A 1,042,945-nucleotide genomic window follows, 5' to 3' on the forward strand; every position below is an offset into this window, starting at 1 on the left:
TTTATCACAGAAAATTATTATGTATAAAGCAGTGTTTTTTAACGTCGGGGAAGCGAAAGTATATTGCCGCGCTCTTTGTCTAATTATTATAAAATCGCAAGAGCGATGTAAAATGAATATCTCATTGCCACAAGTATATAATGCTACGTATCGCTTTAATAATTCATAGTAAACCTTTTCTAAATGACTTCGAGTCAGCGTTGATTTTCGATGATTAATTACATGTTGTTTTTCAATTCGACGGCCGCTATTAACGCGTGATGATTCCGGGTTTTTTTTTTTTTTTAATGACTAATCCGATAAAGGAACATTTGCCGAGCTCTCTTTGTCCGTGGCAAGACGAAGGATCGACGGTTAAGACGGGCTGAATGGATGCAAATTGGGACGGGCGCGAAATCTCGGTCGCGGCCGGGATGCACCGAGATGTCTCTCTCTTCGTCTCTCTCATCCTCCGTATCTCATCTTATTAAGTACGAAAAAAAAAATTAAAAAAAACGCGCGGGCATATTGCCGTGAAAAGTGGCGTTTCTCCACGCCGTTCGCTGGAGTTATACAACTCAGTTGACGTAAACGAATTGCCTCGTCGCTTACGAACCGGGCCGGACCTCGCAATCATTTCCGAAATTTAACGATAAGTCAAACTGGACGCCCCGTTTCCTTTCTCGCGGTCCGTTCGGAAATAAAAGTTTATTAAGTCGGCTCAACAAATTCGCCTTTATTTGGCATTTATTCGTAATAAAATTTGCGAATACACGCTGCTGTGATTAGGTTGGCGAGCGGCGCGTTAATGGTCCATTCGCGGCATTACCGCGAAAGCACCGGCGCAATGCGAGATCGGCTTGTCGATCGTGTTTGATCAATCCGACCAAGGTCGATCGTGATCTGCACCCGTGAAATATTATCCTATTGTGCCGCCCATTTTTTTTTCCTTCCCCAGCATCCATCGGCCGCCTCCCCGATACACGACTTACGCACGTACGCAACAGGATATCGGAGGCAATTACAAAAGGCGAGAAGCAAGTATCGTTAAATTGCGATTGTGCAAAAGCGCGATTACAAAAACGACGTGGTTCAGCGCAACGCTTTCAGCAATCCGAGCCGTGCACCGTGAGATGACCGTGCAATAAAAAAGATGACAGAACAATCTAACGCGATTCAATGAGAAACCGTGGAGCTATTAGCTTCTTATCGCGCTATCATCGTACTGTTCTCAATCCACGCGTCCTAGAATTAAATGTCGCAATCTCGGCGGCTTCATCATTCTCTTCCTCCTCTTCCCTTTTTTTTTTCTCTATTATTTTTATTTCAATTAATTCTGTTAGAAATTCGCACGCGGCGAGCGCGAGTCCTCGCAGAAACCGCACCGTCCACTTGAGACGATTAATTCTACCGATGCGCCAGTGTCGAGAGGGAGCGCGATTATTTACTTCCTACGTGCTACACGGAGCAGCTCTCCCGGCGAAAGAGAGACTCGTTGCGCACGCGAGAAGTTGTCAACCCGTTTGCATGGAGAACGCGCGAGCGCGGCACGCAACATGCACGTATGATGCGGTCGGTGTTGCGCAGGGGTGTGCGATACGTGCGCCGGTGGTTTGACATCCGCTATACATTCACTATTGCACAAGCGATAGATAGGCCTCCTTGCACCGGTATCGCACTCTGTCCCGCGCGGAGCAAATTCTTCGCCGCCGCGGACTCTGCACACGCCTTGGTACACACCCTCGCGAGTAGGTGAACACACCGACTCTCCGCATCTCCTACCATCGTCGTCTTCCTCTCCCCTGGCCGAAAGCCACCGCGAAAAAAAGAGAGAGAGAAAGAGAGAGAGAAGTAAGGCCAGAGAACGGGGTGCGGAGGGAAAGGTCCATTTTTATTCTCTTCCCCGGCGCTCGGAGAGGTTCAACGACGTGTGCTCGAGCACGGAGGTGCCGGGATTTACGCAAGACGGAATTTATTCATGCTACAAAATTCTGTTGTGCCATTAGATCTGTGCTGGCATTCTTGCGGGCTGATTACGTCGACTGTACGAGAAAGAAAAGGAGGAAAATGCGCGAAGCGCTGGCTTCGGTACGATTTTTTTGGCAATTGTTTGACGGCGGTATAATTTAAAAAAAAATTAATAATAATAATTGGACGACAACGCTTAAAATAAAAATTTACTTCCTCGGAAAATTAAAGATGCATAGAAGATGCCTAAGAAAACTAGTGTAATTTAATACAGCCATATACTCATCTCGCGTGCTCATTAATTTTCAATTAGTGTTACGACGTTGATAAAAAATCGCGGCGATATGGATATATCAAGTGACAAGATGGATCACGCGCGATAATATTTCACGGCTATCTCCGATCGTCGTGTCAATGGTGTAATTGAATTTCCGTACGACAAATCTCGATTCGCGCGCACAAGCGGGCTCGTCATTAATCCATTTGTAACGTTTATACGTGAGATTGCATGCGAGAGGTAATAGATAATATAATAGAAGCTCGTGGCTGCTAATTCTTTTCTTTTTTTTTCTTTTTTCTTTTTTTTCCCCGTTACATAGTTATCTCGGAAGCCCGATCTTCGTTGCAATCGTGATCTTCCCATATGTGGTGCCGCGTGTCGGACTCGTGATCGCGGTTTTCTGGGTTATTGCCCAATTATCCGTTTATCCGGCCGGTCTAACGATCCGATACTAATCATCTTTGCGCGGCGCACACTTCTTTCGCTTGCGCGCGTATTGTCCCGGGAATGCTCGGTTAATTAAAAACCACGCGGATGGCACATTTTCTTATTCTCCCCTTTTACCGCCGCCCATCGCGCGGCTTCGCTCTTCCGCTTTCTATCGCTTTCACTGAAGGAATTGCACGCGGCTGGGTGTAGTCATTAAAAGAGCAACATTTTTTTTTTTTTTTTTAAAAGCGCAATAATTTATAGAGTAACGAGCAAGGAAACGTGGGCTTGAAAATAGTTTATTATTTTTCTTTTAAACATTCCCTTCTTTTATGCTCACTTTTAATTCGATTCGCTCAGTGTTCGAATCTCGGTAACGCAGCAAACGTAATTCGCGATCACAATCGCGCTACGTCGGGCTGCATTTGTATCTTTTTTAATCATCCGGAAAGACGTTCTAAAGAGCGGTGCAAGATGCTCGCAGATGCGGGCGCGGTGAGCGACGCTGGACGCAGAAGCGTGTCGGCGGGCGCGCTCGCGAGGTAAACTTACGAGGCCCGATCCGCAAGAACCGCAACGCAAGGGAGTGTAACGGCTTCAAGGACGGGCGTGCATACGCGCCGGCTCTCCCAGGAAACTGCTAACCGACATCCGCGAGGACACACGCGTGTGCATCTGGCTCGCTCGGCTGGGCCCCGCGCCGCAAAAACCAGTTGCCGTCGGCGCGGTCTAAATCGAGAAGAAGTGAAGGTGAAGCGACGAGGGGGGCGAGGGAGAGACGGAGGGGAGGTCCCCGCGGATTCTGCCTGCTCCGGGAGGACGCGGGCTAACGAAGGAGCACGTTCCTGACCTGAAAAGCGTATTTCCTCTTTTTCGTCTTGTTGGCGGGGCCGCGGCGGCGACTTCGGCCCGCAAATAATACGACATTATGCGTTTACGCGTGATTTATGGGGCGCTTATGATACGTTACGTTATTTTTCCGCGGCGCGATGCTATAATAGAGATATTTCGTTGCGTAAATCCGACACGTGAGACTCTTGCGCAATGTCGCTTCTCGGCTGCCGCGCGGATAGGCTCCTGATAATACATACATATGTATATATATGTACATATATATCGTAACCGAGTTTCTTAATATCGCCCAGTAACGGGTCGTCGTAAACGACGCGAATAATAAAAAATAATTACGTCCGTTATCGCGTTGTTAGAGGGATAATTAAGGATCCCCGTGAGCGCATACTGCGAATGTCAAAAATATACCCTTTGAAACAATCCCGCGTGTTACGGACACGATTTTTCCCCGGCGGCGCGTGAAAATTCCGTGGCGCAATTTGTTTGAAGCGCAATACCGGAAGAAGTTGCGAACGGCTATTTTCTCGACTTTCCTCGCGGCTTTTTATCGCTCCACTGCCAGCGACGGCGTTCGGCAAAAGACGATCGTTAACGTAATCGTTTCGTTCTGCATCGACGATGGGACGGTACGGCCGACGGTAGCGCGGCGAGACGCCACTAAATTTCAATGTGGTTACTCGACACGAAATAACATTGAATCGATTTGACGATCGGCGAACGGCAAACGGGCGTCGTTAAGCAGTTAAGGAGTTAAGCAACGGCATATACCACGCTTCGTAATATAAACGATGTAAATTGACAATTAAACGACCGGGAACTCTCAGCCGGAGGAATCGGCTGATTAACGCAGCGACGTCCGATTTAGCATAATAACGACCGCTTCTATTACGTTCTCACTTTATACAAGCTATATATTATATTTAATAGCCGCGGTCTTTTGTTATATATATCCCACTCTACGCTGAGAAACAATTCATTGATGCAACGAGGTCGGCGAGCGTTTTACGTTCTTCCGCTCGAGCGTATTTAAATCAATGGCGTAGCTGCTTGTTTTCTACACGACCAAACTCTACGGTATCTATTACGAATCTAATTTCGAATCAAATTCAATTGATTCCAAGATCGGAGAACCCGGCGCGTGTAAAAGTTTCTCTTACATACAAGTAAAATAACTAGACAAGATTTTTGCAAGAAATAATATAATAACGTTGATTTTAAAATTCCAGCTTAAAGTGGTGTAACATTGACCTGATATTTTACGAATATACTAAATTTATGCAATCTTTGTATCGATTAAAATAAGAGAGAAAGGACTGCGTTCGTTTCTTTTATTTTAATTTATAGAAAAATAGAAGAAAATTTTGATGTAGACGCGTACCGAGATCGCGCCATTGCGCTTTAACACGCAGCCAAGCTGACGACTGCAGGTAATTTCGCTTTTTACGAGCGATCGGTTTCATGATCCTTGAGCGGCAAAGGAGAAACGACGTAAGAGGTGTTCCTCCTCCGGGCGCGATCGGAAACATCGAATAATCTTTGTGGCACTGAAGGTGGAAGGTTCGATTACGACGACGGCGATCGTCAACGTCAGCATTTTCACTTACGGCAAGGACATTGTTAATGACTCATATTTATTGCGTATTATATTTATATTAGACTGGACACACTTATTCCAGAATTTATTTATGTGAAAAAAAAAAGCTCGGCAGTTTCGATCGCCATACCGATTTCGAGAACAATCAATTAATAATTGTACCGTATGCTAATAAACATTTTTTTGACAAAAAATTTGTACTTTGTGTAATAATTTATTATACACGAAATATCGCCGCTACTGCTACACGTTTTTCTTCCCGTCACGTGCGATCAGTTACACTATCTGGCGAACAACGATATCGAGCTCGGTTTGATCTTTTTGCGATTTTAGAAATCGAGCTTAAGGACATTCGATCGAGGATGAAAACAATTCATATTCTACGCAATCGCCATAAGGACGTAATTTATTTCAAAATATCTTATCAATCAATGCACAAAAAAAAAAAAAATAAAAAATAATAAAAAATAAGATACTTCACCGTACGAGTTTCAACTTTGAAAATTTTATTGAGCTCGAAACAATTAAGGTACGCGCCCTGCTTCGCAAACATTCGTTGATCGGCATGATTTATCACGATATTACGACACGACTTAGTGAAATCCACGTCAGAGCGGATGTCTTTTCTTTTTCAAATGCGTCGATCACGTCGGTGTTACACGACCCCGTTTTACTTGGCTGAATAAACCGTAAATACCACTCGGCGTACAACGCGAGCGAATCAAGAGTGCGCGGTGCATAAAAATTCAGTCACGCAGAGGAAATGTTGACAATGGCGATTTGTTGGCCGACGATTGACAGACTAGGAAGCGAAGGATACGTTTTTCGTTCCTTGCCGTGAGACGCAATTTTCCACGCGTCATTCATATAATGTGCAATATGTATATTATAATAAACAAAGTACAAGCTATTTTTGCCTACACCTATTCAATATTGGCACGAACTGTTATTCGAAACTGAATTAAAATCGGTTGAACGCTACGTCGTCCAACCGCTTGCATCCGAGGACCAAAGAGACGCATCCTGCGACTCGTTATCGCCGCTGGATTACCGGATTATGTACTACACGGCCGACGAAAGAAAGCTTTCCCGGTGGACTCGCCGAGCGACGCGACGTGCCGTTGATAGCGCAGAGTCCGGGATGTTGTGTCAACGATTACCACGAGGCGAAAGCGTCTCGTTCGGACGGAGGGGCAAGAAGGGAGGACGCGTCGTGGACACGGACGTGGCAAAGAGCACGGGCCCCGCAGGACAGGAAGGGAGAAGGGAAAGGATCCCGCCGATCGATGTAAGAAACGCGAGGCGAGTAATATATACCGACGCCAATAAAGGATCGATAACGACATAAATCGCGATATACGGATGGCTACACAGGCGGTGCTTGTACGGCGGAGGATCCGACATGAGCGGCCGCTTATTATGCGCCTGAAGAGCGGACCGGCGCGGCCCGGGCAGGGTCGTGCCATGGGTGGTCCGTCTGTATGCTAATCCGCATCCTCGGCGCACGCCGCGGCGGGAAATCACGCTTTACCGAAAGTTCAACTTTGTTTTAAGCCGGCCCGCTCCGGGGCGAAGCGAGCGGCTGCGCGAGAAAGTCGGGATCGCCCGCAATTCATATCGGGCGTCAGCGCGTCGTGCATCGCGTCGTGACGGATTAGATCGTGTCTGCATGTTCTCTGCGTATCGCGCAAAGTCCGCGAAACTGGGCACCGACGTTACACCTCGTCGTCTTTACTCGCGGCGAAGAGCTCGCTTTGAAGCCGCGCGAATCACCCCACGTCGCGGAAATACTATCGAAACCTTCCGCGAGCAGTGGTAAAAAAATAAAAAATTATTTAAAAGAGGAAATTTTGAAACAAGCGCATTAGGTTAGGCCGACACCGCCGGTCGGCTAATATTCGACTTTCTTTTACCGCGAAGCGGCTGATGGACGACGAAATACTGGTTTTCACGGAAACAATCGGAATCTTTATGCCCCGCTTTCACAATATCTCGTTTTTCTGCATGCGCTCGCGCCATTTCCGTCGCTCGATTTCTGTCCTATGCCGGTAAATTTCGTGGGGAGGGCGATAATTTAAGGCGGCGCAAATCGACGGCCGTATCGTACTCGCGCCCGTCTTTTAGAGCGACTTCTGAGAGCGCGGCTCTCTCGCATCGGCGTTTCCTGAACGCGTTTGCTGCGCCGATCTTACGTAAGGTAGGCGTTTAAATGCAAATTCCAGCGCGATGGCAGGGAGACGGCCGAGAGTTTCCAGTTAGAGAAGCAGCCGATCGGTTTACCCCAGAAGCGATGGAAAAGAATGTCGCCCCGTGGTTTTAACGCGCGCGCGGTTTCGAAAGGCTGCTCCGCGCCTTCCGCTCGGTTCGATTGCGCGGCAGGAAAAATACTCGTCCGCCGTGGAATTTTACGTCGGCGCAAGCGGATCACTTAGTTCGCAAGCGTATCATGGCGTTAGGTGAGATTATAACACTCCGCTAAACCAAGGAAAATATCGAGGGCTTGAGAAACGTAGAACTAATATTATGACAACGTAAGAACAACACGGGCGAGAAGCAGCTCGCGATGCGACTGAGTGTTTCTCTATCAAGTGGCATAAACTCGTAACGTTGTAGTTAAAAACGAATTGCGAGGAGAGCCGATCTTTTTCGCGAGTGACATGACGATTCATTACAAGCAATTATGATTAATTATCTTAACTGCACAGCTTTCGTGCGAATTACGCATTTTTTTTTTTTTTTTTTAACAAGATTTATCAGATGTATATTTGATTATCTCGTTTTTAATTGTGTCGAGTCTGTCATGTTCGTTTAAAGAGACCGAAGTTGTTTCCATAAATGAGGCACTTTGCGGATCGGTGCTTTAACCGATTTCTTACAGCCAATCGAATTTTAACGACGACCTTAATCTGGCCCATTAGAAAGATGATCTGTAATTACTCTCGGCTCTCACACACGCGGATTGACGAGCTCGCGTGATTCATCGTCCGCCAGTGCACAGCAAACTTAATGATAGCGCTACGCGATGTTTCTAAAGGTGGAGGTCGTAGGTGAGAAACGATTTAATTAAATCGTCGTGTCATCGTCGGGTTCGAACGTGGGCAAAACAAAAGGAACTGCTCGCCGGAACGCGGAAGACACGTCGAGGCGTCGTAATATTATGTATATCTCATCGCGAGGTAAGATCGTTGCTCGGACATTGTACGTGTGGCTGAATAAAGCCGGGGATAACAACATCCGAAAGACATCGCGAATAACTCTTTTCGAAGATCATAGTTTTATTAATTTTTACCCGAAATAAAAAAAAAAAAAAACCATCATATTACAGTCCAATTTCGCGTCATTAATATTTTATAATTCGATAGTTTGATATCTCGTCAATGTCTACATACGTTATTACCGAGTCCCCAGGGCGGAGCAGTGAGTCAGAAATCGAGGAACCGGGAATTGTTCGGCGACGCTTGCTACGGCGCGATAATCTCGAGTAGTCGAGAGAAAAAATGGTCAGCCCACCGTCGCCTAGGTGTCACGTGCGCGGTGTGTAGGCAGAAGGCCGGGGTCGGCTTGATATCGGGCCCGCTTTCGGACACGGGTCGTAATGTCTCTCGGCGAGGGAACGGACACGAGAACAGAACAACGGGGGGAACGACTTCTCTCTTCCACCTACGGAGCGCGTGGGAGAGAAAAACGATAGGATCTCGGGGAGGATCGACTTACAGCTTCCGTCGCATCTGACGGAGCGCCATGTGCACGACGTCGAACTCTAAGAGATAAATCAATAAAACGGATCGGCGAATTCCCACGCCTGCGATCCTCGCGGTGCTCGACGAGGAGTCCGCCTCGAATCTAATTTCCCCGGGCGACTGTGAGCGGGTTTATGGACGACATTTGCGAAAAGAATCGAGATCGCCATTACCAAATAATAATATCCTTCCTGTTCGCTCAAACGTAATTTATTGCTTCCGCGTCAAAACTGTACCAGGGGCGTTTAATTTAATATGTCGCGCCGACGAGATTAGATAACTTTGCCGACGTTAAATCCGCTTGAAGGCGGCGCGCCGCTCGTTACTTTTGTTGCGGCGCGGAGCACTCGCCGATGTCTTCGGATGTTGCAACCGCAGCTTGACTCTCTCGCCGGTGAAAACGCAAAAATGACGCTTGTCTAAATTCCCCGCGTTCTAATTGGTTCTAACTCAGGACGGATTCGCGTGCTAATCATTATATCTGTGTATTTCGCCACCGCGTCATGCGCAAAATATTATATTACGCCTCGTCATGATTCTCCCGTTCCTCGTGAAGGTACCGTAAAGACGCTTCATAACCGATCACGATGTTCGACTTTTTTTCACGCGGGAAGCCCGGTTTCGCAAATTGCTCGTCGTAAATTAATTAAACGTCCAATGTGGCGAAACGCCGCGCGGGTTTTTTTTGTACTCGTGAAAATAATTCGGCGCACGGCGACGTCAAACGCTTTTATAATTGCGAGACGAGTTCCGCATTCAAGAAGAGTCGGACTGGAGTTTAATTTCGATAATCCAGACCGGCAGATAAATCGTGAGAGAAAAAGGTACGGAATTTTATTAAGATATATCGGTATTGGATTCTAATTTGTCTTCGCGATGCAGATGATTCGTTAATAATTCACTTTCACTTTCGCGTGGTTTTAAAATACCGCCGTAACATCTATCGGAGCGTTGTTATTAAATTTATCACCGTTCCACGACCACGTCGTCTGCCGGAAACGACAAACTACCGTATTTTATTGTGCGATCTAACTGCGAGCCAATCGAGCGGCATTCGCCGTGAATAATTGTGCTGATCGAAGATCAGCCTGTTCTTTTTACAATGGACGTCCGATAAAGGTGTTGCACGTATCCGCGATGTGTACACGCGGGCCTACGGAGAATGTTTCTCGTCTGGTGTTATGAAATTTACACACCACGCCTCCGATTACCTCGGCCCGCGCCGTCTTGCGGCACTAATCTCGGTGCGCTCCGGTATTTCCGAAGGATTCTAAGAATGAACGGTGGTATGTCTGCTCTCTTGCACAAAGGATTTAAGCAGGGGTTAGCGAAGAAAAAAAAAAAAAAGAAAAAAAACAACGCAGGATTAGCGAAGACCGAGCAACACAGGCGTTCGTGAAATTACTTTACAAATTGCTTGACGGATGAAAGCCCGCGCAACCGCTTCCGACATTTACAGCCTCTACTTTGGGCAGCCGAAAGAGATTCGAAGTAGATCCGTTCGATAATCGATGAACGACATTAAATTAATAACGAGGCTTATAAGACAGACGGTTTTTTATTTTAAATAAGGACAGCAGATTAACTGTTTATTAAGCTCGACGTTTTTTACGTCGGAATAATATTGTTTCTTATAATAATGTGCAATCTCACGTACCAACAGCTATGTATCATTTTATGTATTACTGTACAAAAAATGGTGCGTTGTGCACACGCGGATATTACGCGGCATTAATTTTGTATTAAATAAAAACGTGCGAGATTATCCGGAGTAATTGCAATAACATCCTGTGACATAGCTTCTCCTGGTATTTACATCCCATAACTTACGCAACCGAGGACTGTTATTTAGAGTAATTTTCAAGCCGATCCGCGAGTCCACTGTTGCACACCGGACGACATTACGATACCATAATTAGCTTCTAATTAATTGTTTGTGAAATCTTTGACGCGTGATCGTATACACGGTTACTATGTTATAAATAAGGAACGCTTAATTTTTAATTGCAGGATGGAACCCGGATCGAGATGCAAATGTTGGTAGTAACGTGATAACAGTAAAATTAATGGCTGAAGCTGCACGCGGTACAAAAATATATTAATAATTATAATTTTCGTTTATTCCGCTAAGAAGCGTAGAACGTGAGCTTCGATTAATTTCAAAAAATAAGCTAAAAAGCATAATTCGCAAGTAACGCGGAAAAATGTAATTTGAAGCTTATTTGAGGGGCTCGTGTCGTAATGCAATATCTCCAGGCATTGTGAGAGGATAATATCTATTAATTACACGTTGCGCCGCTTGTCCTAATGGTTTATCTCTATAATCAAGACTATTAAGTCAGGTTAGCTGACTTCTAACAGATAGAATATCGGTTCGAGGCGTCGGAATCATTACAAAGCGATAATTAATAAGAGTGGAAGTCATCTCGATGCCTAATGACGTATCGGCCAAACGTTGTTAGAGCTTTATGGGCGTGACAATAATTTGTGCTATATCTCATTACGAAATCAACAGCAGACATGAAACTTTGTGATGCGATAAATTTCAGTCGCATTCAGTTGAAAATTGCGCGAAATTGAGACAAGCTTGAATTTTATTTAATTAATCTAATTCCTAAAATAGTATTTACCTTTTCAGTTTATTCAGGATAATTTTATCTCTTTTCAATATTTTATATGTTACTGGAATTATTAGTTCATGTGCGAGTAAAATAAATATTTTAATGAGACGAGACAATTTTTCTAACTACCATAAATTGAAATTAATTTAACCCGACGATTTCGCGGGTTCGAAAATATGTGCGGCATTCAAAAAAAAAAAAGGCAGCCTTCTCGTATAAAGAATTCTCGGAAGTAAGAAGAAGTCGGAGAAGAAGTTGACTGCCAACTGAGCAATTGGCTTGATTACGCCATTGTGCAGCGGCAGAAACACTTCTTTCGCGCTATTGTCCGGGTGTATTAAAGCGTTGCTTGTGTATCACGAAAAGCCGACGAGCGCGCGTTGCACGGACTGCCCGATTCGGATCAGTAGAAACTAGATCGCGGTCCATTCGTTCCGGCGTACCGTTGCAAATCGACGAGGGCAAGAGTGTTAGCCGATCGAAAGTTCCTATCACATCCGATCACCGGGATGACGAGCCGCGTTGTAACGGAACTGCGTCTCCACGGCGCGGCTGGCCGCGATGAAAATTGCCTTCAGCCGAGATACCCGTGACAAATGCTCGTTTTTTTTTTTCTAGAAGTGCATGCATCGCGCTCCGGAAATAGACGCCACGGAACGTCTCAACGGGATTCAACATCCGCCGCGGATTTATTTGGCAGTGTTTATCGCGACGAGAATGCAACGAAATATCGCTATTCAAAAGAGCAATCATAAAGAGACCGTACAATTTTTTGAAAGAAAAAAAAAACTTTTTAATTCCCCCATTAACATTCCGAAAATTTATATGACGATATTCGCAACAATTAGATCCGCAATATACGCGCGTTAATTTTTTTCGAACGTCGCAGTTTTGCCGAACCGGAAGACGTGCCATGAGCGAGCTGAATCTTAACGATCGTCGCGCGGTGGTTTAGCATGCCCCGCTTCCTTGTTTGTCGGGAACCCGGGCATCGTACTCGGGCATGTGTTACACTTCTAATGACGCACCGGGCGACGGGCGTGTAGCGTGCACGCGTGTGCGTTTTATGCGCGGGCAGGACGCGTGGCCGGCCCAGCCGGCCGGCCAGCGGCGCGTTACTTTCACTCGATCTTACTCGCTCCCGCTCGCTCGTGGCCGTCCGCTCGATGATCCTCTTTTCTCGCTCGAAGCGAACCGTCGTCGGGGCCGGGTTCTCCTCAACGGTGGCGCGGGGCAAGCCGTCGTTGGCGTGGCACCGTCCGCGGTACGGCGTCCCCTTTCTCGCCTCGCCCCGCGATCTAATCTTAATTACCATTTTACTCTTCCTTTCGAGCGAGTTGCAGCTGCGGCGACTGCGGAAACGCGGACCGACTCGCCGCCGGTTTACCTTTCATCCGCTCCTTTTTCACTCCGTTTTCTTTTTTCTTCCTCTCAACCTCTCTCTTTCTCTCTCTCTGTATCCACGTATCTATCTCCTATTTCTCTACCCGTCGAGTGGAAAATACTCGTTCGCGAGATCGATGGGGTCGCCCAATCCGCGCGCGCCCGCACGCGGAACGCAAAAGACGCGCGTTTTAATTGAGATTTTTAAGATGTCTCGCTAGTGAAACGCGTTTACGCGAGGCGGAAGAGAAACTTTGAGTCTGTAGGATGTGTTCGCGAGCGAGTAGGCGGTGCACTAGACGTTTTTTTCGCGCATTCTGATCGCGCGGACAATAGTCACGACCGTATCTCTGCTTCAGATTAAATATCTACAGTCGTTCCTCCTCGCGCGACAGTTTTTATACGACTAGTACTCGTCTCTTATATTTCATCGTGCTCAAAAATTGCGATTTAAATTTTATTCTCCTAATTTTATTATTTTATTTTAAAAAATTACCGGACGGTTTCTCGGTGGAATTTGTTTCAAGATTCCGCCGTTTGGGAATACGCGCCCGCAAAACGATGTGAAACGGCCGGCCGATTTGCGGATCGGTGCGTTTCCGCCGCGTGCGAATTTCGGTCCTCCCCGCGGCAGGTGGCTGGAAAATAAATTTCGCATCCGCGCGCTCGTAACGGCGAGCTTTGAGCGGCCCCCGGGATGGAAGCGGGAGAGATAGCCAGGCTTGGGAGTTTTGCCAGAAGGTATACCGCGCACTTAAGGTCTCTATATATAGGAAACGGGAACGAGGTTTTTATCTTCTGCGTATTCTGAATTGCCGCGAGAAAATCTAGGTGTGCCGGCTAAGCGAGCCCTGTTTGATGCGCCAAATTGGTAACGATCACCTAACCCCGCGAAGAGCCGGCCAGCCGTGTCCTTTTAAAGAGCAATCCCGCACTTCTGTCCGTAATAACGTGGAAAATAAAAAGTACCTTCCTACCGTTCGCGTATAAATAAAATAATAAAAAAAATCTGCGCGATACATAATAATTATAATAATAAAAATCTATTATTAGAAGGCGATATTTCATTGACTGTCAAATGTAAAACAATACCGACCGAGACGGATATTGTTTCAAGTGACAAACGTTTGGACAATTAGTTTCGCGCGCGTAAGTCGGCGAGGCAATGTTTGCACTGATAATAATGTTGCGTGTTTTTTTAAAGCACCGGTTGCGAGGTGCGGGTTTATTCGAACGGCGAACGGACGAGAGAACGCTAGACCGGAGCAGTCCGTTTAAATTGTCGCACACTGCCCAGAAGCCGATTCTGAGCGGTGAGTGGACTCAGAGAATCGGGCGATCGAGAGCAGCCGCGCGGGATCCACGATCGACGAGCGCGACGAGCGTAAGAGAGATAGAACGCACACATACGTTGTAGGCGGAGTGGTCCAGAGAAAGCCTCGCACCGACCGCTCGTTCCGCGAGCGTCAAGATCTGTTCTCGCACGAGAGAAAGAGAAGAAAAAAAAAAGAGAGAGAGAGAGAGAGAGAAGGAGAGACATACACGCCCGTGCCACCGCGAGGCGTGTGCCGTTTTTTACTTTTAACCGTAGGAATCAGCGACCGCTCTCGGTTCACTCGCGTTTTAGACGAGAGGGGTGAGAGAGAGAGTCGCTCTCTCGCGCGCGTCGAGAATATCGGCTCGGACGAAACGCGGGCACGTTGATGCAAATCGCGGTGCAAGAGCAGACCCGCGCATTAAGCAGGAATGCGAAAATTAATTACGCGGGTATACCCACCCGAAGAAAAAAAATATGCGCGTAATAGGAAGAATTGAAACATGATTCGAGTGAGACGGTATTCGGCATTTTTGACGTTTTAATTTATCTTCTACGTTTCTCGGAGCACGGCGTACGATTATTTTCATCTCTCGTCGCGACAAAGTCCGAGAGCGCGTAGGAATTAATTGATTTAACGTACGAGCGCCCGTTCCTTTTAACGCAGTAATAAAAAATGCGGAATTTTTAAGGCGGAGTCCTAAGGACGATTTGAAAATACGCACTTGCGTACGAAGAACTTGTAAATCGGCCGGTCGGTCTAGTTTCTTTCACGACTCACATCCGCGCGATGAAAGCGAAGACTCTCTCGTTCGGCCGTGGAAGGATTGAGCGATACTAGATACGTCGCCAGGCACGAAAGTAATATCGAAAGTGAAGCCGCCGACGGCGAGCAAAAAGTGCGAGATAGTCTCTGGATCCGGTCGTCCGTTTCCTCGATCATCACATTAGACCGCTCGAAAGCGGACGGCTTGGCCGCAAGCCGGAGACTCGACAGCTTCCGATAAAATCGAGATCGGATTCGCGTGTAATGCCGGCTACTTAGTCGGTCGCAATCGAAGCCTTAACCACCAGCGCTCGCATTAAATAAATCCTACACTTAAGGTCCGAATGGATGACTAAGTCTAAACGCACTCGACAGTTTTTTCACGTGGGAGTATAATAGCGCATGTCGCGGAAAAACAAATCACGCAGCTACTTAAGGCTCGACAATTCTTTTATCAAGGTTGATTTTAGTCAATTCGACTTCGGCGCGCGCGTTTCCTTATTATTGCATCTCATCCCGATCGCCTGTTCACGTAACGCTTGTTATATCTTTTTACCCTTTAAGAATCCTTTCCCAATAATTACTCATTGAGACATAAGCGAGTATTCAGTCGTTAAACTGAGCGATATCGGGGGATAATCATTGTGGGGCTATCATCTAACAAACTATCTGGCAATTTGTAACCCGTTCCAGTCATTAAACGGTTAAACTCCAGTTATTATCTATATACTTATGTGCAATTGAGCTCAAAATTTATAGAACAGCGCGAAAAAATTTATAGACAATTTTCTACAATTTTTATTTTTATTTTAAAATGGAATGTTAAAGATTTATTGTGAAAGAAATATTTCAAACTCACCAGTCGATGCGCAGCGGCAGAGTTATTCGGCTAAGATGACCTGCAACATACAAATAAAAAGTATAATTAGTTTTGAAGTCAAACAGTTAACTTTAAAATTATTTATTCCCGAGCGAGACTTTAAAGTATTAATTATTTATCTATTACTTTCAATAATTATCAAAATAACAAGAAGATTACAAGAAAAGAACAAAAAAAGAAAAAAAACTGTTAATTTTATGGAATAAAAAATAAAACTTACATCAGGGTTGCTCTGCCGATTCATGATGCTTGTCCTAAGCCTCCTCCTCCTCTCAGAACGTCTAGGATGTCGTCTCTTTTTCCCGTGCACAACACTCGCGACTACCGTAATCCGATCAAATATTAACGCGAAAATTACTTATTAATGACTATTTCGCACGACTCTTTATGACACTGCCGAAAGGAAAGACTGACAAACTGCAGATGGTTCGTTCGTTTATTAATTCGACAAAGATAGATTAAGATTCTCGCGAATTTTATCAAGGATTAACTACTTGCGTACTATTTAACCATCCCACTCTGAAATGTGAGGTTAGAATCACTAACGTTGTGCGAATGTATATATGACGCTTGCTGGTTGCCAATCAGCTAAGTATTTGTTCACGCAGGACAAGTAATCGACATTCTGGAACACTCGTTCTGAAAAAACACGAAGGGTTAAAAGTATTACGTTATAAGGTATTTTGTGTGAAAACTGCTTTATACTTACGTTCCGCATGCGGCACATCGACCGCGGACGTAATTCGCAGTGTCCGGAATCTTTATTTGCTGCATATGCGACGATATTTGGGCAACGAGCTTCGCTGCTTCCGTGCTGTCCGACTTCTCGTTGAGCTGTGCGAGGAATGGCGACCTTGACTTCACGTAAAATACACACAATGCCTATTGATCGCCAAAAATACTAGAACATATCGAAAAAATACGGAGGGTTAAAATCGCTGCGACATGAATTTTTGTGTGTGAAAACCGCTTTATACTTACGTTCCGCATGCGGAACATCGACCGCGGACGTAATTCGCAGTGTCCGGAATCTTGATTCGCTGAATATGCGACGGTATCTGGCCAACGATTTTCGCTGCTTCCTTGCCATTCGACGCTGTAGCTAAGTTGTGCCAGCAGTGGAGACACTGGCGACGTACCTCACTTCACGCGAGACAATACGACGCTCGCTGATGGCTAAAAATTTTAGAACGTAATAGAAGCACATATCTAAAGTACACGAAAGGTTAAAATCGATGCGATATTTACTTTTTTGTGTGAAAATCCGCTCTACACTTATGCTCCGCGTGCGGGACATATCGTCACAGGCGTGATTCGGTCAGGATCTTTGTTCGTTGAATATGCGACGAATTTTCGGCACGACACGTTAATGCTTCCGCACCATCCGAGGTCCTACTGACTAGCGAGAAGCGCTGCGATCATGCGATGCACGAACAAGTATGGCCGCTCGTTGTACGCAGGCGCCACAGGCAGCCACAGGAACAAACTTACACCAGCACGGAGTTAAGAGATCACCATGGTAACCGAACTTTATTATTCGAAACTCGCCTGCACGCAACTTAACGCGTTAGTAAGTACGCGCCGAATATTATATTGAGTATTATATTCAATTCACAGTGCCAGTATTATATTCAATTCAGCACGAATTTGTGACCGATAGGTACGTAGCAATTTTCGCTGATTAATTTAACCTAATACGTCGTAATATTTCTAATCGCGGTATATAATTTTGTTCATTTATAATTATTTTATTCGCGATCCATCCGCTGTCGTCGGACAGCGGAAATCGGTTCGGCCGAACGATTTAGACATCGCCCTACGATTATACAAATCGTAACTGTATCGTCGCGATTTATTGCCCCGTAAAGGTTGCGGAAAGCGGCGGGTCACAAAAATTCCGAGAAATTGCTCGGAGATTGCGGCGTTTCCCGTCCTCTTCCGTGGACACATAAATTTCGAAATATCCGGACCCGGCTCGGCGGCTGCATACACGAATTGCATCGTTCGCCGCGAATTACGCGGCAGTCCATAAATCGGCGAGCTGCCGGCCGTTGATCGCGAATCGCGGCTAATCTCGTCGGCGTGTAGGGACGAAGGAAGTTGCGCATTTTCTGCGGAAAGCGGATTGCGCCGGCGGCGGCCGCAGCCGATGGACCCGTCGATCATTAGCTTCCTGCAGCCTCGTTTCGAAGATGGAAAGTGGGAAGCGAACCTCTTCCATCAGGAGCATAATGCGCCGAACAAATTTGCCGCACGCGCGCTTATTACGCCCGCGAAAGTCGGCGGTGATTGTATAACGCGTTAGATGAATATGAAAATGGTGCCTCTTTATGCAAATTTCACGCGTTAACGTTCTGCGTTTCTGCCGGGTCGCGTGCCGCGTTCTTATCTTTCCCCGGGCGCCGCGCCGTTCAGTGAAAACGCCTAATGATTCTTCTCGGACGCCCAGCTCGCCGGGATTAATCGAGACGGTCGATATAAATGAGAGAAATTTACTAGATTCTTTTTTTTAGATCCCACGAGCGTCTGTCTATCATGTGAATGGATATCTCGGTAGCGACGGCAACGATCCACTGTTATCTTTGATCTGGACGTTGAAGACGACGGTGGCTTCGCTTGGCTTGGATGATCGTAACGCCTGTACGACGCACTCGAGGAAGCGCGAAGCGTGTCCCGCGCCGTTCGTTGCCTGCGGATCATGCGAGAGTGCAACCAGGTATGGACCAGCTTCAATAGTAGATGGTGGTGGTGTACGGCTGTGGGCTCGCGTGGCGGGCGGCAGTCGCGACCCACATCTCGGACCCCGGAGATAAAGTGCTTCGTCGAGAGTCCGCTTCCCGAGCAGCGGTTCTCATCATGACCCCGCCTTTCCGTTATCTCGCCGTGGAAATTAACGGCGATTACACGCGAAAACGAAGACTCAAGCGTTTCGTCGAGCAAAGATTCTATCAGTTTTATTTATATTTTAGTAGCGATAGAGATTTTTTTTTTCCTGTATCACAATTATTGAATATCGATTTTTTAAAAAACGCGCATTTCCATTTTATCATTATTTCTAGATATGTATAATGTCTATTAATTAATGTTTTTTACGTAATTTATTAACTCGAGTCTATTGTAGGTATAAGCCAAAAAAAAATTGCGTTGAATTTCAAAGATTGAGATAAAAACTACCGGTTTAATTTCCCTTTCGCGGCCGGGTCGCGAAATTACGATTCTTTAGAATCAGCTTAAGTGTTGCAACGCATATGACGGCCCGCTCCTTATATTTTTGAAGACGTCGGCCACCGTCGAGCGATCAGACCGCCCATGCGTCCGCTCGCATTCTCTCGCCTCTTATGCTAGATAACGCGTGCACACGAGGAAGCGAAGAAGTAGGGAACGGCGAGAGTGGACATTTCTTGAGAGGAGAGAAGCGCTTTTGTGTGCGTGCGGGAGTGAAGGAGGATGGAGGTAGATTGGCATCCGCGTGTGTCCACCGGGCTGGCCGCCGATCGCGATAGATGAATCTGCGCTTTAGATTACGCCTCGGTTCCTCGACGTTCACCACTTCTTTCTTTCCCTCCCCTGTCCCCTCGATCACGGCATATCGCACCAACACAGCCGACACCACCATCGCTATCGCTCTTTACGAAAAAGCTTGCATGCGTAGCTTTATTTCATTTTTTTCGTAATTGTACGACATTACGCACCAACCACGTTACCCTCCAGAAAGAGACCTCGCGCTTGTATCAAAGGATTTCCGGAAGAAGTTCCGGTTATCAAGCCATAGTGGTGGCTCGATTTTCCATTCAATGCGACGATAAAAGTCTTACGGACGTTACCACGCGCGTTATTTAATATTTGCCGTGCGTGGTATTAAATTATTATTTATTAAAATAAGATTAATAACGCCGTGTGAGAAAATTTTATCAGCGAACACTGTGAGTAATCGATACACGACGCAACTCCGAATATCGTATTTATTTAATTGCATTAAGAGAGTAAAAGATTCTTTTCGTTATTTTATTCGAAAGGTACTCGCAATTAATGTATTAATATATTTATCGCTCCCGCTTTATTAACGTCGAGATTATTCCCGTCGACTGTAAACAGGGATAGGATAATCGGCGAGCGCACTTGTACCGCCGCGGAAACTTTCTCCTCACATCCTCGCCGTGTTCCTTCGTCGCCCCCTTTCTCTCGCCTCTTCATCATCGCGCGTGCTTTTATTTCGTTTTTCGCGGTGCCCAAGATAGCGCTAAATTATTAACGCGTATCCGCCGCCAGGAAGAGGCTCACGCACCGACAGCGATCTTATACCTCCCGCCAAGCAAACCGGAGACGTGGTGGCGAGCCGAGCTCGCTTCCGGGGCTACCTCGCCTCTGATATACATCGCGCTGCACGGAAGTTCCAACGATGCCGCCTCTGCGGTTTCGTATCTGCCTGTCGAGGCCTTTCGACAGGTTCTCCAATGATGCCTGATATCGAGTTTTTTTTTTCTCCCCTTTTCTCCTGGCTTTTCTTCTTTTTTTTTTTTTTTTACGAACGTGATACACTGCCGGCTTCCGGTATTTCGCGCCGACAGGCATGGAAACCCACGTCGCGTGAATAATTAATAAAGATCGATTCGCATTACCGTCGACGCTCGCGACGTATCGGCAAGTTCCATACCGTAATTTATAGCAGAGAGCGCCGAACTTTTTACTCCAGCGAGGGATCGTTCCTTCAAAGTGGCTTGGAATTGAATCAGCTGTATTTCGAGACTTTCGATTAACGGCAATTAAAATCGTATCCAGGGAACGATAATGAACGTGTAGATGCGGTAGTTGCGCGAGCTGTTTCACCCGCGGGCACGTATTTTCACGCGATGTCGCGGAAGATCGCCCCGCTACATCGATCGCAACGGATAATGGACTCGCGTACCGACGCTGATAATTAGAAATGTCGAAAGCCCACGAAATTGCCGGGTACAATTAGCCATCGCGGTAGGCACGATTATCCGCGCGCTGTTAGATGGGTCACTTTCTACGAAACCCCGCGATCTCGCGCCGGAGAAGTACGTGGACCAGGTCGGCGTGTCGGCAGAGGATACGTTCCCAGTAAACCTCCGACGCCGGGGTCTTGCATTCCACGACATCGGATGATTGCATCGACATCATCGTGCACACTCGCCTTCGCGCTCCCCGTAACCGCGCCGGTAGAAAAAGAAGTCCCGCTAAGAGGAACGCAGCCTGGGCGTGCGCGTTACCTCTTCCTTGTCCCATGATAGGATAGTGTGTTACAACTCGCGAACCGATGGGTCCATAAAAGTGCTCCTGGAGAAATTGCGGGAGCGAATTGCCGGTAAAACGAGCCGTTGCGGTTCTACCGTGAGGGAGAAAAAAAAGAAGAAAAAATAAAAAGAAAAAATACGACGGTGAAAAGTGGGCCGGGAAAATTGACGCTCTGAAAGAACCTCCGATTCCTCTAATTCTTCAATTTTCTTAGCAGAAATTTTAATATAAAATCGTTATTATTATGATTTTTATTTTATTTTAATTTATTTTTTTCTTTACTAGTTATCTTTATGTAGATAAGATAACGTTGCATTTGTAGCCGAGTTACGTATTCGCTTTGAAAAATGGCGAAAGCGTTCTTTATTTGATTATCCGATGGTAATCGAAAGAGATAAATTGGCCGAGATATGCGTACGGATTTATGCAATCGTTTATTATCGCCGCGGCTCAAATCTTGACACATAATTGAAAAGTGCGAAAACAAATTTTCAGACGACGCTCCATAAACAACCGAACGAAAGGAAGCCGAAGATACGGCACAGTCGTATATTTTCACGATCGGTAATTCGTCGGTGCCGCGCACTAAAATCAAACCGGCATAAAATACATTCTTATTTGCATTCCCGGCATTTTATGGGGCCGATATCGTTAGCCAGATTGGTTCTGCGTAGTATATCGATCATCATGCAGTAAAGAAAAAAAAAAAGCGGTTGAGAAAACTATTATGTATCCCTCGCTAAAACCTCGGTGTGTAATACATTATCGCTACAATTAATGTCAGCTGTTACGTGAAGTAAAGGACGACATCGCGACCAGTGATTCACGATGAATGAATCGCGAGTTTCGAAAGTCGCCGAGAACGATCGACTGCCGATAGGAAATCATTCAATTACAGAAGATTGCCCTCGGAATACCGCGAACTAATTTTTCCAAAAACTGGAGATTCCATAAATTGATTTGTAACTCCGCGATAAGAGAAAAAGAGAGAGACACGTTTTCGCTCCCTTTGATCTTTCTTATCACCTTGCGCGAACGCCGACTGTTTAAATTAACAATTAACCGATACTGATCATTGTTAATTACGCAATTTCTTTTATTCGAACAGCAAATATATTTGATTCGTTTTCTCCCGCGTGATAATTACCGGAACGGTATGATTACTGTGCAATCACTCGAGGCGGCGACTATACGTGGCAATTATGAGAAAAGAGAGCTAAAAGTGTCCGAGAAAGTAATTGATATCGTCATGGCAGATGCCTCTAATAGTCTGGACCTTGCCGAGCGCGGCAAGTGTATCGCAAAGCGTCGGTGCTTGCGTATAAAGTTAACGCGACACATATGTAAATTCGATAAAAAGATTTCTGTCAAACAACTTTACGACCAATTATTTCGGTGAACTTTCCAGCGAATTCAATCGCGAATTTCGAAGCTCAAAGATCACGAATGAGCCAAGGAAATAAATTAAAATAAAATAAAAGTTTTCTTGTGGTATATAAAATTGCCTAAGATTTTGAGAGACTACATGCAACTTTCGGAAAATTAAATAGAAATAATTACGGGAGGAATGATCGATAGAGGACTTCTGGATCATTTATCAAATCTCGCGAAAAAATTCCGCGGCGCGGGTTCGCGCGTAGAAGACGCATGGGACACGAACGATGCCGGAAACGAAGGCACGGTCATCCACGGGCCCTTTTGTGTCTGCGGGCAAAGGCGACGGGGGGGGCAGGGGCCGCGCGAATTCCGCTACGCGGTATCTCTTCCTACTTTGCCGATTATTACAACAGTGGACAGTAGTTGGCGCATACGGAGCGCGCGCGCACACAGCTCTGGCGCAATCATAACGGTACTTCATCCACTCCTCCGGGCTTGAGCTACGAGCAGAGCACGAGCACGGCGGTGGCTCGACAAGCGATAATGCCGCTCGAATATCACGAACGAATTCGCCGTGCACGGAGACGCTGGTGCGGCGCGTTAATAGAATGCCTTTACTCCGCGCGCGAACTCCTGCATTTCCATAAATTTGGAGCCGAGCACCAGCCGCGTGGTATATTCACAGCGAGCTGAATAAACCGTGAATTATCTCGCGTATTAATTGCCTCCCTCTTGATGAATTCTCGTAATCAAAATTGGATTTTTTTTTTTTTTCTTATTTTTTGGTTCTTTTTTTTTCTATGAACAGGGAAAAATGCTTTTATGGATTTTTAACGAATGTTTGAGGACTGTCTAATCGCGTACGCTCGCCGACGTACCGGCTTGTCGTTCGATTGAAAATAAATCAGGCTCGAGCGCGCATCTCAATCACGCCCTTAATTACTCTTCCGCGCGGTCCGGCTCGTCACATTAATCGCGCGGATTCTTTCCCGCGCGCAAGCAAGCTTAATAATCGTTACCGTGATCGAGCAGCGCGTCGCGAATCGCAATGAGGCGCCGTTAATGTAAGCCCGCTTCGGTCCGACCGCAATTACTGCGTTTCACGCCCATCGGCCGGCCGGCGAAAATTAAGAGAAGACTTATTGCGCCTCGCAAAAGCCCGGCAAGGGGTCACCGGTCGAACGGCGAGGCATCCCCGAGTCCCCTTTTCCCCTCGTTTCCGTTACGGCGATCCGTGCGTAGAGACGTTTATCGCCACTGTAAGAAAAATATAGTTACTTTTGACCTCAATTATAATTCTTTTATTATTTTCAATCGCAAACATAGTCGAGTCAACTGAATAAAATTATAGTTGAGGCTAAAAGTAACTTTGTCTCTCAGTGCGTTGCTCGCGAGCAGGCGGAACATGCGTTTTCTTACGAAATTGAAGAGGCGTGTGCAACGCCTCGTAATTCAATAACGCCCCGTCCGACGTAACGTGCGGGTAATTTAAGAAAGGCGTTGGCACAGATCGGTTTTTGCGGTACGTACTTTTGAGCGCGATCGTCCCGCTCGTCCTCGACGGTCCTACCTCTCGTCCGCCGACGACAATATCGTGACCTGATGCACGTGTATTTGCGCATTTCGGGCCGCATAACGGCCGCGGACAGCTCGCAAACGACGCCGATGGACAAGCAAGATCGGTAAATATAAATTAGTCCGGCCTGGAAATTATACGTTGCGCGACGTGCGTTTTGGTTGCGTAACCGAAATGGAAGAGTCGGTTCACCCTCTGAAAAGACTTTCTTTCCCCGTGCGGTAACTGCACTCGACATAATTGCAACGAATTGCGATTACGGAACTGTTAATATTGCGTAATATCAGCCACCGCGACGATCTGCGAAAATAACATACGTTTTATTTTACTTTTTACTACTTAATATCTTGTCTTTTTTTTTTTTCTTCTTCTTTGTTTTTTGCGTACTCTCGCGCTTAGTATTCTCGAGGATTTCGCCGATGTGGGGAAACGAGGCGCGAAAAAGCAGAGTTCGTGCTCCGAGCGCTAAACGGGCGTGCAAGACCATTCTCTCGGTATCCTTCTGCGATTGCGGCGCGACGTACCGTTTGACGACGAACCGAATTGTACGAAACTGGTTTCGCGGCGGCAGGTCGTATAAATAATCCCGGTCGGCCGCTGGGCTCACTCGCGGCTCCTTTCCTCTTTGTTGAGGTTTAATTAGCTTTCCGACTGGGGCACCGCAGGAAAGTGCAAGTATCCGCGCCGCCGGCCGATGACGTTGGGGAAGGCCACGGCTGGCTGCAGCTGCAGCCGTCTCGCCTCGCCCCCGGAAAGGATAGGATTCCGCGCAGCGTTAAGACTCCCGATAGCCACGGTTGATTTATCTTTCACCGATTTTCTTTTTTTTTCCTCTCTTCGATAACTCACTGTTAACGGGAAAATTATTCTAATTCGCGACTCACACGTCACGGGGGGGTTTACGTTAATTTTCTTATCGAACAATTTAATTTCGCGGCATTAAATTCGCGCGATTTGCACCAATTTATATTTTGCCCGGTAAAGTGTGCTAAATCACCAGGCTTCGTTCGACGATTCGGTTCCCTTCGAGTTCAGATTACCGTGAAGGAATAAATTTAGATCGCCGGATCGCGATTTTCGGCGGCGAGCGCCAACAGCAGATTCCCGTGCGTGTATCGAAGTGAGCGTCATTATCGTCGGCGTTTTATCGTTAACGACTCAATCAATTTACCGGGCGCACGAAAGCTCGGGCCGCTCGTGTTAACACGCCACGTAAAAAGCAAGGTGTCCGAATTGCGTAACCGGGCGGACACGGGGAATAAAAAAATCGATTATCACGGATAGAGCGGCGCGAAAGTCGTGTCTTCGTTGAAAGACCGATATCGCCGGGCTGTCGAAAAGTTGCCCTCGTTATTAATTATCGTATTTGCGCGTGACGCAACGTCTCTCTGCGCGGCAGTGGCTTTTCCTTATTTTCCACTCCTCTCCCCTTCCAGCCCCTAATCGCATTTTAGCACCGAGAAAAGCGATCGTTTCGCATTTACGGTCGAATGGCCGCGGGGGAAAATTACTCCCTATATAATATGCAATTATTTTAGGGAAATACCAATTGGTTAATCGTGCATCAGATATCGGCCGCGAAGCATCGGCGGAACGTTCGCGGCACGAATGCACGTTGGTTCCCGCGCGTGTGTATCCACCCGGCGCGTCGTTGAAACGAACGAGAAGCGTAAGCAGAAGGAAAAGGGAGCGTTACTCGACCACGCCGGGCGAGCGGGTGATTGTGAGACCCGAGGGACTAATTACGCGACATAAAACGGGACAATGCTCGTAGGCGTCCGGCCGGCGCTCCGGCTCCATTATTTCGCGTGCGTTAAAACGGGGAGTGGACTACTTTATCGAAATGCGCTCGGCCAATCGCGGTAATTGTGTAACAAACGCGGACGCCGTTATAATGACGAAACGACCCGTACAATGGAACTGAACATCGACGAGCATTTTGTTAGCATCGATTTGCGATCAATTAGAAAGCAGCTATGAATGAACAGAGGGGTCAAAGTGACCACAAATCAGGCTTACTTCTCCGAAACTGGTACATATTATTTTCCGCTGTACAAAAATTTAATTATACGAGATTAAGGATTTAATAAAATTGATTAATTAATTTTAAATTAAAATTCTTAGTGTTCTTTTACGATCTTCGCCGTAATGAGATTTCAGGGCATTGAATTCACGGCAAAAGTGTCGGCGCTAACGAAATTTCACCGTGATTGACAAACGTACGCCTTTTCGCATGTTCATTGTCGTCGCTCGCGTTTTAAGAGTAATTTGCAACGGAGCATTTTCGTGCCCGCGCAATTAAGACGGACAGATCACTCCCGTGCTTCTTTTCCCGCGAAGTGGCCCGCAATTAATTACGCTTTTCACCGCGCCCGCCCACCCTCGGCACTCATAAATTCTCGGCTTTTTTTTTTTTTTTTTTACGACGCGCACGTGAAAGAAGGATTACATCTCGAGCGCAATAAAAGCCCGCGGTAATGCACCGTGTCTCTCGCCGAGTTTCTTCTTCGTTTTCTCCTTTTTGACAGTTCGCGCGGCCCCCGAAAACGTTGGGGGCCTCGTCGAATCAGCAGGGGATTCGTCCCGGGAATTTACGTAACTGCGAAAAACAAGCTCGGCAAATAACGCGGCGGTAGCGGTCCAGGATCTGCGACGCGCTTATACCCGAAAGAAACGCTGCATCGGCCCATTGTTAATTGACCGTGGCGACTGGCGAGAAAGGAAATAAGCGACAGATGATTTAATTCCCTCCGTTCGACATTATTACGTCGAAGCGTATCCGTGTGTGCCAGAAGAAACCGATCAAGCGACCAAGAACTCGTGTTTATTGCACAAAACTCACGCCCCGCGGGATCATGTGGTTTTATTTAATTAATAAGTCTTTCTCGGGGGAAAAAAAAAAAAATCTTCGGAACATCAACAGCGGTATAAATTAATAACAATTAGTGTAAATTAATAAATTAACGTTTCGCGAAGTCATCGTTTACCGTCGCGGAATGTAAAAGCGCTCGCTCTCGTCGCTTTCGACGAAGGGAAATTCGGGCTAATTAGTACAATTGTATTTCGATTTATCGACCGACGCGCGAATGAAGTCCTTACGGAGCGGCGGCGCCAGTAAGTGACTGACATAAATTTTCACCGGGAGGCCGAAACCATATTCATTTCGCGGTGCAGCTTGCGGTTAAGCGGGCTTTGTGGTTTCAGCGACGTGTTGCAGCCGCACCTGACCAGATCAGAACTTTAATGAGGAAGAGGGTACCAGCCGTTGAAACTTCAGCGCGCTGGAAAGTATCCCCATTAGCTGTCTGATTGGCCTTGCCGGTGCGCCATAATTCATAGGATAATTAGACAGTGTCTATCACGTGCGTAAGGAGATGCGTCACCTGTATGATAGATTAATACGCTGACAAATAGAATAGATCTCATTCCCAATGACTTTGTAATAGAGACAAATTATCGGCCGGCGTTTCGATTATTATTTTTGAGTGCTATTCTTCTCGACCAGTCTTGTCTCATTAATATTTTTTCAATTCTAACACAAGTTTTTTTTTCCAAAAAGAAGTTCAGAGACAGAGTGAGAGATCTTGCATAACGGACACTTATTTCGGTACAGATTCTTTTGCGAACTCTCGATCGGCGGAATTTTTACACGTTCTATGCGCTTCGCAATGCATCACCGTCCATACGTTTCTCGTGCGTGTACCGTGGGTCCTCTCCGCCGCGTATCGTTCCCTCTCCCTTTCGCGTCGTTCCTCCGGATCTACCCTATCCTCTCGGCGTCTCCGTCGACCCGTGCTCCTGGTGAAAGTGAGCGCATTCCATGGCCACCGGGACCACGCCCGACCAACACATTCTCGCGCGTCGAGATCTCCGCGGAGCGTTGGAGCCGCGGCGGCCGATCTCGTCAAGGAGGAGAGTGTCGGTGTGTGCTCCCCGATCGCGGCCGGCGATAGTCGCGACGAGGAGACGTTCGTATAGCCACCGCCGTAATGCGCGGCCTGGCCCGCAGATCGAGATCCAGAACGGGTCTTTCTCTCTCTCTCTTTTTCTCTCTCCTGCCCGACGCCACGATCACCCAGGTGAATATGTGTTTAGCGTACCTCATCACGCGTGTCCGTCCCTTTCCCTCGCGCCGCCGCTGCCGGCGCCGCCTTCTATGCCCGCGCGTTTAACGGGCAAGGGTGGACTGACGATGAAAAATAAACGTGTTCGGCCTGACTCGTCGGGATTGCGCAACCCTCGCTACCTAGATTGCGATACCGGCTCGCCGCACGGACGGTAGCCCTTACCTTGTGGACGTAACTCGTGGAAGAAACTTGTTAACTTATTAATAATTACATAACGAATATTTGCAGTACTTTCCGATAAATTGGCATTGTTGCGTCTGCACCGGCCTATGCGTTTTTCCGCGTGATATTTGATTTTAACTAATTTTATCTTATTAATTAAAAAGAAAAATAAAATTTTTTTCAAGACAACTCGCGAATTTTTGTCGGTCTGCTTTATTTTTTAAATGCATCGTGGTTTCTTTCCGTTTTATTCGCCGCGATGATGAGGACTCCGTCCAGAGTGAACGGGGATGTGTTCGACTGCCGTTCTCGCGTAGCGCGGGATCACGGGTGGACGCACTCGACCGGAATATTAAATGTTCGCGAACGTAGGTAAAGATTTATTATTTTTATTTCGCCGTCCACATCGTCGGTCTGCGCTCCGTTAGAGATCGAGACGGGTTCTCTGTTGCATGACTACCCGGGCGATACGCGTTTAGCGCGCTGCGTTCCGCTTGTTCGTCGCCCATGCCTTCTCGCGCCGTATCTCCCGTCGCTTTCGTAGCTTTACGAGCGAACGTGGATTAGGCGCGGGAAGAAATAGATGCGTTTTACTGCCGCTTACGCAACTGCGATATGGGCGGCCTTACGTCAAACGAGACACTTTCGTCAATTTTTGTCACGGCAAATTGATTAATTTTCGCGTTACTCTTCTCGAGCTGGGACACGGAGTCAAATAGAAATATTTAAATTGCGCCCGCAAAGATTATAAGAGATGTAGAGAGTGTGAATTCCTCTTGATACGTATTGTTAGTTTTTCCTTCTTTAATTTATACGAAAATCCCTATTTAATTATCCTCTCACCTGTGCCGGTTGCAGCGCGAGCTTATTAATTGACGATAGTTTCGTTTGCCATTTATGGTTACGTCACAGCTGGCATTTCGCTCGTGGACTCGTCGAGCCCATACATATGTACGATATGCGAAAAGATTTTTATTAATTGTGCTCGATTTATTATGCCCACTTTTATGGCCGCGCATATTATTACGGTGGATGAGTAGGAGCACGCACACGCGGCCGCTATCGATGGATCTCCGCCGCGTACGGCCGTCCTCTGTACACCTGAAATTTATATTAAACGAATCTATGACGTTATATTGCTCCTTTTACGACCGCTTGTGTAATTATACGGCTCTGTTATAATTAGAAGGCAACATTTTACGCTCCGCAACGGTCGTTAGAAACATATGACTCGCGATCGGAACAAGGTACGAGCGTGCATTAATTGCCGTTTCTCTCATGAATTATTATTTTGACATGTCATATGCCACGGGGAACGTAAAAAGAAAAGGGCGCAGATATTCGATCCATAATCGGTAGAAAGCACTCGAAAACTTTTTTTTTTATTTCCTTCTATTGACTACGTTCCTTGTTTTTTTCTTTTTTTTTTTTTTCTTTATATTGAAAGTCGTCATTATTTTAAACAGTTGCGTTTGTATTAATGCAGTCAGCTGAGTTCTGAAACGTCTATAAAAATTACTAATCGCTAATTGCGCTATGGGTATTTTTAATCAAACTGATTGTAGAAAAAAAAAAGGGGGAGGAAAATCTGAGATGATTGTCGTTCGTTGCGCCCGAGTGTTGTAACGGACACGGGCTCGGGAGTCCCGTGTTTCTCGAACAAGAACCGTAAGCGCCGGGCCGCGCTGCCCCAGGAGGCTGGATGCGTAAGTGCGCGATAGAAAATGGGCGCACGAGCGCGCAAACCGCATTCGGGACTTTTATCTCGAACGTAACGGTAGCGAGCGAGGATGTATCGCTAGGTGGTAACGCGAGCCCCATGGCCCGATACAGTTATCGAGAGGACGGAGATGATGGTAATTTTCAACGCCTCGAATTCTGCACGGCCGAAGAATTCTGGTGTTACGAGACGCCTGGGTAGCCGTGATAAACACGGGCGAGAAGCGGGACTCGGGAAGAAAATTTAAAAAAAGAAAAAAAAAACGGGGAACCGAGGAGCACGTCGCTCTTATTTTGCCGAGATACGCGGAGTCGATGGATGATATCGTACAAGACATTACACGCTGCGCGTTGAAATTATTTATATCTCACGGCGATGAAGCGTGTATCTGACGCGGGTTGTGGCTGAAAAGTAAAGTATTGTAAAATTGCTCGTAGCCGGCGCGAGAATGGTCTTCGAAGCGACCACACCTGCGGCTAATTCTTTCCGCGAATTTTGCAACTGCGCTCGCTTTCGGAAAAAAAAAAAAATCCAGCCCCCGATCTCGCAACTAATTGAAAATGAAATATAACAGCGATCGCATGTAATAACGGGGGGAGATGAAAGTAAGTTATGAGGAAGCGTCAACTGGCGAGGTGAGCTTTGACCCGATCATGTAATTGATAGAGTGGTGCTTGTTTGCGGCGCACTGACGTTTTCAGAGGAGAGCACATGTCTTCCACGCCGCGCCGGCCGGGAAAGCGGCGGGAAAAGTGATAACATAATTGGCGGATGTTAGCGGTAATAACGAGGCAACGCTCACGGCTGGCTTCCATAATTCATAAAGATCCGCGCGTACGTCGCGGAAGTTAACGTGGTCTTTCTCTCTGTCTCTCTTTCTCCCTCGCGATTGGAGAATCGGTATTAAAGGAAAGTAATGCCGCGTGCATTCGAAACCGCCCCTTTCTCCCAACGAGAGAATCGATCCTCGCATTAAAAATGTTGATCCAGGAAAAACAACGCTCGTTTACCGTATAGTCGCCTGTTGTTACAATTCCGCCCTCGGCATTGTGAAACAAACTTTTATAAAAGCGCCGCCGCAAAAAAAAAAAAGAAAGGAGAAAAAAAAAGAAACTATTGAAAACATTTTATGGAATGGTCCACTTTTCACGCTCTATCGCACGGAAATCTTCCGCCATCGTACGGTTCATCGCTGTTTCGAAAAGGAAACCTTGCACAGCTGGCGCAGCGACCTTCTGACGATCGAGGAACGGCGTTTAATTTCGCTTTCGCAATCCGCGGTTGGATTAATACATCGCCGAATTTCGAGGTCGACTTGTCGCGACAGCATAAATCTCCTTCTGCGACGGCCGGCTAAAGTAACGCGAAGTAGATCGAATAAATTTTAATCAAACAAATTTTTTTTTTTTAAGCTGCTCCCGAAAAAAATTAATGTAAAGAACTTAGCATAAAAAATAAAAAAAAAATATAAATTTATCATCTTCTCAATGTATTTCTCTTATTTACTTTCACATACCTGCCTCATGTTACTAGTTTCGCGTTTTAAAGCGGAAAGGAAAAACCTGTTCTACTTTTTCACGTAATGGGTATCTAAGTACCTAAAATTGCGATTATTAGAGGCCACCGCAGCTGAGGCAGCGGCGAAGATAGTCGTGTCCAAGGTGCAAAATTACGCTCGACCGTGGTAATAATCGGCAGACAGCGAGACCTCAGTGGTTAACGAATCGGCACCGATACGTTCATCCCTCGTCAGAAACGCTCGCGGGGCCTGGAAATACCAGGTCGGCGCGGCTAGATCGGCCGAGATGGAATCTCGAGGAGCGTTTCGAGGATTTAGCAAGCGGCCGGTGGACTTTCGTGCCCTGCGAGCACCCACGTGAGGCAGCGAAGTATCGGAATAGGAAAAGACCGCGGCGTTCTACGTCGGTGTCGACCGTACAACAGCCATCGACACGCTTCGAGAGGAGCACATAGACGGCCGCGGGAGAGCGAGCGCGCAAACACACACGACGATACATCCGATGTACCTATTGCGGATAGCGAGCATGCTCCAGCAGGGCGTGGCCCGTTTATGTAAGTCAGCGGCGCGGTTTTTTCGTCACCCGTTTCGCGATCTCCGATTTATCTCCCCGAGTGCCGGCGGTCTGTGGAGGCGCTAACCCTCTTATCCAAGTATCTCTCTCTTTCTCTCTCTGGTGCACTTATCGCGAGAGATCTCCCCTGACATTTCGGCGCGCGATGTCGCCCGACGAGATTCGATATTTCCTCCTGTGTGTGAATGGGATGCTCTCTCGGGCTTCTCCCTCGTACCGTCTCTCTCCTTTCCATTTTCTTTTTTCTCTCTCTTTCCCTCCGCCGATCGCTCTTGTGATTCATGGGATCCCCTGACATTTGCCTATCGATACCCACGTGGGGGAGGGTCGACGATCCGAGACGTCGCGCGTGATCGTGCACGGCGTTGCATGTGTGTGCGCGCGTAGACGCGAGAGCCTCGTTTCTCTATTCACTGCGTTTTCCACTTTGATCCTTCCCCGCGCCATTCAGTGATAGGCCGTAACAGACGCCCGATGAAGAATTAAAATCATTCGCGGATTATGCCGGAGAAATAACGCCGATGTTGATTGATGCCCCGCCGTTCGCCGAGGCATTCATCGCGCTGCGAACGAAGATGAATCTGTGCGCGCGATAACTGACAAAACCGCGGTTTCGATTATCTATCAACGCGCTAGCTTCTGCGAGATATATTTTAGTTGCAAATCAAGCACTTTATCCTAAGTGCGTTTTTCTCTGATTTCTTAAGTAGTCTCGTATGCAATTGTATGAAAAACTTTTTTTTTTAAACTATTAAAATTTATTAAAAATTGTTAAAATTAAAATTTTTTTTTAATTATCAAAGTTATGAAAAATTTGGAAGCGCGGGCTTTCATATATCCATCTTTCAACTTTTTACGTCAGACCGGAAAATACAACTGTAGCGTGGAATCTCGCCGGATTGAAAGCGTCGGCGCGCAATACTACTTAAGTAGTAAAACTTAAGATTTGAATTTTCAAGCATGCGGAATTCCCAGCGCAGCATATTTTAAAATCAATGTTCAGATTCCTCGGTTGTAACGAATCGCGTTTCCTACGTCTTCATTCGCTGATCGAGTACTTTATGTAGGGCCCCCAAGTCCGTGTGAATTTCTGGCCGAGAATCTAAACGAAATTGCACGCGACGCCGACGATGTGTGCAACATCGGGACTAGTTGCGCCACGATTTAAGTCACGTCTTCAGGCTCCGCTCGGCTGCTCCAGTCCGATCGGAGGAATCCCTTGACATTTGCACTCCGTCTGGCTGTGTGCAAAATACACGTGTCGCGTGCACACGTGTGCGCCAGGCCTCCACCCAACCGGCGACGACTCCCACACCGATTCCCGGCTCCGCTCTCGAACGCGCATTCTCATAAACGTAAAATAAAAAACGTTATTTATTGCGGCACGCTCTTACGTAACCGATTCGTCTTCTTCGTTTGATCGATCACGCTGCGCAACATTGTTCGGCAGCGAGAACCCACGGCGTGCCGTGCGACCCGACGCCACGCGATATTTTATCAAAAGCGCCGACAGGAATATAAAAATAAGAGCGCGCGCATAATCCGCGATACCTTGGGATACCGCGATTGACGTCGAATCTGCCTACGCAGCAGATCGTTATCACCGCTCGTGGAGGACAACGCGATCATTCGTGACGACGGGTCAGAGGATTCTCAAGCGTAATAATGGCGCGCGGATGCGGTATGCCAATAACAATTATTTGTACCGATCGGGAACACGATAACGCGCAATTGGCAATGGTAATTTTCCAATGCACGGCTCTTGCGGCCATCGATTGGCTCATCGTCAAGGTGGCTTTATCTGCCTATTTGCCGGCCGGAAAAAGATCAGTTATATAAAGCACTTCTTCTTCCTTTGCATACGACTGACGTTTACGATTACGCTTGTTCGGCATACGAAATGCCGTTCGCGTTTTAACTCCGCGTTTTCTCGGCGGAGATCTTTTCAGATAACGAAATTACTTTCTACGGGAAAACTGCGAGTTTTGATACTGCGCGCCGCGATGAGGAATCGTGCTAACTTTCCCTTTGTCAGGAACGAAACTTTTTCTCGCGTCGATTATGATTAAGTATCAAGGCTTTTAATAAAGCATTGCGTTCATCGATGTTTTGCACGGCTGAACGATTAATTTTATTATGCGTCTCCGAGGTAGCGTTATCAACAAGACGCAAATAATTTTTTTTCGATCACTATGTGATCGTCTAGTAAAATAACCGCTGTTAATTAATTTAAGAAAAAGAATCAGACTGGCCGCTTGCTATCGCCGCTTAATAAAATTAACGAGTCGACGTTAGTCGAACATCTTTTCCCGTGGACTTTAATCATACACCTGATTCTACTTCGCGCCGATATTAAAAGAGACCATCGGGAAATCGCGGAGCGAATATCCCCGTGCACATCGAAGCCGATCGATTTTTCTTTCTCTTTTTGATCTTATAAAATATCGAGCGCGAAAGAGATAAAAACGAGAACGATAAGAACGAAAGGTTGTCCTAACAAGTCCGATTGAAGTTCTCTGAATAGTGAAAGTTATGTTTGCCTAGGCGTCTTTAAGAGAAAGAGAGAAAGAGAGGGAGAGAGAGTCTTTCAAGCTTGTCTTCCTGGAGATATGAATGTCCTTCCTGCATAAATATATGTGTTCAGGTGGACGCATGATACTATGGCCGACATGCGATTCATTATCTTTCGCAGACGCTGGACTTAAGAAAGAAGTTGATCCGGATCTTTGCCCAAAGGCTGTTGCGCAACGAAGCATAAAATAAATACAAAATTTACAAAATTAATGTAAAATAAAATAGAGCGTTTGCGGAAACTTAATTGTCATTCGAAATAACGATTGTTGTTTTTATCAAAAGCCGCAGATAGACTTTGTTTGCCTCGCGTTCTCGGTGCTGTTGTAGGTGGCGGCGATCGAGTTAATTATACAACGACGCAGAAGAAGATGTTGATCGCGACAACTTTTTGTAACAATCATATATGTAAAACGACAGTGTTGCGCGAGCATCTCCGGATAGTTAATAAAATATCGCGCGTAAATATTCAAGGATATCCAAGACGGCATCCTTCGCGTAGCCTCGCGCCGGACAATTCAGGCTTATTAGAGCTGTCGGGCGGCGTGAAACTACGCGGTGGCTGATTACCGCGATAATGATATATCGCGGTCGAACGTGATTTTTCGGCGGGCGAAACCGTAAATTTAATCTTATTGCGCTATTACTTATATTCCGTTATTCATTCGGGCGAATATAATTTCGTCCCCGAGCGCATAATTTATCGGCTGGGAAATTTATTATTTATAAACGAATAACCGTGCATCTCCCGCTCGACCGGGCTATACGTTTTCTACTCCGCGAGATCTACGAGCCCGACCGTAAGCCGTCTGCGTATACACGACGGGGATTAGAGATCGGTGGGTGTGTTGCGCTGGTCAGATCGGGTGTGCGATCATGCGTTAAAATGAAAGGAGACGCGCGACGTGCCGAGATGAGGAATAAGAAAAACGAGCGGGCAAGAGACTCGACATAGCTGGTCGGTCGGTGTCCTAAAAGGAGAGTCTGATATCCCGAGCGGGACGGGATTCGCAATTAACGCGCTCGCGGAAGCTCATTTAATTCCCGAGCGTGACGGATAAGCGCGCGTTTTGATTCTCTTATAATCTACATACGTATAAAAAATAAATTAATTAAACTCAGCAAAACAACGTGCGTCACTTTACCGATTATACATACGTAGGTATAAGTATGTTTTTTTTTTTTTTTTTTATTATATCGCAACAGTGCATGTTCCTGTCTAATTAGTTAAAATTCAGCTTCGTCAAGCCCTATGAAGTCGTCACTCGAAATTCAAATTCGCATTTAAACCCGCGATAATTCAAAATTAATCGCCCGACGCGTGTAACCGAGTAAGAAGCTCTGTTATCGCGGATTTAATTAATGCTCCCATCAAACGTAGATAGCAAACATCGGTGTATTAGCGGCGTATTAGCGATCCATGCCGCCCCAGTCGATCGACTCGGCGCGATTTTTTCCACTTTCTAAACGCGCGAGTCTGCTCCGAGACCGCGCGGAATTTCGTGATTAGCTCGGCCGTTTTTGTCAACGTCACGTTGGCAATAATGTTCGTTGGCGCGTAGAATTATTGCCTCATCGGTGCCGTTGTAGACTCGCTTGTCTCGTAGCCGCTCTTTAGCGGCTCGAAGCGATCACCGATACCTCCATCCTCGTTCCCGCGAACGAGAGCCACTACGATTCCTTTTCGCAGGGAAATCCAAACAAATCCTTAACTTAAACAGTATTATTAAGCGTCACGACGAGAGTATCAATTTCATTCTTTTCGTTTCATTTTATTAAAGCGCGAACTAGAGAGCGGGCGTGTTATCCATGTTTCTTCCGCAATAACTTTACGTAACAATGTTATCACCTTGGCACTTACGTGCGGCTGAGATCCGTGAGCGCGGCGCGAGAATGCAAAAAACAAAAAAAAAAAAAAAAAAGGAGATAATGGTACTTAATTACGTACCCCGGTAATACAAAATATAACGAATAACGATATTTTATTTATTTCCTAAAGACGGTATCGCGCGAGCGGCTCCGCGCGAATTTCAATTGTCGCGAGATACCGTGAGGCGATCGCGTCACATTGCTATTTTATGCCGCAATTACAAACGGGGAGATAACTCGCGCGTCTTATTTATAATGCAATTCACTAAATGACGTTATTAAAGTGATAACTGTTATACCATCAAATTACTCGCAGCGACATTTACTTTGTTTTCTTTGCCGATTCAGCGATAAGAGTTTGTGTAATGTATGCGCGAACATTGTTGTTCGGCCGGGCAGACTTGAATGGGATCGAATGGAGTACGATAATACGTCGGGATCGAGTGGGCGTCGAGGATCGATTCAAGCGATCGTGTGGTACAGGCAAAGTTCAACCTTCATTAATTCAACGCCGGTTCATCCCCGTCAATTAACTCGTCTAATCGTCGAATTCCTTTCTGCATTTTGCAACGCTCGCCCCTCTTATTTCTTAAACCGATTGCGTTATCACTAATGCGGACTAAACAATTTTTTTAACAAGTAGAAATATATCAGCATTTTCGAAAATTACAAAAATAAAAAGAACCTATGATCTCTTTTTTCTTCTTTTTTTTTTTTTTTTTAATTAAAAGAGTATATTTTTTACGACAACGATTGCGGCTGAATAATACTAATTGTGAAATAAAGCGTAATCTAGCGTCTTGAGACCGAATGGACATCCAGCTGCTCCAGCATCTCTTGCCTTTAGAGTAAATTTTATTTATCGTCGATAAAAGAGAAGTCTCTCCGCGTGTTGCAAAAATTTTAAATTTTCTTTTTAGAAAAACGCGAATGAGTTTAAATGCATTTTATTATATATTATTTTTAGAAATTTGATTATTAAATTGAAATCTTTTAATAAATTTCAGATTTATCTCGAAGTATGCAGTACCAGAGAGCAGCACAAGTCGATAGAAAGCGAACATTGAAGAAACGCTGTACCGTATACAATTCTTGTACCTGTAAAAATAAAAATATGCTATATTAAATTATCAAAAATGAGATAAGCGCGCAAATAAGTGTTTACAATTTTTTAAATCGTTCAATTAATAAAAGTAAAATATATATTATCATTTATTTTTTCTTTTCGTAGCTTTTACTTTAACAATAACTGCTTATTAATCAAATAAATGATAATATAAAATAATTTAGAGTCATGACTTATTTTTTTAATTATTAAAACAGCTTGTTTTATACATATTTTTTTCTAAAAAGTATTTTTTTTTCTCTCTAAAAAGTAGTCTTTTATTCAACATCAATCTATCTCTTCTACTTTTAAACTTGTTCTCTGTTAAATCTTACGAGATTGAAATCTTAATAGAGGAATACGGAGTAAAGGAAAATCGATGCAGGTCGCATTATCGCTTAGGTAGCCAACATGAAGTGTAATATTTTAATAGTAATTATAATGAAGTTACAGGATGCCTTTATACAGTATGTATAGATAGACAGCGTCGTAATATATTTTTTCTTAAGTAATTCGTTCAATATATTTATGCTTAATCAATTCGTAAGTTTATTATCTTCTATAGTGAGAAAGAGAAAGAGAGAGAGAGAGAAAGAGAGAGAGAGAGATAAAGATAGAAGAGAGATAGAGTCAGAGACAGAAACAGAGATATGTAGAACTTGTATTCGTAAAACCTGTATGTGAAAAACAAGCCTCAACTCGGTGATTACAAACGAACGATATATTCTGTTTCATTTTTTATTAATCGCGAGCGCACTTGGTACACATGTATATGCGTATACTGTGTTCATCGCTCATTATTAGCGATCTTCCTCGCTTCGTCAATGATTACGTTAGGGACACGCATTTCAACATTTTCTACTAGGTGAATGAAACGCGAGGAACGTTCGTTAGCTCACACAACTCTGCTGCCTTGCCTACCGCAAGAGAAAATCCGTTCTAGAAACGTTTTATTTATACATTAATAAAAATCGCGCTGATCTCCCGTTATCTTTACAAATGTCGTATCACTTAATTGTGAAAATTTGTACAATTTTTTCATAAGGATTTTGTTGCCTTCTAATTATTTAATTATACACACTCTCGCAAGCGCAATAATTTGCGCGCTAATTTTTTTTTTTTCTTTTTTTTTCCTTATTTTCTTTCTTTCGTCGCTTTGGTTTCGCGGACTAACATACATCAATTTCGATACACGAGCACGATGCGAAAATGTGCTTTTTCTTAAGTCGCAGACCCTAGGTCTCGCGACTAAATCCTGCAGATTGAATTCCTCCTGCAATTAATATTTTACTCGGTTATATTCTAACGGAAACTAATGATCTCTTGGGAGGAGGGAGGAAAAGAACCCGAATCAATTACGTAGCGATTACGGCCACGACTACGGTGATAGAAGTTTCACAGTGATCTAGCTTCGAACTCTCGAAAAGGGCGGCCCGTGTTCTGAACGCGGCGCAACGCGGTCGTTCGAAGGTGCAAACCAATTGAGAGTAATACACAGATACATTTAGGATTCAGAAAAATCGGCGATCGCTAATCGACGTGGATACATCGCGACATGTTCTTATAACAATTCGTAGATCCTCCGCATGGGTGTTTCGATTCGTTCTCGCCTGTGACGTACGATTCCTTTTACCGAGCGACGATTTAGTAATAACGGCATAAATTAATTTTCTTAATAATAGCAATAAATAATATTACAGAGATACGCGCCTTGTCTAATCGATCGCCAAGGTCCAAGTAAAGCGGAACGGGGATAACATTAAATTTCGTGCGCGTTTACATTCATAAAGAGTCTGTAGAAACTATACAACTAGATTATAGAAAAGCTCGTGGCGTATGTGTATGTGTGGGTGTGAGGGAAGGGAGCTAATGGTCCATGGTTGATCTTTACAATACACTTTCTAGTGCAAACAAATGTGGAGTGTAAAAAAAGGATTACATAAAAAGGATCTTCGTTATATTCGTCGAGTTCTTTACGTTTCTCTTTCTTTTTTTTTTTTTTTTTCTTTTTTACAGAGCACCTGTTTTACAAGTATAATAAGATTTACTAGATTTATTCGGAGAAGTCCGACGAGGATATATCAGTGCACAATTATCGTCATTATTATTGGAGGCTTTTCGTGGATTTACGGTGGACGCGACCGCGGGGAGAGTAACCCGATTATACTCGTTCGCTTTGTAGAAGCAAATGACTGATATTCTGCGAGGTCCAAGTACGCGGACCGTTCTAAGCTAAGTAATTCTGCATTGACATTATTTCTGAAGTAACGCCGACACGATCGAGTCCTAAAACGAATGTATATCCCGCGACAGTTTTATACAAGGCGGCCGCCCTTCGTCCCTTGAAGCGATCACGCGGACCGCCCGGACTGACCTCTGGGCTATGTTGAAATCTCAATCACCGGCTCCGCGGTATTGTTATTGAGCAGTTCCTGCTTCTCCCTCAGCTTCAAATCGTACGAGGGCGACGGTGACTTCTTGGCCTCGATCGGTGACAGCCCGTCCGTTTCCTCTAGCGGGGAAACACCCTCCTCGCTGTCCTCGTCTTCGTCGTACTCGACCTCCATCTTAGACTCGTTTACCTCGTGCAAGCGGCTCGGAATATAGGCCGGATGCGGCAATCCGTAGCCGCTCTCGCCGCCGTAAGCGACCTTGCCCATGAAGGATCTGATCTCGTCGAAATACGTGTCCTCTCGCTCGTTTTCATTGCTGCTACCGGGAGAATCGGCGACCGATACCACTCCGCTACCGTCGTCGGCTTCGTGCTTCTTCAGATGTCTGTCCAGATTTGTCTGCTGTCCGAAACACCTCTCGCACAGCGGACACTTAAACGGTCGCTGCTTGTCATGGATGTTTCTAACGTGTCTCTGGAGGTTACTCGAGATGCTGAAGGACCTCTCGCAGTACTTGCACTTGTACGGTTGCTCGCCGGTGTGAGTCCTCAAATGTCTCGTAAGGTTAGCCGAGCGAGGGAACACTTTGCCGCAGAATTTACAGGAGTACCGGTCCTTCATCTTTCCGTGCACGTGATGGTGGTGGTGATGGTGATGATGATGATGAGGCGACATTACGGCCTCTTGGAACGGCTTGACACCTGCGAACGCACTTAGCGGTGGCCGGGCAAGCAGGTCGAATCCTCCTCCTGGCCTAGCGCCACTGAGTCCGTTCATAAGCGAGCCTAAAAAAGGAAGCCCGCGCGGAGGAGCGAACGGTGGAAGTGGTGGTATCAGTCTGGATTCCGGAGTCGCTCCTCCAGGAGGAGGCGGTGCGCTGGGAAATCCTGGGAAAGTTCCCGCTGGACTACGATACATTGTCTCGAGAAACATCGGGTGTATCGGTCTCGGATAAGCCATATGAGGCGGTGTGTTGGTCGGCGGTTGCTCAATTGGCAGACTGGTCCTCAAGTGTGGGCTGTTTCCTCGAACGTCCTTAGACTCGAGCTCCATCGGCGGTGGAACATCTTCTTCCGATTTCGGAGGATCGAAAGGCGCGGGCGTCTCTTCTATTGCTACAGGAGCTGGCGACGGAGTGCGGCTTTTTCTATTTGCGGTCCTTGAAGTAGAATCTTGTTTTTTAGTCTGCACTCTTAGATCTAATGGCTGCTCGGCCGTTTCTTCCTTCGAAGTATTTTCCGTTTCCATCTTCCGTTCGCTGCCTCTGTTCGCCTCTCTTCTCTTTGACAAATCGGTCATTTCGTACATTTCCTCGCCTTCGGGCGTCGGTTGAACGGGCGCCCTGGCCGGAGATGGCCGGAACGTAGAAGTGGCTTCCTCCGCCGTAGAAGGAGAAACTTTATTGTGCTGCGATACGACTCTTGGTGGAGTAAAACGTTCTTTTTTCGGAGGACTGTCGCTCCTCTTCTCGGCCTCTTCGATTTTCGGCGGGAAAAGTAGAGGAGTGTTAAGGAAGTTTGAAGCGTTTGGAAAAATTCCAGGGTAAGGACCCATCAGGCTGGGAGGATAGAAGGGTAAACCACCTGGCAGAGTTACGGGCGGTCGTGGGTACACTAGAAAAGGGCTCACGGGCGGCGTCGGTAATTGAGGCATCGTTCCAGGAGGACCAGTTGGAGTCGTGGAGTCGCAGAATCGCTTATGCTTCGACAACGACGTCACCGTGCTAAAGGACTGTCCACATTTAACGCACTTGATCTGCATGCGACAGTCTGCGTGCATGCGCTTGTGCCGGCATAAATTGGAGAACTGCGTGTACGCCTTAAAACAGACCTCGCACTGAAAGGGTTTCACGCTGCTGTGAATATGTGTATGCTGCTTCAAGCCGGAACTGGTGGCGAAGGTCTTGCCGCATTCCGTGCAAGCGTGGCTCCTCGCGCCGACGTGATGCGTTCTGATATGTCGTTGTAGGTTTGACGGGTCCGTGAAGACCTGCCGAATGTTCGACTTTTAGCGATACAAGAAGATGCCACTGAGTCGGAAAATATTGTCTGGTTCTGACGAGTAAAGCGTGAATTTGAAGCTTACCTTCGGACAATTTTCGCAGGGGTAATTTCTCAGGTCGCCGTGAACAATGGCACGATGTCGCACCAGAAGCGGTCGCCAAGCGTAGGCGCGGGGACAGCTGTCGCAACGGTGCTGTTCCGCCGGATATCTGTGACAGGTCACCAGGTGGCTATCTAATCTGAAAGTGAAAGATGCAGATATTTAATTTATTGCAATATAAAAAAATAAAGTAAATTTAAAAATATAATAATAAAAGAAAAAAAAAATTATAGATATTTATAAAAGCAGTCAAGTTAAAAATCTCGCGTGTAATTTATTTTTTAAAATAAAATATTTTCTCTTATATCTTCAACAATTCGTTTGAATTAAATACTCGACGGAACAGTTCCCATTGCCGCGTACAAAATATTTCCAGAGACGTCACTTTCTTTCCACCTGTGGGGTTTTAATACCATTTAATCAGAGCGCCGCATCGAGCGAGCGGGACGCGATACGACGACCGGCCTGCACCGGCGAAGATTGCGCCGGGTGCAGCCTTGGATGATGACTAAGTGACTTCGGCTGCATAGTGGCGAGTCGGTTCTCGTGTAATAACCCATGAAGAACGGGGCGGCACGTCGCGCACGAACGCAAGCCGTCACGAAGAAAAGCCGTTCTAAGGGGATTGTCACGAGTAGGCGCGCGGGTTATCGTCACACGGGATGGTGTGCGACAGCATTGATTTTACACCCCCGAACATACGCGCCGCGTGAAACCCATTCGCGATGAGATAGTGCCCTCACGGTGCCACGACAGCGCGCCAGATGAGCTGCGAGCACGCGACGCCTTTGATGATGCATAAGAGGGTGGTACCAACGCACCCGATTACGAATTTAAAATTCCACAACAGGTGAATCTGCCGCTTTAACGTCGCCTGGGACAGCGAAGGAGACACCGACGTAAAAGTGAAAACGAAAGCAGATTAATTATAATTAAAAAAAAAATCTGATCTGCCTGCTATTTGAATCGCGTTTCGTATCGTAAATTATTTTTTAGTTGTCGCGAAGGCACGGTATAAATTATATTCAATTCTTCAAGGACTCACGAAATTACTTGCGCGATAAAAACGCGAAATTTGAAGGTGATTACGTGACGTCCACTCTCTGAACTCTCTGTCGATTAATTAATAATTGACGATGAAAATCGACGGACGCAACCAGCGCGGTCGGCCGAGTTGTTTTATTCTTTCGATTTCGATACAGCGTGTATCGCTTGGTCGAGCACGTAATCGTCGTTCATCTGATTTGAAAAGCATATAATAATGTGCCATGAATCTTTGATGAGTCGCGCTTTGTATCGTCGTGCCAGCGATAATAATCTTCGAATAAAAAAATTCGTAAAAAATGCGATAATAAAAACGACAGTAGAATTTTTGCTGAGTATTTACACGTGATACATAAAAATAAATCAACTGCTTCTTAATTTAACATTAATAACCAAATATTAATATTAATATCGTTAAAATAGAATATTTCTCTCAACGTGAGACCGAAAAGCAAATAAATTTAATATATGCATAAACGTTTTTTTAATAACTAAAACTTTCTTTAAAAAATCTTGAAATTATTAATATTCTTTAAAAAGTGCTAAAATAAAAGTTATATAAAAATCGTGTTAAGTACTTACAGTTCGATATCCTGGAACGGTTTGTCACAGACAGTGCACCTTATTTCTTCCTCCTCGTCCTCCTTGTCTTCGTCGACGGTTCCACTGTGCTGAGAGGCTGCAAATAACAAATGCAACAATTAATATTATAAATATCCCGGATATCGCGGCTGATAACGCGAGCGAAACTCGCGACTTTCTCGCAATTCGCGTACGTGTGCGCGCGCTAGCAGCTCTATAAATTACAACCCTCCGCGAACGATGATACGTGACGTGTCATGGTGTGAGCGAATTACGTGATCCAGAACCGCATGAGGGCCACAGAAGTGGCGTGACAAGTGAACTCGTGAATTGTTACTGAATTATTAAATTAAAGCGGTAATATCGGCCAATCTACAAAATAAAGACCTCGTTTCTACGGACTTCGACGTTTTAACTAGCCCCGTGTGGAAATAGTGAAAATAATTTTCGACAAACTCGGAAAGTTCACGCCAAATTACTCAACTGATATTACAATATTTACGTAATTATGCGCTTTTGATTGTGTTGTTAAATAATTTTCGTATTCAAATTTGCGCTAGTATTGATCCATTTTTATTAATTAATTTGATGCGGAATTAATTTAAACGTGGGCTTCAACGCGAATCGTATTCACTCCCGGAATTCAGGCCAACGGAATCGTATATCGCTTCTTAGTTATAAATTAATTTCGAACATATATGATAAATCCCGTAACTTTCAGTAAAACGAAGTAAAGTGATTAATTAGTTAAAAATTAATCTACACAATATTTACCGTTGATTAATGATTTTTCTGCCAAATAATTATTATGTACGATATGACTTTACGTACTTGAAAAATCAAAGGGATTTGGTTGTAACGCGATTCAAATTACTTCACAGCACTTTTCACTTCTTTTTCAATCGATACGATCCGACACACAAGCGATCGCAAAGACAATAGACACAATGATGCTTTCGTTAGTTGGCGGTACACCGTCCAGTAACTGCAAACGCAAACGGGGGTGTCCAGAATTGCCTGCCATTGGTACGACCGACGTTGAAGACCGGCCAATCGCAGGTGAGTCTCGACAGCCCCCCTGCGGCATTTCACCCCCGAATATCAGAGCGCAACGGCAGGTAAAATCAGAAACCCATGAAGGAAACAAAGTGCGATTATCTCTGATCGAACACGCAACTAATAAGTGCTAAATATGGCAATGCGAAGTAACATACTAATTAATTTTTAATTAAAAACTGATCCGTCTCTAACATATCAATAATCTGCAGTTGTTTAAAAATTAAAAAATTAACGTAATTAATAATAAATAATTAAATTTGAAAAGAGACAAATTATGAGATTTAAAAAATTAAAATAAAATTTTTTTACAATTAAATTAAATTTCTGTCGCAAGTATACATGCATATAAGCAAGATCGAGCTCAAGTTTAAACGATATCCGACCTCCAACGGTTATTTAAATCTGCCGCTACACTTGTTCCAACCATATGGTCGAGTGATGGCCCCCAACGGACCTTCATGGGAACCGGGCACAACCCCCGTACCACCAACTACGCCCAACGTCATGCTAACCCCCTTTCCCCCTTAGTACGTTAATCGTTTCTCTCTCCACGACTAATTCGTAGCCGCGCGCCGTGAATTTAGACAATGAAAGATGCGGTAGACTCTATCACCTTTAAAACACCATTGTCCGAGCTCAACATTAAAAAAAAAAAAAAATTTTTACTAAACGAATTAATAAATAAGAATATAATTAAAAAATATCATACATGTAAAATAATATTTAAATGCAATATTCTAGATAAGTAAAAATGTATTAAATATATAAAAATAAATTAAGAGCAAATAATAAAAATAATATATTATCTTCTTAACATTTTTCTATAAGATCTTTTTAATATAAATTTAACGGGAAAGGAACGTGATAATTTATTGAATATAAATGAAATATATTCTTAACAATCGCCTCTCGACAATGTACGGAAACGGTTGTAAGAGTATTATATTATGTTAATCTACCACGTAGAAGGAGTAGCAAAGTCACGTTGCGGAAAGTCAACAGGTGGGATCCACTGGCAACACCCCCCGCGGTCGAGTAATCAGTTGGCAGTTGCATGGGAAAAAGTAACGGAAATCGATGTTCTTGCTGCATCGTGACGCTCGCAATTCAAATGGCATCATTAAAATATATCGAAATAATAATCAGCTCATTTATTCATCTAGAAGATACTTTATTACGCCTTTCGTTTGCTCCGTTATCCTTTATTACTTCGTCAAATATTTAATCATATAAAATGTTTTGCTTTAATTAATATTGGTAGGATTTTAGTAAAGCAAACTAAATTAAAGCCGCTACATAAATCATTGTTTAAAAAATAAATCTAAAATAAAATTTTATTATTAAATCTTTAACTGTCCAAATGTTTAAATAACTCTTTAATTAAAACGATAATTCTTTGAATAATAGTGTTTCCTAATTTTATAAATAATTTGAATATTGATTTTTATAACACACGTGTCTTTTGCATTTAACGAAGGAAGAAAAATTTTTTTTTTTTTTTTTAGACAAACGAAAAATTTGCTTGCATCTTTCAGTAACAAATTTGCCGCACGCGACCGTAGCGATTTCGAATCAAACGTCAAATAAATGTGTCATTAGCGCGATGAATCAGATGGGGTTGTAACATGTCACACGCACCTCCCTATCTCGGAATACACCACCCCCTCAGGAAAGAGTGTCGCGTGCCCTTTTGTACGCGCGTACCCCTTTTTTTCTCATTTTGACCCGTGCCTTTTTTTTTGGTCCTCCCTGCGACCTGGTTATGCGCGTGTTAATCGACAATGGTTGGCTATAAATTATCCGCTACCCCAAAAAGCTATCGGAAAACACACCGATATAAACGTGTTTCTTGGTCGCAAAGAAAAAAAAAAAAGAAAAAAAAGGGAAACGATAGAAAAACAAGCACCGCAAAAGTCACAGCCATAAGTCACCATAACTGCCCGCAACGGTTGCGTCTGTCGTGTTACCATAACTCGGCTCGCGATACATAGATCCAAAAGTGTCTGGGAAAAGTCAGAGTGTTACCCTGAACGCAAAAATACTCGTATCCTTTTTTATTCTTAACTACTGTAATATACTTTTTTTTAAAATAATATTGAAAAAAATAGGAAAATCTGTGCAGTCGAAATAAATTTTTAAACGCGAATATTCGATGAAAATAGACGTCCATAAGATTAAGTTAACATACAGCTCGACTAAATGCCTCGCTACGCGCACCCCACGTAGGCGTGTTAAAATGATTCCTCGCATCTTTCTCTCTCGCCTTCCCTCGTACCGCGTCTCTCTTCTCGCGGAAAAAATGATTCGTCCGAGGGAGAGACGCGGCGCAGATGCCCCTCGCAAGGGTTGATACGGAGCGTACGTCGTTTGTTTGACATCATTATTCCTGCTGCACGCACCAGCTTGCCGGAGATTCCCCCGTAAAAATGGCTTTGCTAGATTAATGCCAGTACCACTCTTATGCCGTTTAAAGTCAGCATTAATCTCGCTAATACGTAAAATTACGTGTTCGCCGAGAACAAATGTCTCGGAAATAAGTCTCGGCGAAAAAAGATAGCCAGCTGACGACCATAATTATTTATATATTTACTTATTGTTTATTAATAATCTAATAATTTTTTTTTTTAATTTCAGAATATTATTAAAATTTAATGAAACTCGCGGATGCAACTTCTCTCACAATCTAATCCCGGGTGTTATCATAAAAGTTAAAATCTTAATTAATTTAGAGGAGAGAATATTATCGGTAGGCACGGCTTAATTGCCGCGCTAATTTTCCATGAAGCTATCTCATAAAGTTGCGTCTCCCTTTTGGAGTCTGCTCCACAGTTTTATTTAAGTATGTATGTATGCAAATAAGCACGCGTTCACGCAGTAATTAATTTCGTTGTTGGATAAAAGCGATATTATCTTTATCAAGTTTTTTTTTTGTATTGCTACTTATTTTTAATTTTATAAAATTTTTTTTTATGGCAGTTACATGAGAGATTTCATTAATAAAAATGAACAGAGACGTATCTTCACCGATTTCGTCAACAGAAAAAATTTAATAATGAACCTGTTAGTAGGAACGGCGTATCTTCCAAGCGCAAAGACGCATTTTACGAGCATTTGCTAAAATTATGGCGAAAAACTGTGGGCAAATTAACCGTAGACTCCGTGACGGCGGAACTTTGACAATAAGCCTGGTTTTAATTGTCGCGACATCTGGGTGTCGCGTATAACCCTCCGGTTCTAATTCGACCCTACCGAGTCATCATCCAGATTTTGACCATCGTGCAGAAGTTACAACCAGATAACTGTCGAGTACCGAGGCACGTAGATGCTATCCTTCTTCGTAAATATATTATTAGCGTAACGGTCCGACACAATAAAATCTAACGATCAACTAATTAAGTTAAACGATCTCGCCAAAGTGGTTTTAAAATTAGCTTAATAAATTAATGTAAATTTTAAAATATTTAATACCTTAAAATATAAATTGCCCGAGATAGAAAAAAATAAAGCACATACTCTTTAAAATAAAATTCTTTTAATTAAACGTGCTGTCATAAAAAGTTACGCGCAAAAATTATGCGCGAATGTTTAAAAGAAAAAAAAAGAAAACAATTGCCAGTATCGCAAACGCGGTGCGATATTTTCGTTCGCGATGAACGTGAGGGATGGTTCCGGTCAAAAGTCGAAGCGACACGGGGGCACGGAGCGACATATGACTCGAACACGTCTATCTGCAAATAATCAGCGCTTATTACCGGACGGGGGTTAATACGCAACGGCCGTCCAGGTGAATCACGCCAGAGTCAAGGGTGCATGACGAGCAGCTCGTGCACACAACGATCCACGATTTACCCTCTGCCCGCCCCCGATTCGTCGTTTCGGAAAACACCTGCCCCGGCCCTTCATTTGCGTTCATACGCGTAATTGTACCCGCACGAGCTACCAACGCGCGCGATGTGTATCGGCACAGAAAGTCGTAAAGTCGAAACGATCGTGAACGCCGATACCTCCGCCGGCCATCCGAATATTATTTTAATTTCTAATTCTCTTGTTCTCTTAATTTTTTTTTTTTTTTTTTTAAACATGTAACTCCGCAAATGCCAGCTGCATTGGTCATTTTCTTATTCTGTTCTAAATATTTATTTAATTTGCTTTCTCTAAATTTTTCAGATAAATTTACTTCAGATGCTTACCAGTTTCTCGATCGCTTCTGTCCTCGTTAGGCTCGCCTAATATGTCTTGCAGCTGAAGCGGTTCCCGAAGGCCCAGAAGAAGTTCTTCTCCCGCTGCGATGTCGCGAATAGCCTCGTATATCATCTATTACCAAAATTATTATTTAATAATGTTTAGTTCATAAATATTTCAGCGTTACAATAAAGATATTTTAGAGTGATTCTGAAATTTTCTGTTTCAAAAAATTATAAAAATTATATCTCTGCTTCTACATTTATAAATTATTTAAAATAAATTATAACATATAATTCTTTCTTTTGTGGTTCATGTCTAAGTGAATTAACGATAATGTTACCAAAGAAAAAAAAAAGGAACGCCGAAAATGGTGAACGCGCGTTTCAGTGCTTGCGCGTGTCTCGATTTTATTAAAGGAAATCCCTTCGCATGCACGTTAATCTGCATGCGAGTCTATAGAGTTCAGTAGTGGGAAGCCATGGAACGATCTTTATAGTGCCGTCACGGGTCCCCGAAACGTCATTACGATTCTGCAGGGCACTGATACAGAGTCCGTCGCGTCCCCCCATTCCCACAGCGATTGCGAGAGGGCGTAGGAAGTCGGAGAAACGACCCCGTGGGGTGACTTAATAACTAAACACCCTGTATACATGTAGCTTACGTCGCGCCCACAACATCGAGGATACCATGTGTCACGGTTCGCAAAGAGAAAGAGAGAAAGAGCCGAAATAGACAGGAGCACGAGCTCGACCCTAAATTGACACCGTGACCTCCATCGTTTCCGTCTATGCGTCCATTCGACGGGCAATCACGTATGAGGATAACGGCTTTCAAAAGAGATTAGAAATCTGCGTACTCGCTTTATTATATGTATTATTATTTTAAAATTATAATAAAATTTATTTAATTATTGCAGAAAATAAATTTAATCTTTTTTTCCCCTTCCCAATTTATTTCTTATTTTTTATTAAGAAATTAATAAAAATTAATGCTGAATATATTATTTTGTGTATGAATAATATCTTTTAAAAACGCTCATGTTACGTACTTGTATGCAGGAAAAGAGTCATTTGAAATAGATGACTGAATATACTGAGAACAGTATGTTAATTTTATGAAGTACTAATAGACTTTTTGACAATCGATGACATATGTGCAGTAAACTGGAATTCCACTTGGTGCGTAATTATTGTTTCGTATTAACTGCAACTGTCGATCGAGTGTCAGTTGTGTATAAAAATTAAATAGAGGGTGAATTAGAAAGTGGCTGACAAGTGTCTACGAGAGGGTGATTTTATTTATACGGATGTATTAGCTTTTCATTATATGATCGACGTAGTTGCTAATAATACAAAAGTTGTAAATTATTAATTAAAAAGTTCACGTTTTTCTTCATTTCGCAGTATAAAAGCTGTTGCGATAAATGATTTCCACTTGTTACAGTAATTTCTCGATTATCAACAATTTCAAGTATTTCCAACAACCAAGGCGATACAATTTTAATGCAACGTAATTATTCGCGCACGCGAAATGTGAAGAAGTGGTGGATTTTTTTTTTAATTTTTTTTTTTTATGTACATGTACAAGGCACGCGGATCGAAGCTCAAGATCGCAGATACAGATTAGCGATACCAATAATTCACTTCGCAAATTAATCTCACCACCGATCTGTACGCATGTTTTTGCGCCGCAGTAAAACGGGTTATGAAACGGGTAAATGTCAATTCTAATTGGTTATTAATACTTTCTATTTCTGTCGGAGATTGCTCGAAACTTTTTTTTTTCCATTTTTAATTTTTACTAAATATAAATATTAAAATTAAATATTAGTGTAGCAATATCGTCGATTTTTGAGCTTTCGATTACACTACTCAGTTCTTAAAATTTTTCCTCACCTGACTACCGACGAGTACGTGACGTATGTTCACCGCGTGCGAGCTGGCAGTACTCCGTATATACTTCAGCCAATTGTTCGTCTCGTGAGATGCGTCCAGCCAGCCTCTCACTCCGCTCCCAGCAATGCGGACCTGAAACATTTCGTAATTATCTATTAGATTAGATTGCACGTGCGTAAACTGGCGCGTAAATATCGCATATCTTCCGGCGGCGAGAAACCGCGACAATTTTTGATTCGGAACATTGCGTTTAACGGACTGTCGCTCACGGATATCGTCCTCTCATCACCCTCGCATCTATCCCGACTTTCCCGCCCTCAGCATCCACGAAACGTCCGCTACTTTTAGGGCGAGACAAGTGATTTTTTTCAATTGTCTGGCGCGGTGTCGACGCGACGCTTGGCTGGCCAAGCGTCTCACCCCGATGCGTCGGCGTCGTTCCTGGACACCCCATTTGCCAGCGGGAAGCTACGAACGCTCTCCTCGTCCTACCTCCCTCGTGTGGTAAAACACATTTTGCACTTCTATCATAAACCTTATTGTGCCCGTCGTTTACGGAAATATTTCGACCGCTAACAGTCGTGCGCGTCAAGTAGGATCATTTGCAATAATTATTTTTGCGCGGCAAGCATCATTTAGCGAACAGTGCCTCAGAAAAAAAATACGAAAGTATTTAACAATAATTTGTATAAATATATATTGTTTAAACCAAATTTAAATTATAATGTAATGTAATAAGTAATGAAAATTATTTTATAGAACGTTCTAATTTTTTTTTTTTTTTTTTTTTTAAATTATTATATCCGATTGTTTGTAATAACAGTTGACCTGCAAGCTCACACCACCTGCTGGTTTCAAGTATAACTAGCGAGTGTTTGTAGAAATCAATAAATCCCACAGGTGGATAAGGGTTAATTCTTCGAACACGTAATCCCAGTCAGCGCTTTAAATAAAGAAAACTATTCTTTCGCCGGAGGTTTTAAAGAGCTCCCTGGTTTGCGAATAATCCTACTGGATTTCAAAAACATCAGATAAACCGCAAGACATTTAGTTCGCATTGACATTTCCTCTTCATTCACAAACGGCCGTTCTTTCCCAATTCACAGCTCGATCCTCATCTTCCTATTTTTTGTACGAGCCTTTCATCTCGGTCTTAATCTTTACTCAAAATCCACGGAATGCAGAAACGCATTTCTCCTACAATCTTTTTACGTTGTTTATGTGTACGTATATTTACACTCTGCGTAAATTACGGCTTCGCGTTATTTTAATGAAAATGATTTATAAAGAATTTATTACGTTAACAACTTTTCCGAAAAACAACTTTACAAAATTAATTTTCTTACAGAGAGAAAAAAAAAATCTACGCGCAAGCACTTTATTAAAATGAGCATATCACATTTCAGTGCCCTGATGTGTGTGTCTGCGCACGTATTAATCCACGTGCAGTTAGAAAACTCGTGTAAGTCCACAATAACGGAATTGGAAACAGGACAGTTCGGTAAAGAACGATGAAAAGGAATCAAAGCGGTACGAATTCTCGATGGTCATAATGGCTACTTTGCTACCGGGGGCCATTAACGTGCGTTTTCAGAAGATGGGCACGAACCTGAGTGTTACAATGGGACTTTTCAGTAGGTTACACGACAGATTAGGATCTGTCCCGAAGTCTCACCCACGACAATACGCTAACTCGTGCATTGTCGTAGCAGCTCGCTCCTCGGCGCAAAGCTACACGACTGCTGCATGAAGTTGTAACGTAGAGCAGAGCAGGTAGACCGCGGACTGACAATCGGAAAACAAATCTATGAAACGTGTAGAACTTTGCCACGCGTTTCGTTACATTTAATTAATAGAAATTAATTAATTTAGTATTTAAATTTAATTAGCAACGCCTTAACGCCTTCGCGATAAGAAACGTAACGTTAAATTTCTACGAGCGTTTAGTACCACTGAGCGTTTATGTAACTGTTTGTAAAATATAAGAACCAATTACAACGGTAAGTTTTCGACCGCGTTTTCGACATTTGTCAAGAAAATTGAGACGCGGATAGGACAGAAAGAGAAATTCGTCACTGGCTTTAACGACCCAGCGGGGGTTTCGTTCGCTTTGTCGGCATACGGACATGTGCTAACAATTCGTAGGACAGATTTGTCTGACCGTGATCGTGCCGCGCCATTCTACGTGGAACGAAAAATTATAATGCTGGAAATTGTGTATCGTCGCAAGCATGGAGCGTCTTAATAGATCGTCTCAGGTCACAATAAAAATCTCTCCGCAACGTTAAAGATTCTTGCACTTTTTCCCGTGCGAAGTACGAGAGAAAATACACCGTTTTATAAAAAGTTTACGCGCTAATATTAAACGCGTAATTTAGTAATAATACATAAAAGACGAAAAAAAAAAATTAAAATTAAAATAAATAATTAAAAAATTATTTGAGAAATAATTTTCATTTCCATTGCCATTAAACTCCGCGGGACGGATTTTCTCGAAGAAAGCAGAAGATATTTGCAAAAGTGAACGGCTAGAGAGGATCGCCGGAGGATCTTCATGTGCTGGCAAGGAAAATCGGGCAAGTAAAAGCCTAAACGGCACATCCTGTCCATCAGATGATCCGCAGGACATGCGGTCGGAAAATTCTCGGCATGGGGTTCACAGGATTGTCCCAAAGCACAAAACACGCGATCGCTTCTCCCGCCCTCCTCTCTGCCCTTTGTAATCTCACACCTACGACAAAGCGGAGCCTACGAAAGGTTTTCTACGTCGCTTAGGTTTTACTGAAGATATTTCGTGAAAAAGAAGCTGCCTGACAAGACACGACGGGATTGTCGTTTCTGAATGGACTCGAGATGGTAACACACCACGTCCCGAAGCTCTCCGAACGATTCAGGAAAAAACGTAGACTGCAGTGCCAGCCACGCATATCAGTACTTATCTTCAAGATTTTTTTTTTTTTTTTTTTACAAAAGTTCTTATAATATCTCTTCCCTAGTTCAACGTGAGATTTTAATAAAAGTACAGCGACGCGTGTAATTGTTATTAAGCAAGCGAACAAGTAAATTTATATCTCGATATAAATGCATTAACGACGGAGGATTGTGAAACACGCGTGGTAAAAGCCGCCCTAAAGATAAAAGGAAAGTGTCCTCGATTATAGCAATGGCCAGCGAAAGTTATGAATAAAGCGGGTCGATGGTGGATGATAGCCCCATGATGGCCGACGCAAAAATGCTTTTAGCCGACACACTGTGTCCTCCCTCTCTTGCGGAGAAAATCCATTCCGCAACTTAACCGACTCGTAGGATTCGTCGGCTAGTGTCAACGCCACTTCCATATTTGATAAATCTTTTATTAAAAAGATTATCAAACCTGCTATCATAAATCGTAAAAAAAATATTTTTTTTTTTTTTACATTATTTTGTATTAATTAAGAATTAACTTAATGGATGTATCTATTTAATTAGATATTAATTTAATAGATATTCAGTGACAAGTTTAATCTGACATACATATCGTTAACGATATTATATGTATAATTGCGCGGCTCGTAATTTATTCATCGCGTACAATGGAAATATAATTGAGCGATAAATTGACGCGTTAAGTTCGTACAAACTTTTCTTTTTCGCCCACCGGCAGTTTGTTATTTTAAAGAAAATTTATCATTAAAAATATCGTTACGCCCAAACGAAACAATTGATTACTGTTATTAATACTTGCCGGGCAATAAACATGAATGCACCGTGTGTATCCATCATGGGAGGGAATAAGCGAGATTATGCTCGTGTGACACACAACAATAGCGTATCGAATTTCATTTCTCCATCCCTTTTCCACGGGAGCAGAAACGAGACGGCCGAAGGGAGAGAAGAGGAGGGACGAAGTAGAGATCGTCTCTCTCGCAAACATCGCGCGCGTCGGGGCGCATTGGCGAATTTCCCAGACTCGCCGACGTCACTTTCCACCGTTTTGGGAGAATCGTGGAAAGCGAGCGCGACGGGGGTGAACGAAACGGTCAATTATCATCCCCTAAACAACGGAGCTGTTTACGAGTTTAGGCGTCACGTAGCGCCAGGCGCGATCCTTACGACCGACCGAAGCATTAGGCGCTGCGACATCTTTGCTTAATTTCCCTCCCAGCAATTCCAAAGCGAGAGATGGAGGAGAGGAGCCCCGCGAGAAAGCCAGCCCGCTCTAGTCTTAATTAACGCTTGATTAATCCCAAGGAATCGTCTACATTCCCCGTCCTTGCGCGGCTTTCGACAACGAGGTCTCTCTGATTTCCAGCCCCCAATGAAAATTATTATGACGCGCGAACCTCCGACGTCGCAGCGGCGATCATTCCGAATTCACGCCCGCGAGATCACGCGGGATGACGTGTTAATTGGTTTAATGATTCGTTTCCGGTTGATTAGAATTCATCGACGTAACTGCGCTCGCCCGCCTTTGTGCCGCGCTTCATGCATTTCGTCTGTGAAATTGCGCGATTTAATAGGGCGCGGGGTTTGCACGAATAATTACGTTACCGCGCTCCCTAAGCGACGTCAAGGCGTGTTTTAGAAAACTAGGCACGCGGAACATTTCGCACTCGCGGACGAGTTAATAATTTTTCACGTTTGCGTAACGGGCGCGCAATACGCGGATTCAACGGACTTGTTTTTGAATCCGCTGCCCGGCGGAAAATCTATACTAACGAAATATCGACGGCGTGCGTAAATATAAAATTACAATTAGAAATATTATCGAATAAAGTTTCGTGATTTTGTAACAAGAATTTCGTAAAAGAATCTTTATCGATCTCTCGAGACGATTTCTCCTGAATAACTTCGGATAATCCCGGCTATTAGCGCGTCGCTGTTTAGTTGCCACCGACAGTTGTTCCACGATTGCATACATATTTCTTCGCTCATACTTGACCCACTTGACTCGCGACGGGAAAGTAATGCAAGTAATGACAGAGCAAGCGGTGCCCTCCGACCCGTGTCTAACACGCAGCAGATGCCACCCCCGGTACATACGTTCGCTTTCTCTGCAGCACGGCCTTCTAAGGGAAGCTACCCTCGGCGTATCTAGCGGTATAAATTATATCCGAGTCGCGTCACTGCCAGCCCCTTATATGATCGATCATTAGAGAGGCTGACCCGCCAGAAAATTTTGGCAAAACTCGCCGATCTTCTACAGCCCCGACCCTTCAAAACAAGTTTCCGCCCGCTGTAATTCTTGATGCAGCAAAGAATGATGATGATCTTAATTTCTGATAATATTCTTTACTTACCACGACGACTTTTTCGACTTTTAGCTTCTAAATATTCTTAATGACTTAATACAAAAATGTACGTAAAATTCATATACGTATGAAAGAAAAAAATAAAATTAATCTACGTAAAATTAAACTCAATTTTTTAAATTCAATATTTCGCGAGTAATATCAACTTTAAAAATCAATGTGATGTATTTAAATATTTTTTAATGACGCAACGGCTAGCTAAAACATAGTCGCGGGGGTAAATTGAAAATTAATAGACCTTTCAGGGCTGCTAAATGCGCATCTCGCGAACCGAGATCCTTCATCCTTTGGACGGCGTGCAGGACAATTAAGTCGATGCCGCGATTCACGAAGCTCCGGACTGACCGGGGGCGGTATGATTTATACAAGGCAATAGTCGAAAGCACACACGAAACGCCTGCGGGCCTCAGTGTATTCCTGTGTGTATATTGAACTTAGGCTACCTCTCTCTACGCTGGACCAGATTAGTTCGGTCATTGTGGCAGGGTCCGCGCGCGCTCGCATGCACACAATCTGTCAACCCGCAGCTCTGCTCCGCCAATCGCAGCTTGGACGGACCTACGTGTGAAACCTTGATATTCGGCGGATATTCCGCGGTCGCGTGAATTTCTCAATGAGCTTCCCAGCAAGAAGCGACCGTTTTCACGTGCTTTTAGCAATGTCTGCTATCGCGAGCACCGCCAAGCAAGACCCGCCGTTACGGCGAAACGAAAGCTTGCCGTTTCGCCAGGCGGCAAAAAATTAAATTCAATCACCGATCGTTAGCCGATGGTAACTTTATAATTTCAATGCATAACATTTGCCCTCCCCGGCCTAGAAAAAAATTCCAATCAGCGCCGCGGGCACGCCGATGCACTCAGTAATTTCATTCGCCCGCGCCGAGGGTCATTGGGCTGATCAAATAGGCAGGCCTGCATTTCAAAGTGTCGTTAACGAACGAGCCCTCTTTTTTTTTTTCTCCTCTCCCCCTTTCCCTCTCTCTTTCTGTCCCGTGACAAAACAATTACCGCCATTGATTGGCTGTCGATTCACGAGTTAAATTGGGTTTACATTTTAAACGGTGGTAGATTTGCGCGGACGCAATAGAAATTACGAATGCCGAGAAATTACCTCTTGATCAATACGTCTGAAGCCTGGCGCTCCGCTAGCTGATCCTATCCCGCAATACTTGTGCATTATTTCACGGCATTGTATACATTGATAAAAGTTCATATTCTACACCGTGATTGCGGAGTCCCTGGCTTATTAAACGCCCGATTTCGCGTAACGCTGATCAATTAACTTTCCACTGGAAGTTCGGACTTTTAAATTCGCCACGCGAAAACAGAAAAGTTGTAAAGCCAAAAGCGATTAAAATATTATATTAGTCGTTTTAAAATCGAGTCAATTTGTAAATATGTACCCGCGACAAGTATTTTCCTTGCCGTCACTTTTGCGAAGGCGCATAAAGACAATTATCGCGCGAAGACTGTCGGCGGTAATTGCTTAACAATTTCTTGAGTTCGTCTTTGAATGCAACATGATCACGCGAAAAGCTCTCCTGCCCCGTGCGCCGCGGGAGGGTAACAATTGCCGCGCATACGAGACAATCGTCGGCACATCAAAGGCGACGATTGTTTCACGTAAATTATTACCGGGAGCGCGCTTGCCCGGCTTCTCGTTATGAGTTGGCGAACAAGTTCAATTAAGTCCACGCCCAGGAAGACGAAGGACGGCTTCCTACACACGCGGAGAGGCCTTATCCTGCATCGAGCGGCACTATCAACCTCGCCGGGCCACCCCAATCGTCACGAGGGGCCAAAGCGTTGCCTGCGAAAGTGCAGAAAGGCCAATTGCCTCGTCTCCAGTGTGATTATAAGCGCGAAAGGGCTTAACTTTGCCGGTGAGACACAAACGTGCGATATTAAACGGATAATAACGAAGCCCTTTTTTACCGATGGTTAAATTAATGATAACGCTTGTAAGATTTATGGAGTTCTTTTTTTTTACTTGGGGTCAACGCTTGAAATAGTAAGATCGCAAAATCAATCATTCCGGAAAAATGGGCTGAAAGAATAAGAAGAACGCTGTGAGGGGTTTGTCCTTTGACGCTGACGATTCTACCCCTTACGGAATACCTAGGTCAGCCTGACGACCTAGGCAACACGTGTCGGTTATGTCTATTATCGACAGATAGCGGGGTAACGAGCGGCCGAGATTTATCACCCTCCGCCGCCGCCACCCCAGAGGAACGGGACACTCGAGGGTGCGATGGGGCGCGGAGCGGCGAATTCGAGTTACAATTGAATCGGAAGAAAGAGAAGAGCGTTTAAACTTCGGCAAAGCTTCGGTACTGCCTTTTAACGTGCTCGCGTTAAATGGCCGTCTCAAGAAGTGTCGTTTTAATTAACGTCAACATTGGCAAATTATTAAATATTATTGACATGCATAAAATCACACCGCGTTGAAAATTACCGCCGCGCGCGCACCGGGGCAAAAAAAAATTCCAAATGTTTATTAATTTTCGCTATTGTCGCCGCGTATGCAGAATAGTTTGCGAAAGGTATCGCGTAGCTAAACACAATGTGCGGCATTAAATATGAAAGACGGAATTAAATATAATGTAAATTGATGTCGCGGAACTCCGCAAGCGTTCGCAATTTTCGGCCGCAGTTATTCGCAGCTCCGCAGCCGAGTTTTCAATCTCCGGCCCGGCGAACAAACGAAAGGGCGAGCGCCGAAGATTTGTTCGCAGTTAAAGGCAAGTAAATTTAAATGTCAAAATACGCGCTTTAACGGCACGGGTCGTACAAAGGTGTATCATATCTTTATTAACATAATGCGAGAAGGTGCTCTCTCGCGAGGAGCGAGGACCTGGCGAAACCCGTCAATCAAAAACCCGATCCTCGAGAAAAGGGCTAGTTAGCCTGGCCGCCTTTTGCATCCGCGCCCTTGCGCAAAAATAACGTATGCGCCGTGCGATGCATGCTGCTTTTGAAAAAAAAACTTTTTCGGAACCGCTGTATTATAATATTCCACGAGTCGCACCGCCGTCTCACGCGTCGCCGTTTTCTCGCGACATTCCCGGGTCAACTTCAGGATCGTAGTCCGAGCAAACGCAATCATATTAAATAAAATTAAAATAAAATAAAAAGAAAAACTACTAATCAAGCGTCGTAAAATGTATACCGACGTTCCTGTTTTTCGTAAAATCCCGCGATGGATCCTGTAAGACGTCGAACGGCCGAATCTCCCGTTTCTCCGATTTACTGTCATGTCTCGAATACTTAAAACGTGGACAGCAGTTCGGCAGAAAAAAAAAAGCACGCGTCGCCGCAACGCGGTCGTAAAATTAAATTAACAGTAAAATTAATAAACGCGATACACAGGGCGCTACGGCCGCCTATTACATGGTTGTTACGTCTTCTTGACCAGTACATACACTCGTATATGATGACCGGACCGGGGATCCTTTGATATCCCGGCATGTCAGAACGCGTGACAGCCCGGACAATACCGGAGATCCCCGCGTCACTGATTGTCACTTGTTTCTTGCCATTTCTTTTTCTCTCTTCGATTTCGAGGCCGCTGGCGAACGTGGCGCAGGTTCTCCTCACGGCGCGCCGTTCGACGCCTCTCTCTCCTATTTCAAATTCAAATACGGGAAATCGCAAGGCCGGCCGTAACCCTACGCCTTGAGAACGCGAAATCCTGCCGGGCCGTTCGGGTATCGATTCGAAAATACCTGCATGCGAGGCCCACGGATGCAGAAGAAGGAGAGGAGGAAAAAAAAAAAAAAAAAGGAGATGATCACGTTGCACTTACGCGCGCTAAGGGAGTTAATAAGGACAAGGAATCGGCCTTCGAGGAGAAAGTGGTGAGGGAAGGGGAAGGTGGAAGAGCATAATGTGCCTCATTGTCGAATCACTTCCGGGGCTTGACCTCCAGTAACGCCCTAAAGACCAGTTCGCATGGACAATGTCTACGGATAATGGGCACCGATGTGCTCTATTGTACGGCCGAAACGGCGGACGCGCGAATTGTCTAAAATACCTACTTCGGGATGGACCGGCAATTTAATAATATCGACAATGTATGATTCCCGCCAATCCTCGCGCTTTCGAGATTTCATGAAAGAAACGTACCTTCTTTAATATTTTACGGGCTTTAAAAGGAAAACGGGAAATACGAATCTCAAAATGTATTGAGAAATTATAATTTAGCAAGCAGGTTAGCGATACTTGCGGCCTTCGCGAAACATTGTTAAGGTTACTTCCGGTTCTTAAAGGCCTGCCTAAGGTAATTCGTTAATTTTGTATGTGCTTGGTTTATCGATATGACGTTATATATCGCGCATCGACCGCGGAGTGGAACTCGTGCGGTTGACGATGGCACGTTTCATCGAGGATCACCATTAATATAATTTGTCAGTTGCATACGTCGCTAACAGCAAAATTTTCCGACCGATTTGCCGAAAAAGTGCCCCGTATGGGCGACGAGGCGCGTGCGGCTGCTTCAACGTGAAAAACAAGCGGCACTCCGGCCCTCCTTTTCTCCCACGTGGTTGCTCCGAAAGGCGAACGATCTCCAATCTGAGTCAAGAGACTTCGAGAGGGGTTGTCGGTAACCACGTGGAAAAAAAACGTCGGTTTCAATATGTAGACGAAGAAAAGTGAAGAAAAATGCTAAAAATCGAGAGCACGAGCGGCGGGGGAAAGAAACCTCATGGGCGTAAATTTGACATTTCGCACGAATGGTTCTAAGTGTAACAAGCATAAAAAAAAGGGAAATTTTAATTTACAATATAACATACGTTACGTTTTAAAATTGTGCATAATAATAATTTATATTATTTTTAATAATTGTCATTTAATTTGATTAAAAAAATTTAATTTTTACGCGCTTCAGAAAATTGCAAAAATTATTTTTTAAACGCGTCTATGAAAATATAATCGCCGCATAAAACTCTTTCTCGTCGGAAGAGTTTATCCGGATGATGACGATATTTTGTGCACAAACGAGGCTTGACGATATCCTTTTCATCCCTTCTAAACATTATCAATCTTGACTCTTTTACGGAAGGTCTCGAGAGAGACACGCCCGACGTTTTCTACCTCTCGTGTCTTCTTTCATTTACGCCCGTTCTCTTTAACTGATATTCCGCGTTGATCATTTAACTCCGGTTCTCGAAATTATTCGGCAAATTGGAAGCCGGCCCTCACGCGAGGGGTCTTTCGGCCGAGTGAACTTAAGCCTTAGATTGGTTTAGTCGCCACGCTGGCACGCCGCAGGTCGGTCGTCCTGCGGATCACGCGTCACCGAACAAGATACGTCAGAAGAGAAGCGAGTCCCGATCGTTTCCCCTCTTTTTTCCTCGGTGTTTTTTTTCTTTTTCTTTTTTTTTCATATTTTTTTTCCTCCCTTATCCCACCCTTTTCGCAAGATCGAAAAAAGGAGACAGAAATCTCGCAGCAGGTGATGTAATGGCGATACCTAAACTACCGACAACCCAATTCTTGAATTGAAATCCCGACAATAATTTGGGACCCTCGTGAAGACGACTGTTACATTTCTCTTCGCAAATACGGAAGTAACGCGCGTCAAGTAAGAATATATATATTTTTTCAGATAAATAATAAAGAAATCAATGTAATTAAGAAATTAATAAAATCGAATAATAAATATTTTCCTCGAAAGTTAAAAAATGACTTCTCGAGATATTCTATTACTTTAATAATTAATTGTCATTTAATTAGTATATGTTAATCAGGAAATTAGTATTTATAAATTGACCGGAAAATTAATTCCCAACGATCATCCTTAATTCGACAATCTAATAAAAACTTGCCAATCTTTTGCGAGATATTTCGAGGTGGATAAGCACTGAGGAAATTTGGGGCGAATTTCGGTTTCGTGGTTCTCGCTCTCCCTTCGTGGATCTCGTGCCTCGAGAACTAAAGTGCGTTTCCCGGAGGATGTGAGAAAAGGATTAGGATTGGGGAATAACGTGCGAATCGACCGAAAGGGAACTTTTTGCTTCGCCGGATTTTGAAAAAGGTTCGTGAGAGCCTAAGGATTCGTTACCGATATTGTCACCAAGTCTTTTTCATAAGGTGTATCCTATTACTATCAAATTTTAATATTTCTATACTTAACATTTCAAGCAAAATTTATGTTTTATACGGCAAAATATTTTTATTATTTTTAAATAATAAATTAAAGATTAAAAAAAAAATTATTAAGTACTGCAATAAATTTCAATGTCTTTCTCTGAAAATTTTGATATAATATAATTTTAAAAATCTATGTTAAAAAAAAAAATTAAATAATTTGAAAAACGCTCTGTCAGTTCGCGTCTCAGTTCGCGCTGCATTCGGAATAAACATATATCGACATGCGAAATCGCGGCCGACTTTCTCTCGCGATGTTTTCCCTCTCGCGCTTGCACGTTTACGCGCGTGGGGTTGATAGATCGGCCCGACGAAACGAAGGGGTAGTTTGGCTTTAATCGATCCTGTAATCGCCGGTCCGACAGTTGGTCCCGGCTGCCTTTTTGTCGGCAGTTAGATGGATGGTGCCATTTACATTTTGTCAGTGCGACATGCGCTAACGCCGCCGCTATCATATCTATCACACCCTTTGGATTGGCGCGCGATCAGTTTCCTACCGTTTCGTATTTTGGAAAATCTTTTCTGGCGCACAAATGCGATGCAAATGCTACGGGATCTTTCCAACGTTATCGCGTTAAATATCCAAAGTGTCGTTACAATTTCAGCGATTCGTTAAAAAAACTGATAACGATCTGGCTTCGCGAAATAAAGCGAACAATAAATATCTTAATTATGCGGCGGAAAAAGTCGGAAGTAATCCGTTATTGACGATTTTCACGGGCCGATCCCCCGATCCTGACTTCGGCGCGTACGATTTTACGGTCGACTTAGGAATGTGCGGTCCACCGTATGCACTTCTAACAGATTTCATAGGAATCCGAAAATTTTTTGAGGAAACTGAAAGAGAAAGCTGCGCGAGACGATCCAATTGACAGATCTGTCAACGTGGATGACACCTTCGGCGAACGAGTCGACCAGGTGTCTGCTGTCGAACCGAGGAGACGGGCTCTGTCTATCTGCTCTTCCCTCTTTCTCCCTCATTCTTATTGGCATCTGCCGGATAATACCCGGGATTATAGCAGTAGGATAGAAAACCCATTGGCTCGGACGCGGAATGAAGCATTCCTTGCACACCGAATTCGAGCCATAAACAGATCGATCATCTTTCAAACGGTTTGACGACAGCCCAAAAGTGAGATGATATCAAATAAGATTCGCGTGTGAATCCTCGTGAATCTCCAATAAACATGTTAACGTAACGATGAGAAAAGTTGCGACCGAGCGTGAAAGGGACGATTTAATCTCAGACTCTAATTCAGGATTTCTTCCTGCGTATTATTTTAGATATACGTATATTTATGTTTCACATATTATCTAAATGTTATACCGGAAAGTATTCTATCTTCTACGTGACTTTACTCTTTCCGCGTCGATCCTCCGTATTAAACTAATAAGCGAATGCTCTTTTCGTCGGTCGGCAAACATTGAAAAAAAAAAAAAAAAAATATCCACAGCGCTGATTGGATTCGGGAAAAAGTTTCCACGGCGTCGGAAGACTATTTCGCAACATTGAGAGCGCAGCAAACATCTTTCGCTTCAAAAGGTCAGTTCGAACTGATCGAGTGCCGACCTATTCGCTTTACGATCGCCCCGGCTACCTCCGCACGAGAATTCGAAAGCGGGCGGAAACGATAAACACGTATACACATCTGTGTACGGCGCGCAAAGAAATGTACGACTTACCTCCCACGCGTAACGGGGGTTGAAAGGTTCGCTCGCCAGCTTGCCGACGAACGGGCCGAATCTCGCGCCGCGAGGGATGTCCTTGCGTGCGCGAACGTACGGGCCTCCGGGCACCGAGCCACCGACCTCGACTTCCGGTACCGGTGACACCCATTCGCGACTCGAGTGATCCTTGATCTCCTGCTTTATCGCATCCTCTGCACAGACAAGCGTTAGAGCACGTTAATCGAATGTTTGTCAAGTAAGCATCGCTTCGTTACAACTGTCAAATATACGATAGCAAGATAAGGCGATAAAAGTCTGGTCCATAAGAAATTTAATTTTATTTTTAACCTAACTTTTTAATTTAAATTAATTTTAAATATATTTTTTAGGTTGCGATCAGGACGCTGACTAAACGGATGTCGCTTGAATCTTGAATGTCTCAAGACAGGCTTTGACAATTTTTTTCGACGAGAGTAAAAAAACTTACGGTATTCGGTGGAATCCCGGGATCTCGAGTACTCCTTCTGCGAGGCTTTCTCATAGTCCCAGGACGACTTCCGTTCTTCATCTTTGGAAGATGACAGCGACTGAGGTTGCTCCCTGTCGTAATTAAATCCTCGTCGATGGCGCATCTCCATCCCCGGCGAGTACCCACGTTGCTGATGAGCGGTCCGCGACTGCGAGCTATACTCCTGCGAAACTTCGCCGATCTGGAGTAGCTTCGCGTCTCTGTAAACCGGATTGTTGCCGCTGCTGTTACTGTTCGTGCGACTCGATCCGTTCTCTTCCATTTCCGCGTTCTCGCTGCCGCCACCCCCGCCGGTTGCGCCCGATGTCGACTCGCCTTCGTCGCTGCTTCCTAAGACAAAAAGATAAATTGATATGCACGTTAGTAATTTGTTAACATGAATAATTGGCAGATAAAATTAAATTTTATGAAGGTGGCTTTCGCCAGATATTCTTGCGACATTAATTTTTTAATTATAATTTTAAACATTTTCCTAAAATGTATTGATTACTTTGTAAAATTAATAAAATAATTCCGACAAAATAATGCCTTTTTTATTGAAGCAAAAATTAAGAATGTTTTTTTTTTTTTTCAACATTTAATTGTTACAATTAATTTTCTTCTGTTATATAAAAATTAATAAAACTTTTACGAAATATTTCTTGCGTTTTAAAGTTATTCGTCAATTACGAAAATCATATTTACTAGGAAAGGTTACGCGGAAGAACGATGAGAGACGACTTTCCGGAACGTGACGTATTGATTGGTCATTTCTGAGAAAGCGGTAGCTCGTTGTTCCCGCGATAAAGTCGCAGTTCGTGATATTAAACGCAAGTACGAGGCGTTTTGTTGCGGGCAGGATCATGGCTTCGTGTAAACTTTGCGTTTTCAATGAAGGTGTCGGGAAATCGTGAATGATTTTGAACGAGATAGAGAGAGAAAGATGGAGAGAGGTGAAATAAATTTCTATTTGCAGGACCCCGCTTCTCCCCTTCCCTCCCCCCTCCTCTCCTTTACGACTCGACGGAATCCTAGGCACACAGGGGACAAGTGTCAATTGGAGTATACGCCTATCTGCGACACGGTTTTTCTCATACACAGCTGCTGCTCGCACGCAATGACACCCAGGCCGAGGATGTTTGCCGTGATAAGGACTTTATTGTCCTCTTGTCGGCTGTTTTTGATGCGCCGTGATGTCATGCAGCGCGAGATATTCAGAGATAAAAGCATTCTATTTTAAACTATAATTCGTAATTATTTTGCGAACGTAGCTGCTAGAATCTAGACGAGCATGTATTATTAAAAAGATATAAAATATTCAATAATAGTAATATTAAAAAAAAAAGAAAAAAAATAAAGAAAGAAATTAAATTGTACAAAGAATATATGCTCGATGAAATTTCGTAATAAGACTGGGTTCCTTTTAATAATAAAAATATCATCCGCTCGTAGCAATCATATCGCGCTCGAAATGACAAAGAGACGTCCCACGAATCTGATTTTGTTTGTACAACTCGCTCCAGCCGGATATGACGGGCCCTTTTTAACCGCGCCTTATCTCCGAATCGAAAGATACCCGCGCGCGGTGTATCGGCTATCTAAAAACAAACTGTGAACTTTATATGCGCCCTCGGGCCAGCCGAGGAACCTGCGAAGATCGAGAGAGAGTCCTCTGCAAACAGCGTGAGTTCCGTGTGAATCGGCGACTAAGCAAATGACCGTTTTTCAGCGACGAGCTGACAGGTGCATCGGAAAGCAAGACAAATTGCCGCGACCGAGGGGAACCAAGAAGAAATCGCTACAACTTTACGATCAAATCTCACTCGGAATTAATTTTTGTGTTACGGCAATATTGTTAAATTAATTAAGTAACTGGCCGTCTGCTTCGCGCGTCATCTTAAAAAACGAATAAACGCAGAGAGGAACCAAAATAATATTTTATCTACGATATTAGATTCGGCTGGATATATGAAGAGCGGTCTATACATACCGTATACCGTGATAAAACGTTAAAAATATCAATTTTACGACGCCGGCTTCAATTCCAGTCTAATCGAGAGGGTAAACAAAGACTTAAGGATCCATCGACTTACGTCGGCGCGGACGAGTCGTAAAAGAAAACGGTGATCCTGCAAGGCGTGCTTGTCGACACGCAGCTCGAAGAGACAGAATGTTCGGGTGTCGATATCGATGCGTCACGGTTAACGGAAAGAAATAAATCGCACGTACAACGAAATACGTGGATTTTGATTTTTTTTAAATTATTTCAGAACGCAGGAGACCACAAATGTGCGTGATTAAAATTAATTTCTTTTTTTTTTTTTTTACAAATAAACGAATCTGCAAATTAATCATTAAAAAAATTTTTTTAATAATTTCCAGCGTTTTTTTCGATTTATATACGACATTTATTTTTATCTCGGTTCAGAAGCAGCAAGATTTAATTAAGAAACGTAATACATTTCGAAATAATGCAGAGAAATATCGCCGCTAACGTATCACGCGATACTGTTATCCAATACTCCGTCCTAATCGGTAGGGTAAACACGATTTAGCGGATCTTCAAGAGATGATCATAAAGAAGAGGCCTAATCACGCGAGGGTAATGCCGGGAAATGCACTCCAGATCGCTCGCGCGGCGAGCAGCCGATATGACACAACAACAATATTTGGAAAACCCTCGAAAAAGCCAGGGGTCTTTGACTCCTGTGGGATACAAGTGCCGGAATACTTTCTCCCTTGATAGAGAAAATACGAGTGTACTTGTTGAGCCATGCGTGACATTATCCCCAATGATAGTAGCTCGAGAGGCCCGGTATTAGATTAGGGTAAAGTGTTGCTCTAGCACGGTTTACACTTCAGACGAATTAATCGTGGGAAGAATCTCTTTTTTTTTTTCTTTTTTTTTTCGTATTAAAAAGAACCCGACTTGGCATGTGTAACTTCTAACAGTTATTTAATTCCGAGAAATCTAAACGCAGATAAAAATCCCTGTGTTAAACCTGCCGTTTCCTATAAAAAAAAAAATTTTTGAAAACTTTTTCAAAAGCTACCGCTTTTTTACGTTTTCGAAATGTGAATGTTCCATTTTATCTTGCTGCGAGGATTTCACGAGGGGACGAGCCATTTTCGAAGCGATAAATAATTAGAACGTTACTATAAATGGCGGATAGGCGGCTAATGAAAATTATTCTATCGGTTGGCGTTGCCCGTCCCGCGATATTTACTGTGAAAATAATAATATATGTTTGCCTATGGCGGTGAAGTAGTTAGCGAGTTATAAAGCAAATGACTCTTTTGCATCGCACGGGCCCCATTGTGATCGATGATTGATGCGCGTGTGCGATACTTGTGAATTCGTCTATTGATTACACCGTAGTTGTATGCGCCGAATATATAGCAGTTGACGTTTCACGATCGAAGAGTTTAACAAACGATCAATCAACGATCGATTAATCTGCCGTTAAATAGATACGCGGGGCCAAATGTGCGCGGTATTTTCGAGTGAATATTTCATACAAGAAATCTAACAAGAACAAATAAGCCCGAGTTTATAAACCTCATTTTATTCTATCCTTCTTTGTTAAAATGTGAACGCGAAAGAGAACTGCATTTCAGTAATCAAAAAATTAATTTCGATTTCTCGAAAATTAATTTACATCAATCAATCGCGTAAGTAAAATTAATTAGTACGTAGTGGGCGTCTTAAAAATTCTAATTAAACGATCTAGTAAAAGTTCATAAGCGATTCGCGGGAATTAAAGTCCGGAGTGAAGCGTCTGGAGCTACAAGGAAGCGGAACGAAGATTACCGCGAGGTTCAAGAAACGCATATACGACTTCCGGTAAAGATAATTAAACAAATTGGCGACTGGAGAGATGTCGGAAGAGCGATTGCACCGCGAATTACGTTTACGCTCGCGCAGACCGCGTTCGCTCTGACCGCACAGGACATCCTGGTGATACGAGGATCCTCTGGAGAACGCGGCGTTTCTAACGTGCCCGTATTGCGAAGAAACGAGATGGCGAGAGGCGACGCCGGCGTTTCCGAAAGCTCGACTCCGCGATTAATGGCCAATCTCGCTGACAGTATCAGGATCTCCCTACCATGAAGCGCAGATTGGGCGCACCCGGGGTTAATTAGAAAAACGACGTGGTCGGATCTTGCGGCCGAGAGCAGTATCGTGAGACGTCGATAAGATTATCAGCGTGTCACGGAATTACCAGGCCGTGCCAGGCCAAATTGGACAGAAGATCGAATCTCCGGAGTCTGGCTTCCGGACGGGCTGCGGTTAAGCTTCCTTGTCGATATTTGCACGTAATGGAACGAACGGAAGAACGCTTTGCGTCGAACTTCGCGAGAGCACGGAATTGATAACAATTATCATTCGACCCTACAAAGATATATCTGGAAGCCGGTTACGTCGATCTTAGCGGTGATTTTACAATCGGGCACAGTTACGAAATTTATTTGCTTCTTTGTGACGTGCAATTAGGTCACACTTCGATCTATTATATTTTTTATCCTGTCGCGAGCATTAATGCTAATACAGAAATACTTCCGATTTTGTAATTAAATTATTGTTACTTCCACCGTGAATTCTTAAGAATCGTGTCTAAGGGTTCGCGGACAAGCCTTCGAGAACGACTTTCTCCCTGAACTTACCGTTCATCTTGCAATCCGCGACAGGTCGGGACAGATCGAGGCCGTTCATCGATGGGTTCACCGCGGAGATCCGGAGATCCCGCGTCTTCCTCTAACCGGGACGAGATAAGGACTCGGATCACTCCCGACACATCGGAATCACAAGAGTCCCTTGCTCACGGAATCACGTCAACATCACGAGAACGAGCGACGACGATGGGAAACGTCCGTCGGCGGGCCGGCCGTCTTCATGATCGAGGCGATCGATCGGTAAAAATACCGTGGCCGATACTCCGACCCGAGGCCACCGGAGGGGTGGGACGCGATCGCGAGGGGTAGGCTCCGGTATCTTTCCGGACGAGCGACCGACGACGGAAGAGAGCGGGCAACGTTAAGAGCGCTGCTCCGTGTCAGCTGGCCCTTGGCGGACTAGAGGATCCAAAATCTGTTGAGAAGAGGATGGCACGACGAGGACTCTTGGGATCCCAGGGACGATTCACGGGGTGTGGCGGATCGCTTCCAACGGGACCTCTGGTTGGCGCACGGGCGGAGCCACCCCTATCGCGTTGAGGTCCCCACCAGGGTGACTACAGCATCCCTTGGGAGAGCGAGCGAGAGGAACGTGGCGCTTCGCCGGTGGAGTGTAATGCGACTGTCTGAGAGGACGTCTGAGGAGGGGGTAACAAGGGGAGAGAGGGGGTAGCATAACGTGACGCTGATAACGAAGGAGATTTCGCGGTGGCTGAGTGTCAAAGTCGAATAGGATTCTTTTTCTAAATGCGCAAGAACTGAGCTAAAATCAATTTTGGCGAATACCTCGAGCGATAAGCGCAATTTTTCTGATTTTCTAATTTTTTAATTTTTTTATTAAATCAGTAATGTGTAAATAATTAATTTATTTAATTAGACGATTATTATTAGCTGAAACTGTGAATTACTTCAAACCGTAAATAAAAATATATATAATTATTATATATAAAATGTTTAAAACGTAACAAAGAATTAAAATATATACTTTGCACGTGTAAAAAAAATTCTTAAACCACAATAATGTATACGGTAAAAGAAATTATTTACACATTCAGTTTCAAGTATCAATAACGAAACGTATCGTATTATATTGTGAATAGGTAGTAGAGTGATGCAAAATTTTCGGTTTCATTAGCAGTCAACGGTGAGACGTTAGCAAACTGAGATATATATTTTTTTTTCATCGCAAAAAGTCTCGATCAAAAAGCACTTCGATGAGGAGACGGGGAAGAAAGGACCCCACGCGGAGACGAGGTCAGCGGGACAGCCACCGAACTTCTTATTGGACAAGGGCGGCTACTTTTTCACTGCGAAAAGTCGCTGTCACGAACCTCTCAGTCGATTCTCCATTTTTTTTCCCGACCGCACGCCACAATTCGCCGCGATTTGTCCATCGACTCCCCGGACTTCAAAGTCAATCGAAAGAGTGGAGTATCGGAAACGCCAATCTCGCGTATTGTTACGCTCACTTGCCGATGGGAAAAAATATCCTTCAGTGGATACGTAACGTTTCGTCTTAGTTAAGAATGCGAGATTCAAGACTTTTCTCAAAAATTGTGATCGAGAAAACGGCTAGGTCCCTTCAGTCGTTTTCTCATGCATCTAATTTTTTTCGATTTCTTTTTCTTTTCTTTCTTTCTTTTTTTTTTTTTTTTTTTTTTTTTTTTTTTTTTTTTTACTCAAAGGCAACCTACAGAAATATTCCGCATAACGAAATCCCGCTTCTTCTTTCATTTTAAAAAATTCAAAAAGCTTATATGACGCAATGAAAGAAAAAAACGATGCAAATGTAATACTCGCAGAGTAAAATTTACATTTTATTAAAATTATTCCGCGAGAAAAATTGTCTGTTGCGACTCTATTTAAATTATATGAACATTTACCTCGATTCTTCTTTCCATAATTATTATTTTCGCGCGTATCCTGCGATTTTTATTCGCGGTTTTCTATCCATCCTCGACTTTAAGAAGCAAGCGGGTAATCGAGAGTTATTAGTCTACATTTCTCGGCTTTATTTCCAAGGCGGGCGCGGTGATTTAAATCCCGGGCGCGAGCGTCATAAAATCGGGACGACCGCGGATAAAGCCGCGCAGGAATATATGACGCAGCCTGAAAGACGTCGAAACAAATCTTCATTTCTCTGGTAGCCGGCGAAGTGTGCCTCGCGCTCGGAAAAACGGAGGCAGTAACTACGATATGACTGTGTTTCGCACCCGGGAAGACATGTGTCGCGTGCAGTTATATCATTCTTTATGACCGGCAAACGGCAGTACCCTTCGTTCATTCGCCGCTGACTTTGTCCTTCGCGCAATATTTGGAGGGGCTTGATTTACACCGGTATAAAAATGTCCCGAGTCTCGGACGCGATATCACCTACCGCGTGCACTTTCGTCCCGACGCGATAACTAACTGTATCCTTTAATAAAATGCCACGCTGCTTTTTCCTCGCGACTTTCTGAAGCAATTAGACACCCTATACATACGTCTTCGAATTAACAAATCTAATTACAATAATTAAAGATATTAAATTAAAATATTAAAAATATAAATTTGCAAAACATATTTAAGGAATAGCGAAACATTTAAAATGTATGATTTATGTCGTCGCGTGTGCACGATTAGCAAAACTGACCGAAATAATAAGAAGTATCCGGTGGATAATTTAATTATAAATGTAACCGCGTTGATGTAATTAAATAATAAAATAAATGTAATTAAATACTAAAAATCGGCAATTATATTTGTTTATGTAACATTTATATGTGATGCATTATTCATTTCCGTGCTACACGTGCGCGTAATATTTAGAAATTTTGCAAATACATATTTATAACTAAAATATTTATATATTATTATTATACAAAATTAACTGTTACACATTTTACCTTTGGTAATAATAATTAGACATTTATTATTACCCGCGCAAAACGCATCTCTGCAAAACAGCGTGGTGGCGATTTAATTTTACGATTCTGCAAAAACGTACCACGAGGTTGTTCTCTACAATAGGATCTTTAACTCACGAAAGCGCGTGACGCGCAATTCCAGATACGTTTGAGAAACATATATTGATCGCGCCACAGCTTCGTAATATTATCTACAAACATATTAGTCACGCGCCGCAACGGAGGCCGGGTCGAAAACGATCCTTCGCCGATCGGGTCGACGTGAAATTCCCTTACGTATCATTTATTTCTAATTATCATCGAATGCCGTTTGGCGATCGAGCCGTCGCGAGGAGGAGGGGCTGGTGATCGATTCTCACGCGTGTGACGACGCCAACGGCGCCGGCGGCGGCCAACTCCACGAAGGGGGCAATAAATAACGGGAATATCAAAGGGTTATCAGATCTAAGCAGACCTTCTACGTCTGGCGCAACTTCTGACACGTGACGATGCTGTAATGTCGGCGGCAAAGTGTACGCGCGCAGGGTGAGTTTGTGCGAGTAAAGAGGCTCGGGGTGAAAGGGCGAGAGGGGAGAGGGATGAGGAGGTAGGTAGGCGCGAAGCTATTAAACTGACAGAAACACTTGCCACCCCCTCGTCGCTGCCCCCGGTCGACTGCCACCCCCGCGCCTCATCCGGCGTTCACGACCTCCCCCTCGAACATGCCATCCCTTACCCGGGAAGCCCTACGTCCTTTACTCCGCAACGCGCCGGAGTTATTAATATTTTTTTTTTTTGCAGCCCTCGAAAAATTGTCTCTCACGCGCGGTGACCCGAGCTTCCGCGCCGGAGAAGCAATTTTGCGGGCGTGTCCGCCACTGTCAAAGAACGGAGCGACAGATAGAGAGGCGCTTTTCGCCCTCGGTTCTCCCGTGGATTCTGCGTGTTTCAATAAATAACGGCCACCGCGAAATACGCCAACGCCGATTTTTTTCTTAATTAAATTATTACGTCGTCATTATTATTAATTAACGCGCTACGTATTAATTTTGTTTTCACTTTTATGCGACATGACTGAGCTTTAAATTCGAGTAATTTTTATAAATATTTGTCGGGTTCACTGGCTAACTCGAAGGGTGCGATATCTCATTACGTGAATTCCTCGCAGTTCAATCGGAAATCCGTCGACGTCGAAACGGAGGACCGTTAACGGTCACGCGGTGAAGAAGTCGGCCGATCAGAAGAAAGAAAAAAAAGAATAGAGAGCGGCCGACTCATTGAGAAGGCAAAGGCAGAGGTAGAGAAAGAAGTCAATCCTCGAGGCGACTAAACAATTGTCTCGCGCTTGAGTGGCCTCCTGTAAATTCGCGTGGTCGAGTCCTCGATCGTACCCCGAGGCGAGTGGCGCGTCTCCCCACAAAGACATCGGGAGAGAGAAGAGAATGAGTGCCGGGAGCGCGCGCGATCCGCTGAAAAGGATCGAGATTTCGAGAGACGTGCGTGTCCATGAATGCCGCTGCCGCGCGCGGCGTGCAACGATCGTACGAGCCGAAGTACGGAGCCCGTCCGTACGTTCCGAGTGGCCGAAAATAGCGAACGGCGAATCTACGCGTCGTCGAGTCAACGGTCGATCGGGGAGAGTCTATAATTTGTGCTCGAGAGTCGAAGAATCGCGTCGGCCTCTCTTTTTCTTTTCCATGCCTGCATTCTTTCTCTCCCTCCTTCTCTCTCATCTCATCAGTGTTGTGCACGCACACGACGCCTCGCCTTTCGGAGTACTGGCTTCTAATGTGTCATTGAGGGCCACGTTACGCGGCGTAAGTAGTCGGGAAGAAGAAAGAATGGGAAGCGGAGACGAGGAAAGCGAGACTGGCAGCACCGCCCTCCCGCCTGGAGGAACTTGAGACGCGATTGTTGTACGCCGCGTGCACAGCGTGCACCAGGAGCATTGTCCCTCGTTAGAGGCCACCGGAAGTCACCGGAAGACGATGAACTAACGGAAGACCCTGTGCCGCGGGGCTCCTCCTGTTCGCGCGCGCAACGCCCCCCGTCTCGATAGATTCAACAGCTTGTCGTCGTGCCGAACCCCCTGCCGGAGAGACTCATTCGACTTAACGATTTTTAGAACGGAATGAAGGTCGTGATAGAACGCGATAATTTTTACAGAAAAGTCTTCGCTTATCCGGGTCGATCGGCGTTAAAAAAAATTTTTTTTCTTAATTAAAAAATATTTTCAAATTTAGAAGAATAATGTTACATTTGCTAAAAAAAAAAAAAAAAAAAAGAAATGTAAACTAACGAGCTAACAAATTGATAATTTTTTTTCGGATGCTGGACCAGTTTCAAGATGAAGAAAGAAAAGTGAATCGTTTGAAGATAGGATAATTAATAAGAGAAAGCCTTGCATTGTGGAAAATTGGGTTACGCGGCCAAGATCGGCAGAAGAAAGATCCAGATGCAGGCGATAGAATTGCGGCACGCGAGCAACCGGAAGTCAGAGAAGTAGAGAAAATCCGGTGTACGTTGAGCCCTCTTTCACCCGTGCAACGCCCTCGTTTCATCGGCTTCTGTTAGCTTAGCAATACGTCTCGCGTGTCTTACGCGCCTTAAAGTTACAGCCTCCACGCTCTCTCCTACGGTTCAATTTTCAAATGTCAATCTTCAGCCTACAACCGCGCGATTTTAATGACGGATAAAAAAAATCCCCATCCAATTAATCTTTATTGCAAAATCTCTAATATTTTTCGCAGATACCGTAAATAACGAGTCTCGGTTCCTTCACGTGTCGGATGATTCTTCCGATTTATTTTATCACGCCTTAAGCGCAGCCACAACAAAACAATCGCCACGCGTTTGATTCTTAATGTTACAATGAAAACACCCGCAGTTAATGCTGCAAATTACACCGGACGCTTAGTATATCTTTCCGCGGCGGGCGAAAATTCGCTTATGAATTAATCCTGAGTGGCACGCGATTCGTCAGTTCACAACTGCGCCGCGATTAATTCAGGTAGGTTTGTGCATCGAGTTTACCGCGCGCAAGCGGGGTACCGTTGGCGTATGTCCAGGTAAGCGTCCGCCGAAATGGTCGAGCGAGCGGGAGGAAAAGGGGGCAGGGAGAAAGACAGGGCGAGCGCACGAGGGTGAAGGAGAGAGAGAAAGAGAGAGAGTGAGAGAGAAGAGGGGTGGTCAGGGCGAACAAGAGAAGGAAAAATCGACCGGTAATCAACAGCGATATACTCGCGTAATATCGGGTGTAACAAAGTGCGAGCTTATTGGAAAGCGCGGAGCTCGCGCGCCGCGCGGTTGGAAGGCAGGACAGCGTGCAAATATTGATGCATTAACAATGCAGGCTAATTATGTTTTGGTTCGAGCGTGGCCCACCCGCCCGCGTCCTGGCGATGGTGGTGAGGTGCGCGGTGGTGGTAGTGCGGACGATGGTAATGCTGCTGGCATACAACGGCGGTGACGACGATGCCGAGGCCAGCGTTGGTGTGCGAAGTTTGCTGTGCCCACCGGCCAGGCCATTGCGCCATTGTGATCCAGGCTTCAGCACACAGCCGCCGGCCAGTTCACAGCCGCGGCTCGCCGTTAAATTAATTTTATCTCGTGTCCGTCATTAAATTTGAATCTCCCGTCGGTCCCCGGCCTGTCCGCGCTCTCCGGCCCCGCTCGTTCATCCGTTCTTACGTCCGCGGCTTGAAAAGATGACGGCGCGCGTATCCGCCGTCGTAACTCCCATCGAAAAAGTTACGCCGCGTTTTTAATCAAGCCCGCGGCGAGGTGACTCATAGTAATTAAGGTCGCGCGCCGCTAATGAGGACTTCTTTTTTTTTTTCTTTTCGCCACGCGACCGAGACTTCATCTTCTTTCAATTACCAGAACACGCATATTACTTTGGAAATTTTTTTCCGCGAAACTATCGATGTCACGTAAAAAAAAAAATTAATTCTGTTTTATAATTAAGAATTAATTAAAATTTAATTGTCAAAAAAAAAAATTTTTTTTTAATTTATTCGAACGACTCGCGATAAAAAAAATAAATGTAATTTTTTTTCTGCAGCCATGTGAAATATTTTGGCTGATAAGTTGTCGGGATTTGTCTGCGAAACGGTCGAAAAGTCGATAAAGACGATTAAAATCTAATTAGGGTAGGTATCCTATCCTTCAGGCTGTTTAAACGAGGCGCACGCTCTCGACGAATTCTCGACGATCGACGTTTTCTCGCGCGTGGAGAACCGGGGTGAAACCCCTGCGGATATCGGTCCTTAGCGGGGGCAAACTATGCAAGGGTAGAACTCGTCTGTGGAAGGAAAGGGAACAGATGTTTTTGAGCGCGAGCAAACGTCATAATCTATATTCCGCAACATCATAATTAAAGGAAAATGAAAGTTCATATTTCTTCTTTCCTTTTAGCTCGATTTCACTAAAGTTATAAATATTAATTTACTTCGGCGCAACAAATAACGCTTTTAAGTCGCAAAAACTTAAGAATAAAAATCTCAATTAGAATAATTAATAAAACCAGTCAAGACATCAGGGACTTCGATAAACATTTTAAAGCGGCGGTCTACTCAGCTCGGGGTCGTCTTGGGAAAAAATCGCCATAAAAAGTCGCTCTTTTATTTTCACCCCCCACCCAGGAGGGAAGAGGAGAATGCATCACCGGTCGTGAAGGTTGGCGAAGTAATCCAATTTCGCGGCCCCGGATATCGGTCGGAGTTAATCCTCGCGCGTATATGCGCGAAGGTCCTCGATCGAATAAATCGTCGTGGAAAGAATCGAATCTATGTGGCGGAATCTCACGCGCGGCTCGTAAACAAGGGGCCGACAATGGCGCGCCCGCTTGACCGTCTCTCTCGCCACCACGTTCCGGCATTTACCACGCATCCCCGGCGTCTGCGACGCCCGCGTTCCTCGGATTCAAGCGGATCAGGTTCGCCGCCGCGAGATAAAGCGCACCCGAAAGTTTAAACTTTCGCATGCGAGCTCTCAAAGATGTCGGGAGAGGAGGAGGGGGGGGCTCGAGGGCAAAATTACGACGGAAGGGCGGCATGGCCACTTCTCGGCCTGGGTAGATACGATCTGACCGTTTACACCCCCGTTTCGCTCCCACGGCAAAATGGAAATGCGAGAAACGTTTCGCGGACGATCATCGCCGCTCGCCCTATCCCGAGTGTACGCAGAATAATCGTGTGTTCATCTATGAATCGAAGTGATCAAGATCGTTATCACTCGTTTAGCGCGATCGTTATTTATCCGTTGAATGAAATTTATGTTCTAACTTGCGCTTTTGTTTTAAAGATTCTGTTGAAATAATTATTTAAATATATTTAATTAGATATATATAATATTCGTTTTCCGGATCGATAATTCGTGAATTATGAGGTTCGAGAAAGGCAAGATTAAACTTGTCACTGAACGAGGTTTTTCTTACTTTATAGTTTTTTTTTTTTCTTTTTTTTCTTTTCCACGTATCTATTGAACCGACTAACGGATGGATGAAGATTCGATCGAATCCTCGTTTAAACCAGCGGGATCGTCGCTCGCCAACAAACGGATTCGCAATGGCGGAGATAAGAGGCCAGATATCTCCGGCAATCGTCGTCCCATCACGTGCGAATAGACCGCTTCCGTTCACAATGCTTGGAAGAATAGCACCGTGATTCTATTCAGCGAGGAGAAACGAGAAAGAGACTACCGTCCAACATCGGCGGGCGACATGAGCCTCGGCCGGCAGAGAAAAAGGGGGACGAAAGCGGAAAGGGGCACGACAGCCATCTGGGAATCGAATATCTACGATCTAACGGCACCTTCCCCAGCCGAAATATCCGCAATTGTGGAAGAGTAATCGACGGACAGTGCCCCGCGAAGATTTTTCTATTTTTTAGGGGCGGCGTCTCGTCACCCTTTGGGACCTACAAGGGCGCCCATTGAAAGGGCGCCCGAGTGGTAGTAAGATGTTTCTCATCTCAGGGACATCGCGCGCTCTCGTCTCGCAGTTACGGTTGCATCCTACGATCCACGGCGAGCGGGTAAGAAGGGAGAAGATTGAAAGGCGTGAAGTTGGGTCGAGGGTTAAAGGAACCCTGCGGTGACGTCGATGGAACTGTAATTGAAATTTCATAAAGATCCCGCGTCCCGCCGAAATTCTAACAAAATTTAATCGCACGCCGTAGAAACAAACGCCGTAAATTTATCAAAAGACGTGAAATAAAATAGTCTTGTTTTATATTTCCGTCAGAATCTTCAGAGCGCATTCTTGAGAGGTTCGTTATCCGGTTAATTAATTAAGTATTTCAGAGATCTGAAGTTTTAAAAACAATATGTAATATTTTGTAAAAAAAAAAAAAAAAAAAACGATTGTCTAATTTTAAATGTAATCGCATTAAGTTTGATTTCAAAATAAATATGAAGCTGGAGCAAATGGGTTTTTCAAAAAGTCGTTACGTAAGATTTATATAAAGTATAATAAGTTGAAGACTAATCGACCGACGCGGTCGACGAGATTATTCGAAGAAAAGAGTAAAATCACGTAGTATCTAAAAAAAAAAGAAAAAAAAACACTTATCCCGGTGTTAAAAAGTCGATGCACCCTTTTCTAGATTGCGGCAACGTACAAAAAATCGAGGAAGAGTCGTAAAACCACGACGGTTTTCAATGGTTCCTCTTATTTTCTCTGCTCAAGGGTTCACGCGTCATTTTGAAGATATTGTTTGCGGTGAGCACGTCGCGCTTCTTGAAAGTCTCAATTGAAGGCGGGGAGAATCGATCTCAGGCGTGAGAAATCGCGACACGACGCTTTCAAAAATATCTCGCAGCCAATAAACGGGAATCTATATTTCACTCGAAATTGTCAGCGTAGAGGGTGCGCAACGGGCTCGTCCTCTCCCCATTGTTCTAATTCAGTTTTGATAGCCGCGCGCGCTCGGCACTTCGCGCAAGAAGGAAGAACAGTGAAAATCATAAATAACTGATGGGAATCGAAATGGCAAGGATAAAAAATTAGAGAATCGCGATGGGGGTAGGCGGAAGATCCAATTTCGTTGTCGTTTTGAAACGAATGGTCATCAAATTCGAATCGCGCCCGGAAAATCTGGAAAGGAAGTACGCAGCGCGACCGGGAATTTGTTACGACCCTTCCCTCTTTTCAAACGCTTCTAAATCGAAGAGTCGGCGTGGGTACACACGCGGGTTCAAAATAAAAGAGGCAATATTTCGAAATTGAATAAATTACGATGGATGTATTCCCAATAATGCGCCCGAGTGTTACTTCAATCGCAGAGCTTTTCGCTGTTTTTCGAAAATTTCATTACCGTGTCGTGTGATCGGCGTCGATCTGGAAAAATATGAAATATCAAAGGATCTCGAAATATCCGTTAAAACCTGCGGTGCGAATCGAGTGGGTGTCCTATCGAAATCCGAAGTTCGATCGCGAATATGAATTCACCCGGCGGCTGCTGACCGTTGAAACGGGAGCGCGTGCATCAGACATCAAACGCCTGGCCCGGTCCTTTGATCAAGCTCTGTCATTCTGACGACTCCTGTCGCGCTGCGAGCGGGACTCGCGATCGACGCTAAATGGCAGCGGCGCTAAAAAACTGATTATCGTGCCATCGACAATCGCATCGACATCGCGCGGCAATTCGCGCGCCCCGCGCCCGACTGCCGGCCGTCCGGTTTCTCGAAAAACATTTTCATCCTTTGCAAAATCAATCCCCCGCTGTAACGGACGTTACCTGCTGCGACGCGGGCAACGTGCACGTTGAACGCGAGGAACGTACTTATTTTCGTTGTTTTCGTTGCCCGGGCGCGCCTCGCAACTGACACGTTTTACCTCCGCCTCTTCGTTTTGTAATGCTCGAAATGAATTTACAGCCGCGACAAGAGCGGTCGCTAAACATTCGAGGGGGAAATGCGCGAAAATTCGTCTCATAGTCGTTTTCTCTGTGGCGCAGACATCGAGAGCTGCGACGAACATTTTGAAGGCTGCCCGGGAAAGTTTAATGAAGATAACAACGCACACGGGATAATAATTGCTTTTTTTTTTCTAATTAAAAAAATAATTATTTTTTAAAAAGTATACCGACGTGGTAGACAGGCGTTTGTCAAACACCAATCACCGATAATCAATTTACTTTATACAAGTGACAGCGCCAAGTCCCCGTGTACATTGTGACGTCAAGTTATGTCATCGCCACATATTCGGCCGCGGAGACTTCCGATTAAGGGACCGAAGATGGCAATGACGTCTCGACGTGAAGGATTAATCGTTCCTAGCCCCGTAACCGTGATGTAATATATCTATATATAGAGAATACCGTGAACATATACCTGGATATAACGATGCCAATGTCCGATACCCGCCGCTCGGCGAAATGGCTTACATAGCGAAGCACTCAGAGAGGGTTTCCCGGTTTTGCTCGCCACCAACGTAAGACAACACGATATAAAGAAGCTTGGATGGCAGCTTCTTGCAGCCGCGTCGCGGTTACGGCAATCTAAGGACATGTACATGACCGGTCGGGCTCGTAATGGATGTTTTTCCGCGACGAATTCCTGCCGTCGTGGTCGAAAGTAAAACGTCAGCAAGACCGCGGTGAATTTAAAACTAAAGGCATTAAATAACTTTTTGATAATTAATATTATTTCGCGTACTATATTATTTATCTTTCTCAAAAAGAGAAATATAATTTAAGACTGAACATAAAAATATCTCAAAAATAATATAAAATATGTAAAAAAAAAAATTAAAAAATAATAAAAGATTAATTTAAATTAGCAATTTTTTTTTCACAACGGGATAATTTAAATTTAGAATGTTTAAAATTTGTAACATATTGTATAATAAATTAAGACATCTAAAATTTAAATTATTTTACGGAGGAGACAATTATTTGTTCATTTCACGGAATACGAAAACTAAAACGAAAAACGTGTCGAATATTAAGACATTGTTTAGGAAGAATCAAAATGGCGGTCTGGAAGTACCGCGAGGACTTAAGTACTCCGTACGAATTCGAAAATCGAGCCGTGCTAAAACATCCCTCGACTCTCGTCCTAATGGGGCTCCGTCTCTAAGGGTACTTGAGGGCGTGTAATTGCTAGAATCCACGACCCTGCTACTACACCGCATTTACGCGTTATGCGGGGTGCGTGTTAGGCACAGATCGACCACCTACTGGGTGTCCCATATATTTCAAACCGCAGCTTTCCGTGAGCTTCATCAAGTTGTGCCTTCTATCGTAAATTACTTCGCCTCCGCAAAATTGGTACCGGATCGGAAAATTCACGCGTGTCTTTGTCGGATCTAAACCTGACGTAAAATCTCACTTGCTACTTTCAGTCGCTCCGCAACTTAGATTTTCTAGCAAAGCAGTAAATAAAAGTAAACCATAATTTTTTTTTCACGTATTTTAATTTCCACGTGTCATTATTTCATTAATTGCGATTAAGAAAATTCATTATTCGCGTCCTTAACGGTGTGCGGAAGTACGGCCGATTCGTCGTGGGCTCGATAAACGATTTAACACATCTGAAAAGTTTGCTTTTCAGAAACAGAGTCGCTGATACACAGAAGGCAACAATGGATCAAAGATCGAGATCCTAAACGGTGTGTTATCGACGACCCTTTGCAAGAGGAGGGCCGGACGGCCCTTCGACGCGAAGGGAGGATCATGGCGGGGGCTAAACGACGAGCCACTAGAAAACAATCCCTCGGTCGCATTTATGGATGCTCTTTTCTTTCATTCCCCGCAACTCGCCCGTCTCTCTTTCTCACGCACACACGTGCGTCCGCCTCTTTCGGTCCGACAGATGGTGCGGCCGCGTTTTTGTTTCAAGGCTCGCGCCAACAATCGTCGCATTACCGGGACAAAACCGCTCGACGATCGGTTCTTTGAAAAAAAATAAAATAAAAAGAGAGAAGAGAAGAGTGGTTGGAAGTAGACGCGGCGGTAAGGGTGGAAACGGTGATCCACCGTGGCTCAGGAAGTCCTAGATCGGACCACATCATCTCGCGTCGGCAGCACGCACCACATGTCGAAACAGAAAAAGAATTGCTATCGAGAGTATGATACGATTGGCACCGCGCACGACCTACGAGTAATAATTATAATCTTACAGTCGTTCTGCAATAGCTACGAGTGTACACGATCCTTGTCACGAGTACATATTGCCGAGTGGAGATCGTAGCGAGGGTGTAATCGTTGTTAAATGTCGCGGGCATCTGCCTCTAGTAACGATACAATCGTTCTGTCGCAAACTCGGAAGTTATATTTAAATTAAAAAGTTACTTGTTTTAAGAATAATTTGCATCTACTTGCAAGTTGAAAGAAAGACCGCAAATCGAGAAAAAAAAAAAAAAAGACGCGCGTAAACCAGAGAAAACGAGATAAAAAAAAATATTATCGTACCAATTACACGGGTTTACATTTCTGTGGGCAAACATCTCGCTAATTATCATCCACGTCGCGCGATAGCGGACGTAAGCTGAAAAGTGCATTAACGATGCACGTGACGCGACGGCCGAGAACACTATGCTCGCGGCAGCGAGGGACTTTTACTTTGTCGCGCCTCGAACACCGACGGTGGATTCGTGCGTGAATGCGTAACGCGTCGTGGGTGCGAGCGCAGATTCGCACAGGTCAGAGGCACGGAATCTCCCCTCTAATGGATTTCACTCATTTTTCTCCCTCCGACGTCACAACGCCAGCCTCGAAGCATCTTGGAGATTCCTAAGGGTGGCAAAACCTCGTAAGGGCTCGCTTACCCATATCTCCTTTTTCGTTTACAACGAGCGAAGAAATGCGCGAAAAAAAAAAAAAAGATTTCTTTTTTGCTTTCGTAAACTCGTTTAATTATTATTATTAATTTTTTATTTAAATTGTAATTTGCAATTAGCGATTATTTAAAATTAAACAAACGTGTTTTTTAAGAGCTTTTGGATCGCGCGTATTTTTTTCGCTAACTCCTCGCGGCTCATCTTTAATCACGCGGGAGTGACCCTCTTGATAGATCTGCTCTCTCACTTCCTGATTCGGACCTTTCTCGCTTATCTTATCAATCATGGAACGGACATGTGATCCTATCAGCGAGATTAAGGACTGTCTTGTCGAGACCGAAGCGAATATCATTAGATCCGCGAGATAACCGTCATTAATATTATAAATGTCTTATTTTGCATGCGCTTTGCATTCGTCTTCTCTTTTATAAACGTTCGGCGTAGTATTTTGAATATTCCACTTTAAGTATGCTTACGACGGTATCCTTACAAATTATTTTTATGTAAATCATAGATTTATTTTAATAATTCAATTATTTTTGCAATGAGCAAGCAACGATTAATTTTTCAAGAAGACGTTGACAAGATAAATTATTCACTCGATAACAAATTACTTCAAAATACTATTTATCCAACACATTCGATTAATTTAAATAAAAAAAAAAAAAAAAAAAAAAAAAATAGACACCACGAGAAATTTTCAATATTACCCGGTTAATCTATATTAAATTATTTTCTGCTTTCTCGAGATACTCTCAAGATATCAGCGTGGGTCTCCCCCTTTTTTTTTCTCTTCGTCGAAATGCGGAACGGAAGCGTACGAGTTATGTAGTACGTTGCTCAAGATTGCGTGCCAGAAGTTGTTCTTTCTGGCAAGGACAACTCGCCGCGCCGACAGAAAGGGAATGAAAAAGTCCGAGAACGAGAGACGCAGAAAGAAAGCGCGAGAGGGTGAGAGTCGATAAGGCAAATGGGCACTTCGTAAAGTTCGCCGAACAAGAAACGACACGAATTACGGCCCGTGTTTCCCGCCGGTTTCGATCTCTGCCATTATTCTGCGGCCTACCCGCGGTAATCGCGAGGGGAAGAACCGATGCGACCTGTTCGTTATCAGGCTTTACAAATCGTCGAATCTGCCCTACAGAATTTTTTTAGATCAATTCTCAATGGTCTTCTTCATGTTAATCAAAGTACGTGACTAAAGAGCCATTATAGCTTTCGTTTATTAAAATCGTTTTCAAAAATCTTAATAATACTCACAGCTACCTTTGCTAAAAGTTGAAAATTAAAAACCTAGTTGCGTATCCATAACTTTTATTAGCGCACTTTTTACGTAAGTTCACCACAAAAAAAAAGAAACGAACGTTAAGCTTGAAGAACGTACAGTGACAGCACGAGGTCTGAATGTTTACTGATTTAACTGAACGTGCTTTCGATAGTAATCAAGTCCGTTGACAAGACTTGCGATATCGGCTTCTATCTATCTAACTACCTTCCTTTATCACGGTATGATTCACGAGACTCCAAACTTCTGTAGAAGTATTATTAGTGCTGAAGAAAGCCCTGTATAGCCCGAAACGTTCATAATAGATAAGTATTTAGAAAATAAATGAGCGAAAGGGAATCCGCTAAATACCACATAATATAATTATTTTAAATTTATTAACGTTACGCGGTAATTATTTCGTCGTGAATGAAATGTATTTAAGAAAATAGCAAATGCATAAATACTTAAATAATTATGAAATGACGACGGTTGCTATGAAAACTCTCAGGGAAAAATCTCAGTTCGAAAGATATTGTATCGCGTCGCGGCTGTGCTAACCGCAGCTCTCCGTAACAAAGAGGAACGGCATGGTAAATGGCAGCTAATGAGCACGATATGATAGCGGAGCGAATGTCGTACGCCTTATTTTATTTTATTTTTTTTTTTTTTTTCGCGCGTACATGGGCTGATAGGTATATCGTCTTTAATCACATTAATAAAATTATTATCTGTTAACGCCAGACCGGATGAGTCGTTTTTATATGTCATCTGATATAATAGAAATTGCATCTGATCGATGCCACGAAAATATAATTTACGTCACTTGAGAGAAAATAACTGATCAACGTTCAATAATCGGACGGCCGATCTCTAAATATAGCTCGTAAAAGAAATCAAACGTCCTTGCATCTATCAATTCATGTACGTTTATCAAGACTTAAGTACGGGCACGTTAAAATTAATTTGAAATGCGAAGATAAAGTTATATTAAAAATATTTGATCGTTACATTTATATCACCGGTTGTTATAATAATTCTTTTTATTAGCCCACTTGATTGATTGACCAAATAATGTTGTTTCATTATCTCTAATATTTATTTGCGCGAGTCTTTGAAAATTACACCCATTCGCAATGATAAACGTCCCTGTTTGCGCGACGCGGTTCCTTGTAAAACATTCTCTTCTCTACCGGAAAATAAACCTCGGGTGTCCCGTGACACAGGCGCCTCCGATTGTCGGTCGGACCACCTGTACCGCGTGAGATCCGATCGACCCGAGGGCCCTGATGCACCTAAACGTGTCATCAGCGGAGGCTTCACCAGCCTAAACAACTGAGGAGATAAGGGCAGGCCGCCCCAAGAAGCCTTTGAAGGGAATCGTAGCTTCTATTTACACAGGAAGAGATAAAGAGGAAGATGACACAGCCGTGATGACATTTGGGCTCTTATGGCCACTGCTTGCAACGATTATCTAGCTAATGAATTGTATTGTCGGGTGATATCGTGGGGCTTCACGAGAAAGAATTTCAAACTGCCGATTTGGAGAAAGGGGTCGATTAGCTTCGCGGTAGTTTTCGTTGAAGAACTTCTATGCGTCAAAGCGATAATAAGCTCGCGATAATGACGCGGCCGCAGGTGCGTGAATTAACGAACATCCGCGGATCTATGGAAAACTGACATCGCGTCCAGAGCACGCGGAATTGTGCGCGGAAAATTTGTTTGGGCGGCGGCGATCAATGCACACCCGGCATTTGGCACAAGTGGCCAAATCGAACACGCGCGGCTGAGATTGAATCGCGGCGATACGAGCGCAAATTCGAAAATATTTCACGAACGGCTCTTATCCCGAAATATCGGTGACCGATAGCGACAATTGGTTTCCCGCGACACTGCGTAATCGGAGAAAAAGATATTGCATTATTGATCGCAGACCGCTAATAAGATAAACCATTAATGAGATTTCGCGTTTCCCGCCGGCCGTAAATTTAATGTTGTATACATATAAATTTGAATTAATGAAAATTAAATTGCTCCTTCCTTTCTTCCGTAATGTTAATTATCATTTCATTAATTGATAACGATATATATGCCGTGTATGAGAATTAATAATAATATTAAAATTTTATAAGTGCGATACATAATTAATATTAATATTTTTTATTATATGTCTTTGTAAAAAGAATTACTACGATTAATGTATTATTGTATGTGCTTTGTGTATACGTGCGTGTGTATTGCGTGAGAAAATTGTCTTATTTCAAAAATGAATAATTCCACGATTACTTTATGTTCTCTTTTCTTCTTATATTATTAAAAAAAAAAAAAAAGACAAAAAAGTATCGGTATTCTATGATACGGACTTCCTCCTTCCTGCAGATAGATAAAAAAAGAATTTGGAGCATCAGTATTGTGGGAAGATAGACAACGACAGATAATTGTACATTTATCTGAGGGGACTCGTTACGGTTTTACATTATCTGCTGTAACGTTTCGCTATCAATAACCGGCGATAACGCGGATATTGTTATTTCTGCATGCGCAATCAGTATCAAGATATTTAATAGCTAAAAAAATACGGCACACGTATCAATTAACTTATTAAGCTCGGCACGTTACATAATTAATAATTGTACGTATGCTTTTAGATAATTGATATTCAGTTCTTTTTATATATGCACGTTATCTTGATTTTGACAATGAAAATAGAAGTCATGTTTCTCACGCACACATCGGAATAATTTATACGAGGTACGTGAGTAAAAATGCGAGAGGTGATCCTAAAGAGACGGCTGTTCACCAAGCAGGCGTGAAATAAAGCCTCAAATTCGAGAGGCGAGCTCGCCTCTTCGGTGACACAGAAGGAGACCCGGGGGCCAATGAATGTCCCAGTGCTTTATGGAGCAACCTGAGAACTGTAGAAGCCAGCGTGGACCAGGAGGACGTCCATCAAAGGGTTCCAAATAATTACCGCCCGGAACGGTCGCGTCGGGGGAGATGCTCCGGCAAAAGAAATGCCACCTCGGCGGTAGTGATAAGTTAGTGAAATATTTTCTAAGGGAAGAGAGGCTCTCCTTTCCCGCTTTTTGCTCGTATATCACACCCCCGAGTCAATAAAGTCGTCACACAAACGCTCGTTTGTAGAAGCGCCGCATAAAACGATCGGTATTATTAAACTTGAAAAAGAAACGTATAAATCTGACTTTACTGCACGAAACTCGCTGTAAAAATTTCATTCAAGTTCTTCTGCGTTCTTCTATAAATAAATTTCAACAACTGTGCTCGGAAACATATTATAATTTTACCTGAATTTTTTTTCATTATTATATAAATTGCAAATCAATAATATATTTATTATTTTTTATTCGGTTAATTATTAATTTTCTTTTTTTATGTAAATGAGAACCTTGCACGTCAAAACATATAAGTGAAAAATGAGAGAATTACATCTCCGATTAGTACTGTCTTTACAAATTCATCATTTGCAAATAAAAAAAAACGCAAAGTTCCGGCGAAACATTGCACAAGCGAGTATCTCTGAAATATTCGGACGAGACTCAAGTGTTTGATCGATGGATCCTCGGGTCTCGGACCGGAAATTATGCGTCAGCCTATCGTCCGCGCCGGAAGTGACAGCACGGCGCCGCACCGATCACGCTACTATCTCTCGTTTCCTTAATTGCATTCTTTTTCGTGTGCCGAAAAAGAAGAAAAAAAATACCTATCAGCGTGTTTGTTTTTCTCATCGTTAATAGATCGATGACAATTTTCTCATCGCAAAACAAAATATAATGTTCAACAAGTCGTGATTCGACTAAGATCACATTAAAAACGTGTAATTTAATTTTCATTAACTTTATATAATTAATTACACAAAATATAATAATGCGGAAATAATATTAAAATAATGTTAGTTAAAACGCATAACGCACGAGATTTAAAATAATTTTAAAAGTGATTTGAACGATTGTCAATTTAAAATTAAGTAATTTTTACTTTCATACGGCGGTTCGAGTTGCTTCAAAGTGTGGACGCGATATACGATTGATAGCTTTAGCGCTATTTCTTTAATATGGAAAGATTTGACAGAAAGCGGGAGTCAAGATAACGTGGAATCGAGCCGACTGCATGGAAATGCGTCGCGTGCTGTTGCGACACGCAAACTGTATAGCTGCATTCATATTCTAATGACGACATTGTACGCGAGGTCAGATGTTGGTAACCATACGCTATTGTATTCGATCTTTGGCGTAGTTAGACACGCGTAACGTTAGGAGCTAAGATCCGCCTACGACCGAACGTCTCCGCTGTGATCAATGGAGGAAGAAAAAGATTCTGTGAAGAAAAGATGCGAGAACACGATACTGAAGGGTACGTAGCGTTAAAAAAAAAAAAAGAAACACCCTAATCACTTCTTGCAAATAAGTTCTTTTTACATAGCTGCGCATTTATAAACGTATGTAATAATAAATAATTTTGTCTCGATGAAATAATTCTGTCGCTTCTTTCGTGTGTTAGCGAGAGTTAAATTAAAGTCCGCTATTTTTTTATTATTATTATAGATCCGCAATTCTTTTTTATTTTTTTTATTTTTTTCGAAAGCATCTCGATACTTTTATTTTCGGCAAGAATATGTATAAGAAAAATCAAAAGCAGAGTCTGAAGTTAAGATGAGAAGATTAGGAGGCAAAGGGCGAGGGCTTGATGGCTGGACAGGAACGAACTTTCGGATTAGAACGAAATAACTGGAATTACGGGCAATCCGCGAGCTTCGAAGGACCAATAAATCAAGCTTGGAAGCACGAGCATCCGGTAACTCGCGCCATTGTCTCGACACACGCAACGATAGCTGCTCGTGTCGGGCCAATAATGCTCGTCCGACGACGAAATGATAGAACAACGATTGAAGGGAAATGAGTCGGTAATTTTGCAAGATCTTAAGTGGATCTTTATCGTCGTATTCGGCGAATAAAAACTTCCAATCACAAAGTAATACAAAATAAAAGAAAATAAAATTAATTTTATTATAATTATTATTAATATGTGAGGAAAAAAAAAAGGTATCCACGGGTTATATGATTTTTTCAGTTCCATATTTTTTCATAAAGGGACAATGGTAATAAAAATACGCAAAACTCAATCGTCTACCAATTTAAAATTGAATGTCCCCGATAAGTGTTGCTGAAATATCGCGATTGCCGTTTCCACCAAATCCTCCACTTAATACCTGATTACCGGCGGTTTATCTCGCATCTTACAAGCCGCGCACCGGAAGTTAGCCGTCGAGTAAACAATGCGCGCAAGAGGAGACAAGGGGTGCCGCTCGCGATCGCCGTGCAACGATCATAAGAATTACGCGATCGTGATCTGGACCGGGAGCCGCTCCCGGCGCTATCTACGATCGCCGCCGAAAGGAAGGACAGAGAGGCAAAGTACGGAGGGACAGAAAGAAACGCCCAACCGAGGTAGGGGGGAAGAGGGGTAGATATGTTCCGTTGCATCTGTCGTCACGCCCTTTACCGCGTGCACACGCATACGCGCGCGCTCGAAGTTACGCGTCGGCCGATCGAATGGAGACGTACGCTCGGCAGCCGGAATCGGGGGATGTTTTTCAGTTTGCCGTGGGGGGAGGGTACCCTCTAAATGTTTTATTACTTAATCATAACGCTGCGAGCGGGCGGGTGTAGGAAGCGGCTCTCTCTCGCCCGTGCGACGCGAAGGGGGTCGCAAAATAAGCCCGGGGCGCCGAGACGCGCACGACGGCGTCATTGTTCGGCGTCAATTATTCATATTTCCTCGGTGATGTCCGCGGTAAGATCGCAAATGCAAGGACGCGGTATTGAAAGAAGACTCCACGGAGTGGACTCCACGCTATTTTAAAGATGGTAATCTTCGAATCTTTATTTTCCGGATTGTCCCAATTTTTAACGCGAAGATATCGCGTTACGTATTTTAAAACGTATTACAAAGTATTTTATTAAATTCTATCTAGTAGAAATTATAGTAAGGATTTCTCGCAAAATTGAGACTTCCGTGGAAGTCAGGAAACAAACGCAAATATGTCGCGTTCGCCGGAACACACCGACGATCCGAATTAGTACGATAAAATGGGGATAGTTTGCGGCGCGGGCTCGGCCAGACAGAGACGAGACTTTCGCAACAAGGGTGAACGGAAAGGAGACGGGAGGCTCGAAAAATAGTGCGAGACTCCGGTGTGCATTGACGCGGGAACCGCCGTGACAAAAGGGCTGAGGCATCCCCGCTTATTGTCAGCCGTGCCGCGTGAAATTCTGCGAGTGTGTGAGCGCGTACGAACATTGGTGCGCGTCCGTATGCGGAAAGTACACTATATAACTACATTAGGGGTCGCAACCTTCCCTGCAGCACGCGCCAGCTGGCTCATTGTTAAATTACTGCACCGCCGATATCTGCTCGACAACGGCGTCGGACCATTCTAACTGATCGCGAATGCATATCTCAATTATTCCCGCGCGAACAAGTCTTATCTTTTTTTTTAAAATTATTCAGAACCTTTGCAATTACGATAGTTGATAAGAAACAAAAAAATATGGGACAAAACAAAAGTTCAGTATTAAATATTTTTTACGCAAGACAGATTCTTTAAAAATATTAGATATCTAAATAATTTTTTAAATAATATGTGACCGCAAAAATTAAAAAAGACCTAATTAATAAATATCAAATTTTACAATTTTAATTTATATTTTTTAAATAAAACTCGCCTATCAAGTATTGTATTATAATTATTCAGTATTTAATTCCTTCTTTTAATTATGATATTAGTAAAAAAAAAAAAAAGATATGTCAAAAGAATTGTACTAAAAGTATCTTCAGATTTTGTGAATAATTATTAACGATTTATCATTATAAATATTAAAATCGCGAAAGTATCTACGCCAATGGGAGGATCATCCTCTAATGTATTTACACGGGGAGACAGCAGTGGGACAGGGGTGTCGACTGGGTGAGATTTGTCACCCTGTGCACAGGACGATACATGTCGTACGCGTTACTACGTTTGTATCACCATTGTCATCCGAGCTCGAAGATTAAGCTAATTTCACACATGTCCGCCCGCTTCGCGCCATTCACGTACACGTTTCGACAGTGTCGCGTGACATAATATGAAACTATTACTCCGCGATGAAAGATCGGCGCGGAGGATGACGTACAAATAACGGCCACTGTCATTCTCTTCGAAAATCAACACGAGACCGAAATTGCATCCAGTAAAAATTTCTTTAATAATTTAATACTGAATTAAAAAAAAAAAAAAAAAAAAAAAAGGCGTATGTGACAAACGATGCGTCACTTTTCTGTTTCCGGAAACTGCTAACGACGCCGGGACAAAATCAGAGAAGAGCAGTCGGACAGTTGCATCCAGAAGATGCTAACATCTGTTCGAATGTAGCGGTCGATTAGTCGAGGCCCGACGACGGTGATCCCCTCGAAACGCGATCGTTCGGTCACGGAAGAACATCTCCCGCCCACATCCTCGGAGGTTTACGATTGCGTCAGAATCTGCATATGTCCTGGGAGGATCGCCGCATATGTCTCGCGTCCCTTAAACTTTTCCGACGCGCGTAGTTGACAATTCGAGCGAACATGATAGATAGAAACGTAACGAAGGAATAATTTAAATTCGACACGTGGCAAACTAATGAAAGTTGTTAGGGCCCAATTTCGAACGTTCTCTTTCATCCGCTGGCGCGAGAGAATTCCCGAGAAAGCGACGTAAAAATTCCGCGTGAAATACTTAATCGAAATAAAATCGCGAGGTGCAAGATATACGCGCAAGGCGTGTAATTCGGCGCTGGTCCCTCGGCTCACGGTGCCCGGTTCATCTACGCGTGACCCTTTCTGAATCCTCTCGAGGTTCTCGTACCGAGTTCCTGCGAGACTTCGCCGCGGAGAAGAAAGGAAGCGTCGGTGACGGTAAAAGTATTCCCGGGACCATCGCCGCGGCGGTCGTGTCCTGGCCTGGTGTCATTTGACACAGTCCTAAACCCGATTCGCGCCACCGGCCGATCCTTGCTCTTCTTCTTCTTCTGCTGCGTTCTCCTTCCCCGCCCTCCCCCTCGGCATTTTTGTTCTTTCTCGCCCTTTCGAACCGCGCGCAAGGTTTTGTCTCAGACCCGCTCCGTTCCCAAGCGCAGAACAAACGACATGAGAAGCAGCGTGTGCATGCACATCGGATGCGGCACACTAGAAACCGACACGCGCGTGCACGTGTGGAGAAACGCATAAATATTCGGGGCCGCCCGTGAGCGCGCGCGTTTCAGCGCGTGCGAAAGATACGTGGCGTTTTATTGCGCCGAAACACGGAATTTCAGAAAAGCTCTGGGAAAAGACTACGACGGAGTGTTAATTTTTTCGATGAATTAAATGTCGAAACGACTTCGCAAAATTAATAGAGCTTAAATAATTGTATCATATGTGTAATATATTAATACTTGTATTCATAAATAAATGCAATGCGTGCGATCTAAATAAATTGGAAGACGTTTGTGGTATGTTCGAGCTATCGCGTATGAGGAAAGCACGTTCGTGGCCTCACACACACGCAACACACACCGCGCGCGTTCGTGTGGCTACGAGAGACCAGCGATATTGCGATTCCCATAGCGCGATTCAATTCAGCGGCGTGAGCCGCGCGAATCTCCGTAAAGATAAGGAGGCTGCTATTGAGAAAAGAGGAGGACGGAATTAGAAAAAGAGGAACGCTTAGAAAAGACATTCGAGACCGCGTCCGGCGGAATCCGCTCGGAAGATAATAAACTACCTCCTTTGTATTAGTTACTTGATAATGCAACGGGATACTCTTTTCTTTTTTTTTTTTCTTCCCGCCCAGAAATAAACGATAAGTCTTTTTTTTTCTTAAGGATGGTCGGTTTTGAAGCGTGTGAACAGAACTGTATTATGAAACAAATAAATTGTTATATTGACAAAAATGTCTTGTTATTATTTAATCAATAATTTAATTTTAATTGCAAAGATTAGAAAAATTTCTCTTTTATTTGTATGTTCAAGTAAAAAATCAAGCGTTGATTATTTTCTCACGAAGACCATCGAGCACATATCGTAGGTTGTATTTTTTTATCAAAGCGGCGCAATCAGTGCCAGTGGCGTTCAAAATGCACGAGCTTTACGATCATGAAAGGTTAATACTCCCACTTTACAATTCACGATCGTGATTGATCAAGCTTTGCAGACATGATCCGCATAAGGCGGCTGGGTTCGTGTAAGAATCCACGAAGAGCCATTTGTTTTATGACTCGAGACAATTGAACGGCATTTAGTGGTCGACCAAGCGATAAACTGGATATCTTTACGGCCGCCATGCGGATTCTAATCCCTCCCCTTACCCGACTTGCATCTGTGCACGCTCGCGATTACGATTACGGTGCACACCTGCGAGGCGACCGTAAACTAAAAACCAAATCGGAAACTGATAATCTACCCCCGATGACAATTTTGCATATTTACCAACGACGCATTTCTTTCTTTTTTTTTTTTTTTTTTTAAATAATTCTGCGGTTTATAATTTCGATAAAGACGACAAATTTATTCTCGACGTATACTTTACCGACGTGAAATGAAGCTGTATCGCGACAGCATTTCGACCGATGACGTAAGAAAAAAAAAAAAAGTCAAGCGAATTCTAAACAGCACAGAGAATCAACGAAATCCGAAGAGACAGGCACACGTGGAGAGAGACGTTCGAAGGCCTGGCCTCCGAACTTCGTTCCCGATTTGCCACGCGTATTGATTTCCGTTCGGTTGTCGCGCAAAGACATGACAGGTAGGAATAATAGTTGCGAGAGTATGTAAACGTTTCGCAGGAGTCATCCAGTGTGACTGGTGCATTATTGTAATATGCGCGAAAGGCGGAAGGGTAATTTCACACGTCTGCCACTGTCATCGGGGTACAATCACTCCGGAGCGATGTAAAGCCTCAACAGAGGCGGATTATATAAAACGCATGTAGACAAAGGCGCGAAGTGGATCGATAAATTTCTCCCGACGCCGTCTTTCAAGTGAGGAAAAACATTTTTCCGTTTACGTAAACAGATATTTTGCGAGGGCACGCACGTGCGATTATATAATTACGGTTGCGCAACCGCGCGATTGTGTCGCGAGTGCGAATAAAATGCTGAATCGATGGTTCCGCCACAATGCAGATACGTACAGTGAAAATCGAGGAACGGCACTCGAAATCGAATTCCACGGCGCGTATCCCTAACGCAGAAGAGCGTTACCCTCGCGCGCGGAGCTCCGCGAGGATAAAATAGACGCAACAGCGGTGTACGTGCCTCGAAACAGCAACAGCATTTCTCGTGGCCACGTGTTTGTCCATTTCTTTGTCATTCTAAACCGTTTTAAATATTATATGATGCGTGGAGTCCCGCACCATCGGGATGTCGAAGACAAAATATTCGAACGTCGTGAAATCCTAAGTCTTTGCTGTTATTAATAATAAATAATTTTTTAAATGTGCCACCTATTTATTATGTTACTCAACACTACGTTTAAATAATCTTTCGACATTAATACTAATTTTGAATTAATATTTAAATGGACTCAATTACGTGTCGTCGATAAAAATATGAAAATATAATGTTAAATTCTAAAATCACAATGCGTTGCTTGTAATATTAATTTGTAAAGAGATAATTATTTTATAAGTATTTATTATTAGACGCTACGGAGGAAGAGGTCTGTGACCTCGATAGTTCTCAGCGTCCACTTCTTCCCGTAAAATCTTGTGAGCGAGTGAAGTTAGTACTCGAGATAGTACAAGTACAAGTTGAACATTAAATCAAAAGTGCTCTTAGAATCCGACGTATTCCTTGTAGACTACTAAAGTGTCATAATGAGAAAGAAAAAAATTCCTAGCCATCGACATGGTAAATCTGTTAATCTATTAAGTCGAAAATTAATTGTCTAATTTTTTTTCTTAATTTTATTTGTGCATTATATTAGTGAAAGAGCTTGTAACGCTTTTTGCGTCCGTGTTTAGGTCTCAAAAACTGTAAAAGCGATACGTCGGACGTCACGATACCTAAACAACTGCCACATACCGCTGCCGGACTGATCGTAAAATCACGTCACTCGATAAATCTTTCAAACTTGTCTAAACGATCTGCATACGATATCCCACGCCAATGATTTCTTTCTAAACCGAAAAAAAAAAAAAAAAAAACGATTGAAATTCGAGACCTTATCGCGACAATGCTCGCACGAACATCACTTCCTAGACACATCGTTAAATCAGAAGAGATACTGACAAGAAAGCGTCTTATCAGGAAAAATGTTTAAATTAGACGATTAAAGTCCTGAAGTAAAATTTTTAAGTTTTTCGAATAGCTTGCAATATTGTCAACAAAAATTTTATGATAGACGAGAAACATCGCATACATAAAAAAAAAACCCGGATATGCAAATGACCGCGACTTTTGTTCAACCGATGTTAATTCGGGCGTGCTACGTGATTTAGCAAATGAATAACAATCACGGATTAAAAGAAAGGGCTTCGCGGTGAGCTGCTTTCCAATAAGCGGCATTGCGCTGCGATTCTCTCAAGACGGCGCGTAAATTACAACCCCCGTGCCCACGCAATGCAGGCGCAGCGCGGACCCGACAATGTGGCAAAGCGCTAATGCGATAGACGTGCTGGAAGAGGGAGGGAAGCGGGTGCATGCGGCTGGATTGCATGAAGCGCGCGCGAAAACTTTTCCTCCTTCTTCGACGTTGTCGCAACGTCGTCGACGAGAAGTGACGGCGCAGGGCGAGAGAGTAAGTTCGCCGAAGGCGCAGGGCCGCGAGAGAAGAAAAAGGAAAGACCGAGAAAGAAGGGAAAAAAAAAAAAAGGGAGAAAATCTGTAGAGCTAATTCGCGTGCGAGATAACACGCTGGCCGAGCGCGGTGGTGTGCGCTATCGTTGAAATGGTCTCCGTCGAGTCACGGAGGGAGCCGGTCAGGGCAGGGAAAGGCCACTGTCGACTTATGCCAGAGGGTGGTAAGATGATCTTATCGTGCCCTCTCTCTTTCCTTTCCACCTTCTTCTGTAAGTCCACCTTCGCTCCTTTCGCCGCGTCCTCCCTCCCCCCTCTCTCTCCTTCTCTCTTCACTCTCGCCCCCGCTTTTTCCCGCCCTTGCGGTAACTACCTTTACGCCCTCTCACCCCTGATGACAATATCGCGTGGCCACTGAGATAACCGCTCATGTCATTCCTACATCGACTACCTACTTCTTGGTCCCGGCCACCACGGCGGCCGCCACGGCACGAGCGGCACCCACCCTCTCCTCCCACCCGCAGGGACACTTTTATGTTGCACGAGAGCTGAGTACACGCTCGCGGGCCGATTGTCATCGGGAAAATCTTACGCGCGTCTCGGGCCACCGTCGCCGATCGATGGAGGCACGGAGACCGAGCTTATTAAATTACGCGACACAACGGCCGGCCGATTTTACAGTCGCCGGATACGCTCTACCTTCCCGCGCGAAGTCGCGAGCATGAATTCGTTTAAAAATGTTACGACGGAGTGGCGGATCGATTGACACATAGCATGCATCGTTTGAATTATACGCGAAGGGTTGATCGGCGCGTTCACGTGTGCACGTGTCGTGCATTTTTTAAAATTTTTTTCAATTAATCGATCGAAGGGTGGACTCAATCTCCGGAATTTTGGCCCAGTTGTTCCGCGAGATCACCAGAACGACTGGCCGCAGGCGACGTTGACGGACGAATTGAGCGCCGACGGTCGTGGTGGAATGACGTCGCGGGAAATGAGACTCGCAAAGCAACCCTGGACACGCGAGCCACTCCGAAGGGTGCTCGAGTCTCCCTTTTAACCCGACGACACGGGGAAGCTCGGTACGTGTACCGAGCTTCCCCGCATGTTCGCCCATCTACTCCCGTTTCGCCAAGTACTTTTATCGCGCGATCTAATGTCAATCCGTCGATAGAACGTATACAAATTCGCAAATGCACGGATGTGCATCAACCAACAAATAAAGCATCGATATTTTTCGCTCGACATAAAAAAAAAAGTAACATAAAACGCATTCGTCTCGCAGGAATCATTACGATTTTTAATATGACGCTTAATATCAGCATAATCAATTTAATATCGCACTTAATAATTTTAAAGGGACTCGAGATAGAGATGCGTTCGGGCCGCGCGAGACAAAACGACGAGGATCGCCTTTAACGATCGGGCGGTTCATGCGCGGACACGCGCGGCTCATCCGCCACGGTTTCGTGCGGCTCTTTCTTCTTTCCGTTGTCCTTCGACCGAAGACTCGTTTCCTCGCGGCACTCAACGCGGTGCCCTGCCGCGCGACCGGCTTACCGGGAACACCGGGTGAGATAAAGGGGGATTCCGAGATTTAATAACCTCGTCAACAATAATGCACGCTGACACGACGCGTTATGCGCATCCATTACCGCGACACGACCGAAGCATGCCATCAGTCTCGCCGATGCTAATTCTACAGTAATTATCGACGTCATTATCGCCGCGGAAGCTGAGCGCAGCCAGCACCACTGCCGCGTGGATTCGAGTGGTGCTTTACGAGTCGCAAGCCCGACGGACCGACGTCGGTTCGTTCGATAAAAAGAGTCTCAAATTTATTTCATATTTTGTACTTTCCTTCGTCTCTTAAATCGCACGAAAATATTATGGACTTTAGTTCGAAATAATATTATTTAAGTTTCTTATTATGCCACTCTCATTCGTGAGAGATATTTTATTTTAAAATATTATAAGGCATCTTTAATGTACCTTCAAATTTAGGAATGGTCAACGTATGTGGACGTATAGAAATTAATTATTTTTATTTTTCTGGTTATTTATGTCGTCAGCGAGATGGAAGCGCTTACTGCTTTGCCTTTCGAGCAATTTCACGTCTCAGTGGTACGAGGAGCAACATGTATTCAGGGGTTACGAAAGATCTATCGTTTCATATGTATAAAGTGTGCATTTATATCTAATAAATATCTAAAAAATTAAAAATCTCTATTTAAAATTAATATTTACGTGTGCTGCAATATTTAAATCTGCCAACTGACAAACAAAAATTCTAGCCTAGTTCACGCAACTTTATGTAAAAAAAATTATGACTCGATTCACGTTTCTCGTGCACACATATTGTTTTTTTTTTTTCCATAAATGATCACGTTTACTGTGAAACGAAACGAGACGAGCCGCGATTAACAGAGTTTATAAGGTGAATTGCAAAAGAGCACGTATTTATCAAACAATCGGTTGTTGCAGAAGAAAAAGATGCAGGACGAATGTATAATTAGATGATTAATTGTTTAATTGCAAACTCGCGAGCAACAATGGCGTTTTATCACCGGTGCGTGCCCCCAATAACAACGCTCGTTATGTTGTCGGATTAATACTGCTTGGAGATATCGCAATTCAAATCTAAGCAAATGCGGCTGTTTAAAGTGCAAAGGAATACTGATCAAACTAGCGTACATATGTGTAACCGCAAAAAAAAAAAATAAAAAATAATAATTGCCGTATATATTATTAATCTAAATAAATTTAAACTTGAATTAGAAGTAAAATTTAAGTAAGTTTAAATTAATATATTTTGTTAAATGTAATAAATTCTAAAAAAGAAAAAAGACAAAATATGACCAGTATTCAATACAAGATTTCATACATTTTTATTTTCTAAGTAAACAGCATTGCTATTTTAATTCGAAGCCTTTCCGGGTGAAATCTTACATTTATTATACGCATATACGTGTTCCTATAAAATTCATTGCTAAATTAGATCGCGTAGCAGCGGAGCGCTTTGAAAACTACCCCGTCGCACAATCGATTATCGACGTCGGTGTTGAAAACCGTTTGCGCTACGTATAGAGAATCTGGCCGTCTCCGTCCGCGCGTATTTGTCCGTCATGCCTGATTGGCTGCATTTGTTTCCAGCCGGACTGATTGCATTCCCTGCCGGAAATGGTAAACAAATGACAGACGTGGGCAAAACGAACGTTAATTGGTGACGCCAAACGCGCGGAAAGAAAAGCACTGACGTAAACTCGCGAAAATATTGACGAGCCGCTTGAGGAACGCGAAAAGACTTGGAAAAAAAAAAGAGAGAGAAAAAAAAAATGGAAAATTCGCGGAGTAAAAACGATTGTTCCAAGTTTCTGTTATCGGATTCCGCGCAGCCACGCGCGCTTTTTCGAGGAAGCGCTAACTTGTATTGGAAATTCCAGCTTACGACGCCCGCATCGATCACGTTCGACTCGCCAATGAATGTTTAAGCTACTCTTTCAGGAGTGACGTCACGCTGAATTAGAGTTTGATATCGATACCATCGCGCAATTTGACGAACGCTCACCGATGGTTTACGTTTACAGAATCAGTTTTATCTGCGCCCGTCATTTAATTCCTGCACGGAGGCACGAAGATCGCCTACGATCCGTATCGTTGACATTGAATACGAAGGAAGAAAAGATAATCCTGCCGTTTCATCGTAGCATTATTGTTCATTCGATTGTCATATAATATTAATTTTTAATGAAATTGTAATATCAGTATATTATAAAATAGAAAAATGTTTTGTCAATTTTTTTTACGCGTAAATTAAATATATATTTCTTTTTTAAGGATATTATTCACAATTTATTTCCCCGCCACATTCAATATTGCCATTTTATTGAATACATTTCTGTACGAGAGCGTTTCGTTCGAGGAACCCTTTCTCCAGATAATAAAAAAGAAAGAAAAAAAAAAACCGTTTCGCGTTTTGGGAACGCGGGGAGTCTTGTTCGAGAAAGACATGCGCTCTTAATTATTAATCTGTCTGAGGCTGCGGAGGCAAACCGGAGGGGGACACCGATGAGAAGAAGAAGAGGTTGGATATCCACGGTAGCGGTCGGAGTCTCCCGCGGAACGAGAATGGACTGACCTACCTTAGGATCATCCGATCTATTCATGCCTCTCATTCAGTCGTGCTCTCTCTCAGGATGCGAGACAAAAGCGGCAATGAAACAGAACTCCCACCCTCCTTTCCCCCCCCCTGCTCCTCCCACGTGTACTCCGCGCGCTGCGTTTTTTCGGTTTTGTCTCCTCTCGGATACGACTTCCGGTGCCGCAGTTAGATGCGACTCTCAATGGGATGATGCGTCTTTCAAAGCCGCGGTAGGTAGACGAATTCCGCGATTATGCCTGCGGTCTGAAGAGCGAGACGGCTCTCTTCTTTCCGCTTCCTATCAGTTTCATGGATTTCCCGTTTGTCTCGCGAGCACAATGCACCGCGCAGCAGAAAGACAGAGAGGAAGTGAAGTGAAGGCGGCCGAATGGATATATACCGTCGTTAATCTACGCGAGATAAATCTCGATATTTGCGCGTTCTCTCTCGATAATTGTTGCTGAATAAGAAATAAAAGCCTAGCGGTCGATTCGATGATTGGGTCATTGTTTCGCCGACTTGCGAGAGTCAAGCGTTAACGGATTTTAGGCCTCACGGATTATGGGATCCATTGAGCGCGCGTACCTTTACAGTCGAGCCGTGGGAAGGGAGTGCATTATAAGGTGAACGCCATAGACTGCCACGCGTACAGCTAACTGCCGAAATTCACGGTGTGTTCTCGCGGTAGTTTTTAATAAAATATTACAAATATTTAACCGTAATTCTATGTTAAATAAAACAAACGTTTTTTTTTTTTTTCTCTTAAATCAGTATTAAAAATAAAACAAATAAAAATGTATATAAATCTTGATAATTAAAAAGTAAACACGTTGCGTTTTACGTTTGCGCGTAATAATTAATTGCAACGCTCGATTTATTGAAAAAGTGCGACGCGTGCCTATTCTCTTGGCCGCTCTAAGAGAGCCAGGGGCCAGGTTAATAATAAATTCCGCTCAGCAACATGCCAGAAATAAATGCAAGTCAACGGTGCACGCCGGAGGGAGCGGATTCGATGTTTCCGTCTTTATGCGCAATACTGTCATTGTCCTTCCGCCGGACCGCGGGGGAAAACAACCGGTGGATCTCGTTATAAACATTGGTTGAAAATTTATTCCAGCCGTGCCATTCACGCCGCAACAATAAATTAATGTCGGCCCGGTCGCGCGGGCGAATCTTTTATAGACCGCGCGATCCTGCATTGTTAACGGCGCACAATGAGAGATCGATTCGCATTTTTGTCGGACAAGCACGGCGATCCAATATTTACCTTCTTCCCAAAAATTTCATTTTTCCCGATGAGGTAATAACGGGCGATTTAATTCGAATTTCAGAATTGATAGAGCGCCGGCGAATTAATATGAACGCCGCGCGATGGACCGTGATGAACGATGAATGGTATTAAAGTATTAAAAAGTTCCATCGTCATTCGCGACCGCAGCGTTTTTTTTTCTTGCGGGTTAAACAAAAATAAAAAAAAATAAAAAAAAAGTCCGCGACGGAAAACGAAGAGATCGCGGTGTGGTTTGCCGAGGGGGCGGGACTTCCGTTGGCGAGCGGAATGGCGCGAGAGGACGAGCAGAGACAAGACAGGAAAAGAAGGAATGATATCGACGTCGAGCTGGTGCGCCCGCGCGAGAACCGCCTCCTCCTCTTCCACGATGTCGTCGTCGACGTTGTGTCACCGTGGGCGACATCAGGGACAACGACTACGCTTCGTCTTTCGCCACGCCGTTATCGGAAATGTACATCGCGGTCAATTTCACGAGTGACCAATCCGCTGGTCCCCCGATCTCTCGCTCGATTATTACCTACACCGGGGGATAAAACGATGCGAGCGACAACGAGCTGTTATCGAAATTTTATTATCTCGGGTCGTTTCTGAAGAGAGCTACTGCCCGGCGGTTTGACGCGGAGAATATCGCGCAGCTTCCGGCTGAAAATCTCGCCGAGTCGGTTTAGTCAAGATCGGTTTATTCGTTAATAAAACTGATGATTTGCAAGATTCGTTTTCTAACGCAACTAAAAACAGCAAACTGAAAGAGGAACAGTGCACGATTGCACAGAAGTCATTGACGACTTCTGTGGTATACGTTTAAAGGGATTAGAAAAATAATTGCAATTGTTGGCGTAAAAAAATTAAAAGCCCACCCATATGGTTCGTCATGCGATAGGTATGTCAAAAATAAAATCTGTCGAACGGTCGCAGGTAATACCGCGAGGTCCCGCCTTGGCCAGGACACAAGCTCGTTTTGCAACGGCGGAGTCTCGAAAATGAGTTTTATATAGTACTCGTGGCATGGTATGCTTTTATTGCCTCGTTAAATAAGTTCCGCGGAAAGACTCGTAATGTCTTCCGTTCTCGTATAGCAGTTTCCAGGAGCGCGATGGAATCGAGTTTCATTTCTGATTCCTGTTATCGATCACGAAGATTCGCAGGCAATTGCATCGAATTACTGATAAAAATTGATAAACAAAGCTGACTCGCCTCCCTTTAAATCCATTCTAATTTTATTCACCTCGTCCCCGGCTTCTCCGAAACGGATTTATAATTACTGATCTATAACTTGTGAATGAGTTAATTTTAAAAGACTTAATAGTTTTAAATAATTGCAAACGTGCCGTAAGAAAACGATAAAAAAAAGTGCGAAATTTATTTAAATCATAATAATAAAATATGCAAATGTTAAGAAAAAAAATAAAAATAACGTTATTTAAAAAAAAAAAAATGTTTCTAGAATCATTATTTATCCGTAATGAGAAAACGTGTCATACACCGTTTGCGGCGCATAAAGTTCATATGAATAAATTAAAAAATCGTGACATATTTCTTGAACGCACTCTAAATGCTCTTATTCGTCAAGTAATTTAAACAGTAATTATAATCTCCTCGCATGTATTTTTCCGTCAATATTTTCTATACGTATTTAAAATTATAAAGCATTGCATAAAAGTGTGCTATGTATACTGATAAATTATTTTTTAAACGCACCAAGTGATCAAAGAAAAAATATTAACATTAAGTTATTTATGTTTTGCGCTTCTGTCTGTTCTGATTCTTCAGAATTAAGTGTCTATTTTATTTAAAACATTAATGATTCGCCGTGAAAGCGAATAACTGCGACGATTTAAGGGTATCAGATTTTTAAATATAAAATTTTACGTAAAATAATATTGTCAAACATGTTAAGAATTCTTATCGTTAACGGTAACGAGTGGCAATTGGTACTCACCCTGTGCCAATCTCCTTGCCACCGGCTTGGATCTCATCGCTACACGACGGGTGGCGAACTCGAAAACAAAGCACTAACTGCGAGAATTTCGCTGACAGTCTTCCGAGCCATGCGAGTTTATGCACCGATTAATTATCCTGTCGATCAGTCCACGCTAACCACCCCCTCCCTAACCTTCAAGTGTCAGTCGGTCGTGTCGCGGAATCGCGGAGACGCTTCACTCGCGGCCGATCGCGATCGAGAGGGTGCTCGCTCGGGCACGCACCGAACGCATGCCGGACGACGGTGGTGCTCGGAGAGGGTGGCTTCCGGTACGGAACCGCGACCGGTCCTCTTCCTCCGTTTCCTCCGCTTACCCGACGACGGCGGCGAGAGGTCGGTCCCGTCCGTCCAGCTGGGATCCTGAAGCACGTCGGATCTGTCCTCCGACAAGCGCAGAGGAAGCTTCGCCTGTCCTTCGCGTCTTCTCCTTCTCCGCCACCTTGTCCTCCACCCTCGTGACGCTCTCCCTCTCTCCGTAACCGAACTCCCCCGCGAGGTCTCTTCTACCGCTCTGCCTCCCTCCCGCGCCCCTCCCCCCCTCGGCCGCCGTTTGCCCGTTCTCCTCTCCTTACACCACCCTCGTCGTTACACCGCCTGGCTCTTCCGCCCTCTTCTGCCTCCTCTTCATGTCGCTACCGGTACCACTACCACCGTCCGCGACACTACCACCGCCGCGACGGCGTCGACGACGCCTCCTCCTCCACCGTTTCCTGGCCTTCCCCACCTGCAGAGTCGACCTGGTGGCTTCCCCACCACCTCGGCGACCCGGCTCCGCTGTCCACCAATGATCAGCGGCTGTCTCTCCTCCGCGGTGCGAATCGTGCACACGGCAGCTTTCGCGACTTCTCGCCTCTTTGCTCCTGAGCTTCTGTCCTACCTGCCTCTCTCTCGGCCGCTGCACTCGCCGTCGGAGGAGGAAGACGTCGGCGGCCGCTTCACCGCGAGTCTCGTCGATAACGAGACGTATCGCGCTTTCGATCGATACCTCACGCGGAAACTCCGTCTCCGCGAGCCGTTTCATTCATGTCCACCGTACGATTGTAATTGTCATGGATTTTAGGCCGGTTCCGCAAGTTCCTAGCGTCAATGAAACTTAAACGCGCCGCTCGGAATCAATATCGACGTAGTACGCAGCCACCTCAAGGTGCGTTCGAACCGTGAAACGCCGGTAGGTCTAATTAATATCCAAACGAACGATCGTTCCTATTTCTATTCCTCGACGCACGGGAAGAGAATTCGTTCGGGTCCGGTCCGGTCAGCAGATTCGCAGATATTATCGCGTGACGACGAAGTCCGTCACTTCGTTTTAAACGCTCGGTGTAGATTCGATTTTACGAAAGTCCACGCTGCTCGATAACGAATCGCGTATCGTATCGCTCGATTTCACAGTGGATCGCGGTGTCCGATTTCGTTGCATCTCCTCTTACGTCTGCTCGCACGCAGCATCCGTTTCAGAACAGGTGTTCGCAAGCTGCCCTCGCATTCGCTGACGCGGCTGATTACTGATCGCCTTCGTGTCCAGCCGCTATCGCTCGCGATTGCTGACGTGTAGTCTGTACCGCTTCGATATGGAATATTCACCACGTGCACAGATCATAAACATTCTTGTCCGATAAAGGGCTATCGCGCGAGCATTCGTGTCTCACGTCCGAGAAGTTCTCCCGGCAATTCGGCAGCGCGGAACAATCCTCTTCGCGGAAATTATTATCACGCAGCACTCAACGTTCGCGGAATTATTTCATTTTCCCCTCCGCCGGTCTGTTTTTTTGCGAAATTTGCATAAAATAATTTTAATAACCGCCCGCTAATAATTCACGATTTCCTCCTGCTATTTGCAATACAAATGAAAGCCGTTTGTGTTTTACTTACGTATTGATCTCGGCGGCACGAGTTTCTATTGATTCTTTTTGGTAAACATTTTAAAAATTCAGCGGTTTGCGCGCGAAAATCGGTAAGCAAAGATCGCATGCATAATGCAGAAATTTGCGGCGGTGTAATAATGCATTTTTAAACTAAACATTAATTAACATCGTATTTTAAATAATAATTGTTGTCTTTTTTGAGCAAGCACGCGTTTACGGTAGCGGAAAATTTTAACGAGATAAAGCATCAGTCCTACACACCTTTCAACACTTTTTTAATATCATAATTCGGACTCGACCTAACAATAAGACTGGAGATAGCGACAATCAAACGAGGGGGAAAAAAAATGTCCTGTACGTGACTGTTTATATACTATTACTCGAGGGTCAGTTTCTGGCTAATTTACACGTGGGTGTACCTCGAAGACAGCCACGCTGTCGGCGAACACGTGGCAGCGGCCGGTATCGACTGACATCCCGGTCGATACCCAAAACGTTATGCATTTACTGTTTATATGCGGCGCGTACGCAACACTGATTCTCGGCACGGCACACCGTTTTCTCGAGAGCGATCCTCGTCGAATCTGTCATCGATTACGAATCGTGCGCCAGTCCTCGCTCGCCAAGTAACCGTTTCGCGTGCTCGAAAAACCGGACGTTTAAACAAAGATTTGGATAACCATCCGGATGGTACTGCGTCGCGGTGACGTTGAACCCCGACGAACAACTCGCTTCGCGTCAGCACTTCGACTTTGCATTTCTGGGTGCGTTTGCTCGACTAAGCGTTCCCTCCTTTCCGTCTTCGTCGCACCTGAACGCGACCTCCGACCCCACGAACGCCGGTTGTTCGGCGCGCGAAACGCGCCCGCGCACCCTTCCGGGCGCAGCTCCGCCCTGCTCCTTCGTCCTTTTCGACCCAGGATCGGCCGCTTCTCATCCGGCCTTTTTTTTATTTCTATTCGCTTTCTCTTGCTCGATCCCGCTGAGCCCACGGGTTTAGACGTACGCTCGAGGAATGCAATTCGCCCCGTTAAAGAGGGTGAATATATCGTTTAGAGAAGTCACGGTTGTTTCCAAGGTTTAAGATCGCGGAGAAATTTATTTTAATTTTGTGGGACTTTCTTACATTTTTATAGTTTAAAAAAAATTTTTTTATAAAGAATATTATCTGTATTATATGCAGTATTCTCTATGATAAAATATAAAAATCATACAAACTCCGTAGAGTTTTGATAAAATATTATAACCCTCCCCGAAATGCTCCAATTTACAAACGCCGTGCAGCGAAAATGGCGGCGAATTTCACCGAAAGAAACGAGAATAACCCGAAATGCGCCGCTACATCGTTTCCCGTTATAATTATGCGCGTGTGAGCGCCGTACGAGCTTCTCGAATCGTAAGGACTCGTTATTTTAACGAGAACTGGCCGCGACTCGCGGCTTATTGTCGACAGCTTTGCCCGCACGGTTCTTGGCCGCCGCGAGAGAACCGCGGCGCGCGCCCGGGTGCAGAAATATCGCGAGGCGTCGGTTTATTTTCATCCTGTAAAATCATAAAAGACCGCCGCCGGCGCGTTACCGCGCGTATCTCGCGACCGCGGAAACGACGAATGCGTGCAGCCTCCAACCGAGTGTTACGGTTTATCGCCGCGACTCGTTGCCGCCAGATCAAAGGACCCAATCGCGCGGTTTGTTCGCGGCCGAACTACATTTTCGCGCGGGATTCCACACGGGGGGAAAAAATGATAAACATCCGAGATTCGAGCGCGAGGTGCACCGCGAATCCGGTAGTTCTCTGCCGGTACGAGTTCGATCTAAATTCCAGCTAAATTCGCGCGAACGAACGGCGGTGGCCGATGCCTTTGCCGCGACAGTGAACGCTTGCGCAAGGAGACGCGCGTATCGGACTCGAAACGGTCAGCCGCTCGTTACGCGCGAGCGTTTCATCCAGAATCGGCAGCGAGACAAATGATATTTATTACGCACGCTCGGACTCGCATTTTAGATCCTTGATCGGTGATTCGCGACGGATTAATCGAGGCCACCCGTTTCGAACGACGCTCGGCTCGTTGTTCCATCGCGATTCATTTGCCGAGTCATAAATTTCCGCGTCTCTCGAACTGAAACTTGTTATAAGCGTATGTTCAACTTGTACGAAAATTAATTAAGCGCTTAACTATAATGAGGACATTAATAATTGCGTTACGAGTAACTCGCGGGCTAAAGGTCTCGGAGGTTGAGTAAGTCGCGACCGAATTATTTTACACTTCGAAGTTCTCAACCGGGATCCCATTATTGTTCGCTAAGTCTCTACTTTTTTTTTCACTTTCGCCGCGAATCGTCTGCTCTCCCTCGGCGCAAAACCATCGGAGACCATTTCGACCGACGCGCTCTTCCTTCTGCATCATTTTTCTCCTCACCTCATAAACCGCCCTCTTTTCCTCGCGGCCGCGTCGCCTCTTTTCTCCGCGAGACACTCTTTGTTTCCCGCTGCACGTGCTTCACCCGCGTTCGTGCATGGGTAAAAAAAAAAAAAAATACGAGACCGAACGAAAGGGAGAGAAAGAGAGAGAGAAAGAGAGAGAGAAAGAGAGACGAAGAACGGCAAGAAAGCCGGGGGGACTGCGCGAAGAGAAAAGCGTAAAAAAAGAGCGAGAGTGAAACGGCGGAGGGTGGACCAGATGGGAGGAGGATACGTGTGACTTCATAAGGCATCCATATTCAAATGGATATAGTGTTACGTGTGCGTGCTGGTTGCGTTATGCGTCCGAGAGGCAGGTGTTGGTGAGGGTCAGCTCGCGCGATCGCGGCCGAGTGTGCATATCTGCTAAGCCGCGGCGAGAACGCGCGCGTTCTACGCGCGAATTGAATGCGTCAGTGGCGTAGGATCGAAAGTAGATCTCAATAACTAACAGTCATCGTATGCGGAAAACGACGAAATTACAAATTGCACGTTTAGTGGTCGATCCAACCACGGAAAGAGATAAACTCTTTTGGAGTCGACGGTAATTTTATATTATGTTTAAATGATAAATTAATATGATTGAGTTCATTATTTAAATTATAATTGAGTTTAAAAGTACCTATATTTCTTCCCACCCAATGTGAACGAACGACAGAGAGGTAATAAATCTTTGTCTGCAGATCGCTAACTGTTAACGCAGCGATACGATAGTAATAAATATTTTACGTGTCATTTACACAAGGCATTATTTTATACGGAAGTGGGTAAATAAATCGGCGATCGCGAAAAACAAGCGATTTTACTGAACGTAGATGTCTTTGATGTGTAACGGAGGGGGGAGGTGATTTCGCGAGGGCAAACGTTGCAGAAACATTACGTATTTTGATCTAGCGTATTCGTGTCGGCACGGAGAAAGCACGAGTTTCTTAAGATCGAAGATTTCTCGGAACGTAACATGCGGCCCTGCCACGCTGTGTACTCAGTATATTCAATTAATCTCCTTCCTGACGAGCTCTCCGAGCTTGGACTTTACGACCTTCATGCCGAAGAAAGGACTCGGAGAGTGCACCGCGATCCGAGCACGACTCCGTGTCACGTTTAACGCAAAAGACAGTCGCAAGAATATATTTCTATTTTTAAAAAGCCATGCAAATAACGCTGACTCTATAAAAAAATATTACTGACTTACCAATTTGATGCGCAGCGGTGGAGTTCAGCAGTGCAGTTGTGACGAAACTGTAACATACAAATAAAACATAAATTATAGAAACGTTCAGAAGATCAATTATTTAAAATTAAAAAAAAAAAAAAAAAATTGTGCACGGCTTTAATACATTTCTCAATTAAACAATAAAAAATAGAATTATTTATTATCTAAATTAAATTTCTAGTAAATTAAACTTTTTTAAAATGTCAAATTTCTTTCTTCATTAATTATTAAATTTTCTATTATTTTTAATCGATATTGAAATAATATAACAATCACAATGAATAACAAAATTATATATAATTATTAATATTGATCAAGTAAAAATTGATTCTTACCGAAACGTTGCTCCACCGAAGCATGAAGCCTGTCCGAGGCCTCCTCCTCCTCTCAAGTCCTCTGGGATGCAGCTTCCCTCCGGGCACGGGACACTCGCGACACTCCCGAGTACGCGCGCGGATTGTGGACTCTACTCGCGCAATGACACTCTCGTTTAAAAAGTTTAAAGTATAATATATTTCGGTCGCCCGGCTACTATCTGTGCGGTGCTCGCGACGAACCCCAGCCATGGTTCGTTCTTTCGATAATCGGCGACGGCAATGTCTGAATTTTTTTTTATAAACCGGGTAGATCTTCCTCCAATAGTTAGAATGATAAAAATTATGCAGCTCACAGACTAATGCGCAGCGGCGGAATTTCGATGATCCTGTAACATACAAATAAAGAAATTGAATAGTAAACTTGTTGAAAATAATTTCTACAGTTTAAAAAAAAATCTCTAATTATTTTCTCAATTAAATATATAAAAGAAAAATATTTAATTATTAATACAACAAATCAAGCAATTAAAAATTAACAAAAAAGCGATTTTTACCTCGTGGATCGTTCTCCCGATGCAAGAGTCCTCTCCGAAGCCTTCACTTCCTCTCAGAATCTTGGCTGTTGGATCGGATTCTCCTTGCACACGCTCAACCTCGCGAATAACCCGGACATTAGGTTAATTCGCGCGACACAATTTTACGACACTCTTGTGGAAAATGTTCTTCGTCTAGGTCTTTATCTGAAACAAGAAAAAGAGATTTGCATGGTCAGTAAAAAAATTAAGTATCGATATGCAATAAGAATCTATGTATAAGAGTACAAATATAATTTGGCTCACGTACACCCGCTCGTGAAACCAGCTGCGCACTTGGTTATCGTACACGACGTACACGAAGCAACGACAAGATGGACGCCGTGCGACGGATATTTTTTGGCTCACGTATACCCGCTCGTGGTACTAGCTGCGCACTTCGTTATCGTACACGACGAACACGAAGCAACAAGATGGATACCGTGCGACGCACGAACGCCGTACCGTCAACGCCACCGACCTTGCTGCTCGCCCGCTACGCAGCGACCACGCAGTACGCGAAAGAATTCCGTGCCCGGCAGAATCAGAAACGCTATCGGCAGCAGTAGGATTAATTGTCGATCAACTCACTTGATGCTTGATCAACGAAGACATGAATCGATTATTCCGAGATCAGGCTAACGCCTCCGACGAGAGGAAAAACTCCGCGAGATAAATGGGGATACAACTTACTTGATAGGACGGCAAAGTGATGTTATCTGCTCTCCGGAAGACAGCTTGGATGAGAGGATGTAGTTTTTGCCCGAGGAAACACCTCCGCTCGCCAAAAATCTGCCTCGACCTTCCGATGTCTCCTCCACAAGCTCCGCACTATAGACCGCCGATGGGACGACTGGGATCGTCGTGCAGGCAGGCAAGTACGCCGGCAGCCGATAGCCGAGCGCGCCCGAACTCCTCCGACCACCCACGATTTTTACTTGCGTATCTAACCTTGACTCCTCGGTACACTCAAGCGTCCTAAAACAATTTAGAAACAGAATATTATATCAGACTATGCGTCGAATATTATTTTCAATATTTCACGAGTTTTAAAGCGGCGAATACGTCACGATACTTGTCAATTGTATTAAGTTGTATGTTACACGATCTGTAGTTCCTCGTTGAACATTATTAATTGTAAAATAGTTATATTTAATACGTTATTCATCTTCGGAAAGCTTATATGGGAGGAGATAATTTTCACTCCGGGATTGCAAACGGAGATTCTGATGCAATCGAAACATCTGTTGCTTGGCTATTGCACGGTCGGCGAGGAAAAAAAAAAGAGCCGTGCGGTACAGTTGTATCAATTATTAATTAAATGCTAAAGTTGACGTGAGTCTATAACTAATAAATACGATCGCGATATTCATTAGTTAAGTTAATTATTTGTAGCTTACGTAATAAACTCGAAGGTAAGAATTTTAATTATGTATAACTGTAATTAAAAGAATATAAGGTATTTAAATTGCCACGTGAGCTACATAGTCTCGTAATTTTATTATTTTTTAAATTATTACAGTAAATTAGTTTTATTTTTAACGTAAAAAAAAGCGAACTCTATAACATCTAGTATTTTAAAAAAGTAAATTAATTCCATGTAATCGTTCCCCGTGATTTCCTTGGCAACAAAATCTAATTTTAATTCTACTATTTGAATAATACTACAGAATTTATTTTTGTATTGGTCAAAGCATTCGATATCAAGAAATAAAATACAAGAAATAAATAGCAATCGTAATAGCACTCTTATTAATCTAATTTCCTTCGAAAATCGCTACCAGGTAACGTTTCGGCAAACTAACTGAGGTACAGTTCCAGAAGTGCGTTTTACAAATGTTTCGTTCGCGCGGAAGAGGCGTATGATTTGATTTTAGTCAAGGACCACTGAAATGACGAATGAAAGGGCCAGTCCTCGGAGTGATCCCGTACAACCACTCGCGATTACGATGTTATCGTAAAAGAGGAGAAGGAAAGTCGATTCGGCCACTTTCACGCGTGGGAGAGAGACCGGTTGGCGGAGGGAATGGAGGGAAAATACCGTTAACGGATGACGTATATTAGGGATACTCTGGTCGAGTAGGGTACCCAAGGATCCAGGACCCTCCCTGTCCTTTCGCCGGCTATAAAAACCACTCGCCTTCCTTCGCGACCCTTAGCTAAAAGGCCAATCCCTCCCTGCCACCCTTATCGATCCGCAAGGAATGTGCGTTCGGTTACTTTTTGACTTGTGGACTCTTTCTCCGCCGACGCTCTTATCTCGGCCCACCTTCTGCAATTTATCTTCGAGCACACGACGCATCCCTACTCTTCGACATTCGATTTCATTTCCACGTCGCGATAAAAAAAAAAAAAAAAAGAAATTAATTGTATTTGCGTATAACAGTTTGTAAAAGTAACTTAAGTAACGTTATTAAATCTACACTAACACTATTTTTTTATATTTTTGTCTGCCTTTCGTTTTCATGTAGCTCACAATCAGAATAAATATGATTTATTCTATTCTTCTCATACTTAATAGTTGCCAGATTTATTTGCCCATAAACGTTAAGTACAATTCCCGAAAGCATTCAGCGTTTGAGAAATATTTATCGACAAACGTATTGGCGTTGCAGCTGTGCTGGTTACCGAAAATTTGCATTCCGTTAACAATGCTTAACATTGGTAATGCGGTATTAAGTGAGAGAATAATGCCGCCGTGTGCGCGCACGATTATCTGAAAAGCATCTATGAATAAGAAAAATGAGCCTTTACTCTTAACGCGTATTAACATAAAAGAGACTCAAAGTAGAAGCTCGTAACCTTTTTTTATTCGAGTGCGTGCGTTGCGGCTATGCTGATCGTCGTCAGGATAATAACTCGAGGAAGATGAATTAGATCACATTTACCTGTAATAATTGCTGAGGAAGCGAAGGACGACTTCAGTACTTAATCTTACTCCGTAATCACTGCAATTATTATCGCAGTAGAAGCATATTATTAAGCACGCAAGTTTAAATATTCTTCAATTTATAACTGATACATATTATTTCTAACTCTTTTTCAAAAAATTCCAAACAGTAAAATTCTAAAAAAAAAAAAAATTAAAAGCTATGTTTTACTGTAATTGTAGTTAATCTCAGAAATACACGGGAGTAATAGAGAGTAATAAAATCTTTTTGTCAAGCCGAGATAAAAAAAAATATACGGACGTTACGTGTATTTCGACGGGTGATCTCGTCGAGTAACAATCTGACCATTATTGGCGAGCCTTGCCGCTGCAAAAAAATACGTAAACCCAGACAAGTTGCACGTAGCGCGGCTGCATATTTTCCATCGACGATGGCGGTGCGCGAAGAAAGACAGGGGTGCGCGCAAGGGTTGCTCGGAAGGGTGGTCGGGAATTGTGACGGCGGCGAAGGAAGGAGCGAAAGAGCCGCGGCATGTCGTGCAGCCTATATCTAAGACGGTCGCATGTCATATCAGCAGTCATCGGGCCGGGATGTAGGTATGTCTGTATAACGCTGCGATAGTGCCTCGTCGGTGCCCCTGTGTGTATATTACGGGGATTTAGCCCCGTGTGCCCTCGCATGCTCGGAGACTGATGTGACCACAGAGACCGCCTCGTTGGGACATGCGAGCCGCCTTGTACGCGCAACCCTTGTCGCCTTCCACGATCCGAGCGCAAAAAAATATCAGAGATGTTCCCGATCGCGAATAAATCACCGTTTTTCAGCGATCGCCGCGGCCGAAACTCGCGAAGACGACCAACGGAGCGCCGGCATCCGGATCGCCTCGCTCCCCTGCCGCGGTGGTACCGAAGGGATATCCTTCGAGAAATATTTCTCGCGCACACTTAATTTATATCTAATGCCTGATAACTGCGGTGACCGAGATCCGAGCAGTGGCATGCAAGCAAGTTACTTTATAAAGGCAGTTCTGCGTTGCGGCTTGCGCGGTGAATTATATATTCCGCAGAAGTCATTCTTGATTTTTAAGCGTGATAATCATCGATTTTAAAATCAACTTTATAAACGACTGATGATTCACGGAATCTGAACTGTGAAACGATAAGTATCTAATTTTTAATACATTTGTCCTTGTCACGATAAACTGCTCGCTTACGTATATTTAACATTAAACTAATTTAAAAATATAAAAATAATTTTCAAAGCTAGGTATAAGTATAAAAGTAATTAAATCTAAATCGTTGGACGATTGTAGTCGTTGACAAAAATAAAATTTAAAAAAATTCTTGATAGCGATCTTTATGCGATTTTTCCAAAGACAGCGTTCATCTCTTCGTTATCATATCCGATTGTTCAATAAACACTAAGATATACGTCGTGAATATTCGTCGCGATGTATACGAATAGGCTAGCGTGTATCAGCGTTTAAAAAAAAGAAAGAAAAAAAAAAGTAGGTTGCCCGGTTGACCATAGAACACGGTTGTGACCGCGTGAAGATTAAAAGCTTTTGATGTTTCGTATTTAAATGAACTCGTTATCCCGGATCCTTGAGCGTTGCCATAAAATCGGGCATTTGTAGGACCGATTAAAAGTCTCGTTAGTATGCATTGGTAAGCCCCGCCGTCTCGTAACGAAACTACTTCATTTAAACCTGCGCGAACATACGGGACAGATATATTCGCGATGTACGCGCGATAAATTTTCGCGAAACCGACTGAACGTTAAGTTGAAAGCGAGATTAAGTCACGGTCGGCGAACAACAAATATTAACCCGAGATGTATCTTCGGGCCGCGCAGGAAGCAAAAAGTGTAGTTATTAATTTATGGCAAAGCGCGAGTTCAACGATTAAAGGGTACGCATGTGACCTTAGTCGTTGCGCATTTATAACCAGCTCCGGTAGACTGAACAAACAAGGGCGATAAGGTCGGCAGCTTATCTTTTTACACGCGCGTATATATCAAAGATAATCACTCTTTGTTCAACAGATTCATTATCGTTTCTTGATTTCTTTTTTTTTTTTTGCACGAGGAAATCGAGCATCTTTCAATCTCAATCGGATGAAAGCTGGATTTAACTGCGGACGAGTAAATGACAAGTGAGAAACAAGCTCGTCGCGTTCTTCGATCTAATTTAACGACGTTCGGATTAGATGTCTCGAGGGAGATCGACGATAAGGCAGATAATCTCGCCGCTCATTCCGCGTCGCAAGTTACGCGCGTTCAATAAAGTGGACAAAGAGCCGTGGCGTGACTTCCGTGTTCCAGGTCAAGACAATATATTTCGTTATTATATTATTACGCGAGTGGTTATAAAAGCCATCATGTATTTATCGCCGGGACATTACTTTTATCGCGGCGCGAGCGAGATTCACTACGAGCCGTGTATCTGCTACAGTCAGTCAGAGATTTATCGTAATGACTGCACTCTAAATCCTCGATCGATAGCACGTCCGCGACATATGCCGCCGTGTCGCATCGATTTTTACAGACGATCTGGCCTGGCATCTGCCGAATCGGCTCAAGAGGAGCAAGCATACAACGATTATTTTTTTAAAAACCATTTAAAATTATATACTCGTCTTTAATATCTTATTTTCTTCGATTTTAATACAACAAGACGTTAATATCGCGAACGTTTAATGTCATATTAATTTAAATTTGTCGTAATCTTTCTTATACAAATTTGGCTGTTTCTTAAAACTGAACACATGCAATCATAAACTTTTTTTTTCATATAAATGGCTATTTACAGTGTAATGGTGTATGCGTGATGCCGTGCATCTTGTGCGCGTGCATCATGTGTACGCGGGTGTGCGCGTGTTCGTAAGTGGGTTTGGGTAACTAAAAGCCAAGCGCGTAGGTCGAGTGAACGAGTGTATCATAGAAAGGGTATTCGAGCGGAAAAACGCAACTAAACACGAGTAATTGGAAGGCGAAGGGAGGTACATTTCGACTCGCACTAGGTCCGCCGACACTCCTGTTTTGCGCCAGGGACGAATTCGTATTTATTATTTCGCTGAAATATTTTATTTCCGAATATTTTTGTTTCCTGTAATACGAGCTACGATATAAAGCGCATAAATTCTTCCTCCGCGCAAGAGAGATCGACAAAATAACTCGCCGTTCAACAAGATTGATTCGTAACTGGCCGTGGGCTTATGCGAAATTAATGAAATCGCTGAACGAAAATATAACATATATTTTGCATCTTTAAAAGTTAACCAACATTGACGAATGTACGTTAAGCGCTTAATGCATGAGCACATTTTATAAAATATTCGGTTAACGCCGCCGGCAATTTTTCTTACGATATATGCTGCCCTGCAGAGCGTTCAAAACTCGAGAAAAACAAGAAAAGAGTTTCGTGTCAAACTTTTCTCACGTGTTCCAGTTTAACGCGAGAAGTGGCGGTCGTCGTTAATATCACTTTTGATCATTTTTTTTTCCCACCCTTTTTACAAAAAAAAAAAAAAAAAAAAATCTCCGCGCACACGTACGTTTTCGCAATCCGCCCGATCGATTGCAAATAATATGATCAATTAAGTCGCATGGGAGTCAAGTGACGCGTGACGTCGTTCCATGCACATTTCTGACAGTCGGATGAAAATTGAATTTTTTTAAATTGCAGATCGTGTTTCGTGTTGTTACCCATATTCGGAGTAATAAATCCCACAAAGAGCACCCTTGTTCCTCGAAGAGCCTCCACGCGGGATAATAAAACAGAACGCTTCGAATTACATTGCGGCTGTTTTCAAAACAGAATTTAATCTTTCGAACAGTTGTCATTATCAACAAGCATCACAAACCTTTCGTTATACTAGACGGCCGTAAAAAATTCTTCTCCCATCGATCCCTTTTAACCATTATTTTATGCTACAAAACTAGCCCACCTTATACGCGGAAGAGACCATTTTTCCCGTTGGCTTCGTAACTAAATTATAAAATTTCGTTTAATTAAAAATGTACATCGAAAAACAAAATAATCGCGTGAAAATTAATATTTTAATCGACGAATGTTTACACTATTATATATTTTATACAATTGGGATGTGCAGATTTAATTTAGCGTGTTAACACGTTAGTTAATTGCAGCTTTAAGTATCAAGAATATGATAAAACATTTCCGGAGGGGGGAGGGGGAGGGGGTTTATTGAAACGTTCAAATTTATAGAAAGCAAGCACCTGCAATTATTCTCTTAAGAGAATCGCTGAGCGTGGAAGGACAGGACAATCTGGGTTGTAATCGAATTTGTAAGCGGACTCAACGCGCGCCCTACGCAGCAATCGAGGGTTGTTATTCGCGGAGCTCTCTGAGAAAGGGAGACGGGGCGAGAAGTGATTTAAGACGGTCTCCTCTTGTCCTCCAACCTTCCCTCACCGTTTTCGGGGCTTCCACCCTCGTTCCTCAGCTCGTAGCTTTATCTCATCCCTCGATGCGTGCATGGTCCCCGAAAAGAGGCAGTAGGGGGTTGCTTCGCGGTTGCTGTTGGCTTTTCGTTGCGGCTTGCGTGGGGGATGTTTCCTTCCCTTGTGAACATATCCGCGCACCCAACCCTACGCCCGACCTTCGTCTCTCTCGCCTGCAGTCGTCCTCCTCTTTCTCTCGTATAAACCGTAGCATATTACTGGCATGGCAGTGCCTTCAGCTCAGTCAGTGTAAACCCTCGAAGGTATTTGCTGATTCAAATTAATCACAACCGAGCTAGCCCGCCTCTTTACGCCTGGTCTCTGCCTCACGAGCATCAACAAACTCGTCTACGAGAGCAAACATCCTTAATCCCTCGTTGCCGCGTACCCGTTCGCCGTTCTGTCAGTCCAAAAAACTTTCTTCAATCCGACCGAAATTGTATAAAATTAATTTTGCTATTTCTAAAATAAAATTTTTCAACTATTCAAGCGTTTGCGTTCTCCGTTACGAAAATGTCTCATTTTTACGCTGTCGCAAAAAAATTTAATTATTTGCCTCGCAACGCTTCCAGATTGAGTTTAAGAACCGGCCAAACCGCAGTCATTTATTACTGTAAATTTCGGGCAAAAGTCAGAACTTTCAGGTTTATAAGTTCAAAACTTACGTCGGCGGCACGGGTCGCGGTGCGATCGTAAACGTTGTCGTCGGCCACTATTAAGAATCGATTGAACAAAGACGTGTCGGAATTCGACGGAATCGTTTTCTTCCCGACTCACTTAAACGAGGGAACGGAAGGACGTCGTTCGGGAAATAGGAACACGGGAAGAACGCGAAAAGAGGAAGACGTAAAGAAAAAAAAAAAAAAAACGTTTTTCATCTCCATGACACGGCGGCTTGCTGGATTTTCGTCGCGCTGCGCGGCACCCGTTTCGTGCGGCTGGGAAAGTAGAGAAAGACAAAAAGCGGAAGGCAGAGGGTCGGCGGCGCGAAGGGAGGCGGCCGAGTCCGACGAGAGTGCTCTTTAGAATTAGAGCGGAGCGCAAGCCATCGCGCCTCTCCTTTCCCGGTTGCATTCTCTCTCCACCTCGACGGGCTTCCTCCCGCGCCCGCTCCGCGCCTCTGCCCGATGAATCCGCGAGGCATCTCATCACGCAACATTACCCACCCGGGCTCCGCGACTCCCGACTTCCCTCTTCCGCGCCTCCCCAGCCCCCGTCATCCCTCTGCATCACGACGCTCGCCTACCCCGTCGCACACCCCGTCCAAGCCATCCCGCGGCTCTGCGTCGGCAGCCCTTGCATCCCGGCCACGCAACATTAAGCCCACTCCTCCGTATTTCCCGTCGGAGTCTACGGACTTTCTCTAAGACGACCACTTCTTTTTTATTTCTTATAGAACGTAAAAAAAAAAATAAAATAAAATAAAATAAAACGTTAGGTGTGTGGCAAACAAGAAAATCGTCACAACTTCGAACGCCAACAAATTTTCGTGTATAATTGCTCTTGTCTATACGTATGACGACGCACGCGCACGTAATTCCGCGACGAATATTAAATGAAATAATAACGAAGGTAATATATGACATCTGTATCACGTATAAGTATTTCGTGATTTTCATTTCCCGTTTCATCGCCGGATACCGTCATGGGCAAAAGGCAGAGAACGTAGAGAAGTAAAGCGCGGATGAGGAGTTGGAGGAAAGGTCCCCTCGGAAGGGTGCCGCCAGGGATGAGAGGAGAGAGAAGAGAGCAGCGCGAGGAACGCGGAGGGTGGGAAAGAGGTCTCGTCTCCCTGTCTCTATTGATCCTCCGAGGAGGAGCCGCGCGCACCTCGTCTTCTATCCCTCCTCGGTCGCAATCTCTCTCCATCGCGAGGCAGCGAGAGCGGCGGAGGGAGAAGAGAGAAAAGAATCAGAATGAGAGATAGGCAGAAAAAGAACCGTCATATACCGGTTGGTTGATATCATTCCGTAAAATGCGGTAACAAAACGTCGGCTCTTCGTATCGAGCTCTATAGCCGGTGCTTAAAAATCTGGACTCTCGGCTTTCTTACTCAATAAATCTAATTACGCACGACTAAGTAATCTCGCGCCTGAATTTCTTCCTCTTTCTTTTATCGCGGTGGCACCGCACAAAATGCACCGCTCTCGAGAAGAGTCTAAAGATGGAAACAACGTCGGTATGAATTCATGTGTCGATTGCTCGAGGTTTTCGTGTTTTTGAAAAGTTTTTACCGGAAACCACGAGTGGACTACGCTCGTATGACGAGATCACGTTTTAACGCGGCGCGCGGAATATTAAAAAAGAACGGAGCGGACCGGCAAAGCGAGACTCGCTCTCGTGAGAAATATCCTATCTGACAAAAGTGTTGAAATTAATAACAATTTGTTTTAAATATAATATTCACTTATATCACCAATCTATAACTGTAAAAAAATAATCTTTATACAACGAGAGCTATAAAAAATATGTAAAGTTATTCCCTTTTTTTTTTCTTTTTTTTTTTTCATTAAAATTGAAATTTTCGCGACTATTGTTTCTACAAATTTAATGAATTTTTTTTACAATGCACCGTTATCAGTCATTGTCTTTTCCCTCTCTCTTGCTTCTTTTCGCCTCCCTATTCTCTTCACGCATAACTCGACCCATCGTTATCTCTGCGAGGGGACCCCGCCATTGGTCGATCTTCCCACCCGCGGCAATGCCTCCCTCGCTCATCAGAGCCATCCTCCTGCGTTCACACGGATCCCTATGCCGCTTTGACTCTTCGAGATAGTTGGTGTTAGTGCGTAGAGACCATTCCGCAACCGGGATTGGATCGAGGGGAGCATCCTCCATTCCTGGTTGGTCCAGCCGTAGAAGCATCTCTGCTCATCTCCGGAGTTTGCGCGCGCTGCCGCAATAATTTCGTTGTCCGTACACCACAGCCTAACGTTATCCAAAATGGAGGTTCTTCTTCCCTTTGAGAGACCCACAGGGTTCTCCATTGTTTCCATTACAATCCGTTAGATTAATTGACGAACCGAGAGACGTTAATTAATAAATGATAAATACGCGATATTCTGTATGCCCACGAGGACGTTCTAACATACGATATGCACTGAAAATAATGTTTTAATTTTTCTAAAATTCTTTTTGCGAATTGCGAGTCTCGAACTCGGCAAAACTTATCCGGCGAATGAAATCGAGTCTCCTTTAACGTCGTCGGCACCGAGCTCGTCTCCCAGAATAGCAGAAACTGTTAGTCATACATCCTGTCGTACATCGCGCTATAACTGGGCGCCGTGACGGTCTAACGCCATTATGGCAGACAGGCTAAGAGCGAGGCGGCGAAGATATCGGGTACGAGAAGGAGAGCGATATCAAGCGGAGAGCCGACGAGGAAGAGGGTAAAAGAGAACCGGAGAATTCTGCATCGGCAGAGTGGTCGTTGCAGCGGCAGTAACACGGTGCTGCATCTATTCATACACACCGCCGGCTTCACCGACGTCAACGGCATTGGCAGCGCAGCTTGCGCGTGTATCCAACGCGGAACATTGACGAGAGAGAAGAGGAGAAGAAGGAGGAGAGACAAAGCGAGAACGAAAGCGATAGAGAGAGGAGAGAGAATAGGAGACAGGCTTGGCAACAGTGGCCATTTCTCGGTTCTCCTCTCTTCTCTCGTTCGAGCGAGTTCCTTCTCTGCGAAGGAATTCAAACCTGGGGCGAAGGAGGAGAGAACGAAGCTGGTGGAAGAGATACGGTGATATCTACGACTGCGACTGAGCGAGATGGTATGATAATTGAAATAGGAGACGGAGGAGAGAGGATCACAGAGGGACGCTGGCGGTGAGCACGGGGTGGAGAGTCTGATGAGGAACAGAGGTAGCGGAATCCCTTCAGGAGGCAGAGGAGGAGCAGGAGATGGAGGAGGAGGACGTGGAGGCAGAGAGAGGTGGTTACCATGGCTACCAGAAACCGCAGTCGCCGCCACCGACGATGCGAGAGGTGTCACTGACTCCTGGCAAAGCTACCGCGTACCAATACGTACCACCCGCGTGAGCACACACGTAACATACATACATATGTGCATTGCACATGTAAAACGGGCACGTCCGTGCGCACGCACACCCGCACGCAGCCACGGGCAGGTATGTGTGAGGGCGGTGGGCCGCGTTACTACAAACACCCGTATTGCGAGACACTGCCTGGGAAGTACCTTTCCGGTCTATCGCTGCCGCTAAGCCGACACTTCGCTCGTGACGAATTTCGTCTTTTACCCGCTGCTGTTTGATCTCAGGTTCAACATTCAAGTCCGAGTCGTTAAAGACGAGGCGGGCAACGCGATTAAGAACAGCAGACGTCGCACAAATATTCTCGACGCTTGCAGCGGCGAATTAAAAGAACACGAGCTAAAAAAAAATTGAGATTGTTTTCTGTATCATTATACGCGATGTCTACTGACTTTTTGCAGACGGACGAGATTTTGAATTTAATGTATTTAAAGTCGAAATATATTTGAACTTTATTATATTCAAATTTATGATTCTATTTTATTATATTTAATTATTTTTTATTTAAAAAAATATTTTTTTTACCGAAATTACACGTATTTTCTCTATTAGTTTTTCGTAAGAACGTCATCATTAAAAATCATAATTTTGACAGAGAAAAAGAGAGAGAACGGAGTCATCAGATATTGCGATTCGCCAAGAATACGCGCGACTTGCTGTGGGTGGTACCACTCAAAGTGATATTTCTGAGAATTAATGAAAGAGACACGTGAAAGAGGCACGAGCGAACGACCACCCACATTTTTCAACAGATACGCTTCGATAAAAAATTCGATAAAAAATGCTTCGTTAAAAAAAAAATTAATCTTCAATTAAGAACCCTTGACTAATTAAGATACGTGACGTAAAAGTGCTTTTTTCTGAAAATTAAACTGTTCACGTACGTCCACTTGCGAAGCTTACATTAATGCATTTTTTTTTATTAGATACGATTTATATAATTTATCGAGCAAGTCGCATTAGTGACATCAGCGTCTTCTCTTTAGGGAGGTCAACGTGACTTAAAAAGACCACGACAAACGCAAACGCGGTAGGAAACAAAAGATTCGTCTCTGAACTCGTAGTCACTCGTTCCACTCCTTTCTCGCTCTCCTTCTCCACGTTTACTCTCCTTTCTTTTTTTTTTTTCCTCCATCTTTCTCTCGCGCTCTCTCTTCCTCTGAGGGACGAAATTAAATTAAGGCTTCCGAAAATAAACCCGAGGACATTCAATTGTTTCTTGCGAGGGCTGAAACGATACGCGGCGACGACGACGGCGGCCAAGCGGCGGTGTCGAACATCATAAAAGATGAGAAACGATCTTGGTAAAATAGCCGACTTGGCGATGCCTCGAATGAACACGATTGTGCTCGACCTAATGGCTATCGCGGAGCACCGGACGCTGTCGTTCGGCGCCAAGAGTCCGGGTGCTCCGTTAAGAAAGAAAGAGAGAAAGAGAGATCGAGAAGAAAGGACCACAGGTCCAGTGGGAGAGACTGGACAGGTGAACCCTTCAACCGAATCTCCTCCAGGTGCAAAATTTCTTTTTAAAGACGGTTGCGTACCATTTTCTATTTTTTTTTTAGAAGCATTTTTTTTTTCGCTATCGTCGCTAATTAGTAGTTTATTAAATATATTTTATACATTTTAGCAAAAGAAAGTTCCATCGTTTTTATTAAAATAAGCCGAGTAAAGTGCAAAAATAATCAGCAATTTATATTAAATAAATGTTACTTGAGATAAAAGCATGTTTAATTTAAAGACAGCTTCTGCGGAAAACATCAATGGTATTTCCACCCTGAGTTACATTTATTCATTCATTCTTGCATTACGTTTGTGACGCGAAATGGTGTTATTGTGCGCGTACGACGGAGGAGGGAACTTATGTAATCTCGTCGACGGGAAAAGGCAGCCGGGAAACGAAAAAGGGGATGGCGCTTACGCCACTGCGGCGATGCTCTTTCCACGTCTTCGTCGCTTATCGCGTGTACAGTCCGATTCACCTCGCGGTCTCCATGGAAACCCGCGGAAAAACCTATCGATTCTCTCTTTGGACTCCTCTGAAAGAGAACTCTTTCAAGAATCCCTTGGTCCCCCCTTCCCCCCTCCCTCTACCGCTCCTCTCTTATCCTCGTCGAATCTTTCTCGTCTTCGCCCAGGAGAAGCTTTTTCCTCTCCCGCAGGCTCGCTTGATTCCGCGCGCGTCTTTCGCTGGCAATCGAGAGCGGGAAGAAACGAGAAGAAAAAGGAGAAGTGAAGGAAGACCGGAGAAGTGGTGCGCGGCGGCGCCGTTAAAAGAGGTTTATTTCGCTAATAAGACTGGACCTGTGCCGTGCTTATTGAAACAATAAAGAATCACCCTTGCAGGTGGAGCGAGGAAACCCCCAAGATGGCGTTCCTTCCTGGTCACGCCAAGTGGATATGCCAAGAATACGTGCACTGAGTGCAGAGTGTCGGCTGATCAACTCCCGATGGATTTATCGCCGTGATATTGTGGTCCTCCCTTACCTTTCTCCCCCTTTTATCGATACTCACCGTCGCCGTTTCCCACAATCTGCCTTCACAATCCCCGATCGACGTCCCCTCGTTACGAGCAAACGTTTAAAGGTTAATATTTAAAATTGCATCGTCATTAAATTTCGTTTCGAGAAAATTGTGCGCGTGTAAAAAGTTAAACTATAAATTAACGGAGATTTTCTTTTTCTTTATATATTAATTTTTAATTACGTTGTTTATTCATGCAGACTATATCTCCGGCGCGACCGGTATAATCTTTTGCAGAAAATTAACGATTACGAGCAATGTACGATCTGCGGATTCGTATTAATCTGCGCTATTTGAGTGCCCTACAGAAAGACATTTATTGGTTATCGGTTACTTTCATTTCTCCTTCGTGACGACGATAATTCTATTTCTATGTCTATTGCTCTATTATAAATTTTTCTTTAGATTCCTACATTGTTTAATATGCAATTTAATATCACGGAATGACAAATATTGCGTAAAAAAAAAAATTATAATAACATAAAATAATATGAGAATCTTGTTTACGATCGGAATAAATAATTGCAAGATCTATGAAATTTAAAACCGAATGTTTCTCTGCGAAATTTCATCTTTCACAAAATTATAAATCCAGCTCGTTGTTTTCCACGACTCCACGCAATTATTCGCGTTGCGAGACTCTTTGTTTACTCTTTGGAGCAACTGAGCTTTCACACGAACGAATTATACATCGGGATACCGCGCGAGATATGCTCGGAGGATGGTGTGTCTGGTTGAGAATCGATAGAGCTCCTGCCGAGACTACCCCGCGAGACACGAATTCCCGGATTCTATGTCGCCACCCCTAAAAACCCCATCTACTGAGCGCACCCCCCTCGATCCACCCCTTCGGTGCTTCTCGAGGCACCGTATTACCTCTGGACGAGAGGACTCCGTGCACGGAAAGAGAGGACGACCGGAGGGACAGAGCGGAGGGTATAAAGACTCGGCCGAGTTAAAGCGAGACAGGCGGGGAAACGAGGGCGAGGGAAGACGGTAGGGTGGCGGCGGGGGGACGAGAGGAGAGAAGGAAAGGGCTGGAGAGCGACGCGAGGGCCGAGCACAATGGACCGCCTCGGAGATTCGGAAATGTCGAGACCCACGACCCTGAATGGGAGACGGATGAGGACCTTGCCCCAGCTGGATCGCAGGACAATGCATCCTGGAAGACGAATGTTAACGCACGCGATAACGTGGTTTAATGCAGGAATGGATGGTTTCTCGGGGTCCCTGTCAGCATCCGCGGCTCCTATCGTCGCGACTGTCGTTAAACTACCATTCATTAAGGATAGCCGGACCGGAAAGTTTTCACGGCGATGTCCCGGGCGCGGAAGTAATTCTATTAACGGCGAGGAAAAGTTCCGCGGCCAATGAATGTAAATCAAGGGTGTATCAGGTGTAACGGAAGAGCCTTGGGCATTTCGACGTTCGTAAATTCTCGAATTAGGCTGCCTCGCGTAAGTTTTAAAGTTTATAAATATGATAATCTAAAATTCAGCTCCGAATAACGATAGGAGACTGTCGATAATCGCTCAATAGTTTTCGTGCCGTAGGTGGAGTGGTTGAAAATTAGACTTCATGCAGAGGCACGTGATGGGCAATTTGTCGTAAAGGGTGCCGCCCTTATTTGAATTCTTATTTTACCGTCACGGCCGGGCGTACCGCGGGCGATCGTTATTTGGTAATGTGTTTGAAGAAGTGTCATCGTTTCTTACAAAAGCTGATGAGCCCTCACGTGCTGCCCGCGCGGCACGTGTAGCACTCCAATATCAACTTGCCAAACTCATTTACGACTTGTAATTGCGTGTAATGATAGCGTATGTCGTATTATCAACCAATGTCGTCTCTAAATTTATGTACCGTACAGTAAATAACCGACGTACAATTATTACAAACACGATTACTAAATTAGCGGTTTTAATCTGAAATTACGTTGGCTAATTTAATTCTCTCTTTTACATAATATAAAAAAAAAAAGTTTGCGCCAATTGTTTATCGTTTCAAATGTTAAAAATTAGATAAGCCGAATCAACGAAGTCGTAACAATCATTATCTTGAAGAGCGCGCGTACTTATGCGTACATTAAGAGTTCATAAAATTACAATTACCTGTACGAATGTGCCCGGTCGAAACGATCGTGTTATCCACTTAAATACGCCGGCCACGTACAAAATAATTTCCCCGTTACTTTTACACTCTGTCGTGGCCGAAGGTACTTGGGCTTAAGACGTAACTTATATCTGATAGGCTTTAAGTCTTCCGAAATTACCTTCGGTCTCTATCGACCCCCTTAAATTCACGATTCACGATTCGAGGCGCCTCTTAGCAATCTCGGGCGCGGGCATACGCCGCGATATTATAGGGCGAAAACGGTAAATGGCTCTAATAATGCGAAATCTCGGTGGCCATAAATACGAGCAGGCGATATCGGGGCCGGTGATCTCGGTGGCATGTCCAGCAGTTGCGTTGCCGTGTCTCACGGCGTTGATACCGGAGCGTGCCCTACACGATATCCGCGTGAGTGCCGCGGGTACTCACGGCAAGTACGTGCGCCGCTTATCACACCGCTTGCGAGCGGCCGGTATACGGTCTTCCTGCCTCTCATATAATAATGCAGCGGCACCGACGTGTTCGAGACATTAAGGATTCAATCGAACGATTTCTTTAAAAAAAAAAAAAAAAAAAAAAGTAAAAAAATGAATAAATAAAAAAAATTACTTCCTTCAAATTATTTCGCAATTCGTATTCTTATCGATTACATATCGCTACCGTTGGATTATCTCGGTACGATTATCCGTGCACGAAAAATTCAAATTAAGACAGTGAAGGGTCCAGTCATTTCTCAAGATCTTGTCGACGTCATACTGTGAAATATTTCTATTATTGCACCGAGAATCGTGGAAGGATTGCTCGTCGCGGACAAGGAACGAGAGTGTATTAACCGAGCTTGATAGGCACGTAGACGAAAAGGCGGAAAGAAGGTGTAAGGTAAACGCGTGGTAGAAACGGATTAACGTCGGACGTCATTTTTGTCGCAAAAGATTAAAAATATTAGTTTCGTATATTGAGAAATACTTGAGATAAAACGGAAACGAGCAGTAGTATAATTAAGTTAATTGAAAAGTGAAAAAACACGGACAAACGTAAATTTTTACATGTATATGCACGACGTGAGACAGGAAGAAGTTGCGTGTCCGTCGCGTGTAGTTACGTGTAACGCACGCGGCCGCACGAGGCCTTCGACAAGGCGTTCTGACGCGTCAGCGTGTAACCATCGGGGGTAGAAAACAACCCCCGCGTTTTGCTTGCATTTCGCTTCCTTGAGACATCACCCGCTCGCAGAAATATTTTCTTGGAAAAGGGACTAAATAGAATAGAAGTTTCACCGAAATGTTATTTAAAGAAAACATTTTTTAACTTAAAACTCATTTTTTTTTTTAATATAAAATTAGCAAATAAATCTATTTCGCCGGATTATTTTTGACCGTTTGCTCGAAAACGCGAAGAAAAAAAAATTAATAAAAACATAAATAATAATTCGCGCTGACGTTGCGAATTGTATTCGACCTAATTTGTCTGTCCGTTTGCCTCATAAATTCCGTACGCAACGCCATAAATAACGATGTTAAACACGAGGTTATTTACGAGGAGGCTTGCCAATATTCCTCTTCGTGAGGGACAGCCGGTTCTTGCGTGTCAAGGCAATTCTTTCCGCGGCCATGGTAAAAGTACCTTTCGTACCCGCGTACGTTCTTTTGTGCGCACCCCCCTCGAAGACAATCTCGGCGGGGATGGCGTGTCGCAGTGGACATCACTTGGGGGCCAGGAGGGGCTGTAGCGTGTCCGGTATCTCGTCGTGGGATCGCAAGAGACATTTCGCCCCTTCTCGCCCTTCACCTCCTCTCGTCAAGGAGTCGGCTCAGCTCCCGCAAATGACCATCGCCGCAACCAGCAGGTCGCTACGAAGGTTCAACACGAAGTCAACCCCCGCTGTCCCCCCCCTCACCCTTTCTATACCCTCCCTCTCCCCCCAAGTCTACTCGCCTCTGTATCTTCCAGCCACATAATGCCACGTTCATGCAGATGGAACGATAAACCGGACTCATTACGGACGGAGAGAAGAGAGAAACTTTCCCCGAGTACCAGCTTTACGTCGCTCGGGATAAAATATTGGAATTTATAAACGAGTCAACGATACACGGCAATACTGAATTAAAGAGATTGCAAGATGAGACGTAGGACGAAATCAGGCCTGATTAACGTCGTTTGATTTCCCTAATGATTTTGCCGAGTCCGGTTGTTGCATATTGAGCAAAATTTACGATCGGTTAAGAAGAATACATTTTAAACAAATTACGAGGTCCTGACAAGCCAGAGTGAAAAGTCTACCGAGTTATCCCTTTCAAAGTAGGTCGCCGCGAAAGTCAACGAACCTTAGAAACCTGAAGACGCACGTCGAGGTTTTCGCGTGGGTGACGGAAGCTAGAAAAGTGAGAAAACCGAGATGTAAGGAGAAGACTTTAACAAAGGACGCTCGTGGCGGCTGAGATGTTATGTCTGAGAGACCCCTGAGGTTCTCCGGTTCGATTACATTCCGATACCTAAACAGCATTGACAAACACACTCGGCATGCTCCATTTTGTCAGCCGAGTAGCCAATACGGAGTCGCGTGTATGTAAAGCTGCTTCAATATCGTGCCTATATCCCGCGCAACGAAACGTAAACGTTGATTTAGCACATCGACACCCTCCCTTTGTCTTTCTTTATTTTTACGTATTTTTGTACCATTCTAACAACGAATATCGATCATAGCAAATGAATACGCTTTAATCTTTTTACTCTAATCACCGAATTTTCCCCAACAATCCTCATTAAAAAATTTGTGATATAGTATGTATAGATTTAATTAAAAAAAAATTATTGCTACAGTGGCAATGATTTTCCTCGCTGACGTTTCAGTATAACGTATTGTTTTATACATTGGGATAATTTTGCATAAAAATATATGAGTATTGCAAAGTTGATATAATATGAAACATTATACTTATATAGTATTTTATAAAATAGAAAAACTTACATAAAGTAGGAAGCGTCACATGCAGCAAGCCTTAGATAAGCAGCAAACCGACGATAAGTGGCATCTGTTAGCTGTAATAAGAATTAATCAGATTTAGTGGCTTTATATTTTATATAAAATAAATTGTGTAACAAACGAGGTTTATTAATTTTCTTGATTTCAATATCAAAGTTTCTTTTCATGCGCAAATACTTAATTAAAGAGCTAGACAAAAACGATTACAATTACTACAGAATTAAAACAAAATTCCGTCGATATGTTATCTTTATTTTGACGAGGAATTAAAATTATTGAAATAATATATTACGCTGTAAGTATATCAAATCGAGAGAAAATTGCGACAAACCTACCTTCCCATAAAATACTTTCGCACAGTGAATTTATTTCAAATAAACATTATTGATTCTAACGTTCCTCGAGAGTTATACAATTAGCGCGTTATAAATAACGAGACTTTTTTATTCAAGCTAAGCGAGAAATTTGCGAAGTGCCTTGAACGCGAAGTAGCGACAGATTTTACGAAAGTAATTTACATTTCCGTTACGCGATTAAATTACGTATTAAAGGTTAGAAATCTGCGATGTTAGCCTAATATTTCCAAGCCGCTCGGAGCCGATTTCTACCGGCACGGATTAACTTAAATCTCGGCTTACCTCGGCAAGCCTTGGCTCGTTTGTTTCGTATCTTTATTTAACTGCAGAAATTAGAATTGGATGGAAATAAAAATTAATCTGTTGGCGAGAGTAGCCCTAGGTCGATCGAGAGATTCGCTGCAGCAGCAAACTGGAGTTATCGACATGGCGGACACGAACCGCCAAAACTTGCCGCTTATCGCGTCATTTTGCGCCTTCTTGCGCCATCTCGCGTGGAGATGCAAGTACTCGGTCGCGTTACGGCGGTTTCTCGTCTTCTTTTTTTTTTATTCCTCTTACGTCGCGCGCAGTGGTGCCAACGCGATGCAGCGCCAGCCGCAGAACGTACGCGGTGTCGCGTCGTAAACAACGATTCGTCGTCGGCGAGAGACGGCTCCTGCCCCGAATCGACGTGGACTCGGCCGACGGTGGTGCACGACCCGTTCATCGCGAGCTCCCTGACCGCCGGAAGTGAGCTCCGTTGCGTCGCGGCCGCGCGGGGACACTCGTCCAGGTTATCGTCGCGGCAAACTCAGTCAAGGTAGTGTCAGTGCGCGAGTTGGCAGGCATTGGCCGCCCGAGTATAGTAGGGCTGCCATTTTCCGTGTGTCGTACCAAAGGAGAGAGAGAAAGAGAGCGAGATAGAAAGAGAAAGAAAGAGAGCGCGCGCGCGAGCGATAAAAAGAGAGAAACGTAGAGGAAGAGTGAACGAAAGATAGGACAGGCAAAGAGCGGGCATCGCGAACGGTGAGGAGAGAAGATTCGAGGAAGAAATCCGGATTTCCGCGCTGCCAGGCTGTGCGAGACGCGGCCGAGAAAAGGGCAAGGCACCCTTCCGCGTGACCGACCGCCGTCGAGCCCCGACGCGACGTCGCACCGTCTCATCCTCGCCATCGTCCTTGTCCTCGTTGTCGTCGTCGTCGTCCATCGTGTCTACGCCCGGTCGCAGGTGAGGAGGCAACGGGCCAGGAAAAGGAAAAGGAAGCCCACGACGCGGGGTGCGCATTCGAAACTGGACCGGCGATCAAGGTTAGTTTACCCATCTCGCGGTCAGACGCGGTCGCGTCTCTCCTCCGCCAGCGGTTTTCCCGTCCAGGGTACGAGTCGCCTGGCGCGATATCGCCTTCCCTCCGGGCGAGGAGCAACGCGGGTGATTTTCCGCTAACGGTACGCGACGCGTGTGCGGCGTGCATGTTGCCTTCGCCGTCCGAATATCCGCGAGATTTTGCCGGAAGAGAGACGCCTCGCGCTCGGCCAACACGGATTATCGGCCGATATGCACGTCTATTTTTATTTCTCGGTTTGGATCAATGACAAAGTCCTATTTACGTTTCAAGTCACTTCGGTGTCCTGTATTCCGTTCTTTCAACCGAAACTAACCCGGTTAGATAATAGCAAGTGCATTCCTTTTTACTTGCTGGGCGCTAACAATACGCGCAAAAGTGTCTGAACAATTTATACGAATGTAAAATAAATTTCGAGAACGCTAAATGTTTGTTTTTACAAACGTAGTTTCTCCGTATCTCCTAGTTTCTCTCTCTACGAGCTCGCGCTCGTATTGATTTCGCGATATTTTTGAATACCATTTGAATATCACCGCGAATATCACGCGACTGAGATATATAAAAATACATCCGGCGCGTGTAGAGCTAGGGCCTGTACATTTTTTTTTTTTTTTTTTTTTTTCGGTTGCAAAATGGAAACCTTGTGCAAATGGAGCGATTATAGGTCACCGGCGACATTATCGCACGAACATGTCGGAACTTAATTTTCTCTTACGAGCAATACTTTCGGCGCGGGGAGTTCTTTTATGCATGCGTTCGCTGTGATACCGCGGTCACCTACTGCAAATACTGAAATATGCATTTTTATTCGTTTTCCATTCCCGCGATGGAGAGTCTCGGGACTGCGTCGATCGGCCGGATAAGACGGGGAGCGAATAACACGCCGGTAAGACGTCGGCTCCACGCGAGAAAAACATTGGCGCGCGACTGTATACAAAAGAACGGGCATAGTTTTCTCGACGCACGGCAGCGTTCTTTTTTGTCTTCTTTTCGACTGGCACCCGCTCCCAAGGGAATGAGTCAGCCAGTATCGGGCGCGAGACTTGAATAAAACTGACTGGGGATTGACAACGGCGGCCGTTGTGCACGTCGCGAGAAAACTTAAAGAAATAAGCGACACGAGGTGCAGATGTCAAAACGCAGTAGCAAAAAAATGACGGTAGATGAGCGAAAATATGTTCGAAGAAATCACCGCGACCCAACTTGGAGTCAGTTGCTCCGGCTAAGTAAACGTCCGTCTATCTACTTGGAAAAGAAAAATAAAAATAGACATATGATTACCCGGTAGATATAAATTTATCAGAAAACTGGAAGAACCTGCCTGGCGTCGGTTAGTTTCAATTTCTTGATGAATTTAGTTATCGGGCAAACATGTGTCTATCTTTATTTACCTGTAAAGAAGGATGAAGATAGACTGACTACTACCTGGTTAAATATAAATTTATCTGAAAGTTGGAACAACCTACCTTAGGTTCGTATTCCAACTGCGGAACGAGATCGAGATTAGACCGGAATTTGACGGAGCGCGGCAAGGTTTAGATGAGCTTTTTAATTCGTCGATTGATTTAATCGGAATGCTTATTATTGCCTCTAATTAGAATCCACCCGTCGTACTTAGACTGCGCTACAAAATATCTAGAGACGCCGCACTCATTTTCATTTTTCCCAATGGAAACGCGATGGATCTGTACGGAATTAAAAAAAAAAAAAAAGAAGAAGAAGAAGAAGGAAAAAAACTTGAACCCCTCGCTAAACTAGATATCGCTTTCCCCTTTTTGATTGGTTAAATTCCAATTCGTTCTCAGTCTTAATCTCCAGTCTGATACAGGCTTTGCGCAACGTAGAGGAGTGCGAGGTGAGGCCTCGCGACCTTGATCAATTCGCGAGAGCACGGTAGTCGGAAAGGCGGAGGTTGTCGCAAGCTCGAGGCGTTATGCAGACGTCACGCGCCCGTGATCGCGAGTCGCACGTGTGAATCCCTCATTCGCGCGCACCCCGGCGGCCGGAAGTGCCTCTCAATTAAGCGTGTTGCTTTCATCTTCGCGGCGACATCCGCGCCACCGGCGATTACGCTCTTATCGCGCGGCGCGGCTTTCGTCATCTCCCTCGTTCCTTCCTCATGCCGAGAACGCGAACGTTGATGCAGAACGTATCTCTCGAATGAAATTTCTGACGGCCGGTGCTACACACTCGACAGCCACGTACCGTTAAAATGTTAGACAGTTTACGGTAATTCGAGGCTGCTTCTGTGATACGTTATCGCGCGGCGTATATAATTCTCCATATCACCGCGCTTGTGTTTTAGTACGTTTTTTATATTTAAATGAGCCATAAAAAGAAACCAGCACAAAAATAAATATATACGTGTATATATTTTTAATTATTCTGATTTATTAGGTCTTTGTATTATTTCGTACTAGACATTTTTAACAACACTCCTAGATATTAACCGCGAATAATTATACTTTTTATTAATACTCAATTGATATGAACAGCCATTAGCTTTCCTCTTTTTTTGACCCAGAAGTTCTTTATGTGCCTCCGGAATAACTCGCAAAGTAAATAGCGTCTTCCAGAGATATCGGGTACCTTTCTAATTGCGCTTGCGGAGCCGGCTTGAATCAATTGCTTTTGTCCGACGAAAATTGATTGACACCGAAATAGACCCGTTCTCCGCCTATTGATCCCGCGAGGTCTCCGCGGCCGCACGTACGAACGCTCGGACGTTTTCTCTCGATCGGCCAAACTCACTCGTGCATTTCTCCCGCCAATTTGTTAAACGAACGAGAGAACGTTTACGTGTTTTGCTCGTTGGCGCCGAAGGAAGCCTTTTACGACCGCCCGCAAATGAGAAATTTCTTCGCGGATTAAGAAGGATGTATCCGTCCGACCACGAGATTCAAGGCCGCGCGAAATACTTTCGCATGACATTTAATTATAAATATTTGTCCAAAGTTCGTCCGTTGTCTATTTCTTTCTTTCTTTTTTTTTTTTTTTTGTTTTTTCTATCAAGATTGCGATAAAATTTATTAGGTATTTTATTATCAAAAATATAAAATATTCAGAATTAATATCTAATAATTTGAATTTTGGGAATTTGGCAAGGAAAAAAATCTTAGGAGCTCGCCGTCATCGAATCCTCTTCGTTCGCTCGCTCGGTTCTTTCGCGTTCAAACTGTCGTGAGAATTACGACGCGTCTTCTGACGAGTTCGAACAATTAACTCGCGGCAATTAATGGGGGCAGTGCTGCACGCTGCGTAATTGTAACAAAAACACCGCGAGAATCGCGGCGGCTCGCGGATATCGCGAATCATGCTGCTTATCGCACATCTATGAATACTTAAAGCGATACCTGCACCGATAATCTTTTTCTCACCGGAGAAATCTTATCTGTCTTCGGTACATCGTAATTACCCGCGCGGGCATTAAATCTCGCACATCGACGCTTTGTCAGAATGCTAATTGTATTATTAACTCTCCGACCTCTAACTTTTTTTTTCCTTCTTCTTTTTTTTTCTCTCCTCAATTTCTTTGCGCAAAAGTTATGCATAATTATTCGACGGTTACTTTGTTTTGAACGATCGCATTTTCTAATTAGAACACACTTTCTAATTGATAACTGTTTGCGATAAAAAAAAATTAATAGAAGATATATTATTTGAAACAAATTATTTACTTTTAATTTTTAATTTTTAGTGTTGTTTTTTTTTTTTTTTTTTGGGAGGAAGGTTTATTTAATTATATGAAAACGCTTACTATGGGTCAGGAAATAAGCAGCGTTACATTGTTTCGAGATAATGCGGTTTGGATCCCTTCCAGAGAGCTAAACAGCTTCTCGCTTCGCGTTATAACTCACGATTTAAAACTCATAAGACCGTGCTCGCGGCTCTTTTTACGAGTCTCCATTGCCACGGCGCCTTCTCCACTCCCATGGAAAGTTTGTACGCGAAGACCCATGCATCCTCTTAAGTATCCTTCGGGAATAATATCGCGTCATAAATAAGATACAGACCTCCCTTAACTTTTATTACTTATTTTTAATGCCTGATGGTTACACACTCGAACGTATACATACAAATGTATGTATATACATATACACCTGAAGGTAAAACCTCTTAGAACTGTAATGCGAAGAGAACAATTTCTTACAAGATTTTCCATCAAACTTGAAATATTGCGAGGAACGTGAAAGATGAGGTTTCCAAGAGAAAAAAAGAAAAAAGAAGAAAAGAAAAAAAAAAAACTCCGTAGGGCAAGCTAAAATACTAAATTAAAAAATGATACTCTTTTTCAAAAATATTTTTTAAATATTTCAAAGACTCAGCTGCGAGGTTTATAAGATACACGTAACTCGACCGAAATTCATCTCCGGTAATATCACCGAATTACTCACTTCTTAACAGTGCAAATTTATTATTCCGATTTGATGAAGTTCGCGATTATAACGCCGCGCTTAGTACCGAGGGAAACGATCTCCGACGCGAAACGGTAATACCGTATTACGGCTACTCGCGAAGTTATCGGGATGCACTTAGGGACTCGGGGCCGGCAGGACAATCTGGTCCTGGAAGACTCGCAGGTGAACGCTCGTATCGCGCGATACAGCCGGCATCGTTCGGTATATGCTAGGCGACACGTAAAAGTCACGTCATGGTCGTTGGCGTCCACTTTCGCCAAGTTGACAGTTATTGCGTCGCTACCGCCGTCGTCCCTTGCTCGGAAGGTACGGCGTTATTCCAGCTAGATATCCAATATGCCCACGACCGCGCGCTATCGCCCGTCTCGGCCGAGACACCGGCGTGTCCGTGCGAATACTCGTCTCCCGCGTGCGTGCGTGCACGCGTGTAGGCACGCAGCTCGCCGACGTGGCGGGTCAACGGCTCCGCACTTCTGTCGAGGAGGCGATAAGAATCGAGTAACGCGCGCCGGGAACGAAACTTCGTCACGTGTCGACGACGTACCGCCCATGGTATCCGCAGTCTCTCGCACCGTGTCTGAGAAACCGGGTACTTTATCTCTGAGAACTTTATCAGAGCCCCTCGCGCGCGTGTACTTTTCCGACCGTTCGAAGCTGTCCGTTAAGTAGCTTTATTACGCGAGCGAATTGATCTGTTGGTTGGATTTCTGTACCGATTATCAGGTTTTAGTGCTACACGAGGAAAGAATTTTTTAATTTTGTTCAGTTTTGTTTTATGGGAATATTTTGACACGTTGCAGCGACGATAAATAATTTTTTTTTGTAATTTTTTTTTTTAATGCGACTTGAACGTTGACACAAGTCTTTGATCTGAATTTTATAAAGTGTCTCTTGGGTCTTAATTAAAAAATGGTAAAAGGTATTGTACGGTATACATATAGTATAGTGATACACCCTCCCTTCGCCCTTTTTTTTTTATTATTATATTACGTCGATCTTCTCATGCGAGATGGAAATTTCAGTTCCGCGACAATATACACGTCTCACAATTTATCACGTTTACCGTGATCTATATTTATCCGGAGTCTCGAGTTCATATTTTCCGTGCGGATATACAGCTTGCTCGTTTTCTTTTTTTTTTTTTTTTTTTTTATGGGACGTAATGATGCTGTGGAGCACTGCGCCAAGATTTCTCACGTGTCATTGGAGCGCTGCATCCCGTGCAACGACAATAAAATGATAAACCTTTGCTCTTTCATGCGTTGCTATAGCCACAACGCCGGCGTAATGCACTTCACCGTGCCTTGCGCCGTTCATATTGAAAACCGGAGACAATAAATCGTCGCGCGCCACTTGGCGGTCGCTGAAGATAGGCAAGTCACTTTTTGCTTTACTTAAAAATGCTGCTTCTTCCCGAAATCTCGGCGCAGTTCTCAAGGCAGCGGGAGCAATAAAAATCGCACGCGTGTCGCGATTAACAGGATGAATTTCGCCCAGGCAACGTTTTCGTTTAATATTTATTACAGAATTTTATCAAACATAATAGGTCGATAAATGAATCCGGGAATAATTTACTGCGGGGGCTACGAGGTGTCAGAAGAGCGCGCTTACAAACTCTCCTGCTTTATTTAATAATTCATAAGGACAAGAAAATGTACTTAATGCGGTCGAATTTATTACGATCTGACGTGACTTCGAGCGACGTCTTCCGCGTGACGGTGATAAGAGTATCGACGTTCGCCACCGAGTCGCCTATCGCCCGTCGCGCGGGCGTCTCGCATAAATGATGATTCCGTACTGAGAAACGTTCGCGGGTGGAAAAGCGGGGTTGATGCTCTCGCCGGGTGAGTTTTTCCGACGCGCGGTGGAAACTCGCCACCCTTTTCTGCCACTCGAGCGCGGAACGGTTGAAGTAGAAACGACGGCGGGAAACGAGTAGCACTTTGTACAAAGGCCGCGGCCGCTGAAAATGGCTGCTCCTTTTTCTCTGCAAATGCACTTCTCGCCGAGTGGAAGCGACGTGCGCGCGCGATGTGCGCCGGGGTTAGCTCCTGCAAACCGATGCGGGCCCCGGTACGCTTTGGCGGCCTTTCGTACTAGAGCTTCGATCAGCGGCGTTTAAATGTGTTCTCGATGGCGCCGTAATTTCGCTCGAGTCCCACTTCCAACGCCCTCCTATCAATTTCGATTGATCGACAACACCGGGACGAGCCCGGAAAAAAACCTGCTTCATCTCGGCGGGCACAAGTGCCGTCAAATTGCCGTTGTTGAATCAGCGATATTGTAGACCTTTTTAACGGCACGCAGAAAGAAAGATACGATCCCGTTTGCATACACGTCCTTCCTTTCACCGGTGAATAAATTTTTAGTTCGCTGACGTTTGCAGAATCGTTTCCCGCGGACAAACGAATCGAGGACGATAATTATTTTAATAACGAAACATATCGTTTTATTATCTGCTTTTGCACTTAAATTTTACTAATAATTTATCTGGAAAAATTTAAAATCGCCGGTCTAATAATAAATAAATTATCGCACCCTTTCATTAGAATAGAAAAGATATCGGTTGATTTTCCGATTTTCCTCTATAGCGGCGGACAAGTTTTCGACGTCGCGTGTTGTACGTATAACTGACTCCGCGTGTTTTCTCGAAGCGTTTACAAGCAATGACAGCTCGCGTAAACGTGAAAGTGTTAAAATATTATACGTTGATCACGAGCGCTTTAACCCAATTGCCTTGACCAACATACATGTAAGTCTGTCATTACGCAAGTACGGCAACTCGGCCGCCAACCGAGGTATCGGCAGAAGCTATAAAGTCACGTCTACGTGTCACAATAGAGAAACGACGGCGGCGATTCTCCCAATGTCGTTATCCGCGCGGTTTCGCTAATTTGTTTCGCTCGGCATAATGCCGCATTCATACATAAAACCCCTCGTTTTCGTACGCGAATCACGGTTTTTTTCCCCTCTTTTTTTTTATTTCATTTTTTTTTTTTTTACTCATCCCGGCATTTATCGCACACAGAGAGCGGGTTTTTTCTTGTCCCGCGGCGCGGTAATTCTTCGATCGAGAATTACGCAGCCTCATTCAATCGGATTCAGCCTGTAAATCCCGAAATGGAACGGTGATTCGATGTACCTTCGATCCTCGCGCGCGAGCCATTAAGCGTCAGTCAAACCGAATCGTTTTTCTCGCAAAACTGCTACGAGCGATTTGTTCAGGACGCGCAGAACGTTGCGGAGTAGAACGGCCACCGGTCGCGGAGAAACACTGCTTGCTTGCCATTCAATTATTAGTCAATACGATAATTATCGTGTAGAACGGAATTCTTTGTTGATTCTTTATGATTACGTAAAAGAATGAGAAAAAAAAATAAAGAAAAAAAAAAGGGAAAGAGAGAATAGAAGCTAGCGAACGACAGAAGCGAACGGGACGGACCTCGGGACGGCGACACGACAGTCGGCTTGAGAAACGCCGATTGCCATTAGAATACCGGTGGATGCGCGTGTGTAGAATGCACGATTCAAGCGCATAGAATTCTTTGGTGTACAGGATGTCTCTCGGTGCTCTGTGCCATTCCTCTTATGGACTCTGATCAATTTTCGAAATGCTTGCTTGATGAAAATTCCGCGTCAGTTTTCAGTTGCGTAGAATTAAAAATGGGACACCACGTGGGACAAGTTATGTAAAGAATTAGCATATTTACGAAATATTATAAATTTCCTTTCTTCAATTAATTTCTTGTAGATTTCGTTCGGGCGCTATTTTAACACGACTGATATTTACTTAAAACGTTTGAGCGTGAAAGAAATCGTAATTTTTTTTTAAGAGATAAGACTGATTGCACGACAAACAGTAATTAGGAAATTAGAACTTTAACAATAACGTATGAAACTTCTGCAACTATAAGTTATCATTTGCGCAGTTGTGATAACATGAGTTCCGGCTGTTTGGCCAGAATTTACGTTCGCGTAAGCGTACGCGAAGGCAAAGTAACTAGAACCGTCGAGGTCTGTGTGCGTTACACGGCGATCCGCGGTTTACATGTTCATATGTATCTACATACTCGTCATTTACAACTATACCTTGTTGCGCAAGTCTCGATGACACTTCACAGTTCGTTTACCCCGATCGGGTGAATACCGTAATCGGAGAAGCTCCGAAACTACCTGTACGGTCTTCCCTCCTCTTTAATTAAAGCGCACCTGAGCGCCGTCAAGTGCCTGCCCGATCAGCTTTTATCCTGAGTACTGTTACAGAGTTTTCATTTTTTTTCTCCCCTTTTTTTAATTGCATTTCATCGAGTGGGGTAAAAAAAAATTAGAATCTCTTATGGTCGATATCAGTATTAAATTATTTAACAAAAGTATTATTTAAAAATGTATCAAAACTTTAAAAAAAAATTTCCAATGTAAAAGATTATATTAAATTTTATTATTTAATATCGTTACGTTCCATCTATATGCTTTGAATGATTAATTTAAAATCTGAATGTTAAAAATGATCTATTATATTACATTCCTTTCGTTTGTTCGAAACGTTGATGTTATTGGTGCTCGTCTTTATTTTATTTTATTTTATTTTACTTTATTTTTACGTGCATCTCGCGATATCTCTGCATAATATATTATTTAAATACAACAAGCAATACTTGCTGCCTCAGAGCGCGCGCCGGAATTCAGCTACGAGATCGCATCAGTAAGTAGTTCTTTTATTTCGGAAATCAAAAAAGGTCGTGCTCTGCCGATCGTGCCCGGTGCAGGTATAGTCGAACCGCATACGCACACACATATATACATATATATACATATCGTATCGATTTTATATCGATAAACAACTGTGCTCGACCAGGCGAGCCCGTGGGGAGGTTTCTATGAGGATAACGAAAACACCTCTGGTCGCTGCTGGATTGCGCTTCTGACTTTATCGCGATAACATTTTTTTCGATCTATTTCGCTCCGTTTCTTCTACTGTGTTCTTCAATTTAATTTCACCATGGGGAAATTCTCTTTTTTTTTTTTTGTCTATTTCGGTTCTTAACACAGCCAATCCGCGGCGAGCGATGCAAACCTGGATCGCAATTCTTCGAAATAAAACCGTATTTAATGCGATTACCATTCTTTGCCGACTGTTCTTTGTCGATACGGCCGAGAAGTACAATGTGTTGTAGATAGAACGTAGAATGTAATAAATTCTGCCAATATGCGCGATTACGTTATCTGTCTGATAAATAAAACCGCGATCTCGCTAAATAATGTTTTCTTATCAGTACTTAATATTCTTATAAATAACTTGACCAGAAATGTCGTAACCTGGCGCGATTTTTTTTTTGTGCCAAATAATCACTTTATTACTATTGGCCATTTTATTGTAGTTTTAAAATATAATTTTCGAATATACCGCCGTCATATTTATTCCGTACTGCCTATTTATACACGAAATATTTCGGCGAAAAAAATTTATTAGCCTTCCTCCTTCAAATTCAATTTGGCATTACGGTTTCGCATTCGCAGCTGCCTCCGGAGCGGCTCTCTATTTTCGTTTCGGCGCTATCATAACCGCGGCATTTCCAATCGAGCGTGACTACGGTCCCGGCCCGCACCTGCACCGGGAGAAGCGTTACCCGCGAATATGTATCGATAAACAACGGCTGGGCGGGCTCGCGGGGAAGTTTCCACGTTGTCGATGCCGTGGAGGCGCCGCGGGCTGCGCGGTGCGGAGCGGAGCGGCGCGGAGCGGAGCGACGCGGGTGCCAGCCGCCCAGCCCCGCGTCCGCGAGCAGTCAATCGGGCTCCGAGCGTAGCCACGGCCATCGCCGAATTCAGTTCACGGTGCCGCGTTCTGCTCCGTGCATCACGTCGTAGCCTCCTTCGCACGGCGGCCAAGGTAGACCCGTTGTCACGTGCATGGCCCCGCGTTGACAGCAGCGCGATCGCGGACGAAAAACACCGTGGAAAAGGGGACAAAGCGCGCGGGCGAGAACGACCACCAAACCTACGAGTTGTGGTTTATCAGCGAGAGCCGCAAGTCTCCGTACGTGTATATATGTATATATAAATGTATATATATATGTGTGTTTTTTTTTAATTTTTTTTTTGGACGGCCACGAGTACGCGCGACGTGCGTGACGTTTCTTTGACCGACCGGCTGTGAACGGTCGCGTTCGGACACAAAGGGTTGTCTGTGACGAGCAGTAGGACTTTTTAGAATAGGGGCAATCCGCGTGGGAGTTGCGCGAAGAATTGCCGCGAGTTTCGGGCGTGCGATAAAGCGAAACGTTTTAATCTCACCGTGACGACGATTGCCAGAAGTTCGCAAGATTATCTATCTACGTTTGAGGACTACTTCGCCGGCCACCTGAGTGAGTATTTTTTGTGATCGAGCGCACGTATTCGCGCATTACGTAAATGCTATTTGAGAAACTAAATGTGTAATCGAAGCTGGATCGGGACCGAGTAATAAGAGTTGCATGATCGCAATAAGTAAAATTTGAATATTTCACATGCGATAAAATTCGAGAAAAAAATTCCGATGTAATTATTAATATTATTTGGAGTAACGATAATTCAATAAATCTGGATTTAAACCCCGCGGGATTTAATGTATAATAAATATTCGTTTTGAAGGAAAATCGCATTTGTGTGGATTCTGGTATAAATATAAATAAAATTCAGGTTTTGGACTGGACAGTCCATCGTAGCATTCGTTAATTTTACATTAATTTTACACGCTGGCCTGCTTTAAAATTTTATTGTAATAGATTGAATAAACGTACGGTCGACAGGATCACCGTCGAAAAACCCTCGACTTTTTTCCTCTGCCATACATTTTTGTCGACTTTCCGCGGGGATGTCTGGCGATGAAAAAGTCCACCCTCCCTTTGAACCGTTTTGTCCGGTGCATTGCATGTTCTCTCGAAAACGGATATAATTTTGGAGCGTACGCAACCTCTCTATCTTTCACTCTCTCTCTCTCTTTCTCTTCCCTTTTTTTTTTTTTTTATATATATTACCGCACCTCCCGAAATTTGGTACCGATCTTTGTTTGCCGATAAAATGGTACAACGTAAACCGCAAAACGAACCATTATCGCCCGCTATATTTCTAAAAAAAAAAATAAAAAAGAAAAAAAAAGCGTGATATTCGATTTTATGGAAAAATTTCGGAAATACGGGCGTTATCCGCGCGTATCATAACGACGAAATAATATTTGGGTTGCGCAAATATTATTTTGAGAAAGCTGCATGTCAAGCGTATTGCGTTGCCAATGCATTCCGACGCGAAAAACATTAACGTCGAAAGGTATGCTTTGTTCCCTCGTGTTATCCGGCATAATCACTAGGCGTAGGCATCCGTTGAAATTCGAATAAGAGGCGACGCGACGCGTACAGTTGATGGGAAGTGTGCGTTATCTTACCGGGTAATAATGGCTTTGTTTCTCCGATGTCGTATCATCGATTACGGCCGGTCGTTCGGAAGGTCTCATTTCGAGGACGTTTCGAGGAAGTTACGCAGCGAGAGCCTTCAGATCGATTTCTCTTCCCTCGTCGCACGTTTACACACTTATCGCAGGGTGGAAAATGAGCTGTTAGTATCCTGTTAAAGCTATTAATGGCGCTCCGTGCCGTGGATCGTACCGTATACATATTGCGCGATAGCTTTATCGTCGAAGACAACGTTAACCCTTCCTGTCTCTAATCTCGCGCTGTGCTCATTATGTTCGCAGTGACTAATCCTAACATTTTCCGACGTATGATTCTTTTTCAAATATCGATTCTCGAGTGATAATTGTTTCATCGATATATCAGATTTTTAAAATAAAAAAAAAAAAAAATAATAGTAGGATTAATTAATTACTAACGCGTAATTATCTTGACAGCTGTTAGAAATAATATTAAATCGATATTTCTTTAATACTGGTTGTTATATGTACTTTTTACTCGAAAAATGAATTCCAGCGCTGATAAAACCCGGGGGTTTTGTCCGTGATAACCCGGTGGATTTTCGGAACGACGGCTCGCGTGTGCCTCGTACACGTGACAAAGGCTATTTAACATCGCCTAATAATAATAAAAACTCGGCAGAGAGCGCGATGGCATGCAGCGAAATGGCGGTTATATATCAAGCGCGAACGTTTACGCGCAAAGAAATCAGATACGAGCGGGCGGAACCGCGAGGCCAAGTGTTAACAAAAAGAACGGAAGCGGATCCTAACGACCGCGGTGCGCGCCGCCATTAATCACGAGTAACAAACGTTTTAACTCTCTTTCGTCCATGCACTAAATCCTCGGGGAGGAAGCGAGCGCACGCTCGCCGCGGTGTTTCGTTCTTCTCGCGTCCGTGTGCCTCTTGTATCCGATGCTTTAAGATACGTTCCCATTGTAAAACCGGTGCTCTAGGCGAGGAGCACACACCCACGCGCGGTCGTGGTTCGGTCACACTGAATAATTTATGGACGCGGCGTATCAGACGAGAAGCGTATATTTTGTAATGAAAATTTATGTAAAAGTTTCAATTTTTGTTAGAAAAGCATTGTAATGTTAAAAACCGCGCGGAGGAGCGAGAAGCTGGACCGTGACCCTTCTTATACGACGACTCGAGCTTAAGGGGGGCACCCGGAGCCAAGGCCGAACCTCAACGGGAATGACAATGGGTTTACTCGCGTCGTTTACACTCTTAAGGGGATCCCGAAGCCAAGGCCGGGCTCCGATGACAATGATAACGCCGCTTGTAGCTCGTCAAAGCGGAAGGACCGCGATCGGCTCGGTCTATTAAACCGACGACGTTATACGGATGTACAGAGCTCGCCGCATGTCGACGCGAATGCGAACCGAGTCTCTTTTAACAAGGGATGCATTTCGCGTCACTGGGTTTTGTGAATCGTCTCTCAAGCGCGATAACACGTGTCATAAAAATGTTACATAAACCGGCCGGACATGTCCCCCTTTTTAGTCGTCCGCTGTGACAGAGACTCCGCAGTCTGTTTTATAAAATATTCTGAAGAATAATGCGCCCTCAGGAGAGGATCCACTCGGACGACATTATGCGCTGATGCATAATGGAGTACGTCACTGTAAACACGATGCGTATTAAATTTTCTATGCTAAGATCGAGACGAAATAATTCACTGCGAGGTTAGCACTTTTGGGCAACGGGATCTATTACCGTTCATTAATTTTGGAACGTCCGATAATAGCGTCGCGGTAAGTCGCGCTCGCAATCAAACGCAGACAGAATATCGGTCGCATCAATGTAAGTCCGAACTCACCGTAATTATTAATTAAACTTTTCTTCTCTGTTTATGGTGGGAGATAAGACCATGAAAGTAGCAGTGACATTTTAGTACCGTCTGATTAAATTAATAAAAGTGCTCTACTTGCCAAAGAAATTTTTTAAATATCTATATTAATTTATATTAATTAATACTAATGACAAAATAAATATTTAAAAAGAATATCGACGGCGTATAACGTTAGACAATTTTCATACTAACGTCGGTAATATAACGGCGACGAAATTATTTGACGGACTCGCGATCGTTGATATTTTTGAAGTAACGAGACTAATTTTACGGTCAGTCTCTTCGTTGCGTTCGACAAAGTACCATTTAAAATTAATATCATATATTAGTCTGTTTCGCGAACAGCTACGCGCTCAATGAGAAATTATATTACTCTTCGTATGCCCGGCGATTAATTTCCGCGTGTAAAATCGATCACGGTAATTTCGGGAAAAGGATATTATCGAGGAAGTGTGAAAAGCTATCTGTCGCTGCAAGAAATATTTCTCCTCGTCGGTAATTAAATTATCGCGTTTTCCCTTTTAGGAATAATTTTGCTCGACGAACACGAGCGATATAAAAAAAAAGAAATAAAATAAAAGAGTAACGAAGTACTTTTGCACTTTATATCTTCGATCAGGTGCACGTTGACACGAGTTGAGAAAATGTGTCTCCGCGCGAAATTCATCAAACGTTAAGCAGTCTCGATTCCGTCGCATTGTCCGAATAAATATGAAAGCTCGTGAGAACGTTCGCGTTTGCAGTCGCGTTAAATTTCGACAGAGTTATTAGCGTGCTTTATCGCCAGGCGAAGCTGCATCGCGATCGTCTTTAAGCGGAAATAACTCTCCTCGGGCGCAGTCGAGTTACACGTTGCATCCACGGCTATAATAACGAGTCACGAGAGAAGAGATAGAGAGGAAACGGCGTGAAACGGAGAGGCGCGCATTCGCAGCCGCATCCGAACAATTCGTAAATTACCCGGCAGTTACGGCGCATAGAGATACCTGTACCTGCTGGTATAATCGTGTGTACACGTCGCACACGCTGGCGCAAGCACCTGCACACGATGCTAGAAGTACGTAGTTCTATACGAAATATCGTGAGAAGATAGAAAAAGAGAAAAAAAAAAAGTAAGAATTTATATGTACAGTTTTTTTTATTTTTTTTATTTGACATAAAATAAAAAAAAATAATTAACGCGAGACTAATTATGAAAACATAATTGCTATTTATTTGTATTTTTAAACTTTTATCCGCTGTGTTTAACCTTTTGAAAATAAATTAATATTTTTTTTTTTTTTTTTTTAAATCGATTAAAGCATTCTGATGTGTATATTGCATATGCATGTATGGGCGTACCAGCATGGCCCAGCGCGGGAATCGCGTAGATTACTGCATCTCGAGCCGCGAACCATTAGCCTGACCCCTTTCACATCCAATAACGAATATGTGAGTCTGAACGCGCGGTATTGTACGAAGACGGCCAATCTAAAAACTGTTGGCTGCTAGTGCTGTGCAACATTTATAGTTTTCCATCGGTATGCCAGCTTAATGGCTCTCGTCGAAAGTCCGCGGGTTCGTAAGTCGATTCGTAATATTTAATAACCAGAATTTTAATGACGCGGTGAAATAAAGGGTCCCCTGTGTTGTTTGTACGCTCCGTCGCGCTCGCTCGCGTTTTTATAAAAAGCTGTAAAAACTAACTGACTGAGAAAATTTTCGCGTAAAAGGAGGCTAAATTAACGCTGGCGATTTTTCCATTAGACGAAAACGGCCGGGCCGCTAGTTAAATACTCGAGCTCTCACGTGGAGAACCTCTGGCTTTCGTACAAAGCACGTTTCCATAAACCCGCGTGCACCGCGGACAGTGCACACACGAGTCAGCTGTTTAACCACGGAGAATCGCGCATCCGAGGGTCGAGGCAATTCGCTCGTAATAACGGAAGTGACGCCGGGTCGACGTCGGTTAATCGGATGTCGTCGGGTGAGTTCGCTATTACTGCAATGAAAATGCCGACGATACGTTGCAGAGAAACGCCTCGGGGGCGACAAAAATTACGAATAGCCTCAACATATTAAATAGAGGCGGAACGTTTGGCGATAAAACGGTCTTTAGATAGTTTTCGTGGTTTTAATTCGTTTCGTCGCGACCGCCCGGCTGCACGTTAGTACGATTATTTTTTTCTTTTTTTAATGTTATAATTTACGTAAAGTATCTCGAAATCTTTCATTTATTTTATAATCTAACAAGATTTTTTTTTAAACCAAGAGAATATTTTTGAATGTATGTATACATCGTGGCATAAAAATAATTTACATAATTCTATGCGACTTATCTTTGTAATGTTGCAACACGCGTTATCACACGTTATCACGTAAGGACAAATTGACGCCATTTAAATGCAGGGAAAAATAAATTTTTTTTTTGTTTTTAAATTTCTCTCATTAAAGTAAGTTTAAAACGCCCTGAAAGTAATAAGCGGTGGTTTATATTCCGGCCGTGCCGCGAGATGTAGAGATTACTGGCATTGTAAAGTTTACCGAAAGCCCTGACGTTAAATTATATTCGGGATTAAGCGGGATTACAGATAAACAGATTACAATGAGAAAATTGAATTTTTCTTCCCGATAAAAAAAAAAGAAATCGACAGTATTGATCTGCCGGTGTTGTTCGCTTTGGCGAACGGTGGAAAATTTAGCATGTGTGATAGTTAATTGACCTCATTATTGATTACAACATAAATGCGGATACGTTTAATATGGTTTTAATAAAAGTTTTATCGACCGCCCTACTTTCACGAGAAATATATAGAAATATCGATGATTTGAAATAATAATAGATATCTTTTATAATTGTCGATATATTGCAGATGCGATAAGAGATGATAAATTTAGTCGCACGGTGAAATTGAACGTACGTACACATGCAGGCGCGCGTAAACGTGTTAGACATAATTGAATATACTATATACATATACGTATAGAATGTAATTAAATATCTATATTGGCCTCTTGGCTATGCCGTTAGATAATATTTTATCGATCTCGATGAGCTAATAGATTAATGACTATTACAGGTTTTCGATAGCATAATCTATGATTTTGAAAATTCAACATGCTATAAATAGATTTGATAATTTAGATATGATTTGATAATTGCGTTTTTAACAGCCCGCGGCCAACGATAGATTTATCCGCGAGCCTGTCTTCGGCTTTTCGTTCTCTAAAAGGAAAACAAAGTCTTACACGTACGAGTATACCTGCAATTATCAAAATGAAGGCGAATTTCGCCTCTCACTGACACGCTCTCGCGTAATCCGACTTTCCATTCGTATTACTCGACGCGTCGGGGAGGACGAGGCCCAGAGGGGCGAAACCATGTCGCTGCGCTCAGCAATGCTGACGATTTGTCGCGTTTAATTGGTCGCTCGTCTCGGTAATTAATTGCGGGGCTCGGGCGGTGCGCTGCAATTAGCCGCGACGACGGTATCTAAAGTATTGCGGCTCTTGCGCGGAAAGAGATACCTGTTTCTTTCGACATTTCGTTCGCGGGAACGCTTCGTAGGCGGCCCCGTCGCCTCGACAGCGACACGGCCCCGAGCTGCCCTTCAGGTGTGTCGCAGCGATTAATCTCACCTGCAGGCCGCGCGGTGACCTCTTGGAAATTGAATTGGCTTATCAGCGGCGCGATGAATCAACCGTATTATTCGCCCGCGACGTCACACGTCGCTGTTATGCAAACGCTGCTCGCTTACGTGCCACGCTGTCGAGATTCGCCGCGAGAACTTTTCCCGCTCGCCGTCGAAAACGAGCTCGTTTCTAAAACGCTTGACGTCGTTAAGTTTCTTCGCGGCCGTAATGGGAAAGAAAAATCGCGCGACTAATGACGATAAATAAAGCGAGAAGCTGTTCGCGACGAGACGTTTCCGTCCCGGTGTTTCGTCGCCAAGCTGAATTTCCTATCAGCGGCTTTATCGATCTCGCTCCCGATCCCGTTAGATTCTATCCGGATATTTTCCGCCGCGACGACCGAGACGCGAGTATTGAAGTGTTCAAAAGTGTCGACCAGCGCTTTCTTTATTCTTCCGATTACGGCGAGGGGCAGTGGCGTTTTGCTTCGTTCTTCGAAGAAATTGTTTCGCGTTGGTATATATTGCTTTGAGAGTAGCCTTCCGTAGTGCCGCACAGTACAGACGCGCATCTATTCGCTTTCCAATTTACAGTTTATCGACAACGGTCAGACCACGTCGGGAAAAGAAAACTGAAGACGTGGTAACTTCGCGATGCAGTAATTTCTGAAGATAAGCGCGGGGAAAAAAAAAGAAGCTCCATGCAACGCGAACAATTGAAGCGCGATTATCAGAAAGACTCGCTAAAGAATAGATGAAAAGATAAAGAATTCCACTTTCAGCCTGACGTATAATAAACGCGATTTATAAAGCGTGAAACGCCCAGATTTATCCGTTAGAAATCCATAAAGTAAGGTATATTTATTTTTTTATATTCTCTCGCTCGCTGACAAAGTGTGAGTCTTGTCTAATTCTCGTCATCACTTATCCCGCGATTTTTCGCGTTATTGCGCACGTAGACTCGCTCGCGAACAGAGAATCCCTGTTTCTCGAATAATTTGATTATCGACGGTGGAAAGCATTTCGTTGGAGCGCAGGGCCTCGACATTAAGGACAGGAGAAAGGGGGATCGATTAAGCAGTTTCGCAGCACGCTCGCCCTGAAAGCTTTGTATTTTCCGCGATAAGTTCTCCCGATGGTAGATATCGCGTTAGATTTCTCGTGCCCGGAAAAGGATGGCGGATCCGTTTTTAAAGGACGCCGTCGTAGGACCGCAATCTCGGTGCTCCGAGATAAGCGGAAATTGTCGCGCACGACCGATCACAATAATTCGCCGTTTTCCGTTACACATCTCTCGCTCTTTATTATGCATTGTCTCGGGGATTTTGCTGATTTTACTCCTCCTCTGTGGCACAAAGAAAATTGTTTAGGAAAGTTTTTGATGTCTGGGTTGCGGCACTAAAGCAAGATAATGGCGGCACGAATAGTTACGCATAATGAGAAAAGTTTTAGCGCGTCTTCGAGCACGGCGAATTTTGCAGATTATCGACGATGTTGGAAAGTTGAAGGATATAAGCGGAGCGGAGAAAATACATGTGATTAAGTCGGTCGCAAAGTTATTCATGTATGCCCAAAGCTATATTTAAATTATTCCACCGCTATTTTGTTGCTGGATAAATTGAAATTTATTAAGTAGCAAGTCGTTTGAATATTCGACCGCTATTTCGCCACGTTTGCGCGCACGATGATTCATACTTGTCGATTGTAAGTGTTTTAATCTGTCGAAGCATTACGTATCGCCGGAATAGAATTGTTTGTGCCCGCCGCTAAATTGTGTTGTCATAGACCTGCATCGCGATTTGAATTACCTTCACGCTACACCGAGCATCGCGCCAGTGTACAACTTGCAATTTACTACTTTAGATTTCTATCAGATGACCTCTCGCGCTCGTGACGAGTCGGAAGCGATATATCATGCAGCGCTATTTTGATTTTTTATTCCTTTCTTTATATTAAAACACGTGCGATTATGAGCACATTGAATAAGTGTTATCTACTTTTTAATTCGAATGCCGTTTTATACGAGCGACAATTTTTTTTTTGTGATAAAAAGCGAGACATATTATTCCGTATCGCACTGATTATGCATTTCATTGTAAATCAGAGTGGACACGCGAGAAGTAGTGGGCTGTAATCGTGATATCACGCACGTAAATTAGCACAAGTCCACTCGCAGTCCCCATTTTACCGCATCCTGTTAATGCAGGATGTTTCGCAGATTAGAATAATAGACGTAAATTTCTGATCGAATTTTATCCCTTCTATTAAAATTACTTCTTTCCTTTTACTTATCAGATCGCGCCGTAATTTTTTTTTTTCTTTTTTTATATTTATTTTTAATCGCTTTGGATGAAATTATGATAAGATTATAACGTAACACGAAAATAAACACTTTTGATAGTCATTATTAATGTGATTTCGTGGTGCATTTGTTATTACCTTGGAATAATTTATTTAATTCCCGTAAAGTGGCGTTTCGTTTATTACGGGCGTTCGCGAAACAACGAGAAATATTCGATGCAAAATGTGATTCTTGTATTTTTAAAATGTATTTTTGCTTTTAATGGAAGAGCCTCTGATAAAGTATATACATGCTGCAATGCAATATATTTCCACGATGCCAGAGTTCAGGATGTTCTTGAAATATCCTGGGAAATTATAGTGATGCATTTACAAACTGAATAAAAAAATTCTGCAGAATAACTAATCCGGTAAAGATGCTGTTACAAAAATATCGATGTACGAGATGTTGCTTTTTCTTTTAAATTTTACTAGATAATTTCTGTCAAAAAATAATATATATTTATATATATTTTAAAATACTGAAATTTAGACAGATAAAATTTTAAAGCTTTTTGAATGTTATGAGGCAGTATTAACGTTACCAAATATTTTCTACACGGTCGTGTACTCCTTAATGATTTACGAATGAAAAATGAAAAATAGTGTATCATTTTATTCGGCTTCAGCGCACCAAATATTTAAAAATAAATTACCTTCGTTTTTTTTATGTTGCAAATATTCAGCGATTAAAAAAATTGTACAAAGAGAGATATATCAGCATCGTATCGTTATTATCCGACCACGCGTGAAATCTCGTTGCGCAAAATCCATTACATACGACGCTGTACATCATTTACGTATTCATCATACTGTTTCTAAATAACAATCGGAGCATGTGCCGCGTCGATAATCGGATGTAAATTTTCATTAACTCCGCGCTCAACATATTCCGTACTATTTTAATGTTACCGGCCGGTTAAACATTACGTTAAAAATGTGATAATAGCAAGTCGTTTCGCAAGAACCGTTTAAACATTTTCCGCCGTTTTGCAGTTGTTGCTTCGTCGCAATTTGTAGATAACAGTTATCAGTATGCATTTAATTCCCTTACCAAATATTTATTTGTTTACCGATATAATAGCATTACGTGCTTCGACGTTCCGCTTACATCACGTGAATAAACATAACTCGCAATCCTCGGCGTGCAATCTCATATTCGTTGCAAAACAAAACCATCTCATTAACCGCACATTTATACATCACGAGAATATTGTGTACGAGTAGTTAACTGACTGAAAGAATTTTCTCGACATTGACGGTCTCGAAAAGATCTGTGGCTCTTGCTTAATTTTTTTTTTTCTCTTTTTCTTTTTTTTGCAAGGTAATTCTATTCTGTCGCAAACAAGTTGGCGTTTGTAAAATGACTTTTTTGGAATGTCGGACGGGTTAAATCGCGAAAATGCGAATGCGCCGAATTTTTTCGGACTTTTCACCGGATTTTCGCGTGCGGAGATTTTAATCGAAAGTTAGCTTATAGTTTCACAAAGCGCTCACGCTTCGCGTTCCTCTCGACTTTAAAGGAACTTGGAGAGGAGCAAAAGTTTCTGGGTTTATCGCTTTTCCATCAGAAACTTACGCAACGAGATACGCATATGTTCGGTATTTTACCTGAGATATACTTTCATACGTATAATTTTTTACTCTCGTTAAGCTGAGTTTAATTTTTTTTTTTAAATACACTTCGCCCGTTGAAGCAAATTATTTTTCGATACCTTGTACTTTATTATTAAAAATTTTGGCGAACGGTGCCGGCTAATTAGCCGTTTAGAATCACACGACTCCTCGTATCCATTGCAGCAAAAAAAAGCCTGCCATTTCGTTCAAGTTATCTGAAAAACGGAGTTCTTTCTTTTACGCGCGTTTTATTTCCCCGATGGATCTCTGACCGCGCGCGTTTATTTTATGATATTTTCAGTCATCGATATTGTCGTAATCTTTATGAGACAAACCGTACGTTTATTCTTCATCGCTATCTCCTCGGTCATCACATTCGGAAAGCGGTCTCCGTTTCTTGAATTTATGTTGGCGTCGTTGCCCGCGTAGCGTATCTGACTTTGCGCTTTCGCGTGCGTAAAAAGGAAGTATAAAACGGAACGTGCCGGCCCGGGTATGAAAATTTTATTCGCGCTGTCTCTATTGCACGACCTCCGGTACTATTTTGTTCCTCTATCTGCGAAAGCGCGCCCTACCTGCGCCGTGCCATTTTTCACGAGGAAAACTCCATTACGGCGTAATAGCGCGCGATGAATCACCTCCCGCTCTCTTAAAAGCGCCAACGTCGCCAACTCGGCGTCCGAGCTGTAAGAGACACCGGATGTAAGAGGATAACACTGGGAACGCGAGGAAAAACGAAACTCCCGGTTCCTTCTGTCATATCTCCGTTCTCACATTTTGGCGAATTAACGACAAAGCGGCGCGACCTGAATCGAATGCTAATGTTTGCGGCTCAAAATTCGATTAGAGAGAAGTCACTTTCGTGACTTTAAACGAGTTGAAAGGCACAGACGTGCCAACGAAAATTAACTAACGTCCTTACGTAATTACAGATATTTAAAATATCTTCAAATTATTCTTCCAGGGTTTATTAAAATTTTTAAGAAATAATTAAAGAAAAAAAAAATAAATAAAAAAAGAAAGAAATAAAATAATTGAAATTAGAGAATAATTTTTTTTTCTAAAAATATAACTTTGTATATTGGTCGACATATAATATTAACGATAAATTTTTTTTTTCCAAAAAAGTATCCAATCAATGAAGAAATTAAAGACCTGTGATTATCAGGCGCGCTCCGATTCGCATGGAGGCATTTAATACATTGAGCGTGAAACGTTGGACGCTGAAACAGGCGGTAGATACTCGCGCAATTAAGACGGCGGCATTTTGCACGCAATTATCCTTTCCGCACTTTCAGATCGCGCGCAACGCCTATAATATACCGATATACTTCACGCTTTTGCGTTAACACGATTGTTACAAACATCATTAAATCCCTAATGACACTCTCATTTGCGTTTTACGCTACGCATTTCATGCGCCGCATTTTGCATTGCATAAGCTGCGTTACGCGACGCAGCGAACGCGCACAACGTGGCCTGATCGTTAATCCGCGTCGTACAATGCTATTCGTCAATTCAACATAATTTTCTAATGACGTTCGCATCTGCGAGGCAATTCCGCAGTGCGAAGTTCGGAGGCCACAATCAAATTGCTCACGAGGACAAATATTTGAGGAGAGAGAGCGCGCGCAAATATGTGTATCGATGAAACATTTCGAGAGGATGTAAACCGCAGCTACAAGTTAGCAACTAATCCCTGATCCCTCCCCCGACTTGACCCAAAAAGTTGCAGCTAATCCGTTGCCGGTGAAATTGCTTCGCTCTCGCAAATATTAATTACCTAAATTTAATTAACCTGCTATTATACTATTTTGCGCGCAATTATTCTCATGTGTTCGTATAATTTCCACTTAATTATGAAATATTATTTTAAATAAATAAATTTTTTATATTAGTTTTATATATTATTTCATTTAATTTATTCGACGTCGCTGTGGACTTAACAATGTAACTGGAGCTTCCGTACAATTTTTTTTTTTGCCGGGAATTTCTCACGAGATAAAAGTGAAATGTCAACTGCGAGTAACATGGAAAAGTATACTATAATTCTCATAATTTCTTTCGCTTCTCCCTTGAAAATCTCGTTGATCTCGTTAGTTATATGCATGCGGGAAACTTCGTGAGAGCCCTTCCCTCAACTTTTTTACTGCTCTCACGTAAAGCATTCTTTCCCTTCGTCACAGTATCGCCCGGAAATGCGCAGGAGACTCTGTTACTTTTCTACAAGCTTAATGAAAATGTCTTCTTTACGGAACGATCGTAAAAAGATACGGGACGAGAGGCATAGAAAAATTAATTAACTACGTAATGAAAATATGGCTGTGTTATCTTCTTACGAAAATGGTTTTGAGTTAAATATTTGGTCAAAGTTTTCCGATACGCGATTTATTTTTAATATTAAAATTATTTAATACTTATAATTCCTACATTTATATGCGTAATTCCAGCTGTGGTTATTTGCGTGCAATGATCTCCTCGCGCTACATTTGCGATTACAATATCTTTCAACGTTCTTCCCGATTTATCTAAATCCTCATTACCGACTATAATAAATATAATTACGAACGTGGAGATCTTTACGTGTCGCGATTGATGTAAAAGTCAAACCGTTCATGTTCAAACGTCACGTTTGATTGTTTGGAAATCGATTGCGCGGATATTTTTTTTTTGTTTTCTTGCGCAACCGGTATATTTATTTCGTCACTCCTTTTATCAAGTGTATATGTCTGAAATTCTTTACAGCAGAGGCGAATCGAAGTCTCAGTCCGCGACGTTCCGCGATCAATGCCCCCGTAGTTTTTTTAACCGATGCTCGTTTCAAAAACATCAAGCGGTAAAGTCCAGCTAGGTCGGGCTATCGTGCAGTGTCTATGCCGACGAAAGAAAAGCGCCCTGAGCGGTCCATTTGGATTCAAGTATTTGCGCAGAGTGCAATGAAAAGGCTTGCCGCGAGCTTTTCCTTCGTGTCTTTGCGTTTCTCCCGGAAGTGCAAAAAAAAAATATGCACGTTACGAGAAAAAAAAAGAGAGAGAGAGAGAGACCGTCGCGTTTCCAGGGTTAAAGAAATTATTAGAATCGTTACCGAATACAGCGTATCTTTTTCATGAAAATTCAATCGAATTCTGGTCTACCGATTTGGGAATTTTGCAGACGGCAACTTCCTCAGATTTTTCTAAGCTGAAAATTAAATTCCTCTCGTTGATTCGCCCGCGGTGAGCGGAGTCGTTTTGTTTTCCCGTATCATGTCGCTTTTAGGCTCAACGTTTTTCCTTTGCTCCGCTCTCTTCCGCCTCGCGCTTTCCTGTTTTTATTTCGACCCCATCCCCGAGGCACGTCGACACGGAAGGCAACTTGCCAGGACTTCCTAACCCGAAAAAAATTCTTAGAACATTCTCCCCGGTCTTAGATTACGCCGCTCCGTAGTTCTTGTAAGAAACTGTACGATTTCTCGAACGGTTTCAATCACATTTACGCGGTGCAGACCGATCGGGTCGCATTTGAAAGTTCCTCGGTGTGATCTCAAATTTCAACAAATTTCCAGAATCGTATTGGCATAAATTATATTGATTTTAGAAACACATATTCATATTTCAACGCTCGTAGCGGTTTGATTTTCATTTAATACCATCCTCGTGCCGCGTGCAAATAGATCCACCGCCGAACGATTGCAATTTAATACTCAAATGAGATACGAATAGATTTGGCGATATATAAAGTTTGAGCTAATGGCGATTTCGCGAAAAAAAAAAAAGTACCGATAATTTTCGTGCGTTGTTTTCCGCGCTTATGAGTCGCTTATGGGTGGCAATTAGAGGGATATTTCGAAAAAAGATTAATAAACCGCTTTTCTAATGGAGGCGCTATTATACGGTTATCTCGTACACTCCATCATTTGCAATTGATTGATGGAAGTTTCTAAACGGTGCGCGAGCTAAAGCGACGGGCTCTCTTAAGCGATCGGTAATACGTCAATTATGCAAATGATTGCGCAGTCGGGTATACGCGCAACGATCTGCGAAATCATTAAATGACGCGTGGATTTCCTTCAGCGTGCGCCCCCAGGCTAACCGGCCGCGACACGAACGCGCCGACTTTTTAAACCGGGCAAACGAGTCGGGACAGCTCCTTCCCCATTCACCATCTAAGTGCATCGGTTATCTCGTAACGACAATCGAAGTGGTCGTGCGCGCGCGCTCGCCTCGATTACGTCAAAGTGAAACCGGGCGATTTGCCCCGTTGTATAATATATCGGCGGAATTCAGCCGTGGATGACTCGCGCGAAGCAGCAGGAAGTTACACACTCGCGCGCATCTACACGCAATCCGACGCACGTGCGTAGCTTTCGCTATCCTTGGTCGTTGTTGATGAGCGCCTGACGCACCGGCCGTGAACATCGAACCTTGAGGACGAGTTTAAAGTGTTGCGTCTGTCAAAACCTCAACTAGACGCGAGCCGGTGTCGGGTCGTCGATCACAACTTCCCGGCCGGCCTTCGGGGTAGGTCGTTACCAATCGCGTTATTCAATTGATCCCTAGAATGTCAACGCTCCGATGGAACCGGCTAACCGAGTCTGCTCCGCGAGCAGCAAGATTCTGGCGACGCGGAATTTCTTTCTTTCGATTTTAGTAAAATGAGAACGTCTTTTATAGCCGAGTTCGCAATTGATTCTAACGGCATCGGAATAAATTTTTATATCAACAGATTTGCTTTAATCGCGTGTGAAAATAAACCGACCGACTCGGTTTAAGCACGTCTTTCGCGACCCGCGCATTAAGTGCGCGGTGGCTCCCGCTGGCCTTTTGTTTTATTACTCCGAGCCGGAAACGTAGTTAACGCTGGAGCATCCGAAACTGCATTATGATTCTCCGCATGACACGAGTATTCTAAAGCGGCAGGCGAGAATATTCCCTTAATTAGTTTAGCTGCATTTCCATATTTGCGCGACGAGCTTACAAGGCGGACATAGTTTCGTCTGCGGCACACTTGCCTGACTTAGGACCTTGTGAACTTGCAATCAGACGCTTTTAAAACGCGAAACGTAGTCAGCGGCATTATGTTGTACGTAACATTTCACGTAAACTCAACGTTTAGCAGAAAAATGGTCTGACAGTCTAAATTTTATAATTAAAATAATTCTTAATAGCATTGTTTCATTAAAATGTATAATTAAATACAAAGTACAAACGGCTTATTAATAATAGCCGAGAAAAATATGTTGGCACTAATTTTATACGACAATGACCGTGATTGATCCGGTTTCTCGCATCTCGTCAATGGTACTTATTGCAACGCCAGGTTGGCTCAGTTGTTTACTCGTGTCTTGTCGGCGCGCATGGAATTCACGGTTGGCTTAATATCGGAATATTAATTGTAATATTCTCTCGCGCGACAGAAATTATATACAATTATGCTTATAACACTGTATGTCCCGGACGATTGAAAAATGCGCCGCTCGTGACTCATTCCCGTTAGGTAAGAATTTAAGGTAGCCTTATTGTCTACTTCTAGCAGCGATGTACCTTCATCGAAAATTTATGTCCTCTATTTTCTACGATTGACGTAAAGAGCGCCATAAGGGAGGAGCAAGAGATCGAATCGGTCGCAATCGATTTCTCGGTATTTTTATATTTATAATATTCTCGTGTCACGTGCTCGTCAGATCGACGGTACCTATCTCCGCGAGACTTCTGTATATTTTCCCGAACGCTTTACGCAGCCGGAAGTTTGTTCTCTCGTTTTTTTTTTTTTTTTTGCTCGCCCGTCGCTTGCGTAGCGCTTTTTTTCAACCGACTACTCTCGCACGTGTAGCCCATGCCGGAACGGGGCTCCCGCCAAATTGGCCGTTCTCGACGCGGCGATAGGTTCGTGATTTCGTGTTTATTTATGTGCAGCGACAAGCCCCCGACGTCACTTTGTAACAGCCGCATATGGCTACTCGCGAAGCCCGCCCGACCGCCGAATCGATATCGCGTAGCCTAGTTTTGCGGCGGAGGCTTTAGGAGTCGCGCGGTTCTACGGTTTCCAAGCCAACTGTCTCACGGTACGAGCGAACTTCCATTGCAATTGGTAACCATCGTGATTCACGATATCTATTCGCCGCTGGATGCAGCTACCGCGATATAACGAAGCGCGCGCGCGTTTCCACTGAAAGGGGGATCTCCGGGTTGTTACATTTTCCTCGATAAAAAGATGCATTAAACGGATGATGTTTTATTGCGACGCGTATAACGTATTGGCAAGGTAATATTTCCAAGTACTCGCGTGCATGCCCGAGTAATTAAATCACGAGCGAATTTGCGGTGTCGCTAATAGTGCGAATGACAACTTAATTTGATTAATACGAACTGTAATTAATTAGCAATTAATTGCCTCGTTTGTGCGATGGACTTAGTTGCGTAATCAGCCTTGAATGGCTTGATCTAGATAATTGTTCGAGATTTAATTGAAAAAAGAAAAGGGGAAAATTTAGAAGACAAATATTACTCGCGGATACATTTGTTTTCGCGGTGTGCCCCGCGAGATGAATTTTACCGAAAGAAATTTTAAGCGATAATCGGCCCGTCGTCGAGCAAATTTCCGTCGAATCAGCAAAAGTCCTCGCGCAGGAAGAACGTTACCACGTTGGCCAAATAAACTACGTCATGCCAGTAGCATCCTGAGAGTTTCAAAAGTTCGTGGCAGAAGTGTTCGCGCCAGACGGCGCGACGCTTTCTTACAAACTGAGCTCGGCACATACATATATCCTGATCAAATCGGCATCGAACGCACGCCTCTTAAGCGATATTCAGCAGAAATGGCCGCGTTACCATTCGTCTACGTCCGATTTTCAGAAAATAAACCGAAGTTATGTACGAAAAAGTGACGAAGTTACTCAAAAACACTTGTCAAAGTAAAATTAAGTCAGTTGCCTTAATCGCGTTCTCCATTTCTTTTTTTTTTTTTTCTTAATTCTATTTACGTAAGAGCTTTACAAAGTGCACTGCAACGTTGTTTAAAATACTCGTCTCTGCATTTTGAATTTTAAATCATTTTCGCGTTTATATGTATTTATGTTCACATTTCCATTAAATTTGTCGTGCTTTAATGTTAATTTTTAGACCCAATTAATGTTCTATTAAAGTGACTTTTTTAATTAATTAAATGGCGCGAACTCTCTCTCTCTTTCTCGCTCTCTTTCATACTATCGTGCGGCCCGATTCGTTCTACTCGTGAAACGAATAGTGGCGGTTTCGCGGTGAAGTGGTTGGCGTTATCCATTAATTACGTATACCCGTATTTGGCTTTAGCAATTAAATACACCGGGCGGTCTATAATCCCCTACTCTCCGGTATTATTTTTAACGTGCGGGCTATTTTTTGTAATAGGACCGCAATGAAATTTATATCTGGTATCATTACGTGAATAATTCGCAATAAATAATACTCGCGTCGCAAATTTTATATTACGCGTAATTGAAATTGAGTTTTATTGCCACGAAAACTGCATTTGATATCGAGTTAAATAAAATAAAAAAAAAAGAAAGAAAAAAAAAATCAAATAACCGCTTAACGCGAAGCGCGAGTACGAGTCTTATTATCGGTAGGGCAATATTTTATTGCTACGTTGGGGCGGGATACAAAATCCGATATCACATATTTGATTTCCGTAGGCTTGATATTCAAATACCCTTCTCTCAGGTCAGGGAATACATTTTCGTGCACATCTCGCGTCGAATTTCCAACCCGTCCGCGCCAGTAAATTAAAAGAAATTCATGGCGCGTGAATTTAGAATTTAGAATTGTTTCGAAACGTTTACGTGTACGATCAGCCGTCATATTTATGTAATTCACTTTGGCTCGCGATCTTACGCAACGCTCGCTAGCTTCTACGGAGTGTCTCGGCAAATTTCAAGCAATGCAGAAAACGGCTTTCTCGGGGAAGCTCTATTGTACGAGCGTATCGCCATGGAGATAACGTAAACGTCTTGGCAGCCGTCTAAAGCCGCCCGTCTCTTTTAGCGCGGTTGCGTCGGACGGCCTCATACATGAAACGCGCGCGTATTCTCTCTCAGCCGCACCTCAAGGTCAGGCCGCATGTAACGAGGCAGGTGAACGTAGATTTGTGCAATCGCTCTGTCATATGTCACATCTACGATTGCGATGCAGCACGAGGAGTGTTTAGCGACAAAACATACGTGTCGTTGCAATACGGGTTGCCTGTTCGGGTCCCCCGCAAGTAATGCATCGCGGTAAACAGCACTTGCCGCGGCCTTAATACCTAGCTTATCGTTCGAATGAAATAGCGACGGATAAATTTCCCTATCGTTTATTAACGATTTAAATCTGTAATTTTATATCCCTCTGCCGCGGAAAAAGACCGCGAACGAAAGAAACGGCGACAAAAATGTTGACAGCTAAAAGCGGTCTAACGAGATTTAAAGACGAAACATATATTTTTTAATTTATTTTGCAGGCGTTAAAATAATAGATTTATAAATGTATTAAATCATACGTTTCAATGTAATACTCAGACGCGTATTATTATTCGTTAATTTTGTATAACGCGAAACCGTATTTGCGGAATATTTTCGCATCGTCAGACACAGATTTTGTTTTCCTCAAATGACAATCATTCTTCGGATTATTTTATTCAACGAGAACGCATGGTGTTACCTTCCATATGCGGTAGCATTAATTAAACGGATTCGTTTAATTTACAAAGCGGACATTGCCATAAAATTCGACCGATGATAGTCACGTTCACATCGCGTTCATGAATACTTAACGACTCTTATATACGTGTAAAAAAAAAAAAAAAAAAAATCCCTCTCACAATAACGTGCATACACAGCGCGGTTTTTCATTTGCAATTACGATTTACTGTTAAAATATGGCTCGCACTTTTGTAATTTTATATTTTTAATTAGTTTTCTTTGTACGATTTAAAAAAAACAATAATAGCTCCGCGAGAGTATAAAATACTTTTTTTTTCTAAAATTGGTACTATTACATTAATTAAAAGTTTCTGGAAAACTAGAGAGTTTGCGAAGGATTTATTAAGAGTCGACAACCTCTGTTTAAAATATTACTATCTCGGGGCTTCCAGTTAGAAGTTTAAGCTTGACGTTCTTTAACAATACGGTAAATATTAATGGACTTTAATACAGGCGTGCTGGGCGGCGACTCTTTCGACAAACAACGTACAAATCTGCATTATTTTTACGGACGCACGCTTTTCTATGGCGACGGTCGTTTCCACTTTAGATGTTTTCCGAAAAGTTTGCGCTTTGGCATTTGGAATGACGTTACAGAGCTTTCAAAAGTACTCAATAATTCACGATACCTCTCGGTGCATCCGACGCGAATATGAATATCTGGAGTAAAGTATCGAACGAATATGTCGATGTGCCTTTTCCGATATTTACATGTCAATAGTCCGTTTCGCGAGCGCGAGAATCCGCGCACTGGGAGAGGAAAGACCTTTTCTATCTACCGTGGCATCGCCGTCCTCGCAATAATTACGCAATTCCTGTCGGAAGCAACGAGTTTATGTTACGAGGTCGTCGCGATTCGAATCGGAATAAGTTACTCGTATTGTCCCGATGAGCCAGCCCGACCTGGTCTCCGTGTTTTATCGAGTTTGTATCTGTCCTGTCTCGCTTATTCGCTGGATTTCCACGCTTCACGTGAAAAATGAACTAACGGGATTTCTTTCCGTTACTTGGTCAAGAAAAGCATAAGTCTATTATATTAATTTTTCCCACCCGAAAGCTTTCTCGGAAAGTCTGTTAAAAGACGTTACTTTGACGACGCGAGCGTGTTAAATCGCGAGTGAATTATGGTAATGAAATCTCGTAAGTAATTTATATTTTTTAGAAGTATTTATACGCATGAAAAGAGAAAAGATAATTTTATTGTTAATTGATTTTCTGATATGCGCTGGGAAGTCGCAATCTTGCGACGTGCGCATGAAATTATATTTCCATAACGTGGAGCGGAAAGAGATTAAAACTCTCTTCTATTTTACTAAGAAAATGCAATTTTCCATGCTAACATTTGAAAAAATAAAAAGAAAATTTTCACTCACCGATCTGATGCGCAGCAGCGGAGTTCAACGATGATGATACTGTAACATAAATACAATATAAAATTTAATATAAATCGAGTATCTCATTACGACAATTATAATGCTACGTATCGTTTTAATAATTCGTAACAAAAATTTTTCCAAATGATTTCGAGTCAGAGGCTTCAGAATATTCGTCGAAGAAGCTTATTCGCGTCGGGACACACCGCCATACATCGAACATGCGTATCTCTTCCGATAGATCGATACATTTAATAATGAGTCGCGAGCAACTGAAGAAGAACGAAAAATGTCGCTCGCTATGCTCGGATGCTTTTACGTTCTCTATTTTATTCTTTAGTTTAATACCACGCCCGCGCAAGTACAACGGCGTAACGTTTCATTTGCATGCGAAGCACCTACCGACGTTGAGAGAGGAAGAAAGGAGGCAAAAATAAAGTTACTGGATGCAAAGAAGGTCCCCCGACGTCTGTTGGCTTGAATTCCGTAATCGCGAACGTCGCTCGGTGGCGACGACGTATTTCACGGTTCAGCACGATTTTTTTTTTATATATATATATCGAGTATATTTGCGCAATTAAGGCAGTTACGTAACGCGGTGTACGTTTACTCGCACTCGTTCATTTAATTTGCTCGGATTTCTGCGCGTAAATATGATGATGCGGGATTATGTGCATGCAGCCATATGAACAATATTTATCGCCGTGATGCTCGCCGCTCTCATTAAGAACGATATTTTGAACGAAATTTTAAATGAAGCATTTAATGTATTTCTGTAACGTTCGAATAACGTAATAATATAAACGTAAAAGAATACTATGATGCAAGTAACGTAGCAGTGTCGTCATGCTTAGAGCTTCCTTTAAGAAACGATAAAAGAAGTCGCAAAAGTTACATTGTTTAAATGTGCCAGCTCAAACTTTTCTAATCTTCTGCTGTGTCTTCGCCAAAACTGCAGAGAGAGCAAAATTTGATGTTCTCAAGTATATTCATCCATGGAGTAAGAGACGCGACGCTCATAAACAACGGTATCCTATAAATATTCACGACGCGCCCGTAGACATCTCGCGCCTCCAACGAAAGTTCGTGCTTGCGAACCTTCTGCTCTTTTTCGCAATATAATGAAGCCATTTCTCTCGGACAATATGCAAATTGTTATGAACCTTGATTAAGTTAATTTCATCAATATCCAAGGAGAGTTTAAATATTAGATCACCCGTATTTGCCACGAGCTACAAATTACATTCGCTAGATACCTTTATCTACAATTAAAAAGTATAGTACAACGAATTATTTTTATTGAGCGACATACTTTTTTTTCTTTTTTTTTTAATTGACAAATGAATTATTTATTAGGCTAAATTATTTTCAATTCGTGTTTAATTGTTTAATAATTAAATGCTGTATATCCACTAGGTTGATTACTGGACATGATTATACCGAAACTGATTAAAAGATAACGTAAATGATTTTGTTATTTTCGAATCCGACGAAAAGAGGGACGATAGAAAGTAGAAATTTGGTTATATGAAAATTTTAATAATTAGAATGTATAGATACTTCTGTACGTTGGGGGTGTTAAAATTTTAGGTTTACGATCTATCGATGTCATTTGCGCGATACATAAAATTTAAACTTATGGTAATATCGCGTTTAATTTCTGCATTGTAAGCTCGCTATTATACCAGCCCGCTGTTAACGACGGCACGTGACTCGAGCTCGCCACTTTACACCACCCGCGTCGACCACAAAATTCAGTAATGCGCGGTGCCAAACAATAATTTTTGTGCATTACGCCGATCATAATGACGCGTTTTACGATTCCCGAATGGTATTAGCGAATTCTCGGCGCAGACATGCACGTGCGCTTTAGCATCCGGTCGACGTAAATGCTCTACAACGCCTGACTCCAATATACCGGAATGCTAGGATTAGACGACCACTGTGAGAAGTCAGAGCATATTGATCTCGCTTTACGTCGCATAAAAATGTGCATTTGAATCTAAGCACGTTTCTTAATAACAAGGTCTATCGAAAAGGCAGCGAACGCTCGTTCGTCTTATCATAGTTTGTGCTATGCACGTTTACATTTTTTGCCAATATAATAATTCGTATAACATCTAATTATATAATTCTTTAGCGGGATTATGTCGCTGCAAAGTTAATCGTAACGTTCGACATGCCGAGTCATTAATTAATCATGTGATTCGAAACGCATGCGTGAGCACAATCTTTTGCGTATACGCATCTGTTTACGCGCGCGTGACATGTGCCGAGCGGCTCGAATCGAAGGAGGGAGGACGAGAGATCCGTGATGTAATTGATTGGTGTAACGAGGAAAATGTGTACGCACATGTACGCCACGGGGGGAGGGGAGGGTGGAAGGGCGCGGGTCCCTGTAACGTTACGCAACTCCAGCGTACGCACTGTGCAACGTGCGTGCACATAAAAGGATAATAAATAATCCTATCACGGTAACGTCCAAGGCAGACTATTTACGTACACGGAGCGTGCAACGATTATTATCGCGGCGTTTCTTTCTCACGCGCCGTCGCGACATCGAGCGTGGAAAAATACGTCGTCGGGGTTTGCGCTTCAATCGGGAATAAAAGTCATTTCGCAAACTGCACTAGCGGGAGAACTTCGGCTCTTAACGGCGTTTTAACAGACTTCGTAATGCGCTACGCGGAGCATTTGAGCGGATTTCCGGATGACAGCGACGCTCCGCATCTTGGTCCAGTTCGTACGACTTATTCCGCGGTTAGCCAATTGTATTTCCGGATCCGGCCGCATATTTTATCGTCCCCGGTAACTTTACCGTTTGTTACACATGTCTGTTTCACGTGGCGCAGAATTAAATAATTTCTATTCAATTAAAAAAAAATACGTTTGCTTTTTTTTAAATATATTAATATCCGCCCGTTGTTTAGCGTCAATAAATTATTTTTACACATTCTATTTAAGCATGCACAGCAAAAAGAAAAGATAATCGGATAGTCCGAAGTGCGCCGACACGCGCCGGGTAGAATTACGCGTCTCGTGAGATAAGATGTAAAAAAGACTGACCGGTGCTATCAGCTCGTGCCTTCTAGTGTTTTCTGTTATCAATACAAATCTTAAACGTTAGCTGATTTTGTTGCGGAAGACAATGGACCGGTATCCGAATGCTCTCCGCCAACTACACGCGACACACGTTTTCTGCGTGGCCTCAGAGGGTCCAGCAGATTCCTTCGAACGATTATTCACCCGGCACATAAGAAACGCGCTGATTTCCGGAGTTAGGGACTCGCGTAACAACATCTCTAGACCTTTAAATTTTTATCAACCATTTTACAGTGGTCAGTACTTTGAACAACATTCCGATATCAACGAGCGACAAAGTTTAATTCACTTTATCTCTGCCGCATCGCGTTTAAAAGCAGCTCTATTATCATCCACCGTCCCGATTGAAATATTGAACAAATCCTCTGGGGGGCTTTGCCAGGATTATTGGGAAGTTCGAAGCGACCGATATAGTGTCTATACAGTCGCCGGCGCTTATTTGGCGCTTTTAAAACCATAGATAAATTTAAGCTGACGATCTGTTCGGGAATATATACCGGCGCCGTCTGCAAGGGCGATCAAAACAAGAAAATAATGAATTAAAAGGGGGCCGCGGCGAAAGGCTGGATGCACGACCGATCGGAAAATCGTATAGTAAATGTACACAATGATGAATGCGACGGTATCGACGCGATCAAACGTATCGACGTTCATCGCGCAGATCGCTACCACTTTTTAATTCAACGATGACGCAAATATTTACTCGCACCGCCACGAGAGAAAATTGATTTCGAAATGTTACGCGCCGAGAAAACAGCGCGACGGCTCGCTACACAGAAGAAAGAATAAATTTACATTAAAAAACGAAATGTATGTGTTCTATTGCGTTTGCTATCCGTGAGATTGTACCGCGTTCTAACATCTATCGCTAGGAAAAAGGATGAGAGGGAAATCTTGTTAATCTGTTATTTAATGACGTAAAAAATACGCTCGGCTATGGATTCGTTATTCCAATTATCAGCGCGTTAACGAACCGTGTGAAGATGGAGGAAAAAATAGCGAGTTCTACATTTTAATTTTCGATCGAAAATATCGCGCGTTTAATGTAACAGTTCTAAAAACGTAAGCGCCACGTTTTTTATTTTTTTTTTATTTTTTTTTTAAATATAATTTAATTTAATTTTATTTTATTTTTTATATACATATTTTGCGTGTGAGAAAATTTTTGAAAGAACAAAGAGAGACGAGCATGATCACCGTTGCTCGTCAACGTAGTAAGTAAAAAGGAAAACGCGTAAGAGAAACTTCTTTCTCGTGTGCGAGAAGTTTCATTGTAGTCCGCTGTAGATGTGTTTGCAGAGCAATCTTTGCTTATTTCATTATCGCAAAACTGAAAGATATAACGCCAGACGCGCGGACCTTCGAGGAACATGTAAGATAAAGCTAATATTTAAACGGTAATAATTTTTACTACGATAATAACCTTTCGCGTCAGGTAATCGCGTTTCGAAAAAAAGAAAAAAAAAAAGGGAAACGATTAGACGGCCTCGAACGGCTCCATCGGTCTCGAAGAACGGTAAGGAGATTGGCAAAGTCGCTTGCTGTCCGATGGTGACAGCATCAATCGTGAGATTGACATTTTATACAGAACGAACAACGACAAAGCACACTCTCGCGCCTACATACATGTATTATCGCGTGGTATCATTAATAAAGTATTAGGCTTTTCATTGAGTCATCGCGCAACCTTGCTTTCATAATTACGCAACCGCACAATGATTGCGATGTCCTCGCGGCGAGATACGCGTTGAGAAAAAGGGTTGTGGGTGCACCGATGTAATAAACGCATACATAAAACGCGAATGAAAACAGTGACGAGTACTTCCTCCGTCGCCTCTAGAATTTACCACCTCCCATTTACAATATAATTTAGTCCTGATCGCTTTTGGAGCTTGCGAGTCTCGAAGAGAATGAACGGAGTTTGCGATAAAGCGCAAAAAAAAAAAAATATGATAACTTGACGGTTATATTTTTAACGCGAATCGATAAGAACAAAAATTAAAAGTCTGATAAAATTGATTCTCAAGTTCCTTGAAGGTGTATTAAAAAGGAAAAAAAGGGGAAAAAAATATTTAAAAAAATTTTGTAATCACCGACGAAGGCTTTTCTTACACGAGTCCGTAATTCGTCTTGCGTGAATAAGTCATTTGCTATGTAATATTAACCGCATAGGTTTATAAAGCCGATTAATATTCACAGTCGTACAGGATTATATTTGGGAAATGGTCCTATAATAGACTACTGCGCTATGAATTAGGAATTCCTCGTAGCGACATCGATCTGCTCCATTTACCGCAAATAGACGTTGGAACGTTACGTAAAATCGAACGTTGTAAAATCGCCGCTATTCGTTACCGGAACCTCCCGGATGCGTATGAATGTGTACGACGTGTTTAGCACTTCCAACAACCGTCGAACGAATCGATCTTTCGGAAGACTTACGATCATGTTTCATTGTCACCTTTTATTCTTAGAAGTATTAGAAGTTTTTAGAGCATGAAAGAAGCCTCTTTCTTTTTTCTAGATAAAAATTACACGCGCAAACGTGCAACGCACATTTTTCTTATTTGTAAGAGATAGTATTTAATCAAATTAAAACAATTCTATTGCGTTAAACATTTTTTTAGGTAATCCTTTGATTTTGGAAAAATAATGGTAAGGTTAATAAATTTATTACTCACCATACAGCTGCTCCAGGGTCGTCAGAAGCCTCTCCAAAGCTGCCAGCCTGCCTCTCCTCAGCATCCGTCGCTCTTCTGGCACACACAACACTCGCGAATACGCGGCTGATCACAGTCTCGTACGCAATATTCGGTAGAAAAATTGCCCGACTTTTAACGGCACTCCCGATACTTTAACGTTAAATTGGCGCGAATGACCCGCAGCAACGCCAAGATGGTCGCGATAATCTTCGAGCTCGGGTTCGCAAATGCATACGGAGTACTCACGCTTCCGTTTCTATGCCTCTAAGCGCTACTTGTGCGTACGGATTAATAATGCATTAAACAGTTCTCACCAAGTCCTCGCGACAGCAACATCTCGGTCATCGTCGACCAGTTTCGGATCACACGTACACGCGAAATCGACAGAGAACGAGTCCGGAACGAGCAGGGGAGTCTTTTCTCGTGTCGAGATAATATTCGGGTATTAAAATATTCACTGTGTTACCACGGAAGTATGTCTGAATAACGTTCAGCCTGGATTCAACCTTGGTCGCTCGCAGTGTTTTGATGGTGAGGGTGTACCGCTCCGAGCGCCGACCGTGAGCTATCCCCCCTCCATCCTCACCAACTCACTCGGTTCTTACGGCGTACCGCGATACTCTGCTTGCGATCACATGCGATTAAAAACGTTCGGCGGTTTGTGCTCCTCCGTGTGAAATGTAACGTCGCGGTCAAGTGTTCGTGGACACCACGGGCGGCGCGGGCGGCGCGGGTAGCGTCGTCGCGAAACAGTTCTCGCCAAGGTCTCGCGATAGCAACATGTCGGTCATTGTCGATCAGTTCCGGATCACATGTACACGCGAAATAGACAGAGTAAAATAGAGAGAGTGAGTCCGGAACGAGCGGGGAGAGGGGGGGGGGCCCTTTCCTCGTGTCGAGAGAACATTCGGGTATTAGAACATTCACTGTGTTACCACGGAAGTGCGTCTGAATAACATTCAGCCTGGACTCAACCTTGGTCGCTCGCCGTGCTTTGATGGTGGGGGTAAACAGCGTCGAGCTCCGAGCGCCGACCGTGCGCTCTTCCCCCGCCTCCCACCCGCTCGTTTCTTACGGCGTACCGCGATACTCTGCCTGCGATCACATGCGATTAGAAACGTTCGGCGGTTTGTGCCCCCTCCCTCCGTGTGAAATGTAACGTCGCGGTCAAGTGCTCGTGGACACCGCGGGCGGCGCGGACAGTGCTGACGCGAAATGAACAGACTGGCGCGTTCCGCGGCAACTTCTCGTGAGACGCGCTCCCTCGAAGAAGAAGGTAATATGGCGGCGGACGATGGACTCCCGCCTCGTCGGGGCCTACATCGCGAGGCGATTATACTCCGCGACGGTCGTTGGACGGATGCCTCTGCACGTGGCAGATAAGGATTTGGCTCCTACGCGCCGGGGCTGGACATTTTTACCGAGCGGCAGGTATTTGGGACTGAAGGGCGTGCGGGAATCGTCGCGAGCCACCGTTGCGAGCCGCGAACGACTCCGCGGGAGGGGTAGCCATTACGCGATAGTCGGTGTCGTCCTTCTCGCGATCGCTAAGGACGTCTCTTCCGTGATTTTCTGTGGGAATACGACTCGCACGCGATTGATTTCGAGGATGCTAATAACTCTCGCGTAATTTTCGCAACGGATAGTACGCGATGGACCGTGGTTTTATTCGGATTCGCGGACACATGTGTGTGTGTGTGTGAGTGCTATCTGCTGTACGAGGAAGGAGCTGCGTAAGCGACCTGGACAGCTGAGGCCGAGAGGAGGAGAGGCGGAGAGGCGGCTTTGGAGTAGCATCGGGCAACAGATGAGAAACATAAAGGTAAATTCAGTAATAATTACATAAAATTGCTGGTACGAAAAAGGTGTGCGTGTGTGCATTTTAACATGATCCAGGATATTTTGCATATAATTTTCAGCTGTATTTTACTAACAATTACAAATTGACTTAATTTCTTTTTAATCTTGTACGGAAAGGCGCGTATACTTTTTTCACCTTTTTCGTTACAGTGTACCTATATATTCAAACTATTAAAAAAAATATTTAAAAAAAAATTGCATTAAAACCAGAGGCTTTTCTTCCAACGTTGCAATAATATTTGAATTTTCTATGCCATGAATTAACGATGACCCAACGGCTCGCCAATAAAAATAACATTTACCGAAATAATAAAAAATATAAAAAAAAAAGAATTAAAAGTACAAACCCCGAATTAGTCGCAACGCGAAGAGAATATTTGAGCAGAAACAAACTTTGTCGGTAAGAAAAAGAATAGGTTGGTCGAGAAATTTTTTTTATTGCGTCTTGTCGTACACATTTCGAAAGCTCGCAGTCGAGAGTTGCTGGGAGTCGGCGCTCCCGAGGAAGTTACGGTCTCGTGCGGTTTGCAGAGGAAGGATCGCTACCTTCCTCTTTCCCGGACTCGGCCAACTCGAGCTCCTATTTCTTTTCTCCTCCACCGTCGAGGACTCGCGTGCACTTCGCCACGCGAACTCCCGAGACAAAGTTGCTCTGACAAGCGCGAACGATTTGTGCGCATTGTTCTTCACTCGTCGGCGGCACGTTCCTCGAGCGAGAATACTTTTCTCCACGGCGTATCGTCGCGTCCCAGGGTCGCGGTAAGAACTCATCGGGTCCGAAAAGTTTTATCTTCCGCTCGCGAACGCTTTTATCCTCCCGGGGTAGCACCAAAATCGTCCGGCCGGAGAGATAAAAACCGGAGACTAGAGATAAAAGCAATGACTTTTGCGTTAGCGCTTCGTTATTATGCTAATTCGAATCTTGCGAAAGTCCTACCCGTCTCCTCCCGTAATTCTCAACGATTATACCTCGAAGTTGCGTATCTGACGGCCAAATAAATAGTTGTCTCCCCTCGACAGATTTTTTAACGAAATAATTTATATCCGAGCGTAACATGTCGATATTTATTTTTATCGGACGTTAAACGTGCGCCGAGGTAACAAAGTCGTATTGCAGAAATTATGATTTTCGTAGCGTATAAAGTTTTTTTTTTTTTTTACGCACGTTCGAGCTATTAGATTATTATCAATGATTCGCTTCCCCTCGTTTTCCTATACGGTTGTCACGGTCAAGGGTCATTCTTCTTTCGCTCGTTTCGATCCCAAGGCATTAACGATGCTAAACGACCGGGCCTTGAGGCGCGGAACGACACCCAGGAGGTACACACGCGTATCAGCGATGCGTAGGTCGAGGTAACCGACCCGATACTCAGAAGTATCAGAGCCCGGGCTGGGGGGAGAGGGAGGGGGACGGGAAAAAATTGACGGCCTTCAGCGTCGTTCGGGAAGGCTGGTACGTCCTCGCGCCGTTGACGGATATCCGCTTTTCGTAATTCACTCGTGGTGATCGATTGTTCGTTGTTGATAAAATGCCCGGCGTTATGTAACAGAATCGCGCCGCGACAATAGCGTCAATCGCTCGTCATCGCTCGATTTTACGCAATTATATTTTTCTTCGAGTCCTTACGTCATTAACATCGTTTTAAGAAACGATGCACATCCTCGACGATGATATTTGAACTTTACATTTCAAATAAGCATCGCGGAAACTTATCGGTCCTAATTTTCAATCGCGATTATAGTCCGGCTTGAAATTAAAATTTTTATCAAAAGCGGTGACCTCGGGTGCTAAAAGTAATCCGCCGTTTTGTTCCCGCTGCCGGAACTTTTCGTCAATCTTCGGAATTAAGTACTCCGTAATTAACTACGCTGGTAAAAATTTCGTGAAATTTCGATACGTAAGCATTCGTTTAGGCGAACGTTGCTGGCGAAATTATGCTTGTTCGGTCTTTATCTTCAGAATATTTCTTACGAGAATATTCGCGAGCGGAAGAAGGAGCGGTGAATGTGTAAAAAAAAAAAAAAAAAGAATTCGCACGCCACTGAAATGAGAAAGAAACGAAGGATGACCCTTATTACACGGCACAATAAGACTTAGCTATTGTCACTCCCTCAATGTGTATAATCTCGCTTTCGGAGAGTCATTCGACATGCTCGGTGCCTCGGCATTGCGTTCAGGCATGCAGTCGCGGATCTGCTTTTGTAATTTAAAAACTTTCGTATCTCTGCGCACCGCAGCCGGATTACCTGGCGTAGATGTAACGGTCGAGAATCTGATGGCTCGAACAACAATTCGAAGGGCAACCGAGCCCTCCAGGGACTGTGCGACACAAGTTCCTTCCCACTTTCGGTAACTTGCCCCCTTTATCGTTTTCCCTTTGCTCGTCGTCCTTCGCGAACAAATTGCTCTTCCAACGGCCGATTACCCTCCGGTCCTCCGACTTTCTCCTCCGGTGCGTGATCCTTCGTCAGGATTCCAGAAACGCAGGCGACACCGCGCCTCCGTTTTCCCTCGTAACTTTATAAGGCATATTACCGCGAAAATCCTATAAAACCCTTATTTTGTCTGTAATATATATATATATATATATATATATATATATATATTTGGAGCGTGGTTTCTTTCCGAAACTCGCGTCAGTGTTAAGAACTCGAACTTGGAGAAAACGTGTCAGTCTCCTTTTCTATCTCGCCGTCCTGTTATCCAAAAAAATAAAGCACGGTAAAGAGGCGCGCCACGTGTGTTAAATGTCCCTAAATTTCTTCGGTCTCTCTCGCGATAAAAAACAGCTAAGTGTCGGAGGGAAAAAAAAAAAAAAAAAATTAGAGGGAGAGAAATAAATCAATGGCATTTGGAAAATAGCTGTCGCGCGGCCACCCAGAGTACCTCTGCTTTCATACGTGGAAACAGGCGATCCGATAACCGCAGCGGAAAATGTCGCCGCACGTCCGCGCGATTCTTTTTACCGCGACAGTCGGCGTCCACGTTTGCCCGTGTAAAACGTCACTCGTTTTCCACCCGACACGTTCGTCATTCGGCCTGTCGATTCGTCCCCTTCTTCCCCTCCCCCTTCGTCGGAGAGGATGACCATTTATCCCCCTCGCGTAAAAAGTGAACGCGCTAACGCGGCCTCGTGCGTTGCACGTTGGCCGTTCGAATCTGTATAGTGATTAGGGATTTAGCTGGAGACCAAGCGCGAATGCAAATTTCATGGGGAAGTGCGGATCGCACCGGTGATTTCGGCAGAATTTTTACGCGCGGAAAATTGCACGCCGCCGAGATTAATCGTAAAGTTAATGCAAACTAATCCACGCTCGAATGTTCGTCGAAGCTGTTCGATATTCAATCGCGTATTCAATACGGGACCTGTAACGGTGTCGTTGCTTTTTAATTTGCATTTAATGATTTTTAGCGGAAAGTTTCGATCCGAAAAGCGACACGCAAAAGTCTTGAAAATTGATCGATTTTGTTTAAAAAAAAAAAAACTTTTTTTTACAATTTTTGCAAAATTCGCGCATTTGAGTAGAATTATATTAGCCTCGTTTTAAAATTGTATTTAAAAAGAAAATTCTTACAACACTGAAAATATTAATTATTAAACATCTCAATTTTATTGCAATGGAATTATCCGTGTAACAAACATTTGCCGCGTATAGCATCGGTTTTCTGATTACAAACCGAGAGGAATTAATTTCCATTCGGTTCACGCTTGACGACTGGATAATACGAGGTTAATTTCCGTTATTACGGAGACAGGATCGTGCATCCTGTTATAATGTTTGAATGTGCAACATTGACGCTTGCTGGTATCAATGATTGTAATCTCGGTTTAAAGCTAAATTATAAAGTACTTTTCCCCTAATAATTAAACTACGTGAATTAAATATAGGCAATTATGTTAAAGATACGTATTATTTTCCAATTATTATTATTATATGTAATAATCAGTAGTATATTTTTCAACCTTTTTTACTTTTTATATATTTATTTTATACAAAACGCGATTACATAGAATTGTTGCAAATATTTTTAACGTTGTTATTTGCGAATATTTTTTATACTTATTTATCATTTTATTGTTTCACTGACAATAATATTACAATAGAATACAGTACAGTTTAGATCGTGTAACGTGTTACATTAAATATGAGACGGGCAGTGCCGACGCATAATAATTATCGCATCATACAATGATTATTAACTATTTTATTGCATTTATTAAAAACTGCGGGTTAAATTGCTGGCCCATGGTAGCTAGATGATTAAAGATAATGAACAATCGGAATAATTAATGTTGCGAAATGAAAATGAACGCGAGTCAAATGAAGTAAATGTTGATGAGGTATTTAACAGGTCGATTCTCCCAGTTTACTACTAAAAACGTTTATCGATTACTTAAATTAGCCTTACTTAAGGATGCGTTACAATTCAATCTTTTATCTGCGTAAATCGTGTCGATTGTCGTTGCTGAACGTTTCGTGGGTAACTCAATTATATTTTTTTTTGTTAAAGTATTAGTTTACGTAGAAGAGAAATATTTTAAATAGTACTTTAAGAATATATCCATACAAGTAACACGACGTAGCGGCGTTTTTACATCTCCGTGACGGTGCGAGGCCTCTTTCGATTTAATTTAATCGCGTCATCATTCGTCACTGGCTGTCGGAGCGCGAATGATCGCAGCGTGTTAAGTGCACTTCAAATTGATAGCGTTTGTTCTCGAAATTATGACGCCACTTCGGTATGATAATCCATTTTGCGGATCGTGGGTCGGCTCGAAATCGGAGGTTGGTCGATCCGGCCGTCGAGCCGCGCGCTGGATAATAACCGTGCATAATCACACCTGCATTATACCGTTGACTGTCAATCGATGTTTCCAGCCTCCGTAGAAACGCGCGGAAATTTTACCGCTTACGTAGGAAAAATAATATCGCCATCGATGCCGGGCGCTGATAAATAAAGCCCGATCGCGTACCGTTCCGCATATCGTAATTTAATCCTAGTTGCTAATCGACTGAAGCGAAAACGTCAACCGCGTTGACACCTGCGCTTGGCTGCCTTGTAATTATTATCAGTCTGGATCACTTGACATCAACGATCTGGCGCTAATTTATCAAGTTTTCGGACAAAGATTCGTTGTAGCATAGTATCATTTGTAATGAATGTCGTGGAATTAATTGGGATCTAATTAGATTTCGTCATATGCGAATAATCGGCGAGTGTCTAATAGTACAAATTAATGAAATTAATTATTAGCCAAGTTCCGTATAAATTATATTTATTTATTTTTTTTTTTACAATCTTAATTTATTCTAAGATATTTATTATTATTAATATTTATTAATGTAATTGATGCCTGTCGCAAAGTCGTCGAAAAAGATTTAATTTTCTTCAAGAATAATATGCAGGACGTTGGTTATATTGTGGTTTGGAAACTTCCTCAGGTCGGTGTCTGCTTTTACAAACGGACCTCGTTTTCTATCGCGTTATTTTCCATTCGGCCCGTTACTACACGATTTATTCATTCACGTTAAATCGCGATCCACATTCGTCGACGGCGGTTTTCAAAGATTGCCTGGAAAATATAGAACTCCTCGTATGTGTCGTCTCAATTCGTGTCGTTCTCCGCTTAATTCCCGTCTTTGCTTTTGCATCTCGCGTTTGTTTGAACTCTCTCTCTCTCTCTCTTTCTCTCTCTCTCTTCTCTCCGCCAAAATATTCCTCTCGTGCGGGTAAACAAAGACGATCTAGTTTTCGTCGGTTGCAAGCCAAGTCCATTTAGACGAACTCGTTTACGCGCGAGTGACGAAATGGGAAGGAAAATCGATCGGCGCGCATTCTCGGCGGTTTCTGTCAACGAGAACGAGAGATTTTTATTTGATTAAAAGAAATACACGGCTGAGCTCTAGGTTTACGAAGAGATCAAATTCCCAGCGGAGACAAATTCGAAAAATATATTGCTATTGTCTTCGCACCCTCTCTCGATTTTGTTATTCTTTATTTTCACGTAATTTTGATAAATCTGTCGACGCAAAATAGTAGTTGTATTTCTAAAAATAAAAAAAGGTTCTAAAAGATTTTAGATAAATGAAGGTACCGATAAACGGCACATTTCTATATCGCGTTTCTTTTGTGAACTGTATCTGCTCGGTGGAATGAAACGAGCTGCGATATAAAACCGTACGTATCGAACGTTTAATAACGATCAAAACGGAAAACGGTGAATAAAAATGCTTGTGAATAATGCGCACGGTGCACACAATGTACGCGCGAAAATGACATAACAACGGAATTGTAGTAGGTCGTGAATAAATGAGAGAGCGCGTGCAACGGCGTCATCAATACGTAAAATTCAACGTTTTATAAGTTAGCGGAACAAAATGTGCAGCATCAATTCTCACTAATGTTTTTACTTGTTGTTCATCAACAAATGAGCAACAAATAAAAACATTAATGAGAATTAATTCTGTTCATTTTGTTCCGGTAACTTATAAGACATTAATTTTCCTGGTGGGATTTGGTGGCGCCATCGAAGGAACGAACAGCGAAAACGAAATCATCCTACATCTCTGTCGGTAATCCGACAAATTTAGCGATACATTTAAAAGAAAAAAAAATAAAGTAGATTTGGTAGAAAAACGTATGACGTAATTAAAAAAAATATATTCGCATACCGGTGTTGTATTTATCTTAATTCGGTCACGAAATTTTTATGTTTTAAAGAGTCAAATATAATACTCGTGTATTTATTTATTTATTTATTTATTGTTTAATTATTGAAATTAAAAAGTTAAAAAAAAATTTAATTAGACCGTTTCGGTAAACGGCGTATTTTATTATTTATATTTTGAAAGTGCATATACGATTTAATTTAATCTGCCTATTTGTAAGTAAATTGCAAGTAATCTAAAAAATTTTTTTTTACGTAATATAAATTAAAAATAAAAATAAGATAAGCGTTATATTGCTGGCTGATAACCGGACGATCTGTATTACCTACTTGATAAGGTCGCGCTGCAGCCCTTTGTATCTCTTAGTAGAGTCTCTTACCTGCAACAGAAAGAAAACAGCAATGATTAGTCGCGATAATTAATAGCGTGCTGTATAATTAAAATAAAAAAATAGTAAAGCTAAGTAAAAAGTTCTTTGTGCAAAGGGTTGGCGGGATGTTAAGTAACAAGCGTCGATAACAAGGGACTCTGCTCGCTGCGTCGGAAGGGCACATTTCGTTATCAAATTTCCAACAGCTGTTTATATGCAGCGACAGAGCTGCGCTCGATATTGATTCCAAGCGGTAACTTTGTCGTAGGATTCGGTGATCAATAATGCCTTGTATTAGTTCTCTGATATAGAAATCAGTTAAAAAGAAAAAAAAAAAATAGAAAAGAAAAAAACAAACAAAATAACTATGACGATACTCGCAATATTGCTCTACTCGCAGGTCGTTAGTCTCTGATCTATTTTACGTGTATGGAAATACTTTATGAACTGGGTCGTGTGCGATTTTCCCGAGAAAAAAAAAGAAAATAAAAGATAAAAAAAAGAACAATTGAGATTGAAGTCTGAAACGCAATCCCTTCCAAGTTTTTTCGTTCCGCGTTTTCCCTCGTCGCTCCGTGTCTCCTTAATTGACATCTTCTACGGGAATACAACTTTCCGTTGTGATAGCTGGGTCCGGCGGTGTGCCCCGGGATAAGCTGATCTAGCGTAATGAGGTAAGAATAAGACCTGAATGTGGAAGACGGCGGAGAGAAAGGTAGAGCGGTGAGCAGCAGAAGGGCGAGAAAAGACGTCTCCTATCTTTCGGGGACTAAGGGATGGTATAGAATAAGATAGGGAACGACGGAGATCGGAGAAAACTTTCCGCGAGATTTCTTATCAAAATGCAAATCCGACGGGCGACCTCGCTGATCTTCTTCCGCCTCCGACTCGACTTCCCTCTCGCCGTTCCAACGCTCTCGCTTCGATAGATCTGTCGTTTCTGCAGCTTTGCCGTGACACCGGTTTAGATCGCTCCCAGGCGCTCCTCGCGCTGCTCATCCTGCTTTCTCTTTCCATTTCAAGTAGTTTTCATCTGATTTTCACGTCACTACATCCTGTCCGCGCGCGGGTTTCGCAGCAGGGCGATCGTCAATATCTCGTACTTCGCCGTGAGCGCGTATTCGGAAGTGGCGAAGTGCCCACGCTCGATTATCCCGGAAAGGCAGGCGAATCATAAATAAAGATTCGAAAGCGACGAATATTAGACGCAAATAAAGCTTTTGTGCGATGAGAAACCAATAGCCACATATCGACGGGCAATAACGGCCGTTTAAAATTTTACAATGTAGAATTTACAATTTAGATGGAGACCCATTGTCTGGCGCAACCCTTCTCTTGTCTCGGTTATGAAAAAGCAGGGGAGCCCCTCGGTCACGCCACCCCCATCGAGAGAGCACCCTCTTTCTTTCTTCCTCTCTTTTTACCCTCTCTATATTGCTGTTGGTCATCCTCGTGCCAACATCGCCCCTACATCAACCGGGATACTTTCATTTCGCGCATTCAGCAGCTTCGCTCGGTTAAAATCAGGAGAGCCTACTTTCCATCAGTATTTATGTTTAACAGTGATATTTTTGCCAGGAAGTATTTGAAAGAGAGAAGCTTTTCATTTAGCGCAAAACAACATGTCGTTATTATCGACCGCGTAAATATTTTAATTTATTTTTCACCTAAGAAATTTTGCTCCGAATAAATTATTTTTAATTCAACACTGTACAAAATTTTGAAATTATTAGTTTCGTTCATTTTGTACTACTGAATTTAATTTTCTAATTGGTATCCGATTAAATATGTTTATAATTAATTTTATTAACAGGACGAATTAGCATCGTATTTTCTGAAACTCCGATAAAAGGGGTGGCGAGTGAAATAAACGAACGCTCGTCTGTCCCGCATCGGTCTTTTCGCGCGCGGGGCATTACACGGGCGTTTACAATTAATAATGTATGCGGGATATGCGCGTTCGGAACGAACGGACCTCGTATCGTGTCGCTCGTATACGCAGACGGCTGAATAAATTTGTACCTGTCTCTATATCGGCAGACAAGATGATTCATTGTTAGGTAGCCGGTTGATGAATGAAAATGCGGGTGAAACCCGAGCGAAGTGCGATCCCGCCGGGCCGCGTACCTCGGCTCGTATCGCCGTAATAAACGTTCCGTTTTTACGTTTGTTCGCCGCGACTAATGCCACACTCGACCCGTCGACGTGAATTCGCATATCGGCTTGACGCGCCGTGTCGCAACGCGAGAACAACACCTCGTGTTTTCGAAAACCAACTGCGAGTTCGATTTTACTCGTCATTGTGCGGCATATCGCTATTTGTTGACGATTTACGATACGCTGTCACTCTCCGCGGAGGCGCGACGACCATTTCGAATATTAATTGATGAATACGCCGAGTAATTTACAAGAATTACAACGCGACCCCGTGAAATGTATTCGCAACGCGCGCACGCCCCGCCATTAGTTGACATTTTGTTTAACAACGTCGCGGCATTATAAAAGATATTAATGAAGAGCCGCGAATTAATTAGGAATCACAAATGCATCGGCCACGTATTAACTGGCATTTTAATCAGCTAATTGGAGTGGCGGAATGCTATCGGTAAGCTCTGCGGCACGAATGTAAACGAAGTGGCAGCCGGTGAAGTTTCATACCCGCGATACATGAAAAATTCAATCACAAAACGCATTTGCTAATGATGCGCCCTGCGTTCTTGCCATGCCGATTCATCGTTTTTCAATTAGCTGATTGGCAATTCGTTAAAAAACCGAGCGGTAAGCGCGAAAGGAGGAAAAAAAAAAGAGAAAAAAAAAAAAATAATAAACGTAGAAATTCTATCGCCTTTGTTGCAGCCAGCGCATATAGCTAATCAAAAATCGGCTTGTCTTAGAGGCGACACGTTGTAACTTAATCAAAATACCGAAGCTTCTAATTTTCAAAATTCATCGCACAACCGATTATTAAATCTGACGTAATTCTTCGTCAATAGACGTGATTTATTTATAACAGCAGCGTCATTACGATATTCCGCAAGCAGGAGCTTGTTTTCAAGCGATAAATATTACTATGTAAATTCAATTCACGTCGGTATTATTCGTATATCGTCCCGATCGGACCTAATAATTTTCGGTAGTTTTCAGAAAAGTAAAGTCGCGTGTGCCCGGGCTCTTAAGACTTCGCGTGACGTCGACGGGTTCGTCTGTGCCCGACGATCACGGTCGTTACAACAAAGTAGATGGGTCGCGGATAGCTGTCGGTCACTCGCAGAACCCGCTTGTGAAATGCACTCGTGAAACACGCGCTCATGAAACTGTAATTTATTACGATAGGATAGTCTTATATTAAATAATTCTTTTAATTGTTTTTTAATTTACACACAGAGTTTATTACATAGAAAAATACAGGCAATGTTATATGTTACTTTTTTTTTTTTTTTTGAAAGTTTTCGCATCTTTATCGGCTGCTTCGCACGCTCATTTTTACCCAAAGAATTTTTTACTAAACTTTACTGTTTTTTTATTTTAATTATACAGCACGCCGTTAATTATCACGACTAATCATTGCTGTTTTCTTTCTGTTGCAGGTAAGAGACTATACTAAGATATACAAAGGGCTGCAGCGCGACCTTATCAAGTAGGTAATACATGTCGTAATACAGATAAATGTATTACGCGTATTTTTCGTTCGACGGATCGGTTAATTTTGTCGCGTACAAAACATGCAAATTATCGTCAGAGCATTTCCATATTGTCGATTTTTACCGAGCTTTCGGCGTAATAGAAAAGCGAAAGGCCCTATCGCGAATTATCCGCAACTTATCGCTCCGAACTTCACAATCGCATACATTAAAGGCGAAAAATAGCGCTTCGACGTCCGAACGATTATAGTCTCCGAGCAGCTCGCCGAAGAACGATACGTACGGTGAATATAAGCGGCAGATTTTTATACAGGGTGTCCCAGATCAGTGGACGATGCCGAAAATGATAGGTAGATTTAATCGAATTAAAACGAAAAGTCCTGTACCATTTTGAAAAATTCTCAATAGTTTTCAAGAAAAAAATTAATTTATGTACGCGTAAGAGCGACGAGGAAGCGTGGGCTGAGTGAGCGCGACAGAAGACGGTGCCATTTCTAGTCATTCGCCTGTCGCGCTCACTCACGCGCAGCTTTCTTGTCGCTCTTACGCTTATAAATTTTATATATTTTAATTTTTTTCTCGAAAACTATTGAGAATTTTTCAAAATGGTAAAGGACTTTTCGTATTAATTCGATTAAATCTACCTATTATTTACGGCATCGTCCACTGATCTGGGACACCCTGTATATTGCGCTCTCGAGCGAGCGTTAGCTTCAGCAGAATCTGAACTCGAAAATTCGTATAGGAAACGCCGGATACTGCGCTCCGCGACGTCGCCGGTGAGTCTCCACGTTTGACAAATGGTCCACGAGATATGTCTTATTTAGCTAGTAGTAATTCGAAGTGGAGCGAAGGTTGGCGTTACTCCAAAATAATCCGCTATTTGTATGAGTTGTGGAGGAGATGAATCATGCATTATGTATTTGTGCTAGCGCCACAACCACCTACCCACGTTTTAATTGATTGTTGGAAAAAGGTTTTCCTGTCGGCGCGATTTGGCACAGCGATTTTTCAACGCAGCGTCACGGTTCCTATTGTAAAATGAACTTTATTCGCGGCAGCGGTACCAAAAAAGGAAAAAAAAAATCTAAAAAAAAAAACAGTTTTAAGACGGAGACGTAAACAACGAGGTGATCGAACACGGTTCAGTCAGTCGTGAAATCTTGCGCAAACTAGCCGCATGTCAACCTACTAAATCGTATGTTTTCACGGCACCAAACATCTCTTTAGTTATCTGTTTCTTTCAACCATGACATCTCGGCCTTGTTTCCTCAATAAATCAGATCGGCGAAGGTGGTATTGACCGGCCGATTACGCCGCCGTTAAACGTGTGGGTTGGCAATTTCGAAAGACAAATCGGTAGCGAAGTAAGATGAATCTATTCACGACTCTACTATCACGCGGAACGGTCGAATGCAATGCAACGAGTGTTGCCAAAAAAAACCGCCCATAAGAAAATAAAACTCTCCAGAATCTTTTACGCAAATGCTTCTGAATCTCTCGTTTTAATCGAATTAAATTTAATTTTATTAAATAAATCTAACATATTCTTGGCGTGCGAGATATCAATTTCCTTAATTCACTCTGCTAGTCGATTTTCACGTAATAATTATAAATCGTGCCGAATCTTTTTTTTTTTTCCCTCGAATATTTTTAAATACTATTTTCTTGAGAAACAAAAGGGTCGTCCGGGGAAACTCCCGCGTGAATTTTCCTCGATGGAATGCCGGTCGCGAAGATTTGCAGCGTCCCTAGACGCGCGGCGCGTCGAGAAGGGAGAGAAACCTCCGACGAAAGGATACGTTCAGCCTTGGAGCGAAAAAACGTAACGGTCGTTCGCCCGCAAGGTGAAGAAAAGTTGGCCGTAGCCAGGCACTGACCGAAGCCAAGGAGACGCTCCGAGCGATCGCCGCTCCGGCGATTCCTGTTCGCTCGGACGTGCCTCGGCGCGGCTGCCCCCGACCGGTCTTTTCTCCTCGCTTCTCTCGTCGCGTCTCTCCTTTTCTACCGCATACCGTGGCACGGACACCTCTCCCCCTCTCCCCTATCTCTCTCCTTGCCTCTCGGAACGGACCGGTCCCGGAAAATTATCACGGACGGGTGATCTTTCAACCGGAAAGCTCTTGGGCGCGCCATCTCTGGGACTGAAGGCTGTTCTTCAGAAATCGTGCACTGTCTGTGTAGCTTAGGAAAAAAAAAAAAAAATATCAAGAATCCCTCTCGATTCCCTATTCCCGCGGCATTTCTTTTATACCCGCGCAAGAGAATATTATTGACGATACAATCGCGCTATTTATAATATAAACGGTCAATGAAATATTACCGACAAGTGAGATCACAGAAGCGTCGTTAATTACGTCGAGGTACTTTAGCGAAATCATTCGTAACGAGATCATGTAAGAAGCGCATATTAAATATTGAAAAGACGATCGCTGGCAATCAGAAAAGTGCATTATTCTAATCGGCGTAGTGTCAAAAGCGTTAATTTTGCCGTTTAAATTGCGTCGGGAGTTAACGTGTTTCCTTTGACGGTCACGTCGCTTCTCCACGCGTTTGAGAGATGGTTCGCAAGGAAATTATTCGCGAAGGGGGCGATCCTCCATCCGGAAAATTCGCGAGCGCGCACCTTTGACGCAATGCCCGTTCGCGACGCGTGCATCGATAAGACGCCTCAGTTCATTCAATTACATGCAAAGACGAGTGGGACGAGTTTCTCGATCAGACCTTACCTTCCGTCGATTTCTTTTTCCGCGTTTCTGGAATCTCAAAAAGTTCTCGATAGGAATAATTACTCGGAAAGTTCGGCCGTGACGGTTTTTCACCTCGGGGCCTTATATTGTCCCGCAACAGAGATAGAGAGGCCGACTCTGGATTACTTCGGAAACTTAAGCGACAAATTAATTGGCGAGTTTCGGATAAACGTGGCCGCGAGGAAGCGCGGAAATTATGACGAATAACGATCGGCAACGTTACGCGTCCGATCGCAGCGAGAACGGCCCTCGATTTGTCTACGTGAAACCGCGCTCGTTTTCTTTCTTGTAGCAACGCGGCCGAGAACATTTGTTCGCGTCGCCCGTATCGCCGTACGTGGCCGAGGAGTCTTAATATTCCGCGGGTGCGATCATTTATCAGACACCACTCGACTGCGGTCGAGCGACATTCCTTACCGCCAGGCGGATACGGCCCGCGTGACAATGCGATTTCGTTGGATTATTTACGCCGCGCGTGTACATTATAATGCCCCGCGGAATTTTCAAACGTCGCACGGCTTCCGTTTTCTTAATTTATGCGCGGCTGGAATTTGCGGCGAGCGCCAATCGCGATGGCGACCGCCAACAGGCCATACTTTTGTAACGTCAGGCTTCGGTGGACAACGCGCATAAAGATATCGCGAAACTGATGGAAGAGAAAAGACATCGAGACGCAATCTCGACGGGTCCCACCTCTCGAGGTTGCCGCGAAAGTCGAAGGAAAAACGACCGCGCTCGGGGCGAGCTGTGGCTTCGCGAGGTGTGATTTAGGTTTAAACTAGAAATAGAGAGACGTCTTATAAGTTAGCGGAACAAAATGAGCAGAATTAATTCTCACTAATATTTTTATTTGTTACTCATTTGTTGCTTAAAAGTTGCCAAGAAAAAAAATTTTTTGCTCTGCAAGTTTTCCCGCCGTTTAATTCCACCGGGATACTTTCGCCCCGGTTTGTGGCATCAATATTACGCGATGAATTTCTGGCTTACGGACCATGCATGCCGCGCTTGTCATGGCATTTGCCGTTAAAAATAGCCTTCGCGTGCCATATGCGTCGGTAAAAGTGCATCGGTTCATATGGTGCCCATGTCCTCCTTTCGTACGCTTTGCAGTAGGCGTTTCTTCGAAGAGAAGAACGATTAAAAAAAAAAAAAAAAAGACTACAAGTGCGCTCTCTGAAATCATGTATTAGTCCCCCGTGCTGACTTCTCTAAAGCGATGAAAAGCTCGCTTAAATATCAAGCCGAGATCGTCGTTGGTCTCACGTTAGAACATTAGATTGTCCCAGTCCGCGGTTTATCGATTCAAGGGAATTACTCAAGCGGCACACGCGCGTCGGTGTAAAGTATCGTAGCCCTTTCGAATCGCGACGGCGCGAGACGCATGATTGACTCGCGAATAGGTTTTCTCGCGAGGGTGCTCGCGTTCGCGCGAAAAATCGCCGCGCCGCTCGCGCGTTTACCGAGGAGGGCGGGCACTTAAAAACGTGTCTCTCGAAACGTTCTCCGCGCACAGGTTCGACACAGTTGCGCCAGCGGGGCTCATTACGCAACGAGTCGCGCTTTCACGTTGTCATTCATTACGCGCGCTGCGCCAGCTCTCCGCGGAACGCACATACGCGCGACTGCATACACGGAGACGTTCATGACACAAGGTGTCCGACAATCCGTTAAAATTGCTGTTACATGCAGCGATATTTTAGGTATGGATTGAATATTGTATATCGCTGCTCTATACGAACCTTTCAGCTTCTAATTCTTCTAAATTGTATTTTATCGGTGCCAGATACGCGTCTCGTTCGATTCGAATTTGAAAGAAAATTATTTGGAACGTTTGTTTGTAGCTGTACGTCGAATGTCGCGTATTATCAAATTGTCGTGTGCACTTCGCGAATCGCATTCGCAGTTGCAGTTAAAATTATTTATTTTTCGAAAACCTCCGTGCGCACTCCCTCGGGATCCCACGTCTCGTTATTTCGCTCCAAATTCCGTGATTACCTCTCTCGACGCGAAAGCATATCTTTCTCTTCGCCGTAGAAAAATCTCAAGTTCACGTGGCGCAGCCTTCCCCGAGCATCGTCGGCGACCGCGACGGCTTACTTTCGTTTAATGAAAGTCGCGCGTGCTCTCGCGCGGTAACAATTGCGAGACACCTTTCCATTTCGGCTGGATAAACAATCGAAATGCCGGGAGAGCATTGGCCGCGCGCGCGCGCGCGCTCATCTCTTCCCTCTCGTTATTTTTTCTCGCCCGTGGGTAACCGATACGAGACCTATCAATGCGCCCGGGGATGCATAGCGAAACCGAGCGATCGCGTTCATTAATACAAATGGCGGATAGCCGTGAGCGAGACGGGGTGTCCTGCAGCGAGGATGCGTATCACGGCGAGAGGGGTGGTTTGCAGCAGTAATGGTAGCAGCAGCGTGGTTGCGTTTTTCAGTCATCGATCGTACGAACGCCCCACGTGTACGTGTGCGTGCGCGTGTGTGTGCAGGGAACGAAACGCGTGCGCGTAAAACGGTTCGGGGGAAAAAAAAATGCTCCTGGAGAGCGCGGTAGTCGGAGCGAGGGTCGAACGGCATTCGTAAGTTCAACCCTTCGGTTTGTGGGTTTTTCGCGATTGGGGGACGCCCTGTCGAATTTGTCGGCGGATTAACAACAGGATTTGCGGATGGCACGTTGTGATAGCTATTTTTTTTAATTTTTTTTATTTTTTTTATTTTGGTAAAAAATTGTAATATTTTTCAATATTCTACATCTCATTAGAAACGTAAAGATATCTCATTTATTATGATAAATCTCAACGGCCGTTTTATTAGTTATTTCGCTGAAATAAATCTACGTTTACGCATGTCGCAAAATTTTTCGATAGAAAACGTTGAGGTCATCGTAGACGTGATCTCTCGCCGCGTTCTTGTACAGAACTTTTATGATCCCCGGAAGTTCACATCCCGCGTTCTTTCTTCATCATCATTGGATTAGCCGGCGTTCCACTGGACGCAGTTTCCGTTATGAAAAGTTACGATCTCCGGAAAGATGTCAATTAAAACTTGAGGGAGGGAAAAACTCCGCCGAGAGTCAGTCCGGTATAATGCGGAAGGAATAAAAGCCACCTTTCCGGCGCGAGCATCTCCGACGATGAACAGCAGCGTTGAACAAAGAAAAGGCAGAAATATTAATTTCTTCTTTCATTTTGGCCTCGCGCCTTCTTAATTCCCGTGTCTAGCGTATCGAATAGTCTTAGGTTCTGATCCGGCTAAATTTACAAAATTTATAGCGGAGGAAACTTCGGAATAATTTCGATTAACTATATTTGTCGTACGATGATAAGCCTGGCAAACTTAAAAATTTTTTTTAATCTGAATTGAAAGAAAACAATTTTTTTTTTTTTTTTTTGCGGTAACAATCTCTCTAAATTGCGCGAATTTTCATTGCGGTTGAAGATCATCATTGGCAATCTCTGTGTCGCCGTTCCATCAGACATAGTGCAGCGATATTGCTACTGCGTATGTGCCGAATAAAATAACTTCTATTCCGAAACGTATCCGCGTGATACTGTTAGTTCGAAATTTCGCGACGGAAAGCAATACAGCTTATCCATTGTAATATATATATACGGGAATATACGCTCTCTGGACGTCCGACACTTTGAAAAATGGCGATGCTTTTGGCTTCCCTATTCGGAAGGCAAGGCAAGGAAAAAAATAAAAAAATAAAAAAACAAGAGAGTATGGAAACAATGCTGCGATGCGGAGAGTGGATCAATGAGAGAGAAAGAGAGCGCTCCCCCCCTCTTCTCCCGCGAGAGGGATGAAGAGGGTGGAGCTGTTTTACATGGAGCCATTCACCCTTGGCGGTACTTTGTGTATACCCTCGTCTACCCTTCATCCCCGTGGCTTATTTTCGACGAAGAAATCCCCTTACTTCGATAACGCACTGTCATGCTCGCTAACTGTGCAAAATTCTTAGTGCTCTTGAAAGCGTCGGTCGAGCGATCGTGTACGCTTCGACTTTTTAATCTCGCGGTCGATATTACGTAACTGCGAAAAAGAAAAAGAATGATATTTCAGCATTAATTAGTTACTTCGACGCTTCCTAACATATAATTTTTAATTATGGCTTGATATTTCGAGTGGAAAAAGAAACGATTAGGATGATGCAGCGATGAATAGTTTTTAATAAATTCTCAAAACTTTCTATTTTAAGAAATCGATAATATTTTGTAATTTGAATTTTTTTTAAGTTTATTTTATGGAGTAATATCTACATTTATTTGCTTGTCACGGTCAGGCATTTCATCAGTCGCAAACTTGAATCATTACACGCGACAAAAAATGACCTAGAAGCGTTATAAAAGTGGGCGACAGTGACGAATCGTCATTCTATATTTCTAGGAAGTATATTAAAAATGACGGGAAGAGATAATTGTAGAAGTATTTTTTTTTTGTCTTTTGCAGTTAAGCCTTTTACTAAGATAGATCACAGGTTATATAATATGCTCAAATAACACGATAACAAATTTAATTAATTATTTTAAATATGTTATCTTTTTAAAAACTTGCACGGTATAATTATCTAATTATTTAATTTTTTTTCTTTAATTTGATCTTGGAAGAATTAAAGTGGAATCGTCTCTTTTTTTTATGAATAATTAGTAATTTCAAAATTAAAGTATTTCGGCAAGGATAAAGGTTGAACCTCGTTGTCAAAGTATCATAAAACAATATGTCATCCCTTTTCCATCGATAAAATTAAGTTAATCTTTTCACCGACTTGGTGTTTTCCCTCACCTTCCCCATCTGATTTATCGCGTAATATATTCGAGCGATTAATCGTCCTGTTTTAATCTTGTCACGACGCTTAGACTTGGACCAAAGCGAGTGTAAGTAATTGAGCATGTCTCGGCATTCTCGGGAAAATTTCAATGCCTGATAGCTTCCTTTTATTTTTATTTTTAAACACGACGTTCTAAATTCTTTGCTACTTTACGCTGGAAGCCGCTTAAATATTTTGCTTACCTCGCAAAAAGCGTCTTAAAAGCGTTACATTTTTATCGAACAGAATCCCGTGAAGAGGAACTAATTAATACGGTACAATAAAATAAAAAAATTTATCTAGGTGGAAATTAAGCAATTAAAAATTTCTTTCAAAAACTAGTCTGTCGCGTCACATTTTATTTTGTCGAAGAAAATATATAAATTTTTCATTTATTGTTTGATTTGTTCATCAATTCTATTTCGCTAAGTTATTAACTTTATTTTACAATATAGTTCATTTTTCCACGTAATGTCAATTTTAATAATTATTACCTTGCAGAGCGAGTAGACAAAAATTTAGCGTGTCGATATACATTTTCTGTTATTGGCAATTAAAGAATAATAATATGGATTTAATCCCTGTCTAAATAAGAAAGATAGTAAAAGCTCAGCAAAAGGAACCGTTTTATTCGTTTTTTTTTATTATTATTTTTTTTTCTTTTTTGTATACTTCGCCTCTTAATGGAGAAGTAGCGTTCGATTTTCCGCACAAAAGGAGCGGCTCTTAAATATTCAATCTGCCAACTTTGTTGGTCCACCTTCATCCTTCGTCTTTCCTCTCTTCTCTCCGCGTCGAAACAAAAAAAAAAAAAAAAAACGCCTCCACGTTCAAAATGAAACGAGTTTCGTTCCTTTATCTACCGACGCGAAACTTCGCAGCTTCGTTCTTTTTACGGTTATTATAATTATTATGACAATCTTATGCACGAGGTATAACGTGCATAATAATGGAAAAGCACGTTGCATGGTTTCAGGAGTGCTTAATACTCGCTTAAGCATTTAATACATCGCATTACATGTTTGTAATGCACGACATAACCGGATTATGTCCTCGATATCGAACGCGTCGCCCCTTCTCATATTTCCTTGGTCTAAACGCGAGTGGTAGCGGCCTCTCCTCCCTGTTTTCTAGTTTTCCGCGATGAAAAGGGTCCGATGCAAAACGTACGACCTGTCACGGTTAAACACATAGCGATGTAATTTCCATCTGCGGCAAAGTAAACTGTTGATAAAAAAAATTTAATGCGTTGACTCTAGCTTAAAAACAAAAAAAAACATTAAAACGTAAAGATCCCAGAAGTTGCTGAAAGATCTCTATCTACGGTAGAAAAAACAAATGCAACATATGCGGGAACAGGAGATTGCTGCTCGATACGTAATCGGCCCCGCGCCATGTCCGCGAGGCGAGGAAGGGGGTGGTCTAGAAATTTGGCGATTCCCAGCACTGAATACGTCGCGATAGTTGTACCGCGAGCTCCAGTAAACGCTAAGCGCAAAAGGTCATGACAATTAAAGCGGTGTGTTTTAATGGGTTAAGAGTTTAAAGCACGGGAAACGGAGCGGTCGGTCGGTCCACGCGAGGCGAGGGCCGTCGGCGACAGCGGCGCTGCGGTCCACGTCGTAATCGCCGGTGATCTTGCGTGCGCAATTGCGCGCCCTCGACGAAAGGGAGCGAGAGCGAGCGAGACGGGGGCGGAAAGGGTGGAGGAGAGAGAGAGCGTTTCGCGCGACGGGATCGATAGGGATGCTTTCCAGTAGCGCGCATGCGATCGCGTGAGCCAATGGTTGCGCGAGGGTTCTTTCGACGACGCTGGTCGCCCTTGACGCGAAGAGAAGGGTGCGGGAGGAGTGCCCGACGCCCGCAGGGCCGTCGCCGGTGCCCCTCGGCGAAGAACTTCGCGCCCGGGCTTGATTTTTTGTTATTACCATTTTTTGTTTCTTTTTTTCTCGCAAGTTTTAACGAGCGCGCTCCGTCACACGCCGGGTTCTCGCGCGCCATTGATACCCGGCCGATCGTCCACGGATGCTGCGGCGCGCGATAATCACCCTCCCGTGCACGCTACGAATCTCGCGACGTTGCGTCGGTGTTAAATATACCGAGCGAACGTAGTTAGCTGAGCTGAAAATAAGAGGTACAGATACGGGTTGTCATATTCAATTTCACGATGGGCATTGCCGGGGGTTCGACTGGGGCGCGACAGCACGTCACATAAATACATTTTCTGTAATTATAGATACACACGGGTGGCGGTTATTATAGCTCGCTTGTATCGATGCCCGAACTGCAAAGCGCGCTAACCGAGATTGATATAACCAGCTCGGCGAAATCGAACCGCAAACGCCAGCAGCGAGACACGTGTGATGACGCGGACGAAGAACGATTTAATTTGATCTGTACCAGATGCATCGTCGAAACGTTTCGCTACGAGGCGTATTTCACGTAGGCGACCGAGTTTTAAGCGCAATAATCAATCGTCGCTTTTGCATTCCGCGATACGAGTCGCGCGCGTCTCGTCATCGAAATTTCGCATCGCGTGTCGCTCGCGACGTCAGGCAAGGACAGCGGATCCGTTTCGTAAGGCAGTCACGTTTCGGCAGGTAGCGTTCGGCATTCAGATTTTCACGTCCCACCGTCTCTTTCACTCCCGCTGGGTAATCGCGAGGTCGTTTTTACACGCCGAAAAAAGCAAACCGTGATTTTATTTTTTAATACAATTATATTTGTTTTCGCTAGCGATAATTAAAACGTTTGCTCGTATCGTGAGCTTCACAAACCTGCCAGGATATTTTAAACAAAGAAAAAAAAAGTAAAAGAAAAAAGGAAAAAAAAAGTGTCGACGATATAACGTTGCAAAAAAGATTCACCCGTCTCTTACTTTTAACGCGAATCTTTTAATTACGACGATAATATTTAACACATCACGTAAGTAACGCGACGTTTCCTAAGAAACACCAGTTTGCACGAACGGACGCAACGAGGCACGATAATTGTGTTCCCCGACGACGGTTGTTGCGTCGTCGGGCGCAGCGGTTCGCGGTTCACTCGCAAGCTCTTGGCGGGAGCTCGCCTTCAAAAGAGTCGGATTCATCCGCTTTACATTGATACGGACCGCCTGCTGCAGTTTAGCGTAATTACGGCGGCAAAACTTCCCCGAGCGCCGCGCCGCTCGTACCGAGAGAAAGTATATTCCTCGGATTTCCGCGAGCGCGTTAAGAAAATCGGTTAACGTCGCGGAAAACGCGAGAAACTGCGACCGGCTGGGAAATACACTCGAGGCGGGTTCATTGACGCGCGTGCTACATAATGGAACCCTTGAATTTTGCTGCGCCCCGGCTGGTAAATGTCAAAGGGGTCGGTTACGTTATGGGGCATTTATCGTATTGCCGTTTCCATAGAATCGGCCGCACGCGTTTCTAACGGGGACCGTTTGCAAAACCGCGTATGCATACATGTGAGCGCGCGCGCGGGCACGCTTGTTTGTATGCGCCTCCATCACGCATGCCGTGCACTCACGTTATCTACCTCATCGAAATTTAGCTCAAACCGTAATTACATACGCGCCACGGCGCGCTCTATTTGTACGATAATTAACATCAATTTTGTTAGACGGACCCGCTTGAGGCAGAAATAATGGAAGTTAATAAAGCGTTATCGCGCTTTTTGTCGTAATTTCTTTTTCTATTATTATCACCACCGAGTTTTATTAAACGCGTGCGACTCGCGGCGAAAAACCTGATTGACTCCATCGCCGCGCACATTGTACGATGCGCGAGCCGTAGCGATGGGCCAAAGTAGCCGAATGTAATTGGAAATATTTTTCGCGCACGCTAAGGGTCGGCATTGTACGCGAGGTATTGATAAAATTTTTTGAAAAGCCTTGATGAATAGTATTATTTTACGAACTTCCTTCGTTATAACCGTGGCCGAGGTAATTTTAATGTTAATTCGAATGTTTGCCGGTGGCTTTATGCACGTTTTTATAGGTAGATCGATACAAGAGCAAGAAAGTCCGCTCTCTTTTGTGTCAATTTTTACGTGCAATTTTATTTAAATATTTTTCATGTTTTTGTACGGAATTATTTTTTTGCCGCGCCCCATCTCGTGTACCTCGCGCCGCTGTAATCAGCGCGAAACAAACCAGTGTCTATTTCGCAAACATGATTTTGCCAAACGTACAGCTGCGGAGTTAACGTCGTTCCGTCGCCGATAAATTACTCGTAATAACTCTATTCCACCGTGCCAACGGCGCGGCTGAAAAACTTATTCTCTCGGACATCGAGAACGTCGATTGATGTCGCAACGTCAAGATTCGACGGCGCGGGCCGTGCACTTGCAAGTACTTAATTCGAAGAAGCGGTCGCTTGCTCGAGCTAACCCCTTGTCTGTCAATCGATGATAACGCGTAATTATTGCTTCGCTCCAAGACGCCACGCATTACCGGTAGTTGCGATCGGTAGAAATTAATTTACGTCGGAACGGGAAATGTCGACCGGTAATAAACGGCTGTACTACCGCGACCGCCGCGTGCGTTTTCCCGTGGCAATAATTGAAGAACGGTCCTCGCGCGTCTGCCATCGGAAGGGGTGCCCGCGATCGTCGGCCGATCGCGAATCCGACTCCGGGGCCGCTATCGACCGTCGCGATCTCCCTGCCAATTAGTTCCTCGGCATAACCGATAATTACTCGCTGCCTGCGGCAACCCTTGGCGATCAGATCCACGTCGTCGGACTCCGGAGATGCTCTCGATCTTTCGCGGCGATATGATCGATTGACTTTCCGATTGCCGGCTCGAAGGTCAGTTCGCGACGAACCCCAATTGCTAGAGTATGGAGCATGAAAAGCTCGACGTAATATCTAATAATGCATAAATCGCGCGTGTCTTTTGTGCATTAAACGTGCACTGGCGGTAGGTAGATATATGTCTGTTTTAATTTTGTATAACAATCACGGTTATCGTCTTTCGCCGCGAATGATAAATCGGCTGGATCCTTCCACACGCTATTTTTACTGGCACTCAGGAAAATGTTCCTCAATAACGAAATTCTCAATCATAGAAATGATTAATCTTGGTTTTTCGCAGAATCATAGGCGTGCGTGACCTTAGCAGTCACTCTCGCGGTGTATCTGTGATTGATCTACGTTTCTCGTGAGAGAAAAAGCGAGTGAGGCAGACGTTCTTAAGGTACATTTAGCGCGCGTCTCTGTCCTTTCTCCGCGAGAAGGGAAGGCCGGAATCAGAAAAATTAATAGTTGCGCACACGCCGCTAGGCTCGATACGCGGCGCACGTTTTATTTTATTGGAAATGCTTAACGGCAAGCGACACATTATATGACAATTACATGCATCGACATTTAAGTTGACACGGACATTTATTAACCGTTTAAACAAACATGTAAATATTGCTCGACGAGAATTACTACGCAACGTTCCGTGATCGGCGTAATTCTGTCTTGATTAATACATTAATCAATTAAGCGGTTAATTAAACCCGGTGCTCTACATATATCTCTAATATTATCGAAAGCTGATTAATGGCGTACGTGATATTGTGATACTCGTGCGATACTTGATACTCGCGTTTTAGTTCGATCACGACCGTTACGTATATTACATCATTACATTAAGCGCGGATAAAGTGTCTAAAATATTTCCGCGATGAAAGGCAAAGATCGAACTCCCTGGCAAAGAGAAGGAAAAAACATATATCGAGCACCTACGGTCATCGAATTTTTTTTTCCGGCACGCAAATTTTTTGAAAAAGGATACGTCTTTTTTTTCTTTTTCTTTTTTTTTTTTGCAACGATGTTACGCGAAACAGGAACAAGAGTGACTCGTTAAGCCACGAGGCGTCCTTGATGCGCCTCCGATGCACCTGCGGGATCTGCACGGCGAGAGGGTCGGCGCGAACAGGTGCAAACGACCTTCGCGATCGTTTAGTTCCCCTCCCTCTCTCCTCGGTCCTCGCCCTGCGGAATTTTCAAGTGTTTTGACCGCGGCGCCCGGTGTGTGCAGGTGCAGTGTCATTCCGGGCCGGAAAGATACCGGGGCTAACGGCACCGCGGACACGCATAACCGTATAATCGAGATTTCATGGCTGATCCGTGCTCATTAGCGGCGTTACCGATGCCGATTAAACGGCAATTGCGACCGGCCGATCGAAAATCGTCACAGAATTCATATTGTGCAGTTTCCATATCTGGATGGCAATATTGATCCTTCCATTCGCCGTTAAGTATCTGCAACTTATTGCGATGGTTCACGTTTGCGGTTAACTCGATAAATTTTTTTTTTTTTTCTTTTTAATTTCTTGTAAATCGACGACTTTCAGAAAATATCTCTCGACTTTTATGATCTCTCAAAGCTTAACACGGAGGATCGAAGTCTTAGCTATCTGTTTTTCGTCACGCGTAACGAAGTGAAATCATCCGAACGGCGCGATCTGTTTTTCGAGCGTGGAATAAACGTGTTACTTTCTTCTTTTTTTTTTCTGTATATTTTTTAGCGTCGCTTTAACGTCTCGTAACACTGGGTAAAAAATTTCCGCGCTTACATGCCGGATCAGTTGCATTCGCGTGAGGTGCGTTCACGCAAAATAGAAGCGTACGGTGTATAATATTAAAAAAAAAAAGAAAGAAAAAAAGCGCAGTATTAAGTGTCGGCAGAATTATAAAACGATGATGACACGATTGCAACTGATAAAAACGAGCGATAAGGGAAAGGGGGGGGGGGAATCCGCGAAAGAAGGCCGCCTCTCACCTGCACACGTGCGTTTCATCCGTGGCTTTCCGCTGGAAGTCTCTCACGAGAATCGACGAAGACGAAATTGTTCATCTCCGCCGATTTGCACAAAGAACTTTTTACTTAGCTTTACTGTTTTTTTATTTTCATTTACAGCACGCCATTAATTATCACGACTAATCAATGCTGTTTTCTTTCTGTTGCAGGTAAGAGACTATACTAAGATTTACAAAGGGCTGCAGCGCGACCTTATCAAGTAGGTAATACAGATCGTCTGGTTATCAGCCAGCAATATAACGCTTATCTTATTTTTATTTTTAATTTATATTGCGTAAAAAAAAAAAAAATTTAGATTACTTGCAATTTACTTGCAAATAGGCAGGTTAAATTAAATCGTATATACACTTCCAAAATATAAATGATAAAATACGTCGTTCACTGACACCATATCCCATAATGTCTCGCCTGGCATTTAGACGCTGCGTTTAAATTAACACCTGCGCGCAATTTTATTGTCTCTCGATTCAGAGATCGGCTCCTAACGTCTCAGCCGTTAATTATCCCCGCCGTTAGGTAATAGAGATCGAGTTAAATACCTTCTGAATGACATCCCGGAGATACCTTTTACCGATGATTATTAATATCAAGCATGCGGGACTCGCGTTTCCCCGCAAATCGCGAACGCTACTCCAACTCGGTATCCACACTCGATTGCGTGATCGCGGTAATAAATAGTAAATGCCGTGGGATATCTTATCGATATCGCCTGCGTGCCGTGTGAATGTAAAAAGTTGCCAAGCAGCGGCTAGATATTTTTCCACTTTTTCGGTGCTTAGAAAATCTGCTGAAAACGTTATCAAATTTAGAGAAGAGCTAACGGTATTGGCTTGCGATTACGTTTTGTTTATATAAAAAAAAAAAAAAACAGGGTGCTGTTAATAGCATTGATTATCAATCTGTCAGCGTTCGTCATTTTTCAAGGCGTAAACGAGTTTGTCAGGTATCACGTGGCTTTAACATTTTCAAGACCAGGTGGAGGAGTCGATAGCGCAGGCGTCGTCGGCATTTTCGCGTGCCTACACCCTTCTATCGCGACAGAGCTTTCTTTGAGACAGCCCTGAAGCACGTAAATTGCGCGCGCAACCCGGTTTGAAATTCGTGGCGCGTCGCGGAGATCCTTGGGGGCTGCGTTCCTCTCTCGCCTTTCGTTCCACGTCCGTTCGTTCGTTGGGTTCGTTCGCTCTCGCACCGTTCGGCTCCGGTCGTAGAAGTCGATGCTAAGGTCGGAGTGCTGTCGCGCGAGAAGGGAGTGCCGGGCGCCTGTCTCGCCGCCCTCTCGGTCCTCCCAGTGATCCCGAATTTCCTTCGCGAGCACACGCGCTTACCGCTCGAGGATGACGCTCCCGAGCCCGGTCTCGCCCGTCTGGTACGCCCGAAATTATTTGCGAGCGAGCACGCTAGATCCCTGACTGAATCCGCGATTTTGAGGATAAAATAAAAAAAAAAGAGAGCAGGAAATAGAGAATCGAGGGTGGGATTCGTATCGTTCTGCGGATGTCTGTGTCGCGACGAAGTACCTCATCTCTGAGTGGCAGCGAGTACTATCGATTACCGAGTGAATTTAAACGGCTGCGTGTATAATTGCTGATAAGCATCTCGCGAGAGAGAGAGAGAGAGCGATAGAAGGGGGAGAGATAAAGAGACGCCTCGAGTTACACGACACCCTTCGTTGCAAGCGAAGAAGAGAATCCTTCTGTTATGGGGACGTACAAACGTCTCTTCCTCGACTGATCGAGCGATAACGGCCAGACATCGTCGCGTGAAGCGAGCCCAAAGAGAAGATAAAAAGCGAGACCGTCCTGGACCTGACTATGGCGAGGTGCGCGAGTAGCCGGTAGTTCGTGGCTGGCAGGGATGTCCTCGTGACATGTTACCCCGTGACCTTGACTGGCGCAACTACAACGTCCTCCGCGGAGAGGGTCGTCTTCTGGTGCGCGGGTCGAGCGGTAACACGAGCGGACGTTCGGTGTCCTTTAATCCGCGCGAGATCGAGTATCGCCTGCTGCCGCTGGTGCAGGTCAAGCCCGACTTCGTGATCCCATATGTGCTCTGCTGGCGGGTGCCGGGCGCGATTCACCGCATTCAGATCAATCCGTCGGTTCATCACCATCAACAGCAGCAGCATCAACTTCAGCATCATTACCAACAGCATCGTCAGCGCCGACGACACTTTGAAGGAGTGCCGCGGACACGTCCTGCGCCACCGCCTTCGACCGAGCATCGTTTCGCGTACGGCGCGCCGCAGCGTGACATCCTCGCGGATTTTGGTATGGAAACAAGGTGAGTGTTTCCCGGAGGCATCGAGGGCTCGATCTCGGATTCTCTCCCCCGGTTTATCGACGACACGGGCGTGTCGTGTCTGCTCTCATTTCGCGGTTTAGGCGTTTGCAAACTTACCCTCTGAACCATCTCGAGCTTAAATTCGTGCTGCGTGATTAAAAAAAGAATTAAAAAAAAAAAAAAACCTGGAGCGAACGCTTTTAGATTTTATTCAACTGATGAGCTTGCTTTATTATTTGTATAATGAAATCAAATATTGCGCGCACGTCACAGAACATCGCGCAACGATTTACTTTATTTCATTCTACTTTAATTAGCGCAGGGGTTAATATGCATGCAACGAGAATATTAAAATTTTTATAATTTTGTATTTCGCAATTAACATTTATGGATCTACCCTTTTTTACTCCAATTGATGCATAATTAAACATGCGCCTAGACGTGACGGCGAATAATGATAATTTTTTTTATATAACGAAATATGATTTATAATGATAACGCGCCTTGAAAAATTTTTTTTTTTTTTCTTTATTGAAACATTTTTATTCAAACACTTTTATTCAAACATTTTTTTTTTAACATTTTTATAACGAAGTATCTCGCGAGGACCACGTTTGTAGCTTAGCTAAACGTATAGATAAAGTTTACCTCTGTGACACTGTCACCGCAGCCGTTTTGGATGCGTCAGTTCATTGCCCCTCTCCGTGCCTTTGTGGCGCACCCTCGACCATGCAGCGAGGTAGAAACATTTCGTCGTCACTTCGACGTAAGCTGACGCCGTGCCAGGTGTTCCTATAATAGCAAAGTCTATTTCGCATATCGCGCGGTCGACATTGCACACGCTTATCGGACGTTCGTTACAATTACACGGCGTTTGACGCGAGCCGCGCGCGTCAACTAACTAGAATCGATTAAAAAAAAGGGTGGTCTCTGCATTTTTTCCATGACAGATAATTAAAGGTGCTCCCTCCCCCGCAATTCTTCCAAAAGATAAGATTTGAAGAAACGTAGCGCGTCGGCAATGATCTCGTGCCAAGGTATTTTTCTCTTTGTTCCTTCTAAAAGAAAAGAAAGAAAGAAAGAAAGAAAAAAAAAGAAAAAAAATGGTAAACGCCCGTCTACTGTCGCGAGCAGCTCCCTTCAGGTTCACCTTTTGCTGCCGCTGACAAGCCTCCCCCGACGCGTTTTTTCTACGAAAATCTAAGATCGTTGTATCACGACGCACAGAAGAGAGAGCACGTCGTATTATAGAAACACGAAAGAGAAGAAGTATAGAACCTCTTTAACATATATAGTATATTTTAGTTAACCAGCGCGGTGCTTCTCTCTTCCCAAAGTTTCGCGTCGCGGAACGATGATCCTCCGAATTTCATTCGACAGGAAAAAGAAATCGAAGAGCGCGTAAAATTTTACGGTTCAATATTAACTCGCCGCTGTCCGACGCGAGTCGATTCCCGCAAAAGCGCATGGGGGACCTTTGTTCGTGATGCAAATGCATCTCATTCGCCGGGGACATACAACGCGAGATTGCCCGTCAAATCCCAGAAGCATTGCGTATCTTTGGTTCGCCGCGGGGCTCTTTTATAAGTCCGGAATAAAAAGACCGATGGACGATCGCTCGTAAAAACCGCGCTTGGATGAGGGAGGGAAAAAAAAAAAAATAGTGAAAAAAGAGAAGAATTCCGCTAACCGGTCCGCGACAAGCTATTTCCGGTGGCTACTTCCCTCCGGCGACTTTCCATTTGCAAATAGCTTTGCAAAGCTCGAATATCATCATGACGTTTCTTTGGCTTTTACGGTGCCACGGTGGACGTGTGAAAACAGTGTCGATCAATCCGCGTCGCTCGTTGTTGCAAATTCACAAGGCCCGAAAGTCGAATCGCTTTAAGGACTGCGTTTTACATCGCGGGAGAGATCATTTTTACGATTCGTATAACGTCGCCACTCGATTCGCCACCGCGGTATACAAAGCCAGGAAATATTTATTGGTCGCATGTATATTTTTCTAGCGTCTGCTCGCGCATACTAGGGCATAGATTCGCTCCCAAGTGACACAAATTGCTCACATCGACATCGTAAAAAATGCAACGAGCAAACGTTACGCTGCAATGGTCGTCGAAAGAGTCGTTATTCACTTGTGAAAAATTAACGTGTTATTGCTATGCGATACCGAGTAAGACATACGTGAAATTTATAAATTTAACCAAGTACCGGTTGCGTAATAACGGTGTGTACTTGCCGCCGCGTAGTCGCTCATTAAATTTCAGACGGCGAAAGGTCAAGCTTTTATTCAATTCCTCACGAATTTTCACGCGTCATGAAAAAGAAACGTAAAAGAAAAAAAAAAAAAAATATTGGTATTACCGTTGCAATTGAAACTGCGAGGTTCACAAAAAAATAACGGGCGTTATCGATCCCCCTTGTGTTACACGGCCAGTGGCCTATCCGTACGTGGTCGTTATCGCTCTCTTAAAGTGATTCACGTTTTATCTAGATAAACAGAGGAGATAGAGAAAGGAAAGAGAGGAATGGGGTAACGTCGGCGGTAAATTCGAGCCATAAAGAGTACGGGCTGTATGATTCTGTATCTCTTCTTTAACTAAACAGAACAGCACCTTTCCCCTCTTTAACTGAGAAATATCTTAACCACGAGGAGAAAATGATTATTGCAGGAAGCCGTCCGAAGTAATTAGCAGTGCCCATTTTTTTTTCTTTGCGCCGTGTACCGCTTACTCCGTGTGTGATAAAATGCGGCTGTCCATTTGCGTTACATCTTAATTGTAAACTAATTTAAAGCGTATTATCAGCTCGAGCAGGTGAATAGCACAGGTCGTTGAGAAGAGAAGAGTAAGAGGGAAGGGAGAGAAACTGTCGCGACGCAAGCGAACTTTCGCGATCAGCTGAGATCGTTGCACATTAATTAATATTTGCCGTTGGGAATTTTAGCTGAATTCCGCCGCACGCAACCTTTCGAGCAAGTACATCGCGATTACGCGTTATTATCTTGCAATTAGAAATTCATTAGAGACATCGTAAAACGAGCGTTTCTACGAGCGGGCTTGGAAAAAGTCAAGTTGCTTTATTGCGGGACGATCTCGGCCTTTTTTTTTTTTTCTTTTCACGCTCGTTGGCGCAATAATGGCACGTAATTTATTAAGTCTCCTTCGGCGCGACAATTTGCGTTCCGCCGTGATGGATACGCGAAATTTTCGCGTCGACAAATGAGCTAGGCATTCACGCTAGACGATCGTCCGTGCGTAATTGGGCGAGTCATCGGGGTTTTCGGAAAGTCGGGATTCCTCTTCGTCACGCGTTCTGAAAATTCGCGGCGAACGATCGTGGGGACAAAAAAAGTGCCTCTGAAAGTTTCTAAAGACGGTTTGTCTAGCGCGAGAGGAAAAAGTGACACGGTGTTATACTCCCGGCGTCCCGAGATCTCTTTCTCCTACCGGTCCCACCGTGCTCGGCGATAAAAACCCCTCGGAATCCCAGGGACTTTCCCGGGTTACACCAGCCATCAGGAACTATCCTGTAAAAGGGAATAACGGACAAACATGAGAGAAAAGGGCAGGCGAGGTGAGGCTCAGTTCGTGTCGCGCGTCGCGACGTTAGATTTAATTTAAGCGTCGTCGGTCCGAAATCTCCCGCGTCTTCGCGACGCCGCCGTCGGTCGCGTTTCTTTCAGGAGAGTTTATACGTACCAACGACGGTAACGCGCGACGAATTTTAGAAACGTGAAGAAGCGTATATCGCGCTTCCGGTCTGTCTTTATTAAGGGCGCGAAATGCCCGCCACGTCGACGCGCGGCTTTCACGCTCGAGAACGGGATTGAATATGTGCATGAAATCGCCATCTCTTCAAAATCTTTTTATCGTTATATGGCTTTTTTCACAGCGACGATTGCTCCCAAGACTTACGTCAATCTCTCTCGTATTAACGAAGCTTCGTTACTGATCCTTTTAATTTTATTCTATCTTATTTTATTTTATATTATTTTATTTTTTTAAATATAGTTGACGTTGCGCCACGGTTTTCTAGGAAATTATATTTTTCACGAGCGCTATCGCGTTTCACGTGCTGACGAAGATTTGCAGACGGTTTTAAGTTAATTTTTTTTTATTTTATTTTATTTTTTTTTACACGCCACAATTGCGAAACACCTGCGAAACTTATTTAGAATTGTGTGTTTCCTGTGTACAACTCGTACGCCTGCCTTCCCCCTTTTTACGTTGAACCACACATTTCTGAGCCATGCACTTAGATGTATAAGAGGTGCCGACACACGGTCGGCCATTCCTCATTCATAAATTATTTATTTCACTGAAGAGGGGGAGAGAATGTATTCTGAATGGCCGTGCACATTTTATTGCAATTACACAGTTGCACACTAAACGCTTGATAAAAGGTACGCGGAGAAATACAAACGGCTGTAAAATGAAAACAATTGTAGCATGAAAATTATTCATATCCATATATAATTAATAACTTTAATCATTATTTAATGTTTGGAATAAAATATATATCCGATAACATTTATAAAGTATACGGTACAACATTAAAATATTATGTGATTCGTGTATAATAATACTATTCTTTTTTTAGAGATAAAAAAAAAAAATTAATTTTTAATTAAACGTATAACAAACTACTTTTTAAAATTATTTAAATTATTACAGGACTTTATGTTACAAAAAAAAAAAATGTGGGAGGGAAAAAGAGTTTATTTGGTCCTATTCTACTATGATCTTTAATACTAAATCGGTCGTATAATACGTTAATAAATTGCTGTGCATGAAAAGTTTGAAATATGCTAATACGGAACCATGTAAATGCATGAAACCAATTATACAGACACATTATAACTTTTATGTTAATACCGGTGTAAATTACGATTAAACAGTCTTATAATATAACTTCTCTTCTACTAAATTTGTTTCCGTTGTTATGAAAATTGCACGATGAAAGAGAGCAGCAAGAGGGGCAATATAGCGAAACATTGAAATACGATTCTGCTATTTTAGAGCATAAAGGCCGCATTGTATCGCTATTTTAAGTCTTTCTAAAATTACGCAGAATTTTGTCGAGTTTAAATTATCACACAAAATGCAGAGCGCACAGTTGCGCGAATATTCCGAGTTCAAAGCCGCGTGTCAATTTGCGTCACATGTGATTTAACCATTTCGTGTAAAACAGAATATCGGCGCCATATAAAACAGATTGCCTTCGAAGCCGCGCTTTGTGAACATTTCGGATACCCTCCCCCCTTTTTTTTTTTTTAATCATTCACTCCCAATTATATCCGTTTAAGACAAATTATTGCGTACATCACCGCCACGCCCAGCCGCTATCTTCTCCGTGCTTCCCATCGTCCCTGCGCGCGGAAAAGTTCGGACTGCAATTCGCAAACCGGTCCGGCAAAAAAGACTCCCCCTCCCCTTCCCTTCGACTCGAAAGACTCGCAAACCCGACCGCAGCCGGTCGGTTTCCTAGAATATTTCTACGTCTTCAAGCTTCTTGAAGCTCCACAACGTCTGAGCAACTTTGAAAGTTTAGTTTTCCACATATACGTAACTTTCGTGCCGTGGCTACGCGAAATAAATCTGGAAATCTTATTATGAGAAAACGAATTTAGCACGGGCCTGCTCGTATGAATCGCTTTGGTATTTTTGTGACAGGGCGTAATTTTCAGAAATATTTTCTGACAGAGATTCGATATATGTATATCTTTTTTTCTCTCTCTTTTCTCGCAAGTTGAAAATTTTATTGTCGAATACCTTGTAAAGTGAGAGATTCATTCGTATAAAAACAAATATGTATTTCATATATTTCATGTGTGATAATCCAATTGCAATAAAAACCATTCGTACGGGAGCAATAGAATTTAAACTGACCCGTCGCAATCGAGTATTTTTCCAAGATGAATTTAGGTCGGGACCCAGCCTCCCGAAAATATTCAACTACAACCGGTTCGGTCGTTCATCGTTTGACTATTTAAATTCTTTATATGTTGCAACCCCAGGTCCAGCAATCTTGTTGACGATAGCCTCTTTTATTGCATTTGACACGAAAAACAACAGAGTTCACGCGAGATGAGAACCGCTGCATTAAAGCAGACGCTTTGCGGCGCTGCCGCATTTTGCAGGTCCCACTCTTCTATCGACCGAGCGGCGTTGCCGGCTCCTTTCCCATGCCCCTTTATCGCCCCTTTCCAATGCAGCCCTTCTCCCCTTTCTCTCGGCTGCCGCCCTGTCTGTCTTTTTCTCCTCTCGCCGATGGCTGTCTATATTTCTCTCTTTATCCACTTCGGACTTGGAGCCCATCGCGGCTAGAGACTCCTCTCCCTTTCCCTCCGCCTTGCCTCCTATCTCCGGCTATCTATTTCTTCTTCTCGCATATTCCTCTCCCTTCGCTTCTTCTCTCCTCTTTTGCCTCCTTCTATCGTTCTCTGTCTGCCCACTTCACCTCCTTCCGACACAGCTGTTCCGTCTCTTCCTAGGACAGATGCCGCGACTCGGTGCAACGTCACCTTTATTGTGCCTTTTTCTCCCTTTCCTCCCGCCTTCTTCTTCGATCTCTGCTCTATTTCTCTCTTTCTGCCTTTCCCTCCTTAGCTCAATATCCGACATTCTACAATCTCTTGATAAAGGCGAGCCCGATCATGAAGGACTCGTCTGTCGATGACGAGCTTGGTTTCCTTCTCCCCTGTCCTATTGGATCTATGTTGGCTCGATGTTGGCTCGATGTTGTTCGCTGTTTGGACGTAACCTCCTGATATTGCACCGGTATTCCGTGAGTAGTTTCAAACTATCGGAGTAGTTCGAACAGCTCGAACTTTCTCGCTTACACCAGCCAAGTTCGATGTTTCTCCGACACTTTTCGATGCGTCCCGCCAGGCGAAACATCACGATAGTTAAGCGGGCGGTACACGTAGAGAATAAAATCGATTTTCGATTTTCGAATTAGATTAAATGAGCCGAAGAAACATGTATACGGTTTGAGAAATTCTATCTGATTTTGATTTTCAACGTCGTTCCTTGTTTTTTTTTTCCTATAATTAGCTCTTTTCTCATTTATTAAATTGAGATAATTACTTTAATTAATATTACATTACTTCATTTCGCGTTGGCGCGATCTCGCAGTTTGCCTCCGCTTGCGGGAATCCATCTCACGCGAAGTAAACTTGGGATCCGTGTAATCTGCGGGAGATGTGTTTTTCACCAATTTCAATCCGTCTTCGAGTTGGTCCGAGAGAGTCGCGTTGGTCTCTCAGATCTCCGCCGGCTGCTTCTCTTTCCTCGGGTCGCCGAGTCTTCGTACTTCGTGACTAGCTCGCCGCAGACTTCATCCAACCGTCGGTGGAGGTCGTAGGGCATCCCAGATCTGGGTCGGTTTCCGCTAGAATTACAAAGGCGAAGAAACGAGATAGGGTGGATGCGCCGTAAACTCCCGTTTTGCCGTTTTATTTGTGAAATCTAAGAGAACGACCACTTTTGTGTATACCGGCTATTTACTTAAAAAAGACCGTGATTATATCGATCGTGGCAAAATACTTTTATGCAAAACGGGTTGCAAGCTAAACGGGTCGCTCGCGCGGCATCTCTGAATTCACGTGTCTTTAAATTTTTAACGACGCGAGGCTCGTAACATTTTCACGGTGCAATTTCTTTGGAACGATTGTCGGAGACGTATAAATTTGTTTCCCCGTATCGAGAGTGAGAAAACGCAGCCGAGAAAAGAGAAAAAAAAAAAAAAAAAGATACGTGCCGCATCATTTGTATTCATACGTTGAGTAACGTATCTTCTGTCTGCATGCTCGAGTCCACTCCTGAGAATCTCCGTTGAGAGGTATCGTTTCTTGAAAACGACCACGGGGACCGCGAACCGATCTTAATAATGCGGCTACCTACCGCGGCGTGTATCTCGATCCCTTTCGCACGACAAGAGCCGGGCAGACGGGATAACGTCGTGTAATGAAGATTAATCTCGTCTAGCAAGCGTGCACCGGCCATACCGCATTCATAAATCAATCATATCCGTCCGATTATCATTCAAATCGGTCCCCGATCCTCATCGCTGTTCGCCGCTCGCCGGCTACACGTCGCCGCGCGGAATCGACAAATCGGCTACGATCGGCTGGCCATGACGACCTAAGAAGTCGAGTCGCTCGCAATAAACGGGTGAGGTAGCGATGGATAAGTTTAACGATTGGCAAGACTAATATTGTCCATCTATTTAGAAAATTGTATATTTTATTATTTAATCGCCGAACTATCGTTTACACGTAATGAGCGTTGCCGTAATGATCCGCGAAGACGACTGGATCTACGAACGGCAGTCGTGTCGTTATATCGGGGAAAAAATCCAGGAGCGATAATATTTTTCCATCTTAGTTCTTTACCGCTGACGTTTATTTGCCATTATAGGGCTTATGATAATGAAGATTCCTCTATATTTCCGCGGATTCTCTTTGTGAGCAAGAGAGTTAAAGCGCTCCACCTAGCGCCGCGCGCTTATTGCGATCTTATACATTATGGAATCTCTGGCAAGCGAGAGCTGAAGGAAAAACGGTTCTCCAATCTTTAGAAAAGCTCGATTAACATAAACCGAATCGGGCTAATCGAGCCGTGATATCTCGCGAAAGATATGATCGATTCGTATGAATAAGTTCGCGCTCGCCTCGCCGCGGCCTCCTCCCGCGAGGAATTAATTGTTTCGTTCGACGGTAAAAAGCGCGTAAGAAAAAAAATTAAAGAAAAAATTATCCCGTCTCCGACTGCGACCGGCTATGAAAGGACGCACAATCGACAACTTCGAGAGGCCACGTGTTCCTTTCTCAGTGTAAATCGTGTCGCGTTCCCTCCGATCTGGCAGCAATAATGGTAGCGTTCGTGCGATTCGCACAGCGCGAATCTCGGATAACGCAGCACGGTGCTGCTCCTTCTCGTTGTGCACACAAACCATGCATTCGATGGTTTGCCCCTGAGATTCCCGACCTATCATCATCGAGGTAGTAACCACAGACTGATCGATTCGGGGAACTCTCTAATTTGCCTTTTCAAGTCCGTCCGTTATAGCAAAAAAAAAAAAAAATAGAGACCGAGTATCAGGTAGTAGCTCGCGTTAGAATTTATCGCACGGCTCCGAAAAATTTCTGAGTAATTCAGGTATCCATAAAATTCGAGGCAAGTACCGATCATCGCTTTTGTGCCTCTCGCAGAGAAGGTACTCGGAATTTAATTTTACATTTATGTTGAATCATCCTAGAGTCAAAAATTTTTTTTTATTAACGTTGTAGAGCTCGCATTTTTTAAAACAATTTTTTTCAACTCATTTATCTGTGATTATATTAAATTACATTTGATCTAGATTTAATATATTTATTAAATGCAATTGTACATTTATGATTACGCAATTTACGATTATTTTTTGTAAACTTGAATTATCGAAGCAGACGGACGTCCGTGCGAGCAGTTAATAGTTTTAATCAGTTAATTTGGAGCCAGCCGTTTGTTATTGATTGCATGAAAAATGAAAGGATGCGGTGGGACAAATCGTATCAATTATGCGACGACTACGCGAGAATGGAAGACTGAATGTAAATCCGGCATGTGTCCCACCTCAACCCAATGACCGCAAACACACCGGTACATTTAATATGATAATCGACGATATGTGCATACCTGAATCGGCCCTCGGTCTGTCTGAGAGTACGAAAACCGGTTTCCGTCTCATAGCGATGAGGACAGATTAAGGTCAATTCACATTATGCACCGTGATGCCGCACGTACGTGCGCCGAAGTGTTCTGTCGCGATAAACAACAGGCGTTTTTATTTTTGCGGGTGAGGAATTGCAATAATGCGATAGGCGAGGATTTAGGATCTCTTAACGAAATTGAGAGAGGAATCGCTCTCTCCTTTCATTTCCCGGGCTTACGCGGACATCTCCTTGCGACAAGTCACGTAAATCGCGAGCATTGCGAGTATTCAGTCACGCGACATAGTTACGACGAAATTTTCAGACTTTTGTATGAAAACTCGAGGGTTCGCGGTCACTTCGCCGAAGTTAGGACGACGTTACGCGCGAGATGCGTGAAAAACTGCCGCGCCCATGTCGAAGTTAGTTCGGAACTTTTATCCGGCGGATTAATCCATTTTGCATAATAGCCGCGCGTATCTAGCGGCCACATTGTTCGACGCGAGGTGACTTTCGCCCGAAAGGTGAAGGAGAGAATCGGCGCGGCTGGTGATGCCGGGGGGGAGGGAGGGCCAAGGGCGAAGGCGAGATTTGTCACCAGAAAATTACCAGGGTGCAACGTTGCACGTATAGTCGGGCTCGTAAATTTCATTTCCAGCCGATCGAACGATTTGCCCGTATAACGCACGCGGCGCTATGACGGCGCCCGCTAACTTCAGCCGGTTTCTACAAGCTCTCGCGGAGATAAGTTATGGGAACGCTTCGCACCGCGATCGATTAACTCGCATTGTGAACGCCGCACTCGGATAAGAAATTGTATCCTTACACGGCCGCGCTATCGCCTCGCGTACGTCTCCTTTTCCTACCCAAGACTGATGCCAGAGATAACAATCACTTTGGCCGACCGTTCAAAAAATATTATATTTTAATTTTAATTATTAATTTATATAAAAATTTGCTAGGGTAACAATTTTTATTTTTCTCGCTTTTTTTATTTTTTAATTTTTTTAATTATAAGCGATCTAGTGTTATTCACAATCTTTTCCTCGCGAAGGTTAATTTCGAACGACGCACACTGGTGCACAGTGAAAGGTTTTTAGCGGCGTGTATCATCATTTTAACAGCCTAGTAACTACGTCAGGCATGCGGTCGTTAATTAAGATGTTAATTCGCCGGTGACGATTTTAACGCGTTTGCCCACGACAAAGCGCGTCTTGTGTATCTCCTAAGATTCGTATATTAATTAAGACCCGCAGCTTTTGCGGCGATCGTGATCGCACAGTCACCTTGGCATTTGTGTCGAAATGGATATGCGCATCAAACAATGGCTATCGTTAATGAGTCGTGCGTAATAGCCGGCAAGTATCGATTTCGCTATATCGCAGATGACGTTTCGTCACAACGGTGATGTCTACACCGTCGTCGTGGGCACGGTATGCTCGGCCGTCGTTTTCCAAATGGGAAAACTTCGCCTCTCGATCGAATAACTAGCATTCGCATTTCGGCCGGATATTATTCAAGTTGAATAACAGCGTTAAACACACGGGAAACTTGTTCCGTCAATACGGCATTTTGACGGGCAATTTTATTTCCAACGCAGTTTTTTTTTTTTTTTTTTTCCAAGCGGCAAAATAAATACTTCATTTAGAATCGTAATTAATTGTAGTTGTTTGCTCGTGAAATTGCTCTTTATTGCGCAAGACTTCAATTTTTCATTTTATCGGGAGATGAAAGCCCGGCGGAGAGCGGACGATGGGGAGGGCAGAGGCTCTTTTATCTCTTTTTGTCGCAATTTAATGATAATACTTACTGAGCCGGCAAATTGATACAATATTTTAATGTAAATTATTACCCCCGGTGTTGTTAGAGATTCTCGCACGGCGCCGAATTTTCTATCTAAGGCGCCTAAGTGCCTAGCAAGCGAAGTTTTAAGGGAGAAAATGCCGGGATGTTCGTGTAATCTTTATGCAAAGCTACCCGCAAAGAATATTGTGTTCCCGTGCTTTCTTAGGTGAATACCGCGTTACTGCCCCACATTCTCTAATCCTTTACGTGTATTTACGCATGGCCGGCGAATGTCGACGCGAAAGAGACGGAGACGACATTACGTCGGCTTATCCCCGAAGAAACGCGGTCACATGGCGCTCGGTGATGACGGTTCGTTAAAGAACGAAAGAAAAACGGGCCCGGGAGGGAAAAGCACGACGGCTAGAAAGAGAAGGAGCTGAGAACGCGGTGTCTTTTCCGCTACCGCCGCCATACTGAAAAACCTTCTCCCTCGGGGCTGTCACTTACAAGGGCGTGGGCGTGCAAACCCAGGGAATTTAATACTCTCGAAATATCAGATGTCGAAGGTAAAATGTCGCCGGGCGGACGGCAATTGCAATTGCGCACGTTCGCTTTTTCTTTCCCCTTCGCTCCCGCCTCGTTCTTCTCCATCTTCCTCCTCGAGGTCTCTTACCGCCGGAGCTTATTGCCGCTCTTTCCCATTACGGTCATTAAATCATTGCAAGTGGCGGACAATGGCCTTGTCGCAACATTTTTTTTTTTCCTCCGTCAAGTACTACCTTGAGAAATCACAAGAAGATCCCGCTCGATCGACTTGTTATCGCTCGCGAACGGCGGGTCTTTTTACATGCTTCGGTTTAAATGATAAACGGTTTTGCATATTTTGGTCTTTATAATTTTATACAGATGCATAGATTGCGCTTATTTCACCCCTTCGCACTCACTTCGTCTCGGTCCCGCTCTTCCGTCCTTTTTCCCTTTTTCTCAATCCCTCAACCCAGGTCAACGTACGTGATGTCAGAAGATTCTATTACCACATCCCTCAGGGGGAATCATCCCCGTGAAAAAATTCAGGAAACCAATAAATTATTCTTCAGGTACAATTAATTTCCTTCCGTTATACGCCGGGACAGGGGGCTGCACAAATTTGTCGCTGCGCAGATTTGATACGTTTACGTATAATATCGCTTAGTGTGCGTTCGAAGTTATTAAATAGAAAATTTAAATTTTTATTATAATAATATAGATGCAAATGTGCTCCGAGCGAAGCGCCTAAGAGTTATCAATACAAACTCGTTAATAAAATTTGGCTGCCAACATGCAGCTCGTCATTATCGTCAGGTGCAAAATGTTGCTGCGGAATGAGATTTTTAATGCAGCATTTACGACAACAGCGCGTAATAAAGCACCGTTCCCGTTTCTTCTTTTATGTCGAAAATCTACTCGAGGCGGCGCGTCATAAAATTTTTATTTCGCCGCGAGAAAAGAAAAAAAAAAACACGAGAAATAATCGCGCCGTATTAAATGTTTCCTCCACAACAGAGCTGCAGTTTAGCACGGAAAGTGATAGAGGCGAGGTAGAACGGTAGACTAGGGCCTTCTGTCTTTTTACAATGATAATCGCCAGCGGATGAAGACCGACGAGAAAACCACGGGACGAGGTAGAACAACGGCGGAAAAAGGTTGCTGAAACCCTTAAATTTACACGCGTCGCGAGTTTGCCCTCTTACGATTTCTCCTGTCCTCGCGAACTCGTTAGAAATCTTCTGTAACAACGCTGGATCATCTGTATTTCCGTGACCGTGGTAGGGGAGCTCTTTTTTTTTTTACCGTCGTCGACCGATCGCTTATTACATAGGAACATGTTCACATGGTACTCACGAAAAATTAAGAAGGTGCGAAAATTCAATTAGGAATATTATCTTACTTGAAAACAAAGAGAATAATTCTGGTCAGCTACATGGCAGGGTAATAAAATAATAAGAGATGACATTAATGACCACGAGTGTTCCGATCACCGTGCTATCTATATGATATTCATAAAAAAAAAAAAATTAAAAAAAAAAATAGAGACACGAAGCGTTATGTGATGCGACGCGGGATTGGCCAGGCGATTGGACACGCATCAAGTAATACGAGACATCGAATGTTTCCACGTGGTAATCTCTTTCACGGGCATATGCGGTGCACACTGCACTTCCGATGAGGACACGTGTGCGTTCACGCGTAATGGTACTAACCCGGCGATTGCACTCGTTGGCTTTTTCATAGCGCAATGGCGTTCCCGTTCTTTGACAATGGATTCGCTCGAAAAATATTTGTCGAAAGACCGGGGAATATGGTAGCCGCGCCGCGCCGCCAATCGTTCGTATAATTCGTTGATAAAGAATATCGAATACACGCTTGTACGCGCCGCGCGTCGATATTTTATAATGCACCAATTATTATTTGTAATCCGTTTAGCGCGAACTGATAATGGTCAGCAGTATCGTAGATAATGCACGATATTATTATTATGCTATATCATTGTATTACGATACAGAATACACGTACCAAGTATTACGCTGAATCACTCGGTACTAATTACACTACGCTGTTAAGTCCGTGTAGTAGAATTCAACTGATTATTGGACGATCACTGTTCTTACTCAATTGCTTAACTTTTCTCTAGATAAAAATTTGTTATCGTATTAAAACTTCCTTTAATTGATATGCGTTTATTTTACGACAATCATATTGTTACTCCCGCTTCGGAATTCGGTGCGCGCGAGATCCGAAGCGAACGTAACAATATGATTAAGAAAATATAGCTCTTGTTTGCTAATACTTAGCCAAATTAATCACGTATGAAGTAGACGGCGATGGAGAGTTAAAAGTGACTATGAAATTAACGGTGTTTGAACGTTGGGCGTTTCGCAGAATGCGTGACAATTTGCGGGCAATAATTAAATTGCGGCATAAACTAAATTAGTTAAATGATAGACGGTTTCGCATATTTCGGTCTCTATAATTCTATACAGCATCTTGAGCTATATCAACGGCTGAAATCGATGACGTCACATATTACAGGCACGTTTATGCTGCCAGCTGTTTTCGACATCTGCGTACGTGGTCGCGTTGAAAATTATGCGAAAAATTCTACACGAATGCATTCGCGTAAGCGTGGGCACGCGTTTATTGGCTCGTAAATTTATTTTTGCTCGGGGGAAAAAAAAATATATTGAAAACATATCGGCTCCGCAACTTGCAATTTAGACCATGTCAAGCATATTTTTTAACAATTTTTATTTATGAAAAAAAAAAAATTGTAAAACGTAGCTTCTTCAATTTTATCGACGGTGTTCTTCTCCGGTTAAATGAAAGAGTTGCAAGACACATTTCTGAAATTTTATTTGCACTTGACGTTATCTTTTATGAGGTACTAAACATTTAAAGCGTTAACAGTATTTGATTTTTTTATTTATTTCTTTTTATTTTTTAATTTTATTTCTGACAATTTGCGACGCGCTGCTTTAATATACCCCGAAGGTCTGAGAAAGGAAACAATTAAACGGTTCGTAGATACGGAAGGTATTCATATGGTCTATAAAAAAGTATCGAGCGTAATGACACCGCGTTGCGTTCGCTTTGAATAATGATTATAATTTGCGACAAGATAATTTTAAGGATAGCAGTCTATAATGACGTGTTCGCTTACTCGCACTACTACTTTAATTCAGCGCGTACAATTTTCATGCGCACCTGCTTTTCCACTTTAACCGTCGCGTTACTCGCGCATTTTACTTTCAACGGTCCAAATATTCAGGGAAAAACTGCAGTACATTGTCGTGCTCGCGCGCTATCATCGCCGGGGCAATTATTATATCCGAGAGCGGCGTAAATTGAGTTATTTAAATTAATCCTCCATTAAAAACGTATTACGAAGGCGCGTGCAAACACAGGTACTGTAATAAGACTCACTCTTCCTCGCGATAAATCTCGGCGACCAAGTTCATAATTATTTTTTTTTTTTTTCTTTTTTTTTTCTGACGCGAAACCGCCCGGTCATAAATTGAGTCTTCCGTTTCAATTATTTTCCGCAATTATTCAAACTGCATCCGGCGGGAGTGCGGCCGTCATCGGAAAGTTTTCCGCCCACGGCGCAGGAATCCGCGTCGAGATTCGCTTTTTCCCATTCGCCTGGGTTAACGAAGTCTTCGAAGTTACCGCGGGCGGAATTCTCGATTGCGAAAGAAGCGCGTGGTAGCGTTGCATTTTTCATTCGAACTGCCAGTTGCGAGTTTTCCGCGGCAGGAATGCAAAAGGGAGGTATGCAGCATCGCGCAATGGCGCGTGTGACAATGGCGGAATGTTGATCGGACATTTTTAACTGAAAAGAAGTCACGTTAATTCTCTCGAGAGCTTTTTTCCTCTTTTTTTTTTTTTTTTTTTGTTTTTGTTTTTGGAATGCGCGCAAAATATCGAGCGTGTGTTCCGCTGTCAGTTGCAGCGCGGGCTACCACGTGCGTTGCAAATGCATGCTCCGCTGCTTGCCTCGGCGCTTGTTGCCTGCTCCGTTGTCTGTTCTCGGTGATAGATCACGTACTATCTTCCGCGCGTGTTTTGCTACACGCAACTAGCGCGAGCCAAATGGCAAAAATAGTCCCTCTTCTTTTCGTTGTAGGTACGGTAATGATTTTAAATCAATCACGCCGCAGACACGGCACGCATCTCGATGTTGATTAAACGGCATTGCCCGAGGTTATTTTTTCTCTTGAAGTTACAAGTTCCGTGACGAGTAAAATAATTTCAACGGACGAATATTTAATTTATATTTCGAACTTCGATCTGCTTTACGTTCAAGCAGATCCGTTTCGCAAGTCGAAAAATATAGAAATAGTTTATCAGCGAAGGGAGAAATGTGAGATATATTTTGTAGAGAGCTCGGAATGTATTTGTGCAGATGCTTTTTCTTTTTTAAATTTATTTTGTGTTCAGATTGTTTATAACGCACTTTATCCAAAGGGAATTTATATTTTTCGCATAAATGCTTGACGACTATTATCGCCGACGTTGGGAGCTTATGTCGTGTTTTGCGGGTGCTGCCATTCCGCGATATTGTCCTAGAATAGATAAAGCCTCCGCCGGATTTACTGTCAACGTTCCCTATTGGTCCTCGCAGCGTTATACAGCCTTTACTCAATAGCAATGTAGCGTACCATTGGCGAACCTCCTATTTCGTGTGCCTCGGGATATTTAATCTCGAAGATGGAATATTTATACACGTGGTTCATTCCGGTGTTTTGTTAGCTTATATTACGCTATTAAATATTTATAAATTTGAATCTAAAACACTCGTGATTGAGCTTGTTCACAAATTTTTATTTAATCTTCATATACAATAAATACAAGGTAGAATAAATTCATAAATACGCGAATTCCTTCGACCGGGGTATTTTCGGAGGTCGAAGTCAAGGCGGAGGTGTCCCCTTTTCCAGCAATCGATTTAATTAATTGTCAGTGTAAAAGGAATCGTTAATTACTTGGCTCGCGACACGCTGAAAAATTCAACGTCACCGTTGCTGCCTACTCCTGAAGGGCTGCCGCATCCCCTGTCGTGCTCGTTCGTTCGTGTGCATTATACTTACCTACGTCGGATCGTTAAACTTTGAAACCCTTCTCTCGTTGGGAAAGTCATCCGTGGCTTCCGTGGAAAAGCCATGGGAACCCGTAAGCAAATAGCACCTCGTTAGCCAATCCTATTGCGCGATGCGTTATCGATCGCCGAGCCGATTCACGGCAACTTCGAATGTACTGCGTTGACCGCAGGACTTGTTGGAGCTGGCGACTGATGAAACAATTGCGCAAACAGGGTGTTTCGACCATTCAGACGTGTGTATTTTGCAGCATTCAAGATGCAGCAAAATTCAATTAAATGCCCTTGATTTCGATAGCTTCGTGGCATTCCGGGCTTCTAATTATCAGACATTTTGAACAAAGATTAGCGCGTCACTAGCTAAAATAATGGAATACAATAAACTGCATTTACAAATTGAACTCCTATCGATAGCAAACTGATTGCGAAAGAAATTAATACATTTTGCGAAAATTTTGATCGTATGCAAACAGTTAATTAAATTTTTATTGAATAATTATTAATTAACGTAATTAATCAGTGTTTGCTTTTGATATTTTAATTAATCAATGTAATATTAATGGTATTCTCTTTCTCTCTCTATCGCTCCTTCTTTCCCTCTCTCTCTCTCTCTCTGCCTTTTAACCCTGCACATTATAGCCGTATATATCTGATTGTATAATGTTCAACCTGCATAAATACGATACTAAAAACTTACAATTCGCGTAGATCACTAGCACAGGGACAGCTTGTATAAATAATAAGAGGAGTAGTTTGAAACTACAACTTAAAGAGTTACATTTCAGATCACTGTAATTTGCGATTTATAGACCGCTAAATTATATAACAGCGAAAGCAGTTCTTACAAACCCGATTTGCGAGAAACGCTTTTAGCGTTACACCGATAACGAATTCTTAACTATAACACTAACTATCGCGGTATTTTATTAATTGCCAGAGTATTTGGCACAAAAATAAATCGAAAATAATTCACGACAATTTATATTTATCGTCTGGCACAGCAGAGTGCATAAACACGGTTTAAAAAATTGACGCGGTGCTTTTTCATTCCCTTTACGTCCGCTGGCAAATGTATATCGCTCCAAAAAAAAAATAATAATAACTTTTGATATGTGAAAATAATTTTAAAGCTGCAGATGCCGCATTATATTTTACGTCTTTCGTTTTATTTTTAAAATCCATTCAATAAGTTTACGTCGACGTCGGCGTAAAAGAAAAAAAAAAAATAAATGAAGTAATTTCGCGATTATTTTCTTTGTCTCGTGAATTTATTAATGTATACGATTCCGCGGATGAGTAGTACAAGTCATATTACAACGTTCGCGTGTATGATACTCGAAAACCATGAGCCGAGCTTTTACACATGCTCGCTTAACTACGCTGTCGCTGTTTTTCCCCCCCTTTTTTGCAATTCATGAAGTTGCTTTGTTACCATCGAGCACATTCGAAATGCGTCGTTAATTAAAATTTTTAATGAATTCTCTGACGCTTCGTATTGTCGAGATGAAACGCCGCTGCTGCGTTTTTTTTTTTTTTTTTTTTTTTTTTTCTGCGGTATTCCTGGCGTAGAGCGTATCGATGTGAATTTCACCATCGCATAACTTCATTTTTGCGTTAAGTTCGACGTAGGGGGAAAGGGAAGGGGGAGGGCCGAGCGTTCATTAAATTTTTTAATTGCGACATGACGGTTCAGGTTTTTTAATTTCAAAATTGTTTTTATCATTCGAAAAATAATTTCACGATGCGGTAATAGTACCGAATTACAGTTTGATTTGTGTCAAACTTTTGAAAGATGAAAATTAATAGGAAAACATTTATAGGGATGATTAGATGGAATTAAAATTAATTTCTACCTCGTTTGAATGGGGTTTGTGGATAATTCTTTTTTACAAAAAAAAAATGAAAAAAAATTTCTCGGACTTTTTGTGGCGGGATTCACCTTCAGAATTATTGTTGCCTGTAAAGCGACCAAGCCCTATCTGCCGATTTCTGAAATCTTTTCGGGGGATAGCCGACAAACGCAGAGAGAGAGTATCGGCACGATAACCACTGGCTCGTATTGATCCTCGCGGGGGTGTACAGGGGCTGAAAGAACCAAGAGCGAGAGGGACGAAGAGAAAGATAGACAGAGAGCTTCGGCTGCACACACGCGTATACGCTCTCAGGGGTGCGCGCGCGTACGTACGTGTATGTTTGACAGTGAGGCGGAATGACAGAGAGGAGGGCTGGAAGAGGGGAACTACGAGAGAGCTTGGTGAGGCAGGGAGGAAACCACCGGGTGAAGAAGGGTGAGTTTAGCCGTGGAACATCCCCCCCGGTGACTGACACACACCCCAAAACCGAACCAACCCCCGAATCCAGCAACCCAACCTAACCTTGCAGGCTCGTACAGCCCGACCCGGAATATCCGTGGCACCGCCACTCGTGTAAAGAAGTCAACTTACGCGAATCCCCGGAGTGGGTGGACGGGACCGATGAAGAGGCTCCTCTCATCGCGCGCGCGACGCGGTGCTTGCCAGACTCTCCTGATCGCAAAGCCGCCCCCCATCGCCGTAATTACAAAAATGTATTCGCGTCGGGACGGTCGATCGCCGGCCACGCCGGGGAAAAAAAGCATTTTAATCGCTTTTTACGCGCCGCTTTATGGAGACATCCGAACGATCCAAATTCGTACCGACGCGCGAGCGACACGGGGGGGTATCCATCACGATTTTGCTTAACATAACGCGAAGGTCGACATTGCACACACCGTGGAAAACGCCCGCGGGAATGTAAATGAGAGCAAATAGCGTTGGAGTGATCTGAATTTTTCTAATGATATAACATACGTATAATATATTTAAAAATATACTACAACAGTATTTTATTTTAAAAATCTAAATATGAACGGAGGGTGGTCGCGAGTGTTGCACTCCCGGTGGAGAAAAACAGCTGTTGGCTAAAAATTTAATTGCCACGTCGAAAAACTTTGTTCGGCGAGAACGGCATCGCCTACGTTTCATTACGAATCGCGCTACGAGTCTCGCTTATCAAACGCCATATGGTACGTTAATATGTCGTCCAACATCAGGCGCCCCCTTTTTTTTTTATGCAGCTATGCAAACGACCGTCCAGAGTGCATTTCGGAGTTTGGATTGTCGGTCGTGTCGAAACGTCCCTCGGTAACGACAGCGAGAGGGTTCCGCCGAAAATACATGGCGAGACTGTCCCCACCCTCGCCCCCCTCGCGCCCCTTCTCCGTTTCTGTCCCATGGTGTCGATGAACTCTGTCCTTTGCGCTCCTCCGCCTCGACTCTGTATCTATCTGCCTTGCGCACACTTCCCATGATAACCATTGATTCCATCCCGCTCAAATCTGTCGACCGATGTCCGAGCGCGTATGATCGAACGGTCATCGTAATCCCGCGATTTCCTAGTTTCATGACACTGATTAATCGCGTCGATTAAGATCGTCGATGTATCTGCCGAAGCGGTGTCGACAATATCGTTCAAGGGATATTTCAAACTTATTCCAGGCTCGCTTCTCAAGTTGGTTTTAATTTTAGGAAACATTCCGCGTACACTTTCATTGTGTACTTCTGTAAAAAAAAATCTATCGACCGCTAGGTTAGTTTTAAATCAATTTTATTTGCGAGTTCGCTTTTTGAAAGGTATTTACTTGAAAAATTCCATCGGAATTAAATCTAACGTGATATAACAGAGCAGATGGTGGCGAGAGATAATTATTACCTGAATTTGGAAATTTTTGAAATAGCGCATCACACCTCGTGGCCCCTCAAAATTCCACTTTCGTGTCACTAATTAATTACATTTAGGCAACTAGCGGTACGCGATAAATTAATTTTCCTGTAATGCGGCTGCACGAATCGGCAGCTTTGTAACGAAGGACTAACAATATACGATACGAATTACCGTCAAAGCGTGGAAATTCGCGTCGACGATGTTTATTAGATCGTTTGCGCGTGTCCGGATAATTCCTCGATTGATTTTGAAAATCGCATTACGGCAGATTCCAGGGATCCAATTTGTATTTCCGACCAGCTATAGGAGAATCAATTCTCGAAGTAAATCAATCATCGTGCCAGTCCCGAAAATAGGGTGTAATCTGTCGATGGTGTCACAATGTGTCTTCGTCTCGTCAAAATCGACAAGAGCAATTAACCTTGTTCCGCGAAAGTAATTTGCAGAACATTTTCAAATTTCCCTTTCACTACTTAATTCTTTTTTTTTCTTTTTCTCTCTATTTTTTTTATATTTTTTTTTTTTCCTGTTTTAATCCATCTGTGTCATTGCTCGAATCCGCGGCGATTTACGTTGTTGAAATTCTTTTCGCGACACAAATGAAATTTTAGAACTGATAAGTTTCTTCGCTGGCACAGCTAATTCTGTTCGTTCATTGACATCTCGAATAACGTCTCGCGACGATAAGACAAAAACTGAATGATGACGTCTGTAGGTTAACGTCGATCCCAGACTGTCGGGTCGTTCACCTCGATAGGTCGGGAGTCCCCGAAATAAGCGGTAACAGCATATACACGTATATATATATATATATATACATATGTATATATATAAATATATATACATGTATACATATATGTATGTATGTAAAATCGTTGCGTTAACCAGGAGGATTTTTCTCGGCACGCACGCCGAAAATCAGCGAGCTCATAATAAAAGCCTCGACTCTTCGGTCTAGCGTGCCGCTGGTGGATGCTCTAAAACTAATCTCCAGCGCGCTCGACCGGGGCCGTCTGAAAAGGCATTAATCCCTCGCGCTACCGACGCGCGTATTCAGGTACGTGTTTGCAGACAGGTACCTAGTGCACTTACAAGCTCGACGGCGCCCTATAAATAGCGCGGCCGTGCTTGCCGCTTTATCAGGCGCATATACCTCGAGCACGTCGAGGCGTACCGAGGCGTAGGGACTACTTTCGGCCCGTGTCCCCCTTCCCCTCACCCCCTCCCGTGCTTTTTCGCCCTTTCCGCAGTTTTTGCAACGCGCCGTGAACCGCGGTTCGCGTTCATTACCGTTATTTAGAGCTCGTTTAATCACGATTGTCCGTTTGTCGATTTCCTTTCTCACTTCGGCAACAGCGAATAAAGATGCGTCCGTACGCGTCACTATTTCCCCATTTATTTCACCTCATTTAACGTTAAGTGTACGTTACGTTTTGGCCAATGGCCATTTATATTATTTGAAATCGTCCGTGCCGTGTAATTAAATTTATCATGTCCTGTATTTGCAAGCGTGCCCGTTAGCGCTTTGATTATGAAATAAATGAAAATTTGATTACGCTGTACAAGCGCGCGCGGCGGCATCAAATATCGTTAATTGTACCGTCGCCAAAGGCAAATCAGCCACGCTACCGCACCTCTTGTGACGGTGTTTCCAAAGGTGGATTTATTTATAATTCGCGAAAGACGCAGCCTACCTTTTCGCGGCCAGCAGATAAGGCTCTGCGTAACACGCGCTGCGCGCTCTTGTACTCGTTATCGCGGGGTGGGCTCCGCTCATTAAGTCTGTATAATTACTCGTGTCAGCACGCGTGCTAGCGCACGTGTTATCGCGAGTTTGTTTTCGCGAAGATACGCCGCTGTCATTGTCGTCGACGGCCAATTATCGGCATGAATTACTGATTGTCGTTAATTAAAAGAGACAGGTGCGAGTGGTGCAAGCGCGAGCCAATCCCGCGCGCCGTTTGTCTTCCAGCACAAAAGAAATGAAGGAAACGTGAATCCGAGATAGCCGTGATTCACCGAGTGAAACGCGAGAATAATCGCGTCTCCTTCGGTTTTTTAAATAAGCGAGCGGCCGGTAATAAACAATTACGGGCGGCTTATTACGATCCTCGCGAATGCTATATTTTTAATATCAGTTTCCTAAAAAAACGAATTTACATAACGGGGATGTTAAGTAAAATAATGCCAATCGCGATGCTGAACGTAACTTGATATTCATCTAAAACTAAGCAGCGAGAGCTGTGCGCGCCACCGTAATATAAAATACTATTCGTTTTTAGCCCCGCGAAAGTTTATTTCGCACGCGCGCGCTCAGATTTGCAGCTTCAACGCTTCAGGTAATAGCGATACCACGGTAGCGGACAAGCACAAGCTGTTACATTAATTATGCATACGAGACGTAATCGATTTGCAACACTGCCGTGATAATAATTAATTTATATCGCCCCCAATACTTTCTCGGGCTGTCGCATTTCGCGAACTGTATTATTAATATGATTTAATGCACTATCATCACTTGTCCATTTTACGATCGCGACGTGCGGCAATAAATAAAATCAGACCGTTCCCGGGAGTCGAGTATCGGACGGAACGTGTGTTATATTTGTGTAACGAAATGCAGGCGGACCCCCGTTCGTCGTTTCTTCACAAAAGAGTGGCCGAGCTATATTGCATGACTTGTGATGACGCGATATTGTTCTCTTCCCCCTTTTATTATCGACCCCTAAGTGTGACATATCGCCCTCGCTTGTTTTTTCTTTTTTTTTTTTTTTTAATCTTTTCTCCGCGCACGTGTGCATCTCTGCTCGTACAGATTCACCATTCGACGAAATGTGCTGTTATTGAAGCGGTAACATATTTATATAAAAAAAATACGCTGGCTGAATATCGAACTCATTTTGCCGTAATCAAAACCTTCGATCAACCCAATTGACTTAGTATGCATATAAGTTTTCTTTAAAAAAATTTTTTTAATAATGACATTTTTTTTATACAAAAAAAAATTACAGTAAATAAAATTTTTTTTTTTTTTGATAATAATATCACATTGTGCTTTCAATTCGGCTTTATTTATTTTAATTCAGTAAAAATTTAATACATTATTTTAATTTACAATTTTGTTTTTCAACGGAATATGCTCGCAACGTGTAATACATATTTTAATTATTTTATTTGAAGCTTTTGAACTGCACAATGTCATTATATTATGTTGTTTATATATGACAAAGTACATTTTGCAAAAACAGTAATTATTACTTACAACAATCGCACACAGGGCGTGCGGGTGAATTTTATAAAATTTTCGCGTAATTCTATAGCGCTCTTTTAAATCAATTTAAATAGCCTTGCGAGTAAAACCGCAGATAACCGCGCGCACGATAATTTCGCAGTGCGAGAATGACGCATAAGACGTAATCGACCTTATTATTCGCTGAACAATGAACAATTGCGTACAAGAGTAGAAATAATCGCCAACACGTCGGACGAAACGCCGATACTCGAGGACAGGCCGTGAGCTTTTTCATTGCCTTTTACGAATGTTACATTCTCATTAACGTTTTCCATTATAATGTCCCGCCACACGTCGCCGCGCAACGAAACACGAGGAGAGCTCGAGTGTTCTAGTTTGTTAGCCGGCGCGCCCTATCGAAATGCATTAAATAAGAAAAGAAGAGAAGGAGGAAAAAAAAAACCATAAAGACGAAGACGGGGGAGAGGAAAGATCGTGTACTTCGTTTCGCTTCACCCGCGCACTCGAGGGCCTCGGTGAATAAACGGCGGGAATATTTTCCTAACCCTCTCTTCTCCTCGGTGTTGCAGCGAACGAGGTATTCAAATATTTAAACACGAAAATATACGTGGAAGGCACCTACATGAATTATGCATAAGATGTGTCCACCGTCGCGTCCCTCCCTCTTCACCTTCTTTTCTCCCTTTCTCACGTTCTCGGGGTCCTTTCTCTCGTAACCCGTGCCTCTTTCTTCAATGCTACACGAACTTCTGTCAGCACCGTCCAGGCGCATACTTGAGGAACGGTTGTCCCGTTGCACCGTCGCGGAATGCGCCCCGAAACGCTGTCACGCGCATTGTTATAATAAATGGAGATTAAAAAAAAAGAGACGAAATCACTATAGTGTTGCAGACTGCAAAATTTTGCGTGTAATATAAAATTAATTAAAAAAATTTTTTACGGCAGTTTTACCAATTTCGCGCAATATACGAATAAACAGATAATACATTATGATTTTTAACTATAAGAATATTTTCTTTTTTTTTTTTTTTTAAATCAAGATTAATATTAACGCTTATATTCTTTGGGATAAAAATTTTCTTTTTATTTAAATCGTTATAAAAAAAAATTTGTTTGCTTTGTTAAAACTTTGTACACAATTTTATTTGTTAGGCAATTTATAATAGACGTTCCGCACGCTAGATTTATTGCCCGATATGCAACGAAAATCTGAACGGGGGGGAAGTACACAAAGAAGAAGGATGAAGCTCCTTGATCTTGATCGTGCATAAAAATCGTGGCGGGAATAAAATGGATACTGCCGTGTCGTCCAGCTTGCTTTTACGGTGGCTTATTTTAGCATCAATCGTCTAGGTAATGCCGATATTGTGTTTAGTCACGATTTCTACCGGAAACTAGCTTCCATCCCATCATCAATTTATAGAGATTGTTCGTCTATAGATAACACGTAAATGAATTCGCCCGACTGGTTCATAAAAAAATCGTTAATGGTACATTTTGTAGCGTTTCCGTTGAAAATAAAGTAATGAATGAATCGATTGAATAAAATTGTATAACCGTTTGATATATTTTAAATCGCGCGTTTTCCGATCGCCCCGATAATATTTCGTTCCCAAATTATAATTCTTTCAATTTCGACGCTTGCATTATTTCACGTGTGGTGCTTCATATTTTTTGTATATAATCGTTCTAGCATTACTCGTTCAATTTTAATAAATTATGTGCTTGTTATCAGCGTTCGTCGCACAGACAACTTTCGTCGTGCAAGATAAGGATTTTTTTTTTAGTCACGGCTTTAATTTTAACTCAAATCCATCTAACTTTCAGGCGAATCCTCGATATTTCGCGAAAAACCGTGCATGTTTCATCATGAATTAATCAAAATTAGGTTAAACTCGCGATGGCGCTTTAAATTATTCGTGTCATTCTCGTCTCGTGTTCCTGCGTTACATATATATTTATTAACATCACAGATACTCAAATGGCACAATAAGCAGCGTAACGTAATCGAAATTGTGTCGACATTACGCGGAAAGTAAACGTTGCACATACTGCGCCGTAAAATTAATTATAGAATTTCAAACGTTGGTGGCTTATTTGCTGTGCACACTTCACTTGCGAATTGGAAGAGCAATCGCTCCTCTCGTGCGAAACGCATATTAAACCAAATAATTTTATCTCGGACGAGAATTTAATCCCAGTAATTTCTCCAACTTACAAATATGCTTGTTTACACCGTACGATGGCTACGTGCTATCCGGAGTTTCGTTTCTTATTCAAGTGGGAAAGCGTGCACCAAAGCGCGGTAGCGCACGATGCACCAAGCGTAGTTCCTAAGAATAATGCGGACGTCTAATGCATATAATGATAGGCATGGTAGCCTTGGTGATGTAACTTTCACAAGGTTCTCTTGCGCTTTGTTGCTCGCCGATACGATCCAATCACCTCTTTTCTTTCTCTTTCCTTCCACTCTATCTCGCTGCGCTCTCTCTCTTTTTCTCCCTCTTTCCTTTTCTCATTACAACGTTTATGCACCTACACTTTCCACCTATCGCGAGGCGCGCGTTATACATCTCACTCCGTGTATCAATCGAGAGAAACTCGCGCGGGCTCACATTTCTTTCTGACGCTCTTGAAAATTAATTGCCGTTTTTCCTTTCTTCCTATTTTCTTTTCTATTTTTTTTTTGTCCTCCCTGCTGAGCGCTCGATTAACCGCACCTACACTTCCCTTTGCTCGTGCTATTGACAGTTTCGACGCGCCTTTTAGGAAAGTTGCACGTTCATTCATGTGGTCGATACCTCATTCCGCGAGATCGCTGTAAACATTTCACTCGGCTTGCTCGGACGTCCAAGTAGTCCAATATCATCTCGTATTTTTTAAAAAAATGCGCAAGCCGTCCCCCAGAATTTAACTTTACTTTAAATTCAGCTTTCCGATTGCAGGAGAGCGCTTTATTTTTAGCTCGATTAGCGCGGCGCATTCTAAATATCAAACGTGACATACATGTCCGCGCCGCAACTTTTGCGCCGTTCTACTTCGCGAAAGCGGTACCCTACCTGTCACGAGAGCAATGATATCCCGGAGCGCCCAGCTATTTTCTCGCCGTCAGGCAATCAATCGCGAGCATCGATTTAACGCACCCACGGAGAGACACCTTGGTTGTCACCGTCGCTTTAACATTGACTCGAAGAATTCTTTTTTTTTTTTTTTTTCTCTCCTTTTTCCCCTCACCCTCGCTTTTTCACTCCCTTTCCCCTCCCGTCTTGCATCACGTTTTTCCTGGAAAGGCCTCCAAGTACGTAGGTCGCTTTGTTGCTCGGCGATACGACGAGATTGCTTTTTCTCTTTCACCGACTTCTTGGCCGATTACTAGTTGATTAAGTTCGCCCACGCCGCGACTCCTTTTTCGTCCTGTTTCCTTTCTTCAATGCGGCGACGCTGACACAGTTCCGCCGCAACTGTCCCTGTTGAACGTATCGCAAGCCGCCGTCAAACTTGCTCGCCGAAGTTCTCGTTAGAATGCGAATTATGCTGTATGAAACGCGCGTAAACACCCGCGGTGTTTAGAAAAAAAAAAACAAATTACAGCTGCACGACGTAACTTACGGAACATTTCTGACGCAATTCGTTTTCGTTCTTTGTTCATTCAGAATTTACTCAAATATATATTTACATGCAATATTTTATTTTACCTTTTACGAAAATTTTCTCTTGACTTTTAATATTAAAAATAATTTTTTTGTTTTATTTTTTTAATAATATTTTATTTAATAATGCGTACACTTTGCACGCGTACTTTTTTATAATTGATACATACACTTTACCTTCAATTTTTTTTTTTTTTTTTTTTTTAACGTATTTATATTTAATCTCCTTTTTATAGTTTTATAATTCGAAATAAAATCTCTCGCGTGCTGATTTAACTTTTAGCTGGCTTTAGTTTAATATAATCGAATAAAACATTACCGTTATGTTAAACCATCGCCGACGTTTATCCGGAGCGCAGCTCGTATCATTGATCGAGGGGAGAGGAGGAAGGGATGTTCGTGTCGTTTGAATATTGTAAAATTCGAGCCGGGGCAAGTAACGTGCCGCGGAAACCGAGCGATCGCGAAATGTGACACGCGACATGGTCCCGTAATGCTCGGTATTTGCACGAGAGAAAGTCGTTTTTCGATACGGCGCCTCTCAGAAATCTTCATTAGAACCTCGCCGGGCCCCGGGAATATTAGAGAGCGAGTCGCTCAGCAGCGAGTTCCGATTTGTAAGGCGAAAAGTCGCGAAATACTTCTTTCACAAAAGTCACTGACAGTTTCGTAATCTGCCGAATATCTCGCTGCACGTATGATCGCGCGACGACTTTCTTGCCTTAAAGAGACTTCGGTCGAAGGCCGATTCGTACCATCGCCCTCCCCCGAAATATCTAACGCCAAATGCCAAGGCCTTTCGAGGCAGGCGATATTCTCGATTTTGCCCAAGCAATCGCGGGTTAAGCAATTGAGGTTGTCGGGTACGACTCCGTCGTGTACCCTTATCGTGTGATCTTACTCGAAACAGGGTTCACTTTCCAAGGATTTGCATTCTAAAGACAACGTTCGGAGACAAATCATTTAAAGAAAAAAAAAATTATTTTAATATAAATGTAATTAATATTACAATTTTGTAACATACGTATTTTAACAAAATTAATTCACTTTTTTATTCTTTTTTTTTTCCATGTACGTGACTGTTTTTTTAAAATACTTTTTGTATTAATATAGTATATACGTATTTAAAAATTGTTATCAATTCGAAATAGTTATAACACGGCGATCGATATTTATAGCGTCCTTGGACACGTTCAGAAAATTGACAGAAACGGGGCGACCTGATTTCGGGGCAGTTATAAATACGCTTAGATTGCCGCTAAAATCATTCCGATTGCGCCGTTTCGATTTGAAATCTGTCGGGGAGGAGAGAGAGGCGAAAGAAAATCGTTTGATGTTTTACGACGCACGTGGACGCGAGCGCAGTATTCGGCCGCGCAAATAGCAATCGCGTAACTCAGCCGTTAATTAGATAGATACTAATTGAATTGCGGGGAGTGCGCGGAAGGTTGGCGGGAGGAGGAGGGCTCCCGAAGTGTTCGAGGAAAACCTGTTCGCCACTTACTCGACTTGTTCGGTGCGATGTATGTACATTTTATACATATCGACATAATGAACGGTCGATTTTTGCGAAAAGTCCGACGGGAGAGCGAATTGCTGCCGTCGACGTATTGGATAATTGTTGTACGCTGTCCCTTTTTTCTTTTTTTTTTTTTCCTTCTTCTCAACTCCGCAGTGATTAACTCCGATAATTAGCTGCGACGTATTTACGACCTGCGGCTGGCTGGAATTTCAGAGCCGATTTTCTTTTTCGTAACGTCTCGCCGTGCGGAGGGAAAGGCGCGTGCTATTAGAATTTTCACGGAGAACGGTGCGCGCCTTTGGTGAAAGAAAACTTCCGCACGTTCTATTTACGCCGACAAACGTAAACAACCTACGGCGTAAACGCGGATCGGTATCGCATTGCGGATGTAAATGCCGCGATCGCTCTCGTTCGCTAATTGCTTTTATTTTTAACTCGCGGCGCTCCAGAATTACGCCTCCGAGCGCAACTGCGAGTTCTTTTTCTTCGCCGTCAAGCGCAAAATCAATTTGCAAGTTACGTTAACCAAATCGGTTCTCGCTACTTTTCATCAGGCAGTTTGATATATATTTATATATATTTTACAGTTTTTGATTAACTTGAAATTGGGTTAATTAATATTTTTTTACCAGTTTGCGTCAAATTTACTGATTAGACCAGTGATGTCCGACTGCCATTTCTAATGAATACTTTCGAAATTACATGTTGTCTTATCGATGTTACGTTTCATCGCCTCGGTAAGATGATCGTTTCGCTAACGAGCAAAAAATCTGTTAATAACTGCCTTCCTTTTTCCACATTATTACGTTTTATTGTTTACACGCTGTTAATTAATTACATAGAAAATTGGTGCGCTACTTTCAGTTTGCGGGCGATCGAATAAAGGTTGATTTTAATATTCGCGAAGCAATACAAAAGCCGTATACTGTTTTCGGACGACGGGGACGGGTGAATTAGGTGCTTTAAGCAAAGATTGAAAGGGAAGATTGCCATCTATGTCGAAAGTTTGGTCTTGGGAATGAACTTCGAATTAGGTTCCAGGTAGGGGGATAACTAGACTTTCGAGGGACGGTTGTGCTTAAGTACAAGGAGCGGGCTTTTGTCGCAGGGACAGACAATGCCCCGACCGCCCTTATATCGTCCTCTTCGCCCCGTCTCCTGACGTCCTCCTCGCGTCATGGTCAAGTTGTCCCTCTTGATAGCGCTCTCGTCCTTCCGCTACTACCTGAGGGGGTCTTTACCTCCGCGTGTAAGCCCCTTTAAAGGAAACTCCCTTAAAGGTCTCGCGTGTAGTATGTAAACCGTGCGTGAGCGTGATCTTGTCCCCTTGCCCTTATTGCGATGTAAAAGGGATTTACGGGCGTGTTACGTCGCATGCGCGAGCGTTACAATGCCGCCGCAACTTACATAATAAAGTCGTTTAAACCATAACCTTTCGTGGTGCAAGCGCTATTTTCTTTATTTTTTTTTTTTTTTTTTTTTTTGTCTGTTTTCTCCCTTTTTCTACCTCGGAAAATAATATCACGGTCGCGATGAAGTGACTGCGGGATGGCGGACGATTATTGGACACAACTTACGACGGTTAATTAATCCTGGTCTGCCCGCTGCAGCGAGCGAAACGGGAAATAGGATGTACTCCTGCCGCAGACGTTATTAAGCCCGAGGAGCAATATAGAGCGCCTAGCGGAATAATAACGACGGTAATGACTGCACGGTGACATCACGAGTGCCACAATCGACCTCCATTCGCCGTCGAAGAATCTTGACTATAATTAAGGGAAGTGTAATTGAGTGCCAGTTTTATCGAGGGGAAACAAAACTCGAGTTTCATCGGTCAGGTAGAAGGCGGCTAACTCGGGATAGCAGGCGGAAAAATGTAGAACCCTGTACCTTCCATTCGAGATCGATTTTCCAAAACGCATCGTTTCTCTCCCACGTTTTGTACGTTATTAAATTATAAATTAAAAAAAAAAATCTAGGCACTCAAAGGCTTTTAAGCAAAGAATTATCGCTTTAATTATTCCAAGAAATAGATTTATTAAACAATTTCGTGTATTTTATTCTGTTATTCATATCGAGCATATACAAAATACGTTTATTAATATTTACATAACTGCATAGCAAACGGCATAAAAACAGTTATAGTACGAAAACAATAATAGTTCCTCCGGTGGAGTGTGTTATTTTCTCTTCTTTAGTAAAAAGCATAAAAGCCAATGATCTAATAATAACATCTGACGGCGCGGTAACTGTTGATACAGATAATAGGGTGAATTGGAAAGAAAGCATGAAGGAAATTGAAGAAAATAAGCGGAACAAGAAATGAGACAGAGAAAAGTGTCAAATTCTATTAGATTGGTGTTCCAATTTGTCATTACGGTACAGCCCTTGCCTGCGCTGGTTCTCACATTAAAAAATCACTTGTCTATTAATCCACGAAAATGTAGTTGATACAAAGTATCGTAAGAAACGCTTCAATTACGATAAGTTTTTTTTTCAATTCTTTTTGCAAGTTCTGAAATCGAAGGAAATTACTTTTTACATAGCGTAGCGATGTAACAATTTTTTTTTTTTTTTTTTTTTTTGTGGAAAGTCCTTCCTCTTCCCTTTCTCTCCAACGATCGATCTTACTCGCTTTCGAGACAACAATGGAGTAAACAGGCAGAACATGGAAAAGCGTTTCGTGCACCTGCACGCGATGCAAGGACCAACTTCGCAATTTCTACGGTGTCCTAGTTTTCCTTCGAGGAAGGCGCAAGCGCGGTCGCGGCGCTTTTGGTTCGGTTGAAAGTTTGCTGGAAAACTCATCAACCTCGTTCGTGGATTTTTCTATCGGCCCCGTTCCTCAATGAACATCCAGCGCGCGCGTAACCTTCGGACCGAGCGTACAGTCGCCGCTGAATTATTATAGTTTAACTCGGATCAGCTAGTCACAAAATCAGCTAATGCTCTAACAAAAAGATATATCTCGTCCAGAGGTGTGTACAATTTTCAGTTTTTAAAATAACAATCGTAATAATATTAATTACAAGTAATGAAATGTTAATAATTGCATTAACTTCTTTAATAAACGTCTCGGTGAAGCATGAGCGCACTTTTAAATACGTAAAACAATCTGGTTGAAGGCGAAAATTTGTCGTTAAAAAAAAAAAAAAAAATCTTTACTAAACGCATGGGTTATGATTTATTGTAAACTGCAAATTAAGGATGTTTATCTTTACGAGCCTGTGTCACGGCAGTATCGTACAATTTGCATCCGCGACTTGCATTTAATTAATTGCCACATTGCTAGAATAACTGGTTGAATTCAGCGAGTATACTAACTATATAATTTCCATTTTAAACCGATTCTCTATCCGTCTGCGTGCATTAAGGCAGAAGACGTAGTAACATCGTGAGATTCAATTTGTAAATTAGAGTGAGAATTTTTAATTTTACTCAACGGTTTCTAAATGGTCTCCAGAGGTTAGGGCTTAGGCGCAGTTCCGCGAAGCTTCCGCCGGTTTCCTCGTCTAAATATGTGACCTTGTCGAAACAAAAGTTACCTTTCGCTGTTCGAGAGGAAGGAAGGAATAAGGGAGAGGAGGGGGCAAGGAGCAATGCGCTTGCAAAGAAATCCCCGGAGGCTTTTCTTCGGGAACCGAACGTCGAAACCGGTCGAACCGGTTCCTCCGAAAAACCACCCGGTTTCCGAACCGCTTAACGACAGGGTAAAGCCCCGGATGGGGTTGAGAGCGGGAGAAGGTTCATGGGAAACGCGGTTAACTGTCTGGTTCGTGGGGGTACCGTCCACCGTTCTCATCCGAGAATCGTCAAGGCGATTAATTCCGTCTCACCTTCGGGCTCTCCGCGCCACAAAGTGCCACGTTTCACGAGCTTGAGGAGGGTCAGTTGCGTTCGCGTATAAACGACGATGTAAACGATATGATATTCGACGGCGCGGTTCGCAGAAAATTTATCTTCGCCTGAGAACTGATAGAAAAAAAAAAATTCAGCTTCGTTTACATCGCATAAATTAACGAGAGTGCCTTCGCATTCGAGTTCGTTAAATGAATTTAAAATTTAGTTAAACGAGTCGATAAGATTGATTTGTGACGATACGGTAATTCCGCCGTCGCTCGTTTAGTCGACAATTCCTCTGCGAGCGAAAACGTCGCCGGTGACGAACGTTTTTAATATCATCGATCGAAATTAGCGGCGAACCTTTGTCGCAAGGCAATTGTGCGCTTTGCGGTCGGCAAGCCTTTGTCGTCGTCGATCCAGGAGATCGGCAAGTAGACGGGAATGATCGTGAGTCTATTCACCTGCGCTTTATGGATTCTAGCGCCTTTCAAACGGGTTGTGACATTGGTCGACTGGCCTTTCCTAAATACCAAACCGCCAATCATGCCACGTCGCATACTTAAGTAGCCAATTGGCGTACACACCTTTCTTTACCTATCGATCGAATGGGCCGTAGGCGAATGGTCGCACGATCGCCTCGATACTATGTTTTGACACGGTGGTCGACAAATGTCGCTACAACTCATGAGATCGCGTATCTAAAAGATCATTTTATTAAAAGAAATAAAACAGCACCTTTTTAAAACACGTTCGCGGTTGAAATATTTTTAATTCGCAGCTTCCGCAGAATATATAATCAATTACTCAAACCTCGTAATTACTCGATCTAATATCTGAATTTTTTTTATACAAAATTATTAATATTTATTATATTTTAAAATAACGCTCCATATTTCTCTCACAATTTTTTTTTTTTTTTTTTTTGAGCCGTACGAAAGAGCTCGAGATCGTCATTCTTCTTTAATAGAGTTTGTAATTCTTTTTCACCACCGCAAGCACGGTAGACTCGTGACATATCCACGGCGACGCGGAGCATGTGGCGGACTCGCGTAACATAAGACAGGTAATTAATACCGGTCATTTCAATCGGCGTGAAAGGTGTAAGGACAAGTGCTCCGCGTTTCTCAGTTCTCACGCTACTAAAATATTTTTCAAGCGACCGCTGGTACTCTCCCGCTCGACAACAGGTGCTCCTTTTTTTTGTATTGAAATTTTCTATAAGAAAACCTCAAGAAAAAATTGCGCGCGAATGTGAACGCAGAAATTAAATCGGATCCGATATTCCAATATCGTCGGAAGAAAATATAATTTGAAGGCGCCGCGAGATGACATTTAAACGAAAACAATTGCAAATTGCATCCCGCAAAAAAAAAAAAAAAAAAAAACGTTTAGAATCCATCCTCGAAGATATATCGCCCTTTAAAGAACGAAAAAGACAAGTTAATAACGCGTTTTATCGGTATTTGCCGAAGGCCATTTACATTTTAACCGAAACAAGCGAAAAAGCTGTTACTTTCTTGAATCAATTAGCGAGGAGAAATATTGGAAGAGGTATTAGTGACCGATCGTTCACCCTTTCTCTCGGCGTGTAAACACGGCCGCAGTTTTGATACGAATCGCGAGTAAGCGGCAGGCGAACGCTTTAATTCGTAATTGAGAGGGGCAAGGGGGAGGTGGGAGTGGGAAAGAAAGAGAGCGGAGAGTCTGGGGCACGTTCGATTTGTTGCAACCCGTGTCCTTGCACCGTGGCTCATTCATTGGCTGCGAGGCCTGCAGCGCGTGTGACACCGCAATCCGTCTCTCCTGGCGATGAAGTTAATCCTATAAATATGCTCCCGCGTTTCCCACAAAAACACACGTGATATTCTGTAATGCGATTAGCATTTTTGCCAGCAGTCGACAATCTCTTTTCCCCTCGGAGATCTTTTTTTTTTTCTTTTTTTTTTCTAAGATTCTTCACAACCGGGAATCTGTAACTCGGTAGAGATATTTTACCGTTACGATTAATAGCTATTATTCTATCGCGTATACTCCGATTCGCCTTGGTCTAATTTCCGAAAGATTAATACACACGTTGCCCGGTTTCTTTTTCGCTACCCTTGTTCTCGAGCAGATTGTAGAGTTACTTCAAACCGTAGTAACTTTCAGTGGTTTTTATCTCGATCGTAAATCGAATTTCTAACTTCCAGAGAAATATTTTTTTTTTATTTTTTTTTGTAAATTAACGTGTTATTGGTAATGTGGGACAGTTGGTGTTTCTCGATTTCGTCGTCCTCCCACACGAGGAAAGAATTTTCCACCATCTGATTGCCCAACGACCCGGAAGTCCAAAAATATTTGAGAATACCCTTGATTATTTACGACGACGTTCGCGGACCGACTTTGAAGAATATCTGTTTAGATTAACGGCGTTTCGAAACATTGTTTCGAAAGCCCACATGATCTGGTTTCCCCCTCGTAAAGTCGGTCAACGCATCGCGCGAAATTTGGCGGCGAGCCTAGACCCCCGCCGGTCTTGCGCAATTTACCGTCACGTAAATTCAAGGTTTCTCGTCGCATCCTTCCGCCTGCCCGCATTGCTTTTGTGTTAATTGCAAATTACCCAAGGTTACTCCCGCGAAGCTGCACGATTAGATCGACTAGCTTAACGCTTCAGTTTAACAAGTTCATCTTCATCGTGAAATTAAAACCTTTTGAGATTTACTTCGCTTAAGAGCCGCGAGAAAAAAAAGAAAAAAAAAATATATATACACCCTCCTCCCCAACGTTTTATAAAATTTACAAGAAACTCGTACGCTCATATTTTTTCACGTAATTACTCCAAAGGCCTTTTTCCATCCCGTGCTCGTAGTGCGTCTTGGCATTTAAACACCGAATTAACATCTTAAATTTGCAAAATTGCGCAACCGAGCGAAGTGTGCAGTTTCGTTAATTCGAAATCTTTTGATCCGCGCTGGAACTGTAATTAAGTTTCGCAAAAAGAGAACATATGCCCAGTCCATTACGCACGCTCTTACAACACGGCCGGAGCTGTCGTGCCGATCGTGATTGTTGCGCGCTCTTTTAACTCTTATTATTTCTTTTTTCTCTCTCTTTCTCTCTTTCTCTCTCTCTTTTATCCAACGAAAGAGCGATATTGTCGGCGAGGAAAAGAAAACTGGACGCCACCGGGCTGCGTCGGCTCGGACTTTTCCCGCAAGCTAGCCGTTTTCGCGAGGCTTTTTACGGAGGTGTACGGCGACACGAGATTTTGCAAGCAAGCGCGCGCGCGGAGTCTCGCCGACTTACTTGGCTTCACCGAGATAATGTAGGCACGCTCTCTCACACGCCGGCATATCGCGTTGAGTAACGTCAAATCGTGTTAACGACACAAGGACACGCGTACGTCTCGGCGCGGTTCTGTGCCGCGAGAATCACGGACTTTCCATTAAACGGATACGCACTCGTTCCTCGCGTAAGCGCGGTTACCCGGCCGATCGGCGAGATCGACGTTGTTCCACGATTAAATCGTTTTACAGTCTCTCGCCGGAGATCCGGGAAACTCGGAAACCGACGGAGAGAAGTATTACATTTCACTTACCGCTGGATAAAGTGTTTATTACAATGTAATCGAAAAACATCGTTTAACTCGTGCCAGTTTAGAACTCGGCGCCGCAGAATCACGCAACTGTTAAATCGCCAGCGTATTTAACGTCGCAGAATTGCCGATGCGCGTATGCATAACTTAATGCTCAAGGCTGAGCGCTTTCGGTTTGGGGAAAGAGAAGAAAAAGAAAGAAAAAAAAAAAAAATAACCGCTTTGTATTTTGTACGTGCACCTCGTGGTTGTCGAGAACCCGCGAAAATCACGCGACGAGGCAGAGCCGCATTATCGCGCGCCGAGTTTTACAGAGTTTTAATACGACGGCGTTGCGACAGAATAAGTTTGCGCCGCACGTGCGCGCAAAATTAATCGCGGGGACTGATCGTCTTCGGCCCCCGCGCGAGGAGAAGAGAAACGCGTAATAGCCGGCAGTTAGAATGTACGTACCTGCGTCCGTTCGCGTTAACGACGCAAGGACAGGCGTAACGTCTCGCACGTTTCTAAATCGCCGGCAATCACGGACTTTCGATCATGGACGCGCACGACGGGATAGAAAATCACCGTCGGCAAAACGTCCCGCGATTCCAAATAAATCGGGAACTAATTTCGCGCCGTTATATGAACTTAAAATCTAAATCCAACTGATCGATCGCCTGAAATATTTTCAATCTTTCAAATTTATCCAGCCAGCCGAGATTAGCCCTTCGTATACGAGCCGCCCCGCGTATTTAAAACTTATGCGACGGAGGACTTTTATTTCGGGACGTCATCTTCGAAGTCGCGTAACTTAATCAGGTCTGACGCCGAAGGATCTCACGCGATCGGTTTTCCCCGTTCACGTCGGCGGATCAATAGCGTCGCGGCGCTCTCGCGATTTCACGGCGCCCACCGGTGCCCACGCACGAAATGTGCGAACGTAACCGAGCTGGATGTAATCGCGGGGCCGTCACGGACCATTAAAGTTAGAAAACTGGCGTTAGATCGGTCGCGCTAACAAATCGCCGCGCCGCGGCAATTCAACTCGGCGACCTACCTAGCGATTGTTACTAAACGTGTCGCCACCGAATCGATTTGCGTTCACGGCCCGTCGAGCAAGTCTCACGGTTTGTCTCAATTCCGCGCGCGAAATTCCGCGCGGACGTATTGCACGTCGATCGTGACGGTGAAACTCCATTACTTTAGAAGTCTGTCGATCTCGCGACGGAAATTAAATATCGCGCGATCGCTGAGTCCTTAAGTAACATAATTCTTTTTTTTTTATTTTTTTTTTATAACTTGGAAGAGTGCACGATTTTATAGAAAGAACTGTTGTTTGAAAAAAAATTAATTTAGGCTTACAATTCGTTCTTTTGATACATTAGTAATAAACAGCGCTCTGGTCAGCTTTCTCACCGTTCTCATTAGGATTACTCGAGTAGACGAGAGGAAGGTTAAGGAAACTTAAGTTTGCGCGAAGCAACGTGCCTTCAAGGCCGCGCCGAGCCGAGGCTCTCTCGTCACCGATCGTTACAAACGACCGGTCGATTTTAATTTTAGAAGTGCGTAACGTGGAGGATGCGTGTTTACCATCGCCGGTGGGTTTCCTTTCACCTGACGAAAAAGCCGATAATGGGAAAGAGGATGCAGTCGTCCTCGAGTAAATTCGTCGACGCCGGACCGACGTTCTTATTATTAGGATCGTTATTATTATTATTCCCCGCAAGAGATTCGCCAGGCTATCGAACTCTCGTCCTTAACCTTTAACGCACGCCCGGAATAGCACAGCGCTGTTTGTTCCCAGATTGTCTAGACGAGGCGGGCGAATTGCACCGTCGCGATGCGCGTTGCATTAACTTTTTCCTCGTCGCGTTATCCTGGGCACGTCAGAAGTGAAACGTCTCTATCTGACCCTGGCATAAAACAACGACAACGACGGTACTTTCCTTTAAAACGCTGTACCGTCGCACAGTCGTATTCGCGCGTGTAAAATAAAAACTCAAAAAAAAAAAAAAAAGAAAAAAAAAAATTCCGACACGTCACATTTTTCACATACAGCTATTTCGAAGATAACGTCAGATTTTAGAATTTATTTCTCCGTTGAAGTCCGCGTAAAACCTCTTTCGACGTAAAAGTTTCTTTGTTACTTGAAGAATCAGACCTGAGACCGTTGATTCGCGTGATTAGCTCGATGGATACTGTTGAAAATGTAATTTAATTTGATTCGAGAACTAGGTATTGATAAATAATCGTCGAAAACCGAAGTGCACTGCCATATATGCAGCGTATTATTGGCGAGCGCTTTCCGTTCTCACCGTCGTCGTATCTGGCCGTCCGCTCGCCGACATTTAGCTGTTTCAAAATCCGCGCAATTCACTTTGCATAGCGGGCTCGAGCGTTTTGTTTTTATCGCGACAAGAGTTTGGAAATCGCGATTATGACAAAAGGTCAAAACGCGCCTGCCGGTGCGGCGAATGTGCAACGAGTAGGTTGGAAAATTACTAAATTATTATAGTCATAATTTTTTATTTCTTTTTTTTTTTAATCCGAATATCCATAAACGTTCTATTAAAACGTATTTAAACCAAAACTAACGTAAGAGAGTTGGCGTTGATTCTGACAATTGCAGCCAAATTGGTCTTGATTCAAGATACCTCTCGCAACTCGTAAAAGTTTCGAACTTTCGCTTTACAAGTATAAATTCTCACGACTCGATTCTTTTCAGTTTACGTTTTATAATCTACGTTAATAACCTTACAAATAAATACGTTGGTTGAAATAGAGTTCAGATCGTCGATGTTGCACACGGCGAATTAATTTCACAAGCGCACGCGCGCGCGGCTATTTCTGCAGAATGGCAAAGTAATTCTTACGTAGTCGCGTCGTGAAAATAAATTTCCTCGCGCCTCCCGTAATTCATCTGCAGCATTCGAGATAATTGGATGCATAGAATCTAATTTGCATAGCGGAACATTCGTTTTTATCGCGCCAAGGGCGAGAGGCAATCAAAAAAAGAAAAAAAATAAAAAAAAAAGGTCGCATTATCATCGTGGAATCGTACGCTAAGTAAAGAACGGCTAAAAGCTTCGAGGCTCGCCGTCGCCGTGCCCTTCTTTCCTTTCGTTGAAAAATGAGACCTGTTTTCCCGTTTCTGCCTTCCCGTCCCGCTCTAGCGCGAGATCGCGCCCGCCGCTCGTTTCTCCCTTTCTTTCCCTCGCTGTCGTTCAGATGCAAAAGTTTCGCAAGTACAAAAGGGCGCAGGAATAAAAAGTGCACGGGTAAAAGGACGACGGGATGATCCTCTCGTAGCCGCTCGAGACAGAGCGCGGGGTTTGTGCGCACCGAGCGGTGCACGACTGGCCATGCTTTTAATATTGCTTCATTTCAATGACGCTTACCATCACAATGCGGCACAAACCTCTCACTTTAGTCTCCGATCCCACTTTAATCTCCGAATATCCCCGAGTTGGCGTCTTATTAAGCATCCCCGACATTGTGTCGCGATTATATCTCGTGCCCGTTTGGCTATATTGAATTTTTACATTTTAACGTCGCTATCACCGTGGTGTTAATTAGAACGATGCGCCGCACGTTACGATATTACGCTTCGAACACGCATCGTGATAAGTAGTTTGAAACGGTTGTGAATTTTCTGCTGAAATTCACGTTTATTCCTTCGATTCCACCCGCTGCATTTATCCAGTGAATTTTCGTATCTCGTCACGTCATCGTAGACTCGGGCACCGCGCAATCCTTTGCACGGATGACTCATGAGCCTGTAGAACGTCCCTCCTGCGAATAAACATTACACTCGTGCGGATGCATACGAATTGCATCGCGCAAACCCAAAGCCGCACCGCTTAAATGCGTCGACGGGAAGGCGGAAATGTACATATATATATATGTATATCTATGTATATATAGCGGAGATTGCCTTCACGATAATATCGAGACACGAATAACGAAATTAATGGTGAAAGAGAATTTACGTAATAGCGGTAAGGATCCTTTAACTTATGATGCGGCGTACATGATACGTTATCACAAAAAGGATCCGTTGCCGGTCGGATATGTGTTGCGATATACAGATTAAGATGTAGCGACAATAAAAATTGCATGCATGGAAAAAAATAGGATAAGCGAGCTTGGCTAATAAATAAAAAAAAAACAGTTTTTCTTTTAATAAATGTATATCTTTTTATTTTAATAACACAAGTTTCTTTATTTTCTGATTACAGGTAAGCAAAGTTTACATCTTTATGACGTTTACGTCGACGTTCAGATACAAGACCAAGGGTCCATCGGCGAATTACATGAGTTAGTAACGAAGTAAGCGAAACCGATAAGTTTTATCAAAACATTAATTAATTACACAAATCAAGCCACTCTTTCCAAATAAAATATTTTTTTATCCGTTCGAAAGGAAAATACTCTTTTAAAATACCCGGAATTAACGTTGCAAATAAAATCTAAATAAGACTCGACGAAGTTGTTTCTGAAAGCGAGGCGGCAATTTCACTCGAATAACATAGCGAAATCGTGCGCGAAGCTCCGGAGAGATAGGACGACGCCCGCCTCGCGCCTCACGGTTACATCAGGCCAGACAACGGTCGTAGGTTCACGACGTGCGGGGTGCATGGAAAGCGCGGTGCCGCGTGGTGGCCTCGCGACTCCTTGACACGATACCACCGCGATACGCCGCCCACGATATCGGCGAGTGGAGCGGCGCGCACTTCTCTCCGCCGCAGGAGGTCAAGAACAAAAAGAGAAAGATCCTACGTGCAATATCCCCCTCGTGCACCGTGTCTCCGGCCGCCGCGGAGCTTTTCGCCTGGAATCGCGGCCAAGGGGGCGGCCGATCGATAGACGACGACGAGAGCACCGCGCCGAATCCGCCCCGCGAAAAACCGTAGACGAGGATGAATGAGGTAACGTCGCCGGCGGTCATAAATCGCAGGGCGCCGCCGCCGCGGCCACGTGCTAATGCATGCGCGCTTCGACTCTCTCCCCCTTCCGCCCCTTCCCCCCGGTCCGCGAAGCCTTCGTTTCGCGTGTGTGCGAGTACGAGCCAGCTGATTCGGAATCGCCTCCTAATTGTTCAAGATTCAATATCAGTAATTATTTCCCCCTGGCGTCAAAGCGCGCCCGCGCGCGGTAACTTCCAGCGAATTAGCCTCGGAAATGTCAGCGATAATTACGGTAATCTACGCGTTGGCGTTCAAGAAGAGGAGAGATTTTAATTGAAGTTCGAAAAAAAAGAAATTACCCTGCGTTTTTATCTAATAGGATTCATATTTAAATTGGCAAATTGGTCCGCACGTAAGATTCGTGAAAAAAATTACGTAAAGATTGACGCGGGGAGACAGGTGAAGTTCACGACGGCTCGTTGATGGCGAATAGCTTGCCGCCGTCTCTACGCGGATAGAAATAGCTGTGCGCGTTAACGTAACCGGCGATACAAAAATATCCTCTCAGTCTGCGTCTGTGAAAATAAGAACTTAAACGAACTCGCTTTAGCATCGTCGCTTTCCCCTGGCCGTGCACGCCGCGGCACTTATTCCACCTTGTCGCGGGCGCAAGAGACTCGTTTCGATAATGCGCGGCTAACAATTACGTTATCGACCGGCTGCGTTGTAAAGTCCAAATAAGAACCACCGCGCGGATTATCGAACGCGGCGTAATCATACGCATTATTGTCACCTGTCGAAGCGAGCACGCTAATTATCCCCTCGCGATAATTGGACGGTAGGTCGGCCGGCCTCGGAGTTCGCAAACACTTCTCGTATCGCAAGTCATTTTTGTTTGCGCGTGCAACGAGGGGAATGAGCGTGCGAAAATAAAAAAAAAAAAGAGAGAGAGAGAGAGAAAGAAGCGTATTCTTACGGAGCGCAGGATGCGCGCTCGGCTTTCATCGATAAGCACGCGGAACGACGCGTTCCCGCTCAAAGAGCACACCCGGTAGAACGATCGGTGCGTGCTTCCGCGGTATGACCGTGCGCAGACCGCGTATATCCTCGCTCCATTATTAATTTCAAAGTGACGCGGAGGGTACACGTGCACCCGGGCACGTGTAGGTGTCGGTTGGATATCGCGATACCGCCGCGAAGAATCGCGTAGGACGAGCTTAACAAACCGGCTGATAAAACGGAATCGCGCGCCTTGGCCTGTCTCTCGAAAGCAGCCCCGATCGCTCGCGGATAGTGAACGCCCGTCGCAAGTTCTTTCCGACAAATCCGAATTTAGCAGCACCGTAAAACGACAGTCTTTCCAGGAAATTGAATTGCAAATTGCGATGTCCTGGGAAGTAGGGAGGCTCCGCGATACGCGCAGTCAGTTTATTCCACTCGGTAATATAATTCCGTCGTCGCGGAGATGATACATTTCTACTGCAATAAATCGCCCATTAATTTTGCGTTATTCAGTCATTTCTAATAATCGCAAACAGATCGATTACTCATCCATTAACCCAATCAACGAGTTCCTAATTAATTAAACAGGAATCGAGAACGCGGAAAATGTAGAGAAAGAGGCATCGCCAATAACGTTCCCGGCGCGAGAAACCGTTTGACCTACGAATTAAATAATCTGATTCGGTAATGACTAATTAAATAGTTGACGCCGCGAATCGTCATAAATATTAAAACGGAAGAGGCGACGTCGATTTTACTTTGCGCGCGACTGTTTTGCGTGCTCCAACCGCGACCTCGCGAAATAAAGTAATCGTGCATTGTCGTGTATTTTTTTTCTTTTTTTTCTCTTTCTTTTTTCATGTATTTTAATCGTGTCTCCTCGCTATTCGATCGCTTTTAATAAAAAAAACTTTGCGCGTCAATTCGCAGATAATGGCAGGTCGCTCCTTCGATTCGCCGTCGAAAGGAAAATTTCGCAGCGGGATCATTACGAGCAAACCGTCACGCTCAATACACCACGAATGTCGTACCGTGCACCGTAATTGCAATTACGATTAGGGCAATTTTCATCGTTCCCCTCGTCAGGCTGTCGGCGCCTACTTGAGAGGAACGATCGCGTCTCGCGCCGATCAAATTATTATCACGCTCGGAGGAGTATCGGCGGCATCGATCGCTCGAAATATCCCTGTCCTCCGCCACATAATGATCGACCGGAAGTGCACCACAGATCTTTATCGGGACCGTAAACGTACCATATAATAGATATTATTCACCATATGATTGCACGATCCGCCGGCTCGTTCAACGTGCGAGTGGCCTCCTTCGAGGTCGCCAGCGACATCAAGACCCTTTCATTTTTTTAATTTCTTTATTCCGTTTTTTTAATTCTCGATCGTATTTTTTTTTTTGCAATTGACCGTTTCTTTCCGCCGCACAAAATCGTGTCACGAGAAAAACCGGGTCGTCGAACCCCGCAAAGGTCCTGACGAAAACGATTCCGCTGCGGCCACGCCAATTTTATCCTTCCGCCAGCTGTGAGCCCGCACGCTTCTTTCTCCTCGTTTATTTCTCATTAAGCCGATTTCTCACAAACCCGGGGAATGAATCCGAGAAGAAGAGCGCCACGCAGCGCGCGCGAATCGAAATATCCCCCGGCCATCATCCAAGGATCATTAGCGAATAATAAAATCCACGAGGTGCATGCGTGTCCGAAGGGGTCGGTTTCTTCTCTCGGTCGTCGCGTGACGCTTTCGACGCCCGGCACGAAATATAAATCGTCAAACTGCGAGCGATAGTCGTGTAACTTTTCGTAATTATTTGATCGGGGAAAAAAAAAGAGCACCGAGTTCTCTTCAGGCCTCGTTACACCGTAACGCGATTATTTCAAGCATTAACGCGTGGTTATTAATACTTGTCAATGATATTGGTACTGAATTGTAGGTAATGATTATGCATAGCGAGACATTTGTATTGATCGGCAATAACCGCGGAATGCAAGCAACGGAAACAAGGCTGATTCTAAGGAGATTGCGAATGATAACTCTTAATTATCGTACACGTGTGCTCCAGTTTCCCTCGGTTTCCTCGTCAATTTTTCGTCATTTCTTTCCGCCGCAGCCGGCCGAGTGAAAGTTCTTCTACAAGCATATTTTTCACGTGACGGATTTAAGCCCCTATCCCCCCTTTCTCGCCGAGAATTCGAGTTACCGGCTAAAAATACTCGAATGAGAAATCGTAATCGATTAAATAATCCATTTCTGATATGCGCCGTTTTCTAATGAATTAAACAAATTTATTCGCCATTCGTTTGCTTGTATAATTAACGCGTCGTATTTAATGCCATGTCGCTAAGCGCCCTGGTGCGTATAGTTTTATAGGAATCGATCAGTCATCGATGCCTACTTTTTGCGGACATTAAAAACGATCAGGTACGCCGAAAGGCAGCCAGCGAACGTAACTTTAGCGTCGTGTTGTGCGTCGAGTTTCACATGCACCGCGTGTATATACCGCGCCGGTCGGATTGCCGATGACTGATTTCTCCCCGTTCTCTCATCCCCTTGTCTCTGCCGCCTAGGGTTACGTACGTTAGCCGCTGTCGTCGCAGAAAACGCCGTATCTACCCTTTGGTGTAACATCTTTACGCGTCGCTTATTTAAACACGAGTGGAAAAATGATTTTAACGAGATAAGCGCCGCGGGTTTGCGTAGCGGTCGCAATTAACATTGCGATGGATGATAATTTAGCCGGGGGTCAGGGAACCGAGCGAGGATCAGAAATATTATATCATAGAACGGTAGAGTTTATTAGTCAATTTAGTCAGGAGTCTCTCACGGGTGCGCGGGACCAGGGGAGAGGGACGAAGACGACGCGCGGGATCGCATCGCGAAGCGATAAGAACGCGATATCGAACTGGAGGAATCTCCAAGGGTCACGGCTGAATACAAGCGCGTGTGATCTTTGACTCGCGACACTCCGCCGTGCTCTCTTCAGGGTTCATTAATTTCCTGCGATTTGATTCTGACGGAATCGTCTGTGCTTCTTTTAAAGCTACCGTAAAAAAGAAAGAAAAAACTCCCGCGATTGAGCCATCGATTCTTTGGCAATTTTTCACATTCCACTTTTTACCGATAATTATCAATTACCGTTCAGCTGAATTCCGCGATCTCATACTCCGTGCGTCGGGCGTAAATCAACCGCGCGGAGTATGAAAACCTGCGCGATTATGAAAGTGTGTCGTGGCCTGATCGTTGAACTCCGTGTCCCGGCGAAAGAAACGAAGTTACGAAATTGCAATCCCCATTGCCATTTGTTTACGTTTTATCAGTCTTGTGCGTTCCACATTTTTATAATTATAAATATAAACCTGTAAAGAAACGCATTGATTGTCGATCGAATTAAAAACCGAGATTCTGTTCCTGTTTTCTCATGCTTATCGAAATTAGATTCGCGGATCGGCCGAGGAGCGAGAGCGAAGGCGCCTTTGATCGTGAGACAAAACGCGCGCCGATCTCGCGTAAAAAGGAAAAAGGAGCCTGCTCGATGGTTCGCTAGCGCACATGCCGCGTAACGCGTTTCTCGCGAGGCGAAAGAGCCGCGCGCGTACGTAATAACGGTACAAAACGCGGAAGCGATCGGCACGCGACTCACCTTATCGCGATCTATTGGTGTTCCGCGCGTGTAACCTCGCGAAAGGAGCAGCCGAACTTCGATCGCGATCTCGTTGGAAGCGTGAACTCGCGTGCACGGGCAATTACATCGATCTCACCCGTCGGCGTAGTTAATAAAAAACAGAAACGTTTACCCTCGACAAATAGAGAGAACACAAATCGAGCTTCGCGACCTGGGTCGTGTTGACTTTGCGATACATTTCGGCGATATTTCACAGTGCCCATCCATTTTCTCGCGTGCGCGCACATTAATCTCAGTTATCGTTTACGAGGCTCTTTAAGAATACAGATCCCACGCGCCGATCTAGTTCTGAACCGCGAGAGATTCTATGTGTTAATTTCGCGCGATCGTTGCGCGACGCCTCGTATTTCATCGCGTCTCCTCGTGATTTATGAACGGACCGATCTGTGGAAAGGTGACGGCGGGATGATCGTTACACGGCCTATCAACCGCGCTTGTCAATCTCGCCGTTCCTCGACTTCAGTACCTTTCTAATGAAACCGAGCCAGCTGTTCGCGCCTTCGTCATTAAAACGCGCCTACGTGATTTCCCTTTCATATTCCTAATCCCGGTAATAATTGACGTCGCTCCGATATGTTGATTGTTCGCGCAAACCGCCGGTGAACTTATCACGTAACGAACATATGCCCGAGTTACTCATTGTTTTAAATTTGTAAAAGTTTTACTCTCTGCTGCGTTCAAGCTGCGAGGTTACTTTGCCACGAAACATTTAATCCTCGCACGATTGCTCGCGAATTCTTCGTTTTTTAAATTTTTTCAGAAATGCGACAGCACCTTCCGTATATGAGAATTAAATTCCTTCCCGCAGTGCTTAACAAGACTATCAAAGTTTGATATGTCTTTTTTCTGGCTTTTTCTCTCTCTCTTTTTTTAATAACACTTCAACGACCCTTGCAATTTTTTTTTTTTTTTTTTTTTTTTTACCTCGAGCCCTTCCACGTCCCGCGCATTACACCCACATGAACTAGTCTTTAACGCGTCTGTCTACCTTGCAGAAGTTCGATGAACTTTTCTCGAGGATTTTAAAGGTGCGCGCTCGGTTTCACGGAATTTTGCACGAATGAGGCATGTGAGCGGAGCCTTCTTTTAAACGTTTTGCAGTCAGTTTAGTCGTTCTAGTGTTCCATATTCAAGTACATGTCGTATGTATTGTCTTTGTATTCACGAGACACGAACGGACCCGGGTCCCTCAACGGCGACATTTTGTACGCACGTTCGCACGTTCGCATCCGTCTACCTACCTATCTATCCACGCACAAGGCACGTATACGAGGTGCATCATGAGATCTCGGGGAACCTATCAAGCGCGCAGCTGTGCCAGGTACGCGTCACGATTCTTTCGTACGAGCCGCGAATCTCTCTTTCTTCCCCTCGTCGTCTTCGTCGTGGTTTTGAAAGCGTGGGTGCCTCTTCTCTCTCCCTGGCATTTGATCCCCGCACCTTCGCACCGTGCCTTTTCCGTACTCGACAGATGTTCTCAACGATCACGATCGACCGCTGCCCTTCCCGTGTCTGCGAGAGATCCCGAGGGAAGCCCTCGGGGCTCCTTGTATGCGTACGTATTATATACGTATGCAACAATGCGCCTGAAATCGTCCCGGAGTGCTTCCACTGACGCCGTTTATCGTCGCACAGTGGGTCATTGTACTTTACCTCTCTCTATCTATCTCTCTCTCTCTCTTTCTCATCACTTTCCGTTTATCACTTTTCTTTGTGACGGAGGCGCACTGGTCGCCGAGGAAAAAAACCGAGGTAAGCAAGGCGGGTTCGACGTTCGACGGATCTCGAATCGGCCTCCATCGGGAACGAAGAGGTTTATAGGGAGGACACGTACATTTGTCACGAGGGAAGAAGCGCTTAATCGTCAGTTTCGTTCTTACAAATCCACGTAGCTAACTGTCGGCGTCAATAAATCGAAATTAAAGATATTTATCTTTTTTTTTTATTTATTCATTTATTAATTTTTTAATTTGTGCGACTGTTGGCGAAATAATTTGGGTTGCTTTAAAAAATATTTTTAGCAGCGTTACGTACACTTCTTATAAATAATTCCTTGTATTTTTTTTTTTCTTTTTTTTTTTTCTTTTTACCCGTGCTTTATAATTCTGTATTTTTTATGGGACTTGAAAAAACAATGTTATTTAGCTCGGAAGAAAATATAAAGCGCTGAGAAAACTGACGAATGTACGTACGATATCTGGTCCGGCGTTGTTGCGCAGATTTGAGGGAGCACGAAACATCCCTTCGTGCAACAATGAGACACATCGCTGCACCGTGTGGCCATGTATCATCACTTCTATACGGTGCGCGACCGCGTTCATTTCGTGGCGCGCGTTTTTTCGTCTCGCCTTATTTACACGTTCCTTCGTTTGCGCTTCCTCTTCGTGTTGAAAGAAAGGAAAACAAAAAAAAAACATTCAAGTATACACGACGGTTTTTGTTCGAAATATGTTTCCTCCTTTTGCAGGAAATATTCAGCCGCGGGACGAACATGCAACCAATTTTTAGTCATTACGACGAAAAAGCGACTACGAAATACAATTTACTTCTTTCTCTTATTAAATTACTTCATTTATAAAAAGAAAGAGAGAGAAAAAGAATATTTATTAAATTTAATCCTCGTTTATTTTTGCAAATCTATTAACACGTATAAACTTCCCTCCCCTCTTTTTTTTTGTCTCAGCTAATTTTATCTCACGATTGATTCTTTATCTTTCACCACTTACTTTTGATTTCCAAGCCGCAATTAAAATCGAACTATCCGCGAAATCCGATATTAGTAAATTTAACTACGCCCGTTTCCACTCGCGCTGTGCAACCACCGTCGGGTGACAGCCTTCTTCGACAGAGTCCCGTCGTAAATGCAAATCAAAGCGAGCGAGTTTTGCGCGATGAAAGATATAACGATCTCTTTTTTTTTTCTTTTCCTCGCGCCGCGGCATGCGATAGCCGCGGATACTGCGACCGTTTTTAATCGAAATGTGCGCGCCGTTACGTTTCGAGGCTCACGCGCCCCGATATCGGCAGTCTTTAACGCCTCTCAACATTGTGCCGGAGATTTATAGGCACCGTTAAACTCGCTACTTGTAATCAGTCGTACTCGCGGGCAGATAGGAGGTAAAGTGTTACGCGGCGGTCGACTCGCCCGTAAGAAAGGAATTACGGTTTCGCGCGGGGCGCGTTTTCTCGCGGCCACTCCTTTCGCGGCTCCCTGCTCTCCTAAGGACGCATTTACATAAGTAAGCCTTCTAACGCGCGCGATCGATGACAGGTGCGCGCCCAGAGAGTCGGAAAAGCGTCGTCGCCATATACGAAAAGTCCGCGCTAACGAGAAAACGCGCCGCGGAATCCACAAGCTTACTTTCCCGATCTTTTTCCCCGGACCTTTTTCGCGTTTCGGACGTGTCCGCCGACATTTAGAAACAAAGTTCTCCCATCGCAATTAATCTCTCGCTCCGTCACGGGCGTAATCGACTTGGGAAGAAAAGAAAAAAAAGAAAAAAATTATAAATCTAGTTGCGCCGATTAACGTCTGAATTGATATCGACTCCTCACGAGCAGTATAATTCGATTTTAATTCGTACCACGAGGCGCGCACGGCTTTAAGATTCAAGGCTACGAGCGCGACTGATATCTAACTCGTTGTGAAATTAAAAGAAAACTGTAACGGAACGCTCTTTTCCTCGCCTCCTTGGCGATTATTAGCGATGATAAACCGAATGACCGAACGTGTTATGTAAAATGGCGAAACGTGTTATGGAAAATATAATAGTATCTAATTGACTTCCGCCGAGAGGTACTATCCCCGGACTTCGCTCGTAGAATTTATATATAGAGCGTGTAGCGGAGGAAAATCTGCGGAACGCCCGCGCGCGCATGCCTTCCTGCTGATACTTGAGAGTATGATTCACGTACAGTCACTTGTCTTTCCGGGAATAACGATTAGAAGTGACTCGCCGCCGCGAATCGTAAGCGATATACGCTTATCGGGCCTCGCTTTCCTCATCCCGGTGCATTCTTTTCCTGCATAAACCCGTCCGTCACGCGAGCTTTATGTCGAGGCCGCTCCGAACTCTCAATTTGCATAATCATCCCCCGATAAATGCAGGGTCGACGGCGGATGCGTAGAGCAACGATGGTCTGGCAGCGATTTTCGCCGAGCCCATCTTTACCCCTCGACGACGAGGAAACGACTCTCGACCAAAGTGTTCCTCGGGAAAAATTTCGGGACCGTTGAGAAGCTCGGAAAAAAAATCTTGTTAGAATGTCAAGCGGTTTTAGTTGTTAGTGCTCGCGTTAAAATGCGAGAAAATGCTTCAAGCACGCTCGATAGATGCGGCGAGAACGAGAGCTAAATTGATCCGGGCGCGTAAGATAGAAGCCTCACAATCGCGCGGAGAGCCAAAACGTTGAATGAGAATTTATTCATAACCTGGCCGCGAGTCTGAATAAAACACGTTTCTTTCATACGCCGGGCACCCTTCGAAAAGCGCGGCTACGCTCCGAAAGAGACACCGCCAAATGACTTCAAAACTGACCTCGCTACGGCTGCGAGGAATATTTTACATTTGTCTTCCAAGAAGCGACGTTTTCGAAACTCTGTAAGTTATTTTAATCCGCTTACTGCTAGATGCCTATTTCGACTTGGATTACAAAAAAAGAAAAAAAAAAAAAAAAAAAAAAAAAATTATCAAAGCCGATCGAGCGCGTGTCCTCGATTCCCACCTTTCACCTCTGCTTATGAGTCTCCGTCCGTTATGTAAAGTTACACTTTGACAAACGTATCGTGCTCTTCCGCCACGTAAAGCGTTTTCGCAACGTTTTCGCAAGCGGCCGTCCGTGCGCCGGACGAAGACGCTTCGTCCGTTGTTGAAAAGCAAAGGCGCTCTCGCAACACTCGTTTCGACGCTCGATAAGGCTGGCTGGCTCTCGATGAAAGGAAGGAGCCTGTTCCATGTCCCTGAAGGTCTTCCTCGTCGGCCTCGGCTTCGCGAAGCGAGTCACTCGATCGACCGGTCCGTCTTTTTCTCACGGCCGTGGTTCGGCCGCGGCCGACATACCTAAAGCTTCCATCAACAGCTGGCCAATCCCTTTAGGGACCAGCTGCGCTTCCCGTCCCGGCGACACGAGTCATATATGTATGTACACCGAAAACTCACCTCTGTCTCGTCTCCAAAGTCACGGGATCTTCCTCAACTTCACATTAGGTCATACACAAAGAAACGCTCGAGCTTCCGTGCATTAAATTCGACGCTCGTTAAAGCAAATTCCGTGGCCGTGCGCGAGATAACTTTAGCGCGTTGTCTATATTTTCCAACAAATGGCGAAAACCCACTTTTTCACGCTAAATTTAATTTTTTCAAATTACATATTAAATATTAAAAAGTCCCCTTCTTTTACATTTACGAGTAGGTACTTCGGTCCGCGGCCCGTACGGATACATTTTTAAATTCAATTTGCACGCGCCTGTAATTTACTCCTTCTATCGGTCGCGTAAACACTTCTGTAAAATACTCGGGTACGGTGAGCTCAGCTGTGCCGGACGCACTTTCAACGCGGATAAATCGCACGGCGTTGGCGGAAAGCTTCATCGATGTTTGCAGCGGGCACAGGAGCCGCGGCGGTAATCGTAATTACATCTGCATTTGCGAGAGCGCGACGAGTAAGATTAGCCAGATTTCACTTTTTCAACGGCACGAAATTTACAGAGCGGGAGAGACACTCCGCTCCCTTTCGTTCTCTCCTCGCCCGAAACGTGGTACACGTTGCGACTGCTCTCTTTCGTAACTCACAACGCCGGCTTTTGTCGGCTCCGTATTTTTACCCATCGCTCGTTTATTAATTTCAAAAGTTACGAGCGTCACGGCACCCGACGCGACCAATTGCGTCTCGAAGATGCCGTCTCTTCTTTTGGTTTTTTTTTTTTCTTTTTCTCCTTTCTTACTTCGCCACACGCGAAAGTTGCAATTACGCGATAATGAATGCGTGCAATTTGTTCAATCGGAAGAAAATCGTTACGATGACCGTCCCGGTTTCTTAATAAAGAAACTTTTTTTTTTCTTTTACAATTTTTTTAAATGGAAAAATTACACGCAAAATCAAAGTTAATAATAACATTTTCTGTATCCAAGTCACTCGATAAATATTACAATTGCAAATTATTGCTGATACAATGCATTTTTATGCGGCGCGTGTTAAGTGGTTGTAATCGATTTTTAAGAATCCCGAGCGCGATTATATTATATATTCCATGATAACGAGTTCCCGGGACAACAAAGGACGTAAATGCGAGCTCCCGCGAACCGATGCCGCTTCTGCATCGCGGGAAATCGATCGGCGATGCGCCGAGTTCGTGCCGTTCGCGTCATAATTTGCCATTATCCCGCGAATGTTTATCCCGTGGCACTTCACCAGGTCGTCAGGCTCGACCGTATTACGGCATTTCTCGCGAAGGGCGCGGGAAAATAGGAGCAAATTTCCGTTACACAGCCGGTCAGCTTTACGGCGATCGACGAAGTTCGGATATTGTGCGACGCCGTGGCGTTTATCGGGCACCGTTATAACCGGGGGAAACGTCATAAAGCCCTCCGGGAATCCTTGCGGTTAATGGCACGGATAAAGCCTCCCCCCGAATTCACGCGTCCGCCGTAAAAGCCGTGAAAAACTCCGTTGCACGCTATTATTTCGCCCAGTCGTCGGTTCGACGTGGCTGCGGGAGCAATCTCTCCTCAACAGTCTCCGGCGCGAAAGACTCAACAAGTTTTCGGCACAGAGCGAAGAAACTTCGCACCGCGAAAGCGCGGAATCGCACCGCGGGACAAACAATCTCGCTAACCACACTATGCCTCCCAGAAATTGCAATAGCGAGTTAGACTGAGATTTTTTTTTTTTTCTTCAACTTATTAGAGCGTGAAAAAGACCTATCTGCGATGTTTCGCGATAAATTGCGGTTAATCCGATTTACAGTAAGGCCGGCGATTCCTGTTCTTGCTCTCGGATGAGTTGCAACGATCCGCGTGATGTACATAAAATTTTATTATCCGTGTATTCGCAGGTAAGTTTCTCGCCCGAGCGAGACGCGAGCAGACGTGGCGCGCTTACATTGATTTAACGTTCGTCCATTTATCTTAATGATCTCCGCGGATTGAGTAATAGTTTTAATATATTATCGGAAATCTCGGCGGACGGGTGAGGCAATTCCTGCCTTCGAGTGCCGTATATATCTTTTGCATGAAATTGTATAAATTATTGGCGGTAGCTCGGCACGTTCGGAAATACACTTGTCAAATACAGCCTGCTTAGGTTTAATAATATCTGTTTTCTTACGTCTAAAGCGCAGTCGCAAAAGAAACGCGCCCTTGAACTTTCTTCGTACATCGCTATCAATTTGGCGTTCAGTGATTACTAAGAAAACAAAAGAAATGACCGTATAACTTTTTAAGATCGCTGAATCAATTTTGATTTATTGGAAATTCTAAAAATATTAATACGCTCCCAGTAAACAATCTGCCTGCGATTCGCTCACGTTATTGATTATCCGAAGTACTTTGTAAACAAAAAAAAACAAAAAAAAAACGTGAGCGAGGAGAAAGGAAATATTTCTATAATAATTTTAGGTGAGCGAAATACACCGTCCTAAAAATCTGAATTTTAAATTGATTCCTCAATAGTTGCAAAATTACGTTGAAACGTAAGAGATGAAATGTAAGAGGAAAAGAGAGAGAAAGAGAAAGCGGGAGCGGTAATGATCTAAAAAAAATAACTAGAATATATAAGTAGATCGACTTGCGCGAAACGAGACTAAAGAAAGAGGGTAAAAAAAGAAGAAAAAAAAAAAGAGGAGTAGAGGATCTGAAGAAAACCGCAGAAATGACGGGTGAGAGAGACGGGAAGAAGCGGACAGCGTCAAGAGGAACGAAGGAGAAGAAAAGAAGAAGACGACGGCAACGACGAGGATGACGAGGAGTCGAGTTGCAGCGGGATCGCTTACCGGAGTGTTTCACCAAAGGCGACGGAGCCTCTAATTTTAATAATTGGATATAGCCTCGGCTCTCCTCGTGTGCCAAGGGGCGCAACCGCGTGCAGCGGCCGTATATAGGCACGTATAGTCGCACCTGCCCTTTACCTTTCTTCTTCCCTTTCAATTCCGCTTACCTAGATACAAGAAGAGCCTATACCTGGCGTCCTATACAGTACCGGCAGAGATTTTCGAGATGACGGTTGGAAAGGTGGACGAGGCGCAGAAATCACGTGAGAAACTCCGGAGGAATTCTGCCGGATCACCGATAACTCTTCGGTTCGCGAATCATCGGGAAGTACCGACGAGAAATGACACGGGGAGAGAGATCCAATTAAGCAATTAATTTTCGACCATTTCTACATCAAAGCTCTCTCTCTCTCTTCCTCTTATCTTTTCATTTTTATAATCCTTTTCCTCGTTGAATCGTGATCAAGCGCAGTAGTGCGTGCGAGGGACGCTTTAATGTCAATTATCGGTGTGTTTCGCTCATCAGATATTTTCGATTTCACGATATTTAATAAACGCTCTCGCTCGTCTTTCCCCGTCGACTGAAGAGATATATATATTTTTTTTTTTTTTGTTTCCCCCTTTCTTTTTAATTTTTATTTTCACGTCCCCGCGCGCGCCGTGAATGGGAAGAACCTTTGCAGGAAGCGGTCGTTTCGCCCGGGCTTTCAAACTGCCACTTTTGTTCCACTTTTCCTCGGTCTTACTGTTATCCGATGATCGATACGTGAATAGACGCCTCGCCGATTTCCGCCCCGGTTTCTCACCCCACCGCTCGAACAATGTCCAGCGCTTGCCGGAGCGATATCGACGCAACGGGCGCGCTCTCGCTATGTGGCAATATGCATTTTCCAGAGAATTGCAAATCCGACTCGTGCGTACCTCGCTCTCTCGTCGCCGCTGCGTTCGCGAAATCCGTCCTGGCAGGCGGGTTATTTTTTTTCTCTTTCCCTTTTTTTTTTTTTAACGTAAATCACAATGGCTGCGAATTCGTGTCAGTCTGACAAATACGCGGCTATAAATTCGATATAGAAGCGCGGCGCAAACTACGAACTCGGATAAAAAATAAAAAAAAAAAAAAAAGAAAGGAAAAAAAGAATTCCATTAACGAGACGAGGAGAGTGAAAGAGCGAGACAGAATAATTAGAGGTATCTAATATCATGTGTAATTTAACGCCCCAACAATATTTCAGTAATAATTCAATGGATTTACTTCGCATCATGATACAGTTGTTCGTTATGTAATCTGCGATATTTGCGATATGTTCGCATTAATAAATTTATCCTGGCTTCAGGAATGCACAAAGCGCATAACGCGCAGCGCCAAGTTGCATATAATGCAACAGATACCAATTAGTTATGCATTTTTCCGCACCAAGTGGGAACAGATAATCCGGCTTTTATTTATCTCGCGGCGAAATTTATGATTCGAACGTTGTGTGTTACGTCGCTCTTGCAGCGTTAAAAAAAAAAAAAGAAAGAAAGAAAAGAAAAAAGTTCAGGTATCCAGGTAACAGACAAACGGACAGTTTTCCATACGCTTTAGCGATATATGTATATTTGTAAGTTGGAAACAGAGCCTCCCCTAACCGATAACTTTCCAACTTTGAACGCGTCTCGCGTATTTTGCCCTCCCTTTCCATGTAGTAATCACCATGTTTACGAGCAACGCTCTATCTGTTGCATTCAGATCGCAATTTGCGGGATTGGTCCGAGTAGGAAGTAATTTCCCGTGTAAAAATAGACGCCGAAGTGGAGTAACACTTTTCCGCGCGAGTCGTTATTTTCGGTGAAGTCGGATCTAAAATAGTCCTCGTACCCTTCGGTTCGTTATTTCTTATTCATTAGAATTTTTTCCGCAGCCGCGATATAAGTGGAAAAATCTATCGTGCTTCTCCGCGCGGAGGTCCGAAGTATAGATTTATATCGAGGTGTCTAGAATCGCGGTGCTAGGGAACGTTACACGTTAGCCGACTTCCTTAATTGATAAGAGATAGCGCAGCCGCCTCTTGAAAAGCGGTCGCGATCCAGAATCGGGAACTTCGGGAAGATAGCGCGCTCCGCAAATAGCGCCGCCTAACAAAAGATTCCTGATAAGCTACCGCGGCCGAGAGAGAAAACGAGATACAGGCAAATCGGGGGTATACTTCTCCAGCCTCCGCGGTCGTACCGGTCGGACCTGACAAAAGCTGACCTTCGAGCTGACATTCACTTCACATCCGAGCCTCTTCTCCTCGTTCCACCTCCCCGTAGCCGTTTTCCGCCCTTCTCTTCTTATTTCTCGCGGACTCGAGCTGACGTTATCCTCTCTCGGACCCGACTGGGTCCGACCGACCCACCGAGCACAAAGACCCGTCATTCCAGTCGACGCTGTGTCCTTCCTTCTCCGTTCGCCGCCGCCGCCGCCGCCGCCACCGCTGTGAAGGCAAAGCTCGAGAAGAAGAGGAACCGTCGCCTCTCGCAAAGGGAATGCTCGCGAATAAAGTACCTCGACCGTACCACTTGTTAGACAGGAATTGCACGTGTCGTGCGTAGAGCTTTCAGCAGCTCTCGCCGGACGAGACAAATGCGTCGTCCTTTACATTATGAACCTTTCGCTAGTACGAGAAAATAAGAGTGCAAGGAAAAATTATCTGAACGGTGTAATACGTTAACGAAATATAATCGTTCTGTATATTTTAATTTTGAAACCGTGAAACAAAGAAAGGATATCTTCCGACGTTCTCTCAAGAGAGAATCTCCGTAACGCGTTGTACGGAAAGTTGCGAAGATAACAGACCTCCTCCGTTAGCGACAACAGCTTAAATATGGAAAGTGCGATTGCGCAAGGGGCATCGGGTTCCGGGAAGTTCATTGTTGCGCCAATTTCATTCGAAGTTTTACCGCAATTGAAGACTGTGCCTTTTAACGGGCCGCGTTTCGCGCAGATGCGTCTCGACGGAGGAGAGCAGATCTGGTTTCTAACGGTACCGTCGGGGTGCCTTCTTTTTTTTTTTTTTTTTCCTTTTTTGTCTTCCACGTTTTGAGGAACCACGGCAACGAAAGGGAGGACGTGTCTCCCTCTTCGCGTAGATATCCAATTGTGAAAAAAAAAAGAAAAAAAAATATCGGGAAACGGATGCTCGCGGTAACGGGAACGCTGATGAAAGTAAAGCTAAAGTTAACGGTTAACACGTCACCGGCGCTCTGACGAACTTTCGACGAAAACGTGTTACATATGCACACCCGGAATGTGTGTCACCTAGAATTCCGGGATTAAGCGAGCGTACCGAGTTGCGTGGTGGTAGGTGTAAAAAGGAAACGACGATAGATTTTGAAATGTCATACGCGCTAGAGAACCTTGACAATCTTATATAATTCCTCCGAGTCTTTAAAGTAAATTTTTATCGATATGGAAAAATTTCTTTAGTGATATATTTAACATTGAAAAGTCCAATGGGCCGGCGAACCAAACTTGCACGTGTGCCATGCAAATGCAAAGTACAACTGATACTATTGCACAACGCCGGGGAGGGCCGAAACCTGCCGTTAGCAGGAAACGGGAAGAAAGGAGGCAAGGTACTGACGTACTCATTGTACAACTTGATAATTCCGAGTAGAGATTTGCTGCTAGGAACGAAAGAAAAGATTAGATAGCCAATGATTGTGTTGGAGTACAAAATGCTTCTTTTTTTTTTCTTTCTTTCTTTCTTTTTTCTTTTCTAAAGAAAATGTAGAAAAGGTATCTTCAAAGACTGATATTATATTTAAAATTGGTATTTAAAAAATTGATATTTTAAAATCGTAATCTCGTTCCGGTAAAATGATAAATAACGATGGAAATCTCCGGCATAAACGATGATACCCGCGCATCATCGATTACGCGCGTAACGAATGTGTTTTCCACGCTGACAAGATAAAAGGATTTCAACGCAGTTTTTAAACATTTATTATTTCTGTTTAAATAATTTAAATAACATTGAATATATCATTTTCATAACCAAATGTTCCTATCTATAAATATCAATTAGCACATTGATAAATTTTTTTTTTTTTTTAACGTGGGTATAATTTATTTGTAAGTTCAAAATACAAATCCGTATTTTTACATAAAATCTTTACATCAGAAATTATCTAATTTTATGGTAGACTTGCAAAACTTAACATAGAACTCGATGCATTAACGTCGTTTTATTTATTTGTAATTACCGATGGGCAATCTGCATACAATGTAACAGCGTGTCGCTCGAGTTACCAACAAATGCTACGGCGACCTTCCTGTTTTTGCTGTTGTTCTTCTCGCTCGTCTTTCTTTCTTCATCGATTCTTTTGTCTCTTCTCGCGAATCTCCTTGCTCCCGCGTCTCCTACTTGGCGCAAAATTACGCTTGTAACCGCGTTGTTTTGCAAAAACTGCGAAAATTGACGCGGCCGTCAAGGACAGGGCGGTAATCGGAGAAGTCTAAATTTTTGCATCTAAAATTCTCTCACGTGGGCTGTTTTAGATTACAATAAAAAATAAAAAAAAAAACAGAAAAAATAAGAAATCTGAATCGCAAGCGAATACGCAACGGCAGATACTTTAATTGCTTCGAGAGAATTAATTTATGAGTTATAGCGGAAATTTTTAAGTCTTAAAAATATTTGACACGCAAAATAAGCATTTTTATCTCCTCTATATTGAAATGACGATAAGCCAGTGATATCTCCCCGAGTGCCCATGACATTTGCAGTCCCGGTTTGAATCTCAGGCTAGGGATTGCTTCATCTTTTTTTTTTTCTTTTTTTTTTCTTGACATACGTAAGTATACTGCATTTTCGAATCCACTTCAATGCCAGACTTAAGACTCCCTATTTCTCTTTTGATGATACAGAATATATACTTTGTGTCAAAATTGCATGTCAGACCCGAGCTATATTTTCCGCGTTCGATACTCGTACGATATCATTACGCGACGTATCGTTGTGATATTAAAATACATGTACACTAAACGTATGGCCATACGCGAATAGCATTATTTGAAACGAAAAATCGATCCGTGAATTATATAGCTATCTTGTAAACATCGCCTTTAACCGTTTAATGGCGCGATAAAGTGACTCACGTACTGGCCTTTAAAAGTCTTTATATCATTAAATATAAACCTCGTCTATTTGTCGGATCGATGCAAATTTTTATGCACACTCGCTTTTATTCATAGATCCGTAACCTGTCATATCAAATCTCTCTACCTACTTTCGGCTCAAGTAATTTTTCCCGATATTATGTTTACTTATTTTTATATTTTTAATATTATATCGTTTTAAGTATTAACGCTTGTGTTATTTGAAAGTTGGCAAAAATGATGAATGCTAGACCGAACAGAACGAACAAAAGCTGAAACTCTATTCTTCTAGAACCTAGGACCATCGTAAAAACTAAAAATACTTTTTTTTTTTCTTTTTTTTGCAAAAGTGACCAGCGTCCCTCATATTCGCATAAAAAAAAAAAAAAAAAAAAAAATAGATGCAAAGTAGCGCAAAAGCAATTTCTCGGATAGATGGCGGAGCCCTTAGGTCCCTAGGTCGATTTTAGTACGAAAATCCCGAAGAATGTCGCAAAGGAATATTTGTGGATCGTTTCGGTTTTTAATTTTGTGCTGAGCGCATTTCGCTCGTTCTTTCCGGCCTCCTTTGTCGAAGATATGTTTTAGAAGCTTTTGCCGAGGAACGTCAGAATAGAACATCAGAATATAACTTTATTACCTAAAATGCACTTCAATTTTCATGATCGTATTAAACCTTCAGGTTTCTAAGAGGATTTAATTATCCCGGTGCTTCTGATTCTATTATTTTGCGCGGCATTACGACATAATTATCTCCCTCGTCTCAATGGGCAGGGATTAAAACCTTAGGGACTTCTCTACCTCGTACACGCCATATGCATTTGCCATATTACGATTTTAATTTCACCGAGACTTTATTACTCCTCTTATTCCTTCCTGCAGATCCTTGAACGTGGTTCCACATAATCTTCCAATCAATTAATTGATCTATCGTAGTTCATTATAATTTAACTTGCACGCGTAAAGGTTTCTCATTCGAAAGAAAGAGTAACATATATGTAAAGATTTTTTGAAACTTGCGAGACATTTTTAATATTTTTTGAGTTAAAAGTAATTCGTAAAATCACGGTATTAAAAAAAAAAAAATTTTTTTTTAAAAGCCATGAGTCAGGCAGTCTAAAATGATTAAGTTATAAATAATTATAATATAATATTTTAAATATACATTTGTTTCCTATTCCGTTTCTCTCTTTAGAAAAGACTTAGCCAGACCACACCTAAGCTTTTCTTTTATTCTTTCCACATACCATCCACCAGATATCAATCTTGTGGTCAAAACGCATACCTGAATTATATTTTATACTTGTGTACAACATTCTCGTCAGTTTCTTTCAGCTTCCCCTTATATTTGTCATTAATTCTTCCCTTCGGATCGATTTCGGAAAAAGGGGGCCTTTTTCCAGTTCCATCTTAAACTTCAGCCTGGCTGTCCCATTTTTCCTTCCGTTGATCTATAACTTCGTCTAGGTCAATGACCCAGGGTCAGGATCTTAGGTCAAAAATTTTCTGTCCCTCTTTACTACCTGAGTTTCCGTCATTCTTCGATGTCACAAAAGAAAATTCAGTATAATACTTAGATTTTCAGTTAAATAAACGTGTCAATCTTATATTTTTATGTCAAATTCAGAACCTTTTTGTTTTTTTTTCTTTTTTATTATTGCATTTTGGTGCATTGTTCTGGCGAAATAAAGTTCTTTTTCTAGTTTCATTTCGAAACTTAAGGTTCCTAGCTCATCTATTTTCTTCCGTTGACCTGCAACTTCGTGTCAATGACCTAAAAGAATCTTCAACTTAAACTACCTGATTCGTTCCTCCGACTCGTTCTACGATATCACGAGGAACGATTATCTAGTACTTGATACAATTAAATATACGCATCGAGTTTACATTTTCATACTTAAATGGGAGCCGTTTTTTTTTTTATCGTTAGTCCTGCATTCAGCTCGCTGGTTTTATATTTTTATATTTAAACCCAAGCTTTTTTTCTTTTTATCGCTAATAGGTTTTATGCTTTTCATTCTACAAATGGTCTTGCAATTTAGTCTTAAACTGAAGCTTCCCGGTTTTTCAATTATCTTTTCTTTTCGTCGTCTCAGAATTTCAGGTCGACGACCTAAGGGATTTTCCGCAGTAATACTGAATATGCAACCTTCGATATCGCGAAGAAAATCTTGTAGATACTTGATAAAACATGCGCACCAATTTTCATGTCTAAATCTGCGGTTTTTTCTTATTTTATTCTCATATATATTTAGCTTTGGAGAAAAAGACCTTTTCCTACAGTTTTTATCTTAAAATTTGAGTTTCCTGATCCCTTCCGTTGACCTAAGGCTGGGTCAATAACCGAAGGATCTTCTAGGATCCACTCAGGTCAATACTTGAATATTCGTTTGTCGTTTTTTGACACAAAGAAAATTCCTGGTCAGTAGATTTGTTCGCTATTCGCTGAAATTCTGCATTTTCGTTACGGCCGTAGTCCGTCGAGCCCCGATAGATCGAAATTTCTAATCTCTTCCTGAAGCCACGGGCTGTTGTTAATACACGAAGTAATGGATTTTCCGTCACACACAATTATTTTAATGCAACGGCTAATTAAATTTTCCCGGCGGTCTTTAAATCTTCATGAACTTCGGAAAGCTTCAAAACTTTCGGCTTACGATCCTTGATATGAATTAATTTGGCGTAATTTATTCATGAAAATGATAATTAATATAATAAAAAAAAAAAACTGCGCTGAATTTTTAATGTAAGAAAATATATTTACGCAATTAAAAGCCCACCTGAGCGAATGTCCGGCATCGGTTTCGTGCATTTTCCGAATTTACAAGATGAATGTACAAGTAATAGAAATTATTTTCAAGTACCGCGTGTTAGGGCGAAGTTTTCGACGTATAAAATAATGCGATTATATTTCTCGTCAGACGCAATTGCGGGACAGCTGGCGCAGGAGGGAGATCTACGAACTCCCGTACCTATTGTGTATATTTATACGTCGCGGGTGCATGTATATGTGCACGGACACGGCTAATATCAAATGGGACAGAGGAGGCTGGGGAGCAATTTTTCACGCCGCGTGAAAGCCTTCGTACGCGTGTATCTTTAATGAATCTTGCCGGTTATCGATACCTCGTATATCTCGACGATCGTCACGTTTCTTGCTAGAGATAACTTTTTCCACGTCGCCTTGAAAAAAAAAAAAAAAGAAAAAAAAATGTTTAACGGTCCTATTGTCTCGCGAGCAAAATTTCCACCCGTGAGTATACGCTTAGCGCCTATCGCCAGATGCATTCGGACGGCTACGAGTACGGAAATTTCGTTCGCGCGTTCCATCTTTAAGGTTCACTGACACCGGGTAGGGACAGGAAGGTCTCCACTTCAAATAGAAAAACCCAATGTCATTTTCCCCGACATTCCTGAAAAATTTTGAGTTCCTCCCTTTCTTCGGGGACGTTGCCTGTTCAAGTCAACGACCCCAGGAAGGACTCCAGGAGCCTTCTGCGCCAGTACCTACGTGTCGGTTTACGTTTCCAGGACCGCAGGGAAAATTAAGTACCCGCCGGCCTAAACGACAAGTTTTGCGCTTCCATTTTCTCGGATCTTCTCTCACTTTGTTGCTGACAAAGATTGTCAACCTGTATGCGTTTGCCGCAAGAACCGACGGATGAAAAAAGAGAGGGGAAAAACTTTACGCGGCGCTACTTCGTTCTACCGCGCCGTCGAAAAAGCAGTTTGTCGCTTACATTTTTTTTTTTTTTCTTTTTTTTCCCGTGCAATTCCCGAAGTTTTAGACGGCATTAATTATTAATCGGTCGACGACGAAGCGCGCACGTTGACGCGGCATATGCACATTTTTTCAGAGATAATTCGATGTCCGACCGAACGGCCGACCGGTGGGTTCAGGGAAGAGGTCTGCGAAATCCCACTGCACAAGGGAGAACCCTCGTATTCCTCTTCGAACGCTCTCCGTCCGCCTCTATTCCGCGTTTCGCTTCTCTTCCTCTCCCTCTCTCGCTCTCCCGTTTCTCTCGTCCACGCTGTCTCTCTCTATCTTTCTCTCTCCTCTCTTTCTTTCTCTCTCTCTCTCTCTCTGTTTCTCTCTTTCTCGCGATACAGTCCCCTTGATAAACGTTTCAGTGCTAGGCAGGTTTAGGCATGGGCGTAGGTCACCAAGAGACCCGATTCCGAACTTCGCTTCAGGCACGTGACGGTAGAAGCGCGGCGTCGTGGGACGGAAAAGTGAATTCGGCCGAGAAATTACGTCGGGTTCTTCGTTTGTTGGAAAAAAAAAAAAAAAAATTACAGTTTATCGATCGGCGGCGCGATACCGTTATTTCGAAAGGACGACGGCGGCGCAGCGGATTATCGCGCTTAATATAGCCCTGTTAAATTATAGATCGAGTTGTGACGCCGCGCCATTATCGCTGAATTTCCCTTCCGCGAGATCGCGAATTGTCACGGGCCCTTTATACTCGTCGTGCTGAGAATTTGCTAGCACTCCCGAGGCAGGACGCGTATCTCCTGACATTTTGGGAAACTGACGACCGCCATTGTGCTCTAAATGACTGTTGCTAGGCAGCGATGAGATAAAGGAGCCAAAAACGCGGCCTGTTGCGTAATAGTATTCGACGAATAGTTGACGTTTACATTTAAAAATTTGTCTGAAAATAAAGATTAAAAAATAAATCTTTAAAACGTTTTAAAAGGAAAATATTGGGGCTTGCAATGATTTTTAAACAAAAAAAAAAATTTAAGGCGATAAGAATCCCATTAGAAAATTATTTCCGTCCACTTGTAACTAAATTCGTTTCGAAATCGTTTGATATTATTTTTGTCCAGACTAATTTTATTACGAATTACTTCAATAAGTAGTAAATATATTTATTACTTATTAATTTTGTTTGTTTAAACGGTATTTATTATTTACAATAGCAGTTTATGTAATTAATTGTAATTAAATTTTATATGGATTACGTAACGACATTGATGTATTACTTTATCATATTTATTTGTTTCGTACGATAAATCTCCACAGTGAAGTTAATTGATAAAAATTTTATCAGTTGTGAACTAAATATGATAATGATAGCCGGTACATTTCTATCTTTGCGTAAATACACAACCGGCATGATTTTAAAACAAGAGCTCCTCGGCATTTTTGTGTAGCGCGTTTACAAATAGAAATTTTTTAATTTGAGAATTTTGGAGATAATTTTTTTAACAAATGCTTTTTTTTCCTTTTTTTTTTTTACGCTGAGAAATGCGCGCCGCTTTTAGAGTTTTGAAATCCAATCGTAAGTCATTTGGTTTCATTCGAAAGCGCTCGGTTCGTCAAAGCGTCTTTTATCGCTGACAACTTTATATCCGAGCAGGCAAAGTTCTCTCGTCTCTACCCTTTGACCTCTTTTTCCATTTGGAGATCATTAATCGATATCTTTATGATTGGAATCTTCGAAACGTGACGAAGATATTGTCGTTGAAATACCATCGGATTCGAAAGTGTCACACTTTAGCCGATATTAAAATAGCGAGCGTTATCTGTAAAATCGGAGCAGCTCTCGTGAGGCAAGCGGAGCCACACGTGACTTATCTCGCGCGCCGAGTAATTGTCATTTAAAATAATAATTGATTTCGTCGGTGCCCCTTGAAACTTCTTACGCTCTTAAAAATCGATTAATGGGTTTCGAAATACGATTTGGGAAGTTCCCGAGGGGGGGAAAAAAAAGTCGCCCGCGGCCCCGTTTTTCACCCGCGCGTGCACGGAAAGTTGGTGCCTTTCCGCTCGGAAATCGGCGCCGATTGTGGGCAGCTTTACCTTCAGATTTAGCGAAAAGGCGCGCAGCGCTGTGCGAAAGGGAGAGAAAGGGCCGGATCCAAGCGAGCGGCCGGAAATCGCGGGTTGCGTGTATCGACGCGCGCGTCGTCCCTACGCCAATGGTCGACTGCATCAGCGTTCACACGGCGTACACCCCACACGTATCCCCACATGACTGTACCTCCGCTCTCCGTTTCCCCTTACCGCCCCTCGCGTCTCGCCTCGCCGCCTCCCCCTCACCCACCGCTCGATACATGTGAAGCGTTCGCGGCCTCAGTCGTCGTTGAGCCGTCGCCGAGGTCGTACCTCCACCTGGCATTTCGGTGCGCCTACCTACGTACGAGGGGAAAACGCGCGCGTGCGCGCGCACCACACACACGCAAAACCCGGGAATACGTACGTAACGCGCGCGCGTGCGGTAATTTATGTTATGCACGCGTGCACGTCGCTCGCCGCGTAGCAGCGGGGAACGAACAAACGGCCGGCTGCTGGTGACACGGGACGGATAAGTTCCGCTGGGAGAGCACGACGGAGAGACGACGAACGAACGCGCTGTGTGCTTCGGCCGATGTTGCCGTAGTGTTATATGTGCGCGGAACAGTGCAATATCTATCTTCGACCCCCCTTTACCCTGCGTCGACCCTCGGGTGGTGTGCGCGTCGCGAAAACTACGATCGCACGTATTTTCAGTCTTCAGCGTCGCGTCGACGGCCCAGCCGTCGTTATGATCTCGTCGTATTATGTCGGAGTGTCGTGAGAGCGTCGGTGCCGGGAGCGCCTTCGACCTCGTCAGTCCGGAGCGCGTTTTGTCGCAAGTCGACAGCTCGCGGCGGCTTTGGTAGCGTCGCGCGCGCGCGAGCCACTCCCTACCACTCGCGGACCACCAAAATTCTTTTTTGCGAACACGTTTTTGGACAGTAAGTAACCCCCCCTTCCCCCTCTCGGCGTCACTCGCTCTCTCTCTCTCTTTCTCTCGCTTTATTTCCGGCGGCGACTCCGCCGCGGAAACAGCGGAGGTTAGGTCGTCCGCGCGTCACTCGAGAAAATGTTTTCCTCCTCAGGATCTGCCGTTTATTTGTAAATTTATAGTGAATTTTATTTTTCTTTTAATTTTTTTTTCTTTTTTTTAATTTTTCTTTTTTTAATTTTTTTTTTTTTAATATTGTATTTCGAGATTTAAATTAACTTTGCATCTGAAAGAAAGATACTTTCAAGGATTTTTTTTTTTTTAATCAACTTGGGCTGTCGAGATGAGATTTTCGGACCGCGGAGGGAACGGGAATAAAGCGAAAGCGATAGAGTCCGGAGGACCGCGAGAGAGACGCGAGTACGACTAACGAGACAGTGTTTAACCAGTTCTGAGGGGTTTGGAAAAATCGTGCGACACACGGCGGGCCAGTTAAACTAGGAGCGGAATATCGAGACGAACCCCGAGTGCCGAGGAGGCGTCGGTGACAAACCTGCCGGATAACGTTGCGCACCGAGATATGGATTGGTCGCTGAAGGCTCGCCGAACGTAAGTTCCTGCTAGAAAAAGTGTTAGGTTTTCGAAACCCTCTTCTTCCCTCGCGAAGTGCAGTGCATCAATGTTCTCCTCTCGGATATTCCCTCTCAACGGCACAATGATTAATAGAAAAAAAAAACACCGAAAAGGAAAAGAAAAAAAAAAAATATTATTTTTTAATCTGAAAAAGTGACGAAGTAAACTGGAAGTCAGCGAGCAGTGTTAAGAATCCCCGATAAACGGCGTCCGTCGGCTCTCTTCGAATTTGCAAATCGTGAGTGACGCGAATCGCTAACCGCGCGTAGTCTACTTTTGCGAAATGCTCGAGAAAAAATCCGCGCGATATTCGAGAAGTTCGCGTGTTCGCGGGGATTGATCGTGCCGTGTCAACGTCTGATCGTTCGACGATCGAAATAATGCGTCCCCGGGCGCGTCGACGGTGGATCGCGGGGATTGACGGGAACGATGAGATCAGCGCGAATTCGTGGTTGCGAAATATTCCCGCGACGCCCCGTCGCTCTGAAATTTTCATAAGCGCTTGTCAAGGCATAGTTAGACGCGCGTCGGAGTCGCAACGTGCCACGATCGCCGATTCTCGACGCGAAAGAGATGTATTTTCGGAGAAACGTCAGAGATCGACCAGCTTCGCATAAAAAATTTTTTTTTTTTTTTAATGAAGCTTCCGCCAATGTTATTCGCGACTTTTTATATTTTTTTTTCTCGCGCTGAGGCTCTTAAAATTGCACGCGTGACGCATATTGTGAACGACGAGTGGGACTCGTCGTGTTCCGCAGCCAGATTTTCCGTAAAGCTTCCTGTCGCCGTGCTAATTTTATAAATTCAGACATGCTTCGTGAATTCGCAAAGATTTTTTTTTCCTTTTTTCTTTCACTGATAGCTCACTGATCGCTGAAACCTCGGAGAGTCTTTTTCTCTACTATTTTTCGGTAATCGTCACGTACATTTCGCCACGAGACGCATAACACGATAGGTAAAAACATGACGAAGTGCGGAAGAGCGTAATTTTGCCCCTGCGGAAGTCTTCGTATTACAATGAAGCGTCGAACAATGACTGTGATACGATTACTCGGACACAAAGAGTTTCTGTCGGCTGAATTATATTTTCCACGGTCTCCCGAGGCTGGCGGTTTAATAGTGTAAATGAACGCGATTACGAAAATTCGCAGTGCTTTTTAATAAATCTTAAGTGACTTATAATACGTTGAATTATTTTAATTAACACCGTCAGTAAAAAAAAATAAAAATAACATAAAAATCGCAACAACTCCGTGCGTGTAAAATATAATTTTTTTTTTTAATTTAAAAACGTCACACAATAAAATTGATCGCGAGGGGAAATTTAGTTTCAAGCAACGAAAGTTTGAATCGAATAATCGTGATAAGAAAAAAAAAACATTAAAAAAAATATTTTATTTGCAGTAAATATTTTACACGATAGTTAACAATTTTTACAATGTGCGTTCTTATAAATATTAATTATCTTTCATAACTATACGCTTTTTTTAGACGCTTTAAAAATAGTTTAAAGTTTTTATTGGCCGAAGGCGGGCGGTCTGCAAATTACAAATCCAGTCGGGTATCTGTGTCAACCGCGCGAATAAAGTGGAGGCTGAATATCGTCCTGTAATTATAAACAATTGATGTTTTCTATTTCTCGTGTGCACGCCACGCCATAAGTGCGGATTATCTCGGTTGAGAGCGCTCCGGCAGAAGCGTACGGTGCTGGCCTTTCTCTCATTCATTATTCGTGTCGATTCCTTGCGTTTACTCCAAGTTATGACCACGCTGTCGGTTGCATAATGACTCGTAAGCCAACAATGTTGTCGCGTAATCAAATGCCGGGGACGACGTTTGTTCTCGTTGCGAACGGTACTGCGTATTGTTTTCCCCGCTAACAACTTCAACAAAATGGAAAAAAAAAAAAAAAGAAAAAAAAAGAACGGAGGATTGCGCGGTTGCGGCCGGCTCGCGATCTCTGTTTCAGGCTGAATCCTTTAAAAGCACACGGGCGATCGTAAAAGCAAAATAAAATATGGAGGAGTCGTGCGTTATTTCGCTACGACGAATAAAAAAAAAATAATAATAAAAAAAAAAGAAGGAAAAGTAAAATCAATTCGATTCGACTGCCGACGACGATTGCGCCAAACGCGTAAACAAACATTAATATAATTACGATGACGAGGCCCGTTGATAATTATAAAATTTGATATGTAAACTGATACGAGAGATGCACCGTCGACAATCGGAACGTTTCGTTGCGACATATGTGACCGAAGTCGGGGATGGGTGAGGAATAAAATTAAAGAAGTTAATTATTGGCGTACGGTGTTTAATAACACAACAATTGTGGGCGGGCGTAATAACGTCAGGTGAACCGGCGGATTACAAACACGGGTGAACAAATCGCACGGCTGATTTCCTGCATATGTGGGCCGGGATAACAGCGGGTCGAAATATATTCTGCGTAAGACGGGTATGCCGCGTCCGAGCGAAATCGTGTGTGACGTTCGTCAGCTGACCAGATCCGGTCGACATGCAATGCAGCTTTCGAATAATACCATAAATTGAATCGTGAATATATCGGGGGCCCCCCCGACGTCGCATGCGAGATTAATTTCCCTAAACTTCATCGATACACAAAGCTTAAATAATATATACACGTGGCACATAGTGATTTCGTGCGCGATCGAAACGCCGCTGACAGTCTCGTTAAATACATCAAGCTCCGTCTATTTCTACAAAAAAAATAAAATAAAATAAATAAAAAATAAATAAAATATATATTTTATCCCCGTGATAAATTCACAAAGTTTACAAGTTATTAACCGCGTTTTGTTTTTACGAGAATAATAAATGCACTTCAACGATGCCGCGGTATTGAAATGGTATTTAAAAAATTTAACGGTACCCCGTGGATTAAGATCCTCAAGGAAGATCGGAGTTATATACCAATGTGTTAGATTGCGTAATGATCACGTATACCGCACGGTTTTAGTGAACGATCTTTCGATGCTGAGGCTCGCCCTAACCCCCGCGATTAATCGCGCGGAAAACGACGCAAATTCATTTTTAGCATTAGCGCGATATTCTCTTAACGAACCCGGCGTTAAATCAACGCGGTATACGCGCCCGTAAATCTACGCGAACTAGTTAGGCAATATACGGAGATTCCGCGCGGATTTACGAGCGACGGTCGTCGATACGAGCAAAAAGGAAAGAGCGTGGCGGCGGGAGGAAGGGTGGCCCGCCCTTTGCGGCGGAAGATTTTCGGCGGTCCCAGCGGGCGAGAGGGAGCGAAAAATCGATGAGCCCGTCCGGCGAAGAGACGCGATAAATTTTCGTTGGCACCGCCGACTGCAAGAAAGTCGCCGAAGAAGCTTTTCGAAGGGAACGACCGGTCTCGCCCGACGAAGTACGCGAAAGGGTCAAGTCGCGCGGAGGGCGCGGTGAGAGGAGAGAGAGAAAGAGAGAGAGAGAGCGCGACGAGGTCGCTCGATCGAGGAGTAATGAGAGCTTACTGGGTGTAATGACCTCTATCTTGGGTCAGCGCCGTGGCGAGTGAATTGTCGATCTCCCTTGGGACGCCCGGCGCGTCCGCGTCGTTTATTCGGCTGTTCGTTGATTTCGCGGAGAGGATATTAAGATCGAAATGCCGGGGACGCGGAAATTAGGAGTTCGCGAGGACCTCCACCGAGCTTTGTAGCCTTGAAAACGGAGAGCTGCAACTGCCAAACGAGAGATGTAAATTCCGTACTGAATATCCGAGTGCATTTACTCAGCGGCCGCTGGTCTAAATTTATTCATGCGAAACGTGATTTGTGCATTTACGCGCAAACACATTCTTATTAATAATTGAGTAGGCATTATTTAAATGAGCTTGCATGTGTTTTTCACGCGCGGCGGCGATTTGAGAACAATCGAAGGTATTTTGCAATTGTTTCCGCGAAGCCGAAGATTTTATAAGCCGGCGCGTGTAACAATCAATGGACTTGACACCCGACGCGCTTTTTACGAAGAAATTATTTCGTACGACGCGCAACGGTCAAATATTTCGACGAACGTTTAATATTCATTGTTTTTTTAAATATTTTTTTTTCCCCTGTCAGTTATCGATATCAAATTTTGATAGAAAGTGTCCGGCGTAATGCCCCTAACAAAAGAATATTTAAAAGGCGCCCGCACGTGATTCGTATTGAACGACGCATTATATTTGGCTACGCCATTTCCGGAGTGTGCGATAATGCTAACGCAGAAACGTTATTCGGCGAGAGCTGCTTTTCGACGTAATGACCAGCATAATTTCGCTGAATGCAAAATAACGACGTGACGTTCGAGTAATTTATTTTTTTATTACAACTTCTTTACTTTTATACGTCTCGCCAATTCACGGCGCGATCGAATTTAAGAGTAAAAATTAAAGATAGCCTCGATGAGATAAGCGATTGATTGAAATTATGAATACCTTCGTGTATAATATTTCAAAAGCAATTACTTTATAATTTAACTGCCGTCAAAATTCAGTCTCTCGCGTGCTCTAAAATACGAGATTATTTTTAAAAACGACACGTGATTGAGGCGCGACGGTCCATAAAAAATCAAATAAAAAAAAATAATAAAAAAAAATAAGCCGCGGAGAAAAATATTACACACGCCTAAAACTTTCATTAAAGGCAAATTGACTCCGCGACAGTCTGTAAACGATTCACGAAAGCGTCGGCTACACTTCTGGCGGACCATATATAGCCCAACGGCGGTGTATGTTACACCACGTGTCGGGTATGAGCCTGTCTTTGGTAATGGAACACCCGACGAAAGAAAGCCTCCCTCGTTTCCTTTTCGGCGTTACAACTCGCTTTCCTGACAGATGCCGATCGCCGTCCGTGAAACCCAGAAACCGCCGGACTGGTAACAGTCAAGTGCATTCGCCTCTTTAGCGAACCCATTTTCGTCAACAGACGCCATCGGCCGCCCTATCAAAGTAGCTGCGCATCGCGGCGCAGAATTTCGATACGATTTATCTCACATATATTACGCGCGATAAAATATAAATGCTGAATGTAGATTTACATGTTGGACACGTAAAAAATGATTATTTTCTTTTGTGTTTCAGAGTGGACCGTTTCGTAGCGAACAGAAATGAGGACACGAGGTATGTAAAATACTTGACATTTATCGAGTTAAAATACATTGATCTTCGACTTTATTTAAATTCTATCGCTAATATTTTTAGCTGACAATTTTGTTATTAATATTCATGCGCGATGATGTTATCGTCGAATAATAACGGATATCGTCTTTTTTTTTTTCTTCTTCTTCTATTTTTAACATTCGTTGCTTAAGGGTCGAGCAGTTTGAAAGAGCGTTACATGAATATTATTTAAATTTTACAATTATCTGAATTTTATTTAATAAAAGTAGATTAATTTAGGTCATTCTCAGAAAAATATTTTTCTTTTAATACGAAATGTTGTCTTAAAAATTACGGAGCCAAATTTTAGTACAAATTTTAACAAATCGGGCTTATTACTTTTTTCTTTTTTATTTATTATTTTACTTTTACATTTCGTTATTAAAAAAAAATAACTTAAAATAAAAAGCGTGTTTTTATCGCAATTACATTCTTTCGTGCAATAGTTAATAACATCGCTCTCGATTTCACGAAAAAAGCTGACGAAATTCCCATCTGACCTATACACATGGATCGGTTCCGCGAACTCGTTTAAACTTTATTGAAGGGTGAGCGTTTCAATGCAGAAAACCATATAAAATTCGAAATAACGAAAGGAGAAATTCATAGAAGAGCGGCGTTCGTGAAAGTATTAAGATTTAAATTATTAAAGTCTAACGGTTCGCGTCACGAGAACTCGGAATTTCAGCGGCAATTTGACAGATTCGCAAGTACTTCGAAATTATTCCCGAGGAGAAACATGTGAAAATAATCTTAGAACTACATAAAGCACGTATATAGGGAGACGGTTTCGTAAATGGTGTTCGGAGAAAACGAGGTGAACTTTATTCAGAAGTCGAAGATACAATCTCGCTTAAATTTCGACGCGAGCTATCAACGGAAAGACGTGTTTCGCCGTAGTTCTTTTTTTTTATACGGAAACATTTTTCAGTTTTCACCGATGAAATCTAACCGTCGGAATTTCCAGCCGGTTGAGTTTCCAAATTTCTGTCATTTTTTTTTTTTTTTTTTTTTTTTTTTTAACTTCTACGTGCGCGCTGGTATATAGGTTTCGAAATTTCAGGGCCACTCCGTTAAGATTTCTCGAGTGATCTCTTAAGAGAAAAGTGATATCTCTTCAGGGTGTCTCGGTAATGCGCTATTAGACGGGCACTAGGCTTTAGCATTCGTTTCCCGAGGCTAACGGTAGCGAAGCTGCCGAAGTGAACGCGCTCTTAGACCATGTCGTCATCTCAATAGCAGCTGTTTCCATTCAGTCTCGCCCCATCTTAGTCGGCAACTTCCTCCACGGCACTTTTAATTAACGCGCAGAAGGCACGCTTCCTATTTCATCTGCCCCTGGCTTTCTTTCTGTACGAACTACTCGCCGTACGAAATAAGCGCTGCGGGCAATTTAAAGCGACGTCGAACAACCGGCGGATATCTACATCGGTATATCTCCCATTTGGCTCGCGGAATTTTAACGCTCGGCATTTTCTCTTTTTTTTTTTCCCCCAACTTACTCGATATGAAGTCGAGGACAACCGCGCGTTCGACGCGACGCTAAACGAAATACGTTCAGCCGAGCGAGAATTGGAAATATATTAGCTGCGTGATGTCACGCGGAATGGAGAGCCCTGTTACACGTTACACGTCCTTGGGGCCGAGCGAATTATTAGCTTAATGCTCGACGTGCGTAGATACATACGCATCGAGTGTACGATGAAGATGTCGCATTTATCCGCGTCTATTTTCCCAGCCGTTCGTATCTATCAGCTGTTCCCTCTCGCGCCCGGCGGCGGTGCGCTCGGGATCTCGTTATCTAAAAATTTAAACGGTTTGGAGTTACGCTTTGCATAGCCCCGCCTGCGTCGTACAGATAAGAACTTTTTTCCGCGACGTCTTACACGTCCGCTCGTGCGGTTTTATGCAACGAGCGAAGGCGTCCATCTGACGAACATCTAAATTCGTTCTCCTCGGTGTACACGCTCACCTTTTTGGAAAGACCATAGGTCATGGTAATACGTTGTGCTTTCACTCGTATACATATAATAAGATGCGAAACAAGTTTAGGAGAAAATTATCGTATTTAATTAACGTAATTGTTGTTTACGTTAATGTAATGTATATTTATTACATACTTTTTTTTTTTTTTTATTTTGTATTTTAACAATTTTTTTTTTCCGAACATTTTGGACCGTAGTTTTATTCCGTTTTACTGAATAAGAATTTGAGCGCTTTGGCACAAAAATGTAAAAAACAGTTTTTTAAAAAATGGTGTTAATTTGCCGAACTGAAATGTGCAGCTTCTATTAATTAAAACTGGCTTAATTGATGTGTATGGCAAAATTGTTTGTATGAATAACACGAAATCTCCGCATTTATTATATCAAACATTTTTGTATTAACGGCAAAAGGTAATAATTAAATTATCGCAGGAGGCACGTTTGCGCTAATATATATCTATGTTGATTGCGAGCCACCGCACTGTTAATTATATACACTTTTCGCGATTGTAACGTTATTACTTTACGAAGACGGTCGTTTTAACGCGCTCGAAAAGCAACGTAAATTTTCGCTGAAGCGTCAGCAGCGCACAGTGAAGAATCTCGAAACATATTCTTAACGAGCCCTAATTGGATCCTTGTGTCTAGAGCGGATGTCGTTTACAAGCTATATTAAGCCCCCTCCTCCCGCAAAAACAAAATTTCCCCGCCCTCCCGTTCTCCGTTTCGCAATTGCATCTTGGACGTGATTTATTGAATTAATATATCGGCAAAGACAATCGGAACACAGAGTCGAACAGTTGGTTAGTTCTCGGCGGTGTAAACTCTTCGGGGGAATCGATTTTCCGAAGTGACGCTTAGCTCGGCGAGTCGATTCTTTGCTCGGTGGAAGTTGATACAAGTTAATATCGATCCGTAAACTCGGCGTAAAATGAAATTTTATTACTCGCGTCAACGGCAAGACGGCATTTTCACTCGCACTCTCTCCTGGCGATCTCCGCGAGGCAGCGTCGCCCGCCCACATTATTATATCATCGCAAAGATATTTTTACGTCCCCGACTTTCGACGGCGCGCCGTCTCGGCCGGCGTAAAATCGTTCTCGGACTCGTCCGTTCTCCAGCCCGTCCGTGTTCACCGACTTGTCGGTTCTCCAACGTGCACCTCGAAGTCCGGGCACGTGCGCGCGCGCGAAAAGGGAACGAGAGAAGATGACCCTCGGTCGACGGGCGTAGGGGGAGGGCTCTCTTTTTCGCAAGCGACGATAAATACGTTGCCAAACGTACCGGGCCCCGAATACACCATCCTCGCGGTGCCCGCTGACCCATTTGTGAAACTCGCGTTGCCACACACTTTCTGTGCCGTGCACCCGATTATTACAACATTTTACGAATTACGCGGGCTCTCCGGTTTGGCCCGAGACCCGCCATGAAGTTTTCGGGGCTCGTTTTAAGACGGTTAATTAATGAGAAGCAGGATAAATCGTTTGAAAACAAAAATTAAGATTCTTAAAAAAAAAAAAAAAGAAACAGGATTGTCAGCGTGTAATATTGAATGTATAATTTATAATTCTACCGACGTTGCAGTAACCCTGACAGCTTCTCGCGTGTCGAATATGCTTATTGAAACTTCCTTTGTGAAGTGATCATATAAAGAGATTTTTTCGTGTAATTTTCTGTAATAATTTTTTTCAATCTCGTTACGAATACTTTTACGATACTTTTTATCAATACTTTCCGACTCAACAATTATTGACTTAATTTTTCTTCTATAATACTTATTCGTAACACGCGCTTATTTGTCTTGCCAATAGGATAGTCAAAATTTTTCCTGTATTTTTCTGGAAACGGTAGCAAGTGTGTGTTCCTTCAACTGAACTGGCTGCATTAGCTCAGAATTTATTTCTCTCCTAACTCTCAAATAACACTTTCCATTTTATTTTGCTTATATCTTTAAATCTAATATCAACGTATCACCTTTAAAAATTTTTTTTAGCAATTATCTGGACATTAAAAAAAGAGAACAAGTTAAATATATTTAAAAAAAACAGCTAGAAATTTTTTTCAAATATATATATATTTTTTTTTAATTCTAATACTTAAAATGGTCTTGGATTATAATAATCTAGTGTTTCGTTTAAAAGCTAACACGAAGGCAGAATGATAATCTTTAACATAGCTTGTGCTGCATATATAACTTAGAAAAAAAAACAGACTTGTTTCTTTCCAATCATCACTTGCCACCTCTGAGTTTCGGTGCCACAGCGCTACCTGCATCGTTCGTTCAGTTCCGCTGAGCTGGTTGCAGTAGTTCCAAAGGTTATCTTTCTTTCTGATGCAGAGGGCGAGAGATAACCTCCGGTGCAGGCTAGTGCAGTCGATTCAGTTGCAAAGTACGCTCGTTTCCTGAAACACTGTTCGTATCGATGGCTGCTCGACGTACCACGTGTCTCTTCAATCTGTGATAAACCATCGAGGTTTTTATTTTATTAAATTGTGAAATAAAGTGTTGCTTAGCGATAAACTCGAAAGACTCTTAATCTCTTCGTAAAATAAGTACCATCGTCGAGAAAATTAAAATCGTATCAAATAGAATCTTTACAGGAAGGTAACCACGAGTACACCACGTTGTTTCTTCCGTCTTAAAGTTTTATTCTTATTCAGAACCAGTTATTAAAGAATGGGCCATTTATGGATGATTTGGCCTAAACAATATCGAAGGTGATTATTCAATCGAAAAAAGACTGTTAAGAAAATTTAACAAAAGTACGGATAAAACACGTGGCATCGTGCTCTTTTAAGTTTGGATTAATTAATTTTGACTGCCTCCTTCTCTCAAATTCTTTATTAATTTTATTATTTATTTTATTTCTTTTAAATCTTTTATATTGAAACTCGTTGTTTAAAACAAAACCTTATTAATCCACGCTTGAATTAAATTAATTGCCCAAGTATGAGTGGTGTAAAAAATGACTATTCCACCCTGCATGTCAATCTGCACTGAAATTAGCAGCGCACGAATTTGAGGGAACAGCAATATAGAAGAGCATGTCGGTCAGAGTCTGAGCGAGCGGTTTTATCGTATCGCATACTGCGATAAAGCGCGATACCAACGTGCACGACGTGCACTCTCGTCTTCTCTTTTTCTTTTTATCGTTTGTTGCAAGACTTTTAAGAGCCGTCTTTGGCGTTAATAAAAAAAAAAAAAAAAAAAAAAATCCAGGTAGAAACAATTTTCTTAAGAAATTCTTAAGGATCCTATATGGGAGGGATAAAACGGAGAAGGCGAAAGAAATGTGAATCGGATGACGATGTGCCAATAAGTCCACGTATATATGTAAAGCGAATTTCGAAGGTCGTGAGGTTTGTGGCGTGGTATATCGTTGCAAAACGCAAAGCGAGACCGTACGCGATTCCAGAATGGCGAAGCTTTGAAAAAGGCCTTTCCCCGTCGTAGGCAGAGACACGCACTCGGCCCGTTGAGAAAGGACTTGAGCCGTGAAACAACGGAACACGCGGACACGGAGGATAAGCACCGTGCGAGCTACGTTCAATTTTGTTAGGCTAGAATTGAGCGCCGTGAATTTTTTTTGGAAGAGGATTATTCGTGGCTTATCATAAATATTTTCGTAAGTGAGCCCATTTTTTTTTTTTGTCGCCGATGCGCCTTAGGCAACTTTTACGCGATATGCAGCACAAAACAGTTGGGTCAGACGTTATCGGGTCTCTCTGTAGTTAAAAAAATTGGTGAAAAGGCAGCGTGTGCAAAAGCGATTCTGCAATTTATCTTTTTACTCGCGTATTGACGAGTGGATGTACGCAACTCGGAGCACACTGCGCGTAGCGTTTGGGGAGAGAGAGAGAGAAAAAATACATTTGGCAAACGGCGAAATCTGAAAATATTCCCCTCATTCCGTCGGGGTAATCCATGTGGAGAATTGCGCGCGATTTAACGTTTCAAATGCAGTCGTACGTTTTACATGTCGGGAGAATGAAGAACGATGAATTTTCAAACGCGGAAGCTTCAAGACAGACAGTCGCCGCAAAGCATCGGATTACACGAAAGAACGTAAAGCGGGAGTTGTAACATTTCAAACGCAGTCGAACGCGTGTTTTAAACCGAGATCATAATTGTTTGAAAAAGCTTTTCTAGCGGAATTCTATAAACTCGGAGAGCATTGTATCGAAACTCGTATCATTCGTGGAAAAAAATATAATATATAACATAATTTTATTTTTTGTTAGATAAAAAAAAATTAATAAAAAAAAAGATCAAATACAATATTTTATTTTATCGAGATAGTAGAAATAATTAAAAAAAAGAAATTAATTTTGACGGTAAAAAATCATCCAGCCGTTGCTTTACACTTTTACACAATGACTGCGATAGCTCGGGGCCGAGTGGTGACCGAATCGACGTTACATCATTCCTTATCTCCGGTATCTTGTTTTCTGCCCTCTTTAAGCAGACTCGAGGGACCACAATGGTCCCGCACAAAGCATGCGGGTTGCATTTTGCTTCTTTTGGGGTCCCCAAGTCTTCCCTTCGCGCGAAGGTTCGAAAAGTTCGGCAGGGCGGAGATGAGATATCTAACTGTTGAGGGATTTTTCGGGCTTGCAGCTACGGAGATCAAAACGATCTACCTGGCGCATTAACATCGAACGACCTTTACGTTTTCCTCCGCGTTGCTGAAAAGATCACGATTAAACGGGCATTGTGAGCCGATTTCGTTTATGAAATGCACCCAACGCGATCGGTGATTCTGTAACGAAACGGCAGACGCGCTCCGCTTTCGCTTTCCGCGCGAAAAGGCTCGATCACGTTGGAACCGCGCTCCGATTTTGTCTGCCGTTAACACCACGTCGATTGAACTGCGCGAAGCTTCTGTCATCTTCAACGAGACGGATCGAAAATACAGCTATGTACGCGGCTCGCGAGAATTATCTCCGATAATTTAATATGCAAAGTTCTACGACGCGCTCTGCAAATTTTAACAAAGAATGAAGTCCTCACTTTATTTTGACGTTACCTGCAATTTTCGGCATTAATCTTGCAACGATTCTGGGCCGCGAGAAGATAGCTAAAACTCTCATTCGGTCGCAAATCGAATTCTGCGAGTGCGTCGCGCTCTAAGCGTCTTATTTCTTCACCTTTTTCCCCCTGTCGCGTTTTCGTAATACCTCGAGCACGACGGTTCTTCGACAGGTTTCCTTTTGAATTCTCGGTCAAAGGCTTCTTTCACCCGTCCGTCCCTCGGCTACGGGTACTTTTGCAGTTTCGCCGTGTTTGTCGCTGAGAGCTCGGACACTTGGGTAAATATCTACACGCTTTCATAAATTTCAGTCACATATTCGCGGCGCGCGCGCGGGCCTTTACAATTAGTGAAAGGAGAACTCGGGGAGAGAGAGAACATTTCGACACATTGACTACAAAATGTATATACAGGCGTCGTTCTCCCCGGAGGGAGAGAACCGCCGCCTGCCTTCATTTCGCCTCTCGGCCACGCCGCGGCTCCGAGCTAAGCTTCCGCGCCGTCGCTCGCCTTTCATATCGACTTTTACCAGACGTAAAACCATATCGCTCGAAACGGTCGGTCTGGCGCATTACGATCGACAAAAATCTTCGGCATACCGCGCTTACCCGGAGCGTTTTAAACGGCGCCTCTCGCCGGCGGCGTTAAAACTCAAGTTTAAGAGCGATACCTCTGCCCGCTTTTAAAGCTTTGTTGCCCTATTAGCGTATTTTATTGTCTCATTCTATTTTCACTGTTATATTTTACGATACAAGTATTAGACGATGTTTGAGTTGTACTATCATTCCGTGTGGGTAATATGGAATTATTGACTTAATAAATATTCCGCGAGTGTTTTAAACTAGTTTTTTTTTTTTTTTAATATTTTTCTTATTATTTGAAAGATTCATTTTAGAAGTATTGTATTTTATTAGAGATTTTCCACGGTAAATAATGAAATTTTCTATTTTATTACTATATTTAACGCTAAATTGCCCTTAAAATGGTAAAAAGAGAAATTCTCGTAGAACTCGCTTTATAAGTAGATATTGATACTCCGGAGTATCAAGTTCAAGAGGTCGGAGCTGGCGAAATGAGGACGTAGTAAACTCGTAAATTCATCCGCCTGCGTCGGATGAAGGAGGAACGCTGCTTCCACGAGCGGCGATATCTCGGCGAGTCGTATTTATTGCGCGTTCGACGATTGTCTTGACTCATCGTTAGCGAATGTCAGCGAATGACGTTGAGAGCTCGTTGATGCCCCGCTGAAGAGAATGTCGAACGTCGCGCAGCTTTAAAGTCCCCGTCCGATACTCTCTCGATATTGCCGGAATACTGATAGCGATACGCGCGTATTCCATGCCTCTCGTTTTACTTTTTTTGTTTTTTGTTCCTTTCTTTTTTTTTTTTTCCACTAAAAATCACGAAAACGCACCTGACCGCATATTTTTACATATATTTCTGATCTTTTAAATATCTTATATATTAATTATTTTATTTCTTCATTAATTGATTCAACCTTTCGGCCCCAAGGCCTCGAATTGCAAAATGCTAACTTCAGTTCACACTTATTATTCTATATATTGTAACCTTTAACAACATTTATCGCCGAAACAAACGCAGACAGCAATGACGCTCGCATGTAAATGAGGACGGATGTATTAAAAAGAAAAAAAAAAAAATCTTTTTTTCTACTAATTAGGAAAAGATTAAATGTGCTTACGCGTGCCAGTCTAATCCTCATTAATCTTATCCTTGATCGCGAAACAACCGGGTAAAGTGCTTACTATTATAATTCACCGCTAGCGGCGTAAACTGCAGGCTCCTGTTCGGAAAAAAAAAAATTGTTTATCAATTGCGCGTTGCGGGAAAAGAAAAAAAATTCCGCCGAGAAAAAGACACGCGTATACGCTGTAAATCGTGAAAGGAAAGGTTACATAAAACTCTCGCGGTCGCCGTCTAATCCTCAATGCGTAAAAGTCGCGTTACGAAACGATTTTTTTCTTTTTTTTTTTTTTTTACTTTTTTTTATCCTTCGATTATTTCTACCTAGATGTATTACGGCGATAAGTTCGAACCTTCGTACAGGCGCTGCGGAACTTTTCCGCTGCTACCGCTGTGACCCCGTTTGAAATTATCCCCTTAGAATATTAGACAACGCGTATAATGGATTGTGAAACAGTATATTTTAGAAATGGTTAAAACCACTTCCCTTTTTACCGCGTCAGTCTGCATTAGCATTTTGACTGCGGCGCACAGAAATACAGACCCGCCCGTTTATTGTTTCTTATTAAAATAAAGTGAATTAATTCAATTAGGTACTGCTCGGCTCGATTTAAATTTCAGATTTGCCTTTGAATTGCGAATATAAAATATTTTCTAATTAAATTGTAAATTATTTCACACTTACAGTATAAAAAAAAAAAGAGAGAAAAAATCTTTTTTTTTTCCGCGCTATTTAACTGCAAAACATGTCTCGTATTTTAGTCGACAAATACATTACGCGTTATTAATTTTATGCGGGAAAGATGACTACTTCTGGGCAGTAAGGGATATCGCGTTGTTTGTTAAATAAACGACTAACGCTAAACGCGACTGGACGTCGCGTCTGTTACGAGATCGTTATGCGATCTGTCGTCACTGCGGCCATATCGACGGTCAGAGGAGCGCGGCTCGCGGCGCTACGGCTTCCCCGTTGCGTTCTTCGGTGCAATCCACCGTGCTAGTATTATGCCAGAATTGGAAACGTGCCTGAGGTGCCCGGTCTCGGCCGGTCTCGCGAAAGGCGCGCGACGGGAAGAACGTGGGACGCGCGCGCGGATTCCTCATCCTTTTCGTCCGGTTCGGCGAGACCAGGCAGAAGGGCCGGTCTCTCGGTCTACCCGTTCTCCAGACAAAGAGGACAAAGGCCCAGTTCTGGGCGCGCCTTTGCGCCCGATCATCCCGAGAGGTGCCCGGCCCAGTACGAGACGCGAAATGACGTATACGCGCTCGTGTGCGCCTATGTGTATATGCATGTCCCGCCGCGTATGCGTGTCTGCCTCCGTCCATGAAATACTTTCACTGGTTTCACGGCCAGCAGACACGTTTACACGATGCTAATAATACACTTCACGGTACGCCGCGGTACCATTTACTTCGTTGCCTCGCGGTCGTGGATCGAGCAAGGTACAGAGATAGAAAGAGAGAAAATGGGAGAAAGAACGAGAGCCCGAGATAGTCCTTCGTCCTGGCTCGCACTCGCGATTGTATTGCCGATCGGTCGACGAACTCCGCGAAACGTCATCGATCGCTAGCAGCCTTGACAGCGTTTTGACAGCTGAAGTATTAAAAGTTTATTTTTACACGACACTCCGCTCGCGATCAAGGACGGTTCTAGCGCGTATTGCGGCGCAGACACTTGAATGTGTTCGCGTAGAAAACTTTGCACTAAGAATTACCGTGATGTCACTGTAGCCGCGGACCATCCGAGCAGTTATAAGATTCGATTCCACGGCTGGCCAGCGTTAATCATTTAAACTTTTAATTCTAATAGTTTACAAATGCTGTGACGTAGTCACTTTTTAATATAAATTTTTCTCCGTGTTGTGCCCGAATAAAAAAGGATAAAAAAAAATTCGTCAAGAGACACGCGAGTTCTGGAAAAAAAAAAGTTTGAAGAGTTTCCCTTCGCGATCCGCCCTTGACCTTTATTAGAAGATGTGGCGATAGAATTCCGCAAAACTCCTCGATCGAGATGTTGGCGCAGTCTCCTTGTTTCTCCGTCTTTCTCCGACCGCGGAGTAATTGGCGCATGCAACCAGGAAGAGGAGGGTTGTCCACTATTGTTGTCTCACCGGCAGGATGTGCCGACGACACGTTTCTACCGCGCATCCGCCGGAAGGGGCTCCTCTTCGTCTTCGATAAGCCGTTCGCCTCCGCATGCGAATTCTCACAGCGGCCGTTTAATTGTCAATTACGCGAAAATGAAACCGGCGGCATGCGACTTCGCGGGCGCGACGTTCGATCCCCGTGAAAGCGGCGTTTTCTTTTTTTCCGGAGCCGCGGTGAGCGCGTTGAAATTTAAATTTCTTCGCGAAACAAGCCCACATCGAAGAGCAAAACGTCGGCTCGTGCCAAAAAGTTCTCTTACCCCGGCAATCTTGCAGGGTACATCAAACGATTATCTAAATGCATGAAGTGGGGTATCAACTATTTTCCAGCACGTTGGCGCAGGAGCTGCCGCGAAAGTCTGAAACCCGCCAAAGTTTTCTACAATTAAAAAGTCGAGCACGTTTCGCCCCGGTATTACCGGCTTCGCAACTACGACGGGAGGAGGGAAGGGACGGTTCGAACTTTCGTGCGATTTGAAGCTTCGCGCGGCGCGGGGGCCGAGAGCTTTCTCGCAACTGACGTCGGAACGAAGGCGCCGTTTAAAGTTCGCGGAGTTGCCGACAACGGGCTTCTCGCGCTCTCGTAACGTCGAAAGTCGATTAAAGGATGCGCGCCTCGGGGAAGGAGAACACCTCTCCCAGTCAGTTTCTCCTGCAGTTTCGAAATCCGCGCGACGCGCGACCCGACGAGAACCTCCGGCGGCGCGCGGAGTTCAGGCGTACAATGAGCCTCTTTGTTCGTCACCGGTGACGGAAAGGATTCTCAGGTGAAGTGTCTCGCGCTCTCAAGGATTTCTTAAAATCGAAATTCTCGTCACAGTAAACCGCGCGCACAAGGCGGCTCTTATTCGTCGCGTTCGAACGGTTACGCGACGCGCGAGTTCTTACACAAGACGCCTGAGAAACTGTCGCTTTGCTCCTTTTTTTTTTTTTTTTTTCTTCTCTCTACGTCAATAAGATTTCTCGCTACTTTCAGAGGTATTCGCTTCGTGTTAAATTTTGCCAGACGGAGTCGCGCGGTTACGCTACCACTGTGACTTAATCGCGCTTTTAAATATAGACGCATCCGCAGCAAAACGATATTTGCTTTCAGTACTCTGCCGTGCGTTATAGTTCGGATTTTAATCCGTATTAATTTACACCGGAGTTAACGCTCTGAAAAAAACGCGTTTACAAATAATTTATGTTTAAGTAATGCCTGAAAACGTTGCAGTCACGATAGGAACCATGCTGATATTATTTTGCGAAGTTGACACGTTCCAGCGGTGTTCCCTACGGAATCTCGCCTGCCGAATTGGCAAGATGCCGGTGCGATAAACGAAAGAAAGAGAGAGAGAAATCCGAGTGCGAAGTCGAAGCATTACAACAGTATTTTTCTCATGAATAATAAAGAGGCGGCTTGATATGCTTAATCAAGCGGAATTAAAACTTTTTATTGCATAATCAATCCGAGAAATCAATTTCAGAGTTCTAGTTTCGTAATCAGAGGTAACAACTCTACCAGTACCAATTCCCGGCGTTAGGCTGCTTTAATTCGTCACAGTAACATTGACCAACTGAAATAAACGTTCGGCTTGAGACTTCGCTCGAACTTGAGCCTCCGGTGAGCAAAATTGGTGTCTGCCATTTAATTAATAATTACACCGTAATAAAATGCTATGTAATTGCTGACCGTTAATTCGCGATAAAGAAACCGAACAATTTGCCGTTTTCACACCCTGGCGTGGCGCGGTGCAACGGCGGGCGATTTTCCTCAAGCGGGGCTTGCTCGTAATTTCGTCTTGTCCGCGTCGCGGCTCGCGGATTTCTCAAAATATCCGCTCAGTCCTCTCTCCCGTCGGTCTCTCCTCGCCGGCGCGAATATATCCGCTCGCTCGCGAAGTGATTTCACGCCGATGGACGTGCTAACGAGCTTTGAGGTACTCACCGACACGTGCTCGGCGGCTCTGCTCATTAAATTAGGTAACAATGAGTGGACGAATACGCCCGCCGCCTTCGCACTTGTACGCGCCCCCACAAGTTTCTTTCGTTTCCCTTTCCCGTCGGCCGGTCTTCTCGCTCTGTTCATCTCCCTCCCGCCCCCCTCTCGTTTTCCTCCACCTCGCACTGTATGGTGGGGTGCCAAGGATGTGTGTGCACCAAGCCAAGGCGCAACCACAGTGGGGTCGGGTACCAGACAAGGTCACGGCTACCAAGCGCTGGTTTCTCTTTCTCTCTCCTCCTTGTTCCTCACCGTTCATATTCCCTTCCTTTACTCCTTCTCCGCCTATCTCTTCGCAACCTTTATAACTGTCTCATCTTTCTCTTTTTCTCTTCCTCCGCGTCTCGTTCTCTCCCCCCTTTCTCTCTCTCTCTCTTTCTTTTTCTCTCTCTCTTCTCAACATGGTAGCCATCTTAGAGAATGTGTAGCGTCATCGAACGCTATCCAGAATAACAATAAATTATCTTCTCTCCGCTACCTCTCACCTTCCACCGCGTTCCCACCCAGCTCTCCGCATCCCGCGGTTCGCGCAAGTTTCCGCGCGAGGAAATAAAGGATTTCCACTGCGAAAGCGGTGCCGCGAAGTCACTCTTCCGCCCGTTTCTCCGCTCGGCGATTTTCCTTTGTCCCCTCGCCCCCGGGACCGGCGTCTTATCTGCTTCGTCGCATCTCTTTAGCGATGTCTCAATCTCGAGCGCGTGTGCGCCTGGCTGCCTTCAAATCGATTGAAAGACAATGCGAGGTAGATGCAATAAAATAATGGGAGCATACACCCCGGGTGAAATCAATCTCTCGATTGTGCAAAACGTTGAAAAAAAAAAAAAATTATTTCGAGGACGTATTTAGTCGAGATCGCCACGAGATTACTGTTCAGGAGTCCAAGACGGTTTCCCAGGACGTTGTAGTATTTTTTTCCCGGCGCCACGAAAAATGGTGCTGAAGCCGCCACTCGACGGAGCGATGAAGAAATATTTATAAAAGGGAAAACTTGAGGTTGGGGAGGTTGAGGTCCCACGACACAAGCCTTGGGAGTAAGTGGCAGGGCTCTTTTGTCCTATCACGTGTTATCGGCTATCTCGAAGCTCGCCCTTCTCGGTTTACCAGTCTCGGAGATTATCTCGATCTTCCCCCGCATCACGCTATCCGCGTCCGTAACCGAGCCGCGTTAATTCACGGTACAACATCCAAAACTACTACACGCGACGCGATGTTTAGTTTGTCAGGTAAAACAACCCGTTGGAAATGTTAACAGCGTGATTCTTTGATAAACAATTACTTAGAAACGTTTCTGTGCCGGTAAAAAAAAAAAAAAAAAAAAAAAGAAAAAAATTAACTGGCTAGAATATTTCTTTAATAATGAAATAATGCGCAAAGACAGGAAGATCGGAAACCGGAAATGCAGAGTGAAAGGCTAGTTTAATACGATCCACGGAAATTTTGTTACATTTTTGATCCGCTCCTCCTTTGGAGGATCCTTAAGCACTCGGTTTGCCAGCAAAGGACAGCAGGGAACCTTAATCCAGGGAGGGCAGAGACGGAAAACAATGGTGATTGTCTCGAAACGTTTACAGCCTAATTATGTGAACACGGGACCCGAGCTCGGTGGAGTAACAATGCTATAACTCGTAACAATGTACGATTGTTCATTGTCTGCCCGTGCCTCTCCGCTTTTCTTCGCGTTCGAACACACGCAGGTTCGTAACCCTGTGCACGTAGGTCCCTTCGCCCTTCGGCGCGAGAAATTAGGCTGCCCGGGATCGTAAATATTTGACAGAAAGAAAGAGAGGAAGCGCAGCTTCGCCTATCTTGTCAACGATTCCGGCTCTTTCGCAAGCACATGCAAATTACAAGTTAAATCTAACTTAGCGTCAAAGGAACTCTCCTCTAATCAGTTGACATTTATCTACTGCAGGCGGCACTACCTATATAGGTAAAAGATAAATTATATGCCATTCGCGACAAAATGCAAAGGCTATAAATACGTGATATATTATTTTCCTCACCCTCTATTTACGGATGTATAATTCATATAGATAATAACTGCAATTTCGTTTTTTTTCTTCTTTTTTTCTTTTAAAGTGTTCTTCGACAAGTGATAATTAACAATTACATATTTTTAATACGTCGCGATAACGTTCCGTCTCTAACATTGCTTATTAACGGCTTTAATTATCAAACTGCAGTACTTAAAATTTCCCCACCTGGTTACCTATTTCTGAATTTTGACTTGGCAGTGTCTTCGCGCATAGTTTATTCGTTTATATCGCACTTGGCTGTCCCGAAAAATTATATAAATCACAAAATATTCCTCGAATATTAATTTAATCTGTTTACCGAATTCGCCTTTACTTCTCGCATCTAAACGCTTCTCGTCGCGTTGTCGGAATTTATTCCCCGCGTCGGGAACGTTTTATTTGATCTCTTGAGAGCTCTGAGGAAAAGCACGATGCCTCGTGCCAAAATTAAAAACGCCGTATCGAAATTCGGCTCGATAATACGATATAGCTCGCCCATTTGGATATTTCACGAAGTTGATGGCGGCCTCGAACTTTTCATAGGTTGCTCGTGACTTGTTCCTCGCTTCTCCTTTCCTCCGCCCTTCTCTCTCTCTTTCTCTCTCTCTCTCTTTCTCTCTCTCTCTTTTTCTCGCTGCAGTGCCAAACCTCTTTGTCAGTCTCGCAACATCCGGCCTGTCTTCCAAGGCCATGCAAGATCACACACAGAAATCCGGTCGTTGAACCGTCCGCGATGCGCATTGCGCTGTAATAAAGCGAAAGGCGCCAGCCGGGGAGATAAACGCACGCTTGATAAGCCACGGCTGTCATCGTCATTCACATCGTCGTCATTCGATAAGAGACGATAAGAGCAACGAATTCTCTAAACTAGACGATTTCCCTCGGTGCGATTTTACTCCCCCCTCGGGGGACTTTTCCCTCCTCCGGCAATAACGTACGTCGGATTTGCATGCATCTTTGAGCAGGGAGAGAAACAACGAACGGGTAATTGTACCCGCGAGTTCGTCGCTGCTGCACAAAAATGTTTGCGTAAACATTGAGCGAGTCGTTTAGCGTTGTCGGCACTTTGATGCTCGATCTATTTGAATAGCTTGCGTGATGGTTTATTCCAGACTTCGTGCCAAGGTGCGTCGCGCATTGACGCAAGCAGCTCTAGTTAAATTACATAAGATAATCGTAGCTTTCCATCCTGCCTCTCGTACCGCGGCGGTGCAACATTAATGCAGCAGTCATTCATTGACTTTCCGGGCATTTACGCTTGGGTTCGCGGAGTCTAAAAATATCTTTAAACTTTGTCGGTATTTTAATTTTTTTTTTATTTTTAATTTAATTTAATTTTTACGAAGGAAAATTATTCCGTAAATTTAGACATTTCTTTTTTTATCTTTCCCGAAAATTGTTAAATATTTGCCGGTATCGATACTTAGCCCTTCTATATTTATTTTGCGATTTCACATTATTGGGCTTTTTACATTCCCAGGAATTAAAAACGTGAATAACATAAAGTTTTCTTGCTCTCTTTGAAAACCATCCAAGTCGCACAATGCATTTTTATGCTTTCTCGGGAGTACCGTCCAAGGACGTCGTCTCGAGGAACCAGTCCTGCGGCGAAAAACCAAGATATTCGTCGCGCGTGCACGTCCGCGCGTGTGCATCCGCGAGAAAAATCCGTGCGTGCGGAGGGAAGCTGCGGAACGTGGGTCTGCTCCTTTGCCTTTCGTTTTTCCTTCGGAGCCGCGACCGAGGAGGACCTTGAGGAGATGTTCCCGCCGCCGTCGCGTTCTCGATTTCGTCATTGAGAACGCCGTGTCGGTTTCTTGGCGCGAATCGCGTGCGACATGCCCGAAGGAAAAAAGATCGGAAAACGCCGCGCTTCCACGGTGTTAGCGCTGATCTAGACCTTGGCGGTGAACAAAGCAAAGAACCAGCAGTCCACGTCGATCGTGTAAAAAAAGCAAGCGCGCTTTGCATTCCAATGTTGCTAATATTACCACGGAATTTTTATTTCTTTTAGTTCCTTCTGTGAAGTTTAACGACTCAAAATTTATTCTGAAAGCGTATCCACATTTTAATTTGCGGACACAAGATTAATTAAAAAGCGTTACAAAAGAGACACGAATTAAACAGATAAATTATATTAAAATTTATTTATCACTGTATGCGCCATTTAGGAATTAATATTACGTGATTAATCGGAAGGTTATTACCGTTATACCAGTGAATCGCTGGAACGTTTTAATTAACAACCATTTTCCCGTACGCGAGACAAGAGATATGTATTTAAAAAAAAAATTAATAACAAAAAAAAAGGAAAAAAAGGATACAAACGACACGAAGCTTGATACGTACGTAATTTAATTGTGAAATTGGCGCACAAAAGCGCCTTTGCGCGCCGAGTTTCGTTCGGAGTGATTGGCGCTTTTGTTTCTGAGAATTAATTGAGCGCCTTTGTGCGTAAATGACTTTACGAGAGGGAAGGGAGAGGAGGGCGAGAGGGCCGGGCTGCCATAAGAAATGCATCTCGCGCGCGGAATGAAGCCGTAACACTTCTAACCGTCCAGAGACACGGCGGTGTTACTTGGCGCGTACATGCAGACGTCGTGAAATATCTTCTTCTAGCGAGTGTCGTTTATCTTCATACAACGCCTGTCGTTTATCTGCAACGCGAGCCCGTCAGCGGCCGCCGTGCCGCATGCAAACGGTATATGCACCTTGTACGCTACTTTGCAACGAGAGTGCGACTAGATATTTATCTCTGAATCACGGCGAGCCACCTCTCACCCCCGAGTTTTGACTCGAGACTACCGCGCCCGTCCCCTGTTTACATAAATCAGCACGCTCGCGTGTAATTTTAGCGTGGTTATTAAATCCCCGGCCGAACCGCCGCGCGAAACCCGACGAAAGTTCAGACATCGCGCGCTTATGCAGTTCGCACGAAGGGTACGTGCATTAAAATCAGGGAAAGGTACAGCTGTCCTCGCTGCTAACTTAAAATCGACTAATTTTTATTGAGATATCTCGCGATGGCTTTCTCTTTTTTTTTTTTCTTTTACGCGTTCAGGAGACAGCGAGCTCCGAAACCGTGGGGCTTCGTTGGCTTTTCAATTTTTATCCCTCGTAAGCTTCTTTCCACGTTGTAATTGGCAGACGGCTTCCATACGCGCGACGTAAAGTGACATTTTACTAATGATACGGACACGATAAAGTAACGCGCTATGACGATTGCGCCATTTGTCATTTCTGTCTGCCGGACTCTCCATGGGAGGAATGAGCGTGTAAACGAGACTCGTCTGACCCGCGTAACCCGTCCTCAAGCGCGTCTTCAGGACGGAGACCGATGCTCCCACGTAATCGACTTCGAGGAACTGCGGAAGCGATAATAAAGCAGAACGTGCCGCGGACCGGCTGGTCATTGAAAAGTTTCATTGAAGCGGACAGATGTGCAACAATGAATAATAAAGTACGAAAAATTAATGATAAAAGTTTATTGCGACGGCGTTACACTTAATATTATTTTATTACTAGCTAAGCAAGCGTGAAAATTAAAACGTACTGTTTTCACTATTAAATGTTCGCTTTCGAGATTGAAATTTTTACATTTTTATTTGATAAATATTTTATAGATACAATTTGCGAATTTTTTTTTTAATAGAAACTAGTGAATCTTTGTGCGTGTTGTATATTAAAGGCGACACGAAGTTCAGACTTGAGCAAACTGATTCGAAACGCGTCGGGATCAGGCGGATTCGATGATCTCACCACGTCGAGAGAATGAAGTCGAAGGGAGCCAGCAATGGCCGTCCCGATATTTGACTTCGATCAAACCGAGAACTACCCATCGTGTCGGAATTCAAGGACGGGGCGTGGCCCTCTCTAATAACCGAGCAAATCGCAAAATTCGTTATCGAAATAAAAAAAAAAAACGGTGATGATCTGATCGTCGCGCCTAAATTAATTCTGCCGGGCTTGCGAAATCGTCGCCGTGCGAACCCCCAAAACGCAAAATATATTAATAGGTTCTTATTGCGTGACAACTTCAGAAAAAATATTCCTCAACGGCATCGCATCGAGACGAATAGTCCCGCATGATCGAGGCGGGTTTTCGTGAGACGCGCCGGGAAAATTTATTGTTCGTCTCGGTGGCCCGTTTCACTTTAGCCGAAATAAAGCGCGGTACGCGCCGGCTCGATTATAATATATTCGGTTGCGCAGCCGGGCCGCATTGTTTCTCACAGTGGACCACCGCCGGGGGTCTGCGGCTCTCCGCCGTGACGAGACTCTCTCGCAGCGAAAGCGCGAAAATGCCGGGGTAAAAGAGGCACCCGTATATGCACGACAAAGGACTCCATTTTGTCGAGAAACTGTAGGCCAACGCTTCTATCGGACCTTTATCGTTCGCAGCTGGCGAACAGGTGTTGACGGGCGGCTAAGTCGTCAGCTGTGCCGCGCTAAGCCGTACGACTGCTAAGTGTAAAAGGCCGTTATTAGCTGCCGGTTGCAACGCCGAGCCTTCAATCGAACGGAACCGGGGATATCTCGCATTTTTGTCATGTAAATAGAGATCCTCGCGCGAAAATACATGTTTTGCATAATAAGTCCGACGTCCGGCCCTCGCGAGGTCTCCTTCGTCTTCGAGAAAAAGAGACCACTCGAAAAGTACGCTATTTTACGCTCTGCGATTTACAGTGCTTTTTTTTTTTTTTTTAATTGGTCTTGTCTAAGTCAGAGTGAGCTTTCATCGTTTTATCTCGACAGCGGAGTAACTTTCGGACTGTAGCCGCGGTCTCGGCAGCTCGTTTCAGCTCGCCGCTGCCGGTTGCGAGCCGCGGCGCGATGCATTACACATCGTTTCAGTATCATTGAACGCAATTGACATCTACATCGTTAGAGTTTATTAGTACCGGTTGGCAACTGGTTTGTCGATGGCTGGCGGTGCCGTGCGTGATGAGCCCGACCGACCGCGATTTACGGTCATCCCCGGCGATGTTTGGTCGATCCGTCGTTTCCCGGCGCGCTTTCCGTGCAGAGCAATCGTCCCGCTCTCTTTCTCTCTTTCTCCGGGAAAAAAGATCGCCCCGAGGAACGCTCAGACCGCCGTTGAAAAATTTCTATTACAGACACGACGGGTCGTCGATAATCGTCGAAATATCCCGGCCCTTCGGGCGCGGCGGCGGCGGGCGTCGGCGCCGTAATCACGTCAAGATTAAGCCGAGCCACGCAACGATGATTACACCTACGGCATGTACGTCGATTACTCTAAATTCACATTCCCCCCCATTGCGTTTTCCGGATATATTTATTAACAAATGGCGGGTCACTATCCGCCGCGGCGTATTCGGAACGCCTGATGATGATAGCCGCTAAAGTGTCTTCTCGGAAAGTTTCCAGGCCTAGCTCTCTTCGAACGCTGGTTTTACCATACCTCGCATAGGACTTTAATATTCTTACTTCGTAAGCAGGAGATACCCGCGTGTCGGAACTACAGGCCGCGCTTCTATTCAATTTTATTGTGCGAAATTACACTTGTAGCGCAAGACGCGCTGGTGGAAAGATCATCGTTACGGCGGCCGGATTGTGTATATATTAATATTTATGAAGGGAGCGAATGATTTTCTGAAATGAATATTAATTAGCGAATTAATCGGTTTAAGCGCGCCCGCGGACTATCGCGAATCACCGTGGCGCGCGTGAAAATATGAGTTCCGCCATGCACGACGTTAAACTAAACGTTGCATGAAACGAAATACTCATTGACGTGCACGCTAAATATTTACGCAACCGCGCGACTCGGAACGAGCGCGCGAGAATTTGTAAATTAACAATTAACGCGGCATCTCCGTCACGCCGACGGCAAATATTTATCCGCCGTGCAGACCCCCACACGTTCTCGCCGGACCTTCTAATGGTCGCGGCTATTAGAGGGATGCATCTTTATTTGCGGTCAGTTCGCGAGCGCGACTGTTTGGGAAAACATTAATATTACTTTCTGCCGTAAAACTTATCGCATTATCCATTTTATACTCCCAACGTTGAAGAGGAAAAACTAATTTCATTGTTATTGATTTAAAGATCTGCCAATATTTTTTTAAAAAATCCTCGAAGCCTAGAATCGCAATATTAGCACCGGGATATCAATTTTACGCGCGTTTCCTTGCAATTTTAATTAACGACGTCGTTGTGCTATTAAGAGAAATTAACGGTTAAAGAGATGCTCCTTCGCGCCGGCAAACTAAATGGGTTTTTGCGCTACCACGTGCATCTACATTTCACGAGCGCTTAAAGGTTCAAACTGACGTTTTCGAGGAGCTTTCTTATCAACGCGCGGAAGAGAGAAAAAGAGAGAGAGAGAGAGAAACCTTTAGCGCGACCCAAAGCCTCGCCCGAATATTTTCCCGTGGCCCTTCGCTTTGCAGAAGGACTTTGCGATAGCGCCCGTTCGGTCATGAGAACTCGCGTGGCGCGTGGATCTGAAGGGTAGGGCATGGGTGGATTTGGAGGTTGGTCCCGTGTCGAGGTGGGGCAAAGGTGATCCCCGCGGATCAATACCGCCGCCGGTCGAGCGCCTCCATAGCGTTCGAATCGCCGACATTCTCGTATTTCGTCTGGAAATCAAATGCCGCTTCTGGGTCCAGGCTACCGTGCCTCGCGTAGATCGTTTTTCGGACCGAGTCCTGTTGCGCGCGGTTTAATCTTTCGAGCATGCCGGAAATACGCTCCGAAACGGCGAAACTTTTTTCACACGAACTTTTAGGAATCTCTTCGAGTTTTTCGATCGCCGATGGTCTAGCAATACGAACGAACGAACGGCGCTTTTGCCTGCTCGCACGGGTATTCGCGATATCCATCTCCGAAAAGAGCAGAGAGACAGTCCACCCTTCAAACGATTCTTTGCGCGACGCGATAATTTATCGTTTCCACATCTCTTACGAAGAGTCTCTTACCGCTTCGGCAATATATTTCTGGCAATAAAAATTATGTTGAGAAAGCCTGACGGAAGCTGCAGTCGTCTCTCGTTTTCAATTTTAAACGCAAAAAGTCTGTAACTTTATCAAGATCTTTAAAAATTAGAAGGCACTTCGGAGCATTATCTTTTTAACTACTCTCGGTCCATGTATTCAACTTACGGCATCAGTCGAGTAATCGCACGGGCTTTTGTTTATTGTCTCGGGCGTTTTAATTGGCCGAATCGGTGTGCAAGCGTCGAGGAAGTCGGACGGTTCGGTACTTTCTCTTCGTTCTCAAGGCGATATCGCTTGACGACGTCCGCCGCGGTTAGGAGAGATAAACGCCATTAATGGACTTGAAATGAAACGGCTGCTCCGCAGCGGTCAGCACCGTGACGACTGCCAAGAACGGTCCGAGCTCAAAGGGCATCTTACTCATTTACTTCCAGCGCGGCGGGAAATTAAATTCGCGGTTTCTCGACCGCGTTTCCTGTACGCCGCGCGGCAACACAATCGTATAATGATTTATTCATTCGCCGTAGCGCGATGATTAATCACGGGCGTTTCACAATTATTTGGTGAGGTACGAGGCACGTTCGCGATCGTCGCAACAACCGACAGATACATTATCTCGCGTTATCTCGGCGTTATCGGTATCATTTGCAAAGTTGCACTCGCACGGGGCTAACCTAGCCGTCTCGCGAACCTGCGACGGCAGCATTTCTGAAAGACGCGAGGAAAGCATTTTTTTTTTTTTTTTTTCCCGAATGAGTTGTCGGAGCGAATTCCTTTCTCTCAGCTGCCAATTATCGCGCGTGAAACCAAATCGGCCGGATTCAGGATACCAATGTCCGGTGTCCGCGACCGGAAACCAAGTATGACGGGCAAATGGATACGGCGGAACGATCGGGTTACAGTTGGCATACGTTATATTACATCAAAAGCACGGGAAGAGATCGGGTGTTACGTCTTGTTTCTAATTGTGCGCAGCCAATCGAAATTTTCAAACGAAAAACACTGTAGATTTACGGAGGTTTTCTTTCGTTCAGTTTCCGACATAAAAGCAAAGGCACGATCAGGTAAATTAAAAGAATATTTTAAAGCTACCGTAACAGAATAAATCTATGACATCGTGAAAGATTCTCTCTCAACAATTTCGTATGTATTTAAAATAAAATTCTTAAATTATATTTATCCGCCAAAAAAAAAAATCTTTTATTCGAGCTTACATCGCTATTTTTTTTTTTTTTACTTCACGCTTTTCTTTTCTTTTTTATTTTTTCTTTTTTTCTGTATATTTTTGCTAAGTAAGTGAGAAATTATCTTCACGTACATGCTAATCTTTATTTGCTCTGGCATATCGCATACTGTATTTCTCTCCGCCACGAAGGTCACTGTCATACTCCTATCCGGATATTTCTGCGCGTTCGTAAACCTTCGCTCCTACGTTAATCACAGCCTGTCACACGCTGAAATCATGATTGCGGATGTCTATCACACCAGTTTTACAAATAAATCGGTAGTGTAGCATTCTCGATTAATCGGAGAATGTAAAGGAATGTATACCCTGAACTATGATCGCCTCGTAAAGAACATTACATCTTCCTGTGACAATATAACGAAACGAAGTATATTTAAACGCCGCGAAGTGCCAATTATTTATTAATCATTTGCATACGCGTGTATGAGCTTATTATAATTTAAATTTTTTTTACCGTTAAATATACGCGTTTTAGAAAACGTGGAAAGCGCCGCTCAGAAATGCATTTCAAGACACTTAGATTACAGTGCATCGCCAACGTAACGTGATAAGACAAGATTTGTCATAGTGAAACACGATTATTCGCGATATCGCACGTTCATGGGATTCTATTCACGATTGACGTGACATATAATTTAGTAACGTGAATTTTAATGAAGATATCGAAGAAGTGACTCGGCGTGCTTTATTCACATCGCTTTTACAGTGTCACGTAAAGTAAAATCGTATTTCATATATAATTCTGACAAAGTCAAGATCTATCCATTTTTTTTTCTTTTTTTTTAGCATTTTATCGCATAAAATATCGCATTATTACGCTGTTCAAATACAAAATTGGAAAATGTCTAAATAGCCCAAAGTGAAATTGGCGCTCTGATATTTCTTTTTTTGTTTTTCCTATCCCGGGCGAGTCTTTGCGGAAAACCCGCCTTTCGGAAAAAAAAAATTTGGTGCAAGCCAGCGATGCGGAAAGACAAGGGGGGGAAAAATCGCGGGCTTGCAACGAAAATGCTACTTCGCGTGTACTTCATCCGCCAGGAGGAATTAATCGGCTCCCGCGATTCATCCTACGCTTACGTGCTATACATACGCCGCGGCAATCCGTTCCGCAAAGCCCTTGCAAATAGGAAAACGTGATTAATCGAGATTCGCTCGGACATGCTTTTTTCCTTTTTCTCAATCCGCAGGCGAGGCGTGCGCCGCGAATTATCCGAATCTGGAAGCACGATCCTCGCCCCGACATGATTTCGCGCGTGAAAATTCAGCTCTTCTCGCATGGAGCCTCCGAGGGTTCGTCCGAAATGGAACAAAGAAATATCAAGCACGTCATGATAATCTTTTTTTTTTCCTGTGGAAAGTTTGTCAAAAAATTAACGGAATCGTCCACAAGAATAACGATCCAGACTTTATTCACAATAATAGTTTTAATTTTTGCTATGTACAAATGAAGTTGTCTCCTCTGTGTCCGATTAGTATTTTACTTTCTCTTGCATTGTTGTAGACAATTTGGCACAGTTTTGAAAAAATAATTAGCAGGAAATTTAAATGCGTTTTCTCTTTAATTTTAGCAAATGTGTCGATCTTGATCGATCGCCCAGCACTGCACTCTTTGAGAGTGCGTGCTCGTAAGTATTTAACGTAGCGCTCTTGCTAGCTCGTCGACCGTGAAAAACCCACCCCCGCGGCCAAAATCACTCTCCCCTTTGGCCGCGTATTGACTCCGACTCGCGTATCAATCTCTGTCTCCCACATCGATCTCTTTCTCGCATTCCTTCTCTTTCTCTCTCTCTCTCTCTCCCCTTCCGGCTTCCATCCCTCAGAACGCACACGAATTAACATGCCCTCGTTCTGTTCTCGCATTGCAGGTACAAAGCGAATCGTTGCGTGAGCGGGGGCGGTAGCCGCGGAAACGGGGCGACTGGCGGTACCGGAGGTGGTTCAGGTACTGCAGGGGGTCGCGGCGGCAGCGGCGGAGGGGGCGGCGGTGGTAGCCCCGGTAGGGGTGGCGGCGCCGGCAGCGGAGGAGGAGGAGGAGGAGGAGGAGGCGGAGGCGGCGGGGGAGGAATAGACGGTGGTGTGGTGCCCGCTGCACTACCGGCTACCGGCCATCACCACCATCACCATCACCATCATCATCACCTCACCATCACGACTACCACGACTACCACCACCACTACCACCTGCGGCACCAGACATCACAGGCACAAGCTGCCTGCCGGCAAGCAGTGCACGGAGCACCGTCACCACCCACATCACCACCGGCATCACCCACACCATCGCTCCCACCACCGGGGCATGAACATGGGCCAAAAGATTTCAGGTTCGGCACCTACATTGCTTTACACGTTTGGAGAACGCCATCGGGCCGATTGCGCGCGCGACGCGGATAGGAATTTTCTCCGGCCGCGAGACCGCGATTATTATTTTAGCTGACTAGACGCAAACCTCGCGAGCCCTGCGGGTGATTTTCTGAAACAACAGCTGGCTTCGCGAGCCATCGTGTTTGTTTATTTATTTGTTTGTTTTATTTTTAGAATGCTCCGGCTATCTTTTTATGATTAATGAAATCGACTTTCGACCTACGCCTATCTCGAGCGATCGCACTTGTCGTGGTTTTACGTATCGTTGTAATGATACGTGCAATCTTTCAATGGTTATCCGTCCGCGTTAAAAAGAGAGAGTATTAGCATGAACTTTGAATTACAGTTAACAAAGTTTTAAACATTTGTCAATGTTGCATTCTTTCTCTTAAACATTTCCTTTTATTTTTTATTTTATATTAAATTTTTATCAATATGGAATATACGTAAATATTTTAATTACTTAATAAAAAAATTAATTGCAAGAGATATTAATCGATATTTTTGCTTCTTGTTTCTTCTGTGACGTAACAATCAAGTAATTATACAAATATTTTAGCTTTTAAAATCACAAGCTGATTATTAACTGTAATTACAAGTTTTTCGCAAATAAGAAGCGAACCACGCGAATTATCTTACATGTATATGTATGCCGAACATATTTGCTTGTGGTGAGCGAACGTCCAATTATCGCGTACAGATTTTATCCATAAACGGGTTGGAGCGACTAGAACGCTCTCCGGATTAACCCACCTCGCGAAGCGTTCGTCGAGGGTCAAGGTCCTTGACCGCGCCTCACTTTACCTGCTCAGGTAGAGCTTGGAACAGGTCCTTTAGTCGAATGCTCCCTCAAGACGGACAAGGCTTTCTCCTAGCCAGGTATCCGAATATTCTAAATGTTACCTGAGCCCACGATTAGTCGATTTCATTATCCTGCACTTACATTTCTATTACGACGACGATAACGCCTCTTGTTAAATTACTGAAATTAAAAATTAATTTGCGTACCAGAGATAACTTACAATAAAAAGACTATTATCCTATAAAACGGACGTTAAAGATACGTTAAATACATGTAAAAAGTGGAATCGTGCGATTGATAAAAAAAAACGAACGATTTATCAGAATATTATAAATTCTTTTAATTTTTAATTTTTTTTTTTTCTTGTATTTAAAGCCCTCTCGTATTTTAAACGACTTTAAGTTTAATTTCAATTTAACTTCAATTTTTTATACGGTCGTCAAGTAATACACATCCACTTATATCAGGCGCGCCGAGGTTCAGTGTCGCCGCGAAGTAATTATCATTGTAGATAATTACTTACCGCGTATGACGATTCTCATTAGGAGGTTCACGGGTCCTTTCCGCAGACAATTCCCACCGAGAATAATCGCCGTCGCTATTAGCCTCTTCAATTACTCGTTTTCCTCCGACCACACACCCTCGACCCTTTTTGCGACTCTTGTTCGCGTCGGACCAAAATGCGAACAAATCGACTTCTTTCTTCTCGAGCCAGTTCCTTGATTCTCCCCGAAATTTTTTCAATTTTATTTTTAAAGAGAAATCCCGGGTTTTCAGAAAAAAAAGGCCAGTTACAAATAACAGCAAACATTTATACTTACTATGTAATTTTTTTTTTCCCCTTTATCCGTGCCTCAAAGCGGGGATCAATCTGTGACTCAGCTGCGGCTGAAATTTATGATCTAAGATCGCATTGTGCCCGACGCGGACTGAAACAACCTCCGGCACGCCAAAGGCGACGGCGAAAAAGAAAGATCCCGATGCGGATATGTCTCGGGCGGGGATGGGCTCGAGTCTCACACACGGAGCCGCCGTGAAAGGGCCTTTCTTATTCGCTGCCCTCCCCTTATCCCCCTTTCCTCTCCTCGCCCTTTCAGACACGAGCGACCCTATGAGACCCATCGCCGGAGACCTAGGAGCCCTCAAGCGCGGGAACAGCTGCCGAGGCAAATAAACCAATGGTCCAAGGATATCATGGGTCAACCTTCTAAAACCTCCGAGAACCTTTCCACCGCCGGACCCGCCATTATTTCTTCCTATCGTTGCCTTGCTCTTATTTTTCCCGCCGCCCTTCCCGCCCTACCAAACATTCTGATCCGTCGCATTCCTAGCAGGTATCCAGCCGTGGCTGTTCTTGCGGACGATATCTGAATCCTGAGCGGAGGACCCGTCGAAGACATGCCTGGCGCTCAGTCTAAGTTTCATCCGAGCGATACTTTTTTAACGACACTGCCGCCTCACATCGGTGGAGATACCGATCTATATTTTAAAATATTGAAATGATCGAATACACTTTCTTTCTCAAAGGTTTTACAACTTTCAATTAAGAAGAGAGTAACAGAGACGAGAGAAAAATATAGAATGAGTAAAACAGAGTTTCTTCAACTCAGATATAATTTGCGAGAAAACCTTGTCAAAGACGAGTGTTGATAATACTTTTTTGTATTTTGTTTGCCTGGTAGACAGTTTGTTTGTCAGACCGGTAATTTTTTTTTTTTTTTTTGTTACTGCACTTTTTGCGATAAACTTGATAAAAAGCCGCTAAGATACGCCGGCAAAGTTATAGAACTGATAGGAGTTCTGATCATTCCGATGGCAATATTTGCAAATATAAGCGGTAGAACAAGATCTCGATCACGCAGTTCAAGAGTGGACATTCTCCAAAAACAGACTTTTACACACGAGTATTTCATAGCTTGTTGTCAACCTGACTTTATACGCGCAACGAAACGTTTTATCGCGAAAGCGATAACGCCGTGAGAACATTGCAAGTGAAGCCGAAGGCTGTTCGCTCCGTGAAGAAGCTGTTGCGTACTGCTGCACTTTAAAGACTTTCCTTTCTTTATATTGGCTACATTATTTCGCTTCGCATTTTTGTATAAACACCGAATGTACGTTTACCGTTGAACTTTTACACGCAGATAATTTTTATCCACCGATAAAAGTCTTTTATGTATACGTGACGTGTCAAAGATAGCGTAAGTTACCGAAATCAAGCGATCGGGTCGTTGCGAAAACCGACGCGGGCATCGTAATATCCGATTGGTACTAATTTATCTCTTTTTGCAGGCGGCGTGAAGAGCATGAGCCGGGAGAGCAGTGCCGGAGCCGGCGGCGGGGTCGGTGTTGGCGGTGGCAACAACACGACATACACACGATCGGTGATACCACGGGAATTGGCCCAGGACTTCGCGAGGCCGCCGCGCCTCGATGTGCTTCTCGATATGCCACCCGCGTCGCGAGAGACGCAAGTCCATCATAGCTGGAACGCTGACGACCGTAGTTTAAATATATTTGTCAAGGTACTGACGACAAAAATTAAACCTAGCAACACTTGCATGTCTCATTGAAGTGCTCATTGACTATATGCTTTTATCTTGCAGGAGGACGACAAGCTAACATTTCACCGACACCCCGTTGCGCAAAGTACAGATTGCATAAGAGGGAAAGTGGGGTACACCAAGGGTATGCACGTGTGGGAACTTTATTGGAGCACGAGGCAACGAGGAACGCATGCCGTAGTAGGCGTTGCGACGGCAGATGCACCTTTGCACAGTGTCGGTTACCAGAGTTTAGTGGGTAACAACGAGCTCAGTTGGGGCTGGGATCTCGGTAGAAACAAACTATATCACGATTCGAGAAACAATACTGGCGTAACGTATCCAGCCCTCCTCAAGTCCGACGAGACATTCATTGTTCCTGACAAATTTCTGGGTAAGAAAGCTTTTAATAGCGATCTCGTACAGTATTGTGAGAAAATTTTCGACTTGTTAAGATGAAACTTATCGCGCGAAATTTCTCTCTGCAGTTGTCCTTGACATGGACGAAGGTACGTTAGCATTTGTAGTAGACGGTCAGTATCTTGGAGTAGCGTTTAGAGGGCTAAAAGGAAGAAAATTGCACCCTATTGTATCCGCCGTCTGGGGACATTGCGAGATTACAATGAAATACATCGGCGGGCTTGATCGTAAGTAGATAATCATAATTATTCGGCAAATATTTTTTTTTTTTTGTCGTCTGTTAATAATACATCCGTATTTTCTACAGCTGAACCTCTGCCTCTCATGGATCTTTGTCGAAGAGTGATTCGACAGCGAATTGGCAAACATAGATTAGAAGAAAAGATCAATGAGCTGAATCTACCGCAAACGATGAAGACTTATCTCCTGTACAGAGACAGGAGGTAACCACTGAGTGAATCTCCTCAAGATGCCACCACGATTATGACTGCGAACATCACCGTGCTACCACGTTGCCACTACGACGCACAGGCGACCGTCCGCTATCCCCTTTCACGCTACCAAGGACAGCAACCCCTTAGCCGCGCGTCTCCGTTAATTAACAAGCGTACGATGTTCAATAGACTGACATGCATCATGCGACGACATGTCGAGACACGCCTAGTACTTCAAGAAGGTGCGCTGAGAGAACGACGCCGAAATACCGTATTGATAACTCGTGGCGCATTTATCAAGACAAGTCACGATGATCGCAATTCTCATCGTCGTTATTGCCATCGTCGATAAGTTCAACTCGACGGAGACAGAGTTGTGAGATAAAATGCAAGAAGGAGTCTTTAACAATGTTTAAGATAATACCAAATTTAGTTGTTTTTAATTATAATGTTGTTTTATGTTGCTTATTGTTATCTTATGTTATCATCTCGTACTTCTATTTCGGAATAGAGAATTATTCTTTGTTGTTGTTAGAACGTTGTACCGAGGAGATCGATCAGCATTGGCAAAGATCTACGCGCGCGTATGTTATGTCTTTCTTTTTTCTTTTTTTTTTTTATATTTTACGCGTTTATGGTGAATAGAATGTGCCGGATGATGGCACAGACGATGGCAATGTAGTACGACAATTTGTGCGATTTTGGAGACGCATGGTTAAAGACGGAAGACAAAACGATTACGGGAAAACACGAAGAAACTACAGCGCTTCACAGTTGGCCAGTAAAACAAATTAGACTTAATCAAGCCTGGAGGCTGATACGGACGTGTCGCTTGCTTACAACAATTGATTGATAGTGGACAGCGCTGCTGGTTCATAGTCAGGCCACAGCAGAAAAAATGGTGGAACGGCAAGAGGGAGAAAAAGCGAAACAGAAAAAAATAGAAAAAGATGCGAACAAGTTTTCTACGACGTGGGACGATACTTAGCGAGAAATGTGAGTTCGATCGCACAACTGTGGAACGATTAATTCAATTTGAAGAAGTGTGTATAGTGATGGACATCGGGCAGCCACCTTCCAATAGACTCATTTTTCAAGTATTTTCTAAGCATGCTAGATTTAATAAAAAATATAGTGGTGTGTGCGTGTATCGTGGATGGATATAAAGAGAAACAGAGGGGAAGAGAGAAACGACAGAAGAAGGTACGAGAAAGGAGGAACAAAAATAACCCTGCCATATAATATCCTCTTCAGCAGTGTTCGAAAACGTAAACTTTACAATTGCGAATTCTGCGGTGAAGGATGAGAGAAAAAGAGAGAGAGAGAAAGAAAAAAACCGAGAGCGGAGAAAACGAGAATTGCGAAGAAAAAAAAAGGGGTAAGCATCTGAAACTCGCGCTGTGGTGAATCGGATAAAAGACGTCTAAGTAAACTAATAACGAAAAAGCATGTTACTAAAATTAATTATCTACATCTAATTGATTTAAAGTGCTGTAATGTCTTGCGAAAATAGTATGTATTTAACTAATGTTTAAGAGAAGCGAGTGAACACACGGGCATTGGCACAAATTATTCCAAACGCGAATTAAAACTGTCATGAAGAGCCGCTATGTGACAAGTATAATCCGGTAAAGGGGTGACGAGTAGCAGCGATAGAACGTCTTATGCTCATTGCAAATTTACTCGTTAATTATCGGATTATAGATATTAATAGTTACAATAACGACAATGACGACGAAGAACAATGATGCTGATTATATCAGATGTGTAACTATTATATTATTAGCATGGCAAATCTTACGACTGGTCTCTAGTATCTCTTTAACTCTTACGTTTTTCGCTTAGGTTAAAGACTATGCCACCGTCAACGGCTATGTCGATTTGTATATAGATATATTGATAATATTGTACGACGGCGTATACGTGTGCATTGTGGACGACGATTGTATCCGTAGCTGCGGAACAGGCAGACCGAATGCGAGAGTGGTAACATGTTCATCGTTTCATACAAGCAAAAAAAAAACTACCGTCTCGCGTCGTCAGATCTCCGTTTCGGTATTTGCTTTCTGACGCGCGGACTTAACGCGGTTTCGAAATCACCTTGATTGTTAATCGCTAATGTCATTGTTTGCACCACCGGCTTAAGCTCGTCCGAGACTCGGATCGTATCGCGTCTTCCTAATTATCGTCAACCGTTCGCAGCCTTTATCTGACTGTTCTAACCCTCGTTGGCGTAAATCGCAATTTGCTTTCGCATTTGTGTCGGTTACGTTTCTTGGTGCAATTCCCGATGATGGCCTGTTTGAATGAGTCGTCTGCTTGCCCTGGACCATATTCAAATAGCCATCGCAAAGCTGTCCGCGAAACAACCAGCTTCGCGTTATATCTACGACACTTTCATAAGCGCGCACGATCTCGCACTCGGGAGCTTTCGATCGTACAGCTTTGCAATTCTCAATACCCGGGAGCGCGATCAGCGATGTTTGCCTTTGCTACCTCTTATCGCGCGGAATAGTAAAAAAAAAAAAAAGCGCGAATTTGCAACGCGAACGGATGCGAAGACGATTTTATCTTTTCGAGAAACGTATCGTCTCTCCATCGGCACGTCGTCGTCGGAGATAATTCTGTCATATAATGGAAACAATAGGAAAGAAAAAAGAAACGAGAGGGATGCTGTGAAGGCGTCAGAGAGAACTTATGCGCGAAGGAAAATCGTCCTCGTTGTTTTTATTGCGGCTGCGGGTGATTTACTTTGTCATCTTTTATTCGGCGCCCGTGCATGAAGGCAAAAAACGACGAAACAGTTCTCTCCAGCGAAGCGACTTTGTACACCGCGATAGGAAAAAGAAAAAAATAAAAAAAAAGAATACGATTCTAAGTTACGTGTAAGAGGAAGAACACAGGAAGCGTAATCCGAAAACACGCCTCAAGCGTTCACGACTCAATGTACATTTATTCATACATGTCATTCATATATCGTTATACACGCGCGAGAAAACCGAGAAAAACTAGTACACGCGCGCGCGCACACCCTCAGAGAGGAAGGTTTTTCCGCAACTATACTTATTGCTACCCGTTGAACCGACATTGTTTTATATGAATTATTGCCTATAGGAACGCATGTCACGAGCCAAGCATGAGAGAGGACAAATTAGGATGAAAATATTGTACAAAATTATTAATAATGATCAATATTAATATTATTATTGTATCAAGCCCAATAGTTTAATTAATTACTCGGTCGTCGTTATCGTGTTAGTCAGGTATTTACGAATATTATGATATAATTGTGGTTTCAGTTTTTATACGATAGGATGAAATATGTATGCGATCGATCGATATGGCAATTGAACGCAAGAGAAGATTTTTTCCTGCGATTATCTTTGCCTCGCCTTTCTTTTCGAAACGTATGGAAACTTCTTATGATTTAAATTGACTTTACTGTTCAAAACGACAGTTGCTCGAGCGTAACAATGAAATGAAGTAGTGAATTGATGCGAATTAAACGTACTTTAAACTTTTTTTTTATTACAATATTGATGTTCATCTAAATTCAAAAAGAATAAATTATAATATTCCCTGTTTGATTCATGTCCGAGTTAAAAACTTAACTTCTGATAATAAAATAAGTCCTATTATTTATATACTTTTATAATTATATTTATAATAATATTAATAATATTTTATAAATGTTATAAATATATAATGAAGCAAAATGCACATTTTATTTCCAAATAAAATCGAAGGATTTTATCACTTATTTAATTATGTGTTATGTGCATTATGTATTAGGTCGTTTAGTTATCAGTTAAAACTCGGCATTGTTAAAAGCTCGAATTTAATTTGTAATTATTTGTTGTAAACGCGGTATAATTTTACTGTATAACTATTCAATCCAGTTTTATCAGACTGTTTTAATCAAAGTAAAATAGACAAATTAAATCGTATTTAAACCTAATTATAATTTTTCTGGATTGGATTATAATGATAAACTGACAAAGTGACTTGTACGATTATTTCGTACATTTTTCTACTGAGATAAAAGTACGGGTGTATTTTGAATTTTATATATTTACAAGTAGGCTTCTGATACGAAGCTGAAAAAAAAAAAAAAGAGTTGAAAAGATCGGCTTTTATATCTCCATTTTATTAAACTTACGTCGATCGATCGTACACAATGATAGGCACAGGCAAGCTAGCTTTTAATAACAAATACCGTGACAGGATCCAATTCGTTCGCATGCGTCGCGAAAAGTGTTGCAGCAAAATTCGCGTGGCTGTTGCAAGGATTAATTTCCGTGAACTGCCTGCCCACCTGCCCTTGCGAACTACGTTGCCTCGACAAATGTGTCTAATTTATTAATGAAATACGGTGTGAAAAGGGACGATAATTAGCGAGTTATTAGTTTAATCTGGCAGGATTAATAACAAATTAGTTTAATTGAATGCTAGTAATCTAAAAGGGCGGATTATGTAAGAAAGAAAACGCGAGGTTCTCTTTCTTAGTGTGTTTGTATGCGTGATGAATGTATATTGCATGCATACGCGAATGCTGTGAATATTTGGGGTATTCACAATTAAACTTTTTTTTTTCTTTCCGCTTTTTCGTTCGCAAATTGTTATCGCTTGATTTTGAATTTTATCAAAATGTCGCATTATTCGTGGCCCAAAAAACAAATTTCGGTTTTCTCATGATAATAGCTCAACAACTGCTCTGTAGAATACATTATTGTTTGATAATATGTAATAACATCTAATATTAGCTACAGGAATAAATATAAAGAGAAAAGGATTTTCGTAAAAATTATTTTTTTTTATATAGGTAGTATATATGCAACTATCTACTTGGCCGAAGAGATGTTAATACTACACACGAGTTCAGCATTCGATAAAGAGTTCAATCATTCAATCCGCAATTCAGTTGTATTACAAAAGTCTTGCGATGGTAATAAAAATTGTAACATGTTTGTGTCTTGATGAATTTTTCAACAAAAAACTATTTTTCAATCAATCGATATTTGAAATATTTAAAGTAGGCAAATAAAAATGTAAAATTATAATCTATATTATTTCTTACACGTAGATCAAAAATGCAATTTTCTATCTACGTTTAATAGAATGTATTCTGATTGATAAATCTTACATTTTTATTTTTGTAAATTTGAATTGCATAATTTTATTAACACAAATCTATGTTTTAGTCATTCTGCGCGCATGGAAATAGTTCCGAGTAGTATAAAAGGGAATGAGAAACACGTCAACTTCGCCGGATATATATGTGAAGCCGCGATATGACATTCAAAGACATCGTAATATCGGATTACGATCGATCGAAGTTCGCGGTTGAGTTTGACACGCGATGGACGACGTGAGGGTCGAAGTTCTTTACACTTTCCTTAGTATTTGCCGGTGTTCTTCCGTAACGAGATACATTCAGGGGCTGGGACACATTCGAGCTTTACCGTCCCGATGTCAGGCGTGCTGATCCTCGATCTATCCTTCATTAAACGGCGGCACGCATCTGCAATTCAACGAACTCGGCCAAGAAGCTCCATGTTCAGCATCCGCTTCGCCGACAATCGATTCACCGTTCCTTTCACAATCAGTGATACCTGGATAGTAAAGCACTTCGACGCTAAAGCTGCATCGGCAGGAAGGTTGACAATTTCCCGAAGGATTGCACCGGCATAGAGAGTGTTTCATATTTAAAGACCATAGAATTACTTAAATTCTCTTTAGAAGTCGAAAGACAGCCGCGATCTTCAGACAGCAAACTCAATGTGCCGATTTGTCGAGCTATATCGTTAATAACGTTGACGGTAATGACAGAATGCTTTTTTAAATTAATGTTGAAAAATTATTAAAATATTTTTGAAGTCAAAGTTGCATTGGATAATAACTCATTTGTAAATTGTATTAATAATAATTTAAACTTTGACGTGAAAAAAATACTTTACTTGTAGATAGAAATGTATTATCCGATCGAGCTTAACAGATTTAATGCAATCTAGCACAGCAGTTGTCTACGCATCGAAATTCATATATTAGTTTTATATCTTATCAAAAATACTATTGTGGCATGTACATCACAATTTTCACACATGACTTTGCATGAAAGAGCGGAAAGAAATGGAATTCATCGTCGGTTGCCAAGATTGTTTCAGATTACTCTTATAAAAGTGTCTCACTATACATTATTTTGTGTTTTTAAGACAGCGGGCCTACACTAAATATATAAAACCGAGTGTAAAAAAATTTATAAATAAAACAAAAAATTTCGAGGTGTAAAGAAAAAGTACGAAACCTGTTATAGGTAGTAATCCAATTTTATACTAAATGGCTTATAAAATTAAAACGCAATTAAAACGGGCTCGACGATTGCAAACTAAAGCTAACTGACGAATAATTGGTCATTTTATTATTAGCTGTGTTTGTACATCAGTCCTGCAATTTTGTGTATTTAAGTAACGTTTCTTTTTTTTTTTTTTATTAGTTAAATTTGGTTTCATAATTTTAGCTTCTATAAATCGATTTCTATGAAAATATATAACCGAACAATCACGAGTTGTACCTAATTGGTTAATAAATTGCACTGCAAGTGATTAGGTATATAAAAATGATATATAAAAATTAATCGGCTAAAAGAATAATTTGCTTAACGTGATGTTGGTGATTTTAAAACGCGTTTGCGAAACAAGTTGCAAGACACTCAACGCCTATTATTAATTATAACGCATGTGTTAAGTGAGAGTGCAAAAACAAAAGTCGTAAAAATTGTCTCTGGAATTTTTTGGCCTTCTTGACTTTTGAATCTCCCATTCGCGTAACGTGTCTCGCATCACGGACAATTATTCTTTAATGACCGCTCCCACTTGGGGTGGAATTTTGAAACGCAGTCTTGGGTTATTATAACGAGCGATCTCACGTCTATTTAAGTGTAAGTTTACTCGTTCAGCGTGTTATGATACATTAGCGTACCATGTAACTGACACATAAAATGAAATACAAAACTTATAAGCATATAATGCCTTAATGTTAACGATAATATTGGGAGCGTTATTGTATAATTAGCCAACAGGAAAAGGCGAATACTTATGGGCGAGAAAGGACAAGAAAACAGGCCAACACACAAAATGCCGAAGACGCGATCGATGTCTCCATTTTGTTCGCGATATTTGATATTTTCTTATAATTCCGATGATGAGAAAGAGAGAGAAAGACCGAGAGAGTGATATATAGTGAGAAAGAGAGTATAAGTGAAGTGTGTCCCATAGCGAATTGCTATCTAAAATAGTTTAAGCTAGATGTCGATGTTTGTAGCAGATAAAGAACAATGCAACGCAACATATTGTAATTAAAATTAAAAAGTCATTAATATCACCGTCTATTTTATTTAGCCGGCTTATTTATTTATTGTAATTTCGATGATGCGGCGGGACAGTTTATCGGAAAAGGTATATCGTTACGTATTATTATTAATTAATTAACGTCAACATTGCATTTTCGTTATCTGGATACAAACACCAATTTTCAGATAATAATTTTTGATTTATTTTAAAGCAGCGCAGGTATGTTATATAATTTAATTTACATTTGTCACGTAAAAGAAGAAAGTAAAAACGTTTCATAACGTTAACGAGTTGTATTAAAATTATTGTGGGCTTTTATGTTTGCCGGGACGTTTTTATGGATTTTTTTTGTTACAGGAATCTCGCAATCTCTATAAAGTACATTACAGTTCTCGCCTCGAATCCCCGCTGCACCTGCATCCCTCACGAGTCGATCCCAACCCGAGGACAGCTTGAACGACTTCTCTATATCCCTCCTGCGAAAATTTATAACGATCATTCTTTTTTTGCGATTTTTCACCAACATGTCTCTCTTATTTTTTAAAGTACTTCTTATATTTGTATTTGAGTTTCCAGCGTTATTTTATGAAAAAGCACTTATCAAAAATTAAAACCCACGTTAAATAAGTCGCCAGCAACTTGCCCGGTGCTCCCAAGTCTTTAAAGAGCCTGCGATTTTCGAGGCAGATCGTTCTCTGTATGCACCGTACTCTGGCATCGTTATTAAGAATCTCCTCCTCCTCCGGAGTCTGAAAGTTCGTGCAGAATCTTAATCTACTGCTTGCGAACAAAAATTTTTGCCGTCAAGTCCGGCGTTCGTGATTTATTCCAGCAATTATGTTCGACTAATAAAAACTCGAGTGTTTCATCGCGGTAAGTAAGCCTTCGAGTTCTCAACGAACTTGTTCACCTGTGTTCGGCGGCTGAACTGAGTGAAGCAGGTGACAAAAATTTTTAATTTAATTCTACAACTTTCTATACAGTTGTAACAGATCCATTTTTCGAGCTGAATAAACTCACGCGTGATCAATAAACTCTCCATTATCTACATTTTGAAAGGTATTGAAAGCTGAGGAATTTATAAGCTTCATATATTTATTAATTTCTTATAAATTTAAATGATACTTTAATTCCGTTCTAATCGAAGACTTTTTTTTTATAGGGTTTCCTTTCAATTTAATGACATCGCAAATGACGTACCACAGAACGAAAATCATGCATGGCATAAACGTCCCGCTTTTGCCTCGATGATAATAGATCCATTATCGCGTCTTTCCGCTTAACAGCGCTAAGCGTATTCTGTATTATCGCCAAAAGCAGCAAGAGACCGATGAAACTGACTATTACAAGGTGTTTCGATGACGGGCCGATGGAGTGCCCTACTGAATGCGCTACAGGGTACGCAACGTTGGGATACTCGTATGCATATGGTACGTTTTCGCTTCTGTGATGCAGAAACGCTCGCTGAGGCACTGGAACATCGCAAAGTCGCGACAAATACTTATTTTAAAATTATTGTTAAAAATTTTTTATTTATTTTCTCGCTTTCCGCCCCTTCTTCAAGCAGTACGAGCGCGATACATTCCAATTTCAAAATGATTTCTCGGCTTTGAAATGTTAATGCGACGACCGAAGCGCGACGCGCTGAGCTTGATTATAGCGCGCACAAAGGATAAGTGATCAAACGACGCCGTCTCTTTCTCTTAGAGTAACTAAAATAGAAAAATCTTTACCGGGGAAAAAGTAATCCGAGGGCAGCATCGGCTGCGACTGCGGCTGTGGCTGCAACGGAGGCTGCGGCTGCGGCTGCGGCTGCGGATGCAGCTGCGGCGGTGCGAGGGTCGCGAAGATCGCTCGCGTCATATCTGTCTGAAGCGCCGGCTCGATTTTATTCTCCGTTTCCAAAGACGAGCCATTTCCGAAAGTAGGCGGGAACAGCGCGGTTTTCGTATCCTGACCGGCGATTAAAGCCACGAGGGCACCGAGCACCGCGAGTATTTTCATTTTCTATAGGAAAACGCCGGTACCTTTTTTCCCGGCGCGAGACGACAGACTTGTGGCGGCCGGATTTTCCAATTCGGCCTTTTATTCGGGTTTTCTCCAAGCAAAATCGCCGGGGACTTGTCGTGCGACTCGGCTGCGACGTATTACCGATGATAAATGGACGGAGATATCGTGAATCTAAGCGGTCAAGCCGTCGACACCGACTCGCGAGCGAATTCTCCTCCGTGACGCCGTCGAATTCGACACAGTCGAGACAACGGAAAAAGTACGAATGATTTAAGGAACGACCGAGGCGATCATTCGGCCCGTTGAACTGTCTGACGAGTTCACGGACCACGACTACCGCAATGAGCTAATACACTTTATTCCATTGTGCGGAGGAGTTGTTCCTTCTAGAAATTGTGCTTTCTTTCTTTCTTTCTGCCGGAGAAATAGCTCAATTGTGCGGACGCTTTAAGCCCCGCCGAGTCATTTGGACGAACGGATAGTGAAACATTTCCGGAAGCAATCATTTCTCGCTGTCCCCGGCGAGGGATAATAAAACCTTTAACTACGCAAGTAGACGTTAAAATCTTTTATCGCACAAAATGTGGATATACCGTTCAAAGATATGTCAATCGACATTTTTAGATAAAATTATTCCCCGAGGTTCTACAAAGACCTTGGCCGGGTTTAACTCAGCCTGTTATTTGTTAATATTTCTCGGCAAATTTATTTAAATTGCTGGCTCGAGTAACGCGTCTGTATACCGAGACCTCTTGACCATTGTCATACTTTCACTGATCGTTAGCTTAATCTCTTACAATTTCTACTTGAAAAATTTGAGAAATTTAACTACCAATCACCGACAATTTGCCAGTCGATTACAGAATATTTTCTCGAAAATAAAGAAAATAGTATTTCGACCTCGTTGTGGAACTCGTCCGGCAGAACTTTTACAGCAATTTTTACTGAATTCTTAAGATTCGCGCCGCGACCTGAATTAAAATGCGAGAGGAAGAGAGTGGACCCTGTGCAGGTTCCGTTTCGCGCAAAGATATTTCATCGGCGAGAAGGGAGACGGCACGAGGGGTAGATCGGTTGGTTAACCTAGCTGCTGAATGCAAGGGGTTGCTATGGCGATGGGACGGCAGTGGGTGGGAGAAAAGGGAGCCTAGAGGGTTTGTCTGTCTGCAGCCCTTCTAAAGGGGATGATGTCCTTCGTTGTGCTGTCTACTGCCTCTACGTACGTCACCGGTGGTCAGATGTAACGCCGCAGCTTTGTCAACTTTAAATGTCCCTGAAGGGGTTTTTTTTTACGGCGTATTTTTTATCCAGTATACAATAAATAGGCACTGAATTAAAACAATATCGATTGCGCTCTTGCTGCATATTATATTTACATATAACATTTAATCATACGTTAACATGAGAATGATATTTATTTCTTTTTAAATCAAGGGGAGAAAAATATTCTATTTTAACATTTCCTTTTTTTTTTCTTTTTTTTTTTGTTACCTTTTTATAATTTTTATCCCCACCCCCTTTTTAAAGAGAAAAACTTCTCTGTAAAAATACTTCTGCGGAATTGCTGAGAGAAATTACGTGCGAATTTATTATATCGGGGACAAAAACGCTTGACAAACAAATTTCTAAAAGACAGAATTTCCATTATCTTTCACGGCTCAGTTGATTCTCCAGGACTGATAATCCGAAAAGAAACACTTCACGCTCCGAGTCTTTCACCACTCGCGTATACTTCTCGCTACCGTGATACTACGCAAACATAATACTTTGTTCATTATTCATACTCGCAAAGATATCTTGTTACCACCTCGTGAGAAAAGCGTAGCTTTTTTTTATGCCATTAGAAAATAAAAAAAATTAATTGAGGTGATGAATTTTATAACAGCTATACGTACTCGATTAACAATGTTATCGAAGACTTAGAAACGTTATTCACGTTTAGACATTTGTTAAAACGTCCCCTTATACCGTCGCGTATACGTCACACGTCGAGTCGTCATTGGAAGTAATAATAATCTATTCTCATCTCGGACGTCTCGTGCTGTCCATTGTCACTTTATCGTGAACAACAAAAGGCGATGCGCTCTTTTTTCTTTTTTTTTTTTTCTTTTTTCAGAGTCGACGAACATTGCGACTACATATCGGGGTCACATCGATGGACATGCCGCGTGAACGAGCCGCGATTTTACGCCAACGCGACGCGAGTGAACATTATATTTTTAGATTGCTTTTGCAATGGTAGCCGCCGCCGTCGGCTGATACCTGTTACTTTTTTATCACCGCCCAATGACGAGCGTTCTCTTCTTAGAACGGCAATCAGAGGTTCGTCACGCTCCATTATCCGCCGCGGAGCGACGCCCGCTGCTGATTGTACGCGTTACGTGTATTATTTCACGGCTGCGTCTTGAGAGGAGGGATAACGAGATCGCCCCGCCGTACGGTCGATTAATTATAAAAAATTGCGAGCAGTAAGACACCGGTGCAAGTAGGTCGTTGAGACTCCGTTTGAGTGCCTTACTTTTTTTTATTTACCGGAATCGTTGTGCCAAAAGATTTTTCTAAAATATGTGATTGAAAAATTTATGCTCCTGATGTAGACTTTGATATTCTTTGTAGAATGAAATATAAAAACAATTTTTTTTTTATGTCGGGATTTGTATTTAAAATAATGCCGGTTGACTGAAAACGTATACGTTTTTCCGGAAAGTATGGACCACATCTCGCTCGTCGGTCGATCGCACAATGCCGGGTCATATATAGACTTTACTACTATGTAATGTAACGGCTCCGACGAATTTTCAAGAAAGCGCTTTTTCAATAATTTTGAAGAGAAATATGGTTTAATCCTTGATTGATTAATCAAGGTTTTTTTTATAGGTTACCGTAAAAAAATCATATTTGGATTTAATTTGTCTCGAATGTTTAAACGAAAATCTTTTTCTCGAAAGTCTTCTTCTCGAAAAAAGACTTTCGTTTAGACCTCAGGTCAGGACAGATACCTAAATAAGTAACTAAATTATTTAATCGAAATTCCTGCTTCTCATATATTTCCCCTAAATTCTGCTTCGATATTAACGAAATGCATACAACGTGAAATCGTTGTTCTATAATTCAGAAATGGAATATCGTCGAGAATTCATTTCGGGTCGCGCGACTTGGGAAATCCCTTAAAGCCGAGAGATCTCGGCAGTTACTTCCTCCCCGCCGAAATCTATTTCCTTAGTTTTGAAAAGGAGCACCCTCGTAATTTTTTTATCTCCCCCTGCGCTCTACACGTGCCTCTTCTGTGTTTCAGGCTTATATGCGGCTTTATATGCAGGCCGCAATTCTTGACGTGTATGTACAATGCTGATTTCTTGATGGAATTTAATATACGAAACATTTCGCGTATTTCAATTTCTATGACAGGTAATACTCGAGTACTCGAGTCATGTGTGCTTGTCTGTGTTTGTACGGTGCAAATTAATTAAATATACGCGGACAAAAATACGTTTTCGAAGATATGCAAATTCGACGAGATACGTAAATTGTTAAATTTTCTTTTTTATTATTTAGATTAGAGACAAAGGAGAGATGAAATTCATTTATCGGTCAAACCTAAGTGTATTTTTATATACGGTTGAACATAAAACCAGATATCGAAATATTTCAAAGAGCGTAGCGTATGCTAAACGCGTGTAAGTAATAGCTAATAGCAGCACTGCTTCTCAATACGAAGGAAAATAATTTTTTTTTATCCGAGATACTTTGAATCTAAGAGTAGATCGATACTCTCGCGATTTGCAATCTTTCTCATATGACTGCATATTTATCTTTTAATAAATACGTATCATCCATCTACGCTATCTTGCTCCTCAACGGTCAGAAATGGACCTTTATAATAAATCCTCGTTATTGATCGCCACTAAATTGAGAAAGCATACACGTTCCTATAAGGAAGCATCAATCTAATTTCTACATATAACTGCCATTTGATTATCAAGCTTGAGGAGCCCTATTAAATTACGTTTTAAAATTATACGCAATTAACACTTGAACCAGCGATTAATTTCTATTATTTAATTCAGGCTATTAAGTCATATAACTTATATTATATAAGTTAAGTATTTATATTCTCCAAAAAAGAAATGAGGGGTGTTAAAAGTATATAAAATAATTAATAAATTTAATTATTCGTATTTAAAAATTTCTTAAAAAATTAGGACTGCAAAGTATCGAAATAGAAATAAAAATAAAATAAAATATCTTAAAAATAACTTCGCGATTGTTGAGTGAATGGGAGTTAATTTCCGATTTATGCTTATCCGCCCAGCGAACGAGAAACGGCTAGTGAAGGCGACCTTCCTCAACGGTCTCGGATATTCACGAGCGCGGCACACAATGCGATATTATTACGCGCTACCTCGTTGCGCGATGAAGTTGCCTGTCGTCCCGGCACGCGTCCGAGTTTCTGTGTCCACGAGCGGTGTCCTCAGGCCTATGCACACGTGCGCGTTTCCACCTGCCCGCCCACCCATATTCCATCGCCCTTCAAAGCTGCGCTAGACTGACCTTGTTCCAGCTTCGAAGAAAAAGCAGGTTACATGAAATTTCCACCCCCTGAGGGAGGGCTCGACCTGCATCGCCCTAACTGTGAGTTATATTATTCGATCTTAACTTATCTGGCTGTCAGACGGGACTTAATTTTTGCTTTAAAATTAATTTTTGTCAGAAAGTGCGTCTGGGTAGTACGGATCAGATTTGCACGTCTGTAGAATAAGTCGGTAAGACCCGTACAAACTTTCTTACGTACGTTATGAATTTCTCTACGCTATAAATAATTTATCTATGACAGATTTTATACGGGTATTTATATATATATATATATTTTTTTTTTTTTTTTTTTTACAACCGTCGGAGTGACCTCGAAACATTTTTATATTAAAAATTTAGTTTTTAATTTTTCAATTATCTGTTCCTCAATTTAAATATGTATTGCGCGGCACGCGTTCAAAGAAATTTAATTAATAATGTTAGGTGGTTGCAAAATAAAACTGAGTAGCTATTGTCAGCGTGTATTACTATACTATACATGTTGCTCATTACAGAAAATTTGCTGCATTTTATCGAGTTATAATACATGCGGCTAGTAATGCGATTTTCCCGACGTCTTTTTCGTGCTTTGTGTAAAATAAAATATTTAAACGTTAATCGATATATGTTTTAACGCTTCCACCTAAAAGTTATATTTTAAATGCCACTCGATATTTTCTATTCGCTACAAAAAAAGAGAGAGATCGAAATTATAACTAGAAATAAACAGATTGTTTGTTCAATTTTATTTTCTATATTAGCAAATAACGTACAATTAATAAGTATTATCGAAATGCTTTCAGATTTCGTTAGACGAGTATAATTAAGCGAACGTTAAAAATCGTATTAAACGGGTCGGAAAACTCTCGTCGAATTCTTCGCAAAAGATTTTGTAAACGCGATCCGCTCGTCTTGACGTTTGCATCCCACCTTCGAAATGCTTCATTACTGTTTATCCTCGTGCGACTTTGCAAAAAAGATATTCGTTTCGCTCTTCGCACGAGTCTCAATATTTACCCGCGGTCCAAGCCGTACTTACTTACGCTGCAGGGTTCCGCGTGCATTCCTATTTTCATTCATTTTCCCCGCGTACTCCTCTCGTGAAAAATCTCGACCTACGTTCGCCAGTCGGCGGCCCTCCCGTGAAAAGTGTTTGATGGCAGTGGCGCGGCACCGCCGGGCTTTTCCGTGGTCTACTCCACTACCTACTCAAGACGGCGGTCCCGATCTGTCTTCCCCCTGGGGTTTCCGCGGGGTGAGTTATGTCAGAGAAAAGTTTGGGCGTATACAGAGCCGCGTCCGCGGTACACGCGATCTACCCTACAACCTCCTCGCCTCTCTCCCGTCTACGTCTACCACCCCCTCGTCATCCTCCGCTCGTCTCGCGCGCTTCACCGTCTCTTTCGCTCCGACTTCGCAATCGTCGCCCTTTTCCGTCTCGCCTTCGCAATGCACCCCCACGCCTCTCGCCTCCCCCGTTTCCCCATGCCCCCTTGACCACCCTTAGTGCGCCCTTCCATCCTCCGTCTCGCTCCTGCCGTTTTTCTTTCTCGCTCTCTCTACTTCGCGATTCTCCGTCCGTTTCCACCCCCGACCATCGACGTTCCGCGTTTATCGAACCATTGCGCGCGCACGGATAACAGTTACGGGGCGTGCTACGTCTTGGTTGGCCGTAGACGTAGGTGGTGGACGCACGGCCGACCGACGACGACGAGGACGACGGCGGCGACGTCGACGTCGCCGAGGACGAGCGCAGCAGATTATCAGCGAGACTCGCCGCGCGAAGAGAAATAGTTCGCAGTAATCAGTCGTTCTCGCAACGTTCCCGAAGAAACGTGCGCGTAGTGTTTGTTACCCGCAACGTCTGGCCAGATCTGCCGCGCAATCCATCCATACGCGAGTCCACTCGGGGAGATTCTACGGGGTGCAGCTGCAAGGTATCGTTCGAGATAGCGAGACGAGGAATTAAATTTCGAAGAAGCGTGCGTAACAAGGGGAGATCTGGCATCGGCACAGACGAGAATTGATTGTAGGTGTTATCGTCGAGGGTCCGACGGTCGAGGTATCGAATTTTAATAAGGATTCGTACGCTCGAGTCGTTAGTCGCGTTCAAGAAAGTGCGTTAAAAGTGCTTCGGGAGTGCAACTCGAGGAAGCGTGGGCATACAACTATCTACGAAAGTAAGCAGACGCACGACACGCGAGGGGACAAGAGTCGGAGTATCGAACAGGGTGACTCGGTGCGACGATCCAGTGTTTTCGTTCACCTGGCCCATCATCCCTCCGAGAGGCGGAGGGTGGTAAAACATCGATCGCTCGCCATTTTGCGCGACGGCCGACATCTTTTGCGCGTATCGACGACATCTTGCCGCGTGACATCTTCAACGACACGGAAGCTACGAAAATTGCGAGTCTATATCCGGAGGAAGTGCTAAATTAATAACATATCTACCCCTCGAGTACGTCTCGTTTCGTTCACCATCTCTTCCCCGTGGCTGATTGATCATCGTTAACGATCGCCATATTGTCTATAACGTTCTCTTGCCGCGCCGAGGGTGCATTATCGCGGAGTTCCACATAAATTAATAATAAAAAAAAAATTTGGCAGAAAAGCGGAAGGTAGATCAGTGCCCGACGTCGCGGGAGGAAGTACAAGTGTCCTTCAAATCGAAGGGAGAAATCAGCAGGCTGGGAGGTAGGCTGAGCGAGGTGGTGGGTCCCGTCGTGGAGGAGGCCATCGAGCCAGGGGATGCAACCCCGCTGACGGGACCCTCGAGGGAAACCTCGGTTCCTAGAGCACCCCCGCCCCAACGTGTTAATACGCCGAGCCCACCGAGACCGCCGCCCGCTACGTCCCAGCATCACCAGAATCCGGGACATCAGTCCCAAAATCCCGGGCATCACAACCCGGGTAACTCGCCTCACAACCCGGACAATCCCGGCCACCAAACTCATAATCCAGGCAATCCCGGCCACAATCCGGGCAATCCCGGCCACAACCCGGGCAATCCAGGGCACAATCCCGGTAACCCGGGCAATCCAGGCCACAATCCCGGTAACCCGAGCAATCCGAGTCCCGCTCAACAAGATCAAAACCCTGGTGATCAGCCCGTGCAAAATCCCGGAAATCCGACGAGTCCTGGACGAGAAGCTCCTCCTCACCCGAACGTGAGTCGGCAGCCTAGTCAGAACCCGCAAAACGGAAGGGAGCAAGCACAGCCGACGAGTCAACAATCTCAAACCCAGCCGCAAGGGCAACCGCAGCATTTAGAGCGTAGCGCGAGCACCATGGGGACCGTATTATCGTTCAGCCCGCGAGACCGTCGCGGATCTGGTTATCCGCCAACGGGGCATCAGCATCCCGCCGACTTTACGTTGAATAACTTTAATTACGAGCAGCTGAATAACGCGAAAAATCGCGAAAACAAGAGTAGCGTTGCCATGGTAGCGCCGGCGCCACCCTCGAATCATCCGCCGACCAACAACAATTCGCTACAGAACAATAATATTAATCTGAACAATAACGACAACGCGAGGATCATCTCGGAAAAGAACGCCCTGGAGAAAAATCTAAAGAAGCACTCGCTATTCATAAATGCTCTGTCGTGGAAGCGGTTTAGCACAACTAATAATAACAAAAAGAAGCTCGACAACAAGAACAAGAATATCGCCTTTAGACAGCCACTCGATAACATTCCTATCGTTGATAAAAATAAGAATATACAGACGCCGCAGGTAAGCACCGAAGCAGAAAAAATTAAAATTCTAATTTTTTTTTTATATGAAAGCTTTATCTTAATCTGCAATAAGCATCGCACTTTTTATTCAAATACTATGATATATGTATAAATTCCTTAATAATTAATTTAGAAGAATTTTACATATCATAATATCATGCATTTGCTATAACATAATTGTTTACCGTTTACTAATTTTCTATGACGTGAAACAAGTAAAGGAATAAATACACAGTTAAAAAAAATATTCTCATTACTTACAGCTTAAAGAAATCTAGAGACTACTAACACGTGTACGGTAAAGAATAAAGAAATGAAATATACAACGTGCTTTGACCCCCGAGACACGATCGAAAGCACATTGATCGGTTACCGTCTCCTTTTGCATGACACAAGCTGTTCTTTTTCTCATAAATGTTCAATAATATTTCTCTTCAGAAGCCGAATTTTCAACAAGTATTTAATTTAATACAGTTAATGATACGAATAATTATTTTAATAAAAATAATTTTTTTTAGACAAAACCACCAGCGTCGAATAACAATCACACCACGCACAATCCGACGTGTGAAAAATTGGTGCAGAAACCTTTGCCCCCTGGACCAAGGAAAACTGTCATCCAAGCTTCCACCTCGGAATTGCTCAAGTGCCTCGGCGTCTTCCTACACAAGAAATGCACCCGTTTAAGGGACTTCCAGGCCGGCGACGCTGTCATGTGGCTCAGAACTGTCGATAGAAATCTGCTGCTTCAAGGCTGGCAGGTGAGTTCGTCACTTTCAGAGTGTCGTAAAGTTATTTTGTTCTCATTTTTTAATTATAAATTAACGAACCTTCGAGGCCTTTAATTATATGTTGAATTTTTTTTTGTGATTGCTTAAGACGCTTTAAATTAATAAGTTTTTATAAATAATTATGCTTCGTAAAATATCTTACTGGGCGATAACAAAATTATCACGAGCACTGGCGCGTTATAATTAATATATCAATCTCATTTCGTTTTAATTGCATAGTTAAGATGCACTAACAGAGCACGAGGTAATTAGCTTTCGCTGAACTGTTATGATTAACGTCGATGTACGTAAGTTACAAAATCGATGCAGTCGACGTTTTATTAAATGGCAAATATTGCCCTTTAAAAAATATTGCCGTACAAACTAATGCAAATGCTACACTAATTTGTAATTATATGTAGAAAATATTAATAACTTTTATTAAAAATAATTCCGCACGGCTCGGCCATAGTTCCGTATCGAAATATTTCAAAGAGCACGCGCAATTTAATTAAAAAATAATTAAAATTTAATTAAAAAAAAATAAAAGAAAAGAACAAACATTTATCTTCGATGCGTTAAAAAGTTTTATTTCCCTGAAGGGACTATCATTACAAGTAGTGCACACGTGTTACGAAAGAAAGGGCTTTATTTGTATTAAGTCCTCTGGGACCCGGACACGTTCTATGAGGATAGGCATAATGAGAGTCATTCGAGACATGCAATATGCTGAAGAGAGAATTAGGCAAACTTTTCACGGGATAAAGCTAAGAATTTTTCATTTTAATAAATCTTTTATCACGGCAATCAAATATTAAATATACTATTAATATATTTTGTATTGCAGCAAGAAAGTATAATGAATCACGACACGGCTCTTATGATTACTTGTGTAATATAGTGTAACATTTGCTCTGACAATGAGTTATGTATAACGTTAATCAGTTATAATATATTTTTCTCTAAAAAAAAAGAAAAAATTAAATAATTGGAAAATAATTATTTTTCTAATGAAAAAAAGGGCAATTTTAAAATATCTTTTTGACTAACTATAAATTGAAATTTCTCTGCAGTACAGTTTTCTTTTTTTCCTCTTTCTTTTTCTTTTTAATTTTTTGATATCACAAGTTTCGTTGCTTTTAACAAAATTAAATCGTTAGGTACCTACTTCGTTCACGAGAAACGAATCGCAAACCAATCGAAAACATTTGCTCGTAATTTCACAGTCGGTACTGATTCTTGATTCGATTATGAATTCAACGGTTATGCTAATCGGACTATCGTGTGCGATTGCGACCTATGTAAATTGTACGACCCCTATAAGACTCCGCCTTCTCCGCGCGTAGAAGCTATCGATCAAACTAAAAATATTTCACTCTGATAGTCAACTGACGTAGATGGCCGTCGACTTAAAAATACTATGGAACTATTAATAATACAATGCAAAAATCTGCGTTGTTGTTTGTCCACTTTGTGTCTTGTGTCTTTACATATCGTACCTACTGTCTACACGCCGCATTAGTTTTTGCAACTAAAGCCGAATTTTTCCCTCGACAAACGTCACTTTTGCAATTGTTGAATTACTTTAACTGAATTTATTATAAAAAGAATACGCGGACACCGTGTATCATAAAAGTCAAAATTTTTCCGAAGCATAAAAAATTATTTCCATAATGCTAGTTGTTTATTTTAATAACTGAAGCATAGTCAGAAACATTTTTAGTTAATAAGAGTTATAAAATTTCTCAGTTACTTTACTAGGAAGAACGACTTAACTTTTTCAGTCGTATCGTAAAAGAGTTGGCTCGGCGAACGTAAAAATGACCAGCTTGGTCATGCAAAGTAACAAAAAGTGAATTCGCGAAAAAGTAGCGTGTACTACTGCGGATTGCTCGAAACGTCGTTCGCGTCGCTACGCCGTGCACGAAAGGGTCAACTATCTGTCGATCAAATCGGCAGCAATTTTTTTACCTACTTTACGACGAAAGTCGCTATTGATTAGCGTATCGTGCAACCTTCAGCGAATCGCAGCGTTCGTGAAGTTGGACATGAAAAATAGCGCGATACGCGCCAATAATAATTCCAGTTTACCGCGGCGGCTATTTCCCGTTCACGTGGGTGGACTTTTTTCATCGTGAATGACACCCCAATTGTTGCGAACAATTGCGCATTGTTGGTATCGACTGACGCGATTCATCCTTGAGCTAAGATATCTCTAAAGTATTTCTGGTAATTAGATTCCCTGCTTCATATTGATCTCATGGTTGAAGCATTTATCCATTGCGCGAAATAAATTTATTGAAAAGAAAAAAAAAAAAAACTTTTACTCAAGTCATTTAGCGTGCAACAATTGTTAAGAAAAATATGTGAAAGCTTAATTAAATTATTTGTCTCATTTAAAATATTTTTGCAGTTAATCTAGCACGCGTATTTTACATTAGCGTATCTAAATTAAAAAACAAGTATCCCTCATTTTTTTCTTTTTTTTTTATTTCTACAAATCAGAGTTTACAGGTCAATTTAGAATGAGAGAAATGTAAACTTTATTTCCACATTTTTACGGCACGGAATACACCCTCGCGATTATTTCCGAGAAAGCGTGCAACGTATTTTATCATTTGCGACAATTTGCAGCTTATTGCGACACTCGCGTGTTTCAACGCACTTTAACAGGGAGGCGTTGAAGACGGTCCATAATAATGTGCTTTTGCGTAGACACGCGCTCCCCAGTAACGTCCCTGCGCCCACCGACATTGATTTCTCGTGTCGATAAATTCGCGCGTAGAATCGCTGAAAGGACAGACGATAACGTGTCCGATACTTGGAAGCGTTATCTCGGTGTCCAGAAAATAGCCCACTAATGATCAAACGTGTCTTTTTCTTGTTACGCCGACTGAATTGTATTTCTATCGCAAACGTATCATTCTTCGTTGACCTAGAACCGAGCCTCCCTGGGGACTACTCAACATTTATCCCTTATGCTTTATTGTTTAGATTCTTTACTAATATTAGCATTTTAAAACTATTAAAATCAGATACAATAATTTTTTATTTATTATTCATATTTATGCAACGCCTACTCGTCAAATAAATATCATTACTCGTAAAGGCCGCGTTTGCTCGTAAACGTAAAAAGGCTAAAGTTGATTAATTGCTATCTATCTCGTGTAGCGAGTCCTCACCCGTGAGCTAACGAGGTTTCGGTTGACGAGATACAGGAAAGCGCGGTGAGAAAAAAAATACACGGCAATGCCGCTTTAAGAGAAAAACTCGCGTAAGGGATGAAGGGTCATGTACGCCGCAAACGTTGCTCGGGTGTATAACATTGCGAGATCACCCCGCAGGGACATGTGAAAAAATGCGGGTGCACACGAGAGGGACGTTCACCCTTCTTGATTTTAATTACAAAGGGGAGAAAGTATTCTCGTCTCGGACAGCAGCCCCTGGTGAGGAGGGGCTTCTCCTATCGCCCTAAATCTACGATCGGGCGTAAGAAAATTTGTGCGAACGGCCCCGATTTTTTTTTCGGGCAATGCACTCGAATTAATGTCAGCGAAAATGAGTGTTAAAAGAGCTATTATCCCTTAAGTTTAAGTTAATAATTATGAATATTTTATAACAAAGCGCACATTGTGGCATACGACGGTCTAGTAGTAATAGTTTTCTCATTGATTCCCTTTTTCAAAACCAGGTCATGCAAAACTCCGGCCTCTGCCCGTTTTTATCGTACGATTCAATTTGAACGCGTTAATGACTAACGAGATTAATAATATCTAATTATTCACGATTTACGACGCATTTGGCGGAAGTAGGGTGGTCATTTACTGGACATAATTTTTTGACGTTATCATAATACGTCTTCTTTAATGACCTATAAATTTTTATATTCAGCACGACAATAGAGAGCAAAATAATGGAGAAATACGTAATATATAAATCAACCGTAATAAAAACTTACACCAACGCACACGAACACGTGGAAAATATTTTAACGCGGAGATATAAAACAAAGAACGAATTTTAGCATTTTTATTTCTATAAAGCAAATGTACGGCAAAAAAAAATTATATAATAAAGAAATTCATATAACTATATTGAAATTAGATATAATAAAAAAAAAATTTTTTTTAAACAGAAGCCACACTGAGACATTAAAGTACGCCAGCAAACTCGCTTCGCAAATTTTCCACAAACAGGAGCCGATCGGTTTTGTCTAAACGTTAAACAAGATCAAATCAGGCCGCATTGTTGAAAATCTAGTTAAAAGGAAACCGTACGTAGTCGAGCATAAAAATTCCTGTCACGTTTTTTCGCGCGCGTCCGCGGCACGTGTACTGCGCACATGGCATCTACCGCTTTTATTAATTATATCATCGAAAAATACTCTGCGACCGGGAGAAGACAATTATGAATAATGTAACCGCGAAATCTGACAACCCTCGTGCCGTTTGGAATCGGCCAAAAGCGGATATCGGCTGGCGGCACGCGGATATTGCGAGCGCGCGCCTCTGATACACTAATTTACATAATCTAATTACGCGAACGCATATAGCTCGAGGGCTAATTCGCGCGGATTTGGGTTTCTCGCGAAGTTCCATCTGGGACATCCCCAAGCCGACTAAGCGTCAGATTGCCGTTGCGGTCGGAGGGTATTTCGCGTGCATGCCGACTACGCCGCTAATTGGTCCAAGTAGTAGTGAGCTCGCGCTACCGCTATCCGGAAAGCCCCCGTTATCCGCGGTCTTGGAAATTTAATTAAAAGGTTTAGGTCGGCGCGGAAGACGACTCGAATAACGCACGGTGCCCGCTCGGCGGTGGTGCAGGCCGCTCACCCCTGGCGAATATCGACCGACCCGGAGGTATATACGTTCTCGCCGGGTATATTGGCACCCCTAATTCTGCTGCACCGCGTCCTGCGGCCCTCGAGGCACTTGAGTGGCGTTATACCTGATCGAGAGGGCCGCCACTCCACAAGTCACCGGAAGCACGTGGAAACCCTAATGAATCGTGTATGCGACAACGAAGGCTTCCCACCCTTCCCAATAATAACGATAAATGCAAAAGCGCTATAGAAGGTCTATTTTCCACGACGCTTTTTCCGACAACTTCTTCTTTTGTCCTACCTTCGATCTATCGATTTTTCTTTTTTTTTTTTTTTTTTATTATTAAAGAATAATTAAGATTGTGATAGTTATTGAAAAATTAATAATGTTCAAGTGGCCACGAAAGTAAATTTTGATAAAATGTTTCGTTTTTCCCTCTCTTTTTTTTTTGTTGGTTTTATATAATTTTATGAGTACTTCTTTCGTTCACGCGACGAGTTACGTTCTAAACCGGGCTTTACTCGCAAATTACAGATATAATAACGTATCTCCGTTGATAGGCGCTATTTATGAATAATTCTCTTCAATATCGTCACGCGATCCTGTTCGCAATACTATTGACAATTCGTTCGTCGAAGTATTAGTCACCTTACTTTAAAAGTACAACTACATGGCTCTGCAAAATAGGAATTCCAGCACAAAATCTGGTTGCTCGCTTCTTTAGAAAATCGGGGGCGAGGTTTCGCGTTAAGATTGAAATAAAAAAATAAAAAAAAAGAATCATTTGCGGGACTGTGCGCATCTCTTTTTCTTTCCGCCGCATTGTGCAAGGTGCACTGTTCCGATTATCCTTCGATACCGGCACGAGGGCGTGTCGGCGTCGCCCGAGAAGTGTCGTCGGCCCTACCAGCGGCGGCTCAGAAAAGAGATGCATCCTGGCGTATGAGCAAATTGCAAACGTGAGTGCGCGCGGCGTAATGTGCATTAAGCCGAGAGACACGGCTAACGAGAAACGGGGTGGCCGGCTATGCGGCACGAACAATAAAAACAGGCGGCAGGTTGCCGATCGCGCGCTCGGAGGGAAAATGTATCGGGGGCATCGATCCTCCCCGGGTCACCGGTGTGGCCTCACCGCGCTTAATGCACCCACATGTGCGACGGCCGCATCGCGCCGCGGCGTGCGGCACCTCTCACGAATCGATGCACCTACGCTCTTCTCCTGCACTGTAAGCTGATGCATTCATGCGCGCTAATGCGACTCCGCTCCGTCTTGGCATGCACGCCGCGAACTGATGCGTAACACACGGGCTCCCCTTGAAACGTATTATTATACTCGGCGGACTTTTCTCGTAAACGAAGCAAGTTATTCGTGTTCGTAATGCGACGCGTTAGTCGAATTTTGTTTTGACAATTACGACCGTGTTACTATAAATCTGCAATGTCTTTGCGCACGTGGAAGCATAAATTACTCGCGGCAGCATGGATTAAGCTAGCACTTTAAATAATTGTGCCGCAAGAGTACAATATGTCGGTTGTCAAAGAACTTGACAATTTATAACGACACGATTGTCGTAATGCTTCGCAATAATAAAATTGAAAAAATATACAAACTCACCGGTCGATTCGCAGCAGCGGAGTTATTCGGCATCTGTAACAAATAAATAGAAATTTCTTAACTAGTGACTAACTTGGTACCAGCCATAAATTATAAGAAAGTATTTATTATTTAGTGACTATCTTCAAAAAATTAAGTTGTCATTAAAAAAAAAAAAATCTGTAGCATCGGTCGTCTAGTCTCTGTCCAGCTGATCATGTACCAAAATAGATATCTAAACGTTTTTCGACGCGTACTTGTTTGCTGTTTTGTATTGACTTCACCAACACTCGCTCGACTACCGAAATCGCCGGACAAACCGGTTCTCGCCGCCCGCCGCCCGCGCGTCCTCCACCTTGCGAACTTGGAGCGCGAGATCTGCCGGCCAGATGTCAACATACGCACGTACTCACACTACCGCGGCGGTCAACGAACCCGGCGATCAGCGAATTCGGCAGTCGAGCACGTGTTAGATAGGTCAAGACGCGCAATAAATCAGTACGTGGCGAAAAAAATTGAGATATTTTATAATAATAATTATCTAGAATAGAATAAAACTATTAATTTTATGCAATAAAATATGACGATGACACTTAAAAATCAGCAACGATAATACTGCAACAGAAAAATATTAAATTTAATTTAAAAAACTGCCCAAAATAATGTTCACTATATATAAAAAAAAAAAAGATTTTAACGCGTCTTTAATTTATTTTTTACGATTACAACTACTTATAAATTATATACATATATACTTTTATATTATATGTATGTAAAAATAATGTAGCTATATACATAGATGTACTTAATTGCATATTTTCTTTTATGTTTCATGGCTAATGGAGGTCTTAACAAGTATAAATAGACTCGCTATTAATACAACAAATTCTCCTTATATGTGTATCCGCACTAATTAACATCTATGTGACTATATTTATATCGAAAGCGCTTACGTTCGATAGAGGTGCCTATACATGATTAAACTGGCACACATGTGCAGACGTAAGTGTATGGAAAGATGTGCTTTAAAGTTTACAGAGAAATATGCAACGTGTGTGTAGCACCAAGCGATACAGCAAGTTACTCTAAAATTAATACGCATACATAAAAATAATAATGTAATATCGACAATACGTATGTAATTAAGAATTGAATTCATTTCAATTTATTTCGAAATTATATATCAGTTGCGATAACATTAAAATGTTATCGCAAACATTTAATAGACGTATAACTAAAAAAAAAAATTTTTTTCTATTTCCGTAATCGCAAGTTGTCACGAATGTTATTTTTATCGCTCATTATTGCCCGAGATGTACACCGTTGATATTTATATAACAGAACGATGCGCTTTATATGATATGAATCATATTCATTTATGCAGTTACACATTCATGCAGTTATAAATATACGATTATTTCATATAAATCAAGTTGATATTTTTGGATTTAAATTACTTTTCGCAAAATTCTATTACGAGAAATATAAAATTATTCATTAAAAAAATCAACATATTTTATTGAAATTTTTTAATTTAATTAATGCAAATTGTTGATTGATAAAAGATAAAATTTTAATCACCCATTTATCTTTCTTTGTTCGTTAGGACGTGCCCTTCATAAACCCTGCCAACGTAGTGTTCGTGTACATGTTGGTGAAGGAGCTCGTCGACGGAGACGAGGCGTCTGAAAAGGAACTTCAGGCGACGGTATTGACATGTCTCTACCTAAGCTACAGTTACATGGGTAACGAAATCAGTTACCCGCTAAAGCCATTCCTCGTCGAAGATAGCAAAGATAAGTTCTGGGACCGGTGTCTCCTGATCGTTAACCGACTCAGCTCCGAAATGCTGCGAATCAACAGCGAGCCCGGATTCTTCACGGAAATCTTCAGCGAACTGAAGGTACGTCCATCTTGTTAAAATTCGATAAAACTTTTAAAAACGTCCGTGCTTTGATTTCGATTCAATTTCGTATACTACTTTTTTTACATAAAATAAATTTATTAAAAAAAATTAATTTACCAAAATATGAAGTATGTTATATTTAAGAAATATAAATAGGTGAAAAATGTTATCCTTATATATTTCGCCAGGAGAAATTCCAGGAAGAATTCCACCAGGAAAAATTACAGCTAAGCAAGAAGTCAGCGAATTTAATTCTAATCTACGATTCTGAATAGGCCTGCGGTTCCAGCGAACGCGGAAGTCTGACTGGTAGCGGCCTCGAACGGAGCCTCGTCGTCTCCGGAGTCGCGGTACCCACCAAGGCAGCTTGACGGAGCTACACACACCTGCTGGTGCGCATCGCCAGGCACGGCTGCGACGTCACGACGCTCTGACGATGGCCATCACGACGACGTGGAGCCGCTCTCGCAGCTTGACCCCACCGCATCGACCTCGACTTCAACCCCGACGTTACCCCGCCAGCAGCCGCGGTCTAGTCGCGACGACGACATATTCTGCCCGTCGTGCGGCCGACGGCGCCGCGAGGAAATCCCATGGATGATCGAGGACTTGGACGCTATCGAGCCGGCACCACTGGAGTCGCAACGGACACCGACGAAGCTCTGTTGCTGCGGGGACGACGAAATTCGTAGAATTCGCGGAAGTTTCCTGAGAATACGCAGCACCGAGGTGACATGGAGCACCAGCAGCTTTTTGTCGCCCGACGACGCGATATTAGATCTGAGAAGACGCACCAGCGAAGGCACGGAATTCCGCTGGGAACTTCACACCTCGACTACCGACTTGGACCTCGCCAGGAGAACGAAATGCAGCTGCCACAGTCTGACTCCGGGGGAGAAGAAGACGGAGGGCGTGCATCGCGGTGACCTCAGGAAACATCACAGCGCGGAACAAGACAAGTGGTCGGTCGAGAATCTGGTGACGCCGATGCACGACCTAAGGAAGCACAGCAGCGACGATACTAGATTCGCGAGGGAAGCAAAGTGGCTGCAGGTGCCGGATGTAATGCCGAATCCAAAGCCCAGATGCACCTGCCCTAAAGTAAAGACACCGCCGCCGGCGTCACCAGTGGAGACAAAGCCGGAAGTGAAAGAACCAGAGAAGCCGATAATACAGAAAGAAGAAAAGAAATTGCACTACTCAAAGTCGTTGACGCCCGAGGATTCGACCGTACCATGGGAGAAACCGGAGGTAAAGAGACAAGCTAGCGAGGATCCGAGAGCTGTCAGAGCCGGAAAAAGAGATCGGCCGAAGCTAGAACGTTCGGCGCAAGTGAGAAGCGAAAGTTCAAGAAGATGGGGCTTCTCCGCCAGAGAGAAAGACAAGGACAAAGAAAAAGAAAAAGAAAAAGTAATCAGCCCAACGGAAAGTAAAAAGCCGATACGAGCGAGGTGGGCCATGAAACCGCACGTCTCTTTACCTGCCGAGAAGAAGGTGTCGAAGTGGTACAGAAGCATGGACGAACCGAAAAGCAAGAGTTTGCGCGAGCGACCGAAGTACAGCATACGCAGGAGCATGTCGCCGGAACCGGATCCACGACAGATAAGCAGGCTGGAAAACAGAATCGTACGACGTTTGATCTCGCCGGAGATCACTATCACCAGCAGCAAGTGGGCACCCTACGAAGACTCGTCGCCGCTGCCGACGATCGGAATAAGGAAACGCGAACAGAAGCACATCAGCGAGATCAAGTGGACGCCGTACGACGAATCGCCAAGTGACATTCCGGTCGAGGTGGTCGACGATAAGAAATGGTCGCCCTTCCACAACGTTACGCCTACTCACTGTCCGCCGCCGGAGCCGGTGACGCCCAGCAAAAGCGACGACGAGGAGTTCCGGTGGAAGATTCTCAACCAGGTCGCGCCGTTCCCGCTCTACCAAGGCGGCTGGAAGGACGAGTCGCCGGAGAAAACGCCGCCGAAGTCGACCACGCCGGACGACTTGTCGTCGCCGGTCTGGTCGCCAAGGGAGCCTACGACGCCCACCGTCAAGCGGAAGAGTACCAGACGATCTGAATACTCGCCGGAGTACTCGCCGACGCAGCGGAGGCCCAGCAAGCCCCGGCTCATCCGTAAGGGTGCGTTCAGGGCGAAATCATCGATTCCTACCGCCACCAGTCCTCTGGACGACAGACTGCCGCAGACCGGGCCTCCCCCGCCGACTGTAATAATACGCGCCGCTAGCGAGGAGACTAAACGACAGAGGCCCCAACTGACGAGATCCACAGCCCTGCTGGAGGTGCCGAAGCATATAGATGCAACGAAGAGATCGTTGAGCGAAGAGGGACCGCGCATGCATCCTCGCGAGCGTCCCAAACCGCCTGGAAGAACTCGCAGCGAGGAAGTGCCCAAGTACGACGATCCTTGGCTGAAGAGGGCCGAATCACCTGAGCTGCGTGAGTACGTTACGACAGTATAACGATTGCTTCCATAAGCCGTCGATTAGATATCGGCAGTGAACGTCGGCACTAGCTTCCTTAATTTATTAATCGACGCGCTTATCACAAGCAGCTCGACAAATACAACAAAAGTACATAAGCGGAGATCGTGTACAGCTTAAAGGAATTATATTATTTTCTAATATCTATTACTACGATTTTATAAAGAGTAACTGAATAAGAAAAAAAAAAAAAAAAAAATAAAAATAAAAAAAAACGAGGTCTCAAGCTAAAATGACGATGCAACCGTTGGGATTCAAACAGCTGTTTGGAGAGAGAGGAGGCGTCCCACGACCAGACAGCGGAGCGGTTATCCTCGCAAGGCCTCACGAAGAGTTTAATCTTCGAAACCACCTAAAAGACGAGACGGCAGGGCACAACTAGTCGCGACGAAGATTAACGAAGTCGAACGAGACAGGAAGGAAGATTCTAACACACGATCGCGCCCGTACGGACGCCGAAAACTTCGTTGGCCTACACGAAGACTACAATGAAAAATACCAAAAATAAAAAAAATAAAAAAATAATAATTATAATTAAAAAAAAAAAAAAAAAAAAAAAAAGTGAAATAACTTCCGCTCATTTTCGACGATCATTTCCATAGGAGACGCGAATCGGAAGTTCCCAGAGACGGGCGAGAGTCGAGGCGAGGGGTCAAGGACTGACTATTATTTAACTAGCGTAATATATAACAATGTAACGTTTTGCGGCCCGCTCGCGGGAGAGATGGAGTTATTCCTCCTTAGGAGCGCGGCGCCTGAATGTTTTCAGCTCAAGACGAAGTGTAGGGTTACGCGCGGATCGGGCGGGCATCCGGCCTAAGATCCGCGAAGCTCTGCGGGGCGAAGGGTTAATAAACTGGCCGGATGCTGCCCGGCGGACGCGAACGAGGTGGTTCACGGTAGGGCGTTGATTGATAGTTCTATAACGTAATTAGTAACGTAATGCTACAATGATTAAAGTATCGACTAGGGAATAATAATGACATGAATCTCTGTAGTGTAAGCGTGACTCGTCGATTCGCAGAGAGCGCTCTGCCGTGGATGATAGATCGAGGGATACACACAGGGTGCGTCCAGCGCGGACGCGCGCGATTAATAATGTTAAGTATAATTTGTATATGTGTACGCGCACCCCGTGCGCGAACGCGTAATTATATAATATTTGTAACGTTCGCGTTCGAACGACAAGTATAAGTATAAGCGGAGCGAAGGTAGAGAAAAGATAAAAAAAAAAAAAGTAGAAAAGAAAAGGGAAAAACGTGGAGATGCGGTTCGACCGCGTCGTGATCAAAGGATTGGCCTCGTTTCAGGGGTACAACGCGGATTCCGTAAGGACCGCTCGATTGGGAACTGTCGGGGCTCGACGAGATACGACACTTTGTTATTCGTTCATATTTCGTTAATTTTTCTTATTTTTTTATTACTATTATTTTTTTTTATACATTGCATATCGACGCGCGAGATCGTTGGATCGTAAAAGCGTCGTGATCGACAGATCGCACGGTCGGATCCAGATTCGTGACGATCGAATTTATTTGTTGTTAGGGTGACGATCCGGCGGTCGTGACGTGAAAGAAAAATCAGGAACGCCGCTGGGTGCGTGGCCCTTCGTGTGCCGGTGTGTGCAATATTAGTTAAGGGCTCGAAACGTCGGTGGACAACTGCGTGAATACGGAGTACTAAGGGGTAAGGGAGAAAAAAAAAAAGAGATCGTGGAGGAGAAAACCGACAGGTTGCACTTTCGAGGGGCTGTACTTGATCGTTTTCTCTCTTCGTCCTCGGCGCGACGTGTAGCTCGTTTTCGATTGAACACGTCTCGTTCGCCACTCGCGAGTTTTTCCTACTCCCTCGCGCCCGTGATCTTTTCTATATCGTGCGTGTGTCTCATGAATGATATGGCTCGGTGTACTGCGCGGCCGACATTGCTGTGTATAGCGTAACACATAAGGGATTTCTCATTTAGGTACAGCGTCTGTGAGCAAATACCGTTAACGGGGAAGGTCCGCCCCCGCGCACATTAAGGGCAAGTTAGTCGCGCCCGAGTGCGCTCGAGCGGCGACGCTGATTAGACACCGGCCCCTATCTTTCCCTCGTTGGCGAACACGTCCGATCTCGTGTCGCGCGAACAGCCGCTGTCATTTAGCGCATAACTTTTTTTTTTTTTTTTAGGATAGCTCCACGTATAATTAGCGCCGCGTGAACGCTCACCCGGTAATTTCGCGCGTGGCTCGTGCGCGTGCAGTACCTTTCGTCTAAGTACCTTGCCGCTCTTTCTCTCTCGATGCACGCTCTCGACGCACGTTATAACCCTTTCGTTCTCTCCCAGCCCGATCGATCGTTTTGTAACCGGGGCGCGCGATCGACGAGCAATTTAGCGATATTCGATAAAAAAAAATTACTCGCGGCAAAGTGTCCGCAGGGGTTGTTACGTTTGTTCGCTCTTGTACTCCATTCGCAATCTCGCCTTCTGAGCGTCACGAGATCGAGCGTAACCAGCGAATTCGGCACGTTTCTCTTCAAGGCAAAGATCTCGCGAAAAAATATTAAAAAAGGATGAGATTTAGGGAAGCTGGTTGTCGCATCTTCCCCGAGTTCGCGCCTCGTCGGGAGCGAAAGACCAAGGTGTAACGTCGCCGAAGTGGCCGCCGGTCGCCGCTTGTCTTGCTCGTACATATGCATTATACGCTACATAGCGATTCGTTTCCCCACGAATTACACACACACGAACACATACGCGTATACATATACATATAAAGAAAAATATATATAAAAATATAAATATATATATAAATAAATATATATATATAGTTTTCTCCCTTCTCGTAGTGCGTACACCTAGCAGTTTATTACGACGTCATTGCGTATTGTACGATATTATACATAGCGTAAAAAGAAGAAAGAAAAAACCGTGACTACTGTTGTATACTCATTGTCGACCGAAGGGACGCTCATGACGCCATTCGCGGTTGAAAGGCCCGTGTTTCGCGTATATGTGCATACGCAATATATGCACGCGTGACACGCGCTCGTTCGAATAACAATGCAAGATAATTGGGGGCATGTGTGTGCGCTGAGAGGACGCTATTACAGTATAAAACAAACTTGTATCCGTGCTGCCATTAGCGTTAAAGAATGCAGGAGGTGCAGTAAGGTATGCAGACAAGCCAAAGTATATAGATAATGAAAATATCCACGAATTTATGTCCACGAGACGTACACACTTACGTATGGAGAGAGATAGAGAGAAGAATGAGAGAGAAAGTGAGCGACAGAGAAAATGAGAGAAAGCAAGAGAGAGAGAGAGAGAGAAAGAGAGAAAATGATACATGTATACAAGCGCACGCATTCTTACATACATACGCTTAGTTGCGTAAATCCGTGTATAAAGGAAACGTGGCGAACGAGAGAAAAGGTTTCGCAGACGCCTCTTCTTTTACTTGCTGCTTCGACAGTGAGCAGTAAAAGGGGACCGACAAAGGATTAGATCCGGCAGATTGTCTTTTTTCGCCTAGCGAAAACGGTTTCAAAGATGGTTTCGCTAAGCCTTTCGAAGTTCGATAACGACGAAATGACGAAGAGAATCGGCACGAAGTTGAAAGCTCGTCACTGTCGAAGCGTGGTCGTCGCGCGTGAAATTGACGATTTACGCACGATTCGCGTACGCGATTCTTTATGCCCGTTTGTATTTTCCCTTAAGTTAACATATACGGAGTTTCGCGATTAAGTCTGCAAAATCGATCGACCGACAGGCATCCCGATCCCCCTCGCCGTGGAGGAGGGAGGGAGGGGGAGGAGGGGGACTATAGGTGAATTCGTTTCGCGGCACATATGAGAATAAGTTTAGGGAGCTTCATGTTGAATAATTAGCAGTCTCATCCTATGTATCGTATAATCGAGAGATCAAGCGGCCGTGAGCAGTACGTATTTAGCGGTAAAAGAACACAAGAAAACTATATAAGATGGATAAGCGGAACCTGGGTTATCTTTAACGGTATTCGTAGCGTGTACTGTATTTCGGATGTGATCGAAATCCGTTGCCTGAGTTTCCCGAGATACACTTGTTATGTTTGCGCCTATTAATATCATTCCTCTTCTCGCACGAGCGAGCATTATTATTGCGATATTTATTACGATTATTGTAAGCATATGCTCTCTAATGCGATATTACATTGTGATAACGTGAGACTTGTTTCTAGTCTGGCCCTTCTAATCTCTCGTTAATTATTCTGTCGATAATCAGTCCGAATCCCCGTCCCTCCCCCCTCTCCCCTCCCCTGCCGTTCCTCCTTCTGCCTTTTGTCCCTGACTGTAATGATTCGTGAGATGATACGATGCGTCGCGAGATGCGTAGATCTCGCGTAATAGAAAGGTGCATCCTTTGTGCAACAAATACAGTATACAATCCGTAAATATGAGGTCAATGTTGATTTGTTTAAATAAATGTAAGTTTGAAAACCCACCGTGGTATTTTATTATCGCACGCGAGGTATTTGTATCTCGAACTGTTTTTTAAGTTGTACATATATATATATATAAGTCTGTAGCAAATTTCATAATAGTTTTCTCTTTTGAGACATTCATAACGTTAAAATAAAATAATATTGTATGTTACTTACCCGGCTGCGTTTTCAAAGCCAGAGATGATCGAGGTAGACTGCATAAACGCTGTTGTAAAAATCAACGGAGCCCTCGAAGTGTATATTTCACCTTGCTTCTCAGCGTCTTCTTCGCCGGTTGACGTGCAGTAGTTGAACCACGTACCAGCCGTCTTACACAAGGACGAGATGCACCATTATTCATCGGAAGAAGCATGAAAACGCCATCTGCCATCTCTCCGATCGCTCGATGCAATAAGTAAGATTTCTAATGTTTCGAGTAACCAGCCACTATATTTCCCTGTAAATTTACCGTTCGATTAGCATGATTGAAGTATTGAGTATCATTTAATTCGAAATACGTACAGTGAGCGAGTAACTCCAACGCTGATGGGACAGTACAAGAGCCATGTCGTGATCGCGCAACACGGAAAAGACGCTGTGTCTTGCGCTTACGCCAATATTAGCCGAACGTTGCGTTACCAAAGTCGGAGATGATCGAGGTAGACTACATAACGCTTTTGTAAAAGTTAACAGAGTCCTCGAAGTGTATATTTCACTTTACTGCTCAGAAAATTCCAGAGAGTGTCTTCGCCGGTTCACGCACAATGAATCACGTACTCGCGCTGCAAACGCGAACTGTGCCATCGTTAAAAAGAAGCAAGAGGTGCCATCTGCCGTTTTTACCGCTGTTACTACTATGATCTTTTTTCATCCCTCCGACTGCTCAACGCGATAAATAGAAATCTAACGGTTAGAGTTGCTAACCAGTATATTTTTCCTGTGAATTTATTGTTCGTTTAGCATGGTTAAAAAGCATCGCTTTCCGAGGTACGTACGGTAAGCGAGTAGTTGCTACGCTGATTCAACTCACATAGTAGTCAACGTTACCGCGCAACCTGCGCGGTACGAAACAGTCGCCGTGTTGATCCAGTCGTCGCAACACTCGGTGTATCCAACTCGCATCGCCGGTCGTCGCTAAACGTTTCTTTACGGTACGTATCGCCACCGAGAATCCGCGCCTAGTGAATTTAATCCGCGATGTGAAATCGGTGCTCGGACGTCGTTCTTCATTCTCTCCTCGCGGGGCGCATGAAATTGGCCGCGAATCGCCGATCGTTGAAAAGGAAATATGGCGTTTCGACGACGACTAGTGTACGTAACTGTAGCATGGCGTGCGCCGAGTTTCACACAAAACGCAGAACCCGCAACAACACACGCAGAGTGCCAACAGTCACCAGTCCTCCGCTACTCCCACAACTACTCCCCCCGTCCTTGGCACCTTTGGCGGTCGAGTCGCAGCAACAATTACCAAATCGGTCTCATCATTGTACAAGGTTCGTGCCGTTTGCAAGTGCGCTATTTTGTGAATCGTATTCTCGCGCGATCATGTCTCTCTTGCTTTATCATTGTTCCTTCGTTACCGCGACATAACATAATGGACTCTACGTCGATTTTTGTTGAGAATAACGCAAAGTGTGACCGCGATTATTCGGTAATTAGCACGCGCGAGTGTAATTGTGTTCTGTATTGTGCGAGATCAACGGCGTCGGAGAGGAAACGAAGACCTGATGGAGTGGTTCGAGATCGGACGACGATGACCAGAGGGACATCCATAGGGACATCGAACGACGGTGACCTGAGGGACATCCACGGGGACATCGAACGGCGGCATGAAAACGTCTACGGTGAGTACTACTATTTATTCATTTATGAATTTTACCCTGGAAACAATCGTTCAGTTCATTTTTCTGTCGATTTATTCAAACGACCCGTTCATCTTCTGCGAATAGCTCACTCCAGCCCTCTATTGGGTACCGAACAAAATATTTCGTCGACGACATAACCTACAAAACGTCTCGCATAGCTTGTATAGGTTTTTCTCAATATACTGAACTGGCTGCACCGCTCTACACTTGTCAAAATTCATCTTTCTCTTTCCACGTTAGAAGGAGAAGGATAAATCTCACACTAGTCTAGCGACAGCCAGTTCAGCAAATTCAGCGATAAACAACAGATTTCTAAGCATGCCAAAATGGCCAATCTGAATAAGGAGTTAAACGAGTACCTTCTTAACAATAAAAGTGAAAAGCAATATAAAATCGGCATCCCGTCGGTAGCTATATCAAAAGTAAACTTGGGAAAATGGTTTAGAAAAAGCCCCGTCGACGAGGCGGAGGAAAATGCGGGATGGATAAAAAATTCACGCAGAGAATGTTGTCCTGCCATGGTAGTGCATTTTCTTACAATTTTACCAAATCTGTGAATAAATCAATATTTATATTAATTAAACTAGGTAAAAGTTGGCTAGAGCATCAATATAAGTGGGACAATTATATTTAGAATTGGAGATATTTAAATATCTTGCCAAATAGTTTATTCTTGCATTAAATAACAAATAATAAAATATTAAATTCTTTTAAAAAATTAACTATTACATTCTATTTACAATTTACATTCTACTTATTTTTATTTCAATAGACAAAAATACAAAGAGGCATACTGTTTGCAGTATGCCTCTTTATGGGAATATTGTGCTTCTCTCTATCTCTGTTGTATACTCCTGTTTTATTACTCAAAGCAAGAAAGTTTGCTCTGCTTTACTCCTTAGGAAGTCTCTTCTTTGTAATGAGGTACATATACATGTATTTAAGAAATGTTACATATGTATAAGTGGATTATCAAATTTCTAATGTCAGATTTCTTTCAGTTTATTTTTTTTATGGGGACCAAATTATATAAAGATGTTATTCACAGCTGAGAAGAAATACTTCACTATGTTGTACTTTACATCGTTAATAGGCACGCTTTATTTTGCTTTACATTTACAATCAACTCCCTTGACAGTGTTGTGCACTGTTTTGCAGCTGATAGCTACATTGTCTTTTTTAATAAGTCATATACCGGGAGGTACAACTAGTATAGTATTCCTTACAAGAACACTTTGTTTAAGATCGTCACTAAAGCCAAGTTTGCCAGTGTGATAGCGATAGTATACTTAGGAATTTTAATATTTTATTATTTCAAAAGTTCATATTAAAAAATCAAATATATTAAATAATTATCAATCAATTAACGTCTCTATAGCTGATTGTTATTCAAGATAATTTACAAGAGACTGATTTAAATTTTTTGATATGTATATTATGGAATTAAATCCAAATCAATTTAATATTACATACAATCGAAAAAATATAAGAATTAATTTCGTTACTATTTCTGATTGTTATTAGAAATAGAATTGTTGATTAGAAATTTTAATAGAATTGTATTTCTTGTGTTACAAAACAGTTCTAGTATAAGTATCATTTAATTGACAATATAAAATGTAGAGAGATAATTCTTGTATATAATATATAAATATAAATATTTTTTTTATTATATAGATTTTTATTTTTTCTATCTATAATTACAAAAAAGTTAAATTTTTCATATATACACTTTTGATTCCTGCATTACACGCTTTATACTAAAAATCATATCGAAACTTTTCACTGAATATATAAATTATGTTGACAGTAAGCTATGGGGTATCTCTATCGCTTTTTCTTAGCTAACTTGGTCGTTTTTCGTTTCTCATTTCCTTTTATACGTTTCACTTTTAACGATAAATAGCTAGGTTCGTCTTTTCTGGGTCTTTTTAATGTATGACTTTTTGTATGCTTTATCGAATCTGCATTATTGTCGATTACTTTACGTTTCTTGAAAGTTTGCTCCTTTTCTATATCGTTTGATTCTTCTGTATGCTTTTCGACCTTGTTACTGCTAGGGTAAGAATCCTTATCCAAAGGAATAAATTCATCCGATGTATTTAATGATATTTGAGAGACTTGAATTGTTTTTTTATCGGCCGTTGGCGGTACGAAAGCTCTCTTGTTTCGTGAAGTTCTATACTTATACACATTTGTGAATGTTATAACAGGCTTTTCTGGTGTAGGAATATTCAGATCAGTATCGCAACTCGTGTTTGTGGTTTTCGGTTCACACGTCGCGTTTTTATCAAACATCTCGTTCAAGTTTAAACGTGGAAGTAAACTATCTGGTGGCTCGAAATTTTCAAAAGTTTCTGCTATCAATTTATATAATGAATGGCAATCATTATCCGGACACTGCTTTATCTCTTGCTGCAAAAGTAATAAAACTTAGAATAATCGGTCAAGTTTGTCTTTAAAATATCAATATTTATTCATTACCTTTAAACCAAAAGCTGCTGCAGCAAATCCCATTTTTTCTAACGTGGTTATTTTTAAAATTGGTAATAAAAGAACAGGTACTTTTTTGTTAACTGCCATAGTGACAACATGTTTAATTATTAGAGGAGGTTCAACATTAGCATCTAGTAATATGCAACATATGTTATCTTTTTCTAAAGCTCTAGTAACTGCATTAATACCCATAATCATAAATTTCCTAAAACAATAATTAGAAATTAGATAAAGTGCTTAAATATTAAATAAGACAATATAAAGGATATTTACAATATATCTGGCCTTGGAGGTACAGTCTCTAGCATTTTTTTCCGAGCTAAAACACGCTCTTTTTTTGGTATATTTTTCAGCATTGCTTTAGAAATTTTATTATTAGTCTGTTGGATTGACGGTAATACCCTATACAACATATTCACCTTAATTAAAAAAAATACTTTTCAAGAGTATCTATATCATAAATCAGACTTACATATTTAAACTTTTTATCAACTTTGGATACTGGTCTACATTGATGACTGGCCTAAAAAAAACGTTTTTTTTATAATTATAAAATGCTGTAAAACGCTTCGATAAAATATTAATTTTAATAATAAATAAATGGTAAACAATACTAATACATTAAATAATTAAAACACTAAAATTTGACTTATTTAGAAATTAATAAAACAATTTTTTTAATACCAGAAATTTGGGTGGGGTTGTGCCAAAATATTCCGTAAACGCTTGACAGGTCCTTTTTTGGCTGACAAGCTATGTCTCTGCTGATTTTTTGTTAATACTGGCGTAGTCATATTTATTCGTACATCGAATGCTCTTCAAAGCACTGAAATGTATAGGTTATGTACAAGTTAAGTAAACCAAACGACAAGTCATATATCGGAAATATCAGGAAATATATATCGAAAGTTTTATAAGTATAAAATCAACTTTTTAGAAGGTATTTCCGCAGAAAAAAAGAATATTTACCAGCTTACATTATCGATAAAAACAATTTTGAAACGAGTTTTTTTTCTTGTACTACAAGAACTTCTGGCACATGCACCTAGAAAATAACCTTAATGTCACTTAATTTCTTAAAGATTGAAGACAAATTAAATTTGCTAGAATATTCAGAACATTAATTGTAAAATTAGAAGACAATACTCGAATAGAAATTAATATTTAGGTAAAATATAATATATTTAAAATAAATATTTATACGTCATATATTTTAAATATTCTTTATTTTTGCTTTTAGATAAATCATTGTTTTATATATCTAAAATTAAAAACTTTTGTGATTACAATCGTATGTGGTATATCATTACAATATGAATAAAAACGTAGACGCTTTGTCAGAAAAAATTGACGATCTGATGCTACGTAAATTAGAATTAATAGAAGAAAAGGTTAGTGGAAACATTCAAATGGAAAAATTGATGAAGGATGGCCACATTGAATTGGCCAAAGCAAAATATATTCGTGGGAAGGAAAGTATCAGTATGTTACAAGTTCCAAATAATGAAGATACAGTAAAATCTCTGTTTAATTTGGAAACTAAAACAATAGATGAAAATGACGATGATGCGTCATGTTTTGATATTAGTTTGAAACAGCTGAGTAAAAATGAAGATGGGCCAGAGGACCCTATAAAGTGGTTCGGTGTACTAGTCCCACAAAACTTAAAGAACAGTCAAAAACGTTTCCAAGAATCCATCTATCTTGCTGCCAAGATAGCAAATGTACAAGCAGAATTGATCTCTGTACTCTCCAAACTTCAGACACTGTGTATTGAAAAAGATAGTTTATGTTCTCCAAATGGTATGAAAGCTTAATAAACGAGGATAAATAATTTTCAAAAATTGTTATATAATTATAAATTAGTATAAATGTTAACCCGTCAGAATGCAATAAATTTTAAATTACACAATATACATTTACTAATACATATAACATATTACGCATAAAAAAAAATTATTATTTTTATGTATAACATAAAATATATGTAATTCTGAGGCTGATACATACAGTTACAAATTAAAGCATTTTATTATTATCCTAAATAAAATTTTTTTTTTCTGCTTTCGATAGTCTTGTTATAAAAATTATTATGTATTGGTAAAACAGATTTACCAGCTTCATGTGACGTAGTATAACATGTGAAGTATGAGAGTCCTTCGATAACCTAACCGGCTAAACCGTTCACGTTTACAAAGCATTGTATTCTGTCAATTGTTTCGTAATGGCAACCGTCGAAGAAAACATGAAGCGTCCGGATTTTCGAGTAAAAGTCAATTTGTCGAGTTTTTTTCACGATGCACGTCGGTTCTGTTGGATCTTCATCGACGGGATAAATATCCAGCGAATTAGCGATATACAACGGCATCTTAGCAAAATGTTTTCCATTTCCGAACCGTTTCATTTATTGTTGAATAACACCGAATATCTGCCACCAGTAGAAGATGTGCGCGTACTTAAAGAAAACGAGACAATCCTGTTAGTACGGTTGTATTTGATGAATATTTCTTACCATTAAAAAGTTTTAATTACGTTTAGATTGATAGTTCTTGCGATGCTTTAATAACAATCTGATAAATTGCAGGGTAATTCCTGGATCAGGTTTAAACAACACAGTGTCTGAAGTTGGAGAAATAAGCAATGCTTCTAGTTATAATGGAACAGATTTATCAAGTCCTAAAACTCAAAAAATTACACAGAAAACGTTTGAAAGTATATCTAAGGATAAGTTTAAAAACACCATAGATATTACTCGACCATCTTCAATGAGTTAGTTTGTTTTATTTATGTCATTTTATATAAATTAGATAATAAATATAAAAAAGATTTATAATAATAATTTACTTGTTCATTAGATACTACAAGAGATATGACGTTTTATAGTGTAATTAATGATACAATTAATGATACAATTAATACAGAAGGTACTAGTGAAGATGATACTGAATCTAAAACTACAGAGAACAATTTAATAGAAGATTGTGATGTAACACAAGAGTCTAATGCATCTTCTGCAAAAAGAAAACGAGTGCGAAAAAGAAAGCCAAAAAATAAATCTCAGTCTATTATGTTGCATAATGAAACTGAAGAAACAGAAGGAGTAATAACAAAAGAGCCAAGCTCAAAGAAACCAAAAATAATAAATTCTTTTACTATTCCATCTGGAAAACATATACGATTTAATAATACAGAAGATGAAAATAAGCTGGCAAAAGAAATAGTGCAAGAAATATCTGGGAATGAATCTTATTTAAATAAAATATCCTCCTTAGGTCTTTCTACACTTTTGGCATTGAGACATAGCTCAACGCCAAAAACATTTGTGAAAAAATGTAAAAATGGAATTGAAACAGAAAATAGCAAGACTGAAACTTTAACTGAAGATTTAGAGAATAACACAGAGAAAATTGTGCTAAACAATATACGTAGAGAAATGCCACCACAAAAAGGTAACTCTTTGGAATCTTTAGAAACTGATCTAGAAAGTCTTCCTATTATGACTAGAAAACCAGAAATTAATGACATTATTGCTTTTAAAGTAAGTATAGCATATAATGCTTTCAAATTAACTGTTTCTTCATGTTTTATATTTTAAATTTGAATATATTTTCTAAAGCAGCATTAAATTTCAGATTTTGAAACTTGGTGGAGATTATACGCCTCAGATATCTAAATATATTATTACAAAAGTAATAAAAGTAGATGCTGCTGTAAACCCTTTCATGTATACTCTTATAATACTTCGTACGTAACATATATATTTTCAACGATATTTAAAACTATCGGCTATATTTGATAACTACAAATTATTTGCAGGCGGTAAAGAAGAGGTTAATTTGCCGTCCGGAAAATTCTCTATCTCAGACGATTCTGAATATTGTTCGGATGTAGCTACATTAAAACTGGATTATTCAGAGATGAGAGACATACGCTTAATTCAATAATTGTTTTGTTTTATACGTACTTCGTTTAATTTAATTTAGGTATGTGTTTGAGTTTATTACTTTTTTAATACGTTATCTATTTTTTACGTTTAATAGTTTTCACATTTCAATTTATTATCTAATTTTACATTTAAACTTGTGATACGAAGAATTTTTTTAGTTTAACCGTACACTTTCATAAACAGATTTATTAACTTGTTTTATTTTACTTGATGTTCGATAACATTTTTTAAAATTATCTAATATTTGATAAAATATAAGTTCTTCAGTCAGTGCAGTATTAGCCTGGATTAATGAAGATTTATCAGATTCTCTTTTATTCAAATTTTTAGTTCTTGCGACTTGATTTTCATCAAAAAGTTTAAGATTGTTATAAAATGTCGTAATTTTTATCAGTAAATTTTTATATTTTCTGAAAGTCGGAGCTAGCCCGATATAATTTTAGGTACATTGTTACGTATTAAGGCGTACAGCATACATTTAGCGAACAAACAGCGAACGCGAGCATTCACAAACGAATCGATCACTACAAAAATAATACGCCAACAGCATACATCAAATGTTCGTGGTCGCTATGTTCGCTCGGTGTTCGTTAAGTGTATGCACACTTTTACACGACTACATTTAGATCGAATATTTAACAGGCAGTAGGAAAACGTAACATCAGACGATTACTTTTTGATAAGGACTATGTGTCATATGTGACTCAATGTATTTTATCTGCTTTTCTGTTTGATTATTAATGATGGTATCGTAGTGTCAGCATGAAGTCTAACCATATGTTCAACAAAATCATAGTAAAAAAAAAAAATCAAAGCATTTAATTTAAATAAGTAACAAGGTGCCTAAAAAAAAACATAAAAATATATTATATTTTATTTTTAATCAGGAACGCAATTACCGGCGATATTAAATGATTAAACTATTTATATTTTGTGATTATTTGATTAACGTAATCGACGTAGGATTGCTTCGCTACTTCTTGGGAAATGCCCTTCTTCTTGTTCCAAGCTTCCCACTTGGCTTTTCCTTTCAAATCCAGCATGCCGGGTTTAGCTGAAATAAATAAAAAATTAATAAACTGATTAAATTATTAAATAATTTTTTTTTAATGATTTACTGGAAATATGAATGTAATTCACCATGAAGTAATTTTATTATAATAATATAACGTGAAATTAAAAACTTATTGCTCGCCCTTTTTTATGATACCAATAAAACTTACAAGTATTATTGTCGCCAACTGTGGCTTGCTTGAACAGAGCGTAAAGTTCTAAAAGCTCTTCGTCGCTAGGACGTTTTGTTAGCGCCTTCACAGCTTCGGCAGCTGCTTCAAATTGCTATAAGCAAAATACAATTTTATTACCTTAAAATAAAATTGCATTAATTACTCACTTATATTTAATCTCGTGTTAGTATTTAAAAAATTGTCAGAGACATTATTAAAATTATAATATTCATTATGTATTGCAAGCAACGTAATATATCAAGCGTCTTATAAATATGGATTATGTTCAGAAAAGGCCACGAAAGTAACCTTTGGTCTTGGATGACAATGCTCTTTCAAAAAAGAAATGGCTATCATGGTCATCTAATAAATTAACAATGTTTTTACATTAAAATAAAAAAAAAATAATATTAATCTGTAGACTATATAAAGTAGCCAAATTAAATGAAATTGCAAAGAATCGTACATTGATGGTGTTAATTTTAACGCAACAATACTTCGTCTTTTAGTCATGTAATTTTTAAAATCACGAGATAAAGCACATAATTGCAAATAATTTTTTGCCGTGATTTTCAAACTTTTCAATGCAATTAATTCCATGTCTTTCACATGTAGTTTATAACTGTATTTAATCAAAGTAAAAAAGCAAAGTATTTTTTATGTACAAAACGTCCAAAAATGCACACAATGTTCACAATGCACTTCATGCACCGCGATCGGAAATAAAAGAAAATATTAGATACCTCTTCAAGAGACATTTTTAACTAATCGCACGACTACACAGTAGATATTAAAAGTACTTTCTGACCGTCAATCGAATGGTTGCCGAAGTTAAAACGTTAATCCCCACCTTACGGAACTTATCACGATTCCAGGGTCGAACACCACAAACTCATTTCTGTTTCGTAATAGATAGCTTATAAACAGATTATTGCGAACGTAATCAGAACTCATTTATATTTGCAACTTCTTTGCAATAATTATTCAATGAAATAAATTAAAAAAGAAACATTAAATTAATTTAATAGTGTTGCGATACATTTATTTATGAATAGAGTATTGTTAAATATATTTAGCGTATACTCTTTCTTTTTCTTTTTCTTCTTTTTTAAAAAAATTTTAGATTATGAGTTAATATAGCATTTTACAGGGGAATACTAAGTATTTATAAAATGGTATACCGGTTTTAAGATTGACTGTAGAATATCCCGTTATTGGCAACCATCACTTGTCTAGAAAGCTTTCACGAATTGTACATACACATACGTGAATGCAAATAGTTGGAAAATAATAATTTTATATGTGTTAGTCAAGAAATTCCATAATAAAATCTATAAATTAAAAGGAATTAATAAAAATTTTATTTTGCAATTTTTTGAACTCTTAATCTTCTAATTAGTGATAACTTTTGATCTTTTCTCTGTTTTATTTTATTTTACTGTCTCGACACTTTTGATAAAATTAAACAATAAAATTTGAACAATCTTATTCCTATTAAAATCTCTAAATAATTTTTGTAATACTTTTTATTTCATAAGTTATATATATTTTCATGGAATTTAATTACATAAATTCTAAATTAATTCCTTTTAATTAATCCGTATTTTTTTTCTTTTTTTTTGTGTAAAATAAAGCAGTACCTGGTCGACCGACATTGGGTTGTGAATCTGCTTCGTGTAAGAGCTAACTGTCTACTGACTGTGGCTGGTAATCACGATTCTACGGTTTCCGAACGCTGCAGAGTGTTATTACTCTAGCTGCAGAAGTGGGGAATGCACAATCTCGATCTGATTACACGGTACCACGATCATTACAGATGATTGTATGCATAAATAAATGTGATAGCGGTTCAAAGTTTATTGAATAGATTACGATCAATCGAAGCATGCGTTTCAATAATAATATCAAAATAGATATATTGGTATTATGATTACTAATAAGTATTTTAAAACATTAAATTCTTGTTAATCACATCTGCTACTTGATTGTGTAACTGATGTGAACGCGCAACTATAATTATTTCACTTTTCGATGCGCTGCCAAATTAGCTGTGGCGCGTTAACGATGAGAGCAATTTAATCATAATTAATCTAAAAATCCACATGAGCAAAATAACGATTGCAATGTGACATAACTTTAGATTAAATATATATGTTTAACAATAATTATCAGATAATTATCTTTCAGAAGGAAAAGACAGATTTAAGGTTCCTCTTTTTTTTTTCGCGGTACTGATTGTGCTTTTGCTTGGACTTTGCACGGCGAGAATAAATGTAGTAAATGTCAAGAAATTGTAGACTGACATTCAACAGACGGGCTATCGCAATTGATTTTTGGTTATCTCGATGCGTGGAGATTAATAAAAAAAAAAAAAAAAAGATAAAAGGATTAGCTAACAGTGAAAATGCACGATGCTCGCAAAGTGCCAGCGTCTGGTACGAAAATAAAAAATAAAAAAGGAGAAGAGCAGGTGTCTCAAGTTGCATTTGCATAAATAATACATCCCATGTACCTATTACATGCAAATTACATTTAATTTTCGGATTTAATGGAAAAGTAAATTGACACGGGAATGATTCACGTGGAATAATGAGTAAAAGTAGCGCGTTCTCTGCTTTGTTTTCTCTCGGTAGTGGATAAATCGATTGAACGTATCATATTTTATTATGCTCTACTTTGCAAAGAGGAGCCTTCTCCGAAATTATGATTTTGGTCCTCGCCCGTGGTATTCGGGGGAAGAGCGAACGAGGCCAATGTGCTACATCGGCATCTCAGACTCACCTGTGCAGGCATGCTAAAATTTCCTGACTACCTCTGACGCACGATTTAATAAGTTTTCGCGCACACATGCGTACATATGTGCACCTAAACGTCCGCACATACGTATTCATGACGTTTCGCAAGAGATCAATTCTATAATATTTATCGCGTTATATTGTACGTCACGTTGCATTATTCGTTGCGTGGAGCAAACTTTAAATAACTTCTTAACCTTTTTTTCTGAAAAAAAAAATTTTTTTTAGGGAAAAAAAAAGACAGTAACATAACAATTATTTTTTTTTTTATTGTTATCTCAATATGCTGATAATTACACTCTGCCGTTGTATAAAATTATCTTTCAGCGAATTGCAACTCTCACGTCGTGACATTTATCTGATAAATTAATTATAATTAGGTAGATTTAATAATTAATTTTCAGATTTAGGATACTTTCTGCAAGATGAGACGAGTATATTGCGCAAAAGAATGGTCACGTTGCGTACGCGAGAGTCAGCAGAAAAATTGATTACGAAAGTACGTAAGAAGGATAAAACGGAGAAATTCCGAAAGAAAGAATGCGGAATCACTGAACGATATTATGTTGCAAGTAATTTTTTTTATCTCTCATTGCGCATCCTTCCTATCGAGATGCATTGAGCTGTGAAACCAATATGTTGTAAATATTTAATAGAAAGTAACGTATTAGTAAAAATTAATTTGAAAGAGAAATCTTAACAAAGGTTCGCGCTTTTGTACAAAATAACGCTTAAAGTAAAAGTATAGTTATAAATAATTTAAAGTGTTTCTTCTTGCGTACATTTGAAATTTGCAAGTTACTTTCACTCTTTGTTCGTGCAATCTTAATATAATAATAAATTAAAAAAACAAGAGATTTGATCGATTCGATGCACACTTTGAGCGTCCATTTATATTAGAATTTAGAACATAATTTTATTAATAATACTACGAGTCGTGTAGTAAAAAAAAATTTAATTTAATTAAAAAACTTTCTGTTAAAAAGAATTTATATACAAAAAAAGGTATCTACGTACGGAATGAGTATTAGTAACAGAATTAGTAACAGTAATCTATACTCAAACCTGTCATAAATTACAGATAACGTCGCGGCTTATTATTTCTATAATTAATACTATTCTTTTCTTTTTTCTTCAAAGGCAGGTAAAAAAAATCCACGAATTTACGCATAAGCGGCTTAAGGAAAGCACGCGATCCAACGATCCATGGATCGTTGATCCATGAGCTACTGGCGAACGTGCTGGCGGAGTATTGGTGAACGAGCCTCGCCGGGGATCGCCGAGCGGCACCGACAATTCGCTCGAGCTCGCGCCTCCACGGCGAGCCTGCGTGCGCGAGAGTGCTCCGAAAATCCGACGTGAGTGCGGTCGCATGATTTGCCGCCGCTCGATCATCGGCGATCGATCGTCGGCGTCGACGTGGCCCGGGACCGGAGCTGAAAGACCGTCGCGTCGACGCGGTCAGTGCGCGTCGCTCCGCGCGATCGTAGATTTTTATTGCGCCGCGTCGAGCGCGGCGCGCACGACGGGCCGCGTGCGGGTTTGCGCGGGATACGAATTCCTTATAACGGATCGGCAATCTCTTCCTGGAGGCGAGCAACGGGCGAAGCCACGAGAAGAATCATTTTTCCTGCTAAGAGTTTTTTTTCGCGCGACGCGACTGACGGATTCGCACAGCTGTTTTGCGCGAGACGCGCGGCGTGCCATCGTCGAGCTCGTCCCAGCGGCTGTAACGTTTTTATTATTTTGTTGTTTTTTTTTTTACGTAAGTTTTAATTAAAAAAATACTCAAAATATCTAACGCACAAAAGGGAATCTGTCTTAAATTAAAACTGTTCAGTGAAATAACGATCGAGTTAGTTATGTGTGAATTAATCTGAGTTTTTTCTCTCTCGAATTTTTTATGAGAAAAAAATTGTAAAAACAAATGTGTGGAAGAAGGTGATAATTCTTTATTTTTTTTTCTTACTAATTGTACGTAATTTATGGAGAGAGTCTCTCGAGAGAGCTCGCAGACTAAGCATTTTGAGAATATAATTTTTTTTGGTGTGACAAACAACCGCTGCAGCTCCCAAAGAGTGACGTCGCGAATCAACAAAAATATACATGCGCGATAAGGGCGCACACACGAGTGCGACTTATCAGCGTTTTCGCGGAAAACGTTTGGTCGTACGGTCTTAACATCCTCCATCAGATTATAATTTGCTACGATGATTTTTCTTCCTGCACTTTCGAGTTGCGTGATTACTATTGTGCTGCAATTCAGAGGCACGTAATAATGCGCAGTGAAAAATGCAAGCTCATTAATATCTGCTGCGAATAGAACGGCATTGTTTGGAATTACATTTATTGTTAATAATAATATAAAACAGAAAAATCGGATGGGGAAAAAAATATAAAAAATTAATGCAGAAATGTAAGATGCCAAATAAAATTTGTGCCTTGCATTTAAATTCAAGTTAATTAATGATAAAATTGTTGTGAAAAAAAAAAAGAAATTAAAAGGTACTGCAATTGAGAATCTTTTCAATATTTCAGGTTTGAGAAGGCAAGAATGAATAAGAACTTTAAACAGCAACATGATATTCACAAGAGACTGAAGTAAAGAATCAACCTTCCAAAGTTCGAAAAAGGGACGAGATGAGCCCTTCACCTACTGCTAATCGGAGTTTCCTGCATGGAAGCGGCAAGGCTGCTTTAATCTCCGACAAAGTTGTTTACGCCACTCTCGATAGCTTAGCCCTAAAACGAACGCGTTTGCCACTGCAATTGCTTCCCGTGGAGAGCGACAATATCGTAGATAATCCAGACAAAAAAGAAAAGAAGCCTGTTAATGGGAAAGCTTCGATTAAACGACCATCTTACAAGGTATGTAATTATTATACAAAATATATGTTTTGGTAGATTTTAAAAATAATTTTTAAAAAATAATGAAGATATATTACATTGATAAATTTATAAAATTATCTGGGCTTGTTGTGATTCATGCAATTTAATAATAATTCTAACGAGAGATAGATTTGTGAAAATTATATTCTTTCTTTCTCTCTTTTTTTTATCTCTGAAAGATTTAAAAAGATATTTGCAATTATTCTTACGTATTCATCCGGATATGTGCTTGAAACAAGAGTTTACGTAGCTCTCTGCAAAAGAAGAAACGAAGTAAAAGTTCTCTCTGACGTACGTGAGAATACGGGATACGCATATGCGAGTACATGAGCAAAAGGATGCTAATAGTCAAAGGAGTGGCTTGTTAGTTCTTACGACGCTACCTCATCACATAGGATAAGAATCGCGAAGTTGGGGCATCTCGATTCTCCACCGGTCGCATTATTTCGACGCTATTGTTGTGAGAAAGGGCGTATTTCAATTCGAAAACTTAATTTAAAATTAATGCACAATTTTATCAAGCCGCGCGACATCGACTTTCAACGTGTGATACAATTCTATTGCGGCGCAACTGCAATTTTCTTGTATCGCCGACATTCCATAGACTTGATGAGAGTGCGGAATGCGATCAACAGGTAGAAATCACAGCTTACGGCCGACGCATGTGTTGCTCGCTATGAAACCGCAAAATTCCACTTTAACTGCGAATATCGCACCTTTCTCACAATTAAATAAAACGTTTGATTAATTTTTATTTCTCTCACAATTACATCTCTATAGAAAAAGATGTTTCCAGTTCTTCTAGCATACTTTAATTATTATCGTAAAATGGAATAGTTTCCTAACTTTTTAAGAACTTTCTCCCTTGCAGCACTCACCATTTCGGTTTAATTAATCATCCATTTAATTATGTCCGTTTCCTTATTAGGTCAAATCCGGAGCGAGTCATCAATGGAAAAGTTACTCCAAATGCCTGGCCTTCTCTTCTACGAAGACAGAGAACCAGTCAACGACTCATGCCAGCAGAATACCAGATTCCGAAACTGAGTGCAATATCGAGAATACTCTCAAGAAGGAAATTCAACCACTAATAAATACGACAAGAGTCGTAGAAAATGCCGTAGAAAGTCTATTTTCTACAAAACCAGCTACAAAGGAAGAATCTCACATTGGGGACTTTCAAAGCTGCAATAACGATGATTCGACACACGCGCAAACGAAGACAAATTCTCACAACGGTTTCAATTTTATTGAAGCCCAATGCGAAAAAAAAAGATGCTCAATAGAAAAAAGAGACTCCAACGCATCCAGCGATTACGAAAAAATTAGCATAACTGATTACAAAATGTACACTCCTGATTCTGAAGTTTCTAACAAGACAGTTCCTGAATCTACTGTACACATATACAAACTCGAGAAAAACTCTGCGATTCCAAGCACGGTTACGAAATCAAAATCTGTGAATGATCTAGCGGAGAGAGAGGCTACGTATGAGATTCCTTTCGCGAAATACTCTAAGCAAGACCGGGAATCCGGCACGAGCGATGAGAACGATGACGCGTCATCGCGGTATAAGAAGAAGAAGAGGCGCTTTACCAGAAACGTCCTATACTATGTACCGCGGCATTTAGTGAGGCAGCCAAAAAAAAAGAAAAAGAAGAAGCTAAAGAAAAAGCACGCTCTGAGCAGCTCGCTGGGCTCCCTCAGATCGTTACAGACAACGTCCTTCCCGGGAATCGATTCTGACTCACGCACGAAGACCAGAAGCCTGTCAAGGGATGAGCTGAAGACCGTAATTATCTCATCGCCCTCGAACTTCGTTCACGTAGCGTCCGCTACAAATCTCAACCTGGCACAGAATCCCATTGGCTGCGATCTGGAGCAAATCGTGATTACTCATCAGCAGATATGCGCCACGTTACCTCTGCTTGTTAGAAAGGAGGAGCGAGGCAAGAATGAAAACATCGAGCAGCTGAAGGCCACCGCAAGAATGCCTCCCGCGGACGGCGTAATTTCCAAGCAATCCGGGCAAAACCAATCAGCCGTCGAAAGCGTCTTGGGTACGTTCTCTCTTGACACATCGTCAGATTTCTTTGTCGAGTTCGATAATCGTGAAAGAATTTATGTAAATAGTCTTACTCAAGTGCGACACGATTTGCGCAATTGTGCCTTTGAATTTTTACGAGTCAGATAATTGAAGATATTGATCAAATATGTACAAACAATTTTCTTCCTAATACTATTAATAATCGTTATATTGAAAATTACAAACGTCGGAATAAAATAATAATTTTTATTTTATAATTAATTACATTCCCATTTTTATTTAAAGATTTTCTTACTAAATATTTAAATGTAGATTTTGATTTTATTATTAATATTTTTATGAATTTTTTTAGTTGCACTTGTATTATTATAAAATTTTAAATATAGAATTGAGAGGCGTGTTATCTTCTTGTTCACACAAAATAGCATCTTCTGTGATATACAGCGGTATCTACATGAGATTCTGACAAGAAATTCTTTTGCAGATAAGAGTGATCGTACGAACTATGCGGAGATACAGAGCGATTTCTCGAGGGATTTGCTGGCGAAAGTTTTGGAGTTTGGCCAAATGGTGAAAATCACGACTGGGAATCAGGCCGATTCGCCGGAAGAAATGTATGAGCCAGTCTGCGAAGCTTCCCCTGCAGCGCTGCCACGGGCTAATTGCAGCTTTTTATGGAGCAACCACGGGGCAAAGACGACATTTGCAAATGACAAGCCTGATGCAATCACTACGTGCTGTGTCTCGAAGGAAAACGACGATGGCACTGACAGCGAGGAATACGACGACATTGGACCACCGAACTTCATCGCTCAAGAGGTATAGAACGATCCATATATTTAAATAAATTTGTCTGAAATATTTCGAAATAATTATAGCTTTAAGTTTAATTGTAACTGTTAATATTATGTAATTTCTAGTGAAATAATGTTCTGAACTATCGACGTGTAAGTTAAGCTTTCACAATTAAGCGTGTGATGCATTAAATTGGCAACCATCAGTAAAGGTGAAACGGAATGTTGAATAATCGATTCACATCGCACGATACTTCTACGCTTGCAAATTAGTAACGGAAATAGGGTATCACGAACGACGTGTAATTCGATTCACTTCTCGAATTTCGCTTTCGAGGTTCCATTTGCACGCGTCTCTTTTTTTTTTTTTTTTTTTTTTTTTTACGCATCAAAAATTAGCAATGGTTTTATCGATGCGTGCAACATTAATTATGCGTTTCTTCAAATTACAATAAATATGCATGAGATGAATTTCTTATCAGGAATCGGACTACGACGACGTGGGTCCGCCGATTTCTCGTCTCGAAGTCGAAGCATCCAGTGTTGACGGCGAGGAAATTTATGACGACGTGATGCCACCCAGTTTTAAGCAAGACAGTTCGAAAATCGTCGACGAAAGTGATTACCTAATTCCGGAACCGAGAGACGAATCGTTGTGTAAGGAGCGACCCGTGGAATTGCAATCCGAGAGTCACACGACGGAGACATCGTCGCGTTTTGCTGCAACGACGAACGACGATCAGTATTTCTCGACGATTAACAATGAATATTCCAGCGTAGACTGCGAAAGTCACCTGAGCGAAGAAGAGCGGGACGAGCTGGGTGTGTATGACGACGTCGGCATGCCGCCCGGTGAGGAACGTGTCAATAGCCTTTACGCCGGATCCGCACCTGGCTCCGTGTTAGGATTGACCTCGAACGGCAAGGAATCTGAGTGGGAGGATATGGAAGAGGCCTCGTATGCCTCACACTACCCTTGTCAGATCAATGATCCATGGTAAGTGTGGGAATGAGAGAAGAGCGGAAAAAATTTACGAGAAACAACAGGCTCAAAACATTTAATTTTGAAAATTATCGGGTCATCATGCAAAAATCCAGAGGCATCGTAGAGTGCGATGTCCGCGTTCGCGGTACAAATATTCAAATAAGGCTTGTCTTAAAAAAAGAAAAAAAAACTGTCCAGCTTTTCCTGTCTGCATAACGCGTCAAGCAAGTACCTGGAAAGGAATTTACTTGGTGCACGCGTACGCGATAAGATTTTACTTCGAAAGAATGCACATTTTTTCACAGTTTCAGTACAGCGATAACGAAGTGGTATTAAAGACAACGTGGTTAATTACATTTACCTTGACCGGAGGCAATTAATCATGATTAGACTCACAAGGCTAATATATATATAACGCGACGAATTGTTCGATGCAAATGTTTCGGAAACAATACAAGGGTCGTCGTCGCGATAACGAGTGATTATAAATGACGACATGTTAAATATTGTTATCAGTGCATTCCATGTGGAGATGAGTAAACGTTTAAAATTATTCATGCGACACTATCATATCATAGATAATTATAACGCTGACACAGAAGTGATACAGGTTCGAAGTTATATTAAACAATTTGTTACAATAATATAGATGCAATATGATTGCAGATAATATACTAATGTAAATTTATAATTTCAGTGGTAGGAAGACTGAGGGACAAGTGGCGTCGAGCAAAAAGAAGTTCGCTCAACGATGGTCGCGGAATGTCAGGAGGCAACGGTCCAGGAGATCTCGCAGAAGCATCAAGACGACACGGATGACCCGCGATACAGTCGTCGACGGTGAGTGCCGGAGAAGAAAATTTTACTGTCAAGTAAACGGCGCGTGCCGCAACGTAACGTTGCTAAGAATACACGGGTGTTTCTTCTCGGAGGCATTTCGGTACGACCTGCGTTCTACAAACCGCGCATACGCACGTAAGTGCGTGACTCGCACGTAAAATTTTCACGTGAGACTCATTCTTCCAGAGAGAGAAATGCTGCAATATAAAATTACGCTTCGCACGTGCATGAATTCAGATTTGCCGTTGCAAGAATATCGCGGGAAAACGAAAAGAATGAATTTATTTTTATATCATATCCTATTACATAAGTGACTCATCAAATGATGTTTTAAATTGCATGTCGCACGTTTGCAACGTGCTCTACTTGCATCAAAATTTCAACTGAATTACGTATATAGTAAGTTTATTTCCAATGAGATAATTTCTATAGTGTCACACACAAGACGGCCAATTAAGTCTACCAGTAGTCTGATGGCAGACGGCAAAAATAGGCGTGTCGTTAAGATGGAGTATGTTATATAGTTATCGTTGACAATGCCGACATTTATAAACACATTACGCACAGGCTCGCGTCACGGAATTGCCCAGTGACTTTTGAATGCTGGACGGCTACGTGTTTCAAGTCGTGTTTTGTATTTTCGATATTGCTCGATGATACGGTATTTCTAAACAGCACGTCAAACACGTGACAAGACTTACCCGAAGTTTTTTTTCCATTTATAGCATAAATACTTCTCAGTAAAGAAAAATGAAATACCGCATTGGCGAGTCGTGTTCGAAGGACACTGTAATTGACTCGACATACCGCCAGCATCGCCTTTAATGTAGTAGAAAGACAAGGTCGCGCGAGGCCGAAATACTACTACAAAGCATCTACTCTCCATTAATTTCGAGTTCCGCTGCACATCGCCGCGTGATCGGAATGCGTACGCGATTGCACACAAAGAATGAGCCGAACCGCGCCGCGGAGAATGACCCACCGATGACGACGATTTCGACATCAGGCTGAAACTAATTAATTCACTAACATCGTTTTCGTGTTGCAGCCAGCCAGTCTGGAAAGCGTCGGAATTCTCAGCTTCGCGTCGTGTTAATTATAATTATAATTCTTAAAACAAGAGCTTTGATTAAGTAGGTCTACCCCAAACTAGAACGGACGAGCGAATTTATGAATAAAAATATCGGAGGTGCCGATTCCGCGAGAATGGTAGCTCGCACGCATTGTGATAGTAATAAGAACGGATGATCGCACGGTCACATATAGCGTTGAGGTAAAAGCCACTTGTTCGTCACACGTGTTTCTGCGACGACCGGCGGACGTAATCACGTAACGAGCTCGCACATGCGTGCGTAATTGCCGTCCTTTTTTTTTTTTTCTCGCAACATGCGACCGCCATATGGGCTGATAGATGAGAATGTCGTAACTGTCCGTTGTAATGTGAAATACGTTTTATTCGCGAGAGAAGCAACGCTGGTCGCTCGGAGCGAGAAACGGTAATTTACAGGCGATAGTTGAAGGATTCGCTTAAGCCACTTGTACGCGCAAGGTTGATACAAGTTAGAAACCGGTTATTAATTTAAGATAGCGAACGAAGCGCGACGTGAAAACCAAGAGATGACAGTCCGTGAATTCAATGAATTCCAGATCACGCCGGAAAAAATCGAAAACGGTTTCGAGCGTTCCGTTTTACGGAAAAAAGGCTTCGTTTTGCACGGTCATCACCTCGAATGCGTACTAACGATCCGCTTGATTATAAGCTTCTCGCTCGATGCGCTCGATGATGAAAATCTCCAGGCACTCCACTGTCTGCGTATTAGCTGCTTGTTCTCGAGACAGTACCTCTACGTTTTTTAGAAACGGAGAACTATCAGAAATGTTTTGTATAGATCCAGATAGTTTAGTTCTCGGCCGTCGTATGAGAGCTGCTTTAAAGAAGAAATCGTGTGAGGGCCCCTTAAGAAACAAGCGAGGTGAAAGCGCCAATTGCGCGCTCTCATTGTCAGTCACGGCCGAGCCGCGAGCTGTACGGTTGTTTCTCTGGGCGATTCTCTCGTCGAGGTTATTCGTTAGCGCGAAAATCAGCCGGATCTCGCGACAGGCGGAGTTTTTCCACCTAGAGGAAGTGAGGAGGACCTTTTTCCTCCGCGGAAGTTCCCGGGACGCGCCTCGTCGGGGCTCGTCTCACTCCCCCACGAGCTGCGCACCGGGATGCGAAAATGAGAGAGACGCTGAAGACCCGACGACCCAACACGCAAGGTAAGAGAGGGGCTCCCTCGTCACGCCGCTTGCCCGCACTCGCCCGCTCTTCGTCGGATTTCGCCAAAATCGAGATCTTCAAGTTTGAGAACGCTGCCGGGACTTTCCGTCGTCGTGGCAATTTCTCTCTCAAACGTCCTTGATTCGCAGAGCCGTCTCTGTCATATCACCGACGAGAAACCACCGTCGATCGCGAGTCTTAATTGTCCCCCGACTGTTCTCTTTAGAATTGTTCTCCAGCTCAATTAACTGTCTCATCTTCAGCCAGCTTCCATCACGGTTGCGTAATCACTCTACCAGTTGGAAGGATTCTTCGCAGCTTCATTCTTTTGTTATCTTTTTTTATTTTTCGCTTTCTGACCACGCTAAAAATGACCCGATGGATTTATTCGTCAGAATCCTCGCGTTTCGGTACAGATGACGATCTCGCGAGTCTCCTCGATCTCAAGGAAGCGGCTCGCGCGAATAATAAAAGTTTCTACTTTCCTCGGTAGTGAAAGATCGAAGAAGATCGCAGTCAACTGCGACTCTTCTTCCTCTCTCTCTCTCGCTCTCGGAAAAGTTGATTCGAAATCCAACCGGTTCGCCGTTCGCGTGAATCTTAATTTATCCCCGATTTTCGAATCGATATATTTTACATTTCTCGAAGACGCGAACGTTAAAATCGTTGGAATCAGCGAAACGAAAACGCACGTAAAGTTCCGTCGCGTTGGCGATCTTATTTGGCTCGCATCACACCTCGCATGTTAGTCCTTATTCGCGTCTCTCTTGCGGACGTGGTCCAGCGCGTGGGCGTGAGCGAGCGTCTCTGGATTCCTTCGATTCTAGTTTGGCTTGGCGAGTCTAACCTTGAAACCGGATGATTTCAAGTGGCCGTCAGCCTGGGCGGCGGATCAGTGCTTCTCATCGGCAGCGAGCCGCAGAAGATCGCTGGGGATTGGAAAACGTCGTGTAGAGATGACGACCTGCCGAAGAAGACCCAGGGTTTGGTCCAGCTACGCGTCGTCAGCCTCGACGAGGACGTGGACACCCAGGAGACGTCGTGTTACGTGCACGAAGGTACCTTACGCGGGGTACCTCGGATCACGCGAGAAAACGCGGACAGAGAGATGAAAGAAATTAAATGAACCACGAAGAGTGTTACATGTGATACAATTACATACTTGAGAGAAGCAAAAACTTCTTTCTTGTAGGTAATATTAATTTTTTAGTAAGTCTTGTGCTACTTGATCTCTAGAGAGAACCTTTTAAAATTAATTCTTTTTTTATTCTGTCTGTATAGAACAGGATTCATTTTTTAATCTTTTTTTTTAATTTCAGGCACTCTCTTTCGGTTTCAATTGATTCAATCATTCATTGTGAAATTTTTTATTAATGTTAAGTGTTACATTTAAATTTCTTTCATTCTGGTATTATACTAATTAAGAAAAACGTGATTGTATGTGTATATATATTATATATTGGGAAACCGTTTAATGACCGACATAATGTTTCTGTTCGTTTTAGTACGATTTTTATATTCTTGCAACGGCCCGAGAGACGTTTAAAGAATAAAACTACCAATGCGGCAATTTTACTCTCGTATTTCCGTAGCTTCGGCAAGCAAATAAGTACGAAAGATATTTTTTTTTTTACATGAGATTGGAATGCATGGACATGTACAGATATTCTCGCTTCTTCAGAGTTAAAGGAGAAGCAAGGAATACGTGATGAACATAATATCTTCGTAACAGCTCGGTAATTTTCCTAATCAGACTTTCTCTTTATCAGACAACATTTCCGATGATAGCACGTATGAGAGCCTCTATTCCTGTCAACCTGATAACTTGAGCAGTGATTCTGAATCGGAAGCGAGTATTACGCGACATCCGTGCAACGATCGCGTAAACGACGCTTATCAGGAATGTCCGACAAGACCAACTCCACCGCCACCAAGAGAAGTCAGCTTAACGCAGACTTTGGGCAGACGTATCAAGATGCTGCGGAGAACCTGGAGCATCACCAAGGGCAGCCTGGGCAGAATCAGACGGCGAACGTCCATCGACGAGTCCAGCTTTGACGACAAAGAACAGTCCGTCAATGAGTCCCACGCCGACGCCGGGAGGTATTTTAATTTTCGCTTGAAGCACTTCAGTCGAAAAAGCATTATCAGCCCGCCGACTTTCTACTTGGACGAAAATGACGGGAACGATGGTATTCGCGACAACAACAACGGCATTACCAAGGAAGCGATTTATACCAATAGCCAGTACATGGGAAGCAGCAGCGATGACTCCTCGAGAACTCCGACCGGTGTCGACGTCGGTGAGTCTTGATTTTAATTTACGGCGAAGTATGCATGAACGATAAATATCTCTAAATAAGGAATTAGAAATCACAGCCATGAGTGAAAAGTTTTACTCGCTCACCTGCTATCTGATTTTATCAATACCTACTGAATTTAACGAATCCCACGAGCCGTATATCGAGGTTTTTTTATTCTGCGATTTTCGGAACATTCCCACGTGTAAGAATGCGCTCACCGCGCTAACGCAATAAAAAGCGCTTGTATACTTTCCCTTCTAATTAATTACCGTGCATGTTAGAATTTACGATTTATGCGTATTCACCTGAGCTTGACTGTCGTGCGTTTATGCATGGAAGTTAGTCGATTAATAAAATATTATTATTTTAGATCATTACAGTGTGCTCGCCGATCAGGAACCTCTCTACCAATTTTATGCGGCCGCGGTAGCTCGTGTGGCTTTCGAATCGGATTCCGAAGGGTATGAAGAGGTAATATTCTTATATTAATTAAGCTTAATAATTAAAAAAATCTTTCGAATAAATTATCTTTACGAAATATTGCATAATATATTTTATTAGAAATTAATTGAAAATATATACATGTTCAGAAAACATAATGCTTTACTTAGGTAGAAGATATAATGTGGAAAACAAAACCAGCCACGCCGGATCTTGTTAAATCAGGACAAAGAATGCTCTGGTGTCATACTCCACAAGTGATACATAGTGGCCTCTTACGTAAGTTACAAATTTGTACATTTAATTATGATACGTACATAATTATAAATATTTTTTACACGATAAAATATAAATAAAATTTTTTTTTATTATTAGAGAAATTAACGCCAGAAGAGAAGAAAATTCAAGAAGCGAAATTCGAGATCTTGACGTCCGAAGCGTCGTACTTAAATTCTCTTCGAGTCCTAGAAAACGAGTTCCTCAATAATTATACATTAATAAATGAGATTTTAACGCCGAGCGAAAAAAATAAATTATTCAGCGGAGTACCGAGCGTATTATCGGCGTCACAAACGTTCCTAACTGAACTGGAAACAGTATGGAGAGAAGACCCGATATTACCGGGCTTATCGGAAGTACTGTTAAGGCATGCCGAAAAGTGTCAGGCCACATATGTGGCGTACTGTTCGAATCAAGTCAGCATTGACACAACTTTAAAAGAACTTAAGTAAGAAGAGAACTTAATACAATTAATTTTCTGAAAGTTTCAAATAAAAATGTCTTTTTATTTAATTAAATGGTAATAAATATTGCTTTGGATACAAATTATATTTTCTATTGTAGAGCTCGTAAAGGCGTAAAATTTTTAGAAACTCTCAGACGCATAGAGATGCAACCAGCATGCCAAAATTTATCTCTTCATTCCTTTTTAATGCTACCAATGCAAAGAGTTACAAGGTTTGTATTAATATACAACACTTCGTTATCAATAACAAATTTATATAGAAGTTAATTACACGTTGCTAACTCTCCATAGACTACCCTTATTAGCTGATGCTATTCTTTCTAAATTATCGATGGGAAATTCGGATAGAATGTCTTGGGAAAAAGTTTTGTCGACTTTGAGTAACGTCGTTGCTGAATGCAATGAAGGTGCACGAGCTGCTGCACAAGAAGCCGAAATGGAAGCTTTAGCTAGGTATAACTATTATCAATATATTAATTTTTTTATTTACATAAAATATTACATAAAATATTACATAAAGTATTACATAAAATAAATTGTACATATATTTAATCACAGGAAACTGGAGTATACCTCGAAAATTAAACCAATCGTGCTGAGAGGTAAACAATTAGTTAGAAGTGGATCGGTCGTGCAATTGTCGGCAAGAACAGACACCGAATATAAGTTGACGTTCGGGAAAAAGTTTACCAAAACACCACTTTACCTTTTATTACTCACTGATTATCTTCTAGTCACAAAATTAAAATCTAAGTAAGATATTATTTAATATAACTATGTTTCGTTTTTTACATTATAGTTTTAGATAGATTTATTCGCTTGAAATAAATTCTTTATTGATAATCATTTTTAATTGATAAATATTTTTAGTGCTCACGACGAATGCTACACCGTCATAGACGCATGCAAGCGGAATCTTTTGGCTCTGGAATCGGCTTCTGAAGATTCGCCCTTTGCCGGACGGAATGCTATGGTATTGACTTTTCTGGAGAACCATTGTGGCCGTCACGTAGAGTACATCTTGACATGCGAAAATAATACGGAACGTGAACGATGGCTGGAGGCTGTTTCACCGCCCAAACGCAGCTTAGTTGGAGAAACGTTGTATGAATCGTGGGACTGTCCTCAGGTGATGGCTAAATATTCATATTCACCAAATCAACCAGACGAGCTTTCGCTACAATCAGGTAATGTAATTCTTGAAAAAAAAAATTTGTTTTATTATTCAACAGTTATTAAAGGTTTATAGTGCAGTAGATATTTTGGAAAATTAGATCAAATTATATTTTTTAGGAGACGTAATAAATGTCTTAAGGAAAATGGCAGATGGTTGGTATCACGGTGAAAAATTGTTAGACGGCGAGCAAGGATGGTTTCCTGCGAATCACACAAAAGAGGTTGCATCAGAACACGTACGCGCGCGAAATCTAAAACAGCGACACCGTCTTTTAGCACTCAGCAATAGTGTGATACAACAGAGAAGAGCGAGACAAAATCAAGGGTCTCATTGACGAAATTAAAATATGATCTGAGCTCGAATTAATCAGACATTATGATTGTTAATAAATTATTTCTATGATACCACAATATTAATTCTTTACAGCCTCGTCTAACTTGGAAGTTACAGATACCTACTCCTTATATTTGACGCGAGACGTTACAGCGTCTCTTGATTATATTTATAGTGTGACTTTTTCACGAAATATTGAGGTAATACAACTTTCATTATGCACAATTTTATTTTTTTCTAAATAACTGCACAGCATAACAATGATATAAAAGAAATTATCTATTACTACTACGTAATACTTTAGTATTGTGCGCATTGAACATACTAAATCATTAATTGTCACGCGGATATTTCTACACGTATTAAAAAAAAAATTTTTTTTTACTGGTACAATTTTACGTTTATTTTACGATAAAAAATAATTTACTCTTTAAAATTACATTATTATTTATTGGAAGACTATTATTTCCTTAGAATTAAACAGTGAAAAATGGCAGTGTTCTAGATATGAGATAACGATCAAAATTTTATACTTTGTTTTAATCATAACAAGCTGGACCAATTTCGATAGAAAAGCTTTGTTCAGATTTCCCAATATCACGTAAAGCCACATCTAAGATAGGAAGCCTTACTGGTTTATCCGTTTCGTATGAAACGACAGTCTTACCCCAGTGGTTTTGATGAAGCTGCAAATTAATAAATATATAAATAAATGACGGAATATAAAACACATATAAAATATTAAAATGTTTTAATGTTAAAAATAATATTGTCGTAGACTTGTCTCGTTTTAAAAGTAAACTCAGTGTGTAAGTAAATTTAGATAGAACACTAATATTATCGCTATATTCCATTTGAAAATTTACTTACCCTACATTCATCCATTATCATTTCGTATCGAAGACGCTGATTGCCTCGCGGTGTCAACTCAACGTCGTTCCAAGTCAAAAGCTTCAAGCCCTTCCTGTACGTTTTTTTCTCGTAATCAAAATAAGCCACGCTATTTTTGCAATGATACGTGATGTTCTGACTTGCATGTTTCGAGAGTAATTGCAAAAAGCCAATTTGATTACTGTCCGTCTTGTATGTAATCTAAATGCAATAATTAAATTTATTTTATATCAATAGTTATTACGTAGTAGTTTTATATTTATAATGCGATAGTTAATAATTAAAATTAAAAAAAAATATGTGGAAGGTAAAATAACCAAACCTTCATGCCATTATCTATCTCGCTTAGCCAGGTCTCTTGTTGATCAGTGATGTGAGTGATTTCTAGTGAACGCGATGGATTCGGTAAGATGCAAGTTGCACGTTTTTCAACATCGCAATATACCAAAATCGCGTCTCGAATATCTCCTTCGTTTGGATCGATCCAATATTCGCCTGAAAATAAAAATGTGCGTTTAGACAAATATATCTATTTTAATATTTAGTATAAAACATATAAATAATATATTTTAATCGTTTCTAATATTTGCTTGTACAATTTACCAGATAATTTGTTTGGATAAGCAACAAACAGATCCCGACAAGTTTTAGCGGGCGAGTTTTTTTCACCATCTGGCTTTACTAATTTTTGGAACGACGATTTTAAATTTTCGTATGCTTTTAAAAGCAACTCTCTTCGTTCTTTTTCAGTGATATCTTTACTAAATATTCTCGGTGGTTCATCATTGAGTGGATCTGGTCCTTTAGTTTGGCCTTGTCCTACAATAAATAATTTTTCTAGCATTATAATAATTTATTAAATTTAATTTATTAATTTTATTTTATTAAATTAATTTATTAAATTTTTTTTTAAATTTATTAAATTAAAATAAATAAAAGAAACGTTTTGTTCTAATTCTGTAATAATTAGAAAATCATTCTTTACATAAACTGTAGTTTAAATTATATTTTTTTTATAGAGATATTATAATTTTTATTAATTAAAACATACCTAAAAATGCTGCCAAAGATGCGGCGTCATATCCGAAACCCACTTCTCCAGAAGGACCAGGAGGTCCGGGTGGTCCTGGAAGACCTGGAGTTCCATGGCGTCCTTCTTCGCCAGGTGGACCTCTTGGTCCAGGATTTCCCGCAGGTCCGATAGGTCCTGGATTGCCATCCCTACCAGGATTACCTCTAATACCTGGCTCACCGTCTTTACCAGGAGATCCTGGCAAACCGGACATACCTTTTTCTCCAATTAAACCAGGAGATCCAGGTAAACCTTGCAGACCAGTAAATCCCCGGTGACCCTTGGCCCCTTTTTGTCCTTCTTCTCCACGATCTCCCTTCGAGCCTTCGGGACCTATTGCACCAGGTTTTCCTCGTAATCCCTAAAAATATTAAACACATTTATGAAAGTATATAATTACGAGATTTTTTTAAATATACGTAATAAAATTGTTTAAATAATACTGATTTAATTAAAAACATTTGATCGAAAATATACCTGTGGACCGTCTACGCCTTGTAGTCCTGTTTCACCTTTTAAACCACGTTCTCCAGTAAGTCCAATAGGTCCAGTAGATCCAGGTGGTCCCTGTTAAAAATTTATAATAATTAACTAATTACTATTGATGCAATATTATTTATTATATTTATATAATAAGAGCTAATTATAAAATTATAAATAATAAAATATAATTTAATAGAAACATAAAAATACTATTTATATTTCTATTAAATTATATTTTTTTATTATCTATTATATTTATATAATAAAAGCTAATTATAAAATAATAAATAATAAAAAAATATAATTTAATAGAAATATAAATAACATACTGGCAATCCAGGAAGACCTGTCGGTCCTACAGCACCAGGTACTCCAGGCGGTCCTTTATCACCTGGACGGCCTCCTATACCTGGTGGTCCCGGTTTTCCAACTGGCCCTTCCGGTCCTGCTTCTCCTGATTGTCCAGGAAACCCGGGAGGACCTGTTAACCCAGGAGGTCCGGACGGGCCGTCCGCTCCTTGTTTTCCAGGTTGGCCTATTTCACCCTGTAATAAATAAAATTGTTTTATAATAAAAAAATAAAAAATTTATTATATATAATAATAAAATAAAAAAATTATTATATATAATATAGTAAGTCTATAATAAAAATATAACTAGTTACTAGTAAAAAAAAAACTACACAAATTTATTCAATAATAATTACATATTTTTACTTACGGGTGCTCCGCGTAATCCTCTGTTTCCTACAGGACCAACAATACCCGGTAAACCTGGCGAACCTCTGTCGCCGGGTAAACCTTGAGGACCTTGAGGACCTATTAATCCTTGAGAGCCCGGTGATCCACTTTCGCCTTTAATTCCATCTATTCCAGGTAGGCCAGGATTACCAATAGGACCGGGATTTCCAGGACGTCCAATATCACCTGTATCACCTTTAATACCCGGTAAGCCAGGAATACCAGGTGATCCTATATTTCCCGGTGGCCCCTATAACATATTTTTTACCTGATACTTTTTTTTTCCAGCTTTCGATGTATTATTTATGTCGCATATATTAATTTTATTTGTTTATTACACATTTATTAGTAAAATTTAACGACTTACTGATGGCCCGATATGTCCTGTAACTCCAGGTGGTCCCATTAAACCAGATTCACCTCGTGCACCAGGTTCACCTCTAATTCCTTTAGCACCAGTAAGTCCAATAGGTCCAGGTAATCCGACTTCACCACGACTGCCTATTAATTAAAATAATGTATAAATTTTATGTACATACATATAATACAAAAAATAATTTTTTTATGCATTATTATACACAGTATATCAGTTCATAATACATTAAATAATATATATTAATGCGTGATGTAACGTAAAATATCTCAATCAATTATATATTAATTATATATTAATTATATATTAATTATAACAATAAAAAATTTTTTTGTTACCAGCAAGTCCGGGATTTCCTTGTTCTCCTTTTAAACCCGGATATCCACGATCACCTTTCAGTCCGGGAAGTCCGATTAATCCTTGTGGACCTGGAAAACCTTGCGAGCCTTGTAACCCATGAGGTCCTCTTTCCCCCGGATTTCCAGGCGCTCCGATCTCACCCATAGGACCAGGAAGGCCTGGATCGCCTCTTTCTGCTGGTTCCCCAGGAGGACCAGGCGGTCCAACTTCGCCTTGTAATCCACGTTCTCCAATATGTCCTACAATATTAAATAAAAAATTTAATGTAAAAAATTTTAAATAAGGTAAGAAAATTATATCGATTTATGTTACCTGAAGGACCCTCAGGACCGATTGATCCAGGTGTACCCCTTTCTCCTTTGAGTCCAGGTTCTCCGGGTAAACCTCTCAAGCCAGGGAGTCCTAATAATCCAGGTGAACCGACACTTCCTTTATCTCCTTTAGATCCTGGCAAGCCCTAGAATGTATAAATATATTAAATATATATCGCCTTTGCAATTTTCGAGATCGAGAACGACATGATGAAAGTACCGTCGTTGTCTGGACATACAAATTAAATATTACAATTATATAATTATATAATTAAATCGAACGAAAGTAAAAGAATAAATAGGCGCGGGGGGAACGGGGAGACGGGAGGGAGAGCGAGCGCAAGATTACGTGCCGCGCGCGGGTATATTCCCCCACCACTCCCACTCTCGCTCTGTCCTTCACTAGCGGTCGCGCGAAGCAGACGTACACACGCACTCACGGCGACCGCGTGCTCGTGCCGAGCATTAATACGTACTTCTGTTTAACGAAAGCCGCCCGGCACGAAAACTATATTCTCCTCCTTATTATCCGTGTGAGGAAAATACGTGCGATACTCCGTGTGAGGAGAGCACGAGTCGCCGCTCGTTTATCGGTCGTTCCGCAAATATTCGGACGTAATTTTTTGGCTTTATTCTAAACGCGAGTGCCGGACAGGAATGCGCGAAAGTGATGAATAACTTTAGCAATTGTAAAATCACGATCGGGATGTTCGCGAGTGTCCAATGCGCGGAAAAACGAATGGACACGTGCTATCTGAGACTGAGATCAAGAGGATCTCCGCAGCTATACATCGTTTAGTGAGACATTAAAGTGCCGCACGCCGATAAGTGTTAATACGAACCGCAGCCGGTTCGTCGGTCGCTTCGGGAGTTCCGAAAAGTATGCGGGCGTTTTTTTACAATTTCTTTTTTAACGGGAGTGCGTTCGCGAGTGTCTCGTGCGCGGAAGGATGGCTCGTCACGTCCCATCTGAGAGGAGGAGCAGGCCCAGGAGGCATCCTGCATCGGCGGAGCAACTTTTAGGTAAGCATTAATTTCTCTAATAAAATCTTTATTAAAAGAAAACTTTTACTTTTTTTTTATTAATTTTTTAAACTAATATGTCACACGTCTACATTAATATATTTCTTTTATGTTACAGTCACCGGCAGAATTCTTCAACTCCGCTGTATGCAGATTGGTAAGTCAGTAACTTGTTTTTTTTTCAGGATTTTCTTTTTCAGGAAATATAACGCCGAAATATAACGCGCGATAGTGTTCAATAAATTTCGCGATAATAAAATCACGGTCGGGATGTTCGCGAGTGACTTGTGCGCGGAAGGAGGACTCGTCACGACGTCCGAACTGAGAGGAGGAGCAGGCCCAGGACGGGCATCCTGCATCGGCGGAGCAACTCTTAAGTAAGTATAACTTAAGAAAAAAAAATCTTTTCTTTTAATTCATCTCATTATTTAACTAACATGTCTACAGTAATATTTTCTCTTTTATGTTACAGTCACCAGCAGAATATACAACTCCGCTGAGGCTCATACAGGTTGGTAAATCGTATCATTTTTTTTCGTAATTTGTAATTGAGGTCATTTAAATCATTTAAAAAATAGCACGCGCGTAGCTCGCACATGGTTTCTTTTAGTTACATTAAAATTTAAAAGGTTAATATTTTTATCCAAATTAATTTTTAAAAATAAAAAGAAATAATTATAATATAAATCTTTACAGTTAAAAAATAATTTGTAATTATAAAAACTTACAACGAGACCATCAGCACCTTGCGTTCCCGTTTCTCCTCTAGGACCCATAGATCCTGGCGGTCCCATAAATCCTCTTTCGCCCGGAGGTCCTCGCTCTCCTCTACTGCCAGTTAATCCTGGCGGACCGGGACGACCTTGTACTCCCGCTTCTCCATCTTTGCCTGGAACTCCTGGATTACCAGCGGTTCCAGGAAGTCCCTGCAAAAAAATTTTATTTGCACAATAATTTCTTTTTTTTTATCATAAAAAAATGTAATATAATTTTTCATACTTGAAAACCTCGAGGACCAACAGGTCCCGCAAGACCTCGCGCGCCATCATTTCCTGGTGGACCTGCTGGACCCTGTACTCCTGGAAGCCCCTCTTTACCGGTATCTCCTCTTGGGCCAGGTGCACCTGGATTGCCAGGTTCACCATCCTTTCCACGTTCTCCCTAATGCAAATAGAAAAAAATATCATTAAAATGAGAGACAGCATAATGTTAATATTTATTAATATGCTTATTATTACACATTTAGTAAGATATAAAAAAATATTTTCGTATTTCAGTTAAATTAAAATTATTTACTATTGGCAGCAGTTAAAAAAATTAATAATTACAGGATATCCCCTTTCTCCTGTTGCTCCTAATGGTCCCGGTAAACCTTGCAACCCAGGCGGTCCTTGTTCCCCATGCTTACCGTCTGCACCTTGAATTCCACGTTCTCCGGGATTACCTATTTTCCCGGGAGCTCCGGGTCTACCCATTAAACCACGAGCACCCTGAAATTTTTATTTTATAACTGTATACGTAGATTGTAATATTTTCTAAAATATAAAGTGTTAAAATATTACTATGAAATATTACTTGTAATCCTGGTGGTCCAGGCCGCCCAGGATCTCCAGCAGTACCTTTCGGTCCGACAGCTCCCGCAGGACCACGATCGCCAGACTGTCCTAATAATTATTTAATTTATTATTTAATTACAATTAATAATTATTCCTAATTATTATGTACCTAAAAATATTTTTTATATATAATGTTTAATAAATAATACCTTGAGGTCCGATAGGACCATCTGAGCCGGGAAGACCACGTGCGCCAAGCGCGCCGCGTTCTCCAGGAGGCCCTGCAGCGCCAATTGGTCCACGCATTCCTCTTTTGCCTCTTTTGCCTTCATTTCCAGGAGCCCCCGGAAGTCCACGCGGACCAGGCATTCCAGTATCACCTTTCACTCCAGAATCTCCTCTCAAACCTCTTTCACCAGGAAGACCCTGTAAAAATGTCATAAAAATGTTATACGTTGTACAAAGTATTTTTTTTAATTCTTGCATGGTATGCTAATTAGGCATACAGGTGCTCCTTTAGCGCCAGGGACACCAGGATTACCCGATGTTCCGGGTTGACCGCGAGCGCCTGGAAATCCGGGCAAGCCAACAGGTCCTATCGCTCCAGTAGCTCCCTTTTCGCCAGAATTTCCATCTTTTCCTTGAGAACCTTGTGGACCAGTTTCACCAGGTTGTCCTGGGCGACCACTTTCACCTTTATTACAAAATATTAATTAAAGTTTAAAAAATTAATTTTTTTAATATTAAAAAAAAAATTTACTTAAATAAAAATACAAAATATCTCACCTCGCGGACCTTGCAAACCTTGACTTCCTGTCGGTCCTTGTGGTCCTTGATCACCTTTAATTCCAGGATTACCCGGAAAACCTGGTGAACCAGGTTTACCTACAGCACCCTATAAACGATATTTATTTGTTTGTAACGATATTATTGAATGCGATATTTAAGCGTTTTTTGAGAGACAGAAGGCAAAAAGAGGCAAGGGATAAAATTGCGTAGAAATGTGTGACAAAAGAAAACGAAAAGAAAGGCCGGGAAAAGAGCCGTGGCCGCGTGATAAAATAGAAAATTAATAAATTATAAATTATAAATTAAATAATAAATTATAAAATTATAAATTAAATAAACGAATATCTAAAATAAATTATAGTTTTCCAAAGATTTTTAATATTTTAATTCAATTCTGCGTGTAAATTAACTTACGGATGGCCCAGGTGGTCCAGCAATTCCATCAAGGCCTCTCAATCCAGGAGGACCCGGTGGGCCTTCTCTACCTCTTTCACCGCGAGGTCCTGCTGGACCCTGTGTTAACAATAATCAATGTATCTACAAAAAAATTTTTAATATATACTTCATAATTTTTTAAAAAGTTAATAGAATTATATACGCATATGTATAAATATGCGTATAAAAATTATAAATAACATTTACATACCATCGGTCCTACTGGTCCCATTGGTCCAGACGATCCTGTAGATCCTTTTTCACCAGTAGCTCCTTGTTCACCTTTGACACCATCTAAACCTGGGAAACCACGATGGCCTTTTAACCCTGGAAGTCCTGGTAATCCTGGAGAACCACGTGGTCCTACAGAACCTGGCGATCCCGGTGGTCCAGTTTCACCATCTTCTCCACTAATACCCTATCATATGTAAAATATATAAGATATTATAAATTATTTTAAATTAAAGAAACAAATTAAATCGATTTAATAATATTCAAAAATTATCTTACGTCTTTTCCGGGCAATCCTGGTAAGCCTCTAGGGCCTGGCATACCAGGAGGACCCGTGGAACCTAATTCACCGGTTTCACCTCGTGTACCTTGAAAACCTTGAGGACCAGGAGGACCAGGCGGACCTAGATCGACCAGTAATATTATATAAAATTATTAAAATAATTATTTTTAAAAAATTAACATTTTAATAAAATTATTAAATATACAATTTACCTGGGGGACCTTGAGGACCCATTGGGCCTACTTGTGCCTGAATGTAAGATAATGCATCTGGTCCATACAATGACGCCGCTGCACTTACCGGGCCTTTATCTTCGTTTTCTTGAGCCAAAGCCAATTGTTGATAATATAAAGATACCTATCAGTGTTAGATATATTCATAAGTAATACAAAAAAATAAAAATATTTTTTAAATTTTATTTAAATTAAATTAAAGCTTCTTACATCAGGTATAGGGCCAGGTGGGCCAGGTGGGCCTGGAGTTCCAGGTGTACCGGGTTGTCCCGGAAATCCTGAGTCACCAGGACGACCAATATCACCAGGTCGACCAGGCACACCCTAATTTAGAAACATTAATATTTCATTAATTTTTTTACAAATACTTTTTCAGTTGATTATTTTTTACAATTTATAAAAAAATTACTTACGCGTGGCCCCGGTATAGCCACAGAACTATATATGTTACTTTCGCTGGGTAGTATTTCCGTAGGTGAAATCTGAAAAAATTGACTAATAATTATTATTTCTTAAGATGTGTATACAGTAGCGAACAAACAGGGAACGCGAATATTCACAAACAAAGAAATCGCAATAAAAATGGCACCCTAGCAACGACAAGCGCGCCATTTATTTATTAGTTACGTGTGTCGTTAGAGTGTCATTAAGTGCGTTCAGCGAAACAACCGCTCACTGAGCGCGCAGTGAGTTCTTGCATCTGATTGAAACATTCTTTAAAATCTGAAAATATTCACCAATCAAATGCAAGAGCTCACTGAGCACTCCCTGAGCGATTGTTTCGCTGAACTCACCCATTTTTATAGTGATTCATTTGTTTGTGAATGTTTGCGTTCATTATTCGTTCGCTACTGTATGCACACATTTACCGAACCCAAGTTCTATATATTCTTCTCTTTTACCACATTTGTACTTCCGAAATGATCCCGTTCAGATGTAGAACTCGTCTCCTCTAAATCTGTAAAGTGTAAAGAGTCAAAATTTAGATCTCAAGAAACGTGTATAAAAGTATTAAAATTATTGGAAGCATTCAGCGAACACAACCGTTCAGTGAGCTCTTGCATGTTAGTATCTTGCATTATATTTCCTTTCGTTTTTTTCTTAAATTATAAAAAGTAATTCTTTTTATTAATTCTAAACTTACCATGATTATAAAACTGAGTTGTCGTGGAAGCCGGCAAATCTGTAGATGGTTCTCGTCTGAAAGACGTTTCTGTCGATGTGTCGGACCATCCTATGTTGTATAATTATATGTTATCACTCATTAATTAATTAATTATTATAAATTATATAGAAATCATAATTGTCAAAAATAATTTTAAATTTATTTTTATTTTATCGTACATATTGTTACCTGAAAGTTTTGTGACAACTGCTGGCAATGGTTGTGGCGTTGTCGTAGTTTCTAAATATAAAAAAATAATATTTTTACTCTTATTAAATAAGTAAAGAATTACACAAATTTAATACAAGTCCATAAATTTATATGACAAAGTATACAGCGTCTTTAATATCCGCAAAGAAACGGAAGCTAAACCGGAAACCATCTCCATGCAATTAAATTACATTTACAATTAGTTAATCGAATTAAATGGCCTTAATTAGATTACGTTGATTAAAATGAGAAATTAATTATTTTATGTAGCGTCTTAACAAGAACAATTCTAATAAGATTAAAGCGAGACTTCTAGTATTTCAAGACATTTTTTGTTTTTTACATAAAATAAATAAATTCTCAATACAATAAGTGCACAAAGTACAAATAATTTTTTTTTTTTAATTTATTACCTAATTATAAATATTAATATTTATTTCTTCAAATACTCACCGTTCTTTTCCTCATATTCGTCGTAATTCTCGTAGTAATCTGCATAATCATAATCATTGCCAGGCTGCTGGCCTTGATGATGATCCTGGGGCTTAGATCGTTGTTTTCGTAATCGACTTTTCAGGGCATTTACTTGATCCGATAAAGATAGCAACAGTTGGATCACAAGAAACCCCGTAATCAACTCCAGAGCTTGTCGTTTCATCGTAAAGTCTTTTTATCCGAAAGGGTTAAAAAGAACTTCGTTGGAGAACGAAGTACAGATCCTAGTCTCGATTCGTCTGCATCGCGCGACAGAGAACAACTAGACTCGTAACAACTAGCGTGTCATCTATTTAGCAGATGCTCTGCATGATGTAGGGGAGGTCAACATCTTTCATTTTATAAGATATACGGTTTCCCCCGTCTAATTCTTCGGCCACCCTCTTGCCAGTCTTCTCTTTAATTCGTACACTTAATTCTTTGTTTCCCTCTTATCGCTTATTCTCATTTATCAATGATATTATTTTGAACCTCCGTAAAAATAGAAAATTTGAACTTTTAAAGTTTAAAAATGACTCTCATTGTAAAATATATTTTCTTATTTTAATTAGATATAATGTGATATGCTGCTATGAAGTAAAAAGTATAAAACGCAATCTAACTCTATCATTTTCGTCTATATTCTATAATAAATGCCGTAATAAAAAAAATTCGTATTTGTATTATGTTTAAAGTTTTTATTGCAAAAATAATATCGTAACAAATACATGAAAATGTCCATAAAATATAATATCAGTATTGTCAGCGTGGAAATTCCACGTACTGTCGGAAGCGGTGTAACATTGTACATTGGAGGTCGTCACCTTATGTTTAAGGATTGCATACGACACATACATCACTTCACAGTGTCATTACATCTAATTTTTTAATTAAGCTATAACTTTTTGCACAGCCAGAAATCGAGGTCTCTTAAAGTTTAATCGTGAGACAGATAATTCGTATCTGTTCATATTATTAAAAACAAAAGGGTAACACAAAATTTATTCGTTATTCATACTTTTGTCGGTCTTTACATAGCCTTGTGTTGAATGGCGAATGCATCCTATTCATTGTAACGCGAGCTGCGACCTAGTTCGCGATAAGCGTTTTGCCTCATTTTTATCAGTTAACGCCTGAGAAGCACTTGGGCTTCGATACCGAGATATTGTCGTTTCCACTTAATAAGTTTATTAAACGACAATCATCATTTTGGCCGCATTCTCAGAGCATGCGTCTTATTTTACAAGGCGTCAGCGGCAATAGGCTGCATTGACCTGCACCTCCACCATTCGTTATTGCAGACTATAAATCAGAGTTACTACTATGTTTAATGTAAGTAACCGGGGCAATGCAATCGGCACAGTTTCGTCGTAGAATCCATATTGACATTCAATAACGTAATAATTAAAAAAAATTCTCCAATTAAGATATAAAGAAATAGTCTTAACATAAATTATTCAATGTTAAAGTATACTGAATTTTTCAATTTTCTTCAGCGTACTTATGTAACGTAAGACCAAATACTTTGCTGCGAACATTTTCTGAATAACGCTAAAATTAAAAATAAAATTATAATCTTGAAAAATTATAAAATAACCTAATCGTTAACTTACTTGAGTAGTGACTCCTACGAGCATATCGGCTTTAGAAAATAATTTTCTATTTAAGGATATTGTGATAAATTGCATTACGTTTTTTTCAGATGCAATAAAATCGACAACATTCCTAACATTGTTAGGATCTAATGCTGCATCACCTTCGTCCATAATAAAGAACGATATTTTTTTATAACTGTAAGTAAAAAAAAAAAACACTTTAAATTAGATTTTTATTTTAAATTTAACTCTAAATTGTTGATATTTGTATTATAAAAGTATCTAAATACTTAATATTAAACTTAAAATTAAGACATACCGTTGAATTGCAAATAGTAACGCCAAGCTAGCTAGTGATTTCTCTGCACCAGATAGATATTCCAATGAACGAAGACCTTTGAATGGTGCCACGCAATTGTAAATGATATTGCCTGCATACGGTTCTTCTAAATTATCTGTTAAGATAATTGCTTGAGCTAATGTGTTTTTAACTAACTTCTGCAAAAAATAAATCAGATAAAATTTATAAAATATATGAAAAACTATGAACAGACATAATCTTAAAATATGATGGTACTGACTTGATATATAGCGTTTAATTCTACTGCAACATAGTTCAAACAATCTAAAAATTGCTTGCATCTTTCTTTTTTTAATGACTCAAATTGTGTTTTTATTTCCTCATATTTATTACGGCAGTTTCGAAGGTTTCTATTTACTTCTCTTATTTCTTCTGATATCTTTATAATTTTACTATCATTAACCTGCATTGTTTCAAATTCATAAAATTAATTGTTAACAATATGTATAACATTTTAAAATACACGCCATATAAAATTATGGAATGTTATATATAAAATATATTATGTACTTTAAGATTGGGATTTGCTATCGCTGCAATTTCACTTCGATTTTTTGCAAGCTCTTTGTGAAGTTGTTCAGCCATACTTCGTAAATCATTTTCTGTAGATCTACAGATGTTCTCAGGAAAATGTGAAAAATCAATTTTCTTTAAAACATTACAATCAAATAGCGCTTCGAAATTTGAACTAGTGCTTATAAAACTTGTAGAAAACGTGTCTTCTGATTCATTATATGATGTCTCCGACATTGGAATTACTAAATTTTCTATCTATAAAAATAATTATATCGTTAAGTACATTTGATATTAAGTGAAAATATAATGTCAAATGTCAAATAAAAATTCTTTAATTTTTTAAAAAATTCGCAAACCTTGCATTCATGAAGTATAGTATTGCATTTTCTTCTAATTTCTTTTATTTTTTCAAATAGAGCAATGTATGACTTATGACATTCTAAATATGATTTTTCAAGCACGTCAATACGTGATGTGTTATCATTCAATTCTTTTTCCATGTTCTCTACGTCTTTTTTCATAACCATGTAATTTCTTTTTAGTTCCAACAAGTCTGTTTCTATTCGCTCAATTTTGAATGTTGTTTGACATTCTTGTTTATGTAGTTTGTTAAATTCTGTAGTAGCTTTTTTCACAGCAAGCGTCCATTTCAACACATTACCTTTTCATAAAAAATTTATACTTGAAAACATTAATTTAAAGATAATAAATTAATAAATTAATAAAATAACTATAACAAAATTTACTCTCTGTATCAGTTTTATTTTCAATTTCTAATTGATTTTCGATACGATCGTATTGTTCTTCAAATTCCCTTTTCTTTCTTTCATGCTCTTTATAATTTCTAAAAATTAATATTAATGTTACTTACTTTTCTACATATAAACAAGTAAAAAGACATATATTAAATTACAAATTTTATACCGTAAATTATTCTTCTCATAATACTCAATGTCCGGTACATTAATATCCTTACAAAATTCAACAAAGATTTCATTTTTAATTGCATTAATATTGTTTTCCACTTTTTTAATGTTTATAGCTCTTTTTTTTATATTGTCCTGAATTTCAGATATTTCCATCTAAACAATTTTTTTACAAATAATAGAAACATATTTTTGTTATATAAATCAATGCTAAATTACATATATATATTAAACACTTACATTTAATAAAATTAATTGGCCATCGAGTTTATCTAATTCCTTACGTATTTTAACAAGGTCGTTTTCCTGCAAAATACAAATGTCGTGTATCATTATTTTATAATAGATCACACGCTTAATAAAACTATAAAATATAAACTTCCTGTTCTTTTTTAATTACGTACAACATTATTTAAATCTGTTTTAATAAATTTCTTTCGTAAGTTAAAGCTATCCACTTCTGTATTAATTATAGCGACGTCAGATTCCATAAGACTAATGTTTGGCAACTTTCTGAATTCTTGCATTAATTGTTCCTTAAAAAAAATATATATATTATATAAACCGTTATGTATAATTATTTAAATTAATCTTGCAAAAATGTAATACTTTTTGTTTTATTAACGATAATATTTCTCGTTCCTGCCATTGTTTTGCTTTTATATTTAAATCAGTTTGTCCACCGGACATTGTACCATCTTTACGATAAAAACACCCATCCAACGAAACACACTAAACATTGAGAAAAAAAAATATATATGTATATTAAAATATAAAAATTAAAAGAACATTAAATAAAATATATATTTATGTATATCGATGTAATTACGTCATTTGCTCTTTGACTTTCAAATGCTATCATTCGTGCATCTTCAGGACTTTCGCAAACTAAAGTATTTTTAGTAACAAATAAAATCACTTTTTCAAACTGTGGTAACTTGCTGCTTATCACGTCATATAATAATTTAACATTTCTCGGCTCTTCTATATCTCTGTAGAATAATAAATTATATAATATAGTATCCGAAATATAATACATATATAATTAATTACTTACCGTAAATAGGTTTTTAAATGTACGTTTTTTATGGAGTCCAGTGGTAAAAATATTTCTCTGCTTTTCTTGTTCTGTTTTAGAAATTGGATGCATTGAATTGCTGTAGGATTAGTACCAACAACAATGGCATTCATATGTTTACCAAAAACTTTAGTTACTGCAACGTTATAGCGTGAATGAATAGGTTTACACAAATCGGATAAACGACCATACTAAAAAATTATAAAAATACATAAATTCTTCATAAACTACTCCATACATTAATAATTATAATTACATAATTTAAAGTTTAATAATGGTTAGTAAATGCAATACCACATCAGAGTACAATTGTTTCAACGTTGTAATTGTCTCATCGTTTCTAATTTGCTGCAAAACAATATCGTTATCCAGATCAGCCTGAGAAAGATTTTTTGAAATCGGTGCAATATCATTCTCCAAACTTAATGACTTATCTCTTGTTTCAATAATTTTTTCATTGAGTTCGTGTAATTTTGCTTTCTTTTCCGTTAATGTTATATTAATTTGTTTATTTAAATCTTGTAATTTTTTGAGCCGCATCTCGTGATTTTCTTCCGTTAATCGCATCAGTTTTATTTTGTCTTCCAATTCCTTCTTACACCTATTTTTATTATTAAGTTTATCTTTATCGGGTTCATCATCATGAAGTAAGTTATTTTTTTCTTTTACAAAATCCTTTGCCTGATGTTGAACTTCGCATGTCAATTTTGTATAACGGTCAATCTTACGAGAATATTACATAAAACAAAATTTATTATAGAACGATGAAAAACAAAAGTATTTTTTTTATATTACAGATAAATATCTATCAATAGGTATAAAGGGATATTACAATAGCATACCTGAGAGTTACTGAGTTCAATGCTCGTCTGTGATACATTTCTTAACTCTGTTAATTGAAGGTTTATTTGTTGTAGCTCATCTTTTAATTCTTGAATTACTTTCTTGTTAATATCACACGCTTTATTCGCATTGTCTAAAGAAATACGAGCAAAATCACATTTTTTCTGCCAATATGACTTACTGTCTTTCAAAATTATATGGTTCTTTTTTTTTCGTTCAAGAACATTCTCCTTTTCAAAAATAGCTTCTTCCATATTTTGTACACCATTAGATAATGGCTTAAGGTGTGATATTAAGGTTTCATGTTCAAGTCCTGCAATTTCTTTAGCTTGTTGATGCCGATCTAATTGCGATTTAATTTTTAGCATCTTATTTTGCAAAGACTCAAATTCGTTTTTAATGAAAACCAATTGAATTAATTGATATTTTAATTTATCCTCATTCTGTAACGTTTAATATCACAATTTGTTTAAAAATTAATTATAACTTTCAAATATTTTATAATAATTTAAAAATAAATATGATATACTTACATATTGTTTTTCCAATTGTAAATACTTGTTTTCTTCTGCTTTCTCCATAAGAGCATATTTCTTTTCATTTAATTTTACTTTTTTTATTTGATGTTGAAAAAATACTTCTTCTTCCGCACTCAAAAGTTTTAATTTTAAGCTACGGTAACATAAAAATTTAGTTAGTTAAAATTTATCAAATCTCACAATAAAACATATACTATTATTTGAAAGAAAACAAAACTCGTACTTCTCATAATCCGTTTTGTACATAATTGAATCACTAATCTCTTCGAATATCGCAGTTAATTCTTTTGGTGATTTCATTGCGAAATGTTCGATGCAACCTTGTGATACGAAAAAGGACTGTGTTTTTAGGTTCAAACCTATGTTTTGCAATTCAGTTATATATATTGTATATGTAACAATCTGTACAATAAAAAATAAATCATACAATTAAAATAATTAGTAATAAAACAAGAAAATAATTTGAGAAAATAATAAATAGTTAAAAAATTTTACCTTGTCATCTATGTAATAATAAGTTTTGTTATTATATATTTTTCTTATAAAATTCCTTTTCGTTACTTCATCTTTTATTTTATCCACTATTTTCAAAATTAATTTTACGTACGTAACGCTATAGCATATAAATACACAGTTAAAACATCTAATAATATGATATAAAATTAATTAAAAAAAAAATCTTTTTAATACTCTTTTACTGGTCCCTTATCAGTGTTATATCCATAAATGAGTTCCCCAAGGCATTTAACGCGCAAAGCACTCAATTTATCACCTAATGCAAAACGTATGGCATCCATAATGTTTGATTTTCCTATAATAAGTAAAATTAGATAATTATAAAATACGACACCGTATCGTAAAAAAAATTTTATAAAAATAAAATAAAATAAATTATTATTTAAAAAACTTTACTAACAATTTTAATGAACTGTATCTCTTAATATTTTTACTTAATGTACAATTTGTTACACAGAATTATTTGTTACACAGAAAAAAAAGCTAAAAATATATTTGAAAAATAATAGTATTCTAAATCTAATAAATATCGTGAGGTATAAAAATCTTACCGGATCCATTTGAACCAATTATTGCGGTAAATGGACAAAGTGGGCCAATTATTATTTTGCCTAAGTACGACTTAAAATTGTAAATTTCAATAGTATCTATAGAAATAGACATCGTTAAAGCAAAACGCTTTATCAAATACGAATAAACCGTCCGGTGACTGTCAACTGACCGTTGACTGACCGTTAAAAATATGGAGACTACCATGCAGGGTCGCCAATATGTAAATTGTAAAAAATCTAAAGTGTTGGGGATGATTATTCGCGCGTAAATAATAGAATATGATTGATCCTTACTTTCATATTCAATCAATCATATTCAAATAGCACGCGAATAATATTATATAATAAATTGCTATTTCATTTATTTCTCTTAGATCTCATATGTCGCATTGACGCAATAGTTTATTTTAGCATTTTGTTCGCAAATTTTTATTAAAGTCAAGTTTTAAAAGCTATTTACGTCACTCGAAACATAACTTATATACTACACATTCCTTATTACTTTATGCTTATTGTAACCTACAATATAAATGTATATTTTAATCTATCAAAAAGTAAGATTAGATTAAAATCAATATATCAAGTAATATCAAAATAATATGATAAAAGAGAATAGAAATCTAAAAATAATATTAACTTATTATGTCTTGTAGTATTTGTATATTCCTCTTCAAATACAATCGAAAATCATTCACAGCAAATGTGTATGTAAGCAAAGGTAACGATTTCTTTTAAATAATAAACGTCTACGAAACATGTGTAGGACATGTAGTTAAATCGAGCGTTAACACTTTGCTTTCCAAACATTCGCCTACCTGTAAGTCGTATATATTGAGTATACTCCATTAAAATATTGATAAAAACATGTAAAATAATTCACAGTCTACTTACATCCGGACAAATTCCGATGAGCGCATCCGCGTGTGAGTAAAATTCTTCCTTCAATGATATGACAATCGTTTGTAGCGAACTCGTTTTATCGCGGATGTAGCTGGCCACTTTTCCTATGTTAGTATTATCGAGGGCCGCGTCGATCTCATCAAGAACGAAAAATGGTGCAGGCTGAAAACTAAACAAAGACAAAAAAATGAATATTAATTACTCATCCATCGCATTTGAATTGTATCATCAATGTAATTTTGCGTTTAAAATATTAACCTGTGAATTGCAAATAACAGAGCCAATGCAGCGACAGTTTTTTCTCCACCGGATAAATTAGACATTGGCTGGAACCGTTTGCCAGGAGCTACGCAGTTATAATTAATACCATCTAAGTAGGGTTCTTCGGGATTTTCTGGGCCAAGAAATGCCTGAGCAGATTGATTTTTTGCTAGACTCTGAAACAGTCATAATATATATTGTACAAAATTAAATACGAAATAATATTAATATATAAATGATAAATTTATTTCTATACAAATTATCGTATAAAATATTTTTACGCCAAATTATGACTTTACAAACCTTGTAAATAGGATCAATTTCGTTTGCCACATGTTCGAAGCAAGCCATAAATCTATCGTGCCGTTCTTTTTTCACTTTTTCGAATTGAGTCTTTGCTTTCTTTGCTTTCTTACGAGACTGTTCGAATTCTTCATTAGTTTCTTGTAGTTTTTCTTTCGCCAAATATAATTTTTGAATTGCCTGAAAAAACAAATAAATTTTATTTTTATAACTCTATATTTACCATTATATGATTCGAATATAATTCGCAAACCTTCATATTTGGAGCTTGTATGCGTTGTATTGTATTTTGCAAATCGTTGATTATTTTGGTTAATTTGTCAGTAGTCTTTTTGATATCTTCTTCATCTACATCTTTTAGATTTTCGGGTAAAAGCGCATAGTCTATGGTAATTCTCCTTTCGCGTTCATATTGTTGCTGTGTACTTAGTGTTGAGTCATTATTGCTTTCATTTCCGTTTGTCGTACTCGTCTCACCTGCTATATCTTCCATATTTCCGTGCAGCATAGGTATCGCAATATCTTCCATCTATATACCGTTAAATACATTTACTAATTAATAATAATACACATAATAAAATAGAATATTATAATTTCGTTTCGTGTGTGAGAGACAACTCGACAAACCTTGCATTGCATCAAAATAGCATGTCGTTCAGCTTTTTTCTGTTCAATTTTTGTTTCAATTGCATTAAGCTGCTTTTGAGCTGCCTGAATGTCTTTCGCGATAGCTCCCACTTCACGCCTAGCTTTACCAATTTCGTCTTCTTTCTGATCAACCTCCATCTTTTTAGCATTGCGAGATGATTTTAATTGTTCCATTTGTTGTTCATCGTGATCAATTTCTGATTTTTGATTAGCTTCGGTTTGTTTGGCGGACTCAAGTTTATCCTCTGCATCTTGCACTGCTCGTTCCCATCGCAAAACATTACCTATAATATTAAAGTAAAGCATATTAAAATGCAAAAACTAATAACGCGATTAATACATAAAATATAAAATAATACTTTTTTATGTATAGTATAGAATTTAATACAAATTTATAACATACTTTCTGTATCGCGTTGCTTTTCAAAATCTAGTTGATTATAAATACGATTGCATTGATTGTCAAATTCCATTCTTTTCTTTGCTCTTTCTTGCTGCGATCTAAAATAGTAAATTAGATATTTTAACATCGGAATTTAAAATGATACAATATTTATATAGCAATATAATTTTTTTTGTACCTTAATTCTCTCTCCTCATATTGACGAATGTTAGAAACTCCTATCTGTTCACAAAAGCTGGCGAACACATCGTCTTCAACATTATTCATCTTTTCTTTAATGTTTTGTATTTCTTGATCCCTTTCAGCCATAGTCTTCTCGATAGCGGCAATTGCAGGCTATAAATTATAACAAAAAATATTAAAATACCTTGTTTAAATATAAATAAATGCATATATATAAATTTATTCTTTAAAACTTACACCAAACATATTTAACTCGTTTTGTAGACCTTCTAACTCCATTTCAAGATCCGAGATTTGTTTTTGCTATAATAAAAAATGTATTGTGAATATTTTTTTACACAATTATAACATAATTGCATAAATAATATAAATAATGTATAAAACTTACAGTTGCAGACAAGTCGCTTTTATTGTATTTAAGACGAGTTTCTAAACCACGTATTTGAGACTCAACTGTGTTCAATTCGGATTCTTTGCGTGATTTTTTCAAAGATTCTCTCAGTTCTTCCGTTAATTTTTCCTGTAAATACATTTAATAAAAATTAATTTTTACTTTTACAAAATATAAAAATAAAAGATATATTACCTTTTGTGCCTTTAATTGAGACATCTGTTTTTCGTCCCATCTCTTTGCTTTTTTTGCAAGATCTAAACTGCCACCAGATATTATACCAGCTTTTTGATAAAATGTTCCATCTAATGCGACGCACTGTGAATATTTTACATATACATATATCATTATTTACTATATTTTCTCTAACGTATAATGTCCGTATAACGTAATTAATTTCTTAAGTTAATGTGCATATACTTACGTCATATCTTGTTTTCTTGTCCATTTCATATGCTACTTTATTTGCATCCTCTGGTGTTTCGCATACAAGAGCATTATTAGTTGCAAAAAGAACCGCTCTATCAATGTCTTTTGGAGAAAAATGCAACACATCGTACAACAATTTCACATTTCTTGGTTCTTGTATGTTGCTGTAAATCAGTATATAATTGTTATTTTAAAATAACAAAGAGAAAAAAAATAGAATAATGTAATAATTAATTAATTTATTTACCGAAGACGTTCTTTAAGTGGCTTAGCTTGTATATAATCAAGCGGAAGAAATGTTTCTGGTTCTAAATATTGTTCTTTCAGATATTTAATACAATCTCTGGCAGTTTTCTCGGTATCTACCACGATAGCCTCCATGTATTTACCAAGTACTTTCGTAATTGCAACATTATATCGTTTGTGTATCGGCTCACACATATTATACATGCGATCATACTAAAAAAAAAAAAAAGAGAAAAGCAAGATTAGTCATTTAATTTTTATTTTGTAAAAAATAAGAAAAAAATCCGTACCACTCCAGGAAATAGACGCTTAAAATTTTCCACAATTTCTGTCTTTTTCTTGTTTCTAGATACTTCATGTTTATCAACTTTAGCATCACCAAGTTGTTCGGAGATGCTCTCCAACTCTCGTTGCAAATTTTGAATCTTATCCTTTGATGTTCCTACGTCAGACTGCAAGTCGGCTCTGAGCTTTTTTTGATCTTCCAGTGCAGCCTCAGAAGTTTTTATATGCTCCTCCAATTTTTCCACGCGCTTAAGCGCCTCGTCTCGCATATGACCTTTTTGCTTGTGTTTATTCTCGATTTCAGTCTTTTTTCTGCCTTCATTATCAAGCCTGTCTTGATCCGATTTCTGTTCACGATTGATAGAGTCGAGAAGCTGAAGATATCTCGCAGACTGCTTGCCAGCTTCTTCTTTTAGACGATTATATTCCTGAACCTTAAAAAATAAAATAATATTAATGATATTTAGCAGCTTGCATTTATAATAGTTGTATAAATTAAATAATATATCAACCCTTTAACTGCTCTGGACGAGTATACTCGTAAAGCAATTTTACAATAGAAGCGGGTGCACTGCCCGACGGGTCCCGTCGGCTCGGCCCGAGCAGTTGAAAGGTTAATGTACTTAAAAATTTTGCAATTATGTAATTTATTTGTACCTGTTCATCTTCTAATTGTACATCTCTCCCTTGTAATTGCGATTGTCCTGCTATACTCGCTTCATAAGCAGCTTTAGCCTCCTCTACTTGTCGTAATTCTTCTTGTAGTTCGTGTATGTCTTTTTTATGTGCCTCGTCCGCAACACGTGCTTGAGTTAAGGATTTACGTGCAGATTCTACCTTCTTTTGCATATGTGCAACACGTTCTTTGGCTTTGATAAACGTCGGTCTCTTTTTCGTAATTTCTACTTCTACTTCTCTAATATCTTGCTCTATCTTAGCAAGATCTCTGCCAAGTTTTGCAGCATCTTTTTTCTTCTCTTTCAACACTTCTTCGGCCTTCTCTTTTTTCTTTTCCACTTTTTCGATTTCATGTTGCTTCTTTTTTTGAGAAACCTCAAAGTTTTCAATACTCTTTTCGTTGTGATATAATCGAAATAGATGCAATTCCACTTGCTTTTCGATCTAAAAAGAAAACATAATTTAATATAAGTAAAAGATACATATAAATTAAAGAAAATAATATATATGTATAATATAATTTTATTTATATGTTAAATATTGTAAAAAAATTAAAAAAAAAACATACATATTCTTCTTTAAGACGTTGATACTTTTCTGCTTCTTCTTTTTCTAATTTTGCTTCTTTTCTTTCAGCAGCAATCCCTTTTTTCTTCTGATATGAAAATTGAGTTTCTTCTTCAGCTTTTAACATTTCCGTTTTTAATCTACAATATTACTTTTATTATTTAAAAGCACAATATTAAAAAATAGTTAAATATAGTGAAATTTGAAAGTTTACCTTTCATATTCAGTTTTTAATGAACCAGAATTACTGATTTCCTCAAACAAAGCAGTACGTTCTTTTGGATTTTTCATAGCTATAGATTCAACTGCACCTTGAAACACCAAAAAATTTTTGGCTTTAACATTAATACCAAGGTGTTCTAGTTCATTAAGATATACTTGACTGGTGACAACCTATAATAAATTATATTTTAATAACCTTAAATTATACATGTGCAAATAAATGTAATTATTAAACTTACAGTACTATTGATTCTATGTTCTGAGGAAGAACCTTGCACAGAACGCATAAAGCTTTTTTCGCTTCCATCTTCCAAAACAAATACTGCTGTTACTGAAGCACTATATTCAACATAAAATGTATGTTTAACACAATTAAATTCAGGGAGAAAAAAATATATATATAAATTATAATATATAACACAAGGAATTTGTAAATTAAAGTCGTCGTATGTATGTCAAACTACCTTCGTGCCACTGGCATTCCGATGGACGCACCGTGAATAAGCTCGCTGAATCTTTTTACTCGTAAACTGCTTGTCTTTTCGCCCATAACAAAACTGATAGCGTCCATGAAATTCGATTTTCCTATGGAATAAAATAGATAAATGTAAAACTATTACTGCTATTTCCGACAAAACAAAATAACTATTGTTAATATACAGAACGATAACCTTACCGGATCCATTAGGTCCAACCACTGCCGTAAAGGACTTTAGCGGGCCGATAATAAGCTTTCCCTTATACGATTTGAAGTTCTCAACTTCGATGTGCTTTAAGAACGCCGGCATTCTTGAAATTAATTAAATAAAACGTGGGAAATCGAAAAGTAGCGTTATCGACGCCACTAAACGTTCAACCTCGACGTAAGCAAGCATCACCATTTTGCTGTCCTTTTCAGTCCTGTTCAACAAAAGCGACACAGAATGGAATTCATGGAGAAGGGATTACGTTAGAAACGCGGGAAATTGCGATCGCACCGCCACCTGCGCAGCATCGTGAGATAAATCAAAATTTTTAATATCAGTTGTTGGTAGCATTGTCAACGAAACTTTATGCGCGAGATGGAGTCACCATTTTAGAATCCGTTATTATTTCGTATTCATTTGTCACTTGTAACCTTACGTACTCTAAAAGTTCTTCTACGTATCTGTTAAATTATTTACGTTCGTCTTCACATTTATTTAACTTGATTATATTCAATCAAGAAACTAACGTGTGTGTGCAACAATTGATGTAACGTATGACGTAAATTAGACGCAACCATAATGAGCAGGGTAAATATAATATATATTTTTATTTTCCGGGTTAATATATCTTTACCGATTTATCCTGAACTATTGCTAGCTAACACAGCGTGTGATTAACGAAATATCAAATGATGAACAGCGATATCCTAAACGGTTGTGAATAAAAGGTATACAGGCTATGCTGTTACTAAAATGAGTTATATCGATGATATCGCATTAATGACTCGTTAATATTGGTACAGGTACAGGACGCATAAGTCGAAAGATATTCACGTCTAAAAATGAGACTCGTGATCTGCGTCTCAATCAAGGATTCAGCTTCCATTCGTCAAAGAACGGACTTTAGGGTACGAGGCTACGAAGGGCACGCGAAAACGACGAGAGGGTGAAACTCGGTGAAAGAGGTAGATAGATTCAGGGGATGAAGGCGCTATCGGCCGTGAATAATGCGCGGTGGCGTTTGCGTCCCGCACGTCCCATCCTGTTCATGCTCCTGCGTTCGATTCGGCGACTTGGCTGGATGGATTGATAAAGATTAAAGGTAAAGGGAGGTGGCAGGGTCCAGGGGTGTTTTGGAGTTAGGCGACAGAAGTCAGCCAGCGAAACGAAGCGGGCGTTCGCTCGCGTGGGGGATGATGTCACATAGGGGTTTCCCCTTGTCCATCCCGCTTTCTCCTCCCTGCCTTCCCTCCTTGCCGTCAAGCGTAAATACATACAGATGCAGGCCGGATTGATGCATTGACCGAGCGCATTGACGTAGGTATCCCACGTGTCGCGATAAATTCTTTTCTTTTCTTTTCCACGATTGCTCGTGTCAATGATCTCCGGTTGTTGTAACTCCGGGCAATTACAATTCTCTACAATTCTACGCTAATTCAGGACTGATCGATTGACCTCCTGAACTAGTTTCTCAAATTCTCCGAATATTCACTTTAGTCGCATATTCTTGCTGAAATAATTTTACATGAGACTTACTTTATTTGATAATTTATTGTTATTGCTTTGTTGAAAAAAGTTTGCTTTATAGAACTAAGAAATAATTGCAAATTATCGTGGAAAGAAGAGATAAACTTTAAGTAAAAAATTATTTAATAGATTTGATAATGTTTTTTGATCATATACTAATAGAGTTAAAAAGTTTGAATTGTATCTGTATCGTTTTCGATGCACAATGTCTTTTTAAGTATTATTGTCTTTTCGTCGACGTATTCGTCATTCGAATTATTGTATCTTATTTATCATACTCTGCGTATTCAATGAGTTAAAACAAACAGTGCGCCTTTTCCGTTTCAATGATCAATCAACGACATTATCTTTATAAAAACACGCTACTACATGAGACATCAACCTTTATTACGCGATACGCGGATTAATCATGTGGAAACAATACGGTATTTAATTTTCTTTAATGCTACATTTCTTCGTTTTTAAATAGCCATTGTCACTTTCAGTATGGCAAATGCTCTCTACCTTTATTAAAATTATTTTATTATTATTAAGAGCTTCGAGTCGATGATGAGAAGAAGTTGTTGGCATAGCGTCACGACGTCTTGGAAAAAAAAGGTTCCCGGAAGATCGAATTCCCACTACGGATTAAAAATCAGATTTGATTGGAATTTAACAGAATCAAAGAGAAAATCTGCTAAGCCGAATGTTGATTTTCACTTCTTTGATTGGTAAATCTCTAATTCAATCTCGATCTTAATTCTTAATGAGATTTGATCTTTAGGGAAGACGCTCTACGTTACGCCAATGCCAAGCGGAGCTTCGCTTGCCTCGGTATGACTCACGCGATCTCTCGCGCAGCTTCCCCTGTTCCCGTACGGTCCCGTATCGTAGCCGTGCACAATGGAGAATAGCAAATGCAGTAAAGGTAACTCACGTTCGCCATGGCTGGGGCCAGTAATGCTAGTACGAGGTCTCCCCTTGTTCTTCCTGGAGTACCCGCGGGCCACGTGGCGCGATTTTCACCCCCGTGGCTATATTCCTTCCAGTAGCGATCGCGTCAAACGCGATCTCTCGTCGTGAGAAATATATTATATCGTTTCCACGCGATCGCCGGGAGACCCGACCGCTCGTGAGATCGTCATCTTATCGCAATCTCTTTCCCCGCACATATCTCTTTCTCCCTTCGCGGTTCTTACATTCAGATGCAGATTATATCTGCGAGCCATTTCGCGAAACTGCAGAGCAGTTGTAATATCAAACGACACATGTCACTGAGCGTATCTTCGAAATACATACATTGTAACTTTAGACCATATACAATTTTAATTTTGTAATTAATTATTATATATTTTACATATAATTTTTTTTTTGTTTTAGATTATTTATTGTTACAAGAGAAAAAAAAAAAAAACATGAGAAGAGTGTGAAAAACAGCGTATAATAGGAAATACAATTTTAATTAAAGTTTCTGTGATGGATGATGAGACTCTCGAAAAATATGCGACGAGAGAACGGAACCGTAAACGACCAATTCATGCGGCGAGCGCCTCGGCGAGGATCCTCAATTAAACAATTATACTTAAATTGAGTGGAATTCCCACCGCCGTGCCCGCATGTTCGTTAACAATCGCCATTCGTGCGCACCTACGATCTGTTAAGGTACACGCAGACACTGAGCTAAATAGCCTTTGATCAGGTATAACATGTAGGCCCACATGTATTGAAATTTATGAATCATGAGATGACTGAAATTGAGATTGACGATAAGTTTACAATTATAGTGGATGACCGTATGGATGAAACGCCGTGCACCGTCGTGATAATTGTCATGAAAAATCCTTAAATAATCGACCTCACGAAATATATTAAGGTAAATAAAATTGCTATTTTTTATTAAAAGAAAAAAATTAATATTAAATATTTTTTTTATTCGAAGGTTTAGAATAAAAGAGATAAAATTTAAGTTGAAGTTATGCCGGCGTTAATGAAACTCTTGATTTTATTCATGTATTTTCATGGAATTCGTTCTTAGGATTCTACTCGACGACTTTCCTATCTCAATATTTAGCGATCTACACGTGGCGCAAAGAGGAAAATAGAAGGAAAATCGTGGAAACGAAATACGCGCGGACGTACAGACGAGGCATGTCAGTATTTAAACACAAGAAGGTAGGATCAAGGGAGAATGAAATCGGTGATCCATTGTGCTCAGGTGTGAGGCGTGTGCGCGATGGCAGGATCTACAGGGGTGACCAGAGGGGATCAGGGGAAGCGGGTAGGAGGGTAAAACAGGGGTAGATTTGCACACGCGGCACGAGCCGCTCCAACAAAGGGATGGAACAGATTGGAAGCCATTCATTCACTCGGTCGCCCTGTCTTTTTCCCCTGTATTTGACCGGGAGAGCATCGACCACCCCCGTCTCACCTCCTCTCCCTCAATTCTCGAATCGCGGAGTTTAACTCTCAGAATCACCCTCCTGCGGTACAGGTACAGTCAATCGCGTCACTAATTCTAAGTTTCATTAGGAAATCTTTGTAATATAACGTGCAGCAACTGCAGCGCGAACGACAATGTAAAGTCTTATAGATACTGCAATTGTCATCGCTTTTGAAAGATGCATTGTACTTACCTTGACTTAAATAATATTAAAATTAAATCCTTTAAAACGCATAAATTAAATTAAATCATATAAAACAAATATTCAAGTTAATATAATATTAATGAATTTAAATTTTAATAATGCAAAATTATTAAAAATAAATTTATAATTATATGCTGTATTAAGAAATTAATTGATTGATATAGTTTTGTGTTTTATGACGTCAAAAATTAAATTTATTGATATTAACTTGCAATTTTTTTTACAGGAGTCTCAAATCTTTTATGGAGGATCGGAGAGGACCGGACATGAAATTCTCCACGATCTTAATTGATAACGCAAAAATGCGCACCTGGGGAATCTACGAATACAACTTCGGTTATTACTCGGCCCTCGTGCGAGCGACTCGAGCTTCAATAACGGCGAACGAGTGAGTACTAAAAGCCTTTTAACGTGACCGACTGTACGTGGGGTACCTTCCCAGTCAGGGGGTGAAGAACCCCGCAACCACCCTCGAGCCACGTTCCGTGCACCGTGCGAGTAGTTGTACGTGCGCAGATTCGTATGTACTTACGTACCCCCCCGAAAAAAAGGAGAAAGAGAGATAAAGAGAGATGGAAGATGGGAAAGGGACGCTCGAAGGGGTAGGTTATGTTCTTTCCGCCTGCGTGCCCCTCTATTCAAGTTATTGCATTACTGGCTTAGCTTTGCTACCCCATAGCCCCTTTTGCCGTGCACGGAACGACGTGGCTACCCCATCATCCACATCCAATATCCACCGCGACTGCATTTCGCAGTGCACACCTTTCCAGAATGCATAACCGCCGAATCCCTTTAAACTTCATCTCTTACATCGCCCCAGGACCTACCTGGGCGTAAATGGTCCGGGATTAATGACCTCTGCGAAATATTTTAGTTACTTTACGTAGATGATGTTAGATATACGTATTTTAAGAATTATTAAATTGTTCTCGTTGCAGGGGAGGAATATATGAAAAGATTTACAATTTGCAATAAGATGCAGTTGTTGTAGTTCCATAAAAAAATGCGTGCTAAACGTGTTTAAACAACAATGGACTTTATGTTCATTCATCCTGTACCTTGCACATTAACATCCTCGCACGATGCATTTCGTGTTTCGTTATCTGGAATATGTCAGGCGAATCATACTCTGAGAGGTGCCCTCGTGGCCATGATAAATCGTTGATTGGAAGCAGAAGAAAGGACGCTGACGCACATCGCAAAAGAAATTGTGGTGAGCCTGCTGACTCAAAGAGGCTTCGTTAAACCGACTCTTCGTAATTACGCTGATCTTATTAATACGCTAATCGAATCCCCCCGATTATATTAATTCCCGATGCTGATCCGGCGTCATAATTAATTTCGTTAAAGCAGGGTCAATCAATTTAACAGTCTCTAGCGTGATAAATTAATCTGCCCCAGCTCAATAATTAGAAATACGTTTTATACAATTGTATATTATTTTATATAATTATGAGCAGAAATTCAATGCAACTTGAGCTTTACCATATTTGCTCTGACAAATTTGTCGAGTCCGTTCCTCGAACAAAGCACCGGTGTAGCCGTCTCGTGTTGGTGGAATCGAAATTTATCGCGATACGCGTGCCCGCGATTCGTCACGTATTAACGAAAGACCTATCCCGCGATGCCTGTCGCTTGCGATAAAACACGCCCTACGTCCACAATTCGTGCACCTCTCGCGACAGATTTATGGCTAACGGCCCGTACACGTGCGATACTTTTCAATTAGTACAAACTGCGTTCGGTCGTACATTCTGACTTTGCATAATTCCATAGTGACGCATCGATCCTTCAATTTTGCAAAACAAGTACTCCGAAACGTTGGCCTCGTCACGAACTCTTTGTCCACCAAGAGAACATTGCATTAATGATAGTGACGCTATAAAAAATAATTATTGTCTCGTAAACCGCCCTCCTGGCATAAAGAAAGCGCCGAGATCGAATCTCGCGCATACCGGAAAGAATATCATATCTTCTGCAGAGCATATACACATACATATGTCGTGGGAACGATGATCACGGAACATTCGGTCGCGAATATATCGATGACTCACCCGCGCAATCTCCTGCCAGCTCGTTTTTGCAGAATCGTTTCGCTAAGGGGCAGAAGGGGGTGTAGTCGGGAGCTATGGGTGCGTGGCGTATTCATGCGTACCTTGTCGATACCTTGAATACGGCTCATACATATACTAGTATACTATAGTAATAGAAATTGGAGGTGAGCCCTCAGGCCGTTATCCATATGGCGTTGCATCGGTAACCCATGGGTATACTTCACCGATCTCCTGTAGATTCAGCTATACGTACAGTCTGTCCACCTTTCATGTACCGCAACGAACTTGAATCATTGAATGTTCACAAGGCTCGAAAACAATAAAACGCGCAAAATTATGATGGGAAAGCGACTTTACGTGGTAGAGTAGTCTTTATTACATTTATTTTACGTGTAACACATGGTCAGCGTGTTATTAATTTTTTTTTTATATTATAGTATGTATATTGTATTACGTGCAAAAGACTGAATGAGATGAAACTCACCCCTCAAGTTACACTCGCATAAATTAAGTAAAGTGTCAAACCGAGAGCTCTTGAAATATTTATTGAGCCATTGTCTTAAAAATAATCTGAAACAATGTGTGGACCTGATCCAGTTAAGAATCTTAAATAAATAACATGGGAGTTTTTGAAATGATAACGTTACCTTTGGCAGTAGAAAATCATATGACCGTATGATATCTCGCGCCGTCGAGTTTATCTCTCTTTTAGAAGAGACGTCATCGCGTGAAAGGACGGCGAAAGGGGGAAAAAAAGAGACGGCAAAAACGAGAACGCCGGGAACTCGTGTACCACATGAAACTGCCATAGTTCCAGTTAAAGTTAAAATTGTTCTCATCGCAGCGACAAAAATCTGTACGCGGGATGACTTGCCGGAAATTATTTCTGCTGATGACGGAAAACTCGAGTACACGGTTTATTATATACATATAACAAATATAAACTGAAAGGACCAAGAGATTTTTTTATCGCAAACATAAATGTAACATATCGAAAAGAAAATATGTATTTAATACACAAAGTAATCAAATTATAACTTGCAGATCTAATCAATACATTTTGAAGAATAAATAGAATCAATAAATATACTTAAATTAAGTGGCTTGTCTATAAAATGTACAGCGCATACGTGCCACGTAATGAGAGAATTTGATAATAGTACTCGAGATACTTTTCATACATTTGCGAGATAAGTCCAGCAGATTATGGCCACACACGACCGAAGAAAGTTAAAGCATTTAGTATAACGTGCTTCTCTCTCCCCATCTCTCGGGGTCAGGAGGCAAATATTTGTTACGATCAAGAAAACGCGCGTGTGGCGTTTGGATTTCTGTTTGTCTTCCGAGTGTCCCCCCGTACAATATGAGATATTGGCTCTGGACTGCCGCGGTTATTTTCATAACCACACGCTGCGTCGTAATGAGTAATAATTTAAACCTTTCGGGTGATAAAGGAGCGCAGGCAATCTGTGACTAGTGATCCACATCCACGTGTTCTTCTATCGCATATAGTTATTCACGTGACAAAATTATAACGATGAATAATAACGATACTCGTGGCCAAGCTTAACTTTGATCGTTAGAGCTCGAGTTTCATCACTTCCCAGGTCGCTATTAATGGGATATTATTCATGAAGAGACAAGCAAAAGCTTTGTTTCTTGCAAAGTGTTTAACATCCAGTTACGAGTACGGCTTTATTATTTAGTTTATCGTGCGTCATTTTTAAATAGATAAAGCAGAGTATCAAGGATTGATTTTCAAGTACATTTCTCTACAAAGTAACATTAATTCGGATAATAACGCGAAGTAATCATATTTTATTTGTATTATATTTGAAATATAATAAAAATAAAAAGCTTCAAAAATTGATGGGAAAGAAAGAAAAAGCAGAAAGGTAAAACAGAAGGGTCATCATCATAATAATATCGTAGGGGAGCAAGAGAGAACGAGAATTGAACACAAGTGGCGCCCACATGGCGCGCAGTTGCTCAAAGAGATCAGGTTTTTGTTCAGTTGCGTTGCTCTCGGGATTTTAGTGTCGAGTCCAACCGAGTTTTCTTCGTGGTAACGTTCGTTAGCGAGCATTCCACTTTGCATCTCTAGATCCCCACGTTGCCTATTTGCCTCGGACAAATTATCGAACGTCGAACTTTACGTCCACCATATATAGGTGACCGGAACCGAGCGAGGTTAAAGGTCGAAAGATACGGTGAAACTTGAACCGCCTCTCTCGAGAAAACGCGGGGGAGCGATAAAAGTCTCGGCGAGGTATCGTGATCATCGACCGAAAGAAGACGAGTGAATTTTCTTAGCAACCGATACAGAAATATAAAATGTACGAAAAATCAGTATGCCGAGAGAGATCGTAAAGTATTCCACGACGATACACATTTTCTTTTTTTTTTTTTTTTTTTTTTTTTGCGTAAATTTGGCTCTAAGAATCAGGTAATCGGAGAGTAACATTGTTGAGGATTATCCGTTGATCGAAATTTAATTCTTTTCATACGGATATAGATTTTAATTATAATTAATATTGTTAACCTCATTCTAACACTTTTGAAGAACGAAGTATGGCGCACGTAGAATGTTTTACGGTCTGTGACGCGCTTCAGATTTCAATACTTTTGTTTACTATTTAAGATCGGTCGTGTAAATATGCCCGTGGGACTTGCTCTCGGTTCAGCGAGGGTTTATTCGCCCGTGATTTTCACAATGTAGTAACGCATGCACAATTTGTTGGACTCATTAATTTTATTTACTTTACATTTTTTTCAGGTTAATTGCAAGTGGAAGTATAAAGGTAATCACATGTATCATAAACAGGAAGGAGGCATATTGTTACGTAGAAGAGATACGAACCCCAAGCTACTTATATTTCGAAGAATATTAGAATATAATCTTTAAGAGGTAAGATAAGATATTTAATCGTTAGAATCGTTATTATAAAATTAACAAAATTTTAGGTAGAAAAAACATTCTCATAAATTTTATTTCTTTTAGTTAGAAGATACATAAGATGCATTTACAAAGCAAAGAAAGAAAAGAAGTGAAGACGAATACTATCATTAATAAAGCATCAGATTTTATTGAAAAACAAAAACGCATATACCTTGCGTGCGTATGTGTGCAGGCAGAATGCGTGGGGCGAGTATATTTAGAGCTTAAAAGGACTCTAAACTTTATACATTTTAAACCGAAGAATCGCATCCCGGCGCTATTCAGCTTGGCGAAAATAAAGGGAGAAGGCTGTTACACCTATCACTGATTCACGCGACTATTGTGCTGCTTACGAAGAACGAAAATGGTAAGAAAGCGAAAGAAAAAAAAATAGAGAAAGAGAGCGTCAGAATGCGGGAGTGGCGGAAAGGAAGCTAGCGGACAATGATGCGGAGGAGTGACGGTGAAGATCGAGGGAGAACGGGACAGAGGAAAAAGAATACGCAGGAACGCGTACGATCGTTCGTAGGTCCGTATAGACATATAGGATACAGCGAAGATAAAGAAACAGTTGCGAATCACGCTGCGGTGGCGCCTAATGGGCGGCAACAAAAAGGGACACAAGGTGGCCACCGCGGTGCGGAAAAGGGAAGGAATTCCCCTCCATCCGTTGCACAGGGTACCAAGAGAGAAAGAGATGCCAATTCACTTCGTGCCGCACCTCCTGGTTCTCCTTCCAAAACAGCCCAGGCTCGGTGCGCTTCGAGCTTGCTCGGTGATCTCCGCTTTGCGTCTGGACCGCGCGACGTGCCGGAGATCAGGACAGGGCCGTAGCGTCGACGATGAACTCGACGGATGTAACGTTGCCGTTAATTGATATCGGTATATCGCATTACCGCTAGTACCGATGCTGATATAAGGTAATCTGTCAATGGCCATGACTAACTGTCCTGTTAATGTTAATTAATATCAACCGCCACTAATAACCATTAATAGCTGACAATATCGTCGGTTAATTATCGGTGCTAAATGGATATCAAGTATTATTATTGTATTATTATTAGTACCGAATAATACTGCGGTCTAAGTACTGCGATTGTATGATTTCAGCTTTACATCATGTTAATATTAATATCGATAAAATTCTTGTTTGAAGAACTTTAGATATATGTAAGAATATTTAATGTAATTAATTTAATTAATTATTTTACAGATATACGAGGAAAAGTGTCGGAGAGTGATATCGCACTTATGAAAAACTTGAGGAAACCCTAGACTATTTAGCTCTCCTTTTCTTTCTTTCTTTCTTTCTTCAATTCTAAATAAGAAGTGAAGAAAATCAATAGGAGGTTTTTAACAGCTTTCGGAATTCTACAGAAACAGGTATTGAAATATTAATTGCATCAAACTGACACTGAAATTATTTTACTTTTGAAAAATAGTTGGCTGCTTTTCTGTCTGCTTTCTTTCTTTCTTTGTCTCTTAAGTGCGTGATACATCGCGCAAGGGAATTTATATAATCTTGTTGCGCAGCGCGCTATCGATGGCATCGCGCTTAAATCGTGCGTCCAGCCGACCGGCCAGTCGGTGTTATTCATCAAGGCGGTCTCGATGATGACGGGCGTCGTTAACAGAAAGGGGAAGATTAACATCGTACCAAGAAATTCAACACCTCGAGAGTAGCGTGATTAAAGACGAGACAAGTAAAAGAAGAGGAAAGAGGAGGGAGAGACGGAGGTAAGGAGTCCCAGGGAGCGAGAGGGAGGAGGAGATGCTATTGGCTCTAATTGCCAGTACTGGCCGAATAGAAGGCGATTTGCTCTCTCTTCGCTCATCTCGACTGCCACTCTGTATCGCGCGATCGCCGCTTCGCTCGACGCCTCTCGTTTAACATAGCGACACAAAAAAATGTAGGCAAGAGGAAGTGTCATACATTTTCGTTCGGCCGTTGCCTGAGCTTGAGCCCTCCGCGCTTGTCGGCGCAGCGAATGCGCCTTGTTGATCTTCCACAGGCCATCTTGCCCCGAAGCGATGGCTTCGTAACTGCAGATCGACATGTCCAAACGGAAAGCAAGCAGCGATTGCGCGATGCTGCGCGCGAGAGTAATTCAGGGTTAAGAGAGAATGTGCAATGTATAAAATTATTTTTAAAATATCTAACTTTATTAAAGTTTTTTAAAGGAAGTTTTAATAATGTCAATTATACGGAATGTTGCAATATACTCGAAAAGAGTCGAAGATTCGGTGTACGGAGGATAAGTTAACGAATAAGAAAACTGCGGAACGCGAGAGCCGATTAATTTGTAACATGTCCACCGCTGCTCGCGAGACGGCGGTTCAGCTCCGATTACGATCATTGCCCGACGACGCCTGTTGTTTAACGATCCCGCGCGCGCGGGAGCCTACTTCTCTTCATTTCTCCTTTTCTCTCGTACATTGTTCCGTGACGGTCCTCCGTTTTCATTCAGTAATTCGCAGGCAGCTGCACCCTAATAATAGTAGCGGACAGTCGCCGCTACCACGTCGCCGCGTTCTCACTGCCTTCGACGTAACGACGAGAAACGAGCGGACGTGCTCGAGAAGATGAGAGAAGAGGAAGACAGTGCGGAGGGCGGAGAGCAGCGGGGCCAAGAGGGACGGAATCGCCACATTGATTCCGACCGCTGAATTTGGAAGAACCCGTGACTAAGAACTCGTGACTCGGGTCTCCCAGCCGATTGATTAAAACTACAATTCGGTCACGGGATGAGAGGACGAAAGTACGACGGGTTTGCGACACGCATTTTTTTATTATCCCGTGAACCTTTTACCGCGGACAAATAAGTAATATTAATATTACGAATAACTCGATGTATAAATGCACGATACTTCGGGATTCTGTCTCGTCTCTGATTAGCAATGACGTTTAGAACGGTGCGATACCGCGGTTTCAAGTGCAACTGCATTATCGGAAATGCAAATTCTAATCGGGTATATTAATTACACGCGAGATAAAATTTCGGCGTTTCACGTCATTTATCTTATTTACGTCGTTTTTCGATAATCGATGATTTCTTTACAATACGAAATAGTATATCTGTTTTCGTTTCTTAAAATGTTAGTTATTTCGTAAATAATTAAATGTGGAAAGTAAATTAGGAAAGTAAATTAAGCATGTTATCGTTTTTTCATTTATTTATTGAATTTAAGATCATTAACAAATGCAATTGATCATGTGAAAAATATATTTGTACAATTAAGAAAGTTTAGACAATCTTTACATATGTCTGATAACGTTCATCATTATCTGTAATGTACTTAAAAATGTATTTTTCTTCGTAATTTTTAATTATTAATACGTATTATGCGTATAAAATGTGCGGGATTCCCGTGTACTTATTTTGAGAATGTATCGCCCGCTACATGGCGGTGAAAAGTCAAGGGAATCAAACACAGATAACCGAACTTTATCGCGTGCTATTTTTACTACTTCTGCGTTCTCACCGCATTAATTAGCGTTCTGCGTTTAATCTCGTTAAACGTAAATTTAACTCGTCGCTCATGATGCAACACAATGAATTTATGTTGCAAGATTTAGAATAGTGGTTGATTAATTAAATTGAATTAACTAAATTTTCATTATTTAATTATAAAAAAAAAAATAATTAAAAAACTTTAACACTATTTGTCTAGATAATTAGTTTCAAACTTGAAAAACTAAATTTTTTTTCTGTTGTAATTTATAAACGCCATTCATTTATTAGTATTGTCTTTAATAGAAATAATATTTCATGCAGAAATTGTCAACCAACTTCTACTCACGTTTGTGAGCTTGCAGATTAATTTCATTGTGATACTTAATTTTTTTTCATCGTAATTCTTTTCTAAGATACATGTATCATTTTTTCTGAGAATTATTCTACTTTTTTACAGAAACGTTCCCAAGCTTCAAGAAAGAGGAGACCTTCGTAGTTGAGAGGAAACGGCTACATCACGTATTTCCACGTAACCCGCTTATCCCTTCATTTGCCAGATAAAGAATAAAACAACATGCGCCAGTTGAAGTCGAAGATACTATTTCCGGTTAGTAAGCTCGCCATGATAAATGCTTTTTCGTCGATACGAAAACAAACTATTGAAACTCGTGACTCTGACCTCCCTCCGATATGATTGACTCTACATGCCGCAAGCAGAACAATAATCACGAACAGGCGGTTATTACTTTATTAATTCTGAGAGCCATATTATAAAACAATAAATCTAAAATACCGCGATAATAGTAAAGAACGCATCAAATTAAATTTAATATTAGAATATATCAAAGAATTAATTATTTTACTTTTATAAGTTATTTTATTAAAAGAAAAAGAAATAATTAATTTTTTATTCGCGACAGTTCTTTACTTGATACGACATTAATATTTATCTAATTCTACTCGCAGGAAAGTGTGCGACCGGACGAAAGCAACGCAAACGAACGAATTTCGCGGCCCGGTAAGATATAGCGAGAGTATTTTAAAACCCGTCGCGTAAATTAGATCGTTCCCGGAATGACCGAAAACGTTCAAAGCCCTCGAACAATGTGGAGTACGCGTCATAATTTTTTTTACGACCTCCCGCGCTCGTGCCGGTTGACCAGCGTGAAGCAGGGCTCGCGTGGACCGTTGCTACGTTCCTAGTCTTGATCGCGGGCGACGCACACGCCGACGTTGACGTAGGGGAACGCGACGCAGGTAGGGGATGTTGGGACGGCACGGTACGGCGGGCAAACGGATATACTATAGCACACGCACGAATCGCTCGAGGATAACATCTCGCTGTCCCAGGAACGGCGGGTAGCAGGAGGGGAGGGTTATACGCTGGTGGAGAGCGACAGAGGTAGAGCCGGGGGTGAGACGTGAGACAGAACGGCGGCACACCGTAGGCGGAGGATGCAGGGGGAGAACTCATCGGCCGGTAGCTACCGAGAGAACGTGTGGAGGGATATTCCAGCGTGTCCATCGTCGTTTATATCGCCGGAGGGGCGAGAAAAAGAGAGAGAGAGAGAGCGTGGCTCGATTTCGGAGTGGGGAGCATTCGGTTTGCGTTGGAGGGGGAGAGGGTGGACGCGCGAGCGCGACGGAGATAGAGGGCGAGCGAAAGAGAAGAAGTATGGGGGCGGTGGCTGCCACGGCTACATGGCCGCCATCGCCATCCGTGTTCCATCCTATAGTAAACTCCAAAGCAGTCCCCGACCCGTCTCCGCGGGTGTTAGTTAGTGAATCGCGTTTTACTCGGTGCTTCTGGCTTCTCTACTCGGCGCGAGGCTGCTAGTAACGCACCGAGCCGTTTCTCTGCCTCGTTACTTGCGCCGCATCTCGTTGCTATGTCTTGACACGCCATCCGCGCGCACCATCCTCTCTCACTTCTCTTTCGCTTTTCCCGTCTCGCGCACCTTCTTTGCTCTCTGCCCGTTTCGCATCCGTCTCGCGTCGTCCCTCCCTCCCCCGCCTTTCCTTCTCTCTCTCTTTCTCTCTCTCTTTCTCTCCGTCTTCGCTTGCCGCTGGTTTCACGCGCGTGTGGTCGCCCGCCGTCATTGTCCATCTTCTCGCGCTACGATCGCGATCGGGAGTGCAGTTCCCCTTTTTTTTTTTCCTCTTTTTCTCCCGTGCGTCGGTCGGTGGTGCGTAGTGCTCGAACGAGAAGGTGCCGAAGGTGGTGGAGGAGGAAGTAATGCGGTAGAGAGGGGAAGAGAAGGTAAAAGAGCAGGCGATGGAGGAGGAGAAGAAAGAAGAAGCGACACGAGAGGAGTAAGAAAAAGAAAAGCGGTGCCATATTCTACGCGCGATACACCCGCGGCAGCCTCTCCCTTTTCTCTCGTTTTCTCTCTCCCACCCACACCCCCCCCGGTTCTCGGTTCCCCTTGTTCTCGGTCTTCCGTTTGTTTCTCGTTCCGTCTTCCTCCCCTCCCCCTTTTCGGTGGCGTTTCCGCGCGCGCGAGTGAAGATGATTATTTACAAAGCGTAGCTGGCCGCCGTCGTCCTCGCACTTCAACCGTCCACCGTTCCCGACAACGAGACCACAAAGCCACGGCGAGGAGGACTCGAAAGAAAGAAGAGCCACCGAGAAGAATGACGTTCGGAAGCTAACCGAGTCCCCGGCGCTCCAACGGAAACCTCGAGGACCCCGGTCCACCTGGAAGCTGCCCCTGCAGGAAAGACGGCGGACAGTGCGCTCGGCCCGCCCATCTATCCATCCATCCATCCGCCTCTTCTCGCTCTCCACGCGCATCACGTAGCGCTCGCATTGACCGTGAATCCTCCGCGCGGGCGGCAAGTCCCGGCCTGGGAGCGCAGTTTTGACAATTGCAAGCCCCTCCGTCCATCGAAGAGCGTTCTTCTCGACGTTTACCTGTGCCTCTTCCTCGCCATCGGCTTCGGGAAACCAGCGCGCAGTGGCGTGTTCTCGATGTCCGCTGGCAGTGCCGGTGAAACGTCGTCGCCGGGCAGTAGTGCGCCGTTTTTCCGCGCGATCGTCGACCACGTATACGTAGCCGCGCTGCTGACGATGAGACGGGCAATTCGGCTCGCCAGTCTGTGTCTCGAGCCGCGATAGATTCCCGCGGAGTCGCCCAGCGATAACGGCCGAAGGGCTGCTAGATGATCGGGTGACAAGGGAGTGATAACACGGTGGATCCGCATGCGCGCGCCGCGACGAGGTATCGCGAGAGCAGCGAAGGCTCAAGTTGAAAGTACTCGAGAGCGAGGCGACTTGCGAGGGAAAAACGAAATATTGCAGCGATGTTGATGCGCCGCTGTGCCTTAGAACGCCGATGGACAACGAACTCGTCGTCGTGAGGCGGAGATCTAGCTGACGCCTCCCCTCACCGGAGAACGGAACCTGGCCGCGACGTCGAGGAGCCGAAGCCGGAACTGGAGGAGGAGGAGGAGGAGGAGGAGGAAGAGGAGCCGCCGGACGTAACCCTCGAGGCACCGGCTCCCACGAATATGAGCATGACTCTCGTCCGAAATTCGTTCAAAGGTAAGTTCCAAACGTATGTTGCTTTTGTTTCAAGTCGAGGGATCGATCGCTACTTAAGAAAAATGTACAGGAATTGTCGGGCAATACCTTACATTTTATTGCTCTTTTATTCCCGGTAGGGTTATTCCCAGGATTTTTATTATTTCTCTTAATTAATTAATTATTTTTTATAACATTTGTGGTGCGGATTGTAAGTAAAATCTAACCGTGCTTCGCAGTAGTAGAATACTTGAACGCGTGAATGATTCCCGTCAGAGATTGATCCCTCGCTTCAATGCATTATATTCTTACAAATTACGGAAAAAGAAACTGATACGTAACACGGGACGATTATCCAAATTACCGTGTCTATACCTATTGACGTACTTTTATGCAAATGCAAATTAAGAAACTCTTTTTAATGAGGTTTAACTGTAAAAGTAAAATTAAGACAAACTTTTTTAAATTAATTTTTTGTACTAGTTTTTTTTATGGCTTATTTAATGGAGTAAAAAAAAAATACTTTAATAGATACGAGCAAAATATGCAAAATTATCTTTGCGCGCTTGACGAGAATGTTCAGATAACTTTAATAACTTGGCCGTTATCAATCTGAAATCTAAATGAAAAAGTACGTGCATCTAAATTCATCTCTCCGGTGAATTCTGATATGTGTGAGTTTAAACGAAGCGCGTCAAGACACCTCGTAGAATTCGATCTTCGCGTAGGCGGACGCATAACTTCGTCATCTGGTTTTCGACTCGATGAGTCTTGGAAAATTCGCAGAACGCGTGCCGCTGCACGTGCGCGACCTATATCTCCTGCGTGATATAAGGCGGTATTTAATGGACGAGGCAGCATCTGCGATTGACTCCACTGTTGACTGTCCACTAGTCTCCTATTTCGCGAAAATCGATACCGGTCTGACATCTGATATTCTTATTTCTATTTTTCATGCAGGATGAAAAAAAAGTTAAATCAGCCAAGTGTTAAAGCCTGATAAGTCTAAATAAAATCTGAATAAAATCTTTCAATGATATAGTTCTTCTTAAAAAAAGAAAAAAAAAAAGAAACGGATTTTTATCTAAATATAAATAATTTTCTGCACTAACGTGGCTAAACGATTGAAATTTTGATATTAGACTTTGGTATAATTTATTACGATTTGTTTTGCTTAATGGATTGGATTACGTTATTACGTACAACGTTTAAAAAATTAAAAATACAGAAATCGACATAGTGGACGGTAATAATATAACATAGTGTCCTTTTAAATTCTTGGATTAACTCATATTTACGTGGCACTGTCCAATTTATTGTCTTTATTCCTTTTGCCTTGTACAAATGCATAAAAGACGCAAGAATTACCTTGGCCGATTTACTCATTAATGAGTCTTACTATTCTCGCGATACGTATGCCATCAATTCTAAGCCTTGGTAGACCCACATCAACCCTCATTATACAAAAGTTCAGTATATATATCACTTGTTTTTTTTTTTTTACGAGCACAATTTTTAAATAAGATTTAATGAAAATCTTCAATATTTAATTTGTTAACTTTATGCTGTAAATTAATTAATTTTGATTTTTAATTTCACAAATATACGACAACGGCAAAATTTCTTAATAAAATTATTGGAAAATATATTTGCAGTGCAAAAGTTTTCTGCGTTTAAAGTAGGACATGCGAATAAAAATCTAGCACAATTTCTTGAAAAGACTTCTCGTATGAGAAAGGTTGCTTTTGTCTTAAAAGAAAGCTCTAGTTTCAGTCTCTAGTGATAATAAAACTGCAAAATTCTGTTAAGTGATTTTCCGAATAGTTTGAGATTACAACCAGAGAAAATAGTATTTATTTTAGTATTCTTTACTGTATTTCAATTAGAAAACTCAATCGTAGTTTTCTCTAAGGTCGTTATCTTTTATTTAGTTAAGAGTTCTCTTTTCTAGCAAATATTATTTCCTGTACTTTTAGAAATATATTGCTATCTCTGAAAAAAGTAATTCAGTTTTAAAAATAATTAGTAATTATAGATGAGAGGCTTCATATTAAAAAAAAAATTATAAATATGTTTATCAAATGATATTTGATTTCAATCAATACTTTTTTGGGGGGGCAAAATTATTTTACGTAATAATGTTTAAAAAATTAAATTGTTATAAATATAGGGAGGGAAGATTTTTAAGTGTTCTAAAATTCTTTCGCGGAGAAATAAAAAGAATCTACTAAAAAGCGTAACGAAAATCTCCATAATACTTTCCGGATAATTTATTTTGAGGATCGTGTCAATCTCGATCTTTGAAGAGTGGCGCGTGCGAGGCACGTAATCCGAGACTCGCGAAAAGCCGAAAATCAACTCGCGTGCTTCTCGCGTTAAGCGAACGCCCATTTGATATAACGCGCGGGCGCGGATGTGTGACCGGTGATTACACCCCGAGTCAGGTAGCAACCAAGTCGTGCCCCGTACGAAAATATTTAACCATTTCTAATATTGGCGCTCGAAAACGCAGGCTCTTATTTTCGTCTCTGCGGCTACGATAGTCAAACAAAAGTTGTGCGTGCACCGTTGTTTCTGTACAGGCGTACCTCACGTGGCTAACTTTAGACAATTTTTTCGTGCGCAAAAAAAAAAAAGAAAAATGTAAATTGAAACGAAGCAGCAAAATTTTCATTGCGCATCTCCGTAGCTAGGGCGTTGATAAAATTTCTAAGATGTACAGATACCAAAAAATAATCTAAGGAAGTCTCTTTAAGAAAACGGAAAGATACGAAAAATGATTTGCGGATAGGTAGACTTATATTAACTTGTTCAATATAATTAATATAATTAAATTAGAAATTCTGCCTAAATAGATGGATAAATTTTCTTTCGGTACGAAATTAGTCCTTTTGATTTCTAGTTTAATCACAATGTGACTTAATATGATAACGTTGGAGAATGACGACAATGCGGTTTCAAGTTCTGACAATCGGTCAAACGTTATTTTTTCGGATTGAATTAATTAGATTCTTTTCAACAAAATTTATTATTAATTTAAACAGGCATTAGTCAGATAATTATCGTATTCTATGGAAAGTGCAACAGAACTGATTTCTTTGACGTTACTTTCCCAGGGAAGTTTCAGAGAGGAAAAAGATAGAACTCGATTCTGTTTACGCAATATTATAAGCATTTACATGCAGGAAGCGCATTGTTCTCGCGGAAAGATAATTTTTATCCTGTGTTTTAGAGTGAAGTGAATGATTAGAGATATATCTAGATTTCTTGTAACGTTTTATATTGCATTATCAGTTTATCATTATCACGTTAATCGAATGATTTCCATTTAAAGCGACAAAAAAAATTTAGATACGTCGCTTTTCTTGGCTTCAGAAATAAAACAGCGTGAGCTTTTCGAGACGATCTATGCAAGATAATACGACTCACGCGACTACTGCGGATAAAATAGTGTCAGATCAATATTATCCGCGTATTTTTCTCGCTAATTAAGAAACGTCAACATTTCTTTCGCAGATAACGATTGCGCGATGACGTTCGCATACATATACAATTCACGAGTGTAAACCGTTTTACCTATTTTCGTTATATGCGTCTTGTTTTCTAATAATTCGTTATCATCGTTACATTACAAAACGACTGCATTATTGCGTTAAGAGATCATTAATATGAACCGTACATTAGCACGCCAGCGAGTAATAATTTCCAAACCAAACGATAGAACATAGACAAATATTGTATTCATTTAATTTCTTATTGGCAATTAACGAGGAAGGGGAGAGCGACACCGATGAAACTTTAGGTTTTGGAATGCCTCTTCGTAAAGTATCGCGTCGTGGAACGCCGTAAATGCTCGAATGACGTTTTCTTCTAAAATGAAGGAGAAATAAATTCTGCTTTTGTCGTTGAAATCGAGGCCGCGGACCGCCGCGCGCGGTCCCGATATACGTGGTGATCTCTCGCGAGACACGTGGCCGTTCTCTCTTTTTTTTTTTTTCTCCGCCATCATGCTTTCTTCTCCTTCATTGATGCCGCGATACCGCCGCCGCCGGGATCATTTTCGGCGTGTTTTATTTCCCTCGTTCCCTGGCGCGCGCACACAGGGCCAGCCCGCACCGTCGGCGGTTGCTCAATAATTTTGATTGGTAGGACAGCGCGCGGATTACCGCGCGCCGCGCCGCTCGTTTATGGGAGCGCGTCGAAGTGGTTTTAACGTTCTGGAAGATGGCGGCCGCCCGCGCCCTAGCAAGGCTCAATGACCTCTCCGAGAAATCGTTTACTTAGCACCGTGCCAGTCGTGGCAGCGACGCACACGCACGCGACCCATGGACCCCGTTCGTCCGTATCTTCGGCTCGGTGCGAACGCGCCTTTACGGCTTAATCCACGGTTCTCGGGATGACGTAAGCTCGCGCGCCTATCCTCCCCGGCTCTTTTAAGGCCCTGCCCACCGATCATCTTTTTTATCGGCATTCCATAGATAGGGGCGGTCGTCAGGAAACCGGGCTGCCATGTTAAGTCAGAAGCCCGTACAAACGAAATTGCCTTCTTTAATTATCATAAGGAGAGATTCTTTAATCGCCGTTACTTTGCGCGATAAATTCATAAATTAATTATTTAAAGTGCCATGGCGGAGCGAGATAAGTAAAGTGTCTCTTTAAATCCTCGCTGGTCGGCATCTCTCGTTCCAATGATGTCACGTACGCCACGCGGTTGGAATGCGCGTTTAAACGAGTAGCTGGAAATTCGCGCGTAATCGATGGCATCGAACCATAAGCGTATCTCAGCGTTAAAATAAGAAACGGCAGGAAGCTGCGGTTTTCCGTGACGCCACTAGACGAATCCGCGGCAAAATACTTGCCGATATTCGCACATCGGGGCAGCGGCGATAACGCCAACGACCACATTATTCAGGGAATCGCGCGATTGTTACGCGATAACACGCGACTTATTCCACGACGCCGCTAGAACCGTGATATTATAATTGCCATTTTCACTCGACGCGCGTTACGTTTCAACATATTTCCGGAAATACAAGTGAATTAGCAAGCTTGAAAAGCAATTTATATAACGTTGAATTATCGAGTCTCTCAATAGTGAAGAAAATTCATAAAAAAAATATTGCCAAAAGTATATACGTATAAAGGGGCGATAATAAATCAAATTGAAGATAAATATATAAGTTATCATCTTTATTTCTTCTAACGCAATCGCAAAATGGCTTTGTTTGTTTTATTAATTTATTAACGATTCGATAACGCGTATCTGTAAATTACACTAATTTATTGCTCGTTTATTATTTTGATAAAATATTACAATCGCTTCTCTTTTTTTTTTTTTTTTAATCTTAAATTCCACCGTTACGTTTTTCTCGGTCATGATTTTTGTACGCGAAATTTCACGACATTTCTGCAATCGCGTGTCGCGGAGACTACCCACTCTCGAGGAACAATTGATGCTGTCGTCTGCGCAGATAATCCCAGGAAATGTCCTCTTGCAAATTCGTCCGCGAATCGAATATACGTGCGCGTGCCTTTACGAGACTCGTTGAAATTAGGTTACACGTCACGCACTGTAATAACTATACAGTCAATCAGCATTATTGCGACAGATAAATATGACTTGGCGATATTATTTTTCAGCAAGCCGACTGATAATCGTCTTCAAGGTTTTACGTCTTAATGACGCCTCTTACGCACACGTGGGGGTGTATCTAATACTATTATACGTATATTATAACTAATGTCTGAAAATAGATTTTTTTTAAATTTTTTTAATACAAATATCAAGAAAGAAAGATTCGACTTTTGCCGTGAATTTCACGACGAAGCTTGAATAATCGAAGATAACCGAATCATTCGCTCTTCGAGGGTTAAATTATTAAATTGTTATTCTTCAAACGTTTTAGAGTCTCGACGTTACGTTTCAATTTTTCCCGTTGCAATTCCTCGATTCGTCAAACGAGTAAAAGCAATTGTTCCGAGCAATTTTCACTTTATCGTTCGACTCGTGAAAATTCTGTTGCACGATAATTTTCTCGTCGTTAGAACGGCGCTGGCGCATAAATATTATTTAATCGAGCCCAGACGCACGTATCGTGCATTTTGACGTTGTTACGCAATGCGGCACTGCGACGTACGAAAAGGTGACTCTATTAATCTCGTCCTTTTCGTCACGCGATTCAGCAGCGCGCCCCGCGTGCGTTTCGTCGGCGTCGCGTCGCGTCGCGTCCCGAGTGTATCTGAGATTGCCACGGTATTTGCTGCTCGCAATTTGCCGTACGCCGGTTTCCACATTCCGCTGACGTCATATGTGGCGCGTCTGATCCTCCTCGGGGACAGTTTCACGGGAAGGCTTCGCCTTCGCGTTCGCTACGCGCGAATCGTTCGCGTTAACGCTCGCGGCGAAGTTAACCCTTGCCCTATGCAAGGGGCAAGCGCGTGGATGGCGAAACTGCGTCGAATATTACATCATGGCTCGTAAAAGTGTTTACCTTCCATAAAGTGTCGGCCAAGTACCTCGCGATATCGTAACGCGCGCGCGGCGTTTCGCGCTCGGCGCGAAATCCACGTATACGTATACCCGGCGTTATAATTTTTATCCCGAATTTAGGACGCTTCTTCCTCGCGGTCTCGCCCGAGTAGTTCTCGCATACGAGATTCGTATCGTCGTCTCCTGTGCAGCGCGCTGATGCTGCATCATTCGAAATGTGCACTGTCGCGGAGTGTTCTATTTCCGTGGCAAGGGCGGCAACTCTTGTCATTTTTACGCGAGAAAGGGAGCACAGGGAGAGATAAATTGCGAAACGTCATTTCGGTATGCCGCGTATCGCGTTTCGTTACGCCGGGCGCGCAATTAAAAGCATAAGCGGCATAGCTCTGCGACAAACGGCGGGAGCTTCATGGACCGCGTACATAGGAAGGCAGGAAAGGTCACGGCTCTGACCCGTTTCGACGTCTCTTATCGGCCTCACGGCGAGCAAAGTTCGTCTTCGTGGAAGCCGTGAGCGTGCTCTCCGGACGCAATCGAGAGAGATACAGCCAACTTCCCGTTTGTCTCGTAGCTTGATTAACGCTTGGAAACGACCGCTGGCTTGTTTTTATACCGCTTAAAAATCACGTTTTCGTTGAACGAAAAAGATCGCGTTGTCGCGCACCGATAGTTATCGGTAATGGTAATTAAAAAATTTCACTTCTTAAACGCGATGAAAAATGAGCCGTACTTAAAAACGGTGCAGCTAAAAATTATTAATTTAAATAATACGCAGGGAGATATGAAGTTAATGAGTCTCTAAATTAATTAAAAATAAATATTAAAATCAATTGAACTACCAAATAATTAAATTTGAACAATTATCAGTCGGAGATGCAATAATTTTAAATTTTTACTTAAAAAAGAATAATAATTTATTCCACAAAAAGAATTCTGTGACGATAGGATCACTTAGCTGCGCAGATTCTCTAGCTCTCTTAATTAAACGGTACGTTTAAGATTAGGAAGATCGTTTTGCGTCTGTATTTAGGAGCCACGCATTGCGTTGCCGAGTGTTGTTTCCGATTTCGCAAAGTTATTATGTAACAGCATATTAATTACGACAGCGCGCAACTTACACGTATTGACTTACGACCGGCATTTTCGCAGGAAATGTCTCGCGCTCGTATGCGTGTCCGGGGATGTGCACGTGTATTCCTCCTATCTACCTACGCGAAATTAATATACCATGCTCGGGGTGAGATTCGCCTCGCGTACGATCGCTACGAGAAATTCTGTATACGGTTTTCACGCTCAACCGCTCGCTTCCGAATGTAAATCTGCCCGGGAACATATTACAAATTTTTACTAAAAAATATAAATATAATAAAAAATCAGTATTGAATTACGGTATATTTTACGAAATGTATAGAATTAATTATTTAAAGGTGATCGAGGATATCGAAATAATATATCAAAATAATATAAAATAATTTTTTGTTCTCTGTGGCTCGAGGCTGATAGGTAGATTTACTTAAAAAGTATACGCATTGAATTTATTCAGAAACGGAAATAAGGATAGATAGAGATTTACCTGATAAATAAAGTTTATCAAGAGTCTGGAACAATTGGCCCTTTATCATTTGTACGTATACCCGCGACGTAAAGGATTTCAATTCGTCCCGATTGAATATTAATTTGCGTTGTCAATTCAATTCGCTGCTAATTGATTAAACGCAACCGCAATCAGCTCGACGTTGGCATCGGTATCGGATTAGTAATTTATCGGTGGGAAATAATAATTAGAAAAAGCGAAGGGAGCGATGGTGAAGAAGGGAAAGATATCGAGATCTCGAATCTTTATCAATAAATTTTATTCAAAAAGTGTGTAAGTGGTACATTCTGCCATGTGTTACGTTTTCTCGTGTTTCACGCACGCACGTACGCCCGCCCTGACGGCGGACCCATCTATATTAATTTCTCAAACGTTCGTTCCTTGTGACACCTTTATGGCGAACAATGACACCCGCTTCCACCTTCGTCATGGTTTCTCCTCTTAACACGTGCGTAACACATGTGATCCATCCAAGACGGAATGAGAATATGCAATGGCGGGGTAGTAGCCGAAATATTCATTTCTGTCTGTGAAAAATCTCAATCTTTCCTGCTCCGACAACGTCAACGGAAAGATCAGCTAATCACTCGACGCTAACAGTTTAATCACGGTCGTTGAATCGGAAAATCTTTTTAATTTCTGCAGTCGACTGCACTTTTAGAGATTGCACGTGTGCGGAAAAGATATTCAAGAGTTTCGGAACTTCTTAGACTGATCTGTTTTCTACCTGAACGTTGTTCCTTCACTTCGTTGACGTGAGTCGTATAAGGTGGACGTGCCGTGAGTACAGGAACTCTGTTTCGACGCCAAAGTTTCGTGGATTCGTAATTCGTAAAGATTATAATGGGAGCTTATATGTCTCGTAAGATTAATATTTAATTACTTAAAAAAATTCGTAACGTATCCTGATATTGATTTTTTATTTTTATTATTTATTTGTTTTAATTTTATAACATGAAACACGAGATAGGTGGTATACGTATACATTCTTTATAAAATATTTCCATATTTCTGCGCTAAACAAAAAAAAAAAGCTACTCGAAATAAAACGAATACTCTGAGTGATCCCGGCGGAAATGTGACAGGAAGAAAATCATTCTTCGAATCGTTTCGGATCTCTTATTCGTTTCAACCAACAAATTTCTCGAGTTTAATCGCATTCTCCCCCGTCTCTCTTTTCCGCTATAAAGAGCAACGCGTCGTCGTCGTCGTCATCGTCAATTGATGAACGCGTCGGTGGGATATGCAGAAATACGTTTGGGTGCATTTCTCGTATAAACTTATAACAGCGCGGCGCCGCGAAATATTTGGCAGTGCTCGTCGCGTTATTTCTTTCTCTCACATTTTGGCGTTACGCCCTATCTACGCGATTCGATTGTGTCCATCGCGCACGCGTCTCTTTTTCCAGCGGGACGTATACGCATTCCACACATGCGTGTGCACACCGACGCACGTGCGTCACGCCGGGGATTATGCGACTGACGCGGCGACCCGGCCATTACGTATTGGCAATTGGCGAAGGTGGACACGATTAACTCCGCGCATCGCACGTGTAAACCGATCCCAGCCGCCAGATACGCGTAGCTGATTGATCGCCGCCAATCTTGCACGTGCGCTTCAAACTCGGAATCCCGAATAGCCGCCCCAGCACCGTTGTCTCGCCACGCAGCTTCCCGTCGCCGCCAGAACATTAATATCTCGGATGACAAAGACCCACGCGACCAGTCTGTGACCTACAACTTTACGAATGTCCACGTATAATAATATTAATTAAATAATTTGCTACGATAGAGGTTAAATTGTTACATTTTTTAATCAACTCGGCTTTAAAAGCGGGAGATCTGTCACTTGAGTATTAACTTAGGCGCTTTAATTATGTACAATTAATTAATAATATTAATATTGTTGACTTAATAATTTTTTTTTTTTTTATAATTGACTAGAAACATTATGACTGATAATTTCATGAATGGGATACATATATCTCGATAGGCACGATAGTAGGACGTGTTGAGAAAATGTGTTGTTAGAAATGATATCTGCACAGAAACGAGATTCTGCAATGATCGCGAATATACATAAATGATTATCTTTGTTTTTCTGTGACGTCGAAATTTGTACACGGCGTGGTTTCGCACGCAATTTTGATTACTGATTAGAGTTGAATGATACCGTGACCACGTTTCCATCTTGCGACACATCACTTATTCGATATCTTGCGAAAAAGCAATTAAATTACTGAATTTTATTCGGCGATTACAATAAAATTGATAGAATTTAATATTCCTCGGGATATGCAAAAAGTACGTCAATTGGTTTTATTGCGCGAGTAAACGCAAAGATAGTTGCATGTTTGCTCGTACGTAAAACATCCTGTGTTTATTCATCGATAAATCCGATGAATCGAAAACTTGCGTTATCAAACGCACTTTCTTTCGCGTCGAAGGGGCATCAACGATTAAAGAACTCGATGCAGCAAATGCAGCTAGGGCAAATTCTTTCAGAGGAAGAACGATGATGTATAAACGCGACGGGATCGAGTTGGAATTAATTTCGTCAAGTTCGCCGTGCAAACAATTTTCCGTTCTCCATTGAAAAACGTGAGGCGCGGTGATTAAGGGGATTCGATTATGGGACGACTAGCTGAAAACAAGTTATTTATCGTGCCGCGCATTGCAGAATGCCGCCGGCACTTAAACGCACGGCTCCGTATGGCTGGCGCGATGGCGCGATGGCGCGCTGCCGAAGCGAAATATAAAAAACCGTACCCACGTGTGCGCGTGTTGCAGGCTGCAGCGAGGACGACGCAGGTGTCGTGGATACGGAGGCGGGCGGAGGTTGCGCGGGTGGAGCGCCAACCGCAGGTGGTGGTAGTGTTGCCGGCGATGGAGGTGGTGGCGGCAACGGCGGTACGTGCGGGGCTCTGGGTGGTGGCGGCGACAGCGAGGGCGGATCATCCGCGAAGCAGCAGCAGCAGGGTGGCGAAAGGTGCCCTCAGTGCGGCATCCCCTGTCGGGACGTCCGTGTCCTGCAGCTTCACCTCGAGGACACGCACAAAACGTCCTGTTCCATCGACAAGCACGATCTCAACCAGTTCTCCCAAGTGGTGAGTGATCACGATGACCCGTCAAGGACACACACTCCATTCCGCGGGGGTGAGCCCCCTCGTTCGCATCATCCCGCGCGCGGACTTATCGATTATATCCCCGCAAAAGCGGCAGTCAGCTTTTCGCCGAGAGGCGCTCGTTTTCGTCTCTTATCACACGCGATATTCGGGATGGAAGGGGCCACGAATGCCAATAGATAGAATTGGGTGGGCAGAAGGGCATTGTGTCTTTTTCTTTTCTTTTCTTATTTTTTTTTTTTCTTTAATTTTTTTTCTTTAACAAATGTTGAAGCAAATATACAAACGAACATCGTTAATAACACGATAAAAGTGTGTGACAATTTTATTAGATATTATTTTATCTGTTTTAATTAATATTTTAAAATGATTTGTCAGTCTTGTAAGGTGTGTAGCAAGACCTTCGCCAACGTCTATCGATTGCAGAGGCACATGATTAGCCATGATGAAAGTGCCGTTCTACGAAAGTTTAAATGTCCTCATTGCGAGAAGGCCTTCAAGTTCAAGCATCACCTTAAGGTAATTTTGTTTAACTAAAAATAGATTAATAATAATTTTTATAATAAGTAATATTAGCTTATCGTTTTGTTAATATATTTTTGCTTTTCGCTTGTAGGAACATCTACGCATTCACAGCGGTGAGAAGCCATTTCAATGCAACAATTGTGGAAAGCGTTTTTCTCATTCTGGATCGTATTCGAGCCATATGACGGCAAAGAAGTGCTTGATAATGAATCTGAAAAAATCGAGGCAGAACACCATAAGCAATGTTGATCGGGGACAAAAGAAAACGCATCAAGCGTTATCAGGACGACGCGACGTCGATCTCCTGGCAGCCAACAATAATACGTTTTTGCCTATTCTGCCAAAATTATCGCCTTCAGAGTATCAAGAAATACAAAGAGAGGGAGCAGGTAATTTTATCACAATTTTTTCTAAAATATATATTATATTTATATCGTACATATATGTTACTTATACAAGTAAAAAGTTGAAATAATCTTTTATATTTGAGTGAATTTTGAATTAATAATTTGACTAATTGATTTTAAATATTTTTAATTTAAAAATTATTAAAGCTTTAACATTTGAGGAAACTTTTTTTTTTTAATAATTCCATGTATTTTTTTAAAAATTATGTAATAATTATTACAATTCTTTAATTCAATATTTAGGTATTTACGACGTGCCAACTCTGTTGCCTCACATGGGATTTGGAAATTACTTTCTACAATCTTCGATAGGCAAGCTACTGAATCAATTGCAGGCTAAGCGGTTTGACCATATTACCGAGCAATTTGAAACACATCGGGAAGTGATGAGTCCATCGACAGCGGACTCTGAGGGAACGGAAGGCACTGAGGGTAAGGAGTCTCCTGCGCCAGTAGATCCGTTGCAGGGGCTCGATGCTGTTCGACGAATATTAGAAACCGTAAACACCACCGTGACGAAGCAACTGCTTGAAGCGAACGTACGGAAGCTTTCCACGTCTCCGGCCACGATGAAACGGGAATTCGAGGAGGATTACCAAGTACGTAATAAGAAATTTAGAATTTTTTATCTATAATTTAATCTGTGATAAAAGAAAACTTTGTGCAACAACCTAATTTATTGTCCCTGAAAATAAATGGTATAAGATTATAAAAATTAAGTTATAAAGATCGTCTATATAACATACATATAAATTTGTGAAATAAATTCTGTTTATAGGATCAAGATAGCGAAATGTCTAGTGAAATGACACATTATCCAGACTGGAGCACAATGGACGGTCAATATGATTCACAAAGCGAAGGTTTAGCTGCGAAACTCGAAAATATAAATCAACCAGCATCGAGATCAGCCAAGAGAAAAGCGGAGGAAAGTTCTGAGGTGGATTCGGAAGATGACGATGAAAGTAACCAGCCTCACAACGATAATGGGTCGAGAAGGGTCAGGGCTAGGTCGCTTATAGATGATGAACAGCTTGCTGTTCTAAAAGGTTATTATGCCATTAATCCGCGACCTAAAAAGGAGGAAATCATCATGATCGCCAATTATATCAATTTTCCCACTCGCGTCGTACAGGTACGCTAAAATAAAGACAGATTAATGTTTGAATTGAAATAATTAAACTGAAAATTATGTGTTAAAACAGCTAATATTTAAGAGATAAATTATAATTAATTATTAATGACGTAATGTCACTTCTAGGTTTGGTTTCAAAATTCTCGAGCCAGGGATCGAAGGGAATCGAAAATGCCCCCAGCTTTGGTACCTTTAGCACTTCCGGAAAATTCGACTATTATCGAACAGCCTCTAGATTTATCAAAGAAAGAAGCATTTGTTATATCGGCGACTAAAGAAAATGATACAGCGAATAGAAGTACTTTATCTCCAAGCGAACAGAAAAACGATATTACTGTAGCTCCAACTGTTGACAACGACGATCTCGAGGATTCGCCTTTGGTCATAGACGAAGAGACCGCTACTGATTCTATTGAAACTAAGCGCACATCTTCCAGTGGAGAAGTAATCGCAAAGGTAATAATGAAAAGAGTTAATAAAGTTGTAAAATTTTATAATTGACTATAAATAGGGTATTAACTTTTAGAATCAAAATCAAATCAACGCAAAAGGTGAGAGCGAAGCTGCACTACAATCAGAAATAACTCCTACAGCAACGGAGAACGAGCAAGGTCTTTATTTCTGTGATCGGTGTGAGAAAACATTTTCCAAACATAGTTCCCTTACGCGACATAAATACGAACATTCCGGTAAGTTATACTAATAATATATTATGATATTATTATGTAAGCTTTATTTTTTTTATAAGTTTAATTTAAACCATATGATAATTACAACAGAGTGATCTACGGCCGACAGCGTTTTGCCGGTTTACTTATATTTGTATTTTCCGGTTAGATTAGGTTTATTTTCTATCCTTCCTTCCTTCCTTCCTTCCTTTCGTAGCAATATTCTGAGTTATCTTGAAGTACTTGACACTATATTACACTGCTTTTTTTTTTTTTTACAATTACTAATCACTATCTGTCGAGTGATAATAATTATAATTTTATGATTTCTTCTAGGATTAAAAAAATTACTACAAATGCACATAAAATGAAATTTAGCTAATGGTTAATGGTAAATGTTTCAGGGCAAAGGCCCTACAAATGCGTGGAGTGTCCAAGAGCGTTCAAGCACAAGCATCATCTGACTGAACACAAGCGGTTGCACAGCGGCGAAAAGCCTTTCCAGTGCTCCAAGTGCCTCAAGCGCTTCTCTCACTCCGGCTCCTACAGCCAACACATGAATCATCGTTATTCTTATTGCAAACCCTACAGAGAATAGGAGTACTCCGTCTGCTCATTCGAGGTTCGCTTGCTTACCTAAATTACATTTTTTCTCCATAGACTTATATAGATAGACTGTGCGGTTTTATTATAGACAAACAATCAAAATTAGTAAAAGATCAGAAATCTTCCAACAATTTAACTTTGAATTGAGTTTGAATAGATTTCAAATATATTTGTATATTATCGACATATATTTTTACTTGTATTTTATTTTTCTGATTTATTGAGACAAATTATGTGTATATCTTTGTCCTTTAAGTTTGTCAACTATTTTATTACATTTTATTAGGATATATTCCATTTTATTTTAAATATGAAAGATTTAAATATTATTTGCTTGGTATCTAATTATTAAATTATTTTGGCAAGCTCTGCTGGCAGAATGCGAGCTTAAGACATATACCGGTATGTCACGGTATTTTGCTCGAATTTGCTGGCAAATTGTTAGTACATTGCTGACATTTTGTTTGCTGGTCATCTATATAAGACTATGTTTTTTTACGTGTAGACTTTTCTCTCTTTTATGTGTGAGGTTGAGGACCCCTTTTTATGAAAAAACGCTAGACGCCTTTCTACCCTCCTCTCGCGGTATGAACTTTAAGAGACACCGCGATGTTTCGTGAAGCTATAAATATAATATATATATTTAAGATGCTGCGCGACATCACATTATGAAGCCATGGCGTTATTGCTTGTCGGTTTGTACTTCAGAAAAAAAAATTAAAAAAAAAAAAAGTGAAAGAAAAATATGGAAAACAGTTCAAGTGATGCCATTCAGAAAACGTAAGTGTTAAAAGAAACGTTAGATCTCACAATTGTGATGTATCGTTTCATCTTGTATTGTCTGAACTGGCTTAAATTTTATTAATTTTATTTTAAAACTTGGAAAAAAAAAGTGAAAACCGGTGAATACAAACGAAAACTACTCGCGGCAAGCGCGTCGACAAATAAGCCAAACGCATATAACGGTACCAAAAAGCATAATGCAATAATCTATTATATATATAATATAATATACATAATATTTTAGTATTTTTATTAACAAAATATTATATATACCATGACAATAATAAGGAAACTAATTAATGTACAAATTTGTTAGCTACGTCCGTATGAGGAGCGCGATATCCATTCATAAAAAGGAAGAAAGATAATATATAGCTCGATTTGATGATCGAAATGGTGGAAGAAAATGTTCTTAAACAATTAATCTCCGCGAAGTCATGTGTCGCGTATTTTGACAAATAATTTCGAACTCAGGTTCCAACGGTAATTTCAGTATGAGAATGGAGATCGCGCATAGTATATAACATACTCGTTCTACGCGAGTAAAGATGGATATATTGAGTTTACCGAATCAAATATGTCTGGGGTACAGCTGTTAATTGAGCTTAATATTAAGGAATTTTGTCGATTGTAAAGACGGAGATTAGAATCTCATGTTCCACTTCCTTACAATGAATAACTTTACTCGAAGAAAAACAGGCTATATTATTATATTATTCTACATTATTATATGTATAGGACGAAAGAAAGAAGAAAGAGAATGAGAGCGAAATGGGCGAGTTTGGATTTAAGGGCCATGCGGGTCGGTGATCGATGATGTCATGCGAGATCTTTTTTTTTTTCTTTTTTGCTATTGTACTTACAAGGTGACAAGTTAATCGCGTTATTCCTACAACGCACAACGTGATTTGTTGTTCGAAACGATGAGATTTACGTAGTACGTCGTGAAATGCATTACACATTCCGCGAGGATCCGTTTCTCAGGGCCTCCTCATTTTATTTATCATTATATTTTTTCTCTTGCAACGAATAGCACTGCGTGGCACTTTTCATCAAAACCGTGACGCTCTTGCCAAATAGCTAGAATCGATCTCTTAAAACGCGCGTAATCGACGTAACACATGCATTTCGTGCGGTGGAGATTAGTGAACTTGAAAATTAGATGCGATGCTACAGGAATATAACACATATTCGGTGTCTTTGCATTGTTCACGTTGTGGAAAGGTGCGGCGCGAAGAAACACACACGAAACCTCGCAATAATCTCTTCACCGAAATCCGAGGCCCGAAAATAAATCGTAACACCTAAGTATGATATTAAATGCTTCCAATATTGTACTATTAAAATTATATTACGACGTTTATATGATTTTATTCGTTCGAACGCGTAGAGAGATAAGGACGTATATTATATATATACTCTACAGATTGATAATACTCGAAAATGTATTTTATAACAGTTTATGCGTCTTTTTATTTACACGAGTACTACAAGTGATAAGTGATATTGTTATTGATAAAAAAAAAAGAAGAAAATAATGGAAAGAAAGATACAGATATTACCGTATTATTGAAATTTTGCGCCAGTGTATGTGTGTGAGTATGTGCATGGGTGCGTGTGCGGCATACGGCAAACCGGTACGTCACGGTTGTACTTCCTCGACGTTTCGTGCGTGTAGAAGCTTCGGTTTTCCGCGATAGGCATCGTGTTTAACACTACCACTATGCGAAAAAAAGAAGGAAAGAAAGGTAAAATTATGTGCAGATATAATGCTTATAATACTCATTTATTATAGTGTTATACGATTAAGAAATATATTTTTATATAATTATAATGTAATATTATATACGCGGACACACGCGTGACATAGTACACTATACGCGATCGAGCAGCGGATGAGTTCAGCTGCGACGGATCTCTTCCTTGCATCCGGTAAATGCACGTCACGATTTTTTATCGATGCGGACCGTGTTTTTTTTTCTTTCTTTTTCCTCAATTTTTAATCCGCAACGAATGATTCTCAATCGCATTTCATTTAGTTACAAGCTACAGTCGTTCCTAATGAATACCACTTATAATTATTTAATACGTTTTTTTTATTTCTTGACTTTTTTTTTATCTTTCTTTCTTTTTTTTTTCTTTTTTTTCTTTTAATAATTTTGCAATATTAGCTCTTTTTTTTCAGATACGAAGAAAAAAATCTCTTGTAGTTCCCGCGTCTTGTTTCTTAGATTAGATAGATGTTTGATAAATGTTCAAATTATTTGACAAATGTTTATACCGTTTGCACCGAAAAATTAAAGATGATATAATTTCGATGAATTCAAAGAAAGGTATTGAAATCAACGAAACTGTGTCGCATCTTTAATTACTGTCTTCATTTTTTAAATAACTTGACGACCAACAACGGGTTAGAACATCAGGATGGAAAGGCAGAAAACTTACGAAGACAATATTATATACGTATAGATAATATATATAAATACATAAAGTATATATTATATATATATTTCCTCTGATTCGGGAGCTTTTGCGACCCGCTTGCCTCAATATATGTACGTACTACTAAATGAAATGAAAAAAAAAAAAAAAAAAGTTAAAGCGTAATATAAATTGCGTCAGCTTTCGTGCATCGACATTATCTCCCGATAACGAACAATAACGAGATAAAACAAAAACCAACAGCGAAGATTATAACTAGAAACAGAAATAATAAGCGGGGAAAGAAAATGATAAGAGCGATGAAAATTGTTATGATTGTTGAAGCAACGATTTAATAAGCACCATACGATGCCTTCCGTGAACGACCGAGCTTGCCTAGTTGCCAAGATAAACGAAAAATTACATAAATGTTAGCGCGACACTCGTCGAGAGCCGAGTTACCTTTACGATCCTCCTTGAATTATACGTGCCATCCTCAGTTACTCTCGTTTTTAAATCGTTAATCGCAGTAGATAAATATCGTGATAAGTACAGCAAGAGGTAGCGAAAAAATATTTCGCTTCTTTTGAGTCGCTCTCTCTATTCTCTGCAAAGCAGATCATTATTAAATCGATTATGCAAGGAGTATCGCGAAGCGCACGGATTTTCAGACTTATTGTACTCAATGAATACTACATGGTCACGCCATTGAGCTTTTCATTGATTTATTATATTATACGGATACCAAAAATGTGAATTGTATATATACTATATATATGAGTACTCTCGAAAACAAAAAAAAATACCGCAGACAATAATGTACCGTTTCTTTTTAGAGATTAGGCGGCGTATAAACGCATATTACACCATAGTATATATATATATATATATATACATATATATATATATAAATATAAATATATTATATAAATATTGTAGACGTAAAAAGATATAAATTTACTATATAAATTGGCGTATATATTATATACACGAATGTGTATATACTATATATTAGATATATATATACAATTACATTTAATTGAGGAATAGTGATGTGGATATTAATATAATAAGGCGAAATGTATGAACGTATTCGAGCGAGAGAAAGAGGCGAGAAAGAGATAACCCGAAGGCTTCTTTTTGACAATGTAGTGTCCGTTGCGCAAGTTCCAAGCAATGTAATTTTGCGATTAAATTTTAATATAAAGACGCGCACGCGAAATTCCGCAGAACTTAATTTTACTTATGTGGAAGCAGTTTATTGCAAAAACGTGTTAAAGATCTCTTCATAACTTTGATTTTTTTTTTTTTTTTTGCACAAGCCATAATAGTTCTAAATTACTATTGAAGCACGTAATTAGAATTATTTGCATGCATGGCGAGAATTTAAATTTGCTATAGGTATATAAAGAAAATCAATTATATAATATAAAAAATAATAGGGTATGATCACATATATATAAATTATTCTCAAAAATTATTTTGAAGAATTTTAGCTTTATATTTTAGCTTCATATTTTTTTATAATAAATCAAATTATTATACTTATATTTATGTTCTTAATTTTTTTATTTAAATAAAATTAATAACGTAAAATTGAATGAAAAATTTAATGAAACAATAGTTATACTTGCGAGTTGAAATTCTTCATCATCATTATTATTTATTTATTTATTAATTTTTTCTTTTATCATAAATTTGCGCTATGATGTTTTATGAAATACTTAGTACACAGAAAGTAACGAATTATTTTGCACTTTTCAAGAAATAGTAAATTTTATTTATATTAAATTTATTAATTTTAATAAAAAATAATTTGGGGTGAAACGAAGAACACGGTTAAAGCGAGAAATTTTTTATTCTTCTCGTGACCGAAAAAATATCTATTATTTCTTATGAGAGGGTCTAAAGTTACTTGTATCAATCTAATAAAATGACGATCTTAATTCGATTGTCGGTAATGGGCATTTGATATAGGCGTATATAATAATACGCAGTCTAATTAATATAAATAAATATTTAATTAACTAATATGTGTCGACAAGGGGAGGTTCTTGCGCTGCGCTCACTACGTTGTTAATTTTCGCGGCACTAACAATTCAACGGGCCGAAACCGCCGTAAGGCCCATGGGACGACGGTGGGGAAAGAGAGGAAATAATGGAAAAAATAATTGTATTGTGACATGAAGTTCCATCCATAATAAATAAATGAAAATATTATACAGTTAGGCCGACTTTTCCGCCAGTTCGTGCCTTTATTCTGCAGGGAGAAAAAAAAAGAGAGAAAGAGAGCGAGAGAGAATGCAGTTTTGGAATCTGATAATCTAGTAATAATGTGCTACGATGTAATCGCGCGATAATAAGAAAAAAGCGAAAAAAGAGAGGAAAAGAGAGTGAATGTGAATGTGAGAGAAAGAAAGAAAGCGCGAAAGAGTAAACTAGCCAGTTTAAAGAATAAAGTTAAGAAAAGTAAAATGATAGGAAAACGGGAAAACGAGGAAAATAGTGAGAGAAACTGAAGCATGGAAACCGATATGCGCAGAAAGAACGATTGAGAAAACCCTGCTTATTATAAACGAGAAACTAAAAAAAAACCCGGATTATTGCATAATATATTTTTTTCGGAGGACGCGACATCCGTATTCTTTCGATTGAAAAAGAACGTAATAAAAGATAAAACCGGAAAAAGAGAAAATAACGTGCGCGCAAATCATACATGTTTAGCAACATGCACAAGCGAAAGAACAAATTAATTAATTAATTAATAAAAAAAAAAAAAGATGAGAAAGAGAAATAGAGCGAGGGAGAGAGAGTGTGAAGTGGAGAGAAAACTATAGCAATTGTTGAACATTCGTTAAATTGTCCTCGTTTCACGATGTAATAAAGGCTATTTTACTTTGACGCCCCGCTGTGTTTCTTGTGTGTGATCGATGACCCTGGGAGGGAAACTCGGGATGCGCAATATACTTTCCATATAAGTTCAAAGCAAATTTAAGTTAGTAGGACATAATGAATAGCATATATATATATTTGACGACATGGCGTGAGAATAAAAGAAAAAATTCAGAGCCTGTATATGTAACATGTATATGTAACAACATTTTATAGTTTTATTCCTATTAATATCACATTTACATCTTCCCTGAGGATTAACGCCTTGTGATCCGATTCTAAGCATAGCTGGTACATAAAGTCATTAGTAACAATTTTTCAATATTTTGTCGATTAAAATATCCATCGTACTTTCGAATGTACAAATTTAATTTTAATAATAAATATTAAATCCAACACAATTTTTTGTAAAAACAAGTTGACGCATTTTAAGATTAAAATATTTCTTATTTAGATAAAATATTTAAAATAAGTAACATGAATTATCTTTACTATACTCTTTAATTTTAATATTTCTTAGTTATACGTTTATTTATAAATTAAATCACAATTTATAATTTATATAAACAATAGGCTCGGGTCGCAATGTGTTAATGTTTGACAATAAAAATTCATGACTAATATTACATCGCTAGTTTCAGACATTGGATATCCGCCGCGTCGCCCTTGTATCTATTCAGCTGCCGTAATAAGTGTAACTTTGGCTGCTTACAATGTGTCGTGTGCAGTTCATACGACGTACACATGTTTAATAAGATTGGCTCTTGTAAACTTTTCAATGGATTTCTATTGATAATGCTTTCGAATAACCATACAGCGGCTTTCAGCTGACCAGTGTATAGCAAACACACTGCCATGTTATTAATTAACATTACGTTGGACGGATCCACCGCTGAAGCAGATTGAAAGCAGTTATAGGCCTCTTGAAAAGCATTCTGTGCGACTGCCATTAAACCACTATCGACCAGCTCCCTGACGCTTGTTGGCTTTTCTTCCTTATTAACGCGAACAAGAAATTTCTCTGCCGCTGTAACATCGCCAAGAAATAAATGTACCCTTCCTATGGCTGATCTCAAGATATTAGTTTGCTCTGTAGTCCAATCAGGCTGTTTACAAAGATCCTCTAATATCTCTATCGCGAGAATATAGTTTCTCATGCCGATAGTGCAATTGACGATTGAAATCAGAATTCTAGATCTTCTGCCAGTCCAAAGTTTTATGGCATTCCGCTGATCGGATTCATTGATTCTTACATGAGTTCCGTCGCCGCTGAGACCAGCTTGAAAATTAGCTATAATTTGATTAACAGTCGCCAATAATTTGTACAAATTTTCTAACGCTTGTTTTGATTTGCCGTAATAAGATGGGATCTCTGTCAGTAATAATCTAAATGCAAACGAAGCCATGGAGCCTGGCCTGGTACCATATAACTCTGGATAAAATGTGAAGTACATATCAGGCTTATCTAAATTACCAAAGGGCTTTGACTCGTTTTCTAGGACGTCCATCTGCCGTAATTTAACGAGCAACGACAACCTCGTGAACCATAGCTGCAGAGAATGTGGCGTATGCTTACTAGGCTGGTTGATTTTGCCGTATCCTTGTGCATAGATAGCTAATAGTCTGCCAGATAAATTAATTGCTGCTCGATAGCAGCCAGCCTGTATTAGATTTCTCAGACCGCGTTCATCTTGCGTAACGTCGGATGCCGTGAGCACGTTTCGATGGATGTTCTCGTCCTCGCCTAGAAAATGTATAGAGGCATTTTTTATCAAATCTGGCATGTCACCCTGCACAGCTAATCCGGGCATCGTGAGATTCTCGCGATCCAAGTGACTTGCACCGGTTGCGGTAGTCGCAATAGATCGTAAAATTTTTCGCGTGTGTTCCGATGGTATCCACGTGTCTCTATAGGCATCATTTAATCCACTTTGTTCAACTCGATCGACTGTGGAATCCAGCAGAGAGGTAGTGGAAGTTTGTGAGGAATCTGTGTCAAAGGCATTTGTCGATACTGTTAAAGGATCGTAATCTTGATCTATAGTAGCAGATTGCACGTCGAATAAGCCAGGCTTCTGAAATGCAGCAATTTCTTCCAAAGGTGTGGGCACGTTATTTAAATAACGGCTGACATCAACAGTGCTTTCCATGTCTCCGTCTTTTACCTTGATGACGTTATCTGCCATTTCTCTCTTGCAATTCGATTATTTTACTTTAAGTGTCGAATGTACAATTGCTACCTAAAAATTAATCAATCATTTTTCAAGGACTAACGATACCTTAGTAAAATATTAATTACATTACGATCCGAGTAATAGTCACTTGAAATTTTTTCCTTTGCGTCTCTTAATCGTTTATTTGTTCTTTTCGCAATATCCTATTTTAACTTTTGGAAACCACTTTGTAAATTAAACTGTCGTAGGTTTTTTCAACTATCGACTTGAAAGTTCCTTTTTTTTTTTTTTTTTTTTTTATTGAAGTAAAGTGTACATTAGACTCAGGTATAACCTATTGACTACCTTGAGACTCTCGATGTATTTGAGGCGACGGTAGCGCCGGGAGCATTTGGTAGACGGATTTTTGGTGGAACTACTAAAATCGATGCTGATATATATATGTCACCATCGATTTTGGTAGTTGCAAAATATTCCGTTTACCGAATGGTCCTGGCGTTACCGTCGCGGCAAATACATCGAGAAGGGTTAGAAAGATCGTTGTATTTGCGGCGACAGTCATGTATTTTCCACATACTCTCTAATCTTGAGGATTTTTCTAAGAAAACGTGATTTTTTTTTAAATATACAATTTTATATAAATCTTAATTTACCTAGAATGTGGTTTTTTAGAATATCCCAGAGTACCACATCTAAGCAAATAAAAAATAAAATAATTCCATTCTGATTTATCACCTTTAATTAAATAAGGCAGAATTAAATATAAATAAAATTAAATAATGCAAAACTAAGTAAAATACGACTTAATATAAATAAAATTAAGCAAGATATGATAAAATAAAAAGAGAGTTTATAAAATAATAACGCGCTAGAGTGCAGAAAGTGGAGAAATGTTCTCGATAATTAGAAGAAACAAAACGTTCCCGTCATTTTCTCGCTTATTTACATGTGTTACGTTATCCGCACATTTTTTACTGCATTCTACTGCATTCGAATAAATCGAGTGGTCCACGTTAACGTAAAAATCTTCCGTAATGATGTAAAGCAGCTCATAGTTAAAATGTGCTCTGTAAATAGTCTGAAATATCTAATGTCATTTTCCGGTAGAAGCCTCTTGAATTTATCAAGGTTAGAATGTGAGGATTGCTAATAAAAGAATTGAATAAGCGTGACTGCTTTCAGGATTGTTTTAGACTCTTCGAACCATCGGAAATTAATTTCAAAGGCTTAGTTTCAAGCTGTGCATCGAGCTGATTACAAAAACCAATTTTTTTACACATGTATAAGTACATTATCGAAGGAAAAACATTTATATGTTAAAAAAAAATTATTCTATCTTTCAAACGTCTTCGCACTTTAGTTTAATGTTTATCTTGGTTAAGCATGAAGCATAGTTCTCAATCAGAAATAATAGTATGAAGTTACACACATGTTCACTATACATCTCCTTGTTACTTTTGCTCTGTATTCTCCATGGATCAAGTCGCGATTATTCGAACAGCAGCTTTGAAAAACACGATGCTGACGAGTGTGTTGCAAAACCTTCACTGTACGAAACATTTACATCTTCGGGCTACTCTTGTCAGGATACTCAAGAAGTTCAAGTTACATTTTCTTCTCACATAGTTGAAAATGAATATATAGTCAAATTTACTGGTTACTATGCAGCACACACGCGAGAGAATTACATACGATCTGCATTGAACTTGTTTAATGTTAAGAACTGGAGGATTATACTTCGTAAAAATGCAGCGTCTATATATCCTAGCGATTTTGATATTGTATACTTGAAAGAGACCGATAAATATGAAGGGCTGGGGGCTCTAAATAATCATCCACTTGTAAAGACTGTATCGCCGCAAAGACTTATACGTAGAACTTTAAAATTTGTCAATAGAACATCGACTGACTCTAACATTTTGACTCGTAAAAATTCTAAAAGAAAAATTAATGATAATGTAAGTTTACAAGTTAACATTTTTAATATGTAATAGCTGTGTTTTGCGATTAAATAATGCATCTAAAACTACTATTAAACAAAATATTTTATTTTTCAGAATATTGAGTCCGGACAGTCAACAAACCGACATACATCGCGAAAATTATTAAGAGCTATATCAAAGCAAATCACGTACATACTTGAAGCTGATATACTATGGAGAATGGGCATTACTGGAAAAGATATAAAAGTAGCGATATTTGATACGGGACTTGCCGCTAGTCATCCACATTTTAAAAATATTAAAGAAAGAATAAACTGGACGAATGAAAATACTCGAGAAGATGGGCTCGGCCACGGTACGTTTGTCGCCGGTGTTATTGCGTCCTCTTCTAGAGACTGTTTTGGTTTCGCTCCAGATGCGGATCTTTATATTTTCCGCGTTTTTACAAACGCTCAGGTATTTTTATTCTCCTCTGTTTTTTTTTATATTTGTAATTTTATTTCTTAAAAAAATATGTACGATGTTTTATTATATCTAAAATATAACAGGTATCTTATACCTCATGGTTTTTGGATGCATTCAATCATGCTATATTTCGAAAAGTAACAGTGTTAAATCTGAGCATTGGTGGTCCAGATTTTATGGATCAACCATTTGTTGATAAAGTCTGGGAAGTTACAGCTAATGGAATTATTATGGTGTCAGCAATTGGCAATGACGGTCCGTTATATGGGTAAATAAAATAATACTTTTAAGTAGTTTATTAAAACAAAAAAAAATTATATTTTTTAAAACTTATTTTAATTAAATACATTTTATTAATTTCTTTTATTAATTTAATTTTTTTATTTCTATTTTATTTTGACAGAACTTTAAATAATCCTGCCGATCAAATGGACGTGATTGGTGTGGGAGGCATTAATTGGGACGATCAAATAGCAAGATTTTCTTCACGTGGTATGACCACATGGGAATTACCTCACGGATATGGTAGAATCAAACCTGATCTAGTCATATATGGATCGGGAGTAAGAGGATCTGCTTTGCAGAATGGATGTAGAAGTCTCTCCGGTACCTCCGTTTCTAGTCCAGTTGTTGCTGGTGCGGTTGCGCTATTAGCTAGTGCATTTGTAGAAACAAATGGATCCGAAATTAATAAAGAAAAGGTAATTACAAATTCTATAATATAAATATCATTTTCATACTTAATAAGTAATTATAAATGTATGTAAGGTAACACCAGCAAGTATGAAACAAGCATTACTAAATTCAGCCCGTCGTTTACCTGGAATTGGTATGTTCGAGCAAGGCGCTGGAAAATTAGATCTCTTGCGGGCATTTCATTTTTTACAATCGTACACTCCTATTGTTACGCTCCATCCAAGGTAAATTATTTTTTTATCTAAAAAATATTACGTTTTTTTCCGTAATTTAATTTTATTCGATTTGATTAATAATAAATTGTGATAATTTAGCTACATAGATTTGACAGAGTGTCAGTATATGTGGCCATACTGTACTCAAGCTATATACCATACTGGTATGCCCACAATCGTCAATGTAACTATAATAAATGGTTTGGGTGTGGCTGGAAATGTAGTTAATCTTACATGGCATCCGTATTCTGGTAACGGTAATGGTGAACATATTGATGTGGCAATAACACATAGCGATGTCTTGTGGCCATGGTCTGGCTGGTTAGCAGTTGCGATAACGGTTCCATCGACATCTCACGATTGGCAAGGCATCGCACAAGGTTCGAATATTAATTTCGTTTTTTTGGTAATTCAATTTTTATTAATAATTAAAGAAAATTAAATCTTTGTACAGGCCATATCTTGCTAACAGTTGAAAGCGATGGAGCGGGTAAACCGCGGCAATCGACAGTAACACTTCCGTTACAAGCGAAAGTTATACCCACACCTCCTAGGAAGTGAGTAAAAAGTATTGAAATATTTCTGTACGAATATCGAATTTATGTATATCTTTTTTTTTTTTTTTTAGTAAACGTATTTTGTGGGATCAGTTCCATAATTTGCGATATCCACCTGGATATTTTCCGAGAGACGATTTACGTGTAAAAAACGATCCTCTTGATTGGAACGGAGATCATATACATACTAATTTTAAAGATATGTATCAGCATTTACGTAATGCTGGATATTATCTAGAAGTACTAGGCTATCCGTTCACTTGTTTCGACGCAAAAAATTATGGGACACTGCTTATCGTAGATACAGAAGAGGAATTTTTTCCAGAAGAAGTATACTTTTTTTTTTTCTTTTATATCGAAGTGTCTTCTATATTAAAATAATAAATTCGATTACAGGTAGCAAAACTAAAACGTGACGTAGAAGAAGAAAGTCTATCAATAATTGTATTTGCAGACTGGTACAATATAGCAGTCATGCGAAAAATAAAGTTTTACGACGAAAATACTCGTCGATGGTGGATACCCGAAACAGGAGGTGCGAATATTCCAGCCATAAATGATTTATTATATCCTAATTGGGGTATAGCATTTAGTGACGAAGTACGAAACGGTCAATTTACCCTTGGCCAACATGCGCCAGTCACGTTCGCGTCCGGCTCTACAATAACTAGGTAAAGTATTTTACGTTTGAGAAAATTGGTTTAGATTATAAACAGCATATTTTATTTTTCTTTTAAAGATTTCCAAAAGACGGAATTATTCTTTACGCGGAGTTGTACGATCAGGGTCAAGAGCTGCTAGAAAAAGAATCAGGAACACCTAAACTTGTACCAATACTCGGACTTTTACAAGTGATTAATGAAAAAGATGTTGAGATGGCGCATGATGATAAGATTAATAATAAAATAGATCAAGCGAATCAGAGTGATGAAAAAAATCCTATTAAAGAACAGACAAGTACATCTGGTAGACTTGTTGTTTATGGAGATTCAAATTGTATTGATGATAGCCATTTACAGAAATGTATGTATTACAGAAGAAAAATTAATGAAAAATATTTTAAATATTGATAAATAATATTTTAACATATTAAACATTTTTTTTTCTTCTTGAAAAGTTTTATAAATTTTAATTTGCATGATATTATTATAGTTCAAATATTATTTACTGCAATAATTTTGTTATTCACAGCTTGTTTTTGGATGCTCGATGCTATCTTAGAATATACAACGACAGGTTACGTACCTACTGTCTTTATGGATGAAAATCAGAAAAAACATAAAACTGTTAAAACAACCAGTAGTATAAAAATAGGAGAATTACCATTTCGAATGAAAGAGAATCATTTTAGTCGTCATAGTAAAGTATTAATGACTAACGAACCACCCAACAGTTTTAAATCTATTCCATTATGTATTACTCCGAATTATGCCGTGCCCGTACCGGTTAATGAATCGGTATCAATGTAAGTAATTTTACAGTCACATGTGTATATATATAAAATGTTAATCTAATACTAAACATTTCGTAAAACTTATCCAATTCTTTTCCCTGTTTTCATCTTGATTTCGAAAAAGTAAATGCATGTTAAAGGAAAATCATCGAAGTATTTAGATGTTTCAAAATTGCATCTCTCATTACATTATGTAATTGTAAAGAATAAAATAATCAAAGGCCACAGCTATAAATGGATGACTTTCGTGTAAAGTGTTCAAGTAGATTACATACTTATTTTATTATTAATAATAATTTCTAAATTTTCTCGATATTTATTCAAATATTAATTTTTTTAATTCCTTTTTTTTTTTACAGAGAACTTTACAAGCCTCAGAAGCTATTATCTGTAGGAGATACTATGAGCGCAGCAAATTCAGTACTGCAAGATACAGATACTTTATGGCTTAAAAGACGAGTTGGCGGTGCTAGCATCCCTACGTTGCAACATCTCGATATAGACCTTTTGGCTTATGATATAAAAGAAAATCAGGGAGGCAAAGAAGTGATGGTATACCAATGGAGTTACGTAATAATAATTATTATTATCGTGATAATAATCGTGTATTTATGCAATTACTTGGGATTGAACAGACATTCGCGAAGAAAACGTGCGATACTCAGAATATTTAGAGCTATTAGAGCATTGGTTGTACGTAGAATACCTGCACAAATGTAATTTGATAATTTCGCGAAAATATTTGTACATAAAACGTATAATTAAGATATTTTTTTATAAAAGTAAATGTATTTAAATTAAATATTATGTGCCTTTAGAATATATATATATAACATATATTTGTAGATATTTTACTTTGACATTTAAAAAATTGCATTATTTATCGGATTAATTTTTAATAATTTAACTTAATACAATAATAATATTTATTTTACATACATTAATTATAAAATGGATTGTAAGTAACCCAGTGTGCTTTATCTTGTTCAGTAGCAGATTTATGAGTTGTAAAAATGCTTTTAAAAACTTCTGTTGCTTTAGGATCTTTTGCAACGCTATAATTGCTTTTAGCTTTTTTATAAGCAGGATCATCAGCCTTTGTTTCATTGGTGTTCAATTTAGGAATTAATTTATCCTCCTTCTTTATCTTTTTTTTAGAAACTTCATCTGTCTTCTTTTCTTCTGTTGATTCACTATCATCTAATTTCTTTTTCTTTGATTTCTTTTGATTAGATTTCCTAATCCCTGCTCGTTCCTTCATGAGATCCAAATCATTACCTTCTGCATTTAATATAACTATATCTGTTTCTTCAAATGGTTGCTGACATTTATGGCATAACTGTAAAATTTTTTTTTTTTTTTATTTGTTAATCTCTAAATAACATTTATTTCTACAGTAAAAACATTAAATATTATACTTACTGCACTTTTCACTTCTTTCAAGGCACGTTCACTCATTACACAGCCGCATGACCACAAGAAACAGAATTTATACTTTCCATTCATTTCCAAACCAATAACTGGACAAATATATGGACTTTTGCCTCCATCATTATAACCATCCCCTTTCTCAGCCTTGTCACCATCAAATGCTGGATTTGGTGTCAATGTAAGGTTTTTTACATCCTTCAAGTTCTTAATATGAACGGCAGATTCCGGGAGAGTATTACGGTCCAAAAGACCTTCTAACACAGATTCTTTGCTGTATAAGCGACCCAAACTACAACCTACGATCGGTGATTGCAATGGTAATTGCCGTATTGTACAATGCCTCCACTTGAAAGCTAATTCTGCGTCTTTGTCTTTCTATAAACATTTAAATACAATAATTAAAAAAACAAAACACCAAATTTATTTTACATTTGATATATACAATACAATAATATTCATCACAAAGATCGCTTTCCAAGCGAAATTATATGTTTTCTAATCTTACTTGCTCTGGCTTTTTTTTTACTCGAACAAGTTCATCTCTACGAGGAATAGTTCCACCGTCACAACCCATGATTTATATTTCACAATAAACAGTATGTGACAGAATCTAACCAAACTCGATTGAAAGCTACTGAAAACTGAATGCAACCATCGCAATCAGAGAGCCCACTCGGAATCGTGGCTTCCACGCGTATAGATACAGAGGCTCGTCCGTGTGAAGCCAGCGCTTCGGCTGCCGTCGGATAGAAGAACAGGCCAGAGCTATACACTGTCTGTCCTGTTCTTTCGTGGCGTCGCCGGCACATAACGCAGATCCGCTTCTCGGTAACATCGCGGAGTCTTAAATAATTTTAAATAGTACGAAATCCGAGTCACCGAAATGTGTATTGTACGACATTTTCAAGATATAATGTAATATAAATTTTTAATGTACAATGCAGCAAAAATTTTCCGTCCCACTTAAACAGACTGCGGACTGTCGGTTGTATATACTTTTCATATTTTCTGCAAGTACAACCGGTGTGGTTAAAAATTTTTGATGCATTCTACACATCACTCATACCTAGTTTAAATTATTATAAAACAAGGAAAAATTGTTCGAATAGGACTTTAAAACTACTAAAATACGCGTCGCACAATCCGGCGTAACGCGAATCTCAAGCAGCAGATGCCAATTTCCCGAATTGCGTGCAGTAGCGCACGCACTATCAGTCACGGCTAACGAAACAGAAAACGACACTCCGCGAGGGACCGACGAATACTCCGGGCTGTACAACGATCAATTAAAAATAAATTGAAAACGCGAATTATAACCCGAGAGCGCGAAACAATATTCCGATCACGAGAAAAGCGACCTTGTTTTATAATAACTTAAACACAACACCCCGTATAATATACAAAAACGCAAAACTGTACGCTCACACTCACACTCGCTCACATAATATTCACCGCGCACTTCATAACACTATGACTCATATTCACCGCGCATTTTATTACAATATCACTCATACTTAGTTTAAATTATTATAAAACAAGGAAAAATTGTTCGAATAGGACTTATAAAACTACTAAAATACGCGTCGCACAATCCGGCGTAACGCGAATCTCAAGCAGCAGATGCCAATTCCCCGAATTGCGTGCAGTAGCGCACGCACTATCAGTCACGGCTAACGAAACAGAAAACGACACTCCGCGAGGGACCGACGAATACTCCGGGCTGTACAACGATCAATTAAAAATAAATTGAAAACGCGAATTATAACCCGAGAGCGCGAAACAATATTCCGATCACGAGAAAAGCGACCTTGTTTTATAATAACTTAAACACAACACCCCGTATAATATACAAAAACGCAAAACTGTACGCTCACACTCACACTCACACTCACTCACATAATACTTCATCGCGCATTAGATCGCTCGCAGGATAGTCCACGACGCTTCCGTTAAATCCTCGATCTTGACAAAAGAAATATGATGTATCTTGATGTATCTTGATGTATCTTGATGTATCTTGATGTATCGTCGATGAAACTTTTATTTAATTATGACTCCTCAAGGCGCTGACTCATCGAAGTGACCGTGAACTTAAACTTGAACTCCGGTAGAGAACAGTTATCCCCCCTTTACACATCCGTTCCCGACTACATTTAGGCGCGAAATGAGGGTAGCGCGGTCGTGATAACGGTACTTATGTTGGGGGGGGTAATTAATTGGCGCACTAGGGAAAAAACGTTCCCACCTATCAGGTGATAAGAGAAGGGTTGTAATTGGTCGGCATGGGGATGATACCGCGAGTGTCCAATGAGTGTGAAAAATTTTGTATTGCGACCCGTTTATTTTTACCGTTATGCGCACTTTTTTGGCGCCGTTCATTCCGCTGACAACAAACTTTTTGAAAAATAGCGGATGCAAAGCGTGCGCATGGTTTGTTTTAATATTCAAAAAAGAAAATAATTTAACCGCTATGGACAATTTTTTTCCCGCGAAGCATACTCGTAAAGGCAATTATTTAGACATTTGTCGGTATAAGAAAAAGAGAGTTCGCAGTTTTACAATAAGTTAATCCGTAGAAAGCGAGAGTGATAACGTGCAAAAAAGCCACTCAATTATTTCGACGATTATTGTGAATAAAAATTAGACATGCCGCTTCTCATCCGCGATATCGTAAAGTCAAATAGAGCTTTAGTGGCCAGCACGCGCGAGTGATTTTCAGATACGCGGTGTAAAACGAACCCCGCCAATTAAATTATATGTAGAAATTTAATCCGCTCATTAACAATAAACGATCCGATCGATGGCGTTCGTTTTAATCAAGAAACGTGAGATTGAGTTATCGCATAATAGCTACGCGCATTAAAGCGAGTTTCACCGATACACATATCGGCAAAAATTCTAAATAAATTTAAACTCGTTCGCGATCGAAATCTTTCTCTCTACGCGCCGAAATCTCTGACGGTCAGTCTAATTGCGGAGCCTCGTGGGTGCGGACGCGTCGTTAATCGCTCCAAAATTACGCGTATTTAATTATAAAATCATTACAAAATCTTTTTATTTTACTGTTAAGTTTATATTTCTGCTCTCATCTTATAACTCGGCGATGCTAGTGTGAAGTGAATCTGTGATAACTGCCTGCGACGCCGCGAAAGAATAGGACAGACAGTGTATAGTTCTGGCCTTTTCTTCTATCCGACGGCAGCCGTAAGCGCCGGCTTCACACGGACGAGCCTCTGTATCTATACACGTGAAAGCCGCGATTCCGAGTTGGGCTCTCTGATTGTAATTGATCGCAATTTCCTTGATGACCGAAAGAGAACGAGGAGATCGAGAAGATGGGGAGGGAAAAAAGTATTAGAACGAGCGAGAGAACGTCCACTTCCCTGCTAGCCCTACTGCCCCTATTTTTTAATCGTGAAAAATTATCTCACATATTGCTTTAGGTATGTATAATAATTTACAATTTTATATTTTATTTTATTCACAAACGATATTTATACATTTGTTTAAACAACATTATTTTTCCTTTATCCCGAAATTAAATTACATTAAACGTGAGTGTTTAAGAGTGAATAACAGAATATTTTTAATTTGATAAGACCACGTAATTTTCAACAATACCTCAATCAAGCAGATCTATAAATCACAATCTTATTATAAAATAATAGAGTCAATAATGTATTAACGTAACGCTAATGTTTTTTCGCATTTAATTTAAATTAAATATATGAGTGTTCTATATTATAAAATCATGTAGTACGTACCGTCAACTTCAGTTATTGATCAGAAATTGAATAAGTACGATTTTCAGAGTAGCAAACGTATTATCGACATGTCATATTATTATATACAATCCCTTTCATACATAAGTACTAATCTACTTTTTATAAAATAATTAGATTATATATCTTAGGTAACAATAAATTTTCCAGAAAACTTAACGCGGTTAAAGATCCATTTTTATCAACTTATTGTATAAACTCGAAATTCCACAGTATTCTACGTCGTGCATGAAAGGAATCTGCGCATTTTTGGTCTCTTGACTGTTAGACGTATTAATGGATAATAATTATATATACAGACAAGATATTGACAATTAATAAGTTACGTTCGTCACTTTATAATATCACCAATATTCGTCACTTATCATTAAAGTAGTAATAATTTATCTAAGCATATATTACATCATATTTTAGACTTTTGGTAACCGTACAATAGCGTGCAATTTCGAATAAAATTAATCAAACAAAGCATAAATCAAAGTCTACAAACATAAAGTATTTAAAATTAATGTATAAAACAATATTTTGTTAAATGTTATAAATTAGAATTTGCAGTCTTACCTATATATATATATATATCTCTCTTTCGAATAAAAAATATATTAATTGAGGATTAAAAATTAAAAAATCAATCAATGGTACAATACATTGTTCTTGAAATGAAAAAATTACAGATCAAATAATTATACATTAATATATACATTTCATTATACATAAATATTTGTTTTTTATGTGAATTAAATTTAAAATCTATTTCAATAGATGTTCGCAATCGTATAAAATGTAAATTTAATCTCTTTCCGTTATACTGTACGTGATACCCATTAAAAAAAAAAAAAAGAAAACGATATTATTTGCGTAATACGCCAAATACATACTTGACTCATTAGTGCAAAAGAATGTTTGTCATAAAGCAAAGTCGCATTATTAATAAAAAAAAATTATTTGTTTTATAAGTATTAAAAATACTATCTACTTTCAGATTACGAATATAATATATATTTATCCTTATTATCTTATGTAGTTTCTATGTCAAGCGCACCAGCGTATCTTTCACAAAAGAAAAGATCTTTCCGCGAGACACAAATGACTCGTAATATTTAATGATAGTCACAGCTATGTCAGGCCATTACGTAATAACGTCGTTTCTGTTGGAACTACTGGCCATCACTGACGTATTATTCGAAGTTTCGACATAATAATCGGAATTTGATATCGCGGATATTGCCCTGATTGCGCGTCGTGTCGGTGCAGAAATATCTTCAGCGTCCGTGTATAAAGTTTTATTTGTTAGTATTAGATTAGAACTACTGGACGAATGTTCCAAATCTTGTGATTCACCTATATATGAAAAACAAACGTAATTTAAGTATTTTTTAGCTACATATGTACAGACAATTAGTAATTAATCTTACCGTTTATACTATGAGTTTCGGACACATTAAAAAACTTGGTATTAGATGGTTCACCAGCACTAGTGTTAACATCGTCTTCGATAGTAACAGACTGTTCAGAATCGGAACTAGTATCGCTAGAAGTACTATCGTGTGTAACTTGTAATCTTCTAGCTCTGCTAAAAGGATTCTCTCTCTGTCGCGTAAACGTTCCCCCTTGTGTACCTAGAAGAACAATTTTTTTAAGCTTGCAGCAAGTGCATATTATTTATTAATCATAAAAAAAATATTTTCGCACCTTGGTAACCGTTGCTAATTAGAGGTGCTGTATCATCATCCGAATCACTTTCATCAGTCGCAATTAGTTCGTCAGCTGCAAAAACCTTCCTTTTACAGACAGGACAAACTCTTCGATTTTTTGTCAACCATGGATCAATACATTTTGAGTGGTAAGCTGAAATTATAAATAATTATTAGCAGTTTTAATAATTAAATATATTAAAGTGTTGCAGTTTGTAAAAAAAATGTACCGTGTGCACAAGGTAAAACTCGTAATTTTTCTCCTTCTATGTAATCGTCTAAACAAATGGCACATGTCTCGTATGGATCACCCTTCATATATTTGTGGGTAGGAATCTTTTTTAAACTAGAGCTAGGTAGTCTGTGCCTCCGTTGTCGCCTTCTATCTTTTATGCATCTGACAATCTGTGCAGTATATAATTAATAATATAATAGCCTATAAAATATTTTATATTTGGCTCTTGTCATCATATTGAGTACTTACCATAAAAATTACTATAATTAAAAAACATATTCCAATAACAATAGCAAAAGGCAAGAGCAAATGGGTATTGATATTAAATGGCAGATCGTCATTAATTAATATAAAATATTGGTTCTTGTATAAATAATTTTCTTTAATAACAAGTCCTGTAATTTCGCTAACAAACACGGATGGTATCGAAATTCCCATGGAATTCTTTGCCGACATTGGTTCTAAAATAAAATAGCTATCTTTTTACCATATTCTTCGTCAATATATGTAGCATTTTATAATCATTAATATACGGTTAACGTTACCTAATTCATTGCTGTTCACATTGTGTATAATAGCAGCGTCATATCCAGCCTGTTGTGCCATTCGAACTTTTATTTCAAAGCTGCAGTTGAAACGTTGTATTAATACGATCCAATTTCCGTCGTAATCAGTAAGGTTTGGCGGAGATTGTATCGCGTGACACGCCGTGGCAGGCTCGGCATAGGCTACCATGCCCTATATAATGGCATTATATAATATAAAATTGTAGTCAAAAGTACATAATTTATTATAAAGCAAATTAAACAACCTTAATGCCTTCCGGTAGTATTACATTTCCAAACTTGGCTGGCATATCGCGAAACTCTTCCTCGATTTGATGTCTCGCCGCTGCCGAGAAAACTAGAATATCCCCACTACTAAACTCAGTGTAGAAGATCAGAAAGATAAGCCATAGCAGAATTTGGTGGCTCAAACAATCCTGGCCCATTTTGATGTCGATCTAAACGTCCACCTTAGCATGCATCAAGTTTAATACTTGCTCAAGATTTCGATGAGTGGTTCATTCTATGCTCGCCAAATTTATTTTGTTGATACCGTAAAAAGTGACACCCAACATGGACAGAAGATACATCGTAAAATACTTAGCTAGGCCACTCTAGAACAGAAGAATTACATTTCACTTTAGCTTAAGAATTATATTCCAAACACGAAATCTCTAGCAACTAGAAACGTTGACGAGAAAACGGATGATACCTCCACATATATTCTAAGCCCAGTAATTCACAATACACGCCTAATCTAATCAAATTAAACAAACACGCGGCCTGTCAGCCTCTCGAAAAGTTCAAACCGCATTTAGGTCGCGTAACAATCTTACGATGAATCGCTTTAAAAGTTTCCAAGACAAAGCTAACGTTATTTAACTCCGAACTCCACGCAGCTGTCGCCGTGGTCCATCGTTCGTCGGAAAAGCAAAGAAAAGATGAGGAACCTTCGATCTTGTTGCGATCGAGGACCGTCCACGATAGAAGTGATTTTTTTCTTGCCGCGAAATTTCGTTCGACGACGAAAGACGTTTCGACTGTTTCGAACAAGGGAAAGCGATAATACGATAAATACGCAGGAGTCACACGCGAACAAGACGCGTGTGTGATTCACATCTCGCGTTGCGTGCATCGATGTCGAGGCCCGAAACGAGTCAACGAGCTCGCTTGCTTCGTTTCGCGGCTGGTGGACGCGATGATAAATCGTCGTCGCGATAATGACCACGGTGTGATTTCAGCGCTAAGCGGGAGGGACGTCGAGCGATACGTACTCCGTACTCCAAACTCCGAGTTGATCATGAGCTTCTCATTCGCTCGCGATCATTAATCACTCTGCGTCGCGAACGTTTCTCGACCAGCTATCGACGAAGATCGTTTTTTTTTTCTCCTCTCTTTCTTTAGTTTTTTAAATATCCTTCCTCCACTTTGGCGGATCCCCGTTTCTTGAACGCGCGTGACAAGGATGACGGAAGGTACAGGCACGTCACGAACGCGGACGTTGTCGTTTTCGAGGTTAGCTGCGTCTCATTCCTCGTTCCTCGAGCCTCTTCGCGAACATCAGGCGAAACGGGAGGGTCGACGGAACAGCAGGACAGGTGACCGACGCGGGGTCGATCAAATTGCAAAATGCCGGAGGATTTCGGCGGAGCAATCGTTGATTCACGAGACGAGCTGTCAATCGGTCAAACGTACTCGCAAACTTGTATGTACTTGGGTTGGGAAGTGCGTAGGATTCACGACCAATCGCGTGCGTGGGCGAGAGAGGCCTCGGAATGCGAATCATCCCCGTTCCCAAGTTTATAATTGCAGATATGAATCTTCCCGAGCTCCTTTGCCTTCTTTTCTTTTCCTTTTTTTCAGAATGAGAAATATTACCTGATTATATTTATATATAATTAATTATTATCCAAATTAACTAATTATATCTTATCATTTGATTATGTCATTTTTTATTACGTAACATTTGTAATTTTATGTACAAGCACTTCTTGATAATTAATTAAGATAGAAAATTAAATGATATCGCGTTAGTAAAAAATAATTCTTTCTTTAAATTCATAATTTTATTAACTTTATTTTTATTTATTTTTATTAAAGAATTAAATACATACGCGTCATTTTTTTTTGTTTAAACATTAACTATTTTTAGCACGTCTACATTAATATTGTTCAATTTTATGTTACAGTCACCGGCAGAAATTTATAACTCCGCTGAAGCTCATGCAGATCGGTAAGTCGCATGATTTTTTTTTGTAGTTTGTAATTGGGTTTCTTGAACCGGCAAGAAATTATTATAATTAATTAATGTTCCCAATTATAATAACGCGCATGAATTGGGACCTTTCAAAAAATAACGCACGCGAAGCATGCGCATGGTTTGTTGTAGTACTTATAAAATGTACAATTTTCAAGTTAATTAAAAAAAAATAAGGTTAATTAAAAATATAAAATCACCTTTGCAAAGGTGCATATATATACGCGAAATCAGTATCTCAAAAGTACAAGTCTGACAATATGGTTTTACTTGCAGTACATACTTACTGTATCTTTATACCGATATGTACCTTATAAAATATATATTAACATTGCCAAGTATCGCATTATTTTGTACTATCTTACTTAAGGATACAATAACGCCAAACACGAACAACGAGTAGCATATCTACTTTAGACATGAGCAGAAATTCATTCAATTATTATTAATACATACCATAGGTCACTGTCGTCTTTATAATCCATCATGCAAAACAGTGCTATATGCACGTATGTACATATATATCGCAATTACATCGCACATAATGAGATACAAAGTATTATACAAGAAGTATGATTGGAAAAGCTTTATCTAAAACAGTACATTCGATATGTACTCGTGATAGTCGTGATGCAACATTTAATCTTGAGAAACTGAAAAAATTGAATCGAAATAAAATTAGACGAAAGTTAATTGATTCTGAGTAAAATGTGATTTTATAGAAAATTTTATAAAAAACTGCAAATAGAAATACTTTGATAACAAAGCTAATGTGCATATTCTGCTAAAACATTTATGTAAAATTGTCAGTCAAAATGGCAAGAACTCTGTTTTTAATTCAAGGCACCGTTCAAATATCATTCAACCTCTGCTAATTTGTATACATTTTGAATATATTTAATATAGAGTTTCATTACGACTAACAATTATTTACAATCATCGTAATTTGCAGTTATTCACAATTACCATTTTATCCCCGTGATAATTTAAATTTGCCCACGCGAAAACCTATCGTCGAGTAATTGCGCTTTCATTAGAATAGATTTCTTCTGTGCCTGATCAAATCTATTAACTTGCAAATCGATGTCTCTATCAAATGGCCTTCTCGTTGATATTCCCGTTTGTTTCGCTTCTTTTTCTTCTTTCTAAAAAAAAATAATAAAAAGTATATAAGCCCTGTAATAAATACATGAATATTTTCTGTTTAAAATAATTATATAATTAATATGATATTAACTTAAAAAATACGAATAAAGTTACCTTCTTTTTCTTGGCAATCTTGCTTTGATGCATTTCTAATAAAGATTTTTCGATTTTTTTGCTCTTGCTTTTTTCCTTTTTATGAAATTCATTTAAATGTTTTTTCGTTGATTCTTTAGATTTTTTTGTTTCCTATGTAAAAAAATACGCATACTTTAAGACATGTATATTTCAGCTCGATACTAACATAGAATGTTTCACATACAATGGCAATGCATAGTAATTTTTAGATTTTATTTACCGAATCTATTTTCTTCCGTGCTTTTTGTGCTGGTGTGTCAGTCCAGCATGATCTATCTGACATATCTGGGCCATCTCGAAGTCTGAATTTGCGCGGGCCCAATCCAAGATTAGCAGCTTGAGCGGGTGGTAATTCAGTCATCCATTCTTCGCGTTTATTTCCGATATCAGTCTAAAAATTTTTTTTCTCGTTAAACAAAACTTGAATAAATCCTAAAATATTTAAATAATAAAATGCTATTATAAAAAAAAAATTTTTTAATTGTTTTTACCTCTTCTGAATATTTTTCGTATTTAATTCTTTGTGCTCTTAAATCTAACTGTTCGTGTACACGGCTAGTTCTTAGAGCTGGATGATCCACAGGTAGAGGACCTATCGCAGAATCATCATCTGATTCTCGACTTGTAATTAAACCTTCTTCGTGTGATATCAGAGTATCAGGTGGTACAGGGCCGATAATTCTATCCTGCGAATTATTCTCTCGTTGTCGTTGTAACAAATGTGGTGGCAGTGCTGGCCCGAAAACAGCATCAGCTTCCGTTACAGAAGCATCCATTGTGTCTTCTCGCTCTATACTTCGACGATCGTTTAATCCAGGTGGCAAACAAGGTCCGATTAAATTGATATCTTTTCCATCGATTTCATCATTGATTTTATGAATTTTTGTCTCTAAATTATGCTCGCCATCAGACGTATTAAATATGAATTCTGGTGGTAAAATCGGACCATACGTAGATCCGGTTTGATTTGTATTTTTTTTCAATAATCGCATCTCTTCAGAAGAAACGTTAGAACGTGAATATTTTTCTCGTGAAGTCAAACGTTTCGCGTTATTATCTTCACAATGCTCAGACTTTTCTCTCTCAGAGTCCATGTTAGTCTCTTGCGTTACTAAGAGCGACGCGTGTGATGCGAAGTCGAATAAGGCATCTGAAACGGCACTAGGATTATCATTACTAGAACTAGGTGCCGGATCATAACTTTTTGTCTTTACCTTTAATTCCTCCCGTCGTTTTTTCTCACTAGTTTCATTGTCGTTCTCTCGCTTTGTCGCGCGATTTTCCGATCGGATTTCAGAATCATGCCTTTTAAGTTTAATTTTTCGCGAGTGCAAAGATGATGTTCGAGTCTCGGAATCCTGATCATCGGACAAGTTCTCATCAGTTTCCGATAGAACGTCAAACTGTGACAAATCTAAATCCTTGTAGTCTTGAGCCTCCACCGACAAATCCTTAGTATTCTCGTCCGAGCGAGTCTCGTTGTATTCTCGTTCGGTATTTTTAGGCGAAGAATAATCCTTCGAATTTTGCGACCTATTCTCTTTTACCGATATCTTCTTAGACGAATCGTGTCTCCCGTGATCCTCTCGAGGTCGATGATCGTCGTTCATGGATTTCACTCTACTTGATTGACAAGATCTATCTCGACTTCCGTCGCGAGAACGATGCTTATATTTTTCATGATATCGACTTCTGTGTTTATCGCCCATCGTCCGTTCATCGTGATGGTTTTTCTCGTACGAATGTTCTCGCGAGTGTTGCGTCCGGTGAACGCTCCGATCTCTGTCGGATTGCCGTTTTAAGTCACGCGATCTCTCCCTTACATCACTATCGTTAGAATTTTTAGAGCCTCTGTCATTCGTGCCGAATCCAGATCTACTTTCCCTGTGCTCTTTGTGTGAACTTTTGCTATCGTCTTGTCTCGAGTTTTTCGACTCATGCTTTGAATGCTTTGTGGAGTGTCTGAGATCCTTGATATCGGTTTTGCTGCCACTTTCGTATTTAGATCGTTCTTTCCTGTCCCAATAACTCTCGTTATAAGATGATTTGTGCTTTTTCTTAGGCGTTACTTTATCCGCGGTATCCACAGGTGCAACCGAATCTTTACGTGTAGCCTCGAAACGAAATCGTCGTCCATCGTCACTATCCTGACTCTCAGAATCGGAATCCATCGCTGTCATAGTCTAATTACATACTGAAAATACAACAAAAGCATTAGAAGTCTAACAAAGCATTTATGAATAATTATATGTAATATATATCTTATAAACTCTTGCAATATTGGAAAATATATTTTAATAGGCAATGTTTTACTTTATTTTGATAAATAAAATAAAATAAGTTTATAAAAGTTAAAAAAAAAAAAAAAAAAGAAAAATGCTTTATTATTTTTTTTTACGAGCATACGCCATAGATTGAAGGTATCATATAATACCTTCAAATAAAATGTTACATTGTTCTGTGCAACTATTCATTTTATTTGCGATTCAGGCTTTGTATATGAATTTACAAATATGTATATATACATATATAAGAATTAAATTTGCTTTTTCTAAAAGTATAATGGTAACTACTCGACGCGCTTCTCAGGATTTTTAGGTTCTGTTTTTTTTGCAACAGTTTTAATAATTTTATTAATTTTAGCTGGATCAGGTAGTGACTTGTTCGTATTGGGTAGTGAATTCGATTGTAGCATCTTAATTATCTTGGCGCTGCTGTATTTAACGGATTTTACGACACCCGCGGTAACGATTCCCTTTAAGCTTTGCGTCACGCTAGATCTCCAAACAATTTCTTTCAAGCACTGCTCTAATATCTCGCAACACTCCGGGTCGTGTGCGATCGCGCGCAAGCAGTCTTCCGTGTCTTTTGATCTCGGGCCATGAGACCATGCTCTGACTAATTTAACTTGAGGCTTTCGGGGCAAATGATTCAAATGATGGACTTTAGTCGCCGGGCTAGTGTCTTGATGACACGTAACGGCCATGTGGTCAGATTTTGGAATATCTACATAATTGTCGAAATGTTTTAAGATTGGTTCGTACAACTGCTTGAAATGATTTAATTGTGGTAATACAATATTGCTGATTTTATCCTTATTCTCACCAAAAATCATTCGAAAGTCGCCTTGATAAGACAGACTAGTGATTCTTTTGAAAAAATCGATTTCTGTAAAATGCTCAGGCAATAACAATAAGGCTGCATGTACAGCTGAGTGTAAATTCTGCACTAGAGCAGTAGGTAACTGAGAAGTCTCATCTGGTTCTACCAATACTTTAACTGGTTTATGCAATCTTCCTGATAGATAAAGATCATTCCAATCCAACAGATCCTCCACTAATGAAATTTCAGAAATCACTCCATACTTAATGAGTTGATCTTGATTCGTTCTTACCAATGTGTTGTAAAATATTTTAGCACCTGATCCTTCTTGAATGTTAGTGATTGCCTTCGGGCCAAGAAATCTTAATGGTTGAGCATAATGCTTTGGATTTTTCATTAAATTCTCTGCATGCCACTTGTTGGCATTGCGTACAACAAATATGAGGTCCAGCATATTATTGCCATCATTATTAAATTGCTTAAATGCACCTGATCCATAAGCAAAACAGAATTTCATGTTTCCAGGGAATTCTCCAAGTAACTGCCTCAGTTGAGGTATTTTGACTAATTTTTCCATTGTCTTAAGTTACTTTCGACGCTCTAATAAGACAGTTTCCGAAGTGCTCGTTAACAATAATTATAATTTTACATAATCTCTTACATTGCGATATAATTTTAATGAGAAACTTCTAAACTCAAAGGGACATACCGCTTTACGATTAGAAACAGTTGACGTTATAGCTTGCACCATGAAGTTTTCATACAATTGTCGGGATCCGAGAGAGGAACGATGCGGGTAATTTTTTCAAGGTCTCGCATGTGCGTCTCTCGTTTTAGTTCCAAATGATGCGTCCCAACACGATCGCCCAGTTAACCTAAAAACGCAACACTTAAACAGTTCGCATTCGAATTTACTTACTCGGTCAAGGGGATGGAACAATTTTCTGCCACGTAGAAAGAACTAACCAAGCCGGGTGCTCGTCGAGAACGAGACCATCAGTCGCTCTCAATGCAGTTTGGAATATTTTAACGATCTCGGACGGATGATTGCATACGCGTAAGCAAATGCCAGTTCATTAGGAAACGATCGTGGCTTACCCTCGTAGTCGGGGGTGGCGAGGGGCGTTGCGACTTCCCGCGTTTCAATCGGATGTGACGCGAATTTCACTTGGCCGAGCTCAGGTGAGAAAAAATACAGGTCGTCATTACGAAATGTCTCCGTGACGAAGCAACTCGTTCGCCTTTGCCCTTTAAACGTGACACACCGACCCCGACCTCCGCTATTCCGCAGCGAAACGTGGGTCGTTGCACGTTGTGCACGCCCTTGAAGGCACGAAACGAATTTCCGGTGCCTAGTGCGCCTCTACCAGTCTCTCCGGAAATTATATATATATATTTCGATATATTCGTCCGGCTGATAAAATAATCGCGTTTCTCACATTTCTTTTCTTCCGATTGGACACAAATATTATCCCAAGAACATTTTATTAAATATCAAGGAATATATGTAATTATAACAAAGAATTGAAAATTATATACGACGCGCGCGAGACAATGTTTTAAAATATCGATCTCACTCTGTCTCTCTCGATATCTTTTTATCGATGTCTTGATACCTCGAATCCCTTGACGGGAGAGAATTGACACGATGGCCGTCCGCGGATCGCGCTAATCGTCGAAAACGTCTCGGTAATTTAGAGACACTTGTGTCGATTGTGGGTTTTCCACGTTTTTCACGGTCGTCCGCTTTTTCTCTCTCGTTCTTGAGTTGTCTCGAGTCTTCGCGCTGGTTTCCGCTGATTTCCACGGAATCAGGTGAAGTCGGTGAAAAACGTGAACCAAGCGAGAGTTTGGAAAGCGACATGGAGGTCGACATACCCGAGGAAAATACGAGCGAACAGATGGCGATGGAGATTGATGAAGACACCTCGGAGAGGAACCCGAGGGTGTCTGGGAGCGTCAAAGTCATGGCCTCCTCGGGCACCGTTGGATCCGTGTCCATCAGTCTCCATCCGCTAGTGATTATGAATGTCAGTGAGCACTGGACCAGACTCAGGGCTCAAGAGGGTAGTGATCAGTTAGGTAAGGTTTTGAATAATTAGAAAGTTTAATAATAGAGTACAAAATTCTTCGTTAATTAGGTTACATACTGAAGTTACTCCAAGGTGTTTCTGTATTCCTTAATTGCATACTTGATAAGCCTTGTTAATAATTAGTAAACTGGTTTTTATCACACAATATTTTCAGTATATGGTGCTCTGATTGGTAAACAAAAAGGTCGCAATATAGAGATCATGAACTCCTTTGAACTGCTGTTTACTTGCATTGGTGAAGATGTTATAATTGATAGAGATTATTATAATACAAAGGAGGAGCAGTTTAAGCAAGTCTTCAGTGAAATGGACTTTCTAGGATGGTATACTACAGGTGACATACCTACTGAAAAAGACATTAGAGTGCACAAGCAGCTTTGTGAGATTAATGAAAGTCCTGTTTTACTGAAACTAGATCCAAGACCAAAAAACACAGAGGTAAATTTAGTAAAATATGTATTTGTATAAAAAAATTTCTTTTATTCAAACATATATGTAGGATGGGATATACAAATAATAATATAATTTTTTTTATGCAATAAAAATGTTTTTTGAGATCAATGGCATTTGATTGCAGCATTTATCTGTCTCTATGTATGAATCAGTGATTGACTTAGTTAATGGTGAGGCAACTATGTTATTTGTTCCATTAACTTACACATTAGCCACAGAGGAAGCTGAAAGAATTGGAGTTGATCATGTACAAAGAATGTGTAACAATGATCAAGGGGAATGCTCAGTGGGTGGGTAATATAACAATACATTTAATATGTTAATAAAATGTCAGAAATGACAGTAAATTAACTAAGTATTTAATTTTGTACTTTTAGTGGCAGAACATTTAACGGCGCAACACAGTGCCATAAAAATGTTGCATGCAAGAGTAAAACTTGTTCTAAGATATGTGCAAGCAGTTCAGAATGGAGAATTGAAAGGAAATCACGAAGTTCTTCGAGCGGCTTGTTCTTTGAGTCATCGATTGCCTGTTCTGAATAATCCGAAATTTAAGGCTGACTTTTATAACGTTAGTACACATTCAAGCACATTAATATACACATTAAAAATAATATGCTCTAGAAATAAAACCTTGTTAATTAAATATTGTAACTTAATATATTTTTTTGTTTACAGCAATGTAACGATTTTGGCTTGATGACGTATCTCGGTATCATAACTAAAGGCTGTAATAATATAAATCAATTTGTAAACAAATTTAATATTCTATACGACAGACAAGGCGTGGGACGACGTCTACGAAGTCTTTTCTTCTGATATGTAAATAGAATCTGTTGTTTTTATACACGTCTTTTTTTACTTCTTAGATAACTAAGTATCAAACTCAGGATTAAAATTTAAACAGCCAATTTAATCGAGGGATAGTTTGAATACTACTTCTCTAGAGATACGTTGTATCGAATATAAATAAAGTAAAAAAAGTTGCAATCTTTTTGAAGTAAAATGTAATAATAAAAAATAAGAACCACCCGAAACATACATTATATCGTTAATATTGTTCAAAAGTAATATTTATTAAATGATGTCTTGTATAAATGGTATGTTTTAACACGTCTTAATTAACAATAACGTGTGATATTAATAAAAACTGTGATGCGTTTCAAGAGATATTTTCTTTGCTTTACGATAACATCGATTTAGAATTCATAAAAAAAATTAATAAATAAAAAATTAATATTACAAATTATTAAATAATAAAGTTTGATTATAAAGATGCAAAAAATTTTTATCTTGTAATATAAATTTATTAATATATGTTTTATATGTATATTTATATGCTTTTGAAACACTCCTATATTGCTTAGATTGAAAATGTAGCGAGGTTATATAAATCATAGGATACTTTCACACGTTTTTGCTTTTATAATGGAAGACCTCATTTTAATTGATTTACATACTATCAAGCATACCTTTTCCAATGTAGGCCATATTACATATTCCTTATATCCGAATGCATAGTCCCACAACAGCAACTTATGTGTACACATAAGTTTTACTGTTATAAAAAAAATTGTCTACATTCAGCTTTTATTATAAAATACTAAAAGTTTTCTTTTAAAAATCTATTCACATATTACATATATAATATACATATATGTACTCTGAATTAAAGAATGACTTAAAAATATTATTGTACAAAATATAGTTTAGTATTGTGCCTCATTAGTTATTGCATGTAACTGTAAATATCTCAGTTACTCGTTCGGTACGAAGTAAAACCAGAATTGACCTCTCGTACATGACTAGACCGTTATTTTATGTATGATTTCAGAGTTTGTCACTTCTTATAATGATGTGACATTAATACAACTAAACGTCCAGCATATCACGCTATTTTTTTCTCCACTGCTTCGCGGAAACGGATGATTCTTATAATACACAATTGATTTGACAGCATGATACACTACATACATAGTCTAGAAAATATCGTAGCGACTATCTTTCTATCTCTCCTATTTGATATATTGCCTTGTACAACAAATTGTGCGAGTTTGCCTGATATTATTTTGATATGCTAGACGACAATAGTAGTTTCAGCAGAAAAAAAAAAAAAAAAAAAAAAAATAAATAAATAAAACTGAATTGATCTCGTTTCTTCGTCAAAATGAAACTCGTATAAGGTTTTATCTAAAGGTGTGTATATGTATACTTCGCGAACGAATACAACAATTGCACATTCGTCGGTGATGTGTGTGTTGGTATTCTGTTTGTAGTGATTAATTTGTTCGTAAATGTCGCGTTTACTGTTCGTTTGCAGCATGAAGTTAAGAATACCAGGAGGGAGCGTGAACTGTACTTAAAGACGAGGGGTATGAATTTAAAGAAATGAGAGGAAATTGAACGGCGGCTATCTCGATTGTTCATTTTCGTGATTTTAAATTTTATTCCCTTTGCTCTTTTGGCTTCACCCCCGCAACTTTATGCTCCTAGTTGGTATTTTTATCTTCATGATTCGCAAAGTATATACACACCTTAACATTAGACTTGTACGAATAAGATTTGTAGAGTTAATTATCGATCTTAACATTTAACTACAAATACCCGTTCGTATTTTTGTTTCTCCCGCGGAAGAGTAGTGATATATTAATTTTTCTGTAACAAGCTGTCCTCGATCATGGTAGCAAGTACGTCTACCAAAACGGACAGCATCGAGTCGGGCTAAGGACCCGATTTATCCATGCCTATTATCTCCTCGAAGAGACTTTTCTTTCCTTCCTCCCGTTCCTCGATTGCATGCATAGAGTGCTTCAGCGTCGCGGCGGCTAAATCGCCTACCGACCAACGTCTGTCTATCAGAACTCTGCTCACAGTGTCTAACTAAAAAAAATGCGAATTTCAGTTAAAACAATGACAAAATTAAGCGATAAATATAATTTTTTTTTACCTTGGATAAACCAGGATTACCGGAAGTATAATATATTAGTCTTGGTGTGCCCGCTAGAGAGGAGGCGAGCCATTGAATAACGAGCTTCAATTGCGGATCACCTTTCAGTCTAGTTCCACATCCCCAATTGCCAGTAGCCACGGGTAATAAGCCTCCTCCGTGAGGACTGTTTTCGTGCGGTAACTATGCACACAATACGACAAACTATTATAAATTATTTTGTTGTTGCGTATGTTAATCTTTCTTGGTATAATAAATAATCAGTAAGGACTTCTTGCCGCTAGAAATGCGATTATTAAACGTCAAATTTTCAGAGGTACACATAACATACAAAGCTTGTGGTTATCGTTTTAGTTTACATGGAGAATCAATCTTTTATTACAACGATAAAAAGAAATATCTAATTTTTTTTTTAACACGATATTAATGTTAATGACGAACAGAAGTGAGAAGTGTGTGAATAAAGAATGTATAAAGTTGGATAGATTGAGAGACAGATTTATTAGTTATAAGGATCTTTAACGTGATGAAGAGATGCTGATCTCGGTTTTCGCGCGTCATGCATCAAATCGAGAGACAGAAAAATAAAGGTAAAAAAGAATGAAGACACGATACATCAGTCTTCTCGCGACAAATTAATTACAATCTTGCCGAAGAGCCCCAAGCCACAGAAAGTGCTCTTTCTCTCTCTTTCTCTCTCTCTAAGCTATTTTAAATACGGGTCGAACACAGCCGCTGCCTCATGCATTGCGATTATATACGTGATGCGATCAAGTCATCAAAATCACCTCCGAGGCACCGAGCGTGCTCGCCTCACGCGTTTTACGCTCGTCTGCCGTCCGTTCCGATACGGACGCGGGTAGTGTCGACAGGCGTACGGTCATATGATCATTGACCAACGTTTGAAGCACGTCCGACGTGAACGTGACCGTCCAAAGTTTCCTACGTTGGGCGTCCTTTGCCTCTCTTATCATCTCGCACGAGGCGTCCTCGTAGCGATCTACATCTTCGGACTCAGACACCTGTATAGCATTCCGACTGCCTGTAGTCCAAACTCGAAGCTTTTCATCTACTGATTATTATACGTTAAATTTGCCTGATCATATCGATTTAAACTGTCTCTCATTCCATCTTATCATTCGTATTGTAAACTTTCGTGGTTATGCTTTTATATTACAACGTGTCTGTATGTTTAATCCGGATTAAAGGACTGCTGAAAAGCGCATTAAATTTGTTCTTTGTTTCAGAAAAGAACGCACTCACATTTTAATTTAATTAAGCAAAATAATAAATTTAGAGTATCCCAAGTGCTTTCTTCGAGAAATCAAAGAAGTCGCAATAACATTCTTAATCATTTTTACAAAACAAAGTTCATCACGGGAAATAAAAAGCCTCTTTTTCTAATTAAGTTATTTTTTCTGCAGACATAGCGACGTTTACTTGAACTTTTGATCCTTACCGATTGTTGCCTTCGATTTTTCTGCCGAGCGAGTTCCAAGCTGAGGCTCCTTACGGCTAAGGCCAGCTTGTGCTGCTGATTTACGTCGTTTGCGTCGATAAACGGCTGCGGTTCGCCTTCCTGGACCGGCACACCGGCGAACGACTCGCTCAGAGCGCGTTTTAAAAGAGAACCGGCGAATCGTACAACCGCCCGATCTCTCGCATCCAATTCTCGATTCTCATCCGCCACTATCGGATCCTCCAGCCACTTTGACAATTGTTCATAGACCTCCTCCAGCTCGGAACAGAAATCTGTGTAAGTAAAATTTTAAGTTTACATTTATTTCAATTAATTTATTCTCGCTAAGAGCGAACGTTATGCGTAAATTATCTATTTTGAATACTCACCAGAATTATATTCAGTGCTAAAACTATATTTGCTACTCGCGCTCGTGTCCTTTCTTTGAAACATAGGCCCCTGACTCTGTCGGAATCGGCCTAACCATTTTTGTTCTGCTTCTAAAGATTCCTTTAGGAACTCCTCGTCCACCGTTTCATCTCGCAAAACGAATCCTCTCGAGCCTCCTCTTTTTACTCTGTAATATTATTCTTGATAAAAATCAGTTCAAATGATGATGTAGCTATGGTAAATTAAATGTAATAATAATGGATTTTATCTGTATTATGAAACAAAAAGAAATAATTAAAGAAAAAATTAAATTAATTTATAGATTGCTAAATATTACCAAAAAATGATGCTTTCTTATAAATAAACTTGTCTTATAAATTAATATTTCTTTATGCACGCTGAAAAGCAGATATCGCGTTTGCTACGGCGACGGCAGCTAGCGAACGCGACTTTAGAATCATGTGCGTCGAGTTTCACATGTGTCGCATGTATATACCGCGCCGGCCGGATTGCCGAAGACTGATTTTCTTCCCGTTCTCTCATCCCTTGCCTCTTCCGCCTAGGGTTACGTACGCTAGCCGCTGTCGCCACAGAAAACGTCATATCTATCCCTCGGTGTACATGTATATCTGTATTATGTGTATTTAATAATGCGCTGTCTCTTCATTTAACTCACTTAATGTCTTGATCGCCAACGTGGCTACCGCTAACACTAATACCAACGGCGTAGCTGCTCTCGCCGGATGAGGTGTTTGAGGATGTTACCCCCGTTGCTGTGCTCTCTCGCTTAAGAGCATCTTTCAGTCGCTGTGCGAAATTTCCTCTTCTCTCGGGCGTATCTAATTGCGCGCTGTATCGTTTAGTCACTTTCTGCTCCTCTTCCTCTGAAAATCGGTTAATAGAAACGTATGTTTTCTATAAATTATTTTAGAACTCTTTTATCACACGCGTACCAGGTTCCTCGTCAATAGTCTCCTTAGCGCTGTGGAAACTGTCCGTACTCTGACTGTTACAGCTGCTGTAGACTGACATCTGACCGAGCTGTCGCGTCACTGGTAATACCTCGCCACTAGATCCGAGCACGATAAATCGGTTTTTTCGATTCGTGTAACTTGCGTCCTTACACACCTTGTGTGGACTCGGTGGTCTTATCGATTTACCATTAGGCCGGCTACGCACTTCCGTCACGTTTTCCAATTTGTGGCGCTCATCGCACGAGGGTTTGTCTATCCGGAAAAAAAAACCCAGAGATTTTAGATGTAAAAATGCTATTTCGAGTAAATTATGTGAATTACAGACATCCGGAATTTTTCACCTGTCTTGAGATTATTGCTTGTCGCGATAAGTTTATCCTCGGTCTCAGTTTCCGGTGGGGTGCTGCTAAAACTCTCACCGATAGGCGACAATCTACGCGAGCCCAGACCGACTTCCGCCTCTAGCTCGGTCTTGATCGGATCTGTTGGACTGTTAGGTACGTGCCTTTGACGAAATCCCAGCAACGACTTATTCATCTCCCTTAAAATGTTGTCCTCTTCAAACTGCGTCAACGGCAGTCGCGAGTAGTCCTCGGGATCTATGCAGCAGACCGTTACCTGCGCTCGGAAAACTGTACGATTGTTTGCCTTCCCATCGCAGATAGCGTGAAAATCCGCGCAAATCCGAGATCCTGCACTTCACTCACCACGTTCGGCTTTGAGATACCCTCGAATATCGCCTTGTGTTGTGGATCGTTTATCCTCGACATATGCCTGACGCCCTCGATTATCAGTACTTCGTTGTCTTCTAAGGCCTCAACAGATAGTATCGCGGCGAGCATTTCCGGATGCGTTGCCACCTATTTAAAAAAATCAAGTTTAGCAATTTATAACAATTTTGTAAATTTATTTCAACAGTTATATACATTATTTCAAATATTAATATATGCGTTAAAAAATGATGTTGTACATCATTATAATTAATTACGTGTACAGTCTCTTGCGTGACGTCGCCATCAAGCACACCGCCGCCGATTTTAGCATTCGCAAAACAAACTTGTAACACTTTTGATTCCGCCTCGATTCGGTCCAACCTTCCTTCATGGCGTATCGTGAGCGGACATAGAGGTACGTTACTTTCCAGCCAATCTTCAATAGTTAGCCACTGTTTAGACGTCATCACCTACGAATTGCATTAAAAGTTTTGTACTCGCCACTTTTTTAAAATTAACAGGGATCTTAGAATCTCAAATACGAATTTAAGAAACTAATCAGGCTATCGCGCACCTGTCGAGAAATTATTAGACGACCGTCGAGCGCATGGTCCGTCTCCAGATAATTATAGTAATGAAAGATACTTCTGAGTTTGGCTTTCTGCGCGTTTCTGGAAAACAATTAAGTACTTGAAAACTCATGGTTCTTTCTTTCTTTCTTTTAGATTTAAAGCAGCCGATCGACATTTTTTTCTTGACGATCCGATTCACTCGGAGAATCACTTACTTGTGGAGGTGTCTGAAAAAATTCGTGAAGTTGAAGTCGCGTAGCGTAGGGTGGGTCTTGGCGGTTCTCTTCGGGTACGTTGAGAAAAATGCGTTGGCGATTAAAGAGGAGACGAAGGCGTAACTATACTCGACGCTGTCACCTGCGTAAAATAAATCAATTGTCAGATCATCGAAATGTGAGCTCGTTATTTTTTTTATCTCTGACTCGCGAGTTTAATAGCGAGGTAGGTACTTGTTTCGTGACCGCGATACCTTGTTGCTGAAGACTAAAATGTAGACCTTGCGGGGGCTTCGTAGATTTTAAGGCCTTCGCTCTTTCCACTAATCGCGGTATTGTCTTTGTCAACACTTGCTCCCGTTCCGTGAGATCGAGATCATTATCTAGGAAGGTTCCCAATTTGGAGAATAGGTCGACGTCTTGCACATCTTCCTCGGGATCGAGACTTATACTAAATAAAATAGATGCATGCGTAAAAATAATTACGAATTCAACTCCATTATTAAATACATATATACTTTATCTATTTATTAATTAATCTAAAATCCAATTTTATTAAAAAAAAAAATCTAGTATATCAAATAGAAAAATTAATTGAAGAAATGAGAGAAAAATGAGTAACGCGAGTCGTACTTGCACATGTCATGTAGTCGTTGCATCGCGTCTATTAGGTCCTCAGAGTTTTTGGCCAAGGCGGCTTTGTCCAGCTGCTTTACGACAGCCGGCCACCAAGGTAGGTCACACGGTAGCATTACTAGAGCCATTGTAGATCTGCGAGGCATGAAAAAATAAAAAGAAATTAATTGAAAAGTACAATCCAAGCGGAGAGAAACTCACTCGTTTAACCGACGACGGATCCCGAAGCGAGACGCATCGAACGGACCTTGCGGAAGTGCGGAATGCGATATGCAATTTTTCATGCATCTAGGCGAGGCGGCACTTTGAAAACGTATCGATTTGGATTTACAGTCGTGGCGTGATATGTCAAAGCAACGCGTGATAGACGCGCCGAAGTAGCGCGATCGTAAAATAAAGCCGGCTGCAAAAGTTAATCGGTCCCCTCCGTGCGCTCATAAATCTTTCATAATCGCCCAATGCATTTACATGCGCGATTACAATCGCAGATTTATTTACTGATCGATCTTCCTAGCGATCGTACGGTTAGAATCAAAATCAAGTCGAGCCTCAAATGATTTCACGACACGTAAGTTTCAACTCTAGAAATTCTCTACGCGAGTGGTAAAAATTTTTTTTTGTTTACAATTAAGATCTCCGTTAAAGAAAAGGGAGAAAAGCTGGACGGCAAGAGATTTCAAATTCTCTCGCTCTGTTAAACATTTGGCGATCTTATCCCGCGTGTTTAAAACGTCTTCGTTTGTATTCTCTCTCGAGGAACACGCCTGGTTGCGCACGCAGGCGCGGGCGGAGGGTTGGCTGGTTAGTAACCTCGTCCCACGAGGCGAATATAATTAGTCTCTCTTTCACCGGGGAGGGAATTCACCGGTCGTCGACGAAACGACGACGGCAACGGCAACGAGCGTGCCTCCTCCAGCGCGGGCCATCACCGTTTACATAATCACCTTTTTTGTCCCTCGTAGCCTATGTCGAATCAGCTGATGGGTCCTCACGTCTTGCGTTCCGTCGTCGCGACGACGTCGATCACCAACGGTGACCTGACCGCGCTCGCAAGACGCCGGCACATAGTCGACGCAAGGGAGACCAATTCCCCGTTGTTCGCTGACCAAGATCCCTCCGGAGACTCGTCTCCGTTACTCAATGCGTAGTCTCTCGGCGGCGAGTTACACGGCGAACCCTTCGAAGCTCCCGAGCATCTGCGACTCCTCGAGGTCGATCTCCGACGACTTTCCCCTTCGACCCGCAGCCGGTCAACCTTTCCTCGAGGGTGGTTTTTGCTTTTTCGTTCAGGAAATCGAGGGAAACCCGGAGTGCGAGCGTGTCGCGCCTCCCTGCCGGCTCGATTGATCGTTGTCGCGGCCGCAACGAAGCTCTGAAGAGCCGCCGCGAGTAACGAACCGTTACTACTGCGCTACTATCCGTTACTAGTTGGTAGTTACTGGTTACTACTGCCGCCACCGCGTCCGCACCCGCGCCACTCGGCCGTAACCACTGCTTCACATCCCCCTCGCGAACCCTCCCCCGAGTTCGTCTTTCGTCTCTGTCGCTGCTTTAACGTTGAGAGCGGCGGTCAGCGTCGCACCTGCTATTTATAGAAAACGGCGCCGGCGCTTTGCCAAACTCTATATAGATGCGATATGGTGTAGTAAGTCAAAAATTGACCAAGTTACCCTGATCACATATCGCTAGGATAAAAGGTATAAGTTACATGTATATACATATATATAGTATATATATATTTTTTTTTTTAATTCTAACCGAGGGTTTGGTAGAGATTAATTTTTTTAACAAATATTTTTATAGAATAAATCGTCAGTTTTAAAAGTACTTTTTTATAGAAATTTATTATGTACACATAATATACATAGAATGTTTCATAGATTAATTGCGTACTACTTCATTCAAGAGCTCTTCTGGATCGTCAAAGTATCGATGAGGGAGACCGCTGTTATATCGACAGTAGGCTGTAGTTCGACCTAACTTTGGGAACGAGGCAGAGCCAAAAATGGACGCGATATTCGCTCTAGCTTTTTATCTCGAAGCGAAGAGGCACTTTGGAAAATGAGGTAAAGCGCTGTTTTTTCTTTTTCTTTTTTCCCGACACCAATCAATCTCCGCGACGAGAAGCGTTGGACGCGTTAACTTGGCAGGAGAAATAAGTAATCTGATATATGGACGATCTAACGGTGGCAAACTATTGGCAGTTCGCCATTAGCAACCTTGTACCAGATTTATTCAACGTTTACTCATAACTATTTATATGTAGCACGCTTGTGCACAATCTGCCGTCGATATACCTCATCGATTCACCGATGACGTAGCTGCAGCCTTGCATTTACGATTGCATTTTTATAGTCGCGGAGTATCGCAACGTGATATCGTAATTTCCCACAAATCGCCGTTTTGTAATATTTAATACCATGCATTGTGTCCCGCCACTACTGTGCACGGCACAAAGGCGAATAAATTAGAGCGTTTCGAAATGTGCCGCAGTGGTGGGCTGAGCTTTTGGATCGGCCGTACTTCGTACGCGCAGAGATATCAACGTCCGATCAAGAGATATCCAGCTTAATTCGCATAATTGGAATTGAAATCACCGCTACGTCATTGTGCGAAGCCTATTTCGTAGCCTTTCTGCTTTCCTTCGTCATATTCTCGCGGTATATTATCTATTCTTACTGCTTTGCTTTGCTTTGTTAATTTATTTAGCGATCGTCGAAAATTATTTGTATTAATTAAAATGTGTTTATTAGAATTATATTGATATGTCGCAGGTACGCCAGATAGGGTATGAAATGTACGAGTTAAACCCCGACGTTCATTAATATTAAACGTCGTTCGTCGTTGAGGTACGGAGAAATTCGCCTGTTCGTATGCAGCACAGATTACGGTTCCGACAGGTGCCACCACCTCGCGGAACCGTTCGCTCACTTCCGCCGCTTAGTTCAGGTATGTACCGTACTGCTCGTAGAGAGTCATTATCTACATACGTCATTATATTTTTCCTTCGATCCTCGAGAGAGGATCGTCGATCGCGCGTGATTATTAAATTGTCATCTGTATTGGGAAGCTTCTCGCAATATACGCACTCAGTCGCTGTAAAAATCAGTATTATTTGTACATAGAAAAATAAATGAAATAGGTATGATTTTCATGTCCGAACTATGTTTCGTTAAGTTGGCGGTACCACGTCGGAGCCATGTTGCTCGCGGCTACGATCCTGCTTCCATTGCAATGGCGCGGATCCCACAACGGGCGATTGTATCGGCGAGGGCGAGCTGCCTGCTGCCTGCTGCTGGAGAACGGGAGAGGAAGGAGGAAGGGACCTCCACTCCATGTCGGTTCAGTGAGCTCACGCACGTCCAACACTCATCAACGCACGGCACCGCGGCGGTACGTCCAAAAATGGCTTTCCTCGTGTAGGACAGCTCTCGCCGTCGACGCCGACGTTCGCCAACGACGTCACAAGCCGCTCGTCGGCCAACCTGGTGGAACTCGCGAGGCGCCAGCCCGTGGAAGACCTAACGTAAATATATCAAACTCGCATACCGTGCGTTCCTTCGTCCTGCATGTGCGCGATTACGTGGGCGGGTGAGATGCGTGTACTGCGTGCGTGTGCGTGTGTTTCCGTTGCGATATCCTCCGGATGAGCGGCGACGTCGTGGAGTTGTACGTCGTTCGCGGTAGAGCGACAGAGACCGAACTGACGGATAGAGGAAACTGTTTATCAGAATGCTCGCCGTTTATCAGAACGACAAGGTGCTCGAACGATAAGCTTGTTCGGGATAATCGTTGAATGAGCAATTGTCTCGTTACTGCATTACTGATTAGAGGTGCACGGAGTTGCGCTCAATCTTGACAACTTCAAGGATTGTCACAAGTAAGGTAGATAACGCTAATGAGAAAAGTCTCTTTCTCTCTCTCTCTTTCTTTCTCTCTGAGAATTTATATAGGCAACAGTCTGAACAATCTAAGCTTCCAGTAGAGTTAACGTTGAGAAATTTATAAGCATAACGTTTAAGACTTATAAGAGAAATCATGAAGACTTGAAACTTGCATCGAAAGTTTACTTTATTCGTGTTTTCAGATGAAGCAGCATTCTGATAAACCAAGTTTCACTGCTACTTAGCGCAGTCTCTTCGATTTCGATTACGCAATCGCCGGCGTGCGAAAATGACTGTCGATTCATCTTTCATTTAATCCAATGTACGGGAACAATCGTCTAGATCGATCAATCTGCTTTTCTTTTCTTTCTTTTTGTCTTTTTTGACGGCGTTTCTCTCGAGCGGCAGCAACGACACGGCGAGATACGTGCGTAAGTGCGTGCGTGGTGAATAAAATTTGAGAGTGCGGTGAAAGTCGTTGCACACGCCGGCCAGTGAATTTGATTCGTGAGTGTCGTTCACGTGCGGATGCACGAGAGCGATCCTCGTTTGATTTCGCTTGACACGTTCTGATAAACGCTTGGATTTTTCCCGGCCCGTTTGTCACGCCTTTAAAGAGCATAACAGCGATCTCTTAGCAAACTCGATTCTCTCACGGCACCCTTTTAATTACGTCTCAATTATGCCTTCCTTCTCGATCTCCGTTATCGAGTCACGCGATCTTAAATCGAACGATCCGTTGTACTTCGCGGTTTGTTACATAATACACGCGAAAAATAAAAAAAAAAGAACGTCGAGGGGAGTTAATTAACACTTGGACTTTTAGCGGCTCGTTTGCACCGTCAATTACTCTACGAATTCGGGACCAGCGTTAATTGTTCGTGACGCTGAAGGTCTGCGCTGCTCGCCGAAGACTTTTACGCACTTACGCAAGCGTCACCGGTCAGACGAACCTTCGAGACAACAATGATGTCATGCCGCATTGAAATCGCTCGCCGCTGATGCACGGATTACGCATAAATAGAAAATAAGTATACATGACGCGCGTATAAACATGGACATTCTTTTTTTTTTTTTTTTTATTCACGAGCAACGTCGTCCGATAACATCTAGACTCAAATTGCATTGTAATCCTTGCGGTAAAAGTAGACTGCTGTAACCTAAATTTTAACCCCGCTAAAAGAAATTTAAAAACTTGTTACTATTATTTGATGCCCGAGCATTAGAGCACCGAGCGAGGCGTACTTTCGTAATTAGCGGATTTCCCGATTATGCTCCCGGCAATTTTTTTTTTTCTTTTTTTTCTAACATTTGCAGCGCAAGTGGGCCATTCCGAAATGCGCTGCTAAACATTTTTCTTTCTTTTTTTCTTTTTTTAAATCATTTATTTCATGCCACTCCTGGCGCCTCGCGTGTCGTTTTGTCGTAATTGGTGAATTCCGTTTCAACGCTTTCTTATGCCGTTTCTCCGTTTAACTCGCGACTCGTGCGGATCGCAGCCGAATTGGCGCGACGAATAAGATTAAAAAGGTGAGGAATTCGCGAGGTTTGTCAAAGGCAGATACGCGGAAATAAATTACGCTAATACAGGTAACGTTCGCAATGAGAATGTCAGGCGTACGAGACACTTTCACCGCGCGAAATTCTTTTCTGGATCTTCTCCGACGCACAATGCATGACCGTCACCAGTCTTTCCACTTGGGTTAAATTGCCTTCCTCGCCACGGGACGACCTTAAAGGTCGTGTTTCGCGAGTCACGAGCAATTAAACATTTCGTAATTTATTGCTCGTTACTTCGGTACATACCAAGGTTTGTTTGCGCGGAGCATGTTTAATCGAAGCGATTAATTACCACCTGCGACGATGAGAATACGAGGTGCATTCGCACACATGCGTTTGTGATAATTACAAAAGTAACAAATAACTTGATCTCTCAATCGACCTCGTTAAATTTTTAAGTGAAATAGGATGCCCTCGAATTTTATTGTGGTAAAAGTTCGACAAATATATGAGATCAATCACGTAACAGGGACGATAAAAGGGAGCCGAGAATGCAATCGACCGAGCAGCTGCGACCAGAGCAGCTGGTGGGCCTGGTGGCCCGTTCGGCTGAGGGCACGGCCGCCAAGGGGATGCCGATCAAGGGCCACGAAGACCTCTGGGTCGAGATTCAAGCGAACACCTTTCGGAACTGGGTAAACGAGCACCTGAAACACGCCGGGGACGCGGGCGGCGGTCCCGTGCTGGACCTCGCCGAGGACTTCCGGGACGGCACGCGTCTTTGCGCCCTGGTCGAGGTGCTGACGAAGCGCCGGCTGCCGCGATGGAACCCACGACCAGCGAACCAGCACCATCACCTAGAGAACGTGTCCACGGCGCTGCAGGCCATCGAAGCCGACGGCGTGAAGCTCGTCAACATCGGTGAGTAAGCCACGTGCATTGATTTCGAAGTAGAATAAAATTAAAAAATTGAATATTAAAGATAGGAAACGCTTTTAATAAATCGTGATTAAAATAAGATTGGCGGCAAGTCTAAGTATCGAGCGTGTAACTTTTCAATTACATTTGAGCAGGTTTACTAGATGACGGAAAAATTACCGTCGCGTCGTTCGAACCTTGACATTTTTATCATCGGTGATGCAGGCAAAGCACTGCGTTTTATACGGTTTGACGAGAGTCGCAAGGGTATAACGCGAGACGAAGGCCGTCTGTAGGTCCACGGTCGCGCGAAACCATCAAGGCGTTGCGCACCGCTCAACGTCCAATTACGCTCCGTAATTGGAACGGAGTTATGACTTGCGTTTACAATGTATCCTGAAATATTCAGCTCGCCGTGATTCGCACTGAAACGCGAATCGATTTAAACTTCCATTATCCAGTTCGGTTGGTTTGTTTTACCGCTTTTTAATCATTTCACATATATTGATACAAATGCTCGCGAGAAAGAGTTAGGACGGCCCGTAGTTTCTTTCTTTTCTCTTTTTTCTCTAATCAATTAAAAAAGAATTGTCTCACAACTCGTTTGTCAACGAGAGATATGCAATGAGCTATGTGGGTGAAGTTTCCCTCTTATTCATTCGGCCGCGGCGCGCCCAAGTGTTAGACAGAGATATGCGTGTACACGTGAGACGCGTTATTAATAATGATATGCAATCAAAGTACGAGGGAGCCGCTACGACGCATTCCATAGGTAATGAGCAATCGTTGGAAATGCGCTCTTCCTCCTCTTACCGCGCGAGAAATATATTTATCATGCATCATCGAGCAACCTGCCCGCGCTGACCACGTACAATTTTTTTTTTTAATTTTTTTTTTTTGAAGAGATGCGTAATACTTTTGAAAAATAGTTTCCCCTTAAAATATTGTTCGCTCTTGATTGCACACGTACGGGCAAATTGCGCAGCGATCCAGTAATCTCGCCGCGATCATCTATCAGCTTAAGCCGAACTTCCCCGCGTTCTTCCCCCGCAATTTTTCTGTTCTCGGCTTGATCTCGCTCTCCCGAGTCTTTTTCTTAAGCCGCTTGCCGTTCGAGCATGTCTCGAATTTCGAAATGCGATATTCGGCCTGGCCGCTTGATCAAAGTCATTAATGGACTAATTGCACTTTTTATTCCGACAATAAGAATAATTCGAAAACGTGAGTCGGAAGATGACTTTTCTACTCGGAAGTCGGAAGTGTATCGGCGGCGATCCGGGCCATTACCTGCCACACATGGTGGCTAATACGTTTTCCTCGGATCGCAGTGTAACAATAATAAAGCAACGCAACGTCAAGCCAAGCCGCTTGTGAGTCAGCACGAGAGACGTACGTGTAATCGTTTCGAATATGCGGGTCATCGTCGAGCGAGTTGTCCTCACCGTCGCCCAGAGGTCTGCGTTTCTGCAATACTTTTAATCTCGCGCATGACGCCGCAAAACGCGACACCTTCGCGTCGCGAACAGAGAACCTTATCTTCCTCGCGATCGAGCCGTTCCTTTTTTCGGCTGAGCCGTGGATACAGCGGCGACGAGAATTTTTCGTCGAGCATAAAGCCACTCTTTTGAAAATCCAAGCGGAAGTCAGGGTGCTTGCGCGAGTTGATAACTTGCGACGTACCGTTTGCAGATACGGTGTCAGTCTCTTATTTCGCGTCACACCTTGCAAATCTGCGCTTCGAGGTCGTTGCCTTACCTGAGTCGTGCCGCCGGTGCCTACGAGGCCGCGTAAAACTACGGCCACGTTGTCGTGTGCATTGCGCGATTATTACTGCATGATTCAGTTCGCAGTGGCGCGAACGAGATGAGATGCACGTTTATCTCGCAGCTTTTAAAAGCAAAAACTGCACACGAATAATTTGCCTACAAGGCGAGCGCGCTTTAATCTTATCTCGATTATTACATTTCCATTATTTTTATTGTATTAATTGTATTGTCCGATTTATGAAAACTGTTTATGAGAAAAGATTTAATTATTTTAAAACAGCTTGCCTGAGCTCTCGTAACTGTAAACGAGCGAATGGGGTTTATGTGAGATCGCAGGTTTACAATAAAATCAATTAAGGAATCCAGATTTCACGCATAAAATTAAAACTTTTAATAATGAGAAGCTCTTTTCAGGAACTTTGCGGAGTTAAAGAATTTACGAAAAATCTTTTGTCGAGACGTTTAAAGTGTGCAAGGCCCATGTATGCCTTGAGTATGTTTGAATATCTTTACATTAATCAATGCAAACTGTAATCGCAGGGATTTAAATCTTCAAACTTGTTCTTTAGAATCGTTGTAAATCTTTCTTCTGTAATTACGACTGCGGAATGATGCCGCGTGAACACGCACACGTGCTTTCTCTTTCTCTCTTTCGCGGTTCCCCGAATTGATGCGCTTTTTCCTTTACGTACCGACCAGGCCGTTCTTTCCAGATAAAGGCGAAGAAATTCAGACCGGCGCGGCGATAAATCAAACTGATTTTCTCGCTCGTTTGACTTTGCTGGTTTGCTGGTTCTCTTTTATATCGCGGTGTACGGTATGAATTGCACTAAAGTCGATTTCCCTGGGTTTTCAGGTAACGTGGACATCGTGAACGGCAACCTGAAGCTGATCCTGGGCTTGATATGGTCTCTTATTGTGCGGTACCAAATAGGCAAGTCCAAGTTCCCGCCGAGAAAACTCATGCTCGCATGGCTCAAGGTCAGTATGCGTTATAATTGCAATGAGCCTGACCTCGGCTCTCATTGCTCGCTCTTAAAGAAATGCAAAAGCTATTACTTTAGCGTGGCCCGATCCTTTCCGTCGGGGTTCACTTACATCGCATTACGCGAGAACGTGTTTTCGTTACGAAAGAGTTCAGAGACGCCAATTGCATATGTGCAGTATACATATGTTACACGCGCTCACGTATTTTTAATTATGCAGGCACATGTGCGTATGCACACGCGCAGTGATTTATACGCGAGAGAGTGTGATCCTCTCGCGTACCGGCGCTTGTCGTTTAATTGCTTACTAATAACCGTGGATGGAAATAACACCGTAACTCTTCTAACAGCGACTCTCTTTTTCAGGCTGTTCTGCCGGAATGTAGAGTTAACAATTTCACGACCGATTGGAATTCCGGCGTGTATCTGAGCGCACTTTTGGATTACTGTAAGCCCGGCTTGTTCCCTCATTGGCGTCAACTCGATCCTAATGATAGGTAAAAATGCAAATAAATTTCTTTTAATTAAAGTTTTGTGCATGTAGCTGGTAATTAAGAAATTATTTTATGCTAAAGTTGAAAAATTTTGGATAGTTTTAATATTGATTTACGTCAATTTGTAGCGTTTACAACTGTCGGAAGGCCATGGAGATCTCGAAGCGAGAATTCGACATCCCCATGGTGTTAGAGCCGGACTATCTAGCGTCACCTTACCTAGACGAGCTCTCGGGGATGACCTACTTATCGTACTTCATGAAGGAGGGCTCGCCGGGCTTCCACGCAACGCTACGATGGGTCAATTCGCAATTATCACACACCTCAGTACGGAACTTCACGGTGAGTGGAGACGAGGCGTCCTGGTAACAGTACCTCGGTATAATATCTCACGGTGATATTCAATTATCCTACTTTCACAGACGGACTGGAACGACGGTCGAGCGCTATGTGGAATCGTCAGAAATCTGGGCGGCTCGGCGCCACCCTACGAAAAACTTGTCACCGATTCTTCCGCGTGGGAGCATAATTTACAAATGGGTAAGATATAAGTTGGTTTTGCTTGCATTAAATTAAATATATATTCTGATATAAGTTTTACATCTTTTCTGTAAGGCATCGATGGCGGCAAGAAGCTGGGCGTAGAGCCAATTTTAAAAGCGAAGGACATGGCAGACCAGAATGTAGAGCATTTAGGCGTAATGGCATACGCGGCGTACTTTCAGTGGGTGAAGCCTCGCCCTCAAGCAAGTCAGCAGATAGCCGTGCACATCGATAGCACATCCGCTCGAGTGCAACAGCCGGTTGGTTAAGTCATTGTTTGTTAATTATACCTCCACTCCATCACTAATCGGCGTTGACGAATTTTCGCCGTCACAGTTTCTTCCTTTTAGTCTCTATCAAATCTTTGTCCGTACACGTCGCAACTTATTTCGATAATAAATAAATTTTATTCAACTCAATTGCAGGCGTATTTCAAACTAGAAATGCTCACCAAAGATGTGAACACGAGAGAAGTACGCGGCGAAATAATCAGTCCCAGCGGACGTGTAGAATGCAGGCTAACGTGGAGTGGAGTTCACGGCAAAGGCACTTTCGTACCTACGGAAGTAGGCATGCATAAGGTATATTTGGTTAAAAGAATGGCATGAACAGAAAATACTTGTTTTATTACATAACTTAAGACTTGTATTTTTAAGACGTCTACATTTTTTTATTCTAATTGTGACAATTAAATAATTTTCTGTGCCTTAATCTCGTTTCTTTGCTTTTTAGTTGATGGTGTACAACGATGGCGAACTTGTGAATGGATGTCCGTATTACTTCAGGGTTCTGCCGCCTTTAACAAAAATCAAATCCCCGGGCATGGATCCTTGCGCTATAGGATCTATCGTAGAGGTTCTAGTCAACAGTTACGGTATGTATTTCTGACTATATAAAAAGATCTGCTTTTAACGAATAAAGTGAAAATAACGGAACTTCGCATTTAGGAACTAGTCACGACGGTATCGATGTAACCGCATGGTCTCCAACCGGAAGATCGCTGCCGTGTCCCGTCAAGGAAAAAGACGGTGTGCACACGGCGACCTTTCAACCCGACGAGACAGGTGAATGGAGTATCGCGATAACGCACAAAGGAAATCACATACAAGGCGGTCCTTTTACTTGCTTCGTGTTTGACCCGAATGGAATCAAGGTAATATTATAAGACATTTTTTATTAGCAGTTTGTAAATAGAAACGTGTTTTTTTTATTATCTACATCCGCTAATTTGTGTTGTGTTCAGGACATCAGATTTAATAATGCAATTAATTCGTGATTAATAATTTATAAGCAGAACCAGTTTACACGTTGCCATCGTTGTCTGTGATAATTACATTTCTCGTATTAAAAATATGAATAAATATACTTATCTTTTAATTATTTTTATTTTATTACAATCAGAATAAGTTGAAAATAAGTTTTTAATAAAATAATTTAATTTAAATAGCTTTTGGACACCGACGGTGCCATGCCTGGACAACCTTTCTCTTTTATTATCGACGCGCGCGGAACTGGTGGACTTGGTGATGTAATTATTGACATTGTCCATGACAAACAATCAGTACCTTATAGAATAGAGGATTTCGGACACATGCAGTACAGAGTGTCTTTTGTGCCTAACGACGATGGCAAGTACCGAGTGTATGTGTACTTTAATGGTTCAGATGTGCGTGGCTCTCCATTCTCTATACGTGTGGGAACGCAGAAAGGCTCTCGTAGATCAAAGGAGTCTACGTCCAGCTTGGAGCGGTCCAAGATATCATCCTTGGAACGACGTATGAACGGATTGAACATGTCTGCGACAGAACAGAACAGTCCAACGCAGAAAATGTATACCTCGACCGCGTATAAATCCATCAGTCCGACGCAACGCGGTTACTCGCCCATTCACCAGACAAGTCCGACGTACAAAATGTCAAATAATTACGTCACTGAGAATTCTACGGTTTATCACAGCGCCAACTCGCTAAACCGTACTCGATCGCCGAATCATATCAATCACAGCCCCGTGCAGAGGAATATGCACAGTCCGTCGGTTTTAAAGGAGACAAAAGAGACGTACAGCAGTAGTTCATACAACCATCGCTCGAGATCGCCGAATCTGCAAAGTCCCAGCTTTATTAAAGAATCCAAAGACATTTATTCGTCTAACACGCTCAACAGATCAAGATCGCCGAATTTGAGCCCAACCGCTCACATTATCAAAGAGTCTAAAGACATCTACAATTCGGGATCCTTGAAGAGATCACGCTCGCCGACGCGCAGTCCATATCGCAGCGCGACGCAGAGTCCCGTAAGTCGTAGCTTTAGCCCAAGAACCGGCGAGAAGGATGCATCTTTCAACAGGCGCGGATCTACGGAGAACGGTGTCGTCGATACCAGTAGCAACGTGCGAGTGTCTTCAATGGTAGGTAGCACTTCGAGACGTGATTCTTGGGATGCGATCGCCAAGACAAAATCGTTGCTATCGTATGGCAGTCTCGAATCGCTCGCAAATTTGACAAATAATTCGCCTACCGCGGAAAATCGTGGCAGTCCGAATGACAATTTTTTAAACAATAATTACAAGAACGCGCAAAGTTATACTGCTAAAAATATATCATCACACTCCGCAACGACAACTCACTCATCCGTACAGAAATCATCGAGTCCCGATTACGGTGGAAATCCAAGATATGATGGTCAGACGACTGCTCGTACGCATGGCATCCTGAAGAATAAGAATAACAACTACTACGGCAAGATCGCGGACACGACGGATGGTACTTCGACTCACGACAAGTATCTGAACAACGGCGGTGCCGTCTATGTATCTGCGTCATCTGGCAAGAGCGGAACGGCTGTCGCCACCGGAAGTGCTCTGGAAACATTGCCGGTGCACCGACCAACCACTTTCAGCGTCAACACCGATGTGGATCCCAATAAGGTGTCCGTCACCGTTACCGGTAATTCCCGTTACGACTTTCGGCGTTAACATTGCGTGTTGCGAATATATAATAAAGTTCGATTTTATCTCCCATAGGTCCAAATGGCAAAACTGTGTCGATACAGAAATCGAAGCTGCGTGGTTTGACATATACCATCACCGCTGAGGAGGTCGGTGAACACATGATCCAAATTTTAATCAACGGCCAGCATATCAAAGGATCACCCTTCAGGTTTGTTAAAGAATACTTTTATCTTGAAGCAAAGTTTAATAAAACATTATTTTTTAATGATGAAAAATTATTTTATTTAAAGCCTACAAGACTTATAAAATTATTTGAACTAATTTGGAGAATTGTATTTAATTTTAGATCGCAGGCGTATAACGCCCGAGCAATACAAGTTGGCAAGATTCCGAACGGAGTGGTGAACCAGCCTGTAGAATTTGAAAGTACGTATTCGAGTTAGTCGCGAACCCGTAAGTTTGACTCTGATAATAAAAAATGGTTCTGCTCGTCAGTTGACGGATCGAGAGCCGGCTCGGGAAACTTGGAGATCCTCGTGAACGGAGGTCACGTCACGAGTTTCGTGAGAGCGCTAGGCAATCAACGTTTCTTGGCATCGTTTGTTCCTCACGAAGCGGTTACACATCTGGTCGAAATGACGTTCAACGGGGAAGTCGTCCCTGGTAAGTTATTTTATGATTGAATTTCAAAGCCTCTTAAAAAAACAAAATTTACACTATTTATCTTAAAGAATTTAATTACAAGAAGCTCGAACTTATTTAATAAATTATATCCTTGTGGTTTTAGAGCTCAATTATTATATTAAATCGGCGCTAAAAACTTAAGTTCTTTTAAGAGGCTTCGGTAAAGTTATTATTAAATGTCCTGATATTGTAATCACATAAATTAAATATGATCCCGGATATTGGATGCTTTGCGGTAATGCGAGGAATGGAATATCATTAGAGCTCGATCGTTTATCTCGTTTCGTTCGCGTAAAGTTCCGCGCTGACTCGTACGTGCTCGGTGCTTCGCGATCAGCTACCTTCGCCGCAAATATCTTAATTTTCACGGTGTGGTTTTTAGCGCGCCTTTCTTTTGTCAAATTCCGACGCGCGAACACGACCTCTCGACTCGTCTTCGCTAGAATAAATTCTTACTGCGTACGCATGAACGCACGTGTGCTTGCGTCTGCACGTGCACGTGCACGGGCACACGTATCCCCTGGAATGCGCGATAGTCTTTGCCGTCGCCATTAAGGAAGCTGGAATGCATACTCGACGTTGAAACGTTGTTTAAAAGTACACGGCGTGCGAACGATGATTTAAACCGCCAAGTAGTTATCGAAAGTTAATGTATACTCAAATTAAAATTAATATGGTATGTATAATTAATAACCCTTGCTCTTGAGCGAGTTGAGTCATTTCACAAGGTAAAATTGCATTGTGATTTAATGATCTTTTAAAAAAATTTCCATATTTTGCTTTACTTATATTTTTACTAGAGGTAACAATCAGTAATAAGATACAGAGCTCGTGTTTCTTTGCAAAAATTGTTTTTATTATAATTTTTGTTACATATTTAAATAATACAATATTTGTTAAAAAATATCTTGGCAGAAGTAAATTATTAATTTTTTTTATCTTCTGCATAATATTAATATCTATTGGCGCGCAATCGTTCTCGTGTACTTAAAAATATACAGCGTGTACGAACGGCATTACCAAGCGATATTACTTGATTTACATTCTTATTTAACATCGATACCCTCAAGTGTGCTTTTTCTTGAAATATTTGCGAAAGAGACGAGGAATGTGCAGTGCGTCGAATTTAAACATCAGCTCATATGCAGGGAAGTGTTACGCGCGGTTATTAAATGGCACACAATTGGCACAAATCCACCTTGAGTTCCGTCATGCTTCGTCACATCAATAAGTAATATGTCTTTTTTCTCACGCCTTGAAGTGTAATGATTACTCATGGCAGTTTTATCGTGGAAATCATTCGTTGCTCTCCGTCGAATATTATAACTCTTTTCCTACGACTTATAACACCATTGGCACCGGTGGAGCTATCTCTGGGCTCGATTTCCGATGGCTATCGTCCGAACAGAGAATGTTGCAAGCATGACTTCCGGTATTTTCTCGCCCCCCAGCGTTCTCCGGCTTCACGCTCCGCGCAAACTTTTAAAGACGGCCTCTGCAACCGGCGAACGACGGGTTTGCAAAATATCTGCGCTATCTTGCTCAATGCGTGCGCGCCGAACGTTACAGCAAAGCGCGTTGCTTCTCTTCGTCGCCGAAGTCATTTCCAACGCGGATGGTTTTAGATATCGGAAGTCAGAGCCGCGAGAGTCAAGTCGAAAGTTGTTCAATTCGGAATTCTCTATGAGGGAGCGCGGGGTTTTCTTTTCTCCACCGCCATCCAGGCGAGTTTCTCGGCCACGCGGAGGACGTACATAATTACCGCACTCTTCCATAATAAGTGTCCTCGGCACTTATCCGGCCGGGAATGGAGGAGCAGCTCGCGATCGAGTTCATCCGCGTCCCAGGCATGCCAGAGGCAAGCGTGTCTCTAAGTCAGCGGGTCATCCGGCAGGTCGTTGACTTGCGATTTCACGCATTCACGTCACGTCCCACTGACCCATATCCGACGTCATCGTACTCCTCTCGACCCTCCTGAACGAATTTTTTTCTCTTCCCCCCGCCGCTCGCCATCACAATGCGCGTGGACCGACCGCTGATCGGATGAGAGGTGACGTGTTCTCGCCGTCCGTTTCTCGCGCCGTTTAAGTAAACGTTACCGCAAGCCTTCGTAGTAAAAGTCGCCTAGAAACGCGCATCCAGCGATCGTAAGAGCGTAAAGAAATTCATCCTGTAACCTTATATCCGATTCGATTCATCTGCATTCCGAGAGGTTCATCGCTCAAATTGAAACGCTTAGATTCGCGACCGTCGAAGTGTTAGGCTGAAGTACCAGGTCGATCGGAGAATCGGATTTCTTTTTATTTATAAGAAAACTTTACTGTTGCACGATTATGACAGTCGTGGACGTGTAGAGATCGCTACGAGGTATCGAATATCACGTATTGTAATAAGACCCCGCGTTTTTAGTGCATTCCTCCGATCGATACTTCCCTCGCATCTGCTATAGAAATCGCGTATGGAATATGACCGCATAACGAACGCCGCGTACGATCGTAGGTGTGGCTGCGGAGTATCAACTGTGTCGGCGTATAGTTCGTATTTGGTTACGAATGAGAGGATAAGCGTATACGTGCTTCCACCACCTACGTGAACGCGATCGCACAATTCAGCACGTGGTCGTGCCTTACGTGCCTACGTCGTCTCGTCGAGATTCTCGTATCGACCCTCAGAAATTCCCGGTTTCTGCAAAAATTAATTGCAAGATAATCGCTGACGACGTTCGAATTACTTTCACGCCGGATGGGATCGTCGAAATTTGCAAAAGTCAGCCCGGGAAATAGCCGCGACGAAGCCGTAATTTCGCGAGAGAAATTAGACAAATGCGAATTGCGGCAAACGGGGAAAATACTCATCAGGGAAAAATCGCCTGGGCGGTCGTTAGCCGTTAGCGCTCCGCGCCGCGGCGGCTCCTATTCGGTTCTGCTTCCTTTCGCGTAATCATACGGCGGAGCGACCGTTATCACCGATCGCCGGAAGCAACGCGGCTCTTTTCCACGCGACACCCCCAAGAGGTGCCTTACCTAACGACCGACGACGCGTTCTCCACTTTAGGCCGCGCGGATGTTATCAGCCCGTCCCGCAACTCTTTCCCCGATGTTAACTCTTTTTTTCCGTTGCCGTATCTTACGGCGGAGTCACGCGATGCTTAGACCAGTCGCAAGTCGAGCACGTCGAGTCTCGATCAATTAAAAATTGTTTGTTTCTTGGAAGAAAAAAAAATATCTCGATGCAAAATTATTTTCTTTAAATTTGGATAGTAACTTTAATTATATATTACATATAAAAAATAATTCATATGTATATGTAAGCTAAGAATTAGAATTTCTAATGTGACTGTAAAAGAAGCAAATCTTTTATGCTGTTCTAGTACGCTCCGGTTTCGATCGCGCTTAATTTGGAACGATTTCTTTCGGGCTTCGAGATATGCACTTAAATTACTCAATTGACCGTCTTGTGCTAGCGCGATCGTCAAAAGCAAGGCTCATTTTTCGCCCCGTGTAATCGTGATAAAAGTATCGTCGCGGACGCATTAATGCAAGCGATAGAATCTGCAGCAACGTGATGCCGATTTAAATAAAAGCAGCGCGAACGTACGATGCAAGAGGTTTCTTCTATTTAACCGTAACGCTTCGACGAAGACTCTGGGGTTCCCCAAGAAAAATCGTAGCCGCAGTTATAGAGATCCCGTAGAATCGCATGCCAATTAACATTACGATACGCGATGCGTGCTTGACACCGTTAATCTTATGACTCTTAATTAAAGAGTCAATTAGTTCGGGAAAGACAATTAAGTCGTCCGCGTAAGCTTTTTTGTTCCGTTTGAAAAAAATAACCGCGATTCTTCTCGGGTAGTAAAAAAAAAAAAATTATAAATTAATTACAGATCTCTTTCCGCGTTTCGATGTGAAAGGCGCGGTTTAACGCGGCATGCAAAGCGCGGACGAGCGAAGCGCGATAAATAAATTACGAATATTACGAAGGCGAGTTTTATCTCGTATGCCGCGAAGTAAAACGGTCGTACAAACCGAACTTGTGGACAGGTGCAATTTTTCATCGGCACGTGGCACGCTTCATAGACTTTCATCTTAGCCCGAGCACCTCGATAATGAGCCGCAGCTTTAGCATGTAATCTCTGTCCGTAATTAACCGACCGATGCCCGCGCAAATGAGCGCAGTTGACTCGCTCGAGTGATCGCGAGGTAGATTTATTATTTGAATTTTTCCGTGGCGCCTATCGCTCAAGGATCTCAAGAACCGAAGGAAAAAAATCCAAGGATAACAATAAGAGCATATTAATTAGTCCCCGCGTAACGAATTTCGAGCCGAAACTGCAGCGAAAATATAGAATCAGCTTCGATCCTTGAAATCCGCGGCGGCTCGAGGAAATATATTTCTCGCGGGTGATATCTTGTTCCACGGGATGGATACTGCGGGATATGACATATTCGCAGGATTAATGTGCAAAATCAACGAAAGGACAGGCCGCCGCGCCGCGCGCCGATGATTTCAACGATCAGCAGCTGACGCAAATGCGTAACCGCGTGCACCGACTTGCAGTGTCATCGCATTCGCCGTTTTTACAACGATAACGGCAATCGCCGATTGATTACGTGACGTCGGAGCGAGGATCAGATTGGATTTTTTAAGGAACACGTGCACCAACGTTTCTCCGTGATTAGCGCATCTTCACGTAATAACGTCTCCCGATCTTGGCATTCTTCTTTCGTTAATAGAAACAGCGGCTCTTTCAAGGAATGCCGTTTATTAAATTCCCCTTCCGTTGAATATCTCGGCCGGACCGGAATTAAAATTAGCCTGAGCGATGCTTAATTGTGCCAAGTGTGAATGGAACGAGCTAATTGATATTCAGGCGCGCAAATTTATGCGCGTTCTCGCCCGCGAGCGTGTCGAAGTCGCGGCCTTGGAAACTTTCGATGGTCCAGCGGGATCACGGGATTTTCGAGCGATTTCGGAGTTCTATAATACGAACCGGCTGCCGGACAACGCGCCCCGTTATGTCGGGGAATGCAACGATTCACCGTGCACGGTCGCTTCGGCGTAACTTCTTCTTCGGTGCCGGTGTCGAGACCGTGTGGCGTGCTCGACGCAAATAAAAAAAAAAAAAAAAAATATGAAAAAAAAAAGAGATACCGGTACACGCGAGTGGCGTAATCGGAATCCCGACTTGGCGCGACGCGGAGATCAGGTCGGCCTTAATCTGATCTGTAGCGAAAGGACCGGCCGGAGATCTTCTTGCGCGACGTGTCGGTTTTCCGCATCCTTTCGCGGAAGTTCCGCGCGGTCTAACCGGGATCAATCGGGAGCTATCAGTTTATTACTTGATTAATCTTCTCGCGCGATTTAACGACCGTCAGCTGCGACTCGAGGGAAAAATAAACGGTGTTCCGGCACGATCTTCAGCGGGACGAATCCGATAAAGTAGACCGCGATCATACAGCCTGGTCCGCTTATTAACATGTTGTTATTAACATGTTACGTTGCGTAAGAGATGAGCGAGCGAGCGCTGTCACAGGTGTCAGGGGACAGAGGCAGATTAATTGCGGGCATTTTCTGTCACGCACATCCCATCCCGTTCTCGCGAATCGTGTCGCGGATTGACTGACGTCCGCCGCGTTTACAATGATAACCGACAAATATATAATATGTATAGCGCAAATATGATCAGTCGTTTGTCGTCACGCCCTGGTTCGCCAGAAAGCGGCCGTCCAACTGCAGATAAACCCCGATTTGTCGAAACGGACGAAAACAGTCGGAAGCAACGCTCGCGCTGCGAGCATTTGCATTCCCGCCCGAGCACAATTAACATCGCGCATTAATTATGTTAATTAATAACTGTATCGGTGGCCAGGAACATCGACGAGTACTCGGTCTCATGATCAACCTAGGGACTCTTCGACCAGGGAAATTATTCTTCGGCCCCTCGATTTTGTTCGCGGCGGGTGAAAGTGATTAATTCGTAAATTTTTCTAGTAAAATAAAATCTCTGATGAGATATAATCCAGGGAAACGGAATTAAATTCGTGCGACGGGTCGCTCAAAAGCCACGGTGAAGGGAAAGGCAAAGGGGGTTATCGCTATCATCGTTTTCATCCGCGAGATCCGCGAGCGACGCCGGATTTTCTATTTATGTCCAGCTCGAGAAGGTATCGAAATACGCAGATCGGTATCTGTACGAGCCCCGCACTCCGCAGAAGTCAGCCGGTCGGTCGAGTGAAAAACGGATGGGAGAGCAGCTGGACGTAACGCGCCGTCTTGAGGCCCCGCGGTCAAGAACCCTCCTCCTTCCCCTCTCCCGAAACACGTTGCAATCGCAAATAGACAATAATGATAGGCACAGACGCGTACGTGGGACTTTCGAATGTTCGATTTCATATTTTCTAAAAAGGCTCGCGTTATTAAAGAAAACTAGTAACGGATGATTGCAGGAGAAAGTGAAGAGAATTTCGATCGCTCGATCGTTGACCCTCGGAGTCTACGAATTTGAGGGCACGATTACAAGATTTTGCCGGACGTTAATTTAGGATCGAGCTCGGTCAAAGTCATCTAACAGCCTCTGTTAACGGCCTCTGGGTATTTGCGTAAATCTGAATGAATTAACCTTAAGAGCGCGCAGTTGACAATCCCAACGAGGAAGAGTCTGATCCCTCTTGCCTTCGCCGCGCGCCGCGTTCGGTGAAGGGTACAGACCTGAAGTCCGGGCCCCAAGCGGCGGCGGTCCGCGGGCACACACGCTCGTCTCGTCGTTCGGCTCGGTCGAGTCCGCCGCGTTGCGTCGGATCGCGCGATTCGCATTCGTTCGTCGACGTTCTCGCCAAGTTTTTCGCTTCGTTCGCTGCGCGTCGCCAGTGTTTCCTCGAGTGTTCGCCGCGTCTGTCCGGGGTCCACCTGTTGGACCTGCGTGACCCTCGTGCGAAGAAGAATAGAGACGGCGGTTTCCACGCCGCCCGTGATGCGGCTGCTGGTGGTCGCGACGTCGTCCTGCAGCGGTCTCGTGACTGAGGGGCACCATCTCGTCGCTCCGCGTTTCTCCTCGCGCCGCAGGGCGCTCTGTGGATCCCGACGAGGCGCGATCGATGCGCGCGAGTGAAACGTCGTTCTTGGTCGCTGTATTCCCGATCGCGGAATCGATCCGGATCCGCCCGTTTGCTGTGCCCTTTCCTCCCTCTCTCTTTTTCCCGTTTTTTTTTTTTATCTAGGTTCTTCCAGCGTCTTTCCAGGTTTTCCTCCGCGCCCACGAGTCGCCAAGGTAAATTCGCGCTCTTACTCGGGGTCTCCGTCATGGAAAATAATCGCCGACGGTGGAGAAAGAGAGATCACGGGGCCCCGTTTTCCCGTACCTTCTCGAGAGAGTCACAGTTCCCCCCCCGGAGCCGTACCGGTTCTTGGTGCTGTTGGTGCTCGCGCCTTCGTCCCCGCAAGCGGAGTTTTGTAATTGTCCGCACCCGGGCGGATTTTTTTTCACCCTCTTCTCGGTTTTGACAGCCGCGTTCGGTCGTGACAGGGAGGTTAGGGGAGGGGGGACCTGGTGGCTCGCCGCCACCACGACGAAGTCACGTTGCATTTCCGGGGATCTGGAATTCGATTCGAGGCGGCCTATATATCGGGAGTACTGTTATTATAATCGGCGAATCCGCGTATAACGGTGCACCCGCGAAAGGGCGCGAAAATTGGCGTGGGAAGCGGCGACGCCCCGTCACGGATATTCCGCTTGTGTCGCCACACGTTATTTAATCGGTCAGCCGACCGGTCTCGAAAAACTCAGAGATATCTCGCCTTTAGAAACCTGTTTTTTTTTTTTTTTTATCTATTTAATTATTTTCTTACAACGTCATATATCGTTTGTTTTTCCTCCTTCCTCTCTACCAACTTTAATTACGCATCCATCTCTTCGGAAAATGCAATTGTGACTGCGTAAAACAGATGTTAACTCTGGAATTATCTGACGATCGATATGAACGCAGGTTTGCGTAAAAATTCGATTGCGAAGAATGATAGAATATTTTTTGAACAGTTCCCCGTTTAATTTTTTTCCCTTGCTAATATAAATTTTTACAGTGGGTCTCCTTAAACTGTATTAATTGTATGCTAATTATTTAATTGCCAGGATCACCTTGGCGAGTCGGAATCATGCCTGCACCAAAAATGTCAGTGATCGGTGATTCCATCAGGCTGGTGCCTGCTGACAGTCCCGCTCTCTTCGAGTTGTCTGCATTAGGTTTTAGCAGCAGTGAAATTGACGTTAAAATTATAAGTGAGTGCAAATTTTTTAACTGTTTTAAGTGAATCGACTACCGGTTAACAAGTGTGTCTGACGCGTTTAATTAATTGCAGCGCCTTCGAAGAGACACATTCCTGCAAGAATCGACGAGGAGCCCGGACGTTCCGGGGAGTTTCGCGTCGAGTTCACGCCAACCGAGGTAGGCAGCCACCTCGTGGAAGTCAGCATCGCGGGACAAAAGCTACCGGCGGGACCGCTCGTCGCCAAGGTGTACAACAGCAGTTTAATTCAAGTTACTGATGTGCCTAGCGCCGTAGTTGGTCATGCCTGTCAATTTAGAGGTGAGATTTAGTGGTCACTCTTTACCGTCTCGCGTCTGCGAATGTATTTTTAAACCTGTAATATTTTTAGTGGATGCCAGCGCTGCTGGAGAAGGTCAATTAGAGATTTCCATAAACGAAGGAGAGGTGCCGAATCACGTTCAAGTAGTAGGCGGTGGCCGTTGCCTCGTGTCATTTACTCCAGAAGTCGCCAAACCACATTATATCGACATTAAGTTCAACGGAGAAGCAGTACGCGGGTGCCCTTTTGTCTGCAATGTGTCTGATACAAGTAGAGTCACGTTGAGTTTGAATCATTTAGAACTGATTCCAGTCGAGCAGCCTGCAAGCTTTCACATGGGAGTCGATGGAAGCGGCAGCGCTGAATTAGCAGTTTACGTAAGGGGTAAGTTACGCGGTTACAATAATGAAGATTAAATTATAACTTCCTTGATTCGACGTATTTCTGTATTTTTAGAAGAATATATATGTATCTAATAATTTGCTGAGTAATTATCTAAATTTTTTAACTTTGTTTTTTAGGACCAAACAGCGAGTTGCCAGTTAAAGTCACTGGTAACGTAAGTAGCGGTTTTACCGCAGAGTTTATACCGAAAGAAGTGGGAGTACATTCAATTAGCGTAGAATACAACGGTTATCCCGTGAATGGTACGCCGTTTTTGGCCAAAGCATTCAATGCAGATAAAGTGCTAATCGGCCCTGTTGCCAGAGGCAGCGTTGGTCAACCAACCCACTTTACTGGTAATAACATTAAGAATGTTAAATAAGTACTTTTTCTGAAATAAAATAATTTTAATGCCTTAAATTAAACTTGAGAATTTAATAAATGTAATTTTTTTTTTTACTAGTCGATGCAAGTCAAGCTGGCGAAGGAAATCTGGAGATCACGATATCGGCTCGCAGCCAAAACATACCAACTCAAGTAACGCCGCAAGGAAACGCGCGATTTTCCGTTAGCTTTGTGCCGTTCGAGGCATGCGAGCACGTTATCAATATTGCCTTCAATAAAAAAACCGTGCCTGGCTGCCCTATAGTGACAAGAGTAGGTGGCGACAGTCACGTAACTGTAAGTGGACAGGCATTAAGCAGCGCTGGATTAGGACGGCAAAGCTATCTAACCGTCAGTAACGTTGCCGGTAGCTTGGAAGACTTAGAAGTTAACGTTGAAGGTAATTATCATTTTATTGAAATTTATTTTAATATATGCACGAGTCACAAAGTGATTTTTGTTAGCATGTTATGTTTGCTTTATTTAAGACATTGTAAATAAATTATTTTAGCATCATTCTATAGGATAAGATTAATTTATTAATTAATTTTTTAATATGCAACGTGAATGCACATAAAATACACGCACTTGCACACGTATATATTTATTATTTTATATATAAATAACGTCACCAACAAAAATGCACAAAAGCATATATGTATTAATTCACCTTGTACGTAATATTAGAGAGATTTTTTGTTTTATTTTTAATGTCACGAATGTCGATGTAATTGTCATGCACTTGTACAGGATTGTTCATCTGTGTCTCGTTAATCTATAGCTTGAGAGCAATTCTCTCTCTCTCTTTGTTGCAGGTCGGCCAGCTTTCAGACTACGACATTACTAGACTTCTCAGAAACTAATCTCCCTTTTATCTTAATTTATGGATTAATGCACACGGTGGTGGGTTCCTAACTCAATTTTTTAAATATTTCTTTGCATTAAGGTAACCTAATTACTATTTTACTCACAAATTTCTTTTACATTTGTTTGGTTACCACTTGAGAGTATTACGAGCGCTTAATTTGGGTTTTGCTTAAATTGGGAATTGCGAAAGAGCTACGGAAGTCGTATTCTAATAATTCGTAATTACCCACTTTTCTTGCGTGCTTGAAAGGGGTATTTGACGAGTGTCAAAGCCATGCTCATGGTGCTATATTTACTTTAAGTTGTGTATAATCGTTAAACATCTCAATGCAAAGATGTATGAATTATACTTAGATTTCAATATGTAATGCCTTAACAAGTGCCAATATTTCTTCTCTACATACAAGTAGCATACATTTTTATATTGTCGCGTTTAATTTCATGAATGAACAATGCAATTATAAAAATTTTTTTTTTATAACATTTAGTACGTAATATTTTTAATGCATCTTCGTTCTGCCGCGGTTGCTATGCTCAGCCAAGCATGTTGGAAACGTATTAAAGAATAATCTTACATTAGTTCCCCCATGCGCGTTCGATCCAAGTTAAAACAAGCTAGATGTATAACGTACGTAAAAACGAGATATAACTTTCTCCCATTAGTTACAGTAACAATTTATTTATCGTAGCCATTTCTCACGCGTAGTCTGCTTTCTTTAACGTTGCTTGTTGCGAGTTTACATCATATATAACAATAGTGAGAGCGATCGGACTCGCGCAAGTCTCTTCGCTGGCCGCTCCGGTGACCCTGCGATCCACCCCAAAGTAGATGGCTGATTCTAAATGATATTAAACAACTAACCCGCCGGACTTGATAGGGCCCAATGGACAGGCCGTACCTGCTCAGGTCACTGACAACAAAGATACAACATGCAGCGTGGCGTTCACACCGAGAGTCGTCGGTGAGCACCGGATATCAGTGAACTATCGAAACATCCCAGTGGTCGGCAGTCCGTTCAGTTGTAAAGTGTACGATGTCGCCGCGATAAAAGTGAAGGACGCGAAACGTGGTGTCATTGGCATGCCTGTAACTTTCTTAGGTATCTTTTTTTTTTTTAATCACGGATTGCATTTGCGAAATAAGTTATACGCGCGCCAATTTATTTTACATATTTATTTTTTAATTTCAGTCGAGACTAGTCAGGCAGGACCAGGTAATCTGGAGGTTACTGTAAATGGTGGACGTGTACCGACATCGGCACAAGCACAAGGTCCTCACACGTACGCAATCTCGTTCACACCCCGAGAGCCGATTGCACACACAGTAGACTTGCGTTTCAACGGGGAGGACGTGCCTGGTAGTCCGTTCAGCTGTCAGGTACTTTATTTTTTGCTTTACATCGTAAATTCGTAAATTGAAGATGAAAGTATACTGTTATTTAAAATTAAAATGTTTATTGTAATTTTATACATTATGTAATGTAAGATGATCTAGATTTAATTCAGCATTATTCTATCGAACAAACTATACAGGTCAGTGATACGGCGAAAGTATTGGTGACCGAGGTGCTTGAGAAAGTGTCTGTGAATCGTGTCGCAACCTTCACAATAGAGGCCGATGTATCTCTCGGTACGCCTGTAGTCGAAGTGCTCTCTCCTACCAGAGAGAGTTTATCAGTACACGTTAAACAGAACAGTAATGGCACTTACACTGCTGGATTTACTCCAAAGGATGTTGGTACGTAAATTAAGTGAACATTGTTACAGAAACTATTGCACAGTTATATAAAATTTATTATTTATAATATAGGTGATCATAGTGTCGAAGTAAAACTTAGTGGATCCCACGTGGAAGGTAGTCCATTTCTCGTCAAAGCATATAACGCTGATAAAGTCAAAGTGACTGATATAAATAGCGGAGTCGTTGGAAAACCAATATTTTTCAGCAGTAAGATTATTTTCTTTAAGTATCTTAATAATTCGGACCAATACTGTATAAAACGTATAATAATTTTATTCTAGTAAATGCCAGCCAAGCCGGAGCTGGAAATCTGGAAATCATAGTCGCAGTGAATGGCAAAAATGTCCCAAATTACGTGCAAAGCGAAGGCAATGCAAAGTTTAGAGTTAATTTCAAGCCACAAGAAGCCGCTGTACATAGCCTCAGTGTTCGTTTCAATGGAGAACCAGTTCCAGGTAACGATAAAACTTATGTAGATTTTAAATTTGATTAACCGTATATCTCATTTTTACATTTACATTTACATAGAAGAAACTATGCACGTGCTATTTTTCAAGAGATTTGCGCGTCATTACATTCGAACATATTAATTCCTAATTAAAATTATATACTTATATAATTTTATTTCGGCGGAATTAAAATTATATATTTTTTATATTACGAAATGTTTAATCTTAATTTTTTCAGGTTCACCATTTAGCTGCAAAGTGATTGGTGCTGGTCAAACAACAATTTCCGGTCATAATTTGAAAATGGGCGCTGTAAAGCGATTAATGTCTTTTACTGTGGATCCACAGACGTCTTCCACGAATTGTGATGTTATTGCGACACCACCATCAGGTATCGCTTTACCCATCACCATTGAGCCCATCGATGGCAAATATAATGTTAGTTTTGTGCCTACGGAAGTTGGTAGACACAACATCAGCGTCTTAGTGGACGGAGACTCGATAAAAGGTTCTCCGTTTGCTTGCAACATTTACGACGTGACTAAGGTAAATTTCGAATTATGTGAATAAATATCTTGATATTATATTTAAACATTAAATGTTTTTTTGATATTAATTTCAATGTTATAATGATTACAGGTACACGTGTCCGGCCTCACCGAGGCGTTGCTTGGTCAAGCTACTACATTTACCGTTGATGCCGCAGAAGCTGGCGAAGGGACTCTGGAGTTGGTGGTGAGCACGGAAAATAATACTGTTAAAGCCGAGGTAGTAGCTTGCGCTCGTGGTCTTTACGATGTCACATTCGTACCACAAACGACGAGTGCACATTATGTTAATATCAGCTTTAATGATGACAATGTGCCAGGTTTGTAAAAAATTTTATTGATTAATATGAAATTTAATGTAAAATAAAGCTTCTGTTTTTTTTTTTTTTTTATATATATATATTAGGAAGCCCATTTAAATGTCCCGTGGTTAGTGGCATGTTACACGGTCCATCGATGGTTCGAGTCGGTAATACAGCATATATTGATCTGGATATGTCTGATTTAAATGGTCCTGTAGCAGCTGAAGTAACTGGTAAATTATTTGTATATAATTATTATACTTATATGTATTATTATATGTTTAAAAATCTTAAAATTATTTATAATTAATTTTTTTTTAGGCCCGGATGGAATAATTATTCCATCCACATTAACTAAATTATCGTCCAGTTTATATCGTGTGGAAGTTCGAACTCGGCAAGTAGGAACGTACAGTATAATATTCAACGAAGGACACAAGATGGTTAGTTCACAGACACTTCAAGCTTTTGATCCTAGCAAAGTTTCTATCAAAGAAATAGCGGATGTGGTGTGTCATCGACCAGGAACTATTTTAGGTAATTATTTAGGTGTTTAAATTTTAATAATAGATTTAGTTAATTTTTTTTTTACTTTAATAAATTTTAATTTATTTCTAAAATACGAAATATATTTTAATTTTTTATATAGTTGTTGCATCAAAAGAAGCTGGTCCCGGAAAGTTGTCTGTCAACGTGCGCGCCGGTGGTGCGGATGTCGATTGTTTGGTGAGAGAAAGAGAAAACGGTGTATATGAGATTGTGTTCCATCCTACGCGAGCCGCGCCTCATAGAGTTCATATAAAATACAACGAAGTTCACATTCCTGGTATTGTATTTTTACATTTCTTTAATGGCATTATTATATTAAAGTATATTAACATAAAGACTTTAATTATAAATTATATATTTTTATTTATAAATTTTATAATGTACAAAGGAAGTCCATTGGATGTAACGGTACGTGGTCCTACGGGAGGACGGGAAGTGACGGCAACGGGATTAGGCCTGTATCAATCGTGCGTTGGAAAAGTAACATCCTTTACGATCGAAACCCTTGGACGTCCTGGGAAAGAATTTGATGTCGTAATTAGCGGTCCGCAAGGTAACGCCGTACCCGTACGTTGTTATCAGCATCGCGACGGTAACCTACTTGCGGAATTCACGACGAATAGCGTTGGTAAGATTAGAGGATTAGAGGACCGTAACATTTGACTGCTTTGAAGAAAAATATTAAATAAATTATTGTTGAATTATCAGGCACATATAAAATCGATGTATTGCATGGAGCAAAACCGGTATTGGGCTCGCCATTCTTCTGTCAAGCCTTCGACGCCGCTAAGGTTAAGCTTCAAGAATTAGGTCCCATGACGATTTCTGTTCACGACCACATCGCATTTAAACGTAAGTAATAGCTAAAGTGCATGACATGAATTTTTTTAAATTTATAATTAATACATTAGTGAAATTAAACATGAAAGCAGATATTTTTACAATTAAAAAAACTTTATGGATATAGTAACTTGCGAAATAAAAACACTACATTTTTTTATTATTAATAAAAATTTAAAGTAAATAATTAAAATAAATTTTAATTAAATTTTAAATAAATTTTAATTATTTTACAAGAGAATTAATGTAATTTTCAAAGCATGTAATATTACTATATTAATAACAAATTTTTAAGGCTTGTATGATTCATTTATCAATTTTTTTGTTAGCGTGCAAATAAGATTAATTTCACGCGAAGAAAGTCTTGGCGTAACCTACATTAAGTGATACGATCGGAATTAAGCTATCGGCATTTAAAGAAAAGTTCATGTTAACTGCTAAGTAATCGTTTAGATTGGAACGTGAACGTGTAAAGGAATCATATCGCACTCACTTGAAACACAAATGTATTTCTGCGGTGTGGCCAGCGTGCTTATGTAAATGTACCGCGTGCGTATAGGCGGGAGAAAGTAGAGAACGTTTTCTAGTGCACTAACTATGCAGCTATGTTTCAAGGCCGCATATAGGATACAGTCGCAACAGACAACTCAAACGTATACGTAGACTACTTTCAAATAGTCTTACGTTATACGCATAATGAACAGTCACGATAGACATCGCGCGCGGTACAATACCAATTGAAAAGCGCGAGCACTTGCTTGTTCAGCGACGACGGACGTAAAAATCGCGAATAATCTTTACGCAATTCGTTGAACGATTACAGTGATGAAAGCCGACGCCGGCACGTCTGATCTGGATGTCACGGCGACGAGCCCATCGGGCCAGGAAATTCCGTTGCAGGTCACTCCGCTCAACGACGGCGCTGAGATGATCGAGTTTTCACCCAGTGTGCCTGGCACTTACATGATTAACGTTACTTACGGTAATTACGTCTGAGCGTAAAGAGTTGATTTTTGAAGGCAGTTTTTTAATATTTATAATTGATAACGATAGGTGGGTGTCCCGTGCCTGGAAGTCCAGTGGTATGCACCGTCGACGCGGTCGGACAAGCTCGCGCGAAAGGTGAAGGATTACTTAGCGGTCATGTGGGTAAACCGGCGCACTTCATCGTCACCGGTACGAGAAGTCCGCCAGCAGTTCAGGTACGCGATGTACTATGGAAATTTTTTTGTTTGATTATGTGCAGAAAGTACAGGATTTTAATCTAATCGCATCGCAGGTGGACGGTCCAGACAGTGTTTCTAAGGCCACCATTGAAGCTGGCGCTAATCCTGGCACTTGGAACGTGTCTTACGTACCAAATGAAATCGGAGTGTTTGACGTGAGGGTCGTCTCCGCCGGACAACAGCTGCCGGGATCTCCGTGGCATCCAAAGATCATTGACACGCGAAATCTTCGCGTTATCGGTAAACAATTAAATCTGAATTCAGTGCTCCAGAATATTTGTATTGAACTTTAAAGATTTATTCGTAATTAATTATAGGTGGTTGGTCCGCTGTATGCGACGATATTGGTCGTTTGAAAATACATCCGTCGAATAAAATCAGCTTCGACACTGCGGAGGCCGGACCTGGTGAAATTAGTGGAACTGTCGGCGATCATCCTCTCACTTTTGAAATGACATCTAGCAACAGGCTGAAACTTGTTCCCCCTCAGATGAGCAATGGTGAACATCGCTTGGAAATACTGTTTAATGGTACACCATTTCCCGGTGCACCGAAACTTGCTCTCGTGCAGGATTTGGAGGTAAAATTTTTTATTAATCATAAATCTGGTTTTTTTTTTTGCAATTTTTAATTGCATATTTCACTGCAAATATATTTAATTTTTTTTTAGCCGCCAGTGCAGGATACGAGCCGAGTATTATTAAAAGGACGAGGATTAACGTCGGCCAAGTGCGGCGAAGAAGTCAGTTTTACCATAGACGGTTCTCAAGCCGGTAACGGAACTCCGAAAGTGCAACTGTTTTCACCTACCAACGAACTTAACGTCATGTTACAACATTTGGGTAAGAAAAAAAAGATAAATCTACAAACAGAGATAAAAGAAAGCACTAAATGTTCTTTGGTTGAAAATAGGCGATAGCGTTTACCGTGCAAGTTATATACCACTAACTCCGGATCCGCTCTTAATGACCGTGTCGTGGAACGGAAGGCAATTAAAGGGCTGCCCATTACAAATTAATGTTACGAGCGCGGCTGATGCGTCTAGAGTTATTTGTTCCGGGGATGGATTAAAGCACGGTGTCGTCGGGCAGGAAATCAGAAGTTTTATCGATACCAGAAGAGCTGGACCAGGTAAAAATCCGTTTCAAACTTATGAGAAATTATTACTTTCAATACTTTTTTTTTTTTTTTTAATTGAAAATTTCTTTTACAGGTGAGTTAACGGCGCATTGCGTTGGTCCACATAAAGTAGCGTATTGCGAACTATATGATCATGGTGATGCCACGTTTACTTTGAACGTGAAGCCTCAGGAGGCGGGACGACATGCACTGACGATCAAATACGCTGGAGAACACGTTCCTGGTTCTCCATTTACGTTACGCGTCTCTGGCGCTCCAGATGCTTCAAAGGTATTTTAATATTTCTAAAGTATAAAAAAATAAAAATGTTTAAATAAAATTTTAGTATGTTTTTTAATTTATTTGTTAATTAATAAAATTTAATGCACCAAAATATTTATTAAAAGAGTAATTAAATCATTAAATCGAATATTAGGTTCGCGTTTATGGACCAGGAATTGAGCACGGTGTCCTAGCGACTTTCCAGTCGCGATTTATTTGCGACACGCGAGGTGCCGGCGCCGGTCAACTTACAGTGAGAGTACGTGGACCTAAAGGTGCGTTCAGGGTGGAAATGCAACGAGAAACTCAAAAGGATCGAATCATTCTTTGTCGATACGATCCGACGGAACCCGGGGACTACAGAGTAGAAGTTCGTTGGGCCGGTGTCTTGGTGCCAGGTTCTCCGTTTCCCGTTAAAATAGTCGATACGCAAGACGAATTACTAATGCTCACACAGGTAAAAAATTACATATAATGAAAACGAATATTATGATTTAATTGTGTGCAATTACTTTGATAAAATATATAATTAGATGTTATAAAGCGATATATATAAAATTAATGAGTATACTATCATTTAAATGTACGTATGATTATTATTTAATAATGAATATTATACAAAAAAGATATTAAAATAAGTTCCGTAATGTGTATGAACGTATACAATTTCAGGGCGGAGATAATTATTCGACAGGCCATCATACTATCACATCGTGGCGTGGATCGCAAGCTATATTATAGAAACGCCGCAGCTAACATTGTTATTATATTTTGTATGAACTAATATATTCGATAATATATGGTAATTATCGTAACTTATGTGCAAACGTTTCCAGTTTCCAATAAACACAAGGATTCCGATAAATATGAACATTTATTCTTTTTATTTTTTTCAAGTTGTACATTTATGTGAGAAAAAAAAACTATGTACAGATACTTCGTTTTGCAATAAGTATTTTTCTAATCTTTATCGTTTCTTTTTCATTTCTAGTTTACTGAGATCTCGGAAGATTTCTTTCTTTTCCTGCTTTTGCTTCTTCATCTTCCGATCTTCTTCTTGTGCAACTTTTGCCTGATACATCGTTATCCTTTTCGTCATAGCTTCCTTCTCCTGTTTTTGTTTTCGAGAGTAATTCGTTCTGATCATTCTCATCATACGCGCGATTTTCTCTTCTTGGGGTTCGCGTACGACGGCGACTCTGCCTTGTTTAAATTTGGGCTTACGCAAATGCGGCACGGGTTCGAGTTTAGGCTTGTCTCTGTATGGCAGCTCCTTCTGCAATTTACGTGGGATAAAGAGTGGTCTAAATACTTTGACGTCACGTTCAATTGGCGTGTACATAGAGTCTTTTTTGGGATCGGCATGAATATTTCTCTCTCGTTTCAACTGACCCGTAGTCTTCATGCCGCGCCATCGATTTTTCTCTGCCGGTGGTAACAGCAACGATGTCACCGGATTGTAGAAGCGCGGCACGTCGATCTTATACCATGTTCTGCAAAATACTATGTCGCTCAACATTATCTTATCCTCAAACGTGGCACGGAAACAACCTTCTGGCCTTGAAGCAGCTTTTTTTATTTGACCGCGAATACCCGAAACTGTTTTAATTCGAGCACCTTCGAACTTTGCAACTTCAATCGCACTATTGAACATATCTTTGATAAACGCGGTCTTGCGGTAGATTTTCATTGGTACGCCGGTGAGCTTGAGCTTCTTCACCACTTGTGTAGTTTTGTCTAATTCTACGATCGAGCCGGTTGCCGCAATGCGAAAACCTGGCTCTCTACTTGCGACGTCCTGCACAGCAAGAACGCCGGTACCCTGTGGAGTTATTGGGCCCCAAAAATGACCCATACATGCCACATGCTCCGGCGTGTATTTCAGCATCCGTTGGCGTAAATTGTCTTCCAGTTTGGAATAAATGGGAAGGGATTGAAATCGACGCCAGCCTATGGAAAATATAAGCGGGTCACGGCTTTTCAAAATCCTTGAGTACCATCGATGCTTCTTAATCCGCGTTTGCACGTAGCCGATGTTCTCTTCACCGTGCAATAGGCCGCCAATGATGATCGGATACGTTGGATCGAAGTGTGTTACTAGCTCGCACGGCACTGCCTCGATTTCCACCCGCACATACATGCCGGGACGGTAGCCTTCTAACTGAACCCTGAGATCGTCATTCAGTCCTTCAAATTCTGACTTATTAATGCCCGCTTGTCTCTCTACCTCGGCTTTTAGTTCGTCATAATAAGTTTTATTTTCTGTATTATCATATTCTGCATCGAATTGCTCTTTCAACTTTTTTTTCCTTTCCATGAGCTTCTTCTTCTCCTCCATTTCGTCCTCCACCTCTTTAGAAATCGCGTCTTTTGTTTTATGTTTCTCTCCGGTTTCTAAATCTTCGAAGTCGCCGTACAGTTCCTCGTCGTCGAGTTTCAAAAGTTCCTCGGCATCCTCCGATTCCTTCCATTTACCTGTTACAAAACGATTGATCAACAACGCCTTGTTCGCCTCTTCCAGCCAATCGCGCGGATTCTCCAATGTAAAAAACACAGATTCGTCCTGGTTCTGATTTTCTCGCTCAAATATTTTTTGTGTTTGCTGCTCTTGTACCACGCGGAATATTCCACCGATATTTTCGCCGGGTTTCTCGTCCTCCTTGTCCTCTTTTTCTTCCATCATATTACTTTTATCAAATACTCCGTAAACCAGCTTCATTAAATTCTTGTTATTTCGCTGGCGATCTACAAAAGATTCCCTTGCTTTCTCAATTAAATTTCTCCGCCATTTAAATTCATCCGCGACTTCTTCTTCGCTCTCATCCGTCTTGATATCTTTCTTCTCATATTCTTGCTCGTCTTCTTCTTCTTCGCTCGCATAATTTTCGAAATCGCTGGCTCGATCTGCATCGTCCATCTCTAATCCCGCGCGCGAGTCTTCGTCACTGAGCTCATCGAAGCTTTCATTGTCAGCGTTTTGATTTACACTTTTCTTTGTTGTCTCTAAAAAATTCAGTGCTTCTGAAATTTTATTTTTTATTAATTTATCTGATTCCTTACTCAAAGAATGGTATACTCTTGCATTTTCTTGTGGAACATCTATTATCTTATTACTCCTTAACTCAGATTTATCAACATCTATATCATTTTCAATAGTAGAATTAATCGAATCTTTTATCTTTTTACTTTGTACATGTAAATCTTCCTCCGTGCTTTTCCTTTTAACGCCTGTTCCATTAGAACTTTCCAAAGTCTCCTCGTCACTCAAGTCATTTATATCATCATTTTCATCCATGTTAGAATCATTATCATCATCACTTACTTCGTCACTCTCTTCATCTTTCGTTGAATTATTATACTCGTCGTTCAAGATATTTTCTACTTTCGCTTCGTCTTTAAATATCACTTTTCGTCGAATTCTTTCGTTTTCTGTTACCAATTGACCTGTATAAGGAACCATACTTTCGTGTACGTCCTGTGACTTTATCGGCGCGGCGTCACTGAATAATTTAAGCTCGCTGTGCTGCAATTTTTGATCCAGTGTTTTCTGCGTATCCATTAAAGCACCTGCTAAACCTGTATCCTCTTCTTTAAACGAATGGCTGCCTCCCAGTTCCACGTAAACTGCGTCTTTGTCATAAACTATGCCACCCACGCCGGAAAACGGTGCATAAATTAACCGTTCCTTTTCCACCAAAGCTCGCTTTTTAATTTGTTCTGGAAGCGGACAAGGATCCGGCAGAAAGTTTACATCTTTAATTTTCATGTCACCGCACCCGGGTATATGAATGGACGTCTCCTTGTTTAAAGGTATCCCTCTGACGTATCTGGAAAAATTATTAGTTAAATTTAATTGTTAATTAAAATGTAAGAAAATTAAATTTATTCATACGCATACCCATATAAACTGATATTTCTATCAACTTTTGGATTTTTTCTGATCAATTCTGGGGACGTCAGATCCTCCAGTCTATCGGCGAGTATATACGGATGGGTGGTGCGCCAATTTAAAGGCCGGAATTTCATAACCGATATGAATCGCGCCAAATTCTTTATCTCTGTGCGGAGATACTCGTCGTGTAACATTCCAGAAAGATAAAACAATTTTGCACCGGCGTATACTTCTGTCCAAAAACGATGCTTCAATGTCTTCTTGGTTTTTCTCATCTGCCTCGCATTCTTTATCAGATCTAAATGAGTAAGAACTCCCATAACTCTGGGCATACCGTGTACTTGGCATATATTTAAAAACTCAAATATTTCCATCTCAAATCCAAAGGAGGCATCCACAAGCAGCAGCACTAAGTCGGCTACTTTGGCGACGTCGATCATGCTATTTATGTCGTTGCTACATTCCATGAAGGTGATTCTACGTTTTTTGCCCGACACAACGGTAACTGGACCCAGGATGTTGGTCAACGGTTGCCTGACGTAACTCTTAATTAAGCATTGAATGACTAACGACTTTCCTACTTTTGGTGGACCTACCACGGCTACTAAAACTGGAGGTGGTTCTAGAGGAGTTCTATCAACTAAAGGTATATGCTGCTTTTTGGTCTCAATGTCCTGTTTTCGTCTGAATCTTCTCTCCGCCTTAATAGCCGAATGAAAAGTGAACGCCTTTGGATTCTTCTGCTTGTCCGACAATTCCTGCACGTGCTCCTTTTTGGCTTTTTTCTTTTCAGCTTTGCGGCCCGCATTGCGGTCTCTGTGACTTTTGTGCTTTACCGTTTCGTCCATCGTCGACGACATGCTGATCCCTTTTTATTTCCTTTTATTTTATTACTGTCAAATAAAAATTGCAATATATTATTTTAATAATGAAACATTACTACGGATCAACAAGTTTCTAACCTGGAGTCACCGACACGTGGCTACTATTTCTACGTTACAATTACTTTTGACAAACATTTCGTAGTATTACTTTTATAATATCTATTGAAATTTTTAATTAACAAAAATATTAACGTAGAAGGCAGTTGGCAGTAAAGATTATAATTAACAATTATATACGTAACGCACGTGAGCACATTTGTCTGACTTGTAACCAGAAAGAAGTTACACATAACTTCTTTCTGTGTATTTGCCGCGACGGTAGCGCCGGGAGCATTTGGTAGACGGATTTTTGGTGGAACTACTAAAATCGATGCTGATATATATATGTCACCATCGATTTTGGTAGTTGCAAAATATTCCGTTTACCGAATGGTCCTGGCGTTACCGTCGCGGCAAATACATCGAGAAGGGTTAGAAAGATCGATGTATTTGCGGCGACGGTCATGTATTTTCCACATACTCTAATCTTAAAATCTTTTTGCTAAGAAAATAATATAATTTCTCTCTGATTTCTGCACGCCACCGACGCGACGTTCCGCAACGCGTTTCCCGCAACGCGTTTGCACTTAAATTCCGGCAACTGACCCTTTGAAGCGTTTAAACAACGGCCCAGGTGACCGAAAACTTTACGTCCAGGTAAAATAAATCAGACAAGTAATTTATTAATTTTTTTAAATGCAAAGCACAAAATAGGCTTTCTACATATTATACGCTTTTATTAAAAATAATTGACGAAGTCCGGCTTTCTTACGCGCAATTACCTGTTCTTTTTTAATATGCCACCGGTTCTTTTATTTATAATCCTCTCCTACGAGTATAATTTAGGAAGAGGAAAAAAAAAGTCTTTGCAGTTTAACGCTCCGCGCACGTGTGTGCACGCTCGCGGATCGATTATTGTTATTTTTCGTCATACGTGCAACCCACATGCAATGGTACGCCTCACATGCTCCAGATCGCCGCGTAATGCAACGCGAACGTAACGTGCTTCTTTGCTTGTACCCCGGCAGGAAATTGTCACGGCAGAGGTAACGAGTACGCGCGGAGCCCTTTCGGAGCCGAACAATGTGGTGCGGCGATTGGAAAGTCATCGATCATGTATCCTAATTCGCACGGTGCCGTGCGTGATATTGTAAAATTTCCGACGATGATCGATCGTCCTCGAAACTCCCAGGAGAACTCCGCCGGAGATCGCCAGCTGATCGTACTCGGCGAGGTACGGTACGCGATCGCGATAACGAGATAAAAATTCTATAAACGGAATGTGGTTTTTTTTTTCGATAACGTGGGTAGGAAATGGGTTTCGTGGCGATCGCGACGAAACGCCGGTTTCATCGGCGCGATTTAAATTGATAGGAGCATTAAATACTAAAGTAACTAAAGTGTCAGCAATAATGCTATTAACGTCGAGATATGTATTATACTCACATTAATGTAAACGCAACAAATGAATAAAGAAATACATATATTTACAAAGTAGTAAAATTCTTTATTATATAATCCTGAATTTAAAATAGTGAAAGTATTACAATTCTAAAATTAATATAATTAAAAGAAAATTAATTATTTGCGTAAGTAAAATGTAGTTATAAAATACGCCAGTTGCGAATCTCCCATATGTCTGCACGATGGTTCGCCAAAGTCTTATTGAGACACGCCAAAAAAAAGATATATATTATATGTATATCGGGGTAGTTCTCCGCTTAATGAACCTCTCATGTCCGGTTTTGCGCATTGCAGTTTCGGTCTGTCAAGTCGGACTGACAGCTGTCACCTTTTAAAACTGTAAGCAAAAAAAGTAGTTTAATATACGAGCATACATACGCGTCGCGCACTTGTCTCGCAATTGAACCGCCTTGAACCGCGACGAATCGCCATGACGACTGGGGTGGCGACTTTCGAACGGGAATGTAATTTAAGGGTGCATTTAAATTTAATCGAACGCCGCCCGAGAGCACCGCGTTACTTTCCCTAAACGTGCGCCTTTTTTTTCAGCGGAGATTGCACACGTGTGTGCTTTTATTACGATGGGAACTTTGGGAAATTGTAACAAATGGATCATAAATTTGCTTCAAAAAAAAAAAAAAAAAAGAAGAAGTATGTATATTCTCTGTTTCGATTTTAGTAAAGTATAACTTTTGTTAGAAGAGCCGTTTAATTGATTAATAAGTGCTCTTTACTTAATTTTAAAGATTAAGCGTTTAGCGATATTACATAGAGTTAGATATATCAATTTAGAAGGCACAAAATCAATAGCGCGATAATCGAAAGCGATTAATTTAATGTCAAGTGCGAATGTGACTTGCCGGTGGCTGATGAATCCTTCAAAGGGCGCAAGGGACGCAGATGGTGCTCGACGTCATGATTTGACAAAATCGGGAGAATCCCGCGACCCTATGTCCTGGTAATTGGGAAACAAAGATGCCTCATCCGATCTCATTACACGCGTGTCGATTCACTGAAATAAAATTAGAAATACATTAATAAAAAATTCGTGGGCAGTCAAACACAGAAATGTATTTTATCTAAATAATGATAAACTTTCAATCTGCAATTAATAATTTAACGAGCCAGCGGCTGACGAAATAACGCGCCTCGAAGCTCTGGCAATTAGCGAGCACAGGATTAACGCGTTAAGTCGACGAAATAAGAGACGTACGCGTGCGAAGGCGATAAATCCCTTCGAGTTTTCCCCGGTCTCGCGACGCGCTGCAGACGCAGCATCCAGCCGCCACGGTAGTAGATTTACGAGGGCAAACATCGGCCGGATAATGCAAACGCTTCATAATCGATAACATCCCGACCCGTCGTCGCGCAGCTCCGTAACGTGATCGGTGATAAATTCATATTTCCAATCGGTCACCGATCCGCGGCCGGCGATCAACAAATCGTAAAAGCGAACGACCGTCGTTTCTGAGCGGGCCGCGTGCGCGGGACAATGTTCGCCAATTATCGGACGATTGTCGGCGGCCGCCAACTGTCGCCGGCGGCCGGCCAAGTTGTCGGGGGAGTGACTGACCATTGGCTTCTGGTCGGGCCCGTCGTTAATTTTTGCCGACCGGATAACTGCTGGTCCATCCGGACGCGCTTTGCGCTTTACTATTTCCGCGTGACGCAAAGTTGCGAGACACTTTAAAGCGAACGCGAATCCGACGCCTTTCAATTGCGACCGCTCGCGATTAATTACATAGAATCCTATTTGTAAAAAATTTACTTTATATATTAAAATTTATATTTAAAAACTAGTTTAAGTGTTTAAAGAGCACAGATAGGAATGTAGGAAAAATTACTTTCCAGAGTAGATAGCATAAAAAATTAATTATCCACAGAAAAAAATTAAATCGTAAAATAAAAAGAAAAAATGTGCGCGTCAATTGCAAGCGTTCGTCAAAATTAATGGAACGGAAGTTGTTCGCTTTCGATGAATAATTGCGAAGGGAAAAGGGAGAAACGGGAAATGAGAAAAAGACAAGTTTGGCCGATGCCGCGGAAATTCTAATATCGTTGCAATCGCGATCGACCGTGACCGGGCAAGAGCAAATATATCGCCGCGGTCCATCCCGTATCAATCGTGCCCGGTGTTTTTCTAAGAACACATCCGCTCTTGCTCGCCGACCGGCGACGAGAGAGAGCCACGAATACGTAATTTTATGCGTGTTTGCTTTACGCATGGGGGACGCCGCTCGTTCTGTATGACGTTGGCACGGAGATGTCCTTACTCCCTCCCGCCGTTGGTGCGCGGCCGCTTGTTTGTCCAGAAGATGGACTGACCAGCGGCTAAATCCACTCGACATCACCGCGCGTATATATGCATGATCGAAACGAAATTATGAATAAATATTTGCCGATAGAAAGTACCGGGCTTACCGCCAGATCGCCTCCAAAATCGCAAAACGTTGAAATCGATCGCTCGTCGAGTGTACATTTTTTTGCTTTAATTTCTGGCGCTCTTCCTTTTATTCATCTCGCAACAAATACAATTTTTTACGGTCGCGGAAAAGTTTCCGAAGGGTTTTCAGAGGTTTCTCGATACCTGTTTCCCGTTTCTCAGGCGCTCTGGGCTTCTCAGCGGCAGCGTCAGGTGTAATTTCGGGTTCCCACCTAATGACGTTAACCCGCGGCACAAACAGCGATCTTACAATGGGACGGAAAAAAAAAATGCGCGGATATCGTTGGAGCATCAAGGGTACGGCCCGGTTCCCTCGAAGAGCAACGCGGACGCGCGCGTGTACGCAAACACCTCGATTTGCGCCACGTGTCTTGGCGTGTAAAAGTCGCGTGCGGTCCGGAAGTACGAGGACGGATACTCCGACCTTACTCACGCGCGAGTCCCGTAATACGGAGTCATTGGAGTCGTAACCTGCGTGGTGCTTAATGATCCCGATGACTCACAGACGGAAGTCTTTTTTTTATTCTCACATCGAACCGTTTTCATTTTTTTTTTTTTTTACATATATAGGAACCGAATGCTTTAAAAACGTGTCGTCGAGAGCCAAAAATCGCATTTAAATAAAAATGAAAGTCTAAGGAGGGTCTCGCATCGAGATTCAACTCGAGCATTTGAATTTACGTGAGCTTTTCATAAAATGTATGCGAGAACCGGACGTCTTCTATCTCGCGCTTCTTCTCCGGCGACGGGCATCGAAGGGTCCACGCGGAATAAGGGTGGCCTCACTTCTCGTGAGTTCAGAGCGACGAAGATCGGTGGGACGTAGCGTAAAAAAGAGAAAAAAGACGGGCACGCGATCCACTTTTTGTATTTCTCCCTTCCGCTCGTCTCCTTTTTGCCTCTCTCGCGCCCTTGATCGCGCGATGACGTGTGCTGGACGTACGTTTATACGCGCGCACGCGACGCGACGGCATGTCCCGCGACACCCCGCCGCGATCATCGTCGCGTGCAATTCTTTCGCATGCAATTGCCAAGGGAGACGAGTCGATCTTTGTGCGCGAGACGCGACGTTAATCCGCATCGACTTTACGACCCGCTCGCGTGCGCGATCCAGCGGAAGATCGAAACTTTTCGGCAAACACCCTCGCGTCTCGCAAGGGCGAGAACGTCGCGTGCAACTTGCATCGTGATTGCAATCTTCAAATTATTTATTTTAAATAGCGCGCTGTAAAAATATCCCGGCTAAAAAATTTTTTATTACAAATATCAAGTACTTTTTACGTGCACAAGAGTCAATGTTAAATAAAAAGACTCGTAGGGTATTAAAATAATTATAAGAAAAGAAAAAAAAAAAATTTCGTAGCAATATCGTGTCGCGTTCGGGGCGATTTTTTTCCCAGACCGGTTTGTCAATTTACTTTCCGCATTTCATGTCGCGTAATCGCGCCCGGTCGATCTCCGCTGAAAAGTTAACGATACGATTAGTCAGCTCCGTTCCCAGGCGCCGATAATCATGCGAGCGCGTGCCGCGTACGATTCCTATGTGAACTTTATCGTGATCGTACCCTCGCTGCGCGTTCATCTTTCTCTCTCATACACCTTCCCCTTTCCGATACTCTCGACACGCGTGAATGTATGTACGAGCGTGCGAACGGCTAAGAGGGGTTGATCCACGCGAGGGTGGCAGAGTGATTTCATGGTGGCTCGTTCACCTCTTGAAGAGATTGAGTGGAAGGTATCGGGCTGATTGTCTTACCGAGTCCTTTAGTTTTTATTTCTCGTTCTTTCCCTCTCAGGCAAGTAAAAGAATCTTGCAAGGATTTAGATTACGACATATAATATTTCTGTGCACCGTTATAAATTTTATAAACGTGCACATAAATATTTAAAGTTTAACAAATTGATTAATTGCCACGCTGACGAAATTTAGTAACCGCGGCGACATTATCGCGTGCAATTTTCTTACAGCGAATATAGAATTAATCACGTTAAAAATATCTAATAATCGCGCCCGAGACCGTAACTCGAAAACGATAATATTGAAAAGCGATGGGAATTCACGCCACTGTAGAGAAGGGCCGTTTCCGGTCCCTTTCTTCTCGCACATCCGCCGACGGGCGAAGAGATCGCTTCCTCCTCGGTCTCCTTGACCGAGTGCAGCGCAAGGATCTGGCCGGGACAATCAAGGGTCGCACATTCATCCACGCACGTACGCACGCACGCACGCACACGAGTCGCCGCGGACGTTCCCACGAAAGTCGCCCCTCCCGATTTACGTTTCCTTTGCGCCGGCGACCCTCTCGCTCGCTCTCGCGGGGTGCTTTTCGCTTCGGGCGGACGCGCGGGGCCCCACTCTCCTCATCCCAAGGGCGCACACCTCCGATCATCCCCACCAGGATCGCCGATACACCACGCGGTCGTGTGTCGTCCCTGCGTCCTCCCGCACACGACATACGTCGGCCGCCACGCGACCAGTGCACACGCACATCCTGCGGTAGCCAGGAACTAGCAGCCAGGAGCCAGCAGCCCAGCAAAGACAGCGGCAGCAACGGGGCCGGGACCAGGGACCAAGAGTATCGAGGCCAGACGCGCGTCTTCCTTCACGAGCACGCACGCGACCGCGAGCGGCGTCACGGACAGCCGCGGCACGTGGGCGCTGATAAACCATCAAAGACAAGTGCCACCCGGAGGAACGAGTGCTTTTCTCAACCGTCCGGAAACCGCATCGCGCTGCACCTTTGACCTGCCACAAGATTCCGTTGCACGCGAGTGGTTTTTATTTTTTTCTTTTTTTTTCTACGTTGAGGTAACGAGTTACGCAACCTTTAGTCGCCGTGAAACAATTATCTTTAAACTTGAGGGTTAATCGTTCAACACTTGGTGAAGATACAACGAGTTTTCGTCACTTACGATTATTTAGAAATAAACTGTTAGTCGTTTACCTAATGATAGCAGGGTCCGCGAGTTCCAGCTGTGAGTGTCGCTCGATCACATTTTATCGCGTTGGCTGATTGCCGGTCAACACCTGGACGCTCGTCAGGAACTCGAACAATCGTTTATCGCAATGCGATCGCAATGAAATCTCGTCCGCGCGCTGTCATGACGTTGGAGCATCGCGTTAGGCGGTAGCGTACGGTTCAGCCATCAGTCGAGGACGCCTCATCAAGTTTCGCGAGGGTTGATTTATCGATCCTCAGCCTGATTCTTCCGTTCGACGACGTCCTCTTCCTTGCTCTCTCGCTCTCCTCTTCGAATGCAACATGTGGCGGGTGGTGGTCGCACGTTCCGACGACAACAGCACTCTGCTTTCCTCCGAGATCACTTCCGGCGCGCCCGGTCATCATTGGGGTTACCCGCCGCCGCCGCATCATCCCCCGTATCAACCACCGTCGCAGCACCCGGACATGCGTCACCATCACGACATGCGTCCACCCGCCACCCACGGCGAGCTGCGGCATGCCATCGCCGCCACCGGTGACCTGAGAGGCCAGGAGCTGCGGCACCCGGAGATGCAGCGGCCGGACCTGCGACATCCGGAAATGCAGAGGCATCAGGAGATGTCCAGGCACGACGTCACCCGGCACCAGGAAGTACCCGGCATGCGGCAGGAGATGCCGGAATTGCGCTCGAATCACGAGTTTTTGGAGCTGAAGATCGACACGGAATTAAGAAGCCAGGATAACAGCCAGCAACCGCAGCCGCAGCAGCAGCAGCAGCAACAACAGCAGCAGTCGCAGCAGAATCAGGGGCATCAGAGAAATTTGAAGAGAACCATGAGCGATTCGGATTGCGACGACGTGTTCTCGGAAGAAAGCGGCAAAGAACCGTACGTATTTTTATCACTTTAATTTTGTATTGGGTAATTTAATTTTTTTATCATAGTTTTCCAATATTTAATCAAACAGATATTTCGTTCCTCCGATACAGAGATCTAAAAAATATTATAAATTAATTATTTTTAATGTTAAACTCGCTAAAACAATTACTTTCCGGGCATTGTCGGCCGGTAGGAGTCGTGACATATTGCAGTCTTTTTGTTTCGCGATAAAATCGCAATCAAGGCGGCATTGTTTCAACGCGGCCGCAATTAATGAGCGAGTTGTTGCGCGTCGTGCGAACGTCGATCGACAATGTGTAATTAAAACAAATCCGCTTGCCCCGCCGACTGGAATAATTAGAAACAAAGGAGAACGTCTTTACGCCCGTTGTGTTTCTCAACCCTTCTTCGAAATTCTCGTTGCAGATGCAACTCGCCCGGCGGAGACTCATGCCAGCACGCGTCGCGGAAACGCAGAAGGGGAATGATCGAGAAGAAGCGGCGCGACCGGATCAACGCGTCCCTCGGCGAGCTCAGGAGATTGGTCCCGGCGGCGGCGAGAGATCCTCACAGCGCGAAGCTGGAGAAGGCCGAGATTCTGCAGCTCACCGTCGAGCATCTGCGTACGCTTCGCAATAAAGGTAAGCACAAATCATTTTCAACCCTCTCTATGGACCAGAGTTACGCGTTTAAATTAAATCGTTCTGCCAAATTTCGTATTAATTACCCTTGATAAAAATATACAATAAAAATCATAGCGAATAATTTAAGATAAATCGCTTCTCGCAGGAAAGTTACGTAACGAAAATGCACGTCGAAAGGTGTAACGGTGTAATAAGATCCTCGAATCCGGAAAAAAAACGCCCTTTCCCGTTGCAAACGCGTAGCGGAACTCGAAGATGATCCTCCGGGATCGGTGAAACACCCCTTTTTGCCCGGCCGAGATTCCTCGGGCCCTTCATTAACGATCCCGCGGCGTGTAGGAAGGCTGCCTCTCCACGTCAATTCGATTCTTACGCCATTATTACGTCTCTCTGTTAGCCGGCGATATATCGGCCTTTTATTTTCTACCGGAAGACACCTGTTGGCCGTAAGAGCGAGCAGCGCTAACTGTAACTACGTAACCGAACGCCCATCTGTCGCCTCTGCGTTTCCTTATTAAGCAGATTTCGAAAGAACCATTCCCAGCGTAGATTCGTAAACGAGATTTCGAAGATTAGTACTCCGAACGGCTGCCCGTCTAACTTTATACCTTCTCTAATTATTCACGTGCTCTGAGAAATGCAAACGACGCAAACAAATGCAACCGTGAAGGTATAAAAAATTTAATTAACTTTTAAATTAATTAAAAACATATTCTCAAAGAAAAATATTTTTTTTTGTCAACTTTAATTGTTAACTGCTCGCGATTAACATTTTTTAACAACGACGTGGCGCGGAGAAAATCGCGAAACGAAGTGGCATATGGTTTCCCGTGGCGGCCAAGAAGAGAAAACTCGACTGTAAACGGGATCTACGCGAGCAGGTGCTGGACCGGGCGCGTAGATCCTGTGGGAAGCACAGGAAGTCAACGACTCTCTGGAAGTGGTGTTCCCACGATTGGTGGCGGCGGGCCCGGGGATGAGGTGTTCCGCGCGGCACCCCTCGCGAGGGAGGCGCGCGGCGGATCAGGCCTGGGGCAGATGTCGAACCCTGTGGGAAACCAGCTAGCTACGCATAAGCGTGCACGGACACGCACCGCACCACCACGCGTGTTCGTGCGTGCGTGTATGCATGCTCGGCGGCCGTCTTATTTGTAAATGCACGCGAGGGGCACGACCCATCCCTCCGAAAGTGAGCGATATTAAATTAAATATCGCCAAATAAAACGATCGCGGCAACTTCGACCGACAAGAACGACGTTTTTGCGAAATATGCGTAATACTTGAGAATCCACGCTCGCGACTTTATCTCATACTCGGTAACGTTGTCTTATTAATTATAAATTTATATTTTATAAAGTAACATTATTTAAAAAAAAAAAATATATATATATATATTTTTGTAAGATAATCTAGCAGGAAAATTTTGTCGAATTTAATATTTCAAGTTTGATGCCTGTTGATGTTTCATGCGATATTACTATATACATATAGATTATAATATATATAATTTTTTAATATGAAGCAAACTCCGAACGAGTCCCGTTTATATAGATATTTCCAAAGTTTTCGAGGCCACTTATCGAGGCTGTAACGATGATCGATCGTGCAATGATTTGACGTACGAAAGCCGTGCGATACGCAATAGCTTTTCTTCCGAAAGTGATGTTTGCATAGGGCGGTCTGAGAACTTGCATAATAACGTGGGACATACTTCGCTCGGTTGGTGGTGTGCGTACGTGCGTGTATATCTCGCATGAAGCCTGCGAGGTCGGCCTATGGGGGTCTAAACGATTCCCACGCTACCTGTCCCATTCCATATTATACACAATGAGCCGCCTGCTACGAAAGCCAAGGCGCCCATCTCGCCTCGGTGCACGTATGCCGGGCCATTGTTGAGCCGCGAAAACCAAAAAGTGCACAAAGGGACCTCTTCGTCCGCAGATGCATTTCCACGTTGTCAATCTGCGTGCCGCCCGTAACGTGATTCGGGAAAATCGACGATATCATCTCTAGACACCTGCCCGTTCTTCGGGCTATCTGTCCCCGCTTTCAAAAGTAGCTTGAAACCCGAAGAATAAAAATCTTAAAATAATTATGAATAATTACAAAAATAAAAAAAAAAAAGAAAGAGAAAATTGCAATTTTTCACGTGCTTATCCTCGTACACCGTTAAAAATATCGCACCTCTTTTACGTCTCTTAAAGCAGTCGACGACGGACAAGTTGAAGTCTAATTTAACTTTGAGTCGACTCGACTTCCGTCTCGTTCAAAGTTGCGTTAATAGCTACCAAGATCGTTCGTCGGAGCTTCGCTTATAAACTCATCTCTAAGATTTTCCTCACCGTACACTTTAAAGTTATAAAATACACGTAAACGGAGTTAAACGCTGGGATTAATATTTATATCTCATTGCGATCGTAAAAGTGATAGTCGTTGTAATAATTAATTGCAGGTCCGGAGGGCTACGATAGTACGAAGCTGGCGATGGATTACCACGCGGTGGGCTGGGGCGAGTGCGCCGCCGAGGTAGGCCGTTACTTGGTGACCATGGAGGGCCTGGACGAGAGAGATCCCCTTCGGTTGCGCCTGTTGTCGCACTTGCAGAGCTTCCATCGCGAGCATCCCCCGTCCGCCGTGCCCTCGGCGGTGCCCTCGGCTCCGACAACATTGACGTCCACCTCTTCGGCCAGTAGCTACGAACCGCCGAGCACAGTTTCCACCGGAATGCCGCCCGGTCCAGGCACCATGCCGCCGCTTCTGGGCGGCGGAACCCTCGGCTGGGGCCAGTACCCGGCTCAATATCCTCAGCAGCAGCACGGGAAACCCTATCGACCCTGGGGAGCGGAACTGGCGTACTGACCGTGAACCCGTGACGCGCGATCGAAGAGGGCTCGACGCAAGAGCGGAGATAACATTTTGACGTAATTTCACAATTTTTCTTTTTTTTTCTCCGTACAACTCAACTTTACACACGAATAACTGGACATTGGATCGAGCACTCCCACATAAATGTATCTATTACGTAAGTTACATGCCGCTCTTCCGTCGAGATTAGTTGACACTCTAGATTTAATTATAGCGTCCACTCGCACTCACGTTGATAAGTTGATCGTTTCTTTTTCAAGGATTCGTTTATACAATTTGTGATATTTACGACGAGTAGATATCGTTACGACACGAAACAAGATCAGCGTAAGTGACGAGGTTTCATACGCGCGATATACATAATTTTGTACGTTTTGACACTCCGAACGTATCTCAGGAACTTCCACAGCGATCTAATTAATATATCAATGTATTTTCAATGAGTGAGATAATGATAGTCATGCGAGTACCTAACTTAAAAACAAAAAAAAGAAAAAAAAGTATTTATTAATAATGAAAAATTGTATATACGAGCTGTACATATGTCGATTGTAAATAATGAGAATTTTCGTAATAATATCTCGTAACGAGCTGCACCGCGATTTTTTTGCGGCGTCGCCTCTCGTTTGTCGTCGTCGCGACGTGATAAACGGATTGCGCGAGCGTACAAAGTCCGGCGGCAATAAAAAATTAGAGGAGAAGAAAAGGAGAAAACTGTCGTCATACGCATTTGCAATGTGCCATTATACGCGTTACCCTACGTACGTGTGCGAGAGATCCAAGTATTTTTGCAATAACGATTTTGTAATAATGCGATAACACGGGCAACACAAATATAGAACTTTGTCGCATGTGTGACTTTTTTTCTTTTGCACTTTCCTCTGAGAAGTTCAATCAATAACACGTTTCCTGGGAATCAGCTAATCCGCGCAAATTGTAGGAAACGAGAACGCGAACTTTATGTCCGGCGCTCCCGTTAGCGGGTTAGATAATCGACGTTGAGGTAGCTTCTCAAGAGACACGGCGAATCGTGTTACGCGAATACGTTTTCATCGATTATATCGTATTCCGAACGTTCGATTCTGTCTAAACATACGCCTTATCTCGCTCTGCTTCGTTACCTCGTGCCTGGCAAACGAGTGGACATTAGTACGTTGAACGTTTTGCGGGAAAACCGGCAAAATTACGGACCGAGAATTCGCGCGTTTCGAGAAGACGTGAAGGAGGATGAGGAGACGAGGGTTACCGTTCCGCTCCTTTTATCATGCAAAATTCTCTTTGACAAACGCGGAATATTCTCGTAGAACAATGCAGGGCTCACGGCCCTTCTCGTTCGCAAACCTGTTTTGCGAGTCATTAGACTCGCGACGCGGCTCGCGTGTGCGTCCGCGCAACCTCTTTCTGTATTTTTTTAACAAAAACTGCGACCAACGGTCGCCTTTGTCCCCGCGTCTTGTTCGCACGAGACAAAACCCAATTTTCGGGAATTATCGACGATAATGCGCGGCCACGTGCGGCCCATTGTTCGCAGGCGCTCGTTACGCACAAACCTCATCTGTGTGTCACACGCGCGCATAATTGCGCGAAACGCGCCCACGTGGAGCTTCTCCCGTCAAAACTCGACGCGTCGGATTAACGTCGAAACGGAAAACGGTCGTTTTCCGAGCCGATGGCGCGAGCAGGATGACCTACATTAAAATCGCGAGTGACACTCGAGAGGAAAAACACGATCGAGTAACGCTACGTGCTCGAGATCGTTCGCAAAGTAATTAATTTATTTCTAAAAAGTATCATCAAGTCGCTCTTAAGAGTCGTATGTAATTATACCGCTACTTAAGCGAATCCCGAGGAAAATCTGAAGAAAATTTCCAAGAAAATCTTCTCGAGAGAGTCTCCGGGAAATCTCTTTAAGAGGTTCTTAAGAGAGTGTTCGCTTTGAACGGAAACTACGACTCTCTCGAAGATAAAGTGGCGGAAGAAAATGTAAAGACCGCGAAATGTAACTACGCGTGTGCGACGGTGAACGATAAAAGCAACGTTAAAAGTGAGCGAATGAAAATTGTCGCGAAAATCGTTATCGAGTTTAAGTACGAGTTATCGTTGTACAGACACGGTTCGCGAAAGTGGAGCAACAGCGTTAAAACGTTATTACAAACGACGTGGAATTACGGCGGAAAGCTATAGCTTTGGTCGCGTGGCTACTTACAGCCGACTCTTATTACACGTTTCTTCGGGTAAGCTGATCGTTACGCCGCCGTAATGAGAAAATCGCGCGGTTCGATAATCATTACCAATTCAAACGAAGGACTGCGGCGTGTCTTGCGACGTATCGTACCCTCGCGCTCGTGTGATACTTCCGCACATGCCGCGGCGATCAATGAGAGGGTCATGGAAACATGTCCGGGATCGTGAATAAAACCATTTTATTTTTCGACACTCGCATCCGCTTTACAAAGTCACAGCCTTATCGAGACGATAAAGTATATCAACACGCATCATCCATATTACACATCTATTTTTTTTAAGATTCCTCTTTTCATATATATACACACATACATATATATATATATTTATATATAAACTCTGCGTCTATACATAGATATAAGTCATTAAAGCTTTCCTTTTTTTTTTTTTTTTTTTTTTTTTTTTTTTTTAAATCGACCCGTAGGAAGAATGGGAACGTATCTCGCTACTTTTTAGTGAAGAGATCGACTTTGCGCGCTTTGAGCAAGGGTGCCGGGAAATGATCGAGGATAGAATAACTCGGTTCGAGTGATCAGGCCAGTGAGACTTATTGCGTAAGTACCCTTAAAACTCTTACTTGAAAGATAAATACAAAATAATTTTTGCAGAAGAATAGTCGTTTGCGTAATATCGATTTCTCAGCATATACAGAAACTAGAACGTTTTTCTTTTAGAATTAAAATGTCCAGCGAGTCTGCATTGAGACGGTCAGTTGTGTTAGCTAATTAATCTAACGGACGCACCTTGACCGTGTCAAGTGTTGAAACGGGACAATTGTACGGCATAAAAGTGACAGCGACGTCGAGCTGAAAGAAAAATCGAATCTTCCCTCAGAGATCTTTGTATCCCCGATAAATAGCGGAAATGCAATTCTGCGGAACAGATCGATTGAATCTCTTACGCGCTTTGATACGTCGACGTATACGGCCGAGTGACGCGGAAAAACGTGCGTTCAGTGCACAGTAACGTCAAAAAGTTAATAGTTAAATTTTTCTCGACATCCTAAAGTTTACGCTACTTGTTGCGATCGCTAGCTTAACGTCCCCCGAAAATCTCGGGGCTTACAATTAGAGATATAAATTATTTAGCGGCGAGGTGTCTGGGACACGAACAACCGCCGGAATGAGTAATCGATCGCTTAAAAAAAAAACAGTTTGTGACACCGAAAACAGTATACATTGTAAAATAGCGATCCGAGTTAGACCCGATATGATAAAATCGCGTGGACGACGGAACTCGGTTCAAGTCCCACCAAATTCCGTGCTAGGCGATATATATATGTACATATATATTTTAATATCTTCTTTTGTACTACGTCACATATTGCTATTTTCTATATTAAAAGAGACGATGACGTGCGAAGCGTCTTGTCGTTTTCACGGTTTTCCTGTACGACGGCAGAAGCGGTACGAAGTAAGAAAAAATAAGAAAAAGAAACGGAGACGTTAGACCGCCAAGTGGATTAACTTAATCGTTACAGTTACAACCGACGTGGATATTAAATAAGTACTTGAGATACTTGTAGCTCGCGTAATTAAAAACGCTAAATGAGATCGAAATGAGTAGAACTCGCGCTGCGGAAAAATACACAGCGCTGAGAAATAAGTTTCGAGTTGGAAGACTAGCTAAGGAAAAAAAAAAAAGAAAAAAAAAAGTCATCTCTCTTCCGTGTCCTTATCTCCCAACGATACGCCAAGGGGATCTATAATACAATAATCCGAGGTCCAGCCGCGGAGCATCTTCCATCTTCCCGGTGCGCGTATCTGTCGAAAGATATGGGAGCACGTGAAAGCACTCGTCCTCGTGTACTCGTTTGCTTGGAACGGATCGTGGAGGGATCGCGATTAACCCTTAACCGCGAGCTGCAGGTCCCTGATGAATTATTTTCTTTGGTACGGCTGTTGCGCCGGTTGCGAGAAAATAAAGTAATGGTGAGGTGGGCGATAAAAGCGTCCGAGTACTCACCGTAAGGATAAAGTTATTCATTTCGAACGGGCGCGCGGGCGAATCGTTTCCACCCTCTTGGGGATGATCGCCGGCGGGCTCGATCGCGAAACAAGTGAGCCGCGAGGGGAGGAAAGTGAGGTCGCCTAGCGGCATGGACGTTAGATTATCATCTCGTTTTCCCTGTTCTCGTTCCTCTGATTCTCCTCGTACTCGTCGCAGCAGCAACAGTTGGACACGCAGTCATCCTGGGTCTCGGCCACGTACGTCATGTACGTGTCGATGCTTTTGGTATCCAGAGACGGCAAAGACCACGAGAGCGAGGCCGTCTCGAGGTCCGGGATGGCTGTATGCCAGGAACTGGGATTGCACGTCTTCTTGGCTTTGATGCTTTTGGTCGACAGCTTTTTAATCGCCTGCAGCGAGGAACAACGTCGTTTAAATTAATAATTGAACAAAAGTGCAAGGGGAATAGGGAGGAAAAATGTGCACTCCGTTGTGGAAAGGTCGTGTTACGTGTACACGTATATGCGATAGTTATCCGCCGACTTGGAGTCACGCCACGAAATCACGTAAGAACATCGATCCGCGATAATTGACCATACAAGTTCACGCGAAATATTACGCCCGGGTGAAATGACGCAAACGGTGCACCGTGTGCAAATGAACGTTTCGACGTGCGCGGCTCGCACGAAATCTGACGCGAGATTCGGCGTTCGGACGGAACCGGCTGTGAACGCATTCGGATCGCCGCGCGTTATCTCGCGCGGAAATTAGGTCGTTCTCGCGGACAACGGTCGAGGAAAAACATAGGCGCGCTCGAGAGGGGTGAGGGTTGAAAAGCGGTGCCGCTTACCCGCAAGATCCTGCGACCGGACTTCCCAAGGAACTTCTTCAGCATCGTGGAAGGTCGTCCGTTTCTCTCTGGTCACCCTGACGAAGAACCGTCGTCGGATCCGTTTCTCTTCTCGTCGCGGGAAATCCGTACACGCGCCGGGGCGATTGATTTTCGGCCCGTGCGCGCCTCTCTGTCCGCCCTTACGGGTCCGCCTACGTTCCGGCCGCGATCAGATCGATGCGAACGCTACGGCGTCACGCGACCAAGTACCGCACGGGCACGCCGCGCCTCTCCATTTATGACCCCGACTCTGGCTGGCGCCTCCGTAGTCCGTACTACTCCACCACGATCCCGCACGATCATCCCCGAGCGACGCAACCCCCTGCGACGCGGAAAGACTTCCGCTCCGCGTTCGCGGCCTGTGCGGATCGCCCGCTCGAGGCGGTTAACCCTTGCGGAGATGGCAACTAATTAGACCCGACCTCCGGCTTGTAATTACGCAACAGTAATTTCCACTCGCGGCGCCGCCCTTCCGACCGGATTGATTTTAATTGACGCTCTTAAGCGCAATGGACGTTTACGCGCACTTTGCAAATTGCGTTCGCCCGCGTACGTATCTCGCAGCCGCTTATCGGCGCGATAAAGAAAATTCTCTGAAGAAGATTGCGTCTTTACGCGTCTAACTTTGTTTCTAAATCCGTTCTTATCGCGCGGCTAGATTAAAAAAAATGCGTTACGTGTTTATTTTCCAACCAAGCTGACGTTTATCTGGCCTTCCCCGAACATTTGTTTCCTCTTTTCATTCATTATTAAGAGAAATAATTAATAAAAAAAAAAAAGATAAATTATTCAAATCAAATTTATGAAATTAGATTTATTAATCCGCATGGCCGTTTGCATTCGCAAAAAAAAAGATGTAAAACAAAATCTATTTGATAAAATTAAATATTGAATTGAAAATAAAGTACTAGGAACAAATGGAAATATTAAGACGGTCCCATCTATTTGCAACCGAAGCGTATGGGGCGCCGATTAATCAATGCACAATTCGGATGAAGAATAACGCGTGTACGTGCGGGCTCCGCGATGCACTCGTGCGACGGGACAGAAACGAATGCTCAATGGCCCGTGGGGAATACAAGCGAGAATAAGAACGAAATGGATTAATGCACGAATGATTGAATGAGAAAGTCCACCGGCAGACGTTGATCGACGGAACGCCGATAATTTTATTGGACTCCGGTCGATTAAATCGCCCAAAATCAACCCGCCGCGCTCTCGATTACGTCCGCCTATGCTCATCGTTACTTTCTTCACGTCTCGTCGAGAAGATTGGATGTAATTTTCAAGTTTAACGTTACTACCAATTTAATCGTATGTAATCAACAAATTTTTCACTCGCCGGTGGACCCATCGAATCGCATTCGTGATCTGTTTATCGAGTTTCTAGGTGACGAATCTTGACACCTGCGCCGCATAAATGCACGTCGCAACACGCGTAAGACCGAAGACCCAACACGAGTCGGCGTGCGCTCGTACGTACGCGTGCACGTGCGATCGCACGTGCACTACCACACGTATGCAAATATGGAGAGCGTTTCGCGAGACGTTGCCGGGTATATAAGTCGAAACGATTCCTGATATTAAAAAAAAAAAAAAATTTTTGAGATAAAGTACTAAAAACGACGACACTCGCCGACGTTTTATCATAATGCTTTCGTTCGATTAGACTCGACATATTTACGCGTGTGCCGTAAAGTACGTGTGTAGCAAATTTATGATTTGCCAGGCACAAAAGATTTATCACGTTTTAGTAAATCGTCACGGATTTAATTTTCATTCTTTTTAGTTATTTCTTGCAACATTCCAATTACCATATATTAAAAAATTGTATTTTATAATAATGGCTATCTTGCTAATTTATTTTTCTTGCTTTTTAATCTCGAAATGCCAGCACTTTAATTATATCCGCAACGTGAAATAAAATTCGTTCGCGTTTACGCTTTAAATGTGAATGTCTCTTTCATATTCACTCGCAGTAATTTAAATCATATCATATCTGTACACATCGTTTCTCTGCATTTGAAGAAAAGGTATCTAATCGACTGTATTCAACGCAAATTATGTTACGTGAAACGTTATTACTATGCCAACTATTTTTTTTTTTTTTTCAGCAAATCGTGTTTATCTAAACGTTATTTTATACCGCTCTCTGACCGGATTAAACAATGTGAATGACCGTGCGCACATGAATGAAATTTAATCGATGCTTCTCAGAGGCTGCATCGGGAAGTCGAGAACGAGCGCGAATGAATCCCGGGTGCCTCTTCCCTCGCTCGTCTCTCCTTTTCTCTCACGGTTTGCGGCGCGCCACACACGTGCGTCTCGTGTGCGTGTGACGCGTGTGAGCGCGGCCGTTCTCACGCGGCGGCACGCGTCGCCGGCCTCCTCACCCCCGACGCACGTCGATGGCCACGTGCCACCCCCGAGTAGCCCCACGGAAAACTCATAATTGTCATAACATGCGAGCGCGTCGCCGCGAGCCGGCCGTGAAAGGGATCGCTCGCCACCCCCGTCCTCATCCTCCTCCCCATACCCCGTAATTCGAATCGCAAGTGCACTTCGGTTATTTAATCGTTCGACGGCCCCTGAAAGAATCTCCTTCGAGACTCGCGCTTATCTCGAGCCGACAATCACGCCTTATCAGGTTTTTTTTTTTTTTTTTTTTACTAGACGCGCTTCGCGCGCGTTATTACATTCGGACATTAAATCAATTAATTTTGTTTTTTTTTTGGCATAATTCTAATATATTACAACTGGATTCGTTGCCTATGGTAAAAGTAGCGTAGTTAGAATCTCCCGGCTCGTTCATGATTCACTCGCCTAGCGCGTCACAATTATCGCAACGCGTTCAGCCGCCGACGCGGACTCGGCACACACAATCGTTTTTCGCGTGGCTGCAGGGGAAACAATCACCCCGTCGGCGACGGGGTGTAACGAGCGGCGCGTGCCGGTGTCGCGTGGCTACAAATGCACGCTCAAACATCGCGGCCCGGCGAAAATAAGTCCCGCCTAATTGAGGCGGCCGTTCCATTATAGAGATTAGACTTCAAACGAGGCTTGCATTGTGTACAGGGAATACGTACGCGCGCGCGTGTCCCGTACATGCAATTAATTAATTTTTGAAACATTATCCTCTTTCTTAAAAAAAAAAAGAAGAAAGTGGATATTAAATTGGACGTTCGAAATTTTCGTAACAATTAAAAGTCGGACGAGTTTCGATGGGCTTTGTGTCGCGGTCGGGTTGCGTTATCGAATACGTCACACATTGCACGAACCCTGTTACGTCAATGCAGCGTTCAATCTATAGTAAATATTTGTTAAATCGGTGCGTCACGACCATTCGCACGCAACAAACGCGATACGTTTATAATTATCCGTTTCGTTGGCAAAAAAAAAATCCCAACTATCTATACCGACTCTACTTCTTCAATCCACGAATTTATAAATTTAATTTAATAAAAATTCTGAAAGCTTAACTTACAATCCAGACTTATTCCTTGTTAGGGAATCCGATCGGTTCTCAGAGAAAAAAAAAGAAATTAACTCTTTCGTATAACTGTGCACACAAACCCTCGCTCTTTCATAATTTGCCTAATGTTGTTACACTCATCCACGTTATGGAACGGTATAAATAATTTTTGTTGTGAACGTCCTGGAAAAACAAGATGTTTATTCGCGCAAAAAGATTGTCGTATAAAACGAACGATTAAAAAGATATTTATAACCGTAAAGTTATCACAATAGATCTATATATAACGCGGCTGTATAAGCAAATGATGTATGCGCGTGCAAACTGGAGTAAGTAAATACACGCACAATACCTATCGCTTAAAGTGCGAGTACAAGCGTCGAAAGATTAAATGTCAAAGGCGTGGGAACTCCTACGTTTCGAACATATCAAATAGAGCATTATTTAAAAAAAAAAAAAAAAAAAAAAAAAAGTTAATACGCAAATATCGACAAAAAAAAAAGAAAGAAAATTAATTTTAAAAAAGTATAAAAATAATTACATAATAATTTATATCGAGACAGATTGTAATAAATGGCTATCGTATTTTTTTATTTTGCAATTATCAAAAATATTATATTATTATCAACTACATTAATTAACATTATATGATATACATTTTTTTTGTAGAAAAAAAATTACATGTTACATATATTGTAATAAATGTTATTATAACATTGTAATTATACCTTTAACGATGTTAATTGTCAGGACTGAGTATGGGTACGTGTAACTTATCTGGATCGTAAGGAACATTAATTTTGTTACCAGGCATCAACATAGGCACAACTTTAACGCGAAACTCGTATGGCAGAAAATCCTGACAGAAATGATAAAAATCACTGCGAGTACTAACAATTCCCAAGCGAGCCATTTCCTTCATCAAAGCATTTATTTGAGATTGGTATTTTTCATATTTCTTGCTGCGGTCAACGTAAGCGACCACCTCGGCTAAACCTTGCACGAATTTTTCGGACTTTATTCTCGTAGAAAATTGGTACTTCTGCTCCATGCGGTTCCACAAGAACTTGTAAAGACGATTCGTGACCCAATACTTTGGACGAGGAAGCCTCGGCTGTTTATATACCTCTCCATTTACAAGATATGCCTTATGCACCGTTTTTGTAGTAGTCGTGACCGACTTCTTTTTCATAATAATTTTCACGCTTTTCACTTTTAACTCAGATTTATTCTTGTTGGTCGTATTAATCTTCATTGCGGCCATCTCGCGAGTCTTCATTCCTTCCAACTCCTTTTTAATCCTTTCCATCTTCTCATCAAATATTTGTGACTCTTGTGCGTGTGTATTCGATGATTTGTCCATCGATGTTGAAGCTTGCTTTACTTTAAAAAAATCATTGATCTTTCTTGGTATCTTGAATGTTTGTTGTTTATTAGTATTAAAAGAAATATCTTTTCGGCTTGAAGCTTTTTTAGATGGTGTACTGCGATTTTGAAACTTGTCCAGACTTTTTTTTGTACTTGCAATTTCACTAGTCTCTCTAATGCTCGAACGAGTTAATATTTTATTGCTTGATTTTGCGTTTGCTGGAGTAAAATTTCGTTCAACTGAATCTACCTCAAGGGCTGAATTTTCTTCATTGATCGTACTTATTTTAGCTGATGGAATAGTATTTTTATGTGTTGTTGTACTGATGTAAGAATTAGATATTCGAGTAGAACTTATTATATTATCTACATCGGTATTTATTTCCGAATTTTCATTCAAGTTATCGACATTATCAATATTATCGGCATTTAATGATTTCCCAGACGATTCCATATGTTTGCTTGCACGTTTTGACGTTTCAGATTGATTTTTTAAAGTACTACGCGTGAAATGTGCTTGTCTACCAGTGTGTGATTTGGACATTTTTTGAAACAAACTTGAATCAGATTCGTTACTCAAATTATTGGACACATTATTAATAATTTTACTTACTTCTACATTCGCGGATGTTGACATTGTAGATTGATTTTTTAAAGTACTACGCGTGAAACGAGTTTTGTTATCAGAATTCGATTTGGATATTTGTTTAGACATATTTAAATTATATCCGCTATTTTCATCATTGTGTAATTTATTAATATTTTTATGTATTTCTTTTTTCGCTGACTTTGGTGTTTCAGATCGATTTTTTAAACTGCTACGCGTTAAACGAGCTTTCTTATTAAAATCTGATTTAGAAACTTCTTCAAACTCATTTAAATCTTCTTCTATGTTACTCTCTACGTCGTTGTCTAAATCTTCATTTATATTTGAATGCTTCTTCAAAGTTTCCTCTCTGATAGACTTGCGACTGGAAACAATATCCCTTTCTGACGTCTCGGTTACATTCTTTCGAGAAGTTGCCTTTGATTTAATTATAAGATTATCGTTTTCGGATTTACTTTGATGTTCTAAAGTTGCAACACTCTTGCTGTTTGATACATTCATAAAAATGTTTTCGAAAGATTCTTCGGCACTTGAAGAATTGTTCACATTACTGTTCTTTTTAGTTACTGAAAGAGCTCTACCACTTTCCTGATTAATCTCTGTTGCAATTTCAATTTCCTGCTCAGAAAAAGTATCATTATTTTCAGTAAAAATATTACTTTTCCTTGCACTGCTAGTGCCGGTTTCTTTAAATACTTTTTCGTTTTTCTTCTTACGTAAACTTTGTCTTAAATTTGGTTTCAAAAATGTAGACTTTTTTCTGTGGGATTCATTATCTAAAGATGCACTCGACTTCTGTTCACTATTATCTTCAATTTGTTCATTTACCAATTGCTTAGATGCATTCAAAAGCGAGTTTTTACTTTTATGTTCGTGAGAAATGTCAATTTTAGACTTTTTAGATCTGTCAACAGATTTGTTTGGCGAGCTGAGTGGTTGTGGTGCCAATGAAGACTGGTGAATATCTGTTTTTTCATCTCGATTAAGCACAGGAGAACTTATACTACTGTCATCAGTTAAAATTTCAGCAAAGATATTCTTTCCCAAGCTCCTTCGTGTATGCAAAAAGCGAGATTTCGACTTTTTGTTGTGTCCTACATTAATGTCATTTTCAGTACTGCTTACATTCTCATTAGAATTACTCTCAGATATTTTCTTTTCAACATTTGAAGGTAATAAATTTAAGGAATCAGATGTTGCTCGAGACATTTTCATAGATTTTCTTCGAGTAGTATAATCTTTACTTATATTAATATTTTCATCCATTAAACGTTCCAAAGATTGCTTTCCAAGCATAACTGATTTTGATTTATTCCTACTATTTGAATTATCATTTTCTTCTGTTAGAACATCCTCGAAAGGATTCTGATCTTTCGTGTTTTCCTTTTTCCTTCTTCGAGAAATACGTGGTTTTTTTTTCAAAATATTTTCAGTTGAACTAGAATTATCCTCTCCATCCTTTTGAATTTTTTCTTGCAAGATTTCTTCATCTGAATCTTTGTAAAGATTAGATCTTGCTTGTTTTTTAAGTGATTTTAATGGAATTGTCACCTCATCATTTAAAACATTCGAAAAGGCATTGTTACTACTCTTCCTAGTATTTGCTTGTAGATGAACCTTCTTCTTTTTTGTCAAAATATTTTCAGTTGGACTAAAATTATCCTCTTCATCCTTTTGAACATTTTCTTGCAAGACTTCTTTATTTGAATCTCTGTAAAGATTAGATCTTGCTTGTTTTTTAAGTGATTTTAATGGAATTGTTACCTCATCATTCAAAACATTTGAAAAGGCATTTTTACTACTCTTCCTAGTATTTGCTTGAAGATGAACCTTCTTTTTCTTTACATTGATCTCCTTCTCTGACTCTGAAGTTGATGTTTGCAGTATATAACTTTTAGCTATTTCTAAAAAAAAAAAAAAATAATGTGAATTGTAAGTACTGATATTTGTAAAGGTAAAATAAATCGGTCAATTTATACCTGCACTATGAGTGTGCTTAGAGTTTGAAGAAATGTGTTCATTATCAGAAACTTCTAAGTTTTTCCACCAGTCTGAAGTAGCATTTTGACTAGTATCATCTATGTGTGATTTGGAGTTCAAATTTTTAGTCGTTTCGTTAATATTGCTAGTCATAGAACGTTGTGGAAACGTATTATCATTTAAATGTTTATACCAAAGTGTCCGTTCTGCAAAAAAAAATGCATTAGTCTCGTTGTTTTGGAGATTTACTTTGGTTCTAACCTATAACATCGCATAGCGAAATAATGATAATAAAAAGATACATACCGTCCTCGAAGAGGTCCGTATCCGGATTGAGAAACCCGGAACCGATGGAGTCGAAGGATTTGTGACTCAAGTTTCGTTTTCGATTGTAAGATTTTCTTTTTGCCATAGTTATAGAAAAACGTATTTCACACAATGCAAGATCACTGATATCTTTGCTATATCTATAATTTAAAGTCGCAAGAGAAGACTTAAAGTTCTGTAACTAATCACTCAAACCACTTATTACGTCTTTGCGTGTGGAGAACAGTGTAAATTATTTCATACAATGATACGAGACGTGTGATACTGTCTAATACAGCCGGTTGACTCCCATCAACGATCAAATAACACGATTTGCCGTTGATGCCAGTCGTGCCTCGTAGCAGATTTTCTCGGAACTAACAATCACCTGATCGATAAAAAGACTCGTGCTGTTATCATTCAAGCTTGGCAACGTGAGCTTTCATCAAGTCAGAAAAGTTTGGTTAGGGCAAATTAGGATACAGTTCGTTTACAAGGATTGTTAACACGCCAGTTCGATGTTCAGGAGCTTCTTTTGATTTTTTAGTGCGGCAGCTCAGATTTTCGCGTTTCAATTATTTGCTTTTTTTTAGAGGTATCGGTCTTATGTAGCAGCATTTGTACTTACTGCAAACATGGAATCGAAGAGAACAGCTCTATCAAAGAGTATATTGGAGATGAAGGTTGGAAAAAAAGATTTGGTGGTGTTTTTAATACAAGGCAATAATATATGAATTCATTTGCAGTTCATGAAACGGACGAAAGATAAAGTGGAGAAAGAACAGTTTCAAGAAGAGGGGGAGGAATACTTCGACAATGAGCTCACGTCACGAATGAAAAAAGCAACGTAAGTATTTTCTATCACTTTCTTTGAGTATCAAAGCTGCATTTTAACTGAGAGTAATGCTAATTAAATAATAATGTAAATTTCAGAGCGTTTTGCAAAAAAAATTTTGTATGATTTTTCTTTGTATTAATATCGTATTTATTTTACATTTTAGTGGGAAATTTGTTATGGAGTCAAGTTACATTTTCTGCGAACGACTTAACGATGGTAGATTAAGCTTTCAAGGGATGAATCCAGCTATAGAAAAATTAATGGAGGCAAAGGAGAATTCCAAACGAGGTCAAGAAGAGAAAAAAGAAGAAGCTGATGTATCTGATGAACAAATGACTGTTCAGTGGCAGAAAATGCGAGCGAAATTTGATACAGTAAATAGGCATAGAAAGCAGCAACATCGAAATGATGAAGATGGGCCTATGCGTAAAAAACCAAGGTTCTTAAAACCTGTAGACTAAATCTGCACGATAAATAATTGCATCGTGATTATTACATTTAACTTTAAATGCGTTAATTAAATATGTTATACAATTCTTAACATATTCGTTGAATGAAGACTTTATATTGATTTAGAAATATACTTTTAATTATACTTAAAGTTTTTTGTCAATTAACTGCTCATATGTGTCTCTAACAATGTGTAAAGTTTACTGTGCTCGGTTTTGCAACGGCAGAAACGAAATACGGTTCAGCACCACGGCGATGTAACGTTACACGCGTGGGATATATCAAATGAAGTTGTCCGGACGGTGTCGGAGCCTTTCTTCCGCGTGTTAATCTTCCGAGACAGATTTGCGGTGTCTTAAAGAGTCCGGGCGTCTTATTGCGCGCCGATTAATTACTCCGTTAATTACCGTCTCGCGTTCGCGTTCGCGTTACGCAATAACGTAAATAGATAGTTGCGTGTTCTTAAGTAATTCCTGATATTTAGCATTCTCTGCGTTGTACGTGCCGCTTTTCGCTTTCCAGTGCCAATTAATAACGCGGCAACGCAATTATTTACTTTCTGATAACTAAATAAGTCGAGCACCAAACGACGACTGTGTGCCACAAACTTTTGTTTGGAAAAAAAGCAACGTAAAAGAAAAAAAAAAAAAAATTACGTGTAAATTGTCGAGTACAGCAATGTGAAGTTACATTGTAAAAATTCAGTAGGTTTGCATAAATAATAATTGTATGAATTACATTAACTATGCGTGTATAAAGACTCGTACGATTTTACGTGAAACTTTAATAAATTACAATTTACATGATTTTTTTTATATTCACACAACAGTGATATTTTTACAAGTATTGTTTGTAATATTTATTAAATTTTTATAGTGCATCTCTATATTTATTATATCTGATAATTTACACGTACGTTTTTTTTTACTGTGAGCGAAATATCCAATAAATAACACGCACAACGATATAAATGTAGCGGGATGGGTGCGCGACTGAACGATATATTGCCTATTATATATTATATTACGTTTTAATTTGGCAGCGGAAAACCATTAAAGCGCCATTACCACGGGACAAACGACATTCTTGTTATTTATCGTTACAGTTTCGTGGCGTTTATTGACGCGCCGTTATCCGGGAAAGCGATTCGCACGTTCGCGCTTGTTGCACCACTTTCCGAGATTTAATGTATTCTTAACAGCTGCCACGTCAGGATCATGATGCAATAATATTGGCTGTTTCGCCTTGTTTTCCAGATGAAATATCGGGCCGTTAATTGCAGTGGCACGGTATGTGGCTTGCCTTGAACGAGTCCCGGCTCTTCCCTTTAAGAGCTCCGCGGGATGGTTGCATATCGAAAATCGCGAAACCCACGAGCGTGGCTCGATAATATATTTATAAAATCCCCGATTACTTTGGCCGACCGGCGCCGTTTTTACCTCGTGAAAGTTTAAAAGTATTGCGAGACGGTGATTATTTATCAGCAAAAATAAGCTTATCGATGTTTCAGCGTCATATAATTACAAGTAATGTATCTAGCGAATTTTAACGCAGTGGAGTGGAAAGAAACTCATTTTCAGAATTTGAATATCATTAAAAAAACCATTTTTAATACCAAATAGGTTTTAAAAATTAAAAAAATATATATTTAAGATATATAAAGCGTAATTTAGAAATGAATATCTACGACATAATCTCATTTCACGAAGGATCGCCATTAAAGGGAAATTCGTGATTAGTTCCACGTTGCATAAATTATCACGCGCGCATCCGTGTCGAGTTATCAGGCTGCAAAATTGATGGTCGGTCGAATCTTTTTCTTTTCACGTCCACGAGTCCATTAATATTAACGTGCGTATTAGGGCAAATGAAACAAGCTCTGCAAATGATAGCACAGCTGTTACAAGCTCGTTTCGAATGCAACGCCAGTTATTAATGTTGCATTTCGGTTTACTCGGAACACCAGCCATCGGTGCTTCTTTTATATCCTGCCTATTCGCGCAGTGTGTGATTAAATTCTGATTACGTTTAATGTCTACAGTATCTACACTATAGCGAGCAGTAATTATCGGTCGCAACAACTCGTCTTTTCAAAAGCGGCGCGCCGCTGCGAAGAGAAACCGCGCGGCTGGATACCTTCCTAAGAAAAATTTTGCGTTTAAAAATATACGTGACACATGCGTTATGCTACATTAATACGTATGCGAAATATGTAAAGTAGAACTTTTTCGTAGAATTTCTTTAGGGGACAACGATGGAGAACGCGAAGCAAATGCGTTTATCGCACTTTTGTCGTGTTATCTTTAAAGAAAGAAGAAAAAAAAAACTCTGCCGTGATTACGAACAATTTGCGCTATAGGATTATTTTTGAGAAATATAATTTTGAACCAAACCATAATTTTATAATGTTTCTAACAATAAATAATTCTTCTTTCAGCGACCGTCAAAGATCGGTAGAGTCAGGGTGGACTAGAATCTGAATGCTGATCTCGAGCGGCATAATGACTCTTTTCTAGAGATAACGCTCTCTCGCTTACTCCCGCGCGTTTAGAATTCTATAACGGAACCCCGAGGAGGCAATTAAAGCACGATCTATTGATTGGAGAGTGATTAGTACCGCGATGACGACGAAGTTAACTGACCGCTCCCTTTCTACCTCGCTTGTCGGTCTTTTTGCACGGGAAGAAAATGAAGAGGCCGTTGCGCATTACGAGAACTGCAATTCCGCAATTCGACAAACGAGCGGAAACTAACAAAATACCGTGCAGCGAACAATTTCCCGTACATTGCATTTCTCTTTTATATAATTAAGAGTTTCAGATCGTTGAATACGAGGCGCAAAATATGAAGCCCGTTATATTATCTGCACAGATGTAATTAATGTCGTCTTATTAGATATTACCAAATTCATATATGTATAATAGAATTTTATAGAAGCTGTTAATGGCAAAATAATACGAGATTGCACAGAAATGGATTACATTAACACACGTATCGCCGTGATTTTTTTTTTTCGTTTTTCTTTTTCCCCCTTTTTTTTTTTACATTAGCAAAGAACATGCGTCACTGCCGAGTTTCATAAAGAGAGAAGAAGAGAAGGAGGCAGGGACGAAAGCTCGGACGCAGCAAGGCAGTCTTGTTGTTCGTCTTGTACGTGCTAAATATTTGAGTCAGGTTGTCGTCGGCATTAAACGACGAGCAAACATCGCCGATACACACCGCGGAAGAAAACGTCGCTCGTTTATCAAGTGCAAACAAGGCACCGTTCTGTCTGCCTTCCTCGCATCATCCCTCAGAGTAAGTTGTTATTCAGACAGCTCGGATAAAATCTCATCGTGAGGTTACGCTAATTTAAAATTTGTGAAAAACGACCCGGCGTTTTGACGCACCATATTAAACAATAGAAATTTTTTTTTTTTTAATCTAAACACATTTTTTTCTGCTTTAACATTTCGTGATGTGCTTTTAATTATGAGCCTTTGTACGCGCGTTAATTTAATTAATTTAATTCACATGGCATAAACGCATTAAACTAAAATATGATTAAATTAATGATTCCGGAAGATTATTAATTTGATCTCTTGGTGCTGCTCGAAGGAAGACGTCGGTTTTCGTGGAACAATAATTTATTTGCATAACAAAATTAATTTCGCGATATCTGTAGAAGAATGTGAGAGGTGAACGGACGAATACTTCGCCCAGCGAAAGATCCGCTGGTACGTGTACAAATTAATCTCCTCGCTATCAGATATTTTTGCGAAAGTACGCGAACAAATTGGAGAAATGGTTGGAAAAGCGAGAACAATCCTATCTAAAGTAATCGTATATCCGCGACGGGAAAAAAGGATTCGAGATCTTGGCCGAGAGGAACTTAATATCTCGCCCACCTGTGGCCGCGGATTTTTAAGTTGCAGCCCCGTGCAAAGAGAGAAGCGCTAATCAACGAGCATTCGAAATCGCGCGTTCGCACATCGTTGAATTTAAAGCAGCAGCTCCCAAACTAGACAAGCAGTAATAATAAACCACTGAATATTGCAAGGACAGATAAGAATGGCATGTGTTTTTCGCGGAGCTTATCGTCGTTTCTATTTTAGAGTCGCGTTATGTTTGAACCAAAAAAAAAAAAAAAAAAGAAAAGAAAAAAAGAATTAATTCTTCACTACGTTGTATATGTGAGATTTAAATAATTACATCTCGATGTAGGAATTGTGGACTTAATTTCTCACAGGCATTTTTAAACATATATTCCCTAATATTAGTCTTAGCTATTATTTTTTAGACGCTCCCTTGGGAACCCCTGACAAAAAGACGTGGTAGCGTATGACGAAACAGTGTCAGCAAGCTAGGTCGGAGTGTGAGTAAAACGGTAACCGTGAGCGGGACAATATTTGCCCGATAACCAGCTTGGAAGACGGTTCTCTCCGCGTGCTAATGGATTTAGCGAGAGACCACGTGCTCCGAGCGGACGAGCGTTACTCCGCGCGCGGCCGGCACGCGCGTCTTGTGCAAACGTCTGTTCGCTGTGCCGCGTCTGTTTCGCCGACGATGATCGATGGGATTTTTATTCGCGTGCGGGCAAACAACGGATGAGCCGTGGCGATCGCCGCCGCGCGTTTCCTCCGCGTTTCTTCTCACCGACGAACTGGGATCGACACGGTCAGATCGCTCGAATTCGGGTCGAATCCCCGCGATCGCGCGCGCTCGCGGTCTCCGTTATTTTATACGTCGTAGATTTATCATGAAATTTCCACCGTTAGGCATTTACCGAGAACCTCTCGGCAGATGTAATTATAATGTAACGAGAGGTACTACGTATGTAACGTGCCTCTTTTCCACGGAATACGTTCGACGGGAAAGTTTATCTCGACAAAGGAGAGAAATTATAAGATGAACAAACTAAAACCTCAAGTCCTACAAACTGAAGGAAAATACACAATATCTATTATATATATAATTTATATAATATATGTATAATAAAAAAAAAAATCTTTTAAGAAAAGTGTAAAACCTGAAATGCAGAACCGTACGTTTATTATCGTAATTAAAATTATATACTTATTTAATCGGCACATTTCTCCCGGAGTTATAAAGAGAAATCCGGAGCGAGAGAAATGTTTCGCCGAATACGAGAATTTGTCTTCTTGAAATATTAGCTCGGCTATCGAAGTGTATTAATAGATGATCGAGGAGTCGTAGTCGATTTCTATTTCGAACTTCTGTTTCTTTAACTGTAAATTCGTCTTTCAGGAAAGGTGTAGCGCCCAGCCGAACCTTTCGACAAACGTTTCGTGTAATTATCGCGACCCTGATAAGGCGTGAATGGTAATGCATCTCGATATCGCTTTCACTCTGAATTGATATATCTTCCGCATTTTTGCGACGCCGAGCGGAATTCAAGTGATCCGTTTGTTACATTCGATTTCAATTAACGTCAATAATGTTAAATTAAAATTAAATACCGCGTGCTTAACTTCTATCGAAATAATAAAGACTCTAAGATAGACATAAGATGTGAATTTCTCGAAGGCTGTAATTTTTTTTCCTACAAAATTTTTCAAGTCGCTTTTCGTGCATCAGATAAATAGCATCGCCGATTCGTGGCGTCCGATACTTTCAAGGAACTCGTTTCGACCTTCACACTTGTGCCGTTATAATGTATCGCTCTTCGGATGATTTCGAAGTAGCGGCAACAGTTTCAACTCGTCCTCCATCATCATCCGTCACACGTGTTCGTAGGTCGGGTTCATCAATCGAACGCAGGGAGAGGATCAATTTCCTCTGTTTGGTCTTAAAATAATATGGTCGGAAGTGACGCCGTTCTCACATTTATAATCGTGTCATAATGGAGCCAGTAATGATGGACTTTTTTTTTTTTTCTTTTTTTATCAAAATGATTTAATTCCAAATGATACTTCAACTGTTGATTTTTTCGAGCACCTCCTAATTACTTCAGTAATATCGTCGTACGCGCGCGTTTTTTTTTAATACGATCGCATTAGCAATTCAATGTGTGCATCAAGTGCTCCTCACAAATTTTCATTCGCAATTTCCATCGGAATTTGTCAATTAAATAAAATTTTTACAGGTAGATGTCCATTCTGAGTAGCGACCCGTATATTCGTCGTTGTAAAAAAGAAAAAAAAATATATATCGCGGCTATAAAAGAAAAAGCATTAAAATTCGACGTGAGTGTGTACGTGTTTATGGCACTTACCCACACATTAAAGACGTTATCATTACGCGTACGCGTGTACGCACGTGTCGTAATTTTAGAATCAAGGAAACCAAGCTAATGATATCCGGTGATACGTCGCTTCTATCTTAGACACTCCCTAATTCGGTACCGAAATACATTTTCTCTAGGTAGATAAGAATTCAAGTATACGCCATTATCGTGATTTGCAGAATTTTCCCGTCGTGAAATTATTCCGGCGCGATAAAACGTCGCCGCGTATTGCGATTGCAAAACTTTCGTAAATATAGCGTACAAGAAGATAACATCAACGTTGTTCAACAGTTAACTCTTTGATAGAAACTATTAATTTTCATTATTCAACGGACCGTTTGACTTTCGCTGGATATCGAAGAAATCCCGAGTATTAAAAATTGATCTGATAACTAACTGACAGTGCAAAATTAAAATCAAAAGAATTAAAATAGAAGCTAATAATGTACTTTCAGATTTCACGCCGCAACGAACTTTGGCAAATATGAAATTAAATAGTTACCTCAATATGTTATAAATGTGATTGTACAATTTTTTTTTCAAACAGCATGTCAGCGTACGAAAAAAAGAAAAAGAAAAAGAAAAGAAACCCTGGATTAGTTTTGTTCGCGTGATTAAGATGTTCGAGTGTGTATAAATGGCGATAAATCGGTAAGTTAAATTTAAATTTATCGTGCAGATTGCATTCATTAATAAGATATTAATTATACATACTGTGTTCCTCTTTCAAAGGCCTACTGCGAAATGATTGCCATGTTCCCGCGAACAAAAAGTGTGTAATGATCAGCTCTCAGTTCCATTACAAATTATACGAATCTCGTTACATACGTGACTCAGCGTTCGCAATTTTTTCAAGAATATTTTTTTGACATGAAAGCCTTGACAAAAGCCACAAGAGCTTCAAGAGAAAATTATATTAATAATGTGCCGCACAATGCTACAAATTACATATCTATTTTAATTTTTAATTCTTCGTCTAATATCTAATGGCATAATTATTACGATTAATTTTTTTTAACACTTTTGTCTAGACTATTCTAATAAATGCTAAAATTATAATTTATATTTACTCATTTTTATACATAATTTCTTATATTTATCTCTAATGATTTTATAGATCTCTATTTATTTAAATATTAATATATTCGCATATGCCTGCAGGTGATGAAAAAATTGCGTGTGTTTTATCTCTTCAAGAGCAATTGATATTATTAGTCAATTATACTTGATAAACGGGCTGTCGGTGAACGATATTGCAGAAAATCCCGCTCGTTCTTTTGATTTCGATGTTCTCTTACTGTATCTCGACGATTATAAACATAACGCGCTAACGATTATCCGCTTAACTCACTGACAGCTGACATTAGCACACGAATTCCCGCGCGAAGCGGCGTTCTCTCGCGTATTGCTTTCGATATTCTCGGTTCTATCCGAGCTCACCTTTCTACAGCTGATAGGACCATAACGTGTACACGTAGTTTCAAAGGTACAAACGTGTTCTCGCCATGTAGAATTTAATTTCTTGTTAAACAATTACTGAAAGCTACAGAATATTAATTTGTCTCCTTTAAATCATTTTCTATTTTTCTTCTCTATTAAAATAGTAACAAATTAATTAATTAATTCTTGGATATAAAAATTTATTTTAATATAAAAAAAAAATTAATAATAACTGTAATAATTGGAAATTAAAGAATCAAAATTCGATGAACATCTTGAATAATAGATTTAAAAAATTAATGAAACAATTATATTTATACAAATTTTGTAAAATACTTTGTTATTAAGAGAACGCACATTTTTTTTCTGAGCGCTTTGAATTGATAAGACACGTATGAATCGTCCTGTACAAGAATTAGAATGCCAAGTGTAGATATATTTCCTCATTTTACGCCACAATTTATTTCACCGTCAAGCAGACTCGGATCTTTGGATTTCACGTGTCTACGATCTCGAGGGAAAAAAGGCGATCGGTATGAAACAAAACTAGCCAAGATGAATGAAAATCGTCTGTATAATCCGCATTTTTACACGACCCACTTGTGATTAATTTTCAATGCATGTTCCGCTATTAGCTTAAATCGTCTTCGTTCTTACGACTATTATCCGTGTAATATCTACTGAATTCTTCGTATAATCGTACATTCTGTTACAGTTGACGTTACATGTAATTTTTTTTTTGTAAGGTATTTCAAGCATCGAGGAGCGATCAACGTATAAGATTCCGCGTTACGAAAAGATTCCCGGCTTAATCGTTAACGGTTCCGTTGCCGTTTCGCTCGTTCTACGACGATCAAAAATTAATTGTAGACTAATTAGTCGTGAACTAGGATTAAACGCAGGATGTGCATGAACACGCAGGTGTTCCCCGCGCAAGAGGGGGATAGAACGGCAGGGCATGGGAGGAGTTCTCCGCGAGTGCTCTCTCCGACGAGACGGAGAGACCACTCTCGCGATGGCAGAGGTGGTCTCTGCTCACCTGAGCGTTTCAGGTGGCAGTCGCCCTGCTGAGTCGTTCAGCGACGGGTTCTCCTCGCGTGAGCGCCGCGAGCGAGCGCGATTCGCCAGAGAACGCACGACAACGATCGCCGGGAACTCTTAGATCCGCGAATTCATAACTGAGATGTCGAGAGAGTACCCGTGACGCGCAGTCGCGGTTCCATACATGATCTACCCGAATACTTTTTTTTTATCGTAGATCGACGCAACTGTCAGATTTATTTTCACAAATGCGACTTTGAGTTAGAGCCAAACGTTGAACCTAACAACTCGGAAGGGAAGATGAATAAAATTGCCTTGACGAAGTAAAATCTGATTAGAGACCGATGTGAATTTAATTGGGGACTAATTATTGAATATAACTGAGTTTGTTGAGAGGTCTACAACGTAGCTGACCGACTTGGTACAATTATATACAAATAAACAATTTTAGTGAAATTAATCTGAAAATTTATTAGCCGATACACGAGACCGTTCTCGATTTCCGCTGGACTCCCTGAAAACTGCAATCTTTGTGAATTGTAAAATATTTTTTAACGTGACGCGTCAATATAATATAAAGTAACCGGACGAAGATTCTTTCACTGATTGTGGTAACTATTTATGTTCGTGAATTCGCAGGCAAATCCGTGAAGGAAAAAAAAAAAGTGCACGCCTTCGGGTGATTTCGAGAGCTAACGATTGAGAGAAAAAATTTCGTTAAACGGTCCACGGCGATGTTGGCGTGTGCCAGGTATCTTCGAGCAACGGCATATAAAACTTATCGTGAAATCGACGCGTCCAGCTGCATTCTGGAGTTATCGGAGTATCAGTAATAGTAACGTGGGGCCGCAAAAAGCACTCGGCTGAAGAGAACTGATCGCGAGGGGAAACCTCAAGCCGGAGTTCAGAGCTGAGAAGAACGATCGGGGCGAAGAAAAGTGCCGCGTGCAGCGCATGTTGGTCAACGAAAGCGTCTTATTAAAGATCAATGTGCGGGATGGAGACGGACGTGCGTCGATCGAGAACTTCGTGAAACGCGAACAATGTTGTAGAGACGGCGGTGTAATTTATTTGACGAAAGCGGAGGCTCGTTTCTACGCTGGATCTGCCGAGCTTTCTCTGTGACAAAGAAACCAACGATATTTCGAGCATTTACGTAGCTCGTGCAACTGTTAGATGTACTTGAAAAATTTATTTTTTAATTTACGAAAATATTTAATAAAGGAATCCGCGCTCAGAGTTCGATTCGACGATAAGCGCCTGATTTTTTCGTAACTAGTTGGGGTCACCGACCAGAAAGGAGATTAATTAATAGCCACAGGATTAAGTGTTATTTATTATTCCTGTCGGCCCGGGTTGTTGGGTATCGAGCTAATTTTAACGGTGAACCAAAAGTGAGACCGAATAAAACGAGCCTAAAAGAAGCGTGGCCAGTCATAAATTTTGCAACGACGACGTGACAACGGCCGCCAACACCGTTATCGCTGACAAATGTCAATAATTATATGGCCATAAGTCAGCGTCGCACAACTTAGTCGACAAACGCCAACTTGTAATCGCGAATTGATCGATCGCGTGTCGACGAGAGTTCGCACGCGAATCGTGACGGGGGGAAAAAAGAAAAAAATTCCAAAACGAGCAAGATTACGTCGCAGCGGTGTTCATTAAAGTTGCAATTATTCAGCCATATATTACGAATACTTTGCGCGACAAAATTAATAATGGACTGAAGTTAAGCTCATTGATAAAGGCATTTTTTTTTATTTAAAAAAAAAAAAAAGAAGGACATTTCGAGAGCCCAGCGATTTTCCCCATAAGACGGCTTTGCGTGAAAGCTGACGGTGGAATGGACAACGACAATTCGACTGAAGAGCGGTCGTTAAGAACTTTCGAGATTTTGCGAAGACGTCTTTCCCACGTGCCGCTAAGTTTCATGCAAATGAAGTAGCCAAGGACTTTCGACGGGGAGTGCGTATTTCCGCGAGTGTTCCGACCGATCATTGATCACGAGCAAGTGGAGCATGATGGGAGAAGTGATCCGCGTTTCTGGGAGGGCACCGGACGTCGGCGATATCTTGAAAGAGGCCATGCTGTCGCAGAGATTTGCCGATGTGGCCCTCTGCTGCCCAGGAGGTCAGCGATTCCTCGCTCACCGCCTGGTCCTCTCAGCCGCCAGTCCTTATCTCCAGGTCAGTACGCAATTAAGGGTTCTAATAATTAATTAACGGCAACGTAACTAATTATTTGCTCGTTACAAAGATAACACGAATAACACATCTTCGATTTAAAGAAGACTGGCACCGAGATATCGAAAGTTAATCATCTATTATAATTTTCTTTCTTTTTTTTTATAAAATACATTTTAAGTAAATTTATTAATCAAGTTAAATTTAACAAATAATTAATAAATAAATAAATGAACAATTGGATAAGATATCTCAATTACATTTTAATTGTATTTGATAGTTTTCTCTCCTCTTTAATTACTCATTTATCCGGCGTTAATGTATCGCGTCATTTACAATCAACGTGCAAAAACGAAGTTTATTGATACGTTTGTAATCGACTCTCTTAAGTATCAAAATGACTTGGGAATAACAGAAGAAGCCGGGAGATAATTATATCGTCGTGGATCCGTACGCGACTTATATATAGAAAGTTTCGCAACGTGGCATCTCGCGAGTGCGTTTATCGTGTTTGAGCGAAGATCCACGTTACTGTTACTCGTACCTTCGCTCGTAATAAGAGAGCCGCAATAAAAGAACACATGGTTTACGTTGCCGTTTAATTAGCGGGTTAGTTACCGGATAACAGACGGGAAGCTGTTAATCCTGAAACCCTCGTCCATTTCGCGGGGAATCTCGCTCGGCCGCGCCGCCGAAGACCGCGATATAAACCGATTGTACGCGCCGAACGCTGACGAGCATTCAACGCCGCCGAATTATGTCACACGGAAATAAAGATAATGCGATATCGCGCGATTCACGTGCTCGAGATTTCTCGAAGCCGCGCTGACACGTCGGTGATGCGTATTGCGAGCCCGAAGCCGAGTTGCGCGATTGTTGGACTTTGTTGCGCCACCAGATTGGTACACGAGCGGAAATTTAACGAGACAGATGCGATCTCTCGAGAAGTTTCTATGTAAAACTCTGTGTCGGACATACATACGTTATTAATAAGCATGCGAAATATACGAGCTCCTAAAAATTCAATTCGATTCTTGTCGCATGTATAATAAATCCGCGAACATCTTTTCAATACATGCGATAAATAAATTTAAATTATTAAATAAATAGTTTTGAATATAAATTTTTCCGTGGAAGATCGTAAACTGAATTTAATCAGCAATAGAAACTATTAATATTTCTTGAATATCGTAAATAATTCTTAAACAGTTAGTCTGCTGAATCAAAAAAAAAATTTCTCCTCGTCTTACTTAAAAAGATTCGGTTGTTGTAAATTGGAAGATAAGAAATGTGAAAATTACAAGTGTTTTTGTTTAGAATTTTTTCACGTAACGCTGCTCTTTAATTTCCACTGCCACTTGATCTTATCATTATCGTGTAATTATTAGACTTATGTATCATCTTGTATCTGATTTCTTGCGTGTAAACTTTATTACACGTTGCGCCCTGCTCATTCGGTTATTAAACTCGATTCAATTATAATACGGTAGAAAATTAAGATTATTAGTTATCCGCCTGAATTCTTTCGAAACTTTGCTCTTTCCGTCTAATTTTCAACGCCACTTGATTCCGTTATTGAACAATTATCGGTCGTCATTATCTTTTACCCGATCTCTTGTCCGTTTAAACTTTATTTTACGCCTCGTTGTGCTCGCCGGATTAAACAACAATTTTCGATTGTGAACGCCCTGAAAAATCTAGAATTCCTCTAACTTCAACGTCACTAAATTCCGTTATCATCGGGCAGTTATTAGTTGCCGTATCTCTTCATACCTGATCTCCCGCGTGCCTGTTTTATTTTACGCCCCGTTGTTTTTACCGCATAAAGCGCTTAAGTGCAGTTTTACGTGAGTAGAATCTCACGTTGCGAAAGGAAAACCTAGGAAATAAATCCCGATGCACTCCGGCGTACAACGTAATTACAAAGTAATGTCGCGTCAGCGACGTGAAAATTGTCAATTATGCGTCGCCGCCGCGATTCGTGCCGTGAATCGCGCTTTCTAAACACCGGTAGGCAAAATGCCGAAAAGAAAAATCTCCCGCACTTCCCCCGCGATTGGCAATTCGTCAAACAAATTTGATCTTTGTGTTTTACTTAAGCCTGACTCTATCTCTGAAAAATTTTCCAACGGAAAAAAAAAAAAAAACAATTTTCTTTTATCGCGAGACAAATATATTTCTTCGAACGCGGACGATATCTTACGCGTTAATTTTTTTTTTTAACGTTATAGATAACGACGATCATTGGAAGTTAAATTAAAAGCAAACATTGCAATAATGTTGCATTAGAAAGGCGACCGCTCCGCGATCTCTCGCGCTTCATGTTAAAAGAAGAGGAGAAAAAAAAAAAGTAAAGTTGAAGAAAATGATGTCCGCAAAAGGTTTTGCTCTCTAGCCGCAACAAATATGGCAACTTTAACTTCAATGTTGGCAGATTCCCAGTTCTCTGACGTCGCGCCGTAAAGCTCGCGCGATGTGCGTTTCTACGGCACCAGGCAACCCTTTTGCGGTTATCTGAACACGTCGCAGCGTCCGCAGAACGCATCTTTCCGGCACTGCCATTCGCGGATTCCCGAGTCCCGACGTCGCGATTTATTACTGTTTGACCCAGTACCTGTTTGCCCCACGCGAGATTTCCTACTTTTTGTCCCGTCATGCTACCTCCGTGAGGCGCGTGGCATGAAAAGAAAGAAATACCAAAGTTCCTTAAGCGTCGTTACTGACCGCTTAAAAAACAAAGTAATATTGAAATATTTAAAACGTTTTTATGATAGAAGCGGGCGTTTTACTGACGCACGTCTTACAGCTAATTAGCCGGTTAATGAGAACCATAAAGAATTGATATCCGGTTTTCAATGTAATAATGTTGTCGCGCGATAAAATGATTCGCCGCGAGTAGAAACTGAAAGAAAATGCAGAAAATAAACGAGCGTAAGTTGTAAAATGCCTATGATTCAGCCGCGATCTTGCAACGGGCTCCTTATTGCAAAATAAATCGCGTGATTTACGAAGAACACGTTATAGCGTCATTTCAAAACCAGAAAATTCGCATTTATTTCCAGCGCGAATGACCTTATTATCGCGTATAATTGAGTGCAAGTATGCACAGAAACACATACAAACACATTCGATTTGTTTCAGCTAAAGCTTAAAACACCAAAGGGCAAATTAACAAAAATCTTAATATACTAGAAGAAACCAGTGAGTGCTATTTTTTAACAGATTTTTAACAAATCCCAACACCAAACTAGAAAACAAAGTCATGCGACTTACCAATCTGCATGAGCATCAGCGGAGTTGAAGAATTCTGCCGGTGACTGTAACATAAAAAAGAAAATATTATTGTAGACATATCAGTTTATTAACGAGATTAATAAAAAAAAAAGATTTTTTTTTTTTTAATTTATACTTACTTAAAAGTTGCTCCGCCGATGCAGGATGCCCGTCCCGGGCCTGCTCCTCCTCTCAGTTCGGACGTCGTGACGAGTCCTCCTTCCGCGCACAAGTTACTTGATCTGTAACAAAAAAAATATATATAATTTAATAAACGGCAACAATAGAATAAATTAATAACGCACTAATTTTTTATAGAGAGGAGATTGCTTTAATGAGAAAAGAGAAAAGAAGGTATTATAAAATCCCAGAGAAAATATCACAAATGCTCAACAGATTCATCGTTACGAAACACATTGCGCGATTTGTAGATATTGTTGCGTTACTGACTTCTTGCGTCGTTTCTTCTTTTTTTTTTTTTTATCTGAACGAGTGTGGAAAATCACACGTGCTTTAATTAGAGCGACTGATACAATTAGCGCAGCGGGTTAATTTCTTGCTGACGTGCGGCTGCGAGTGAGAAAGTATTGTCATAACGAAGCGCATTTACATTGTATTCGTAATGTAAGAGAGAATTATACGAAAACGTAAAAAATATTTCGATACGCTTTTTAAAACCGAAAGGTCTCAAACCGATTCACGACTAAACATTTAATTATTTTAATTTCGTTTTGAGCTTATTTTAATTTAATCTTATTTTAATTTTATTTGTCTTGTAAAATTGTTAAAAATCGTGTTAAACTTTTTTTTTTAACGCTTAATTTAATTGCGCTGCATATATTGTCGATTGCCTAAAAAAGAATATTACGTTCAGGGCCTGAATTCGCTACAATCCGGAATAGGATTTATGCATGTATGCATCTGACCTGTTTCTTCTGCGGTATTTTACGACTTCTTTATGGCTCCTTGCTAACATTAACGACTTTATGAATATTTTCGGGTAATTATCGTTGTGGTAGTTCTTTTTGCCAACTTTGTTAAATGTAATGATGATCGACTTGTGCTTTTATTTGTCGTAAATTGTTACAGTTAAAAACAAATTTCTAAAATTAAAAGTCACTGTAATCACCAAAAAATGTAGATAAATAATATTCATAATAACGTAAAAAAAATTAAATTATTATAAAAGTAATAAATAATTAAATAAGAAAAATTAACGCAATCAGAAAAAATAGAGAGATACATACATACAAACGCGTGCTAGCTATGTAAACGTACAATTTGAGGATTTACGGTTTACTTCCAGTTGACCCGATAGAAACAAAAAATTTTTAAACATCATGTATGATGAGGAATTATGGCTTTCCGCGGCGGGCAGATTACGCCGTGTCCATGTGCGCTTTTTGTAAGCATCTTGCCGCACGAGAGCGTGTTTCTTATGGCACGGCCCATCATTAGGATGCCGACGCGGCACGAGATCACGTATTCATTGCTTAATTAAGATTATCATAACTCGAAGAACGACGAACCGATATTTCACGACGGGACATATTGCGCACGTTGGGAGAAAGATACGATGTCGACATGCTCGCACGATTCCGCGGCTCAAAACATCTCTCTGATAAATACGGTTCTTTTTTTAATACATATTAAATGTAAATTGCGATTTGAAGTTAACGCTGCTCGTGGAAGGAAATTATTACGATCTGTTAAGCTAATTTATCTATTTTAATAAGTAGAGAGACGTCAAAACAATTAGAAAATAAAAAAAACAAAATTAAAATGGAATATATGTTACTGGCGCTATTAACATGTGCTGCAAAAAAATCTCGCGTTCATGCATGTGACGTTAAGGAGGTGAGATTATTATAATAAACTACGAACTAATAACGATATACATAGAAGAAACAGCATAACGGTAGAACCGCAATGTCATGCCGTTGGCAATACTTAACCGCAGTAATATTTCGCATCCAGTTACACCAGAAAATGCTAATTAAACACTACGAAGTTTAAATTCACCGCGAAATTAATTAGACAACAAAGGAAAGTTGATGGGTCATCATAGAATAATTAAAATGACCAAAATTAATATAATTATGAGATATAATTAAAAGAAAAAAAAATCCAATAATTAAACATTCAAAATTCTCTGGTTATTAAAAACTTATCACGTCAAATATTGTTATTATAAAGCACATAAATGTGTGCAATATAAGATTTAAAGTCGTGTAAAATTGGCATTTAGTTAATAAAATACTCAACGTACTAATTTCTAACGGAGATTTTTTTTTAAAGAAGCTAATATATTTTTTAAAGAAGTTAATATATTTTATATGTCAACGTTTAAATTAACGGCGATAGAACAAAAAAAAATACCAACGGTAGAAGCACCAACATTTACGGATGCGTGTAATAAATTTATAGTCACCTTTGAAACCCATAAAAAATCGCGACATCCGTTAGCAGAGGAAGCTAATTGTAGATAATAGGCTTTCAATTCGTTAGAAACGCCGACGGAAAGACCGTCCAGTAAATAATTATTACTAATATAGCAACAAGTTATTAATTTTACGTATTATGCAAGAGCAGATTATCGTCCTCGCAATACAGATTATTAAATTTCGAACCGTGTCGTCAAATATTTTTTTAATTGCGAAAGCATTCTTTCATCGATAATTATTTTAATATGTATGTTCCTGGGCTTGCTCAAGTAGCAGAATAATATTAAAACACGATATCAATTATCAAAATAGTTATCACTTCATCATCTTTTCACGTTGTTTTATTTCTTAAAAAGATTTGACGTATTAATCTGCGAAATAATTAAAAAAAAAAAAAAAAAAAAAAAAAAAATAACAAATATATAAAACCAAAGTATAAAAACGATCCAAATAATTATATGTATAAGTATTAATTTTTGTCTTAATGGTAAATTAAAATTACAATATGTACTATTATGTATAATATATATAATATTACATGATAATTAAAATAATATGAAAGCCAGCTGCATGAAAACAGACACACGTGCGATAAAATGTTACATACACGACGACGATATTTACAGATGCATGAAAACGATACGGTTCTGCAGCGATCTTTCCGCGGAAAAAAAAAGTTTTTTTTTTACGGCGAAACGCTCTCTCGCGATCCGATTTTCTATCTCGCCTCGGGCAAATTCGTAAAACTCTAACATACCGCGAGTCCACCGTTATAAGGCCTAACGAAGCGATCGATCGATCGTAATCGTTGGCAAACGTATCGTTGCGAGGTAAGAGAGTTGTAACGATATTCGCACGTGTTATCTCCGGCGAGCATCGTCCGCGCGATCGTGGCGGCTATTAATTCACGCGCGGCACGGCAATATTCTCGGCGCGCATTCGAATCGCTTAAATATGCAAATCGGACGTCGTTCCGGCGCTCTTCTAACGTTACTTCGAGGGCAGCGATCCCTAATTCGTGGACGTTTCATTCCGCGGGATTTACGCATGCAAATTTTATTCGCGATATTTATATGTATTTATTTATACCGAATATGAAATGCCATTTCGCGGCCGCTCTTTGACCTAAATTATGTCCGAAGTAACTTTGCAAATTTAAATTTATTTCGCAAACAGTCTCTAAACGAAGTGGACGAAATCGACGGCTGTGGTAATTCTCGAAACGCTCGTCCGACATATGGTGAAATTTCTTTAGGCATCCTACGTCGTCATTTAACTTTTTAGCGAAGCCTTATAAATCTCTTAAATTTATAATCGGGATACAAGAGTATTGAAGTATTTACAAATGTGATGCTTAGCTGATGACGAGCAGGATAAATCAATTTATTTGTCAAACATTTTTATAGAGCAGGAGATAAAAAAAAATTAAAAATTAAAAAACCCATCCAAATTTATGAGATTAATCTTACGCGCGGACGCGATTAGAAGCGAAAGGACCTGCTCATTCTGACGAAAATCTTATTAACGAACGTACATATGCATGAGCTACCATTAATTAAAATAAATTCAGGAACGTGATAAATGAAATGTCTACTCGCGTCTATTTAAATAAAAATAAAATATTCAATAAATAATTATTATTAAAATAATTACCAATTACAGTTTTTTCAATACTTCGATGCAGAAGAGTAGCGTTGAAAAAAAAACGGAATCATTAGAAAGACACCCGGAGAGGATTTCTCGGAAGATCAATTTTGCATCGAAGAAATAAATTCGCGTAAGAAACTATTTTTTCAAGAGACCGTTAAGCACTCATTTCTTCTCGATTAGTAGGATCACAATTAGACGCGAGAACTCCGTACGTACGGTTTCTCGTCACCGCACGTCATCCGAGTCGAGCGGAAAGAAATATGTCGATATCGATCACTGGCGAACGCTCGCGTTCACGTTTATTAGTCCGCATCCGTTTCTCGATCTACAGGATGTATAATTGCCACCTCGGCATGTAGGAATAACTAAGAAAACGGAGAAGCTGACGCTAACAAGGAGGTACTTTTTCAATCTTGCGGTGCATTAACTCTCGAACACGGTGTCTACAATCTGTTATGCCAATAACATGCTGCCAATAACGACCGCCGCGGCGGGCGTCTTTCCGTTCGCGTGAACAAGATAAATCTATATTACTGGTTTGAAGTTACGTATCGAATATCTGTGTTAACACGTAAAGCTTGACTCGCCGACGAGGCTCATCGTTCTGGATACAATGTTGCGAGGCTGGAAAATTGAATCCCGACACACCGGTTTTGGAGGAAGCCACAGATTCGATTTCACCTTAGATTTCAAGCTACAGCATGATACGATCGGTCCTTTTTCTGATTGCACGATTATTTCTCACGTGGAAGATATACCTATAGGTACCTACATTAAAACTTTATAAGTAATAATAAAATCAATTAATCGTATATTAATTATAAATTAATAATAATAGAGTTGTACAAACGATTGTACATCCTCTCGCTTGAATATAAGACTGAGCAGAGGCTTGATCAGGGCGCCAATATAATTAATTGCGCGCGTAAGACATTCTACTGCCGATCAAGATTAATCGCGTTTTTCAATTCACTGTTCCATTGTATTCCAACAGTGTTACATTCCCTCTCGGTTAGGGTCAATCTCGACGGATGCTCGTCGTGAATGCCGCGGGGCAGCGATGGCGCGCGGGCTTTTAACATCATGCGTCGCTCGCATAATCGTTCGTTTGCCTGTTATCGATATTCCCCGGCGAATGATTAATAGCCGATATTGTTGCCCGGTGATACCTGTATCTCACGTCGGCTGAAATCGTCACGCTTTACGCTCGCGACTCGCCTCATCGCTCATCCCGCGTTTACGGCATCCACTTCTGTAGGTAAGCGACGTTTAAATTCCGCACGTTGCGATTCGTACGAGCCGGTCGTTAGCCATTTCTTAACCATCACTTACGTTTTCTTGCGCGAAGACGGATACCGACGAGCGCGCGGGGCCTCATCTATCTCGCGCGCTTTATCGTTTAATGAACCCCGCGCCGAAGATGCAACGTCGATCGCGACCGAAATAAATAAGAATTAAATCACCCGCACAATATCAGCAATCAATTTGACTCCTGAGGACAGATTCGTGTTTTGCAATATGGAACAAGGAAAACGGCCGGTAGATGAGAAATTTTAATAAAACTACACGATGCTTTCTCGCGAATAGCGATGTCGTAAAAACCGAGTGATATTCGCTCGGCGCAACATTGTATCGCGGATATACGAGAGATACCACGAGAATGGTATTTGCGCTGACCGTAGTATAACGAGGCGTGCAAAATGTACCGCGCTAAACGTCAAAAAAAAGGCTAGATCCCGGGTTTTTTCCTATACTAACAATTGCTCCGCTTATTATCGTTAACCACCCAGTGGGCAGGCAAGATTCTGAGCGAGTAACGATTCTAGAAATTCCATTCGGAAAAACTTTAACTATGCCATCCGATTCAGAGCGGAAGAGAGATATGCAGATTTGTAATCCAATGTTGGAAGCGTTCTCCATTGCTATTTTCTACATCAAATTCCTTTCAAAATGACTTTCCGGAAAGAAAACTATACAGCGTATTGATATTAAAGCAAAACTAAAGAATTATAATATATACAATTTATTGGAAACTAGAGATAAGATCTCATTACGACGTATAACGTGCCTTTTGATAACCATTTCTCGTATCATATACTTTTAGTAATTAGCGACCAGCAATTAGTAATTAGCAATTAGTAGAAACACATTAGAATTTAAATAAACATGCCATTAAAAGATAAATTATTTAATTACGCGTGAAAAGTTTTACAAAAGAGATACCTTATCTATCACGGTCTCAAATAACACGGGAGTTTGTAAGGCACGCTGTGGAACGATGCTTATTATATCCCTAATTATATCGGCGGGGTACATTGATAACCACTGAGCATTAGCCTTGATTATCCCGCGATCCGAATAAAAAAAAAAAAGACCGGGACTTACTTTGTATTTGCATTTGATTATATATTCGCTTGCGTGCTCGTGATGGAATACATTTCTAGTTGAAGGCGTTGCGGCGTTTCCGGAAATGTTTACGATTCAAGTGCAATAAGCGCAAATACTAACCCTAAGTAATTGCGCTCGGGAGAGCACTTCTAGCGCACGGAGGAAGAAAACTAAAAAGCCGACTCGGCCTTGCGTTGCAGGGGTGTAGACATCGCAAAAACACGACACGAATGGATGCGAGAGCATACGCAACCCACAAACCTATTTTCCCCCTTCTTTCTGATGAGAAAAAAAAAAAGAAAAAAAAGAAAAAAGAAAATCAGACGTACTCTCAACAATTTTAAATTTGATATCATTGACATTCTTCATATGCAAAGTGTAATCTTGGAATTACAGTTTTGATGGCAATCGATGCTTTAGTAAGAACGTAATACTTTTCTACCACAGCGGAATCTAGCTCTATATCGCAGTTTAGATCCATTTAAAATTGTAAAGTTTATGATAATTATGTGCATACGCGAGCTTGACATTGTCGCAAAAATAAGATGCAGGCCTTGAGAGCAATTTTTCCGGAAAACAAGCAGGTCCTTTCTACCTACGCCATTGAGCGCAACGGTGCAGCAAAGTTGCGTCGAGCTGCGGGCCGGTTTGAAAGCCAACATTTAATTTACGTTCTACGTGCAGGAATGATGCTCTCATCATTTTTCGACGCCAACGATCCGTTAAAATGGTTGCGAAAACGGCGCGAAGAAGAATGATTGAAGACTCGCGGCAAACGCAGGATCATCAAGGAATCCGGAAGTGAAGGGAAGGGGGAGAGGAAAAAAAATTATTAAATTCCCGTAACAATTTAAAGTAGCAGTAACAGTCGCGTATTTATCCCTTGCGCGAACACGGACGGACCTCCGCTTCGCTTACAAAAATCATACTGAAACTATTTTAATCTACGGATTCGATCTAAATTCATAATTTCTCAGACCAGTCAAAGTCCAACTCATAAACGATCGCCACTGACCCACGCAAAAATAAAAAAATATAAAAAAATAACACATGCGAAAAACAAAACTCTGAATACCAAGTAAAATTACAAGATGCAACAAATAAAAATTTAACAAATTAATAGATCGAAGAATCGTTCCTGAAATATCTAACGCGATAGCGCATCGGTCTCTGGAAAACAGAATTTTTACGGCTTTGCAATTTATTTTCACGCGCGATCGTAGCGTTAGCGCGACTCATTAATCCTCTGTTAATCTATTATATGTATAATGGGACAAAAATCGCGCCGCGCTTACTCGTCCGGTCGACATAGTGTTCGAGCGGCAAAGGTTAATTCAAGTCGGTTCCCCCGATCCGGTCAATAACGGTTAATTATCGTTCGAAAAAATTGGCTAGACCCGCCGAGGCGACCGCCGCTCGCGTAATTACAGTTATCTCGGTACAGCACGATCCGCGAGCTTGCAACAATGAAGCGCTCATAACTCATTGTTGTCCGGGCTTCATTACTCGACGGAGAAGAAGATGAAGTAAATCAAGCGAGGGATATTTACGAGCGTATAAAACTGATTCGCAAGTCCAATTCTGCAATTCTTCTATTAATCCGCTTTCGAAACGTATCTCTTTATATTTTCTTTCTTTTTTTTTTTTTTTTTAATTGTTAAAAAGAAGCGAGGAAAGATAGTTTATACTTATATATAATACGCCGTTGTCGCAGAAAACGTAAGACATCTCTTGTCGTTAAGTGTTCACTTTACTGCATATCACTGCCGTTATATCAGATAAGCGGGAAGAAATATACGTGCGTATGTCTTTGGAAAATGAGGGCGTCCCGCAAAATGGGAGCACTAATAAAATTTGGCCCACATACGCAGCCAGCGTGTATTAACCTCTCCATAACTTGGTAGATGTACGTTATTGCGCACTGTTAAGCTGTAAAGTGATTCTCTCGGTGCGAAAAGCCCAGACCTATCGCGAGTTTTCTACGGGATCGCTCGGCACTACGTAAATCGTATCGTTGCTCTTAAAGCGCTCTTTCGCATTTTACTCAATATATTATTTGATAAATATCTACCGCCTACTTTGTTACTTTTCCCGAACGTTTTCTTGCGAATCGTACACGCATTTTTGCCACGTACGCTTATTAGAAATTAAAATTGATATTTTCTCCTGCCGGCCCGGTAATCAACGTTGCTTTCATTTGCAGGAAGTGCTGCTGGCGCACAGCAAAGTCACCGCTCACTGCGAGCCGATCACAGTGATCCTAGCCGAGGTGGAGGCGCCGGAACTCGCGGCCCTCCTCGGCTTCGTCTACACCGGAAGCGCTACGGTGCCGCGGATGCGACTAGACGCATTCCTGCGCGCCGCCGAAGCTCTGCGAATCCGGCTGCCGCCGGTGCCGACGATGGCAACCTGCGACCAGGCAGCGGACTGCAAGCTGGAGGACGTCAAAGATGTCAAAGTGAGCCCTAAGTACCTGCAGTGCGACCAGTACCCTTGGTACCGGTCGAGAAGATCGTCTTACGAAGAGACGTTCGACCGAAAGGAGCCCTACGTTAGAATATACCACGACGACGCCAACAGAAATGTGTTCCGGGACATTGGAGCGCTCCAAGAAATCGGTAACCCCAGCACGTCGTTCAGCCCGGCGTGGCCGGTCGGGGGGTTCCTGCATCACGACAGAAGAGCGAGCGATTCTCGCGTTGACAAGACTCCGGTAATAGTTTCCAGTGGAGAGCCACCTTTTTGTACGTATCAACGAGACGCGTGCCTCCCCGGGGGGGCGTCTTCGGAAGGATATTCTGGTCGAGATACTCTGGAGAAAATCAGGGTGGGATACGAGAGGCTGCACATGACCTGCTCGATAGAGAAGCCGGGCGAGGACGTTTTTGCGGGAGGAGAGCCTTGCGGGGCGACGCGGGATTGTCCCTATCAGAGCCCGATGCCGTTATCGTCCTTGCAGTGCGCCGCCGCCACCGGACACGCGAGGCCGCTCGAGATGCTGGATTACGCCGCGCAGACTCCGACGGGCGAGGACCTCACCTGCGGCGAGAGCTGCTGCAGGTGGAGAACCGCCCGCAGACACGTGGCGAACCGCGTTACAGCGTCGCCGTGGCGCCAGATCGTCAGACCTCATCATTCACCACGGATCCCGCGGCCTATCCCCGCGCCACCACCTCAACGTCACGCCGATGACGTGAGTACTCAACAAGCAAATATTAACCCACGTGTTCGCCCCGAGATCGCCGATCGACACCGATCCGGACTGATCCGGCCGATCCGGGACAATTTTAATTTCAAATCTTTATTTACCTGAATATATGAATGGCATGTTTCTCGAAGGCGGAAAAAGCGCGAGACGTATTCGCTTATTTGACGAATCGATCACGGAAATATAAGTAATATTAAAAGGCAAACACCGTGCCGTAAGCCTATTTTTAGAAAGCAGAAATTCCTTCGAAACGTTTTTAATTTTTCTCTCCACGCAAGTTTTTATAACGTGCACGTTTTGCATTCTAAATAATTTAAAAGAACTAAAAGACTAATTAGAAATTTGTAGATTGTAATTAGAAATTATTGAAAAATTGTGTAATAGAGATTAAATTAATTTTTTTTTTTATTGCACCGTTGACAATTCCTTAAAAAATTAACGCGTTATTTTTGGAGAAATTTTATTCCGACACTTTTCCAATCACGAAACTTACAACGACCGTTGAAGGCAGAAAAGAACGTGGGCCGTGCATACTCGATTACGATTTCGTTGTATCTGTCGAAATCCCGTTGTCAGGGAATCCGTATTCCCACGTATGCACGAAAAGAATTGTCCATTACGGGAACTGTGCCAAGGTGAATAACACTCAACGACACGATTGAAAGAACACGATTTTGGTCGATCGATGATAAAAATTGATACGTGATAAAAAAAAAAAAAGAAAGACCAAACTGACGCAACCACTGTTTCATGAATAATTCAAGGAAATTCCCAATTAAGAATTCGTACAAAAAATTAATAAATACAAAACGATTCTTAAATGAGATCAGTAACACGTAACATTTGATATGTTTAACTAAATTAATATAATTTATAATATTCTTTTTTCTAAGTGCATTTTTAAAGACTCTAAAAAAAAAATTGTACGTATACATATCCCCGTGATTTTTCATTAAACTGCATTCAATTTTCAAACTGTAAATTTATCGAAAACCATTAATCGCGATTGGCTTGCAGTGAGCTAGACAATTTCCGCAAAATGGCGAGATGAGCATAAACCGTTACGTCTTTAATTACTGCAGTGGAAACGAAGTATTTTAAATCAATGCGGACACTCAGATACGCTCGATATGTCATCGTCATAGCGCGCAAGATTAACGAGAGAAAATGGTTTCAATATCTCGACCTGTCTGAATAAATCGGAGTAATAGCGAAGTTAATTGAATGGAAACTACGATCACCGTATCATGAATCTAGTGGACATGATAGTTTCTGCTATTCGAATTAATTAACATAAAAATTTAGAACGGTTGTTCTTCAGCCTATGTATTATTTCCATATTTATTTGTTCATTCCCGCCACGATCTCAGAAAACATAATATCTATCACCGTGTTTAATATTCAGCACCTTTTGACGAAAATAATCTTAACTTGTTATCAAAAATAAATCGCGCAGTGTTTTATATGTAATTTTTAAGTATGAACAAAATGCAAAAATTAAAGAAAAACATTCTCAACGATTTAAACTTAAAGAAATGAGTGTTGGCCGTTTATTTTAATCGCGATATCTATCGGTGTCGTGCGATCATAAAATATGACATTTTTCACAAATCTGTTTCTACTCGCGAACGAACCACGATGATATACTAGTCAAAATTAATTTGCTTATTGAAAACTGTTTACTTCCAGCCATTACTAAAAGTTTAAGTGTCAGATATAACGAATGATCTCATGAATAAACGAAGATGTGCCAAGCGCAGAAAATATGTAAACTAGGCGTGATTTGCATAATGTCACTTTTTTTTTTTTTCGTCATTATAGCAAAATTCTTTCTGTCTTCATATTTTTGCCTCTGCTTGTTTTAATCGCAAAAAGAAATAAAAGTGACCGAAACTCTCTTGAAATAAATTGAAGGAAGACTATTTTCAATACCAGAGCTATAAACGCGTAGCTTTACGTAATTTTAAAAACCTACTTGAATTTTTTTTATATGTATATGTACAATTAATTAAAAAAATTTTTTACAACCGATGTTATTTATCTAAACTTATCAAATTTTTCGCGGTGTAAAATTACATTCACTGTAGCAGGTAATTTTTTTTTTTTCTTTTTTTGTCTTACAGCGTGAGAGATGCTTCGGTCAGAGATTATCTGTTACATGTGACATATCATGCGTTAAGAGCTAATTGAAACCTGTAAACGCTGAACACATACGAACACCGGAAGATTCGTGTACATTTGTTGATTGGTCATTCTCTCCCCTTTCGTACACGTGCATTACACATCTTTACAAGTAGCAGGGTTATTTGTGAAGTTTCCAGCTGCGCTGTCGCCCTTCCCTCGATTCCGATGCTGTTCCGCTTAATGCGGCTATCAGTTAGCGCGTCGCGGCAGTTTATCAGACCGCGCCGTGATTGCGCATCGCCAGCTGGCAATGCCAGCTGCGCGCCCGTTCGTCGCGTTATTATTACGCGCCCGATCTGGGAAAGTTTTCTCTTTCGACGGCGAGAGATGCGTGCTACATTTCGGACACCAATGTGGACAATCACGGCGACTGTCCGCTTGCGCAAGCAGCGCATATTCCCGCAGCTTTGCGCCGAGATCGCGCCAAGATTTCAACGCGGCGTGATCGCGATTCTCATCGACGTGATTTTCCTCCGCAGAGTAAATAGAATTGACTCGCGATTCCGTTTAAAGTTTATAATAAACTTCGACTAAATTATTTTCCAATTTATTCCTACGATTTTATTTAAAATATTTGAGGATAAAATATTATTTTTAAAATTTCGAATGCGTAAGTAACGTTTATCGCAATTTCGCAAGTCAGTGCTCGATCGAAATTAATTCTACTAGACTCGAATATCTCTACAAATGAGCGCGGTAACAAATACCGACGTCGTTTAAAAAGAAAAAAATTTTTTTAAGCGGTCAACACTATCGTAATAAATGAATCGGCAGCAAGAGGCAAAATAAAAATTTGACAAATATGAAAGTTACGATAGCAAGTACGAATTGTTTGAAAATCTAAGGAACGCGGAAAAAATATTGTAATAATCGACGGAATACATTCAGACGCGTGTTTTACTATGTGAATTTCAGCCCGGCGATTAATAATTGGCTCCCGTTGAACGCAAATATAAATTATTACCGAGACCCGTGTAATTAGCATACAATTAACAATTCACCTTCCTTATCGTGTCGACGGTGATTAGACCATTACTATTACAATCGAACGGGCGATAGTATTAAATTGTTTTACAATCTAACTACTTTCTAATTGCTGCTTTCTTCTGTTCCTTCTGACTGCTCATTATGCAGACACATTCCTGAGCGTGACTACTGCTACATTGTAGAAGTTTTATTTTGCATTACAGATAGGAAACTCCCGACGACTGTTGGATTATATCGCATTAATCGGACGCGTTTAGAAATTGTTCCCCGCTGGTTCGATAAAATTATAGAAATATATTACAGAGCTAATAGAATAATAATTACTTCAAGAGTTTTGCAATCTAGAAGAATCAAAGTTAAAGATCTAAAGTTTCTTTTTTAGAAGAAAATAAGCTATACATTTTTTTTTCATACTTGGAAAAACGTTAAGCGTTGCTTTTTTTTATTCCTAAAAAATACTTTAAATTCTTTTCTTTAATTTATTTAAATTAAAGAAGAAATGTACAGGAGACGACACAACTCGCGCTGAATACCTCGATACTTTGGCATCGTTCTAAGTTAACGGGCGAATGGGAGCTGACTACTTAAAATCGAGCGTGACTAAAAGTATTGTAAAACAGTAAAAAGCTGAATTTCAAACGTCACTTTCTAGCTCATTGAAACGCGTCGACCGATGCGCCGTGACGATTTCGATTCTTCACGCGAATACGCCACGCTATACCTCAAGATTAATGAATGCGGATAAGTTCGATTTGATCGAGGATGTATTTCCGTCAATAAACATTTAATTTTATAACTACAAACGTAATGTTGTTTTGGAAAAATCACGATGATGCATAATTCTTTTATCTTTTTATATTTTTGTATGTTAAAACTCTGCTTTTCGTTAATTAAAATTAATTATTCTCACAAAGGACAATTCTGTACTAAAAAAGAAAAAAAAAACCGGTTGTTGCAGGAAATCCATAAGAAGCCTATAGCTGTAGAGCCAACTCGGTCTACGGTAATCTCGATAAGCCCGAATATTATTCATTCCTCAAAAAGCACAACGCGAAGCGACAGGCCTTGTCCTACGACTTTCGAAGTTCCTACCAGTTGCGAGACGAGTTTCAGCAACGATGTGCGACCACCGCGCGAGGCAATCGACAGCTCGGAGGCGAGAATCCGGGAGATCTACCGGTCGCCGGTACCGTTCGCTCCTTCTGATCAAGTCGCGACGCCCTCGAACGGGGCTAGAAGCGGCGAGCAGCCTTTTTTACAGAACCTACTCTCGAGTAACGACACCGTCATCACGAGCACTGGCAAAAGTGGAGGCGGATACGCGACGCAGGTGGTCCAGCAAGCGCCAGCGAAGCCCGAGCTGTCGCATCCGGTCAGCAGACTCTGCGACACCGTCGAGGCCGACGAAAGAAAGGAGGCGAAAACGGAAGCTGTTAGCGCGGAAAAGATTGAAGAGGACAGGATTGAGAGGATCCTCGTCGACAGCGATAGCAATAACAACAACGAGACGATCGTAAACACGGAGGCGTCGCGCGGACGTGCGGACGACCACAGGTGCGACCAGTGCGGGAAGACTTTCGTCACGAGAGCATCGCTCAAGGTACGAATATTAAATCAGATGCCTAGCGCTTTAAGGACTTTCGATTCTCAGGCAGAAACGTAGATATTACGGACCTCACCTTCTCATAAACTACAGATTTAGCGGAGATTCAACTGAATAGCTAACTACTCGGCATAGATCCTTGATCACCTTGGCTTGCACAAGTCCTAAACCACTCGAACCGTTTCTCACTGATGATATTCCTCACGCACGATGTTCCATAAGTTACTAAGCAAATTATACACCTCGTCTGTTTTTTTTTCCTTATTTTTTTTTTTTTTTAATTCTTGACGTCAGATACAGGTCTCTAATTTCTCAGATATTTCGCGGAGCCTAAGTGTCAGTTACGTTAAGATTAATGTCAGTTAAATTACGGCCGTTCTTCTTTACGACATTACCTGCCCGGCGCGAGCGAGCACTTGACACTTGATCGTGTGTGTACACACTTTCGTGCCCATATCGATTAAGCGTGAAATACTATCTCCAAGTCGTTTCGCGATGCCTACTTTTCTTAAACGGTAACTTTGTTCGGCCGTATCGCGCCCGAGCCGATTATCAAAGATCAGAGTCGCGACCTACGTTAAAAAATTTCTTTCTTTTCCGCGCGGCCGCGAGCCTTGTTGCAAACTGTATAGCTACATATCTTCGTCTCTGTGTGATCGTCGCAGGTGCACAGCCGCACGCACTCCGGAGAAAAGCCGTTCCGCTGCGCCGACTGCGGCAAGCAGTTCTCGCAGCTGCGAAACTACAAATATCACCGCAGCGTGCACGAGGGCACGCGGGAGTTCGCCGCCACTTGTCCGGAATGCGGCAAGTACTTCAACGATCGCGGATACCTAAGCTCGCATATGAAGATCCACCGGAACCGCAAAGAGTACGGGTGCGCGGAATGCGGCAAGAGCTTCAATCAACGCGTGGCCTACAACATGCACGTACGCATACACACGGGCGTGAAGCCGCACCAGTGCGACCAGTGCGGCAAAGCGTTCTCGCGGAAGATGCTGCTCAAGCAGCACCTGAGGACCCACTCCGGCGAGCGGCCGTACCAGTGCCAGGTGTGTCAAAAAGCGTTTGCCGACCGTTCCAACATGACCTTGCACACCAGACTGCACTCTGGACTCAAACCCTACCAGTGCACCCTGTGTTCCAAGGCCTTCACCAAGAAACACCACCTCAAGACTCATCTCAACTATCACACCGGCACCAAGCCGTACTCCTGTACCAACTGCGGCGGCCGGTTCTCCCAGAGCAGCAACATGAGGACCCACTTCAAGAAATGTATCGTCAACAACGCGACCGGAATGACGGCCAAGTCTCACGACGAGGCCGGTACCGAGAGCGGTATCGCACCGCAGGTGGTGCTGACGCCGCCCAACTCCGATCAGGAATCCAGCATCCTCACACCGATCTCAAAGAGCGCCGTTGCGATAGAGAGCAACACCTAACGGTTCCCGCTGCGTGGAAAATCAAGCCTCGCGAATGAACCAAGTATCAAGGGGAACGATATAGAAATACTGTGGCCAATCTCAATCGCCATTTTCACAACGGTGGTGATAAATATACAAGAATATCATTAATTTTATAGCAACGATGTATATTATACGCATTTAATTATTGTTAAATTAATTCCAAGTTAATCGCGGACTTGACATTTGCAGGTTTCGTCTGTAAATAGTTTGCCAGCAGCGAGTAGAATCATTTATGTTAACGTAACGTTACGGAGTTATAATGTAAAAAATTTCTTTTTTAAATTCGCGTAGAAAGTTTTACATTTTTAGAAAAACCCAGGGTTAATTAATTAACGAAAGTAAGATTGCGAATCTCGATAGTGGTATACGATAACCATTGCATTATACCTTTCAGTTCCTGTATTTATTATGTATCATATAATTATTAAACTTACCCCTAGATAGTTGCTCCGCTACTTCGAGCCTCCTCTCGATCGTCCTCTCAGCTTTCGTTTACGTTTGTTGCCTCCCAGGTCCTCCTGTTTAAAACATTAAATGCAATAAATATATCTGAAGCTCATCTTTTCTAAACTGACATAAAAATAATGCCAGCTGAAAGTCTTCTAATCTTACTTTTAGAATAATTTCAGAATTACTTGGCGCAAACGAAAACAAAACCGGTTATGCGATTAATAAAAATAATTAAAAAAAAAAAATTTAATTAACCTTACCTCTGAGTTGTACAGTCGTCGCCCGATGCCTTCCCCAGGCCGCCTTTCTCCTCCTTTCAGCCACCGTCGCAGCACAGCACACACTCGCGAATATCACACTCGTAAATTGTCAAGAAAATTGCGCGACACTTGCCGGCAAAAAAAAAACGAAAAAAAAAATATTCGAGAACGATACTGTTAATTGTCACATCCCGACTGTCCGTTACACAACGTATTCGCGACGAGTCGATGAAACGTCCCAAACCCGGAAACGCGAGACATCAGCGTCGTTGACGATCGTCGTGAAGGGATAATTATCTCGCAACGTACGCTGCGACGGTGGTTGGCGCTCGACACTGCCGTGATGTGCGTCGATCCTCACACGAAATCCATAGTTGATATATCGCGAAGCACCGGCCGTTGAAAACCACCGAAAACCGAGACAGAGAAGTCCCATTACTTCCTTCCGCGTCTTCTCGATCACCACCCGGCCCCAGGATGTACGTCGCGGTGATCGACAGGTTCAGTCGCCATTAATCTTTCAACCGAGCAAGACGCGTGAAGTTGCCGTGGCGTCTCTTTCTGTCTCTCTCTTTCTTTCTCTCTCTCTCACTCTTTGTCTCTCCGTCTGTCTCACTCGATCGAGCGAGGGCGAACGAACGAAAGAAATCTACGACCCCGACAGTCACCGATCGCGAAGAATCACGGGTAGAATCGTGTAAAATAATACGCACCGCGGCACCGTATTTTAATACTTGTTTCTCCGTCCCGAGTAGGCGAGTAGGTGTGGTGGGGGTAAACGTAGCGCGCTCGTTCATCGGTCCGTCGTCCGACTGTGTTTATTTACATTGCCTCGCGGTACAAGTGCTCGAGGCGAGAGACTCATTGTTAGCCCGCAATCTCGGTGATCTTAACGATAACGTGCGTCGAATATTTGGACTTCTAGATATTACGTCGGGGTGAACGAAAATCTCGACGCGTCTCGCGCTCGCCTCCGCGGACCCTGCGATTTGCTCGCACTGAATCTAGCCGGCGATGATCCAGATGTCGCCAGAGCGACCTAAAGACGTCACTATGCGCGTCGCCCTGCGCGGGCCAGTTCGCGAATAATTGCGTGCCAACAAGTAACGACATCTTGGACCCCGCCGAAGCGTCACGTCTACCTTCAACGCGAAGGGAACGCGTAATGGCGTCATAATTGTCGCTCGCGAACGAAGAGATTCCGGAATCTCGGCGTACGTGCGTTCTAATAGTTTCCCGTTGCGTATCTGCGTCACGTCCCGGACGCTCGGGATCATTTGGCGTACGATTAACTTGTCGAGAGCGCCGGCAAGCGTGTCGTGCGGTTTTTGTGCCGAACAGTACGCGTGCGATCGCAATTAACCGCGGAACGGTTGCGAGTGTGTTGTGCACGGAGGTGAAAAGAGAAGGCGACAACGATCGCGGAGGCTAAGAGACGACGACCTGGGCCACGGAGACTGAAAAGAGGCGTATATCTGGCTGATTGTGAGAGGCATTGGACGGGAGCAGCTACAAAGTAAGTAATTACTTGATTGTTCTATCGGTTAGGTATATCTAAAGATTACAAACTGCCGCTATGATTTTTCATACTTAATTAACATTTTAATATTAATAATAATTAATTAATGTATCCATAAAAAATTTAATGATCGAGAAAATAACGCTAAACGCAAGCTTTTCGCCCTGGTTTATTTATTCCTAAATTAAATAAAATTATTTAAAAAGTCGAGATCTCTGTTCCATTTTTTTTTTTTTAACGTACGTTCAATAATTATAATGGTACGAAGACACTTGAAAAATTTGAGAAGTATGTTCCTTTTTTGCTGCACGGCTCACAAGCAGTTAATAGCTTCTTCGGCGAAGCTGCAACCTGCCATGTGATTGCAACACGGCGGTAGCAAACACAATCAAAAAGTCCGCAGCCGTTTGCAGGAAGTATCTCCCTCGTGTTTGAAAGTAACTCGTCGTAGACTCCGGAGAGTAATCGAGCTTCCATATCAGCTCAAATAGTTTTGTAACAGCCTTTCCCGGGAAGTATCCCCGGCAGCATTTAAGGATCTGCTTCTCGAGCAACTCCGTCAAACGGCTGAGGCGCTTTCTCAAAAGGTAAAAGCTGCCGTGTGTTCTTGCATTAAACATAGCGAGTTATTTGAGATTTTACCGAAAAAAAGACGCTCGAGTTAGGAAGAATAACATTTTTTTTTAATTATTAAATTAACGTTTAAAAATAGCTCGTTTAATAATCTAATAAATATTAAAAAAAATTTTTTTTAACGCAAAATGATAAATTAGAGAAATATACTAAACAGAACAATATCTTTAAATATATGCGGGAGGGAAAAGCTGCGAAGCAAGCATTTATACGTTGTACAAGTGTAAAATAATTCATTGAACAGAGAGAAAAAAAGTATTGGGTAAAAAAAATCTGTTTAGTAAGAAAAAAAAAAAAAAAATGTGAGAAAGAGGCGGAACGCTTCGGTATTTTTTAACTTAAAGGTGCGTTTTATTACTTCTTTTCCCTGCTGAGAAACCCGGTTTTCCTCGCTGGAAACGTGCCGTGTCGTTTCGGTGATACTTGGCTGTATCTTCTAGGTACACCTGCGGTATAACTTGGGGTTTAGGGTAAAGGGGCAATCGTGCGACGCGCGTACGAAATATAACGGTGCATCGCGGGCAGAACACGCGGACAATGACGATAAATCGCGACGGCGGCGTACCTCTCTCCGGTGCCGGTGGAATTATCGTAAATCCTTCCGCGCGACACAAATCGCTCGTTAATATTCAAGCTCGAGTGAATGACTCTCTCGCGGCAATGCGTCATATTTTTTTTTCCCTTCCACCTTCGGAATGCTGTGGGATGCATCTAAGACTTTTGCCATTAATACGCGCGATGCTTATTAAGTCGCGTGCGCCCAGCGTATGAAATATTACCTCTTATATTAACGTTATCAAAGTATCAATTTGCGATTTCACATAAACGCGCTTCTGCGAATCCCCGATTTGAAGAACGCGCACAGACTCCCTCAATTTTTTTATTTTTTTTTTTCTTTCTTTCTTTTTTTTTTTCTTTTTTCGCGTTTTCAATTTGCGCTTCCAGCAATCTCGAAATAATTTAAAACTTGTACGAGCCGTTTTTCGATGCTGATTAGAATTGCATTCGCGATTGCCGCGATTCAGGATAATACTTCCTCTGTTACGCCGCGAAGCCCGTAGAAACGAGCCCGACGGTTTGCACCGGGCCCTAGGTATGCGCACAATGATGGCAATTCGCCGGCGCGTGATGGTTCGTGGCTCTCGGAGTGTATCAGATTACGGAAATAATCCCGGTAGAAGCGCGTGGAAGCTGCGAGCGGACGGTACGCGAGATGCGAAATAGCAGAGTTCCGCGGAGATCACGCGCGTACGGCACGTACAAGGTCAAGCATATTGCCTGTAATAGATCACGGGCACCGTGATCGAATCGTAGGACCGATGATAATGAACATAAGCAGCGTGATGCAATCACTTTTAATCTACAAAAGTAACGTTAACGAAGAAGAAAGAAAAAGAAACCTCAAAATTACACAAGCGTTAAAACAATTAAAAAAGAATTTTTATTTTAATCGTCAAATAAAACATAGTCAATTTTCCTAAATTATAGTCGTGTGAAATATTAATTTCTTACAGAATAACGTTATAGATTAAATTAAATTTATAGATTCGTAATTGCGTCGATTTGATGTAGATTCTTTTCTTTTGTGAAAAAGAAAGAGAGAGAAAAAAAAAAAAGTCCCTGTGAAAGTATCTTGATTAGGTTCTTTGTTTTCCATTGTTAGTCGCGGCAAAAGATTGATCGATTGTTACTCGGTAATCGTGAATGCCACGCGAATGTCTTCCGTTCATACGACAGCGCTCTTTCTATTCTTCACCCGCCGTCTTCTATCACTATGGGCCATTGTATCAGCCGTGATTCCCTCCGCTTCTCATTCACCTAATCTGATCGGGAGAAATGGCATCTTTAGAGAACACACGTAGTCGTAGAGGAGATCTTGAACCTGCTCGCTTAGCAAAGACACGACAAAGCTATCAAGGCATTATGCAGACCCAAGTGGGCTCTTAGCGTCGAGTCATGTTCGGTGCATCGCTAATTAGGCTCATGGCTCATTAGGCATTTTATCTTGCGCGAGCCTCGACTTGACGGACCGCTGACCCTAGGTCGAAAGTAGTTTCAACAGTTACATAAAATCGTATGAAACACGCATTTATCAGCGTCGCTCGGCAGACATAATTCGGTAAAACTTCTTCTGGCTTATCCTATGTCCGTTTTTATTTTATATCGCCATGTCGAGACAGGCTGACGGAAATTTTAATTAATCAAAATTTTTTAATTTTTATTTCCTGGAAAATATAATGAAAGTTAAATTACTCTAATTTGTGCAATAATGAGCATAGCTTATTTACTTTATATCATTATTCTATTAAATACCGCACGCTGCGTTAAAGATATCGTGTAGAAAATGTGACGCTAAAATGCACTCGGTATTCGAGGAGTACGTTAAACAAATACCCATTAATTTGAAATATTACGGCGATGTGTTCGAGAGTAAAAGAGCTCCTTTTGCGAAACTCCGAGAAAGAAATCCGATTGGCGATTCGCATACCTACAAGCGAATCCGCGAGAGCTTTCTCTTGCCCGGCTTGGTCTAATGGTAAACACGGGGATTGTTGCTTTCCGGAAATAACTGGCCCCATTCCAATTATATGCACTTGCGCGAAAGTATCAATAACGTCCAAGAATGCATTTCCGCGATTAAGTAATAAAAGAATAGTCGAATCGACGCAAAGCCGCCTCGTTGAGAAAGAGAGTCGCGGAGTAACGGAGTGATTTAAACGCTGCGACAACCCTTGACCACCGTAACTCGGAGTATAAATTAATTTATCAGAATTAACTCTCGAATTACTTAATTATCTAATTTCCCAGGGATATACATGTACTTAAACATGTATGAATTATTTTATGTAGAACAAAATAATTATTTATACGACAAAACTTTGTAAATTTCGTTTTCTTAAATATACCTTTGAAGGGTTTAATTTATATATCGTTTGATTAACTATAAAAATTATACGCCGTTTTAACTGCAGTAATCTGCATCAGCTGCGCGATTTATCCGAGCCTCCGTTTCACTTTTCGCCGAGCGTGGCAAATAATTTACGCGTTTTATTACTTATATATATTTGCCAGGGACAAATTATATTTTCGACCCGGTGTATCCGTGACCCATTCGAGTTCGCGAATCGGCATTTCGAGGCTACCTGTTCGGGCCGGCCGAGGCATCAGATAACGTCCGTTAGAACTGGTTATACCGACACGGTGCGTTACGATCCCGCGGCGCGATACGGAAGATAAACACCGGATAGAGGCCCATCGCGCCTTCAGGTACGGCAACTGACCTCCTGAACTCGATGGCCGAGAAGGAGAAAATACACCCGGCCGACCGCTTCCATGTTATTTTTTTGTTTTCTTTTTTCTTTCTTTTTTTTTTTTTTTTAATCGTCCGTTTCACTAATTAGCAATACTCACGGAAGACTCGCGAAGTTTTCGGTGTAAACGCAAACTCGCCGTGCGAATGTGGAACGCGCAAAGAAAACGGAATAATTTTAATAACGCGTTAATTAATTGTCTAGCGTGTTTAATTTACGGTTAGCGCTGGAATAATCTAATTTAATATTTGTTAAAATATTTATTTACGTGTTTGCGTAAAGCTGTTTAAAAAGTAATATTTATTAATAAATTTAATATATATGCTACAACTATCGGGTGTATCAAAAAAATAGGATCTATCACTTAAAAGGGTTTAATTTTAATTTGAAAAAAAATTAAGTTAATATTTTAAAGAGGGGAGAACCTCCCGAGAGAATGTAATTATTCTGCGCGGGCAGAAAAAGATCTGCAAGGTTCATATTGTGAGAAGATTAGCCACCGTCACCACGATCTAATCCTCAATTTGCATATTCATGTAAGATTTATAGCTCGCTGTCAATTTACATATTCATAATTGAGTTACTCGGGATGGGATCGTAGGCGAGAAAAATCGTCTCCTAATACTCCTTTCTCGTGCCGCTTTAGCGAGACAGGTGGCACGAAGAGTCCCGCTCGCAGCGTCCGCGTAATCATATAATTGAAGCCAATTGACAGCCACGTTGTAACCGCGATAACGACACCGACCGCAATCGCGGTTGCTAAATACGCTTAATTGCTAGGGTAACGTATCTGGACGGCACCGCACTTAACCCCGAGCGATTGCGAGTCGGAATCGTTTGGCTTCCTCCTGCAGGCTCGATCGTTCGCTCGTATTTGAAGCATGAGAAGAATGACAAGGGAAAGAGAGAGAGAGATTCCTGCGCGCGAAAACGATTTTTCTCGCTCGTAGTTAAATTGCAAACGGTTACGTAAACGCCAAGCGGATCGTGTAAGCGCGAGCTATCGAGAGACGGAATTGCACCTCGTCGGAGAGCTTGCCCGCTGTCTAAGAGTTTGCATCACGAGCAAACGGTATTGTTCCCCCCCGTGAGGCGTTAAACGCTTTCCGATTAATGCCTACCAGATGATTTGCGCGAGTTATTCCCGGAGTAGAGTGCCCTTTTAACCGCGGATTCTCCGGGCCACTCGATGCCGATCTTCCTGGGAGAATTTCCCCTCCGGGATAAAACGCTTCGCTATTACATTTATTTTCAAGTAATCAACGTACTGAGCTCTGCCGATTTCTGCAGCTGGATATATATTACGGCTTTAGGGAGTGCTTCCCGTTGCTTATTACAGCAAACGTTATCGTTTGTTATTTATTGTCGTTAATCCGGCGCCCGGTGATTGATGAGACACTCGGAGTTGAGATTTAGAAATCTGTTATACAGCGCGGTGAAATTTTCATTAGGCGTCGTACTAAGTAAGTCTCGGCAAGTGGTTTGAGACACCCACGCAGGGAAATGGGAGTTCCAACGGCTATCATTTACATGCTTTACCGGTACATCTAAAATTGGTATGTTGAAAACCCTCGAGCGTGCGCGGGGTTCGAGGTCATTAGGATAGAAAATTGTACGGCTGCCTTCAAAATAAAAGGAAATAGAAATTAAAATCGCCGGTGCGATCGGCGATCTATACCGCGGTAGCGATAATCACCCCCACGAGTAAATCGGCACTTTCGGCGTCACGAAAGTTACATTGTAAAGCGACCGGTCGAGCCAGTCGATCTTCCATGTAGGTGGCACAGATCAGGGTTATCGATAAGCAGTAGCGCAATAACGTTGTACGAGAGATCCAATTGATCCGTGACAAACGGCAATTCTCAGAGGAACGATCTGTCGTTTTCTATTCATTGAATTTGACTAATGTACAAAGAAATCATATTTTAACATTAAAAAAAAAAGATACATATTTTTTTTTTAGTACAATTAATTTAATCTAATTTTTTTTGTTAAAAAAAAAAATAAAAGATTTAAAAAATTAACGTGCAATGAAATATAACTTTTACGCTTGAGTTGGTAATTCAAACTATTTTCCTAATTCATATATCTTATTCTGTCGTTATCGAAACTTTATTACACGAATGACGAGACTTTCTCTGTGCAACAAAGCCGTGACGAAAGCCACGTGGAACTCGTGGAACGATCGGAGTCATTCAGCGGCCGCATGAATACGTTTCGATCCATTAGTCTTACGCAATGTGTTGTCGGTGTGCGTGTGAACTACTTGTTTTACGAGACTCCGATCTGTGCTGTCGGTGACAGAAATAGGCTCTAAATATCCGATATGCCGCCTCTGAAATAGGAACGGCGATTACGTTTCGAGCACCACCTACGTGAAACTAACGGTATGGAAATGTACGTGCACACGCGTTAGTTTATATGCAATCGAGTTGCTGAGGGCGAATGCATTGTTCACATATTTTAAAAAGCTTTTTCCGTCAGAATATGCTAATCAAAACGGGACGCGACGTCGTACGATTTTGAAACGATGTACATTCAACTAATAGACAGAAATATTATTTTTATTCGAAAATAATCAAGTTGTTATTATCCAATAAATTACATTAAAAAAAAAAAAAAATCTTGCGAAAAAGACAAACAATTTAATAAAATATATAATGAAAAAAAAACAAGATATTAAATAAGAAATCTGAAGTAAGAAATGATTTTGGAACACGGTACTTCGATCAGTATATTCGCGTTGCGGTTATACAGATCGTCTCTGCACTCATGATCAATTAAATTTCACTTCGCCGAACGAAATTACTAGGCGTGGCACTTGGAGAGCATCGTCGATAATTAAATTATTGGTGGTTGTTATACATCAATGCGTAATAGTTATTGCCAGCAATGATATATTTTGACGTGGGAAATAAACACATACATTTTCAGCGTTTCACCGTCCGTATTCAGAACTTCGGTAAATTTCTGACTTATTCTAATTTTCTAAAAACCTTTTAAAATATTTTATATATTAAAAAAAAAATCAAAAATATATTTTAAATTAATGATAACATTTAAACTTAACTTTATATTAAAGATATAAGCGAATGTCTTTATTTAATTAACGATCAATATTAATAATATTAAACTAGTGCCATTCTTAAATTAATATCAATTTGGTAATAATTGTTTTTAATAATTAATTATTTTTCTTCGAGATAAGATCGCGTTACTCAGTGTCGGCATCATCGAAAATAATTAACTTGGCATGAATCAAGTGAGATATCACATTCGATCGGTTGCGCAACCCGCGTCTGCGTTAAAACCGCAATCAATTATTGTTACGGATCGCTCGAATAATTTGTCTACCAGACAAACGTCAAGGCGGAGATATTTGCGAACCGATAAATAGCCTGGCGGATTGACGGAAGCAATTACACGATATTCCATTCATCGTATTTAATTATACGTGATTTACTCGCGGTAGCCGCGGTCGTTATCTACCGATTATCATTAACACATGCTGGGCTCAACGTATTTTGCTTTCGAGCGTCCGAGATTAGTGTTCTCTGTGACTAAAAATTTCTATTTCGGCACGACGTTCGAAGGAGAGGAAAGCCGGTCGATTAACTTGCCTCTCTTACGGACTCGAATTAGCTCTTCATGTCGTTCTGTTAAGCTCGAGAACACCCATCAATGTTACCGGTCTAATAATTTGTTACCGGTCGGAGTAGATCTAACCGGCGCTCGTAACGCGCCGTCAGAGCAAACAAAACGCGGTGAAAAGAAAAAGAACCGTGCCGGATGATGTACGTTTTCCGCGAGAAGCGTGTTTCGGACCGGTATTAGAGGATTATTAGCGTCGCGCTCGGTGCCGTTCTGCGGTCCAGAACGGAGTGGCGGCGAGGGATCGGCCGGCAGTAAACGTCGGCGCCCGGTAATTATTAGCCGCGCGGATAAAACGAGTACGGCACGTCGCCGCGAGTAACGTGTCCGCTAATGAAATGTCACGGCGCGGCTTTGCGTTACACTTTGTATGCGTCTCGCAGACGCGAAAGACCGATCGAATCACCCGTCACGCGATTCGGCACAAGATTCGACGTGAAATCCTCAAGGCGATTGCTAAACGTTGTTTATAAATTAATATGAATTTTTTTAATAGAAATAATTTTATTTAAAAAAAAAAAATATATGAAAATTAATTGAATTATCTGATATCTGTTTGAATTTAGGAAGATAAATTCTTTCCTCTGAGTGACGGCTAATTTTATTTGCAATTATATTTAGCAGCAAACGTAAATATGACCTTTTAATTATTATATATCATGCTTCGTGATTAATATTATCCGTAGAAAAATGTTTTACATATAATTTACTCTTTGGTTTAGTATAGCTTCGCATAATTTTGATAACTTATCAATTAACATTAATGTATGCGACATCAGTTTGTATCAGTTTGTTAATTATAGATTATTGACAAAAAAAGATAATTTGATCGAGCAGAGATCTTGCAATGAAAATGATGATAACCCTCAATTTAATCTTCGTCTTTCTTCTTCTAATAGTTAAATTTCAATTTTTTATTTGCTCCAACTTTAACTTTTTTAGCTGATTAGAAACGCCAATCAATCAGTGTCATGTCAATCAATAAAAATTGATGATTTCACGTTTTATCAAAAGTATAAGTCGGTTCAAAAAAGCAAATTAAAAAAAAACTAAAAAAAAAAACCCGTACAACATCGCAAAAAAAAAAAAAACTCGTAACATCGATCCGCGGCATTGGTTAATTACAGAGCTCAAACGATCGATCCTACAATATGCTAAATGAAAGCACGTACATTTCTGATCCAGGATATAATCATAAATTATTCGTACTTTTTATTATTACTTACATCTCTCGGGAATGTTTTGAATGATACGTCGCTAGTTGTAACATATTTCCTAAAACAAGTACCAATCACTTATCATTGCAATTGCAATTATTACAATCTCAATTAGGTGTTTTTTTTTCTTTTCTAACCTTTTGGTATTTTTAATTCAAATAACTGTTCCATAAAAAATTAATTCTACTTTCGTAAAAAAAAAAGAAAAAGAAAAACCACATTGCGGGATCAGAAAGAAACAGCGTAACTCTTACATACTTACGGGATGTCGAAGACGAGAAGAAGACATTGTCACGTTTTCTCGACAAGTCCGAGAAGCGCGCACACCTATTCGCACCTCTCCGCACCTCACCACTTAAAACGTTCCGCGGTGATTGCGAGATGCCATCTCCCGAAATGTCCGTGACGACTCTCGCTCGTTCCGGATCTGTCGGAACAGGCAGCGAGATGATCCAAGCGCCGTGAGAGCAGCGAATTCTCGCAAAAGAACGAAGGAATGAGGGTAGAAGAAGATTTCGCGGCGACAGGTTCAGTGGAAGGCTTGATTTATGTGTCATTCCGCGGCCGGCCGCTTGAGTGTGAAACAAATAAATTTCAGCCGCGGCGAGGCGAGGCGTACTGCGAAAACACGGCTAAAGAGCGGCCCGACTCGGCGATTAATCAATCGGCGAGATGAGAAACGGAGAGCCAAATTGTGGCGGGTGAAATTACGCGGAACGTGACCCCAGTCATTATTCTTCTTCTCGATTACACGACTAATCCGTAAAATTATATGAGAAATGCCCCGCCAAGTTTTCTCCAGTTCGCGAATCATTTAAAAATCGACATTTAGAGCAAGCGTAAATTAAGCGGCGAGAAATATGATCGTGATTTGGATATTTCACCATTAGCTATTACCGTTCGTAAATTGATGAATAAAGAATAAACACGTGTGCATAAAGTCTAGAAAAATGTTATGAAAAAAATTAGTCAAAAATTTTAAATAAAATTTTTTTTTTTTTTAAAGCAACTTAATAAGCAAAGAGCGTAATAAAATCAAAAAGTTTGATTTATAATTGAAGGATAACCGCTTCTTTAAGACGTGTTATTAATCACCGTTGCAGTGCGTCGTGAAATTCGTTTCTGATGGAGTACGAAAATAAATCATCACTTACGAAACCTCCGATCGCTTCGAGCTACGAAAGGGAACACATTTTAAACGGCTACTTGATTTTCGGCCGATCGACATCAATCAATCGGTCGTAAGAATATGAACGCAAATGCATTGAAAATAATTAAACTTATATAATGACGTTGACTAAAAAAAAAAAAAAATTTTACGAAAAAATCATTTGCATGTTAATAGTACATATTAAATAGTGATGAGCAGTTTTTTGTTAATTATTCAATTACTAACTAATTAATCAAAAACAATTCGATATATGTAGGTTTTCATTTTTATTAATAATTGTACCGAAAATAATGTACTTAATTTTTTTTCAGTACTATTCGGTATTATTCATTAGTTTTTTATGGTACATATTAATTAATTGACTGACAAAGCCGTTCACTTCTACAAAACACGTCCGAATCGGAGCTTGCCATAGACCTTCGCTCTCTCTACGTTTTATCGTCTATAAAATTAAACTGCTCCACTCTTGCGAAATTCCCTTCTTGTCGCCTAAAGCCATAATCTGTAAAAAAAAGAGCGCTCTATTTCCTATCAAGATATAACTTCTTATAAGTTTTACCTTACACGATAACGTTAATGGATATTATTAATCTTACCTTGATATTTATCTTACCTTGATATCCCATCTTCTTTTAGATAAAAGGAATTAATTAACGAATAAAAGTTCCATAAAATTAAATATAATATTGCAGGATGTTAAAACAAGATAGTACAAAAAAAAATATATATATATATTTTCTCGGCAAAAACAATTATTGACTTACGCGGATATCGAGAAAGTTACGTTTTTACATCACTGTAAAAATGATAAATTATTAATCGGGGATGTAAATTAATGATCGTAGAAATACAATTCATACAGTCGTGATAGCGTTCTAATTGAATAAACTTTAAGGCTACTAATAGCGTAATAAATACGTGCGGATGTCTTACCAATATTAATTATTTCGAACTATTTTCCCTCCAACAAATTAATAGTTTCGTCAAATTACACATCCATTAACTTTTTAATTTTATTTCACGCGGACTGCAAGCGGGCCACAAATTAATATCAATTATCTTTGACGGAAGTGTTCGACGGTGATAGTTATAATAATAGCGAGACTGGAACGACGGTCATTCGCCATTCTTTCTAACTGTTCTATCAGAAATGCACGCTGGTAATTATTAAATTAATTGCAACAAGACCTCGCGCGACTACGTGCGTACATATCGGCAATAATCCCGACATTCTAACACCGCGCGCAGAATAATTTAACGCTATACTTTCATCAGCCGTTAACGGTTCATGGCTCGTACTTCTGTAATCGGGATTCTCCTGAATGCAATACAAAAGGATGTAGAAAATTCATGGAAAGGGGGAAAATTGTTGTAGTAAAAATGTTAATTTTCTCGCGCGAGCCTGCTACTTGACCGTGCTTCTCTTTTTCCTTTTTTTTTGAGTAGGTAATGAATGGAGCAAGGCGGCCACATGTTTGCCTACATATTAAATGCAAACGTCGTGGTCGTCGCTTTGGTTTCCGCCTCACCGTATGCGAATTAAACGATCTCATACATGGAATATTATTGCGTGTAATCGACGCAATGTATGATGAAGTATAGAAAGTCCGGTAATTGCTATTATTCAATAAAAATCCGACACTTTTGCGCGCGTACCGCATTTCTCCGCATCGCCGAGCGTTTTGCGATCCCGGCCTGTGTCGATCACCGCGTCGTATCCGTGGCATGTAAAATGTTTCAGATTTAACGCTTATTTAGTTTATAAGCTAATCGTGTAATTGAATTAATGATGACTTTTTTTTTTTTTTATTCAACCTTTTACTTTAATTTAATTTTTTACCCGATATAATTAGATTTAAAGAATTAAATTGAAATTGAATTAACTAATTGCAAATGAATTTAGTAAAATTATCTTTTAGCATAGATGAATAATTACAAGTTTTTAGCGTTTGTGTCTATCAACTTTAACATATATGCAATTAATTTTATACTGCAATTATATTACTCTTATCGTCGTAATTACGCGTAATACCAATACGTGCGATATGCACAACTTTTCTCCTCTCACATTCTATAATGGTTACATTTCAACGCTTATACCGCATCTATTTAATTACACGCACACATACGCGCGATAGATTTTACAATGCAATAAATTACATTACAAGACGTTATCGTCAAGTTTATTACCTTTACAATCGTGTTCGCGCGACATTTGATAAGACAAGAAAATTGCAGAACAAAATAACGAATATTAGGTGCGCCTGAAAGAAAATGCTAATATTTTAATCCGAATAGTTTAATATTTCAAAGTAACTTCACGTCGCGTCTGTCGGAAGATTTATATCCGACGTATTCCGCATTCACCGCGAAACTCCACCGCGAGCTCACTTACCGCAGAAAGCATCGCTGAAAACGATTTGCGAATAAAATTTAATATCGAGTATATGATGTCTTTTAGATAGCGCCGTACTTAATTTTTGCAGATAAATTTCTTGCGCGGTAATAAAGAAATTCATCCTGGCTTTATAATTGTCTACTACGTTCAAGTAAAAGACTTTAATACTTTATTTAACTCGTAATCTAGCCCGTTAATCAAATCAATATAAACAATTACAAAACATACCTATTTTTCTTTATCTTAATATATTTTTTATGCGAGCTGTACTTTTTAACTTTAAATATATCACGCCTCTGTTAATTATTCACATTTACGAAAAGTAAGAATATTTATCTGAGTTGAATCGTAAAAGATATTTTATTTCATATCGTATATGTTTTATTATATTCTATATTGCGTTTTCAAGAGATCGCCGTGTACCTATCTATACCTTGCACGTCTTATTGCTGCGCCGCAAGCGACATTCGTGCTCGCCGTTTAGAACCCGGGCATATATTAAATCCGCACTGAAGAGAGTATTTAACATACTCGACGCACAAGCGATAATCACTCATTCGATGCTTTCGCGCTCGCTTGCGCACCTACGCAAGATCATCCGTGAAACGGTTCTTACGAGACGCCGACTTTCACCGCGCTCGGGATAACAATGATTTTTAATTTCAACGATTAAAAGCGATAACGATTTGTCGAGCTCTTTGAAGCGAACTAGTTTGCCTAATTTTATTAACAGTAAAACAGTTCTATGAACGTAATTAGAAAAAAAAAAAAAGCAACGAAGTAAAAGGTATATTCTTTACTTGAAAAAATGCGTACCTAGAAAAATTCACGTGATTCACGACAACTTTGTGTCGAGCTTATAAGGAAACTTGCCAGTACACTTTGCTACTACGCGCAGATCTTTTCCAATAAAAAAATAAAATAAAAAAAACCCAGGAAACAACTTTGTGACACTTTAATCTCGCCACAACGGGAAAATCGCAAGAAAAGCATCTCGGTGAACGTACTACTTTCTGCACATTCAAGCACGCACGAAGCAGGGGGCGATTAACTTTGAAACTAGTTCTGAAATCTCCTCGAACACTGTAAGCAATACAAATTGAATGTTGCATTCCAGATTACGATCTGAAAAGCCACATAATGAACGATAAATTAGAAAAGGAGAAAATTTTGGCACTTACGTAAAAACGAATTAAAAATCTACTAGTAGGTCATGCTTCTATAAATTATTTTATATATTTTTAATCAAAAGTTCTTAAATTAATTTAAAAGAAAAGAAAGAAAATAGAAACTCTTAGATTACCCACTACAGAAGTATTATTTGTCACAAAAAATATTTCACATATTGCATCGATATATTAAACGTATAATCCTATTTAATCGAGCAAGGACAGTCTTTGCGATTTTCTCATATCGCACTCGCACCCACCATCGATCATTTCGACTCTCGGCGACGGTCCGGGGTGGAAAAGAGGGGTGGGAGAAAGGGAGATGGAAGACCCTAGCGCGCCGGCCACGTGCAGATCATCGATTTTCGCGACGGATATCGAGGCTTCTGCGTATGTTCCCGTGCGGTTTATCGTTGTGTTCTTATGTCCCGCGTTGCTCTGAGGACTCTACGAACCGCAGGGTCTTGCACAGGACACCGCCGTCGTCCATTCTTCTTCGTTGCGGCCGAAATTTCTCGTCCCGTTTCAACAAAGTATTGGCGGAGCGGATCCAAAGAGCACGGGGAAAGGGGATCGATGCTCGCTAGCAGCAGTCAGCCGGCTCGTCGTTGCTCACTCGTATTGCGTAGGTTCGGGACTCTACGGCGGTAGGCGCGGGGAGCGTGGGGTGTAGGGGGAGGGGACGGTGCGCGGTTAGTTGTGCTAGTGCTAGTATGTGTGTCCGGTCAGCCGGCTCGTCGTTGCTCATACGTATTGTACAGGTTCGGGACTCTAGGACGGTAGGCGCGGGGAGCGTGGGGTGTAGGGGGAGGGGACGGTGCGCGGTTAGCTGTGCTAGCGCTGGTATGTGCGTCCGATCACCCAACATCAAAACACGTGCGCGGTAAGATAAACAATACGCGCTGAATAAAACCTTGAATAGAACAGAATTTTAACAGCAATTTTTATGTCTCAGATAATATTCGACCTATTGAAGAAGGACCAACCCGACGTCCCGCGGACATCCTGAGAGGAGGAGGAGGCCCAGGAAGGGTATCCTGCCCCGGCGGAGCAACCCATGGGTATATATCAATTTTTTCTTTGGATTTTTAATAACGTTTTTTAATTTTTTCATTTAATTAAATTTTATATCTACTAAATAATTGTTTTATTTTTTTGTTTCAGGTCAAGAGAAACTCCGCTGCGTCGCATCGCTCAGTGCCGCACGCCGATTCGAAATTATACGAACTGCAGCCGGTTCGTCGGTCGTTCGGGGCTGCCGATAGTTACCGGGCGTTTTTTTACGATTTTTTTAAATACGGGAGTGTCGAAAAATTTGTTAAATAATTTTCGGGATTTTAACTTCACCCGGACGCGTTCGCGAGTTACTTGTGCGCGGAAGGATGGCTCGTCACGTCCCATCTGGGAGGAGGAGCAGGCCCGGGACGGGCATCCTGCATCGGCGGAGCAACTTTTAAGTAAGTATAAATTAGAAAAAAAAAAAATCTTTTTTTTTTTATTAATCTCGTTAATAAACTGATATGTCTACAATAATATTTTCTCTTTTATGTTACAGTCACCGGCAGAATTCTTCAACTCCGCTGATGCTCATGCAGATTGGTGAGTCGCATGACTTTGTTTCCTAGTTTGGTGTTGGGTTTCTTGAACCGGCAAGAAATTATTATAATTAATGTCCCCAATTATAACGACGCGCACAATTGGGACATTTAGAAAAACAGCGCACGCAAGGTGTGCACATTTGTTTTACTTGTTTAAAATTGTAATTAAAAATCTTAAATTTAAAATAAAAATAAATTAAAAGTTATTTAAAAATTGCTGTAAATAATAAAAGGAAAACACAAAAAATTAAACTTTACGAAACACGGGGAATCAATTACGAAGTTGTAAAGTAAAACTAGAAGTCTTAAATCGCAATTATAAAAAGACTCAGGAAGGACGGAGGAGGAAAATGATGTTGAGTTTGATTCTCGAAAGTAACGGCATCGCTCTGATCGACTTTGTAGCTCGTGGTTTCAGGGATATATTAATCGAAGACAGGCCTTTGCGTAACGAACCCAATTGAGCACGTACGTTCGAGGGAAATTCGCGATATCTCCGGCCACGTCCTCCGATATTAAAACGCGGCTCTCGGTGTGGCGTAATCGCGCAGCGAACGGCATCAGATTATGCGGCCAAGAGGAACGATCTTTCAGACGTTTTATTTTCTTTCCTTCCTTCTTTCCTGCCGTTTAACCTTTCGCGAAGCCACTGTAGCGGCGCCGGACTTTCCGGCTGATCGTTTCGCTTCTATCTCGTCGTTCTATCTGCACTTCGGCGCTTATTAAATCGCCGTAGCTTGTTATTTGCGTGCGATAAACGCGTGTGCATGCGTAACGATGCAAATTGTTCTCGTGCTCGAAGGCGAGGGAGCCCCTCGGTAGCGCAAACACACCCATTGAGACAGTTTTTCCTGCAATTTTCCCACCGCGGGGAGTTAAAGTGTGACAAAGCTGCCTCCGCCCACCGTGTTTTCATTTAACAGCAATCGCGCAAGTGATTAAAGAGATCTCGATTTAAAATGATAACTTAAAGTCAATATCAAAGATAGACATTTTTTAATGTACAGAAAACCTTTTTTTTTTTTTCTTTTATCATTATTATTCTGAAAAGATAAAATTAACTGCATTCTGATTTCATCGAAATTGCTTTCAAAATTATATTCACGGCTTGACGAAGTTAGTTTTATCAATTGATATATCATAGTCTATTTATGGAACCACGAACACGTGAGTGGAGGCTGCTAAGCGAAGGCATTTGAAGATACCTGCATCTCAGTGCCTTTCTCATGCTCCACGAGGATAATCACTCGCTCGTCTAAGATGCACTTGAAAACGTGCTTACGCTTAAAGTATGCAGCCGTCTATTTCTCACGTGCAAAGGTCTTCGTCCTATCTGGCCGGTCCCATCTCTCGCCGGTCACAATGACAATTTACCGCGCTCGGTAAAAATTCGACGCGAGTCGCGGGCACTAATTTTATTTAATAATCCAACATTTTATACCTAATTTTATTCGCGTGGAACCGTGCCATCAACGTAATTACTGCCAGCAAAGTAAGCGGAAATTCTTGTGGTACGTTTTAATTAAAAAAAGACGTACCAACATAATAACGCAATTCTCCAATTAACGAAGTAATAAGCGAGTGATATATGCGACGTGCTAAACTCACACAAAGAAACTACGGTGGTAGAAATTATAGTCAAATTGTTATTCTTCTACGGCACATACTACGTTAGGTTAGGTTACGAATGATATTTTATTAAAAAATATTAAAATTTATATAATACTTTATTTTTCTTTGTATTTTTAATTTGTCAATTACGTTTAATTTAAATATTCATAAAATACAATTATAAATTAATTTAGAGTCATTCTCGCCTTCGAAAGTAAAGTGTTAGTTTTGCCGAGGGTATTTATTCAAACGCAATAGAGGAATTCTGAAGTACTGTGATTAACAAAAAAAAAGGGGAAAAAAAAAAGAATTAATATGGAACACGTTGAATAGTTTATAACAGCATGCCGGGGTATATTTGCCTTTCCCACGTGAAACACGCTGCGTAATACATCTTCGTTAGAAATTCTCATCTCGTGCGGTATGCAATGTCAAGAGCACATTGTGAAGATGAGGCAGGCATAAAGATTATTCCGAAGTACATCGAAAGTAAACGCTTTCGAAAAACCGCATCCTGAAATTATCATGAGTTAAAAAGAAAATAAGATTTTGTTCCCGTTACTGCAATGCAAAACTCATTTATCTTTTATGGTGGATTGCGTCTGGTGGAACATTTAGATGAAAAATTAATTAGCGGAAAAGCACGTAATCACATATCTCGTAGCGGAACCGTTCATCGGACATTTAAAGAAGCGTTTCGAAACCGTCTAGTAAATGTTTCTCTTGTATCGCCTCTTCTTCTCTTCAAATCCGTTGAGGATTATATTCGTAGATTACGTTACAACATTTTTTTTCTCACCAATCACCACGCCGCTGCGACGATAAAACCGAGAACGGCGGGTTTCGTAAGTATAGAAAACGCGTCAGGGAACACTCTTCGGCCGTTTCCTTATCTCGGCATCTTCCTTCCGCGTGTCATCCGCGATCGCTACCATCCGCGCGGGTCCACAGAATCGCCGTGAATCTTAGCGTGTGACGAGGAGACTTAACGAGCGCCGTGATTTACGCGATGCTACGTTTTTTCGGGCGAAGACGTTAATACAATCCTTTCCCATGGTCCCGGCGTGCGCGAGTTGCGTGATGTGATTCGTCGGGCCGCGTTCAGTAAAGCATGGCTCCTTAATTGCGGCCGACAATTAGCGTAGCCGAGCTCTCGGATCATCACGTTTGTCAGCGGCACTCGACGCCGGATCCTAGTTTTAATGGGCGTTCATCTTGCCCGCGGGGGCACCGTTAACGTCTTCTATCCGTGGGACGGGATCCAGCAGCCACGGTCGCGTTGCGGAAGGTGCATTAACAGGAAAATATAGCTACTTTTTGGAGCCAGCTTTATCTCTAACGACGAATATGATTAAGTAAATTATAAACATAATCGAGTCAGCCGTATTTATCGTTAGAAATATTATAAAATTATAGCTCGGTCCGACAGACTATACTTTGCTCTTAGCGTGCGTGTCGAGTAGCGTTGATCTTCGAGACGCGTGTCGTGAAATTGACCCGGAAAAACTCGGACTAGTCTAAAGAATACGACGGCTCGGCCGTCCCGAAGCCGTAAATCAATTTCAGCAAGTGTCGTTACTCGGTAAAGAAAACAAGGCAAATAAATAATCTCGTGTGAATCGTGTTTAGCAAGAAAGCAATCTGTGGCATAGATCGTCCCCCAGGGAACCTTCTTTCGTTGGAAAGCGACTTCCACGGCGCTATTTATCTAGTATACGCTGTACTCTATAAATCATTCATTTTTAAGGTCACCCGGGGTTAATTTTAAAAGCATCTTCCTCCGAGAATGCAGATAGCAGAATCGGTTTTTAAAATTGTTTCTTCTCGAAAGCAAAATCCCTCTATAAAAGGAAAAAAAAAAAAGAAATTTTATTCAGAAGGTTTTTTTTTTAATTTCTTAAACCTATTTTCGCGCTTTTTCTCGAAAATTACGTAGTTTTCGATCATATCGTGATTCTACCGCGTCTATAATTAACTCTACTTCGCTCAGTAGACGGTATTTTCTATACCGAGATATAAGCCGACATCGATGGATCATAAGTATCAGTTATGGTACACGTGTGGCCGCCTTTATCGATACTGCGCTACATAATCTTTGACCTCTCTCGAGATATATATATTACCTTCGATACAAGGTTGCCTACTTGGAAGTAGACAACTCTCGGCGCCAACTCCTGCATTCTACTTCTTTTGAGTACGTATAATGCCTCTGCAGCCGCGCTATAACTGGTACTGGGTACATACGTGTTGAATTTACTGCAAATGCGCGGCTCACGTTCTTTAATTCAAGTTTCTAAGAGTAATCTCGCAAATATTGATCATTGACTCTACCGTGTCTTCTTAGTTCCGTACACGTAAAAGTTTAATAGGTATAATAATGAAATTTAGAAAACGACATATGCAAGATATAAATAGGTTTTTTTTTTTTTTTTTTTTAATGTCGAATAAATATATTTTTTAAATAGAATAAAATAAAATTTGTTGAAACATATTTATTAGGTAAAAATTACTAAGGGACTAAAAATGTTATTAAAAATAAATGTACATGTTATATAATTCTGTACATTTTGTATTTTATGAGCTCTTCATAAAAATGTACGAGTTAGATACACTGTTACGCTATTAACATTTTATCATTGATAAATATTTATAAATCTTTAATAATTGCATGACAAATTTATGCGCCAGCCGTGGAACACGTTTTCATCTCGGCGCGATTATTATTAAATCATTATAGAAATAGGCATGGTTATGCATCGACACTTAATTTCTCGCCGAGCATAATGTATTTTATGATTTTTCTCTCTCATTCAACAACGACGTATCGAATGCCAATCGATAGTATTAATCGAAGAAATGGTATAAATTAGACAAGTATAAATGTCTAATTATCGTAATCCGTTGAATAAATATCTCATTTATATAACGGATTTATACGGAAACTAATCTGACTTAATGCAAGATTTAATAATGAGAGCAGAGGAATCATTTTTTATCTTTAAAAATATATCTTTTGATTTCTCGAAATTTTATAAAATTATTTATCGCGCGTAATTTTGCGCGTGAAAGAAAAGAGAAATGTTACTTGATTATAATTTTTTTTATATTACGAGTCGTCAAAAATAATGAAAGACTTTTTCGATAATTTATAATTTTGTTATATTATTTGTATTTTAAAGAGCAATATTTATTTCGTTTTTTTTTCTCGTTGATAATTTCTGAAGCCGCCTTTTCGACCTTATCGGTACAATTAGAATTGCGATAGTTATTAATTTATTAATTATTCCGATTGGAAAACGCGGAAAGCAGGTCCATCCGGCCACGACGTCGTAGGACTCGGCGCGTCCTTTCACTCGGCATGAGGATGCCTTGACATTTCGCGGCCTATAAGAACGTATCCGCACGCGACCACGAGGATGGAAAGTCGTCAACTTGCTTCGCGTCTTTACGCATCCCTCGACCGTGCATTCCGAGTTGAGAATTCGTTTACGGAAAAATGTTAAGAATCTAACAGTCGGTGATGACAAGAAAAGAGCTTAAACGAATATCACTTGGGACGAGATCCCAATCTCGATGAGCATTATTTTAATAAATTTATTCCTATATATATATTTTTTAACTGCAATTAAAAGCTTCGTGATTTTTACTCAGGCAGCTTACTTTATCTCGGTAGGAACAATTTTGGAAAATAAAAATCCCCTTTCGAAAAACGCAATAAACTTTGTCGAGGAATTTTTGAGGGCGGGAACATTCTTGACTTGCAAATTGACTTGCTCGCGGGCTTAATCATCAGGCGCCCACGCTTGCGACGGTTTTTGCTAGGAAGATGACGCGGCGCGGCGAAGAAACTGACGGAATCGCGACGTGCTCGTGAGAATTTCAGTCAGCGACGAGATTGCGATAACGCCGACGGCGAATGCATCCGCGAGGGGCGTGCAGCGTATTTCCTTCGGGATGCAGAAGAGAAGGCGAGCGTCTCATTCGTTAGCTAGATAACCTTTACTCCAACATTAGCCTCGCCCTGCCAGCCGACGAAGATACGGCCACCGTACTTCTGCGGGGGGGATTGCCCTTTCGCGGTGCACCCCGTGGTTTCCCGTGCGAATTGACGATTAACTTTAACCCTTCTTCGTTGCTTTATCTTCCGATCTGTCGAGCGATGCATCGAGACGCTAGAAACCTGGGATTTTACGTTACCTCGTCTTAACCCTTTATTTTCTAATCCGCGTTGAGCAATGCGTTGAAATATTAGGCGGGAGATGGGCACTTACGTTACATCGACGCAAATATAATAAATATATCATATTATAATTGACACGAGTGGAAATTAAAAGTAACGCTAAAAATACATAAAAATAATAGTTTGAAAATAAATTGATTAAAACATTGCACGAGAAAAAAAAAAATCTTGGAAATGTTAAAATTGATAAAAAAGCAAAAAGTGAAATTTCTTTAAATATCTCTTTCCGATAGCCAGTTTTGATTCGTTATTTATTAATTACACCGTAAATAACATACGAGAAACTTAATTGTTTCGCGTATATCACGTGAAAAGGAATTACTTCTCGTCTGTAATATACAATTTTATTAAGTTTCAAAGACGGTTACAGAGATAACGGTTACAGAGATTAACCAAAGCTTTTAATGAATATGATTCTTGAACAGAGAGAAAGGAAACGTCTCATTTCGCCTTTATCTTTCGCCAGAGGGTCGTTACTTACTTCACAATTATTATTGGCAAATCCAAGATTCTTCTATCGACGTCCCGCGGAATTAACGATCGGCGGCATAAAAATTATTCAGTATTATTATAAGTAAATTCACATAATTAATAATGAAATTCTTACAAACATCGTTTGTTTAAAGTTTAGACTCACCGAACTTTTTACAGCGTAATTTCATATCTATTACGTTGGAAAATTTACATATAGACTTTTTTTAATAGTACAGAACGTAACGAACGGAATTGCACGTTCAGCGAGCACCGTTGCGAATTCCGCAGATTCGCGCGTTGCGAATGTTGTACGGTGCGCGATTTCTTCCGCGAAACGGCAGGCTGAGGAGAAAATCGCAACCGAGTTGCAATCGCGAGTCGTCCATGCAATTAAAGTATTATTGTAGAAAGGCCTAACGACCGAATCGCGGAGAACGAAAAGCAATTTGTGTCGCGAGCATTCTCAAAAAGAATTGCAATCGAAACGGCCTACTCTTATAGAAATTACGTCGAGCAATTACATCGGGGGTAATGATGATTGCACGTTGAAGTAATGTTGAAAATGTAGTAAATTAATGAAGCTATCCGTATGAAAGATTATGATACCGCGAACAGCCAAAGATAAGCCGAGATCACCCCGTAATTGCTCACCGTGCGATTGCGGGGTACGAGCAAAATTTCTGCGACACTCAATTAATAAATTAACAATTAATCATACGTATTACATATTATAAATTGGCAGAGTGTCATTAAAATTGTAATTTTTTACGCGTATTACGGCTTGTAAAATATACGCGTGGTAGTTTAATACTATAATAATAATAAATAATTTAAAATAATATACGTAGCTCGGTCAGTTGTTATCGGCGAATAAATATGAAGGGCAACGATACTGACATTTTACAAGCACGTCGTGGGAGGCCGGTCGCCTTCATTCGTAATCTTCACCGATTGTTTCGCCGGACCGGAACGAAAAATTCAAGAGCCGCAAAGTAAACGATGCGAAACCGACTAACTGTGCTGTATTAATTCGTTGTCAACCGAGGTTCTTCGTGCTGGGAATCGAACGTAATCTTCTTGTAGATCCGAAAGAGCTCGGTGATGAATTAACGCTGTCGAACACCTCGGGCGGATCGACCTAAGCCCGCAATTACACGGCTTGTTAGAGTAAACGCCTTTATTTATGAAAGCTAATGCTTTGGGAGGAAAAAAAAATTAATAAAATATAAGAAGCTACAAGACAAATAAAATAATTTTAAATAAATTGATGTACGGAACCTTTATTACTATAACTAGTAAGAAATGAGAATAATAAACGTTTCTTAACTTAATAACGTTTTTTAAAATTTTAATTAATAATAACCACGAAGCATTAACATGACAAACAGATTTTGTAACTTCTTCTTTGAGAACGCTATTGTTAGAATAACAGATTGCGCAAGAATACAAAACCGTTAGTTCGATGAGCTCATATATTCTCTCGGGGACACGTGCAATAAATCAAACCATGAAAGTCGATTGTCCCTTGGGCGGAGTGGATGTCGGTTTTAACAAGTTAATTTTCTGATAGCCCTATCTCCGCGCCAGTACATATAGCAGCGAGACGAAAGCGGTTTGTTCGCCCGTACCCTTCGTATATAACGAGGACTATTGCCGCGGGCGAGACCGGGTATTAAATTCACACCCTAAACGAATTAGAAATCGGAGCCCGTGATTTGCCTGCCCGCGCTTGAAACGATCGACCCGGACCATTTTTAACTGCCTACGCCTGTCATAAGTGAGCCGGTCCGTATCACGTTACATCGGATTACACGAGATTCGACGGAGGAACGCGTTGCCCTTTCGAACATTACGTGAACGATGGAAATTGCAGTTACTGGCGATGCAGGTGTATTACGTAATTGTTAAAATGGAAATTGTGTAAAGTTAACTTTCTAATTGCGGTGATAAAACTTTTAGTTTCAATTAAGCTACTTCAGCACTTCTGAATCAGAGCTAACCGGGATCAAAATTGCAATTGTTAAATTAATTTTCATTAAAATTAAATCAAAAAGAGAGGAAAGAAAAAAAGCTACAATGTTAAATTTTAAGGAAATTGTAATATTTTATATTAATCACCGCAATGCAATTAATTCACACAATGGTTATATATGTAAATGCCGGACTTGATTCGCGAAGTGAACGTGCAACCATCGCTGAGAGCACTCGTCCTGCGTAAGGATCAGTGAAAGTCGCCGCCAATCGAAAGTCAGGGAATCCATAATTCATGAAACTTGGATATCCGTAGAGCATCGGCTATTTATTTTTTTCTCTCTCTCTTTATTGTATCAAAGGTTAATTTCATGCCGCCTTAACTTGCTCTGTGCGCGACAAAGTTGCGTGCAAATTACGCGATTAGTTTCTGTCGGTTGTTGCACGCCATCGAGAAATCTATCCTTCACGCGCATACATATATAGGAAGTATTCCGCAATTTCGTAAATTATTAGTACACTCAAGAATAATACTGTTGGCATCGCGACAAAGATCTATCGAGCTGAAAAATACTTCTCTCTACAAATATACAGCTAAATTTATGAAACTGTAGCGCAAAACAGCAGCATCTACAAAAAAAAAAAAAAAAATGCGACACTTCGAATCTATACGACGTTCATAAAAATCAGCGGCACGATAAAAAAAATAACTGACATAAAACTTAAGTAATACTATAAAAATGCAAAAATTCAGTAATAAAGATGTAATATTCGTGTACAACCGTGCACCTGCAGCTTTGCTCGAACTTTCACGTAACGTGGCGCATCTTTAAACGCCGCGGAGATAACGTTAGATTTGTTTGCGTTACACGCGCTTTCTACACGTCAAAGCGAGATGATCGCACCGAGATGAAAGAAAAAAAAAAAAAAATGAACAGTGTATCAATAGAAAGTGCTCGCGAGCAAAGCGAAATGTCTGCGTTACGTTGATGCCGATTGATGCGCCGGCTGCCTCAGCATCCCGCGCTGCATCCCGAGTGCTAATCCTTATGTGAACGATACTTTACTTTCACCGGTTACCGTCGTAATCCCTCGCGATTTTTTTTTCTTCGCCTCTTGCCGGCGCGCGCGTGTGACGACACCGCGGCCGATTATCCATCTGCCGTGCGCCGTAATCGCGCGGTATCGCGTGCGAAACGAAACGGGGTTGCGACCCAACGTGATCCGCAAGTGGTCACATCGTGCAGCCGCTCGGGCAACAGAAGCACGTGCAAACGGCGGGGTAAACGGGCCATGTTATGCAACGCGAAGGGTAAAAATCCTTTAAATGCGTTAACGCGCCGATTACGCGCGTGATCATTAGATTACTTCCTGTCGCAAATCACGTAAGAACTTTTGCATTTCGGACGTGTATTTAGAACGTTATACAACGGAAAAGATAGACAAGTTCATTGATTTTAAGAGGAGCAATATATCGATTTTAATTGACGGTGAACTTTTTTAAAGAAACTAATTGATCGTTAATTATTTCCTTCTGAAATGTGTTGCGAGATTTTTGCGCGATCTATAACGCGAGCTTCGCAAGAAAATGCGAGAAAGAAGCGAAAGAACGGGATATTTTCTTGTTGATATATGGTCAGTTGCGAAAGATGATAGGTGAACGGAAGATGCAGCACAATTTTACATAAATTCTACTTTTTTTTAAATCTAATCCAAGCGTAACGAATGTCGTGGTAATATTGCAAAATTGTTTTTATTTTATTTTATTCTCTTCCTTTGTATCAAAGAGAAAAAAGGAACAAATTAAAAATACTTTTATTTAATGATAACAAAATGAAAATAAAATAATTAAGTCATCGTAACAATTCAAATATAATCTGCTAGATGAATTTCCACTGGGGTTAATTTTAATATAATAAAATGATAATATATGATTAATTATTTATATGTTATTAACGATACTACGTATTTACGAATTGAAATAATTTCAATCGCTTTTGCCACACCTCGTGCAAAACAATTCGTGATTGACGAGACAACGGGCAGATAAACGAACACAACAGAGGGCCCGACGTGCAATTGGGATCTTAATGACTTCGCCGTCGATGATTACACCCTGTCACTGAATAATATCGTAATGATTTAACCCGCTTACTCGTTAACCATTCGTTTAGCCCGCCACTTAATGACCGTTATCGCGAGAAATGAGAGCGTTTCGCGGGAGTTCGCGCAAAGAGCTTTTGACAGCCCGAGTACCTACTTGTGAACGGACACGCCGCGGTGGTTTCGTCATTCGCGGACCGAGCGATTACTTTAACGAAAGAACGGAGAGATAATTGATTTTGCCAATTCCTAACGACTCGCGAAAATTCGAGCGTTCCACGTGACCGAATTCCGGTCTTGATCCCCGTCGTCAAACATTTCGAAACAGGCCCGCAATATTCCGAGGTGTTTAAAAATAATTTCTGCACATTAGTTACACCCTATCAGTTTATTGAGAAATATTTTGCGTTGATTAAGGAAGCGCTTTCGGCCTCGGTAAATCAAAAGAATCGTATATAGAAACCCTTGAGGTGTTGGGAAAAATCAATTGCGTCGAAAATTTGCCGAGTCCAGAGAAGCGAGCGGAGAGCGCTAGACGTGATACCGCGCTCTATCATCATGCACCTCTGCGATTACAAAGTTGCAATACTCGAGAACGATCTTCTCTTTTCGCAAGCCAGCAATTAATAGGAGTGATTTATCCCTGCGCCGTTAGAGCAGGATACCCGAGATTACGCTCGCGGACGCGTTACTAATTACCGACAATTACCGCAGGTGCAACGGCGCACCCTCTTTTGCATCTCTCTTTCTCAATCGGTACGCGGGGGGAGGGGGGGGAGGCTTTCGGCGAGAAGGAGACGAGGTGCCTTCCTGAAATCACGCGGAACTTCGCGGAAATTCGCCCGATAATTAGCGAGGCCGCGGCTGCGATTTCATATTAATTGCCGTTCGCGCGCGATTATGGCAGACGAACTGAAAGGAGAACGGGCGCCCGATGCCCAAGATTAACGTAGCGGCGAAACTAGTTTCTAGCAGTGCGACTGTTTAAAGATCCTTTCGCATTTCTTCATACGTGCCGCTTGTCTTTCCGCTGCCGCTTATTAACTTCGCTTGGCGTCGATTTTTTACGGACGTCACCTGGCGCGAGATGAAAATAAGAGTGAGGCAAGAAACTCGTCGAAAGAAATTGAGTTGTCATTGCGAATTAGCGATGCGTGATGCATCATCTACCGTATCTCTATTTATTTTAATGGACATTCGACGTCGCGTATTTGCGCTTGAATAATTTGAAGAGTCTTTTAACACGGAAGATAAACACCCGTTAATATTGCAAAGTAATTTGCGAGAATTTGAATGCGAACTCGAACTGCGTGCAAATATTTCTAATTATTCGATGAAGAAAGTAATCAATACTTTTTAAGACCGTAATACAATTCTCTTAGATAATAGTAAATAATATAATAAATAACATACAGTAAAATAATGTTGAAGCTAAAATAATTTTCTAACGTATAAGATTATTAATATTAATTCGCACTTTAGTCGATAAAATTTAAAAGATTAATACAGTATGTTCTAGCAATTATCAGGGTGTCTACGAGCCGCGCATTCAATCATGCCTTATCTGTGCATTCTTTGATAAATCTGACATCAGATCATTTATATTGTACGCGTGAATGTTTACTAGAGCATACCTCCCTAAAAATATATCTAAGTAGACCGACCGTATTTTGAGATAACGCGCCGCAGTTACGACCTCGAAATGTCTGCAATCTATCTCGCATCGGGCAATCTCTAATTTGCCTCGCTACATATCGCCAGTAAAAAAAAAAAAAAAAAAAAAAAAAAGAAACGACAGAGAGGCGCGATCTATCGAGATAAGTAATAAAACAGACGGGGAGAATTGCAGGAGAAACGAAGCGCAAAAAGAATCTCGATGGACAGTCGAGTCCCCCTTGGGTCTTTTTTGCCAAAGGTGCGGCGCGTTCGATTTAAAATAAAGCGACACGCGACACCTTTCCCGAAACTTCATCGATCAATCGGGACGAAGTCTAACGCCGTCTGTCCGCGAGATCCCGATCGAAAGCGAAAGCGAGAGCGAGAGCACTTCTGAAAGTAGATCGGTCCAGGAACGATCGCTCGCCGACGATTGGGTAACTCATCACGTGTCGATTAACGGCTGTAACCCGAAAGATCTCTCGAGTCTTGATTAACGTGAACGCCGCAAAGGCGGATCTCGACGCGGGGTAGGTTCGCCAGCGTGATCGTAACAACGTAAAAACAAACGGAGAAGTCGAATTGTTTTTCCTTGACGTCGGGCAAATTTTTTTTCTTTCTCGCCGAATCGCTCTCGTGAGCGATGACTCGTTCAGATTTTCCGATCGATCGAGATGACGAAGATGCGGGCTGCAAACGAGGCGCGATTCGACGTTGAAGGACGTAAGTGGAGAAGTAAACCAATACCTTGGTCGATTAGCGACGCTCCGGTCGACTTCGTCGTGCTCCTTTTGATCTAGATGCCACGGGGAAGATGTGAAAGGTCTCGCTACGTGGTGTGGCACGATCCGCAAGTTTTGAGTGATACCGGATAAGCCACGGGATCGGGAACTAATTATAAGACATACGTGTGTCTCGTATAAGTCGCGATAGACGTATTTCTAAAAAAAATTATTTTCTTTCTTCGAATTTGGTGGATTCCATGCGCACGCAAGCCGATTACCGCGTATAGCCAGCTATTTCTCGTAACGACGCTATGATAAGATTGCACAACGAACCGCTGATCCGCAAATTCCCCGTCTCCTTTTCTTTCCTCGACGTCGAAGGAATGCTATCGCTGATATCATTAGATCGCGTGCTGCATGTATGCACGCAGTGAACGTCTCGCAGATGCTCGGTTCTACAATCTCACGTTCACTCGCTCTTCCTCGTCTTCCTCTATTTCATCTTCGTGCGGCGATCCCCCGCGTATCAGTTCGAGACGGCAGGTAACAGTTGAGCAAGAAACTGGCCCGCGGCTGTACGCGGGTAGATCCTCGATCGCGGCGGATCGTGAATCACGTTCTCCAACGGAAACTGCACTCGAGCCGTTAGCACGGATTAGATCAAAAATCATTTCCCTCTTACGTTAGCGATTACGCGACACTTGATCCCGTAACCGGCCTCGCCCGCTTTTATCTGCGCGAAGTCGCGGACAGAAACATTTCTCACGTGCGGGGAAATAGTACCAAGTTCGAGATGCCTGGGATTTATCAGTCTCATTACCCCTGACATTATGACTTCCCGCGCGAGATATTTTAACGAGAAGTGGGCACGTAGATCTTTGAATTTACGGAGCATCCATCCGAAGAAGATTAATAATTTTTCTATCTGCCGTTAAAGGCATTATGTACAAAGATTGACTAATTTTTTTTTCAATTATTTAAAATAATATTAAATTCTAAAGTGATATATAAATAATTTTAAACCACTTTTAAAGATATACGCTTAAATCTTAGACGTATTGTGGATTTTAAGCGCGAGGGAAAAACATACGTTAATTTTTCACAGAGCGACGAAATACCCGGTTATTACGTAACAGTCCTCTTTTGACTTTTATTATATTAAAACGATCGCTACTGTGTCGCAATATGTTGGAACACAAAGCGGAGATCGGGTTTTAAAAGCGCTTACACGGATCTGCGCCGGTCGAATCAGATCTCCGAAGGTGAAGCTGCGAGGACAAATTAGGTAGCTCGGAATACTCACGCTGTTGCAATTCGTGACGTTGCGATTTGACTACTAGTTTGACTACTAGAGCAAGGACTCCTTGATGGTTCCTCGATAACGATCGGCGCCAGGGTAACGATACCATTCAATTTGCTTCAATAATTTTTTATTAGACAGAGCGAAACGCACGGGAAGTCTATACCGGCGCTTATTATGTTTCTACTCCTCATGATTTATTTATTTTTTATTTTGCTATTAACAAGAGAATCGTATTACGATGTGCCTAAAAAAGTTTTCTGATCTAAATTAAGTATCGAATACGCTTATCAATCACTTCGCTTTTCACTTTCCGTCGAATAAAAATTGTTAAGAGGATAATCGGAAGCTATTTTTCAATAATTTGTAATTATAGGTATATTTATTAATAATAATAATAATAATTTAAACGAAATAATAATTAATTTAATTATATACTTTAGTTACATAAAGCTCACTCGTCTTTCTTTCGTCATTAATTTGCACGGAAAAAGTGAACTCGATAAATCTTTTTGCCTCTCTTCAACGGGCGTCTTGAAAAATGTGCCCACCGAATGGGCAGTTAATTTTGTTTCGTCAAGACCGTAATTTGTATTAAATCACTGTCGATTTGTTTGCCGTTCGCGAACGGAAACGGAGCTCTCGCGGGCGCACATTTGCATATTCGCAGATTATTCGTTTATCATCGCTCCAGATGTCCCGGTCGAGTCGTGCGAAGATAAAAGCCGAGATGGAGAGAGAGAAAAAAAAACAAATAAAACGTAAAGAGGGAAAAAAAAAAAAGAGACGAAAACGAGAGCGGCCAAAGTTTCTCCGACCCAGATTTTTCGCTCTGCCATAACCGCGACACACGTTAAATGGTAGCGACGGATAAAAAAAAAATCTCGGACGTGACCGACGCATCTGCCGGCGACGGGCACCTGTGCGACGCTCGATACGTTTTCCCATTAATTAAGCAGATACGAGCAATTTGCCAAATCACGTAACCCGGCCCTCCAATCTCCGAAGCTCAGCTGGCACCGCGGACTTTCGATTTTCTTTCGCGGCCCCTCGTGCACAAAACGAAACGTATACTTAATATAAATCCGTTCTTAATTTGTGCTCTCCCACGGCCCGGATTCTAATTGCTTGGGCTCACCTGCGACCGCGATAATAAGATACAGGCTGTAGTGTCTTGTTACAGAAAGAAAAAAAAAAGAGAGAGAATTTAAGACGTTTTCTCGTTCTCCCTTATTTACTTTAAAAGTATCCCTGGTATTTGCAAAAAGAGATATTCACTATCCCGCGTTTTGTATATTATTGCAATGTGTTCGTTATATTCTACTAAAGGCTTCAAGCTCTCATAATTAGAAATATGTACTTCTTTTATTCCGTGAGATAAAAAACGAAACTGCATACGCTCTGAATTATTGTCTACCCTGTCGACTTATCATAGAATGCGAGATTATCTCAATTACATAAACGCAACAAATGTTCTTGTTACAATAAATAAGAAGTGTGAGGGAAAAGGGGGAAAAGCGGAGAAACAAGGAAGTTAATGATACGTTTCAGAAATATAATTAAGATGATTAAGAGTAGATAATTACATAAGGATTAAAAGAAAACGTTCGCAGTAAAGAACATTGACTGTCGCGACAATTAAACTTGAAATTGACCCTTTTTTCCTTTCTTTCTCTCTCTCTCTCTCTCTCTCTTTTTTGCGTACGTAATTTCGGCTCATGGAATTCAGATCGAAAATGTCGGGTCCAGGGAAGCGGCCCTGAATTCCGCACGGGCGTGTCTCGGCCAAACGACTTAACGTATAAGTATATAATACGCAATGCTGCACGCACATAATACGCAATACCGCGGCGATTAGCATCAGTGCGAAGCGAAAAAGACAGAAAAAATTCATTAGCATGAACACGACTGTCCTTCGCGATCGTATCGGACGGCCTCTCAACGTTTATCCGCATCTCCGCTCGTTTTTCGTTTACGGGGGCCACTTTCAATTTCTGAGATCCCGCGGACTTTCTCGCGAGACGACCTACGATTACGCAAACGAAAAACGGCGAAAATTTTGCGCCGAGATTTATACAGACCGGCGTGTCACTTGGAACCGAGGGATTAACGATCTGCACGGCTAATCGGATTAACGCGGACGACTTAATGGATTAATTTCCGTGCATGATCAAAGCGACTCTTGCTTCGTCCAGTCGATTTGCATTTACGCAGATATTATATTTTTTTTTTTGTTACCCGATTACATTGATATTTATTATTTATATTTTATTATATTATTTAATTTTGATTTTGCCGCTGGCAAAATATCTAAATATAATCTCGTGCGCGATAAAATCAATGGCAGGCACTAGATAAAGATTAATAATCAATCGATCGTCGCGCGTTCGCTTTGATTTAACCCCGGCATTACGAAAGAAGCGTTGGATTTACATCATCGTGTTGCGCTCGCAAATCAAGAAATAACGCGTGTCGAATAAAAAGTTATCATTACCCAGCCCTCCGATAAAAGGACGTTAAAAAAAACTCGCGGGACAGCCGAGTTACGTTTAAGTTACACGCTCGTGCGTGAAGACGTGAAAACCATAGAATTAATAATCGATATTCACGGTCATCGCACGCGATCTGAACCCGACCGTGCTCGTTCTTGGCACTATATAAGACTAATGTACGCATTTCTATAATTAGCGTGATAATATCACCGCGCCGGTCGTAACTTGAACGACGGAAAAAGGATCAAGGAGAGGCAAAACCTGCATGCCAGGTATTTTTCTCAATTCTATCATGTAAGTTACTCTGTTATCGAACGAGTTTGCAAGAGCGATGAGAAGATCGCGATGGAGATTTAGCGTGAAAAATTAATGAATTTCCGTGTGTGCAAATGCACATATGCAATCGGCAATTGCGCGCAAATAAAGTTACACGAAGAGCAAAGTCTTGTTCTTAAGCACTTGCAACAACTTTTTAATTCTAGATTTAATTAGACACTTTTTTTTTTTCTTTTCTTTTCTTTTCTTACAAGCTAATTCGTGCATAACGCATCAACTTTTTAAGATAGGATAATATATAATTAAATCTAGAATTAAAAAGTTGTTGCAAGTGTTAACGCAGGCAAAGCGCTAGCTTCGTACTATCGATAAATAAAAAAAATTAAACAAAAAAAAATCATATAACTTTGGACGTAATTTTTATCAAACTACATGAAATTCGCAACTGTCGCTTCTATAAACTTTTTAAAATATTACATTATAATAGCTAGCAATTTGTCTTGTGGGGCGCAACGTGTTTCAAAGCCGCCTTCGTTACTCGATGTCCGCCACGCATTTGTCAAGCTCGTCCTCCGCTATAACCTTCGCGAGAATCCCAGAAGAAATCGCAGCGAATCGTTAATAACCGTCGCGGGACAGATAGGTTCATAGGCAGCTTCGGAGTCGTGTCTATATGAATCCAACGGACGTGCGTTTGAAGGCATGGACGCCCGCGGTGCCGTGCAAGATACCGGATAATATCGTGTCTTCGGATTACACGACGACGCGAGCGTTCGTCCCGTCCTATGAAAAGTACAACTATTTATTGTAATAATTATAGGAAGCGGCCAAAAGATTGCTCTAAATTTTATATTACTTATTGCAAATATATAATCAGTAGTGACATTCAATGCTAATCGAATTTCCGCGGCAGGATAAGTATTTAAATTAAAAAAAAAAAAAAAAAAAGATTTCGAATTGCTGAAACGGACTCGTAATTAAAAATCGTACTTAATGTAATATAGATATTAACGCAACGTGGTAATTTAGAGTAATATACATATATCGTGCAAGGCATATCATTATGCACGCAAGATACGGATTATAGGTAATAAATATTTAATTATAGAATGTACTGATACAATAACAAGTAATGAGGTGAAGAAGAAAAATTTACTTGCGCTTTAGTGATATAATAATATAAAATAATATAATAAAATTAACAAATTATGTAAAATAGATGAGAAATGGCATTTAATTATATAATTACATATTTAATTAAATATATATAAATAAAAATACGCAGGGAGAAGGAATCTCGCATAGAAAGACTACTCTCGAACGAGTATCAACGAATTTGGTGGCGGGAAAAGCTGGCTTGGGACAAGACGATTATTGCTAAGAAAGTCGAGAGCAAAAAAATATTACTTCGCAAAGTAAGCGATTATTAGAAAATAGCGGGTGGTGCAATTATTGAAGTTTGTGTTTTGTAGTTGATTAAGAAAAAGGTACCGACGTGCGTAACCGTAAAATATTTAACGAGAGCGGAGCGTTTGAAAAATAAAGGGAAAGAAAAGCTTGAAAAGCAGTCTAGCAAGAATCTTAAAAACGAAGCGGCGTTTTTTGCGAGGCGTAAACTTGAAAAACGCGAGGAAATGAAATTAGATAAGCACGAAGAGAAGAAATTGGAAAGCCCGGGGAAGGCGAAAGCCAACGATAGTAACGAAGTGAAATCAGAGAAGCGGGAGGAAACGAAATCAAAGAATCGCGAGGAAACTACGAGCACCGAAAGATCCGAAAAGAATCAATCGGAACGCGAGAATGCGAAGTCGGAACGAATCGAGAAAGCGATATCAGAGGCAGGCGAAGAACCGAAATCGAAGGAATACGCGGAGACGAAATCGGAAAAATGCAAAGAGACGGAATTAAAAAACAATAAATAATTGTGTTTTACTATTTTTCATCTCTAACAGAATAGCTTTCTTAAATAAAAATATCTTCAAGTAAAAAGTTGAAGATACATTTATTAATTATTAAAGTACAAATTTAAAAAATAAAAATTTAGCTGTTTTCAATTGTTTATTACAATTTTTTATTCTTATTCGATAAATTCTGTGGTGCTGTACATAAATCTCATTATTCATATATTGCATTATATATTTTTCATTATTTTTTAAGTTTATCGAGGTTATTAATTTCTTAAATTGCAACGATACTCGTGCTACCATCTAAAGTTACATTCCGAAACTGCTGTTAGGGAGAAGGAAAAATAAGCGAAACAGCTGACAAGTAAAACGTCTCCGCCAGAGTTACATCTACACGAAAGCTAGTTCCGACGGTTCCGAATATAATAAAAATAAAATAAAACAAAATATGGCAAGATAAAAAGAGAATTAATTAAATAATAACACGCCGGAGGGTGTAACGCAACTCGACTCTGATTAACTCTGACGTTCGATTTTAACCTTTAATGAAAATTCAGTCACTTCTGACGTACTTGCTTTCTGATCTCTCACGAAGTAGGATCACTTTGTGATCTGTTGTGATCTTTCAAAATTGGTTTATAGATATATGTATTCTCCAATTTAAAAATGAGTGAAATAATAAGTTGGGAAGATATTGAAAATGATCGTAAGTTGAAAATTTTATATCTGTCAAATAAACAAATTTGTATTATATATATATTTATACAGTAACAAAATGTGTTTCAATTTTAGAATTCTTTAAACAGCTGCTGGATGCTGACTTGAAAAAAACTGATGTTGTTGAGCCACTGTTATCAGTGGCTCAACAATTGAATAAACTAGGACAAGGTAAAAATTTTTATTACCGTATTTTAATCCATTTTAAATATAAAACAGTAACTGCTTGTAGCTATTGAGGTACTGAATGCTGAGCTGCAAAAACAAGTACTAGCAAATCATGAAGATTTACTATCTCAAGCAACATGGGTAGAAAAACTGGAAGGAGTGCTTTTTATAATGCAGTCTCATATACAAGTAAATTAAAAAAAAATCAATATTAATTTAAATATAAAAAGCCACAATAATAATTTTTTTTAATGTAATAATGTTTATTTTAGAGTCTTTTGTCAGCAGTAGAGCGATTACGCGGCAAAATTATCGATCCATTTAATAGAATTGAAATGCAAACAATTGTATTGTCACGGCTTCACGAAACCTCTGACCTTCTTAGAAGAGTCTCTAGAATGCAACATTTATCAAAACGTTTAAATTCTCAAATGAGTAGCATTACTCAAGGTCCAGATATCATTAAAGCTGCCAATAGTTTACATGAGCTTGGTATACATATAATTTTCTATTTCTTTTTTATCATATAATCTTGTATATTTATGTTATGTGTGAATTTTATATATACAGAACAGTTAATGGCAGATACAGATCTAAACGGCTTAGATGTAATCGCAGATGACCAGCAGGCTATAAAGACTCAAAGAGCTACTGTACAAAGAATAGCTACCCATACATTAACTCAAGGCTTACAAACAATGGATAGAACAAAGGTGTTGTATAATAATTTTTTTTAAGTTAATAATATTTTATATAATAATTTTTAAGTTCATATTTTTTAAGTTAATTTTTTAAGTTAATAATATTTAATTTAAATCTATAATAAAAATAATATTACCAATTTTATTTTATTAATATATACATATATACAGGTGAGCACCGCTGTACAAGTCTTTCAAAACTTGGGAATAATAAACAACGCCGTGAACACAATTATAGAATCTACCTTAGCTGAAATAGATAAAATTTCTATGGAATCATTAGACGTATCTTTAGTAACGAATCAGGACTTTGGAAAACGTGGAGCACCTGGCAGAGCTACAATTCCATCTCCTGGAACGTCTGGGAATGTACGCACGAAAATTTGGGACAATCTTGAACATCTTTTCCAAGATACTTTGTATGCGCATTGTCTGCAAGTAAGTAGGTAGTAGCTTAGCACTACGATGTTTGAATGCGTAAGAAAAAAAAAGTGGTTGACCTCTCGGTTATTTTATATTTAGATTGAATTGCTGCAAAGAGTATTGTTAGAGCACCATATGCAAGAGTTTCACGATTTATCAGAGAAATTTTGGGATAAAGTAAACGTTCTTCTTGCAAAAGTTTTGATTGAACGCGCTCAAGGTAAATTATAAATATATATATATCAGATATATACATCGAATTTTGTATATACAAATATTTCAATGAAGAATCTTGCAGGATCATCATTTGTGAAACAAGCTCTGGAAGGAGAATATCCAAAATTTTTAAGAATATTTTTGGACTTAAGCAAACGCTTAAAAGAGAGATCTCACAGTATCGGGATTTACGGTATTGAGTAAGTACATCTTGTATAAAATTAACGTACTCACGAAGTTTCATATTAATATTAATGTATACGTTTTTAGCCGTAATGTTTTATTGCCATTTGAAAATGCATATTTATCACGTTCGGTATCTCGACTTCTGGATCCAGTTCACAATATGTTTTCTGGAGAAGGTTTGCCGACGCATGACGAAATCGACAGTCTCATACGTATGATTACAAAGTAAGTTTTGCATGTTTTTTTGTACAGGTGTTTTATTTAATGCAGAAAATTTATAGCGAAAATATATTTCGCGTCTAGTGAATTGAGCGTATCTTTGGTGGATGATGGACTCGCAACTGTTGTGTCACGTAATGTTGGGAAAGCAATAAGATTGTTCTGTTTAAAATGTGAACAAAGTGTGGTGACTGGTGGTGAGGCAAGCCAAGTAATCGATTCCCCAACTGCTGGCCAGCAAACGAATGTTACCCTCGCGAATCTTCTTCATTATCTTTCTAGCCAAACAAATCGCGTGATAGCTAATTTAGCGGGAGGTTTACCCTCTGAAGGAAGCGTTGTTATTACTACAGCGCTTAAAGAAACGGACGAATTAACGAAGAACTTGCTCGCACCATTGTTAATTTCTATCAGCGATGCAATAGAAAGTATAATTTTAACAATGCATGACGACCCCGAATTTAGAGAGTAAGTTGTGTTCTTTTTAATTTTTATCTGTTAATCTTATCGGATTATAATAAATTAACATTTTGTTTATAGCTCAAGTAGCCCTTTGGGAAAGGAAGTCGGCTGTTCTCTTTACATGCGTGAATTACAAGGCTTTATTTTGCGATCCGTGAATACATTTTTATTACCGTACAAAAATCAAATGGTTGTTGCTGAAAGGTAAATTACTTTCGTTTCTTTTTTGTTGTTTGTTATTTATTTATTATAAATTAATAAATTATAAATATCATTAAAGTTGTAAAGCTGTCGCGTCAAGATGTATAGAACTATTTGTGCGTCATGCTTGCTTGCTGAGACCTCTGACTGATTTTGGAAAAGCAAAACTTTTGATAGATTTCGCTCAGGTATATTATTTTACTGTAGACTTAATGTTTCGATTACAAGCATATAAAACTGAAAAAAAAAATTTAGGTGGAAGTAGCTGTGACACCGTTATGCCGCGGTGGGCAAATGGGTTTGCTAGAGCAACAACAATATAGAACTCTGCGAGCACTAAAAACTTTACTTCTTCTCAGTCCCGAAGAAATAGTGGACAAAATATTAGAAGGACAAGGAGAGAGTAGCATATCACCGTCTCTTATTCTGTTGCATTTATTTTCTGGCGCACCGCCTGAATTAGCGTCACCGCATCAAGTAAATTGCTTAAATATTATTTTAGTCTTATCTTAACTGCTATTCAAATAATAATTGGTACATGGTACTTTAATTTAAAAAAAAATTAATTAATTTTATATTTATTGTACAGAGTGCAGGTTGGTCTGTAGGTCGATTATCTCAGTGGATGGATAATCATCCGAACGAAAGAGATAGATTAGCATTATGCAGTGGACCATTAGAACGCTATCAATTGACAGTCCGTCAACAAAATATTCCATCGTTTCATCCTCTCTTTCCACAGATGATGAAATTAGCTAACTTGAGGGAACATTCAAGTCAATAATATTGTGTATTAAATAACATTTTAGTAAAAAGTTGATTTCTTAATACAAACAAATTTTTACAAATATATACGAGTGGCACTGAATTTTATATAAATGTAATTATGTATATGTATGTTGTATACTTATTAATTTTATGCAGCAATATTTAAATTTACTTGAAAAAAAATTATAGTTATTCGATTAAAAATGAAATACTGAAAGTAATCGAATGTTATATATATATTACTTAATTTTTAAATGTGTATTTTTTGCTTGGCTAGTATTGCAGACAGTCCTCCCATGAAAAATGCAGTACTTATTATTGTAATAGTCCAACTAAAGTTCTTCTTAGAATTAATCCAAGTTGCTGGTACACCGATATTATTTTCCTTATCAATCTAAAATATAAAAGCACAATTTACTTAGTGATAAAGATGTATTATTTAATTTTCATATTGGTTTTATAATACGATACCTGTTTAGCTAACATTTTAATTTGTATCATTTCACTTTTTAATAGTTTTAAAGTATTTTGCGTTTTTCTCAGTTCTTCCTCGTATTCAATTCTTTTTATAGGTGACAAAACTATATTTTCGCTTGCAGCTTTCAATAAATTATTTTTAATATACTGAAAACTAGATGCTATTACACTAATCTGCTTTTTGGCATTCGTTAATGATATTACGCCATCATAAATTCTGTAATCATCCACAAAATTATTAATATTATTTTATATATATCTATCAAAAAGATATATTAAAATATAAAACGTACGTATATGAATCTTTTTTTTTTTTAATATTGCCAAAACTATCTAATCGCCACTTTCTGTTGTGAAATTTTTCAAGACCTTTTAGAAATTGATGTCTATGAACACTGATATCGATTCCTAAACGAAAAAGATCATCTTCTGTCAATTGTAAAAACGTTTTAATATCCATTCCTTGAAATAAAATACTGTATTTTTCCAAGCCCATTCCATACAGTATCACCGATATATCATAATCTAAAACTTCTTTTTCTACAGGATACCAATTTGGAAATAAATCTCTCCAAGTTGTTGTTTCAATTTTTAAACAAGTCATCTCTTTTTCATCTTCATCGCCTAATAAAGCAGATATCTAAAAGTCGAAAAAATATTTTTGATCCAAAATAAAAAATTTAACGATAAAATACAAAATAAAATAATTACTTCTGTAAATCCTTTTGTATTTGCAATATCTTTTGCAGATAAATTGTATACATCTGTCAAAGAAGTATTTGCGTTATGAATCAAAAGAATTTTGACATTATCAGGTTTATTAGCTGCAGCAGCATACCTCAATGCCTACAATAAAACTAAAAAATTATACAATAAAAATTTTAATGTTTAATAACATTAAACACTTACAGTTCTTCCATCACTGTCACAAGCATCAATATTTTGTACATATTTTATAAGTTCCTTGACAAAGTCTGCATCTTGGTGCATACATGCATACATTAAAGCTGTTTCCCTATAAAAATAATAACCTTAATATTAGATAGTGATTTTTTTTAAATTAATTTTACCTTCGTTTACTTGTAGCATTTGCATCAGCTTTTGCTTCTATTAGATAATTAAGGCATTCCAGAGATTTTTTTGTTGTTCCTTTTAGTGAATTACATAGGGCCATGAGAGGTGTAAATCCATCTACACAATTTAACAATTATAAAAATCTTGCACAATACTCCAAATAATAAAATGAATAAAATAGCATTGATTTTCACCTCTATGTTTATTTGGGTTTGCACCATGTACCAAAAGATATTCTACCAATTCTGGTTCTACAAATGAAGCTGCATACAGTAACAAAGTCCATCCAGTATATAGGTACTTGTCAACATCATTTTCTATATTATATTTTACATAAAAATATTTAGAATAACAATCTCTGTTTAATAGCATGCTTTACATAAAAAAATAGAGCAAAAGAAAGAGGATGTTATTTTTATTCTGCAATCAATAAATAAATCAAGTAACATAAAATTATACTAATTATGCACAAAGGAGAAGAAAGAATGTTGAATTAAGAAATAATATAAATACAGCAATACGGTGATGTTTACGTTCGAGGTGTTCTCGTATCGGTTCTAACTGTCCCAGGGTGCAGGCTTTCACCAAATTATCTTCGTAGTTACGTTCTTTATTAGACGCTTCGAAATCGACGACTGTCGTTTCCTTCTTTGTCGAGTCCGTTCTAGGAGTATAATTACTTTTTTTGGCAGGGGGTTTTGTCTAAAGTTAAAGAAATGGAATAAAGAAAACGACGCTATTGTAGTAAACAAAAATTGAAGCGTGCCTCTATATCGTAATTGTACCTCCTCGACAGGGTAGAAAACATCGTCGTAACACTCGTCATCGTCGTCGTCATCGTCAGACATGCCAGCAGGCATCAGACACTTGTACTTAGACATCCTTGAAACGGTTGAGATGTTAAAAAGATTCTCAGCGTCGATTCAATGAAAAAACACCGGGTCTGTATATCGTTTAGCAGCGCTTCGTATAATTAAGTCGAACCGTTACGTTGCTCTGTACACGCGTGCACGTTGCGCACGCTCGGCAGATAGCCCAACTCGGAATCGCGGCTTCCATGCGTATAGATATAGAGGCTCGGAATGACGTCAAATGACGCTCGGAATCTTGAATTTTCTACGTATGTGTGCTGTACACGCACCCATAAATCGCGTAAACCTGTTGACGATATGCACACCTCCTTTATCTCCACCAAGCCACTCTAAACTCCGCCTGATTCCGTAACGATGATGTCAAGATTACTGCTTTTTTTTCTTTACGAGAAATAAAAAACAAAAGAATTAAAATTCTAACAATGTAACAGTAATACGTATTGTATACTTTTTTGCATTACTTTAATATAAAAAAAATCTATTGAAAAAAATACAATAATCTTCTATAAAATAATAATAAAAATTATTTTAACCTAGACGAAATTAGTAGAACAAGACTCAATAAAAAAAAAAAAAAAAAAAAAGATATACAAAATAAAAATGTTTAATTCAAAATTTTTTATTTACATATCATGTAAATAGCACAAGGCATGTATTTAATATTCAGGTTTTTTTAAAGTTATCGGCAGATATAATATAATATAATGGACGTCAGTAAATTTTAAATGCATATTCATACTGAATGAAATACTTTTATACGTAAATCACTATATGTTTTTCGTTATTCACTATTATAGCGACGATATAAAAATTATAGATTTAAACTGATTACTGAATATATTATGTGATAGCGTTAAATCAATAATTTGGCATTACTGTGAAATATGTAGCATATCTATACGTATATTAATAGAAAATTCAAAACTTAAACTATGCGATTATAATTGTAATCATGATTTCCAAAAATTTGGGTTTTGTTGCAACCGCCTTTCAAAAGTTTCGTACCAGCCTTGTAATGTAGATAGAGGCACAAAGTTCTCAGTAGGATTCGGCGTCATTTGTGCTTGCGTTACCGTGAAACTAGTTACATAATTCACAAAGCTTGTTAGCATCTTTTGTACAAATTCCATAAAAGAGTTGGTTGTGCTTGCAGTAACTGCTGTTACTTGCTGCTCGATTATTGCCAGTGGTTCAACTGACACCCCGATTTGCGCAAAGTGTGATATTTTGCCAATTCCAAAAATTCCTAAATTGCTATTTTCAAACTCATGATTTTTCTTTAGATTCAATATTTTAAAGATAGCCGATGGTTTAGAATTGGAAATATATCCAAGAAATTGCCAGTTTGGTGGTGCATTTGGATCCGGCCAACTAAAGTATACTGTAAATAATAATCAATAGGGATAATTTAATATTTATTATACTTTTCATATTTTAAATACAAAAGATCTTCATTATTTTTTTTAATCTTACCTGCACCTCCTGTGCCATCTGGGAAAGAAATAGTACCGGTAAGAAACACTACTATATGGTTTATATTATCAGCATCAGGTATAGTAATTAGAAATTGATTTTCACCAACTTGTTGAAAGTCAGTTTGAACCTAAAAGGCAAAATTTACAATTATATAATATTACATATATATATAAAAAAAAATTATAAAATTATACATATTATAATTATAGGTTAACTAACCTAAAACAGCTTTAATAGTTGTTATCGTATAGTTAAATATATTATAAACAGTTTACTTTTACATCTTTCTTTTATATATGTTAAAATTAATTTTAATTCAATTAAAACAGAAATAATGCCATCGATTAACAAATACAAGAGTCTAATAAAGCTCAATACTTACGAATCGTCCAGCTACGATTATACCAAGCATTTTTTTCAGACGTAGACGTTATCTAGATTATTATATTTAGTTTATCACAAAGAATACCAAGATAATGCATTAAAAATTAAATTGCGGTAACTATGTATTTTATATTACAGTAGGACTAATCGTTTTCACTGTATATACGTAATTACAGACAGAATTCTTTGCAACACTTATTTTTGAAATGAGTTTTGCAAAATCTAAGTGTGTCTATTGAGTTTAATTGAAATTCTAAATGAAATGTGACATGTATCGAAAATGTTGAGCAATCGTGTGAGTATATATGTACTACTACATGTGCAAGGCAGCGTATATCCACCCATATTACCCGACGAAAGACAGTATTCTATTTCTCAGGGTGATAAACTTGACCAGGTCATGTATTCGTCGGTCCATTTTGTCGGACATGTTGATTGGCTGCTAGGTTGGAAGCCCTTCCGAGGAGTTTTCACCGGATGCGCGCGGATCTTTTATTTTTTATTATCCGCGGTCATTTCGCTGTGTGTACTGTGTACACTGTACAGTCTCGGCTGCTAGTTTCAAAAGTTTTGCCCTTTCCAGACCGAGTGGGTGGATTTTTCTCACCTTCTCACCACCCTCACCACCCTTTTCTAACCTTCGCCCGTAGGACGCGGTTTATCACCGAGTTTGTCGACCGCGTCAGCATTGACCGTCGTCATGTTTGATCAGCTGCGACGCGCCTCCGGAGCGCAGTCGATTTTGCTCCTGTCGTTAATGGTGACTGCGGCCGCGTGATAACACGACCGATTTGTTTCGCTCGGTCGCCCCCCTTTTTGCTGCACTTTTCTGTGCGGAAACGTCACCTCGAGATGAAGTAAATAACAGCCGGTTTATTTCGAAAGCAAAAAAAAAGCATTAGTAAAGTGTAAACAGCGGTAAAAACGGATCCAACAGATTTATAGACGCCTCTGCGTTTTGACGGGAGGAAACGGAAAGAAGATAAAATTGCGAGATCTGGGAGAACAGTTGTGGGCAAAGGGGGGAAGTAATGTAGGAGGTGCAATTAGAAGGTTGGCGGTGAGCCGTCATTCTCGGCAGGGTACAGTCATCTTTCTTGGCTCGTCGCTCGCGGCGCACGCGAGTGTACGCGAGCGCGCAAATGTCAGACAGCTCGTGACGGTGGCTGGCGAGAAGTGGGAATGTGACCGGGCGCAGCCTCTCGGCGAAGTTTGAATATCTTACGGCGACCGGGACACGTCTCCGGCAGCGCGCATTGCTCCACAATGGAGAACCGCCAGGTACGAAGAGACGAGCCGTGTTTGCTTAGTCAACTCTTGCTATGATTCATTCTGTTATTGAGAGCGTGCGAGAACCTTTGTTTCTTCGCGCTCGAGTCTCTCGCGTTTTAATTTCTTAATCTCTTTTATTTGCTTGCAGGTGAGAGCTCTGTACGACTTTACAGGCGAATCGGGAACGGCGGAGTTGTCCATCACTGCCGGCGAACTTTTGACTGTCATACGGGACAACGTAGGAGATGGCTGGTGCGAGGGATTCAATCAAACTGGACAGTCGGGACTATTCCCAGCGGCATATGTTCAAATGATTGACCAAGCCGCACCGTCCTCCAGTACGTGCAATTACTTTTATTTAGAAGAATATACAAGTACATTTTAAGTGTTATTTACTTATCTATCATTGTTACATGTTAATATGATGTGATCATTTGATAAAAGATAAGCTACTTGGAAAATTACACAATTTTATTATCTATATAATTTGATGGTATATGTGTACACGTAGATACTATGACATCTTCTCAACAAAGTTCAGGAGATTATTGGGATGATGACTGGGACGATGATTCCGAAGTTGGACAAACTCAAGCTTACGTTCCACCCACGCAGCAACAACAGCCGCAAATCATATCGCTGTCGCAGCAAAATAACACTGGAGACTACAGTGATCAAGTGTCGATGCATACTATACATTCTGTGATACCAGAGAGACCTATACCCAATGTACCAAAGAAAAACAATACATTTTCCACATTGATCAAGTCGGGAGAAGATAGCTTTCTGTTGGGCGTCAAAATGGTGACTGTGCCTGAAAGTGAAAAAGTCTTTATAGAAGAAGGTGAGGGTGGTCGATGTACATGGATGCCTACTGGGGAACTTTACAATTGCGTCGTTACATCGCCGAAGAAGGAATCTAAGCTGAAGGGTCTCAAAAGTTTTATCGTCTATCAATTGACTCCCACGGTAAATAGAAATTACATTTTTATCCATGTCTATTATTTGAACACTTATCTTAAATACTGATATTTATATTGCAGTTTAATAATATACAAGTCTCAAGAAGATATAAGCATTTTGATTGGTTGCACGAACGCTTAGAGGAGAAGTATTGTTTCATCCCAATTCCGCCTTTGCCTGATAAGCAGATATCCGGACGCTACGAAGACGCGTTTATCGAACATCGGCGTACGCAGCTACAGGAATTTGTGGACTATGTCTGTCGACATCCAGTGCTATCGCGCAGTCGTGTCTGGGAGCACTTTATCACCTGCACGGACGAGAAGCGATGGAAAGCGGGAAAACGACAGGCGGAAAAAGATGAATTGCTGGGTGTGAATTACTTCAATGCCATTCAGTGTTCAGATACGCCGATGGACGTTATAAAAATGGAGATCCAAACCGATGCCTTCAGTAGATTTATCAGTGGTCTAGATCCGGCAGTAAAAAACTTTATGGCTATGGCGGTTGATCAAGCGAAGAAACACCAAGTTCTATACAAAAGGGAATTTCAAAAGATTAGCCAGTCCTTCACGTCGCTCAGCCATGCTTTGGAAGCAGACGACAACGGTCGCGGAAGGCTAACGCGCGCATTGAAAGCGACTGGCGATGCTTACAACGATATTGGCAGGCTGTACGAGGAACAACCAAAATTCGATTGGGAGCCGTTATCTGATAAGTTTCACATTTATCGCGGTATTATTAGCAATTTTCCTGACGTCACCAGCATTCATAAGGTATTTCGTAACATCGCAACATGCATTAATTAATGTTATCTAAACAGATTAATTTTTAATGTCTTTTTTTTTTTTTTTACAGAGCGCCATGCAAAAACGAAGGGATTGTGAACGACTGGTCAGCGAGCATAAAATGGAACCACAGCAATTACGCGAGCTCTCCCATCGAACTGATGTGATAGCTCGCGCGCTGATCGCTGAGGAGACCCATTTCCAAACGGAGCGAGAAGTGCATATAAATAAGGCCGTAAAAACACATCTAACAGAACAGATCGCCTTTTATCAAAAAATAGTTGATAAACTACAAGAGGCGTTAAATACTTTCGACGAATGATACTCGCAATTTCCACGATCTGCCTAATTAATAATAATGCGGTCATTCTAAAGCCGAATAGTAGTTAACGAAAAAAAAAAAAAAAAGAAAAAAATATATATATAGCGATGAAATAAGTATATAAAATTCAACGAATCGCGTATATACATTAGATAGATACATTTTTTACTTAAATCGGTGCAGTCGGAATTAAACTAAACAACGGTTGATATCAAAACGGCCGTGTATACAACCGTTCACAGTTTTGTGAAGTGATTAAATTTATGATTCGGTGTATAACTGGAAAATTGAGGTAAATCATACAACGATAATTGATTATGAAAAATTGTAATAATATATTTTGCATCGATATTAATGTTTTGTTTTCAGCACTTTAATGTCTCTGAAATTAATTATTCCTCGATGAGAGAATCTCTCGCATGCAATGCTAATGCGTGAATCAATTTTCGTAATAAATTCTGAATGAAGGGGCGTTAAATCGCCATTATATTATCATGTGTTTTATATGTACAGATTTGAATTATACAGGGTCTACAACTTGACTATAATAATATAAAATTCAATCATCTTAGTGAAATATTATGTATTATTGCAACGTGAATTGTTATGCATGTAATAATATTTGGTAATTAGAAATATTGGCTGTATTTCCGAAAAACTGTTACCTCTGACTTTCTCAAAATTGCAAAGAAATTTACGTATTTTGATGTACTAATAACAAAAATGATAGTTGTTTTTAGCGTAAATTTGATTTTGAGGATAATGGCTTTTCGGAAGTTTATCCAAAGTATTGGTATCTGTGCTGTGCGACATTAAAAGTTAATATCCGAATTTTTGTTAACCGATTTTACGAAGCTAATAGTTGAATAATTGCAGCACACGAGATTGCTCGTGATATTTTGCATTGACGCACGTGTAATTATTTAAATAAAATCCTTATATAAGAAAGCGTGTGAAAGCGATTTTTTTTTTCAGGAGTGCCGAAAAATATCGCGCGATAGTGTTTAGTAAATTTCGATAGTAAAATCACGGTCGGGGTGTTCGCGAGTGACTTGTGCGCGGCGCGGAAGGATGACTCGACACGTTCCATCTGAGAGGAGGAGCAGGCTCAGGATGGGCATCCTGCATCGGCGGAGCAACTTTTAGGTGAATATACATTTTTTTAAATAAAATATTAAATAAAAACTTTTACTTTTTTTTAAATCAATTTTATGAACCAATTTACATGTCTACAATAATATATTTTATTTTATGTTACAGCCACCGGCAAAAAACAACTCCGCTGAAGCTCATGCAGATTGGTAAGTCGTTTGATTTTTTTTCGTAGCTTGCAATTGGGTTTCTTGAACCGATAACACGTCGTCGACTATAGATTACTCAATTATCTCGCATGCAATGTCTGTATAAAGTAGTCTAAAGGCAATCGTTTTTTTATGTATGTTTAACAAAGTATATTATTTGAGTGATTGTAAATGATACAACTAATTTTTTTTTATCATAAAGTACACATAGATAAAATTAACAAAGTATAAAACATGCAACATTCTTGTTATTGCATTTAAATAAAATGTACAAATAACAGAGCTTATATATGTTTAAACAAAGACACCAAAAATCAATTTTTATAAACGATATCGTTTAATGATAAAAAATAATCATATCTTCTTTTGGAAAGTTCTAATAAATAGCTATCGAGTCAAGAATTAAATATTATTTATTATTTTATCACATTCTCAATTAACTACCATATAAACAATGTTCGCACCGCTTCCTATCATTGCCACGCCTTCTTAAATTCAATTAAATTTCATTAACAAAATATTTCTTGGTGTATCAGCGAGAACTTATCGCTTCTAATGTGATTAATGCGGTATATTATTTGTACAAATGTAAGTCCACGAATGAAATTTAATCGCTTCGATCGTCATTAAACGAAAAAAGGAAATCATTGTGCTTGCTAATGGCGAGTATACACGCGTGAAAGACTAAAGTCGTATAAAGAAGTTCCAGATTCACTCGTAGCTATTGTCCCTCAAAATTTATTGGTGGTGGAAATAGCAGTCTTTCTAAAGTACTTGACGTGTGTATTGCGACATTCCTCCCCCTTTTCTAATCATAAAAAAGCAGTTCGTACAAAAAATAGCGCTCTGTTTTGTGCAACCGCATGATCACGTATAATCGTCAATCAAAGAAGGATAAACAAAAAGTAAATTGCACATTTAATGCGCCGTTCGCTGTAGTACTTATTTTTACCTCTCAAAATATGTATACAATATCGATCGTTAATCTTTCGTAAGGCCAATCGTTCTTCACAAAAGGAATAGTTTGCTTTACTTCCGTCGGAAAGAATCGGTAACGGAATGTAACACTTTAAAAAAAGAACACTCTTTTAAATAACATTTAAAATAGGATTTACTTTCTCTCTCTCTCTCTCACACACACACACTCTCTTGCGTTATCTCTCGTCTTCTCAAATACATTCTTTGTCAGACGTAGGCCGCAATATGTAAAGAACATATGCTATATTACAAAGATAAGCTTTCAAGTCGCAGAGCCCGATAGGACAGTTGAGATGCGTAACATCGCCGGTTCGAGCATAACAAAAAGATAACAAGCTGCCGTCGTCCAACATCACCAAAAGGACGTCGTAAACATTGGCACATTTTAATCTATTTTATTTTTACTCTGATGATTATTCTCTTCACGGTACCCGAGCTCACGGTGGCAATGGCCACGCGTAAATCGTCTCGGTTATCAATATTCATTACAGTATAGAGTTGTTTTTTTTTTTCTGTACTTTGTAACTTCTCTGCGATAATAAGAATACGGCGAGACTCGTCTCCTTCGTGAGACGAATAAACTCTCCGTGTATTTACGTTTTTTTCCTAGCTTAATGATCGCAAGCCTTGTACAATGAGAAAAATACAGATTAGGAAGATATTAGGGTGTACAGCGTAAACGTACCGCGTTACATGCACGGTGCGACGCTTTCTAATCGTAAATAATATTTGAAATATCGGTAATGATACGCACGCAGATGCCAAAGGGTCCGATAGAGAGAACCTCGAGGGAGACCTTTGGCATCGTCCTGCACATTACATTATTTCTATCGTTTTCTTCTCGCTCTCACTTTATGCGCACAGCAGTCAAATTGGCCTTTACATTTTTTTTTTTTTTTTTTTTTTTTTTCTATAGATGAAATTTCACTAACAATTCATTCTCCTCACTACTTAGAATCAGCTTATCTTTACATCACATTTACAGTATTCCTGCCGATATGTGTTTGTTCACGTGGCACGGTACTTTGAATACAAGCTAAAGCTCCTTATTTCTGGAGTTCACTTTTTTTTTTCTTTTTTTTTTCTACTTTTCTTTAGAATTTTTATCGCAGAGCCATCACAACGCGCGTTTATTAGCATATAACAAATGTTTTCTAGCGAATCTCTCTTATTAGATGACATGATGTTGATTACACGCAAAGCACTTTAATAATGGAATCAAAGAAACGTAAGGAATGTTTGTTACTCAAACGATTGTAAGTCTGCGCGGCTAAAATAATATCTCTACTGAATTACTATATTAATAAGAGAAATACGTATGGCGCGTGTACAGTTTTCAATTTCTCACACATACTAAAGTGTACAAATTGCTATGCGTAGATCTCTTATAAGTAACGTCGACCTGAGCACTGCAAATATCTGCGAGTTCCCGATGAAAGAAATTTTGTCTCGCGCAACGCAACGAATTATTCGAACACGTTTTTGTGACAAGCACCTATGACAGTTTCTACTAATGGCACGTATGGTAATGTACCATCATCATGTCATCCAAGGCACTTCAGAAGTCAATTTACACAATGAAAGACACCAATAATAGTTCGGTGAGTTAGCTGTACCCGTGGGTACTCGGAAAAGCGTATAATTAACGGTAATTAGCGGAAATCATAAACGTCATTCACTTTGCGTTGCATTGCATTACCAGTAAACTTATTCTACGGCCGTGAATTAATGTCCATTATTATTGAATTATTTAGGACTGCGATCGAGAACACTACAAAGTGATGTTCTCCAACGCATCCCTAAAACGATGATCGCATCGGTCGCACACGTTCTTCTCTCTCTATAATTCTCTATAATATCCTTTTACATTGAGAAGTGCCCGATGTACGGACGGATGCCTAATATGATAATGCCGAGAGATTATTATATATCTTAATTCGAAGAGAAAGAGAGAATACACTGCAACAACAGAGATGCCCGCTCGGTAAAGTGCAATTAGCTTCTTTTTCTTTTCTTTCGTTTTTCTCTTTTCGGTGTTCGATTTTACAACGAGAGCCACGCACTCAAGTTTTCTACTTCCAGCTAATTATAAAAGACAGAAATCGCTAGTCGGTCTCTGAACTTATTCATGGATATGTCTCGCAAAAGATAGCTCAGTTTCGCGATTAAATAGGGTGGTTTTATATGGCTTAGCTTCGGCACCAGTTTATCAAATGTAATTATGATATTCATTCCAACAAACAATCGCACGTATTTTCACAACGAAGCACGCGTTCAAAATACTTATACATATTTTGATTAAGGCGTGATCTTTATACAAGCTTCGTGCATTAACTTTGATAACGATGTAATACCACGAAACTTTTTTCTAAACTCGAATCACAATTATACAGGGTATCCGCAATCAAATAAAGGTAATTTTAATAAGAGTAGGTAGGGCCTTTGGAGACAAATAGAAAAGTCTTCGGTTCTACCAGTCTTGATATGGTAAAATTATCATTGCAAAAAGTTCATTTTTTTTTTTTTTTGCATTTTTACTGACGTGATGTAAAAATAATAAAGATAACAAGTCAAACGTTATTAAGTAACTTTTTTTCTCACTGACTTACGTAAGAGACTAATGTTCGCACTGTATATAAATCGATACTAGGAATAAATTGCACTTTCGAGCCGATTTCTTGCGTTTCAGCAAAGATAAAATGATACAAGCGTACATAATAATTACTTGGATTTCCATTGTCTGTCTAGCGTGCCTACATTGTACAATATTTTATATATGTGGCATGTTCCAATATTTAAAAAATAATATATTATCTTTTCTTTATATTTTTAATTAAAATTTGATTGTAAAAAGTATATATACGTGAAATATATCCTGATACAAAATATATTCACCCAATCAAAACATAAAATAATATAGTAATGTCTTTAATTATATATAGAAATAATTAAAATTGTGTTAAAACGAGAACTTTACAGAATTGTTCCTCATGTCTATATCTTAAAATCAGGCACACGAGATGGTCTATGTGAGTTTAGATGCGCATTTGTGCATTTAGTATGTACACCTTACATTTTGTAGAAATAGAAGTATAGTAGTGCAATATATATTAATGTTAGCAGAATAATGTACATATACGTCTTCAAGCTAGTTTAGCGGATCCTATTTAAGGTCCCATATTAATATAATATCACTACGTATATGTTAAAAGAGAGAGAAATATACATATAGGATACAGTATTACAGTAAAATAGCATATTGTACAAATCTTTGCTGTGTAAGCATTTACATAAGCGGGGGCATGTTTAAGTTATATATATATATATATATATATATATATATATATATATATATATATATATATATATATATATATATATATACAGGTTGCCTGGTTCGTGGGATCACTCCCGAAAACTGTGAGTAGGTAATAATAATTCAAAACGAAAAGTCATGTACAATTTTTTTAAAAATTTGTTACGAATTTTACAAATGTATACTTGACTTTTCGTCTTGAATTATTATTACCTACCCACAGTTTTCGAGAGTGACACCATAAACTAAACACTGTACATATACAACAGAAACACATATACAGAAAATAAGATTAAAGAAAAGAGAGAAAAAACAGATCTGGCTACGTCTCTGTGCATTAAGCGACCATTCGATATCGTCTGCGTTTTGGTTGTAGTAATCTTTTTTGCGGACTGTCGATTCAAAAGTAAATTCGATTCGATTTCTGTAAGTAGATAGGGAAATGTTCTCTGTCGTATCGAAGTTTGTTATGGTGTGCGAGGATCAAATTACGTAGGAACCATAGTATGGAATCATATTCATTTGTATCTAACAGGTCTCTATGCTGCACAGAATTGTATCAAACAGCTGCGCTACTTATTACACCAAATTTTATAAAATATAAAAACTTGTCGTTGTACTGTTCGCGTAATGCATTTATACATATATTCATATGTAATGCATGCATTTATACATATATAAAATGAAAATGTATATATATATATATATATATATATATTTTTTTTTTATTTTATATATGTATATATAGAACGGATTCGATCTAACAAAGTGCGCAGGCATAAATGCCGGACACAATCTTTAAGTCTTATCTCTAAAGATGTAACTGCCGATCCTGTCAGATCGATGTGAAACGTATTTTGCAAACAGCTACGAGCTATTGCTTATACATGTATAACATAGGAAATATCGTAAATCATAAGAATAAAGCCTGCAAATGTAACTATTATAGAAGATACAAATCGTATTGGATCGCATGGACCAGCCAAAGCGAATTGCAGTTTACGCTTTCCAATGATAACTGTGTTTCTGCGTGTGTATGTGTGGATGTACGTATCACTAGCGCGAAGTTATTGGCTCTAATCTAAGCCCGTTACTCTCATAACTTGAAAGTGACGGCTACATCTGGTACGTTACCCTTCGCGTAAGCGAGATCATTCTAACGGTGTCTAGGCTTAGCTCTTCTTATGTTTCCGTTGCTTCCTAAATTGCGACACATCGTCGAGAAAGAGAGCGGTGCGTGTATTGCCCCACAGCTTGAAGCGTTTGTTGCGCATGTATAGCGGCGGCGCGAGTAGTCGGCGGGAGTGATTGGAATGAAGTGAGAAGTGAGATTCTTAAACATCGGGCTTGACACAGTGAGCAGCAACTCGAGTATCTGCTTCAATTACTGAGATTGCTCGAGGGCAGCGACGGCGACGGTCCCAGCGGTCCCGTGTGCTGGTTGTAGTTGACCTGCGATTGCTCTGGATATTGCGTAGAGTTGCTGCCGGAGGAGCCGATCGAACCTGTACCTTCTTGCTGCTGGCTGCTGTTTAGCGCTAACCGTTGCATCTGACGTATGACCGTAGCTGCATGGTATGCTTGCTGTAACCATGATATAAAAATAGATTTCTCATAAGCAAAGATTCGGAAAACTAACAAGTATCCTAAGCATCTAATAACACTAACCTTCCATTTTGACTTGGCAAAGTTCTTTTTAAGTTGTTCGGATACAGTACTGTGGATATTTTTATTGCTAGCCGCGTTGCCGGAAATCCTGAAAGCATTAAGATTATATTATATCATGTTCATAATTTATTAAATGAATTGTTAACAATACTTATATTATAACGTATATACATATATGTATAGTATTTTATAAACAAGTTATTCTTGTGATATCCGTGCAACTTTGCTAGTGTAGTATTGCATGTTTGCAAAGTAATTTGTCTATTATTAACTTTTATGTAATTTTTATTTTATTATAAACGAAATTCTAAAGATTATTACCAGGGATGTGCAAGAGCTTGTTTGCACGTGTAACGTTCCTCGACATTGACGCACATCAGCTTTCCAATAAAATCCTTTGCAGAAGCACTGATATCATCCCAGTATGGTGAATCAAATTCAAATTCACCTGCAATAATTTAATTAGCTCTTTGTTTACAATAAGTAATAATTTTTATTTAATTTTTTATAATAACTATAATAAAATTGCGTAGAGTATGCAATTTTATAAATTTAATTAGTTTATTATTTATCAAATGCAATTATCGTTCCTAAAAGTAAGGACTAAACCGTATTAATACTGCATCAAGTTTTATTGCATGCGCAAACTACTATCTAAAAATTCATCACATTTACCTCTCAAAATTTGTGCGAACAAATTGGCATCATTTTCGTCGTAGAACGGAGGGTATCCGCACAAAAGAATGTACGAGATGACCCCTATACTCCACACATCTACTGCTTTACCGTATGGTTTCTGCGCCAGAACTTCGGGTGCTATGAAACATTCAAATAAGCGTTTGATCAACGATGCTTGAAATCTGTTTCTATTTTTTTTCTTTATTCCCATTATTGACTAAAAAAAGCTTACCAACGTATCCCGGCGTGCCACAAGCGGTTGCCATAATCCCAGAATCTTCCATTTTCGATAGACCAAAATCACTGATCATAATTTTGCTATCCTCGTCCGGGCTATAATAGAGAAGATTTTCTGGTTTGAGATCTCTGTGAACGACACCCTGTTCATGCATGTAGTCTACCGCCTCGAGCACTTGTCTAATTAGACCAGATGCGTCTTTTTCTGTATACGATCCCTTCTCGACTATCCTGTCGAATAATTCTCCACCGGTGACTCTAATATAATTTAAATTTATTTTTTTCAGTACAATGTTTGAAATATTATTATATAAAAGAAGAATCCAAAAATACGCATTACTCACAATTCCATGACTAAGTAGACTTTGTGTTTGTCCTCGAATGTCTCCAACAATTGAACAATATTGGGATGAGTTAGCCTGGAATAACGTAACATTTTCTCTTTTTAATTTAAATATATTATGCACACAGCAAGAAATATAACGATAACTTAATTAAAAATTATTTTATATGACGTATGTTAGAATAATCTTCATTTTCAAATAAATTTTATTGTATTGTAAAAAAAAAAAAAAAAAATTAATTTTAAAATCTAAAACAAAAATTAATTTAATCTGTATCTTAAACAATCAATATCCCGAAATTTAATTTAATGATAAAAATATCGTTTACTAATATTGGCAACTTTAATTAAAAAAATAAGATTACTGCCTTTAAGATATTTAAAAAAAATTAGATTTTTCGTTATTCGAGACACAGATAAAAAACTGTACAACGTTTTTCAAAATGTACAGAATTTGAGTAACTTATATATGTATATATTCACGTGCGCTCAATGTTATAAATTATAATAATTAATTTTGTACATTTTACATAGATGTATAATTAACAATCTTGGAAAAATAATAAATATGTAATAAACTCAGAATGATAAATAACATTAAATAATAATGCAAAATTAACTCTAATGTTAACTGTAACTGCGTATATATACCTATAAAACATGCTTTAATATTTAATAAAATTATATCTTATATTTGGCACATTAATTGTTAATTACAGACAATCACATCCACGTAGAGAAAAAAAGAACTATTTACAAAATATTATTAAATAGCAACAAAGCAATATCTACTAAATATGTACAAGGATTTTTAACATATCTAAGATTGTTAATTAACTATTGCAACATATTATGTAAATAAAAACTGTTGCCACGTTAACGTGGTAATTTAGCGTCTAATGAATATAAAGTATAAAAGAAAAGAAGCTTCTCTCTAAATCGCAATTATCTCATAATAACTCTGGCCAACAACAGCCGTTACTCAACTTAGTTTATCGCATATTGTTTTCTCTCAAAAGCTCGAACGTACACTTCATTATCTCTTGTACATATTTTACGTTATATTACCTTGAAAAAATGTGCTCATTAAACAGCTAGCTCGCTAAGGTACGAGCTTCTGTACGCAACTGATCAAATCTGTCGCATATTGAATCACTAAAAACACTAAGAACAGCATCAAGTCGTATGAGTCAGCACGTGGATATGTGCAAGTCTTTTTTAAAAATGATATATATATATATATATACTATATATATGAGCGTGAAGTATTTATGTTATTATATAAGGCAGCTTTTCTTCCTCGTAAAACGCGACGCGATTATCTTAATTTATATGCAACAATCTACTTATGACTTCTGTTAAATATCTGCTAATGAATAAACAAATAGTAACAAAGGTGCGTATAATATCTTTTATAACAGCTTGCAGTTAAATTTACTCCAAAAATTAAATATTTTTTTATGCATAAAGCGGTAATTAATTAAAGTAAGTAAAAATAGGATAATATAGTTTAAAAAATAAAAAATAAAAAAATAAAATACGTCAGCCACTTGTTCAGTAAACGACAAAATGAATGGAAATGTGAGATATTTTTTTAAATTTGTTCTACGCAATTAGTTGTATAACCAAAACTATTCTACAAATAAACTTTTGGTAAAAATTTACAATGTAATTTTTTAAATAACAGTAATTAATCAATATTTATACATAAAATGTATATGTAATTACTTACAACATTTAAAACTTTTCGTTTCTTAAATAAACTCAATTTTATGATACGTAAAATAACACAGTTTTGGATTAACATCCAAGTATTAAAATGTATAATCTTTACCTTATAAATTTTAAATTGTAAAACCTTTCTCTTTTATATATTTTATATTTTTGTATGTAATTTTCATATTGTGAATGCATAAACAAAGTACGTATTATAGCATGTGCACATAAAATTTATAAGCATAATTAAAATAAATGTGCAGATTTCTGCATGCTTTGCTATATAATAAACGTTTCTGATAAATTACTTGTCATGCTGTCATAACGTGATTAATATCTTGTTATCAATGTCAATATAAACGTACTGTCGCTTCATTCAAGAAGGACATCTTTATCTAAATACTTCTGATACTACAAAACGATTTACTCTCCTGATTCTTATCGCGTGAAATTAGATTCCGCTCTGCGATTAAAGCAGTATTATCTAACGGCTGTCGTCAAATTTATCATTAATTCACACCGTGGTCTCACTTAATCATTCACTTTTACGACGTGATTGTACAAGCTCACACAGAAATTGCATATGCAGTTGAACAAAAGAAAGCACTTGCATGTCCCATTTTCACCTTTGAATAATCTTACGCGAAGAAGAAAATTCGCCAGGAATGCCTTGTTCGATATTAACACAACATTAATACGAGCTAAAATTAGTATCCTGACAGAGGTGCTTTGTAACAACGTTTGCCTTTTTCATGTAAAATTATTCCCGGGAGATACTTATGGAAAACATGCAAATTCTTTTTTTTTTTTTTTTTAAATATATTTTTTATTTATTTATTTGCCGTAGATCCTCGCTTAACGAAAAGTGGCAAGTACAAGGATACCAAAACTGTGTTGAATACTACGTCGTGATAAACGTGCACAGATCGTGCACAGATTTTGTGTTTATAATATATATATATATATATATATATATATATATATATATATATATATATATATATATATTTAACAATACAATAATCTGAAATGTAAAAATGTATGGCATATTGTCGAGTGATACAGAATATATTGAGAGCGGATAGGTAGCTGGTGCCCATACTCTGGGGCCCGCACTTACCATCTCTTTTCGCCACTATTATCCGACGTGAGCGATCCGCCACCACTCTGTGGTGTCGCACTTTCACTGAACCTACGAAGTATAATAAAAATACCATACACAATTACATAATATTACATCAGGAGCAGCTGATCGCTTACGATCGCGCGAGGTTTCTCTGACTCGATATACTCTTTTACCATTGGAAGCTTCGTTCTCTCCCATGATGTAGTGATAAGAGATGGATTTGTGTAATATTAATTGATGTATACCCACAAACACGGTGCAGCGGAGTTAGTGTTGCATTTGTCGCGAAAGGCAGGTGACAGCGGTATAAAAATAGAACGTATCTTTACCTTCGACACACCTATTATCAATGTGCGCGATCGATGTTATTGAATTTCCACGTATGCATGCAGTGTTTTGTCTTTTCGCCAAAAATTCGAATTTTAATATGCCTATTTAGAATATAAATTAAACTGTTTTTTTTTTTTTTTTTTTTTTTCTACACAAGTTTCACATTCATTATATTCAAGAGAAAACATCAACCTTGCCGTAGTTATAATGTATGCATGTTTTGTGGCTTTGCGATGTTGGTACGTTCAACATGATGTATAGAGCGAGTTTTCAATTATAAAACTTGGAGCATTATGAGTGTATGTTATATACACATATGATATATGTATGATGCAGCACCTTGTACTCGTTTAGTGTTGATCAGTAAATGATAACGTAACGATACAGGATTCTTAAGCATTGATCCTTTTTTGTAATTACTGGTATTTCTTTTAGCACGTCTCGATTTAACTGATATCTGTATATAAGTCTTAATAAAATAGGATAGAGCGACTGAAAGAGATTCAAGTGCTCATAAACATCGACAAATAACACGTATCTAATCGACGCTATATAAGATATTATTAATTAATACACGTATCCAGAAGAATGAGAAATTACGACGGAAGATTTCTGCGTCATGTCTGAGATATGTTTAACATGATCGAAACAATATATGTATACGAATTACGAGGCACATTATTTGCATACACATCAAAGATAATCGAAGAACAGACGACAGCCATCAGAGCTCACTTCCCAAATGCCATAGCGTTCCTCGGAAATAAAAAAAGATCTTTTCAAAAATATGTTATGTGAGCTGAGCTACAACACCATAATAACATTGTGTAAGTGAAAAAGCACAATGATTGAACAGCTTATAGATTAACCATTATACCCCCTGTACCCACACGATCAATGTATATGAATAGCTGGACAATAGCTCTCAAAATAATTTCGAGAAAGCAAATGTTTAACATTCGATGACACCTTTTAGCTTTAACACTTGCGATGCCATGATATAATATAAATCTATTTGATACTCAAAGCTACAAGGAGGACATAATATTAAAAAAAAACAATAAATGATTTTTACTAAAGTAAAAAATGTTTAGGAAAAAGAAGCATGCGTATATCGAGATTGATTGTAGCGATAATAGAATTGGTACTTAAATTGCTTAATTCAATCAGTTTTTCAAATACCTAAATATCAAGGGGCAAACTATATACCACAAACAAGAAGTTTACAGTACTGGCAAGTAAAATGTTTATCTACCGAATATACATATGTTCCACCTTTTAGAATTGCTTTATGCTCCTACCTTCGTAAAACTTTGATTTCGTTTTCTAACGAATCTTCTTTGCCCTTTAGCGCCTTTTTGTCAATGATCTTCACAGCAAACATTTGACCCGGCTTCTCTTTACTCTCCGCCAGCCTCACTTCAGAGAATGCTCCTCTAAACAAAGAAAAATACGATATTTAAGTGCAATCCGTCAAAAGTAATTTCACTCATATATATATATCTATCATATATTGAGCTCGACGCTTCGAATGTAATGACGCGCGTGAATTAGGATTTCTTAAAAAAAAAAAAAACGCGCGCAAGGTTTCTTCTAGTATAAATAAATGAAAGAAATTAAAAGACGTCTGTTAAACCTTTAGGTTAAAATATATTACGTGTCCGGAAGTTCGCGTGCTTCTTCAATTCATTCTCTGGTTAATTAGCTTCTTCTTATTCAAAATTAATTTCCAGCAATTTCCTGATTTTTATTTAAGCTTATCTGCAATAAAGAGTTACGTAAAAGTTCAATTGAGAGAAAAATATTTTTCATTCGATATCGAAGCAAAACGAGATTCTTCTCATCTCTTTTTTTTAACCAGACCTTGAATCGTTAATTAAATCCATTTTTTAAGGCCACTGAAATCCGGCGTTTTCGTTCAAAACCTATACCCACAAAGCAATTGAGAAAGTTGCGGTTAACAGGACATGCAGTGGTCCATCGAAACATTCTGCAATCATACGCGTCGTACGAAGAATTTTGTTGGATTTAGGGCGATCATCTCGGGAAATTGCGCGAGATTCATGCTCATATCGCGTTTCTTCAACCGGGCGAAAGAAAAATAATACGACGCGAAAAGATAAATGCATGTGTGGAAACTGTAATATCGCGCGTGAATTTCAAACGATCTCATTTTCGTCGAACACGTTTCTCGCGGTCGTTATACATCCTGCAAATTAAAACTGGAATTGTCTCTCCCCTCGTTTTTACGCCCTCCGTTACGAAAAGTCGTCTCATGCCCATTTACAGCGTTATAAAAAATGGAAAAAAAAAAAACTTTTTTTTTCGTTTCTCAGCATTCTTTCACGTTCTCGATTCGGTCGCTCAGTTATATAACTGTTCTCTCACGACCGATTCGCTACATGTAGAAATTGGGATGTCAACGCATATGCGACGCGTGGCGGGCGCGAAAGCGTTTGAAGCTGAACGCTTAATCGATCTTGCGAAAGATGTAACGCGCAAATATAATACACGCGTCGTCTCATGTTATCGTTGCATTGTCGCGCGAAAACGAATATGTGATTCTTTAGAAGCGTAACAAGAGTGGAAATAATATAACCGGCTATACATTATATAACTTGGAATCTCATCGGGAGATTTATCATTAAATATAAACATGCGCACACGAAAACGGACAGTGGTTTATCTTTATCGGAAATGCAAGAATATGGAAGAAAATATCGCAACTTATTTATTCGTCATGACGTTTGACATGTATGTACATACACATACACACGCACACGCGCGCGCGCGCGCGATATCTGTTGAACGTGGATTCTAGTAATGACATGTTTTTCAAAGTAAAACGCAAGATTGAGATCGCAGTGTCATTAGCTCTTTAATAAGCGTAAATGGCGATCAAGTCGGAAATTTGATATCCGTTTAAGCACTATATCAAATTAATCAACGAAGGGAGCAAGTGTTTTTTTTTTTTTTTTTTTATATCTGTAATCGTTTAATCTACTAAATTTCTGCTGGACAATTATTAAATACCGCGGTACGATAATCGATCAGGCAATTAAATTCTCGCTCAATGAGCCACTTAGTAATTTACTACAAAAGAGAAACATGTGTTAGAAACATGCTTTCTCGGGGTTTTATCTCGCGAGGGCATCGACGGAAAAGGCAAGAAAGGCTGTATGTTAAGCGGACAGAGACGTGAGACTTACGTTCCCAGCAAGTCTTTCAAAATGTATTTGTCCTCGACGGAAGGCGATCGGTCATCCTTCCCGTCCTTCTTGATCTTCTTCGTGTCCTTCTTGCCAAAGAGCGGCATCTTGCCTCGTACAACACACAACGTATATCTCGGTGCGCAATCCCCGTATCTGTCACAAACGGCACAAAACTGTATCGAGATAGGAAATATCTTATCGCGTTCGATACGCAATGTAACTCACATTTTTCGCTCTGCCGTGCGTTGACGCAGTCTGTCGTAGCAGGGTCCGCGCGACTCCGAGAAAGCGTGTACTCCCGATCGGCGATCAGGACAGCCGATGATCACGACTTGTCGTTGTCCTCCGGCGCACTGGGAGGAATTACCGTCGTCGCCGAAGCCGCCGCCGCCGTCGCCACCGCTGCGTCGCCCGCGTCAGACGCACCGCCGAATCGTCATTCTTTAAGCGACCGGGGTGGGCAATCGTGAACCCACGACCTTTTGGATCGCGGTGGATCACTCCGCGATAAAAACCACTCCAGCCCGCTGCCGCGACTTTTCCTACCGGCTGAAGTTGCCGCGCGTTCTTTTTCACGGGCCAGCCAATTCGCGGATCCGCAGCTATACTTCCCGTCGTTCGTTGAGATTCTCGTTGACTAGATCGCCGCCGTTTGCTTCCTTTGCTGCGTCACTATTCGCCCGCGGGGATTCGTGCACGCTTCTCTGTATCGAGCTCAGGGTCGTGGCCTGTCGTGGCCTCGCCAAACAGCTCCGCGTATCTCACCTCACCTCGCCCCGTCTCGCCTCGTCTCGCCTCGCCACACGTCAGCAGACGCAATGTGTGATGCCGATGGCCAAACTCCGAACTCCGAATTGCTATCGAAGACCTCGCGCGGCGACAATGCGAAACTTAGGTGTCAAGCTTACCACGCTGAGAAATAAAATATCAAGCGGAAAAAGGGTAAAACTCGCTGCGTTTCTGAACGCAGCTATGGTTGGACTGTCGATGGTGCAAAAGGTGCGAGGCAGCACTCGCACTCTTTCTTTTTTTTCCATACCTCGTGTGGCTCGTGTCTTGTTACTGTAGGGGCTCGCGCTTTAAGGTTAAGTTACTTCATTTTGCCGACACCGTCACCCACGTTCTCAACGATTGATGATTCGACTCACGTGTCGCGGTCGCCGTGAGGATGCTTAATCTCCTGAAGACACGGGCCACCTCCATGCAGAATGCATGTATCGTGTCAATGCGGCCAGTCACCCAGTATCAGACGCGACTCTGCTCGTTTTGTAACTATCACCACTTGAGTCCACCTCACTGTACGTGAATATGTTTTTTTTAAGAAACCTTATCGCGAATAATTGCGAGTAACGTGTGCTTATTTTGCGAGCCTAATGTCTTTTTGCTCTATAGCTTGTCTTTTTGTAACTTTTCTTTTTTCTCTAATGCAAGAGTTGGAAGAAAGACTACACTCCATCAGTTGTGCAGTTCATTCCGATTTGTTTTCATAAAAATTGAATAAAATACTAAATTGTTCTTGCTTTTACTTACCTGTTTTGTATATTTTCAGCAGCAAGGTATATAGGGATACGCTGTTATGTGACTGATACAGTTGAAATGCAAGCCCCTTTATTGAAAAAAAAGGGTAAGAGGCGGGCCAAGAAATATGCAGAGTTGTTGGAAGGTATGCCAGATATTATTCTAAAAAAAGTAACATATTTAGTATTAAAAAATAAGTAATTAAATAATTTATTAATTTTTATTTTAATGTTATCACTTTAGTCACCATTCAGAATACTAACAACAAAAAAGTAATGGCACACAAATTAAATTCTGCTCAAGTATCTTTCTTGATTGGTCAACCTAATATTGCACTGGATAAACTGGACAAAATTTCTAATTTTTATCTTGACAAGAAGGCAATTACAACGCAAGCAAAGGACACCAATAAAAAAACTAGAATTGAAAAGGATTTGATTGTTGTGGTAAAACAATTAAGTTTTATGATGTATATACTTTATAAACTTTGAAAACATGGTTGAAGTTAGATTATTAAGAATTAAGCTAGAGTTAAGTTATGTAAGAATTAGTTCTTGATGGAGATATTTAAGTATTGATTTATTAATAATGTAATTTAAATATAATGTTGCATTAACAATTAACTTATTAATTTTAGGATGGTAAAGTGGACGATACACATTATACCGTACTTAAGGAATCTGATGAACAATTGGATGCGTCCAAAGTTGTAGAAAATTTAAAAGAATCTGGTATAAACGATTGTACAGCGTTAATTAAAGAATCTTTCTTTTTGGATATGCTGCAAAATGGAAACAAGGACAAGGATATAGATCAGGATAACATGCCGTAAGCGTAATTATAATTTGATCATAATCTTTTTGAGAGACTTTATGTTATACCTTACTTTTCAGTATGCAGACATTGAAACACGATGTACCTTCAAATTTGCATTCTATAATTCCCTTTAAAATAAATGAAACGGACCATTCTGAGAACCTTTCCGATTACAATCTGGTTTCTCAATTATCAGCTCATATGGACGTTTATATACAAAATAATATGCCACAAAAAGCGTTCAAGTTATTAATGTTAAACAAAAATTATCTCAAGCACAGCAAAGTTTCTGTTGCTTTGCTTTATAACTTGCTTTTGAAAAATCATGTCTCCAATATGCATGGGGAAAAGGCATTCGAGATTTACAAAATAATGAAAATGAATTCTGTCCAGCCAAATTCCCAAACATATGCTCTAATGTTAGAGATAATCGGAAAAATGAAAAATCGGGAGAAACAAGCAGGTAAACATAAATTATCTATATTATTTTTAGACATATTAAATATATGTGAAAAAAAAAAGATTTTTAAGTGATAAACTTTAAACAAAATTTAAAGCAAATATTTTTACAATTTAAATATGATTTTTTTTTTTTTTTAATAGAGAGTGCAGTAGAAATAATGGAAGAAATGAAATGCAGTGGTGTTTCTTTCGATGAAATAATGAACATGCAGATGAACACGACGCAACGTAATAGTATTTTTCGTTGCATGAAATTATTAAATTCGCAGTATCATGTGCAGCATAGAAACACTGACATCACGTACGACTGCAATTTATTAAAAGATTTAACAACGAATAACAATAATCAAAGTCCGGCGAAAGGAGTAGTAACTATAAGCGAGCTACAGGATTTGATGGATATACAAGTTAATATAGAAAAGCAGTCTAAAGTTGACATAAAAAGTGTCGTATTGTTTTCCGGAGACGACAATGTTAGACAGCAAGCTATGAAACGGATTGTGGAATGGAGAGAAATCTGGAAATTATCTATAACCGAGGCTTTTGAGAGAAATTTGACTTACTTGAAACAGAAGGAAACAAAGATGAAGACCGATTTAAAGATACTGTATCCATTTTTACAAGTGTTACCCAAAGAGGATTATGTCAATGCGATTCTGAATGAAATAGACCAACTGATTAAAATCTCCGAAGGATACAGCACTACTATGACACATCTTTATTTAACGCTAGGATTGCACATTTATAAAAAATATGAGTTTCGCCGTAAGATGAAAGACGGTATTATAGATAATTCAATTCAAATATATAAAAAGTATTTGGAATGGTATATAAAGACAGATTCTGCTGATCATAGTAGTAGTAATGGGCGCATCAAGTGGCAACAACTCGTTCAGAAAGCTACAAAGGCTGGTATTTGCTGTGAAATGACAATACCAGAATGGTCTCATAATACTATGACAAATATTGGCAAATTTCTATACAACGTAATCGTAAATGATGTGAAGATCCCGCATGTACCGAAACCTGGTGCACCCGAACGACAAATACCAGCATTCTACCTACTTTTCAGACTCCATTCTAACAAGTTTTTAATGGAGGAAATCAAGCCTCACCCTTATTTGCATAAATTGTATAAAGATTCGCATCCAGAGACGTTATCTTTCGACGCGATTATTTTGCCAACGTGCTCTCCACCACGTCCTTGGATCGACGTGAATACTGGCGGTTACCTGCTCTCCAAAGTGCCGTTCGTTCGCGATCCTTACATGAAACCGTCGCGTCTGTTAAGGAACACGCCGACGAAACAACTGTATCCAGAGTTTGACTGTTTGAACCAACTCGGTTCAATCCCGTGGAGAATCAATGCCTCTATACTGGATATTATGATTAAGATTTTCAGAGAAGGAGGCTCGAAGGAGCTGAATGTACCTCAACCGTCCACAGTGGTTCCATCTTCGTCAGATGTAAAAGCGAATCAAACTGAAAAGAACGATCGAGTGATAGCAAAGCTGTTGCTTCAACTCAAGCGTTCAAGAAACGAAATGCATGCATTGTGGTGCGACTGTCTCTACAAATTATCCATCGCTGATCACTTCAGGAATAAGATATTCTGGATGCCGCATAATTTAGACTTCAGGGGTAGAGCGTATCCGGTACCTCCTCATCTGACTCATCTTAGCTCAGACCTAGGCCGCGCGATTCTTATGTTCGCCCAGGGTAAACCTCTGGGTCCGCAAGGTCTAGATTGGTTGAAGATTCATACGATAAACATGACCGGTTTGAAGAAAAGAGAGCCGATAAATGAACGTTTAGCGTTTGCGAATGAAATATTGGACTTGATCGTGGACAGCGCGAGGAATCCCTTGACGGGAAAAATGTGGTGGATTAAAGCCGACGAGCCATGGCAAACTCTGGCGGCATGTAAAGAGATAGACAATGCTCTGCAATCTCCAAATGCTGAAGAATACATCTGTCGGCTGCCTATTCATCAAGATGGTAGCTGTAACGGCCTGCAGCATTACGCCGCACTTGGAAGAGATCAAATAGGAGCGAAAAGCGTAAATTTATATCCTTCGGACAGGCCGGAAGACGTGTACAGTGTCGTCGCTAATATGGTTGATGAATACAGGAAGGCTGACGCGGACGCCGGCAATGAAATTGCCAAGGCTTTAGAAGGACACGTCAGTAGGAAAGTCATGAAGCAGACTGTGATGACCACGGTATACGGCGTGACGAAATTTGGTGCCAAGTTGCAAATCGCCAGGCAGCTCAGCGATTTGAAAGACTTCGATCAGAAGTATATGTGGAGCGGTAGCATATATCTGGTTGATAAAACGTTCATGGCTCTCCAGAGCATGTTTACGAGCGCAAAAGAGATACAAAATTGGTTTACAGATTGCGCTCGGATTATCACAATCACGTGCAATCAGTACATACAATGGGTGACGCCGCTGGGCCTTCCGGTAGTGCAACCTTATTCCAAGCCCAGTAAATCAGTTAATCCGAAGACAAAGGTTTTTAGGTGAGTTCAGTAACGCTCGTATTTAAGCCCTTTATCATTTATTTCTTATATTTAATTTAATTTAATTAATAAAATAATAAATAAATATCGTTTAAGTTCGAATACCTTTAATTATTTATAATTAATTATTTATAGGAAGCTGGATACTATAAAGCAGAAGAACGCCTTTGCGCCGAACTTTATTCACTCATTGGATTCCTGCCACATGATGTTAACAAGCTTGCACTCCGAACAGGCGGGAATCACATTTATGTCGGTGCACGATTGTTTCTGGACGCATCCCTGCACAGTAGATATTATGAACAGAGTACGAATTATTATTTTTTTTTTTTTTTAATATACAAGTATAAAACAAATACTTTTTGATAAAAAATCTTAATGCACGTTCTCGCTTTTCAGATTTGTCGAGAACAGTTTATTGCGCTCCATAGCGAACCCATCCTTGAAGATTTGTCCAAATTCTTTTGCAAAAAATATATAAAACACGCTACAAATGACGGGAGGTAAGTTGTTAATGTTTCTTTTTAAAATCTTGAATATTTAAAACCTTTGCGGGTTTACGGTCCGCATATAAAATCAAAACCTGTAAAAGAAGAAGATGAAATTCTTGCGTCTTATTAACATTTTTTGTTTGAAATTTTAGGTTTATAAATTTGAAGAACAGTAATAGTTCGCTAGACATCTTTCACAAGGTGCCGGGGAAGGGTGATTTTGACATCAACACAATTTTGGCATCCAAATATTTCTTTAGTTAAAGTATTGTATATATTTATTATGAACAAACGAATAAATGTAAACTATTGTACGTAAAGCTTTAATATGTGAACTAGCTTTAAGATATAAGTAAGCTAAATACAATTTTATGTAAAGTAATTTCTAAAATAACATGTAAATAGTGCTTGCATCAATATTAATTTTTAAAATTTTATTTACAGATAGAATAATTTAAAAAAAAATAAAATAAAATTGAACTGATTGACGACGTCAGAATTTTTATCTGTAAATTTTTGGAGAAAATCCGCTACGAGTTGCTACTGTCGCTGCCAACAAATCGATGGATTAGTATCAATCGACAATAAATCAAACTGAAAAAACATTTTCAGTACACTGAAAATCAGATGTGGCATTTACTGGCGTACGTGACTTCCTTCTCTTTCGGCCGCCGAGTGCGGGGAGGTGTAGTCGGGTGCGCGATCAGTGATGGGAATCAGTGATGGGCTTAGAGCATATATTACTTAATAATAATATATTAATAATTAATATATGCTCTAAGGAATTGGGACGGAATTTTCGCGTATGCGCATTGAAAATGAATCTCGGTGTAGTAGTTACTACACTGAAATTTATTTTCAACGCGCATGTGCGAAAATTCCGTCCCGACTCCCATCACTGCGCGCGATCCTTTCCCCTCAGTCATCGGTGACCGCTGCTACGCGGTGTATCTACGCTCGCGCTTCGTGTGAGATTTGACTTAAGTACATCACGCCAAGATCACGTACTCCAGCCACTGTCGCAGCATCACGAACGTCATTCCTGAAGGTAAGTATACGTCTTATGTACGTATATATCTCTTGGAGATAGGATAAGTCTCTTTTAAAGACGCGAATAACGTCGCCTGTCGCGCTCGTTCACCGCAGCAGCTTCTCGTTGCTCTTATGTTGGACATATAATAATATGAAACGAAATACCTGGTATAATGCATGCTTTGATTATAGAAAAAAGAATGCATGTCTCTTGCAAAGTCTCAGTGTCGTTTTAATAAAAGGTTTATTCATCATGTAACGTTATACAATGTGCGTAGACGCTATTTGTGCAATTTAACACTTTTTTTCTTTTTTTTTTTTAATGTGTGCATGGCATAGGTCTTTGTCATATTAACGATTACAAGTTATGTATAAACTATCGAACTAATTTTTGCAGCTTATCTTTTTTAGTTTTTGTGCATTAAACAAATAACATATATATTAAATATAATACAGAATATTATTTTCTTTCAGCAATACATATAATGCTCTAACAATTTAAATAAATAAAGCACTAATCTCTTTGGTATGATAACAATAAAGAATGTAATCTTGAACTAAAAAAAAAAAATATTAATTGATACTTTGATTGATTAGTCTGTACAACATTACAATAAAGTTACCCTTAATAATCCTCTTTCTAAACTTTAAATTTTTTTTACTCTGATTTTGTGCTCAATTAGGAAGCAGTTTGTCATGGTATCATACGATTGTATTCTTATAGTTACGGTAATCATTACATGGATATTATGTATTTAAATAAAATTAATATGCAAAGCATATATGCATATCGTATTATCATTGGCTGCATACTCCTTCATGTTAAATGTATAAATTTGTAAAGAATCTCTCAATATCATCTTGTATTAAAAAAAAAAAAATAAGTTAACATACAAGACTATAGTCTCGTTGTTAACAAATGTGAATGATTTATATAAACATAAAACACATACAAATTGTTTTACCACTAAATCACAATGACTCTTAGTAATATTTAAATACCTATATGTCGCAATTCAATTACAACTATTCTTATAATTGCGTTATAAAAATTCAAATTTGTGAAATAAATTAAAATTAAATGTAACAAATAGATTGCAAAATGTTAATGGTTCTTATATTATATTTAATGCATATTATATTATTAATAACAAATCCGTTCAAAAAATGGTAAGTATAAAATGGAGTAAGAAGATTTTTAAAGTTTTTATTACGATTAAAGCTATATGTGTATACGTTTCATATCAAAATTTATAAAAAAATATCTTTTTTTTTTCATGAATATATATATGTTTAAAGTCATATTAAAATATTGAAATAAAATCTATGATTTAAAAAAAAAATAAAAAAAAAGGACGTTAGTGTAGTATGCTACACATTGTAGTGAATATTACAGCAACTATTGTTGATTGTAATAAAGCGATATTAAAATGTTCGATAAAAATTTGCTTATTTAGAATGTTAAAAATAAATTTCACAATTTTCATTCGTATATAAGCACGAATTTTCTTCTTACTTTGTATGTTTCTATCGATAATATTATAAAATCTTTCTGCATATATCATAAAGCTTTGCTACATATAAGAATAAAAATATAATAGATTATTATAGCATTCATATTAGGACGATGTTATAATCTGTGTCACATATATGCGCTATAAATTATAAAATATTACATTTTTTATATCCATTATCTATTTGGATTCTTTTGTCAATGGCATTGCTCGTTCAGTATAGATAAAACAATACCTTCTATTGCACAAGTGCATTTGGTAAGAATTTTGTTTTTTAGTAGCGTATACTTATTCGTTCATTCTAAACTGAAAGAAAGGCACAAAGAAATATATTAAAACGCTAACTCTATTAAATGGTAACTCTTCTAAAGATCAATGATACAAAAATCGATGAAACACGCTTCGATAAACGTAGATGGACGTGTTTTGTTCACAATACTCGGCAAAGTGGACAATGTCAGGGCGTCTACAGAGTTTTTACGTTATATTATATAGTCGCCGATTCTTCAACGGATAAAGTGTCATTGTTAGAGGCGAGTATATTCTTGTTCAAGTTATGAGTCGATCTCTTCGGTTTTGGTGGTGGTGTTGGTGGTTTAGAATGACCATCTACATCGTTGTCAGTTGGAGTCGGCAATTTGTTCTTTAATTGTCCCGAAGACTTATTGAGATTATTCAATGTAACTGTGCATCGATCAGTAGACAGCTCCTCCGGAAGATTACAATAATCGGCTTCGCGCATTTTTATTGGCAAAGGTGGTGGTGGATCGTCTTCAGATGCTGTGCTGTCAGTTGTACCGACGCTATCTCTATTTCCTTTTCCTAAACTACTGGATTCCAATCCGTTACTGATGCTTCTTAAATAATGAGATTGGCCAGACCAACGATTACTCATTCTTCTTTCTTTCTCAGCTTCTGATCTTAGAGGACGTTTTGGTGTTAGCTGCGTACAAAAGGGTATTTTAATTTATTACATATTAATTATTATATTTACTTTAAAGTTACGAGTAACGATTTATAAATTTTTACCTCTTGTCGAAGTTCGAACACATGTGCTGAATGTAAATTAGACAACGATGTGACAGACGACGCTGTCTGCTGAATTGAACTATGAGATATTTCGGTTGTGGTATACCACTGGCTGGTTGGTTGATCGATCTTTGTTATTGTGGCAGAATTACTTTTTCGTGAACTTCTACGTTTTGCGTCTTTCTTCTTCTTGTATGTTCCTTGTATGTTCGGATTTCCCAGTGCTTTTTGCAAAGAGGCCGTTGACAAGATATGCGAACGCATGGAGTTATTCCTATAGAAAAATGTAAAAATGTCCTTATCAATAAAAAAAAGGTAACTTTATGTGGCTAGATAGATAAAACAAAAAAAAAAGATAGATAGAAATCGATTACTAGCAATGTGCAACTCATATAAGAGAAGATAAGAGAAACATAATGTATATAATCGCGATGTCATTTGAGTTTTGCATCAGTCTCGTAACACAAGTGTATGTTTTTAATTACCTATCGCAGTTATTGTAGACTTAAGAAGTTTAGTAGAGATTGCCAGCTGAAGGAGATGCATATTCCAGGGATATTTATAAAAAAAATTATGAAAAATGCAAAATAAGATCATGCAGATAAAAAGTAGACGAATATAAAAGGTAAAAAAAATTTTTGTAATTATAAAAAACTAAGAATATACTTTTTGCATAACGTAAAGGAATACGCACTCTCAAAACAGCTTCTGTTACATACGTTTATAATGCAAACAGTATTATTAATGTTATTTACTCTTAAAATATGTGATGCTCCAAAACTATATAAATTAAATGAGTGCAATATATATAAATTAATTACGTTGTGTACAAGTTATCAAAAATAAACCAAGCAAAGTATTAAGCATTATGTATGGATGCAAATTGTAAAAGAAATGTACATAGAATAGTACTAAGTGCGAAGAAAGGATAATAAGGTATTATGTGAGAGTTTATCGGGTCCAACAGCAATATTCCTGAAATCATATTGCATTCTTTTCTGTCACGTGTATTGAACGATATTTTTATATTATTCTTCTTCTATTAATACAGAATGTATATTTTATAAATATTAAATTCGCGTAACCAACAAGTTTTAATTTAAATTGAATATTTATGTCACGTTTATGTCAACTTTAAGATACAAATGTATTACTTTAGATGCTTACGATTAATTATATTATATTTAATTAACTTAATTTAATCTACGAAAGTGCTTCGACTTCTAATTAGTGCTGGAGGTAAGTGAAACCCTGATATAAGTTTACCTTGGCAAATTGACGGTTTGAGCATTATTCAGAGTTGTGCTGTTGTTAAAATTGAACGATGTAAGCGACTTGAACGTTGCAACTTGGGACCTTGTAAGTGAGGATACCCTGTAGTGAGTTGCACAGCTGAACGGGATAATTACAAAGTAACTCTAACTATTTATACAGTATGTTTAGATCAACAATGGTGTTTCAATCTTGTACATTCTGTATAGCATACGCAATTATATTATTTTTATTTTTAGTTAGGTCTCGTAAGATAGCAGCGTTATTTTATCATTTAATACAAATAAAAATATTGCTATAAATAACAGAATTTAATAATGATGATCGCGATATAATTACGGCATGCTATGCAATGTAGTTATATTTGTGTTAGTTACAATATATGAATTTATTAATAAATTGTTAAACATGCTGTGTAAGAATGGACAGAAAAGCTTACTCTGAATTATTCATATTTGATTCGGACACACAGTAATTATCTCCTCTCGAAGTTGGTGGTCTTCTCATTGTTACGGTTTGCGTTAGGCTTTCAATTTGCAAGTCGCAGGTCTGTGTTTTAAAATAAATAATAAATTAAAAAATTCAACGCGAATACTGGCTTGATTATTATTTCGATAGATATTTAAATGATTAGAAATTTACCCGTTTTCCATATTTAGCTTCTACTTGAGTACGCATCGACGTAAAGCACTGCTCTAAACGTTGATGAAACGGTGCTAATTCGATGGGTGCTCGTGTTTTGTGTAACTGTAGACCAACACTGAGTAGAGGAATTTGCTCTGCAATAAGTCCTTCTAATTTAAGAAGATCTGAACTCTCTTCTGGATGATTATCTCTGTATTCCGCGTTGAGAAAAGCCTTTTCATAGTTATCGACGCCACCCATAACAGCTGGATCTAATATGCCGTTCAATTTCATGCTCAGAGGGTTTAATGGAAGACTGGGATCACTTCTGCGCAATAAAATAATCGCATAAAAGTATGAGGTTTTTATAAGATTATAACTTATTTTAGAAACAATAAAATTAATGTATGCATAAAAAGAAAAAATACAAACTTGTTAGCAATAATGAGGTCCCTCAGCGCCGTGTTCGTAGCTTCCATGGTTTCAATCGCATTTCTTAAGGGACTGACTAAGTATGTCTCGCTAGATGTCACAGGAAACCATCGAAGAATTCCCGGTAATGGGTAGCTTGTCACAAGTACTGTTCTTTCCAACCACAATGAAGCAAACTCGTTGCTAATGTTAGCGTTAGTATTTATTTCTTTTTCTTTCTCATTATATGTTGCAATCTCCTTTCTTGGAGCAGGTCTTGAAAATCTAAAGCGTTGGACATCGTTTACACGATGATATCTAAAAGCATAAAGATAATTATAATCACAGAAATGTAATAAGTTTTAACTTGAATATAATATTGAGTATAAACCTTAAAACTGCTTCCGCGGTAACTGGTTTACCACTCAGTCGATGCCTCTTTTCATCCATCAGTGGTTCTACCTTATTGATTTGTACGTACTGATGATATGATTCTAACATTTCTGTAGTAGGTGGAGACAATTTATTCATTTGTTCTGCATTTGGCAACTGATTCAATGTTCTTGTGCAAAAATCGCTAAGTCGTTCGTATTCTTTTCCTCGATAAACAAATACCTATATAACAAATATATTATTATCATTAAATAAAGAATAGAACAACAGATGAAATAAGACTAAAGATAACATGTAAATGTACCTTATTTTGAAGAAAAGCAGGATGTCCTTTGCCATAATACGCAACTCTGAAATATTCCGGTTCAGGTCTTAACTGTTTTACTATACAATCATAAAATTTTGCCATACGTCTTAATAATACAGATAGTTGCAAATAATCAAATGTTTCTTCTTCATATTGCGAAACTAGTTCCTTACAAACGGCAAGGGCGCACTCCCACATTCTCCCTTTATCAAAATAATCGATAATATCATTGTACAATGCTTCTTTCAATTCTCGATGTGTTTGACATAACGGATATCTATAAAAATAATACAATATTTTTATTATTCATTTTTTCTCTGTACTTTTGAAAAGCCATTACTTCCGATAGAACATAAAATTGAATTTCCACCAAAAAAAAACTATCATTTTCGTAATCAATGCGTAAAAAATACGCAAGTTTTTTGCAGTTAAAAAAAAAATCAGGAGTAATGGCTTTTCGGAAGTTTATCCCATTTTTCAATAAATTTGTTATTTAATTCCGAGTAATGATACTACCTGTGTGAAATTAATAATGGTGACAAAGGTTGATCACTCCATGCTAATAACTGACTGTGAAGCTTTAAAGAATAAGCTGCTTCTGTATAATTATCGCATTCTAGATGTAATTCACACAATTTATTTACGTATCTGTAAGAAAATTATTCAGATTTAAAAGATACGTAATTCAAATTTTTAAAGATATATTTAATTTATTTTTTTTACCTGATATACATTTCTTTTCTGTTAATTTCAGAATAGAATTCCAATAAATTTACAGTACAAAGCATACGATGTTCTTGGGATTCTGCGTGAATAATATCACGATATTGTAATAAGCGTTCCATAAGTCTAGCTATAGTGTCAACGAAACGTAAGCCTTGCTCTCTCATTGTAGAATGTTTCTCGCATAAAGAACTCATAACGTCCGACCAAAGCATACGAAACTGTTCATCGCCTCTACCTCCTTCGACCTATTAAAACAAATTCTTGATTAAGTAAATTTTCCATTAATGTAATTTTAATTTTTATTCCCATATTTTAAAATTAGTGTAAAAAATATTTATATAAATTACATACTAGAATGTCTAATTTTGCAATCATCTCGTTTTCATATTCCGTAAAATTAGCTTTGATATGAGCAGGATCACGTTTAGTATCCCCATATCCTTCCACTATACGCGAACTGTAGTACTCGCATTGCATCATATCGAAAAAAATAGGTATAGTAGCTTTTCTTAATTCAGTATCGGGTATTAATGCCATTTCCAGTACGGCACCAACTAAAGTAGGCACAAACAGTATTTTGTGTTGACCTAAGTTGAACCACATAGATCTAATTTCGAACACAGTTGCTCTATATTGCAGAAAAGCGAATTATATTATTATATTAATTTCATTCATATTGACACATTATTTATATAAACTAATTTTAATTTATTCAGCTGCACAATATTTATCAAGTGCAATTACATCTAAAATGTATCGATAAAAAATTATCTGTCGTAATATTTTAAATATTTTGTATATAAGCTTATAAAGGACGTACCTGCGCATATCTTTGTAACGATTAATAATACGATTTCGTTTCGCTGATGTAAATGTTTCCAACTGTAAGGCGGGCTGAGTCAAAAACGCAATAGCGCAGTGAAAAAAATTTGACCATGCTTGATGTTCAAACTCGGTAAAAAAATAATCTCTAATCGTTGCCGAGAAATATCTTAAGGAATTTAGAATAATGTTATTTTGAAGCATAATCATTTCGCACCAATCTCCTGGGAATACACTTCTAGATACCAAATCTTTAAAGACTAATAATATCTCCATAAGAAAGTCCAGTAAATCAATTTTGGTTCCAAAATGATTGATGTACACTTCATAATGATGTTGCGTCATTTGTCTGGAAATAATTTAAAGAAATAAAAGACATGTTTCAGTCGGTTTCTGTGGCCAAATTTTACGTTTGTTTTACATCTTTGAATATTATACATTTTTGAAAAATACCTGAATATTGCCAGCATCACGGATACTAAATTTCCAACTAATGGATTTTCTCTGTCCATTGATATAACTGTTTGTATAATAGTGCGTAAGGCTGTTAACATTATTTCCTTGACATCTGAAACTGTATTACCTACATCTTTTCTGAAAGTTAATTCCAGGATGTCAGATAATATTTTGACGCATAATTCCACCTATAATAACATAAAGAACAGACGTAAAAAGTAAGATGCTTTGTACATGTGTCAATTCTACCTATCTCTAGAAAATAAAAGTAGAAAAGATTATTACGTAGATACAATATAAATCTACATATTTAAATTAGTGTGTAATATGATATACAACTCTGCAATCTATACATCCACACGAAAAATTAATTTATGTAACGCGAATTGCCGGTGCTAAAATTGTAATGCGACATAACAGACATAAGTGCAAAGTATATCAAAGTTTTATGTTAATTTGTCTTGAACATGGTGCTATGAAAAACACATTATTTATTCTGCATTTATGATAAGTATTACCTCTTCAGAGTAGCCGCGGTGTTGGTTGAGCCGATGTCGATTTTCACCGAGCAGCCTGGCTACCTTCGCCACGCTCTTTCCAGGCGTACTCGATAGCCCCTTTAAACGCCATTAACCAAAACCAAACCGTACAAAGAAAAGACAAAAAAAAAAAAAGGAAATAAAACAACCCTTGTTAGTGAAGGAAAAAAAAACAATGCCATTTTTAAAAAACGTATACGACTACATTACTGAAAAATTTTCCCGACACCAATGTCAACATAGAATTGTAAAAAAAACATAGTATTCTTAAACGTAGAATTAAATCAATCAATATGAGGAGAACATTATTCGTAGTATTTGAAAAAAAAAAAGAAAAAAAAAAGATTAATTAGATAATACTCAATTACTTGTCTAATAATTTTTTGTGCCACATAAATTTTTCATATTAAATCGTTTTACGTTAAAATTTATCGCACAATGCAAATAAAATATTATAAACAACCTCACTGGACAAACACATGCAGCATCTCAAGTTTTAAGTCATGTTTCACATGCTTCATCAACAGTTAATGTAAAGGATGTCTTTTAATTAATACGATTGATAATTTTTATTATTTTTGAATTTTTCAAGACACATTTGCAGTTATTACTACTCTTATTTTAAACGAAAAATTTAACAATTAATTAATAAAATTTAATAAAGAGTTTGATTACAAAAAAAAAAAAAAAAAAAAAAAAACAAATTACAAATAATTAAAAAAATAAAATTAAAGAAACATTCTTTGTAAATGTTTGAAACAGATTTATAGAAAGATGCGTGGTGGAAATATCGCAGGCTGCACGGAAAGCACGAACAATAACATGTATCGCACGATGCATTAAACGATATAAAATCCACGTCAAAATAAATTTGGTTAAATTTAGTTATATGTAAATGTGTGATTAGAGCTCATTATAAAGTATTGTGAGAAAATATAAATATATGAACTTAATCATTTATCGTGAAATAAAGATGAGTAATGAACATTCCATTTCATTTTTAAACTGTAAGTTAGGAAATAGCATTAGAAAATAGCATATTTTGTGCTAATGTCTTACCTCCTCTTTGGCCTCCAATAAGTCTCTCACAAGTATAGTAATTCTTGGTAATAAAATCGCTCTACAGTCCACATTTAAGAAAACCGGACTGTGAACGATGTCATTTACAGTCATCATTTTTTGCTTGGTTAATCTACCTGTTGGTAGAGTCACGAGTAAATCTGTTAAAATTGTACTCAATTGTTTGCCGCTGTAAACTCTTAATAAATGAGGTATTGTCGTTGGTAGATACTTGAGACAGGCTCCTTGAACCAATAGAGTACCATCTGTTTCATGACTCATAAGATTTACGATAGATCGTAATAAATCGGTTAAAGTCTGTGAGAATTCTTCTTCATCCTGATTTAACCTTTAAAAAAAATTATTTAATTTATTATTATAATTAAACAATTTTAAAAACGTTTTATTTGCAATCGTGCAATAATTATTATACTGCATAAAAAAAAGAATTTGAATGTCACAACGAATAAGACATACTCAGTAAATAAAAGACGAGACTCAACAATAAATCTCATGCAATATTGCAGATTTTTCATTGTTTTAAGCAATAAATCTCGTTCTTGACTATCGCCGTTGCTGACGTTGTCTATACGCTTACGCAATACAGCAATTAATTTCTTATATGCCAGAGTTGCAGAAAAGCTTTCGGAAATATATAAATCTAACACTGGTTGAAAGTGTTGATACTTTCTATCAGAGACGAGTCCGATAATATATAAAAGGCACTCAAAAACCACGTCATCATAGACATCACTGTCCGAATTACTCATTAGGATGTTAAATAAAGCATCTAAAACATCCTAAAACGTAATGTTAATTTTAATACAATTTTCTTTCAGAGAAAAATTATTTTCCATCATGTATGTAACCTTTGACTTCGGTTAATCAAGTTTATTATACCTGCAGAAATTTCACTATTTCCTCTCCGTCAACCTTCATTAACGCGGCTAAAGATTCTTTTAAACCTGTATTGTGTGACGCCCAATTTAGTAACCCTAATAAGTCTACATTTTGGGTTAATTTAGTTGAGCAAATATTGGTTGCTATTAAAAAGCTATCTTTACTGCTTAATGTTAACGATCCTAAGCTTGGTTTTTTTTCCACATTTAATTCAGCCTAAAATATAGAAAAATAAAATAAAATACAAATAAAATACGTACCTTTTAAAAAATATATATCTTTTAATTAAATAAATAACTATATACCAATTCTCCACGCGTTGATGGTAATTTGAAATAAGAGATATCGCTCTCCTCGTATTTCTTCTGTTCTAATTTGTAAACCAATAATTCGTGCTGTACGTCTTGTAAAGTCGTTCCATTGCGTTGCATTAATCGAACATAACTTAAAGCGAATGGCTTTTCAGACTTATCTTTTGCTTCGTTAGAACTGCGATGCTTAAACGTAAACTTTAAGTGGGCTTGTTTAAATTCTTCTATAGGTATGGCAATCTTAAATGTTTCGCACCATCTAGGCTTGTCTTCGTGATAATAAATTACGCTACGGTATTCGTCAATTGGAGATGCACCACCACCTAATGTCATAACTCCAGGGATTGATATACCATGTTCGTTACATACTTTGACCTATTAAAAATTATTAATATACATTTATTAATTTTTTTATTATAATTATTTTTATTACAATTAAAAAAAAATTTACATTATTACTAACCGTTACTTCTACATTTTTATCTGTAGATTTGGAGCCTTTGCTAAATTCACCACTAATTAAAGTCAAATACAAATCATTGCGTACGTCACCGGGCAAAATAACTTCTGGAAATCCCATTTTACGCGCGATAGCAACATTACCGAGTACCAAATGTGGATTTTCATCACGTACCTTTTAATAAATATTCAAATGAATTGTAAAATATAATTTCCCATTCACAGCATAATTACGATTTTATCGAATATAATTTAATTTGATTAAAATTTACTTGTTTTGGATCGCCCCTCAATAATTTTAAGCTAGTCCATAATCCTTGCCCACCTGTGACATTAGCAATATTACCATTGACGTGTTTCTGGATATTTGTTTCTTTCTGTGCAATAATCCTACGTAACGTGCCATCAAGACTATCTTTCTCACAACATCTGAAAGAAAGGTAAGAAACCAACAAAAACAAGCCTACCTCAATTATGTAACAGAATTCTCATAACACTGGATACTTTAGTTATTATTAAATCTCATAAAGTTAATTTAAAATATACACTTACTGTACAAAAGGTATAAAATGATGTTGCTCAACATCACCTTCAAGTTTGCCAGTAATAAATAAGGTAATATCCATCGCGGCTACTCCAAATGGTCTTCTCATATTTTCTGTGTTTTTAGATTTGCCTTGATTAGCTTGTGTAACACTCGACCGACGATGATCTGGTTCTTTGGCTTCCATACCACCTATTCTAATTACATAACAGGCCAAATAAACTTTGTCTCTTGTCAAATCTCTGGAACCAAGATCCGTGAATAATACTCTAAGATTGTGCAACTGATCAATGTCCTTTGCAAGTCCCTCTTTGCTCCAAAATACCACATAGTTCTCTGTAATAGCTTTCATCTCTCTGCCGTCGTATAAAGTCAACAAAAGTTCTACATCCTCTGCCATTTTACATACAAAATTTCTCACACTGACAAAGAAGATATGTGAGTATACAGGTACTTGTGGCTTATAGGGTTTTTTCTTGGTGTCATTGTAAGCTTTTCTTATTCTTTCTGCAGCAGTTTTATGATGATAATATAACTGTATAGTGCTGGTCTCTAATGGATTGAAAATATTTCCATGCTCATCTCGAACTACCATATCCAAGCCCAGTAATTGATTTCCTGTGTCTATTTTTGCTGTTGCCAATTTTTTCATGTCTTTTAATTCGTCTACTGTTAAAGTTCCACTTAAAATCTTGCTTCTGAATCCAATTGCATCTAGAATTTGTTGCTGCATTGACCTGAAGTGCTCGGAGTGTGTCTATATATATATATATATATATATATAATTATTAAATTATATCTTTAATTTTCTATTTTTTAAAATAAATGTAAATTGCATGCCATTGAGTATTTTATACATACCACATATAAATGTTTCCAGTAATGCCCCCATTCTCTTAAAACATTAGTAATCTCTTGCACTAAATTATCTGTAATTGTTGATTTTTGTAGGATATGTATATATGACTTTGGAAAAATTCCATATGTGCCCTTAAGCTTGCTACGTCCATAATACCAATCTCCACATTCTGCAGATATGTCTACAGGTTCTCCAACCGTTAAGCATATTGCTGGGATTGGGTATACAAAATTATCAATGGCTAGATAAAATAATAAAAGACAAAAATAAGAACATATGTCTGATTTTAATATTTTAATAATTTTTTTCAAGATTACATTTAAAATATTGTAAATTTTTTAATAATAATTTGAGAACTTTGCATGCCATTAACAAAATGAGACCTTTATTTATTAAATTTTATATTACAATTTAAAAATTAAAAAGGAATATAATATAAATATAATATATACATTATTTGCCCTCAACAAATAATCAAAATGTGTATCTTAATAAAATATTTTCTTGTATACAGTTAAAAACAAGGTTTGAAATAATTAACAATGTTTTACACGGACGACAAAAAATGTCTTTCAAATTAATTAAAAAAAAAAAATAAAAAAATAAAAAAAGGAGCAGTTTGCTATTTACATGGCTGGGACAATATAATGTCGTGCAAATTTAATGTACATGCAAATGCGAAAGGCATGGGAGTGGTGGACGCGTACGCTTGATCGATTGTCAGACGTTGTAACGAGAATTTATCTGAACTCGGAGGGCACCTCCCAGGATGTTGAGGTTTTCGCAGGGTTATTCATTTTTACATACGAAACGCTTCTCACCTACGCCCGCACGTTCGTCGATTCGCTTCCATGTCATTGTTATTTTATTCAAGACACTTGACACTTTTAAGAATACTTGCAGCAATTACATCTCGATTCATACTTGGTCAATGTGAATTAAATATTACTTTTACCTTGCCATCAAACTAGAACACTTCGAAACAGGATGCTATTCCGACACTATATATTGCTCATATATATATATATATATATATATATTCACGAATAGCTTTCGGAAACGCATCCGGCATTGCGCGAAAGATGTCAGCCAATAAAAGCATGGAAACAAGTCTGACGCGTATGTAACAAATTGAAAAACAGAATATTGAAAAATTAATAATTATATCAAATCAAGAGGCTGTAAATTAATGTTTAAAATAGATAAATGGAAAAAAAAGTTAATAAATAACGGGAAAAGAAAATGTGCGCTCTCGGCTTTAGCTGCATGAAATCGCAGCTTAATTTGGGAACAAACGCGCTACCTACAATCTCTACACGAGAAATTACGACACGCAACGAAGAACTCGTGAAACGTCGCGCCACTTTCGCGGTCGCGAAAACAGTCGGCGAGCGAGCGCGGCGAAACAGCTGATACCGTTTCCGCGGCGGGGTCCTACGGGTGCTAGGAGCACATGTTCGCCGCACTGTGATTACATTACGGTGAGATCGTCGTTCCTCCCACGCGCTTTTCCTTCGAGACGACGAGCTCGGGGCCAAGAGACACGTGCGCGCGGTCAGCGCCGGCGACGGAGCAATCTTCGTTTCCCTCAAAGCTACGTGAGATGAGCAGCAGTCGGCGATAACCGGTCCCGCACCCGTACCGTTCCCCGTCATCAGTGTCGTTCACCTGTGAGGGGAAACATGGCCGATCGCGATAGCGCGTCCGAGAGCGATTCCAGCTCGATCGACGGCGGGCCGATCATGATGCCGCCGTCACCGGTTACGCGCGAGCAGCTCCAAAAGCGCATCGATTCTTTGCAGCAGCACAACCGCGTACTCAAGGTCGAGCTTGAGACGTACAAGCTGCGAGTGAAGGCCCTGCAGGAGGAGAACCGCGGGCTGCGCCAGGCATCTGTCATCATTGTAAGTTGTTTTTTAATTGCTTTGATCTAACAAGGAAATTATCAAGTCGCGTCCCCGGAGATTTGAGTAAAAATTAAATATGTTATTAGGCATCCCTCCCAGATATGCTCAGTACAATAATTCGTACCAATGCGCATCAAGTAGTTAACGAGAAAAAAAAATATAAAATATTTTTTGTTAGTTAACCACCAAATCAGTAGACCTAATTTTCAATAGCGAGCGTGGTTGTACGCATAAGGCGTGCGGCCAGTACGCTGGAGGTTTCGAGTTCGAGACTAGCATTTTAGAATTCTTTTTTTTTGCACATATGTATTTAAAATGTTACAAAAATTAATAAATTATAAAATATTTTAATCAATCCAAAAAAATTCTTATATAAAAGTTTGTTACAATTATTTGAATTAATTTGGACGCGCACCCTACATATTTTAACACGGAAATGAATATTATGTGGTAATAAAAAATATTCTATTTTATATAAAATAAAAAAAAATATTACCTTTTAAAACGTAAAAATAATTGTAACAAACATATATAATAATTTTTTTGGAATGTGTATTATTTTTTGGATTAATTTTAATATTTTATAATAATTTATTTTAATAAAATATTAATTTTTGTTGTATTTAATTTTCACCCAAATTCCCGGAGACGCGGCTTGATAATCCCCTTGTAAGCGGTATCAAATATCGCCTACCTTCAATAATCTGTGAGATAAATTAACTTTGAACCTCAATTGAGATATCAATGGGTAAATATTTTTTTGCGCTTGAAACATGTGTATTATGTTCTTTATGTTTGCAGCAAGCCAAAGCTGAGCAAGAAGAAGAGTTTATAAGTAACACTCTGCTGAAAAAGATCCAAGCTTTGAAAAAAGAAAAGGAAACTCTGGCTCACCACTATGAACAAGAGGAGGAATGTCTTACCAACGACTTATCGAGAAAGCTGAATCAGCTAAGGCAGGAGAAATGCAGATTAGAGCAGACATTGGAACAAGAACAGGAATGCTTGGTGAATAAGTTAATGAGAAAGATTGAAAAGCTGGAGGCGGAAACACTAGCCAAACAGAGCAATTTGGAACAGCTACGACGCGAGAAAGTTGAATTGGAAAACACTCTGGAGCAAGAGCAGGAGGCATTAGTGAACAAACTGTGGAAGCGAATGGATAAACTCGAGGCTGAGAAAAGAATGCTGCAAATCAAGTTGGATCAGCCTGTCTCGGATCCTACTTCACCCAGAGAGATTAATAATGGCGACACTGCTACAAATTTGAGCACACACATTCAGACATTAAGAAGCGAGGTCGCTCGGTTAAAGCACACTTTGCTCATTTCACAGCAAGAACGTAAGAAAGTTAATTTTATTTGTAATTTGTGCTACAAAAATTTATTCAATTTAATCTCCTAAATTCACCATTTGTCATTTTTAGATACGGAAAAAATGAAGCGTTACGTTAACGAAGAGAAGCAGATTCGCGAGGAGAATCTGAGACTGCAGAGGAAATTGCAATTGGAAGTAGAGCGTCGTGAAGCTTTGTGCAGACATCTTTCAGAGTCCGAATCCAGGTTAGTTAATTTTAATTACTTACAGTCATAAAGTTATTGTTTGCCTTTGTCAAACTATAAATTATTTAAATATGACGTAACTGGTCTTAGAATCAAAAAATATTTATTGTTCCTAATCTCACAGACATGATTTTCGCAGCTTGGAGATGGAGGAAGAACGGCACTACAACGAAATCGTGATGTCTGGAGGAAATATAAGGACTCGTACGGTGTCAAGTCCTGTGCCCTATAATCCTTCGCCTAGTTCCTCAAGACCGCTAAGTCCTGGTAAGTTGGCAAGAGTTGTATCCGAATATGTGTGAATAAATGAATAAGTGGTTATATTAATATCAAAATTTATAAGAATAAATGTTAGAATTTATTTCCCAATGCATGTTCTGTGTTTAATGGATTTATGTGAATACACATTTTATCACTAGGTATTAACGTGTTAGGTTCTACGTCCAGAGAAAGCTTCAGTGCAAACCGGTGCTACGCTTGCGGCCAACCAACTGCTTCTCCGTTTGCGAGCTCATCGCCTCCTTCTGGGGTAAATTATTACGTAAAAAATCACAGATGGAAATTATTTATATGTCAAAGAAATATCTTTATTTTAAGACAATTTTATTTTAATTAATATCTAGCATTGTTTAACTGAAAAATTATTTTATTTATTTGAAATAGGGACATATTGTGACGTCGTCCAATAGACGCACCTCAGATCGTTTTGTCAAGCCGGCGATTCCGCCCACTATCGTGAGTCCTGGCGGACCACCGACTATTACTCCCAATCCTACGGCAAATCCTGTCGCTGCACCACATTCAGGATCACCGATGGATATCGCAAAAACATAAGTTGCCAAACTGAGGAGTGGGCTTTCCACAGAAACCCCTTTTACATAGTCGCGCGCAAGGTACTTTTTTCTAAATGGTGCGTTCCAACTAAAAGATATGCGAGAAAGCTGCCGATATTTCGGTTCGGGACGCTTGTCAACGCTATTTCTTCTTAGATGTTTCCGTTTGTTAACTACTACTTCAGCTCTAATGTGTAACATACGGGCTATGGTTAAGATAAAAATATAGGCGGAGAGAGAAAGGAGAGAAATTTTATTATTTCGATTTGAATAAGCAGATAAAATTTAAATAACGCAGTCGCAAAAGCGTTTTGTCTCTTGTCGCGGCGTGAGCTTTTTCGACATTTCGCTCTTTCGATGACTTGTCTCAAACTTGATGCTTGAAATATCATTCAAACCGAGCTTCTTGTTGCATTACGCAATTAATATCGTTTGAGTGTTCTACATAATAAAATTAAAAAAAAAAAAAGAAAAGAAAGAAAGGAAAAAAAAAAAAAAGAAAAGATAAGAAACATTGACATTGTTGCTTCCATGTTCCAAGTAACCATAGTATAAATATCGAACGCGAACGCTGCATGGCCATCTACACAGCATATTTGCGATATTATTGTAATTTAACTGTGCGTTTAAGAACGTAAACGAAAGTAACTAGAGTGTTAGTGTCGCGGTGTTCACACAATTTAACAGATATTGCATTTGTTTAGCTTTGAGCCTGGGTAATTACTTAGCGCACGCAGTACAGGTAGAGGCGGAAGCATAACTTTAGAGGAATGGTTTCATTAGTTCCTTCGAAAAGGATTGTCTGATTGAAAGAATACGCGCGAATCAGATAGAGCCCGACTCTGGAAAGATCTCAGCGGAGAGATTTTGGTAACTAAGAAACTTGGAATTTAATAATTGTGAATTGTACGAGAAAATATAACAATTCAAGGCCCTAAAGTTCCAAGGATTCAACAGTCCAACGATTTGAGAATCTAAAATAAACTTGCGAATCTAACAAGAGTGTATGCTCTAAACGCTTAAATATATCTAAGTGTCTATAAGTATATATATAAATACATATATATATACTTGAAGTGAATATTTTTGTTTAATGATCGATGTATTACCCAAAAGAAATGTAAGTGTTTATACAATATTTTAAGGATCTTATTAATTTAAGAAATTCATAAATGTATGTAGAAATAATCTCGAAACTTTTGGTTTTAAATTAACTTTCTTAAGCTCGGGTGTCTCGGGAATTTTCCAGTCTTAGAATCTTTGGATCTTGAAAACTTGGATCGTTGCACACGTCGCCTCAAAAATTTTTTATCTTTTAGTTGTAAATCTTTTTAGTCTTAAAATATTTTGCGTAGAAGAGTTGGATTAAAAAAATTTTGATACATTGAAAGCCTATTTTAGGCTTTCGTAATGTTGAGCATGGCTCATAAGAGACAAGATCTTGCATTCAAGAGTATATTTTATAATAAATTGTTTTTTATATCAACGATACACGTTTGCGTTAATCCGTTATTGTGTTACATCGAAGAGTTCGGTATCGTTCTAAGAGATTGTTTAAGTAAATCAAATTTCTCAAATTTTGGAAACTTAAAACCATATTTCCCAATATTTGTAGTTTAACATTTTTTATTTTTTTTCTTCCTCTTTGAGACTTGAGATATTTTTTATGTATTTTTAAAAGTCTCAATAAAATCTCTTTATTTGAAATTATGAAGTCTAGAAAATATTAATGTTAAAAGTTTGAGAAATGTGAAATTATCGAATAATCGTTCGTTTTTTTGTTTATTGAAGATTCTTGATATGTGTGCGCGCCAGTTACCCTAAATTGCGATAAAAAGACAAAAGTGGAGAAGTACGAAAATAATCACCGATAGTTACAAGCTCAAAATCACATCCCGCTGATCTCGTGATCAAGGGTAACTGACGTTATGTGTTCTAAAAAAAAAAAAAAAATCTCATTTGTAACAAGTGTATTATACATAAATGATATGTGAGAATCAGGTCAAAATGTTGTTTGTCGTGTTGTATCGAACGGCATTTGTACATTTAAGATATATACATGTGTGTATGTATGTACGCTGGAAGGCAGATATGGCATTTGCTGCGCCGACAGCAGCTAGCGAACGTAACTTTAAAGTCGTGCTTGTCGAGTTACACACGTATCGCATGTATGTACCGCGCCGGCCGGTTGCCGATGACTGATTTTCCCCCCGCAACGTTCTCATTCCCTGCCTCTGCCGCCTAGGCCCTAGGGTTACGTACGATAGCCGCTGTCGCCGCAGAAAACGCCTCATCTGCTTTTCGGTGTACACATGTCGTTCGATATATCATATATACATAAATGGTCGTATATGGTATAGAATTTTATGATAACGTAAAAGATTCTTATCGATAACTGTAATTACGCAAATATGCTTCACAACTACATAGTATGTATTTTACTCAAGCTTTTATGAAATACAGTCATGTTTTTGCTATTACCCGTTACCCTTTCTTGCGTTTAAGTTATGTATATACACGATTTGAATTGTGAGCTATGTAATTTTGTATAATTAATGTAAAAAATAATTAAGATCTACGCGTATGTAGTTTTGGTAACGTAAAAAACTGACTTACCGTCAAGTGGAGGATTTACGGCAAAACTAAACTTAACGGGATCTACGTAATCGACATTGTCTTTCTGATTAGCGCGGAAACGAACCTATTTTTGGATCCATGTCTGATTGACGCACGTGCCAAAGATTAAGTTTTGCGAGGTGTCAAAAAATGTCTCCTGTCGATAGTTATGTCTTTTAAATAATCGAAAGCGCCTCGTTACTACGTTGGGAAATGTTGTGAGTGATATACCTTTTAAGTTTCTCTTGATATTCCCAAAATGGTGGCTTATCAACATCTTGTAAATTTTTCACTTTATCAATAAGTATTAATCATTATTTTGCAGAATGTAAATATAATTTTACCTCAACGACGTTTCTTGTCGGTCGTTTCTACGCGGTAAAAGTGAGGGTGAATCTGTCAGTTGTGGAGATTATACATTACACCACAATGAACTCGCACAGAAAGAAAAATGAAGAGGTATTGGCAAAAGTCTTGGATTTGTTCCTGTTACCAGATTATAACGTCGTCTCGACAACCTATTTGGATCACTTGCTCACCCATATTGCGGAGAATACTAAAGAATGTAAGAAAGGATGTTTGGTTTTTTTTATTTGTTGCTTTAATTATATACTTTGCTTTCTATATCCTTCAGGTGCCACAGGTGATTATGAATATTGTGAAGTTTTTCAAAAATGGATACCAAGGGCTTTAGCAATATGGGAGTCTGAACAGAAAGCATCTCAACCAGTGATCACATTTACTATGAAATTAGTAGGAATTATTTCGCGGCATGAATTGCGCTATCATTACTGGCAATGCCAGGATGTATACAATCGACTTTACAAAATTTTCCAGTTGCATAGAGAAGATTTACCTGCATCCATTAAAATGGCATATACTACAATGCTATCAAATTTGATTCTTCATCGAAGTGGCAGACAATGGATAATACAATCTGGTAAGATAAAACAGTGGTGTTAATGCTTAAAATTTTTTTCAACTTATATATAAATAGTTTTTACATAATACATAGTTTGTAAATATAATAGGTGTATGGAAAGATGTTGTGAAATATGCACACTGGAATCAAACAATGTATGTTACAAGAGAGAGCCAGAAGTTCTTATGGACTTTGCTGCTGCTTGAACAAAAAAATACTGAAACATGTAAAGAGATCATTTTGGCAGTTGCTGCTCCATTAATGAGTAACACTTTGGATGTGCAAATGCATCAGGCTTTGGAGGAGACATATTTAGAGCAGAATAAACTATTGTGTTCTACATTAGACTTATTGACCAGCATTTTGGAAAACACTCTGTTTGTGAGTCTGGATAACAGTGTTCCCGAGTTGATTGAAAAACTTGTAGACCTTGAGATGCGAATAAAGGCATTGTTCGAAGCCTCTATCAGCACTAGCTTTCTTCAACATGTACACAAGCTGTTGCTATTATCATTATTTTTGAAGTTAAAGCAAGGAATTAAGGAACACACTACAATGATCGACGTCGATGCTTGGCACAAGTTTTGCTACAGTTTATGCTATATTTCTATGATGCTTTTATCAAAAAAAGACATTATTGAATTAGTGAAAAATAATAAGTTCTCTATGACTTATTGGAAAAAATTACTTGCATTACATGATTTTGTTTTGCCGGAGGAACACAAGTTCGAGCACCAAGCTATCGCTTTAATGGTAAGTCAGTCTTATGCTTTTAATACGGCTGAATAAAATATTAAAAATTGATATTAATTTGTTAACAGATAATACCGTTATGTGTGTGTATAAAGAAGAATCATTTAAATCACGATCTCTTTGACATGTTTGTTAGTAAAATTTTCGATGTAACGTGTACCACCGTACAGAGATTAGCTTATAACATGAGAGATATTTTACGGAAGGGGGATCTTCCAATGGAGCAGATTTGTAAAGTTTCTATTGATATACTTCTTGAAATATCAGACATAATGGATAGAGTAAGTTTAAATATTAACATGTTTAATTTATTAAATCCAATTATTATTAATAAATTGGTTGAGTTAATTTTTTGTAATTATACTTTTTTTCAGGATGTAGCCGTGATCACTTTTCAAGCTTTGTGCTACGTCTTGAAAAGTTACATGCCGGACATGTGGACGTGCGGGCAAACGAGGAATTGCACGTCGTCAATCAACACTTCTCCTTCCGAGCATTCACGAAAATTTCTATACAAATCTATATTGGATGGTGATCCTATAGTCGATTATCCTGTTCTACTAGCATCACTGCTTGATGGCTTGGCTGTTATGACAGAAAAGTTTAAATTAAAATGGCAAGAATGCGTGGAAACGATATGTGTGTTATCCCTTGCACAAGAAATTCTAAATCATTCCGGAATATTACCAACGGTAAGACATTGATTGGTTAATTTATATGAGAACAATTTATGACGATTTAAATTTTATTTATATATATATATATTTCTATTTAGATTTGTGTAAAGGCGTTGAAATTAGCAAAGATCGCCATTCATAACTTTATGCCGCCTAATTTGGCACTACTCGTAGATTCGGATAGTCATATGAACGAGATTGGACCTACACTTTTCAAAAGACTGCATGATCCCAATTGGGAAGTGAGAGACAGTGTTCTTGAGGTTCTTAATACTATTGCGACTATTTCTGAATACAGTAAGTGAAATAGAATATTGAAATTGATGTAGATATCTTTAAGTTTTATAATTATTTGTCTTGATAATGTTGTTAAAATAACGCAACTATTTTACAGAATATCCAGCATTTCAAGACTTTCTGTTAATCAATCAGTTTCCAAAAGTAGCAGTCGATATCATTAAAACAGATGGCGAGAGTTACGTTCGAGCATCAGCATTGACGTTCGTCGCGACTATGATACGCATACACAAACTCTGGCAGAAGCAACTATCGCAAGCAAATTTAACCGTATGCATATTTATTTCTTTTTTTATTAGTTTTCTGAATACTATTATTGAAGAAGACATATCGTATGACTAACAGGAAATTGCGATCGATCTACTCAAGAACGAAAGCGAAGCAATAGTCCGGAGAGAAGCTGTTAATTTAATCAAGGAATTATATGTTCATCAAAAATGGTCGTACGTAGAAGTTTTTATTAGAGTATTGTATCTATATTGTAAAATAATAATTAATGTTATGTAATTTACAGAAAAGAAGTTATTGATTCTATGTTACGAGCAATGTGCATAGCGGCTGTGTTTGATTTGCACTGGGAAGTTAAGATAAACGCATTATCCTTTTGGGACCATTTCGTTAAATCTCATTTAACAGATCAAGGAATGCTTGACGACTGTTTCCCGAACGTAACCTTTTCCAAGGAGCACAGGAAGATCGTGGCATTAAATGAAACCGAAATTAAGCGAAGACTTAATAAAGCCCTGGACGAGTTAGCGCGACAAAGTTGCCTAGGTGTAAGTAAATAATTATAATTGGATAATTTTTTTAATTTGTGACCAATTAAGTGAATAAATGAGTAAATGTAATTTGTTTTTTAGGTACTCTTAGTTACCCTAAAAGACGATAGCGACTTTGAAGTGTGCAAAGTGTCCGCTGTGATAATTAGCAAGCTAAAAACCTGTTTGATCAAATACAAACTGGATGAATCGCCGATAGAAAATAACGCGACGATAGATACTAATCGTATTAAGGAAACACCGTCCGTTCCTTTGCCTAACTGCGATGAGAAAACGCGAAATGTTTCACACATTATCGAAGAAATAGTGGATACGAACGATGCTAATCTGCTCGCAACAATTTATAAAAACTCGATGAACATGGACCCTGAAATGGTAATGGAAGAGGAAGAAGAGAAAGAGAAGAAGCAGACATTGCGTTATATCTCGTTAGTGACGCGCCAAGAATTTCTCCACGAGATCTTTAACTGCGACATTGATGCTTACATCGAGGAGAAAAGTCACTGGCTGAAAACATATACCAGTAGTTTTGAATCGATTCTAGACGATATATTAACGATGTACGAGCAGAATGACGTCAACTCGATGGACTGCTACTAAATTTCAGCATCATGTGTTTAAACACATAAAAATTAAAATCACAAGCACATAAAAATATAATAATACTATTAATTGAAATTAAATGTAATTTTCTCTTTACATTGAGAGGCATTGTTGATTGTACAATTGTTAAATATTGCGCATTTGAATGTAAATTGATGTAAATGTTACACTCGAAACTTGAGACACAGTCGAAACTAATTTTTGTTACATTTCAGATTTGGCTTATAACGTGTATATTTAAGCATGTTCCTGAAATGGTTATAATCAAATTCAGAAAATGTACTTTTATTTCCTGCAGTAATCTGTTTGACATTTTTTCTTTCAGCTTGAATATTGCGTTACACAGTTTTTTTTATGTATGTCTTTTAATTTGTTCTTTTATTTTAGCATTTCTTTTGTTTCATATATGAAAGTGTATGTATTTCTTCTTTAAATTGTAAGCAACGAGCCTATTAATGCTCTCGTTCTTATTTTTAAAGTAAAATCTATTACACTTATAGTAGCATATGCTTCTTAGTAGCGTTGACATTTTGTATATTGTCAACGTTAATAATAAATTGGAAAGCCAAAGTAAATACTTGTATGCCTCGACGATTTCGAATCCGGAGTTTTTCTCGGGACAATAGTTTTCAAAAAAAATCAATTAATCGCGGGTCGATTAAAAATAAATGCGACAATATGGCAGACGTCAGGTACGCCAATTGCTCGGTTTAATTGTTTCACGTGACCACCCCCGATACATCTCACTGGCCCTTTTTGAGGCTCGCGTGGCGTGAGCGTCGCGCTTGCATACACGCAAACGCAAGCTCGCCCTTTCGAAACCGTCGCGTCGCCGTCGATCGCGAGCCGCGAGAGCGTCCGTTAGTGTCCCGCGAACCTTTGCGCGAGGATGTAGGTGTCGAAGATTCTCCTAGCTGATCAAATTCATCGCGCGCGAAGAACGCGAGAAAAATCGACGACCGCGCGTGCGACCGGATCGTCGCGAGATCAACGTTTACGCTGCTCCGTGCCGGGCGACGATGTCGTTTCACCTCTCAGACATGCCGAGATTCAAGGACGAGCTGCGCCAACTGTCCGACGAGCTGCAAGAGATAAAGGACCGGATCTTAAGTGAAAACGAATTCTCTGACGACGACAGGCATCCCAGAGCTGACACCTTCTCCCGGCCCTTGCCACGGATTCTCCGAGTGAGTAACGCTTGCCCTTCCCACCTCCGGGCGCTCCCTCGCTTGGAATTTACACTCGCGGAATGCCATGCCGCTTTCCCATCGACCTTTTCATCCCGAAGATCGGCGACGCTCGGTCAGATATATATATTTACGTAAACGGCAGGAGAATCCTAGGGAAAATTCTCAAGTTTTAGGTTCAACTGCACTTTTGCCGGTATTATCTTTGTCGGCACGGTCATCGCGCGTGAAATTAAAATCTCGATCGAACCAGAGCGTGCGCCGAATTTCTTTATATTTATAGCGCCGTCCCAATTCTTTTGCGAGACGCGAATTGTCCCGGCCCCGGCCGTTTGAGCGAAGATTCCGCCGTCGATTCGCACTTTTTTTTCCCCCCCGAGATCTGCTAGTTTATTCTCGTCGCCACGATATTTGCGGATCGAGCGCGAAAACGCCGCGTAGAAAGATTCGCGAGGCCTGATTGACTCTTTTCTCCAAATAGGTGCGATTAAGATTGCAGCGACGATGACAAACGCGCCACGCGAGAAGCATTTTCGCTGCCAGTCGTCATCTAAAAAATAAAAAAATAAAAAAGACGATTATTTGCAAAAGATCTCTTTATACTATCGTATATATCTTTTGTCGTTCAAGTTGTTTTATTATCAGCAGGCGAATAAACGCGCTACTCCAAGACAACCTTCTAACTCGAATATCCTGCGAGGAGGGTCGTTTCCGAATATCAATAGGTTAGAGAAAGCAAAGTAGTGTCGCGTTTAGCTGGACCCTCCCCCGAAACGACGGCACATATCTAGTCGAGGGTAGACCACCCCTATCGATTTCTCGGCTTGCTCGAGAAGCGACGTACTTCCGATACACGTGCACGTGTATGTGTTTTGGTCTTTTCCGGGTCTCTTAACGACGAGAGAGAGAGAGAGAGAGGAGATGTCTCTGATGGAAACGCTCAATTCATGCTTTATAAAAATCAGCGTCCACGATTATTTTTAAATACCCTGCAAGTTTTAATCAAAATGAACCTTGAAATCTAAAGGCAAAACTTACGTTCCTTAAACGTAACTTCGGAATCGTCGCGATAAGAAACTGGCAAAGAGACAGCCCACTCCACCCCGATCTATCGATTAAGAATTCGATGTTTCAGGAAACGATAATAATTGCGCTGTACGTACTATACTTTGCGCGCAAAGTATGTTAATTGGCGCGTTGACAATACGGAACAGGTGATTATGTATAACGTTGAGGTAACAGAAGAGAAGAGAAAAGAAAAGCCTCGTTACGTAAAACGAGTCGTCGTATCCGGTGTAGATGTACAGTATGCGCGAGCGCTATTTTTTTTTTTTTTTTTATCGGTTCTCCTTCAAGCTGTCCTCACTCCTACTTGGAACGGAAAGAAAACTCTTACAATGTCGTTTCATTTAACGTTCGTTCAAGTATTCTCGCTCTTCAAAATATGCGAATACCCTTTCTTTTTGATGGAAAGTTGCACGTACCTTTAAACGGTCCGTATATTTTTGAAAGCGACAGCGATGTCTGACAATGAGACGCTAAGTGCTCGGGACCTTACCCTGTATATAACGTATCGATTCGGCAAGAAAATGTAGGGCGTATCGCGCAACTTCTCGGAATGGAACTGCGATCGAGATCTTTAATTGCGCGATTGCGGCTCGGGGTACACGCATGTTGGCAATGAGATATCGTATACGCGGTTAGCGTTATTTATATATTTAACGTATTAAACTTTGCCACGCGTTGCACAACGCAAATTGCGTAATGCAAAGGTGCGCGATTATCATTCTCTCCGACTGACTTCTTCGACTGTTAGACTTTTTTGCAAGTATTCGTGGCAATGTTTGCATGGCGATTGCAAGCATGCGAGAACTTGGAGGTTTGTCTGATCGTGAGGCGAAAAACGACAAAAGAAAAAAAAAAAAAAAAAAAAAAAAAAATTGGGTGGCAACTCGTCATTTCTTTTTTGCTAACGTAGATTTAATTAACTCTTAATTTTTGTCCAGTTTTTAAAATTAAAAGTTTAGACGTCTCAACAAATTTATTAAACATTTTTTAACAGGAAGAAGATTATTCTCAAACTGTAGAAAAATTTAATTAACTTCCTGACTGATTAGGTTTCTAGGGCCTAGACAAACTGATGATCAGTTTCGAGAGTTCGTAATAACGCTTGTTGACTTCTTTCGGTTAATTCATTAATGAATTAAGAATTTCACGCCGTTCGCCGTCCCCACTTTTTTCTCTTTTCCTCCACCTTCTCTCCTCTGCCATGTGAATGAGCCTTTCGCTCATTCGGTCGCGTCGGACTCGCGACCTCCTCGTGCCTCATGTACTCTTGGCGTTGCTATCGATCACTGTAGATCATCGATCGTCATTACCGATGATTCCACGAACGATCGAGACACGTGACGATTCGATCGCGTGCTCACGTCGGGACGTTTTTTTATTATCACGTTACCGCCGCCAGCTACGACCACGTTGGATAATCCGTGTGCAAATCCCATTTAAGGGCACCCGGCGAACGTAATTTTCGCCGAACTCGTTACTTTGCATAGCGCATAGCTGGGCGATTCACTCATCGCTATTTCTTTTCCGTCCTCCTTTTCAATCGACCGTCTGTTCCCTTCCGGAATGCACTCGAGAGGACGCGCGAGCAACCTCCGTTGCGCGATCGCTCGGCCGGGTAATCCCTTTGTGCTTAAAATTATAGGTCAGAACTGATAATTCGTCCTTATTTCCACCTCCGCGTATATTTGTGCTCTTTGCTATCTCGAACGAAATAAGCCTAAACGAGGAAATTACCATACGCTCTGTTGTTTGCAATACAATTACACGAATAATATAACGATTAATTTTTGTAACACATTTTTAATACATTCTTGAATATTATTAATTCGTGGCAAAAAGAATTAGCAAACGATACGATTGAAGCGCGAACGATATATGGGTAATAGGTAACGAGTAAAATTAAAATTAAATGAATTAAAATAATTAAATAAAGACTGTCAAACAGGTTTATCTCCGACAGAGAGAGAGAGAGAAAGAGAAAGAGAGAGAAGGGTATGAAATATTCATCGTGACGTAACACGGACGCTTCCGCGTTTTCTCGCGCGAGAAGCTTCTAGTGAATTCTCGACTTCTCGCGGCCGCCCACTCATGCGCCCGCCACCACGGCGACGGCGACGACGATCATGTGGTCGCTGGCGGCCCACGCGTAACCGCGCATTTAATCTGCCGCTTGCGCGCCGCGCGCTGTCAGTCTCAGTTGTCAACTGTTCGCGGAGGTTTACGTGCGCGTCAACGACGCGCAACGCACGTGTACGAGTCCCTTTCGGTGTTGCTCGACGCGAACGACCTTGAAAAAGTACCGCCGGCGAGGTGAGCACGAAAGAAACCGTGGGCCCGAAGTGCACAACGGTGGCCTGTCGCTTATGTAATCGCGGAGAAGCAGAGGAGTCCCGCGAGGAGAAGACGAGGAAAAGCCCGACCGAAGCACGACGTGTGAGTGTTAGCTATTGCGAGCGAGTAGAGTGCGAGAGGAGCGGATATCTGTACGTATATCGTACGAGAGCGAGCGAGCTAGCGAGCGAGCGAGCGAGCGAGTGAGTGAGTGAAAGAGAGAGAAAAAAAAACGAGCGAGCGAGAGAACGCGAGTTGTGGAGGTTTCGAGAAAATCTTGGCGTTTTTGTAGGCCGCTAAAAAAAGATTTCTATACATTACGAAGAAGGAAAGGAAAAGAAAGTAAAAAAGAAGGAACGGTCTAGTAGCCGACGGTGCAAACGAAACAGAGTGCGTGTCGGATATCCAAAAACGGACGCGGTGCTCGAACGGGTCCAGAAAATGGACTCGCCTGTCATCGTGGACGCAGCATCCAAATTCGGACGGGAAATCGATCTAGGCCACTGCTCGTTCTCCGTAAGTGTGACGCTAAAGATCCATCTATGTTTTTTTTTCTCTCTCTCTCTCTCTCTCTCTCTCTCTCTCTCTCTCTCTCTCTCTTCCCCGACAGATGAGATATTTTTTCCCTTTCCCTTGCCACGAAACGGAGCGACCTGCTTCGAGATTTTGATTCCTCACTCACTTTCTTCCTCTCTTTCAAGAAAGCTCAGTTTGTAAAAGATTGCGTGTGATTTGGATCGTCGATGATGGTGTTTTTCGTGAAAAAGATTGTCTACCGCTCGGTCGCTTCACCATCGCTCAAGTCCCGATTCTGTGATACAGATACAGATGGCAACGAGCGCAAGGCAGTTGGCTCTCTTCTTCTTCTCCGCCTGGCATCACGTCTTCGTAATGACTCGAACTTCGATGGAATCAGCTGAGAGCAGCGGCTCGCGAGATATTTCCATACGTTCCGCAGGATTTAAATTTTTCTTCGCGATTTACGGCTGGCCTTCCTCCGTCCGTCGGTCGCTCCTAACGTCTCGAAATCGCGTGGAAATCAAAAATAGCATTCACGTTGTATTTTTCTCATCGCGACGGCACGCAAGAAATGAAAGAAAAAAAAAGAGAAAAATACCGAGTCATAAAGTTTATTTAGAAAGTAAATTTTGTTACAATTGTACCGTTATATCGACGATGCAACGTCGACTGTGATGTCACAGAACTCTTTTAGATGCTTAAGATCGCCGTTGTTATCACTTAGGCTCGTGTCAGATGACGCATTAAAGATTAAGGATAGCGAATTGGCGATTAAAGCTGAACTGATGCGATAACCGATGCCAGCCAGCTCTCTCACCTCGTTCTGCTCAAATTTTAATTTTTAGATTTGCAATTCCTTTAATGATTCTGATACGCGAGTTGATACGAGCTGAATGAGCTATACGACGTTACGTCGAGAGGTGCGGCGTGACGTCACATCGGTCACGTTATCAGATACCTTCCTGCGCTCGATACCGCGGCTGCACGATTAGGCGGGGAGACTAGGGTAACGAGGTGGACTACTTCGCGCGCGATTCTTTCGTTTTCCACATCCTAATGACGTTCTGGAACGCGACGGATCGTTCGCATGTACGCGTGGGCGTATTTGCGCGTGCTCCAACGAAGACCGAGACTAACATAAGAGCGAAAAGAAACGAGACCGGGGCGACTGTTTCCCCAGTGATATCACCCGGGTAGAAATAAAAGATTTCTTCGGAAACGAAAATGAGAGAGAGAGAGAGAGAGAGAGAGAGAGAGAATCAAAGACAGAAGAGAGAAAACGAGTTTATCTTGGGAATTGCGTTTAAATAAATAAGTTAAATAATAAAAAGGCGTGATTTGTATCTTTGTATGGATGTATGTAGATGATGGAAAAACGCACTTAATTAATTTCAGTTAAGAAGGCGCCGAATAAGTGTAAGCGTGATACTATCTCGTCATGGGTGATTTTTCACGGTTGACAAAGCGTAAAGTTAACGCGGCAGTGGCGCGCTGGCCAGGGCCAACCGGGCCGAAAATAGGAAAATCCGATTATCGGGCGTAGGTGCGCGGGTATAAGTGGCTCTCCCAGTTTTCTCGTTTTCGTTCTCTTTCTCTGTCTGTCTGTCTGTCTATCGCGAACTTTTCCGTCGTTTTCCCTTTCTTTCTTGCGCGCGTGTCCCGCGTATGGTTTTCTTGTAACGTGCGATCGCGCTAAGTGGAACAACGACGCGACCTCGATTCGCTGCAGGAAGAGGAGAAGAAGGAGGTGGAGGAAAAGAAGTAAAGAAGGAGGATTTGTCACCTCGTGCCCGATTATACGAATTTTTCCCTCGACGCCTTTGCTCGTGCTCGTCTCCTCAAAGTCGGCGCGATTGAACGCCGGGTGTAGTTCGCCGCCGTTGGGGATGACTTCGATCGAGCTCTTCAATCAACTTGATTGGCGATTAATCCAATTAGCGGAATTGTTTTGTTACAAATTTTCTAGCCGTACGCAATTTGCCTTCTCCGGTTTCCTATCGTTCCTGATCGGCAATTAATTCAATCGATAACATTAATTATAAAATTAATTTTTTATCTTTCACGTTCGATAATTAATTGAATCAGCAGATGCCGGGCGAGCATTCGTCAGGCAATTATTTTAAGTCACGCTGACGATCGCGATTTGTAGTTGCTGCGGTATAAATAATTAGCGAAACGCACTTTATCGAATTTTTATTTGTCTTTGCAGGGTTTTCCATTCGACAGCGGCTTTGAACGTCCGCGCGGTAACGACATTCGCGCACACCTGGACGACCTTGCGGCGCGTAATCCCGAGTTTGCCGAACACCTGCGCGGTCCACCTTGGCCATTTGGCGGTTCCCTGCTGCGCGACCGTCGCCGCCGACTTCGCCGTTCCGGGGGCAGCAACGACGAACAGCCGCAAGAGGACCAAGCGTACGAGGACACCCAGAGTCAGGAAAGTGGTAGTAGCGCGGCGAGTGGTGCGAGTGGCGTCAGCTCGCACAGCGGCGAGCGTAATCTGACGTCATCGATACCGCAGTACGGTCTACGCAACACAGTGGATATAGGCCAGCAGCAGCGACGTCGCGACATGGAGACAAGTTCGGAGAAGGACGAGCGCGGTCAACGCTCGATGTCGGCACCGCCGGAGAGCTGGCAGCAGCCGCAGCCGCAGCCGCAGCCGCAGCCGCAAGGCCAAGATCAGCAACTCCCGCACTCGGGTCAAGGCCAAAAATTTGTGTCGCGCGTAGACATTACCCCGCAGCATAATCAGCAACAGCAACGTTCTCAATCGCCCAGTAAACCGGCCAGCAACGTACGACACATCCCTATTTTCGTGGAGGGTCGCGACACCCCGGTGATGCCAAAGATCGCGGCCGACGACGTGCCGTCGTCCACTTTTCAGCGACAACCGTCGCCGCCGTCCCATCACTTTGATCGATCGTCGTCGCCTGTGCATCACTTCCACAGACCGTCACACTTTAACGAACGCTTCAATCGGCAGCAGTGGCCACCGTCACATTTCCAAGATGCGTTTTACAAACCAGCAGGTTTCGAACAACCAACGCGACGACACCAATTTCCGCAACAGTCCCAGCAGCCGCAATATCAACAATATTATCAACAGCCTCAGCACCAACAACCTCAGCAGCATTATGAACAACATTATCAGCACCAAAAACCTCAACAATCTCAGCCTCATCAGGAAGAACAGCAGCAGCAGCAGCAGCAACACGAAGAAGCGCCGAAACCAAAGCCTATAGTGCCAAAGGATCCTCTGGAAAAAGTAGCCCAGGTACAAAAAGAAGTGGACGACTTGGCTCAACAGGTACGGCGTTACGTCGGTGGCTCTCGGCAGGACAAAGAGTATATATACCTGGACGAGATGTTAACGCGCGAATTAATTAAGCTAGATGACATAGAGACGGAAGGTCGGGAGAACGTGCGGCAGGCGCGTAAGAATGCCATTAAAACCATACAGGAGACTATTAGTCTACTGGAAACGAAAGCACCGATCGCCAATCAGCAAGAACAGCAGCTCGTCGTACGTAAAGAAGCTCAGGAAAGCTCGGAGAAAGATCAGCGGAAGAAAGAGATCTCGCAAGTCTCTGAACCCATGGAGATAGACACGAAGCAAGATAAGCCTATTAACGAACCGATACCGCTTCCGCCTGGGCCATCATCCCCGACGAAGGTGAGAAATGGCGAGTAACAATAAACTACAGTACTATTGAAATATTATATAAAAGATTTTTAACAAATTTCTTATTTTTCAAGTTATATTTAACTTTTTTTTATTTGATTTTTTGGCTTAAAACAAATTAGTTTACGATTATAATATTTTACAAATTATCTTACTAGATTGACATTTAATTTTACAGAAAATGGAATCCTCGGACAGTGAAGGTGGGACAGGGAATGTCGAGTCGGGGAATCAAAGCGTTGTTTCTACTAGCCAGCAGGACCCTGAACAAAAGTTAGAAAATTTACCTGCAGAAAATACGGAACAATTTGTTGCGTCTGCGACAGACGAATCGGCGAAACCCTCGGACGAGATTGGCAAAGAATCAATCTTAAATGATGGAGGAGAAGGAAAAGATAGCAACGCGTTGCGTACGGAGAATAAACCCTCGACGGAAGCGGGTGACAAACAGCTGAATTCGACGGAATCGCCGAAGCAGCAAAAAAAAATAAAGAAGACGAAAAAGAAACAGCAACCAGTGTCCGAGGCAATCCCGCTACCGCCACCGCCACCGCCACCGCCAACGGAAAGTGAAAAATAAAAATAAAACTTTAAAGTGTCATAATCGAACGTGGATCTTAACGACTCGACGAGAGTCGGCTGCTTAAAAGAGAGAATTTCGTAGGTCGTAAAGAAATGAGATCTAATCCTTCCGAATGAGAATCGATTCTGCGAGCGACTCGTTATTGCCTTAAAATAAAGCCTTCTTCTTTTATAGATTAATTGCAAGCGAAAACAAACTGGAATGGTACGGACCGTAAGATTGTAGATTTCTTCAGATAAACGATTTGAAGCTCTTAAACGGACACACACACACACATACACGTCTGTGCGTCCCGTTATATCTTTTTCAACGCGAAGAAAGAATTTATATCGAGCGAATTTTTCTCTCTATCAATGATATATAATCTTTATCTTATAATTTATTTATGGTTTGCGAGTTCGTGAATGATTGTTAAATAAATGAAGACCGTGTCCGACCTGTGCGCAAGGGACTCGAAATTGCGCGGACAAGATTAAAGTCTCGTCGTGAGATGCGACAAGATACTTAAAAAAACATCGTAAAAGGAGGAGTGTCGCTATATTTTTTCACCTGCCTGGGAGACCATTTCGTTACGTTGTATTTACTACAGACATTCGCTTTAAATAATTTAAGGCATGGGACACTAAAGTACTGATTGTACGTTAATAAAATACGTAAATTTTCACAAGGTGTAAAATATAGAAAGGTATGATATTTTTATTTTATAAAGTAACGTATGCACAATGTACATAAAATGTACGGCTCTGTCATTTAAAGTCTAAAATGTTTTAATACATTTTTCGATCAGTTGTGACGTAATGTAACAACCCGGCAGGGTATATAACGACATTACTCGAGGGTAACATCACATAGAGAGTATGCACGTGACGACAGCGGCGGCGATAAGTTATTTTTTTTTTCTCTTTGATTTCTTACAGTGTGATACTTTGTTCTATAACTTGGTTTATCTTCACCTTCTGTTTTCTCTAGCGTCTATCTTCCGCTCGCGATATCTCCCAACAATTTCTTTTTCAGCCGAAAATTTTGTATTTTTTTCTGATACGAGAAGTAAGAGAGAGAATGAGAAAATGTATGTTTGTGTATGCGGAAAAAGAAGGGCGCCTGATAAAATACATATACACGTACGATGAAAGTGCGCGACTATTTTATGAAACATTGATCAGTGAAAATACAAAGTCTGCTTTGTTTTATGACCATTTCGTTTTTCTTTTCTTAGACACGTTGATGAGTACGGGCGCAAGAAGATAGACGATTTGGCTTCGGTGCACTCGATCGCGGTGACCTTTTTTTTTTCCAATTGAATCGCGTATAATCTGAGTGACAAAATTCACGAGTACCAATGACCGGCTAATAACAACATCCGCCAGCTGTTGTCATATTCCCTGCCAAATTCTTGCGAATTGTTTGTATTTGACGCATGCAATCCAGCTGTCATCCGGGAATTCCGCAGACGCGAGCTTACGAGTCGAGGGAAGGAAACTAGTTTCTTTGAGCGATGATTGATATTTCTTGCATACGCGACCCTATCGCTACGATACAAGCCTTGCGAGAAATATTCTTTTTAATTACGCATTTTTTTTTTTTTTTTTCCTTGCGCGCTCTGTTCTCGCGGGATTGAGTCACCGAATCGTCGGAATTGTCAGACGATTGTTTTATATAATTACCGCAATCGCGGTTTTTTTTTGTACGACAAATACTTTCTTATTCTAGATTTTCGAAAGATCGTTTCATCGGCGGATTCGCATCAGCAAGTTCGACGGAGAACGAGCGGAACGTTTCGCGACTCGCGCGAACTTGGCATGGTAGAAGAACGTACGTAAGTTAGGTACGTCTTGCCAAAAATAGCGAACGAAGTCGGGCTGCTAGGTGAAGCGAGAGAGGTTTTTGCGTCGCGTGCAACGGGAAATCCCGTTGAGGGTGCGCCGAATCGTGCAAATCATCACCGACGTTAAGTTATTTATTTTCACGAGAGAAAAATCGAAAAAGCCTTGAAAAACATGTAAAAATTATTTTAGTCTATTTCGAGATTAGGACTTACGGCTCGACAAGTCCCAAATGCGGCCTAATCGTCTTGGAAATATTTTGCCGTGCAAAAATTAAAATCGAGAAAGAGGTAAAATGTATGAAGGACTATAGATTAAACTTAATCTGCCTTATGGAGATATAGTTGGCGAGATACGTAAAGCGCCATAATCGGACTGGGGATGCCATCTCTCGTGTTTCTCCAACACTCCCAGCACCATTTTTTATTTACCGTCGGCTAAGCGGCTGATTCAGACGCGCGCATCGTCCACTTGATCAAACAATTCAACTTGGATTTTGCTAATCTCATCTTATCTTATCTTATCTTCGCGAAAATTGAAAACAATTTCAATACTTTTTTTGCCAGCTGCCAAGTAACATTTAAATTGCAGTCTTCGCTCAAGTGCGCAAATATTTCTTGCAATTAACGTGAGTCACGTAAAAATTAATTTATTATAAATCATATAATTGCCAACGAATTACATTTTTCAATTTTAAGCAAACTTAAATATTTTTACTTAACTTATTGAAATAAATATTTAAAACGTTGATACGAAAAAGAAAAATTAAAGAATTAAGAAATCTCGTCGAGGTTTTTCGGACAAGCTCGGAATTTTCTGCGAACAATTTAAAACTCGATTAACTTACGAGATGAATTTAATTTTAAGTTCGTTACGGTTACGGCAACGTGAAGCAATGATTTGTGTCGATCGATATCGACCGTCGCTTCTCATTTTGCAAACATTCGTAAATAATCGAGGATCGTTTTCCGGGCGAGGTGGGAGAGTGACGTGTCCGCAGCTACTTGTTCACCCACGTGCGCTTACATAATATTCTCGCTAAAAATATGATGGCAATAGAAGCGATAAACAGAAATGCGGGATCTCGGATCAGTATTTGTCGGTGCCCGGACGCGAGAGCAGCGATCAGAAACGAGGCAGGAAGTACGCGAGTCGTTTTCTGGGCCGCGATGAACCCTTTTGCGAATTCGCGACGCGACGCGACGGCGACGTTTAACGCAATGAATTATAAAGAAATAAATTATTCATCGTGCAACGTGAGGTCGTTTCTTTGGAATATATTCCGGGCTTGTCCTCGAATCGAGTGCGAGCAAAGCGACTGCGAATTAAGGGCTCGCTGCGTGAGTCGGTTGTCAATCGACGTCCGTTTGCCGGAAAACAAACGGATTATTTTAGTCGCGATGACGCGCGGCGGCGACTTATTAATCGCGGCTTGCATCAACCGGGAGATGAGGTCGTGCGCGCACTAGTATCGGCTCGTAATTTTGCCTGTTAAACGGCGACGGTCCATAGTTCACAGTTGGGAACTACTGTGCCGTGACCTCATCGACCGCGTTGGATCTCGGCGATTTTTCCACTCTGCCTTATCATATTTATTCCTTCACGGAATGCCTCCACGTCGAAATATATATCGCAAAAAAAAGTGCAGAAACGTACGTTACGTGCAAAAAAAAAAGACGTAACGAAGGTGACAAACATTGGAGGTTTATTTTTTTTTTTTTCTTTTTTTTTTACTTTTATACTTAATTTTTCGTCAGCATTTAAAGTGTTTTTTCGTCGGTATTTGTTAAAGTTTTTCAAGTCTCCTCCTCCAACTTCTCGGCAGCTTCGAAAGTCGTTCCCGAATCTCGCAATTGGTATCCGCGACTAATTGAACCGGTTTTAATTAACCTCTTTGCACCGCAGGGCAACCGTTCGTATTCGCGCGGGTCGTCCGGACCCCAGGTGGCGTGACACTTTGGATCGAACATTACCCGTCGTCATCGGAGGACGCGTCCTCCCCTGGCCCGGCGCCCTCTCCTCCTCGCTGCAGTCCGCACCCGCAGTAAGCGACTCACGATCTCGTGTGTCATCGTCCGCCCGCGCAGCACCACCGTCGAACCGAGCTGCGTCGTCCTCGTGGAGCGGAAGGAAGTGACCGACGAGGGACCCGAGGTCGAGAGAAAGGGCGTAGGGAGGGTGGCCCAACATGTCACACGCACGGCTACGGAACGCCGTGCTCGGCTGGCCGTCGCCGAGGACGTCGGCGGTAGCGAGACAGAGTGCCGGTGGCAGTGGCGGCGGGGCGATGCTCGGCCGAGGGGTAGGGATGGCGGACGCGCCGGTGTCCTCCGTGTCGACGCTACTCCAGCCGGTTATTCCGTTTCGCGGTATGGCGGCGGCGGCGGCGGCAGCGGCGTCGGCGGCGAGTCCGCGCGGCAAGGTCCTCACCGAGGACAACGTTTTCGTCAATCTGCGCAAGATGGAATACGCCGTACGTGGGCCGTTACTCATCCGAGCTCTGGAGATCGAAAAGGAACTGCAAAAGGTAAAATTAAAATAATTATCGCTCTCTCTCCGGGAAATCCTCGCTGGGTGCGTAATAAAAAAGAAAGTAAAAAAATTAGGTACAGAAGAACGAGCGAAGAGAAGGGTTAGGCCCGACGGCAGACTTGCGTCTACAAAATTGTCACGATAAAGCGCCAAATCAAGCGTCAAGCTCAGAAGCCAGAAGGGAGAGAAATAATCGCTAACTGGAACTCTAACTAACGCAGCTCGATAAGGACCGTTTACTTCGATATTGCACTTAATTCCCCGCGAGCGAGAGATAAGATAAGAACCTAAGTTGCAAGGGAAAAGAAAATGAATAGCGCCGTCAAGAGGTAAAAAAAAAAAAAAAATATATATATATATATATTATTTTTAAAAGAATTTCAAAGTAAATGAGAAAACATGACTGATAGGAAAAAAAAGATATTAAAATTACAATACTTGTAAAGCTTTTGTTCATAGTTACTATTACGATGTTTTAATTTGGTTTGAAATATGAATTTAGAATTAAAAAAAGAAAGAGATTAAAGAGAGAACTAGTGATTTATCTATTCTAAAAGTAGGCCGCATGCTCAACTAAATAGCATACGAAAAGAATTTGAAAAATAAACTTTTAGGAAAGTAAGCAGGCAAATAAAATTACGTGCGTTAATTGTTATCCGATTTATCTCTTTACCTAAAATTAAGTGTGCCTTTTAATTCATCTCACCCATGTGCGAACAGTAAAATAATATGAGCAGCGTAAAACGGTTGAATCGAATCAATCATTTCATTTCATTTATCGAATAAGCATCGTTGTTATAAAAATTGTTTCTCTAGCAATAAATAACGAAATGGAGCCACAATGTGCGTTATCTGAGAAATTAATGCCCGAGCGTACGATAAGACGTATCAGCGGGCAAAAGATTAGCCTGGCACATATTATCCTATTACCGTTGTAATTGGTTTTCAGGAATTCGCATTGCCGCGAGCAAGAACGTAACGAGGCCCGCTGTTATCCACGAACGAACAACTTTCAATTTCTCTATTTCGGCACTTGGAAATTTTAGGCCGCCCACATACGGTAGCCTCTTTATCAAGGCACGTTATCTCACCCGGAAAATGATTACGCAATTGATAACAAAACGCATCCAGGGAACAAGTATTTCAAGCTAGTGTTCGAAATTAATACCCTCCTTTGGAAATATGGATTTAGATCACACGACTTCGCTTTCATTCATTTCTGGAATTTGAGAAAAACTTTTTGTTCGCTTTCACACGAAGAGATATGTGATCAAAATAGGACTGCTAATCTCTCGCGAATGCGAACGACCGGTTTGTCGCGGAAAAAAAGACCCCCGCTAAATAATTAATATATTACCATGCGTGCGCGTTCTCGCGTCCATTTAGCACATAATTGCGTAACGTTCGTTGATGACGTAGTTTACGGTACAAAGTTTGTCTAGTTTAAAAGGATAAAATTGTCTCCTTTAAGAGCGAGAGAGGCCAACGAAAAATCCAAGATATTTTATTTAAAACCATTTCTTTTTGCAGGGCGTTGAAAAACCTTTTAAGGAAGTCATCAGAGCAAACGTGGGCGATGCCCACGCAATGGGCCAGCAACCCATTACGTTTCTGCGGCAGGTGCTCACTTTGACAGTCTCCCCAAATTTGCTCAACGATCCAAGTTATCCGGAGGATGCAAAGGCACGCGCCCGCAAGGTCTTGGGTGGCTGCAAGGGCGGCAGCGTGGGCTCGTACTCGGAATCAGCTGGGATTGAATGTGTTCGCAAAGACGTTGCTCAATACATTCAGGACCGCGACGGTGGTATCCCCTGCGACTATAACAACGTTATTCTTTCAAACGGTGCTTCCGATGGTATCAAGGTGCGCAAATTTTTAAATAAAAAATTTTCTTTTTTTTAATGCAAGTTTTACAATTCTTTTTATTTTATTTATTTTTTGTTTATTTTTTACAATTTTATGTTCTTTCTTTCCAGTCGTTCTTGAAACTGTTCAACGAAATTATCAACGATAAACCATCCGGTATCCTGATTCCGATTCCACAGTATCCTCTATATTCTGCAACTTTGGCAGAGTTTGGTCTCGCTCAGATTGGATATTATTTGGATGAGGATAACAAGTGGTCGCTAGAGATCAGCGAGCTGGAACGAGCATTAGCAAAAGCCAAAGGAACGTGCAATCCTCGAGTGCTGGTAGTAATCAATCCTGGTAATCCAACTGGTCAAGTATTGACTCGCAAAAACATCGAAGATGTCATCCGCTTTGCTCATAAACATCACCTGTTCTTATTGGCCGACGAGGTTTATCAGGATAACGTGTACGACAAGGACAGTTCATTTCATTCCTTCAAAAAAGTCATGACGGAGATGGGCGAGCCATATTCGAAAATGGAATTGGCATCGTTCATGTCCATTTCAAAAGGTACGTTGTCGAAATTAATTGGAATATTACGTTCAGATATTTCTTAAAAAAAATCTGAAAAATATTTGCTGAAACATTTTATTTTTAGGATACATGGGCGAATGCGGGATTCGCGGCGGTTATGGCGAGATCATTAACATGGATCCGGAAGTGATGAAAGTTTTGTTGAAGTCAATTTCAGCGATGCTGTGTCCTACCGTACTCGGTCAGGTCGTAATGGACGTTGTAGTGAATCCACCGCGACCGAACGAGCCATCGTACGAGCATTTCCAGAAGGAGAAGAAGGAAACCCTACGTTCCTTAGCAGAAAGATCGCAGCTTGTCGTCGATACCCTCAATAGTATTCCAGGATATAAGGTAACTATCTTTTCGCGGACAAGATGAACAAAAATGCTTAATCACTTTTATAATGTTTCTCCCGTACCCCCCTTTTTTTTTTAGGCAAATCCCCCGATGGGCGCAATGTATGTATTTCCACGCTTTGAAATTCCATCGAAAGCAGTCGAAGCGGCAGCAGCAAAGGGGCAAGAACCGGATGTTTTTTACGCGTTCAAATTATTAGAGAGTACTGGAATCTGCGTGATCCCAGGTTCGGGCTTCGGGCAGAAACCAGGTACGTTCCATTTCCGGACCACGATACTGCCGCAAAAAGACAAAATCAAAACGATGCTCGGAGCATTAAAGCAATTCCATATCAAGTTCCTTAAGGAATACAGTTAAACGATATATTTCTTTTTGGAAAATTAAAATTATACATAGAAATAGAAATTAATAACGAATGACCGCCTGTGCATATGAGGCTGTGCATATTCGACGTAAGGACTAATTTCCAGTCCGAACGTGCATCACAAGCGTGGATTATTTTTATTACGATAAATAATTCATTATTAAGAAACGGTTATCACATATATGACGTTGTTATTGAGTTGTGTAGAAATCGTTACAAATTGTGTATGTAAATGTAATGTGGAAATGTAAATCATTGAAAAATACTTGTAAATATCCAGTTATCGTTGTGACAATAACGATCGATACCATGTAATAGTCAACAAGAGAAAGATTGAATATTGTTGCAGCCAGGCTATTTTTCTACGCAATTCCTTATTTTTCAACTTTCGTAAATTTAATTTACCGTATGCGCTTTGTGTGAAACTCGATTCACCCCACGCTAAAAGTCGCGTAAACCAGCCGCCGTCGCCGCAGCAAACGCCTATATCTGTCTTTCAGGGTACAGGTAAATATATGATGCGACAGAGTTTGAAAGATTAAATTAATGATAAGTACTAAATAAAATAAAATAAAAATAAAAATCGATTTGGTTTCAATTAAAAAAAGAAAAAAAAAATACAGATGCTTTTAAGATATAATTGAAATTAAATACGTTACGGAATAAATTAAAATTGATTAAGAAAGTTGAGTGAGAAAGAAACATTGAAATGATTTTTTCAACATCATATAAATTTATCAAGTGTAACTATTTTTTTTTCTCTAACAATACGCACATACACATTCTATATCGCTATTTACAACATTCGTTAAACAAATCAGAGATCTACAGCGAGCCTTTCTATCTCTTCAACGAAGAATTTCATGTCGGCCTCCGTTAGCCCCGAGTTTTGCAGCACCAATCTAAAAAAGTTGGGCATATCTCTCAACGTTTGATATGTAATCAGCATTGTTCCAGCCCGCACCATACGTTCTTTTATCACTGGTGCAACCTGCAAAAGAATTTCATTAAAATAAAATCAAGATTCATGAAGAACGTCAAAATAGAAATAAATTAAAAGCACATTAGTCAACAATGTGGGTTATTATTTTACGCCAAAGCATCATCGGGTTAGGAAACGCGTTTAATTAAGTAAAATGGAGTATTGTAAACCTTATGGAGCGTCTGATCAAGTTCCCGGCCGACTAGATATCTTTTTGACGGCGGGACGTAACGGAAGCAAACGTTGGTGCACTCCGGTTCGACGAGCAAACGCCAGCCGTCGCGTGCTCTGATAAAATCAGCAAAGTAGCGCGAGAGGGCGAACACTCGGTCGACGTGGGCCTCGAGACCACGCGTGCCCTTTGCCTTCCACATGTACCAGAACTTGAGAACGTCAGCGCGACGGCCACACTGCACGTGCCGGTCGCCGCAATCGAACGATGCGTCGTAGAACTTGTCGTTTTGGAAGAGATAGCTTGCCCCGCAACCGTGAGCTGCTTGCAACAAACCTGAAAAGAAAATTAAAAAATAGAAAAAAAAAATTATCTTGAGTTAAATAAAGAAAGAGATACGAGTATGAAAAATGAAAGCATAATTATAAGAGACCTTTGTGACGGAGCAGCAAGGTGGAGCATTGCTGTGGCGCGGCAAGCATCTTGTGAGGATTCCAGGTAACGGAATCAGCAAGCTGGATACCGTCCAGGAGGCCGCTGTACGTTTTGGAAACGAGTGCACCTCCACCCCACGCAGCATCTACGTGCAACCAGAGCTTGTGTTTCTTACAAACTTCCGCGATCTCTCTAAGAGGATCGAATGCGCCTATCACAGTGGTACCCGCAGTAGCAGATACCATAAGCGGCACGCCACCTTCCTCGATGGCTCGGGCGATCTGAGCCTCCAGGTCGGAGACTATCATCTTGCCGCGGGAGTCGACTTTGGCCAGGTACACGTTATCGTAGCCGATGCCTTGAAACGCAGCGAGCTTCTTCACGGAATAGTGCGCGTCCTCTGACGTAAACACCACTAGCCGGGGCATCTGTGACAATCCGGACTGTTTCAGGTTTGGATATCTAAAGTTCACAAATATTCGTTTTACTCTCGTTTGATTCTAAGCGACGGCAACGATAAATTCATTAAAGAAAATATTATACAAGATAACGGATCCTTTAGTAATATACCTTGAAAAGTAAATAATCACCTATGGTGACGCGCCAGGTTGATGGCGTATCCGTTCGCCATCGAACCACCAGGGCAGAAAAGCCCTTCGCCGGTTTGCCAGCCGATAATGGCGCGCATCTCCCGCAGCACGTCTTCCTCCATCAGGGAGAACACCGGGGACACCTCGTACGTATAAACCGATGGATTGAGGGCGTCGGTCAGCCACTGGCCCAAAAGTCCGTAAGGATCCAGGCTCGAGAAGAGCTGGTTCACAAAATACGGATGGCCCGTTTTCACGCTGTACTTGATGATATCACACGTCAGTCTCAGCAACTCTTCGTGGCTGACACCCTCCGTCGTCAACGAGAGGTCGATCACAGAGCGCAGATCGTAAGGATCTACCCATTCGACTACGCGATCCTCTCCGGAAGTAGACTATAAACGTACAGAGGTATACGTATATAATTATTAAATATTAATGTACCACTCTTTATCTCTTATAGATAAATGTGAATTATCTTTTAATTTCAAAAATATTAGTACAACTAGGAAAACTTGTTGTATGACATTTCGCAATAGACTTGCATTGAATTCTTAGTTTCTTGCAATTTAATTTTAACTTTGGAAAATGTTGAAAGGCAAATAGCTTTTGAATTATGTTAAATACTTAATCACCGTAATACATAACTCGGAAACTATTAGCGACGTAACGCTGTGCGTTTTTGTAAAATTAAATCTATCGTTTAATCGTAAATCTTACTTTATTAGCAGTTTAAGTAAACGGTAAATGTCTAAATTAAATTTAAAAAAAAAAAAAAAAAAGTTTATAGAGATTAAGGAAAGTTGAGCATAAATTCTTTAAGGAATTAATCAGCAAATTTTGCCGAATATGGACAAACACGTTTCTCAAATGCATGAGACAATGTGTAATCTCTAAGAATTGCGTTTTTTTTTTTCTCGGCACGTGTCCCTGGTCGAGCGTTTATTTGCGATTTGCGTCTAATTGCGGGAGTACGGTATGATAATGAAATCAGTGCTGGCGATTTAATTACCGACAAGTCGCTTGCTGGGACTGCAATCTGCTAATACCACTATTATTTTCTCTAAACAATATAAATTCCGCGAATCTGTGATGAATGGAATACCATTAACGTAAAAACGCAACGTTAATCATGCGGAATTCGCGGTAATTAAGTATCTATACCGACTATTAACTATTTACGCTCGTTAAGGATAAAAAAGAAAAAAAAAAAGAATCTAATGCTCAGAAACTGTATTTCCTATCGTTGCGAAATAGCGCGTACGCAATCCCGCTTTTGGTATCGCTGCAAGATTAATGATAACGTGATAGGATTCATCCAAGTAGATAGCGTTCTCTATAGAGAGGGATATGCGGACTTGAAGTAGATGGAACAGAATAGAATATCTTTCCATTGTTGTTAGATGCAGCCCAGATGTGCATAAATAGATAAAAAGATATTTTCTACATATCAATTGAGAATAAAAATTTAATTTTGTCTAAATATATAACTTGATAAATTAATAAATAGCACAAACGTAGAACGAAATAACATTCTATTCTGTTCTGTTTTATAAAATCTTTTTTCCTTTCGGTGCAGGCAACTTGTTTTCAATTATTGAAAATTTAATTCATTCAACAAGTTGGTGTGGAAATTCCGTTAAAAATATTTAATGTACATTCGTAAAATTAATCCTGCTTTATTTAATAAGGATTATTTTTAATCGGAAAGAAAATGAGAATACGATTCTCTTTAAATTTTGTTTTCTCACCTGGAACACTGCGCGCTGCAAGACGAGCTCGAAGAAGTCTCTGAAGAGCTTCTCGTGAGCGTCTCTGCGCGGCATGCTGCGGAAGTCGTCTCTATCTTTCTCCATCCTGCCGTTAATGAGGAACGAAAGATCTGCCTGCGGATGTTCTTCGGTCATCTTCCGTCGAGATGGACCGGCCGCCCCGAGCTCTATCCGCGTCGACGCGCGGTTGTTGGCGAGATCCTCGTTGGTGGGCATAGCAGTCAGGCTTGGCTGGTGGTCTGGACCCACGGCGACGACAGTTTCCTTTATACGTATTAACGCCGAGTGCGTCAACCAAGGACATCTCCCTCCAATGTCCTCCGACTCTTTCCCGTCCCCCAACATTTTTGCTCGCGTCCCGCCTTCCTTCCTTCCTCTCCGCTTACGTCGACGGGAGCACCTCGATTTGGAATTTAGAGTATTTGGCTCGGAAATTCCCAGGAAAGGGCCGTCGAATGTCACCGGTGATTTCATCCCACCTGGCCAAATGGAGCGCCGGTGAAAACCGATGAAAGGAACCGATGTGTGCCGTGACTCATTCGGAAAAATCTGCCCGAGTTATCCAAGAACAAACGCCACCTGAAAGTTATTAATGAGTATCCCTAGCGGCCAATCTACGGGTAATTACTTGCGAGTTAATTGAGTATTAAATATTCATTTAAATACGTCGGTGGAAGGACGTGCGACGATATTGCGATCTCCTGTGACCGTGACGGGGGAAAAGTGGAATTGCAAGGAGCCTTCGAACCGCGTTAAACGCTTCTCCCGCGTGTTACAAAATAATTACAAAATAACAATGGTACGTTCGCATTTTTGTTTAACGAACGTCGTCCCCGTTTCACATGCACCGAAGGACGTCATTATTGTATATCAATTGTAAAAGTCGCGGGTATTTCGCCAAGGCGGTTACAGGGACAATTAGAACTTTTCCTCCGACAACGAAGGAGGAAAGTTTACCTTCCTTTTGGCTTTTCCCGTCGCTGACTCGCGTTCTCTTCTTTGACGTCACTTTCATCCGCAACACTTGGGTTTCTTCTAAAACGTCGAAAATTATACATATATTACGTACATATATTTCGCATGAATCTCTATCGCAGAACGCGTGACCTCGATTTCATTCGCCAACTCCACGATCCACGAGGTATTTTCATTTTGTATCGGCAAACCTCTGTCTCCTACTGTAAGTAAAAAATATATATGTATATGCAAGTTAATTTTTTAACACTTTTTTCTCTCTATATTGGTAATGATTAAGTGAAAAATTGTCAGAGCTTTCGTCATTAATATGAAATGACAGCCGTTTCAAATTCGTTAAAAAAAATCTCATAATTGGGCAAAACCCAGACTCGGGCTTTATTTCGGTGTTATCGTAGAAAAGGAGAGAAAACGTTTATTATTATGCGGTAATCAGCGTATCTACGGCTACATCGATAAACACAGATAGAGACTGAATCGTCCGCGAAATTGGATTTTGTTTTTATCGATAAGAAAAATCGCTGTCGTATGCGTGGGGTACAGAAATTAATCCTCTTGTCCCATCAGGAAGTTTAAGCAGAACGTGTAATATACGTATATACGTTTCATATCGCTTTGACGTAGATTCCAACTTGACACGCTTCGCATTTCTTTCGATCAATTGATTAAACTTGCAACAAATTCGACATATGCATATAAAAGATGCAGTACATACCCAGCTAACAGACCTACGTCAAAATGACGTCAGAGATTGTTCAGAAAATGACCAAAAATGACCAATGGAATCACGTCAAAATGACGGACAAATGACGTATTAATGTCACAGACCGATCACGACATTTTGAGACGTTAAAAAGACGTAATTTTCTAACCGTTTATTTTACTTTGTAGTAACGTATTAGTGACGTTTTAATAATTTATGAGGAATAGAAAGAGAAAACAAAATATTGTCATTATAAAAAATATTTATTTTTTAATGTGTAATAATATACTTACGTACATTTCTCGTAAGTATAATAACATTTTTGTTTATATAATTATAATAAAATAAATTTTATTATTTTATGTATCACACATATTAATAATTACATGTATGCCTAATGTAAAAAAATTAATTTTTATGTTAAAAACAGAAAAAGTATAATTATATTTGAAAAACTAACAAAAATAAAATATGTTTCATACAAAAGTTTTGGTATTTATTGTTCATTATTCAAACTATGAATTATTGGCAACGAAACGAACGAGGTATTGTTATACGAATATACAATGCATTTACTAAAAAAAAATAGTATGAAGTGGCCAAACTTTAAGCGAAGATAAGTTTCTGATAACAAAAATATTTAAATTTGATGATTTGCATGGATAAAAATATAAATCTAAATATTCGAGAAATTGTTTTCCAATAATATAAATTTTATCTTTTGTTGTAACTATATTATGTATTTGAATTACTATCTTTCTTTTTTCAACGCTACAATAAGAATTTGAAATATTGTATGAATGAACTGTCAAAGTTATATTGTTAAAGTATATTTTTTTAAACTGTTTTTTCCAACTATAAAGCTTTGAGTTTATGAGAGGACTTAGCGCATGTTCATGTTTTATTTTTTCTATATTATTTCAAGGTAAATTTGTATTACAAATAGTTAGTTCTGCAAGACGATTTTGAATTTGTTGAAGAATGTTTGTTGGAGATTTTATTAACTTTTTAAGATGACCTAAATATGATTCAAAAGCAAATGCTGAAAAGTTATCCAAAGAACCAAATATATTAACATCGTCACATAAATGAGATAACATATAAAAATTAAAAACAAAAAACTCTAAGCCATATAAATTTTTACAGTGTTTTAGAAAAACATTTATTAAATTATGAACAAAAGAAATTCCAAAAGCTTGTATATGGATATCTGATAATAATATAGAAATAATGAAATAAAGTAACAAAAAATTTTCATAAACAGCAATATCTAACATGTTTTGTAATACAAAAGGTCCTATGTACAACAGAAATGACCTAAATTCTGTGGCTTTCCAATATGATAGATCATTTAATGAACGATTAAATTTAATTGGAATGTGAATTCTTAAATTAATCATGCGAACAGAAATAATACTTACAATATTTTGAGATAATCGGAATTGTAAGGGATCTCCAAGCCAAGATTTGATTAGTTTTTTTATAATACCCAAGCAAATATTATGCATATAATCAATTGGAAAAGATGTAATTAAATTAAGGGGTAACATCTACTAGGAAATTTTTTTTTGGCTATTTTTTTTTATTGCCTTAAATGATTTATTGAAGTGTCAAGAATGATGTCTAAAAAGAATTATTGCTCTAATAATTTTTTAAGTCCTCTAAAAATTCGATTTTCTGAAGCGCCGCGCGCCGCTCCGAGCGCGCCAAATCGACAAAATTGATTTTGGAGTACGTTTCACCTTTAAACTCGTTATCGGTAGTGTGTTATAGCAAATTTTTTTTAAGAAGACTTACAGATGTCACTGCTTGAGATCTAATGTGGGGAATGATTAAGCAGGTTTCAAATTTTTATCTGCGTACCCACCCTTTTGTTTGTTTTCGAGACGCATGCATCTCGCATCTTGTCTTCAAAAAGACAGTAACCGTCGTTTGGATCACTTGTGAAAGCAAATTTTGTGATCATGTGTAATAAAGTTTATGCAGACCATAAAGGAACCAAACGGAAAACTACGGTTACAAGTCGGATTTTTGCTTGGAATCCGACTCGCGACGCATTCAGCTATCTGAGCGCTCAACATCAGATGCCGCCACAGTCGTGCGTCGTGACTCAAAATCGGCCAGGAAAAATTTCGAGAGGGAAGAAATCGACATTAAAGGTCAGTTATATGGCTGGAATCCATAAACGTTACTCGAGTTTCAAGATGGACTTAAGCTGGTTCTCAAGACCGCAAACGTTTTATAAACATTACTTGAGACCAATTTTCAAGATGGAACTTAAGCTACAGCTTACTCAAAAAAATAATTCCGGCTTCAGTTCCATAAACAAATCTTACACGTTATTAGGTAAAAGTTAATGCTTAAGTCACATCTTAAGGCTTTCCAAGGCCGTCTTACTCAAGTCTACTAAATCGATGACTAAAGATTGAAATGAAAGGTTATGTTATACTTACCTTATAGCATCCACAAGCGGTAGTTGTTCTGGCAAATTGACGTCCACGCGAGCGAGATTTTTCGGCATCTTGGTAAGTTTATTAAATATCTACCTGAAATGAAAAATGAACGTTAGTAATTATGTTTCTTTAGATAATAATACATTAATTTTCTTTTTTTCAGATTGACTGCAGTTTTACATTGGTAACACGAGGGAAGTGTCCTTGCATTTCTTTCGACAAATTTGTGATACTCACCTTATATCAGCTTCTGCAAGCAGTAGCTGTTTTGGCAAATTGACGTCCACGCGACAGAGATTCTTCGGCATCTTGGTAAGTTTATTAAATATCTACCTGAAATGAAAAATGAACGTTAGTAATTATGTTTCTTTAGATAATAATACATTAATTTTCTTTTTTTCAGATTGACTGCAGTTTTACATTGGTAACACGAGGGAAGTGTCCTTGCATTTCTTTCGACAAATTTGTGATACTCACCTTATATCAGCTTCCGCAAGCAGTAGCTGTTTTGGCAAATTGACGTCCACGCGACAGAGATTCTTCGGCATCTTGGTAAGTTTATTAAATCTACCTGAAATAAAAAACGCATGAATAGAAAATAAACTTAAGTAATTATGTTTCTTGTTACATAGATATATAAGGACAGCATGATGGAATGCGGCATTTAAGAGATGATTCGTCTTCAGACGAAGATAATAATATTAATATTATTAGATAAAAACGGTACGTGCGGGATGCAATAAACCCATTTACAAATTATCGTGAACATGAATTCCGTATGAGGTATAGATTTTCTAAGCATGCTGTAATGTACAGACTATTACCATTAGTCGAGGATACTTTAATAAAAACAGATCACCGAGGTCTTCCAATTGAACCAGTTCTTCAGTTTTTGATAACTTTAAGATTTTATGCCACCGCTAGTTTCCAAGTACGCCATATTTATTTTTTATTTTACATTATGTTTAATTTTAAATAGAAGATATTAATAATTTTTTTACTTTATGATTTAGAAAGTAAATGGAGATTTAATGACTTTACTGCAATCTACTATCAGTAGAATAGTATTTAGAGTTACAGCTATTTTGGCAACATATCTAAATACCTATGTTACATTTTCTACAAACGAAAGGACTGTACAGGAAAATCGTAGATTATTTACAGAAATGTGATACGGACACGGAGGGATTGGACTTCCTGGTATTGAAGGAGCAATTGATTGTACTCATATAAGATTATTTGGCTGTAATTTGCGAGGACTTGGTGAGACATATTGTAACAGAAAGGGATATTTTTCTTTAAATGTCCAAGTTTGTTTCTATATGAAATAAAAGAATGATGTATTTAAGTATATGTATTTATTTTTAATTTTAATGTATTTTTTCTTAAGGTTATTGTAGAACCTCAAATGGATTTCTTAGATCTTGTTCCCGAATGGCCAGAAAGCCCACATGATAGTAGAATTTTACAAAATTCTCAGGTTTTTATGCAATTCCAACAACACGAGCTAACAGGAATGTTAGTTGGAGACGCTGGTTATCCTGCTCTTACATTTCTTTTAACTCCATTTAGAAATCCTCGAAACGAAGAAGAACAAAGGTAAGGTAAACAGAATGTAATAAATTTTAAGATTTTTTATTGTTTACGATTTTTTTTATTTACTGTCGACATTAATGTATAATAAATGTAAAATATACAAGGGTGTATCATTTAATGTCACACCGAGTAGAAATAGGTAGGTCTTGGTGAGAAAAATAAAAAAGTCTTATACTATTTTGCAAAATTCTCAATTGTTATTGAGAAAAAAATTAATTTATCTAGCGCAAGAGCGACAAGGAAGCCACGCGTGAGTGAGCGCGACAGGCGACAGCACCATTTTTAGCCACTCGCCTGTCGCGCTCACACACGCGTGGCTTTCTTGTCGCTCTTGCGCTAGATAAATTAATTTTTTTCTCAATAACAATTGAGAATTTTGCAAAATAATATAAGACTTTTTTATTTTTCTCACCAAGACCTACCTATTTCTACTCGGTGTGACACAGTAAATGATACACTCTGTATATTTGATACTAAAAACTTTTTACAGGTATAATGAAATTTATTCGCGAACCCAGATGGTTGTTGAAAGAACATTTGGAGTATGGAAAAGACGTTTTCCTTGCTTATCGAGAGGATTGTTTTTAAAAATAATTACATGTACGGGAGTGATTTCGGCTTGTGCAGTTTTGCACAATTTATCATTGAAATTTAAAGATATTCTCCCAAAAGAGCCAGAAGCAAAAGAAATAAATGATAATGAACATCTTCAAAACGAATCTCATTGGCAACCTGGAGATGGGTTTATTGTTAGACAGAATGTAGTGCAAAATTTATTTAATAACGTAAGTTTTAAGTTATATATATAGTTATATATTTGGTTAACAATTTATCAAAATATTATATTTATTATATTTTTAGGAGGAGTGGAATGGAGAGTAAGAGAAGAATTAGGAGGAAAGAGAATAGAAGACAATGAGGAAGATATAAATAGAGAGGAATTTGAAAATGTAATAAGAAAGTTGAAAAAAGGAAAAGCTGCAGGAAGTGATGGGTTAGAAAATGAAATATGGAAATGGGGAGGGGGGGAAGTAAAAGAAAAATTATGGGAAACGTGCAAAAGGGTATGGAGGGGGGAGGGGATGCCGGAGGAATGGAGAGAAGGTGTGATAGTTCCGGTGCTTAAAAAAGGAAAAGGGGAAAAAGTAGAAGAGTATAGAGGGATAACGCTGACACAGACTGCGTACAAAGTGTATGCATCTGTGTTAGCAGAAAGATTAAGAAAGGAAATAGAAGAAAAAGAAATATTACCGCAGAGTCAAGCCGGTTTTAGAAGAGACATGGGGACAGTGGATCAAATATATGTGTTAAATTATTTGCTAAATAAGAAGATAGAAGAAAAGGAAGGTAAAATGGTAATTGTGTTTATAGATATGAAAGCGGCTTTTGACTCTGTAGACAGGAGAAAATTGGTGGAAATAATGAAGAAAAGAGGGGTAAGGGAGGGTTTGAGAAGAAGGTGTGAAGAAATATTAGAGGAAACGGTGAATAAAGTAAAGGTGAAGGATAAAGAGGGGAAAAGTTTCTGGACAACAAAAGGAGTAAGACAGGGTTGCCCGCTTAGTCCTAGCTTGTTCACGCTCTTGTTGGCAGACATAGATGAAGAATTAGAAAAAGGAGGATGGGGGGGTATAAGAATAAAAGACAGGAGAGTTTACTCGCTGGCGTATGCGGATGACATTGCGCTACTGGCAGAAAATGAGGCAGGCATGAAAGGAATGATTAAAAGTATGGAAGAATATGTAAAGGAAAAGGGATTGGAAGTGAATGTAAAGAAAACAAAGATAATGAGGTGTAGAAAGGGGGGAGGAAGATGGAAAAAAACTAAATGGGTATGGAAAGGGGAAGAAATAGAGGAAGTAAAAAGTTTCAAGTATTTGGGATACACAATTATGAGAAATGGAGAGCAGAAAGAGCATGTAAAGGACAGAGTAAGAAGAGCGGCAAGAATAATGGGGCAGGTGTGGAGTATAGGTAAAAGAAAATTCGGAAAAGATTGGAGTAAAAGAATATGGCTATTTGATAAACTGGTATGGTCGGTTATTAATTACGGCGTGGAAATATGGGGATGGAAGGAAAGAGAAGAGGTGGAGATATTACAGGAAAAATACCTGAGATGGGTGCTGGGAGTAAGAAGATATGTACCAGGATATATGGTGAGAGAAGAACTACAGAGGGATAAATTGAAAGGTAGAGCAGGGATGAGAGCATGGAAATATGAAAAAAGGTTAGAAGAAGGGAAAGGAGGGGTTCTAGCAAAATGGTGCTGGGAAGAAATGAAGGAAAGAGCAAGGGAGGGAAGAAGCAAGGGAAAATGGGAAAAAGAAAGAGAGGAATTTTTTGAAAATTTTGGGTGGTCGGGAAAAGAGGTGGAAGATTTAAGAGAAAGAGGGAAATAAGGGGGAATATTTGGTGAAAAAGGATAAAGAATGGCAAAGAGAGGAAAGATGGAAAAAAATAAGAGAGTCAAGATTTAATAAGTATTATAAAAAAGTGAAAGAGGAAGGTATACCAGGATATTTGAAATTGGGATGGAAAGAAGAAAAATGGCAAAGAATGGCAAAATTTAGATTAGGGGAGGAAATGAGAGGAAATAAATATTGGGAGGAAGAGAAGAAAAGAAAATGTAGAATATGTTTGGAGAAGGAAGAAACGTGGGAACATATATGGGAGGAGTGTATAGATTGGGGAAACGAGATTAGTTGGGAGGAAATGGTGGAGGAAATTCTGGGAGGGGAAGGAAGGGGGATAGATTGGTTGGAAAAATTGGAAAGAACAAGGGAGAAAAATAGGAGTGACTGAAAGTATGAAAGAAAAAGCATCGGAAGCGGGGGTCCAAAGATAGAATTTAAGGTAGAATTAAGGCAAAACAATGTAAAGTATGAATGGAAGGGTGATCTCTCTCTCTCTCGACGCGTAGGCAATAGAATAGGAAAAAGGCGTAGATATAAGTTTTTACTTTCAGGAAACGGCTGTGAGAAGAAAGAAGATTATAAAAGTAGAAATAGTTTAGAGATAAGAATGAAGTTTGAAAATATATTTTATGAAATTGTAAACAGAAAATTGGGGAAGCGAAAGTCCCGGTGTACCTCTGAGGAGAAATAAACACCTTATATATATTTATTATATTTTTTTCTTTTCAGAGAGCATTATTAAAATTATCATCTAAAGTAACATCGTTTACTGTAATTTTGTTAATAAAAAACATGAAAGTATTTTAAAATAATTTATTTTAGTAATTATATTGTAATTATAATGTAATTATACATTTTATTTATAAAATAAAAATTTTTGTTTTTTTTTATATATAATATACTTAACATTTACTTATTTTGAAACAAAAATAATAAATTTTTTGTACTTTTATAAACTTTTCTTATCATTAACATTTTTTTAAATAAAAGCAATGAATTTTTTCTATTTTTTTTAATCGTATCCTTAATATTTAGTCATCAAAAGTATAGTAATCTTCTTCCCTGAAATTTGAAAAAAGATTTAAAATATAAAATTATTTGTTTTGTTAATTAATAAAGTAATTTATACTTACATTTCCTTCTGAGCACGAAACTTTGCTAACTTTAATTTTTGCTGCAGCTCTTTCTTTTCTAAGATTAACTTTTCTGCTACGCAATTATTAATAAATTCTTCTCTTTTTTTATTATTTTATTAATTGCCATTTCATGTTTAATTTTTATATTTGCTAACTTTATTTCTTTTTCACATATTAAAGATATTCTTTTACATTTTTGTTTCTTATTGTTATAACTACTTATGTTAAACTTCAATTTTTTATTTTTTATTTGTAATATTTTATTTTCTTTATCGAAATTAACATCTACAGCATATGATACATTTAAAAAATTGCTACGTACATGCAATATGCATATATATATATATATATATATATATATATATATATATATATATATATATATATATATATATGATTAAAAAAATAATTAATTTATCATAAATCTTATATGCATAGGTGTTGAGATTGAACATAGATTTACTCAATTGCGACAGCGGTTTGTGAAAGAAAGGAAAAAAGTAATCCAGTCTCAAGGTCGATCAGGTGCTGGAGCTAGCTATCAGATATATACACCTCAATGGGATCTTTATAACGATTTAATGTTTCTAGCTGACACAATAAAACATTGAAAGTGAGTGCTAATTATTTTCATTTTGTGTTAAATAGTGTTGAGATGTACATTGTTATTTTTTTAATTCTTTTGTTTCAGTACATCATCTAACTACAAAAGAAAACTGTCAATACCTGAAGCTGATGTATTATGTAGTGATACTAACAATAAGAGAAGCTGTCCCTCAACTTCCTCAAGTTTCTCTTTACTTACACCGTACGTGTGTAATGAATCACTTATTCTATCTGATTGTTAGTATCTGAATTCTCAACTTCTATTTTTTATTTTATTCTTTATATAAAATAAAAGACAGGTTTTTATTTCTTTTCTTTCACTTTTGGTTTTTTAGGTGATGTTAATGAGTATTCAAATATAATGGAAACATTTAATTTGTCTCAACCTGAACCACCTAAACTATTATCTCAACCTGAAAATAGCTTATCATATTTGAAGGATAAGGATAGTAGAAAGACAATGTCAAGTGCAAAGCAAGTGCAGAAAACAACATCAAATACTTTCCAAAAATGTGTTCCAGAACCTGATTCATTCGCTAAGTGCAAAAAACAAAATGTTGATTTTTTAAATAAAACACTACTCGATCAGTCGAAAAGTTTAAATGTGCTAGCACATAAAGTAGGAGACGCACTATTAGCTACGTCACAACCTGTTCCTGTTACATCTCAAGTTACAGAATCTGTATCTTTATTTTCTTTGGACATAAAAGCTATGTTGAGTTCAATAAGTTTTGCCTTGCAAAAAGTACCTGAATATAATCAATTAGATTGTTTAATTGCTATAATGCAATTAGTAATAAATCATATTACATAAGAAAGTTAGGAATACAGATATATAATATTTAAAAAAAAAGAACCTGTTTGTGCAAAGAGACATATTTTCTATTAAGCAATATATTGCACAAGTTTTTTTTTAAGAAGATTAAATTTGTTTTTACGTTTGTTTACGTTATTTCCAAAGACTGAGAGAATTAAGAACTACTGACTGTTGACTTTGATATTTTAGAAGTATGCATATTTAAAGTATTTTTATGTTTAAAAATTTATATATGTGAAATATCTTTTGTTCGCTGACTCATGGTAAAACCAATCAAAATTAAAGTACAATTAGTTTTTAGTTAAATTAAAAGTAATTTGTTTTAATGCTACGATAGTACAATTTATTTTAAGTGCGTCTTTATTTTCATATACTATGTTCCTAAAAATGCGTTCTACATATGCGTTCTACATATTTGTCTTTTACAACATTTATACATGCAACAATATACATAAATGTTAACATATATTTGAATTTTCTTACAATAATTTTTATAATTTGAATAATAATTGAATACATTTAAAAATAATTAAGCAGGTAGGTTAATGGTGCTTCCCTTTAACGCTCTTTGAAGTTGCCAAGGTGCTTGAGCATTGCCGATAGGAGACATAAAGTAATCTGAAAGATAATTTCTTAATCCTATGGAAAAAGCTCCAGCTCTGTTAGCTCCTACTCTCGATATTTGTTTAAAAAATTGTCCAGCTCTTACAGTACGCCATTGGCCTTCGATTATTCTGCCTTGTTCGTCTTCTACATCACACCAATCAGGCTGACAATATTGGTTTTCGCTGTTATTAGCACTCATAGCAAAATTGTGTAAACACACAAGTGCTTTACAGATTATTTCTGCAGTTTTTACTCAGCAAGACATCCTTCTCTGTAAGATTCTCTATTGAGAACAAAAAATACCAAAAGTATTCTCTATACACAATCTTGCCCGTGCTAATCGATAGTTGAACACTAACTGCTTATTTGTTATCTTGTCTGCTCTTCTTGGGAAAGGTCGCATTAAGTAAGGTTTTAAAGGAAAAGCTTCATCAGCCACAGCAATATAAGGAAATGGAACATCTCTTTTTGGTAAAAGTGTAGGTTCTGGTAGGTTTGCTCTATTAGTTTCTAAATCAGCTGCTAAATCTGTTTGACTCCATATGCCACCATCACTTATTGAATCTGCAAAGAAATTATATTTATTTTTCAATGATGACATTAATTGCTTAATAAAAAGTACACTTACCAAATTGACCAATATCTACCCACGTAAACTTAAGATTGGCATCACACATTGCCATGAGAACAATACTGAAATATCCTTTATAGTTATAGAATTCAGATCCTGAGCATGGCGGTGCTTGTATTTCTATTTGGCGACCGTCAAGTGCCCCTATGCAATTTGGAAAAAGCCATTTTACAAAAAAGTCTTCGCTTATTCTTTTTTCAGTCTTCAGCGTTCAATTTGGGCAAAACAATAGGTTGAAGAGCAAGCCATATAGCGTTACATACTTCTGGTATAATTTTGTATACTGTTGATTTTCCAATACGAAATTCCAAATGTTTATCGTGCGCAGTATCACCTTGGGCAAGGTACCTGAACAGAAGAAAAGAAGCAATTAAATAAAATATGAAATTAAATTATATTATCAATAATTTAAAGCTACTTACAACAATGTTATGGCTAGCCGTGCTTTGACTGACAAAGATTTTCGAATGCTGTGTTTCCTTAAATACGGAGTTATTAATTGCAGTAGATGATTAAATTGTTCCGGCCAAAGCCGAACGTAAGAGAAAAATTCTTCATGATCTGTCAATAACATTTCATTAAATATATTGCACAGGAATCCCTGTCTTTTGCGTCTATTGATCGGCCTGACCCACCAACGTCTTATTCTCTTTATTTTTTGTACCTGAGAGGCTACAAGTCGAAAAATACTTTGTGCCTTCAACAATATAAAAAGAGTTAATAATCCTAATTTTCTAAAATTCATTTCAATATACATATAAAACGCAAACTACGTGACCTTTACATCACTTCACATTCAAAAATTTCAAAATATACCTTCTTTTTTCTGATTGGCCTACCTTACGTTTATTAGAAGCCATTGTAGACAGCGCTGTTTTAATACTACTATAGTCACTACAGCCTTACAGCCTTACAGCTTACCCTTACTGCCATTGTAGACGAGCCTTAATACAAACGCTATAACGTGATATTACTCCCTCACTATTAAGTTAGTCTTTTCAGTATTTTAATTCATTCTTGGACATTGCCAAGGGGATAGTAAATAGTAAGTAAATCTTCTTAATACCCGCTAAACATGTAACCTTATAGTAACGTCACATTTTGACCTTAATTAAGCAAATTTGAAACGTTTCTATGTAACGGTAATAAACGGTTTCATAAACGTTACAAATTAACGTTTTATTTGTATCAGTGCGTAGAATATTACAGAAACGTTTCTTTTTCATATTTATTTCACAATTCGAAACGTCACAAATGAAATGTTTTGTAACTTTCAAATAACGTTTTATATGAAACATTTTCTTTGCAACTTTATAAACGTTGCTTCAATGTCAATATTTGTTATGTTTCTAAAACATTTTTTATTCTACATAATTTAAACGTTTTATTCGAACCGTAAATTTGCAAAACATCTTACTACTCCGCATTAACGTTATAAATGCGACATTATAAAATATTTCTTTTTATAGCTTAGTGAAATCACCCGCAATTTTTCGTTGATAAATGGTCATAATTTTTTAACAAATTGCAATTTTACAACAAATAAACTCAAAATATTACTTCTATTATTATAATTAATCGCAACAAATATCACCTACGTGCTGCAAGCGATAACCACTCACCGTTTTACTTTTTTGTTTGGAGTGTTATGATTGGTCGATTGTGATAACGTACGATTGGTGCGATGGTAGCACTTTCTGCACCAGTGCCACCAGTTCAGTAGTACAGCGACTGAGAACAGTGAGAACACTGAGAACAATCAGCTGACTTAATACGTGCGAGTGGAACTGGTACAGTTAATTTGTTATAATTAATTGTGTGCCGCGCTGGTTTTTTGTACGTTTAACAGCGTTTTCGACGTAATCGGAAGGACGTTAACCAGGGTTAGATTCGATTACGTCAAAAACGTAATTATATATATATATATATATATATATATATATATATATATATATACAGGGCGTCCCAGTTGATGTAAAAAAGTTCTTAGTTGTAGGTTGGGCTTCCAAAAATAAGTAGAAAAGTCCTATACGGTTTTGTAAGTTAAGCGTTAATAACCGAGAAAATAACATTTAAAGATTTGACGCCTCCCGTGCGAGTAAGAACGCGCCGCTGAAAACTACCGAGATGTTAGTGGACCTAGAGGTGTGGCTTATCTTACTCTATTTACAAAGAAATAAGTAATCTATGAATCTCTGTAAATAGAGTGGTGGTGTGGCCCATCCCACTCTGTTTACAAAGATTCATAGATTACTCATTTCTTTGTGAATACAGTAAGATAAGCCACACCTCTAGGTCCACTAACGTCTCGGTAGCTTCAAACGGCGCGTTTTTGCTCGCACGCGGGGCGTCAAATCTTTAAATGTTATTTTCTCGGTTATTAACGCCTAACTTACAAAACCGTATAGGACTTTTCTACTTATTTTCGGAAGCCCAACCTACAACTAAGAACTTTTTTACATCAACTGGGACACCCTGTATATATATATATATATATATATACAGGGTGTCCCAGACATAACAAAGGATACTGGAAGAATAGATAGAATTGATTGAGACAAGTAGAAAAGTCCCGTACCATTTTGCAAAATTCTTAACCGTTATTGAGAAAAAAATTAAAATGTATAAATTGTATAGGCGTAAAAGCGACAAGGATGCTGCGCGTGAGTAAGCGCGACAGGCGAATGGCTAGAAATGGCGCCGTCGCCTGTCACGCTCACTCACGCGCAGCTTCCTTGTCGCTCTTATGCCTATACAATTTATACATTTTAATTTTTTTCTCAATAACTATTGAGAATTTTGCAAAACGGCACAGGACTTATTAACTTGTATTCACGAGACCTATCTAACTTTGACAGTTTGTCAACATGGAATAATACACCCTGTATATACAGGGTGTCTCATACCATATGACGCATCCGTGAGAAATAGGTAGGTCTCCTAAATACTAATCAAAAAGTCTTATACCATTTTGTAAAATTCTCAATCGTTACTGAGAAAATAATTAAAATGTGTAGCGTAAGAGCGACTAGGAAGCTGCGGGCAAGTGAGCGCGACAGGCGACGGCGCCATTCCTACGAATTCGCCTGTCGCGCTCACTTGCCCGCAGCTTCCTAGTCGCTCTTACGCTACACATTTTAATTATTTTCTCAGTAACGATTGAGAATTTTACAAAATGGTATAAGACTTTTTGATTAGTATTTAGGAGACCTACCTATTTCTCACGGATGCGTCATATGGTATGAGACACCCTGTATATACAGGGTGTATTATTCCATGTTGACAAACTGTCAAAGTTAGATAGGTCTCGTGGATACAAGTTAATAAGTCCTGTGCCGTTTTGCAAAATTCTCAATAGTTATTGAGAAAAAAATTAATTTGTCTAGCGCAAGAGCGACAAGGAAGCTACGCGTGAGAGAGCGCGACAGGCGACGGCACCATTTTTAGCTACTCGCCTGTCGCGCTTACTTACGTGTAGCTTCTTTGTCGCTCTTGCGCTAGACAAATTAATTATTTTCTTAATAACTATTGAGAATTTTGCAAAACAACACAGGACTTATTAACTTGTATCCACGAGACCTATCTAACTCTGACAGTTTGTCAATATAGAATGATACACCTTGTATATACAGGGTGTCCCAAACAATGTGTCACTCCCAAAAACTATGGGTAGAAAATTGAAATCTAAGACAAAAAGTCAAATGCAATTTTTAAAAATTCTTAATAGTTTTCAAGAAAAAAATTAAAATATATAAAATGTATAGACGTAAGAGTGACAAGGAAGCTGCGCGTGAGTGAGTGCGACAAACGACGGTGCCATTTCTAGTCATTCGCCTGTCGCGCTCACTCACGCGCAGCTTCCTTGTCACTCTTACGTCTATACATTTTATATATTTTAATTTTTTTCTCGAAAACTATTGAGAATTTTTAAAAATTGCATTTGACTTTTTGTCTTAGATTTCAATTTTCTACCCATAGTTTTGGGAGTGACACATTGTTTGGGACACTCTGTGTATATATATATAAACTCATATTTATTTAATGACTACATTTCTGTTAATATCATACACGTAACGTAATTTACAATTACCTGTCTTTTTCTTAGATAAATTTTCACCAATAGTGATCCAAGCTAACCTTTTCACCTGAGTGTTACTGTAAAGTTTTTCATTTTTGTTATATAAAAAACGATTCGCTCTAACTATCGAGATTATTTCTTTGTCTAACTCTTCGCTTTCTGAAATATCATCCAGAAGGTTGCCGTCTTCGTTTTGTTCGTAAAACATTTTTCGTTTATACGTTATACATACAATACTAAAGGATAACCATGGGTACAAAACAATTAACATTCGCGCGATTTCCATCGTGTTTTTCATTGGTCGATTGTAAAGCTGTAAGACGTAAGAAATGAAAATAATTCATTTTGCTTACAACCTACATGCTACACCGGAAATAAACTCTTTGCAACCGCGTTTACAACCTTACAGTCTTATTCTTACAGCCATTGTAGACGAACCTTTAATGCAGCTTAACTTTTAGGTTGTTATATTTTTAGGTTACAATAAGCGCGGATTTTTAAAATGTCTTAAGGTGGAAGCACACAAAATGGCAGAGCCATAAGCGAATACGTCCTGGATGGTAAAAGAAAAAGAATACTTTGATTTGCAACAATATGTAAGTATTGATATTGTTTATTAACCAAATTATTCGCCATACTACAGCTTAACGGAAGTATGCTTATGGCCATGGCTTATGGCTTTTCATGTAGATTGGAATATCGTGAATACATACGCACGCGCAGTAGGTTTTTGTCATCTGCTTATGGCTCTGCCATTTTGTGTGCTTCCACCTTTAAAGTCGTCTTTAAGACGTCTTAAAGACGTCTTTTGGTGAAGTCTTAAGGCTCGTCTACAATGGCAGTAACAAACGGACGTAAAGTCGTAAGTTTTAAGAAAATAACGAATTATATTACATCATTCTTTTAGAATTATGATACAATTGGTTACTTTCTTAAAACTTTACGACTTTACGACCGTTTGTTACTGCCATTGTAGAAGAGCCTTTAAAGACGCCGCAAAAATGACGCCTTTAAGACGTCTTTTAGACATGCATGTTCACTGGGAAGGTATTTAATTTATAGTTTGTCTTTTACATTATAGCTTAATAAATAATGTATGTAGTATTAAATAATGTTTGATGTCTATTTACAAAGGTATGTACAACAACTGCGTAAATATTGGTCTAATTTAAAAAAACAAAGTAAGAATATATTAACATTAGAAAGACAATCTACTTTTTTGACTGGAGGAGGACCATATGAGAAAAAAAACCAAGTTGATTCCGATGTTTTGGATATAATTCCGGATTTAATGACTACTGCACCAACTTTGTCTTTTTGTAACATAAGTACACAACAAGCCGTAGGTATTTAAAATATCTTGAAATATTGTATAAAAACTTAATAACGTATAGCTAATTTCATGGGCTGCACTGACACGCACCACTGCAATTGAGATTGACCCACTCTAGTCCAACCCAAGTATAAAAATGACATGTCATTTAATCCTCGTTTTTGCATTGATGGTGTGCATCGGTTCAAATAAAGCTGCTGTACACCATCAATGTAGGAACGAGAGAAAAGTATCCATCTTACTTATATACTTGGATTGGTTTAGGTTGACCTTGATTGCACTGGTGCGTACCAGTGCAGTCCAATTAAATTCGCTTTTAAAGAAATTATATTTTATCTGAAATAAAATTTACCTAAATTTTTTAGAGCAACAACGCGAAGTTTTAAAAGCGATACAACTAAACTGCAATCCAACATTTGTTATGAGTAAGTTAAATGAATTAAGTTTTTCATATTTTAATTGTAGCTCATTAGATAAAGATTATTAATTGTAGATAATTTTTTGAAATATATAGATACAGCAAGCAAAATACGAGAAAATTTAGAAACTGAACTAAGTGAAGTAATATATGTCGAAAATACAGAGTCAAGACCTAGCAGCCAATCTGGTATAAAAATAAAATATATTTAATTTTTTTATTATATTGTAATTTTATTTGTTTATTATACAGGGTGTCCCAGACATAACAAAGGATACTGGGAGGATAGATAGAATTGATTGAGACAAGTAGAAAAGTCCCGTACCATTTTACAAAATTCTCAACCGTTATTGAGAAAAAAATTAAAATGTATAAATTGTATAGGCGTAAGAGCGACAAGGATGCTGCGCGTGAGTAAGTGCGACAGGCGACGGCGCCATTTCTAGCGATTCACCTGTCGCGCTCACTCACGCGCAGCATTTTTGTCGCTCTTACGCCTATACAATTTATACATTTTAATTTTTTTCTCAATAACGGTTGAGAATTTTGTAAAATGGTACGGGAATTTTCTACTTGTCTCAATCAATTCTATCTATCCTCCCAGTATCTTTCGTTATGTCTGGGACACCCTGTATATATATACAGGGTGTCTCAGCCCATGTGTAAAATCCTATACAGATAGGTAGGTCTTAGGGAGATAAATAAAAAAGTTATTTAACATTTTGTAAAATTCTCAATTGTTATTGAGAAAAAAATTAATTTGTCTAGCGCAAGAGTGACAAGGAAGCTGCGGGCGAGTGAGCGCGACAGGCGAATGGCTAGGAATGGCGCCGTCGCCTATCGCGCTCACTCACGTGTAGCTTCCTTGTCGCTCTTGCGCTAGACAAATTAATTTTTTTCTCAATAAGTATTGAGAATTTTTCAAAACGTTAAAGAACTTTTTTACTTATTTCCCCAAGACCTACCTATCTGTATAGGATTTTACACATGGGCTGAGACACCCTGTATATATATATATATCTATCCTGAGTCTTGACATCGGTATATAATTGAGTGACATTTCTTACGAGACAAAGAAGCTTCAACAATGACGTCGCAAACTATGACTCCTGTCTCTGAGGGAAATCAGTCTAAAATAAGTAACAAACTTATTTATAACCTAAACTACCTAAAAATATGAAACATAGCGTCGGGTAGCAATACAAAAGGAGGCACAGATAAGCTGTGCTCTACGTTAAAAATTTAGAAATGTGTCAGTATAAAGAACAGCTTTACTTCAGATGAGGTCTTTATTGCAATTGCTTATTAATTACATTTGCTGAAGAGCTTACATGCTAATTCTTATCTTAGGCTTTTCTTTGTACAGTTATCGTTATGATTCATGCTATCTCTCATGTGCTTAGCACATAATATATATATTGTATTACAAGGTACATTACAATCAGAATTATATCAGCGGTTAATTAGAAGTATAATATAACTAGATAATATAACTAGATGAGTCAAAGAGTCAAAAAAAAGATCGGAATAATTCGAAAGAGACATGCAGAAGTTAAACGACGGCAGTCGGAGACAGTTAACTGCTATATCAAAAGACAAAGAATGTAAACAAAGAGTGTGCTTCAAATAATAACTTCATCAGTTTTCGTTAATATTTTTCAAAATAATTTATAATATTTTTTACGTTTTAAAAGTATAATTAATTTTTCAAGAGGACACTCACAAGTGAATATAATATGAGGAAAGTAAATAAATCTTTTGTGTCCAAAAGACATATGCGTCGAATAGTGAGAAAAGAATTATTAGAAACTTTATTGGTGAATAACAAATTAATTAAAATAAATGCTAAACCACAAATTAAAATTGATGCATTTCAGTCAGTAACACAAGAAGAAAATATAAATATTAAAATAAATATTGATCAATTTACACAGACCGATCAAAATCAGTGTATTACAGCATTTGCAACAGAATTAGACAAAGCAGAATCTATAAGATTTAATGAAATGGTCGATGATTTCCAATTACCAAAATATAACATAGAATATAATGATGACAAATTTTTTTCTGAAGAGTTTATATTTGACGCTACAAAACAATGGGTTTTAAAATATAGACATTATTAAGCCAACAAGCCATTAATGATTTGTTGCAAATTTTACGAGTGCTAGATCCGAAGTTTCCTGCAGACTCGCGTACTTTTTTAAAAACACCAAATTCGTGTTCTTATGAAATAATTAATATACCCCCTGGTTTCTACTGTCACATCGGAATAGAGAATACAATTCGAAGACTCGTCAATGACAGTATTAACATGCAAAATTTCTTATTGCAAAATTCAGAACCAGCTGTGTTACCCATTAGTATAAACATAGACGGATTACCTATTTCTAACAGTTTAAATAGTCAATTTTGGCCAATTTTGATTTCTCTAGATGTAGATTCAATAAGTCAATGTGCGTCAAAACCTTTTGTAGCTGGAATTTACCATGGGCCTACAAAACCAGCTGATGTTAATAAATTTCTAAAAGAATTTGTTACAGAATTTAAACATTTACAAGATAATGGATTAAATTTATGCAATAAAACTGTTAAAATAAAGGCCAGTAAATTACTTTGCGATACTCCTGCTAAGTCATTTGTTTTATGTACAAAAGGTCACATGGGATTTTACAGTTGCACTAAATGTACTCAGAGTGGTACCTTTATTAATAACCGACTACCTTTTTTAGATGTTAATGTAAATTTACGTACTGATGCAAGTTTTAAAAATAAATTAGATAAAGAATTTCATAAAGGTATAACTTCTCTTGAAAATATTAACATAGGATTAGTTTCGCAAGTACCCCTTGATGGTATGCATCTAGTATTTCTGGGTGTAATGAAAAAACTAATAATGTTTTGGGTACGAGGACCAAAGAATATTCGCTTTACTGACAATGAAAAAAAGCTATTAACAATCAAATATTATTTTTAAAGAATTATATACCCACAGACTTTGGCCGCTTGCCAAGAAGCTTAGATGACATAGAATACTTTAAAGCTGTTGAACTAAGACAATTTTTATTGTACATTGGACCGATTGTTTTAAAAAATATGAGAAATAAGAACATGTACAAACATTTTATGACATTATCATGCGCTATTCGCATTTTATGTACTCCTGCATTATATTCAGTTTATAATGATTATGCTTTGCAACTTCTTCAGTATTTTGTTAAAAAATATTCAGTTCTTTACGGTCCTGAGTTCATCAATCATAATGTACACGGCCTTATTCATTTACCTGCAGACTGCTTATTGCACGGTCTACTTGATACATTTAGTTGTTTCAAATATGAAAATTTTCTGTACAAAATAAAACAAAAAATTAAAACAACAAAACACCCTTTACAACAAATATGTAACAGACTGAAAGAAGAAGAGCAGAAAGACAAACAGAACGACAAGACTTATCCGATTTTATATCATCAAAGTAAAGTGCAAATTATTGATGAGGAAAGATGCATATTCTACAAAAAAGTGGATATTGGACAGTATGAATTCAGTACAACAAATAAAGAAAATTGCGTCATGCTTAAGGACAAGTCTGTACTATGTGTGGATAGCATTTTCCAAAATACTAACACATTGGAAATATTTTTAACGGGAAAAAAGTTTATAGACTCGACAACGTTTTTTAATTCACCTTGTTCTTCTGAACTATTTAATGTGGGACTAGTACAAAATATTTCTGAAGATACATATACTATTAATATTAACGAAATTCAAGCAAAATGTGTAAAATTTCCGTATGAAAATAGATTTATAATTATGCCATTAATTCATACACAATAATAACCAATATATATTTTAATAATAATGTTAAATAATTAGAATTAATAATATTTATATAACAAATAATTAACATAATTACACAAGAAATCTCTGCCATTTAATTTAATTTAATTAATATATATATAATACATTAATATGAAATCAGTGAATCTATATAATACTTTAAATTTTAATTTTTTAATATAAAATTAAATTAATATAATTATATAGTGTACAATAAGAAAAGGTACTTTTACATTTTGCATTCACTTTTTTTGATAGATTTTTTAATTTTTATTACAAATAAAATTTGTGTTGTTTCAGTTCTTTTGGTCTGTAGTCGAGTTTACGCAGAATTCCGAAAAATCGACTGCAGTAGAAGTTATCCCAACAACATGGATAACAATTTCAAATACGTCTAATGAAATTACGTGCAAATGGCCTGACAAAAACATCTGAAAAGCAATTAACAAGCGAAAAACCCCACTGAGTTCTTGGGAATCTTGGACCATAAAAAAAATTTTTTTCCAAACTGGTAATCTATATTATTATTATTAATATTACTAGTTTAAAAAAAACTTATAAACATTGTGTAACAAACTCATACAATTTTGTACATACCGTTAATAATATATACTTTGTATAAATTAATAATATATTTATATAAATGGCTCAGGATTTTTCGACTTACATTATTATTAATTAATTATTGATCATGTGTGTGTTTTTTTTTGTTACAACCTGTACATGTATACATAATAATTTTTATTGACAGATGAATACCAGATTGCTGTCGATCTTGTAAAAAGAAAAACTAAGACCGATACATCAGACACGTCAGTGCCAGGAACTAGTCAAAGCAAAAAAAAAAATAAAAAGGAAAAGAGAAAGTGACTACACAACCGATTTTAGCGAATCTTCTAATGGTAAAATGACACCACCTCCAATACTATCTACTGTACTTCATGGTATGTTTAGTAGTGTATTATTAATAGAATTGAATTAAGTAGTGCGTTACATTACTATAAATATTGTAACTGTACTCAAGAAAATAATTTTAATTTGTGGTCAATATTTTGCAATGATTATAGATAAGACTTTTTAATAAATATACTTATTTTTTAGATTCAACAATCGAACAATTAAGGTCTAGTAAAATTTTACCGATTAGAAATCTGCCAGCAGGTGATATAAGTGCTGATATTGGTTAGTATTTTTTAACGTTTATAAATATAAATGTTAACACGTTTTGTCCTGAGTACTTATTAATTTAATTCGATATTTATTTAGACTCAATCAATAATGACGACACAAATAATTCGAGAGACCAAGCGGACGATAGAACAATAATTAATTATAATAATGACAACGATACTGGCGCGGATCTTAATGAGCTTTCCTTACAAAGTATGTAAACGTTCATGTATATACAGGGTGTCCAAAATATTATTAGCAATATTAAAACTGTGGGTAAAGAATCAGATTTGGAGACGAAAAGTCCTTTACGAATTTGTAAAATTTGTAACCATTATTGAAAAAAAAATTAATTTGTCTAGCGCAAGAGCGACAAGAAAGCTGCGCGTGAGTGAGCGCGACAGGCGAATGACTAGAAATGACACCGTCGTCTGTCGCGCTCACTCAGCCCACGCTTCCTCGTCGCTCTTACGCGTACATAAATTAATTTTTTTCTTGAAAACTATTGAAAATTTTTTAAAATGATACAGGACTTTTCGTTTTAATTTGATTAAATCTACCTATCATTTTCGGCATCGTCCACTGATCTGGGACACCCTGTATACACTTCTCAAGATTAGCAGTTACTTTTTAAGTTATTGAAGCCTTTCATTCCTGTACATTGATTTTCTCATTAAAGATATTCTTTCATTACAACAAAATATAAAAAAAACATTCTATTTAAGGAATTAATACATAGAAATTAAATGTTTAAATAACTTTAAAAATAAATTCCGTTTTTCAGTAGTGTGTGTAGAATGTTATGATTAACTATCTACATGGTATTCCTTATAATTAAATATCTGGATTTCAGTCTCTGTATCCAGTGAGTTGTTGGGCGTTGGTGTAGAGAAACTTATTCTAGACAGGACTTACAGCGATAATTGAACGAATTAAATATTTTATATTATTGGAAGAAGACGTAAAAGGTAAAAATAAATTTAAAGCAATTATTACAATTGTATCACATTTCCACGTAAAAGTATTTATTTTTGTGTAGCGAGCATTTTACATTTTTTTCTTTTATGCAAGTAATCTTAAATATCTGGGGTTTGCGGCTTCTTTCTTTAGTTACCTGGAACTTTAAATATTGAATAAGTTATAATATGTTGATAAGCATATATTGAAAATGTTTTTTTTAACAAGTTTTGATAGAAGGCTCAATTAAAAATGAAGGTTCCGTTATTTAAACCACGAAGTAAGTTTTTATTTTTTATAATTATTATATATTAAATGTGTATGTTTATTAAATGTGTTTCACAAATTTGTAAAATTTTGGACGAAGTCGACGTAGTCGTTCCTATAGTTACAGCGTTTATTATAAACAAATGTTAAATTTAAATTTTGAATCCCGTTAATATTATTACTGTATGAAAGAGACAAATAAAATAACAAAATAACTTCAATATCCCAACAATTTGCTTCTTTAAAAGACATTTATTTATTTATACCCGTCACTGTACTGCAAATAACACTAATATTTTCCAAACTTTGATTGTTTATAACTTTTTAATAAAAAACGAGCGACGGCTAAAACTTCTTCATGGTCACTCAGGAGGGTGTCCTTGACAACATATGTCAAGGTCAAGGTAATCGGGACTTGCTCCCCTAAAGTGCATAATTACCAAATCCTGTGCCATGGAAGTTTTTAGCGCAATCTCAAAAATCATGCATTTCTTGGATAATAAAATATCATCATACATTGTCGTGGGAAGAAGAAACCGTGCCATACAACATGGCAAAACAATTAATTACAACAGCTGTAGCAGGTGCGGATGGTGACGAAGTGTCACGATTTATATATGTCAAGGGATATGAAAAATGTGCATGGTTGGTTGATATGCTCGACGACGATGTTAGAGAAGATTACATCATTGAAACCTTAGACGCTGATTATGAAGATGTTGAATCTTTAAATATTTTAGATACTATTATTACTGTGCGATGTGGAAATCATCTTACGCATTGCGCTTTACAGAATGTATTTAAAATATTCAACTGATGGTCGGCAGCGTCAAAAGGAGTTATAAAAATTTAAAAAATAAAAAAAATTTATGTTAGCGGATGGTGACGAAGTGTAGCATCTTATATGTCATTGTATTTAAAATATTCAATTAATGGTCGCAGCGTCAGAAGGAGTTGCAAATATAAAAAAATTTTGTAATATTAAAAATTGCGTTTTTTATTATTTCTCCATAGTGTTACAAGTCCTCTCTCACATTTCATAATTTTTGCTTGCTATAATTAACTTATTTCTCTCACATATATCCTTTCTCGCTTTCAACATATATCCCTGTTCACATGTTTTCTATTTTATCGTTTTTTACTCATTTCTCTATCTCAGTTCCTCCTCCACCTCTCACATAAACTAAGATACATAATATATAAACCAAGATATATAAATCTAATATATAAAATATAATATAAACTAAGATATATAATATAAAATATTTCTTAACCTAATCCCACGATTCGAGCTCAAAAGCTGGATCATAATTCATATTGTATAAATTTCTCAGTCCAAGTTCATCGCCGCGATCAGGTGGGCCCATCCAAATGTATTTGTTATATTCGCGATCTTTTTGTCGCTCGCGACGAATTGTTCGCTGCTTTCCAACATTAATAAACCCCGCAATTTTTATGTCTTCGGGGTCTATCGAATCCTAGAAAAAAGCATGTTATATTTGAGTTAATTCAACATTTGAATTATATTTTTAATAAAATTGTTATTTTTATGTGATAATAACTCACCGGTTGTACATGCGGTATTTGTAACGTCAAAAGATGTTTTATTACGACCTTATGGATAAGCTCACTATCAACATACATATGCTGTAAAAAAAATAGCATAAAAATCATATTTTTAATTTAAAAATATAATTTAAAAAGTTAAAATATAATACTTACTCCATCAGCTGGATATGTCACATTAATGTGATTTTCAATGCGACGATCTGCTTAATTATCATAAAAAGCCATTTTTTCACCAACTTTTTCACCAACAAGTCTAAACGTTCTCGATTAAGCTCAACTAATAAATTTAAACCTCACAATCTTTCTCTTTATATACTAACATCTTTTGCATATTTCGCATTTTAACACGTGCTGGTTGATCTCGCAACACTAGCTTTTTCTCACAGCCTCTCTTTATACGTGAGTATATGTCACACACACCTTAAAACAGCAGTTGATAAAAAAAAATGCTTTCTGACTGTCTGCAATGCTCTTATTTTCAAAGAAAGCTTCGCACGAGTATATGTTTTAAATGTTTATATATTGTTCCCCTGATTGTCGGGGCGACAATCTGGAGGAGCGGGGGGGGGGCAGTGTTACGCCCGGTATACGGAGCGGCATGAAGCTGCCGGCTCGCTCCGAGGTTTCGGTTCCCCGTTGCCAGGGGAACGAATATTTATTATTATGGTTAAATGACAGTTCTGCCCGTGTCTCGAATCGGTGCAGACGTTGTATCGCTTGCATGTTCTTTTATTAAACCGTTCTTGTTCATTTTTATAAAACGTCTTCCTTTCTTTCGCGGAGTTCAGGCGCCGCGAGTGTGAGTGTGTGAGTGTGAGAGACGCGAACGCGGAGACGTTCGCTGACCCGTTCCCGGCGTAACAATATTATATTTCAAATGTTTATATTAAAGAGTTAAATGTATATTACACATATTATCAATAAATTTTATTTTCAATGAAAAAAATGTCTATTTCAAAACGTGTAACCGATTAATTTTTTTAACATCGTGTGCAAGATTGCATCTTTAGTTTCAAACGTGTAGCTGTACGAAAGATTCGCATGAGTATATGTCGCACCTTCGGGATATATCTTTTCGGACTACAGTGGATAAAATTAAACTGAATTATATGTATATTACGCATATTATTTTCAATAAAAAGAATTTCTATTTCAAACGTGTCATTGATTAATTTTTAAACACTAGGTTCATAAGAATGATTTGTAAGTTTTGTATTTTTTAAATGAAATAATTTCTTAATCTCTCATCGCGTACTAGAATGCATCTTAAGTTTCAAACGTGCCAAACGCTGTAAAAGATTTGCACGAGTATATGTCGCACCTCCGAGACTGCTGTTGATAAAAAAATGCATTCGTTTGTCTTTTTCGACTGTTTGCAGCAAGCTCGTAGCTACTGCCTGTCAGTCATATGTGGATCTTCATCTTAATAACATAATGGAAGTGTTCATACATATTCTTGCGCGCCGCGAGTTGGGGGATCATACCCCGTTTAGTGCGTGTGTGGTGTGTGGTGTAACACAAACCATAAAAACACTTGTATGCACTTAAATTTATATTACGATAACCACATACGTGGTTTGTGTGAACGTGGGGAAACTTTAGTATTTGACAGAACCCCTCGTTCTGTTCCTGAAAATCCCGTGGGTGACGAGTGTGGGTATGTAATAGACAAAAGAATGAATTTGTGCACCTACGGAAAACGATTCGTCTTTGTCGACAGCGAATTGCCGTCGGTAAAAAAAATACGGCGAAACTAAACGTAAGTTTTTTTTTATTATCAATTATTCATATTTTATATACAAACTTTTTGGGGACGTGTGGGTGGGTTGGCGTGAACGGTGGCTGCTAACGCGAATTGTGGCTGCTAGTGCGGGGTGCTGTGAGGGGGAATAAACACGGGTTCTAACTCAGGAGCGTTGAGGGAGGCGAGGGGACAGGGGAAAAATCCTCGATGAGAAGAGAGCGGGGAGAAGTAACCATAGATGGGAAGATCGTTTTGCATTTATGGCCCGAAATGCATATGATCGTTAAGACTCGACCCGTTCGACGTAATACTCGAGGCGTTAAACACGACGCAAATTCGAGACGTGACACTCTCGAGGCGATATATCGAGTGATGCGGAATGAAAACCTTCTGTAATCTCGACGAAGTGGCTACTCGCATATGACCGAGAGATTCGTACTCGTTCATGAACGCACGATACTCGGCTGCTTGATCAGGTGTGGCCTGAAACCGGCGCAATAAAGATTTTACGCAGCTAAGTGCCTTGGATCTCAAACATCTAATATCGATCGGCGGCGGCGATTTGAACGGAATACGTACGACGTATCGGCCGTCGGTCTGGCGTGAATGAGATCTCGCAAAATGAGCTTCACATTTGTCGTCTTCGAGCGACGAACCATGGTGCGCGGGAGGCTCTTCCAATTGCCAGAAACGCTCAAGTGCATCAGCGAGATCGAGAGACTCGCTGTTGTGAGCGATAGCGTGATAAACGGCAACGTTCAAGAGAGGTTTTTTTATCGCATACAGCATCACAGATCCGTGCGTTGATTAGGCCTGAAATTATCCACTCGAAAATAGAATTTTGCGCAATCGATTGATTTGAATCGCCTTTCCTTAATCCGTCAAGGATTATTTTATTGTAAATGTTGGCACCGATGATGACACCAATCGGTTCAGAACTAGTAGGATTGAGAACGCCGAGTTTGAGATCTATAAGATGCGGAAGCGAGAAAACGCCGACGGTACCTCGAGGCGCATACGACGTGAGAGTTGACATAATCAACGCGAGACGTTCAATCGACGGCATTCGCTCATCAACGGGTGAAACAGTAATACTGCCCACGAAGTTATACACTGTTAATCATGTATCGCCTAGTACCGCCAAATTAGAGGAACAAATTCAAATATTTTTGGAGGTACTAAAAAATTTCGAGGTACACGATGATACGAGATACTTTTTGCGATACATTAGCACGAGGTACGAAATGCACGAGATACATTATACATATAATGATAGGATTAGAGGTACTTTCTTTAAAAATTCGCGGTACTTTTTTTCGGTGGTCCATATTTTCTCAAATATTTCGCGATACATTAGATTGGAGGTACGTATCGCCATACGTGTACCGCCAAACTTAAAATGATATCGCCAAGACGGAAAATGTATCGCCAAACCGAGAAATGTATCGCCAAGACGACAGAACAAGCGCGTCTTCGCGTGACGTGATTGTTTTATATGTTGCACGCTTGCAGCCTGTCTGCCGCATAAGAGCAGTTGCGAGTTGCTTATACGCAATGCTGGTCAAAAACCATATCGTTTTATAAAGTGCGTTATAGTGATAAAAGTTTCTTGTTTGTTATCCATATATAATGGATAAATCGTTAACAAACATTGATATCCGCGATGTACAACGTGGTATTTGCCATGATACTCATTGCGAATGTACCGAGTACCGCATAAATTTTCTTGACAATAGTACCTCCAAATTTCGCGATACTATTGTCCTTTCTAGTTTGATAGTGTTCTTGTACCTCGAAAATTACGTAGGGAAAAAAATAAATCGTGTACCGCGAATTTCTGGCGATACATTATTTAAGACTGGTTTTTGTACCTCGAAAATTACGTAGGGAAAAAAATGAAACATGTACCGCCAATTTTTGGAGATACATGATTAAGAGTGTAGGTACACTGTTAATTGTGTATCGCGTAGTACCTTCAAAATCGAGGTACAAATTTATATATTTGTCGAGGTACAAAAAAATTTCGAGGGACACGTTGATAGAAGATACTTCTCGCGATATATTAGCACGAGATACGAGATACACGAGGCACATTATACATTAAATTGATTTGGAGGTACTATCTTAAAAAACTCGCGGTACTTTTCTTCGGAGGTACATATTTTCTCGAATATTTCGCGGACTTGTAGATTGGAGGTACGGTCGTTAAGGTATCGCCATACGTGTACCGCCAAATCTTAAAATGGTATCGCTAAGACGAAAAATGTACCGCCAAGACGGAAATGTACCGCCAAGACAGAAGCACGCCAATTTGCTTAGCGCGATTGTTTTATTCAGCGTGTCTAGTCTATCGAGCAGATGAAAATCAGTCTGCAGTGATAACCAAGACACGTTGCTTCGTGATATAGCTATAGATACTTTTTACAATAGTGGATTTTTTATTATACGGATATCATGAACAAATTGTTGTCGAATATCGATGTCCGAGGTGTGCAGCGCGGTATGTGCCACGAGACTCAGTTTGAATGTACCGAATACATTCGGAAATGTGATGGTGATAATACCGAATCATATTTTTTATGTCTATACTGTGGTCATCCGCCGATAAAGCATGCGCATTTGAGCAAGAATGCTCAGAGAATTAATGAAGGTAAGTACAAAAAGTTAAGGTTTTCTGTGAACGTCCCAGAAATCCCTTTCTCTGTTTCTCTCCCTCCGCGCTCTCCGTTCTTTTCGCAAGCTTCGTTCTCTCCACGTTCTCCGTTCTTTTCGCACTCTCCGTTCTCTCCGCGCTCTCCGTTCTATCCGTGCTCTCCGCTCTCCGTGCTATCCGCGTTCTACGTTATTTCCGCGTTCTCCGTTCTCTCCGCGTTCTGCGTTCTCTCCGCGTTCTCCGTTCTCTCCGCGTTCTCCGTTCTATTGTGAAATAAAATTACGCCGAAAAAAGAAACAAATATTTTATCTCGCGGAATAATTTATTGCTGGTGCGAATGTACCTTCAATTCTGCAGTTTAGTTAAACCGCATAAATTTTCCTGGCAGTAGATACCTTTAAATTTCGCCATATTACTGTCTCTTCTAGTTTGGTAATGTTTTTGTATCTCGTAAACTACGTAGGGTAAATATTGTAACTTGTACCGCCAATTTGTGGCGATACATTATTAGGAGTAGTTTTTGTATCTCGTAAACTACGTAAGGAAAAAATTGCAACGTGTACCGCGAATTTTTGGCGATACGTGATTAAAAGTGTACCGGCATTCATACCACCGACGGCTGCCACAGATACCGGAAATCGAATTCGTTTCAATTTAAGTAGCTTCGCGACGAATTCTGAAACGAAGGTCATTTGTGAGCCTTGGTCAACTAAGGTTTGAACACGCAATTGTCGGCCCGAAAAACTGGCTACAGAGATCCATGCAGTGGCGAGCAGCACAGATGTCGGTCTCTGAGACAAAGTGCGGGACGCAACGAGCGAAGTGATCTCCGCATTTTGAGTCGGAGTCGCAGCCGTTTCGCCAGTCAATAATTCCTGCGTTGAAGCAAAATTCGAGCCTGCGGAACTTTCACCATGAAGCATGGTGTGATGCTTTTGATGACATTTCCGACACGTAAATTTGCTATTGCATTCATGAACTCCGTGGTTTCCGCTTAAACAATTAAAGCATGGTAAGCAACAATGTAAGCAACACAAAAAAAAGGGTAAATATATTTAGAATCTTTTAATAATACAAAAAAAAGTTTGATCAAAGATTCTCTGAATGCAAAAATCTTTCAAAAACAAATGTGAGCGGAAAACTTCATTAATCTGGCTTGCCCGTCGGAAATCTTCGTGAGCGGATGAGTTATCCGCCCGACCGACGGAGATCTTGCCGCAAACGATGGAAATCTTGAAGTCACAAGCCGGTAATAGCCGCGGACGCGAGTCCTTGCAATACAGAGTAAAAATCAAAGAATAGATTGTAAGGAAAACGAATTAATTTGAACGCGAGATGTATACCGCTTACTTTATTTTCATCGGATCCACTACCCGTGCGACCGGTACATTATGACGGTTGATCGCCTTTGATTGCTTGGCGATATAAATACAGGCGTCCTCGGGAAAGGACAGTAGTCGTCGTCGAAACATTGTTTATTGAAGAGTCGAAAAATACTGTAACACATCAGTGCATTCTTCTGAAATAAATTAAATAGTGATTTCCGCTAATGTATCCTACAATTTAATTCTTTTAATTTAATTTTGTAACCATCATCCTACAATATATATATATATACATAATGATTTGTAAATAGTAATTAACGCTGCGACAGAAGAGTCGAGTTGAAACCGTTGAAACGCGCAGTGAATTCAGAAAAAAGAAATCATCAATGCGATAGCGAGAAATGATGAGAACAAAACTGCTGCTATTTAGCGAGAGTGGCAAAATCAGAGTTCGAGCGAAACTGTTCGATGCTTCGCAGAACGGAGCCTAGGTTTTTTGAAAGCCGAGCTAGGAAACGTAGGAAAGGAAGCGGGATAATTAGATAAAACCGGATCGAACTGACTTTACCAAAGAAAACTAAGCAAAAATAAATAATAAACGGTCCAAGGCGACCGACAAGAATAATACACCGACAAAAAACAACACCGAAATTATCGCGAGAGAAGACGAGTTTTCGGGCAAGCTGATATAATATCGAACAGTCGACTCAAAATTTTCTGTCGATTAAACACGTACCATGGTGTAAAAGTCAAAATCGGTTTTAGGCGTGCTACAGACTAACTCGACAGCTTAAAATACGTGGTTTTACTTCCTTTATTACTGTACCAAGCCCCGTTTATTTCGCGTGTTCCGTTGTCTTGCTGGAATGAAATATTACTTAATAAAATTTGATATCTTGAGTAGAAAAGTGAAAATCTGTTTGGGACAATTCTCGTGAATGACTATTTGCTTAATTTACTTGGCGTCGCGTTCTCCATCGATGTGCCAAGCCGCATTTAATTCTTTTTATTCGTTTTTGAGATTTTATTGTAAACATCTCGGAATCTACATCGAAAAGTCGTACTGTATGTGTTCTTACACGATAACGTAATAACAGAATGAATACCTGTCAGCAATGAGCTCGACGTGGTGCACTAAACGATTTTCAAACGGATAGTATTAACGAATCAAAATAAAGAAAACAACCTCAATGTAAGTGTTACGTCAAGAAGATTAATATTTTTAAATGGTAAAGAATGGGAGAAAATTCTCAAGGAAAATATTCGTAAGGTAGGAAGATGACGTACCACCGAATCTTGCATGGAATTCGGGATTAGAAAGCCTAATTCTGAATTGCGGCTTGCTACGCGTACATATGCAGAGGCTCGTTCGTGTGAAGACAGCGCTTCGGTTAACGTCGGATAGAGAAAAAGGCCAGAGCTATACACTCTCTGTCCTATTCTTTCGCGGCGTCTTCGGTAACTCAGTAGTCTCGGTATCGCGCAAGCATGATGGTAACCGCTCGAACGGCTAATCTTATTTACCATGTACTATGAAGCTTACCATGTTACCATCATTATCATGTAAAATAAAAATTGAAAATAAATAAATTTTTATTCATAAAGAATTTTTCTTTTTTCAAACTAAATCACTTTTATCTCACAAGTTAGCAGTACGAAATGAACAGAGTTGATTTTTATAAGTTCGTAGCTAATTTGTTGTTAAAAAGTAATTGGCAAAGAAAAAGTTTGTTGCTCTCTGCTTTTATTATTATAAATTTTTTAATAATGTTAAAGTAAAAGAAGATGAAGTTGGTCGCAAAGGAATTTAATCGAGATAACGCTTTGTTGCTTATTTATCGCTAAATATGTGCCAAAGAAAAATATTAAATTGCTATTTTCTTTTTTTAGTTAACAAATTGATATCTTCTACGTAAACGCTCGTTATTAGGTAACGATTGTTGCTATCGATTTGGGATTTTAGATATTTTGTTTAAAAACTGAAAAGAAGTCATTTTAATTGTTTAAACAATTTTTTTACAAAAAAAGTCACTCATCGGATTCGGTCGCAGGACGATGTTGCGAGTGACATAGTATAGTCTTTTCTTCAATATTAACATTTTTGCTAGTTAACAAATAGATATCTCCGAGATCGAGTGTCCGATTTTTATAATTATTTTTTTAACAACGTTACAGCATCGTCCGACGACCGAATCCGATGAGTGACATTTTTGCAAAAAATTAATTAAACAATTTAAACTTTTTCGCAATGTAAAATTGTAATACTCAAATTCGGCGATGCATTATATGAAACGGAGAATAATAATAATTTATTGATACGTAGTTTATGTAGTTGTTAATATTTTAATTCTAAGATTTGATTTGTTTGTAACCGGAGCGATGGTCCGGGTGTACCTCGCAAAAGAAATAAACACCATATATATAATTACAAAAAAAATTTAACAAATCTTAAATAATAAATATTCCCTTAATTAATTTTTGTTTTTAAAAATTATTTTTTATATACAGGGTGTCCCAGGGTTGGTGTGACAACGCTCGTAGAGTGTTAAATCTCGATAAATTAAACATAAAAATCTTATACCATTTTACGTTTTTTTAAATCATGTTTATTTGCTACTGGCGTGCATAAAAATCAGAACTGAAGTTCGCTCTCGGAGTTGTGAGAGCATCGTACGTCTTCTGGCGTTGGCTAGCATAAAAACCAAAACTGGAGTTCGCTCTCGGAGTTGTGAGAGCGTCGTACGTTTTCTGGCGTTGGCGTGCATAAAAACCAGAACTGGAGTTCGCTCTCGGAGTTGTGAGAGCTTCGTACGTTTTCTGGCGTTGGCGTGCATAAAGACCAGAACTGAAGTTCGCTCTCGGAGTTGTGAAAGCGTCGTACGTTTTCAGGCGTTGGCGTGCATAAACACCAGAACTTGAGTTCGCTCTCGGCGTTGTGAGAGCATCGTACGTCTTCTGGCGTTGGCGTGCATAAAAACCAGAACTTGATTTCGCTCTCGGCGTTGTGAGAGCATCGTACGTTTTCAGGCGTTGGCGTGCATAAAAACCAGAACTGGAATTTGCTTTTGGAGTTGTGAGAGCATCGTACGTCTTCTGGCGTTGGCGTGCATAAAAACCAGAACTGGAGTTTGCTCTTGAAGTTGTGAGAGCGTCGTACGTTTTCTGGCGTTGGCGTGCATAAAAACCAGAACTGGAGTTCGCTCTCGGCGTTGTGAATGCATCGTACGTTTTCTGGCGTTGGCGTGCATAAAAATTAGAACTGAAGTTTGCTCTCGAAGTTGTGAGAGCGTCGTACGTTTTCAAACGTTGGCGTGCATAAAAACCAGAACTGGAGTTTGCTCTCTGCATTGTGAGAGTATAGTACGTTTTCTGCCGTTGGCGTGCATAAAAACCATAACTCGAGTCCGCTCTCGGCGTTGTGAGAGCATCGTACGTTTTCTGGCGTTGGCGTGCACAAAAACCAGAACTGGAGTTCGCTCTCGGAGTTGTGAGAGCATCGTACGTTTTCTGGCGTTGGCGTGCATAAAAACCAGAACTCGAGTTCGCTCTTGGCGTTGTGAGAGCATCGTACGTTTTCTGGCGTTGGCGTGCATAAAAACCAGAACTCGAGTTCGCTTTCGGAGTTGTGAGAGCGTCGTACGTTTTCTGGCGTTGGCGTGCATAAAAACCAGAACTGGAGTTCGCTCTCGGAGTTGTGAGAGCTTCGTACGTTTTCTGGCGTTGGCGTGCATAAAGACCAGAACTGAAGTTCGCTCTCGGAGTTGTGAGAGCGTCGTACGATTTCAGGCGTTGGCGTGCATGAAAATCAAAACTCAAGTTTGCGCTTTCTCTCTCTCTTTAAGACGAGACGCGAACGAAATGAAGTAACAAAACGTGCTGTCACCTCGTCTCGCTCGCCGCGCGCAGATTCCGATTATCTTCTTTAAGATATATTCGTTGCTGTCTATTGCGCGCTCACTCAGCCCATGCTTTTTTTCCGCTCTTACGCGTACATAAATTTCAATTTTTTCTCAGAAATTATTTAGAATTTTTTAAAAATAAGGCGCGCCAAACTTTAATGCAATATACTTTTATGTTTTACCCGTTCTAACAATTCTGTAAATTAAAAATATGTCGACAGATAATACAAATTGAAAATTTCTTTTTATTAATAAAGCCCGGTTTCTCCAACGCACGAGTAAATTTGATCGATTTTATAAACTTTCAGAATTGTAACTGCCGAACTGAAAATTGATGATGAGGTGCAAATATGAAATTAAAATCTGTATAGCGCCGTAATCGATTTAATTTATTAAACATCTCTTGCTCAACCTTTATAAAATTTCCACTTATTATCATTTAACGAAAGTACTGCAGTTTTTACGTCGAAATCTGGAGTTGGTTTACATTAATTCGACAAGAAATGTTATGCAACATTTTAAAAAATGTTTAACAGGTAAAAAGTAGAAAGTTGTAGCACATTTGCAACAAGCGAACGCAAGTTTTATTTAATAGAAAAAGGCACAGTCAGTGGCAAATTGATCAACATAGGCAACAAGTGGTCAGTGGCGGGCGGCGAACAGATCGAAAAAGCAAGGTATCGGCAAGACATTAGAGCATTACTTGGCTAAGCAAAACAGCAACGGCGGACAGCAGCGAGTTCGTTGAACAGACAACGCCGCACGCCGCGGATTGATAATCTTCGTTTTTGCGGCATTTTACACGCGTACTAGGTCTAAGATTTTGACTAATAACAGGGAAATTATAGCAAGCTTTGCGAATCAATAAATTATTTTTATTCTCCGTTTCATATAATGCATCGCCGAATTTAAGTATTACAATTTACATCTTATTTTTATTTAATATTTTTGTTTTATTTTTTTTATTTTTCTTGTAATTATAATTTTTTTTGTTTTTTCTTCGATTTTAAAGATTTGGTTTCGCAGCGCCAAGTTTTTTTTTTCTTTACATTATCTCATTAGTTTTATGAAGAGTATTTATTATTAAAGTACACATTTTATGTTCTATTTTGGGGGAGTTTTTTTTGGGGGGAATCTTGATTTTGTTTAAATATAATTTCAATTTTCTTCAGGTTCATGGCGCATTTATTTGATCTCATTAATTTTATGAAGAGTATTTGTTATTAAAGTACACATTTTATGGTCTATTTTTGGGGAGTATAATTTTAAAGGAGTTTTTTTTTTCAATTACCTAAGCGTTATCAGTTCTTCTTTTTTGTATATATTTTTTAATTTCTTATAATAAATCTAATCTACTTTCTTAATTCCGTCTCAAGTGCATTCGGCGACCCTCTCAATCGAATCCTGAGATTCCGACGAGCGCTCCGGGTCGAGCTCGCTAGAGCGACATTCGGTTTCCGCGGAAAACGGGTTGTTTCACCCGCAATTTTCCAAAAATTCATTAATGTCGTTTTTGCTGACCTGATTCGTGCGGGAAAAGTACTAGCTTATATGGACGACCTAATCGTGATGGATCGCGAAACGGGTTTAAAAAATCTCGAATGTGTGTTAAATATGGCCAGCCGGAGCGGCCTAATTATAAATTGGAAAAAATGTAGCTTGTTGCAGTCTAGAGTCGAGTATTTGGGACACGTGGTCGAGAATGGGCAGATTAGAACTTCAGAGCGCAAAATTGAAGCCGTAAAGGGTTTTCCGACGCCTACTACTGTCCATAAGATACAGTCGTTCCTGAGACTGACGGGATATTTCCGAAAGTTTATTCCGAGATATTCAATAATCGCGCGGCCGTTGTCTAATTTGTTAAGAGCGAATACGGTGTTCAAATTCGATGCACGAGAGAAAGATGTGTTCGATCATTTGAAAAAAATGTTAACTTCCGAACCGGTGTTGTGTCTGTATAGAGCAGGGGCGAAAACAGAATTACATACTGACGCCTCGATGTACGGTTACGGAGCAATATTACTGCAACAAAGCGACAAGGATGGTGCGATGCACCCGGTATATTACGCGAGCGGCAAGGCTAACAATACCCGACCGAAACGTTGGCTGTCGCTGATTCTCGTTCACGTGGACCAAAAGAGCCGAGCGTTGCTCATTCGATGCACGTTACACGACCGCCGCCACCGCCGCCGCCGCTCCGCGCTGTGCCGACGTCTCGGGTTGAGATGGAGTGGGCGTCTAGACGCAATGTCACGCGAATACCTAGCCCCGTCCCCTCGGCACCAGCCAGCCTTGGCCTTATGGCCCGCCGCCGTCGGTCCGTATTCCACTTCTTCCCTCTCGCCGTCCTTCCCGCCGATACGCGCCCGCGCACGCTCGCTTGCTCACTCGCTCCCTCGCGCAGACAATCGCGTCGTCTCCCGCCGCCGCGTCCTCGGTCCTTCTCTCGCCGCCACCTCTTTCGGCGTGTGTCCCCGAAACCCCCGCTGAAGAAAAATATACCAGCTACGAGCTCGAGGTTCTCGCGATAGTTAGAGCTCTAAAAATGTTTCGAGTATATTTGTTAGGTGTACCTTTTAATATTGTAACGGATTGCCGAGCATTTACCCTCACAATGACGAAAAGAGATTTATGTGTTCGCGTGGCCCGATGGGCCTTATTACTAGAAGAGTTTAGTTATAAAATAGAGCATCGTCTGGGAAAAAGTATGTTGCACGTAGACGCTTTAAGTAGAAATCCGCTGCCTACCTGCTTGCTAATGGACGAGAACGAGAGCGATCTGACGACGCGTCTTAAAAAAGCGCAGAACGACGACGAAGAAACAATGGACATTATCCGTCAAACAGAAAAGGGAACGAAACCTGGTTATATCACGCGTAGCGGATTGTTGTTTAAGGAGATCGGTAATGATTATTGCTTGGTTGTGCCAAAAACAATGTATTCGCAAGTAATTAAAAGAGCGCATGGGAAGAATCATTTCTCGGTAGCTAAGACAAAAGATATTGTAAAACGCGATTATTATATTTCGAATGTACGCCCAAAAATTGAAAAAAGCGTACGGAATTGCATTGACTGCATATTAGCCGAGCGAAAACACGGTAGACAGGAGGGCTTCCTATTGGCTATCGAGAAGGGCGAAGTTCCGCTTGACACTTATCATGTAGATCATTTAGGTCCGTTGGCTTCTACGAAGAAAAGCTACCGTCATATTTTCTTGGTAGTCAATGCTTTTACCAAATTTACGTGATTGTATGCGACAAAGTCCACGAACGCGGCCGAGATTATAGATCGACTTACGAAACAGTCAGTCGTGTTCGGTAATCCCCGACAAATTATTTCTGATTGCGGTGCCGCTTTTACATCTGGCGATTTTCGTAAATATTGCAAACACGAAGGAATTCGTTACGTATTGACGACAACGGGAATTCCGCGTGCGAACGGACAAGTCGAACGTGTAAATAGAACGCTAATACCGCTTTTAACTAAACTAACCGCTCCTAAGCCCGGAGAATGGTACAGGCATCTTAATACTGTGCAGCAGTGCTTAAATACTACGATGCACCGAAGCATTGCTACTACGCCGTTTCAATTACTGTTCGGAACAAAGGCGCGATTGCAAACCGACGACAATGTACGCGACACATTAGAAAAAAAATGGATATTATCATTTAAAGAAAGTTGTGACGAATTGAGAGACGAAGCGAAGGCGCGAATAGCTCAGGTACAGGAGGAAAACAGACGTGTATTTAATTAAAAGCGGAAAGAGGCCCATGCGTATCGCGAAGGCGATTTAGTGGCCATACGCCGAACTCAGCAGGCACCTGGATTAAAATTTGCGTCGAAGTTTTTTGGATCCTATAGAATTATAAAAACCCTGCAAAACAATCGCTACGTAGTGTATAAGGTAAGGTCACACGAGGGTCCACAGCAGATTTCAACGGCGGTCGATTCTATGAAGCTGTGGTTAGCAGACGATAGCGACGCTGAGCTTGACGAAACAGACCAAACGCGAGACAAGGAAAATTTCCCGCAAATAAAATTGTAAATAATAACGATAGTTAACATATGAGGGCATATGTCACTGCAGGACGGCCGAATGTAGGGAAAATAAATTTATTCGAACGCGATATGTATACCGCTTACTTTATTTTCATCGGATCCACTACCCGTGCGACCGGTACATTATGACGGTTGATCGCCTTTGTTTGCTTGGCGATATAAATACAGGCGTCCTCGGAAAAGGACAGTAGTCGTCGTCGAAACATTGTTTATTGAAGAGTCGAAAAATACTGTAACACATCAGTGCATTCTTCTGAAATAAATTAAATAGTGATTTCCGCTAATGTATCCTACAATTTAATTCTTTTAATTTAATTTTGTAACCATCATCCTACAATATATATATATATACATAATGAATTGTAAATAGTAATTAACGCTGCGACAGAAGAGTCGAGTTGAAACCGTTGAAACGCGCAGTGAATTCAGAAAAAAGAAATCATCAATGCGATAGCGAGAAATGATGAGAACAAAACTGCTGCTATTTAGCGAGAGTGGCAAAATCAGAGTTCGAGCGAAACTGTTCGATGCTTCGCAGAACGGAGCCTAGGTTTTTTGAAAGCCGAGCTAGGAAACGTAGGAAAGGAAGCGGGATAATTAGATAAAACCGGATCGAACTGACTTTACCAAAGAAAACTAAGCAAAAATAAATAATAAACGGTCCAAGGCGACCGACAAGAATAATACACCGACAAAAAACAACACCGAAATTATCGCGAGAGAAGACGAGTTTTCGGGCAAGCTGATATAATATCGAACAGTCGACTCAAAATTTTCTGTCGATTAAACACGTACCATGGTGTAAAAGTCAAAATCGGTTTTAGGCGTGCTACAGACTAACTCGACAGCTTAAAATACGTGGTTTTACTTCCTTTATTACTGTACCAAGCCCCGTTTATTTCGCGTGTTCCGTTGTCTTGCTGGAATGAAATATTACTTAATAAAATTTGATATCTTGAGTAGAAAAGTGAAAATCTGTTTGGGACAATTCTCGTGAATGACTATTTGCTTAATTTACTTGGCGTCGCGTTCTCCATCGATGTGCCAAGCCGCATTTAATTCTTTTTATTCGTTTTTGAGATTTTATTGTAAACATCTCGGAATCTACATCGAAAAGTCGTACTGTATGTGTTCTTACACGATAACGTAATAACAGAATGAATACCTGTCAGCAATGAGCTCGACGTGGTGCACTAAACGATTTTCAAACGGATAGTATTAACGAATCGAAATAAAGAAAACAACCTCAATGTAAGTGTTACGTCAAGAAGATTAATATTTTTAAATGGTAAAGAATGGGAGAAAATTCTCAAGGAAAATATTCGTAAGGTAGGAAGATGACGTACCACCGAATCTTGCATGGAATTCGGGATTAGAAAGCCTAATTCTGAATTGCGGCTTGCTACGCGTACATATGCAGAGGCTCGTTCGTGTGAAGACAGCGCTTCGGTTAACGTCGGATAGAGAAAAAGGCCAGAGCTATACACTCTCTGTCCTATTCTTTCGCGGCGTCTTCGGTAACTCAGTAGTCTCGGTATCGCGCAAGCATGATGGTAACCGCTCGAACGGCTAATCTTATTTACCATGTACTATGAAGCTTACCATGTTACCATCATTATCATGTAAAATAAAAATTGAAAATAAATAAATTTTTATTCATAAAGAATTTTTCTTTTTTCAAACTAAATCACTTTTATCTCACAAGTTAGCAGTACGAAATGAACAGAGTTGATTTTTATAAGTTCGTAGCTAATTTGTTGTTAAAAAGTAATTGGCAAAGAAAAAGTTTGTTGCTCTCTGCTTTTATTATTATAAATTTTTTAATAATGTTAAAGTAAAAGAAGATGAAGTTGGTCGCAAAGGAATTTAATCGAGATAACGCTTTGTTGCTTATTTATCGCTAAATATGTGCCAAAGAAAAATATTAAATTGCTATTTTCTTTTTTTAGTTAACAAATTGATATCTTCTACGTAAACGCTCGTTATTAGGTAACGATTGTTGCTATCGATTTGGGATTTTAGATATTTTGTTTAAAAACTGAAAAGAAGTCATTTTAATTGTTTAAACAATTTTTTTACAAAAAAAGTCACTCATCGGATTCGGTCGCAGGACGATGTTGCGAGTGACATAGTATAGTCTTTTCTTCAATATTAACATTTTTGCTAGTTAACAAATAGATATCTCCGAGATCGAGTGTCCGATTTTTATAATTATTTTTTTAACAACGTTACAGCATCGTCCGACGACCGAATCCGATGAGTGACATTTTTGCAAAAAATTAATTAAACAATTTAAACTTTTTCGCAATGTAAAATTGTAATACTCAAATTCGGCGATGCATTATATGAAACGGAGAATAATAATAATTTATTGATACGTAGTTTATGTAGTTGTTAATATTTTAATTCTAAGATTTGATTTGTTTGTAACCGGAGCGATGGTCCGGGTGTACCTCGCAAAAGAAATAAACACCATATATATAATTACAAAAAAAATTTAACAAATCTTAAATAATAAATATTCCCTTAATTAATTTTTGTTTTTAAAAATTATTTTTTATATACAGGGTGTCCCAGGGTTGGTGTGACAACGCTCGTAGAGTGTTAAATCTCGATAAATTAAACATAAAAATCTTATACCATTTTACGTTTTTTTAAATCATGTTTATTTGCTACTGGCGTGCATAAAAATCAGAACTGAAGTTCGCTCTCGGAGTTGTGAGAGCATCGTACGTCTTCTGGCGTTGGCTAGCATAAAAACCAAAACTGGAGTTCGCTCTCGGAGTTGTGAGAGCGTCGTACGTTTTCTGGCGTTGGCGTGCATAAAAACCAGAACTGGAGTTCGCTCTCGGAGTTGTGAGAGCTTCGTACGTTTTCTGGCGTTGGCGTGCATAAAGACCAGAACTGAAGTTCGCTCTCGGAGTTGTGAAAGCGTCGTACGTTTTCAGGCGTTGGCGTGCATAAACACCAGAACTTGAGTTCGCTCTCGGCGTTGTGAGAGCATCGTACGTCTTCTGGCGTTGGCGTGCATAAAAACCAGAACTTGATTTCGCTCTCGGCGTTGTGAGAGCATCGTACGTTTTCAGGCGTTGGCGTGCATAAAAACCAGAACTGGAATTTGCTTTTGGAGTTGTGAGAGCATCGTACGTCTTCTGGCGTTGGCGTGCATAAAAACCAGAACTGGAGTTTGCTCTTGAAGTTGTGAGAGCGTCGTACGTTTTCTGGCGTTGGCGTGCATAAAAACCAGAACTGGAGTTCGCTCTCGGCGTTGTGAATGCATCGTACGTTTTCTGGCGTTGGCGTGCATAAAAATTAGAACTGAAGTTTGCTCTCGAAGTTGTGAGAGCGTCGTACGTTTTCAAACGTTGGCGTGCATAAAAACCAGAACTGGAGTTTGCTCTCTGCATTGTGAGAGTATAGTACGTTTTCTGCCGTTGGCGTGCATAAAAACCATAACTCGAGTCCGCTCTCGGCGTTGTGAGAGCATCGTACGTTTTCTGGCGTTGGCGTGCACAAAAACCAGAACTGGAGTTCGCTCTCGGAGTTGTGAGAGCATCGTACGTTTTCTGGCGTTGGCGTGCATAAAAACCAGAACTCGAGTTCGCTCTTGGCGTTGTGAGAGCATCGTACGTTTTCTGGCGTTGGCGTGCATAAAAACCAGAACTCGAGTTCGCTCTCGGCGTTGTGAGAGCTTCGTTCGTTTTCTGGCGTTGGCGTGCATGAAAACCAAAACTCAAGTTTGCGCTCTCTCTTTCTTTATGACGAGACGCGAGCGAAATGAAGTAACAACGCGCGTTGTCGCCTCGTCTCGCTCGCTACGCGCAGATTCCGCCCATCGCCTTTAAGATAAAATCGTCGCTGTCTATTGCGCGCTCACTCAGCCTATGCTTTTTTGGCGCTTTTACGCGTATATAAATTTAATTTTTTTCGCAGAAATTATTTAGAATTCTTCAAAAATAATTCGTTTAAAAATTTAATGCAATATACTTTCATGTTTTATTCGTTCTAACAATTCTGTAAATTAAAAATATGTCGACAGATAATACAAATTGAAAAATTTTTTTTATTAATAAAGCCCGGTTTTTTCAACGCACGAGTAAATTTAATCAGTTGTAGAAACTTTCAGAATTGCTGAACAGAAAATCTGCTGAACAGAAAATTGATGATAAGGTGCAAATATGAAATTAAAACCTGTATAGCGCCGTAATCGATTTCGATCGAACAAACTTATTTTTTGCTAATTACTTGTTAACAACAAATAAGCTACAAATTTATGAAAATTAACTTTGCTCATTTCGTTCTGCTAACTTATGAGATAAAAGTAATTTAGTTTTAAAAAAGAAGGATTTTTTATGAATAGTAATTTATTTATTTTCAATTTTTATTTTACATGGTAATGATGGTAACATGGTAAATTTCATAGTACATGGAAAATAAGAGTGGCCGTTCGCATTCGAGCGGTTACCATCATGCTTGCGCGATACCGAGATTTCCGAGTTACCGACGACGCCGCGTAAGAATAGGACAGATAGTGTATAGCTCTGGCCTTTTTCTCTATCCGACGTTAGCCGAAGCGCTGTCTTCACACGGACGAGCTTCTGCATCTGTACGCGTGGCCGGCCGCGATCCAAAGTTCAGCCTTCTGGTCGTCAGTGTCTTAACTGCCACGACCGTAAGAAGTGTAAAGAATATATTTCTCTGAACATATCGCGAATAGTGTACGATTTTATTGAATATCCTTCCTGCTCTCATTACTCTGCGCATAGCTGAAAGCACAATAATCAACAGTATCTCGTAAACTACGTAGGAAAAAAATTGCAACGTGTACCGCGAATTTTTGGCGATACGTAAGTAAGAGTGTACCAGCATTTATACCACCGACGGTTTCCACAGATACCGGAAATCGAATTCGTTTTAATTTAAGTAGCTCCGCGACGGATTCTGAAACGAAGGTCATTTCTGAGTTTTGGTCAACTATAGTTCGAACACGCATTTGACGGCCCGAAAAACTGGCTACAGAGATCCATGCAGTGGCGAGCAGCACAGATGTCGGTCTCTGAGACGAAGTGCGGGACGCAACGAGCGAAGTGTTCTCCGCACTTTGAGTCGGAGTCGCAGCCGTTTCGCCAGTCAATGATTCCTGCGTTGAGGCAAAATTCGAGCCTGCGGAACTTTTACCATGAAGCATGGTGTGATGCTTTTGATGACATTTCCGACACGTAAAATTGCTATTGCATTCACGAACTCCGTGGTTTCCGCTCAAACAATTAAAACATCGTTTGTGCGTTTGGATTAATGTACGCCGCTGGCTCAAATTTCCCGTTTCAAACGAGGGTCAGGAACTGAAAAAATGACGCGATTGACAAATCGAACAGAAAGAAACGGATCCGACATTTGACGGCGCGGAACGTCCAAAGACGGAGTCACAACAGACGCGGCCTCAAGATCAGGAGCCGACACAGAGCGTGAAGAGGCCGTAGCAAAGTTGATCTTGTGCGGGGCGGACTTTGACACTGATTGACGCGGCGATGTTACAACGACGTCATCGAGCGCGCGGCGACGAGACTGTAGAAATTCCAGTAAACCGGTCGATGTTGGAAGCGTGTCGGAATCACTGACTCGCATACTCTTATACACATACACGCGAGCGAAATGATGTAACAACGCGCGTTGTCGCCTCGTCTCGCTCGCTACGCGCAGATTCCGCCCATCGTCTTTAAGATATACTCGCCGCTGTCTATCGCGCGCTCACTCAGCCCATGCTTCTTTGCTGCTCTTACGCGTACATAAACTTAATTTCATTCTCGGAAATTATTTAGAAATTTTCAAAAATAAGGTGCGCAAGAAATTTATGCAATATACTTTCATGTTCTACCCGTTCTAACAATTTTGTAAATTTGAGTAGTGCAGTTTTACATTGCGAAAAGATTTAAACTGTTTAAATTATTTTTTGCATAAAAGTCACTCATCGGATTCGGTCGCAGGACGATGTTGCGAGTGACATAGTATAGTCTTTTCTTCAATATTAACATTTTTGCTAGTTAACAAATGGATATCTCCGAGATCGAGTGTCCGATTTTTATAATTATGTTTTTAACAACGTGTGGCCCTAGGCCACTAAAATTATAGACTCAGACCCCGCGCCGCGACCACCAACGATCGCCCAGAAAATCGCGCGGCCACCGCCAATTAATTAAGTATCACGGGCGGACCAGCCGTCCGCGGCGTGTAGCGCGGATCGCCGGACCGCGTAACATGGGCCGCTCAACCGCCCACACCGCGCACCGCCACCGACCGCTCGGGAGTGGGAGGTCCCCCACTCTCGGGCCCACGGGTATATAAGCTGCCTCGTACGCAGACGAGGCACCTTTTCCTCGCTGGAGAGCACTCCAGCATCCGACCCTCCAGGTCTTGGGCGCTCCCAAGACTTCCTCGACCGGGCTCACCCGGCTTCGATACCGCTACCTCCAGGACTCGGGCGCTCCCGAGCCTGTCCTCGACCGGGCTCACCCGGCCTTCGATACCGCTACCTCCAGGACTCGGGCGCTCCCGAGCCTGTCCTCGACCGGGCTCACCCGGCCTTCGATACCGCTGCCTCCAGGACTCGGGCGCTCCCGAGCCTGTCCTCGACCGGGCTCACCCGGCCTTCGACACCGCTATCCTTTTCCCCAGGACTCGGGCACTCTTGAGCTTTCTTTCGTCCGGACGCTCGCGGATCTCCCTCGCCACAGTCCGAACGGTCTCCCCTGGACTTTGCGCCGCGAACTTACGCGCCGCGGAAGTTGTACGACCGCCACGGCCTGAACGGCCTACCATGTAACCGGCGCCGCCGACTCGCGACCGCGAAACCTGTCCGATCGTCTTGGCCTGAGTGGCCCATCCTGTGTATTCATAATACCGACTCGCGACCGCGTAACCTGTCCGACCGTCACGGCCTGAACGGCCTACCTTGTACATCGTGCCGTCGACTCGCGACCGCGTATTCCCGACCGAACGACACGACTCGGGGAGTTGATTACACACCACGTCGCCGACCCGCGAGCACGCCGCTCCTCTCGAAAAGATACAGCTCAGAGGGCTTGCACCACCCGTTGCGCCGCCGCCTCCCGACCGCGTGACTCCCCCGGACGCGGAGCCCACCCTGGATCAGCGCAAAGACGGCTCGCGGCCGTATACCGCCACCCTCAGACCGTAACACCGATCGATCCGAGAATTCGAGGCTGGTCGTGTACCGTTCCACCGAGCAGCTAGAATACTTCTGTTACTTTCTGCGTTTACTTTAGCATTAGATTACTTTTATATTATAGGTTCATTTTGTGTTGCCATTGATCTTATAGTTTATAATAAAGTATCATTTATGTTTCTCCATGTTTAATCACTTCTTACTCGTACCTTGGTTCCCGGCAAGCTTTCCACCGATAAAATTACCGCGTTACAAACGTTACAACATCGTCCGACGACCGAATCCGATGAGTGACAGTTTTGCAAAAAATTAATTAAACAATTTAAACTTTTTCGCAATGTAAAATTGTAATACTCAAATTCGGCGATGCATTATATGAAACGGAGAATAATAATAATTTATTGATACGTAGTTTATGTAGTTGTTAATATTTTAATTCTAAGATTTGATTTGTTTGTAACCGGAGCGATGGTCCGGGTGTACCTCGCAAAAGAAATAAACACCATATATATAATTACAAAAAAAATTTAACAAATCTTAAATAATAAATATTCCCTTAATTAATTTTTGTTTTTAAAAATTATTTTTTATATACAGGGTGTCCCAGGGTTGGTGTGACAACGCTCGTAGAGTGTTAAATCTCGATAAATTAAACATAAAAATCTTATACCATTTTACGTTTTTTTAAATCATGTTTATTTGCTACTGGCGTGCATAAAAATCAGAACTGAAGTTCGCTCTCGGAGTTGTGAGAGCATCGTACGTCTTCTGGCGTTGGCTAGCATAAAAACCAAAACTGGAGTTCGCTCTCGGAGTTGTGAGAGCGTCGTACGTTTTCTGGCGTTGGCGTGCATAAAAACCAGAACTGGAGTTCGCTCTCGGAGTTGTGAGAGCTTCGTACGTTTTCTGGCGTTGGCGTGCATAAAGACCAGAACTGAAGTTCGCTCTCGGAGTTGTGAAAGCGTCGTACGTTTTCAGGCGTTGGCGTGCATAAACACCAGAACTTGAGTTCGCTCTCGGCGTTGTGAGAGCATCGTACGTCTTCTGGCGTTGGCGTGCATAAAAACCAGAACTTGATTTCGCTCTCGGCGTTGTGAGAGCATCGTACGTTTTCAGGCGTTGGCGTGCATAAAAACCAGAACTGGAATTTGCTTTTGGAGTTGTGAGAGCATCGTACGTCTTCTGGCGTTGGCGTGCATAAAAACCAGAACTGGAGTTTGCTCTTGAAGTTGTGAGAGCGTCGTACGTTTTCTGGCGTTGGCGTGCATAAAAACCAGAACTGGAGTTCGCTCTCGGCGTTGTGAATGCATCGTACGTTTTCTGGCGTTGGCGTGCATAAAAATTAGAACTGAAGTTTGCTCTCGAAGTTGTGAGAGCGTCGTACGTTTTCAAACGTTGGCGTGCATAAAAACCAGAACTGGAGTTTGCTCTCTGCATTGTGAGAGTATAGTACGTTTTCTGCCGTTGGCGTGCATAAAAACCATAACTCGAGTCCGCTCTCGGCGTTGTGAGAGCATCGTACGTTTTCTGGCGTTGGCGTGCACAAAAACCAGAACTGGAGTTCGCTCTCGGAGTTGTGAGAGCATCGTACGTTTTCTGGCGTTGGCGTGCATAAAAACCAGAACTCGAGTTCGCTCTTGGCGTTGTGAGAGCATCGTACGTTTTCTGGCGTTGGCGTGCATAAAAACCAGAACTCGAGTTCGCTCTCGGCGTTGTGAGAGCTTCGTTCGTTTTCTGGCGTTGGCGTGCATGAAAACCAAAACTCAAGTTTGCGCTCTCTCTTTCTTTATGACGAGACGCGAGCGAAATGAAGTAACAACGCGCGTTGTCGCCTCGTCTCGCTCGCTACGCGCAGATTCCGCCCATCGCCTTTAAGATAAAATCGTCGCTGTCTATTGCGCGCTCACTCAGCCTATGCTTTTTTGCCGCTTTTACGCGTATATAAATTTAATTTTTTTCGCAGAAATTATTTAGAATTCTTCAAAAATAATTCGTTTAAAAATTTAATGCAATATACTTTCATGTTTTATTCGTTCTAACAATTCTGTAAATTAAAAATATGTCGACAGATAATACAAATTGAAAAATTTTTTTTAATAATAAAGCCCGGTTTTTCCAACGCACGAGTAAATTTAATCAGTTGGAGAAACTTTCAGAATTGCTGAACAGAAAATCTGCTGAACAGAAAATTGATGATAAGGTGCAAATATGAAATTAAAACCTGTATAGCGCCGTAATCGATTTCGATCGAACAAACTTATTTTTTGCTAATTACTTGTTAACAACAAATGAGCTACAAATTTATGAAAATTAACTTTGCTCATTTCGTTCTGCTAACTTATGAGATAAAAGTAATTTAGTTTTAAAAAAGAAGGATTTTTTATGAATAGTAATTTATTTATTTTCAATTTTTATTTTACATGGTAATGATGGTAACATGGTAAATTTCATAGTACATGGAAAATAAGAGTGGCCGTTCGCATTCGAGCGGTTAACATCATGCTTGCGCGATACCGAGATTTCCGAGTTACCGACGACGCCGTGAAAGAGTAGGACAGATAGTGTATAGTTCTGGCTTTTTCCTTTATCCGACGGCAGCCGAAGCGTTGGCTTCACACGAACGAGCCTCTGCATATGTACGCGTAGCAAGCCGCGATTCAGAATTGGATTCTCTGTTCGGAATTCGAAACCACGCAATTTATGCGCAGAAATAATTCACAGGTATTTTGAGTAAAGGATAAACGCGTAGATGGTTCTTTTTTAGAGAAAGGTTGACTTAGATATTATTCAAGCAATCGACAATGGAGAAGAAAGAGCGTTTGAAAGAGCTATTTGGAAGTATGAGCGACGAAAGTGAGTCGCCGCCACCCAGCCCGCCGCCGGGGGCCTGGCCGCCAACGATAGATCCAAGCCGACGCTATCCGGTGCCCCGGGTTAGGACTCAAGTGCAACGGGGAGACGGCAGCCAGCGATCCCACACGCGCAGGTTGGAGAAACTTCCACCTGCTCCTCCAAAGGCAACGCGCAAAGAGCGAAGCCAGCCCACGGGGACCACAGCCGCCCGAAAGCCGCCACGGAAGATCACCACCGATGCTGTCGTGACCGCAAACATGACGGCAAGCGACGCCGTCACCACCGTGCCACCAACAACATCAGCAAGCGGGTCAAGTGGCTCGAGTAGTCAAGCACGACAACTACCCAGAAAGCGGGCCCCTGCCACAAAGTTGATCAACACCGCTGCCCCAGGCAGGAACACGATCAGCAAAACGGCGGCAACCAGTGAGCCGGGCAGCTCGGGACCGGCACGGGGCGGTTTGACGACGGCACCACAAAGCATCGGGGCAACGGGGCACAGCTCTCAGGCGCATCAGAAGCCGATATTCCGGTCGATGGACTTGGTGCGACCACCACGGCCGGAGGTACCAACCGTGGTCGGGATAGAGAGGCATTCAACGACCGGCGGTCGTATAGGTCAGTCTCTCGCACAGAAGCCCGCCAAAGCCTCGGAAATGCCTCATATCACCAGGGCAATGACAGCAATAGCATCTGCACCACCGCCAGCCGTACCATGGGACTCAGTGGCCGCCGCAGGGAGCTCATCTACCGAAATCCGGACGACGGCAGAAGGTGCCGCGCCCTCATACACTTGCAGAGTACCGGCAGCATCTCTCACGCTGCCTCTGTCACCGTTCGCCACCGCAATGTCAGTCGCACTACCGCCAGCTTCGCCCGCTTATGTGATCAGCACGGTACACATCCAGCTGCCAGATGGAGAGTTTATCCAAGTGCCAACGTCGGCCATCTGGCATAACCGGAAGTACCGGGCCAGGTCAGCAACGGGCAGGTGGGTGCTGCGATTCGCACCCGATGGCCGTATAACCGCAAGGTGCAAAAACCGGCATTCAAACGAGGGGGGTGTTGTGGCCTGAGGCCACAAAAAATACTAATGTTAGCTGCCGGATAGCTTTCTCTATTCGACGGCTTCGGGGCGATAACGTTTGTAGTGCCGATGGACCCGGTGCACAGGAGAAGTTTTGTCATTATGACGCTCTTCTTCCCGTACACCGGGTTGTGTTGCATGAAGTCCCACGACACCGAACCAACATATAATTGATGTTTGGGGCACCACACCCGCGATGTATTAAGCGGGGTGGTAAACCCCATTTCGCGCTGGCGTAGGCACTTTAGTAGGTTTTGCCTACAAACCAGCGTCTGGCACTGCTCACATTCTACTTCCACTTCAATATTCATCGACTCCATGGTCACTGTTTAAGATGTCAGAAGCTACTGACGGCTGTGGGCTCAAAGACAAAGGGCTAGAAAAAATATGTGGGGGTGATATAAAGTCATAGCACATCCGAGAACGTAATGTAAGAAATTTTTTATCTCATACGCAGATAATGTAACCGGTTGAAGAAGATCTGTTACATACAATTTTAGTCGATGACAAAGAAGTGGTACGCCTAAGTAAAGTGTTTCAGTATAAGTATATTTGCAACAATAAAGCAGTACTAGTAATATGCTGAAAAAGAGATACAATATAAAAGAAATTCTAATAATATAACGAAAGATATCTATCGCGCAGGTAATGCAACCATGCGATGAAGATCTGTTACGTACCTTCATACAACGAACATCCTGAGAACGCAACGTAAGATTTTTTTTATTAATCACGTACCGATAGCAACTATAGAAGCCCGTGGCTTCTCGGAAAATAAGAGCGAGATGAAATAAATTATAATAAAATAAAAGTATGTAACATATACTGTTAAATATAGCGTTTATGTAGAATTTTATTTGTAGTAATATCTGTAGTAGTTTGTATCTGTAGTAATTCCAGCGCCTCTCTATAAGATAAAAACTGCCCCCTTTTTCCCCCGAGCGATACGGACAAGCTCAGTTACGATTCGACTGATGAGCAGTCAGTCCATCGTTAGTTTTCAAACAAACAACTGTATCAATCAATAAAAGTGTTCTAGCGTCACGCCGTCCGCGTGACGCGCGATGGATTTGAAATAAATTTTGCGATTGATTAGAATAATAGATTAACCAATTCGTTTATTTCCTCACGATCCTCGCTGCTGAGTTTTTACAGTAAGTAAAAGTATGGTGCGATCCACGCCTCGGATCGTCGTCGATGCAATCGTCGTGCGTCACAATGATGATTTGGATATTAAAGTGTCGCGGACCGATACTGACGAGTTTTTTTTTAGGAGTGCCACCGTCGCGTGAAAATTCCGAGTTTTTATACAGCCGAGAACAAAGGCTTTGCCGTACCTTTTTGAAATTATTCGGAGTTCATTGCCTCGTCGTATTTTCTTTCTTTCGGTCGACGACCGCGGTGTTTATTAGCTCGTTATTTACCGTCGTTAATAATAAAAGAATATCTTTTCTCGTTTGTTTCTCGGCGTGTCGTACATGTAAAGTCTATGCCTTTGTTCTCGTTATATTTACTACTATATTTACTAATGCCTTTGTTCTCGTTATATTTAAATTAATTTCTTAACAAAAAGAGAATACACAATATATACAATTTTAATGAAATTAATGACAAAATACAGTATTTGACGCCTCAAAAACAATACGATCGATAACAAACGTAATGAGTTCGCAATCAATGAGCACATTTTTATCATAAATGTCATGTAACAATTTAATCGCATCACTTTTAGTGGTAATAGCATCACGTCGTAAACTAGATACGAAATATTTAAATGTTTCACTAACAGCGTGTACAGTTTGTGATAGAGAGAATAATAAACATGCTCAACACAATGATTAATGTCGAATAGAAATAATACAGTTTATTGTTTCATATATAAGTGTACATCTCCTAACGATAATTTGATTATAGTGTCACTAGTAGTAATATGTACAATTGTTAAAGTTAAATCGCGAATGAACAGTGGTGATGCCGCAGACGGTTGTTGAACAAAGAGCTTAACAACCTCACGTTTTTCCATCAACGCTGTCCACGTAGCATGCGGTAGCAGCATAGTATTTCTTTTGGTATCGCCATGAAGTAATTCCACATGCGATACAAGTCCAGCGTTGATACCAATGTCCAAATACTTGTATGCAGTAGGCGCTAAAGCAAATCTTCTCCCCAGAATACGATGTATACACTGCGATGTGGCCAAACTAAATATAAAATACAATAAATGAGTTAAAGAAAAAAAACAGATTTTTGATCACAATACAATATACAATACTTACTTCATGTTCCCGGCCAACGTGCTTGGTACTGGAGTGTAGAAATTCATGGTTGCAGTAGTGTCTTCGAGGCAGTAGAGTCCGTGCATGAAAGTTCGCAAACTGGTAACGACACTTCGAGTATATGCGACTTTTATACCAAAATCCTCACCACAGTTACATGCGTCACTACATTAAAAAAAAATATCATTAACTGAGGTCATCTCCTCATCAGTATCGTTTAGGCTTTCCGCACATATATTACATGCAACCTGATCATGGGTGCATGTGCGACGTAACAATTGGAGCGCGGTAACAGCATCACAGTTGTCAGGTAAATTTCGCGCAAAAGTCCAATGGTTTGGATTGCATAAAAAAAATTCACCGCACAACCCATTACCAAGTGAAATGTTTATGGTGAAGCAAGGATCAAGCATTTGATATCGATCCAGAAATGTATCCACCCACATATAACAGTTTACTGGATGATAGTAACTTATATATGGAGGCAAGTCCATTTTGCGGCCGATACAACGTTGAATAGCAAGTTTTAGACCAAGTATTAGATCGTCAACGGAGCAAAGTCTATGTCGTAACGCGGCTCTTTGACCAATCGATAAGTCATCAAATCTACCCGATTGTAGAAATCTTCGTAATTTCGATGACTCGAAGAAATCCGAAACATTATCACGTATGCCGCGAAGAGAACAAAGTTTGCGTTTCACTATATGCTGCGGCCACTCGCGATAACTATGATGCATATCAATCGAAGATCGTCTCACAAACGGTTCACAGGTACCGCGGACACCTAGTTCACGATTTCGTAGAAAACGAGTGATGGATCCTTGAGATTTAATCTGTGTAAAGTTTGTATTTATCACTTTGAAAAGTTCGTCAGCTTCATCATCCTCATCGCTACGTCTATAAAACGAATTGTCCTCATATGGTAAAGAATCCATAGTTTTTTTGTATATCACAAGCACAATTTTTATTGTGAAGCAGTGCAAACAGGACATATGTTGCACGGAAATATTAAATACGTTGGTTTATTGCAATTGGAGCACGATCTGCTATATAACGCGTTGTGAGAATTGATCTCATGTCCATGAATAAGAGTCATAGGTCCTCCTAAATCAGAAAATGCGATCATACACTCCGTGCAAACGGCAATAGCTGCACTAGGTGTACAATAATACACATATATCATGCAATGCTTCGTGCTCGAAGTAAGTGCTCGGATATGCGCTGAATCCAATTCTTGCGAAATATGAATTGTCAGATCGTCACTTTGGTCACTCACGTAATTACTATCGTTAGACAATGGGGAGGCGTCGGAAGATTCATCAGACCACTCCATTATAGTTACAAGGAAAGTATAATGGTTTAAAAATCATCTAATGGAATTAATAAAGAGACCTCATGTATTTATACTACTCCTACCACTGAGCATAGTATATAAATTTTAAGCGTTCTGTAAAATCGTTCTACAATTGACGCTTTCATTACAAAATACGTAAAAAAAGTGGTTAATATGATGTTCTTTCATGAGCTTCTGCATATTTGCGTTGTAGAATTCTTTTCCTTTGTCAGTCTGTAAATTTTTTGGACATCTGTTGTAATCTGTAAATATCTTCACAATCGCCTTAGCAACTTCGTTACCACTCTTCGTCTTTAACGGAATAGCCCATGCATGCTTGCTCAATACATCGATAACGGTGAGAATATAGTGGTAGCTTTTGTTGACACGTGTGTAAAGACAAATCTCGACAATATCAGCTTGCCACAGATTATCATATCCGCACACTATGACATGTCTTCGAGGAAAATTTTTTCTCGCTGAAGCATGCAATTCATTTACCAACTGCTTCTTTTCGAGACTTGATGTTGCAGACATAATTTATAATTCGATATTTGTTGTATAAATTTAGTTTTTTTTTCAGTGGAGCGTGTTTAGCACATCCTGTACATTACGTTGTAATATTGCTATTTTTGTATTCAATTCCTTCAGTTGATCTTGTAAAATGCGTTATCACGCACGTAGTTTCTAAGTAACGCACTACATCGATCATGCGAGTCCACACCGCTTCTTGTAAGCGATATTCCAAACTTGTTGATCGGCATTTCAGTACACACTAAATGAATCGTTGACATGTGTATTAATTTATGATAAGCCCTGCTTCGCGAAGTTCCTCGATAATAGATAGAATCTCGTTATCGTGAGCGTTATGACCAGCGCAACGCGATGCTTCAAGCAATTGAAGCCGATCGACAAGCTCGTTTGGATCATCCCAATCGATCCTGTTGTCGTTGACAGTCACAGTGCGTGGTATGCCTTGCCTAATTTTTTTATCTAGTAAAGGAGCGATTATACTCTTGTATTTGTAACCCTTGTTACTCTTCACCTGATTCTGCGCGTTGTAGTCACGTTTATGAGAGTTCGTTGCCAAGAGTATATTTTTATAGTTTTTTTTATCAGTATTGTTGTAAAATATGCATTGAATGTTTCTCGAACGATCGACGGTCACCCGACGGTAAATAAAGACGCGAAAAAAAAACACGTGTAACTCGGCTCTTCCGACGAACAAAGGAAGAGGCCGATGAACTTAGAAAGTTTGGGAAGCATCGCGTAATAAATAAATAGACCCGCTTTGAAAAAAGCGAGTCAGTCTTAGTTCTAGTTCTCGCCTTGATGTCAAATAAAGACTGTGTCGCCTGACACTAAATTATTATAAAAAGCAGTTTTCTTTTAAAACCGAATAAAACGAAAATACCGAGTAATTCTATAAATTTTGGAGGCTTTTGTCGCGATTTGAAGTTGCGGGATCGAATCAAGAAATCCGACGATGATACGAGAAGCGCAGACTATTCTAACGAATAACGAAATCGAAGAAAAACGCAAAATGACGAGCATCGAGAAGAACGCAAGCAATCTAACGGTGAACCAGTTAAAGGAGATCCTGCGAAGTATGGAATTATCGACGACTGGCGTAAAGAACGAGCTGATAGTCAGACTATTTGAGAAAGATCCAACGGGCGAATGGATCCCCAACGCGCCAAATGAAGTGGAGGAACTGCGTGAGGTTAACGAAGGCGCAGCTGGATCGAGTGCGGGCGATTTCGACGTCGAACGTATGCATCGAGAAATGGAACTCTATCGCAAGGAAAAGCAATTGATGAAACGATAGTTGCGGCTGATGCAACGGAAAAACGAATTGTTAAGACGTATGCAAGGGACCGGTGGAAACGGAGGCATTCGAAGTTATGATGAGACGGTGAGAAGTCCGACGATCTCACACGAGTCTGGTACAATAAATATCAACGCGATTGCAAGTTTGTTAGCGTATTTCGAGGGCGATAGCAGCACATACGAGGCATGGGAAAGATGAGTCGGATCCCTCAGAAGTGCGTACGGTCTGTCAGATGACTGACAAGGATCTTGATCGGGGCGTGTTTGAGAAGCAAAGCGCAGGAATGGTTCCATTCCGATCCAAGATACATTGAGATTGATGTAGAAGAGCTGTTTTTGGAGCTGAGAAATATGTTCTTCCATACGATGGGGAAGGTACATATGCAAAAGCAGTTCGAGAAACGCAACTGGAACAAAGATAAAGCTTTCAACAAATACCTACATCAAAAGATGATTTTGGGGAACCGTATTAAGATTGAGGAAGACGAGCTGATCGAGTACATCATCGAAGGGATCCCAGACTTGGCTTTACGAGATCAGGCGCGGGTGCAGCGAATGCGGACGAGGAAATCGTTGCTCGAGGCGTTCGAGCGGGTAACGCTGCGAGGAAGAACGCAACCTGAGATGCAGAAAAGCAAGGGAGAACAGCGCAGCCCAAAACGCACCGAGAGAAACGAGTCGAAGGAGGTGCAAGGGCCACCGTGCTATAACTGCGGAGCGCGAAACCATCAGGCGACGATGTGTCCGTACAAAGCGAGAGGTAAGCGATGTTTTGAGTGTAGAGAATTCGGTCATATCGGAGCAGATTGCGAGAAAAGAAAAGCTAGAGTAGACGAAATTAGAAGCATTTGCGCGGAGTCGGGACAGAAATATTTTAAAGATGTGAAAATCGGGGACAAAAAACTAGTTGCGTTTATTGACACGGAGAGTGATTTATCACTCATTCCAGAGAAGCAATATTTTAAGATAGGATCACCGAGCTTGACCCATCAAAAAACTGTATTTTGTAGTATAGGCGCGCAGAGTTTTAAAACTAAAGGACGATTCGAAATTGAATTAGAAATAGACGATGAGCATTACTCGACCAATTTATTGGTGGTACCAAACGATCTGCTACGATGTGACTTACTCTTAGGAGCCGATTTTATAAATAAAGTAAATCTATACATCGAAGAGGGAAAAACTTCGATCCGTAAGCCTAGCGCGAGGGCTCCGACGACAAACAATTTGCCGGAAATATTTAAAATCGATAATCATATAAGCAAAAAACCGGTGTTGAGATTATATAGACCGAAAGCGGAAACTAGATTCACTAAATGGGTCGAAATGCGAGCCCTTCGCCGCGCGACCGCAGACATTTGCGGGAAGCGATAATATTACGGCACGGTTGCCCAGAGGAAATACTATCCGACAACGGAACACAGTTTAAAGCCGAGAAATTGACAAATATGCTTCGCGAGTTCGGGATTCAGCATCGCCTCGCACCCGCGTACGCTCCCCAGTGCAATCCGGTAGAACGCGCGAACCGTATGATTAAAACAATGATCGCGCAGTACGTTCAACAAAAGCACCGGACATGGGACGAATATCTAGCTGAACTCCAGTTCGCTTTCAACACAGCAATCAGCGAAGCGACAGGTACCCCCGCATTTTTAACGCACGGCCGCGAACTCCGCTGACCGGAGGAACCGCCCGGGCATGCAGTGAAACCGGAAAAAACAACTCGAAGAAGTGTTCGAAATTGTAAAAATCAACATGGTTCGCGCGTTTCAACACCAGGAGAAACATTATAATCTACAGAAGCGCGAATGGAGACCGACCGTCGAGGACATCGTGTGGAAAAAAGATCGGCTCCTCTCTAATAAGGCAGCGGCATTCAACGCGAAACTTGCCCCGAAATTTATCGGTCCGCTCGAAATTCGCCGGATAATGTTGCCGGTAATCGTGGATCTAAGGAGCGAACGCGGAAAGTGGCACCGACATGTACACATTAAAGATTTGAAGCTCGGTACCAACGAATTTACCGAATATGAAATCACCGGAATAAACATTAGCGAAAATACAAAACAGACTAATAGCAAAATAAAGCCACGGTACATAAGGAGCAAAGAACCGTCTAGAGCAATCGGTCGATCTTAAGCTATGGAGCAAGAAATTCTCCAGAAGAACAACGCGCTGCTCGGAGAAGGCTATGATCCGGACGCACCAGCCATCGGCGAAGACTGCGTCCGGGTTTACCGAGGATCACCGGAAAAGCCGCCCGTACCCACGAGCACGACGATCGAGGCCAAGGGGCAAAAAAAGAAAATGATACCACGCATCGGAACCATAGTACAACGTTCCGATGCGATGAACGCGCGAAAAAACGATTGGATGTTTAAACCACCACCGTCGCCGCCACCACCGCGAAAGAAGCCGGCACCCGCGCTTGGACCGTCCACCCGTCCGACATTGGAGCCTCTAAGGGTCATGGGACCGCTGCCGCCACCGCCGATTCCGGTAGAAGTAGAGCCCGGGATAGTCGTGGACGTGCCACACTTTGCCGTGCACGTCTCACGAGAATACAAACCACGGCTAGGCCATCGCCGTTGGCACTTGCGGTTCAACGGAGCAGGACTCCTACGGTCGTGCAAGGAGAAAACGCAACGCCGATAAAGTGCCTCGAGTGCAGGCACTAAGCCGAAAAGGACGGCGATGTAACGATGCACCCCGACGGTGCATCATTCCCGGCCAACAATACGCCGATGCCGCCGAACAGACCAGCCGAAGAGACAACGCGCGAGCGAGACGATATGACGACACACGAGCGAAATTAATTGACAACGCGCGTTGTCGCCTTGTCTCGCTCGCTACGCGCAGATTCCGCCCGTCGTCTTTAAGATATACTCGCCGCTGTCTATCGCGCGCTCACTCAGCCCATGCTTCTTTGCTGCTCTTACGCGTACATAAACTTAATTTCTTTCTCGGAAATTATTTAGAAATTTTCAAAAATAAGGTGCGCAAAAAATTTATGCAATATACTTTTATGTTCTACCCGTTCTAACAATTTTGTAAATTTGAGTGGTGCAGTTTTACATTGCGAAAAAATTTAAACTGTTTAAATTATTTTTTTCATAAAAGTCACTCATCGGATTCGGTCGTCGGACGATGCTGTAACGTTGTTAAAAAATAATTATAAAATCGGACACTCGATCTCGGAGATATCCATTTGTTAACTAGCAAAAATGTTAATATTGAAGAAAAGACTATACTATGTCACTCGCAACATCGTCCTGCGACCGAATCCGATGAGTGACTTTTTTTGTAAAAAAATTGTTTAAACAATTAAAATGACTTCTTTTCAGTTTTTAAACAAAATATCTAAAATCCCAAATCGATAGCAACAATCGTTACCTAATAACGAGCGTTTACGTAGAAGATATCAATTTGTTAACTAAAAAAAGAAAATAGCAATTTAATATTTTCCTTTGGCAAATATTTAGCGATAAATAAGCAACAAAGCGTTATCTCGATTAAATTCCTTTGCGACCAACTTTATCTTCTTTTACTTTAACATTATTAAAAAATTTATAATAATAAAAGCAGTGAGTAACAAACTTTTTCTTTGCCAATTACTTTTTAACGACAAATTAGCTACGAATTTATAAAAATCAACTCTGTTCATTTCGTACTGCTAACTTGTGAGGTAAAAGTGATTTAGTTTGAAAAAAGAAGGATTCTATATGAATAATAATTTATTTATTTTCAATTTTTATTTTACATGATAATGATGGTAACATGGTAAGCTTCATAGTACATGGTAAATAAGATTAGCCGTTCGAGCGGTTACCATCATGCTTGCGCGATACCGAGACTACCGAGTTACCGAAGACGCCGCGAAAGAATAGGACAGATAGTGTATAGCTCTGGCCTTTTTCTCTATCCGACGTTAGCCGAAGCGCTGTCTTCACACGAACGAGCCTCTGCATCCGTACGCGTGGCCGGCCGCGATCCAAAGTTCAGCCTTCTGGTCGTCAGTGTCTTAACTGCCACGACCGTGAGAAGTATAAAGAATAAATTTCTCTGAACATATCGCGAATAGTGTACGATTTTATTGAATATCCTTCCTGCTCTCATTACTCTGCGCAAAGTTGAAAGCACAATAATCACCAGTATCTCGTAAACTACGTAGGAAAAAAATTGCAACGTGTACCGCGAATTTTTGGCGATACGTAAGTAAGAGTGTACCAGCATTCATACCACCGACGGCTGCCACAGATACCGGAAATCGAATTCGTTTCAATTTAAGTAGCTCCGCGACGGATTCTGAAACGAAGGTCATTTCTGAGTTTTGGTCAACTAAGGTTCGAACACGCAATTGACGGCCCGAAAAACTGGCTACAGAGATCCATGCAGTGGCGAGCAGCACAGATGTCGGTCTCTGAGACGAAGTGTGGGACGCAACGAGCGAAGTGTTCTCCGCACTTTGAGTCGGAGTCGCAGCCGTTTCGCCAGTCAATGATTCCTGCGTTGAGGCAAAATTCGAGCCTGCGGAACTTTTACCATGAAGCATGGTGTGATGCTTTTGATGACATTTCCGACACGTAAAATTGCTATTGCATTCACGAACTCCGTGGTTTCCGCTCAAACAATTAAAACATCGTTTGTGCGTTTGGATTAATGTACGCCGCTGGCTCAAATTTCCCGTTTCAAACGAGGGTCAGGAACTGAAAAAATGACGCGATTGACAAATCGAACAGAAAGAAACGGATCCGACATTTGACGGCGCGGAACGTCCAAAGACGGAGTCACAACAGACGCGGCCTCAAGATCAGGAGCCGACACAGAGCGTGAAGAGGCCGTAGCAAAGTTGATCTTGTGCGGGGCGGACTTTGACACTGATTGACGCGGCGATGTTACAACGACGTCATCGAGCGCGCGGCGACGAGACTGTAGAAATTCCAGTAAACCGGTCGATGTTGGAAGCGTGTCGGAATCACTGACTCGCATACTCTTATACACATACACGCGAGCGAAATGATGTAACAACGCGCGTTGTCGCCTCGTCTCGCTCGCTACGCGCAGATTCCGCCCATCGTCTTTAAGATATACTCGCCGCTGTCTATCGCGCGCTCACTCAGCCCATGCTTCTTTGCTGCTCTTACGCGTACATAAACTTAATTTCTTTCTCGGAAATTATTTAGAAATTTTCAAAAATAAGGTGCGCAAAAAATTTATGCAATATACTTTTATGTTCTACCCGTTCTAACAATTTTGTAAATTTGAGTGGTGCAGTTTTACATTGCGAAAAAATTTAAACTGTTTAAATTATTTTTTTCATAAAAGTCACTCATCGGATTCGGTCGTCGGACGATGCTGTAACGTTGTTAAAAAAATAATTATAAAAATCGGACACTCGATCTCGGAGATATCCATTTGTTAACTAGCAAAAATGTTAATATTGAAGAAAAGACTATACTATGTCACTCGCAACATCGTCCTGCGACCGAATCCGATGAGTGACTTTTTTTGTAAAAAAATTGTTTAAACAATTAAAATGACTTCTTTCAGTTTTTAAACAAAATATCTAAAATCCCAAATCGATAGCAACAATCGTTACCTAATAACGAGCGTTTACGTAGAAGATATCAATTTGTTAACTAAAAAAAGAAAATAGCAATTTAATATTTTCCTTTGGCAAATATTTAGCGATAAATAAGCAACAAAGCGTTATCTCGATTAAATTCCTTTGCGACCAACTTTATCTTCTTTTACTTTAACATTATTAAAAAATTTATAATAATAAAAGCAGTGAGTAACAAACTTTTTCTTTGCCAATTACTTTTTAACAACAAATTAGCTACGAATTTATAAAAATCAACTCTGTTCATTTCGTACTGCTAACTTGTGAGGTAAAAGTGATTTAGTTTGAAAAAAGAAGGATTCTATATGAATAATAATTTATTTATTTTCAATTTTTATTTTACATGATAATGATGGTAACATGGTAAGCTTCATAGTACATGGTAAATAAGATTAGCCGTTCGAGCGGTTACCATCATGCTTGCGCGATACCGAGACTACCGAGTTACCGAAGACGCCGCGAAAGAATAGGACAGATAGTGTATAGCTCTGGCCTTTTTCTCTATCCGACGTTAGCCGAAGCGCTGTCTTCACACGAACGAGCCTCTGCATCTGTATTCGTGGCCGGCTGCAATTCAGAATTAGGCTTTCTGATCCCGAATTCCATGCAAGATTCGGTGGTACGTCATCTTCCTACCTTACGAATATTTTTCTTGAGAATTTTCTCCCATTCTTTACCATTTAAAATTATTAATCTTCTTGACGTAACATTTACATTGAGGTTGTTTTCTTTATTTCGATTCGTTAATACTATCCGTTCGAAAATCGTTTAGTGCACCACGTCGAGCTCATTGCTGACAGGTATTTGTTCTGTTATTGCGTTGTCGTGTAAGAACACATACAGTACAACATTTCGATGTAGATTCCGAGATGTTTACAATAAAATCTCAAAAACGATTAAAAAGAATTAAATGCTGCTTGGCACAACGATGGAGAACGCGACGCCTAGTAAATTAAGCAAATAGTCATTCACGAGAATTGTCCCAAACAGATTTTCACTTTTCTACTCAAGATATCAAATTTTATTAATATTTCATTCCAGCAAGAAAACGGAACACGCGAAATAAACGGGGCTTGGTATAGTAATAAAGGAAGTAAAACCACGTATTTTAAGCTTTCGAGCAAGTTTGTAGTACGCCTAAAACCGGTTTTGACTTTAACACCATAGTGCGACTTTTTGAATTAGATTTTGAAATGTTTTTATTAAAATCTCAAAAACGAATAAAGTGAATTGAATGCGGCTTGGCACAATGACAGAAAACGCGAAGCCAAGTAAATTAAGCAAATTGTCATTTACGAAAATTGTCCCAAACGCATTTTCACTTTTTGGAAATTAGGAATTATAAATATTAAAAATATTGCTGTAAGTTTTCAAAATATTTGTGGATTTGATGCTATCATTCATGTATTGCTATTTTGGTGCGCTTTATGATTCTCAATATCATTGTGTTATACAGTCATCGAATAATCGCACATTTAAATTTGTATGCAAATTTATGAAGATTGGTCCAACTATAGATATACTTTGTGAACGCATTATCCATTTTAATGAATTTCATCCGCTACTAAAAGATCCAGATTTTCCATTTATCAAACCATACAGGTTGAATGCAGAAGATTCGATTTTTGTAATATGAAAAAATCTTTTTTGTTGTTTCAAACCTACTGAACCTAGTGCAACGAAATCGTCTGTATGTTCAAATCCAAAATGTATATTGTTATTACCAACGGATGTTGCTTACTTTGAAGTAAATATCAGAAAGTTCAATACTAAAGGTATACAAGCATTGCAAGACACCGTTTTATTTCATGAGCACTGCTTCAATATTAAATGCCGACAAAAAATTGCCAGGGAAAAGTCACAGAAACAACTCGTCCACATTTTCATATTGTTATTGATTTGGATACAAGATCACATCGCATGAAAACATGTGGCTTTAAATGCCATTTAGCTGACATTCCAGTTACACTAAATCTTGTAAAACAGTATCTGTACGTATTAATTATTACAGACAGAAATCTCTTATAATATATTATTTACTTAATGTAATTTATTCAACAGTATTAAATAAAATAATAATTTTATAAACTTTAGTCAAGTTTTATTTAATAAATTCTTATATTAATATATTTTTCTTTAACAAAAAATGTAAGTTTTTTAAGTTTTTTAAATTGTATTAAATCTTGAACTTTTTTGGTACTTAATCGTAAGTCTTTGTACATTTTTGGTAATTAAACGTAAAGTAAAACTTTGGTACTTAAACGTAAAATAAAACTTTGTACTTTTTTTGTACTTAAACCTAATTTTACTTTTTCTTTATTCTTTTTGTAATAATAATAAACTTTATTAAATAAAAATAAACTTTAATATAATAATAGTAAAACTAAAAATAAACTCTAGTTAATAAATTTTTGTAACAATCTATTAATCTGTAACAAAAAATAATTTTTTTTTAATTGCATTCAGTCTTTCTTTATACTATTTTACTAACTAACGTACTTTTTTTTTGTAATTTAAAAACTATAAAAACATTTATTTCTTGTCGTATGCTTCTTTTTCAATTAGCATTTCTAGTTTCATAAGATCGTTCATAATCGTATGTGTTGCTTCTAAATAATATCAGTGATCTAATTTTTTAACCTTGTTTTAAGAAAATTACAAAATGTAGCTGCTTAGCTCGAAGATTGAGCAACTTTTTCTATAATAAACGATTCAAGTTTATCGGGATGTCCTTTACGAGATTTTTTGGATTTTGGACTATCTAAATCTTCAGATATCGATGAAGAAAACTTTTCACTTTTTGTACTTTTATGCACTATGCATAGCTATAAAAACCAAAAAAGTAATATTAGTAACATTGTAAATATATCATTTATTTCATTTTAATAACAGAAATTTTAATTTCTTTATCTGTTGGTTTTGTATTTGTGTCTTCATTCGTAATCATTGTATTAGTGTTTTCACAAGAATCAAATTCTTCATTTAAATTTGCAATTCCTTGTAGATTACTAAATGTCCTAAAAAAAGGAATAAAAATATTCATGCATTCATACAATATTGTATTGATATTATATCTTTTAGATGACAAAAATAACAAAATTATTTGAGTATATTTAACTTACTTTCTATGTTGTACAGTAGATTTTAAAAACTTTATTTGATCATAAAATTTCTAATTGTTTTTTATTTTATTTGCAGCTGCACTACCACTTGCTGTACAACTTTTTTCTTGCTTGTACTTTCTCAAAAAAGTGTCTTGTAAATTTTTCCATTTTTTTGACAAACTTTTGGATCTAAATCTATAATATTTAACAAAAAAATAATACACTTTACATATAAATATATAGATATATACAGGCAAATTTGAATAAAATTATATAAAAACATATGTACATACTAAGAACTTGTCCTATTTCTTCCCAGGCTTTTCGCACTGTGTCCATTCCTTTTATTTTTATATCCATTGTATGGTCCCATAAACATGGTCTCTCTAGCACTTCGGATATTAGAACTTCTTCTATTACAAAAGTGTTAAACTCCAAATCTCCTGTCTGCAAATATAAATATGTTTATACAAAGTAATAATTAAACACGTAATATATTATCATTCAGTAATATATCCTAAATTTAACCTAAAACAATTACTATAATATTTAATTGTGCTATATAAAATTGACTAATATTTATACTTACAGGTACATTTTCTGTATCACTGTCTAAATGATATTCAGAGTGCATTTCTGTCGCACTTTTTATAGCTAAACCAATTTTTTTAAGTTCATCAAATTTCTTGCACATGGCGTTGTCGCGTGGTCGCGTGCGATAAATCTTCAACCACGGAGTAGTATAAAGAGACTAAGCTCCGTATATGAAAGGTGGGACCAGAGAGCTGAACTTTGGATCGCGGCCGGCCACGCGTACAGATGCAGAGGCTTGTCCGTGTGAAGCCAGTGCTTCGGCTGCCGTCGGATAGAGGAAAAGGTCAGAGCTATACACTATCTGTCCTACTCTTTCGCGACGTCGTTGGTAACTCGGTAGTCTCGGTATCGCGCAAGCATGATGGAAACCGCTCGAATTCGAACGGCTACTCTTATTTGCCATGTACTATGAAACTTACCATGTTACCATTATTACCATGTAAAATAAAAATTGAAAATAAATAAATTATTATTCATAAAAAATCCTTCTTTTTACAAACTAAATCACTTTTATCTCATAAGTTAGCAGTACGAAATAAGCAGAGTTAATTTTTATAAATTTGTAGCTAATTTGTTGTTAAAAAGTGATTGGCAAAGAAAAAGTTCGTTACTCTCTGCTTTTATTATAATATATTTTTTTAATAATGTTCAAGTAAAAGAAGATGAAGTTGATTGCAAAAGAATTTAATCGAGATAACGCTTTGTTGCTTATTTATCGCTAAATATTTGCCAAAGGAAAATATTAAATTGCTATTTTCTTTTCTTAGTTAACAAATTGATATCTTCTACGTAAACGCTCGTTATTAGGTAACAGTTGTTGCTATCGATTCGGGGTTTTAGATATTTCGTTTAAAAATTTAAAAGAAGTCATTTCAATTGTTTAAACAATTTTTTTTACAAAAAAAGTCACTCATCGGATTCGGTCGCCGGACGATGTTGCGAGTGACATAATATAGTCTTTTCTTCAATATTAAAATTTTTGTTAGTTAACAAATGGATATCTCCGAGATTGAGTGTCCGATTTTTATAATTTTTTTTTAACAACGTTACAGCATCGTCCGACGACCGAATCCGATGAGTGACTTTTTTGCAAAAAATTATTTTAACAGTTTAAACTTTTTTTCAATGTAAAACTGCAATACTCAAATTTACAAAATTGTTAGAACGGGTAGAACATGAAAGTATATTGCATAAATTTCTTGCGCACCTTATTTTGGAAAAATTTTGAATAATTTCCGAGAAAAAATTTAAATTTATGTACGCGTAAGAGCAGCAAAGAAGCGTAGGCTGAGTGAGCGCGCGATAGACAGCGGCGAGTATATCTTAAAGGCGATGGGCAGAATCTGCGCGTAGCGAGCGAGACAAAGAGACAAAGCGCGAGCGAGACGATATGACGACACACGAGCGAAATTAAGTGACAACGCGCGTTGTCGCCTCGTCTCGCTCGCTACGCGCAGATTCCGCCCATCGTTTTTATGATATACTCGCCGCTGTCTATCGCGCGCTCACTCAGCCTACGCTTTTTTGCTGCTCTTACGCGTACATAAATTTAAATTTTTTCTCGGAAATTATTCAGAATTTTTTAAAAATAAAGTGCGCAAGAAATTAATGCAATATACTTTCATGTTCTACCCGTTCTAACAATTTTGTAAATTTGAGTATTGCAATTTTACATTGCAAAAAAGTTTAAACTGTTTAAATTATTTTTTGCAAAAAAGTCACTCATCGGATTCGGTCGTCGGACGATGCTGTAACGTTGTTAAAAAAAAAATTATAAAAATCGGACACTCGATCTCGAAGATATCCATTTGTTAACTAGCAAAAATGTTAATATTGAAGAAAAGACTATACTATGTCACTCGCAACATTGTCCGGCGACCGAATCCAATGAATGATTTTTTTTGTAAAAAAATTGTTTAAACAATTGAAATAACTTCTTTTAAATTTTTAAACAAAATATCTAAAACCCCGAATCGATAGCAACAACCGTTATCTAATAACGAGCGTTTACGTAGAAGATATCAATTTGTTAACTAAGATAAGAAAATAGCAATTTAATATTTTCCTTTGGCAAATATTTAACGATATATAAGCAACAAAGCGTTATCTCGATTAAATTCCTTTGCGACCAACTTCATCTTCTTTTACTTGAACATTATTTAAAAAATGTATAATAATAAAAGCAGAGAGTAACAAACTTTTTCTTTGCCAATTACTTTTTAACAACAAATGAGCTACAAATTTATAAAAATTAACTCTGCTTATTTCGTACTGCTAACTTATGAGATAAAAGTGATTTAGTTTGTAAAAAGAAGGATTTTTTATGAATAATAATTTATTTATTTTCGATTTTTATTTTACATGATAATGATGGTAACATGGTAAGCTTCATAGTACATGGTAAATAAGATTAGCCGTTCGAGCGGTTACCATCATGCTTGCGCGATACCGAGACTACTGAGTTACCGAAGACGCCGCGAAAGAATAGGACAGAGAGTGTATAGCTCTGGCCTTTTTCTCTATCCGACGGCAGCCGAAGCGCTGGCTTCACACGGACGAGCCTCTGCATCTGTACGCGTGGCTGGCCGCGATCTAAAGTTCAGCTCTCTGGGTGGGACGACTTTTGGCCGAACTAAAGCGAAAATTGGCCAAAAGAAACATTAGCGCTTCTTGCGGGAAAATTCAATACTATAGCGTTTGTGTGGCGCGCGTTGTTTGTAACGCTTTGATCTCATCCTTGTCAGTATTATTTTGACTGCCTGACATATAAAATAGAACAACCGGTTAGATTTTTGTTGAGAATATAGTAAATTAATATTAGAATTAGATTGTTATAAAATTGTTATGTACAATTAATTTTTTAAATTTATTACATCTTACAAGAGAAGTTGTCAATATAATGCAAAAGAGCGTTGAATTCATCGAACGTAGTAATTTTAATAAATTTTGAAAAAGGAATTATTTTGTTATTTATAAATACTTTGACACTCATATTATTTAGAACTGCTACATTTTTTTTTATAGTAGCATCATCTTCTATTTTTTGAACTCTAAAAAATAAGTCGTTTCCTTTTGTGTGACACCACATTTTATTTGGCAATTTTAATTTGTCTAAATTATTTTTTAAATAGTTAAAGTTGAATTCAGTTTGTGAATTTAGTGTTTTTCTAATACAGGTTTTTTCTTCATTGCTACTTTTGTTCTGATTTTGATGTATATTTGACTCCATGATGCTTATTCCACTGTTGGTTATTTAACATATGTTCTTAATTTTTCAATTGATGATTGTTTTAACAGAACCTAAAACATCCTCAAATTTAGAATTCACAAAAATAAATATAAATTAACAAATACTATATAATAAATACTTACATAAACTGCAAACAGTTAATGTGAATTAATTAATGTTCCAAATGCATTTAATTTAATTTATCCTTTTGGTCTTCTTTTCTATTTCATGGCCCCTGTTTCTATTTCAGTGATAACACGACAAAACGTAATTAACTGTCAAATTCTTAATCCTAACTGTTTAATTTAATATATAGGTAAATTTGTGGAGCAATAATGCACAACGCTGCATGGTTACTTCTGAGATCATGTGTAAGTTGCACGGAGCGTCACACACAACGCGCGACTCACACAGACGCTATAGTACTGAATTTCTCCGCAAGGAGCGCTAGTGTTCTTTTTCGCCAATTTTCGCTTTAGTTCGGCGAAAAGTCGTCCCACCTTTTCGGTGAAGCGCCTATAGAGTTTAGTCTCCTTATACTACTCCGTGGGATACCGTCGTGTGTTTCCGCCGAATATTCGATGGTTCCCGAAAGACTAGAAATACAATTCTACGTTTACTAACTTCGGTTAAGTTCGTTACAAAGCCGATAGTAACCGACGGTGTCCACTTGTAAAAAGAGACACTAAGCTGATAGGGAAGGATAGCACTCTCATTCCCTTTACCGCAAATTTGCCAAACCCCTTGCTCATCCACTTACTTTAGACTTCATTCATATATTTTTATGTCCATGTAGCAAACATAGAGTATATTTCCAGCCTTTCGAGAACTATCGAATATGCGGCGGAAACACACGACGGTGTCCTATTGTAGAAAGAGATAGTACTACACCCCCCTTACCGCGAATGAGGCAGGTTCCGAATTTTAGACTCCGTCCATATATTTTTACGTCCATGGCCAAAGTTTGGCCGCCAAACCAAAGTAGGCCGAAGCATTGGATAAAGAAGAAACTAGATGCGCCTGCGGCGTCCTCGGCCGCATCTGCGCTTTGCGCTCGCACGAGCAAAGAGCGGTTGACCCGCGCAGTTGTTCTCATCGTGGTACGGCGCGACGGCGGGGTGTCGTGGTGGTCGCGACCGCTCTCACGCGCACCGACGGATATAATCCAGCGTGCCGTGTCCCAGCTCTCGCCTCTCGCCTCTCGCCTCTTGCCTCGTCGCTCGTATCGTAAGGCAAAGACACGCGACCGGCTGCCAAAGGTCCATTCCCACGGCGGGCCTAGACTTCGGATCGTCCGGGCCCGGAGGAGGCCAGCGGTTTTCTGGGGTAAAGGGAGGCAGAGCGGCGGTCCCTCTAGGTCCAGCGGAGGATCACGTGATCCCGTGTGTTTACCAAAATGGTGAACGTCCGTGGTGCGATACGAACGGCACTGCGTTCCGTCCGCACGGGAGCGGCCGCGCGGCGCTGGGATGCGTAAATAGCCGCGATCAGCTGTGCTACGTGAGCGGAACGGAAAGAGGGAGAGAGAGAGAGAGAGACAGAGTGCACGCGGTGGCTTACGGCGTTGCGATCGTACGGCGTCGCGTCCCGGACGAGTCGATCCCGCGCGCGTCGTTCTTCTCCTTGGCCGAGGTCCCGTCATCGGCGTCCGGAACGCACGGGCGAAGGGTTGCCCCAAGTGCTCGAGCTCGCTCGCGGGAGATGCCAGAATCCGACGCGGCGGCGATCACGGTGCTGACGGTCGTCACCTCCTAGCCGCGCGACGGTGTCGCGCTAAATCCGGAGCGCACTCGCGCGATGCCGTGCGCCCGTCACGTTGCGCCGAGCTCGTTCTCGCCGTAAAGCCTCGGAACCGTTTATTTTCTCACACCGCACCAAAGGAGTGACTCTCGAGGAGAGAGGCCTAATTTCGTTCGTCAATGATGAACTCGAGCGACATCAGGTACGTTCCGGAGCTATTTTACCTCAACAGCTATGACGGCCGTCAATTTGATCAGAATTAACCCCAAGGCAATTATCTCGTTTCTCTTCTTTTACAGTAGATGATCTCTAATATAGGTTAGTGCGAGCAAAAAGCACTTCAATAACGGACATCTAAATGCCAGGAGGTGTCCTCGCATAGCGCTGAGTGCTGCGGCCAGGCATTCTTAAACATGGCCACGTATCAAGTCGACTATCAGTGGTTAGTAACGTGTTTCTATTTGTATGGATGTTTTCTCTTTTCCTTTTTCGTAATCTATTAATAATGTCATACGATTCGACTACATGCTCGCCTTTGGCGTTGCGACTGATTGTAGGGCTTATTCCATAATGGATTCATCCAGGATATCCACTTTCCTAATATCAATTCTACTGATAGTTTACGGTAGTTTTCGATCTCTAAATATGGAGCAAGAAGCGAGGGAAAGAGAAAAGGAAAAAGAACGTAGTAATTTATTGACTGGGATTACGAGTAATACCAGCGCCGGTAACCCTGACGGCGCTAACGGAGGAAGAGTCCAAACTCTCGATACGATGCACGCTCTCTGTCTACCTCTCGGTGCTTCCATTTCTCTACTCGTCATGTTTTTCTTTTTCGACAGTATGCAGATGCTTCTTGCAATATGTACAGCAAGTAAGTTCGGTTACAGATTTACCTTAGAATAAGCTCGACGTAACTTTGATAGCGAGGTACTCGACGTGTTTATTATTCAAGATAAATTATACCGTTTTCTTTTTGCAGTTATAGCTACAGTTGCATTGGCATTTCTTTTGCTGCCCATGTGTCAGTATATCATTAGACCGTGTTCCGATGGTAATAAAATATCCTTTGGGGTCTGTGGAAGATTCACGGGTGCGGAATTACTCTCGTTTTCGCTAAGCGTGAGTATAGTATGCATTTGGGTCTTGACCGGACATTGGCTGCTGATGGACGCGATGGGCATGGGTCTGTGCGTGGCATTTATCGCATTTGTTCGACTACCTAGTCTCAAGGTATCCACCCTGTTGTTAACTGGATTGCTGATTTACGACGTCTTCTGGGTTTTCTTTTCATCGTACATATTCAGCACAAACGTAATGGTTAAGGTAAATTCTTTTAAAATCTTTATGTTACGCAAAAAAAAAAAAAAAAAATACGAGCATAATTACAACGTCATTTTACTTGCATTGTCTTTCGTAACAACATTGTATGCATTGTAAAATTTAATTTAGCCACATTGCACAATGCATCTACTTAATTTCTTTGTAGACGTTATTGCACATGTTATCCGACGACACACGGTGTCGGACACCCTGTATGGCGTGTAATTAATATATAAAATTTACATTTATCGTTATCGTAGGTAGCAACTAGGCCTGCAGATAATCCAGTAAGTCTCGTGGCTAGAAGATTACACTTGGGCGGTGTGGCGAGAGCTGCTCCAAAACTACCTTTACCTGGAAAATTGGTTTTCCCATCGATGCATCAAGCTGGACATTTTTCGATGCTAGGTCTCGGTGACGTAGTCATGCCGGGTCTTCTACTCTGTTTCGTTTTGCGATATGACGCATACAAAAAGACTCAGCTATTGCCCGGTGGCTGCGAAACTGGAGTACCACCGCCACGCCACTTCAGCCGAATTAGCTATTTTCATTGCTCTTTGATCGGTTATTTTCTTGGTCTACTCACCGCCACTGTAAGCTCCGAGGTGTTCAAAGCTGCGCAGCCTGCCTTATTGTACCTTGTGCCCTTCACTTTGTTGCCATTGCTTACGATGGCGTATTTGAAGGTATAATATCTTTCGCACGTTTTATTGACTTGAATTTAAAAATTATAAAAAATAGTTATTTTACGTATAATTTGTTTAATTTTAGGGAGATTTGCGTCGGATGTGGAGTGAACCATTCATATCTCAACAACCCTCTAAACATATGGACGTTTGACAAGAGTCATGGACCTCTCTATATTGTGTTGCATTGAAAGCAAAATTCTTGCATGAGATTCACCGTCATATAACTTCATACTTTTATTTTCATCGATATCATTTAACGTAAGTAATTTTTTCTACCCACATGCGCGCAATTCATTCGCATTCTTTTTTAAAAGCCAATAAGACATATATAGAGAATAAATCAGATTGAAGAATTGATTATGATTATTTCGCGATACAATACGTGTAAAGATATTTTACTGCATAAATAATTAAAATGTAATATAATGTCACGAGTTTAATGTTAGCGGTGCAAAAAAAACTTTTTACCGAAACGATAGAGAAGAAAAAAATCTTTGAGAATACTTCTGGAATGCCAACATAACGTATACATTGGTATTCTTTCTGTGTCTTAACTTGATGTTGAGTATATGAATAGACCCTATGCACAGTAGATAATACAATCCATAATTATCAGCATTTTAAAGTAATAATAACTAAAGACTACTATATATTATGTAATTACTTTATCGAACAAAAAAAAAACATTTTTTACTTCTACTTTATCGTAAAAAATATTCTTTATATATTTATTTTTAATCGAGTATAATACAAAAATTTAAATATTGCTGATAAATGTCATTTTAGTTAACTATATTCAATCGGAATCGAATTGCGAATGTGTAGCTATGAGTAGGATAATTCATAAAACTGTTTGAATATTTAGGTAAGAATCCAATACACATACACGTGTAGGTTGTGACTTTGTTTTAAAGTTGATTTAATGCTGAGCAACGTAGTAGCTAAAAGTAATTGTATATATTTATTATCATTTTCATAAATTTTTAAGGGGGCACAAAGTTTTGATGATAATGGCACGCTTTTCCATATCACGGTTTTGTTTTGCTACTTTTTTTTTTTTTTTTTTGTTAATAAGTCATATATATATATATATATATATATATATATATATATATATATATATATATATATATTACGGAAATATAGTTCATTGTCATTCTCAATGTGCAAATAGAAGTTTAAGTACGAAATTGTACGTTATTAAAAATAGTACAGGCTTGTTTGAACAAAAAGACTTTTTGAACGAGCTCTTGCTATGGATAGGCCATCAGAAAGACTTTACATGTTTATTTAAGGATAAGACTGAAAATAATATGAAGTATGAAAGCCAATTTATTAAGTAACTCTTCTGAAAGATAAACAAGTTTTTCCATTCTACCATTCTCTTAGATCAATCTATAATATTGTAGAGATTAATGAAAAAATAATACAATATACTCTAATATAATAACATTATTGTATCTAAGAGAGATGGAATTATAACTGCTTTCATCGTTTCTTATAATAGATTACGTAAATCTCATAATCACAAATCAATTACATATTTAACAATTGCCTGAATCATTTTTTTATACTCAATGAATTATTAAAATAAATGTTCATCAAAACGAATCATTCATAATTTACAATCCTTCTGATAGACATAATCATTATATGTTTTTTTAAATATTATTTTTTTATTCCGACAGAAAAATAAGTATAGAAAAAAAAAAAAAATTAAGTATTTGCTATTCTGAATCAATTCAAAATCTGTGTATATTGATATAGAAACGTTGTATACTTGTATATTAATATATAGAAGAAAACAAAATCTAAATTTGGTTTTACAAATATGAGACATTTTTAACATCGACTCGTTAACTTTGTATCAGTTATATTTTCAATATTTTTATTTTATTTGCTTACCTGTCCATAGCACAAGCATTTTATTCTTTATTATTTAATTAAAGCTTTTCTTATTGTAATAACGACATAAAATAGGTAATAAAATATATTTTACTTCCATTTTTTTTTTTTTTTTTTTAATAGTTACGTATTGAAAATACGTATATAAAATGATTGTAACCAATTTTAAATTAATTTAATTCTATATTTTCGTAACGAATAGTTTTCAACTGTGAATAATGCTCAAATCATCAATTTATTACAGTAATTTTTTTTTTTTTTTTGTTTTTTATCAGTTACATAACACACTGCAACATGACGTTCATATTTCTGTAATGTACATTTTGAATTTTTTTATTTCTCTTTCAATGTACATACGAATAATCTTGAAAGGCAAACTTTATAATAAGATCCTCGTAATGCCTCTATAAAGAGATTTTGCTTGTTAAGCAATTAATCGAATGCAATGAATTTTGAATACGACGTAGCATGTATCTTTAAGGAAACGTTCAAGTTTTCGGACATAGATTAGTGCAATATAATTTATAATTTATATCACGACAGGTATTACATAATACTTTTGTTGTTAAAAAATAATCGTATCTCCCCGTTTTGCTTACAACGACTCCCTTAATCGACGAGTGTTTTTGTACAAAAGAAGTTAAGGAATAACATTATAAAGACCGTTTATATTAAGAGTACAACTTAGTTTATGGTAAAAATGAGAGGTGTACTGATTTTAATACTTTTGTTTTCTTTTTATATAAAAGAATGTTAGTATAAAGAACAAAATGTGTTTTGCTGAAATGCTGGGCATCCCAAATTCTAATAATTTATTTATTAATTAGAAAGATTATGTAAATTTTGGGAAATGTACATACAATAAGTACTCAACTGTCCTTCAGTTTTTCCACAAACTAAGTGACGCGATAAAAACATTAAAAAAAAAACTAAAAAAAAAACAAAAAAAACAGATACTATATATATTAGTGATATGGTATATGATAGTGTGTGACAGAATGATCAAGAAACAGGTTTAAATAAAAATCAAGAGTTAAATCGTATACACACAAATATTATTAAATGCTGGATACTATATAGGTAATATACTAAAGAGCACTTGCTTGTACCGTTGCAATTCTTGACTTGCATGTGTACAGCTAATGTACATTTTTATATATATAATAAAACCTGACCATTTTCACATGGTCACGTTTGAAAAGTAAAGTTATTGATAACAAATCTACAGTGTTCTTTTCTTATGTCACTTTCGTGAAAAATATGTTTGAAATTATATAAGGCTACACCTATTTCAAACCTGAGTATTCCGAGCTGTGTTGTCTCCAGTTTACACGTTAGTTTGCCCTATCGTCACGTTGTCCAAGTGCCTCTTTATACTTTCCAAATCTTTCATATCCGATACCACACTTTCACACTTGTAAACTACTAAGGAATGATAAAAGTGAACGGCGAAGGCGACGAATACTATGAGAACGGGAATGACTATCACGGTGCTAGCAGTGGCAGCGGTAAAGGAATAGTCCCAGAACTTGACCCAACAGAGGATAGCCACCTCCACGAGAAAGAGAAACAGTCCAAGTATCGTGGAAAATGCCCAGGCCAATTCGATGAAACCGCGCATCCTTTCATGAGGTGACTCCGTAATGAGCCGCGAGACCTGGAGCTTACTTATTGCTTCGATATTAGGTAAGAGGTACGTGCTGATCATCAACGCGAAAATGTGCACTGATACCAAGAAAGTGGTGCAAACCGCGAACATTACAAACAGCCATTCCGGCACCGCCGTTGGTTCGTTTATTTGCAGTTCCACCATCGCGACCTGGAAAATAGAAATAGCGGGATATAGTTGACTAAAATCATCGGCAGCATCTTGTTGTGCTTGCGTTAAATATCGCGAGAAAAGAAGTGAATTAAAGAAAGTAATATCTGCCTTATATAACTACAGATGTGCATCAAGATTACATGGAATTGTCGTCGACGACAATTTAGCCATTTTCAGGAAACGTTGTGCAATCGTGTACAGGAGTTTTCCAAGAAAACACTTCTATTTAAATCATTATCCAAATATCCTAACCGATTATGTATTAATATTTATTGCTTGTTGCACATATGAAAAAAAATAATAAAATTTTCCAACTTATGTAAATCGTATACGTAATATACTAGGCATGCGAATTTTTATATAATTCAATACGTGTATAGTATCGTCCTGTAATATCTGGCCTTTAAACAAAAAAAAAAAAAATTTGCAGCATAAATATATTAGCAATCTCAAGAATAGATTAAGACATCCTCGTGCATGAAATAACACTTTTCAGACTTGTACATTACTTTTTTTTCAGTTTTCGTACTTAAAGATCTATATTTAAAAATATTTTAATTGCCTTTATGGAATTTATCAAGCTACAAGCGATTCATAATAATGTTCAATAATCAAGTGATTCAAGAAAACTGATGATGAAGGCTGAAGATCAAAGTCGAAAGTGGAAGGAATATCGTAGGAGGATTTAAAAATAAATATCTACGTAAGCCTGAATAATTAATGAATTGTAAGTACAAAAAACTTATTAAAATATTAAATACATACATACAAAAAAAAAAAAAAACTTATTTAATATCTTAATAATCCAAAAATTGTGATTATTCAATCTGCTTCAAATATCAAATATTTTTTAGCCTTTTAATTACAATCGGTTAATTAAGTTCTTCAACATTTTAATAAATTTATATTAATAATTAAAATTATAATTACTCATTTAATGTTTGCAAATAAAATTACAGTTACCATTGCGAATCCACTAAGAAGCTCTGATGTGGTTGCGGTTGCTTTCAGCTTTGCTCTGCTCATGTGAAGTCTTCTCCACGAGAGATTTTCAGGCCCGTCCTGTTCGTCGGTTTCAGTTTGTGAAAACGATGCCGGCTGCGGCTGCGACGGCGGCGGCGGCGGCGGAAGCGACGGCGGAGGAATTTGTGAGCACGTACAGCAACACGTGTACGTTGTACCGTTGCCTAAAATGTGACTAGGATACGGAAAGTTGTTTGACGATCTCATGTCCAAAGCTACGTATCTATTGTTGTTGTGCCTGGTTCTAGACGACAACACCAGCTCGCTCTGAACGGGATACAATGTGCTTCTGGAACTGTACGAAGAGAAGCTCGACTCGCTCATCGGGACATGCTTCGTCGGCAGATGCGCTAAGGACGTGGGTCTAGGTCGCTGAGCCCCACAAGGGAGCCTCCACGTCGATTGCGAAATATCGCTCTGCGTAGACTTGTTGAACCTGCCACTTTTCACGTCCTCCTCCGTGTCGCCGAGGGTCTTCATCTTCGCGCCGCCTACGACGGTCGTGGCTTTCTCGTCTCGAACACAATCGACGAAGGCGCTCATCTCTCGAAGACGTCCTCCCTTTTCGTTCCCGCGACAATTGAAAATTTGCAGGACAAGAAATTCCGCAGCTATCTCCTCGAGTATTTCCGCACTCGACCCATTGTTTCAACGCTCACGACGAGACGTTCAAACGATTCGAGTTTCGAAGACGCACAGGTACGTCAAGGTATAATTACATCTCGTTTAGTTTCACTTTTGTCGTTTGCATAGTCAATGCAACATACGCATTCGCGTAATCGTTTAAATTATTAAGTAAATCGTTTTAGTGCCTCGGTAACAGTGGTAACTTATCATCATCGTCGTCATGGAACTGCATCGTCGGGAACGTTCTACGTTCTGGATTATCGTGCCGTTATGATATACCGGCCACGAGCGACGTCGTTATCTTTACAAAGTGTTGGGGAAAAAAAAAACATGCGGCGACAGACGAATCTCTACCACATGGAAGAACGTGAAGCGGCCGCGAAACTGTACCCTGCGGCTCCGACCGAAGACTAAAGGATCTCCTAGCCAAAGTACGGACATGACGTATCGTATCTGCCTGAATCATAACAATAGTATTAATTACCTTCGGGCCATATCTGCGACATAATAACTGGCCGTGTGGCCTCCCGCGCGTGTCCGTGTGTGCTACTACTGTGTAGTAGTGCGCGATTCACCTCTCACGTGCTCGTAAAAAACGCCAGCGTTGCGGGCAATGACGTTTGTTGTTCCTGCCTTTTAAAACGGCGATAAGACAATCAAAGCGAAGCAAGCACGTCGTGAAGTTCCGAAGCGATGAGTCGCTCATAGAAGATAAAGCGCTTGGAAAATGTACGGGCGTATTAAAGGCTTTTTTTTTTTTTTTTTTTTTTTGTGTTACGTTTCCTTCCTCGGCAATGCTCGACGCATTAAAGTCGTTAATTACACAGCCACGCTGCGACAATCAGACCTTCTCATTAAAGCACGGAATACCTGCACGTACCTGCGGAAGTGTATAACATGTTTCACGATGATACCAATATACGAGGATCGTCGTAGATAACAAGAAACGAGACAATATAATACCGGGATGCGATAGTATTGTATTTGCACGAATAATAATTTTATACGCCAGCATTCTACGAAGCTGAATTCGCATATCCCGCGAAGAGAAAGGCTTCCACGATTTTTCGCCTTTCACGCATTGGCCTTTAGCAATCAAACTGGTTTCAGCTAGCATAATGATTAATAAAGTTGCAATCTGTTGTAAGCATGCAAATATATATCGACACACGTTTACAACGCGGCGTTTCTTAATTCGACTTTTTTCGCAAAAAAAGAAATTATTTAAAATTACTTTGTTTTATTAGTATTCCAACAGTCGATCTTTCTAATGTTACTTATTAATAAAATATATATATCCATTTCTTTTTCTATTTTGGAACTTTTAGCAAACAAGCTCAATAGATCGTGTATATGCATAGGCTTAAGATAATTTGGTAATAAAATTACAATCCGAAGAGAGAATACAACAAGTTATGCAATCTGTGTTTCTTCATGTGTATAAAACTTGCGTGACAAAAATGCTGACAAAATCCTCTAACAAACGCGTGACAAGATTATAAGTATAGCACGTGATGCAAAATTAAATGTTTAGTTATGGCACAGTTTGTGCGAAAATAAAATATAGTTTTTGATAGATAAAATACGTGCATCTTTTAAAATAATCGTACCTTCTCCGTAATAATTAATAATAAGGTTTGACAATTTATTCGATAAATTAGTGATATTAATTATCAAAATATGTATAAAATTATCTTTGTTACATCACCACAGGTTATAAATATTTCTTTAATGTAACGTTACGCTAATCAGCGTAATTTATAATTTTTATAACATTTTAATAATGACGTCTTAAGCGGCGTCTACAATGGGTGTAGTAAATCTTTTAAGCCTTAAGAAACTGACCAATTATATCAAAATTCCAAGAGAATAGTCTAATACGATTGGTTAATTTCTTACGGCTTAAAGCTTAAGATCTTATTGTCGAAGGCGGTCTGAAGCGCCAAGTGGACCAACCGTAGCGTTGCTACGAATGCTCTTGGCTGTAGCATTTGAAGAGCGCCAACTGGACCGTACAATGTATGTACGTTTGGAGTAAGGGAGGAAACAGCTGTTCGACGATGGACATGTTTATCGGTGGGGACGTATAGGGGATGCGTTGTCATTCCGGGGTATGTGCGACGTCGATTCGCGAGATAACGGCCGCCGGGATGGATGTGATGTGATTGTGGAATGTGGCACAGTCGCGCGGCGCGAGGTGTGATGAGCACGTACATCCGGTGCTACGTGCATGAAAAGCGCGACTCTTAACGCGGATTACGTTTCATCGGCCCCGCGCTTAAGGATCATGGCGCAGTGCAAATTAACCCCGCGGGAATTCATCGGCAACGCTTTCTCCCCGCAAATCGCCGTGGTTTGCTCGGCCGCGGCTGACGCCGTGTGCCAGAAGAACAATCTATCCTTCGTCGAGTTGCTTCAGCCGTTTTGCAAATTAAATACCGAAGGTAAGCTGGCAGAATCGCATTGATTATACGTCAGACATCTCCGCGTATTACTCTCTAAACTTTGTACAGACTGTAATGGAATCTCAAATTGCATCTATTAGATATTTTCAACATTTTTTTTTAATCTTGTACAATTTATACAATTTATCTTAACTTTAGGTTACTTTAAGGATCCCCAAGGTAACACAGTAGCAATTAGAAATCTTCGTCTTTCCATACAAGACATTAATGCACGACCACCAGAACCAAGTCTTGCCAAAAAGTTGTTGAACGAAGCAGTCAGTTCCACTCTGTGCGAGCGTACAACCACAGTACACATTGGCACAACCGAGCTAGATATTCCAGTCTCTGTTCCTTGGTTTGAAGCTTGGAGAAAAACATTTTTAAACGTTCAGTTTCCATCAGATCATGAATTTACCAAACATTTACTTGCATGCTTGATAGTAATTTCTACAGCAGAGGATAATCCTTTGGAAAAGATTCAGACTATGGGAGCACAATTGCATCAGAGTATACCTGGCAGGTTACCTAAATGGTTCAACAATAATGCTCTTAGGTATTACATCTTAGTTCATGATGCTTTCCAGGATGACAGAAATAAGTAAGTACATTATATATTTATTTCACTTTTAAAAATTTACGCAAATATTACTATATTATATACTTATAAAATTTAATTTAAACTGTAAAAGAGAAAACGATTAAAAATTTATTTTTCTGATATTGATAAACATTTCAAATTGATAGATCAACTTTTTTTTTTTTTTAATAAAAAAAATGCATATATTTTTATATAATTTGTTTTTCAGAGCAGAAACAGTTTTTACAGATATGAAGAATATTTATGGTACTAATAATTGCTTTTTATTGCAAATGAACTCAAGACCACCCGGTCTTTCCGACGACAATACACATTTGCCCGACCCTTGGAGTCAATTTTTAACGAAACATTCGGAATTGATTGGCAACAGTGAACAAAATAGTTCCCCTCGTACACCTGTGGATACAGGTGGAGTATCTGCCATGCCGAGTGAGCTGACCACAGAAACTGAAAAGTACATTTATATTTATATTTATATACGTTTTTACATATATATATATATATATATATATATATATATATATATATATATATATATATATTTAAATTTATTTGTAAATACAATTTTTTTTGTTACATAAATATTACTAATCTCTTTAAATCTGTCGTCTGTAAAACCAAAAACTTATTACAGAACAAGCCAAGCTGGAACACCATTAATACCGCACGACTGTATTACATTACCATCTCCAGATTTAACAGAGCTAATTTCTGGAGTTGACACGATTAGTCTTTCGTCTGAAATATCCGAGTCATTAAATACGAATTTAGAAGTTGGACAAGAAGCTGTTCCAGTTACAGTTCATCCACTCAGTCCAGACAACGAGAAATCACAAAGTTTTATTCCTATGACTAATATCAAAGGTCAATCCGTTGTTGCTAATTCGCCGATAAACACAAATGTCTGGGCAGATTCTCCAAATTATGTGATGACTCAGCACGGTGCTCGTCTTTCCACTCAAGATCTAGAAAGATTACGAACATTAATAACGGAATTTTGTTTGCGAAGTTTATTACCTTATGTAGAAAAGCAAATTGGCCTATTGAATGATGTGATTTCAAACAAAAGAGTCAGCAGATCACTATTTAGTGCGACAAAAAGGTGGTTTAGCACAAATAAGCCTGGCGCACCAGGTTTAGCACCATCAAATGCTGTAATGTGAGAGAAAATAATGTTTGATTAGTTTTTAAGAAAACAGCTCAATATAATTATTAGATTTTTTTTTTTAATTAATTATATTAAAATGACATAATTTTGTTGCACGTTTATGTTTTAGTTACACAACAGAATCGCCAGAATTACAATTGCGACGTTTAGGCGATCTGTGTTTCATGTTTGGTCACTATTCGCTCGCTTATCAGGCTTATCATAGTGCAAAGCGCGACTTTGCAGCGGACCAGGCTTGGGTATATTACGCGGGCGCTCTTGAAATGGCCGCTTTGAGCGCTTTTATGCAAGGCGAGACAAACAGGAAGACCATTGAATATATGGACGATGCGATATTAACGTATGCAAACAGTTGTAAGATGCCTCAGTTTGCAACAAGGGCAACGCTGCTCAGCGCCGAATGTTTAAAAGGCCGAGGATTGTACGGAGAAGCTGCGAAACAGTTAATACGGATGACCAGTGAAGATTCCGACTTACGTTCAGCTTTATTGCTCGAACAGGCCGCGTATTGCTTTATTGGTCCGAAAATGATGCGCAAATATGCCTTCCATGCAGTTTTGGCTGGACATAGATTCTCAAAAGCTGGCCAAAGAAAGCATTCTTTACGATGTTATCAGCAAGCGTATCAGGTAAACGTTATTGCCAGTAAAAATAACATTACATTTTGTTAAAATTTTTAATGAATAATACATGACGTTAGGTATATTATGAAAGAGGATGGTCTTTGGCAGAAGATCATATTCATTTCACAATCGGTAGGCAAGCCGCATCCTTGAAGCAAATCTCCGAGGCGGTAAGGGCATTTGAAAAGTTACTTAATGCTTCTAGTAAACAGCACGCGTTGCAGCAGGCGGCATTCTTACGAGAATTTTTACATACTTATAACGTAAGTGTAATTTACGGTATCTGGCAATGATTTGAAATCGACAGTTTTTATTTATGGTCATGTGCAGTTATTGTTTCAGGAAAACGGTACAAATTATACAGAACTCCCCATTTTACCTTTACCGTTGTTGGATAGCGATAATATCAAAATGTTATACGGTCCTTTGGGAAAACCAACCGAAAGCAATATTCCAGCGAGTCACGTCACGTTTACTGAAGAGGCGGATGACGCGAGATGGTCGAAAATGGAGGAGCTGCTGATAACCGAGGCACAGGGCTCTCCGCCTATGATATTTAAGCCGACTGTTGCGTTATACTGTAAAACAAGTAATAACGCTGTAAAACCCAACGCGGTTCTGGACGAGCCAGTACATTATTCTATCGAGTTGCACAATCCACTACACATCCCATTACCGCTCTCAGACGTGACTCTGTTATGGTCATTCACTTGCAATAATGAGACTATTACAAACGAAACAAAAACAATCGATGGCTCAACTCCGGTTGATACGGATGTTATAGACGCAATTTTGTTACAATCAACATGCAAACAGAATATCATGTTGTCTCTCACACCTAGACGAGTGGGTGAATTAAAAATCTTAGGTATAAGTTATAAATTATCCAATCCGGTACAAACAATGAACGATTCTCCGGTAACAAGTTCGGCCGTTGTTGTCGCCGGTAAGAGATTGTTTGAGATTACACCACCTAAATTGAGAAGTAAAGAGAAGCCCAGTGTAAATATGTATGGGAAAGATTACAGACTAGAAATAAATGTGATAGAGAAGGCGGCATTTATGCAGGTATGCTATTTGAAAAACAACAATATATTGTGGGAAATAAAAATTTAAAAGTTGCTTTTTTTTTTTTTTCCAGATACATTTCACTAAGTTATCGCCAGAAATGTTGTGTGGTGAAGTACAAAAGGTGGAAGTCATGTTAAAAAATATAGGTAACGCTCCATTGACGAATATATATATTGCATCTACCGACGCCAAGCTTTTTACATTAGGAAATACGGAAATTGATACATTTGCAAACGAAGGTAAGTGTCTTTAGAATATACGTAAAATTTTATTACTTTTTCGTAACTTTTTACTTTTTTCTGTGCACAGGATCTTATTATTGTATAATTTATTAAATATTATGCTTGCAGATTCAATTGCAAAGAAAAATAATAGATCAATCACAAAAGTAATATTACCACTTTTTAAGAATAATATGTTAAATGTAAATGAAACTCATAAAATGCCACTTTGGGTGCAAGCACCTCATGTGAAAGGTACTCACAGATTAGATTTACTTTTCTATTACGAAAGTGTCGCATCGAAAGTTATTCCGAAGCATCGTTTGTGCCGACACACCTGGCAATTAACGGTGTTGGATTCGATACAAATTACCGCGGCTGCTGCGAGAAGTGGATTGTTCAAAGATGATTCGCCGACATTAAATTTAATCATGTCCGTCAAAAATACTAATCAAGTTCACGATCCATCTATAAATGAGATTATTCTGTCCGAAGTATCGCTACAAAGCGCCGCGTGGTCCGCGTTTCACTCCTCTGTTTTGCCGCCAAGCATTAAAGTGCAGCCTCAAGAAGTATTTCATCTGATGTTGAAGCTGAAGAAAAAGAAAATCGACAGCGAATCGAATATCTTCAATGTATCTTTAACTTCTAACGAAGACAGCAAAGCACTGATCGACAGTTATCCATTTATCAATTTTATACAAAGACGTTACATTCAGCCATTGGACGTGAACGAAAATGCGAGCGATATGCAACAATTTCAATCGCAACAGAACGTTGAGCGAAACTCGATATCAAATATAGCATTGAATTCCACATTAATCGTCAAGTGGTGTGCTAACGTAACTGAGAGTGGCGTGATTACTCGAACGGCAGTTGGGCAGCATCACCTTGAACTCAAGCATTTAGACAAGACGTACAAACATCCAAAGGAACCGCGTGCTGAACGTAACGAATACGGCACTCGCTTGAAAGTTTTCGGTCCGGACCGGAACGTGTCTAATACAGTAACTGCCCTACTTAAGGACTCCACATGGGAAGTAGAACATCTTAAAAGTTTACTTTCTTTCTCCCTTAGTCATCAAAGGCAGGTCACACACAATTTTCGACAAAGTCGATTGTGCATCGTTCCTGTGATAATGTATCTGCAAAATCATTCGGATGCGCGAGTGGACGTTAAAATAAGCACGATAGGTACTAGCAGGTAAGAAAAATATTAAATGTTCACATATAATATATTTGATTTTTTTCTTCTATTATGTATATTACGTACGTATGTGGGACTTTCTCTTTCAGTGAAACTCATCTTCCGAATATTAAGTCTCAAGTGTATTTGCCGCAAGCTTCAACGTATTACAAATATGCCGGCCATTCATCAATTTATTCCGATGTTGCAGCTCAGGCAAGTAATACCATGAAGCTGCACGCTATGTTACCTAGCGCGGGAACGTATGACCTAGCGGCGCGAATACAGATCTCTGTTAGAGTTATAAATAGTCAAGAATATGTCATTCAAAAAGGCAAAATGGAGAGTATATGCATCATTAACGACGACAGTACATAAATTAATACCCGTCGCGATTACAGTCACTAAAAAAAATACAAAAGCTATTTTCAGTGTAACTCAAAATCATTCCTTGTCAGTATATGTATATACGCCGAATGTTGAATATTGTTACATTATATTTCAATTGATATTTTAATAATGTCATATTTTTTACCTGATATATCACGTTTCAGCGTCAATTGCTTTATGTGGATAAGATAACGTTTTGTACTTTAACGGGCGTGACGAGCGATCAAATTGAATGAAATCTTTTAACTCGATTATATTTAATTTCGCTAATGTAATTATTTAATTTTTTTACGACCTGTTAATTTAAAACTATCTCACAGGGAATCTATGAGGACTTGAGCACATAGCAAGAATTTAAACAGTTTTTTTCTGTTGTATTACTTTCAATTTGAAGACAACCTAGTATTTTTTTCTTGTCAAACAAACGATGTGCATTACTTTTTACAAGACACATCGTCTATAATTACTTTTATAACTGTCGTTGAGCTTACTTTCGCTTACGAATCACGCTTTTGCCTAAGTTAATAAAAGAAAATTTTTTCTCTTTATGCGAAAGAGTTTATTCAAATTTCAAGCAAGATAAAAAGTAATTTCTCTTGTGCAAAACAAAATTAAATTTTTATATATATAAATTTAGTATGCATATGATGAACAATTAATTATGTGATTGCTTATGATAGATTAAAGAATAAAGAATAAAATTTACAAATGTTTCTCAAATATGTGAAATACAAACGTGTATAACAAGTTTTTCAAGTGTTGTGATGAATTTAAAAGAACTAAGGAATGAGATCATGTTTTTAGGTTATAAGCTTGTATTTTTTGTACACTGTATTTCTTAAAAAATAAGAATGTGTATAAGTCAATTTTTACAAATAAGAATCTCAGCTTATGAAGTGATACGAGATAAAGGTCTTGTGTACAAAGTTATCAAATTCACAAGTGAACGATAAGCAAAATTATTCATTACTTTTTACGATTATAATGGCGTTTGTAATATAGTCTTTTCTTAACGCGTTAAACTTCAGCGGCTCGTATCGACAGGAGCACCATCGTGTTCTCGCCAATTCTCTCGATGCGTTTCTCAGAAAATGATGAAGGAACGGCAGAACTTGTCTGCAAAACACGCCGCCAACACGCGTGCAACACTCTATACACGTACACCCGCTACATTCCTATGTCCACGGTGCGCAGCGCATTCCTGCTCGTCGGCCTTTTTATCCGGATGCTGCGTACCGCGAGACTCATCAGTTTTCCGATCTACGACCCGCAGATTTGGTTCTAGGTGAATTATGCCACGAAGAAAAGGACAGCCGGAAAGGGACTCTTGATCCGAATAACCGCGTGAAGCGTGACCAACCGTAGCGAATGCCGCGGATCAACTGGCACTTGCCACTTGCCAGGCTTGGAGCAGCCTCCGCAACGGCCTGATATTCGTAGCACTCCGACACTCCGGCACTCTGCGTTTTTCTTCCAACGGGGCCCCGATCCTTGCCCGGAGAAGGGATGCATATAGCGTTCCCGAAGTTTAGAAATCACGGCAGCTTTGACTCTTTTCAACCACCTCGGGCAAGCCTGGCATTTCTGTCACTCTGCAAAATTTTTTTTTTTCCAGATAACTTTGTTTAAAACGATCTTACGGACGCGTCTTACGGCCCGATCATCGCTCTTTAAACTTTGGACTTTTGTACATATATATTAATTGTTAAGAAAAATTGATAAAGAATTTGTGAGAGAATAAAAAAAAAAAATTAAATTAAAAAATTAGGCTAGATTAAATTAAGACTGGGCTGAATTTAAAATTGAAAACAAGATGTCTACTTTTTAAATATAGATACTTTCCACTGAGGATCTCCTTGAAGAAGTGCTTAAATAAATAAAATCATTACACTTTCATGCATGACAGATCGCATAAAACCTACAAATATAGTCTCGAAAAAACGGCAATCTCAGTATTAATTAATATTTCGTAAACGAAATCCTCTCCACGATCAAAATGTAAATGAAATTTACAACATTAATCGTGCAAATGAGAAGTAACAGAAATGATGTCCAGTGATTATGTTTTCACTTTCTTTCTTTCTTTCTTTCTTTCTTTCTGCTCACGCAATACGGATGCACGACACGTGCTGGGCCTGAGATTGCATGTGAGTCATCAGGAATTCGAAACTGATTTAAAACTGGTTGTTTGATTGACGGAATGCATTTTTTAGTGAACAAGCTCGTTATAGAACAGGGGTACTCGAGAGGGAGAACGTCTTCGTTATCTGCCAGTTTTTAAGGAACCAATGAAAAATTTTATAGCGATATTGTTGCCACTGAATATTTGACCACAAAATCTGTGTTTAACTTACCTTTGACTAAAGATTCATTTCTTGAACGTGCGTGACCAGTCGTCGTTATTTATCAACTAATCAAGTGGATGGAATAGCGATCAAAAATTAAGCGTAAGCCTCCTCGTTAAGTTTTTATTTGATATAATCCGTTTGCGATGATAAAACTGTCTTGAAAAGAAAGTGCAGTTGAAAAGTAAATAAGTAAATATGCAAAAAAAGAAAAAAAAAAAAAAATATATATATATATAATAATATGTAATATACTTGATGGATTCACCAGAAAAATGGTAACATAAAAAATATAATACAAACTAAATTTTATTTAATAAGTTAACGTGCTTCTTAACCTCGGCCACTTTTAGTAGAGATGCGCTCGATCTCAAAATGAGCAAGGATCACTAGCTCCAAGCTCGATCGAATGGTTTGCTTACGCAGCATCTCCTGGAGCAGAGGAAAAGAGATCTTGTTCGGCTGCATTATACCGTTGATACCGCGTCCGATTTACTGACGAAGTTATACGAAGCCGATTATCATTATGTCAATAATACTGCGCGACCTGCAGCGGCTCGGCGCCATTGACGCCGTTTCGTCTGAAGTTTCTGAACTTGGGCGCATACATATCGAAAGTCGCTCGCGCTCGAAACACATGCGATTTTTTCCCTCTTGCGCGCCATTACGTCACGCTTGTTTAAAAATTAATACGAAAAAAAAAGGTAACGCCTCTAAAAATAATTTATTTTTCCTTATTAATTAATTAACTTGTTACTCTGTCCTTTAACCTGTTCGAGGCTCGCGACATGTGTGAAGCATGTGTGTTAAATTACGAAACCAAAACGTGCGTGGAACGTGTGGAAAACGTGGCGAAGAGCTGAAAAACACATGGAACACAAAGCGTGAATTAAGAAAGAACAAACTGGTAAAAAAGCTTTATATTCTGTAATTTTTTTTTTTCAGATATTTATAGATATTTATTGTGTAATATATGTAATATATGTATATTATATACATACATTTATACATATATCAGGAAGTATATTATACTTACAGGTACAGAGAAATATGTTTGAGAATCGCAGATAGATATCAGTCGATTGAATGATATAATATTTGTGCGAGAACCCGCATCCCATCTTCGAATTTATGATACACGTACGATCGTTCTAATAATGATCCAACGGGAAATTTTTCCACCACTATCATTTTCCCGTCTTCTTTTTCCGTTAAATGCCAAACGTTGCGGAAGTACATTGTTCGAATGAAATTATTAATAAGGTTCGAACTGCTCCATATGCACACGTGCACCTGTAATATATATTAAACATTTTTATTAACGCCAAAGTTCATTATCAGATAATTCTCACTAATGATGCCATTCCATTTTTGTCGTTTTATAAAATTCATTAAATGTTGAATTAAAAAAAATTGAATTAAAATTATTTGAGCTTTAATTAATGTAAATAAGAAGCCACGATTATTTTGTGAAGACAGTTAAAAAAAAATGGTTTGCAAATCAAAGGTGTGAATTGATTTCTAACACAATAATTCTTTACTTACGTTTTTTTTCAAGACCCGCGAACACGCTTTTGCGGAATGAAGTATCGAGGCGCAGACTTTGGCAATGCGCGTACTCGAGTCGTTACTTTTAGTAGCTCCGAAATTGAGGTAATTGTCCAGGCTGTCTATTAGAATCACGGAAGGTACGGCTGCATAAGTATGCAATTTAAAAAGCTGCCCCACGAGAGCCTCGTAATCCGACAAATATCTGCGTGAATAAATATCAAGACATTAATTGTCATACGCCACGTGCAATATGTATCTACAATATATATATTTTATAAGACAAGTTAAATCGAGCTAGATTTATTATAAAGTTGATTCACGTTAGCAGAAGTAGCTCTATTACAAATAATGCATCCAAAGCGTCCATAAAAGTCTTGAGGCTTCAAGAAGCAGCGAGAACGACGACGGATTGTGCAAAAAAAAAAAAAACCTGTTGCATTACATCTCACATAAATCTCATTAGTTTTAGAGCCGTGACCGTTGGATTACTTCTATCGTGACAAGCCGCGGGTTGACTTTTCAGAGGCATTGGAGTAATGTAAGCGACTCGTTGTCCTTCTTCCGCCCAGTACGTCGCGGCCAACGGAAAAGTCTTTGAAAACCCTCTTCTGGGAAATGTCGACACATATATGCGCGACAAGTGCATAGCTTCGACAGTCGTTTAACTTTTGTATGATATGCATAAAAATAAAAATTACGCACCTCAAACATAAATGATTTGCTCAACTCTTTGGAGCCGCACAATAATGTAGTATTAACATGTTTCGGAAACATCGGTGCTGCTGTATAATTTCCTTGTAGGCAACTTAAAACTCTTAGTATTATATCACTTCTTTGCAAAATGTATTGCACCAGTTTTTCTAACGAGATTTTACACGTACATCATTAGTTTGTTTTTGAGCACCCGATATTATATCACTTCGTTATATTATAGGTTAAGGGGAAGCTAAAGCCGTCGCCGAACTTGCACGGCGTCGATATGACAGGCCAAGCGCAAATTCCGTACCGGAACGTGGCGACATCTGGAGCCTTGTAATACGCGTGCATATAAGAATAACAGACCTTTGCCTGTTTGCTAGCTTTGCCTGCTTGTCTATTCTGTCCTGTCCATCTTGATGACCATGTGCAAAGAGGAATTATATTTTTTATAAATAAATTGTTACAGCGTAATAAACAATTTATTTATAAAAATATGATTTCTCTGCACATGGTATTATAAAAAATTAAAAAAAAATTATAAGTACATAACGGGACTCGAACCGGCGCTCGCACAGTCATCAAATTAGCAGGCCCGCTGTTAGCCGTTGCGCTACAGAGATATTCTAATAGTTTAGGCGAAGTTACTGGTACTTGTATGGCAATAGTACTATTTGAACATTTACAAAATATGTGTAATAATCAGCCAGATTATTGGAAGATTGAATATTCTAGCTGTCTAATTCACATATTTAGTGTAAATGTTGAAATGCTACTGTGTCAAGTATCAACCATGGTACTTTCCACTTATAAAAGTCATAACTTATTTATTCATGTATGTAGCTGATACCAGAAGCAAAATATGTATAATATATACATTTTTATAAACGGATTAAACATATATTTCAATCCGTTTATAAGAATGTATATATTATACATATTTTGCTTCTGGTATCAGCTACATACATGAATAAATAAGTTATGACTTTTATAAGTGGAAAGTACCATGGTTGATACTTGACACAGTAGCATTTCAACATTTACACTAAATATGTGAATTAGACAGCTAGAATATTCAATCTTTCAATAATCTAGCTGATTATTACACACATTTTTGGTAAAGGTTCAAATGGTACTATTGTCATACAAGTACCAGTAACTTCGCCTAAACTATTAAAATATCTTTGTAGCGTAACGGCTAACAGCGGGCCTGCTAACTTGACGACCGTGCAAGCGCCGGTTCGAGTCCGGTTATGTACGTACTTATAATTTTTTTATTTCTAATTAAAAATTTTTTTTTATAACACCATGTGCACAGAAAAATCATATTTTTATAAATAAATTGTTATTGCGCTGTAGCAATTTATATATAAAAATATGATTCCTCTTTGCACATGGTCATCAAGATGGACAGGACAGGATAGACAAGCAGGCAAAGCAAGCAAACAGGCAAAGGTCTGTTATTTCTATATGAACACATGTATGTACAACACTGCCATCTATCCTGTGACGCCGGAACTAATCTTGCTCGTTTTTCGTGACATTTTTACCAAAATGGCACATGCTGACCCGTGCACATTTTGCTAAATCGTAAATTCGACTATTCTTTTTTGTTAGCTTTCGAATCGTAATTTCAAGTGCGCCATTCTTTTCTTTGATGTTTTAGGAATTCCGGCCTGGTCTCTGTTTGTGCGTCTAAGCGATATAACCTATGCAGTAAATAAATGTTTTGTAGGTGAACACATAAAAAATAATTTTTTCGCATATTTTATATCAAACTGACCAGACCGGTATTCATAAGTGTGCGTACTTTAATCCTGGAGAAGGATTTTTCATTCCGTTCAGCCGTTTAGAAAAATAGTCGAATTTACGATTGCGTGGTAAAACAGGAAGGTTTAGCTTCCCCTTAACATTTTTCACTCTTCACTAGTTTCACTTTTCACTTCTAGGGGAAAAGATTCATGATCGACCCCTAGAATGTAAATTATCCTTTCAAATAAAGAGAGTCAGGGTTTTTATAAATTTAAAATGTGCGTGTGCATGCTCTTGTGCGTGCTATAATATTTATTCTGCAAGTACATCAGGAAGTGTATTGAATCTTTAATAATGCATTGTATGTATACGGTCGTGTAGATATATACGTTATGTGTGTGTGCTATTTTATTAAAAAAAAGTGCAATTGGTCGCAGATATTTTAGACCAATCAGCTTTCAAATTCCAAACGTGGTATGGAGTTTTAGCGACCAAAGGTTAGTAGACCTGCTGTTAAACAGAGTCTGGCAACTCTGCTAATCGTTCATTCTTCATATTTCTCTTCTCATGCGGTTAGCCTCGTTTGGAGTCGGTGAGATATTGTAATCTTTTATCTGTCGTTTTTTTTCGACATCGTAATATATGTTAGGCGTTTTCTAATAATTTTTATTTCTCAAAATTATTATAGATATGTAAATTTATGTATTTTTAACATTACTTGATACGAACTTTATTTAATTTGTAGGTTAAAATGGGACGACGACCAGCGAGATGGTACGTATTGAGAATTTTAATTTTTCTTTATCTATATAGTATCGTCTTAGGTTTGGTTTCCTTTTTTTTTATTTGCTGTATTATATCTTTATTTAAGCATTGTTAACATTATATTCCATATGTCATTTTCTACGAGAAGGTTAGGTTTTTTTAAAATTTTTTTTTATACAATACAATCTTGTGCATGTCTTTGATACAAATTTGCAATTACATTGTTTTGCGCAATATCAATAAAAATGCAATTTTTTTCATAGTAATAAAAATTTAATTTTAGTAATATACATATAATATTGATATTTAATATTGTAGTATTAAAATGTTAGTATGGCAGATTCTAAAAAAAAAAAAACTTTTTAGTTATCGGTATTGCAAAAATAAGCCATATCCGAAATCTCGATTCTGTCGTGGTGTGCCGGATCCGAAGATTCGTATTTTTGATCTTGGAAAAAAGAAGGCATCTGTTGAGGACTTTCCATTATGTGTACATTTAGTATCAGATGAATATGAACAACTTAGTTCTGAAGCTCTGGAAGCAGGACGTATTTGTGCCAACAAGTACATGGTAAAGAACGCTGGAAAAGATCAATTTCATATTCGTATGAGACTTCATCCCTTCCATGTCATTCGCATTAACAAAATGTTATCGTGTGCTGGAGCTGATAGGTATGAAATTGCATAATTTGAGGTTATCCACTTTTTTTTTTTACATAATTTTAATTTTATATTAAAAAAAAAGTTATTTTAACTCTTTGAGTGCTAAATACTCACGGCCTATGCGGTTCGTACGGACGGCGCGCGGCTGGCGCTGAGCGCGAATTTGCGTCTACAGTCTATATCGATAGATTTCACTAGATGCATATACGCGCTCATAGACCTCAAAGGGTTAAAAAAAATTATAAAACAATTTTGTACAATATGGATTATTTTTAGACTCCAAACTGGAATGAGAGGTGCCTTTGGCAAACCTCAAGGTACTGTAGCCAGAGTACATATTGGTCAACCCATCATGAGCGTGCGTTCATCTGATCGGCATAAGGCAGCAGTCATAGAAGCTCTGCGACGTGCCAAGTTCAAGTTTCCTGGTCGCCAAAAAATTTATGTATCAAAAAAGTGGGGTTTTACAAAGTACGATCGTACTGAATATGAGGACTTGAAAACAGCAGGCCGTCTTGCGCCAGACGGTTGTAACGTCAAGTATCTACCCGAGCATGGACCGCTCGAAGAATGGAAAAAGTTCAGGAAGGTACTCTCTGCAGCTTAATTAAGCGTTAAACATTTTGAAAATCGAATTGAATAAAATATATAATCAGGAAAAAGTGTACATTTTTTGTAAAACAAAACCCTAAAATATTTTTTTAATGTAACGTTTAAAATTATTTCTTATTTTTGAAAACTTGTTAATAGCAATTTCTACTACACTTAAACATTTTTATTGAATTAATATTAATAGTAATAGTAATGTTATTAAAACAAAGGAAAAGAATTTTAATATTTTTATTTAATTTAATTAAATAAAAATTATTAAAGTCTGAATGGAAGCTCTTCGTTTAATAATAGACGATTTTACTTTACTTTTACTTTCCAAGATTCCAATTAATTCTATAGTAAAGTAGGTTACTAAGTAGTAATAGTAGTACAGTTAAAACGTAGGAAAAACAAATTGAAATTTAAATTCTATCTATTAAATTATATATAATTTTTTTTTTCAAAAATAAATATATATTCTGAATATAGTTGCGCGCGCGTGTACACAAGTATATCTACAAATTAATATTATACAGACTAACTTATATTTCTATATTTTTATGCACAAATTATAATAATTAGATTCTTGTTATATAGCTTTCCATTCATTGTATCACACCTATCATCTTGAGCTACTTTATTATATGTATATTCATGTATATTATATGTATGTATGTATGTTGTATAAACTTGTCATACTAATGCTTTTTTTTAATGTTTTCTCTTATTAAAAATATGTATGGAAAGCATCCACGCTGAACTAATTAAAACATAACTTTGATGGATTACATTTAAAAAATAGTAAAAAAATTCAGTAATTATTCAAAGATTTTAAATAAATTAATGGATTGCACCCCTTTCAATTTACATAAAACATTTCATAAATGATATATGACGAAATAAGAATAAACACCATGATATATTTAGGACTGTTTTCTAGTGCGAATGACAAGTAATGTCTGTATCGTTTTCGTTTCCTGTAGTTTGAATCTCGTCATCAATGTCAATATCGCATATTCTACGGGAATGTACATCTAAAGTTTCAGTACTCGTCGCTGCATCTAATAATGGTGATAATTTTTCCGCTTCGCTATCTTCGTCTTGGCCTTGTCCCTTTAAAAACATAATACATTTAAAATTCTTTCTACATTCTGATTTTTATATAATATTTTACATAAATTTTATATAATAAACCATAAATTTTATAAATAATAATTTCTCTAATTAAACTTGTTTAGTACAATTAATATTACACAAAGATAATAACATACCTCGTACAAGGAAGCTGGTTGTTTCTCATTAACCAATCTCAATGTGTCACGCGTTCTTAAGCTTGATTTATCGCGAGTATGCACTGATTTGGTTCGCATAGCTGGAGATCTGTTATGCAGTTCTTTCTGAGAATTCGAATGCTCGTCTCTTGCTAGCAATACGGACATACGAAATTCGGGAGTTGGACAAGTTATAGTACCACTAGATCTGGCCGACATATCGGTTTCTTTAGCGGATATGTGTTTCGAGACTGGGGTACGTTCGGCCGAGCTGCAAATAGACATAGTTTTCCCATATGGTATACTATATATTATTTACATTATAATAATAATAATAATAATAAAAATGCAATACGACGCAAACCGATTTAGAGTTTCCGCGGCTTGTATAGCACTCGCCGTATCTGTATCAGGAGTATCTGGTGATTCTGGCGCGATAATAGCGGTTCGTGAAGTATAAGGCCCATTTAAGGCTTCTATAAGAGATACGGCTTCATACCCTGATGGGATATTTTCACAGCTTCCCTGAAAGAGTTTCGAGTTATAATCAAGTGACAATAAACAAGAAATACACATAATTAAAATGTTATTAAATGGATTTAAAGTTTCTACCTCTGGTAATGGTGGATTAGATATAATCGTGCCTGTTGCTTTCTGAAGAGCTTTAATTTGCAAGAGAGCCCTGAACGGCGCGCGACAAATGGGACAATTGTTCGCTTGATATCTTAGAGAATCAGCACAGGAATTGCATAAACACAAGTGTCTACATGGCAAAATTAACGTGTCTCGTACTTCACTAATGCAAATAACACATTCGGAACCATTGTCCTCGGTATCCTCATCGCTACCTTGTTGCTGAAAAGAAAAAAAAAAAATAGATAAAAATCTTGAATTTTTCAGTTGTAAATTTGGCTTTCATCAAATTTGATGAAAGTATAAATTACATTTTTTAAATTCTTTATGCAAACCGAATTAAATCAGTGTAAAGATATAAAACTATGTTTTTTTCTTAGCTCACATACAATAAAAAATTAATCATACTTGGGTGACATAAATTTTATTTATGTCAAATATATATTTATAATTTATCAAAATTATTGTAAATACACATTTTACGAAAAAAGAGAAACATACTTACAAGTTTAAACAATGCATAAATATTTGAAAGAAATAATGTTCTTTTCAATATTATCATACCTTTGCATTTTCAGTATTTTTATTTTCAATTCCATATATTTCCTGCACTAAATAACAAAGGCCATCAACGTAAAGTTTCTGTTTAAGAGCTTTCATTACATATGTTCCATCAAAGTGTTTTCCAACCACAGCTATAGTTGTGTGAGATTGTTTTGGATCGTCTGATCCTTCCTCAGCTACACAATGTATAGCTATTGGGATAATCTACGAATTATTAAGAATTATTTATATTAGGTTCTTTTTACAATTATCAGTTTTGTTAAAAAATTGTTACGCTTGTGCGCGATTGTCTCATGCGGTGACAAGTGGTCGCTCGCTTTTTCGTCGCTAACACAAAATTGAAGTATCTTTGCAAACTGACAAATTCTCAAAAGTTATATTTCTTTGAGAATAAAACTCGTTTTTACTTTCTAGAATCAGTGTAACTTTATTTCGAGCGTGAGCATGGAGTTTCAAGGTTACAAATAATTATTTGGGCGATTGCATTATTTCGAGCACACAAAAGAAGACAATCGGGCGAGAGCAAGTCATCCGAGCGTAACCACAACAATATTATATATAATAAAAGTACTTCTCTATCTAGATTGTACATCAGATCTTCTTCTGAGTATAATGATGGATCAAATATGTGAGATGTTTGTGAAAATAATTGGTTTGCTCCTTTTTTATAATGATATGTTTCAGAATTCATAGATAGATCTCGTGATATATACCTGAATTTAACAAAAATTCTTTTATCTATTTTCCATATAGCGATATTTCTTATATAGAATATACATACGCAACTCCTTTCGTCGAAATCTCTTCTGTACAAAAGTAATAAATTGTTATCGCGCATCTCACGTCACAGTCAAACACAAATTCAATGTTAAAACGATTAGGTTTTTTGTCAATGTCACTATCACCATAATGTTTGACACTGTGATAATGTGAGGATGTCGATGTTTGGTCCATGTTACGAACCAACCTCAAAGATTCCTTACGTATATTCACTAAGCTCTTTAACGTTTTTGTAGGGTCATTGGCCTGTGGGGGAGGATACGGGAACTGCAAATATAAAATATATTCAATTGCTATTTAAACAAATCTTTTGTGTATGCATATTTTGCTGGCATATAAAAAATAATTGTGTAGCATTCACACAGGAGTTGGTCGGCTGCCTAAGAAGTTCAGATCATCGTTTTCTCCAAAGAGGTACGCCTCGGGTTGAGGCGTGTCAAATCGTTCTCCACCCATTATGAAATGACTGCCGAAGTAGGATCCTATTAGATTAGATGATAATTCACATTAGTGAAATGGTGCAAAAAATATAAATAATTTTGACAAGGCTTTGCATAGCTGAAATAAGTCAAATACCGGATCGTGGAGGATATTTATATGCATGATTGGAAGTAATATCAACCTCTTCAACGCCAGCATTTTGCCTGCTTGTCAACGATCCCATTTTGCAATCACACGAACAAATGGTAAGCTTACAAATGTTTTCGTATTTCGTTTGACAGCGAGCAGCGGCAGGGCGTATACGTATATATTTTTTTTATTCGTCGTTAAACGATCAAAATTCGTTAGAACTTACGTTCATTCGCGTACATTGATTCACGTTTAAAAAGTTCAACTTTCGTGGATTTGTTATTATTGATAAAAAAGTAGAAAATAAAAAGGAGTACGCTAGAAGATCGAAGCAACAAACACGATCATGGACATCATTTGCGAGTGCTGCCAACCCTTGTTTGCGTCCGAAATGTAAACTGTTAGATATCGACACTACCGCCAATCAACCGCTAAAGAGTGTGTTCGGGTAGACACTATTAGCGCTATCTAGCGCTACCGGCTGTTCTCAAAGCTAGTCGAGGTAATTCAACGGCAGCACGGCATATGCTATTTCCTGTTCGTGAAGCTTACTATCACTATCGTACATTGCAAGCATTTCGAACACACCCAAATTGAAAGCTTTCACTGAACACTAATTGGTGAACCTTTTTACGGAAAGTATAGCATAAACGGAATTAGATCAAATCGCCACCAAATTTAAATTTATGTAAAATTATATACTTTTAAAATTGTATTGTTTTATTTATATTTCATTCATATTTCTTTTTTTTATAAATTTTAGAAATCCATCATCTGTGTAACGATTAATAATTAAAAATAAATAATTTTTCATAATTCTTTAGTTACTTTTGATATTGTATTCTTTTCTTCTCCTTCCTCTTCTTTTTCAGACTCCGTATCACTTTGTGGAAAATTAGGAAGCGCTAAAAACAAACGTACAATTGACAAAATAAAACATGGATAAAAAATGGCAAGAGAATTATTAAATATTTTTACCAAGTCTATCTTCTAGTTTCTCTTGTCTAGCTTTTTTCAAAAATTCCTCCTGTGCCGCAATTATCTCTGTGCTGCTTGTGCAGAGTGCATACTTTTCCAACAGCTCCCCATTCAATTCCAAAAATGAATGTCCCCATGAAAATTTTCCGAGGTAAAGATTTGCCTCGTTTGTAAAGCCCGTTATAATCAATGTAGCCGCTATAGCTTCCACACAGCTCAGCCGACAAGGCTTCCCATAGTTTATTGGATTGGCAGCGACTAAGAATGGCAGCAGTCTAGGATAGGGTGACTTCATTCTGTTAAAAGGAGTATCATCCAAGCGAGCCCAACTGCAATCCACAACTGCACAGCCATATTCCCGTACAATATCACAATCTGTTGGACTTACACACTGCAAAGCAATGTTATTAACATTAAAATGTCTCTAGCAAACTTGTATCAATAATTATTGCTTCCTCATGAGTTAACTACCTTCTCACCGATTGGAGTGAGGCACAAGCCTGGAAATCTGGCTCCCAGTCTCAAAATCTTTATCAACCCATGTCTTGCAAGCTTTCTTCCTGAACACTTTTTCGGATCACAATGCTCCATGTTCCACATAGCCACAGGGAACTGAATCAACTGTTTGCTGTCTTCTGCAAATGTAACCCTGGTCATTATAAAAATACAAAACTTTAAGAATACGCCTAACCTGCCTCGCCCTCATCGAGTTCCTCGCCGCTTTCTCGATAATACTTCTGTTCCTTTCCGACTGCATACCGAGATTTCTTTTCCAACAACTTGCTCTTGTTCTTCCTTCTACGTCCTGACATCTTTCTGCTTGAAAATATTCAGAAACGCTAAGTTACCTCGGATATGTTGTTCCTTCAGTATGTAAGCGTAACATATCCTATTAACGACTGAAAACCAAGAAATAAACAGAAAAAGCTTAATACTTGCAAAAAGTTAGAAGTTGAATATTTTTTTTTTTTTTTAATAAATTTTGCAAGTTTTTGCTAGTTTAATTGTTTCAGAATTCAACCAATAAGAGCGTGGAAATAAATGCGACACGTATGTATCCATACAGCAGAGAGCTCAATTCTGAATCGCGGCTTGCTACGCGTACATATGCAGAGGCTCGTTCGTGTGAAACCAGCGCTTCGGCTGCCGTCGGATAGAGGAAAAGGCCAGAGCTATACACTATCTGTCCTATTCTTTCGCGGCGTCTTCGGTAACTCGGTAGTCTCGGTATCGTGCAAGCATGATGGTAACCGCTCGAATACGAACGGCTACTCTTATTTACCATGTACTATGAAGCTTACCATGTTACCATCATTACCATGTAAAATAAAAATTGAAAATAAATAAATTATTATTCATAAAGAATCTTTCTTTTTTCAAACTAAATCACTTTTATCTCACAAGTTAGCAGTACGAAATGAACAGAGTTGATTTTTATAAATTTGTAGCTAATTTGTTGTTAAAAAGTAATTAGCAAAAAAAAAGTTTGTTACTCTCTGGATTTATTATTATAAATTTTTTAATAATGTTAAAGTAAAAGAAGATGAAGTTGGTTGCAAAGAAATTTAATCGAGATAACACTTTGTTGCTTATTTATCGCTAAATATTTGCCAAAGGAAAATATTAAATTGCTATTTTCTTTTCGTAGTTAACAAATTGATATCTTCTACGTAAACGCTCGTTGTTAGGTGAAGGTTGTTGCTATCGATTAGGGATTTCAGATATTTTGTTTAAAAATTGAAAAGAAGTTATTTCAATTGTTTAAACAATTTTTTTACAAAAAAAAGTCACTTATCGGATTCGGTCGCCGGACGATGTTGCGAGTGACATAGTATAGTCTTTTCTTCAATATTAACATTTTTGCTAGTTAACAAATGGATATCTCCGAGAACGAGTGTCCGATTTTTTGCAAAAAATTATTTAAACAGTTTAAACTTTTAGACAAACTCCTAGAGCTACAAACTTCTAGACAAACAAATGTATTAAAAATGTGCAAAGGGGAATACTTTTATTTTGGTTTAGATAATATTATTAGTAAAATGTTGATTAAAAATAATAATAAATGTTTAAACTTAATAATACATATTGATGGTTTGCCAGTATTTAAGTCATCTCAAGCTTCTCTATGGACTATTTTGTGTTCTAATACAGTTATTAATGTAGTGTGTTTACTTGGTGCATATTTTGGTTACAAAAAACCTAGTAATTCTAATGCTTTTTTACAACAGTTAGTTAACGATTTTATTAATTTTCATAATGGTTATGTTTATAACGGTAATTTAATTAAAGTTGTATTATATGCTTTGATATGTGACGCACCTGCGAAATCTTTTGCATTATGTATAAAAAATCATACTGGTTTTAATAGTTGTAGTAAATGTTTAATTAAAGGCAAATATTTAAATGGTAGAGTTTGTTTTCCCTGTAAAAAAAAGTATCCTTTAAGAACTGATCAATTATTTTCAATTAATGCCTACAAATATTTTCAAAATAGTTTTTCTATTTTAAATAATATTCCTAACTTTGCACCCATAACTAACACCCCATTAGATTACATGCATTTGATTTGTTTATGAGTTATGAAAAAAATGATGTTACTTTGGATAAGTGGCCCGCGTTTTATTCGTTTAAGTTCAAGATCTATTAATAAAATATCTCATTTATTGATTTTACTTAAAAATATTATATCAAGTGATTTTGTTAGAAAACCCAGAACTCTAAAAGATGTTAGACAATGGAAAGCTACAGAATTTAGAACTTTTTTATTATATACAAGTCCTGTAGTATTACGACATATATTTTCAAAAAAAATTATATTTATTTTCTTACATTGCATGTAGCTATTACAATTTTAACACGTCATATTAATAGTACACAATTGATTGATTATGCTGAAGCTTTACTCACTTAGTTTGTTGAATCTTTTGAAACTTTATACGGTAAAGAATATATATCACATAATGTACACAATCTTTTACATTTATGTTGTGATGTCAGAACCTATGGTGTGCTCGATAATTTTAGTTCTTTTAGATTTGAAAATTATGTGACATTTATAAAAAAAAGATTACGTAAAACTGAGAAATTTTTGCAACAATTAATTAAAAGATATGTGAAGCCGAAAATTGTAATTTTGTATTTGATAAATGTAGTAATAACAATTAAACATATTCATTCAAATATATACATAACAATAGTCCAATACCTGATAATGTAGAGGTCAAATCGCAATATTTTATGATATTAAATAAAAAATTTAGTGTTAATTGTAGAAGTTTTTCAAATAATTGTTGTTTATTGAAGGACAACACATATGTGTTGATTAAAAACATTATTAAAACTAAAGATAAAGATATTTATGTTGTTGGTAACAAACTAAAATATGTATAAGATTTATATCAGTTACTGTGCTCATCCAGTGATTTTAATATTAAAGTAATGTCATTATGTAACAGTAATATTTATTTTTGGCCAATTATTGTATGTAAAGCATGGAAAATTCCTTATGAAAATAAAAAACGTACTTATATAATTTTTCCTGTAAATCATGAAACATAGTTTTGTGCGTTATAACTTGACATATTTTTATAATATAACATGAGCATTTTGTTCGTTTCGTCTTTCGGGAGTCGCTCTGAGCAAGCCCAACACATCCCAAGTGCGTTTGAGGAGACGTCATTCGTGCAACTTGGCACTGTCTTCTTTTTTTAATGTGTGGCATTAGAAGAGAAAGACGTTGCCGGGTTGCACAAGTGACGTCTCCTCGAATACACTTGGGATATGTTGGATTTGTTCGGAGCAACTCCTGAAAAGCAAAACGAACAATAAATTACAGTACATTAAATACACTTTAATTATTAAATTTTAGTACATATGTGGCCGATGTGGCGCGGTAGTTGCGCAAACGCCGTTGCTATGAATGACAATCATGGTTGCTAGGGACGATTTGACGAGATAAGGTTCGTCATTTCAGTGAGTGATAGTGGAATGTGAGTTTACTGGGTCAGTTCTTATTTTCTCGATATCTGTATAGAAGACAGCATAGAAGACAAAATCTTGCGCAATATAATTTGGTGGCAATCACTCGGCACATGGTAACGGCACGCACATGTATAATGCTAGTCTCATCCATGTGTTCTGTTCGCCAAAGCACGTGGATCAATCTTGCATTATACGTGTACGTACCGTTACCATGTGCCGAGTGATTGCCACCAAATTATATCGTGCAAGATTTTATCTTCTATGCTGTCTTCTATATTATAGATATCGAGAAAATAAGAGATCGTGGTAAATCTGAAGGAGACGGGCGACCTTACGGATACGACCTAAAATTTTTTTCTCAGACAGATTTTCACCTCCTGATAACAAATCCGTAAGTTAAAAGTGTCGCTCGTTTCTACTATTAAAAAAACAATTTTTAAAGAACGCAATTTTGAGGTTAGGAAATCCGTCATATCACTCCACACAGATCAATGCTGGGACACATATACGTTCTACGCAGACCAATCTGTTATGGTTGGTTAGTTAGGTTTAGTTAAATAATGCAGGCACACACATACATTCCACGCAGCCAACGTTTTATTAAAAAATTTTAAAATATAAAATTATATAATATATAAAATATTAAATAAAAAAAATATTAAAAAATTAAAAAAAACAATTTATAAATTTTTTGTTTTATGAATTTTTTAATAAAACTTTGGTCTGCGTGTAATGTATGTGTGTGCCTGCATTGTTTAACTAAACCTAACTCTAACCAATCATAGCAGGTTGGTCTGCGTAGAACGTATATGTGTCCCAGCATTGATCTGTGTGGAGTGATATGACGGATTTCCTAACCTCAAAATTGCGTTCTTTAAAAATTAAAAAAAAAAAGTAGAAGCGAGCGATACTTTTAACTTACGGATTTGTTATCAGGAAGTGGAAATTTGTCTGAGACAAAAAATTTAGGTCAATCCGTGAGGTCGCCCGTCTCCTTCAGATTTACCCAATTAATACCTGCAGTATGGTATAATGCAGACACATCATCTTGTATTTGGCCTAGTCACTTTAAAACCAAACTAAGAATTAATAAGGCGATAATAAATTTTGAATTACCTCATGACAGACAAGATTGGCAGGAATAATCAATGTCAAGAGTTTTTGGCATTGCAAGTAAGTGCATGTATATATCACAAATAAATTTATATTTGTTTTTAATACTTTTTATAATTTTAAAATAATATTGTTTTTAATTATTTAGGTACTTATGAAGAGGGTATGCAAAAATTAGTTTTGGCAGAAGATACGTCGCACGTTGAAACAGGATATATCATGCAGCGAATTAAAAGAACGAGAGAAAAAGAGAAGACGCATAAAAGCGAGGAAAGTGATGACATCCTCTTCAGAAGAAGAAGATTTATATTTACATGCAAATAAGGAAAAAAACAATGTTACACAAAGAAAGATATTGCCAATTATTCCTCGTAGGCAATCTTTTATATCAAATGTATTGCATACACCTCCTTTCAAAAACCACAAACTCACACCGAAAGCTAGATGTACAAATGATGAGCTTTAACAATAATTAATTTATAACTAATATATATACACTTGTAACAAAGTTTTAAATTTAAATATTTTTTAGATTTTACTGAGAACAATTTGAACATCAGTTTAAGTAACACGCCTATGAGTTTTATGACAAAATATCATGCTCAAAATAAAAATTTATATTCTAATGGTAAGAGGATTTTAATAAAATAAAAATAGAATACTGAGAATTATAGATATTAATTATTATAAATATTTTATTTGTTTCAGAATTTAAGAAATTAATGTTAACAACATTAAATAAAATAATATATCAAATAAATAATTTAGAACATAAAATAGATATGTACAAAGAAAAACAAAATTTAGATGAATTCTGTGCGACAGAGAAAAGAAATATTCCATTTCCAATATCATCATTTAAGGAATTAACTATTTTTGAAGATTAAATGCAAGATATGACATTTAAAAAAGATGTACGTATAAGATAAAAGCTTAGTTAATTTATACATACATATTTTAATATAATGTTATTTTTCTTTAATGTTAATTTAATTATTTTTCAGTTAACTATTTTTCGATTGGTTGGAAGGAATAATGCACACATTATGATGAGAAATATATTTAAGACAAATATCATGGATAACTTGGCTACAAATTTTAGTTGGACGGGTAAGAAAAACAAAAAACCTTTTAAAGATTTAGAGGTTTCTAAATTGATGATACGTAAGTATTTTTTTATTCTGGTTTTTAGGCTTTTGGTCACTGGCTTCAGGAGGAGTGGAGGTTTTCGATAAAAAGCCGCGTTGAGGGTTTTCGACGTTTCACAAATATATTATTTTTTATATTTTGTTACTAGTTTTGATGCTATTTTTTATATTTTAAAAGCTGTTTTTTTATATTTTAATATATTTTTTATATTTCAAAAGCTGTTTGTATTTTTTATAATGATATTACAGAAAGTGATTTTGCTGACTACGCTTTTAAGTGGCTTGCACAAGCCAGTGTAAGAGTGTAAAGAAGAAATTAATACTAATAATTAAATATATAGAATTCTTCTGTATGCCTTATACTTAAGTTTTAGAAAAAGCGCGAATTTTATTTTTGGATGTAACAAAAAGGAGATAAAGACTTTATTACATAATTTTATTCACATGTTAACACGTACGTTTATATATTAATATTATATAGAAATATATAGTTTCTATTTGCATTTCTAATATAAAAATAAATAATTGCAATCGTAAGTCGCATTTTATTAATTTTAATTAATAAACATTAAATATATATATATATACAGGGTGTTTCGGATCAATGGACTTTCCCGAATATGGTAGGTAGGTCTCATCAAGACAAATCGAAAAGTCCAATACCATTTTACAATTTTCGCAATAATAACCGAGATATGAGTATGTATCTTATTACCGATTTCGGGCGGAGCATCGGTGCCTTTCTCCCCACTCGACGCATAGATTGGGCTAGAGGCGTAGCCTCAGTGTACGCGAGCGAGGCGAGGCGACGACGCGCGAGCGAGGCGAGACAACGATGTACGCGAGCGAGACGAGGTGACGACGCGTGAGCGACACGAGACGACGATGTACGCGAGAGAGGCGAGGCGACGACGCGTGAGCGACACGAGACGACAATGTACGCAAGCGAAGTGAAATGACTACACGCGAACGAGAACAACTTCCGAATTTAACATTTTCACGGTAGAGACGCTATCGTTTCCACACTATTCATGTCCGACGAACGTGCTGGCCACGCATTTGCCTGCCCCTCCCCCCTGTTCGTCCCATCCATCTATCCGGAAAATTATTGTTTAAGACGCGCGTGGCGGGAAAAATAAGACGGAGCGCCGTCTTGCCGGAAAATGGTTTGTCTCGCTATTAAGGCATGGAGGATGAAAGAACGGTTCGATCTGACAATGAAACATGCCAATAAAATTTTTACAAAATTTATATGAATATTTATTAAATAAATTTTTACTAATACTTACAACTACTTCCTGAACAATGCTTTGTCCGTCCATAAAATGTATTTCCCTGGAAATAACTCGTTTCCCGGCATTGGACAAGAAACTGTACAAGTATTTTTTTGTAAATAATTATTATAAAAATCTCGTACTTTGTATTTCATCGCGTAGTAGAAGCTGGTGCACTTGTTGTAAATTAAAAAAAAATGTAAATGAAATGTAAGGAAGACGAAACATCTACGATATCGACTACGCGGCGGATACTATTTGTCGGGTCTTCATAAAAGGCATTTAAAATTTCATCGGTGTGATTGAACAAATTAGCATATCAGTACATTCGGCTGTTGTAAAATCCATTATAAAAAGATACACCGTAATCGCAATGCGCCGACACGTTGAAGAACATGGCAATCCAGAAAAAATAAAATTATAAAATTATTTTAGTAATAATCAACAAAAATTTAAAACTTGCAATTACTTTGCTTATTTATCGACACATACGGAAATGCTCTAAAGTAACTGATTCCGATATCGAGCGTTTCGTTCCGTAGCAGCACAATGTTCTCGATTTTCAATTGTTTTTCGTGGCGTGCCATGTGCTTCGGCCTGTCGACACAGTGTCTTACGGTGTATCGTATCGCTTAACGATGGAGTTTTCAACGGCCGAGTTAACAGACATGTTAATTTGTTATGGTGTAGCGGGTGAAAATGCCAATCAGGCAGTGCGTGTATACGCGGAAAGATATCCGCACCGAGCGCGACCGTCTTCCAGAACTATTTTACGCTGCCTTCGTCGTGCTAGAGAGACGGGATACCTAGGTTTCAATAGAGAAAATCGGTTGCAAGTCGATCGTGGTGTACGGCGAAACTTTAATCGCGCCGATGACATTTTAGAATTATTTTATGAAGACCCGACAAATTCTATCCGCCGCGTAGCCGAAATCTTCGGTGTTTCGCCTTCGTTTGTGCATAAGGTGGTAAAAGAAGACGGATTGCATCCGTTTCATTTACAACGGGTGCACCAGCTTCTACCACGCGACGAAAGAGAACGCGTCATCTTTTGTCAAGGTATTACCTTTTTTTCTTTTCAAAGTACGAGATTTCTTATAAAAATTAATTACAAATAATATTAAATACTTGTAGGATTTCTTGCCCAGTGCCGGCGAAACGAATTATTTCCAGGAGAAATATTATGGACGGATGAAGCGTTGTTCACCCCAAACGGAATATTTAATTCCAAAAATTTCGTTTTGTGGGATCACGTTAACCCGCGGTCCATTCGCCAGGGCGCCTTCCAAGTCCGGTGGCAATTAAATGTATGGGCAGGAGTAATAGGAAGTCGAGTTGTAAGTATTTTTAATGCGTAAAAATTTATTTTATAATTAAAATTTGCAAAATTTTTATTGACATATTTCAGATCGGGCCGTTCTTTCTCCCTCCACGGCTTAATGGCGAGTTATATGCAGACTTTTTGCAAAATACTCTGCCAATACTTATGGAAGACATTCCATTAGATTTAAGAATAAAAATGATCCTGCAACAAGACGGCGCTCCGCCTCACTTTTCCCGTCGCGCGAGAAATGTATTAAATAATAATTTTCCTGATAGGTGGATGGGGCGAGGGGGGCCAATTTCGTGGCCAGCACGTTCCCCGGACATGAACGTGCTGGACTATTTTGTTTGGGGCCACATTAAGGCAAAAATAGAACATATGCGTGATCGTACAGTTGAGGAGGTCCGCAATGCAATTATAGCGGCCTTCCATACGATCACGCCTGACATAGCGGAAAGAGCAACGCAACAAATTGTTCGGAGAGCCGAACTGTGCCTACAAGCACAAGGGAGGCACTTCGAACAATTTTTGCGTTGAGCTTTCCGGGTGGATTAGGCCTACTGGGGAGACCACATTAAAAAAAACGCACTGAGCTATCTACTTCAAAACGTAGTGTGGAAACGATAGCATTTCTACCGTGAAATTATCAAATAATTAGACAAGAAATCGTAAGTTGTTCTCGTTCGCGCGTATTCATTACACCTCGCTCGCGTACATAGTCGCCTCGCCTCGCTCGCTCGTCGTCGCCTCGTCTCGCTCGCGTACATCGTTGCCTCGTCTCGCTCGCGTACATCGTTGTCTCGCCTCGCTCGCGTACATCGTTGTCTCGCCTCGATCGCGTATATCGTTGTCTCGCCTCGATCGCGCGTCGTCGCCTCGTCTCGCTCGCGTACATCGTTGCCTCGCCTCGCTCGCGTACATCGTTGTCTCGCCTCGATCGCGTATATCGTTGTCTCGCCTCGGTCGCGCGTCGTCGCCTCGCCTCGCTCGCGTACACTGAAGCTACGCCTCTAGCCCAATCTATGCGTCGAGTGGGGAGAAAGGCACCGATGCTCCGCCCGAAATCGGTAATAAGATACATACTCATATCTCGGTTATTATTGCGAAAATTGTAAAATGGTATTGGACTTTTCGATTTGTCTTGATGAGACCTACCTACCATATTCGGGAAAGTCCATTGATCCGAAACACCCTGTATATATATATATATATATATATATATATATATATAATATTGCAACATTACATTGCTATTTTATAACAATATTGAATTACAATGTTTCAAAAAGCGGACATTTCATAGTTGCTGTAATATTACATTAATATTGTTACAATATTTCACAATGTTTTTGCAATGTTACAAGCTTGCCGGAAAATTTTGCTGCAATACTGTTATAATTTTGCTGTACTGTATGGGTAACAATATTTTTATAAAAGTAATTATTGTATTGAATCAGAGGGCTGTAAATTAACGTTAAAAATAAAAAAATTAAAAAAACAATAAATCTTGTGGCGAGGGCATATGCCTCGCCACTGAAAGGGCGAAGACCCGCCCTGAACGGCAACGGCCGTCCACCGAGGTGCACAGAGCGAACATCGGCCCAGGCGACACCGGACGCGCCGAGGATAGTGCGTCGAACAGCCACCAATTCGACGATGGCGCGCGCCGCCGAGTTAAGAGTGGGAGTTTCCCCACTCTTATCTCGGCGGCTATATAAGACGAGCTCGCGGCAGAACAGATACCTTGTCTGGTCCCGATCCTCGAACCAAACACATCCTCCAGTTCCTAAGGCTTCGGGCGCTCCCGAAGCCTCTCGCATACTCTCCGACTCGGGCGCTCCCGAGTCGACCCCGGGCACTCCCGGTGAGAGTTTCTGCTGCCTTGGGCGCTCCCAAGGCTGAGTTTAAATTTAGGTTCCTGGAGACCTCGGGCGCTCCCGAGGCTTCACCACCGACTCGGTGGCACCGAAGCGACCGGATACCGCCGGCGCCCCCGGGCTACCAAAATCCCCTAGACGGGCGCTCCCGTCTAGGCTTTGGATCTGTCGTAAGGCCGTCAGCCGACGACACCGCCGCAGTCGGGCGCTCCCTACTGCCGCAGACATCCAGGGCACTTCGTGCTCACGCGATCCTCCGGACGGGCGCTCCCGTCCGGCGCCGGATCCGCCGCGCGATAGCCAGTCGCCGACATCGCCGCGGTCGGGCCCTCCCGACCGCTGCTCCTCGGATTATTTCGAGCAACCTCGGCTTCCCCGACGGGCGCTCTCGTCGGCCTAGGCTCAAAAAGTCGATGTCGGGACTCAGCGGCACCGTCTTGATCCGTTTGCTCTCGAGCGAACAAGAACCGATCCCAGAGCACGAAACACGGGGTGAAGTAATCTTCGTCTCGGCCAGGAACTCCTGGCGCTCACGATCCTCTCGTTTCGATCTACAAAGTTTCGCACGACTAGCTCGTGGGGTGGAGCGCACTTCGCCTCCTTCGAGAACTCTCGATCCTAAGTCTGCGTTATGAATAGACCGGAGTCCTAAAGATCCTGTCGCACTGTCGTGATCCTCGGGGTGGAGTGCTCTCCGCCTCGGCCAAGTACTCTTGGCTAAACGACATCGGTCAAGGTGCATCCTGATCCACCGATCTATCGATCGTTCGCGACCACCGTCGAAATTCATTGTAAATCGCGCACCTGAAGAACCGCGACCGTATCTACCATTGTTACGCGGGCCACGCCCGCCATTTCGCGCCCGCGTCTCGCGTACCGTCGGTCCTGCCGAAAAGGATCGTTCATAGATCTCTGTTCGACTGCGATCCGCGCCGAAAACCGCGCCCACCGATACGCGACACCCACCGTGCCTGTCGTGAGGCATTCGCGACCATCCGCGAATTGTATTATAGCGCACGCGTCTTATCGATTACGATCTACGGACCCAACGTACTCGCCGCGTAATTGTACATTGTCCAGCTCGCATTCTGTTATATCTGTATTATCGCGTATTTATATCGACGTCGCTTGACCAAGCGTACGTCTTTATTATATAATAAACGTTATTATTTTGTTACCAAATTCTATTTCGGTGCATTCGGACCTACTCAATCGAATCCTGCATCCCGACGAGCACTCCAGGCTCGCTAGTTCGATATTCGATATATGCGACGAAAGCAGATCGTTTCAAGTGTTAATAAAATAATAACATCAAAACTATGAAATGCAATATTTTTTTTTAAATGATCAGCGCGTCATTGCACCGCGGTATTTTTATGCGGCATCGCGAGTTTCAAAGGGTCGCGATTTTTCAAAGGAATCGCGAAAGCTGAACCGCATCCCTGCGGCGGCGACCATCATCGAAATAATAAAAATTAGATATTTTTCGAAATTGATAAGCGCGTTATCGCACGGTAGTATTTTCATGCGGCATTGCGTGTATCAAAAGGGTGGCAATTTTTTTCAAAGGGATTGCGTTAGCCTTAGCCGCGTCATCGGCGGCGGCGAGCGGCAGATCGCAAAGTATCGCACGCCCATTGCAGTGGTCGCAGATTTGGTACGACGGCAACAGACGCACATGACTGTAGCTTCGTGTCCGTATGTTCGATCGGGCTCGAGCTGTAGAAGAAAGCAGAAATATATTCCTGACTTTCTCCAGAGAGCTCAATTCTGAATCGCGGCCGGCTATGCGTACAGATGCAGAGGCTCGTCCGTGTGAGGCCAGCGCTTCGGCTGCCGTCGGATAGAAAAATAGGCCAGAGCTATACACTATCTGTCCTACTCTTTCGCGGCGTCGTTGGTAACTCGGTAGTCTCGGTATCGCGCAAGCATGATGGTAACCGCTCGAATGCGTACGGCTACTCTTATTTGCCATGTACTATTACGAGGCACGGTAGTGCCTCGCGCCAAGTATAGGCGCAGCGTACTACAGTGCCTATTATACGCGAGACCCATTTTAAGAAATCCGTACATATTTGGATCTCGACAATGGCTGAACCGATTGCTTTCTACATAGGTTCATTGTGTAGATTAGAGTCAATTTATATAATAAAAGTGTTTTTATTTTTTTGCTACGTTATTTACAAACGAAGATATTGCGATGTAAAGTTTGCTTGCAAGAGTAAAATCACATTTTAACGTCGTCGTCGTCGACGACGAAAATGTCCTTTTCGTTTTCGCGCCGCTAGATGGAATGGATTGATTTATCGACTCTGTTTTATTTATCGACTGTGTTTATTGATGAGTGATGATCGCGTAATAAATATCTATTAAATATTACAAATTTATGTGAAACCGTACAAGCATGAACCTAGGTTTGTCTTGATACTTTGAATAATTTTTTGAATAAAATCTTCTTTACAAAAATATTAATACAATCTAAATTTGAAATAAACTTTACAATTTTTATTAAAAAATGCGCTAATCAATTTTAATATTTTTATAATAGTTGCAAAGCAGTTTTTTCTGCTGAACAAAGTTAAAGATTTTTCTCAAGAAACTCGAGTAGTGATAAACAAAACTAAATATTGCAAACTTATATAAAAACGTATGAGGCGTCAATAAGGTGTCAAATGTAATACTACAACGAAGAGACGAAAAAAATTAATTTGGTGCGTCTCACGAGTTTGGGCGTCGGATGGGGCCCATTCTATTTTCTATAATATTATAAACACATGTCGAACCGTACAAGTGTGACACAAGTTTACCCCGAACTTGTTATAGCATCAATTTTATCAAACATTGTTCTAAAAAGTATCAATCGTACAGCAAAAATAGATAAAACAAAAAACGTGTATTTCATGTACAAACTTATATATAAAGGAACACATTTAGAAAGCGATCGGTTAGACCGTTGTTGAGATCCTAACATCTCAATAGCTCTAAATAAAAAATCTCGCGTAATGACACGCTCGGTCACGCTGCTTGTGCACGTAACGCAGAACACTAACGTGTCTCTAGATTATACTATAATTACAAAATAAATAATATTCCTCCCAAAAACTTATCTTTTTAAAAAAAAAGGTTTAAAAAAGCGCCAAGTATAAGTGCGCGAGAAAAGCTTTCTTAAAAAAGTTTTTAAGCAAAACCAAAACTCCCCCCAAAAAGATTTTAACTACAAAATAAATAATAACCCTCCAAAAAACTGACCTTTTTAAAAAAAAAGGTTCAAAAAAAGCGCCAAGTATAGGCGAGCGAAAAAAGCGTCCTCGAAAAAGTTTTTAAGCAAAACCAAGACTCCCCCCCCAAAAAAACTTCTTTAAAATTATACTCCCCAAAAATAGACCATAAAATGTGTACTTTAATAACAAATACTCTTTATAAAATTAATGAGATCAAATAAATGCGCCAAGCACGTGAAGAAAATAGAAATTAATTTTTAAACAAAATCAAGATTTCCCCCAAAAAAGACTACCCCAAAATAGAACATAAAATGTGTACTTTAATAATAAATACTCTTTATAAAACTAATGAGATAATGTAAAGAAAAAAAAAACTTGGCGCTGCAAAACCAAATCTTTAAAATCGAAAAAAAAAAAAAAATTAAAATTACAAAAAAGTTTAAAAAAATAAAAATATTGAATAAGAAAAAATAAAAAAAAAAAAGAAAAGAAACATAATTCTAAGAAGACAAAACAAAAATGCTGATGACTTAAAAAATATGTACAATATAACAAAAATATTGAAAATGGGCAATGCAACAAATTTTTTGCCGTCCCACTTTTACAGATTGCGGACTGTTGGATGTATTTAAAAAATACTCTTTAATATACATCCAGTGTGGTTACAAAAATCTGATGCATAGCACATCGTAAAAAGCAAAATTATAATTTGAGATTTTAAAGATTTGGTTTCGTAGCGCCAAGTTTTTTTTTTCTTTACATTATCTCATTAGTTTTATAAAAAGTATTTATTATTAAAGTACACATTTTATGTTCTATTTTGGGGGAGTATAATTTTAAGGGAGTCTTTTTTGGGGGGTGAAACTTACCATGTTACCATTATTACCATGTAAAATATAAATTAAAAATAAATAAATTATTATTCATAAAGAATCCTTCTTTTTTCAAACTAAATCACTTTTATCTTACAAGTTAGCAGTACGAAATGAACAGAGTTGATTTTTATAAATTCGTAGCTAATTTGTTGTTAAAAAGTAATTGGCAAAGAAAAAGTTTGTTGCTCTCTGTTTTTATTATTATAAATTTTTTAATAATGTTAAAGTACAAGAAGATGAAGTTGGTCGCAAAGGAATTTAATCGAGATAACGCTTTGTTGCTTATTTATCGCTAAATATTTGCCAAAGGAAAATATTAAATTGCTATTTTCTTTTCGTAGTTAACAAATTGATATCTTCTACGTAAACGCTCGTTGTTAGGTGAAGGTTGTTGCTATCGATTCGGGATTTCAGATATTTTGTTTAAAAATTGAAAAGAAGTTATTTCAATTGTTTAAACAATTTTTTTACAAAAAAAAGTCACTCATCGGATTCGGTCGCCGGACGATGTTGCGAGTGACATAGTATAGTCTTTTCTTCAATATTAACATTTTTGCTAGTTAACAAATAGATATCTCCGAGAACGAGTGTCCGATTTTTATAATTATTTTTTTAACAATGTTACAGCATCGTCCGACGACCGAATCCGATGAGTGACTTTTTTGCAAAAAATTATTTAAACAGTTTAAACTTTTTCGCAATGTAAAATTGCAATACGCAATTTTACAGAATTGTTAGAACGGGTAGAACATAAAAGTATATTGCATTAATTTCTTGCGCGCCTTATTTTTGAAAAATTCTGAATAATTTCCGAGAAAAAAATTAAAATTATGTACGCGTAAGAGCGGCAAAGAAGCGTGGGCTGAGTGAGGGCGCGATAGACAGCGGCGAGTATATCTTAAAGGCGATGGGCAGAATCCGCGCGTAGCGAGCGAGACGAGGCGACAACGAGCTCTATTAAGCTAGCAGAGTCATATTATCAGAACTCAAAGATTAATATATCATAATTTTTTGCTATTTTTTTGCTTTTTTTTGTTCCATATAAGAATTTTTTTGCTGCAACCGTAAAAAAATAACGCGTGGCTGGGTAGCTTAATATTAAGTTATCCAGCCACTCTTGACTACAACATATTTACACTATCAGAACACAAAATTTAATACATTTTTTTTTTTGCTATTTATTTGGTTTTCTTTGTTCTTAGTAAACATTTTTTATTTTATTTTATTTTATTTTTAAAATTTATTTAAGGCTGCAAATTTTGACAATACTTATGATTATAGTATCAAAATCCTTTTGGAATTATTTGCTATTAAGATAGCAAGGTCTTGAATTTTTTTCTTACGAATAAATCGGTCAAAATAGGATAAAAGTGTCAAATAATTAAAATTTTACAAAATATTACTTTTATTATTCTTATAAAATAATATTGCTGGCATTATTTTTTTACCTTTATTTGGTGGATCTTATTTCTTTTTGCAAGTCCATCAAATTCTTCCCAAATTCCATTTGGTCGTCGACATACTGCAGTGTAATGTCCCACAGTTGCGGTGTTGCCTTCATATCTTATAATACCGCATAATATATATTGGTTTTCTTCCCCTTCTTTTATTCTTATATAATTAGGTATTTCTTCAATTTTGTGCTTATTAGAAGTAACAATATCTATTATTACTAAATCACCTGTGACATTATGAAAATAATAATTATATTTTGATATGTACCATATGTAATAATACACACATACACACACGCACGCGCGCTTTTTGCTATTTATTTGCTTTTTTTATTTTAAAAAAGAATTTTTTAATTTAATTTTTTAAAATATATTTCATATAATTGTTTTATATATTTATTATAATTTAATAATTTAGATATTTAATAATATTAAACAATTTTTTAAAATTGAAATTATTTGTAACAAAACAAAATAAGTGTAAAAAAACAAGAGAAGATTGTTAAAGAACCTCGGCGTTTGTTGCGCTGTCTTTTATTTTTACATGTATAAACGCGAAGACAGTCGTCAGACAGTCAGTCAGTCTGTCGTGATCAATCTTTCCTGAACGAAAGACGAAAGTAATTTGAATAGATTTGTTATAGTAATAGTGATAACCAAATGAAACGGCAAAGAGAAAGACCTCAGAAGATCAACAAAGATCTATTATTAAAATGTTACAAAAAATATAAAAGTGATATTATAAACAATAATCAAATATGCACAAAAGAAAATCAAATTTGGCATACAATTTCAAAAGAAATGGGCGACACCATTAATCCAGCTTCTGTATATACATATGCATGCAATAATATATATAACAATTAGGATTTATTGATAAATAAGAAGGAAATCTCAACAGTAGATTCCTCAATTACCAGTTTAGATTCATCGAAAAATTTATCAGAAATTTTAATAACCGATGACGAAAGTGCAACTTTTGAAATTTCTATACCGAAAGAAGAATTAAATTCGCTAATAGAAGAGCGAGTTCAGAAACGAAACAGACGCAATTTTAATAAAAAACCATATTATAGAAAAACTTTAAAATTTAGGTCAGGTATTTATCAAGAGTATTTTGCTAAATTATTGTGGAAAACAAGACGAATACAATCGTGTGCAATAAATTATTCAAACCACTATATACCACAAAATATTAATGGAGGATATCTTAATGGTAAAGTATTTAGATCTAGTTTTTTAAACCTTATTATAGAGAAAATGTTTTTAAGGTGTACTTATATCTGCTTCCATAAATACAATTCTTTTATACTTTATACTTATAATTACAATTCTCTTTACTTATAATTAGTAGGTATTTTTTTATTACAGTTATTTTATAAAGTTTTGTTAATTCTTTCTATTTATTTAAACGTCTTTAACCATTTTTTAAATAATTTTTATAATTGCTTTTATGGCACATACACGCGCACGCGCAAAAAATTGATAACATTATTATACATTTTCTTTATTTTTACATTAGAATACTGTCGGTGTGGTAGCAAAATTCGAATAACATTTAACGTAAGAGACTGCAATGTTATATTAATATGGGGTTTTGAAAAAGTAAAAGTCCTAAAAAATGTGGCCCATTATATTTAAGAGGAGAAACTCGAAAATTGATGCGTCAAGAATGCGAAAAAACAAGTGTTTATACTCATCGAGCAACATTAATTAGTTATTTACGGAAGAAAATGTGGAGCCTTGATATGTTCAGCGGTAACAGTGAAAGCGGTTTTGAACATAGTTCAATGTATGCTTTATTAAAGCTTACTGTAGTACTCTCCTACGAGAGACAACAACATCTGGAAAAAGTTTTGGATGCGATATTTTCCTTTATCAATTTGCTGAAAAAAAGGTCCTCAGAAATGAATTTACGATGAAATTTATAAAATCAAAGAAAATAATTTTAGGTTAGGTATAAATATGTGATATACAAGTGGGTGAAAGTGTGCATGAAAGAGAAAAACATTAAAATATGTGTGAAATATAACTCTTATTTGAAAATTTTTTTTTAGATTTGCCGATGAGGAAAATTCAACAGATTATGTGGAAGATTTGTGTGAAAGTATGCATTTTTATCCGCCATGCGATTATATTACTGAAAACGAGCTTTATTTCGAGTATAATCCAGATGTTATACATAAATGTTTGAATTATTTGGTGCTAGAGAATGCGAATATTATGATTTTCAACGAAGATTTTGACAATCTCGAACTGAATAAAATCGAGCCGTGGTTCAAAACTAAATATCTAGACATCAATATGCCAAAGGAATGGGTTGAACGCTAGAAAACCATCAAACCATTACCAGATTTTCATTTACCATTACTAAATACATTACTTACCAGCGATTTTTCAATAATTTTGCTGCCAAAAGAGGTTCTAAAATATCCTATTAAACTACATAATGATCATATATCAGAAATTTGGTATCGTTCAGATCCCAAGTGTTGTTTGCCAGAATGTTAAATAAATTTTCATTTTATTTCTTCTCTCAGATTTCAGTTGCCAAAAAAGTTAGTAATAGTACAAAGAGTTTAATATTTACATTGATAAAATAATTAATTTTGATTTATCACCATTATAATTTATGTATTATGTTTATCTTATTAAAAATACAACGTTCTTATTATGACATTTTAGTGCATTGTCCACGTTATTTCCAACTGTAAAAGACAAATAAAAATATGTTATTTTAATTAAAAATTGTCGTTGCAATAATAAATTATTTTCTATCAATTTTAATCACATACTTGGCTGACATCTTTAAAAGGCTTCACTTTATACATTTTTCGAAAAGCAGGAGTATAAAAAAAAATACCATCTTTGAACTCGATAAAATTATCAGGAGGCAACCCGTTACTTGGTATATCGGCAAAGCACGATGTAACATACTATTTAAATCTATCCAGTGGTAATCTCGCCTACAAAGAAATGTATTGTGCTATGAATTAATATTAATATTTTGCAAGTAATTATTCTTATAGTAGGCATTAAGGCAAATTTACAATCGATAAAACCTTATTCACAATGCAAAGGAATAGGTAATTCAATTGGTCGAAACGGTCTTTCGAGAATTTTCAGATATTAATTGTATTTTAATATTACAACAAAATTATTATTTCGCAAATTCTGAAATTTTACAGACGTGTTTCGCAAATGATTTCGAATCAAATAACATAAAAAAAAATAATTTTTAAAGTGTTGTCTGCTATCTGAATGTCCAACTTTAATTAATTAATTTTATCTAAACTATTAATTTCTAAATTATAAGAGTGTTTTTCTTAACTTGCGCAAACAATTCGCAAGCGATTAGAATAGTTGGAAATAAGAAATATTAAATTTGTTTGCTAAGTATATGGTGGTGTGACGTCTCGGCTTATGGATTTAGGGATTTCTAGGGGAAATACTGAAAAGGACCAGAGCGTTGATATTTATTTCTCCACTCTAGGTATCCTAAGGTCTAGGTTGGAGTTGCTCTTCTTTAGTTTAAGGGGCAATCTGCATACACCGATTATACCCCGGGATGGCAAGAGCCGTTTCTGCCTTATCATGGGAAGTTAAAAGAATAAATCCCTTTTATCTTAACATTTATTTTTCTTTCGAAGTACAATTATTAATAATATTGTTAAATAATCGGTCGATGGTTTTATTAGGGGGGTTTTCGCCCAAGACTTCCACTTCGGTATCCGAAGTGGTAAGATCTATCGTTTCCACTATTCGTGGCGGACGTTGAACGGTAATAAAGTGCCCCTTCTGAATACTGAGTATTCGGGGGCCTCTGGGCTTAAATGGCCCAGGCTGCGGGTCTTTCGGCGCGGTCTTTTCGGGTGCCCCGAACAAACTGTGAGGGGGAGAACTTGGAGGTTGGTGGCTGCTTTTTCTGCGGCGATGAGATCTCTCAAGCGCCAATAAATCTCCGTCCTTTCGCGCCTTTTCTTCCCGCCTTTATACTTCTTTCTCCATACCATCTAGAATCATAATGCGTAAATGCAGACAATTTTCATCGAGCTTGCTCTATTAGGCAAATGATTTTATGAAATAAGAAGGGAAATTGTGATGCGGAAGGTATGCCTATTGTTTTTGAATTGCATGGATCGCAGACGACCGTTCAGATCGTGGTGCGGCTATGCATCAAAATATCAATTAAGCACATTACTCGCAGACAATTGGAGAGAAGGGAAAATTGTAATGCAGAAGTGTGCAGATCGTGGTTGAGTTGCACGTATTTGCAGACAATCCTTTAGATCGTAGTGCAATTGTGCAGTTGCGTTTCGATTATGCTCATGCTTGCGGACAATTTTAGGGAGAAGGGGGAATCGTGGTGCAGTAAGATGCAGACGATTGTAAAAGGAAAGAAATTAAATTGCGAAATGCCAGGATTCGTATTTAAGATGGCGAGTATTGCAGACGACCCTCAGGTCGTCATGCACTGTTCGTAGCGAAAATCGATCCCGCACTATTGAGCAATTAATGGTTGAAATAGGAAAGGCTTGATTTGCAAAAAGTTAAGATTTATTAATTAAGATGGCGAGTATTGCAGACAACCCTCAGGTCGTAATGCACATTTCGCAGCGAAATAACAAATCTGTACTATTAAGCAAATGTTAAGGAGTAAAAAGGATCTGATTTGCAAAATGCGAGGATTTATATTTTAGATGGCGAGTACTGCAGACAACCCTCAGGTCGCAATGCAAGCTTCGCAGCGGAAAAACAAATCTGCACTTTTGAGCAATCAGTTTTATAATTTATTCAGAAATAATGGTATGGTTTAATACAGAGGAGAAAGAGAAGAACAATATTAATTTTACGCTTTGATCATTCTCTTTAAACTCCAAGGGCTTGTAGATGTACCAATAAGCAGTTACTTCGATTTCTCTTAATGCTAAAAGGGTCAAGTTTGGAAATGGAAAGAATTGTTTCAAAATTCCAATTAAATTACTTTAATTTTATTGACGAGTAGACGCAGCGCCTTTACAAAGTTGGATAGTTCGGTTGGTTCAGGCAGACGCAGCGTGATAGTGTTACAATTGTCGGCTGGAAGCGTCTTCGTAACCCTCGGGTGGCTTCCGAATTTACAGAGATTGACTCTCGTAGATTTTTGAAAAAAGACTGAACGCTCGCTCGGGCCGCGGGCCCGCTTATATAGGTCTAGCATCCCTTGCCTTAGACGACAGGGAATGGGGTTTTTTGCGTCTTAGATTTTCGGTATGACGCGGCTAGCGGCGGAGAAAGAGTATGGAATTTCTTCGTACATGTACTGTTTATTAATTTGGGGGGTTTCGGTCCCCCTAGCGCTGATAGCGGTGCGATTGAAACCTGTAGCTCTGAATGTTATTGTTAGATATCGCGAAACTATGCGTTCCTAGAATTGGCGACTGATCTAATGCCGTGTGAAAGTTTATTCCCACGCGATTTAAGTTTTAAGCATTCAGAGTCACAGATAAATCTTGCGGGTGTATTAGAACAATTATTTATAAAAATTATGCAAATACATATGAGAGTAGACACGTTAATATTCTTACATTCAATGTTGCAGAAAGAAAAAGATATATGCACTCATATGTACGTGCATTTACAATGGACGACATATAATAATTACAAGTAATTTTAACAATAATTATCGGTGCGCTTATGATTATCGCAACGCTGCGCCTGTGGAACGGCAGCTCGGTGGACAAGCATGGTTGCCTGTTAGCCATTTGGAAGGCGCTAAATACATGTACTTGGGTGCTCTCATGTGGTAACATGGGTGGTCTCTTTTCTTAAAAGTAATTTAGTATTTAAGTAAAATATCCTTAAATATGATCGTTCGGTATTACTAAAAGTATTAAATTTTTGTAAACTCTAAGAAAAGGTGACAGTGCAAGCGAAAGTGATACAGATTTAATATTATAAAATTCAGTAAGTGATTGTCAGTTTCTACAATCGTTAAATTATTAAATTATTGAATTTAGCTCACTCCACGTATTCTTAGAGTTTTAACAATAGAACTTTAGCATTCAACAGTCAGCCAGAGACATCGGGTTAGCCATAATGTTTATCATATGTCAGCAGGTAGAGCGTGGCGCCTCCATTTTGTATATCTCATAAATTAGACAATTAGGGACCGCGTGTGCGACTCAAGGATCCGATATCTCGGGCTGTTTATTGTTCGCGCTCTTGACTTTTGGCGCCTTTTTGGCTGGCCCTTTGTTCATAGTTAAAGGAAAAATACTTATTCTAATAATCTATGATTATTTGGCGGAACGCTTTGCATTTTATCAATTTAATAGAACAGGTTTTTTAAAAGCGCGAGAGTATACGGCGGTATAAGAGAAAAAGTCGCGCAGCGGCTCATAAATTGTTAATATATATATATATATATATATAAAAATGGAAAAATTATATTCTAATGTAATCAAGTTCTTTTAAATTGACATTATGCGTAAATATTTTAGGATGTCGCTGTATGTTCTGTTTTATCATTAACATATTGGTTATTATTCTTAAAGTCTACCATAGATTATTTCTTACAGAGAGGGACCGTCTATCCAAAAGACCAGGTTGAGAATCCTCACTTTCATGCTATTGGTCGAATCAATTTTACTAGGATCTAGGAACTTTATTTAGTGGAAATTTTAATTTCTGACGTCACAGTGGTAGTAACCGTGGCTATCGCAACGGGCGCGACTAGGGGTTACAAACTCCTATGATTTGATCGGTACTAATGTTTGTAGCGCCCTCACCGAAAGACAGGCTTATGGACGAGAATATTAAATGAAGTGTGTAGTGTGAGTGGTTAGCCATATTGAAATGCGATATATATTTATCTTAGATATTAATAAAGAGAATAAGATATTTGTATTTATTGCATTGCCGTTAATATTCAGTAAAAAGTGATTTCTTGAATTCAATTGACAAGATGATACGAGCATGTTCAGTATTCGACTGTACATCAGCAGGTACTTCACCATTACACCGATTTCCGAAAAGGTTAGACATTCGTGAAAAGTGGATGAAAAATTTAATATTAAAACCACATAAAGAAGATGACATTTTCAAACTAAGAGTGTGTTATAAACATTTTAAAGAAAGTGATTACACAAATAGTAATAAATATAATAGATTGAGTTAAACAGCTGTTTCTTCTATGATAACAGATATATGTGATGAAAATATACAGCAAAACAGTACAGGTTTACAAGAACACCAACACGAATTTACTGTACAAATAGAAACAAATATAGAATTATTATCTCAACAGCAAGAGAAACAACAACAGAGTATTGTACAATTACAAAAAGACAGCACATATATCTGAAAAGCAAGTACAAATGCAAATGAAACATAATATTCAGTTACAAAAAATAAAAGAGGAACTGGAAACATTGAAATCACAAAGGCAACAACAGTTACAAACAAAAAGACCTAATCTGGCAGAAATAACTCGAAAAAATAATTTGTCCCCAAAAGCAAGAATATTGTATGATAATAATATAAAACTACAAGCACAGAAGAGACGCATGATGAAAGTTATTAAAAGATTAAAACAAAGAAATCTAAACAAAACAATAAAATTGACTAAAATAAATAAAACTCAAGAAGATAAAACTGCAAAAGTAAGAAAAGATTTTATAAATATGGTGTTAAGAAATACTAATGTTCTACCACAGGTAACATAATTCCTCTTTGTACAATTTCCTATAATATATTTTCTTATTATTTCAACTATTTTATCTAATATCAATCCAATGCCGATAAACATCAATCTTTTTGTATTAGTATAATGTATTATTATATATATTATAGTTAATATATTAATCATTTTATATACTGTGTTTAATTATAGCATTTGCATAATATTAGAAAAAATAATTGATGTTTCTAACAAAATTTATCATGTGAGAATAGAGTAATTTTTTCTTTTTTTTTTATTATTTCCATATAATATTTTATACACATGTATTTTGATATTGATTTTTGATTGTTTTACTTTTTTTACGTGTTGCTTTGCATATATTCTTATGTACTTATTTTTATTAATCTTTGCACAGGCAAGGCGGTACACAATACAAAATAAAATGATTTGTTTAAGCATTTATCGTAGATTCCGTTCCTCTTATAATTATTTATCTAAATATCTGTTGTGTCCTAAATACACTACTCTAAATACACAAGTAAATCGTATTTTGATTGATACTGGATGTAACAATATTATGCGAAAATATCTTTAAGTGCCAAAAATATAAACGTGAAAGACTTATATACAGGGTGTCCCAGATCAGTGGACGATGCCGAAAATGATAGGTAGATTTAATCGAATTAAAACGAAAAGTCCTGTACCATTTTGAAAAATTCTCTATAGTTTTCAAGAAAAAAATTAATTTATGTACGCGTAAGAGCGACGAGGAAGCGTGGGCTGAGTGAGCGCGACAGAAGACGGTGCCATTTTTAGTCATTCGCCTGTCGCGCTCACTCACGCGCAGCTTTCTTGTCGCTCTTACGCTTATACATTTTATATATTTTAATTTTTTTCTCGAAAACTATTGAGAATTTTTCAAAATGGTAAAGGACTTTTTGTTTTAATTTGATTAAATCTACCTATCATTTACGGCATCGTCCACTGATCTGGGACACCCTGTATAATACTCGTTTGGAACGAAATGGCCATACAACCCGCTCTTACATATAATATTAAAAGCAATAAAATTATTGGATTTGAAGATTGGATAAAAAGACGTATACGAAGATTTGCTGACCATGCCATTGTATTCTATATTAGATGTCTTGCTTCTGGTCATAAAATGCCTGTTGGATACGGTTTTTGCAATAGCGCAACAACATCAATTCAATTGTCAAGATGTGTAAAAGAATGGATCGAATGTCTGCAAAATTGTGATTTCAAACCAATGGTTATTGTATGTGAAAAAGGAGGGCCAAATATAGCAGCAATAAATATGTTAATTAAAGATACACGTGCACAATATTTAAGACATAATAGTAAGTACTAATGCACATATTTATCATTTTACTAATTGTATATGTTAAAAAAAATAATTTTGTATTTTCAGAAATTATGCCTATGAAAAATGTATTTCAAGTAAAAAAAGAATGTATTGTGTCTTTATACGACTATATATGTACATCTTTAAAAAGGTGTGCGTAACAATCTTGTGGAAAAAAATTTACTTTTAGATTCAGATGCTAAATGTTCAGACCGTGAAGGTAAATGTGCTTCTTGGAATGATATAACAGCAGCGTATACAATTGATCAAAAGAGTTTTCCACATCGGAGAAAGATGAAAAGATTGACAGATAGTCACATTTTTCCACACTTAATTCCAAAAATGAAAGTAAAATTTGCAGTACAGTCACCGGCAATAATGGCCTGTCGCACTGCGGCGACGGCGGCTCCCGTGCGTGAGGTGGGGTAGTGTGCGTGAGGCCTCACCGCGGATCGCGTACGTGAGACGCGGAACGCCGAAAGGAGCGAGAGGACGGGGGAAAATTTGGTGAGGGGCGTTCTCATGCTCTCTCTCACCCGCGACCCGTGAGTGTGAGAGAGAAAGCATAAGTGAACGCTAAGGAATTATTATAGGCGCACCTTCGCTCTCTCTCTTGCACGCGTTCGTGTTTATACGGGTAGACAAGGATAGAAGTATATCGCAAGAGTACGCTATTAATTCTAGCGTATACTTTAAGACATTTCGCGACTTTTAACAATCGAAATTAAATACTCATGTTACTTATATTTTAAATATATATTTTTACATTACGTATAATTTAATTTTGAGATAATTTTCGTTTTCTGTCTTGAGAAAGACAATTTTTTTCTCAGTTATTACAAATGTTTGAAAATTTATTTATTAAAAATTTTTTTGCATTATTTCGACACGTAAATGAATTTTTTAATTGTCTAAATATATTTTCTAACTGCTTAAATATCTCAAACGTTTCATTATTGACAAAGAATAACGTATTATCTTTGTACATTCACAATCGAGCTAATTTGGCATATCGTAATAAACTTTTACGTGTTAAACCAACACTCTGAATGCAACGCTGACAAAGATGTGTCATGCCTTTTATACTTGTTATAATGTATCCCACGATATTGTATAAACTATTTATTTCCATACAATTTAATTCTTCTACGTTTTCAGCCGCATATAACATATCATTTGATTCAATACATGATTTAGATTCGTGTTTAGTAATTTCTTCTAAAAAATCATCTTCATAATTAGTTCGAGAAATCGGTCGCAAATATAAAGAAATAGTAATTAACTTCAAATTATTTTTAAATTGCAAGGCATTTAATGTAATATTTTTGCTTCGAAGCACAGAGAAAAGGTTTTCTACACAATCCTGAGTAAGTCTACCTGTCAGCAAAAAAGAAAAATTTTTTTCGCGAAAGAGATATTCTGAAAGTTGTAAAATAGAATTCGTCGAAATTATCACTCCTTTCTGAACAGGTTTAAAACCTCCTTTTGTACCAATACGAATATTAGAAAATATGTATATAACTTCATTTAAAAAAGAGACATTATCTTTATACAGTTCCAAATTTTTTGTACCTAAAGCAATTCTGCAATGCCTTGAGGTCATAATCGTATACCATTTTACAATTATTTTTACAAAAATTGCTGTAGTAATATATTCTGATGTAGAATTTTCATCAGCCAATAATTCTAAAGCACTACTTACTTCATGGCTTAATAAATTTTTTGCTTTATTAACACGCATTTTTTCAAAGTTATTATTTGTGTCAATATCGGTTAAATTCAATTTTGGTGTTAATAATAATTGGAATTCTTTTTGTGTTACAATTAATTCCTCAAAGTGTTTTGCTTTTACCGTATTTGTTGGCAAAAAATATTTGCAAACAATATCAGGAGGTAGCTCGATAAATTTATTATTTAAAATAGACGCTTTTAAATTTTTTAATAAATGGGGTACGTCCGCAATAATATATAATTTACGTTTTGAATCGCATGGATGTGCAATGTTACTTATAATTGTACTATGTCTACTAGCCGTAATACCAAGTGTTTTCCATAAAGCTTGGTTGCCTGATCCCATGTCGGAAGTAACAGCATTTATTGTAAGTCCAATTGCTTTGGCTCTGTGAAGAACGTCTATAATTATTGGCTGTAACAAAGCACCATTAAATCCATCACCCGTAATATAATATCCTATTATCTGTTTCCACCGACATGCAATTCTGCTTAACATAAATACCATAGCGTGAGTTGCTATACCTGTATGTTCTGGAAAAGTTACATCTCCAATATAATTTTGAGATGAAGTATCGAAACTTCTGCCCGATGAAATACTAGTTTCATCGAATACTAAACAACATTCTTTGTCAATTTCACTCCAATTCGATATTTTTGCTTTGAAAAAGTTGAAAACGTCATCCGAAATCCCGCTGTCATATTTAAAGTGTTCTATTTTTCTTTGCAATGTACGAAGTCCTGGTAAAGGAAAGTGTTGGCGACGAAGTTCTTCATATCCGCTCACACCACAAGTAAATCTTAATCGAAGTGCTTTTTCAATAGATTTATTATTCCATTTCTGCATTTTTCGGTTATTGGTTAAAGCTCTAATTAGATCACTGGTAAATATTCTTTGTATATTTTTAACCAAAGCTATGTAATTAAATTTCTTCTCATTTCGTTTTTTTTTCATTTTTATTGTCTTTATAATATGTTGTGCAGTAACTAAGCGATCGCGATAATATCTCAGTTTGATAGATTTTTGTTTCATAATGCGAAATCGTTTACGTATTATTCGTTGTTGTTTGTTTAATTTCCGTTCCATAACTTCCATATCTTGTATTATACTATCGTTATTCAGTGGAGGACTCTTCTCGCAATTATTATTTTCTTTTTCATTATCAATATCTTGCACTTCAGTTTCGGTAGATTGTGATGTTGCATACTGATGTCTTTCAACATTACAACCCACTTTATTGAGCAGATTTTCAGAATAACTTATCTGAAAAAAAAGATTTATTACAATTTATTACTGATACTTAAAACATCTTATAATAACTGTTACCTCTTTCGCTTCATTTGCAAATATTGTTGGTACAGCAGTTATTTTAAGTTTTCTTTTTCCGTCAACACGAGGACGTTCCCACACATCAGCTGCAAAATGTACAGTGACCGGCAATAATGGCCTGTCGCACTGCGGCGACGGCGGCTCCCGTGCGTGAGGTGGGGTAGTGTGCGTGAGGCCTCACCGCGGATCGCGTACGTGAGACGCGGAACGCCGAAAAGAGCGAGAGGACGGGGGAAAATTTGGTGGGGGGCGTTCTCATACTCTCTCTCGCTCGCGACCCGTGAGTGTGAGAGAGAAAGCATGAGTGAACGCTAAGGAATTATTATAGGCGCACCTTCGCTCTCTCGCTTGCACGCGTTCGTGTTTATACGGGTAGACAAGGATAGAAGTATATCGCAAGAGTACGTTATTAATTCTAGCGTATACTTTAAGACATTTCGCGACTTTTAACAATCAAAATTAAATACTCATGTTACTTATATTATAATATATATATTTTTACATTACGTATAATTTAATTTTGAGATAATTTTCGTTTTCTGTCTTCAGAAAGACAATATAAAATTGTCTTTCTCAAGACAGAAAACGGCATTTAAAATTGTCTATCTCAAGACAGAAAACGAAAATTATCTCAAAATTAAATTATACGTAATGTAAAAATATATATTTAAAATATAAGTAACATGAGTATTTAATTTCGATTGTTAAAAGTCGCGAAATGTCTTAAAGTATACGCTAGAATTAATAGCGTACTCTTGCGATATACTTCTATTTTTGTCTACCCGTATAAACACGAACGCGTGCAAGCGAGTGTTACGTCCCACCGGATATAATCGCCTTTTCTCGGTTAATTTTCGACCGTGACTAATTCTTAGTAGTTAGTATATATATATATATATATATATATATATATATATATATATATATATATATATATATATATATATATATATATATATAAAAACTTAGAAGCTACGCCATACATATGGCATCCGTGCGTACAAAATTACTAAAAATGTTAGTAAAAGTATATTTTAATTTCTACATATAAGTATTTCGGCGGGAAAACCTGGACCACTTCCACGCGGCCCGCAGCGCCGAACGCCGCTATTCCCACCACCACCGTTCCACTTCCAGGCGGCCGGCAGCGCCGAACGCCGCTACTCCCACTACCTACTCCCACTACCATCTAAGCGCTAGGTGGGAGGCAGCGCCGGTGAAGCCCGGAGCTCAGTCTCACCGAAGCGTCAGTTCTATTCCCAACTTAAAACCTTAAGCATCTCTCTTCTCAAGAGAGTCCATCCCGCGTGCGGGTCCTTTACTATTTTCTTAAACTTGTCTCTATCGAAACTTAGTTCGTACTTATATTCTTGTATAACCAACATTATTGTAACGTAACTTTAGAATATATACTTATTGTTAATTCTATATCGTGTGACTAGATTCAGTGATACCTTACCTTACCATGATCCAACAGTTTCACTATTTGCTATATTTATTAACCTGTGTGATTGAAGATTGATTTCGGTGCAGCCGCACTGCACGTCTTTGAGATTCAGTCTAGCAGGTATTCCTGTGTTGGAAGTAGTGCAGACGCACTGCACGCTTTCTGCCCGGAATCTTTACTTAACTTATTTGTACTTTGTGAAACTACCCATGACAAATTCTAAATCACGACGCGGCGGTCGGAAATATCAGATTCGCAAAATTACGGCCTATTACCACGCGCTGAATCGACGATCGCGCGGCAACCCCAGAATCACCAGCCACCGACGTTACCGCCTGACACCGATCACCGTGGTCCTGAGGAAGCCGAGTTTAGACGACATCCCTAAAAACGATCCCCGCAGACAGGCGTACGGAAACCGTCCACGAGAGAACGCCGTATCCTGCGACGCCGACTTCATCAAGGAGCAAAAGAGGCAACACCGCGAGGTACAATCGAGATGCCAGCAGTGGGTGAGCCAAATTAACAGTCATATTTAATTTCTCTTGCATTCATTTTACAAGCCACATCCGACTAGACCAGCGCATTTCTGTCCAGACTTGTGCAACTTTCACTTTACCTCATTGTCCTGTGGAATTTTCTAACTTTCTCTTTACCCTATTGTCCTGTGGAATTTCCTAGCTTTCACTTTTTCACCCTTTCGTCCCATTGTCTATACCCGGATACGGCACCCCGCAGTGAGGGTCGTCTCTAACTTTCTCTTTTGGCTTGAAGGAATTTAGTTAAAATCTTGTGCATGAAGATTCTATATTTTACTTGACATCACTATGTATAATGTGCCCGCCCTGTCGATCTGTGCCGCAACCCGCTAATAATTCTCGCGACATTGTTTTATTGAACTCGACCCGAACGTTGACCGAATGGTTAGACACAGGCCGCTGTGTTCATAAAGTGTATAGACGACATCGCGAAACTCGCGAAAATTATTGTTTAACCTGCGCACTCGACGCCGATAGATTTAAAATCAATTTCGTTCTTGTCACCGGGCATTACCTTTGTTTGGGACCTTCTCACGATCCTCCCAAGTGCCATAGCTGTAGAATTGTTTTAGAGATTTCTGAGTCGTACCAAGACTGCGATTATTGTCGGCTAGTACGTCGCGACTTTTCGCGCTATTTAACTCTGAGCGGAGATAGAGTATATTTACAGAACAACCCCGTTGAGATTTTCATAGAAACGTTAACAACGGTCTAGTCTGAGTTAATAAATGTGTCCAAGGCGACCTCGCGCGCGTGTGCCCATTTGTAGAATCCCGTTAGATATAACTAGAATAATTATTAATTGGCTAGCTCACGCGACTTGCGAGACTAGATACCGGCTATACGAGCAAAAGGTGACGCGTCTCCCTTTTTGCCGGAGGTGTATGCTCAGATCGGGGCAACCCTCTTCGGACTTTTACTACGTGCCGTCGCATAGAATTAATATCGGCTTGAGTCAAGGAGAATATGAATGTAGTAACTGCGGAGTATTAGTCGCCGACTCGCGAAATATCAGACACTGCCTACAGTGCCAAGAAGCTATACGGTTGTTTCTAATCTACCTCGAACGAAACCCGCAAGATCAACCCTACTTGAATAGCGAAGCAACTATCATCTGCATCGAATATCAGAGAATTGCTTTAACGTAGATCAATCCCATTTTGTTAAGTTATCGTAACTCCCACATTTGCCTAGGCCCGTAGTCTGAATCCGCCTTGGGCGCCCGCGACTACCGGGACGTAACACGAGAGAGCGAAAGTGCGCCTATAATAATTCCTTAGCGTTCACTCATGTTTTCTCTCTCACACTCACGGGTCGCGGGTGAGAGAGAGCATGAGAACGCCCCTCACCAAATTTTCCCCCGTCCTCTCGCTCCTTTCGGCGTTCCGCGTCTCACGTACGCGATCCGCGGTGAGGCCTCACGCACACTACCCCACCTCACGCACGGGAGCCGCCGTCGCCGCAGTGCGACAGGCCATTATTGCCGGTCACTGTACCTGTAATATAATTGCAACAAACAAGAGCAATAAATTTTAATTTTAGGTTAGATTAAGTTTTTATATATATAATCTAATGATTCTTTTTTTTATAAGCTATTATTAAATGCGCGTATATGTTATACAATAAAACGTGCTTCACATAGATATGATTTGTTTGTCGGTGTCCATCCCTTTTATTTAACATTTGCAACCCATTGGGCACGTCGACTGGGGTCGCGAGGAAATACTTTCATTATATATCCTTTTTCATCTGAATTCGTACAATTTGACGCTGTGCATCACGTCATGGTGAAACTTTCACAAAGAACACTAAAGAACACTTCACAAAATTACAAAACTTGCAAATTGCGATTTACGACGCGACACAAAGGAGACGTACTGTCCTGTGTCCGTACTTCGCAGTGATGATATATGGATAGGATAGTATAGTATATGTCTGATGATACTATACCAAAACGAGGAAACATGGCGGAACCAATCAAAACGCTCAAAATGTGGGATCACTTTTACAAGAGGTGATGGCCAGACTCTTATTATAGGGTCTCTACCAGAAAGCGGAACGGGCTCCTCAGCACGGCCTCTAAGGGAATTAGACTGAAGGAGTTGGAGGGAGAACAACCGTGGTTGAGGATCTCGAGCACGGAATTTGTAGCAGTTATGAGAAAGAGTTGTAGCAAGCAAGTGATTGTGAATTAAAGCTGATTTATTAGAAAGCCTTTGTCCGCTTCACAAGTCTTAAACCCTATCCTCTTGCATTCGAGTCTTGCGGCGCCTGGCAAGCCATTGATATTTAGCGCACAAATAGAATACTGTGGCGGTTATTGTTATCACCACAAGCGCCTACCGGGCGGCAACCCGGTAGCGGCGCAAATATCACGCGCTACGAAGGATCGCCGCTGGGAAGCGCAATTTTTCCGCGAGTGTGGGATTTATGGCCGTATCTACCTCATGTTCTGGCATAACCCACACTTTTATGCCAGTGAGGTCTTGGAGGGAATGATTCACATCCGATAATAATTAACAACGAGTTTTTACTAAAAATCAACTTTCTGGGTGTTACAAAATATACGTCTTATCTTCACGACTTTCTTCTAACGAATAATGTAATGGTGTAGGCACGCACTGCCGAGAGAGCTTATCTGCCCTCTATATACATTTTTGTTTTATGAACTAACAAGCAGGAGAGAGAGGTAAAGGGCGCTGTCCCCACATACTCCCCCTGAGTGTAAACGTCGTAAAATAATTGCTGTGAGCATTACAGATAATACAGATAATAAACTTAAAATTACTCTAAATTACATTACTTGGGAGTATTTATAAGAAGTTTTAAATAATAAAGGATATTGACGCAAAATTTACTTAAATTAATGACTAAAACGAATGATTAGTCCGGAATTTAAATATAATAAATTAAATTAATGTTTAGGAGATTTTAGCATCATTAGAAAATTGAACTGACTTGCGAGCGTAAGTTTTAGTCGGAGGAAATTGCGAAAAGAGTGACCTGCTAGTATTCGATACATCTAAATTAACGGAATTACATTCAATATCGTCAGAAACTACAAAAGCTGGCTTCAGCAATTCAACAGAGACATTTTGCGGTTCACCCTTTCGGTTTAGTATTTTATAAACCCGGTCCGAAATTCGTTCTAAGACGGTGAAAGGTCCTGAGTATGGACGTTCAAGCGATTTCTTAGCGACATTGCAAAGAAATACCTGTTTACAATTTGCCAATTCTTTAAAAATAAATACGCGATTCTTATTATTATGCGCAGCCGGAATAGGACGAACTTGTTGCATAAATGAACTATAATCTTCAATAAAATAGTTTGGTTCCGGAGTGAAATCTTCTGGCAAGAAAAATTCGCCAGGAATGCGAATAGGCGTACCGAACATGAATTCGACAGACGCCGCATCCGTATCTGAACGAACGGCAATACGCAATCCTAACAGAACTGTGGAAAGAATATGTAACCAATTTGTGTCCGCATGGCACATTAACGCAGTTTTAAATGTTCGGTGCCATCTTTCAATGAGGCCTTAAAACGCGGGATGATATGCCGTTGTGCGTAATCGCTCGCAACTGATTAATGAAAGATAAGCAGTGAAAAATTGCGATTCAAAGTTAGAACCCTGATCTGTCGTTAAGAGCCTTGGAACACCATAACGCGATATCCACGTTTCGTGGAAGTCACGAGCCACGGTTGCCGCGGAGGTTTCTTTGAGAGCAACAGCTTCGATCCATCGTGAAAAACGATCAATCATTGTAAGAATATATTGATAGCCTTCAATATTGGGCAAGGGACCGACAATGTCTATATGCACATGATCAAAGCGTTCGTCCGGCGCTACAAATCTATCAAGAATAAGCTTAGTATGTCGTGAAATTTTTGATTGTTAACAATTAATACATTCCTTGGCCCATCGAGTAATGTTGCGGTGCATTTTTGGCCAGACGTAGTGTTGCCTAACGATTCTATCGGTTACCTTGGCTTCCCGAATGCGCGGAATTATGATAAAAATTAAAAACGTTTTTTTGCATATTTGCCTGAATGTAAGGTCGTATAAATTCGCTAGAGACTTCACAATAAATGGGAGAGTGCGACGATCCAAAAATGAGTTTACGTAATTTTAATGGAAATTTATCTGAAGAAATTGTTTTAACTGCTCGTCATTTACTTGCTTCTCTGAAAGTTCAATAAGACTACATTCTGTGGGAAGACGAATAGCTTCGATTCTGGAAAGTGAGTCCGCGACAGGATTTTCAGTTCCACGAATATATTCAATTTTGGTGGAAAACTGAGCAATATAAGCAAGTTGACGTGTCTGCCTCGGCGATGTCTTTTCGGAGCGCTGGGCAAAAGCGTATATTAAAGGTTTGTGATCTGTCAGAATTTGAAATTCTGTGGCTTCTAAGAAGTGAGAAAAATATTTAATTACTTCATAAATAGCGGTGAGTTCACGATCATAAACCGAATAATTGAGTTGAGCTGCCGTGAACTTTCGTGAGAAAAAAGCAAGAGGATCTCAATCGTTTCCGTTTTATTGCTCGAGGACGGCGCCCATGGCGTAGTCCGAAGCGTCAGTAACAAGGCGGAGTTTCGCTCCTGAACGAGGGTGAACAAGTAAGGCTGCGTTGGCTAATTCAGCCTTGACCTTTTTGAAAGCTTTTTCGGTATGATCTGTCCAAGTAATAGGTCGTTTATCGTTTTTGCGAGAATTAATAAACAGTGCATTAAGCGCTGCTTGAGATTCGGCCGCGTGAGGAATGTTTTTTCTATAAAAATTGACCATGCCAAGAAAACGACGCAATTCAAGAAATGTTTGAGGTTTAGGGTAATTCAGTATTGCATTTACTTTAACCTTAGTTGGACAAAAACCCTGACTATTTATGGTCTAACCAAGAAAATCCAGTTCGTTAACTGCGAAAATGCATTTTTCAACGTTAAGATGCAAATGGAAATCTTTAAGCCTTTGAAAAACAATCTTTAAATGTTCAATATGTTCTTCATGAGAAGAAGATGCCACAAGAATATCATCTATATAAATATAGACAAAATCTAAATCACCTAACGCGCGATTGATAAATCTCTGGAATGTTTGACTGGCATTACGCAAGCCAAAAGTTATAAAAAGAAATTCAAATGAGCCAAAAGGCGTTGTGATAACCGTTTTCTTTATATTCGAAGAAGCAATTAGGATTTAGTTGAAAGCTCTATGGAGATCTAAGCCAGAAAAGACCTTTTTTTCATGCAAGTTTGCCGAGAAGTCTTGCAAATTGGCAGTTGGATACTTATCAGGTATCGTAACTGAATTTAAACGACGATAGTCACCGCAAATTCGCCATGTGCCATCTTTTTTTCGAGTCATATGCATTGGACTAGCCCAAGGGCTACTAGAAAGACGACATATACCGGCCTCCAACCAAGATTCAAATTCAGCCTTGGCAGCCTTAAGTTTGTCCGGCGTAAGTCTGCGAGGACGTTCCGAAACCGGAAGACCTGTAGTTATAATATGGTGCAAAACATCGCAAGAAGTTAACCGATCTGGTTGTGAGGAACTACAAATTTTCGGAAAAGTACAAATAAATCGCGACAATTTACATTAGGAGCAATCGCACTAATGGACTGTATATGAGCGTTAGCTCAGTAACCATTAGAAGAAATTCCAAAGAGTGAGTCTAAAATTTAACGCGAGCTTAAATCTACCGTAATATTATAATAAGATAAGAAATCCGCACCGATAATTGGATAAGAGACGTCCGCGATACAGAAATTCCAAAGAAATCTCCTACGCAATCCTAAATCCACAGCAAGCAGAATTTCGCCGAAAGCCTTTATACTAGAATTGTTTGCGGCAAAAAGTTTACGTGTAGATGGATCCGCAAGAATATTGAGGTTAGCAGGCAGCAACGAGATGTCTGCTCCCGTGTCAATTAGAAAAATTCTCTTGAAAAGAGAATCCCGAATATGAAGACGTTTAGAATGCACGGTTTCGGGAACGGTCTTCACGGACGGAGGCGCATTCAGTTTTTTCGATCAGATGTGGCCCATTCTTGGTGTTTAGCGCACCATTTGGTACAAGTATTGGTTTTATTCAAAAATTTTCTATGCCAAAAGCAGAGACTATTTTTGTCGCGTGACTGCAACTGATTATTAAGACTATTTGCAGCCTTATCTTTACATTTATCAACCGAACGTGATTTTGAACGAGAACGATTAAATTTACCCGGACGGATTTGTCTAGTAGTATGAAACGCGCGATTTGTCTCACGAGAACCAGGTTTTAATTCATTTAGAGAAGAAATTATTTGTTCAAGAAGAGTTTGAACAGTATTTGACTCAGAGTCTGAGTGGATCGTAAGTTTGTTCTGATCCTGAGAAACTGTTTCAACAAAAGAGCCAGAGCAACCGACCTCCGCTAATTTGTCTGCCGTTTTAGCAAGAGCACCTAATCCTACCGTGCCAAGGACCGAAAGAATTTCTTTGTGTCGCGGGCTTAAATGTTCAAGAAAAATGTTCCTGATAATCTCATCAGAACAGACATTATTGACGCAAGAGTTTTGAGCGCGAAGATATGTTAGAATCTGAGTAGGTTTATAGTGCGCTGGAATTTTCGCCTTTAAGACATTACGAAACTACTGCTCAGGTGTTTCGTTAAACGCGTCAATTATTCTAAGTTTCGCATGGCAGTAAGCGTCCTGCGGCTGAGGAGTGGTGATTAATAAATCTCTAATAGTCATCACAGCTTCAGAATCTAAGTAAGTGTTGCGAGTTTCATCGAATTTTTCTTTTAATTAAATTTTTGATACAGCGCGTTAGCATTACTTTCGATGAATTTGCGGTGAAACTCTGTCTTCATATCATTAGAGTTGTGTTTATTCCTGTGTCTATTCTTGTCGTCAAGTGTTCGGTGTTATTACCTGAGACCTCGTGTATTTATATAACGGGTCTTTTCGTTCTCTTCGTTGCTTATCTAGATTCTTCTCGTTGCTTCCTTGTGACGTATTTCCTTTTCTTGAGATTTCTATGTGACGTCCTTCTTGTGCTCGCTTTTTCTTAATCTTTCCAGAATTTTGCGAGGGTATATAATTGTCAAATTTTGCGCCTTCAAGTCAGTCGGTTATCATTACTCTGAGTATACGAATGCTGTATTATTTTCTGTTCGCACGTGCGGCGCCTTGTGTCCTGCGAGTAAGTGTAAGCGCTCCAGTGGCGCGATTTAACCGAACTCAAAAGACAGTTGTAAATAGTGTACATATTGTGGCAAGGGCATATGCCTCGCCACTGAAGGGCAAAGAGTCGCCCTGAACGGCAGGAAGCCGTTCACTAAAGAACGACGGGCGAACATCGGCCCAGGCGGCACCGGACGCGCCAGATACAGTTTGTCGTACGTCCACCAGTCCGACGATGGCGCGCGCCGCCGAGGTAAGAGTGGGAGTTCCCTCACTCTCATCTCGGCGGCTATATAAGTCGAGCTCGCGGCAAAGAAGGTACCTTGTCCGGTTCCGATCCTCGACCCGAACACATCCTCCAGTTCCTAAGGCTTCGGGCGCTCCCGAAGCCTCTCGCATACTCTCCGACTCGGGTGCTCCCAAGTCGAACCCGGGTGTTACCGGTGAGAGTTTTCGCTGTCTTGGGCGCTCCCAAGACAGAGTATAAATTCAGGTTCCTGGAGACCTCGTGCACTCCCGAGGCAACCAGATACCGCCGGCGCCCCCCGTATTTCCCGGGCTACCGAGATTCCCTAGACGGGCGCTCCCGTCTAAGCTCTGGATCTATCACACGGCCTTCAACCGTCGACATCGCCGCGGTTGGGCGCTCCCGACTGCCGCCGATATCCAAAGCACTTCGTGCCGACACGATCCTCCGGACGGGCGCTCCCGTCCGGCACCGGATCCGACGCGCGACAGCCAATTGCCGGCATCGCCGCGGTCAGGTGCTTCTGACCGCTGCTCCTCGGGTTATTCCGAGCAACCTCGGCTTCCCCGACGGGCGCTCCCGTCGGTCCAGGCCGCATCTAAGCCCGACCTATTGCGGTCCATCAAATTCGTGCGAACTTTGGCACCGGCAAGCCTTAATCCGGCAAAGACTACGCGACGCGGGAAAGTCGCTACCGTTACAATATTAACGTGAATAAATCTTTGTACCGATAAACATAAAAATGGATCAAAGTTTTCTCGAGGAAGAGCGCAAACTCCTGGTGCAGGCTGACGACGTGACCACATTGGAAAAATTTTTCGTGTGGCTCGAGAGATATGACAAACTAGTGAATCAGCTGAAGGAACGCAGTCGCGCCAAGCGAGCGCGAGTATTTGTCGGGTGCACGAATTCCATGGTGGCGTGTATCGCGCGACTCTTGGGTGCCAAGAAAAAGTTGGATAGACGTTTTGTGCCCCAGGGTGGTAAGTACGCGAGCATTAGTGCTACCAAAAGTGATGGTGATAACGCAGCTGGTGAACTCAAGTGGCACGAGATTGAGACCGCGTTCAAAAATCGTATCTCAACGGGAATCGTGATAAACGTCGACTATATCGAACTGATGCGATTTCTGGAGGATGCCGGTAACGTAGTGTGCAAGCGCGTACGAGACATCGTGCATAAAAACAATTGTTTGAAAGTGAACACCGCGTTAAACGGTGAGTTTACGGTCAAAGACACACGCGCCAATCTAAGTATAACCACAAAAAACCATGAAATCTTTCGAGATACGGATGTGCGCGAGTGGTACCGACTACACGTTATCGAATCCACGCTGTCTTCTCTCGAAGAGTTTCAGGAGCGTGACAGCGGATGGGCGTTGTCGCGAATTTTGAACTTGTTGATCAACGTAAACAAGTACAATCCGATGCGTGCAGGATGTCCCGTTATGTTACCGCAGAAGATAGCCGCTAGGAAAGCGGTGATATGCGTAAAAACGATGGACGACAAGTGTCTTGTGTGGTCAGTAGTGGCGGCTCTGTATCCCGCGAAGCAGCACGTGGATCGGGAATCGTCGTACCCGCATTACGCAACGGTGTTGAACGTCAAGGATATACAGTTTCCCGCGACTCTTAAAGATGTTGCGAAACTCGAACAATTGAACGATATCTCAATCAACGTGTACGTCACTGAGAGACGTGGAAAAGAAGTAGACGTTCTACCTATACGCCTCAGCAATGAGAAGAAAAAGAGACACGTAAATTTATTGTACGTGCAACGCGACAACGACAACGACGATAACAATAACCAGAAAGTGGGACACTTTATGTGTATTCGCAATCTATCGCGCCTCGTCAGTTCGCAACTGAGCAAGCACCAGCATCACAAGCACATTTGCGATCGGTACGTATGGTTTTTAATTTTTTATTGATTTTTTTATGATTATTATTTTAAAAAATTATTTTATTTTAGGTGTCTTCACTACTTCAATTCGAGCGAGAAATTTAAGGTTCATATCGTGGATTGTGGAACTTTAAACAACTGCGCTATACAACTACCTAGCGAGGACAAAAAATGGCTCAGCTTTTCCAACCACGATCACAAGGAGCGCGTGCCGTTCGTCGTATACGCCGATCTGGAGTGCGTGCTGCAAAAGATCGATCCACCGTCGTCGCCGAAACAAACGACGTTTAATTACCAACGTCACGAAGTATTCAGCGTGGGATACTACGTGCGATGCTCGTTTGACGAGTCGCTGTCAAGATATAAATATCGTCGCGGACTTGATTGCGTCGAGTGGTTCGTTGAGCAGCTAGTGAAACTGGCTCATCGCGTAAAAACTATAATGTTGAAAACCGTCCCGATGGAGACGTTGTCGAATGCGCAGCGCCAGGAGCATAAGAACGCGACAGTCTGCCACATGTGCAAAAATCCGTTTGCGGTGGGCGAGAAGCGTGTGCGCGATCATTGTCATTTGACTGGTCGGTATAGAGGCCCCGCGCACTCAAAATGTAACCTGCGATACCGCGACACACGTTACATCCCCATCGTGTTTCACAATCTGTCGGGCTACGACGCGCATTTTATTATAAAGGAGATCGCCACAGCGTACGAGGGTAAAATTAATCTATTGCCGATAACGAAGGAGAAATATATCTCCTTTACGAAACACGTGGACGACACGATAGAGGGACAGGACTCGCGAACTGCGATAAAGTTGCGCTTTATAGACTCGTACAAATTTTTGAACGCTAGCCTCGACAAATTATCGTCTCTACTCGCCAAAGACAAATTGCGAATCTTGCGCGCTGAATTTGCGACACTTTCAGAAGAAAATTTCAATCTTTTGACGCGAAAAGGTGTATTTCCGTACGAGTACGTCAACAGCGTTGAAAAATTGAATGAGTCAAGCCTACCGTCGCGCGACTCATTCTTCAGTTCGCTGACCGGTGACACGGTGAGTGAGACAGATTACGCGCACGCCGAGACCGTATGGCAGCGGTTCTCCGTTCGAACTCTGGGCGAGTACAGCGATCTGTACCTCAAGACTGATGTATTGCTATTGGCCGACGTATTTGAAAATTTTCGCGATAGATGCGTCGAGAGTTACGGACTCGATCCCGCTCACTACTACACCTTGCCCGGTTTCACGTGGGACGCAATGCTCAAGCATACGCGTATTAATTTTGAACTGTTGACTGACATCGACATGGTGATGTTCGTCGAACGCGGTATACGCGGCGGTCTCAGTCAATGCTCCAACAGATACGCGCGAGCTAATAACAGATACATGCGGTCGGGGTACGACTCGTCGAAACCTTCGTCGTACATCATGTATTACGATGTAAACAACTTGTACGGTTGGGCTATGTGTCAGTCGTTACCGTACGCGAATTTTGAATGGGTCGACGACGAAGAACTCGCAAACCTCGACGTAAACGCGATAGCCGCGGACTCGCCCACGGGTTATATCCTTGAGGTGGATCTCGAGTATCCTAAAAGTGTGCACGACGTGCACTCTGATCTGCCGTTCTGTCCCACGCGAGAGAAACCACCGGAAGCGAAACATAATAAAAAACTTTTGGCTACGCTGAAAGACAAGGAGAAATACGTCATACACTATCGCAATCTGCAGCTGTGCACGCGTCACGGTCTTCGCGTCACCAAGGTTTATCGCGCGCTGCGATTCACTCAGTCAGCATGGTTGCGCGATTACATCGAGCTCAACACGCAACAACGAACTCGCGCGACCAATGATTTCGAGAAAAATTTGTTTAAACTGATGAACAACGCGGTGTTCGGTAAAACGATGGAAAACATACGAAATCGCGTCGACGTTCGATTGCTCACGCAGTGGGACGGACGGTACGGTGTGGAAGCGATGATTGCCAAACCTAATTTTCATAGCAGAAGCATATTCGCGGAAAATTTGGTGGCTGTGGAATTGCGTAAACTCAAGGTGAAATTAGATAAGCCGATATACGTTGGTATGTCCATACTCGACATATCTAAGGTGTGCTTGTACGAGTTTCATTACGAGTACATGTTACCAACTTTTGAAGACAAATGTAGCGTCATGTATACCGACACAGACAGTCTCGTGTACAGCGTCCAGTGTGAGGACGTATACGAGATGATGAAGCGTGATATCGCGCGGTTCGACACGAGCGACTATCCACCTGATAACGCGTACGGTATGCCTCTCGTGAACAAAAAAATACCGGGTTTAATGAAGGATGAGTGCAACGGTGCGATTGTTACAAAGTTTGTCGGACTTAGAGCGAAAATGTACGCGATCAAGGTGGACGGTAGAAGCGACACCAAAAAAGCAAAGGGTGTAAAGAGCGGAGTCGTGGCGCGAACTATAACGTTCGACGATTATGTGAAGTGTCTCGATAACGAGATCACTATGACTCGCGACCAATCGTGCGTAAGATCGAAATTGCATGAAGTGTACACCGTATCCGAGACAAAGATCGCTTTGAGTCCGTACGACGACAAGCGATATCTCGTGCCAGACTCGACTAAGACCTTACCATGGGGTCATTATAATGCACCTTGATAATTATACATATCAAGAGACGCGGTAGTGTCTCGCGTCAAGTGGACGAACTGCACTTGACTACCGCGTATCTTTTACGCGAAAAATCGTACCGGGACCATTTGATATATTTTTTTTTCTATTTTACGTTTATCCTTTGTTTTATGTTAATTCGATAGATCATGGTCGACTTTATTAATAAATATATTTTTACTTTTTTTTTTTACGCTTTTATTTCTTTATTTTTGTTATTATTCACTCTCTTACTTGACGTTTTTTTCTGATATAATTTTTTTTTTTTTTTTTTTTTATAATTCAGTTCGTTCACTTGACGTTTTTTTTTTTTTTTTAAAAAGATTTTTTTATTTATGGATATATTACGGCAAAATAGTAAGGTGTATCGTTTACAACGATAGATTGAGTTAAGGTACACATGTACGTAGTATACATGTATGCAGTATACATGTATGCAGTATACATGTACGCAGTACGCGCAATATACATGTACGCAGTATGCAGTACACATGTACGAAGTATGCAGCATGTATTATAGATGTAATTATATAAATGAAGTAAAACATTGTACAATGCACACGTTTATATATTTTCTCATTTTTTAAATACATTTTTGTATCGAATCATACATACACATGTGTGAAATGAAAAAAAAACTTTATTAAATTATGCTGTTTTTGTCGATCCACAAATTGTGCGATCCATCGAATCCCAGCCAGTATGAAGACGATCACGCGCGCCTATTTATAGTTGCGCAAACTCTGCGAATAGCTCATTAATCGATATGTATCTCGCGTTGAAACATTCCCGTGACGTGTTAAACTTAACTTCGCAACAATTTGTAACGGTGCACCCGGCGATGCACCGTTCCGGCCACAACAACGGCCGGCCGCCGGACACAACACCGTCCGGCGGGGACCCGGGGCGCGGTGCGCCCCAAACTTTATAAAACTGTACACGCCGGCACAGTACGGCAACGCGTAGCCGTTCCGCGGCTAAGTCCATCCGCGGACTTAGCCGAGCGTCTCCGAGCGCCGCCGAACCGCGCCGTCGGCGTCGAGGCCCGTCGTTTCCGAGCGCGCCGCATCCCGGGGCCTCGGCGCCACGCGTCGGAACACGTCACGCACCCCGCTGAGCCCCGGCAACCCTGCGCCGTCACTTTTTACATATAAAAAGTCGACGCCAGGACTCAGCGGGACCGTCCTGATCCGTTCGCTCTCAAGCGAACATCCGTCCTAGAGCACGAACCACGGGGTGAAGCGAACTTCGTCTCGGCCAGGAGATCCTGGCGCTCAGAATCCTCTCCGTACGATCTCTAACCGAACGCACGACTAGCTCGTGGGGTGGAGCGAACTCCGCCTCCTTCGAGGACTCTCGATCCTAGATCTGCGGTACGGAAAGACTCGGACGAAATAAAAGATCCTGTCGCACCGTCGTGATCCACGGGGTGGAGAGATCTCCGCCTCGGCCAAGGACTCTTGGCTAAACGACACCTGGCAAGGTGCATCCTGACCACGCGCATCGCGTCCCCCGCGATCCACCAACGCATCGGTAAATTTCGACCACCGAACGAAATAAATTGTATCGCGATCCATAGCACGACGGGCCCCGCCCGTCACGCGGCCCCGCACCCCGCACCCTGTCGGTCCGCCCGGCAGGATCGATCGCGACACCGACGATCCGCGGCGTAACCGCGCCCACTATTCCGCGCCCGCGGCCCGCGTACCGCCGGTCCTTCCGTCAAGACCGATCCCGAAATTAACGATACGCGCCGAACACCGCGCCCACGATTTCGCGCCACCCACCGCGCCTCACGTGGTGCATCCGCGACCATCCGCGAATATCCGTATAGCGCACGCGTTATATCGATCCGCGATCGAAGGGCCGACGCGCCCACCGGCACATTATATCCGCACGCCGTACACACATTCATTTGTCATCTTCATTGTATATATCTCTATCGATCGGCGTCGCTTGACTAAGCGAGCGTCGTTGTTAAGAAATAAATTATCATTTGTTAATTAATCCAGTCTCTCGGTGTCTTCTCGACCTTATTATCTCGAATCCTGTGATCCGACGAGCGTCCCGGGCTCGCTGGCCCGTTATTCGAGGACTACGCGGACAGGTCGTTTCATGGCGCCCGAACAGGGACCCTGGGGTCACTAGTTAACGCACCGGAATGCCCCGAGGCTGGATTTACCGATTGTTAAAAAGCGAACTTGCGACCGAACTCGAGGAACTACGGATAGACGCGACAGGCACGATCGACGAATTAAGGCACCGTCTTAGCCAGTACGTTAAAAACCATCCGGACGAGTATTTCACACCGCGACCAGGACCGTCCCAGGCCACGATGACTACACCCTTAATTGAGGTGACTCAGGCCACCCCCGAGGCGATTTCCCCGCCCGTCGTAGCCGCCCCTACGCCGGTCATACACACGCGAACCGAACCGCCCGCGGAAGATCTCACGAAAATCATGGGGCAAATTAGACAATGGGGATGTCAGTTCGACGGGAAAGACCCGGCGGGATTCCTGGAACGAGTGGCCGAACTGACCGAAGTTTACGGATTCCGAGGCCGGCATTTATTACGCGGATTACCAGAGCTTTTGCGTGGGGAGGCATTGGAGTGGTTCCGAAACCACCGCGACGAGTGGCGTACCTGGGTGGAATTTCGCGACGCGTTCCAAGAACAGTTCTTGCCGTACCGATACCGCGCCCAATTAAGACGCGAAATCGACGCACGCACGCAAAAGCCCGGCGAGCCGTATCGGAAGTTCGCCACAGAAATAACCACTCTGATGCGCCGTGCAGGGGGGTATACCGAGGAAATGAAACTCGAGATTCTGCTGGAAAATATGGATCCTCGGCTACGGCCCTTCATTAGTAGCGAACATGTTGGTCCGCCGCCGAACTCGCCCGCCGGACCGCGGAAATCGAGAAAAGCCTCGACCGGCAACCGCGTTCCGCCGCCCCGCGCGCCGCCGCCGCGACCAACACCGCTTACGATCGAGCCGAGTGTTGCTGGAGGTGTAAGCAACGCGGGCACACTCGGTTCGATTGTAAAAGAATACCGAGGAAATTTTGTTCACAATGCGGGAAGGACGGGATTTTAACGCGAGATTGCCACCCGGCGGGAAACGGCAATCGGACCGAGGAATCGGCGGACGCGCCTCGGTCCCCGCAATAAGATACCTGCCGCGACCGCACCTGACCGTTACAATACACGGACGACCGTATGAAGCGCTTCTGGACACCGGCTCGGAAGCATCCTACGTAAACGTCGACACGGCCGAAACCTTACGTCGAGCCGGTGCCCGAAGCCGAGATATCTCCGGTCGGGTGCAGCTCGCGGACGGGTCGGCGGTCGACGTAATCGAGGCGATCCGGGGGAAAATACATATCGCGGACCAAAGCTTCGACCACGAATTCCAGGTAATCCCGACCTTGGATAGCGCCGTTCTTCTCGGAGTAGACATATGGCATCGCGCCGGATTTGCCATCCCGCCTCCCCCGCGATCTAACGAGCAATTAACGTCGCGACGCCTCCACTGCGGGGGGGCCAGACCGGACGAAGAAAGGGATACCGACCGAACGAAACCATTAACCGAAACAGAACGGCTGCAATCATTTCTCGAAAGCGAACTCGCGAAATTTCAAGACGTACGCGGCCCGACGCAAAAGATCGAACATCGTTTAAAAGTCCTGACCGATACACCGATCAAGCAACGGTACCGCCCGCGTAATCCGGCAATGCAGGCTATTATCGACGAGGAGGTAGAGAAAATGCTGGCCGAGGGGGTAATCGAACCGTCGGAAAGCGGGTGAAGTTCCCCAATCGTGTTGATTAAAAAGCGAGACGGAAAACATCGATTTTGCATCGATTTCCGACGAGTGAACGAAATCACAGCTCGCGACGCGTATCCGCTGCCACAAATCAACGCGACGCTAGATAAATTACGGGGGGCGAAGTATCTCTCGACCCTCGACTTAAAAAACGGATACTGGCAGGTACCTCTCGCCGCCGAGAGCCGTCCGGTCACCGCGTTTACCGTCCCCGGACGAGGGCTCATGCAGTTTCTCGTAATGCCATTCGGGCTACATTCCGCACCGGCCACGTTCCAACGATTACTCGATACAATCCTCGGACCCGCACTCGAACCATCCGTTTTCGTTTATCTCGACGATATCGTTATATGTAGCCCCGACTTCGAAAGTCACTTGACCACCTTGACCGAGGTATTTCGCCGGCTACGCGACGCGCGCCTTCGCCTCAACGCCGAAAAATGCAAATTTTGCACCGAGAGTATTAAATATCTGGGGCATATAATTGACCGCCACGGAATACGGACCGATCCGGAAAAGACCGCCGCGGTGACCGACTGGCCCGTGCCCCAGAACGTACGACAGGTACGTTGTTTTCTGGGCGTCGCGTCGTGGTATCGACGATTCATACGCGATTTCGCGACCGTAGCCGCTCCCCTCGCCGCGTTGACGCGTAAACAGACCAAATGGACGTGGGGAAGCGAGGAACACAACGCGTTCGAACAACTAAAGACTATACTGACATCCGCGCCGGTTCTCGCCTGTCCAGATTTTACGCGCAAATTCGTACTGCAAACCGACGCGAGTACCGCCGGCCTCGGCGCCGTTCTCACGCAACATTTCCCGGAGGGGGAACGCGTCGTGGCATACGCCAGCCGGACGTTGAATCACGCCGAACGCAATTATAGCGCCACCGAGCTCGAATGCCTGGCCGTCGTATGGGGAATTAGAAAGATGCGCGGATATCTCGAGGGGTACGAATTTTTTGTAGTGACCGACCATCAGTCACTAAAGTGGCTGCAGAAACTCGAATCTCCAACCGGGCGGTTAGGACGCTGGGCATTCGAGCTGCAGCAATATCAATTCGAGATACGGTACCGGAAGGGAGCATTGAACCGTGTAGCCGACGCACTCTCGCGACAGACGCATGTGGGGAGCACGACGCGACCAAAATGCCCATGGTACGAAACCCTGTGGCAGAAAGTCCGGGAACGACCGCACGAAACACCCGATGTACGTATCGAAAACGGGCGCCTATACAAACACGTGTTGCATAAGCTAGACTTTAAAGACGCGCCGGCCGCCCAACAGTGGAAGGAATGCGTACCGTCCGACAATCGTCCGAATATCATGAAAAGATACCACGACGAGCCGACCGCGGGACATCTCGGCATCGCAAAAACGATCGCCCGCATCGCGCCGTATTTCTACTGGCCCGGTATGTTTCGCGATATCGCGCGATACATTCATAAGTGCCCAGAGTGCTTGGGGCATAAAGTCGAACAAGCCAAACCGCCCGGGACACTCCACAGTACCGAGATTACGCGCCCCGGCCAGCAAATCGCGATTGATCTCATAGGACCGCTACCCCGATCCTCTAAGGGACACATTTGGCTGCTTAATATGCAAGACCGCTTTACGAAGTGGGTCGAGCTCCGAGCATTACGCCGCGCGACCGCGGACGTAATTAAGCAGCATCTCCGCGAAGCCATTATTTTACGACACGGGTGTCCGGAAGAGATCTTATCCGATAACGGCACGCAATTCAAAGCCGAAAAAGTTACCGCGATGTTGCGCGAGCTAGGGATCCGGCATAAATTCACGCCCGCCTACGCACCGCAGTGTAACCCAGTCGAACGCGCTAACCGAACTGTCAAAACCATGATCTCGCAATACGTAAAGAAAAAGCACCGAGCCTGGGACGAGTACCTCCCCGAAATTCAATTCGCGTTCAATACCGCGACCAGCGAAGCGACCGGCTATACACCTGCGTTCCTCGAGCACGGCCGCGAACTCCGTCGGCCCGAAGAGCCGCCCGGCGAAAATATCGCACCATCCGCGCGTAAGAAACAACTCGACGAGGCCTTCGAATTAGCGCGCATTCATCTCGCCCGGGCATTTCAACGGCAGGAACACCACTACAACCTGCGACGACGAGAGTGGAGACCCGTCATCGGCGATATCGTATGGAAACGCGATCACCCCCTCTCGAACAAAGCCGCCGCCTTCAACGCCAAACTCGCGCCAAAATTCATCGGCCCGCTCGAGATCCGCCGAATTATCTCACCGGTAATCGTCGATCTCCGGAGCGAACGCGGGAAGTGGTATCGTCACGTGCACGTTAAGGATCTCAAAATCGAAACGACCGAACCGCTAACCGACGACCGCCTGACGTAAACATTACTGAGCTAACAACAAAACACGCAAAATTGGCAAAACGAGATGAGATCGCACGCCGTGACCGACATTCGATCACGAACCCGCAATGGAGCGAGACATACTGAGAGAAATCAACGAGATCCTGAACGAGGGCTACGACCCGGCGGAACCGGCCATCAGTCCGACCTGGGTCACGGCATTTCGAGGATCCACGTCCCAACCGGACTCCGCCGAACCGACGTCGACGACTACCACCGTCAGCCGACCGAGTCGAACGACCGTTCCGCGAGTCGGGACGCTGATCCAGCGGTCCGATGCGCAGAATGCACAGAAGCGGGCCTGGCTGCTGACACCGCCGCCGCCGCCTCCGCCGCCGCCGAAAAGAGTGGTCAGCACGCCCCACCCCGTCCGACACTGGAGCCGCTACGGGTGATGGGGCCCATACCGCCGCCGCCGATTCCGGTCGAAGTGGAGCCGGGAGTCATTCTCGACATCCCGCACTTCGCCGTACACGTCGCCCGCCAATACAAACCGCGGCTGGGCAATCGCCGGTGGCACCTGAGGTTCGACGCCGCCGGCCGACTTAGATCCTGCAAAGAGAAGTCGCAGCAGAGGAAGGCGTAAAAGTGCCTCAAATGCAGGCACCATTCTGCGAGGGGGGGGGTGATGTAACGGTGCACCCGGCGATGCACCGTTCCGGCCACAACAACGGCCGGCCGCCGGACACAACACCGTCCGGCGGGGACCCGGGGCGCGGTGCGCCCCAAACTTTATAAAACTGTACACGCCGGCACAGTACGGCAACGCGTAGCCGTTCCGCGGCTAAGTCCATCCGCGGACTTAGCCGAGCGTCTCCAAGCGCCGCCGAACCGCGCCGTCGGCGTCGAGGCCCGTCGTTTCCGAGCGCGCCGCATCCCGGGGCCTCGGCGCCACGCGTCGGAACACGTCACGCACCCCGCTGAGCCCCGGCAACCCTGCGCCGTCACTTTTTACATATAAAAAGTCGACGCCAGGACTCAGCGGGACCGTCCTGATCCGTTCGCTCTCAAGCGAACATCCGTCCTAGAGCACGAACCACGGGGTGAAGCGAACTTCGTCTCGGCCAGGAGATCCTGGCGCTCAGAATCCTCTCCGTACGATCTCTAACCGAACGCACGACTAGCTCGTGGGGTGGAGCGAACTCCGCCTCCTTCGAGGACTCTCGATCCTAGATCTGCGGTACGGAAAGACTCGGACGAAATAAAGATCCTGTCGCACCGTCGTGATCCACGGGGTGGAGAGATCTCCGCCTCGGCCAAGGACTCTTGGCTAAACGACACCTGGCAAGGTGCATCCTGACCACGCGCATCGCGTCCCCCGCGATCCACCAACGCATCGGTAAATTTCGACCACCGAACGAAATAAATTGTATCGCGATCCATAGCACGACGGGCCCCGCCCGTCACGCGGCCCCGCACCCCGCACCCTGTCGGTCCGCCCGGCAGGATCGATCGCGACACCGACGATCCGCGGCGTAACCGCGCCCACTATTCCGCGCCCGCGGCCCGCGTACCGCCGGTCCTTCCGTCAAGACCGATCCCGAAATTAACGATACGCGCCGAACACCGCGCCCACGATTTCGCGCCACCCACCGCGCCTCACGTGGTGCATCCGCGACCATCCGCGAATATCCGTATAGCGCACGCGTTATATCGATCCGCGATCGAAGGGCCGACGCGCCCACCGGCACATTATATCCGCACGCCGTACACACATTCATTTGTCATCTTCATTGTATATATCTCTATCGATCGGCGTCGCTTGACTAAGCGAGCGTCGTTGTTAAGAAATAAATTATCATTTGTTAATTAATCCAGTCTCTCGGTGTCTTCTCGACCTTATTATCTCGAATCCTGTGATCCGACGAGCGTCCCGGGCTCGCTGGCCCGTTATTCGAGGACTACGCGGACAGGTCGTTTCAAATTGAGTATCGTACCAAAGGCCGTTTTGCTTTACGTCTGCGCACATCGACGGACCTGCTCCATTAATCCAAGAGTGCGGCGAGTGTCAACGTCGTTGTCCATCTCTTCGGAATTAAAGTGCTGCGGCAAGGGTTTGTTGAATCGCGCGATAAACGCTCTTACCTTCGAACTGCGCAGCCCTGATTATCAATTTTGCGGCTCGGAAACTCGACTGAAAGAACGCATAGTAAGAAGCGATCGAAACGTCAATCTGTTGGACGAAACATGTCACGAACACGATTTGGCGTACGCGCGAAGTAACGATCTCACAGACAGACACGCAGCTGACAGAGAATTCGCCAAGAGAGCGGAAAAACGCCTTCCAGCGAGATCTTAAACGTGTGAATGTAAAGCGGAAGAGTCGACGAACATTGCGTATTCATTTCCTTTCCGTCGTATGCGTAACGTCGATAGAGAAAGAGCGATAGAAAAAAAGATAGTCATCGTCGTCATGAAACTTTTCAAGCATCAACCATCTTGTTGGTGTAAGAACGCGAGTTACATGAAAAAAAATAAAGCTACGCAAACGGATTCTAGACCGACGGATCACATATCGAACAAAGGAATGACGTATCGAGTGACACCTTCAAGAAGCACAGTGGTTGACGCATCTACGCAAATGGATAAGAAGTCGCAAACCGAACGAGTTAAGGAACGCGTGACGAATTTTATCCCGAAACATTTTAAAAAATAATGCGAATTGGAAAAGAGAGGGATAAAAATTAAAAAGATTGACTACGATCGCGCATGTTCAGTAACAAAATTTTCAGGAATCGAGTTGCATCGTCAAACGTTATCTTCATCAACATTCTTCTCAATCTCATCATGTCCACGCCAACATTCGTCGATCTGCAAGGATATCCCATCGAACGACGTTTCGTCGTGAAAGAAGCGGCGATTTTGCGAGGTGGTACCGTTCTCGCGCATTACGTCTTTGCGACTCCTATGCCGTGAGGTACAGTATCGCGAGACAACAGACGCCTCGTTACCTGGCTGGTACGAAATCATCAGGGTATAGCGTGGGAAGACGGGGACGTTCCGTACAGTCGAGTTAAACGCCTGATCATCAGGGCCCTACAGAATGAGGAGGACTGCAACGATCACGCTATCCAATACGTTAAAAGACTTAAAAAATGCAATTGGCTGCAAGATATGCTCGAAAAGGATTACTACGGCGACGACTATGACGATAACAAATTCTACACAGACAATCTGATCGTCAGGAACATCGAAAATGATTTCGAACACGTTGAATTGCTCAACAATTTGAACGATTTGGATACTTTCCACTGTAGAAGACATTGCAAAAATTGCGCCGTGCAAAATGTATTTAAATTGTACAATTGGTGGTGTAATCGTCAAAATGATGATAATGTATAATTTTTTTTTAAATAAACTACTTTCACACTTATACATGTGCGCCTTTGGATTATTTTCCCTCTCTGAAATACCCTTTCCCAATTACTTTCTCCCAATCACCCTCTTTTAATTACCCTCCCCAAAAAATTTTTCTGCGTTTTATATTCCCTTACTCTATGCAAAAATTTAAAAAAAAAATGAAAGAGGAAGATTTTTTCGCAACCGTCTTTGACTCGAGGTACCCTCAGATCGTGCGATCAGTACATTCTTCGCTTTGGCCGCCGCAGCAGCAACGACTACGACTACGTCTACGACTGCGAATACGACGATGCATTACAACGAAAGAAACTGTTACGAAGTACGTCGAAATGATTGCGGTGATGAAGCCTCATCTCGCGAGAAAAAATCTAACGAGTAAGTTAATTTTCTTATAAAAGTTTAAATCTACCGTAATATTATAATAAGATAAGAAATCCGCACCGATAATTGGATAAGAGACGTCCGCGATACAGAAATTCCAAAGAAATCTCCTACGCAATCCTAAATCCACAGCAAGCAGAATTTCACCGAAAGCCTTTATACTAGAATTGTTTGCGGCAAAAAGTTTACGTGTAGATGGATCCGCAAGAATATTGGGGTTAGCAGGCAGCAACGAGATGTCTGCTCCCGTGTCAATTAGAAAAATTCTCTTGAAAAGAGAATCCCGAATATGAAGACGTTTAGAATGCACGGTTTCGGGAACGGTCTTCACGGACGGAGGCGCATTCAGTTTTTTCGATCAGATGTGGCCCATTCTTGGTGTTTAGCGCACCATTTGGTACAAGTATTGGTTTTATTCAAAAATTTTCTATGCCAAAAGCAGAGACTATTTTTGTCGCGTGACTGCAACTGATTATTAAGACTATTTGCAGCCTTATCTTTACATTTATCAACCGAACGTGATTTTGAACGAGAACGATTAAATTTACCCGGACGGATTTGTCTAGTAGTATGAAACGCGCGATTTGTCTCACGAGAACCAGGTTTTAATTCATTTAGAGAAGAAATTATTTGTTCAAGAAGAGTTTGAACAGTATTTGACTCAGAGTCTGAGTGGATCGTAAGTTTGTTCTGATCCTGAGAAACTGTTTCAACAAAAGAGCCAGAGCAACCGACCTCCGCTAATTTGTCTGCCGTTTTAGCAAGAGCACCTAATCCTACCGTGCCAAGGACCGAAAGAATTTCTTTGTGTCGCGGGCTTAAATGTTCAAGAAAAATGTTCCTGATAATCTCATCAGAACAGACATTATTGACGCAAGAGTTTTGAGCGCGAAGATATGTTAGAATCTGAGTAGGTTTATAGTGCGCTGGAATTTTCGCCTTTAAGACATTACGAAACTACTGCTCAGGTGTTTCGTTAAACGCGTCAATTATTCTAAGTTTCGCATGGCAGTAAGCGTCCTGCGGCTGAGGAGTGGTGATTAATAAATCTCTAATAGTCATCACAGCTTCAGAATCTAAGTAAGTGTTGCGAGTTTCATCGAATTTTTCTTTTAATTAAATTTTTGATACAGCGCGTTAGCATTACTTTCGATGAATTTGCGGTGAAACTCTGTCTTCATATCATTAGAGTTGTGTTTATTCCTGTGTCTATTCTTGTCGTCAAGTGTTCGGTGTTATTACCTGAGACCTCGTGTATTTATATAACGGGTCTTTTCGTTCTCTTCGTTGCTTATCTAGATTCTTCTCGTTGCTTCCTTGTGACGTATTTCCTTTTCTTGAGATTTCTATGTGACGTCCTTCTTGTGCTCGCTTTTTCTTAATCTTTCCAGAATTTTGCGAGGGTATATAATTGTCAAATTTTGCGCCTTCAAGTCAGTCGGTTATCATTACTCTGAGTATACGAATGCTGTATTATTTTCTGTTCGCACGTGCGGCGCCTTGTGTCCTGCGAGTAAGTGTAAGCGCTCCAGTGGCGCGATTTAACCGAACTCAAAAGACAGTTGTAAATAGTGTACATATTGTGGCAAGGGCATATGCCTCGCCACTGAAGGGCAAAGAGTCGCCCTGAACGGCAGGAAGCCGTTCACTAAAGAACGACGGGCGAACATCGGCCCAGGCGGCACCGGACGCGCCAGATACAGTTTGTCGTACGTCCACCAGTCCGACGATGGCGCGCGCCGCCGAGGTAAGAGTGGGAGTTCCCTCACTCTCATCTCGGCGGCTATATAAGTCGAGCTCGCGGCAAAGAAGGTACCTTGTCCGGTTCCGATCCTCGACCCGAACACATCCTCCAGTTCCTAAGGCTTCGGGCGCTCCCGAAGCCTCTCGCATACTCTCCGACTCGGGTGCTCCCAAGTCGAACCCGGGTGTTACCGGTGAGAGTTTTCGCTGTCTTGGGCGCTCCCAAGACAGAGTATAAATTCAGGTTCCTGGAGACCTCGTGCACTCCCGAGGCAACCAGATACCGCCGGCGCCCCCCGTATTTCCCGGGCTACCGAGATTCCCTAGACGGGCGCTCCCGTCTAAGCTCTGGATCTATCACACGGCCTTCAACCGTCGACATCGCCGCGGTTGGGCGCTCCCGACTGCCGCCGATATCCAAAGCACTTCGTGCCGACACGATCCTCCGGACGGGCGCTCCCGTCCGGCACCGGATCCGACGCGCGACAGCCAATTGCCGGCATCGCCGCGGTCAGGTGCTTCTGACCGCTGCTCCTCGGGTTATTCCGAGCAACCTCGGCTTCCCCGACGGGCGCTCCCGTCGGTCCAGGCCGCATCTAAGCCCGACCTATTGCGGTCCATCAAATTCGTGCGAACTTTGGCACCGGCAAGCCTTAATCCGGCAAAGACTACGCGACGCGGGAAAGTCGCTACCGTTACAATATTAACGTGAATAAATCTTTGTACCGATAAACATAAAAATGGATCAAAGTTTTCTCGAGGAAGAGCGCAAACTCCTGGTGCAGGCTGACGACGTGACCACATTGGAAAAATTTTTCGTGTGGCTCGAGAGATATGACAAACTAGTGAATCAGCTGAAGGAACGCAGTCGCGCCAAGCGAGCGCGAGTATTTGTCGGGTGCACGAATTCCATGGTGGCGTGTATCGCGCGACTCTTGGGTGCCAAGAAAAAGTTGGATAGACGTTTTGTGCCCCAGGGTGGTAAGTACGCGAGCATTAGTGCTACCAAAAGTGATGGTGATAACGCAGCTGGTGAACTCAAGTGGCACGAGATTGAGACCGCGTTCAAAAATCGTATCTCAACGGGAATCGTGATAAACGTCGACTATATCGAACTGATGCGATTTCTGGAGGATGCCGGTAACGTAGTGTGCAAGCGCGTACGAGACATCGTGCATAAAAACAATTGTTTGAAAGTGAACACCGCGTTAAACGGTGAGTTTACGGTCAAAGACACACGCGCCAATCTAAGTATAACCACAAAAAACCATGAAATCTTTCGAGATACGGATGTGCGCGAGTGGTACCGACTACACGTTATCGAATCCACGCTGTCTTCTCTCGAAGAGTTTCAGGAGCGTGACAGCGGATGGGCGTTGTCGCGAATTTTGAACTTGTTGATCAACGTAAACAAGTACAATCCGATGCGTGCAGGATGTCCCGTTATGTTACCGCAGAAGATAGCCGCTAGGAAAGCGGTGATATGCGTAAAAACGATGGACGACAAGTGTCTTGTGTGGTCAGTAGTGGCGGCTCTGTATCCCGCGAAGCAGCACGTGGATCGGGAATCGTCGTACCCGCATTACGCAACGGTGTTGAACGTCAAGGATATACAGTTTCCCGCGACTCTTAAAGATGTTGCGAAACTCGAACAATTGAACGATATCTCAATCAACGTGTACGTCACTGAGAGACGTGGAAAAGAAGTAGACGTTCTACCTATACGCCTCAGCAATGAGAAGAAAAAGAGACACGTAAATTTATTGTACGTGCAACGCGACAACGACAACGACGATAACAATAACCAGAAAGTGGGACACTTTATGTGTATTCGCAATCTATCGCGCCTCGTCAGTTCGCAACTGAGCAAGCACCAGCATCACAAGCACATTTGCGATCGGTACGTATGGTTTTTAATTTTTATTGATTTTTTATGATTATTATTTTAAAAATTATTTTATTTTAGGTGTCTTCACTACTTCAATTCGAGCGAGAAATTTAAGGTTCATATCGTGGATTGTGGAACTTTAAACAACTGCGCTATACAACTACCTAGCGAGGACAAAAAATGGCTCAGCTTTTCCAACCACGATCACAAGGAGCGCGTGCCGTTCGTCGTATACGCCGATCTGGAGTGCGTGCTGCAAAAGATCGATCCACCGTCGTCGCCGAAACAAACGACGTTTAATTACCAACGTCACGAAGTATTCAGCGTGGGATACTACGTGCGATGCTCGTTTGACGAGTCGCTGTCAAGATATAAATATCGTCGCGGACTTGATTGCGTCGAGTGGTTCGTTGAGCAGCTAGTGAAACTGGCTCATCGCGTAAAAACTATAATGTTGAAAACCGTCCCGATGGAGACGTTGTCGAATGCGCAGCGCCAGGAGCATAAGAACGCGACAGTCTGCCACATGTGCAAAAATCCGTTTGCGGTGGGCGAGAAGCGTGTGCGCGATCATTGTCATTTGACTGGTCGGTATAGAGGCCCCGCGCACTCAAAATGTAACCTGCGATACCGCGACACACGTTACATCCCCATCGTGTTTCACAATCTGTCGGGCTACGACGCGCATTTTATTATAAAGGAGATCGCCACAGCGTACGAGGGTAAAATTAATCTATTGCCGATAACGAAGGAGAAATATATCTCCTTTACGAAACACGTGGACGACACGATAGAGGGACAGGACTCGCGAACTGCGATAAAGTTGCGCTTTATAGACTCGTACAAATTTTTGAACGCTAGCCTCGACAAATTATCGTCTCTACTCGCCAAAGACAAATTGCGAATCTTGCGCGCTGAATTTGCGACACTTTCAGAAGAAAATTTCAATCTTTTGACGCGAAAAGGTGTATTTCCGTACGAGTACGTCAACAGCGTTGAAAAATTGAATGAGTCAAGCCTACCGTCGCGCGACTCATTCTTCAGTTCGCTGACCGGTGACACGGTGAGTGAGACAGATTACGCGCACGCCGAGACCGTATGGCAGCGGTTCTCCGTTCGAACTCTGGGCGAGTACAGCGATCTGTACCTCAAGACTGATGTATTGCTATTGGCCGACGTATTTGAAAATTTTCGCGATAGATGCGTCGAGAGTTACGGACTCGATCCCGCTCACTACTACACCTTGCCCGGTTTCACGTGGGACGCAATGCTCAAGCATACGCGTATTAATTTTGAACTGTTGACTGACATCGACATGGTGATGTTCGTCGAACGCGGTATACGCGGCGGTCTCAGTCAATGCTCCAACAGATACGCGCGAGCTAATAACAGATACATGCGGTCGGGGTACGACTCGTCGAAACCTTCGTCGTACATCATGTATTACGATGTAAACAACTTGTACGGTTGGGCTATGTGTCAGTCGTTACCGTACGCGAATTTTGAATGGGTCGACGACGAAGAACTCGCAAACCTCGACGTAAACGCGATAGCCGCGGACTCGCCCACGGGTTATATCCTTGAGGTGGATCTCGAGTATCCTAAAAGTGTGCACGACGTGCACTCTGATCTGCCGTTCTGTCCCACGCGAGAGAAACCACCGGAAGCGAAACATAATAAAAAACTTTTGGCTACGCTGAAAGACAAGGAGAAATACGTCATACACTATCGCAATCTGCAGCTGTGCACGCGTCACGGTCTTCGCGTCACCAAGGTTTATCGCGCGCTGCGATTCACTCAGTCAGCATGGTTGCGCGATTACATCGAGCTCAACACGCAACAACGAACTCGCGCGACCAATGATTTCGAGAAAAATTTGTTTAAACTGATGAACAACGCGGTGTTCGGTAAAACGATGGAAAACATACGAAATCGCGTCGACGTTCGATTGCTCACGCAGTGGGACGGACGGTACGGTGTGGAAGCGATGATTGCCAAACCTAATTTTCATAGCAGAAGCATATTCGCGGAAAATTTGGTGGCTGTGGAATTGCGTAAACTCAAGGTGAAATTAGATAAGCCGATATACGTTGGTATGTCCATACTCGACATATCTAAGGTGTGCTTGTACGAGTTTCATTACGAGTACATGTTACCAACTTTTGAAGACAAATGTAGCGTCATGTATACCGACACAGACAGTCTCGTGTACAGCGTCCAGTGTGAGGACGTATACGAGATGATGAAGCGTGATATCGCGCGGTTCGACACGAGCGACTATCCACCTGATAACGCGTACGGTATGCCTCTCGTGAACAAAAAAATACCGGGTTTAATGAAGGATGAGTGCAACGGTGCGATTGTTACAAAGTTTGTCGGACTTAGAGCGAAAATGTACGCGATCAAGGTGGACGGTAGAAGCGACACCAAAAAAGCAAAGGGTGTAAAGAGCGGAGTCGTGGCGCGAACTATAACGTTCGACGATTATGTGAAGTGTCTCGATAACGAGATCACTATGACTCGCGACCAATCGTGCGTAAGATCGAAATTGCATGAAGTGTACACCGTATCCGAGACAAAGATCGCTTTGAGTCCGTACGACGACAAGCGATATCTCGTGCCAGACTCGACTAAGACCTTACCATGGGGTCATTATAATGCACCTTGATAATTATACATATCAAGAGACGCGGTAGTGTCTCGCGTCAAGTGGACGAACTGCACTTGACTACCGCGTATCTTTTACGCGAAAAATCGTACCGGGACCATTTGATATATTTTTTTTTCTATTTTACGTTTATCCTTTGTTTTATGTTAATTCGATAGATCATGGTCGACTTTATTAATAAATATATTTTTACTTTTTTTTTTTACGCTTTTATTTCTTTATTTTTGTTATTATTCACTCTCTTACTTGACGTTTTTTTCTGATATAATTTTTTTTTTTTTTTCTTTATAATTCAGTTCGTTCACTTGACGTTTTTTTTTCTTTTTTTTAAAAAAGATTTTTTTATTTATGGATATATTACGGCAAAATAGTAAGGTGTATCGTTTACAACGATAGATTGAGTTAAGGTACACATGTACGTAGTATACATGTATGCAGTATACATGTATGCAGTATACATGTACGCAGTACGCGCAATATACATGTACGCAGTATGCAGTACACATGTACGAAGTATGCAGCATGTATTATAGATGTAATTATATAAATGAAGTAAAACATTGTACAATGCACACGTTTATATATTTTCTCATTTTTTAAATACATTTTTGTATCGAATCATACATACACATGTGTGAAATGAAAAAAAAACTTTATTAAATTATGCTGTTTTTGTCGATCCACAAATTGTGCGATCCATCGAATCCCAGCCAGTATGAAGACGATCACGCGCGCCTATTTATAGTTGCGCAAACTCTGCGAATAGCTCATTAATCGATATGTATCTCGCGTTGAAACATTCCCGTGACGTGTTAAACTTAACTTCGCAACAATTTGTAACGGTGCACCCGGCGATGCACCGTTCCGGCCACAACAACGGCCGGCCGCCGGACACAACACCGTCCGGCGGGGACCCGGGGCGCGGTGCGCCCCAAACTTTATAAAACTGTACACGCCGGCACAGTACGGCAACGCGTAGCCGTTCCGCGGCTAAGTCCATCCGCGGACTTAGCCGAGCGTCTCCGAGCGCCGCCGAACCGCGCCGTCGGCGTCGAGGCCCGTCGTTTCCGAGCGCGCCGCATCCCGGGGCCTCGGCGCCACGCGTCGGAACACGTCACGCACCCCGCTGAGCCCCGGCAACCCTGCGCCGTCACTTTTTACATATAAAAAGTCGACGCCAGGACTCAGCGGGACCGTCCTGATCCGTTCGCTCTCAAGCGAACATCCGTCCTAGAGCACGAACCACGGGGTGAAGCGAACTTCGTCTCGGCCAGGAGATCCTGGCGCTCAGAATCCTCTCCGTACGATCTCTAACCGAACGCACGACTAGCTCGTGGGGTGGAGCGAACTCCGCCTCCTTCGAGGACTCTCGATCCTAGATCTGCGGTACGGAAAGACTCGGACGAAATAAAAGATCCTGTCGCACCGTCGTGATCCACGGGGTGGAGAGATCTCCGCCTCGGCCAAGGACTCTTGGCTAAACGACACCTGGCAAGGTGCATCCTGACCACGCGCATCGCGTCCCCCGCGATCCACCAACGCATCGGTAAATTTCGACCACCGAACGAAATAAATTGTATCGCGATCCATAGCACGACGGGCCCCGCCCGTCACGCGGCCCCGCACCCCGCACCCTGTCGGTCCGCCCGGCAGGATCGATCGCGACACCGACGATCCGCGGCGTAACCGCGCCCACTATTCCGCGCCCGCGGCCCGCGTACCGCCGGTCCTTCCGTCAAGACCGATCCCGAAATTAACGATACGCGCCGAACACCGCGCCCACGATTTCGCGCCACCCACCGCGCCTCACGTGGTGCATCCGCGACCATCCGCGAATATCCGTATAGCGCACGCGTTATATCGATCCGCGATCGAAGGGCCGACGCGCCCACCGGCACATTATATCCGCACGCCGTACACACATTCATTTGTCATCTTCATTGTATATATCTGTTAGAGGAACCAAGCATTTAAAAAGAGCGCGCGAATGGCGCGCCCTCCGCTATTACGCAATTGGTTTTCACTTTCTTCCTTCATTCGGATTGGGCGCTTGAGAAACACACACTATTAGATGTGTGTGTGAATAGGTTGCCGAAAACGAGGCAAAACGTGCAGAGTTTCTTTAGACTTCTTACAAGGAAGGTATCCTCGCAGCATAAGAGGTATTATACGCAATAAGGACCTAAATCGGTTTACCTCAGGAATTGCTTGATAAGCTAGCCAAATTCTACAAATAGGTCAAGCAATTTTTCAGCCTTGGGCAAGGATCGTGTACACACGATTTTCTATATCTTAGACCGGTCTTACAAACCGGGTTCATTTTGGGATCGTCTCTCGACGGTTATACAAGATTTCTTTTACATTAGCAGTTAACCACAGAGAGTATCAACTTTAACGTTAAGGACAGGATTTTCAATTCCCAAGGATTTTCTTTACTCTGCTCAGGCGACATCACGAAATATAAAACACATTTCAACGAAGGTCATACCTAATCTTAGGAGTTCCGTGAGTCAATAACGATTGTCATTCATTCAGATTAGCAGATTAATGAACTACGATAAATATAATGTGTCCTTTTTTTTCCAGGTTAGATTAACTTATGTATCGAAACTCAGAGCCCAAATTATTAACCGAAAGAAGAAAGAAAGAAATTCGATTAGCTAGACTGATAAGAACTTATGATTGTTAATTTAACTCTAAACTTACTAAAATTTTATTTTGCTATTTTGTCTTTAATTATTAAATTTTACTTCGAGAATAAATTGCTATTTGATCTTTGAAAACTCTACATTTATGGTCCTTCGAGCCGGATCTGAGTTTCGGTGCTGTTATTCAATACATATTTCATTCTTTTATTTTATATTGCTATTATTTCCTACACTTTTATTGTTTTGCGCAAGTTAAGACGTAATTTTCTTTTGTTCATACCAGTTACATTACACCCTTTAATTTTATGTCACGATATACGAAATATTTTATATTTTATATAACAAAATTGCATTCTGACCCGAAGGTTATTGTCTTATCAAATTATAAGTTCTACGTCTTTTCTTAGCTGCATACAAATTAATTGCTGCATTTATGCGCAGATAAAATTTTGATACTTTCTGCTATTGTCATCTCTTTATTGAATTATGTTTATGTTTTATTCATATTCTATCTGTCAGTTCTTATAACCTTTATATATTTTACAGTTTCCTTGAGCTTTAACATATTCATATCTACTCTATTATTCCTAACTTATATTCAAAATGGATTCTTTTGAGACAAGAGTAGAGTTACAAAAAACCAGATTTAGTCTAATACAAGATGCAGCAGATGTCAATAATCAAGAAATTCCTCTTTTAAATCGGCAAGGTATCATAACGAAGATATCTATTCTCGAACAAAACTGGTTGAAGTTCCTTCATGAACATGAAGAGCTCATCAAATATAAAAATGAGTCCATTGACATTCACGATTACATAAAGGAAAGGTATTATGAGCGAGGTCAAGCATTTTACGTTTTTGCTCGCTCTCAATTATCTACTCAACTATCTACACATCTTGATAAACCTGAAACCTCAAGATCTACGTCCTCGCTTATTGAAAAGGAAACATCGAACACTTTCTTAACACGTAGCTCTTTGCCACGTATAAAACTACCAACCTTCACGGGTGACTACAAGTCATGGAGAGCCTTTCGAGATTTATTCAGGTCAATGATAATCAATAATTTGGATTTAACAGACGTGGAACGAATCCACTATCTCAAAACTTGCTTATCAGGTGAAGCAGCTAAACTGATAGTAAATATGACTGCCTCAGGTGAAAACTTTGAAATAGCATGGACGTTACTCAACTCCCGTTATGAGAACAAACGATTTTTGATTTCGGCGCAACTGGATCGAATTGGAAATCTTAAGCCTCTTAAATCAAAGAATGCAACAGACCTAAGATCTCTTTTAACAACAATTATGGAATCTCTCGGCGCGTTACGCGCTCTCGACTGTGCTGTCCAACATTGGGATCCCATCCTAATACATCAAATGACACGACTCTTAGACCCGGAAACCCGCGAGGATTGGGAGATAAGCTTAGGTTCTATGGAAGATTTCCCTGACATGAGGAGGTTCCAAATGTTTCTCGATAGTCGAGCGAGAGCACTCGAAAATTTAAGCACTAATTTAAACCTAATACACAACAAGGAAAATCGACGCCCATCTTTCGTTAATCCCAGAAATCCATCGAGAAATATTGCTCACACTACAACGATAAATAATGCCTCGATTTCCACTAAATGCGTTTTATGTGGCGGTATTCATCCTTTGCAAAAATGTGACCGGTATTTGTCCATGAACTCTTCTAAAAGAAAGGAATTTGTGATCAGGAAAGGCAGGTGTTTTAACTGTCTCGGTGCACATTTGATAAGCAAGTGTCGCTCGACTACAAGATGTTTCACGTGCGGGAAAAGGCATCACACCTCTATACATAATAAAGAGATTGACGCGAAACCTGACTCGACCATTGCCTCCACACAAGCCTCAGAACATGCATCCGCTCCTATATGACTAGAAGATCCGAAAACACCGGAGCCTCTAACTGATAAGCTGATCTCTAATATTAATTTTTCTAGTCAAACCACCCATTCAATGCCAATGACTTTGCTAGCTACAGGTCGAGCTCTATTAACTAAAAGGAATGGCGAATATCTACCCGTTCGACTACTATTAGACCAAGGATCGGAAATATCCTTTATTGAGGAGAATTCAGTAAACACTGCTCAATTAGCCCGAAGTCATGCTTCGATACAACTAATAGGAATCGGCGGTACTCGCTCTGGTCGAACAAAAGGCGTTGTTACGCTAAATTTAAAATCAATTCACGATTCATCTCTTAGCTGTCAAATTAACGCTTATATACTTCCTCGTTTAACTATGACTATACCACAATTCAAACAAAACCAAGAAAATTGGCCACATCTGACGAATCTAATCTTAGCCGACCCGGATTTCGCCACTCCTGGAAAGGTTAATGTCATTATTGGAGCTGACAATTTCAGCTCTGTAATCCAGCAAGGAATGAAAAAGGGGGACGCTTCCACACCCTTAGCACAACGCACGATCTTCGGTTGGGTACTTTCCGGACCCGTTTCTACAACATCATCAAATTCATCTACCAAAAGAACCCATTGCTGTGTTACAGACTTCGACCTTAAGGATTTAATTGCAAAATTCTGGTCTCTAGAGGAGGTATCGTCTAATTCAAATGGTGTAAGAAATAAAGAAGAAGAAATGTGCGAACAACATTTCTCAACGACCCATTCACGTGACACTACAGGACGCTACATTGTACGACTCCCTCTCAAAGCGGATCCTCAGCTACTCGGCAACTCAAAGGAAAAGGCCCTTTCTTGCCTTAAGCGCATGTCATATCGATTTCAAAAGGATCCTAATTATCTAAGTCTATATACAAATTTTCTGGATGAATACAAATCGCTAGGACATATGTTACCCATTGACAAATCAGAAGAAAATATTATTCCGCATTATTACTTACCGCACCATGGAGTACTGCGTAAAGAAAGTCTTACCACAAAGTTAAGAGTCGTCTTCAACGGTTCAGCTCCCACGACTAGTAATCTTTCCTTAAATGATCTGCTTTATACAGGAGAAAAACTTCAAAAGAATATTTTAGAAATTTTATTGTGGATCAGAACTCATCGAGTTCTATTTTCTTCGGACATTGTCAAAATGTTCCGCCAAATTCAGGTACACAACCGAGACAGAAATCTTCAGAGAATCTACTGGCGGGATTTAAATGGACAACTTTGTAGCTATCAGTTAACCACGGTAACTTACGGCCTTAGCTGCGCCCCTTTTCTGGCGTTACGCACATTGGATCAACTCATATTAGACGAAGGCAACAAATTTCCACTGGCAATTTTACCTATGACAACTGGGCGCTACGTAGATGATATTTTTGGAGGTGCTGAATCAAGGGAAGAAGCAAAATTGATAATTAGCCAATTGATCCAATTATGTGATGCCGGCGGATTTCCGTTACAAAAATGGCGGAGCAATTTTCCCGAAATTCTTCCGGAACAAAAGGAAAAAATATCAGCTATAATGGAGCCAGAACCATCTCAACAGAAAATCTTAGGACTTCTTTGGAATTCCGCAACGGATAATTTTGGATTCTCAGTAAAACCACCTGAAACACAAAGTTACACAAAGAGACTGATCGCCTCGGATATTGCCAGGCTGTATGATCCTCTTGGGCTAACAGCTCCAGTTATCATTAAGGCCAAGATAATGTTGCAGGAAATTTGGTGCCTTAAAATTAGTTGGGATGATCCTCTCCCAGAAGGCCTGCTAAAACGATGGTTAGGATTTCGAACTCAATTGTTAGAGCTAAACAATTTAACAGTACCTAGATGGATTGATGGAATTCGCAAAAATAGCTCATTCGAATTGCACGGCTTTGCTGACGCATCAAAACATGCAATGGCAGCAGTAGTGTTCGCCAGAATAACAACCAACGATGGCAAAACTATATCTCGAATGATCAACGCAAAAACAAAAGTTGCACCAATTAAACGGCTTAGCATTCCACGATTGGAATTAACAGCAGCCCTGTTATTAATTCGCCTACTCATTTTAGACATAAAGGCTCTAAATATACCTCAACCTGCCGTCTTTTGCTGGTCTGATTCGACAAACGCGCTGGCGTGGATAAATTCTCCACCGTCCCAATGTCCTTCCGAATATGTACGCAATCGCGCGGCTACCATACAAGAATTACTCCCTAACTGTTCCTGGAATTTCGTCCCTGGCAAGGAAAATCCAGCTGATTGCGCTACCAGGGGGATAAAAGCGGACCAGTTGTCTTCAAACGAATTATGGTGGCAAGGGCCCACCTGGTTAATAAAAGACAAAAGTTGTTGGCCTAAAGGAAAAGCTAAAATCAATCAAGACATTCATATCAAGGAAAGTTCGAAGAATGTTTTCTTTTCTTCAGTTGTTACACATACATATTGGAATATTCTAACCAGATATTCATCATTCTTAAAATTAATTCGTGTAGTCGCCACTTGCAGCAGGTTTGTCAAGAAGCTTTTAGGACGTCCAGGCATCTCACTGACTCATCACCCACTAACACCAAAGGAATTAGAACAAAGTCGTAAAATCGTGATCAGAAATATTCAGAAAACTGGATTTGCAAACGAAATACAGTATCTTTCAAAGTATAAATCCTTGCCTAACTCAAGTCCTCTCTTGAAACTCACCCCGTTTATCGATGGCGACGGTTTGTTACGAGTTGGCGGCAGGCTCGACAATGCTGCAATAGATGAAGAGAGCAAACATCCTCTTATTATACCCAAAGACTCGCCCATCACCCCCCTCATTATAACTGAAGCACATATTAGGACATTGCACGGCGGAACACAGCTCACTCTGGGCTATTTACGAACTAAGTATTGGATCATGAACGGACGACCTACAGTGCGGTCGCACATTTTAAAATGCATTCGTTGTGCACGTTATCGAGCAACACGTGCCGAACAGCTCATGGGCAAATTACCCACTCCTCGCGTATCAATAGCACGTCCTTTCACTAATACGGGCTTGGATTATGCCGGGCCCATTACTTTAAAGACATTAAGAGGGCGGGCGGCACGTCACTATAAAGCTTACATTGCAATTTTCGTTTGCATGGCTACCTCAGCTGTTCATATAGAGTTAGTTACGGACTACTCAAGTAACGCTTTTATAGCTGCCTTTAAAAGGTTCACAGGTCGAAGAGGATTATGTGCTACCTTGCAAAGCGACTGTGGGACGAATTTCGTAGGCGCCAACGCCGAACTTCGTAGGTTATTCGATTCAGCATCCTCAGAACTAAAAGAGATCGCCACGCTACTGTCAAATGATGGGACGGAATGGAAATTTAACCCTCCCGGTGCACCGCATTTCGGCGGCAAATGGGAAGCTGCCGTAAAATCGGTCAAGTTCCACTTGAAAAGAGTACTGGGCGAAATTATATTAACCTATGAAGAGATGTCAACGGTTCTAACACAAATTGAATCCGTGCTTAACACTCGACCTTTATGTCCAATCACAGAGGATATCACTGACTTAGCTGTGTTGACTCCAGGACATTTTTTGATAGGAGGCTCCCTTGCTATAATTCCCGAACCGGACCTTACGACGGAACCAACGTCTCGTTTATCTCACTGGCAAATTTTGCGACAACTTCTCGATCATTTCTGGACACGTTGGTCCACCGAATGCTTACAGCGATATCAGGCTAAATCAAAGTGGCATCATCCCTCTAATACCGTCAAGGTCGGCTCGATGGTGCTAATAGTCGATGAACGATATCCGCCAGGGAAGTGGCCCTTGGCACGAGTGACTCAGCTACATCCTGGAGCAGATGGCTTTACCAGAGTTGTGTCTTTAAAGACTGCTTTTTCGGAATATAAACGCCCTGTGGCTAAGGTCTGCATTCTTCCTATGGACTCAACTGAGAATTTTCAACAAAATCATTTGTTGAAGGCGGGCGGAAAATGTTAGAGGAACCAAGCATTTAAAAAGAGCGCGCGAATGGCGCGCCCTCCGCTATTACGCAATTGGTTTTCACTTTCTTCCTTCATTCGGATTGGGCGCTTGAGAAACACACACTATTAGATGTGTGTGTGAATAGGTTGCCGAAAACGAGGCAAAACGTGCAGAGTTTCTTTAGACTTCTTACAAGGAAGGTATCCTCGCAGCATAAGAGGTATTATACGCAATAAGGACCTAAATCGGTTTACCTCAGGAATTGCTTGATAAGCTAGCCAAATTCTACAAATAGGTCAAGCAATTTTTCAGCCTTGGGCAAGGATCGTGTACACACGATTTTCTATATCTTAGACCGGTCTTACAAACCGGGTTCATTTTGGGATCGTCTCTCGACGGTTATACAAGATTTCTTTTACATTAGCAGTTAACCACAGAGAGTATCAACTTTAACGTTAAGGACAGGATTTTCAATTCCCAAGGATTTTCTTTACTCTGCTCAGGCGACATCACGAAATATAAAACACATTTCAACGAAGGTCATACCTAATCTTAGGAGTTCCGTGAGTCAATAACGATTGTCATTCATTCAGATTAGCAGATTAATGAACTACGATAAATATAATGTGTCCTTTTTTTTCCAGGTTAGATTAACTTATGTATCGAAACTCAGAGCCCAAATTATTAACCGAAAGAAGAAAGAAAGAAATTCGATTAGCTAGACTGATAAGAACTTATGATTGTTAATTTAACTCTAAACTTACTAAAATTTTATTTTGCTATTTTGTCTTTAATTATTAAATTTTACTTCGAGAATAAATTGCTATTTGATCTTTGAAAACTCTACAATATCTCTATCGATCGGCGTCGCTTGACTAAGCGAGCGTCGTTGTTAAGAAATAAATTATCATTTGTTAATTAATCCAGTCTCTCGGTGTCTTCTCGACCTTATTATCTCGAATCCTGTGATCCGACGAGCGTCCCGGGCTCGCTGGCCCGTTATTCGAGGACTACGCGGACAGGTCGTTTCAAATTGAGTATCGTACCAAAGGCCGTTTTGCTTTACGTCTGCGCACATCGACGGACCTGCTCCATTAATCCAAGAGTGCGGCGAGTGTCAACGTCGTTGTCCATCTCTTCGGAATTAAAGTGCTGCGGCAAGGGTTTGTTGAATCGCGCGATAAACGCTCTTACCTTCGAACTGCGCAGCCCTGATTATCAATTTTGCGGCTCGGAAACTCGACTGAAAGAACGCATAGTAAAAAGCGATCGAAACGTCAATCTGTTGGACGAAACATGTCACGAACACGATTTGGCGTACGCGCGAAGTAACGATCTCACAGACAGACACGCAGCTGACAGAGAATTCGCCAAGAGAGCGGAAAAACGCCTTCCAGCGAGATCTTAAACGTGTGAATGTAAAGCGGAAGAGTCGACGAACATTGCGTATTCATTTCCTTTCCGTCGTATGCGTAACGTCGATAGAGAAAGAGCGATAGAAAAAAAGATAGTCATCGTCGTCATGAAACTTTTCAAGCATCAACCATCTTGTTGGTGTAAGAACGCGAGTTACATGAAAAAAAATAAAGCTACGCAAACGGATTCTAGACCGACGGATCACATATCGAACAAAGGAATGACGTATCGAGTGACACCTTCAAGAAGCACAGTGGTTGACGCATCTACGCAAATGGATAAGAAGTCGCAAACCGAACGAGTTAAGGAACGCGTGACGAATTTTATCCCGAAACATTTTAAAAAATAATGCGAATTGGAAAAGAGAGGGATAAAAATTAAAAAGATTGACTACGATCGCGCATGTTCAGTAACAAAATTTTCAGGAATCGAGTTGCATCGTCAAACGTTATCTTCATCAACATTCTTCTCAATCTCATCATGTCCACGCCAACATTCGTCGATCTGCAAGGATATCCCATCGAACGACGTTTCGTCGTGAAAGAAGCGGCGATTTTGCGAGGTGGTACCGTTCTCGCGCATTACGTCTTTGCGACTCCTATGCCGTGAGGTACAGTATCGCGAGACAACAGACGCCTCGTTACCTGGCTGGTACGAAATCATCAGGGTATAGCGTGGGAAGACGGGGACGTTCCGTACAGTCGAGTTAAACGCCTGATCATCAGGGCCCTACAGAATGAGGAGGACTGCAACGATCACGCTATCCAATACGTTAAAAGACTTAAAAAATGCAATTGGCTGCAAGATATGCTCGAAAAAAATTACTACGGCGACGACTATGACGATAACAAATTCTACACAGACAATCTGATCGTCAGGAACATCGAAAATGATTTCGAACATGTTGAATTGCTCAACAATTTGAACGATTTGGATACTTTCCACTGTAGAAGACATTGCAAAAATTGCGCCGTGCAAAATGTATTTAAATTGTACAATTGGTGGTGTAATCGTCAAAATGATGATAATGTATAATTTTTTTTTAAATAAACTACTTTCACACTTATACATGTGCGCCTTTGGATTATTTTCCCTCTCTGAAATACCCTTTCCCAATTACTTTCTCCCAATCACCCTCTTTTAATTACCCTCCCCAAAAAATTTTTCTGCGTTTTATATTCCCTTACTCTATGCAAAAATTTAAAAAAAATGAAAGAGGAAGATTTTTCGCAACCGTCTTTGACTCGAGGTACCCTCAGATCGTGCGATCAGTACATTCTTCGCTTTGGCCGCCGCAGCAGCAACGACTACGACTACGTCTACGACTGCGAATACGACGATGCATTACAACGAAAGAAATTGTTACGAAGTACGTCGAAATGATTGCGGTGATGAAGCCTCATCTCGCGAGAAAAAATCTAACGAGTAAGTTATTTTTCTTATAAAATTAATTACTTTAAATTAATATATTAATATTTACGATTGCGCTTATTTAATTTTCAGCATCTCGCCAAAACGATACGTGACGAGCTTACTCTGCACGCGATACCAGCTGACTCGCACGGGATACAAATATTTAGAGATCGGAGTGAACGTTGGTCCGCGTTGTTTTGTGGAGATCATCATAGGTGATAATCGAAAAGATGAATTAACCATGTCGTTCGACACTTGGAAGGAACTTTGCGAGCATCGATGGACAATTCAGAATAGGCTTCGCGATCGACCGAATCAACCGTACGACTTTGCGAACATAGGTTCGCTCACAGTACGAATTTGCCACAAGAACGAAATGAAACTTGTGCGACTCGAATCTATCGACGCACGTATGGCCATGACCGAAGCTACGTTCACGCGAATGCTGGATTTCGATGATTGTGTCTCTTTGACGTTCAACGTACTTACCAAAGCCCTACCGAAGATCGACGACAAATACGAGCGATTTTGCAAAATCGTTTCCACATCGAGGAATCTCACCGAGGCGGTGAGCGCTGTACGCAGCAGCGATTCCTTCAACGAACAACAAATTGTAGATTGCGAACTACTTGCGCTTGTAATAAATGTATAAAAAATATGTAATACATTGTATCGCATATTCATAAAATATATGTATATACTTCTGTAGTCGACACATATTATTTTTTAATTGTTTCTACTCCATCCTTTATTTTATTATAATAGCGAGAAGTGAGTCCGCCTCGTGAATCCGCTTTGTTTGTATGCAACGTACGTATATGAGTGAGACCATCTCACTGTGAGAAAAAAATAAGATAAGAAGAAGGAGCGATTAGCCGAGGGTGTGCGTGCAGCATCACTCGCATTCGAATCCTATGAGCGTGTAAATAAATCGTTGGTAAATGATCCAAATTGCCACTAAAATAGCTAATAATCAAGCTCTCCTGAATTTAAATCGACGTTCCAAACATCGCGCGCTCGCGTCTACTGCGTCTCGTCTCGCGCTTTGTTCCGTTTATTGAAATATATTATTCTCAACAGCTTGAATTTACTTGATCGCTTACAGAGCAACGATTACATCGATCGTTTGATACACGAGCGACCGATCAGCGTCCGTTTCTTTCGACATATTCAAGTATACTTATCCTCGCAAATGGAGAGTAGGTGTATAAACACCGTTTCTGGACCACTATGTGTTAGTGTGTCCGTGTGACCTACGGCGAGAGGTAATGACGTCACGCGGGGAGGGGGGTAGTTATCCATGAGTCACCCCTGTGTCGGCGATTCTCGGAACTAACATAAGTGTTTATAAAATAACAATAACATCAAAACTATGAAATGCAATATTTTTGTTTAATAATAAGCGCGTCATCGCGCCGCGGAATTTTCATGTGGCATCGCGAGTTTCAAAAAGTCGCGATTTTTCAAAGAAATCGCTCGAGCTGAACCGCGTCGCGGCGGCGGCGACCAGCATCGAAATAATGAAAATTAGATATTTTTCGAAATTGATAAGCGCGCTATCGCACGGTGGTATTTTTATGCGGCCTCGCGAGTGTCAAAGGAGTGACGATTGATTTTAAAGAGATCGCGCGAGCCTTAGCCGCGGCGTCGCGGCGTCGGCGGCAGCGAGCGGCAGATCGCAAAGTATCGCGCGCCCATCGTTCTCTCTCGCTCGCACTTGTTCGCGTCGCCTTTCGCTCTCTCTTGCTCGCTCTCGTTCGCGCCGCTTATCGTTTATCAACGATTCTTTTACACGCTCATACGATTCGAATGCGAGTGATGCTGCACACACACCCCCGGCTAATCACTCCTCCTTCTTATCTTATTTCTCTCTCACTCAGTGATGGGAATCGGGACAGAATTTTCGCGCATTCGCGTTAAAAATAACTCTCATTATAGTAGCCACTACTAGGGAAAAGATGTATCGGTGGTTGCCCCTCTAATACTACGTTTTTTAATAGCTTCTTTATCATTAAAATCCATTATGCATAAATATATAACTGATAAATCTGCTTATTTGTATGAGCTATATGCGATATTGGACGGATTTATTTAACCGATTTAACGGTGCGACTAGATTTAGCGGTAACGCCATAAATTACACCAGACACTACATTACTGGCAATTTAGTTATTTCTACCGCGCATGCGCGAAAATTCCGTCCCGATTCCCATCACTGCTCTCACTCAGATACGTACGTTGCATACGAACGAGGCGGACTCACTCTTCGCTATTATAATAAAATGAAGGATGGAATAGAAACAATTAAAAAATAATACGTGTCGACCACAGAAGTATATACATATATTTTATTAATATGCGATACAATGTATTACATATTTTTTATACATTTATTACAAGCGCAAGTAGTTCGCAATCTACAATTTGTTGTTCGTTGAAGGAATCGCTGCTGCGTACAGCGCTCACCGCCTCGGTGAGATTCCTCGATGTGGAAGCGATTTTGCAAAATCGCTCGTATTTGTCGTCGATCTTCGGTAGGGCTTTGGTAAGTACGTTGAACGTCAAAGAGACACAATCATCGAAATCCAGCATTCGCGTGAACGTAGCTTCGGTCATGGCCATACGTGCGTCGATAGATTCGAGTCGCACAAGTTTCATTTCGTTCATGTGGCAAATTCGTACTGTGAGCGAACCTATGTTCGGTTGATTCGGTCGATCGCGAAGCCTATTCTGAATTGTCCATCGATGCTCGCAAAGTTCCTTCCAAGTGTCGAACGACATGGTTAATTCATCTTTTCGATTATCACCTATGATGATCTCCACAAAACAACGCGGACCAACGTTCACGCCGATCTCTAAATATTTGTATCCCGTGCGAGTCAGCTGGTATCGCGTGCAGAGTAAGCGCGTCACGTATCGTTTTGGCGAAATGCTGAAAATTAAATAAGCGCAATCGTAAATATTAATATATTAATTTAAAGTAATTAATTTTATAAGAAAATTAACTTACTCGTTAGATTTTTTCTCGCGAGATGGGGCTTCATCACCGCAATCATTTCGACGTACTTCGTAACAGTTTCTTTCGTTGTAATGCATCGTCGTATTCGCAGTCGTAGACGTAGTCGTAGTCGTTGCTGCTGCGGCGGCCAAAGCGAAGAATGTACTGATCGCACGATCTGAGGGTACCTCGAGTCGAGGACGGTTGCGAAAAAATTTTCTTCTTTCATTTTTAATTTTTGCATAGAGTATATAAAACGCAGAAAAATTTTGGGAGGGTAATTAAAAGAGGTGATTGGAAGAGTAATTGGGAAAGGGTATTTCAGAGAGGAAAATAATCAAAGGCGCACATGTATAAGTGTGAAAGAAGTTTATTTAAAAAAATTATACATTATCATCATTTTGACGATTACGCCACCAATTTAAATACATTTTGCACGGCAATTTTTGCAATGTCTTCTACAGTGGAAATATTTGAATCGTCCAATTGTTGAGCAATTCAACGTGTTCGAAATCATCTTCGATGTTTCTGACGATCAGATTGTCTGTGTAGAATTTGTTATCGTCATAGTCGTCGCCGTAGTAATCCTCTTCGAGCATATCTCGCAGCCAATTGCGTTTTTCGAGTCCTTTAACGTATAGCGTGATCGTAGCAGTCCTCCTCATTCTGTAGGGATGATCAGGCGAGCCTGTACGGAACGTCCCCGTCTTCCCACGCTATACCCTGATGATTTCGTACCAGGTAACGAGGCGTCTGTCGTCTCGCGATACTGTACTCCACGGCATAGAGTCGCAAAGACGTAATGCGCGAGTACCACAAAATCGCCGCTTCTTCACGAAACGTCCTTCGATGGGATATCCCAGATCGACGAACGTTGGCGTGGACATAATGAGATTGATGATGATGGCGTTTGACGATGCGACTCGATTGGAGTTGGCTGAATTCACGATCAGATTTGTATCAATCTTTTCCTCTTTTCAATTCGCATTATTTATAATGTTTCGGGATAAATTCGTCACGCCTGCTTGCGACTTTCTTCCATTTGTAGATGCGTCAACGTGCTCGAGATGTCGTTCCTTTCGATATGTGATCCGTCGGTGTAGATCTTTGCGTTGCTGCTTGTTTCTCTGACACGCTATCACACCAACAAGGTGATTGTTGAAAAAGAATTCATGACGACGATGACAATCTCTTTCTCTATGGACGGGAGGATTGCCAACAGGAGTCGACCGTGTTCTTTCGAGTCGCCGCCCGAATCGTCGAAATAATGCCGAGGAACGGAATGGATTGAGAATCTATTATTGCGCGTCGAATGGTCGCGGCGAGAACAGAGTCGATGTCGTCGTCGCGGCTTTTAGTTGGTTGAAGGTAGGCCGCTCCTCGCCCTTTATTGTCGGTCGGCCATGATCGCGCGCTTCGAGCACTATAGGCTATTCTCCAATCGAGTTCGTCACGCCATCACCATCAACATTCCTCTCAATCATGTCCACGATGAGAATGAGAGGAATGTTGATGGTGATGGCGTTTGACGATGCGACTCGATTGGAGGAAATTATAGCTATAGTGCTGCTCCGAAGGCGCGCGATCATGGCCGACCGACAATAAAGGCCGAGGAGGTACGGATACCTCTACCTTCAACCAACAGGTATAAAAGCCGCGGCAACGGACGAATCGGCTCTCTGTCCCGATCCGGTTCTCGCCGCGACCATTCGACCGCAATAGATAGATTCTCAATCCGATTCCGTCTCGGGGTATTATTTCGGACGATTCGCAGTGCAGCGACTCGGGAGAAAACACGGTCGACTTCCTGTTGGCAATCCTGCCCGTCCATAGAGAAAGAGATTGTCATCGTCGTCATGAATTCTTTTTTCAAGCAATCACCACCTTGTTGGTGTGATAACGCGTGTCACGAGAAACAAGATAAAGCAACGCAAACGGATCCTACACCGACGGATCACATATCGAACAGAGGAACGACATCTCGAGTGACACCTTCAACAAGCACAGTGGTTGACGCATCTACGCAAATGGATAAGAAGTCGCAAACCGAACGAGTTAAGGAACGCGTGACGAATTTTATCCCGAAACATTATAAAAAATAATGCGAATTGGAAAAGAGGGGGAAAAAAATTAAAAAGATTGACAAATACGATCGCGCGTGTTCAGTAACGAAATTTCCTCCAATCGAGTCGCATCGTCAAACGCCATCATCATCAACATTCCTCTCAATCTCATTATGTCCACGCCAACGTTCGTCGATCTGCAAGGATATCCCATCGAAGGACGTTTCGTCGTGAAGGAAGCGGCGATTTTGCGAGGTGGTACCGTTCTCGCGCATTACGTCTTTGCGACTCCTATGCCGTGGAGTACAGTATCGCGAGACGACAGACGCCTCGTTACCTGGCTGGTACGAAATCATCAGGGTATAGCGTGGGAAGACGGGGACGTTCCGTACAGTCGGGCTAAACGCCTGATCATCAGGGCCCTACAGAATGAGGAGGACTGCTACGATCACGCTATCCTATACGTTAAAGGACTCGAAAAACGCAATTGGCTGCGAGATATGCTCGAAGAGGATTACTACGGCGACGACTATGACGATAACAAATTCTACACAGACAATCTGATCGTCAGAAACATCGAAGATGATTTCGAACACGTTGAATTGCTCAACAATTTGGACGATTCAAATACTTTCCACTGTAGAAGACATTGCAAAAATTGCGCCGTGCAAAATGTATTTAAATTGTACAATTGGTGGCGTAATCGTCAAAATGATGATAATGTATAATTTTTTTTTTAAATAAACTTCTTTCACACTTATACATGTGCGCCTTTGGATTATTTTCCCTCTCTGAAATACCCTTTCCCAATTACTTTCTTCCAATCACCCTCTTTTAATTACCCTCCCCAAAAAATTTTTCTGCGTTTTATATTCCCTTACTCTATGCAAAAATTAAAAAAAAAAATGAAAGAGGAAAATTTTTTCGCAACCGTCCTCGACTCGAGGTACCCTCAGATCGTGCGATCAGTACATTCTTCGCTTTGGCCGCCGCAGCAGCAACGACTACGACTACGTCTACGACTGCGAATACGACGATGCATTACAACGAAAGAAACTGTTACGAAGTACGTCGAAATGATTGCGGTGATGAAGCCCCATCTCGCGAGAAAAAATCTAACGAGTAAGTTAATTTTCTTATAAAATTAATTACTTTAAATTAATATATTAATATTTACGATTGCGCTTATTTAATTTTCAGCATTTCGCCAAAACGATACGTGACGCGCTTACTCTGCACGCGATACCAGCTGACTCGCACGGGATACAAATATTTAGAGATCGGCGTGAACGTTGGTCCGCGTTGTTTTGTGGAGATCATCATAGGTGATAATCGAAAAGATGAATTAACCATGTCGTTCGACACTTGGAAGGAACTTTGCGAGCATCGATGGACAATTCAGAATAGGCTTCGCGATCGACCGAATCAACCGTACGACTTTGCGAACATAGGTTCGCTCACAGTACGAATTTGCCACATGAACGAAATGAAACTTGTGCGACTCGAATCTATCGACGCACGTATGGCCATGACCGAAGCTACGTTCACGCGAATGCTGGATTTCGATGATTGTGTCTCTTTGACGTTCAACGTACTTACCAAAGCCCTACCGAAGATCGACGACAAATACGAGCGATTTTGCAAAATCGCTTCCACATCGAGGAATCTCACCGAGGCGGTGAGCGCTGTACGCAGCAGCGATTCCTTCAACGAACAACAAATTGTAGATTGCGAACTACTTGCGCTTGTAATAAATGTATAAAAATATGTAATACATTGTATCGCATATTAATAAAATATATGTATATACTTCTGTGGTCGACACGTATTATTTTTTAATTGTTTCTATTCCATCCTTCATTTTATTATAATAGCGAAGAGTGAGTCCGCCTCGTTCGTATGCAACGTACGTATCTGAGTGAGAGCAGTGATGGGAATCGGGACGGAATTTTCGCGCATGCGCGGTAGAAATAACTAAATTGCCAGTAATGTAGTGTCTGGTGTAATTTATGGCGTTACCGCTAAATCTAGTCGCACCGTTAAATCGGTTAAATAAATCCGTCCAATATCGCATATAGCTCATACAAATAAGCAGATTTATCAGTTATATATTTATGCATAATGGATTTTAATGATAAAGAAGCTATTAAAAAACGTAGTATTAGAGGGGCAACCACCGATACATCTTTTCCCTAGTAGTGGCTACTATAATGAGAGTTATTTTTAACGCGAATGCGCGAAAATTCTGTCCCGATTCCCATCACTGAGTGAGAGAGAAATAAGATAAGAAGGAGGAGTGATTAGCCGGGGGTGTGTGTGCAGCATCACTCGCATTCGAATCGTATGAGCGTGTAAAAGAATCGTTGATAAACGATAAGCGGCGCGAACGAGAGCGAGCAAGAGAGAGCGAAAGGCGACGCGAACAAGTGCGAGCGAGAGAGAACGATGGGCGCGCGATACTTTGCGATCTGCCGCTCGCTGCCGCCGACGCCGCGACGCCGCGGCTAAGGCTCGCGCGATCTCTTTAAAATCAATCGTCACTCCTTTGACACTCGCGAGGCCGCATAAAAATACCACCGTGCGATAGCGCGCTTATCAATTTCGAAAAATATCTAATTTTCATTATTTCGATGCTGGTCGCCGCCGCCGCGACGCGGTTCAGCTCGAGCGATTTCTTTGAAAAATCGCGACTTTTTGAAACTCGCGATGCCACATGAAAATTCCGCGGCGCGATGACGCGCTTATTATTAAACAAAAATATTGCATTTCATAGTTTTGATGTTATTGTTATTTTATAAACACTTATGTTAGTTCCGAGAATCGCCGACACAGGGGTGACTCATGGATAACTACCCCCCTCCCCGCGTGACGTCATTACCTCTCGCCGTAGGTCACACGGACACACTAACACATAGTGGTCCAGAAACGGTGTTTATACACCTACTCTCCATTTGCGAGGATAAGTATACTTGAATATGTCGAAAGAAACGGACGCTGATCGGTCGCTCGTGTATCAAACGATCGATGTAATCGTTGCTCTGTAAGCGATCAAGTAAATTCAAGCTGTTGAGAATAATATATTTCAATAAACGGAACAAAGCGCGAGACGAGACGCAGTAGACGCGAGCGCGCGATGTTTGGAACGTCGATTTAAATTCAGGAGAGCTTGATTATTAGCTATTTTAGTGGCAATTTGGATGCGCTGGCCATACATTCAATCTGTTAATTTTTCTATTTATCGAGAATTCAGCCGCTTAAGGGTCAAGTAAGGAGACAGTAACAGCTTCTGGTGGCCGGTCGTGAAGTACGATATCGTATTTTTCATTTTGCGGCCACAGTACAGGTTAAATGTTAATTAATTAATGATATTCGTGATGAGGAGTATTAATTACTGGGTGCTACAGAGCGATTTTTTTAAGATTTACGTCTAAATAAAATTTTTATTAAAAGTGGAGAGAAGTGCTTCTAGTACAGAGCACCGGTGCATTCAGCCGCAAGCAATAATTGATGTAAACGATTTATATATAAAGTGCAGCCATATTGTACGCTCTGCACGCCAGCAACTTAGATAGTTCACCATACACCAAGTAGGCTGTATAGATGGCAGCTCGATTATAACCTAGGTACCGTAGAGACCCTAGATGGCGAGCAGGTCGAGCGACAGTCGTCTGCAGGTAGGGAGCAGACGAATGGAGAAAGGAAGACGAGTCGTCTCGTAGTTAGGAAAGAGGAAACATCGGTCGAGAAAATAAAGAGAGCACCTTTGCACTAAAACTAGTTCTTTATTCTTCTTCCTATAAGACGGCTACATTGATTTATTATAAATTTTTGACGACCTAAATGCAAAACAGGCTTTGTAGCACCCTGTAGAATTACATTGCAAATATATTGAAACCAAAATTACGGGAAAATACATCTTCTTCAAGGCAAGAAATGGAGAATACGGATGGTGCTAAAGAGCAGCTCGTATAAGGATATTTTTGTAGACATATACGTGGTTAGACAAGGGCAGAACAATTATCATTTTGTCTTTGTCTTGATTGAAGCCCATGGCATTCAGTTCAGTGATGACAGATGCTTCAACAACACATAAAAAGTATTTTTTTAAAGATTATTTTAATATTTTTCTATGTAATTATGTATGCATGTAACCCAGGTGTATTATAATAAATGCATTAATGCATGCATTTACAATTAATAATAAATAAAAATTAATATTGTTCTACTGCGACGCTACATAGACTAAAATAATCTAGCAATTTTAAATTGAACATATACACATTTATACACATTTATTTTTTTTATATTATACATATATTATACATGTGACTTTCGCTTCCGAAACGCGGCGTACTGTTGGTATAGTTTGTTAGTGAGAAGTGTGAGTGGAGACAGAGGAAAGTGGAGAGAAATAGGGTAAGAAAGGGGTGGATAGGATTGTGCGGAGGAAGTTAAGTAGAAGGGTTGATTGGAGGGAAGTACGTGGGTAAAAAAGGGTGAGGAGGAAAAAGGGATAAAATAAGAAAGCGGGATTTTGAGGTTAGGAAGTAAATAGGAAAGAAAAAGGTGTGAGTGAGAAGGTAAAAGTGGGTAAAAAGAGCAAGGGGAGGGCGAAAGAGGAGAGGGGGGATAGAATAGAAAGAGGATATAGGGTGGAAGGGCGAAAAGGAGGCAGAAGTGGAGTGAAAGTAAGAAAACTGGCGGAGTAAGAAGGGAGTGACTAGGAAAGGAGAAGGAAAGGGAGCGAGACAAAAGATAATAAGAAAGGTATTGTGTATTCTCTTTCTTTATTTCAATTCGTACAAATACAGTTGTTCGCTCGGAGGCTAATGATAGACTGACTGCTCGTCTTGAATCGTAACTGAGCCGTTCGTTTGTATCGCTCGGGGGACAGGGGGGATGGGTTTTATCTTATATAGAGGTGCGCTGTACTTACTACATATATTAATAAAGAATCGACTACATATATTAATAAAGACTAAAGAAACGCTATATCTAACAATTTCTTCCCTCCTAGTTTAATTTCTTTTTTTTTTTTTTACCCGGGTGTGAATCGCGCCGGAGGGCGACTGGGGCGTGCCGATTTCCTAACCGTATTTGGGGGAGAGAGACGAATATAATTCTTAGGTGTGCTGGCGGAAGGAGAAGAGGAGTCGGAAGAAATGCTAATGTATGATCGGGAGCTCTCCTCTGTGATATTTTTTTGTTGGAGATGCGTGGGTATATCAGTATTGTAAAAATGGGGCCTTCGTGGCTCTGTCGCTTGTTTCTTGTGGTCGGAAAAAACACCTTGTGAAGTAGTAAAACGATTTCGAATTTGGTCAACATGTCGTTTAAAGAACTTGTCCTGGAATTGTATAAGGTAGTGGAGATCTCCGAGACGGGAAGAGATTACGCCCGGTAATCATTTGTCTATTCGGGGGTTTCCGGAGAGGAAGTAAATGCATTGCTTAGGATAAAATTCGCGTAATGTCGGAACGGTTGGAGTTGACAGTTTGTGCGTAACCTTGGCGTGTGTAGTTTCCGGACGAACGAGATCTAGGTTTGTTCGGATGGTTCGATTGAAAAATAGTTGAGATGGTGTTTGTCCCGTGGTTGCATGAGGGGCGATCAGGTATTGTTTCAGAAAGAGGCACAAGTTATGATGTAGAGATGCTGAAGTGGAAGACAAGTTTTTTAAAGCGTCCTTGACTGATTGGACATAGCGTTCTGCTTGACCGTTGGTTGAGGGATGGTACGGTGCCGTTTTTTTTATGATACTTAACTCCGTTTTTCTTAAGAAATACCTGAAATTCGAATGAAGAGAATTGGGGTCCGTTGTCGGTGACAATAGTAACCGGGGATCCATAGGCGGCAAAAATTTCTTCGAGAATAGATGCTGTTGCTTCTGAGGTTGTAGAGTTTGTGATTTTTACTTCAAGCTATTTGCTGTAGGCATCCACGATGATCAGGAGCATTTTACCGGTGACCGGTCCTGCGTAGTCCAAGTGGACTCGTTCCCACGGTCCCTTCGGGTATTCCCAATGATGGGTCCTGATCTGAGGCGGATCGTGCGCGTTTTTAGCACAGTGAACGCATTCTTTTGCTGTTTGTTCGATGTCAGCATCAATTCCGGGCCAAAAAACAAACGAACGTGCTATTCCTTTTATTTTTACAATGCCGAGATGCGCCATGTGCAGTTCTCTTAATATAGACAGACGAAGTGAAGTTGGAATGACGATGCGTTGTTCAAATATAAGGCATCCGTTGCTTAGAGAGTAGAAGGTCTCCGGAGGTTTAAATTCGGGTCAAGTAAGAAGTTGTCCTTTCTCTAAAATTTGTAAAATTTTGCCCAGGCGAGGGTCTCGGCGAGTGTCGCGTGCGATGTCTTCTGCGTTAATGGGTAGTTCTATTTGGTGGAGGACAAAGCTGTCGAAGTCGTCTGCTGATATTGTTTCCTTTTTAACTAGTGATAGTTGATGAAGAGACTGCGTGGTTGGCAGAGATATTCTGGAGCAATAATCGGCATTAGCGTTGGCGCGAGTTGGTTTAAAGAAAACTTCAAAATCGAAATGAGATAGGTAATCCGCGTAATTGGCCATTCGGCTGATGCACAGGGAAGGTAAGGATTGATTTGGTTGCAGAATTTGTGAGAGAGGCTTGTGATTGGTGTACAGAGTGAAGTGTCGGGCATATAGGTAATAGAAGAATTTCTGAACAGCCCACACAATCGCCAGGGCTTTCTTATCTATTTGAGTGTATTTTTGTTCTGTAGGTGTCAAGGTTTGACTTGCAAAGGCGATGGGTCTTTTTTTGTCATTAAGTAATTTATGGGAGAGCACCGCTCCTAGGCCGGTTTTACTGGCGTTGGTAGAAAGGATTAGAGGTCGTTGGGGGTCATATGGCATGAGTACCTGAGGTGAAATTAGAATTTCTTTGATTTCCTCGTACGCCCTGTTGGCGGCTGCAGTCCATTCAAATGGTTTTTTCAGTAGCATGTCTCGCAGCGGACGGTCCCGCGTTGACAGGTCCGGAATGAATACGTTGTAGTATGAGGCTTTTCCGATGAACAACTGAAGCTCTTCTGGGGTTGTAGGTTTAGGCGCGTTTTTAATAGCTTGAATATGCTTGTCTGATTTGTGTATGTTATTGCCGTCTATTTTGTGACCTAGAAATTTGATTGATGAAGAGGCGAAAGTACATTTGCTCTTATTTAGTCGGAGGCCATGCTCCTTAAGTCGCTCTAGGGTGTTATCCAGGACCTGTAGAAGTTCTTCAAAGTTGTTAGCAAATTGAAGGATATCGTCGTAGAAATTTTTAACGTTTGGAAGATTCTTAAGAATCATTTCCATCCGGCGTTGCCATATTGCGGGAATGCTGGCGGTATCGTAAACTGCTCGTGTCGGACGAATCAGTCCGTGTGTAGGAGTATTTAGGGTGAGTACGTGTGCGGCTTTTTCGTCAAGGGTAAGGTGTGAATAAACATCTGTGATATCGAGGTGACAGAAAATTCGGGCATTTTTGAGTTTACTGAATATAAATTCTATTTTTGGAATGGGGTGTTCGTCGATGATAATTTGTGGGTTGACCGTTGGTTTGTAATTTCCCGTTATACGAAGTTGACCGTCTTTTTTCGCGACGACGTGGGTTGTTGAGGCCCATTCCGAGAAGTCTACACGCTTGTAGAAACCAGAGGCAATTTTTTGTTTATTTCCTTCGCATATTTATCTCTGAGAGCTAAGGGTACATCTCTTGCTTTGGCAAAGATGGGTGTGGCGTCTGGTTTGAGATGAAGGGACATTGAAGGTCCGCTCATGGTGCCTAAAATGTTGCTAAAAATCGATTCGTGTTTAGATAATAAACGGCGCAATTGTTTCTCTTGTTTATGTGTGAGGCTGGGTGTTGATGGACTTACGGCATTTATGGTGTCTGGGGAAGAGAACAAACGCTTAAAATCTAGGACATGAGCGAAACTCGTGATCCATTCGCGTCCGAAAAATGAATCAAATTGTCCTTTAACAATAAAAAGATTTAAGGTGTGAGACGTAATGTTAATAGTAACGGGAACTTCGAGACGTTCGATACAGGGAACGCGATGTTCGGTGTAACTGATAAATTGTCTGTTTGTCTTTTTTAACGAGAAGTTTGGTTTGATAGAGCGCAGCGTATCCAGGCTAATGATGCCACACGGAGCCCCGGTGTCAATTTCCATTGAAATTTGTTGACCATAAATCGAAACAGTAATTAGATATTTGCGCGAGGAACGAAGAGAGTTAATGGTATCAAGACAGATAGTGTCTTCGTTCGCGGATTCGGTTTCTAATACGCCACTAGACGCGCGTCTGGTAGAGTTTCCTTAGATCTACAAACCCTAGCTAAGTGTCCTTTTTTACCGCATGTATTACAGATAACGTCACAAAAACGATATCGGCTTTTGAGATGTTGACCACCGCAACCGTTGCATGCTCCCGCTGAGGGGGAATCCTTGGCTCTTTGTTTTGGTAGTGCCCCGTCATCTCGGTTATTAGATCCTCTTGATTGGAATGGATGACGTGAGTTGGTATCGAACTTTGTCCTTGGTGTTCCGTATCCGAGCTTATGAGTTGTTTCCATGGCCGGTTGATCTGATGTTTTCACCACGTTAGTAGTGAGGTGGGTGGCCTCAAGCGTATTGGCGATCTCAAAAGCTTCCATGAATGTCGCAGGCTTTTTTGCTACGATTTCATCACACATTTCTTGCAATTTCAGACCATGCAGAAGCTGTTCTCTCAGCATTCGATTGAGAAAATCCCCGTATTCACAATGTGCCGCTCCTTGACGGAGGCGAAGAGCGAAAGATGCAGTAGTTTCCTCGTCTCGTTGAGACAAAAGGCGGAATTTGATACTCTCCGCGTACTTATTTTTAGCTTGGTCGAAATGTGCAATCAATACTGTGCACAATTCCTCAAAAGAGACGTCTTCCGGTAATCGAGGACTTACGAGAAATTTGAGTGCGTTATTGAGTTCCGCTCCCATGTGAACTCGTGCGTAGTTGGCGAATTGGTCCTCCGAAATTTTACTTAATTCTAGGCTCCAGGAGAAACGTTTAAAATAGTCTTCGGCCGATGTGTCTTTCGCTGATCGGAATTCAGTCATGGAAAAAGGGGGTAGACGACGCACTGCTGGCGTTCCTCCGTTGGTGCCTTCAGCATCATTGCTCATATTAGCGATTGAAGCCTGCAAGGCATTTGCCATCATTGAAGACATTGCCTGCAAGAGTTCTGAAGGAACAGTTGTCTGTTGTTGTTGAGCCATCTCAGTGTCTTCTCCGATCCCATTTCTGACACCACTATTGTGTATTCTCTTTCTTTATTTCAATTCGTACAGATACAGTTGTTCGCTCGGAGGCTAATGATAGACTGACTGCTCGTCTTGAATCGTAACTGAGCCGTTCGTTTGTATCGCTCGGGGGACAGGGGGGATGGGTTTTATCTTATATAGAGGTGCGCTGTACTTACTACATATATTAATAAAGACTAAAAAATCGACTACATATATTAATAAAGACTAAAGAAACGCTATATCTAACAAAAGGGAAGAGTGAGAAAAAGAAGGAAGGAAGCAATGACAGAGGAAAAAGTATAGAACGGATGAACAAAAGACAAGGTGAGAGATAGGGAAAGGAAAACATTGAGATAAAAAGTAAATATGGATAAGAGACAGGAAGAAATATTAAAGGGGGGTAGAGGGAGGAGTGGGAGTATGATAGGGATAGAGGAATTCATGAAAAGGAAAAGGGAGGAAAAAGAAGGGAAGGATGAAAACGAAATAGTGCAAATTAGAAAAGAGATAAAGAAGAGAGCCACAAAAAAAGAAGCAGAAGGCAAAGGAGAGACGGAGGGGAGATACTAAAGATAGTGAGAGAGATGAGAGAGGAGATTAGAAGAGGGATAAAGGAGTTAAAAGAAGATAACAGGGGAATGAAAAAAGATTTGGAGATAATGAGGAGGAAAGAAGAGAAATGGAGGGTAGAGAGAGAAGCATTGATAGGGAAAGTGAACGAATTGGAGAGGAAGATGGAGAAGGGAAAGAGAGAATATGAGGAAGTGAAATATAAGATAAAAAGATTGGAGAGAAAAAATGAAGAGATGGAAAGAGGGAAAAGGAGAAAAAATATAATAGTAAAAGGAGTGAAAAGTACAGAAGATAAGAAGAAAATGGAGGGAGAGATAAAGGAGATAATAAGAAAGTTAGGAGTAGAGATAAAGGTGGAAGAGATAAGGAAGTTAAGGGAAAAAAATGATGAAATAGGAGGGATAATTTTAGTTAAAATGGAGAATGAGATGGAAAAAAAGAAGATGATAAAAAATAGGGAAAAGTTAAAGGGAACAAAGATATGGATTCAAGAAGACAGAACATGGGAGGAAAGAAAAATGGAAAGAGATATAAGGGAGGTAACAAGAAAGGAGAGAGAGAAGGGAAGGAAGGTGTGGATAAGTGGAAAAAAGATTAATATAGACGGGATCTGGTGGTGATGGAACCAACATAAGGAAAACTTGGTCAACGGAAGAGGAGACAGAAGAAAGAAGGAGGAACAGGGGGAAGGAGAGGAGGGAAGGGAGAAAAGGGTGACATAGAGAAAAAGAAGGAGGAGAGATATGAAAAAAGGAAGAGAAGAGGAAATGAGAGAGAAACGGGAGGAGAGGAGGAGGGAGAGGGAGAGAGGGAGGAAGAAGGGGAGGAAGAGAAAAGGGAGGTTTATAAGAGGAGAGATAGGCAAAACGAATGGAGTATAGCATATTGGAATGTGGCGGAATTAAAGAACAAGGATAGAGATTTTTGGGAGAGGTTAAAAGAGTGGGATGTTATGTTCCTATTGGAAACGTGGATGGAGGAAAAGAAATGGAAGAGAATAGAAAGGATGTTACCGAGAGAGTACATATGGAGAAAGCAATGGGCCAGCAGAAAGAACAGAAAAGGGAGAACGAAGGGAGAAATGATAATAGGAATAAAAAAAGAGATAGAAGTATTAAATGAAAGGAGAGGAGAAGGGGAGAGAGAGGGGATTATGGTGGAAAGGATAAAGATTAAGAATAAAATATGGAATCTAGTTGGAGTATACATGAACGAAGAGGAGGATGAAAAATGGGAATGGATAAAGAATTGGATGGAAAAAGGAGAGGAGACAGGGAAAACAATAATCGGGGGAGACTTCAATGCGAGAACGGGGAATGAGGGAGGGAGGATACAAGAAGAGGGGGAGGAGGAGGAGGAAGGAAAAAGAAAATCATTGAATAGGAAAATAAATAAAGAGGGAAGGAAAATGATAGAAATATTGGAGGAAACGGGCTGGTTTATTATGAACGGAGGACTTAAAAGAGACGAAGAAGGGAAATAAACATACGAGGGACCAAGAGGAACATCGGTAATAGACTACGTGCTAGGAAACGAGGAAACATGGGAAGAGATGCAAGGAATGGAAATAGCAGAGAAGATCGACTCGGATCACTTCCCAGTGGTGGTAAAAATAGAAGGAAAAAAAAGGAGGAGAGGGAAAGAGAGGAAAAAAAGGAGAGACAATGAAATAGAGATGGAGCGAGGAAGGGAAGGAAGATTTTAAGGAAAAAGCAAAAGGAATATATAGTGAGGAAGGAGAGATGGTGGAGTGGAAGAGTATGAAGAAAAAAATTAACAAAATACTAGAAAAGGAACAAGACGGATGAGAGAACAAGCAAAGGAGAGGATGGTGGGACGAGGAATGTAGAGAGGAAAAAAGAAAGGTAAGAAAGGCATTAAGAGTATTTTGTCTTGGGCTCGTGGTTTCAATCCGTGCGACGTCCGTCGCTTCGCAGGAGATGGTGGGTGCGAAATAAACTGAAGCCTTTGACTGAATTATAATTATAGTTTATAATTCGACTGAGCCTCTCAAAGATGAGAGATTTGCACGTCGGGATACCCTTGGTCAGCCCGCCGCTGATCAGCCGTCCGGAGGCCGGATCTGTCGCCAATGGTCAAGTCGTGTAGCCCTGAGGCTTTATAAAAACTTGTGCGAAATTTATAATGCGAATGTATGCGCGAATGTGTCTTCGCGGATCCGCCGCGTCGTCTTTATAATTACCCCCCCCGCACGGTCGCTCACTTGTTCGTTTTAAGTGACGTCGTCGCCACGTCACGCGTTCAAAATTTTCCCTTTGTCTCGGCGGTGAGACGTTACCGAAAAGCGGTTATCCTTTTTGTTTATTACGTGTGGAAACTGTTTTTTTAACGCAACACAGCTGACTCATCAGCTTGTTGTGTATTCGTCGTGTTATTATCTTTGTTTGTCTTTAGCATTTAAGTTCGCTTTTTACATTCTACGTTCGCTTGTGGTCAATTTATTTTACAGTTTGAATTATAATTTTATTTAATTTCCGAGATTTATTCGCTTCCCGACATCCCGCCCCCCTTGAAGGATTCGCCTTCAAGAATGTCGCACGCTCGCAATCTCCGGTTCGCATTCGCGTCGGTCAGCTCCGCGCCTCCTCCTCGCTCCGCTGCGGATGCTCGACCTCGTCCGTCTCGAAAGGCAGCACGGCCAATTTCGTGGTGGGCCGCATGATGGTTCCCCTCTTGGATTTTAAGGTGGCTGTGCGCACTTCCCCGTCGGCGCCGGGATGCACCTCCGTCACGCGCCCAAGCAGCCACTGCAGCGGCCCCAGTCCTGGTTGCTGTATGAGCGCCAACTGTCCGACACAAATCGGAGCGCCCTTGGAGGCCCGCCACTTGGTGCGCTGGACAAGAGTATGGAGATATTCCTCGCTCCATCGTTTCCAAAATTGCTAGCGCAATTGTTCCACCCGCTGCCACCTCACCAATCGCCCTTCGGGTATCTGCGTGAGGTCTGAAACAGGGAAGCTAGACAAGGCTGCACCGATCAAAAAATGTCCCGGCGTTAGGCAACTTGTGTCGTTCGCATCGGTGCTCAGAGGCGAAAGCGGTCGCGAGTTAAGAACCGCCTCTATCTCGCATAGAACTGTCTGCAGTTTTTCAAATGTCAAATGCGCCTGCCCGATTACGCGATTTAAATGAGTTTTCGTGGATTTTACCGCCGCCTCCCACAATCCGCCGAAGTGCGGGGCGTGCGGCGGTATGAATCGCCAATCGATTCCCTTCTCACATAAGTAATTGCGCACGGTTGATTGTGCTTGTTCGCTTTTCACAAATTCATGCATTTCCTTTATTGCTCGGTTAGCTCCGACAAACGTCGTGCCGTTATCGAAGTATACGCACGCAGGCCTACCGCATTTCGAAATAAATCGCTTGAACGCCGCTAGGAATGAGTCCGACGTGAGGTCACTCACGATCTCTAAGTGTACGGCGCGGACGGTAAAGCACACGAAGATGGCCAGATACGCCTTCGACAATTTGGCGTTTCGCCTTCTGCCCTCTTTTAACAGTACTGGGCCGGCATAGTCTACTCCCACGTGTGTGAAAGGACGCGATACCGTCACTCGATTTCCTGGCAAATTTGCCATGATTGTTTCAATCATTCTCGGTTTGCATTTGAAGCTGTTGTAACCTGAGCTGCACTTTGAAGAATGCGCTCTGGTTGCAAACCACCCCGGAAATACCTTGCGTTTTCGACATCGGGCAAGGACCTCGGGATTATCGCCCGATGTCGAAATAAGGAAATGAATTTACATTTAACAATTAAAATAAGGCCGCGCGGTTGACGAACCTCTCCGGTCAACCACCGCGACCGAAACTCGCTGAGGTTGCAACTCGGCTGAGTATATGAGCGACGACTCGGAAGCCGTCGCGGGCACTCCTATCAGGAGAAACGTGACGCGTGTCAAGTGTATCAACGAAAAAATAAATAAGTACAAAGCATTGCTAAAGGAAAATCTTTATTAATACTCCACACCCGGCTCCTCTCACGGTGTGATACACGTTCCGGCGAACGGACCCACACCCGCACCGTACCACGGTGTAACAAAGCATGCGACGCATCTTTGCACCACGCCACGCACCACCGAACGCGCCGCGATCGGCCAGAATCGTTGCCGAACAGCCGCGAGCGTCGTTTGCGCTCCGGAATGTAACGTGTTACGATGTTTTATTTCAATTATGCGCGTCGTCAAAATATGCTTTTTCGGTAAAAGTATTGGGTGCCTGGCGTCGTATGGTATCGCCGCATCTCTCAAACGACCTCCCACGCGAATCATTCCTACGTCATCGAGGAATGGAGTCAGCGCGGAGATTTCGCTCCGATTATTTATCGTTTGTTTGTCGCGCAATTGTTTGCGCTCGTCCTTAAATGTCTCGCTTTGCACGCGCTTGATTATAACTCGCAAGGCCGCCTGTATTTCTCCCGGCGAAATGTTAACATCCGTTCGCTCCGAATTATGTGCACGCATAAATCGTCGACAATACGCTATGATGCTGTGACGTCAGAAATTAAAATTTCTACTAAATAAAGTTCCAAAATCCTAGTAAAATCGATTCGACCAATAGCATGAAAGTGAGGATTTTCAACCTGGTCTTTTGGATAGACGGTCCCTCTCTGTAAGAAATAATCTATGGTAGACTTTAAGAATAATAACCAATATGTTAATGATATAACAGAACATACAGCGACATCTTAAAATATTTACGCATAATGTCAATTTAAAAGAACTTGATTACATTAGAATATAATTTTTCCATTTTTATATATATATATATATATATATATATATATATATATATATATATATATTAACAATTCATGAGCCGCTGCGCGACTCATTCTCTTATACCGCCGTATACTCTCGCGCTTTTAAAAAACCTGTTCTATTAAATTGATAAAATGCAAAGCGTTCCGCCAAATAATCATAGATTATTAGGATAAGTATTTTTCCTTTAACTATAAACAAAGAGCCAGCCAAGAAGGCGCCAAAAGCCAAGAGCGCGAACAATAAACAGCCCGAGATATCAGATCCTTGAGTCGCACACGCGGTCCCTAATTGTCTAATTTATGAGATATACAAAATGGAGGCGCCACGCTCTACCTGCTGACATATGATAAACATTATGGCTAACCCGATGTCTCTGGCTGACTATTGAATGCTAAAGGAAAAGAGTTCTATTGTTAAAACTCTAAGAACACGTGGAGTAAGCTAAATTCAATAACTTAATAATTTAACGATTATAGAAATTGGCAATCACTTACTGAATTTTGTAATATTAAATCTGTATCACTTTCGCTTGCACTGCTACCTTTTCTTAGAGTTTACCAAATTTAATACTTTTACTAATACCGAACGATCCTATTTAAAGATATTTTACTTAAATACTAAATTACTTTTAAGAAAAGAGACCACACATGTTACCACATGACAGCACCCAAGTACATATATTCAGCGCCTTCCAAATGGCTAACTGGCAACCATGCTTGTCCGCCGAGCTGCCGTTCCACAGGCGCAGCGTTGCGATAATCATAAGCGCACTAATAACTATTGTTAAAATTACTTGTCGCAATTATATCTCGTCCATTGTAAATGCACGTACATATGAGCGCATATATCTTTTTCTTTTTTGCAAAATTGAATTTAAGAATATTAACGTGTCTACTCTTATATGTACCTGCATAATTTTTATAAATAATTATTCTAATTCACCCGCAAGATTTATCTGTGACTCTGAATGCTTAAAACTTAAATCGCGTGGGAATGAACTTTCACACGGCATTAGATCAGTCGCCAATTCTAGGAACGCATAGTTTATCGATATCTAACAATAACATTCAGAGCTACAGGTTTCAATCGCACCGCTATCAGCGCTAGGGGGACCGAAACCCCCCAAATTAATAAACAGTACATGTACGAAGAATTCCATACTCTTTCTCCGCCGCTAGCCGCGTCATACCAAAAATCTAAGACGCAAAAGGTCCCCTTTCCTGTTGTCTAAGGCAAGGGATGCTAGATCTATATAAGCGGGCCCGCGGCCCGAGCGAGCGTTCAGTCTTTTTCCAAATTTTGTAATAATCGAACTGTGCGAACCTTGGAAGCCACCCGAGGGTTACAAAGACGCTTCCAGTCTACAGCTGTAAACGAAATCACGCTGCGTGGACCATCCGAGCCAACCTACCTTTGTAAAGGCGCTGCGTATATTCACCAATAAAACTAAAGTAAGTTGATTTAAATCTTGAAACAATTAGCCTCATTTCCAACCCTGACCCTTTTAGTAATAAGAGAAATCAATGTAACTAGTTATTGGTACATCTACAAGCCCTTGGAGCTTAAAGAAAATGTTCAAAGCTTAAAATTAATATTGGCCGCTAAGTCGTTCTTCTCTTCCTCCTCTGTATTGAACCATACCTTTATTCCTGAATAAATTATCAAATTGATTGCTCAAAAGTGCAGATTTGTTTTTCCGCTGCGAAGCTTGCATTACGACCTGAGGGTTGTCTGCAGTACTCGCCATCTTAATTAATAAATCTTAACTTTTCGCAAATCAAGCCTTTCCTATTTCAACCATTAATTGCTCAATAGTGCAGGTTCGATTTTCGCTGCGAAATGTGCATTACGACCTGAGGGTCGTCTGCAATACTCGCCATCTTAAATACGAATCCTGGCATTTCGCAATTTAATTTCTTTCCTCTCACAATCGTCTCTATCTTACTGTACCACGATTCCCCTTTCTCCTTAAAATTGTCCGCAAGCATGTGCATAATCGAAACGCAGATGCACAATTGCATTACGATCTGAAGAATTGTCTGCAAATACGTGCAACTCAACCTCGATTTGCATACTTCTGCATTACAATTTTCCCTTCTCTCCAATTGTCTGCGAGTAATGTGCTTAATTGATATTTTGACGCATAGCCGCACCACGATCTGAACGGTCGTCTGCGATCCATGCAATTCAAAAACAATAGGCATACCTTCCGCATCACAATTTCCCTTCTTATTTCATAAAATCATTTGCCTAATAGAGCAAGCTCGATGAAAATCGTCTGCATTTACGCATTATGATTCTAGATGGTATAGAAGAAAAAGTATAGAGGCGGGAAGAAAAGGCGCGAAAGGGCGGAGATCTATCGGCGTTTGAGGGATCTCATCGCCGCAGAAAAAGCAGCCGCCAACCAACCTCCGAGTTCTCTCCTTCTTAGTTCGTTCGGGGCACCCGAAAAAACCGCCCCGAAAGACCCGCAGCCTGGGCCATCTAAGCCCAGAGGCCCCAGAATACTCAGTATTCAGAAGGGCCACTTCATTACCATTCATCGTCCTCCACAAGTAGTAGAAACAATAGACCTTACCACTTCGGATACCGAAGTGGAAGTCTTGGGCGAAAACCCCCCTAATAAAACCATCGACCGATTATTTAACAATATTATTAATAATTGTACTTCGAAAGAAAAATAAATGTTAAGATAAAAGGGATTTATTCTTTTAACTTCCCATGATAAGGCAGAAACGGCTCTTGCCATCCCGGGGTATAATCGGTGTATGCAGATTGCCCCTTAAACTAAAGAAGAGCAACTCCAACCTAGACCTTAGGATACCTAGAGTGGAGAAATAAATATCGACGCTCTGGTCCTTTTCAGTATTTCCCCTAGAAATCCCTAAATCCATAAGCCGAGATGTCACAATGCGAAGTATTTTATTCAAATTGGAAACTCGCTCAAGCAAGCCGCGTATTACTTCCCCGTCCACCGCCGTCGTCACGAGTATTATTTTCCGCTGCTCTGGTAGTTCCGCCGCCGAAACGCCGCAATCGAACTGCGGCCACCGATCCGCCGCCGAAAGCAGGAACGCCGGACCGTTCCACCACAAAGTCGAGTCGCGCAGCTCGTCCACGCTCGCTCCACGAGATAAGATGTCCGCAGGATTTTCCGCGGACGGAACATGTCGCCACACTCCGTGCCCCGCCGCACGCTGAATTTCGCCCACCCGGTTGGCGATGAACGCCTTCCATTTGCGCGACGGCGAGGCGATCCACTGGAGCGCGACCGTAGAGTCCGACCATAAAATCATTTTCGACGGACTCGTCGTGAATGCCGCGCCAAGTTTTTCTATTAATTGAGCTAATAATAGAGCCGCGGTTAGCTCCAGACGCGGCAACGACACGGCTCTCACGGGTGCGACTCGCGACTTCGAAATCAACAGCGACACTCGAACCTGCCCGCACGACGTGGCCGTTCGGACGTACACGCACGCCCCATACGCGCGCTCGCTCGCGTTGCAAAACCCATGCAATTGCATCGTTCGGGCATTCAGTGCCCACCCATCTGGGGACCCGCATCGTTCTCAAATCGCGAAGTTGTTCCCTGAACAACGTCCACCGCAGATAAAGATCCTGCGGTAATGATTGTTCCCAATCGATCTTCGCCATCCACGTTTCCTGCATTATCATTTTTGCTCGGACGGTCAACGGGCCCAGTATTCCCAGTGGATCGAATACGCTCGCGATTTCCGCCAGCATCGTTCGTTTCGTCACGCGTTTCCCTCGCGGTGCGTCTAATGACTCTATTTCAAACTCGTCATTTTTCGGATTCCAACGCAGGCCGAGTATTTTCTCGTTGTTTTCCCCAGTCAAAGAATTTAAATTGTCACCGACATCTCCGCTATCCGGAATTAATCTTACGTCGTTAGCCAGTGTTATATCCCGAGCCCTTAGCAACAGAAACTCGGGAATAATGCCGGAATGTCGCACGCGCGCGACCGTTTAGCTTGATCGGCAGAATACCGCCGATCAAGGTAACCCGGCATTTCCGGCCAGGACGCAAAGTCCGAGGACAGTCGCGGTTGCCACCCGCGATTCCGCTGATTGCTATGAATTTTGGCATAGCAACAGTAGGAGATATATAGGGGCAGCCGCGGCCCGGACAGTCAGTCGCAATTAAGAATCGTGCTGAGAAATTGTAATCCAGTGAATAGCGTGAAGTGGCCATCTGTAATCCGCAAGACAAAGGAAATAAAAAAAATAAACCAATATAATAAAAAGACGACTTTATTCTTTCGAGATTACACCAGTCTCTCCGGAAAACGGACCCCACGGCACCTTCACGGTGCAACAACTGGTGGCAACGGTGGGATCCGCCCTCCGGAGTCAAGTCGCTCTTTTTTCACCGCTTACTGGGCGTCCGATTGATAGTGCGGGACCTCTGCAACAAACAAATAAAAATTCATGAGAACTCATTCATGAATGAGAAGATAGAAGAATACCAGAAGCAAAAGAGAGCCGGACGTGAAACCTGAGCATCCCCTGACCAGCGTAACTACGAAGCAGCAGCCACGCAGAGAAGCAGCCACGCAGAAAAGCAGCCACGCAGATAAGCAGCCAACCAGACCGAATACGAGATAGAGAAGCGTACGAGCAGCCAAGCTGAAAACATCGCGACTCATCAGCTACCAAGCAGCATGCTGTTACCGGCGCTATTGTGAGTTAGTTATATATATGCATGCAAGGCGAAAAGCGAAGAAAATTATATGTACCGCGGCGAATTCCTTTTACATTGTCACACGTCGCGCCTATCTTGGTTGAACGGCATTACCGAGCCCGAAAACCTACAACCGATCTTTAAAAGAATTCCGTATAGATCGACGAATCAAACGCGAAGTTTTATCCGCGAAATAACGGTAGACGACGAAATCTTGGACCGCGACAGCGCAATATACAAATTTACAAACGGAATCTCCCTCCCTGTACCCATGTATTCCGGCAACGCGAGTTTCGTGAATTACCGAGAAGTTGAGGAACCCGGTAATCAAAGTCGCCGATCGTCAATAGGATCGATAGTGAGCGAAATATTTGCGCCCAAAGACCAGCGATTCGTATTCATGATGACCGATAACGGCGAAAGGAACGAGCCCTCGCTTACAGGCGGGGAAGACGTGAGAGCGCGAACCTCACAATGCGAAAACTCCATCGGCAACACGGAACCCAGCGCGAACACAAATATAACAGCCACAGTACCGACACTCTTCACCGATATCGCGACAAGGCGGCACGACGCGCGACGACGCGATGCTGACGATACTCGACGCGATATCGCTTACCGCAACACGAGTAGAAAGGTTGGAAAATGAATACCTCGCGCAAAGATACGGCAGCAGGCTCAACAGAACGGCGGACTCTTTGCAGCACCTCGTGCCACCCCCGCGACGGCCCCAAAGAGATGTACGACATTCTCTTAACAACCCGCGGCAATATTTAACGCTGCAAAACGCAATCGGCTTTATACCCACGTTTGATGGGAACGAAAACAACGTGAAAAAGTTTGTCAAAGCATGCGAGTATGCAGCGCGAAAAGTAGACCCGGAAGACGTGGACGAATTACTGGCGGCTATACTTTATACAAAACTCACGGGACGAGCACTCTCGCGATTCGAATCAAAACAAATCTTAAATTTCGCGCAATTTATACGCGAAATCGAAGAAGGCTACGTACAGCGACGAGGTACAGCACATCTCCAGCTAGAATTCAATCAGCTACGTCAGCGCACAGGGGAAAGCGCGCAAACGTATGGAACCCGAGCCGACACGTTAGTAACCGAGCTATACAACGCGTTGAGCGAAGACTCCAACTACTCGGCGGACGAAAAACGCGGAATATGGAACTCGCTTCAGAAGCAAGTACTAAACAATTATCAGACGGGTCTGTTGCCGCATTTACAAACAATCGTCTGGTCGCGGAACTACAGGACGTTACAAGAAGCGGTAGCAGGAGCGGCAGCGGAAGAGAGACAGCGTAGCGCACCCGTACGCACATACAACGAGCGAGCGTACATCGAGCGAAACTTTCCGCGCACCCCGGCAAACCGCCTCCCCCGTGCCAACATGCAATAGATGCGGGAGACAGGGGCACCCGGGATTTTTGTGCCGCACCGGCAAATACGCGGCCAGGTACGGCTTGCCCAGGGCCGAAAATATACCGCGGGTTAGCACCACGGACAAGTTCTGCAACTATTGCAATAAGCCGTATCATACGCGCGAAGAATGTCGTAGATTAAAAAGGGACAGCGAGACACCGCAAGAAGCACGACGCGATAACCGAGTTCCCCCGCGAACACCCCGACGCACGACCACGGTGCATTCAACCTTACCGGAAGAGAGAGCAAGAGCGCCAACGAGACAACCGACACACGACGACACGCGCGGAGATAACGAAGCACGCCGTTACGAGACACGGCCCGCGCGGGATTATCAGGTGTCACACATCTCGGACGACAACAAGAATCGTCACTTGGATCTAGTCACTCTGCCCGTATTACAAGCCACGGGCGGGAAGATGACGTTCTTGCTGGACACCGGTGCAGCTATCACCCTCGTTAAGGTGGGGAAACTGAAGGGCGATACACCGATTTACACTGAATCGATGGCCCTAACTGGCGTGACCGGACATAAGACGCAAACGATAGGGACAACGCGCGTGTTAATTTACTTGCGAGACAGCACGATCTCGCACATTATGCACGTAGTGCCCGACGAATTTCCCATTGCCTACGACGGGATACTCGGGATGGATTTTCTTAAAGCGCAACGTACCGTGTACGACGTCGAGAACGGACTTTTGATAATTAATCGCGCCGCGATCCCGTTACAACCATACGTACGCACGACGCTACCACCGAGAAGCGAAACGATAATACAAGCCATTACCGATAGCAACCAGATCGGAATAATATATGCCGATGAACTTAAACCCGGCGTGTTCATAGGCAATTGTCTAGTTGCTTCTGAAAATAATATATGTGCCATAAGCGTATTAAACACACGAGACACAGTCGTGCCATTCCTTACACCCGCAGTACACATAGAAGCGGAGCCACAATTGTGCAGGGTCAGCGCGCTCGCGTTACAAGATAAGCCAAATATAGCCGCAGTACAGCAGCGAAGAGAACACGTTAAGAAGCAACTTAGAGTCAACCACTTAAATAAAGAAGAAAAAAGCGAATTGATAAAAATCTGCGAAAGTTTCTGCTATATTTTCCAGTTGCAAGGCGATCCACTTTCCTTTACTGAATCCGTCGCGCACGAAATTGTCACGGAAAAGGAAAGTAGGCCAATTAGCTGCCGCCCTTACCAACTGCCCGAGAAACACAAGGCAGAAGTAAGGGAGCAGGTAAAGAAGATGCTCGACGAAGGAATTATAAGAACCAGCGCAAGCCAATGGAACGCACCCATACTAGTTGTCCCCAAAAAGGCCGACGCATCCGGAAAATCAAAACTAAGAATAGTCGTCGATTTCAGAAAACTGAACGATATTACAATAGGCGATTCTTTTCCAATTCCAAATATGACCGATATACTTGATCAACTCGGGCACGCGAAGTATTTTACGACCCTGGATTTGGCATCGGGATATCACCAAATCCAGATGAAGGAAGAGCATAAACAGAAAACCGCGTTTTCTACACCCGAGGGACATTATGAATTCAACAGGATGCCTTTCGGACTTAAAAATGCACCGGCAACATTTCAGCGCATGATTGTACTCGGTCTTATCGGGCCTGCACGGTATTAAGTGTCTCGTGTATCTAGACGATATAGTCATCTACGGATTTACGCTAAAGGAACATAATAAGAGACTCGAAGCCGTTTTAGTAGAGAATAAACACGGGTTCAACTTGAGGGAGGAGGGGGAAAAATCCTGATGAGAGAGCGCGGGGAGAGGTAGCCGTAGGTGGGAAGAGACCGTGGGGGGGTATATGAATGGGTGACAGAAACCCCCCGGTCTCTTCCCACCTACGGCTACCTCTCCCCGCGCTCCTCTCATCGCGGATTTTTTCCCCGTCCCCTCGCCTCCCTCAACGCTCCTGAGTTAGAACCCGTGTTTATTCCCCTCACAACACCCCGCACTAGCAGCTACCATTCACGTCAACCCACCCACACGTTCCCCAAATTTTTATATAAAATATAAATAATTGATATTAAAAACTTACGTTTTTAGTTTTGCCGCATTTTTTTTACTGGCGGCAATTCGCTGTCGACGAAAGCGATCGTTTCCCGTGGGTGCACAGATTTAATCTTTTGTCCACGACGTAGCCGCACTCACCACCCACGGGATTTTCGGGTATAGAACGAGGGGTTTTATCAAAAGTTAATGTTTCCCCTCGTTCACACTCACCGCGTATGCGGTTATCGTAATATAAATATAATTGTGCTGAATTGTTTTTTTGGTGTGCGCCACACCACACACCACCCGCACTAAACGGGGTACGATGCCCCAACTCGCGGCGCGCAAGAATGTGTACCAACGATGAGCACTTATCCATCTATTTTTTTTTAATACACGTGTTGCACTTGAAAAAATCAGCATGCGACTGACAGGCAACAGCTACGAGCTCACTGCAGACAGTCAGAAAGTAAAAACGAAAGAATTTTTTTATCAACAGCAGTCCCGAAGGTGTGACATATACTCGTGAGAATCTTTTACAGCGTTTAGCACGTTTGAAACTTAAGATGCATTCTATCACGCAATGAGAGATTAAGAAATTATTTCATTTAAAAGATGTATCTCGAAAATGTGACATATACTTACGCAAATCTTTTTACATTTAATTCTAAGTTTTTAAAGAAATATGTATGAGATCAATCAGTAGTTCATGGATATTGGAGAAAAAAATGCAACAATAAAAAATTTTTTAATATAAACATTTAAATTATATATATTTATTATAAAATATAACATTATTTGTATATTTTGACGGCAATAAAAATGTTTTAATATAATATAATATAATATAATATAATATAATATAATATTATTTTCGCGCTCCAAATACTAGAGCTAGCAGCTCACAATCAACAATTTGATTCCCATCACAGCAATCGCTAGCATGTATCGCGCTTACAACCTCGTCACGAGTTTTAGCAGTGGAAGCGATGCTAGCAAATCGTACAAATTTCGAATCAATTATTTTAAGAAAAGATGTTAATTTATTAAACGCCAATGTAATACACTCATCAAGATCAATCATTTTAAGAAATGTCGATTCCATCATCATTAAGCATTTGCCAGCTGATTCAAACCGCAAGACATCCATGCCATTAAAGTTGCGTAGTCTGGCTGTCAACGCACCGAGGTACACGAAGTCTTGAGGATTTTTAAAATCGTTGTGGAGCAAACTTAAAATGTTTGCGCGATACTCGCAGAGTGATTTCCAAGCCTCGAGAGATAGCGGCATTTCCAATCCTCGATTATCGCCAATAATAATTTCCACATAACTAGGTGTTCCAACATTAACACCAGTTTCTAAATATTTATAACTCGTAGCCGTCAATGCATATCGCTTACATAGAATACGGATTGCATGATCTTTAGATGAGCTAGTGTAAAAACAAAAAAAAATGACCATATAAAGTTTTTATTTAAAAAAATTTTTTAGTTAGAAAAATTAATACTCACTCATTATTCACACACGATGTGCTAGATGCATTAGCTGGCGTGTAATAATTCATATTACACGCATATGATGTATTAGCTGGCACATTAAATTCCTTATTTGTATTAGTTGGCACGTAAAAATCCATCACATTAAGAACGGTAATAACAGATCAGTTTGATGCGCGTGTTACATTTAATGTGATATAATTGTTCCGAGATTTTTTATATATATATCCCCACCACTAATAAGAAATGCATCAATTAAGTGGGGGGGGGGGGATTAAATCTTCAAATTGTGTAAGTTTTATTCCTAGGCAACACACACAGGACACATGTTGCATGGAATTATCATATACATTGGAAGTCCACAATTACTACATGATCTACCGCATAATGCGTTTTGAGTATCAATTTCATGTTTGCGAATGGCAATCATTGGCCCACCCACATCAGCTAAATTAATCATACATGGTGCACATACTGCAATAGCTTCACTAGGTGTGCAATAATAAAAAGACAACATACAATGTTTAGTACGTCCATTAAGCGCGAAAAGTTGTGGTGAATCTATTTTTCGAGAAATACAATCTTCAAGATCTTCACTTTGATCACTCATATAATCACTATCGTTGGGCAATCCAATATCGTCCTCATCAGATAAATCCATTAATTCTCCATTGTCATTTACAGCATTTAAATCAGCCATATTCTCTTAACACAAAATATAAATTTAGTGAACTGTCACCCGATGGTATTTATATAGATCACATTTGTAGGTAATAGTGGGGATCACAAGCATTAGTCTTAAAATAAAAAATGATATCATAAAGATTGCATCAGAAATGCAAGATTTGCGGGCACCACACGTGCTACTGCACTGCATTGGAAATGCAAGATTTGCAGACGCCGCACGTGCCAGTTATCTCAGGCAATGGTGTGGATTACAAGCGTTTAGTCTTAAATGAAAAAAACAGTGATTTTATGTAAGCGATAATGTTATGAAGATTGCATCAGAAGCGCAAATTTGTAGGCGCCGCTATTAAAATGTAATAAAAATAATATCATATAAAGATTGCAAGATTTGCGGACACCACACATGCTACTGCATTGCACTGCATTGGAAATGCAAGATTTGCAGACGCCGTACGTGCCAGTTATCTCAGGCAATGGTGTGGATTACAAGCGTTTAGTCTAAAATGAAAAAAAACAGTGATTTTATATAGGCGATAATGTTATGAAGATTGCATCAGAAGCGCAAATTTGTAGGCGCCGCTATTAAAATGTAATAAAAATAATATCATATAAAGATTGCAAGATTTGCGGACACCACACGTGCTACTGCATCGCACTGCATTGGAAATGCAAGATTTGCAAGATTTGTAGACGTCACACGTGCCAGTTATCTCAGGCAATGGTGTGGATTACAAGCGTTTAGTTTTAAATGAAAAAAACAATGATTTTATATAGGTAATAATGTTATGAAGATTGCATCAGAAGCGCAAATTTGTAGGCGCAGCTATACACATGTGCTGAAACAAAATACTAAGCAAAAATTTGTAGACGCCACATGTATGTCACTTATCACAATATGCACGTGCAAAACTGCTAACATTAGAAAAAATATAAAATTATCAGGCGGCTTCCAGTGTTTCATTTGTTCTCCATCGTTATGAAGGTTAATACTTAAAATGCTGACATAATCGCTATGAATTCATTGAACTTTCTTAAAAATGTAAACGTAGCAGTTTGTCATATACCACATATAAAACTGTGGAGCATACATCACATTTTATCATTTAACATATTGAAATCTCGAGAATAAAATGGATCGACGAGAGCAACAGTTGACAGCGCAAGCAGATCGATTGACTTTAGAAGAATTTAATGCATGGAATCAGCAATGTGAAGAATATATCGAATTATTGGAGGACCAGGGGCGAAATAAACGTGCAAGATTATCAATCGGTGCGAAGCAATCACTAGTTGCATGTATTGCACGTATCGAAAGTTTAAGAGATTTAACAAAACAACGTTTCATTCATGTGGGTGCTGGACATAATACAAAAAATAAAGGACTTCGATGGAGTGAAATTGACACAGCTTTTGAAAGCCGCATATTAACTGGTGTGGTAATTAATTCAAACTATATCGAGCCTCGCAAATTTCTGGAAGATGCGCAAGACATTGTATTAAAACATGTGCAAAATGTTATGCATAAACATAACAATATAAAAATTAATGTTGTATTTAATGGTGAATTTGTGGCTAACAATAAAACTGCAAATAAAAGTGTGTGCACAAAAAACTGTGAACTCTTTCGTTCAAGTGATCTACAAGAGTGGTACGAGTCACGCATTATCGAGCCTATTCTCACATCCTTGGATGAATTTCAAGAACGTGACAGCGGGTGGGCACTGTCGCGTATACATAATTTGATGATAAATGTAAATAAACACAATCCATTACATGCTGGGTGCCATGTGATATTACCACAGGAAATTAAAATGAAAAGAGCTGTGATAAATATACAATCTGCTGACAATGCATGTTTCGCATGGTCAGTGGTAGCCGCTCTATACCCAGCCGAGAAACATGTGGATCGAATAATATCATATCCACATTATGCAACAGTGTTAAATCTTGAAGGTATTGAGTTTCCAATAACTATGAAACATGTTAAAAAATTTGAAAATCTTAATAATATTTCCATCAACATATATACGATTGAGAAGAAAAAAATTCTACCAATACAACTCACAGATAAAGTACGAGAGAGACACATTCATTTGTTGTACACACAGCGAGATAATGATGTTGGACATTTTTCATTGATAAAAAATTTATCACGTCTTATAAGTTCACAGCTTAGTAAAACAAAGAGTAAGAAATATTTTTGTGATCGGTAAGTATAAAATGTAAGAAAAAAATGTTTTTTCTTTTATACAATAAAAATTTTTAATGCATTTATATTCTTTATTCCAGATGCTTACATTACTTTAGTTCAAGTGAAAGATTAATGGTACACAGCGTAGATTGTGGAAAAATTAATGAGTGCGCAATTATATTACCATGTGATGAAAAAAAATGGTTAAGTTTTGACAACTATACTAGAAAGGAACGATTTCCATTTGTGGTATATGCCGATTTGGAATGTACCCTAGAAAAAACGAATGCTGACTCTACCACATCTACATGTGCACACCAACATCATAAGGTTTTTAGCATAGGGTATTATGTATGCTGTTCATACAACAAGTCGCTATCAATGTATCGGTTTCATCGCGGTAATAACTGTGTCGCATGGTTCGCCGAGGAACTTAAAAATTTAGCGCATAATGTAAAAACAATTTTATCAGCTAATGTACCCATGGCTGATTTTACACGAGACGAGTTGGAAAATTTTAACAAAGCTACACATTGTCACATATGTGAAAAACCATTTGTATCAGATGACATACGAGTCCGCGATCACTGTCACTTAACCGGTCGATATAGAGGACCAGCACATTCAAATTGTAATATAAATTATATGGATTCGAATTGTATTCCCATAGTTTTTCATAATTTATCGGGTTACGATGCACATTTTATTATCAAAGAAATTGCAACTGCCTATGAAGGAAATATAGAACTGCTTCCCATAACGAAAGAGAAATGTATATCATTTACAAAAAATGTTACAAGCACCACCGATAATAGAAATAATTGTATAAAATTAAGATTTATTGATTCATTTAAATTTCTAAATACAAGTCTTGAGAAGTTAGCATCATTTCTAAGTAAAGATAAATTGCGAGTGTCGCGATATGAATTTTCTAATCTAACTAATGAAAATTTTGATTTATTAACACGTAAAGGAGTCTTTCCATATGAATATGTTGACAGTATTGAAAAATTGGAAGATGTATGTTTGCCTCCACGTGAATCATTTTACAGCTCATTGACTGATGATACAGTATCCGAAAATGATTATGCACACGCTATAGATATCTGGCAACGATTCTCAATTCAAACGCTCGGAGAATACAGTGATCTGTATTTAAAAACTGATGTCTTGTTATTAGCTGACATATTTGAAAACTTTAGAGACAGCTGTATAGTGAGTTACAAACTTGATCCCGCATATTATTACACCTTACCAGGTTTTACGTGGGACGCGATGTTAAAACACACGGGTGTAAAATTTGAACTTCTTACTGACATTGATATGGTTATGTTTATTGAACGTGGTATACGCGGCGGTTTAAGTCAATGCTCAAGCAGATATGCATGTGCCAATAATAAATATATGCAGTCATATGATTCATCAAAATCATCAACATATTTAATGTATTTTGATGTTAATAATTTGTATGGATGGGCGATGTGTCAACCGCTACCATATGCCGATTTTCAATGGGTTGACAATGTTTCTAATTTCGATGTGATGAGTGTGCCACTAGACTCACCCAATGGTTATATTTTCGAGGTTGATTTAGAGTATTCACAACGTTTACATGATGCGCATGCCGACCTGCCATTCTGTCCAACGCGCGATAAGCCACCCGGTAAGCGGCAGGACAAGCTTCTCGCAACCTTATATGATAAGAAGCGTTACATCATTCATTATCGCAATTTACAGCAATGTATTAATCATGGACTGCATCTTACAAAAATACATCGCATATTACAATTTAAACAATCCCCATGGCTACGTGTTTATATAGAACTTAATACCAAATTTAGAACGCTTGCAAAAATGATTTTGAAAAAACTTGTATAAATTAATGAATAATGCAGTATTTGGAAAAACTATGGAGAACGTGCGTAATCATGTTGATGTAAGGCTCGTAACACATTGGGAGGGCAGATTTGGTGCTGAGGCATTGATCTCGAAACCGAATTTTCATAGTCGTAGCATTTTCGCCGAAAATCTGGTAGCGATTGAAATGCGTAAACTTGAAGTGAAATTTAATAAACCGATCTATGTTGGAATGTGCATTCTGGACATATCTAAAACATGTTTATATGAATTTCATCATGAGTACATGCAACCTCTTTATCAAAATAAATGTAAAATTATGTATACTGACACAGACAGTCTTATATATCATATAGAGTGCGAAGACGTTTATGAGATTATGAAACGTGATATTAATAGATTTGATACAAGTGATTACGCTTGTGACAATGTGTATGGTATTCCACAAGTCAATAAAAAAGTACCAGGTTTGATGAAAGATGAAAACAATGGAGCGATCATGACTGAATTTATTGGACTTCGAGCAAAAATGTATGCATTACGAGTAGATGGTAAAAAGATACAAAAAGATTAAAGGTGTTAAGAGTAATGTTGTCGCCAAGAAGATAACGTTTGATGATTACACACGATGCTTGAAGGAGGAAATAGAAATGACGCGTCAGCAAACATGTATAAGATCTAAGCTGCACGAAGTGTATACTATACATGAGGAAAAAACTGCTTTAAGTCCATATGATGATAAACGATATATTATACAGGATTCTATTGAAACATTACCATGGGGGCATTATAAAATTCCGTTGTAAAAAATTTTTATATATATTATACATTATACATTATACATTATACATTATACATTATACATTATATATTGTAAATAAAAAATTTTTTTCAATTATATAAAATTCTTATAAAACGTTATTCTTGCATATCCATGAGTTATGTGAATTATTAAATCCCAGCCACTTTACATAAACATTATTTCCTTGTTTTCGTAACACTTTTTCAACAAGATATACATCAGGATTATTTACGTGAAGCAATTCCTGTTCATAGAATCCTCCAGCGATAGGTTTTTCACAAGAATCCTCCAACAAGTATGTCACAGGATTAGTTTTTTGCACTTTGACGATTGTAAATACTTCCGTAGTCTAATTTGGTGTATAGCCTTTTTCAAATATTGTTTTGAATTTGCTAACACGTACTGAATCACCAGTTTTAAACCGTGCTGGAGCAGCAATCTTTATGCGGCTGTAGACCGTTGCCAAGAGTTTGCCTGCGTTTGCAGGGGTAACATCGACAGGTCGCATACCAATAGTTCGATGTTTTCGCATACTATAATCCAAAACGAGCTGCTGCAGTGAATCAAGCCATTTATAATTTCCATTGAGTGTAAACATTTTCCACATAGCGTTTTTAAGCGTTCGATTAAATCGTTCGACAACTGACGCTTTCATTACAGTGTATGTAGAATAATGGTTAATATTATGTTTTTTTAAGAGTTTTTGTACGTTTGCGTTGTAAAATTCTTTTCCTTTATCAGTTTGAAGATTATTCAGACATCTTTTATTATTGCGAAAGATCTTTGCAATCGCTGTTGCAACTTCGATACCGCTTTTTATCTTTAATGGTACAGCCCATGCATGCTTGCTCAGCACATCGATAACGGTGAATATGTAGTGGTAACCTTGGTTGACACTTGTGTATGGGCGCATCTCGACTACATCAGCTTGCCACAAGTCTTCATACCCGCGCACTATGACACGCCTTCGAGAAAAATTTCTTCTCGCCGGTGTATGCAATTCGTTTACCAATTGTAGTTTTTCTGAGCTTATTTTCTTTGACATTTTTTTAAAGCTATGAGATTTACCGCACTATTAAAAAAATTTTTTTCATAAATATGAACAATAGCAACACCGAAAACGATAACAAAAACGGTATTAACAATAGAAACGGCAACGGCAACGGCAGCGGCAACGGGAACGGGAACAGCAAACGGCAACGGCAGCTGTTTAATTCTGTTCACCGCGAATAAATTTATTGCGAAGCGTGTTTACCACAACCTGTAGACTACTCTGTAGTATTTCCATTTGCTTATTCAGTTCATTTAGTTGATCTTTTAAATTCTGCACATTCTGTTGAACATTATTATTAAGTTCCACAATTTCATTCTTTAAAATCTGTAAATTTTGTTGAACATATTGTTTGTTGACAGCATCATCATCGTCCAAAGGTTCAGCTACATGCTTAATTTTGCGTGATCGCGCGTCGTAATCGGTGGATGTTACACAAAGAGCGTTATCGCGCACGTAATTTCTAACTAACGCATTATATCGATAATGTTGATTAGTATTACTTCCTCCACCATCTTTAAGCAATGTTCCAAACTTGTTAATCGGCATTTCGATATCAAATGATTAAATTGTGTATGCATACTTCAATTTATAATAAGCCCCACTTCGCGAAGTTCCTCAATAATTGATAAAATCTCATTGTCGTGAGCGTTATGACCTGCATAGCGTGAGGCTTCGAGCAATCGAAGACGATCTACGAGCTCGTTTGGATCATCCCAATGAACATAATCGATTTTATTATTGTTTAATGTTACAGCGTATGGTATACCTTGTCCAATTTTTTTACTCAGCACAGGAGCGATTATATTCTTATATTTGTGACCCTTGTTACTCTTTACTTGATTTTGAGAATTGTAGTCACGTTTATGTGCATTCGTTGCCATGAGTATACTTTTATAATTTTCTTTATCGGTATCAGTATAACTGCTCTCATCGGGAAATCTCATAAAAATCAATTCGTAAAGTCCCACTGTTCCAGGATACTTTTTACCATCTATCAATATATTATCATTTTTATCTAAATCAACACGCTTGTTGCCAATCATCGTTCCATTGTCGTTGAAATAAACTCCGTAAACGCTATCGATGTTAATAGATTTTTTTCCGCTCAAAACAGCGCCTAGATACTTTTGCCCCAACGGTCCATAATGAGTTTGAAGAGTCTTCCAACCTTCTGATGTTTGCAACTTTTGTCGAATAGATGTTACCAACGGTTCGTCTGCGGTATCGAAAACGTCTTCAATGGAATGTGAGTGTGAACGTTCCCTTGATGAAAAATTTCGTTGTTGCGCGAACTTAGGCGTCTCGTTTAATGTGGACGGTATGGTGTGTGATCGTTTTAACGCTGATTTAATTGGAGTCGATGCTGTTATCGGTGACGTTGCATTTGATCGTTTTCGTTTTGGTGTCAATCTACTTTTTCTCCCAATAAAGATATCAACTATGTATTTATTAATCGATTCTGTTTTGGTGTCGATCTACTTTCTTCTTTTTCTTCAGGTAATGATATTGGAGATGCTGTAATTAATCGTTTTTGTTTTGGCGTTAACACATCTTTTTTTTCCGGAAAATACGATTCGTTCTTTGATATGGCTGATTCAACTTCGTTGTTTCCAACGGTGTTTTCTACAATCTGTTTAAGAGGCTCAACGATGGGTTTAAAATGTCGCTCCAACGCGATATCTTCTTCCATTTTTCCCGTCTTCATAGCATGATACTTTTTGCGAATCGAATCGCTCATTTGAGCAATTTTCTTCGCAATTATCTCTCGATTTTTAAGTTTACTGTTGTTATTCATATTGAGCTTGACAGTTATCAATCGGTGTATCGACAACGACTGATCACATTATGATACCACGAAGTCGTTAAATCCCTTTTTATAGCGACCGTTTGAAATAGCACTGTCCTTATCAATCACCACAAATCCATACTTTTGTTGCCAACATATTCGACACAATTTATCAAAATCTTCGAATGACATATCAGTGTTAACATGATCATTATATATATGTTTCATATTTGTAACATCCTGTTTAAATAGAATTAAAAAATTCGTATTGTCACGTATAAGATGCTTCGGTATTTTCGCATACGTTTGACAAAGATAAAAACTGTCAACGTTCGCGTGTCGCCCCATTGCAAAGTATTCTCTTACCGCATCCTGCTTATCACATGCTATGTCATCAAAAATAAATATAGAATTCGGAAGTGCTTCGCTCGGTGGAACAACATCAATATTATTTGAAAATGTGAAATATTTAATTTCTTCTATTGGTGCCAATATCTTTTTCAAATACTAATATTTTGGTTGTTGCAACGATTTCGAGTATACATAAACGTTTTCAAATCGTATACCATGCGGACTTTCCAACAGACTTATTAATACATTAGTTTAGCGCGAATAGAACTCGGTAACATGTTTCCATGTCTATGTAACACACACTCGAATAATAACTTGTCATCGAAATTCACCACCTTGATTGGTGGCGCTTGCTGTATGAACCGCATTCTACCTTCTAAATGAGATCAATATCATCCATGCTGATATATTTATAGTTGTGTGCATAAAAATTAAACGCTCAGTATTCACTATGTTTTTGTTGCTGTCGGACGATTGTAATATTTGTGATTTAACCGCTGAACAACTACAACATATTCCAAAAATATTCTTATTGCAACGATTTTCGCAACATATTGACTATTTGTGGAATAAGCTTCCTGAACACTTAAAGGCTGATTTAGATGTTCAACAATACCGTCGATGTTTAAAACATTATAATTTATTGAGTTATGAAACGCATGTTGACGGTCCTGCGCCATTAATAAAAAACTGTATTGAATGTCTGAGAAAATTGGGCGAGGCTTGTTAAACAGAGCGATTAACGCACTTCCGTTTGAATTGCACATACCAGGGTACCAGTTTTGTGGCCCAGGAACTCGATTAAACGAACGATTTGCCAGAGGAGATCGTGGAATTAATCCGTTGGATGCGGCTTGTCGCGATCACGATATAGCCTACTTACGTAGCAACAATCTCGCAGAGCGCCACGTGGCTGACAATATTCTTGCCAATAAAGCGCTGCAACGTATTAACGCAGAAGATTCAAGTTTTGGTGAAAAGGCCGCAGCCACGACCGTATGGGCAGCTATGAAAGCAAAAACGAAACTTGGTATGGGCTTATGTGTAGCGAGGAAGAATACGCTGAAGAAGAAAACGGTGAAGAAACGAACACTTCCGATAGCAAAACGTGGTGGCGTTATACCGCTTCTGCCCTTACTGGGTGCTATCGGTTCGCTCGCTGGTGGAGCCGCAGGAATCGCAAAAGCTGTAAATGATAAAAAAGCCTCACAACGCCAACTTGAAGAAATGAAACGTCACAATTACGCCATGGAAGGTCGCGGTGTTTATCTCGCTCCATACAAACGTGGTGGTGGAGTTCGAAAAATAATGGAAATAAGAAAGGAAAAAAAACGCCGATGAAACGTTAAAACTTCCCAAAGGTGCTACTACCGATATACAGTTGCGACAATTAGCGAAACACATGCGCATTCCATATTTTAGAGGCGTTTTTATGCGTGACACTTTACTGATTGGGGGAATACATCAAAACGAGAGCGGTATTGTGAATTTAGATAAAGTTGAAGGATTAGGTACCCACTGGGTGGCATATGCGAAAAGAGGAAATCGCGCTATGTATTTTGATAGTTTTGGTAATCTTCGACCGCCACAAGAACTTGCTCGATATCTGGGGAATGACGCAACACAAATTGAATATAATCGCTTACCATATCAACGATATAATCAAAACAACTGTGGGCAATTGTGTCTACAGTTTCTACAGACGATTGATACACAATTTAAGAACAAACATTATGCGCTGTAAACTCAGTATCAAACATGTCGCTGACGCTCACGTTATCGGGCAAAAGTAGTATCCTCGCGGTGAGCTACTTTCCCGCTATAGATTTAAGCGATGGAGAATATGAACTCGGGCTGGCTGATTTTGAAACGTATTTTACAATTCCTAATGTAAACTCATCAAATAATACATTCTATTTCGATAATGCTGATGATGATAATGATAGAGAAAGTATTACCATTTCCGACGGCGCGTATGAACTGTGCGATATTGCTGAATATCTAAAACGTACGCTCGACGAGCTTCATATCAATGATGTTGCAAAGAACGTGATTTCATATGGTAATGATGAAAAAGATTATCCTTTAACGATTAAAGCTAATAACAATACGATGAAAAGCGAGATTAAGTGTATTTATCAAATAAATTTCACCAAACTATGTAACATTGGATCGTTGTTAGGATTTTCATCAGATCGCATACTCGAGCCGTTACGTTGGCATGAATCGGACGCACCGATACAAATTATCAATGTAAATGTTATTTGCATTGAATGCAGTGTAACGGGGGGTGCATACAGTAATGGAAAACGTGTACATACAATACATGAATTTTCACCTAAGGTTCCACCTGGATATAAGATATCTGAAACTCCAACACAGATCATTTACCTTCCAGTCGTCGTACGAAGCGTTACTGATTTGACGATTCGCATTGTAGATCAGAACGGACGATTGCTTGATTTTCGTGGTGAAGAAATTACCGTGAGACTGCATGTGCGGAGACGACTTTAGTGTGAGATGCTCGTTTTGAATAAAACGTCGAACGTGAGACAAACTAAATACACAGCTTCCACCAAAGGGGTTCAATTATTGAAGAAAAAACTTACTACATCAAACGTAGAATTTTTAAAATCATTGGGTTTCATTGTGTGTAACATCTAAAATGGCTGATATATTGATTATTGATGATAAGCCGATCTTTGACAATAGTATTGTTAAAATTGAAACTCATACGTACAACCCATATGCTAACACAACGTTTGGATATAGTGATGAAATACGGATACCAATACAACAACAGGATTTGTATACGTTGCCATGTGACAGTTTTCTCTACATTGAGGAAAAAATAAAAATAAAAAAACCTGACGATAAGTTAACAGCTGCGCTAGGAAATAATTGTGTAGCATTTATGTTCGATGAAATCCGTTATGAACTCAATGGTGTAGAAATTGATCGCAACAGAAACGTTGGAATAACTAGCACTCTTAAAAATTATATATCGCTAATATCTGATAATGCTGTGATGCTGCAAAATGCTGGATGGAGTGAAACATCAACTACGTCAGAAGGATTCTTTAATTTTTGTGTACCCCTCAGTATATTGTTAGGTTTCTGTGAAGATTATAAACGAGTGGTTGTCAACGCTCGCCATGAATTAATTTTAATACGCGCTCGCAATGATAATAATTCCATTATAGGAGATTCGAAATTAGAGCCAGAAATTGAATTGCATAAAATACAGTGGCGAATGTCTCATGTCATATTAAATGAGGTCAATAAATTATCCATGCTGCGAACTTTGGATAGTGGGCGATATTTAAGCATGACTTTTCGCTCGTGGGATTTGTATGAATATCCTCTTTTGCAGAGTACTACAAAACATTCTTGGGCCGTCAAGGCTGCAACGCAACTTGAAAAACCTCGATACGTTATCTTTGCTCTGCAAACCGATCGCAAAAACGTTATGTCTAAAAAATCAACCATTTTTGATGATTGTAAATTAACGAATGTGAAACTTTTTCTCAACTCTGAATATTATCCATATGATGATCTGAATTTAGATTTTGACAAAAAAAGATACGCCATTCTTTATGATATGTATATACGTTTTCGTAAAGCTTATTATGGCAACAGTTCTTATGAGGCTTTTTGCAATGTAGCAGCATTTCTATCATATGGACCATTTGTTGTTATCGATTGCTCTCGACAGAACGAGTCAATCAAAAGCGCCACTGTAGACGTGCGATTAGAATTTGATTGCAAGGAAAATGTTCCTGCAAATACAACCGCATATTGTCTTATTTTACACGATCGCATAGTTGAATATAGTCCACTGTCTAACGTTGTGCGCAAGGTCTTATAAAAATTGCTATATCAGCAGTTTTTATCATATATAAAGAAACAATTTTATCTACACATCATTATTGTTTCAAACACGCGTTCATCATGATTGCGCCAACGTTTGTTGATCTTCAAGGTTTTAATATTGGGCGGCGATTTATTGTAAAAGAAGTTGCAGTGCTAAAAAAGGGTACTGTTCTAACTCATTACATCTTTAAAAATCCAGTGCCATGGAATTTTTTGGCACAATCTGAAAAGTCATACATTTCTTGGACAATAAAATATCATCATACATTGTCGTGGGAAGAAGGAACCGTGCCATACAACATGGCAAAACAATTAATTACAACAGCTGTAACAGGTGTAGATGGTGATGAAGTGTCACGTCTTAATATGTCAAAGGATATGAGAAATGTGCATGGTTGGCTGATATGCTCGACGACGATGTTAGAGAAGATTACATCATTGAAACCTTAGACGCTGATTATGAAGATATTGAATCTTTAAATATTTTAGATGCTATTAATACTGTGCGATGTGGAAATCATCTTACGCATTGCGCTTTACAGAATGTATTTAAAATATTCAACTGGTGGTCGCAGCGCCAAAAGGAATTATAAAGATTAAAAAATTTATGTTAACGGGGATGGCGATGAAGTGTGGCATCTTATATCAAAAGATATGAGAAACGTACATGGCTGATATGCTCGACGGTGATGTTAGAGAAGACCGCATCATTGAAACCTTAGACGCAGATAATGAAGATGTCAAATCTTACAAAATATTTTAGATCCTATTAATAATCATTTTACGCATTGCGCTTTACAAAAAAATGTATTTAAAAATATTTAACTGGAGCATCAAAAGGAGTTGTAAAAATTTTAATAAACAAATTTATGTTAGCGGATGGTGATGAAGTGTAGCACCTTAAAATATTCAATTAGTGGTTGTAGCGTCAGGAGTTGTAAAGATTAAAATAAAAATTATTTTTTATGTAAAATTATGTTTTTTATTTTTAACAAATATATATATAATATATAAAATATATAAAATATAAAATATATAAAATATTTAAAACATATATTTTTAATCTTAATCTTAATCTTAATCTTAATCTTAATTTAAAATCAGGTTTTGGGGGCTGAAATATAATTATAAATTAAAAAAAATACAATTATAATATATTAAAAATATATATATTTATTTTTACCTAATTCCAACTTTCCGGCGCAAAGGCGATGTCTTCTTCCATGTTAAACATCTTGCGCAGCCCGAAAACATCACCACCTTCATGAGGGCCCATCCAAATATATCTATTATACTCCCTATTGCGACGGCGTTCATTTTTTCTCGCATATTTTTTTTTTATATTAATAAACCCTTTTATATTGATTTCTTCCGGATCAATCCAATCCTACAAAATTAAAAAATTAAATTATTTTATTTCTACATTCTTTATTATTTAAATATATTTTTGTGTAAAAAGATGACTTACGGGCTGTACGTGTGGAATTTTTATTTTCATGATATGCTTTATTTGCACCTCATGAAACGGTTCGCTGTCTATGTATATGCGCTGAAAAAAGTATTATGATACATTTTTTTTCATTAAAATAGTTTGTATTTTTACATGATAGTTCTTACCCCAATCGCTGGATATGTCACATCAATGTGATTTTCTATACAATCGTTATAGACAGAATCCATTTTTTAAACAAAAACTTTTATAATAAAAATTGGCTCACAAAAACTCAAATGCTTCACGACTGAATAGATTTTCATCTCACAGCCTCTCTTTATATATACATTTTTTGCATATTGATGCATTTTTAACACATGTCGATTTGACAGCATTTTTTAAAATGATTCGCACGGGTATATGTCACACACACCTTAGGATAGTAGATGATAAAAAAATGCTTTCGTTTTCTTTCTGACAGTCTGTAATGCTCTTATTTTCAAAGAAAGATTCGCATGAGTATATGTTTTAAATGTTTATATTATATTTCAAAAATGTTTATATTAAATATATTGTTTATAAGAAAAAAATATTTGCAAATTTATATTTTTAATATAAAATAATTTCACATTATGTGCAAGAATGCATCTTGAGTTTCAAACGTGTAGCTATAAGAAAAATTTGCATAAGTATATGTCGCATTTTTCGAGATACATCTTTTAAATGAAATAATTTCTTAATCTCTCATTGCATGATAAAAATGCATCTTAAGTTTCAAACGTGCTAAACGCTGTAAAAAGATTCGCATGAGTATATGTCACACCTTCGGGACTGCTGTTGATAAAAAATTCTTTCGTTTTACTTTCTGACTGTCAGCAGTGAGCTCACAGCTGTAGCCTGTCAGTCGTATGCTAATTTTTTTAAGTGTAACGTCTAATTTCTCTCAAATGGAAAAGTGTTCGTCGCTACTGCATATTCTTGCGCGTCGCGAGTTGGGGGATCGTACCCCATTCAGTACAGGCGGTGTGTGGTGTGGTACACACCAAAATCACAGTTTAGCTCAATTTAGCTTATATTTAGACAATCGCTTATGTCGTGAAAGCAGCCGTGGTGGAATATTAATATTAGACAGAACTCTTCGTTCAATTCCTGAAAATCCCGTGAGTGACAAGCGCATATATGTACTTGATAAGCAGATAAACTTGTGCACCCACATAAAACAATCCGTTTTGGCGGACAGCAAATTGCTGCCGATAAAAAGAATACAAGAAAATTAAAAAACGTAAGTTTTTATTGTATTTGTAATATAATAACGGTTGTTGCTAGCGCGGAGTTTTGTGAGGGGGAATAAACACGGGTTCTAACTCAGGAGCGTTGAGGGAGGCGAGGGGACGGGGGAAAAAAGTCCGCGATGAGAGGAGCGCGGGGAGAGGTAGTCGTAGGTGGGAAGAAACGGGGGGGGGATATAAATGGGCGACAGATACCCCCTCCGTCTCTTCCCACCTACGGCTACCTGCTTCCTCATCTCGGATTTCCCCCGTCCCCTCCTCCCAGCTCCTGGGGAACCCGTGTTTATTCCCTACTTCGGCCCTTCCCCGTTAAAAAAATATTCACTAAGAAAGTTTCAAAAATATGGCAGGTATTTGAACTATATTGACGGGGTATAAATGATTAAATAAAGGTAAAAGTGTTATATACATAAATAAATAAAAGTTTTTTAAAGTGCTAAATTGTTATATTTATTATTTGTATATTTTTTATGCATTAATTACGTGATTCGAAATTTAAATTTAGCATTTCTTTGAAGTAAATGCTGTAGCTATAAACACGACTACGTCGACTTCGTCCAAATTCCTACAAATTTATAAAAATTATTAATTAAATATATATTATATATATTTAATATGTAATAGTTATAAAAAAATTAACTTACTTCGTGATTTAAATATAGAAACCTATCTTTAACGTTGCGTCGTCTCTCGTTTGTATAAGCACTTTTTAATGTGAACTTTAAGATGTCGTGTAGAAAGTCTTCAGAAATAGCATTTAAATATGCAAAATTAACGACAATCATTCGATTGTGATTCTTAAAATTTTTGTTCCAAAATATTTCGCGTATAAATTTAGGCCATGTTCTTGCATCACCAATAACGTCTTGCACTGCAAGCCACGGGTTCTTATTTAATTGTTCTACTGTGTAGCCCATACTGGATTAATAGTCCACAAATTTAATTTTGTAATCACGTCATTAATGTATAAAAAATATACAAATAATAAATATAACGATTTAGCACTTTAAAAAACTTTTATTTATTTATGTATATAATACTTTTACCTTTATTTAATCATTTATACCCCGTCAATATAGTTCAAATACCTGCCATATTTTTGAAACTTTCTTAGTGAATATTTTTTTAACGGGGAGGGGCCGACCTCAAAAAAGTGGTCAAGGTCTCTCAGGGAGGTGACCTTGACAACATATCTCAAGGTCATCAAAATCGAAGAGGACTACCCTTTTATGCATAATTACCATACTTTTTTTACAAAAAATTGATAGAAATAAATATATTTAACAAATTGCATATATGGATCAAGAAGTAATCATTAATGAAAAAAATGTAATAAAATCTGATTGATATTTAATTTAGACATTTATAAAAAATTTGTTAAAAAATAATGATACAAATTAAATTTGATATGGTGTTTACTAAATTGTAAAGTAGATTTTTCTGCTGAACGTAGCCAAAGATTTTTCTCGAGAATCTCGAGTCTTGATAAAATATAAGTTTTTAAAGGATTATATATAGAAAATGATTTGTTGAACCGTTGTTGAGATTTGAAAATTTTAATAACTTTGAATTAAAAGCCTCGCGTAATGATATGATGATTTTATTGCACGTACACGTAACCTCGAAAAACTAACGTGATTCTTGATAACTATAAAATAAGTGACATTTTCCAAAAATTACTTTTTTAAAATAAAAGGTATTTGGTGCGTCTCGATTACGAGAATGGGCATTGGATGAAGTCCATTCTATTCTATTTAATATTACAAATTTATGTGAAACCGTACAAGCATGAACCTACACTGAGAAAAAAATTTAGTTAAAAAAGGTAAAATTTATTTCACCTTACTAAATTATTTGTTTGCATACGTGCAAAAAAATATATTCCGAATTAGACAAAATAATTTGTTAACATTTTAAATAAAACATTTTTAAAGTAAAAAAAGTATGTGTTTAATATAACCATTTGCGGTTAATACAATTAAATAAGGCTTTGATATATAAACATATTTGTTTAATTTGTAGATAGCGTCAGTTATCTTAAGAAACTATTAATTAAATAAACCAAACTCTTCTGTCTGAAACTAAAAGACTGCTTTAAAAAACAAAATATGAAGTTTAACGAAATACATATTTAGTTACATTAATTGATATTCAGTTGAAATTGATGATTGTGGAATTACGAAGCATCTAAAATTACGTTACTTTAATCGAACTTGTGATATGTGCAGCTAAATATAAAATTAAAACTACAAAATATTTATTTCTCTGAAGAAAATCTGTCGTTGATTTAATGAAAAATTTGGCGTTAATATTAGTTGATTTGATTCAGTAGACATTGTTAATAAATGCTGTATTCAAAATTTTAGTTATTTTATTAAACAACTTTTATTAAATCAAGAAAAATGTGTTTTATTAAAATTAAAACTTTATTCATACTCCAAATTGTATAGTTTTTCTACAATTCTGTTCATTTACAGTAACTAAATATTTATTATGTATAAAGTATATAATAAACTATAAGAGTAAACCAAATAAAGATTCTTTTATTAAGAATAAATTTTCTACAACATGAACAAAAGATTTAATTGTTGTATTTAGGCGGATACATTGGTTCTTAAAACATTTCATTAACAGACAAGAATATTTTATTGATTGAAGTCTAAATTCAAATAAATGAAAAGAATTTATGGTTCATGTATTGATGCAATTGTGTTTTTAACTAAAATATGTATGAAAATAATATCGGTAAAGTTTGTTATACTAAGAAAGTTGTTGAAAAAAATGTAATATAGGAATTGAATAATCCAAATATATAATTAAAAAAATTAAATAGTATATAAAGTTAACAAAATACTTTTGTTTCTTTTGTTAAAATATTTAGTTTATCTTACTCGACGTCTTTTCATTTGAACTAAATATTTATTTCACTGGAGCCTATTATATGGTTAATTTAACTTAAAACTTTTTTGAATAATTTTCCTACGTAATGATAAAAATGCACAGAATATCTTAGTATGTAATTATTATATTTATTACAAATAGTACAAAAGAGAGAACATCACGTACAATTATATAATTAATTAAATAAAATATAGTTTTTTTCATTTATGGCAATTATATTTTGTACGTTATACGAAGCCAAATCTTGAAACTTGATGACTTTCCAAACTTTTGTGTTTATTACTTCGTATGCGCAATAGTGTTTATTAGCACCTTTGGTAAATAATTCTACATATACAAAAAATATTTGATCTGTCTTATCGATAATAAAATAACAAATTTTACCAAATACAATATTATCACTTAAACATATAGGTATGGCAGCGTCTTTATAATAAATTATTCCATTAAATTGTACCCAAGTATCAAGTATATATTTGATTTGGATGCCTACCGGAATAACATGCTTAAAATTATAATAATCAGCGATATTATTTATTGATATCTTTAATGTAGGTCCCCAACTTAATCTTTTTGAGAATCCTTTTTCACTAAGAAATTTGTGACACAAAGAAAGCTGATGTTTCAATGCCAAAGTATAAGGAGAATTTGTACGCGACATTATAACTTTAGCATTGTTTTTGAATACCTTATGTTTAGCTTCAAATCGCATGCTCGATAAATGTTTAACTGGTCCTAATTGTTTGATAACACGGGGATAGTGCAGTAAAAAATGGTGTTTAGGTTTCAGCATTTCGTTAAAAACTCGTAAATACAATGAATGATGTTCAGTAATTAATGTTTCAAGCAATTCAATTGTTGCAGATGTGAACGTTGAATTCATTAAAATACAAATAATGTCATGGAGAGTCAGGAAAACTTCCCAAGCATTATGATTAACAGAAACTAAGTCACCGATAAGAACACCTAAATGTTGAACCAAAAACACCATTTCCGACGCAGAGATTATTAAATGTTGTGTTTTTAGAACATTGCTCGAAATTGCAATTGGTACATTTTTGGAAAAGTTTCGTCCACAATCAATATGTTGTAATCTACTATTTAAGATATCGAGAGAAAATAATTTTTCTTTACAAATAAAAATATGTAATAATTGTGCAATCTCATATCTACAGATACCCTCGAATATATCGTGCATTACATCAACAGTTGCATTTTCGATAATGTGAAAATTAGGTATTTCGTTAAAAACGCATTCTCCTTTAACGCCACTACAAGAATTAATACAATGTAATTTGTAACGGTTCGTAGCAAATGCTGATCCTCTTTAATTTGATTTTGCGTTTTTGTTTTTTGAGCAATACATACTCTGCACCAATTATGAGAGTTGAAGCTAGTATTAAATTCGAAAATTTCATTTATTGCCAAATTATCGCCAACAATACCTAATAAAGAAAAATAAATAGTTTATTCTTGTCCATGTATATTTATTATAGATAATCCATTACTCGAGAGGTCAATAATTTGATCAATAACATTGCGAAAGATTTTAACATTACCAGCTCTTTTGTGATCCTCCGTGTTGTGTAATTGGGCAAAAAAAATATTATCCAAGGTACTGCTGTATTCATATGGAATACATGGTAGTAAGAAGTAGACAGCACCGAGCTTATGTATGTTAGCGCGAGAGCCGAGAGGGTTGTTTATTTCGAAATCGTCAAAATATAATAATAACGGTAAGACTAATTTTCCTTCGAATTTTAATTCAATTTTTTTCCACACTTCACTTTGATTATATGAAACTATCGCATCACTACGCTTGCATTCCTCAATGTGCAGTAAAATATTAGATAATGTATCAGGCAATTCCAAAAATTTTTTAAGAACCTTTTTAGTATTTATTACCTGAATTTGTATATTAGAAATCACAGCTTTCCGTTTTCCTTTGGTTACTCGAGAACTTAACAGTCCACAAATGTTTATTGAATCTGGTTTAATTAGAGTACCTAATTTTGAAAAATATTTCAGGCTTTGTCGATCGGTTTTAAAATTATGAAATCCATGTTGTAAAATTGTTAACATTTTTGTCAGATCATGTGTTGATTGATTCGTGTCTGTAGAATTACACGTTTTTAATATTATTGGTAAAAAAGTCTCATTATACATTTTATTTAAATTTGTAATTAAATTAGAAATAAATGATCTTGGAAGAACAGAAGATGCGTATAATTCCGAAACAAATAATGAAATTTCTTTTTGCATAATAAAATCAAAATTATCGATATTACAATCTAATGACTCGACGTTAAAGGAGGATGTAACCTGAAGTGATGGTATAGCTAAATTTGTAGAAATAGAATCACTCCCATTATTTATTTCTAAATAATTACAAGAATTATCGTTAATATTCCAATTACCATTTTCAATTTCTACTGTCTTATGTGAAACACAATGTTGTAATAATATGTGTTTTTATAATTATAAAATTCACAAACGTTCGCGAACAGTTTGGTTCGCGACATTTGCATGCGAAACGCATCAGTGTTTTATGTTGTACTTTTATATGAAAAAACAAAATTTTAATATTAAATCTCTTATCACAAAAAGGGCACCCAATCATTATAATATTTAAATTTTAAACTAAGAAATAATAGTCTTTTAATATATAAATAAACACGAATTGCACACTTTAAATAAATAAATAAACAACTTTACTTACAAAAAATAAAAAACATAATTGTATTTAATATAAAGTAAATATATAAGAAACTAAAAATAGTACTCTGGTATTATATACTGGTATTATATAAGTAAATTCTTTTACACGCTTTAAAAAAAAAAGTTTAGGTAAAAGTTTGCACAATACAATTGTACACTAGGCGTTCGTGTTTTCAAGCGTTCGTAAATCACTGATGGTTTCTGTTACATACGGCGTCAATTTGTCGACATCGCTACTATAATGATATAATTCTCTTTGCATAAGCAACCATAAATGAGCACTTTCAACCGGGTATTCTAAATCAAACACGTGATATATTTTGTAACATATATCAATTGCCTCCAGAGCTGATAATATTTTATAGATTGTGGTATCTACGGCTAAAAAAAATTCGTTACTTTTAGCAAGTGTTGGACCAACAGCAATCACATACGGCTGCAAGGTTGTACCGATATTCGCCGCTGCTGCTCTTCGGTTTTCTTGTATTTTTGTTATATCACCGAGTATCTGTAAAAAAGTATAGTTAGAAACAATACTGTTAAAAATCGTATTACAATTTCACTATTTTTAACTTACTGTTATATGAACAATCAAACTATCTTTGCATTCTATAATGGACGGTTTCCAATGCTGTTTTTTTAGATATACGCGACCTTTCGGAGGCAGCAAGTGGGGCAATAATTTTAATTGTATAACAATCTTGCTATCTGTGATAAAAAATAAAATAGATTATAAAGTTAAAATAATATACAAATAAATACAGATATAAAAATATAAATTTAATGATTTCTTTAAAATAACAATTAAATAACATAATAATTAGGGGAACTAGTATTTCAAAATTACGCAAATATTCTTACTCTCGGTTAAATCTTCAAGTTCAAGAACTTCTAATAGAGAACGTGCATTGTCGTCATCTTTTTTTGCCGGTCTAATTTTCAAGATGTTCGTAAAGAACTTGTTCCAATTGTCGAATGTTAATTTTTCAGCTGATAACCTCAAAAAGTTAAAATCCTCTGCAATTAATTTATATGCATTTGGATGTTTCAAAATGGGCCAACGCTCAAAAATTTCGCCCAATGTTAATTTCCGATTTGCTTTCAGAATTTTTTGTCGATGTTCGACAGTCTGTTTCCATTTATTTAAAACAAGTTCCCACGGTGTAGAATGGGCTCTAAGCCATTCTTCTGCTTCGGGAGTAGATTCTGTAAAATATTTAAGAGCATAGAAATCAAAGATTTAACATATATTTAAAAAAAAATGATAATGTACATATGAAAAAATAAATTTTTTACCTTCATCCGAAGATAGATATTCGGTTGACTGACTACATGATTGAGAAATTAATGATAAATTATAAAGCGTCAATGCGTTTTAGGTCGCGTAACCTATTCCTGTATTTGTCAACCAATTTTCCCCGAGAAATTATAGATTTTCCCACGCGAGATAATTTTTTGGGAATTGCAGGAATAAAATATGTAGAAATGTTTTCGGTAGGGAAATCTTTTACTATTGCCTCAGCAATATGTTGAAAATCTTCGTTAGTTAAACTGTAAGAAATAATATAACAAAAAAATTATTACCAAAATATAAAAATAAAAATTATCTAATGTATTTAAAAAATTTACCGGGATGCTTCGTTCATTAACTCTGTTAATATTATATCAACGATCAAATTTCGTGACTTTCGGGTCAAAAATTTACTTAATTTATATGACTTGATTATTGCCTGTCCTTGGAGGTTTTTACTCAAAATATTTTTAACCGATATTTTTTTTGATCTTAATTCAAAAGACAACTTTCCAGAAAAAGTCAACTGTCTTTTTAATGATTTATTATGTTCATCTACTAGATTTTGACTTAGACCGGATATATCTGACGAAGTCTCCATCTCTGTTTCTGTCTCTGTCTCTATCTCGGAAGTGGTTTGCTCAACCTTTTCATTAAAATACATATTAGATATTTACTATACTAAAGTATTTTTTTTTAACCATTAAATTGTACATATATAACGTATACTAACATTACAGTTTGTTTTAATATATGTTATTTTCCATTTCCGTAAAAATTCTATTCTTAAACCGATAGGTTTTATCATCTCTTTTATTAAATCCGGAGTCAAATCGCCCAGAGTGTCATCACTTATTAGATTTTCTAAAAATAATATTTTTTAATTACTATATGTATTTTACATTAAAATAAATTAATTATTTAGTTCTCGGAATCAATAATTTTTTTGAAAAAAATTTTGTCCACTATGCAAATCTTTAAAAGTATCAACCAAATCTTATATAAAATTTATCACAACAGCTACTTACTATTATTTTTATTAAAAAATAAAAGTAAAATTTTATAAAATAACATAGAGATTTTCATTTATCTTTCAAAATATTTAGTTGAATTTAACTACATCTTTATTCCTTTCAGATAAGTGTTCATAAATAAAGAAAATATTTTTAGAGTAAAATAGAACAAGTTGGTTGTATATTTCTAACCAAGCATTTGGTTGGTACTGCAAGGAACTTAAATCAAAATATTTTGTTGGATTTAACTAAATTTTTAATTCTCTCAGATAATTGTTCATAAATAAAGAAAATATTTTTGAAGTAAAACAGAACAAGTTGACTGCGTATTTCTAACCAAATACTTGGTTACAAATACCAAACCAAATTGTTCTGTTTTACTTAAGAAATATTTTCTTTATTTATGAACATCATCTGAAAGAATAAAAAATTTAGTAAAAGAAAAATGTATTATTGTCCGAACCAAATGCTTGATTATAATATATGCAACTAAATAGTAGAGTTCTGTAAACAAATAATTTTTTAGTTATATGTACGTTTAGAAGAAGCAACTGAATATTTGGTTAGATTTCACACGCCATTTGCATCTTTTACTAAATATTAAATTTAACATTAAACATTAATTAAACATCCCTTTGGTTGGGATAACCAAAAATAAAATTTTTTTTCTGTACAATATCAGATATTAGAAAAAATTTATCTATTAGTGTATGGCGAGGAGAAATACCGTTTGTAGAAAGTTTTACCTATATATGTACGCAGTAACTATATATGTACAAATATGTTTGTAAAAAATGTTATTCAGAAACGAAGCATGGCACAATAGAAAATACTTTTAGATAAATACGTACCTTCAATTATTTTTACAAGATTCTCTTCGACGGAATCTTTTAATCCCCAGCTGCGGATAATGTTGGCCATTTCGCACTGTTAAAATTTATACAAGGATCACAAATTGTTGCACAGAAATAAAACAGCCACTGATGTCTGATACTAACCACAGCTATCTCTAACTGACGAGCACGTTGTGACATGTTAGGCGAAACTGCTATGCCCTTCTCCTTACCGTAACAAAAACGCATCGCGGGCCGCGCGTGTGTTAACACGTAGGCGCGCCAGAAAAATTCCGGAAATCGGCAACATTGTATGATTCTACAAATTTTCATTTTTGAATCAAACTTTTATTTAGTTAAACATTTTTGGACCAAATTATATATGTTTCACTAATTTTCAAACCGTGATTTTGTTCTTTTAACCAAATAAGATGTATGGTTGTAGTTTCAAGTCATATGAAATTAACAGAATTAGTTGAATTGTACGAACTAAACCATTTAGTTGTTCGAAAGTAATTCACATAAAAATTACTAAAATATTTGTTACTTTGATGTATTATTATTGTATAGATATCTTCTAAAATTTTTTGTTACTTTAACTATATATTTATTAAAGTAGAAAATATGAAGATGACAAAATAATTTCGTGATAAAAAAAAATTTAAGTATTATAAACTAAACGAAATTTGACAAAATAAAATTTATGTTTTATCGTTTTAAATTTGTTAATATAGTATGTGTTAAATATAATAATGTTAACGCAATAGTATACTTTCCAAAACATTTTATATATTTGTAAAAGAAAATTTTATTTGTATATTTAACAAAATAAAATTAAAAACAATTCAATATTTGATTAAACTAAAAATGTGTATTACAAATATATTTAGTCTATTTTTTATAACACTTAATCCATCCATTAAACCAAGATGGGAAACATATACAAAATATATTGTTTGTTTAAGAAAATAAACAAATTAATTGATTTTTTTTATTAAACAAATCGTTTCTTGTACATCTACGTAACTTGTTTAGTTCAAAATGTATAAAAATTTTTAACTACCACGAAACTATTAGGTCGTCTTTATATTTGTAAATTAAATTAATATATCAATGTTGCAACAAAATATTTTGAAAATATATAGAAATAATAATTATATTTTAAAATAAATAATTTAGTCAAGTATTTTTCATACGCTTTAACAAACTCACTTGAGTGAATAAACTCTTACGTATTTAATGTAATTAAAAATTTGTTAGATTTACTAAATTTTTCTGTAACAAAATGCATTAGGTTCAAATAACTATATTTTTTTCTCAGTGTAGGTTTGTCTTGATACTTTTAACTTGGAGCAATATTTTTAATAAAATCTTCTCTAAAAAAATTTTAATACAATTTAAATTTAAAATATTTAAAATAAACTTTACAATTTTTATTAAAAATGCGTCTATTAATTTTAATATTTTTATAATAGTTGCAAAGCAATTTTTTCTGCTGAACAAAGCCAAAGATTTTTCTCGAGAAACTCGAGTAGTGATAAACAAAACTAAATATTGCAAACCTATATAAAAACGTATGAGGTGTCAATGAGGCGTCAAATAATAATACTACAACGGAGAGACGAAAAAAATTAATTTGGTGCGTCTCACGAGTTTGGGCGTTGGATGGGGCTCATTCTATTTTCTATAATATTACAAATACATGTCAAACTGTACAAGTAAGACATAAGTTCACCCCGAACTTGTTATAGCATCAATTTTATCAAACATTTTTCTAAAAAGTATCAATCGTACAGCAAAAATAGATAGAACAAAAAACGTGTATTTTATGTACAAAGTTATATATAAAGAAACACGTTTGTTCGGAAAGGAGAGAAAACACCGTCGCTGTCACCGCTTAGCGAGCCGGTGCCGCGTGGATCACGCCGCGCTCGCGTGCCGAACAGCTGGCTTCGACGCCAGCCACGATATCAATATTTTCAGCGCGCCTTGGTGAGCAGCGAGTCACCTCAATTTAAACTCCTATTTTTGTCGCCGTCACGCCGGTAAAATTCATCTGAAGCGATCTAGATCACTCCATCGTGACGTGTTTCCGGCGCCGGCACTTTCCAGAAAATGCTAGACTTTTTTGCGGTATAAAAGGAGCGGCTCCTTTCGGTGCGGCACAGTCGTCTCTTAAATAGCGTGCGGATTCCCCGTTTTTTTTTGCGACCTGTCAATTGCTCAACGCGTCGAGTGCTGTGAGACAGGTGTCTCGATTTAATCGCGTGCGACACGTTTTGAGTTTTTGCAACACTGTCGCGCGTACATAAACATTTCTTTTGTATGAAGTCTAAATATATCTGTTTTCAACCGAAACTGTACTCAATCCCGTCTTTTCATACATTTAATGGTCCTTCGAGCCGGATTTGAAAGAACAACAGTGCGGTACGGTGACAAGTGCAGTGAAAGCAGACGACCGTAAGGATGGAGGCGCTTGTTGAAGATCAGCGGGAACTTCAGGGTCGCATGAGCCGCACAGTAGCTAATGTCAAAAAGGTCGGCGCCGCCAGAAGAACCGGCCCAATGCTGGCTTCTGCAATTGTGGCCTTGGACAAGAAGTGGGACCGATTCGAGGAGCGTCACGATCTGCTTTGACGATCGCACTGGGACGCGTTAAAGGTACATGATTACCATCTCACTAGCGTTATAGACGTCGCGGAAAGCGTGTATCTTGACCAGCGAGCAGAGTTGCTCAAGATGCAGGAAGATCTGACTGCGGATCGGGTGGTCGAGCGACCGCAGAGAACTGTGGTCTCCGCGCCTCCGCAAACGACTCTTCCTAAGATCGAGATACCGAAGTTCTCGGGGCGATTCGAGGAGTGGCCGTCTTTTCGTGACCTATTTCAGACTCTGATCGTGGATGACATTGCCTTGGCAAACGTAACGAAGTTGCACTACCTCAAGGTCGGTGTAAAGGGGGAAGCCGCGTCGCTAATTAGTGAATTTTTCACGACGGAAGATAATTTTGCCAGAGCGTGAGATTCGTTGTCTGGCTTCTACGACAATCAGCGCTTGCTGGTGCGATCGGCGTATGCGGCGTATACCTCGCTGCCTAAGTTGAGGACGGAATCGGCGGAGGGACTGAGGAAGCTTTTCCTCTCGATGACGAGCACGGTCGGATCATTAGCCAGTATCGGGCGGCCCATACACTCGAGCGAGGATCTCTTCGTCTTCACTACCGTGGAGATGCTAGATCCGATCTCCAGGCGGGAGTGGGAGGCGAGTATTGGCGACTCGTCCGACACTCCGTCGTACGCCACGCTCAAGAGGTTCCTGGAGAAGCAGCTGCATACTCTGGAGGCGGTCAAGGTGGAAAGAGCGCGGCCTGAAACAAAGAGCGGAGATCGCTCTTCCAAGCCTGTGCGATCTCATCTCGCGAGGACGGCGCAGACGAAGGCCGAGCGTGACAGATGCGCGCTGTGTCACAGGGACTATTTCGTCATGCTGTGCGAGGCATTTAAGAAGAAGTCGCCGAAGGAGAGGAGGACCTTCGTGGTACAGGCTGGCCTCTGCTGGAACTGCTTGGGACGTCACAGGGTGGTCAATTGCTTCTCGACCCGCACGTGTACGGTGTGCAGCGGCAAGCACCACACGGCTCTCCATGAGGCGACGGAGCCGGGGGCGGGCGCGAGTGCGTCCGCCACGGACAGGACTGACGCGACCGCTTCGTGTCATTTCGCGGAGGGGAAGAGAACCGTCCTCCTTGCCACGGCGCGAGTTGCTTTGCGCGATCATTTCGGCAACGAACATCACGTTAGAGCTCTCATTGACCAGGGCTCGGACGCGTCGATGGTCACCGAGGCGCTGGTGCAACGACTGCGTTTGCCGCGCGAACGATCAAACATCGCGATCTTCGGGGTTGGCGGACGGCAGTGCGACACGGCGAGGGGCGTGGTGACGTTGCGAATGGCACCCCTGTGCGGGGGATTGGAGACATCGTGTCGGGCGATTATCTTGCCGCGGATTACGGTTTATGCTGGGCTGGCCAGCACGGTGGCGCGCGACTGGCCCTGTCTTCGGGGGATACCGTTGGCTGACCCGGACTTCATGTCCGCCGATCCTACGGATATTCTTCTTGGTGCGGACGCTTACGCAATGATTCTGCGCTCGGGAGTGCGACGCGGTTCCCCCCGAGATCCCATCGCGCAGGAAACGATCTTCGGCTGGATCGTGTCGGGCCCGGTGGGCGGTGCGGTTGCGCCCTCATCAGCGGTGGCCTTGCATAGTGAGACGGATGACTCACTCGCTGCCCTGATCCGCGGTTTCTGGGAGCAGGAGGAGACGACGCCTGCGGCCGGGGCGGCGTCCCCGGATGATCGTAAATGCGAGGAACATTACGCGCGAACGCATCGACGCAAAGCGAACGGACGTTACTCGGTGCGGTTACCCTGCGCGGACGACTTGTCGAATCTGGAGCCCACCAGAGCGCTCGCTCTCTGAATGCTGCACTGCATGGAGCGGCGCTTCAGCCGGGACGCATCCTTGAGCGTAAAATACTCGGCGTTTATGCGGGAATACGAGGAGTTGGGTCACATGACCCGCGTGAGCGATGCCGAGGCTCCGGCTGCGGTCTGTTATCAGCCTCATCATGGGTTGTTGAAAGGGGAGGATCCGGACTCCAAACTAAGAGTCGTTTTCAACGGCTCGGCGGCTTTGTGCGGCGGTGAATCGCTCAACAACAAACTGTTTACGGAGCCAAATTTACTGCCCGTGCTTTCGGACGTGCTTCTTCGCTGGCGTCGGCATCGCGTGGTTTTTACGGCCGACATCGAAAAGATGTATCGGCAAATCGAGGTGCATCGCGCGGATCGCGACTTGCAACGAATATTGTGGCGCGCTGACTGTGACTCTCCGGTGGTCACCTTTCAGCTCAATACAGTAACGTATGGCCTCGCCTGTGTCCCGTTTTTAGCCATTCGCACGCTGAATCAATTGGCGGAGGACGAGGGACGGTGCTATCCTTTGGGCGCGACGGTTCTTAGGCGCGACACGTACGTCGACGATGTTCTGGCCGGCGGAGATTCTGTAGAGGAGGCGGCAGCGGCGCTCAGGGACGTGCGGGCATTGTGCATGGCGGGCGGGTTCCCACTGAAAAAGTGGGCAGCCAGCAACGAGGACTTGTTGCAAGAAGTACCGTTGGGCGACTTATCGCGGCCAGGCGTTCACTCGTGGTCTCCTCAGGACTGCACTGGGCCTGCAGTGGCATCCCGTTCCGGACGTTTTCTCGTTTCGGGTGCGCACTCTGCCCACGGACATCGTGACGAAGCGCACCGTTGTGTCACAGTCGGCTCGGTTGTTCGACCCCATGGGATGGCTGGCGCCTGCCACAATTCGCGCGAAAATATTTATTCAAGGCCTCTGGTTGCGTGGCCTTAACTGGGATGCCCCGCTCGCGGACAACGACCGAGATCGCTGGTGCAACTTTGTTCATGACCTCGCCGCGCTTGAGGAGGTGCGTGTGTCGCGGTGGATGCGGCTGTCGGGACTTCGGGAGATTGAGATTTACGGTTTCGCCGACGCTTCGGAGCGGGCGTACGCTGCCGTTGTTTATTTCCGAACGCGGTCCAACGGTGCGTCAAACTGGACGGTGGCCTTGGTGGCCGCCAAGACCAAGGTACCTCCTCTCAAGCAGGTGTCCTTGCCGAGATAGGAACTCTGCGCCGCGGTGCTGCTGGTGAGGTTGGTGGCTTACGTGAGGGGACTTCTCGACCTTCAGGGCAATTCCATCCACCTATGGTCGGACTCGACGGTGACGCTCGGATGGATCCGACGTCACCCATCACGGTGGACAACTTACGTGGTCAACCGTGTGTTACACCGCAAGGGTGCCGTGGGATTCGTTCTCCGGAGAGACTTGTAGTTTTAGGAATAAAGTCGCCTTTTCATTAATCTGTTTCACTTCTTTATTTCCTTCTTTCCTTCTTTTACAGAGTTACACTTACACTTGTTCTTCAATTAAAGATTCCACGCGAGATACTAGTTAGCGACTGACTGTCCGGGCCGCGGCTGCCCCTATATATCTCCTACTGTTGCTATGCCAAAAATCATAGCAATCAGCGGAATCGCGGGTGGCAACCGCGACTGTCCTCGGACTTCGCGTCCCGGCCGGAAATGCCGGGTTACCTTGATCGGCGGTATTCTGCCGATCAAGCTAAATGGTCGCGCGCGTGCGACATTCCGGCGTTATATCCCGAGCCTCTGTTGCTAAGGGCTCGGGATATAACATCCCTCCCCCCTAGGGAGAAGAAAAAGGGTTGAATGTTTCGTTTTTTGTTCAAGCCTTTTCCTTTTACAAGTTCCCTTTCCCTCGGGGAGAAGACGTTGAGCTTGTGATACGTCTTTTTTTTTTTTTTTTTTTTTGGTTAATTATAGTTTATTTTTATTACAATATTTTTTTCTTATTATAGTAATAATTATAATAATGGCAGTAAATACGGTTAATGTTGTACTTAATCCTACGGAATATATTATTATTGTTTTTGTTTTTGCCTCAACATTATTATTATCTAGTTCGGAACGCATTTTGTTTAAATCTAAGCTTAGTTGTAGTAGTTCGTTTTTATTTCGTACAATTGGTTCTCTTTGTATGTTTTTTAATTGTGACGTCATTTTAGCGATGTTGGTTCTATCTTTGATTGGTATCATAGTGATATTATATGTTGGTATACAAATATTGATATCGCTTTCTCCTAGAAGAGTTTTCGATTGTATTGTGAGGTCGTTTGTATTTAATTGGCACGCGTCCCTTAGTATTATTTTACCTGATCTGATTATATTTATTTTTTTACTCGGCTTGTGTTTACATCGTAGTTCAATGGTCTGTGACGCGGTCGAGTATAGCCACGCTTGGGGCTCGTTTAGTGCTGTCCATATGCTAACATTAGATATGATATGGCGGGTCTCGCATTTCTCGGTTTGACGTCCCGGCTCGGTGAGTGCTAAGACTTCGCAAGGTGCGTTATCTGATATGTGGTACGTCGCGAAATTGTTTTTGCATATGAGTTTTTTACTTCCGCGGATACAATTATTAATTTCATCGCGGGTTAAGGTTATGTATTTGTTATTTTCTTTGTCTAACGCGATATATTCGTGCGCGGTTTTAATTGTTTTGAAAATGTTAGCGTGGTCATAAACGGGAAACGGTATGACCGCTTTTAATTCGTATGTCGTATCGGTGACGACTGGAAATTTAATAATTATCATCAGAGCGTTGTGATCGCGGTAATGTGCTGTAATCGATATATATTTTTCGATTTGATTCCAGTTCTTAGGATTGGTATCGAACGGGAATTGTGATCCTTCGGGTAATTGAATCGTTGCGTGTAGTAGCTCTGTTATGATTTTGTCGATCGGTAATAGCCGTGTGTTAATGATGCCTTTTTTTGTCCAGGAGATAAAGTCGATGGTGTCTTGTATGTCAGTCAGTAGGTCAGTCCCGAGTATTCTTAGTGTGTTAAGGTGTTCCGTCATCTCCATTTCCCACGTTACTCTATCTATCTGCTGACTTAGGAGGATGGTCGCGTTCGTTAAGACGCGGTCGTGTTGCTTGAGTTTAATCTCTAATTCTTGTATATGGCTTAGTGTACCGTTTAATATTTTAAGTTGATTTTTCGCTACGTGTTGAGTCGTTTGCTGGCTTGCAATTAGCAGTTGTAACTGCTCCTGAATAATTTTTTCGTCGTTGGCGTCCATTATGCCGAATAAAGTTTTTCCTACTGTGCCTACTAAGTCTATGAGACCTCTTTTAACGTGTTGGACTTCATAGGTCGCGGTTAATCTATCTAATGCGGTGTTGTAACCCAAACCCCGTTACAACACGAAACATGACGCAGGGCATTTCGGAATAAGTATCTCGTAATTAAATAACCTCGGAGGATGCAAGATCAGCAAACCTCCTTAAGAAATTAAATAATAAAAGAAACACGTGCGAGAACTTATTGCCGAAATCGCTGAGGTTGCATTCGCCGAACTACCGAAGTTCGGCATTGCAACCCGAGGAGGCCAAGGCCCTGCGTCACTATTAAATAACCGCGGACCGTCACGGACGGGCAGTCGCATCATAGTCCGTACCGTAAACTGAGAGCGGTGATAACGAAAGTTCGGTCGCGTGCCAAGTAAGAAGAGACCTCGCGGAGACGAGGACGCGTGACAACGCGAGGACGTGTGCCGAACCGACAGAAGGAAAACTTAGGGAGATAGAAAAGTGCAACAGTGTAATCAAATAAAAATCCCAATCTTTTATTTCGATAACTTATTATTTCGCCCTCTCTATCACGGATCCCGAAGGACGGACCCCGTGCACCGGCCCCGGTGCAACAGCGGTTATTAGTTTATTATTTTGCATTGTAACCAACATTGCTAAATTATGACATTTTTCTTTTAATAATTCACCGTTATATGCTTCATGTAGTTTATTACAGGCATTTTCCGCGTCGTTGACTTGGTTTTGTAATTTCTTAAATCTAATTTCAAAGTCGGCGATGTTTATTATTAATACTAATTTCCATGTCGTGTCGGATAGATGGAGAAGTCCGTGGTCCTCATAATATAATCCGGGTTCGTGGGTGAATTGTGTAATTGTATAAGGTGCGGTTTCGATTGCGCCCTTCGCGGTGGTGAACGTTAATCTGAAATGTTCACTGGTTAAGTATGTGTGTGTAAAGGTGTTAGCATATCGTGCTGGATAGGTGTGTGAGTTTCGCGGGTCGTCTTCATCGTGGGAATGAAGATGCAGCGTCGGCTAAAGGTACGTACTTTTTATCTTTGGTATAGGGTTCTATGCACGGATAACAATTACTTTTTTGGAGCTTTGGTTTATCAAAATTCGCTCTCGGCTTTAGCGTCAAAGTTTTTTCGCTCGTCTCATTAGTAAGCCTTTGACACTTGTCTGAGCTACATCGTGGTTGTAATTTTGAGAAAGAAAAGAAAAGGAAAGAGAAAACAAAAAAGTAATTGTTAATTTATACGCGAAGTATGAATATGTTATGTGTGTGTTCGTGTGATTTATTTATTTTTTGTGTTTTTCAGTGGAGTCCCAGTCTTTCTATTATGTGTGTGAGGAGTGTTACCTGGCCTTTCGGCCGAGAGTCTGTTCAGAGTGCGTGGGGTTGCGGGCCCGTCACAGGGTCCGTTACCTATGGCATAAATTGGAGCCGCGTCTGGCCATAAGGACGACGCGGGATTTGGAACAGCGTCAGGTGGCTGTCGTCCCTGGGGCTTATATTGGTAAGTAGAAGTATATATACACATTTTTTTTTTTTTTTGCTTATTGTCTAATTTGTTTTTTTTTTTTTTTTGCTTATGCTTAATGTTCTATGAACGCTTTTAGTCTATTTGCATGTACTTTTATTATTTTTCTGCCTTTTCTTATGCTAAAGTTAACATCGCTATGCTTTTGTAGTACTATGTACGGTCCTATCGACAGCGCATCTAATTTCTTGGACCGGCCGCGTCGAACCGTTTCGTCGTAAAGAAGAACGGAATCTCCGACTCTAAACTCGCGTTTTCGGGAGTCTTTGTCGTAATTTTCTTTTGCCTTTTCTTTCTCGGTTTTCGCGTGATCGTGTGCGAGAGAGTTGGAGGCTCGTAATCGTTCGCGTAATTCATTCGCATAGTCGTCATATGAATACGTTTCTTTCGGCGCGGTCTTCAGTGCTGTCGGTAATGTAGCACGATATCCGTAGATAAGTTCGAAGGGGGTTAATCCGGTTGCCGTATGCGGGGTTGTGTTATATGTAAACATTGCATATGGCAACCATTCATCCCAATCGGATTGATCTTCGTCGATGTAATGTCGTAGGTACTCGGCCAGTGTTCGATGCGATCGTTCGAGTGCGCCATTAGTTTGCGGATGATATGCAGTCGTTTGTATTTTTTCCATCCGTAGTAGTTTACAAATGTTTTTGAAAATGTTGCTCGTAAAATTCGTTCCTTGATCGGAAAGAACGTATTCCGGTATCCCGTGTTCAAAAATTATTTGAGTCACGAACGCTTTTGCTACGGTCGCGGCTTCTTGGTTTGGGATAGGGATCGCTTTACTAAATTTCGTGAGATTATCTTGAAACGTTAGAATGTATTTATTATTATTGTTCGTTATTGGTAGCGGTCCTACTATGTCTAGGGCGCATTTTTCGAACGGTTTAGTCGGCGTGTCTGTGATTATTAGCGGCATTTTTGTCTTCCTTGATAACTTATTTTTCTGGCACTGTTCGCATTTCTTTATGTATTCCTCTATGTCTCTTCGCATGCCTGGCCACTCATGCTGTAATCTGATGCGGTGTAGTGTACGTGTGATGCCTTGGTGTCCGCCTATTGGTGTGTTGTGGTATTCATGTAAGAGCTTCGCTTTTTCTTCTGTTGAATATGTGTTCTTTTCTTTTAGTACATATATTGGGAGCTTTTCTTCTTGCTGCGGGGGGTTTCTGCTAAGCGCGTCCGCGTTCGTGTTCTTTTTCCCATCTTTATGGACTATTTTGTAATTATACTCTTCGAGTTTCAATCTCCACCTTATCAGGCGGGACCCAGGATCATTTACGTTGAACAGCCAGATCAATGGTTTGTGGTCTGTTACAATCGTAAATGTTGTTCCATAGATATAGGGTCGGAAATGTTTCACCGCCCATACTATCGCGAGTAGCTCCTTCTCTGTCGTGCTGTAATTTCTTTCGGCCTTGTTTAATATACGGCTTGCATATGCAATCGGATGATCCCTTCCTATCTCCCCCTGCGAGAGGATGGCTCCGATTGCAAGATCCGAGGCGTCCGTTGTGACGATAAACGGGCGCGTGAAATCGGGGTATTTAAGTATCGGTGCGGTGGTTAAATTTTCCTTTAATATTTCGAACGCGTTCTGTTGATCCATTTCCCATCGAAATTTTTCGTCCTTTTTCGTGAGCGTCGTCAATGGTTTCGCGATTTTCGAGAAGTCTTTTATAAATTTCCGATAGTATCCGGCTAGTCCGATAAATGATTGTACGTCTTTTAACTTTTTTGGTACCGGAAAAATTTTTTACCGCGAAAATTTTGGAAGGATCGGGTCGAATTCCATTTTCGGTTATTAGATGTCCGAGATATAGTACTTCTTTTCGTAAAAACTCGCACTTGTCCGGTTGCAATTTTAAATTATTTTCTCGTAAACGTTTGAAGACGGCTTCGAGTCTCTTATTGTGTTCCTTTAGCGTTGATCCGTAGATGACTATATCGTCTAGATACAGGAGACACTTGATACCGTGTAGACCCGATAAGACCGAGTTCATAATGCGCTGAAATGTTGCCGGTGCATTTTTAAGTCCGAAGAGCATCCTATTAAATTCATAATGTCCCTCGGGTGTAGAAAATGCGGTTTTCTGTTTATGCTCTTCCTTCATCTGGATTTGGTGGTATCCTGATGCCAAATCCAGGGTCGTAAAATACTTCGCGTGCCCGAGTTGATCGAGTATATCGGTCATATTTGGAATAGGGAAAGAATCGCCTATTGTAATATCGTTTAGCTTTCTAAAATCGACGACTATTCTTAGTTTCGATTTTCCGGATGCGTCGGCTTCTTTGGGGACCACTAGTATGGGTGCGTTCCATTGACTTGCGCTGGTTCTTATAATTCCTTCGTCGAGCATCTTCTTTACCTGCTCCCGTACTTCTACCTTATGTTTTTCGGGCAGTCGGTAAGGGCGGCAGCTAATTGGCCTACTTTTCTTTTCCGTGATAATTTCGTGCGCGACAGAGTCAGTAAAGAAAAGCGGGTCGCCTTGCAACTGGAAAATGTCGCAAAAGCTTTCGCAGATTTTTGTCAATTCACCTTTTTCTTCTTTATTCAAGTGTTGGATTCTAAGCTGCTTTTTAACGTGCTCTCTTCGCTGCTGCACTGCGGCTATATTTGGCTTATCTTGTAACGCGAGCGCGCTGACCGTGCACAATTGCGGCTCCGCTTCTATGTGTACGGCGGGTGTATGGAATGGCACGGCTGTGTCTCGTGTGTTTAAAATGCTTATGGCACAAGTATTATTTTCGGGGGCTACTAGACAATTGCCTATGAACACGCCGGGTTTAAGTTCATCGGCATATATTATTCCGATCTGGTTGCTGTCGGTGACGGCTTGTATTATCGTTTCGCTTCTCGGTGGTAGCGTCGTGCGTACGTATGGTTGTAACGGGATCGCGGCGCGATTAATTATCAAAAGTCCGTTCTCGACGTCGTACACGGTACGTTGCGCTTTAAGAAAATCCATCCCGAGTATCCCGTCGTACGCAATGGGAAATTCGTCGGGCACTACGTGCATAATGTGCGAGATCGTGCTGTCTCGCAAGTAAATTAACACGCGCGTTGTCCCTATCGTTTGCGCCTTATGTCCGGTCACGCCAGTTAGGGCCATCGATTCAGTGTAAATCGGTGTATCGCCCTTCAGCTTCCCCACTTTGACGAGGGTGATAGCAGCACCGGTGTCCAGCAAGAACGTCATTTTCCCGCCCGTGGCTTGTAATACGGGCAGGGTGACGAGATCCAAGTGACGATTTTTGTTGTCGTCTGCGATGTGTGACACTTGATAATCTCGCGCGGGCCGCGTCTCGTAACGTGCCTCGTTATCTACGCGCGTGTCGTCGTGTGTCGGTTGTCTCGTAGGCGCTCTCGCTCTCTCCTCCGGTAAGGTTGAATGCACCGTGGTCGTCCGTCGGGGTGTTCGCGGGGGAGCTCGGTTATCGCGTCGTGCTCCTTGCGGTGTCTCGCTGTCCCTTTTTAACTTACGGCATTCTTCGCGCGTGTGATATGGCTTGTTGCAGTAATTGCAAAATTTGTCCGTGGTACTAACGCGCGGTATATTTTCGGCTCTGGGCAAGCCGTACCTGGGCGCGTACCTGCCGGTGCGGCACAGAAATCCCGGGTGCCCCTGCCTCCCGCATCTGTTGCATGTTGGCACGGGGGAGCGATTTGCCGGGTTGCGCGGGAAGTTTCGCTCGATGTACGCTCGCTCGTTGTATGTGCGTACAGGTGCGCTACGCTGTCTTTCTTCCGCTGCAGCTCCTGCTACCGCTTCTTGTAGCGTCCTGTAGTTCCGCGACCGGACGATTGTCTGCAGATGCGGCAGCAGACCCGTCTGGTAATTGTTCAGCACTTGTTTCTGGAGCGAGTTCCATATCCCGCGTTTTTCGTCCGCCGTGTAGTTGGAGTCTTCGCTCAGCGCGTCATATAGCTCGGTCACTAATGTGTCGGCTCGGGTTCCGTATGTTTGCGCGCTTTCTCCCGTGCGCTGACGTAGCTGGTTGAATTCCAGCTGGAGGTGTGCTGTACCTCGTCGCTGCACGTAACCCTCTTCGATTTCGCGTATGAAATGCGCGAAGTTTAGAATTTGCTTTGATTCAAATCGCGAGAGTGCTCGTCCCGTAAGTTTTGTGTAGAGTATAGCCGCCAATAACTCATCCACGTCTTCCGGGTCTACTTTTCGCGCCGCATATTCGCATGCTTTAACGAACTTTTCTACGTTGTTTTCGCTCCCGTCGAATGAGGGTATAAATCCGATTGCGTTTTGCAGTGTTAAGTATTGCCGCGGGTTGTTGAGAGAATGCCGTACATCTCTTTGGGGCCGTCTCGGGGGTGGCACGGGGTGCTGCAAGGAGTCCGCCGTCCTGTTGAGCCTGGCGCCATATCTTTGCGCGAGATATTCGTTCTCTAATCTTTCTACTCTCGTTGCGGTCAGTGATATCGCGTCGAGTATCGTGAGCATCGCGTCGTCGCGCGTTGTGCCGCCTGGTCGCGAGATTGGCGAGGAGTGTCGACACTGCGGTTGCGTTGTGTTTGTGTTGGTGCCGGGTTCCGTGTTGATGATAGAGTTTTCGCCGTGTGAGGTCCGCGCTCTCGCGCCTTCCCCGCCTGTGAGCGAGGGCTCGTTCTTTTCGCCGTTATCGGTCATCATGAATATAAATCGTTGGTCTTCGGGTGCAAATATTTCGCTCACTAGCGATCCTATTGACGATCGGCGACTTTGATTACCGGATTCTTCGGCTTCTCGGTAATTTACGAAATTCGCGTTATTCGAATACATGGGTACAGGGAGGGAGATTCCGTTCGTGAATTCGTAAATCGCGCTATCGCGGTCCAAGATTTCGCCGTCTACCGTTATTTCGCGGATAAAACTTCGCGTCTGATTCGTTAGCCTGCACGGAATTCTTTTAAAGATAGGTTGTAGGTTTTCGGGCTCGGTAATGCCGTTCAACCACGATAGGCGCGACGTGTGACAGTGTAGTAGGAATTCGCCGCGGTACATATAATCTTATTCGCTTTTTCGCCCTGTATATATATATATATATATATATAACTAACTTACAATAGCGCCGATAACAGCATGCTGCTTGATAGCTGATGAGTCGCGATGTTCTCAGCTTGGCTGCTCGTGCGCTTCTCTATCTCGTATTCGGTCTGCTTGGCTGCTTATCTGCGTGACTGCTTATCTGCGTGGCTGCTTATCTGCGTGGCTGCTGCTCGTAGTTACGCTGGTCAGGGGATGCTCAGGTTGCACGTCCGGCTCTCCCTTGCTTATGGTCTTCTTCTATCTTCTCATTCATAAGTTGAGTTCTCAAAAAATTTTTTATTTGTTTGTTGCAGAGGTCCCGCACTATCAGTCGGACGCCCAATAGAAGGAAGGGCGACGACACGAGGGCGACTAAACTCCGGGGGGCGAATCCCACCGTTGCCACCAGTGTTGCACCGCAAGGGTGCCGTGGGATTCGTTCTCCGGAGAGACTTGTAGTTTTAGGAATAAAGTCGCCTTTTCATTAATCTGTTTCACTTCTTTATTTCCTTCTTTCCTTCTTTTACAGAGTTACACTTACACTTGTTCTTCAATTAAAGATTCCACGCGAGATACTAGTTAGCGACTGACTGTCCGGGCCGCGGCTGCCCCTATATATCTCCTACTGTTGCTATGCCAAAAATCATAGCAATCAGCGGAATCGCGGGTGGCAACCGCGACTGTCCTCGGACTTCGCGTCCCGGCCGGAAATGCCGGGTTACCTTGATCGGCGGTATTCTGCCGATCAAGCTAAATGGTCGCGCGCGTGCGACATTCCGGCGTTATTCCCGAGCCTCTGTTGCTAAGGGCTCGGGATATAACACGTGTGTCGGAGATCCAACTCACGCTGCCCGAGGCAAGGTGGCATCATGTGGCGGGCACCGAGAATCCCGCGGACTGTGCCTCCAGAGGTGTGTCTCCTTCCGAGCTGGTGCACTCGTCCTTATGGTGGCAGGGCCCTGCGTGGCTGACCGCGGACGCGGACTTTGGAGCGGGGGATGAGGAGGCTGTGGCGGAGGGGGATCTTCCCGAAGCTCGGATCTCAGCGCATGCCTCGGTCGTTGCTTCTGATGCGGAGGAGCCTGAATGGATCGGCAAATTTTCCTCCCTTTCACGGCTGACTCGCGTCGTGGCCTGGTGTTTCCGGTGGCGCCGAAGGGACAATGTTCGCGCAGAGTCGCCGGGCCTTTCGGCCGAGGAGTTGCGCGGGGCGCTACTGGCCGTGGTGCGCGGCGTTTAGGCCGTCCTCCTCCAGAGAGAAGTGCAGCTTGTGGCTTCTGGCGCTGCGCTTCCTAGGGCTCACTGGTGTCACAAGCTTTCTCCCTTTCTAGATCCTCAGGGTGTTCTTCGAGTGCGCGGCCGTCTGAGGCATTCTCTCTTATTGTACGACGAGAAGCACCCTGCCATTCTACCACGAAGTTCGCACCTGGGTGCCTTGCTGATCTCTTCTTACCACGCTCGCGCTCTTCATGGTGGAGTTCAGCAAACTCTGGGCCTCCTGCGACAGCAATTTTGGATTCCCGGCGCTCGAGCCGCGGTGAAGAAGGCAATTCACCGCTGTGTGACATGCGTGCGATGGCGGGCGGCTGCCCCGACCCCCCTCATGGCGGACCTTCCTTCGGCAAGGGTGAGGCCGTCTCGAGCATTCCAGCACACTGGCGTGGATTACGCTGGGCCGTTAATGCTGCGGGCCGGCAAGGGCCGTGGGCGGAAGGCTCACAAGGCTTTCGTTGCCGTGTTTGTTTGTCTGTGCACCCGTGCTGTGCACCTTGAAGTGGTGTCAGACTACACGTCTGAGGCCTTTCTGGCCACGCTGCGACGCTTCGGGTCCAGGCGTGGCCTCCCGCAAGTCGTTTACAGCGACTGCGGAACAAATTTTGCAGGTGCGGAGGCAAAACTGCGCGAGATGTTTCGAGCCAGCAGTCGTGAGGCCCAACGCATTCACCGGGCACTAGCTGAGGAGCACATTTCCTGACGGTTCAACCCCCCCGCCGCTCCCCACTTCGGAGGCCTTTGGGAGGCGGTCGTCAAATCGGCGAAGCATCATTTTCGACGGGTGGTCGGCACCGCCACTCTCACCTTCGAGGAGATGACCACGCTGTTGGCCGGCGTCGAGGCGTGTTTGAATTCACGCCCCTTCGCCCCCCTGAGCGACGACCCGGACGATGTCTCGGCCCTCACCCCGGGCCACTTCCTGGTGGGATCTGCTCCACTGGCTGTTCCGGAGCCCACCCTGTTGGACGTCCCTACTGGCCGTCTGTCGCGCTGGCAGCTGGTCGTGCAGATGCGCGATCATTTTTGGCGTCGATGGTCGGGCGAGTATTTGCACGGACTCGCTTCAAGACCAAAATGAGCAACTCCCGTCTCCCCGCCTCAGGTGGGACAACTGTGCCTAGTGCGATGCGAGAGTTCCCCCCCCCCTGCGCGCTGGCCTCTCGCAAGAATTACGAAGGTGCATCCGGGCGACGACGGCCACATCCGCGTGGTGACTGTCCGCACCGCGGCCTCTTCCTTGGTTCGGCCCGTCGTCAAGATCGTGCTGCTTCCCGTTGGCGACGAACGGCCTTCGGACCGTCCGGTTAATTAAATTCTCGCGTTTGCAATTGAAGCATTGTGCAACGTTCCGGGTTCCTTGCGGTTAGTTATATCAATTAACTTTTCCTTCTGTCTTTTGCTTGGTTCATTGAGCTTTCTTGGGGTTTCATTTTTTTGTATTTTTTCATGACAGCATTGTTTGGGCTGCTCTGCGATGCAGCATCATTATGACGTGAATTCATTTCATTTCTTTACCCGCGCGTGCATCGCGTCTCTGTTCTGAGAGGTGTCGTCCGAGCCTGTGTGCAGTGCACATGACGTCTTGTTTTAATCGCGAATTAACTCTGGTTAAATCATTCCGGCGATACAACATTGTCTTTAGTAATTCGCGAGGCGGGCGGGATGTTCGGAAAGGAAAGAAAACACCGTCGCTGTCACCGCTTAGCGAGCCGGTGCCGCGTGGATCACGCCGCGCTCGCATGCCGAACAGCTGGCTTCGACGCCAGCCACGATATCAATATTTTCAGCGCGTCTTGGTGAGCAGCGAGTCACCTCAATTTAAACTCCTATTTTTGTCGCCGTCACGCCGGTAAAATTCATCTGGAGCGATCTAGATCACTCCATCGTGACGTGTTTCCGGCGCCGGCACTTTCCAGAAAATGCTAGACTTTTTCGCGGTATAAAAGGAGCGGCTCCTTTCGGTGCGGCACAGTCGTCTCTTAAATAGCGTGCGGATTCCCCGTTTTTTTTGCGACCTGTCAATTGCTCGACGCGTCGAGTGCTGTGAGACAGGTGTCTCGATTTAATCGCGTGCGACACGTTTTGAGTTTTTGCGACACTGTCGCGCGTACATAAACATTTCTTTTGTATGAAGTCTAAATATATCTGTTTTCAACCGAAACTGTACTCAATCCCGTCTTTTCATACAACGTTTAAAAAGCGATCAGTTAGACCGTTGTTGAGATCCAAACATCTCAATAGCTCAGAATAAAAGATCTCGCGTAATGACACAATCGATCACGCTGCTTGTGCACGTAACGTAGAACACTAACGTGTCTCTAGATTATATTATAACTACAAAATAAATGATATCTTTTCCAAAAACTTATCTTCTTAAAAAAAAGGTTTAAAAAAAGCGTCAAGTATAAGCGCGTGAGAAGCTTTTTTAAAAAAGTTTTAAGCAAAACTAAGACTCCCCCCAAAAAGATTATAACTACAAAATGAATGATATTCCCCCCAAAAACTGACCTTTTTTAAAAAAAAAGGTTCCAAAAAAGCGCTTAGTATAGGCGAGCGAGAAAAGCGTACTCGAAAAAGTTTTTAAGCAAAACCAAAACTCCCCCCAAAAAGATTATAACTACAAAATGAATGATATCCCCCCAAAAAACTGACCTTTTTAAAAAAAAAGGTTCAAAAAAAGCGCCAAGTATAGGTGAGCGAGAAAAGCGTCCTCGAAAAAGTTTTTAAGCAAAACCAAGACTCTCCCAAAAAAAGACTCCCTTAAAATTATACTCCCCAAAAATAGAATATAAAATGTGCACTTTAATAACAAATACTCTTTATAAAACTAATGAGATCAAATAAATGCGCCAAGAACTTGAAAGAGCTAAAATATTTTTAATTACAAACTTATGTGGAACCATACAAACGTAGACCTAAGTTTGCCCCAATAATATAACGTGGTTAACATTACAAACCCATAGAACTGTACAAAAGTAAACTTAGGTTCGCCCCGATATGATATAACATGGTATATAACATGGTAATGTAAAGAAAAAAAAAACTTGGCGCTGCGAAACCAAATCTTTAAAATAAAAAAAAAAACGAAAAAAAAAATTAAAATTACAATAAAAGATAAAAAAAAATAAAAAAAATATATTAAATAAAAAAAAATATACAAAAATAAGAAAAGAAAAATAATTCTAAGAAGACAAAACAAGAATGCTGATGACTTAACAAATATGTATAATGTAACAAAAATATTGAAAATAAACAATGCAACAAGTTTTTTGCCATCTCACTTTTACAGACTGTGGACTGTCGGATGTATTTAAAAAATACTTTTTAATATACATCCGGTGTGGTTACAAAAATCTGATGCATAGCACATCGTAAAAGCAAAAATATAATTTGAGATTTTAAAGATTTGGTTTCGCAGCGCCAAGTTTTTTTTTTCTTTACATTACCATGTTATATACCATGTTATATCATATCGGGGCGAACTTAAGTTTACTTTTGTACAGTTCTATGGGTTTGTAATGTTAACCACGTTATATTATTGGGGCAAACCTAGGTCTACGTTTGTATGGTTCCACATAAGTTTGTAATTAAAAATATTTTAGCTCTTTCAAGTTCTTGGCGTAATTATTTGAACTCATTAGTTTTATAAAGAGTATTTGATATTAAAGTACATATTTCATGTTCTATTTTAGGGGTCTTTTTTGGGGGGAATCTTGTTTTGCTTAAATATAATTTTCTATTTTCTTCAGTTTCTTGGCGCATTTATTTAATCTCATTAGTTTTATAAAAAATATTTATTATTATATTATATTAAAGTACACATTTTATATTCTATTTTGGGCAAGTATAATTTTAAGGGAGTCTTTTTTAGGGGGAGTCTTGGATTTACTTAAATATAATTTTCTATTTTTTTCAGGTTCTTGGCGCAATTATTTGATCTCATTAGTTTTATAAAGAGTATTTGTTATTATTAAAGTACACATTTTATGTTCTATTTTGGGGGAGTCTTTTTTGGGGGGAATCTTGATTTTGTTTAAATATAATTTTTTATTTTCTTCAGGTTCTTGGCGCATTTATTTGATCTCATTAGTTTTATAAAGAGTATTTGTTATTAAAGTGCACATTTTATATTCTATTTTTGGGGAGTTATATAAATTCTAAGATAAAAAAGATTTGTTCCTTTTCCCTCTCACGATAAGGCAGAAAAAACTCTTGCCATTCCGGGGTAAATTCGGTGCATGCAGATAGCCTCTTAAACTAAAGAAGAGCAACTCCAACCTAGACCCTAGGATACCTAGAGTGGAGAAATAAATATCGACGCTCTGGTCCGTTCTAAGTGTCAAGTTTTTTTCTTACTTTCTTTTTTTTTGGCTCTTTTGGTTTTCTTTTTAACATCTTTTTTTTTTGACGTTTTTTTCTTGATATCATTTCTTTTATTGAGTGTTTTTGGAAAAATTTGGCTTTTTTTTTCTTTTTTTGTTTTTTTCTTTTTTTTTGTCTTTTTCTTTGTTTGTACACTTGACGCTATTTTTTCTTTTTTTTGAAAAGTTAGTTTTTAGAGATTTTAATATACAATGTATATACATTGCATTTACATTAAAAGATATGACATATCTTATGAATATGCAGCGATAAACAAAGGACGTACACTGCATATCGTAGGTATGTGCAAATGCAACGCGCTGTATGTGCACTCGATATTCATACAATATAACATATGTATTGTCACGATATTTTCTCTCCTCCTCGCGGAGAAGAGTCGCGAGCAAAAAGAGACGGCCGTGTACGGACGGAAAATCCGTGCACCGTCGTGACACGAGGGGATAGGGAGGTAGGAAGGGTCGCGGCTCCTCAGCCGTATCCCGGCGCGGGACGGCGTATCTCTTGAAGCCGATAGTTTTGGGCGCCAGGCACGAGCTCAGCCGTGCCGATTTTTCTTACGAATTAATTACGGTTTCCCCGGCAAATAATTAGGGAACTCAAACTGCCGTCACGCGCGGGGGCTAGCTCATCCAAACGGAGAGAGGCGGTGTATAACGGGCGGAATCTTTGGACGGACAGAAATCACGGCACAAAGTAATCGGTACGCGAACAAAACGATAAACAATAGACAGTCCGTTTATTGTTCTTAACGGAACAGAACTAGTATGACAATTGATAAGAGAAACGTAACAAAAACAAATTCAATAGCGGGAATGCTCAATCTTTGCGGGATCGTCTAGATCGTACTTTCAATTCAGAGCCAATGTTAAATCGTGTTCCCGTACTTCTCGCGTCGGCCCTGACTAATGTGGTGCCGGCCACACGCCTCCCGTGCACGCGGCGTGTTTTCGCAGGACGCAACAACACGAGAATTTACGCGTAAGATCGCCCGTCGTAAACAAGATTGCGTGATTTCGGTTCCCGACCTCGGCCGCTGCCGAGGGCTCTCCGTGCGGACACGACGTACGAAAGCTTTGCAAACGATAGAATTAACTAACGTAAATAGCTTGCCCCGGTGTTTCCCGCGGGGTCCAGCCACCGGCCTTCAGACGCCCATCGGCTGCCACTCTCTAACGTTAAGTCCTTGTTTTGCGACAAGGATCCACCAAATAATCTATCGGGCCCGCGTGCTCGTTCTACGTGGCCGGGTATCGTCTGAGCCTACGACGGTCTCCTCGGAAAGCGGAGGGTTTCACAAAATAATATTTCCGCAATGCGGGTGGAAAATCTTGTGGTAAACGCACTCTCGCGGATCATCCGGGGACTATACATATCATGCAGTTCTCTCGCATGGGGGAGCGCGCGTATCGTCCCCGCGGGATAAACGAGAGAAAGGGAGTAGATAACAAAATGTTTCATGTACTATAATAAATAAAAAGGATTCTAACGTTTTGTTCTCGAAATTTGAAAACCTCGGTATAACGTTATCACAACCCAACCTCGAGTTTACAACATTGGCGACAAGGAAAAGTTTTGAAACCACGTATAACCTCCGATACGTCAACGGTAAGAAAAAATTACAAAATTTTCAACGTGACCTAACCTTCAAACATGACCGACATTCAGAAGCTCATCCAAGTAATGCATGATCAGAGCCAAGCACAATTGCAAATGCTTCAACAACAAATGCAACAGCAACAAGCAGCTGCCGAACGACGCGAACAGCTGCTTTTGCATCAAATGCAGCAAATGCAGCAACAGCAGCCATCCGGGCAGGCTGCATTCGCACAAGACACAACAGCATTCAAAGTCAAATGCCTTGCCGGCTCAATGGTGCCATTTGATTACGACCCGGACAACAACCAGACATTCGAGGCCTACTACAAGCGTTACGAGTCGGTACTCACAATACAAGCTGACGGGCTCGACGAACCAACAAAGGTCCATTTACTGCTGCAAAAATTCCCACAGGCTCAGTATCAGCGCTACGTCAATTCCATTTTGCCACAGAACCCTCAAGACCGCACGTTGGCTGAGACAATCAAAACTCTCAAACAACTTTTTGGCTACAAGGAAACAAAATTTGCCATGCGTCTCAAGTGCTTCAACCTCACCAAGCTTGACAGCGAGGACTTCAGCGAGTACGCAGTTCGCATTAATAAAAACGCCGAAAAGTTTGACATTGGTCACTGTTCAGCTGACGACTTTAAGGTTCTGTTGTTTGTGAGCGGCCTCAAATCATCACAAGACTCGCTCATTCTGGAGAAGCTCCTAACAAAGGTGGATAATCGACACATTGAACTGGAGAAGGCAGCTGACGACGCTGCTCGAGCCCTCATACACAAACTTAATCTCCAAGACCTTGTAAACGAAGCCGAGCGCATCACGTGCCTTAGGTTGGACAAGGGAAAGATCGGCGAATCACCATCGATGTCCGGAATCAACGCGATTCAACAGCGCAATTTCTGCAAAGGTAAGTCCTTAAGTTCCATGTCACCGGACCAAAATACAACAAGTCTCCGGGACCCGGAACAAAGCGGAAAATTCCTTTCACACCCTGCCGAGCTTGTGGAGGCGTTCACTGGATGGAAAACTGCCCATTCAAGGATAAGGAATGTGACGAATGCAAGAAAAAAGGACACAAAGCCGGTTTCTGTGACATGTACAAGCAGTTCAAAACAAAGGCAAGCAAGCGGAACAATGCGCAGTCGCATCAAGTCACGGCCATCATCAACCTGGTCACCGATCGCAAATTCATCAAGCCAACCGTCAATGGAGCAGCTCTTAAACTGCAATTTGATACAGCCTCAGACATAACGATCATTTCGCAAGCAAACTGGGAAACACTCAAACGTTCTGAACTCTCTGCAACTTCACGCTCTAACGCAACAAGCGCTTCAGGCGATACAATCCCACTGCTGGGTGTTTTTAATTGCGTTATCTCGCTCAACGGCAAAGAAAAGCAAAGCTGCTGCTACGTCAGCTCGCTCAACCTCAACTTGTTCGGCATTCCATGGATTAACGCATTCGACTTGTGGAACGTCCCACTCAACTCGATCTGCAATCAAGTTAAAACTGACGACCTGACCACCGACGCCCGCAAGATGTTCCCGAAACTTTTTGCTGAGGGACTTGGCTGCTATAACAGATCTAAGGTCTCGCTCAAACTCAAGCCGGGAGCTCAACCGATCTTCCGAAATGCACGACCAGTTCCGCAGGCAGCTTGAGTTGACATAGCAACGGAACTAGAGCGACTTCAACATTTAGGGATCATCAGCCCAATCAAATTTTCTCCATGGGCAGCCCCGATAGTCGCCGTGAAAAAGAAGAATGGAAAAATTCGCATTTGCGCCGACTACTCGACCGGTCTCAACGACTCGCTTGAACCTAACAAGTACCCACTGCCTACGCCAGACAAAATTTTTGCAGAATTTACTGGCAAGAAGGTTTTCAGCACGATCGACCTGTTTGACGCCTTTTTCCAAGTCGAAATCGACGACAAATCAAAGAAGATGATATCCATCAATACACATCTTGGTTTGTTTCAAGTGAACCGACTTCAACAAGGTGTTAAGACGGTTCCAGGAAAATTCCAAGCCATCGTTGACATAATGCTGGCCGGAATTTCGACATTCGGTTTTATCGACGACATAGTCACAGCCGGAAACGACACTGAAGATCACAAAAAGCAGCTTTTCAAGACGCTTAAACAGCTTCAAGATTTTGGTTTCAAGCTCAACATCGAAAAGTGCGACTTCGGCAAAAAATCTGTCGCATTCTGTGGCCACATCATCGACGGCAAGGGTGTTAGTCCACATCCCGTCAAGATTTGGAAGATTCAAAATATACCACGCCCAGTGGACCAAAGTCAACTACGCTTGTTTCTCGGTTCTGTCAACTATTACGGTAAATGTATCAAATCCATGAAGCAGTTGAGAGGTCCATTGGACGATCTTCTCCAGAACGGCGTAGAATTCAAATGGCAAAACGAGCATCAAGACGCCTTTGACAAACTCAAAAAGGAGCTTTCCTCAAACCTCGTTCTCACGCATTTCGATTCCAACAAAGAAATCGTCTTAGCCACCGATGCTTCAAAGGACGGCATGGGAGCGGCACTCATGCATCATTTCGCTGACAGAAGACTTCACCCTATTATGCATTTTGCTGCGACGTTTAATGCTGCTGAGAAACACTACTCTTAGATCGAAAAGGAAGCCCGCGCCTTTATTTTCGACCTTAAACGTTCGCACTACTACATCGCTGGCCGACGCATCACTGCTCAAGTGGATCACAAGCTCTTGTTAACCATATTTGGATCTAAAGCTGGCATTCCCGTCTACACGGCCAATCGACTGCAGCGATGGGCATTGACAGTCATGGATACGACATAAAATTTGAGTTTGTCGGCACTAACAGCTTTGGATATGCTGACGTCGTCTCTCGCCTGATGTCTCAACACACGAAACTTGATAAAGACACGGTCATTGCTCTAATTAACTTTGGTTCGGAGCAAGAAACCGACGAAGAACTTCTTTGCCACGCTATCAATTTAGCCAAAGAGCTTCCAGTCAACTATCAAGATATTCAAGAAGCAACCAAAGCTTGTCCAACGCTAGAAAAAGTCATTAAATTCACCATAGCAGATAATTGGCCGCAGCGAAAATTTCAAATCAAGGACTTGGGCGTCGCCGCCTATTTTGAGCACCGTAACGAATTCAAGGTAGTCCAAGATTGCCTTTTCTGCGGTGAACAGATTGTCATTCCGACAAAACTTTGCCAACGCATTCTCGAAAGTCTCCACAAAGGCCATCCGGGCGAATGCCGCATGAAGCTGCTGGCGGCCGATAGTTTTTTGGCCCAATATCTCCAAAGATATCGAACAAACCGTCAGAACCTGTGACAGTTGTGCAAAGGCAGCAAAATCGCCCATCAAGTGCACCCTGCAGCCTTGGCCTATGTCGCTAACTGCGTGGACACGAGTTCATCTTGACTACGCCGGCCCTATTAACGGGTTCTACTTTTTAGTCATTGTCGACACTTACAACAAATGGCCGGAAGTTTTTAAGACTTCATTAACCACCGGTACCAAGACAGTAGAGTTATTTGCAGAAGCGCTCGCTCGCCAGGGCTTGTGCGAAGTCTGTGTCACCGACAATGGCCCGCAGTTTGTCTCTGAAACCTTCGAGGATTTCTGCACGTCTCAAAGCATCAAGCATATGTTACACCGCGAGGGTGCCGTGGGGTTCGTTCTCTGGAGGAAATTGTAGTCTTAAAGAAATAAAGTCGTCTTCTTCGTTATATCGATTAATTTCTTTTATTCCCTTCTTCTTTTTACAGACTTACATTTGCACTAAATATTCGATATTATATATTCCACGCGAGATACTTGTTAGCGACTGACTGTCCGGGCCGCGGCTGCCCCTATATATCTCCTACTGTTGCTATGCCATAATTCATAGCAATCAGCGGAATCGCGGGTGGCAACCGCGACTGTCCTCGGACTTCGCGTCCCGGCCGGAAATGCCGGGTTACCTTGATCGGCGGTATTCTGCCAATCAAGCTAAACGGTCGCGCGCGTGCGACATTCCGGCGTTATTCCCGAGCCTCTGTTACTAAGGGCTCGGGATATAACACGTATAACGACAGCATATTACAGCCCACAATCCAACGGCCAGGCTGAACGTTTCGTCGACCTGCAAAAAAAGGGTCTCCAGAAAGCCGAAGGAAATCTTGACCAGAAGCTTCGAGAGTTCTTAAGTACATATCGCCGCACGTCATCATACAATCTCGGGTTAAAATCTTCTTTTGAGCTGATGAACGGCCATCCAATGCGCACGAAACACGACCTGCTCAAGCCTCGAGTTCACCTGACTTTGATAAGCAATAACAAGATGGCAAGTCAATTCAATTCTCATCACGGCGTAAGATGGAGAGAATTCGAAGTTGGCGATAAAATCTTTTATCAACTCCAATCCACAAATGGCTGGAAATGGGTACCAGGTACAATCAAAAGCCGCCACGGTGCCGTCAATTATATAGTTTACATCTCCAGACGAGCAGTCAGGGCACACTTCAATCAGCTTAAGCGTCGCTACCCGAAGAACGAGCTGATTGAACTTTTCGACTTGCCAGAATTCGACGACGACATCCAACATGGACCCATCGGCGAGGTTCAACCAACAATTGTTTCTGATATCAAGCAAGAAATCAAAAAAGATGCCGAAAAAGACAGCGAAGCGGGAAACTACGAAGACTCTGAAAACCAAGTTCAACACCGCTATCCAGTTCGAGAAAATCGTAGAATAACATCGCGATTCAACGACTTTGTCAGATATTAAAGAAAGAAGATTAAAACGACCAGCTCATTTTTTTTATATATGTATATACAGGGTGTCCCATTTGATGTAAAAAAGTTTTTAGTTGTAGGTTGGGCTTCCAAAAATAAGTAGAAAAGTCCTATACGGTTTTGTAAGTTAGGCGTTAATAACCGAGAAAATAACATTTAAAGATTTGACGCCCCGCGTGCGAGCAAAAACGCGCCGTTCGAAGCTACCGAGACGTTAGTGGATCTAGAGATGTGGCTTATCTTACTCTATTCACAAAGAAATGAGTAATCTATGAATCTCTGTAAATAGAGTGGGATGGGCCACACCACCACTCTATTTACAGAGATTCATAGATTACTCATTTCTTTGTGAATAGAGTAAGATAAGCCACACCTCTATTTCCACTAACGTCTCGGTAGCTTTCAGCGGCGCGTTCTTACTCGCACGGGGGGCGTCAAATCTTTACATGTTATTTTCTCGGCGCCTAAACCGTATAGGACTTTTCTACTTATTTTCGGAAGCCCAACCTACAACTAAGAACTTTTTTACATCAACTGGGACACCCTGTATATTTTATTTTATTTTTAATTCGACTGGTCATTTTAAAAGGGGAGGAATGTGGTAAACGCACTCTCGCGGATCATCCAAAGACTATATAGATCATGCAGTTCTCTCGCATGGGGGAGCACGCGTATCGTCCCCGCAGGATGAACGAGAGAAAGGGGGTAGATAAAAAAATGTTTCATGTACTATGATAAATAAAAAGGATTCTAACATTTTGATCTCAAAATTCGAAAACCACGGTATAACGTTATCACAACCCAACCTCGAGTTTACAACAGATCTCACCGAATAAGTTCCGCCGGGGCCTCGCACGCTCCCTGCTCTCTTTCTCCCTCGCTCGCTTCTGCAGGTTCTCGCTCTCTTGCTCTTGCTCGCTAACGCTCTCGGCCTGTCGCTGAGTATCAATTGTCCGCCTATCTCGCTAGTCCACACGGAAGAGAGCGAAGACCGCGCGAATTTTCGGCACGAGGCCCGGCGTATCCCCACGCTTGCGTTTCGCGGATTTTTTCGCGCTACGTTGCCGATTTCCCGCGGAAGCCGCTGCCCTCACAGAGCCCTATCGGTACTAGCCGGTTGGCGCGGATTTTGGATAGTGCGTTGTCGTAACAATTCCCCCGCAGGTTGTTTTCTGCGCCGAAATGTGTAGGCGATAAGTCTCCTCCAAAGCTCTCGGGATGGGTGGCCTCCCATCCCGGGCCCGTATCCGGTCACCCTCTCTTCCGGAAGTTCGCGCCTTCGCATATGGTACGCTTCTCTCGCTCTTCCCGCGGCAAAGACAGTCGGTAATCTCGACAATATACGGTAGCAACAAAATCCATCAACGCGATCGTTAATTATCGCCTCAAAACAAAATAAGGACCCTCCGGAGATTCCCGCGACCCCTTCCCGCTCTCTACGCTATCGCGGCTCGTCCAGCGCCGCCGCGCTTTGTGACGGCCGCGGGGAGCTGCGACGAAGCAGCCAAAGCCGCCACGTCACAGTATATTTATCTAACATTTTATGTATATGCATATACATATATACACAATAAATATTTTTGTACATACATTAATGTTACGTCAGGATTGGAAATATTTTTAAAGGTTGCTTACCGCTTCTTGGTAGCTTAGGGAAAGACTCGAGAGCAGGAAGGGAGGAGGAAAAGATTTTGGAGAGTGACGTAACTACTGATCCTTGCGTGACACGTGTTTAGATGTGCCACGCGTAAACGCGCTAGGAATGGGTTCGAGTTAATTGCGAGATGGAGTTAGTGCGTTATTTCAGTTCTTTTTAGGAAAAGAAATTTAATTCTTATTCCCTGGGACAGAGCCAGAGGTGATTTTTCGCACACAATGGATTGAGGGATTATCTTAGAAACACAAAGATTAGGTTTTCGCCTTTAACACAAAACCTTTATTATCAACTAATTAATACAAAAGAAATAAAAAAAAATAAGAAATAATAAAAAGATTAAACATTTTAATTTTTTGTAAAAGATAAATTTATCAACTAATGAGTACAATAAGGAAAAAAAACGTAATTATATAAATAAATAAGACAATTTGTTAATGAATGTGTATAAATGTGAGATTGTGAAGTGTGTATAGAAGAGGGTGTGAGGTTATATAAATATATGTTTATTCAAGATCTATTTCAATGATTTCGGAGATCTGGGCAGTCGATCTCGGGAACACTCGGTCGATGAGCCTGATCGGGGCAAGAAAGGGGAGTTCCACTCCGGGATAATAAATAAAAATATTTTGATCAGGAGATGCCCCACTGGCTTCTCTCCTGGTCTCCTCAGGATCAAAATAGTCAGGGCTTATGGTAAAGGCCCTTTCTGGGACAGGATTCGTCCACGGAGTGCAGGTCCTCCGGAGGAAATCGAGGAGAAGATCAACGACCGCTCTCGGTTCCTCTTGCTCCCCGAGGAACTCCACACTTGGGGCGGAGGAAGGGGAATGTTCCGGGCTGTCAGGCTCTTGCCAAGAGACGGTTTCGTCCTCAGCAAAGAAACCGACCTCTTCGGGTTCCCCAGGATATGGAATCGGTAATGGGATAGGAAAGGAGCATGCTCTAGAAGCAGTTCCAGGAGAATGGTCGTTGGATTTTAAAGAGATGTCAGGAGTATAGGAGGGAGAAGTAGGGCGGAACCGCTCCGACTCAGGCTCGGATCCATTTGCGAAGACATTTGAGAGCGATGGACTCGGAGCTTGGGGTGGTTCCGAAGCGAGATTTTGGTCTTGCGCGGTCTCTTGCGGAGCCGGTGAATTCGGGGGAGCGGGTGGTGGAGGAGACCACGACCGCTCTCCTTTTCTTCGGGGAGGGTCGGATGTTATCTCTCCTGGCGCCGCCGCGAATAAGTATTGGATAAAGAAACTCTGAATTAGGCTCCTCAAATTCCGTATTTGCCGATTACGGCGAGCCCGGCTTTTCTTGAGAGTTCTTAAATTCGATGATTCCACTAAAAGGATTTCATTTTAATGAATTAAATTAGTAAATAAATTATGGAGAGGAAAATATGCCTGGGCATCACAACTCACAACTCTTTTCGGATCTCTCCGTCGTCACCCTGAGCCACCCTGGTTCCTCTAGCCGAATGGGGGCCTTACTCAAGTCAAGGTTTTGATAGTCACCATTTATTGGCGGCATATCGCAACCCCCGACAAAAGGAAGCCCGCTAGGCAGGTCGAGGCACCCGAGAAAACAGGAGGATTTGAGAGAGAGATAGCGAAACTACGAAGCGTGAACGGCACCCTGACCATTCCCTCAATTTTCATTTTATTTTTATTTATTCAAATTAAATGCAAAGAAAAATCTATTTAATGGAACCGTTTCTGGTTTTAAGGGGAGGGTTAGGAGTAAATAAATGATAACACTTACTACTTGTTGTCTTGAGGTTCCGTAGACTGACTCTTTGAATCTTCTCTTTATTTCTGCCCACACAAAGATGTACAAACAAACACTTCTTTTTAGTCTCCGGTAACAATGGTAAAATACTGTGATGCGAAATTCGGATTGAGAATGAGAATGAGAGCGAGTCCCGCCGGGACCCGCGGTTTTATAACCTCGGAAAAGGGGAGGACCACCGCTTGATTTTTCAGTTTTCCAAAATTTGAATTCTGTTCGTTAGGCTTATTCCTCCACTTTTCCGTCTTTCCAATTATTGGTCGCCCTTCTCTCAGTTTTCTTAATTTTCTAAGTTTTCGCCCTTAGTTTCTAATTTTTGGTGAGGAGTTCCCGATATCTATTGGTCCAGGAGAAAATGTTTATGAGCTCCCCTCTACATGGTTTTAGCCCTTCCAAGCTTCCAGATAACAGATTCGAAAATGTTTAGATAACTTCCTTTTATTGGCAGCGTGCAATTGCTCCCTGAATTGTATAGTTTCCGGCCGCGTATCCCATTTTTATTATTACAGGCTTCTTGCCTCCGTTTTCTAATCCCTAAGATCCACGGCGAAATTTGATTTTACTAAATTATTTTTCTTCCCGAATTTCCTTTGTGTACCGCCAGACATTTATTGTTAGTTTAAGATATTCCAAATCTTTCCGAGCTATTTTATTGAATATTTTGACAAATCCTTTCGTTTTGATTTTTATATTCCACATCTGTTGTACAATTGTTTCAGGTTCCTTCTTTTATTTATACATCTGGCGATTCAGGATATTCCGTCAGTTAAAACTATTTTTCTGGAAACTTAGAACTTTCTCCTTTGATACCAATACATTCGGTATACTTTTCATTATCTACTTTATCAACCATGTGTCGGAAAAAGGAGATGTGGAGTTACAGGACGTAACACTTCTATGTTAATGTTTTGTTTCTTGCGATTAGATGTGTAATTATGTGTTGTAATTTCTTTGTAAATTTTTTGTAATTCTGTATCCGTTTTTGTACAATTTGCAATTTCTTCTGCTGTAAGTGGTAGGAAGTTAATTGTTTCTAAATGAAAAATATCAATTACTTCATGTGTGTCATTTTCGTTTTCCATAGGCAATCTAGAAAGGCCATCCGCATTTGCATTAAGTTCGGATTTCTTATATTGAATATCATAATTGTAGGCACGTAAAAATAACGCATAATGTTGCATACGTAATGCTGAAAATGTTGGTAAGTTTTTGTCCGGTGAGAAGATTCGTGTTAACGCTTGATTATCTGTAACAAGAGTGAATTTGGCACCAAAAAGAAATTGATGAAATTTTTTAATGCCAAAAATAATGGCATAAGCTTCATTATCAATGTTCGTGTATTTTTGCTGTGTAGGGTTTAATTTCTGAGATGCGCATTGAATGATTCTTTCCGATTTATCGGGGTACACATGAGAAAGTACTGCGCCAATCCCGTAATTGCTTGCATCCACTGCTAAAATTAAAGGTAATTCGGGATCGTAATGTGCAAGTATTTTATTTTCACTAAATGCTTGTTTAGCTTTGCCGAATGCGTATTCGCAAGAATTATTCCATTTAAATTGAACATTATCTCTTAATAAGTTGTGAAGTGGATGTAAAATTTCCGAGAGATTTTTAATAAAACGCGCATAATAGTTAACGAAACCTAGAAAAGCGCATACCTCTGTTTTATTAGTTGGCCTTGTCATTTTTTCAATTGCCGCGTATTTTGCCGGGTCTTTATTTATTCCATTTTTATTTATTATATATCAGCAGAAATGTATACTTTCTTTAAAGAATTCGCTTTTCTCTAAATTTATTTGTATGTTAAATTCCTGTAATCTACGGAAAATTATTTCTAATTTCTTAATATGTTCCTCTTTTGTTGCGCTAGCGATTCGAATATCGTCCAGAAAGATTTTGACCCCGCTAATATCGTGAAAGATTTCTTCGATCGTACGTTGCCAAATCGCGGGGGCAGAAGCTACACCGAACATAAGACGCGTAGGTTGATACAGTCCGCAATGTGTGGAGAGAGTGAGTAGCTTCTGTTGTTTTTCGTCTATACGTAATTGTAAATACGCTTTTTTTAAATCTATTTTAGAAAATATAGTCATTCCTGACATGCAAGAAAATAGTTCCTCTAATTTGGGCAGAGGATATTCATCAATAAGCAAATGCTTATTAAGTGTCACACTGTAATCTCCGCAGATTCGTACTGAACCATCTTTTTTAAGTGCGGGGACAATTGGCGTGGCCCATTCGGATGATCTAACGGGTATTAAAATTCCTTTCGCGGTTAATTTATCTAGTTCAATTTTAATTTTGTCTTGCATCTTGAAAGGGACTGTTCGATGCTTAATAAAAACTGGTTTCGCGTTATCTAATAATGTAAATTTACCCACGTAAGATTTAATTACTCCCTTGCGATCCGTAACAATATCGTATTTTTGTAATAATTTTTTTATTATTGAATTTTCATTAATTGTATGTATGTATGGCGTCATGATTTCGTCATCGGTATATAAACCGTTCATTTCTTTTGTGTTTACTAGTTCGTGGAATCATTCTCTGCCCAAAAGAGGTTTACAATAAATTTTAACAATGTATAAATTTAAATTTAAGCTACGATTATCCGATTTAACTCGCACTTGAATGTAACCGATTGTATTGATCGGATCTTTATTAAAAGATTGTAATCTTACATTCGGCGGAAAAACACGATGCGACGGAAAGAGTTTCTTCGCGTTTTCCGCACTAATAAGACTCACGGCGGCTCCCGTGTCCACTTCGAAAGTCATCTGATGTTGCTCAACTAGGAGCGGCATGATGAATTTGCTCTTTGCATTGGCAGTGTCGATGGTGCAGACTTCCTCGACAGTATTGGCTGATTCCTTCCTTTTCCTGAAGCACACCCGTGCTAGGTGCCCTTTCTTCTGGCAGAAGCTGCATTCCACATTTTTGTGAAGTGTACATTCATTTGCGTAATGCTCTTTTCCGCACCGAAAACACTTCACATTTTTAGTTGATGATTGCACATTCTCATATTTCCGGTCCGGTTTCGAATGCGTGGGGCTTCTGAAATTCTTCTTGTAGTTGACGGATGAAGATTTCACGTTCCGTTTTTGTTGACCTTTTTTTTGCAAATTTCCTTTGTACCGATTAGTTTCCGAATTCACGTATTGTATATTTTCGGCTGTTTGAGAAGGGTTGCGCAATTGTGTGGTACTGCTTTCAGCAAGTTCCATGGTAATGGCCGTAGAAATTGCAGAATCGAAAGTCTGATTTTGGGTTTCCAGAAGTCTTGCCTGAATATTTGGATTACGGAGGCCGGCTATTAATTGCGTACGTAAGACTGTCTTCAAATAAGCCCCAAAATTGCACTTAGCACTGAGTTTATGTAAATCGTTGACGAAGTCGCGCACCAACTCGTTTTCCTGTTGCTTTCTTTTATGAAAAACAAAAATCTCTGCTGCTTCGAGAGGTTCCGGCTCCAGTATCGCCTTCAATTTGTCAATTAACGTAGCCCAAGGAGCGGTGTAGGGATTTTTATTATCCATAGTACTCTCCAGCTTGGTGTATGTATCCATGCCAATGTATTGCAAGAGATAAGTTCGTTTCTTTGCCTCGGTGGTAATGCCAAAAGCCTCGAAGGCTCCTTGTAGTCGCTGTAACCACGTAGTCCACCGGTGTTTAGTGGCGTCAAAAATTTCAATTTTAAACGAGCCGGGAATCTCAGTCATGTTGGGAGGCTCGATAGTTTCCATTGACTCCGTACTTGTACCTGCTCCAGTCGTAACGTATGGTTGTAAAGGTGAAGTCTGTGGTTCAATCTTAACGTTCACTTTTTGCTCATTGTTTGCGACGAAATAAAGGTTCGAACGAAAAAACTTGATTGCAGGTTGCACTATATAAATTTTATTTTGCAAGAATTAACACTTAGCCACTGCTGGGCACGAAAAAATAGAAAGTATTATAATGTCTTTAATTTAACAATGAATGGCTCTGCTGGCCGCGATAGTATTAGCGAGAGATGCGTTCTTAATGCGTATAAGAAGGCGACTGACTTGAGAGGCATTGCTTCAAAAGAAGCAGAGCAGTTTTCTATTGTAACAAACAGCATCTTAGGTTTCGTTCGGGACTGGCCCGTCTTTAGCGAGATAAGGCACGAAAAATTTAGAATAGTTTCTTTTGAGTAGATTCTTATGATGACAGAAAAATAGTATCATTTGAAACAAAGCCTCTCATATGACCAGACTGGCGTCGCTCTGACGGCATTCGATAGTTTAGCATTCAAAATATTAGAATAATATAATCTAATGATTTTGAACATTTCCGCCCGCCTCGTCAGGAACTGACGAATTTTTTGCAAAGGAAGTATCTTGCACAGGCAAAGGAACAATTTTAACGGCGGGTCGCGTAAATGTGGATGATGCAGTGCGTACTGTTATCACCCTAACTTGCCCATCAGAGCCCGGATGAGTTCCTATAATTCGTGCAAGAGGCCATTTACCTGGCGACGTTGTTTCACCTTTTATTAAGCAGAGCATGCCTACTTGCAGATTTGGCTGAGTGGTTCGCCATTTAGAACGTATGTTAAGTGTAGGCAAGTATTCGGCTGACCAACGCCGCCAGAAATGGTCACGCATTTTTTGCACGAGTTTCCAGCGGGAAAGTTTATTGTCAGGTATATTAGTCAAGCATGGCTCGGGCACAGCATTTAATGCATTTCCTATAAAGAAGTGTCCTGGTGTAAGTGCTTCTAGATCCTCGGGATCATCGGAGAGTGGTATCAAGGGTCTAGAATTTAAACACGCTTTAATCTGTGTTAGTAAAGTATACATTTCCTCAAATGTTAGAGTAGCCTCTCCGATGACCCGTCGGATGTGATGTTTTGTAGCCTTAACAGCAGCCTCCCAAATTCCGCCAAAATGAGGTGCCGATGGAGGATTGAATTTCCATTTAATTGCTTGATTTGCGATGGTTTGAGTAAATTCCTTACTTTTTATACTTTCAGCAAAAAATTTTCTTAATTCTTTGTCTGCTCCGACAAAATTAGTTCCTCGATCGCTCGAAATAGTGGAACAAATTCCTCTTCTAGAAATAAAACGCCGGAGGGCTGCTAAAAAAACTGCGGCTGTATAGTCTGAGACCAATTCAATATGTATTGCGCGCGTGGAAAAACATATAAAAATGGCCAAAAATGCTTTATGGGCTCTTTGCCCTCGACCCTTGCTTGTTTTGACCATTAAAGGTCCAGCGTAGTCTATTCCGGTATTTAAAAATGGACGATTTGCCGTAAACCGAGCTTGCGGCAAATCGCTCATTTGGGGATGCGGAGATGTGCCTCTCCAACGAACACATAGTACGCAATTTTTAATGTGTTCTTTTACTGACGCTCTGCCTCCCATAAGCCAGTAGCGCTGTCTTATGGTTGACAATGTTAGTTGCGGTCCCCCATGCAGGGTCCTTTTATGATAATGATCTATAATTAAAAAGGTTAAATTCGAGCGCTTAGGTAATATTATCGGGTGCTGCTGATCCCATGACAACGACGCATTTCGTAATCGACCGCCGACTCTTAAAATTCCGATCTCGCTTATAATAGGAGACAGTGGTGATAAAGCATTATTTCGAGGAAGCGATTTTCCATTAGTTAATAATTTAATTTCTTCAGAGAACCAATGTCGTTGTGTTGTTATGATCCAGAAATTAAGCGATTTATTTATTTCAGACCAAGATAATGGTCCCTTTGAGCTTCCCTTTAGCCAGCGTCGGCATAATGCCGTGATTCTTAATAACTTAAGCAATGTCGAAAATTTTAATAATAACTCATTTTCTTTCGGTAATGTGGTTATAGTAAGCACTTGAGATCTTTGCTCGTTTTTAATAGCACTTAATTCTTCAGAATTAATATCAAAATTATTTTGTTTTGGTTGTTCATTATTATTTTGCTTGAGCCATTCCGGGCCTGACCACCAGAGTGGATGATTTAGCAATTCGCTTGGCAAGAGACCGCGAGAAGCGCAGTCGGCAGGATTTTCATGGCCTGGAATATGATTTCAGTAAGCAGATGGTAATGCTTGCTGGATTTCCGATACGCGGTTTGCTACGTAGGTGGTCCATTTTGAAGGGTGACCCTTGAGCCACGCAAGAGTTACGGTAGAATCGGACCAAAGATTAATGCTATTAAACTTTAACTTTATAGTAGCTTGAACGTGTATAACTAATCGAGTTAAAAGAATGGCGGCGCACAATTCTAATCGAGGTAAGGATATTTTTTTTAGCGGTGCTACGCGAGTTTTGGCTTGTAATAATGATATTTTAGATTCATTATTCTGGCTAATTATGACAAAAATTACTGCGGCATAAGCTCGCTCGGAGGCATCTGCGAAACCATGCAATTCTATTAAAGATGTTGTTTTCGTGGTCTTAAGCCACCGTGGTATTTTAACTTCCGACAGCTTTAATAATTCCTTGCAAAATTGATACCATAAGTTGAAATCGTCTTTATCTAATGGATGATCCCAATCATTTCCCTTAAGCCAGAGCGTTTGAATTAAGATTTTTGCTTTAACAATGACCGGTGCAAGCCAACCGAGAGGATCGAAAAGCCGGGCTGTTTCGGAGAGTACTATTCTTTTCATAGGTATTTGATTCTCTAATGGTGTTACGTGAAAATAAAAGAAATCCTCTGCAGGATTCCAGCGAAGGCCTAAAATAGTGTGCATAATATCACTGTGAAAATCTACTGGACCCTTGCTTGGCTCAGATGTCGGTATTATTTTGTTTAATTTATTGCTATTGAATGACCATTTGGCTAAAGGGAAGCCGCCCGCCGTGCAAATACTAATTAACTGCGTAATTAAGATTTTTGCGGATGATACTGAATCTGCGCCAGTCAATATATCATCCATGTATGTTTCATGACGGAGAACCGATGCGCCTAAAGGAAAATTGTTCGCTTCGTCGAGGGCTAATTGTTTAATTACTCAGGTTAGCTAAATATGGCGCAGAACATAATCCATAAGTAACAGTATTTAGTGTATAATCAAAATATTCATAGATAGGACTTGGACGCCAAATTATTCGCTGATAGTCCCGATCCTCTGGATGAATTTCAATCTGCCGATACATTTTTTCTATATCTGTTGTTATAGCTATCTGATACCGTCGCCAATTAGAAATTATATCAGAGAGTGCAGGAAGTGGATTAGGTCCGTTAAGCAATACATCATTGAGAGAATCTTAATTTTTAAATCGTGCAGAAGCATTGAAAACTACTCGTAATTTTGATTTAGGGTCGTTGTCCTTGAATACACCATGGTGAGGCAGGTAATAATGTTTGTCAGATGTTGGAAGCGTTGTTTTGGACATGTGTCCTAACATTTTGTATTCGTGTAAGAATTGATTGTATTGAAAACGTAAATGAGGTTGTGAGCTAAGGCGTTTTTCTAGCTTTGAAAAAATATTAATTGACGACGGTCGAGAGTTTGCAAACTCCGGGCCTTGCTTAGCGAACGGCAGTCTAACCATATAACGGCCTGACGGCAATCGTTGAGTAGTTTTTGTAAAATATTCCTCGCACTTTCGATCTGCGTCGGTAAGAGGGATTGATTTTAGTGGTAATTCTTCCTGTTGCCAGAAACGCGATACCAGTTCTATTATATTTTCTTGAGATTGGCAGTGATTTATGGAGACAAAAGCGGCAGATTGAATTTCACCCGTAGATCCAGATAAAATCCATCCCAATGCGGTTTTTAAAGCTACGGGCATTTTAGCTGTGCCCTTTCGCAAGCCATTTTCTATTATAATGGCGTGAACTTCTGCTCCTAAAATTAAATCGATAGGATCGTTAGAGGAAAAATCGGGATCAGCAAGCACTAGGCCTTGCAAATGTGGCCATGACTCATTATTGTTAATAACACGCTGTGTGTTAACGGTAACACGAGGTAAAATTAACGCAGAAATCTTTACGCAAAATTCCTGATTTACACAAAATTTTAAATTGAAATTAACACGACCGCGCGCGTAACAAGTTTTATCACCACCAATGCCGAAAATTGTGGTGGTGTCTGATTTTCGGGGTAAATGTAGTTTTTCTACGAGAGCTTCCGAAATAATTGAGACTTCCGAACCCGGATCTATGAGCGCTCGCACTATTATTTTTTTGTTGTACTTATTGGTAATTATAACCCTTGCTGTGGCCAATAAAACTGAGACTCGTCCAGTTACATAATTACGCAAATGGAGAGACGTGACTGAGGCGTTTTGCGTGGCGGGACGCTCTTCCGGCTTTTGCGATGAGAGGGTTGATGGACCTGTTGATGCTGAACCTGCTGGCGATGAACCTGCTGGTTGAGCTGTTCTGTGCATGATCGCTGGGCTTCGAAGGAATGTTTCGTGAATGGTTGAGTGGTGCCGTCTTCCGCAGGAGACACAACTTTTTTTTGAAGGACACTGGCTAACGGCATGCTTTCCGAAGCAATTGATGCACAAACTATTTTTCTGCGGCATTGTCTCGGCGCGCTGCAGGCCCTGTCCTGGAGAACTCACTACATGTAAGGATATAATGATCTCCCTTGCATAAAAAGCATGAGGAGGGCTTACCTCCCGTGTTAAATGGCGCGGTGTGCGTAACCAACGCTCGGGCTGGCTTAGAAACAGTCGATGTTTTTGTTGAGGTGTCATGTCCCGCAGGGTATAGAGCTTCTAGAGTCCGCAACCGATTTTCTAAAAAATTTTTTAATTCTTCAAAGGTGGGTGGTTCGGTAGTGCCACCGATCGCAGTTTCTCACTCGCGGCGTGAACGAGAATCCAATAGCTCGATCACTAAATGGATAAAGAGATCGTTATCAGTAATGGGGCGGCGAATTCCTTCCATTGTTCCGGCAGTCTGAAGCACATTATGGAAGAGTCGTCTTAGTTCTTGGACAGATTCAGTCCGCATTTTAGGCATGCAGTAAACGTTGAAAAGCAGGAACGCACAAGCATACGCTTATTAGCGTAATATTCTTTCAACATAGTCCACACTCGTTCGTAGTTGTCGGCAGTAGTGGGAATATTTTTTACTAGCTGCTCGGCCTCACCTTTGAGACAGCAGCGTAAATAATGGAGTTTTTCTACCTCCATTAATGATGAATCTCGTGCTATCATAGATTGAAAAAGATCCTTGAATGCAGGCCAGTCCTCAAATTTTCCAGAAAAGGTAGGCAGTTGAATGCGGGGAAGCTGGCGTCGAGAGGAAACTTCGCCCTCGCGCAGAGAGAGCTCGGATTTTTCCTCCGTTTTGCGATGTTCTTCTGCAAGATCCATCAAGATTGCCCGCTGCGAGACATAAGCTTCTTCGACCATGCTATAGGCATCGGCCTTAACATAATCATGCTCGGCAAGTTCCGTCCAAAAACTAGTATGTAGAGTTTCATGGCCCTTTTCGAATTTGCTCCAATAATTATCGAGAAGTCTCAAGCGAGTCTCGATGGAGCCGGGAGTGATTTTAGCCGCACCTCCTTTTTTTAAATTTTCCACTGAGCGTGAAATACGCCCGTATAAATCCGTCTGGCTACGGATTAATGAATCCATGCTTTGACTCATGTCGATTAAGTCTTTTACACAACACTGCACTGTAACAAATTTTTCGAATGGGCAAGGATATGCGTATCCGGCTCGAAGGACCAAAAAATGTTTGCGACGAAATAAAGGTTCGAACGAAAAAACTTGATTGCAGGTTGCACTATATAAATTTTATTTTGCAAGAATTAACACTTAGCCGCTGCTGGGCACGAAAAAATAGAAAGTATTATAATGTCTTTAATTTAACAATGAATGGCTCTGCTGGCCGCGATAGTATTAGCGAGAGATGCGTTCTTAATGTGTATAAGAAGGCGACTGACTTGAGAGGCATTGCTTCAAAAGAAGCAGAGCAGTTTTCTATTGTAAGAAAGAGCATCTTAGGTTTCGTTCGGGACTGTCCCGTCTTTAGCGTGATAAGGCACGAAAAATTTAGAATAGTTTCTTTAGAGTAGATTCTTATGATGACAGAAAAATAATATCATTTGAAACAAAGCCTCTCATATGACCAGACTGGCGTCGCTCTGACGGCATTCGATAGTTTAGCATTCAAAATATTAGAATAATATAATCTAATGATTTTGAACACTCATGGTCTTTACTGTCTTTCCACATTAAGTACGAAAGACCTCACACCCAAAAGGGAAAGCGCACCATTCCATCCTCGTCGTCAGTGTTGTAATTTAAGGTATATTATGGAAGGTGGTTAGAATAAAAAGAGAGAGAGTGGAGCGTTGATCTATCTGGTAGCTTTATTTTAGAGCGACTGACTGCTCTGGATCGTTTTATAAGTCCAAGGCAGCTATCCCGTTGATTCATCCTTTGTTGTCTGTATATTGATATTAGGTATCAATTTGCTGGAAGCGCAGCTGAGAGATGCACGCGTGTTTTATCACTCTAAATGACGAAGGACGTATCAAAGTTCTAGTCGGAAGATACATTACGAAGTGACTAAGAAACTAATCTAAAGAGATACGAATTACTACGGGGAAATATCACACTTCTCTTATTATATATCCCGGTACTTGCTTTTTCACACCAAACAGCCACCTTAAGTACCTGTCCTGCAGACTCTCCACTTTCTTCCTTTCCCTCCACCCCCATATTTCTACCCCCTAATTTGCCACAGACCATATTAGTCTATCAAACAACCATATCCTTTTACTCTAATCTTTTCCAAATTTATTCTTCCCTAAACCCCAAACTTTTCCCATTACCTTTGCCGCCTTTTTATCCCTTTCTCTCACATGCTCCCTCTGGTCTCCATTTCTCATGACCATATAACCAAGATATCTGAAACTCTTTACTTCTTCAATTTCCTTTCCCTTCCAATTCCACTTTACCTTCTTCCATTTTCCACCTCCTTTCCTACATCTTAATATCTTTGTTTTCTCTACATTTACTTCTAAACCCTTTCTTTCCACATATTCTTCCAAGGTTTTTTTCATACCCTTCATCCCAGCCTCATTTTCCGCCACCAGTGCACGTCATCCGCATATGCTAACGAGAAAATCTTTTTTCCTTTAATTTTAATTCCACCCCACCTCCCTTTTTCTAATTCTTCATCTATATCTGCCAATAGCACTGTAAACAAACTCGGGCTTAGCGGACACGGTAATTATGCATAAAAGGGTAGTCCTCTTCGATTTTGATGACCTTGAGATATGTTGTCAAGGTCACCTCCCTGAGTGACCTTGACCACTTTTTTGAGGTCGGCCCCTCCCCGTTAAAAAAATATTCACTAAGAAAGTTTCAAAAATATGGCAGGTATTTGAACTATATTGACGGAGTATAAATGATTAAATAAAGGTAAAAGTGTTATATACATAAATAAATAAAAGTTTTTTAAAGTGCTAAATCGTTATATTTATTATTTGTATATTTTTTATGCATTAATCACGTGATTCGAAATTTAAATTTAGCATTTCTTTGAAGTAAATGCTGTAGCTATAAACACGACTACGTCGACTTCGTCCAAATTCCTACAAATTTATAAAAATTATTAATTAAATATATATTATATATATTTAATATGTAATAGTTATAAAAAAATTAACTTACTTCGTGATTTAAATATAGAAACCTATCTTTAACGTTGCGTCGTCTCTTGTTTGTATAAGCACTTTTTAATGTGAACTTTAAGATGTCGGGTAGAAAGTCTTCAGAAATAGCATTTAAATATGCAAAATTAACGACAATCATTCGATTGTGATTCTTAAAATTTTTGTTCCAAAATATTTCGCGTATAAATTTAGGCCATGTTCTTGCATCACCAATAACGTCTTGCACTGCAAGCCACGGGTTCTTATTTAATTGTTCTACTGTGTAGCCCATACTGGATTAATAGTCCACAAATTTAATTTTGTAATCACGTCATTAATGCATAAAAAATATACAAATAATAAATATAACGATTTAGCACTTTAAAAAACTTTTATTTATTTATGTATATAATACTTTTACCTTTATTTAATCATTTATACCCCGTCAATATAGTTCAAATACCTGCCATATTTTTGAAACTTTCTTAGTGAATATTTTTTTAACGGGGAGGGGCCGACCTCAAAAAAGTGGTCAAGGTCTCTCAGGGAGGTGACCTTGACAACATATCTCAAGGTCATCAAAATCGAAGAGGACTACTCTTTTATGCATAATTACCTATAAATCTTTGTAAAAGTTATACACAAGTTATACACAAGATTTAATTATGCCTCGCAAAGCCTGCATAACGCCAGATCAAATTTTTGACGCTGTGAAAGATTGTGATATTAAAAATAATTTAACTACGGAATTAAAACCACGTTCTGATCCATTATGGATAGATATTTGCCGTTCTCTAGAGGAGAAAATAAAAGTCACAAACCTTTACATATATCTAAAACAAAATAGGAATAATGTTTTGCTCAAATTTTAAATTTTAAAGGCATTGCCGAAGAAGCAAAAGATTCCAAACATTTTTCTTTTAATTCCACTATAAGCACCATAACAACAACAACAAGTGTAGAAAGTGATGTTTATAGTGATAATGAACAAATTCGCATAAAAACCGGACAGATGTGCTCAACAATTTTATACGACATCGTAACTGATGCTGAGATATGGCAACGTATAAGTCCAAAACCAGTCATATATAAGAATCGTAGTTGATCTACTACACGAGAATTTTTGATGCTGCAACGAAGATGGACGAACGTCGTATCAAAACTGCTGGGCCAAGACAAAAATTCCATGCGCGTATGTCTTCAAAAGAGCTAAAGTATGTAAATATGCGAGTGGTTTTTACATTAGAATTATTGGCAGATGCAAAGATTGTTCTGCATTTTTCAATGCACATTCAACTAAAAAACTAGAACCAGAAGCTGGCATAAAATTATTTATAAAAACAGTTGACACAAGGGGAATACCTCATGAAAAAAAAAGAGCGTTAAAAGGTGCAGAACGATCTAAAGTGCAAAAAGATCTTTTGACTAAAAAAGCAATTATTTGGCGTCGCGAAGCTATAAAAGATATGAACTATGGTGATCCCGAATCTAGTCATTTATATACCGCGGATGTGTTAAGGAAAGCGCGTCAAGAAGCCAAAGACAAAGAGTTAGGAGTTTATAATGTGCAAGATCCTATTACGTTTATAAACGATTTAAAATATAAGGTTGAATACGCTGGTATGATACGCGAGATAGGATTAGACAAATATTTTTGTATGTATTAGTCATCATTACAAATAGATATTTATAAAGATATTATGAAATTAAATAGTGTTGTGTATTTGCTTGAAAAGGGCGAGTGGAATCGCACAAATAAAAGATTCGGTGAAAGACTATATTGGTATTTACTAACCTTTTTAAAAAAAAGGTATAAGAAAGCGCCAAGTATAGACGTGCAAAAAGCACCCTCGAAAAATTATTTTGAACCCCCAAAAAAGATTTCTCTTAAAATAATACACCAAAATTATAATCCCCCTATGTTCCGGCAAATTCCAGGTTCGTAGGAATGAGGTGAATGAGTTGGGAAAAGATGATTTATTTTTAATGCGTTCTCGAAAATTATGCACTTTATTTTTAACTTGATTGTGGCCCTAGGCCCCGAATTAAAACTCAGACCCCGCGCCGCGGCCACCACCGATCGCCCAGAGAAAATCGCGCGGCCACCGTCAATCACTTAGATATCGCGGGCCACCTAACCGCTTGCAGCGTGTAGCGCGAGCCACCGCGGCTAGTAACGTGGGCCGCCCAACCGCCCACACCGCGCGCCGCCACCGACCGCTCGAGAGTGGGAGGTCCCCCACTCTCGGGCCCACGGGTATATAAACCGCCTCGAGCGCGGACGAGGCACTTTTTCCTCGCTGGAGAGCACTCCAGCATCCGACCCTCCAGGTCTTGGGCGCTCCCAAGCCTTCCTCGACCGGGCTCACCCGGCCTTCGATACCGCTACCTCCAGGACTCGGGCGCTCCCGAGCCTGTCCTCGACCGGGCTCACCCGGCCTTCGATACCGTTATCTCCGAGACTCGGGCGCTCCCGAGCCTTCCTTCGTCCGGGCGCTCTCGGACCTCCCTCGCCACAGTCCGAACGGCCCACCCCGTACTTTGCGCCGCTAACTCGCGATCGCGGAGATTGTACGACCGCCACGGCCCGAACGGCTTACCATGTAATCGGCGCCGCCGACTCGCGACCGCGAAACCTGTCCGACCGTCACGGCCTGAGCGGCCCACCTTGTACATCGTACCGCCGACTCGCGACCGCGTATTCCTGTCCGAACGACACGACTCTGAGAACTTATTATACACCACGTCGCCGACCCGCGATCACGCCGTTCCGCCCGAACGATACGACCCGGAGGGCTTGCACTACACGCTGCGCCGCCGCCTCACGACCGCGTAATCCCCCGAACACGGGGCCCATCTTGGACCACGCGCAGCCGGCTCGCGGCCGTGTACCGTCACCCACGGAACGTAGCGCCGATCGATCCGTCTCTTCGGCACTTAGCGTAATAGAGGCTGGTCGTGTACCGTTCCGCCGAGCGACTAGAGTCTTTTTTTGTTTGTTTCTGCGTAACTTTAGCATTATATTTTATTTGTATTACAGGTTTATTTTGTGTTACCATTTATTCTTTAAGTCTATAATAAAGTATAGTTTACTTCTCTTTCACGTTTAATCACGTCTCACTTCTTACTCGTACCCCGGTTCCTGGCGAGCTTTCCACCGATAAAATTACCGCGTTACATGATGAATACAAATTTCACAAACGCGAGCCACGCGAATTTGAAGCAAGCGCGAAACGCGAAAGTGAAAATGCAAGCACACAATTGCTTTTAAAATATAGTTGAAATCGTCACGATAAAATCGCATGAAGTGTCTTCGAGCAAGACTCAGGGGATACTGACGCTATTAGCCGATCGATGACAAGTGCTTAGCACAAGTTCTTTGTTTTAGCGAGGACGCAATCCCGGGGTTCCCGGCGATCTCAGAATCCGCAGGATCGTCTTGCGTTGCTAGCCGGATGTTATAGTTTCTAATTTCACAATTGTTCGTGACGTTAGCCAGAAAATGGCACTGCGTATTTGCAGATCGTTATTAAGACACAATACGTGCTTAATCTTTGTCTGATGAAACAAAGAAAGGGCTAGCAGTAAGCGTAATTTATTTAAAGTGCGTATTGAGTGACGCGACGGCGCCAGGAAGGCTAGGAATTCGTCTCCGTTAATCATTAATTATTTAAAACTTATACACCCTATGTAAAACATAAAATGTGTATTTTAATATTAAATATTCTTTAAAAAACTTGAAAAAAAAACTAAAAAATAATAAAAAAAAAAAGAAAACCCCCTAACAGTAAACCCCCTCAAGAACGATTTCTCAAAAATAGAACATAAAATGTGTATTTTAATATCAAATATACTTTATAAAACTAATGAGATCAAATAATTACACCAAGAACTTGAAGAAGCTAAAAAAATATTTAAACAATACAAACCCATGTGGAACCGTACAAACGTAGACCTAGGTTCGCCCCGATATGATATAACATGGTATATAACATGGTAATGTAAAGAAAAAAAAAAAAACTTGACGCTGCGAAACCAAATCTTTAGAATAGAAAAAAAAGGGGAAGAAAAAAATAGAGTAATATTAAATAAAAAAAAAATAATAATAATAAAAAAAAAATTATTGTAATAAAAGAAAAAATATTAAAATTGGCCAATGTAACATTTTTCGTCCTTAAAATGATCAAAAAAAAAAATGGAAAAAAAGTGAAAGAGAAAGATAAAGAAAGGGGATAACTTGAAAAATATGTATTTTGTAAATGGACAATACAACATTGGGAAAAACAAAGTCATAATTTGAGATTTTAAAGATTTGGTTTTGCAGCGCCAAGTTTTTTTTTTTTTTTCTTTACATTACCATGTTATATACCATGTTATATCATATTGGGGCGAACCTAGGTCTACGTTTGTACTGTTTTACATGGATTTGTAATGTTAACGTTTTATTATCAGGGCGAACCTAGGTCTACGTTTGTACGGTTCCACATGGGTTTGTATTGTTTAAATATTTTTTTAGCTTCTTCAAGTTCTTGGCGTAATTATTTGATCTCATTAGTTTTATAAAGTATATTTGATATTAAAATACACATTTTATGTTCTATTTTTAAGGAATCGTTCTTGAGGGGGTTTACTGTTAGGGGGTTTTCTTTTTTTTTTTATTATTTTCTAGTTTTTTTTTTCAAGTTTTTTTAAAGAATATTTAATATTAAAGTACACATTTTATGTTTTACATAGGGGGATTATAATTTTGGTGTATTATTTTAAGAGAAGTCTTTTTTGGGGGTTCAAAATAATTTTTCGAGGGTGCTTTTTGCGCGTCTATACTTGGCGCTTTCTTATACCTTTTTTTTAAATAAGTAATTTTGAAGGGATTTCATTCATTTTGTAGTTTTAATCATTTTAAATACACATTTATGTGTTTTTTACACATTCAGAGTATTTTTGAGAAATATTATCATTTAAGAGACACATTAGTATTTTTCGTTACGTGTACATGCAGTGAAACCGACCATGTTTGAAAGAAGTTTAAGAAATTATATAATTTTCACTTCTATTTAAGGAGAGAACCAGTTTTTTACATTTTTTTTATTCTTATACATAGAATCAAATGCTTTAAACAAATTCTTATTTTTTGAAAAACAAAATTATTGTTTCTCTCTTTGAATAAAAATGTGAATTTTAATACGAGTGTTACAGAGTACTACGCCAGTAGATGGGTATAGACCGGTTCTGGACCAATTCGTGTTAGTGTGTCCGTGTGACCTAGGGCGAGGGGTAATGACGTCACGCGGGGAGGGGTGTTTTTCCAGGAATCGCTCTTTTGTCTGCGATTCTCGGAATCGATTGTTTATAAATATAACAATAACATAAAAGTTATGAAATTTGATATTTTAATTACGTAATATGATATTTTAATTACGTAATTTGATATTTTAAAAAATAAATAAGTGCGTTATCGCGCCGCGGTATTTTCCTGCGGCATCGCGAATTTCAAAGGGTTGGAATTTTTTAAAAGGGAAAGGGGGTGTCTTATTTTTACAGGGGTAAGGGGGGTGATCACTCGAGTCTTAGTCATGGCGTCGGCGGCGGCGAGCGGCGGGGCGGCGGTGGATCGCAAAGGATCGCGCGCCCATCGTTCCGTCTCGCTCGCACCCGTTCGCGCCGCCTATCGTTCCCTCTCGCTCGCTCTCGTTCACGCGTTCGTCACCATCGACTACGACTCGCTCGCACCCGTTCGCGCCGCCTATTGTTTATAAACAATTTAGTACACGCTCATACGATTCGAATGCGGGTGACGCTGCGTACACCCCGGCTAATCGCTCCTCCTTATTATCTGATTTCTCTCTCACTCAGATACGTATGTTGCATACGAACGAGGCGGACTCACAATTATAATAAAATGAAGGATGGAGTAGAAGCGATTAAAAATGATACGTGCCGATTACAAAAGTATATATTTATTTTATGAATATGCGTTAAAATATATTACACATTTTTCACGCGAGTCTTAGTCAAGGCGTCGGCGGCGAGCGGCGGGCGGCGGATCGCAAAGGATCGCGCGCCCATCGTTGCCTTTCGCTCGCACTTGTTCGCGCCGCCTATCGTTCCCTCTCGTTCTCGTTCACGCGTTTGTCACCATCGACTACGACTCGTAGTTTTCATGCGTAGTATGCCGCTTTGAAATATAATATTAAACAAAAGTTGACACTATGAGGATGCACAACTGTCGGCTTGAGTGTATTTTCCTCTTCTTATTATTCTTACGATAAGAAAAAATTTTAATAGGTTCGCTAATGTCGTGTTTATCAATCGCTCATGTCGTGTTTATCAATCGCTCATGTGGTATTGATTCCTTGCCCAAGACAATCATCGAAGAGCTGTGCGATTCATGTAATCCGTAAATGGTAAGTATAAAGATAAATAAAATAAAAATATTTTTATTCGTACGAATAGTAGCCGTAAAATTTTAATATTACAGAAGGACAATTTTGCGTAAAGCCAACGTCACCGGCGTTTTCATTGCAATCATCATCGTCGTCGTCGTCATCGTTGCTCGCATTATATCGATTGTATAAGATAATATCGTTAAAATATAAAATTGTATTTTCTCGTTCAAGTGCCATTCGCGCTCTCGCTCACACCCTTTCACGCTCTCACTCGCATTCTTTAGTTATCGTTTGCAGATGCGTAACATGCTATCGCTAGATTCTTTTCTATATACCCGTGTGGTCAAAAAATCTTTTGCGTTTGTATGGGCTTCAAACGTTGTAAAAAATCTTTTTGCGTTTTTCTCTTGGTCAAGTGTCGTTCATGCTTTTCTAGTAATCGTTTCAAGATGCCTTCGTTAGATATGGACGATTTTTTCTACACGCCTATGCGACAAAAATCTTTGGCGTCTGGAATCTTTTGTATCACGTTTCGTTTTTGTTGGCCCGGCGTCTATTTTCTTTGTTTATTGATGAGAACGACGACGACGACGACGATGTGACCATGCCTCATTCTCAGTCTCACATCCGTTGGTGCAGGAGCTCTTTTTGAAGAAAGTTTTGACAGTGAAGAAAACTTGTAGTAAAAATGGCATATTTTGGGGAACCAGGTATGTATTATAATAGAATTTATAATACAATTTAGAAAAATAATTTAATCTGTTATAAAATGATATATAATATGTATTTTTATGTTTTTAGCTCAAAAACAACAGCTCTGCCGCGACTTCCAGCGAGGAGCCTGCTCGAACAGTTATTGCGCGTTTGTGCACCCTTACAGGTATTGTTTCAATTACCAAAACAAGAAGTGCACAAACGCGCAATGCAGATTCTTGCATGTAACGAGTGTGGAGCAGGCTCGTTACGAGGCCACCGGATTATCGTCAGCAAAATTACGCTACGAAGTTGGACGCACCCTGCAGAATTCCATCATTTGCGGGGACTACAAGGCCGGCAGGTGCAACAGGACGGACTGCCAACGTCGGCATATCGGGCACGACGAAAAACTGGAATGCATAGTGTGCTGCGGCGAAATTGTGTTAGACACGTTCGGGGCGTCCAGTTGCGGGCACGTGTATTGCTACACGTGTGCCCTAAAGTGCCAAGGCCCCCCGCGTCCGTACACTACGCTTACGGTTGTGTGCCCGGTATGCCGATCCGTCGCCAGCTATGAGCAGTTGCATTAGCTTATGTTGTTTTTTGCGTATATTGTATTTTTTTGCTTATGTTGTTTTACTTATGTTGTTTTGCTTATGTCGTTTTGCGTTTATTGTAGTTGCTTCTGTCGTTTTTGCGTTGATTGTATTTAATGTAATTTTAAAGGTATTTTTAATGTAATTTTTAATGTAATTTTATGTATTTTTATGATTATGTTTTTTTTTTTATACTTGTATTATTTTTAATTTAATTTTTAAATTTAATTGAATTTTTATGTTTGTATGATAATTTTTTTGGTATTAAATAAGATTGAAAATATTATATTAAAAACATATTTTATTTCTTATGTATAAAATATATTTTAATGATTAAAAAACTTACAACTAATAAACTTGTGTACAATTACTTAAAAATATAATAAAAAATGAATACATATAAATGACTATATAATATAAAATGAATATATGAAGAAAATAAAAATGAATATATGAAGAAAATAAAAATAAAATATTAAATTAAAATAAAACTTAACCTAAACTTATAAACTAAAAAAATGTAGTAATAAAAATGAAAATAATAAAAATAAAAATAATAAAAATGAAATATAATACAAAAAATGAATATAATACAAAAATGAATATATAAAAGTGACTATAATATAAAAATGAATATCTAAAGAAAATAATACAAAATAATAAAAAATGAAAATAATAAAAATGAAAACAAACTTAACTTAACTTAAACTTATAAATTAAATTTTTTTTATTATCCTCCGTGTATTTTTCTTTTTTGGTCTTTCGGAGTCTTTAGTCAGTGTCTGAAACGAAAAAGAAATTATTAACAGGGTATAAAATAAAATGTATTAAATAATTAAAATTTATTTCAAATATACTTACATAGATTGATCTGCACCTTCCATTGTTTGCACACCGTGCAGAGATGTTTGGGCACTTGGCCCTGCATGGCAAATGGTATTACCTTCATGCACGGTGTGCAAAAGGAGTGACCGCAAATTAAGGCCTGGATCCCTTTGAAGTGCTGCACCCGACAGAAAGTGCATCTCGGCGTGTTATCCTCTGTAAATTTTAAAAATATAAATTAAAAAAGTTAAAAAAAAAAAAAAAAAAAAAAAAACAACTTACTGGGAAATGTCCATTCTCGCAAGAGAGCACTCCACATGCACTCTCCAAGTAAATTCTTTGTGCATGTGTGAGGCCTCTGATCCGGCAGGTACGTTTCGTAACAGGTACGCTAGGCGTTTTAATTCGCAAAACGCCGTTTCTGATATCGGCCGCACGTGGTTATTAATTTCGTCCACCTCATCCTGGGTCAGGTGGACAAATTTGCACGTGGTTCCTGATAGGCATACCGACTTCGTACACCGCCGGACCTCGTGGAACATTCTGCAGTCACTCCTGGCGCACACTTTCATCAGGTAGTCTCGGCAACTCATTTTTTTTGTTTTAATTTAAAAAACAGATCTTGTCAAAAAAAAAACAACAAAAACTAAAAACAATATAAGCAAAAAAACGACAACAGCAATAATAAAAAAACAACACAAGCAATAAAAACAACATAAGCAATAAAAACAACAGAAGCAATAAAAAACAATATAAGCAATTTCGACATGTGCACTCCTCGACTGGCGAGCGACTGACTGACGAGCGACCGACTGAAAATCACGTGCTGCGTTTCTATCCGCTTCCATATGTGTGTTCGTAAATGCACAATGAATGATGCTTAAAGAAGCGGATATACGAACGGACTTAAGGCCCTTTCGGTGTAATTCATTCAGCCGGCGTATCGATCCACATGATGAAATTTTTTGCAATACCCAGGTGTATGAATAAAGTTGACATATCTACCGGGTGCACATTTTCTGTTTGCCCGACTCTAATTAACGAAACAAGAGCCGCATCGCCAGAGAGAATATCATTGACGGTAATCCACCCCCGCGCTTTTTCCATGATTATTTTAGCGAGTGTGATCTCTTGCTCCGTCCATATCTGGGCTTGTCGAGGCAAGATTCCGTCTAGAACACACGGTATCGCTTGCCACTTTAATTCACAGAATCGTTCGTCCAGTCGGAAACACTCATAAGGTAGTCTACAAGTTTTGCGAGCCCAGTCGCGAAGATGTACCGTAATCAATGTAGCACTAACATCATCGACGATTCCTCTTTGCCACTTTAAACCTTCTCGGATAGCAACAAGGGTTCCCACTGTAACTTCATGTGGTAACAGCATGAGGTTGGCTGCTGCAATCCTCATAAATGCAGTCAATTGTTCAAGCATCTCCAAATGAGCCTTCTCTTCGTTTATTAACTTTACCCAAAATAGCGTGGGTGATTGTACGCGTATCACGCGTACTTCGTGCGGCCAGCGGGTAAGTTGCCTTATATTGATGTTGGAAATCATCTGAAAAAAATATTTTATATTAATCGGAAATTTTAAAAAAAAAAAGATATTAAAAATAATATCAGAAAAGATATTAAAAATAATATCAGAAAAGATACTTACATTTTTTTGTAACTTGTTAATTGGCGACGATCAGTTACCGATGCCTGGTTGCAAGGAACTGATCGCTCGACGGTTGAAGAACTCATCTCGATCCAAATTGTTTTATACTGATAAAAAAATTATCGTTCTCACTCGCGTTGTCACTCACGTTGCCACTCACGTTGCCACTCACGTTACCCCCGCATCAATGAAAAATAGACTGCTAAGAGAACAAAAGACTATGCGGCTAAATTCAAAGACTGCAAACGGAGGTAGTTGCTATTTAGCAGGTATGCATTTCTTTTCTCGGAAAGAGATAAGGTAAAGATTTTAATTCCCCCACATCATTGAAAAATAGACTGCTAAGAGAACAAAAGACTATGCGGCTAAATTCAAAGGCTGCAAACGGAGGTAGTTGTTCATTTAGCAGGTGTGCATTTCTTTTCTCGGAATTTTTGGGCTGATTGCGTAAACAGATGACATCTTGTGCACATCCAGATAATTTAAACTCTCCTTTTTTTAATTATTGCTTCTTGATGGACGTTATTTGAAACGTAAGTATTCCGTGGATTAAACGATAAGACGGTAGGCGACGTATATCCGTTGCCAAACATAACTGAAATTTTAAGTCAGTTAAAAAAAGCAAAATAATTCTCAATATTTAATTTAACCTCGGGTTTTCACCAAATTAAAATGCATCTGGAAGATAGTCATAAAACTGCATTTTCAAAACCGCATGTTTATTACGAATTTGACTGAATGTCTTTTGATTTAAAGTACGCACGGGCAATTTTTCAAAGATTAACGGATTTAATTCTAACTGGGACGCAAGGAAACGAAATTTTCATACATTTAGATGATACTGTTTTATATTTGTGTTTATTAATAAAACACGCAATTAAATTTTAGATAACTACACGTCTGCGACAAGCAAATTTAAAATTTTAACTGGATAAATGTGAAGTTTTAAGAAAAGAAGTTACATATTTAAAAAATATAATAAGAAAAGATGGGGTCTAACCGGATCTTAAGAAAATTGAAGCAGTGAAAATTTGTCTAGTACCCAAATACGTAAAAATTGAGTATCGATCGAGCTCGCCGAAGGCGGGCGAAGTTCGATTGAGATTATGCTTCGTGTCTCGTTCTCGAGATCATTAAATGATAACTGTTAGCATTTCGAGTACGGAAGTACGGAGGCAAAAAACACAATGCGTACAAACGTGAATAATTGTAAAACGCAACTTAACGTAATCGGCGCGAGACACATGTGAATATGTTAACAGACTAATAACGACGACGTACAATACGGTTCGGTGAGCGAAAGGCGTAGCGGACGTACTAACAAAAAAGAAAAGTAACTAAAGAACGTAACCCGCCGACAGATGGCAGGATATACATAAGTCCCGCGCATAGCGAGTCGCCCGCCAAATACGAACTTATAACTAACAATAACAATGTAAATGTTTAGAGCATTAACATAGAATGCATCTTTATATTTACCTTTAGATAAAATAGTTTCTGCAAATAAATTCTTTTTATTGGTAATCGGTCGATTATAAAACCTATCAAAAGTATTTGAGTTTTTAGACCATCCTACTTAACTTTTTATAATGTGTTATGTATGCCGAAGGAGAGAGAGAGAACATAGGAACGCTATTGTAATGAGCCAAACTGATAAAGATATATTTCTAGCACGTGTATATTCAACAACTTAGAAAGATGAAGTGAAGTACGATTTGCGAAGGCTCGTGCGCTGTTTTACATAAAAAGTTGAAGAGCGGGTAGATTCGTTCCGCTCGTATTCTAATTCGCTGAGCATAACGCGCGCAATACAAAAATAGTGTGGGAATAAGTTTAGTTAATACGTAACACCCTCTTCTGTTAAAGTAAAAATTACTTTCGTTCATATGACAAGAAATCAGGTCGTTTCTTTTCTCTAGTTGAACGCCTTAACGTATTATGAGAGTTACTATGATTTGTGTTATGTGTAGGTTGTAAGTTTTCCTTATCTTGAAGTAAAGTATCTTGCTTTTCTGTAATTATATTGCTAGTGTCCCAATAACAATCATTGTTTGGATTATCTGTAATTGTAGGTGTCTGATTTCCAATTAAACGCATCTGATTAACGTGTCTGATCCATAGACGACCGTCATCTAATACAATTTTGTAATGTAACTTTCCTATACGCGTATGAATTTTTCCAAACTTCCACTTATCTTTGCCAGAATAATTCCTGCATGCTACTCTGTCTTTACATTTAAAACTTCTAATCGCCTTATTATAATTTTTATCAACTGCCTTCTCTTCTTTAATCGGAAATACTAGATCTAAACGTGTACATAGTTTTCTTCCTATAAATAGCTCCGCAGGTGACTTATTTGTCGACGCATGTAACATAACTATATATTGTAACAATAGATTACATAAAACTAAATTTATATTTGCTGAATTGCAGTTTGTACGCTTTAATGCTTGCTTTAATGTCTGTACAAAACGTTCGGCTTGACCATTTGTTGATGGGTTGTAAAGAGAAGTTAGTTTGCGACTAATCCCATTTAATCTTACAAATTTTTGAAATTTATCTGATATGAAAGTTCTTCCATTATCAGTTACAATTGTTTTGGGTAAACCATAGTTTGCGAATATCTGTCTACATTTAGAAATTGTAATTTCAGCTGTAATATTAGGCATAACATGTACCTCAGGCCATTTAGAATATGAATCTACCATAATTAAGAACATTTTCCCTAAAAATGGCCCAGCAAAATCCAAATGAATCCGTTGCATTGGCTCTGAAGGTTGTTGCCAGAAATGCACATCTACTTTAGGTGGATTATTTCTGTGTGCATTACAATTTGTACAATTCTTTGCAATATCTTCTATGTTTTTATCTAAACCTGACCACCAACAATAACCTCGAGCTAGATTTTTCATTTTAATTACACCAAAATGTCCATTGTGCAATTCTTTCAAAATTTGACTTTGTAACTTTTTCGGAATAACTACGCGGTGTCCACGCATAATAACACTATTTAATAAACTAAATTCAGTTTGTTCAATATTAAAACGCTTATTTTTATGAACATGTTTTCCCGTATGAAGCGCTTGCAACAAATCCTGAAGTTCCTTATCCTGACTTGTCTCTAATGCAATTCTTTTTGCTGTAATTGGCAATGTATTAATTGTTTGAAAATGAAAAATATCTATAACGTCTGGAGAATCTTCTGCAATATTAATTGGAAGTCTTGATAGGCAATCGGCATTAGCATGTTTCTCTGACCTTCTATATTCGATTTCGTAATTGAATCCTTGTAAAAAAATCGCATAATGCTGCATTCTCATTGCTGTGTAAATGGGTAAACTTTTTCTTGGTGAGAATATTTGAACTAAAGGTCTATGGTCTGTTATTAATGTGAACTTATTGCCATATAGAAACTGAAAAATTTTTTAACTCCAAACATTATTGCAAAAGCCTCCTTGTCAATTTGCGAATATTTCTTTTGCGTATCTGAGAATGACTGAGAAGCAAATTGGATTACTTTTTCCGAACCGTCAGGATAACGATGTGATAAAATAGCTCCCACTCCGTATGCACTAGCATCAGTGGCTAAAATTAAAGGCAACTTAGGATCAAAATGAACTAAAACTTTATCACTTGCGAAAGTCTCTTTTGCTTTCTGAAAAGCTATCTCACACGAATTTGACCATACGAAAGATGCATTTTTACGTAACAAGTTATTTAAAGGCTGTAAAATTGTACATAAGTCCGGAATAAATCTACTATAATAATTTATCATGCCTGTGAAGGCTCTGACCTCTAATACATTTTTAGGTTGAGGCATGGACTTAATAGCTTCCATTTTCCTTTGATCTTTATGTATCCCTTGTTTGTCAATTGTATACCCACAATAATTTACTTTGTCAATGAAAAAATCAGACTTTTCTAAATTAATACGAATATTAAATTTATGCAATCTTTCTAAAACTTCTTCTAGTCTTTGCAAATGTAAATCATCAGATTCTCCAGTGATTACTATGTCATCGAAAAATATAGCTACACCTGAAATACCCTGCAAGATATTTACAATCTCTCTCTGCCAGATAGTTGGTCCGGAAGCAATACCAAACATCATTCTATTAACTTTGTATAGCCTCCTACATGTACTAATTGTTAACAATTTGCAATATTCAGGTGCCATTTCTAACTGTAAATAAGCCTGGGTTAAATCGATTTTTGAAAATTTGACACCGTTGGTTAATTTAGAAAATAATTCGTCGATCGTAGGTAAGGGGTGATCATCTATAATTAAATTCGGATTTACAGTAACTTTATAGTCTCCGCATATTCGTACTTTGCCAATTTTTTTTAATATGGGGACAATCGGTGTAGCCCATTCTGATGTTGATACCTTTTCTATTATTCCTGCCTTTTCCAAAGAATCTAATTCTTGTTCAACGAGGGGAATAAGTTTAAAAGGAACTTGCCGTGCACGTATATATATTGGTGTAACATCAGCTTTTAATGTTAATTTAGCTTGAATGCCTCTGATGGCTGAAAATTCCGGGGGATTAAGCTTTTTGTACTTAATAAGCAATGTGTGCAATTTATTTTGAGACGTAGGTATATTGTTTACTGCAGCGCCACGCACTAGAAAATCATGTTCATTTGACAACTGTTTAATCCATTCCCTGCCTAAGAGTGGTTTTCTATGACCTTTAACAATGTACATTTTGAGCTCTTTTTGAATTTCGTTAAATTGAACATTAACTGTAACATAACCTTTACTTTGTAAAATATTTCCGCAATATGACATTAATTGTAAATTTGTTTTTTGTAAGACCTCGTTTTGAAAATATTGATTATAATCTGCTTCACTTATAACTGTGACTGCGGCACCGCTATCAATTTCAAACTTAATTTGCTTATCGTTTACCTTAAGAACAATGTAATATTTATCTCGATGATCATCATGTTCCAATGCTAGCATCTCCTGTAATTGATTGTTCGAAGTGGTATTTTTAAAACAGACTACATTTAAATGACCTTTCCTTCCACAATTAAAGCATTTAGTGTCACGACTTAATGTGCATTTACTTGCTAAATGAGCTTTACCGCATCTGAAACACTTAATATTAGTTTTTGTTTCGCATCTAAAATTAGAATTAGAATTAGTATGACCTGTGGGCTTCCTGTAGTTTTGCTTTGAATTTTTGTCGTTGCCGTGTTTGTGCTGCAATTTCCTTCCAGTTTTCAAATAATCAATGGTGGAGGTTGATGCATTACCAGTCTTCATCTGTTCAGAACTCTTTTCAGATAATTCCATTGTTACTGCAATTTTGACTGCTTCCTCAAAATCTAAATCTTTCCGCTCAAGTAAACGGGCTTGGCTCTTCTTGTTTTGTAGACCAAATACAAATTGATTCCGTAGGGCTGTTTTTAAGTATTCTCCGAATTTACAATGAATACTTAGTTTATGTAATGCTGCCACATATTGTTGCACTGTCTCTCCTGCCTCCTGCTTCCTTTGGTGAAATTTATAATTTTCTGCTATTTCCAAAGGAGCTGGCTCATAAAACTCTTCCAATTTTTGCACCAGCGTATCGAAACTTTGAGAAAAGGGATCGACTGGATCGAGTCGATCACACAACACATCAAATGCTGATGATCCTACGTAATGCAATAAATATGGAACTCTTGAGTTCCCAGCGATGCCAAAAATTAAGAAAGCACCTTGTAGACGCTGAACCCAACGTTTCCACGTGGTTGTAGCTGGATCGAAAGCTTCAATTGCAAAAGATCCTGGAATGGCGGGCTTACTATCCGTGCTGGATGATGATTGCGCCATATTTTATTTTTTTTTTTTTTTTTTTTTTTTTTGTGTCGTCCCGTATATTAACTTTTCGTGCATTAAATGTGGTTTGTTTACTTAATTTCGCCGTCCTCGTCGCCAATTATGTTATGTATGCCGAAGGAGAGAGAGAGAGAACATAGGAACGCTATTGTAATGAGCCAAACTGATAAAGATATATTTCTAGCACTTGTATATTCAATAACTTAGAAAGATGAAGTAAAGTACGACTTGCGAAGGCTCGTGCGCTGTTTTACATAAAAAGTTGAAGAGCGGGTAGATTCGTTCCGCTCGTATTCTAATTCGCTGAGCATAACGCGCGCAATACAAAAATAGTGTGGGAATAAGTTTAGTTAATACGTAACATAATGTTTAAATCCACACCTTTTTTGAACGCTGCTGACGTGGCAGCATGACGTATACCATGAGTCCCGTAGACTTTATTTATTCCACTCTTGATTAAGAATGCTTGAGTCTATTTGCCAATAGTATCTTTTGACGCATCTTTGAATGGTTTTATGGTTGTAATTTGTACGTAATTCTTCGAACGGAATTACGATACTTCTTACGCTGGTCCTGGTTCTCTACAGATGTGTGAGATAAGAGCACTTACTCTCGCTTTTTTATTCTCCGAAGTGGAGATAGAGATGCAGGAGAATTTTGTATGAAGTAACCGTCCCGAATAATGTATAATATATACGTTTAATTATCGTATAAACGTCTTGAAAGGCCAGCGGTATTATTTGGTTCTTATTAAACTTTCGTTGGACTAGTTCGCTTTGTTAGTTCTCGCATTTATATCTTTTATACCTTTTCTTCCATATTAATTGTGTTATGTATTAGGCTATACAACATCCAGCATTGTTTGTTTGCATACGTCACCAAGCATTGTTTGTTAGACTATGTGTCCGGTCAATATTTATCAAGCTACGTAACACCGCCCGCCTTGGAAGACTCTGTCTTACAATTTTCTATAATGTTTTTCGTGACATAGATAATTACAAAAGTTTAATTTAGTAAAGAACATTTAGTAAAGATTATTCTTTACTAAATGTTCTTTACTAAATTATGATGTAACGTTGAAATTACAAATAAACCGTGAAAGAAAACATCCGATAATACCAATTAAGTAGATAAAACGAAAATTTTTTGATAATTAAATAACATATAAAAAAATAATAATAATGAAACAAAAAGAATTATGTGTCAGTAGGTTGTCTGTTGGATTGCTCGTCGTTTAAAGGTGAAATTGTCAGTCTCGTCAATGGTCGTGTTAAAATGCCCTTTGAGGTAACTATTTTTGCTGATCTGGTAATTCTCTCTGATTCTAGTTGTACACTGTTTACTCGTCCAACATTCCAATGTAATGGATTTAGCCCTGGCTGTCTTATCAACACCATCTGTTCTTGCTGTAATTGCCTTCCTTTGTTGACCTTTCATTTTGGCGTAACTGTAATTCAGTCAAATATTCATAACTCCACCGCTTCCAAAATTGATGTTTTAATTGTTTGACTCGTTGCCAACGTAACAATCGATTCTCGCGAATCTCCGTTAAATTGTGGCAAGAGAAGCTATTCAACGCATCGCAAATTAGAAAATGTCCGGGAGTGGGATAATTTAAATCGGAACTTACAAGGAAATCTCGCAAAATGGAAAATTCAAAAAATCTAAACTTTGCACACATTTAGAGTCAATATTAGATGAATTTAAAAATAGACGATCTTGATACATTAGAGAGATTGCGACTAACTGCTCAGTATAAATTGTTGCTAGGCTTAGCTGACCTGCCTTTGTTCCTAAGGACGTTCGCATAATATTACAAGATAGCCCGAGTTTCGAGAAAAATGACACTTATCAGGTTGCCTACGTGACCGGATAAGATGTTATAAACAGTTCGGCGCCAGGAAAGCCAGGAAAGCCAGGAAAATAAAAGAAAAGAAGGGTCTTCAAGCGCTTAAAGAGAATATCGTTTTGCATTTTTTTCTAATATTTTTTCTTTCAAAAACAAGGCTGTTGTAGGACCGAAAATGGAGTTTTTGAACCTTGTTCCGGAATGGTTTCCGAGCCACTATGATAGTAGAATATTTCAAAATTCTGGGTTTTTACGAGATTCCAGCAACGTGAGCTAACAGGAATGTTAGTAAGAGACGCAGGATATCCTGCTCTTTACATTTTTCTAACTCCATTTAGAAATCCTCAAAACGAAGAAAATACAGGTAAGGCTAACAGATTTTTAATAAATTTTAAGAAATTTTAATTGTAATTAAAATTTTTTTTTTTATAATTTTAATTGTTTACCACAATTTATTTTATTTATTGTTATCATAAATGTATAATAAATGTTTATAGACTTTCGTTTCCAATAGCGTATAAGACGTGAGATTCTGTGAGTGTATGTTCTGAGGGTGGAAAGGATAGAATAAAAGGGTATTTCGAAGGGGTGCTGTAGTGTAGAAGGTATAGGGGTAGGTAAAGTAGAAGGGCTGTTGAAGGGAAGTAAGGGCAGGAAAGAAAAAAATTAAATAGAAAAGTAAAGGTGTGAATATTTGGAGGTTAGGTTAGGTTGTAGGTGTACGATCGTGAAACAAAGGAATTGAGACAGTAAGACAAAGAAGAACAAAGGAACAAAGGAAGGATAAAAGAGGAAAGAGTAAAGCAGTTAAAGTGAGTAGGTTAGAAAAAGGAAAGATAAAGTAAAAATGAGTAAAAAAAGGAAATAGAGAAAAAGAAAAAATGGAACTGGAGTTGGAAGGAAGAAGGAAACTGAAGGTGGTGAGGAAAAAGGGAAAAAAAGGCTAGGAAGGCCTCCTAGAGTGGAAATGCTGGGAAGAGAGAGATCGAATAGCTTGCCAATTAAACTGGCATTTAGGATGGGTGAAAAAAGGAAAGAAAGGCAGGAAGATAAGGAGGAAAGAATAGAGATAGAAGGTTTTAGGAAGAGTTGCAAGATTGGAAGGTCACCAGTGAAAGGTGATGAAGGAAAAGGGAAGGAAAGAGATTATGAAGAAGAAGGTACTAGTAAAGATAGATTTGAGGAAGTGATTAAAGAAGTAAGGAATGGCTTTAAAAGTTAAATAAACAGATGAAGGAAGTGAAGGAATGTAAGGCGCAAATTAAAAAAAAGATGGAAGAATTAAAAAAAAATGTGGAACAGGGAGAAAATAGCGCTAGAAGAAAAATTGGATAAAAGATTGAAGGAATTAGAAAAAAAAGTGAATGAAAAAGGGGAAAAGGAACAGAAGATACGGCAGAAGAAATTGATTGGAAGATGATGAGCCTGGAGGAAAGAGTAAGAATGATGGAAATGGGTAAGGAGAGAAAGAAAAATGGAGAAAAATAATGTAATCATCAGAGGAAAGTTAAAAGAGGAGGGTAAAGTGGCATTGAGAGAAAAGGTGGAAGAAATTTTGAGAAAATTGGGGTAAAGGCCAAGATAGTGGATGTGAATAAGATAGGTGAGGTTAACAAGGGGTTACAGTATGGCTTGGGTAAAATTGGAAAGTTTTAAGGATAAAGTAGAGATAATGAGGGAAAAGGGAAATTGAAGGAGAAAACGGAATGGATAGGGGATGATTTAACGGAGTATGAAAGAAAAGTAGAATGGTGCATTAAGAGGGAAGCAGAAAAATATAAAAAGGAAGGAAAAAAAGTGAAAATAGGTTATAAAAAACTGTGGGTGGAAAAAGATTTTTTGGTGTGGGACGATTTAAAAGAGAAACTAAGATTATATGAAGTGGTAAAAGAAATGGAGGGGAAAGGGAGAAGGATAAGGGAAGACAAGGCAAACATGAGTTTTTAAAAACAGACGGAGAAAGAGAGATAAGGAAAGAGGAAAAGGAAGTGGGGAAAGAAAAAAAGGGATCAAATTATAAAGAGAATGAAGAAAGAAAAGGAAGAAAAAAAGATAAAAATACAGTGGAAGGTAAAAGGATAATGAAAGTGGGATTCTGAATGTGGCGGGGTTAGGAAATAAGGATGAGGAGTTCTGGAAAAGACTGGAGGAGTGGGATGTGATTTTTTTATGTGAGACATGGATACAGTCAAGAGGTTGGAGTAAGTTGAAAATGCGTGTGCCAAAAGATATGAATGGAAAGTAAAAGGAGCAGAGAAGATTAATAAAAAAGGAAGGGCAATAGGGGGCATAGTGATGGGATGGAGAAAGGAATTAAAGGGAAAAATAATTTTAGGAAGAGACAAGAAAGAAGGAGTATTGGGATTAAAAATAAGAAGTGGAAAAAGATGGTGGAAAATTGCAGGAGTATATGTAAATGGGGACTTGGATAAGATACTGGAGGAGATAGTAACGTGGATGGAAGAAAGGGAGGAAGGTGTGGGATGCCTAATAGAGGAGATTTTAATTTAAGAACAAGGGAGGAGGGGGTTTATGGGACGAGGAAGCAGAAAATGATAAAGAGGAAAAAGAGGAGATCAAAGGATATAAAGATAACAAATGAAGGAAGGAAGTTTTACAAATTTTGGAGAAAAGGGGTGAAGAATATTAAATGGATGTACCAAAGGGGATAAAGAGGGGGAATGAACATGCGGGAGGAAGGGTAACACGGTGATTGATTATGTAATAAGTGATGTGGAATCAAAGAGTAAGATAAGGGAAATGAAAGTAGGGGAGGATATAGAATCGGATCATTTTCCGTTAATAGTGAATTTAAGAAAAAGTGTGAGGAGGGAAAAAGGAGGAGGAAAAGGTAAAAAAAAAAAAGATAAGATTAAACTGGGATGAAGAGAAGAGAGAATTGTTTAAAGAAAAATATGAAGAGTTGAAAGAAGAAAAGGATAAAAATAGAGAAAGCTGGGAAAGATTATGTAAAAGATAAAAGGGGTTAAAAAGTGGTTAAAAAAGTAATAAATGGAAGAAAAGAAGATAGGAAGGAACAAGCAAAAGAAGTATGGTGAGATAAAGAATGCAGAGAAGGCAAAAAGAATGTAAAGGAAGAACTAGAAAAATGGAGAAGAAAAGAGAATAATGGGGAAAAGTATAGGAAGGCAAGGAGTATATATAAGAAGTTATGTGAAGAGAAAAAAGGGATAGAGAAAAATAGATGGGAAAAGAAAATAGAAGCAGTAAAGACGGAAAGAGATGTATGGAAAATAATAAATAAGGGAAGGAAGAGGAAGCAGGAAATAAATGAAAAAATTGAATTAAAAGAATGAGATGAATATTTCAGAGAAATGCTAGGAGGGGGGTAAATAAAAGATAGAAGAAGATCTGGAAGAAGAGCGGAAAGAAGATGAAGAAAAAGAGCTGGAAAGAGAAGAATTTGAAATGGCGATAAGAGGATTAAAAAAAGGAAAAGCAGGAAGTGATGACTTAGAAAATGAAGTATGGAAATGGGGGGAGAGGAAGTGAAAGAAGGATTATGGAAAATTTGTAGAAAAGTATGGAAAGAAGGTGGAATGCCGAAGGAATGGTGGGAGGGTATTGTAGTACCCGTGCTGAAAAAAGGAAAAGGAGAGAAGGTGGGGGATTACAGAAAAATAACACTGACGCAAACGGCGTATAAAGTCTATGCATCGGTGTTATCTGAAAGATTAAGGAAAGATATAGAGGATAAAGGTATATTACCGCAGAGTCAGGCGGGTTTTAGGAAAAATATGGGAACGATAGATCAGATTTTTATATTGAATTTTCTGATTAACAGAATGATTAAAGAGAAAGAAGGAAAAATTGTGATAGCATTTATAGATATGAAAGCAGCGTTTGACTCCGTGGACAGAAGAAAGCTAGTGGAAGCTATGAGGAAAAAAGGAGTAAGAGAAAGTTTGGTAAAAAGATGTGAAGAGATATTAGAAGAAACGGTATGTAAGGTGGGTAAGAAATGAGGAAGGGGAGAGTTTCTGGACTGGGAAGGAAGTGAGACAGGGTGTCCGCTGAGCCCGAGTTTGTTTACAGTTTTATTGGCAGATATAGATGAGGAATTAGAAAAAGGGGGGTGGGGTGGAATTAAAATTAAAAGAAAAAAGATTTTCTATTAGCATATGCGGATGACGTGGCTCTGGTGGCAGAAAATGAGGCAAAGATGAAGGGCATGATAAAAAGTTTGGAAGAATATGTGGAAAAAAAGGGTTTAGCGGTGAATGTAGGGAAAACAAAGATATTAAGATGTAGAAAAGGAGGTGGAAAATGGAAAAAGGTAAAGTGGAATTGGAAGGGAAAGGAAATTGAAGAAGTAAAGAATTTTAGATATCTTGGTTATACAGTCACGAGAAATGGAGACCAGAGGGAACATGTGAGAGAAAGGGTTAAAAAGGCGGCAAAGGTAATGGGACAAGTCTGGGGCTTGGGGAATAGTAAATTTGGAAAAGATTGGAGTAGAAGGATATGGTTGTTTGATAGACTAGTATGGTCTGTGGCAAATTATGGGGTAGAAATATGGGGGTGGAGGGAAAGGGAGGAAGTGGAGAGCCTGCAGGACAGATACTTAAGATGGCTGTTAGGTGTGAAAAGGCAAGTACCGGGATATATGATAAGAGAAGAATTACAAAGAGAAAAGTTAAGAGGTAAAGCTGGAATGAGGGCATGGAAATATGAGATGAGACTGGACGAAGGAAGAGGAGGAGAATTAGCAAGGTAGTGTTGGCAGGAAATTAAAGAAAAAGCAAGGGATGGAAAGGCAATAGAAAAATGAGAAAAGAAAAGGGAAGAATATTATAAAAAAATGGGTTGGTCGATAAAGGAAATGGAGAAAAAGAGGATAAAGGAGGAGTTGAGGGGGAAGTATTAATTGAAAGAAGTAAAGAGATTGTGCTAAATTTATTTAATTCATAACAAGGAAAATTATAAAAATCAAGAATTACAAAAAAAAAATAAATTGAACGTTACCGAAGTCGGGGATAAACCCGCGATTCATATAAGGAATGCAATAACCAAAAGAAAATAAAAGGTAATTCGAGGACCGAAATGTACTGTGACTATACCAAAATACAAAAAGAATTTACCAATGGAAACTAAGAAATTTCACCCCGGCTATAATTTAGCACAAAGTCTATTCGAAACGAAAAGGGAAAATACGCATACAGTTCGCAAGAAGGAAAACGCAACGCAAAACGGCACGCGAGAGAGATACGCAACGCACGCAACGGAACGCGAGAGAAATACGCAACGCAACGCAACGGAACGCAAGAGAAATACGCAACGCAACGCAACGGAACAGAACGCGAGAAAAATAGTATGACTGCCGACATACGGCGATACAATGCCCACTTCCCGGTACCCCACCGAGAACCGATCGGCTTCCAACTTTCCCACGCGCGCAGGACGTCGCGACACTCGCGAATTCCTGTTCAACCCCCTCCCTTTCACCCCGCTCCACGCAACACGCTCGCAAATACTGCCGCACGCCGTCTTCCCGTGATGGCTGCGACTCGACGTCCCACGTCGCGATGAACACGGCACTCCGCCGATTACCGCTTTTCCCCTCAGTGGCTGAATACACTGGAAAGCCGGTCCCACGGCGCGGCGGAATCCGTCGTCGCCGTTTCGAATCCGCTCTGATGCGGTACTCGCGCCGGCACCCCGTGCTGGTCACGTGATCAGTGGGTGATCGGCAGCCTGCCGCTTTTCCCAAAATACCGTAGCTCAGGTTACCAGCCCCTGGCCGGAACCTGTTTATTAAACGTAATTAATATTAGATACCGGGCGATCCTGGCCCTTCGTCACAAAACGGCACTCACGATACGGCATGAAAACCGCGTGCTCAACAGCTCGCCGGTCGCTCTCCCTCGTCGTCAGACCCACCGGGCGGAAAATTCATGGAAGACTCGCTCGGCGAAATCACTCAAGCCCTTCACGGGCGGAAAATCCATGGGAGAAGTTCTGTCGGCGACAGCCTCCGCACCACTTTGTCGTCGGTCCGTCGGCGGAGTTCGGCACCCGGTCTTTGTGCGACTACGGCGAGACTCGCGAACGGGCCTGTTGCCAGGCCAACCGCGCCGACGCAATACCTTACTACGGTGTCGGTACCGCCAATTTTCGCGAGTCGGTAAATAGCCAGGTCGGTAATCCGACACCGAGACCGCGAGATAACGCAGTTTTACGTTGCAAGATACAAAGAAAGAGAGAAAAAAAAATAATGGAATCAAGATTCAATAAGATTTATAAAAGAATTAAGAAAGAGGGGTGCTAAAGTATTTGAAAAGGGATGGAAGGAAGAGAGATGGATGAGAATGGCAAGATTCAGATTAAGAAATGAAATGAAGGGATATAGATACTGGGAAAGTGAAGAAGGAAGAAAATGCAGGATGTGCGGAGAAAAGGAAAAAACATGGAAACATGTATGGACAAAATGTATAGATTGGGAAGAAGGGAAAAATTGGGAGGAAGTAGTAGAAGAAATTTTGGGAGAGGAAGGAAAGGGAGAAGAATGGTTGGTAATATTGGATAGAATCAGGGAAGGGATGGGTATGAATGAAAGTATGAATAGATAAAAAAAATTGGAGACAAAATTAAATATAGAAAAAGATAAAAAGTAAAAGCATCGGAAGCGAGGGTCCAAGATGAATGAATGAGAAAAGTATGGCATAATTTGTAGGTGTGGGTAAACGCGATCTCTCTCTCTCTCTTTCGTGCGTTTTGGCGTAGTTTTAAGAAAAGTGTGTGAAAAGGCGGAAAAAAGGCGTTATTTTTTGTAAGGTTTGTAGGTAAAGGAAGAAGAAGGAGGCTTGAAGAAAGAAGAGAAAATGTAAAAAGAAGAAAAAGTAAAATGTCAATTGGAAATAGTTGCATGGGTCTAGAGATTGTTAAGAGTAAAATAAGTGGCATAAAGAATGTATAAAGAAAGTAGAATGGAAGGAAAGGTTTTAAATTGTAAAGGAAATAAGAAAGTGTATAAGAAAAATGGAAAGTGGAATGTACAGGTGTGGAAATAATTATTGAAAAAAGTAAAATGTAGTAAAGTGAAGTAAATTAGTAATAGATGTAGAAGTAGAAAAATGTAAATATGTAAATAAAATGACTGGAAACAAAAAGTCAAGTGTACTCCAAATAAGAAAATAAACACTATTATATATATAAATAAAAACAGTATTATTTATAAATAAAATAGTTAAATTATTTAAAAAATATAATAATAAATATTATATACCCATCTAATAATTGATTTTACAACATCAGATGAGTATGTTATAGGCAATGCACATTTCTATATTTTTTTTATAATAAGGAGCCAATGTAAATTAAAATTCCGTAATTCTAGAATTAAATTATATCAAAAATAGATGAATATTTATATTAACCTTAAGTCCTTACACATGTCGCTAAATGTAATTCCGCCAAACGCTGATTCTTCCAATCAACGAGCAGACAAATGTCGAGCTCGCCAATCGCCGAGCCTGCTAGCTCGCCAATTGCCGAGCTTGCTAAGCACTGTTGGCGGTAAATGCGGTAATGAGTGTTTGAAAGACAACGTAATTTTGGTTAAGGTAAAAATAAAGAAATTATTTATTTTTAATATGGCCTCAAGCGAAAAAGGAGCAATTAAGAAACGTAGAATTAGAGAATTTCAATATTTGTGGCTAGATAAAAATATTTTTAAAGGATGGTTGGCTCCTTACCATTAAGAAAATAAAGCATTATGCACTGCATGTAACAAGCTCATCAGTTGTAGTAAATCTAATTTTGTACAACACTCACAAACGGTCAAATATATAACTAATATTAATTTAAATAACAAAATTTACAGTGAAAGTCCCAATGATAAAGTAGAGTTAAATCATAAAGATAAAGTTAAACGAGCCGAAATGAAATTAGCTGCTTTTTTCGCGGAACATGATACTGCTTTTAGTACTGCCGATCACTTAATTCCACTATTGAAGAATATTTTCTTGGAATCGAAAGTCATTCAAGATCTCAAACTCGGTCGGAATAAATGTAATAAAATTGTTAAACACATTATAGCCAAACGCGAAGTAGAAAAACTAATTAACAATCTACAGTTTTGCAAATTTTCGATTTTAAATGACGACAGCACCGATATATCCGATTCAAAATTAATGTGTGTTCTTGCAAAATACGTTTCGCCTGGCAATGGCCAAGTTATTACTCAATTATTAGAATTAGTAAGTTTAGACGCAAGAGATTGTTCGGCCAATAAACTTTTTAAAACTTTTAAAGATCTTTTAAGCGAAAAAGAAATTCCTATTTCGAATATTGTCGAGTTAGCTTGTGATAACGCATCGGTAATGACGGAATGTAATAATTCTTTCACGCAAAATCTAGAATTAGAAGTTCCTAATTTAATTGTTTTAAATTGTTTATGTCATTCTTCTGCTTTAGTAGCTAGTAAAGCTTGTCAACAGATACCGTCATTGTGTGAAAATTTAATTCGCAATATACAGGGTGATTCAGAACAAGTATATAGTCCCTGAAGGGACGTGTTCTTGAATCAAATCTGAAACGATTTTTCCTCTATGAAAATTTTATTTGAGGTCTAGTTTTTGAGTAAATTAATAAAATATTTAGCTACTTACCGGACGGATACAAGTGGTAGCCAGGGACGTACATGACTTATCGTCAGAAAGTGAAGGGCCCCACGGTGACATTGCGCGCGCGCGCAAATTGTTTCTAGCGTGTGTTGTTCGTCTAACAATCGATGGTTTAATGTATAAGGAAAATAATTATTACCGGTAGTAATTAATTAATAATATCAATTATTTTATTCGCGAGTGTCAGATGAATTATTAATTTTATGTTAAAAGTGTTATGCGCGAGTGCTTGTCACCGTGGGGCCCTTCACTTTCTGACGATAAGTCATGTACGTCCCTGGCTACCACTTGTATCCGTCCGGTAAGTAGCTAAATATTTTATTAATTTACTCAAAAACTAGACCTCAAATAAAATTTTCATAGAGGAAAAATCGTTTCAGATTTGATTCAAGAACACGTCTCTTCAGGGACTATATACTTGTTCTAAATCACCCTGTATATTCTTATATTTCAAGGAGTGCAAAATAACGGCAATTTTACAAGACTTCCAAGATTTCTTCGAAATGGAAAGAAACAAGTTGTTAAAATTATCGGGAACTAGATGGCTCGTATTACATCAATGCGTTTTAAGAATTTTAGAAAATTCGGACGTCTTAAAAAATTATTTTATACTAGCAGTAGTAGAAGATAAATTACAATCGACAAACGTTATTTTAAGTTCATTAAATAATAATACAATTAAAGCCTATTTTTTATTTTTAAAATACGTGTTAAATTTTTTAAATTAATTTTAATGGATTATTTCAATCGCGAAAAATTGTAATACATAAATTATATGTAGGTAGCCGACAATTGATTCATCAATTGGCTCAAAATTTTATGACCGCAGAAGCATTAAATAATATTGAAAATATTAATATTAATAATAATGAACAAATTTTTAATTTAGAAGATGTATGTGTAGAACCGGAATGTGAGAAGTTTTTAGAATTATTATCACATGAATGTAGAGTAGATTTTAAGTTAGTTTGTCTAAATTTTTATAAAATTGCAGTTCTAGAAATGTTTAAACGTTTACCGTATAATGATTTTATTTTTTAATCGTTAATGTTTTCAGATCCATTGCTTTATACAGGTTTCTCAGCCCATGTACTTTTACAGATAGGTAGGTCTTGAAGATAAGAAAAAGTTCTTTAACGTTTTGAAAAGTTCTCAATATTGAGAAAAATTAATTTGTCTAGCGCAAGAGCGACAAGGAAGCTACACGAGTGAGCGCGATAGGCGACGGCGCCATTCCTAGCCATTTGCCTGTCGCGCTCACTCGCTCGCAGCTTCCTTGTCGCTCTTGCGCTAGATAAATTAACTTTTTTCTCAATAACGGTTAAAAATTTTTCAAAATGTTAAAGAACTTTTTTATTTATCTCTCCAAGACCTACCTATCTGTATAGGATTTTACATATGGGCTGAGATACCCTGTATAATAAAGATAGAACAAAATTTAAAGATTTAACAGATATTGCCGCGATATTAATAAAAGATATAGATATTTGTCAATTAGCTTATGAATGGCAAATTCTACCTTCAATTTTTGATAGTGAACAAAAAAAAGAATTAGAAATTTTAGAAATAGATATTATGTAGAACAAAATATTAAATCATACAAATTTTAACGAAAAAAAGACTTTTCAAAATTTAAAATTGTTAGTAGAAATCGTTCTTTCTTTTCTTCACTTAAATGCCGAGACTGAACGAATTTTTTCAATGGTAACGGATATTAAATGTAAAAAGCGAAATCGGTTAACTAATGATAATGTTTCTGCTTTTTGTGTAGTTCGGTCAAGCTTTCAAGCGGACGGTATTAATTATACTAATTTTGAAATTAAGCGTAGGCACCTAGAACTGCATAATTCACACAATTTATACGATAGCACATCTGATGAGGCTGAATAATTTTGCTTTAATTTTTTTTTATTTTACGTAAAATCCTATACCTAGCCACAATTTTTCTAGTCAGTTTAGTCATTACATTGTAATTATTTCTTTGTGCAATAATATTTTTAAATATGTTTCAGAGTAACTATATTTTAAAAGATTAAAATTAAATTTATTATATGTTTTATAATTATTATAGACGTTTTTCTTATGAATACTGGTAAGGTTTTTGGCGGTTTTCCTTACCCTAGCAACAAATGTTAGTATTCTGTACAAAATTCCGCCAAATAAAATATTTTATTTTAAACATATATTCTGTTTTATTAATTATTAATGTTTCCCTTTCCTTATTTACATAATATATTTAATATTATACAAAAATTAATTATTTTTAATTAAAATGTATATGGGTACTTAAAAAGCCAAATTTTATTGTAACGTGTACAGAACTGAAGCCTTACTGGCCGCGCATGCGTGAGAAAATCCGTCCCATCTAACATCACTGGATATTACCGCAATTTTCGTCGCAATGTTGTATTAATCAATACTTGCAAAATCGTTTCACTTGCCTGGCATTAGTTGCTACAATGATCCAAGTGGAATGAACAATCATAACGCCGCGAGCGTGAGCATTCGTACTATCAAGTGGAACGCACCCTATGATTCAAACACCCCTACTACATATTTTTTTATAGAACGCTTTTGTGTTCTCAAGCTTGCGACCATTAGTACATTGTTGGCTATAGATTCATACAGTTCGGTAATTTAAGTAACGTCGTTTTTCAGTGTCATACATGCAGTTTGCATAGCCTATCTAAACATCGTGTTAACTGTATACTATTTTTGACGCGAAAAAAAACCATTTTCAGCATTCCAAGTGTGACAGCTCGCCTCACTCATCACCTCTCGAAAGCCCTGCCTCATCTCTGCTAGAGGAGCAAGGAATATGACCTCGGACGCCTTCTGGTTCACCTCCTCCTCTTCTTAAGGAGATATGTAAACCTCAGACGTCTCCAGGGTCCCCTCCTCCTCTTGAGGAGATGAGCGCTGGACCCTTTTTGTCATTTATTCTTCTCTCTGGAGTCAGAGAGAAGAGAGTAAACTATGTGCGATGAACGGTGACTGGTGGTTACGCAATCCAGTAGAAGACTCGGAATGCACAACCGTGGAAAATTCCGATGATGACGCCAGTTCTCACGCGAAAGTCAAATCATATGTTCATTCTGATGAAAGCACTGAATTGGAAGAAGACTATTTATTTAAACGGCGCAGAATTCATTGAATGTGAGTGTGTATAATAAGATGCATCACTTTCGCATCTTTTCATACAGACATTTTATTACTAATATACAGTAAAGAGAAGGAGGAGGGAGAAGGAGGTGGAGCGCGTGAGCTGTATACAGGGTGTTTTGTTACAACTTATTAACCCGGTATGAGTAGATAGATCTCTTCAATACAAGTATGAAAGTCCCATACCATTTTTTAATTTGGACGTTTATTTTTGTAAAGGTATTCCTTTTTTTGTATTTTTGTTAATTAAAATGCTTTTCTTCCTTTTATTTATAAAACACATGTAGGCTTTCTGGCGCAATGTTGGCGAAATCCAAGATTTTCCGACCGAATACTGTGGACGGACGAGGCACTGTTTATTTCCAACGGAGTATTCAATTCTAAAAATTATGTTGTATGGACGCACGATAACCCACACGCTGTCAGAAAAATTTACCAACACTTGACCGGAACTCAATTGATTTTGTAATATTCTCTATACATAATCGTTTGTATTTCGTTTGAAAATGTTTGAAGTGCAATTAAAATCATTTGTGAGTCATTTGTTTAATTATAATTAATTAATTAAGTTTTTGGTTGGAAGTCAGCCGAAACATATTAAATTAACAAAGTCCTCATATATAATCGTTTGAAGGTAGTCTAAAAAGGTATCAAATGCTTTTTTTAACGTTTGTGAGTAATTAAAACGTATTTTAATTAATTGATGGAAGTTAGCCGAAAATTGGTTTGGTCGGTAAAAACAGAGTCAGTTTCCCTTTTTAAACTCTGCATGCTTTATGATCCAAGATATGACACAGCGAAGCATGTTTCATCATGTTGCTAAGTAAGTACTTTTTTTTAAGTAGCTATTAATTTTTATAAAATATCTGTTTGCTAATGGCATCTAAATCAATAAACTTAAACTTGGTCGTAGTTGCGGCAACGGAAACTAGTGGTACATATTTCTTAAGAAATACTTGTGCTTTTGACTCTCTTGCACAAATTATCTTTACTGCTGTCTTATATAATTCAAATTATTGCACGTTCGCTGAAAACTTCAATAATGCAATTTTTGAAATTATTTTTAAATTTATGAGCAATGATTCAACTCAAGAAATAAAACAAAGAGAGATTTAAATTATTAAAACCCTTGTACAAAAGTACCAAATGTATCATAAAAACAAATCACCACAAAATTATAACTTCTTATGATGTAATCGATAATCCAGCAGCAATTTGGATAAAATTGATAAATTTAGTGCCAAGTTTATATTAAATTGAAACGTGCAATAAGTGTGGCACTCATGAAAGAGAACAATTAACGTTACTTACAAATTTTAACACCACTAAGAAGAAAGGATTTTGTGCTCTAAATAAAGCATTATAGTTTCATGATATAACATACAATAAACGATGTCAATGTGGTAGCTGCTCTACTTTAACAACTGAAACTAATTGCCATGTCTTCATACAATTGGTTATCACAGCTGATATTTGTTCTGTTCAAAGATTTGAATTAGTTAATTATTCATGTTACAGCCGCGGGGGCAGCACCTCGTGGCCGATCGCCGGCGATGGATCGACATCGATCCATCGTTCGATTATTGCCTCCGATTCTCGAAGACGTTGCCGGCTCGAGACTTCATTGTTCGTTTAGCTGTGCCAAGCATCATCTCGTGTGCAACAACGTGCAGTGTGCCTTTTTGAAAATTCTTACTCATCGTGCTACTCATCGTTCAACTCATCGCTTTGGCTCCAGTACAACTCATCCAGATCATCCTCGCCGTCAAGAATCATCTGGAAGACATCATCCTGCAGCACGAGGCGTGTTGAACCTCGTGCTCAGTAGCTCATTAGATCTTGCAGCGTTTGGTCTTATAATTTATACAATTGTGATTTCAGTTCAACTCAGTGCGGGCTCTCAAATACATTCAGACAGACAGATCCCGATTTACAGGAAAACTCACGCGTGAAAACTCATTGTTAAATTCAGTGCGGATCTCATCTACCGGCCACGTGCTCATCGCGTGTATCCGCGTGACTCGTATAATCGATGGACTTTCCATTCGCCTTTTCGCGTTAATTAAACCGGCCACGACCGCGTTACCATCCCCGCAGCGTTAATCATTAATCTCTAATTATGTAGTACTCATTTTTTATACATGTTCAGAACCAAAAAATTGTAAATTAGAAAAAATACCGCCAATGCTAACATTTGCAAAACAATATAAGTATGTTTTACATTAAATTTTACAGTTTGCAAAACAAGATATAATAATCGTTTGTTTTATTATTTCAGGTTGACAGGAGTTATTGCAGGATATCTGGGTAATTTTGTTGCTATTGTAAACGGCTCACAGGATTATGGGAACAATACAATGATTTAAACACTAAAGTAAATCTTGCAACACTAAAACAAACACTAAAATAAAATCTTGCACACCAAAAGAAACAATTATTCCCATAGCTGAAATTTATATAATTAATCAAAATGATTGCTGTCTTTTCAAAATCGGAAGACGCTACAGGGATCTGATTAAAAGCACGATGTAAGTCAAGAGACGAGAAAATTTTCTTGCATTGGAAATTGAAAGAAAAATCATGCAACTGTGTAGTTGAATATTTATTAGGAATTGTGACGGCGTTGAGTCGACGATAGTCACCGTACAAACGCCAAGTGCCTTTTTTTTTCTTGGCCATATGATGAGGATTCGCCAAAGGATTGCTGGAAGGACGACAAATGCCAGCTTTAAGGCAAGCATCAAATTTCGCTTTTGCAATTTTAAGTTTTTCAGCAGTGAGTCTTCTAGGACGTTCTGCAATGGGAGGGCCATTAGTAACAATGTGGTGAAAGACATTGCAGTTAACTAAGGAATCTGGTTTATCAGTCCCACAAATTTCAGGAAATTTCTTTAGGATTCTGCTGCAGATTGAGCCGGGCATTATAATACTGAAAGAAGATGAGGAAATGCAACCCGAGAAACATTTTAAAGGAAGACCAGTTAATGTGTCTATAATTTTTTTAGAATCAATATTAACTGTGATCTTATAATAATGAAGAAAATCTAATAATAGGAAATAGCACCTCTACGACGAAAAAATTCCATCTAAATCTACGGCGAAGACCCAAATGTAAAGTACAAGAATTCTCGAAAAATACATCTATGGATGTACTGTTTGCAGCAAAAGTTTTTTGTGGGAGAAATTTTTTATTCTCCGATGTTACTGGAAGCAACGAAATGTCAACCCCGGTGTCTATTAAAAAACTTTTTTAGAAAGAGGATCAAATATATGGAGACGTTTCAAGGTATCACCTCCATTGACCATCTCCGTGCACAAAGACGTATTTAGTTTTTTTTTCTTTTGCGTCTAACTATTCTTTATATTTAGGGCATGACTTTCTGCAGTTTAACGGGTTATCCGGATATTTAGAGTGAGCAATACAAAGATTATTATTATCGCAGTTTTTTGATGCGCTACGCGGGCGAAATTTATTGTTTGACGCGTTAAACTTTTTCTTTAGAGATTTTGAACGTGGTCTATGCAAAAATTTGGAACTGTTTAAATCTAATTTCTCTAAAATTTCTTTAAGTAATCTTTCAATATTATTAGTTGAAGATTCCGTATGAGGAGAGATATTGTTAATCTCATGTAAAACTGAACTGATATCATAAGTATTTTCAAAATATTCACCGATTTATATGCAGCTTCTGCGAGACCATCAAGGGATTCGGTGGTTAGGATAGAGAGAATTTCGCGGCGACGCAGTATAAGATGTTCAAAAAATATGCTTCTCAAAATTGTTTCCAAACAAAATATGTGTCAACGCGCGAATTGTTTACGCGAAAATGTGAAAAAATTGAAGTAGGTTTTAAATGCGAAAGTAGTTCAATTTTAAGTAATTTACGATGTTGTTGTTCCGGTGTGGCAGAAAATACATCAATTAGTCGTTTTTTCGCTTTAATATAAGCATCCATCAAAAAAGGTTCAGTAACAAGAATGTTGCGAATCGCAATAGTTACTTCGTTATCAAGATAAAGCACTATCGCATCGAGCTTGTCATGATCCTCAGATATATTCGCTCTACGTAATGTCATCTCCGCTATCCTAAACCATAATTGAACGTCTGACGTAGAGTGAGAAAGAATGGACAGTTTCGGGAATTTTTCCGGCAAAAAATGTGCCACGAAAGAAGCGGAAGGAACAGCGTGAGGAAGAGTTGCAGAAAAAAAAGAATGAACAACAACTTGTATGGCGGCGCTAACATCCTGCTGTTTTTTTCTTAATATTTACTATAAATTTTAATTTTCTTGTTCTAACATAGCCAAACGCTCCTGCGCTGCATTAAGTGTAGCGTTATTTTTTTGTCATTCTGCCGTAATAGTTTGTTGCATGACAGTGAATTGTATAGGCATTTGTTCGTTTTCGCGGATTTCCGCCTTTAGCAAAGTTTTGGCATCAGCAGGACTTACATCCATGTTTGTCATGTCAAAAAAAAAAAAAAAAAAATAAGAATGAATAAAATATAGGGAACATATGACACACGAATGATATAGCGAATGCGCGTCAAACACCAATTACACGCGAGAGAAAACGCGCGATGTTTCTGGCACGCAACGGACTATACGCAATTGAGATAACGCTATTATGACAATTAAATAATATTACACGTTGTTAAACAAACATTAACGTTGGTAAGAAACAAATTAGAGACGTATTGACACGTCTAAGAACAAAGTCGTGTGCTGTACATAAAGTGATTTTACACAGCCGCGCTATTTACGAAAAAATACCGCGTGACAAAAGAAAACGGGCAAGAAAGCGTGCAAAAAACATAAAAAAATATTTATGTATTGCAAACTGAATGAAATTTAAATAATACGAGCACAAAAATCATTGAAAAAGTAAGTGAGCACTCTTCTCTTTATTTTCAAATCGAATTTGTGTAATATTATTTGGTGTACAATTAAGTTTCCACCGTTTGATTAAAGTTGGTGCCACCAGTAAGTTACTGTTAAAATTGTTATGTAAAACGTCGTTGTCATCAGATTGAACACCTGTTAACAAGTTAACCTTGACATATTAATTAATTTTTATCAATATACTATATTTTTTGTGTGTGAAAATGTCAAGTTTTGAACCAAATAAATATCGAATGGGAACAATTAATTTATTTCTTCAATTTGAAGAAATTTGCAGCAGAGGCGCATTGATTGCTTATAGAAACATACGGTAAGGCTGCCTTAAGTAAAAGAAGTTGTCGTGAGTAGTTTCATAAGTTCAAGAACTGTGATTTTAACATCGACGACAAAGAACGTAGCGGAAGGCCGAAAGTGTACGACGACGCGGAATTGGAAATATTACTAATTGAAAATTCGTGCCAAAGGCAAGTATGGTATAATCAGTTGTTCTCCAGATGTTTTTCAACATATATTTATTTAATCTTACAATTAATTAACAATATTAATTTTGTGATTCTATAAGCGGCGCCCTTTTGGCTGGGCGCCTATTCAAAATGCCGAAGACCTTAGTCTTGTCGGCGTTCTCTATAGCTCAAGTGTGGTCTTGTAAGTGTGACCAGGATCGGTCCCCACTTGTCGTCTCCGGGGTACTTGATCGGGAAGACCTCTGCTCTCTGTGTTGTTCCGCTGAACTCTGCTCCTTCTGTCTGTGTTGCTTTGCTGCTCTCTGCTCCTTCTGTCTGCGTTGCTTTGCTGATCTCTGCTCCTTCTGTCTGTACCTCTGCTTCAGCCTTTGGTGTTTCAGCCTGTACTGCTGCCTCAGCTGTGGTTGCCTCAGCTGGACTTTCCTCCTGTTGAGTTCTCGGGATGTCAATAGGGATGAGTTTCCAGGGGAAGAATTCCACTCCTTTGTCGAGCCCTCTTTTCGGTAAGATGGTCACTTTCCCTCGGAAGTCCTCGATGCTCAGGATCTTAGGACGATTCTCCTTCTCGCTTTCCGAGGATGATGGTAAGAAAGCTGGAGTAATTATCCTCTTGGCCTTCTTCCCTCTCCGCACTCTTTTATAAGAGATTTTGCTCATCTGATTACAACACTTTTGCCTCGGGTGCTTCCGTATGTTAGGCGCACACCTCGGCAGATTACAACACTTTTGGCCTTTGACCACTATTACCAGAGCGGATCATTAGCGACTTTGACCGGTCAACTGGTCCGGTATATGACCAGTTGGCTGGCCGTTTTTACTATCGAGAATTGAATTTGCCTCCAATCCACCTGGCGGAGTGGAGGCAACTCCTCGATGACAGCTCAAGCTGTCATAGTGAATAGGTTATGAGGTTAACCTGTTAACCTATACTGTAGCAGACGACGCATTATGCTGCGTTCACAAATGCGTCGACCGCTACAGCAAGAAAAACTTGCACTTACATTAAAAGTGACTCAACAAGCAGTTTTACATCGGTTGAAATCATTGGGAATATTTCAGAAACAAGGACATTGGGTTCCACATGAACTAACGCCTGAACATACTTATCTGCAAACACTTAATAGGAAAGTTTTACTCCACCCGCCATATTCGCCAGACATTGCTCCATCTGATTTCCATTTGTTTCGATCCATGGCGCATGACTTGTTTAAACAGCACTTCACATCATATGAAGATATGAAAAATTAGATCGATTCGTGGATAAACTCAGAAAGTAAAGAATTCTTCCGACGCGGTATCCATATGCTGCCTGAAAGATGGCAAAAAAGTGTCAAACGACGAACAATACTTTGATTAAAATGCAGGTAACGTTTTTTTGTAACAAATGCTCAATTTTTTATAAAAAAAACAGCGGAAATTTATTTGTACACGTAATATTTACTTTAAAACGTTTAAAACAAAATTTTAATGCAAATGTCACTTTTTTCTAATCTTGATTCTAATTCTTTATTTTAATTTACAGGTCTAAAACTTTGTAGAAGAAAAATATAAGGATAAATCTATAATGGAAAACCGAAAAACCCCGAAAAGGCAAAAGTTCCTTTCACTAAAATTTTTATAAGAAAAAATCCACGACCCACCCAGTATTTGAAAATAAAATTAAAATTTAGGATTACAACAACAATTAAAAAAAGCATTTCGCATACATATAATGTAATATTTTATCATAAACAAATGAATTTAATTTAAAATTACTAACTTATTGCCAAAAGAGAAAAAAGCAAGGAGCAGACATGAAAAAACAGAAGAGAAGAAATACAGAATGTTTCTGATTAATGGACTTTACAAAAAATAGTAAGTAAAACTAATTAAAACAAAACAAAAAATCCTTTACTATTTTAAAAACTCTCAATAGTTTTCGAGAAAAATTAAAATATATAAATGTATAGGCGTAATGTAAGAGCGACAAGCAAGCTGCGTGTGAGTGAGCGCGACAGGCGAATGGTTAGGAATAGCGCTGTCGCCTATGGTGCTCACTCACGCACAGCTTTCTTGTCGCTTTTACTTCTATACATTTTATACATTTTTTTTAATAAAGGTTGAGAATTTTCTAAAATGGTATAGAACCTTTTACTTACATATTAACAATATCTTTCTAAATCTGAGATGATGTACACTTAAAGCGGGACACCCTGTATATGTTACTCATAATCGTATTAATACAAACAAAATAGGCGATAGCAAGCGCCGCGCTATCGTCTCGCGGCTAAGTCCCCGCACGGGCTTAGCCGAAGTACGCCGAACGCGCCGACGACGACGAGGACCGCCGTTTCGCGATCGCGCCGTAACGAGATCCTCAGCGCCACGGCAGGATCATCCGTATCCCCGCTGAGCCCCGCAAACCCGGCGCCATCGTTTTTTTTTTTATAAAACCGCGATGCCGGAGCTCAGCGGGACCGTCCTCGATCCGCTCGCTTGCGAGCAACATCTCCGACGACCTAGAGCCGATCCGGGGGTAGAGCGCTCTCTGTCTTCACCAGGTGATCCTGGGGCTCGTTCCCAACCTAGTGTTCGCGACTTCCGACGCACCGGCACGGCCAGCTCGAGGGGTAGAGCGAACTCTGCCTTCTCCGAGTCATCTCGGACCTCGGCCACCGGTCTCGTTAAGTCAAAGAACACGCAAATTAACGCTTCTTATCGCACCGTCGCCGACCACGGGGTAGAGAGATCTCTGTCTCGCTCGAGTGCTCGGGTACGCGACACCGCCGGTGCCTCACCTCCCGTCCCCACGAACCGTCACCGACACCGCGAATTGTCTGGGCTTTTCGGCGAATAGCGCAAGCACTTAAGATCAGGTCCCGCGTCAAGCGTACCGCGCTCGCACGTGCCGCCAAACGGCACGTGCCCGTAGGATCTGTCCCGCGCCGCGGACACGCCGGCACCGCGTGCCTCGATCACGATTATCGATCGCCTCACAGCCGCTCGCGCGGCCTTATCACATTTCGTGTAACTATTGTAAATACGCGTTACTTTTCTTTCTTTTTAATAAATCGTTGTTACATTCAATATAACAGTCTCGCTGCATTTCCGGACCCTATCTACTCGAATCCCGGAATACCGACGAGCGCAGCGGGCGCATCCCGCACCGAGCCGACGATTCGGTGTACGCGAAAACAGGGTCGTTACAAGCTAGTGTAGCTGAAACTATTACTGCTGGAACTGGCTATGCTCAGTTCGAAGAGCAATGTGCGGCCATGAACGTGTTTTGCATGACTGAGCGAACTTATCTGAAATACAGAGTCGAACTGGTGAATGATTTCTAAAAAACAGCCAAACGAAGTATGAAAATGGCCGAGATTGAAAACAACTCGCCATGGAAAGAAATGATGTTATAGACGGTGTTCCGTACATCACCGTTATAGTAGACGGTAGTTGGATGAAAAGATCGTACAGAACCGCTTATAATTCTCTTTCCGGTATTGAAGCCATAATCAAGAGGCACGTTAGTGCCTCGCGCCAAGTATAGCAGCGTACACCTGCCTATATTTACGCGAGACCCATTTTAAGAAATTCGTACATATTTAGATCTCGACAATGGCTGAACCGATCGCTTTCTACATAGGTTCATTGTGTAGATTAGGGTCGATTTATATAATAAAAAGTATTTTTTTCGCTACGTTATCTACAAACGAAGATATCGCGATGTAAAATTTGCTTGCAAGAGTAAAATCTTATTTTATTTTTAACGTCGTCGACGACGAAAATGTCCTTTCTTTTTTGCGCCGCTAGATGGTGTGGATTGATTTATCGACTCTGCTTCATTTATCGACTGTCTTTATTGATGTGTCAGTTTAGTGGTAATGAGTGATGAGTGATGATCGCGTAATAAATAAAAAAATAATAAAGTAAACGTAAGTTGTCATACGATCGGTATTAAGATCAAAAGTTTGAGTAATGGCAATCAAGTATTAAAACGAGGTATTTACTAATAATTCATGAGATGGATTAAAGTTATTCCTGGAAAATGCGATAATTGATAAACATGATGTGTGAACATATTAACGATTTGATTTATTGTAAATTAAGTCAAGGAAATTCTTTGGAAGACCAACCATTAACTAGTGACAAAAATAAACGAGGAATTCTATTAGATAAATTTAGTATATCTATTTCTATTCTGTAATAGTACTCTATTAAATATTCATAGTTTACTTTTCAGATTTATAAAGAAGATGCGATAATTGATAAACATGATGTGTAAACATATTAACGATTTGATTTATTGTAAATTAAGTCAAGGAAATTCTTTGGAAGACCAACCATTAACTAGTGACAAAAATAAACAAGGAATTCTATTAGATAAGTTAAGTATATCTATTCTGTAATAGTACTTTATTAAATATTCATAGTTTACTCAGATTTATAAATAAAATGTAGTTGTCACAGCACAGAGTAAAAGATAAAGTTGAATGGAACTTCAATTAATATTAGTGGCTGCTCTTGTTAGTAAAGCTTCTAGTCAGCATTCTTTTCGCAAATACTTAAGGTTATTGTGCAATTTATTTTTCTAACTTGTAATTAATGTAGTATACAAATCAAATATGTAATTAATATAAAAAATATAAGTAATGTTTTTAATTTAATTAATTGTAGTTTAAGTAGTTGTTATTAATTGTAACCGAGCGGAGGTCCGGTGTACCCTGCAAGGGAAATAAACACCAATATAAAAGTATAAAAATAAATGTTTTATTTTATTTAATATTTAATATTACATTCTTTTACTTAATATTAAATAATTATGTACATTGTTCCGATATGAATCGGTTAATCATTTATTACAATTTTTTAATCAATATAATATTAATCAATATAATATTTAATCTAATAATTAATCATTCAATATAAATTAGTTAATTTCTTTTTCTTAATTTATTAATATGTTATTAAAACTTTTAAACATGTAATAATAAAAAAATAAAATTTGTCAAATTAATAAATGTTAAATATATGTCAAATTAAAATAAAAAAAATTAACAATACATTTATAGAAATAAAAATTAAAAATATGTATAAAATATGTATGTAAAAAAACAAGTCTAAATAATTTGAAGAAAAATAAAAAAAAAATGTAAAAAAAAATTAATAAAAAAATATTGCTTGTAGGGGCCGTTTTGGTAGCCACGATCTCTCCTGCTACCGCGACCCCGTCCGTTACCACGACCCCGTTCGTCACCGCGACCTCGCCCGCCACCGCGATTGTACATGTAGCGGCCAGCTCTTTTCCAACGAGGAGCTAAAAAAAATTAATATGTTTTTAAAAGTTATAGTAAAAAATCCAGAAGTACGATAGTACCTCATGCCAAATGTACTTACGTCTATTTAATTTTTGTTCCAAGATTTCTAATCTTTTCTTAACTTTGTTTTCGCGAGCTAAGGTCGCGGCTTCTGTGGTTTGCGCCGTTTCTCCGGCTCTGTCTCGGCTATTTCCTGTGGAGGCCAACGGCTTCTCACGACGAGGAGACGATTGCCTTTGGGCAACCGCCACATCGTCGCGAGGAGAAAGCTGTCTTGACGGCCCAGGCTGAACGTCTTCAAAGTCCATTTTTCCAAATGATCTGTAATATATATAATATATAATAAAATATAAAATATAAAACAAAATAAAAAGTAGAATATTTAAAAAATAATAATTACTTACGTAAAAATGAAATTTTCGTCGTATAGTATGTCGTCTAAAGATTCTATTTCTTCGTTCGTTCTTTTGTTTTCACTTCTTGCCATCTCACTGAGGACTGTTGAAAATTATTAAAAACAGAGTAAACGTATTTTTCAAATTGATATAGATGTCGGTTGTTATTAATCGCATAAAGGCGAGTTTACAATTTTGTAACGCTATTACACTTGCGAACTATTAATACACTACTGCTCGTGCGGTGACATTGGCTGCCGCGTGTGATTGGTTGTCGCTATCGAGCCGTGATCCTCCAATCCGGTGACAGGAAGCAACATATAGTATGTCAGCTGCAGTTACACTGTAACCATCAGTTACACTGTAACTGTTATAGAGTGATGGTAGCAACGTCACTGTATATGTGTAAGATCTACATTTCTTACAGGTTTCTACTTCGTGAGAAATTTTTCTCCGCTCTCTCTCTCTCTCTCTCTCTCTCTCCCTCCTCTCTCTCTCTCTCTCTCTCTCTCTCTCTCTCTCTCTCCTCCCTCCCTCCCTCCCTTCCCTCCCTTCCTCCCTCCCTCCCTCTCTCTCTTTCTCTCTCTTTCTCTCTCTTTCTCTCTCTTTTTCTCTCTTTCTCTCTCTTTCTCTCTCTCTCTCTCTCTCGTTTTTTTTATTTTCTATCATTTTTTTTTTATTTTTTATTTTTTTTTCTCGGTGTTTCTTATTTTTTACATTTTCTATCGTCATGTCATTTTATGCTCTTTCTCGGTGTTTTTAGTTCTTTTCACATTCTATCGTTCTCTCTTGTACGTTTTTGTTTTCGTTCGCTTTCTCTTAGTTTTTCTTGTTCTCACTCGTTCTTTCTTATTTTTTTTTTATTTTTTTCGATATTTCTTGTTCTTTCTCGCACTTTAGCGTTTTCTCTTGCTTTCTTTCGTTTTCTTTCTTGTTTTTTTTAACACATTTTGCTTTCTCTTGGTCTCTGTTGTTCTCTATTGATCTCTCTTGTCCTGTTTTGCTTTTTCACGCTATTTCTTGTTCTTTCTCTCTTTCTATTATTTTCTCTTGTCCTCTTTCGTTATATGTTAGTTTATTTCTGTTCATTTTCGTAATCTAATCGTTTGTTACATGTTTTTTTTATTTTTCTCCTTCCTGTCGTTTTCTTTCACTTTCTAAAGTTAAAATATGCTTTTCATCGTTCTTTTCTATTTTCTTTTATTCCTATTCGCTTTCTAATGTCTTTTAACTTGTTTTTTCCGCTAATTGTTGTAATATTGTGTTTTGTTGCCGTTTTTTAACTGCAACTAGATCAATAACTTTTTTACTTCAAAAACAATAGTTTTAGTAAACGTTGATTGGTTGTATCTTTATTTTTTAATGTTATTTGATCTTTATTTGTTTTTGCGGAACTTTATTTAAAATTATATATGTTTATTTCTTTCAGATTATTTCGCATTCTATTCTTTTTTCATACTTTATTAAAAAAGAATAGAATTATGTCGCCTAAAATATTTTGCGCTGTGAGCTAAAAATAATAGTGGCTGCGTGCTAAAAATTTAAGCGCTGTGCGCTTAAGAATATAATTGGCTGTGCGCCAAAGAATATAAGTAACTGTGCGCAATAGAGCTTAAGCGCTGTGCGCTAAAAAATAACTTAAGCGCTGTGTGTTGATAAACGTGAACAGTCCACGAGTCACAGGTAATAGACTGCTTCTGCGCCAAACAATATAGGCTGTTTCTGCACCCAAGATAGTAAACTGTTGTGCGAGTGCACAAAATGTCTGGTTTGTTTATATAAGAACAAATTAATGACTTAGATAATATAATTTCAAAATTACGAAAAGTTATTTTACAATTTAAAGAAAAAGATGAGATGTTCGAGGAGATTGGTTAAGTGATGTCCATATGGATCATTTTAACAATCTATTAGAAAATCATTCAAATTTTAAACTTATTTCAACATGGCGGATACAATTACCAGACACAATAAATCCCATTCCGCTAAATAAAAAACATATACAAATATTATACAGGGTGTCCCAGTTGATATAAAAAAGTTCTTAGTTGTAGGTTGGGCTTCGAAAAATAAGTAGAAAAGTCCTATACGGTTTGGTAAGTTAAGCGTAAATAACCGAGAAAATAACATGTAAAGATTTGACGCCCCCCGTGCAAATAAGAACGCGTCGCTGAAAGCTACTGAGACGCTGGAAGTACGGTCCATCCCACGCGACTTTACAAAAATCATAGATTGGGCGGTTCGGTTCTTAGGCGAGTCGGAGGACGGTGCGCGGGTAAGGGAAGCGACGACGCATGGTGAGGGAAGAGGTTTAGCCGTCCGAAATCACAGCTTACGCTATTATCGCGTTAATGTATACTATCTATTCAAGCATCGAGCAATGCGCGAAGGAAATTGTAGGGTTTATTTTCTATTCGTGTTCGCGAATATTTACTTGATTTAATGTCTTTATTATTATAACTTTAATAGATAAGCAACCTGATGAATAAAGTATTATTTTTTAATTGTTTCGACTATAGAAATTCTATTATTGCGGTATGAAAACGCTATCGTTTCCACACCATCTCGCGAGGTAGATAGCTTGGCGCATTTTTTTTACGTGGTGTCCCCAATAGGCCTAATCCACTGTTAAAAATTAGTGCATTAGCTGCTCAAAATGATTGCCCTGTTGTTGAATGCATAATCGTGCTCTTTGAATAATTTGACGAGTAGCGCGATGTGCTACGTTTGGCGTAATTGTATTGAAGGCCGCTATGATGTTTTCGCGTACCTCCTCTACATTACGATCGTGCACATTCTCCACTCAATTTTTTATGTATCTCCACACAAAATAATCAAGGACGTTAAGATCTGGAGATCTTGCTGGCCACGAAATTGGACCATTTCGGCCTATCCACCGATCCGGAAAGTGTCGATCCAAGACCATTCGCGCGCGACGTGAATAGTGCGGTGGTGCTCCGACGTGCTAGAAAATCATTGCCGCATTTCTAGAAGAAGCTCCTCTAACAAAATTGGAAGATAATTTTCCAAAAATTGCGCGTATCTTTTTCCATCAAGGCGCGGAGGCAAAAAGTATGGACCAATCTGCAAATTAATAATACAAATATTTAAAATTTGGTTTTTTATTATAATTTTTATGTAAGAAAAATACTTACTACTCTATTGCCAATTATTCCTGCCCAGACGTTTATCTTCCATCTAAATTGGAAGGCACACTGACAGACGGCGTGTGGATTTTGGTGTTGCCACATAATGAAATTTTTAGAATTAAAAATTCTATTTGGAGTAAAAATTGCCTCGTCGCTCCATAAAATATGGTCAGGAAACGTCTCATCTTGACGACATTGAGCTAAAAAGACTGTCAACATACATTATTAATTATTATTAATTGAGAAATTAAATTAATTATAAGTATCAGTTATAACAAAGTATACATACATATGTACTCGTTAGACAAATGTATGTATACGCGTTCTCAACGTATTTAGAGTCAAGCAGGTCGACTAAATGTTGTCGCGTCGATTGTGTACGTACATAACGTTTACATCGACCTGCTTGTCTAACAAGATTAAATGTTTTTTTCAAATTAACTGAAAACGATCAAATTGCTTGCAAGATTCTCGATTCTAATAATAAAACAACGAATTACTCGAATTAGATTTAACAAAAGAGTTTGCGCGTCGATCGTTTTATTCGCTTTTTCATGTATTTTGTCAAAACAATGAGTTTTAAGAAATGAAAAAATATAAATACCTTTACAAAAGATTGCGCGTTGCATCTGGTCCCGTGGGAGAAGATGTTGCACCCGTTGGTAATGAAACGGATGCAATCCATCCTCTCGAATCACGCGGTGCACTAATTGTCTTGATACATCCACATTTTTAGCCACGCGCCGCACACTATTCGTTGGATCATTTTCGAATTCATTTAGAATTGCTTCCTCACGATTAATGTTCCGACGAACACCGCGATCAAATTGCACTAACTGTTGTCTCTGCACACTGACAAAACCCGTATTTCGCGCACGCCGAACGCATCTTAAAATTGTCCCAACCGTTGGAAGGGCTCGGTTGGAAAATCTTTTGCGATAAATACGGGCTGCTTCTAACGCGTTTTTGTGAGCCATACCGTAACAGATTAACATATCTGTGACTCACTAGCTGTAAACCGCATTTTTCAATATAAAATTGAAAGCACTTAAGGGGATCCTAAAAACAACCAAATCGTAAATTCGAAAAATCTTTTTTTTGACTTAACGGAATTAAAAATCCTTTTACACGATTAATGTACAGACGCTAATACATTGGAGAATAGTCAGTTTTTAATAAAATATTGAAAAAATTTTTTCAAGTTTTGTAGTTTATATAAATAATTGTTTCATACACAAAATATGTACTATATGTATACAGATAGAGACTGTTCTCCAATGCATTCAATATCACAGAAGACAATAGCGTCTGTGAAATCTCGATTAAAAGCCTAAAAAAAAAGATTTTTCGAATTTACGATTTAGGCAATTATGCATATGTCAACATGTGCATTAGTGATGTCTCTTGGTAAAAGTGTCACAAAGATTAGTTGCCACGTCTTTGAGTAGATGGCACTGTTAAAAAACATTCAGCGCGTTATCAACTACAACTCTAACCGAGTGTCTATAAAATTTTCATATTGTTTCTTGTGAAAGTGTATAAATTCATACAAAAGAAGAATGGAAGAAAAACGGACTAAAAGGAAAAACGACACTCTTGGATGGAATATGAGCATGTAAGTGTAATTAATAATAAATTTATTATTTTCTTTTATATATAAAATAAATACATGTACCCCTTGCAGTGAGGAGTTGGGGTACGTTATGCGGCTTACAAAAATTTTACGAGGACGACGGTGACAGAAAAAATCATGGAGTGCATGGAGTACAAGGACATTTCACGAAGCACGGCGACATGAGACACAAAAGCGGCACGATATCGGGAAGATCGCTGGCGCCGACGGATAAAACGTTAATATTTCTGCAACAAATTATTGCGAGCAGCATTTTTATTTTAGCCTCTTGTCCCTCATTTCCGCGAAAGCTTGCTCGTGGAAAAGACGATAAACACATTCGTTTCCTGTGTACATAAGTCTTGCCCGTGTTGTAATAATCCAAATTTTATATCGATATGTTAGAGTAAGAACGTAACGCACAAATCTAATAATATACCGCAACGGTTTTCGGCAAATATTATTTTCTAAGCTATTGTGATCTATTATACTAAAAGCGAATAAATACCCGTAATGATTAACTGTCTGTAAGAAAGTGGTGTTAGGACTCGATGCTGAATATGATCGAAGTTCAACCGTAACGTTAATTATTTTGTTTTTTTTATTTGCATATGCAAAATAACCACACACCATAAATACATTGTTGATTGACGCAATAATACCGATGCATTTTGTGAATTATAAAATTCGACTAATTAGTTGAACAGATTTATGAAAACATATTCGACATAATGTTCAATTAATTAGTCGAATTTTATAATTCACAAAATGCATCGGTATTACACATTGCGTCAATCAACAATGTATTTATGGTGTCGTTGTTATTTGCATATGCAAATAAAAAAAAAAAAATTTACAAAAAAAATAATTAACGTTACGGGACTTGAACCCCCGAACTTCCGATCATTAATCCAGCATCGAGTCCTAACGCCACTAGGACTTTCTTACAGACAGTTAATCATTACGGGTATTTATTCGCTTTTACAGTTGAATGGTATTTGTGTGTGTGTGTTACAGAGGGAGAGAAAAAAAGAGAGAGAGAGAGAGAGAGACCTATACCTATAGCATGTAATTATTCTGTCTTCCTTTCATCTATTCATGTGCTTTTGGGTATTTTCTCGTTGTATCTCTTTATTCTATCTTCTTCTATTTTCTCTTCTGATATTTTTATATACTTTATACGAGTATTTACCTAAAATAAATTTTGTACAATTAATTTGTAATTTCGTAATAAATCGCGGTATTATTACACTTATTTAAACTTTGTTTCCTTACATTAATGATTGGCAAAAAAAAAGAAACAAATAAAAAAACAGAAAATGAATCTAAATGTTTTTTAAATTATTGTATAATACTTACCATGTACTCCTTTACTGATACTATGGCGATAAAAAACAGCACATCGCGCTATCAAAACATCGCAGCGCGGGATTGTCAGTCGCGATTGTTGCTCGTAACTGTCAAGACGTGACAACATTGAGTGCAACAAAAATTACACATTTCCAAGCACGAGCAGTTAAATTCTTGTTACGTGTTTGTTTGTAGGTGTGTGTTATTAAACATTTTAATTTAATTTTTTTTTTTTTTTGTAAAATGAATATTAGTGAAAACCGAAGACCTAGATTATCCGGTTGGCGACTCTCTCGCAGAAAAGCAGCTGCAAAGAGGTAGGAGAAATGTAACCTTTTTAATCAATTACAGTTTTCGTGACAATAAAAAATCGTACTTTTTCGGTATGAAATTAGCAATTCGCGGCTACAACTCGCAACCAGTGATCGCAGAATCGGTACCCCTGTAACACATGCACACAAAGCAACAGTCGTGTCCATGTGTTCGTTCGAGATCTAGGTATAGAAGAGAGCAGATATATATTAAGTACGGGGACACGATCATGTAAACAATTCGTTTAATTAACAAATAGATTGCTCGAAGACGAAATAAGCGATTTTCATAATTTCTTCTTAACAACATCGGTATTACGGTTGTTTTTAACACGGCATCAAAGAAGAATTATTTAAATAAATGTGTAAAAAAATGTTTAAACAAATAATTTTGCAAAAAAGTCACTCATCGGATTCGATTGTCGGACGACGCTGCGAGTGACACGGTACAATTTTTTTTTCAGTATTGTAATTTTTCTTAATTAACAAATGGATATCTCGAAAACCAAGTATCGGATTTGCATAATTTCTTTTTATTTAACATCATAGCATCGTTCTACGTTGGATTCCGATGAGTGACTTTTTTGCAAAATTGTTTAAACAAATAAATTTGCAAAAAGGTCACTCATCGGATTCGGTTGTCGGACGACGCTGCGAGTGACACGGTACAATTTTTTTTTCAGTATTGTAATTTTTCTTAATTAACAAATGGATATCTCGAAAACCAAGTATCGGATTTGCATAATTTCTTTTTATTTAACATCATAGCATCGTTCTACGTTGATTTGATGAGTGACTTTTTTGCAAAATTGTTTAAACAAATAATTTTGCAAAAAAGTCACTCATCGGATTCGGTGTTTCGGACGACGCTGCGAGTGACACGGTACAATTTTTTTCAATATTGTAATTTTTCTTAATTAACAAATGGATATCTCGAAAACCAAGTATCGGATTTGCATAATTTCTTTTTATTTAACATCATAGCGTCGTTCTACGTTGGATTCTGATGAGTGACTTTTGCAAAATTGTTTAAACAAATAATTTTGCAAAAAAGTCACTCATCGGAAAAAATTATAATAATTATATTATTACAATAAATATTTTTTTTAGGCGAAAACTTATGAAGGCGCTGAAGGAAGCAAAAGACTCCACGAAAAATGATTCATCAGAAGTTACACAACAATCATCAATGATACCACTGGTGATCAATTCCGAAAGCCGCTCAGATACGAGTCTTGCCGCTAATAAAGCATCTAATAAAGGTAAATTAAGTGAATATAATAATGAAGATGACAAAAGTCATCTTACCATCGAAAAAGGCCTAGATATAAATACTGTCCAAAAACATGAGCCTGATGGTAACTATATTATAAACATGTCCCATTTTCTAAAAGAAATGCACAGGACATTTGATGAGCATGCGCGTGGAATAGAGTGCCTATTTAAAGACTGGCTACTCATAAATTCTCGTCGCTGTGGCTTATTGACTGAATTTATGTTTCAATGTCAGATGTGTTATTTCAAAGCAAGTATTTGGTCAGAACCAAATAATTCAGACAATTTAGATATTAATTCAGCCACCGTAGCTGGTACTATTACTGCTGGAATTGGCTTTGCTCAGTTGCAAGAACTGCAAGCAGCCCAGAATATTTCTAGCATGTCTGAACCAACTTATATAAAGTATAGAGAGTCGTTAGTTGATGACTTTCAAGAAACAGCCATGAAAAATATGAAAGAGTATGGCGAGGTTGAAAGAAATCTAGCTATTGAAAGAAACGACCTAATAAACGGTATTCCGTACATTACTGTTATAGCAGACGGTAGTTGGATGAAGAGATCGTATGGTAATACATATAATTCTCTGTCCGGTGTTGGGGCAATAATTGGCTATCACACGAGAAAAGTTTTATTTGTGGGTGTGCGCAATAAATTTTGTGCAATATGCGATATGGCTAAGCGTACAGCTACACACGTAAAAGCCCACAAATGTTACAAAAATTTTGACCAAAACGCAAGCTCTACAAGGATGCAGTTTAGAAATGCATGGTTTGATATATAAAACTGTTATTGCGGATGGAGACAGCAGTGTATATCAAACTATTCTTGATAACGCACCGTACCAAAAGCAAATGGTGACGGTTAAAAAAATAGAATGCGTCAATCATTTGCTCCGCAATTTATGCAAAAAATTAAAAGTTGTAGCAGAAATAACTCAGCCACAAATGCGAAGACAGCGTGGCTTTGTACAAATTCGAAATATTGTTCAAAAAAATATTTTAAATATTAGAAGAGAGGTAGAAAACCTCGCAACATTACGGCGAAAAGAATTAAAACCGCAGCATTGCAAGGCTATGGAGTTACAAAAAGATATAATTAACGTTCCAAGTCATATTTTCGGTGAACACAAGCGATGCAAAGCACTTGGCCGAGAGTGCAAAATAAATGAAACAGAAAAAAATTACGTACCATATTTGAAAGTATATGGTTTGTATGAAAAAGTAGAAAGAGCTATTATATACATAAGCGGTTATTCCGACAGTTTGTTGTTGAACTGCACCAATAATCCTGCAGAATCATTTAATTCCATAATCTGTAAAGAGATTGGTGGTAAACGCATTAATTTCGGCAAACGAGGCTCTTATAATGCAAGAATTGCGGGAGCAGTTGTACAATTTAATACACAACAAGTGCTAACAAAAATACATCGAAACAAATGCGATAATGTTCCGCCCGTTATCGAGAAACTTGAAAACCGACGTAAAATTAAAATTGCAAAGACTAGAGAATACCGTCAAACTGTGGGAAGGCTTAAAAAAATTGAAAAAGAGCCAGGTACTGATGGTTATTATGGTCCTCAATCAAAAACCAGACCTCCTCGTTCGATGTTTTCGAACAACTTCGCGAACATCATGTTGAAGAGTTGTCCGAAAACGCCCAAAAGTGGCGGGAAATTGAAAGTGAAACCAGAAATCAAAATGAATCTAAATTATGGTTAGCACTTACACGGAAAATGTTAACCGCGTCTAATTTTGGAACCGTATGTCGCATGAGACCGACAACATCTTGCGCAGGGACAGTGAAAACGATTTTATACCCTTCGTTTATAGACACCGCAGCCGTGAAATATGGGCTTGCTATGGAGGAAATAGCGAGAAAAGAATTGGCAACAAATCTAAAAAAAGAGGTGAAACCTTGCGGATTATTCATAGATACAAAAAATCCATGCTTGGGTGCCTCTCCAGATGGCCTTATTGACGACAATGGTGTCGTTGAAATTAAATGTCCTTTATCGGCTGAAAGTTTAACAGCAAAATCAGCGATAGAAACATTGCCCGCTTTAAAATTTTTTTTATCAAATATACCCTTTAGGGTATATTTGATAAAAAAAATCCGAATGAAATAAACCAAAAACATAGATATTTTTATCAAATTCAAGGACAGTTGAACATAACGCAACGAGAATATTGCGTTTTTGCTATATGGACGCCAAAAAGTATGAAGATTACGTATGTAAAACAGAGATCATGAATTTTTGGGAAAACAAAATGCTCCCTTATTTAATTACGCTTTTATTACGACTGTATGTTACCGGAAATTTTAGACAGTCGATATAACAGACATATGTCTATTCGAGATCCGGAATATACAGCAGCCCACCATGTAAAATTCATAGATATTGAGGAAATAAATAAAAAAGTCTTTGACCGTTTCGAAAAATTCTCATTAGTTATTGAGAAAAATAATTACTTTGTGTAGCCTAAGCGCGACAAGGAAGAGGCGAGCGAGCGAGGCGAGGCGACGACGCGTGAGGCGGAGTAAAAATCGACACGCGAGCGAGATGATGCGACAATGCGCGCGTAAGGCGAGCCGACAGTGTGGAGCGGAGTTAAGAACGACACGCGAGCGAGACGGTGATACAGGTGCGTGAGGCGAGCGAGATAGTGGTCGTGCAAGCAAAAATTACAAATTTAAAGGTACCATTGCCACGGCAAAAACGGCTATTCTTTCGGGCATCACCCAGCATACGGCGCGCTTAGAAAGGGGTTTCGGTAAGCCTAATCCACTGTAAACAACTGTCGCAACACCAGCCTGAGGCCGATCGTTTGCCAGGCTGGCGAACACCTATTGCCGCATGTTGTGTCATACCGGCCAGATGAACGCCGCCATTATCAGGAACCTCCACAGTAATATCAATGCGCCGACTTGAGCTTTGCACTCCTCAGCAGTGGCCGACTGCGAACGTGGGGCTGGGCCGTGCATGATTCCCACATCACCCGTGAAACGATTTCGCACGGCGAATGAGGCGGGAGCGTTATCGTTCAGTTGGTATCAACTTTTGTCGGACGAGCGGCAAACTCTAAAGTGCCGGCAGCTTCCTCATTCAACACGTCTATCGAGGCGGTAGAATGGCCCGACGACAAATAAAATTGCGCCGATGAAATTGGTTACATTTCACCGATATTTTTCGATAAAATACTTTGTTAATTCTTATCTTTAATTAGCTTGCCCACACATGCTTCCATTCGTAGAAAGCGCAATATGGATAATGCACTCAGTCAGCTCTGAAGGCTCATCAGCTACCATTGGGCAAAACATGTTCATCCATAATACATCTGGAATGACGCAGCGACATTGTGAACTCCTGTGCATTCATTGGTTTTATAATAGAAGCATACTTTAAAGATGTACGTAACAAAAAGACGTAAATAGCGCGTTGTTCTTCTCATCCCGAGGAAGCCGGTACGACGTTAGGCGCACCCTTCGACAACGCGTACTAAACATCGTGAGTTTAACGACGCAGTATTACCTGTGGACGTTCTCGTACGATTTAGATATTTCCATTTTCGGTGCAGTATTCTCTGCATGCCGTTCGAACAGCTGCCTGTCACATCGCTGATGCATCGCCCCGGAAATTTTCGCGTGAGCAATTACCTGGTAGCGCGTGCCGCACTCCACATATCGGCATTTCCGATACGCTCATTTTTCGCACGAGCATAAGACAATACTGTGAGCAAAGCAAGGACGCACAGCCTAGGGAACTTGAGAATCGAGAAAAACAATTGGAAAATAACGCTGCGGTGCTGCTCTAATGATTGCTATCACATCTGTCGATAAGAGACAAGTTTGTGAACAGCCACTACTTATCGACTAAAGCAGCACCGCAAACGTTTCCGATTTTCAATTGTTTTTTCTCGATTCTCAAGTTCTTCGACAACGTGCGTCCGAAAGCATTACAGTGTATCTTATCTCGTGCGAAAATGAGGTACACAGTGTCAGAATATACCGATATGGTGATTTGTTATGGTGCCGCGGGAGAAAACGCACTTGCCGCAGAACAATTATACGCGAAAAGATTTCCGGAACGTGCGCATCCTTCGTATCAAACGATCTTGAGGTGCGTACAGCGAACGAGAGAAACGGGCAGCGTGATTCCGAGGCAACGCCATGCAGAACGAATACTGCACCGAAATGTTAGGATCGAAGAAAATATCCTAAATCATTTTGAGGAACGTCCACAGAATAGCCTGCGTCGTGTAGCGCGAGCGTTAAATGTTCCACGATGTTTAGTACATCGCGTTGTCCGAGAAGAAGGGTTGCACCCGTATCATTACCAGCGGGTGCAACAGCTTCTTCCTCGGGATGAAGAACAACGCGCTATTTTTTGCGAAGGTATTTCTTTTTTTGTTACGTACATCTTTAAAGTATGCTTCTATTATAAAATGATAATTAATGAAATACTTTTAGGGTTCCTGGCTCAATGCAGGAGAAACGCGTCATTCCCAGATCTTATATTATGGACTGATGAGGCAATATTTACACCCAATGGTGTATTTAATTCAAAAAATTTTATTTATTGGAGCGACGAAAATCCCCGCGTAGTCAGACAATGCGCTTTTCAGTACAGATGGAAGCTGCATGTGTGGGCAGAAATAATTAAAGATAAAATTGTAAGTATTTTTATCAGAGAAAAATGTATTACATTAAATCTTAACCAATTTCGTAATAATTTTATTTGTCATTTTAGATCGGGCCATTCTTTTTACCGCCTCGGTTAAATGGGGAGCGGTATGCGAGATTTTTAGATGAGGAGCTGCCGACGCTTCTAGAGGATTTGCCGCTCGATGTCCGACAAAAAGTTATTTACCAACAAGACGGTGCTCCGCCTCATTTTTCGCGCCGTGCAAGACAGGTATTGAACAATCGTTTCGCGGGGCGTTGGATAGGTCGCGGTGGTCCCATTACCTGGCCAGCACGTTCACCGGATTTAAACGTGCTGGATTATTTTCTTTGGGGCCACATAAAGGCTCAAGTCGAGCACGTGCGTGAAGCTACTGTGGAGGAGGTTCGCGATGAAATTATAGCGGCGTTCGATACAATGATGCCCGACATGACACAACATGCAACGCAACAAATTGTTCGGAGAGCCGAACTTTGCCTACAAGCAAACGGTCGGCACTTCGAACAATTGTTGCGTTGAGTTGTTACAGTGGATTAGGCCTACCGGGGAAACCACTCTAAAAAAAACGCGCCATGCTATCTACCTCGATAGGTGATGCGGAAAGGATAGCCGTTTTTACGCCGTGTAATAATTACTAACTTTAAATTTGTAATTTTTACTTGCACGTCGTCGTTCGCCTCGCATCGTATGTTTTTGTCTCGCACATTGTCGGCTCGCCTCACGCGCGCATTGTCGCATCGTCTCGCTCGCGTGTCGATTTTTACTCCGCCTCACGCGTCGTCGCCTCGCCTCGCTCGCTCGCCTCTTCCTTGTCGCGCTTAGGCTACACAAAATAATTATTTTTCTCAATAACTAATGAGAATTTTTCGAAACGGTCAAAGACTTTTTTATTTATTTCCTCAAGACCCACCTATCTGTAATGGATTTTACATGATGAGCTGAGCATTTCGTATAACAGAAGCGAAAAAAAGAAGCGGCTGTAAAACAGAGTAGTCGTAAAGCATAAGGCAAACACGCACAAGTTAAAAATACGGTCAACAAGAAACTTTGTCGTGTTTAAAAGCAGACATTGATACTAAAACGCTTGATTCATGTATGGATCAAGATGATGAATGTATATATATTAATACAATTACAAAACAAATTATATCTGAAGACGATAAGACAAGACGTAAAGTAAATTTAGATAAAATTATTATTCCTGTTTTTGTTGTAAGAAAAAACGTCTTATCCAACGACATGTTAAATGATGAATCGCTAGATTCATTTTTACGTGTTGTGAGAGAAAACTCTGACTTTGAAACTCAAAGTGTGCAGTATCAGTCGTATTCTGATATAATTGAAACTAGTCAGAGCAATAAAAGCTTGCAAATCATTGGTGGGAAGAGTAGTTGCCCCAAAATGTATAATAAATTAGAAGAAATTATACACTGGCGGTGCATATTTTTTGATGGCGCCAAAATTTATGTATATGATAGTATGCCGAACTATACATATGACACTTTGGCTGCCAAAGAAAAGAATTATATACGTTTACGATATCCTACAATCAGGCAATGCGATATCATATTTGAAAATGTTGATATGCAACCTGATTACGAAAGTTGTGGTATATACGCAGCGGCTTTTGCCACAACGGTTGCTCTAGGAGATAATCCTTGCAAAATAAAATATTTCAAGAACGTATGAGCCATGAGAAATCATTTTATGAAAATAATACAGGACAATAAACTGATACCTTTCCCCATAACAAACTAGTAACATACATACAGAAAAATGCATTTCGCTATGTATTACTTGATGTTATGAAAAAAAAATGTAATAAAAGAATCAGTTTTTACGCTATTAGCAAAATAATAGTAAAAGTCTATTCAGATGGTACTGATTTTTATCAGAGGCATACATCAGATATTGATCGTTATTAATAAAATAAAACATGCATCTTTTCAGGTAATTGTACTGAAAATTAGAAGCGTCTTTTTTGACGGTACTAAATATTAAAATTATATGTAAAATTAAAACGGAGAGACGAAAATATAATTCTTGGTTGCGTTCTCACGAGACTGGGCGTTGGAGGGGTCCATTCTTCATTTTTCATATTTGAATTAAAAAAGTGAAATACTGGCACTTATTCTATTATTTAATTTGAGTCAAAATAAGTTGCCAATGTCAATTACAAGTGCAAAAATAATTGAAAGTAAATGCATGTCTATGTATGTATTTATATAGTTGGACGTACATAATTATTTTATATTTTACTTGTACATCTATGCACGTATGTACATGAACACGATTTCAACCAATGGGAGTTGATCGAAAATCGTAAAGTGACGCTCTGAACTCGATCGCTTTTACATCGTCGCCGGTTCCTTCACCAAGTTCAGAGACGACTCGACTGAAAACCCGTCGAAAAAAAAAACTGATACAAACTCGCGAGTGCAAAGTTCGTATTGCGGTTGAAACGCACGGAGTTTCCGACAGTTTCGACGTGATGTTCATCGCAATAATTATTTTCGAGTCAGTGAACGTTCAGTACGCGTAAATGTAAAGTGCGTGTTCGACGTATCGCGGGTCACTTTATTCGCCGTCTGTTTTGAGCTCCCGATGTCCGCCGTTTTCGCCGACGGGAGTTGATCGGAAACCGCAAGGCGACGCTCTGAACTTGATCGTTATTCATCATCGCCGGTTCCTTCACCGAGTTCAGAGACGACACGAGTAAAGACCCGTTGAAAGAAAAATAATGCAACGAGTATCGAGAGTACGAGGGTTATGTTGCTTGTTGCTGTCAAAATGCCCAGAGCTTCCGACGTGAGGTTTGCCGCGATCATTGAGTCAGTGAATATAACAAGAATCAGAAGCATGTAATACGATGATACTGATTCTAAGAAACATCAGAAGCATCTTTTTAGATGGTACTGAATGTAACAAGAATCAGAAGCATCTGTTTATACGGTACTGATTCTAAGAAAAATCAGAAGCATTTCTTTAAATGGTACTGAATGTTACAAGAATCAGAAGCATGTAATACGATGGTACTGATTCTAAAAAACATCAGAAGCATCTTTTTAGATGGTACTGAATGTAACAAGAATCAGAAGCATCTGTTTATACGGTACTGATTCTAAAAAAAATCAGAAGCATTTCTTTAAATGGTACTGAATGTTACAAGAATCAGAAGCATGTAATACGATGGTACTGATTCTAAAAAACATCAAAAGCATCTTTTTAGATGGTACTGAATGTAACAAGAATCAGAAGCATCTGTTTATACGGTACTGATTCTAAAAAAAATCAGAAGTATTTCTTTAAATGGTACTGAATGTTACAAGAATCAAAAGCATTAGTATGATAGTACCGATTTTAACAAGAATCAAAAGCATCTGTTATGATGGTACTGATTCTAAAAAAATCAGAAGCATCTAATGCTTTATACGCTTGTACATTTATATATGTTCACCCTGTATGTGGTAATAGTATAATTACAAATGTTGATATTACCGACTCTGTTGATAATACCAACATTTGTAATTCTTTTATTACCATCCCCGTTTAAGTTCGCGATTCACTTTAGGATCCCCTTAATGTCTCGCAACACGTTCGCACAAAGAAGCACTCGACTGTTAAAAAAAACAACAATTTAAAGTTATAAATATTGCTTGTGCTGCTTTTGTAACAAGGCGCTTAATATTATAACTAATAAATTTAATACCGGTCGGTAAATACATTCAACTTTTGCGAGTGGTCAATTTTATTCAAAAAAATAAAAAAATTAAACAAAAATTATACAAAAGAACGAAATAAATTTTTGTTAATGAGAATTAACACGCAAAAGTTGACCGGTCGGTAAATACATTCAACAGTTAGTGCAATTTGATCGCGGTGTTCGTCGGAACATTAATCGTGAGAAAGCAATTCTAAACGAGTTCGAAAATGATCCAACGAATAGTGTGCGGCGCGTGGCTGAAAATGTGGGTGTATCAAGACAATTAGTGCACCGCGTGATACGAGAGGATGGATTGCATCCGTTTCACTACCAACGGGTGCAACATCTTCTCCCACGAGACCAGATGCAACGCGCAATCTTTTGTCAAGGTATTTATATTTTTTCATTTCTTTAAACTCATTGTTTTCACAAAATACATGAAAAAGCGAATAAAACGATCGACGCGCAAACTCTTTTGTTAAATCTAATTCGAGCAATTCGTTGTTTTATTATTAGAATCGAGAATCTTGCAAGCAATTTGATCGTTTTCAGTTAATTTGAAAAAAACATTTAATCTTGTTAGACAAGCAAGTCGATGTAAACGTTATGTACGTACACAATCGACGCGACAACATTTAGTCGACCTGCTTGACTCTAAATACGTTGAGAACGCGTATACATACATTTGCCTAACGAGTACATATGTATGTATACTTTGTTATAACTGATACTTATAATTAATTTAATTTCTCAATTAATAATAATTAATAATGTATGTTGACAGTCTTTTTAGCTCAATGTCGTCAAGATGAGACATTTTCTGACCATATTTTATGGAGCGACGAGGCAATTTTTACTCCAAATAAAATTTTTAATTCTAAAAATTTCATTATGTGGTGTCACGATATCTTCCCTCGTTCGCGAGGGAGAGAGTCGCAAGCAAAAAGCGACGGCCGTGCACGGACGAAAATCCGGGCACCGTCTTGACACGAGGGGAAAGGAGGGAGGAGGGGTCGCGGTACCTCGGCCGTGTTCCGGCGCGGGACGGCGGGGTCTCACACGAATACAATTTTTGGGCGCCAGGCACGGGCTCAGCCGTGCCGATTTTTATCCCGGATCAGTTATCCGTTCCTTGACAATTAACACCGAACTCGAACCGCCGTCACGCGCGGGGGCTAACTCATCCGAACGGAGAGGGGCGGGGTATTACAGACGGAATTTCTCGGACCGGCGGGAATGACAGCACAAAATAATAGGTACGCGAACAAAGCGAATGCAATTTTCAGTTCGTTTATTAACACGCAACGAAACGAGACAAATATGACGAGTAACAAAAAAAAATAACAAAATTTTTATAATCGTACGCGGGCTCGATCTTTGTGCGATCACCTAGATCGCGGCTTTAGTTCGAACCTCTGTTAGATTGCCACGAGGGTCCTCCGTGAACCTTGTTCTCCCAATCTCTCGCGTCGTCCCTGACTATTTTGGTTGCCGGCCACGCGTCTCCCTTGCACGCGACGTGCCTCCACGGGACACCACAACACGAAAGAATATACGCGAAAGCTCGTCCGTCGTTAACGAAATCGCGGAATTTCGGTTCCCGACCTCGGCCGCTGCCGAGGGCTCTCCGTGCGGACGCGGTGTACGGCAGTCTCTCAAATCATTACAATACTTCGCGCAAATAAATCGGGTCGGCCTCTCCCGCGAGGCCCAGCTACCGGCCTTCAGACGCCCGTCGACTGCCACTCTCTAACGTTAAGTCCTTGCCTTGCGACAAGGATCCACCAAATTCTCTAGCGGGCCCGCGTGCCCGCTCTACGTGGCCGAGTCTCGTCTGAGCCTATGCCGGTCTCCTCGGGAAGCGGAGGATCTCACAAAATAGTATTTCCGCTATGCGGGTGGAAGATCTCACCGAATACACGTCCAGGCCCTCGAGTCGTCCTCGCTCTCTCGCACTCTCTCTCGCTCTCGCTCCTATCGTCTGCCCTTGCTCGGTCTCGCTTTCGCTCGCTCGCTCTTATCTCTATTGCCTTCGCTATCGCCCGCCTCGGTTGCCGGTCTACACGGAAGAGAGTGAGGACCGCGCGAATTTTCGGCACAAGGCCCGGCGTATCCCCACTCTCGCTCCTCGCGGATTTTTCCGCGCGCTACGTTGCCGATTTCCCGCGGGAGCCGCTGCCCTCACCGAGCCCTAACGATACCAATAGGTTGGCGCGAGCTTCGTATCATTCGCGGTCGTGTTAAGTTCCTCGCAGGTCCCTTCCGGCGCCGAGACGCGTAGGCGGCGGGTTTCCTCCAAGGCCCTCGAAATGGGTGGCCTCCCATCCCGGGCCCGTATCTGGTCATCCTCTAGTTCGGACACCTGCGCCTCCGCGTATAATCCGTTCCGCTCGCTCCCTCTTCGGCCAGGACAACCCACAGTCTCGGCGACATACGGTAGCAACACAATACGCAAAATCGCGATCGTTAATTTGTGTCTCCTAATTAAAGATAAAACCCTCGGAGATTTCCGCAGCCCCTCCTTACTTTCCCCTCTATCGCCAATTTTCGCGGCGCCGCTACGCCTTTGTGACGGTCGCGGGGAGCTGCGACGAAGCAGCGGAAGCCGCCACGTCACAACTCCCCCACGCCGAGAGAGAGCGTATCAGGGGTCCTCTACCCGCGGTCCCCGCTTCTCGTGGAGTTTACCTCTACCGCGGGCCCGGCGGGATCTCCGGAGGCGACAATTCCCAATAGTTTAAGGTACCAAAACAAAATAATTGCCAACTTCCACTCTCTTGCTTTAAATCAAATATAGTCAATCTTTTATTTTTACTTTGGGAGCTACTCGACTCCCAAGCCATTTGCGTCTCCGTAATACAAAATAATAAGGACTATTAAGGGATGCTCACAATCAAAACAAACATTACCGAGAACAACAAAAAAAAATCAGGTTTCAGTTCTAACTCTTCTCACACAAAAAATAAAAAAAATTAACGAAAAGTCCTTTATAAAAGAAGAGAGGGGAAAAAGAAAGAAAGAAAGAAAAACAAAAGAAAACATCTATCCCCGTCGCCATGCTTCGTGGCCTTTGGAAAAACTTTACGCGCACCCTTTGAGGAAAAAAAAACAATTCTTTTAACATACAACTAACGAAGAAAAGAAAAAAAAAATCTTTAACAATAATGTCCATAGATGCCACAAATCCTTTTCGCTCTCGGTGGGTCCTACCCGGGTGCGGTAGCTTGTTGAGTCTCTTGTTCTCCTGGTCGGCGTCTAATTCCGGCCTCGTCGAGTACCCGGAGCTCCGCCTCGTCGTTTGGGCAGCTCACCTTGCGGCCTGAAGCCACGAACAGGTAATTAACCACAGACCCCGCGCCGCGACCACCACCGTTCGCCCGAAATAATCGCGCGGCCCCGAACATAGTTACGCGCGGGCCGACCAACCGCCCGCGGCGAGTAGCGCGGATCTACGCAACAAGAAACATGGGCCGTCCAACCGCCCACACCGCGCACCGCCACCCGACCGCTCGGGAGTGGGATATCCCCCACTCTCGGGCCCACGGGTATATAAGCCGCCTCGAGCGCAGACGATGCACCTTTTCCGCGCTGGGGAGCACCCCAGCATCCGATCCTCCAGGACTTGGGCGCTCCCAAGTCTTCCTCGACCGGGCTCACCCGGCCTCCGAAACCGACTTCGCTCTACACGACTCGGGCGCTCCCGAGCCTTCCTTCGACCGGGCGCTCTCGGCCGTCCTTGACACCGACATCTCCGAGACTCGGGCGCTCCCAAGCCTTCCTTCGACCGGGCGCTCCCGGCCGTCCTCGACACCGACATCTCCGAGACTCGGGCGCTCCCGAGCCTTCCTTCGACCGGGCGCTCCCGGCCGTCCTCGACACCGACATCTCCGAGACTCGGGCGCTCCCGAGCCTTCCTTCGACCGGGCGCTCCCGGCCGTCCTCGACACCGACATCTCCGAGACTCGGGCGCTCCCGACTCTCTCTCTCTCTCGCCGACACGGCCCTGGCGTTCCGTCTCATAGGCAAATTAAGTCGCGGCGCCGCCGACTCGCGAACGCGAAGCCTGTACGACCGACACGGCCCAGACGGCCTGGCTTGTAGTCCGCGCCGCCGACTCGCGACCGCGGAACCTGTACAACCGACACGGCCCGAGCGGCCTGGCTTGTAATCCGCGCCGCCGACTCGCGACCGCGAAGCCTGTACGACCGATACGGCCGAACGGCCTGGCTTGTAATCCGCGCCGCCGACTCGCGACCGCGGAGCCTGTACGACCGACACGGCCCGAGCGGCCTGTCCTGTAACTCGCGTCGCCGACTCGCAACCGCGGAGCCTGTACGACCGATACGGCCCGTTACATAGGATACGTCCCAAAGCGACCCGAACTAGCGTTCACCTGGAATCCAGCTCACGGCGGATGGCCGTTTTGTTCAATTCATCTTTAGATTATTACATTGTTTATTCCTTTGTTTCATTTATTCTTAGATTAAGTGTATTATTTTGACTCTACATTATTTCTTTTCTTAATAAATTTTTTATTTTACGATTAACCAAGTCTCGGTTCTTTACACTCGCACTCTGGCTTCCGACGAGCTCTCCGAACGCGAAATTACCGTGTTACAACCTTTCTGGTTGCCCACGCCGGGCACGTATGGGCCCTGGGCTCTCCACTCCTCCCCACAGTTGGGACAGTTTTTTACTGTGGTCCCGGGGCGTCCACATCGGTAGCAGAAGTCACGGCGTCGTGGTTGCGGGCAATTGTGGAGGAAATGTTTCCTCGGCCGCAATTCCAGCATCTTTCTCGGTCCGTGCCGGGGGCGGACTTGGCCCTTTCGACAGGTTTCGGAGGGTTTCGTACCGGTGGCCTCGATCTATCGGTTTCTTCGGGTTTTGGCAGGGGTTTCTCGGAAGTGGTCACTTCCGGTGTCGCAGTGGGTGCGGATAGCTGTTCCCGCTGTACCTCCAGGTACGTAGTCTGCACCGCTTTGTCCCTCATAACGCTCGGATCTCGAACGCACCGTAATGGCGGGAAGTTTTCCTTCGGCCAGTCGTCGGGAGTCTGCGTGCCCACCGAGACGCCTTCCCACGCGGTCTGCGCTTCTGCCTCCTGGCAACCTCCCAGCACCTGGGTTAATACTGGGCCCATGTACAGGGGTTGGCCTCGTCTGTGCGACAACACGACGCACTCCAGGCGCTGCCAGAAGCCTGGCATTCCAGACTCCATTTGTATCAGGAGGCTTATGATGTCTGGATGTACTCCGCACCGCATGATGGTACCGGTAGCGTTCTTTGCCCAATTTATCTGGCCTAAGGGGTGAAGGGTGGTACAAAGGCTTTTAAATCTTTAACATGACTTTTCCCCGCTACATTTCCCGATGGATCCGCGAGTTCGTACACGACAGGCGACAACACCTTTGCTACCGTAAACGGACCGTGAAATTTTGTCGCGAGTTTGGCTGCAATGTGTTGCGTGGCGGACGATAAAACGTGTTGTCTTTTAAGGACTTGATCACCGATTTTAAACCGCCGATCTTTATGCCGAGCATTGTAATATCGCGCTTGCTTCTGTTGAGCCTCTTCTAAATTTTCCATAATCCATTCCCGCAAAAGTTGAATGCGCTCCATGCGCTCTTTCCATTTTTCGGGCTCTGTAGGCTCAACCTCTACGTCCGCCTTGGTTTTTCCGTACTTAGTTCCTACCGGTTGCGGTTCCCTCCCAAAATTGAGGAACGCGGGCGTAGCTTGCAACAACTCGTGGTGCGCCGAATTATATGCAAAACGAAATTCGTTAATGTGTGCGTCCCATTCGCGGTGATCTCTTTTTAAATAAGCGGTATCATGGTTTTTAAAACGCGATTAATTCTCTCGACTGGATTAGCTTGTAACGAGGTAGGCACCTACCTCGCCCCGGCAAAACATCGGCCGGCCCGTCGGACCGAACATCGTCCGGCGGGAATAGGGGCGCGGTGCGCCCCGACCCTTTTTTAAAACACCGCGAAGATTAACGCGCGCCGTTATAGGTAAGCATACCGCCGTCCCGCGTCGCGCGAAAATTAATACTATTAACGATTGCGACGAGCGCTGCGACGCCAACCCCCGGGAACCCGAACGCCCCGGGCCACGCGAAAGACCGAATAAAAAGGCCGGGTACCGAGCGATCGAGAGCAGTCTTCCGGTCTACTGAGCTCCGTTCCGGGCCTCCGCTCAGTAGCTTCCCAGACAACCAAGCCACCCAGGAGTCGCTAAGCATGTAACGGTGCACCCGGCGATGCACCGTTCCGGCCACAACAACGGCCGGCCGCCGGACACAACACCGTCCGGCGGGGACCCGGGGCGCGGTGCGCCCCAAACTTTATAATTTTATCTGCGCCGGCACAGCACGGCAACGCGTAGCCGTTCCGCGGCTAAGTCCATCCGCGGACTTAGCCGAGCGTCTCCGAGCGCCGCCGAACCGCGCCGTCGACGTCGAGGCCTGTCGTTTCCGAGCGCGCCGCATCCCGGGGCCTCGGCGCCACGCGTCGGGACACGTCACGCACACCGCTAAGCCCCGGCAACCCTGCGTCGTCACTTTTTTACGTATAAAAAGTCGACGTCAGGACTCAGCGGGACCGTCCTGATCCGTTCGCTCTCGAGCGAACATCCATCCTAGAGCATGAAACCACGGGGTGAAGCGAACTTCGTCTCGGCCAGGAGATCCTGGCGCTCACAATCCTCTCGTTACGAATTCTGACCGAACGCACGACTAGCTCGTGGGGTGGGGCGCACTCCGCCTCCTTCGAGGACTCTCGATCCTACGTCTGCGGCACGGAAAGACTCGAAATGCAATAAAGATCCCGTCGCACCGTCGTGATCCACGGGGTGGAGAGATCTCCGCCTCGGCCAAGAACTCTTGGCTAAACGACACCAGGCAAGGTGCATCCTGACCACGCGCATCGCGTCCACCGCGGTCCACCAACGCATCGATATTTCCGACCATAAAACGAGATCAATTGTATCGCGATCTATAGCACGGCGGGCCCCGCCCGTCACGCTGCGCCCGCGTCCCGCGTCCCGTCGGTCCGCCCGGCAGGACCGATCGCGAGATCTACGATCCGCGGCGTAAACCGCGCCCACTATTCCGCGCCCGCGGCCCGCGTACCACCGGTAGTTCCGTCAGGACCGATCCCGAAATTAACGATACGCGCCGAACACCGCGCCCACGATTTCGCGCCACCCACCGCGCCTCACGTGGTGCATCCGCGACCATCCGCGAATATACGTATAGCGCACGCGTTATATCGATCCGCGATCGAAAGGGCCGACGCGCCCACCGGCACATTGTATCCGCACGCCGTACACGTATTCATTTTATCATATTCTATTGTATATATCTATATATCTATCGGCGTCGCTTGACTAAGCGAGCGTCGTTGTTGAAGAATAAATCATTCTTTGTTAATTAATTCCGTCTCGGTGCATTCTCGACCTCATCTACTCGAATCCTGTGATCCGACGAGCGTCCCGGGCTCGCTGGCCCGTTATTCGAGGACCACGCGGACAGGTCGTTTCAAGCACGAGGGTCAAGCGTTCTCGGCCTTCGCCAAGAGTTCTTGGCCGCGACATCGCCTCCTTTCCTTCGAAACTGCCAGGTCGCCGGCCACAGCGGATAAAGCGGGGTGAAGCGTGCTTCGCCTCCGCCGAGCGTTCTCGGCTTATCCCGTGGCAGACGCCCGGGCAGCATCTCCAACCGCTTCGGCGGTTCCTGACGAGCGCGGCGCAATCCAGAGGTAAAGAGTCCTTCGTCTCTGCCGAGCGTTCTTGGCGATTGCCACCCGCGCTCCCGTTCCTAAAGAAACCGCGGTCCATAATAGGGAGGGCACCTTATTACACCGCCACGCGCGGATTCACGCGACCGACGACGATTCTGTTTGCGTCACCCATGCGATAGGCGCCGCGGCCTAAAAACGCCTGTATAGAAAATCGAAACTCACGCGACCGCCGACAACTCTGTTTACGTCGCCCGTGCGACAAGCGCCGCGGCCGAACACCTGTACATAAGAACATTGTAAATAACCGATCCAAAAATAAATGTGAATAGAATACAAAAAAAGACACGAGACTCCAAGTGTTTTCGCTCCTTCCCGCGGACACCCCGGCTGGCCCTAGACGCACGCGACGACTCGCCGACTACCGCGGCGAGTCGCTTGACCGTGTCCGGCCACACGGAAGGGAGAAAGGGGGGTGTTACAAGCTTGCGGATGATATGGCGGAACAGTTGAATGATAGAGGCCGTATTTGTCCGTTAGTTCTTTAATATCTCGGTTATTAAATTCCGTGCCGTTATCCGTGAGCAGTACGCGGTGCGCCCCATCGAAAAATAATTAAATCTTCGATAGCTTCGCGGATTTTTGCTCCCGTCGCTTTTCGGAGTGGTCGGCACTCAACCCATTTTGTGAAAAGATCTTGTAGGACGAGCAAATACGCGTGACCCGATTTACTAATCGGTATCGGTCCCATAATATCCGCGGCGACCACGGTCCACGGGGCTTCGATAACGCGTCGTCCCATCAATCCAGCCGGTACGTCTTGTTCGATTTTTGTTTTCTGGCAAATATCGCACCTACGCACGTAATTCACGATCGTTTTGTGCATGCGAGGCCAATAATATCGCGTCGCGACTCGACGGTACGTTTTCTCAATTCCGAGGTGTCCCGCCTGCAGCGGATCGTGATTTTCGCGAATAATTTTTACCCTATCCCTCTGTGGTACCACTAATTTCCATTGATCGAGATCTGTTACCGCCTGCGATATCTCCGCGCGAGGTTTGCGAAAATATAGTTCTCCGTCTTCGATTTGCCACCCGAGATGTTTTTGTGGTTCTGCCGAGACTTCCGCTTTCTTCGCGTTGTACCACTGGTCCGCCTCGACCGCGACAGCACAGAGTTCTCCGTCTTTTTCCGAAATTCGCGAGAGGGCATCCGGTACGTGGTGCATCGCGCCCTTACGATGTTCGACAACGTAATCGTATTCTAACAATTCTAATGCCCGTCGCGCTAGCCTTCCCGTCGGATTTTTCAAATTATGCAACCACCGGAGGCTGCTATGATCCGTGATTACACGAAAGGAATATCCCTCTAAATAGGGGCGGAATTTTTTTATGGCCCACACCACCGCGAGACACTCTTGTTCGGTTGTAGAGTATCGTGTCTCCGCGTCTGATAGTGCACGACTCGCGAACGCTATTACCCGCTCCATTTCGTCGATATCTTACGTTAATACGGCCCCGAGACCTACAGAACTCGCGTCGGTCTGTAACACGAACGGTTCCGAAAAGTCTAGACACGCGAGTGTAGGCGGGGTGGTAATTCGTTCTTTTACTAGCTCAAAAGCCGCCTTTTGAGCATCCCCCCAACCCCAAGAGTTGTTTTTCTTGAGAAGACGCGTCAGTGGTTCGAGAACGGTCGCACACTGTGGAATAAAGCGCCGGTACCACGACGCCATCCCGATAAAACGCCGTAATTGTTTAATGTTTCGCGGCGGAGGGTAATTCCGAATAGCTTCCGTTTTATCCGGGTCGACTTTTAAACCGTCATTTTGCACTAAAAATCCGAGGTATTTCACCTGCGAGCGGCAAAACTTACTTTTCTCGGGATTTATTGTAAGTCCCGCTTCACGAATCTTCGCGAAAACTTTTCCGAGCCACACTAAGTGGTTTTCAAACGTTCTTGTGACGACCACGATGTCGTCCAGATACGCAAACGCGTGAGGTTCCATTTCCGGCCCGATTAATTTATCCAACAATCGTTGAAAGGTCGCAGGCGCTCCCGTCAATCCGTACGGCATTCTTGTGAAATGATATAATCCACGTCCTGGCACGGTAAACGCCGTAAGTTCGCGACTTTCTTTTTCGAGCGGAATTTGGAAGTAAGCCTGGCTTAAATCTATCGTCGAGATGTAACGCGCGGCTCTCAGTTTATCTAGAATCGCGTTCATGTACGGTAATGGGTACGCGTCTTTCTTTGAAACGCTATTTAATTTCCGAAAATCTAAACAGAATCGATAGCTGCCGTTCGGTTTCTTAATCATTACTATCGGCGTCGACCACTCACTATTCGACGGCTCTATTATTCCCGCTTCGAGCATTTTATCGACTTCCGCGTAAATAGCCTCTTGTATCTTAGGCGAAACCGGATAGTATCGCTGCTTTATCGGCGCGTCATTCCCGACGTCGATTTTGTGTTCCGCGAGCGTCGTGGCACCAGGCCTTTCCGGATCCCCCTGGATCTCGGAAGCCAAAAATTCGGCGAGCATCTTTCCTTCGTCGGGCGAGAGCTCGCTAAGACCGCAGCCTAACGCGAAACCCGGATCCGCTCGCGCCTCTTTCCCCCGCCTCGGAGGAACCCATGCCGTTCGCCCCCGCGAATCAGCCGGAGACGCTACGTTTCCCGCTTTTCGGTGCGACTCCCCTGGAATTGCCCGAATCTCGCCGTTCGGCCGCTTTCTTTCCACGGAACGCCGTGGTTTCTCGAGCATGAGCGCCTCGCCCTGCTCAAAGCGATATTTCGTTGCGGTATTATCAGCGAAGTGCCACTCCCGCGTCGCGAAATCTATCACCAACCCGAATGCCGCCAAGAAATCCGTGCCCACAATGCACGGTAACGCCAACGACGCTAGCGAACAGACGCTCAATTTCCGCGTCTCGTCCCGTAAAGTGATCGGTATCGCGGCTTCCCCCTGGACGCTCGCGATTTGACCGGTGGCAGTAATCACTCGATTCCCGGTTTTTCCGTCAATTTTGATGCCGCGTTTTTTGAGCGCCCCCACGGCCTCCTCCCCGAGGAAGGTCCGGCTGGATCCTGAATCCAGCAGCGCCAAAAATTCGCACGGGCCGACGGAAACGCGAAGAAAATTCAATTGGGTCGAGTCCCGAGCTCCGTACGCGCTATACGCGAATTCACGACCCCCGGTCGCGCCAGAACTTTCGAGGCTCTCACTAAGAGAGGTCGGATCGCCCCGCAACCCCGGCCCCTTTACGCGTTTCCCGAACAATCCGGGCAATCGCGTAACGTTACTTCCGCGCGTCCACACCGATAACAATGCACGCGCGGCTTGGCCTTACATTCGCGCGCGAAATGGCCAGCTTGCTGACAATTCCAGCATTGACCGATTAACGGGCGCGAGATTTTTTTCGGAACAGTCAGTAGATGTATACTGAGCGGTTCTGGATCACTACGTGTTAGTGTATCCGTGTGACCTAGGGCGAGGGGTAATGACGTCACGCGGGGAGGGGGGTGTTAATCGTTCCCTCTCGCTCGCACTCGTTCGCGCCGCCCATCATCTCCTCTCGCTCGCACTCGTTGAACGCATGGAGCGGTTCTGGATCACTACGTGTTAGAGTATCCATGTGACCTAGGGCGAGGGGTGATGATGTCACGCGGGGAGGGGGGGTGTTAACGGTTCTGGGTCCGTGAGACCTAGGGCAAGGGGTAATGACGTCATGCGGGGAGGGGGCGGGTATTTATAAATCGCCCCTGTGTCGGCGATTCTAAGAACGAATTGTTTAGAAAATAATAACAACATCGAAACTCTGAAATGCAATATTATTTTTAAAAATGATAAGCGCGTCGTCGCGCAGCGGCATGTTTATGCGGCATCGCGATTTTCAAAGGAGTCGCGATTTTTTCAAAGGAGTCGCGATTTTTTAAAAAGGGTCGTGTGGCGTCGCGGCGGCAACGGGCGGCGACGGCGGCGGCAAGCGGCGGATCGCAAGGTATCGCGCCCAGCGTCCCCTCTCGCTCGCACTCGTTCGCGCCGCCCATCGTCTCCTCTTGCTCGCACCCGTTGAACGCACAAGGTCGCGCGCCCAGCGTCCTCTCTCGCTCGCACTCGTTCGCGCCGCCCATCGTCTCCTCTCGCTCGCACCCGTTGAACGCACAAGTGTCGCGCGCCCAGCGTTCCCTTTCGCTCGCACCCGTTGAAAGCAAAGTATCATGCGCCCCATCGTTCCCTCTCGCTCGCACTCGTTAAGCGTGCAAGTATCATCCTCCAACTAAAGAGATTTTTTTTTTAAATAGATTTTAAATAGATTTTTAAATAGATTTTTGATCTGAAAGCAGGCAACCTCACTCATTCTATTGCTCCTCCGTTATCTCTAAATTCCTTAAGTGTAACTCTCTCATTCTTTCACCCTCAAATAAGTTTTTGTTCGCTCGCTCTTATTCACGCGTTTGTCACCATTGACTACGACTCGCGTGATCCTTTTGCGGAGTATCTCGCTTTAAAATATAATATTAAACAAAACTGTAAACTATGAGGATACATAACTGTGTAGGCTCAGGGCTCAAGTGTTTATTCCTCTTCTTATTTTAACGATAAGAAAATTTTTGAAGATGTTGCGACGTTGCGACGTTGCAAGGAAGTTTTGTGCCGAGAGGCCAGTACGATTTAAACGTTCGGACAGTTTAGTTTCAATTGACAGTGAAAAAGAATATTTTGAAAAATGGGGAAAGAAAGAATTTCGGAAGGACTAGATGAAGATATTAGTGAGGACGACTTCAGACCTTTACGCTTCTTTAACTTTGTGAATGATGACAACGATGACAATAACGCTAATGATGACAATAATGCTAATGAAGTTTTGGAGGGGCTCGTGCAAAATCATATGGGTGAGGTGGAAGAGGAAAATAGAGAAAATCCTGAGGAAGAAAATGAAGAAGAATCAGCGTCTGAAGGAGATTTTATGACGGAGATGCAACAAATGTTCGATCAGATGTTTAGTGAAATCGGTGATGATGTTGCAATAACTGAAGTCACCACCGAAATCACCAATCAGACAATGCACTGCCGCATCTTTTTTTATTATACTAACGATTATCTATTTTACTGTATACCATGCTTTATGGATGAACAGTTATTAGCGCATGAAGACTTTAAAATGGTGAGATGTCACCGCATCGAAACATATGAAGTTCTTCTGACTGAACAACCCATCTTCTGCGATAAGTGTAAAAATTCATTGGCAATTATTATAAACTCAGATATGTGTCAGTCATGCAATCCATAAATGTCACCAGTGCCTTTGTCGTCACCACTGCCTTTGTCGTCATCGTCACTGTCATCATCGTCGTCGTTTGTCATCATAGCTCATGTTGTTTTTTATGCTCATGTTGTTTTTTATGCTCATGTCGTTTTTTATGCTCATGTCGTTTTTTATCAATTGCTGCTCATGCGGAAAATAATTCCTTGGACAAAGATAAAGGAGCTCCACGAATTATGGAATCTATAATTGGTAAGTATTAAAAACAAAATAAAAAAAAATTTGTTATTTATGTATAATATTATTAAAAAAATTTTTTTCTATTACAGAATAATTATTTTTGGTGTGAAGCCGTCACTTTCATCGAATTACAAAAAAGCGTGAAGCCAACGTCACCGGCGCCTTCATCATAATCATCACCATAATCATCATCACTATAATCATCATTGTTATCATTGTTATCATTGTTATCATTGTCATCATTGTTATCATTGTTATATTAATCATTTATGTAAAATCGGTATAAAATAATGTTTAAAATAATGTTTAAAATAATGTATATTTTAAAATAATGTATTTTTTAAAAAATATAATCAAAAATGTAAAAATGTAAAAAAAAAAAAATTTCGTTTTTTTTTTGAACACCTTGTATTTCTTACTATTCGGTTTCGCGTTCAAGTATCTATTATGCTCTCTCACACTCTATCTCACACTCTATCTCACACTCTTTCTCGCTCTATCTCACACTCATTAGTTTCTTATGGTCAAGTGTCGTTTACGTTCACGCTCGCACCCTTTCACGCTCTCACTCACATCTCCCTGTTAGCAATCGCTTCAAGATGTGCAACATGCATGCTTTAAAAAATGTGCAACCTGCATGCTTTCACTAGATACGAATCTTTTCATGCCTGGTGGTAAAACTTTTTGTATTTTATGGTTCACCTAAAAAATTTTTTACATATGTACGCTTATGCGAGAAAAATATATTCGTTCTCCGTCAGTGTCTCACGCTTTCTTATCGTTTATTTTGACCACCGAGTTTGCTTCTCCTTCTTCAACCACTGCGTGAGCAGTGAACACCATACTGTTTCGGTATCATTCGTTGTCTTAACATCGTATAGAGAAGGATCTCTATGAAGAAATTTTGTGTGGCTTATTCGCTGTTGTAGTTTTGTAATTTTGCTGTTTTTGTACAGAGTATTATTATACTTATTAGTGAAAATGGCTTATTTTGGAAAGCAAGGTACATATCTTATAAATTACAATTTATATTGTGGTATGATTATAACGTGTTATTATATTTTAGAGAAACGTCAGTTATGCGAAAATTTTATTAAAGGGCGTTGTAACACCAATCAATGCGATCTTCTACATACGTACAAGTATTGTTTTTCATATCAAAATACGACGTGCCGCAACAGTACTTGCTTATACTTGCATATTACAAGTGTTGAGCAAGCCCGATACGAACGAACTGGGAAGGCGTCCGATCGGATGAGGGCAGAGGTGGGGCGAACTCTTCAAAACACAAATATATGCGGCGATTATAAATCTGGAAGATGTCAAAGGGAAAATTGTAATCGGCGACATATTGCACATGCTGAAAAAATGGAGTGCATTATTTGCTGTGAGGAAGTATCGAGAGACACATTTGGTGCTGGAAGGTGTAAGCATGTGTATTGCTACACATGTGCCTTAAAATGTGCAGATTATATTCAAACTGAAGATATTTTAACAATCGAATGCCCCATGTGCAAATCTACAGTATCATACGATTTCTTATATTAACAATTTTTTACCATTTTTTCTGTCATTATTACCATTATACACTACATTTTTTACCACGTTTTTCAAATAATGCTTTTGTTGTATAATCGCTTTTGTTGTATAATGACTTTTGATGTATTTTGATTGTATAACCGCTTTTGTAGTTTTACAGTTTTTTATATTTTTTGTATTTTTGTATTTTTGTATTTTTTTGTATTTTTGTATTTTTGTATTTTTTGTATTTTTGTATTTTTATATTTTTGTATTTTTATATTTTTGTATTTTTGTATTTTTTATGTCTTTTTTTTAATTACATTGAATTGAAAAATAAAATTTACCTTTTTTTTTTAATTACATTAATTTCTTCATTATTTCCGATTGCTAACAGGGAGATGTGAGTGAGAGCGTGAAAGGGTGCGAGCGTGAACGCAAACGACACTTGACCATAAGAAATTAATGAGTGTGAGATAGAGCGAGAAAGAGTGTGAGATAGAGTGTGAGAGAGCATAATAGATACTTGAACGCGAAACCGAATAGTAAGAAATACAAGGTGTTCAAAAAAAAACGAAATTTTTTTTTAAATTTTTACATTTTTTGATTATATTTTTAAAATCGTAAGAGCTTAAACTATTTTCTACAAAATTAGAATTGTAATAAATTAAAGCTAGTGATGTACAAACTATTATTTATAAAAAATGATGTTATCCTATGATTATATCTTTTTAAAATTACAACAATAGCATGATTACAACAATAGCATGATTACAAAAAGATTACAACAATAGCATGATTACAACAATAGCATGATTACAAAAAGATTACAACAATAGCATGATTACAACAATATGATTCAGATTTTAAATGATACAGATTTTAAACATAATGGCAGTTCCTTTTTTTTTTAGTCATTATCTGGAAAAGAAAAAAGTATAAATTAATAAATTATCATATTAGTTATTAAGATATTGGTTATTAAGATATTGACATGTACTTACATAGGTTTATTTTTACTTTCCACGCTTTGCAAGTACTGCAATAGTAACATGGCAGAGGACCGTCAACACTAAACGGAAGAACTGGTATGCAATATTTACAGTATGCATGACCGCATACCAGTGCCTTGAACCCTTCGATTAATTTCATTTCGCAATAATTACAGGTTGGCATGTTTCCTGAAAAAAAAAAATTTGTTAAGTAAAATTTTTTTTTTTTTTTTAATTGAGTAAAAATCTTAGTACAACAGTAAATACTTACGTGTTGGCAGTTCTGCATCTGCAGTTCCACATGCTATACAGGTCCATAAACATTCGCCTAATAAATTGAGCGTGCATGATTTTTTTTTTTGTTCCTCCGGGTATGTTTCACGTAGGAGATATGCAATACGCTTCAATTCTTCATATGCCTCCTTACTGAGTGGTCTTATATTGTTATTAATGTTATCCACTTCTTCTTGGCGTAAATGTACGTATTTACAGGAGCTGCCTTGAAACCATTAATTATTTTTTGTACATCGGCGTATTTCATGATATTTATTACAATTTTCTCGTTGGCACACTCGAATTAAAAAATCACGACAACTCATTTTTCAATAAATGGAAAAAACCCGACAAATATACAACAAAAAAAATCGGACAAATATACAACAAAAACAACAAAAACAACAATTATACAAACAAGAGTCAAAATAACAACAAGAGCAGATAGATAATCACTTTTTTACTGATAATTTTTTTCTGAGATCCTCACCGTCCGATTGACGAGCGAACAATGAAAAAATTCCGTGCTGCGTTTCTATCCCTGCTTTCATAAGTGTGTTCGTAAATACACTCATGATTAGAAGCGGATATTCATATGAACGAACCTAAGGTTCTTTTTTAACACCCTTTTTACACACCGCACATAACGATATTGTTTTTTTCACTGTGTTTGCGATGCAACTGATTCAGTCGGCGTTTTATCCCATTTAAATTTTTTTTGCAATACCTATTTGTATAAATAATGTAGATACATCTATCATAGGCACGTTTTCCGTTTGCCCGCCTCTGAGATATGAAACAAGTGCAGCATTGTCACTGAGAACATCATTGATAATGATCCATCCCTGCGTTTTTTCCATGATGATTTTTGCGTGCACAACCTCCTGCTCCGTCCATACCTGAGCTCGCAGAGGCAAGATTCCATTTAAAACACATGGTATTGCTTGCCACCTCATTTCATGGAATTGGCTCTCTAGTCGTAAACATTCATGCGGCATTCTTTCAGTTGTGCGAGCCCAGTCGCGAAGATTTACAGTAATCGAAGTAGCACCGACGTACTCGATGATCCCTCTTTGCCATTTTGAACCTTCGCGGATGGCAACGAGAGTTCCTATTATTATTTCATTCGGTGACAGTATCAGTTGAGGTGCTGCAAATCTCATGCGTAAGGCCATTCGTTCCAGCATTTCCTTATGAGCTGCTTCATCGTTGATTAATTTCACCCAAAACATTGTAGGTGATTGTACGCGTACCACGCGTACCTCAATCGGCCAAGTGGACAGCTGTCTTACGTCGATGTTGGAAATCATCTGAAAAAATAAATTAAAAAATTTAAAAAAGTATAAAATTATAAATTTTTATGTATTAAAATGGTTTTAAAAATATTTAAGAATATATAAGAATATATACTTACAATTTTTGGTGACAAACGATGACGATCAATTACTGATGAGTGGTTGCAAGGAACTGACTGCTCGACGGTTGAAGGATTCATCTTGAGCCAAATTGTTTTCATGTTTATAGAGATAAAAATTATCATTCTCGTTCTCACTTTGCCCTCGTAAACATATGTGCACTCGCTTCAACCCTCATTTATAAAATAGACTATGCAGAGAACAAAGGCTGTGCGGCTAAACGCAAAGACTCTGCAAAACAGAGGGTAGTTGCTATTCGATGGGTGTACATTTCTTTTGTCGGAAAGAAATAAGTCAACGTTTTTAATTCCGAGAAGTAAAAGTTTTTTAAAATAATTTTAGACGAGGGTAACCGAATTTTTATCTGAAAGAGATAAGCTAACGGTTTTTACTAACGGTTTTTTAATATTAGCAAATGACTCAATATAATTTGAGAGAGGGTAAGAAATGAAATCACATGATTAATTGGTAGTAGGGGTAGGATATAATGCATTCGTTATACCTCTTTTGTCACAATGCGTGAATCTCATTAGTGATTGAGCGATCGACGACTATGTATGAAATGAACAACGAAGAAATCGAAGTTGATGAAGAAATCGAAGTTGATGAAGAAATCGAAGTTGATGAAGAAATCGAGATTCATCCCTTGTCGGAGGATAGTGCTTGCAACACCGACGACGATGAAATGGTTGAAAATACTACGCGGAAAACGATCAATTTGCAGAATTTAAGCGCGATTACTCCGCGTACGAAATTTTGCGCTATATATTTTTATTACGGTGACGAGCGAGGATACAACGTGTGCGCTTCTTGTTTGATATCGATGCAATACGATTTATATGACCCCATCTTCAAGATTCGCAAACACGTTGTAGGATCCTATGACAGTCTCTACGGTACGTGGTGCTCGAATTGCAAAGCTGCAACGTTTGTTATAATCTCGTGTGATATGTGCCCGGTGTGCACAACTGCGTGAACGAGCAATGTACTTCGATTCTACATTCGCGTTAATTGCTAATGTAGTTTCTTTTTGTTGTATTTATTGCTAATGTTGTCTTGCTTATGTCGTTGTTTTTGTTGTATTTATCGCTAATGTTGTTGTTTTGTTGTATTTATTGTTAATGTCGTATTTATCGTTAATATCGTTGTCTTTGTCGTACTTATTGCTACTGTTGTTGTCTTTCAACTTTTGAGTGCGCGAGACGTATGATAAACATAAAAATGGATCGAAGTCTCCTCGAAGAAGAAGACCGTCAACTCCTGCTGCAGGCTAACACCGTGACTACCTTGGTAGAATTTTTCACTTGGGCTGAAAGATGTGACGAGCTAGTAAATCAGCTCGAGGAACGTAGCCGCGCTAAGCGAGCGCGCGTATCCGTCGGGTGCGCGCAATCCACGGTGGCGAGTATCGCGCGACTCCTGGGTGCCAAGAAACATTTATACGAACGTTACGTGCACCAGGGTGGTGAGTACGCGAGCACTAGTGCTGCCGACGGTGATGGTGACAAAACGACTAATGAACTCGATTGGCGTGAGATCGAGACCGCGTTCAAAAGTCGTATCGCAACGGGTGTGGTGATAAACACAAACTATATCGAGCCGCTGCGATTCCTGGAGGATGCCGGTAACGTGGTATACGAGCGCATACGAGACATCGTGCTTAAAAACAATTGTGTAAAAGTGAATACTGCGTTCAACGGTGAGTTTACGGCTGGGGACAAACGCGCCAACAAAAGTATAACCACGAAAAACTGTGAGATTTTTCAAGAAACGGATGTGCGCGAGTGGTACCGGCTACACGTTGTCGAACCCACGCTGGCTTCTCTCGAGGAGTTTCAGGAGCGTGACAGCGGATGGGCGTTGTCGCGAATTTTGAATTTGATAATCAACGTAAATAAGTACAATCCGATGCGCGTGGGATGCTACGTTACATTGCCACGGAAGTTAGCCGCTAAAAAAGCAGTGATATGTGTAAAGTCGATGGACGATAAGTGTCTCGCGTGGTCGGTAGTGGCGGCTCTGTATCCCGCGAAGCAGAACGTGAATCGGGAATCGTCGTACCCGCATTACACAACGGTGTTGAACGTCGAGGGTGTACAGTTTCCCGCGACTCTTAAAGACGTTGCGAGACTCGAACGATTAAACGATATCTCGATCAATGTGTACGCCACTGAGAGATGTGGAAAAGAAATTAACGTTCTACCTGTACACCTCACTAACGAGAAGAAAGAGAAACATGTAAATTTATTGTACGTACAACGCGACGACGACAACGATAAACAGGAAGTAGGACACTTTGCATGTATCAGTGATCTGTCACGTCTCATCAGTTCACAACTAAGCGGACGCGAGCATCGTAAATATATTTGTGATCGGTACGTATAATTTTGAATATTTCATTTGATTTTTTTTTTTTTAAATATATTAAAAAATATTTTATTTTAGGTGTCTTCATTACTTTAATTCGAGCGAGAAATTTAAGATTCATATCGTGGATTGTGGAACTTTAAACAACTGCGCTATACGACTACCTAGCGAGGATGACAAATGGCTCAGCTTTTCCAATCACTACAACAAGGAACGCGTACCATTCATCGTATACGCCGATCTGGAGTGCGTGTTGCGAAAGATCGATCCACCATCGTCGCCGGAGCAAACGACGTTTAACTACCAACGTCATGAAGTATTCAGCGTGGGATACTACGTGCGATGCTCGTTCGACGAGTCGCTGTCAAGATATGAATATCATCGCGGACTCGATTGCATCGAGTGGTTCGTTGAGCAGTTAGTGAAACTGGCTCATCGCGTAAAAATTATAATATTGAAAACCATCCCGATGGAGACTTTGTCGAATATGCAGCGCGAGGAGCATGAGAACGCGACAGTATGCCACGTGTGTGAAAGTCCGTTTGCGGTGGACGAGAAGCGTGTGCGCGATCATTGCCATATGACCGGTCGGTATAGAGGTCCCGCGCACTCAAAATGTAACTTGCAATACCGCGACACGCGTTACATCCCCGTCGTGTTTCATAATTTGTCAGGCTACGACGCACACTTTGTCATAAAGGAAATCACCACGGCGTATGAGGGTAAAGTCGATTTGTTGCCGATAACGAAGGAAAAATACATTTCTTTTACAAAACATGTAAACGATACAGCTAAGGGACAGGACTTGCGAACTGCGATAAAATTGCGCTTTATAGATTCGTACAAATTTTTGAACGCTAGCCTTGACAAATTATCGTCTTTACTCATTAAAGATAAAATGCGAATCTTGCGCGGTGAATTTGCAAAACTTTCAGAGGAAAATTTCAATCTCTTGACACGAAAAGGTATATTTCCGTACGAGTACGTCGACAGCGTTGAAAGATTAAATGAGTCGAGCCTACCGTCGCGCGAATCGTTCTTCAGCTCGCTGACCGGTGACACGGTGAGTGAGACAGATTACGCGCACGCCGAGACCGTATGGCAGCAATTCTCTATTCGAACTTTAGGCGAGTACAGCGATCTGTACCTCAAAACCGATGTATTGTTATTGGCTGACGTATTTGAAAATTTTCGCGATAGATGCGTCGAAAGTTACGGACTCGATCCCGCGCACTACTACACCTTGCCCGGTTTCACGTGGGACGCGATGCTCAAGCATACGCGTATTAATTTTGAACTGTTAACTGACATCGATATGGTGATGTTCGTCGAACGCGGTATACGCGGCGGTCTCAGTCAATGCTCCAACAGATACGCGCGAGCTAATAACAGATACATGCGGTCGGGGTACGACTCGTTGAAACCTTCGTCGTACATCGTGTATTACGATGTAAACAACTTGTACGGTTGGGCTATGTGTCAGCCGTTACCGTACGCGGATTTTGAATGGGTCAACGACCAAGAACTCGCGAACCTCGACGTAGACGCGATCGCCGTGGACTCGCCCACGGGTTATATCCTTGAGGTGGATCTCGAGTATCCTGCAAGCGTGCACGACATGCACTCCGATCTGCCGTTCTGTCCCACACGAGAGAAACCACCGGGGGTAAAACATGATAAAAAACTTTTGGCTACGCTGTACGATAAGAAGCGATACATCATACACTATCGCAATCTGCAGCTGTGCACGCGTCATGGTCTTCGCGTCACCAAGGTTTACCGCGCGCTGCGATTCACTCAGTCAGCATGGTTGCGCGATTACATCGAGCTCAACACGCGACATCGAACTCGCGCGACCAATGATTTCGAGAAAAATTTGTTTAAACTTATGAACAATGCGGTGTTTGGTAAAACGATGGAGAACGTACGAAATCGCGTCGACGTTCGATTGCTCTCGCAGTGGGACGGTCGGTACGGTGTGGAAGCGATGATCGCCAAACCTAATTTTCACAGCAGAAGTGTATTCGCGGAAAATTTGGTGGCTGTGGAATTGCGTAAACTCGAGGTAAAATTCGCTAAGCCGATATACGTTGGTATGTCCATACTCGACATATCTAAGGTGTGTTTGTACGAGTTTCATCACGAGTACATGTTACCAACTTTTGGAGACAAATGTAGCGTCATGTATACCGACACGGATAGTCTCGTGTACAGCGTCCAGTGTGACGATGTATACGAGATGATGAAGCGTGATATCGCTCGGTTCGACACGAGCGACTATCCACCTGATAACGCGTACGGTATGCCTCTCGCGAACAAAAAAATACCAGGTTTAATGAAGGATGAGTGCAACGGTGCGATTGTTACAGAATTTGTAGGACTCAGAGCGAAAATGTACGCGATCAAGGTGGACGGTAAAAGTGACACTAAAAAAGCAAAAGGTGTAAAGAGTGGAGTCGTGGCGCGAACTATAACGTTTGACGATTATGTCAAGTGTCTCGAGAATGAGATTGCTATGACTCGCGACCAATCGTGCGTAAGATCGAAATTGCATCAAGTGTACACCGTATCCGAGACAAAGATCGCTTTGAGTCCGTATGATGACAAGCGATATCTCGTGCCAGACTCGACCAACACCTTACCATGGGGTCATTATCGCATACCTCTATAATTATATGTATTACAGATGTATCAAATGTATTATAGATTGCGTTAATGTATTATAGATTGCGTTAATGTATACAGTACACATGTATGTAGTATACAGTACACATGTACGCAGTATGCAGTACACATGTACGCAGTATGCAGTACACATGTACGCAGTACACATGTACGCAGTATGCAGTATGTAGTATGCAATATGTAGTATGCAGTATGCAGTATGTAGTATGCAGTTTTATATTTTATTATTTTAAATACATCGAATCGCATATAAATGTGTAAAATAATAAGGATATACATCTATGCAGTATATAGTTTTTATTTTTAAATACATTGAATCGCATATACATGTGTAAAAAATAAAAAAAACTTTATTAAACGATGCTGTTTTTGTCGATCCATGAATTGTGTGATCCATCAAATCCCAACCATTTCACGTAGACCTTGTCACCCTTCTTACGCAGAACCTTCTCCACCAGATATACGTCCGGATGTGTCGCGCGGTGCAACTCATGCTCGTAGAACGCTCCGGCTATCGCCTCACCGCGATAATCCTCGAGCAGATAGGTTGCTGGATTGGTTTGCTGCACCTTGACGATCGTGAAAACCTCGGTGGTCCAATTTGGAGTGTATCCCTTTTCGAAAATCATTTTAAACTTGCTCACGCGTACTTTATCACCGACCCTGAATTTGGCCGGAGCGGCTATCTTTATCGCGCTGTACACGGTGTCAAGAAGTTTCTTGGCGATCTCAGGTGTCACGTCGATGGGCCGCATGCCGATCGTTCGATGCTTGCGCCTATTATACTCGTCTACGAGACGCGGTAGCGCGTCGCACCACTCGTAATTGCCGTTGAGCGTAAACATCTTCCACATAATGTTTTTGAGTGTGCGATTGAATCGCTCAACTACTGACGCCTTTAACACCGAGTACGTTGAGTAATGATTGACACCGCGTTTCGTGAAGAGCCGTTGTACGTCGGTGTTGTAAAACTCTTTTCCCATATCGGTTTGTAAATTTTTCGGACATCGCCCGCTTTTTCGCATCAACTCCGCTAAAGCGTCAGCCGTTTCGCTGCCGCCTTTATTCTTCAGCGGTATTGCCCACGCATACTTGCCGAGTACGTCGATGACGGTGAGAATGTAACGGTAACCTCGGTTGAAACGCGCGTACGGTTGCATCTCGACGATATCAGCCTGCCACAAATCGTCGTATCCCTTGACCACGACGCGTCTTCGCGGAAAGTTTCTTCTCGCCGGGGCGTGTAACTCGTCGACAAGTCGCCTCCTCTCAGGACCCGTGTCGTTAGACTTGCGTGATTTAGACATGATCAATCACGTCCCGCAGCACGCCGATTCTGTCGCTTGATTCCTTCAGTCGATTAATTTATAATCAAACCAGCCTCACGCAGTTCCTCGATAATTGACAGAATTTCATTGTCGTGAGCGTTGTGACCGGCTCGACGCGAAGCATCCAGCAATCTAAGACGATCCACGAGCTCGTTGGGATCGTCCCAGTGCACGTAGTCGATCGCGTGATCATTCAACGTCATGAGGTGAGGTAATCCTTTACCGGAACTTTTTCTTCTCGATTTCTTGGCCGAATCGCCCGACATCAGCGGTGCGATCACCTTCAAATACTTTGAGCCTCTGTTACCCATGACGCGACCGTCGTCGCTGAAATTTTTTTATGCGCGTTCGTCGATTCGAGTATGCTTTTGTAGTGACGTTTATCCGCCTCGGCGTAAGCAGTTACGTCGGGTACCTTGAAAATCAACTCATACAGACCTTCCGTTCCAGGATACCTCTTACCAGCGATGATTATATCGTCGTTCTTATGGTCGAATTCAACGTGTTTGTTTCCGAGCATTACTTTGTTTGTGTCAAAGTATATACCGAAAACGTCGTCGATATTTATTCTTCTGTCACCGCTCGCCGCTTCAAGGTACATCGTTGCCAGCGATACGCTGGGTCGCGGTGTTGATACGCCAGGTCGCGGCGTCGATACGCCGAACCGCGGCGTCGATGTGCGGGGCCGTGGCGTCGACGGAAGTTCGACGTCTTTGGTCGTAACGTACGAATCGACGGTCGTATCACTCAATGACGGATTAGCTACGATCGTATCGCCTAACGTTGCCGACGACAACGAATCGTCAAACGTGGCGTTTAAACGCCGTTCGGGTTTTGGTGTCGACCACAATCGTCGCTCCAGTTTCGGTGTCAATCGCTCCGATTTTGACTCCATCTTCGGTACCGCGATACCGGATTCCTCGACGGTCTTAACCATCCGTTTTAGAGGTTCGACGATAGGCTTGAGACGCTTCTCCGACGCAATGTCGGCGTCGATCGTGTCGGTTTTTATGGCTCGATGTTTTCTGCGAATCGCCTCGCTCGTCTTCTCGATCTCCCGCGTAATCTTTTCACGCTCGCGCACGTCGTGGTTGTCATCTTTCCCCGTCATATCGATCAATCGATTGTATCCCCTCCGATCTGTTCTCGACAAAGCGTCTTCGATGACTGGATGTCGCGCGATTTCGACAACCTGTTAAATCAACTCGACGGTACCGCGAACACGTCGAATCCTCGCCTGTATCGCCCGTTGTCGAGCGGACTGTCCTTGTCGATCACCGCGAAACCGTGATCGCGTTGCCAGCATTCGCGACACAACACGCTGAACTCGTCGTACGACATGTCGGTGTTGACGTGATCGTTGTACACGTGTTTCAGATTTGTTCCATCCTGTTTGAACAAAATAAGCAGATTTGCGTTATCGCGTATTAGATGCTTGGGTATCCTCGCGTACGACTGACACAGATAAAAGCAGTCTACGTTCGAGTGACGACCCATCGCGAAGTACTCCCTCACGGCGTCTTGCTTGTCGCACGCGATATCGTCGAAGATGAAAATCGAATGCGGAAGTGCCTCACTCGGTGGAACGACGTCGCTGTTGTTGGAAAACGTGAAATAGCCTATCTCGTCGATCGGTGTCAGCAGATGTTCCAAGTACTGATACTTGGGCTGTTGCAGCGATTTCAAGTACACGTACACGTTCTCGAAACGCAAACCGTGCGGACTTTCCAACAGACTGATCAGAACGTTCGTTTTGCCGCAGTTTGATGGACCGCACACAATCGCGCGCACGGTGTTTGGCAGCATCTCACCGTGCCTGCGTATTCTCTCTCCCTCGAGACTATCCATTAATCGTAATCTATCGTCACAATTCGCGACGCGTATCGTCTGCGGTTGTCGCACGAATCGCATCTTGTCCCCGCTGTACGGAGACAACCGCTCGCGCGCCTATTTATAGTCGCGCGAACCTGCGAATAACTCATTAATCGATATGTATCTCGCGCTGAAACATCCTCTTGACGTGTTGAACTTAACCGCGGAACAGTTGAGCACCATACCAAAGGACGTGTTACTGCACGTTTGCGGTGATTACATTCATCACGTGTGGGACAAACTTCCCGCGCACTTGACGGAAGATCCGGAGGTTCGAACCTACCGCAGGTGCCTCGAGCATTACAATCAACCCTGGCAAGAAACGCACATCGACGGACCTGCTCCGTTAATCCGAGAGTGCGGCGAGTGTCAACGTCGTCTACCGATTCGTCGGAAGTAAAGTGCTGCGGCAAGGGTCTGTTGAATCGCGCGATAAACGCCCTTCCCTTCGAACTGCACATCCCCGGTTATCAATTTTGTGGCCCGGGAACTCGATTGAAGGAACGCATAGCGAGAGGTGATCGAGGCATCAATCCGTTGGACGAAGCGTGTCGCGAGCACGACTTGGCGTACGCGCGAAGCAACGATCTCACGGACAGACACGCAGCGGACAGAGAACTCGCCAAGAGAGCGGGAAAACGCGTTATAGCGAGAGATTCAGGCTTACGTGAGAGAGCCGCCGCAGCAGCCGTGTGGGCTGCGATGAAAGCTAAAACGAAAATTGGCATGGGTATGTCTACTACGACTAGGAAGAAGAGGTTGAGGACTGTGAGAAACAGAACGATTACGAAGAGGCGGAGAAGTACGATTCGCAAAAAACGCATGCTTCCAACAGCAAAGCGCGGCGGCATGCTGCCGATTATTCCGATTCTCGGCGCAGTCGGATCGCTTGTCGGTGGAGCTGCGAGTATAGCGAGAGCTGTAAATGAGAGAAGAGCTGCGCGTGCAGCAGCTGGTGGATCCGGCGTACATCTGGCCCCGTACAACGGTGGACGGGGTCTCTCTCTCAAGCCGTACAGGTACGGTAGAGGTACGACTGTTGCGAAGAGAGGAAGAAAAAAAAAAACGTCGAGAAGACGTTAAAAATGCCCACGGGTGCTACTACGAACGTGCAATTAAATCATCTGGCCAGACGTATGCGCGTTCCTTATTTCAGAGGTGTATTTATGCGCGACGCCCTACCTACGAGTGGCGCACGTACAAACGAGAGCGGTATCGTGAACCTGGATAACGTGACGGGTCCGGGGACTCACTGGGTAGCGTACGCCAAAAGGGGAGATCGCGTCGCGTACTTTGACGGCTTCAGTAATCTCCGACCGCCTGTGGAATTGGTGCGATATCTCGGAGTCAACGTCTCATCGATAGAGTACAATCGACGATCTTATCAAACGTACGATCAGAGTATCTGCGGACAGCTGTGTCTACGTTTTTTAAGTACAATCGACGCGATTACGTTTAAAAACTGACGTCGCGACGCACTTTGCCTCAGTATCACTTCAAACATGTCGATCACGCTCACGTTAACCGGTAGGAGCAGTGTTCTCCATTCGAGCTACTCACCGGCGTTGGATCTCAGTGACGGTGATTACGAGCTCGGGCTCACGGACTTTGCGACTTACAACACCATACCGAACGTCGATTCTACGAACAACAAATTTTACTATGGCACAGACGGTAAAGAAATTACGATTCCCGAGGGATCGTACGAGATACAGGCCATAGACAAATTTTTGAAACACGCGATGCCGCGACAACGCGACACCGTCGATGGAAATCGTAACGAGAAGAGCGAGAAGAATGAGAAGAATGATGATTTCTCGATAGCGATTCGCGCCAACTTCAACACTATGAAAAGCGAGATCAAATCCGCGTACGTAGTGAACTTTTCAAAACCAAACTCGTTGGGACCGCTTCTCGGATTCTCACCGCACCGCGTACTGCAACCGCGAAAGTGGCACAAGTCCGACTTACCGATCAATATAATCAATCTGAATATTATTCGCATCGAATGTAACGTAACCGCGGGCGCATACTGCAACGGCGAACGCGTGCACACGATTCATGAATTTTCACCGAAAGTGCCACCGGGATATAAGATCACGGAAACGCCCACACAGGTCATTTACCTACCGATCATCGTGCGATACGTTACGGATCTCACGATACGCGTCACCAACCAAAACGGACGACCGCTCGACTTTCGCGGAGAGGAGATCACCATCAGATTGCACGTGCGACTACAACGACAACGACAACGATAACGTGGCATGTTAATACCGAACGAAACGAGACGCGTTACGACGATCAGTTTCGGTACTGGTACGATTCAACAGCCTGAACCGCGACAACATATCGCTGTAAATAGCGTTGGAAGGATAAGAAGAAGAAGACTAACCGAAACAAACGTTGAATTTCTGAGATCGCTCGGATTCGCTGTGCGAAATAATTTTATCTAAACGATGGCCGACATTCTGAATATCCAAGACGAACCGGTCTTCGACGATCGAATCGTCAAGATTGAGACTCACGCATACAATCCGTTTGCCAATACGACGTTCGGATACAGCGATGAGATAAGAATACCGATACAGCAACAAGATCTGTACACGCTGCCGCACGAGAGTTTTCTACATCGAGGGAAAATTAACGAAGGGCAAGGTGGTTGCGGGAGCCGACGTGATCCTTGGGGACAACTGTATCGCCTTCATGTTCGATGAGATACGATACGAGCTCGACGGTGTGGAGATCGATCGTAACAGAAACGTTGGCGTAACCAGCACGCTGAAAAATTACGCGACTGTTTCATCCGACAGGAGCGTGATTCTGCGGAACGCGGGATGGCTCGGTCCCACGATCAATGCGAACGGTTACTTCAATTTCTGCGTACCGCTCAACATGTTGCTAGGATTTTGCGAAGACTATAGGCGCGTCGTGATCAATGCTCGTCACGAATTGATTCTTATACGAGCGCGCAACGACAACAACTGTCTAGTGGGCAGTTCCGCGCTCGAGCCTAAAGTTGACTTGCTGAAGATACAATGGCGTATGCCTCATGTACTTTTGAACGAAGTAAAGAAATTGGCGATGTTGCGCACCTTGGAGAGCGGCCGATTCGTCAGTATGGGTTTTCGCTCATGGGATCTGTACGAGTTTCCGCTACTGCAACTCACGACCAAACACTCATGGGCCATCAAGACCGCCACGCAACTCGAGAAACCTCGATACATTATCTTTGCTCTGCAGACGGGTCGAAAAAACGTTATGTCTGAAGACAACAGTCGTTTCGACAATTGCAAACTGACCAACGTGAAGCTTTATCTCAATTCAGAGTGCTACCCGTACGATATGAACCTCGACTTTGGCAAACGTAGATACGCGATTCTCTACGACGCGTACGCGCGTTTTTGCAAAGAATACTACGGCTACGAGTATCTCGAACCGAATCTCACCGTCACGTCGTTTCTGCTCAACGGTCCGTTCGTCATCATCGACTGCTCGCGTCAAAACGAGTCGGTTAAAACCGCTACCGTGGACGTGAGATTAGAGTTTGAATGCAAGGACAATGTAGCGCCAAATACCACGGCTTACTGTCTCATCATACACGATCGTTTGGTTCAATACAATCCGTTGACCAACGTTGTACGTAAGATCACGTAGAAATGATCTTCGACGTGTGTATGTAAAGCGGTGAATCGACGAACGTTGCGTATTCACTTCCATTCCGTCGTATGCGTAACGTCGATAGAGAGAGAGAGATTGTCATCGTCGTCATGAAACCATCAAAGTATCAACCGTCTTGTTGGTGCGACAACGCGAGTCGCATGAAGGAAGATAAAGCTACGCAAACGGATCCTAGACCGACGGATCACTTATTGAACAGAGGAATGACGTATCGAGTGACATCCACGGAAAACACAGTGGTTGACGTAGCCACGCAAACGGATAAGAAGTCTCGAAGCGAACGACTTCAGGAACGCGTGACGGATTTTGTCTCAAAGCATTTAAAAAAGTAATACAATTTGGAAAAGAGGGGGATAAAATTAAAAGATTGATGAATACGCTCGCGCGTGTTCAGTAACGAAATTTCCTCCGATCGAGTCGCATCGTTATCATCATCATCATCATGTCCACGCCAACGTTCGTCGATCTCCAAGGATATCCCATCGGACGACGTTTCATCGTGAAGGAAGCGGCGGTGCTGCGAGGTGGTACCGTTCTTGCGCATTACGTCTTTGCAAAGCCTATGCCATGGGGTGTTGTATCGCGAGACGACAGACGCCTCGTTACCTGGTTGGTACGAAATCATCACGGTATAGCGTGGGAAGACGGGGACGTTCCGTACAATCAGGCTAAACGCCAGATCATCAGGGCCCTACAGAACGAGGAAGATTGCTACGATCACGCCATCGTATACGTCAAAGGACTCGAGAAACGCGATTGGCTGCGAGATATGCTTGAAAAGGATTACTACGGCGACTATGACGATGGTCACAAATTCTACACGGACAATCTGATCGTCAGAAACATCGAAGATGATTTCGAACATGTTGAATCACTTAGCGATTTAAACGATTCGAATACTTTCCGCTGTAGGAGACATTCCAAAAATTGCGCCGTGCAAAATGTATTTAAATTGTACAATTGGTGGCGTAACCGTCAAAATGATGATAATGTATAATTTTGAATAAACTTTTTTTTTTCATACTTATACTTCTGCGCCTTTGGATTATTTTACCCCTCTCCTAATTACCCTCTCTCAATTACCTTCTACCAATCACTTTCTCTTAATTACCCTCTCCGATAATTTGTCTAACTGCGTTTTATATTACCCCACTCTATGCAAAATTTTAAATAATGAAAGAGGGGATTTTTACAACCGTCCTCGACTCGAGGTACCCTCTGATCGTGCGATCAGTACATTTTTCGCTTTGGCCGCAACAGCAGCAACGATTACGACAACGTCTACTATTACGTCTACGATTACGAATACGACAATGTATTACACCGAGAGAAATTGCTACAAAGTGCGTCGAATTGATTGCGGTAATGAACCCTCCTCATCTCACGAGTAAGTATTTTTTATTATAAAAATTATTTACTTTAAAATTAATATATTAATATTCACGATTGTTCTTATTTAATTTCCAGCGATCCACCGAAACGATACGTGACGCGCTTACTATGCAGGCGATACCCGCTGACCTGCACGGGATACAAATATCTCGAGATCGGCGTGAACGTTGGTCCGCGTAGTTTTGTGGAGATCATCGTAGGCGATAATCGAGGAGATGAATTGTCGATGTTGCTTGACACCTGGAAGGAACTCTGCGAGCATCGATGGACAATTCAGAATATGCTTCGCGATCGACCGAAGCAACCATACGACTGTTTGAACATAGGTTCGCTCACAGTGCGAATATGTTATATGAACGAAATGAAACTTGTGCGACTTGAATCTCTCGACGCACGTATGGCTATGACCGAGGCTACGTTCACGCGAATGTTGGATTTTGATGATTGCGTCGCTTTGAAATTCAACGTACTCACCAAAGCCCTACCGAAGATCGACGACAAATACGAGCAATTTTGTAAAATCGCTTCCGCATCAAGAAGTCGTACCGAAACGGTGAGCGCTGTACGCAGCAGCGATTCCTTCGACGAACAACAAATTATAGATTGTGAAATGCTTGCGATTATAATAAATGTGTAAGAAAAAAGTATAATGAAATATATTGTATCGCATATTTAGAAAATATATACTTTGTAGTCTTTATGTAACATTTTTAATTATTTCTATTCCATCCTTCATCTTCTTATAATTGTGAGGCGTAAGTCCACCTCGTGAATCCGCCTTGTTCGTATGTAACGTATGTATCTGAGAGAGAAAGAAATAAGATAAGGAGGAGCGATTACCCGGGGGGTGTGTACAGCGTCACCCGCATTCGAATCGTATAAGCGCATAAAAGAATCGTTGATAAACGATAGGCGGCGCTTAACGAGTGCGAGCGAGAGGGAACGATGAGCGCGCCATACTTTGCGTTCAACGAGTGCGAGCGAGAGAGGACGCTGGGCGCGCGACACTTGTGCGTTCAACGGGTGCGAGCAAGAGGAGACGATGGGCGGCGCGAACGAGTGCGAGCGAGAGGGGACGCTGGGCGCGATACCTTGCGATCCGCCGCTTGCCGCCGCCGTCGCCGCCCGTTGCCGCCGCGACGCCACACGACCCTTTTTAAAAAATCGCGACTCCTTTGAAAAAATCGCGACTCCTTTGAAAGTCGCGATGCCGCATAAACATGCCGCTGCGCGACGACGCGCTTATCATTTTTAAAAATAATATTGCATTTCAGAGTTTCGATGTTGTTATTATTTTCTAAACAATTCGTTCCTAGAATCGCCGACACAGGGGCGATTTATAAATACCCGCCCCCTCCCCGCATGACGTCATTACCCCTTGCCCTAGGTCTCACGGACCCAGAACCGTTAACACCCCCCCTCCCCGCGTGACATCATCACTCCTCGCCCTAGGTTACATGGATACTCTAACACGTAGTGATCCAGAACCGCTCCATGCGTTCAACGAGTGCGAGCGAGAGGAGATGATGGGCGGCGCGAACGAGTGCGAGCGAGAGGGAACGATTAACACCCCCCTCCCCGCGTGACGTCATTACCCCTCGCCCTAGGTCACACGGATACACTAACACGTAGTGATCCAGAACCGCTCAGTATACATCTACTACAGTCCCCGAAGTCGACGGAACCGCTTCACTTGATTCACTTTTAGTCGTCCGCGTCTGTTCCTTTTTCGGTGGTGGAGGAGGTCGTTTTTCCCGTGGCCGCGTCACCAGAACGCTCACGGCCGCTATGGTATCGTACGAACGCGGTGTATCCCGCCGCGTCGCATTTTTCGGCGACCGATACGCCAAATCCGGAAATAAAGATTTATTGGGTGTCGGCGGAGCGCGATAACTTAGCGCGGCCTTATGGCATCCTTCCGCCCGAACAGCTAACAACTCGAGAGCTTCCAGGCTTTCCACCGAATCTCGCGGTATCATCGTTTGTAACCGCGGTAACATTTGTCGAAGCGCGTACCCGATTTTCTCTTCTTCGCTTCACGGCGGCGAGAGTCGATCAAAAAGCGACGTGAGACAGGTTAAATAGTCCCCGACGGACTCCTGTTCTCCCTGCGTACGCCGCATAATTTCGTCCCGAAGGGCGAATTGAAAATCCGGATCCCCGAAGCGTATCCGCCACGCATTCTTAAACGCGGCCCAATCCGTAAAACGCGTTCTTTTTGCACGAAACCAATGTAACGCGACTCCCGACAAAAAGCAGAGCAGACTCTTCAAAACGTCTGCATCGGATACCGCAATTAGCTTTCGGCCTTCCTCAATTCGTATGAGGAAGGTTTCCGCGTCTTCCCCGCGCGCCCCTGAGAACTTGAGATTCCATTTCCGCATGGTGTTGTATGCGGCGGCTGCGGACGTACTCGGTAATTCCGGCGAGCTCATACTGGCCGGACTTCTCCGTTCCGTTCGCGGTTCCGCGCGAATTCGTCGCGCGGCAGTCTCAAAAGGGCTATCGGGGAGCCCCGCCCCGCCCGCGGGTACCTCAAGTTGTTCCGCGTCCGACATTTCGTTATTTCGCGATCTCCCGGCACTCGAAGCTCGACGCAACGTTGAAACTCTCCGCAATAATCTTAGCGCGAGAACAGAGTCGGATCCTTCGGTCGGCAAGCTAAGTCTTTCTAATTCCGCGACGAGATGTGGACGGTCGGAAGCAAAAACCCAATCGTCGTTAGGGCTCTCGGAGCGGCTCATACGGAATCACGTACCCCGAAATCGCTGAAACGCGGATACTTATCGTGAACCCACCCGAAAAATGGCATACAGAAAAAAAAAATTACATAGGCAAAAAGATGAGAATTAAATTTTCGGCGCACAATCTTTGTACACCGGGAGGCTCAACACAAACAAGGCAACAACACAGCGCACTCGCGCTCCATCAATTCGAAATATAAGGCCGGGAAAAAAAACAAAATTATACATGCAACGCAATACAGCCAAATAAATTCAAATTAATAATACACCCGGTATATAGGGCGGAATGCGAGAAGCAACACAAAGCAGCGCAAATACTATCAAAACAAAACGCCGATCGTAAATACGGCTTGGAATCTTCCGCGACCGCGAGTCAAAAGCACGTGGCCGGCACACCAAATAATTATTTCTTTCGAAATTACGAAACACGAAATCGCAAAGTTTCCGTCAACCCGACAAATTTTCCGTTTGGCGGCCCCACGTTGGGCGCCAAATTTTGTCACGATATCTTCCCTCGTTCGCGAGGGAGAGAGTCGCAAGCAAAAAGCGACAGCCGTGCACGGACGAAAATCCGGGCACCGTCTTGACACGAGGGGAAAGGAGGGAGGAGGGGTCGCGGTACCTCGGCCGTGTTCCGGCGCGGGACGGCGGGATCTCACACAAATACAATTTTTGGGCGCCAGGCACGGGCTCAGCCGTGCCGATTTTTATCCCGGATCAGTTATCCGTTCCTTGACAATTAACACCGAACTCGAACCGCCGTCACGCGCGGGGGCTAGCTCATCCGAACGGAGAGGGGCGGGGTATTACAGACGGAATTTCTCGGACCGGCGGGAATGACAGCACAAAATAATAGGTACGCGAACAAAGCGAATGCAATTTTCAGTCCGTTTATTAACACGCAACGAAACGAGACAAATATGACGAGTAACAAAAAAAAATAACAAAATTTTTATAATCGTACGCGGGCTCGATCTTTGTGCGATCACCTAGATCGCGGCTTTAGTTCGAACCTCTGTTAGATTGCCACGAGGGTCCTCCGTGAACCTTGTTCTCCCAATCTCTCGCGTCGTCCCTGACTATTTTGGTTGCCGGCCACGCGTCTCCCTTGCACGCGACGTGCCTCCACGGGACACCACAACACGAAAGAATATACGCGAAAGCTCGTCCGTCGTTAACGAAATCGCGGAATTTCGGTTCCCGACCTCGGCCGCTGCCGAGGGCTCTCCGTGCGGACGCGGTGTACGGCAGTCTCTCAAATCATTACAATACTTCGCGCAAATAAATCGGGTCGGCCTCTCCCGCGAGGCCCAGCTACCGGCCTTCAGACGCCCGTCGACTGCCACTCTCTAACGTTAAGTCCTTGCCTTGCGACAAGGATCCACCAAATTCTCTAGCGGGCCCGCGTGCCCGCTCTACGTGGCCGGGTCTCGTCTGAGCCTATGCCGGTCTCCTCGGGAAGCGGAGGATCTCACAAAATAGTATTTCCGCTATGCGGGTGGAAGATCTCACCGAATACACGTCCAGGCCCTCGAGTCGTCCTCGCTCTCTCGCACTCTCTCTCGCTCTCGCTCCTATCGTCTGCCCTTGCTCGGTCTCGCTTTCGCTCGCTCGCTCTTATCTCTATTGCCTTCGCTATCGCCCGCCTCGGTTGCCGGTCTACACGGAAGAGAGTGAGGACCGCGCGAATTTTCGGCACAAGGCCCGGCGTATCCCCACTCTCGCTCCTCGCGGATTTTTCCGCGCGCTACGTTGCCGATTTCCCGCGGGAGCCGCTGCCCTCACCGAGCCCTAACGATACCAATAGGTTGGCGCGAGCTTCGTATCATTCGCGGTCGTGTTAAGTTCCTCGCAGGTCCCTTCCGGCGCCGAGACGCGTAGGCGGCGGGTTTCCTCCAAGGCCCTCGAAATGGGTGGCCTCCCATCCCGGGCCCGTATCTGGTCATCCTCTAGTTCGGACGCCTGCGCCTCCGCGTATAATCCGTTCCGCTCGCTCTCTCTTCGGCCAGGACAACCCACAGTCTCGGCGACATACGGTAGCAACACAATACGCAAAATCGCGATCGTTAATTTGTGTCTTCTAATTAAAGATAAAACCCTCGGAGATTTCCGCAGCCCCTCCTCACTTTCCCCTCTATCGCCAATTTTCGCGGCGCCGCTACGCCTTTGCGACAGTCGCGGGGAGCTGCGACGAAGCAGCGGAAGCCGCCACGTCACAGTGGCAACACCAAAATCCACACGCCGTCCGTCAGTGTGCCTTCCAATTTAGATGGAAGTTAAACGTCTGGGCAGGAATAATTGGCAATAAAGTAGTAAGTATTTTTCTTACATAAAAATTATAATAAAAAACCAAATTTTAAATATTTGTATTATTAATTTGCAGATTGGTTCATACTTTTTGCCTCCGCGCCTCGATGGAAAAAGATACGCGCAATTTTTGGAAAATTATCTTCCAATTTTGTTAGAGGAGCTTCTTCTAGAAATGCGGCAAACAATGATTTTCCAGCACGTCGGAGCACCACCGCACTATTCACGTCGCGCGCGAATGGTCTTGGATCGACACTTTCCGGATCGGTGGATAGGCCGAAATGGTCCAATTTCGTGGCCAGCAAGATCTCCAGATCTTAACGTCCTCGATTATTTTGTGTGGAGATACATAAAAAATCGAGTGGAGAATGTGCACGATCGTAATGTAGAGGAGGTACGCGAAAACATCATAGCGGCCTTCAATACAATTACGCCGAACGTAGCACATCGCGCTACTCGTCAAATTATTCAAAGAGCACGATTATGCATTTAACAACAGGGCAATCATTTTGAGCAGCTAATGCACTAATTTTTAACAGTGGATTAGGCCTATTGGGGACACCACGTAAAAAAAATGCGCCAAGCTATCTACCTCGCGAGGTGGTGTGGAAACGATAGCGTTTTCATACCGCGATAATAGAATTTCTATAGTCGAAACAATTAAAAAATAATACTTTATTCATCAGGTTGCTTATCTATTAAAGTTATAATAATAAAGACATTAAATCAAGTAAATAATCGCGAACACGAATAGAAAATAAACCCTACAATTTCTTTCGCGCATTGCTCGATGCTTGAATAGATAGTATACATTAACGCGATAATAGCGTAAGCTGTGATTTCGGACGGCCAAACCTCTTCCTCACCATGCGTCGTCGCTTCCTTACCCGCGCACCGTCCTCCGACTCGCCTAAGAACCGAACCGCCCAATCTATGATTTTTGTAAAGTCGCGTGGGATGGACCGTACTTCCAGCGTCTCAGTAGCTTTCAGCGACGCGTTCTTATTTGCACGGGGGGCGTCAAATCTTTACATGTTATTTTCTCGGTTATTTACGCTTAACTTACCAAACCGTATAGGACTTTTCTACTTATTTTTCGAAGCCCAACCTACAACTAAGAAATTTTTTATATCAACTGGGATACCCTGTATATATACAAGGTGTCCCAGATTAGTGGGCGATCCCGAAAATAATAGGTAGATTTAATTAAATTAAAACGAAAAGTCTTGTACTATTTAAAAAAATTTTCAATAGTTTTCAAGAAAAAAATTAATTTATGTACGCGTAAGAGCGACGAGGAAGCGTTGACTGAATGAGCGCGACAGACGACGGTGCCATTTCTAGTCATTCGTCTGTCGCGCTCACTCACGCGCAGCTTTTTTGTCGCTCTTACGCTTATACATTTTATATATTTTCATTTTTTTCTTGAAAACTATTGAGAATTTTTCAAAATGGTAAAGGTTTTTTCGTTTTAATTCGATTAAATCTATCTATCATTTACGGCATCGTCCACTGATTTGGGACACCTGTATACAGGGTGTCCCATACTAAACGCACGTAATTTGAGAAGTAGATAGAACTGGTCTAGACGAATAGAAAAGTCTGATATCATTTTGTAAAATTCTCAACCGTTATTAAGAAGAAAATTATTTTGTCTAACGCAAGAGCGTCAAGGAAGCTACGCGTAAATGAGCGCGACAGACAAGTAGCTAAAAATGGTGCCGTCGCTTGTCGCGCTCATTCACGCGTAGCTTCCTTGTCGCTCTTGCGCTAGACAAATTAATTTTTTTCTCAATAACTGTTGAAAATTTTATAAAATGATATAAGATTTTTCTATTCGTCTAGACCAGTTCTACCTACTTTTCAAATTACGTCCGTTTAGTATGGGACACCCTGTATATACAGGGTGTCCCATACCTCATGACCCACCCAGAATACATGGGTAGTTTTAATTATTTTGAACAAGAAAGTCCCATATCATTTTTTAACTTGGGCGTTTATTTGCGAGAAATCAACGTTTGAAAATTTATTATATCTGACCGAAAGCGAGACAAGAAATGAACTTTATGAACAATTAGTAACAATTAAAATACAAAGTAAACTATAAACCTGAGAATTCAATACGCGCACACGATCAGAAAGAAACGTCGGTGTTTTATATGAGAAGCGAGTGCTTCGTAGGAGCTACACACGAAGACTGAGAGCCGCTCCGAAAGAATTTTAGCGGCTTGCGACCGTTCGTAATCATTTCGAATCGACAGATCACACAGTGATCAACCAACTCAACGCAAAACAAAAACATAATTTGTCGACGGAAAGTCCGTTAAAGCCAACAAGGCTCGGCGGACTCGCCAACCTTCATATACATTCTGCCAAAATCATTGCGTACACTTTGTGTGCTGTCTGCATCAGAATGACCCCTCTGTAATCTTCTGCTTTCTTTCCCTTGCCCTTTTTCTTGATGAGTACAATAACCTTTTCTTTCTATTCTTCCGGAAACCCCTCCCCTCTTCATACCCTCTTACAAAGCTTCTATATTTCTTTCCTCACCTCTTTTTCTTCCCATTTTTATGCCTCATTTGTTATCTCGTCTCCTTTGGGTGCTTTTTCTCCTTTTAGTTTCCATACTGCTTCTCTCTATCTCTTTTATCATTCTCCTTTTCACATCCATCCTCTCTCATTCTTCTTGTTTTATTTCATCCCCCAGTGTATCTCTGAAATACTTATTTCATTCTTTTATTTCTATTTTCTCATTTATCCCTTCTTTTCTTTTTCTCCATCTGTTGACTATTTTTTATACATGTCCTTTTGTCTTTATTCCTTAAATTTTATTTTCCCATTTTTCTCTTTCTTCCCTCTTCTTTCTTTCGAACATTTCCGTATATTGATTTTTTCTTTATCCATAGATTTCTCTTTCTCTTTCACTTTTTTTCTACTTTTTCTCTATTTTATCTGTTGTTTTCTCTATTCTTTCTTTTAAACTCTTCTAATTCTCCTCCACTTCCACCCACTCTTTCTCCCCTTTCCTGAACTTCTTTTTATACTTGTCTTTATCTCCTTCCCTCCATATTCCTTTTCTTTTGCCTATTCTCTTGGTCCTCCCTTCGCTCTTTTAGCTCCTCTTACCTCTTACTTCTACGTGAGTGACTGATGATTCAAGTCTATCTCCTCTCCGATTCTTAGATTTATTATCTTCTTTCTCGTCTTCCTGTTCCCCATCGCGTAATCTATCACTGTGTTCCCCCTCCCTCTAGTAATATGTTCATTCTTCTTTTTCATCTTTTTCTGTGTCCCTGTTAAATATTTCCCATCCCAATTCTTCCAGCATTCTGCATAATTTTCTTCTTTCCTCATTTATTTTTCTGTTCTTTGAATTTCTCTTTTCTATTTTATTTTCTTCCCTTAATCTTCTTCCCCCCTCTAAACACGTTCTTGCGTTGTAGTCTCCTCCTATCATTATTCTTTCTCTCTTCTCTACCCTGTCTACCCTCTGCCCAGTACTCCAATTTTTCCAATTTTTGTCCATATCCTTGTTAATAAACACTCCAATTACTTTTCACCATTCATTTTCCAGTTTCACTTTTATTGTCATCATGCCCTCTTTCTTTTTTTCTTCCCCCTTTTTTTCCCACTTTATTACTTTCTTTACTTCTACTTATCATTCCTCTTGTTGTCCTTCGTTTTCTATTCTTCTTTTCGGCTTCCTACATTTTCCATCTGTAATTTCTTAAAAGTATCCATTTTATTCTTTCCCATCCCCTTTCCTGAATCCACATTTTGCTTAAAAAGATAATATCCCCTTTCTTTAAATTGTCTCTAAAATCTTTGTTTTTATTTTCTATTCTCGCTGTATTCCAAAATCCTATTCTATATCTCCTCTTTTCCTCCCTCCTCTCTTTCCATTTTTTTCTTAGTCCACTCTTTTCTCCTCTCTCTTTTCTCCGTTTCTCATCTCAAAAAATTCTTCTTTGTCTCTCTCTTTCTTCCTCCCCCCATCATCTTGCTCTCTTTTTTTTCTGCTTTTTTTTCCATTCTCTCAATATTTCTTTTTATTTATACCATATCCACAATTTTTCTTCTATCTACATCTTTATATATCTTGCTCTTGCACTTTTAACTTCTCTCCTAATTCTTTTCACCTCTTTTTATTATCTGTTATAACCCGCCACGACACGCTGGTCATTGACCACCGCGTGCGCTACATTTTTATACAAGACTCAACAGATGGCCAAACCGTTGGAATTTGCTGAGCCTACGAAGCAGTCTTGTCAGCTTTTCGTCATCACGTGCTATCAGCAGAAGGCAGTAGGGCACGCGGCTACTTCTTTCTGCGATTTCGCTGACAAGACCAAAATTAATAATATAAAATGCACGAACTCTGAAGCTCGTGCAAATCAGTTTGAGAGTACGAGCTAGCGACTCGTAACTCTATCACTGTTCGGAAAGCAAATTAATTAACGTCGCGGTCACCGCTTTGCGAGTTGTTGTCGCGTGGACCACGCCGCGCCCGCGTGCCGAACAGCTGGCTTCAATGCCAGCCTCGGCAACAATATGTTTGACACGACGTGGTGAGCATCGTGTTACCTCACCTTTAAGTTGTTTATGCCGTGGTCACGCCGGTAAACTCACCCGAAGCGATCGAGATCACTTCATAATAGCGTGTTATCGGCGCCGGCACTTTCCCGAAATTTCTGGGCCTTTTCCGAGTATAAAAGGTGAGGCTTCGTTCGTCACCGCACAGTCGTTTAGAAAACAGAGTGCGGAATCCCCGTTTTTCTACGAGTTGTCATTTCTCGACGCGTCGAGCATTGTAAGACAAGGGTCTCAATTTAATCGCGTGCTGCACGTGCAGAGTTTTTGCGACGCCGTCGCGCATACCAAACCTTTTTGTAAAGGACTAAATATAAACGATTTAAAGCCGAATTCGTTTGAACCCGTTATTTCACACATTTAATGGTCCTTCGAGCCGGATATTAAAGAACAACGGTACGGTACGGTAATAAGTGCATCGACAGCAGACAACTGCAAGGATGGAGGCGCTTATTGAGGATCAACGGGAACTTCAGGGTCGCATGAGTCGCACCGTGGCTAACGTTAAAAAGGTCGGCGCCGCCAGAAGAACCGGCCCAATGCTGGCCTCTGCAATTGTGGCCTTGAACAAGAAGTGGGACCGTTTCGAGGAGCGTCACGACCAGCTTCGACGATCGCATTGGGAAGCGTTGAAGGTACATGATTATCATCTTTCAAGCGTTATAGACGTCGCGGAAGGCGTGTATCTTGACCAGCGCGCAGAGTTGCTCAAGATGCAAGAAGATTTGACTGCGGATCGAGTGGTCGATCGACCGCCGAGAACTGTGGTCCCCGCGCCTCCGCGAACGACTCTTCCCAAGATCGAGATACCGAAATTCTCGGGGCGATTCGAAGAATGGCCGTCCTTTCGCGATCTATTTCAAACGCTGATCGTTGAGGATATTGCCTTGGCAAACGTGACAAAATTGCACTATCTTAAGGTCGGTGTCAAGGGGGAAGCCGCGTCGCTCATTAACGGATTTTCCACCACGGAAGATAATTTTGCCAGGGCGTGGGACGCGTTGTCCGGCTTCTACGATAATCAGCGCTTGCTGGTGCGGTCGGCGTATGCGGCGTATACCTCGCTGCCAAAGTTGAGGACGGAATCGGCGGAGGGACTGAGGAAACTTTTCCTCTCGATGACGAGCACGGTCGGGTCATTAGCCAGCATCGGACGGCCCATTCATTCGAGCGAGGATCTTTTCGTTTTTACTACCGTAGAGATGCTCGACCCGATCTCAAGGCGGGAGTGGGAAGCGAGTATTGGCGACTCGTCCGACACCCCGTCGTACGCTACGCTCAAGAAGTTTCTGGAGAAACAGCTGCATACTCTGGAGGCGGTCAAGGTGGAAAGAGCGCGGCCTGAGACCAAGAGCGGAGACCGCTCTTCCAAGCCCGTGCGATCTCACCTCGCGAAGACGGCGCAGACGAAGGCCGAGCGTGATAGATGCGCGCTGTGTCACCGGGACCATTTCGTCATGCTGTGCGAGGCTTTTAAGAAGAAGACGCCGAAAGAGAGGAGGACTTTCGTCGTGCAGGCTGGCCTCTGCTGGAATTGCCTGGGGCGTCACAGGGTGGCCGACTGCCTCTCTACCCGCACGTGTACGGTGTGCAGCGGCAAGCACCACACGGCTCTCCATGAGTCGACGGAGCCGGGGACGGGCGCGAGTGCGGTTGTCGCGGACAGAACTGACGCGACCGCTTCGTGTCATTTTGCGGAGGGGAGGAGAACCGTTCTCCTTGCCACGGCGCGGATCGCTTTACGCGATCATTTCGGTAACGAGCACCACGTTAGAGCGCTCATTGACCAAGGCTCGGACGCGTCGATGGTCACCGAGGCGCTGGTGCAACGATTGCGTTTGCCGCGCGAACGATCAAGTACCGCGATCTTCGGAGTTGGCGGACGGCAGTGCGACACGGCGAGGGGCGTGGTGACGTTACGAATGACACCCCGGTGCGGGGGATCGGAGATTTCGTGTCGGGCGATCGTTCTTCCACGAATTACAGTTTACGCTGGACTGGCCAGCACGGTGGCGCGCGACTGGCCGCATCTTCGGGGGATACCGTTGGCGGACCCGGACTTCATGTCCGCCGATCCCACGGACATTCTGCTTGGTGCGGACGCGTACGCTACGATCCTGCGCTCGGGAGTGCGACGCGGTTCTCTGCGAGATCCCATCGCGCAGGAAACGATCTTCGGGTGGATCGTGTCAGGTCCGGTGGGCAGTGCGATTGCGCCCTCGACGGCAGTGGCCTTGCACTGTGGGACAGACGACTCGCTCGCGGCCTTGATCCGCGGATTTTGGGAACAGGCGGAGACGACGCCTGCAGCCGGGGCAGCGTCCCCGGAAGATCTTAAATGTGAAGAACATTACGCGCGAACGCACCGACGGAAAGCGAACGGTCGCTATTCGGTACGGTTACCCTGCGCGGACGATCTGTTTAATCTGGAGCCCACCAGGGCGCTCGCGCTTCGAATGCTGCACTGCATGGAGCGACGCTTCAGCCGGGATGCATCCTTGAGCGCGAAGTATTCCGCTTTCATGCGGGAATACGAAGAGTTGGGTCACATGACCCGCGTGTGCGAGGCCGAGGCTCCTGCTGCGGTCTGCTACCTGCCTCATCATGGGGTGCTGAAGGGGGAGGGTCCGGACTCCAAACTAAGAGTCGTCTTCAACGGCTCGGCGGCTTTGGGCGGCGGGAAATCGCTTAATAAAAAACTGTTTACGGGACCGAATTTGCTGCCCGCGCTTTCTGACGTCCTCCTTCGCTGGCGTCGGCATCGCGTGGTGTTTACGGCCGACATCGAAAAGATGTATCGGCAAATTGAAGTGCATCGCGCGGATCGCGATTTACAGAGAATTTTGTGGCGCGCTGACCGTGACTCTCCGGTGGTCACTTTTCGTCTAAATACTGTCACATACGGCCTCGCGTGTGCCCCGTTTTTAGCTATTCGCACGCTGCAACAACTGGCGGAGGACGAGGAACGGCGCTATCCCTTGGGCGCGGCGGTTCTGAGGCGCGACACATACGTCGACGATGTTCTGGCCGGCGGAGATTCGGTGGACGAGGCGGCAGCGGCGCTCAGGGACGTGCGAGCTCTGTGCATGGCGGGCGGGTTCCCGCTGAAGAAGTGGGCGGCCAGCAACGAGGAGTTGTTGCGTGAGGTGCCGATGGGCGACTTGTCGCGGCCAGGAGTTCGCTCATGGTCTCCGCAGGACTGCCACACTGCGTTGGGCCTGCAGTGGCATCCCGCGCCAGATGTCTTTTCGTTTCGGGTGCGCACTCTGCCCACGGATGTCGTGACAAAACGCACCGTTGTATCGCAGTCAGCTCGACTGTTCGATCCCATGGGCTGGCTGGCGCCTGCCACAATTCGTGCGAAGACGTTTATTCAAGGCCTCTGGTTGCGTGGCCTTGACTGGGATTCTCCGCTCGCGGACAATGACCGAGATCGCTGGTGCAGCTTTGTGCGTGATCTCGGCGCGCTTGAGGAGGTGCGGATGCCGCGGTGGATGCGGCTGTCTGGATTGAGGGAGGTCGAAATTCACGGTTTCGCCGACGCTTCGGAGCGGGCGTACGCAGCCGTGGTTTATTTTCGGACGCGGGGCAACGGTGAGTCTAGCTGGACGGTGGCCTTGGTGGCCGCCAAGACCAAGGTATCCCCCCTCAAGCAGGTTTCCCTGCCGAGGCTGGAGCTCTGCGCCGCGGTGCTGCTCGTGAGATTGGTGGCCCACGTGAAGGGACTGCTCGCCCTTCAACCCAAATCCATCATCCTTTGGTCGGACTCTACGGTGACGCTCGGCTGGATCCGGCGTCATCCTTCGCGGTGGACAACGTACGTGGCCAACCGTGTGTCGGAAATCCAGCTCACGCTGCCCGAGGCGAGGTGGCTCCATGTGGCGGGCGCCGAGAATCCCGCGGATTGCGCCTCCAGAGGGGTGTCTCCCTCCGAGCTGGTGCACTCTTCCCTGTGGTGGCGAGGCCCGGCGTGGCTGTCCACGGATACGAGCTTGGGAGCGGGGGATGAGGAGACTGTGGCGGAGGAGGATCTTCCCGAGGCTCGGAAGGCGGTGCATGCCGCTGTCGCTGCTTCGGAGGTGGAGGAGCCCGAGTGGATCACCAATTTTTCCTCCCTTTCGCGGCTGACTCGCGTCGTGGCTTGGTGTCTCCGATGGCGCCGAGGGGACAGAGTTCGCGCGGAGTCGCTGGGCCTTTCGGCTGAGGAGTTGCGCGGGGCGATGCTGGCCGTGGTGCGCTGCGTTCAGGCCGCCCTCCTCCCGAGAGAGGTGCAGCTTGTGGCGTCTGGCGCTGCGCTCTCCAGATCTCACTGGGGTCACAGACTCTCACCCTTCTTGGATTCTCAGGGTGTGCTACGAGTGGGCGGTCGTCTGAGGCACTCTCTTCTATCATACGACGAGAAGCACCCTGCCATTCTGCCACGGAGCTCTCACCTGGGGACATTGCTGATTTCTTTCTGCCACACGCGCGCTCTTCATGGTGGAGTTCAACAGACCTTGGGCCTTCTGCGACAGCAATTTTGGTTGCCCGGCGCTCGAGCCGCGGTGAAAAAGGCAATCCACCGCTGTGTGACATGCGTGCGATGGCGGGCGGCGGCCCCGGCCCCCTTCATGGCGGATCTTCCTTCGGCTAGGGTAAGGCCATCTCGGGCCTTCCAACACACGGGCGTGGATTACGCTGGGCCGTTGATGCTGCGGGCCGGCAAGGGCCGTGGGCGGAAGGCTCACAAGGCCTTCGTGGCCGTGTTCGTTTGCCTGTGCACCCGTGCGGTGCACCTGGAAGTGGTATCAGACTATACGTCTGAGGCCTTTCTGGCCACGCTGCGACGCTTCGTGTCCAGGCGTGGCCTCCCGCAAGTCGTTTACAGCGACTGCGGGACGAATTTTGCAGGTGCGGAGGCAGAGTTGCGCGAGATGTTCCGAGCCAGCAGTCGTGAGGCCCAGCGCATTCACCGAGCACTGGCTGAAGAGCACATTTCTTGGCGCTTCAACCCCCCCGCTGCCCCCCACTTCGGAGGTCTCTGGGAGGCGGCCGTCAAGTCAGCGAAACACCATCTTCGACGGGTGGTCGGCTCCGCCACGCTCACCTTCGAGGAGATGACCACGCTGGTAGCCGGCATCGAGGCGTGCTTGAATTCGCGCCCCCTCGCCCCCCTGAGCGACGATCCGGACGATATCTCGGCCCTCACTCCGGGCCACTTCCTGGTAGGATCTGCTCCGCTGGCGGTTCCGGAACCCACTCTACTGGACGTCCCTTCGGGCCGTCTGTCACGCTGGCAGCTGGTCGTGCAAATGCGCGACCATTTTTAGCGTCGGTGGTCAGGCGAGTACCTGCACGGACTCGCTTCAAGGCCAAAATGGGCGACTCCCGTCCCCCCGCCCCAGGTGGGACAATTGTGCCTCGTGAGATGCGAGACCTCCCCCCCTGCGCGCTGGCCGCTCGCAAGGATTACCCAGGTGCATCCGGGCGACGACGGCCACATCCGTGTGGTAACTGTCCGCACCGCGGCCTCTTCTTTGGTGCGGCCCGTCGTGAAAATCGTGCTGCTGCCCGTGGGCGACGAACCGCCTTCGGACCGCCCGTTAAATTAAAATTTCGAAGTTGCAGTGATGCATTGTGCAGCGCTTCGGGTTCCGTGCGATTGCTTATGTCAATCAATTTTTTTTGTATTCCTTTCTCTTTCGCGTGAATTTTGTATTCTTTTCTCTTTTGCGTGAATTTTGTAAATTTTGTGTTCTGCTCATAACCGCATTGTTCAGGCTGCTCTGCGATGCAGCATCATTGTGACGTGACTTCATTGTAGTTCACTTTTCTCGCGTGCATCGCTTCTCTGCTCTGAGAGGCGTCGTTCGCTCTTGGGGCAATACACATGACGTGTAAATCGCGAATTAATTCTCGTAGATTCATTCCGGCGATGCGTTTTATCTTTATTAATTCGCGAGGCGGGCGGGATGTTCGGAAAGCAAATTAATTAACGTCGCGGTCACCGCTTTGCGAGTTGTTGTCGCGTGGACCACGCCGCGCCCGCGTGCCGAACAGCTGGCTTCAATGCCAGCCTCGGCAACAATATGTTTGACACGACGTGGTGAGCATCGTGTTACCTCACCTTTAAGTTGTTTATGCCGTGGTCACGCCGGTAAACTCACCCGAAGCGATCGAGATCACTTCATAATAGCGTGTTATCGGCGCCGGCACTTTCCCGAAATTTCTGGGCCTTTTCCGAGTATAAAAGGTGAGGCTTCGTTCGTCACCGCACAGTCGTTTAGAAAACAGAGTGCGGAATCCCCGTTTTTCTACGAGTTGTCATTTCTCGACGCGTCGAGCATTGTAAGACAAGGGTCTCAATTTAATCGCGTGCTGCACGTGCAGAGTTTTTGCGACGCCGTCGCGCATACCAAACCTTTTTGTAAAGGACTAAATATAAACGATTTAAAGCCGAATTCGTTTGAACCCGTTATTTCACACAATCACCAATATACTTAAGCATTATACTACAAGGAAAATAAAAGTAATACTCTATATTAAACCAAAAGAGAAACGTTTAATATATAAATATCTACAACTAACACCCTGTACGTGTAATATTTCGGAGAACGGACCTCGTGCACTGCTCCGGTGCAGCAAATTGGTGGCAACGGTGGGATCCGCCTCCTGAAGAAGAGGCACCCTGGACGTCGCCTATACACCGACCGGTGTTGCTGGTAGAAGACAACTGAAACAGAAAAAATAAAGGTGAGAACATCGTCAACGATCAAGGCAGCCAAGCAGCTCACGTTGCAGAACCCACCAAAGAAAAAACATAAGCAGAAAGCTGACCCAGCAAAAAGCAACATGCGTTATATGCTATTTATGTAAGTTAACGAAACTTTTCATAAAAAATCCGGTACGACTAACTTCCTGCTTTAGGGCAGACGCTATTCTGAGAGAAAAACGCTGTGGCCAAAGGCCACGAACTACTAGTATAGTTTCATATCCCACGCCGCGATCACCACCGATCGCCTACAAATTCGCACGGTAACCGACCATTGTTCGAATAACGCGGACCGACCACCCGCCCGTGCCGCGCACCGCTACAGACCGCTAGGGAGAGGGTTTTCCCCACTCCCGAACCATCGGGAATATAAGCCGCCTAGAGCGCGAGCTAAGTACCTTATTCCTCGCTGGAAAGCACTCCAGCAACCGATCCACCAGGACTTGGGCGCTTCCAAGCCTTCCTCGATCGAGCTCACTCGGCTCTCGAAACCGATACCGCTACCGCCGAGACTCGGGCACTCCCGAGCCTTTCTTCGACCGGACTCACTCGGCCTTTGCAACTGCTACCTCCAGGACTCGGACGCTCCCGAGCCTTCCTTCGACCGGGCTCTTTCGGTCTCTGACACCTTCGCCACCGAAACTCGAACACTCCTAAGCCTTTCTTCGACCGGGCTCACCTGGCCTCCGACTCCGCTGCCTCCAGGACTCGGGCGCTCCCGAGCCTTACCTCGACCGGTCTTCCCCCAGTTCCGAATATTGTAGACGGTCTCGCACGCACCGCGCCGACGACTTGCGATCGCGGAACTCTGTACGTGCAACACGGCCGGAACGGCCCGACTTGTTCTCCGCCCTAGAGGCCTGCGACTGCGTAAGAACCTGTCACGACCGTTTCGGCCTAAACGGCCTAGTCTGTACACTCCACTTGATACATCGATACGACGAACGCGGCCTGGTCGGCCCAACCTGTGCATAGCATATCCAATGTGTAGGAAAGCGGACTCTGCGTAAACTAGTTTTTCGCAAATTATTCGCGTAGATTTATATTTTTCTTAACCTTTTGTACTATTTTCATTAATCTATATTCAATTATTTGATTTATATCCTATTGTATTATTTTTTTTGTTCTATTCACTCTATATTAAATTGTTTATTTACCGTTATTCACGTCTCGGTTCTTCAACTCGTACTCCGGATCCCGTCAAGCTTATCACGACGGAAATACGAATGTTACAACGCGACCGAACATAACGCGATATACAAAGAAAATTTTTATGAGAAAATAATTAATTCAATATGTCGCGAAAATACGACTCTGCGAAACCCACTGCCACACGTCATGCGGACTATTTAAATGAATTAAGCAATGAATTCGACGACGATCCGACAGAAGCAACGTACGAAAATATCGAGAGACCTGACAGACGAACGTGCCCCACCGCACACAACACTTTTTGAACAGCTAACGGAAAGCGTTTCATGTTGACAATTACTGACCAAGGACACGATACTGAAAACCCTGTAGCTTCGGGTAGTGCCACCTCCCCCTCGGGAGAACATAGAAGAAGAAGAGCAATCCGAACACGCTCATTTTTCGAATATTGCGCAACCTAATCCAACAATCTCGCGGGACATTACCCTCATGTCATTAAACGCCATGCAAGAATTAACTAAAAGAATGGACCGCACGGAATCTGAACGTAATACGTCAGGAGTTTGACTACACTTTACGCGAGTAACGGATTAGGTTCCGCAAGATAACAGCGAAGAAAACGCCAGATTTACTCTCGATCACTCGGAAGAATATATATCTTTAAAGGAGGCGGTAAAAATAGTTTCAACTTTTTACGGAAATGCTAGAGACGTCCGCGATTTTACCAAGTCATGCGAATTCGCCGCGCGCAAAGTAAAACCGACGCAAGAAAAAATATTATTAGCCGAGGTTTTATATACAAAATTAAGGGGACGCGCGCTAACGCGTTTTGAAACTAAAAGAATCACGAATTTTGGGTAATTCATAAAGGAAATTGAGGAAACATACATACAAAAGCAAAAAACTATGCATCTACAAGTAGAATTCCTTTAACTAAAGCAACGGGCGAGCAAAAGCGCTCAAACTTTCGGAGCAAGAGCAGACATACTAACTACGAACTTATACGACGCGTAAAGCGATGATTCCGTATATTCGCACGAACAAAAGTTAGGAATCTAGAACTCTTTGCAAGAGTAGTTGCTGCTCACTTATCAAAACGGGCTACACCCTCACTACAAACAATAATACGCTCCCGCAATTATGCGACCCTCTCTGAAGCAATCGCAGAAGCCACAATTGAAGAAAGACAACTCGGCACCCCTGCATGGGTTTATACAGAACGCTAAAAATTGTTCCCGTCATATAATCCGCGTAATAATACAAATTGCCAAAAATGCGAAAAAAGAGGACACACGGGACGCGAATGTAAAAATAGTTGTTACGCAAACCGATTCTCATTACCGCGAGCCGACGCTAACGAAAAAGTAAATGCAACCGCAAAATACTGCACGCATTGCAAAATTAACGGGCACATACGTGAGGACTGCTGGCAGCTACACGGACGACCAACGGCCTCACGAAACCCGACCCGTGCCACGCGCGAAGCATCAAATAGCCGACGGAAACGTGAAATTAATAACACGACTTGAGCATATACAAAAGATGCCGATAGCAGCGATGAAAATAACTACTCATCGAAATAGGCAACTCAGACCGTAAAAAATTATCAAGTGTCTCAAATGTTGACACAAGAAAAAACGCGCAGATTAAAATTAATTTCCTTACCGGTAAAGGAAGCAAAGCGAGGAAAAATAACTTTCTTGCTGGATTCAGGTGCGACAATAACGATTATAAAAGTAGGAAAATTAAAGAGAAATACTCCTCTAAATGAACATAAATTAACATTAACCGGCGTAACCGGACATAAAACAATCACCCTTGGACGTATTAAAGCCACAATCAACTTAGGACAAACAGAGATTATACACAAAGCGCATATAGTGAAAGATAACTTCCCCGTGGATTATGAAAAAATACTGGGAATGGATTTTCTGGAAAAACAAGGCGCGGTGTGTGACTTTAAAAGGAGCACACTAACAATGAATAATGCCGTATTCAAGCTACTACCGTACAAACAGATTATCCTGCCGCTTCGCAGCGAAACAATTTGCCGGTCCATTATCAATGCTGATCATATCGGAATCATTAAGGCAAAGGTATGCAAACCCGGATCTTTATGGGAAGTTGTTTAGTCGAACCCATAAATAATATTTGTCCAGTAAATATATTAAATACATCAGACAATGAAATTACATTTAGCACGCCGAAAGTTGTCATAAAAAGAATTGAAAACGCTAACGCAGAAGAAATGCTCATGTTATGCGGCACGCGTAACTCGGAGCCCGTACAGTCACGTCAAAAAAGATTGCGAAATACACTACGTACAAAACATTTAAATGAGAAAGAAAAGAAACCGCTTTTAGAAATGTGCGATAACATTTGCGACACATTTTACCTAGACGAAGGTACTCTAACATGCACTAATGCAGTAGCACATGAAATATGAATGGATGAAAAAGCAAAACCTATAAATTGTCGACCATACAGATTGCCCAAACGACATAAAACAAAAGTGAATAATTAAATCCAAAAAATACTGCAAAAAAAAATAATACGAGAAAGTACCAGTCAATGAAATGCGCCCATTCTGGTAGTACTGAAAAAAGCTAACGCCAATGGAAATCCCAGAGTACGAATTGTAGTGGACTTTCGGAAATTAAACGAGATCACAATTGAAGACTGTTTTCCGATTCCTAATATTATGGATATCCTTGATCAATTAGGACACGCCAAATATTTCACAACGTTAGATTTAGCATCGGGATATCATCTGATCCCAATGCACGAGAAGGACCGAAATAAAACCGCCTTTTCAACAACTCTGAAGTATTACGAATTTAATCGCATGCCCTTCGGGTTAAAGAATGCACCAGCAACGTTTCAGCGGCTGATAAACGCAGTTTTATCCGGTTTACAAGGCATCAAGTGTCTAATATATTTTGATGACATTGTAATATACGGCCCTGTAACGGTAGCGACTTTCCGGTGTCGCGTAGTTCTTGCCGGATTCAGGCTCGCCGGAGCCAGGGTTCGCGCGGACTCGGTGGAGCGCGATAAGTTGGATTCTAGTTGCGGCATGGGCCGACGGGAACGCTCGTCGGAGAGACTGAGGTTGCTCGGGCTGGCCCGAGGAGCAGCGGTCGGGAGCGCCCGACCGCGGCGATGCCGGTGACTGGCTGTCGCGTGGCGGATCCGGTGCCGGACGGGAGCGCCCGTCCGGGAGATCGTGTGAGCACGAGGTGCCCTGGATGTGGCAGCAGTCGGGAGCGCCCGACTGCGACGGTGTCGTCGGCTGAGTGTCGTACGATAGATCCAAAAGCCTAGACGGGAACGCCCGTCTAGGGAATCTCGGTAGCCCGGAATATCCGGGGGACGCCGGCGGTATCCGGTCGCCTCGGTAATAGAGCCTTGGGAGCGCCCGAGGTCTTCAGGAACCTGAGTTTGTATTCTGCCTTGGGAGCGCCCAAAGCAGCGGAAGACTCTCACCGGGAGCGCCCGGGGACGACTCGGGAGCGCCCAAGTCGGAGAGTATGCGAGAGGCTTCGGGAGCACCCGAAGCCTTAGAAGCTGGAGGATGTGTTCGGTTCGAGGATCGGGACCGGACAAGGTACTCGCTTTGCCGCGAGCTCGGCTTATATAGCCGCCGAGATAAAAGTGGGGAAACTCCCACTCTTAATTCGGCGGCACGCGCCATCGTGGGGCCGGTGGTCGCCCGACGAAAATCCCTGGCGCGTCCGGTGTCGCCTGGGCCGGTGTTCGCCCAGAATTTCCACGGAGACGGCGTCGGCCATCTAGGGCGGCTGTTAGCCCTTTTCGTGGCAAGGTGTACGCCCTCGCCACAGCCCTACTCTACGCGAGCATAACAAACGGCTAAAAGAGGTCTTCAAGAGATTAAGAACACAATCTGAAATTGCAAGCAGAGAAATGCGAGTTCCTACGAAAGGAAGTTCTATACTTGGAACATATTGTAACGGTGCACCCAGGAAATGCACCGTTCCGGCCAGAACAACGGCCGGCCGCCGGCAAAACTCCGCTGGCGGGGACCCGGGGCGCGGTGCGCCCCAAACTTTTATATTATATATACATCGAATAGGCGATAGCACGCGCTACGCTATCGTCTCGCGGCTAAGTCCCCGCACCGGGCTTAGCCGAATTCCGCCGAACGCCGCCGAACGCGCCAACGACGGCGAGGACCGCCGTTTCGCGATCGCGCCGTAACAAGATCCTCGGCGCCACGGCAGGATCATCCGTAACCCCGCTGAGCCCCGCAAGCCCGGCGCCCTCGTTTTTTCTGTATAAAACCGTGATGCCGGAGCTCAGCGAGACCGTCCTCGATCCGCTCGCTTGTGAGCAGCATCTCCGACAAACCTAGAGCCGATCCGGGGGTAGAGCGCTCTCTGTCTCCACCAGGTGATCCTGGGGCTCGTTCCTAACCTTGTGCTCACGACTTCCAACGCACCGGCACGGTCAGCTCGAGGGGTAGAGCGAACTCTGCCTCCTCCGAGTCATCTCGGACCTCGACCACCGGGCGCGTGGAATCATCGAACACACGAATTAACATTTCCTATCGCACCGTCGCCGACCACGGGGTAGAGAGATCTCTGTCTCGCTCGAGTGCTCTCGGGTACGCGACACCAAGCCGGTGCTTCACCTCCTATCTCCGCGAACCGTCAGCGATACCGCGAAATATCTAAGGGTTTCGGCGAAAACGCGCACACACCTGCGATCTATTCCCGCGTCAGCGATACCGCAAAATATCTAAGGGTTTCGGCGAAAACGCGCAAACACCTGCGATCTATTCCCGCGTCAGCATACCGCATTCGCACGTGCCGCCGAACGGCACGTGGCCGTAGGAACTTTCGCGCGTCGCGGACACGTCGACACCGCGTGCTTCGCTCACTATTGTCGAACCTCGCCCGCCGCTCGCGCGGCCGTTTCACGCTTCATGTACATATTGTAAATACGCGTTATGTTCTTATTCAGTTAATAAACCTTTGTTTTTACATTTAATATACCAGTCTCGCTGCATTTACGGACCCTATCTATTCGAATCCCGGAATACCGACGAGCGCACGGGCGCGTCCCGCACCGAGCCGACGATTCGGTCTACGCGAAAGCAGGGTCGTTACAATATTATAGCAGAGAACGGAATACGTCCCGACCCGTCTAAAATATCAGCTGTAAGAAATTATCCGATTCCGAAAAGAATTAAAGATATTCAGTCTTTTATCGGATTATCCGGATATTACAGAAAATTCATTGCAAACTTTTCAAAGATAGCAAAACCGTTTACAAATTTAACACAAAAAAGCCAAGAATTTAATACGGAAATAGAGCAACAGCAAGCATTTGAAATGCTCAAGAAAAAATTAACCACTGCTCTGGTATTAAATTACCCGAACTTTGCGAAAAAATTTCTAATTACGATGAATGCCTCCGACCAAGGAATCGGAGCTATACTTTCGCAGGGTGAAATCGGAGAAGACAGGCTGATTTCATATGCAAACCGCATATTAAATAAAGCGGAAAAAATTATAAAACAACTGAAAAAGAATTACTGGCCATAGTAGGGGCCGTCAAACATTTTAGACCGTACATTTACGGGACCAAATTTACCATCATCACAGATCACAAACCATTAACATGGCTCTTTAACGTGAACGATCCAGGTTCACGATTAATCCAATGGCGATTAAAATTAGAAAAATACACATATGAAATTATACATAAGGCAGGAAAGAAAAATACGAATGCGGACGCACTCAGTAGAAACACGCTGCACGAAAAAACCGTCAGCATAAATATAACCGCTGAAACCCGAGAATATACAGCGAAAGAAAAAGATAAAATTCTAAAAGAGTATCACGATTCTCCACTGATAGGACACCAGGGAATATCAAGAACAATAAATCGTCTACGATTAAAACATAATTGGCATGGAATGACAAAAGATGTTGAAAGATATATTAAAAAGTGCGAAAAATGTTAGAAAAATAAATTAAGCCGACAAACGAAAATGCCATTATCAATAACAGATACGCCGAAGCGACTTTTCGAAAAATGCGCCTTTGATATTGTAGGGCCACTTTCCGTGTCAAATGAAGGGAACAAGTATATTTTATCGTTTCAAGACGCCTTGACGAAATTTAGTAAGGCGATTCCGATTACAAACCAAGAAGCGCTGACAGTAGCAAAAGCATTTATAACGAAGATTGTATTCAAGCATGAGATATCGAAGAAATTGCTCACTGATCAAGGAACAAATTTTACGAGCAAAATGTTTAAACAAACATGTAAATTACTGAAGATTGAAAACATTCAAACAACCGCCTACCACCCCGAAACCAATGGTGCGTTAAAAAGATCGCACCGAACACTCACCGAATATCTAAGGCATTATTCAAACAAAGACCAAAGCGACTGGGATGAATGGTTGCCGTATGCTATGTTTACGTATAATACTACGCCACACACAGCTACAGGTTTCACACCATTCGAATTAATATATGGCCATCAAGCTTTGCTGCCTACAGCAGTGTCAGGCACATCGAAGCAAACGTATTCGTACGGAGACTATGTATAAGAGCTCCGGGAACGACTACGGGTATCAAATTTCCTAGCGCGAGAACACGCTAAAGAAGAAAAAATAAAGGCGAAAATAAATTTCGACACACGAGCAAACCTTAGATCATTTAAAGTCGGAGACTCCGTACTATTACACGATGAGACTGTACGGCAAGAGTGGTCAAAGAAATTCGACGCACAATGGGTAGGACCCTATATAATTATGGAAAGACACCGCGAGGTAAACTACACAATAAAAAGAGGAAGGAAAACAACTCGTGTTCACGCAAATCGATTAAAATTATTTATTAAACATTAAAGAGAAAAGAAGGTAGTAATGGAGTGTCGGTAAAACAGGCAGTTAGAAAGCATACGAAAGAAGAATCATGCCAGAGAACAAACAGAAAATTGACACCGAGAAGCATTAGCTGAGGGGACTGGACGACGGATCAGCAGTCTAAAGGGACGGAGTTCGAAGCTCAAAGCAGCAAGTAAGAAAAAAGAATAAAAAAATTACTCACCAGACTGCAGGATGTCTACAGAGCGGGAACCGTCGTCCGAGAGCCGCACACGGAGATCCCGGTCCTCCACCCGGATGATGATCTCCCGAAGGCCGTAAATCTCCTCCGATGCCGTCGAGGGTCCCGGATCCTGAGCCGCGGACACCCCCGAACGATATGCCACCAGCGAGTATGGTGGCGGTGGCGATTCGGAGGGCGGCGCCCGGTATGGTGGAAAGACAGGATCCAAGGACGGAGAATCCGACTTCGGCGTTGTGGGCTCCACCGGCAAAGATATTCCTGATGTTGCCCCCGGTGATGGCAGGGGGTTAGATGAAGAACATGCGGGGGAGAAGGGAGGCAGGTGCGAGAACTCTGGAATTTCCTCCACCAATGTCTTCCCGGTAAGAAGTCCCCTGCAGACCATCGAAGAAAAGGAGCCCATCGAGGGAAAATACAGAGGGGGCGGCAGCCCCACAGAATTTCCCTCGGCCGAAGTAGAAACGCCCATCAACTCCTCCGGCACCTTTGTCGCAGTTGAACTTAGCGACAACGTTGCCGCGGAGCAAGGCTCGCAGTAACGCGGGCTATACGTGCTCCGGCAACGAGGGCAAAAATGCAGACAAGCCCGCGCCATACTGTGCCCCAAACACAAAAGGGCAGAGTGCGGCTCGTCGCATCGGTAGCACCCAGAGGACACGTTTTCACTCACTGAAAACAAGAGAAAAAATTAAACACCGACCACCATATACGTCACATCACATAATTGTATACTTAGTAAAAAAAAAAAAATTTAAAAAAAAACAACACAATAAATAAATAAAAATTTTTTTTTTGTACTTATTAAAATTGAGGTATGCTTAAGAAGACTGTGCAAAACAGACTAAAGAGCTCTGAAGTTAGAAGGCAGCAGTAAAGGAAAGAGAACATGAGACGTGTAAAAAATAAAAAGTTTAGATAAGTGAAATTTTAATCGGAATATGCACTCACCTCATCAAAAAGCACATTCCCACTGTAGACGTTGGACACCACAAAACTGACAGACACTTCCACATAAAAATGCAAAATCAAAAGAACTAACACACAAATCGAAAAAGGCTACTCATCTTTCAGACTTGCATTCGCGGTAACGCAAGCCAGGAACATAGGCGAAAACACAGATACACGTACACTACCATATTCGATCACCCGTTTTACGCATACACCCGAACTGTATTATAAGAGCTAGGGATTTCTACAAATGGCAACGTTTACATGGAAGTTCGTGGTTATAACCGATGTCTCAACTATCAAAGAACAATATAAGAAAATACAAAATTATACAGAAAAAGCGGAAAAACTCTGCAACTACTTTCATGAGGCACACGAAGAAAACATAGGTGAAAAGTGCAACGAGCTATTATACATGGCGCTCGCTAAAAACGATAAATTAACAGTCGCAATAAATCGGCTACAAGTCATATACGGGTCCTCAACACAAAAAAGAGGTTTAATTGATCTCGTCTAATGGACGTAGATGATGAGAAGCAAATCGCGGAACAATTAGAAATACTACACTCGCAATAACAAACTTTACATCATATCGCAAAAAATCAGATAAAAATTCTGAACACGAAAATAGGTCACATCAGAGAAATAGAGAATAAGATGGACCAACATATTAACAATCTAGCAAACGCGACAGCGGCAGTGAGCTGAAAACTCGACCAGATAACACGCCGACTGTACGCCTTAGATTTCGTGTCCATAATAAGAACGCTAATCACTGACACATTAAATGATGTACATGACATCACAGATTTCCTGACACATTCCAAGTCAGATTTGCTGAATTTGCGATTATTTCCGTTAGAAAAAATATTAGCGGAATGAAAAGAAGCCGCAGAAAAATTAAGAAGAGGAAATCACTTCTCATTTCGTATCAACGAACAGAGTTGGTATAATATTCACAAATACGCTGAAATCAGCGCATATTATAAAGAGAATGCGATAATAACAATTATAAAATTCTCGGTAGTGGGATATGAAATCTGTTAAGGATTCGCAGGACACAGTGCAGGATATCGAAACTAAGTGGCTATATATATATAAGAACCAAAAATGAAGATTTATTAAAAGAGACTATAATAGCACGTGTCTAGCGTGAGAGACGATACGTAACGAACTGAAAACATATAACCGAGAAAAACTATTAACAGCGCCGCATATCACGTGACAAACAGAGCCGCCCATAAGAATACGTAGATGGCAACGGTGTTAGCCGCAAACTTGTAACATAGACTTCAATATATATACTAACACTTCCCCTCAAGTTCAGGGTGACAAAATAATATAAATGAAAGAAAATAAACGACGCTCTTCTTAAATTAATTAATAATCTTAAGTCCCGCTGAACTAACGCATAAATTATGTTTGGCTTTAGTTAAACCTTTAGTTAGGAAATCAGCTATTTGCTTATCTGTAGGAATATACTTAACGTTAAACTTTCCGCATCTTAACATGTCGCGTATAAAATGGTAGCGTATATCGATGTGCTTGCTTCTGGCATGAAAAGTCGAATTTTCCGCCAGTAACAAAGAGCTCTTGTTATCACAATGAATCGTAATCGGCGCCAAATTCTCCAAATTTAATTCTTCGACTAGTTGATGTAGAAATGCTGCTTCCTTGACGCATTCTGTTAAAGCCATGTACTCCGCCTCTGTAGTAGATAAAGCGACGGTCCTCTGCTTCTTGGCGTCCCAGGATATTATACCTCCTCCGAGCATAAATAAGTATCCTGAATATGATTTTCTATCGTTGATGCAACTTCCCCAGTCAGCGTCTACAAAACCTTGAATTTTTCCGGAGCCAGATTTATACTCTAATCCCAGGCTGGCGGTTCCTTTTAGGTATCGGAGCACTCGTTTCGCGGCTTTCCAATGAGTAGGTCCGTAGCAATTGTTATATTGCCCCAAGTGGCTTACTGCGAAAGCAATGTCGGGACGAGTGGACGTTGATAAGTAAGTAAGCGCCCCTAGAAGTTCGCGATACGGGAGATTTTGATCCATCTCGGAGAACTTTTCATTCTTCTCGAGCTTGATCCCGGCTTCGATAGGTGTTGCTACCGGATTGCAATCCGTCATGTTGAACCTTTTCAATAATTCTTGAATATATCCTCGTTGACGTAATTTTACAACTCCTTCGGACTGAGTAAATTCAATACCTAGACAGTAACTGGCTTTTCCCAGGTTTTTAACTTGAAAATCGTGCGACAGCTTCTTGCTGAATTCGGTGATTAAATCTTCGCGACGCGAAGCTACGAGTAGGTCGTCGACATATATAGTGATTAGTATTGTATCTTCTCGCGAATTTATCTTAAACAAACAAGGATCGGATTTAGTTGGTGTTGCGCCCAATTTCTTGAGTGTCTCATTTATTTTGTTGTACCAGTTTCTCCCTGCTTGCTTGAGTCCATACAAAGATTTCTTTAGAAGACACACTTTGTTTCCCTTTCGGTACTCTTCCAGCATTAACTTTGCTTTTCTTCCGATTTTACTTGATCCTTCTTTTTTGATTATGAGCTCTAAGACCGTCTCAAATGATTTTGGAATTTCCATGTAAATTTCTTCATCTAAATTACCATTCAGATAAGCAGAATTAATGTCGAATTGTTTTATATACATTTTGTGTCGGGCGGCCAATGCCGCCAACAAGCGAATCGAGCTAAGTCGTGCCACAGGCGCGAAAGTTTCAAAATAGTTAATTCCTTGCTGTTGACTAAAACCTTGCGCGACGAGTCTAGCCTTTTTTCTTTCAATGGTTCCATCCGATTTAAATTTATTTCGTAATACTATTCGGCTTCCGATAACTTTTTGCTTCGTTGGTCTGTCAACGAGTCTCCATGTTTCATTTACAATAATTGACTTGATTTCGTACGCGATCGCTCGATACCATTCATCCGCATCGGGACTCGAAAGTGCCTCTTTCATCGGTACTTCGCTTAGGAATGCGAACTCTTCTTCTATCTGAGAAGCTTCCTCCTGTGCAAGCTGCTCTCCGCGTCCGCTTCGTAAACCTGTTCGAATGATATTAGGTCCTTGGGACTTCCTGGTTCGCCTTCCAGATTGTTGGACCTCGGTCGTTGTGGAATCTTCTGCGTTGTTTTTGGACTCATAATTTTCGTCGCTTCTTGTTGTAGAAGATTTGCTCGTCCTGTCGCTTGTACGCTGGAGCTCGAGATTGTCTTTATCCACGCCTTCTTCGTTTATGCTGACGTGATCATTAGTTTTAGGTGAATTTATCTCTATATCGATGAAACGTCGATTTTCTGATGCATTTTCGATCTCTTCAAGGTATTCATGGTTTCCTTTTTGATTTTCCATAAACTTTACGTCGCGACTGACTATTACTTTCTTCTTTTCTATTGACCAGATTCGATAGGCCTTTGACTCTTCTGCATAACCCAAAAAAATTTCTTCGTGTCCTCGAAAATCTAGTTTACTTTTGCCAGGAGTTCTGTCCAGATAGAAAACTCGACAGCCAAATACTCTTAAGTGTGATAGATCCGGTGTAGCTCCCGTCCACGCTTCGTATGGAGTTTTGTCGCCTAGACTCTTGCTGGGAAGACGATTTCTTATGTAGTTGGCGGTGTTAACCGCTTCGGCCCAGAAAGAATTAGAAAGTCCTGATTCCGCCAGCAGACATCTGGCCGTGCTTATGAGCGTGCGATTTTTCCTTTCTGCCGTCCCATTTTGTTCAGGGTTGAACGGCACCGTCAGTCTTCGCGTTATACCTTGCCTTTTTAAAAAGAAATCAAAATCATGATTTACAAATTCGCGTCCGTTATCAGACTGTATTATTCGAACGTTTTTATCCTTTTGCTTTTCTACGTACGCAATGTATTCTTTAGTTTTATTTAACACTTCCGATTTAGATTTTAAGAAGTATACGTGACACCATCGTGTATGGTCGTCTATGAACTCTAAGAAGTACCTGGCTCCACCCTTTGAAGCTATGCGCATCGGGCCGCACACATCGGTGTGTATAATTTCGAGCATTTCAGTGTTTCGGTTTGACACTTTAGGGAAAGGGGTACGTAACATCTTCCCCTTTACACACGCATCGCATTCAATATCTGTTGCCGAATCGCTTATTTTTACGCCGCTAATAACATTTTTTCGTATCGCATTACATATATCCTTCGCATTTGCGTGACCGAGTCGCTTATGTATAATTTCAAAAGAATTTTTAGCGCTTCTATTATTAGATATAGCAAGGGCAATGTCTGAAGACTCGCATATGTAGTACAAGTTTCCTATTCTTTTCGCGTATAGCTCAGTTTTTCCATTTTGGTTTACTATCGTGGCACCCCGATTGTCGAAGTTAATTGTGAAGCCACGATCAGTGATTTTAGCTACTGAGAGGAGATTTGTCTTAAGATCCGGTACGTACATGACGTCTGTAAGCGAAACGTGTTTGTCGTTACCGAATGTATTTGATTTAAATCTAACGTTGCCCTTGCCTGCGATTTCTGTGCTAGAATTGTTTGCCAAGTTCAGTGTTCCGTGTGCCGCGTCTATTGATTCGTTGTAATTTTTCATATTATTACATAGGTGCACCGTTGCGCCGCTATCGAGACACCAATCGCCTTTTCGCTCTACGCACGTGTTCGCTGTTATCGCATTGGTTACATGTAGACACACGTCGTTACTGAGCTTGGCGATTTGCCTATTGTACCTGCATTCCGATTTCTTGTGTCCCGGTCTTTTGCACACGTAACATCGAATTTCATTTCCGGTACCACTTTTTACATTTTTCTCAGTTCTGACTTGTCGCGTTTTACGATCGTATCTCGTTGTGCTTTTGTTTGCCAACATGGCGTCCGACTTCTCTTCCCGCGTATTACTTTTTCGCGCGTCATTTTCCTCGATAATTTTTGTTCGCAACATTTCCGGATCGGGTAACGCGTCTCGCGATTCTATTGCGCAGCGAAAGTTTTCGAAACTAGCGGGTAGACTATATAATAACATTACCGTGAGTAAGTCCGGATTAATATTAATGTCCATGTTCGCGAGCTTGTCGACTGTGTCGAAAAAAGTATTAAGATGGTCGCGCACTTCGGTATCTTCGGTCATCTTGTGTTGCGTCAGCCTCTTCAGCAGCGTGGCTTTCCTTGCTGGCCCCTTCGACTCATATATTTCCTGCAGCCTCGTCCATGTATCTCTTGATGTGATGCAATTTTTAATTTGCTTCAATTCTCCAGCCGAGATCGAGAGAATGATGTCCGATTTTGCTTTGAGATCGTTTTTGGTCCATTCTGCCAGTGCGATTGTGCTCACCATGCCTGTTTCTCCGGGTTCAGGCTTTACGTTCTTTCCGCTCACATATTCCCACAGGTCGGCTTTGATTAGTAGCGCCTGCATTTGTAGCCTCCAAGTGTCGTAGTTATTTCTGGTTAATAACTCGATACGTGTATTTCCAACGCCGTGCATTTTTCCTTCTCTTTCTAGGTTAACCTTCTTTCGATAAATCTTTCTTATATTTTTTCACCTTTTCTTTTGTATGTGCCTGGGCCCATAACCTGTTAAGGATTCGCAGGACACAGTGCAGGATATCGAAACTAAGTGGCTATATATATATAAGAACCAAAAATGAAGATTTATTAAAAGAGACTATAATAGCACGTGTCTAGCGTGAGCGACGATACGTAACGAACTGAAAACATATAACCGAGAAAAACTATTAACAGCGCCGCATATCACGTGACAAACAGAGCCGCCCATAAGAATACGTAGATGGCAACGGTGTTAGCCGCAAACTTGTAACATAGACTTCAATATATATACTAACAAAATCTTTGAAATAATGCGAGTCACGGCAATCCCCGTGTATAGTGGCGAAAAGATATTTAATGTCGTCAATAACGACAATGAGATAATCGCCTTTGATAAAGATAACGATAATTATGTAAAATTAACCGCGACCGATTTAGAAAAATGCAAACGCAGCGACAAACAATACGTGTACACGCAAAGCTATCCTATATACCACGCAAGGGCAAATGCCCCGTGCGAAATACAAGCGCTCACGAGTCCAGATCAACAGCCGACGCAGTGCAAAGCCCGACACCTTCTGTCAAGAGCGACCATATGGATCTCCGTACACGAAGCACAATTATGGGTATTCTCGACAACTGAGGAACAAGAGATCCAGATATTCTGCATAAACCACCCGAGGAACACCATTAAAATAAGTAATATCGGGAAACTAACAATTATCGGCGAGTGTCAGGTGATAACAGCTGACATGACAATATGAACAAAAACAGTGCATGAATCGCATATCATGATTTACTTACCCGCTTACAACCTGACACTTGACCGAAAAAATATTATGTTAAGCAATCTTAAATTAAAAAACAACGAAATACAAAGCGAAACGATTATCTCTAACCCGCGAGAACTACAACGGTTAACTAACAGTCTCGATGAGTTAGATGGCGAAATAGATAAGGCAAACAAAATACCTATACATAAAATAATTGTATATACCACTAGCGGCGGAACATTTGTAATTACACTAAGCATTATTATAACTACAGCTATCGTAATAATTAAAAAATGTAACAAAAATAAAACACCCGCTCTTCCGCCACGGGCATTAAAACCAAAAGTCAGATACTCCGCTGCGACGGAAAACGACGACGTATAGATTAAAATATAATTGTACAAAAGAAAAAGAATGAGTTAAATAATGTCAACTCACTTTTTTTCTTTTCCCCTAGAAGGGAGAGAAATAGTAACCCGCCACGACACGCTGGTCATTGACCACCGCGTGCGCTACATTTTTATACAAGACTCAGCAGATTGCCAAACAGTTGGAATCTGCTGAGTCTAAGAAGTAGTCCTGTCAGCCTTTCGTCATCGCGCGCTATCAGCAGAAGGCAGTAGGGCACGCGGCCACTTCCTTCTGCAATTTCACTGACAAGACCAAAATTAATAATATAAAATACACGAGCTCCGAAGCTCGTGCAAGTCAGTTCGAGAGTACGAGCTAGCGACTCGTAACTCTACCACCGATACACTTAAGCATTATACTGCAAGAGAAATAAAAGTAATACTCTATATTAAACCAAAAAAGAAACGTTTAATATATAAATATCTACAACCAAAACCCTGTACGTGTAATAATTCAGAGAACGTGCAACCCCGTGCACCGCTCTGGTGTAACATATCCATTCCACCTTTTTCTCTTCCTCTATCAAGTCGTCTATTATCCACTCTCTTTTCTCTCTCAATTTTATTTTTTCTCTTATCATCTCCCTTTTCCCCTCCATATTTTTTAATTTCACCAATACTATTTCTCTATTCTTTTTATTCTTGTTGTAACTCAAACCCCATTACAACAATAAAAGTAGCACGGCATAAGATCCCTCAACAAAATTTGACTAAAGTCGCATCAGTAACCTACATTTAATAAAAAATATAAAATAAATTATAATTGAAAAGAAATTGTTGCGAGATCTTATTGTCGAAATCGCAGAGGTTGCATTGGCTCGGTAACTGAGTAACAGCCATGCAACCTGTTGACAAAGAAGATCTAGATATAATTTAAATGAGGTGAAAAAAAAAGTGTGGTGAAGGTAAAAATAGCTACCAAGTGTTATAAAAGACTAATAAATTACTTTATTTAATTTAAATTTATAACTCTTGTTCAAAGATTTGAATTATGTAATTATCATTGTTACCGCCGCGGGGGCAGCACCTCGTGGCCAATCGCCGAATCGATATCAATCCGTCATTCGATTATTGCCTCCGATTCTCGAAGGCGTTGCCGGCTTGAGGCTTATCACTGTCGTTTCAGCTGTGCCAAGCATCACCTCGTGTGCATCAACCTGTAGTATGCTTCTCTTAGAAATCTTACTCATCGTGTCACTCATCGTATCACTCATCGCTTTGTCTTTAGTGCAACTCATCCAGATCATCCTTGCCGTGTGCAACACGCCAAGAATCATCTGAAAGACATCATCCTGCAGCACGAGGCGTTTTGAACCTCGTGCTCAGTAGCTCATTAGACTTCGCAGTGTGTAATCTCATAATTAATATAATTGTGCGTTCAGTTTAAACTCAGTGCGAACTCTAAGAAATATTCATACGGACAGATCTCAATTCATTGTAAGAATCTCGTGAAAACTCATCGAACATTCAGTGTGGACCTCATTTACCGGCCACGTGCTCATCGCGTGTCTCTGTGTGACTCGCTTTAACGAAGAAAATAACATTCGCCTTTTCGTGCTAATTTAACCGACCACGATCGCGTTAACATCCCCGCGGCATAATTCATTAATTTTGTAAATATTCATTTTTATACAACTTTTCTCTCCTCGCCCACACGGCCCTTGCCCACGGTCCCAAAGGACAGACCCCGTGCACCGGCCACGGTGCAACAGTACATTTTCACGATATTTATAAATTAATTCCGAATTTCGATATATATTGCCTAGCAATTCCTAGAACTGTCGAACAGATGAGTATAAGACCGTCAAGGGTCCATATAATATTATTCATACCACTTTTCTTATGAAACATTCGATAAGCAAACAGCTGAAATGATTAAAGACGTAAGCCGTTGACGTGTGCTGTCGACGTTGTTTGCTTCCTTTTCCGTTCGAATCACATTTAGGCCGCTGCTGCGTTTAAATCTTTTTGTCAATAACAAAAGAATCCTCAAAGTAGGAGGACCTTTGCGACACGCGCCTTTAGAATACAATCAGAAGCATCCGGTGATTCTCGCGCAAGATTCTCATTTGACTGCATTAATAATTGACAGATGCTATAAACGAACACTGCACGGCGGTGTGATTTGACTCTAGCTACGTTTTGACAACGATATTGGCTTATTGGCAGTCGTTAATTCTCAAGTCAAATTCAAATAAAATGAGTCAAAACTCATATTAATGAATGCACGCAGAGTGTAAGATGGAAGGGAACAACGTGCTTTTCCCTTATAGGAAATTTGCCGCGCTCTCGCGCCTCCCTATCGCCTCTCCTTTTACAATACAGGTCTTGATAACGCGGGACCAATCATAATGCGCGTATCTAAAGGCCGAGGGCAGATAGCCTGCAAGGGCTTCATCGCGATATTTGTTTGCTTTTTGACCAGGGCCGTACATATAGAAGCAGTCTTCGACTATACGACGGAGGTCTTCTTAGCAGCATTTCGACGGTTCATTTAGACGCGGTCTTTGCGCTAATCTGTACAGCAATCGCGGCACGAATTTCGTGGGCGCCGACGCTCAACTACGCGGCTTCATGCGAAGCATCACTCACGATCCTTTAACGATTAATAATTTGACAAACAAGGGAGTGCGCTGGCACTTTAACTCCTCTAGTGCACCACATTTTGGGGGAATCTGGGAAGCCGCGGTGAAATTTGCTAAGTACCATATTAGCCTTGTAATCGGAGATGCGACTCTCACCTTTGAAGAACTCGCGACGTTCTTAACTTAAGTTGAAGCTTGTCTTAATTCGCGTCCTATGCTTGCGATTAGCGACGATTCCGACGATTTCGAAGCATTAACGCCAGGGCACTTCTTGATTGAATGCGCCTTAAACGCTGGCCCGGAGCCTTCACTTGAGGAAATATCCGAGAATAGAATAACTCGTTGGCAGCTGACACAGAAAATGAGAGACCACTTTTAACGGCGCTGGTCAAGTGAATATATACTTACTTTAAATCCGCGAAATAAATGGCTTACCACGATCAAGAACCTGAAAACAG

The 1,042,945-nt window shown here is 40.8% G+C and overlaps 72 protein-coding genes, 6 long non-coding RNA genes and 6 pseudogenes across 133 annotated transcripts; 49 read left to right on the plus strand and 35 right to left on the minus strand.

The window, feature by feature from the left end:
- Positions 1-37,939: 37,939 nt before the first annotated feature.
- On the minus strand, positions 37,940-103,860 carry LOC139101319 (transcription factor hamlet). 3 transcript variants are annotated; one of them, XM_070654353.1, is made up of 8 exons: positions 103,334-103,860; positions 64,520-64,891; positions 64,048-64,244; positions 50,925-51,056; positions 49,035-49,158; positions 43,786-43,882; positions 42,142-42,298; positions 37,940-42,060 (listed from the first exon to the last, which is right to left on the minus strand). In XM_070654353.1, the coding sequence occupies exons 1-8, from the start codon at positions 103,368-103,370 to the stop codon at positions 40,045-40,047; spliced, it is 3,132 nt and encodes a 1,043-aa protein (XP_070510454.1). In that variant the 5' UTR covers positions 103,371-103,860; the 3' UTR covers positions 37,940-40,044. The 3 variants fall into 3 exon arrangements, with proteins under 3 accessions (XP_070510454.1, XP_070510455.1, XP_070510453.1); XM_070654354.1 differs by lacking the exon at positions 103,334-103,860 and adding an exon at positions 69,206-69,550 and having other exon boundaries at positions 37,940-42,045; XM_070654352.1 differs by lacking the exon at positions 103,334-103,860 and adding an exon at positions 69,206-69,549.
- A 5,425-nt stretch (positions 103,861-109,285) lies between these two features.
- LOC139101331 (uncharacterized) lies at positions 109,286-128,879 on the minus strand. Its single transcript, XR_011545534.1, has 4 exons — positions 128,807-128,879; positions 110,493-110,777; positions 109,782-109,967; positions 109,286-109,613 (listed from the first exon to the last, which is right to left on the minus strand). It is a non-coding gene; the product is annotated as an uncharacterized lncRNA (long non-coding RNA).
- A 1,543-nt stretch (positions 128,880-130,422) lies between these two features.
- LOC139113912 (protein gustavus-like) lies at positions 130,423-305,777 on the plus strand. Of its 4 annotated transcripts, XM_070675359.1 has the most exons (9): positions 140,727-141,285; positions 180,154-180,203; positions 194,718-196,851; positions 268,692-268,730; positions 293,702-294,156; positions 297,288-297,520; positions 297,602-297,932; positions 298,027-298,185; positions 298,266-305,777. In XM_070675359.1, the coding sequence occupies exons 3-9, from the start codon at positions 196,439-196,441 to the stop codon at positions 298,403-298,405; spliced, it is 1,770 nt and encodes a 589-aa protein (XP_070531460.1). In that variant the 5' UTR covers positions 140,727-141,285; positions 180,154-180,203; positions 194,718-196,438; the 3' UTR covers positions 298,406-305,777. The 4 variants fall into 4 exon arrangements, with proteins under 4 accessions (XP_070531461.1, XP_070531460.1, XP_070531462.1 ...); XM_070675360.1 differs by lacking the exons at positions 140,727-141,285; positions 180,154-180,203 and adding an exon at positions 130,423-130,467; XM_070675361.1 differs by lacking the exon at positions 180,154-180,203.
- Positions 305,778-305,828: 51 nt separating this feature from the next.
- LOC139113914 (uncharacterized) lies at positions 305,829-308,531 on the minus strand. The gene is made up of 4 exons (XM_070675363.1): positions 307,475-308,531; positions 306,942-307,213; positions 306,360-306,490; positions 305,829-306,217 (listed from the first exon to the last, which is right to left on the minus strand). Exons 1-4 carry the CDS (start codon positions 307,743-307,745, stop codon positions 306,025-306,027), a joined length of 867 nt encoding a protein of 288 aa, XP_070531464.1. The 5' UTR covers positions 307,746-308,531; the 3' UTR covers positions 305,829-306,024.
- Positions 308,532-311,152: 2,621 nt separating this feature from the next.
- LOC139113791 (sporozoite surface protein 2) lies at positions 311,153-315,593 on the plus strand. Its single transcript, XM_070675197.1, has 3 exons — positions 311,153-311,159; positions 314,931-315,490; positions 315,576-315,593. Exons 1-3 carry the CDS (start codon positions 311,153-311,155, stop codon positions 315,591-315,593), a joined length of 585 nt encoding a protein of 194 aa, XP_070531298.1.
- Cdk5alpha (Cdk5 activator-like protein) lies at positions 314,047-325,567 on the plus strand. 2 transcript variants are annotated; one of them, XM_070674929.1, is made up of 4 exons: positions 314,047-316,057; positions 316,578-316,820; positions 324,853-325,149; positions 325,428-325,567. In XM_070674929.1, exons 1-4 carry the CDS (start codon positions 315,611-315,613, stop codon positions 325,521-325,523), a joined length of 1,083 nt encoding a protein of 360 aa, XP_070531030.1. In that variant the 5' UTR covers positions 314,047-315,610; the 3' UTR covers positions 325,524-325,567. The 2 variants fall into 2 exon arrangements, with proteins under 2 accessions (XP_070531030.1, XP_070531029.1); XM_070674928.1 differs by having other exon boundaries at positions 314,916-316,057; positions 325,341-325,519.
- Positions 325,568-325,737: 170 nt separating this feature from the next.
- On the plus strand, positions 325,738-332,110 carry LOC139113633 (neurofilament heavy polypeptide-like). Its single transcript, XM_070674921.1, has 2 exons — positions 325,738-327,607; positions 327,914-332,110. The coding sequence occupies exons 1-2, from the start codon at positions 325,750-325,752 to the stop codon at positions 327,988-327,990; spliced, it is 1,935 nt and encodes a 644-aa protein (XP_070531022.1). The 5' UTR covers positions 325,738-325,749; the 3' UTR covers positions 327,991-332,110.
- Positions 332,111-333,172: 1,062 nt separating this feature from the next.
- Positions 333,173-359,303, plus strand: Exn (Ephexin). Of its 6 annotated transcripts, none has more exons than XM_070674898.1 (15): positions 333,173-333,934; positions 346,957-347,286; positions 348,236-349,367; positions 349,839-350,173; positions 350,631-351,145; positions 351,831-351,973; positions 356,003-356,536; positions 356,907-357,007; positions 357,148-357,256; positions 357,353-357,704; positions 357,821-357,934; positions 358,014-358,175; positions 358,281-358,475; positions 358,593-358,909; positions 359,016-359,303. In XM_070674898.1, the coding sequence occupies exons 2-15, from the start codon at positions 347,059-347,061 to the stop codon at positions 359,231-359,233; spliced, it is 4,455 nt and encodes a 1,484-aa protein (XP_070530999.1). In that variant the 5' UTR covers positions 333,173-333,934; positions 346,957-347,058; the 3' UTR covers positions 359,234-359,303. The 6 variants fall into 6 exon arrangements, with proteins under 6 accessions (XP_070530999.1, XP_070531003.1, XP_070531004.1 ...); XM_070674902.1 differs by lacking the exon at positions 333,173-333,934 and adding an exon at positions 345,816-346,147; XM_070674903.1 differs by lacking the exon at positions 333,173-333,934 and adding an exon at positions 346,165-346,183.
- On the plus strand, positions 333,943-335,768 carry LOC139113643 (vesicle transport protein SFT2C). The gene is made up of 3 exons (XM_070674935.1): positions 333,943-334,476; positions 334,728-334,879; positions 334,957-335,768. Exons 1-3 carry the CDS (start codon positions 334,282-334,284, stop codon positions 335,228-335,230), a joined length of 621 nt encoding a protein of 206 aa, XP_070531036.1. The 5' UTR covers positions 333,943-334,281; the 3' UTR covers positions 335,231-335,768.
- Positions 335,657-337,269, minus strand: LOC139113640 (uncharacterized). Its single transcript, XM_070674931.1, has 5 exons — positions 337,136-337,269; positions 336,924-336,974; positions 336,725-336,853; positions 336,440-336,656; positions 335,657-336,370 (listed from the first exon to the last, which is right to left on the minus strand). Exons 1-5 carry the CDS (start codon positions 337,243-337,245, stop codon positions 335,783-335,785), a joined length of 1,095 nt encoding a protein of 364 aa, XP_070531032.1. The 5' UTR covers positions 337,246-337,269; the 3' UTR covers positions 335,657-335,782.
- LOC139113644 (coiled-coil domain-containing protein 115) lies at positions 337,272-338,268 on the plus strand. Of its 2 annotated transcripts, none has more exons than XM_070674936.1 (2): positions 337,272-337,619; positions 337,692-338,268. In XM_070674936.1, the coding sequence occupies exon 2, from the start codon at positions 337,765-337,767 to the stop codon at positions 338,266-338,268; it is 504 nt and encodes a 167-aa protein (XP_070531037.1). In that variant the 5' UTR covers positions 337,272-337,619; positions 337,692-337,764. The 2 variants fall into 2 exon arrangements, with proteins under 2 accessions (XP_070531037.1, XP_070531038.1); XM_070674937.1 differs by having other exon boundaries at positions 337,272-337,391.
- Positions 338,676-341,071, plus strand: LOC139113635 (coilin). Its single transcript, XM_070674925.1, has 5 exons — positions 338,676-338,929; positions 339,036-339,220; positions 339,307-339,989; positions 340,084-340,195; positions 340,268-341,071. The coding sequence occupies exons 1-5, from the start codon at positions 338,676-338,678 to the stop codon at positions 340,393-340,395; spliced, it is 1,362 nt and encodes a 453-aa protein (XP_070531026.1). The 3' UTR covers positions 340,396-341,071.
- On the minus strand, positions 341,258-343,399 carry LOC139113647 (acyl-CoA-binding protein homolog). 2 transcript variants are annotated; one of them, XM_070674942.1, is made up of 3 exons: positions 343,264-343,399; positions 341,621-341,735; positions 341,258-341,451 (listed from the first exon to the last, which is right to left on the minus strand). In XM_070674942.1, the coding sequence occupies exons 1-3, from the start codon at positions 343,276-343,278 to the stop codon at positions 341,318-341,320; spliced, it is 264 nt and encodes an 87-aa protein (XP_070531043.1). In that variant the 5' UTR covers positions 343,279-343,399; the 3' UTR covers positions 341,258-341,317. The 2 variants fall into 2 exon arrangements, with proteins under 2 accessions (XP_070531043.1, XP_070531042.1); XM_070674941.1 differs by lacking the exon at positions 343,264-343,399 and adding an exon at positions 342,367-342,524.
- A 79-nt stretch (positions 359,304-359,382) lies between the features above and the next one.
- On the minus strand, positions 359,383-370,045 carry LOC139113648 (collagen alpha-1(II) chain). The gene is made up of 28 exons (XM_070674943.1): positions 369,841-370,045; positions 369,367-369,417; positions 369,157-369,246; positions 368,935-368,970; positions 368,426-368,487; positions 368,223-368,336; positions 367,992-368,136; positions 367,776-367,900; positions 367,477-367,683; positions 367,245-367,343; positions 366,828-366,936; positions 366,548-366,735; positions 366,251-366,467; positions 366,061-366,149; positions 365,814-365,975; positions 365,485-365,646; positions 365,214-365,411; positions 363,464-363,608; positions 363,130-363,390; positions 362,786-362,919; positions 362,399-362,668; positions 362,008-362,223; positions 361,673-361,762; positions 361,175-361,556; positions 360,727-360,942; positions 360,446-360,618; positions 360,103-360,324; positions 359,383-359,918 (listed from the first exon to the last, which is right to left on the minus strand). The coding sequence occupies exons 1-28, from the start codon at positions 370,043-370,045 to the stop codon at positions 359,772-359,774; spliced, it is 4,515 nt and encodes a 1,504-aa protein (XP_070531044.1). The 3' UTR covers positions 359,383-359,771.
- A 1,231-nt stretch (positions 370,046-371,276) lies between these two features.
- LOC139113622 (structural maintenance of chromosomes protein 1A-like) lies at positions 371,277-377,039 on the minus strand. The gene is made up of 20 exons (XM_070674904.1): positions 376,787-377,039; positions 376,410-376,530; positions 376,215-376,332; positions 375,943-376,121; positions 375,714-375,852; positions 375,180-375,623; positions 374,632-375,060; positions 374,317-374,528; positions 374,089-374,251; positions 373,869-373,991; positions 373,664-373,795; positions 373,500-373,565; positions 373,258-373,415; positions 373,080-373,177; positions 372,690-372,994; positions 372,328-372,588; positions 372,038-372,220; positions 371,776-371,954; positions 371,475-371,652; positions 371,277-371,412 (listed from the first exon to the last, which is right to left on the minus strand). The coding sequence occupies exons 1-20, from the start codon at positions 376,989-376,991 to the stop codon at positions 371,344-371,346; spliced, it is 3,762 nt and encodes a 1,253-aa protein (XP_070531005.1). The 5' UTR covers positions 376,992-377,039; the 3' UTR covers positions 371,277-371,343.
- Positions 377,040-377,423: 384 nt separating this feature from the next.
- Positions 377,424-383,200, minus strand: Smc1 (structural maintenance of chromosomes 1). Its single transcript, XM_070674906.1, has 20 exons — positions 382,979-383,200; positions 382,767-382,887; positions 382,542-382,641; positions 382,295-382,473; positions 382,082-382,220; positions 381,493-381,957; positions 380,841-381,269; positions 380,552-380,763; positions 380,300-380,468; positions 380,071-380,193; positions 379,873-380,004; positions 379,722-379,787; positions 379,480-379,637; positions 379,302-379,399; positions 378,878-379,182; positions 378,504-378,779; positions 378,251-378,430; positions 377,945-378,123; positions 377,678-377,855; positions 377,424-377,601 (listed from the first exon to the last, which is right to left on the minus strand). Exons 1-20 carry the CDS (start codon positions 383,088-383,090, stop codon positions 377,533-377,535), a joined length of 3,690 nt encoding a protein of 1,229 aa, XP_070531007.1. The 5' UTR covers positions 383,091-383,200; the 3' UTR covers positions 377,424-377,532.
- Positions 383,201-383,356: 156 nt separating this feature from the next.
- On the plus strand, positions 383,357-397,110 carry LOC139113651 (uncharacterized). The gene is made up of 14 exons (XR_011547735.1): positions 383,357-383,576; positions 383,647-383,716; positions 383,792-384,090; positions 385,875-386,193; positions 386,279-386,367; positions 386,530-386,644; positions 386,710-386,985; positions 387,366-387,527; positions 391,970-392,101; positions 392,195-393,051; positions 393,345-393,514; positions 393,665-394,890; positions 396,044-396,193; positions 396,553-397,110. It is a non-coding gene; the product is annotated as an uncharacterized lncRNA (long non-coding RNA).
- A 922-nt stretch (positions 397,111-398,032) lies between these two features.
- On the plus strand, positions 398,033-419,937 carry Zfh1 (Zn finger homeodomain 1). The gene is made up of 9 exons (XM_070674914.1): positions 398,033-399,130; positions 409,983-410,299; positions 410,696-410,836; positions 410,934-411,231; positions 411,493-411,848; positions 412,028-412,384; positions 412,511-412,840; positions 412,911-413,073; positions 413,457-419,937. Exons 1-9 carry the CDS (start codon positions 399,097-399,099, stop codon positions 413,648-413,650), a joined length of 2,190 nt encoding a protein of 729 aa, XP_070531015.1. The 5' UTR covers positions 398,033-399,096; the 3' UTR covers positions 413,651-419,937.
- LOC139113634 (trafficking protein particle complex subunit 12) lies at positions 419,936-422,286 on the minus strand. 2 transcript variants are annotated; one of them, XM_070674924.1, is made up of 2 exons: positions 422,077-422,286; positions 419,936-421,994 (listed from the first exon to the last, which is right to left on the minus strand). In XM_070674924.1, exon 2 carries the CDS (start codon positions 421,938-421,940, stop codon positions 420,378-420,380), a length of 1,563 nt encoding a protein of 520 aa, XP_070531025.1. In that variant the 5' UTR covers positions 421,941-421,994; positions 422,077-422,286; the 3' UTR covers positions 419,936-420,377. The 2 variants fall into 2 exon arrangements, with proteins under 2 accessions (XP_070531025.1, XP_070531024.1); XM_070674923.1 differs by having other exon boundaries at positions 422,054-422,286.
- A 270-nt stretch (positions 422,287-422,556) lies between these two features.
- S1p (membrane-bound transcription factor site-1 protease) lies at positions 422,557-428,094 on the plus strand. The gene is made up of 12 exons (XM_070674908.1): positions 422,557-423,886; positions 423,986-424,327; positions 424,420-424,604; positions 424,740-425,037; positions 425,105-425,256; positions 425,347-425,627; positions 425,702-425,804; positions 425,876-426,134; positions 426,201-426,475; positions 426,544-426,827; positions 426,996-427,269; positions 427,617-428,094. The coding sequence occupies exons 1-12, from the start codon at positions 423,344-423,346 to the stop codon at positions 427,975-427,977; spliced, it is 3,357 nt and encodes a 1,118-aa protein (XP_070531009.1). The 5' UTR covers positions 422,557-423,343; the 3' UTR covers positions 427,978-428,094.
- LOC139113642 (replication termination factor 2) lies at positions 428,078-429,395 on the minus strand. Its single transcript, XM_070674933.1, has 3 exons — positions 429,194-429,395; positions 428,680-429,063; positions 428,078-428,596 (listed from the first exon to the last, which is right to left on the minus strand). The coding sequence occupies exons 1-3, from the start codon at positions 429,260-429,262 to the stop codon at positions 428,198-428,200; spliced, it is 852 nt and encodes a 283-aa protein (XP_070531034.1). The 5' UTR covers positions 429,263-429,395; the 3' UTR covers positions 428,078-428,197.
- A 2,749-nt stretch (positions 429,396-432,144) lies between these two features.
- On the minus strand, positions 432,145-436,663 carry LOC139113636 (E3 ubiquitin-protein ligase RNF13). 2 transcript variants are annotated; one of them, XM_070674926.1, is made up of 8 exons: positions 436,219-436,663; positions 435,211-435,558; positions 434,945-435,137; positions 434,649-434,860; positions 434,395-434,569; positions 434,163-434,318; positions 433,886-434,089; positions 432,145-433,811 (listed from the first exon to the last, which is right to left on the minus strand). In XM_070674926.1, the coding sequence occupies exons 2-8, from the start codon at positions 435,388-435,390 to the stop codon at positions 433,600-433,602; spliced, it is 1,332 nt and encodes a 443-aa protein (XP_070531027.1). In that variant the 5' UTR covers positions 435,391-435,558; positions 436,219-436,663; the 3' UTR covers positions 432,145-433,599. The 2 variants fall into 2 exon arrangements, with proteins under 2 accessions (XP_070531027.1, XP_070531028.1); XM_070674927.1 differs by lacking the exon at positions 436,219-436,663 and adding an exon at positions 435,657-435,848.
- A 345-nt stretch (positions 436,664-437,008) lies between these two features.
- LOC139113631 (serine/threonine-protein kinase prpf4B) lies at positions 437,009-442,904 on the minus strand. Of its 6 annotated transcripts, XM_070674916.1 has the most exons (7): positions 442,551-442,904; positions 442,294-442,459; positions 438,974-440,676; positions 438,703-438,873; positions 438,462-438,593; positions 438,168-438,346; positions 437,009-437,854 (listed from the first exon to the last, which is right to left on the minus strand). In XM_070674916.1, the coding sequence occupies exons 3-6, from the start codon at positions 440,660-440,662 to the stop codon at positions 438,188-438,190; spliced, it is 2,151 nt and encodes a 716-aa protein (XP_070531017.1). In that variant the 5' UTR covers positions 440,663-440,676; positions 442,294-442,459; positions 442,551-442,904; the 3' UTR covers positions 437,009-437,854; positions 438,168-438,187. The 6 variants fall into 6 exon arrangements, with proteins under 6 accessions (XP_070531017.1, XP_070531019.1, XP_070531016.1 ...); XM_070674918.1 differs by having other exon boundaries at positions 437,009-438,346; positions 442,683-442,904; XM_070674915.1 differs by having other exon boundaries at positions 437,009-438,346.
- Positions 440,723-442,287, minus strand: LOC139113638 (phosphatidate cytidylyltransferase, mitochondrial). The gene has a single exon (XM_070674930.1). The coding sequence runs from the start codon at positions 442,159-442,161 to the stop codon at positions 441,052-441,054; it is 1,110 nt and encodes a 369-aa protein (XP_070531031.1). The 5' UTR covers positions 442,162-442,287; the 3' UTR covers positions 440,723-441,051.
- Positions 442,905-443,200: 296 nt separating the features above from the next.
- On the plus strand, positions 443,201-445,300 carry Csn6 (COP9 signalosome subunit 6). The gene is made up of 5 exons (XM_070674932.1): positions 443,201-443,666; positions 443,832-444,115; positions 444,255-444,420; positions 444,508-444,701; positions 444,809-445,300. The coding sequence occupies exons 1-5, from the start codon at positions 443,447-443,449 to the stop codon at positions 444,947-444,949; spliced, it is 1,005 nt and encodes a 334-aa protein (XP_070531033.1). The 5' UTR covers positions 443,201-443,446; the 3' UTR covers positions 444,950-445,300.
- LOC139113628 (uncharacterized) lies at positions 444,271-455,239 on the minus strand. 3 transcript variants are annotated; one of them, XM_070674911.1, is made up of 15 exons: positions 452,981-455,239; positions 452,034-452,171; positions 451,655-451,851; positions 451,401-451,542; positions 451,188-451,284; positions 450,889-451,083; positions 450,608-450,760; positions 450,242-450,518; positions 449,880-450,152; positions 449,603-449,810; positions 448,926-449,113; positions 448,537-448,829; positions 447,866-448,099; positions 447,078-447,260; positions 444,271-447,010 (listed from the first exon to the last, which is right to left on the minus strand). In XM_070674911.1, exons 2-15 carry the CDS (start codon positions 452,162-452,164, stop codon positions 446,852-446,854), a joined length of 2,730 nt encoding a protein of 909 aa, XP_070531012.1. In that variant the 5' UTR covers positions 452,165-452,171; positions 452,981-455,239; the 3' UTR covers positions 444,271-446,851. The 3 variants fall into 3 exon arrangements, with proteins under 3 accessions (XP_070531012.1, XP_070531011.1, XP_070531013.1); XM_070674910.1 differs by lacking the exon at positions 452,981-455,239 and having other exon boundaries at positions 452,034-452,973; XM_070674912.1 differs by lacking the exons at positions 447,866-448,099; positions 452,981-455,239 and having other exon boundaries at positions 452,034-452,971.
- Positions 455,240-455,434: 195 nt separating this feature from the next.
- Positions 455,435-483,907, plus strand: Jbug (filamin-type immunoglobulin domains fbug). 4 transcript variants are annotated; one of them, XM_070674894.1, is made up of 40 exons: positions 455,435-455,562; positions 457,950-458,341; positions 460,961-461,085; positions 461,457-461,587; positions 461,713-461,926; positions 462,007-462,124; positions 462,200-462,387; positions 462,553-462,708; positions 462,860-463,001; positions 463,075-463,280; positions 463,575-465,072; positions 465,150-465,285; positions 465,424-465,503; positions 465,573-465,740; positions 473,890-474,036; positions 474,117-474,344; positions 474,415-474,729; positions 474,867-475,085; positions 475,193-475,513; positions 476,859-477,080; positions 477,171-477,358; positions 477,514-477,718; positions 477,791-477,928; positions 478,003-478,176; positions 478,409-478,716; positions 478,810-479,038; positions 479,125-479,253; positions 479,342-479,557; positions 479,670-479,846; positions 479,958-480,197; positions 480,278-480,421; positions 481,233-481,391; positions 481,463-481,611; positions 481,689-481,875; positions 481,953-482,215; positions 482,306-482,477; positions 482,548-482,766; positions 482,849-483,045; positions 483,191-483,493; positions 483,709-483,907. In XM_070674894.1, the coding sequence occupies exons 2-40, from the start codon at positions 457,972-457,974 to the stop codon at positions 483,775-483,777; spliced, it is 8,850 nt and encodes a 2,949-aa protein (XP_070530995.1). In that variant the 5' UTR covers positions 455,435-455,562; positions 457,950-457,971; the 3' UTR covers positions 483,778-483,907. The 4 variants fall into 4 exon arrangements, 3 of the variants coding, with proteins under 3 accessions (XP_070530995.1, XP_070530997.1, XP_070530996.1); XM_070674895.1 differs by lacking the exons at positions 455,435-455,562; positions 457,950-458,341; positions 460,961-461,085; ... (9 more) ...; positions 465,424-465,503; positions 465,573-465,740 and adding an exon at positions 472,604-473,031; XR_011547734.1 differs by lacking the exons at positions 477,171-477,358; positions 477,514-477,718; positions 477,791-477,928; ... (15 more) ...; positions 483,191-483,493; positions 483,709-483,907 and adding an exon at positions 475,929-476,016 and having other exon boundaries at positions 476,859-477,000.
- Positions 483,512-488,093, minus strand: LOC139113623 (ribosome biogenesis protein BMS1 homolog). The gene is made up of 3 exons (XM_070674905.1): positions 487,891-488,093; positions 486,935-487,821; positions 483,512-486,863 (listed from the first exon to the last, which is right to left on the minus strand). Exons 2-3 carry the CDS (start codon positions 487,786-487,788, stop codon positions 484,004-484,006), a joined length of 3,714 nt encoding a protein of 1,237 aa, XP_070531006.1. The 5' UTR covers positions 487,789-487,821; positions 487,891-488,093; the 3' UTR covers positions 483,512-484,003.
- Positions 488,094-495,018: 6,925 nt separating this feature from the next.
- Hey (Hairy/E(spl)-related with YRPW motif) lies at positions 495,019-500,536 on the plus strand. Its single transcript, XM_070674944.1, has 3 exons — positions 495,019-495,584; positions 496,002-496,216; positions 498,672-500,536. Exons 1-3 carry the CDS (start codon positions 495,019-495,021, stop codon positions 499,076-499,078), a joined length of 1,188 nt encoding a protein of 395 aa, XP_070531045.1. The 3' UTR covers positions 499,079-500,536.
- Positions 500,537-501,490: 954 nt separating this feature from the next.
- Positions 501,491-504,916, minus strand: LOC139113646 (uncharacterized). The gene is made up of 2 exons (XM_070674940.1): positions 504,129-504,916; positions 501,491-503,688 (listed from the first exon to the last, which is right to left on the minus strand). The coding sequence occupies exons 1-2, from the start codon at positions 504,171-504,173 to the stop codon at positions 503,434-503,436; spliced, it is 300 nt and encodes a 99-aa protein (XP_070531041.1). The 5' UTR covers positions 504,174-504,916; the 3' UTR covers positions 501,491-503,433.
- A 3,280-nt stretch (positions 504,917-508,196) lies between these two features.
- On the minus strand, positions 508,197-512,222 carry LOC139113626 (uncharacterized). The gene is made up of 3 exons (XM_070674907.1): positions 511,904-512,222; positions 511,597-511,803; positions 508,197-511,521 (listed from the first exon to the last, which is right to left on the minus strand). Exons 1-3 carry the CDS (start codon positions 512,007-512,009, stop codon positions 508,382-508,384), a joined length of 3,453 nt encoding a protein of 1,150 aa, XP_070531008.1. The 5' UTR covers positions 512,010-512,222; the 3' UTR covers positions 508,197-508,381.
- An 87-nt stretch (positions 512,223-512,309) lies between these two features.
- Positions 512,310-513,342, plus strand: Mpp6 (M-phase phosphoprotein 6). Its single transcript, XM_070674938.1, has 3 exons — positions 512,310-512,586; positions 512,650-512,750; positions 512,905-513,342. The coding sequence occupies exons 1-3, from the start codon at positions 512,539-512,541 to the stop codon at positions 513,200-513,202; spliced, it is 447 nt and encodes a 148-aa protein (XP_070531039.1). The 5' UTR covers positions 512,310-512,538; the 3' UTR covers positions 513,203-513,342.
- A 3,984-nt stretch (positions 513,343-517,326) lies between these two features.
- LOC139113629 (uncharacterized) lies at positions 517,327-543,998 on the plus strand. The gene is made up of 4 exons (XM_070674913.1): positions 517,327-524,087; positions 536,043-537,032; positions 541,177-541,818; positions 542,487-543,998. Exons 1-4 carry the CDS (start codon positions 523,920-523,922, stop codon positions 543,261-543,263), a joined length of 2,577 nt encoding a protein of 858 aa, XP_070531014.1. The 5' UTR covers positions 517,327-523,919; the 3' UTR covers positions 543,264-543,998.
- Positions 543,999-544,588: 590 nt separating this feature from the next.
- On the plus strand, positions 544,589-562,637 carry LOC139113652 (uncharacterized). The gene is made up of 3 exons (XR_011547736.1): positions 544,589-545,513; positions 560,022-560,523; positions 560,622-562,637. It is a non-coding gene; the product is annotated as an uncharacterized lncRNA (long non-coding RNA).
- A 16,152-nt stretch (positions 562,638-578,789) lies between these two features.
- Positions 578,790-579,666, plus strand: LOC139113793 (uncharacterized; the record flags this gene model as incomplete). Its single annotated transcript, XM_070675198.1, has 2 exons — positions 578,790-578,927; positions 578,985-579,666. Coding segments are annotated over 2 exons (588 nt in total), but the record flags the coding sequence as incomplete, so codon positions are not given.
- Positions 579,667-579,898: 232 nt separating this feature from the next.
- On the plus strand, positions 579,899-583,698 carry Fws (four way stop). Its single transcript, XM_070654416.1, has 14 exons — positions 579,899-580,122; positions 580,209-580,304; positions 580,366-580,490; positions 580,574-580,793; positions 580,872-581,014; positions 581,174-581,440; positions 581,525-581,645; positions 581,724-581,841; positions 581,912-582,052; positions 582,131-582,514; positions 582,587-582,712; positions 582,789-582,897; positions 582,965-583,186; positions 583,299-583,698. Exons 1-14 carry the CDS (start codon positions 580,083-580,085, stop codon positions 583,491-583,493), a joined length of 2,307 nt encoding a protein of 768 aa, XP_070510517.1. The 5' UTR covers positions 579,899-580,082; the 3' UTR covers positions 583,494-583,698.
- LOC139101350 (ankyrin repeat, SAM and basic leucine zipper domain-containing protein 1) lies at positions 583,481-585,950 on the minus strand. Of its 3 annotated transcripts, none has more exons than XM_070654419.1 (9): positions 585,814-585,950; positions 585,562-585,730; positions 585,223-585,279; positions 585,025-585,145; positions 584,864-584,969; positions 584,666-584,800; positions 584,248-584,594; positions 583,949-584,171; positions 583,481-583,871 (listed from the first exon to the last, which is right to left on the minus strand). In XM_070654419.1, exons 1-9 carry the CDS (start codon positions 585,907-585,909, stop codon positions 583,728-583,730), a joined length of 1,398 nt encoding a protein of 465 aa, XP_070510520.1. In that variant the 5' UTR covers positions 585,910-585,950; the 3' UTR covers positions 583,481-583,727. The 3 variants fall into 3 exon arrangements, with proteins under 3 accessions (XP_070510520.1, XP_070510519.1, XP_070510521.1); XM_070654418.1 differs by having other exon boundaries at positions 585,223-585,345; XM_070654420.1 differs by having other exon boundaries at positions 585,223-585,345; positions 585,562-585,692; positions 585,814-585,934.
- Positions 585,814-588,297, minus strand: LOC139101353 (protein OPI10 homolog). The gene is made up of 3 exons (XM_070654424.1): positions 587,759-588,297; positions 587,374-587,503; positions 585,814-587,281 (listed from the first exon to the last, which is right to left on the minus strand). Exons 1-3 carry the CDS (start codon positions 587,786-587,788, stop codon positions 586,851-586,853), a joined length of 591 nt encoding a protein of 196 aa, XP_070510525.1. The 5' UTR covers positions 587,789-588,297; the 3' UTR covers positions 585,814-586,850.
- Positions 588,298-588,507: 210 nt separating this feature from the next.
- Sh3px1 (sorting nexin 33-like protein SH3PX1) lies at positions 588,508-592,013 on the plus strand. The gene is made up of 5 exons (XM_070654417.1): positions 588,508-589,041; positions 589,181-589,370; positions 589,544-590,001; positions 590,076-590,771; positions 590,854-592,013. The coding sequence occupies exons 1-5, from the start codon at positions 589,027-589,029 to the stop codon at positions 591,103-591,105; spliced, it is 1,611 nt and encodes a 536-aa protein (XP_070510518.1). The 5' UTR covers positions 588,508-589,026; the 3' UTR covers positions 591,106-592,013.
- A 788-nt stretch (positions 592,014-592,801) lies between these two features.
- Positions 592,802-606,801, minus strand: Camki (Calcium/calmodulin-dependent protein kinase I). 3 transcript variants are annotated; one of them, XM_070654421.1, is made up of 10 exons: positions 606,236-606,800; positions 606,008-606,163; positions 604,100-604,234; positions 602,463-602,534; positions 599,628-599,702; positions 599,279-599,541; positions 599,044-599,184; positions 598,690-598,816; positions 598,369-598,456; positions 592,802-598,284 (listed from the first exon to the last, which is right to left on the minus strand). In XM_070654421.1, the coding sequence occupies exons 2-10, from the start codon at positions 606,112-606,114 to the stop codon at positions 598,081-598,083; spliced, it is 1,212 nt and encodes a 403-aa protein (XP_070510522.1). In that variant the 5' UTR covers positions 606,115-606,163; positions 606,236-606,800; the 3' UTR covers positions 592,802-598,080. The 3 variants fall into 3 exon arrangements, with proteins under 3 accessions (XP_070510522.1, XP_070510523.1, XP_070510524.1); XM_070654422.1 differs by having other exon boundaries at positions 606,008-606,183; XM_070654423.1 differs by lacking the exon at positions 602,463-602,534 and having other exon boundaries at positions 606,236-606,801.
- A 153-nt stretch (positions 606,802-606,954) lies between these two features.
- On the plus strand, positions 606,955-612,447 carry Mtrnapol (mitochondrial RNA polymerase). Of its 2 annotated transcripts, none has more exons than XM_070654414.1 (9): positions 606,955-607,308; positions 607,563-607,673; positions 607,772-607,974; positions 608,166-608,356; positions 608,422-608,807; positions 608,948-611,330; positions 611,466-611,637; positions 611,730-611,833; positions 611,974-612,447. In XM_070654414.1, exons 1-9 carry the CDS (start codon positions 607,179-607,181, stop codon positions 612,083-612,085), a joined length of 3,792 nt encoding a protein of 1,263 aa, XP_070510515.1. In that variant the 5' UTR covers positions 606,955-607,178; the 3' UTR covers positions 612,086-612,447. The 2 variants fall into 2 exon arrangements, with proteins under 2 accessions (XP_070510515.1, XP_070510514.1); XM_070654413.1 differs by having other exon boundaries at positions 606,957-607,308; positions 607,560-607,673.
- A 633-nt stretch (positions 612,448-613,080) lies between these two features.
- On the minus strand, positions 613,081-626,103 carry Mbc (myoblast city). Of its 10 annotated transcripts, none has more exons than XM_070654403.1 (23): positions 625,900-626,102; positions 625,081-625,319; positions 624,228-624,976; positions 623,948-624,104; positions 623,680-623,850; positions 623,211-623,591; positions 622,906-623,121; positions 622,483-622,805; positions 622,006-622,354; positions 620,926-621,024; positions 620,405-620,595; positions 619,950-620,300; positions 619,481-619,757; positions 619,127-619,374; positions 618,920-619,051; positions 618,401-618,680; positions 618,095-618,318; positions 617,725-618,021; positions 617,311-617,620; positions 617,108-617,217; positions 616,663-616,752; positions 615,397-615,670; positions 613,081-615,310 (listed from the first exon to the last, which is right to left on the minus strand). In XM_070654403.1, exons 1-23 carry the CDS (start codon positions 625,934-625,936, stop codon positions 614,855-614,857), a joined length of 5,961 nt encoding a protein of 1,986 aa, XP_070510504.1. In that variant the 5' UTR covers positions 625,937-626,102; the 3' UTR covers positions 613,081-614,854. The 10 variants fall into 10 exon arrangements, with proteins under 10 accessions (XP_070510504.1, XP_070510503.1, XP_070510502.1 ...); XM_070654402.1 differs by having other exon boundaries at positions 616,663-616,770; XM_070654401.1 differs by having other exon boundaries at positions 616,663-616,788.
- A 340-nt stretch (positions 626,104-626,443) lies between these two features.
- On the plus strand, positions 626,444-631,860 carry LOC139101414 (coiled-coil domain-containing protein 6). Of its 4 annotated transcripts, none has more exons than XM_070654546.1 (6): positions 626,444-626,982; positions 627,787-628,327; positions 628,412-628,547; positions 628,672-628,814; positions 628,982-629,076; positions 629,211-631,860. In XM_070654546.1, the coding sequence occupies exons 1-6, from the start codon at positions 626,761-626,763 to the stop codon at positions 629,379-629,381; spliced, it is 1,308 nt and encodes a 435-aa protein (XP_070510647.1). In that variant the 5' UTR covers positions 626,444-626,760; the 3' UTR covers positions 629,382-631,860. The 4 variants fall into 4 exon arrangements, with proteins under 4 accessions (XP_070510647.1, XP_070510645.1, XP_070510648.1 ...); XM_070654544.1 differs by having other exon boundaries at positions 626,446-626,982; positions 628,967-629,076; XM_070654547.1 differs by having other exon boundaries at positions 626,447-626,982; positions 628,687-628,814.
- Positions 631,861-631,951: 91 nt separating this feature from the next.
- On the plus strand, positions 631,952-636,728 carry LOC139101410 (uncharacterized). Of its 2 annotated transcripts, none has more exons than XM_070654535.1 (11): positions 631,952-632,214; positions 632,322-632,561; positions 632,631-632,936; positions 633,028-633,671; positions 633,740-633,952; positions 634,046-634,363; positions 634,447-634,645; positions 634,743-634,915; positions 634,991-635,088; positions 635,160-635,421; positions 635,506-636,728. In XM_070654535.1, the coding sequence occupies exons 2-11, from the start codon at positions 632,426-632,428 to the stop codon at positions 636,022-636,024; spliced, it is 2,868 nt and encodes a 955-aa protein (XP_070510636.1). In that variant the 5' UTR covers positions 631,952-632,214; positions 632,322-632,425; the 3' UTR covers positions 636,025-636,728. The 2 variants fall into 2 exon arrangements, with proteins under 2 accessions (XP_070510636.1, XP_070510637.1); XM_070654536.1 differs by having other exon boundaries at positions 631,952-632,211.
- A 153-nt stretch (positions 636,729-636,881) lies between these two features.
- On the plus strand, positions 636,882-646,596 carry Stv (BAG domain-containing protein starvin). Of its 4 annotated transcripts, XM_070654540.1 has the most exons (4): positions 640,394-640,715; positions 640,906-641,129; positions 643,342-644,808; positions 644,996-646,596. In XM_070654540.1, the coding sequence occupies exons 2-4, from the start codon at positions 641,055-641,057 to the stop codon at positions 645,395-645,397; spliced, it is 1,944 nt and encodes a 647-aa protein (XP_070510641.1). In that variant the 5' UTR covers positions 640,394-640,715; positions 640,906-641,054; the 3' UTR covers positions 645,398-646,596. The 4 variants fall into 4 exon arrangements, with proteins under 4 accessions (XP_070510642.1, XP_070510638.1, XP_070510641.1 ...); XM_070654541.1 differs by lacking the exons at positions 640,394-640,715; positions 640,906-641,129 and adding an exon at positions 636,882-637,214 and having other exon boundaries at positions 643,342-644,818; positions 644,996-645,165; XM_070654537.1 differs by lacking the exons at positions 640,394-640,715; positions 640,906-641,129 and adding an exon at positions 636,883-637,214.
- A 1,703-nt stretch (positions 646,597-648,299) lies between these two features.
- On the plus strand, positions 648,300-653,251 carry LOC139101412 (alanine aminotransferase 1). The gene is made up of 6 exons (XM_070654542.1): positions 648,300-648,366; positions 649,129-649,750; positions 651,286-651,618; positions 651,732-652,176; positions 652,265-652,533; positions 652,618-653,251. The coding sequence occupies exons 2-6, from the start codon at positions 649,412-649,414 to the stop codon at positions 652,894-652,896; spliced, it is 1,665 nt and encodes a 554-aa protein (XP_070510643.1). The 5' UTR covers positions 648,300-648,366; positions 649,129-649,411; the 3' UTR covers positions 652,897-653,251.
- A 10-nt stretch (positions 653,252-653,261) lies between these two features.
- Positions 653,262-657,118, minus strand: Black (glutamate decarboxylase-like protein black). Its single transcript, XM_070654543.1, has 5 exons — positions 656,834-657,118; positions 655,083-655,477; positions 654,491-654,954; positions 654,056-654,393; positions 653,262-653,894 (listed from the first exon to the last, which is right to left on the minus strand). Exons 1-5 carry the CDS (start codon positions 657,068-657,070, stop codon positions 653,721-653,723), a joined length of 1,608 nt encoding a protein of 535 aa, XP_070510644.1. The 5' UTR covers positions 657,071-657,118; the 3' UTR covers positions 653,262-653,720.
- A 3,591-nt stretch (positions 657,119-660,709) lies between these two features.
- Positions 660,710-661,862, plus strand: LOC139113817 (uncharacterized). The gene is made up of 5 exons (XM_070675238.1): positions 660,710-660,878; positions 660,993-661,057; positions 661,149-661,297; positions 661,389-661,537; positions 661,618-661,862. The coding sequence occupies exons 1-3, from the start codon at positions 660,737-660,739 to the stop codon at positions 661,263-661,265; spliced, it is 324 nt and encodes a 107-aa protein (XP_070531339.1). The 5' UTR covers positions 660,710-660,736; the 3' UTR covers positions 661,266-661,297; positions 661,389-661,537; positions 661,618-661,862.
- LOC139113818 (putative nuclease HARBI1) lies at positions 661,623-663,434 on the plus strand (annotated as a pseudogene).
- Positions 663,435-666,738: 3,304 nt separating this feature from the next.
- Positions 666,739-668,190, plus strand: LOC139113749 (uncharacterized). The gene is made up of 3 exons (XM_070675127.1): positions 666,739-666,744; positions 666,823-666,939; positions 667,073-668,190. The coding sequence occupies exons 2-3, from the start codon at positions 666,867-666,869 to the stop codon at positions 667,549-667,551; spliced, it is 552 nt and encodes a 183-aa protein (XP_070531228.1). The 5' UTR covers positions 666,739-666,744; positions 666,823-666,866; the 3' UTR covers positions 667,552-668,190.
- LOC139113794 (uncharacterized) lies at positions 668,084-673,296 on the minus strand (annotated as a pseudogene).
- LOC139113903 (uncharacterized) lies at positions 670,498-681,075 on the plus strand. 3 transcript variants are annotated; one of them, XM_070675351.1, is made up of 10 exons: positions 670,498-670,581; positions 673,347-673,465; positions 674,004-674,215; positions 674,568-674,627; positions 674,717-674,809; positions 678,761-678,971; positions 679,212-679,404; positions 679,562-679,642; positions 679,727-679,843; positions 680,484-681,075. In XM_070675351.1, coding segments are annotated over exons 2-6 (465 nt in total). In that variant the 5' UTR covers positions 670,498-670,581; positions 673,347-673,463; the 3' UTR covers positions 678,859-678,971; positions 679,212-679,404; positions 679,562-679,642; positions 679,727-679,843; positions 680,484-681,075. The 3 variants fall into 3 exon arrangements, with proteins under 3 accessions (XP_070531452.1, XP_070531453.1, XP_070531451.1); XM_070675352.1 differs by lacking the exons at positions 670,498-670,581; positions 673,347-673,465 and adding an exon at positions 673,860-673,916 and having other exon boundaries at positions 674,072-674,215; XM_070675350.1 differs by lacking the exons at positions 670,498-670,581; positions 673,347-673,465 and having other exon boundaries at positions 673,923-674,215.
- Positions 681,076-706,087: 25,012 nt separating this feature from the next.
- Positions 706,088-707,215, plus strand: LOC139113815 (MHC class II regulatory factor RFX1-like). Its single transcript, XM_070675236.1, has one exon. It carries the CDS (start codon positions 706,088-706,090, stop codon positions 707,213-707,215), a length of 1,128 nt encoding a protein of 375 aa, XP_070531337.1.
- Positions 707,216-715,428: 8,213 nt separating this feature from the next.
- LOC139113680 (uncharacterized) lies at positions 715,429-718,403 on the plus strand. Its single transcript, XR_011547741.1, has 2 exons — positions 715,429-716,876; positions 716,954-718,403. It is a non-coding gene; the product is annotated as an uncharacterized lncRNA (long non-coding RNA).
- A 1,761-nt stretch (positions 718,404-720,164) lies between these two features.
- On the minus strand, positions 720,165-722,191 carry LOC139113679 (uncharacterized). Of its 2 annotated transcripts, XM_070674994.1 has the most exons (5): positions 721,982-722,191; positions 721,686-721,839; positions 721,411-721,587; positions 720,929-721,305; positions 720,165-720,717 (listed from the first exon to the last, which is right to left on the minus strand). In XM_070674994.1, the coding sequence occupies exons 1-3, from the start codon at positions 722,084-722,086 to the stop codon at positions 721,532-721,534; spliced, it is 315 nt and encodes a 104-aa protein (XP_070531095.1). In that variant the 5' UTR covers positions 722,087-722,191; the 3' UTR covers positions 720,165-720,717; positions 720,929-721,305; positions 721,411-721,531. The 2 variants fall into 2 exon arrangements, with proteins under 2 accessions (XP_070531095.1, XP_070531094.1); XM_070674993.1 differs by having other exon boundaries at positions 720,165-721,305.
- Positions 722,192-724,317: 2,126 nt separating this feature from the next.
- On the minus strand, positions 724,318-726,108 carry LOC139113573 (uncharacterized). 2 transcript variants are annotated; one of them, XR_011547720.1, is made up of 3 exons: positions 725,359-726,108; positions 724,867-725,286; positions 724,318-724,745 (listed from the first exon to the last, which is right to left on the minus strand). It is a non-coding gene; the product is annotated as an uncharacterized lncRNA (long non-coding RNA). The 2 variants fall into 2 exon arrangements; XR_011547721.1 differs by lacking the exon at positions 724,318-724,745 and having other exon boundaries at positions 725,052-725,286; positions 725,359-725,811; positions 725,976-726,108.
- Positions 726,109-726,414: 306 nt separating this feature from the next.
- On the plus strand, positions 726,415-730,967 carry Sppl (signal peptide peptidase-like protein). Of its 2 annotated transcripts, none has more exons than XM_070674804.1 (6): positions 726,415-727,157; positions 727,258-727,397; positions 727,513-727,829; positions 727,938-728,281; positions 728,539-728,964; positions 729,050-730,967. In XM_070674804.1, exons 2-6 carry the CDS (start codon positions 727,369-727,371, stop codon positions 729,116-729,118), a joined length of 1,185 nt encoding a protein of 394 aa, XP_070530905.1. In that variant the 5' UTR covers positions 726,415-727,157; positions 727,258-727,368; the 3' UTR covers positions 729,119-730,967. The 2 variants fall into 2 exon arrangements, with proteins under 2 accessions (XP_070530905.1, XP_070530904.1); XM_070674803.1 differs by having other exon boundaries at positions 726,416-727,157; positions 727,255-727,397.
- LOC139113572 (calcium release-activated calcium channel protein 1) lies at positions 729,732-734,260 on the minus strand. Its single transcript, XM_070674805.1, has 2 exons — positions 733,658-734,260; positions 729,732-732,691 (listed from the first exon to the last, which is right to left on the minus strand). Exons 1-2 carry the CDS (start codon positions 734,258-734,260, stop codon positions 732,200-732,202), a joined length of 1,095 nt encoding a protein of 364 aa, XP_070530906.1. The 3' UTR covers positions 729,732-732,199.
- Positions 734,261-736,338: 2,078 nt separating this feature from the next.
- Positions 736,339-742,178, plus strand: L(3)76bdm (trafficking protein particle complex subunit 8 homolog l(3)76BDm). Of its 2 annotated transcripts, none has more exons than XM_070654596.1 (10): positions 736,339-736,788; positions 736,948-737,389; positions 737,598-737,843; positions 738,024-738,548; positions 738,667-739,186; positions 739,258-739,443; positions 739,511-740,248; positions 740,322-740,490; positions 740,602-741,676; positions 741,769-742,178. In XM_070654596.1, exons 1-10 carry the CDS (start codon positions 736,575-736,577, stop codon positions 742,034-742,036), a joined length of 4,383 nt encoding a protein of 1,460 aa, XP_070510697.1. In that variant the 5' UTR covers positions 736,339-736,574; the 3' UTR covers positions 742,037-742,178. The 2 variants fall into 2 exon arrangements, with proteins under 2 accessions (XP_070510697.1, XP_070510698.1); XM_070654597.1 differs by having other exon boundaries at positions 739,523-740,248.
- A 1,940-nt stretch (positions 742,179-744,118) lies between these two features.
- On the minus strand, positions 744,119-746,906 carry LOC139101442 (uncharacterized). Of its 4 annotated transcripts, none has more exons than XR_011545549.1 (5): positions 746,394-746,640; positions 745,939-746,146; positions 745,430-745,686; positions 744,732-745,252; positions 744,119-744,548 (listed from the first exon to the last, which is right to left on the minus strand). XR_011545549.1 is itself a non-coding variant. In XM_070654598.1 (5 exons), the coding sequence occupies exons 1-4, from the start codon at positions 746,716-746,718 to the stop codon at positions 745,468-745,470; spliced, it is 642 nt and encodes a 213-aa protein (XP_070510699.1). In that variant the 5' UTR covers positions 746,719-746,906; the 3' UTR covers positions 745,103-745,252; positions 745,430-745,467. The 4 variants fall into 4 exon arrangements, 1 of the variants encoding a protein (XP_070510699.1); XR_011545551.1 differs by having other exon boundaries at positions 744,119-744,552; XR_011545550.1 differs by having other exon boundaries at positions 744,119-744,315; positions 744,403-745,252.
- Positions 745,171-746,146, plus strand: LOC139101443 (uncharacterized). Its single transcript, XR_011545552.1, has 2 exons — positions 745,171-745,300; positions 745,432-746,146. It is a non-coding gene; the product is annotated as an uncharacterized lncRNA (long non-coding RNA).
- A 1,984-nt stretch (positions 746,907-748,890) lies between the features above and the next one.
- On the plus strand, positions 748,891-750,482 carry Rpl10 (ribosomal protein L10). The gene is made up of 4 exons (XM_070674802.1): positions 748,891-748,984; positions 749,138-749,166; positions 749,524-749,829; positions 750,097-750,482. Exons 2-4 carry the CDS (start codon positions 749,144-749,146, stop codon positions 750,425-750,427), a joined length of 660 nt encoding a protein of 219 aa, XP_070530903.1. The 5' UTR covers positions 748,891-748,984; positions 749,138-749,143; the 3' UTR covers positions 750,428-750,482.
- A 344-nt stretch (positions 750,483-750,826) lies between these two features.
- Positions 750,827-754,648, minus strand: Mrgn1 (Mahogunin ring finger 1). Its single transcript, XM_070674800.1, has 9 exons — positions 754,236-754,648; positions 754,023-754,141; positions 753,661-753,926; positions 753,451-753,592; positions 752,880-753,083; positions 752,295-752,537; positions 752,047-752,207; positions 751,683-751,953; positions 750,827-751,524 (listed from the first exon to the last, which is right to left on the minus strand). The coding sequence occupies exons 1-9, from the start codon at positions 754,321-754,323 to the stop codon at positions 751,348-751,350; spliced, it is 1,671 nt and encodes a 556-aa protein (XP_070530901.1). The 5' UTR covers positions 754,324-754,648; the 3' UTR covers positions 750,827-751,347.
- Positions 754,649-754,923: 275 nt separating this feature from the next.
- On the minus strand, positions 754,924-756,265 carry LOC139113568 (18S rRNA aminocarboxypropyltransferase-like). The gene is made up of 4 exons (XM_070674801.1): positions 755,899-756,265; positions 755,679-755,842; positions 755,208-755,598; positions 754,924-755,134 (listed from the first exon to the last, which is right to left on the minus strand). The coding sequence occupies exons 1-4, from the start codon at positions 756,017-756,019 to the stop codon at positions 755,040-755,042; spliced, it is 771 nt and encodes a 256-aa protein (XP_070530902.1). The 5' UTR covers positions 756,020-756,265; the 3' UTR covers positions 754,924-755,039.
- Positions 756,266-756,964: 699 nt separating this feature from the next.
- On the plus strand, positions 756,965-758,517 carry LOC139101259 (uncharacterized; annotated as a pseudogene).
- A 563-nt stretch (positions 758,518-759,080) lies between these two features.
- Positions 759,081-761,783, plus strand: LOC139113816 (uncharacterized; annotated as a pseudogene).
- A 16,224-nt stretch (positions 761,784-778,007) lies between these two features.
- LOC139113819 (uncharacterized) lies at positions 778,008-782,053 on the plus strand (annotated as a pseudogene).
- Positions 782,054-782,457: 404 nt separating this feature from the next.
- On the minus strand, positions 782,458-785,222 carry LOC139113820 (uncharacterized). The gene is made up of 6 exons (XM_070675239.1): positions 785,219-785,222; positions 785,029-785,173; positions 784,836-784,962; positions 783,562-783,705; positions 782,760-783,498; positions 782,458-782,623 (listed from the first exon to the last, which is right to left on the minus strand). Exons 1-6 carry the CDS (start codon positions 785,220-785,222, stop codon positions 782,598-782,600), a joined length of 1,185 nt encoding a protein of 394 aa, XP_070531340.1. The 3' UTR covers positions 782,458-782,597.
- A 9,684-nt stretch (positions 785,223-794,906) lies between these two features.
- Positions 794,907-797,692, plus strand: LOC139113787 (uncharacterized; the record flags this gene model as incomplete). Its single annotated transcript, XM_070675192.1, has 1 exon — positions 794,907-797,692. A coding segment is annotated over one exon (2,625 nt), but the record flags the coding sequence as incomplete, so codon positions are not given.
- A 12,301-nt stretch (positions 797,693-809,993) lies between these two features.
- LOC139113821 (uncharacterized) lies at positions 809,994-814,336 on the plus strand. The gene is made up of 2 exons (XM_070675240.1): positions 809,994-811,153; positions 811,217-814,336. Exons 1-2 carry the CDS (start codon positions 809,994-809,996, stop codon positions 813,807-813,809), a joined length of 3,753 nt encoding a protein of 1,250 aa, XP_070531341.1. The 3' UTR covers positions 813,810-814,336.
- A 2,724-nt stretch (positions 814,337-817,060) lies between these two features.
- Positions 817,061-818,359, plus strand: LOC139113822 (uncharacterized). The gene has a single exon (XM_070675242.1). The coding sequence runs from the start codon at positions 817,061-817,063 to the stop codon at positions 818,357-818,359; it is 1,299 nt and encodes a 432-aa protein (XP_070531343.1).
- Positions 818,360-818,725: 366 nt separating this feature from the next.
- LOC139113823 (uncharacterized) lies at positions 818,726-822,361 on the plus strand. Its single transcript, XM_070675243.1, has one exon. It carries the CDS (start codon positions 818,726-818,728, stop codon positions 822,359-822,361), a length of 3,636 nt encoding a protein of 1,211 aa, XP_070531344.1.
- Positions 822,362-838,534: 16,173 nt separating this feature from the next.
- Positions 838,535-839,926, minus strand: LOC139101256 (uncharacterized). Its single transcript, XM_070654293.1, has one exon. The coding sequence runs from the start codon at positions 839,507-839,509 to the stop codon at positions 838,535-838,537; it is 975 nt and encodes a 324-aa protein (XP_070510394.1). The 5' UTR covers positions 839,510-839,926.
- Positions 839,927-853,815: 13,889 nt separating this feature from the next.
- LOC139101215 (uncharacterized) lies at positions 853,816-857,546 on the plus strand. Its single transcript, XM_070654209.1, has one exon. The coding sequence runs from the start codon at positions 856,369-856,371 to the stop codon at positions 857,449-857,451; it is 1,083 nt and encodes a 360-aa protein (XP_070510310.1). The 5' UTR covers positions 853,816-856,368; the 3' UTR covers positions 857,452-857,546.
- A 15-nt stretch (positions 857,547-857,561) lies between these two features.
- Positions 857,562-859,307, plus strand: LOC139113824 (uncharacterized). Its single transcript, XM_070675244.1, has one exon. The coding sequence runs from the start codon at positions 857,562-857,564 to the stop codon at positions 859,305-859,307; it is 1,746 nt and encodes a 581-aa protein (XP_070531345.1).
- On the plus strand, positions 859,308-860,122 carry LOC139113910 (uncharacterized; annotated as a pseudogene).
- Positions 860,123-860,134: 12 nt separating this feature from the next.
- Positions 860,135-863,527, minus strand: LOC139113911 (uncharacterized). The gene is made up of 2 exons (XM_070675358.1): positions 862,690-863,527; positions 860,135-862,552 (listed from the first exon to the last, which is right to left on the minus strand). Exons 1-2 carry the CDS (start codon positions 862,935-862,937, stop codon positions 861,724-861,726), a joined length of 1,077 nt encoding a protein of 358 aa, XP_070531459.1. The 5' UTR covers positions 862,938-863,527; the 3' UTR covers positions 860,135-861,723.
- A 2,417-nt stretch (positions 863,528-865,944) lies between these two features.
- Positions 865,945-867,147, plus strand: LOC139113826 (uncharacterized). Its single transcript, XM_070675246.1, has 3 exons — positions 865,945-866,380; positions 866,483-866,779; positions 866,903-867,147. The coding sequence occupies exons 1-3, from the start codon at positions 865,945-865,947 to the stop codon at positions 867,145-867,147; spliced, it is 978 nt and encodes a 325-aa protein (XP_070531347.1).
- Positions 867,148-881,095: 13,948 nt separating this feature from the next.
- Positions 881,096-883,111, plus strand: LOC139113828 (uncharacterized). Its single transcript, XM_070675248.1, has 3 exons — positions 881,096-881,229; positions 881,314-881,575; positions 881,681-883,111. The coding sequence occupies exons 1-3, from the start codon at positions 881,096-881,098 to the stop codon at positions 883,109-883,111; spliced, it is 1,827 nt and encodes a 608-aa protein (XP_070531349.1).
- Positions 883,112-885,037: 1,926 nt separating this feature from the next.
- Positions 885,038-886,363, minus strand: LOC139113829 (uncharacterized). The gene has a single exon (XM_070675249.1). The coding sequence runs from the start codon at positions 886,361-886,363 to the stop codon at positions 885,038-885,040; it is 1,326 nt and encodes a 441-aa protein (XP_070531350.1).
- Positions 886,364-915,653: 29,290 nt separating this feature from the next.
- On the minus strand, positions 915,654-917,096 carry LOC139113830 (uncharacterized). Its single transcript, XM_070675250.1, has one exon. The coding sequence runs from the start codon at positions 917,094-917,096 to the stop codon at positions 915,654-915,656; it is 1,443 nt and encodes a 480-aa protein (XP_070531351.1).
- A 9,995-nt stretch (positions 917,097-927,091) lies between these two features.
- LOC139113831 (zinc finger CCCH domain-containing protein 10-like) lies at positions 927,092-927,689 on the plus strand. Its single transcript, XM_070675251.1, has 2 exons — positions 927,092-927,113; positions 927,205-927,689. The coding sequence occupies exons 1-2, from the start codon at positions 927,092-927,094 to the stop codon at positions 927,687-927,689; spliced, it is 507 nt and encodes a 168-aa protein (XP_070531352.1).
- A 65,417-nt stretch (positions 927,690-993,106) lies between these two features.
- LOC139113825 (uncharacterized) lies at positions 993,107-994,381 on the minus strand. Its single transcript, XM_070675245.1, has 2 exons — positions 994,254-994,381; positions 993,107-994,149 (listed from the first exon to the last, which is right to left on the minus strand). Exons 1-2 carry the CDS (start codon positions 994,377-994,379, stop codon positions 993,547-993,549), a joined length of 729 nt encoding a protein of 242 aa, XP_070531346.1. The 5' UTR covers positions 994,380-994,381; the 3' UTR covers positions 993,107-993,546.
- A 23,279-nt stretch (positions 994,382-1,017,660) lies between these two features.
- On the plus strand, positions 1,017,661-1,022,529 carry LOC139113832 (uncharacterized). The gene has a single exon (XM_070675254.1). The coding sequence runs from the start codon at positions 1,017,661-1,017,663 to the stop codon at positions 1,022,527-1,022,529; it is 4,869 nt and encodes a 1,622-aa protein (XP_070531355.1).
- Positions 1,022,530-1,042,945: the final 20,416 nt, after the last annotated feature.

Source organism: Cardiocondyla obscurior, linkage group LG03, assembly GCF_019399895.1.
Source record: "Cardiocondyla obscurior isolate alpha-2009 linkage group LG03, Cobs3.1, whole genome shotgun sequence".
Lineage (NCBI taxonomy): Eukaryota > Metazoa > Arthropoda > Insecta > Hymenoptera > Formicidae > Cardiocondyla > Cardiocondyla obscurior.

Excerpts from the sequence above, each read along its gene's own strand:
- LOC139113815 (XM_070675236.1), top strand. The coding sequence starts at position 706,088 with ATGGAGAAGAAAGAGCGTTTGAAAGAGCTATTTGGAAGTATGAGCGAC.
- LOC139113626 (XM_070674907.1), bottom strand. The coding sequence starts at position 512,009 with ATGGCAAAAAGAAAATCTTACAATCGAAAACGAAACTTGAGTCACAAA. Across the intron at positions 511,804-511,903 it reads TACGGACCTCTTCGAGGACG|AACGGACACTTTGGTATAAA; the intron begins GTATGTATCTTT and ends TTTTTTTTGCAG. Across the intron at positions 511,522-511,596 it reads TAAGCACACTCATAGTGCAG|AAATAGCTAAAAGTTATATA; the intron begins GTATAAATTGAC and ends TTTTTTTTTTAG.
- LOC139113643 (XM_070674935.1), top strand. The coding sequence starts at position 334,282 with ATGGCCAATCTGAATAAGGAGTTAAACGAGTACCTTCTTAACAATAAA. Across the intron at positions 334,477-334,727 it reads GAGAATGTTGTCCTGCCATG|ACAAAAATACAAAGAGGCAT; the intron begins GTAGTGCATTTT and ends TTATTTCAATAG. Across the intron at positions 334,880-334,956 it reads AGTCTCTTCTTTGTAATGAG|TTTATTTTTTTTATGGGGAC; the intron begins GTACATATACAT and ends GATTTCTTTCAG.
- LOC139101350 (XM_070654418.1), bottom strand. The coding sequence starts at position 585,909 with ATGTCTAAGTACAAGTGTCTGATGCCTGCTGGCATGTCTGACGATGAC. Across the intron at positions 585,731-585,813 it reads TTTTCTACCCTGTCGAGGAG|ACAAAACCCCCTGCCAAAAA; the intron begins GTACAATTACGA and ends CTTTAACTTTAG. Across the intron at positions 585,346-585,561 it reads GATACGAGAACACCTCGAAC|AAAATGATGTTGACAAGTAC; the intron begins GTAAACATCACC and ends AATATAATATAG.
- LOC139101412 (XM_070654542.1), top strand. The coding sequence starts at position 649,412 with ATGTCACACGCACGGCTACGGAACGCCGTGCTCGGCTGGCCGTCGCCG. Across the intron at positions 651,619-651,731 it reads GTGCTTCCGATGGTATCAAG|TCGTTCTTGAAACTGTTCAA; the intron begins GTGCGCAAATTT and ends CTTTCTTTCCAG. Across the intron at positions 652,534-652,617 it reads ATAGTATTCCAGGATATAAG|GCAAATCCCCCGATGGGCGC; the intron begins GTAACTATCTTT and ends TTTTTTTTTTAG.
- LOC139113622 (XM_070674904.1), bottom strand. The coding sequence starts at position 376,991 with ATGGTAGTCTCCATATTTTTAACGGTCAGTCAACGGTCAGTTGACAGT. Across the intron at positions 375,061-375,179 it reads TTGAACTCAGTAACTCTCAG|ATTGACCGTTATACAAAATT; the intron begins GTATGCTATTGT and ends TATTCTCGTAAG. Across the intron at positions 374,529-374,631 it reads AACAATTGTACTCTGATGTG|TATGGTCGTTTATCCGATTT; the intron begins GTATTGCATTTA and ends ATAATTTTTTAG.
- Zfh1 (XM_070674914.1), top strand. The coding sequence starts at position 399,097 with ATGAGCATGACTCTCGTCCGAAATTCGTTCAAAG. Across the intron at positions 410,300-410,695 it reads TCAACCAGTTCTCCCAAGTG|TCTTGTAAGGTGTGTAGCAA; the intron begins GTGAGTGATCAC and ends ATGATTTGTCAG. Across the intron at positions 411,849-412,027 it reads AATTCGAGGAGGATTACCAA|GATCAAGATAGCGAAATGTC; the intron begins GTACGTAATAAG and ends TTCTGTTTATAG.
- LOC139113911 (XM_070675358.1), bottom strand. The coding sequence starts at position 862,937 with ATGAATAACAACAGTAAACTTAAAAATCGAGAGATAATTGCGAAGAAA. Across the intron at positions 862,553-862,689 it reads TTTCCGGAAAAAAAAGATGT|ATTGACACCAAAACGAAAAC; the intron begins GTTAACGCCAAA and ends GAGAAAAAGTAG.
- LOC139113638 (XM_070674930.1), bottom strand. The coding sequence starts at position 442,161 with ATGGAAAAATTAGTCAAAATACCTCAACTGAGGCAGTTACTTGGAGAA.
- LOC139113820 (XM_070675239.1), bottom strand. Across the intron at positions 783,706-784,835 it reads TGAGAAGAGAGATGCTTAAG|CCGCCGTCGCCGCAGTGCGA; the intron begins GTTTTAAGTTGG and ends CACGCACGGGAG. Across the intron at positions 783,499-783,561 it reads TTGCAAATGAAGCGAAAGAG|ATAAGTTATTCTGAAAATCT; the intron begins GTAACAGTTATT and ends CTTTTTTTTCAG.
- LOC139101319 (XM_070654352.1), bottom strand. The coding sequence starts at position 69,254 with ATGAACGGCCTCGATCTGTCCCGACCTGTCGCGGATTGCAAGATGAAC. Across the intron at positions 49,159-50,924 it reads ACGTACTCGTCGGTAGTCAG|ATGATATACGAGGCTATTCG; the intron begins GTGAGGAAAAAT and ends TTTTGGTAATAG. Across the intron at positions 42,299-43,785 it reads CCGTTCCAGGATATCGAACT|ATTAGATAGCCACCTGGTGA; the intron begins GTAAGTACTTAA and ends TTTCACTTTCAG.
- LOC139101410 (XM_070654535.1), top strand. The coding sequence starts at position 632,426 with ATGAACTCGCACAGAAAGAAAAATGAAGAGGTATTGGCAAAAGTCTTG. Across the intron at positions 633,672-633,739 it reads ACCAAGCTATCGCTTTAATG|ATAATACCGTTATGTGTGTG; the intron begins GTAAGTCAGTCT and ends ATTTGTTAACAG. Across the intron at positions 635,422-635,505 it reads CGCGACAAAGTTGCCTAGGT|GTACTCTTAGTTACCCTAAA; the intron begins GTAAGTAAATAA and ends TTTGTTTTTTAG.
- LOC139113642 (XM_070674933.1), bottom strand. The coding sequence starts at position 429,262 with ATGGGTTGTGACGGTGGAACTATTCCTCGTAGAGATGAACTTGTTCGA. Across the intron at positions 429,064-429,193 it reads TAAAAAAAAAGCCAGAGCAA|AAAGACAAAGACGCAGAATT; the intron begins GTAAGATTAGAA and ends AAATGTTTATAG. Across the intron at positions 428,597-428,679 it reads TGAAAGAAGTGAAAAGTGCA|TTATGCCATAAATGTCAGCA; the intron begins GTAAGTATAATA and ends AAAATTTTACAG.
- Mrgn1 (XM_070674800.1), bottom strand. The coding sequence starts at position 754,323 with ATGGGATCGTTGACAAGCAGGCAAAATGCTGGCGTTGAAGAGGTTGAT. Across the intron at positions 753,084-753,450 it reads TGTACAATCTAGATAGAGAA|ATTATCCCAATAGCTATACA; the intron begins GTACTTTTATTA and ends AATAATTCGTAG. Across the intron at positions 752,208-752,294 it reads CTAATCCACCATTACCAGAG|GGAAGCTGTGAAAATATCCC; the intron begins GTAGAAACTTTA and ends AAACTCTTTCAG.
- LOC139113636 (XM_070674926.1), bottom strand. The coding sequence starts at position 435,390 with ATGGGCCAGGATTGTTTGAGCCACCAAATTCTGCTATGGCTTATCTTT. Across the intron at positions 434,861-434,944 it reads TGTGAACAGCAATGAATTAG|AACCAATGTCGGCAAAGAAT; the intron begins GTAACGTTAACC and ends ATTTTATTTTAG. Across the intron at positions 434,570-434,648 it reads TAATTATAGTAATTTTTATG|ATTGTCAGATGCATAAAAGA; the intron begins GTAAGTACTCAA and ends TATACTGCACAG.
- S1p (XM_070674908.1), top strand. The coding sequence starts at position 423,344 with ATGAAGTTACACACATGTTCACTATACATCTCCTTGTTACTTTTGCTC. Across the intron at positions 424,605-424,739 it reads AATGACGGTCCGTTATATGG|AACTTTAAATAATCCTGCCG; the intron begins GTAAATAAAATA and ends TTATTTTGACAG. Across the intron at positions 426,135-426,200 it reads AGGAATTTTTTCCAGAAGAA|GTAGCAAAACTAAAACGTGA; the intron begins GTATACTTTTTT and ends ATTCGATTACAG.
- LOC139113914 (XM_070675363.1), bottom strand. The coding sequence starts at position 307,745 with ATGAAAATACTCGCGGTGCTCGGTGCCCTCGTGGCTTTAATCGCCGGT. Across the intron at positions 307,214-307,474 it reads CTCGGATTACTTTTTCCCCG|TGCCTCAGCGAGCGTTTCTG; the intron begins GTAAAGATTTTT and ends GCGATGTTCCAG. Across the intron at positions 306,218-306,359 it reads TTGCTGGCGACTTATTTAAC|GAGGGATATAGAGAAGTCGT; the intron begins GTGGGTTTTAAT and ends AAATTTTCGCAG.
- Sh3px1 (XM_070654417.1), top strand. Across the intron at positions 589,371-589,543 it reads CCAAGCCGCACCGTCCTCCA|ATACTATGACATCTTCTCAA; the intron begins GTACGTGCAATT and ends GTGTACACGTAG. Across the intron at positions 590,772-590,853 it reads ACGTCACCAGCATTCATAAG|AGCGCCATGCAAAAACGAAG; the intron begins GTATTTCGTAAC and ends TTTTTTTTACAG.
- LOC139113640 (XM_070674931.1), bottom strand. The coding sequence starts at position 337,245 with ATGACTACGCCAGTATTAACAAAAAATCAGCAGAGACATAGCTTGTCA. Across the intron at positions 336,854-336,923 it reads TTGATAAAAAGTTTAAATAT|GGTATTACCGTCAATCCAAC; the intron begins GTAAGTCTGATT and ends TATGTTGTATAG. Across the intron at positions 336,657-336,724 it reads CCTCCAAGGCCAGATATATT|GAAATTTATGATTATGGGTA; the intron begins GTAAATATCCTT and ends TTATTGTTTTAG.
- LOC139101414 (XM_070654544.1), top strand. The coding sequence starts at position 626,761 with ATGGCCGATCGCGATAGCGCGTCCGAGAGCGATTCCAGCTCGATCGAC. Across the intron at positions 626,983-627,786 it reads GCCAGGCATCTGTCATCATT|CAAGCCAAAGCTGAGCAAGA; the intron begins GTAAGTTGTTTT and ends TTATGTTTGCAG. Across the intron at positions 628,815-628,966 it reads CTCAAGACCGCTAAGTCCTG|GTATTAACGTGTTAGGTTCT; the intron begins GTAAGTTGGCAA and ends TTTTATCACTAG.
- LOC139113824 (XM_070675244.1), top strand. The coding sequence starts at position 857,562 with ATGGTACACAGCGTAGATTGTGGAAAAATTAATGAGTGCGCAATTATA.
- Camki (XM_070654421.1), bottom strand. The coding sequence starts at position 606,114 with ATGCCGCTCTTTGGCAAGAAGGACACGAAGAAGATCAAGAAGGACGGG. Across the intron at positions 602,535-604,099 it reads GAAATCAAAGTTTTACGAAG|GTTCAGTGAAAGTGCGACAC; the intron begins GTAGGAGCATAA and ends TATACTTCGTAG. Across the intron at positions 599,703-602,462 it reads AATAGTGGCGAAAAGAGATG|GCTAACTCATCCCAATATTG; the intron begins GTAAGTGCGGGC and ends ACGTTATTCCAG.
- Sppl (XM_070674804.1), top strand. The coding sequence starts at position 727,369 with ATGGCCACGTATCAAGTCGACTATCAGTG. Across the intron at positions 728,282-728,538 it reads GCACAAACGTAATGGTTAAG|GTAGCAACTAGGCCTGCAGA; the intron begins GTAAATTCTTTT and ends TCGTTATCGTAG. Across the intron at positions 728,965-729,049 it reads TTACGATGGCGTATTTGAAG|GGAGATTTGCGTCGGATGTG; the intron begins GTATAATATCTT and ends GTTTAATTTTAG.
- LOC139113568 (XM_070674801.1), bottom strand. The coding sequence starts at position 756,019 with ATGTCAGGACGTAGAAGGAAGAACAAGAGCAAGTTGTTGGAAAAGAAA. Across the intron at positions 755,599-755,678 it reads TCACTCCAATCGGTGAGAAG|TGTGTAAGTCCAACAGATTG; the intron begins GTAGTTAACTCA and ends ATTGCTTTGCAG. Across the intron at positions 755,135-755,207 it reads GAAACTAGAAGATAGACTTG|CGCTTCCTAATTTTCCACAA; the intron begins GTAAAAATATTT and ends GTTTGTTTTTAG.
- Fws (XM_070654416.1), top strand. The coding sequence starts at position 580,083 with ATGAGTGAAATAATAAGTTGGGAAGATATTGAAAATGATC. Across the intron at positions 581,441-581,524 it reads TGTATGCGCATTGTCTGCAA|ATTGAATTGCTGCAAAGAGT; the intron begins GTAAGTAGGTAG and ends TTTTATATTTAG. Across the intron at positions 582,053-582,130 it reads CTCATACGTATGATTACAAA|TGAATTGAGCGTATCTTTGG; the intron begins GTAAGTTTTGCA and ends TTTCGCGTCTAG.
- LOC139113749 (XM_070675127.1), top strand. The coding sequence starts at position 666,867 with ATGTATTATGTAGTGATACTAACAATAAGAGAAGCTGTCCCTCAACTT. Across the intron at positions 666,940-667,072 it reads AGTTTCTCTTTACTTACACC|GTGATGTTAATGAGTATTCA; the intron begins GTACGTGTGTAA and ends TTGGTTTTTTAG.
- Stv (XM_070654537.1), top strand. The coding sequence starts at position 637,047 with ATGTCGTTTCACCTCTCAGACATGCCGAGATTCAAGGACGAGCTGCGC. Across the intron at positions 637,215-643,341 it reads CCTTGCCACGGATTCTCCGA|GGTTTTCCATTCGACAGCGG; the intron begins GTGAGTAACGCT and ends TTGTCTTTGCAG. Across the intron at positions 644,809-644,995 it reads GGCCATCATCCCCGACGAAG|AAAATGGAATCCTCGGACAG; the intron begins GTGAGAAATGGC and ends TTAATTTTACAG.
- Exn (XM_070674898.1), top strand. The coding sequence starts at position 347,059 with ATGAGCCCTTCACCTACTGCTAATCGGAGTTTCCTGCATGGAAGCGGC. Across the intron at positions 350,174-350,630 it reads CGAACTTCATCGCTCAAGAG|GAATCGGACTACGACGACGT; the intron begins GTATAGAACGAT and ends ATTTCTTATCAG. Across the intron at positions 357,935-358,013 it reads CCAATGCAAAGAGTTACAAG|ACTACCCTTATTAGCTGATG; the intron begins GTTTGTATTAAT and ends AACTCTCCATAG.
- LOC139113817 (XM_070675238.1), top strand. The coding sequence starts at position 660,737 with ATGGACTTAAGCTGGTTCTCAAGACCGCAAACGTTTTATAAACATTAC. Across the intron at positions 660,879-660,992 it reads CAAATCTTACACGTTATTAG|CATCCACAAGCGGTAGTTGT; the intron begins GTAAAAGTTAAT and ends CTTACCTTATAG. Across the intron at positions 661,058-661,148 it reads CGAGATTTTTCGGCATCTTG|ATTGACTGCAGTTTTACATT; the intron begins GTAAGTTTATTA and ends TCTTTTTTTCAG.
- LOC139113830 (XM_070675250.1), bottom strand. The coding sequence starts at position 917,096 with ATGACACCTCAACAAAAACATCGACTGTTTCTAAGCCAGCCCGAGCGT.
- LOC139113821 (XM_070675240.1), top strand. The coding sequence starts at position 809,994 with ATGGATCAAAGTTTTCTCGAGGAAGAGCGCAAACTCCTGGTGCAGGCT. Across the intron at positions 811,154-811,216 it reads CACAAGCACATTTGCGATCG|TAGGTGTCTTCACTACTTCA; the intron begins GTACGTATGGTT and ends ATTATTTTATTT.
- LOC139113829 (XM_070675249.1), bottom strand. The coding sequence starts at position 886,363 with ATGGACGCCAACGACGAAAAAATTATTCAGGAGCAGTTACAACTGCTA.
- LOC139101442 (XM_070654598.1), bottom strand. The coding sequence starts at position 746,718 with ATGTTTCCGAAACATGTTAATACTACATTATTGTGCGGCTCCAAAGAG. Across the intron at positions 746,147-746,393 it reads CTAAAACTAATGAGATTTAT|ATATTTGTCGGATTACGAGG; the intron begins GTGAGATGTAAT and ends TTATTCACGCAG. Across the intron at positions 745,687-745,938 it reads CGCGGGTCTTGAAAAAAAAC|GTGCACGTGTGCATATGGAG; the intron begins GTAAGTAAAGAA and ends TATATATTACAG.
- Mtrnapol (XM_070654413.1), top strand. The coding sequence starts at position 607,179 with ATGCTTAATCTCCTGAAGACACGGGCCACCTCCATGCAGAATGCATGT. Across the intron at positions 608,808-608,947 it reads AAATCGGGAGAAACAAGCAG|AGAGTGCAGTAGAAATAATG; the intron begins GTAAACATAAAT and ends TTTTTTTAATAG. Across the intron at positions 611,331-611,465 it reads CCGAAGACAAAGGTTTTTAG|GAAGCTGGATACTATAAAGC; the intron begins GTGAGTTCAGTA and ends AATTATTTATAG.
- LOC139113903 (XM_070675350.1), top strand. The coding sequence starts at position 673,981 with ATGTTTGATGTCTATTTACAAAGGTATGTACAACAACTGCGTAAATAT. Across the intron at positions 674,216-674,567 it reads AAGTACACAACAAGCCGTAG|AGCAACAACGCGAAGTTTTA; the intron begins GTATTTAAAATA and ends TAAATTTTTTAG. Across the intron at positions 674,628-674,716 it reads CAATCCAACATTTGTTATGA|ATACAGCAAGCAAAATACGA; the intron begins GTAAGTTAAATG and ends TGAAATATATAG.
- LOC139113628 (XM_070674910.1), bottom strand. The coding sequence starts at position 452,182 with ATGCCTCGCAGATCTACAATGGCTCTAGTAATGCTACCGTGTGACCTA. Across the intron at positions 450,761-450,888 it reads TCACGCAAGAGACTGTACAC|GTGGCAACGCATCCGGAAAT; the intron begins GTAATTAATTAT and ends TTTTTTAAATAG. Across the intron at positions 450,519-450,607 it reads GTATCTCAAAGCCGAACGTG|GTAACGGTCTGCTGCATAGA; the intron begins GTGAGTGAAGTG and ends TTCCGAGCGCAG.
- LOC139113823 (XM_070675243.1), top strand. The coding sequence starts at position 818,726 with ATGACTATACCACAATTCAAACAAAACCAAGAAAATTGGCCACATCTG.
- Smc1 (XM_070674906.1), bottom strand. The coding sequence starts at position 383,090 with ATGCCGGCGTTCTTAAAGCACATCGAAGTTGAGAACTTCAAATCGTAT. Across the intron at positions 382,474-382,541 it reads AACATAGAATCAATAGTACT|GTTGTCACCAGTCAAGTATA; the intron begins GTAAGTTTAATA and ends AATTTATTATAG. Across the intron at positions 381,270-381,492 it reads TACAATTAGAAGATGAACAG|GTTCAGGAATATAATCGTCT; the intron begins GTACAAATAAAT and ends TTATTTTTTAAG.
- LOC139113629 (XM_070674913.1), top strand. The coding sequence starts at position 523,920 with ATGATGGGAGAAGTGATCCGCGTTTCTGGGAGGGCACCGGACGTCGGC. Across the intron at positions 524,088-536,042 it reads CCGCCAGTCCTTATCTCCAG|GAAGTGCTGCTGGCGCACAG; the intron begins GTCAGTACGCAA and ends TTTCATTTGCAG. Across the intron at positions 537,033-541,176 it reads CTCAACGTCACGCCGATGAC|GAAATCCATAAGAAGCCTAT; the intron begins GTGAGTACTCAA and ends CGGTTGTTGCAG.
- LOC139113623 (XM_070674905.1), bottom strand. The coding sequence starts at position 487,788 with ATGTCGTCGACGATGGACGAAACGGTAAAGCACAAAAGTCACAGAGAC. Across the intron at positions 486,864-486,934 it reads AGAAATATCAGTTTATATGG|ATACGTCAGAGGGATACCTT; the intron begins GTATGCGTATGA and ends TAATTTTTCCAG.
- Mbc (XM_070654401.1), bottom strand. The coding sequence starts at position 625,936 with ATGACATGGAAGCGAATCGACGAACGTGCGGGCGTAG. Across the intron at positions 623,851-623,947 it reads TGAGGGGCGATCCAAAACAA|GTACGTGATGAAAATCCACA; the intron begins GTAAATTTTAAT and ends ATTTATTAAAAG. Across the intron at positions 615,671-616,662 it reads CAAACCGTCAATTTGCCAAG|GAATAACTCCATGCGTTCGC; the intron begins GTAAACTTATAT and ends ATTTTTCTATAG.
- LOC139101353 (XM_070654424.1), bottom strand. The coding sequence starts at position 587,788 with ATGCTTGGTATAATCGTAGCTGGACGATTC. Across the intron at positions 587,504-587,758 it reads TAATCGTAGCTGGACGATTC|GTTCAAACTGACTTTCAACA; the intron begins GTAAGTATTGAG and ends TTTGCCTTTTAG. Across the intron at positions 587,282-587,373 it reads AGATGGCACAGGAGGTGCAG|TATACTTTAGTTGGCCGGAT; the intron begins GTAAGATTAAAA and ends TATTATTTACAG.
- LOC139113822 (XM_070675242.1), top strand. The coding sequence starts at position 817,061 with ATGGATTCTTTTGAGACAAGAGTAGAGTTACAAAAAACCAGATTTAGT.
- LOC139113912 (XM_070675360.1), top strand. The coding sequence starts at position 196,439 with ATGTTACCCCGTGACCTTGACTGGCGCAACTACAACGTCCTCCGCGGA. Across the intron at positions 297,521-297,601 it reads GTTTAAATATATTTGTCAAG|GAGGACGACAAGCTAACATT; the intron begins GTACTGACGACA and ends TTTATCTTGCAG. Across the intron at positions 298,186-298,265 it reads ATACATCGGCGGGCTTGATC|CTGAACCTCTGCCTCTCATG; the intron begins GTAAGTAGATAA and ends TATTTTCTACAG.
- LOC139113826 (XM_070675246.1), top strand. The coding sequence starts at position 865,945 with ATGGCTGATATATTGATTATTGATGATAAGCCGATCTTTGACAATAGT. Across the intron at positions 866,381-866,482 it reads TAATTTTTGTGTACCCCTCA|GAGATTCGAAATTAGAGCCA; the intron begins GTATATTGTTAG and ends ATTCCATTATAG. Across the intron at positions 866,780-866,902 it reads ATCAACCATTTTTGATGATT|CTTATTATGGCAACAGTTCT; the intron begins GTAAATTAACGA and ends GTTTTCGTAAAG.
- Mpp6 (XM_070674938.1), top strand. The coding sequence starts at position 512,539 with ATGGAATCGAAGAGAACAGCTCTATCAAAGAGTATATTGGAGATGAAG. Across the intron at positions 512,587-512,649 it reads AGAGTATATTGGAGATGAAG|TTCATGAAACGGACGAAAGA; the intron begins GTTGGAAAAAAA and ends ATTCATTTGCAG. Across the intron at positions 512,751-512,904 it reads TCACGAATGAAAAAAGCAAC|TGGGAAATTTGTTATGGAGT; the intron begins GTAAGTATTTTC and ends TTTACATTTTAG.
- LOC139113572 (XM_070674805.1), bottom strand. The coding sequence starts at position 734,260 with ATGAGCGCCTTCGTCGATTGTGTTCGAGACGAGAAAGCCACGACCGTC. Across the intron at positions 732,692-733,657 it reads TTCTTAGTGGATTCGCAATG|GTCGCGATGGTGGAACTGCA; the intron begins GTAACTGTAATT and ends TCTATTTTCCAG.
- Hey (XM_070674944.1), top strand. The coding sequence starts at position 495,019 with ATGTGGCGGGTGGTGGTCGCACGTTCCGACGACAACAGCACTCTGCTT. Across the intron at positions 495,585-496,001 it reads GAAGAAAGCGGCAAAGAACC|ATGCAACTCGCCCGGCGGAG; the intron begins GTACGTATTTTT and ends TTCTCGTTGCAG. Across the intron at positions 496,217-498,671 it reads GCGTACGCTTCGCAATAAAG|GTCCGGAGGGCTACGATAGT; the intron begins GTAAGCACAAAT and ends AATTAATTGCAG.
- LOC139101256 (XM_070654293.1), bottom strand. The coding sequence starts at position 839,509 with ATGGCTCAACAACAACAGACAACTGTTCCTTCAGAACTCTTGCAGGCA.
- Rpl10 (XM_070674802.1), top strand. The coding sequence starts at position 749,144 with ATGGGACGACGACCAGCGAGATG. Across the intron at positions 749,167-749,523 it reads GGACGACGACCAGCGAGATG|TTATCGGTATTGCAAAAATA; the intron begins GTACGTATTGAG and ends AAAACTTTTTAG. Across the intron at positions 749,830-750,096 it reads TCGTGTGCTGGAGCTGATAG|ACTCCAAACTGGAATGAGAG; the intron begins GTATGAAATTGC and ends GATTATTTTTAG.
- LOC139113679 (XM_070674994.1), bottom strand. The coding sequence starts at position 722,086 with ATGTGCAAGAAATTTGATGAACTTAAAAAAATTGGTTTAGCTATAAAA. Across the intron at positions 721,840-721,981 it reads GTGATACAGAAAATGTACCT|ACAGGAGATTTGGAGTTTAA; the intron begins GTAAGTATAAAT and ends TTATATTTGCAG. Across the intron at positions 721,588-721,685 it reads AGAAATAGGACAAGTTCTTA|ATTTAGATCCAAAAGTTTGT; the intron begins GTATGTACATAT and ends TAAATATTATAG.
- Csn6 (XM_070674932.1), top strand. The coding sequence starts at position 443,447 with ATGGAGGTCGACATACCCGAGGAAAATACGAGCGAACAGATGGCGATG. Across the intron at positions 443,667-443,831 it reads AGAGGGTAGTGATCAGTTAG|TATATGGTGCTCTGATTGGT; the intron begins GTAAGGTTTTGA and ends CAATATTTTCAG. Across the intron at positions 444,421-444,507 it reads TCAAGGGGAATGCTCAGTGG|TGGCAGAACATTTAACGGCG; the intron begins GTGGGTAATATA and ends TTGTACTTTTAG.
- LOC139113646 (XM_070674940.1), bottom strand. The coding sequence starts at position 504,173 with ATGCTGAAGAAGTTCCTTGGGAAGTCCGGTCGCAGGATCTTGCGG. Across the intron at positions 503,689-504,128 it reads CCGGTCGCAGGATCTTGCGG|GCGATTAAAAAGCTGTCGAC; the intron begins GTAAGCGGCACC and ends TCCTCGCTGCAG.
- LOC139113631 (XM_070674918.1), bottom strand. The coding sequence starts at position 440,662 with ATGACAGCGATGGATTCCGATTCTGAGAGTCAGGATAGTGACGATGGA. Across the intron at positions 438,874-438,973 it reads ACGAAAAATATTCAGAAGAG|ACTGATATCGGAAATAAACG; the intron begins GTAAAAACAATT and ends AAAAATTTTTAG. Across the intron at positions 438,347-438,461 it reads AGATTGCCAAGAAAAAGAAG|AAAGAAGAAAAAGAAGCGAA; the intron begins GTAACTTTATTC and ends ATTTTTTTTTAG.
- LOC139113635 (XM_070674925.1), top strand. The coding sequence starts at position 338,676 with ATGGCAACCGTCGAAGAAAACATGAAGCGTCCGGATTTTCGAGTAAAA. Across the intron at positions 338,930-339,035 it reads AAAGAAAACGAGACAATCCT|GGTAATTCCTGGATCAGGTT; the intron begins GTTAGTACGGTT and ends GATAAATTGCAG. Across the intron at positions 339,221-339,306 it reads TACTCGACCATCTTCAATGA|ATACTACAAGAGATATGACG; the intron begins GTTAGTTTGTTT and ends CTTGTTCATTAG.
- LOC139113634 (XM_070674924.1), bottom strand. The coding sequence starts at position 421,940 with ATGGCAGATAACGTCATCAAGGTAAAAGACGGAGACATGGAAAGCACT.
- Jbug (XM_070674894.1), top strand. The coding sequence starts at position 457,972 with ATGCAATCGACCGAGCAGCTGCGACCAGAGCAGCTGGTGGGCCTGGTG. Across the intron at positions 461,588-461,712 it reads CAACTCGATCCTAATGATAG|CGTTTACAACTGTCGGAAGG; the intron begins GTAAAAATGCAA and ends GTCAATTTGTAG. Across the intron at positions 477,359-477,513 it reads GTAGTCCGTTCAGCTGTCAG|GTCAGTGATACGGCGAAAGT; the intron begins GTACTTTATTTT and ends CAAACTATACAG.
- Black (XM_070654543.1), bottom strand. The coding sequence starts at position 657,070 with ATGCCCACCAACGAGGATCTCGCCAACAACCGCGCGTCGACGCGGATA. Across the intron at positions 654,394-654,490 it reads CTTGCTGCTCCGTCACAAAG|GTTTGTTGCAAGCAGCTCAC; the intron begins GTCTCTTATAAT and ends TTTTCTTTTCAG. Across the intron at positions 653,895-654,055 it reads TTGATCAGACGCTCCATAAG|GTTGCACCAGTGATAAAAGA; the intron begins GTTTACAATACT and ends ATTCTTTTGCAG.
- LOC139113648 (XM_070674943.1), bottom strand. The coding sequence starts at position 370,045 with ATGAAACGACAAGCTCTGGAGTTGATTACGGGGTTTCTTGTGATCCAA. Across the intron at positions 368,971-369,156 it reads AACTCAGTTTTATAATCATG|ATTTAGAGGAGACGAGTTCT; the intron begins GTAAGTTTAGAA and ends TACACTTTACAG. Across the intron at positions 359,919-360,102 it reads TGATAATGGATGAATGTAGG|CTTCATCAAAACCACTGGGG; the intron begins GTAAGTAAATTT and ends ATTAATTTGCAG.
- LOC139113647 (XM_070674942.1), bottom strand. Across the intron at positions 341,452-341,620 it reads AGTTGGCGACAATAATACTT|CTAAACCCGGCATGCTGGAT; the intron begins GTAAGTTTTATT and ends TATTTATTTCAG.
- LOC139113633 (XM_070674921.1), top strand. The coding sequence starts at position 325,750 with ATGATCGAGGACTTGGACGCTATCGAGCCGGCACCACTGGAGTCGCAA. Across the intron at positions 327,608-327,913 it reads GGCCGAATCACCTGAGCTGC|CTGTTTGGAGAGAGAGGAGG; the intron begins GTGAGTACGTTA and ends GGATTCAAACAG.
- LOC139113828 (XM_070675248.1), top strand. The coding sequence starts at position 881,096 with ATGGAGGCGCTTGTTGAAGATCAGCGGGAACTTCAGGGTCGCATGAGC. Across the intron at positions 881,230-881,313 it reads ATTGTGGCCTTGGACAAGAA|CGTTATAGACGTCGCGGAAA; the intron begins GTGGGACCGATT and ends CCATCTCACTAG. Across the intron at positions 881,576-881,680 it reads CGAAGTTGCACTACCTCAAG|CGCTTGCTGGTGCGATCGGC; the intron begins GTCGGTGTAAAG and ends TACGACAATCAG.
- Cdk5alpha (XM_070674929.1), top strand. The coding sequence starts at position 315,611 with ATGGGGACCGTATTATCGTTCAGCCCGCGAGACCGTCGCGGATCTGGT. Across the intron at positions 316,058-316,577 it reads AGAATATACAGACGCCGCAG|ACAAAACCACCAGCGTCGAA; the intron begins GTAAGCACCGAA and ends AATTTTTTTTAG. Across the intron at positions 316,821-324,852 it reads TGCTGCTTCAAGGCTGGCAG|GACGTGCCCTTCATAAACCC; the intron begins GTGAGTTCGTCA and ends TTTGTTCGTTAG.
- LOC139113644 (XM_070674936.1), top strand. The coding sequence starts at position 337,765 with ATGAATAAAAACGTAGACGCTTTGTCAGAAAAAATTGACGATCTGATG.
- LOC139113825 (XM_070675245.1), bottom strand. The coding sequence starts at position 994,379 with ATGATAATTTTTATCTCTATAAACATGAAAACAATTTGGCTCAAGATG. Across the intron at positions 994,150-994,253 it reads ATCGTTTGTCACCAAAAATT|ATGATTTCCAACATCGACGT; the intron begins GTAAGTATATAT and ends TTATTTTTTCAG.
- LOC139101215 (XM_070654209.1), top strand. The coding sequence starts at position 856,369 with ATGGATCGACGAGAGCAACAGTTGACAGCGCAAGCAGATCGATTGACT.
- LOC139113832 (XM_070675254.1), top strand. The coding sequence starts at position 1,017,661 with ATGGAGGCGCTTATTGAGGATCAACGGGAACTTCAGGGTCGCATGAGT.
- LOC139113831 (XM_070675251.1), top strand. The coding sequence starts at position 927,092 with ATGGCATATTTTGGGGAACCAG. Across the intron at positions 927,114-927,204 it reads GGCATATTTTGGGGAACCAG|CTCAAAAACAACAGCTCTGC; the intron begins GTATGTATTATA and ends TTATGTTTTTAG.